Source organism: Balaenoptera borealis (assembly GCF_965194805.1).
Source record: "Balaenoptera borealis genome assembly, chromosome: 10".
Lineage (NCBI taxonomy): Eukaryota > Metazoa > Chordata > Mammalia > Artiodactyla > Balaenopteridae > Balaenoptera > Balaenoptera borealis.
The window spans coordinates 11184809-12338241 of NC_138874.1; the positions used below are offsets into that span (position 1 = coordinate 11184809).

At 43.1% G+C, this 1153433-nt stretch overlaps 9 protein-coding genes and 2 long non-coding RNA genes across 33 annotated transcripts; 3 read left to right on the top strand and 8 right to left on the bottom strand.

Annotated features, from left to right (window-relative positions):
- Positions 1-2649: 2649 nt before the first annotated feature.
- Positions 2650-10521, bottom strand: COA6 (cytochrome c oxidase assembly factor 6). Of its 3 annotated transcripts, none has more exons than XM_082407746.1 (3): positions 10468-10521; positions 9586-9745; positions 2650-4896 (listed from the first exon to the last, which is right to left on the bottom strand). In XM_082407746.1, exons 2-3 carry the CDS (start codon positions 9727-9729, stop codon positions 4801-4803), a joined length of 240 nt encoding a protein of 79 aa, XP_082263872.1. In that variant the 5' UTR covers positions 9730-9745; positions 10468-10521; the 3' UTR covers positions 2650-4800. The 3 variants fall into 3 exon arrangements, with proteins under 3 accessions (XP_082263872.1, XP_082263873.1, XP_082263871.1); XM_082407747.1 differs by having other exon boundaries at positions 10485-10506; XM_082407745.1 differs by lacking the exon at positions 10468-10521 and adding an exon at positions 10281-10461.
- A 23-nt stretch (positions 10522-10544) lies between these two features.
- SLC35F3 (solute carrier family 35 member F3) lies at positions 10545-332145 on the bottom strand. 4 transcript variants are annotated; one of them, XR_014249077.1, is made up of 9 exons: positions 332019-332145; positions 331432-331661; positions 119474-119798; positions 49927-50146; positions 43036-43161; positions 40778-40970; positions 39693-39782; positions 36701-37052; positions 10545-13674 (listed from the first exon to the last, which is right to left on the bottom strand). XR_014249077.1 is itself a non-coding variant. In XM_082407669.1 (8 exons), exons 1-8 carry the CDS (start codon positions 332069-332071, stop codon positions 36817-36819), a joined length of 1473 nt encoding a protein of 490 aa, XP_082263795.1. In that variant the 5' UTR covers positions 332072-332145; the 3' UTR covers positions 28925-36816. The 4 variants fall into 4 exon arrangements, 3 of the variants coding, with proteins under 3 accessions (XP_082263795.1, XP_082263797.1, XP_082263796.1); XM_082407669.1 differs by lacking the exon at positions 10545-13674 and having other exon boundaries at positions 28925-37052; XM_082407671.1 differs by lacking the exons at positions 10545-13674; positions 40778-40970; positions 331432-331661; positions 332019-332145 and adding exons at positions 126210-126317; positions 128479-128703; positions 130323-130650 and having other exon boundaries at positions 28925-37052.
- On the bottom strand, positions 224511-232708 carry LOC309635972. Its single transcript, XR_014249131.1, has 2 exons — positions 225631-232708; positions 224511-225297 (listed from the first exon to the last, which is right to left on the bottom strand). It is a non-coding gene; the product is annotated as an uncharacterized lncRNA (long non-coding RNA).
- Positions 332146-459747: 127602 nt separating the features above from the next.
- On the bottom strand, positions 459748-507136 carry KCNK1 (potassium two pore domain channel subfamily K member 1). The gene is made up of 3 exons (XM_082407701.1): positions 506543-507136; positions 465393-465788; positions 459748-460736 (listed from the first exon to the last, which is right to left on the bottom strand). The coding sequence occupies exons 1-3, from the start codon at positions 506895-506897 to the stop codon at positions 460477-460479; spliced, it is 1011 nt and encodes a 336-aa protein (XP_082263827.1). The 5' UTR covers positions 506898-507136; the 3' UTR covers positions 459748-460476.
- A 9378-nt stretch (positions 507137-516514) lies between these two features.
- Positions 516515-650612, bottom strand: MAP3K21 (mitogen-activated protein kinase kinase kinase 21). Of its 10 annotated transcripts, none has more exons than XR_014249062.1 (14): positions 649494-650609; positions 634184-634364; positions 628078-628226; positions 627080-627255; positions 617938-618178; positions 610247-610369; positions 608319-608469; positions 607860-607957; positions 604227-605012; positions 602453-602628; positions 598081-598173; positions 576407-576566; positions 560229-560338; positions 516515-518158 (listed from the first exon to the last, which is right to left on the bottom strand). XR_014249062.1 is itself a non-coding variant. In XM_082407584.1 (12 exons), exons 1-12 carry the CDS (start codon positions 650323-650325, stop codon positions 597803-597805), a joined length of 3123 nt encoding a protein of 1040 aa, XP_082263710.1. In that variant the 5' UTR covers positions 650326-650610; the 3' UTR covers positions 593564-597802. The 10 variants fall into 10 exon arrangements, 6 of the variants coding, with proteins under 6 accessions (XP_082263710.1, XP_082263713.1, XP_082263712.1 ...); XR_014249063.1 differs by lacking the exon at positions 516515-518158 and adding an exon at positions 558924-559640; XR_014249064.1 differs by lacking the exon at positions 516515-518158 and having other exon boundaries at positions 558924-560338.
- On the top strand, positions 536013-551104 carry LOC309635912. Its single transcript, XR_014249102.1, has 2 exons — positions 536013-537910; positions 538886-551104. It is a non-coding gene; the product is annotated as an uncharacterized lncRNA (long non-coding RNA).
- A 14833-nt stretch (positions 650613-665445) lies between the features above and the next one.
- On the top strand, positions 665446-947095 carry PCNX2 (pecanex 2). Of its 5 annotated transcripts, none has more exons than XM_082407550.1 (35): positions 665505-665959; positions 694838-695043; positions 696202-696322; positions 696990-697026; positions 698004-699281; positions 706578-706725; positions 706851-706996; positions 709343-709436; positions 723037-723178; positions 728687-728832; positions 738515-738668; positions 738755-738787; positions 747700-747871; positions 753389-753499; positions 754773-754864; positions 779767-779876; positions 781455-781551; positions 794007-794099; positions 794893-795043; positions 822510-822651; positions 827071-827248; positions 852421-852529; positions 857488-857617; positions 882902-882960; positions 887001-887216; positions 907691-907944; positions 915473-915706; positions 918462-918574; positions 919732-919875; positions 931653-931797; positions 932249-932470; positions 933785-934059; positions 934705-934892; positions 944153-944601; positions 946096-947095. In XM_082407550.1, exons 1-35 carry the CDS (start codon positions 665807-665809, stop codon positions 946255-946257), a joined length of 6504 nt encoding a protein of 2167 aa, XP_082263676.1. In that variant the 5' UTR covers positions 665505-665806; the 3' UTR covers positions 946258-947095. The 5 variants fall into 5 exon arrangements, with proteins under 5 accessions (XP_082263679.1, XP_082263676.1, XP_082263675.1 ...); XM_082407549.1 differs by having other exon boundaries at positions 665506-665959; positions 932249-932479; XM_082407551.1 differs by lacking the exon at positions 919732-919875 and having other exon boundaries at positions 665508-665959; positions 932249-932479.
- A 2890-nt stretch (positions 947096-949985) lies between these two features.
- NTPCR (nucleoside-triphosphatase, cancer-related) lies at positions 949986-986177 on the bottom strand. Of its 3 annotated transcripts, XM_082407740.1 has the most exons (5): positions 985963-986143; positions 980495-980657; positions 979905-980001; positions 960027-960236; positions 949986-950620 (listed from the first exon to the last, which is right to left on the bottom strand). In XM_082407740.1, the coding sequence occupies exons 1-5, from the start codon at positions 985994-985996 to the stop codon at positions 950552-950554; spliced, it is 573 nt and encodes a 190-aa protein (XP_082263866.1). In that variant the 5' UTR covers positions 985997-986143; the 3' UTR covers positions 949986-950551. The 3 variants fall into 3 exon arrangements, with proteins under 3 accessions (XP_082263866.1, XP_082263865.1, XP_082263867.1); XM_082407739.1 differs by lacking the exon at positions 980495-980657 and having other exon boundaries at positions 985963-986177; XM_082407741.1 differs by lacking the exon at positions 960027-960236 and having other exon boundaries at positions 985963-986129.
- Positions 986178-986227: 50 nt separating this feature from the next.
- On the bottom strand, positions 986228-1124040 carry MAP10 (microtubule associated protein 10). 3 transcript variants are annotated; one of them, XR_014249068.1, is made up of 4 exons: positions 1121444-1124040; positions 1121065-1121117; positions 1006506-1006626; positions 986228-988374 (listed from the first exon to the last, which is right to left on the bottom strand). XR_014249068.1 is itself a non-coding variant. In XM_082407608.1 (1 exon), the coding sequence occupies exon 1, from the start codon at positions 1123997-1123999 to the stop codon at positions 1121270-1121272; it is 2730 nt and encodes a 909-aa protein (XP_082263734.1). In that variant the 5' UTR covers positions 1124000-1124039; the 3' UTR covers positions 1121125-1121269. The 3 variants fall into 3 exon arrangements, 1 of the variants encoding a protein (XP_082263734.1); XR_014249069.1 differs by lacking the exon at positions 986228-988374 and adding an exon at positions 997125-997157; XM_082407608.1 differs by lacking the exons at positions 986228-988374; positions 1006506-1006626; positions 1121065-1121117 and having other exon boundaries at positions 1121125-1124039.
- Positions 1037913-1050645, top strand: LOC309635890 (uncharacterized protein). Its single transcript, XM_082407743.1, has 4 exons — positions 1037913-1039449; positions 1048817-1048984; positions 1049299-1049372; positions 1050076-1050645. The coding sequence occupies exons 1-4, from the start codon at positions 1039349-1039351 to the stop codon at positions 1050168-1050170; spliced, it is 438 nt and encodes a 145-aa protein (XP_082263869.1). The 5' UTR covers positions 1037913-1039348; the 3' UTR covers positions 1050171-1050645.
- A 20420-nt stretch (positions 1124041-1144460) lies between the features above and the next one.
- On the bottom strand, positions 1144461-1146313 carry LOC309635892 (short coiled-coil protein). Its single transcript, XM_082407744.1, has one exon. The coding sequence runs from the start codon at positions 1146176-1146178 to the stop codon at positions 1145930-1145932; it is 249 nt and encodes an 82-aa protein (XP_082263870.1). The 5' UTR covers positions 1146179-1146313; the 3' UTR covers positions 1144461-1145929.
- Positions 1146314-1153433: the final 7120 nt, after the last annotated feature.

Consider the following 1153433-nt stretch of genomic DNA (forward strand, 5'->3'; position numbering starts at 1 on the left):
AGAGGAAGGAACACTCCCAAACTCGTTCTATGAGGCCATCATCACCCTGATACCAAAACCAGACAAAGACACTACAAAAAAAGAAAATTACAGACTAATATCACTGATGAATATAGATGCAAAAATCCTCAACAAAATACTAGCAAACAGAATCCAACAACACATTAAAAGGATCATACACCATGATCAGGTGGGATTTATCCCAGGGATGCAAGGATTCTTCAATATACGCAAATCAATCAATGTGATACACCATATTAACAAACTGAAAAATAAAAACCATATGATCATCTCAATAGATGCAGAAAAAGCTTTTGACAAAATTCAACACCCATTTCTGATAAAAACTCTCCAGAAAGTGGGCATAGAGGGAACCTACCTCAACATAATAAAGGCCATATATGACAAACCCACAGCAAACATCATTCTCAATGGTGAAAAACTGAAAGCATTTCCTCTAAGATCAGGAACGAGACAAGGATGTCCACTCTCACCACTATTATTCAACATAGTTCTGGAAGTCCTAGCCACGGCAATCAGAGAAGAAAAAGAAATAAAAGGAATACAAATTGGAAAAGAAGAAGTAAAACTGTCACTGTTTGCGGATGACATGATACTATACATAGAGAATCCTAAAACTGCCACCAGAAAACTGCTAGAGCTAATTAATGAATATGGTAAAGTTGCAGGATACAAAATTAATGCACAGAAATCTCTTGCATTCCTATACACTAATGATGAAAAATCTGAAAGAGAAATTATGGAAACACTCCCATTTACCATTGCAACAAAAAGAATAAAATACCTAGGAATAAACCTACCTAGGGAGACAAAAGACCTGTATGCAGAAAAGTATAAGACACTGATGAAAGAAATTAAAGATGATACCAACAGATGGAGAGATATACCATGTTCTTGGATTGGAAGAATCAACATTGTGAAAATGAGTATACTACCCAAAGCAATCTACAGATTCAATGCAATCCCTATCAAATTACCAATGGCATTTTTTACGGAGCTAGAACAAATCATCTTAAAATTTGTATGGAGACACAAAAGACCCCGAATAGCCAAAGCAGTCTTGAGGGAAAAAAATGGAGCTGGAGGAATCAGACTCCCTGACTTCAGACTATACTACAAAGCTACAGTAATCAAGACAATATGGTACTGGCACAAAAACAGAAACATAGATCAATGGAACAAGATAGAAAGCCCAGAGATTAACCCATGCACCTATGGTCAACTAATCTATGACAAAGGAGGCAAAGATATACAATGGAGAAAAGACAGTCTCTTCAATAAGTGGTGCTGGGAAAACTGGACAGCTACATGTAAAAGAATGAAATTAGAATACTCCCTAACACCATACACAAAAATAAACTCAAAATGGATTAGAGACCTAAATATAAGACTGGACACTATCAAACTCTTAGAGGAAAACATAGGAAGAACACTCTTTGACATAAATCACAGCAAGATCTTTTTTGATCCATCTCCTAGAGTAATGGAAATAAAAACAAAAATAAACAAATGGGACCTAATGAAACTTCAAAGCTTTTGCACAGCAAAGGAAACCATAAACAAGACGAAAAGACAACCCTCAGAATGGGAGAAAATATTTGCAAACGAATCAACAGACAAAGGATTAATCTCCAAAATATATAAACAGCTCATTCAGCTCAATATTAAAGAAACAAACACCCCAATCCAAAAATGGGCAGAAGACCTAAATAGACATTTCTCCAAAGAAGACATACAGACGGCCACGAAGCACATGAAAAGATGCTCAACATCACTAATTATTAGAGAAATGCAAATCAAAACTACAATGAGGTATCACCTCACTCCTGTTAGAATGGGCATCATCAGAAAATCTACAAACAACAAATGCTGGAGAGGGTGTGGAGAAAAGGGAACCCTCTTGCACTGTTGGTGGGAATGTAAATTGATACAGCCACTATGGAGAACAATATGGAGGTTCCTTAGAAAACTAAAAATAGAATTACCATATGACCCAGCAATCCCACTACTGGGCATATACCCAGAGAAAACCGTAATTCAAAAAGACACATGCACCCGAATGTTCATTGCAGCACTATTTACAATAGCCAGGTCATGGAAGCAACCTAAATGCCCATCAACAGACGAATGGATAAAGAAGTTGTGGTACATATATACAATGGAATATTACTCAGCCATAAAAAGGAACGAAATTGAGTCATTTGTTGAGAAGTGGATGGATCTAGAGACTGTCATACAGAGTGAAGTAAGTCAGAAAGAGAAAAACAAATATCGTATATTAATGCATGTATGTGGAACCTAGAAAAATGGTACAGATGAGCCGGTTTGCAGGGCAGAAGTTGAGACACAGATGTAGAGAATGGACATATGGACACCAAGGGGGGAAAACTGCGGTGGGGTGGGGATGGTGGTGTGCTGAATTGGGGGATTGGGATTGACATGTATACACTGATGTGTATAAAAGTGATGCCTAATAAGAACCTGCAGTATAAAAAAACAAACAAAACAACTAATACTAAACTTTCATTGGGTTATTTGTATGGAAATATGTTAATATAAATGTTTCAGACATTACATGAAATTTCTAAAAATCAAAAAAAAAAAAAAACAAAAAACAAATTTTAAAAAAATTGTAAAAGTTATAAAAATTCACTTCCAAACCCCAAATCATGCAGAATTTCTCCATATTTTCTTCTGGAAGTTATATAGTTTTATATTTTACATTTAAGGCTATGATCCATTTCGCTTTTTTTTTTTTTTTTTTAATAAGGTGCAGTTTATGTCAAGGTTCATTTTGTTGTGCATGGACATCCAATTTTTCCAGCACCATTTGCTGAAAGGATTATCCTTTACAGAATCACCTTTTCACCTTGTGCAAACTCAGTTGACTCTAACTGTGTGGGTATATTTCTGGGCTCTGTTCTGTTCTACTGAACTATGTGTCTATCCTTCTGTCAATACCATACTATCTTAATCACTGTAGCTTTACAATAAGCATTAAAATCATATAATATGAATCTTCCAATTTTGTTCTTTTCAGAATTGCTTTGGCTATCTTAGGTCCTTTGACTTTCCACACAAATTTTAGAATCAGCTTGTCAATATCTACCAAAAATCTTGAGATTTTGATTGGGGTTGTTTTGAACCCATAGAACAAACTGGGGAGAACTTAACAGTAAATTAACAACACTGAGTCTTCTAATCCATGAACACTGTACCTCTCCCCAATTAAGCTGATCTCTGATTTCAAGTGTTTTGTAGTTCTCAGGATATAGGTCCTGCACATACTGTTAGATTTACATCTAAGTATTCCTTTTATTTTTAGTTTTTTTAGTGCTATTGTAAATGGCATATTTTAAATTTTATTTTAGATTCCAGTTCATTGCTGGTATACATAAATATGATTTTCTTCTTTTTTTTTTTTATAAATTTATTTATTTATTTATTTATTATTTTTAGCTGTGTTGGGTCTTCGTTTCTGTGCGAGGGCTTTCTCTAGTTGCGGCAAGTGCGGGCCACTCTTCATCGCGGTGCACGGGCCTCTCACTATCATGGCCTCTCTTGTTGCGGAGCACAGGCTCCAGATGCGCAGGCTCAGTAGTTGTGGCTCACGGGCCCAGGTGCTCCGCGGCATGTGGGATCTTCCCAGACCAGGGCTCGAACCCGTGTCCCCTGCATTGGCAGGCAGATTCTCAACCACTGCGCCACCAGGGAAGCCCCTGATTTTCTTTTGTATATTGACCTTGTTTCCTGCCACCTTTCTAAGATTCACTTATTAATTCTAGGTGCTCTTTTTGTCGATTCTTTGGGATTTTCTACAGAGTTAATCATATTGTCCATGAATAGAGCCAGTTTTATTTGTTCCTTCCCATTTGTGTGCTTTTTTTCTTTTGAGGTAGCTAGGAATCCAGTACCATGCTGAATAGGAGAAGTGAGGGTATCCTTCCCTTGTTACTGATTTGAGGGAAAAAGCATTCATTGTCTAATCATTAACTATATTAGCTGTAGGGTTTTTTGTAGATGGTCTATTATTTTACCTGTCTATTTTAAGTTGAACCTTCTCCCATTCCTCATTTTTTTCTGTCTGTATTAAAATGCTAACTCCCAGGACGATGGCAAATCTTATTTTTTTCAGTGTATATCCATATCTCTATCAATAATAGTATTTGCCCACTACCCATCCTCCAACAACAAAAAAGGTACACATGGGGCTTCCCTGGTGGCACAGTGGTTGAGAGTCTGCCTGCCAATGCAGGGGACACGGGTTCGAGCCCTGGTCTGGGAAGATCCCACGTGCCGCGGAGCAACTGGGCCCGTGAGCCACAATTACTGAGCCTGCGCGTCTGCAGCCTGTGCTCCGCAACAAGAGAGGCCATGATAGTGAGAGGCCCGTGCACCGCGATGAAGAGGGGCCCCCACTTGCCGCAACTAGAGAAAGCCCTCGCACAGAAACGAAGACCCAACACAGCCATAAATTAATTAATTAATTAATTAATTTTTAAAAAAAGTTAAAAAAAAAAGTACACGTTTTCATAATAAGCTTTAAATTTTTTTTCTTAAAATATGTGTTTTTTATTCAATTAAGCATATTTCATACCATTTTATTTCAAGTCTGTCTTTTGAAAAATGGAATCTTGTTACTTGACCATTTAAATTAAGAGTTGTATATATGGAACAAGCATTGGTGTTTGCCATCATTCAAACTACTGTTGTCCCACAGAGCATTTCTGAATGTCCAGAAAAAATAATTTCAACCTTTCTGAAATGTTCAGGAACAGCCTAGGACTTTGCGGCCGTTTTCGGAGGCTGGAACTCTCCTGCTTCAAATTTTTCTTTGAATTTTAAGTAGTCTCTTCTTTTATCAAAATATTTTATCTGTTGAGAAAAAAGGGTCTGAGATAAGGGCAAGCTATGCAGCTTAAACAAAAGCACAGATTTAAATGTAACTAATTATTCAATATAAATCATATAAGTGGCCTAAGTAATTTATATTTTAGAACCATTTTGAATCAGTGCATCTTATGTATAAGAGTCTCTAAAGAGAGTATAGGCCAGTGAGTCCTAACCCTTTTTGGGTTACTGACCGTGTTGAGAATTTGAGTACCGTGTGCACCTTCTCAAGAAGTATATCTGTGCTTACACATGTGAAATGTACTATGCAAGTTCAGAGTCCATACGACTCTCAGGTCATAAGATTTCATGATTTAAAGACACTGTGCAAGTTTTTCCTGTCAACTGTAAGCTCAACAAGTTTTGTAATTCACTAGCCATCATATTTGTATTAAGTTTATCTTATCCAGAAACATACATTTAAGGAGATAGACACATAGTTAAAAATTATATTCATGAACTATGAATAAGTAAACTGATGGTAAAACTTTAATACACTAAGTATTTCATTTTATTATTTCTGTTTACATCCTCCTCTCGCCATAGGGAATTTGGAGTATCTTAAAGCCCCATATCCTGAAACAGTAAAATCACAGAAGTAGAAAATCAAGGCCAGCCACCAAATCCTCATAGCATCTGCATCTGAGCTGCTTTGCAGACAGGACAAAGGCATGACACCACACACGTTTTCACTGTCAGAACAGAAAAGCTTTTCTTAGGATTTAATTCTTAAATATTTCAGTAGAGCCCGAGTTAAGAATGTAAAACTGTGCCTGCCCTGTCTCAAGCTGGGATAAGAGACTCAGATAAAGCCAGCTACAAAGTTAACGGTCCTCTGCAGGACACACCGCAGCCAGACACTGTCCTAAGAGACCCCTTTGAGTGACTACTGCTTTTTTTTTTTTTTTTTTTTTTGGCTGTGTTCGGTCTTTGTTGCTGCGCACGGGCTTTCTCTAGTTGCGGCGAGCAAGGTCTACTCTTCGTTGCAGTGCGCGGGCTTCTCATTGCAGTGGCTTCTCTTGTTGCGGAGCACGGGCTCTAGGCGTGCGGGCTTTAGGAGTTGTGGCACGCAGGCTCAGTAGTTGTGGCTCGCGGGCTCTAGAGCGCAGGCTCAGTAGTTGTGGCGCACGGGCTTAGCTGCTCCGCGGCATGTGGGATCTTCCCGGACCAGGGCTCGAACCCGTGTCCCCTGCACTGGCAGGCGGATTCTTAACCACTGCTCCACCAGGGAAGTCCCTACTGCTTTCTTATGCACCAAGAAACTTTGTTCTCTAAAATCGAACTATCAGAAATTTGCTCTTTGAAGTTCTTTCGGTAAGAATGAAACACCCCACTTTTCCCTGGGGGATCTGATAGGCACTTTGACAAAAAGCAGCAGTCTTGATTTCCAGCTCAGCTGCAGGACTTCACATAAGGATTTCTGAGCATGACGACATGGCAGCATTTATCTTTGTGGAAAATAAGACCCTGGGTCCACTTCTCAGTCCAGAGGTGACGACCTGCTTATACACAGCCCTGCTTTGCTCTGAGCCTATCAAAGCACCACTTCATTTCAGTTTCACCTGAACTCCACCCTTCCCCAAACCCTCTGACAGCTCCTTTCCCTTGGTTGGTGAGACGCCCACAGCAGCACCGGTGCGTGGGGCTCCCTGGTTACAGCACATTAATAAATCTCACTGTCAGACTCCGCACCCCTGGTGTCCTTAGGCTGACTGAGCTGGGACGGGTGTTGTATGTAAGGGGCACCAGACGAAGAAGTGCACAATGCTCTTAACGTTTCTATGACAAATCAATAGATCTTTGCATCTCTTGTCACATCTCCGACTGCCTAAATGACAATGCCATTTAGTGGTCCTACTTAGACTTCAGTCCCAACTTGTCCAGAACTCAGCTCCTCTCCAGACACGTTTCTCCTCCCGTCACCTATTTCAGTGACTGCATCACTATCCAACCAAATGCTCCGATCTCTTTCCCCCTTGATTGCGACAGTACAGGCCCACGTCATTTCTCACTTGGATTGTTGTAATAGCTCTTTAACTGGTTTCTCTACCCTCCTTCATCCATCCATCACACCACTGCCAAGGATAATCTTTTTGAAATTCCAATTTGATTATGGCACTGCTTGTTTAAAGGTCTTTCAAGGTATCCCTACTGCCTTCAAGGTCAACATCCAAAATTCCTCAGTAAGACAAATCAGGTCATTCATGGCTTAATCTCTGCCCATCTGTCTATCTTCTGGGTTTACCACCAGACCCTGAAATGCAATCCGTCCAGAGCTACCCCATTTCCTGAATGTGCTGATTTCTCATGCATCTTGCTTCCATGCCTTTGCATATACCGTACTCTCTGCTTGAAAAGCTCTGCTCCATAGTCTTTTCCATTCAACTAACAGTTGAGGACCCTCGACATGCGGCACCTCAAAGAGGCTAATGTCCAAAAGGCTAATAAATCAACAAGCGTTTCCTGAGAAGCACTGTGTATGTATAATGCTAGTGTCCTCTAAGCCATTAGATGAGATGCAAGATAGTAGCATGAATGCCAAAATACTGGAATTTCTGAGACATTTCAAAGGTTCACAGGGAAAAGACAGGATCTGAAACTGATGTTAGGATCAAATATCTTGGCTGTCCAGTTGCTCTATTTGTGGAAGACTGCGTTGGATGATGCTACAATGACAGACCTGATCCCTGCTCCTTCCTAAGTTAGGAACCAATAGGAGACTTTAAATCGGGCCATTATACAAGGCCGACTGATGCGTGCTATAAAAGGGATAAGCCAAGGGGCAGAGAAGAGTAATTTGGTTTTGTGACAGCACAGTTTTATGGCATATTTATTATGTAAGAAATTTTTATTTTTAGTGTTTTATCATAGAAGTATTCATTGTGAATCTCTATTTGGTGGTTTTATTTTTATCTTTATTCTCTGGCTGTGACTTCAGCTAAGTAAAAGAATACAAACTTTGCAATCTACTTTCAAATGCCCTCTCTACTACTTTGCTGGTTAGCCGATCTTGAACAAATTATTTCACCTTTCTGAGCCTTAGTTTCTATTATGTAAAAGAGATACAATAGTACCCCACAAGACTGAATGAAAATTAAAGCTAATGAAAACACAATTTCTCACACAGAACGCACTCAGAGAGTACTCCCATCACTTCTCCCTCTGTCTCCTTCCCCACCTTCTTACACAAATCTCTGTAAATATCTTTCGTTTCTATTCTATGGCCACTGGGTATGACTCCTGAGTAGAGAGCACGGGTGAAAAGGGAGCAAAGGCCTGAGGGCGCAGGCTGGAAAAGGGAGGTCAGTTACAGACTAAGAATAGTCTGCAGGGCTTTCCTGGTGGCACAGTGGTTGAGAATCTGCCTGCTAATGCAGGGAACACGGGTTCGAGCCCTGGTCTGGGAAGATCCCACATGCCGCGGAGCAACTAGGCCCGTGAGCCACAACTACTGAGCCTGCGCGTCTGGAGCCTGTGCTCCGCAACAAGAGAGGCCGCGATGGTGAGAGGCCCACGCACCATGATGAAGAGTGGCCCCCACTTGCCGCAACTAGAGAAAGCCCTTGCACAGAAACGAAGACCCAACATAGCCAAAAATAAATAAATAAATAAATAAAATTTAAAAAAAAAAAAAGTCTGCAGAAGACAACGGTTTTCCACGGGAGCGTGGCTGTCACTGTCAGATGCGGCAGCAGTTATTTTGATTGCTTTGCTCTACTGCTCCCTTCTTTGTTGGAGTCACCTATAACTTTGTAGGTTGCTGTCAGTTTCTCTAACAGTGTTCTCATCATAACTCTTGGGTGGTTCAGTATCCATGTGGTTGATCCTCCCAGTACCGTGGCCTCTCAGGTCGTTGACCTCTTTCTTCAATGATCTTGTCCTCCAACCTACCTTACTGCCAGGATCAAAGCCTAGTCCTCGTCCTTACCAACAGATACAGCCTTGCCCTCATCTCAATTCCGAGCATCCCATTCTCCAGCCCCAACAGTGAAAAAGCAAGTTATTTCAACGCTCTGGGCTTCAGCTGCCTCCTCTGGAAATTGACGGCAACACCGCCCATCTCAAAGGGTACTGATGAAGGAGTGTCATGGCACTCACGCCGGGGCACTTACTGAGCTCAGTGATGTTAGTTCCCTTTTCCAACCCCTCCCATTCTAAGGACTGGCAATACAGAGCAGGAGCGCGTGTCGGCAAGGCACCTGGAGCAGCTGGTGGCAGAATCCGCCATATGATCGTTTTGTTTCTTCCACTTTCTAAACTCCTTTGTATTTGTATTTTGGGTATATGACCATATGATTTTGGGTGGGCAACTGGGAATGCTTTATTTCTGAGAGCAGCTCTAGGCCAATGAATTTGCCAACTCTTGCCCAAGATTAAATACTATCCCTTCAGAAGAGCCGGGAGAAATCTACCAATTTAGAAGGTTGGAATTTTTTGGTTAGTGTGCATATGTTTTGCTTTTCAATCACCTTTAAGGTGTCAGGTGACATTTTCCAAAGGTGTGCCTGCTATGTACATAAAACGAGCCTGGATTACGAGACAAGGTTTTCTCTGCTGCTCACGGAAACGGCTCATTTGACACGCCTCAAACAGTACCTCATTTCATAGCCCACCACTCACCGTAAGCTCTGTGTATTTTGACAGCAAACAGAAACACGTCCCAGTGTGACTTACCCACTGTTGGGGACAACTTGATTCAAATGAGCTTCTTAACTTCCTGCACTGAGAAGCGTCCTCTGTGTTCTCATCTAAACACTTCCAGTACTCATCCCGAGCTCCCCAGCAAGCCTGCCTTTCTTTCATAGATGGGGCTGCCATTCCCAGTGGGCTCAAGCTGTGAACCAAAACATGTGATATTAACAAGGAACTGGTAATTCGAGAGAAGCTAAGCCAAAGAAAAAATACTGTTGTTCCCTCCAAACCCCTCTTTTTTTAAAGTTATGCCTCCGGATTTTAACGATGCGGCTGAAACTAATCAGTTCTATTACATTAACGGTATCGTAAGAGCACTCGCTTTTGACGCTTATCCCTTACACCATGTAATTTGCTCCACGGCTGGAGTGGCAGCTTGGTCTCAGAAAGCCGGAGTTAGAATTATGGCTCTCACACGGTCTGTCACTTCAGACACTTCATTTATTCTCTCGAGCCTGTTTCCCCATCGGTAAAACAGGGGAGCGGTGCCCATTTTACGAGGTTGCTGTTCGAACCAAAGTGCTATACAAATAAATGCACGAGGGCAAAATCACCAGGCAGGACAAGGAGTGCTGCTCTGTCTTGCAGAAGAGGAGCCCGAGGCTCGCGGAAAGTCAGCGACCTCCGGGGTCCGTACCCTCCCCGGCGCGCCCCGCCAGCCCCGCCAGCAAGCCCACCTCTCTGCCCGCCCAGAACCAGGCTCCCTTCGGCGCCGACGGGAGGAGAGTCACGCAGCCGAACAACCGAGAAAGAAGGGCGCGGGGCCGAGGACTGGCGCCGCACTGTCGCCTCGCCCGCTTGAGCTCAAGCGGCGTAGACCCCCCACCCCCTCAAGGAAACAATTCACGCGGCGAATGCACTGGCCTTGGAATGATCCTTACGGGCTACCGTTCGCTGTTCCAGGAGGGCGGGACTTCCTGTTCCGTTCCCTTACCTGTCCCAGGGACTTCCGGGCCTGCTCGGGCGAGGGAGGCGGGTTCTGGGGGTGTGGAGATGGAGAGTGGGTGGGATCCGGTCACTCCTCAGAGCGGCCTTGGCTTTGTTAACGTCTCGGTGCCTCTCTCCCTGCAGTTTTTCGTGATTTTAACGAACTGTGCTTCTTTCATGAATCTAAATTTCTGCATATATCTCGCCAAGCGCCGTCTTAAAGCTTAACGTGCGAGCCCTGCCGGAAACGGCGGCTTTGTGTGGAAGTTGGCACCTGAGATGAGAGCGGGACGAAGCGTTAAAGGGCCGCGAAGGCTTAACTCCTCGCTTTTTAAATTCAAAGAAAAAAAAAAAAAAAGAAAAAGGAACGGTCCCAGAAAGAGGCGGGTGACGCCCCAGGACACATGGCGAATAAGTGACTGAGCTGAGAACCCAGGGCACCAAGCTCCCAGTTTCCCGATTCAGATTTGATCCTGTTACATTTACCAACATTATCACCTTTCCCTGGCTTGAACCCTTGCGGCTTTCTTCTGTAGATGGACAAGATCCTTTTAGTTGGTATTTGGAGACATCTAGTGATAGAATATGACATAAACCAAGTTCCAGTCGGCTGAGATCTGATAGTTCGTGGGATTAAAATGTGAGCCAGATTAGAGTTTACAGCTAAGATTCTTGGACTTGGATCTGAAAGTTGCCGGAGGTAATACAAATTGGTCAGGAGAGTGGGTAAAATTAATACCTGTATTATTGTTTTAATCTCACTTGTGGCTCTGTTTACTCCCTAAACGCCGAGGTGTGTTTTAAAAGGAATGAAAAGCGCTGCTCCAGATATTTTGAAAGATGCCCTTTTTAATATTTTAATGAATATCTCAGCAGAATCTTTATTTGAAAGCACGTGTGTAGATACAGGTCAGTCGTGCAGTTCTCTTAAAGATCCCATCTTCTCCATCATCTAGTCCTGTTGAATTCTAAGTGCTTATAAAACTCACAAGCAGTTTACAGCTCTGCACTCAGTGCTGGTATTTAATCCTTTACAAATAAACATACGCAGATTTTCAGGTTGGCTGTGTGAAGCCTAAGTACCACCAAACACATGTTCTACAATATGGGAAATATTTCTGTAATAGTTAATGGAATCTAATAAGTGGATTGCTTTAGCTTTACCAGGGCCACCAATTCTTTTATACTGTGTCTATCAAGGGCAGTTTATATAAGGATAGTATCTTTTAAGTATGACTAATGAGATACAAAAAGGATGGAAGGAGTCTTGAATGACTTATGAGTTGAAAAAATATATATTTAAAGTTTAAAATTTTTATGCACTTAATGATAAATATATATATATATACTATATAAAGGGAATCTTGACAAAATTATAAAGAAAAAAATATATGGCCATAGTGGGTGATTTTAACAAGCCTTTCCCAGTCATTGTTAAGACAAACAAAAGAAAAATCAGTAAGGGTATAGAAAACTTGAATAACATGATGTACAAACTTGACCTAATGAATATACACAGAAAAACACAACCAAAATCAGAACATGTTTTTTGGAACGCAAACATGACATATTACCAAAATCAACCGCATACTTAGCTGTAAAGCAACTCTCAACGAATTTTAAAGATTGAACTCATTCAGCACGTGTTATTTGAGCACAGTGCTGTTAAGCTAGAAATCAATAAAGAGCTATAAAAACAAGTCCATATAACCCATAGCCAAAGAGTCATAATGGTAATGAGAAAATGTTTTGAGCTGAATAATAAAATACGATAGCAACACCTGCGGAATAAAGTTAACGTATAGTACGTAGAGGGAAGTTTATAGCCTTAAGTAAGTACATGAGAAAAGAGGCTGAAAGGTCTTTAGCTAAACATTCCCTTTCAAGAAGTTAGAAAAAGGAGAGCAAAATTAAGGAAAGTGGAAGGAGGGACATAATGCTGAAAGCAGAAATGAATGAAATGGGAAATGAAAGTAGTGGTGTGCCAGACACTGCCTGTACTGGCTCAGGAGAGCCAACTGTGCACACCTCTTCCCGATTCCATGGGCAATAGTATCAATCTGGTAGCTTGAAATTGCCCCGATGGGAATCTTCACACTGGAAATCAGCCAACAAGGTAGTGTTTTGTTTCGTTATGTTCAGAGCCAATTAACTAGCACACCACTGCATACAGTAGATTTTAAAAATCCAGAAGTTGATTTTTTTTTTTTTTTTTTTTTGGAAAAGACTAATAAAATTGACAAATATTGGGCTTCCCTGGTGGCGCAGTGGTTGAGAATCTGCCTGCTAATGCAGGGGACACGGGTTCGAGCCCTGGTCTGGGAGGATCCCACATGCCGCGGAGCGACTGGGCCCGTGAGCCACAACTACTGAGCCTGCGCATCTGGAGCCTGTGCTCTGCAACAAGAGAGGCCGCGATAGTGAGAGGCCCGCGCACCGCGATGATGAGTGGCCTCCGCTCACCGGAACTGGAGAAAGCCCTCGCACAGAAACGAAGACCCGACACACCCAAAATTAAATAAATAAATAAATAAATTTTTTTTAAAAATTGACAAATATTTAACAGTATTGAGCAATAAAAGGAGAGATGTTAACAACCTATGTCAATAACAAAAACTAGACTTTAGAAATCAAAACAGAACATCTTGTAAACAATTTGATGCAAATAAAATGTAGATGATTGTACAAATCTCAAGAAAAACAACTAGCTGACTAAAGAGAAGAAAATATGAATAGTCCCAAACCATTAAAAATTTGAATCAGTAGTAATGAAGGTTCACACACAAATTCCAGGTCAATGGCTCCACCAGTAAGTTCCTCCAAACTTTGAAATAATTCCATTTTTATTGTATGAGGCTACCATAACTTTTGTACTAATTACAAAATCCTCAAACCTTGAAACATCAAACTCTTTGGAACTCATTTGGTGAAAAATGTGACAGTGTCACGATAGTCATTATTTATATATCACTTAGTTGGCTATATGTTTTGCTGTAGAAATATTGATATTTTTGATTATAGGTACTGTCCCAGTTCTTGCTACATAGTATATGTTGTACGTTCCATGGTACCTTTCCAGTATCCAAAAAAGTCTGTATTCCACAACACATCTGTCTCCAAGTATTTCAGATAAATTTTGTGGACCTGTATGGAAGAATGATTTTATGACTTTAGGATTGAGAATAATTTTTTTTTTTAGCCATAAAGGAAAAGATCAATAAAATCAACTACATTAAAATTAAGGACTTTTGTTTACCAAATAACACCATAAAGTGAGTGGAAAAGTCACAATATGGGAGAAGAAGTTTGCAAAGCATATAACAAGGAATTAGTACCCAGAATATGTAAAAAACAGCTACATCGGGCTTCCCTGGTGGCGCAGTGGTTAAGAATCCACCTACCAATGAAGAGGACATGGGTTCGATCCCTGGTCCGGGAAGATCCCACATGCCATGGAGCAACTAAGCCTGTGCGCCACAACTACTGAGCCTGCGCTCTAGAGCCCGCGAGCCACAACTACAACTACTGAAGCCCACGCACCTAGAGCCCATGCTCTGCAACAAGAGAAGCCACCACAATGAGAAGCCCACGCACCGCAATGAAGAGTAGTCCCCGCTTGCAGCAACTAGAGAAAGACTGCGTGCAGCAACGAAGACCCAAAGCAGCCAAAAATAAATTAATTTTAAAAAAATTAATTCTAAAAAAAAAAACCACCTACAAATCAATAAGAAACAGACAGATGACCTAATATTAAAAATAGGCAAAAGGCTTAAGTAGGCACAACACCAAAGAGGAAATACAAATGACCAGTAGAAAATATGCACATCCATATTAGCAACCACAGAAATGAACATGAAAATCACAATGCCATACTAGTAGACACCCACCAGACCAAAGAATAATTAAGCCCGACAATAGCAAGTTTTAAGAAGGATGAAGCAAAGAGGATCCTCATACTCTAATGGTAGCATAAATTGATACAGTCACTTTGGAAAGCTGTGACTTTAGTAAAGTTGAAGATACACATTCGCTATGACTCAGCAATTCTATTCAGAATCTCTTGTATATGTGCAAGTTTGTAATAGCTAAAAACAACATACGATCCAAACATATCAACAACAGAATGGATAAATTATGATGTCATAAGGTGAAATATAATGCACCAATGAAAATGAACAACAACTGTAACCATTTATAATAATATGATGAATCTCAGTATTGAGTGAAAGAAGCAAGTCAATCAAAGAATAGATACCATGTGTTTCCACTTACGTAAGGTTCAGAAATGCAAAACTCTAATGTTAAGGATACATACATTAAATAGTAAAACTATTAAGAAAAGAGAACTGGGATGTGACCAGGGAGGGCTTCTGAGGGGCTGACAATGTTCTGTTTCTGAAACTGGGTGTTTGTTTTATAATTATCTTTTAAGTAAACTGTACAAGTAAATCTTATACACTCTTCTGTGAATAAGAAAGAATATATGTCACATATATGCATGATATGTGTCATAATTTTTAAGTAAAGTAGAGTAGTTGTTTGGCCTGAGAAAAGTCATCTTTAGTACATTTGATTCACAGAAAGGTAAAAATAATGGTCATTCAGAATATTTATAGTGTGATTACTAAGTTTTTAATGGATTTACCATCTTATGTGGCCTTCAAGGTCAAAAGTCAGTAGTCTCTAGTGCTGTCACTTGGGCAGCTAAGCAATTCCTACTGGTCAGTAGTAGGCCTAGGGCAGAGATAAGGAAAGTATTACCAAAGAGATTCAATGAATTGCCATAATGCCCCTTCCCCCACCCGCTTACTCTCAAGGAGCTCTGTGGTCTAGCCAACAGAGCAAAAACAACTAGAAGAGAGAAATTTTGAGGTGTAGATATGGTAAAAAATATATATATATATATATGTATGTATATATATGTTAATAACAACAGCAATAATGCAGGATAAGAGTTGGAGAGGCCAAATTCACCTTACAAAATTTGGAAGACTATGGGCAAGTAAAAGAATGTGGGTGCCATGAGATGATTTCAGATATGCTGTTTTGATACAGAGAGGGTGTAATCTCCAACCTATGTTTGGAGGAGAGAGGAGGCGAAGAGAAGTCAGTGTGAAGAGGTGGAAGACATGTCATGTTACCATCGAGCCAAGTTTCACGTGGGTGTTCTCCAGTCTGAACTAAGTTGCTCCCCAAACCAATGGTGGGCAGGGCCAGACAGACCCAGTAGCACTGAAAATGTATGTGTTGTTTTTCTGTTGCTGCCCACAGACTTTTTTATTTATAATCTGTACTGTTTTACAAAGCAGTCATCACAGACACCTACTCAGGGACACAAACAAGAAAGATTCCTTTGACTTCAGTGTTGCTGCAGAGATCCTTCTGAATTTCTTTTAGATCTCTATGCTGACTCCTTGCTCTTTTTCCTCCTATTAACTATAGGTACGCTCCGAGATGTTGCCTTTTTTTCTCTCATTTTCTTTTCTTTGCATTCTGTTTTCCATGGTGAGCTGATTCACCCCCAGAGCTTCAGTTAGCACTTCTTTCAAAAAGACTTGGAAGTCTATGTTTTAATCCTAATGGAACCTTTGTGCCCATTTTCTCTTTCCAAGTCCCTTGACGGCTATCTCCATTTGTTTGTCCTTCCATCACTCCAATAAGTTCAAAACCGGAACTCGTAGTATTCTTTCTCCAGGAAAGCTTCTCTTTCTAAGCTGTTCCTTTTCATCAGATCTACTCGTCCTTCAGCTGCCAGATGGGAACCTTTGCTCCTTCTTTCATGCTTCTTGCTCTGTACATAGCTTGCACAGTGCCAGGTACTGTGGTCAGCCTTGGGGATATAAAGATGAATAAGGATAGACCTTGGTCCTTGAGAAGCTCAGTCTTATGGAGGACATAGGCCATATTCTCCTCTAATAAAGAGTAATAAGACCTGTGAGAGAGGCATGCACCAAATGCAGCGGGAGCCCAGCAGGAGTTAAATCAAGAAGGGAAACACAGGCAGTATTAGAGGCAGCAAAGTTCAGTGGATAAGAGTGTAGGTTCAGAACCAGACTGGGCTTGAATCCTACCCCTCTCCCCCGCCAGTGATGTCAAGCTGTATGACCTTGGACAGGTTCCTGAACTTTTACATACATGGGTTTCCTTAACTGAAAACGTGGATAATTGTAATATCTACTTAGGTTTCTTGTGAAAGTTAAATGGAATAATTCAAGCAAAGCACTTAGAACAGCACATACAAAGATTTCATTCATTCACTCAACAAATATTTACTGAGAACTTACTCTGTGCCAGGCACTGTTTTAGGGGCTCAGGAGACATCAGAGAACAATATAGATGAAAATTGCTGCTCTATGGAATGTGAAATCTAGCAGGGAGACAATAAGCAATAACCATAAACAATAAATTCTATATATAGTATGTTAGATAAGTGTCATAGGAAAAAGAAAAACATAAATGTTAGTTATTAGTATTACTATATTTTAGAGGTCACTTGATCTTGGACTTAGAGAGAAGTCCTTTAAAGGGAATAATACTATGTTTCATCAAATCTAAGATGCATTAATTATAATTTTCCCCATTGTTTTACGTACCCCTAAGAAAGGAAAAAGTGCTGCCAATTAAACTATAACACAATGCTTTTTCATTACCTAAGATTCTTATCTTAAACTTATTTAGACACATTTAGGCATGAATTTAAAAAAATCATATCACAGTAATACATACAGAAGAAGGAAAATAAAAGCAGCAATTGATTAAGGTATTCATGAAACTTCATTACATTTCGAGTTCAGTCCTCAGAATCACTTTTTGATTCGGTCACCAATGTCTGTGTTTTTCCACCAATCTTATCATCTATGCCATTAGGCACTTTGAGCAAGTCCTCTTACCTTATCTTCTCCCCTCCCCTCCTCTTGTCTTTCCAGATCCACTAAAGAGCTAGAAGCCATTGGTGCTGAACAATTCAGTCAACTTTGTAATTAGGTACAAGGAGCTTACTCTTCACTCCTGTTTTGGGAATGTTGCTTAAACACATCAGAATGACCCTGCACCACCTGTCTCCTTAACATTTTGATTCTTAGAGGTTAAGAGTGCCCCCTTCTGATCTCCTAGATTGTCTTCTAGGCCACGGACACTCACTCTGCAAGTATGGAATGCTAGTGCTTTCGATGTGTGTGCACACACAGGCAGTGACAACTATGTTATGACTGGGGTCTGGCGACAGTTGGGTGCCATCCCCTGTATGATGTGTCCGAGTGTCCAAGGTGTGAAAATGCAGGAACAAGAATGGAGGTGTTAGAGTCAATGAAATACTACGTTATTAACTAGTCTATTTTCCTTTTTCCGAGTATTTACCCTTTGTCAGGCACTGGGCTAAACATTTTACACTTAGGATCTCATTTAACCTTTCTCATTTACTAATAGAGCGCCATTGAGGTAGGCACTCTATTATTCCCATTTTATAGAGCTGCATTATACAATAAGGCAAGCCACATACGTAATTTAAAATTTTCTAGTAGCCACGTTAAAAAAAGTAAAATAGAAACAGGTGAAATGAATTATAATAATATATTTCTTTTAACCCAATATATTTAAAATATTATCATTTTATCCTATAATCAACCTAAAATATTTGATTTTCCTTTTTGCATACTAACTCTTCTAAATCCAGTGTGTATTTTAACTTAAAACACATGTTAATCTGGACTAATCACATTTCAAGTCCTCAGTGGCCACATGTAGGTAGCAGCTACCATATTAGACAATGTAGTTATAGATGACAAGAGGATTCAAATTGTCCAAGACACGCATAAAATATGTGGCCGAGTGGATTCTCCAACTGAGATGTAGATATAGCTATGTGACTAATTCTTGACATGCGAGTAAAAGTATTTTCTTGCAACTAAGGAAACTTTCCTAAAAAGATAACTGGTGTGATCCATAATGCAAATCTGGGCATAGAAGGAGCCTGACGGGGCCTCTTCGTAGAGCAGAGCTGTCATGCCAACACTGGGCAGCCTACCTCTGGACTTTTGCATGAGAGATACTTAAACTCCTATCTTGCTGAAGGCATGACGTTAAGTCTTTGTTACTTGAGGTGCAGAAATAAAAAGAACTTGATACAATCTTTCTGAAAGACAAACAAAATAAGAGTAAGATGGAATATAAGAGAAAGAAAGAAAATTACTGGATCAGTCCTTTAAATCCAACATCCTACTAATAGTTCAAGAAAGAGAGAAAAGAGAGGGGAGGAAATTTCCCAGAACCAAAGGACACAAGACTCTAGATTGAAAAGGCTCACCGTGTACCTAGCAAAAGGTGTGGAAGAGACTCAAATTGAGGCATGTTGTGAAAGTTCAGAACACCAGAGATGCCCCTGGAAACTTCTATTAAGCTAAATAAAGACTACTTACAAATTACTAGCAATCAGAATGGCTTTGTCTTTCTCAAGTGGCATCAGAAGCCAAATGACAACAAATCAAATACCTTCAAGATTCTGAGGGAAAATTATTTGCAGCTTAGAATTCGAGAGCCAGCTAAACTATCAATCAAATGTGAGGGCAGGATAGAGACATTTTCAGATTTTCGAAAACCTCTCATATACTTTCCTGTAACAGGCTATGGAGAATACCTTCCACCAAAACAAGAAATCAAAAGACATGGCACAGGATCCAGGAAAGAGGATCTCTGGCACAAAGGGAGATCTCACAATGAAATCTTTGCAGAGAGCAACCAATAAGTATCGTAGCAGAAGGAAGGAAGGAAAGTGTTCTCAGGAAATAAACACACACAACTGTTAATGTGCATATGGCAGAAACATTGGCACATTTGAGAAAAAAATTAACAATAGGTAGGTAGAATTTCAGACTCCCCAAAAGGGCTAGTATCAAGCCTCAGTAAAAAGGAAGGAGAAAAAAGAAAAGAAATATGTAAATAGTATATTACTTGGCTCAGCAATTAGCAAGGTTGGCATAGCCACAATAATGTAAATACTAACTATTCATTTAAAAATCATAATAGGGACTTCCCTGGTGGTCCAGTGGTTGAGACTTCGCCTTCCACTGCCGGGGGCATGGGTTCAATTCCTGGCCGGGGAACTAAGATCCCACATGCCTCGGGGCCAAAAAACCAAAACATAAAACAGAAGCAATATTGTAACAAATTCAATAAAGGCTTTAAAAATGGTCCACGTCAAAAAGTCTTAAAACAAAAAAATCATAATAAAATTAAGTTAGGTGGATGGAGGGAATACAAGCTGGGATGGCGAGGGGGATATAGAGAGCTAGCAGAATAAAGGCTTAGTGTGGAGTAGCCAAATTGCCATACTTCACATCACAGCTCTCTTCTTACTGGTTGTATGATGTTAGGTAAGTTATTCAATTTCTTATCTCTGAGTTTCCTCATCTGTAAAATGAGGATAATAATACCACTTACCTCAATTGTTGTTTTTTGTTTTGTTTTGTTTTTTGGCTGCACCACTCAGCTTGCGGGATCTTAGTTCCCTGACCAGGGATTGAACCTGGGCCCTCAGCAGTGAAAGTGCGGAGTCCTAACCACTGGACCACCAGGGAATTCAACCTCAGTTACTGTAAGTATAAAATGAGTGTGTGTTTGTGTGTATGTATATAGTTTAAGTATATAAAATGTACTGGTAGGGATTCCCTCGTGGTGCAGTGGTTAAGAATCCGTCTGCCAATGCAGGGGACACGGGTTCGATCCCTGGTCTGGGAAGATCCCACATGCCGTGGAGCAACTAAACCCTTGCGCCACAACTACTGAGCCTGTGCTCTAGAGCCCGTGAGCCACAACTACTGAGCCCACGTGCCACATCTACTGAAGCCCACACACCTAGGGCCCGTGCTCTGCAATGAGAAGCCACTGCAGTGAGAAGCCCGTGCTCTGCAACGAAGCGTAGCCCCCGCTCGCCGCAACTAGAGAAAGCCCACGCACAGCAATGAAGACCCAACGCAGCCAAACATGAATAAATAAATATTTCTTTTTTAAAAAAAAAAAGAAACTCTCTTGTGGTGTGTAGAGGAGAGAAGACAGTACTAGCTATTACGATTATTTGCATATCTAAAACTTGTTTTTCTGGCAAAAACAGCCACCGCTATGAACAAATATGAACATAAAAGGCCGTCACCACCAAGAACAGTTCAGTTAGCAATAGCTATTTGGTCTTTCTTAGATGATGCTCTTTCACCCCATTAAAATTCAAAGCGTTTCTTTGATACAGACCAATGGGTTTCCATGGGAACCTGCTGTATTACCTAGGCAACTAAGGGCTCATGCTGGTACTGTAGGTTATTTAAAAATTTTCAGGAAATTCAGGTCTACTCAGCTTCTTGGCTAGGCTGAAACTCTATTTCATTATTCCCCTGCGCCAGACTTGAAACTTTCCAGGTAGCCTCAATAAACACAAACAATAATGAAGTTTCTAGTTGATCTTGTGACTTCTACAATTCTTTATATTAACAGGTAGATATTAAAGGAGTTACAGTTGACCAGAGGTTTTATGAAGGATCTATTTGATAAAATCCATACTTTCTTAGAAGACTGACTGAAGACCAATCAATTCAAGGTTGAGATTCAAGTGTCTGGGACGGGAAAGATTTTGCAGTTTAAAAGAATGCACAGTAAACTTCAATAGCTTCATCTCAGAGGGCTGGTGAAAGGTTTAAGAAAGATAGTGAGTGTAAATCATGTGTACTGAAATCAGCAATCAATAATATCTGCTCTTGAGAACTGTGGACTAGATACTGCTATACCTGAGTGTTACATGGTTGGATAAGCACAGCCCAAAGAATCTGAGTAATCAACCTGGAGGAAGGTCACTTTTAGAGTTGCGACTAGGGTTATAACTTTTATATATTTTGTAGTCGAATTAGAGAAGCGTAATCAAGGATGCTTATCAAACCTGCATAGGGTCTGGGGATGGAGGAGATAGCTCATAGTTTTAATGAAAGACTCAAGGATATCAACAGGTTGGGATGATGGGCTGGCATAAAGAAGATTTAATCACGCTACTCTCCCGCTTAATCAGTTCTAGTGGCTTTCTCTTGCTGACCAACAAATGCCCTGATATCCCAGCATGGCACTGAAGACCCTCACATTAGGACTTAGCCTGTTTTCTGACTTTATCTCCTACCACTCCCTACAGATGCCCATCTCTTTATCTTAGCTATTAACTGTTCCCAGATCTTGCCTCTAACATTCTGCCTCTCTTCCTGCTCTTCCAGTCATCTGAACTCCCCAGTCACCCACCTGATTCTGAAAACCCTATTCATCCTATTAGGCCCAACTCAGAAAGTTATTTTCTTCATGAAGTAGTTCGCAATCCCTCCAGATCCAAACAGCACAAAGTCTGCCCCTGAGAGTCAATCGTCTCACGCTGCCTTATATCAGAGGTCCTGGTGACCTTGATCAGTCCTCTTATTAATTTCAAAGTTTCTTAAAGACAGGAGCTGGTTCAGTGATGCAGATTCCATTTTTAAAGTATTTATGGGACAAACAAATAAGTGGTAAGTGTGAAATCCTGTTTGTGTCCAAAACAAAACAATTTCAGGGGAATAGGACGGAATGAACATCTAACTAAATCTTAGGGGTCTAGTCGACTGTAAGTAAAATAAGTACAATTACTGTGGGCACTAAAAGCTAATGTAAACATAGGCTACACTCTCCAGATGAGTGAACAACTGTTGTATGACGAGATGTGAGACAATTATCATTCTATATGGCCTCTGATTATTGAATGCTTAGAGAATTGCTAGACGGTGTGCTTATGGTGGGAAGGGCTTCACCTGCAGGGTGGTGAATTATCGTTTACCTTGCCAATAACAGCATATTCCTCACCCTGGGACCTGATTAAATCTCTCCACATTCTCAGCCCTACGGAGACGAAGAAGCTTGAATCCTATGTCTCTGGCCGTGGCTGGAGTGGGGACACACTGGCCAAAAAGGAATGGGTTTACCTTATGGTGGGAAATAAGGGACAGGCTGAGAATCATGAATCAGCATGGGAACCCAAGAAGGATGACCACCGCGGGAGTCAGGCTGAAAACCTGCATGTCAAGCCAAGAGCCGTGAGGGAGGTGACCACTGGAGAAAGGGGTGGGGCAGCCGGCAGCCTGCAGAGTGGAGCGGCCCTTTCGCTGAAGGATCAGAGGGTCGGATGGGAGAGGTGTCTACGTCTGGGCAGTTTGTGCTTCTGTAATCATTTCTGTTTTGGTCCACCTCATTACTTCTTAGAGTATTTTGAAAGAGTAAGGAAAGCCCTTCTGGTTTCCAGCTCTGCGTGTAGGGAGCTTAGAATTTGCCACTCCATCCTAACAAGTAAAAAGCTGAATAGACTAAAAAATCAACTCTTCTAGGACAGAGGGCAAACCACTGCCCCCAAGACTGGAGAGACAGACAGATGAACACAGAGAAAACTTAGCAGAGACAAACAAACAGAAACTACATGGGAACCAGTGCCAAGGTAGGAAAGCCAGAACTGTAATTGACAAATGCTGGAGGCTCAGTGTGGACGACTCTGAGAGTTAAAAACTCCAGGGGGGCCCGGTCATAGAGGGCCTCCACAACTGGGAAACTTACCTCCAGGAGCTCAACTGGGTTCCCACAGTAAATATCGGAGAAAAATCCCCTCATGCTTCTAGCAGGGGGAGGGGAAAAGGAGCCATTTTGAAATATGCTGGAGCGCTCTGTTCTTCTTAACAAAGCCTTCCACCAGGAGAAACTAGTTAACCAGAGCCGAACCTGCTGGGGGTGTTATCAGACCCTAAGAGACCTGGGGAAGGGAAATCCCCAACTCCAGACAGCAGTAGCCTTCCACGTGGGAAAAGGGTAATACCCAACTCTAGCCCACTCTAGCCATCCTCTCCCACCTAAGAGAGGAGGAAAAAAATAAGACTCATTTGAGAAGTCTACAGTCCAGAGCACAGGCTCACTGAAAGAGACCTAATCATAGGACTATAGAATGGTTCCCCTCCCCTTATACCTTACCGCGTTACTAAAGACCTATTTACAGCAGTTCCTTTTAGCTGGTACAGCATGTCCGGTTATCAAGAAAAAATTTACAAGGCATACCAAAAGGCAAAAATACATAACTTGAAGAGACAGAGCAAGCATCAGAAGCAGGCATGACAGGGATGTTGGAATTTTCAGACCAGGAATTTATTACAACTATAATTCATGTGTTAAGGGGTAAAAGAGACAGCAGGCAAAAACAGATGGGCAATGTAAGCGGGGAGAGATAGAAATCCTAAGAAAGAACCAAAAAGAAACGCTAGAGATAAAAAACACTGTCATAGAAATGAAGAATGCCTTTGATGGGCTTCTTAGTAGACTAGATACAGTTGAGGCGAGACTCTCTGAGCTGGAGGATGTATCAGTAGAAACCTCCCTAACTGAAAAGCAAAGAAACAAAGACTGGAAAAACAGAACAGAATATGCAAGGACAGTGAGACAACACTTACAGGTGACACACCCAAAATGGGAATACCCAGAAGGAGAAGAAAGGGAGAAAGAAACAGAAGAAATATTTGAAACAATAATGGCTGATAATTTCTACCAAGTTAACGTCAGACACCAAAACACAACTCCAGGAAGCTCAGAGAACACGATAATATAAATAAACGCAAAAACAAAAACAAAATGACTCAGGCATATCGTTTTCAAACTATAGAAAATCAAAGATAGGGAAAAAATCCTGAAAGAATCCTGTATCTACAGAGAAACAAAGATAAGAATTACAGGTGGCTTCTGCTCAGAAACCAGGCAGGCAATAGAAGGAGTGAAATGGACTTCCCTGGTGGCACAGTGGTTAGGAATCCACCTGCCAATGCAGGGGACATGGGTTCGAGCCCTGGTCCGGGAAGATCCCACATGCCGCGGAGCAACTAAGCCCATGCACCACAACTACTGAGCCTGCGAGACACAACTACTGAGCCCACGTGCCACAACTACTGAAGCCCACGCGCCTAGAGCCCGTGCTCCGCAACAAGAGAAGCCACCGCAATAAGAAGCCCGTGCACCACAATGAAGAGCAGCCCCCGCTCGCCGCAACTAGAGAAAGCCCAAGCGCAGCAACGAATACACAATGCAACCGTAAAATAAAAATTAATTAATTAATTAATTAATTTTTTAAAAAAGGAGTGAAACATTTAAAGTGTTGAGAGAAAACCCCCACCAATTTAGAATTCCTTATCCCACAAAATTATCCTTCAAAAATGGAGAGATAAACAAACAAAAATCAAGGAAATCTGTTGCCAGTAGACCTGCCTTGCAAGCAATGTTTAAACAAATTCTTTAGAGAGAATAAAAAATAGGTCAGAAACTTGGATCTACATAAAGAAAGGAAGAGCTTTGAAAAAGGAATAAGTAAAGGTAAAGTTAAAACTTATTTTTCTTATTTCTAACTGACTTAGTGGATAACAGTTTATTAAGAATGATAATAGCAACAATGTATGCAATTATGTACGCTTGTGCATCTTTTACATATGTGTGTATATGGATACTTATAAATAAAATGAATGACAGCAATGATAACAAGGGATGGGGGAAATTAGGATTATTTTGTTATTATAAGGTACTCACACTACACATGACGTGGTATAGTGTTATTTGAAAGTGGTTGGATTAGTTGTAAATGTATATTGCAAACTCTAGGGCAACCACTAACAACAGTTAAAAAATAATAATTTATATGCTAGGAAAGGAGAGAGAATAGAATCATATAAAGTGCTCAAAATTAAAACCACAAAAGGCAGAAGAAGAGTGAAAGACAAAAATAAGAACAAAGAACAAGGGCAGCTGCATAGTAGAAGAGACGTGAGCGTCCCCTTAAGCTGAGCCCTGCACCAGCCTGGCAACCAGCCCAGGCAGACCCTCACCTGCAGCAGGACTGCTCAGCTGAGCCAGGTCTGTCGGTCACGGCGCAACCCCTGCAGACCCATGAGCCTAGGCACACACATGCGTGTTTAAGCCACTGAGTTCCAGGTGGGCTTCTAATGAGGCATTATTGTGGCACTATCTGACTAAGAAAAAGAGCCTAGCTGCCCTGTGTCACATTCTCTCAGGGGTGTAAGGGGTGACTTACTGGCCTGTCATTGAAGCGAATTCTAAGTAACAGGCTCCATGAGTTCAGTGGATGGCGGATGGCTCTTTCCAGATTCTGACTTTGAATTTCAGAAAGGCCTTTCTGGAGATGATGTGCTTTGCCACGAAACAGTGACTCCATAGTGTTTCCCAGTGACCAAGGTAGTGAGCTAATAGCTGTAGACACGTACCCAGAGCAGATCTAAGGAATCTTTTCTGCTTCCCCACTCCTGGGGGTGCTCAGAGGCCTGGTGTAGACAGACAGAAACTGCAAGCCACTGAATATAATGACTGCTGCCTTTTCTTGCTGTTGCTGTACAGCTAGAACTGTATCAAATATTGAATTTAATTAATAGAACCTCAAAAGTAATGCACTAAGGCAAAACATCATAGATGCTGAAGAAATCACTTTAGTTTCTAGTTGTTAGTATTAATTGTTTAGAACAATTCCCAGATTCATACGCGAGAGTGACAGACTACTACAGATGAAAGAGTAAATATGTTCTTTAGTATACACAGAATTTTTAGAATCGATTTCTTCATCATAAGTGAAGTATAAAATAACCTGGCAACAGCCTAAAAGAGTCTTAGGATTCCCTATGGTTGAGTTGTTTGGAAATTTGTAGTGTTTCCTGCAAACATCTATTATTAATTCTAATGTTAATAAAATCGTGTAGTATACACTTACGAGTTCCCATAAAAGTTAAAAGAGTTTCTATTTTTAGTTGACTTTTCCGCTTGCTGACTTTTCATCAGAAATCCACACGGAACTCTCTCTGCCAGACCTTGGCCGGGGAACTGAAGTGCCCTCCTTATTGATTCTTTGCTTGCTTGATTGATCTCGTCACATCTCTGTTGAAAGCAGCCGCTCTTGATTCCATTAGCTGATTTTATGAGCATGGCACCCATGTACAGTCCCAGATGAGATTCTAGGACCAGCCTGCCTCCACCTGCTCTGACAGCGTGTGATCGCCCCTGGCTCTGCTCTTTGTATGTTTTTAGACAGATGTCTGCTACCTGCTCCCTCCTAGAGTTCCATCATGGTGCTTTGTGAGGATGGGATACCTCCCCAGTGGTACTTTTGGCCTAAGCTCTTTTTAGTCACAGTTTATGCATCAGTCAGGGAAAGGTGGGTGTTTGAAAGGATTAATACTCATGATTGTGCCCTATGTGTCTCTCTAGCATTATCTTCTGCCATAAATATTGCTCTTTCCTCTGTTTTTAGTACTCCTCTCCCACTTTATTTACCTTGAAAATGCTCACTTAAGTGGTACGTCATCTATAAAGTCTTCCTGGGCTCTTTCTTTCCTAGGCCATTAGTCAGTTCCAGTCTCACCCCATCTGTCCTTGGATATATGACCATCGTAGTACTTACCACATTGTATTTTCTGTCTCCATCCATAGCCCATGCTTTAAAAAAAAAATTGTGGTAAAATAAATGTAACATAAAATTTGCAACTTTAACCATATAAATCAGTGTCATTAATTACATTCAAACTGCTATGTAACCATTGTCACTATGTATTTCCAAAACTTTTCACTCCAAACAGAAACTCTATACCCATTAAGCAATAACTCCCCATTTCCTTCTCTCCCTCCTGGGCCCTGGTAACCTCTAATATACTTTCTAAGTTTATGACAGTAAGTTTGTGGAGTACCTAATATTCTAGGTACGTTGTAAAAGTGGAATCATGCAGTATTTGTCCTTTTGTGACCAGCTTATTTCACTTAGCTTAATATTTCCCAGATTTATCCATGCTGTAGCATGCATCAGAACTTCATACGTTTTATGGCCGAATAATATTCCAGTGTATGTCTATATTTTATTTTGTTTATCCATTCATCTTTTGATGGACACTTGGGTTGTTTCTACCTTTTGGCTGTTGTGAATAATGTTGTAGTGAACATTGTACAAATGTTCAAATATCTGTGTACAAATATCTGTTCACATTCCTGTTTTTGATTCTTTGGGGTCTATACCTAGGAGTGGAAGTGCTGGGTCATATGGTAAGTCTATGTTTAGCTTTTTGGGGAACTGGGAAACTTTTCCACAGCAGTTGTACCATTTTACATTCCCACCAGCAATGTATAAGACTTCCATTTTTCCCACATCCTCACACTTTTTTTTTTCTGTTTAAAAATATATATATATATAAACAGGGCCCCACCAACCAATCAAAAATGGGAAGTGAGGCAGCTCTTTAGGTTTTTCAGATCAAAACTTGACTGTTCCTGAATTCAGGCAAAGGTTGGGATTTGACATTTCAGTTGCAGTTGTAAGTTTTTTAATATCCAAGTAAAAAGTCATAAATAATTCAATATTTATTGAGCACCCACCATGTAGCAGGCATGTCCTAGAAACTAAGAGTATAAAGTGAAATTAAATACTCACTTTACCCACTCATTTATTCAACAGAGAGGCATTGGGGCAAACCAAAATTTTAATTAAAAAAAAAAAAATATATATATATAAACATTGCCATCCTAGTACGTATGAAGTGGTATCTTATTGTGGTTTTGACTTGCTTTTCCCTAATGATTAGTGATGTCGAGCATCTTCTTCTGTGCTTATTGGCCGTTTGCATATCTTCATTAGAGAAATGTTTATTCAAGTTCTTTGCTTATTTTTAATGGGTTGTTTGTCTTTTTATTGTTGAGCATTAGAAGTTTTTATATATTCTGATTATTCAACCCTTATCAGATATATGATTTTCAAATATTTTCTCCAATTCTGTAGATTGTATTTTTTACTTTCTTGATAATGTACTTTGATGCACAAAATTTTTAATTTTGATGAAGTTCAACTTACTATATTTTCTTTTGTTTCTCATGCTTCTGGTATCATTGCCAAAGTCAAGTCATGAAGATTTACTCCTATCTTATCTTCTAAGAGTTTTTTTTTTTTTTTTTTTTTTTTAAGAGATATGCTCCCTGTACATTCACAGTAATTATTTTGGAATCTAGTGTTTGTTTTCAGATTCCTGGGGGATATTTTTCTTTCTTTTTTTTTTTTAAGTTTATTTATTTATTTATGGCTGCATTGGGTCTTCGTTTCTGTGCGAGGGCCCTCTCTCGTTGCGGCAAGTGGGGGCCACCCTTCATCACGGTGCACGGGCCTCTCACTATCGTGGCCTCTCTTGCTGTGGAGCACAGGCTCCAGACGCGCAGGCTCAGTAATTGTGGCTCGCGGGCCCAGTTGCTCCACGGCATGTGGGATCCTCCCAGACCAGGGCTCGAACCCGTGTCCCCTGCATTGGCAGGCAGATTCTCAACCACTGTGCCACCAGGGAAGCCCATCTTCTAAGAGTTTTAAGAGTTTTTTGCTCTTTTATTTAGGTCTCTGATCCATTCTGAGTTAATTTTTGTATATGGCATAGGGTAGGGTTTGAACTTCATTCTTTTGCATGTGGAGATCCAGTTGTCCCAGCACTATTTGTTAAAGAGATTGATCTTTCCTCATTGGGTGTACTTGGCATCCTTGTCGAAAATCAATTGACCATAGATATATGGGTTTATTTCTGAATCTCGTTTCTATTCCATTGGTCTATTTGTTAATCCTCATGCCAGTACCACACCATTTTAATTACTATAGCTTTGAAGTGAGTTTTGAAATCAGGAGGTGTGAGTCCTCTGATTTTGTTCTTCTTTTTCAAGATTGTTTTGGCTATTTGAGTCTCTCGAAATTCCTTAAGAATTTGAAGATCAGTTTTTCCAATTCTGCAAAAATGGCTGTTGGAATTTTGATAGGGATTGGCTTGAATCTGTATATCACTTTGGATAGTACTGATATCTTAAACAATGCTAAGTCTTCCAATTCATGAACATAGGATATCTTTCCATTTATTTAGGGCTCTTTAATTTTTTTTTTTTTTTTTTGGCAATGTTTGTAGTTTTCAGTGTACAAATCTTTCACCTCCTTGGTTAAAGTTATTCCTAGGTATTTTATTCTTTTTGGTGCTATTGTAAATGGAAGTTTTTTTCTTTCTAAATTTCTCTCTTGGATTGTTTATTGCATATATACAGAACACAATTGATTTTTGTGCGTTGATCTTGTACACTGCAACTTTGTTGAATTAGTTTATTAGCTAATAAATAATAAATAGCTAATAAACTATCTCTATTTTATTTATTTCCACTCTAATCTTAATTATTCCTTCCTTCTATTAGCGTTGGGTTTAGTTTGCTCTTCTTTTTATTGTTCCCCAAGGTGTAAAGTTAGATTTTGAGATTTGAGATCTTTTTTCTTTTTTAAATGTATGTATGTGCAGCTATTAATTTTCCTCTGCTACTGCCTTTGCTGCATCCCATATATTTTGGTATGGTATGTTTTAATTTTTCTCTCAGTATTTGCTAATTTTCTTTATGATTTCTCCTTCAATCTGTTGGTTGACTGGGAATACGTTGTTTAATTTTCACAAATTTGTGAGTTTTCCAGTTTCCTTCTGTTATTGATTTCTAGTTTCATTCCACTGTGATTGGAAAGGATAGTTTGTATGATTTCAATCTTTTAAATTTATGGAGACTTGTTTTGTGACCAACATGTGGTCTATCTTGGAGAATGGACCATGTGCATTGGAAAAGAACATATATTCTGCTATTGTTAGGTGGAGTGACTGTATCTGGAGATAGGACAAAAAACCTACCATTGACTTTAATTAGAAAGAAATAACAGAGGGGAACTTATGGGCATAATGGTATTTGTAGAAAACTTCCAGCCTACAGAGCTTTCATGATAATTGAAATCTTTCAAAGTCCCAGGAGAGTTTTCTTTCTGAAGGGCCCTAGACAAGATCACTCAGCAGGGAAGCTTGTCCTAAGACCTTTTCCCTTTGTGCAGTCTCCCCACAAACAGGGCCTGGGGGACGGGACAATCTGCTCGGCCTCTCCCAGCGATATGGCCTTGTGCAAGTCCCTTGATAATTACTTAATAGAGCCATAGAACGTTCTGCAGATTGTAAGTTACTTTCACAAACGTATCCTTGACAACTCTTGGGACCAGGTTTCATTGTATTTTATGTATTATGATTGATTTTAGCAGTTGACATTTAAGAAGCAGGTGGCCCTCTATTATCCCTGGCCTCAAAATCTTTTCATTCCTCTTATACTCAGAAGTCCTGGACAAATGTTTTTTAAGTGATTTCTTGGCATCTAAAGTTCTAAAAGCATTTGTCCTGTATGGGAAAATATGGCAGAACATGGCTTATTCTCTTAATTTCTGAGAAACACCAAGCAAAAATACTCTGCAACAGATAAAACCTAGAATTCACTAGAATTTCATCTTACTAAATGGTTATTGGTAAAAGAGAGCAAGGGATCTGACGGAGAATTCAGAAAAGTAGTTGAGACTGCTAAACAGTAACTCAGCACCTTCCCTCTGCTTAAAAAAAAGACAGGAAATTAAATGCTATCAGAAAATATAAGAAAATCTAGACAAAAGTAACACGTTAAACTTTTGATGCAATAATGCTCTCAGGAAAGCCAGATCTGGGGGGCAGCTAAATGTCCAAATGTACTTTGGACTTTAAATTGGTGCTAATGGTAAGATTTGGTTTTAAAAAGTTAAGCTTTGGAGAAAAACACCAGGTCCCTAAATGATGATTGCATGGGATAAGGGGTTAAAGACAGTCACTAGGTTGTAGTTGGATAAGTATACGTCTAACTCTAAATGGTATCATTAAAAAAATTAGTGATTATTATGTAGTGATTAGTTTGCATGAATGATTTACTTAAACAAAATTAAGAAAAAATAGAAATAGCCTAATTGATTGGAAAGATGTGCTAATTATACGCCCACAGTAAATGTGGCAAATGCATGCACATACACTCACACATGAGGTCTTTGAGGAAATCCAAAATCTGGTGCAGTACCATTCAGCAAGGCTATCTACAAAGTATAGACATTTGCAAAATCCTTGAAAAGTGGTAGGCTACCAGCAACCCCACAAGGCTGCCTGCTCTGCACCCTCCAGATCATAAAGGAAAGTACGTCATAAATGCAGTTTTCTCACTATGGGGATAAAATCGGGTAACAGGGAGAGTGAGGGAACACTGGCTGAATAAGTACATCTACTCGGTGTAACTGAATTTACAGTTCCCATAAATGGAGGTGTCACAAGAGGGTGGTCAGGGGCATAAAAAACATCAAACTCTAGTCCCTGATACATAGGTGTATGTTGAAAAAGAACACCATAGTGATATACTAACAGCTTTTCTTTATTTATACCCAAATTTCCCCTTCACAGGTACTGCTGTATGTGGGCATAAGCAGGGCCCTTTAACCCTTGTCTCTTCTTAGCCTCTGAGATTCCCCACGTCGTTAGCATAGCATAGATTCCTAACAAACTGAATGCTTTAGGGGGCCAGCAGGTCTTGTTTCCAATGGGGAATAAACACTGAGGACTCTTGAAATTTCCATCTGGAGGTTTTTAAGTCCCTCTAATTTTTTCTTATGGCAGAGAGCCTCTTCTGTGGGGTGCCTGTCACCCTCAGAGAGGAAGAGCCTGGGGGCTCCCTCCAGCCCTTCTTGGTGAGATTGCCGGGCATGGGGTTCCCTCTGGGCTCACTCTCCTGCGTCAGAGGCCACTGCTATTACTGCTACTGCTGCTTTGGGTACAAATGCACTTCTTGCTGGCTTGTGGCTTGATGGGTATTTCCCATTTTTTACAGGAAACCTATTCTTTTTTCAATAAGAGAAAAAAATGCACAACTTTTTGTTTGAGTTAAAATTTACAATACATAATACATTACATTACATACAAATCTCATTTGTTACGATTCTAGTAACTTCACATTTTTGGATAATTTAGAGATTTACCTTAACTGAAGCTTACCACTATTTTAACTCAAGAAAATGACTTTCTCAAGATTTTGACAATGCTGAATACATGAAAAAGTATGTAAGGGAAAATATTATTCTTTAAAAAAATTTTAAATGTATTTTAAGCACTGTGAAAAAGTTTTAAACCCTCTTTATTTATATATCATGGGTGTATTTCTTATGAATCAGTCTCATCCATTCTTTAAAGCAGTTTGACCAAGGAGCCCTGCTAGGCCATAACGAGCCCAGATTCAAGAAGTGTGAGTACCAGAAAGTAAAAACAAACAAACCCCTAAATAAGAGTCCAACTTTTTTCTTTGAACATTCCAGTTTTCTCCCACATATTATTCAGAGTTCTTGGATTCAAGCAACAGCAGTGGCTTCTTGCTGTCTTAAACAGAGAAACATTTTTTGGAAGCCTCTTAGGGACCGTACGTGTCTGAAGGATCTGTTTGGAAAAGGGAGGAATGCGAACCTCCATGGTGGGAGGAGGCCGGAGCCACAGCAGGACGCTGGGGGCCTGACCGGTCAGCATGGCCTTCCTGGGCTGTTCCGTGGGGTCTGGTTAAGTCCTGGGAGACTGGCCCACTGGCCAAGTCCAGTTCACACCCTCCCCTTCTCCCCCGGACGCTGGGGTCTGAAATGGAGACTCTGTTCCCTTCAGCTTCTGCAACAACAGCAAGATGGTATTTCCAACAGAGATCAGATGCTGGGCAGCCAAAACCAAGCCAACAACCCCACAGATGTCCTTTCTACTGGTAAGATTTTGGCAAAAGAATTTTAAATCATTTTGTGCGGCAACAATTTATTCATTAAACCACTTGACTGAGATATATCAATAATTCACGTACCATAAAATTCACCCATTTGAAGTGTACACTTTATCAAATGTTAGCATATTTGTAGGATTGTGCAACTACCACTACATTCTAATTTTAGAACAAATCATTTATATTCAAAATTGGAGATAAAGAACTCCATGTTACACATCGTTGCCTAGATTCGGAAAACACCCCTGTTCTGTAAGGAGGTAGGTCTCTGACCACAGCTTCCTGCCTCTGGAGTCTCTTTACCCTTGTCAGCCCAAGTAAGGAGGAGCTCAGGGTCTGCACAGTGGGTGGGTTCCTAGAGACAGCGCTGACTCAGTGTGGCAGGGGGGCGCTGGCTGATCACTTTGTATCCTCTGGCCCCAAACGTCCACATTCTGAGAGGGGCGGGCTGGGGCAGCAGAGACCCCATAGCCTCTTTGTACCTTCCATCTTCATTTTACTTTTATTCCTTAAAGGAGCAAAACCAGAGAAATCCTTTAACTGCTTTCCAGACTGGCCTCTAGGAGGCAGACAATCCCCCAGGGGGGGCAAAAATGCAGCCTGTTTCCCAAAGCCACCCCCAAGGTTCCATCAGGAGGAACCCCTTCCTGAGATTTTCTGTTCATGGGTCCCTCCTGGTTTGCCATAGCTCCTCCCAATTCTCGAAATCTACACGGTAGGGATACAAGGGGTCAGAGGAGTTGTGGTTTGTATTCTTGGAAAGAAATCTCTTACATCCTCCAACCCTCACCCCAACTCAGGTTTATAATGTCCTGAAAGGGGCATTAACCTCTCCTGCAAGTTTTAACCTTTCTATTTCACATACCTTACCCTTCATAGTCTTTTTTGTAATTGGAGTAAAACATACATAACCTAAAAAGTTACCATTTGGACCATTTCTAAGTGCATAGCTCAGAGGCAGGAAGTACATTCACACTGTTGTGCCACCATCACCACCATTGACCTCCAGAACTTTATCTTATAAAACTGAAACTCTGTACCCATTGAACAATAACTCCTCGTTCCCAGCCCCCAATAACCAGCATCCTACTTTCTGTCTCTGTGAGTTCGACTACTCCAGGTACCTCATATTAGTGGAATCAGCTAATATCTGTCCTCTGTGACTGGCTTATTTCACTTGGTATAGTGTCTTCAAGGTTCCTCCGTGTTGTATCCTGGGTCAGAATTTCATTCCTTTCTAAGGTTGAATACTATTCCATTGTATGTATTTACCACGTGTTGTGTACCCATTCATCCATCCATGGACACCTGGGTTGCTTCCACCCCTTGGCTACTGTAAATAATGCTGCTCTGATTATAGGGGTACAAATATCTCTTTGAGTTCCTACTCTCGATTCTTTTGGGTCTTCATAGTCTTTTATGCCCATGGGAGAAGAAGGTAAATCTGCTCTCGTGTAGGGTTTCCCAATTTTTCAGGTTATGGCTTACAAAGGAAATACCTGTTCGGCACCTTGGGGGTAACTCGAGAGGTTGGGAGCCCAGACAGTCGTGGAGGTGACGGGCTCGGGTTCCACTGCGGGGCTCCCGGCATACAATACACGGGACACATGGGCAGGGGAGCCCTTTGATCTGGACGACTACACTCCCCAGGTTACAACCCCACGTAGCAAGCGGTGCATGGTGTGCAGATGCTCTAGGGATGGGCGGCGGGGCAAAGTGTCCTAAAGAGGCTGTCATCTCCTCTCCACTCACACGCCCTCTTAGAGAACACAGCCCTTTGTGGCCAGAGGATGAGAGACATTGGACCTCAGAGCGCCTGGCCACAGCTGCCTGGAACAGTGACATACACGTTACATCAAATTCCCTCTAGAGCCAGAACAGGCCAGGGCACCTAAGGCAGAAGTCAGGTGTGGGAGCTGAGCTGGAAGACCAGGTCAGTTTAGGGACTGAGGCTGCCATTCTGAGGCCCGAGTGTAACGGAGCCAGGGAACCGGGCTGCACAGGAAAGGGAGATGGAGCAACCCCAGAGCTGCACCGAGGGCGGCATCCGAGGAGAGGAGACAGGATGGGGCAGGAGGACGGGAGGGGAACGCTGCCCGGAGACCTTTCCTTCGAGGCCGCCTCTGTGTCCTGCATTTCTCTTTTGTGAAAGTCAACTCTGTCTGCAATAAGAACTTTCTTCCCTTGAGACGGTTGAATGGCTTTCTGTGCCTTGAAGATGCAGGAGAGTGGGGCTCACTGGGAGAAAAGTGTAAGGTGAGGAAGCCGGAAAGTCAGATCTAGCCTAGTGGGAAAGGAACAGAGTTGCCACCAAGACAGCACCAAATGCTTCTTTTTTAAATCATTTATTAATCTGTTTGGTTAAACAGGTAATGGAAACTGAGAATAATAATTTGCTTAAAAAGTTCAGGTCACAAATGCCCTTTTCCCTAGGAAACGAAAGACTCCATGGTTACAGAGCACACCACTGGGTTATGACACCGTTTCAAAAGAAGGTTTCCAATTCGTTATGTAACAATGTAAACTTCAAAAATAGTAAACTCTAACCCCCTTGTCCCTCTTTACAGATCTATCACAGATAGAATTTTCTGGCAGACCTAAATTGTGGAAGTAGACAGCCTGGTGCTTAAAAGTTTCATAAAAAGGTTTGCAGATTCAGTAAATCTTGCGGTCTTGGTCAGAAAGTAAAAGCAACCAGCGATTCATCTTCTGCAGAGTCTGCCTTTTATGCACACTGTGACCCGTGTTCTACTCCACTGGTCATCAGCTTTGCCACTTTTGTACACACACACACGCACACACACACACACACATATGTATAGTCTTTTATTTGTTTCTAAAGATTTCTACATCTAAATGGTAAGACGGCACCAGTGACCTATAATGTCACCTCGCTTCACATAGGTAAAGACAAAAATTCTGTAGAAGGCACTGTAATTTCTCTTCCATGATCTTACACAGACACGCGAGAGCAAGCCAGCTGGGGCTGGGACTTAACCTTCCCTTTCTGTTACCTGGCTCGGGCCTGTCCTCCTCCAATCGCCACCCCCAGTTAGCCATAGTCAGTGGTTTTCCACGTCCATTATCCTTTTCTGCTCCAGCTCTTCACGTCCCATCCACCCATCCATCCAACAAGCCGTTTATCCAAATTAACTCAGAGTGATCTTTTGGTTCATTGAAATCCCTTAAAATGAAGCGTACAGCTCTGGTATGAAGCAAAGTATGACCTACCATAGCTGAAAAATAATCACAGTGTGCAATGTAATTTTCAGTTGGGAAGCATCAAAACATCTGCCCTGCCTTGTCAAGAACATCCGTCCTCCCAAACAATCTAGGCAAGGATCATCTTAAGCTGCTTTACATTCATTTAAAAAGAGCGGAGAGGTTCTTTTCTCTCCCATATTTAACTGGTACCCTTAAGTGAAAGGTCTGATGTGAAAAAAAGTGCAAGCAAGTTGGACATGCCAATAAATACCATATAACTTACCGCAGATTACCAAAACTGTACAGGTATGTACACCTCACCAAACCGAGGTTCCCCCTGCGGGGAAGAGATTCCAAATCACCCAGGCGAGCGTCGCCACAGAGTTCTCGGGCGGACCATCAGCGGGCGAAGGAGGGCCGGGCCCTTCCGCTCTTGTTCTGAGGTCCCGAGCCCAGGTCCGCGCCACCCTCGGCCGCCTCCTCCTTCTTCCTCACTTTGAGGCGGGTGAGCAGCTTAATCAACCAGACGTCCCACTCCTCGGGCAGGAGCAGGAGGAGGAAGCCCAGGCCGATGATGACCATGGCGACGACCCGGACCCCATTGAAGACGATCTTACTGGTGTAGCGATCAACAACTGCAGGGGATGGAGAGCGTGGGTTACTGGGGGGCGATCGCGTCAGGTCATCGGGGCAGGGGCGCCCCGGCCAGGCCAGGGCCTGGGGCGCCCCTTTCCGCGGGGCCGCAGCTGTTCTCCCTGGACCGGGCGGGCAGGGGCTGCCTCCCAGAAATCCCCCATTAACTTTACAAACCCTGTCTGCCGTGAGGCCTTGCGCTGTGTTTCACTTTCCCCCAACTGACCTGGTACCTTAGTTCCGACACTGATTTGTGCGAGAGACAAAAATGAAACACCAGGGGCAGTTGTGGATGCGCGTGTGTATTAATATATACATCCACCAAAGTTAATCGTGGCCACCTCCGGGTTGGCAGGATAATTAAAACGTTACTGCTTTCTTTATATTCTTGGCACTTTTCACATTTGCTACAGTGACATACTTTATTTTTTATAATTTAAGAGCATTATATATATAATATATGTTCCGAAGGCCAAACTTGACCTGGTTCTTTGAAGATAATAAACACAAACTTTTGTTCCACCCCAGGATATTATTAGTGTGAGGCTCGAATGCCACCTGTGTCACCACCGATGATGAAAGCTTATTAAAGGCCCAAGAAGCTCATTCCTGACCCACATCAGGTGAGGGAACAAAATGAGAACAGGATTCATGTCAGTTCGTACAAATCTAGATCATCCTTCTCTTCATAACTAAAGATCAAAAGCGTTTCAAATGTTGGTTTTCTTTTCTTTTCTTTTTTTGCTTTCTTTTTCTCTTTTCCTAACTAAATCAAACAAAGAAAATTTGGAGCCTGCCTCTCCACAAAGGAGAATTAGATTGCTTTTTTTTTAAACGCATTTTGTGAGAGAGGGTTTTCTGACTTGCATGTGCAGCTTCTGAAGCCTGACGTGCTGGACCGCTGCTCCCCCCCAGCTCGCCCGCCGCATGAGGGGGCTGCTCTGTCACCCCCACCTCACGTCCCTCCACATCCTCCTGCACCACCCCCTACCCTTGCACCTGACTCTCACCTCTGTCTGGAGGGTGGGTAGAGAGGTACAAGTTAAACCTGAAAAAAGCACTTTGTTAGTAGCCCTTTTGTGGAATTAAAGTGCCGCTTTTATCTCACTCTAATTCAGAAGCAGTTTGATTTTTCATATTGGCAGAATGGCCTGTTAATTCACAGATGGGGAGAGTCAATTAGCAAGCCATACGAGCTGCACTAGAGAGGGCGTCAGGGAAAGTCAGAAAGCCCAGCAAGGGCTCTGCTCTGACAGGTCGGGTCTCTCCTCCCCTGGAGAACTGAATGTAATTCCTTCCCCTGACACGTTACGGACCCTCTTACGTTGCAGGTAAGTAGTAAGAGGATTCTGATTAACCTCTCACGCACCCGGCTGTATGATATGGTCAAAGTAGCTTCTACACCAGGGCTGCCTGGAATATGCCTCCTTGAAATAAGAACACCGTGGGACTATAAAGAGACACCAAGATGCAGCGGGGGTAAGTTGATGCGTTATTTTTCAGAAGCCTGTAGTGTGTGGAAACTGACAAGCTGGACCACTTTTTTTACCAGTTTTCCAGGAGCTCAGGGGCTTTCCTGCCTTTGGAAGTTCTGCCTTATAGGTCATCTCATGTGGTTCTCATATCAACCAAGGTGATGACGTGGGGACGACCTTCACTTTTAGGGGACAAGCAAAAGCCCAGAGAGGTGATGCGTGGGGACCGCCATCCTCCCTCTGGGCAGGGATGGTGCTGGGCCCAAGGAGTCTGGGGCCAGGGTGAGGCATATACAGGACGTGTGGGATGGGACAGCAGGAAGAGGTTTAGGAAGTTGAGTGCGGCTTTGCCTATGCTTCCAGTCTTGCTAACGCCAGACTGAACAGGATAAGGGGTTGCCATCCCCTGGGGGCCTAATCCTCTAATGGCCCAGAAGTGGGAGGGTCGGGAGATGGCTTTGGCGGGAGCTGTGCGAAGCCCAAGGGGGTGAATGCTCTGGGGAGGAGTGATTCACAAACAGGTTCTACAGGGAGGGCGGGTGTGAGGCGGGGGCATTCTGGGAGGAAAATCCAAAATTCATAGCAGAAGGAGCCAGGAAAAGGAAGGAGCTGAGGGGCAGGTGATGGCAGGCTTTGGAAGAGCTGCCAGCTGAGTGTGTCGGCGAGTCCCCAGTGAAAGAAAAGAGCCAGGTGCTGAGCAGCTGGGGGAAGGGCTGTCTTCTGGGACTCGGGGAACAGTGTTTACGCTTCTGCAGTTTGCAGACATGCCTCTACCTCAGGCCTGCCATAACCTGAGCTAGCGGTCTCTTCTAGAAAGCCACTTAACAAAAATTAGAAATTTTCTCTGCTACATATTTGTCTATACTTATCAATAGTATTCGTGATATTCATCTGATCCCCACGCCAGTTTGAATGGAGATGGCTTTAGACTTTCTGTATCTCGGTGTGGTAGGTGAAAATCAAGCCGCCCTGGAGAAAATATTGCATGTGTCACAGACATCAGCGTTTTACCGAAGTGCTTTCTTTCTACAGAGAAGGTTAAACACGCCTGCTATACCAGACACAGCAAGAATATATGTGAGTATGTGTGCGCACATGCGTGTTTGTGAGTGTGTGTTTGCGTGTGTGTGTGTTTACAAGCGGATACAGAAAGCCATGTAGGTTTACCTGCATTCACAGGTACACTGAGGACGATTCCAAGAGACATCAGAGTGGGATACGTAACAGCAATTCCAAAATTTAATACAATATTGAATGCTGAAATACAGAATTAAAAAAAAACAGGTGTTATTCACGACTGGCCCTGGACTTTCCCCTGGTCCGTCGGACCCCAGCTTCTCTGATGAGGCTGGAGTCGTAGGTGTTTTGCCCTCTACTCTGACTCAGTGAATTCGGGGTTCCTGCAAGGGCTCCAGAACTGGGGGATTAGGGCCAAACATCCTGCTGACTCAGCTCTCCTCTCTTCCCTGAGCTTTGAAGAAGGGAAAAGAAATCTGGAAAAGGTAACCAGCGAGCAGACACTAGAAAAGAGGATTGGGGCCCTCCTATGTAGCCTACTAACTTTGCTTTTCTCTGTTGCTGCCAATGATTCTGGGATGACTATGAATAGGAGCTTTGGAATGTACGTTTTTATTTTAAAATTTATTTTAATTTAGTTTTTTTTCTTTTTGAATTTTTTTTATTGTGGTAAAATACATGTAGCATAAAGTTTATTAGCCTAATCGTTTTTAAGTGGTACGTACAGTTTTTGATGGAAACGGGGTGAGGCACCTCCTTGGCTGCTTTCCTGCTTAGGACCAGCCTTGTATCAACTAATGGTGATGATGATGACACCATTAATGATAATGATAATGATAATTGCTAGTATTTACTGAACATTATCCGGCAGTGTTCTAAGAGCTCGCTGCACACACTAATTTACTAACCTCTTACCAGCCCTATATAAGGAACGTACTGTTATTAGTAGATAACACGTAGCATACTGGGCTACTAGCTCACTATTCAGAGCGCCAAATGAGCATGGCCACTAGTGCAGCGACTGTAGTCCCGGAATTAGAATCCAGTGTCATCATTTCAAAGGCTTTCCTTTTCGCGACACAATGACCTAGAAAAGCGCGAGGAACTTAAGGATAATAAGAGACTCGTTTTTCTCCTTCAGGACACGGGTTTCCAAAGACTCCCCTTGAGCTGCCCAGGTGCCGCTCTGTCAGCCCCCGCTTTCTGGTGATCCTGACAGGGTGATTGCCACTTACTCAATAAGAGGACTGAAAATCCACAAAGGTTTCCCCATGGAATGTCATCGAAAGAGCTCCAGTATTCCACTTTGGTAAAGTAGAGGATGACAGGAGTACAGGTGATGAAGAGGACGTTAAACACACCCAAAATGGACAGAAATAAGGCGGCTTCTCCGAACTTAGCACTGCCCAGGAGGAGCTTGAACAGGACCTGACGGAGAGAGCACAGGAGGAGGGGTGATGGCTCACCTAGGACTCCAACTTGCCACGGAGAAGCGAGTGCACTTGGTTAAGCTGGGGCTGGACCACGGGACCGACAGCCATGTGACGGGTAAATGCTACCTCGTACGGCCTTCAGTGAGGGGCGGTGGGCTTTACCTACGCCCAGTAGCAACACGATGGAGAGTCACTCTCCAGGTACACAGAGAGCAACTCCAGAAACCATAGGTTGTCACACCAGGCTTGATTCCTCTGGGCTGTATTCACGACACCACATCCCCGCTTCAGAGCACTGAAGGTGAGGAAGCCACATAAATGAGAAGCCACTTAAATTAGAAGTATCTGCCGTGATTACACATTCCTCTTGGGGACCCCTAACATTAATCTCTGACCTTGAACAACACAGTTTGAAAACCACTGTCCCCAAGCAAAAGGGCTTTGGCTGCAAAGACATTTCCTATAACTCAAAGGGAGAGGGATTATAAGACTCCCAGCTTTCTCTGCTCCAGCTCACCACCCCTGTTCCAGACACGGTGTGGGTTTCAGCGGAACACACCCGACTTTGGTTTCGTGCACCTGTTCCTGTTTGTACATATCTCAGATGCATGAAAAGCCAGGAGAGGGACAATGGTGACTGGAGAGGCCGGGAAGCTGAGCTCCCAGAGGCAGTAGGCCCCCGGTCAGCCCCCATGTTTACTGAACCGTCCACAGTTAGGGACCTGATGGTCCAATTTCAGTCTCTGCCCTGTCGTCCTTCCTACTTTCCTCCTTCTTCCTCTTCCAGCCATTTCACATCTCTTTCAGGTTATCTCTGGGCATTTCTGGGCAGGAAGCACGGAAAGGGAAATACCGTCAATTGCTTTCACCCTTCCACCTACCGGCCTCTCTGGATAAAGTTCAGGCAGTGGAGGAGATGGAAGTGTAAGTCTAAATCAGAATATTTGTGTTCATCGTGGACTGCGTTTCTATCCGCTCTCGGCTTCCCATTAGCATGCAGCTCATTGAAGAGAGGAGAGTGTGGCCTGTGAATATTTTCTGCATTTGGACCATGGCTCTGGAGTCACAGAATGGGGCTAGACTATCACATCTTCTGAGTGAGATGTGTCCCAGAGGAGGAAGATGGCCTGTGTGTGGTGGGCAGTGAGGGCAGGGAGCTGATGAAGAGTGAGACGGTACAGACGTTTCACTTTCCAAAAGTGTGTTCCTCCCAGTGCTGGAAAAAAGTTCCTTTTCTTAGAACTTTCTACAGTCCTTTATGTTCTCTGTCCAACCGTCTGGATCCACAAAGGGCCAATAAGTCTCGAAGCTAAAATCTCATTTCTCACTGAATCCTCCAGTTCAATTTCCCAACCTGGAGACCACGCAATATTTGCATTCTTGACTTCGGATCCAAAGAGAAGGGCAAGTGAGGGGAGAGGGTGGCCGAGAGGCATGATGGAGCAGGGGAGAGAGTGAGGGATGAGTGTGGGGATAAAAATTGTCCTCTCGAGACTTGCAGTTGGCCACGCCTCCCAGCAGTTCCCAACGTTTTGTCAAAAATATTTGATAATTCCCCATATGATAGTAGTTGTGCTTTTATTTATTCAGTCTACGGGCAACGCTTGAAATGCATATGGATTCATGTTGAATATTGGTGGCCTCAAAAACCAGGTGATAAAAGATTTCAAAGCTGTACCAGATATTCAAATTTTCGTGCCCAATCTGGTGGGAAAGTATCTGACCAAACACTGAGCCAGCCAGTTAGGGCCCCGGATCCTTCTCCAGTCCTTGCCAAACAAGGAAGTCACCAATCAGACTCAGCCAATCCATGGTTCCACCCGTTTTATCCCAAACGCTGCAAATGTACAGCCATTGATGGAAAGGTCTAGAAAGCCAGGGCTGAGAGCTGCTGTGCGTCTCAGCAGGGCGAGGCTTCGTGTGCCCGGCGCTCCTGGAAAACAGCTGCTCATCTTCAAGCCCAGGCTCCATCAAACGTCCCCCCAAAGCAACGGGCCAGCCACGCCGAGGCCTGCCCTTCCCTCCCGGGACGGCCCAGAGAGCCTGCTCGCCGCGCCTACCTTGTAGAGGGCGGACGTGGAGGCCGAGCCCACCACCAGGGCTATGCCGATGACAGAGTGGCTGTGGAAGCCATCCGCGTAGGTCATCATCACGATCCCAGCGATGGCGAGGATGGCGGCCACGATCTGGATGGAAGGAAGACACGGTGGTCAGGGCAGCGGTGGGGAATCGGAGGGGCCCCCTACGTGCCAAGGGGGAGGCATGTTCATGGGGGTGCGATGGCGGGGAGGCTCCTTTTCAGTCCTTCTTTGGGGACCAAGCAAAGGCTGCTTTCCTGTCTAAATATTTGCCCCTGCTTGCAAGGGGGCACTCGACAAAGCCCGGCATGACCCAGGAACTGGCAACGGTTGGCAGCAAGGAGTGGCACCGTGGCTCGGCATCACGTGGGAGGGGGGCAGCCACGTGATTCCCGGGCACCCGAGAGGAGGCGGTCATAATCCCAACGACAGGCTATTTGGTCGTGACAAGGCCTGGTCGTGACCACCTCCTAGGTCGCTTGCAACCTTCCGTAAGCACCTCATAGGGTCCTGCTTTTATGTATCTCATATCTCAACAGAGAAGGCACAGTGACGACCACAGGCCTTGGCCCCGTTTTACACGCCAGCAGTAGGACCTTCTGAGGCAGCGTGTGTCACGGGCCAATCAGGGCTACAAATAGTGTCCTAACCCTGGCGCTGCAGTTCCTTTCCTTGGCTGCTGCAGGGCCTGACCTCCACGGCCCACCACCTCCAATCCTGTTCTCGTCCAGATACGAACTTCTCAGGTGGAGTGGACGCTCCAGGGACACATACACATTCCTGCTGTGCAAAGTCAAACTGTCAGAGTGCACAGGAGATCAACTAACTTGGGATAACACTTCCCAAAGGAGAAATGCATGAGCACCCAGAATAAGTACAAGTTCTAATCAGAGGTGGTCGTGGAGCTGCAGAAACATTGCTGGGTGACAAGTGGTAAGGGGCCGCTGTAGGCAGAACCCAGGGAGGGCAGGACAAACGTGCGCAGCACAAGTTTTGACCACTCAATCTACTGGGAGTTTCTCTCTTACGGATTGCTCAAAATTCCCTCCGCTCTCTGTAGCAGTATCGAGTAGCTGACATTTACTGAGTGGTCACGGGATACATGTTTTCTGTGTATCTTCTCATTTAATCCTCAAATTAGGTAGACATTATCATTCATTTCATTTTACAGGCATGGACACTTAGGCTCAGAGAGGTTCAGCAACTTGCCCAAAGTCACAGAGCTAGTGTGTGGCAAAGCAGGGACACACATTTCAGGTCTAATTGCAAAGTCACTGTTTTTATATATATATATATACACACACACACACACATATATATAAATAAACATATATATATAAACATATATATATACACACATATATATATACATAAACAGAAAGTAGGATTCACATATTAAGCCGCTGCCAATTCTACTCTGAGATCTAAAGTAAGGTTTCCTGCATGGCTGAAGTACCATGTTTAGGTTAGTGAGAGGTAAAGTGGTTGGGTCTCAGCAGCCTGAGTTGTGCATTCCTCATGCAGTATTTTCATATAAAGACACATCCACCCACACACAGAGGCCCTTGAGAGAGCAGGAGATCATCATTTCCTAGAGAAGCACCATCCCTGCTCTGTCTACTTGCTCTTTCTGGTTTAGTGATTCACCTTTATCTCTCCTTATCACATAATGCACATATTTTATATTCAAATGCTACACGTACTGTGTACGACTCTTCATTAAGAGAAAGAAACAGAGGCACGAGACAATAAGTGACTTTTTTCCCTCCAGGAGAACAAGGGGCTAATGAAAAAGCAGGCAGGGCAAGGGGTGTGGGTTCTGCTCCAGAGGACACGCACGGTGCAAAGATGCTGCACCCGGCAGTTGGACCGGGCTACGCAGCCAGGTAAACAGAGAGAGGGAACTAATTAGAAAAAGAAGGGAAGGAGAGAGAGAGAGAAAGAGGGAAGAATACAGCTACATTTCAGATGATGTGGTGCATCTCCAAAGGTACTTGAGTCTTGCCAAACATAAAGATGAAGTTTGAAGGAATGAAGGAGAACAAGGGTTATTTTTCCCTGAAGATTTACAAGGCAGATTTGGGACTTCTTTACTCTCTTTTCTCTATTGATTAAATCACAAGCAGCTAAAACCTTCCGCCTGAGCTGTGCTGTGCAGAAGAGCTGAGGGAAGAGGCAAGAAATAGAGGGCGTGGGTGGCCACTGGCTTCCTGGCCAACCTTCGCCAAGTCCAGGCCGGTGGGTTCATTCTGACAGGTGGCACCGGGGACAGCGCTCCCCCCCCGTTCACGCCTCCAGGGCTTCTCCTCTTGGGGGTCCCCGCCACACGTCACAGGCTTGACCCACCCGATTACAGGGCTCACTCTCTGGGGATCAACAGTCCCCCTGGAACCTCCAGCCCTGAGCCTGAGGCCCTGACCGCCGTGCTGGAGGGGAAGCTGGTGCTGACCTCGCGTCCAGTACCCCTAACAGCAGAGCAGAGTTGAAACATACCCTGCGGGTCTGGGGGGCAGAGCCTGAGCGTCCTTCCCCAAGCCTGCCATTCCCTTGAAGATGCCAGATCTCTTTAAAAAATAAGTGCAGAGTTTACATTTTCACCCTAACATGTCTGGTTTCTTGGTTTACATTTGGAAATGTTCCCTGCCTGTTTCCTGCACTCAGATGAACTCTCCAGGAAGGCCAGTCCTGCGTGTCCTGTGGTTTCACGTGGTCCTCACCTTCTAGATCTGGGCCCCCCTGGGGGAGAACAGCGAGTCTCAGGATGGGATCAAGTGAATTTCCCTCCTTCCCCCCACCCCTCCTTTCTCACACTTTCCTGTTGCCCCCAACCCCAATGTATCCCACTGAACAAGAACTTGGGGATCCAGACAGATGGGTGACAGTGGCCTGAGACCAACAGGGGTGACAACCACCATCTCTACTTTGGCCGGGGAAAATTTGCCCGGAGAAGAGGAAGAAACATGGGCATGGGGGATGCTGAGGCCAGCATGCAGCCGTTTAACCTCTTAATGGGGGCCTTGCCCGTGTGGTTATAACCTGCCCGGCCCCCAGGGCTCTGGATTCAGGGCCCCAGCAACCCACCGATGCCCCCGGACCCCCCATGGCGCACTGCTCCCCATCAGATGTCGGGCCGAGAGGGAAGGTGTAGCCCTCAGTGGAGCTGGCCCGCCTCTCACACCAGCACCCTCCCCGCTCCTGCTAAAGGTGTGACGGACTGCACGTTCTCTGCCAGACAGAGCCCCGTCTGCGATGCATTTCAGATTTGCACAGTTTGGGGCAGTTTAAAAAAAGGGAAAGGACAGGCTAATTTTTAAATATACCTCCCCCTAACATTTCCCCTCCTGACCCCTGTGCTGCCCTCATCGTCCAAGAGAGTCCGGAGGAATTTCCAGATGCTCTAGTTCACCCCTCTCGTGTCGGAGGCTGGAAAGGGGTCTGAGCCGTGAACCCCCCGCCCCGGGTTTCCCTACGCTCTGTGTGCCCTGTGCCCTCCCCCAGGCTGTGCTCAGGTGGCAGGGGACAGCCGCCCAAACAGAAGTTGGGAGTTGGGATCAGCGGTTGGGGTTACCGTTCAGGGATGGCCCCGGGTGAAAGGCCGCCAGCGTGTTAACTATGGAAGACGTCAGCTGGGATATTACTGAGATGCGAACTGCTCTTGGAAAGTCCAGGCTCCCCAGGACCGCGTGCTGCGGTTGGATGCCACCCGGATGATCCCCTAGCGTGTCTTCTCGCTCCTTCTCCAGTCCTCCTGGTGTGAACGCTCTAGCTGGCTCTGAAGAGCTGACAGTCCCATCTACCACCTCCTCTGACGTGCGGGCTGCGGGTGGTGCAGCTGGTCAACCCCGCCTTCATCCAGCTGCGGACCACGGCCGGGCGGGCTTGGGCCTGGGAGGGGCCACACCTCCTGCCCCCAGAATTCTACTTGCTCTCATTCTCCTGCTGCTTCTGCTACACCAAACCGCCTCCCTAAATAGTTGCCAGCCTCTGACACTGTCAACCGAAGAACTGGGCAGGTCCGTCAAACGTCTCTTATTGAGAAGGAATAAGAAGAATAACAACACTGAGAAAAGATGACATGTATTGGGTTTCATGTGTCGGGCATGCATACCTCATTTTATTCTTACAACTGTTCTCGGAGTACTAATATTCTATTTTAACATTGGGTAATTAAGGCTCAGAGATGTTAAGTAACTAGCTCAAGGTCCAACAGCTCATGAGAGTGGACCCAAACCCTCATCGCTCGACTCTAGGTTAGAGGACCCATTATGACCCCAAGCCTGGAAGACATGTGAAACGCACATCTAAGTGCAGAGTCAAGGGGTGATATGGGGACCAACGTGGGCTCCTCTCATACACTCGCCTCTGATGCCATATGTGGCCACGATCTCCCCAGCATTCGAAGATAAACATTTTCTTCTCCCTGGTCTGTCTGCATGACTCTGCCCTGTTGATGTTTTCTAGGAACCACAGCCCTTGTGATTTGAGTCACTGCCTTAATAACTCAGGCCCTCTATGTCACCTGTTCCACAAACATCTGTCCTCTACATCTGTGTGACTCTCAGGCCAGAATGCTCAGCCCTCCAGGACGGAAAAGAGTGTCAGTTCCCTTCAGTCTCTGGCAATGACCCAGTAGAAGGTGCCAGCTAGCCCAGCAGTCCGAGAGAAGTCTCAGAGAACCTGTGTACTGGTTAGGTCTTATCTTGGGCTCAAATCTCCATCTGTTTCTCAAGGGGAACCTTTCAGTCACACCGGCCAGCTGCTGACATCTTAACAGATTTTACCAGCTCTCTGAACTCTTGAAGACGAGAAGAGGGCGCTCCACCTTGACTTGGAGCGGGATGACCTTCGAGGACAGGTCACTTACTTCTAAGAGGAGTGATGATTATCAGAGAGACCCACGACTGCACGGTGCTTTACAGGTTACGAAGTTCCATCACTGACACCGGCTCCTGGATCTTCATTTCAGTGCTGGCCTCATGTCAAAGGCTTCAACACGAAAATCTGTTCAGTCTACAGTGGTCGGCACAGCCCAAGCTGAGCAAGTGGCCAGGACGGCAGGACTGAATCACAGCTCAGGGATGTTAGCGGAAACCCTCTTGCCCATGAAAAGCAACGAGGAAAAGATCTGGTTTTCTGTGAGTCCAAGTGGGTTTCAGTGTTTTCACACCTCCTTCTTTTAACCTCAAAAACTTTGTTTTCTTCTGCTTAGACGCGGAATGAACCTTGAAGCCTCCTTTCACAGTAGCAATCTTATCTGGAATTCGTTTTGGACATCAGAATCACGCCAAAAAGTGCTCCATGCATTCCCCTGGCTTTTGACCTCACAATAAAGCCACAGTGGGTCCTAGGATATCCGAATCTTCAGCGTCCAGGCAGGCAGGTGATTGGACCAATTGCCTCTGGCCGTACCGCATTTCTAGTGAAGGTGTATTCGATGGTTTATTGGCTCAAAGCGTTTCTGGGTGGTAGCACAGTGAGCAGAGTTCTTATTCTAAAATTAACACGAAGCCTCAAAACACATTTTTCCCCTACTGCAAGGTAAAAATCCGACTCAGCAGTTGACTCACGTCCCCACTGCTGTTTGAGAAGCTAGGTGGGCGTGAGTCCTCCGTGAAGGTGATACCACTGCTCCCAGGACAATTAGCCAAGGACACAAGCAGAGGGCCTGGAGTCTGCCCCTTGCTGGGTTCCCAGCAGGGTCCACTCTAAAGCGGAGGTCCCCAACCCCCGGGCTGTGGACCAGTACCGGTCCGCGGCCTGTTAGGAACCGGGCCGCAGAGCAGGAGGTGAGCGGCGGATGGGCGAGCGAGCGAAGCTTCATCTGTATTTACAGCCGCTCCCCATCGCTTCCCATCACTTGCATTACCGCCTGACCATTCCCACCCTCCACCTCCCCACCCCTGTCCGTGGAAAAATTTTCTTCCACGAAACCCGTCCCTGGTGCCAAAAAGGTTGGGGACCGCTGCTCTAAAGGGGCTGCCCTTCAAAAGGATTCTGAGCTTCGTGGGCTTCCTACACGGCCTGAGGGTGCAGGAAGGAGTAAGCGAGGCGCTCTGACTACAGGACTACTAGCTGCCTGGTCGAATCCTTTTTGTCCTTGTTTGTGACAAGGTGATGGTGGGGCAGTGGCAGATCCTGGCCAGCAGAGGGAGACAAGCAGAAGCCGGCAAGATTCTGTCAAGGCTGAATGTCGCCTGTTCCTTTTATCTATATTTCGACACATGCTTGATAGCGCAGTTGTCATATTTCACACAACTGTTCTGAAATGTGACTAGCTAAATCTGACTTGATTTTAAGGGAATTTCCGCAGTCTCAGAGGTAACAACCAGAGGTAATTCAGGGGTATCATTTCATTCTCCCTTGCTCTGGGGTTGAAGGGAGTGAAACTGTCCCTCCAAAGTTCGGACTTAGCATAAGTGTGTCCGGCCCACTTGGGCATTGAACCCACGGTCCAGACAAAGGGCCGCCAAGACTGCACGTCCGTGTGGATGCAGAAGGACCTTTGGCTTTCAGATACCTCCTAAGCAGACAGTGGCAGTGTTAGCAGAGAGCTCCAGGCCATGGGACCCCTGAAAGGCGGGGTGAGCACATAACTCCTCCCAGGGGGGTCCCCGAGCAGCACACACTTTAGGGAATGCTTGTTGAAATGCTTGAAATGAAAGGTGCTTTAATGAACGCTTGTCTAGAATGGTTCGCAAGCAAGAAGGTTTGCAAGGCACCCCGAGAGCCGGGCTCCTTTTCTGCTGCAAATCAGAAGGAAAGTGGTTAGCAGCTTACGCTTAACAGCCCAGCACATGGAGCTAAGCAAGCCGATGGGCAGGTTTTGGTTGGCATGACTGAGTGAGGGAGGAAGACAGAGAATAAGGAACTTACCCTCACTCCCATGAACCTGTCCCTGAGAACGATCCATGAGAGCAAGAACACAAAAGCTTTGTTGCAGCAGAACAATACGGAGACATCCGTAGTGTTTATTTTCTTTATTGCATGTAAGTACAGGTAGTTTGTGAGTGTCCAAAGAACACCAAAGGGTGCTGCCTTGGTAAAAAACACCTTCAAAGTCAAGCCATTGTCTCCAAAAAATCGACAGCATTCCCTAAAACAAGGAAAGAGAGTCAGTGTTATTATATTCTTGGCTTGAGACAGACCATTTTTTTCCCCCTCTACCCAGTTTAGTTATTTATTTATTTTTAGCAGATGCAGGACGGGGTGGGGTCCTTTTATTTATTATTATGTTTTAGCAACATCTTTCTATCAAAGCCCTTCAATCTATGCTTTAGTCCATTGAAGAAAGCGTCGCACAAGGATCTGCTGTCATGGATTATTCCTTCTGTCCGTGTTGGGTTTGGTGCTGGCAGAAGGTAATGTTGGGGCCATCTGATGTGAAGAAGCCCCAATTCCACGGTGACTGCCTAAGGGATTCTGCCACTTGGTTAGTAAGAGAAGGACATCCCTAGACCTTTTCTTCTCAGGGGACTGGATATTGAAGAGAACTCACTGAAACATATTTTTTTAACAAATTTGCCCCCAAATGAAATTGCCTGTGATCAGGCAGTGGCAGTCATTTCCTGGGCACGTCTAATATATTTTGGCTGTGATATCAATGGTTTTAACTGTCTATACATTTTCTCCACGAGGCCCTTTCTAGAGTTTGTCATTTCACCGAGTGGAAGGGCCTGTCCCCACGCCATCTGAGAGGTGAGCACAGGAGGAATGAGTAGGTCGAAGAGCTCAGCATCTTAAGAGAGGAAGAGGTGAGGAAACGCCTGTAGAAGAAAGTTTTCCAACGCCATCATTCCAGATTCTAGGGGAAGGATCATCGATATCTGAAAAGCTGCTTAAGAAAAAGAAAGCCGGGCTTCCCTGGTGGTGCAGTGGTTAAGAATCCACCTGCCAATGCAGGGGACACGGGTTCGAGCCCTGGTCCGGGAAGATCCCACATGCCGCCGAGCAACTAAGCCTGTGCGCCACAACTACTGAGCCCGCGAGCCACAACTACTGAGCCCGCGTGCCACAACTACTGAAGCCCGCGCGCCTAGAGCCCATGCTCCACAAGCGAAGCCACCACAGTGAGAAGCCCGCGCACCGCAACAAAGAGTAGCCCCCGCTCGCCGCAACTAGAGAAAGCCCGCGTGCAGCAACGAAGACCCAATGCAGTCAAGAATAAAATAAATAATATAAATAAATTTAAAAAAGAAAAGAAAAAGAAAGCCAACCTTGCCCAGGCAGAAGAAGATGGGAAGAGGAGGCTGTGGGCAGAGGGTGTGGAGAGAGGGCTGAGGGGCTGGCTCTACAGACAGCGGCCCGCTGCCCTGGGTGGGAGTGGAGAGCATCGTGCTGCTGGGCCCCACGAGCCCGGCCAAGGACAGGGACATGAGGACATGCTGCCCCGCAACCATCACTGTCCAGCCTCACGACAGGGCCCAGGGGGGCCCACGTACCAGCGAGTGAGCGGTCAGGGAGAGAAAAGATGGAACGGGAATGAGCCAAAGGCGCTAAGGTGGGGAAGAGCCGCAGCCCGTGCCACTCAGCATGAAAATGCAGCAGTCACGGAGGAAAACGGAAAACAAGAGTCAAAGGGGACTTGATGCGATTTTAAATTTAATCTTGTTTGCTCTTTTCATCAATCTAAAATGCAATCTGCCTTTGTTCATTGCTCCACTGTGGGATATCCATAGAAGAAACAGAAAACTCATCACCGTTTGCTGAACCCAGAGTCTTACGTTGCTTCTAAACCAGCAGCAGGTAAATATAAAACATGCAAATCACTAAATTTACCATGAAACCAATTCAACTGAATTGATTCCATTTTGGCTCTCTATGAATGGAACTTTCATCTAACTGACATGTTGATATTTCTGTTTGCCGTGTAATTTTCATGCAATAGTTCAGCTGCATTTTCCATGGGTCTTTCTGCAGCCTCTATTTACAGGACAGTCTTCTCTCCCCCAGGGACGGTGACCAGGGGCAGCTTCCTTCATGTTTGTGATTACGGCGGCTATAAAGTGATGCCGATCCCTTGAGAATGATCAACAGGAAACGCAAGTATTCTTTCTTGTCATTAATGTCAACCTATTTTAACCAAACTTAGAGGTTGTTACCCTGCTTAAGGGAACATAACACAAGGAGGATTTCCAAGTTTCCCCTATTATAAAAAATGATTCATGTTGTTGCAGGGGCCATACAAAGTCAACTGGACACCTTACGTCCTCTCTGAGAATCTACGTTTGATTCATCCAACGTGTGATGGTTGTAGAAGTGATGGGTGGGGTACAGACACGGCTGGGTAGTGAACGGCCCAAGCTGTTGACCAGAAGTGTGGAGGAGAGGGGATCCATCCTGGAGATGGAAAAGGCAAGACTTCTGGGCCCAGCAGAGCTCTGTTGGCCCTTTGAGGACTCACGGTCAGGGGATTACAGGCCAGGTGGGTAGATCTTGGTTCTAATGAGACCAAGATGATTGACCCCTGAGCCAGTGAGCCCAGTGCTGTTTTAAGACCAAAGACTGTGCACTAATCCATGTCAGCTGGCTTGGGTATATGGCCCACATATACCCTTGATGGCAAGGGGACCCAAGAGAGATGACAAGCACAAATCCACCTCTTCTTGGTGTACCAAGAATAGAGGACAGTAGATACTCTCTTGACTGATTTCCACTTGGCTGACGCGACAGTCTAATGCCCTTCATTGCTGGCACAATAAAGGCCTGAGGCTGGCAGGTTACTGCCCAGCATGCCCAAGCCCTGTGGTTCCTACTGACTGAGTCATGTGTTGGCCAAGATTTCAATGTCTTTGTTTCCAGTCCTGCTTGTGTCAATTGTTCTTGGTTGTTTCAAGCGCGTAATTCAATTAAATATTTCCTAAACCAATGAAGTATGACTGAGAAAAGAAAGTTGTGCTTTTCCTATGAAATCTAAATTGAGAGCTTCAAGGAAGACTTAATAAAAGCAAGTCACTAAAATATTGCTACCGAATTAGGTGTGAATGAAACACTGTGAAAGACAGGGAAAACCATAAAAATCTCTAAGTTCTCCGCTCATATTATTTAACAAAGACCTATGTTCTTGGTGCTCTTTAAAGAACTCTGGCTGGGATAGGCTAGCTTGGTGGGATTAGGATGGCTTGCCATTTAATTCAAGTCAACAAGCACCTGTTTATCACTTGTTATGGTCACAATTCTAGACACTGTAGCTGATACAAAACAAGTAAATAGTCCCTCCTCTTGAAAAAATTATGGTAAAATTGGGAAGATAAGACTGATTCCTCAATAGGAAGTAATGCAAGTTTAAATAAAATCACCTATTAGGTGGTGTGGAATATAATAATGCCATAGAATTCCTATCAAGTGGAGAGAGTTGGACTGATTGGAAAAGGTCTCATAAAAGATAAGATTTTGAGTTAAACCTTTAAGGATAGCTAGGATTTATACAGTCGGGGTTGGGGAAGATATAATATCCTTAGAGAGAGAAGAAATTGGACCCATGACACAAGAACAAATGGCTATAAAAATGGAAATAATCTTGCAAATTAAATACAGACTAGCCAAATTTTAAAAATTAATAGAAGAGTTAGAATATACAGTCAAGATAAACTCGAGGAGGGGGAGAGAGTGAAAGTGAGAGCGAGACAGATGGAAAGAAAAGCTTATATGAGAAGGTCAAGCCAGAAGGTCCAATATTGAACTTAAAAAGAAACACCAGAAAGAGAAAAATGAAAAAATGAGATGGAGGAAATTACAAAATAAATAATTCAAGAAAGTTTTTTAGAACTATAGGACATGAGTCTTCATAATGAAAGGACTCACCAAGTACCAAGCAAAACAAAGAACCACGACAAGGTATATACTTGTGGCAAAAAGGGATAAAGATAAGACTTAAGGCTCCCAAGAGAAATAAAACAAAATTGGGAGAATTGGGAGTGACTGAGAGTGAGTGGGTGTGGAACAGGAGTTACCATTTTTAAACGATAATTGTTTTATTATTCATTTGCTTTTCCAACGTATGTGCAAGTATTAAAGTGCTAAAAATAAAAATTATTTAAAAACACGAGAGGTCAAGTTGCTGTGATTGAAGCTGCAAAGTGAGTGCCCTGAGATAGCTTTGAGGGGTGCAGTTTGAAAGCCATAGCTACAGGGAAACCCTACTAGTTACAGATAAGGATGCTGTAGCTCAGACAGATTAAATGATGCGCTCACGTTCAAGTTCAATCAGATAGTGGCGGAGCCAGACCTGCAGCCTGTGCTCACTCCTCAATGAACACTCCCCATGATCCCCTCTCTCTTCTGGATCCTTCCCATCACCATTTCAACATGTCTAAGCCTTGCCAACCTTAAAATACGCCCCCAAAGCAAGAGCAAGCACCTTCAGCCCCTTTTCCTGTCTCTTCCCCTCTTTCAGAGGCAAGACTTTAGAACCGTCATCTGCATTCATGTCCCCATGACCACCTCTCTCACTCTTCAGCTCTCTCTGATCCAGTGTCTGCTCCCACCACTCACCCAAACTCCTAGACTGATTACCAATGACCTCCCAGTTGCTAAATCCCATGGGTACTTTCCGGTCTTACTTTTGAGAGCCTTTGACATTGTTGACTGTTCCTCCTTTAACCAACCTTCTTGGCTTCCAACTCAGCACACTCCCCCGGGTTTCCTCCTACCTCTCCACACCCTCCCAAGGCTTCCTTGGTATTTTCCTAGGGTTCTCTTCTAGTTCCCCCTCTTTTGACCCTACGAACAGTCACTGAGCAGTCTAATCTACTGTCAGAGTTTCAAAGCCCAGCCAGTGACTCTGTAGTCAGGACGCTTCTCCTATCTGGTGCCATCTGCATCCTGGACATTCCCAGACACCAAAATTCAGCCTCCCCAGATGAACTCCCCATATTCCCCTCAATCCTCAATCACCATAAGGTACCACGATTCATATTTCTTCTACTGGCTAGATACTTCGGAATCATTCTTAACGTCTCCTTTTCCCTCTTCACATCTCATTCATCAACAAGGCTTACAGGTTACTTCTCCTAAGTATCTCATTGCCATGACCACCACCTGGCCCATGCCTCTGTCTCCTCTCACTTGGACTACGGTCACTGGAATCTGAGCTTCTCTCCACGGTTGCCTCTCCTCCAATTCAATCCATTCCATACTCCATGCTGCAGTCAGAGAGATCCTCCTCTTCCCTCACTTTCCCTTAGGATGAGGGTCAAGCTCCCCACAGGCTTACCAGGTCCTTTCTGACCTGGCCTCTGCCCATCCTGTAGCCTTTATCCATCACTTCTCCAGCCCTACTCTGAATTTAAGCCACCTGGAACTCATTTCAGTCACTTGGATTCAGTGTTCTTTCTTTCTCCGCTCTGGGTCTCATCGGATCCTCTATTCCTCTGAAACACTCTTCCTCCTTCTTTAGTTGGTTTCTTTCCATCCATTGGGTATCAGTTCATATACCCCCTTCAGTGAAGTGCCCTGATATGTGCTCCCCAAATGCCCTGGACACCCCATCATACGTATAAGACCCTTTATTGTAACTGCTTATTTAATCATCTGACTTCACTAGAACATAAGCTCCATGTGGTCATTATATTTCTGCTTCATCTTATATCCCCCGAGCTTGGCTCATGATATGCGTTAATAAATAATTTATTTTTACAGAATGAATGTGCTTATTCCTTTACGGGGGACCACTGGTTTTCAAACAATGATGCACAGACCATCAGTCTTAGAAATCTCAGGGAACTTTTAAAAATACGAATTGCTTCGATTCAACTCTAGACATATTCAATCATACTTTCCTGTGAGGGGCCTAGGATTCTGTAGAGAATGGTGCAGTTTATATGAGGGTGACATTCCTGACAGCATTCCATAATTCAACATTTACACATCTTGATTTGTTTTCCCACAGTAGCACCATGTTTCTATTTGCCAGCTCATGTTAACACTGCCACCTAGCATTTATAGTTCCCTTGGCCTCTCCGAGTTGACATTGTGATTCTTGTTTAACTTTTAAAATCTTGAGGGAGTCACATTATTTGAAATTTTATGCATAAATGAAACATTAGTCATACCTGTATTTTGTTACTGCAAATTTGCATTAAAATGAGACTGCACTGTATTTTAAAGAATTTCCAAATGATTCTCAAGTGCAGCTAAGTTTGGATCCAAAAGTTCATGCTGTCTCTCTCTCTCTGTTTGCTTTATTTCTTTAAAAAAAATTTAAAAATCATAGTAAAATCCACATAACATAAAAGCTACCATCTTAACCATTTTTAAGTATACAGTTCAGTGGTGTTAAAAACATTCACAATGCTGTGTAACCAATCTCTAGAATTCTTTTCATCTTGCAAAACTGAAACTTAGCACTCTAAATTAAACAACAATTCCCCACTCTTCCCTCCCTACAGCTGCTGGCAACTGCCACTCTACTTTGTCTCTATGAATTTGTCTACTGCAGGCACCTCATATAAGTGGGATCATACAGTATTTGTCCTTTTGTGACTGGCTTACTTCACTTAGCATAATGCCCTCAAGGTTCATCCATATTGTGTCATGTGTCAAAATTTCCTTCCATTTAAGGCTGAATAATATTCTGTTGTATATATCACATTTTGTGTACCCACTCATCCACTGATGGACATGTGGGTTGCTTCTACCTCTTGGCTATTGTGAATAATGCTGCTATGGACATGGATATACAAATACCTCTTTGAGACCCTGATTTCAATTCTTTTGTACATATACCCGGAAGTGGAATTACTGGATCATATGATAATTCTATGTTTAATTTTTTGAGGAATCATCACACTGTTTTGCATAGTGGTCGTACCATTTTACATTCCAGCAGAAGTGCACAAGGATTCCAATTTTTTTACATCCTCATCAACACTTATTATCTTCTGGGTTTTTTAAATTTAAATTTAAATTTTAGCCATCATAATGGATGTAAGGTGATATCTCATTGTGGTTTTGATTTGCATTTCTGTCATGATTAGTGATGTTGAGCATCTTTTCATGAGCTTGTTGGACATTTATATATCATCTTTGAAGAATGTCTATTCAAGTCCTTTACTTATTTTTTCAGTGTTTCTTTTTATTGCTGTTGTTGAGTTATAGGAGTTCTTCATATATTCTGGATATTAACCTCTTATCAGATATATGATTTGCAAATATTTTTCCCATTCCATAGGTTGCCTTTTCACTCTGTTGATTGTGTCCTTTGATGCACAAGAGTTTTACATTTTGATGTAATCCAATTTATCTATTTTTACTTTTGTTGCCTGTTTTTGGTGTCTTATCCAAGAGATCATTTCCAAATACAATTCCATAAAGCCCCTATGCTTTCTCCTAAGAGTTTTACAGTGTTATCTCTTACATTTAGATATTTGATTCATCTTGAGTTAATTTTTGTGTGTGTTGTAAAGTTAGGATCCAACTTCCTTCTTTTGCATGTGGATATCCAGTTTTCCTAGTGCTATTTGTAGAAAGGCTGTCCCTTCCCCCACTGAATGGTCTTGGCACCCTTGTCAACATTATTTGACCACAGATGTGAGGGTTTATTTCTGGATTCTCTATTCTGTTCCATTGGTCTATATGTCTTCATGCCAGTACCACACTTCACGCCAGTTTTAATTACTGTAACTTTATAATAAGTTTTGTAATCAGGAAGTGTGAGACCTCTAATTTTGTTCTCTTTTTTTCAAGATCATTTTGGCTATTTGGTATCCCTTGAGATTCTGTATGAATTTTAGGATGGATTTTCCTATTTCTGAAAAAAATGCTGTTGGGATAGGGATTGCATTAAATCTGTAGATAGCTTTGGGTATTATTGATATCTTATCAACATTAAGTCTTCCCATCCACGAACACTGGATGACTTTCTATTTGTCTGCGTCTTTACTTTCTTTCAGGAATGTTTTGTAGTTTTCCATATGCAAGTCTTTCACCTCCTTAGTTAAGTTTACTCCTAAGTATTTTATTCTTTTTGATCATATTGTAAATGGAATTATTTTACTTTTTAAAAAATCGGAGTATAACACATATGTCTTTATGTGCACAAAGATTAAAATGTACAGTTTAATTTTTGTAAAGTAAAATCATACATGTAACACCATCTCTTCCAAGATATAGAATATATACCAACACTCCAGAAGCTTCCTCTGTGCCCTTTCCTAGTCATTATTTATCCCCTTAAATATAATCAGTATGGAGAGTTCTGTCTCCATGGTTTATTTTTTCCTTTATAAAGATGGAACAGTACGTCATGTACTCTTTTGTGTCTGGTTTCTTTTACTCAGTGACTCAGGGTCATTGGAATAATTCAATCTGCCAATGTTTTGGACCCCCACCAACCCTGTCCACAGCTTGTACTGAAATAAGCTTGCAATAATGTTAGTATATATTGATGGTGATAGAATATGTTATCCTATTTCAGGGACACACACACACACACAGAGTCGAAGATCAAAAATATACAGATTTAGGTAGATAGATTGAAAAAGAGAGACTGAATAATGTATGAAATAAAAAATATAATTGAACTGAATGACTAATTTGGGCTTCCCTTTGGCTGCAAATACAAACTGTACTTATTGAAAATAAAAATCATGATTGGAAATATTAGCATTGCAAAAATTAGAACCGTAATCACAGTGATACCCTTTGATCTCCTTCCTTTCATAGGTCTTAAGGCGTACAGTCAGTTAAGACAAAATGTCATTTAATGGGACCTCCCTGGCGGTCCAGTGGTTAAGACTCCGCGCTTCCACTGCAGGGGGCGCAGGTTCAATCCCGGTCAGGGAACTAAGATCCTGCAAGCCGCATGGCCAAAAAGAAAGAAAAAACATGAAATGTCTTTTAAGTACATTTGGATACGCAAAAGAAAGTTAAATGTGTGGGTTCTGGCTCAGAAGATGTTAAAAGGAATAAGAAAATGGGAGAAGTAAAAGAATGTAATGGAAGAAATGAAAATAGTTTCTGAAAAAGCAAAATAGTAAATCAATAGGGCAGTAATTGGGGGTTTGGGGAAAGGCAGAGGCACAGGATGAATTCCCAAAGTATTGCTCGGTAACAGATTGAGATGATCCTTCCCGTCTTTCCCCCAGAGATGTGTTTACACAGGTGTGATCACTGTGTCACGTTAGCCCATATCGTGCTTTTTAACTGATGACATCTCCTAAGAATGTTCCCTTGATGTTACATGGTTTTCTACTTACTGGATTATTTTTTGTTTCATCTATGTAGCTCTGGGGCAGTGAGATTCCACATGGATACCTGCATGGATATTCTGTGACAGTCTGCATAGAACTGGGGCTGGTGGATTACACTGTGAGAGTCTCAGCTATTCCCCTATTACTGGACACTATATTACATCCATTTTTTCCTATTATAATAAAAAGGCGACAAATATCTTCATTCTTATAGCTTTCTGTACATTTTAGAAAATTTTCCTGAAGAATAACTGCATTCATAATAGAATGTTCGGGGGTTTAATGATGACCCAAGCGTTACTTTAAAATTCACTACCGACTCCCATGATTAGGGCATATCTGATACCTAACTGTATTATAAAGAAAACAGGTGTCTTGGAGAGAATTAGCTTCCAGCCCCTGGGGGGTGTATTTGGATGCTCATTTAGCATCCAAGGGGTAGTTCTTTAGACTTCAGCACATATTGAAGGACTTTATTGGAAGGTAGATGGCAGAATGGCCTAGAAGCACAGCATATTTATACAGTCCTGTGCCACTTGGCATCTTCATTCAGAGTACCAATGAGCAGCTGGTGAGGCAGTTGTAAAAGATATCACTCCAGCATTAGCAGGGGGTTGGACTCCATAGTCTTGAATGCTTTTCATCTTTGCGATTCTGCGATTAGAAAATAAAACCTTTCTAAAGGGCAAAAGTCAGAGTGGCATCCAGTTACACTGGGGTGAATGTTTATACCGCCCCCCTTCTTGCGTTTGCATTTATTTAGAGCTTTAGGTTGACAGAAGAAGCAGAGACCAGTTAACCAAAGTTATGAATCAGGCTTTAGTTTATTTTGAACATTTTAAGACATCTTTGGGGGAGTTTTAAGTAAAATGGGTTTTCCCACGTAAGCCACTCTTGTTCATAAGTAGGTGAAAATGTGTTTTTGTATTTCCCATGAATATGTTTTAATGTTACACATCTTCCCTTCCCCAGCAGACCCAGGCTTAGCCAAGTATCCTTGAATCTTAAAATCAAGTTGTAAAGACTTGCTTAAACAATCTAAAAGATTAACTTTTACAGCACAGCAAAAATACTGAATCATTTTATTAGCTTGGTTTCCTACACTGTAGGTTTTCTGAGCAACTAGCAGAGTGCTGTTAGCTGTGAGTCCAAAAACTGTGTCTGTCTGAAACTGCATGCATCTCTACCTATCATCTATCTATCTATCTATCTATCATCTATCTATCAATCATCTATCTTGTTATTGGTCTGTTCCTAAAACATATACCTGAGACATTTAGAGGCAGAAAAAGATAGGTCTTCCATGATGTTAGTGGTGATGACCTTTTTGGAAAGGGATCTGAGAGAAGTGAAGGGCGTTCACAGTGTACCAAGAATTCTGTTCCCTGAGATTTTGCCCCAGGAATGGTCGAGCCTTAACCGCGTCTCAGAGAAGCACAGATTGCACACGTGTCCCACTAACTAGGAATTTCACAGCCTGCTCCACGGGAATCTGTTCGCTGTTTGGGGCTCAGCTGGTTCTGCACGTGTAATCAAACAGCAGAAACGTCTGAAAAGTGCAGAGAGAGTGCCTGCTCCCTGAGCATTATCCTGCCCATACGGCTCCTGGCTAACCTGCCGGTCACTGTGAAGTACTTCTGTGTTCCATCCAAAGGTGAAGATCGAAGCCGCAAAGACAGGGATGACCAACAGCTTCCATTTATACGTGGAGACTCAGGCGCCAGCTGAAGTCCTTTGGCCACTTAAGAAGGGTGGGCCCCCAGAACTGCTGTGCATTTCTTCCCAATCTGAAACAGCTGCTTGGTATCAGAAACCGTTCTTCCTGTTCTAGGGAGTTCATTCAAATATCTGCCGCTCAGAATAAAGCTGCTCTGGGAACCTTGGCTTGTGGTCCGCTTAACCCAATGAGATTGGACACGAGGTTTCCTGTAGCAGAAGACATCACAGGACCATCTGTTGCAAGATGGGATTCCTCTCCTGTGCAGGTAGGAGACAAGCTGGAGATGGGCTCTAATGAGAGTTGTTAGCCCTGAGATGGGACTGGTGCTTCAGGAAGAGTCCGTCTACTGCGTTAATGAAGCACATTCCGCTATAAAGCAGAGGGACAGAGCACCCGGTGCTTGATCAACGGGTCCCAGGAAATAACAGCTGCTGAGCTTTTGCATCTATTTTGCTGCCTTTCAGCAAGGACTCGTTTTGCGTTTCACTAAGCTGTCAAGAGTTGAACCAGGAATACATTTTTACAACACATGACCCAACGGCATTTTTATCACAGTGGAGAAGTCATGTCAGATCTGTGGACCTTTCCTTGGCCATCTAAAGAAAGCTAGAGCTCAGACTTCGTAAGGATAGGGTGATATGGGATCTGATGGTGCCCACCAGAGTTCTGGAACTGGAACCCACAGCTACAGCACGTGCCTGCATTCACCTGCTGGCTGGACTGTCTTTCTTCCCAGTGGGTGGCTATTTGTTTGGGGCTTTCGAGTGGGAGAAAGGGGCCTATTTAGCTCACTGCGAGGAAGAACTCTCTAATAATTGTTCAACAAGAGAAGAGCCTTGTTCAACAACCAAGCCTGTGTGCTCACTTTCGTTCTCCCACACCACCTTTCAGAGACCTGTGATTCTATCCATGCAGCAAGATGACCAGCAGAAATTCCAAAAATCTGGTCGAATTTCCTGAAGACCTTGGGTAAGCAGCCCTCCCTCTCTGTCCCAGCCCGTCTCCCATCTTTGCAATGGAAAGTCCAAGGCTTGAGACTGAGGCCTGGACCAATGACCAGTGTGCTCTCTGCTTCTGTCACAATGAAAGGCAATGGCATTTGGTCAGTGGCCAGAATGGCAATCTTCAAAGCCCAAGCTTTGAAGGGAGTAATGCAATGTACAGTGAGCGATTTCATACAGCTGTTTCATAGATCCACCCACAGATAGGCAACAATGGTATAATGGGATAGTTAAATTATGCTATGGGGATTCCAAAAGACTTTTAGCTTGACTTTAGTCCCTTTGTCACTCATGTTGTATCTTCGGCTGTCCTGGGCCTTTCTCAGAGGAGAATGAACAATACTCGTCCTGATGGTCTGTCCTCTAAAGCTGGCCACAGGAAATCAGAGCTGCTGTCACAAGAGCCAGCCAGGACTGCAGAGCACGGAGGTGGGGTCCTGCCTCGTTAGGAATCAGGGCACTTCTCATGGGCTTCGGAACTTTGAAGACACCCCTCCACTGCTATACCCTCCACAGAGCTACCAGACATCTCCTCCACCAGGGCTTCCTCTTCAACCTCCCTCTCCTCCCAGCACACTGCAAATCTGCCCCTGCAATATTCTGTGTCAGCTCCCTCACATCTCCCCAGAGTTTTCTAATTACTCTTTGCATCCATGTCTCTTCCAGTTGACTACTGGTCTCTTCCTGGATGAAGGAGTCTTAGTCACCTTTGTACCTGCCGGGACCTAGGAGAGCATCTCACTGTCCTAGGTGAATAACTGACCACAACTCGGCTCTTGATATCTAGGCAAATTTGGCAACATCAGCATGTTTATACTGTAGAAAGTTTAGCAAGTGGATATCATAGAACTGGACTACCCATGCTGGCAGGGATGTGGGAGACCCGACTTCCTTGTTTACACATAGGGAAGCTCAGGCACAGAGGAGAAGAGCTCTGTCCAGAGTTGCAGAGCTAGTTAGTGGCAGGGCTGAGTGTAGAACTAGGGGCTCCCAATTCACTTCTCCACTCTCCGGATTTATTTTGGTGAAACCTTAGTGGTGCCTGATGTGCCCGGTAAAGTGGAATATCTTTATCACGGAGAGAGTAGGTGCTCTCCCACTTGACCGGCCGGGACAGGATGAGAAAACCAAGCACAGCCTGTTGCAATGGTTCCCTTGCCACTTCATGCTCGGTGATTGTGGAAGGGGCCTGTGTGGAGTGCTGACCATAAGGAATCTGCTTCCCTGGATTTTGCAGAAATGGTCATGTGGATTTAGGGTATATTCCCTGCAACTAATTATACAGATGTGTGGGCAATGCTCTTTGCTATTTTCAGGAGCTGTGCCCAAACTATTTAAAACCATGGGCATACTTTGTCTTCAGGAAGAAAAATTCAGGGACGTTATCCTAAAGGCTCTACCTCTGGCTTATCAATGGACTTTTGCTTTTAAAAAACAGCTTCCTTCAAACTGAAGAGATGTAAAGATTTGTGTAACTCAGTGTCAGATGAACAGTCTGTGTTCTCCTGACCTTGAACCTGGAGTAAAACAAAGATGCCACAAACTCAACAGGGGCTAAAAAATCAGGGTTGTTAACTCAGGAGAACAATTTTACAAAAGTTGAAATGAAATTTTGTTGTATTTCAAGGACAGAAGTGTTTATGGACAAGGCCAATTCCATAATGTGCCATTTGGGATGGAACTGATTTATAGTAGCTGTAAAGCTTTTCAAGGCTGGTGTGTGGCTATGTGTCCGCTGATTTTTTTTTTTAATAAATTTATTTGTTTTTATTTATTTATTTTTGGCTGTGTTGGGTCTTTGTTGCTAGGTGTGGGCTTTTCTCTAGTTGCAGAAAGCAGGGGCTCCTCTTCATTGCGGTGCACGGGCTTCTCATTGCGGTAGCTTCTCTTGTTGCAGCGCATGGGCTCTAGGCGCACGGGCTTCAGTAGTTGTGGCTCATGGGCTCTAGAGGGCAGGCTCAGTAGTTGTGGCACGTGGGCTCAGTAGTTGTGGCTCGCGGGCTCTAGAGCGCAGGCTCAATAGTTGTGGCATGCAGGCTCAGTAGTTGTGGCACGCAGGCTCAGTAGTTGTGGCGCACGGGCTTTGTTGCTCTGCAGCATGTGGGATCTTCCCAGACCAGGGCTCAAACCCATGTCCCCTGCACTGGCAAGTGGGTTCTCAACCCCTGCGCCCCCAGGGAAGCCCTGCCCACTGATGTTTGAAGGCAGTTTCCCTGTGTGTCCTTCACACACAGCCAGGACTGCCTTCATCTGAACTACCAGCAGTGACTTCTTCGGAGCTGCATGGATTCCACGGCACATACCAACAGCTCCTTTTAAAAATAAATTAGATTGGACCCTAGGAACTGTCTAGATACATACTGCTTGGCCCTGACTACTGACTGCAGACAACATTGTACACCCTTGAAAAAGATTCTGGTGATTTCCCGAGATTCAAGGACTAAAAAATGGCTGAGAGAGAGAGCTGCCCTTGCTTTGGGGGTGTTCCCTAGCTCAGAGGAAACTGCAGGGTACACCTGAGTTCCTGCTGTCACTTCCTCCCATCCTAGACTCTGGCCTGCGCCCCAGGAGCTGTCGTTCTCAGGGGTCCTGTTTACTCCCTGAGGCTCCTGATGGGCCTTCCTATTTCCCATCTCACCACAATTCCCATTTATGGTTCCTTTCTGTTCGCTCAGAATCTACAAACACCTAGTACAGCCAGCTCTGGTTGTGAGACAGGCTGTCTGTGCTTTCTAGGAAAGTGGAGGTTTCCAAAGTAAAGTGACCCACATCTGCCTGGGGGCAGTAGAAGTGTCTGGAGGCAAGATGTTGCCCGAGTGCCCTTTTTGGGAAACTGATAATGAGCCGTAGGAGTCTTAAGCCTAAAAATCAACTAGCTGTATGTCTCCAGGCCTCAGTTTTTTCATCTGTGAAATGGAGGACCCGTTCAAGATCCATTTATAGTCAATAATCTATGAATATGTGATTCATATTCTAGTAGCTTAAAATTCGAAGTAACACCCTGGGGCAGAGGCCCGGGCCCGGACCAGTTATATATGTATAACTGAATCACTTTACTGTACAGCACAAACGAACACAACATTGTAAATCAACTAGACTTCAATTAAAACAAAAAACAAAAAACATCAGCCCAGGGCTTCCCTGGTGGTGCAGTGGTTGAGAGTCTGCCTGCCAATGCAGGGGACACGGGTTCGAGCCCTGGTCTGGGAAGATCCCACATGCCGCGGAGCAACTGGGCCCGTGAGCCACAATTACTGAGCCTGCGCGTCTGGAGCCTGTGCTCCGCAACAAGAGAGGCCACGATAGTGAGAGGCCCGCGCACCGCGATGAAGAGTGGCCCCCGCTTGCCACAACTGGAGAAAGCCCTTGCATAGAAACGAAGACCCAACACAGCCAAAAAAATTAAATAAATAAATAAATAAATAAAATCCAGCCATTCATAAAAACAACAACAACAACAACAAAAAAAAAACAAAAAAAACCCCACCAGCCCAATGGGGGCCTGCGTCCCACACCGCAAACTTGCAGGGCCCTTTCCCATCTAAGGCAGGGCATTTGGGAGTGTCAGCGTTCTAAGTCTACTCTAGCCTCCCAGAAGGCCCCACCAAGCGTCACAATTGGTTTCATCATTTCTTGGTAACATTTCAGAAAGCAGATGATTTAGGGAGTCAGAATCTTCCCTGAGCGTGTTCTCTATGAAAGCCCTGAATGGAGACCCCACTGGCCTGCAGAGGGCCACAGTTCAGAAGCCAGATGCCTTCCCTGCTGTCCTCAGTAGACCTGGAAGGGATCAACTGCCTCAACCGTTGCTCTGCTTGTCATGGCTCTAAATGTTCCAAGTGGTCAAAACTCAGCACAAAAGGCAGTAGACAGGCATCAGAACAACACTTACGGGGATGGATAAATCAAGTCCTCACACATCTCTGCCCACATCATCCCGAGACATAAACACAAGCCACCGGCCCTGCAGCCAAGCCCAGACGTGTGCAACTCAAGATTGGTGAGCTATGGTGTCCCTGGAGCCAGGATAGCTGGGCATCACCTTCTGCCACTCTCCACCTCATGTTCCCCTGTAACTCTCATCCCATCGCAGAGCCCAGGGCTCTTTTTCTGTCCTCCACGCATCAAGGACCTCCACCAGCTCGTGGATGCTTTTTGCCTTTTGCCTTTACACGTATTTGGAAAGTACCAGGTCCAACTGTAGCTGTTTTTGCTTTCTGAATGCAAGAACACCCTGACTGTGATGAACACAAATTGTGGTGCTTTCTCTAATCACAAAACTCCCTCTAAGTGGCCAGCTCTGCGCTAACCCTCGTTTTTTGGGGAAACCGCAACTCCTCGTGGTGCACCCCGACTCCTCGCCAGCTCCAGCCAAGGTCCTCATGGTTGCTCCAGGGACCAGCCCCGTCAGCATCGCCTGGGAGCTTGTCAGGAACACAGACTCTCCGACTTCACCCCAGACCTTCTTCTCGACGTCGGAATCTGCATTTGAACAAGCTCTCCGGGCGATCTGTGTGCACACGAGCACTTGAGAGGCGCTCCGCCAGCCATGGGGATTGAATGGCAGCTGCTGCCTAGTGCCCTCGGGCCACAGTGACTAGTGTGCGTGTGTGTGGTGCGGAGGGTCAGGCATGTGACCCAAGCTGGGCTCCAGGCCGTCACCCACAACAGCTACAGTCATCAGCCCTTGGCTTTGTCAAACCCCTGGTGGGGAAGAGTCTATTCTTCCTAAGTGGAACATCTGAAGTTGAAGACCCTATCTTGATGTTTCTCCCATCAACTTGGTCTGCATATTGACTGGAAGTTCTGGTGAAAGGCCCCCCAGGATCCCAGGGAGGGTGGTCCTCTCCCATGGAAGCTTAACACATCATCACTGGGTAGCCGCTAATTAGCCTTTCAAGGTTCTGGGCACCATGTCTAACTTAAAGAATTGCGCTCATCATACATACACTTTCTCTTTCTCCATTCTCCCTCTGAGTTCTCCCACTGTGATGCTTGTAATTCTCCCGTCAAACAACTGGGGCAGCCAGGGGCTTCTGATGACCTCCGTAGGGAACAATCAATCGCATTTGAAATGAGTAGCACCACTGTTACGGTCATCCTTTAGCCTTTGGTTCCAACCGCCTTGACCAGGGGGCAGCATGGGTCAGTGTATAAGACAATAACTTTTGAAGCCCGAGAGACAAAGATTAAACACTGCTTCACTACTTGAACTGGTGGGGTTGTAAACAACTTGTGGAATCTTTGGGATCCTTAATTTCTTCATCAGGAAGATGGGCATTTTAATAGCAGCCTTGAAGGACCAAGGTTAAATGAGATAAAACGAGTTTAGCAATCACCAAAGTGGCTGCCACTGTAGAAACACCTTATATATTATCCTCACCACCCTTCCCATTCCTTCCTTTTAAAAGGACAGACTTCAATTGAAGGAAAACACTTTGAGGCTTGAGTCTAATCTTTCATGGTGCCAACAGAACAGACTAAAAATATCCTTAGGGGGCTTCCCTGGTGGCGCAGTGGTTGAGAGTCTGCCTGCCAATGCAGGGGACACGGGTTTGAGCCCTGGTCTGGGAAGATCCCACATGCCGCGTAGCAACTGGGCCCGTGAGCCACAATTACTGAGCCTGCGCGTCTGGAGCCTGTGCTCCGCAACAAGAGAGGCCGCGACAGTGAGAGGCCCGCGCACCGCGATGAAGAGTGGCCCCCGCTTGTCGCAACTAGAGAAAGCCCTCGCACAGAAACGAAGACCCAACACAGCCATAAAAAAATAAATAAATAAATAAATTAAAAAAAAAATGTCCTTAGCATTTTGTACCAAATCACAGTAGACACAGGGATTAGTCTGACTGCATTTCTGAAACTTTTATTAATAGTTGCTACACTGCAAGAGTCATAAGGGTTTTTTTTTTTGAAAAGTACTAAATGTATAATGATTGTTATTTTGAGCATTTAATTAAAGTTCTACCAAGTTCTAGATGGTATTCAACCATCTCAGCTTCCCAAGGCTGTGGGTTTTACTGCCGTTCTTGTTTTCACAGGTGCAGTGCTCTGGCTTGGGGGACGGGGGGTCTACAATGTGGTACAGACCCTGCCCTGGAACATCTGGGTAACACGAAGGCTTGCCCTATACCAACCTCAACATGGAGACAACTGTCTTTCAACCCAAAGTCAATGCAAATGAAGGAAAGGGAATTTAAGCTTAGAATCAAAGTAAATGATCCCATTCAGATACTGAAGTCTCACATCCTTGGGCAAAAGTTTTTACTACACTGCGACGGCCCTTCATTGATGCGGAGAACGCGGACAGGCAACAAAAAATATGGTTAAAGGCACAGGCTCTAGAGCCGGACTGCCTGAGTCCAAATACTGGGTAGGATAGTTACCTGGGCCAGTTACACAGCCTCTCTGTGCTCCAGCTTCATCATCTGTAAAATGCGAATAATAATAATATCCACCTCATACAGCTGTTAAATGAATTGCTTTGTATAAGCTGCCTAGATTAGTGCCTGTACCAAGTAAGAATTCAATGAACATTAGCTCTTATTACTATTATTTTTATTATTATTATTAGTGATTTTAGGTACATAAATCCCTCCTTAAGAAGGCTCACCAGGCAACATATCCCAGCAGAGCATGGATTTGGGTGTTGGGCAGACCTGGAGCCAAAACTTCATTCTATGTTATTAGCTACGTGCTTTGTGTAAGTTATTTAACCTCTGTGAATCTGTTTCCTTATATCCAATATGGGTGGAAGGCAGAATTTTCAGAATTACTGCGCAGGTAAAATAAGAGAGTATGTGAAAAAGTGCAGAATCTGGCTGGTGCTTCATGAATATTAGTTACTTTTTCTACTAATGCAAAATTCACTACTTTTGCTGAGGTCCACAGCTCTTTGGAGAGCTCTGAGTGAATGCTCTCTTTTCATCCTGATGTACGATCTAGCTTCATAAAACTACTACATAGTGGTCCTAATTCTACCTCTTAAAACCGATTTCATACCTTTCCTATTTATATGGACAATCAAATAGCTGGAAGTTCCTTTTCTCCAGACTAATTACCCCCGATTTCTATCACATCTCGTGGGACTTGATTTGGGGTCTTGCCACCCTCATGGCCACCACTCATCCTTGTCTCTCTTACAATGTGGCCCCATACAACATTACCAGTATAAGCTGATCACTGCAGAAAAGGACAAAACTGTCAGTTCCGAAATTCAAATGATTGTCGTTTATTATGTAACCCAGGTTAAATCAGAATTTTTTGATGGCTTCATCACGCAAATGACTCATGTTACACTTATAATCCACTGACGTCCTTTTCACAGGTGTGTCTGTCACGTTGCCCCTCCCCGCCCTCCAGCCTGCTCCTGTAGTTTGTGGATCCATGTGGACACTTTACACTTATTCCTGTTACATTTCTTATTGTATCTGGCCCTGCCTTCTAACCAGCCAGATGTTTTTGGATCCTGGTTTTAACATACGACAGCGTTATCCCTCCTACAATTTGGGTCATTTACAATTCTGACAAACGTAACTTTCATGATTTTACCAAAGGCATTGCTAAAAATATCTACCCAGTTAGAGGTCCTGAGAAATTTCCCTTGGGGCTGACACTGATATTTGACACACATCTTTGGGGGCAGTTATTCTAGCACCTACATGCCTCGCTTTCAACTCTTGTTTCTCCACTCCAGCTTCTTATAAGATGAGGTCGGATGCTTTGCTGAAGTTCATCTATATAGGGTCTACCATATACTCTTGAGCTACCACTAAGGAATTCTCACCACGAAAGGAAATAGTGCTCAACTGACATGACATATCCTTGGAGAATGTCAGCTGTCCCCCTAGTGATCATCACTTATGTTAATTTTTTTAGTTGTTTTTTTTTTAATTGAATGAAAGATTCTTTAAATTCTATAGTGCTTAATAATTTTCAAAAGTTTCACACATATGATTTCATATAGTCTCATAATAACCCTTCCCTCTCCCCACTGGTAACCACTAGTTTGTTCCCTACATCTGTGAGCCTGCTTCTTTTTTGTTTTATTCACTAGTTTGTTGTGTTTTTTAGAGTCCACATATAAGTGGACATACAGTATTTGCCCTTCTCTGTCTGATTTATTTCACTTAGCATAATGCCCTCCAACTCCATCTGTGTTGCTGCAAATGGCATTATTTCACTCTTTTTTATGGCTGAGTAGTATTCCATTGTATATATGTACCACATCTTCTTTATCCATCCGTCGATGGACACTTAGTTGCTTCCATACCTTGGCAATTGTTAATAATGCTGTGATGAACACCACTTCTGTTAACTTAAAGGCTCACAAAGCATCCTGTAAGTAATCCAGCCTAGCACTTGGCCTGGGATCAAACCTTGCATGCAAGCTGGAATTTGTGGAGTCTTCCTTCTTCCCTTGCCCATCTCTATTCTTCTGCTCTCCTTTCTCCTCAAAGACCAGGAGCTGTGAGTCACTGTTTTCACTTGCTAGTTCCTCTGACACCTTGGAAAGCCACCATCTGGATTAAGTGACCTGGACCCCTGCATTTAGAGAAGCCAGGCACACTCTAACCTCCTCCTCCTCTTTCTGGGCCTTTGGCAGCCTCTAATTTTTCCTCCTATTCTTTTGAATTCTTTAACACAGGAGACAGAGTTGCAGTGAAAGGCTTTCTGCCTTCTCTTCTACATTTTCCCACATTCCCCAAGCCACTAGAACAGAACCAGGAACGTAGAAGCAGCTCAACGAACATTTGTTAGGTGTACGAATTCTATCTGAAACTGAACCAATGGTTCCAGTAACAACTTGCGGGGGAGAGGGGTGGTGATGACGAGTTCAAGGTAAACATTTGTGTGGAACACGAACAGGAACAGAGGGAGGGGCGGACGTGTGCCCTACAGCAAACAGCTGTTTTGTGCACAAACGTACAAGTCAGACACACCAAGATATGGATTCTTATCACTTCCTAGCTGTGTGATCTTGGGAAAGTTAATTTCCCTCTCTGAGCCTCATATCTGTCCTCTATCAAATGGGGATAATAATACCTATCAAAAGAGTTATGCTCAATATTTCATTAGATATTGCATCTAAAGCTTTCTGACTTGTAGTAAATGCTCCAAAAGTGGTATCTGTACTGAAATCTGTCCTTGATTTCAATCACCATCATCCTCCGAATAATGAGTGTGTTCTTAAAAATTCCGGGTTCGGAAGGTGACCATTCTCTTGCTGTAGCGCCCGGGCACCACACGTTTTACCACCCATCAACAATTCTACTGCAGAGTGTCTGCACACCATTGCTGGTAGAGTCGTGAGGCTTGAACCTCCCTGGTAGGCTGGATTCGTCTGCCTTCAAAGATTTGTGCCCTTTCAAGCAGTCCAGAATTTGCCTGGGTTTCCATGGTGCCTCACATTATGGAATCCTTTTACTCTCAACATTATTAGGGTCTATCTTAGGGACAACTGGTCCAATCCAATTTCCTTTTGGCCCGCGGTGCTATTTTGTATTTGCCAGTGCTTTCAACGAAGCTTCAAGTAGACCTAAACTCCTGGCCACTAACTAGCCCTGAATTGCACAATTGTTCATTGTTTGTTATTTGCGAGAAAATGACAGTAATTAGTAGAAAATATCGTCCTTTGTGTTTTAAGAATATTTGCTGGATAAAGCATAAGGAAGTGAGACCGTCTGTTCAAAATAGTTCCTGCCAAATCAAGCCTTGCCTTTCGGTCACGTGCACGTGGGTGTGGGCCAGCCTGGTGGGAGAGGGCCGTAGAGTCAGTCCTCCGACAGGAGGCCCCTGGAAGGCTCTGTTCTAAACCGTGGAAAGGGGTTCTCCTCTGGGTCAGACCCAGGTCAAGGGCAGGAGTGGGAGGAACCACCGGGTTCACCCACCTGGATCATGAATTAAAGGCCCAGGAGGGGCCCGCAGTGGGTCGTCAGGCTCATGGACCAGACGAGCATGTGAGGCTGCAGTCCTGGTTAACATCAGGCGCTGTGCGTCAGCGTGGCGGGTCCTCTGAACATTTTTTTTCCTCCAGAAGCGAGCACAGCAGAAACTGTCCGGTGAAGAATTTAGGATCGTTTCTCTCCTGTAGAGAGCACCTGTGTGCATCCAGGCACAACCATGTCCAAAGGTGTTGGGAGGCGCCTTCGTTCCGCCTGGCAGCTCACTGCACAGGGCTGTGAGGCCGGGACCCTCCTCTCCACCCTGCACCAGGGGAAACGGACGCTTTGGAAGAGGACAGATCGCTTAGCTCAGCTGCAGTCAGCAGGCCCAGCTCACTCCTTGCTCCCCGGGCAGGGCTGCGGCTCTGACAGTAATTTGACACGATGCCTAACAGATGAGCAAGTGGTTGGCTGGGGGCTTCACGATGCGCTGGAATCCTGAGACAAAGTACACAGAAGTCTTCACACAAGCTGGATACGATTGATTCCCAGGGGCTGACAACATAGGGCGTCTCTTTCCAAGTGAAAGGCCGAGCCATTTTGAAGGTCACCTTGGAGGCATGGGTTATTTTACCACTTATCTTGGACCCGTTTCCGGTTCAAGAGAAACCCTGAGCTGCCTACTTTGTTTACATATACTTATTCTATGATGTGTGTCTGCAGATCGTATTTTAAACTACCAGCTATTTTTTTGGCTGCTGTTCTGAGGCTTTAAAAAAGTCTGTTTTAACACCTCATTAAATCTCTGTTTCTCCAGAGATTGATGTAGATTGACTTTATGTCCGTTCTCTTCTCTGCCAATTGTGGACAAAGAGGAAGCAGAAGCCTCCGACCACGTGTATTTTTCTGCAAGGGCTGCCGTAACGAAGTACCACAGGCTGGGCGGCTGAGACAACAGACATTTATGTCCTCACGGTTCTGGGGGCTAGAAGTCTGAGATCAAGGTATCAGCAGGACTGGTTCCTTCTGAGGCCTCTCTCCTTGGCTGGCAGACGGCCATCTTCTCCCCCTATCTTCACATGGTCTCCCTCTGTGTGTGTCTGTGTCCTAATCTCTTCTTCTTATAGGGACACCAGTCAGACTGGATTAGGGCCCATCCTAACGACCTCATTTTATTTTATTTATTGATTGATTGGAGTGTAATTGCTTTACAGTGTTGTGTTAGTTTCTGCTGTACAACGAAGTGAATCAGCTACATGTATACCTGTATCCCCTCCCTCTTGGACCTCCCCGCCCACCCCCCCCCCAATGACCTCATTTTGATTTAATCACACCTTTAAAAGCCATGTCTCCAAAAAAAAAAAAAAAAGTCACATTCCGAGGTACTGGAGGTTAGGATTTCAGCATATGTATTTCAGGGGTATACAACTCAGCCCACAGAACTCAGGTAAGGACCCAGCAGGCTGGGAAGGCACTTTGCCCTCCCCACTGTGGCCCTGCTGACCGCTGCCTTCAGGAGGACATCCAGCCCTGACCACAGTTGCCATGGCAGGATCTGCAGGCACTTCATCCCGGTGTCCCAAGTGACCCAGCCGTCGCAGACAGGGTGAGGATGCTGTCAGCGGCATCTGGACGCGCTGCTGGGCTCAAACCCTGCCTGTGACACCTGACGAGCTGCTCCACCTCTCTGCGCCTCTCCATCTTTAAAGGGGAAATGGTAGTACTACTGACCTCCTAGGATGACCGTGCCGCAGAAAGGAGATGAAGTACGTACGTGTGCTCGGCGCCGGGTGAGCGCGCAGAAGTGCGGCTACGATAATAACACGCAAAGCAAAGGGACTGTCCTGGCACGGGGAGACTCAGCCAGTCTGCCTAGGGCCCAGCCACCCTGCTTCCCGTCTGTCTTTAATTCAGCGCCACCCAACCACCATCCTGTCCCACCCCAGACCCCTCTTGGAAAGCAGAAGGCTCAAAGAATACTGTGCTGTGACTTCCTGGCCTCAGGTCATCCTTTGTTATTCTTTTGTCCCCTGGCTTCCAATAAACAGACTGGCAAAGCGTGTTTCAGTTATAGGGTGAATTCATTTAATGATGAAATCTCAGTAGAAAGGTTAAAACACGCCATTAGCTACTCTCATTGCGAATACGCTCCGGCATCTGAAAGTAGGTGGTGAACAGGAGCAAGGAGATAAACAGTGCGCGCTGTCTAGGAGGGAGTCCGTTTGGTACCCAAAGCGATTCAGTGAGCGTCCTCATTCTGGGTGAAGCCTTGAGCTGAAAATGAAGCAGGAACCGTCTCCGTGAAAAGTCCAGGGGATGGAAGCAAATGAGGACTCTTTGCCGTTGAAATGCTAATATGTTTTATCAAGGAAAGTGGCCCCTGGTGGATAAAGGTGGGGCTCTTCGTGCCCCTGGTGTCAGGATCAGAGGCCAGCGAGGAGAAGGCCTCTCCAGCCACAAGAACCACCGAGCCAGTTAACGGGCCTGGTGCCACTGCTGGACACCATCATATATCAACAGAGCGGGGTGAACTGGGTAACGGTACCCGACGTGCCAGGGAATCCAGGAAAGTCTAACACATGCTGTGAAATGCACACACATCGCTTATGTATACGTTTAACTGAGTCACTTTGCTGTACAGCAGAAACTAACACAACCCCGTAAATCAACTGTACTCCAATAAAAATTAAAAAAAAAAAACAAAGAAACATCACTTATTTATATAATGGAGCAAAGTCAACTTCTGATAACACAGCTGTAAATGGGACCAATTCCCAGGTTAGCATTTTTGGTCTTTTTTGTTCTCAACCGGGAGACAGCCTTTGGCCATATATATATATATATATATATATATATATATATATATATATATATATATTTTTTTTTTTTTTTTTTTTCCTGTTCTAGACCTAGCCTGTAAGGGAAGCCGACCCCCAGACCCACTGCTCGAGTAGCCTGGCCATTTCCCCAACGTTCTGCCCGCTTGCACTTCCATGCTGGGCTCCTGACGTTTGCTTTCCCAGGGCTCTGCTCCCCATCCTGCTCTGTCTGCGGTCTCTGGGCACCCCACGACCACTCTGCTGGGACCTGCTGGCCCCGCCTGCCCGCCTGACTCTCAGGTCCCCAGTCTAGGGAGGGGCTTGAAAGTTGGAAGCCCCCTGCTCCTCTCCTCTCTGCCTTCCCATCTCTGTTTTTAAAAACCACATGAGTCCAAGCAAGCCTTGCGTAAAGTTATCTTAGGAGAAAGACACCCGAACGACAACATTCCAGCTTTGGTCCTCTCTCTTCCCAAATGATGCAGTGTCCTCCTTCTAGAGTTAGTAACTCCTTTCTGAGCCATTCCCGCTCTCATTCTGCAGTGTCTTTTGCCTCCCAGAAAACCAATTTAAAGCCATAAATCTTGTTCGTTCTAATTCCTAGCCAGAGTCTACCATTGCCTTTTTCAGAAGGCCACGGTCACTTGATGATGATGAAAAGAACAAGAGAAATCCATAGTGAAGGAGCTACGGGGGGATGAGAGGGAGCCCCCTTCATCGCTTCTTTAGAAAAGTGAGATCAGCATTTAATGAGACTTCAGGCTAGAACACAAACCCATTCCAAAGCTGGTAGTTTAGAAGAGTATCAAAGGGCCCTAAGTGTAGATACTCTTTTCCCACCTACGCAGGACTGATGTAAATCCGTCTGAGAGGTCCTGTGTGTCTGGGTATAAGGGACCCGCCCTTTTCCTAGATATTTTGGTTAGAGCACAAAGTGCTTGCCTCCACACGTTCAATGTCTTACCCAACCTTCTCTTCTCCTTACAAAATCACAGCAAGACAAAACGTGGCTGTTGGGTGAGCTGCCTTCGCTCTAAAGCTCCCTAATCAGAAAATAACATCTGACAAATGTGCTTCAAGCAGCCTCCAAACCATATGGGAAGGAGTCCTGTCTCTGCTTTGCTGCCTTTGCTGCCCACTGGCCCCTGTCCATGACCCTCATCCACAGGGACAGGATGTTCCTCCTCCAGAGGTCAAGCCCTTGAGACACAGGGTCCTTCTTCTGTTTTCTGCTACACTACCCCACCCAGCCCTGCCTGCAGTACAGAAACCGATGGATGGTATTAAAATGACACTGAATCCCTGTGTCTTTGAGGGCACGAGCTATCTACCACACAGATAGATTTGGGTTACATGGCACATGTCAGGCAACGCAGGTCAACTTAACTTGGCTGAAAATCTCTTCCAAGCATCCCTAGTTTTATACCCAACCTCCTCCTTTGACCAGATCATATGGAGGGTCTCTTCCTCCTGCTGGTTCATCTTTGCTACCATCTCCTCTGCACCACATAAGAGGCATTCTTTTTTCTTTTTCGAGTGGGTTTCTTTTTATTTGAATAGGTTCTTACAAAATATGTATTGTTGTTTTGCATGCATGCATTTTAAAAATAATTTTACTTTTATTTTTTTAAACATCTTTAATGGAATATAATTGCTTTACAGTGTTGTGTTAGTTTCTGCTGTATAACAAAGTGAATCAGCTATACATACACATATATCCCCCTATCCCCTCCCTCTTGCGTCTCCCTCCCACCCTCCCTATCCCACCCCTCTAGGTGGTCACAAAGCACCGAGCTGATCTCCCTGTGCTATGCGGCTGCTTCCCACTAGCTATCGGTTTTACATTTGGTAGTGTATATATGTCCATGCCACTCTCTCACTTCGTCCCAGCTTACCCTTCCCCCTCCCCATGTCCTCAAGTCCATTCTCTATGTCTGTGTCTTTATTCCTGTCCTGCCCCTAGGTTCATCAGAACCTTTTTTTTTTTTTTTAAGATTCCACATATATGTGTTAGCATACAGTATTTGTTTTTCTCTTTCTGACTTACTTCACTCTGTATGACAGACTCTAGGTCCATCCACCTCACTACAAATAACTCAATTTCGTTTCTTTTTATGGCTGAGTAATATTCCATTGTATATACGTGCCACATCTTCTTTATCCATTCATCTGTCGATGGACACTTAGGTTGCTTCCATGTCCTGGCTATTGTAAATAGTGCTGCAGTGAACACTGTGGTACATGACTCTTTTTGAGTTATGGTTTTCTCAGGGTATAAGAGGCATCCTTTTTAATCCCTCAGTCGTCAAGAAAGCAGGCAGCTATCTCTTTGCGTCCTCAGTCCTGGGAGTACGGGTCCAAATTATTCTCCCATAGCTTTCTTTTTCTTTTTTTTTTTTCTAATTTTATTGCAGTATAGTTGATTTACAATGTTGTGTTAGTTTACAACGTTGTGTTAATTTCTGCTGTACAGAAAAGTGATTCCATTATATATATATATATATATATATATATATATACATTCTTTTTCAGCTTCTTTTCCATTATGGTTATCCCAGGATATTGAGTATAGTTCTCTGTGCCCTACAGAGGACTGTGCTGTTTATTCCTGTAGCTCTGTGGCCTCAGCTTAGTACTGTCTGCAGATCTGCCAGCAAGGTCCCGGAAGCTCTTCTGCTGGAGGCCCCGACGTCCTCGCCAGCAATCCGGAGTCGCTCCTCGGTTCCTGCGCATCTCCTTCCAGACTCTTCTCTGCCGGCACCGCTCCCACCTCAGAGAATTCCATCTGGGTAGTCTCCCACCTCCGCTCCTCTCTGCCCTCAGACCCTTTTAGCCGTAAGGATCACTGCTCGTAGAGGCCATCTGGGCTGACCTGCCTCTCGTCCCACCCTCTTTCACCTCCAGCAGCCCCAGTCTGGAGCTCCAGAAGCTCAGAGACCCCTCCAGGAACTGAGGGCAAGGCCAATCCACTATTGCACAGTTCCAAGACTGAGACATTCTTTCTTTACTGAGTGTCTGTGTAGCAACAATGCAGTGTTAACAACCACAGCTGACGGACATGGGAGCGACAATCTATGAAGTGGTGGAACAGGATTTGAACTCAAGAAATTAGGCTCCATTAGCAGATACACACTGCTGTATATAAAGTAGATAAACAACAAGGTCCTACTGTGTAGCACAAGGAACTATGTTCAGTATCCTGTGATAAACCATAATGGAAAAGAATCTGAATATATATGTATATATTTATACATAGATAGATCACTTAGCTGTACACCAGAAACTAACACAACATTGTAAATCATTTATACGTCAATAAAAAAGTTGAAAAAATTTAAAAAGAACCTCCTTACATTGGTGGGAATGTAAATTGGTGTGGCCACTTTGGAGAACAATATGGAGGTTCCTTAAAAAACTAAAAATAGAGCCACCATATGGTCTAGCAATCCCAGTCTTGGGCAGATATCCAGAGAAAACCATAATTCGAAAAGATACATGCACCCCAGTGTTCACTGCAGTACTACTTACAATAGTTAAGACATGGAAGCAACCTAAGTGTCCATCAACAGAGGAATGGATAAAGAAGATGTGGTATATATAGACAATGGAATATTACTCAGCCATAAAAAAGAATGAAATAATGCCATTTGCAGAAACATGGATGGAACCAGAGATTATCATACTAAGTGAAGTAAGCCAGACAGAGAAAGACAAATATCATATGATATCACTTATATGTGGAATCTAGAAAATGATACAAATGAACTTATTTACAAAACAGAAACAGACTCACAGACATAAAAAACAAACTTATGGCTACCAAAGGGGAGAGGGGCAGAGGGATAAATTTGGAGTTTGGGATTAAAATATAGACACTACTGTATATAAAATAAATAACCAACAAGGACCTACTGTATAGTACAGGGAACTCTACTCAATATCTTATAATAACCTACAATGGAAGAGAATGTAAAAAAAATATGTATTTATATATACATATAACCTGAATCACTTTACTGTACACCTGAAACTAACACAACATTGTAAATCAACTTTATTTCAATAAAAACTTTTTTAAAAGAATTACCATATGATCCAGCAGAAAAAAAAAAAAAAGAAAGAAAGAAAAGAAACTAGGCTCCACTATATTCATAACCATCACAAGCAATGTCCAGTCTTCTTGGAAACTTCTAATTTTGCCCTCCAAAGCAATTTAAAAAATAGTGAAATTCTGACCGCCCTGGTACATGACAGTGCCTCAACATATTTTAAAACCCTGAAGAGATACCCTTCTCCCAGCCTCTAGTGCAGAATTCCCAGCGCTCTTGTTCTGGACACATTAGCATCTGCTACACACGTGCTAGGACCCACTCCCCGTATTCACAGCATAGGCCACGTAGGGCCATGCCGAACAGAATCAGCACACACTTTGAGATCCGGGGCTTTTGTTGGGAATCCTATTTTGGATCTAAAGATGGAACTTAGTGCCAGGGTTAACACCCTGTTCACTAGCTGGTCCTTTTCAGAAAGTTTGTCAGCCCTGCCTGAGGTCCAAGAGCTTTGGCTGCTTCATGAGACTAATTCCCTAGGACGGGGGGAAAGTGGGGGGCAGACAGCATCTATCTTTACAAGAACTGAGGTTTTACTTCTGCCAAAGATGCCCGTCTGCAACCATCAGGGCCTCGTTGGCACCCTAAATTTCATCAGCATTCTCACACTACAGCACTTTCGGGGTACAGATTTCTAATATATTTAGTTGAGTTAATTATGGTGACTCAAGTCAGATTGGAACATTCAATGGCTGAAGCCGAGGAGCCTAAGTTGGGAATGGGCTGGCCAGAGACCACTTGCAAAGCGAGGGACCCCAGAAAATCTGATTTAGCAAGTGCAGTGGGACCTAGGACTCTGCATGTTAACAAGTTCCCAGGTGATTTGCTGTAGGGGGACCACGCATCATGTTTTGAGAACCTCCCATTTTCTTAAACAACAAGCTCCCCCAAATAGCAGAAGCTGCTATGGACCTTCCAGAAGCGGTTGAGCCTGAAGGGGCCTTTCTCTGGCAAATGAAAGCAGGACTGTCATCGCTTTCTCAGTAATGGGAAATGACCCTCTTTTTGCCTGGGTCACCCCTGGAGCCTAGTGACTTTGTCAGCGCCTCCAGATTCTATTTGGAGAGGGACTCCTGGCGGCTGGAAGGGGAAGCTGTAGCAGCTGGCAGGGAAGGGCAATGCCAGAGAACTATCTGCCACTTAGCACTTGGCTGGGGAGTGCAGCTGGGCTGGGGTGACTCAGTTTACCCCAGCGGAAGGATGGGCTGGGTCCACACTGGCGGAACACCTCTGGGCAGCCACAGCCTTTACTGTCTGCCCCCTTTGCAAGAGCCGCAGCTCTTCCTAGAGCTGGGGAAGCTGGGGGCCCTAGGGGTGGAGGGAACCCAGCCAGGGAGAGCAGACTGGCCGGTGGCTTGGGGAGCCTGGGGCGGGCGGGGGGAAGAACCGGCCGTTCCCACAGGAGCAGAGGAATCCGCAGTGAAAGAACTCCCGTGGGGAGTGTGCAGGCTGGGCCCCAGTTCTGGCTGTGTGGCTCGGGTGGTCGCTGAACTGACTTGGATTTTATTTCCCCATCGTTAACACTGGGAATGGGACTAGATACACGGTCTCTAAAGTAACATGCTGGGAAAGGCTGACAAGGTCACACAGAGCTCTGCGAGCCCTCCTCTGCCTACAGCTTCACGCCAGCCTCCCACCGAAGCTTGAATAAAACCTGAGCTCCTTCCCACAGGTGTCAGGCCACGTATTTTGCTCACCCCGGCTCCACGCTCCCCAATCACACGGCACTGCTTTGGTCCTTCTCACTTTCACACTTCTCATCAGCCCAGAGTAGGGAGAAAAATAATTTTCTCCAGAGGACCCGCATCACGTGAAACTGCATGAATGTATGTACTATATATGCCTGTACATATCTTTACATGCATCATGTATAGAAGCATGTGTACACATGCCAGCACATACATGTGTGCATGTGTTTGGGTGTGGTGCATGTGTGCACACATGTGTGTATATGCATGTGCATGCATGTGTATGCTCATGTATGTATATATGCATGTGTGTGCATGTGTGTGCTCATGTGTGCGTGTATATGCATGTGTGTGCATGTGTATGCTCATGTGTGCGTGTATATGCATGTGTGTGCATGTGTATGCTCATGTGTGTGCATATGTATATGTATGTGTATGCACGTGTGTGCATGTGTATGCTCATGTGTGCGTGTATATGCATGTGTGTGCGTGTGTATGCTCATGTGTGCGTGTATATGCATGTGTGTGCATGTGTATGCTCATGTGTGTGCATATGTATATGTATGTGTATGCACGTGTGTGTGCATGTGTATGCTCATGTGTGCGTGTATATGCATGTGTGTGCATGTGTATGCTCATGTGTGCGCGTGTGTATATGCATGTGCATGCATGTGTATGCTCATGTGTGCGTGTGTATATGCATGTGTGTGCTCATGCGTGTGCGTGTGTATATGCATGTGCGTGCGTGTGTATATGCATGTGTGTGCATGTGTATGCTCATGTGTGCGTGTGTATATGCATACGCATGCATGTGTACACTCGTGTGTGTGCGTGTATATGCATGTGCGTGCACATATGTGTTTACTGTCTGCCACCTTCCCAAGAACACACGCCCCACGAGGACAGACACTGGGTCTTGATGGCTGTGCTATCACCAGCAACTAGGACAGGGCTTGGTACATCTTAGATAATCAATGTTTGTTGAAAGAACAAATAAGTTAGGTGTCAGTGATAACTCAGTAGAACTGGGGGGCAAAAGAGAACAAGTAAGTGGTTGAATAATCAGTGACTACAAAATAAAGCAGAAAAGAAACAAGGCGGGTGTTAGGAATCTCCTCTCACTTTGCAGATGAGGCTGCCGGCCAAAAGAAGGACTAAGTGATTTGCTCAAGATTACAGAGAAGCCAGCAATGATCAGGGGAAAGAAAAGCCCCAACCCAGGCTCCTCTGTCTCTTCCTTCTTCTCCAGCCATGGTAGGTGGGCGCTTGGACCAAGCTCTGGATCTAGGGGTGGTATAAGGCCCACTATGGGGGATACGGTACTGCACTGAATGGGGCATTTTATAAAATGGGATCACTTTCAAGTTCATGCTCAGTTACCTCTTCTTCCCTGAGCAGATACTGACGGGGTCCCCAACATCCACATGTGCCCCAGTTACACCCGCTCACATGGACCCTCCCAGCCATGGCGTCCTGGAGGCCGGATTTCATTACCTCCTGTTGGACAGTGTATGATGATGGAGTTTGTAAAGACCTACCTCCCTCCTCCCCGATGATGTCAGAGAAGGCAGCATCCTCCCTGTAAGAATGGCTCTGGTCTTTCTCCTTTTCCTCTTAAGCAACTGAGAAACTGCTATTTTAAGTCCCCGGTGTTCAGAGCCCGGCACGCGGGAGAGACACCCCGAAGCTGCCCTGACAGTTCCGAGTGGGCCCCTCTGTGCTTCCCACCTGCCCTCACCATAGATGCTGGTGGCAAGCGGCCAGCTGTCGGCCTTTGCGGGCACCAAGTGTTATTTATAACAAGGCCCTCACTGGAGTCCACTAACATCCAAGGCAAGATTTGTCCTCATTTTTCATTTAATTCAACTATAATTCCTACCTATTATTCTGCATGATACTTTCCTTTTTTGGTTTCCTCCAGGCCTGCAGGCCATTATAAAACAGAAACAGAGGCACAGAAAGTGACCCATCTCGAGAAAGAATCTGCCAGAGGGAGAGCTGTCATGATGTGGCCTGGGGCTCATTCCACCCGGCCCTCTGTGCACTCCCACTGTGTTTTTAACGATCTCCCATCTCAGGTTAGGGTTTGGGTTAGGGTTAGGGCTCTCCCATCTCAGGCACTGGGCTAGGCCCTAATGATGTATTTAGATCGATGGACGTGGGTCCTGCCTTCACGGAAGTGTCCACTGAGTTGGTTAGAAAGCACGTACCATAAGCTGTGGTGTCAGATTCTATGTGTAACATGCTTCAGGCAAAGTGGAGACAGACCCACAAAGATGCTGGGAGGCTGCTGGCACCGCCCTCCAGGGCCCCATCGTCCACTGTCCCTCCCACCCCAAGGCTCTGCTCTTGAGCACTCGCAGATTCTGCTGGCATGTCTCATGGTGGACGAAAAAAGACAGGCCTGGAGGGCTTAGCTCAAGTCCAAGGCCATGTCGTGCCTGAGAACCTGGAATATATGCTGTGTTTCAGTGTTTCTGAAATTGAACAGATTTAGACTGCCTGTGTGAGGACTGTTCCTGATTTCTCTTGTAAAAAATATTCCACTTCATCGGCCATGAAGAGGAGTAAAAAAATGCCAGATCAATGACCATGACCACGTCTCCCAGTAGCCACCTCCCCCAGCGTTGCCTCGGGGATGAGTAAGCGTGGGCTCTGGGCTGAGACCACCAAGCTCAGCTTCCCACGCTCCATTTTATAGACACGTGTCTCGGGCAGGTGAGTGATGAAAGCTGCCAGTGCCTCAGCGTTACATGGAAAATGAAGACAATCAAGGCACTGATTCCGTGGGGCTCTTAGTAGGTTTACATGATTTAGTAGAGGCACAGTCCTTAGAAGAGTACCTAGCACATAACAAATGCTAAATAAGTGTTACTTATCATTATTATCTTTTGTGTGTATATATCTATATCTGTATCTATCGTATTGCAGTGTGCATCAATGATGTTCCAGCCATCAGAGTTGAGTTGACTTGATCAGAGAACATACCATAGCCAAACTGACTGAGATTAAGACATGAGTAACCTCTGTGTTTGTGTGTGGTGCACCCATGTATGCATGTATGTATGTGTATGTAAGTATACTTACATACACATACTCATATATATTTGAGTACTGTATATATCCGTCCTCAGATTCATTTTACGGAATCCTGTGAGGACTTCGAAGTCCATCTAATACTTCTGGTACTGTGCTGAAGCAGTGGTCACCATTATAACAGGGGAGGAGGATGGGAAAACATGTGGGATTTAAGAAAGATCTGATACTGCTTTCACACATCTTTAGAAAGAGCAATAAAGCTCTGATTAAGTCATAAGACACAGACTCTCAGGGGTGGAAGAGATCTTAAGAGCACCGAGGCCAACCTCACATCCATCTCCTGACTTCCTTCACAGCCAGCCTGATGATGGTTGGATTGGCCAATGCTCGCACCCCACCCTCTGCCTACCCTCCAGCCCACTCTGTCTCAGGACAGCTTCACATGCAGGGGAGGACCACAAATAAGGAGGTCACAGGTAGAACAGTGCTCCAACAACTATGTACGCAAAGGTAGTGTTGAAGATGCCCTTGACGTGCTACTTCTTAACCTTCCTGATCCTGCAGTCTACAGCTGATGTGAGTTGTTCTGCTTCTAGAAGCCCTTATGTTCTATTTCCCACCTTCTTGTAAAAGTTTCATTGATAGCGATAAACTGCTCTTTTGTCATCCTGCTGACCATCCTCTGGCAAGTATACAGAGTTTTAGCATATTCCAATAGGAATATATAGTCACGTGATTTTCGACAAGGGTGCCAAGACCATTCAGTGGGGGAAATGAGAGTCTCTTCGACAAGCAGTGATGGGAAACAACATGCAAAAGAATGAATTTGTATCCTTACCTTACACTGTATACAAAAATTAACTCAAAAAGGATCAAAGATCTAAACATAAGACCTAAAACTATACAACTCTTAGAAGAAAACACAGAGGAAAAGCCTTATGACACTGGATTTGACAACGATTCCTTGGATGTGACACCAAAAGCACAGGCAACAAACGCAAACGTAGATAAACTGGATTACATCAAAGTTTAAAACTTCATGCAACAAAAAACACAATCAACAGAGTGAAAAGACAACTTATGAAATGGGAAAAAATATTTGTAGATCATTTATCTGACAGTGGGTTAATATCCAGAATATATTAACAAAATTCCTACAGCTCAACAGCAACAAAAAGACCAAATAACCTGATTAAAAAATAGGCAAAGGACTTGAATAGATATTTCTCCAAAGATGATATAAGATGGCCAACAAGCGAGACTTCCCTGGTGGTCCAACAGTTAAGACTTTGCGCTCCCAATGCAGGGGGCCCAGGTTCCATCCCTGGTCAGGGAACTAGATCCCGCATGCAGCAATGAAGATCCCATGTGCCGCAACTAAGACCTGGTGCAGCCAAATAAATAAATAAATATTTTTTTAAAAAAGATGGCCAACAAGCATATGAAAAGATGTTCAAAATCACTAATCATTAGGGAAATGCAAACCAAAACCATAGTGAGATATCACCTTACATCCATTCCAATGGCTAACATAAAAAAAGCAGAAAATAACAAGTGTTGATGAGGATGTGAAGAAATTAGAATCCTTGCATACTTTTGGTGGAATGGAAAATGGTGTGGCCACCATGATGCAAAACAGTATGATGGTTCCTCAAAAAATTAAAAGTAGAATCATCATATGATTCAGCAAACCCACTTCTGAGTATATATGCAAAAGAACTGAAACACCGTCTCAAAGAGGTATTTGTACACCCATGTTCATAGCAGCATTATTCACAATAGTCAAGACGTGGAAGCAATCCAAGTGTACGTTAATGGATGAATAGATAAACAAAATGTGGCATCAAAACAAAATGGAATATTATTCAACCTCAAAAAAGGAAGGAGATTCTGACAGAGGATACAACGTGATGAATCTGGAGGACATAACATTAATTAAGCATAGTGCTAAGAGGCATAATAAGTGACATAATAAGTGAAATGTCAGTCACAAAAAGACAAATACTGTACAAGGTCTCTAGAATAATCAAATACATAGAAACAGAGAGTAGAATAGTGGTTCCCAGGGGCTTGGGGAAGAGGGGAAATGGGGTGCTGTTGCTTAATGGGGACAGAGTTTCAGTTTGGGAAGAGGAAAAAGTTCTGGAGATGGAGGTGATGGTGGCACAACAGTGTCAAGCACTTAATGCCATTGAATTGTGCAATTAAAAATGGTTAAGATGGTAAACTTGATGTCATGTGTATTTTACAACAATTAAAAAAAAATCAACACAACATTGTAAATCAACTATACTCCAATGTAAATAAAAATAAAGAAACATAACATACAAAGGAATTACATTAGACTTCTTGCCAGAAACTATGCAAGCCAGAAGATAATGGAGAGACATCTTTTAGATACTGAAAGAAAAAAATAACCATCAGCATAAAATTCTATATCCAGTAAAAATATCTTTCAAACTTAAAGGCTAAATAAAAACATTTTCCAAAAGAAGAAAAGAAAAATAAATCAAATGCCTATTCTCTGCCAGGCAGTATTCTAGGTTCTGGGATATGGCAGTGAACAAAGCAAACATACATCCTAGAAGAGAGAGGACACAAGCAAACACACGTGTAAATAAAGAGTGGCCCATATGCTCCTAAGTACTGTCGAGAAAAAGAGAGCAGGGTGGGTGAGAGAGAAAGAGAGAGAGAGCACGCTGAACTGTGGTGTCAGGAAAAGCCTCACTGAAGGCGGGGAGGAGCATTTGAGACCTGACTGAGCTCTGCAGATACAGGGGGAGAGACTTCTAGAAAGAAGGGAAACAAAGGGCAGATACTCGGAAGCAGGAGGCAGAGGGCAGGGCTTGGATGACCTGGACTGTTCAGAGGTCAGGGAAGAGGCAGGAACCAGTAAAGCAGGTGGGAAGGAAGAGCCAGGGTGGCAGGGGCCAGCACAGAGAATGAGGTGTCCCTAGAGCCAGGCAAAGAAAGTGTTTCCAGAAGGGAGGTGTGACCACGTGAGAGGCTAAGTAAGACCGGGACTGAGAATGACCCTGGACTTGGCACACATGACTCTGATAAGGGCTTCTTGGTGGTAGTGAGGGTTTAAGAGGGAAAAGGAGCCAAAGAGGAAAGACTACTCTGCTGGTGAGTTTCGCTGTATTCAGAGAGATTAACGAGGTGGCCCTGGGGCAAAGGCGTTTTGTAAATTCTTGGAGCTACCCTACTACAGTTAGCTGATGGGAATGATACACCAACAGGTGAAAGCTGATGAGCAGGAGAGAGCGAGGGCAGCTGCTGGCGTGATGTCCTTCTGGAGACAAAGTGGAAGGTCCCCGGCTCTCAGAGAGGAGCGTGGCGGATGGTACTCAGGATATTAATCCTTTGTCAGTAATCTATGTTGCTAATGTCTTCTCTCAATGTAAGGTGCCTTTTCCTGAAAGGTATTCTTAATTTTCATGTAGTCGACCTGACCAATCTTCACTTCATCACCAAGCCCCTGGGTCCCCCAGGGCTGTCAGGATGGAAGCTCCCAATCGGGGTGGGGCACGTGTCCCCAAGGTTAAGCCTGGGTCCAAGGCTCACCTAGGGCTCCCCCCGCACCCCTGCCCAGTGACAGAGCCCAGAACAGAGAAGTAAGCGGGATACATTTTACTTAAGGTTTCACAAGGGAGGTGGAAGAGAGGATTTGTTTTGCATGTGAAACACTATTCTTTATAAGAATTAAAATTCTCATTAGGAATGTCTGTTTTCCTTTCAAATTCTCCCAGCTCTCTTGGATATTCTTCTTTAAACATTCTTCTTTAAGCACGTCTGCTTCTTACTCTCATCAGAACTGAATCTATCCCTAGCCCCCAGATTTTCCCTCTGTGCCTCTGCACGTCTCTCCCTTTCTCAGACAGGGCATCTCTGGTCTCCACAGCGGCCAGCGTAGTGAGCCGTGTTACCAGGGTCCAACATTTGAGTTACTGTACATAGCAACTCTTCTCTTTCATCAGCAGTCTTGTGTGTGCGTGTTTGATCCCATTAGCAAGGTAACCAAACGCAGAGCCCCATGACAACGGGCACACCTGCTCCAAATAGGAACCGTAACCCAGAATGACAACAACCTGGACACGTAAGCAGTCTGCTCTTGTTCCAAGGCCAAACCCATTAGTCAAATAGCTGTTTGCCTAATAAAAACTCAGCTCCTTCTGGCTAACAATGTTAGAACACAAACAGTCCGGTTTCCCTAAAGCAGATGGTGTTCCAGGAACCCCCAGCTGGGGGCTGGTTAGGGGGGAGTGAGAAGGAGGGCACCAGACCCCTGGTACCTGCCCTGAGGCCACAACCAGAACCTCATTCTGGAACCAGCAACATGTCACCCTGAAGCTGCTGCAGGTCACAGTTTACCCACAGGAAACACGCTGATGGGATAGGCAGGAGAGAGGCTTCATTTGGTACACTCGGGTCCTGATTTCTGCCGAAATCAGATGCCAGAGGACCTCTCGAGGACCAGGAAGGGGAATAATGAGGAAAGCTCTCCTGGAAGGAAGTGGAGCTGTGTCCTTCTCCTGTAAGAAGAGCCAGACACGAAAGCTGCCACCACAGCCATCACCACCATTTCTCGAGTGCCAACCCTGTGCCAGGCACTGGGCTAGGACTTTTATATGCACTCTTTTTTTTTTTAACATTTCAGTTTGAACTAATTTTAGACTTAGAGAAACGTTGCAAAAATAGTACAAAGAGTTTCCTTATATGCCTTACCAGGCTTTCCCAAATGTTAACATCTTATGTAACTATAGTACATGCACTCTTTATTAATGCATTTATTCTCAAATTATTTCGTAGAGTCATTGCAAACAACACGGTAAGGTCAGTCTTATCAGCCCCATCACACAGGTGAGAAAACTAAGGCTCAGAAGAATAAATACCTTACCCAGATACACACAGAGTCAGTGCCACAGCAGGTCTGTGCCTGTACTAGCCCATTATGGGGTGCCTTGAGAGTTGAGGTTATGTCTTAGGCATCATTTTGCCCTCCATCCAGCACTCAACACAGAGCGTGGCACATAGTGAATATTAAGTAATTATCTGTTGACCACCAAGAGCCTTCTCTGTACCTTGCCAGGTAATAGTCCTGGGGGTGACTTAGAGGGTGGAGAGATGTCAATCTCGTGAGGATATAAGGGCATAGGATTTCTTGCCTACAAACCCAGATGTGAGTCTTCAACCTGCTGACGGCAGGACACTAAGTCTTTTAGTTTTTCTCCGTTTCCTTATCCATGTATCTCCTTCAGGGGAGGTGCAAGAGTGTCCCCAAACAATGTCCTACCAGCAGGACCATCAAGGGGATTCCAGGCCTGCCACATCCCCTTGTCCTGCCCAAAAGAGGGTGAGTGAGGGAGACAAGCCGGATGGTGTCCCTGCAGCAAACCCTGGTTGACGCCGTCTTAGCCAAAACCGGACTTGATAAAATTATTTTCCTCTTTAAGAGAAAAAGAATTTCAGTCCATAAACTTTCTGCTTTTCTTCATTTGGCTTTATGTAAAAAAAAAAAAAAAAAGAAAAGTTGTCCATATTGAAGTATTGATTTTTAACGTCTTCCCTCTAATGGGCACTGTGCTGTGTATACTTGGGGCTACAACTGCGGGAGGCGAGCACAGAGAAGTCCAGCCAAACGTCTCCTTCCTGCTGCTCCTGGATAATTAATGACCCCGGCGGATAGGAAGTGAGGGAGAAAGGAGGGACTAAGGTTTGCTGGCTTCTCCCACGAGCCACGCGCTCACCTGTGAAATGGCTCATCGCATCTAATCCTCATATTAGTCTTACTATTGAGATGTTAATTAATTTTTATTGCAGTATAGTTGATTTACAGCGTTGTGTAAAGTTCTGCTGTACAGCGAAGTGACTCAGTTATACACATATATATAAACATTCTTTTTCAGATCCTTTTCCATTATGGTTTATCACAGGATACTGAATACAGTTCCCTGTGCTATACAGTAGGACCTTGTTGTTTAACCATCGTTTTTGTTTTTTTTTTAATTGGGGTATAGTTGTTTTACAATGTTGTGTTAATTTCTACTTTACAGCAAAGTGGAGTTCCCTGTGCCATACAGCAGGTTCTCATCAGTTATCTATTTCATACATATTAGTGTTTACATGTCAATCCCAATCTCCCAATTCATCCCACCCCCCCGCTTCCCCCCTTGGTGTCCATATGTTTGTTCTCTACATCTGTGTCTCTGTTTCTGCCTTGCAAACCGGTTCATCTGTACCATTTTTCCAGATTCCACATATACGCGTTAATGCACGATATTTGTTTTACTCTTTCTGACTTACGTCATTCTGTATGACAGTCTCTAGGTCCATCCATGTCTCTACAAATGACCCAGTTTCGTTCCTTGTTTATCCATTCTATATATAATAGCTTACATCTGCTAACCCCGCCTCCCACTCCATCCCGCCCCCAACCCCCTCCCCCTTGGCAACCACAAGTCTGTTCTCTATGTCTGTGAGTCTGTTTCTGTTTCGTAGGTTCATCTGTGTCATATTTTAGATTCCACATATAAGTGATATCATATGGTCTTTGTCTTTTTTTGACTTCACTTATAATGATAATTGCTCGTTCCATCCATGTGGCTGCAAATTAGCCTTACTATGTTAAGATTATGTGTTTTCCCACCTCAACAGGTGAAAAGATGAGGCTAGAAAAGTTACGTCAATTGCCCATGGCACTCAGATATTGGAATTCTCTATCCCAAGCTCCAACAGCAGAATTTTATTCTAGCTAGCCTAGACTAGTTAGCCTTCACCATTCAAAACATTAAAAGAAGGTCACTGGAATCAAAGACCAAAACTTCCCTCTGGCGGGCTCTCTGGGACCCCAAGCAGACTCCCAAGTGACTCTGACCTTCATTCCAGATGGTTATCACTGCATTCATTTCTGAATTCCAAAGGAAAACTTCACTCCTTCGGTCTAAACTGGTAGAATTTTTTTTCTTTAAGTGAGAGCTTATGAAAGAAGAACAGAGGGGGCAGATTGCCACTTCTGAGTTCTACACAGCAGCCCTTCACAAACTGTGGAATCACCTGGGGCAGTATAACCTTTGTGATAAACTCGGCACCTGGGGTCTCCTCTGGGCAGAGGAAATGAGAGTGTGTGGACACGAAGCCTTGGAATCGGCATTTTAACCAGTTCTTTGGGTGATTCCTCAACACACTAAACTCTGAGAACTGCTGAGACACAGTAACCAGTACTAAAGAGCCTGATGTACAGAAGAGAGATTATTCAATTATCACACCAACTAACTGCAAGAAATGCTTCAAAAAGATGCACAAGCCTGTTCATTTTCTTCATAGAAGAAAAACACCCCCCCCATCCATTTCCTCGGGAAACTTTTTTTAAAAAATAAATTTATTTATTTATTTATTTAATTTATTTTTGGCTGCGTTGGGTCTTCGTTGCTGCGCATGGGCTTTCTCTAGTTGCGGTGACCAGGGGCTACTCTTCGTTGCGGTGCGTGGGCTTCTCATTGTGGTGGCTTCTCTTTTTGTGGAGCACGGGCTCTAGGCACACAGGCTTCAGTAGTTGTGGAGCACAGGCTTCAGCAGTTGTGGGTCACGGGCTCAGTAGTTGTGGGTCGCGGGCTCAGTAGTTGTGGCGCACGGGCTTAGTTGCTCCGTGGCATGTGGGATCTTCCCGGACTGGGGATTGAACCCGTGTCCCCTGCATTGGCAGGCGGATTCTTAACCACTGTGCCACCAGGGAAGTCCCTCTTTGGCCAACTTTTTCTTCAGGAGTAGCTCAAAATACCGCAGTTCAGTCTCTGTCAAAATTCACTCTCAACGAAAGGGGCCTGAATTCATGTGATTTCTCTGTGATCTCACTGGGTAAGGGCACCAACATCAAAACAAAGATATCACTGAATACAGCAGTGTGACTAATAGAGACACAACCACCAGAGGATAAAAATAGCAAAACGCTGCCTAGACAAGGGTGCTAGCATCAATCAGGAGATGGCTTCTTGATGCTGAAGCAGCCCTGCCCTGGAGGACCCTGAGCTATCCCCAGCCTGCAGCTGGAAAAAGCACCCCAGAACTGTACTTAGCAGCCCAGGTATGCGTGTGGCAGCTAACCCTCTTTCATTCTCTCTTATTATTGCTGGTTTCAATTAGCTAATGGGAGGTGGAAAGCGATTAGCTTGCTACTAAAAGGCGGTGCTAACGCTTTTGTTTAGGGTTTATGCAGTATTTTGGAGGAAGAAGTAGAATGTAGGGGATGAAGTCTTTCAAAATGAAGATTGAACACAACAGTAGGAATCAGAATCTCCAGGGGGATGGACTCTTAGAGGTCTTCATGTCCTACAGAAAAGTGCTAGAATTCTCCTTTTTCAGGTTGAGGATCTGAAGGCAGGTCTCAGGCTCTCCTAAAGTCTTGCTTTGTCCAGGATAAATATTCTCAATCATTCTTTATATGAAATGGCTTTTAGTCTCCCCACTCCCACTCCTAAATTATCCCATACACCTTCCTCTGAATACAATAATTTATCAAAACCCTTCTAAGAGTGTGGAGCTCAGAATAGGACACATTACCCCACATGGTCCCATCAGTACAGAATGCAGGGTGACTCATCTCCACCAGTCAGGATGGTGTCATTTAATTAACCCAGACAAGAATGACATTAGCTTCTTAAGTAGCTGTCTGATGCTGTTGGCTTGCCTTAATCTGGACATGAACTAAAAGTAAGACTTGTAAGCACAGGTGCAACAAGCCACAGGGGCAATCTACGCTGAACATTTGAAATTAGCCTCTTGGGACTTCCCAGGTGGCGCAGTGGATAAATCTCCACACCCCCAATGCAGAGGGCCTGGGTTTGATCCCTGGTCAGGGAACTAGATCCCACATGCATGCTGCAACTAAGAGTTCGCATGCCACAACTAAGGAGCCCGTGAGACGCAACTAAGGAGCCCACCTGCCGCAGCTAAGACCCAGTGCAACCAAATAAATAAATAAATAAATAAATATTTTAAAAAAGAAAGTTAAAAAAAATGAAATTAAGTCTCTTAAACTCAAATAGGTGATGTATTAAAGGTAATGTGTGTTAAATCTCTCCTTGCTGGTTTAGGCTGATCATTTCCATCTTGTCAACATCTTTTTGAATCCTGATAGGACCATCCACTCTTTAACCCATTAGTTCAGTTTGGTTTCATCTACATTATGTGATTTAAAAAATGCATCCTGTTTCTCCAAGGCATTCTCACACCTTTATGATTGCAGTCTCTGTAGTTACAAAGCTGCATAGGAAAGCAAAAATCATCCTAACACGAAATTATTCTCTAGTGAACCAGCTCTAATGCAATGTAAAAGTATTTCCTACTCAAATTATCTTTCCCCATTCAACACTAGCATCTATGTTCATCCTTTGTTTCGACATCTTTGTCCATCTTCTTTTGCTGAGTGCAAATACAGGGCAATTCATTGCAAAGTATATGGCAAATCTTGCCAAAAAAAAAAAAAAAAACCCAAAGCAAACCAGTAATCCGTGGCACTGATGTTGGAGAACAGATCAAGTCATATACAAAACCACTGACCAATGGAGGTCAGGGGATTTAGAAGAGTTACCAACTAAAGAAGAGACATTTAACAAGGATGATGACTTCAAAGAAGGTTTAAAAGAGAATGGTCTAAATATGAAAGTATTTAAAGGAGACTTGGAAAAAAACGGATAAAGCCCTTGTAAAAATAATTCTCTTTAGAGTCATGCAGTAAAAGTCACACAGTGAAGGATGGTATTTTGTGCTTTCAGACAATTTTGGCATAAAAATTATAGCCCCAACTCACTCACCTCATTAAAAAAAATTCTTCAGTAAGGTGTAAGTTACATACAGCACAATGAATTATTTTAATGTGTAAAAATCCATGAGTTTTGATATGTTTATACAATCAGGATACTATTACTACTATCAAGGTAGAACATTCCCATCACCCCTAAAAGTTACTTGACTCACTCCTCATTCATTCTAAGCATTCACTGTTGCATTTATAAACTAAATTTTTAAAAGGCTTATTTCTTAATTTTTAGTTTCATTTTCAGAAAAGTTCCCAACCGAGTATTTTTTTCTACTTTTAATTGTGACATTTAAAAAATAGATAGACTGCTCTTTTTTTTAGAGCAGTTTTAGGTTTACAGAAAAATTGAGCAGAAGCTACAGAGAGTGCCTATATACTCTACCCCCTCATTACTAATATCTTGCGTTGGAGGTACATTTGTCACAACTGATGAACCAATATTGATACATTATTATTAACTGAAGTCTACCATTTAAATTAGGGTTCACGCTTTTGTGTTGTACAGTTTTTCGTTTTTGGTTTTGGTTTTTACAAATGCATAATGTCACGCATCCATTACAGTATCATACAAAATAGTTTCACTGCTCTAAAATTCCCCTGTGCGTCATCTGTTTGTCTCTTCCCTTCCCCCCTCCATCACTGATCTGTTTTTTACTCTGTGTATGGTTTTTGCCTTTCCCAGACGTCATACAGTTGGAATCACGGTATACAGCCTTTTTAGATTGGTTTCTTTCACTTAGCAGTATGCATTTAAGGTTCCTTCAAGGACATCTTGGTTGCTTCCATATTTTGGCAATTATGAATAAAGCTGTGACAAACATCGCTGTGAAGGCTGTTGTGTGGACATAAGTTTTCATCTTATGGGTAAATACCAAAGAGCGTAATTGCCAGATCATATGGTAAGAGTATGTTTGGTTTTTTAAGAAACCACCAAACTGCCTTCCAAAGTGGCTGTCCTATTTTGCACTTTCACCAGCAATGAATGAGAGTTCCTGTACCTCAATGTCCTCATCAGCATTTGGTGTTGTCAGTGTTTTAAATTTTAGCCATTCTAATAGGTGTATAGTGGTATCTTATCGTTGTTTTGATTTGCAATTCCACGATGATATGACGTTGAGCATCTTTTCATACACTTATTTGCCATCTGTATACCTTCTTTAGTGAGGTGTCTGTTCATGTATTTTGCCCACTTTTAAATTGTATTTTCCTATTATTTTTTTCCTTCTTTTTCGATTTATTTTTTATTGTGGTAATAAAATATCCATGGCGTAAAAATTGCCATCTTAACCATTTTTAAGTATACAGTTCAGCCATCCATCTCTATAGTTCTTTCATCTTGTAAAACTAAAACTCTGTGCCCATTAAATAATAACTTCCCATTTCCCCCTTTCCTAGACTCTGGCAACCAACATTTTACCTTCTGTCTCTATGATTTTGATTACACTAAGTACCTAATATAAGTGGAATCATACTGTATTTGTCTTTTGTGATTGGCTTATTTCACTTAGAATAATGTCCTCAAGGTTCATCCATGTTGTAAAATATGTCAGAATTTCCTTCCTTTTAAGGCTGAAAAATATTCCATTGTATGTATAAACCACATTTTGCCTATCCATTCATTCATTAAGAGACATTTGGATTGCTTCCACTTCTTGGCTATTGTGAATAATACTGCTGTGAAAATAGGTGTTCATGTCTCTTTCAGATCCTACTTTCAATTCGATTTTGGTCTATATAACCAGAAGTAAAATTGATGGATGATACAGTAATTTTATTTTTAAGGAACCAGCATACTTTTTCCATAGTGGCTGTACCATTTCATTCCCAGCAACAATGCACAAGGGTTCCATTTTCTCCACATCCTCATCAACACGTGTTATTTTCTGTTTTGTTTTGTTTTGTTTTTTTAGAGTAGCTGTCCCAATAGGTGTAAGGTGGTCCTATTGTTAAGTTTTAAAGATGTTTTGCAAATATTTTCTCCCAGCCTGTGGCTTGCCTTTTTATTCTCTTAACAGGATCTTTCACAAAGGCCAAGTTTAATCAGTTATGAAATTTTAAAATACATTATGTAAAACAATGTTATCATAGGATAACAAAGCCCTCTACTACATATGCACATCTTAGTTCCTGACAAAAGTATTGAATAGGAGGACAGTTCAAAGATGTTAAACATTGGATACCTCCCTCCAGGTTGACAATAATCAAAAGAAGCTGACAAAGATTTCACAGCTAATTTGGCATAATTTTTTAATAAACGAACCACCCTGGCTGCTGCATTTCTTTATTCAGTGCTCACGAACTGTTTAATAATTCATTCATGAGTTTTACTATGAATCCATGTTATTTGGTGGAGAGTATTTTTTCCCACCATTTGGAAAACTGAGAAATGATCCTCCAATATCCTTCCTTTTCTTATAATATCTTTCCCAGTCATGTTTGAATGCTTTTTCATTATCCTGGGATAGTATTAACTTGGGCCTGAAGACTTGAAGATATTTAGAGTGGCTAAGTGTACTTCTTCAATCTTGCCTCCTTTTGTAGATTTTAACTCCTTCTTAGTAAAGTCTGTGCTTCATTCTCCTTCCTCCATTTGAAGGTTATCCTTCTTGGATTAGAGAAGATGGCAATGCTTCTCTCCAATGGCTTGGTACCCAAAGAGCGAAGCCCACATCTGCACCACTAGTGGCCTCTGGAACAAAGAGGCCAAGGCCTGGTGGAAGCATTCTTGGCTGATTTAGCAGCTGGCTGGAGGCTGAAGTGAATTCCAGAATGAGTTTTGAGAACAGAGGAGAAGAGGAGAGTGTGAACAATACTCAAGGATACAAAAAGTTAGTGCCCATTTTGGCTTTGAAGGAGACAAGAGCATAAAGGGGACAATCAGCCCATGAGAACAAGGTCGAGCCAAGCACAATGCTCCCAGGTCAGTAAGCAAAAAACCAGCACAAAACAAAACACCCCAAGACACCCCCCAGACAACCAAGGCCAATCTTGGCATAAGTCAATGAACCCAGATAGCTACACGGGAGCGAACAACCTGTACAAGCAGGGCTTAAAGGTTTCATGTGTAAGAAGCAGTAGGGTCAGACAGGAGCGCAATTCGACTTTCTGTCTGTCGCCAAGGAGCAACCCTGCCATCTTCCCCTGGCAGTGGTTGTGTCAGCCTTTCGTGTTATGTTTTCGCTGCAAATATCCAAAAATGTCCTTGTTCCTGGCATCTTTCACAAGGCTTAGCTCGTCCTGGGGGTTATCCTTGCCCTTACTTGCCATTCAGCCTTGGGTACGTGCCTCTCTTATTTTTTGTACATATCAATACTTTTAAAAAACTCTGAACTCATCAGAGAGCAACTTGGATGGTCCATACTGATGTTCTTGGTGCCCCTCTTTTAAAATTTGTTTAATTAAAAAAAATTATGTATTTCTCTTTGACTACATAATGCAGTAAACTAGTTTCTCTGTTCCAATCCCACTAATAGGTGACCACAGTTTTTAATTTATTGCTTATCCTTCCTTTAATGCATATTCCAAAAAAAAATACCAATAACTATTCTTTTTTCCTTCTTTTTATTAAAAAAATACAAATACTAGTATACTTTTCTTTTTCACTGAACAATATTTCTTGGAGATCTTTCCTTATCACTGCATATGCAGCTGCTATTTACTTACTCATTTGCTAAAGCTTTGAGATTTCTATTTACATTGATAAGTTTTCACTAGGAATTGTATACAAAGTGTCAAAAGCACATGTCTTGGGTGATGAAAATATAAGAGATGAAAATTTGAGGTAAAATGTAGGGTAATCAAATGCTATTCAAAAAGCATCAAAAGATTCTTATAACCTAAATTTCTTCAGATTATTCAAACAATAATATACCATAAACTAATATCCAACCTCAGCCATAGTAATGGTATTTCTTGGTGCAGTGGATCCTGTATGACATGGAGTCTTGGATAATGGGGCTTAATAAAGTCATATCCTGAGCCTGACATAGTGGGAACGTCTATCTTTTTTTTTTTTTTTCCCGGAAGATGCTGGTGGTAATTTGTTTTATTTTATTTTTTTAATTAAGTTTTATTGAACTATAGTTGCTTTACAATGTTGTGTTAGTTTCTACTGTACAGCAAAGTGAGTCAGCTATGTGTATACCTATATCCCCTCTTTTTTGAATTTCCTTCCCATTTAGGTCACCACAGAGCATTGAATAGAGTTCCCTCTGCTATACAGTAGGTTCTCATTAGTCATCTATTTTATACATAGTAGTGTATATGTGTTAGTCATCTATTTTATACATAGTAGTGCATATGTGTGAGTCATCTATTTTATATATAGTAGTGCATATGTGTTAGTCATCTATTTTATACATAGTAGTGTATATGTGTTAGTCATCTATTTTATACATATTAGTGTATATGTGTGAATCCCAATCTCCCAGTTCATCCCACCACCCCCCCACCTTGGTATCTATATGTTTGTTCTCTACGTCTGTGTCTCTATTTCTGCTTTGCAAATAAGTTCATCTGTATCATTTTTCTAGATTCCACATATAAGTGATATTTTACGATATTTGTTTTTCTCTTTCTGACTTACTTCACTCTGTATGACAGTCTCTGGGTCTAGCTACATCTCTGCAAATGGCACAATTTCGGGGAACGTTCATCTTTTTTAACCACAGACTGCTTTCCCCTCTTTGTATTGGCTAGCTCTTGCTGCATAACAAATTTCCCCCAAATTAAAAGCTTAAAGGAAAATGCATTTATCATTTTACAATTTCTGAGAGACAGGAATTTGTGAGTGGTTTAGCAGGTGTCGCATGTAGCTGCTGTCAAGGTGTCAGCAGGGGCTCGCAGCAGGCCTCAATCCCTCACTAAGGGGTCTTCGCTATAGGCTACCTGAGTGCTCTCACAGCAGGGCAGCAGGCCTCCCCCAGAGCAAACAATCCAAGAGAAAGCAAGGAAGAGGCCACGATGTCTCTGATGACCTAGTCACCCACCGTCACATCCACCATATTTCCTTCATTAGAAGAGTCATTACATCCAGCCCATACTTAAGGGGAGGAAAATTAACCTCCACCACGTGAAGGGAGGAACATCAAAGAATTTGGGGGTATAGGGGCTTCCCTGGTGGCGCAGTGGTTGAGAGTCTGCCTGCCAATGCAGGGGACGCGGGTTCGAGCCCTGGTCCGGGAGGATCCCGCATGCCGCGGAGCAACTGGGCCCGTGAGCCACAATTACTGAGCCTGCGCGTCTGGAGCCTGTGCTCTGCAACAAAAGAGGCCGCGATAGTGACAGGCCCGCGCACCGCGATGAAGAGTGGCCCCCGCTTGCCGCAACTGGAGGAAGCCCTCGCACAGAAACGAAGACCCAACACAGTCATAAGTAAATAAATAAATAAATAAAAATAAAATTTATAAAAAGGAAAAAAAAAAAAGAAGAATCTGGGGGTATATTCTGAAACAACCATGCACTCCATGTTTCCTTGTCTCTAGTAGCCTTTTACTTTTCACCTTCGTTTTTTTAAAGCAAAAAACTAATTTTTTTTCAGTTAGTTTTTCTTGAGGACATTTCTTTGGTTATTTAGGTTAAATAGAATATACCCATGATTAATCTCTTGGCTATAGTCATGAGATGAGTTTAATATTCTGGGCACCCAATTATCATCACTGGGAAACTCATGTTCTAGACTATGGTCTGAAAGACAGGAGACATGATGGCACTTGAGGTAACAGGCTTTGGTTTCTACCTGTAGGGTCCTTCTTTTTTCCTGAATGACCAGCAGTTGATATTTCCTTTATTGCTGTAAAATTAGTCATGTGGTGGCAATAACAGCTACACAGACTAGCCTGCATAGAAGGTAGGAAGATGAGACCCTGACGCTAGTAGGCATTAGAACCTGTTTTCTGACTGCCATTCAACATTGACCCAAACACCTGGAGCCAAGCTGTAAAACATACAGTAAGCATCCTTATATATGCAGGTGTCAACAGGATAAATTTCTCAAAGTGGAATCGGTGGGTTAATGGGCATTTAAAGCTTTAATAGACATTGTCACATTGACCTCCAAAACTACTGTACCAATTTATCTTCCCTCCGCAGGATGTGAGAAGGCCAAATTCTGCTTGCCTTCACTTACACTGGGTATCATTCAACTGCTTGATCTTTGCAGTATAAGAGTCATAGCAGTTCTCACCATGTTGGCAGACAGAAGTAGGGCTAATGTCTGTGAAAACTTTAAAAATAAGTGTCATGTTCATTCAGCATCCGTGATGGTATTTTATGGAACGTGTAAGAGTTGAAGATGGGAACTGAGGTCAGAAAGGTGGGAGATGGGTCAAAATGGGGTGGCAAGTGGTTTTAGCTGACACTGGCCGAAAGCATCCTCTCTTTATTTACAGCTGAATAGCATCCACTATAAGCCTGTACCATAATCTCTTTAGCCAGTCTCCCACTGATGAATGTTTGGGGAGAAATATTTAGCCAATTACAAACAATGCTGCAATGCTACTTTGTTTATACTTCATGATCCGGGCTTTCTTGTACATCTTGAATGTAAATTCCTAGAAGGTAAGTCCTAGTCAAAGTGGATATATTTGTGATTTTGATAGGTACTACTATACAAACTGCCCTATGTAAGGTTTACTAATTTGCACCCCACCAGCAATGTACTAAAGTACTTGTTTCTCACAATTTTGCCAACACAGCATATTATCAAACCTTTTTGTTTTTGTTTTGTCAGTAACACAGGTAAAAAAAATTACCAGTTTTAATTTGCATTTCTCTCATAATGAGTAAGATTAAGCATTTTTTCATACATGTATAAGCTGTTTTCATTTCCTTTCCTATGAACTATTTGTCACATCTTCTGCATGTTTTTCTATTGAGTTGTTGGTTATTTTTATATTGATTTGTAAGAGCTCTTTATTTATTAAAGAGCTTAACCCTTTGTTTATTATATGAATTGCAAACATTTTCCCCAGTTTATCAGTTTGTTTTTCTCACTTTGCTTATGGTGATTATTAATTTTTTGCCAAGCAGTAGTCTTTAAACGTTTTAAAAAATGTAGTTTAATTTATAATTTATTAATCTTTTTTTTTGATGATTTCTAGGCTTTGAATCACAGTGAGAAAGGCAATAAAAGAAAAGTAGTAACAGGATTACCTCATGTTTTATCTAGCACTCATAAAATTTTAGGTTTTACAATTAAATTCCATTTGGAATTTCTCTAGGCTTTGAGTAGTCAAATTAATTTTTTCCTAGATGTCTTCCCAGTTGTCCCAACATCACTTACTAAGTAGTTCATCTTTCCTTTGCTTACATGAGACAGCACACTTAACATATACTAAAGTTCTTCTTTATGTATTTAGATCTACTTGTGGACGTTCTGTTACATTTGATCAGTCCTCTGTTTAATCGTGTGCCAGCATCACACTGCTTTAATTCCTCCAAAACATGGCCTCCTACTATGTTTTAACCTCTAGAACAGCGAGTTCCCCTTACTGCTTTTCTTTCTCAGGGTTTTCTTGTCCATTTCCTAAGACAAACCTTTCGGTATTTTAATTGGGATACCATTACACTCAGAAATGAATGGAGGGAGGACTGACATTTTTATGTTGTTGAGTCTCCAGAACTTTGAAGCCTTCTCCATAGAGGTCCTATAAAATTTTGCTATGTTTATTACTAGGGATTTCAAATTGTTTTGGTTGAACTTGTAAATGGGCTGCTTTCTTCCATATAGTTTCCATCTGGTGGTTATTCCCGTTATTAGCCTAGAGGGCCAAAGGGTCAAACTCAAATGATCTCTTATTTTAAGACCTCTCCATGCCCACAAATATGTGCTTCCCTTTCATAAACTTTAGGATGCCACGGTCACTTTCTCTTGTGTCCCTGTAATCTTCACTCACTAAGTTGTTTTTCCTTATTGGTCAAATAACACCATTCCTCGTTATTTCCTTTACCTCTTGAGCAATGAAATGACTCTAAAGAAGGTCAAAGGTTTATGAGAGGACCAAAGTTTAGCTCAACGAGGCATGCAGCAGTGGTCAACAATAACCCATCGCTCTTGCATGTTCCGGTTGGAATTTGCTGGCATTGTCATCTCTACAAAGCCGGATTCATCTCTGGCCTCCCTCTGCTGGGGACCATGGCCCAGCTACTCTGCTCTCTGCCTCTGCTTCTGTCTCAACCAAACGCTCTCTCTACCAACTGCCACATATTACATCTCTTTTTAATCAAGAGTTCCATCCATTTCTTCTTCTTCTATTTGGAATAATTATTTCAAAAATTATCTTCAAAAACATGCTTCTTAGAATGCTAGTACATGCGTTACATTCAGTAGAGAAAGGGCTTGATAATTCGCTGTGTTGGGAGACAGCCTGTGTTGTATGTCACGTGTAAGGTCCCAGTGCATGTTAACACTTCAAGGACCGAGAAGGAGAATTTCTGGAGTAAACACTATGCATTTCGCAAGTGGATTTGCCCACGGAAGCTTAATTAACACCCTGCACTCCTCACATTCGGGGAACACATTTTGGGGGGATGCAGCCTCAAGACAAGAAGCACCCAGGTCTGCCTGAGTCTCTCTGCTGGGCACACCTGTGACAGCAATTATCTACCTGGGCTAAAGTGTCAAGGTCACTTATGAACTGTAAGCCGGTTAGCGGAGCCGCGATTCTTGAATCTTGTTTTCTGTATAGCATTTCCCTGTGTGATTTTCTTTGAACCAGAAGAAAGTATTTCTCTGCTAAACATCCCCACACCAAAAACTAACTAGCCAACCAATCAACCAAACCAATCAACTGACCAACCAACCAACTAACCAACCTATCAAACAACAAAGTTTAAAACCATTGTTATGGGACTTCCCTGGCGGTCCAGTGATTAGCACTCCGCACTTTTACTGCAGGGGCCTCAGGTTTGATCCCTGATCGGGGAACCAAGAATCCCACATGCCTCACAGCACAGCCAAAAAAAAAAAAAAAGAGAGAGAGAGAGAGATTTGCCAAAGCTTAAATGGAAATAAAGATTACTATTTAAAAAAAAGCCATTGTTTTGTCTCTCCCTTCCTCCACCCCCGTCCTTCTCTCTTTCCAGCAAGCAGCACACAGTATGCTCGTGCCCTCAGCCTTGGAACTGCTTAGTACCTGCGCTCCATCCCATCTGATTCCACACCTTGGTCTGCTGCCCCATGAACTCTGCCAGGTCTTGGACTCGGCTGTGGTTTTCCCTTCTTCGAGACCACCACATCCTGCCATGTCTGTCGCCTCTCTGGTGCCCCCCCGGCTCCTGGGACAGCGCACAGTCTGGCCTTATCACTCACCTGTACTATCTGACCTGAGCACACGTGGCAGCCAACAAAGGCGCCCAGTTCTCAGAGCTCTCGGTCCACAGAGCCACAAGGACACTATGCTCTGCCGTCCTGGTCGCTTCTGGGAGCAGTTTCCTAGTCACGCTTTAACCCATCACATGGCTGTTTTTGTCTTACGTGTGGCTTTAGTTAATGAGAGTTTTTCTGGCAGCTCAGTGCATAAGAGGATGTGACTTGAGTTATAAATTCCTGTGTTGGCAAGGGCCTGTAATACTGCAGTCCTTACATTATTTGCATAAAAATAATCCACGTCTTTAGCAGGGGAAAAATCAGTACAGAAAAAGGTAGCAAGGAGATACCTGGACGGTAAACACATCATGTGTCTGTTCTTGTAATTCAGCAGTTCCAGAGTAGTTTTACCCTCTGTGAATCAGTTATTATCACTTTTATTAGCCTTCTCTACCCAGGGTGATATTATTTTCTGCTTTACTGATAAAGGTGCTAATTCTCAAAGAAAGAAGACGGCGGCGGAAATCTGGGGTGAAGCTGGAGCAGAATCTGACCTGGAGATGCCCCAGGTGCCCAGATGGGCTGGGAGGTGGTCTGGCCACACTCACCGGCTTCAGGAGGATAGCAGGGCTCTGACGTCTCCCCCAGGTCAGGGGACAGGGGTGCCTTGAGGCCCTGCTGCTTCCCTGATAGAATCCTCCTCCAGAGCCATGTCCCCTGTCACCTCTCCCCAAGCCTCCGGCCTGCGTTTTTTTTTTTTTAAATTTTTATTTATTTATTTATTTATTTATTTATTTATGGCTGTGTTGGGTCTTCGTTTCTGTGCGAGGGCTTTCTCTAGTTGTGGCAAGCGGGGGCCACTCTTCATCGCGGTGCGCGGGCCTCTCACTATCGCGGCCTCTGTTGTTGCGGAGCACAGGCTCCAGATGCGCAGGCTCAGTAGTTGTGGCTCACGGGCCTAGTTGCTCCGCGGCATGTGGGATCTTCCCAGACCAGGGCTCAAACCCGTGTCCCCTGCATTGGCAGGCAGATTCTCAACCACTGCGCCACCAGGGAAGCCCCGGCCTGCGTTTTGTAGCCCAGACACACCTTTTTCTGACAGAGGGAGGCCACCACCCTCCCCCATGCCCCACATTGTCTTTAGATGTTGTGTATTCTCCAAAGGTGGTGGCAACAAAGCTTCCATTCCATGCACTCTTCCTCCGGGGATCTCACCGTCCTCCAGCTGAGGGGTGGGATCTATGTTCCCTTTGAAACTGGGCGGGCTTGTGACAGAAAAAGTACAGTGAAAAATGTCACTGTGACTTCTGGGGCTAAGTCCTAAAAGGAATGAGATCCCTTTTCCCTGGGACACTCACTGTCGGGGCTCTGAGTCATCATGAAAACAGTCTGACTTTCCTGGGCTGCCATGTTGTGAGGAAGCCCAGGTCACCCAAAGAGGCCAGGTGTAGGTGCTCAGGTTGACAGCCCCAGCAGAGGTAGCAGGTGACAGCCAGCATCAACCACCAGACCTGGAGGGGAGACCCCCGGAGGATTATAGCCCCAGCTACCGAGCTCCCCACCCAGCAAATCTTCCCAGTGGAGGCTTCTGACATCATGGAGCAGGGAAAACCCATGCCTCGTGCCCTGTCAGAATTCCTCACCCAAGACCATAATGAAAGGGGCGCTGATGCCATGAAGTTTAGGGGTAGCTTGTTAAACAGCAACAGTAACTGGAACAGATGTAAAATCTCAAATCTCACAGCTGGTTAAAATGTCTGCAAGACGTTTAAGACCCTGAATACACAAATCCTCTAAATTCCTCTGTTCTGGGATGCAATGAGCGTGTAGTTTTAAAAGAATGTGAAATTCTAGCCAGTAAAAAGGCCACATTGAACTTACATGAGGCTGGGTGTTTACTCTGGCTTTAATCAGACAGTTAAAGGGGCATCCGCTGAACTGGAGGGTCTTAATTTCAGACCTAATTTCCAAAAAGTGGCCGATAATCAAACACTTCTTTATCTAAAATTGTTTCATCATTAAAGAGCTCTTTCAGAATGCGGTGAGTTTATCATTCTGGCTGGGAAGGGAACGGCTTGCCGTGAGGATAGAGGGTGTCTCCCAGAGCTGCGCCCTAGCAAAGCGCCTTCCGAGAGCTGGTCTCAGTATCTGCTCTGCCACTGAATATGAGGGTGATGATACTGACACTGCCCACGTGACTATTTCTTCCTCCCCCTCCTGCCCTCCCTCCTACCAGCATCCGTTTAGTGTCTGCTCTGTGCCAGACCCTGAGCTAGGTGCTAGAGATACACAGGGGAGACCCTCTCCTTGTGTTTAGAGGCTGCCATTTTCTGTCCAGGTACACTTTTACAATTTTTATTATATTGAGAATAAAAATAAAACCCCATGGAAGCTCTTGGGTAGTGAGGATGCCCGAGTGCACGTTCTGGAGGAAGTAGGTTTTCAGATGGACGGCAGCTCTGTGGGTTGGGGTGGAAGGGTGGGGACTGTCCTGATTAGCATATCGGCTGCTGTGTCTACCCCCCTAATCTGGAGGCGGAGCACAACAAAAGTTCGGTTCTGAGTCATGGTGTTGGAAGACAGGGGGTATTTTACCACTTGGTGATTCTCCTATTTGCTTCGCCAAAAGTGTACGCACATCATGCTGTTTCTACCCTTGGCATTTCAAAAAAGGACCACAGGATACGGGTCCCATTCCATCCAGGTTGAAGAAGATGAAGGCTGATTTTGAGCACTGATGCTGGCGATGTGGAGATCACTGGTGGTTGTGCCATGATCCATTTTCACCAAGTGGTGGGGAGGGAAGCAGTGGTGGGGATGAAAAGGAGTGTGTTCAAGAAAGAACCCAGGAAGAAAAAAACGGAGAGAGCAAGTAGAGACAGCTCTTTTGAGGAGTCTTTTGTTCTGCTTTAACCTCAGTTACTTAAAATCTCATCACATTTGGGAACCAGAGGCTCTGCCATCTTTGGGAACCTGGGAATCCCGTGTGGGCAGCCAGTGGAGAAGAGAAGAGAAGGGTGGGCGATGCCTGCCTGGTCCTAATCTGCCTTGCTTGACACCCCCAAGTGGTCTCTGGGAGGAAGTCACTTGGCCCAACACAGAAGCCAAGGGAGGCTGGGAGATACAGTCCCTGGCTGGACACCCCCTCTTGGCAATAACCCGACAATGTGGTAGGAAATGTAGGGATCTCGTCATGGATTTCCCCATCTCTGCTGCAGGGTGATTCCAAAGTTCTCCATGGTGCCAGCGTACTACGGAATGCCAGGGGCTTGGCTCTCCCTGAGAGCTGGGGGCTTGCCCAGGAAGCTTACACGGCTCCGTCCCTCCTCTCCAGGGAAGATCTACAAAGCCTCACAAGTCCCCCAAAAGGATTCTGTAAAATGCATGTGTACACATGCCTCTCAGGCCACCTTGTCAATTCTCTCTGCTCCCTACATGGGAGAAAACATCTTCACCAAGAGACAAGGGCTCTCTCTCAGCTGGACTTAAACATACCAACTTTGATCTAACTTTCACAAAACCAAACACTTGAAAAATAACCAGTAAAGCATTGAAAAGACCCAATTCCCCCAACTTTAATCCATAATAAAATATTAACAAGCCAGTCTCCATCCTGCGGGTGGAGCATCTAAAGCCCGTCATTGAAAAAATTCACTTCCGTTTCTCACCCCCCTGCAGAGAAACACACAGCAAAATATTCCACATAATGGTTCTAATATGTTCCTGCAAGGAGGGAGCTTTAGTTTCCAGTGCTTTTAATTTAGTTTATGTTATAAATTAATAATGTATGTATGGTAGAGAGTAACTCATTAAACGTAAGTGTCACAGAGTCAGGCACTTAGATAAGAAAAGCGAGAAAGGATCTAAGCACATAAATCACTTTGTTTCCTCTCTACTTGAAGTAGAAAACAGCTGAGGAGGTAAATGTAATGACTATGATTCTATTTTAAAATATCCAGGAAGCACGAGAATAGAATTTGCATAAACATCGAAAAGGCAATCAGATTTGTCATCTTTTGTGACAAACTCAACTAGATAGTATGGGGTGTGGCCATCAAACCAATATGCAGTTTCGATGAAAGAGAGCTTGCCAGGGCCAGGTTCACGGGCTCTGAGGCACAGGAGACCCACCAACAGCTGGGGTCTCTCTTAGAACATGACGGCCCAGGCTGGGAAATGCATCTGAAGGTTCTCAGGGACCCTCAGCTGGAGACCTGCCCCCTGCCCCTCGCCAAGCTTTCAGGTCCAGACCTGGGTGATGGGTGGAGGGGAAGATTGGCCTGAGGGAGCCTGGTCTGCTCTTGCTCATGCTTGAAGTAGATAACACATGTTTTGGGAGTTCACTGGTGATCCAGTGGTTAGGACTCCGCGCTTTCACTGCCGAGGGCCCAGGTTCAATCCCTGGTCGGGGAACTAAGATCCCATAAGGTGTGGCACGGCCAAAAAAAAAAAAAAAATGTGATTTGGTGAATGGAGGACTGACTCTCTGAGGCACTCAGCATGGACACTGGTTATATAAGAGACTGTGATTGATTTTGCTTTAAAAATCAGGCATAACACATGGGGGAGGGGGTGGGGGAGGGATGGAGTGGGAGTTTGGGGTTAGCAGATGTAAGCTTTTATATATAGGATGGATAAACAAGGTCCTAGCGTATAGCACAGAGACCTGTATTCAATATCCTATGATAAACCATAATGGAAAAGAATATTAAAAAAAAATGTAAAAAAAATTTAGAACCACCAAAGGAAAAAAAAATCAGGCATAACAATTTCTAGTGATTGCTCTCCCCACAGGCTCCCAATTCCTTAGCTGAGGAAGGCCTATGTGGAATGTAATATAATGAAATAACGTAGGAGAGAATGCGAGTACCAAAAAGCCCCTTTGCTCTGTGGCTCAGTTAGAAATGAAATTGCTCAGAGAAATATGCATGTGCAGTAAGGCTGTTAAGGCAGAGTATGCAAATTAACAATCACCACCATAGGGATAATTGTTTCAGCAGTGGGAGGCGCCATGACCACTGTTAATTCAGTGCCAACCAACAGCCAAGTTCAGACAAGTACCCCAAATCTTGCAGCCAGCCTGTGGAAATAGACAGTATTGGCCCATTGTTAAATATCAGATCACTGAAGTGAAAGAAAACTTTGGAGTTGTGCAGATTTGTAGGTAGTAGATTTGGGAACCTGAATCAGCTGGACTCCAATGCCTGGGGTCCCTTCCCTCCACCATGTGGCCTCGTTCCTGTCTGCATCCTTGGTGTCTGGCGCGAGCAACACACTAGTAGGTGTGCAAATGCTGTATGGAGCAGGAAGCGGGGTGAAGGCTGTGGAAGCCATTATAATGGCTGTTCCCATGTCAGGGGTTACCACTCCAATTTAGCTCTGAGTTGTATACAATCAAGGCTAGAGTGGTGCCCGTGGAAGAAAAATGACACGGTAAGGCGTGTCTGCTTTAGCATTCTGCACTGTACCAGCATTTCCACTCCCTTTTTCTTTTTTGGCTTTCAAAAAACCAAAAAGAACATCAAGAGCTTGACGGGACATTGCTTTCTAGACATATGAATCACCTCACATTTCTGTCTTGCTTTCAGCTCATTCTAGAATGACACATGGCATGTACCACATGAGTTCTCTGCCCTTTTCCTGGCAAACTTGTCTCAAAGCTCACTTCTGCCAAGAAATGCCCCCTTCCCAAGAGCCCAAAATAATGACAAGGCATGAAGCTGCCCTCTCTACTGTGGGCTCCACACCAGTTACATGACTTATCTGAATCTTCATGAGGAGAAAGACTCAGTCGTGCATGGTTGGAATGTTATCCATCACCATCATTATCATCACCATCACCACCTTCATCATCACCATCACCATCATCATTACTATCACCATCACCATCATCACCTTCATCATCACCATTACCACCATCACCATGACCACCATCACCATCATCATCACCATCACCATCATCACCATCATCAGATTCATCACCATCACCATCACCATCACCATCACCATCACCATCATCTTATGACCTGCAAAGAGCCGGAGCCAGGGTTTGTGTGAGTCTGGGGATTCACATTTGGAGTCAACCAAAGATGGGTAGCAAACCTCTGGACCAAGCAAGGTTTGGGACTTTATAGCCACTATCATATTTAATTCTGTTCAGTTCAAACACAAGATCTCTGCAGAAACTGGGAAAGCCCGGAAGAAGGGAAATGCCAATTGCAACACTCAGATGTAGGTATTAGGGTCTCCACTTTATGGATAAGGAGTGAGGCTTAGAGCTTTTAATGACTAAGCTATGGCAATAGAGCCAAATGAAGGCAAAGCTGGGTTTCAAACATGAGTTGACTGATGGCAAGCCTGCCTTCTTATCATTTGATCACAGTGTCCCAAGCAAGGGCTAGTAGCATTCTTCCCCCGTTGTCTATCCTGCCCAGGCACCACCTCCATGTTCCTTCCTGTGAGGAAGAGTTTTGGCCATTTCTTCGCTGCTAGCATTTCTGGAGAGGTCTGGGATTGAAGCGAACAAAGGTCTCACGCCCTTTCTCTGAGCATCTGTGGTCTCTTTAGTATGGATTAGATTACTATGGATGATTTGGATTAGACAGTTGTCAAAGTCCCTTTTTCATCTTTGGGATCTCTATGCAGATATCTTCTTCCTAAATGTAGTAAGGTTTTAAAATTCCAATGCACCTATGAGCTGACTTGCTAGTCTTGATTCTCTGATTAGGAAGCACATGGAAAGTAAAAAATGGCTCAACGTGAGCTGGTGGGATGGGCGGGGTCTGTGCCTCCTGGTCACATCAGTGGCACCCCCTCTTCCTGTAGCCCATACGCATCTGCACACGCCTCTCTGCACCTTCCCGCACGCCACGCACAGGAGCCCTTTTCCATCGCCTGACCTGTGCAATGTTAACTGCCCCTCAGGACCCGCTGGCTGAAGGATCCCCCTCTGGGATCTGGGGATCCCCTGCTCTCCACCTCTTATGCCACTGCAACACCGATCTCGCAAAGGTTCACAGGGACCGTGGTGATTTGTGCTAAAACTGTTACTAAATCTCTTGTTAATAAGCCCAGCCTAGGGTAACTTGACCCTCAAAGAGCCATAATCACCCTGATATGGCAATTATTTAAGTGGCTGGCATTCTTCAAGCCCACAAACAGGAGCACTGGAACCGACTTTTGGCGAAATTTCAATGAAACTGCATGGGGAAACCACATGGCTGCAGCTAAATTAGACCTGCTCTGAAATTACAAGGGTAAGTTAGCATAACCTCCTTAAAGTGTTGCACTGCAGAGACCCATCCTTGATATCTGTTCAAGGATGGACAGAGAGCTCAGGTAACTGGGGGTTGAAGGGTGGCTGAAGTACATGAGAACAGAGGAGACTGGGAGTTAATATGACATTTCCTATTTGCCTGAGTGAAAGCTGAAGAGTCACTCGTAGAATGTTCTGGACTCATCTTTGTGGGTGTCTGGCTGTCACTGAACTTCCCTGGCATGAGGCCAGCAGCTGTTGAACTGAGATGTCGAGGTGGGATGGGGGTGACATCCACGGGGAAACTACAAATACCATGATGACGGGACAGAGCAGCGGAGACCTGGCGTAAATGTGCGAGGTCAGCGTCACCACCTAGGGCACAGGATTGATGCTCTGTGTTTCGTTTCTCCACTGACGCATCCTTGAATATTTCAAATGCTGTCTCAAGACAGGCAGAGACTATCTAAGCCTTTGTCTGCCATCCTCATCTCATTTCTGCCTTTGCTGACACTGGGACCCATTATGATGTCTTACGACGTCCTACTTAGATTCAGAGCATTGACTATGGGCTGTCCTCTGGCTGTACCACAGGTTCTGATGCTCAGATGGTTACGTGTCTTTGTGTTTGTGTGTGTGTTTGTGTGTGTGTATGTGTATGTATGTGTCCGTGTTTAGGGGAAAGGTGCTTTGCCTCAGTAGCAAATCTGACCAAAATCTCCTGGTATGAAGATTTTTTTTTTTAAATTATTTATTTATTTATTTATTTATTTTATTTTTGGCTGTGTTGGGTCTCCGTTTCTGTGCGAGGGCCTTCTCCAGTTGCGGCAAGCGGGGTCCGCTCTTCATCGCGGTGCGCGGGCCTCTCACTATCGCGGCCTCTCCCGTTGCGCAGCACAGGCTCCAGACGCGCAGGCTCAGTAGCTGTGGCTCACGGGCCCAGTTGCTCCGCGGCATGTGGGATCTTCCCAGACCAGGGCTCGAACCCGTATCCCCTGCATTGGCAGGCAGACTCTCAACCACTGCGCCACCAGGGAAGCCCGAAGATATTTTTTTAAATGTTTTATTTTATTTGAAGTATAGTTGATTTATAATGCCATGTTAGTTTCAGGAATACAGAACAGTGATTCACTTATACACACACACACACACACACACACACACACACACACACAATTTTCTCTTTCAGATTCTTTTCCCTTATAGGCTATTTTAAAATACTGAGTAGAGTTCCCTGTGCTATACAGTAGGTCCTTGTTAGTTATCTATTTTTTATACAGTAGTTTGTATCTGTTAATTCCAACCCCCTAATTTATCCCTTTCTCCCCGTTCCCCTTGAAGATGTTCATGCATAATTACCATTATTTACCACCAAACAGAAAACACGGGCCCAATGAACAACTGCAGTTCCCAAATATTTTGCCCATTTCTTTTAAACCAGTTACAAAAACAAGCAACAACAACATCAACTGCAAGGGCTCTGGATGCAGCTTGTTGCTCCTCGGGTGGCTGATTCTTGGAAATAAGACAGGAAACAAGAAGGCTACAAGTTAGGAGGAAGGGAAAAGGCAAAGAGATGGCTGAGCCCAGGAAATGCCTCTGTCCATGGGTCTGGAGCCCACACAGGGCTCTTGGACCCCATGGAGGCCATGCTGGTCAGACCTCCTTGCCACTGGACTCCTGTATCCTGGGCTCTAAGTGGGGCTTAACCCTTGGGCTCTGGACATCTCAAGGGCAGGGTCCTGTAGCGCATGCTCAGAGTTGACAGTCAGGAGTGTACATTACTGTGGGAATGAATAAAGAATGAATGAATGAGTGAGTAACGGGGGCTAACCCAGGCTTTTGGGTGTGGACGGGGTGAGGAGATGTTGGTATAACCACAAGCGCCTTCAGAAAGACAGACAGACAGGTCCCCAGCCTGACATCAACGTTTCTCTGCCCAGCACCTCTACTCCAGCCCTGCCCCATCTTTCTTCACAGCACTCGGCACCCTCTGACCTATTGTATTTTAGTTGTTTGCTGTTTGTCTCCCCACTAAAAGGTAAGCTCCATGAAGGCAGGAATGTTCATTTGCTTGGGTCACTGCTGTTTCCCTAGCACCTAAAACAGTGCCTGAGGGACTTCCCTGGTGGCACAGTGGTTAAGAATCCACCTGCCAATGCAGGGGACACGGGTTCGAGCCTTGGTCACATGCCGCAGAGCAACTAAGCCCGTGCGCCACAACTACTGAGCCTGCGCTCTAGAGCCCGCGAGCCACAACTACTGAGACCGTGTGCCACAACTACTGAAGCCCGTGCACCTACAGCCCGTGCTCCGCAACGAGAAGCCACCGCAATGAGAAGCCCGCGCACCGCAACGAAGAGTAGCCCCCACTCGCCGCAACTAGAGAAAGCCCACGCGCAGCAGCGAAGACCCAGCACAGCCATAAATAAATAAATTTGTTTATTTAAAAAATAATTTAAAAATAATGCCCGACACACAGAAAACCCTTGGCAGATTTTGTGGAATGAGTGAAGGGCTATCTCTGTCTTCTTAGAATGGAGGGTCCCTGTGGACTTGTTTACAGAGCGCCCTCACCCTCTGCAGAACTGTTGATGGCAGCAACGGGCCAGAGCACATCCAGGGCTCAGGGAAGAAAAAGCAAGCAAGGAGCCCTATCAGCTCACATCAGGTAGGAGGCCCGACAGTGCCAGGAGGGTAGGGTGTGCTGGGGCATCGCTATTTAGGGCGGCCTCGGCCATGCGTTCATATTCATATCGGGCCTGAAAAACACGTACCAGTGTTTCCCAGAAAGGAGACTTCCCTCGCCAATTTCCAGAATGCCTGAGTTGAGTGAGAAAATAACCACTGAAATGCTTTTCACCAACACAGGAGTTTGCTTTCAACTGAAGAAGTAGCTGACAATTCAAAGCAAGAGACCCGGCCTTGTAATACTTCAAGGTCTACACCCAAAACAAAGAAACAAACAAAAAACCAAAATCCTGAGTCATTCTACCTCTGACGTGAAACGGGCACATGTTCTGTAACCAGTTGTGTGATTAGCACTCTCCTACTTTTGAAAGCAGCTCTGATTATATCAGTCCTGGATTCAAAAACCTTCAGAGGCTCCCACTGCCTGGGGGATAAAGTCCCAGCCCCTTAAGCCAGCACCCACAGGGCTCCCCATCCCGGCCTCTGACTGTTTAGTCCCGCCCTCCACTCGGCCGTGTCGTCAAATCCAAGTTGCAGCCCAGCAAGTCTGCCCCACTCTCGCCCGCCGTTACACCCCATTCTGTTTTTCATACGGGTCTCTCTCCCGCTTGGATGTGAGCTCCTAAGGTCAGGAACCACATCTGTGTCACTCACATGTGCCTACATGCCCCTGCGAATGAAAAGTGCCACCTGCCATACCAGTAAACAAAGGATGTTGCAGCCATCAAGCCATCACATTACAGCCGCCCCGACGGTGAGCCCTGCGGGAGCTCAGGAGGGAAACAGGATGCCCACCACCAAGCCCTCAGCTGCTGCAGCCTCCTCCAACCCTGCGCCCTGAGAGGACTCAGGATGGGAAAGCACAGGATGCTGGCCCCAGATAGCTCAGGTGCACATCAAAGGGATGATTTCCGTGAGCCCAGACTCTTGCATCTTCCCATACATAGAAAAGCGCTGAATTCCTTAACTTTGAGATATCTGGTTTTCTTTAATTAACAGTAATCTTTTGATGTTCCGACTACCAGTTTTTGTTGCAAAAACTCCTCAATATCCTGGCTCCCCCTTTACCTCTTCGGAACAGTCCCTCAGAGCCATCTGAGAGGCTGTGTCCCGGGCTTAAGTCCTCAGAATGTCCACTGAATAAAACCTAACTCTCAACTTTTAGGTTGTGCATTTTTTTCAGTCGACACCCCGACACACAGACATCGAGCCCACACCTGTTCTACGGGTCCGGCCTCCACGTGCCCTCCGTTCCGTCCTCAACAGAGGGATGGTGGCACTGTTGAAGGTCCAGTCTGATGGCTTCTCTGCCCCCCACTCCCACCGCCTGCCCACACTCGCACCAGAAGCCAACCTTCTCTGCATCTGCGTGTAGGAGTCAGGGGGTCCTGCCCTCCCGCTCCTCTGCAGCTCCCCACCCGCTTTCCACCCCCGATCAGAGCTTCCCATGTGCCGTGCTCTCTCAGCCTCTGTGCCATCCCCACACTACGCTGCCTGCCTGGGATTCAGCGCCTACAGGACCACCTGCTTGTCTTCCAAAAGACTGCTCCTTGGTCATTTCCTCTAAGAAACCTTTCCGCCTGTCCCAGGACCCATGCACCTGGGCCCCTCCCCTGGGCCCCCTGCCCACACCCTCACCTTGTCTGGCTATCTGAGTCCCTTGCCGGACTGCGGGATCCTTGAGGACAAGGACCAGCTATGATTCTATCCCTGAGAAGATGTGCAATAACCATTTCCAGAAGGAGCAAACCTCCAGATTGTGACCGCTCTGCTCCGCTCCTTAGACTTTGAAAGTTACAGTGGCGAGACCCCTTATGGATCCCGTGTAAGTCTGTGCCGCGACGAACGCACACCCAGCCCTTGGGGGACTGAAGACAAACGAGTGGCATCAAAACTGCCCTTTCTTGGCTCAGAACGTCTGTGGGCGTTTCTGAAGCGGAATCAACTGGCTAGCTTCCAGAAGCCTGGAACTACAAAAGACTGAGGGAAACATCTGTCACCACTGTATCGTTCGTTCACTTCTCTGGCAGCCGCAGGAGAGCAGAAGCTTCTAGTGTTTGCTCATGAAAAGAGGTCACTACTGGGAGAAGTTCCTGGAAGGCCTTCTGACAAGCCTGCAAGTGCCCCAGATCTGCTCTGGCTGATTTCTGCTGGCCGTGGCAGCCCTGGGATCCGAGACGCTGTCCTCCTGTCCCAGGGTCAGAGGGGCTGGGAGGCTGTGTGTCATCACACCTGCCCTTGACGGTCTCCCCAGGGCCATGAACCTGACACGGCCTCCCCCGCATGCCTCCCTCTGGTGCCTGGCTTTGCACAGACTCCTGGGAGCTGAACCCCCTTTCAGGTCACGCCTACAGCTTCTGCAGCGCCCACACGCATCTCTGTGGCCAGAGCCCTCCCTGGGTCCTGGACACTACTGCTTCCTCAGGACATCCCTGAGACTGGCTGTCAGTGAGAAACAGGGAAGGTGAGGGAGGGGTGTTGATGGTCTGGGGAAAGAGAGGAGCTCGCTTTACTCCTGGAAGTCTGAGGGTGGTGTCACTGGGGAGACCACAGGCTTGAGGCTGAAAACCCAGGACAGCTGGGCTTGAGTGGCTTTCACATCCACACTCGAATTCCTGACAACAGTGCCCCATCACAGGAAGCCCTGATCATTCTAGAATGCCCTGTGCAGCCAAGAGACCTGCAAGCTGATTTCTGCAAGGTGTAACACCTGCATGACCCTGCAGGGGTTGGCCACTCCCTGTAAGACCCACCCCTGCAGTTTAAAAAGGCCGCCATGAGGCGGCCGACGAACGGAACAGGGGCTGCATCGGACCCCGCGGAGAATATCACGATAGGGTTCCTGACATGTTTATGGCGTTTCACAGCCCTTAGGGCACTTGCACGTACGGGGTCTCATACAATCACACGACAACCTTTTGTGCTGGGCGGTGCATGTGCCATCACCCTCCGTTTACAAACGAGCATCTGAGGCTCCCGGAGCTTAAAAGACTTGCCCAAGGAGCCTCCCCTCCCTTGCAAGTGGCATCGGACTAGGACTCGAACAGCCCTGGGGCCTGAAGCCAGTCACTCGCCGGTTTCACGTGGTACCGTGAGTCCTGCTTCCTACTTGCTTGGGCAGATCAGCAACCTTTTACAAACCGTGCAGCTGAGGCTCAACAACTCCAGGGCCTTTACAGTCCAAGCCCAGCCCGTGGGTCAGCAGAACTAGCATCTCCTGGAAGCTCGTTAGGAAAGCGGAACCTCGGGTCCACACAGACCTACGGCATCATCGTCGGCTCTTCAACAAGATCTCGGAGACGCCTAGGGTTTGAGGAGCTCTGTGTGAGGCCCCACATGCTTTCCTCCCTGTGCTTTGGCTGACTCTTCTAGCATCACGTTGGGGAAGTAGCCTCGGCGGGGAGGGCTCAGAGAAAAGAAACTTCTACCTGACTGCTTCCTGAAAACCACAAGATAAAGCTGGCTTATTGGGCCAGCTTCCCTCCCTGAAAATGGTCTCTACCTTTTCCCTTTCCTCCCCAGCTCCCTGCTGCAACACTTTCACCCGAAGACGTATCTCCTCAGTTGACTCTTCCATCTTCTCCATTCATTTTGATACAAGCACAAACATGGAAGATGTGATTTCAGTTTGCCTTGACTTCTGGGACTCCTAAAGTCTGTTCAAAGAACTCCCAATTTGGTAGAGGATTAAGAGGTACAAATTACTGATACCAAGCAGGACCCTGTGGGCCTCCTGGGCACAAAAGCCTTCCTGTGTCCCCCCCCATTTGTTGATTACAGGAAATAGGCTTCATTTAGCCTCCAAGACCTTCCCTGAGTCCAAAGGGCAGGTTCAAACAGATGCTAATCAGGGAAGGCACCGGATGCAGAGACAAGGGAGGAGTAGTCAACAAACAATAGCTCAGCCTTGGGGCAGGGTCCTGGCTCCCCCTCAAGGGATACACAGAACAGTATCTTTGAGCTGTTTTGCAGACACTGAAACCCTCACCAGGTGGAAGAAGTTAACTGTTTGCTGCCCACAAGCACGTAGACCCCAGGCTGGCTGGAACCAGAAGGCTGATGACGGACTCCCGCTTACCTCACCACCAACCAATCAGAAGAATGTCCACGAGCTGATCACACCCTCTTTGAACCATTGCTATAAAACTCCTCACTACTCCCTCCAGGTCGGGACACACAGTTTTGAGGGCATTAGCCCACTGTGTCCCCCTTTGCCTGGCAAAGCAATAAAGCTCTTCTTTTCTACTTCACCCAAAATTCTGTCTCTGAGATTCAGTTTGGTGTCGGGGTACAGATGCCTGATTCGGCTTCACTACTAGGTATAAAAACAAGCTACAAGGATATATGGTACAATACAGGGAATATAGCCAATGTTTTATAAAAACTATAAATGGAGTATAACCTTTAAAAATGGTGGGTCACTATATTGTACACCTGTAACTTACATAATATTGCACATCGACTATACTTCAATTTTTAAAAAAAACCCAGCCAAAAAAAAAAAAAGAAAAAAAAGAACTCCCAGTTTGAGTTGTGACACAGTCATGACTTCCTAAGTAAAGTCGGTGATGTTAACATTTTTCTCTCCCTTTTTTGAGAAAGAATGTTCCTTCACTCCTCCAGTGGTGTGCATGGCTTAACCCACATACCCAATAATTGGTTGCTAAATTAGGAGCTCTGTTTAGCCACAGGGAGAACACAGTTTACAATCAGAAAGATTTTTTAAGTGGTGAGCTAAGCTTTATTACAGAAATCGGGCAAGGTTTTAACTGGCTTCTCTAATCAAGTTATGGTTTTGCTCCCTGCCCCGCACTGTTCCCCAGTTGACACACCAGTGACCATCATTCTCTCACGATTCTTCCCAGATACTTTTTACAGGAAGACAATAAGCTTCCTTATCAAGGAAATCAAGGAAGTCAAGGTGTGATGTCTTTCTATGTTTAATCTGCTTCAATGACCTTTCATTTTTCCCTCCCTTGACCTTTTACCCAACTTCGTTGGTAAAAGAGCTTCGTTCCTTCTGTGCTGTTTTCAGCACAATTGGTTAATGGTGCCAGGCCTGCCCTAAGTGGCCAGCAATGCTAGTCTTGTCCCAGGGTAAGTGTCATGTTGAGGATACATCTTTAGGGCAGTAGAGGGTACTGCTCCTCAGGGGACGCCCTCTTTGAGCTGCCATGTTGGAAGGAAGCAGGGAAAGACCGTTTCATCTCCCCTCCAGTAATCCTCCATCAAGAAAGGGCACATAAGCTCACTTTATGAGAGGCAGCAGCAAAATATTCTACTCCGTTTAAAGAAAGGCAAACTCCTAATTACAAACTGAATACACTCAGGGCTACTTTACTGTTAAATACATCATTTACTGAATACTTGCTTTTCTCTGTGACTAAAAGCAGGCCATTATTTCTCTCTTGCCTTTGGGACAATCTGGGGCCCTGTCAAAGTTTCTAAACCGATTTGTTTCAGTCTGCTTTTAGCTGCTGTTCAGAGCAATTTCTGGCTGGTCCATGAAGCCACTGGTTTAAGTCAGCGCTGGCAATGCCCCAGGCCTGGGCTCCGGTTCCAGGCTCCAGGCTGCCGCACGCTTTGAGAATTCCCTCTGAGTCCCTTCCACCACGGGGACCTGTGACGCTGGTCTTGTGACTCAATCTGAGCTCCATCGGTGCTCCTTCTTCTAGAATGAGTGCTCTGACTTACAACTTGGTCTTTTAAAGGAGCCAGTCCAAATTCCCTCTGAACATTACACCTCCAAGTCTAACTTTACAGTGACAAAATGGTAGAATCTCAGAAAAAATTCTGATCGGAGTGTAACCTCCATTCCCAAACCTCCTTGCTCCTTCGACCCAATGATGTTTTTAGCTAGCTTGCAACTTCTAAGGGTAACTTTTCAGGATGGGGCTGAAGTCTGAAGCAGATGGTAAATGGGACGTGGTGATTGTATGGGGGGGCGGTGTTTGGTGGGGTGGCGGTAAAGTGGGGAAGAAGGCGGTAGTGAAAGAGTAATACAGCCCTCAGCTTTCCAATTTTTTCCCACCTCTGGGGCTGACGAAAGATACATTCCCAGGGCCTATCTGGTCACGTTGGCCAGCATTCTTTCCCTGGGTTTTTTTTTTTTCTGAGTAGATCTGATTTGGGCCAACAGTGGGTCCTTGACGTAGCCACAGAAGACCTCAGCTTTGGTTGACCATGAGATCCAGGGACTGGCACAGATGAGACCCCAAGGCCAACACTGACCATCTGACTCCCAAGGAGGCTGGGGGAGCCCTGCTGTACGTTGTGGCAGAGGGCTGGCGTCAGGGTTTCTGACCTCTTTTAAAGGGAGGTCATACCAATGAGGAAATACAGTGAGATCATATCAACGAGAAAATACAGTCAACAGAGCTCAAAGAGTACCTTGACTTTGACGGCCCCGTGGGTCTGCCAGATATTCAGACCCATGCAACCACATAACCGAAGGAGGAAAAGGCTTGGGTTGGAGAGGAAAGGAGTAATCTTCACCACGGACACTGCCACGTGGGAAGGTAAGTTACAGGAAGCAGACGAGTGAGCTGGCCCCACGGACCTGTCCCCAGCCCCGTCCGAGGAGGGATAAAAGAGCTACGGAGTTTTCCCATCTCTACGCTTTCTGGGGACCTGCCACAGCGCACCTCTGGAAGATGCTGCCTTCTCCTGTCTAACATAAAGGAGTTCCTAGCGTTGAGGGGCTCGAGGCAGAGGAAAGGTGTTCACCACTCTGAGGGGAGAGGACGCCAAGCCTGGAACCTCACTAAGACAGCAGGTGACACGGTGCCCTCTCACCACGGTGCCCACTGGCCCCTCCCAGTGCCCGCCACTGGGGCAGCCCGGTAGCATCAGCGATCGGGAGAACAGTCCAGTGCCGGGCCGGCATCCCGGCATCCCGGAGGCACCTACCTGTATCTCTGCTTCACCGACTGCTTCTCTGCCGACTTGCAGACGTGCCCCGCGTAGTACAACGGGAAGAATAAAAAGTTCCAGTTGGTGGCAAACCACGTCAGGGTGAAGGGAGCATCGAACTTCCTGAAGGTCAGCTTGGCGAGCTGGGTGGCACCGGCCCAGGAGGAACACACGCACAGCACCACGGCCACGCCCCAGAAGATCTTCTTGAGCTGCGCCTGGGAACATCTCCAGCAGCGAGGGCTCGGCCTCCCGCCGGGGTCGGTCCCCACCGGCGCCTGGGCCTCTGCCGGGCCCGGGGGGTCCCGGGGGCGCTCCTCCCCTGGGGGAAGAGAGGGGCACGGTTAACCGGGGCCTCCACACGTTCACCGTGGCCAGGATGAACAGGAGCAAGAGGGCAACCAACTGTCATTGTCATGGCCAGCCACCCGGGGGAGGGGAGGGGGGATGGGGAGGGGGGGCGTGGAGGCAGCTTTCTGAAACAAAACTTAAAGACATTTTCAGTGGTTTCCTTATCCTCTAGAATCTTGACCCTCAAAAGATGGTGCATGGTCTGGCAGCATCAGAACCATCCCCCAAGCCTGTTGGCAGTGCAGAATCTCAGGAACCCTGGCGTCCGAATCTTTACTTCAAGAGGTGCTCTCTGGGCCCATCTGGAGAAGTGGAAGCATTTCTCCAGAACACACAGAGTGGCTGAAATAGTTCACCAAGTGTCAGCTCACACGGAGTGATGTCCTACCCGGCCTGAGCAGTGCTAGGGGCTGGGGATTCCCCCCCTGACGAGGTCCTAGGCCTTGACCTCTAAGAGCTCCCAGGACATTGAGAGAAGCTCCTCCCTGCCTGTTACTTAAGGGCAGGGATGCCAAGAGTCTCATCTTCTTTTGCATGGAGAGCCAAAAAAGATCTGTCTCTCTTATTTCTCTATTTGCTCTTACTGACTTCCAGCTGATGGCCGTCAGTCCCACTTTGAAGTGTTACTTAAAAACCACAGCCTCTGGCAGCTGGTGCTGTGAAAGGCCTCAGACGCTCCATCTGCGAACTGTGTGACTTCTGGAAACCAGGCTACAGGCCAGAGCACGGCTGTGTGGCACCAGTGTTCCCACAGACCATGAGAAGGTGGAAAAGGCGTTATTTTCCACTGTTTGGTTTTCATTCATGATTGTGTGCAGGTCAGTCAGCTGGAAATTTAAACAGAGCTGTAACTTGTATAAGGTGTGACCGTGGATGGATGTAAATTTCCAGGGGACAGCCTACTTGCCTTTTTATATGTTCAGCCAGGCACTTAGCTGAATGAGGGCACACATTATAGGGGTACAGGAGATGGGTACAAAATACATTGGCGTCAAATGTACTCTATGGACTTTGTTTAAACTTAGCAGTAACTTAAATAGCTCTAATACCATGAAACCAAGTTTTGTACATCATACTGTCTGAAATATAATAATTCTATGAGGCAAAATCCTGATTCAAGGTAGCCTATTATATAGGGGTTAGCTAATCCTATCATTAATTGCCAGGTCTGGTTGTATCCATTTTTTTGGTTTTTTTTTTGGCCTCACCTCGTGGCTTGTGGGATCTTAGTTCCCCGACCAGGGATCGAACCCCGGCCTTTGGCAGTGAAAGCATTGAGTCCCAACCACTAGACCACCAGGGAATTCCCTGGTTGTATCTCTTTTAGCCAAAGGTCATCCTAAGCCTTCGTGGCTGGTCAAGGAGAGATAATGTCTTCACTGACCCCAAATCCTTGACCCCATCTGTACTGTGCTTCTTTACCTGCTTTATTAATATTTAATCTCCCTCTTCCTCTTTCTTTTCATGTGTGTATATATCTGAGTCAGAAAGCCCTTGGAAAACCAAATGGCTGACCACCTCTGAACTTCCCACAAGTTGTCTGTTTCTGGCATGGGCTGCAGGGCAGGGAGAAGCAGAGGGGGGCAAAAGCAAGGCAGATTCCTCCCCTTCTGTTTGATGCCCTCCCACCAGGACGTCTTGATTTTGCTCACAGTGAATCCCTACAACTTACGGCAAATTCATTTTCAGACAGAAGCATGCACGTTTCAATTTATACACTGATTCCCTGACATTTGGGGTGAGCTTCTGCAACCCTTCACTACTGGGATAATTTTCAAGCAGTGCTGCGGGCTGGCAGATTCCTTGACTACCAGCATCAACTATCAGCAAGTCCTACTGAAAAGATAATTATGGAGATGAAAAAAAAAAGTCCACCTAGAAAGGCAATGCAGTTTCACGGTACTAACTGGCCATTTAAGAAGTCTGGAGGAGGTTGAAAAAAATTCAGGCTCACGGCATGTTTTTTCATCTAGTTTTGCATTATGGCAGATTAAGTTTTAAAACTTAAAGGATGAAGTGAAGACTGATGCTATGCTGCTATTACAGTGAAAAAGAAAAATCACCAAATCATGTAAGATCGTACTGTTCAAATGCTTTTACAGATCTGGATTAAAGAAGTTATTCTCCAACTTTGTAACCTCTCCGGCTTATTTGACTAGGGGAATACTGATAATACACAAACAAAATAAAGACATTTTGCGCTCTACTATTTAAAAATAAGCTAGAACGATGTTTCCCAAAGTGTAAGGCAGTGAACAGGTGTTATAAGAAAAAAAAAGGATCCCACAATCAGAAAAGTTTGGGAAACACTAGGTAAGTCAGACAGGTTCCTTTGCTGTAGGAGTATTCAGGGCTAATGGATGTGGTGGATTTCCAAAAGGCAGCTAGAGAATGTGTGCTTCCCATATTATCTAAATGTAACACCTGTGATAGGACTGGGGTCCCTTGGAACACACTTTGGGAAACACTGGAATAGACCCATAAAGAATCAGAGGTATCCAAACCTAATTCATTGCAAACTTTCCATTTCACCGCACCGAGTCTCTTATAGTAATAATCACTTATCAATTTCAATACCCGCTCATTCCTAATAATTCTTTTAAACTAGACCTACTTCACGTAAACTAAAAATATTCTTTATAGAATCTTTAGAAAAGTACTGCATAGCATAAATAAAAAGCAATGCACTGTATACTAATCTTAGTACCCAGAGATATCGCTGGACATTTTGCTGCACTTTCCCCAGTCTTTTGTATCTTTGCACGACACACACACACACACACACACACACTCACACAGCAAAACTGGGATCATACTGTATTTTCGGCCAGCAGTCATTTAACCTGATGCTAAGAGCATGGACTTTATAAATCTCACAGGACTCTGTATAGTACGACGCATCCTAGGAGCATTTCAATCCGCTAGGAAGTTGCCATGAAGTCTCCATCTGCCATGTGCCAAGAACTCTGGGCGGTCAATAAATAAATATAAAACATGATTACGTCCTGCTCTTCAGGAACTTACAGTCTATCTGGGAGTGACAAAATGGATCTATGAAAGAATTACAGAACAACTACAAATGGAGAGATCTGACTGTAACACAAATTCTGAAGACAGCGCAACCAGTGTGGGCTGTGACCACAGCAGGAAGAGTCAGAGAAAGCAGAAGCTTGGCCTGGGCCTTGCAGCATAGAAAGGCTGAGGAACAAGAGAAGCAAAGTTCAGGGTCAGGAACACACCTGGTCTGCCCCAGGAGCGGTGAGGAAGGTGGTGAGATCTGAAATCCACCGTTTCCTTGCCCCACTGTGACGTTCAATCTTGCTTTGGTCAGACACGCAGTAGGAGAAATTGCCAAGCTGGTGGAAGGGACTTCAGCAAATTCAGATTTTGGAATTTACATTCTCTAGGAAGTAAATATACATTATACATGCCCCAGTGTCCATAACAAACAGATAAAATTAGTTGAAGCATAGTATAGAATGACATAATGAATTTGGTTAGCAGACGCATTTATTCTCTGGATTTGAAACGCAACAAATGCAACCCACCCTACCATTCTCAAGGTCATTTTCAACAAGCTGTCCAACTGATGCTCAGATTTCAGAGAGAAGGAATTACACTGGGGCAGGGCGGGGGTGGATAATATCCGCTCTCAAAAGCCTCTCATATCTTCCCGTGCAAGAAACTTTGGTTTACTTTCTCTCCTGTCCTAAGTTAACAAGTCGAGGGATTCCTCTGTGCTTGGTATCTCTCTTGTATCACCCTGAAAGAGGCAGTACAGAGTGCCTCGAAGAAATCGGTACTGAATGAGCCTCAGGCTGTGTCCTGTCCCAGCTCCTTTGACTATTATCACACAACTAGAAATACTGTTTATGTCACCCTCACTCACTCACATCCCCTCCCCACTAACAACCCCTCTACTTATGATCTTGAACTTTCCACCCTAACCTTGCACTTGAGCCAGGAGTTCTGGGTTCAGTGCAAAGTAGATTATATTCTCTGGCCCAATGGTTGTGCTGACAGATGTGGTCACTGTTGCCTCTAAACGCTTTGTTTACGCCACTTAATTCACTCAGAAGCGCTGGGGGACAGGCGGACTCTTCCCAGTTCTATTACCAGAGCTGCTTCCACTGAGCATTTTGGAGAAAGAGGTGTGTGTGTGGGTGTGTGTGTGTGTACGTATGTGTGTAAGGGGAGTGTTCTCCAGTATATAATGTATACCCCACGGCGTGCCAAGATATAACCATACCCATGCGTGAACTTCCATCCTGAGCTCTGTTCAGAGTCAGGCAATTTACTAAAACCATATGTTAGTCCTACCTGCAGAATCACACCTGATACTTCTCTCCTACCAGGAACTTATAAAACATATGCACTCTTCAGTCAAGCAGTACCTAGAGGCAATGTCTGCCCAGCGGAAGGAAACTCTAGGTCCTAATGGGTGAGTTAGAGGTCTGGTTTAGCCCCTAACTCATTCTGGGACCCAGGCAAGTCCTCTGTCTCATGAGCTGTTCATTGCTTTCTGCTGAGCAAATGATGAACTGGGGGCTTTTTAAGTTTATTTAGTGAAAGCCATTTCTCCAATGAGAAAGCTAGAACAATTGGAAAATCACTCACTCTCAACTTCAAGTTCCCATAAAATGGCTCTTGCAAACTTCCAAGAGAACACAAATGTTTCTTTTTTGAGGTCCCCTGAGAATAAGTAGGCCCTTGGTGACGCTCTCTGAAGAAGTGTCCAGGAAGTTTTGCACTTAGAAAGTGCAAGAGTCATGTCTTAGGGATGAGGGACCCAGCGCTGGGCTCAAAGACCGCCCACTGGCTGGCCTGGTCCCAGCCTCCTGAAAGCAGAGACATAGCATCGTGTAGAGAGCAGGAGAAGACACCTCCCAATGACACCTCCATCAGTAAGATCTATACAGTTAATTCTTCAAAGCTTTTTTGAGGCTGAATTTTCATAACCATAAAATTCACTTGTTTCAGGAGTGCAATTCATGATCCTCAGTAAATCTACAGAATTGTGAAACTGTATCACCACCATCCAGTCTTAGAACATTTCCATCACCTCCAAATGGGTCCTCATGCAATCTGTAGTTGCTCCCCATTTCCCACCCCTCAACCCCAGCCAACCACAAATCTGCTTTCCATGTCTACAGATTTCCTTCCTCTGCATGTTTCATATGAATCTGTAAACTTTCACTTCTGACTTCTTTCACTTAGCGTAACGTATTTGGGGTTCCTCCATGACGTACATAGCATGCGTCAGGAGTTCATTCTTTTCACGTCTGGGTAGTAGCCTATAAGGATATTCCATATTTTGTTGTTGTTTTTTTTTTAAACTTATTTATTTATTTTTGGCTGCGTTGGGTCTTCATTGCTGCGCACGGGCTTTCTCTAGTTGCAGCGAGCTGGGGCTACTCTTTGTTGCGGTGCGAGGGCTTCTCATCACGGTGGCTTCTCTTGTTGCGGAGCACGGGCTCTAGGTGCGCAGGCTTCAGTAGTTGTGGCACGAGGGCTCAGTAGTTGTGGCTCGTGGGCTCTAGAGCGCAGGTTCCATAGTTGTGGTGCACGGGCTTAGTTGCTCCGCGGCATGTGGGATCTTCCCTGACCAGGGCTCGAACCTGTGTCCCCTGCATCGGCAGGCGGATTCTTAACCACTGCGCCACCAGGGAAGTCCCATATTTTGTTTATCCAGTTATCAGTTGATGGACAGGGGTATAGTGTCCAGTTTTTTGGCTACCATGAATAATGCTGCTATGAACACTCACATATAAGTCTTTGTGTGGATATGTTCTCGTTTCTCTTGGGTGGACTAGTTAAATTTTCAGGCCACTCAGCCAACAAACATTTATTGACACCTACTGTGGGGCATAAGGCAGACACCCGCTTCCCTAGGAGAGCTTGCTCAGTCTGAGTGGAGGGGCTTACAGTGTCCACGTCATAGATGGTTCTGTGTCTCCAAACCCAATCCAAACACAGTTGACGGCCGCTCTGGGAATACAGCCACCACTCTTTTATTTTTCTGGATCGCCCAGGGGAAGAGGGCTTGATGAACAGTTTTCCCATTTGTTGATCACTGATGCATATACCCGTTCAGGGCCCAGCCACCCAACTAAATAGCTTTTATAAAATCAGGAGCTTGGAAGAAAGCTTTTGTTTATGGCCATTTGCAAGTGTAATTCATCTCCCAAAAATGCAGTTCAGGTTTTGTTTATCTCATCTACTCATTAAATACTTGCTCAGTGAATTTATGGGTGATTGTTTTTTCTCAGGCAGTGGTTCGGAGGAAAGGGAAGAAAAGGCTGTCACGTGTATCAGGCCACCACGGGCCCCGGGTGTCCCCAGAGCAATCCTGATTTTACATATCCTGACCAATGATGCCCACCTGCAGCTGCCAGACCATTTGTTCGGATTCTCGGACTTTGGGTCAGAAAATGTTCCCACTATTCGTACATGCTGAGGCCTCAGCCGTGCTCCTGACTGGCACTTGTCCCTGGGAAAAGATAGAATCCACAGGTACTTAAACTTGACTCTGAGTAAGGGAGAAGAAGGAGGGCACAGGGAAGTAAAAGACAAGTGACAGTTATCTTTAAATTTTTTTAGGCCGCGCCACGTGGCTTGCAGGATCTAAGTTCCCCAACCAGGGAATTGAACCCGGGCCCACGGCAGTGAAAGCGCCAAGTCTTAACCACTGGATGGCCAGGGAATCCCCCAAGTGCCAGTTAAACACACAGCATATATGCCATGTTCTCTGCCAGGAGATTATATACCTTTTTTTAAAAACCTGTCTTAACGTTGGAGCGTGACTATCCTTGCTTTGCGGCTGGGACAGCTGAGGGTCTGACAGTTACTCTCCCAAGGTCACAGACTAGTGAGGGGCTGAATGCAGTTCCAAGCGTCTGTCTGACTCCAAAGCATCCAGAGGAATGCAGAGCATCCTTAGTCTTCCCTTTGGAAGCTGATCAGGGCCATGGCGCTGAACACCCCAGTCAGAACTGCCCATCACTAAAGAGGGACTTCAAGATTCCAAGAGGACAGACTCTCTGTTTTTAAATTTGGAACATCCTGAGTCTCTATGGAACTCCGGGCGGGGACTCACCACCATGGAATGAGGGCTGTCATGAGCTGAGTGTCTGTGTCCTCCCTCAGTTTATACGCTAAGACTGTAACCTCCGGTATGGCTGTATTTGCAGATGGAGCCTCTAAGGACATAATGAAGGTTAAATGAGGTCATAAGGGTGGGGCCCTGATCTGATAGGGTTGGTGGCCTTATATTCTCTTGTCTTCTCTTAGTGCACACAGAGGGGAGGCATGTGAGGGCACAGCAAGGAGGTGGCCATCTACAAACCAGGAAGAGAGTCCCCACCAGAAACCAAATTTGCCCACACCTTGATCTTGGACTTCCAGCCTGCAGAACTGTGAGAAAATAAATGTCTGTTAAGTCATCCAAGCTACGGTACTTTGTCATGGCAACCTGAGCAGACTGACCTGAGGGTATTACAGAGGGGACTGCAGTGTGTTTGTGAAGGTGTAAGGCACGGACCAAGAGCTGTCACTGTGCTGGACAGGATGTGGTGACAAGCTGTGGGTGTCTATTTACTGTGATAACCTCTTAGGAGAAGAAATAATTGCCATATCATAGCCAAGAGAAGACTAGAAAGACATGCAATGTGGTATCTGAGATTGGATGCTAGAACAGAAAAAGGACATTAGGTTAAAAACTAAAGAAACCCAAATAAAGTATGAACTTCAGTTAATAATAATGTGTCAGTATCGGTTCATTAATTGTGACAAATGTACCATACTAATAGAAGATGTTAATAATAGAAGAAACTGGATGTGAAGTATTTAGTAACTCTCTGCAGTGTCTCTGCAACTTTTCTGTAAATCTAAACTATTCTAAAATAAAAGATATATTTTTTAAAAAAAGAAAGAAAGAACTGCCGCAGATGACTAGATTAGAAATATCAGGTACTACTTTATATTTGTCTGCCTTCTCTGAATTGCTTGTCTTTGTTGTGATTCCTAGAGATCAGTGTGTAGAGACAGAAGAAAACATGGCAGCTGCAAAGTTGTTTTTAAAAACCCAAATTCTTTCCCTGGTGTGGATACAGAATTGGGAGGTGAATGAAGGCTGCTTTTTGGGGGGTGGAGTGTGATGATGGGAGGTTTGTCCGAGATTCCCCGGAAGTTCCACCCGGCTGCAGAGCTAGTCTGAATCAGGCCTAGATCTGGTCCACTCTCCTGCCATCACCACCACTCTAGTGAACAGACACCTGTACCGGCTTTTCTGCCCCACTCCTCACATCCTTAGAGGTCCCCGAATAACTCCCAGTGTCCAAAGCACAGTGCCTCTTGCAGTGGATTTAAGACAATTCTGGAATGTTCACAGCCCAAGGCGCACGTGACTTGTGAGAACGTGACTGGATAGGGGTAAGCTTGAAATAATGCCCTTTGCGCCTTGCGGGAGGGAAGAGGCCACTTGGGAGGGGAGCAAGGGCCTGTTTGGACCCATGGTCTGAAGACACCTGGGCTGGAGGGGATCAGTTTTAATCCCCGTGCCTGCCAGTTGTGGCCCGTTCAGCCTCCCGAAGTCTCACCGTTTCCACCACCCGCCCGGGCACATGACACCTCTGTACACAGCAGGCGCTCACCAGGGACAGATCAGGGGATATTCCAGCGCTGCTGGTGACCCGCACACGAACACCGACACGAGCACATGCCCCTCTTCTCTGCCATTTCTCTTCATCAGAGGATGCCCTCACGTCCATGTGGTGGGAGTCTGGCTGCCATGTCTCACGGGGAGAGCGGGGTTCAGGAGGGCAGGCTGCGTGCAGCACGGCCCCCCAGGAAGCAAGGGGTGCGTGGAGTCTTCCCCCCTGGACGGGAGCAGGGGAACAAGGGTGATATTTTCACTGGTGGCCCGGGTGGTTACACAACTCATCTTGATGCACAAAGCAGTGTCTTCTAAAACGTCCCGTTCTCGGGATGTGGAGTCGTGTGACGTACATCTGTAAGGCAGGACTGAGCTTGCGTGGTCAAGGACCCACGTGGACTTGGCCTTAAGGTATGACAGGTGTCCTCCTCGGCTTCGCTCCTCCCCGAGGGCAGGCCCTCTGCGTGGGCTGAGGGTGATGGGCTGAGCTCATGCCGGGCAGAGAGGCTTTGCTGTGGAAACGCCTGGGCCAGCCCCAGGCAAAGCTGAGACGTTGCATGCTCCTTTTTGGGGTCTTTCTAGACCGCTTTTTGCACCCCCATCATCGGGGGGTGCTGTCTAGAGTGCCGTGCTTTCCTGCGGCTGAAGATTCACAGAATCTAAGTGCTCACCTAGCTGGTCTTTCCTCCTCCCGCTCCAATGCCAAATCCCACCCCTGAAACACACACACACACGCACACACACGCATATGCACACATGCACACGCACACACATACACACAAGCACATATATATACACACACAAGCACACAGGCACATATATACACACATGCACATACATACATACATACACAAGCACAAATATACACACATACCTACACACATGCACAAGCACACACATGCACACACATACACATACACGTGTGCACACACACGCCAAACTTCTGACTTGTCCTGGGTCTAATTCCCTCAGAGCTCTGCTCTCTGGTTAGAGCTAGGAAAGGGTTTAATCAAATAAACCAAGCTCTGGTAATGAGTAAGCTCCTTACTAGACTCATAGACTGTTCCTGCTGAAAGAGCCAATGGAAGATCTACTCTAATCCCCTTTCTTTTCAGAAAAGAGACGCCTGGGCTCCAGGAGGTGAGGAGACACGTCAGATACATGAATCAGCTAGTGGCAGAGCAGGACACAAAAACTGCCCTGCCCCCAGGCGGGGTTCTTCCCCTACACGCTCCCCCCAAGTGACACGGAGTCTTAACCAGTGAGAACGGGTCACTCGCCTAAAAGGCTTTTAAGAATTACATCTCTTCTTGCCTCTCCCATACAGCTCCTGCGAACACTGTCCCACCTCTGCGAGCCTTCCATCCCTCACTCGAATCCCCATCCATCACTTCTAGGAGACGGTGCCACTTCACACATGACAAAGAAGATCCAAGTCACCAGCGCAGGTCCTCGGCTTCCCTCCCCGGCAGCCCACATTTCTCTCCGTCTTTGCCCTCCTCTCTTCCCTTCTCCTTTGCTGGGCTAACCACCCTTTTTCTGGTCGGTTCTGCTCTCCCAGGGCCCCCCTCCCCCTCCCCCGGCTGCGTCAATCACATTCTCCTGGGGCCACCACAGACCTGTCCCAGCACCAGCCTCCTTCCTCTGGCTTCCAGAACCGCCTGCTCTCCCCAAGTCCCTCCCCTGCCCCCTAAACAGAGCATAACTCCCCCCACCTCTCTCCCTGCTGGACACCTTTACCCGCTTTTCTTCTCCTTCCCCAAACACTCACCCTTGCCATCTGGCTGGGGGACCAGCACCCACTTAAAACTGTTTCTACACCACCACATTCTTTGGCCGTACCTGACGCTCCACCACGCTTCCTCTTTCTTGGCTTTCTTCCTGGGGTCTCCACGATGCCCTAGGATCTGGGGTCTGCCTCCTCTTCTGCCTCCTGTCTCCCTGGCATATGTGGCCAGCAGGCTTCTGGGCAAGCCTGTACACCTCCACAGGGCCACCTCCCCCTGAGCTGTCACTCGGCCGCCACCCCCTCTTTCTCCCGGGTCCTTGTCTCCTACATGCCACACCTGCCCTTGAAGGAACCGCCAAAGCCTCACCTTCAACTTGTCTCAACTGGACGTCCCCTGTCTCCCTTGATGTGACTCCCAATGGCATCTTAATCTTTCTCATTTTTTTTTTTTAATTAATTAATTTATTATTTATTTATTTTTGGCTGTGTTGGGTCTTAGTTTCTGTGCGAGGGCTTTCTCTAGTTGCGGCAAGCGGGGGCCCCTCTTCATCGCGGTGCGTGGGACTATCACTGTCGCGGCCTCTCTTGTTGCAGAGCACAGGCTCCAGACGCGCAGGCTCAGTAGTTGTGGCTCACGGGCCCAGTTGCTCCGCGGCATGTGGGATCTTCCCAGACCAGGGCTCGAACCCGTGTCCCCTGCTTTGGCAGGCAGATTCTCAACCACTGCGCCACCAGGGAAGCCCTCTCATTTTTTTTAATTTTATTTTTTTTGGCTGCGCCACGCGGCTTGTGGGATCCTACTTCCCCGACCAGGGATCGAACCCGCGCCCCCTGCAGTGGAAGCGCAGAGTCCTAACCATCAGACAGCCAGGGAATTCCCTACTCTCATGATCAAGAGGGATATACTGTAACTGTCATTTCCATACCAAAAAGCTGATTGCCAGAGAGCTCTCATCATTAAACCAAAGTTACCTGGTCCAGCAGGAGGGGCGGGCCCCAAACCCAGTCCTTCCAACTCCAAAGCCCTCATTCTTTCCGCAATTCTACACGCGGCCGGCCTCTTGTGGGAATTTACTGTCTTGTTCTCAACCACTAATTCCAGTGCATGTAATTTTACTGAACATGAGTTAGCTGGTTGTGAATATAGATGATCCAAGTAACTACTCTACTAAAGATGTGTTCCTGATCAATATTCAGGGTCTGAGTCCAGTGGGAACGCCAGGAAAGGAACATGAAAACAAGATGTGCCGTCAGACGGGACAGACGCCACCACCCTGGCTGGAAGTCCCTTTTCAAGCCTCGACTCCTACCTGAGGCCCAGCTGCAGACTCCTCATGCTTTCTGGCCAGACCTGTGCACACGCCATTCCCTCTGCCCGAAAAGGCCGCCTCTCCCCTCCTTGCCTGACAAGTTTTCTCACTTCCACTGCAATGCCTCTACCTCAGAAGCTCAGACCTCCTCAGATTACCCAGCTATCAGTGTCCCTGTAATACTGTCCCCAGCTCTGAACCACAACTTACTACCTTGCGCTGGATAATTTATCTGTATGTCTCTTTCCCATTGGACTGAAACTCCCTTAAGAGAATGAAGCTAGCGCTGCTCCTCTTTGCATTTCCAGGGCTTAGCGGAGTAGACAAAGGACGCAGAGCAGGGTTGGAGGAGGTATTTGTTGGGTAAATGAAGTCGTCTCGTCCACCTTCCTGTGTCTGAGTTCCACTAAGCGCTGTATTTTCTATTTTGGTTTTATATGTACCACATGCTGGTGCCTTCTTGCCTCCCCTTAGAAGACACACCGCACAAGCTAATAAATATTCCTTGCTGGCTGTGTTCCGTTCCTGAAGTCTGCCTGCCATCCACACAGAAACAGCCACAGTGTGGGGACCACCTTATTCTGTGCATCCGAGGCAAAACAAAATGATTCAACACTTCCAAAACAAGCACGCAGGATGCAAATGGTTTCAAAAAATAGACCCAAAGCCAAATTGAACACAAATACCAAGGGAAAAAAAGCAGGCAGAGAGAAAGAGCTATATGAAAGTCTAGGCATACCCAGGGCAGGTTTAATCAGCCTTGCCCTGCAGACTCTTGCTGACACACACACAGGTATCCTATACAAAAAGGCCATTGGAGACTTTCCAGTATCACTGGAACGCTGCTTCTAGATACTTCTAGACGCTTCTAGATACTTCTAGATACCCCACACACGCACTCTTTTGAGAACAGGCAAGAAGGTTTGCTGAAGGTGCGAGACAGTCTGTGACTGGAGGATTGCCAGATGTTTATTAAGCACCTACTGTGTGCCAGGCCATGTGCTAGGTATTGTCACCTACCTACCCTCCTCACTGCATTCATTCCCCAAATTCTGCTGAGGTAGGTTGTTAGTTCTCTTCTACAGCTGAGGAAACCGAGGCTCAGTGTTTATGATTTATATACATCAAACTGCATAAGGGGAGTCTTGATCCCCGGATCTGTCCGATTCTTAGTTTAATACACTTTCCATTATCCACAGACATTTACATGCAAATGTTGGTTTAAAAACCAAGCTCGTGGGGCTTCCCTGGTGGCGCAGTGGTTGAGAGTCTGCCTGCCAATACAGGGGACGCGGGTTCGAGCCCTGGTCTGGGAGGATCCCACATGCCGCGGAGCAACTGGGCCCGTGAGCCACAATTACTGAGCCTGTGCGTCTGGAGCCTGTGCTCCGCAATGGGAGAGGCCGCGACAGTGAGAGGCCCGCGCACCGCGATGAAGAGCGGCCCCCACTCGCCGCAACTGGAGAAAGCCCTCGCACAGAAACGAAGACCCAACACAGCCAAAAATAAATAAATAAATACATAAATTTAAAAACCAAGCTCGTGGACTTCCCTGGTGGCACAGTGGTTAAGAATCCGCCTGCCAATGCAGGGGACACAGGTTTGATCCCTGGTCCGGGAAGATCCCACATGCCGCGGAGCAACTAAGCCCGTGAGCCTGTGCTCACTTCTGAGCCTGTGCTGAAGAGCCCGTGCGCCACAACTACTGAGCCCACGTGCCACAACTACTGAAGCCCGCGCGCCTAGAGCCCGTACTCCGCAACAAGAGAAGCCACCACAATGAGAAGCCCGCGCACCGCAACTAAGAGTAGCCCTCACTCGCCACAACTAGAGAAAGCCTGCGCGCAGCAACAAAGACCCAACGCAGCCAAAAATAAATAAATAAATTTATTTTTAAAAAAACCAAGCTCGTGGTTTGCCATGATTGTCCCTGTGAACAGGAGGCTCAAAGCTCACCTGGCAGTAGCCCTGAGTGACTTGGGGGAGGGTATCCCCATTTTCACCCCCTGAAGGCAAACCCCAGGCGTGGCTAGAGGGAAGCACCTGTGCCTGGCGTGTCACCCCCTGTCCCCTGCAGCACATGAGGTCACAGTGCCCAGCCTCGGAGGCCCGCCATACATGCCCAGCCTGACTCCGAGTGCTCCTGGGACGTGTCCTGCCCACGGTGGGCTGGGGGCTGCCCGGGGAAGGTACCCGCTGCTGAAGAGCAGAGCTGACCTGGCTGACTTAAACAGTGCGGGCAGAGCAACTTGCCAGGAAGACCCCATGAACGAGCAGACACTTCCAGGTTCCCCAAGGGAAGCGAATATCCAACCCTTCCCCTTCCCAACTTGCGCATATATCTAGGCAAGGTCCCTGAGAAGGCTTGAAAATGCAATGCCTCACCCCGACCCCAGAGGTAGCACACGCACTGAATTCAGGTGTAGCTTACTGATACCAACTCTTTCCTAAGACTGGGATATGGGGGGAGGGAGGAGACAGCCACTCGAAGGAAAAAAAAAAATCAACCTCCTAAAGGTAGGAAATGAGAAATAGGTAAGCAGTTGCAGGTTAGTGCAAAGTGATGTTCTGAAAAGCATGTCTCCAACAGCGCGGGATTCCATTCCTGCTTCCCCACCTACTAGCTGTAGGTCTTGCACAAATCCATCCACCTTTCTGGGCCTGAGTCCTCATCTCTAGGATGGGGGGTAATGGTACCAGGACAGCTACTGGCGGCCTTCTGTGGGCCCGCCGAGTGCGGAGCCCACAACTGCCCTGCTAGCCCCCGTCTTCCTCTCACTGGTTCTCAGCCTCACTGTAACAAACATGAGCTCGCGAGGGGATACAGGGTCCTCGGAGACCATCACACAGAGGTCCCAGCTCCAGGCTGCCGTCCCAGGGACACAGCAGAAGCCGGGCTCACTCTCAGAGCCCACGGGCTCCTGTCTCACTGGGCTCCTTCGTTCAGGCAAAGTGAGGGCCTGGAACTGAGAGGTCTGCTTTCCTCTCCCCGGTCCCTTCCCAGCCCCCCACCTGGCCCACCTGGCCAGCTCTAGGGAGACTCAGGCACTCCACCTCTGCCTCCTGGGAGGAGGAGTCTGGGGCTGAGGCTGTCTCTCTCTGCTCCCCACCTCCAGCCATGGGAAAGCAAGGTCCTCTGTACTCCTGCCCGATGCCCGCTGGGTCTGAGTAAGGCACAGCTCTCCCGGGCCGCCGGGGCCGGGGGGCTCTTCCTTCTCCTGGGCTCTGCCTCAAGCCCCCGGACTTGGGGGGAAAGAAGACGTTTCCAGGCTGCTGGTGGCTTTTCGCTCACCTGCTGGCCCTGCCACGGAGCGGGGCATCACTTGGCTGGTGGGCTGGGGAAGGCTCAGAGCGAGGCGGGGAGGCGGGGGGAAATGTCTCAGCCTGCGGCAGCCAACCCTCTCCCGCCTCCGGCAGCTGAGCAACGCCTCTGGTCAGCCTGGGGGCGTGGGGGGGGCGGCGATGGGATGTCCCAGACCCAGGAGGCTCAGGACAGGCCTGGAAGGAGCCGAGGAGCCCGGGAGGGAGGCAGCCGGGTGGGAAGCCCGCAGCATCTCGGGGCAGCCGGGCGGCCGAGTCGCCAGCCCCGCAGGCGCGTGGCGCTGCCCGGGGGCCACAGGTAACAGGGTGCCGGGCTCCCGCTCCAGGCCCCGCCGCCCCGGGCCGTTACCTTCCACTTTGGTGAGGGTCAGGACCGGACTGTTGCAGGCGCTGAGCGGGGCCACCCGGGCCGAGTGCTTCTTCATGATGAGCCTTCCGCCTGCAGGAGCGCCGCCGCCGATCGCCTACATGCTGGGGCCGGCTGGAGCGCGCCTCGCGGGCCCGGGGGCCTCCTCCGGGGAGGAGCGCGAGCGGCTGGCCGCCCCGGCCCTGCGTTCCCGGGCTGCCGTCTCCGCGCGGGGCTCACTGCGGCGGCCGCCCCGCGGAGCGCATCGTCTCCGGCCGCGCAAGCCACTCCGCACCCGCGCGCACAGCCTCCCGCTCCGAGGTTGCCGCAAACTCCAACGTCACGTACAAGTGCGCTCCCCGCTCCCACCCCGCGGGCTCACCTGCTCCGCCCCCCGCCCGGGGCCGCCCAGCCCCGCAGCCCGGCTTCCTCCCTCGGAGCCCGGCCCCGGGTGCAGCCTCCGGTCCGGGCAGCGGGCCGGCCCGCAGCTCCCCGGCCGCCCCTGCCCTTTCCTGGGACCAGCGCAGGGGAGGGAGGCCTTGCAAACTTAGCCTCGGCGCTTCACAAGTTTAAACGGGGAGTTGTTCGACTTCGGACGGAGAGTTGCCTCCTCCCTGCACAAATTCCTGAATTATTGGTTTACGGGAAGACTCAGAAAAGAGCGAAGCTTCCCGCGGCTGGCATTCACTTCTTTGAATGAGTCTAGGGCACATTTTCTGCCTGACCCCGGTGGGCAGCTCTTTTTTCTTTTGGAGACGATGCCAAGTCCAGAGAAGCAGGGCAGCCACAAGAAAACCAAGGCTTGAGATTTCTGCCCCTGCCCCAGTCCGGAGAGGCCAAACTCCCTGGGAAGCGGGGAAAGCTTCATTTCCGCCCAGATCCCAGGTTTGTGCTGCAGCTTTTGCCTCTGCAGGCACTGGTCTCACTGCTCCCACTCAGACCCACCTGTAAGCCACTGACCAATGATGCTTGATAAAAAGCGATGACATACCTCTTGCATCACTAGCTGGGCGATCCCTGAGTGACTCCCTGGTACCCAGGGCGTTTATCCCATGATAATGCACCATCAGAAACACCCTGCCATCATCTCTGCAGGTAGGATGCACAAGACTTGTGTGGCCCCCAAACTCCAAGGGTTTTATGGGCATCTCATTCACGCATGCGCAGCCATCAGTTCTCTGTTTTGGTCTCAGTCTCCACTGGGAATCTGAAGGCTCCGTAGTGACTCAAGGTGGGTTTTGTTGTTATTGTTAAGTCCTTACCCAGAGTTTTGGAACCCCCCCCACCCACTCTACCTGGTTTCCTGTCTCAAAGTTGATGTTCTACTCTGTGACAGCACCCTCAGCACCCATAAGGGTAACTCAGTGGCGTGGCAGAGGCGGAGAATGACCTCAGAGCTACAGGGTTTCCCTAGCCTGGCACCTACCAGCTGTCTCTGGTGACATCCACCTGCATGCTCCCAGGTCTCTGGTAGAAGTGGTTCCTACAAGCTGCTCTTGTAGGGTTCTTGTTATTACCTGCCCTCTTGAACAGCCGTGATGAACAGAATGGCTCCTGGGTCTCCAAAAAGCCAGGGCTTCCCAGGGCTGCTGGCTCATCATTACAGCCAAGGAAAGGTTTTTAGGGTCTCCTCAGAGCCCTCTAGTGGTGGCCTCCACGCTGTGCGCCTCTCACAGGGAGCTTGTCCCCAGATCCCGAGATGACATTACAGTAAGTCACTAAGCCATTCCCTTCCTCGTAAATATTAAGCACAAATAAGCTTAAAGCAAAAAGAAGCAAAAACAAACCAAAAAAAAACCTCTTCTATAATATTCTTATGTTATTTCATCAAGTTCATCAATCAACATTTACTACATACACAGTAACTAAAATAAATATCACATCATAACAGTACCCATATTTTGAGCACTATGTATCAAGTACTGTGCTAAGAGTTTTACATAAATCATTTCATCTTCTACTCACTAAAGCTCTGTAAAAATCATTGTTACCTTGTTTTACAGATGGGGAAACTGAGGCTAGGAGAGGTTAACTAAAATGTCCCAGGTCAACAGGCTGAGCAGGGATTTAAATCCAAGTCTGAACGAATCAAAAGCCGGCACTTACCACTGCTGTGCTATTCTCTTACATTATAAATGTAAAATGCAAAAATTCCACGTAACTATTCCAACTGAGGTGGGAGACACAAGTAATCCATAATCCATTTCCTTTCATTTGAATGTGGTTTTGGAAAAGTTCATCATGCTCACGCTTTTCTGAACTGTCCACACTCATTCTACGGCACAGGTCACAACCAAACCGTCCAATAAATATCTGTCTGATTGTTTTTTTACGTATCTACTTTCTATTTATCGCAATGTTATGTACAAGCCAAATAGGTAATTAAATATTATCAGTATTAAATACCCCTGTCATTAATTTCACTCATTAATTAACTGTTACCTAAACCTTTTTTCCCCCTGCAGGATACCCCAGGACCTTATGATACCTGAGAGATCATCACCTCTTCATGGCTGTCAATTTCTGCTTACCAAAGAGGCGGTACCAACTCTCAATTTCTTCCCCTTAATTTTAAGTACTCAGTGCTGTTCTTTTTTTCTGTATTCAACTCGATCAGCCTTGGGTGCTCCCTCACGTTGTGTTCCAAACAAACAAACAAAAAAACTTACTCTCCCTCCTGAAATAAAAAACAAACTTCCTCCACTCCATTTTAAATCAGGAGTCCCTGCTGATTTCCATACGAGTACTGATACCCCTCCGCATACATCTTTTTTGGGAGTAGGTGTGATGCGGAGGCATGTTTAAAAACTTACATCCAAAAAATTATTCTAGAAAGTTAACTGTGTACTGGTGCATGAGTACACCCTAGTATTTTGAGAATTCCAACAATTTAAAACTCTATGCTGGAGTTAGGCTATAATGATCTAACTCAGGGATATCTAGAAAATCACCAAGTTCCCCACTTAACACCTAAATCTCAAATGACCAAAAAGCAAACAAAAAAAAAGGTGCTAATAATTCTTTCAACAAAGAGAGAGACATGATCCCTGAAATATCAATGGAAACAACTTTGTCTAAGTAATATCCAGGCCAGAGGATGGAGCATTTGACCTCTGACCTCCGTTTCTCTTTGGAGGGTATGAGTGTGAGCTAGTAACTGAAGGATATCACTGGGCATCCGCCTGTCTTAAATTTAGTATTACAGGGATTTATCTGAAAGGAGATCTGGGTTGACTTTTCAGGTCATATTCATTACCAGATCTTCCTTGTCATCTTCTGAAAACGTATGGTACGGTGGTTCGCCCATCAAAGCCAAGCCTTTCCTTAGCTCTACAGGAGACGGCAGCTGTTCTGATAGAAGCCTGTTCTTCGTCACTAACCCCACTCCCTTGTTTGTTTTTCTCTTTTCATCAGTGCAGTTGAGGAGGGGGGATATTTAATGGCAGTTTGTGGCTACTTGGTATGGTGTGCTCGTAACGACGAGACGGTCTTTGTGTCCTTAGTATTACAGCCCGATCACTGAAGTAAGTTCACCGAATAGATACGAGGGTAACAAGGCTTGGATGCAGAACTTACACACCACCAGCCTGAGTGTTACACCCCCTGGCCTGCCCCCAACAGCGTCTCTACCGTCTCCCCACTTCCCACTTGCAAACCAGAGAGGAAGAAGTAAAAAGAGGGGGCCCAGAGAAGAAAGGAGGTGAGACAGCCAGTTTTTCCTACCACCAAGTGGCTCTATTTCAATTGCAACCCAGCGGTGGGGATCCACCCATGACCCTTTAGGAAGAAAAAGGCAGATAAGCCTGGGGTGAATCAGCAGGAAGGGGTTGCTCTGCAGGGCCTGGCTGATTCCTCAAATTCTGGACGCTCACCATGCTTCCTCCTGGCCCTGGGCTCCCAGCTCTGGGCTTACACTCAGGCTCCAGCCTCCCTAAATGACTCGTGTTGCCCAGGTAACCTGTTCTGCCTTCCTGAGCAGACTCGTACTTCTGCCATCCATGGGGGTCATTGGCCTATTCTTTCCTCTGTGCTGGTATATGAATACCTATAGTCCAACTGTACTATTCCAAGAAGGCATCCAATCTCTTTGGTGGGGTTAAGTGGTACTTATTCTCTTGAGGCCAAGACAGCATGGAAAATGTCTTGAACAACAGCCAAGAGCTTGAGTTTGAACTCCAGCCTTGCCAATTGGAGTGGCCAACCTTGAGTGGTCACTCAGCCTATTTTGGCCTCAGTTTCCTAATTTGGGCCCGAGAGGGTTTTCAAACTGTGTTTCCTGGTCTCTATGCAAAGCAATTCTACTTTTACCTGTCGGGGTTCCATGTTAGATTTGGTTTATAAAAATGTTGTCACTGTAAAAAGAAAGTTCTGAAAACCATTGACTCTATAGTTTCCAAGATCCTGTTTGGCTTTAAAATTTGGGGTGTGTGAAATTATCTTCTTAGATAAGACAATTGTCACTGCCTCCAAAGATCTTAAGAGGATCTTATTCTTTGTGAATATCTCCACTTAGTTAAGTAGACTCTTGCTTTAAGTGGTTTTCTCACTTTTTGGACAAAGCTAGAAACACATTTACATTTGTCAAAATTCATAAAGTTGTATAGTAAAAAGGATGAATTTTACTGTTTGTAAATTATATATCATTTTTAAAATTGGGAAAATATGTTTTACATATACAAACACATATATAACTGATTTTAATATTTAATAAAATATACCTTTTACCATGTTTTGGCTATTCTATTCTATTCTTTTTCTATTCATTTTGTTCTATTCTTTTGTGTTCTTTCATTGCAAAAAAATTGCCGATTGTGATCAACTTAGTTGGTTTTATACCTTACTCATGGGTCATGATCCATGTGACTTGAAAAATATTGTTAACAATAATATTCTTTGTATGTGAAGATCTTTACTTAATCGGTTCAAAATAAATAATAAAAATTTAAAATCCAGCTAAGATTTTCAATAGCCAGAAAGCAGACCATTTCAATTAATTCACTCTGAAATATTAACACTGTTTCATCGTCCTCCTACAGTATTAAGTAGTAAGAGTTATAAATTATTTTTGTGGTTACCAGCATTTAAAAATAATCACTTAAAGTAGTTCCAGGAACCAGAAATGGACTTTTACCCAAATAAGTCAGTCTGCAGCATTCAGAAGCTTTCAGAGTAGAGCAAACATTGGTATTTCCAACAGGAGAGAAAGTCTAATGATGAAAAGAAATTAACTCTCATGCACTGGGCAGCTCATTGCCCTGATCTGGCAGGAATAATTCATAACCTTTTTCAATAACTTCAAGTGCAAGTGCAGGAAACAAGATGGTGGCCTTCCCCATCTTCACATCTCCCTTCTCTTCTTCAGCAATATGTATGACCAGGATAAAGTCAGACTCATTGAGGTTCCATAGGATTTCTCCTCTTTCTCTCTAAGGAGGAATGTCAAGGTTGGATAACTCCAGGCAGGACATCAAGAGGCCGGATCACTGGATGTCACCAGTGGGCTTCCAGACACATCCTGTTCAGGCACCTCCAAGCCTGCTCCATGGTGACTAGACAACAGCTGCCCCTGTGGTCATGCCGGGCCCAGAGCTGGGAGCATGATGAACGATGGGGGAGGCACAGAGGTGGGAACAGCGTGTCCGGTAGTTTCCTTTGTGGATCCTAGGCTGTCCTGTGCTCAGGGAGAGCAGCACAGCTGGGGGCGCTCCTAGGTGGACGCCTGGATTAGCCTGGGGCTTCCTCTCCTGGGACTTCAGAGACCTAGCTAGGTGCCGACACAGTTGAGGGGTGTAGAGGGACCACACAGTGTCTGGTCCCCGGTAGGTACTCAAGAAATGATTGTTCTCTTCCACCTTGGGAAATGGACATGCCAGCTGCCACGAACTCCTTCCAACACCCTGAGTCAGTATAGAAAGGGGCACTGCTTACAAATGGTTTCATTAGGGCAAGTTGTTCAACCTCTCCAGGCTCAGCCATGTCATCCTTAAAATGGAGATAATAATAATAGATACCTTATGGTGTTGCTGTGAAGAGTAAAGGAATTGATACCATGGTAAGGGATTACGATAGTCTGTGGCAGATGGCAAGTACTCAGAACACATCAGGCAGTATTTTCAGTCTCTTCCGCTAGGTTCTTTAATGGGGAGGGGCCATCTCTGTTTTGTTGTATCTCCAGGGCCGAACACAGTGTATGGCTTATGTAGTAGGTGCTCAAAGCAGGAAGGAAGGCAGGAAGGAAACAAGGGGGAAAGGAAGGGAGGGAGGGATGGAGGAAGGAGGGAAGGAAGGAAAGATGGAAGGGAGGAAGGAAGGCAGGAAGGAAAAAAGGGAGAGAGGGAGGGAGGGAGGAGGGAGGAGAGAGGGAAGAAGGGAGGAGGGAGGGATGGAGGAGGGAGGGAGGGAGGGAGGGGGAAATTCACAGGACCCAGAGTTCAGAGTCTTCTAGAATTGTCGGCTTCACCCTCCTCCAGGACTGTGCCTCCTGCCGGCGTGGTACCAGGGGTGACTAACCGCGCTGGCTGATTCCCCTGTGCCCAGGGCTCTCTGGCCCTCACTGGCTTCATCTCAGAGGAAGTGCTTTAGAGACCGGGACAGTGGACTCAAGGTGAGGAGCCAGATCCGATGGCATTTAGCTCAGAAGTAGCTGCCTGCCGTTTTCCGGATGATTCATCGACCACAGCTGGCCTCCTGTCCGGTGCCTTTGCTCTCCCGCCTCTGCGGGGTGGGGACGAGGATACTGACCTACATCACATCCCTGTCAACCCCCGGGGCAGACTCCCTTGGCTGGTGTTTGTTTCCAAGGGTGAAACAAAGGGGACTGGCCTTCAGACTCGGCTTGAAAAGAGGAAAGATGGGTTTGGGAAGGAGCCACTCCACTCTTGAGTCACTAAGCGCAGGGCAGGGCAGCACCCACAGGCAAGGATGCCGTTCCACGAGGACCATTCAAGTTGGGCGGACAGAAGTTCAGAAGTTCTGATTTCTGAGAAGGGGGCCTGCTCTGACTCAGAACGCGCTTTGCGTTTGTCCGAGGCAGTGATCACCTCTGCCCTGCCCTGCAGTTACTTGTATTCTCTTTTCAGCTTCCTGCTGGGCTGTAGACCCTGTGAGGCAGGGACCCTGCCCACGAACAGGGCCTACGTAAGCATCATGGAGGGAAGGAATGAAAGATCACCAGGGCAGAAAGAGCTGGAACTTGCCAGTGGTGGAGACAGACAAGAAACTGACTCCAGAGCAGCAGATTCAGCACGATTGCAAGAGGCAGGTTCTGTCGGGATGGGTGTCCTGAAGCAGCCCCTGCAGGGATCAGGCAAGTCCTGCCCCTTCGTCCAAGGAGCTCCAGGCACCACAACTTCCTGTGTGCTCTTCACGCCACCCCTGACCCCCGCTGGCTTCTCTCCTCTCCTGAGGACCTGGCTCTCCCCCTCGGTTCCTCGTTTAGGCTGGTGGGTCCAGGAAACAGCTCAGGCCCCCTGGATCCTGGCCCCTCCATACATCCTAGAGGTACCAGAAGCCTCCAAAGATCATGGAGTCTGTGTTTCCCTAGAAGGGTGGTGCAACGGGGTGGTCACTGAGCGTCACACACAGGAGCCTGAGAGCAACTCAACACGCCCGCTGCTTGCCTCCCCACGTCTTCCCAGTGCCAGCAGCTGCTACACGCCCCCCACCTGCCCCTTCCTCTACCCGCCGGCTCCAGGCCCACCATCCTCCTTGCCAAGCAAAACGTCCTGGGAAGTGTCTTCTGTTGACCTGACCCTGGAATTCCTATGCCTAAAATCTTCCTCCTTGCTAGACAGGTTTCCCTGAAGTCTTGGTCTGGCTCTTTTTTTCCCTGAGGACAAACTTTCCTCCGGCTATTGGTGCCCTCTGCTTCCACCCAAAGAACAAACCACATTGCGCCCAGAAGGTTTCACTCTCGGCCAAGCTGCTGTCTTCGGAAGCCCTCAGGCCCTGCCCTGGCTTCTGGCTGTTTTCTGCCATCTCAGTCTCTGGTTTCCGACAAAGGGGGGCCCTGGTGGAGGCCAGGAAAGCCAGGTTCTTGGCTGGGGAGGGACCGGAGGGTGGCTCTAGCATTCCTGCTCTCTGGAACTCACGCTTACCAATCACTTCGCTGAAAGGCTTCAATGAAGTGCATATTCTGTTCCTGGGGGTGTGCTCCTTGCTCGGTGACAATGAAGGTGAGTTCTGCCCAGTGACACCCCACGCATGACATGCTGAGGCCACACCTCAGAGCACAGCTGATCGAGTGCAGTGGAACTCTGTGAACTCCCTGCGTGACAGTGACAACTGTGCCTGTCAGAGATGATTAGCAAATGATCCACTGGCCCAAAAGTATAAAGTGCTCCAGAGAAACAATTGTGTCTTCCCCGAAAGCACTGAGAATGGCCCTTTTCTCCCTTGTTTTGCGTAAGATATCTATTGACCTGTACTGGGCATATGGGGGCCCAGTTGCAGTGGTCACCAGACATGCAGGTGCAGGACAAACGGAGAAAGATGTTCCACAATTTAATCAGATACAAGGAACACACCTCTTTTTTTTTTTTTTTTTTTGCAAAAGCAAACAAACCAAAATCCTGCTTAAGGCCAAGTCTGTTCTTTGCTTGGGGGCTGAAAGAGAAGGTTCCACCAATTTTGGACAAAAGCAAGAAGAGGCCAGATGTCTGGAGGTTACATCCTGCTCCTGACTGAGGCAGTTAGTTACGCCTTCCCGCCCAAATGATTGGCTCAGGTAGAACAAGGGGACAAGCCCCAAGGTTTCCCTAAAGCTCTGGTGGCGTTTGGAGGGTTAAGTGCATGCATGATTGTTCCTAAAATTATCTTGCTGGTATTAAGAGTATTTCTGTCTTGTGGATTCCAGAACTATGTTCCAATGAATAACTCCTGGTCACTTTGACAAAGGTGAGCTTCTCAGTGCTTCAAGGGCACATCTGAGGCAATGGATTAGGGACCAGCCCAGAGCACTCGTTGGTGAGACCACTAGACTTGGTTTAGGTTCGCCATAGCATGCCAACACAAGTATGATCTTCTAGCCAATGGGAACGTTTTGAAATTATCTAGACAAAATTTGTTCTTGGATTTTTGTCAGTCCCCACTTTGCTTTTAAGATGATTGTCTTTGGAAGTTTCGTGTACTTTGGACATTTCGATGGGAGCAAAAATATACCCTTTCTGAAAGTTGGCAGAATCTATTGAAATTCCTACAAAATAAAAGCTTTTACGGCTTATTACCCACTATTTCCATTTTTAGGAATTTCCCCCAAGAAATCATCTGATGTGAATAGAGATATATTACAAAGATGTTCATCCAAGTTTTCTTCTTAATAAGTAAAAAGTTGGAAACAACCTAAATGTTCAACCACAGGGAAATGGGAAATAAAGCATGGTGTACTTACACAAAAGAGTTTAACACAGCTGATAAAACAAGTTGTTCAATAACACAGGGAAAGTTCTAGAGAAAAAAACAAACTGCATATTTTATCCAATATGATCTTTACATACACTACATAGTTCCTTCATGTGTAGATCATGTCATTCATAAATATATATATAATATATATATAATATATATATATATATTATATGTATAACATATATGTTATACATATAATATATATATATATATGTTATATATATTCAGAAAAAAACTAAATAGGCTACCACTTTTTCCCCATTTTTTTCTAACCACCACAAATAAAAACAGTGATTCATTCACTTTCTCTGTGACACTTCTCTAAGGGAGAAGGTTGTTCAGTAGAGGACGGGATTGAGACCAATCTTGATGTTTAAGAATAGTTTAAAGGGTCTAAAAATGTGTCTCTTGTAAACATACAAACGCTAATAATAACAGGAAAAGTCTTCATGTACAGGAGTGCATAAAATAATGGTGCGGTTGGTTTTTCTTTTAAAATATTTAGACAATTTTCTATTCTTTTTTATAGAAAATCTTTTTACATCCGTGCTTTTAAAGCCATTGTTCCTCTGTCTTTGCAGAAGTGTCTATTATAATATCAAAAATAAATATACAGTTCTGTTCTCTGTATTTTAAATATTTTGCTTTCTCACATCCTTTTTATATCCTTGCTGTATAAATGTTCAGAACATGCTAGTAATGAGCAAAGAGAAGGTAGGAATGAGAAAGGTGCTTTAATAACAGCATTGACTTCTTCCTGCAGGAGGGAAGGAATGCAGACCTTGAAAGCTCTTAAGTTGGTGAGAGGCACTGGTGCCCCTCCTACCTGGGTGGAGATCTCCTGGGCTCAGCAATGACCAGTTGCCTTGACCTGACTACTTCTGCCTTTGCGCCAATCTCAGTGAAATCTTTCCCTGTCCTCTCTCTCCCTCATCTTTTCATTCCTGCTTCCATGTAGCTTTAGATTTTGCCCTTGAGTGTACATGAGTGAAAAGGCTAATGGGTCAGCATCTGTCTTAGACGGGAGTATGGCCATCACCTTGCATCCTGGCTGGGCTCCTTGCTGCCCCATCACCTCAGTTTCACGGCACAGGGTATAAATTATTATTAGACATTATTTTATTAATGGATTTGTGTATACCCATTACATATTGTTTATTAATACAAATACTTCTCAGCTTGGATTTATTTGGTCTGATCCATTCTCTCTACTTGCTGAAAGCTCAAATGTACAAAGTGTGACACAATTCACTCTCCCCTCCTTCTCTCAAGCTTGATTTCTTTCCTTGATGCTGTCTAAAACATGCCCCTTTCCATCTCCACCTCACCCCTCCTTTAAGCCCATTCTTCTTGTAAAACTATAAAAATGGAAACAAAAAAACCAGACCATCAAAAGGAAACCATCATGCAAAACTATAATCCAAAAAGATACGTGCACCCCAATGTTCACAGCAGCAGTATTCACAATAGCCAAGACATGGAAACAACCTAAATGTCCATCGAAAGATGAATGGATAAAGAAGATATGGTACATATATACAATGGAATACTACTCAGCCATAAAAAAGAATGAAATAATGCCATTTGCAGCAACATGGATGGGCCTAGAAATTATCACACTAAGTGAAGCAAGTCAGGAAGAGAGAGTCAAATGCCATATGATATCACTTATATGTGGAATCTAAAATAGGACACAAATGAACTCATCTACAAAACAGACTCACAGACATAGAGAACAGACTTGTGGTTGCCAAGGGGGAGGGGGGTGGGGGAGGGATGGAGTGGGAGTTTTGGATTAGCAGATGCAAGCTATTATTCTCTATAGAATGGATAAACAACAAGGTCCTACTGTACAGCACAGGGAACTGTATTCAATATCCTGTGATAAACCATAATGGAAAAGAATATGAAAAAGAATATATATATATATAGCTGAATCACTTTGCTGGATACCTGACACTACCACAACATTGTAAATCAACTATACTTCAATAAAAAAACTTTTTTTAATATAAAATAAAATAATTAAAAAAGGAAACTGTCATGGACACTTGCATTCAAGTCTTGAATTCCCTGCTTTTGGCGGTGAGAACCAAGCCTGGTACAGCTCCATGAGGGGCCCAACTTATGGGAAACATGAGAGCAGCTCATTGATTTTTGTTTTAACCTTGACTGCTTATTTAAAGTGAGCTGGCATCAAATGCTCTATTGATAGCAGTATTCTAATTTGGGATGAGTAGCAGCCTAAAACATCTAAGACATGATGACTCTGCTTGAAAATCTGTCCCCGGCAGTGGCATTCTCAGAATTTAAGGCACACTTCACCTGTGGCCCTGGAAGCATTATTTGGTTCATTCATGAGATGGGAAAAATAAACCACAGAGGGTTCAATTCAACTATCCTTGGAGCTAATTGAAGATAACAAAAAAAAAAAAACCAAAAGGATAACTTAAGGTGTTAGCCTAAACCGGAATAAAAAAAGTCACTTTCATTGCAAAGTATTTATCCACAACCCTGCCCAGAAATGATATAGGTAAACATAATTTGTCTCCACCCAGATACATATTTATAGGAAACCTCTCTATGAATCTGAATGGTTGTGACAGAATCAAGCTGGGATTTGGAAAGCATGTACCTAATCCGATTCACAGCTGGGGCCTCTTTTGGATTTTGGCAAAAGTTCAGTCCTGCTTGAGCTTTGGGTATGGCTTACAGATGACACCCCGAGCCCAGTGCAAGTGATTAAGAGCAGGGACCTTCTGGGGTAGAAAGGGTTTTGGAAATCATCTAGTGCATCACTCTTACTTTGGGCCAGGAAGGAATAGAACTAACAGGAATGCAGAGAAACAAAAGACTACGGCTATTCTGGGAACACTAAATAGAGGCAACCTAAATATACCTCCAGAAGTGCACAAGGGCCAAAATGAGGAGGTCTGTCTTGCAGCTGCTGCTGCTAGGAAGCTGTGAGTATTTTAGATCGATGGGACCCACCTGCATTTCAGAGACTCTTCTAGGGGTAAAATAAAGAGGCTATTCTTTCTTGGACTTCAATTTTAAACTTTGGACGAGATTCAGGAACATTCTAAGGCCTTTAAAGTGACTCATTTTTAGGAAAGGAAGTTGTGCCTCTAGGAAAAAAAAAAATTCAATCTTAAGAAAAAAAAAGACAATATGAGTGCTTCCTAGCTCCACATGGAAGTTCTCTGGGAGATGCGGGTTTCACAAGGTGAAATTAGGTGAATTAGAGCATCTGGTAAGGCGTTTTGTCAGAAAGGAAGACATAGGAAAAATAGCAAACTCACATGCTTCTCACCATCAAGAAAGTGAGAAGATAACAAATAGAATGGGAGAAAATATTCCCAGACCACATATCTGATTAGGGATTTTTATCCAAAATATATAAAGAACTCTGATGAGTCAATAATAAAAAGACAACTCAATTTAAAAATAGGTAAAGGTGATTTAAAAATGGGCCAAAGAATACCTCACCAACAGATACCTCACCAAAGAAGATGTACAGATGGCAAATAAGCAGATGAAGAGATGCTCCACATCATATGTCATCAGGCAAGTACAAATTAAGACATCGCTGAAATACCCTTATACGTCCATTAGAATGGCCAAAATCTGAAACTCTGACAACACCGAATACTGGCGAAGATGTGGAACAACAGAAACTCTGCTATATTGTTGGTGGAAATGCAAAATGGTACAACCACTTTGGGAGACAGTTTGGCAGTTTCTTTCAAAACGGAACCTACTCTTACCATATGACCTGGCCATCGTGCTCCTTGGTATTTACTGAAAGAAGCTGAAAACTTATGCCCACACAAAAGCCTGCACACGGATGTTTACAGCAGCTACGTTCATAATTGCCAAAACCTGGAACCAACCAAGATGTCCTTCAGTAGGTGAATGGGTCAATAAAACTGGTCTATCCAGACAATGGGATATTACTAAGTGAAAGAATCTGATGTGAAAAGGCTAGACATTATAGGATTCCAACCATATGATATTATGGAAAAGGCAAAACTATGGAGACAGTAAAAAGATCAGTGGTTGCCAGAGAGGCAGTGTGGTAGAAGGGGGGCAAAATGAATATGCAGAATACAGAGGAATTTTAGGGCAGTGAAAATACCCTGTATGATCTTATAATGATGGAGAGATGTCCTTACCCATTTGTCCAGCACCAAGCGTGAACCCTAAGGTAGACTATGGACTTTGAGTGATTATGATGTGTCAGTGTAGGTTCATTCTTGGTAAAACATGTACCACTTTGGTAAGTGATGTTGATAATGGAGGCTATTTATGTGTCAGGGTCGGGGGTGTGTGAGAAATCTGTGTACCTTTCTCTCAATTCTGTTATAAACCTGAAACTGCTCCAAAACAATTCAATCTTTAAAAAATGAAAAAGAAAGAAGGGCAGAAGATCTGAATATCTTTTTCTCCAAAAAAGATATACAAATGGCCAACGAACGCACATGAAAAGATGCACAACATCAACAGACCTCAGGGAAATGCAAATCAAAACTACAAGGAGATATGACTTCACACCCATTCGGATGGCTAGAATCAAAAAGTCAGACAATAACAAGGGTTGGAGAGGATGTGGAGGAATTGAGAGGAAAACCTCATACACTCTGGTAGAACTGTCAAATGTGCAGACACTTTTAGAAAACAATCTGTCAGTTCCTCAAAAGGTTCAACATAGAGTTATTATTATTACCCAGAAATCCCACCTCTAGGTATGTACCCAAGAGAATGAAAACACATGTCCATGCAATGACATGCACATGCATGTTCATAGCGACATTGTTCATAACAGTGCCACATGGAAACATCCTAAATGGCCATCAACTGATGAATTGAATACAGAAAACTTGGGTGTATCCACAGAAAGGAATAGTATTCAACCGTAAAAAGGAATGAAGCGCTGATACATTCTATAACATCGATGAGTCTGAAAACATCACGCTAAGTAAAAGACTACATCCTGTATGATCCCATTTATATGAAATGTCCAGAACAAGCAAATTTATAGAGACAGAAAGTAGACTAGTGGTTCCTAGGGGGCTGGGGTGGGGGAAGAATTGAGGGGACTGCTAATGGGTAAGAAGTTTCTTTTGGGGGTGATAAAAATGTTCTAAAATTAAAGGTGGTGATGGTTACATAATTCTGTGAATATACTAAAAATCACTGAATTGCACACTTTAGGTGAATTGTGTGGTTTGTGAGTTACATCTCAAAAAAACTGTTACTGAAAAAGCTTAAAATCTTTAAAAATGCTTCTTAAAATCTAATATAAAAGTTTGTTCTGAACTATAGTCACACATATCTATTGGTATCTATTATTAAATAGTAAGGCTTTATCACAAAAATATCAATCGCAGTTTACTGTGTTCGGTGGCATTGCAAGGTGACTTTGAAAATCACTTCTCTTGTTCCATTTTTTGGGACTGATTTTTCTTAAGCAAATACGTACTAAAAATGTTGTCATAAAAACAAACAAAAGATTGGTCAGGTTTTAAAACTGACTACATACAGTCTTCAGACCAAATGTTCAATACATCTACTCACTACCCGTATACTCCTTAGGTCTTTGACGTTCTTTTTTTTTTTTTTAATATTTTTTTAGTTTAATTAATTAACTATTTTGGCTGCACTGTGGCTTAGTTGCGGCACACGGGATCTTCATTTTGGCATGCAGGATCTTTTAGTTGCGGCATGTGAACTCTTGGTTGCGGCATGCGTGCGGGATCTAGTTCCCCAACCAGGGATTGAACCTGGGTCCCCTGCATTGGGAGCGCGGAGTCTTACCCGCTGGACCACCAGGGAAGTCCCAGGCCTTTGACATCCTTAAGCGTTTGTCCTCAGAGCCCATTAAGTCACTAGAGATGATTATAATCCGTACCTAAATATTTCACCTCCTGCCTCTGTGAAGCGGGCCGGTCCCTATCTTCCTGGCACGGTGGTGGGGAGGACTGAGTGGGACCCTGCATCAATCAGAACTGCCCAGCAGTGCAGCGATGTGGCCTGGAGCCGACCACTTCATCCACTCATTGGCTGGGCAAGGTCGCCAGGTGCTGGCCTGGTTCCCCATGTGACTCTTCCAGCTCTGTCCCTCAGCAAAGTACAAGCCGCCCACATCATGGGTGTCAAGGGTGCTTGCAAATGGCCCAAATGCAAGAGTTAAGTCTAGGAATGCCAAGGGCTGCTGTAGATTTCCAACAAATGTTTTCTCGTCAGTGCTTATCCCAGACTTAATTTTTCCCCTTTTCTATGTATGTTTTCCCTAAATGCCAAAATAGGGAAAATAATGTCAAAAAATAGGGACCCATTCTTCCCTTTTTTCTATGGTGCGTGATTTTCTACAGTATAATTACTTCTTTTTCTTTCTAGGAAATCAGAACATCTACCCCCTTCACAAAGGCAATCAAACTAGGCTGGACACATGCCTTCTACCAACCAAGCAGGAGGCTTCCCAAAGGAACTGGTTTATCAAAGCGACTCAGGACAAGGTTATACTGACCAAGCACAGAGAAAACACCTTACAGTGAGTCTTGTATGTTTCTCTTTTTCAAAATCCTTGAAGGCCACACACAGTCCAATCCAGACGATTTACTCTATATCCTGGGAAGTGCTAAACCAGCTCTCCAAAAATAAAAGCCCTGATGTGCAGCATTTTCCAACTGCCCTGACGTAAATACTGATGATGCGGTCCATTTCAGGCTATCAATATGAGGTCACTGAACTTGAAACTGGGAGATGTGTACAATTGCCTCTTGTGAACTGGCATGAGCCCGCTTCGGCATACCACTAGGTGTATTTAAGGACACATGAATGCTAATACAATTTTAGGCCACCCAGGTCAGTGATTACAGCACCACGGTCTGAGTACATTATCAGTAAGGGGGGTTAGTGAACCCACTAAAGCGTACTTCTTCAATCTTAACTGCCCATTATGGTCCTCGGACTCTGAGGCGCACATGACCCCAGTTATCCATCACATTTTAACCCGCCCTGGGCTGGCTGGCTGCAACTGCGAAGACAGGGGAAACCCAGTCCTCTGACAGCTATATCGAAACCCAGTCTATCGTAGCTTCGACGTTCTTCCTTTCCGATGTGGCTTTTCATTAAATTCTGCTGATTCTCACGAATATATTTTAAACTGTCTTGTCCCTCCTCTGTCTCCACTCTCATCCATTTTCCAAAGCGCCCTGGCCGGCACGGTTGCTGGTTTCTTAACTGGTCCCCCGTCATTGAGTCCTAGCCTCTCATGGCCGCTCGCTGTCACCACAGGGGTCTTGCGGAAACGTAAGCGCTCCAGGCTCGGATGATCCCTCCCAACCATCACCCACCTGCCTTCTCCCTGCAGACCCGTTCAGCTTCCCTGCGCACCTTTCCTTCCTGTCTGTTGCTTTCTACTCCTTTGAGCTCAGCTTCAGTGTCACTTCCACCAGGATGCCTCCGCTGGCCCTCAGCCCTCTGGTCCATGTCTCACACACACACTCGTGGTGGTCGGCCGCCTTCTGCAGCATCCGTCACCCTTTCCCCAAATAGGCCGCCATGCACGGATTCTTCGAGCCTCGGCTCTTCCTGATCTGAGTGAGGTCCGGGAGGGCAGGAGTCTGTCCGGCCTCCTCTCTAGGGCTTGGATGATGCAGGGTACAGGGGGGGCTGCTCAGTCACTGGCATGAGGACAGGTGCGAGGCACTGAGAGAGGACCCTGAACTTGTCCACTTAACCCCCCTGACTGCTCTCCATCGTCTACAGCAGGAGTTTGCAACTCTGGCTTCTCACCGGATCACGTGAAAATACAGATGCCCAGACTCCTATCTCGGACCAACCAGATCATCTCAGGGAGGGAGGGATAAGACATGCCTAGGCATCTGCGTTCCTAAAGAGCAGCCCAGGTGACCCTGCTGCAGAATGAGGACAGAGGACCACGCACCTAGAGGATAAACCCCTACAACACCTCAGCCCTCCCCAGACTCCACACCCACCTCTCACATCCCTGACTTCTGGAACCAGCTGTATGACCTTGGAGATGCCTTTCTTCCACCTCCACCGCCCTCTGGATGGAAAACTCCTCCTCCGCACTTTTGAAGACCCAGATCAGCTGCTCTCTTCTCTGAGAAGCCCTTCCTGATGCTTCCAGGTAGAGCTGCTCTCTTGCACGCTTCCAGCAACACTGTGTTGCATGTGCAGTTCCCAAAGTGTGTTCCTTGGAACTCTAGCTTCTAGGAGTGGGGACTAAGGGAGACGGGAAGGGCTGCACGACACATACCCACCAACCACCACTCCCCCCAGAAGATCCACAGTGTACATTCGCTTATTAAAGGCTCTGAGAAGATCTGCAATAAAAACAATGAACACAAAACAAAAACCCGCTGAAATTGATTTAACCCATTGTCTCTTACACTTATTTGATCACGGGCTCATTTTCCTCAGCCCAACACTTAGGAATATTCCTCAGGAGTTACTGTAATTATTTGTTTAAACATAGTTCTCTTCCGGACTGGTCTCTGAGCTCCTGGAAGACAGGGGTCATGTCTATTTAGCTTTCCCTCTTTGCTACTTGGCAAACTTTGAGCATTAGCATGCGTTTCTTGAACAAATTGTTGAATACTTTGTTACCTCTCGTGACTTTTCTCTGAAAATCTCAACTCTCAGGATTTCCGGCATTTGCTTTTTCAAAATATTTGCTCAGAAGGGGGATGCTGAGTTTCTGCTCCGTTCCTACAAAGACCAACTCCACGGCAATTTAGAAACTGGAGTGTAATTCTTGCCTATTCCATCCAACTGTCGTGAATGTTTTATTCTGTTATCCATCACAGTTTCCCGGGAACAGTTTCATCTTTTAAAAGAAATACATAATCCTGGTAATCAACAGGAAAATGAGCAAAACGCCTTCCCAGGAACTCATTTCTTACTTCAGCAAAAGATGTTACTCAATACATTAGAACACCGATTGAGGGCTCTTCTATTTCCTTTCTTTATCCTTGGAAAGGAAAAGATATTTCCTTTCTTTTTCCTCTGAAATCGCTCAGCTGCCAGAGTTGATACTCACTAGGTTAACCGTCTACTAAAAATCTCTCCAGTGCCTCTGGGGTGTGAGTTGGTATCTATGTGTCAATACATCTTCCTGTGTTTATATTTACAGTGTGTTACAGGTGAGGGGAAAACCTGGAGGGCATTTCTAACAGCTCAATGTTAATAATGATCATGGTGTGTACAGGATATCAGAGAAGTAAATCTACCTTAATCTTGTTAAGAATAAAGAACGTGGGTGTCGTTCAGCTGCCCTGTGTTTTTCTGGTTGGTCTTTCATCACAACAGATGTGTTATTACTGCAAATACGCTCCCATTACAAACTGATGTTGGTTCTTTTAAAACTTCTGTTCTCTGGAATCAGTGATATTGAGTCAAGGTCAATGAAGGTCTGGAAGCATCTCTGCAGCTGCTCTTGAACAAGGACTGCAGTGTTCTCTGGGGGAGGCACGTGGCCTGATTTCACAGCCCGGAGTCTGCAGAGATGTCACCCTCCGCCCTGGGGTTCTTCATGGGTAAGAGAATGTCCTACATTTCTCCCTGCACCCACCTGCCAGCCTACACCAGGCTGTTACTCATTCACTCCTTTGTTCCTTGATTCAATGAAGGTTTACTGAGCACTTACTTGTCGACTGAAAAGAAATATGTACAACCTGAAAGTTGAGAGCTGTCTTATTCAGTGGACGTTCTGAGGACTTGAGCCCAGGACACGGCATCTCAGAGAACTCTGGGAAACTGTTCGGAAGAGGTAAAGGGTGCGGGGGCAGGGAGAAGCCAGGATATAGAGGAGTTTTTGCAACAAAGACCAAGTAGCAGGAACCTCAAAAGATTACTGTTAATAAAAGAAAACCAGATAGCTTAAGTTAAAGAGTTTAGTGCTTTTAGTGCTTTTCTCTGTATGGGCAGATGCAAGAGTCTGGGCTCACTGAAATCACTCCTTTGATATGCACCTCAGCTACCTGGGGCCAGCATCCTGTGCTTCTTTCTCATCCTGAGTCTCCTCAGGGTGCACCGTCAGGGGTGACTGCAGCAGCTGACTGCTAGATGGGGGAGGATCCTGTTTCCATCCTGGGTTCCCCCAGGGCTCACGGTCAGGGCAGGGCAGCTGTAATGTGATGGCTTGATGGCTGCAACATCCTTTGTTTACTGATACGGCAGGCAGGATTTTAGTTCACACAGCAGGCGCTGTGCTGGTGGCTGGAGCTTGACAAAGACTGTCCTTGACCAAAGTCCAGCCCAGCTCCCCTGAGCCCACTTCTAAATCGGGCCCATAGAGACTAGAACAAACACTAACATACTTTAAAAAAAAAATTTTTTTTATTGAAGTATAGTTGATATACAATGTTGTGTTAATTTCTGCTGTACAGCAAAGTGACTCAGTCATACATATATATATATTATTTTTCATATTCTTTTTTTAAAAGATTTTTTTGATGTGGACCATTTTTAAAGTCTTTCTTGAATCTGTTACAGTATTGCTTCTGTTTTACGTTTTGGTTTTTTGGCAGCGAGGCATGTGGGATCTTAGCTCCCTGACTAGGGATTGAATCCACACCCCCTGCATTAGAAGGTGAAGTCTTAACCACTGGACCGCCAGGGAAGTCCCCTCTTTTTCATATTCTTTTCCACTGACGTTTATCACAGGATATTGAGTATAGTTCCCTGTGTATACTTTCTAACAACTCCAAGGCACATCCCTGGGATGACGCCCCTTCCCTTAAAGAGCCTGTCTGCGAAAACTCAAGGCTGCCCAAAGAATTTACTGTTTGTTCCAGCCAACCCCTGATGATACCCTGTCTCCTGGTCTCTGTGGGAGGGTAGGAGTCAGATTTCAGTAAGTGCCAGGTAACGAACCCAGACGGGTTTCTTAGGAACCACCCCCGTCCTGCATTTTCTAATTGTTCACTTCCCCGCCTCTGCCTCTACTGTCTACTGTCCTTGACGCTGCTGAGTCCCACACCCACCCCTTTCCAGTCACCTCTGTGTGAACTAAGAATGCCACCTGCCATATCAGTAAACAAAGGATGTTGCAGCCATCAAGCCATCACATTACAGCCGCCCTGACCGTGAGCCCTGAGGGAACCCAGGATGGAAACAGGATGCTTCCCCATAAAACCATCAGATACTACAGCCCCCCGAACAGTGCACCCTGAGGAAGCTCAGGATGGGAAAGCACAGGATACTGGCCCCAGGTAGCTGAGGTGCAGATCAAAGGGATGATTTCAGTGAGCCCAGACTTTGCACCTTCCCATACATAGTAAAGTGCTAAATTCCGTAACTTGAGATGTCTTGTTTTCTTTTATTAACAGTAATCTTTTGATGTTCCGACTACCTGGTCTTTTGTTGCAAAAATTCCTATATATCCTGGCTCCCCCCCTTGCCTCTTTGGAAGAGTTTCTCAGCATTATCTGAGATGCTGTGTCCCGGGCTTAAAGTCCTCAGAATGTCTGCCGAATAGAACGTAACTCTGAACTTTTAGGTTGTGCTTTTTTTTTTCAGTCGACATCTGTATCATCAGAGTGGAGCTCCGTGCTTTCCCCTACCATCAGCGGTCACTGAATAAAACCCGTTTTACTGCTTTTACTAACATCCAGCTGTGTTCATCTTGGACAAGATCAAGCACCTGCCCTCACGGGGCTTACACTTCAGCGGGAGACAGTGGAGAAGTAGAGCAGGAAGTGGGGTGACGTGCTAGGTCTGTGGGTGTCAGGGAGGCTCCCTTTGAGAATGTGAAAACTTAGCTGAAACCTGAAGGAAGAATAAGCTAAGAGCTGGGAGAAGAACACTGCAGCCAAAGGAGGCATGAGAAAAGGAGGTGCATGTCCCAAGAACAGAGCGAGCAAGACGTGCGTCAAGAGGTGAGGCTGAAAAAGCAGGTTAGGGACCCAACCCACCTGGTCTTGAGGCCTCGATACCTCTGGATTATTAAAATGTCCCTTTATTTCCTTCTGCTTCTGGCCAGGGTCATGGTGGGGAGCCAAAAGTGCGGGAAACCAGGTGGAATAAAGTCAAATTTGAATCAAGACATTGTACTGTGGCAATGGGATGGAAATAAGGCAAGAGATAAATTTCTGCTGCAATAGTCAGGATCGTTGCACGCCTGGGGGAGGCTGGAGGGAAAGGGGTGCTGGGATGGTTTGTGAGTTCTTTGACAAAGACCGTCTTAGCAACTGCTCCCTCGAAGGCCTGGCCAGGACAGCCGTGGGGCAGAGAAAGCAGCAGAGAGAAGAAGGGTTCTGACCGCACGTGCCCTCTGGTCGCTCTTTCCCTTTCCAGCGGTCCACTTGCTTGTGGTTGGTCTCCCTTGCCTTTCTCAGAGCCGCGTGCAGTTTTAAGAGGCAGGAATGCTGAACTGTTGTTTTATCCCCTGCTTAAGAGAGGAGTGTCTCCAGCTCACTGAAAAGCTGGCAGGAAGGATGTTTACAGGGCTCCAGGCATATGAGCTCTTTCCAAACATGCAGACACTTTTTTTTTTGGCTGCGACGTGAGGCACGTGGGATCTTAGTTCCCCGACCAGGGATCGAACCCGCCCCCCTCTGCACTGAAAGCACGGAGTCGTAACCACTGGATCGCCGGAGAAGTCCCTCTTGTCTGTCTTTCTAACTGCTCTTCTGCAGAACTGGGCATGGTAAGAAACAGGGAAATGGGTTGAAAATCACCAGGATTGGAACATTCTGGGACCAAGGATGCACATAGACAAGTCACCTCCTATCACAGAGAGAGGCTGGAGATGCCCAGGGTCTCCTATGTAAGTGCTCACGTCTGTTCCTGAGCCCTTAAGGGGTCCTGCTGACCCTCTGTGTATCCAGGAGCTGCTCTTCCTCACTTCCTGTGTCTGAGATCCTCTCTCTTCCCCACCTGAGTCACTTCCTGACAACCCTGTGTTCGTATGGGCGAGCCTGGGTGGTTCTCCGTTTATCTAGGAGGTTGGAAGCTTTAGGTAGAGCATCTGATTTAAAAATCTTCTTTCACACAAGGTGGGATCAGCGGGTAATAACTGGGGCCCCTGCAGAGGTGCTGATGGGAAGTGACAAGAGCCCCGGAATTAAGAACCTAAGGAACTACCGTCAGTTTTCCCCTCCCGATAGGAGAGTTGCTATGTGTATCAGACCAATTTCCCTCCTTGGAGAGCCAGGAGGGCTGGGCACACAGGTGAGGGTAGGAAAGCTGGGGTAGCTAAGATGAGGAAGGACGGTTCAGAGCCAGGCCAGAGAGCCGAGGGAAAGGGAAGAGGCTCCAGAGCCCCGAGCGTTTTTCAAGGGGCAGTCTCATGACTGGCCTCCTGCCATGGTGCCCCATCATCATTGTGGTAATAATAGAGATTATGACCTTGCAAAAGGGTGCCGTGAGGATTAGGTGAGGCGTGTTCACGAAGCGCCTAGCCCAGCACTTTGCACGCGGTGAGTCACTATTTCCACGGTTGTTAACAATAATTGGTGAAATGGTGGATTCACTGGATGCGAGTTGTGTCAACAGAACAGAATATTCGAGATCAGGCTGATGCGGAAGAATTATGCATTTACCTTGTGCTCCGATAATCCCTCTTCTAGCAGTCAATCTCAAGAGAGGTACCTAAAGACATCCGTACAGGGTATTTGCTGCGGCACTATTTTTAACAGCAAAGGACTGGAAAGAACACAAATGTTCACCAAGAGGGGATGGAGAGTAAACCAGGGCATGATCACATGACAGAGTCTTAAGCAGCTAAAGAAAGCAACAAGCACTCCCAGTGCAGTGACTGGGGTCTCTGGATACAACTGGAATATCAATAACGGTAATAACTATAATGGATTCAAACAGACCAAATGCGTTTGAAACCATGAGTTTGTAAAAATACTTGGGAAAAAAGTCTTGCTTACTTTTGAAGGATGGAAGCCATCCCATCCTCCACACACACCTGAGCTCCTGGCCATGGCTCCTTGCTGTCTAGAATCCACGGACAGCCTTTCAGACCACTGCCTTATCCAGACTTCCCTTCTAGCCGACTTACATACAACTGCCATTTCTTCCAAGACACAGGATGACTTAACTAGGCTTGTAGAGCGGCCCTCATTAACCACTTCCTCCTGCCCCTGTCTCCTTGTCTTCACCCAAGGGTGAAGAAATGTTTCTTCCTGCCTGGTGTGCACCAGAGGAAGTGAAGATGGTTTTTAAGAATGAAAAATAATTAATTGTCCTCCTTCTAAACAAGGTGAGGGAAAAAAAGATAGCTAATATTGTTCTTTTTGATCCAAATGAAGAGGATTTTCCCGGGGTAGATACTACCGGAGCTTCCTTGATTAGAGATTTGAATAAAATAATACATGGAAGTTGAGAGGCATAGAAATGAAAAAGTTTATTGGACAGGTTAACTATGGTGACATCTCCACTTGAGATACAGAATCTGCAGGCTTGTTTCTGAGCCCAAGAAAATTCTGAAATTCACAAGAGATGTAAAAACACAAAATACAGGGTGGTGAGCGGTAGTAAAATCCATCTTCAAATCTGCTGGTCCATCAGCAAATAAGATAATAGCATCTTTCAGTCCCCACTGGGACTGAAATCTTTGTTGGAAAAGGACCTCAGCCTTCTCTCCCTCAGTCCCTGCCTGACGTTCCCTGACAGCGAAAGCTTTTCCCCTGTGGCTCAGGTGAGAACGTTGCTCCTGGTGGGCAGGCATCAGGTTGAATCAGGTTGACAGGTTATCAAGGATGACGTTTTCTACAAACGTTTTCCAAGACTGTCTGTTCCAAAAGGGGACCTTATACCCTCCTGTTGTGGATATTTTGGGTTTTCTTCAGTGATGGGGCTTCCCTGGGATCTCTGGCTGGGAGGTATGAGTTTTTGCATCCGCACAGACGCTCATGCACAATGCACACGGTGGAGTGGAATCTATTTCAGCACCTGGTACCTGGCCTCAGGCAGGTCGCTGATGCTCTGAACCTCAGCTTCCTCGTGTGCAAAATGGGGACCAAAACCACCTCTCTCCTAGAGACCCTGGGCGGTTAAATAAGATGATGTCTGTACATAGAGAACAGTCTTGTGGTTGCCAAGGGGGGCGGGGTGGGGGGGTAGATTGGGAGCTTGGGATTAGCAGATGCAAACAAGCTATTATATAGAGAATGGATAAACAACAAGGTCCTACTGTACAGCACAGGGAACTACATCCAGTATCCTGTGATAAACCATAATGGAAAAGAATATGAAAAAGAATGTATATCTGTGTATAAATGAATCACTTTGCTGTACAGCAGAAATTAACACAACACTGTAGATCAACCATACTTCAATAAAATAAATGTTTAAAAATGGTATCTGTAACACATCAACACAGTCTGGCACATAGTAGGTGCTCAATAAACAGCAGCTATCATAATCATTATGCATCCAAAATGGCTAAAACTACCTTTTTTTTAATCCACTGATGCAAGGTCAGGTTGTCATAAGCTAACAGGAGAAGGCGGGATGGGGGGTACTGGGAGTGCTAGGGACTCCATCTCCACTGGGTCTTGTTAGAGGTCTTGTCTGCTTGCCCTTGGCGTGAGCACGGGGCGAGCAGGGGCCCCAGGAGCCTCCCTTGATTGGTCCCACATTCTTGTCACAGATGTGCAGCGAAGTAGCAGAGCTGGTGGCCACATGGAGGCCGCCAGCACAGGGACAAGGCATCCGTGGCACCATGGCAACGGCAGCACAGGAGCTCCAGGCGGTTGCCCAGGTTGGACCTGCACCAGGCGAGGACGCATGGGGGCTGCGCCTGCCCAGGCTCTGCTGGCCAAGCCACCCCTACAACCCCAGCCCAGGTCTCGGTCTAATTACCCAGGGAGCCCTCTGCTACTTGGCAGGGAGGGTCCAGATGCCGGCAGCAGCTGTGAGAACAGGAGGGAAGCCTGCCCTTCTTCAGCGCCCACGGGCACCGTGCCCAGTGTCCAGGGCAAAAAGAAACCACTCACAAGCCCATCTTCTCACTCTTAGGTCTGATGAATCTGTCACGGCGAAGAGGAAGCCCTTGCTTCCCACGGAGAAAGTCCCAATGGCCTAGTGAGTGGCTGTATGGCCCCTGAAGGCAGACGCTGTGGTCAGAATGACCCTTGGTCAAGGCAAAATGTATTTAAAAAATCCCACACCTTATCCTCAAAGTTCCCAAGGACTTTGCATTCTCCTCCTCAGGATGACTACTTTCGGAGTAATATCAAATATTCCACCCTCCCCAAATCTGGCCCTGGGGTAAGCAATGCTTTTGTTTCCCCACCCGTGGCTTTCCACTCTGTGACCCCAGGGGCTGTGTGTCCCCTAGGTTGGGAAATGTGGATTTAACAGTGCGAGAAGGAGAAGGGCAAAGATCCCGCAGCCAGGCTGCCTGGCTGAGATTCCGGTCCCCCCTCCTTACTGCTCTGTGACTCGGGGTCCGTCACTTAACATTTCTGTGCCTCTCGTACCTCATCTGTGATCCTGGGATGACAGCAAGAGTATCTACCTTAGGACTTTTGTAAGGACTAATGAGTCAATATACATAAAGTACTGAGAACCATGCCTGGCAAGTAATGATATCATCAAAGTGTTTGATATTTTCATGATTCTCGTTCACGAGCTTTTAAGTGGGAAACAGAAGATCATAGTTTCTATTCCAGCCCCTCCACTAGCTCTCGATGTAAGGCTGGACTGGGAAATCCACTCCTTGGTAAGCTAGCTATCAGAACCCTTAGGAAATGGGACACAGGCACTACAAAAGCACACAAAAAAATGATTGTTTGGGGAAATGAGAATAAGGTCTCGAATCTAGTTAACACTCTTGTACCTATATGACTCAACCACAGGCAGGTAAGACGCTACCACTGGGGCAGCTGGATGGAGGGCACTCGGGACCTCTTCATCCCATCTTCACGACATCCTATGAGTCTAAGCGATTTCAAAAGTGATCGTTAAAAAAATGATAGGTAGGTTCTTGGGGCTGTGACACTGACCACACTGCAAGACATCCTGAGATTTCAGGTCAGGAACTAGTTAGAAGGGCAGGTGGCCGCTTGAAATCTAGGAAGCAGTATGGCTCAAGGCTGGAGGTCAGGAAAAGGTCAGGACACGGAAATCCATGCAGACCGCCGTCGGGTGCAAACCTGTGCTCACGCAGAGATGACCCAGACACTCCTGATCGCTCTGCACTGGGGAGAGACGGGCATCAGACAGGGGGTGCTGAGGCCTTCCTCACGGGCCAGAGCTGGCGCCAGAGGCTCCGGCTCTGCCCCAGCTCTGTAAGGAATGGCGTTCAGTGTCCTCTCATCCAAATATAATGACGTGAGGAACACGAGTGGCCTGGGTTTGTTTGAGAAGAACCAGACCAGACAAGAGCTCTGTGTCATTTTGTTCTCTTGCTTGGCAGGGCTGTCTGCTCTGCAGATAGGACGTAAGTGCCAGGAGATTTCACAGGAGCAAACAGGGCTGGAGAGAAGGCAGAGGAGCCTGGGTAGGGAGGGCCCAGCGCTCACCAGGCCAGTGCTAATAGAAGGCAGGAGTGAGGCACTCTTACTCTGGGGCCTTCATACACCCCACGCCTCCCGCCCCACCTCTCCCATGCCCTCCACCATCTAAACATTTGGAATTCACTCAAACCTGGCCCACGGCTGGGGTTGAACTGTGTCCCTCCAAAAGACATGTTGAAATCCTAACCCTCAGCACCTCAACATGTGACTTGATTTATGGTACAACCACTATGGAGAACAGTATGGAGGTTCCTTAAAAAACTAAAAATAGAACTACCATATGATCCAGCAATCCCACTCCTGGGCATATATCCGGAGAAAACTCTAATTCGAAAAGACACATGCACCCCAATTCATAGCAGCACTATTTACAATAGCCAGGACATGGAATCAACCTAAATGCCCATCAACAGAGGAGTGGATAAAGAAGATGTGGCACATATATACAATGGAATATGACTCAGTTATCAAAAAGAATGAAATAATGCCATTTGCAGCAACACGGATAGACCTAAAGATTATCATACTAAGTGAAGTAAGTCAGATAGAGAAAGACAAATATCATATGATACCACTTATCTGTAGAATCTAAAAAGATATTACAAATGAGCTTACTTACAGAACAGAAACTGACTCACAGACTTCAAAAACAAACTTCTGGTTACCAAAGGGGAAAGGTATTGGGGGAGGGATAAATTAGGAGTTTGGGGTTAACAGATACACACCATTATATATAAAATAGATAATCAACAAGGACCTACTGTATAGCATAGGGAACTCTACTCAATATTCTGTTATAACCTACATGGGAAAAGAATCTGGAAAAGAATGGATATATGTATATGTATAACTGAATCACTTTACAGTACACCTGAAATTAATGCAACATTGTCCATCAACTGTACTCCAACATGAAATAAAAATTAAATTAAAAACAAAAAAAAAACGTGACTTGATTTAGAAATAGGGTCCTTGCAGGTACAATTAGTTAAGACGCAGTCATACCGGAGTCAGAAGCCCCTAATCCAATAATCCTGGCGTCTTCATAAGATGAGGAGGAGAGACACAGAGACACACACGGGAGGGAGACAGCCAGGTGATTCGATTGAGGCAGAGACTAGAGTTTCACGGCCGCAAGTCAAGGAACACCTGGAGCCGCCAGAAGCTGGCAGACGCAAGAAAGGATCCTCCCCTAGAGACTATGCAGAGAGCGTGGCCCTGAGAACATCTTGATTTCTGACTTCTGGCCTCCAAAATTGGGAGAGAAAAAATTTCTCTTGTTTTAAGCCACCAGGTTTGTGCTATTTGTTACAGCAGCCCTAGGAAATGAATACATCCATGTTCTGTAGTCTATACATCAAAGTGGGCATAAGCACAGCTGGGTGTTTTGAGCCTGTGTTTCTCAGATTAAGGCTGGCAGACCATCAATGTCAAAATCATCTAGAGAGTGTATTCTGAATGCAGATTCCTGGGACCAGCCCTGCGGCACAGAATCAGAATCCCTGAGGGTCCAGCCCTGGAATAGACATGCATTATAGGCTTTCCAGGTGATTTTTACATACATACATCATAGTCTGAGAATCCCTTGCTGTGTCCAGGTGCCCCCAAGACCAAGTAAACAGGACCTCTGAGACCGGGGCTGGGGTGTCGGGTACTCTTCAGAGGTCACTCGGTGATCCCACACGCAGCCACGTTCGGGCGGCGTGCAACAGAGTCCCCTGGAAGGCTCGCTGCAATCCGGATTCCTGGGCCCCAGCCCTGGGGTTTCTGACTCAGGATGTCCGGAGGGAGGCCTGGGAATGGGTGTTTCTACCAAGCTCCCAGGAGATACTGAGGCTGCCGGTTCGAGGACCACCCTTTGAGAACCACTGCGCAGAATGTGGCGTCTCGCGGCCGGGAGATACTTAACCTACTTACATTATCACAGGATGTACGGAAACGTCTCCGAAGTGAGCTAAGCATGAATTTGCAAATTAAATTTCTTAACTGTACTCTTGGTGTCACCCAACAAGGACCAGTTGGGCTTGCCAAGATCCTGAGAGGGTGACCGTGCCCATGGCAGGGCCACGTCAGAGTGACTTGGGAGGAAAGGAAATGATGCTTTACTGCAATTTAAGTGCTTGCTGTAAATGCACTTCCTTGAACACTCCCTGGACGCCTCTGTACGTGCTGTGGATCGTGCCGCTATAAAGCTGGATTCTGGGGCTCCCAGGAGCCAGGACACACACAGGGCTGCGGCGAGAGGGTGGAGGACGCCATGGGAGCCGGAGCTTTCGCTTCTGTGCCCAGGAAGGGGTGGGCACCTGGGCAGGGCCCGCTGTCTACTTGGGGCTGGACCTGGGTTGGAATGGGCGCTCCCTACCCTGGGGTCTGCCTGCCAGTGGGTGGCCTAACCACCACAGAGCCCCCTAAGGACCACCAGCCAAAATGCATGAGCTGCAGCACCTGAAGTTTCACCTTTGTGCCGGTCCCTGGGCTTCAGCCCCTACTCGGAAGGCGGCATGGTGAGGGAGAAACAGCTTTGTCTTGGGCATCAGTTAGATTAAGCTTGAGCCCAAGCAACTTCCCTTCCCAGCACGTGATTCATCCTCTGGGACCCACAATGTGCTCCTCTGTGATAGGGGCAGGCTACCTGCCTCTCAAGGCTCTGGTGAGGATGAAATGAGATGGGAATGCATGTGATGTCCCCAGCACAGGGCCCGACCCACAGGGGGACTCATGTCTGCCTAGAGATATTTTAAAGAACTGGTTCACGTGATTGTGAAGCCTGGCCCGTCCAGAATCTGCAGGCCAGGCCAGCAGACTGGAGAACCAGGGTAGAGCTGATGCTACAGTCTGAATCTAAAGGCAGCCTGGAGGCAGAATGCCCACTTGCTTGGGGGAGGTCAAATTTTTTCTCTTAAGACCTTCAGCTGATTTGATGGGGTCCACACACATTATGGAGGGAAATCTGCTTTTTCCCCAGTCTACTGATTTAAATATTAATCTCACCTAAAAAAAATGCTTTCACTATGTGGAGATTCCTTAAAAAAACTAAAAACAGAGTTACCATATGATTTAGCCGTCCTACTCTTGGGCATGTATCTGGAGAAAACTCTAATTCGAAAAGATACATGCACCTCAGTGTTCATAGCTGCACTATTCACAATAGCCAAGACATGCAAACAACCTAAGTGCCCATCGACAGGTGAATGAATAAAGATGTGGTACATATATACAATGGAATACTACTCAGCCATAAAAAAGAATGAACTAATGCCATTTACAGCAACTTGGATGGGCCTAGCATACTTAGTGAAGTAAGTCAGACAGAAAGACAAATACCATACGTTATCACTTACATGTGGAATCTAAAAAAAGGATACAAATGAACTTATTTACAAAACAGAAATAGACTCACAGACATAGAAAACAAACTTATGGTTACTAAAGGGGAAAGCAGGGGGAGGGATAAATCAGGAGTTTGGGATGAACATATGCACGCTACTATATATAAAATAAGCAAACAATAAGGACCTACTGTATAGCACAGGGAACTATATTCAATGTCTGGTAATAACCTATAATGGAAAATAATCTGAAAAAGAATATATATGTGTATATATGTAACATATGTATAACTGAATCATTTTGCTGTACACCTGAAACTAACACAACATTGTAAATAAATTATATTTCAATAAATTTTTTTTTTAAAAAGTACCTTCACAGCAACATATAGGCTGGTGTTTCACCAAATAGCTGGGTACTATGCCTAGCCAAGTGGACACATAAATTAACCATCATAGAGACTGAGGGCAGGGCTGGAGGAGACACATAAAGGCTGATGACATAAAGTGATGTTCACTCAGGGATAACGTGCTTCACCTTCATTGCTGGGCATCTGGGGGCTCTGCATCCGTCCTCTGGACCAGAGAGTGACAGCCTCTGAGCACGGACTCCCTGTGGAGCAGGTGGGAGGCTGCCTCCCACGGTGGGAGAGGCTCCCCCTGCAGCTGTCCCAGCCTTACCACGCACCGGGAATGGTAAATCGCAGCCCTGAACCCTCCCCCTGCATTTCCTGGCAGGCAGTCAGCAGCAGAATCACAGATACTGTGTTACGCAAGCCAAGAGCCATTAACAGCCACTGCGGTAAATAACGGTGACCCTCCGGCCAGCTGTCCTGTCCTGTCCACTTGGAATGCCTATGGTCGGAATGGCACCAACACTTCCAGGATGGGCTGAGCCACAGCCCGGCACCTCTGCCTCATTCATTACTGGAAATGAGGATGCAGGGCTCTGGAAGTCCCTGGAGAAGTGACTGCAGCCTGGCTGGGCTGTGTGGGGTGACCTGGAGGGACCCCTGAGGGAGCATCTTGGCCACCATCGGTTCTCTGAGAAGCTCGATGACACGAAGCCGCAGCAAATCTTTAGATCATCTGAAAGTCATATTCTGGCCCTAAGGTGCAGGGTTCTGGTGCTGTGGCTTCAGAACAGCCTGAGGGCAGTTCAGCTACCTCAGAGGTTCTGGACTCCAAACAGCTATGCGGACCAGGGTCTGGCTCGCCATTTGCTTTGGTCGGTGCAGTTTCATCAGACACAGCCATACCTTCTTGCTTAGGTATTGTCAATGGCTTCTCTGGGCTGCAAGTGCAGAGCTGAGTCGCTGTGACTGGGGACCACGTGGCCCACAAAGCCTAATATATTGACTATCTGATGCTTTCCAGAAAAAGTTTGCTGTCCTCTGGACTAAGGGACAGAACATGGGCTGGGCAGCGGGTCAGCTCCTTCAGGGAACCTTAGCCAAATTAGCCTCACCACGGCCCCAGCTTTCTCATCTGTATAATGGGATCATGATATCCACCTCACCAAGTCATATGTGGGGGGATTAGATGTTGTGATTTCCTGACACAGGGATATTTTCAATAGTCATCTTTCCCTCTGCTTGCTACGAAACAGGGCTGCTGATGGCGGCCTGATCCGCTTCAAAAGTGGTTATTAGTTTATCATGGATGTGAAAGCACTCTGAAAAGTTAAAAGTGTTCTGTAGTTGTAAGACCCCATTAAAAGTATTATTCTTTTTTTTTTTTAATTTATTTATTTTTGGCTGTGTTGGGTCTTCATTTCTGTGCGAGGGCTTTCTCTAGTTGTGGCAAGCGGGGGCCACTCTTCATCGCGGTGCGCGGGCCTCTCACTATCGCGGCCTCTCTTGTTGCGGAGCACAGGCTCCAGACGCGCAGGCTCAGTAATTATGGCTCATGGGCCCAGTTGCTCCGCGGCATGTGGTATCTTCCCAGACCAGGGCTCGAACCCGTGTCCCCTGCATTGGCAGGCAGACTCTCAACCACTGCGCCACCAGGGAAGCCCCAAGTATTATTCTTGAGATGAGAAGTCTGGAGCTGCACACCAAGGTGGATGTAAATAGTTCTGTGTCGATTAACATGTCAGTGAGAAACCTGCCCAGCCGTGGATGTGAACTCAAAGCCCTTGGTATTACTTGTCCCCTTGCATTCTCACGGGGCTTCCTGGAGGCGGCCTGCCTTCCCACCAGGGCTCCAGCCCTTGTGAGCTGTGAGGCCATGGGCATGTCCTTTGCCTCTCCGAGCCTCCGTTTCTCACTTGAAAAACAGTGATGTCAATCACACTTTTCTCAGAGAAGTGCAGTAAGGACATAATAAGATGTAATGACACACAAAGAACTCCAGGCAGGAAGTTCTAAAATGTTAGTTATTATTTTCATTGTCATTCTAGCCACAGTTGCAGCGAACAGCTGGCAGAGTGGGAGTGATCTGCACGGGGTCTGAGATGGAGGGAGAGAATGATGAAGAATCCTCCATCCACAAAGGTACGTGGTCCTGATGCAGCCCTTGCAGTGGGTCCGACCCCGGGGGACAGGCGCCATCTCTCCATCTCTGGGTGGACCCCTGAGCGACCTGGGACCCTAAGTGATTCCTCCCACACACTAGGGGCGGCCAACGCCAGTAAGAGGAGGTGAAAAAGCCTTTACAATCCTGCCCCCATGGAAATGAAGTGGGGATCCAGGCAGGTTTTAAGTTTTTGCTGGTCGTCGGGGATATTTCTTAATCCCCTGAAACCAACACTGAAGAACCACAGATTCAGACGGGAACCTCAAGGAGGATTTTTCAGCTTTATAAAAAGGCCGTAAGATGCCTTGGTGTGAGCCAAGAGGCCTTCCCTCATCCAAAATTGTTCAAGGGTCCCTGATTTGAGTGCCACTGACATGATGCTCTGTCTGATCAAGGTCAGAGGGGCTTCCCCTGCCCCCTCCTGTCTTGGAGGGACACAGAAACTCAGGAGCTGCGGCCCCAGGGCCACGCAATCCCCGCTTCAGATGCCCAGGCCTCCCCCAGCCTGTCCTGCCTGACACGTCCCTGGAGAGAAGCCCCCGCCCACGTGGGACAGGCAGTCACCCAGCCCCCCTCAGGACAGAGCTGCCCTCCCTGCCAGGACAAGACGTGGGCATGGAGACGGCCTTTCCTATTTCCTCTTTTATTAAAACCGAGGCTTCCTCATGGCACGATCGTGAGGGACACACGTCATTTCACATTTGTCAAAACCCACGGAATGCACAACGCCAAGAGCGAACCTAAGGTAAGCCATGGCTTTGGGCTATGATATTTTTTTGTGGGATGATGGGGAACAGGGGGTATCTAGGAACTTTCTGTAACTTCTTCTTAATTTTGCTGTGAGCCTAAAACTGCTCCAAAAAATAAAGCCTATTGTTTTTTTTTTTTAAAAAATCGAAGCTAGAGACAAGCTGACCACAAAATGAAACCAGCAACCCCCCACCAGGAGGCCGTCCTAGTCACAGTATTCGGGGACCAGAGCTCCTCACGGTGGAGTTCAGTCTACAGCTCAGATGCTCATCTCTTTACAGATAATACAATGGAACTGTGGTTGCTTTTGTTTTTTTAATTGGGAGCCTTTTTCAGAAAGACATCGCCACTTTTTCTAGACGTTATTTTCATAAAATAAAGATGGCCGCAAGATATCACAGCATCTTCTTGAGAAATGTCAACAAAATATCTTTCTCAGTGTCTCAGGCATGTTGAGCACGATTGTGCTTGAGAAAAGCGCCAGCGATAATCTTGCGATGTTCCTACAGAGGGCAAAGGTGAACTGCCCCACCAGATGTTCCATTCCGAAGGGAGGATTCCTTCTTCATCTCCGCTACCCGGGATGGGCCAGCAGGAGTGAGGCAGCCCTGCACTCTGCTGAACGAGAAGGCAAAACGACAACTGGAAAAGCCTGGGCATCTGTATTTAAAGTCTGACCGCGTAAGCCGCATGAACCAGGGTTCTAATCACCGGCCTGGGGTGACAGAGCTAGTGAGAGGCTCAGCTATCACTCACAGCCTGGGGGAGGGGGACAAGAGGAGGGGAGGGGAGGGGGGAGAAAGATGGGAGGAGGGATGGGTAAAGAGAAACAGAGGAGGGGGAACAGAGAGGAAAATTTCTACCAGTGAGATCCCTTCTCTACCGTTTCTCCTGCATTTTAATCAGACTTTTTTGTGTGTGTGGTATTTTTTTTTCTTTTGGCTGCATTGGGTCTTCATTGTTGCGCGTGGGTTTTCTCTAGTTGCAGGGAGTAGGGGGCTACTCTTTGTTGAGGTGCGTGGCCTTCAGTAGTTGCAGCTCGCAGGCTCAGTAGTTGTGGCTCGCGGGCTCTAGAGCTCAGGCTCAGTAGTTGTGGCGCACGGGCTTAGTTGCTCCACGGCACATGGGATCTTCCCAGACCAGGGCTCGAACCCGTGTCCTCTGCACTGGCAGGCAGATTCTTAACCACTGCGCCACCAGGGAAGCCCTTTTTTGGCATTATTAAGGAGAGATTTTTTTTTTCCCCCTCTTTCTTTTTGAGGAGGAACATTACTTTGATTTTTGAAACGGAGAGGAGAAAGCTGACAGTCTCTGAATAAGCTCTTTCCCCCTGGGCACTGAGCAAAGGGAAGAAGATAAATGATTCTGAGGACCCTGGACGGCAAAAGAGAACCCTCTCAGGAGGAAGGCCTGGCAGAGGACAATGAGAGTTCAGTTCAGAGGTGGCTCGGGAGAGAAAGGGCCTTGCCAAGTCTGGTCAACGCATTTAAAAGCATGGCCAGCTCTTTGATGGGGCGCAGACAAATCTGTTTGGTTCGTGGTCTCCTCCCCTCTAGAAAGAATTTCCTCTGGGAAATCTGTCAAGATGAGAGAGTTTCATACGGAATGGACAGAGGCTCCAGGCCGCCCTTCCTCCTGGCATTGCAAGTGCATCCCTCTCACCGGCCCATTTGCTTTCCTTGCCCATCCCTCCATCACCGGCACGGTCAGTATCCTGTTCCCCCGCCCCCCGCCCCCCAAACACTCTCCCCCTCACCCCCTCTGCCTCAGCAGAGCAGACCCTGTCCTGCAGGACATCTCCTCCTGTCTTGCCTGGTCCTCCTTTCCATCCTGCCTGCAATCACTCCTGTGCCACCCACCACACTGCTCTTCTCCACTTTCCCCGAACACCAGCATCCAGCAGATAAGAGGTGTGTTGCATTCCCAACACCCGTTGGTGTGTAGGCGAGAAGGAATATATTAGTATCAGCATCCAACTATATGCGGCAATCTGTGGTAGAAATATCGAATACTGCCAGAAAAAAAAAAAAACAACAACTGATGAAAGTTCAAAATGTCGTGAGGCCTTAGAAATAAGACAGTCTTTTGGGGGCAAAGGCATCAAAAGCAAACTGCAAGGCAGAGAGATACTCCCCAAGGGGCAAAGCTGTCTGCAAACAGCTACGGCAGCTGTGATGGGGACCTGAAGTTTACAGACGCACAGCATGAGACCTAGGTCACTGTTCTGATTACCACCTACCTTTTCAGTGTTAACACACGCAGCATTATATGGAAATCCGAGAGAAGTAGCACACGGGACACCTCACTCTTAATTAGGAGAAACACGGCCAGAGGAAGCCACCTTCGCACGTCGGGTTCCCAAGAGAATTATGCCACGGGGACCTCAGGCCAGCAGACCTGGCTTGTTACCTAGGGCTTTGCTCTTTATCTCCTTCTATCCTCCCAGCAAGCTGCACAGAGCCGTCATGATTCCTGTGACTTTCCTGCTCTCACGTCCCTGGTCCCTTTTTCTAAGGTCTTGAGGTATGAAGGCTTCAGTAGCTGGAAAGGGCAAGTAAAGAGGAACCCCACGTGAGATGGTCTTTTCCCCTAAGGTCCAGGGCAGGCAGAGGTGGCCTCAGCCGCTTACTCCGAGCACCCTTTTCCTGGATCCATCTCAGCTTTGCTGGCCTTTGGTGGGAGTTGGGGGAAGGGGTTGAGGGGGGAGAGCAGAGGAGTGCCAGGCGAGGGGTGCGAGGAGAAGACAGCCCTGTCCCACAGGATAGACAGCCTTCCACCAAAAAGGACAAGACTCAAGAGGGTGTCGCCCAGGTTCCCCTTCTGACGCTCTCTCCTCCTGGTGAAGATTCCTGCTCTGAGCCCAGAAGCCTGGCTGTGTTCCTGAACTCCCTGGGTAACCCTCCCCTCTTGGGGGTGCGGAGAGTTGGCAGCAGGGATGAGAGGAGGTGGGTAGGAGAAAACACCCTGAGCACCCACGGGAGGGAGGGCAGATGCCAGCACTCCCAAGCGACTCTCACTCTGGCGGGTGACATTTCACTTGAGTCTACACCTCGGGCCAGGTTGGCCCCCAGGAGCTCTGAGGGCTCCTGGGTTGCCACTGAGTAGGGTTTCAAAGCTTGCCTTCCAGGAATGACAAACCCTGCCCCCAGGGAAAATAAATAAAGTAAAGAGGCAGGTGGGAGCCCCAGACAGCAGGGACAATTAGACAAGGACAGCACTGGGACAGACAGAGCACAGGCATTGTACACAGAAGTCCAGGGTGGCAGGGGCTTGGGGGATGCTGGGTGCAGGTACTGATCAGACCGGAGGTGTTAGCCTGCGATTACTCGGAGGCAGTAAGTGGGTGCGGACAGAGGAGGGCACACTTCAAAGCCTCGGCTCAACGGCAGGTCCAGGCACTTTCCTGGCGGCCCAGTGGTTAAGACTCCACGCTTCCACTGCAGGGGGCGCAGGTCCCATCCCTGGTCAGGGAACTAAGATTCCCGCACGCTGCAGGGTGTGGCCAAAAAAAAAAAAAAACCCCAGCAAGTCCAGAAAGGATACACAGGGGTCACAGACCAGGAGTTTATGTCCAAACCAACGTGTCTGGGTTTGATGGGAGAGCCAGTGATAGTCACTCTAAGTTCCCAGGAAGAGGCAGAATTTGCCAAATGATGGGAAACAGGGTAGTGTAGCACTAAGAGCTCCACCTCTGGAGAAAGACAGCCTCTAAATTTACTATCAGTTTGATCTTGGACAAGTTACTTAACACCTCTATCCCTGTTTCTCCATTTGTAAAATCGCGATAAAAATGCTACCTGTCTTGAAGGGCTGCTGTGAGATACTCAATGAATAATCCTCAGCCCAATGGCTGGCACAGAGCAAACAATAAGAAAATAACTGAACAGAAGTTGGTGATTCTTCTTGCCGATCGTAGACTAGATGGTAGAAGTGGGAGGTGAACGTCAAGCGCAAGGTCTGGGGCCTGGACCACTGGGGCTGCAGAAATGGAGAGAAGCAAGGAGGGCAGGAGCCACGAGAGATGGAAGAATAACCTGGAGTTTGACAGAGATAAATGCTGATCCACACAGAGAGAAAGAATGCCCGTTTGTATATGTCACAGATGTATTTCAGCTTCGATGTATATACCACACAAACTTGGGTTCAAGTTTTATCACTGAGCAGGGAACAGCTGCAGAGAAACCTGGTGAAAAATTCTCGTTAACAAGGAGCTAAGTGCGTCTTGATGTTCTTGGTTGGCTGGGACGGGGGAGAAGATTTGGGAATTATTATAAGGAAGATGACCATATGCCCTGGTCTTCCTGGGACAGTCCTGGTCTATGCTATTGTCCTGGTGAATATTTTTTTTAAATTTTATATTGGAGTACAGTTGATTTACAATGTTGTGTTAATTTCAGGTGTACAGCAAAGTAATTCAGTTATGCATATACACATATCTATTCTTTTTCCAATTGCCCTGGTGAATATTGATGGTGTCTCCTCTGCTCTCTCCTGCATCCCGGTTTGGATGACCCCTGTTTAATCTAACTCTAAAGGGAAAGACTACACGAGAAGCCCCCATGCTCGCTCTGGGCAGGATGGAGCTGTGAGCTTCACCTCTGGAGTTGGGGTACCAGCCTCCAAAGCTGCTGTCCCTCCGACTGCCAAAGCTGGGAACAGTCTTGTCCCCAGCAATTCCAATCATCAGTGACTGCTGTCAGGTCTCTCCGACTTCCCTTCAAAGTACGGGCCTGGGTCCTTCGTGGTTTCTGTATTTGTGTTGGTCTGTCTACTCCAGAACCGTAGGCAGTGGGCAGAGGGGCAGGGGTCATATTTTCAAAGTTGTTATGTATGGGCCTGCTATATATTTCAATTCTAAAAGATAATCATGTTTGCTTAATGAGGATCCTGAGTTTCCATGGCAATTCTCCTTAGCCCATATGGCATGAGGCTGGGCCCTTGATACAGAAATAGAAGGCTTTATCCTTGAATCTAACTCCTGGTTGATAATAGTGATCTTGGAATTCCCGAGACCCATCCTGGTCTAGAATTTTAAGAGAAATCAGTCCAGACAACAGGGTACACCCTTGTCACCTCACGCCCATTTTGGCCATGACCCTGTATGGTGATTACTGTTAACCGCACCAACCAGACTGTGAGGGCAGATATGTGACTGACTAAAGGAACAAAGGAAGGAATGAATCAGAGGTCTACAAAGTCAATTCTAGAAGGAAAATTCTAGAACTGGACCAAAATCTGATTAGATGGAAAAGAAGGTAATCAAAGGGGTGAGATGACGCATAGGGAGAAATGATGGTCCTAGTTGGTAAAGCGTATCGGACAATTCCTAAGGTAATGTCATCTTAATGCTTTATTTATTTCTAAAACTTTCTTCTCTCTGTAGATCTCATGGTTCTTCAGTATTGGAAGTACCAGCAGTTCTTTTTATTGGTTGTTTTCCTTGGCAGGGAAGAAGGTTTTTCTGAGATACTGAGACATGCAGGAACCGGGTTCAAGTCTCAGTAGCAGTGCTGGGTTAGGGAGTGTGCACTTTTCAAAGGCATCAGATATATACTGCAAAATTATCTTTCAGAAAGATTGTACCAATCTGTAACGGCACAGACAGTATATAATTGACAATTTCACACATTCTCAACAACAATGAGCAATACTATTCTTTTTAATCTTTTCCAATCCAGTATGAAAACATGCAATCTCTGTTTCTGTTATATTTCTTTGACTTATTGTTAATTTAAAATATATTTTAATGTGTTCATTTGGGTTGCTCTTTACCTTATTTTAAATAATATTTTTCATATATTATGGACAGAAACTTTTTATTGTATAAGTTAGAAGTCATTTTTCCAACTTGTTGTTTACCTTTTAATTTTCCTCATGGTATTCTTCACCAAACAGAAGTTTAAATTTTTAGGTAGATACATTTATCAATATCATTTTTATTGTTTCTACATTTGATATCATGCTTACAAAAGTCTTACTTCCCGCAAGAATACACAAATATAAAACTATTTTCTTATAGTAATTTTAGGTTCTCATTTTCACATTTAAAAATTATTCCACCCTCATTCTTTTATTTATTTATTTTTTTGGATGTGGTATGAAATAGAGCTCTCATTCATCTCTGAATAATCCATCCTTTTCTCACCATTTTTTTCAGTAATTGTTAGCATTTACTTAATTCTTACATGTTCATGAATCCCTTTACTTTCTATTCTTTTCTATTAAAATATATATGTTCAGGCAGTTCCACAATATTTTAATTGCTGTATTTTATAAAGGATATTTTAAAATCTATTAAGGCAAATATCCCCTTAGTATTTTCCCCTCTCCAAAGTTTCCTGATTATCTTCTGTTTTTGCTATCAAGTGAATTTTGATATTTTTCAGGCTCCTACCTAAAAAAATCCAGTGATAATCTATAAATTAAACACTACTTAAATCAGACTAACTTAGGTAAGCACAGCCATCTTTATAACATGGAATTTGCCAATGCAAGGAAGAGAGAACTTTCTATTTACTCATGTTTTCTTTTATGGTTCTTAGATGTCTTGTTCTTTTATCGTCATAGATCTTACACTCCTCCTGCTAAGTTTATTTTAAACCCTTTACATTTGTGTCTACTTTGAACAGGATTTAAAATTAATGTATTTCTTACTGGTTATTTTTAGTAGGTAGGAAAACATTGATTTTTTTTTTTCAAATTTCTTATGTCATCAGCTATATTACTACACTACCTATTATGCTAATAGATTTTAGTTGATTCCCTTGGGTTCCAGGTAGAGAGTCATTATCACCCACAAATGGTAGTCTTTCAGCTTCCTCTCCAACGCATAGCTCTTATTTCTGTTTTATTTCTGCACTGGCCAGAGGTTTCAGGACAACAGTAAATAAGGACGATCCTAGTGGGCGTCCTTGGCTGCTTTTTCTTCCCCATAGGGTCCCAGTGCGGGCCTTGGGTCTGAGACACACACATTTTCACTGGATGGAAGAAGTATCTGTTAACTCCTAGTTTAATGAGAACTGTTTTAGTTAAAATTGGGAATCAGTTCTTATACTGAAAGCTTTTTTTTTTTTATTTTAATTTGTTTATTTATTTATGGCTGTGTTGGGTCTTCGTTTCCGCGCAAGGGCTTTCTCTAGTTGCGGCGAGCGGGGGCCACTCTTCATCGCGGTGCGCGGGCCTCTCGCTATCGCGGACTCTCTTGTTGCGGAGCACAAGCTCCAGACACGCAGGCTCAGTAGTTGTGGCTCACGGGCCCAGTCGCTCCGCGGCATGTGGGATCTTCCCAGACCAGGGCTCGAACCCGTGTCCCCTGCATTGGCAGGCGGATTCTCAACCGCTGCGCCACCAGGGAAGCCCCTGAAAGATTTTTAAGCGTCTAACAAGAGAATCCTATGGATTATCACTGCTGATACATTAATATAACCATCATGAATAGCTTTCCTAATTATCAAATGATTCCTGCATTTTTGGATTAGCCCTACTCGTTCACGCTACATTACCCTTTTGATTATACTGCTGGGTTGGATTTGCCAGTCTTTTATTTGGGATTTGTACATCTATCTTTTCCTTTAAACTTTTTTGAAGTATAGTTGATTTACAATGTTGTGTTAATTTCTGCTGTACAGCAGAGTGATTCAGGTATACATATATATATATTCGTTTTCATATTCTTTTCCATTATGGTTTATCACAGAGTATTGAGTATAGCTCCCTGTGCTTCACAGCAAGTCCTTGTTTATCCATCCTATATATAAAATATTGGGCTGGCCAAAAAATTCGTTCGGGTTTTTCCGTAAGATGTTACGGAAAAACCCGAACGCGGTTTTTGGCCAACTCAATAGTTTGCATCTACTAATCCCAAACTCCCAATCTTTCCCTCCCTCATCCCCCTCCCCCTTGGCAACCACAAGTCTGTTCTCTATGTCTGTGAGTCTGTTTCTGTTTCATAGATAAGTTCGTGTCATATTTTAGATTCCACATGTAAGTGATACCATACGGTATTTGTCTTTCTCTTTCTGACTTACTTCACTTAGTATGATTATCTCTAGGTTCATCCATGTAGCTGCAAATGGCATTATGTCATTCTTTTTTTTTTTTTTTTTAATAAATTTATTTATTTATTTATTTTTGGCTGTGTTGAGTCCTTGTTGCTGCGCGCGGGCTTTCTCTAGTTGCGGCGAGCAGGGGCTACTTTTCGTTGCGGTGCACAGGCTTCTCATTGCAGTGGTTTCCCTTGTTGTGGAGCACGGGCTCTAGGTGCGCAGGCTTCAGTAGCTGTGGCACGCAGGCTCGGTAGTTGTGGCTCACAGGCTCTAGAGCACAGGCTCAGTAGTCGTGGTGCACAGGCTTAGCTTCTCTGTGACATGTGGGATCGAACCTGTATCCCCTGCATTGGCAGGTGGATTATTAACCACTGCGCCACCAGGGAAGTCCCACGTCATTCCTTTTTATGGCTGAGTAATATTCCATTGTATATATACCACATCTTCTTTATCCATTCATCTGTCAATGAACATTTAGGTTGTTTCCATGTCTTGGCTATTACAAATAGTGCTGCTATGAACACAGGGGTGCTTGTATCTTTTCGAATTACAGTTTTTTTCTGGGTATACGTCCAGGAGTGGGATTGCTGGGTCATATGGTAGCTCTATTTTTAGTTTTTTGAGAAATCTCCATACTGTTCTCCATAGTGGCTGTATCAATTTATATTCCCACCAACAGTGTAGCAGGGTTCCCTTTTCTCCACACCTTCTCCAGCATTTATTGTTTGTAGACTTTTTAATAATGGCCATTCTGACTGGTGTGAATCGGCATTGGTGGTATAGTGGTGAGCACAGCTGCCTCCCGTGAATGGTGTGAGGTGGTACCTCATTGCTGTTTACATCTATCTTTCTAACAGGTTTGGTTTATGTTTTCCCTCTCAGGCTAGGCTCATCAGGATTGGTGGTGGCTTAGGTAACTGTGCCCTTTCCACTGTCCCCGTCCATTCTAACCCTGGCATTTCCTGGCCCACGAGGAGAGGCCTTGGTCTACAGCTCAGCTGTCTGGAGGAGAAGAGAAGTGACATTCACTGCAAGCCAGCGCCGTTCAGCAGCATTTGCTGCAATTTGGAACCGAGACTTCCAGATCCTGCGTGCCCCAGGAAAACGGATTTGGATGAAGCTGGGATTCCAGACCACCTTAGCCACTCAGAGACTGGAGTCCTATTTATTGCCATCATCTTTCTGACAGTTATTAACACAGTCAAAATCATTACCAAACTCCGTCCAAGCTAGGCACCTCATTGATATTCATAGATTCATTACAGTCAAGAATCTGTCGACTCCTCAAGGTACACGAGCTGCTCAACTGAATGAATATGAAATGCAGACGTGCGAATGTTCGATGTTTTCTCGGAGCATCTGCTGGAGCCACGGAAGCCCCCCAGAGAGCATGTCCCAGGCCAGGTCATTAAAGAGGCTTTGCGAACCTCTTCACGCCTCCTGGTTCTCTGCGATCAAGAGGAATAAAGACACAGACCTACTAGAGAATGGACCTGAGGATACGGGGAGGGGGAAGGGTAAGCTGGGACAAAGTGAGAGAGTGGCACGGACATATATACACTACCAAACGTAAAATAGATAGCTAGTGGGAAGCAATCGCATAGCACAGGGAGATCAGCTCGGTGCTCTGTGGCCACCTAGAGGGGTGGGGTAGGGAGGGTGGGAGGGAGGGAGACGCAAGAGGGAAGAGATATGGGAACATATGTATATGTATAACTGATTCACTTTGTTATAAAGCAGAAACTAACACACCATTGTAAAGCAATTATACTACAATAAAGATGTTAAAAAAAAAAAAAAAAGAGTGCCGTTCGGCTGCAGCCTTTATTAACCAGAAGCCTGTGTCCACTCAAGGGTCCTGCATGAGGCACTGAAACTTTAATTGGCAGAATTCAACTGAAGAGGGAAGCACTTTGTCATCGCCATGGTGACTGATCCTCTGCTGCAGGCGTGGGGACTCCACGATGGAGGCACTCCTGATCAGCAGTGGCTCGTGCCCCTCTGTGGGCTGCAGGCTCTCTTGAGCACACGTTGCAAACCATGGCTCCTGCTGCCTGAAAAGCTGTGCACATGGCATACACACACGTGAAGAGCCGACTAAGACATTCATGGCGTCCTCCAGCCCAGACATGGAACCTGGTCAGGGGTCTCTAAATCTGGCTGTGCCTCGGATTCACTGCCTGGAGAACTTCTGAAAACACATAATTTTAGGCCTTACTTCTAAAGAGATGGAGGACAACCTCACATGGTGGGAAGATGTGCTCTTGTCCCCCTGGTACTCAGGACAAAGCAGGCTGCAGAACGGCATGCAGGACCAAGGTCCCACGGGTCACTGATGGAGCCCCATGTTAGGACCCCCTGCTGCAGATGCAAAAGGGGTGCAGGGGAAAACTCATCGGACAACCCAATTCAGAGAATCACATAAGCTGGTCTGCTCAGGTCTTCTTGGGCTATGAAAGAATCCAAGAAATTTTATAGAACACTATGCTAGCATCTAAGATGCGGTCAATCAACTATGTGGATATGAAGATCTGACCTCTTAAAGTAGACAGAAGGACATGAACAAGGTTTTGGTGGACTGTTAATAAAAAGCAAGGAAATCCTTTAAAAGCTTACAATTAAGAATTGACTCGGCATAAGAATGAGAAACTAACAATTTTCAAAATCTGTTAATATTGTTGATAGAACGTGCTTCCAATTAAATGACTCCAATTTAAATTCCGATCAGTTACCTTGGATGTTTTGAGTGTGTCTTTGTTTGTAATTGATAAAGCCTAGGGGTCAGCCAGCTATCTGATTCAACATGTAAGCTAATAAGCAAGCGAATAGCAGTTTTCACTTAGAAAGACAGGGAAATTTATCAAGACCCTTTAAAAGAAGGGGACAAGGAACTAGTCATGACAGAAACCTGTCCCTAAGTAATATTAGACAATCTGTCCCTAAGTAATATTTCTCCCTGAAGTAAAGATGTCTTAAAGCAAAACCAAACAAAGAAACAAAAACAAGGAAACAAATTCTGCCTGTACTTGCTTATATTGCCCCCTGCTGGATTTCTTCTGTCATTACAGCAGGCAGGCACCCCCTCTAAGTGGTCGATCAGGTCTCTTGGACAGGCTGAAGGAGGCTGGATTAAAACCTTTAGAATACCAAGCACTAAAAATGCTTATAAGGGCATTCTGTGCCCATGTAGTAAATAAAATTTGCTGACATGAAAGGAAGTGTAAGGAAATCTGACAAAGATCTGATTTTTAAAATTTTAGTTTTGATGGCTACTTTGATTTGGGGGCAGCGGGGGGAACAATGTCAAACATCTAATTTGTTCTCCTTGAATTTGCTTTTGGTGCCCCTGCATGACCATGCTTTGTTTTATGCTTTCTCAGTGAAACCTTGATTGTCCAGAAAATGAAATAAAGTCCATTTACTGCCACCCATATTCATTCTCATTGATGGTTTTTACGCTTTTAGTGACAGTAGAGTCTGACTCTGTGATTTCTGATGGCTTCCTCACTATCTGATATTCCAAGAGAATCCAGGTTCATTTTGTATCTTTCCTGCCCAGACCTGGAATCAGTTATTCCTGCAAGAATCCCTGGTTTCTATTAATGAGTGAGAGATGCTCATTGTTCGTGGGTTGGCCAGTGAACTAGTAATATGGAGACAGATATCGGACAACACATCTGTGAAATACCTCATGAGTTTCTTACTGAGACTTCCAAGTCAAGTGCAAGATTCAGGGCTCTTATTTACCATCCCCTGCTGTACCTGATGTCCTTTCTTGCACACACAGAATGTGGGCTTTCAAAGACTACAGGGGATGACAGAATTAAAATACAGCCTATCATAACTACTCACTTGCTTTATCTAATAGTACACACACAACAGTCTCTCAATTATGGTCTGATACGACCTCCCACGTGATTGCTGAAAATACTCAGGTTTTGAACGTGTTCTTCCCAGCCTTCCCCCTTTTCTTAATTGGGTTCTACCTGCACTGTCAAGAGCATCACCCCAACACTCTGAGCTCACCTCAACTTAGATTAACGCTCCACACCAGTCCTTACATCAACGTCTTGCTCGGACCAGGGCTCGAACCCGTGTCCCCTGCACTGGCAGGCGGACTCTTTAACCAGTGCGCCACCAGGGAAGCCCTGTTCCCTGAACTTTTAGAATGAGATGGGATTTGGAAAAGTTTCTCTAGCTCTACAGGGCTTCGTTTTGTGTGTAGTTTATATATATGGCAACTTGTCTCTGGGTTGTCCTGGCTCTGTCCCCCTCCCAAGCTGTGCTCCGGAATTTCTCTTTTCTTCCTTCCTGCTTGTCCCCATCGTGTTCAATCTCGACCCCTCCCAGCAGCCCTTCCTTGTGAGTTTCGTCTCAGGAGGGAGCTGAGGGGGGTCGTCTCCAGCATCCACAGGGGCTCTGGCTCTAGCCCCTTCAGTCTTCCTTGCCCTGGGCCCCCTACACTGACTTGGTATCAGAAAAGGCAAAGCCCCATTCAGTGTTAGGGAGGTTCTTAAAATGGCCTGTTCCTTCCAGAGAATACCTGTTGGCTATTTGGAGTCCTCTTGTTCTCGCATCTTCTTTCTTTACCTCACAGGTGCCAGGACCAGGCAGGACCTGTGGCTTGTTGATCGTCGGTCTCTACGCACCTGTATTCTGGGGTCCTGGGATAGCTTTTCATTTCGTTTTGTTACAAATTCCCATGGGTTTTTGTCTTTGCTATCTAGTTATTTTATTTTATTTGTTTTAAAAGTTTAATTTAATTTTTATTTTATATTGGAGTATAGTTGATTTACAGTGTTGTGTTAGTTTCAGGTGTACAGCAAAATGATTCAGTTATACATATACATATACCCATTCTTCTTCAGATTCTTTCCCCATAGAGGTTATTACAGAATATTGAGCAGAGTTCCCTGTGCTCTACAGTAGGTCCTTGTTGGTTATCTATTTCATATATAGTTGTGTGCATGTGTTAATCCCAAACTCCTAGTTTATCCCTCCCTACCACCTTTCCCCTCTGGTAGCCATAAGTTTGTTTTCAAAGTCTGTGAGTCTGTTTCTGTTTTGTAAATAAGTTCATTTGTACAATTTTCTTAGATTCCACATAGAAGTGATATCATATGGTATTTGTCTTTCTCTGACTTACTTCACTTAGTATGATCATCTCTAGGTCCATCCATGTTGTTGCAAATGTCATGGCATTCTTTTTTATGGTTGAGTAGTATTCCATTCTATATATATGTACCACATCTTCTTTATCCATTCCTCTGTCAGGGATACAGACAGATAGAAAAACTTACACTGTCACTGCTACCATCTTCCTGGAATCTTCTCCACACCTGGCTAACCTTTAGATAATCACTGGCAGATTTCAATGGGATATATTCTGATGAGATTATCCAACAAGGTAAGATACGGGAGGGGAGAAGGATGAAAAAGAAGGTGAACACGCATTTAAAAAAATAATCTTGGGATCGCATAGAGGTCTTTAAGTATGCTTAGACAGCACAGAAGCAGACGAAGTATCGACTCATGGACGTGACAAAAATGTATGAGACGGTGGTATAGCACTGTCTGGAGATAAAGAGAAGCCCAGGGAACGCCACGGTCACCAGTCCTTCCTACACCACAGCCTGAAAACCAATAGCATCTTTCCCTCCAACTGGGTCGTCACATAAGGCTAGCCCTTAAGAAACTCAAAGAAAATTGGTTGCTTTATTTACAATGAGTTTCCATTCATACATACTCTGCCTCAGGAAGTACAGATAATTACCCCTTACGTTTGAGCAAACTTTAAATGCAGACAATTAGCTGAAACTTGAAAGAATAAATCTCGTTCCCTAGACTTTGTGGTTTTGAGTATTGGGTTTGGGTGAACAAGATGTTCCAGAGAAAACCTGAATGAACTTCTTGGCCAACCCAATGCTATCAGAGGGTGGTTTCACTTCCAGTTCCATAGGCCATAGGTGGGCCAAAGCCCACAGGGTCAGGGTGTGTGGGAAAACCTGGAGGCCCTGGAATCTTTCCATGGCAGAGAATCAGCACTAGGCATCTCTCCGGAGAAAGGCATAAAATGCTACCCACACCACGTGCTTACCATTAACCCTGCTAAAAGGATCTGATTTCCAGGTACCATCTGGTCTGCTGGAGATTGGACTGTTCTGGGCAGTTACAATCAATTGTGCATGACCAAGATACAAACTATTGACTTATTTACATTGTAAATGTTTCTTATAGGAACAATGCAATGACTTCTTATAGGAAAATTCAAAACCATGTATAGTCACCCAAAAAGGTTGCTCCTGATTCCACTGATTTTGGCCAGTGACACGAGGCAGCTCACCTTCCTTCTGAAATATCAATCATGAGAGCATAGCTCCCAGGGTGTTTCTCGAGGGGAGGAAGAAAAGAGCATATGAAATGTCCTGGAATTCACAGGATCAGCGATGCCTCTTTTTGGTTCTCGGAGGAAGTCATCAGGGACAAGCTGATGGACGGGAGTAAACTGTCAGGGAATTCTCAGCATTAAATTACTGTGTGGAAGCCAGTCATGCAAATGTCACAGTTACAGGATCACGGTCGCTTGGAATATCTCCTAACAATCGGTAGGCACATTACCGTGCTCGAAAACCATCACTGAGTCTTTAATGATGCGTAACAACTGAAAACGTCAATGCTGTAAAGAAAGATTGAGCGTTTGGATTGGACTTTAAGAGAAAAAGGCTCACAGAAGCTTAGGACTTGAAAGTCACTTTGTCCAACTTTTTTTTTTCTTTTCAACTTTTATTGGAGGATGGTTGACTTACAATGTTGTGTTAGTTTCAGGTGTACAGCAAAGTGAATCAGTTATACATATATATGTATGTCCATTCTTTTTCAGAGTCTTTTCCCATATAGGTTATTACATAATATTGAGGAGAGTTCCCTGTGCTATACAGTAGGTCCTTATTATTTATCTACTTTACTTATAGTATTGTGTACATGTCAATCCCAATCTCCCAATGTATCCCTCCCTGCCACTCCCTGGTAACCGTAAGTTTGCTTTTTACATCTGTAAGTCAGAGAGAGAAAGACAAATATCATACGCTGTCGCTTATATATGCAATCTAAAAAAAGGGTACAAATGAGCTTATCTACCAAACAGAAACAGAGTCACAGGTGCAAGCATTTCTTAAGTCTGCCTTCTAGTAGCGTGAGCTTATTCTTATGATTATCTACCTTTATTCGCTACATATTTGCTGAGGGGGTACCGTGACCAGGCTCTGTGGAAGGCGGTGAGGGAAAGAGTGGTGAATAAGGCAGATGTGGTCTTTGAAGCGGCTTGGCTTACGTCTGATTGGGGCAAAGATCACTACGATACAGTGAAGCAAGTGCTAGGATAGAGAGGGGCGGAGGCCACCGTGGGGGCTCCCAAGAGGGTGGGGATGGGAGGAAACGATACTCGGCACACGTCTGAAGGGTGAGTAGGATGGAGGGGGAACTAGAGAGGAGTGTTTCAGGCAAGGGCTCACCATGGCCAACGGTTTGGGAATTCCAGAGGATTTAGCAAGTGGTTCACTGGGTGGAACTTGGATACAAAGAGGGGTTTCTTCAAAGAAGAGCTGGCAGGTGTAAAGACCCTCATGGACCGGTTTGGAATGGATCTGAAAGGCATCGTGGGGCCATCGAAGGACAAACAGAGGTGAGGTGAGCTTCTCATCCCACGGGACCAGCGAGGGGCAGTGCCGGGCCCAGGACCTGGGTGTTCACCTACACCAGATGCAGCAGGAGACGCACAGAACACCCGAAAGGCTTTAGAAAGGACGTCACCCAACAGCTTATAATGCTCTGTTATTATTTCGAGTTTTACTTCTTCATTTATTAGAGGACTTCTTTTGGTAATACATTATCCAGGAAGAAGCCAGGGAGGACACCACCAGCATATCAAACAAGAAGACGCTGACTGTCATTCTGCCAGGCCCAGCCTCAGTGACTGCCCTGAAAACTGGCTTCTGTGAACCACACAGCCGCTCCATAATTGAACTGTCACCCTGTGCAAAATGCCCAGTGATAAATTCCACCTGGTCCAATTAATAGCTGCCCCCTCCCTTGTCATCCTTCCCTCTTTGAAGTTTCAGGTCCACCCATCAAGGATTCTAAAGAGCTTACCGTGCAGTGAAACGTTTTGTCGACCCAGGGGAACAGTGATTCCTTGGCAACAACTCCAGGCATAAATCAAACTGCCTTCGGGCAAAACCGATCGGGAAAAGGATGTGAGACAGACAAGGTCAATCTTATTAATCTTATTTTTTAGATAGAGCAAGACGGCTCAGTAACGCTCCCTGAACCCAAAGCAGAGACAAGGGAGGAATGAGTATGCTAACACATCAAATTGTTTCCACTGCTGAATTTCTATTATGAACATCTTACTGAGGGCTCACCTCTCATTTGTGAACTTCTGTATGATTTACTAAAGCCTAAATTCTAGAAAGGATGGGGAGAAGCAGTTGAGTGGGGGTAGACTCATTTCGTTCTCACTTACAAGTATTTCTGAGGGCAGTATCTCACTATTCTTTTTTTATATTTTTTATTTATCTTTTTATTCATTTATCTTTTTATTCATTGAAAAAAGGATGAATTAATATAAAAGGGTGATATAAAAGCTGTATGTCCTATACTCACATGTCCTATATGATATTTCTATAGAATATTACAGAGTGCCTTTACTTGGAGGGTTGTTTTTTTTTAAGGGTAATGCACCTATCTTTGGGGAACATACAGCACTGTTTCAGCAAGAAGAATAACTATGGTTTGCTGTCCATTTGAGGCTCCTACATCTTATACAAGAACCTGAATTAGACCCTGAACTGGAATAGATATCAGAGGTGACATACTACGTTTCTCTAAAACTGTCCTAATATCTCAAGGAAGGAAAAATCTGGAACTGTACGTAGCCACGCAGTAACGGATTTTAGTCTCGTGAAACTTTTAAAAATGGCCCCTTTGGGAATTACATAGGGTTGTTATAAGACACAGAGAACCCATCTGACCCTTGGTACGTGGCACCGTGCAGAAAAAGGGTTAACACAGCAGGCCTGAGACTGCTCTCCTTAGAAAGGCTGGCATCTGGGGACTCAGATTTCAGAGAAATCACAAACAAGTGGTTTCTACTGAACACCTGCTTTCCTTCTGGGAGTCTGGAATCTTGGTATGTGTCAGGCGAGGGCGCCTACAGGACCAGCCCCCAAGAAAGATCCCGGGCACTGCGTCACACGAGAGTCCCTGGTGGATGGCATTTCACACGTGTTGTCACGACTTGTCCCTCCAGGTCTTAAGCGTGTCCTGTGTGACCCCGCGGAGGGAAGCCTCTCAGAAACTTGCAGCCAGTTCCCCTAGATCTCACACCATGTGTTTCTCCCCTTTGCCGATTTTGCTTTGTATCCTTTTGCTGTAAGAAACCTCAGTCCTGCGTACGACCATATGGTGAGTCCTCCTAGGAAGTCGTGGAATCTTGGGGTGGGCTTGGCAACCCCCAACCTAAGGGGCCCAGTTAATTTAATCCTCTCCAAACAAGCTTCGCTGACACCATCCCATATACTGATGCAGTCTGTCCATTCATTCATTCACTCTTCCACGACTATGAAGTGCCAGATGTCGGGCTGGATGCTGGCAACACGGCTTTCCTGGATATCCGCATGGCCTGTCCCTCCACCCTAGTCTCTGCTCAAACAGAGAGGCCCTCTCTGACCAGCCCTTCTAAAGGGCACTGTCCTCATTCTCTGACTTGGTGGTTCTCACCCTGGCTGCACATCAGAAAATATCACCTCCAGGGTCCATCCCGAAGGTTTTAATCCCCTTGTCCTCAGGCAGGGATCCGGGTATCACTGTTTTCCAAACCTCTCTGGAAGATTCCAGTGTGCAGGCAGGGTTGAGGCTGAGGACCACAGCTCTCTCTCTTTATCCTATTTTATTTTCCTTCATCGTACTTAGTGTTACCTGATAAGTTATATTTATAATTTAAAAAAATTTTGCCTGTCTTCCCCACTAGAAAATACTTTTTGTAAGAGTAGAAATTTCGTCTGGTTTTTTTTTTTTTTTCACTGCTATTTCCTTGGTGCCTAGAATGGTACCTGTCATCCAGTGGATGCTCAGTAAATATTTTTCAAATGAAAGAATAAATTATCCTCTGGTGTGGCATTTAGAGCTCTCTGTGATCTGAAAAAGCCAGCTTATCCTGCCTTTCTCATTCTCTTCTCTCAAATATACTCCATGTATCATGGGCTATATTGGCTCCCCTCATTTTTCATATTCACCCCAGTCTCTCCACACTGGACCCATCTGGGCACGTATCCCTCCACCTCCTCCACGAGACGGGAGATGTGTCTCCCACGGCTCACTGAGGACGCTGCCTTGCTCAAAGCAGGTGTCCCGCCTGTGGATTGCACCGAATGTGTTCTGGATCCATAAAGTCAGTGACATTTCAGAGAAAGGATAATTAAGCCACTGGATGAAGCCACTGGTTTCAATGAAGCCGCTGAAGGAACAGCTAACCAGAAGAGAAGGTTACAGCCACTATCTTATTCCTAACTTGGAACCCCGACTGATGACTAAAATGCCTGATATCTCTGTCCAATGCCTGACATCTCTGTCCAGTGCCTGCTTTCTTTTCTCCTACATTCAACTCTTGATCAGCTGGGCCAGGTTTGAGACCCTGGTGTAGAAAATGGAAAATTACGAGTCTTCCAAGAGGTCATAGTGGTAGTTCCAACCCTAATCCCGTGTCAAATTTTTCTGTGTTTCATGTGCAACAGGGAATCTGAATTTTGAACAGCTGGGGATCCTTTGGCGGAGGATGCTTCCTCAGTACAGTTGGCCCTCCAGAGTATGGAAAACCTTCACTCAGGTCTCCGGATGCCTCTTCAAACAAGTCAAAGGAAAGCTGCCTCAGGAATCTAAGTGACATTTCACTTCTCTGGGTCTCAAAAATTTATATTGTTTTTCTTGTTGTAGAGTGGATTTGGAGATTTTTATGCTTTCAATAAAATATGACCTTATTCCAAATTATTCCAGCTATTTTGGGGTGAGTTTTCAGTAAATAAAAAAGGAAGTTGCTATAATTCTTTGAAAAGGCACTCCCAGAAAAAAATTGAAAGAGAGAATATCATGCGCAGACTTACTACATTAAAATTCCAGCTTCGTTACTTACTAGTTTTGGACCCTAGACAAGTTACTTAACCTTTCTCTGCCACAGTTTACTCATCTGTAAAATGGGCACAATAATAATAGACTACCTCATAGACAGTAAGGAGGGTTAAATGATTACGTACATGTAAAGCACTCCCAACAGTGCCCAGCACAAAGTTAGCACTTAATAGCTGTTGGCTATCACTAGAAATTTAGTGTGAAAATTAAAACATAAAAGTTCTAAAAGAAATATGCGTGAATAGTCATATAATATTAGAATAGGATTACCGTTTCTAAGTATGACAGAACAGATTGAAATCATAAACCACCATGAATAAAATTCACAAACAAATACAAAGTAAAGAAAAAAATTTGTAGCATAGGATGAGATTCTCAATATGTAAAAAGCTCCAACCTACCAATAATAAAAAAAATTAACACCATGATAAAATGGGCAAAAGATTGAAAAACTTAATTCTTAAATGAAAACTTTGGTCAAAACATGAAAAAAGTGTCATAAAAAGATAAATATTTACATCACAACATACAATATTTCCTCTATCAAATCAAATTGCAAAGATCAGATGAAACGTTAATTTACAATGTTGTCAAGGGTGCAAGGAAATTGGTGTGCTCACACACTGCTGGTAGGAATTACAACCTCAGATGCCAACTTGGCCATAGGCCAAAAATTTTTTAAATGTGCCTATTCTTAGAGTCAACAAATCCACTTCCAGAAACTGTCTTAGGAAAATAACTATGAACGTACACCAATGCATACTCATCACAGCACTGCTAAGAGCAATGAAACAGTTTAAATAACCTAAATATATAACAAAAGGAGATTGTTTACATCAGCAATGTATTAGGCAGCGATTACAAATGGTGTTGAAGCGGGTTATGCTACAATGTGAGATGTTCAAAACATATTTTTCAGTAATGAACGCAATTAAAAGACAGGATTGCACAACAGCAAATTTTTCTTAAAAAGCATATGCAAACAGAAAGAAATACTGGAAAAACAAACAGTGGCGCTCTCTGAGCAATGACGTGGTTCTTCTTTCTTTTTGTTTGTCTTAAATGTCTTAAGTGGGCATGAATTAATTTTGTGATAGGCAAAAAGTTAACAAGACGCACACCCCCAGAGAGAGAGGGAAAGAGAGACAGACAGACAGACAGAGACAGGAAGGCAGGAGGACAGCAGTCCTCTCTGACCCCCACCTTGCTAGACAAAGTAAGTTCATGCTCCACGCGCTCCAAAACCCCTTCCTACTATTTTCCTTCTCACCTCTGTGTTCTGGCAATGCTTGTGATGTTCCCCATCTCAGCTGCTTCTAGGGAAAAAGAACTAGGGAGGCAGCCTCTCCTCCGCCCCACTCCCCCCAGCTGATCCACAGTCTAGGATAAACAAAAAAGTTGTTTGAACAAGACAGCCTTATTATTATTACTTATTATTTGCTAAGCATCAACAGTTCTTTATAAAAAGAGACGAGCGATCTGTTCTAAATTAGGCTGACTAATAAGTGCCTGGCTCTCGGCAACACGGCCACCTGCCAAATGCTTTCTAGTCTGGGGTCTATTAAAAGCTCTTCCCCTCCAGACTCCTCTCTCCAATCAGGAGGAAGACGGCATGGTTGAATCTGTTACAGACTCTAGTTGGGAAATGACGTGCCCGCCAACACGGGAGCTGATGGACGTTGGGCTGGATCCCTTCTCTCCACAACCATGAGCTTAGATCGATGTGATGTATGACGGTGAGAGTCTTCAACCCTAGTTCCAGCTCCGGTTTGCTTTTGACCTTGGTTTAATTTATGCATTCACATGGTGTCCATAAGTACTCCATGAGGATGTCAAGCAAGGGAATAGCTGCTGCTGAGACAGGGCTGGGGAGGAGGGGGCCCGGGCGGGGGAGGATGGTTCACACGCTTGAAGCCAGATAGGTGGTGGGAGCAGCAAACAGCCTTTCTGACTTTCCTCCCACAGTGGAAAACCGGAAAGATAGATATGCAAATAAGACATGCATGAACCGGTTTGCAAGGCGGAAATAGAGACACAGATGTAGAGAACAGACGTATGGACACCAAGGGGGGAAAGCGGCGGGGATGGTGGTGGTGGTGGGATGAATTGGGAGATTGGGATTGACATGTATACACTAATATGTATAAAATGGATAACTAATAAGAACCTGCTGTATAGAAAAATAAATTACATTAAATTAAAAAATTAAAAAAACAAATGAAAAAGAGCGAAGCTGTGAAAACCTTAAACACATCTTAAAGAGATAATAACATTTTAATCCACTTTTTATTTAAGTATAACACCAACGTTGAAAGATGACAAATCCTAAGCATACACATCAAGAGCTAGAAGGACCCCAGAAATTACCTGCCTGGCCCTCATCTTTATTCCTTCCTTCCTCCCGAAATTAACCAATATACAGACTTCTAACCCTAGAGATTCGTTTTGCCTCTTTTTGAAATATATAAACATAAAATGGTACAGCATGTTTTTGTCTGTGAGATTTTTTTTTCACGTTTCATTTAACCATGTTTCTTCATTTTCATGCTGTGTAGTATTCCAATATATGAATAGACCACAATTTATTTACCCATTAGATTGTTGCTAAACGTTTGGGTGGCTTCCATGTTTCAGCTGTCATGAGTAATGCCTTTTACATAGGTTTTTTGGTCCACTTGCGCCTGCATCTCTAGTGGATTAAGCTTCAGAATGGAACTGCTGGGTCATTTGGTATCTTCAACTTTTGTGATACTGTCCCACATTGTTTACAAAGTGACTGTTATCAATTGACACTCCCACCAGCAGTATATGAGTTTCACTTGCTCCACATGCTTGCCAACACTTGGTATTGAGAATCTTTTAAAATTTAAATTAAATTTTAAATACATGGTAAGATACTTAGAGAAAGATAATTTAAATGTGTCCTTTATCACAATAGCCAAGACACGGAAGCAAACTAAATGTCCATCGACAGACGAATGGATAAAGAAGACGTGGTAGATAATATACAATGGAATACTACTCAGCCATATAAAGAAGGAAATAATGCCATTTGCAGCGAGATGGATGGACCTAGAGATGATCATACTATGTGAAGTAAGTCAGAGAAAGACAAATATCATATGATATCACTTACATGTGGAATCCAAAAAGAAATGATACTAATGAACTTATTTATAAAACAGACTCACAGACTTTGAAAACAAACTTATTGTTACCAAAAGGGAAAGGTGGGGGGGAGAGGTAAATTAGGAGTTTGGGAGTAACATATACACACTACTATATGTAAAACAGATAACCAACAAGGACCTACTGTAGAGCACAGGGACCTATACTCAATATTCTGTAATAACTTATAAGGGAAAAGAATCTGAAAAAATATATATATATGTATAACTGCATCACTTTGCTGTACACCTGAAACTAACACCACCTTGTAAATAGATTATACTCCAATATAAAATAAAAATTAAATTAAATTTTAAAAATTTAAATTATTGAGTGGGTGTGTGTGGATGTGAACTGGTGATCTAGTTGGCAAAATACTCATATTTTTCCGGGTTCTGTGAACCACTCTAGCAAATTAAACCCAAGAGAGGGGTCACTGAAACTTCCAATCTACAGCCAGTCAGTCAGAGGCATGGGTGACAACCTGGACTTGTGATTGGTGTCTTAAAGTAGGGGGGTTGGGGGACAGTTTTGTAGGGCTGAGCCCTTAACCTGCTGGGTATGATGCTTTCTCCAGGTAGATAGTGTCAGAATTGAGTTCACTGCTTGGTGGTATGTAAAAAAAAACACACTGGATTTGGGTGCAGAATGGCTAGGTGGTATAAGCTGTTTTTTTTCTTTTTTATTATATTGAGGTATAGTTTACAATGTCATGTTAGTTGCAGGTGTACAGCACAGTGATTCAGTTGTATATAGTTTTATATACATATATATTCTTTTTCAGATTCTTTTCCATTATAGATTATTACAAGATATTGAGTATAGTTCCCTGTGCTGTACAATAGGTCCTTGTTGTTTACCTAGTTTATATATAGCAGTGTGTATATGATAAACCCCAACTCCTAATTTATCTCCCCCGCCCCTCCCACTATCCTCTTTGGTAACCCTAGTTTGTTTTCTACGTCTGTGAGTCTTTTTCTTATAAACTGTGATTTTAATACGCTGTTATCTGAGAGCAATGACGCTGAACAACTTTTCATCTGCTTACTGTTCATTTAGGTAATTTATTTTGTAAAATGCCCGTTCAAGTCTTTTGCCCATTTAAAAAAACCAGGTTGTTTGAATTCTTATCATTAATTTAAAGGATTATTTATATACCGGGGAATTTCTTGTTCAGATGGACATACTGTAAATATATTTTGCAGTTTGTGGTTGGTTTTGCTTAATGGTCGTCAAGTTCTTATATTTGGTGACATGAATTTATCACTTTTTTCTTTCATGTTAGTGTTTTCTGTGCCCTTTCTAAGAAATATTACCTCAAGGTAATAAAGATATTTTTCTGTCCTTTCTTCTAGAGGTTTTATAGTTTTAGCTTTTTCGTTTAAGCCTATGATTCATCTAGAAGTAATTTTTGTTTATGGTGAGAGGTACAGGTCAAAGTTTATTTTTTCTCCCTCATGGGTATTCAGTTGTTTCAGCATCATTTATTGAGAAGACCCTCTTTTTCATATTACTGTGCCATTGGCGTCTTCATGAAAAATCAAGCAGCTTTGGAGGCTGGCTGTATTTATGACCTCTGTGTTCTTTTCTATTATCTATTTGTTTATCCTAATACCAATTCTATACTCTTAATCAGTGTAGCAACATAATTTTTAGAATCTGGTGGTCTAGTTTTCTAAAGTTGTTCTTTGCTGGTCTAGATTTTCTGCTATAAATTTTATAATGTCTGTCAATTTCTAAAAAGTTCTCAAGGACTTTGATTGAGATTTCACCGACTCTGTGGATCAATTTTGGGGAACCGGCATCTTAATACTGATATCATAACATAAACATGATGTTATCTTTCCATTTATTTAGGTCTTCTCTAGTATTTCTCAGCAATGTCTTATGGTTTTCATCAGAAAGTCTTGTACATCTTTTATTTGTTGTATTTATGCCTACGTATTTGGCGGTTTGGGGGTCTGTTGTATTATTATTTTCTTTTAAGCTATGACCACTGGATGGAGGTACTGGTATATCATTTTGGTTTTGACTTGTATTTCCCTGATGACCAATGAGGTTGGGCACCTTTTCATGTGTATTAACCAATGGAGCTCCTCTTTTGTAAAGTGCCTGTTGATGTTTTTAGGTCATGTCAACAAAAACAGTCTGCCTTTTTCTTCTTTATTTGCAGGGACTCTTTATATATGCTGAACACAGGCCATTTTTAGGGTATACATGTTGCAAATATCTTCTTCTGCTCTGTTGCTTACCACTTTACTCTCCTGATGAGCAAAAGTACAAACCCACCACTTCACTCCGTGTTCAGCTGCAGAAATATTGATCTCTTCCAATGCTGGAGGAAAACATGTTTGTGTTGAATTCACAGCATTTTATGGACAACTTCAGAGATCTTTTCAAGAGCAACTTTGACCTCTAATTTTTCCCTTGCACACTGCCTTTAGAGCCCGTCCCCTACGTTATGAGTCTACTGAGATGTCCCAGATTTTATGATAAAGCAAAAAAAGGTGTGAGGTGCAATACTTGATCTCCAGACTCTCAAAATTTAGGTAAGGAAACAGGTTCCACATTACAGCACCAAGGAACTATGATAATTCCCTGAACATAACCTGCCTTTTCCATACCGTCTTTTCGGAAGTTCTTTCTTTGTCTAGAATGCCCTTTCCACTTGATCTCTACTTATCTTTCAAAATTAAGCTCAAATATCACCTCTTCTTCGTATAGTTCCCCACTGAAGTAGGTTCTCAGCTGTGTCTCCAACACTGCTCTTGTTCATCTGCAGTTTTTCTCCAGCTCTCTGCTAAGTCTACCCTGATTCTCAACCCTCATCCCACCATCCAAGGTCCTGACTTTCGGAGTCAGCACCTTCCACCCCGGAGACCCCGAGGATGTGCCTCTCCCCTGACTAGCTTCATCCTGGAGAACTCAATCCACAATGACCGTGGCTTTCAGGGCTGGCCTTTCCAATCTCCTTAGCCAGGTGAAGAGAGAGTGAAGGGTAGAACATGGCCTTGTTGTGCATTTGCACCCAACAGTTGGAAATGAAATCATGATGCACCCCAGACACAACTGCTCCCTGAAGAGTAAGTTTCTTGGATCTTCTCACTTCCTTCCTGACCCCTACTGTGTTTCTGAACACACTTCCTTCCTGACCTTTCTAGACTTGACTCTTCTTTATGATCATGATGCCAATTCATTTTCTCCAGTTTTGCTCTCGCCACTTTGAGGAAACAGCTGGCTGGCACTTGCCCTTTGCCTCTGCTGACTTCTGTTAACCATCTCACCTCTCTGAGCCCTCTTGGGACCCCAACCTGATGTCAGGCCTGCAGAATGTGCCCTGGTCCTCTGGATGGAGCAATGGACAGATGGTTCTCGAATGCATGTTGTAAATCACCAGGCATAGCTGACTCATGCCCTGTGAGGACCTCAGCCCTAAATGTATGTGTGTGAGGGGTGATGTATGTATACATGATGTTTAAGTATATTTTTATGTTGACACTTCCAGTGCATTCGTAGGCAACATATAATCTTTCCAGATTTATGCTAACACTGCCACGCTTACTAATCTCTTCTGCTCTAAACCAGTGTTCAATTTATTCCCTTCAAAGACAACCTAGGGCATCATATTTTTAATACTCTGCTTTTACTATGGTAATACTTGCATATCACAACACCTAAGCTATCATCCCCCAAAGGAGGCTTTTAAATCAGTGTATTTATGACATCATCTTATTTTTTTTTTTAAATCTCCTTGTTCTACAATTTTTCTTCTACACAGAGCCAGGAACATCTGCCCCTTCAGCTGTACCCAAATGACAGGGTTATTCAGTCTTCTTGAATCATACCAGGAGACGGCTTCATATACAAAATATGTCTCAAAGAGTCTCCCCATTAGCAGTTACTGGGGGCCCACCAGGAGAGGGGCTGCCCTTGACATTCACAAAGCCAGGAGAGGGCACAGCTCTTCTGTATCAAGATGCGCACAATGGCACGAGAGAGGCTTTTATAGGAAATGATATGAAATACGGTGTGCAGAAATACCTTTAAAGCCCTGAAGAGTTATGCAAATATAAAACCTGGCTATTATATAGCTTTGAATCACAGAGAAGTATTCAAGGTTGGTAAGCGAGCACAGAACAAGTGATTAATTCCAATCGGGGGCCCTGAGATGGTGTCATGAAGCCTTCAAAGATGAGTAGGCAGCAATAAAAAGGAACAAAGTATGAATACCCACAACAACTTGGACGATTCTCCCGGGAATTATGCTGAGAGAAAAAAGCCAATCCCAGAAGGTTGCATCCTGTATGGTTCCCTCTATGAAGCATTTTTGAAATGACAAAATTGTAGAGATGGAGGAGGAGGTGAGGGATCGCCATGGGTTAGGGAAGGGGTGCTGTGGTGGGAAGGGGGGTGTGCATTTATGCAAGGGCAATGAGGCACCCTTGTGATGGAGCTCTTATTCTGTATCTTGACTGAGTTGGTGGAACCACGAACTACATATGTGATAAAATAATACAGAACTAAACACACACGTGCATGCGTGCACGCACACACCCACACAAGTACAAGTGAGACTGCTGACACTAAGATCAGTGGATTGTATCGATGTCCATCTCCTGGTTGGACTGTAGTTTCGCAAGATGTTACCACAGGGGAAACTGGGTAAAGGGTACATGGGGTCTCTCTGTGTTACTTCTTACAACTGCGTGTGAATTTATGGTTACGTCCGTTAAAAATTCAGTTAAAGCAGAAAGGCAAGGAGGACTTTAACAGGCAGAGCTGAGTTGAGTGTGGGTGAGGTGGAAAGAGAAGCCTTCAGGGTGGAAGAAGCAGCTTGGGTTGAGAAGGGTGAATCTGAAAGCTGTTCCACCTAAAACAGTAATAATTAAAACCAGTCACAGCAGCAGAAACAACAGTCCCCATTTACTGAGCACCACATCGGCCAGGCATAAGCTCATCATACACTAAACCCCTTGGATGCCACACAACCCTGAAAAGTGGACACGATGATCCCCATTCAACAGCTGACTTAGAAGCCCAGGGTGACGCAGCCGTGTAACTTCAGAGGCCACACCCTGAATCACATCCTTTATGTCCCCAGAGGAGCTAGGAGTTCTGAGTAGCTGGTGTAAGGGGTGCTGTGAGTTATGGGAGAAGATAGAGATGGAGATGGAGACGGGGTGGGTTATATCTCCTTCCTCCACGGATACCAGACACAGTCAAGGGACTGAGGGTGCCCGTCTTGAGTAGATGAAGTCAAGAGCACTCATCTGATTGGTCGGACATTGAAACGTGACAGGTAGTCCTGCAATTAAGATGATGGCGAACTGAGTTAAGTCTGCCCAAATTGGACGTGCAGCTCAAGTGAGAAACAAACCTACATTGTTACTAACTGTTGAGATTTGTGGGTCATTTGTCACTGCAGCATAAACTGGGTGACCTTGACTGACACAAGCAGGATAATAAGAGGGAAGAGAAAGGACCTAAGTGGTCAGGTCAGGTGCGAGGCTGTAAAAGGAAAGCAGTGCTGGTCTCATCAACACTTGCTATTGTATCCAGGCTGGAAGGCAGGATGGTCATGTGACATAGAGGAGCCATACCAGTTATTTTCTTTCTTTTTTTTTTTGGTTATTTTCTAAGACATCCCACCCATCCAAGGCGACATAGAGGAGCCACACTGGGTTATTTTCTGAGATATTCCCCATCCAAATCTCAGTAGAAGGGATAGACTATAAAGTACAATGTCTAGAATCTGGCACAGGGCATTGCCACCTAGAAGTCACCAAGGGTTCACTTATGAACCAAAACAGAACTGCGAAAAGTTGAGTACATCTAATACCTGCACACACACACGATCCCCATCACCAGAACTATGAATTTCGGGATTCACAATTTCTTTTTTTTTTTTTTTTAACATCTTTATTGGAGTATAATTGCTTTACAATGGTGTGTGAGTTTCTGCTTTATAACAAAGTGAATCAGTTATACATACACATATGTTCCCATATCTCTTCCCTCTTGCGTCTCCCTCCCTCCCACCCTCCCTATCCCACCCCTCTAGGTGGTCACAAAGCACCGAGCTGATCTCCCTGTGCTATGCGGCTGCTTCCCACTAGCTATCTGTTTTACATTTTCACAATTTCTTTAGCTTCATTCTTTCTCTGTAATCCTCTCTGATCTCTGTTTTCATCATCTTTGTTTTCATTATTTTCTCACCTGTAGACTGTGCTGCAGGGTCAGGACTCATTTCAACCTCTAGGGAGCAACATGTCCTCAGGTTGGTGGGGGAAGAGGAAGAAGAAAGCCAAGCCTGACTTCCCTATTTACCTTCAAAGGGGTGCAAACAGGAGCCGTGGGGAAAGCTCAGCAGGAATACTGGTTGGAAGGCATTTGATTAGTAGTGATAAACTCTGAGTCTTGGACAAAATGCTCTCTTTACTGCCCCATCCAGGACAGCTGGATGGCCTAGAAAGCGCTTGGGAACTGTCCAGCAGCTCCACGGGCAGCTTCTAGCTCGCTGATGCTCCGTTGTTTGTCTCTGTATCCTCAGTGCCTAGTACAGTGGCTGGTATCCAGTAAGCATTCAAAGTTGTTGGTATAAAGAGCACTGAAGACCCTTAACAGGAAAACTCCGCGCCCTCTATGACACTGCATCTCTGCTGCAGGCTCCGTCCCCTGTGACATCATCAAGTCCCGGAAGTCAGACTCATAGATGGCTTCCTGCAGGGGGCACATCAGAGGGACCAGCCCCAAGGGACCAACCATCACTGGGACCCAGCAGGTTGCTAAGCTGATTCGATTCACCAAGGCACATAAACGAAGAACTGGTGTCTTAAACCAAATGCTCTTTTAAATCACAGCTGTACAAATACGAGCTGCACACCAGGCTAAGGTAGGCTGACCCCCTTTGACCCAGATTTGGAGATCCAAAGATAGGCTTTCAGGTTCTCTCTCACATTATCACTTTGCTTTTCCTAATTCCCCTCCACGGATAGAGGGGACGTCAATGCAAACAGCTCTGGACGAGACGTCAATGCTCGGTACTATGTGTGCTAACATGGCGTCCACCCAAGGTGCCCAAGTGGCTCCAAATAGGAGGCCATTTGAAGCCAGATTTTCCAAAATCATTACTGAAATACTGGTACAGCCATTTGTCTGTATGCTAAAATAGTGCCTCTCATCTCTGATGAGCATGACGTGAGGCATACGACTTATTAACAGAGAAAGAGGTTACCTGATCCTATGCAAAGGCTCTCTGATGGATCATGACGGCCTATGAATGCTTTTGACCAACCTGCAAAATTCTTAACTACTGTAGGCATTAACGTTAAAGTCAATCTTAAACTATTTTAATGATTAATACTTTAATTACTATTAAGCTTTACTAAGCATCTGACATCTCCAGGTTTCTCTTTAAAAATACATTCCATTTACTCTGCACCGAGAAAGTAATCTTTCTTCCTCATCCCTGTGGCTCTGACTTGCACCTCAGAGATTATCTAATGATTAGATGCCAGGCTCACATAGGAAGTAACAGGGCTTCATTTCCCCTTCAGCTCAGCATAGGACACAGAAAGGACCCACTCCCCTGCACCAGAGCTTTTGTAACGCTGCTGATAAACATGGGACATTTCTACACCACGGCTGACCCATCACGTTATTCTCAACATTTTCATAACGAATTAGCTACAGGTGGCCGCGAGTCAGACTTTTTCGTGATTAACTTGATTTTTCCATCCCTGGTACCTTCATGACTTTGTGGCAGTTAAGAGATTTTGTTTTAAGGAACACTTTGAAATAAAAAATTGCATCACTGTGGGGTTATGAAAAGGGTACTGGATTAGAGTCCAAGGTCTGGGCAGCAGAGGATTTGTGGGGCGGGTAGGTTGTATTACTGTGCACGGTACGCATGTCCCTTCCTAAACCCTAGCTCTGCCATGTGGTTTCTGCAGATCCTGTGGGGGGAGTAGATACCCCCCCAGTGCTCTGAGCTCAGTCAGGGGTGCCACAGCTGACGTGTGTGGAGATAACACGTGCCTTGTCCAGGCAGAAGCTTCCAGAGGGGTCCTGAGCTCCTGCCAACTCTGGCTTCTGACCCTTGCAGCCAAGCCCAATCAACACAGTATAATTCAGACAATACACTCAGACCTCCTGGGCTCTGTTTCTGTCACCTTCCTCTAATGAAGAATAAACAATGTTCACATCTCATTAAAGGAGAAGCAAACTAACACATCTAAAGGGCTCTCAGTCAGAAGAGCCGGTACCAGGTCCTCCAAGCATCAGTGTGTGACCTTGGGCAAGTCATTTGACCTTCAGGAGCCTCAGTTTCCTCAATTTTAAAATGAGACTAAGAATCCTTCTGCTGTTCACACTGATGCTGAGAGGATCACAAAGACAGGAAGTATTTTAGGTTTTCTGAGCCACCTCTGGTCTCTGTCCCTGACTCTCCTTCCTCTTCTTTCTTCTCTCCTCCCCCTCTTCCTCCTTTTCTTCTTCCTCCTCCCACACTTTGAAACTACAAAACCAGTTCTTATACAAAAACAGGCCTTGGGACAAATTTGGGTCTCTGGCCCTATTTTGCTGACCCTAGAATGTGAAAGGATCATGAATGGGCAAAAAGGTTGAGATCGGGGTGGTGGAAATTGGGTGATAAACTCATTACACAAAATGTGCGTTCCCAGTCCCCGCCCGGTGTCAGCAGAACTGGGGGACAGAAGTGCATCAGGACGAGCACAGGCCCAGGCATCACCGAATCAGGGTAAGATGTTAGTTAGCATCTACAGGGTATCAAGTTTCTGCATAAGGACACAAGAAGTGGTGGTTACACATTAGGACTGTTTTACCTTCTAGAAGACTAGATACTCTATCTGGGGAAAAAAAAACCCACAAAAGAAAGAAACAAACCCACAAAAATGTCAACCAGTAATTTCAATAGTTTGGGTATCCCACGTCTTACAACATCCTGGCAGAGTGAAATGGACTCTAGGTTTAAAGGTAGATTAGAGTTCTTTCTGCAGAGCTCACAGTTTTCTGTGGTTTCTTGTTTATTGCACTGAGGTGATACGTGCACAAAAGCACTTCAAACCAGAGCTGTCTGGAATCAACATCTGAATTCAACCCACAGAGTTGAAAATCATGCCCAGGGTCCTGGGAGCAGAGGTGAGCCCAACAAAGCAACACTTAGTCTCCATATTTTGAGGAACCCAGAAATTTTAGAGCTTGGAATACATAGATGGAGCCAGGGAAAGATATTAATGAACTTTCTTTTACTGAATTTGCTTTGCTTTTGGTGACAAGAATAAAGACAGGTAATAAAAAAACAATCTATCCTGAGATAATTCCAGTAGAGTCTAGATCTCTGTTTACTAAAGACCATCCTCCACAAAATGAGCCAGGACTCCTTGGAAAAATGGCTGGTTCCAGGGCTGAGGCTGAGAAAGTACAAGATAAACCTGGATTTCTTGTGGCGGTACAAAGTAAATAGCTGATCAATGAATGATTCAAACCTGTCAAAAGGATACAACATCCAGCTTCAAGGCAAACTTCACTGGGCAAACTGGGACAGTGTAAGCATTAGAAGAAATAATAATAGCAACAGGTCCACATACAGATGGAGAGAACAAATGTAAGGACACCAAGGGGAGAAAGGAGGGGTGGGATGAATTGGGAGATTGGGATTGACATATATACACTACTATGTACAAAACAGAAACTAATGACAACCTACTGTATAGCACAGGGAACTCTACCCAATGCTCTGTGGTGACAAGAGAGGCTATATGTATACACATAGCTGATTCATTTTGCTGTACAGCAGAAACTAACTCAACATTGTAAAGCAGCTATATTCCAGTAAAAATTTAAAATAAGAATACATGAACCCTTATTGATATAAACAAACAAATAAATAAATTGAGGAGAAGGGAAAGCTTTTCCTTAAAGTAGAAAGCCAGTCAATAAGTGTAGAAGGAATGATGGAATTAAAAAAACAAAATCACTGTTTGGCAAAGACCATCATAATACTAGTTTCAAACATGAATCATAAATGGGAAAAGAGTAATGACAAACACGATATTAATTTAGTCTCCAGGTGTCTTTCTATAACATAGCTATTAATTACAAAGGTAATAAAAAGTAACTTTATACTGGAGAGACCTGTAGATACCACCTTAACTGAGGGACTGACATTAACATCAGCAGCGGTGACATCATGGGCCTCCTGATAGGATGCACTGAGAAGGACACAGTATCACTTCTGTCGTGGTTCTGACAAAAATGCATGGCCTGCATCTGATAAAGAGGAAATATCAGTCAAACCAAGTTGAGAGACATTCTACAAAAACACATGGCCTCAAATAAGCAACCTAACCTTACACCTAAAGCAATTAGAGAAAGAAGAACAAAAAAAAACCCAAAGTTAGCAGAAGGCAAGAAATCATAAAGATCAGATCAGAAATAAATGAAAAAGAAATAATGGAAACAATAGCAAAAATCAATAAAACTAAAAGCTGGTTCTTTGAGGAGATAAACAAAATTGATAAACCATTAGCCAGACTCATCAAGAAAAAAAGGGAGAAGACTCAAATCAACAGAATTTGAAATGAAAAAGGAGAAGTAACAACTGACACTGCAGAAATACAAAGGATCATGAGAGATTACTACAAGCAACTATATGTCAATAAAATGGACAACCTGGTAGAAATGGACAAATTCTTAGAAAAGCACAACCTTCCAAGACTGAACCAGGAAGAAATAGAAAATATAAACAGACCAATCACAAGCACTGAAATTGAAACTGATTAAAAATCTTCCAACAAACAAAAGCCCAGGACCAGATGGCTTCACAGGTGAATGCTATCAAACATTTAGAGAAAAGCTAACACCTATCCTTCTCAAACTCCTCCAAAATATAGCAGAGGGAGGAACATTCCCAAACTCATTCTACGAGGCCACCATCACCCTGATACCAAATCCAGACGAAGATGTCACAAAAAAAGAAAACTACAGGCCAATATCACTGATGAACATAGATGCAAAAATCCTCAACAAAATACTAGCAAACAGAATCCAACAGCACATTAAAAGGATCATACACCATGATCAAGTGGAGTTTACCCCAGGAATGCAAGGATTCTTCAATATACACAAATCAATCAATGTGATACACCATATTAACAAATTGAAGGATAAAAACCATATGATCGTCTCAATAGATGCAGAGAAAGCTTTCGACAAAATTCAACACCGATTTATGATAATAACTCTCCAGAAAGTAGGCATAGAGGGAACTTACCTCAACATAATAAAGGTCATATATGACAAACCCACAGTCAACATCATTCTCAATGGTGAAAAACTGAAACCATTTCCTCTAAGATCAGGAACAAGACAAGGTTGCCTACTCTCACCACTATTATTCAACATAGTTTTGGAAGTTTTAGCCACAGCAATCAGAGAAGAAAAAGAAATAAAAGGAATCCAAATCAGAAAAGAAGAAGTAAAACTGTCACTGTTTGCAGATGACATGCTACTATACATAGAGAATCCTAAATATGCTACCAGAAAACTACTAGAGCTAATCAATGAATTTGGTAAAGTAGCAGGATACAAAATTAATTCACAGAAATCTCTTGCATTCCTATATTCTAACAACAAAAAATCTGAAAGAGAAATTAAGGAAACACTCCCATTTACCATTGCAACAAAAAGAATAAAATACCTAGGAATAAGCCTACCTAAGGAAACAAAAGACCTGTATGCAGAAAACTATAAGACATTGATGAAAGATATTAAAGATGATACAAACAAATGGAGAGAGATACCATGTTCTTGGATTGGAAGAATCAACATTATGAAAATGACTCTACTACCCAAAACAATCTACAGATTCAATGCAATTCCTATCAAACTTCCAATGGTACTTTTCACAGAACTAGAACAAAAAATTGCACAATTTGTATGGAAACACAAAAGACCCTGAATAGCCAAAGCAATCTTGAGAAAGAAAAATGGAGCTGGAGGAATCAGGCTCCCTGATTTCAGACTATACTACAAAGCTACAGTAATCAAGACAATATGGTACTGGCACAAAAACAGAAATATAGATCAATGGAACAGGATAGAAAACCCAGAGGTAAACCCACGCACATATGGTCATCTTATTTTTGATAAAGGAGGCAAGAGTATACAATGGAGAAAAGACAGCCCCTTCAATAATTGGTGCTGGGAAAACTGGACAGCTACATGGAAAAGAATGAAATTAGAACACGTCCTAACACCATACACAAAAATAAACTCAAAATGGATTAAAGACCTAAATGTAAGGCCAGACACTATAAAACTCTTAGAGGAAAACATAGGCAGAACGCTCTATGACATAAATCACAGCAAGATCCTTTATGACCCACCTCCTAGAGAAATGGAAATAAAACCAAAAATAAACAAATGGGACCTAATGAAACTTAAAAGCTTTTGCACAGCAAAGGAAACCATAAACAAGACAAAAAGATAGCCCTCAGAGTGGGAGAAAATATTTGCAAACGAAGCAACTGACAAAGGATTAACCTCCAAAATATACAGCAACTCATGCAGCTCAATATCAAAAAAACAAACAACCCAATCCAAAAATGGTCAGAAGACCTAAATAGACATTTCTCCAAAGAAGATACACAAATTGCCAACAAAAACATGAAAGGATGCTCAACATCACTAATCATTGGAGAAGTGCAAATCAAAACTACAATGAGGTATCACCTCACTCCAGTCAGAATGGCCATCATCAAAAAGTCTACAAATAATAAATGCTGGAGAGGGTGTGGAGAAAAGGGAACCCTCTTGCACTGTTGGTGGGAACATGAACTGATATAGCCACTATGGAGAACAGTATGGAGGTTCCTTAAAAAACTAAAAACAGAACTACCATACAACCCAGCAATCCCACTACTGGGCATATACCCTGAGAAAACCATAATTCAAAAAGAGTCATGTACCAAAATGTTCACTGCAGCTCTATTTACCATAGCCAGGACATGGAAGCAACCTAAGTTTCCATCGACAGATGAATGGATAAAGAAGATGTGGCACATATATACAATGGAATATTACTCAGCCATAAAAAGAAACGAAACTGAGTTATTTGTAGTGAGGTGGGTGGACCTAGAGTCTGTCATATAGACTGAAGTAAGTCAGAAAGAGAAAAACAAATACCATATGCTAACACATATATATGGAATCTAAAAAAGAAAAAGGTTCTCAAGAACCTAGGGGCAGGACAGGAATAAAGACGCAGATGTAGAGAATGGACTTGAGGACACAAGGATGGGAAAGGTAAGCTGGGATGAAGTGAGAGAGTAGCACTGACATATATACACTACCAAATGTAAAATAGATAGCTAGTGGGAAGCAGCCGCATAGCACAGGAGATCAGCTCGGTGCTTTGTGACCACCTAGAGGGGTGGGATAGGGAAGGTGGGAGGGAGACGCAAGAGGGAGGGGATATGGGGATATATGTATACATACAGCTGATTCACTTTGTTATACAGCAGAAACTAACACAGCATTGTAAAGCAATTATACTCCAATAAAGATGTTTTTTAAAAAAATGGCCTCTCTTGGGATTAACAGATAACACACTACTATATATAAAAGAGATAAACAACAAGGAACTACTGTATAACACAGGGAACTATATTCAGTATGTTTTAATAACCTATAATGGAAAAGAATATGTATAACTGAATCACTTTGCTGTACACCTGAAACTAACACAACATTGTAAATCAACTATACTTCAATAAAAAACACAACAAAACAAGAAATGGCCTCTTCAAAAATGTCAAGGCCGTGACAAACAAAGACAGAGAAACCGTTTCATCTTAGAGGAGATTAAAGAGATGTGACAGCTAATGCAATATGTGTTCTGAATCAGATGCTGGACCAGACAAAACATTTTTTTTCCTTTCCTATGAAGGACACTAATAGGATGGTTGGTGAAATTTGATCAGGTAGGTAGATTAGGGAATATATTGCATCAGTGTTCCCTGACGTTGATAAAAGTATTATGATTATATAAGAGAATGTCCTTGTTTTTTTAGGAAATACACTCGAGGTGTTCAGAGGTAAAGGATAAGGAGTAATATAACCGTATCTGATTCTCCAATGGTTCGGAAAAGAGGGAGAATAATGAAGCAACTGTGGTAAGTTATTAATATCTCGAGAATCTGAGAATATATGGAAATTACTTTACTATTTTTGTAACTTCTCTTCTAAGTCTCAAATTATCTCAAAATAATTTGACTTGTAAAGTGGGGTTAGTAAGTAGATCTTGGGTTTACCTTATTCTCCATCATTTGGACTTCAGAAATGGGTTGTAATTTAGGGCAACAAATTGGGGTCCTAAGCCCTGAGACAAAACTGAAAGCGAAGCACAGGGTAAACATGGGAGTAGAATAGTCCCAGGGAAAGGCTTTGGGTTGGCAATCAGAAAGCAGCCAGGAGTTTTGGTCCTCTGAGCAGCCCATATGTAAATGCATACAGGGACCAGATGACAAAGAGAGACAGAAATGAAAACCACAAATTCCCAAAGCACCTCAAGTGGAGGCATCTACATAAACAGACATATGGGCAGCAGTGGGCAAAAGGGGCAGAGATATGAGCAAGTAAAGATGGGATGGGTGGTCAGACTAAGAAGTCCTCCCAAAGGCAGAGAGAACCTTGCACATCAAGGTCCTTCCGGGAGATTCTGACACGCTTCCTTCCTGGAGCAGAAACCAACCTGAGCTCTTAGTCAACTGCAAGCAATAGCAGGAAAGATGAATGTGCTTCTTTGCAGGGAAGGGAAGTCGGGGGACAGAAGCAGAGCCTTTTGCCCTCCTCACATTGATCTGTTCATTTCACAGACTTTATGAATTCTTTTCCACCACATTTTTATATTAACTCAGTACCAATCTCCTCTTTAAAGATCCTTAAGAAAAACACACACACACACCGACACGTAGATCACATCTTAAAATTACTCATTTCTAAATACTCTTTTAAAACAAGAGAACCATGCTTAAAGACATTCCTTTAGCACCATCTTGTGTCTGCATTTACATGACGAAAAATTTCTCTTCCCAATTCTCCCCCAAATGTCCAAGAAATGACATTCCTTCTCAGGCCAACCTAAAATTCTGCTAGGTGTTTAAATCTCTTGTTCTGAGGCTGAATTAAAAAAAAAAAAGATTAAAAACAATCAGATCTATATTCTCAATAAACAAGGACATCATTTTCAATGTCAAGTGTCCATGAACCCAAGGAGAGATTGATGGTTCTGTACAAAGTAGGATAACAAAACCAAATCAGTCATGACTCACAAATATTTTAACTACCATACAGTATTTTGCAATTCTCCCCTTAAGCTAAGAGTCCTCCATTAAAACGGAACCTCTCCTAAATATGTCAGTTTATAATTAAAGATAAATCAGTCACATTAAATATGTAGTTTTATTCACTTTCCTTTTCTCACATCTAAAGGAGCAAATAAGCAATCTTAAAAAAAAAAAAGAATTATAAGCCTTTCACAGAAATTCAAGTGATTCAAGTGCACATTTTCAAATTTGTTTTTTTCCATACTTAAGCAAAAACTCAGTATATTTCCATCAGCAATGAAGACACATACTATAACCTTCCAAATAACAGTAGAAATCTATTAATGGTGTGCAGTGATGTGTTCAAGCTAACTCCTGCTGGTTCGTGAGACCACTGTGTACATCTTTTCTGAAACACACATTTGGCGACGTCACACTGGAAGTTTGAAATAATCTATGGTGGCGGCATTGCCACTATGGAAATTGACAAATGGTACTAAGCAGAGCTCCCCCTCCACTCCGGGAGATCTGGTTGTGAAACATTTACCAATGCATCAATGCATAAGCTGGGCAAGAGAACACCTGCATCAGCCTGCGTGCTTTGGCGAGAAGTATCTTACATGTCACCATGTGCCATGAACTAATAAAGCCAAGGAAAAGAGAAAGACTTCATTTCAGGGTATATTATAATTGAACAGTTAAATATCTTTAATCCCAATGATACCCTCCAACACTGTATCTACATATATCAGCTCCCTCCTCCTCTATCATCTTTTCTCAACATTAATCATAAAAGACCATAAATATCAACCTGTAGCAAGTATATTCAGAGCTTTCCCCCAAAATCAAATTTCCTGGAAAGGCAAGCAAAAAGCAAATGTTAAAGGGCTCTCCTGAAGGGCTCCGAGGTTTTCACTGGTCCCATCCTAGTTCTTTTGTGTCCTGGGCCTCAGTCCCAGAGCTTATTTTGATGACTATGAAAATTACATCTGTAGCTGAACAGAGAGGATACATGTGGGAATCAGCAGAGGCCTGTAAGACTTCTTTGCTTCCCTGAGAAACTTTATTTTGATATCATTATTCCTGGAACCAGCCATTAAGAAGGCAAGTTATAAACTTCTCCCTAAAACTGGGTAGAATTCCCAAGTAGTACAATGCAAAGGAGTTGTTGTTTAATGCTGGAGAGGGTGTGGAGAAAAGGGAACCCTCCTACACTGTTGGTGGGAATGTAAATTGGTGAGGCCACTGTGGAGAACAGTATGGAGGTTCCTCAAAAAAACTAAAAACAGAATTACCATATGATCCAGCAATCCCACTCCTGGGCATATATCTGGACAAAACTACAATTCAAAAAGATACACGCACCCCAGTGTTCACAGCAGCACTATTCACAATAGCCAAAACATGGAAACAACCTAAATGTCCATCAACAGATGAATGAACGAAGAAGATGTGGTACATATATACAATGGAATACTACTCAGCCATAAAAAAGAACTAAAAATAATGCCATTTGCAGCAACATGGATGGACCTAGATAGAGATTATCATACTAAGTGAAGTAAGTCAGAAAGAGAACAACAGGTACCGTATGATATCACTTACATGTGGAATCTAAAATTTGGCACAAATGAACCTATCTACGAAACAGAAACAGACTCACTGACATAGAGCACAGACTTGTGGTCGCCAAGGGGGAGAGGGGGAGGGGGAGGGATGGACTGGGAGTTTGGGATTAGCAGATGCAAACTATTATATATAGGATGGATAAACAACAAGGTCCTACTGTAGAGCATGGGGAACTACATTCAATATCCTGTGATAAACCATACTGGAAAAGAATATAAGAAAAGAAAGGATAGATAGATAGATAGATAGATAGATAGATAGATAGATAGATAGATAGATAGATAGATGAATCACTTTGCTGTACAGAAGAAATTAATACAGCGTTGTCAATCAACTATACTACAATAAAATAAATTTTTTTTAAAAAGAGTGGATGTTTGCGATTTCTTTTGGAAATAGGGGGTAGAAGATAAAGGCAGCCACGGCAAGGATGGGAGGAGACCCGAGGTGCTGCAGAAAGGATGGCCTGCATTGAACTCTCCCCGCCCCACTGCAAGGGTGAGTGACTACCGATTCCCCCAGAATCCTGACAGGGGTTCCACAGGACACAGAGAGACAAGGTCAGCCTCCCCCTAAATGTCTCACTATGTCTTGGAAGCCTCATTTTATTGTCTCCTCTATTTTTAAAAAAGGATCTTTTTTCCCTTTTCTTTTCTTTTTCAAATGTATTTTATTGAAGTATAGTTGATTTACAATGTTGTGTTAATTTCTGCTGTCTAGTGAAGTAATTCAGTTATACATATATATATTCTTTTTCAGATTCTTTTATATTACAGTTCATTACAAGATACTGAATATAGTTCCTTGTGCTATACAGTAGGTCCTTATTGTTTATATATTTTATATATAGTAGTGTGTATTTTTTAATCACAAATTGCTTATTTATCCTTCCCCCTGCTTCTCCCCTTTGGTAACCATAAGTTTCTTTTCTATGTCTGTGAGTCTGTTTCTGTTTTGTAAGTAAGTTCGTTTGTATCATCTTTTTAGATTCCACATATAAGTGGTATCATATGATATTTGTCTTTCTCTTTCTGACTTACTTCACTTAGTATGATCATCTCTAGGTCCATCCAGGTTGCTGCAATTGGCATTATTTCATTCTTTTTTACAGCTGAGTAGTATTCCTTTGTATGTATGTACCACATCTTCTTTAGCCATTCCTCTGTTGATGAACATTTAGGTTGTTTCCATGTCTTGGCTATTGTAAATAGTGCTGCTATGAACATAGGGGTGCATGTACCTTTTTGATTTAGCATTTCTCTTAAGGCAGGTCTAGTGGTGATGGATTCCTTCAGCTTTTGTTTGAGAAGCCTTTATCCTTTATTTCTGAAAGATAACTTTGCTGAATAGAGTATTCTTGGTTGCCATTTTTTTCTTTCAGCCCTTTGAAAATATCACCTTACTCTCTCCTGGAAAATGGGAGATCTAACAGGTCTTCTCAGGTTTCTGCTGAGAAATCTGCTGATAGCCTAGTAGGGGTTTCTTTGTACATTATAATCTTTTCTATTACCGCCTTTAGGATTCTCTTTGTCTTTGATTTTTGACGGTTTTATTATAATGTGTCTTAGAAAAGACTGTTTTGGTTTGAAATCATAGGATGATCTATTAGCTTCATGAACCTGGAATTCCAAACCTGTTCCTGGGTTTGGGAAGCACCCAGCCATTATTTCTTTAAATAAGTGCTCTATCCCCTTTTCCATCTCTTCTCCTTCTGGAACTCCAATGATTTAGTTATTGGTTTTCTTAATATTGTCTCATAGATCACGTAGGAGGGCTTTCTTCCCTCCTCTTCATTCTTCTTTCTCCTCAAACAGGGTTATTTCAAAGCTCCCATTCTCTACCTCACTACCTGTTTTCTTCTATTTAATCTACTGTAATGTTGATTCTTTCTATTGCATTTTTCACTTCATTCACTGAATTCTTCAGCTCCGGAATCTGTTTGGTTCTTTTTTCTGATTACCGCCTCTTTGTTAAATTTCTCATTTTGATTGTGTATTGTTTTCCTGATTTCATTGAATTGTCTTTCTGTGTTTTCTTGTAGCTCACCGAGTTTCCTTAAAAGAGCTATTTCAAATTCTTTATTGGGTAAATTGCAGACCTGCATGTCTTTGGGTTCCATTACTGGAAGATTACTGTGATCTTTTGGTGATGTCACATTGCCTTGGTTTTTCATGGCCCTTGGAGTTTTGCATTGTTGTTTTCATTTTGTTGCTGTTTTTATTGTCTGCGCCACTTGGCTCGCGGGATCTTAGTTCCCCGACCAGGGACTGAACCCAGGCCCTGGGCAGTGAGAGCTCCAGAGTCCTAGCCACTGGCCCGCCAGGGAAGTCCCCTTGTTTTCATATTTGGGGTAGCAGTCACCTTCGTCTAATTTCTAAGTGCCTTCAGGGTAAAATACCTTCTGTCAGCCCTGCTACAGATTCTGAGGCTTTCTCAGACCGCGTACGCATACACCTGCTCCAAGCTTCCTGCTCCCTCTCCTGGTAGAATTCGTAAGCTTGAGGGTCTTCTCTCCCTCCTACAATGCACCAGGTGGGCTGCTGATCGCCTTTCCCTTGTCCTCCTGAAGGTGGCACTGTGACTCAAGTTTGTGGCTTCTCCCTGGCGGGCGGACTCCGCCAGCTTTCTGCCTGGGCTCCAGGTCCAGGAGGGCTCACTCTTGCCGCTGCCCTGGGGCCCTCACACAGGGAGCCGGGCTGCAAAGTGGGGAGGTGTGGGCTTGGCACATGGTGTGCTGGGGGTGCGCACAGGCCAGCTGGGGAGATCTGTGGGTGAGATTCTCCCCGCAGCTCATGAGCTGGCTTCCTGATGGAACCCAGAAGGCTGTCAGCAGGAACCATTTCCTTTATTGCCCTCCAGGAATCTTAAATGCTGCTCTCCCAACGTCCTCCCTCTCCCCAGCCACGGAGCTCCTAATTCAATAGTCTGGATGCTGTGAGAGACAGAAATGAGTCCCTCTGGCAGCATCCTGCCAAACTGGGCGAGCTGGGCTTTACTCACTGGCTCTCCCTTCCTCCCACAGGAGAATCACAGGCTGTCCTGTTTAGCCCTAAGTGTGCTGCCTGGGGAGGGAGGTGATGCTGGCACATTCACGCTGTGTCCAAACTCTTCTTCTTTTTTTTCCTCCAGTGAGGTACTGGAACTTCTCCTCTGGAAACCTGGGCTTGCACAAAGGCTCACTCGTCCATTGGTGACCGCCCAACTCAGTGCTCTGCAGGCACTCCTGGACCACAGCCCAGAGGGGCCGCAGCTGGTTCACAGTCTCCTGCAGGGACCACAGCCCATAACAAAGTCCATCTGCCCACCACCCAGGGCTCTGGTGGGCGAGATTCGTCTTGGGCCCCTTGGCGTATGATGCTGGGTCCCACGACTCTCAAACGTTTCTGTCTGTGGATGGATGCCAAATTTTTGTTGTTGAAGGGGGGAAAATTAGGGGTGTCTTATGCCACAGTCACACTTACATCACGCCCTGCCCAAGGGTTGTTTTAAATTTGGAATGACACGAACTCCATAGTCCAGGCTGGTGGTTCATTGGTCAGGGTCACTTTCTCAACACGTAGTCATATTTGTACCAATTTGATTCTTTTTAAAAAATTTTTATTGGAGTATAGTTGATTTACACTGTTGTGTTAGTTTCTGCTGTACAGCAAAGTGAATCGGTTATACATATACATATATCCACTCTTTTTTAGATTCTTTTCCCATATAGGTCATTACAGAGTACTGAGTAGAGTTCCCTGTGCTCTACAGTAGGTCCTTATTAGTTATCTATTTTATATATAGTAGTGCGTATATGTCAGTCCAAATTTCCCAATTTATCCCTCCCCCGCTTTCCCCCTTGGTAACCGTAAGTTTGCTTTCTACATCTGTGACTCTCTTTCTGTTTTGTAAATAAGTTCATTTGTACCCTTTTTTTAGATTCCACATATAAGTGATATCATATGATATTTGTCTTTCTGTGTCTGTCACTTCACTTAGTATGATCATCTCTAGGTCCATCCATGTTGCTGCAAATGGCATCATTTCACTCTTTCATGGCTGAGCAGTAGTATTCCATTGCCTGTATTATACCAATTTGATTCTTAGTCACCACCACACGCTGGTCACCATGCCTACATTTTTTTTTTTTTTTTTTGAGATGTACAGTCTCCCTAGACATAACGGATCGTACCCTGAGACTGGCACGGCCATGCCCTTAGTCTCTTTCACTTGAACCATTTTGCTCAAAGGAATATATTTACTAGAGGTCATCTCGATGAATTCAGGTGTTTTACCCAAGGGCACCATGGCTACATCATTGATGTGGGCCTCAGCTCAAGGCTGACTTTTAATTGGCCATTGTCATTTGAAAGCCTACGCAGTCTGACCATTTATCCGTTGCATCATTTCATGGTACACGTCCCTGAACTTCTGGGCACTCTATTCCCTTTCAATCCTGTTTGCAGACAGAGCAGTTCGTCCTTTTCTTATCGTTCCTTTCTTGTACTTTGCTAACTACACCCAAGAGCAGTGAAAATTTGCTATTAACACCGTGTTCCCACCTTTTTGCCTAAAGCCACAGAGACGTTAAGGACGTGATCTGCCTTCCAAGTTATTTCAGGTGAGAACTTGCCCTAATTTTTCACCACTGCACAACACAGGTTGTCATCCTTTCACCTTCTTACAGTTCCCTCTGTATCCACTTCCCAGAACCAAAGCCAACGTTGTCCATGTCCGGTGCCAGTTACGGGGGTAGGCAGGGTTACAGCCAAATGTCAGTAGCTAAAAAAAACCTCCAAGTTACATGTTTCTGGTGGGTCAGCTGTGCCTGGGCTCCGTGTTGACTTCATTCTGTAACCTCGGCTGGTGGGACTCCTCTCTCTGAAATGCTGCTGATCTCATGGCTGAGGAAAAGTGACGTAGTCGCCCACATGCGTGCCTTCATCGCTTCTGTTCAGAAGTGACACACGTCACTCCTGCTCACACTTCACTGGCTACAGCAGGTCCACGGCCAAGCTGCCGTCAATGAGCGGGGAAGTGGAGTCCTCTCCCAAAGGAAGGACAGTGCATATTTGGAAACAATCATGCAGCCTAGCAGGATGTTTCTGTTAACAAAGAGGGAACAGCCATTGGGCAAGCGGAATCTGCCCCAGATCGGAGGGTCTTGCCTAGACAGAGAACTGGACTCAGTATTTCAGCTTGGATTTGAATCATTCTAAGAGCTATTACTAAAACTTCCCCAAGTGTAAAGTCTGCTGCTATGGTGTTGGACATCCCATGTTGTACCTACACACCTGTTGGCCATGACCCAGCCTCCTGATGCTTGTGAGTAACTGTTACAGAGCCCATCACTCAGAAGACACGGTCCTTGATAACTTTTGCTTATGTACAGCCCTGAAGATCAGGCCACCTCTCCCGCTACCCACAAGCTCTACGATCCTTGGCCTCCGAGGGTGGCCTTGAAGGCCAGATGTAGCTGTGATCAGAGGCAGATGCTGAGATGCAGTGTATTTCTCTCATGAATAATAATGAAATAGAATTGCCAAGGCAACATCAGGGAAGCGTTGAGAAGGGGTGGGAGTGAGAAGTTACCAAGGCAGATGAATGCACATCCTTTCCTGAGTCACCTTTCCATGGACACACGGACAGGCAGGCTGAACCTTAACGCACTGCTGTTTCTCTCACATATTAACCAGAAGGCTGGGTTACAAATGTTGCCCAGAAAGCTGCATTCATCTTTTGTGCCTTCTCCTCCAACTTCCGTGTATTTATAGTGAGTCTAATCTTACATGTACATTCTGTCTGTTTTTATTTTCCCAAAGCACTTGAATGCGTGTATAGAGTGACATGTCACTTTGCACAAGGTGGATTTAGGCAGATAACACTGCCATCAGTGAATTTCCCAGGCTCTGCCCCGTCCACTCTTCCTTCTCTCCCATGTGTTTGGCTTCTGTTTCAGTTACAAGCAGATAAATGAGCTTGTTGAGCCATCTGTGGGTGTCTCCTGCCAAACACTTTTTCAGAAGTTCAGACTTCAGCTGCTGCGGTTTGGAACCTTCGTGTGGAAAGCCGACAGCTGCTTGAGCAGCGTAACTCTTGGGTGTGTTTACTGGGGTGTGTAATTGCAGACGGAATGAGAGGGGACGTGGAGGGACCTGAAGATGTTATGTCACAGGCAGCAGTCACAGCTGGGCCAACATCTTGGGTTTCGGTGTTTTTCACCCCAGTTTGATTCTCACCTCCCAGGCAACAAAACATGTCGGAGCCCAGGCCCTCACTCACTCACTCATCTTTTATCCACCCTGGGGAGGATGTAATGTCCACAGTTTACAGACTAGGAAATGAGCACATGTGCTGAAAGGCTGGATCTTGCATAAGGCTGGATTCTTCTGGAAAAGGCCTTCCATCCCCTTCCTTGCTCAGACAATCCAAGACACATCCCTAACCTTGCTTTTCTGTCTTCTCCCAAACAAGGAATCAAGATAAGAAACAAACAACAGCAACAATAACGACAAATCTTCCCAAACAAAACCGAGCCAGATAAGAATCTGGGCTGAGATCCTGTTCTCAAGCTTCCAAGAATGCAAGGGCAGATCTGGCTTCAAAATGCAAGCTTTTATACACACTACTCTATATAAAAGATAACCAACAGGGAACTCTACTCAAAATCTTGTAATAACCTATAATGAAAGAGAATGTAATAAAAGAATATATATTAATACAACATTATAAACATTATATTAACACAACATTGTAAATCAACTATATTTCAATAAAATTTTTTTTAAAAATAAAAATAAATAAAAAATTTTTTTTAAAACCTCAAGCTTTTATTCGACAGACAGGGCATCTCTTTTCTGAAGAGCTCGCAGGAAACAGAAGCTATGAGGTTCCTCTTTTCCTCCCACACGAAGAAGGGAAGAGTCATAAATTCATTCTACATAACTATTGGCACTGATACTTTCTTTTTTTCTTTTTATTTTATATTGGAGTATAGTTGATGTACAATGTTGTGTTAGTTTCAGGTGTACAGCAAAGTGATTCAATTATACGTGCACACGTATCCGTGCTTTTTCAGATTCGGTACTGATGCTTTCTGAAGGGCTGCAAGCTGGACCCAGAAACTTCCACGGCAGTTACGTGTGGCATGGCAGTCCCGCACTCCTCCGGTGAAAACCCACGTGGGGTTAAGGCATTCTCCTCTCTGTTGAGCAGAACGGACCTCCTCCAATCTATGCTTTAGCCTTCTTGAATCCGAGGCAGAAAATGCACTTGGCCAATTTTAAGCTTATCTAGGTATTGCCACAACAAAAATCAAATGTTTTGCCCAGAGTTAATCGGCTCTGAAGGATGAAGAACGTCTGCCGTGATTTGACCGACGGGCCTTCCAATACATTTCTGGAAGGATGTGGAAAGACAACGGGCCCTGACTTGTTTGCTAAATTTTATCACAGTGCTTCCGCCTCCAACCACTGCGCCTGAGAATTCTTGGGCACAGAATGATCTGGAGGATGGCTATAAGGATCTTCCTGGGCTCAGGAAAATAACCAACACTTACTGAGTACTTACCGTGTGCCAGGAACCATCCGAAGCTTATACTGTCGTACTTAATCCTCACAACAACCCAGACAAACTCAGAGTAATTCTGCTAAGGACAGAACATGTGTGCTAACTTCCCAAATTAACTATAATTTGTAGAGACTAACAACAGCCGTAGTAGGTGAGAAAGTGGCATGACCGTGACATCAGCCAGGTGAGGGTCTATTGTAACGTCCGTGCCATCCAACTCTCAGATGCACTGAGGCCAAACCATGACGGCATGTTTCTTGTACACAGGCAATCAACAGGAAGTATTCATTGAATAATAAATAAGATATAAATAATATTTATTTATATAAATAATAAATAAGAATATTTACTGAGTGAGAAAGGGAGGCTGTCTGTCCACATGGAGCTCAGAGCGTGCAAAGGAAGGCACACCCAACTGCCAAATGAATGACCACTGCAGGGAGGTGCGGGGAAGTACAGAGGCTGAGACTGTCCCAAGGGTACCTGACTGCCTTGGTGGCTCAGGGATGGATGTCTTCTCTGAGCCCTGCCAGGGGAAGAGGAGTTAGCTTAGCTGGGATGGAAAGGTTACACTAAAAAGCATTCCCAGCAGAGGGCAAGGTATGGGTGGAGACCTTCTGATGGGAAGTTGCCCATGTTCTGGGGACTAAAAGAAGACCCAAGAGGTTGAAGTATAGTTGGTGAAAGGAAGAGGGATAAGAGGGGAGGCTAATGAGGCTGGCCACCACCAAAGAAGGGCTCTAGAAAACTCTCTGAGCATATGTAACAAAGGGCATGAATAAAAGAGCGGCTTAGCTCGGGTCCCTGCCCCATCCAGGCAGTGCCCTTTCTGGCAAAAGTTACATGTTCTGGAGGAAGAAACACATCCATAATCCAAGGCACCAATTTTGGGCTCCCTGGAAAGACCGCATTTGACTTTGAGTTCATCGTGTCAGGCGGAGATAAAAGGACCCCCTCTTCCTCCCCCCCCCCTTCTTGTCTTCCTCCCACAGAGCAGAAATGTGCATATGTGTGTCCACACTTTCACTCTATTTATTTCCAAGTTAGAGCACCAAGTTGTTCCAGGACTGTTTGGATTCATTATAACGACAAACAGATTTAGGGAAGGTTCTGAACATTTCCTTGAAAAATATAGAGAGGGACTGACCAAAATCTCCCAGGGATTCCAAAGGGGAGAACTCACCAATCCTCTTTAATTATCTATTAGGCGACACCAGCTTCCTGGGAGCCCTTTTACTTTTCAGAGTGGGTTTCACACAAAAATACCCCTTGAGGAACAACATACAGAAAATGAGAGGGTACCGTGGGTGCATATACATAATGATATCCATTGTAACTGTTATTGGAGATGTTGCAGCAGAGGCGGAGGGGCTGCTTTCTTTGAGGGGTGCCGCAGGAAGAAGTCAAGTATCTGAGAAGGTCTGGTTCTTTCCCAGGAAGGTTTTATTCGGAACTGTGACCCAAAGATAATTGTTGTTTAGGGAAAGCTAGCGTGCGATGGTGGTGATAATGCCATTCACTTGTTCTCATTTTGTTTCTTTCTCTTCTTTTGAGTGTTATTTAGATGTCATGTTTTATGAACACCACGAAACCTAGTTTATATTTACTTAATTAAGAAGTAAGGTCCACACACCCAATCATTTAGAATACACTGGGTCTTCATGTCCTACGACTGCTGTGTATTACAGAAAGCAATTGTCCTTCAAAGCACACTGACACTCTAAGAACTTTCTTTGTATTAACTCTGTTAATAGAGTTGTAGGATGCTCTGGGCTGTGAACTTAGTGACTATTTCTAAGTCAGGTTTGTGATAACACATTCACATCAACTCAAAGGTGCAAAACGTTTCCATTTTACATTCCGCTCGGATGTTTCCCTGTTCGTTCCTTTGGTCATCCAACAGTTACTGGACATCAGCTTTGTTCCACACACGAGGACTAAATCTACTCCCTCATTACACGGTATCAAAGTATCCTGTGACTACAAGAGTGATAGCTAATACTTCCTGAGTATTCGTGACGTCCCAAGCACATTTCTAAGTGCTTTACACCCATGAACTCCTTCGTCCTCACCACCTCCCTATAAGAGTTACTGCTACTATTCCCATTTCACAGATAAGAAGACTGAAGCACAGAGAAGCTGAACGACCTGCCAAATTCCTCCAGTGAGTAAGTGGCAGATCTATCACTGGCCTCCAGGCAGCTGGGCTCCAGGGAAGTCCTTATCAACTTATGACACCTTGTTGCCCTTCAGAATACTGATTCCCACGTTGTGACACATCAAATCCTCTCTCATTTAAATAAAGCGTGCCTAAGAAATTCATATGGTCTCCAAATAACTAGTACGGACTTATAAGGAGTGCAGGTCACCTGCAGAATAACACACGTCAAGTCACATCACTTCCCTTGGCTTTGAGTCCATCAGTCTTAACTAATTCACACTCTGTTCCCTTTTCACGCCTGCCCTCCCCTCATCCAGCTTGGACCACATGGCTCGTCATCATATGTATGTGTTCTTAGATATAGTCCCACCTTCATACTCACCAAGCAAAAGCCCTAATCCGGTTAATCACACAGCACACGGCCATACTGGCTGGTCTGCTTGAAGTGAATGACCATTAACTTCATGTGGGCCCTTGGTGCTTTCCTGCAATCTTGCTAGAGTTTCCTAAGCTTAGCTGGTTTGCTCCCTTCTCTGGGGGTAATTTCAGGTTCAATAGTAAAATTCATGGAAAATGATAGCAACCTGAAAAAGGCAGCACCACTGACAATTTAGGCCTTTCAAGAATGAAGGTTTAAGATACGCCACCAGATAAAACACCCCAACCAGCCAAGTACCTGGCTGAGGGTAAAGGTCATGACGTACAGTGTGAGAAGGAAGTTGTAACACCAGCAATGGCCTTCTGACCAGTTAGTGTAACAGGTAAACAGGCATATTTCTTCCCTGTCTTGAATTTCATGTATGTATGGAGATACATACGGGTACATAAATGTGTAGGTATGTATATCCACGTAGATAGATAGAGTGAAAGAGCTGTTCACCCTCCTGCCATTTTAAGCCAGAGTCCCTGATATTGCCGAAAACATGGCCTCTGTGCACCTGTGTCAGATCAAATCTCAGAGACAGAGTTCTGGTGAAGTAGAAAAGAATTCCTTTATTGCTTTGTCAGGCAAAGGGGGACACAGGGAGCTCGTGCCCTCAAAACTGTGTGTCCCAACCCGGGGGGGATTTGGTGAGGAATTTTTATAGCGACAGTCCAAGGGTGGGCTTGCTGATAAGATCAGGGCATGGGCAGGGCCTGCACTCCTTTAATCTGGTCTCAGGTAATCTCTTGATGAGCTTCTCTGGTTCCTCTAATCTGGCCTCAGGCAGCTTCTCTGGAATGAAGAATGCTGACATCCTCCATTGGGTTTTAGTTCTATAAAGAGCTCAAAGCTATTGTTACGTATATCCCTTGACGGGGAACCAGGACCCTGCCCCAAGGCTGCACTGTTGTTTCTTGACTGCTCTTCCCTTGTCTCTGCATCCCCTCCCTTCCCTGATTAGCAACTGTTTGAACCTGCCCTTGGGACTCAGGGAAGGTCACGGAGGCTGGAGTCTATTCCCTACAAACAAGAAACAGGGGACACGGAAAAGGCATCTGTGCCCAGGAGCTCCACAGGGTCCCACTCGGTTTCACCACCAAGCCTCCCTGAGGCTCCATCACCCCCAGCTCCCATGCTGCCATGAGATTCAGAAACGGATGAAACAGAGAGGCATTTGGAAATTAGTGGCCCTCAAACCCTGGGGCTCTAGATCAGTGCACAGTTCCTCCAAGGGTTAGGTAGTGCTGTCCCCGGAAACGACCATCAGTTACATGCTGTCTCTATGGAAACTACCAACACAATCAGGCATCAACTGAGAATTGCCTGTAGCACCCAAACAGCCTCTCTGATAGCAGGGCATCTTTCCTCTGATGCAGAGCAGGCTTAAGAAACTTAGCCATGAGCACTTGGTGCTTCTACCATCTGAGGCCCAGCTTCAAATCACTGCGTGAAGCATGGACTTAAGAGGATTTAAAAGGCAAATCAATTTCCTACCAGTTCCAGTTGGATTCTGAAGCTGACTATCATTTAGCTGGCCTCCCTCCAAAAATGGAGGCAGAGGAGGGATGAGCATAGACTCTTTCATTTGTCTTAAAAATAATAGGCTTCTAGGGGGCTTCCCTGGTGGCGCAGTGGTTAAGAATCCGTCTGCCAATGCAAGGGACACGGGTTCAAGCCCTGGTCTGGGAAGATCCCACATGCCGCGGAGCAACTAAGCCCGTGTGCCACAACTACTGAGCCCACGAGCCACAACTACTGAGGCCCGCATGCCACAACTACTGAGCCCATGTGCCACAACTACTGAAGCCCACGCACCACAACTACTGAAGCCCGTGAGCCTCAACTACTGAGCCCACGTGCCTAGAGCCCGTGCTCTGCAACAAGAGAAGCCACTGCAGTGAGAAGCCTGCGCACCGCAACGAAGAGTAGCCCCCGCTTGCCGCAACTAGAGAAAGCCCGTGTGCAGCAACAAAGACCCAACGCAGCCAAAAATTAATTAATTAATTAATTAATTAAAAAAATAATAATAGGCTTCTAATACTTCTCTCAAGTGGAAGTTGCTTCTATTAACAGACAGAACCAAATTCTGGGCAAAGACTCAGCTCCAAGAGGCAAAGGCAAGTTCCCACTGCAGGAAATGAGACAGAGGAGACCCCAGCTTGACCAGTCCTCCTGGGAGTCTGACCTGACAGCTGAATGCACATGACTGCAGGTCTGTGCACAGGAAACTGCTGCCCTGCCCGCCTGCCGCCTGGGTGGTCCACTGCTTGCAGAGAGCTGGTGGAGAGTGAGCGCCGGCCTTAGCTAACGTGTTTGCATCTGGCAAACACATCCCTCAGCTGCAGATACCTCCTCCAGCAGCATTCCACTTTTTCTTGCCCTCCTCAGCCTGTGTTGATCATCTTGTTACCACGTGCACAGGGGAATGGGCCAGTACCGAGGGATGAGACTTACTCCTGCTCAGAGCACATTTAAGAGGCCGGCATTTCCTTCTTCCTCCTCAGCTGGACGAGTTCTCCCTCTTGAGCCGGGTGGAAGGTGTGCTGGCGAGGCCCAGGGCTGGAGATGGGAGAGCAGACTTCCCACCCTTGTCCCAGGAGTCGGGGAGGAAGATCTGAAAGCCTTGGAGACTCCACAGCAGTGAGATGGGAGCCGCGGTAGAGGATGGACCTTACCTGACAGCCGCAGTGATGAGGAAAGGCCTGGGGAACTGGTAGTTGGAGATAAAACCATGGTCCCGGCAACTCACAATGTTTCTCTTTCTAAGTCCTTAACCAGCCCAATACAGGACCCCCCAAATCATTCCCACTGATGTTTAAGCAAAGCAGGAGATTGCCACCAGGTCGGCGCCGAGATGAAGTCAGGTTGGGATGGATTTGGCTCTGGCCTCAGAGGACCCGTGACCGCCCATCACGGCTTGCTGCAGGAGCTGGGCTCGCCTAAGTCATTTCATTGACCTCATAATAATGTGAGCCCACGTCTTATGCCACTGAAATTTCTGGACCCCGTAGATGGTGACTCTTGACTGTATTAATTTGTTTTCATTTTAAGTTTTCATTCACTGGATTTTCTGAAACAGGAGCACACTTAGCTAAGCTCTCATTCATCAAGAGAAATGGCCAATGTTGGAAGTAAAAAGTTATGTTCGTGGAGAGCTGCAGGAAACGGACTCTCATTAAGGTGTGGTCAAGCCAAAAAACCCAAAAGGTTATACCTAGAGTTCTTAAACGTTTATGTTAAATTTACACACCCACCAAAGGAGGACATGGTCTATTTTCTTCACAGCACTCACAGTAGACTTATATATTACGATATATAATCCTTATTCTAAAACAACAACAATGAAAGGAGATGTCTATAAAAGCCAATTTTCCATCCTGAAGTCCTGAATCTTCCGAGACCTGAAAATGTAAATGTCAAACCAGAAGCCTATTTCTTTTAAAAAGAAGCACATTTTATCAGCAGATCTCATATCCCTTTCACATTCTCCCTTGCCACACTCACGACTGTGAGCCCTTGGATCGTCTAATCAACCCTTTCAAAGACACACACCAAGTGTGCTACTATTCTTCCTCTCATCATAGACATGACTCCATGTTTTTGTTGTTTTCAGGTTACTTGAGGCAACTGGCATTGTTTTTCATTGTCTTCTAAGTTATTCTAAAATAAAATAAAGTAAAATTTTTCAAAAATAAAGACTTCAGTGTTTTGATACTGAATCTTCTAATATCCTACTCTGGCTTTGAGTGTCTGTTTCCCAAACTGTCAGGGATAAATGCACCAGGATCCCCTAAGAGGAGAAGAAACTTTGGTAATAAATAATCCATGTCCCCAGATACCACAATGCCTAAGCTATACATGATTTACCCTGGGATTTGTTTGGACACGGTATTTTAAGACAGTTAAGTCAAACAGTTTTCATGTTTTAACTTGATTTAAGAGCACACATGAAAATCCTATGGAATTAATTACGTAAAATGAATAGAATTAGCCACGGCACCACAATGACACAGAAAGATATTACATGTGATTAAGTGTGTCAGGGTGAGCCATGGGTCCCTGGGGGAGTATTTGCAGTTTTGTTATGTGACACAACCTGCTGGGGGAAAACATGTAGGACTTACTTATAATCTTGGAGCAGAATCATGACGACTTTACCGAATCGTGGAATATAATAGCTGTAAAAGATCTTAGAAGAACTTTCTAAATCCCTGATAAATAAATGAAAATTAAAACAAGATACTTTTTTTTGATCTGTTGAATGTTAAACCAACCTCTGAATAAAGCCCTTCTTAGTCTAACATTTGGAGCTCCAAACCCCAACAATTTCCCAGTAAAAAGTCCCACCCAACAACAGAGCACCGGAATATTAATACATGATGGAGACACTGAAAGAAATGAAGGGAGAAACAGACAATTCAACAATAATAGTTGGAGACCTCAATACCCCACTTTTAATAATAGATACAAAAACCAGGCAAACGAAAACAATGAAGCAGAAGAATTGAACTCTGAAAACCAGCTACACCTAAGACATCTATAGGATGTCCAACAGTAACACAATACACATTCTTCTCAAGTACACATGGAACATTTCCAGGACAGACCACATGCTAGGCTATAAAATAAATCTTAACAAAGTTTAAAGTATTGAAACAATACAAAGTACATTCTCTAAACACAATGGAATGAAATTATAAATCAGAAATCAATAACAAAAAATGAATTGGGGAAACTCACAAATAAATGGAAGTTAAAACACTACTATATAACCATAAGTCAAAGAAGCAATCAAAAGGGAAATTACAAAATACTTTGAGATGAATGACAATTTTGTAAGACGCAACTTACAAAACTGTACAGGATACAGCTAAAGCAGTGTCTAGAAGGAAGTTTATAGTTGTAAATGCCTTTGTTAAGGAAGAAGACAGATATCAAATCAGTAACCTAACCTTCCACCATAAGACAGTGGGAAGAGCTGAACAAACTAAACCTAAAACAAGCAGAAGGAAGGGAATAAAAAAGATGAGAGTAAAATTTAATGATACACAGAACAAAAAAAGATAGAGAAAAATCAATGAAACCAAAAGCTATTTCTTTGAAGAGGCCAACAAAACTGACAAACATTTAGCTAGATTGTCCAAGAAGAAAAGGAGAGAAAACTCAATTAGTAGAATCAGAAATGAAAGAAGGCACATTACAAATAAACTTACAGGAAAAAAAATCATAAAATATACTATGAACAGTTGTATGTCAATAAATTAGGTAACTTAGATGAAATGGAAAAATTCCTAGAAAGACAAAAACTACTGAAACTGACTTAAGAAGAAATAGACTATCTGAATAGAACTATAATGAATAAAGAGACTGAATAAGTAAAAGCAAACAAAAAAAACCCTAAAAACTATCCAAAAAGAAAAGCTCAGGCCCAAATAGCTTAACTGCTGAATTCTCCTAAATATAATTATTCACAAATTCTTCCCAAAAAAGAAGGGGAGGAACACTTCCCAACTCATTCCATGAGGCCAGCATTACCCCCTCATACTAAAACAGGACAAATACATCACAAGAAAACTACAGACAAATACTTCTAGTGAAAATGAGTGCAAAAGAGTCAACAAAATACTAGGAAATGAAATTCAGCAATATATACAAAAAGCATTATATACCATTGCTAAGTGGGATTTAGTCTGGGAATGCAAGGTTAGTTTAATATCAAAAGTAATTAATATACCACATTGATGGAATAAAAAACAAAAACCACATGATCATCTCAATAGGTGAAAAAAAATTCACAAAATCTAATACTCTTTCATGATAAAAGCACTCAGTAAACTAGAAATACAAGGGAACTTCATCATCCTCATAAAGGCACCCATGAAATTCCATAGCTAACATCATATTTAATGGTGAAAAAAATGGATGCTTTCTTGCTATGATCAGAAACAGGACACAGATACAGATCACTCTCACCACTTCTAGTTAACATCACACTGGAGGTTTTAGCCAAGGCAATTAGGTAAGAAAAAGAAACAAAAGCCATCCATACTGGGGAAGGAAGAGGTAAAACTATCTCTATTCACAGATGATTTGAGCTTGTCTACAGAAAATCCTGAGAAATCCACCAAAAAATATGGATAATTTAGATAAATAAATTGAGAGATACTCCATGATCGTGGTTAAGAAGACTCAATTATTGTCAACATGTCATTCTTCCCAACAATATCTATAGCTTTCATGCAATCCAAATCAAAATCACAGCAAAATTATTTTGTAGATATGCACAAACTGATTCTAAAGTTTTTATAAAGAGGCAAAAGAGGCAGTATAGCCAACACAATACTGAAGGAAAAAAAACAAAGTTGGGGGTCTGACACTAATTGACTTCAAGACATACTATAAAGCTACAGTAATCAAGGTAGTATGGTATTGACAAAAGAATAAATGGATAAATGGAACAGAATAGAGAGCCCAGAAATAGACCCATAAATATTGTCACTAATTTTTTATAAAGGAGCAAAGGCAATAAAATGGAGCAAAGATAGGTTTTTCAACAAACGGTGCTGGAACAACTGGACATCCACATGCAAGAAAATGAATCTAGACACAGACCCTACATCCTTCACAAAAATAAACTCAAAATGAATCGTAGACCTAAATGTAAAATGCAAAACTATAACACTCCTAGAAGGTAATATACTAGAAAACTTACACGACTTGATTATGGCAACGACTTTTTAGTTACACCACCGAAGGCACAATCCACGAAAAATATAGTCAATAAGCTGGACTTCATTAAAATTTAAAATTTCTCTGTTGAAGACAATGTCAAGAGAATTAGAAGACAATCCAAGGACTGAGGAAAAATATTTGCAAACGACATATCTGATAAAGGACTGTTATCCAAAATATAGAAAAACCTCTTAAAACTCCACAATAAGAAAACAAGCAAAAATGATTTAAAAATGATTAAAAAATGGGTCAAAGACGTTGACAGACATCTCACCGAAGAAGATATACAGATGGCAAAGAAACATATGAAAAGATGCTCCACATCATATGTCATCAGGGAAATGCAAATTAAAACAACAATGAGGGCTTCCCTGGTGGCGCAGTGGTTGAGAATCTGCCTGCCAATGCAGGGGACACGGGTTCGAGCCCTGGTCTGGGAAGATCCCACATGCCGCGGAGCAACTGGGCCCGTGAGCCACAATTACTGAGCCTGCGCGTCTGGAGCCTGTGCTCCGCAACAAGAGAGGCCGCGATGGTGAGAGGCCCGCGCACCGCGATGAAGAGTGGTCCCCACTTGCCACAACTAGAGAAAGCCCTCGCACAGAAACGAAGACCCAACACAGTCATAAATAAAAATAAATAAATAAATAAATAAAAGAACGTGAATGTCTAAAAAAAAAAAAAAAACAACAATGAGATGCCACTGCACACCTATTAGAACTGCCAAAATCTGGAACACTGACAAAACCAAGGAGTGGAGAGCATGCGGAACAACAGGAACTCTCAGTAACTGCTGGAAGGAATACAAAATAGTACAGCCACTTTTTTTTTAAGGGCAGTGAGAATATTCCATATAATATTATAATTGATGGATATATGTCTTTATACATTTGTCCAAACCCATAGAACATACAACACCAAGCGTGAACCCTAATATAAACTATGGACTTTGGGTGATTATGATTTGCCAATATAGGTTCATCAATTGTAACAAAGGCACCATTCTGGTGAGGGATGTTAATAATGGGAGAGACTGTGTGTGTGGTGGTGGGGCAGGGGTTATATGGGAAATCCCTGAACCTAACTCTCACTCTTGCTGGGAACTTAAAACTGCTCTAAAAAAATTAAGTCCTTAAAAATAAACGATTAGATCTAATAAATTAGTTCAGCAGTTTTGCAGGATATAAGCCCTATACATAAAAACCTTTTTTTGCACTTGTAATAAATAATCAGAAAATGAAATTAAGAAAACACATCCTTTTGCCATAGCACAAAAAATACTCAGTAATAAATTTAACAAAATACATCCAAAAGTTATACTCTGAAAACTACAAAACATTGTTGAAAGAAACTCAAGAACATCTAAATAGAAAGACATCCCATGTTCCTGGATCAGAAATCTTAATATCATTAAATGGCAATATTCCCTAAATGGATCTACGTATTCAATGTAATTCCTATAGTAATCCCTGCTGACCTCTTTACAGATATTGACAAACTGATTATAAAATTCAGATTGAACGGCAGGAACCCAAATGCTCAAAATAATCTTCAAAAAGAAGAACAAAATTTTAAAAGTCAGACTTCCTGATTTCAGAGGTTACTACAAAGAAACTACCACCAAGACATCATGGTAATGGCATTACAATAAACATATCAATCAAGGGAATAGAATCAATGGGACTTCCCTGGCGGTCCAGTGGTTAAGACTCCGTACTTCCAATGCAGGGGGCACTGGTTCGATCCCTGGTCGGGGAACTAAGATCCCACATGACGCGCAGGGTGGCCAAAAAAAAAAAAAAAGGAATAGAATTGGGAGTACAGACATAAACCCATACATCTATGATTAACTGCTTTTCAACAAGTGTGCCAAAACCATCCAACAGAAAAAGAACAGTCTTTTCAACAAAAGATACCAGGATAACTGTATATCCACGTGAAAAAGGATGACACTGGACCCTTACCTCACACCATATATGATATTAAATCAAAATGGATCAAAGACCAAAATATAAGAGCTAAAACTATAAAACTTTTAGAAGAAAACATAGGAATAAATCTTCATGACTCTGAATTTGGCAAAGGATTCTTAGATTTGACACCAAAAGCATGAGAAGCAAAAGAAAAAACATAAATTGGATGAAACTTGAAAACATTATGCTAAGTGAAAGAAGTCACTCATAAAACATCACTTATTACTTGATTCCATTTAAATGAAACTTCCACAAGAGTCAAATCTATAGAGACAGAAAATAGATTAGTGGTTGCTTAGTGCTGGTAGATAGAGTGGGGAAGAGGGTAAGGCTAAAGGGTGCAGTGTTCTTTCTGAGGTCATGAAAATGTTCTAAAATGGACTGTAGTGATGGTTGCATATATCTGTGAATGTACTAAAAACTACTGCATTGTACACTTTGAATGGCAAATTGTATATGTGAATTATATTTCAAAAAACTGTTAAAAAAAACCAGATGTTTCAAGAAACAGAAGAAAATTTTAAAAATTAATTGTGATCAGTGTGCCTGAAGAGATTTAATAAACTGGGGATTCATAAATATTGTATATCTGTTAAATAAGAATATAGTATAATAAAAGAGAATGAATAAAAAAGTTTTAAAAATAAATAAAATGAATCAATAAAGTGGAGAATAAATTAATACTTAGAGTCTTGAGCAAAACACAAGGGGAAAGAAAACATAAAAAAAATAATAATAAAAGAGATACATGAATCAATTCAGGAGACCCAATTTTGAACTAATAGGGGTCAGAGAGTGAAAGAACTGAAGAAATAGAGGGAAGAAAGAAAAAAAGAAGAACATTTTCCCCAGAGCTAAAGTACACAGTCTTTCAGAGTAACAGGCTCGCTGAAATCCTAGCACAAAGAATTCAAAGAAATAAACAAAACAAAACTCAAAAGACAAAACCTGTAAGTCAACGTAACCTTATAAATGTCAGGAGAAAGATCCTAAAAAGCTGCCACAGAGATTAAAAAAAAAAAAAAAAGTCACTTCAGAAGGAGAAATATCATCCTGGAATCTACAGTACTGAATGACAGATGAAAAATGGACAAATTCCTTCAAAGTCTGAAGAAAAATTATTTTCTAACCTAAATTCTATATCCAAATATCTGTTAATGTAAAATTTAAAAATATATATTTTTAGACAAGAAAAATGAGACCTGATCCTCTGCAGCTTTGCTTTGATCGGTCTCCAAGTGGGTCTGTTGACTATTTAGGGTGCACTTCCAATCTGAGAACTCCTCTGTCTTCAACTCTGAACAACTCTCAGCTATTTTCTCTTTAAATATTGTTCCTCTGTTATTCCCTTTATTCTATTCTTCTGGAACTTCTGTTATAATTGAATGGTGAATTTTCTCCTTTATCTGTTTTCCTTGCCTTTTAACTACTATTTCTAGCTTTTAAAAAATTGTTTTTTCTCTTTTTGTTGCTTTTCAGGTGAATTCGTCAGTACTACCTTCATATTACTAATCATCTTCAGTTGTATCTAGTCGAGAGAACGTCTCATCTGTAGCATATACCTATCGGATTCCTACCATGTAGGATGAGGACATTCAAGCCCCCATCCTTTGCTCCCTCTTTCCCAACCCCTCTGTCAGACCACACTTGTACTATTAACATGTCAATTCTAGTGACATTTACATTCTGACCTGCAAGTACAACCATGCCTTTCTAGCTCTTTGTACACACTGATGCTAAAATCTGAGAATAAATAAAGAGAAAAATCTATTGCAGCAATAACAACATTATGATTCAGTTCATGGCCAAAGAAGTGCTTAACATTTTCAAAATACGTAGAAGCATATTTTTATAATCTCAGGGGACAGAAGTATTTCTTAGACAAGAAACATGTATTGATAAACCACAAATGAAAAGTATTCATAAATGTGAACGTATACAAACAAAAAAGACCCTATAAACAAAGTACAAATAAAACCCACAAAACCTCACAATACAAAAAATTATTTTGCAATGCAGAAAATTGACAAAGAACTTATCCAGACTATATAAAGAATTACAAATCAATACAGAAAAGACAACTTAATTGAAAAGTAAACACAGAAATTTGCCAAAGAGGACATCCAAATGGCCAATAAGCATATGAAAATACAGTCACCCTCACTAGTAAGGAAGGAATTGCTAATTAAAACTATAAAATACCATCTATTTCATAAGCATCAAATTGGCAAAATATCCAGTCTTCAATACCAAATATTAGTAAGGATACAGAATAATCCTCTATATTCCTTATACTCCTTTTACACATTTCCAGTGTAAACTCAGATAGGTATAAACACTTTGGAGATATTAATTGTTAGATATTATCTAGCTTGATAATTAGATAGTAAGATATTGGTCACTGGGAATACATTTTTAAAGCTGAATATGCTCCTAACTTCTGACCTCAGAATCTCACTTTGTGGTACACACCCTGGAGCAACTTTTACACGTGTACAAAACAAACAAACAAACAAAAACAACAACAACAACAAAAAATACACCAATGTTTTCTGCAGTGCTGTTTTGAGTAGCACAATACTGGAAATAGCTTAAATGTCTACCAACAGGAAAAAGATAAAGCATTATTCAGCTGCAATGGAATAGAATACCATGTAGCAGATAAAAACATATCTATGTGTCAACATAAATAAATATAATAAATAATGTTAAACAAGTAGGTGGCTGCATTCTTACATACAGTTCTTATATACATTTTGAAAACATACCTAATGATGGTATATAATTTTTATACATCTACAGATATGTTGTAAAGCATAAAACTATGCATAAAACTATGCATAAAAATGATAAACACTCAACTTGCCATAGCGATTGTCTCTAAAGTTGTAGGAAGGTCTCAATTCTATCTTTAATGCTCTATTACTTAAAAAAAAAATGAAAATGGCACAATGGTAGGTGTTAAGTAAGCTGGGTGGTGCAGTCCTGTAGATTTATTCTGCTGTTGTCTACTCTTCTCTGTAGGTTGTTCTAGGCATAGAGCTAGTGGTCACGAGTGCAAGTTTGTAGCTGTACTGCCTGGTTGGGAATCCCAGCTCTTGCACTTAATAGCTGTGTGATCTTAGGTAAGTTACTTAAGCTCTCTGTTCTCCAGTTTCTTCACTTGTGAAACAAGGATAATAATAGTATCTACTTCAGAGAACCTTTGTGATATTAGATGAGTTAATGTATCAAAATCACTTAGCCGAGGAACAAGCATAGAGTGAACCCTAAATAGACATCAGCTATTATTAGAAGATTTGAAATACATTAAAATGTTGATTAAAAAACACAAGTTGTAGAATGATAAATAAAATCTGATTCTATTTATGCAAGCTTTATTGTTTATAAAGGTATACCTCGAAGGTAAATATAGGAAAACATAAACCGAGGTTATATACCTTTCTGCATGTTGGTTACCACTGGAGAGGGAGAGGGGAATGAGATCCCCTCATTCATCTATCCATCAGTAAGCACTTCAACCATCTGTAATAACCGCAAACACACACAAAGTGCTTCCTAACCAGCCAGGCGCTATTTACATGCTTTACATATGTGGACTGCTGAAATCTCATAGTGACTCTGAAGCACAAAGAAGGTTAAGTGACTGGTCGAAGGTCACTCATGAGTAAAGATTTTGCATTGTAGAAAACTGACAAAGGATTTACTAGTATTCAGAATATACAAAGAATTATATATCAGGATTCGAACCAGTCTGGCTCCAGAGTCTATGTTCTTAATCTCCATATGCTTCTCAAATAAATAAACGTTTCATTTATAAAAACAGATGATATTTTGACAGATGAATGGATAAAGATGTGGTATATATACACAATGGAATACCACTCGGTCATAAAAAAGAATGAAATAATGCCATTGGCAGCAACATGGATGGACCTACAGATGATTATACTAAGTGAAGTGAGTCAGACAGAAAGACAAATACCATGTGATATCACTTATATGTGGGATCTAAAAAAATGATATAAATGACCTTTACAGAAATAGACTTTCAGACATAGAAAAAAAACTTATGGTTACCATAGGAGATAGTGGAGGCGGGGAGGGGTAGAGTGATAATTTAGGAGTTTGGGATTAACATATACACACTACTATGTATAAAATAGATAAAAAACAAGGACCTACTGTATAGCACAGGGAACTATATTCAATGTCTTGTAATAACCTATAATGGAAAAGAATCTGAAAAAGAATATATGTATATATATACACATATATATATATATATACACATATATATGAATATATGTGTGTGTATATATATATATAAAACTGAATCACTTTGCTGTACACCTGAAGCTAACATAACATTGTAAATTAATTACACTTAAATAAAAAATTGTTGAAAAAAAATTAAAAAGTAGGGACTTCCCTGGCGGTCCAGTGGTTAAGACTCCGCCTTCCAAGGCAGGGGGTGCGAGTTCGACCCCTGGTCAGGGAACTAAGATCCCACATTGCACGGTGTGGCCAAAGAAATAAAAAGATAAAATAAAATAAAAAAGTAAAAATAAAACATATGATATTTACCATCCATATAGCCAGCAAAGAATTAGGAATTAGAATTTATGAAGAGCTCTGACAAATTCATAGGAAAATGATAAAAAAAAACTCAATTGACAAAAACAGGCAAAGGAAATGTACAGGAAATGCAGAGATGAGGAAAGAGAAAAGTGTTAAGAATCCAAGAAATGCAAATTAAAATAATAATGAAATATAAATGTATATCCATCAAACTGGTCGAAAATTGAAAATCTGATGACAGCAAGTGTCAATCTTGTAGAACAGAAGGAACTCTCATACATCCAGTAGGTGTGTAAATCTGTGTGGCTACTTTGGAGAACAATTTGGCAATTATCTAGAAAAGTCAAAGGTACATAGTCCTTTCAGCAGGACAATTCCCCATCTAGCTCCCTCTGATACAAAATCTCACAAAAAGACAAGGACAAGAATATTCATTGCAACTTTCTTGCTAACAGGGAAAACACTAAAAACATTCCAAATAGCTACCAACAAGACTAGGAAAAGTATGATATATTCATAGACTTATGTACTATACAATTGTTAGAACAAATTAGAGTTGCAAGTTCATAAATATTAAAAAACAATGTTGAAAGCAGAATAGAGCAAATGTCATGATGATATGCAGACAATAGCACAAACTACATAAAGTCTGAAAACCAACAAAATAATTTTATACAGTTTGTGGTTATATTTATCTACTGATGACACAAAACAGTGGTTCTCAAAGGGTCTCTGAGACCTTTACAAGGGATTCTGTGATGTCAAAACTATTTTCATAATAATACTGAGATTCTTTTCAATCTTATTCCATCATGAAGGTACAACAGAGTTTTCTAGAGGCACACGACATGTGACACCACAATAACTGAATGTAGAAATAGATATCAGATCCAGTAGCCTTTTATTAAGCCAGACATAAAGAAATTTGCAAAATATAAAACAATGTCACTTTTCCTTTACTTTGGAAAATGGAGCTATTTTTCATTAAAATGTTAATTACACTAATGTGTAATGAGTTTACCATTTTAAATAAATTAATAAATATTTCTAAAACTTCTCAGTCTTTGTTTCAAATGCTGTAAATCTGGAGAGTGACATTCCACATAAAGAAAAATATATTGGGGTCCTCACTAAATTTCAAGAATGCAAAAGCATTCTGAGACCAAAATGTTTGAGCACTGCTAGTATAAAAGCACACGTGGGAAAGATGACTATCAAGTTCAAGGTTCCGGTTACTCCCTGGAGGGGAGGAAGAGACAGAATGATGGGGTCTGGGCGGGGGAGTACAAATCTGCAACATTTTTTTTCTTAAAAAACTGAAGCAAGGTATAGCAACACAGAATTCAACAAAGCTGGATGGTGGTTACATTGTTTTTTGTACCTTTTGTATTTTAAATAGTTCAGAATAAAAATAGATACAGTTGTAAGCATATTATTTAGACGGATGGAAGTAATTACCAGAAATACTAATAACCAAAATAGTTAAGAAGTTTCCAATCCGGCTTGAGACTAGAGGTGGGCGAGCAAAGTGGAAGATGCCAGCTCTTCACAGCGGCTCTTTTGTAACATTTCATCTGTTACGATGTACACCCACTGCACTTTCATAAAAATAGAATCATCCCAACAAAGTAAATAAGAAAAAAAGGAAAAAATTATGTGAACTATGCAAAACATAGAGATGAGAATAAAATCTGGAAGGAAATGAAGTCAAATTAAAAAAACAATTGTATTAGAATGTTGGGATTATGGATAAATTTTCTTTTCTTTCATTTCCATATATTTCGTAATGCATGTGTTGCTCATACAATAGGGGATTATTTTAAAATCAGCAATGTATCAAAAAAGACACATAATTATTTTTGTTTTCTCCTGGGGAAGAAACTGATTATGGCTGTCACATTGTTTTTGGTTTTTTATTCCTTAGGTTCTTTTTACATCAGTAGCTACCAACCTTTTTTACCTTAAAGACTATTATCACAGGTAGATTTCTTTTTTTATCTTGTAACTATAGAAGCCTCTCTTTAGAGATGCAATTAAGTTCATGAAATAATACAAAATTGTCACCAGTGTGTTAACCATGACATGGTCTCTTTCAGTGTTCTCTTACAACCATGCTAAATCAAATATTAATTTTGATATAAATGACTTGATCCAGATCGGAGGTCCAAGTGGACTATTTACTGTGCTTTTTATTACGTACCATTTCCTCTGACTCTGTCAGTCTAACAGCTGTTTGCTGGATATAAGCAGAATCCCTGGAGTCTGGCAGTGAGAGAGGGGAATTTACCAGGCAGGAATTGGCCTGGCTCTATATTCACGGGCTGGACCAAAGCAGTCAAGGTGGACACACATGTCCGTAAAGATGATGGCTTGAGCCCAGAGGGCACTGACCAGCACCCCTTCCCATGCATCATGAGAAGCAGTGACCAAGGAAGGGTCTAGGAGGTTTTGCTTTGTCTTTAATATGGAGCATCTAAAGAACGACTTCCAGGGTATGAGATAAACTAAGGGAAGGCAGTTTCACCGAAGTCTCCCAAAAAGGTGGAGACAAAGGCTTTATTTGGGCAAAGTTGAAAGGACCATGCCTATGCTGGGCCCAGGTTAGATGAAAAAATGAAGAAAAGAATTTCTACATATGGAATCATAAGTAAATACTTTTTGAGGAAAAAGGAACATTCAGTGGGTGATCAAGGGGTGTATCAGTTTCCTAGGACTGTCAAGACAAATTACCACTAATTAGGTAGCTTAAAATAACAGAAATTATTCTCTTAAGTTCAGGAGGTGAAAAGTCCAAAATCCAGGTGTCAGCAAGGTTGATTCCTTCTCGAGGGTCTGAGGGAGAATCTGTTCCACCCTCTCTGAGCTTCTATTGTTGCCAGCATTCCTTGGCTTATAGCTGCATCACTTCAATCTCTGCCTCCTTTGTCCTCTGACCTTTTTCTCTGTGTCCTCTTTTCCTGTAAGGACACTAGTAGTCATTGGACATACGGTCCACACTAAATCCAGGATGATCTCATCTCAAGATCCTTAATTAACTATATCTGCAGAGATGGTATTTCCAAATAAGATCACATTCTGAGATTCCAAGTAGACATGAGTTTGGGGGTATAGTATTCAATCTACTCTAAGGAGCCAGGCAAAATAAAAGTGTTAAAGGCACAGGTGCACTGAATCCAATTCTTGTCACAAGTGAAGGGAAACTGATTAAAGATAGGCCATTTGAGAGAACTCTGTATTAACAACACTCATTGCAGAGAAAGTCCTTTAACTCCTCCAAAGCAAAAAAATAAAATAAAAAGATTTCTGCTTTGTTCTGTCTACTCATCATCCCATCCAAGGATCTACTCATCAATATGATTACTGAACACCTGTATGTTTTTGCACTGTGCTGGGTACGATGTACTTATACTGGAAACTGAGGCTTCACCGGAATCATTTAGTTGTAACAGAATATAACCTCATTCACCTTCAGGTAAGCTGTAATGCTGCTTTGGTTTGCAAACAAAACTTCTGCTATAAAATGGGCACAGGACTAGAAGAGCATTTACAAGAATAACTGTAAAACATGCTACAGTTTTGCTACTGTCATTTAAATCTGCTGTGTGTGTGTGTGTGTGTGTGTGTGTGTAGACAGATGATAGATAGATAGATAGATAGATAGATAGATAGATAGATAGATAGATAGATAGACAGACAGACGGGATGGATAGCTCAATGTATGCTTTCAAATCTCATTTTCTCTTCCTGGACAAGCAAGATTACATTGCACCTTCAGTCTCCTTTGCAGTTAAGCTGGGAGCATGTTACTGGATTCTGGCCAGTGAAATTAGGTGACAGGGATGTATGCCATTTCAAGGTCGGGAAAAATATTCTTCTTTCCCTTCCGTGGAGACCATGTGCCAAAGGTCTTCAGTTCAAGATGGAAGAAGCATGGATCCCTAAAGAACATGGAGGAGAAAGACCAGGTAGACCCACTGGATTCACATCAGACATTGATAAGAGTAAGAAACCAACCTTTAATGCAGTAAGCCATTGAGAATTTGGGGTTATTTATTACAGAAGTTGTGGTACTTTCCCATGGGTACCTGCAGGCACTTTCTCCTTCCCACCTGCTACCTGATGATGCTTGCTAATCAACCTGCTTGCTTTCACCATCCGAAATTATCTTGCTTTTATACTAGCTTATTCTTTTATTATTTGTCTCTTCTCCTTAGAATGCAAGCTCTGAGTGTGGGAACATTAGCTTTTTTCTTTCCCGCTAAATACCTAGTGCTAAAACATGGTAGGTTCCCAATAAAATTTTGTTAAATGAGTGAATAAATGAACAAACAAACAAAATTTCCTTCTCTTCATCCAAAGAACTGGTCAGCAAGTTTTACCAACTGTATTTCTTAAATATCTCTCAGACGTGTTCCTTCCTCTCCATCATCTGTGACCACGTTAGTTCCAGCCCTCACTTTTTCTTGCTTAGGTGAGAAAACAGCCTTCTGGTCTACCTATGGCTGCCCTAACACTCTATCCTCCCTTCTCTACATCACCACCAGATGGACTGAAACACAAAACTAATCATGTCACAGCTCTGGTTAGAGCCTTCCCATGACTCCCCATGGTCTATACTAGACAAGACCTGATGCCCTGAACGTGGTATGTAAAAGGCCCTCTGAAAAATGGTTCTGATGAACCTAGTGGCAGGACAGGAATAAAGATGCAGACGCAGAGAAAGGACTTGAGGACACGGGCGGGGGGGGGGGGGGCGGGGAAGCTGGGATGAGGTGAGACAGTAGCACTGACATATATACACTACCAAATGTAAAATAGATAGCTAGTGGGAAGCAGCTGCATAGCACAGGGAGATCAGCTCAATGCTTTGTGACCACCTAGAGGGGTGGGATAGGGAGGGAGATGCAAGAGGGAAGGGATATGGGGATATATGTATATATATAGCTGATTCACTTTGTTGTACAGCAGAAACTAACACAACACTGTAAAGCAATTATACTCCAATAAAGATGTAAAAAAAAAAAAAAAAAAGGTCCTCTGTGACCTGGGCCCGTTCTTGTTCTCAGCACCCTCCTGCACCACTTCCTACCTCACCCTCTCTGCTCCAGTTAAATCGAACGATCTGCATTACTCAAATATTCCATGCTTCTTTTTTTAAAAATTAACTTTTTACTTTAGAATAGTTTTAATTTACAGAAAAGGTGAAAAGATACTACAGATATATCTGTATATCTGCATATAGGCATCACATAGTTTCTCCAATTATTAACATCTTACATTACTTTGATACATTTATCACAATTAATGAATCAATATTGATATATTATTGACTAACATCCATACATTATTCAGGTTTCCTTCGTTTTACCTAATGTCCTTTTTCTGCTTCAGGATCCCATCCAGAGCCCAGAGTACAATTAGTTTTCATGTCTCCTTAGACACCTCTTGGCTGTAATAGTTTCTCAGGCTTTCCTAGGTTTTGATGATCTTAAGATGTACTTGGCCAGGTGTTAACGTAAAGTGTCTCTCAGTTGGGATCTGTCTGATGTTTTTCTCATGATTAGACTGGGGTTATGGGTTTTGGGAAGGAAGACCACAGAGATAAAGTGCCCTTCTCATCACATCTTATCAAGGGTACATGCTACCAACATGACTTACTGTGATACTGACCCTGATCACTTGGCTAAGGTCGTGTTTGTCCGGTTTCTCTACTGTAAAGTTACTACTCCACTCTCCCCTCCTCCTTAACTCTCCTCTTTAGAAGGACATCACTATGGATATCACTAAGACACCTCCTTAAGGCAGAGTGTCTACAAAAATTATTTGGAATTCTTCTCCAAGGGAGATTTGCCTTCTCCCTCATTTATTAATTTATTCAACTGTTTATTTATATCAGTATGAATTCGTGCATATTTATTTTATACTTTGTGTTATAATCAAATACTGCTTTGTTTATTTCGTTGTTCACTTGTTGCAACTTTGTCCACTGGAAGCTCTTTCCATGGGTTCCTGTGCCCCTAAGCCATACCCCCATCATTTTGTTAAGCACATCCTTAGTTCATGTTCTTATTTATTTATTTATTTATTTGTTTGTTTGTTTGTTTGTTTGTTTGTTTATGGCTGTGTTGGGTCTTCGTTTCTGTGCGAGGGCTTTCTCTAGTTGCGGCAAGTGGGGGCCGCTCTTCATCGCGGTGCGCGGGCCTCTCAGTACCGCGGCCTCTCTTGCTGCGGAGCACAAGCTCCAGACGCGCAGGCTCAGTAATTGTGGCTCACGGGCCCAGTCGCTCCGCGGCATGTGGGATCCTCCCAGACCAGGGCTCGAACCCGTGTCCCCCGCATCGGCAGGCAGACTCTCAACCACTGCGCCACCAGGGAAGCCCTGTGTTCTTAGCGTGACAAGACATTCCAGGCTCATCTGCATATTGCTGCCCCAGCCCTAAAACCAGCATGTCTCCAGGGAGTCTTGGTTCCTCTTACTGGAGAAGGGTATTGGAAATGAAGATGCGTGCACTGAGCCTACCCAGTGGTCTTCTACCTCCGTGCTTCCTTCGCGGGTCGCCTCTCTCGGAACCCCTACTCCTCCTCCATCCCTCTTCCCTGCGAAATAAGTCTTCATTATCTTCAAGGCTCAGTGCAGGTACCTCTTTTAACAGGGAAACCTCTCTGCCTTCCCTCCAAGGTAGAGGGTTGGGTCCTGCTCTGCTGTCACACGAGCCCCTTTTGCACTACATTGTACTGAAGTCCATTTGTTTGACTCTTCCACTGGCTGAGCTGCCTTTGGGCACAGACTGTGTTTTCAGCTTCTAAGAAAAGAGTCAGACTCAGAAAGGCCCTACCACTAGATATTTCTTTTGGCAAATGCATTCATAAATGCCTAACTAAATGTCTTGTGCGCAAAATATTTTGATGTTCTTCATGGACCTTGTTGAGACTAGTGAACAATGTCATCCCTAGAAGCAGTTCCCAGAAATGCCTGAGCTAGGAACTAACGAATTTGCTTAATGTAAGAATCAATCCAGGGTGCTGTATTACGGGAGGTAAGCTGGGCATAAAACATACTCTTAGGACAGTATAAATCTCAGGCTAATCACACTACATGTCACCAGCAACATCTTTCTTTTTTAATTTTTCTGGTAGATAAAAGTTTGAGAAAATGACACTTAACCAAGAATAAAAGTCTGAATGGTGTATGAAAGAGCAAGGCCGGTGGTGACCAACAGGTGGTTCCAGACCTGACAGATTCCCAAAGGCAGCATGAGAGTCCTCAAGCTCTTTCCCGTAGTTTCAACAACCTGGCAGACAGCATAGCCTAATTACATCATTAAGTGTCTGCATCTGGCCAGGTTATAACACTCTGGGTGGCAGCCCTGGATATCACACTGGTCAACAGTTGTTAAACAGAGTTATGTATGGCTTTGATGGATGAACAATGAGGCAATAACTAGTCACTCAATAAATCCAGTGGGCAGATAAAACTATTTCAAAATGTAGAGAGCCCTTGGGAAGCTTTTCTACTTTTTCATTTCAAATAAAGGATAATATGTGGGATTAAAGATTTTGCATGAGTGATGGTGGGTACGACCATCTAGAAGGCAAGAAGCCTATTTTAGAATCCAACAGCAGAATCCCTTCCTTCACCCTTGCTGTCTGCTTCCTTACATTACTGCCCAGTACCAGAACACATCTTATCAGAGCACCAACTTAGGGTGATTTGCCAGCCTCAGAGGTGATCTTAATGTTCAAAGTCCTGCGGATACTGTGGATGGGGCAGTATCTTGTAGGGTCACAAGCTCTGTCTTGGCATCAGAAGACCTGTGTACACGACCCATTCTGCCTTGCAGGCCAGGTGGCCTGATGTATCCCACGGGCAACCAGAGCCTCAACTTCCTTGCTACAAAAGGAAAGGATGGATAGGGGGTCTTTCCAAAATCTAAATTCTCCATAGCTATGCCTTTATGAGGCTTTCTGAGAACGAGCTGCTCATTTACTGCATCAAGCTTGCATTCCTAGGATCCTGAAGCAGCAACTGAATACTCTGGGGCCATGTGCTAAATGGTACCTGTGAGGAGTGAACTATGAAATGCTTTTATTCAGCAGGACAAGCCTGGGAACAGTGTGGTGAATTTTCAGGGTTCAGGGAAGGTTAGAGACCTGTGCTCAACTTTCGAAGCCATTTCCCAGCCTACGATCTTGGGCTCTTTCTTTCTTCAGAAGAAAGAAAATAACTCACAATAAAAAAAATTATGTAGCACCAAAAGAATTCCTGCTAATTAGAATCTTCTACAACCTAATGTTCCTGGGTGTTACTAAAAGAGAAAGAACGAACTTCTAAAGAGTAGTCTGAATTCAAGCAAACTTCTAGCAAGCTAATCCCCCTACTGCCAGTTTAGAATACAGATAAAGCACAATCTAAAAGAGAAAAGGAAGGAAGGGAGGGGAAAAAAGAAAGGGAAAGGTATTCTACTGCCAGAATATTTGACTGCTGACATCAGGAAGAACAAGGTTATAGTAACAGCCTGCTTCTGCCCATGGATTTAGCTAGATTTCTAAGTACAAAGAGAGCACTTTGTTACAATGGGAATGGAAATATACTAGAGAATTCACCCAAGGGTAAATAAATAACTACAGAGGAACAGGAAATCTCTGAAAGCCAATAAATAATGAATAGGAACCAAAAACATTTAAAAAATTGGTCAGAATGGTTAACACTACAACAGGATGAAATCCCCTAAGGTAACAATAAAGTAACTACTTCTTCAAAACTGGTTTTCCAAACCTCTGCAGGAGATAGAATGGCATGCAAGAGCTTACCCACGTGGCCTCAGGAATCCCTACAACAATACAGAATCTCATTTTCAACCCTGTTGTCTAACTTGATATCCCCAACCTAAACACACATCTTCTTGTTCATGAGCTTCTCGGAGCAATAGTAATGAGGCCACACTGCATCTCAAACTGTCCTTGAACGGACCATCAGAATGTGTCAACTGATTAACCCCTGGCTCTTGGCATTTACGGATTTCACAGTTGTAATTTTAGCCACCCAATCTAGCAGGAGTTCCTAAATGCTTAAGACAGGGGAAATGCATGGCTTTTTTTTTCCCCTGAGGCTTGAATTTTAATCACATTGGCTGAGCTATAGATGGGTCTGAAGACATCTAGTAAGGGAGGAAATATGATGGTTAAGTGCCCATTTGACTAGGCTATGGTACCCAGACTAGATGTTGCTGTGAAGTATTTTTTCAGATGTGATTAACTTTTAAATCTGTAGACTCTGAGTCAAGTAGATTGCCCTCCACAATACAGGTGGGTCTCATCCAACCGGTTGAAAGCTTTAGTAGAAAAAAGATTGACCTCCCCTGAGCAAGAAGGAATTCCGCCAGCAGATGGCCTTTGGACTTGAACTACCACTCTTCCCCGGGCCTCCAGTCTGCCAGTCTGCCCTGTAGATTTTGGACTTGTCAGCTTCCATAATCTCATGAGCCAGCTCCTTAAATTAAATCTTTCTGTCTCTGTCTCTCTGTGTCTCTGTCAGTCTCTGTCTCTGTCTCTGTCTCTTCACACACACACACACACAGATACACACACATCCTTACATATGCATATCCTATTGGTTCTGTTTCTCTAGAGGACCCTGACTAATACAGAGCATGACCACACCTCACCCCCTCAATCTTGTAACTAAACAGTTTAGGAAACTACATCTTTCCTGACCATCTTGACCTCTGCCTGAAAACCCTAGTAACAGAGAAGTCACCACCTCATGAATTCTGGAGGAGTTGTCAAGAAAGTTTCCTCTGAGACTTGGTGAAATATGCCTCCCTGTGATTTGGTCTCGATTCCAGTTCTGGCAGACACGTGCCGGGCAGTTCCTCTGGGCCAAATGGAAGCCTGCTCCCACCAGGTCAGGTTGGAACATGAACCAGATGGAAGCTGATTTTGATCTTCTTTCATCTTCAAATACCTAGCTGCTATTCCTTGAATTACCAATGGAATTGATGCATGCAACTGATCCCTCTCTACAAAGACAGCACGTAATCACTGTAGGTCAATGAGGAAATTATATTAGAACGAAAAAAAAAATAGAACCTTAAATAAATTTACAGAAAAAAATTTTTAATTTCCCAAATGACACCCTGGACTATATTGCCAACATAAGTTCTGTGTCAAGGAAAGGTGAGCTAAAATGAATTTTTGGCAGAGATGCTGTATCACTGCTTCTTATGACTGACCTTATGAACAAACACGGGAAGGCGAGGTCGCGAGGATGGATCTAGAGATCTCTGACCAGGTTCACTGGTGTGTTTGCACCAGTCCCATGGCTGCTGGTATTTCTCTATCTTCCCAGTACCTGGTACAGTAATGCCTGGAGGGAAGGGGCAATGTCGTGAGGTCTTTGCATCTACTATCACACTAAGCTGACCCCTGGCACATGGTAAGAAGTGTGGAGGGAAGGAAAGAAAGAAGAAGGAGAAGAGAGAGAATACACAGGTAGGAGAGCCGGGAGACAATCAGCAAAGAGAAATCAGGAGGATCTCTTCCACTACCGTTTCCTGTGTTTCTGGCCACACCCTCCCGAGAGCCAGCGGAATGGAGGAGGTGGAGCGCAGATGTGTCCTGGCCCTTCACTGTCTTCCTCTGGGAGCTTAAAGTAACGAGAGTAGCAATAACAGCAGAGAGGATCAAGTACACTTGATCCTCTTTATTCAGATCCCATGTCTGCAAGTCTTCCAACTTGGTAACATTTTTTTTTGTAACTTTTTTTTTTTTTTTTTGGTAACTCACAAATCAAGACTCCAAGTGCTGTCACAGTCACTTGCAGACACGCACAGAAAGGTGAACTCTTTGTGTCCCCAGACTCCCACTGTCCAGCCAAGATCAAACAAGGGCAACCTTTGGTCTTCTTGTTCCAGCTCTCAGACTATAAAGAAATACGCTTCTTGTGCTCTATTTAGTGCCATATTTTTTGCATTTTTGTCGGTGATTTTGCTGTTGAAAATGATCCTCAAGCACAGTACTGAAGTTTAGTGTTCCTACATGCAAGAAGGCTGTGACGTGCCCTCTGTGTGTGAGATAAGCTTCGTTCAGGCACAAGTCATAGTGCTGTTGGCCACGCGTTCAGGGTTAATGGATCAACAATATGTATTAAATCAGGCGTCATTAAACAGAAATTCACATAAAACAGAGTTATCGCTGTATTTCTCTTAGGAGTGGTGCTACAGTTTTCTCTAATGCAGTGCTCACAGTGACTTCATAGAACATAAGTATTGCAAATAATGAGAACTGACTGTGTTATGATTATCCTTCTGATTACTGAGTTTTTTGCCACCTTAATCCTGGTCCCAGTGCTGGAAGCCAATGGGGCAAGAGGTGAGTTTTCACTAATTCGGTGTCCATAGTGATCACGGAACTTAACGACCAGGAATAATGAGAACTGCCTATATTTTCCACTTATTATTTTACATAACCCCCACTGGTAACTCTATAAGGTATGGACTCTTATCACGAAGACTTATTATCACCAAGACTTACGAGTTGAGAAAATGAGGTCTAGTGGGGTTCAGTGACTTGCCCAAGGCAATCACAGAGCCAGTAACTGCAGGGACCAGGAATCAAATCCAGTTAGTCTGACTCCAGAACCTACACATGGATCCCCTGGGCTACACCGCCTGCCACCCACCTTCCTACCCCTCCTGGGGACAGAGGCAGGTGAGTGGCTGCAGACACACCAGGCTGGGGCTTCTTAACTCCTATGCCACAGACTCCTCTGGCAGACTGATAAAGCCTATGGACTCCTTTCCGGAATAAAGTTTTTAACCTCTTGAAAGAAAGCACATAGGATTACAAAAGAAATCCATTTTATTGAAATTCACTGATCAAATTACTAAAAAGTTCTAGAGCACAATCATAGATGTACTTTATGCATTTATGAATGCATTCAACAATAAGATCTTGCAGAGGTCCCCATAAGTACTCCAATTTTGGAGTATTGATTAATATAAAAAATACCTTCAACTAATATAACGTGATGTGAAAATGTTATTTCTATCGGTAACAAAGTCATGGCCGCTGTGCATTCCAATGTAGCGTTTGCAAACATCCAAAATGAAGGAAATACTAAATTTCAGTCTGAATTTGGCAAAATAGATCCTGTCTTCCATCTCCCGCCCAATGCAGGTTCCCTTTTCCCATGAATTCTTTCCACAGATGCCTTGGCTGAGGTTCCCTGCACCAGCCAAAGCCAGATCTGATTGAGGAAGATGGCTAAAAGCCTGCAGTGTATGGAAGTTTTTTTGGCTTAGAAATGGACATATTCCTGGGGAATTCATGATTTTAATACAGTAGGTTTTAAACATTTTTATACTTTCATTTTAATGATAATCTTTAAAATAATAATGAAAGCGTATTCAGAGCATCTTAGTGACCACCCGTTAACCAAAAGCTTCAAAGTGCAGCATTTACATCTGAGTTTATGCTCTTGTGGATTCCAAGCTGTACTACTCCTTCCACAGCTGCTTTATCAGTTTGCCGAGAGCAACAGAACCAAAGCATGCATGACACCCAAGAGGACAGTCACACACACGCAGAGGCCAATCCACACCTGCAGCAGCTCCCATCCCACTCAGGGTAAAAGGCCCCCTCTCCTGGCCCTTATTACTCCCTCTCTGATCTCAGCGTCCACTCCTGCCCCTCCCTCCTGCTACAGCCAAGCTGGGCAGCTTCCGCAGAACCGGGCGTCCTCATGGTCGGGGCTTCGCCCAGCTCTTCCCTCTGCCCACAACACGATGCCCTCACAAAGCCATGTGACTCATTCACCTCCGAAACTTTGCTCAGACAGCCCCTTCTGAGTTTATGTAAAGGCACCGCCCTCATCTTCCCAGCACTTCAATCCCCCCTTCCCCTGCTCAATGTTCTCTCTTTCCATAGCACTGACCTTCTAACTTCTTCGTCGCTGCGCTCGGGGCGAGCGGGGGCTACATTGAGGGGCGCGGGCTTCTCATCGTGGTGGCTTCTCTTGCTGCGGAGCACGGGCTCTAGGCGCGCCGGCTTCAGTAGTTGTGGCACACGGGCTCAGCAGTTGTGGCTCGCGGGCTCTAGAGCGCAGGCTCAGTAGTTGTGGTACACGGGCTTAGCTGCTCCGTAGCAGGTGGGATCTTCCCAGGCCAGGGATCAAACCCATGTCCCCTGCATTGGCAGGTGGATTCTTAACCACTGCACCACCAGGGAAGTCCCTCACCTTGGTTTCTAATACTGTTCTCCAATAAAAGGAACTAGGGCTCCTTGGAGAAATGGCTAATTCTAGGACTAGGGCAGGAAACATATGAAATGTGCCCTGGAGCATCTTGTAGTATCAGGAAGGAAGGAAATGGTCAAAACAAAACAGTAACAAAAATCCCACCCACAAGACGGAGGTGAGTCAAAGTGACGCAGAGACTACCTGAAGGAACTCCTGATGGACCAAGTGAAACAATTTGGGCAAGCATATAAAGAGTGCTGGATTGTAACCCAAAAGATAAAATAAATATCCGAGTCCATTCATAACTGACTGAATAAATAAATAAACAGAGGAGGAGAGACCATTCTGCCTTGAAGAAGAAACCCAAATGATTTATGCAGACACTCAGCCTTCAAGGAGGTGGAACACAGCTCCCGACTACACATGTGAGGGCTAAGCATGGTGATGTCCTTCCAAAGAGGCTGGTACGGAAATGGGGCGAGGGGCAACTCTGCACAGGGGAAACGTGATCAAAATTACCTCGGCCAGGTGACCAAGGCCAATATATACAGGGCAAAGTTTTGCTGGTGGCATGTCCTCTTGACACAGTGTGATGGAAATGGCCTGGATGGTCTTCTCCAAACCCACCTCCCCAGTCTAAGAAAAACATTAGAGAGATCCCCACTGAGGCGCAGTCTACAAAATACCTGCCTAGTCTTCCTCAAAACTGTGCAGGTCACCAAAAACAAGGAAGGTCCAAGAAACTGTCACAGCCAAGAAGTGTCTTAAGGAGACGTGACAACTAAAGGTAATGTGGTGTCTTGGACGGGATCCCGGGACAGAAAAAGGACATTTGAGTAGAACTAAGGAAACATGAATAAAGTATGGACTTAATATTAATAATAAAGTATCTGTACTGGTTCATCATTGTGACTAACGTAATACACTAATGTATGATGTTAATCATAGGAGAAACTGGGTCTATGAGAACTCTGTATACTACACAATTTTTCTGTAAATCTCAAACTCTTCCAAAATAAAATGCTTATGTAAGTAAGATGGAGAGATGCGAGACTATCTTTTCATGCAGACGTCACTGACAGGCTGAAAACCCTACGGCCAGGAGCCCGACTGGTCCCCAGGCAGAGGCTGGTCCTCCTACAGAAAGAGACAATGCCTGCTTCTCAGCACTTGGAGCAAACTCATTTAAACTGGTTTGCCACCCTTCCACTGCTCTTACCAAGCCTTTAGAAATTCAGGACAGCTTATGATGACAGCCAGCAGGGCAGATGACGGATACACCAAAATGGGCAATCAGTCAGGGATTATCTCCCCCCAAGATGGGGGATCAGGGGATTGATTCAGGACATTTCAATATATATAGCCGCATGCAGAATGTAACCCAGCTATGGTTCTGCCATCTTCCTTGCTAAACTCTTTTCTTTTCCACTGAAGGGAAGAAAGATTTCTTAAACTGTAGGACCTAGAGAAAATTGACTACCAGCAGTAATAATATCTTTACTGCATCAGTCATACTCGTGAAAACCTCTGTAAGGCTCAATTCTCTTGAGTGTAAAATGGGGATGGTACCCACCTCATTTATCTGCCACGGTGATTGTGAGAAAAGAGGGACTATTGAGGTAAAGACACCTGGAGTCTTACAAAGCACAAAACAAATGAAAACTTTCAATGGCATGACTGGCAAAAATGATGCCAAGAGCCATTCATTCAATACTGGAAATCCAATTTCCAATACCTGTGGCTTGATAAAGGAACAGAATGTAGTACGGCCTTATCTATATTTTCGGGAGCTTATCCAGAAAGTATTGCTTGTTTAGCAAGTGGTGTTTGAGGAGAGGGATACCACATGCGTTACTGGCTTCCCCGTTTCATTAAGAAAAATGGTCATGAATTTAAGATCCCGATATGTCACCAAGCAGGATTCCATCTCTGATGGTGCAAAACCCTTTGAGGTTGGCAGATTTCTGCCTTGCTGCTCATCTTGATCCAGCAGGCCAACCGCAGGCATCACCCCAAAGAAAATGGTTTTATCCAGGGCTTTGTCATGTGGCCACACGTTTTAGGGTCCAATTCTTCTTATTTTCAAGAAGCCAGCCTCTGCAAGGATCAAATTCTCTGAACTCCTGCCTCTAGGCTTAAGACTTGCTCCTTTTCTTTGTCTCTCCCTAAATTAAAGTATTAGCCCTCATGGGGAATGTCACTGTCACTGTTAAAACAGTAGCAGCCATCCTCTCTTGATGCCAGTTACAGCAAAATTCGCCCAAGGAAGCAGAGCTCACCCTGAACAAAGAAATTGGCTTCCACGACAACTCCTCATCCATTCTGGCCCGTCCCCCCTCCAGGCTCTGACAAAGGTCTAACTGAGAAGCTTCATTTCTAAGCTCGATAATGTGCTAATTCCCTTTCCACTCTAAAAATCAGAAACAGCTGGATTTTTAAATTTCCATTTGCAGTGAATTCAGACCTTTCTTAGCTTCTGTTCCATTACTGGTTTTGGTCACAGAGGGGCACTCCACAGTTGCTTTTGGACTCTAATCCAGCAATCAACAGCATCCTCAGACATAACAATGGCTTATAAAACCATCTCCTGTTTGACATGGTGAGTGTTCCTGTGTCTTTCTTAACGATTCTTTATGGCACCTAGTACCGGGTCACGCCCACCATGATGTCATGAATACACTGTCAATTTCAGATAGGCTTGCTAACCAGCAATATGTCCCCTGCCATGCCTAAAATTGGGAACAAAAGTAGGCTATTTTCACGTTAATGACAACACCAAACCTAAATCTAAATCAAAGTGAAAGGCAAAGACTTCTTCTGAGTTAGACTGCACTCCTAATTAACTACATATATGCTTATTACACCAGGAATAGGAAGCTGTTTATTCACCAAAGAAATGAAAGCAGTCCATGTTTTCTACTAAATGCATACATGAATTCCTCCCTGAGTTAGAACCTTTGTCATTCACCGGCAGTGTTCATATTCATTTTAAAATATCCTAATTACACAGAGATCAGACTTCCTGTGATGAAGAGGATGTACTTTGTGATTTTATAAACAAAGGGCTTTCCTAGGAAGAGGGTCCCATGGTGAGTGAGTGCCTGGGGTAATTCTCATTATAAAAGGACTGCTTTAGAAGAGGAATCATATCGTAAATGTTGAACTATTCTCATTAATTTATTCATTCATTTTAATTAATCTTTAACATCTTCTGGGTTTGGTACGGTGATACTGTGAGGAACACAGAGAGATAAAGACACCAACCCTGTCTCTGTGGATTTTGAAGTCTAGAAAGGAAATGTATGCAAATACGAATGCTGTGAGGCAGTAGAGACACACAAACAGAGGTATGAAGGTGCGTGGGAGGGGAGCGCGTGAGGTCCCAGCACCTGCCTGTCAGAGGCAGCCTCCGAGCTGGGCACAGGGGGACAGGGTCTCAGTAGGCAGGAGAGAGACGGGCATTGTGGCAGCCAGAACAGGACAGGCAGTGCAGACAAGAAGCAGAGCAAGCAAAGGAGGGAGAGGAGCAGTGAAGGAACACGGTCACAGCTGCTGTTCTTGCAAAATGTTTAAAGGATGGGTGGGGGCAGGTGAGAGAGGCACACAGGGCAACAAGTCCCAAAACGCATGAAAAAGAAGGCAGAGAAGAGGAAGACTGTCCAGAATCTCTGCTATGAATGGGCATCCAGAATTGGTGCTAAACCCCTATGTTCACTGCAGCACTGTTTACAAGAGCCAAGACATGGAAGCAACCTAAGTGTCTATGGACAGATGAATGGATAAAGAAGATGTGGTATATATATATACAATGGAATACTACTCAGCCATAAAAAAAGAATGAAATAATGCCATCTGCAGCAACATGGATGCACCTAGAGATTATCAGACTAAGTGAGGTCAGTCAGACAGAGAAAAACAAATACCATAAGACATCACTTATATATGGAATCTAAAATAGGACACAAATGAACATATCTATGAAACAGAAACAGACTCACAGACATAAAGAACAGACTTGTGGTTGCCAAGGGGGAGGGGCTTGGGGGAGGGAAGGATTGGGAGTTTGGGGTTAGCAGATGCAAACTATTATATACAGAATGGATAAACAACAAGGTCCTACTGTACAGCACAGAGAACTATATTCAATATCCCGTGATAAAACATAATGGAAAAGCATGTAAAGAAAAAAGAATGTGTGTGTGTGTGTGTGTGTGTATATACATATCTGAATCACTGCTGTACAGCTATAACACAACACTGTAAATCAACTGTACTTCAAAACAAATAAATAAATAAATAAGAATTGGTGTCAAAGTACCCTGGGGTCCACACTCTAAGCCAGTGGGTACATAGAAGGCAGAGTGGAAAAAGTGACATCACCCCAACTTGTGCAGGAACACAGATCAAGGGGGAACCATGGCTCATGTCTACCCCACCTGTTTTCCCTCCCAGACCTGAGGCCAGGAACTTTAAGTCACATCCAAATCTCTAGTGCCTACTGTGAGGTAATACTGGAATGACAAGAAGACGAAGAGCTGCCATCTTTCATGGACACCAGGCTGAAAGGCTTTGCCTCTATCATAATCCTAGAAAGCAGGCATCACAGGCCCTATTCTACAGACAAGGAATCTACCTGGCATCCAGTAGGCTGATACTTGCTAAATGTTTGTCAAATTACTCATCATTCATCATTCAGCAAAACTGGTCATTTACAGACACATCAACAAAAACACGGTCTTTTCCACTATCAGCAGATACTGAGTTTAAATTTTTATTTATTTTTTCCAGCTCTATTGAGATATCACTGACAAAAACTGTATATATTTAAGATGTAGATGTTTTGTCATATGTGTACATTGTGAAATGATTACCACAACCAAGTTAATTACCATTTTTATCACCTCACATAGTTACCTTTGTGTGTGTGTGTGGAGAACACTTAAGAACTACTCTCCTAGCAAATTTCAAGTATATGATACAGTATTATTAACTATAGTCACCACGCTGTAGATCAGACCTGCAGAACTCAGCCTGCAGAACTAAAACTTCGTCCCCTCTGACCGACGTCCCCCCACTTCCCACACCACCCAGCTCCCCTACAATAACCATTCTACTCTCTGCTTTTCCAAGTTCAGCTTTCTTAGATTCTACATATAAGCGATACCACTCAGTATCTGTCTTCCTGTGATTAGGTGTTTCTTTAAATCCTGCCTCTAAAACTGTCCAATACAATAGCCACTAGCCGTATGTGGCTATTTAAAGTAATTAAGATGAAATGACATTTAAAACTCAGTTTCTCAATAAAACTAGCCACGTTTTAAGTGTTCGGTAGTCACATATGACCGGTGACTCCCGAGCTGAGCAGTGTGGATACGGAACACTTTCATTACTGCAGAAAGTTCTTTTAGACAGCACTGCTCTATAACCTCAGACGACTTCCTAGGAGAAAAACTTTCCCAGATAGAAAGTCACTGCCCTAGTCAGGCAGACCACCTTCTCTGAAGAGCCCTCCACATTCTACACCCTAGTGACATTGCAGAATTTCAACAAGCAATTGTTTTGCATCTCTTCTCCATCAGGTATAATATTCATTAAGTGCGGGGGACACAAACCAAAGTCAAACATGATTTCTGCCCTGAAGGAGTTACAGCCTAAAAGAGGAAGAAGAGCTATATGAAATATAATTAGATGTTGTCATAGTTCCAACATATACGACAAACGATTGCTATCTGAAATATGGAAACCACCTCCGTCGGAGAATGACTGAATCGTGGCATATTCATAGCACAGAATACCACAGGAGTAGTTTACATGACTGAACCAGAATGACACACGTCAACATGGGTAGGTCATACAATCAAAACATGGAAGGGAAAAATTAAATCACGGAACAATATTTCTGCTGTGGTAGAAACATGAATACATTTTAAATAAAATTAATAATAGAATCTATAAAATTTTAAATTAAATTTTAATAAAATAAATATAATATTAATAATAAATAAAATAATATTAATAAAAATAATAAAATTTAAAGACACAGAGCAATAGCATATGATGTTTGTGGATATACTTATCTACCCAGAATGTTTCTGTGTTTCATTAAAGACAGACCTGAAGCAAATAGGAACATGTGAGCAGCTGTGCATCCCGACTGAGACTATTTATTACATTACACAAAATCAAAGAAGGAAGTGAAGGAGCACAGAAAAAGAGAAAAGAAAAGAATCAGTGTTCCGGTGAAGGAAGGAGGGAGCCCGTGCAGAACAGAAGGAGGGGACAGCAGGTGGATTCAGAGAGGCTTGAAGGGGAGGTGACACGAGGGCTGAATCACTGAAGATAAGTCACGTGGGAACAAACACCGGGACAAAAATGAAGCGTAGGAAGCGGCAATGGTGTTTTGGGAAACCCCGAAGCAGTTTGGTCTGGATGGAAGCAAAGCAGAGAGCTAGGGGGGGTGGAGGCAGACGCTGCAGAGGCACGTAGCAGCTGGGTCACTGGAGAGCTTAAATACACCACTAACCATCCAGTCCCTTCCCCTGCAGGCAGTGGGGGGCCACTGAGGCATCTGGGGCTGTAGGATGGCAGGACTGTTACACTAAAGACCATCCGCTGCAGGGCCTTTCTAGAAAGACTGGTGAGAGAGTCCCTCTCTGCTCTTGTGAGCAGTCACAGGACAGTCCAGCCAGGTGGAGAGTCAGAGAGGCCAGAGCCGACCGGCAAGGAAAGCAGAGCTGCGTGGCACTGGAGGATGTGCTCAGCGAACTCTTCAGGGCTCCTCGCAAATGTTACTGCCAAGCTGTTCCTGAACGAACCTCCAGACGGTTAGGCCAGGTATGACCTCTCAGCCCCAAATCCCCCTCCTCTGCTGCGTGACAGTGAGCGGAATGGATTCATTCAGGTACCTGCCTGTTGCAACAAGCACAGGGTTACACTCTCCCAGGGGAGGATGCCAAGGGAGCCTGCGGGAAGCAGGGACTTCTCTGCCTGATTCCAGAGCGGTGCCAGCGGCCAGCAAGGTGGCCATAAGGACACGGAGGGGTCGAGGTGCTCTGTCCCAGGCGTACCCCAGAACTCAAGGTCCCCCTGAAACCTCATGGCACCGGCCCAGCCTGGGGACCTTTCCCGCAGACCGCTCGGTGCAGACCCACCTGTACCAGCACCCTGACTCCCTGCGTCCACCTGCCCCCATCCAGGAGGTCGGTCTCCCATGGCCCTACCTGCACAGACACTGGGTGCCCCAGGCCTCCCGCCCACCCTGGTGCCCTCACAACCTCTGCACACCATGCAAGCTCCATTCACCTGTGCCTTGCAGGGTTGCTTTTTGCTTGCAGACCACCTCTAGCCCTAGCAAACCAGGAAACTGCTCTGCTGCCCGGGGGGAGGCTACCAAACCTTTTCCAGTAGGGTGAGCCTTCCAGCCTTGGAGAGGGGGCCTCCATCCAAGTTTGCCCTTCCCTGGGTAGTCTCTCTCAGCCCCAAGGTACCCTGTAGAGCTCTCTTACACCTTATAGCTACTCTTTCATCACAGCTTAATAATTGTTTACATTAAACTTCTCTGTTGAAATCACTGTGTGGTTTCCATCTCCTGATTGGACCAGACTGATACAGTATCTTTTAAATTGTACTTATATCACAATTGCTATTTTGATGCCATCTGTCTTAACTACTAGGCGGTGAGCTCCCTGGGGGCAAGGACCATCTTTTACTCCAGGAACATAACAAAGGGAAGGGGGAAGGTGGGTGGGTCCCAGGTGTCAAAAGAGGCACCATAAGGACACGAGTTTTGGCAAAACGCATCCTTGTGCAGCAGTCAGGAGAGAGGGTACCAACGCACTCACTTACCCCGGGAGCAATTTATCCTCCTCTGCTGTTATCTTATTCATCTTTGGACGCAGTGAGCCTCAGTCAGCACCTCGTTCATAGCAAATGCTTAACAGAGCTTTGTTGCAAACAGAGTGCTTTATATGGGATGGAATCATGTCCTTCCCTAGTAGTTAAAATACAGGAATTATGAAGAACATGCCCTGGTTCTTTATACGAAGTCCCAGGGCTTCCCTAGGAACAGACATCCCTGAGTAACTGAACAGAAGCATGGGTCTTGCTCTCTGGACGCTTAACATTTACACGGTGTTCTGTGAGTTTACGTGTTAAAAACACACAGCCTTTATATTTCACTGGGAAAAAAAAAACCCTGAAGCCCCCAAAGATTAGGGAATAATCATGGCCTGGAGAAGCAGAACCACAACCCATAAAAGCAGGAGAACTTAGACGTATGACCCTGGGTTGCAAGGTCACCCCATATAGGGTCACATCTCATTCCACCGGTTACCAAGTTTTGACGAGTTTCTTAACGAAGTCAAGCTTCAGCTTCTTCACCTTATGAAAAGGGGATATAAGATTACCTGCTTGCTGTCAGTATCAAATGAGAGGATGCAAAAAAGTACCACTCAGCACAGGGCGTGGACCCCCTTCAGCCCCTAGCGATGGTGAGTCCGTATTAGTCACTGTAGAATGGGGCGTCCTCAGACACACTGTACATGTGGGTGAACACAATTCAGGGCGCTGAGATGCTCGCCACAGGAGCCGATAGATGCCTTCGGCGGCACACGCCAGAAAGGGAACGTTTTGATAACCAGTGTGATGCTCCAGGGAGCCCACTGAGCCCTCATCCTCCCAGAGGACCTCCCCTAGCTCCCTGTTTCTCAGCTGAACTATCCTTCCAAATTCACCCTTGATGAGTTCAGCATTAGAACAGAACGTGTGTGTGTGTGTGTGTGTATCACTGATAAAACGTTCCATCTACTCAAAGATTACAGTAAAATGCCCACAGGTGAAGACAATTCAATTCAGTTAGCTGAAACTCTGTGCAGGCATCCACAGTAGAGTCCAGATAGGCAAAACTTCGTTCACCTACCTCGTCTCTCAGGCTATGCTATTCCTAAAGTACCCAGAAAGACGCACTAGAAAAATGTACTTCAATGGGGTTTTACCAAGAGGCTGCAGATGTTGGATGTAAGCAGAGGCAGGGGTCCCATCTGTCTCCTGAATCCCAGCCCTGCCTCCTTGCTGGGGGAGGGATGTCGGCCACAGACAGGGCCCCTCCCGTGACTTCTGGACTCCGTGAGGCTGGCGAGCGTGTGAGCAACGGCGTGCCCAGCTGCTTGCTGTGACACGTGTGCTACTCACCAGGGATGAGCAGGGGGGCTTTACGTTCCCCTCTCTTCCGCTGCTGGTGCCCCGAGACTTGTCTAAGCAAAGTCTCCGTTCTCAGGGCATCACAAAGTATTTAAAAGCACCTCAGGTGATGACTGCCTGGCTGGCTTTATCAGAGACCAAAGCAGCTTCCCCCTTAAAGGTCAGCGATCAGTCTTCACACGAGTGGAGGGTCCGGGCACTGACGACAGTTCCTCTCAAATAAATAGCATTCACGTACACGCAGGCTGCCGGTCCAGCCAGGCACAGCTTCATCCTTCTATCAGGGGCTCCCCGTTCCTATTCCCACAGCTTTCAATCATGCTGTTACCCGCTGCCTGATTCTCCCTCCGTCTCCTTCTCGCCAAATCATCCTCTGTTATTAGAAACGCTAGTTGCAAATCCTTACTACACTAACCTGTGTATCTGGCTCTGTCCTGTAGAAAAAAAAGTGTACATGGGAATGTTTTAGATATATTTTTAGTATTGAGTTCTACACTATTTTTTATCTCCTATTGTCCATTAGTAATGATGATGATGATGATGGTGATGGTGATGATAACGATGATGATGATGGTGATGATGATGGTGATGATGGTGATGGTGATGATGATGGTGGTGATGATGATGGTGATGGTGGTGATGATAACGATAATGATAATCATGGTGATGATGGTGATGATGGTGATGATGGTGATGGTGATGGTGATGATGATGATGGTGATGATGATAACGATGATAATGATGACAATCATGGTGATGATGGTGATGATGGTGATGGTGATGATGATGGTTGTGATGATACAGATGATGATGATGATGATAGTGATAATGGGTAATATTTACTGGGCATTTACTGTGTGGCTGGTACTGTGCTATGCATATTAGCTTGTTTAATCCTCCCAATGACTCTGTGAGGTAGACCACTCTATTCTTACAAATGTGACATCTGAGGTTTGTAGAGATTAAGAAATCTGCACAAGAGCACACAATTAGAAAGTGAAAGCACAGGGACCCAAACCAAGGTGAGCTGTCTCCAGAGCTGGCTTTCTTCCCATTAGCTTTGAAGTACTTTTATACTTCGAGGATTTTTTTAAGAGCTTGAAGGACCGTAGAAATCACCTCTTTGAAAATCTTCCGTTTCAGAGATAAGGAAATTGAGGCCCAGGGAACTGTCTTTTCCAAAGTCACATGGGAGGTAGTGGTCGAGCCTGGGCTACAACCCAGTCACTTAGTTCCCATGAGGTACTTTTTAATTTATACCAGGAAGACTCTCCAGCCACAATACTTGACTGCATCATGGGAAGAAGACAAAGAAAGCTAAAGAGGTCTGATGAATTCCCCTTGGGGCTGAGCAGTCTCTTCAAACGAAAGCCAAGAAAGGAGTAAGGCAGATTGTTTCTCTTCTGGATCACAACTTAACCAGTGTCTAGTGGTCTCAGAAAATGGGCCGTGTGCCCATGAGGATTAACTAATCCACACCACATTCTGCTATATTTATAGAGAGGCTGACGAGTATTGTGGTTAGGAGTTTGCACTCCAGAGTTACATCAACCTGAGTGTAAATTCTTACCCTACCTCTTATGACATCTGCCATCTTGGATAACCTTCCTCATCCTCAGTTTTCTCATCTGTAAAATGGGGATATAAGAATACATGCCACAAAATGCTCTTATAAAGTTTCAAAGATCAGGCCTGGTCCATAGTGAGGGCCCGTCAAAGTTTATCTATCATTACTATTAATAGCATTACTACTAACTTCTCCACTGGCCTGTCTCTCACTTAGTCCTGTCTCGGTGGCCTGTCTCTGCAATGGCACTGGGGATAGGTGCTGATACCGTGGCAAGATAAACCCACCAGAAGTAGCAAACGTTTCCCACCTGTCAGGGATGTGGCCTTTGACTCTACTTCTCCAAATTCATGGTGACAATTAAATACCCTGCCCCCATGGCCACAGAGAAGCACAATTACTTTGTATTTGTCACTCTGGTAACCAGGCAACTGACAGTCTTTTCACACAATAAAAATGTTGCAAATGCTTCACTCTGATTCATTTTAGCAGGCAGCCAGTTGGGCAGCTGAGTCATCTGTACTTCCTGAGAGGTACAATTAGGGACCATGGTTTTTAGCAGAACCACGCATCATTCCCCAGGTATTAGGCTAAGCTGAGAACAGAGGCAGAATCCCCAGTGCACATGAACTCCACGCGGACCCGGGGCCTAGGAGTAGAGCTTTTCAGGAGGTGGTGTGTTTTTGAGAATGAACACTGGACCAGACTTCAAAAGACTGGCTGTGCCCCACACCAAGCCATGTGATCCTAGACAAGTCATTTAATAGCCTGGGTCTCCGTTTCCTTACCTGTGAAACAAGGGTGTTAAAGTAGAGAACCTCTTGGGACTTCCCTGGCGGTCCAGTGGTTAAGACTCCGTGCTCCCAGTGCAGGGGGCCCAGGTTCGATCCCTGGTCGGGGAACTAAGATCCCACATGCCACATGGTGTGGCAAAAAATAATAATAATAAAAAAATAAAAATAAAATAAGCTACCAAAAAAAGTAGAGAACCTCTCAAAGAGCCTCTTAGCCCTCAATCTCTGTGATTAAATAACAGCGGCTATTTGCATGGGAAAAACCCGTTCCCTTACAAAGGATGCCCTTCAGATTTAAAAGAGATTTTTGATCAACCTATTAGAAACAAACCCATGACTTTTAGCTAGTGGGTCGGGGCTTCAAAGCAGGTTCCCCACAAGGTTGAAGATGGGAGATCTTCAAATCCATCACGTTTCGTCCCCTTCCAGGGAGGACTCTGGCCTCTACCACCAGTCCGGAAAGACGGATCAAGCTGCGCTCACTCGAGTTGAGTGATAGGGTCAATTGTATCCTTTGGACTTTCTTTTTCTTTCCTTTGAAGTTAGCGGCAGGCTTTGATGAGCTAAGAACTCCCCGTGTGAATAGCAAAGGGCGCAGCAGACAAGGCACAGGCATGTCAAACGTGTTCGAATGACGAAGTGTATTAGTGAACACCTCTACAGCACGGGGAGCGAGGCTGTGGGAAATATTCTCGGCGCTTCCACAGGAGCCCAGACAAGCCTCCCTCTCACCTTCCTTCCTGCCTTCTCTTCTCTCCGTTGCCCCAGCCCCACCCCACATGCCCTGTTTTCTAAGAAGTTCTTGCAATCCCCTTGCTATGCTGTCCACCTATCCTGACTCTTGTAAGAAGAGCTGCATAACTGGATTGTCCAAGATGGGCTCCTATACCAAATAAAATAGGATTTACTTATTGTTTTTACAAAGTGATGCAGAAAACAATTCTCGAGGGAAGTGAGTGGAGGAGGGGTCCCTCCTCCTGCCCTCTGCCTTTTGTCCGCAGACCAGTCCTTTCCCATTCTTGTCCAAAGAGCACCCTGGCCTCGTGTGTCAGGAAGGTCACCCACCTTCCTGTGAGTGAAATGTCCACTTCTGGTCTTCCACAGACTTTACCAATTCCTTCCTTTACTCTCCTCAGTAGTCCCAGCTCTTATCAGTACAATGAAAGCTTTAGCAATTAGCCATTAAACATTTAAAGGGAAGAGCTGTTGGTTTTCTTCCTATCGGGAGAATGAACAGATAGACTTTTTTATCTTCTTCAATCTGGTTCCCCAAAAAAAGAATTTGAAGTATTTCATTAAAACATATAATGCAGTAGCATAATATGAGATAGATATGGTGATTAAAGCAATGAGAAAATAGTAATAATATATTTTTTAAGTAGCTACAGGCAAGGTTTATCCCTCCAAATTCATGCTGAAAGAAGGTTCCCAGAGGGTTGTAAAATATGGATTATGTTAGTTGCTGAGCTTCCTGGTGGCCAGAGCAAAGGAGAAAGTATAATTAGTTAAAAGATTCATAGAGTCTAAAAGTAAAAAACAAGTCAGCCCAACGTTTCCTTAAAGATATTCTGTTTAAGGAAGCTGAATGGTGTGGCAAAGCCCATAGCTTTCCGACAGGAGAGCACAACCCAAGATGAAGGAGCAACTGAATACTCTTTGGGTCAAAGTTGGCAACAAAATTCTACCTCTTCAGCTCACTCTAGTGGCTCCCGGAGGAGGATTCCAAGGCCATGATAGGGTTCTGTTCCCAAGAAAGAAGGGCACAGCTCTCCAACATGAGTGTAGGAGGCGGGACATTTGTCTTCTCTCTTTGGGAGAGCCACATTATTTAACACAACTCAGCTTCTGAAAAAGTAGGGCATCCGAGAGTTCAAGATACTAGGTGTCCAGTTTTACCACATGTAACCGGGTCCACGTGCCATGTCACCATTATCACCATCAACATTTCATAATTATTAACAGATGTCAGTTATTGAGCATTTTTCTAGGCATTTAATTAAATACTTTAATATATTGTGTATATATTATTTGGGTTGAGGAAACAGAAAACTGGATGCTAATTTTCCCACCTTCACATTGCTAGTAAGTAAGAGCTGAGATCTGAATCTAGGTCAGTCTCCTCCAAACCCTTGGCTTTAAACTCAGTCTTCATTTTTTAATTTAGTTCAGACACCCCAACACTAAAAATGAAATTTGAGCATGCCCTCCCATGATATGCATATCACTTAAAAATTTATATATGTTAATAAATGAATAATTATGTCCATTATAAAACTGCTAAAACATATATTTTAAGGCTAAAGATGAAATAAACATTTAAGTTTTCAAAAATTTATTACCAGTACAATATTTCACTGTCACTAACATTGTGAACAGTATATCATTTTTTTTTTAAGTCTTGGTTTACTACTTTATGACACCGTAATCTAAGATCTGATTATAAGTTAAGTTTACTTTGACAGATACTCATCACTAAAATATGGTGATAAAAATGCAGTACATCTTTGTTCTTATTAAATGACATTCATTTTTCAATCTTTCCCACCAACTAGGGAAAGATTTTTGTCATAATTCAACTAGAAAATTTCCATTTTTTCTTGAACTTAGCTGCTAACTAATCACAAGGCAAGATGTTTTTGTATTTTTCATAGTTTCAAAACCTACTGACACTCTTCATTTGGAATATTCTTAAACTGGTTAGAAAATCTGTTACCAAGTTTTTTTTTTAAAAGTATGTAGGCACGAGTTTAACGTGTGAAATATTGTTTTCAACAAAAACATTTACATAATTCCAAACACATTTAAAACATTGAGTTTCATAACCAACAAGGACCTACTGTATAGCACAAGGAACTAAACTCAATATTTTGTAACAACCTATAAGGGAAAAGAATCTGAAAAAGAATATATATATATATATATATATGTACATATATATATACACATATATATTTCTCTGAATCACTGCACTGTACACCTGAAACTAATGAGACATTGTAAATCAACTACACTTCAATTAAAAATAAAATAAAATAAACAAAAGAATCCAAAAATAAATAAAACACTGAGTTTCAAAATGCTCACTAAAGACCACCAGTTCCTTTTAAAATTATATTATTTTCTCACTCAGTGTTAAAACATCACCTTTGCCTTAAAGACAGCCGCCTGTGTTTGTTTGTTTGCAATATTTGCTTAGCATTGTATTCCGATAGCGCCTCTTGTAACAGAGAAAGCCACAGTTTATATTTTTTGCCTTCTTGTAAAAAAAAAAATGTACAATCTCCTTAAGTTCAGTAATATTTTTAAGTACTCTGTTATGACCGAAGACTCTTAGTATGGAACAAAAGATTTCCATAGCGATTCTCAATCTCATTATAAAGTTCAGTGTAAATATACTACTTCAATCCTGTTTTTATAAAATTAACCAGATCCAGATAACTTGTAGCACTATAAGGGCAACATATTTCGATATTCCAAATGAGAATGAAAGGAGCCCACTGTCCATTTTGCCTATACTCCTTTGGTATCAGGAATTCCTATGCACCACGGGTGATTCACGACCATCTTGACAAATATATCAAATCAGAAAAAGTTTATAATATTAACAGTATTAGCAAAGCTTAAATTCTTTTTATTTTTTGATTAAAAATATAAATGGAAATTCTAATATCTTCCTAATGCCAATGATATGATTGGAGACCACTGCTCTAGACCATGATGTCCTACAGCCTCCCAATCACCGCTACAGCCTTACTTTGACAATCAACCAGGCAAAGAGCAGAGCTGAAATTCTCCTGTGAAAATTAAAGGGAGACTTCTGACAAGAATTGGCAGAGTAAATCCCTGTTCAACCTCAATTTCTCTGGAATCACACTTAAATGACAGTAACGGGATAACAAGGGCAAAACTCCACAAGGACAGAGAGAATAGGAGAGAAACCCATAACAGTCAAGAGACGGCCATATAATTTTAGAAGCAGAAAAGCAGATGGATAAATGGCAATTGACTTAGCAGACCAAACAAAGCGTGTGTAGGGAGGGAAGTAAGCCAGGAAGCAAGTATGTTTGAGTGATAGGACCTCTGAAGAGCTCAATCTTTATTAGCACCCAGTACTTCTGAAGGCAAGGGTACATACAGATGGCAAAAAAAACAGGGGAATTGGTAGAAACTCTGTATAAGAAGCAGTTAGACCCTAGATCATCGTGCAGCTAGGCAAGACCTCTGGATGCCGAGTTCAGCTTGCTCAACTGGAAGTATGGAATTAAGTTCAAGTCTAAATATCCAATGGCAAGACCCTGCTCAGCCTCCCTCCCCACTCATTTCCTTAAAAAACAGCAGCCAGATCTGTATTTTTCAGGCAAAGAACTGAATGATTGCTTTCTGGAGAAACTGATACAATCAAGAGATAAAATTTCCAGTTACTAACAACTTGGAGTCCTCCAATGACACCACTTGATCCTTAGCTACTACCCCTAAAATGAAGCTCACCGCTTGCTAAAGACTGCCCTTGCACTTGGAGCTCCTTGTACACAGCCTTTGTGTGCTTCTGCTTTAATCTGAATGACCAGCAAGTCATCAAACATGAGAGGACATATTCTGACATAAAAGACAGAGATCAAATCAAACCAACAAAGAAAAGAATTTGGAAGAAACAGAATCAGTGGAGGAGCAGAAGAAAGCTTAAAAACTACTTCTATAATTAGAAACCTTCAACACTTGAGAGGTGGGAAGAAACTGAAACAACAATATAAAAGAGCTCTTTAAAATTAAAATATGATCTCAGGAGGAAAGAAATTAATAGAAGAATTAAAAGATAAATTTGGAGAAATCTTCATAAAAGATAGATATTTGGAAAATGAGATAAAATGTAAAAAGATTAGATTATAAGATTAATCCAGGAGGTCCAATATCTGAGTAACAGGTGGCCCAAAAGAAGAAAAGAGGGAAAATTACAGGGGGAGAAATTATCAAAGAAATACTACTAAGATTATTTCCCAAATCTGAAAGAACATACATTTCTAGATTGAAAGATTCCACCAAGTGGTCAGCAGAAATAAATTTTTAAAAATCTTACAACCAAGACATATTATTGAAAGGTGTCAAAGTATCAGAGATAAAAGTAATATCCTAAAAGCTGCCAGAGAGAAAATGTAAATCAAAATCAAAGTATGGAGTGTATACATATATATATATATGTGTGTGTGTATAACTGAATCACTCTGCTGTACACTTGAAACCAACATTGTAAATCAACTACACTTCAATTTTTAAAAAATCAAAAGATGGGGGTGTCAGAATAGTTTCAGACATTCCATTAGCAACAGTGAAATCCAACTAAAACACAATGGACAATGCCTTCAAAATTCAGGCAGAAAATGGTCTGCTACCTAGAATCCCATCCTTAGTGAATCTTTCAGTCAAGAAGAGGTTCACAGAAAGGCATTTTCATACACCCAAGTTCACAAAAATTGTACCAATCTCACATGATTTCTCAAGAAGCTACTAAAGGACATGGTTCAACAAAATAAGTAAGAAAACAGGGAAAAATGAGCCCAGGAAACAGGGGATCCAATACAGAAGGGAGGTACAGGGCTTCCCTAGTGGCGCAGTGGTTAAGAATCTGCCTGCCAATGCGGGGGACACGTGTTCTATCCATGGTCCGGGAAGATCACACATGCCATGGAGCAACTAAGCCCGTGCACCACAGCTACTGAGCCTGCACTCTAGAGCCCGCGAGCCACAACTACTGAGTCCGTGCGCCACAACTACTGAAGCCCACGCACCTAGAGCCCGTGCTCTGCAACAAGAGAAGCCACCGCAATGAGAAGCCTGCGCACCGCAACGAAGAGTAGCCCCCGCTTGTCGCAACTAGAGAAAGCCTGTGCACAGCAATGAAGACCCAACACAGCCAAAAATAAAAACAAATAAATAAATAAATTTATTTTTTAAAAAAAAAGAAGGTAGGTACAGGGAATTCCCAGGAGGAGGAGAATGATGGAGAATTCCAGGAGGCCTGGAGAGTAATCGGCCCAGGCTGGAGCAAAACAAGGGCTCTGGAAGGGAAGTCTGCAAGAAAAAAGGTAAAACCAACAGATATTCTACACGTTTGAACCCATCAAGGGGAGATTTTCATGTCTGTTGGAGAGTGTGGGCTCAGTTAGTAATATGTAAACAAAAAATAAGTAACCATTAAAATTATTCAATTATAAACCTCAAGGGAAAAAGAAAATATGCCCATATTACACAAGATGACTCGGGGACTTCCCTGGTGGTGCAGTGGATAAGAATCCGCCTGCCAATGCAGGGGACATGGGTCCGCTCCCTGGTCAGGGAAGATCCCACATGCCGCGGAGCAACTAAGCCCATGCACCACAACTACTGAAGCCCGCATGCAGCAACGAAGACCCAACACAGTCAAAAACATAAAAATAAAATTAAATCTTAAAAAAAGATGACTCGGACATATGTGTGTGTCCATACATATGTATATGTTGGTTGCTTATAAGCAACCAACACAAAAGCTACTCTAAATACTGATTTAATATCTAGGGGATGCGAGGACTATGAGAGCTAACTGCTTTTTTTTTATATTTGGAAATCAAACAGTCATTTTAAAAACTGGGAAAATGTTCAGAATGGAAGTAATTAACAAGACAAAAAGACAAGAGTTGAAGGCGGCCGCCTCTCATAAGTGGGAAACTTGGGGTGGAGAGAAGGTGGGTGAAACGTAAGCCTCAAAAACATTCCACGGATTTTTTAAGGTACATGTATTATTTTGATAAAAAATAAAAATTAAATCAAAAGAAAAGCAATTAGAATATTAAGGGCTATATGAAAGGATAATAGCTAACATATACTGCACACATCTTTGAAGCACTTTTCAGACATTTACTTATTTTCTAAGCCCCACCACCCAATGAGGAAAGCCTTATTATCGTAAGACCTATTTTCAGACCAGGATACTAAGGCTTACAGATCCTAAGTGACCTGCCCAAGGGTGCCCAGTTAGGAAGCAGTAAAAGCAGAATTTTAACCCACACAGCATGGCTCCGGTGCCTGCATTCTTAACCACTCTGCTACACTGAAATGCAAGATATTTAAAAGGCAGACTGAGAACGTTTGTCTGATAAAAGTCCATCCACCTCTGCAAGGGGCTCCTGCAAGCCGGACTTTTCTACGAGAACAGTTCTGGGTCTGTGCCCACACGTAGATGCGTGAGCAGCTGTGGTTCCAATATTCTCTGCCTTATACTTTTATGCGTGATTTTAGCTGAGTGAATTATCCAACACAGCCATTTAAAAGCACCTAATAAAGCACCCCCAGAATATCTACAGAAAGGCAGATTGCTAAGGGCTGTGCTGAACACACGCCCTCATTAACTTACACGAGGTCCCAGTAAATTGTAAGGAGAACGAGGAGGAGGAAAAACGGTGTGGTCTCAAAAGCACTGCACACCCACACGAAATATTAAGAAAATACAGACAAATCAATCTTCCGTATTGTCTACGTTTGGAAGCAGCTGATAGATTCTTCCAATACAGATTCAATCAGGGTGGGACGACCAGAGAAAAGCAAACATGATTGCATGATTAATATAATACTTAACTGACGTGACACAAAGAATCCTCACGGAGCACAAAGAGAAATGGCATGAAAAGCCTCATTGGGTCGATTTTTCTCTGTAAACCATCCTGAGCGCGGTTTGGTAAATGTTATTATTTCTGAGAGGGAGAGGCTCCTCCGGAATCAGGATGTCATATGTCATTGCGGGGTCTTATTGATTTGCTGGGAAAGGGAGCTGGATGAATTCACGGGAATTCTTCCTATCCTTCAAGTGCCTTTGCGTGGGCCTCATACCAGGAGAGCCGTCATCATTAACAGGCTTTCACACCCCACTGTACACTTTTCAAAACGTGCGTTGCTCTCCTTGGGTTTTTGTGCAATTCTACAGAGCGGCGGCGGCAGCAGAGACACAGAGAAATGCCCACAGTGAGTCTGCCCAGGAGCCCAGGAGAGAGAGCCATGGGGCTTTCTGAACCCCTAACCTCAGGAAAGAGAGCACCACTGCTCAGTCACCAAGCACCCGGGGACCCGCTCTTGATCTAACTTCTCTTGAGGACAATGTGGAAGGGGAAGGGCCCGAGCAGAGGCTGGGGGGGACAATGGAGGGTGCATCAGGGCAACAGAGAGGAGCAAGTCAGAGGCCTTGAGTACGGGCACCCCGTTTCCTGAACTGTCACAGTCATGACTCTACGGACAAACCTCCTTCTACTGCACTCTGACTGACTGCATTTCACAGATACTGTGTTTTATACAAATTGAAGGTTTGTGGCAACTTTGCACTGTCAGATGACAGCGTTTTTTAGCAATAAAGTATTTTTAATTAAAGTGTGTACACTGTTGAAACAGAATGCTATTGCATACTTAATACACTACAGTAAACATAACTTCTTCATGCACTGGGAAACCAAAATTTCATGTGACTCGCTGGATTGCAATATTCACCTTATTGCGATGGTCTGGGACCCAACGCACAATATCTCCAAGGTCTGCCTGTATGGTGTCTTGGTGTCAGGCCACGCGGTCTGATTTCAGCTCAGGAAGCGCTGTCTCCAAATCTAAAGGAAACCCACACATGCTTAGATATTCCACCTCTGGGATTCTTCTACTGGCTTCTAAAATTCCAATTGAGAGAAATGGGCCCTGTGTATCGCTTATGACTGTGAGGGAACCAGTGGGGGGTTTTCACTTTAATTTGAAACTATGCATATTGGATCCAGACTCTCTTAAATGCTGTTGGTGAAGTGGTTTCTAAAGGAGTTAGTTGGCGAGGACTGCTAGCAAGGGAAGTATGAAGTCAGCAACCTTGGAGACAAGAGAGAATACTTTGTGAGCAATTCTACCTGTAAAAAAAAGATAAGTTAAGAAATAGTGTGCATCGAGGTCAAAGTTCTTCAAATTTTACACTCCTGAAGCTTGCTAAGCTTCTATGGAGGTACTGAACAGAATTAGATTCTAGATGTTTGATAAAATTACTCAATCTTCAAACATTAAATTTGCATGAGGTATATTACTTATGAATCCAGTTCTGTTCTACATGGAATGATCACCTTTCCCCTGTACTAGGGCACTTGTTCCCAAATTCAACTAAGGATCGGGTCGTAAAAAGAACAAAACCGTAGTTCTTTTGGCTTGGTCAGCCTGTTGTCACATTTTTTATCTTAATATCACAAGTTTCATGATGGCAAAAAATGTGAAGTGTACTTTCTGATGGCTGAGCAGTTACAGGTAGAGAGTGGGGAGGGAGATCTGATCTCAGAGGTGAAGGAAGACATAGTTCTGGGGTTTCTTTACTGCTGTGTATGCATTTCTTCATCGGGGACTAAAAATCAGTTCCAGGCAAGAGCAGGGGAAGATGCAAAGTCACCTGGAGGAACCCCACCCCTACCTGCCCCACTCACACCTGTTCCAGGTCACCTTCTCCTCCTTCGGTTCTTGGTTCAGTTCCTGGACTCCCCGGCCCCCAGGTCAGGTGACGTCCCTCTAGCCACTGCCTGCTCTCAGGTACCACAGTTCTCCTTCGTGACCCTTCATGACCACAGCCAAAAATCTCTAACAGTGTAATAAACAGTTGTTAATGTCTCCCTGCCCACTAGAGTATAAGCTCTCTGTGGGCAGAGAGAAAGACCATCTGTTCATTGCTGAATCCTCAGGTCCTGGGTCAGTGCCTTGCATGTGGTCAGCTCTCAATAAAAATGAATGTGGGTACCTGACAAAGGACTCATATCCAGACTATATAAAGAGCTCTCAAACTGAACACTAAAAACAAGAAAGAAAGAAAACAACCCAATTAGAAAATGGACAAAAGAGATGAATGCATACTCCATCAAAGAGGATATCTGAATCCAAGTAAGCACATGAGAAGATGTTCAACATCATTTGTCATTAGGAAAATGCAAAGTAAAACCATGATGAGTATTACTATGTACCTATTAGAACAACTGTTTAAAAAGGTGACTTTACACCAAATGCTGATGAAGATGCGAAGAAATCGGATCACTCACACATTGCTGCTGGGAATATAAAATGATACTGCCACTCTGGAAAATGGTTGGGTAGTTTCTTAAACAACTAAATATATATTTGCCATATAACGCAACATTTGCATTTCTGCATTTTTCTGAAAAGAAAAAAATCTGTCCACATAAATCTGTCCACCTGTACATTAATGTTCACAGCAGCTTTATTCATAACAGCCCCAAACTGATAATGACCCAAATGTTCTCAAGTAGGTGAAAGGTCAAATGACCGCGACACAGCCATACCACGGAGTCTTACTCAGTGAGAAAAAGGAACGAACGTGCAACACATAACCACCTGATGCATCTCCAGCGCATTCTGATGAGTGAAAGAAGCTGATCTCAAAAGGTTATGAAGGCCGTTTGTACAGCATTCCCGAAATGACAGAATTACAGAGATGCAGCAGAGGTCAGTGAGGGTCAGGGGTTAGGGATGGCAGGAGGTGGACATGATTGAATATGATTCTGAAGTGGTAGCACGAGGGAGACCTTTGTGGTGAGGGACTTGTTCTGTACCTTGAGTGTGGTGGTGATTACACAAAGCTACACACACACACACACACACACACACACACACACACACACACACAACTGGTAGGATCTGATTAAGGTCTGTGGCTGGTATCAATGTCCATTTCCTGGTTATGATGCAGTACTACAGTTATGCGTGATGTTACCAGCATGGGAAACTGGGCAAAGGTTGTACAGGATCTCTCTGTTCTCCTTCTGCATCTTCCTGTACATGTTTAACTATTTCAAAATAAAAAGGTAAAAGGAGCTGAGCAGAATGCATGCAGAGAGGGAAACCGCAGGCTCAGAGGGAAAGCAGTATCCCTGGCGAGCAACCGGGGCTCGCGTGCGAGGGTCCACAAAACAGGGCTGTGCAGGACCTGGATGAGGCAGGAAACTGGCAGAAGCATGAATGCAGATGAGGACACAGGCTTTATCGTCAGACTAAACGTGCTCCCAAGGATGTGCTGAGCTTGGGCTCAACCAGCACGGGCACCAGGACCTCTGGGTAGAGGCGGTCAAAGCCCAAGGGCTCAGGCTAAATAAGGCGGCCCCATACCTCAGTGCACCTCAGTGTACTTCAAGGGAACATCAGTTAATACCTGTAATGATTTTTCAGCAACATCTTTCACGTTTAGGAGGGCCCGGGGGCGTGGCAAATTATTTGGACACCCTTAGAGGTGACCCCATCATGGTTTTATAAGGATAAAAAACTTTAAAGCAGGATGAGGGTGAGGACATGATCAAGACCCTAGAAAAGAGGGCCTGGCAGGGACTCAGGAGATGGCTGGGAGCAGAGTAAATAAGCAGAGGCCCATAGGAGCCACATGGGAGTCTGGGGCAAGAGGAAAACTCAGTCATACTAATCCTCTCTTGACTTAAAATTTTCTATTTTATTCATCCTGGATTTTTTGGTATTAACCTTTGATTCTTTAAAATATTGCATCAAAATAGAGTCCATCCTCATTATTTGCAGATTACACACTTGAGAATTTGCCTACTTACTAAAATGTATGTGAAACCTCAAAATCAATACCTGCAAGTTTCAGGGTCATTTGTGGGCACGTGCAGGGGGCAAAAGATTGAAAGCACCAAAGGCTCACGTTCCCAGCTGAGGATGAACAAGGTAACCCTAAAGAAACTTTGTTTCTCAGGTGTCCTCTTTGTGATCTACTCAGTGCCACATTTTTTCACATTTTTGTGTTTTGTAATGGTGATTTTGCTGTTCAAAACAGTCCCCAGCATGATCCTAAAGTGCTGTCTGGTGTTCTTAAGTGCAAAAGGCTGCGACGTGCCTTATGGAAAAAATACATGTTAGATGAGCTTTACTCAGGCATGAGTTACAGAGCTGTTGGCTGTGAGTTCAGTGCTAATGAATAAACGTAATACATTAAATAAGGTGTCATTAAAGAGAAACACACACAAAACGGGATTATGTATTGATGGATAAATGTATTGTGACCAGAGGCTCTCAGGAGCCTAACCCTATATTTCCCCTGGGAACATGGTTCACTATTCACAGACTCAGTGTTCGCAGCAACTTTATAGAACAGAATTACTGTGAGTAACAAGAACTGACTGTATTATTTATCTTGACTACTGGTACACCAATCTTAGCCCCCATGATGGAGACCCATGGCTTAGGGTTCCCAGACCAAATTTCTCCCAAAATGTTGGGTATCAACATATGCTCTCAATGAAAAGGGACCCTCTTACACTGTTGGTGGGAACGTAAATTGGTGCAGCCACTATGGAGAACAGTATGGAGGTTCCTCAGAAAACTAAAAACAGAGCTGCCAAATGATCCTATAATCCCACTCCTGGGCATATATCCAAACAATGCTACAATTCAGAAAGACACATGCACCCCTATGTTCATAGCAGCACTATTCACAATAGCCAAAACATGGCAACAACCTAAATGTCCACTGACAGATGAATGGATAAAGAAGATGTGGTACATATACACAATGGAATATTACTCATTCTAAAAAAAGAATGAAATAATGCTATTTGCAGCAACATGGATGGACCTAGAGATTATCATACTAAGTGAAGTAAGTTAGAAACAGAACGACAAATATCATAGGATATCACTTATATGCGGAATCTAAAATACAACAGAAATGAACATACCTACGAAACAAAAACAGACTCACAAATATAGAGAACAGACTTGTGGTTGCCAAGGGGGAGGGGGGTAGGGGAGGGATGGAGTGGGAGTTTGGGGTTAGCAGATGCAAACTATTATCTATAGGATGGATAAACAACACGGTCCTACTGTATAGCACAGGGAACTATATTCAATATCCTGTGATAAACCATACTGGAAAAGAATATGATAAAGAATATATATATATATAATTGACTCACTTTGCTGTATAGCAGAAATTAACAACATTGTAAATCAACTATACTTCAATAAAATTTTTTAAAAACTATGTTCTCCATCATTTCATTAGGCCAAGTAAGATACCTGAAATACCCAGGACCATCTACAATGACTACACATTAACAAAAGAAAAAAAAACAACATAAAAAATGTGGGCAGGACAAGATCTCAGAAGAAAGGATAGCCCTTCTCCAAAAAAGACAGTTAGCAATTTTACATTGTTTTAAAGGATATGTTTTTAAAATCTTAAAATGCAGGCAAAATAAAATTTTATTTCAGAATATTACTTTCCATGTTACATTTTTTTTTCTTGACTTCTGTCAGTTTCAATATTTAGAGTGAGGTCATCTTTTTTTAAATTGAGGTGTAGCTGATGTACAATATTATACAAGTTTCAGGGGTACAACATAGTGATTCACAACTTTTAAAGGTTATATTCCGTTCATAGTTGCTATAAAATATTGGTATATTCCCTGTGCTGTACAATATATCCTTGTAGCTTACTTATTTTATATACAGCAGTATGTACCTCTTACTCCCATACCCCTTATCTTGTCCCTCCCTCCTTCCCTCTCGCCACTGGTAAGCACTAGTTTGTATCTTTGTGTCTGTTTCTGTTTCATTATATTCACTAGTTTTCTGTGTTTTTTAGATTCCACATATAAGCGATAGCATAAAGTGTTTCTCTGTTCTTAAATTTCTCTCCAGCCAGACCTAAAAGAAGACAAGACAAGATTCCCCAGACTGCCTGGGTTCAAATCCTATCTCTGCCACCTTCCAGCTATGTGAGTTTAGGAGAGGGGAAAAAAATGACTGATCTATGCGATACTTTCTTCACTTTTGAAATGGGGGAAATAATATTACCTATTAGATTTCTTGCGAGGATTTAACTGGCTAATGCATAAGAAGATGCTAAGACAATGCTTGGCACAAACTAAGTGCCAGCGAATGCCAGCTCCTATCATTTGATGATAATAATGAGAATTATCATGATTACAGTTGATGGTACAATGTGAAGGGAGCTCCAATTTCCAACTTATTTCAGTATATTACCCCAAATCACAGTCATTACGAAAAAATGTGGTTTCACAAAAGTACGATGATGAAAATATCATTTCACTCCATTTGGAAATTCTGGGCTGAAATAGGCTGAGAATCCACCACCCGCCCTCAGTCTTCAGTCTTGTCCCTTTCCTCCCCTCAGGAGGGTCAGAAAGAATCTTCAAGGGATGCAGGCTTGGGAGCCACAGGCCCTCAGAAGGTAGCATGATGTGGAGGAAAGAGACCAAGGCCAAGTCCCAGCTGGCCGCTGATCTATTCTACTTCTAAGCCCCCACCCCAACCCCCGCCGTCCTGTGGGCCAGGCTGGCCACTCTTGAATCCCTAGAACCCAACATAGGGTCTGGCATGTAGTGAGTACAAAATAAATACTGGCTGAATCGAGGCTGTGTAATGCCTCCTATGCTCCTTCCAACTGGCGAAGTCCTACCCATTCTCAAAGGTAAATCATATGTTCCTATGAGGCTGCTGTGAGGATTAAATGAAATATATGTGAAGGCAAAGCTGGCAAGGAGCTGGAACTCTCTCTCACACACACACACACACACACACACACACACACACACACACACACACGAGCCCTCCCCGTCCCTGCCAGGAAGCCGAGTTACACGGTAGAAGGCACAGCTGGTGGGGACCAGGTGGGGAGGTGACACTTCGGCTTGCTCTGTGATCCCACCTAAGCCTCACGGGGTCAGCTGAAGTTGATGGTGACAAGACAGCCCCTGCTGCCACTAGATCCCTCACCTGTCAAACTACAGAACAAGACCCTGTCGATGAGATTCCTTCCATCTTCACATGACCCTTCCATTTTAGATGGCGCGGCCCATGCAGAACCCACGACGACCCACCCACAGAAGCAGGCGGTCCTGATGCATCACCCCCACAAGCAAAGCGTGACGGTCAGCATCTCAGTGCATCGAGCCAAGCTGCTCCTCTCCGCTCTGCTACCTCGCCCAGCCCGCCCATGACAAGACAGCGCATCTAGGCGCAGAGCACGAGCTATTTAACATCGGTCCATCTTGGTCAGGTCTCCGCAAGATGAATGAGACTGCTGCGGTCACTTGTCGAAGTCAGGGAGCAAAGACAGGCTGCCAGACATCAGGACACAACGACCTTCTTCCAATCACGCTGCCTGACAGGCTTGGGTTCTGTGTGGCCTGAATAATTCACCATATGTTTGCTGTTATTATTCCCGTGGGCTTTTTGACTCAAGTTGCTCTTCTAATCATTTGGGGGAGTTAAAAATCTCCTACTGGGCAGGGAGACTTGAAGTCCGTGTGGAATCACTTCCTCCACTTTACAGATGAGAACACTGAGGCTGGAAGGTCAGATCTTCCTGGCACTCAGGGTGGAGCACGCGAGTCAGCATTCAAACCCAAGTCCTCCGAAACTGCGCCCTGTGACCTTTGCCCTGCATCACACCGTCCACTTCATTTATTTCTTACTAACCACACCACACAGATCGGCCCTCTTCCTTCTACCTCCTGCATGAAGTCAACAGAGGTGATGTTCCATAAACATCACGGATACCACACTCAGTCATGGACGGAACGACGAGGTGAGACCCCGGGAGCTGAGCGGTGACGTAAAGTAATTCACAAAGCCACGCTCAGGAGCCCTGGATGCTCCAAAGGGCCCCTGATCTCTGTGCAGCTGCAGTCCCTGCATCACTGAGGTTTTGTCCAGGAAGCCCAGCTATTTACAGACTCACTCTGGGTCTCACTGTCTTGCACTAAGGAATGGCTTTAGGTAATAACCAGGTTCTTTTGAAGACTAATCTATTCTAGCCACAATCTATGCAGAAGACGACCACTCATCCCCTTACATATTTTTTTTAGGAAGGCTTCTTTGCAAAATAAGAAGGCTGCCATCTCTGCATGGATGAAGGAAGCCGTGGTTCCAAATACAAGAGCCACCTCCAATCTCTATGGGAGGGGTCACGCAGATTGACAGTGGCCAAGAAGGAGTGAGGTGCGCTTGGTCCAACCAACCACCGTGCACCCAGCTCCTCTGCTTTGTCCCGGCCCCCTTCCTTCCCCACCTCTCTCCTTCCTCAGAGGTGTATCTTGTTGGTTGGCAGACACCTGCTAGCCTCTAGCCACTGTGACCAGCCTCCCTGGAATCTAGCACCTGAGACATCTCAGCCACCTGCAGAAACAGTGACTGGACGTGTAAACATCCTGCGGGACCCCTGACTTACAGCTGAGAAGGGGACCTAAGGGTCACTATCATTTCTCGTCTCTGAACCTGCATAAAGCACACGTGCAGCCCCTTCCTGCCAACTGAGGTCATCAGAGTCCCTTCTCATTTTCACTGTGAAATGGACAGCATTCACTGACCCAGCCTAAACATCCTGGCTTGACCATCGCAGATCTTGCCTAGTGTTATAAGACCTGCACCTGCATCCAGTGCCTGCAAAACAGTGGGCACTCAGTGGCTGAGGAACCAAACTGCTATAGTGAGCGTAAAGCACAGGATAGGCTTGGTGCCATAACTTATGCAGGCAACTGGCCAAAAATGCTTCATGACTGATGATGACATTCATGTGATGTATCAGCACAGAGCAACAGTGCCCGACATATACAATAGGGAGTAGCCCTCAGTAAGTATTATGAAGGCAGGCAGGTCATTATTGCAGCAGAAAAAGCAATCCACCAGCAGGGGCCCTCCTGTGTAGCGTACTTCCCTCTCCCATCAGGTGAACAAGAGAACTAGGTGCTCTGGTGCGTCAGGAGGTGAGGGAACTGAAGACACCTGTACTTCTTCAACCTGAGAGCTGTGGTTACAAAGGTCTATCTTCACCGTGAATTTTCTCCTCTAAAGCCAAAACTGCAACTTCGTAATTCCATAGGCATACGGAGGTGGATGATTTGCTCAAACCTGCAATAAAGTTACTTGCAAGGAACAGCTATTGTGGGAAGAGAAAAGAATCCTTGCAACTATGTAAGGCTGCAGAACACAAGCCCAGAGGGATACCTGGCTCCAGGACGCCAGGTAGAAGCTCAGCTCTCAGACCGGCAGGGAGCAGGTAGACGAGACACAGCTGGGCTAACCACGGGGCACGCACAGGATGTCGTCCGCCAAGCGATACTTGAATGTTATCGCCTTTGCCTTTAACAAGGATGCTTTGGGAACGGTCTCAGGGAGGTGGCTCCTGTATTTGCTGTAAACCCACTGTCAGATCAATTGTCAAAACGTTACCAGGATCACATCTGGGTGACACCTTGTTTTTCAGATTGAATGCCAACCATACCATGAAATGAGGCACAACATTACACATTATGTTTTAAAAAATAATTTTCAATGACATGGCAGTAAAAATAAACCCACAGTAGGATATTAATTGAGAAAACAAGAGGTGCCTCTTGATATATAGTCTGGAGCTTAAAAAGCTGTCAGAGCACAGCAGAACACTGGTAATTGCTTCACGTCTGATACATGAGAAATCACTACTCTGCTCTCTATTTCTGCCTTACGTCTGAAATTTTCCATAATTAAAAGTTTAAAAGAACAGAATGAAAAAAATTTGCAATGCAATGAAATGCCAACTGCGTTTAATATTGGGTAGTAGGATTGGTGATGATTTCTGTTTTTTCTTGTTTATATGCAGTTTCAAAATTTTCTACAAGACTATTATATTTTATAAGAAGAAACCAGGCTACTTTAAAAATGTGTGCCATAAAAATAGATTTTGAAGTATTGTTATATTTTTTTTCTTCTTCTCCCTTCCCCTCTCCCCTTCTCCTTCTCTCCTTTTTTTTTTTAAGATAAGAAAAATTACACAACCAAGATATTTTCTTCTTTGCCCCTGGCTCCTTTATGGTAATGACCTGAGCTCTCACAGTTATCTGATTTTCTTCCCTTTCCCATGACTCTGACAGCCCATCTCTATACCACACACATTGGACACACTCACCATGAACACGACACAAACGTCATTTATCCACGCACACCCCAAAGACTTTTTGGAATGAGACAGGACTACCATACACAAGGCAGAAGCTGGGTTACCCAGGGATAAAAGATGCCACAGCCCTCCTCCATGCCAGCAACCTGTACCCCCAAATGAACATGTGAGCTTGGCCAGGGAGAACCCCCAATCCTTCATGCGTCTGCTCGAGTTTCTGGCTGACTACATCCTCGACGGATGGCTTCTGGATCACCTTCCAACCATCACCCTGCCCATGGCGGCTCAGGAGGAAGAGCCTGGGACCCTTCCATGGCCGGGCTCTTTCTGGGTCCCATTACTGACACCGAGTCCATCACTAATGGACAGTAATGGTGGCCCCTTCTGGCACCGTGATTTCCTCGTTTGTCAAATGGGAGAGAGAGAAACTTCTGCCTTCATTCTCTGCCAGCACACAATCCTCCAAAGGCACGGGACTGAGACCTGCAAAGGTTATTCTAGCTTCTTAGAGGCGTGTATTGCACAGATATTACACGGTAAGGTTATTTTTACAAGATCCCAACTCACAACCCAGAGGGTCCCATCAGCAGGTGAGATCCCCAATGACGCAGACACAGGCCAGCAGCAACTGTCAGGTAGCTACGATTTCCCAGCAGAGTGCTTTGCTTTTGACATCAAAGTGCCTTCCTTTACCTTCTTCATTTACAGAAACTCTCTCACTGTTTTTTAAAGCATTATTTCTCAAACTACGGTTTATGGACCACCTATAGCAGAAGGATAGGGGGCGGGCATTACAATGCAGATTCTTAGGTCCCAGCCCTGACTTCCTGACTCCCAATCTCTGGGAATGGGGCCTGGAAACCTTCATTTCAGCTTTTCTATAAATGATGGGCTTCACATGTTCAAAGACTCTGCTCTGCAGACTGGTTCGCCTTCCACGCCTCTGGGCTCTGTCCACAGCTTCTCCAGCCCCTCCTGGTGTCTGTCCTCCTCTCTGAACTTCCTGGCATTTGCATCTTTCAATGCACAGATTAGGATCGATGACACAGATGTCTCTAACACTAGCTATTTTATGTGGTGTGTCTCCTCAAGTATTACAATCTCAAAATAATTCAGCTCTACATCTCTTGTGTGTAGTACAAACCCCTATCTGTGTCATCACGTTTATCTGAGACACAGAATGAACTAAACTGTGGCTTCTGAGGAAACTCAGGGGGCCTTTGCTGGATGTTCAGTCTGTTACTGTCACTGCCCTGTTGCTGGAAAACATAAAGTCAGTGCTCAAAAAATACAGAAAGTAATTCCAGAAATCAAGGAGAGCAAAGCAATAGGAAACAGCAAATGCATGCATACTTTATATTAGAACTGAACACTGAGTAAAGGGAGATGGTAGATGAAATAAAAGGACTGAACCCCTCTGAGGCACCCTGATTTTGTGTAAAGAGGAAGAACCCAACATGGTTACAGGGTCACCAATCAAATTAGCTTTATTAGAAACCAAATGGAAATAGATCCTGCAAAGTTATAATCACCTGCCTCTGGAATGCATTTAGCTTTTTCCTGAAAAACTAGCTTTCTAAGAGAAAACTGCCATCAGAGAGGGTCTCTGTAATGAGCAAACACACCAAGTCATCAGCAAGGATTTCAGTTTAGCCAGAGGCTTGGAAAAAAATTAAAAATCAGTATGAAGGTGTTAGAGGGATTAAAATGTTTCTTCAGAGTCGACTGTCTAGCCAGGTCTGTTCAGACTTCTGAAAAATGTTGTACCAGCCATCAGCCATGTAATAAAAGGACAGTCTGCACAGGTTTAAAAAAATAAAAAATAAAACGAGCCAAAGCAAAAACCGCCCATAAAGCCAGTTTGCCTACGTGCATTTGAACCCACCCTCTTTCCGCATCCAGGGGAGGAGGGCCTCCCCCTTGCTTCCCCATCCATGTGGCTACAGCGGCCTGGGCTCCATCCCTCTGGGCTTCCCTGTCTGCATTACAACCATGTCCTCTGTCCTCAGTCTCCCTTCTATATCACAAGCTTCTCAACAACAGGAAACACACACTCCAAACAGGAATCTGAATCCTCAACTCCTCCCAAGACCCTGGGATGTAAGAGAAGATCTGTAAATGTCTGAGTACTTCCGACGGTCAGTTTATAATCAGGGTCAATGCCAGCAGGTCCCCTTCTGCAGTGTCAGACTGGACCCCATGATGTGCAAGTTGGAGGGATTGGTGGTCCACCTCACCTGCACCGACGTGGTCCCCCAGGACCATGCTCAGGGGATACAGAGCATCTGTAACTTCTCCTGGTAACTGCTCACTTCTCCATGGCACCTCCCCTCAGCCGGAGGTGCCCCGACTGTGACCTCAAGTCCTACGGCTCTGCTTCTCAACCTGGGACTATCAGGGATGGTCAGTTTCAGCACCAAGAGAAGATGTTACTCTAGACTCCACAGGAGACATTGGAGTCACACGTCTCCAATGACAGAGGGGACTACAGATGTGGCCCCCGAGCCACACAGCTGTATCGTTATCCAGGGGACTGTATCGTTACCCATGGTGACAATGTCTTTAGGCCCTAATGGACATCCATTCATTGCCAGGGACAAGAATGGTGAGGTCTGGACATGGAGACATGATGAGTCCAAGGTCTGTCTTGCAGTCACAGTGGAGACCAAGGTGTCGAGGCAGCTCATGGGGCAGTAGGGCAGGGTGCTCTGTCACTTTGTGACACACCTGAATCTTACTTCTCTCTTCTCTAAAATAAGGTAACAACAGCTAACCATTTAGCAATGATGCAATTATACCAGGTGTGTAAGTCACCAGGGTGCCTTGTTCAATAACCCAAGTAATGCGTTTGAACATAGAAACAAGAAAAAAATGGTTGCTGTCTATCTTGACCTCTCCTGTTACTCTGTTGTGACAACAATGACAATGATGATGATGATGGTGATGGTGATGATGATGATGATGGTGGTGATGACAGTGATGATGATGATGATGATGATAGTGATGATGGTGGTGATGGTAATGGTGATGATGGTGGTGATGGTGATAATAGTGATGATGATGATAATAATGATGGTGATGATGATAGTGATGATGATGATGATGGTGATGGTGATGATGATGATGATGGTGGTGATGACAGTGATGATGATGATGATAATGATGGTGATGATGATAGTGATGATGATGATGATGGTGATGGTGATGATGATGATGATGGTGGTGATGACAGTCATGATGATGGTGATGATAATGATGATGGTGGTGATGGTGATGATGATAGTGATGATGATGATGGTCATGATGATGATGGTCATGATGATGGTGATGGTGATGATAGTGATGATGATGATAATGGTGATGGTGATGATGACGATGATGGTGGTGATGACAGTGATGATGATGGTGGTGATGGTGATAGTGACGATGATGATGATGGTCATGATGATGATGGTCATGATGACGGTGATGGTGATGATAGTGATGATGATGATAATGGTGACGGTGATGATGACGATGATGGTGACAAGCATGATGTCTTGAGCTCACCAAGCTCTGCATGTTTGGCCCGTTTACTCCTCTAAACAACCATGAGATAGTTATGAGCATCACCCACGTTTTCAAGACGAGGAAGCTGAGGTGTAGAGAAGGTCGCACAGCTACAGGTGGGGGTGCTGGAATTCAAACCTGACTGTGCCCTTAATCACTACCTTCATTTTTACCCCCTCCTTGGCAAAAGGGGGAAGTAAAATAATAACAAAGAGCTCACAATGACTGTTTATAATGGGTCAGACATTGTGTAAAATGCTTTTAGACATGTTATACTGTTTAAGGCTCAGACAAGTCCTTTAAATTTACCAGTATGATCCTGGGGAAGCCGAGGCAGTATCTGAAGCCCAGCAGTCAAATGCCAAAGCTCCTGGGTTTAACCACCCACCACACTGCCTCCATAGCAAATACTCAGTCACACATTTGGAGCCAGCAATGTTGGCAATTAATGGCCAAACTGCCTTAATACAATGCTTCAAATACCTCCCCAACACGTCTGGAGGCACGGCTGGGAGAAGAGTGATGGCTGTCAGGAGCATCTTGTACTTATGGTCACTGCTCCCTGAATGCCACTGACTCAGGGTGAGGCTTCTGTGGCCAAGGGGCCCCCGTGAAGCCCTTGGGGCCGTGGGAGATATCCATTCCCATCAGGTGACAGACCTGGGACACCCAGGGTTTATGTGGATGTTTGGTCCTTTCCAGGATGGCTCTGTGTCTCTTCTCGTCCAGCCGGTACCCACACCAATGAAGTCTGGTCCAAGACTAACTGTGGCCTCCTTGCTTACAACAAGGGAGCCAGCAGAAGAGACCTGGACATCTTTTGATAACCCTACTCATTATCGTAGGATTTGACCTGAATGATGATTTTTTTTCCTCCATTCTTTTATTGCTGTCACCAGATGATACATTAAACTTTTGTTGGCCAATGTCTCTTGGAAATGGTCTTTCCTCTTTGTAACGATGTTGAGTTTTGGTCAGAGAGAACTCTGACGAGGTGGGTATAGGAAAGGGGCATCTCTTCTCCCTGGGCATCCAATCCTTCCTCCATACAGCTGACAAGTCTGTGACTGGAGAAGGTGCCGTGGACATCAGTGTTATTCAGACATGCTCAGCAGTCAAATTCTGCACATCAGCTTCGAGTGCCCTGTATCCGGAAGTGCCCTGGATTTAGACATGCTGCCTCTGAACCAGGGTCTAGATATGAGTGAAGAGAATAGCCACAGACATAAAACGAATAACAAAACCACTCTTGCTGTTTATGTGCCATTGAACAAGCCCAGCTAAAGATTATCAGGCAAGTTTAGGAACTGAATACAGTACAAATCCCTCTTCTTGGGTTAGATTGGGTTAGGGCCCACCCTACTAACCTCATTTGAACTTAATTCCCTCTTTAAAGACCTCATCTCCAAATACAATCACACTCCGAGGTACTGGGGGTTAGGACTTCAATGTATGAATTTAGCCCATAACACTGCCCATTGTCCCCGCAAAATTCATGTCTTTCTCACATACAAAAAACTTTCAGTCCCGTCCCCAAAGCCCCAAGGTCTTCATCCATTGCAGCATCAACTGAATCGCATCTAAATCTCATCTAAATCAGATTTGGGTGAGACTTGCGGTATGGTTCACCCTAAGGCCACAGGTCTTATCGTTCTTTGCGTCATAGACCCCGGAAGTGTGTAGCTTCTTAGAAAGCTCTTACTGATTGTTCACCACTAGGCCCTTTCCAACACCCCTAGAGGGTGGCTGGGTTCTAACTATGATGTACACTCAGCAGACAGGAGAAGGAAGAGGCTCTGTGGTGCAGCTGGTCCCCAGGGTCACTGCAAGGCTGGGCCATGCTCGCTGTGGCAGAGGCCACCAGCGTCTACCCATCACCTCCTCTTCCCTCTTCTCACTAACAGGACCCCTGTGTTGGTGAAAGGTAGCAACCTGCTCCACTAGAAATATATCTTCAAGCCTCCTGTAAGGGGAGGGGGGTTCAATGAGATTGGAAGCCCAGGAGAGCTCTGCAAGGGGGTCGACCTCGGGGAGGAGAGAGTCCCCTTCCCCTCCCCCCCTTCATTGCTCCTGCCTCGGGCACAGATCCCATGACTTGATAATAGAAGCCAGCCTCAATGAAGGTGGAGCAGAAAAGCAAGAGGACCCAAGCCTCTCATGGTCTCATGGCACTGATGCCGAAAACTTGGCCTCTGTGCACCAGTGCCCAATCAAATCTCAGAGATAAGAGTTTTGGGTGAAGCAGAAGAGAAAAGCTTTATTGTTTTGCTGGGCAAAGGGGGTCACAGTGGGATCCTGTTCCTCAAAACGGTGTGTCCCAACCCAGGAGGATTTGGTGAGTTTTATAGCAATGGTTCAAGGGTAGGGCTGCTGATAAGATTAGGGTGTGTGCAGGGCCTGCACTCCTTTAATCTGGTCTCAAGTAATCTCTGGATGAGCTTCTCTGGTTCCTTTCATCTGGCCTCAGGGGGTCTTCTCTGGAGTGAAGAATGCTGACATCTTCCTTTTGTTGGGGGTTTTAGTTCTATAAAGAGCTCAAAGATATTGTTATGTGTGTCCCTTGAGGCGGAACCAGGACCCTGCCCCAAGGCTGAGCTATTGTTTCTTGACTACTCCTCCCTTGTCTCTGCTTCCCCTCCCTTCCCTGATTAGCAACTGTTTGAATCTGCCCTTGGGACTCAGGGACGGTCATGGAGGCTGGAGTCTGTGCCCTACAAACAAGAAATGGGGCACACGGAAAGGCTTCTGTGCCCAGGAGCCCCACAGGGTCCCGCTCGGTTTGCACACCACCTCACTAGCTCTGTGTATTTCTGGAACTCACGTTAAGTAACAGAAGACAGATACCTATCTTATTAAGGGACTATTTCCGGTCTCTTAACAAAGCCGTTAAAGAGAACTTGCCTTCTGACACTAGGCGTGTGCTAGAGTCCACACTCAGGACTTAATTAGTTGTGGCTTTCATGTGACAGTCTGCCTCTGAAGAATCAGGGATGCTGCAGAGAGAAGCCTCACCCAGTGAATCTGCCTCTCACTGTCAAACGTGGGGCGCAGGGACACCAGGAGAGCAGACCGGCAGGAAGGGCACGGGGGAGGAGAAAGGAAGGAGGAAGGGCAACCAGAGAGCAATGGTAAGCGTAGGAGGCAGCGTTGTCGGGCAGCACCCACAGGCCTTCAAGCCCTGTACCTGCCCAGCCCTGAGACCAAAGGAAGAGCTAGAGTCAGCAACAGAGACGTCACTGCCTTAAAGGATGGGGGAGCTTACGCGTCTGAAGCAAGGCCCTGGGGGGACATGCCGTGCCACCGTGTGCAGCAGACGGCGGGCAGGGTGTGGCAGTCTTTGCTACCAGGGGGAGAGGGAGGTTACCAGTTATAGGGGAACTGATGGCAGGTTGGCTCATCGGTTACCAGGGAAACCAGCAGAGGGGCACGCCCCTCACACCACCCCTCTGATAAGCTATCACGGTGGAGCCATTCCGATCTAGAGGTCAGAACAATTACTGGAGGGGCTGGACGCATTTACTGATTAAGAAGGTCAGTCATGGGAGTGGGGTGTGGGTGAGGCATGGACTGTCCAAGCAGGGGTTGTACAGAGAGCAAGAGCACAGCCATCCTGGGGGGCCTGACCATACAGGCGTCCAGGCCAGCCTTCGAGTCAGGCCTCCTGATGGAAACCACATCACCTCTCTGTGGGCAGTGCCACTGAAGACCACACACATGGCTGCCACAAGGAAGTCTGTCCTAGTGCAGGAGAGAGTGGGCCACTGCAAACCAGCCCTCCCTACAGCCCCTCTGAATTGACAACGCTCACGGAAGGGTAAACATTCCATGGGAAATCTATCAAAACAGCACAGGAGAGCCACATACACAGCCATCTGAAAACCTGAGAATTGCAGAAGGAAGGGAAAATGTAATAACATTTCCTGAGTTTTCTTTGATTGCAACATGCATACTCTATGTGATGGGTTGAAATGTGTCCCCAAGAAAGATACATTGGGACCTCCCTGGTGGCGTGGTGATTGAGAATCTGCCTGCCAACACAGGGCATACGGGTTCAAGCAATGGTCCAGGAAGATCCCACATGCCACGGAGCAACTAAGCCCATGCACCAAAACTACTGAGCCTGCGCTCTAGAGCCTGCAAGCCGCAACTGCTGAGCCCGCGGGCCACAACTACTGAAGCCCACATGCCTAGAGCCTGTGCTACGCAGCACGAGAAGCCACCGCAATGCGAAGCCCACGCACCGCAACGCAGAGTACCCCCGCTCGCTGCAACTAGAGAAAGCCCGCACACAGCAACGAGTACCCAACGCAGCTGTAAATAAATAAACAAATAAATAATATATATATATGTGTATGTGTGTGTGTGTATATATATATATGTATATATAAAAGATACATTGAGGTCCTAACCCCCAGGACCTCAGAATGTGACCTTATTTTGAGGTAGGGTCATTGTGCAGATGAATTATTGAAGGTAAGGTCATACTGGAGTAGGGTGGGCCCCTAATAAAACATGCCTGGTGTCCTTATGAGAAGACAGCCATGTGAAGACACAGCAACACAGGGAGAACGCCATGGGAAGATGGGGGCAGGGCTGGAGTGATGCGTCTAGAAGCCAAGACCACCAAGGATTGCTGGCAACCCCTTTAGGGTCTACAAGGGAGGTCTGGCACAGATTCTTGTCAGAGCTTCCAGAAGGAACCAACCCTGCTGACACCTTGATTTCAGTCCTCTAACCACCAGATGAATGAGACAATAAATTTGTGCTATTTTAAGCCACCTTGTTTGCTGTACTTTGTTACAGCAGCCCTAGGGGAAAAAATTCACCCTATATTCCTAAAACTTTCCATTCAGTGGAGAAATTGTAGCTTCAGTTTGGAGGCAAGGTTTTCTCTTTTTTTTTCCCCCTATTTAAATCAAAAGACATAATTTGACATTAAAACATCAAAGAACTTAGTTTTTTTCCGATGGTAATTAAATCTATCTTAGGCTTCAGAATAAATAAATGCCTTTCAGTACTCCAGAGCAGAAAAACTGATGGAGGCATGGGCTGGAGTTTTTCAGACTCACTTAAATCTGCTTTAAAACGATTCTTTTAATGAAAAGTCACCTGCATGTAGTTTCTAGTATAAAAGTTCTTCTGATTCGGTTCCATATTGGTCTCAACTCATAAGATGCTGTCACATTAACTAATTAGCATAAACATGATCATTAAAATAAGGTTCTCATATTGTACAGAATGCAGTAATACTGAAGTTCAACGTCAAATTTTACATTTCCTTCTTATGTAAACAAAGATTGAGGAAAAGATATTATGAACCCCCAACTGTTAACATTCAGGGTATTCCATTAGTCATATAATCTATCTAAAAAATCATTCTTGGGCTTCCCTGAATGGCGCAGAGGTTAAGAATCCGCCTGCCAATGCAGGGGATACAGGTTTGGGCCTTGGTCCCAGAAGATCCCACATGCCGCAGAGCAACTAAGCCCGTGCACCACAACTACTGAAGCCCCTACACCTAGAGCCCATGCTCCACAACAAGAGAAGCCACCACAATGAGAAGCCCACGCACCACAATGAAGAGTAGCCCCCGCTCGCCGCAACTAGAGAAAGCCTGTGCGTAGCAATGAAGACCCAACATAGCCAAAAATAAATATAAATAAATTTTTTTTAAAAATCATTCTTACCTAATAAAATAAAATTAAAACTACATATGGATACACAGAATTCCTTACCAATAATCCTGTTTCCTTTTTTACAGCCTTTAAAGTGGAATAGTATTTCTAAAAGATTGCTTAAAGTATATGTCTGGGGCAGGGCTCTAATTTTCAGATGAAATGACTCTACAATAGGATTGCCAGATCAAATACAGGATGCTCAACGAAATTTGAATTTCAGATCGACAGTGAATTTTTTTTCAGAATAAGGATGTCCCACGCAATATCTGACACAATTATACGAAGACATGATTTGTTGTTGATCTGAAATTCAAATACACCTGGGTGTCCCATATTTTTATATGCTAAATCTAGCAACCCTACTTTGAAAGTATAGATGGAAAGCTGAGTCACTGCCATAGGTAAATTCCACTGATGGAAAGGAGCTTTTAATCCAGGAAAAGCCAATCTCAGTATCACGTCATACAGAGCTGGATACTTGTTCATTCAAGGCCGGCATTGATGATTTCTCTCCAAAGAAAACAAAGGAACTAAAATACAATCATGAGTTTCCTTTGCTTTTCTATCAAATTCCTAGAACCACCCCCATAAATCTGTATTTGACCCTCAGCAAAATTAGCATGTGAGAGGAGGAAGGCTTTCTATGACTTAGGAAATACTAAAGTCATTCCTTAAATGGATGACTTCTGGTTCTCTTCTAAGAGTACCAGAAACTGTTTCTCTACTTTTGTTATTTTTTTCAAAGAATCCTTAGAAATTCTTGATGTGGGCAGTCTTGAGGCTATTTAGCCGGCCAAGCAGTGGTACTAAGTGAGCACCCCCATCCAGATTAGGTCTGACAGAGTCCAAATCCATTTCTGTTTATTGAAAACTTCCCCAACTTTTCCTGCTACTGCATAACAAATTACTACAAATTTAAAGGTTTATACATTTATCAGCACAATTCTACGGGTCAGGAATCTGGGCACAGCTTAATGGGATCTTCTATTGCAACCAAGCTGGGGTCCAGGGCTATGTTCTCATCTGGAGACTCGACTGGGGTAGAATCCACTCCCAAGCTCACTCAGGTTATTGGTAGACTTTATTTCCCTGGGGTTGTAAGAATGAGGGCCCTGGCTTCTGGCTGGCTCCTGGCTGGAGGCTGTCCTCACCTCCTAGAGGCCACCTTTAGTTCCTTGTCATGTGGGCTTCTCAACATGGTCACTTCCTTCATCACATCAACAAGGACAGCCTCTCTAGTGTCTGTGAGCAAAACAGAGTTTCATATAACGTAACATAACCACAGGAGTGAGAGCCCATCATGTCTGCCATACTGTACTGTTTAGAAGCAAGGCACAGCTCTCACCCAGAACTCAGGGGAGGGGACCAGACGAAGGGATGAGAACCAGGAGGAAGAATAAGTGCTCAGCCCTCAAGCTGTAAGCCTGGGGAGCTGCTTAGACATCTTATTGTGGATTCCAAGTGCAAGTAACAATTCTAAAGAATATGTGTATATCTTTGGTGTCTTGCTTCTCTGAGTCACATATCTGAACAACAACCATTTACTGTCCCTCTAAAATTACCAACTCTCAGAGAACTTCTCTAGTTGCACATTTTCAGAAGCACCACAGACCCAAAGCCTGAATTGGTTTAGAAGGAACCGGGCTACAGGTAAAGATTTTATCAAAAACAATTATTGGAATTACTTCTTCTTTAGACCCCGGTGTTCAGCGTCTAACAGCAATAGCAACTTGGTGACATCAGTAAGGCAGAGGGCTGGGGACAACTTTACTGATAAAAATCTTGGCCCAGATCAATTTCCTTCCACTTCCACAAGAGGGTGGTGTATTCTGAGCTCCTCTAATGACGGCGTGGTCTTCCCAGTTCTCCACGGCAGGGAGTGGGTACCATGTCCTCAGTGGGGAAACATCATGGTCGGGGCAAAGGCAGGACAAGCAATGGTGGCCGCCAGGCTGGGAGGCGCTCGTGAGCACGACACGGGGCGCAACATCAGGACCGCAGCATGCTGTTCTCTCCTGCACAGCTGTTTCACTTGTTGGCCCCTCTGTCTGGGACATGTCCTCTGACCCTTGGTACAACTGGCTGGCTTCTCCTGCTGTCCAGGTCTTGACTTGAATTCAGCTCCTTGGAGATGTTTCCCTGAACACATGCACCAAAGCAGCCCTCTGGGCAATCTTATCACCCTGATTTGCTTGCTTCACAGCACTGACCTTGGTCCTGGAAGCAATCTCCTCCCTTATTTACGTTCTCATATGTCATTGGACTCACTCCACGTTGCCTCATGCACGATCGGGTCCTTAATGCTGACAACGTGCCTGGCACTTAGAGGAGGCTCCGGTGAGTATTTTTGGATGAATGAACAAGTGGACCAGAGCCTTCATTCCACTCCTGGCCACTTCAGAAAGAAGGGCTGACGGCAGCTTCTAAGGGTCCGTGCACCTGTTTCAAGTCACATCCCACATCTGCCTTCTGACGTGGTTTTCTCCTCTGGGAGATGAGAAACATGATTTTCGCCCTTTAACAAAATGTGAAACAGTTCAAAGTGGCCCAAGTGTGGTCCAAGGCAAATCTCTTATTAGCTCACGGGGCTGGAGCCCACTTTACTAGATGTGAAAGTGGGGGGCAATAACTCAGAATGTTAGAAAGTTTTGGGGACACGGATGTGTCCAGGAGCAGTTTGATAAGTTTTAACTGCCATATTTATACAGAAAGTGGCCTTGGTTTGTGTTGAACTCTTTAGAAATGATGGCAACTCTTTCAACCTGCTCTGAGTGGGCAAAGCCCTCCTCAAGGTAGGGAAGCCCAGATCTGGGGTACGGGTCCACATGGGTATCAGCCAACCTGATTCCGGGAAGCAATGAGGTTCAAACCCAGAGTATCTCCAGCTGACCTGGAGAGCAAACCTTAAGCGCAAAGCTGGGGTAGTAACTGGGTTATAGTAAATGACCGACTACAGTTTTGCAGTAAGATACTCCAACACAGTTCTAGATTTGTCACTGGCAAGTGGCAAAGTAAGACCTTCACCTCCTGAACGTACAAGGTCAGACAGCTTACAAGGTGCCTGTGTTAGCCTGCGAAACTCTGCACTTTCTCTGATAGGAGCTGACCTGGATTAAAGGGTGCCCGAGCATCTGGCAGGAGCCCTCGCCATCCCAAAAGGCTCTCCACACTGGGGACAGACAGAGTGGGCAAAGTGAGTCAGGGACGTGAAAGACACCGTTATGAGCTGAGCGGTCCATCACTTAAGATGTGGAGAGAGAAGTCCCAATGATACCAATGCAAGTTTGCAAGAGCAAAAGTGGAGACGGCCACAGACAGCTCCAAAGAGCCGTCTGCCTGATGTCTGCCTCTGTGCCCCAGGAGGGCTCACAGTTGAGGATTTCGGACAACATCCTCATAGCTGTTGAAAAAGCTTGCAGTTACACACAAAATTCACTCTTCCAGGGACTTCCCTGGTGGCGCAGTGGTTGAGAGTCTGCCTGCCAATGCAGGGGACACGGGTTCGAGCCCTGGTCTGGGAGGATCCCACATGCCGCGGAGCAACTGGGCCCGTGAGCCACAACTACTGAGGCTGCGCTCCGCAACAAGAGAGGCCGCGATAGTGAGAGACCCGTGCACCGCGATGAAGAGTGGCCCCCGCTCGCCGCAACTAGAGAAAGCCCTCGCACAGAAGCAAAGACCCAACACAGCCATAAATAAATAAATAAATAAATAAATTTATTTAAAAAAAAAATTCACTCTTCCAAAACGCTAAGCTATTTTACTATGCAAGTAACAGCTTCCTTTGTTATGAGGCCTGTGAGAGCGGTGTCAATGAATTCATCACTGCCAGGCCCCCAGATGCCATATTCCTCTTCCAGGGCCTTCTAAGTCACTGGGCTCAACTATGAAAAGGGATGTGCTGGAGAGGTCTGAGAACATCAAGAAAATGTGAGGTTTAGGTTCTGTCTGAGTCATTAACCACCGTATGCTCAAGGATAAATTCTTATCAACGCTGTCGACTTTAGCAATGAAGGGCTGTGCCACCTGTGAAACGTCAGAAGCAGCAGTTCCTCAAGGAAGAAACTAAACACACACAAACACACAGGGTAAAATATTAGCATACCGACTCTGACCCTCTGCAGAAACTACCAAAGCACTCAATTCATTTTACTACGAACTCTCTGCCAATAAGTAATTAGCAGCTTCAGGCTCAGTAGGAACTCGATAAACGTGCCGTGTTCCCAGAGATTCATGGACATGAATGATGAACACAGTGTTACTTATACAGGAAGAGGGCTGGAAAGAAAAAACATTAAATTTCCAGCAATGAGGCCGTGGACGAGCAGTAACACAACCATTTAAAATCCCACTCTGGGGGCTTCCCTGGTGGCGCAGTGGTTGAGAGTCTGCCTGCCAATGCAGGGGACACGGGTTCGAGCCCTGGTCTGGGAAGATCCCACATGCCGCGAAGAGCAACTGGGCCCGTGAGCCACAACTACTGAGCCTGCGCGTCTGGAGCCTGTGCTCCGCAACAAGAGAGGCCACGATAGTGAGGGGCCCGCGCACCGCGATGAAGAGTGGCCCCCGCTCGCCGCAACTAGAGAAAGCCCTCGCGCAGAAACGAAGACCCAACACAGCCAAAAATAAATAAATAAATAAATTTAAAATCTCACTCTGGTCCAGGCTGAGATAGCGGTGAGGTGGCATGGAAGACCCGAGGAGCACAGAGCTCCCTTCGGCAGTCCAGCAAGCTGGCCCCGGCACAGGAAGCAGCTGTTGCTCCCAGGCCAGGCGGATGGAGAAAGTGAGTTCTACCCGAGGTCAAGGTCAAAGGAACTTACAGCTTATCAAGCAGCCCACTGTACCCGTGCCTTACGGGGATGCCAGCAGTGGGTCTCTGCTCTGGCCACTTTTCCAAACACGCCTTCCCTCAGGGAACACAGAGTGAACTAGGACCTACCGTGGAATTTATAACGAGGGGAGTCTGCTGGGGCAACGTGAGAAATGATCTAACCTGAGAAGGATCACCGATGACTAGCATCGTCCAACAGCTGAATAGGCTGCGCTGGGAGAAACGACTCCTTTCTCTGCGGGCATCCAAGTCTGAGCCGGAGAGCCATCTGCCAGGCATGCGGAGAGAGAACTTCTGCCCAGCAAGACACCAATGATCTTCAAAGCCCTTTCCAACTCTAAATTCTGGGTTTCAAAGGGACACGGGGTTACCTGCCTGGGGAGGAAAATGGTCCTCCGTATTGGAACATAAAGAAAAAAGAGACAGGTGTTTAACTGCCTCAGCTGAAGGTCACAGAGGCACTTCCGTACTCTGTCATCTCCTGGCAAGGTCACGGGTGAGGGGACAGTAGTAAGAAGGTACGGCTGTTCACATAGGTGAAGGAAGGAGAGCAAGAGGGTATAGCAACAGTGAAGCTGCAGGTACCAATCAGCACATCAAAATACACAGTCTGATATGAGTAGGGGGACCCACACCCAGAAAGACCGGCTGGGATCCCAATTTTAATGATCTTGTGCAGGCCCGAGACCCAGAGATGAGTCTGTAGGGATATGGGAGCAGACATGTGTCTGTGTGAAGGGAAGAAATATACGTCCTGCCAACCACAAAATCCTGCACAGAACAGACGATGCCAGGAAATCAAACTGCAAAGGAAGGCTGGTGACGCAGGCCCCCCAATGTGCAGGTCACCCCCGACCACCTAAGTAAGAACGTCTGGGGTGGACCCAGGCATCAGGATTGTTGAAACCCCCAGGTGACTGCAAGGTGCAGGCAGAGGTGGGACGCGTGGATCTAGCCCCGCCACCAACTAAACAACCCAGGTCAAGTCGCTGGACACAAGAAAGATCCATCCGTAGGGTCTCCTTCAGCAATAAACATTCCATCATTCCACGGAACTTTGAAAGCTTGCAGTTATTTCTACTCATTTAGTCTTAAAATTTGACTGACACCCATAGTACTTACAGGGATCAAACCACAGAATTCCATTAGTTTCCCAGGGTGACCTGTTACTGAAAAAAATTGTATCTTTTTCCACCCTTTAATACTGCTGGCTGCAAACCCTCCTTATTTCTGCTCCCCAATGACTTTCCCCCTGGGCCGAGAGGAAATGGAAAGGCCACTGGGGAGAGATTTCCATTATGTGTACTTACTGCATTTTTTTCTTTTCCGCAACAGCTGCAGGCAAAAAGTCCTTAAGTATTTTGAAATATCTGGCTGTCAAAATATTCAATGCTGGAACTGCAGATAAGACTAAGCTGCCTTCTTAAAAAAAAAAAAAAAAAAAAAAAAAAAACCTGAATAAGTGATAAGTAACTTTGATGCATAACTACTGTATTGAGGAATAAATTAGGTCATTAGAAAATAAGAATAAGCGTTAGAGTTAGCCGTACATGCAAATGCCATTAAAAACCATTGAACTGGCTGTTCAAATGTGTATTATAATTTTATAATAGCCTCTAGAGATGTCTGGCAAATGGAAAGTAAACTGTGCTCCCTTGGGAAGCAAGGTTGTTTTCTTTTTTCATTATTTTTGTTCACTTTGGAGGTACCTGATCATATCCATAGTTCAAAAATAAAAAAACAATATAAACAGTTTGTTTGAGATGTTTTTCTATTTTCTACCATGGAAAAAAGGGTAAGGGCTAGGGCAATAGCTCATGTGTTTCTTGAGTCTTCAAAGGTCAAGTAAAACGTGAGCGAGTTTGAAAGAACTTGTTTGTATTTTCTTATTTTATATTTTGTAACTTGGAACTAATCTTTAACTCTCTCCCCCTCCAAAAATTCTGAGGTAACTTTGGATTTATGCCCTGGAGTATAGCTATCAATGGGTATACTGAAATTGACAATCACAGAGCATTTTGCTTTTATATTCTGTAATTTAAAAAATATTTCCTCCTGTATTATTACATGTAATATATTGTCTCACTCTTGTCTTGAAACTCTCTCTTGACCAAGATTCATGAAAGCTTTAAGTTGGAAAGGACCTCAAATGTCACTTGGTCACACATGCAGGGGTACATCCTACAAAAATCCTTATGATGGTCCTGTCTCCCCTACTGGAACAGGCCTCACAGGTATGAATGGGTTCATTCACTCATTCATTCAACACTTATTACATGCCTACAGTGTGTCTGTCCTCTTGCTAGCACTAATGAAACCAGAGTGAGAAAGTCAGGACCATTCGGGAGATTATAGTCTAACCAGGGAGAAAATGGCAATGAAACCAAAATCTATGTTCAGGGCACAAAAGGTTACCAGACTTGAGTTGAGTTGATAAGTGTTATTCAGAGAAGACTTAGGGACCAGGTAGGATGTGCCAGCCAGAAGGATTATTACAAGCCAAAAATCAGAAACATAAAATAGAAGAGGGTCCTCAGCAGGAGGAATTCAGCAGTAGGGATACTGTGCCCATCCTGAACTAGCCTCTAAGAGGCAGCTTCCATTTCCTCCCTTTGGGATACTGGAGTAACCACGTGGAGATGCTCCGTGAAGAGGCCACGTGGAGTGAGAGGTCCTAAAATTGGAAGAGATCCGGTCACCCCAGCATCCTAGCTGAGCTTCCGGATGTGTTTAGTCCCAGCCGCCACCTGACCACAACCACAAGAGACTCGAGAATCACCAGCAGAAGAACCACCCAGCAGAGCCCAGTCAACCCGTAAGCCACGAACAATGATCAAACGGTGACTGCTTTCATGCCACGCGGTTTAGATGTGGCTGGTCATGCAGCAACAGATAACTGACATGTTCAGAAAACTTCACACTATACAGTAAGGCTAGAATAGAGAGTATCCTGAAAGAAGGAAAGTAATGAGGCTAGAGGGGGACAAGCCCAGATCTAGCAGGACCGAGAACACCAGTTAGCGGAATGAAGACACAGTGGTCTCACTTCCGCCTGTCACTCCTAGCTGCGTGTGCTTAATCTTCCTTTACCCTTCAGCCTCCTTTCATTAGTGAACTAGTCCAGCTTAAAACTCCAATTGCATATCTGATACAAAACCATCTCTACCTGCTCAGGAGGTCAGACTGTAGACTTGAAGTCTCGGAGCAGGGATGGGGGCTCTTTTATGCCCCTCCCACCTGACTCTCTGAGCATCTTGGTTCTTCAGGGTAACAACAGGACAGCAGAACAGGCAAAGGCCCCTTCATTTAACTGGGGGCAGCTGTCATCCATTCCTGGTTAGTCACCACAGCTGACAGAAGTGGGTGATGCCCTCCGCATGCGAGCTCTGTGGTGGGGCAGAGTGTAGGGTCCCTGGGGGCCCTGGAAGCCTCCCCACTGCATACACCCCTGACGGGGAAGTTTAGGCGTCTGCTCCGTCTCTTCCACACTCCATCCCCACATTTCATCCACAGCTTGCTGCTACAGTCCCCTCCCTGGTGGGCGGCCTCCTTGGTGGGGTACTGGTAAGAGGTCTCAAATCTAGTTACCTTCCGTGGAAAACTCACACATCATCAACTATGTTAATGGTGCATGTGGGCTGCTCTCTGCTGCCCTCTCTCTCTGCCCTGCCACTTCCTTCCGATTCATCTTCCTGCTCAGATGGGTTCAGTGCATAAGTAGATGTCCACTCTCCTCTTCTACTGGCACTTGTCTCCCCTCCTTTGGCCTCTGGAGAGAGGAAGAACCCGAAGGAGGGAAGGGAAGTCTCGGCACAAACACCGCCCTTCCCCCAGCCCAATAGCAGCTACATCTACAAGGCACAGCCTGATCCTCTTCCTCTAGAACTGGTGTGGGGTTGGGGGAGGTGATGGTAGCAGGGCCACTTCTGTTGCTTCCTTAGTGACACCTGGTTGGTTGCGTGTGGGCAAGTGGGGTGCTCTGGCCCCAATGTTTGCTGACTTTGTTTAAAGTACAGACTCTGCTGCCAATTCCAGGGCAACACAGAAAGTTATACTCAACTTTTGACTTTTAAACAAACTTAACAGTTTGGGTGGTGGAGATGTACTCTGTAGGATTTTAAAGCAGAGATGTAACAGGAACAGCTGTGGAAGTTTCTTAACATTAGGAAGTTTCTTAGCATTAATGTGAAGGATTAGAGGCTGGGAGACAGTTAGAAATGCCCTTTGATCGCACACATAAGAGATGGTAAGAGCCTGGACCAAGGCAGCAAGAAGGGGGACAATGGGGTGACCTGAAAATAATGTCATGTACTTCATGCATGTCATCACGTGTATACTTTCCATCACAACCTCGCAAACATTACAGAGATAAGTTCAACCTAAGTCCACAATCAGATGTGCAGGTTGTAGGAGAGGGAGTGATGGTTGACTCCTAGTTTCTGGCCTGGTCGACCAGATAGCTGGTGGGGACATTCATCCAGTGGGGATACAAGGTGGGAGTTATCGGAGGGTAAGAGCTGTTTCAGAGAAAAAGATAAAGGAAGTCCATTCTATCGCTGAACTACCCCAATCAATAGAAAGGCCTTCTTGATTGAACTTAAATCTTTCTTCCTGCAATTCAGAATAGAATACCTGGCTCAGTTAAAAATGAATTCAGTCGCAAATAACAGAAAGCCAGCCAACACTGGCTGAAACAGATATGGTCGATTTTTCTCAGGTAGGAATAGGACTGGAGATGCACAGTCCCAGGCTGTGTGGCTGTTCATGGATGTCAGCCAAGACCCAGACTGCTTCCACCTTCCCAGCCTGCATCCTCCTCAGGGAGCTTTCATCCTCATGGTTGCAAGAGGGCTACTGCACTGTGTCCAAATCTCAGCAGGGTGGAGGTGGGAGGGCAAAGGACACAGCATTTTCTCTTAGAAAGGCTTCTTTTTCTTTGGTAAAGGGACTCCTTTGCCAGGCATTCCCATGGATATTTCACTGCCCAAAACTATGGCAGCCACCTTGAGCTACAAAGAATGCTTAGAGATTGAGTTGCTTGCCAGTATGGAAAAGAGACAGGTCAGCCAGAAAGGCCCTTCAGTTTTCTGAGGCTCCTTCTAGCACCTCTTCCCTGGTCCTCTCTTCCCCTGACCTAACTTCTGCATGATGCAGGGCAAGGCTCACCGTCTGGTCCTGCCCCTACCCCTTTCTGGCACACTCTATGTTGTCAGAATTTCACTGTCTTTCTTTAAAAGAGGTTCTAAGCTTTGGAGCTGTGTTCAGATGAAGCCTAGCGCTGAAGAAATACAATGGGTTTATTATCTACCATGATTGCCTGGAAATGCTACGTTCAGTAATGCAGCTTGGCCCTGCCTTAGCTTTCTCAGCAAGATGCATCTTCCGACTGGCTCACGTTGCTTGCACTTCTTTTTCTTTTTGATGTTGCACCTTTCTAATACTGTTCCTGCCTCTCTGACTTGGTTCTGATCCAGGTCCTCTTCCTCCTGCCCTTCTGTAAATATCATTGCTCCGAAAAGGGCTACCTTTAGTCGCTGATTTTCTCTCTCATCCTAGCCTGTGAAACTTCATGGATTCCTTATCACCTGTATTTGCGCAGTTGTCACCTCTCTCCTAAATCTCGCTCCTGCTGAGACAGATGCCATCAGCCAAGGCAGTGCAGGACATCAATCTCCTCCACAGGGATGACAGTGCCAACAGAGCCGTGACGGATGGCCCACCAAGACTGCTCTCCTCTGGAATGCGACTGAAGGACATCCGTGTCTCTCCAATCTATCATTTTAAGGTAACTGTACAGCTCCACGATGATTACTTTTGTGTTGACTTTAACTTCACTCTCAGAGGGTAATCTTATTTCTATTATCAAAAAGTACTAAGCCTCAGTGAAATCCCAGCGATTATGCCACAGACTCAATTATTCTATTTCTCCCTTAGTTTCAAGCTTGAAATCATTCTTAACTCCTCTTTCCCCCATCAAACCTAATATACCTTCAAGCCTTACTGATGTTTCCGTCTCACTATTTCTTGTATTTTTCTCTCCTTGGCAATCCTATCATCCCTGACTCGGCTCAGCCCATCACTGTCTCACACCAGGATGCTACCTTAGATTTCAGGCTTCTTGCCCAGGCTCTAGTGTTTCTTACTTTGAACCGATCCTTCACAATCCAACCACAATGTTAATCCTCAAGCTTTTCTTCCATTTTGTTTCACTATTCAAGTGTTTTAATGGTTATCCATCACCACAGGCTAAAAGGCAAAGCCCTCCACTTGGGAGGACCACTGTTTTGGGTGGCATAAAGTCAGTGTTTTCCCCTTATCTTCCTGGAAATCATCCAAAAGCAGCCCCCCAAAATGAGGACAAAACTCCATTTTTGGCGAAATGAAGAGTTAACATTCCCCAATTCCAAAAACTGGTGGAAAGTCTACCTCGAATCAATGGCAAATGAACAGAAGTCCACGTGGCAGGAAGAGGAGAGAAGAATCAGAGGCTGAGGATTAAAAAGAGCTGAGAAGGCATCATTCTCAAAGTCAAGAGGCGTCTCCGGAGGTGCAAAACCTAAAGGCTGTGGGTGCTGCAGCAGCGGTGTGGCGTATGGCAGACCCTGGGCCAGGCGTGGAAATGGGGCAGGGTCAAAGGAGAAGACACAGGAATGAGGCTGCAGGGGGGAAAAGAGACACTTCACTGTGAAAAACCACACTGCTTAGCCCCAGTAGGTAGGGAGAAATAAAATCTAAGTGAGTTTAAACATAAATCCCTGGATCACTAGGAGTTCCCAGCTACCGTGGAGCACAGCTCATAGCTACTTCACCCCCAGCTTCCCACAAATAACTGTGCTAGGAGAAAGTCACCACTTCAATGACAAGTAATCAAAAGAGGAGGAAAGCCATAGTAAAACCAAGTGGCAGATAAAGGAAAGTTACAGAAAAGAGCTTCCACTGGAGCAGATAGAAAATGTGACCATCTTCCATGCATTTATAAAAATTACTCAATCATCAAAGGAGAAAAGAAGATTAAATTCCACCAAAGGTTCTATGTTTTACCAGATTGTCAAAAATCAGTTAGATATCACCACTTTGACAATGGTATGGGGGAAAGGCACTCTCATTCATTTCTAGTAGGAGTGCCAACTGACATAACCTTTATTGAGAACAATTTGGCAGTACCTATCACCACCACCAATGGATACTCTTTGACCAGCAATTTCACTTCTAGGAATACATCTTAACAGATAGAAACATGGGAACAGAGTGTGTACTGGCTATTCTTTACACCCTTGTTTGTGTTAACAAAAGATTGTAAATGGTCCAACTGTTCTTCAGTAAGGGCTGGTTAAATAGATTATGGTTTTGCCATACAGCAGAATATGATACAGCTATAAAAGCGAATGAGGAGATTAATTACATACAGATGCATGTACCACTGTGTGTGTGTGTGTGTGTGTGTGTGTGTGTGTGTGTGTGAGAGAGAGAGAGAGAGAGAGAGAGATAAACACAACCCATTTCTTTGGTAGGCTAAATAAAAACCAGATAACATTAATAGTACTGTACACTCTCTTGTTCGTTTAAAATTTTGAGCTATGTGAGATACAAACTACCATATATAAAATAGACAAACAATAAGGTCTTACTGTATAGCACAGGGAACTATATTCAATATCCCGTAATACACCATAATGGAAAAGAATATGAAAAAGAATATATATATATATATATATATATATATACGAATCACTTTGTTATACACCAGAAACTAACACAACACTGTAACTCAACTATACTTCAATAAAAAATATATAAATTAAAACAAAAAAAATTTTTTGAGCTATGTGAATGTATTACGTATTCAATAAATAACTCATTTTTCAAGTGCTCACTCTGAAATGGAAAGCCATCTCCACTCTGGCTACAGGTTTCCTGCCTAGAATTACTTCTCTCCACCCTGCTTTATGGTACACTGGCTTTCACCAGGATGCTCTAATCACTGCCCTCTTAACTTACCTAGAATCTGGCTTCCAAGCTTCTGGGTATCTTTCTCTAAGCAGTGATTTCCTCTCCTTTGTCTATGTGAATGTACCCAGCCTTCCAGATTCATCTCAATGATCCCTGAAGCTTTCTTTGACCACCTCAGCCTCAGAGCTCCCTCCTTTATAAACTCCTGAAGCTCTATTGTCTGTTCTGATTCACCCTTAGCACCTACAATCATATTTTCATTCTCTCCTTGTTAGTCGTTTATACATGTCTTTGTTCCCCAACCACACTGTATCCTCTTGAGGGTGGGACTGTATCCATATAACTTTGTTTCTCCATTAAACTTTGTTTCTCACAGTACCTTGCATGGAGCAGAATATCAACAATGTTTCCTAGTTTGAGACGGAGATGATCCTAGTGGGCGGGGCCGATAATAGCTCCCAAAGTCCTGGAACCCCTGAATGTTCCCTTTTATGGTAAAGATTCTGCACGTGTGATTAAATTAAGAATTCTAAGATGAAGAAGTTATGCTAAATGATCTGGGTGAGCCCTGTATGTCCTTATAAGAGAGGTGGAAGGAGATTAGATACCACGCACAAGACAAGGTGACAATGTGACCACAGAGGCAGACACCGGAGTAGTGCGACAAGCCAAGGACCGCCAGCAGCCGCCAGAGGCTGCAAGAAGGAAGGAACGGACTTTCCCCTGGAGCCTCCAGACGGAGCACAGCCATGCCAACACCTTGATTCCAGCCCAGCGAAACGCATGTTGATCTTCTGGCCTCCAGAACTGCGAGAGAATCCATCTCTGTTGTTTTATGCCACCAGGTTTGTGGTCATCTGTTACGGCAGCCACAGGAAACGAACACACCTAGCGCTAAACTGTGGTACCACAGAGGGACAGGTACAGGACAGTCAAGGTAACAGAGATAGTGAAGCCAGGTGACCTGCTCCAGGTCAGACCCTGAATGAGCACAGACAGGATCAGAACCCAGGTCTCCTGACACGCAGTCCAAGGTTCTTCGTGACTCTGCCTCATCCCCTCAGACTCGTGCAGTGTGTAATCCTAGAGCCCATCCTTCTCCTGGGATTTGGAGAAGAAGGAAGCAAGGCCGGTGTGATGGAGCTGCCCCTCTTGATTACCCACCCTCTTGGAAATGATGACCTTAACAACCCACGTCTTCCTATGCTTTGAGAGTTCACTGTTTTTATGGAACAGGGGATCCCAACCATGCACAATGGGGCATTTTAGAAGTAGCGCCACAAAAGTCCGTGCTCAGATACCCAAGGCATGCTGCAGCATGAAATACCTTATACCTCGTGCTTACACTAATGGATGCCTTGTCTTTCAGAACTATATTCTTTCAAAGCCCTCAGCTACCATAGCTAGATACACCTGCTCTAAGAGACACGGCGTCACATATTGCCGAAGACAAGGATGTACACTGTACCTGAAAAGCATTTCTCTCTGAGAATCTGCCTCCACTCGCCCTTCTTCCTCCCACCTCAAATTGTCCAGGGAGAAATGTGTCTATCAGAAATCTTTTCTAAAAGGGAACCCTCCTATACTGTTGGTGGGAATGTAAACTGGTGCAGCCACTATGGAAAACAGTATGGAGGTTCCTCAAAAAAACTAAAAATAGAGTTGCCATATGATCCTGCAATCCCACTCCTGGGCATATATCCAGACAAAACTATAATTCAAAAAGATATATGCACCCCTATGTTCATAGCAGCACTATTCACAATAGCCAGGACATGGAAACAATCTAAGTGTCCATTGACAGATGAATGGATAAAGAAGATGTGGTACATATATACAATGGAATATTACTCAGCCATAAAAAAGAATGAAATAATGCCATTTGTAGCAACAGGGATGTACCTAGAGATGATCATACTAAGTGAAGTAACTCAGAAAGAGAAAGACGAATACCATATGATATCACTTATATGTGGAATCTAAAATAGGACACAAATGAACTTATCTATGAAACAGAAACAGACTCACAGACATAAAGAACTGACTTGTGGTTGCCAGGGGGGTGGGAGTTGGGGAAGGACTGGGAGTTTGGGATTAGCAGATGCAAACTATTTTACAGAAAACGGATAAACAGCAAGGTCCTACTGTTGAGCACAGGGAACTATATTCAATATCCTGTGATAAACCATAATGGAAAAGAATATGAAAAAGAATATGTGTGTGTGTTTGTACGTGTATACCTGAATCACTCTGCTGTACAGCAGAAATTAACACAATACGGTAAATCAACTATATTTCAATAAAATTTTTTAAAAAAGAAATCTTTCCTCTTTCCTCATTTGGGGTTACTATCATTAGAGCTTACTACTCTAAAAGCTAGGTTTGTTCAGAGTGTCCTTAAAATCAGACACTATTCTAGATACTGAAGATACTGCAGAGAACAAACCAAAGTTACCATTCTAGTGAGGGCAGGCAGACAACAGATAACCAACTAAAAATACGTAACATCAAGGGCAAAGTCCAATGAGGAAAAAATAAGGCAAGGTAAAGGGGTAGAGCATAATAGGGGATGCTCTTTTAGACTTTTTTTTTCCTAAAAAAACCTGTTTTCTGTGCAGTTTTTGGTTTGAGGTGCCCTTTAACACAAGAAGGGAGGGACAGAAGGAAGCATTTCTTGACTGATGTCCGTTTTCCAGCTTATTTTCTCCTTTTCCTCCGTGGAGTGTTCCCTCTGAGGACTGATCAGTACAATGGAAATAGACGGCTGGCTTTTGTGTCCAGAAACGCTGATGTTCACAGGCGCTCGTACCTCGAGTGCAGAGGTGTCTGAGAAAACCAACTTGGGACTAACAGACTGTTTCCAAGTAGGTCTGACTAGAGACCGCCTCTGCTTCTGAAGAACACCCTTGCTGTGTGTATCTCTGCCTGGGGACTGCTGTGTGCCCTTGGGGTCTTACGGTGCTTCCTTGCCAACATCTGGTTCGGGGCTGCCTCACCACGAGCAGCAGCTTAGGTTCCCTGATGTTGGACATTCTTGGTTCTCATTAAGTTTAGTCTGAAAATCAGATTATGGGAAAACAAGCCAGCCATCAGCGGGTCTACAGGGCAGAGTGGGGGTAAAGGGAAGGATTTCTGGATGAGGATCACATTCACGCCAACGGAAGGGGCCCTGGAGCGGGGGGTTGAGGGCTCTCATGCTGGTTCCACCACGAGCTGGGTGTCCTCAGGCCAGCTCAGCCAGCTCCTCCCATTGGAGAAAGCATCTAAGCTGGGGCTGTATTTGTATTCAGGCAGGCAAGCCTATCTGGGAAGCGCCTTAACTAAATTTCTGCCTCTTCCCAGCCTAGGCTGTAATCATTCGTCTAAAGTTTCTTCCTTTACATTTTAACTACTGTGATGCCCATCTGAGCTGTTGACTTCCCAAGACATTGACCTCACCTGCAAACCACAGAGGTTAACGTGGAAATGGCCCCTTCCTCAGGGGGTGGGGGGACAAACAGAACCAAAGATGGCACTGGAAGAAGAACAAATTTAGAGAGTGATAGACTAAGATTTCTCTTTGTTTGCCTCTTTGCCCTGAGAATATGTCATCTTGCTACTTGTTTACACTTGTTTTCAAGCGACAGATCTTTTCAGATTCTTTTGCCATATAGGTTATTACAGAATCTTGAGGATACAAAATTAATACACAGAAATCTGCTGCATTTCTATACATTGACAACGAAAATCAGAAGAGAAATTAAGGAAACACTCCCATTTACCATCGCATCAAAAAGAATAAAATACCTAGGAATAAACCTACCTAAGGAGGCAAAGACCTGTACTCCAAAAACTATAAGACGCTGATGAAAGAAATTGAAAATGACACAAACAGATGGAAAGATATACCACGTTCTTGGATTGGAAGAATCAATCTTGTCAAAATGACTGTACTACCCAACGCAATCTACAGACTCAATGCAATCCCTATCAAATTACCAATGGCATTTTTCACAGAACTAGAACAAAAAATTTTTTACTTTGTATGAAAACACAAAAGACCCCGAATAACCAAAGGAATCCCGAGAAAGAAAACTGGAGCTGGAAGAATCAAGTGGCAGATCTTCATATTCTCTTAGTTTTTTTTTTTTTTTTTTTTACTGCTCAAAGGAGTGTGGACACACACCCCATGCGACACGTTAAAATTCAGGTCACATGAGGCATAGTTGACTAATAAGATAAATTTTCATAGATTAAATATTTTTTTGTCTTGGAACAGACTTTAAATTACTTACCAAAAAACAGAAGTTGGCAGATCTCAAGAAGCATCCAGCTCACGGAAGTGTTCTTTTTGGCTAAGTTTTTTATAGTATTTTTTAAAAGCTTTAATTAGTTGCAAATATTAAAGTTTAAGAGTTTTTACTCACAATGCCATGGCCAATCCTGAGAGTCTCAATACCACCCATCTTGCCTGTGTACTCGAAGGATAGCCCAGCCCTCACTGTGGAAGAATAGTTTTGTACCTGCTTCCTATTTCTTCCTACACATCCTCCAAAAAGAAGTACACTTACTGCTCATGACGTAACTGAATTGGTCATTTTCCCTCTTCTTGCTGAATCACATTCCAGAGGCATTCGGTGGACCACAGTCTGTGCTCTTATGAATAAGGCTGCGTGAAGCCTGGCTGCTGGGGGCGGGGCAGGGAGGGGGAACAGGGCAGGTAACTGGCTTTTATAGCAGTGCCCTTTCAGCTTGCACATTTCAATGGCGCTCCATCAGTACTGACCTTGAATCACCTTTTCCGGTCTACATCAGAGTTCGCAACATAATCATTAACCAAATGGAAACCTTCTCTTCTTTTGCTAAAATTTTTATTGATTTACAATGTTGTGTTAATTTCTGCTGTACAGCAAAGTGATTCAGTTATACATACATATCTTCTTTTTCAGATTCTTTTCCATTATAGGTTATTACAAGATATTGAGTATAGTTCCCTGTGCTATACAGTAGGTCCTTGTTGCTTATCTGTTTTATACATAGTAGTGTGCATATGTTAATCCCAGATTCCTAATTTAGACCCCCCAAACCTCTTCTACTTGTATAGATTTTCAATTATGAACAGAACAACCAAATCCCACCAAGCCTTTGCCCCTCCTATATGTGTGCAAGTACATTAATTCATACTCTGCATATAGGTGGTTTCATCCCAGTGAAAGCAAAATACCTCCAAGGATACACAACCAATAGCAACTGTTCTTCCACTTAGACGCGGTGCATATCATCCAAGTTCCAACAGTGTCCTTTAACTAAGGAATTCTGCCATAGTTCCTTCTGTTCTCTCCACAGTCATAAAAACATAATTTATCACTAGCTTTGCAGCTGATTTTACAAGCTTCTCGGCAGTGGTACGACTTGTACCTGTTTCTGCCATGAGGAGGCCACTAATGATGGATGCTTCCTTCCTTAGTTTGGATCTCTTCTCTACCATTAGCAACAAAGTTCAACCCTCTCGTGGTGGAAAAAATGTATTCTGTGCTTCTCTGGAAAGGACTGATTTACAGCAGGTCAATGGACTTTGCTTGAAACTGACCAACAACAGACTCTAGATGCCTGCCCCAGACCCTGGGTGTCACCAAAGTCAACCCCAAGGACTGGAATCTGCTCTTCCCCAGACGTGAGGTTCAAGTTGTCACACTTCCTACTCAGTGTGGAAGCCCTGGCCCAGAAACTAAAGTGAAAACTGGAAACCACAACAGAAATTAGGTAATTGGCTAATATTTACAACTGAATGCCCACATAAGCACCATAGAGCAAAACATAGAATGTAATTAGATTGGTACTTAGCGCCTTAGATACATATTTTTAAACAGAATCACTTTTAGGAATAGATGAAGCAAGTGTTCAACCCAGGAAGCTAAAACAAAAACAAACAAATAAAAAACAACTATGGTAGGAACCTCCGCAAATTAAGGAAAAAATTGATGCTGAATTTTTAAAAAATATATGTATCCCAATATTTGTAAAGTTTTATCATGACACACTTGAGCCTAGAGGCAAGTGTGGATTGAGTGGATACTCAATATCTTGTTGGATTGGTTATCCAACAAATTTCAATTTTTAGCTATTCATCAAGGTTCATCTTTTTACACTTTTCCTTTCATTTGCTTATATAAAGTTATCACCTTAACAGATATACATGGCCCAGCCCATACAAATTTGTTCTACATTTGCACTGGGGTCTTCTGCATTCTTTAAATTCAACAGATTATCCTAAAACTATAGTATTTATGTTATTCCTTTATCCATGCTTTTACACTTTGATGAACCAGAGTTGCATCACTTACCCATTTTTTAATATCAGGGATACAACTGAAACAATGAAAAATGCAAACTTAGTAGAAATAATAACAGGAAAATGACACATAAACATACTAGCCAAATCTACTTTCATTTTGTTAACTAAACATGATTTGTGTTATCGGCTAACCAAGCTTTAAAAAACAAAATAATTAATAATTTAATGAGACCATGGAAAAATCATGTGCAATTTTATTCTTCAAATTGGGAAAATATCTGTGAAAAAGATTATTTCACCATTTTTCACTCAGATAACTACCAAATTCCCCTTGGACTACTGATGATTGATAGAGATCTACAGACTCCAAATGAGATCAATAGTCTTCTTGCTTTGTAAGCAAGGTTTGTTTCAAATGTCAAAGAGCATTATCCACTATGGCCTCCCATTTTCATCAACTGAATTACCTCAGAACAATGTTTGGCTATTTTCTAAAACAAAATTTAGCCTCCATTCTCCTGTCAATGGACATTTGGGTTGTTTCCATATGATGGCTTCTGTGAATAACAGGAAATCCTGCCAATTGTAACTACATGGATGAACTTGGAGGACACTATGCTAAGAGAAATAAGCCAGACACAGAAGGACAAATACTATATGATTCCACTTATATGAAGTACCTAAAATAGTACTTATAGAAGCAGAGAATAGAATTGTGGTTGTCTGGAGCTGGCAGGGAAAAGAAATTAGAGGTTGTTAAAGTTTCAGTTATACAAGATTAGTAAGTTCTAGAGGTCTGCTGTACAACACAGTATCTATGGTTAACAATACTGTATGGTGCACTTAAAAATTTAAGAAAGTAGATTTCATATTAAGTGTTCTAATCACAAAACAAAACAAAGAGGCACAAGGAAGCTTTTGGGGGTGATGGATTATGTCCAGTACCTTGATAAGGGGATGGTTTCATAGCTATATGCATATATCCAAACCCATCAAATGGTACACGCTAAATGTGTGCAATTTTTTGAGTATCAACTATACCTCAGTAAAGCTGTCAAAAAAAATCTAGCCTCAAAGGTTAATGATTTGCCATCCCGAGGATAATCAAAAGAAAAGTATTCCTGTGATGCAATTTATCAAGGAAATTCCCTTCAAAGGGTTCTAAAAATAGTCTGACCACTGGCACCATGGATATAATTAGGGATAGATCTCAACTTGACCACCATGTAGCTATGATAGTCATTTGGGTGTCCAATTTGTAGCGTAATTGGTTTTTTAAAACCCACAAAGCTTTAATTGATTGATTAATTTGTTCCACAAAGATGCTGTGAGCACAGACCATGTGTCAAGCAGTGTTCCAGCTGCCGGGGTACAAAAATGCACAGCTAAGTGATCCCTGCCTTTCTGGAGGGTCCTCAAATGGGGTTGGTCTAATGGGAGAGATTCACATTAAATAAATAGTTATTCAGCAACAGTTTTTCCATAGTAGCTTTAAAGACACATCTCTTCCCTCTTCCCAGCAAATTCTGTTATGAGATTTTAAAGCTTGTACTTATTCCAGTAACAAAGTTATGATGTTAAGATCACAAGAGCTCCAATTAAATACTTTTCCAGAAAAAGGCCCTGATGTGCTGTGAAGACTAATGAAAACATCAGTAGAATCACGGAGGGATTCCATAGTTGGTAACTAATACCATAGTTACAAGAATGAGAGAAAGGCGTGCTTCCTGGGACTCGGTACCTTAGCTACATCCATATAAGGTGCCTGGAAAGAGAAGAGCTCATTCCCTTAACTGCTCCAACCACCTACACTAAATGCAGGCACAGTGCGGCAGCCAGTCAAGGGATTCTTAGGGTGGCAAGGATTCTTACGGAGGAAAAAGAAAGAAAAAGAAGCTATGGCCTATCCAGTACCCGAGGAGCTGGGCATCCTCATGGACACTTAGTGCAAGTGTTGTAAGTCTGTACACCCTTTCTGGAAGGCATTCCGCAGTGATAGCATCTTATCGGTAAATATTAACAAGCATTCCCTTCAACCCACTAATTGCGTTTCTAAGTACCTGTCTCATGCAAACACCAAAGACAAATGCACAAGATAAACGTGCAAGGATGGTGACTGCAGAAATTTTAATAATAGTAAAAACAAAAAAAAACAACAAAAAAAAAAACTGGAAACGACCTCATTGCCCCTCACCAGGGAGAGGCTTAAATCAACGACAGTCCCCCTGCCAACAGGGGAACCGAGGCAATACATCTTCCATAGGAGTGAGGTTTGACTTAGTCAAAATGATCTCTGATCGCTGTTTCCTCGGGTGAGTAGGAAAGGCAGGAGCTGGTTTGTGCTTAGGAACCCTGCTTAGGGATCCTCAGGAAGGGAGACTCAGGCTCAGTGAGGCCGAGCACATGCAGCAAGGGTGTGGGGCCTGAGCCCTGGTGGGGATGGGGGGTAGGGGGTGGAGGGGGGGTGCGGAGTGGGGAGCGGATAGAGCAGCGGGGAAGCAGGATCAGCCCAACCACTTAAATCGTGTTTCATTCCTGATCTCCGTGCAGGCATCTCTGCACCTCTTTGTCTTTCTCTGGGTCTCCTTCTGTCAAGCCCAAACAGTTAAATGGAAATAAGTTCAGTATGCATAGAATGCTCTTTCGCCGTATGGTTGATAGGTTACTAGCATTATTGTGTGTGTGTGTGTGTGTGTGTGTGTGTGTGTGTATTATTAGGTGAACAAAAAGCAGAACAATGTGCCAATTATGATCCCATTCTAAAAAAAATACAGGTGTGAATACATGTATATAAGTGTAAACGCCTATGATAAATGAGTTAGGCTCCCATCAATATATAAACAGTGGTCACCTCTTGGGAGCAGTTTCAGAAAACTGGGCAGGGTAGTTATGTTATGTTATTCCTTGTGCGCACTGCTTAAATTGAATAGAATACTTTGATGGTCTTTAAAATATGGAAACAAAGGCCACTGTGGTCTTTGACCTCTGAGCTTTTGGTGGTTTCTAGAGCTCCTCAGCTTCTTCTTCTTCCCTGAATGTCATGCTCTGCCTTGCTTCAAAAAATGTTCGGTCCCAAGAGAGTCTAAGTGAAGAACCATTCTTCTAAATGGGATTCATGCTGCTTTCTGTAAGTGGTTCTCCCACAAGTGAACCCGTAAGTGTCAGAGCAGGACTGAGCCATGACTATGATTCAGGCACTCTGACACCTCCCACCTGTGGCAATGATGTTCCTCAACTCTCTGGGACACACGCTCCCCATTACTATTCGATGTTATAAAGACATTTCCAGCACAACCTGAGACTTCAGCTCGTCTTTGCAAATAGAGATTCCCAAAGTTCCCAACAATACTTAACTGCACTATTATTGAAGCCCATTAGACGTGAAGTAGGATTTATGCACTTCGCTCGGTGTTCCAAGCACTAGCTACCACTTTTGAGATCCCGGTAACTTGAAAGAAACTGACGCATCCTAAGAAAGATTGGCAAGAATAGATAGGCTTGCCATTCCAAATTCTACAGTCGATAATGGCGAGTGGGTGCTCTGCGATTCAGTAATCTACTAATAAACCAAACGGATGCTTTTTAGCCCTCATCTTCCTTAAATGTTACATTGCATTTAATGTTATTAACCAGTCCTGCTTCCTTATCACTTTTTCCTTTCCTGGCTTCCGTGAGCCTATATTCTTTTATTTGTTCTCCTTCAGTCTTTCTGACTCCATTTGCCTACATGAGTTCCTTTACCTCGGTATGTCTATACATCCATCGGTCCAGCCACCCAACCATCTATCCATCCATCCATCCATCCATCCTGGCTTTAGCTTTTCTTTCCTCTTTGGCCGCACCTTCCTTAGTTATAATGACCCTTTTGTTGTTTTCTGAAAGCCATTCCCTCTATTAGTATCCCAAAATCCATTTGGGGGGAAATTCTCACTGCCTATCATCTTGACAGAAGGCAATATTCTGAGTGTGACTCTCAATGCATCTTCCAACCACCTAAGCTAGGGGCCCAAGATTCTTCAAGATCTTACCTCCTGGTACAGCCAGAGGAAGATCCCCTGACCCAGACTCAGCCAATCAGATGTCTGTAAATCTTGAGCAAGTGAAGCAAAGACAGAGGGACCAACTGGAGATCAGATTTATCAGTTTGCAGGCCTTCTTCTTAGGTATGGACTTTGTTGTGGTCTCTGCTTCCTAGTACCTGGAGACCCAACATCACTTCCATTTTTCAGGCTTGGCCATTTGATCACCTTTGGTTTATACGAGTCTTCAGTGCTCTTCCAGAAAGTACCTTTTTGCATATGATTAACAGATTGGATATCTGTTGCTTGTGACCAAGAACACCAACTAATCCATAAGAGCAATGGCATTGATAAACTTCATTTATCTCTAGTCACCTATAGTTTGATAACAAGAGTCGACCCAAACCTCTCTTCCGAATTCTGGAAACTTACCTCCAACTAATTAATGGCTGTTCATTACCTGAAGATCACCCAGTCACCCAAGTCAGAAATTTGAATGTCAGCCTCTCCTCATCCCTAGTGACCTAGCCTTAGTTGTGATGTTTATTTTCTTTTGCCTAAATTACAGCATTTAAGCTTCCTAATCGGGCAATGCTTTCAGTCCAGACTCCATGCTGGTTAAGTGGACTTTCTTAAATGCAAATAGGATCCTATCACTTCCCTTTTCCAAACACTTCAAAGGGTCTTCTTTGCCTACATCAGAGAACCTCAAACCTGTTCTTCCAAACGTTAGACAACTCCAACAGGGCACTTTAGTGTTAATATAAAATAACTGATATCTTCAAATTCATAGGAAAAGTCTTAATTTTCATAATAATGGGCAAGCATAAACAGAGAGCTAATCAGACGGGCTGGGATTATCTTTTCTTTTTTTAATTTTATTTATTTATTTATTTACTTATGGCTGTGTTGGGTCTTCGTTTCTGTGCGAGGGCTTTCTCTAGTTGCGGCAAGCGGGGGCCACTCTTCATCGCGGTGCGCGGGCCTCTCACCGTCGTGGCCTCTCTTGTTGCGGAGCACAGGCTCCAGACGCGCAGGCTCAGTAATTGTGGCTCACGGGCCTAGTTGCTCCGCGGCATGTGGGATCTTCCCAGACCAGGGCTCGAACTTGTGTCCCCTGCATTGGCAGGCGGATTCTCAACCACTACGCCACCAGGGAAGCCCTGGGATCATCTTTACTAGAGCAGAGATCTACAGACAGACAGCCCTGGACAATTTTTCTCCTTACCCTTTCTTTTTTTTTTTTTTTTAATCAAAAAGGTATATCCCATCTTGAATGTTTAAACCCTCTTTACCCACTCGGTTTACGTTCAGATCATTTTGTATCCTGGCTAAAGCCTTTATCAAAGATAATCACTTTCTGAAATGCCCTTCATCTCCTTTTCTAAGGCTAGGTCCTCACATACACGGCCTTCTAATTCACCGAAAGGCTTTTTCTTGCCTCCTACTGCATGAAGGTGGTGTTCTTTACCTTTTTCCCTTTCTGTGAAACTTGTGGGAGTGTCTCATTTTGCTGTGGCGGAACCATTTGGTGCCAAATGTAGTGAACTGCTGGCTTCACGGGGGTAGATGGGAGGAGAGGGAGGGATCGTTCAGTGCTAAGTGGCAGGTCTTGCTATCACAAAAATCTACAACAAGGCTCTGGATGGGGATGAGGAAGGGAAGCACCAAGTGCTCCCCTACCCCTTCCTGTCTTGGTCTGAGACGTAGGTTTTGATAATGACAGGCACGGACTACAAGACACGTAGCAAAGATATGATACAGACAAGACAGTAAGTAACCTATAAAAACTTACCGAACCAGGAGAAGCTTACTCCTTTCACCTGAGCTGAAGATGTCACTTTGTCTGCTCCCGTTTTACAAACAATTATCAAAAGGTCAATAACGTTTCCTAAGATGTATCTCTGTCTTCACTAGGCTAACACTAGGGACTATAGAGAGGACACAGCAACCTAGAAGGAAGGATGTGTTAGTAATACTTGTCATCCCTTACCTCTTGGTAAGTTGGGGATATTTACCAAGACCAAACACAAAATACATAGGGACTTCCCCGGCCGTCCAGTGGTTAAAACTTCACCTTCCCAATGCAGGGGGTGCAGGTTCGATCCCTGGTCGGGGAGCTAAGATCCCACATGCCTCGTGGCCAAAAAAAAAACAAGAAACATAAAACAGAAGCAATACTGTAACAAAGTCAATAGACTTCAAAAGTGGTCCACGTCAAAAAAAATCTTTAAAAGAAGGCAAATATATAATTAATATTCGTTTAAAACTCAGAACCAAGTTCTACTTCTCCTCCAAATGCAGAAAGACTCAAGAGAAGGTTATTCTAACCAAACAACAACAAAGAGTTGGATAATATACAAATTATACTATTTATTGAGCCCAGCAGACAGCAGAGGTAGCAAGCATGTAAACTGAATTCCCAAGGAGGACAAGTGCCTCAAAGCTGACATGAAAACACCACCTGTTTCACCTTTTGCACAGCATGGAAGAAAGAGGAGGCTTCCATACAAGTGGGTAAGAAGAAATCACCTAAATGTTTAATGAATTCTTAAAGGAAAAATACAGACTGGTATATCAGTTTGGAAGAGCTGGGAGTCTCAGACACAAGGGGAGGTTATTCCCTGAGCCTCCACCAAGTAGCTCTCTAGGAGCATTAGGGGCAGGCAGGAGACAGAGAGAACCTTTCAGGGCAGCACTGGCTCCTAGGAGGTGACCAGGGGCTACCGGGAGACAGGCACGAAGCCCCCCGTCCACTTCCCCATCCCTCCTCTCATACAAAGAAAAAGTCTTAAGCCACTGGGCAGCAAGCTCTCTTATGCCAGCGCCAAGAAAAACAATCTCTTGCTTCTAGGGTAGAAGTAGGAACAAAGCCAGCTCACTCTGGGGGTGAAGTAGGAAATCCTCTTGACCCCAGGATACAAGCAAAGATCCACTGCCACTGCCACAGGGGGAGAGAGAGGGTTAAAATGGAACCCCCCCCCCAAAAAAAAACCCAAACCCAGATCAATTCCCAGCTAGATTGGTTCAACTCCCCAAACTAATGGCCTGATACAAGAAGATGCGTGCACATTTCTGGGCATCAATAATCTATAACCCAGTCTCTTTTGTTCTTATACACATAGGATTTAGTATTCAATCAACTATTACTAGATACACAAAAAGCAAGGGAAAAACAACCCGCTATCAAGAAATAAAGCAATCAATAGAACCAGATACAAAGACTACCAGACATTGGTTCTGTCAGAGAGGAACTCTGTGTTAATAACTATGATTAAAATGTTAAGGCATCTAATGGAAAAGGTGGGCAAACATGCATGAACAGATAGGAATTTCAGCAGACAGATCTGCCTGGGAGACAGCTCTTCCAAAGAGGCATTAACATTACAAAGTAAACCTAGAGCTTCCAAGAAGCGTGATGGGATCTCATTTTTCATATGATGCTCATATTACAATGTATGAAAGATACCTTGATCACTGCAGCAAATATCAGTGCTAGACAAAAGCCTTCCTTATAAAGGACAGGATACAGCCAGATTTTCATCAAAACATCTTTCATGTCTGTAGGATGCCACCTTTGCAACAGAATGAAAGCCTATGGCTTTTTTGATCAATTTAAAATTAAGTAAGGGGGGCACCCATGCAGGTGTCACAAAAATAAACAGTCTACATGCCTATAACATTCTGTGTCTTGATCCAGATACGGAAAGCATAAGTATATTCGTTTTGTAAAAATTCATCCATCGAGCTATACACTTAAAACTTACATTCATTTCATTATGGATATTTTACTTCAATGAGAATGTCTTTTTTTTCTTTTTTTTTTTTTTGACTGAGCGGCTTGTGAGATCTTAGTTCCCAGAAGAGAGATCGAACCCGGGCCCTAGGCAGTGAAAACGCGGAGTCCTAACCACTGGACCACCAGGGAATTCCAGAGAATGTCTTTTTAAAATAGCTCATTTTCAGTATAGCACAGGGAACTCTACTCAGTGTTCTGTAATCATCTATATGGGAAAAGAATCTGAAAAAGAATAGATACATGTATAACTGAATCACTTTGCTGTACACCTGAAACTAACACAACACTGTAAATCAACTATACTCCAATATAAGATAAAAAAATTTTTTTAATTTTTTAAACAGCTCATTAAAATATTCCTGGTAAAATTTTAATTTTTATCTTGTCTAATGGTAGTTTTTTCAAAAGCAACTGAAATACATATGGGCTATATAACTCAATGGTATAACCCATCTAGCTGACTAGTTATTATCAGGGAAATTATCTGGATTACATGAGTGGCTTTATAAAGACTTCTTTTAAGAATAAGGAAGTCAAGTGCATAGAAAAGATCTAGTAGCAAACGTAATGGAAACACAAGCAGCAAAAATGTCTTGGGAAATGAGGATCTGGATATGGATCCCTGGGGCCTTCACTTTTCTCTAAAACTTTACTTAGGGAACCTCACATGGATAGAGGCCACTTGTGATTCATAGGATAAAATATGTATCCATTCTATAGCCTGGGCACATCTGAACCTGCGGACATACTTCAACTCCTTGGATGAATAACTGATACCCTATATCATCCTTCTTAACATGTAAAGAATAGTATTAAAAGTATGGCTCTAAGTATATTGAGTATATTTTGCAATTTTTTAAACACTCACAGGCTTGTTAGCAGCTCTTTGCAGGAAACCACCCCAGCAGGAAGCCCCTTTTCTTGTCACTTTTGCAAAGCTATATGGTAACGAACTTTTAAACAAGGCACCCCCATGCTCTACTCATCTCCTGCCCAAGCACAGCTTTCAGATCTTTAAATCACACATTACTTTGCCTAACTTGTCGGTTCTTTCTGCAGATTAAAGTGGAAATGAAAAATAAGTAATGAACAGATGGCCAGATCTCTTCCTTAGCTTCCCCTTCAGTAATCTTGCGAACAAACTGTGTCACCAAACTGTGTGATGGCATCTAGGGAAAATCACAAGAAGTCAACCAGCCTGCACACACGCCTGCACGCAGTGGGGGATGGCGACGTCTCTGACCCCCTACCTCAATGATTCACTGAGATGACTTCCCTGTTTCCCTTCAAAAGCTTTCATGGCCGAGCAGAATCTTGGGAGGTAGTTTTGGGGGGTCACTGGGTCCACCACCTCCCCAGATTGCCGACATTCTGATTAAAGGCACTTTTCCTTTCTGTGAGTATTAATTTTGTAAGCGGTGAACAGCAGGACCTGATTCATTCGATGACAGGCGGAGAGACTACATGTTTGCAAACTTCCACTTTGCACGTGCAATTTTCTGAAGACCAAAATTCAGAGAAAATGGTATCCAAAATTATAGCCAACAATAAGTTGGCTGGAATTAACTGAAGCACAGAAATTTAAACAAAGAAAAGCCCTCGAACCTTAGCTTTAGCTGCTTCTTCTATAAAAAAATTGCGATTAACATGGATAAAACTTTTAAGTGGAACAATTTGTGCTTCACCAACCTCTGTCATCTCCTGGGGGAAAACTAGTAAGTAGTAAAATGATGGTGAGGAACGGCACAAAGGGTCATAGCCAAAGTCCCAATTATTTTTACTACGGCCTCGCCATTACTTAAAGAGCTGAAACCTGTGGTTTTCTTTAGGCACACGCTTCTTCAGAACTTCCACTGCACTAAAGCAGTACCTAAATCTGTGAGTTGACTTTGCAAAAAAGAGAAGAAAAGTGGCCTTCCTTTAAAAAGGGAAAAATGAGATCTGCTTCTATTTACAAACATCTAGATGTCCAAAACAAGTGGGACTATGGTTTTAGAGTGATCCTGCTATTCAGGACTTCAGTGGAACCATGACAATGACAACAGCAGAGCCAGAGTTGTAATTTCAAGTTCTGATTCCCATAGGTCCTCGATGGTCATCATCCCCCATAAACAATCTGATCCAACCAGGCACCAACGTCTCTATAGAGACTAGTCCCCTCCCCCCAGTGACCACCTTTTTAAAAGAGACTTTTACGTTGTTATAACACAAACAGCAAAGCACTTGATACATTTTTATACCCATAGACGCTTTTACACACATATACCCTGCCACCCAGATCCCCACATAGAGTATTTGCACCACACCAGAAAGAAGGCTCCTTAATGGCCCTTCCCAGCCCATAAACCCTAAGTGTGACCACTCTTCCAAACTTCATCACCACAGAGTAGTTTTGCCAGCTTTTGAACTTTATATAGATGGAATCACACAGTATGTTGGGATAATTCTCTTTTGCAAAGCTTACCAACTTCAAAGGTACTCGGAGAACCACATAAAAGTACGAGCGTTCTATGAATGGATTGTTCAACTGCCCTTGTCCCAGACTTCTGGCTTCCACAGCTGGCCAGGTGGGAAATTATAACACCTCCTTGCCGTGAGAAAAAAAAAAAAAAAAATCAAAAAGCCAATCATAGCTCACTTTCCCGCCAGAAATCAAAGGAAACTCTTGCTGCCCTGGCAGAGAGGGATGAAGACCAAGGACAGCTGGGTCCTTCCCCCTCTGACACTTGAGCAGCTGCTCCCAGGGGACGACGCTGTACAGGAGAAACTGGCAATGGTGGAATAAAGCACTTTCTGTCTGGGGTGCAGAAGCTTCCCTTATCAATTGCTCTTAAAGGGGCAACTCCCCAGAGCTGGTCCTCTCAAATTTTCTCCACTTCTATTTTCTCTCTCACCTCTAAGAAGAGCTCCCCACCAGATTTAATCTGTCGGCACCATCTCTGCAGAGCTGCTCACCACAAAGGCTGCAAGGAATTTATTCCAAGCCCTAAAACCGTCTTACAGACACAATGCAGTGAAAGTCATGTTAAGTCTCCTGGTCACCTATTCTGCTCCCTAAAAAGTGTAACCCCAGGACTGGGTACTCCTGTGGCCCGAAAGGAAATCCTCGTTTTCTTTAAGAGCTGCATTAGAAACTGGAACTGCTTTTTCTCTTATTTGCCAAGCTTTGAAATGCAAACACTGCATCTACCATGGCTGAGTGTTCAACATAATTAATCAAAGAAGATTCAGTCAATATATCTTTGATCAAGGTACCAAAAGAAATGAGAAAAAGTAGTGGAATAAAAAGGAACTCTTTTATCCATGTGTCTCCCTTTCCAGTGACTTAGTGGCAGGGCATGAACTCGTACAAACAGATGAAGTGATTCAGACGGGGCTGATTTTCTAGATAGGACCCAGATTTGTTTAGCCTCCTAATTTTCTTTTTTGACCTCTTAACTCTCGTTTACAGAAGAGATGACTTCCTCAGATATTGTGGATAAATCTTAGACTCATTACAATTCTGTGCTGGTGGGGATTCAGGAGGTAATCTTGCCAAATCCCTTCTTTGAACACAAAAGGTGAGGCCTGGCCAGGCTGGGTAAGGGCCCAGGTCAATGACACCCAGTTAGTTAGTAAATGGCAGAACCAAGCCCAGACTTCAGGTATGCCCTAATGCCTGGCTCGTTTCTTTACCCTTGTGGTAGCCTGCATTATCATCCTTTTCTTCATTTCTATACAGGAAGCCGAAGGCAAGATGTCAGCCAGGGCTGGTTCTCATCTAAAGGCTCAACTAGGGAAGGATTTGCTTTTCCACTTGTATGGCTGTTGGGCAGACTTCAGCTCCTTGTGGTTGTAGGGCTGAGAGCTTCGGGTTTTTTTGCCGGCCAGAGGCCATCCTCAAGTATTAAAGGCCACCTGCAGTTCTTTGTCACACAGGCCTCCCAATATGGCCAATCGTTTCATCAAGGCTGGAGAGAGAAGATCTAAAGCAAGTTTGCTGGCAAAATGGAATCTCACGTAACACCACACGATCACAGAAGGGATATCCCATCACCTGTCATAGTCTATTGGTTAGAACCAAGTCACAGGGCCCACCCACACTCAAAAAGAGGGAATTACTCAAGGGTTGAACATCAGAAGCGGGCATCAATGCGGAACACCTTCAAGTTTGTCCGCCATGACACTACAACCCTGGGATTCCCCTCCTGGACGTGTATCCAAAAGAAATGGGTGAAAATGCTCATCCAACACAACTACAAAGATGTTCACAGCGGCTTTATAAGGTACCTGTCACCTCTCCTCCCTCAGCTTAGCACCTTCACACATGCCTCTTCTCATAAAAACTGTTTGAAATTCAAACCCCACCCTTGCCTACCACTCAATACGCTTCCTGCAACCTTTCAAGCAGACTTGATTCTGAAACCAATCAATCTTTCCCACCCCCAGCTCAAGGAGCCTTGGTCTTAATATACTGTAGCATTTCTGCTTTCTCTGTTCCATTGCAGATTCCAAAAGGGTCTCCCTTTTTCTTATTCTTAAGGAGAAAATCTTCCCTTTTTTAACAAGGGAACCCCCCCATAACTTATAATAATGCCTCTAATTCTCATGCATTCACCTTGAGGCAGAAGTAATATGATCCCTGAGTGGCTGAAACCGAACAGAACCCTGGGAGGCTCCTGGGCACAAAAGCCTTTCTGTGTCCCCCATTTCTTGATTACAGGAAATAGGCTTCATTCAGCCTCTACAACCTTCTCTGAGTTCCAAGGAGCAGGTTCAAACAGTTGCTAATCAGGGAAGAGAGGGGATGCAGAGACAAGGGAGGAATACTCAAGAAACAATAGTGCAGGACTTCCCTGGTGGCACAGTGGTTAAGAATCCGCCTGCTAATGCAGGGGACACGGGTTCGATCCCTGGTCCGGGAAGATCCCACATGCCGCAAAGCAACTAAGCCCATGCACCGCAACTACTGAGCCCGCACACCACAACTACTGAGCCCGCATGCCTAGAGCCTGTGCTCTGCAACAAGAGAAGCCACCACAAGGAGAAGCCCAAGCACCTCAATGAAGAGTAGCCCCCGCTCACCACAACTACAGAAAGCCCGCGCACAGCAACAAAGACCCAATGCAGCCAAAAAAATTTAAAAATTAAAGGTTTAAAAAAAACACACTTTATTGAGGTATGATTAACATACAAAAAGCCATACATATTTCATGTATACAAATGGATGAGTTTGGGGATAGGTACACATTGATGAAAACAATCTATGCCACAAACACGTCCAGCTGAAGAGCATGTTTGGGAGACAGTAATGTGGCCAGACGTGGGGGATGGAGACCAAGGCAGATGCCCCCTGAGGATCTTGGTCGGTTCAGGCTGCTATCACAGGTGTCACAGACTGAGTGGCAGAAATTCATTTCCCACAGTTCTGGAGGCTGGAAGTCTGACATGAGGGTGCCAGCCCAGCTGGGTTCTGGTGAGAGCCCTCTTCCGGGCTGTAGATGGCCATCTTCTCATTGTGTCCTCACATGGTATAAAGACAGTGACCTAGCTCTCTGCACTCTTCTTAGAAGGGCACTAACCCTATTCATGAAGGCTTCACCTCATGACCTAATCACCTCCCACAGGCCCACCTCCTTATTCCATCACACTGGGGGTTAGGATTTCAACATGCACATTTTCCGGGGACACAAACACTCAGACCGTAACACTTGGGTTCAGTCCTACCTGGAAGACGACGCAAGCACTGAATGCTGGAGGGAACCAGTCAGTGCTGCCTGGGAAGTGCAGAACCTCCACCTTCCCTGAGACAACATGTCAGAGCGCACACAATTCTCCCTGCTTTTTGGATAAATTCTGATATAATAATGTCACAAGTCCCTGTGCCCAATGCACAGCAAGGCTAAAAAAACCGAAATGTCAGAGTTTGAAGCAGAGAAAGGTTTGTTGCAGGGCCGAGCAAGGAGAACGGGTGGCTCGTGCCCAAAAAGCCCCAAACTCCCCCAAAGGGTTTCAGCAAAGCATTTTTAAAGGCCAGGTGAAGGAATGGGGGGTTTCAGGGTATGTGATGAGCTTGTGCACAATTCTCTGATTGGTTGATGGTGAGGTAACAGGGTGGTGTCACCAGGGTCTTTAGGTGCCAGCAGGTCTGGGGGTTCCTGATCATCGAGTAGTGAATTTCTTCCATTTGGTGGTGGTTTTAGCATCTGTAAAACTACTCAGGAAATATGCATGAGGTAGTATTATTTGGGTGCTTCAGAGAAGAGCTACAGCAGAGGATATGGGGGAAGGGGCTGTCCCGGGGAGGCCCCGTAGGGTAGGGTCTTGGTTACAGTAACTCTAACCCTTTAAGGCCTGGGCTATGCTAAGCCATTGGCTGAAACAATGACATTTTTATTTAAAAAATGTTCACATTTACCGAAAGGCTGAGAAAACAGTCCAATGAACACACATATATCTATTATTTAGATTCACCAAAAATTACAATTTCGCCACATTCTGTTCATCTGTCATTCAACCTAACTATCTATCTATAATTGATTTTGTTGAACTACTTGAAGTACATGACAAACGTAACAACACTCTATCCCTAAATACTTCAGTGTCTCTTAGGAATAAGGACATTCTCCTATATACCCACGCTAATATTATTAAGCCCAAGAAAAATAACAATATTCCATAAAATAATTTAATAAACTGTAGACATTCAGATTTTCTCCAATTGCCTCCAAAATGTCTTTTATACCTAAGGGTGATATTGTGATTTATAGTAAAAAATATGTATTTGGTTTTCATCCCCATTTCTGGCACAGAGCTCCTAAACCCCTTGGAATTTCCTAAGTGATAAAAACTGGAAACATGTCTTTTGTTATTCATAACAAGCCTCTTTCAACCATACCTGAGTTTATGTTAACGAAGTGACTTTTGGAAAGCCGCTAAGGATGGGGGCTGGTTGCCAGGGGAACCAATTCATTAGAGGGTTCTTACTTTCTGCCCCACCTACCCCCATCTCCAGGAGAGGAGAGAGAACGGAGGGTGAATCAACCACCACTGGCCAATGATTTAATCAGTCACACCTAGGTAATGGGGCTTCCAAAAAAACCCAAGAGGAGGGAGTTTGGAAAGTTCCAGACTGATGGACATAGCATGTGGAGGTGCTGGGAGGGTGGTGCACCCAGAGCGGGCATGGAAGCTCTGTGCCCCTTCCCACATCCCTTGCCCTATGCATCTTTCCACCGGGCTGTTCTCAAGTTACATCCTTTCATGATAAACAGATGATCTAGTAAGTAAATTGTTTTCCTGAGTTCTGTGAGCCACTTTAGCAACTTAAATGAACCCAAGGAGGGGACTGTAGGAATCTCTACTAGTGATTGGCATCTGAAGTGAGGGGCAGTCTTGTGGGACAGAGCCCTTAACCTGTGGGATCTGATGCCATCTCCAGATAGCCAGTGTCAGAAATGAGTTAAATTGTAGCACACCCAGCTGGTGTCACAGATTGTTTGGTATGGGAAAAACTGCCACACATTTGGTGGCCAGAAATGTCAGAAGTGAGGTACTATTCAGAGAGTATAATGTAAAGGAAAACAACAGTGTGTTTTTTCTTTATTCTGTTTCCCCCAAAGCAACACAGACACCTCTACACAGAAAATGAGGCAGTCTCAGTACACTGCTGAGGCCTTGGGACAAGAGCTGGAAGCCACTAGAAGATAACTATTATCTTGTCGCCTCCTGGCCTTTCATCAAGTGCAAGGTGGCCAAGGGACCCTGGCTGACTAAGCCACCTCCCTCCCCTACAGAAGCCACATCAACCAGAAAACAGTAGAGAAATCCAGGTCCCTAGGTACTGATTCGAGTGACTTTTGGTCACTTGCTGACCATCAGGAAGCATCGGTTCCAAAGACGCACAGCCTCCTCTCCACGCTCACACTTCCATGTGCGCAGTTCAAAGAGAAGGTGGGGGCCTAGGAAGGAGGCAAGCAAGACAGGAAAGGAGGAGGGAGCTAGACACTGTCCTCCAACAACTCAACCTCATCCTTTATTTTAGCTCAAACTCATCCCTGAGTCTTAGACTCATCCACACATGGGGAAGTGGTTCCAGGATCACCTAGCACCAGCCAGAATGGCCATCATCAGAAAGTCTACAAATAATAAGTGCTGGAGAGGGTGTGGAGAAAAAGGAACCCTCATACACTGTTGGTGGGAATGTAAGTTGGTGTAGCCACTATGGAGAACAGCATGGAAGTTCCTTAAGAAACTGAAAACAGAGTTGCCATATGATCCAGCAATCTCACTCCTGGGCATATATCTGGAGAAAGCCATAATTGGAAAAGACACATGCACCCCAACGTTCACTGCAGACCATTCACAATAGCCAGGACATGGAAGCAACCTAAATGTTCATCAACAGATGAATGGATAAAGAAGATGTGGTATATTTATACAACGGAATACTACTCAGCCATAAAAAGGAATGAAATAATGCCATTTGCAGCAAAGTGGATGGACCTAGAGATTATCATACTGAGTGAAGCCAGACAGAGAAAGACAAATATCGTATGATGTCACTTATATGTGGAATCTAAAAAAAAAATGATGCAGATGAACTTGTATACAGAATGGAGACAGACCCACAGACATAGAGGACAAACTTACGATTGGATCGGGGGACAGATTAGGAATTTGGAATTGACATAAACACACTACTATGTATAAAACAGATAGCCGTCAAGGACCTACTGTATAGCACATAGAACTATACCCAATGTTTTGTAATAGCCTATAAAGGAAAAGAATCTGAAAAAAATATATATATATATATGATTGAATCACTTTGCTGGACACCTGAAACTATCACAACATTGTAAATCAACTATATTTCAATAAAATACATATGTACATATATCTATATTCAAAGTAACAGGCACATTAATCAGGATGTTTTGATTTTTATTAACAGAGAAAAGTCGAGGTGCCTCTTAGAAACATCACTCCCTTCACGTCTAGAAGAACTGGACAGTGTTATGACTCTTAAGCTGAACAACCAAGAGAACAGCTTTAAAGGAGTATTTCCACGGACATGGGGATTTTCTCTTAAAGGAATTGGAACAACGGCACAAGCAGAAGAGGCAGCAGCACGGGAAAGAACACGTAGAGCTGGAAGTAAATCCTAACTCCCTTGAAATCCAGTCTACTGCTATTTCTGTTAGGACCCTAGTTAGAGGAAGAAAAAAGGTCTCAGGTCTCAGGCTAGCTTTGTTCGGAGCTGGAAAGAAACGGAATGCCTGCAGCAGAAAACATTAGGGAAAAAAAACGTGTGGGCTTAGCAGCTTCATCTCATCAACTCAGTCAAAAATCTTTGTTGTTGCATGATTACATGAAAAAGAAAAAATGTTTCATGCCTGGGCTAAAACAAAAGAACAAATGAGAACTCTCGCTACGACAGCAGAACTCAAGTTTCCAAAGGAAGAGAAAAAGAACTTCACTGAGGCTCAGACCCTATCCTGATGCTAACTAGCTGTTCATGGTGCCCATAATAAAATATTATGTAATAATATGTGTACAATAGAGTTTAGTGTAAGGCTGGTCAATGTGCATCCAAAATACCCCAAGATGTTTAGTTAGGGAAGCACCAAAAAGAAACATGTAGGGGCTTCCCTGGTGGCGCAGTGGTTGAGAGTCTGCCTGCCAATGCAGGGGACACAGGTTCGAGCCCTGGTCTGGGAAGATCCCACATACCGCGGAGCAACTAAGCCCGTGAGCCACAACTACTGAGCCTGCGCGTCTGGAGTCTGTGCTCTGCAACAAGAGAGCCCACGATAATGAGAGGCCCGCGCACCACGATGAAGAGTGGCCCCCGCTTGCCACAACTAGAGAAAGCGCTCGCAGAGAAACGAAGACCCAACACAGCCATAAATAAAATTAATTAATTAATTAAAAAAAAAAAAAGAAACATGTAATCCACCTGTGAGATGGCCCCAAAATAAGGAAAGTGTGGGACTTCATGGAGTAGGATATGTCTGTCTTGTCTCCCTGCTCTGTAATTTTCTAGGAAATAGTAACCAGGAAATACGCCACATATTTAGTGTATGTTTATCTTAGAAGTGAAAATATTTACTGCCTATTAGAAGCAGTGAACTATTTGATGTCTGAATGAATGAGTGAGTGAGTGAGTGATTGGAGGGATGGATGGATGGATTAATGGATCAACGAATACACATTCACAGCAGGTTCCATTGTTTGATCTGTTTCCAAACCATTGACCAATGAACCCTTCCATGAGTAGTGTTTGAAACTTCATGCAGTGATTTTCTGAAGCCCCTGCCTGGCCTACAGGCTTCTCAAGAGGGAGAATTGTGGCAGTGGGGTCTGGTCTGAAAGTGTTCCTCTCTCCACCTTCCAGCCACCACACTGAAACTCTTCCATGTATTCTGAGAGAAACACAAGACACATGCAGGTTACAGATAGAACAAACACAATGACACATGCACCACTACTAGTTTTCCTAGTGTTTTTAGAATAAATTCGAATTACATAAATTTCATTGACATAGAACTGAAAACACACAGACAGCATAAAATCAGATACACCTACCAAAAATGTTCATGTTAAATATTTAATAAAACCAAATGCTGGGCTTCCTTGGTGGTGCAGTGGTTGGGAGTCTGCCTGCTAATGCAGGGGACACGGGTTCGAGCCCTGGTCTGGGAAGATCCCACATGCCGCAGAGCAGCTGGGCCCGTGCGCCACAACTACTGAGCCTGCATGTCTGGAGCCTGTGCTCCGCAACAAGAGAGGCCGCGATAGTGAGAGGCCCGCGCACCACGATGAAGAGTGGCCCCCACTTGCCACAACTAGAGAAAGCCCTCGCACAGAAACGAAGACCCAACACAGCCATAAATAAATAAATAAAAATTTAAAAAAAAATGATGTCAGTCTCAATAGTAGTGGTAGCAGTTGTAGTTGTAGTAAAAATTATAATAAAAAAAATAAAACCAAATGCTGACTTAAAAGGAAAGACTTTGGATAAACCCTGAAATATGTTGTTCTGGATTATGGCATTTAAATGGTCTTCAAACGATTTCATTCTTTCTCTTCAAAAAATGGTATAGAGGTGGGAAGTTCAAGTCCTTCCTCGGTATCGACAGCCAGCATAATGCACTTGTCAATAAAGAGTGTTTCTTAAACTCTCACACGTGCATGGCATGAGAAGAACACTGCACAAACAAAACCGAACTGTTTCATACCTACGATCATAATTATATTCTTATTTTTAAGGACAGGACATCTTCATATACGTTCACTGAAAATGAGCAAACAATTTCTAAAAAGAAAATTAAGGAAAGGAAAGATGGTATTCATTAAGTAGCATCTTTCTTCTGGCCCTTCTGAATAAAACTCTGAGGATATATGCAAGTTTTTATAACACTACATGGGTACAAAGTAGATGATGAAAAAGTATAAAAATAATTTTCCGAAGAAATTCTTATCTAGTCAAGTACTGTGGATGACGTGCCGCAGACTGACAAGGAGCAAATGTGAATGTCACAGAAAACACGTATCACAAATGGAAAACGGTTCTGAGAAGTTACACTGAATATCCCTCTGTCGCAGGGCACCATAACAGCCTTGAGCCTTCTGGGCTGCACATCACCTGAGAGGAGCAATTTACTTCCTACCATCTCGAAGGCTGTCATAAATTAAGGCTACCTCCAGCTGCAGAAGAGAAAAATGTGCCCACGTCCCAGGCAATTGTTCGAGGGCTTGTCACCATCATTAACCAAAAGAATTGACCAGATTCCTAATTGTCCCAGTCCCTTTCTAGGCTTTGCAATAAGATAAGAAAACAAAACTGGTCTATTACTCTACTGATCAATGCACATTCACCAAAGAATTGAACCAGAAGACATCATGTATTAAAAAAAATCTACTTCAATCCCCTGACACAGGGTAAGGAAATACTCAATGCACCTGGGGTTGCTGGGTGTCCACCTCTTTTCGAAGCTCTCCAGTGATGGAGGCTCCAGGACCTTCTTTATCTCAGCAGTCAGGAACTGATTTCTCATTTCCAGTGAAAAATTCTTTGGTATGTACATCCTTGTTCTGTCCTACGTGGGCCTGAGCAGAAGTGGCTGAGAACTCTTCTTCAGCTAGGAGTCCGCAGTTGCATGGGACAAAACTTAGCTTCCGCTCACTCCACAGGAAGGGGCTGTTGCGTTGCAACAGTGGTGTCTCCTGGAGCTTGGAGGAGGCGCTACAGCAAGATCTTGACGTTGGAGGGAAATGGTACCCAGCGTGGAGTGCAGGAAGACGTCAAGGCTCTCTCTGGGTTGCTTACACACCTGCTTTATTCTTCCCTCTATGTGGACCAGCTTTCTCTGCCTCTCCCTCCCCACGAAAGCCAGGCTAGCTCCCTCATAGCTTCTCTTCCACTTAAAAGACCACACCAACTAGACCACAATCTCCTGGTTTTAATCTCAAATTCCGGGAGGGAGATATTGATCAAGTGACTGTGGGTCAAGGGTCCACCCCAATCTAATCTATGGTGTCCAGGAGGAAGGTGATACTAAGGGCACACCCTGAAGACACCACGGTGCAGGGCAGTTAAGGGGGTTACGGTGAGCTGGGAAGGTGTCCACTCCCACAGGTGTCCACTCCAATTGTCCTCATAAAGACATGTTGTTTGCCTGATTCACCTCTCTCTCCCCCAATATTTAAACCTTGCCTATAGAACACGTTTTTAAATCCCACTGATCCATTTTCTCTTCTTCCCTGTTCATTTCTTCCAAATTGCTTTTAAAGTGAGGTTATCAGAACGAGGCAAAACACTCTGACATGAGACTGACGAATGTAAGCTCTAGGAGTGAGATTGCTTGTCAGTGTTTTCAGGTGACCAAGCAGTGGGCGTCCCATTTCTTGACTGCGAAAGGCAATCAGAAGTGTTCTATGCAGGATAATTCTGGAAGACCCCACAGAAACGGAGATGCTTAGGAACTGTTGTGGTGTGTGTTTAAATGGCCTTTCGTTAGTATATTTAACAAATGTTTATCGATTTAGGTGCCAGAGACACTCTGTGATCTGGGGATAGAATCATCACAGTTCTACGTTCCAAGAGCCACACTGAGGGCTGGCGACATGGTAAAGAGCCCTGCCCTTGCAGAGCTTTCCATCTGTAGGTTTCAGCCACACGATTAAACTAGCCGTGACAACCTGTATGGGAAGTGACAGCACCATGGGAGCCCAAACAAGCGCACCTCACTGGATCCAACACGGTCAGGGAGGCTCCCTGGAAAAAGTGACGCTCAGACTGGGCCTTGGATGAGTAAGGTGGCCTTTGTGCATTAATGGCCCTCCTGATGACACACGTCAGATGACCAGAGCATAATGTCAGTTTCCACTCACAGTCCAACTTTATCTTGTACGTTTCTGTGACGCTATGTTCCAGTCAAGCTGGATGACCTTCCAGTAACAGCTCATGTACACTGCTGTGCGTATACTGTCCCTCTGCGTGAAATGCAAACCTCCCCTCCACCCACTTCCTGTGGTTTATTACTCCTCCAGCTTCCGACCTGAAACTCACCACTCCAGAGCCAACCTTTATCACACCCTATTATTTCACTGTCCTCTCCCTCCAGTCTGTATGATTTGAAGGTAAGGACTCGCTTCCCAATACAAATAATCTGTACACTGTCTTGTAGTAATTCATGCACAGTATCAAATGGTATTTTAGACTTTTCTCATTTTTGCACAGAATTAGAAAATATGTCAGACTGGAGTTTACTATTAATTTCTTCTGTGTTTTCCTGCAGATTCAGAAGATTCAATACTATTAAACTTAAAAAGTAGGCTAAGAAATTCTTAAGAATCTTCTTGTCTTTCTATTCTGGCTTTTCTTTTTTAGAATGTCTTAAAAATACTGAAATTTATTAATAACAGACTACTCCACATTTGCTACTTAATAAAGAAAAAAAAAGAACTCTTGTCTCCCATCACTTATCTCTATATTCTGGCACCTGGTACATGCTCAAAAAGTTTGCCAAGTGAATAAATGAAAATAAAGGCGCATTTATGGATGCCAGGCAAAGGGCTAGATGCTAGATATTCATTATTTCATTTCATCCTCATGACCATCCTGAAAAGCAGTTATATTCGCCCCCATTTTGTAGATGAGAAAACAGAGGCTCACAGAGGTTAACTTGCCAGCAGAGACATTGCTGGGATGTGAAGAGAGCTCCCCGTGTGGATTCCATTCCCTCTGCTTCTCCCGACAACACAGAAAAAACTGCGGTGGTCCCCTCCTTCACGAGGGGCTACGATTCAGTCAGCGTCCTTATCAACGCTCAGTGAAACACTTAACAAAGTTCAATGGCTCATACACATGTGGATTCATTTTTTAATGCAACTCACCTGATTTTCTCCAGCTGCTTAAGGAAAGGAGAAACACTCAACACTGGAGTGTTTTATTTCAGACGAGGCACTTTGTAGGGACTCAGGATAGACTTGTGAAGAACAGTGAGAAATCTCCTTGCCCAAGCCTCTTCCAAAACCAGGAAGACTAGGCTTTTTCTGGAGGTGAGAATCTGGGACCATTTGCAAAGGGTTTATAACTCCCGGTCAATGATCTGAGTGTACTGGGGAGAAATGTGTTCCCTTCAAAAAGAAGAGTTCTGCATTTTAATCTTCTCAAATCTCAGAAAGCTATTTACTAAATTGTTAGCACGGATTCATATTCAGGAATAAAACTGATTCTCTGAGACATTAGAAAATGTTATGTTCTATGCCCTCCCCACCCTACCCCGCCCCCCTCCAATTTTTTTCCTTTTGAAATCTTTTCAATCTATAATGCCATCTGCAGCAACATGGATGGACCTAGAGATTATCATACTAAGTGGAGTAAGTCAGACAGAGAAGGACAAATACCATATGATATCACTTACATGTGGAATCTAAAATATGACACAAATGAACTTATCTACGAAACAGAAACAGATTCACAGACATAGTGAACAGACTTGTGGTTACCAAGGGGGAGAGGGGGTGGGAGAGCGATGGATTGGGAGTTTGGGATTAGAAGATGCAAACTATTATATATAGGATGGATAAACAACAAGGTCCTACTATATTCAATATCCTATAATAAACTATATTCAGTATCAGGGAACTATATTCAATATCCTATAATAAACCATAATGGAAAAGATTATGAAAATGAATTCCATTCTAGAATAAAGTTTTACAACCAAATTATACATCTCTTCCAAGTGGGCCGTTTTTGAATTGCTGACCTGACCTTTACTATTTTGGGAGGATCAAACAGAAGTTGCTCACGATGAATTCAATTATGCTATAAGCCACTGTTCCGGTTATCACTGGAGGCCACGTCAACAGCCTCTACTCACGGTCTGGTCTGAAAGGGCACACAGAAGTAGAAAGACTGTCCTTCTCCATAGACCTCCCCCCTCACCTCACACAAACCCTTCCTAACATCTGAAACCTGGAGGATCCTGAAACATGCGATTTCCTTGTCACTAGGTGAGCTATTCAATGCCCCTACGTTTTCTCAGCTTGAACTACGAAACCTCCCCGCGACATAAACTGGGTTTTGCTCAGTAATCCGCAGGCTCTTAACCTTGATTCAAGTCGCCAATGGCAGGCCGGGTGGGACAGGCTGGAGATGGGGTGGTCGTTTGGGACTAGCCTACCGTCTACTCTAAAAATGACTTAAAAACTAAACCCATCAGTATTAAAAAAAAAAAAAAAATCATTTGTATCTGCACATACCAGCACCATGAAGTATGAATAAGCCCACTCAGGAGTCAAGGGTATAGTATAGTCAAGTGTATAGCTCCAAAAGCTACGCCTAGAAAGTTTCTTTACTAGAAAAGTTTGTGAGCTCACTCTTTGAAAACATCCTTTAGGGAAACCTTTTGCTAAGTAACGCATCCCTGCTAACTGTAAACAATGTGTCTGTGGATTTCTGTTTCTCGACAAGGGCACACCTCAGCCGTGGGCATCATAAATGCTCTCAAAAACTTTGCTAAATGAATAAATGAAAATAGAGGAGCATATATAGATGTTCTTTCATCCTGCATAAGAGCCTGTGTCTGGGATCTCCCAGACCCACTACTTCAAGCATCCCTGTGCCCGAATGCCGCCCGTCTCCCACTGCACCCGGCGCCTGGGCCTCGCTGTTCACCATCAGGACGGCTCAGCCCTGCTCCCTGCCCCTCCTCTTCCTCTCCGAAGCCATCTCCTCCCCAGCTGCTATCTATCCCAGAGGAATAAGAAAGGAAGGGGGAGGCGGAAGAGCTTCCAGCCAGTCATTTCTCTTCTGCTGTGGCACAGGTGGGAGGGGGAAAGGAAATCTCTAGAAAAGCTTTCCAAACTGTTCTGAGTTCTGAAGCACTTTCTACAGGGTAACAAGTTACGGTGAGTGTGTGTGGAATCACGTTAGCTGCAGAAGCAACCGCCTCTTTCGGAAAGCTGTTTATTCGAGCCCGGCCCCTCCTGGAAACCCAAGAAGTGGTCCAGGAAGAAGGAAGAGAAGAGAAGGCCCGGAATTCAGAAGGCAGGCCTGCTCAGTTAGCACTACTGCTCTACGGAAGACAGTTCGCTTGCAGCAGAAATTTGGGGTGAGGCTAAATGAGGGCTTCTCATCACTCCTACGGGACATCTGGCATTGTCTGGAAACACTTTTGGTTGTCACAACTTGGGGGGGTATGAACTAGAGGCCAGGGATGTTGCTAAACACCCTCCCATGCTCAGGATCCCCTCCCCCCATAATAAAGGATTATTCAGTACAAAGTGTCAGTAGTGTTGAAGGTGAGAAACCCTGGGCTAAGTCAAAGCCTGCCATGGAGAATTCTGGTCTATTGTGGTTGCCAAGGAGGAAGGGGAGCGGGGGAGGGTTGGATTGGATTGGGAGTTTGGGATTAGCAGATGCAAACTATTATACATAAGATGGGTAAACAACAAGGTCCTATTGTATAGCACAGGGAACTATATTCAATATCCTGTAATAAACCATAATGGAAAAGAATATGAAAAAGAATATATGTATAACTGAATCACTTTACTATAAACCAGAAACTAACACAACATTGTAAATCAACTATACCTCAATTTAAAAAAAACCAAAAACACACAAAAACATCATGAGGGTTTGCTGTAGGCATGCAAGATTATTTTAATATTAGAAAGTCAGTCAACGTAATTCATTGTATTTAAATAAACTAAAGACAATTCAAAAAAAAAAAAAGGATTCTGGTGTAGTCTATGGTTCAGAAAGCCAAGGATGGCACTTACCATGGAAGAATAAGGAAAGGGTAAAGCAAGCCCAACCTAACATAAGTCAGCATAAAGAATTAAGTAATAGGGAATTCCCTGGTGGTCCAATGGTTAGGACTCCACGCTTTCACTGCCAAGGGCCCAGGTTCAATCCCTGGTCAGGAAACTAATATCCCGCAAGCCGTGCAGAGCGGCCAAAAAAGAGAATTAAATAATACAGATCACTATGAAGGTACATTCAAAGGTTCTCTCTTCCAGAGGTCGATGTTTCAGGCCGCATCCATTCACTCATTCAACAAATATTAACTGAGCAACTAGCCAGGACATGGAAGCAATCTAAATGTCCATCAACAGAGGAATGGATAAAGAATATGTGGTACATATATACAATGGAATATCACTCGGCCATTAAAAGGAACGAAACTTCGCTATTTGCAGAGACATGGATAGACCTAGAGGCTCTCATACAGAGCGCAGTAAGTCAGAAAGAGAAAAACAAATATCATATATTAATGCATATATGTGGAATTTAGAAAAATGGTACAGATGAACCTATTTGCAAAGCAGAAATAGAGACACAGACGTAGAAAAGAAACATATGGACACCAAGGGGGTAGGGGGAGGTAGGATGGATTAGGAGATTGGGATTGACGTATGTACACTACTATGTATGAAGTAGACGGCTGATGAGGGCCAACTATATAGCACGGGGGAAAAAAAAAAAAGAAGGTACAATCTGTTTGCAGGACATACATTAAAGTTAACTTTAAAAATGAATTCCAATATACATTAGGTGCAGACAAATACTATTTGATTCCACTTACACGAGATACCTAGAACAGTCAAATTCATAGACTCGGAAGGTACACTGGTAGATGCCAGGGGTCGGGGGTGGAAGTGGGGAGGGGGAATAGGGAGTTAGTGTTTAATGGGAACAGAGTTTCAGTTTAGGAAGGTGAAAAATTCGGGAGATGAATGATGGTGAGAGTTGCACAACAATGTGAATGTACTTAGCGCCACTGAACCGTACAGCTAAATATGGTTAAAGTAATATCTTTTATGTTATGTGATTTTTACCACAATAAAAAAGTTCTATTTAATATATTTTTTTAAAAACCCAACATTAACTGAGCAACTATTGTGGACCACGCGCCTTCTGGGCTCTGGGTACACGCGCAGCTGGGAAGCCAAGGAATCTGCAGGAAAACTGCTCAGGGGTTTGGTTCAAAAACAGGCAATGTGGAATCGGAGGACCGTAGCTACTGAGAAGAGGAATTCAACCCTCCCACCTGCTTGTTTGTATCAACAGCTTAATTCTCAGTTGAATGTTACATACAAACCGACCCTCTCAGACCCAGGGGTCTTTAGGATTTTTTAAAACAATTCCTCACAAGAAGTCACTTGTCGAGAGTAAAATCTGTTCAACTCACTGATTGGGCTGAGAATCCCAAAGATCATTTCTGCACTGTTTGCAATTACCTCATTTATCTTCACCACCCCAAACAAAGCTTAAAAATTAAGAGGATAACAGTGAGTTCTTGGTCATTCAAATAATTTCTGCTGCTACAAAGGCAGCTCACTTACGCTCTCAACTAGTCCAGACACTCTCACTGTCAACTCCCTCAGTGGGGACACAGAGAAGCCACTTTGCAAGATGACTCAAAGGTGACACAACAATGTCAAGGATGAGGCTTGGAACATTCCATAACTTACTCTGGAGACCCTGAGAAGAATATTTATTTCATAATCATCACCTCTCCCAGTTAGCTGAGTGTGATTATTAACCGACGAACAAAATAACTCACTGATACCAACAGATAGATAAGCCTCTTTATTATTTTTTTTCTACTTGGGTAGAAATAGCAAACAGCCAAAGTACTACCCTAAAACGTCTTTGGCTCCATTAATAAAACATAAGCTTCTCTAAATTTAAACTTAAAATCCAATTCATTCATCAAAATGTCAGGTGTCACCTAAAGCATCTTAGTAGAAAGGAAATCTCTTGGAATAAAGAAGAATCTTCACAGGAATAGAGGGGGGAGTGAGCTGATTTTCTTCTGATTACAATGACCACTGTACCCTTGTCTGCTCCTCTTTATTCCTTCAATGAAGCCTCAGAGAGAGGGTATTTAAGAATACCACCGGTGGTACAAGGGACTCATTTTCCATACGGCCTTCCCCCTGCCTTAATTATAAACTGTGTTCGTACCAAACACAGTCAATCACTGCTGAAAGCTCCCCGCCAACCCCGCAGAGTCACAAGCCTTGGTGAAAATTCTGTAAAGCTCATGGGGCCAGTTGCAAATATTTAGAATTACAATGATAAACCTTATGATTCCAGGGGCTAGATAGACGACTCTATGAAGACTGTAATTTGTACAACTGTCTTTAGACAATTCTAATTTCTTACTAAGAAAGCTGAGAAGAGAAATAAGAAACAGACCATTTCTAAAAGAAATTTAGAAGGGAAATAGAAACTGAGTGTCCTACCCCTATCTATAAGAGAAATGGTTTCCAATGGGTTTTCATTCTTTTATCCTATACCTGACGTTTCTCAGCTGAAAAGAAAACTTGGTCCCTTGTCTCCCTTCCGGGATCCAAAGCCAATTTATCAGCTACAATTTTAGCAGCAGAAGCAGATTAGAGGAGAGGCAGATAACCTTTTAAAGGCTGATACAGAGTTAAAGGCAATCACCACCGTCCTTTAAAAACAAGTAAGGGCATGAAACAAAACATTAAAATCTTATGTTTCTTCCTGCAAATAACTTAAAAGTAACCAGCTAACTGCTAGCATACCACTGACCTTTGGCTTGGAATCCAGGGTTTTATGAAAAAACTAAAGGGAGATGTATTTTTAGAACTCAATATGACTAATTTACAAAAGCCTGATTTTTTGTTCCTAAGGACCAATGAAATATATTCCAATTTCAAGCCATGAAGGGTAAAACCATATCTCAAAATCATTAAGCTGTTAGCCTTGATTACAAATGGAACGAAGCAATACTCAATTCTTTGACTGAGGTGATAAATGGCTCTCTTTCTGCTTGTCAAACGACAGTGGTGAGGCCACCGAATTGTGGCTTACAGTTACAGGTTTTGGAATTTGTTATAGCCAACTTCCTCCTTCCAAAATGAGAGAAAGAAACGTCCACCAAATTAGCCCTGGTCACACAGGTAACGTCTGTATAACTGATCACGGCATTGCCAGAGCCATCCGCTGGGGCCCACGGGCAAAGAAAAGTTTCAGCTGCTCCGCCTGGCACCGACCGTTTATCTGTCAGGGACCAAATGCCAATCGCTAGAATGATCCATATAGAACCTCCACACTGAGGACAGCTAAAGACCTGGGGCAAAGGGAGTGAATGAGATCTAAAATGAAGGCCCCGAGAATTGTCCTCCATCATCGGGGCCTAGGGGACCCAGGGAAGAGTTAAAATCCAGGCGTGCCAAGTCTGTCGTCTCTAACCAAGCCAGCTGAGCCCCGACCTGGGGCGACTGACACGTTCGTATCCACAGAGAAGCCACTCAAGTGCAGGATACACTGAGTTCCCAATCTGTCTCCTTATTGTGACATCTCAAGCGCAAGGGGATAAAGACAGAAAGGTGTCTGTGGGAAGGAGAGGGGATTTAAGAAAATGGCTCAGATATGCCCAAAGGTCCCAGAGAACCGTCTCCGGGCCTCTTCCTAAAAGGCGCAAGCCCGGGTCAGTGTCTGCGGTCAGGGCAGCGGGGGGAGCGCGGCGGCTGGGCGCGGGGCTGCGCGCGCTCCCCGAGGCTGCCGTGCCATCCGCAGGGGTAGATGCGCCGGCGGACCGGGGAAGTGAGGCGAGGGGGTCTTACTTTTGTAGCTCGCCGCCCAGGGCTGGTAGCCGTAGTAGCCGGTGATGCGCAGGATCCGCTCCTCGATGGACGTGAGCCCCACGGGCCCGCTGGTGAGGTCCTCCACCGAGCGCGACCATTTCAGATCCTCCTTAATCGCCTCGTCCACCACCAAGTACTTGAGCTGCCGGAGCTGGGGGCTGATGTCGGACAGTCTCCTGGGGCTGACGTCCGGTGACCTCCTCATGCCACTGAGGCCGCGGGCAGGTGGGCGGGGAGGGAGAGAAGGGCGGTGAGATGGGAGGGCGAACAGGGCGCAGCCTGGGCCCGTTAGGGGCAGGTGCGGCCGCAGGGCCGGCGCTTCCCCGCTCCCGCCGCTCCCCAGCTCCCTCAGCAGCCTGGGCGTCGGGTCCCGTCTCCGGAGCCCGGCGCCGGGCGCTTCGGGGCAGGGCAGGCTGGGGCGAGTGGAGAGGGAGAGGATGCCCTAAACTTCCCGAGCAGCTGCACCGCGCGCGCCGCCCCCTCCCGAGCCCCAGACCGCCCGGCGTCCCGGCTGCCGAGGGCCCCCGGCCGCCCGCTCGCGCACCCGCACGCGGGGCGCTACTCACATGGCGATGCTTTTGCCCCCGGGTGCGCCGCCGGGAAACTCTCGGATCCCCATAGGCAATGGCAGAGTGGGGCCGGGAGCTCCCAGACTGGAGGCGGAGGGGCCGCGGGCCCGAGCTGCCCGCGGCCGCGGCCCCTGGGAAGGTGGGCGCGAAGCCGGGCGAGGGTCCCCGCGCCGCCCGTGCGCGCCCGCGCCGCGGTCCCCGAGCGCCCCCGCGGTGTGCGGCGGGAGGCGGGCGCGGCGGCTCAGCCCGGCTCCAGCCGGTCCGCGGCGCTCGCTGCAGCCTGCCGGCCGCCGGTCAGTGGGGGCGCCGCGCCCCTCGCCTGTCGCCGCCGCCGCCGCCGCCCCGGCACACGGCAGGCGCGGGAGCCGCCGAATCCAGGAGAGCGCCGGCCGCGGTGTGCGCTCTCGAGGCACCTGGGCGGGCGGGACGTGCCCGGCCCCCGAGCGCGGGAACCAGACGGGGGCGCTGCTGCCCCCTTCCCGCCGCCAGCGTGTGGCACGCGGCACCCGCGCTCCGCCCCGCAACCCTGGGGCTGGGGGCGCGCTCCTCCTCCCCTCTCTTAGGACCTATCAGATCATTCTGTTCCTGGTTCAGTAGTTCAGTTCAGTTTCTCTCCTTCTCTGTCTCCGCTTTCTAAAATAATGAGCAAAATTACTTGGAAAGACAGAAACCTGGTTCCAAACCTGGTTCCAAAACCACGTTCAGAATGCCAGATACATAAACGGCGTTTCATAGTCAAAGCTGAGACGCAATGTGACTTGATTTATTGCGCTGTGGGCGTACTTCGGTCACGCCTGGCCCTCAGAGAGCTTACATTCTCGTTGCTGACCTGGTCACTACATCAGTTCTCTCTTCTTAGATTTCCATTTTATTTGACCTCTAATTTTTTTATTTCTGTCTGCAAGTCATTCTTTCTAGAACACTTAATCATTTTTCATAATGTTATTTTTCTGTTATACAAAATACATATAGGTTCACTGGGGAGAATTTAGAAAATACAGAAATATGTAAAGAAAAAAATACCCATTTTCCAGCCAAAAATGACTACTTTGAATTAAGCAGTCCTTCCACTCTTTTTCTCTTTTTTTTCAATGTAAAAAAATTTCACAAAATCAGGATCAAACTGTACACAGTTTGGGTACTTGTTTATATTAAAATTATATTGTGTCTAAGCAAACTAGGAATAGAGGGGACTTCCTCATATTAATAAAAAAGACATCTACAAAAACCTACATTCATACTGAATGGAAAGAAACTAGAAACTTCCTTGCTTAGGTCAGGAACAAGGCAAGGATGTCTCTCTCATCACTCCTTTTCAATATTCTTCTGCAAGTCCTAGCTAATGCAATTAGATAAGAAAAGGAAATTAAAAAGTCTATCTACTGGGGAGAAAGAAAACTATCTTTGTTCACAGAGGACATGATCGTCTAAGTAGAAAACCTCAAAGAATCGGCCAAAACTTGACCTGGAACAGATATGAATCATAGCAAGGTTGCAGTATACAACGTAAATGTACAAAAGTCAGTCAGCTTCCCATACACCAGCAATAAGCCATTGTAATTTGAAACTGAAAATGTAATACCACCTACATTAGCACACAAAAATGAAGTATTCAGGTATGAATAGAACATAAGAGATACGAGATCTGTATGAGGAAAACTACAAAACTTTGAGGAAAGAAATCAGAGATGAACTAGATAAATGGAGAGATAGTTCAGGTTCATTGGTAGGAAGACTCAATATTTTTAGGATGTAGTTCTTTCCAACTTAATGTATAGATTCAATGTAATCCCAATCAAAACCTCAGCAAGCTATTTTGTAGCTATCAACTAAGTGATTCTAAAGTTTATATGAAGAGGCAAAAGACCCAGAATAGGCAACACAATATTGAAGGAGAAGAACAAAGTTGGAGGACGGACACTACTAGACTTCAAGACTTACTATAAAGCTACAGAAAACAATACAGTGTGGTATTGGGGAAATAATAAACAAATAGGTAAATGGAACAGAATAGAGAGCCCAGAGATAGTCACGCAAATATAGTCAAGTGATCTTTGACAAATGAGCAAATTCAATTCATTGGAGAAAGGATAGTATTTTCAATAAATGGTGCTGGAACAACTGGACATCCACTTGCAAAAAAATGATCATAGGCCTAAATATAAAACACAAAACTAGAAAATTCTGGAATATAACATAGGAGAAAATCTAGATAACTTTGGATTTGGTGATGTCTTTTTAGATATAAGACCAAAAGTATGTTCCATGATAGAAAAAATTGGTAAGTTGGACTTCATTAAAAGTAAAAACTTCTGCCAAGATCATGAGATGATAAGCCACAGCCTGAAAGAAAATATGTGTGAAAGACATATCTGACAAAGGGCTAATATCCAAAGTAAGAACTCTTGAACTCAACTATAAGAAAATGAACAATCCAATTTAAAAACTGGCAAGATAACACAGATATATCACCAAAGATGATATACAGACCATCAAAAAAGCATATGAAATGATGTTCAACATCATATGTCGTTAGGGGGTTACAAATTAAAACAATGAGTGAGATACCACTACACACCTACTAGAATGGATACAGTCACAAAACACTGACAACATCAAATGCTGACAAGGATATGGAGCCACAGGAACTCTCATTCATTGCCAGTGGAAATGAAAAATGGTACAGTCACTTTGGAAGACAGTGTTGCAGTTTCTCACACAACCAAATATATTTTTACCACATAATCCACCAATTGCATAACTAGGTATTTATCTACATTGAGTTGAAAACTTAAGTCCACACAAAAACCTGCACACAAATATTTATAGAAGCTTTATTCATAATTGCCAAAATATGGAAACAGCCAATATGCTCTTCAATAGGTGAATGGATAAAGGGTGATGCATCCATATAATGATATATTATTCAGTGACAAAAACTAATGAACTATCAAGTCATGAAAAGACATGAGGGGGACCTTAAATGTGTGCTGCCAAGTGAAAGGAGCCAATCTTAAAGGCTATATAGTATATGATTCCAATTATATGGCATTGTGGAAGAAACAAAGTTATGGAGACAATAAAAAGATCAGTGGTTACCAAGGGTACCTGGTGTGTGTAGGGATAAGTAGGGTGGGGGGGGGGGAGAAATGAAACAGTGAGCACAGGGGATTTTTAGAGCAGTGAAACTCTTTTGTATGATACTATAATGGTGGATACATGTCATTTTACATTTGTCAAAATCCATAGATTATACAAAACCAAGAATAAACCCTAATATAGACTTTGGTTGATAATGATGTGCCAGTGTCGGTTCCCTGATTGTAAGAAACATACCACACTAACGCAGGATGTTGATCATTGGGGGGGAGGCTGTGTGTGTACGTGGGGGTGGCAGGAATTTGGGGCCTCTCTTTACTTTCCTCTCGATTTTGCTGTGAACCCGAAATTGCTCTAAGAAACAAAGTCTATTAATTTAAAAATTATATTTTTCAGCTTTCTAGTGTCATAATATTCTTCTAAAAGATTGTTTTACTGGATGCATTTTAACTTTTATGACTGTTATGATCATACAAGCAACAAAGCCATTATAAAATAAAGTAACAAGTAATATCAGGTATATAAATTTTAAAAGTTACTATCTTTGTACATATTTTTTAATCTTTTTGTGTGTGTGTGAGAGAGACTTAGGAACAAGGCACTTCTCTCTCCCTCTCCCCACCCCCCGTGTGTTTGTGTGTGAAGACTTTCTTCTTTTTTTATTTTTTTAAAGATTTTTTTGATGTGGACCATTTATGTTTAAAGTCTTTATTGAATTTGTTACACTACTGCTTACGTTTTATGTTATGGTTTCTTGGCTGCGAGGCATGTGGGATCTTAGCTCCCCGACCAAGGATGGAACCCGCACCCCCCGCATTGGAAGGTGAAGTCTTAACCACAGGACCACCAGGGAAGTCCCTGAAGACTTTCTTCTTAATCCCTTCTTCTGAGGCTTGAAACAACTCTTCTTTTTCCCTTGTACCTGACCTATCTCATCTTGAGCTGGTCTTGGACTGCCATGAACTGGTGTTTCTAGAGCATCCTCAGAGGCCCATGTGATGTCAGAATCGCTCAGGAATGTTGCTTAAAATGCTGATCCTGAATTATCACCTCTGAGTGTGGGCATGGAGCTCTCCATGCCACTGATGCTCTGGATGGGCCCTAGGCACGCTCAGAACCACTCATGTAAATAAGAAGTGAAGTTTCATGAACTCAGAATCCTCCACCTTGCTTTTACAGACACAAATACTAACCCCAAGGAAAGATCTGGGCACAGCCAGAAGAAAACGGGGGTCTCTCTTCATTCAATCACCACATTCTGGCTACTGTAACCCTGGGCAAGGTCTTTGACCTTTCTGAGCCTCAGTCCCCTCAACTGTATAAAAAAAAATCACCTTGTAAGATTGTTGTGAAGATAAAATGAGTTAATGCATGTAAAGCGTTTAGAATAGGACCTAGCACATGGCCAGGGCCAGCGCTTAAAAGATATGAGCTATTATTATTAGCAATGCAGCAAAAGGTTGAATTGATTATATTTTTTTGACTGCCACATCACACTGTTGACTCATATCCATGTTTATTTCCTAAAATGTCTACATAATTTTTACATGTGCAGTTGCTAAGCCACATCACTCCCCTCTTTTTTTAAAATAAATAGCATGGAATTTTTTTTTTAATTAATTAATTTATTTATTTTTGGCTGCATTGGGTCTTCGCTGTTGTGCACGGGCTTTCTCTAGTTGCAGCGAGCAGGGGCTACTCTTCGTCGCGGTGCGTGGGCTTCTCATTGCGGCGGCTTCTCTTGTTGTGGGGCACAGGCTCTAGGAGCACAGGCTTCAGTAGTTGTGGCACGCGGGCTCAGTAGTTGTGGCGCACGGGCTTAGTTGCTCCACGGCATGTGGGATCTTCCTGGACCAGGGCTCGAACCCGTGTCCCCTGCATTGGCAGGCGGATTCTCAACCACTGCGCCACCGGGGAAGCCCCTAGCATGGGATTCAGAGTCAGATAAAATGCCTTAAATACTGGCTTCTCCACTCACCAGCTAGATAACCTTGGGAACCTAATTTAACTCCTCTAAGCTTCATTTTTTCATATTAACCTCAAATAGTTATTACAAAGATTAACTAAGTTCAAGTATATTAAGAATTTAGCACAGTGGAGAGCCTGGGCTTGGTACTCAATAAATAGTAGCAATAGCAATTATTGTCACCTGCTGCGTCACCAACATTATTTACTTTTCAAGTTGTTGCAATGAAACTGGTGATCTGCCAACACCTGGTACATCCTACCTGAATGTAGATGTCTTCCTGATACTTACTTTTATAGATCTGTATTTTTCATTTTTTAAAGCAGTCATGTACTTATATCAAAGCTAACACATTCTATCAAGCTACCCTCATAAATTTGCTAAGTTAAGATTCTTTTTTTTTTTTTTTTTCAGTTGGCTTCCCTTTGGCTCCTGGGTTAATTTGAAAGAAAGAGGTCAGGGATGGAAATGATTGTGTGCTGGCTTCATTTTGCTTAGTTGGTATTTTATTCGTTTCTGAATGATTTCAGTTCTGAGACTGAAATCTGAGTCTGTATATCTGCACGCTGTGTCAGAAGAAATCCTACTAATTTTTTAACCTGAGTGAGGTTATGTATTTTTCACTTTCTGCCCATAATAAAACCTCAGTTAGTAAGTTCATCAAAATGGGTGGTGCGTTACAAGCCAAGCTAATCAACTGCTGCTTGTTAATAAGGAATATATTCTGCAAATATGTTTCTATAGCTTAATTTTTAAATCAATAAATGAAGTTGGCCTCATTAACTTTTAAATATTACTTTACTAAAAGCATGCCGTTTGACATGAGAAGGATGTATTCTTCACAAAAGGTCCAAGTACCTTGAAATACTTATGAATATGTTTATTTTACAATTAATTAAACATTTATTGAGTGTATACCATGTGCTAGGTTTTGTGATAGAGTCTAGTAATACAAATAAGAGACATTTTCTGCCCTTAACGCACCCACGGTATAATAAACAGACAAACAAGCAAATAAACAAGCAATTGAAATATAGTACAATGCAGGCCAGGACTGATGTATGCAAATGATTCTACGAAAGCATGGAAGAGGGATTTTTGAGTCAGTGTTGGGAGAAGAGTAGAGAAGGAAATGGAGCATCAGAGAGCAGTTCTCTATTTGCTTTGGCGCTAGGGAATGATGGTGCCACTAGGTACAAGAAGCCTGGGTCTCAGAGTGTCCAGTTGGAGGAGGGCTGTCTTGGAGAGCCACCCAACCAGCAACATCCCTTTTGGACATTTCATAAGCAAAATGCAGAACTTTAATTGTATTAAAATAAAAATAAACATAAACTTTGTATGTGCACTAACCCATGGACATTTCCGACTGTCTCTGTCACCGCAACATACAAGAACCGTCTTGACTTGCTTGCCTTGGCAAATACAGTGCACCACCACAGATTCAGTGGTTCTCCTCTCCCCTTTTACTTGACCCTATATTTCCTCCTAGCTACAGAGTTCTTGCATTTGGCACCTCTGTTTAATCACCGAAAACTAAAAAGAAAAAAAGATTAGCTTCAGGAGAAACATAACCCACTTGTATCTTTCCAAGATTTTTAGACACTCTGAATGATATAAAGTTGAAAACTATGCCCTCAAAGAATGGCAAAGCAGTAGGAGACAAGACACATGCACAAATGACTAAAATAAAAGGTAAAAAGTACAAGGTTCTTAAGTTAGACACAGAGTTCTGTAAGAATTTGGAGGAGTCAGTGATTACTTCCTATACTGCAAATTAAATGCAAATAAACCCATGACCCTGATTTTTAAGAAATTATGAATATGCCCCTCCCTCCATTCCTAATTATTTATCACCTGGGCATACACTTTATCTGCTTCAGATTTTAAATTCTTGGCTGATTCCTGCCTGTCACCCAACATATATCAGAATTGTCAACTCCTGTCAGTGTATGTGAGCTTTGGGGATTAAACCAATTCCAGTTTTAACCAAGACGGATATTGGTAGGTACAGAAAACTGATTTCAAAAACAGAGCACACAAACAAACATAAGTTCTTTAAGTATTACATACTCAGTGACTTTGCCCTCTATATGCACGGGTAATCAATGTAAGATTCCTAACAACTAAATAAATTTAAGTTTTCTAGAAAGACTTGAGTAATTAGCTAGTTCTGCTGCCTTTTCAGTGAGAAATCTCTTCCGTGGCATCTCTAAGAGGGAGAAATCTAGTCTCTGCTTATATACCCCCAGTGTCTGGGATCTTGTGACTTCCAAAGAAGCTTTTTCTGCTGATGGACAACTTAAAACCCAGCTCCACTTTTATCAATCTAAGCAGATAAATCACTTTCATTTTGAACTCTAGTCCACTCTTCTTTTGTTTTACTTCAAATAATTCTTCATTGATTCATTGGTTCTTCAACTCTTTTGCTATTTCTAATACTTCTTCATTGAGAAAGGGTTGTTATATGGAGTTGAAAGAAAAGAATACCCACATAGGAAAAAAAAAAACAAAGGAATGAGAGAAGCTATAGAAATTTGTCCACAGCCCCTCTGCTCAAGGATAGAGGTGCCTGACCCTGGTACCTCCTGCTCGTGGCTTTGCTCATGATTTATGTTTGTTTTTTTATCCAGTAGGTCCTGGGGCGTTACATCCACTCCATGACGATCACCCTGAACCATTTCATACTCTCCAGTGATGCCAAAGCTCTGTATGAAGCGTTTCCAGTTTCTATCTGCTCAGACCCACGTGCCCTTCCAGGGAGGTGGAGACTCAAGGGGGAACTGGTGATCGATGCGCTCAGCACAGCACAGTTTATCCTCTGTTACGTTGGCCCTTTAATCTCTTTAAGATGCCGCTGCCAAACACTGAAATATCCCCCAGGGGTCTGGGGGGATGTGTAGGAGTGCACACACACACATCCATATGATTTTGAGTGTCACTTTAAGAAATTCACAGACCTGAAGGGGACCTATGAACCTCAAGTTAAGACTCTGAGCCTTACTACAGAGCTGAGTACTGCCCCCTCGCATCCAGTTCAAATTACCAAGAACTTACTGAGCACGGACTCTGGTCAAACACAGCCCTGGGCGTTAGTCAGACGTGAAGAAAGCACAGTCTCTACACACAAGGACACACCCTCTCAAGCGGAAGTGGACATACACTCAATTTTAATAGAGCAAGTTTTCTTCTTTTTTATTAAAGTATAGTTGATTTACAATACGGTGTTAGTTTCAGGTGTACAGCAAAGTGATTCAGTTATATGTAGAGAGACATTTTTTTCAGACCACCTTCCATTATAGGTTATTACAAGATGTCGAATATAGTTCCCTGTGCTGTATAGGAAATCCTTGTTGCTTGTCTATTTTATGTATAGTAGTTTGTATCTGTTAATCCCATACTCCTAATTTATCCACCTCCCCCCCTTTGGTAACCAGAAGTTTGTTTTCTATGTCTGTGAGTCTGTTTCTGTTTTGTATATAGATTCATTCATATTATTTTTTTAGATTTCACATATAAGTGATATCATATGATATTTGTCTTTGTCTGACTTACTTCACTAAGTATGATATTCTCTGGGTCCATCTGTGTTGCTGCAAATGGCAATATTTCATTCTTTTTTATGGCTGAGTAGTATTCCATTGTATATATGTATTACATCTTCTTAAGCCAATGATCTATTGAAGGACACTTGGGTTGCTCTCATGTCTTGGCTATTGTGAATAGTGCTACTGTGAACATTGGGGCAGATGTATCTTTTCAAATTAGTGTTTTTGTCTTTTCTGGGTATATAGCCAGGAGTGAGATTGCTGGATTATACGGTAGTAATATAGAGCAGTCTCTGATGCATAATGGTGGTTAAATGTGCTTCTAGTGAGACGAGATGGATTGCAGCTGAGTGGACTTCGTTGTGACTATTGAGGGGCTATGTGAAAACATCCTGCAACAGCAAGGCTGTTACGTTCAGTCTTTCATCATCACATCCTTGCCACCCTGCACATGATGAAGTTAATGAGATTGATACATGATAAATAGCTGTGTAATCTTCGGTGGAAATTCCATGAACTTCTAAAACGTCTCAGTGTCCTCTTAAACAGAAAGGAGCATTGTACTAGAGGATTTTAAGATCTATTCCAATTTTCTTTTTATGATGCTATGCAAAGTGATTTGAATTTTGTGTGTGTTTCCTACTTGCTTATTCAAAGTTTCTGGGTAGTTAGGAGACTGGCAAGAATGTGTGGAATGTTTTTCATTGGAGATAGTTTGTCACTGCTGGAGTTGATCGGCACTTGACTTTGTAATTTTTTTCCATTCTACCAACTGCAATAAGGCCAGGCAGCTGGTCCAGCTGGCATGGCGTGGGGAGGAAGCTCTTATTCTTGGACACAGGTGTAGGTGGATGAAAGCAAAGTCATTTCCCAGAGAGAAAAGCTTCTGAGTGTCAGAGAAGAGGACCAAAAGGGACCTTCCGAGGAAGAGAACCGAGGCACGTTTCTGAAGTTAAGATGCAGAACCATAAGGTCAAAGATTCAAATGTCAGTGGATTCGCACAGGAAAGCAGGAGGGTGTCTGGGCAAATAACGGGAATTATGAGCGTTGCTGTGATGGGCTTTTCCTGTGTCACAGCAGTCTGTTCTCAGTGGGCCGAATCCACTTAAATCCAGGGGTTGGGTCAGCATTAGGCACACCCCTTTGTCCACGTCTGCTTCCACTTCCTTGCTACCATCATTGATGAGTCATCTTCCAGGCTCCCAAGGATCTATTTTAATGATGATTTCTTTAGAACAGCCGTTGTAACCAACCCTCAGTGATCCAGAGGAGAGGAAATAGATCATGTGTATATGATAGGATTCCCTCATCATTCATTTAAACCAACAGTTTTGATTAATATCTCATCAAATCATTCAACAGAACTGCCAGTAAATAACCAAATTTTGGGCTCTTATCTCTTTTCCTCTTCCCTTGTCTATCTGATAGAAATTTGATGTAGTAAAGATGACCCTTTGATAACTTTAACCAATGTGTTTCACATTCCTCTCTCTGTAAATGACTATTCTCCGGCAGCCATTTCGCCAGAGCTCTGGGGATGGCGGTGAGGGCTGACGTTGCCTCAGGAAGGAGGAGAAGAGTGTGCTGTCAGGGGCATCTTGCCTAAATAGAGAGAAGAAGGGACCCTCCCATCTGGATTGTAGGAGATGAGAGAGAGAGACCAAATTAGAGCAAAGAAGTTGGAAGTCAAGGTTCCCATTTGTCCCAGAGTTGAGGCTACATCTCCAAGAGCGGGGTCAAGGTGCTGTAGAAACTTCTTGGTAAGTCTCGGGGACACCCAGAACATCAGGGCTTGTGGCATGTTTCCCTGGGCAGAAGAAAGACAGGCTGTGGATTCCTAATAGAGGAGATGACCTGCCTTTGGCACTTCTGGCAGCCAGTGAGAAGGTGGGTAGAAGGTATGTGTGCTACTTCCAGACTTAGAAGCTACTTCCAGATAAAGGAGCCAGAGAGAGACAGACAGACAGACAGGGACAGAGACAGAGACAGAGAGTGCATTAGCCCCTTCCTTCCCAATGTTGGCCACATGCCCCACTGATGAGAAGACCACAGTATTGGCACAATCCTAAGGTCTGCCAGACAAAACCACTGTGCAAGGGACCCCCAATGGTTAGGGGCAAAGCAAGCCAGTGGTCAGTGGCAACAGATGCCATCACACACCAAAAGGCCAGAGGGACCAGTTGCACTTCAGAAGATACTGGTCCCAGCCCAACCAACTATTTCACAACAGAGACCAGAAGGGATCCAGAGAGCCCTGCATTGATCCAGAACAGTCTCAACTAACTGTCAACACTAAGATACTCCCTTGGAGGAGAAGGAGAAGGTATACAATTATGAAAGCAATTGTTTTAATACAAAAGGAGACCCTTTAAACTGGAAAAAGACAGATATGTTGTTAATGGGCTGGTTGAAGTTTCCCCACTATCCAGTGAGTTGGAAAAGAGGGTAGATAATTACAAAAGCCAGTTTTCTTTGCACCACTGAGGGCAGAATGGAAAACTCTACTAATCATGAGGGAAAAGACTGCCAGAGACAGTCAGCGAAGAGGAAGGATAACCAAGACAGTGCAGAGGCAGAATAATTAGCTTCTGAATAATTAAGATCTTTTGATGAACAGAACATCCATTACACTTATAGAGAAAAAGACTCATTGCCGGAGGGTAAACAAGTTGGCTGGAGACAATCACACCTTAACTGCAGAGCTCGGGTTAGAATTCACAAACATTGAGCCCAATCTTTAATCTCATTAAATATCTTCACACACATTAACTGATTTGTATGTAATGTGTCTTTATGTCCATGGTCTGGATGGAAAGGCTGAGGATCAGTAATCAACTGACGTGAATGATACGAATTGGCACCAGTCAGAAGGTAGGAGAACTTAGTGCTGGGTTTGCATTTCACACTGAGTCATAGACCCTCAGCTCTATGGAACCAGGGCTCAACGTTATTTCTCAGAGCAGCTTTCCTCTAACAATGGCATGACATTTAGGTGACTCTGGCTATAGAGCTAACACTGTGAGTAGATCTTATTTTCAGAGTTGATAAAAGGTCAAGGAACTTTGGTAAAGTTGCTGGGAGTTGCACAGAATTGGCAATAGTAATGATTCATCCCTGCCCGAGGGCAGCTGTAGAGAAAGATCTGCACATCACACTCTTAGAATGCAAATACAAGAGCGTGGAGGAGAGGGTCAGGTTCTGGAAAGGAAGATAACCTTGAGAAGAATTTATAGTTAGAACTGTCCCAGAGAATTTTCTTAAAGTTGCTTCACAAGCAGAAGCATCGCCCAGGGTAGCATCTATTCAAGGCCACAGAGGTCCTGTCATTCTTGGCTCTGACTTCTGAAAAAGGAATAGATAAAAGGGAATTTCAGGGTGGCGCAGTGGTTAAGAATCCGCCTGCCAATGCAGGGCACATGGATTCGAGCCCTGGTCTGGGAAGATCCCACATGCCACAGAGCGACTAAGCCCGTGCGCCACAACTACTGAGCCCGCGTGCCACAACTACTGAAGCCCATGCACCTAGAGCCTGTGCTCCGCAACAAGAGAAGCCACTGCAATGAGAAGCCCGTGCACTGCAATGAAGAGCAGCCCCGCTCGCTGTAACTAGAGAAAGCCCATGTGCAGCAATGAAGAACCAACGCAGCCAAAATAAAGAAATGAATAAATAAATAAATAAAATGAATATTTTTAAAAAAGGGAATTTCAAAGAAGGCAACTTCGTCTTCCTGTCTGGGTCCCACCAGCTCTAGCAGCTTTATCACCTGTGACAGTCCTGAGGTCCCAGCTGGAGGACCATACTAGTGCAGCCTTCAATCCTCTTCATGTGCTCCAGCACTTTGCCACAAGGGGCGCTGCTCACTCAGCCACCTCCACCCTCCTGCCATTGTCTCCTGAGCCCACTTGGATTTGGAACATCTAATAAGAGCAAAAGGGGTTCTTGTTATTCTGGACCTTATAGAGACAAGGAAAAGAAGGATAACTTGAGAACGGCGTAACGTAACTGTTAATTTAAGGTTATAAACATACATTAATATATATTTATCCCTGTGCATCGAATTAAAATATTTTAAGTTATAACTCTGTGTCATATGTTATCAGGCGCTGATGAAACCCGCAGCCAAGAATGTCCAGAAAAATGATCCCACCCAAGCCTCCTCCTCTTTGCACGGGCTTCCAGAATCCTTTTCAGAACCCTACTCCAGTCCACGTTTCCTGCTAATCCTCACGAGTCCACCTCCGTCTGGTCACTCTGGTGTCATTGCCCGTATGCTAATTAATTACAGAGATTTCTAGGAGAATCTGTGCAATGACTGAACATTTAGACTTTCCAGTACCAAGTCTATGGTTAATTGCATTGCGAGATCCCCATCTATTTCTGTTCCTATATCTGACCCAGTTTTCTGCAACAAGCCTCTCTCCTTCTCTATATGGGAAGCAGTCAAGAAGTCCCATGGCTGATAGTGGAAGAGGAAGAGCTTATGGGTGGCACCTGAAAAACATCCTCCATTACTTAAAAGCTATTTATACTCTCATTGCAAGACTAAATGCCCCATCCTGGGGCACTGGGACACTGGTGTTATGGAACAAAGTTTGGGTCCACTTGCCCACGCCCGGTAAAGCCAATCTACTGACATCGGGTCGTGGTGAAGGAAAATGCAGTATTCATTGCAGGTATCAAGCAAAGAATCCAGGTAGCTACTGCTCAAAAGGCCAAAACTCCCTGATGGTTTTCAGGGAAAGGTTTATAAAGACGGTGTGAGGGAGGGGGCTTGTGGGGTGTGTGATCAGCTCGTGGACCTTCTTCTGATTGGTTGGGGGTGAGGTAACTGGAAATCAGCATCATCAACCTTCTGGTTCCAACCGGCTTGGGGCCTACGTGCTTGCGGGCAGTTAACTTCTTCCGCCTGGTGAGGGTTTCAGTATCTGCAAAACAGCTCAATGGACATGGCTCAGAATATTATCTATAGCCCTTGAGGAAGAACTAAAGGTCCTTGACTTTGTTTAATGGCTAGACTATTATTAATTTGTCTTGCTTAACTGTTTTCCTTTCTTTCTGTATTTTTTCACCTCTATGATTAAGTTTACTCTTTGCAACTCGGGAAGGCCTAAGAGGCTGAAGTTTCTCTGCAGATGAGGGGAAGGACATGGAGGGCAGGGGTCTGTTCCGAGAAGGCCCCGTAGCATCCTGCTTAGTTACACTGGGACAGATCTTCACATACTGCTTCCCTAGGGTTTTGCTGTTTCATGCCCACTAGGATGAATGTTGTACAGACATCCTATCTTCATTATTGTTACCCACTGCTCTGGAGCCTCAAGTCTGATTTCACCACAAAACAGACATGAAAGCATAATGACTTAAGGTCATATAGAGAGAGAGCCTATATATATATATATAGCATATAGACCCAAATAAGTGCTATTTTCTTCAGTGCCACCCATGAGGGACCCCTTCAATTCAATCCTATTGCTAATGCTCAAAAAATTTTTTGAAATTGTTTGTAGATTCTATAGCACAAACTTTTCAATATCTTCTGTGGTGATGATCTTTATTAATGTAGGTGGCTTTGGATTTGGAAAATAGTCAAAAGTCATTTGGATCAAACTCTGATTAAAATGTGGTTGATTGAGCTAAAGTGAAATCAATTTAGGGTTTTGTTTTTTGTTTTGGGGTTGTTGTGGGTTTTTTTTGCCAAATATTCACACATTTGGAGAATTCTCAAGAGACAGAAGCCAATCAGTGGGCCATAGCACAGTCTTTTTCTTTTGCACAAAATCTCTCAGATGCTTCAGTTTTTACATGATGATTCTCCTGGACTATTTGATGGTAAAGAGTAAAATCTACATAAACAATGCATTATGTCAAAGAAACAAATGAACATTTAATCATTTAACAATTTTTGCCACATATGTTTTCTGGACTCTCCAAGATATTGTCATTTTTCTATTGTTAACTTAATTTTAGTTTTCAGATCATATTCAAAATAATAAACCAAAAATCCTTTGCTTCATCTCTGGGCATTTCCTCAAGAGTTTGTGAAAGTCACATTAGAAGAAATAGGCTCCCTCCCACCCTCCCTATCAAGAGGGAGGAGATATGGGGATATATGTATATATATGGCTGATTCGCTTTGTTGTACAGCAGAAACTAACACAACATTGTAAAGCAATTATACTCCAATAAAGATGTTAAAAAAAAAAGAAAGGAATAGGCTCATGAAATTATGGAGGCTGGTAACTCCAAAATCTGCAGAGCAGACATCCAGTTTGAGTCCGAAAGCTGGCAGGCTGAAGAATTCTCCCTTACTGGGGGATGGTCAGCCTTTTGTTTTACACAGGCCTTCAACTGATTGGACAAGGCCCACCCACATTACGGAGGGCAATCTGGTTTACTCAGTTTACCAATTTAAGTGTTAAACTCATCCAAAATGTTCTCACAGAAACACCCAGAATAATGTTTGATTGAGTATCTGGGCACCTCATGTCCAGTCAAGTTGACACAAAATTAACCATCACAACAATTTATACCCACATTTTGTCACCATTACCCCAAAGAAGGACACAGTCTTTACAGGTGTTGTTCCTAGAGCATCATAGAATGCTCAAGCTTTGTATTTTCACCATATGCAATTCATTATTTTGCAGATAGTACTAGCGGAGTCTCGAGTCACTCAGTTTTTCAGGATGAGAACCTGGTTCTAGAACCAAGTTTTGAACTCCCGTGACAGTATTCTTTCCACAATCCCATCCTGGTATAATTTCCACACAATTAACCTTTTCCTGTGTAGTGGATCTGCATCTTTATTTACTTTTATTGCTTTGGGCATCATTGTTAAAGTTCAAAGGACACTTGAACCAGTGCAAGTTTTGACGTGTGTTACAGTGTAAGAAGGAACACAAGGTTACTTACCTCAAGCAGCATTACATCATCACAACATCTTTCCAAACATCTTCAAACCTCTTATTGCCAATCAAAAACACTCATTTGACACTTTTTACTCTTACACTTATTTTAATATGCCAGCTGTCTACTTGGCGAATTGACTTAACTTTATCCAAAATGTGATGTGAAGTCTTTGTTCTGATTAACAGCTACTCGTTTGTACCCTGCCATGCAGCAACATGCACTGAAGCTTGCTCTAACTAAAGCACAAGGACTGTTGTGTATGCTACAGTTTTCCATTTGAAGGCAGAGAAGGAGCATGGGACTAAAGGTCAGGAGATGTTGCCTCTGGAATTTCACTGCGACGAAACAGCTTTGAGACCTTGATCCAATGATTTTATTTCTTAGACTATCAGTGAAAGGAGATAAATCTTAAGTTATGTATTATCCTTCACTTGTGCAAAAGATAGGCTCACATACATTGTCTCACTCAACTCTCACAAGTTCAGTGTGAAGTGAGTATTTTCTCCTATGCTATAACGTCAATGTTTCCATCAGCAGGTCTACAATTCAATGTTGCCATATGTCTGTGCTATGATGCTTCCTTCTCTGCTTCTCAAGTCACAAAGGAGAAGTTGTCTGCTTGTAGCTACTGCTCCTGCCCACCAAATAACTATTCCAGGATCCACGCACGGTACACACCTGGAAAGATCTTGATCAGGTGCTCATCTTGACTGCAGAAAATAAAGAGCACGCAGTACTTAGGATGGACAAAGATATCATAATAAACCTTGCTAACTCTTAAATCATAGAACCATAAAACAGCGGATCCCTAAGCCTGGGGGCAGTCAGGTGACAGAGCTGGGGAGCGTGGTGTATAGATTTAAGAACCTGAGAAGGAGAAAACCATAATTTCCCTTCTGAAAGGACTGGACATAAGGGAGAAGTACCTTTCTCATTCATCTGACATTCTGACATAGGTATCTCCAGCCCAAACTTCTGCAATGGCCATCTTCCCATGAATGTCTAATGGCTATCTTGAGCTTAGCATGTCCAAAAAAATATATCAAACTCCCAATTTTCCCCTCCATCATGAAATTTACTGTTCCTGTAGTCTTTCCCTCTTGATTAACACTTGATTCATCCTCCCACTGGCTCAGGCCAAAATCCTTGAAGTCATTCTTGAAACCTCTTTTTCCCTCACACCCCGCATCCAAACCATCAGCAAGTCAGATTAGCGCTACTTTCTTACAACTTCTACTACTAAACCCCCAGCCCTCTCTAAGCCACTATAGCCGCCTTTCTGTATGATTGCAATAATCTACTAATTATTCTCCCTGATTTTACCCTTACCCTCTACTCCTTAGAGTCCACTCCCAACTCAGCATTCAGAATAATCCTATTATAATAAAGTCAGATTATGTAACTCCCCTACTTGGAAATATCCAATGGTTTTTGCCTCAGAGTAAAAACCAAAGACTTTACAGCCTCCAAGACTTCTGCTTTCTCTGATCTCATTATTTCCTCTTCTTAGGCGCAGTTGACTGATCAACAGCTACGGGGACCTCCTGGCTGCCCTTCGAAAACTCCCGACATCCTCTCAACCTAAAGCTTCTTATTTACTGTAGCCACATGACTGCAACCTTCATGAGAGCAGGGATTTTGTCTGTTGTGTTCGCTGATATATCCCCAGCGTTTCACATCATGCCCGGTGCGAGACAGGCACTTAATAAAGATTTGCTGAATTAAATTTAATGGATAGCCCAGACCCGGATCAGCCCCTCCCCTCCTCAGGGACAGAGACCTCAGTTCTGCCTTGAAAGGCATTTCTGGGATTGGAAACTTCCCAATGTCAAGTTCTGCACCTGGACCTCTGGTGCCTTGTCTGCTTTAGCACGAGTCAAGTCTCAGCCATGAGTGAATGCTGGACATGCTATGCATTTAAATTAAAAAGTCAGTGAAAAATTGATTCTGCTGGAAACAATTTCTTGACACTGGCTTCAGGCACCCTCAGAAATGCTTCTTTGTGATTTCTTTATGCCTCCTTCTTGCATCCTGCAAGGAACATTAAACAAATCTGTGGCCTCTGCCACTGCTACATTTAGATGACAGCGCAGTGCATATCATCTTTTCACCAGCCTGCCACCCAGATGGATCTGTGGCATCATGGAAGATCCTAGTTGAAATCTGACCAAATCCTGCCAGGCAAGTGATGGAAGACAAAGGCATTGCGTGCCTTTGCCTAGTAATTGGAATAAAAGCAGCTTTAGCAGGATAACAAAAGCATTGTTCCCCTGAAGAGCTCATTGAAATTTGGTGCACGGATGTGGAGTTAGGGTTCTTTGATTGTATTGTTGTTGAAAAAGTATTTGAGAGCAGAAAGCTTCTGCTGTGACCAGAGGCATAGGGTGGAGAGTGGGTAGAGGAAGGTAACTCACGGGTGAAATCATGACCCGACCTCGGTTTAGCGGCACAGGGAGCATGGGGGGCAAAGGCTGTGACCCACACGCACGTCACCATGCTTTTTCAGTGTGGTTCCAATGATAAGAGAAGGCCATGGCTTTCCTACTCAGCCGACACTACTACAGGTATACACAGCATCACACGTCCTCACCAGGTTTAAACACACTTGCTCGACAAATACGTTGTTCCAATGATCTATCTGCTATAACTCTATGCTCAGTTAGTTGTTAACTATAGCCAAACATCCTTCTGCTGACTGCCTGAGAAAGAAAAATAACAAAATGATTTCAGCTTCCTTGGATGAGGATTGGGAAATCCTTTCTCTTCTTTCTTCTTCTTTTTAATTTTTAATTTTTTTTAATTTTTTTTTTTTTTTTTGAGAGCTGAAACAAGAAGGCAGGGCATCACCACATTCGTCCCCCGCTTAGGAGGTGAATGTGGGTGACGCAACCTTTCCACCACTTTATGCAAGTCTGTGAAAGATGAAGAAAGCGCGGCAAGCATTGGTTTTGGGGTTACAAATACATTTCAGTGAGGAAGCAAGTTCACAAATAAGGAATCTGCAGATAATGAGTATGTACATGTGGATAAAGATTGGAGATAATGGAGAAGAAAATACAATAGGATTACTATTCTTTCTTCTTTTTTAAAAAATATTTATTTATTTATTTGACTGCATCAGGTCTTAGTTGTGTCTTGCGGGATCTTCGCTGTTGCGCGTGCGGGATCTAGTTCCCTGACCAGGGATCGAACCCGAGCCCCCTGCGTTGGGAGTGTGGAGTCTTAGCCACTGGACCGCCAGGGAAGTCCTGTTTCTCTTCTTTCTTACCATGGTGATCTCCATGAGAGTGGGCCAGCGACACAGCTTAATGCTCATGCGTGTCTCCTAGGAAAATGGTTTTATTGCATTATGAAAACCTCAAAGCTTTGTGCCCTTGAACAATGCAGAGGTTAGGGGTGCTGATCCTTTGTGCAGTTGAAAATCTGTGTATAGTCACCCCTCTGTATATGAAGTTCCTCTGTAGCAGCAGTTCTGCATCCATGGATTCAACCAACCCCAGGTTGTACAGTACTGTAGTATTTTAAAAATCTGCATAGAAGTGGACCCAAGTAGTTCAAACCTGTATTGTTCGAGAGTCAACTGTATATATATTTTAACCTTGTAAAGCAGGGGTTTAGACAAAAGCAGAGAGTTGTATTTTTTTAGGCAACAAATTTTTATTGAACAGCTATAATATGAAAACAATGACAATAAACATTTTATGTACATGGTTATTTCCCTTTGAAGACCTCATTATACACAGGCGTATGGAGAGAGGAAAAATAGTTGTGACCAATTATTTTGGAATTAGGATGTGTGTTTAAAGGGAAAAAAAAGCATGAGTAATCCTGAAATGAGCAGTTAGGGGAAATGTGACTACAGTTCATCCCTATAAGAAGCAGAGAGTTTAAAGCAGTTCATGAAATGAGGTAGTTGAAGAGTATCAAAGAAAATATCAAAGAATAACCGTATACAAAACCCTGAACTTTTATGGAAAATCAACTGAATTTTCCATTAAAATGTATGTTAATTATTAAGCAATAGTTGATATCTTACTAAATCATATTCCAAGTGTTCTGCTTGAGTCAAGGATACATTTTTTTTTCAGAAAATAGATGTAAGATTGGATAAAACGAACAGATTTAGATTTGCACATGTCACTGGTACCATCTGAAACTTTTTTAAATGACAAAAGAGATCTACAAAAAAAAAAAAAGCCATTAAAAGGGATGATAAAAAAGAAAGTGTACCATGAGTAAGCCGGAAATGCTGAGCAATTTTAAGAAGATAGAAACCAGATACAATAAGATTGATGAAGAAATATTTAGAGAGACTAGAAACCAAACACACCCAAAACAGAACTTCTGCATGAGCTCTAGACGTTCTCCCAAGTGGAGTAGCCAAGGCTGCAGAGAGAGTGAGTCATTGAGAGCTCCTGGACCATCGGAGAAGCCTTCTCCTTCCTTGCTTGTTCTGAGCAATGGCCTCAGCAGCCTTTGCCTCAGATCCATTTATGGGCAAGCGCCCTGGAGCCAGAGAGACAGGGAGTGGTCCAGGTGGTGACTCCAGAGAGGAGACAAGAATCGCCATACAAAGAAGAGAAGCCATTGGCACACCCTGCTGTCCCTCGCACGCCCACACGCAGCTGAGCAGGAATCATCTCTCTCCTTGTGTGAGCTTTGGTCGATTGTGTCTTTCATGGAATTGGTCCATTTCATCAAAGTTATTAAAATTGTGAGAATACAGTGGTTCATAATAGTCTTTTATTATTTTGTTAATGTCCATGGGATCTGTAGTGGTGGCCCCTCTTTCATGTTTGATATTGAATTTCAGCCTTGCAATTCTTTTTTTTTTTAACATCTTTATTGGAGTATAATTACTTTACAAAGTTGTGTTAGTTTCTGCTGTATAACAAAGTGAAGCTATATGTATACGTATATCCCCATATACCCTCCCTCTTGTGTCTCCCTCCCACCCTCCCTATCTCACCCCTTTAGGTGGTCACAAAGCACGGAGCTGATCTCCCTGTGCTATGCAGCTGCTTCCCACTAGCCATCTATTTTACATTTGGTAGTGTATATATGTCAGTGCTACTCTCTCACTTCATCCCAGCTTACCCTTCCCCCTCCCCGTGTCCTCAAGTCCATTCTCTACATCTGCATCTTTATTCCTGTCCTGCCCCTAGGTTCATTGGAACCCTTTTTTTTTTTTTTAGCTTCCATATATATATGTTAGCATATGGCATTTGTTTTTCTCTTTCTGACTTACTTCACTCTGTATGACAGACTCTAGGTCCATCCACCTCACTATAAATAACCCAATTTCATTTCTTTTTATGGCTGAGTAATATTCCATTGTATATATGTGCCACATCTTCTTTATCCATTCATCTGTCGATGGACACTTAGGTTGCTTCCATGTCCTGGTTATTGTAAATAGTGCTGCAATGAATATTGTGGTACATAACTCTTTCTGAGTTATGGTTTTCTCAGGGTATATGCCCAGTAGTGGGATTGCTAGGTCATATGGTAGTTCTATTATTAGGTTTTAAGGAACCTCCATACTGTTCTCCATAGTGGCTGTACCAATTTACATTCCCACCAACAGTGCAGAGGGTTCCCTTTTCTCCTCACCCTCTCCAGCATTTATTGTTTGTAGATTTTTTGATGGTGGCCATTCTGACCATTGTGAGGCAATACCTCATTGTGGTTTTGATTTGCATTTCTCTAATGATTAGTGATGTTGAGCATCTTTTCATGTGTCTGTAGGCCATCTGTATATCTTCTTTGGAGAAATGTCTATTTAGGTCTTCTGCCCATTTTTGGATTGGGTTGTTTGTTTTTTTGATTTTGAACTGCATGAGCTGCTTGTATATTTTGGAGATTAATCCTTTGTCAGTTGCTTTATTTGCAAATATTTTCTCCCATTCTGAGGCTTGTCATCTTATTTATGGTTTCCTTTGTTGTGCAAAACCTTTTAAGTTTCATTAGGTCCCATTTGTTTATTTTTGTTTTTATTTCCATTTCTCTAGGAGGTGGGTCAAAAAGGATCTTGCTGTGATTTATGTCATAGAATATTCTGCCTATGTTTTCCTCTAAGAGTATTATAGTGTCTGGCCTTACATTTAGGTCTTTAATCCATTTTGAGTTTATTTTTGTGTATGGTGTTAGGACGTGTTCTAATTTCATTCTTTTACATGTAGCTGTCCAGTTTTCCCAGCACCACTTATTGAAGAAGCTGTCTTTTCTCCATTGTATACTCTTGCCTCCTTTATCAAAGATAAGGCGACCATAGGTGCGTGGGTTTATCTCTGGGCTTTCTATCCTGTTCCATTGGTCTACATTTCTGTTTTGGTTTGCAATTCTTTTAACTGTAATCCAGTGTTCTTATACAGAAGCTCTACTGATGTGGTGGAGGGCACTGGGGGAAGGGAAGCATTCTACAATCTTACGATTAGGTCTCAGTCTTTTCATGAGCCTGTGCCCCAGTGCCTGTGACCATCACAAATGTTTCACAACTTTCTTCTTCCCCCTTAGATGAGAGAGGAAGCTTCCAGGGGAGCTGGAGTTAGGTGTGTCCCTCTCCCTAGTGTGGAGACTAAAACGTGCTAGAGTTGGCTATTTCCCTTCCCCTGTTTCAAAGAATAGAGTAGGTTAGGATTGGGTATTTCCCTTTCCCCAGGTAGTTATCTCTGGCAAAATAGCTTCCTTCGAGGGGAGGTCTTGTTAAGAACAAACTGTTCTGGCATATTTCAAAATGGCTACTTTCCTGTCCCCCTGCCAAAAGCAAATGAGGATTTTTCTACGATCTTCACAGTGAGAACTTGGTGGGGCTCACAAAAGCATGGGACCCCTTCTAAGACTGGGCCCTTGGAGCTTTGAACGCTCAAGTTTGTCCACACTGAGCCTCCTGCAATTATCAATTAGAGTTCAAGTGTTCCTGCGGGTACTGGCTCCTGGGTTTCTGCTCCTGGTAAGCTGCGATTCTCAGCATCCCCTTCTCTCTCCAGATTTCAGGGCCGTCGTTGCCCTGTGACCATGCTTCTTTGAGAGATCTTAGAAGAGTCATCGATTTTCAGTTCGTTCAGCTTTTCCCTTGTTGCAAAAATTGGAGTGATGGACACTTGTTATAAAGATGTTTCAAGAAGGCGACTTGCAAGCTGCATTGGGAACAGTGTTACATTAGTAAATGAAACTTATACCCGTTGTTCAGTTCCTGTAGTGCTTAAGAACACTTGTTATGAAGATGTTTCTAAGAATGCTGCTTTGAAGACAGTGTTTCATCGGTGAATTAAAGCTATACCCATTCTGTAAAGCATGTTGAAAAGTGTTTAAGAACTCTTGTTATAAAGATGTTTCTAAGAATGCTACTTGAAGTTGCATTGAGGAAAATAAAAGAAAGAAAAGAAAAAAAATTGGACTGATGTCTTCCAAGCTCTCTACTTGCAGGACTGGACACTACCTGAAAGTGCAGGAAACAGCAAAACGAGCAAGCACTCAAAAGTCACCAAATATATGAAGAAAACAAGGACACAAAAGGGAGGCACAAATAATGAAATTTTAAAAAGAGCACAAAAACCTGAGTTATCAGGACAATCGAGGAAGATTTAAAGAGATATAATTAATAGTCTCAGAGAGACTCAGAACGGTTTCACATCAAAAAACAAGAACATATATATATTTTTTAAATCTTAGAAAAAATATATAAGCATATAACCTTAGCACATGATGTGAACTGCCAAATAACAGATACAAAGAGCAAAGTAGTGAACTGGAAAATGCAGGTAGAGATTCTCTCTGAATGCTGGGCAAAACTACCAAAATATAAGCAAATCATAATGGAAAAATTTGGAGACCTGGAGGATAGATGTTGAATGTGAGTTAAGAAAACACAGAGAATTGAAGGGAGGAAATAATTTTTCCCCTCTACGCTCATTGCCTAAGAGGCAAACAGCTATCGATTTTTTAAAATAAAAATTGTATATGTTTAAGGAGTACAGCATGATGACTTGATGTGCATATACATAGTGAAATGATTAGTACAGTCAAGCTAATTAACATGTCTTCACATAGTTACTGTTTTTTATGTGTGAGGAGAGAGCCTGTAATCTATCTTCTCAGCAAATTTCCAGTATTCAATACGGTATTATTAACCAGAGTCAACCATGCTGTACACTGGATCTCTACACTTATTCATCCTATGTAACTGCAACTCTACCCTTTGATCAACATTTCCCCATTACTTCCATGGAGAGAAAATAATTTTTAGGAGAGAGAGAACTAAATTAGCATCAAACAGTCTGAAATGTCCTCCATGTTAAGGAAATCAATAACTCTTCTAAGATCCCTCCATCCACCCGCATTTCTCTGCTTTCTTTATAAGATCTCCTCGAAAAACTTGTGCATAGCCACTGACCCAAGTGTCTCACTCCAGCCCTCTCTTTAACACTTTCTATTTTGCTTGTTCTTTTTTCCTGAGCTCTAGATGTTGCAGGCTTCAGCTCTGGGACTTTTTTTTGTATTCACAGTCACCCTTTCAATGGTATGATTCATTCTGATGGCTTTAAACACCACCTGTATGCTGCTGACTCCCCAACTTATATCTCCAGGCTGAACCTTTCTCTTGAAACCAAGCCTCATACATCCAACAGCTTATATGACACCTCTACCTAGAGATGAAATAACACATCTGAAATCTGCCTTTGAATCATCTCCTACCCCACATTCCCCTCCAGCTGCCCCCCCATCTCAGTTAAGTATTGATTGCTATACACAGAATTAATTTTTCTTTCTAAGGCTGGCTTATATATTGACTGCCTGTCTCAGTTGGAGCTACATTCTTCTTTGTTTATAAAAAAAGCGCAAGAGAGCAAGCTTTTGTTTTAGAACCTCAGGATTCTAACCAAGGTTCGACTTAGCGGATTTCTTTAAGACATATACCCACACGTGGATCAATGAAGGGTCCGCAAGAATGGGCTGTGATCGTTGGCTTAAGCCAACCTAGGACCCTGAGGCTGTGTGAAGTTTCATCTTCCTTCAAAGTGCCTGGAGTAGGAGGTACAGAGATGAACACGCAAAGGAAAATCTAGGTGTTGGGAAGAAGGGAGGTAGAATGGGTGCTGGTAGGCCCTTAATGGGGTAAATCACCCCTACAGAAGGATGGCAGTCAGAAGGGCACCAGACCTCACTGATAACTGTGTGATGGGAGAAATCAATTCAGAGGTCTGAGGAAAAAGACTTTGAACCTAGAATTCTATAACCAGCTAAATTGGTCAAATGTATGGCTGAAAGAATGATGATATTGCAAGTGGAAAGAATAAAGCTTATCGACCACAAATTCTCTCTGAAAAGTTATTGGAAAACACACTCTAGTCAAATGAATGTTTTCAAGAAAGAAGGAAGCTGTGAGATACAAGAAATAGTAATAAACAGCCAAAGTTAAGTTAACATAAGTATCAATCATTAGGTAAAAAAAATTAACCACAGGCTGATATTAAAATCACAGATAACATCATAGAAGAAGTAGCAAAAGAAGAGAGGGATGAGGTAAGTTAAATCATGCTACAATGTTTTTCTTTTCATAATAATAGGCAGGATGCAGATAATGATTTATTTAGCTATTGAAAAGATATTACATCTAAATATGTGTGCTTAAAAGGTAAGAGTATTAGAAATAGAAAATATGTCTTCCAAACTACTTGTGTGTGGGGGGAAAGTTTTTCATAATTAAATGAAGAACTTTTAAAAGAAAGGAAAGGAATAAAAAAATAGATAAGAAAATAGAAAAAATAAAATGAGAGGAATAAATTAAAGCTTATCAATGAAACTATATATGAAGAAATTAAAATTTCATATGAAAGTTGGCTTAAAAATCAAACAAAGTCCAGGCATACCCTATTTATCAGAGATATTTCAAAACACTGGCTTCAATGATATAGTCCTACATCTGTGATGAACTCCCCTTTTCTGTGTAAATTGGCTCTAATATGTTTATGTTGCTTTGAAACAGAATTCCTAATATGTAGAATGAAGGCATGGCTCCTTTCCCCAACTCCGTTGCAAGGCCTGAACAGTAAGAAATATGTCACTTTATTTCATTCATTCATTCATTCAACTAATATTTAATAAGCACCTACTATGTACCAAACACTGGTGTAGGAGCCTAGAACACAATAGTGAACACGATATTGAAAATGCTTATATCAGGATGTGCTACAATAGACAGGATGGTCAGGGAAGGGCTCTCTGAGAAGAAGATATTTAAATAGAAACCTGACAGAGGTTAGGGAGTAGACATTGATGCTGAAGGCAAAAGAATGATAAAGGCAAAGTTTCTGAGATGGGAACGTGTTTGGCATTTGAGGAACAGAAGCCAGAGTGTCTGGGAGTGAGCCCAGAGTGTCTGGGAGTGAACCCTTGCTCACTCTGGAGTAAGCAAGGAAAAGTGAGGTGGGAGTGGTGTTGGTAAGGGAACCTGGTGCCATATCCCACAGGGCCTTGGATTTGGATTGTAGGGTGATGGGAAGCCCTGGAGGGCTTAGAGTAGGAGAGAGCCTTGTCTGATAGATGCTTTTAAGTGATCATTCTACTTGGGGTGTAGAGAATTAACTGGGGTGGGAGTGGGCAGAAGGCAAGCGAGATGGGGAAAAAAGAGACCAGACGGGCTGCTCTTGCAGGATCCAGGCAAGACATGAAAGGTGCTCTCACTAGGATGATTGTGAAGGACGTGAGAAGTGGGCAGACACAGGATGGATTCCAAAGACTGAGCTCACAGGATCCATCATAGATGTGATATTTGAGAGAAAAAGAGGATTTGAGAATGACTCCAAGAGTTTTGGCTTAAGTAACGGGCAGAATGCAATTGCCATTTCCTGAGATAGGAGAGACTTGGAGAGAAGCAGTTGGGTAAGAAAAACAAAGAATTATATTTTTCACGTGCTAATATTAAATTAGATATCAAAGTGAGATGTCAAAGAGGCTGTTGGATACTCATATTGGAGCTCAGAGGAGAGCAGATTCATGAATGCTCACTTTCTTGTTATTCTTTATATCTCTTTACCTGGCACAATATTATAGACAATCTTTTGTCCCTACTCAACTTCTTTCAAAATAATTTTAAAAATAAAAACGAGTGAATGGTAAGCAAACATGGTGTCATAATCTTTAATTTGACGGTAGGATCACAAGTATTTGTCTTACGAGGTTTCATAAATTACACATTTGTTCTTTTTTGGGTATGAAATATATCATAAGAAAAATGAAAAAAAGGACTGGGAGGTCAAGATATATAATCTCAAGTTCAGAGAACTCTTAAACTTGAATCTAAGAGACTGCAGGGAACTTGGGCAGCAGTTGAACTTGGATGTGGGATCAACTGGTCCATCGTGGGACGTGGGATCAACCTCATGCTGATGGGATCTGGTATCAGCATGCTCGCATGTAGATGGAACGGCCAGGGGAGAAAGTATGATGCTGTAAAGGAGGGAGGGATGGAGCGCACTGCGCACTGTTGCAACTGGCCTTGGTGCTGAGCAGAGGCCATTCTCCTCCATCTCAGGAGGGAAGTGTGAGTGGATGGCACCCATGGGGCACATTGAGCAGGTTGGCAGATCCTCCTCAGCACCAGGATAGATCTGCACACATCTTAGGTGGTCCTCAGTTGGGGCTGCACATTAGAAGAACCTGGAAGCTTAAAAAAAAAAACCTTATGCCTAGACCTCACCTCCCATCAATCAAATCACAACCCCTAGGAACGAGGGCTTTGGCATCAGTATTGTTTAGAAGCTTCCCAGGAAATTGGCATGCGGATCCAGCGTTGAGGAATAGAATTCTAGCCCCTGAAAATGCACAAGAAAGAAAACTTCTGTAGCTGATGAGCCTTTCATATTTGAAGTAGCAAAGCATTCAATAACCTGGACACAGAAATGCTGTTTGAAAAAATGTCTCGGGCTCCAGCTAAGCTCTGCCCTGGGCTGCCTGTAAATTCTCTCCTCTCTGTCCAGCCTCTACCCCCAAATCTGCTCTCATAAAACTTCATTAGCATTCCCAGAGCACTTTCTTTTGGCAGAATATTTCACCACTTGGAAAGGAAGCACATCCTATTTTACCCGCAAGAGGAAAATAAAGCTCGTGGAAAGAGGAGCAAATAAGGCTTCGTGGGCAGAATTTGATGGTCAGCGTCAGCACTTGCTTGATTTTCTGAGTTTTTCTCTGACCTTTGAGACCCACCCTTCTCTTTTCTCTGCGGTATCCCTTAGACTCCTGTAACATTTACAACTGGGGCGAGGGAGCCTTGGGAATGTCCACAGTGATGGCTTGTGATTTTTTTTAATTTTCTTTTTAGTTTTATTTTTTAATTTCTAAAAATAAATTTATTTATTTATTTTTGGCCACGTTGGGTCTTCTTTGCTGCGCGCAGGCTTTCTCTAGTTGCGGCGAGCAGAGGCTTCTTATTGCAGTGGCTTCTCTTGTTATGGAGTACGGGCTCTAGGCATGAGGGCTTCAGTAGTCGTGGCTCGCGGACTCTAGAGCACAGGCTCAGTAGTTATGGCACACAGGCTTCGTTGCTCCGCGGCATGTGGGATCTTCCCAGACCAGGGCTCAAACCCGCGCCCCCTGCATTGGCAGGCAGACTCCTAACCACTGCGCCACCAGGGAAGTACCCTATTTTTTTTAATTTAAGCCCCAAACACGCTATGCAAGCGTATCTAAGCTGGCACGGGGGCCCGAAGTGTAGCTTCTTGGGTTGAGGCAGAGGGAGGACCTGGACCCCACCTCCCTCTCTCCAGGGGGCCCTAGAGAGCAAGGTGTGCAGATCTGAACAGTACAACCCCCTAATTTGTAGATGAAGAAATGGGGCTGGGAGAGCTGACGCGTCTTGTCCAAGGACAGCCAACCAGTGAATGACCACAGTCAGCAGAGGCTCCTTCTACATCCCCAAACTGCCTTCCTCCTGCGTGGAGACACGGTGCACTGCTACAATAAATCCGTTTAAAAGCTATGATGGGGGCCTCCCTGGTGGTGCAGTGGTTAAGAATCCGCCTGCCAATGCAGGGAACACGGGTTCAAGCCCTGGCCCGGGAAGATCCCACATGCCGGGGAGCAACTAAGTCCGTACGCCACAACTACTGAGCCTGTGCTCTAGAGCCCTCGAGCCACAACTACTGAGCCCGCATGCCACAACTACTGAAGCCCACGTGCCTAGAGCCCGTGCTCCACAACAAGAGAAGCCACCGCAATGAGAAGCCAGCGCACCGCAATGAAGAGTAGCCCCCGCTTGCCACAACTAGAGAAAGCCCACAGCAGCAACGAAGACCCAAGGCAGTCAAAAATAAATAAAAAATAAAATAACTCATTAAAATCTATTTAAAAAAAATAGGTGTGGCATGGGCCCCACCCCATCAGAATGAGCTTCTTCTGAGGTTCTGAGCCCATGTGTGCCAACTGTGCGTCAGCCCAGATAAACATACCAATAGACACCTAGAAGTGCATGGTGAGGACATTCCGTGCTCATCCCTGAGTGGGTCTAGCTGGGGAGGGAATGAGAGCTGAACAGGTAATATAGAAGGAAGTGGAGGACTTGCATGGAGTAAGGGATATGCTCAACTCCATTCTGTAAGGTCAGGTCATGAAAAGGAGAAAGGTGAACTCTGAGAAGGAACCACAAGGTGACATTGTTGAGTGATACACCCACTACACAGCCTTACAACCCCATTGCTAAACCAAGAGTAGAGTGGTCAACCAAAGGAACTGTGTTCCTTTTCTGGTGTAGGGGCTGACTGTCTCTATAACTTCACCTCTCTATTCCTCGCTTGTTCCTCAGCACAAAAATTCATTCATTCATTTCACTCAGCCAATATTTATTGGGCAGTTACCATGTGCCAGGAGCTGTTCTAGATACCGGAGATACGGTGGTGACACAAAGACACAGCCCCTGTTGTTGTCATGGAGCTGATGGTCTAATTGTCTTGCAACAGCTTTGAAGGGAATACCAGGGGCGTCCCCTGCTGCAGGCGCTACAGGGGGCCTTCACCCTGTAGTTAGGACCACCTGACGGTCTCCTCTCCTTGTTCCTAATGAACTCAAATTCCCCAACTCAAGAACAGGTTAGGTACACCTGCCCCTCCTAATCGGTCAGTCTCCTCATCAGCCTGGATTCCTTTTCCATGGAGAATGTGCTGCTCTCACATTTCCCAGGGATCCAATTGCTTTTGGGCTTTAGTGGTCCACGAACCTGCTCAGCAGCTCCCCTACCCTGAGGCTTCCATAGTGGCCACTTCACTTCCTGAGACAAGGTAATCATGGACTCCTGGTCCTCAAGGGACCTCTTCACTCCCAGGCTCTAGTGGCCCCTGGAAACCATATCGCCAAGCTTAGCCTGGGGAGCCTGCAGATGTAGTTAATGAGATCTCCCCTGCCCATAGCTGACCTTCCCAGCGACCTCCCCTTGCCACCAATGGGATGTGTGTGATGAAAGCATCTCGAGGTGGTCTAGTCAGTCTTCTGCCAGGCTCTGGGGGCACAGTGGCTTCTGCGCCCCCTTCAGCAGCCCCTCTGTCACACTGTGACTTGAGCTATCACTTGGTGCCATCTGGAACTCACAGGCAGAAGGGCCATAGTCATTCCCCTCCCTCATCCTCACAACATCTACAGACCGGTATGTTTAGACAGATCACGGCTGATGTGCTATGGGACTGTGTTCCAATAGAGACACCCCAGCCCTCGTTGATCTCCTTTTTATCAGGTAGAAATGAGAGTAACCTTGCACAAGAGAATAAACATCTGAGCTTATCTACCAGCTATTTAGGTGAGGACTGGAAAACACCTGCTGCTCTGCACGTCAAGACCTTGGGATTCCTGGTCCCCTAAAGAGATGAGTTCATGTGTAGTCCCTCCAGCTGGGGGAATGAGTAGCCTCTGGTCCCAGCTGGCTTGTTGCCAGGCAATGAAGAGCTAGCTCACATAGCCATTCACAGTTCCGCTGGACTCCACTGAGGGACAAGCAATAAACAAAAGAGAAAAAAAGGCATATAGTGGGCTAGAAGGTGATAAGCACTATGGAGGAAAGTACATCTTGGGAGACCATTTAGGTTGTGCCAGAATCTCAGGGGAGAGTGTGGAGCTGGATTCCGTTTCATCACTCCTCTGAAATTGTTCTTGCCATGGTAACCAACAATCTCTTCTGATGAAGGTCACCAGAGTGATGACCTTCACTCTGTAGCCCTTTCATATTTGCTCTCTTGACAGCATTCAACTCTGTGGAATACTCCATTCTTCTTTATATTCCCATAGCTGTCTCAAATTCATGGCTTTTTCCTCACTCTTTCTGTCCCTAGAGTACACTTTCTATTCTTATTTGTCATCACCATCCAATTAGACTCCCAAACCAGAAACCTGGGAGTCATGCTGGACACGACAGATGCAGGGCTAGGCTCTGGGTACATACTTGTCAGTAGAGACCTGGTCCCTTGTATCAAAGAGCTAACAAAGTGTCAAGTTGTTGATGAGTATTATGGGACCTCCAGTAGGAGGAGCTATAAAAATGAATGTTTTCATGAACATTGAAAATATTTTCTATGATGCTGCATTATACACTGCAATTTAGTCAATTACCACTTATTGAGGGACTTTACACATGTCACTGATACATATATATATATTCAAAATATACATGTTAGGATTTTTTTTGGTTATACATTTCGTAATAGTGGTTGTCAACGGGGAAGTGTGGGGGGTCAGAATTACATCATGAGCTTTGTTCAGTACTACACACTTACACATGTGTGCATACACATGTATTTATACAAAACCATGTTGAAGACTACAAATTTGGGGAAAATTCAGAAGTATCTGGGAAGCCTATCGCACATTTACTATTTCCTTATTTACAATTGATCACGTTTCTAACTCTAAAACTGCCTCTGTTTTATGATCCAAAGCCTTATCAAGCAATCATGAAATAAAGAGCATTCTAACTGTGAGGATGTTTTTCCATTTATTTAGGTCTTACTAATTTCTTTCAAGAATGGTTTATAGTTTTCAGTGTACAAGTCTTGTGTTCTGGTTAAATATACTCCTAAATATTTTATTCTTTTGATGCTATTGTGAATAGAATTGCTTTCTTATTTCATTTTCAAATCATTCATTGCTAGTGTATAGTAATGCAACTGATTTTTGTGTGTTTATCTTATATGCTGCAATTTTGCTGAATTCATGCATTAGCTCTGACAGGTTTTTTGTGGATTCTTTAGAATTTTTTATACACTTTAAATTTTTACTTCCTTTTGATTGATTGATCCTTTTATCCTTCTGAGTTTTTTATCTCTGGTAGTGTTTCTTTTCTTGAAGGCTACTTTGTTTGATTGTTAATATAGTCATCTCAGATATCTTCTGGTTGGTGCTTGCATAGTATATTTTTTCCATCTTTTACTTTCTATCTGCCTACGTCTTTGTATTTAAAGTACATCTCTTGTAGACAGTATTTAGTTGTATCACACATTTTTATCCAACAAATCCAAGGATTTGTATTCAACAAGTTCTTTTTTTAGTTTGAGTATTTATTCCATTTATACTTAATGCAATTATTGATATGTTGGGTTTCAATCCACCACCTTGCTATTTTATTCTATTTCCCCCTTTTTTTGTCATGCTTTTTTTGGAGGGGAAATCAAGTCCCTTCTAACATTCTATTTTATCTCTCTATTAGTATTTAACTAACTCTTTGTATTACTTTTTATTGATTGCTTGATTTATTTATTGCTCTAGTGATTACAGTTTTTACCCTTAACTTATCACAGTTCAACTTGAAATAATATTAAACCTCTATACATATATTGTAAGAACTTATGCAAAGTATTTCTATTTAACCCCTTCTGTTCTTTGTGTTACTCTTGTCAAATATTTTACTTCTATATATCAACATATGTATTCTATAATACATCATTATTATTTTAACTTCTAATAGTCAATTGTCTTTAAAGAAATTAAGTAAAGAGGAAAAAAGCCTTTTATATTTATTCACATATTATTTACTCTATATGGTGATTTTTTTTTCTTTCATAATTGAGATTTTATTGGTTGTTTTGAGGATCAGTACACAGACATTTCAATTTGTACACAATTCTCAACATACGTACCAAAAACATAAAAAATCATGTAGTTGTGATTCTTTTCTGAACAGTTATACCAGTGACTTTCCAGCTTAAAATTTGGGGGCAAATTTTCCTTCACAGGATATCAAGTACCAATATCTTCAAATACTGATATGCTGTTACATCGTAAGTCCCACTAATTCACAATTTAATATCATATACACTACATACTCAAATTGTCAATCGTTCACAGCACATTAACAGTTACTAGAAGAACTGGACTACCAGGACCAAAGATGTTACAGACTGCACAAAATTCTGCCCAGGAGAGCCAAGATCAAGGGGTGAGTGGTTTGCTTTAGGAAACAATTCTACCAAAAACAACATGGGAAGAGAAGTAATTTAAAGCATTTAAGACTTTAAATGCACAACTGACTCCAAACTGCCATTTAATATGCTTTGTATTATAGGATATAAAAACTACCCTCCATCTGTGGAATGTTAAGCTGACACCCAAGGCAATCAAAGCCTCCCATATTCAATATCCCACTATTTTCTGGTTGTACCAAAAAATAAACAACCAGCAAATGATTTCACCTCTTAAAAAAAAGCATTTACACTTAAAAAAATGGGATGAGGTGGGATTCCTTCCTTTTTAAAAATGTTTCTAGAGCTACTAAAAAGCTTGCATTTACAAAATAGTTGATAAAAACATTCCTCTGGATTGTACAAGAAGGGAGACAGGGACCACTGTAGGACCAAGTGTGTGATATTCATTAGACTTGGCTTCTTTCTCTCCTGCTTCATCAGAAGCTGGGCTCTCGTCGTTTTTAGTTTCTCCGTTTTCTGCAGGTAAGTCTTCTTTGGTCTCTTGGTTAGCCACTTCAGCCTGTTTTCCCTTTGCTCCCCTTTTCCCTTTTGTTTGCACTTTTTTTGTCGGAAGATTTATCCTTTCCTGCCGCCTTTTTTGGCTTCGTTTCCACTTTTGCAGGAGCCGGGTTAGCTGACAACCTCGCCGATCTCCTCTCGGGCTCCTCCTTCGGAGCTGACCTTCCTCCTGGGCATCGCTGCGGCGGGGCGGGCGCGTGCCGGGGGCCTGGGGGCCGCGCCGAGAGCCCGCGAAGCTGGGCTGCCGGGCCCCTGCCGTTCCTCCCACCGCCCGAGCTGCTGGGAGCCGCGCTGTACGGTGATTTCATTCTTGTTTTAGATCTGGTTTTTTTGATCTGAATTCCCATGAGACGTCATTTCCTTTTAGCATGAAGTAGTACTTCCTTTAGCATTTGCTTCGGGGTGGATTTGGTGGGAAAGAATTATCTCAGCTTTTGTTTACTGAGAAATCTCATTTCACCTTAGTTTTTGCAAAACATTTTCACTGGATATAGATTTCTAGGTGGACTGCGTTTTACTCTGAGCACTCTAAAGATGTTTTTCATTCTCTAATTTTCTCTCCCCTTATGCTTCTGACGAGAACGTGGCTGTGATTTTTATCTTTGATCCGCTGCCTGCAATGTGCCATTTTTCTCTGGATCCTCTTGTTACTTTTCACATTTCTTCTCTTCATTTCTATCTGCATAAATTTGGCCCAATGTCAGCCATTTGTACACTCACATATATTTTTGAATCTGTAAATTACACGTGTTTTAGTGTCATGGGAAAAAAAAATTGCAGGATTTTTTTCCTCCTTGTTGCTTTTGTATAGTTTACAAGAGGAGAAGGGGAAAGACACTGACTTAGACAACCATTGCATCATTAATTTTCTCTAGTTGAAGACATCTGAAAATATTATTTATAATTCCTTTTTTTTTTTTTCCGAATTGCCATTTTGTTTTAGGATAGGGCAAGTCATTTACCTGACTTGTGCCTCAATATCTTCCTAATGGTATGATAATGATTATCACCTAAATAAAGTTTAGTGGAGCTGAATGTCTGAAATACGTAAAGTGTTTTTGTATATGTGAATAAAACTTTTACGTAGAATTGAAAGATATTTTAGCAATTTTGGTCTGCCTATAGATGAGATTACTCATTCTATATTCTGGCCTAAACACAGCAAGTGGGGAAAATGTGAGGAACCGTATGTGACAAATACCACCCATTATGATTCTCATCTCTTCAGACCTCAGGCAGGGAGATGTTGTACAGTCTGTACCAGGCTAGTTCTAAATCCCTTCTCCACACATCCGTCTCCTCTAAAGGTAAAACACAAACGCACTAGTCAGCTATCATTCTTAAAATGGGGCCCTTACTGAATAGACCTCTCATGGCAACATACCTCCTGCAAAGATACAGAAATTAATAAAGCTTTACAACGCTATGTTTTGCTAAAATATTTTCTACTGCGTGTTTTTTCTGTCATACCTGTAATTGCTGCCCGTAGGAGAAAGAAATATTATGAGCAGCATGGAGAAATTCTGCCCTGCAGTAGCAATGGTCATGAATGTTTTTGTAAAGATTGAATTAGATTGAATTCAGAGTTACAATACACATGGGTACAGCCAGAATAGTTCAGAAAGGATTATTAATTAAGAATAATTTCTCATGCTTCTGTACAGTATGACTATACTCCTGGTGGGTTGTCAATTCTTCAAAACTTTTTATGTTGATACAATTTTAGCATGTTTTTCACAAGACTTTAATAAATTTATTAAAGATTTTTTTTCTGATATTTTTACATTGTACTGTACCTGTTGAGAATATCATATGGTTGTTTACCTGGACCAATTGAAGTGATGATTTAATAGATTGCCTAATATTAAACTACACTTGAATTCTTTTAATGTACCATTGAATTTAATTTCTTAGCATTTTATTTATGATCACCCTATCTATATTCATAGTAAAATTTATCTCTAGAAGAATTTTCCAAACTGTTTCATAAACAGTTTCACAATGGGTTCCTGAAATCAAATTAAGCTTGGGGAATTCTGTGTGCTGAACCAACCATGGAGATTCAATAGTATACATAAAATATTAAACACAGTGAAGTGCAATACCACAAAGACCAGTAGGGAAAGAAAAACTTGCTCAACTTTTCCCCCAATCTTTCATAGATTTTTCTCTGCTTATATTTTCAGCTTTATCTTGAGACAATTTTGCTAATTCATATTTTTAAGAATATATTCATTTCCTTGAAAGTTTTTATCTTATTAGAATAAATAATATATCCTTAAACATTTTTAATGATCATTCTCACAGTTACAGCTTCTCTGTTATTCTTATTTATTTATTTATTTATTTATTTATTTTATTTTATTTTATTTTTGGCTGTGTTGGGTCTTGGTTGCTGTGCTCAGGCTTTCTCTAGTTGAGGTGAGTGGGGGCTACTCTTCGTTGCAGTGTGCGGGCTTCTCATTGTCGTGTCTTCTCTTATTGTGGAGCATGGGCTCTAGGCGCACAGGCTTCAGTAGTTGTGGCACGTGGGCTCAGTAGCTGTGGCGCACAGGCTTAGCTGCTCCGCGGCATGTGGGATCTTCCCAGGCCAGGGCTTGAACCCTTGTCCCTTGCATTGGCAGGCAGATTCCCAACCACTGCACCACCAGGGAAACCCTTCTCTGTTATTCTTAATTCTATTAATTATATTTTTCTTCAGTTAAAATTAAAATTTCCATAATGTTTTCTAAAATATTGATTTTTCACCTGGAATACTAGGTCCTGAATTTAGTTTTCAATTTTACTGCTTTTTTTTTTTCTTTTTTTCTTTTTTTTTTAGTCTGCACCCACACTGCCTGCATTGGGAGCACGGAGTCTTAACCACTGGACTGCCAGGGAAGTCCATCAATTTTACTGCTTTTGTTTACAAATGAATTGATTTCTCATCTTATCTTTATTGGCAAGTTTTTTCCCTATCATCTTCATGTTAATTATCCTTTTCCAATTATTTTGGATAGGATGGGTGGTTCACTCATTCTGTCATTATCACTCTTTCTTTGTTTGCTTTTTTAAAGAATGAAAGCATTTAAGGCTATAAATTTGTCTGTGAGTACAGGCTCTGGCTGCACCAAAATCAATGGTAATAGCTTGAGTATGAATATTAAATTTCACAATTAATAAAAGTGCTCTCTCTCTGTTTTTACAAGCATTTTAGTGTGTTTGTGAGAAAGGTTGCACAGGGCTCGCCAGTTGGATGCCATTTTAAAGTGGAAGTTCTCTGCATTCACAATTGATGTTGCCTCTTCTTTGAATGGTTTCCAAAAATGGCAAGGACGCCATGCTATCATCATTCCTGTGTTTTGGGCTCTCGGAGGGCATCATGGTGGAAGATGCCAACGTGAGAGAAATGCAGTTTCATTCCATCAGGAAATTCAGTCTCATAAAAAATACCCACAACTGGGCTTCCCTGGTGGCGCAGTGGTTGAGAATCCGCCTGCCAATGCAGGGGACACGGGTTCGAGCCCTGGTCTGAGAAGATCCCACATGCCGCGGAGCAACTAAGCCCGTGAGCCACAACTACTGAGCCTGCGCATCTGGAGTCTGTGCTCTGCAACAAGAGAGGCTGCGACAGTGAGAGGCCCACGCACCGCGATGAAGAGTGGCCCCCGCTTGCCGCAACTAGAGAAAGCCCTCGCGCAGAAACGAAGACCCAACACAGCCAAAAATAAATAAATTAATTAATTAATTAATTTTAAAAAATACCCACAACTATATATTTCAGTCATCTATAATATTAAATAGACATGAGCAATAAACTACCAAAGTCTCCAGTTCAATCTCAAAATATATTTCTTTTATTTTTTACATAAAATGAAATAAATGTAGTATTGCTAGGTAGCTGTGATAGTTATTTTATGTCTCAACTTGACTGGACCATGGGGCCCAGATAGTGGTCAGACATGTTTCTGGGTGTTTCTGGGAGGGTATTTTTGGACAAAATTAACATTTAGATTGGGAGACTAAGCAGATTGCCCTCCATCATGGGGGTGGGCCTCATCCACTCAGTTGAAGGTGTTAATGGAAGTAAGACTGACCTCCCTGAGCAAGAAGGAATTCTGCCAGCAGATGACCTTCAGACTTGAACTGCAGCACCATCTCTTCTTTGGGTCTCCAGCCTGCTCACCCACTCTGCAGATTTTAGACTTGTCACCTCCATAATCGCATGAACCAGTTCCTTAAAATAAATCTCTTATCTATCCATCTACATATCTATCTTGCTAATCTCCTATTGGTTCTGTTCTTCTAGAGAACTCTGACTCATACAGTAGTGAACAGTTAATCTCTTAGACTTACAGGATTTCAGAGCTGAAACGAACCTTAGAGATCATCTAGTTCCAGAAGTAATCATCAAAGGATTCTAATAAAGCACACCTCAATGTTTGATGCTGTATGAAGCCCTTCATAAATCATCACCCAGATCCAGCTCTTGCTGCCAAGTGATTTAAGAAGTAACGCAGGCAGCACTGAAGTACATAAACAACACTGGGAAAATATAAAACCACCACAACATGAGCAACACAAGACTAATTTTATCACTTTCTGCTTTCAAAATATTTAAGTGGCACTCATTTGTTTACAGAAAATATCAAATTCCCTAACATGAAGCTTAAGCCACTAAAGAATTTAACCCCCATATAGCTTATCTAACTCACCCCCTGACCTTTCCCTCTATGCATCTGTGTGCACTGTCCAGTGCCCTGGCGGTCCATGGTCTTCCCCAGGTTTTTCCCTTTGTCCCAAACTCCCGTTAATTCTTTATGGCCAAATTCAGAGCCTCCACCCCTCTACATTGCAGTGCTGTCCTGCCACTCCGAAGCAAATGATGACTGAGCTACTCTGGTACTTGCCAAACGGTACAGATAGTGTCAAGATGGCATCTCCCCCTTTAGCCTGAGAGCATCTTGAGGTACAGACCACATCTTATTCATCTTCCTACCCCTGTTGCCCAGTGTCAAAGAAAGCTCTGCACATGTTTGTTTAATAAACAGAGAATCTACACATAAACAAACATAAGCCTTTAATCCTTATTGGCTGTTGTTTTAGTAGCAGTGGTTGTGATTGTTGCTTCCTATGTGCCAAGTTTTTGCTCAAAATGCCTCTCTCACTGGAGAAGGGCAGACTTGGAGATCAATGAAGGTGGCATCCCTGGCAGTCGTTGAAGGCTGGGGTACACTATTTCACGTAAGAATGCACCTCTTTCTAAGGAGCAGGCCCAAAATGAAGACACTTGGGGCAAATCTACAGTGGGTCAAAGTCATCAATTCCTGGTCAGTAGCTATGGGATAAGAAATACTGAAAGGGGCTGGGTTATGTCTTCAGACGATACAGTGATCTCTGCTTTGGGATATAGCAGACTTTTTAACACGGTAAAAATGGGTGATGATTATTGATTTTAATTCTAGCAATAATACGTGGGAGTTGAGCTCTATAGAGTCTTTGCAATAAAAGGTGAAGTGTGGCCTCATGGACAAGACCTGTCACATGATTCCTGCATCACAAAGGATCAGAGGAAACAGACCTTAGCAACGTGATCCCAGACCAAAGCCAGCAGAGCAGTCTATGAGGCCACAGGAATACTGAGTGTCTTTAGAAAGGGATCAAGGTGAAGTGACGGGGATTTTGGAGTATCAAATGCTAGCTAACAATGGAATTCTCTTGATGCATTAACAGTTCATTGGGGGTACCATACCCAAGACAAGTAGCTGACCACATGTGTACAGGGAAGGGAATCATGACAGTAAGTGATGACCCCCAAAAGATGGAGGAGGAAGTTGGCGTCCTGTTTGTGGGTTACAGATTGTAATGCACAATTACTGGGGTTATGAGCTCTTGGGAATTCTTGCCAGGCTGTGCAACAGGATGGATAGATCACCCACATATCTGGGCAGGTGCTCAAGATAAGAGAAGCATCATAAACCATCGCAAGGAAGCCAGCTCCTTTAAGTCACAGGTGCCTTGGCAGAAGGGCTATTCTTTTTCTTGGCCACTCGGTGCCTCTTGCGGGATCCTAGTTCCCTGACCAGGGATCGAACCCGGGGCCTCGGCAGTGAAAGGGCGCAGTCCTAAACACTGGACCGCCAGCTGATTCCCCAGAAGGGCTATTCTTAAACAAAAGCACACATGACTATTATTTGCAAGAAAGGGAGATTAAATTCAGATCTTTCACATGCAAGGAATTAGAATAGCTTTGTTTTGAAAAGGAAAGGCTGGTCTCACTCCAAATTAGCTACCTAGAGATTTTATATTTCCTAGTCAGCTTTCTCTTCTGTTCTCCACCCAAACCCAAAACAAAACAAAAACTTCAAGCCTTTTTTAAATTGAAGTATAGTTAATTTACAATGTTGTGTTAGTTCCAAGTGTACAGCAAAGTGATTCAGTTATACATATATATATATATATATATATATTTCAGATTCTTTTCCATTATAGATTATTATAAGATATTGAATATAGTTCCCTGTGCTATACAGTAGGTCCCTGTCGTTTATCTATTTTATATACATAAAAAATAGTGTATATGTTAATCCCAAACTCAATTTATCTACCCGCTCCCATCCCCTTTGGTAACCATAAGTTTGTTTTCTGTGTCTGTGAGTCTATTTCTGTTTTGTAAGTAAGTTCATTTGTACTATTTTTTAGCTTCCACATGTAAGTGATATATGGTATTTGTCTTTCTCTGTCCGACTTAACTTCACTTAATATGATAATCTCTAGGTCCATCCATGTTGCTACAAATGGCATTATTTCATCTTTTTTATGGCTGAGTAATATTCCACTATGTATATGTACCACACCTTCTTTATCCCTTCCTTTGTTGATGGGCATTTAGGTTGCTTCCACGTCTTGGCTATTATAAACAGTGCTGCAATGAACATAGGGGTGCAATTAAATGAGTCTTTAAATCAATTGCTTCACAATTGCTCCTTAATTAGCCATCTGATCAGATTCTCAATCTTTAGCACCAAGAGAATCTTTGTTTTGCTTATTCCAAACCTTGGAATCCCAGAGTTTGGCAGAATAGGGAGAAGATGTAGGCCAGATCCAAATAAGAAATGAAGAGGAATAACAGCTTCTCCCGATTGCTGTCTTGTTTTCAGGGATTTGGACGGTCAGGCCAACCTCACTGAGATGGAAAGGAAGATGGGGAGCCACATTTAACATGCTCAGTGTCTGTGGATAGTTTCAGATGCTTCTGCCTGGCAAGGCAAGTGTAGAGTGCCCTCTTTAGGAATAAATTACATAGCAGTTACTGCCAAGGGAGGGAGTGTTCCCTCTACCATGCTGAGCACGGCAGGGGCTCAGAAGCCACCCGGCCACAGTGTGGGAGTGGGTCTCAGAGAGCACAGCCTTCCAACCCAACATCATCGGCAATTGCCTGGGTCGGGGAGTCAGTGGGAGGGCTTGATCCCAATACTCACGCTGCAACGCTGCTTTGGTTGCTATCACACAAAGTGATGTAAATTGGCAAATAATCTCTCCTGAGCTTCTGTGCCTTCAGAAATTCCAGTTTTCCCTGCTGCTGGCTTTAGAGCCAAGTTTTCCCTCCGCTTCTTGCAACACTGCTGAGAAACTGAATGGACAAACGGACAACGGCCATACCACACGTAAAACAATAAAACTCTTACCCAGAACCTGCAGCAACCTGCCCAGGAAACCAACCTCTGTATCTACAATAACCAGGCTAGGAGGCCAGCTGGCTACCAGGCAGACGTGTTAGGAAGCCAGACTACTGTCTCTAGTCCCAGTCAAGGAAGCTAAACAATAACCTCTGTAACAATTGGTCCCAAATGGCCAGGGCTTGATTAATAACAGCTTCCTTAATTTTTGTCCCTGCTTCCAACCAGAGAAATCTAACCAATCAGAAGAAGCCAGATATGCTCCCCTAACCAATCACATTGGATGCTCTAGTTACCCCGCCTCCAGTTTCTCCAGGCCAAGAGCCTCCAGTCACACCTGGAACCTTCCTTTGTTCCACTGTGAAGCTTTCCCTCTCCTCTGTCGGCCCGTCAGCGTCTCCCAGTGATGGTGTCTGACTCCTTTGCTCCAGCAAGCTCTGAATAACAAACAGCCTTCACTTTTCCATCCCGAGGGTCTCCATTCATCGCCACCCTGCTGTTCAGCAGCTTTAACCTGCAGCCTCCAGCTCTCAGCTCCAGATTTTGCCTTCTTAGCTCTTCTCTTGGCATGCTCCTAAGAGTGAACAATAAATAGCTTAATTTGTTTAAAAGGGAGGAGTTAGGGCAAGACGATTGGTTTTGGATAATTCTTTAGAAATATGAGAAGACAAGATAGTATTCTCACCTTTGAAAAAAAGTTTTTCTTGTGAGGCATAGCAGCAAGGTATAGGTAGTATAGGTATAGATGTAGATTTTTTTTCTCTATTTGGTATAAAGGATGAGGTGAAGGGGAAAGAATTTTATCCCCTGTTAGGCAATAAGTGAATGAGAAAAGTGGAAAGAAAAGGAAAACCAGTAACTGACAACTCTTACCACAGGAATAATATTTCTCCTTGAAAATTAGCCACACATCAGCTGACGTGTGTGTGCATTTATAAACTACACACACACACACACACACAGATTCTATTTTAACATCTAGCAATACATCTTTTACTTTTCTTCTCCCTTACCCATAGGCAATCTTATGATCCTTTATAATTGCATCTAAAATTATTATATGCACCGAAGTGTAAAATTATCAATCACCTTATCAATACTTGAAATATTCTAGATGCTAGAGCGCAGCAAAGGAAACGAAGACAAACAAAAATGATCTAAACCAACACTCTCTTCTTACGCTCTTTATAAAGTAGTAGCTGTATTCACACAGCGCTTACACTAAAATTCCAGAGGGAGCCAGGAGGAAACTTATAAGTAGCTTGTATTTTTTTTTTAATTAATTAATTTATTTATTTATTTTTGGCTGTGTTGGGTCTTCGTTTCTGCGCGAGGGCTTTCTCTAGTTGCGGCGAGCGGGGGCCACTCTTCATCGCGGTGCGCGGGTCTCTCACTATCGCGGCCTCTCTTATTGCGGAGCACAGGCTCCAGACGCGCAGGCTCAGTAGTTGTGGCTCATGGGCCTAGCTGCTCCGCGGCATGTGGGATCTTCCCAGACCAAGGATCGAACCCATGTCCTCTGCATTAGCAGGCGGATTCTCAACCACTGCGCCACCAGGGAAGCCCCTAGCTTGTAATTTTGAGTTTCTGCATGAGACAACCATATGGTCTTTCTTACCTAACTCCCCCTATGCTCTGCTCCCACCCAACCCCACCCCCTCCCAGCAATCTTTCACTCATTTCCATCTCTGTTATGTACCTCTTAAACAGTATTCCTTTAAAAAATATTTGCCTTGAAACCTAGAAAATTAAGAATTCAGTAGTTACAGACGAGAGCAAGAAAGTGTCCATATCCCTCTGAGGTGAAACAAACAGGTCCCATGTTTAATTTAGAAGCTCCCTGACACTGGATTGGACCCAATAACGGTTATCAGAAGTCCCTCCACAAACATCTCTTCATTTGTCCCTGTACCGTGTTGCTCTTCTTTCCCTTGTGTGACCCTGTCAGCTCCAGGAGCAGGTCTGAACGCTCAGAAAGCCACGTGTAATTTCAGGTACTGTATCATTTCCCTTTATGATCTCCCCCTTGCATCTGCTGTATGTCAGTCATTCTGTGAGGTGAGGAGCTTTTATACAGAGTATCCCTGGGGGTGGAGGGGTGCATCTATCCTGGAAACTTGTTTTCTACCTCTTTCTTTAAAAACACGACCTTGCTGTCTTTGAAATACTGATCAAAACGCTCTTCCACGAAGACGTCCCAAACGAATACCCAATGAGCCCTTATTAAAGGGATCCCTCCAGCCTCCCAGCTGCACTGACTGAAATATGCAACTCTCCACTCTTACAGTTTCTTCCCTCGCCTCTGTTCTCAGCTCCCATGTGACCTTATCAACTCCGCTTCTCAAGGAACACGGATGTTTCCATCCCTGTGGAAAAGAGAGAGGAAGGCGTTTCCAGAATCCATCTCTCAACCAAAACACTTAATTATGTCCTTCATCGACAGGTACTGTTGCAGCAGGAAGCAAGCTGGGAGCTGCTAAGTGTATCCGTGTTTAGCCAGGTTTCTCTCATTAGTGGGGGAAACATGGTACTTCTCATCAGCTAAACAGAGCCAGAGAGACTGAGCATCCCAGGAACGAAAAGCTTGCGAGCGTTTTGTTTTGTTTTTTTAAAGTTAGATTGACATGTCTACTTTTTTTTTTTTTTTTTTTGGCTGCGTTTGGTCTTCGTTGCTGTGCACAGGCTTTTCTCTAGTTGCGGCGAGCGGGGGCCACTCTTCATTGCGGTGCACGGGCTCTAGGCACGCGGGCTTCAGTAGTTGTGGTGCACAGGCTCAGTAGTTGTGGCTCGCGGGCTCTAGAACACAGACTCAGTAGTTGTGGCGCATGGGCTTAGTTGCTCCGCGGCATGTGGGATCTTCCCAGACCAGGGCTCTAACCGTGTCCCCTGCATTGGCAGGCGGATTCTTAACCACTGCGCCACTAGGAAAGCCCCAGTGAGTGTTTTCTATAAACCTTCCACTGGGTCTTCAAAGTACAGCTTAACTCAGTGTAACAGGAACAGAAACGCTGGTTGTTGGTGGCTTCTCCCCCATCCCCAACCAGTCTTTCAGAGGAGAACCCATGGTTTCCCCGTTCCCCAACTAGGGTGGGTGAACAGTTTTCCCTGAATAGTGTTAGATGTGGAGATACAGATCTGGAGAAAATGAGAAAGGCTGAATGGTCTGTAAGAGGAAGGTCATCAAGACAGATTCCTGGAGCAAATAATAACAACAACAACAACAACTTGAAAGGTGTGGAGGGCTGAGAGAGCTTGGCCAAAGCAAAAGAGCAGTGAGAAGACAGTGACGTGACTTGGGACTGTCTGGAGGCAGCAGGCGGCAGGACTTGGGGACAGTCCTTGTGACAAGCGATGCTTTGGGAAAGAGAGATGTCCAAAACAGGTTTTCCATAAGTCTCTCCATGTGTTGTAGGATGTAAACGCCCACCTCACCCTCACGCTGTCTACACTTCCCCAGTAAACTTTCAGAAAAGACCTGCATTGTTTTGCAATGCTTTTGTGGTGTTGGGTTTTGCGTCTTCTGAATGACGTGCTATTCAAGGTAGGAGCAAAGGGGCCTGCTTGATGGTTTGGTTTGTTTGGTGGACTGCCAACTGGGAATGGAGGCCACTGTACCCAACCATACCTTGGTTGAAATCCCAGCCTAGAACTGGGTCATCAGAGTGATTTCACCACAACTGCCAAGGTACTGGACCGGTGCTGTGAGGGGCTCAGGGTGTAACAAGCACCATCTGTGATGAACAGAAGTGAAGGAAATTACTCTTGAGTTCAGAATTACTGTTTTGGGGAGAAAGCACCGGGAGTCTATATATATCACATGGAAACCCAACCTTTGCATGGATCTCCCACTCTCTGATAGGGAAAGCCTAAGAAAGTTTCGCACAAGTTTGCAGGCTGGGAATGAGTATTTGGCTCAAATTCTGGGGAGACACAATTCTGTAGGAAGGGGAGAGATGTCTGACTTCCCTACGGGACAATTGCTGCGCTGCCCTGGTGTCATAGGGTCACGCGGGTGTAGAACCTACGTGGCCCCATCACGTCACTGTAGGAGGAATTTGTAGCTGGGAGTTCCTTTAAAAACTTAAACTTCTCCAAAAGCCATATGAATTCTAGAAACTAGCAAAACTAATTTAGATGGATATGGCAATGCCTGTGTTCAGAAAACAAGACCAAATAACGCGAGCACCAAAATTGGCATTGGAGACCTGGGAGGGGGCGGGAAGCGCCATATATGTGACTCAGTCTGCTGCAAATAGGAACCTAGTAGGTGGTCATAAATGTGTTTCCTAACCCTCATCAGGGCCTCCCCCCACCTGTATCCTGCCCCCCAGTCATCTGGTTTGGATCATATAGAATGCCTCTGATTTGCTTTCAGGTGATGGAAGTGATAAGAAAACCTGAACACCACTTAGGACTTGAAGCAATCCATATATCCATGCACTGGGCAGGGTTCTGATGATGAGAAACCCCTGGTGGCGGTCTGTGCCCATGAGGAGAGAACTCTGTGAAAACCCCATCTTTCTCCTCTAACAGAAGCCTTAGACCCTGGGACCTGGTAAAGACACCCACAGTACCCCGTGGAAACTTCCACGGTGTTTTATTCCCAAGACAGCCATCCAGGGTTGGTATGTAAACTTATATTAGTTCATATTTGTTATATGTGAACATGGTTTGGATATCTTGAATAGGGATGGCATACTCCATACCTTTTTTTAACTATTATTTGTAAACATTTTTTTAATTTTATATTGGAGTATGGTTGATTTACAATGTTGTGTTACTTTCAGGTGTACAGCAAAGTGATTTAGTTATACATATACATATATCTATCCTTTTTTCAGATTCTTTTCCCATATAGGTTTTTACAAAGTGTTGAGTAGAGTTCCCTGTGCTATACAGTAGGTCCTTGTGGATTACCTATTTTATATACAGTAGTCACACCGTACTTTGTATTATTGAAATTTAGAATTAAAAAAAATTCACCAGCTTGCCACTTAAGTGGTGGAGTTCACGAGAACAAATGAATAATTTTAAGAGACGGATTGTCTTACCAAGATTTCTTTGGAAAGGGGGATTTGGTTCCCCTCATTTGCTGATGTCAAAGCACATGAGCCCGCTGAAAGAGCCAGTCTGCGCCGGGTGGCGCTCCCCGCCCCCCCCAGCCCCAGCACCCTCACCAAGTGACTGGAAACTTTGGGGAAGAAAACCGCTTCTGCTTGGAAGAGAACGCTGGGGGAGGGGGAGAGGTCTCAGGAGGATTCCCGGGAAGTCCTGTTGGGTGACATGCAACAGCAATGCTCTTTGCTCCTCATGAAGTATCATGGGTGAGGGTCGGTCCTCGGTGATCTTCTCAAGTCTGTTTTTTTTCTAGGTGCTTCGCATGGGGAGACTCGCCTCCAGGCTGGACCAGCTCTAAGCTGCTTCCTTACGGGTAATGATAATTAAGACTATCAGATCCATACATTCAAATGTAAACACTCAGTAAGCTTTCTGTCTGTCATGGGGGTTTTTATAGAGACAACACTGGGATTCAGACATGGCGGCAGCCCAGAGAAATCTGTTTATTTTTTGGCATTAGAAGTCTTGTCAAAATGAGGGTTGGATGTGAGTCCCATTGGCAGAGGTGAGACCTGGGGAGGAAACGTACCTCTCTCTGCTTGTCCTAAGCCGCTCCACGAACTCTTTCCTGTGCCCCGTGGAGAGAGGCGAGCAGGCAGTCAGGGTCACGGGGACCGAGGTGGGATGCTTCGTGCAGCACGGGGGGAGACTCTCCATTGGGTGCAGCTCCCCGCAGTGAGTGTGGCCTTGCCTGGACACCGGGTTTGCCGCTGGTGGCCTCAGAGGACCAGCCCTTGGCTGGAGAGTCAGCACCAACCCCATGAATAGCCCTGCAGCAGTGCAGCCTCTAGACGGCTCTCAGGGTCTCTGCCTATGTGGACGTCAGCAAGGGGCCTGAAGGGAGAGATGCATTTAGAGACCTCAATTCCTGCCTCGTGGGACTTTGAGAAGAGGAGGGCTGTCCACGGTGTGTGGGTTAGGCAGGAGGTAGTCAAATGTCAATGAATAATTTATGCATAGGCGGGGATCCCCGAAGAACCCAGGATCACTCAGACTGAGGAGATACTACTTGACCGTTTAAATAAATAATACAACCACTTCTGCTTCTATAAGGAGGGGACTGTGGATCTGTCCTTAGGAGGGCGTTCACTTGGCATTTTTGTGGTTGCCGTTGTTATTGGGTTTTGTGGTTATTGTTGCTGTCTGTCTGTTGTGTTGCTTTTTAGCAGTGATGACAGATTCTCAAGTGAAAGGTCCTCAGTCTCTTACGAATGATGACTTGCCTATTGGACACTTGCTAAACTTAAGCATGTGACGAGGGACAGAGGCATAGTTTGTAACTGAGGCGTAAAGAGAAGAGAATGGTCAGATGAGGATAAAATCTGTTACCTAGGCCCTAATAAGAATTTGTACTGTTTGACTCATTAATTTAAGTGAGTTTCTGCTCGTGCCAAGCTGTTAGAGCCGTAGAGATGAACAAGGCACCGTCTTTGCCTTTGATGGGGGGCAACCTGAACACAAATAATTTCAATGGAATATTAAAAGTGCTAGAACAGAGTTACATTTGAGAATAGATGTGCAAAAAAAAAATTCTTTGCCTTGAGATCTGAGAAGGTTTCACAGAGAAAGTGACAGTTCAACTGCATATTGAAGGGTAGGTGGGGATTTCCTTAAGGAGAATTAAAAAAAAAAAAAGAGGAACACTGGATTACGTACCAACCCTCTCAATAATCCATCTTCCCCCTTGAAGCAGATAATTAAGACTTGGCTTTGAGACTGAAAAGGTAGTATTAGTCAATCAGGAGCGTCTACATGTGCTTCTGGCAGATGCTTTGGGGAAGATGCCAGAAACACTGACAAGGTTCTCATTCAACAATTGTACTGATCATGTCCTTTTTTTAACACTTTCTTTTTTAATTGAAGTACAGTTGATTTATAATGTTCTGTTAAGTTTCAGGTGCACAGCAAAGTGATTCAGTTAAACATATCTATACATTCTTTTTCATGGTTTATTACAGGATATTGAGTATAGTTCCCTGTGCTATACAGTAGGTCCCTGCTGTTTATTTTATGTATAGTAGTTTGTATCTGCTAATCCCAAACTCCTAATTTATCCCTCCCCCATCCCCTTTCCCTTTTGGTAACCATAAGTTTGGTTTCTACCTGTTTCTAAAACATGAACACTTTCTAATGTAAGCTGTACTCCTGCAGAGGTAGGGATATCAGGAAGGGGGCCTTCCACTATCTTGATATCACTGTTACAAGGCAAATCAGCCCGTTCTGATATTCTTTTGCCTTATTTACCTAAGAAAGAAGTAAATAGCAATTTTGCATGAAATCTTCCTCCAAACAACCCATCTTACTGTGGAATTTATTATATGCATCCTTACTTCCACAAAGAACCAAATATATTCTGTAATTCAGAGGAAGGCCTAGTATTCTTAATTTACTAAGACCCATTTATTAGTAATGAATACATGTGTCTCTCAATTAGGCCATTTATCTATATTATAAAATCTCATCCTTTCAACAACTCTTTAAGACATATATTCTGAATGTGTTCAACCTCATTTGTGATGAAAGAAATGCAAATTGAAACAACAGGGATATATATGTATTTTTTTGCCATCAATGTGGTAGGAATTTACATATGTATCTGTATATAAATGTATCATGCATGAGAGACAATAAAGCATGAGGCGTGGTTAATAAAGTGAGCGAACACCTTTAAAAAAAAGGACATATATTCTGATCATGTCTTTTGGCTGTAAAACAATTATGAATAAAACAACAAGGGACTTCCCAGGTGGCGCAGTGGTTAAGACTCTGCGCTCCCAATACAGGGGGTCCGGGTTCGATCCCTGGTCCGGGAACTAGATCCCACATGCATGCCGCAACTAAGAGTTGGCATGCCACAACTAAGGAGCCCATGTGTCGCAACTAAGGAGCTGGTGAGGCACAACTAAGGAGACCTCGAGCCACAACTAAGGAGCCCGCCTGCCGCAACTAAGACCCAATGCAACCAAATTAATTAATTAATTAAAAAAAAAAAAAAAACAAGTACGAGGTCCCAAAATCAGACGGTGTAACAGAGCAGGGCCCTAAGGGGCCTTCCCAGGACAGTCTGAGGAATGGGGCAACCATAACTGTCAAAAGTCAAAACATTTCCCATACTGAGCAGGGACCACGTCTGCTCATCCTTGGGTGATTCTCACTCTCTCTTTCTCCACCCCTGTCACTGGGTGAAAGCACGACTGAGTGCTCTTTGACGTGAGATGATGATTGGACGCTGGGAATTTTAGGGACCTCTGTTTCATACTTAATGTTTTCCCCACACAGGCAAAGCATAGCACACTAAGTCTCAGGACTCACAGCCCGAGATTGGACCATCAATCCTGGAAGTCGTACTGCTCTGCCCCAGTGCCCAGATTCAACGTTTCCCGAATCATGTGGAAGATTCCAGAATGAGGACCAGTACTTCTACTGAGCGGCCAACGGAGTCACCGTGAGAGCAGATGTACTAGAGCTGCAGGTGGGTGGTGGGTGCCGGCGAAAGAGGTGAATCTCAAACATAGCTAAGCAGTTATTACCAACCAAGTGCTCTGTCCCAGATTTCTCCCTTCAACCGGAAAACGAAAAATCTCAGAGAGCATCTTTGTGAGAAAAATGTTCTCTGGAAGAGAAGAAACTCTGGTAGAACATGAACTCTCAAAGGATGTGTGATCCAGGAAACAGGAATCCTAAGGAACTCTGTCGTAAACACTTTAGTAAAGTGGCAGGAAGTCCGGTTCCCTCAAAAAATATTCAGCCATGGTGATGGTGTCTGTGGAAATAAGCACGGCTCTATCTGAGCCATGAACTGGAATGCAACGAGCTGGCCCTTTCATAGGTTTTTGGTGATGGCAGTGGACATGAGACCAGGGAGATTCCATTCATCACGGCCACTGCATCATCAATGTGGTCCATGCAGGAGAGATGGGGCATGAGATGGAGCCCGAAGATGGGCTGACTCTCAGATTGGCCAGACTGTGGTCCCTTTTGTCTAAGACCCGGAGCCCATTTACCAACCACTGCTCTGATTCCAAACTTCCGCGAACAAAAATTACCACGGGCTGCTTCAGTAATCGTTTGGCCCATCTGCTACTCTTCCCTCCAGGTGAAGATTATAGTGCTTTTAAGGTAGCAGAGCCTCAATGCTCAAAATAATAGCTGCTATCCCAACTCATTTCACTGGAACATACCCAAAAGACAGAAACCATTTCAGTTCATCTTACATTTTTTTCCCCCCTTAGAGAAAGAAGTTCATGAATAAAGGTTAAATTCTCTTTTCTCTCAGTCCCCTTAGGAGCTTACAAGAGATAAGACTCAGTCAACACACGATTGTTTGCTGTGAGACACAGTCGTCTCTCTCAGGGAGAGAAAGGTTTGTTTTTCCAAAATCATTGGCCATAACTAATCAGCACTTTCATAGATCAAAATACTCTTCCGATACCAGATATGCTGTACAAGTTTTTTCTTTAATTAGCTTTGTTTTCCTTGGCAATCATAAATTGTTTTTCCTATTTTGCAAAAGAAGAATTAAAGGTACTTGGGGGGAAACTGTGATCCCAGGTCAAAGACTGAGGAGAGGTTAAGACAAGTTCATGATCAACAGAGGTAAAAGCGTTCAAATAGGCACCGCTTGGTGGTCAGCGCTTGTGTGGGACTCTCTTGCCTCTAGCGGCTAATGATTAAATTAAATCGAGTCTGAGCAAGATAGAAAAGGTCAGTTAGAAGTGGTGAGATTTTGAGTTGCTGACCATTTTCAACTGAAGTTTTCTTCCATACATCTATAATATCCGGAGATTTCACCTCATTTAGATTGCTGAGTCTGTTTTTTTTTTTAATTTTTATTGGAATATAGTTGATTTACAATGTTCTATTAGTATCTGCTGTACAGCAAAGTGCATACATATACATATAACCACTTTTTTTAGATTCTTTTCCCATGTAGGTCATTAAAGTGTATTGAGTAGAGTTCCCTGTGCTATACAGTAGGTCCTTATTAGTTACCTATTTTATATACCATAGTGTAGGGACGTCCCTGGTGGCGCAGTGGTTAAGAATCCGCCTGCCAATGCAGGGGACAAGGGCTCAAGCCCTGGTCTGGGAAGATCCCACATGCCGGGGAGCAACTAAGCCCGTGTGCCACAACTACTGAGCCTGCGCTTGAGAGCCCGAGAGCCACAACTACTGAGCCCACGTGCCACAACTACTGAGCCTGCACGCTAGAGCCCATGAGCCACAACTGCTGAGTCCGTGAGCCATAACTACTGAAGCCCGCACGCCTACAGCCTGTGCTCTGCAACAAGAGAAGCCACCGCAATGAGAAGCCCGCACACCACAGCGAAGAGTAGCCCCCGCTCGCCCCAACTAGAGAAAGCCCATGTGCAGCAACGAAGACCCAACGCAGCCAAAAATAAATAATAAATACATATATATAGTAGTGTGTATATGTCAAGCCCAGTCTCCCAATTTATCCCTTCCCCCCTCCCCCCTTGGCAACCATAAGTTTGTTTTCTACATTTGTGACTCTATAATCTGTTTTAATGAAGGTTTAGTTCCCTCATCCTTGGGGGTTTTTTTAATCTTTTTTTTCCTTCCAGTTTTATTGGGATATAGTTGACATACAGCACTGTATAAGTTTAAGGTGTACAGCGTAATGAGTTGACTTACACACATCATGAAATGACGATCACAGTAAGTTTAGTGACCATCCATCCTCTCCTACAGATACAAAATAAAAGAAAAAGAAAAAAACCTTTTTCCTTGTGATGAGAACTCTTAAGAGTCCCTCTCTTAACCACTTTCATACATAACGTACAGCGGTGTTCAGTTATCATGCTGTACATTACCTCCCTGTACTGGTTTATCTTATAGGTGGAACTTTGTACCTTTTCACCACCTTGCTGTCTTCATGGGAATGTGAATCTCTGACTTGCTTTAAAATATGTTCTCGACTTAAACTTTCCCATCACCATCTCGCTTACCTCCTTAGAGGCCCAGGAAATAAGGCAAACCTCAGTTAGTCTGGCTGAATTATCCTACATTTCCAGATGAGTGGATCTGAATGAATGAAGCTTTAGGACAATTTGCAAAACTCAGTGGGCTAATAAATCTGTCTCAATCCCAGTCACGGGGCAATCACATCCCACTTCTCCACGTCTCTCCAGCTGCTCCCGTGACCACGCAGAGCTTTGAGTGAACTCAGGGTTGCTCCCCGAAAATGGGCTGACTCTCAGATTTGCCAAACTGTGGTCCCTTTTGTCTAAAACCTGGAGCCCATTTACCAACCACTGCTCTAACTCGCTGAGGGAATTACTCTGGCTGTTGTGGTTTTATGATGTCACTGCAGATAACAGGAAGTATTATAAACCAGAGTAAGGGGTTGGTGTCAAACATCACAGGTTCTGAAGAGCCCATGTACCTGTGGTTGGTACAGGGAAACACATGGAGAGCGAGAACAGGTGTGGAGCCCTGAACCAGCTTACCCCATTCCTGGAAAGTCATCCAGCCTTAGAAGACACAGGAATTGCCCCCATGATGGGATCTGTCCATCTCCCAGCCCATCTCGTGGTCACTCTACAGTAGCCCAAAATCTCACTCTTAGACCTTTAGCCTCTACCCTTATATGAAAGGCACCGACCCTGGCAAAGCTACACATGGCCAGGCTTGCTCTTTGGGATGATTAAAGAACCTGGAAAAAGGGAAGGAGAGAACACATTAGGGAGAGAAGCATTTTCAAAGCTGAGGAAGTGAAGGTACCTTTTCTTTGATGCTACGGGTGACAGGAAGATTTGAAAGGAAGAAGGAAAAGGTCAAGGAGGGACTCAGGATTGAGCTGCAGAAATGTGCAGGTGATTTCAGGTGCTGCCGTGGGTGGCACCCCACCTCTGGGAACAGCCACCGCGACGGTGGCCCTAAAGAGTGATGTATAGAAGACAGATGTGACAGATGTGGCAGGAAGGGCAGCAGAAGTCTGAGAAAAACCCGGGAGGTGTTTTATTTTGGATTTCAATGATTCCGTCTGAGCCTCTTCTAACCTATTGGCCCTGGGGCCAGGGTGGGCTTGGGGCGTTGAAATGTGCATGGCTGAAATAAATTCTCCCAAATCCTACACGTTAGTGTTGAAAGAGCCCCCCGGCGCATTTCCCTAAAGCAGTCCTAAGTATTTTGTAAGGAGTGTCTCTGACGTTCCTGGAGACACAGAGGAACCATCTGGGCAAGCAGGGCTATTTTCCGTCCTTCGCTGTGGGTGTTGTGACCCGTGGCAGGGATGGATGGCGGAGGCGGGGCATCGGGGATCCTGACTCACCCGCCATTCATCCCACACCTAGTCGCAGTGTTTCCTCCACACCAACCACGGACCTGGCCGTGCTCTGTCTTCTTGGGACGATGCACCATCTTGGAAGGAAGTCAGAGCAGACGTGCCCTCTCCAAGGGCAGCAGCAGCCTTTGAAGCCAGTGCAGGTGCTGCTGAGGGGGGGCTGGAGGGCATGAAAGCTTCCCAGCAGAGCCCTCACTCCCACCCCTTCACTGGACACCCTGCAAGCACGGCCCTCCCAGGCCACTCCTTCCGTGGCGTGGAAAACACAGCTTGCGGTGACCTCGTTGGGAGAGCTGCCTAGCAGGGACTCAGGGATGGTTTTCATCTCCGCGGCAGCCAAATCCTTGCCCAAACCAGGAGGCTGGGTGGCCCGCAGAAGGACAGGAATGGGAGCACCTGTCTTTGGCCTCTCTGTAGGGGCTGTGGTTCCTCAGCTAGGATGGGGGGTCCCTGTGCCTGACCCACCCTTTCAGTAGGAATGAGCATCTCTGAACATCTGTGCAGCCGCTACCAACCCCCAACAGGGGCAGGTGGCCTCAGGTGCCCGGGGAAGGTGACACCAGAGAGGGGGAGGATGGAAGGTCTACTGACTGCCCCCTGTTCCTGCCAACCATCTTATACTGACCATGTCCTTCCTCCCTCCCCCACTCCCTTCCTTCCTTCTACAAATATTCACTGAGCACCTCCCATGTGTGAGGCCCAGGCCCATATAGAGCAACCAGGGCCACGGTAATACCCGGTTCTGAGGAACTTGGGTTCACAGAGGCTAACAGTTTTGCTGGTGTCACCTAGGCCTGCAGATGGAAGGGTTGAAATGTGGACCAAAGACTGACTAACTTCAAAGTCCTTTTCACTCTCTCAGGCTACGTCTTGCTCTGAGAACACATCTATCATAGCTCTTTTCTTCACAGAGGAATGAAACGGACCAAGCCCGGACACGTCTTATTCTGTGCCATGTCTGCTGGATGGGGTCTACACTCACCTGGCGGTCACGATGTCTCAGTCCCCTGGACGATGCAACCTGCACAAGCCTTCAGATACCTGCATGTACCATTACCCATCTATTGCTCTCTGCCACACATGAGAAAAGAGCCATAATTGAGTTAGAAAATGCTTTAAGATTATCCTAGTACCAACATCAAGAAGAAAAATTGCAGAAGCCCAGACAATGGGGCTCATAAACCAAGACTTGACGATATTAGAGAGTAAACTGAAGGCAATAATTCTTGCCCTGGTCTCTGAGAAAGTGGACTGCATGCCCTCACCGCACCCAGTTCGGTGATTTCTGCCCTGTCCTGTGAGAGAGCACGTGGTGGTGGAGAGGCGGGGGGTGGTTCAGAGCACAGGATCTGGGGTCAGACAGCCTGTATTCAAAACTCAGAATCTGCCCCCGTGTGACCTTGAGGCCAAAGGCTCCGAGCCTCAGGTTCATCCTGTAAAATGGAGGCCAGTAACAGTCCCCAGCTTGTGGGCCTGTTAACTAAATCGGTTAATGCACTGAAAGCTGTGTCAGGCAGATAGTAAGCACTGAGCAAGTGCTGCTAATACTGCTACTACCAAAGCGGGCTTTCGTTTTAACTAACCCTATCTTTCACACAGGGATTTGAATACGAGGACACTGACACTGTTACCGAACCAGGCTTGGGTCCGCTTGCCCAAGAAGTAAAGCCAATCTACTGACACCCGGTGGTGGTGAAGGGAAGTGCAGCACCTATTGCAGGCGCCAAGCAAGGAGTCAAGGTAGCCTAGTGCTTAAAAGGCCCGAACTCCCCGAGGCTTTCAGGGGAAGGTTTATAAAGACAGGGGGAGGGAGAGGGCTTGTGGGGTGCGTGATCAGCTCGTGGACATTCTTCTGATTGGTTGATGGAGAGGTAATCGGAGGTCAACCTCATCCTCCTTCTGGTTCCAACCGGTCTGGGGGGTACGTGCTTGTGAGCAGCATACAGTTAACTTCTTCCACCTGGTGAGGGTTTCAGTATCTGCCAAACAGCTCAAAGGACATGGCTCGGAATATTATCTATATCCCTTGAGGAGGAATGAAAGGTCCTTGATTTTGTTTAATGGCTAGACTATTATTATTTTGTCTTGCTTGACTGCTTTTCTTTCTTTCTGCATCTTCTCACTTCTCTGATTAAATTTACCTTTGGAACTGGGGGAAGGCCTCAGAGGCTAAAGTTTCTCTACAGACAAGAGGCAGGCGGAGAACATGAAGGGGGTGTGGATTGTTCTGGGAAGACCCCATAGGGTCCTGTCTAGTTACAACACCACCAATCCTAGCAAGTCTTAGAAGACAACCCAGTGTGTCTAAGACGTTCTATTCTACAAAGTGACACTGACCTTTTCCAAAGAGCTTAGGCTAAATTACCAAAGTCACTGCTGCTTCGTAAAGAAAAGTTTTTAATGAATCTTATAATACTTTCATATTTTATATCTGATAATATTTCCATACTTTCTAGGACCCCCTAGACTGTTGGCTGGGCTCTCTCAGTCCCTGGTATCCCACTAAGTCCGCAGAAAAAGCAACAGCTACGTTGGAGGTGAGTGCTGGAGGAGAGGGGAAGCTGGCTGAGAACAAAACAATGATGATGATGGATAATTAAATAAAACAACTCCTCTCACTGTCTTCCGTTCAGGCCTAATTTCAGTTTGTGATTCAGAAAGAGGCTGAGGATATGAGAGTCAGCAGGTGAGGAAGTGGGCATTGCTCTAGCATCTCAGACCTCATGAGACAGGTCCCCTCATCTCTGTCACCTGTGTGCTTTTAGCTGCCCTGAACAGGCCTTCCCTGTCCCAACTCTCTTAGGTCCAATTTCTCAAAACCCCAGTTTTTTTTGGTTTTTTGACTGGATTTCAATAGATGCTTTTTGGTAAACTGGTCCCATTGCCTGATGCCTTTGCTCAATTACCTGATCTGTTTCTTTAGAAAGTACCTTAAAGAGGGACCCCAACACAAGGCATTTAAGGAAGGACTCAGGACACCCGGAAAATATGGATGTTGTCAGTGTATTAGCCAGGGTCCTCCAGAGGAACAGAACCAATGAGATATAGAGAGATCCAGATAAGATGAGATGGATTACAGGAATTGGCTCACACGATTATAAAGGCTGAGACGTCCCACCATCTGCCGTCTGAAAGCTGGAGACCCAGAAAAGCTGGTGGTGTAGTTCAGTTTGAGTCTGAAGTCCTGAAAACCAGGGGGGGCAATGGTGTGAGTCCCAGTCTGAGCCCCAAGGCCCAAGAGCCAGGAGCCCTGATGTATGAGGACAGGAGAAGACAGTCATCTCAGCTCAAGAAGCAAGAGAGATACAGTAAGTCCCCTACATACGAATGAGTTCTGTTCCAAGAGCGCTTTTGTAAGTCCAATTTGTCTGTAAGTCCAATTTGTTTGTAAGTCCAACAAAGTTAGCCTAGGTACCCAATAACACAATCGGCTATCTAGGACTGTACTGTAATAGGTTTATAATACTTTTCACACAAATAATACATTAAAAAACAAACACAAAAAATTAAAGAAAACATTTTTAATCTTACAGCACAGTACCTTGAAAAGTGCAGTAGTCCAGGACAACAGCCGGCGTACAGGGGCTGGCGTCGAGTGAACAGGCAAGAAATAAAGATACTGTACTACTGTACTCTCCACAGTACTGTAGTAAAGTACACAAAAGCACAACCACTTGTAGAGGATGCACACACGTGACAATGTACACCAGACATGTGAACTAACTTACGTGATTGGACATGCAAACACACGTTCGCGTCTTTGAAAGTGCGCAACTTGAAGGTTCGTATGTAGGGGACTTACTGTAATTCACCCTTCCACTGCCTTCTTGTTCTCCTGGGGCCTCAGTGGATTGGGGTGACGCTCCCTCACATTGGTGAGGGCGATCTTCTTTACTCAGTCTACCCATTCAAACGCTAATCTCCTCTGGAAACACCCTCACAGTCATACCCAGCAATCAGGTTTCACCAGCTATCTGGGCATCCCAACCCAGTCAAGTTGACACATAAAATTAGCCCTTACATAGGTGGTGTGAGCACGGCTTAAACTCTGCAAAAAGACACATGATTGGGTTAGCCATCTGTGCAGTGGCAAATGGCTTGGGGCAGAGATTATTTACTTTCAAACCTCTGCTAAGTAATAAAGGCGCAAGCCGCTCCACAGTACGTGGAGCTGAATAAATCACACTGCAGCGAGGAGGGCTGAGCCTGTAAAATAAGCCACCTAATGGTGTGAAGCCGTTGCTGGCCTTGCTAGTTTATTACTGTCCGTACCAGGAGGCATTCAGGACACATGGCCAGGCTGCTTTAAGGCAATATAGATTCTGCAGCATGTGATGTGTGGAGAAACACAAAACTTGCTGCCAGACCATGCAGAGCATTAGTGCAGCTCTGGCCAAGCACAGATTCAAACTTCACTGTCCGTACGTGATGTGCCCTCATTCTGTCTGCCACGCTGAAAATTACAGCACAAACCAAGGCACAAAATGACAGCTGCCTCCCCGCTTGTCATATTTTATTCAGAAGCTTAATACGTAAGCATGTTATATTCTACTCTAGTTTGGAGCAACTGGAAATTCAAAGATAAGGGTATGAATTAGAATTTTGCATTCCCGTTTGCATTATGTTCAAATTACAACTTTTTTTTTTAAGTGGAATACCCTTTAAAATACAAGAAGGAAGATTAAACACCAAATTTGGCTATTCTTTCATGTTAAATTGCAAAGTAGGGTTTTCCTACTATTGTCCCTAATATTTGAAATAAATGACAATTTAAAACAGGCCCACCCCTAACTCTTAAGGGAAACAAAGTGCAGAACCCTAAAGCCTGTCACCTATGGCTCTAGCTGAACTTCTGTGTTGTGCTCTTGCACAGCCACTAGAGGGCGCACAAGCTAACTAACATGCCTGGTCCCCAGAACTCTGGCACCTTTGAGTATGCTTGCCGCTGAATTTAGGACACAATATCCATGCTTCCATCTTGGTATCTGTTCTGCAAACATACTGAATGAACAGGAAACAAACTCAGTCATAAGACTGGGAGAGCAGCGTTTCACTGTCAGAGTGTCCTTTGTTCCTGGAACCTCCAGGAACACCAAGAGCAGACAGGAGAGAGCATCTTGATCCTGGTTAAAGAGCTTTAGGGCAAGGGCATCCAGGAATGCACAGACTTCAAGAAAGCCTCAATCAGTTTCCAACTTGCCTTCCTTGGGTGGGGTCGGGGTGTGGGTTCTCTGACGTGGAATCCAGGCAAGCCCCCATGGAGAGAGGGGGTGGTATAGAGAGGTGTGTGTGTGTGTGTGTGTGTGTGTCTAGGGCCATAGGCAGATTCTCTAATTGTGCAGAATCTTTCCAATGTCTCCTACTAGATCAGGAGCTGGGAAACATCTCCTGAATCCTAATAACCAGAAAGTGTTTTCCAGTGAGGGTAGCAGCAGGAAAACCTTTTTTTATTTTATTTTAACTCAGCTCATAGAAAATACTATCCACACTCATGTGGTAAAATTGGTAAGTAATTTATTTTTCCCAGGAAGAAAATAGAATGTCCAAGTTACATTATCACTTTCTCATCTGTTTTCTAGTAAGGAGGAGCCTTCCTTCCTTAGGCTCAGATTATACCGCAGACTACTTTAGAATTCCCCCAAATGATTTTGAGGCTTGAGAAAGAAGCGCAGAAAATAAAGGTTAAGGGCAGCACACACACTGGAAGGCATTTCTTAATTTAATCATTATTTATTGAGTTTTTACTCTATGCCAGTTGGAAACCATGCCCTCCAAGAGCAGGTAGACTGATCATTCAGTAGTGTAGGAAGTTTTTGGTGTGTGGTAACCACTCAACAAATGTTTATTAAATGAATAAATGAAAGAGTGCGTGAGTGAATAAATGAAAGAGTGAGTGAGTGAATGAATGTTTGATAGAAGAAAGTACAGGGTACTGAAGAATCATGAAAGGAGGGGTGGAGAGAGGAGGTGTTGGGGGGATTTGGGGAAGAGGAGGCCTGAAGGATGGCTGGAAGGCAGGGGATTTGGGAAGATGAGGTGGCAGTAGGATGGAACATTGTAGGCAAAGGGGGGAGCATGTCCAAAGATGCTGAGTGAGATGTGAAAGAATAAATACATTGGAGAAATTGCAGGTAGCTTAGTATGATGAGAACATAGAGATTACAAAGTCCTTAATTAAGCATAAAGATTCATTTACAGGTAATTTTGAAATTTGATAAGCATTAATAATAACAACGGCTAACAACCAGGCCCAGTACTAAATGCTTTCTGCATATTAACACACTTAGTCGTCACAACAGTATAAGGTAGCTATTCTTATTTCTTATTATCCCCATTTTGCAAGTGAAAAAACTGAGGTGCAGAGTATTTAAGAAACATGCACCAAGTCACATGGATCTAATGCGTTATTAGGAGGTACTGAAATTTTTTTCCAGAAACCCAATAACTTAGAAGGACTATATGATAAAGACTATACTTTTTAATCATACAATCTTTAAAGGCTATAGTCTTTCAAAGCTACCCCTTGGAAAGATTTTCAAAGATGAAGTGAATGGACCACTGGTTTGACCAAGTCTGGTTTTCTTGGTCTTTACCTGGAGAAAAATAATACAAGTCATTTCAAACAAAGAAGACATCTACATCATAGGTTAAACCATTATCTGGAGCTCAAATCTTAAATGGGGGAGGAATAACATTACATATAACTTAATATACTCAATCACAAATACTAATAGCCAATTCAAAAAGTAACAGAACTAAAAATCTTGAAAGTTGAAAGAACAGAGTTGGGAAAGAGAATAGTTAGATTTAGGGGAAATGCTTACTTTTTACAGAAAGTATTTGCATTAATATAATATAAAATTGGAGTCCAGCTCACATAATTAAAAAAAAATAAATTTCCAAATAAGTCAGTATTTAACATTAAAAAAAGAAAATATGCAGAAAAAGTAAATATAAATATAAATATATTATCTTAGGGGAAAGAAAGCATAGAGGTAAAGATTAATAAAATTAATGAAAAGTATCTAAATTTTCTATGTTAAAAAAGTGGTCATATTTCCAAAGCAGACATAGAGATGACCAATAAATACATGAAAATATGCTCAACATCACTCATCATCGGGGAAATGCAAATCAAAACCACAATGAAATATCGCCTCACACTATTAGGATGGCTATTATAAAAAAGACCAGAAATAACAAGTGTTGGTGAGGATGTAAAGAAAAGGGAACCCTTGTGCACTGTTGGTGTGAATGTCAATTGGTGCAGCCACTATGGAAAACAGTTCCTCCAAAAAATCAGCAATCCCACTTCTGGGTATATATGAAAAGGAAATAAAATCACTATCTTGAAGAGATATCTGCACCCCCATGTTCATTGCAGTGTTATTCACAATAGCCAATTTATGAAAATAATAAACTAAATGTCTATAGACAGGTGAATGAGTTATATATACACACAATGGAATACTATTCTGCCTTAAAAAAAGAAGAAAATCCTGCTATTTGTGACAACATGGATTGACCTGGATATTATACTATAAGTGAAATAAGCTAGATACAGAAGACAAATACTGGGTGACCTCATTTGTATGTGATATCTACATATAACATAGACTCATAGTAACAGAGTAGAATGGTGGTTTCCAGGGACTGAGGGAAAGGGGGAAGGGGAATTATTGCTTAATGGAGACAAAGTTTCAGTTTTGCAAGATGGAAAGAGCTCTGGAGATGGCTGGTGGTGATGGTTGCACAACAATATAAATATGCTTAGTATCACTGAACTGTACACTTTAAAATGGTTAAGATAGTAAATTTTATGTTATGCATATTTTACCACAATAAGAAAAAAATTGGTCAAACTTTACATGTGTGCAAAAAACTGAGACAGAACATTTGCAACCTGTTTGACATTTTAAAAATTAATAAGAAAAGAAATTGCATCCAAATGCAAAAAGAAATAGGGCTGAAACAAGAATAGAGCATTTGTTTTTTTTTTTTAAAAAAGAGTAATATAAGGAATTAATGATCTGAAAAAATAAACTCACTAGGAATAAAAGAAGCTCCAGTTAAAATATGTTACCCTGTGAAATAGCTGCTTTAATACTTCATTAGTAAGATAGCAAATCGGTTTTAAATTTTTGAAGGAAAATTTGGAATATTTAAAATATTTTCACTAAAATATGGAAGGATGCAAAATATGCTGTCAATATGGGTAATCTGGGTGGAGAGAAAGGAAGGGAGAGGGATGTTGATTCAGGGGAGAAACCAAATAAAAAGAAAAAAAGGCTAAACTAAAATGTGTGTGTGTGTGTGTGTTTGTGTATACATATACGTGTATACAGTTGTCCCCTGGTATCCATTGGGGATTAGATCCAGGACCCACCCCCTGGGGCTACCAAAATCTGAAGATGTTCAAGTCCCTAAATCCCTTATATAAAATGGCATAGTATTCACCATTCTCCGAATACTTTAAATCTAGATTACTAATACAAGGTAATACATTGTAAATGCTATATATAATGTTAGAAATACAATGTAGATAGTTCCCCGCGTGTGTGTGTGTGTATGTGTGTATGTGTGTGTGTGTCAAATTCAAGTTTTGCTTTTTGGAATTTTTGGAATTTTTTTTTTCAAATATTTTATATCTGTGGTTGGTTGAATCCGGGGGTGCAGAACCTGCGGATACATACATACATATATATTCATGTGTGTGTGTGTGTGTGTGTGTGTGTGTGTGTGTGTGTGTGTGTGTGTAAATGTAAGAGAATGGGGAAGAAAGATTGGAATAGCTGGCTAAAAATTTGGAAAGCATCAAGTTTGATTTCTATCTCATATCAAAGACATTTTAAAAAGTTCACCCACATCTTTTTGACCTCAAATTTCATTTCTAAGGAAATTAATCAGACATGCAAATGAATATTTATTGCAAGGATATTTATTTTAGTGTTATCTATCCTAATAAAAAACTAGAAACAAAATAAATGTACAAACGTAAAATATTGTACCTCTAGATAACAGATTACTATGCAACCACTGAAAATCTTGATTAAACATTATTTAAACCCATGAGGAAATGCTGACATGATTGTTTAAAACAGAGTTCAAAACTCTACCAGTATTATCCCAGTTTTATTTTAAAAATCTATACATTTAAATATAAGAAAAGAGGGAAGCAAATCTAACAAGATGTTTGTAGTAGTTGTCTATAAGAGGCCAATTCAAAATTATTTTTAAGTTTCTTCTATACATATCATATTCTTTTTTCACAAAACTACAGAGGCTGTGTGCTTTTTTTTAAATTTTCAAAGAAAACTGAAGGCTAATTATAAAAAAAAGAAAAGGAAGATAAGCGAAGCAGACTTCCTTTAGTCTGCAGAGAAAAATCTCTTCACTGAGGCTTTTTGGTTAAAGGCCCCAAGTATCATGTCCAGGGACTTTGGGACTAAATTATGTCTTGGATTTCATATGGCAGAGAAGCTTCATTTGTTTTTTCTTGGAGTTGAGTAATCTCAACTCAAATTTCATCTATTATAACGCCTTGGAATTTCTCATTAAGTAATTATTTTCTCTTCTTCTTAGTCTTTACTAAATTTCAGGCCAATGCCTTGAATTAGCAGCTCCTGTTGCCCTATGGCTTGTACACATCATTCCAGGTTTCTCCATTAAATGGCACTGCCATTTACAATTTTTATTTTTATGTGATGCTCTTTGGAAGGCCCAGAACATTTTGTATAGGAGCAATTAAAATATAAAGGTCCACATTCCCCCTTGAGTAATAAATCATTCACAGACTGATGTTTTCCTTTTAAATGAGTTCCTTGGCTAGGTTTAGTAGCTCCTATTCAGCTTCTACTTTATGAAAGCTTACTGCATCTGTGTCATAAATGGTGTTTATAATTTATACTGAAGTTATTTCTAGACAGACTTAGGATGGCTTATGATAAAATATACATGCATTTATTTATATAGCCACATACACTCAAGAGAATATGCATTCTCATTGGGGATGATATCACCACCAACGGGATGGAAACTGGTGCTTGGAGGGTTAAAAGATCTTAGATATTATAATAGTCTGTGACCCTCCAAAGCTCCCCTCTACCCAACAAAGCCTTATTCTTTAGTATTTAATTTCTCTCATTACAAGGAAATTAAATTTAAATAAATATAATCAATACATATGTAATTAAAATTTAAGTTCAATTTATTTTTTCCCTTTAGTGGGAGCAATAATGGAAAAAGGCTGAGAAACACTGTAATAGAATAATAAGATGAGAGAAGAAAAAATGAAGGCTACGTGACACACTTGGAGATGTAGTACAGTCATAACTGTCAGGCAATGGGACATTAAAAAATGCAGGATAGGAGATGGACAAGACTCTAATGCACCCCATGTTCATAGCAGCACTATTCACAATAGCCCAAACATGGAAACAACCTAAATGTCCATCGACAGATGAATGGATAAGGAAGATGTGGTACATATATACAATGGAATATTACTCAGCCATAAAAAAGAGTGAAATAATGCCATTTGCAGCAACATGGATGCAACTAGACATTATCATACTAACTGAAGTAAGTCAGAAAGAGAAAGACAAATACCATATGATATCACTTATATGTGGAATCTAAAATAGGACACAAATGAACATATCTAGGAAACAGAAACAGCCTCACAGACATAGAGAACAGACTTGTGGTTGCCAAGGGGGAGGGGGGGAGGGGGGATGGATTGGGAGTTTGGGATTAGCAGATGCAAACTATGATATATAGGATGGATAAACAACAAGGTCCTACTGTATAGCACAGGGAACTATATTCAATATCCTGTGATAAACTGTACCGGAAAACAATATAAAAAAAGAATGTAAAAAAAATACAGAATAGGAGACACAGGTGAGGGTAGAATGCTGTCGTCACCACGTGGAGTTCTGTTTTATTACTAGTTCGCATGTGAACATGGACCTCCTCTCTGACCTGCCCGTAACATCCACTTTCTGTCTGCCTCTATGATGTTTTATCCATTAATTACACAGAGGTGTGAATACCAAGCAGTGATTTCTTACGCGTGCTCTGTCCACAGGAAAATATCCTTCAGGTACAAACGTGCTCACAGTAATTGCTCTGGATCAAAGTGTTTTTTGGAATGTCTCTTCTGACATTGCCAGTTGATGAGGTGAACATAGCACATCTTCAGGTGACTCTCTTAATAAAGTAACTGCCGTGTTGCAAAACTGCCCCCAGAACTGTCACACTCTTCTTTTTTTTTAATAAATTTATTTATTTTATTTATATTTATTTTTGGCTGCGTTGGGTCTTCGTTGCTGCACGGGCTTTCTCTAGTTGTGGCGAGCAGGGGCTACTCTTCATTGCACTGTGCGGGCTTCTCATTGCAGTGGCTTCTCTTGTTGCAGAGCACGGGCTCTAGGTGAGCAGGCTTCAGTAGTTGTGGCTCGTGGGCTCAGTAGTTGTGGCTCACAGGCTCAGTAGTTGTGGCACACGGGCTTAGCTGCTCCGTGGCATGTGGGATCTTCCCGGACCAGGGCTCGAACCCGTGTCCCCTGCATTGGCAGGTGGATTCTTAACCACTGTGCCACCAGGGAAACCCCACATCAATTCTTTTTAACCCTCAGTGTTCCCATGAGATGACGTTTTTATTACTGCTTTACAGAGGAGAAAACCGAGGGGTTAAGTACGTTTCTCAAGGTCACAGAGAGAGGAAACTGGACGCCTTGGATTGAAATCCTGATCTGTCCGACTCCAGAGGTCTGTGCTCGGTCTGCCACCCCTAAACCTCATCCCCAGTGTGCTCTGGAGGGGCCGAGCTGATGTAAATAACTCTGCTTGGAGCAATAAAGAATCCCGTGGGCCTACTGCATACACGTGGCTTCAGATCACCTCGGGAAAGTTCAATTTCAGGCGCTGCAAGTGAACCCTGATATCCACACACAACAACCAAACATTAGCTTTCTGGGATTTTAATCTTTATTTTCTCAAAGAAAAGAAAGAAATTTTGAGTGTAAAGAAGCGATCTCTCCTTTCTCGCTGGCAAGATGTGCAAATAACCAGCAATGGTGGTCTGTAGCTTCATTTGAACCTTAACACTGATTAAGGCTGAATGGTTATCTTGTCTTTCAACAGAGGAAAGCAAGGGGCCCAGGGCAACTTTTAGGGGTGATAGAAACATTGTGTATTTGGATTATGGTGGTGATTACATGACTCTATATATTTTCTAAATTCATCAACCTTAACGCTTAAAGTAGGTGAATTTTACTGTATGTAAGTTATATCTCAATAAAGCTGCTAACAATAAAAGCAGAGAAAGCTTGGACTGCTCCACAGATTTGAGTATCGCAGAGAGCTTGTCTCGGTGGCTAGAGAGCATCAGATCAGTAAATTAACTGCACGTGTGTCTTCCATGGTCAGGACTCACAAGCCTGTGTCCGGGCCTCTTTTCTCCAAATCCAGATAAAACGTAGCAGAGGGCAATGTGGCAGAATTGTATCTATTTTGTAGGTCCTCAATAAATGTTGATCACCTCAGTTCTGGTCGTTGCTTTCAAACTCCTGTCGATGAGATTTTACATAGTTAAAGGTGTAACAATTATTGTTTTATATTCTGGGATATTAACTAAGGAATCACTTATATTTCCACCCCTTTAGGAAACTTAGATGGGACATAACAAGTTATTTCTGAGAGGTTGAGAAGGAACCAGTCACAGGTCCGGCTGGGCCAGAAATGACATAAATTATAAATCCCAGAGAAAGCAGCCTCTTTGTGTTTGAGACTGTTTAACCCTCTTTTCATATCTCTTTTCTTTTCTTTTTTTTATTGAGGTATTATTGACATATAACATTATATTAGTTTCAGGTGTATAATATAATGATTCAATATTTGTATGTAGCAAAATGATCACCACAATAAGTCTAGCTAACATCCATCATCATTGTTACAGGTTTTTTTTCTTGTGATGAGAACTTTTAAGATCAACTCTCTTAACAACTTTCAAATATGCAATAGAGAATTGTTAACTATAGTCACCGGACTGTACATTACATCCCCAGGACTTATTTATTTTATAACTGGAAGTTTGTCCCTTTTGATCCCCTAGATCCATTTCATACCCTCTCCCCCGCCTCTGGCAAACACTAATCTGTTCTCTGTATCTAAGGGTTCCGTTTGGTTTTATCTCACTTTTCTGAATAATAAATTTAAAAGATTATAATGTCTTTATGATATTATAAATCTAAAGGTTAATGGAACATTTTTCCATCCCCAAAAGCTATTTCAGTGGTAAATAAGGCATCAGCACATTCCCAGAGGGGGGTGGACTATTTATGTTTTGATCTCTATCGGTCACTGAGACATAAACTTTTAAAGCAAACTTGGTCCAGTTAGAGGTGATACGGCTCCCTCTAGATAACAACCTTTTTCTTCCAAACAACATGGCTATATAACAGCATCCGAGGATTTGTAAATAGAAGCCTGCATGATGCTCCTTAAATTGCTTGATTTGTCAAAGCAAAAATACCCTTTAAAACATTTGAAAATAAGTAGAGAGAATTCCCTGGCAGTCCAGTGGTTAGAATTCCATGCTCTCACTGCTGAAGGCCCAGATTCAATCCCTGATCAGGGAACTAAAAATCCTACAAGCTGCACAGCATGACCAAAAAAAAAAAAAAAAAAAGTACAAATGTATCTGTGTTGAGAGGGTTGCATATGCAGTTAGGACATGAATTCTTGAAACCACTTCCATCTACATAATGAGAATGATTGAAAAGTTTAGGACAAGAAATTTGCTGCAAATGACACAGCCTCTAAGCAGGTGTAAGTAAAGGCAGCACACAAACACGGTTGTGTAACCAAGTGGGACCCTATGAGGCCTCCCTGGGACAGACCTTCCCCCATATCCTCTGCTTTAGCTTCTCTCTGAAGTATCTAGATAACAGTATTTGATGCACATTTCCTGAGTTGTTTTACAGATACTAAAACCACCACCAAATGGAAGAAGTTCACTACTCGATGATCAGGAGCCCCCAGACCTACTGGCACCTAAGGACCCCTGTGACACCACCCTGTGACCTCACCATCAACCAATCAGAGAATTGTACATGAGCTGATCACATACCCTGAGACACCCCCCCCCTCCCTCACCTGGCCTTTAAAAATGCTTTGCTGAAACCCTTTGAGGAGTTTGGAGCTTCTGGGGCACGAGCCACCCATTCTCCTTGCTGAGCCCTGCAGTAAACCTTTCTCTGCTCCAAACTCTGATGTTTTGGTATTGTCTGGCCTCACTGTGCATTGGGCGTGCGAACTTGCATTTAGTAACAGTTGGATTCTTGCAGGCTCTGCCTTAAGTTGTGTAAAAATTCCCACTAGTCAAGCATGTCCACCCTGGGCTGGGAGTCTGGAAAGGCGAACGCCAGTTTCCAGATCACCAGATCACCATGGGTTTGACTCTCTTGTTTATCCGGACATTGATCTGCTCCTTTTGCAGAAGTGGTCATAAGTATGAAGGTGATAGGCATAACTAAGGCAAGAAGAGACATTTAAAAAACCCCTGAAAATTAAGTTGAGAGGTAAGATATACACATGGAACATTTGAATATTGCTGCGATCAATCCTAACTTTCCGAAGTCGCTCAGGGCTCTCACCAACACTGGCAGGGCCCAGGCGAGGGCGCCAATAGAGGCTACCTACTATTTAGAACCGAGTCAGCAAACTTACCTAAAATACGTTTTCTCATCCTAGTCACCACATCTACCTTCACGGTGATCTGAAGACCAGGCTGGTCCTGAGATGCGCAGTGTCCAGGGCTGGAAGGTGATGGGGCAGGGAAAACCCACCCCTTTTTCTTCCCACCTTTGCTTCCCTTCTGCCCTGCAAGGTCCTTACATGTGCGTGTGGACCCCCTGCCTCGGTGACGCAGCCAGGTTCCATTCACACCCTCTTGCGGGGACTTGACCTTGGGGCCGGGGTGCATATGGGGGTACGCACCAGCAATGCAATGGACCCAGGGTAGAGGCCTATGCAGGTCCCATCATCCCTGTGGGGTTGGGACATTTGGGCAGGGAATTCCCAGGTTTTAAATATGCAGAGCATAGTCTAGGGGGGATGGCATGGGGTCCCAGAGGGCATGCCCCACTGGCCCTGCAGACTCCTCGTTCCATGGGAGAGGCACAGCCAGAGGAGACAGAGTGAAAGGGCCTCTCTACCTTGAGGTCCAGGTTAGGGGCTCCTCTTACCTAGACCTAAAGGTGGTCCCAGAGCCCAACAAGGATGCTGCAGTCTAGCCTATGTAGACCTGGTAAACACAGGGACAAGGGACAAATGGGGAGTTGTACCTAATTCACCAAAGGGTTCCAGAAGGCAGAAGACTAGCAGTCAGAAGTAAGAGCTGGTAACGATCACACGCACATGGGCTTTCTTAAATGCTGCACGTCACTTCTCCTAGAGGATCAGGGATGAAAAGTGGGTCCAAAGACACCTTTTTAGAAGTAGCAGATGGAATCCAGCATGACGAAGTTTTTCTGCAAAAGCTGGGAAGACACTGAAGCCAAAGGTGAAGCATTCTTTCATGTGTTGATGTGAGAGATACTCACCAAGGCCCTTCTGTGTGCCTGGCGCTGTCCTGGGTGTAGACGATACCTAGGTAGGCAAGAACTGCAAGATCCCTGCACTCCTGGTACCTAAATTCCAGTGGGAGATAGACAAGAGCACAGGAATAAGCCAATGAATGCATTCCTGTTAGTGGCAGATTCCCTGAAGAAAATAAAACAGGGACACAAAAGCAAATGAGGAGGGCTGGGGTGTGTGTGTGTGTGTGTGTGTGTGTGTGTGTGTGTGTAGGAGTGGCTGCTTCAGCTAGAGGATCAGGGATGATCTCAGTGACAAAGTCAAAGTGCTCAGTGACCACCGATGACAGATCCTGCTGAGGGAGTGGTTGGGCTTGTGGGCAGATCTGGTCTCCTACAGGGTGACGCTGAGTCTGAGGGGTACAGAGGTTCCCTTCTGCATGGAAACCCCACTTGCTCCCTAACCAGTCACACGTCCTGGGGTAAATCCATGCACCTCTCCCTGCCTCATTAAGGGATTTATGAATTCTTGTTGTGAACCCTAAGTGGGATCAGACACACAAAGTGAAGAAGCCCAGTGGAGACCATCAGTGTAGACAGCTCTCAATACTAAGTCATAATAATTACCTGTAGTTCAAATAAACCTCGATTGCCAACCTTTTCTCATTCAGAGTATGGTGAGGCTCAACTCCTGAAATGTGAGCACAGTTGTAAAATAGAGCACACCTGTTTGCCGGGTGGAGAATGTCCACTGAGGACTGTCAGATGACAGCTGGGGGAGCACAAAGACACAGCCCTGAAGCTCATGGGGGATTTTGCAAGAAAATAGTGTTTGGCTGGCTTAGGGTCCTGAGATTCAGCCCCGGCTCTGCCATGAGCTGGCTGTGTGACCTTAGCTGGGTCTTTTCCCCTCCCTGGGCAGTGTTTTTATCACCTTCAGAGTAGAATAATGAACCAGATGCATTCTCCTGAAGTAGCTCAAGGATGACCTTGTTAAAAGTTAGAGAGATCCTGATTCAGTGGGTCTGAGCTGGGGACAGAGAAACTGCGTTTTTACTAAGCACCCAAGTAGCTCTCACATGGGTGGTTTCCTGAGCCCACTTTGAGTGACACAGCTGGATGACAATCTTGGGTCCTGGGTAACCCCATTTATGAAAATCTACCCCATGTTTGGCTTGAGAGTCTGCTTATATTATAGGATCAGATGACCCCTACATGTGAGCAGGCTTGGGATCAATTTCCCTAACTCCCAAACCTGCTACAGTGTTTGCTGGACAGATGAATATATGCCAGCTGCGTTGGGCACCTCGAAAGAGGGGCATTGTCTGTCTCAACGTGGAAATAGGTAAGTGAGTGTTTGCTACGAACCCTGAGGTCCCCAGAGGACTGGGGAGCTGTGCAAATGCAAATCAGCGCTGTGTCATGTATTATAATTTTTAGCAGCTCGGAGGAAAGCAAACCTTGATGCTTCAGTTGGGCTCCTGGGAAACTGATCTGTCCAGTTGGGGTAAGACCTAACAGTTTCTATCCAGGTCACACTCAAAAATGTTAAATTTTGGCTCTGGGAGCGATGATTTTTGTGAGCATGATTACTCTACCTCAAATTCAAATGGTCCTTTCTGTGTGACAACAAAATAAAATATAAAATAAAAACAAAGACATAACACAAGCAGCCAGGCTACCTGGTGTTTCTAGGTTCCGATCTATTGCTAAGTGGTTATGTGATTTGGGCTTTGGGAGATTTCGTTTTCTCATTTACAGTGGTATCACGTCTTTCTACTAATTTGTGGATCAGGGCAGGTAATGGCTCTGGAACCACACAGGACATGATGGGGCTTTTCACTCCCTTTGTATCATCCTAACTAACAGCATCTCTCCAAACTGCACCTGTGAGGTTGCTCCAAATCTGTCCAATGTTCGCGGATGCTAGGACAGTTTAAGATGGCTGCAAGTGAGGGCGGAGAGTCATCAGAAGAAGAAATGCTGGCCAGAGGCGATTGTGCGGCGGAAGAGGAGCAGAGACTGTGATTATTCTGCCTACAACGGAGGCTATATCATCGGACAAGAGTTTCTGAAATGGCTCAAGCCACGGGGCATAAAGGAAAAGAAACACTGGAGGCAGACATCAGTGAAATCTCATCAGATGCTGCATCTTTGGAGAGCCAAAGATGAGACACATCCAAAGGGCAGAGGAAGTGTGGCCACTGCTGTTATGGACACTCACAAAGTCTTTTCTCTGTTGATCTTGTTGCCTTTCCTTCCATTTGCTTCTCTTCAATTTATTGCTTGTTTCTACTGAAGCTGCCACAGGGGCTGCTCCACACGAGCCCCTCACCCTTTAAGTCCCCAGTATCAACTCTGCCTCTAAGCTGACAATTTCCACATGGAATTTCCTAAATCACTAAGGTCACCTGACGCAGGCTCCCTTTGTGGTCTGTTCTCCACCAGCCTCTCTCTCTGTAATAAACACTCTGGCTTCTACTTGAACCTAACCTTCGCCCTGTCTTCTCCATCTCATCCTCATCACCGTGCCTTCTCCCCATCTTTGGGCTGTAAGGTATCCTTTTTCTACCTCTGCCCTCCATCCCTCCTCCTCTGCATCTGCAGCCTGGCACTGTCTCCCCTGAGTCCCAGAACTGCCTTGCCCCCTCGGGACCACACCTGATGGGCCAGCATCTCCTCAGATTCAATGCTGAGCTCATACATGACCTCTCCCACCCTCAAAAACAAGACAAAACAAAACAAAACAAAACCCGAGGCTCTTGTATGACTCTTTCTTCATTTCCTTTAATCATCCAGACTTCAGACTTCAGAACTGTCTTTGACAACTTCTTATCACCCTTCACATCTAAAAGGCCAACAACTGAGATTTTTGTTTTAAGAGCTTAGCCAGCCATGACCTAAAAGAGTTACACCTCAGATACTCAACAGACTCCGCAAAAAAGGAAAATTTAGGTCTAACTGGGTGACTCATCTTTTCCCCAAGCCAGCACTCGGCTGCCTCTGGCAATGATTTTCTGCTTATCACAGAAAAGCACAGGGGCTGGTCTCACGCATCCCACTGCCCACTGGTGTGAGGCTGGTGTAGATGCTGTATTTCAGTAACAGCGGGGTGACCCTGCACCTCCTCATGCAGTGTCAGAGACAGAGTAAGGGCTCTGTGGACAAAGCCCTCACCGGCCACCTGCTGCGCCCCCGGGGTTTCTCCCAGTCTCTGCATCCATTTCTCAGGTCTGTATTCACATGCCTGTTGTTTCTGTCATCTTCAGGGTTTAGATCCAGGGAAAGTCAGCAAACCTAGTTTCCCATGATGTCCAGAACAATAAAATTATTAAGAAAGTAGAATAATAAATAAAAGTTTAAAAAACGGAGTCTTTGAAATTTTCAAAATGAATAAAATTTAAAATAAATATTATTTTACATAAAGAAATTCAAAGTCAGTATTATTTCTATAAATAGATTTTTTTTTTTGGCCACGCCGCAGCTTGTGGGATCTTGGTTCCCCAACCTAGGATCGAACTTGGGCCCCTTGCCATGCAAGCCCGGATTCCTAACCACTGGACCACCAGGGAATTCCCTAGAATTTAAAAATAAAGAAGAATGGCAAAACCTCCTAAGCAGAATAGGAAAAATAATAATAATAATAATGAAATAAAAGAAGAAATTTAAAATTTACAAATAAACTTTAAAAGGGCAAAGGCAGAAAATGATAACCAAAAAGGCAAAAATTTTTAAAATTAGAAATCATGGGGGCTTCCCTGGTGGCACAGTGGTTAAGAATCCACCTGCCAATGCAGGGGACATGGGTTCAAGCCCTGGTCCGGGAAGATCCCACATGCCCCGGAGCAACTAATCCTGTGTGCCACAACTACTGAGCCTATGCTGTAGAGCCCGCGAGCCACAACTACTGAAGCCCGCAAGCCTAGAGCCCGTGCTCTGCAACAAGAGAAGCCACCGCAATGAGAAGCCAGCACACTGCAATGAAGAGTAGCCCCCGCTCGCTGCAACTAGAGAAAGCCCGCACGCAGCAAGGAAGACCCAACGCAGCCAAAACAAACAAACAAACAAATAAATAAAAGATGATGGTCATCTGGGAAGGAAACCTATATACCATATTAAAAAAAAAAATTAGGAATCATGAAGATGAGAAAGATAGATGGTGAAGTTGGATAAGTACAGCACGTACCAACCCAAACACAAACCCAAGGCTATAGAAGATTTATTTAACAAAAAATTCATAGTAAGGAAAATAAGCAGAAAAACCATAAAAATACAAAATCCTTGGAAATGAGTATTTCAAAATGTTTTCTTAAACTAGAAGTTTATCACAAGGAGGGATTCCGGGAGTGGAAAACCTCAGGGGGAAAGCTTCGGGGATGGAGCTGCCTAGCGGACTGTAATGTCTATAGCTGGGCTCTTTGCCTCTCCATCATGGGTCCAAATAAGACGTGTTTCTTTACCAAGTGGCTAAAGCACTCAGACTCTGGAGCTGGACGGCCAAGATTCCAATCTCTGCTCTTCCACTTAATAACTATGCTGCCCTTGGCAAATTATTTAACTTTCTGCGCCTACAGTTCCCCAGATATAACATGGGCTTAATAACAGTCCTTATCTCACTGGGGTCCCTGTAAGTATTAAATAGGTAATGTGCTTAGAACAATGCTTGACATTCCATATGTGCTTTATAAGTTAGTTGTTACTAGTTATGGGCCTCCAAGAAAATACTTTAAAAAAACCTTTTTATTATGGAAAATTTCAAATATAAGCAAAAGTAGAGAAAACAGTATAATGAACCCCATGTGCACATTGCTCAGCTTTGACAGTTATCAACTCATGGCCAATCTGTTCCCCATCAACTCTGTCTGCCCTCCCCTTTGGAGTATTTGGAACCAAATCTGAGATGCTGTATTAGTTCATCTTTCAACATTTCAGTGTATACCTCTAAAAGATAAGATTTTTTTCAAAAAAGAGAACCTAACCACAATGTCATTTTTGCACCTAAAAAATATTAACAATTTCAAAGCAAACACTTGATAGGTCTTAGAACAGTCAGTGCATGGACCAAGTGCTTGTATGAAGGCCAAAACTTAATCCATTGTTATTCCCTTTAGATTTCAGCATGTAAAGCACGTACTCATTGGTATTCATGAACTGAAGCTAAAGTTTTTCCCTGTCCAACAATTTTGTGGTGACTCATATTATACAATGAGAGTATTTTTGTTGTTTTGAAAGTGAAAAAGAACCAAAGCTTTTTTCTAAACGCTCCAGGAATACATCCTGTGAGGTATGTTTTAAGAAACCATTGACAACAATTACACTTCTTCTCTGGATTCATTCTGTTCTGAGAAAGAGTTGTTGGTACTGCCAACTGAATTCTTGAGGATACCGTAGCACACTGTGTCGTCTACAAGGGGATTCTTTCTTTCTTTCTTTTTCTTTTTTTTTTTTTGGCTGCACCGTGCAGCATGTGGGATCTTATTTCCCTAACCAGGGATCGAACCCGTGCCCCCTGCAGCGGAAGCACGGAGTCTTAACCACTGGACCGCCAGGGAAGTCCGCTCTTTCTTTTTCATGTGAAAGACACATTTCGGTTCTAGAAAGGTTATCGTTATCTATTCCATATCCTTCAAAGCATATTATTACTGTGACTCTTGACATTCTTGTATTTCCAAAGAGAGGGAGGACAGAAGGAAAAACGTTGAGCCTTCCATAGCACCAATCACGGTAGCATCTACTCTCACACCTGCGCATGCTCCTCCCCAACTTTACGTAATCACCTTAGAAGGCTAGTCAGTAAATGGTAGAGTCTTTGTTCTGCCTCTATTCCTAAGGCAAACCCAATATTGGAGTCTGAACGCCATGTGGCTCTGCGTTGCTTTACCGTGTTCACACAGAATTCACTTAGTCTCTTGTTTCTCTGCAGTTCCCAATGTGCTCACAGAGAAAAAATGAAGAGGCAGCTTTCAAGAGAGATGTATAACACGGAAAATGATTAAGGTTTTACTTTATCATAATTAGTTCGCTTCTCTAAATTAGACTTTCCTTGATTTGGCCAGAAAGTGAAGTTTGGACGTTAAACCGTGATTTAATCAATTCTCCGGAGAGTTGAGTCAACATTATTTGTCTAGAGGTACAAATAGAGAAATTGAGGTGCAGCCTGCATGCTAAGGGTATTTTGGCAATCTGATCATTATTCATGCACAGTAACACACTTACGTTAGTATATTATTCCAGTAAATAAATTCTTAGAAGATCAGTAGTTCACGTGCCCTGGTTAATAATACTAGTGACAGATGCAGTAAAGAAAAACCCAACTCAATACAAGTAGCACAAAAGTAAAGCATAGATGTTATTATTTTTTATTTATTTTTATTATTTTTTTTTTGGAGGTGATGGATATGTTTATTACCTTGATTGTGGAGATGGTAACATGGATGTACGCACTTGTCCAAACTCATCAAATTGTATACATTAATACATGAAGGTTTTGTATACAAATTATACCTCAAAAAAGCTGAAAAAACAATATCCTTGAGATCACTCCATGGGGCTTTCTAGAGATATGTCTCACTCCTTTCAATAGCTACAGAGTACGCCATTGTGTGGATGTACCACAATTTAGTCAACTAATCTTCTATTGATGGACACTTTGGTTGTACCTACTCTTGCTATTACAAATACAGCTGCAATGAATAGACTTGTGACATCATCTTTAGCAGTTTTTATCAATATGCCTTTGAGATCAATCCTGAGATATACTATTGCTGAAGAAAGGGTAAAAATACATATAATCTTAGAGCATAGGTGTTTTTAAAAGGATGCCCAAACGCACATTATAAAAATTCATAATAAGAGAACGATAATTAAGTTCAAGGCTCTGACTGCTAGGACTACATCTGATTACAAGCTGTCATGTATTTCCTGGCTGAACTTTTGCATAATTGCTCTTAATTTCCCCTAATGAACCTGTGGAAATAGAGAATCATAGTGTGAAATGGCAAAAATAAAACCTTCAAAAATAAAATAAATAATAATAACAAATATATTAATAATAAATAATAATAAATAAATGCATATAAATAAATTAAATTAATATAATATTAAACAAATATAATAAATAATAATAAATATAATAACATTAAATAAACATAATAATTAAATAAGGAGAAATATAATACTATTAAACAAATATAATAAATATAAATAAATAAAATATATTAAAAATATAATAAATAATAATAATAATTATTATAAAACCTTCAAAAAGAAAACCTTGCAATTCAATCCATCTGGTCATCAGTTTTAGGGTCAAGAAAATCAGGAGGATTTGACACTTGGGGAACAGTAGGGGTTCGCATGTGTATTTGATAGGCAGGCAGTCACACTCAGATGGGAGGGAAATTTAGATCTGGGGCTCCAAATGACCTTCCAGGGGTGCACAGATGACCTTCTGGGGAAACCTCTGCCATTGTATTCAAAATGGTATATCTTTGTGAGAAGTATAACTTCTATCAAACTTCCAAGTGATTCATTTGCTTCTGGACATTCAAATATGATACCGACAGGAGTGGTCAGGTCTGGAGTAGAGGAGAGGGGCAGGGGTCTGTGTAAACAGAGGTTCCGTTCAGCTGCGGTCGGGACAGAGGTGCAGAGTGCGATGTATTTCCCTGACCTCACTGTCCCTACCTGAAGCCTTGGGCACCTCCCGGTCACCATGCTGAGGGGCACAGCCATCGCAGCCCTGTCTGTGCCCTGCTTTCGTCCTTCACACGGTGCCATTTCCAGGCCCTCCAGCCAGTTGTGGCTGCCAGGATGGGCTTGTCTGGGCCCTTTTCTGGATCATAGGAAGCTGTTCTCCCTCCTTCATGGTAAGCCCAACGCACTGGAGACTTCACCTCGCCTGAGGGCAGCCCTGGAGCAGTGACTCTTGGGAACTGGTAAATAAATACTCCAGCTCACGCACACCTCAGCTGGGATAATCCTTAGATGCGTGTTTTATACCGTTTCCCAGAGTCCCACACACACACCATGGGATTAAGCCCCTAAAGCCCACTGTGGAAGCTGGTTTAATAATGCACGCATATGAGCCATCTTCCCACCCCTGTATCACCTCCCCACTCTCCCAGTGGTCTTCTCCGCATCTCCCAAGAAAACTACTTGCACTTGAACCCTAGTCTCAGGGGTTCACTTGTGGGGAAAACTGGACCAAAACCAGCCAAGCCCTGACCTCAGTCTCTCAGCACTAGTAACAGCCATCCTATTTTCTGGCCAGTCTTCTCAAAGAAAGAATTTCCTGCAAGAGTTTCCATTAGCAGATACAAACTACTATACATAAAATCGATAAACAACAAGGACCTACTTATAGCACAAGGGAACTATATTCAATTTCCTGTAATAAACCATAATGGAAAAGAATATTAAAAAGAATATATATGTATGTATAACTGAATCACTTTGCTGTACACCCGAAACTAACACAACATTGTAAATCAACTATATCTCAATTAAAAAAAAAAAAAGAGTTTCCAGAGGTCTCAACAGGTGCAGAGAGGCAACTAAGGCTCCAACAAGAACCTACTGAGGCAGAATTTGTTTTCCTGAGAGGTCCCTCAATTGTGAACAGGATCGGCGTCCAGACTCCTCCTACACCCTGACTTCTGGGAAGTGTGGTCCCTTTTGCTCTCTTTTCCCCCTCGGAGGTGCCCTTTCCTGAGAGGGTTGGCTGTCCAGGAAGAAGTCAATGTTCCCTGGGTGCTGCTGGCTTTGCCTTCTGACTCAGGTCAATGGACAGCGTGTCTGAGGTTGCCCAGGCTGTGGTCCCCAGATCTCAGAAGACTGTTTCCAGTGACCAGTTCCTCTCTTGTATCGCTGTATCTTTCCACCGAGGCATCTAAGCTTTTCTTTCAGCAAAAACCCAAATCTCCTGCTCCCTGGGCCATAGCTACTTTACCCAGCGGAGGCAACTATGCTCTTGGAGAAAGAGAACCGTGTTGGACACAGAACATCTGGGCTTATGTTCTAATTCCAGCTGTGTGACCTTCTGCAAATCATCAACCTCTCTACACTCCGGTGAAATGGGCAAAATTAACAAAATGATATCTATCTAATAGGGTTGTGATGCGGATGAAGAGAGATGGATAATGATGACGGTATCTTGTAAATGCGAATTAAACCTAGTGAGAGAGCATTTTTCACCTGTCAGGTTAGCAAATATAGAAATGTCTGATAATACGCTGTGCAGGTGAGGATGGGGAAACAGGAGCTCTCATATGTTGCCAATGGCAATGTAAATTGTTGCCACTTCCCTGAAGGGACATTTGGCAAAAAGCTTTCAAAATTACAGACACATGCCCTTTAGCCTAGCAATTCCACTCACCAGAATGTGTTCTCCGAGATACTTCATACACGTGCAAAATACCTACACACACACACACACAAACACAGACACACACAAAAGATGAGAATATTAATCACGTTATTTATGCTAGAAAAATACTGAAACAACCTAAATAGGCATCAAAAGAGAATAGGTTAAAGGAGTCACAGTTCGGTGCAATTCCATGCAATTGGGAAAAGAGCAAATCAACGCCATCTATCATGACACAGAGTCATCTTTGAAATACATTGATAAATGAAAAAAAAGCCAGATGCAGAACAGTATGTACAGTTTGCAATAATTTGTCTGAAAACAATTACATGTGTGTGCAGACAACACCTCTGGAAAGATACACAGGTGCCCCTGGAGAGGAGAATCATGTGGCTGGAGGACCAGAGAGCTGAGGGCGTTTTATCTTCTTCCAATACTTTTTTTTTAATTAATAGGAAAAATAAGTATTTATTTTTATATTATATAATATTTTAAAAACAATAAAACTAGCGCCAATAAAAATTTTTAAAGTTAATTATTTGAAAACATAGTGGATAAACTGATGGATAATCTCGTGACTCAATAAATATCTTTTTTTAATTTATTTTTTATTTTATATTAGATTATAGTGGATTTAAAATGTTGTGTTAGTTTCAGGTGCACAGCAAAGTGATTCAGTTATACATATACATATATCCATTCTTTTTCAGATTCTTCTCCCATGTAGGTTATTACAGAATATGGAGTATACTGTGCTATACAGTAGGTCCTTGTTGATTATCTATTTTATATACAGTAGTGCATATATGTTAATCTCAAACTCCTAATTTATCCCTCCCCACCTCCTTCCCCTTTGATAACCATAAATTTGTTTTTGAAGTCTGTGAGTTTGCTTCTCTTCTGTAAATAAGTTCATTTGTATCTTTTTTTAGATTCCACATATAAGTGATATCATATAATATTTGTCTTTCTCTGTTTGACTTACTTCACTTAGTATGAAAATCTCTAGGTCCATCCCTGTTGCTGCAAATGGCATTATTTCATCCTTTTTTATGGCTAATACTTTTTTGTACTTCTTCAATCTCATGACATGTACAAATATTACCTATCCAAATATTGTTAATAAAAAAACTGGAAGGAAATCCAAGAAAGAGAGGATATATGTATACATATGGCTGATTCACTTTGCTGTACAGCAGAAACTGACAGAGCAGTGTAAAGCAACTATACTCCAATAAAGAAAAACTGGAAAATGTGTGCAATATACAAAATTATTAAACCTAATAATCAATGGGAGTAAAACCTGATAATAGTGCTTGCAAAGCAAAATCCTGCACATAAGATCCTGGACAAACTTGTGGAAAAGGCTGCCTGACACTAGGGACAGTTCAGCCTCCACCCCTAGATGGCACCCTGATGCTTGTGCAGTTCGATCCTGAGATCCACTTCCGTCTCATCCCACTGGGTCACAGCCCAGGGGCAGGGGCAACCTGTTTTCCTTTCCTTAGCAGGTGGCCAGCTGGTTGGCATAAGATCAATCATTTTCCCCATTTCCTTACCCTGTGTTCCGTCTCCACATGCAGACACTAGCCTGTTTGCAGAGATACACTGATGAGTCCCATAACCAGATGTGTTTTTGTTGACTCCGGCTCTGCCTTTGCACGTATTGGTTTTCCTCACACCTGCTCTCATTAGGCCATCTGGAAACTGTGTGCCTGTCGTGTGGACAGCACACGTTGCTGCCTTACTTTGTGAAGGATTGTCATCTTGGGCCCTAGTTCTCAAAGGGACACGTAATGGTGCTGACATGTACCTGATTGGGCTTCTTTTTAGATGAAGAGCATCTGCGGAGACTGTCCCAGCGGTGCCCACTGTCTCAGCCTTTCTGGCTGCTGTAAGAAATTACCATAGGCTGGGCTGCTTGGCCACCAATTCATGTCTGACAGTTTCGGAGGCTGGCCGTCCAACATCAGGGAGCTGGCAGGTCCAAGATGCTGTGTCCTCACACAGCAGAGAGAGAGAGAGGAAACAAGCTCTCCTGTCTCTTATACAAGAGCACTAATCCCATCCTAAGGGCTCCATCCTCATGACCTAATCACCTTGCAAAGGCCCCACCTCCTAATAACCATCCTATTCAGGGGTCAGGGTTTCAAACTATGAATTTGTAGGGGACGCAAACATGTAGTTCATGACACTCACCCACCAGCCCAGCAGGGGACTCAAAGGAATCTTCAGAGAAAGATCACAGGTGACGCAGCTGTTACTTTGAGCGTGTAAACTGGTGAGGTGATGGCCTGGAGGGTCAAAAAGTGTGGTGTGCTAAGGAGTTCCAGGGGTGTTAGAGGCCAGAGTTTCTCAATACTCTCCAACCAATGCTCCATTTTAACAGATACGTTGTAACCTCCTCCTCATTATTCTGAAATGAAATTTATAAATATTACCACCCACACGTAGAATTTCAAGAAAACAAATCATTCTAATTGCAATATAAATTAAACCCACAGGAAAGATGCTTGTAATAAAATGCTGTGTCTTTCCACATGGAAATGCTCAGGTCTGCCCGTACTACAGGACATCGAGGGTGGTGTAGTTGGATGTTTGTACCAACTGTATATGGAATCACCAGGGTGCAACCGCTACAAACAAAAACACGATGGGGTATATTATATTAGTGTCGAGAGAGCAGTGACAGAAGCAATGGAATTTTCTGAAACCAGAAATTACTCCTGTTTATGTTCTAGACAAACAAAATACAATCTTACAGTAACATTCTGGGAGAATTTAACTCATGGGAAAATACTTTGAGCTTCTATGTAAAAGTTTTACATATAAAATGGACTTAGATACACATAAATCGGGTTTTCCTGACATAAAGGTCCAGTGGGATATCTGAAAATCATTCAGGACGTGTGGACGATTCCTTATGGGGTGTGACTCTTGCCCAAGGATATTTAGCATTCCTGGCCCATATCTAAATGCCAATATCCACCTGACTCCCCAATAATCGTGACAAACAAGAAATGCTTGCACAAATTGCCAAAACACACTGACAGAGCCAGCCTTCTCTGGGCTCTGACTGGCCCAAACGATCTCCCCAACTGGATTCCAAGAGACCTTAACTGTCCACCCTTAGAATCACTAGTTTGAGTTAATATGCTTTCTTCAGAGCGTCACTGCAAAACTTACGTTACCTGGATATGACGCAGAACAAACAGCTTGGCATGAATTCATGTACTGAACACATTAACTGCTGTATTAGAGCATGCATCCCTGAAGTAATAGAAATTGGGCAGAAATGTTCAGATCTGAGGTGGGAATGGGGAGGAAGTGAGAGACACCCTAATATGAAAGCCCGCAGAGAAGGAGCAGGTCCGGGTGCAATGCTACACAGACAGTTAGCCTCGGGGAATGTTAGTGCACCTGTCTTCAACGTTCTTTTGCCTGTGGGCTCCCGAAAGATATGTAAAATCTATCACCTAGCATATTGTGAGGTTGACAACAAAATTTTTTATTTTAAGTTTATCTGGTTGCAAAGATGATAATTTCTGAGTATTGTACATATTGTCATTTTAAGACATAACAGTTACATTTACCTTTTATATTAAATACCAAAGTGGTGTGATACCCTTACCCAATGTCTTCTATTTTATTATAAAAAAATTTAAACATACAGAAAAGGTGAAATAACTTTACATTGAACACCGATATACCTACCACCTAGACTGAACCATTAGTTTCTGCACTTGACTTATTAAATATGTATCCATCTCTCTATCAACCTATCCAACCATCATCCACCTTATTTTTATGCATTTCAAAGTAAGTTGAAGACATCAGACACACCTCAAAAAACTCCAGCATGCATGCTGTATACAATTAGAATGCCATATTTGCTGATAGATTTTTTCTTTTGAGTTAAACCGAAGTAAATAAAATGTACAAATCTTTTAAATATATCACTTGAAACTCAAACCCCTATAAGATACAGTGCATTATCTTCACCTCGGAAAGATCATTTCAACGTCTCCATTCCCTCAAAGTTCTGATTTTTTCATACAATAGTTTTGCCTATTCTAGAAATTCATACAAATAGAATCATACAGGAAGCACTCTTTCACTCAGCAAGTTTCTGACGTTCATCCTATTGTTGCACGTGGCAGCCCATTCCAATTTATGGTAAGCAGCATTCCACAGTGTGAATTTACAACAAATCTCCTGTTTTGTTTTTTTTAATAGGCTCAAAGGGCTAGATTTATTCAACTAAATTTCTGCTCTAAACCCAAAAGAAAAGCTCTCAAAATTTTCCACCATTAGAGCCCTTTAGAGAGTAATATCAATTGTATACAAATACACAGCCACAAGTACTACTTAAAAGAAAACCAATTAAGTCAAAATTTATATACATGCCAAAAACAATCTTGTTAGATTTTTTTCAGGAAATCAAGGGCAAGATCCTCAACTACTTCATATTGTAATATGTTAATAGATCTAACAGTAACAATCAATTTAGTGTGTGAAATGCACTCTTATGTAATATTTTGACTACAGTGATATTCACAAGCTGTCAGCATGGATAGAAAATTTCCATAATTTTAGAAAACTAGGTCAACATCATACAGATACATCCTACATAATCCAGTCTATTCTGTCGATATCTTAACTCTAGCAGGAATGTGAATGCCATAATACTGTGAAATCAAATAAGAATTTCTAAAATTGTGTCCATCCTGTTGATGGACACAAGCTGATCCTAAATTTCATATAGGATCCTCAATTTCATGTAGAAATTTAAGGGACCCAGAAAAGCCAAAACTACCTTTAAAAAGAACAAATTTGGAGGACTCACACTCCTGATTTCAAAACTTATTACAAAACTACAGTTACCAAGATTACATGGTGTGGCCTAAGAATAGACATGTAGACCATTGTAATAGAATTGAGAGTCCAGAAATATACCCTTACATTTGTGGTCGATTGATTTTTGACAAGGATGCCAAGACAATTCAATGGGGAAAGAATAGTCATTCAAGCAAATTATTCTGGGACAAGTGGATATTTACATGCAAAAGAATAACGTTGGACACCTTCCTCACACCATACACAAAAATTAACTCAAAATGGATCACAGACATCATGTAAGAGTTAAAACTATAAAACTCTGACAAGAAATATAGAAGTAAACCTTCATGAACTTGAAACAGGCACAAGTAACCAAAAACAGAAGTAATGAAAGAAAAAAATAGACAAGTTAGACTTTATAAAAATTAAAAACTTTTCTGCAAATGATATCATCAAGAAAGTGAAAGGACAGCTCACAGAATGGGGGAAAATATTTGCTAACTATATTTCTGATAAGGGATTTGTATCCAGAATACTTAAAAAACTTATAAAACTCAATAACAAAAGGATAACCCAATTTGCTGTACAGTAGCAATTAATCCAGCATTGCATATCAAGTATACTTCAATTTAAAAATTAATAAATTATAAAAAAGACTAGTATACAAAAAAAATGGGTAAAGGGTATCAACAGACATTTCTTCAAAGAAGATATACAAATGGCCAATAAACACATGAAAAAATACTTAGCATCATTAGACATTGGGGAACCACAGATCAAAAGCATAATTTGATATCATTTTGCTCCCTTTAGAAGGCCTATAATTAAAAGACAGACAGTAGTGTTGGCAAGGCTATGGAGAAATCAGAACCTTCATACACTGTTGGCGGAAATGTAAAATGGTGCAGCTGTTGTGAAAAACATTTTGGCAGGTCCTCCCAATGTGAAACATGGAGGAACCGAATGATTCTGCAGTTCCACTCCTCGGTGTATACCCAAAAGAATAAAAAGCATGGTCAAACGATAATGTTCATGGCACATTTATTCCTAATAGCCAAAAAGTGGACACAACCCAAATGTCCATCAGCTGATGAATGGATAAATAAAGTATGGTATATCAAAACAATAGGAGATTATTCAGCCATAAAATAGAATCAAGTACTGATTTATGCTACAACATGGATGAACCTTCAATAAATGATGTTATGTGAAAGAAACAAGTCACAAAAGACCACATGTTATATGATTCCTTTTACACAAAATGTCCAGAATAGGCAAGTCTATAGCGACAGAAAGCAGATTATTGACTGCCTAGGACCAAAAGTGGGGAGGATTGGAGAGGACGATATGGATTGACTGCTCATGGGTACTGAGTTTCTTTTTGGCTGATAAAAACATTCTAAAATTAGATTGCAGCGATGGTTGCAAAACTGTGACCATACTAAAAATCATTGACTGATGTACTTCAGGTGGGTGAATTGTATGGTATGTGAATTATACCTCAATAAAGCTGTTAAATATTAAGAGAGTACAGTTTGAGAATATTAACATAATAAATGTAACTTGTATTTATTCCCATCATTAGGAACAAATTATTAGGGGTAAATATGTCAAACAGTCCATGTTTTAAAACCTTCAGAAACCAGACATCATTAGAATGAGGGTAGATTTGTAAACACAAATATATCTCACAAATTTGGACTTTGGCTGGTTTGTGGATTTGACTAGGAATTGATAAGAATTCAAAATAACAACACCGAACTAAGTTTTTTCACATAGATTTTTATCATTTTATCATTTTAAATCCATTTTATAGTTTTACTCTGACACATTGATCCTCTAGCAAGCACAAGCATAATTGAGCTTCACTCAAATTTTTCTCTAGGTTATTATCATTTATTATTTGACAGCGTCAAAGCCATCACAATGTCTCTGCTCTGGGAGAATTTGCTCTTCTTACAGACACAGAGCTCTAATGGGATGCCTGCTGCTATTTCTTCTAATTCCTAAAACTATGATAGTGTGATTTATATTTTATTTTCATCTCCTCTCCACTTGGACCAGATGCAAAATGGAAGTAATTAAAAATGCAGTCAATGAAAAACAGACCAGCAGAATGCCTCATTTTTGCTGAGCTTTGCCTGGTATGCCAATGCAGGTTCATTCTTAAAGCTCTGAGCCAGCCTTGGGCTTAACTCGCTCTTGGAAATGGCCAATTTCATTCAAGTAAGTGAAGCATGAAGTCATAGCAGAGATTGCTGCAAGACGTGCCCAGATGCCAGACACAAGAAATATGTGACTGGAATCGAACAGTTTTGTCCCCTAGCTGATGCTGTTTCAGTGGAAGGTCTTAATTCCTTTCCTATCTTGAAGGGCTTCGGGGCACATGGACAAAATTAATTGCCAGTCATTCAGGACTCTCCTCAAAGGATAGATTCCACAGATGCACATTTGACAAAATTGAGTCATATTTTTTTCTAGATTATGAGATGAATCTAACTTTTTTAATGAAAGCCTCAAGGAAGAGCAAATAAGCAGCTTAGAGAGTGATTCCCATGGTAACACTTTCAGGAGAGCAAGGCAATTCTCGCTATCAGAGAAAATTTATTTCTGATGACCTCATTTTAAAGTAAATCCCTATAAGCACACGTTCTGCCAACCTATAGTGTGCAGAGTTGCACGAAGAATTCCTGGGCTCATGGTTTCTCTTTGTCTACCAGTCTGGTTTCCGGTTGAATAGCATCACATAGCCAGCTCTCCAAGGATGGTCCATAGTCCCCGTATGGGCATCTCACCAGTCCAGATGGAATAAGCAGGGCTAGATGGTTCAGGGAGAGCAGGTGGGCTGTGAAAAATGCCTGAATCTATGGCGTGTCCTCCCAAGGGTGTGTGCACGCGTGTACACATGCGCAAGTGTGCCATTCCAGAGTTCCGCATTTCCTGGTCACCTCAATACACTCCTTCTTACCTACCGCTGGTGCAGTACCGTCGCTCTCTGGCTGTTCAACCTCTTCCTCCTTTCACTGCCGCGTCCCATCCAGGTCTGACCTAGCCACACTGCATCATTATATTTTATGTTAGGAAAATAATGTAATCAAAATCCATTGTTACAGCATCCTGAAAAAGTAGTTGCTTTTATTTATTTGTTAAAATATTTATTTATTTATCTGGCTGCTCCGAGTCTTAGTTGCAGCACGTGGGATCTTCATTGCGGCACGTGGGATCTTGAGTTGCGACACGTGGCATCTAGTTCCCTGACCAGAAATCGAATCTAGGCCCCCTGCATTGGGAGCAGGGAGTCTTAGCCACTGGACCACCAGGGAAGTCCCAAAGGAAGTTGCTTTTAAACTTTGTGACTCTAAAGGCCTGTTTTTTTTTTTTAATTCATCCTCCCAACTCCTGATTCCTTTGAAGTATGAGTTATCGGTGATCATAATAAGTTCTAGAAGAAGATTTTGTTGAGGACAGTTAGGGATGCAGAGGCAGTAACTTATTTTTCCAATTTCCAGGGCCCAGACTCTTCTATTGCCAAATACCAAGAGTTACGATGTGATCCCTGGCCTGTCGCTCAGTCTTGAAGCCAATTTAGATTTTTATCACGGCAGCACCTTACTTCTAGGTACCAATTTTTGTATCAGCTAGTTATTTCTATGTAACAAACCACCACCAAAATTAGTGGGTGAAAGAACAAGCATACTGAGTTCATGGGTCTGTGTGGTAGCTGGGCAGTTCTGATGATCTGGGCTGGGCTCAGCTGGTCTTGGCTGGACTGGCTCCTGTATCTCTGATCAGCTGGTGGCTCAGCTAGAGATGACCGGTCAAGGTGGGCCTCAGTGGGAAAGGCTCATCTGTGGTCCACGTACTCTCATCCTCCAGCAGGTCCACCCAAACTGGCTCACGTGGCAGCCGGCAGAGTTGTGAGAGAGAGAACAGAGCACACAAGGCCTTTTGAAATCTAACTTGGAGCTGGGATATCAGTTCTGCTGCATTTAAAAAATTTTTATTTTTATGCAAGTATACTTGATTTACAATATTTTATTAGTTTTATGTGTACAGCAAAGTGATTCAGTTATACGTATTTTTTTCAGATTATTTTCCATTATGGGTTATTATAAGATATTGAATATAGTTCCCTGTGCTATACAATAAATCCTTGTTGCTTATCCATTTTATGTACAGTAGTTTGTATCTGTTAATCCCATAATCCTAATTTGTCCCTCCCCTCCCCTCCCATCTTCCCCTTTGGTAACCACTGTTTGTTTTCTGTGTCTGTGAGTCTGTTTCTGTTTTGTATATAGATTCATTTGTATTAGTTTTTAGATTCCACATGTAAGTGATAACATAATGGTATTTGTCTTTCTCTGTCTGACTTATTTCACTAAGCATAATATTCTCTAGGTCCATCCATGTTGCTACAAATGGCATTACTGTATTTCATTCTTTTTATGGCTGAGTAATATTCCACTGTATATATATACCACATCTTTATCCCTTCATCCCTTTATCCCTTTATCCCTTTATCCCTTTATCCCTTGATGGACATTTAGGCTGCTTCTATGCCTTGGCTATTGTAAATAGTGCCGCTCTGAGCATTAAGGTACATGTATCTTTTCTAATAAGAGTTTTCTCCGTATATATACCCAGGAGTGGGATCGCTGGACCATATGGTAGTTCTATTTTTTGTTTTTTAAGTAACCTCCATGCTGTTTTCCATAGTGGCTGCACTAATTTACATTCCCAACCAACAGTGTAGGAGGCTTCCCTTCTCTCCACACCCTCTTCAGCATTTATTGTTTGTGGATTTTTTGATGACAGCCATTTTGACTGGTGTTAGGTGATATCTCATTGTAGTTTTGATTTGCATTTCTCTGATAATTAGTGATGCACCAGTGGGCCATCTGTATGCCTTCTTTGGAGAAATGTCTATTTAGATCTTCTGCCCATTTTTTGATTGGGTTGCTTGTTTGTTTGTTTCTTTTGTTATTGAGTTGTATGAGCTGTTTGTATATTTTTTTTATTAACCCCTTGTCAGTCACATCAGTTGTAAATATTTTCTCCCATTCCATAGGTTATCTTTTTGTTTTGTTGCTGGTTTCCTTTGCTGTGCAAAAGCTCTTAAGTTTGATTAGGTCCCATTTGTTTATTTTTGCAGTTCTGGTGCATTTTCATTGGTCAATGCAAGAGACAATCCTAGCCCAGAATCAAGATATAGGGAAGGGCTTCCCTGGTAGCACAGTGGTTAAGAATCTGCCTGCCAATGCAGGGGACATGGGTTCGAGCCCTGGTCTGGGAAGATCCCACATGCCGTGAAGCAATTAAGCCCGTGTGCCATAACTACTGAGCCCACAAGCCACAACTATTGAAGCCCGCACACCTAGAGCCCATGCTCTGCAACAAGAGAAGCCACCACAATGAGAAGCCCAAGCACAGCAACAAAGACCCAATGCAGCCAAAATTAAATAAATAAAATTTAAAAAAATGTTTAATCATAATAAAAAAAAGTAAAGGAGGCATACAAATATGATGATTCCTTTATTTCTGGCATGTTGTTCATAAACTGTCAGCTTTGAAGATTTTTTAGTATGCATTTTGAAGGGAGAGGCAGATTAAATATGACTTCAGTTGAAAATTAGGAGGAAAAGCTCTACAAGAAAAAAAACAATGAACTTACCTACATCATTCATAAGAGCTCTGTTGGCAAGAAAAGTATATATACAATGGCATTATGTCAAGGACAATATACTGGAATAGGAACTAGCAAAAGTTACATCATTTAATATGACCCTAATGAACTGGAATCAGATTCTAGAATTCAGTCAAAGAGAAGTACCTAGAGATCTAGTGTTTTCTGTTCACAATGGAAAAACAATCTCCAAATAGATCTTGGTTAATATTTATTAAACGTCAGAGTCAGATACCGTTCTAAGAGTTTTACACGTATTAACTCACGTCATTCTTCCAACAACCTTGTGACTCAGGGACTATTATCACCTTCATTTTACAGGTGAGAACGCTAGACACAGAAAGACCGGCCAAGATCCCATAGCTAAATGTACCAGGATGCAAACCCAGTGATCTAGATCAAGATTCCAAATGTGGAATCTAGAGTTCACTTTCAGAAACGAAAAGTTGCATCTCTAATAATTCACACAGTCATTCACTAGCAGAATCCTAAGATATTGGAGACTTCGCCCTACATCATTCTTCTCAATATCAGATCTAACCTGTGACAGTGTGCAGATGCCCTAAGACATCTTTTCATTTTCAAGACAACTTGTAGCCAAGGGTAAACTCTTTTATTTAGAAGACTCACTTCAGGTAAACAAAGCATATTCAGTACAAGGTATCTCCATTCACTGGTTAAGCAGTTTATATTTGATTTACTGTGGCTGCGAGCACAGCATCGACTCTCAGAGCTCTCATTTCTTGAACAGGTAGGTAATTAGCTTTAAAACATTTGCCTCGTATAATGGAGTATGACTGTTTTCCTTCTGTGATTTTCTGAGTTCTAGACCTTCTCTTTTTTTTTTTTTAACACCTTTATTGGAGTATAATTGCTTTACAATGGTGTGTTAGCTTCTGCTGTATAACATAGTGAATCAGCTATATGTATACATATATCCCCATATCCCGTCCCTCTTGCATCTCCCTCCCTCTCTCCCTCCTTCCATGCCATCCCATTATGATACTTCCTATGACTGCCCGTTGGTTTGTCTAGCCCTCTAATAGGAGCAGTAATTTTTTTTATTTAATAACCTTCGAGGATAGTAATACTGGTGCCTTGCACGCTGTACAAAATAGAGTGAGAGCTTAATGAATGAGAATGGAATAGAAAGAAGGAAAGAAGGAGAAAGAAGAAGAACAATAAGAAGTTGGAGTGGGAGCTCTAGGGCAACTTGCCAAAGACTCCCTGATCCAGAGACTTCATTCTGGCCTGACATTGACTTGAAATTCACTTACCAGGGGAAGGCCAGGACCTCTAGGCTCTAACCTTGTGAAAATTCTCTCCAGTGTCTGCACTTTGCCAAAGTCGAATGGAATGGCATCCAGCAGAATCACTGTCTGCCTGACCTGTTATGACCTTGCATGTGAAGGGGAACTTTTTTAGGTGGTGCAGATACAAAGGGAGAGTGAGCCCGAGGCAATGTGGCCAGGTAAATATAGAGTGGCACTTTGCAAAATGCAATCTTGGCTGCTCCAAGTGTCTGAAAAGACCTGCCTGTCACTGCCAAGGGCAAAGGATCAGCTTTTTCTGGACTGTGTGAGAATTCAAGGACCTATATGGAATTGAAACAGATCATCTGTAACTTATCCCTAGAAAATTATCACAGCTAATTATGGACATGTTGCCTCCCGGCTTAATTTCTCTGCGGTGGCCATAGAACCGCTTTTATCACTGTTTTGCAGCAGCCCTGGAAGCAGGGCTAATACGGTTTTATAGACAAAGAACTGGGAGCCAGTGTTTAGTGCCCCCAAGAATCCCTTCAGATCTCAGGGGAAGAGGCTGTCGCTAGGGGAAAAGAAATAATGTCACATGAAATATGGGCTTTGTCACAAAATGATAGGCCACAGCAAAGAGAGGGCAGAATGTTCTTAATGGCACTAAATTGCCTGGAAGCCGGTAAAGCAAATTCTTCACCTGCCGAAGCTGCTCTGGGCCATCAGGCATCGCTCTGTGAGGCCCCTTTAGGTAAGGGTAGAAAGTGGAAATTGACAGGGAATCATTTCCCTACAATTTACAGCTTTTACCGCCTAGCATATCACGCACCTCTTACCCCAAAAGCCAGGGGAAACCAGTGGCTTAGTTGAAGCCAAGGAGGTGAGCTTCCTCAGTGGCCTCAATGGACCAGTTGGGCCAGAGGATAAAGGGAACAGCCTGAGTGGAAACTGGATGGTGTCCAAGTATCTTCACCAAGATAGATGAAGCTTGCTTATCATAAAAATTAAAAACATATGCTGCATGCATCGAAGCTTATATCACCGCACTAAATTATGTGCAAAGACATTTGCACAGACTGTGAGGTAAAAACACAGCTACGGAAGGCAGGATTTTGTAACAGGGAAGAGCTAAATCGGACTCCATGTTCAATCTGTATCTTTGACTTTAAGCTTTGCTTTTCGTTGCTTTTGTTATTATAATCATACATAATGGCCTGCCTCAGGGAACCCTGCCCCTCTGCCTGAAAGTTAAACTAAAGAGCCTCTGTTCAGCCCACAGGGAGACACTCTGACCCCATGCACCTGTGGATGGCTGCAAGAAAGAAGAAATTAACACACCCCCTGCCCGAGGCTGGCCATTTCAGGGGATATTTGCAAAACTTATGGCCTTTTTACTTTACTTCCTCATCTCCTCCCCTTCTCTGTGCTATAAAAGAAACTGGCATCCAGACCCCGATAAGATGGTCTTTTTGAGACTCTAGTCTGCGTCTTCTCAGTCTGCCAGCTTTCCGAATAAAGTCGTATTCCCTACCTCAACGCCACGTCTCCGATTCATTGGCCTGTCGTGCGGCTAGCACAGCGAGCTTGGACTTGGTAATAATTTCACTGTGGCACGAGCTCTGGTGTCTGGAGTCCTCACTTCAAATCCATCTGCATCACTCATGATCGGGGTGACACTGGGCCAGTTACTTAACTTCTATGCCTCATGTGAAAAAGAGGGACAATAAGAGTGGTCATTCCTGGGGTTGTTCTGAAGATCAAGTGAATCGATAACACGCAAAGTGCTCAGAAACAGGTCCAGCACATAAGAAATGGTTGGTAAATAGCTGGTTATGAATGCAGAAAGCACAGGGTAATTTAGGACCTTAGGTGTGCAGAATGGTACAGACGGGGACAGTCAGAGAAGGAAATAGCATTTCCTACAGTCACCCGTGAACAGAGGCCAGGGCCAGCTGTCCAGAGGCGCCCTGGCCTCCCTTGGGCAAGCATAACCAGCCTCTGAGGGGCACCAGGGCACTGGGTGTGCTCGGCAAAGCGTCCCTTTTCTTCGCATGAACAGGTCAAATGTCAAAATTTTTGAGCAGTTTTCCTAAGCGTGTGTCAAGTGCTTCCCTCCAGGTGTCAGGCTCCGGGGGACAGCAGTGCTGGAGGTCTGAGGGCCCTCGGGGACACAGTCTGGCTGTGCAGATGAGCCCTTACCAGAAGCACAGTGAGGCTGATGTGTCCCCGTGGGCACTGCGGGGCCGAAGGAATTCATGTCCCTGCAAGAGGGGGTGGGGGGTTGCCGATTGTTTTGTACCTTCCAGAAGGAAAATCAGATGGAACAAGGGAGCTAATGATCCCTCCTGGCAGAGAGGCTGCTTTCATTCAGGGAAAGAGTGTCTGGAAAGGTAGGATAAGGAGCCTGAATAGAATTACAAAGGCATGAACCCTAAGGACATCCATCCATTCACTCACTCAACAAATACTTATTCAGAGCTGACTATTCAAAAGGCACTGGGATAGGTACTCTTGTGGCTCAAATTTTCTTTGGCAAGATCTTCAATGTCTAAAAGCAGTCACCAGTAAAGGTACAGCCAGCAGCCAGGAAGTCCTGGAGCGATCAGGGTGATGGTATCTCTGGGGAAGGCTTCTTGGAAGAGGTACTTTGAGACACCGAATTTCCATTTTCTAGGTCTATTACTTGGAAAGAGGTATATATACCGGGTGATTCACTAATAGATCTCAAAGTCTACTCCACATAACCCTGTTGACAAGGCAATTTTTTCTGCCACATCTCTGAAGTTTGCTGAGCTCCCCCTTGGGAGAGGATCTCAGAAAAGAGGGCAGGGGTTGTCAGGATCGGTTAAGAACTGAATTATCACCAGCTCCTCCTGTGACACAGGATCTTGACTCTCCGGGGAACTCAGTGATCAAGGGCAGGCGACAGCTGTGCTAAGGAGACAGCATTGTTGCTATTGGGCCCGCCATCCATCATGGCAAGATGCTGTCATCTGAAAAACATGCACAGCCTAAAAGTTGAGAATTATGTTTTATTCAGCGGACATTCTGAGGACTTCAAGCCTGGGACACAGCATCTCAGGTAACTCTGAGGGGCTGCTCTGAAGAAGCAAGGGGGGAGCCAGGATATAGAGGAGTTTTTGCAACAAAACCCAGGTAGTCGGAACATCAAGAGATTACTGTTAATTAAAGAAAAACCAGACATCTCATGTTAATGAATTTAGCACTTTGTATGGGAAGATGTAAGAGTCTGGGCTCATTGAAATCATTCCATTGATACGCACCTTAACTATTTAAAGCTGGCATCCTGCTTTTCTCCATCCTGAATCCCTTCAGGGTGCACAGCTGGGGGTGACTGTAGTGGCTGAGGGCTTGGCAGTGGGCAGCCTGTTTGTCTCCTTCTTGAGTTCCTTTAGGGCTCACTATCCGGGTGGCTGTAACACCTTACAGTGGCTTGATGGCTGCAACAGCCTTTGTTTACTGATACGGCAGGCAATATTTTTCATTCACAATACTTTATCACAGCGATCCCTCTACTGGGCATATACCCAGAGAAATCCATAATTCAAAAAGATACATGAACCCCAATGTTCACTGCAGCACTGTTTACAGTAGTCAGGTCATGGAAGCAACCTAAATGCCCATCGACAGACGAATGGATAAAGAAGATGTGGTACGTATATACAATGGAATATTACTCAGCCATAAAAAGGAACAAAATTGGGTCATTTGTAGAGACGTGGATGGATCTAGAGACTGTCATACAGAGTGAAGTAAGCCAGAAAGAGAAAAACAAAATGGCATTATTTCATTCTTTTTTATGGTTCCAATTTCTCCACATCCTTTCTAACACTTGTTTTCTGGTTTTTGGTAGTAACCGTCCTAATGGGTGTGAGCTACCTCATTGTGGTTTTGATTTGCATTTCCCTGGTGATTAGTGACGTTGAGCATCTTTTCATGTGTTTTTTGGCCATCTGTACGTCTTCTTTGGAGAAATATCTCTTCAAGTCCTTCATACCTTTTTTAATGGGGTTGTTGTTTTTTTGTTGTTTTGGGGTAACATGTTTTTGTTTGATAACTGTCTTGTCCGAAGATTCTTCTTATCAAAAATGCAGATGGCAAATATCACACTATTCTCAAAATCATCCCTCCCTGTCATGCTTCCTTTGGCCCTGGAATGAGCCTCAACACCGTGGTCATCTTGTGTCTTTTTTTTTTTAATTAATTTTTTTATTGGAATATAGTTGATTTACAATGTTGTGTTAGTTTCTGCTGTACAGCAAGTGAATCAGCCATACATATACATATATCCACTCTCTTCCAGACTCCATTCCCATATAGGTCATTACAGAGCACCAAATAGAGTTCCCTGTGCTATAGAGTAGGTTCTTATTAGTTACCTTTTATATATAGTAGTGTGTATATGTCAATTCCAATCTCCCAATTTATCCCCCCTTTTCCCCTTTAGTAACCATATGTTTGTTTTCTACATCTGTGACCCAATTTCTGTTTTGTAAATAGGTTCATTACAAGAGTCCACATATAAGTGATATCATATCATATTTGTCCTTCTCTGTCTGACTTACTTCACTCAGTATGACAATCTCTAGGTCCATCCATGTTGCTGCAAATGGCATTATTTCATTCTTTTTTATGGCTGCATCGTATTCCATTGTATATATGTACCAAATCTTCTTTATCCATTCATCTGTCGATGGACATTTAGGTTGCTTCCATGTCTTGGCTATTGTGAATAGTGCTGCAATGAACATTGGGGTGCATGTATCCGTTCAAATTATGTTTTTCTCCAGACCTATGCCCAGGAGTGTGATTGCTGGATCATATGGTAGCTCTATTTTTAGTTTTTTAAGGGCCTCTTGTGTCTTAAGATGACTCATTCTCTCAAGCAGCTTGTTTTTGCATCATGTAAATAAACCCCTCCAGAGCCCCAACCACCAGCCTTTTACAACTCTGTCGGACATGGCTGCGTCCTCCAAGGGACACCTTTTAGGATTAAAATGGTAGCCCTACTACAACTACATTTTCCAGAAAACAATAAGAACAACACACACTTTCCTCCCACTGCAAGTATTACCAACGTGTAAGTGCTGGTGCCCACCTGGCTCACGAGCAGCGCTGATGACCAAGGATGCCCTGGCCTTCGGTCTTCCCCACGCCCTGGACTGAGCTGGGCTGTGTTCGCCAGCATCATCCTTGGTCTCCACTAGGGGGCATCGCAAGAGCCTCTCTGGGAAAGAAGGACTCAGGCCTCAAGCCACTGCCGAGCACCCAGTCTTACCTCCTGCCAGACAGACAGAAATAAACAAATAAACAGCATACCTGCTGGCTACAGAGCTGGAAGGGTGAGAGCTGAATAATGCCATCTATCTACCTCGACCTTAAGATGAAAAAGCACCTTACTGAGGAGTTTCTATTCCTCCAACAGAGTTCACTGTAATTCTTGTGGATTCTATGTAAAGTAAAAGTAATTATTTTTGTGCAGAAGACATACCACTCAAATATTGTGATTTGAGAGTCACCCCCAACTCCCCATCTCTCTGAAATAGTTACTCAATTTACCTCTCCCGTTCGCCTGAAGACTCCCCCGTTAGTGCTGTCTCCAGCGCTAAAAAGCATCATAACTTGAGTCAGTACGAGCCCTCCTTCCTCTGGGCAGCTTTCCCTGCCTCCCCAAGCTGGTTTTGGGGCTCACCTTCCGGTCTCATCATTCCCCACGGATACCTCTGTCACCGCACCCTGGAGCATGTCACCTCCCCAAGCTAGACCTTGTGTTCCTTCAGGGCAGTAACTGGGTTTTATTCACCTTTGATTCAGAGTGCCTGGTTCATAGTAGAACCAAAAGAGGTGCTCAGAAGAATTTGTCCTGGACTTCCCTGGTGGCGCAGTGGTTAATAATCCACCTGCCAATGCGGGGACGCGGGTTCGAGCCCTGGTCTGGGAAGATCCCACATGCCATGGAGCAACTAAGCCCGTGCGCCACAACTACTGAGCCTGCGCTCTAGAGCTTGTGAGCCACAACTACTGAGCCCGTGTGCCACAACTACTGAAGGCCATGTGCCTAGAGCCCGTGCTCCGCAACAAGAGAAGCCACTGCAATGAGAAGCCCGCGCACCGCAATGAAGAGTAGCCCCCTCTCGCCGCAACTATAGAAAGCCCACGCGCTGGAATGAAGACCCAATGCAGCCATAAATAAATAAGTAAATAAATAAACAAACAAATAAATAAATTAAATAAAAAAAGAATTTGTCCTATGAATGAATGAAAGCAACACTCTCCTGCTAATAACCATTATTACGTCAGCACATCCAACACGTTTACCAATCAGGGGGCTTCTGGAGAGAGATGGGGAGATGTGAGTTCTGAGACATCAGGTGAGGGTGGCCATGTGTTCCTTTCGTGGAGGAACCCGTGCTTCCCCTTGTAGCAGACGTAGCTGTCCCCCCCGGGGGCCTTTCCCCGGGCAACGCTTTGGCATCTGTGCATCTTTAGTGTAGCCTCGTTCCTGTGCACCTGGCATGCGTCCTGTTAAAATGAACGGCTCTGGAACCCGTGGAGTCGTGGGATCGGCTTTTCAGCTGCAGCGGGAGATGAAGGCACGCGGAGGAGAAGCGTTCTCTTCGACAGACACTCAGGGTAATTACCAGCAGCCGTAGGTGGAGATGTGTCACATAATGCAATACATGTGACAAGCCTGCCCTTTTTTCAGGTGATGTTGAAGAGTTTTTCCCCAAGCACAGGATATGAGGGATAAAGTGCATTTGTAGTTAAAACAAAAAGTGTTGTGGATAAAACCTTTGAGCAATGAACGATGGTCAAAGTCACAGTCATCGAGCTTCTGCTGGATATGAACACACGTGGGTAAAGGAAAGCTTAAGAGATTAGTCGGAGATGGGAGGTAGGTGGGGAGATTCTCAGAATCTCTGAAGGGTACATGTGGGAACTATATACAGTTATTAATTGAAGTATTATAAAAATGCCTCTATGTTTGAGGGTTGGTGAGTGATACGAGACATAAGCATATAAATAAAATTCTGATACTTGTGCGAATTCAGGGAGCTTCTCCTCCTATCTCTAGTATAATTTCACAACCCTATTATGTTGGGGCCGCCCCTGAACAGTGCTCCTGTTGTAGTAACAGTATGGTAACTTACTTTTAAAATTCTTTAGAATAAAGATGTGATATCTGTGCAAATTAGCTCTCATCTGGATCCGAGCTCCTGATCCATCAGCTATAAATCAGAGGTTCCCAGAAATCCCTCCGGGGGTTCAATTAATTTGCTAGAGCAGCTTGCTGAACTCAGGAAGTTCACTTACCATTTACCAGTTTACTATAAAAGGGTATGATGAAGGATCCAGGTGAACATCCAGGTGGAGAGATGCATCGGGACAGGTATGTGGGCAGGGGCGCGGAGATTACCATGCCCTCTCTGAGTTCACCACGCTCCCCTCACCTCCACGTGTTCACCAACCTGGAAGTTTGCCAAACTCCATACTTCGGGGATTTTTATGGAACCTTCCTCATGCAGGCATGGTCAATCATTAACTTCTTTTCCAGCCTTTCTTCCCCTTCTGGAGATCGGAGGTGGGGCTGAAAATTTCTAGCTTCTAATGCTGGCTTGGTCCTTCCGGTGACAAACCCCTATTCAGGAGCCCACCTAGAGTCACCTCATTAGAACATAGACATTATCTGGGACTTCCCTGGTGATCCACTGGCTAAGACTCCGACTCTGCGCTCCCAATGCAGGGGGCCCGGTTCAATCCCTGGCCAGGGAACTAGATCCCACATGCCGCAACTGAGAGTTTGCATGCCGCAACTAAAGGTCCTGTGTGCCGCAACTAAGACCCGGCACAGCTAAATAAATAAGTAAATAAATGGGGAAAAAAACAAACATAGACATTATCATCCAGGAAATTCCAAGGGGTTTAGGAACCCTGTGTCAGGAACCCAGGTCAGAGACTAAATATAAGAACAAAAGATGCTCCTAGTGGTTTTATTACTTAGGGTTTTAAGAGCTCTGTGCCAGGAACCAGGGGAAGAGATCAATATATATATTTTCTATTATTTCACAAGTGCCATGAACTCACTTCATGGAAAACGCTCTCTTTAATCCAACCATTTCTCTCAAAACTGCTTAATTTCCTTCTAGTAGCATTTCTAGATTTGTTTGTTTGTTTGGCATAAAATACCGTACTAAATAATTAGTGAATGTCTTTTGTGGTCATTTGAGGGTGTGAGGGTGGAAGTGGACAACTGCAAGGTGTCTGAAGCCCTTAAAAATCAATCCCTTGGGAATTCCTTGGTGGTGCAGTGGTTAAGAATCTGCCTGCCAATGCAGGGGACACGGGTTCGAGCCTTGGTCCGGGAAGATCCCACATGCCGCGGAACAACTAAGCCCGTGCATCACAACTACTGAGCCTGCGCTCTAGAGCCCACGAGCCACAACTACTGAGCCCGCGAGCCTAGAACCCGTGCTCCACAACAAGAAAAGCCATCGCAATGAGAAGCCTGCTCACTGCAACAAAGAGTAGCGCACTCTCTCTGCAACTAGAGAAAGCCCGTATGCAGCAATGAAGACCCAATGCAGCCAGAAATAAATAAATAAATAAAATAAATTTAAAAAAAAAAAATTTTTTTTGGCCGTGCCACACAGCATGTGGGATCTTAGTTCCCCGACCAGGGATAGAACCTGCACTACCTGCATTGGAAACGTGGAGTCTTAACCACCGGACCACCAAGGAAGTCCCTCATCTTCTTAAGCTTAACAACTTCTTCCTCCTCTTTCCCACATCTGATAATTGGGTTGGGAAGTATGGTGGGACAGGAAAAAAAGAAAAGGAGTCTATTGTCTCATATGACACTGTTGTAAAATAACTCAGACATGATGTATGTGGACGTGGGTCTCCTGCGTGTACTGTAGCTCCTCTCTTCCACATACTGTGTGTTCAGCCAGCCTGTAGAAAATATAAGGCACTCTCAGAATTGGTCTATTAATTTGAAAGCACATTGACATACAAGCCAAAAAATAATGATGTTGTACAATTTCAGCCTGGATAACATCCTTCACAAATCAAGGGTAATTTCTAAAATAACATAGTTACAGGATTTATAGATTTGATTTCACTAGTAGCATACAAGTTACTTACTAAGCAGGTGATAGAATTTCTATTTGATACAGTCCACTGCATGAAAAGAACAAAGCATAACCTCTGCAGCACTCAGAATAATAGGAGATCATTAGCTGTGATATAACCTCTGCAATGAATTAATAATAAATGCAATCAAGCATAATTTTGATAGTTTGAAGAAAATGTTTTTGATAGCTAAAAATTTTTAATAATTTTCAATAATAAACTTAAATGACTTTTGAAAACAGGAAAAAACAATTAAAAAAAAAAGAGAAGCCCATATTATGGTATATTTATACAATGATACTATGTAGCAATTATGAAGAATTAAAAGGAGTCCAAAATGTAGTGTTAGATGAAAACATCAAGGCTATATAATAACAATCATTATTAACTTTAAAATATACATCTATCCTTACATACACATGATAGGTCTACATCTGTATCTGTATCTATCTATATACACACACACACAATTGAAATCTATCCTTACCTATATATACATATACACACAAATATATATCTAATCCTTACATATAATATACGTATACATATACAATATATTTTTTTAAAGTGAATAATGGTATTTCTGGGAAGTGATATTGAGAGAGCCAGGAAGCATGGAGAAAGACTTGGAGTTTTTTTTCACTGTACACTCTTCTATGGGTTTAGTTTTTAATATATATGCAAATATGCCTTTTTATAAAGTTTTTTGTTGATCAAAGGCAGAGAGTAGGCAAAATTATGAAGATGACAAAATTTAACTTGCTTAGTTTGAGGACCTAAGGGGGTTTAGTAAAATCGTATTTTGTTATAAAAATAGGCTAGAAAGAAAAAAGAAGAAAGTAAGGAAGAGGAGTTGGGCAGGGAAGAGGAACTGAGGGAGGGAAGGAAGGGAGAGGACTGTGGATGTTCCATGACTGAGTGTGTAAACATATTGTGTATAATCTGACACAAGTATAGTCAGTTCCTCTACAGAAACATAGCAAACTCAGTTATCTTCCTTGACATTACGCAGGTATCAGTAAGACCATTTTAGCGACCACTATGCTTGTAGTCAGGGGATTAGCACCATGAATTGTGTAGTCAAGGAGACCAAGAAGTTATTAATAATTTTATAATACGTTTTCCTTTTTCTCTTCCTCTTCTAAAACCTTTAAATCCATTAGCATAGTAACATGGATTTAATCCCAACACAATGGAGAAATCTGAAATTGCAGCATGAAAGGTGATTTAATATTGCCTTCTGGGAAGAGAATTTTTTCCTGATTAAAAGCTAGTGATTTAGGATTAAAGTTATAAGATTATTGTTATAGAGCTTTAGAACAAATAAATGTTCTTCTTCAAGACTGAATGTTTTAAAAACATTACACTAGACCACCACTTAGAAGACTGACCTTTGTATCTATCACCAAGAAAGAGAAAATCTCTAGAAAGCAACTCTCTCGCTCCAAGAAAACTTGAGAACGATTTCATTTGATACTAATAACAATTCAGAACATATCAGACTGTTTCTGTAAAAATCTACGTCATATGAAATTCTTACCATGTTTGTTCATCTGAGTTTGACATTTCTTGGGGGAACGATCAATATTTGGGAGAACTGTAATAAAATCTTTTTTTTTCAGACAAGTTGAACAAATCCACAAAAGACATAAAAGAAGACAAAATGAGTTCATATAAAGACATGAAGTATCTATTGACAAGCACCGTAAGTTCACAAAACTAAGGAACTATGATAGGCAAAATACATAGCATGCAAATAACACAGTTTATTAGATTTTTTACCCACAAGACGATGGCCAGCACAAACACAGTTAATGATAAAGTGCTAAAGGAAAACTATGAACGGGAGGCCCAGTATCCTGGTGGCCCGGAATGAAGAATGAAAAGTTTAAGACTCTGATGCAAAGTTGCTAGTTGACTAGCAACTCATGTGCTACTCATGCAACTGATGTGCTCCACATGTCCATGGTATCTCTCCCTTTAGGAAGAATTGTTTCTTGTTCCTACTAGGGCTCAGGGGTGGTGCTCATCACTGGGGCTACAGAAATGCCAGCACTGTCCTTGTCTTCAAGGAACTCCACAGCAAAGTGAGGAAGACAGACAACAAAGCAATTTCCGTATGGCATTGCTCTGGTCAGTGTTTGGCAGCAGATTACAGAATCCACTACTGCTACCTTAAGTGGGAGGAGACTTATTTCAGGGCGTTACGTGGTTTACAAAATCGCTGGTGGAAGAACTGACTCTACCTGAGCTTCTGTGAAGAGTGTCCCCTGACATAGTAGGGAGCTGTAAGAGCCAAGAGGCTGTCTGAGGAATTGAGGAATTAGCAGTTGCTGGTTCCAAAAACACTCTACCTCTGCCCTGACCTGCACAGCAGAATGGACACTCTGTACCCTGTTTCCCCACCATGTACATTCTGAAGTCGGGGTTCCCTGCTCTCCATTAAGGCTTAGTGGAACTTCAGTGAGGTCTGAAAAGGATATAACATGAGAGAAAGCTTGGGGAGATGGTGAAAGAAGGGAGCAAAGGAGGAGGAAAGGTAGACATTCCCCCTCGGGGCTTTGGTCAACTGTGTGTGTGTGTGTGTGTGTGTGTGAGGGTGGGGTATTTTAGGGAGGTGAAACTTACACAGAGGGTGGGAATGGAGGTATTGATGCCTCTGTCCCCACTCAAACTCTGATAAATCATCATCTCTCAAAGTGCCTCTTCACCCGTTGGGGCATGGCCACATCACCGTGGGAGTATTACTTGCTGCAGCCACGCTTAGCCCCCACAGAGTATGGACAATGAGATGAGAGCCAGATGTCTGACCGTGATGCCAGCAGTGGCGGGGCCAGGTGACCCCATGGCAGACACTGGCAATGGACCGTCAGGCTCAGGGGCTGGATGGAGGATGTGACAGAGACGTCGGGACCAGCACTGCAGAAACCAAGATGAGGACAAACCAGCCACTGCTGGCCCCGTGGGATTCTGAACAAGCAGGGAGAGATCAGACAGTGAGGAGCTGAGAACCCAGAGTCTACGCCTCCCCCACAAGCTCCCTTACGACATCCCTTCCGTGTGCCTGGCCACCATTTCAGGACTGGAGGCAGGGAATGGGACACGCTATTAGAGAAAGAACATTCTCTTAATGCAAGAAAAATTAGGCACTTATGAGACGATTCCAGCTGTCAGATCAGTTTAAGTTTTAAAACATGAATAAAGTTAAATTTTTATTTATGCCTGGTATGTAGGGCTCAATAGAAAGACTAAAATAGTAGAGGGACTCTGCCTATCTGAATTTCAGCCTTAGTGAAACTATGACCTCACTACAAATATTAAAAAACATTTCATCTCGGTGCCTGGTGCCAAGTATAAGGCATTTTAAGGTGCCTCCCACAAGTATGCACGGACCATGAAATATAGTTCATTGTAGGAGTGCGTCCTTAACTCCCTGGGCTCAACTGCAGAGAATGAGATTGTATTCCTTTGGTACTTCGTGTACGTGTTAGTCCAGGTCCTTTGGGAAGCTGATGCCAGGGTGGGATTAAACACCAATGACTTTATTAGGAGCTATACCTCTGCTATAGCTTCTAATAAAGGGTAAATGGGGAGGTCCAGGAAGGCTGCTGGACCTTGATGCAAATCTGACGCTGAGTATGAGGCAGGAGATAGATGGGCCCCAAGCTGAGCCTGCTGGAGTTCGTCCCCTGTGGACGGATACTCCAAAATAGCAGGAGGGAGGAGAAGCTGAGCTCTGCCCAGATAAGAGATAAAAAGACCACATATTTCTCATTCTCGAGGTCAAGGAGACCTTCCCGACTGCACACGCACAGAAAAGCTCCTGGGAGGTCAAAAAGGGAGGGAGCGCCACTCCATAGGAGGTGATGTCAACCTACCCATAGGCCTCTTCGTTAGAATCCATCTTGGCTAAGAGATGTGTGCGCACCTCAGGGAGGACCCTGAGACAAACCAAATACAGACTCAGAGCCAGGCAAAGCAAGATGATTGGCCAGAGGAAACCCGGAAGAAATGTCCCATATAAGTGATTCAAACCACCACGAGAGCACGACTCTTTCTCTGCGTCTGCTCGTGTCAGTCTGTTCACATGAACTCTTTTTCCTCCTAATAAACACTTTACTTGTTTCACTTCTTTCGCCTCTTTGTGGGAATTAGTCGACGGGCCAGGGGGCTTGTCACTGGCCACTGGTCCCTGGTGGTCTAGTGACTAAGATTCGGTGCTCTCACTGCCAGGGCCTGACTTCAGTCTCTGGATGGGGAACTGAAATCCTGCTTCAAGCCGCTGCAGGCCTAGGACACTCAAGATCAAGTGAAGGAGAGAGAAGGGCATGGTTAATGAAAGCGTCCATCTCAGATGACTGTGCCCGGTGCCATCTGAGGAAGGTTCAGCTGGACCATCAGGAGGTCCTCAAGCCAAATCAGATGTCAGGATGTCCAGTGGCTCCTGGGAATGGCCTACTTTATTGACCCTGCTGCTCGAGGTCATTGACTGAGCATCATGGCTTCAGGGCGAATGCAGTGATAGATTTTAGGGCACCACAGCCAGAGCCTTTGCTCAATTAAACTCCCTGTGATTGGAGATCTGTGAAATGCATTCTCACGGCCCATGGTATGTATAATTGCTCTGCCTCAACATATAACAAAAACAATTCCTGCATCGTGGCTTTGGCAGGTATGATTATCTTACAAATATGTAGATCTTAAGGTTAATAAAGGAGATAAATTTCTTAGGAACACCATTAGTATTTAAATACACACTCTAATCTTGTTATTTTAATTACTGTATCTGAGCCTGGCCCTTGGAATGTCTCTAATTTACCTTCTTTGGAATAGTTTATGCCTTCTGTTGCCAATCTTTTTTCAAGTCCAAGGCTGCTTTCTTCAATTTACTTAATAAACATCTCACATATTTTCTTAACCGTGATTAAGTATACTTCCCACAGTGATAAGCCATGATTTCTCATATAACCATGAGTATTTTTCCTTAAGCCAAGAGGGTAAGAGAAGCAAGAATAACTCTTTGAAATAAATGATCAGGAAACCTCACATTCCTCACCTATAAAATAGGGGAAATAATATCTACCTTATGATATAAAGGGAAGGATTAGCATTGTGTTAGTCACAAGGCGATTCCAAACCACTCCAGGTATTTTAATCAAAAGGGGTTTAATACAAGGAGCAATGTGCTTACAGAATTGCTGGCAGGACCCTCAGAACAACGCCCCAAATAATTGCTAACTCTGCCACTGCCAGGAAGCTGGAGAATTAGGAAGCCAAAGCCCTAACGAGTGACTTCAGGATCACACCACCCTGCTTTCAATCTTTGGACAGATCAGGAAGTTCTACAGGGCTCCCAGGATCACCACAGCCAAATGGGTGCCTCTTGCCCTGCTGTGTTCCTTCTGTTGAACTCTGCTCCAAGTTCACATCTCGTACAGGAAATTATTAATATTTAAAAGGAAACTACAATTTCTCTGAGGCTTCACTTAAATGGCTTTGCATTTTCAAATCATACATTCTAGGAATTTCTAGATGCATGAGCTTTGAGAATCCCACATTGTAATATCAAGACACTTCCATTTGGGGGTTTTCAACTCTAGCATGTTACTTTTTAAGTTTTAATTTTGAAGCATTGTAAAAATAGGAAGCACAGAACACCTCAAGCCACAAACATTTGGGGGTTTTTGGAAAATAATTAAATTGAAATTTTAAATTTTGAAGAATTTAAGATTTTAAAGAAGGAATTAGAATAAGAACGCATCATGAGGAAAGTTGCCTACTTAACATCTTGGTTGAAACCATTATATATATACATTCAAAATTATATTACATTTCCGTATCAACTAATTTTTTCTGTACTTATATAATCAGTTTCAGGGATGAATTTTCCATCTGAACCAGGTTTAAGTAAGAGTGGTATTGTTACAGCAAACTTCTGTTTCCAGAAATAGTATCATTCCATTGATACATCATTACTGGGAGACTTCCAATAATTTGTTTCCAAGCAGTAGAGAGCCATTTCTTCATGACTGATAGAACTGGTCACCTCATGTTGGGTTTCAATGTGGAAGTCCTGGAAGGATTTTCCCCACTCTTTGGACAGTAGGGGAAAAAAAATTCAGGAGCTCAGGGCTCAAAAAAGGAGACTGGGTTTTGTACACAAACTAAGCCTTCCACACTGGAGACAGCACATGTTTCCTGTGTGTCAGGGAGAGAAGAGATCTTTGGGCATCTTCCTGGTTCCCAGTTTACCAGAGCACAACCACAGATTCAGCTCCATCAGAGGCCTCGTCATCCGGGTTCGAGAACCCACGTGGAGGGACGGGTCTGTCCTTTGCCGTGCCTGGGCGCCTGCTGTCGTTGGTTATGGTGGGTGGGCAGCAGACCTGAGGAGGTGAGGTTAGGTGGCCTGAGCTCTCAATAGGCTTGTGCACCAGGGCCTGCGGAGTCCAGAGGTTTTCTTTTTTTTTAAAATTAATTAATTTATTTTTTATTTTAATTTTTTTACATTTATTTATTTATTGGCTGCATTGGGTCTTCGTTGCTGTGCACGGGCTTTCTCTAGTTGCAGCGAGCAGGGGCTACTCTTCATTGCGGTGTGCGGGCTTCTCATAGCAGTGGCTTGTCTTGTTGCAGAGCACAGGCTCTAGGCACGTGGGCTTCAGTAGCTGTGGCACGCGGGCTTCAGTAGTTGTGGCTCGTGGACTCTAGAGCGCAGGCTCAGTAGTTGTGGTGCATGGGCTTAGTTGCTCTGCGGCATGTGGGACCTTCCTGGACCAGGGCTTGAACCCATGTCCCCTGCATTGGCAGGTGGATTCTTAACCACTGTGCCACCAATGAAGTCCCGAGCCCAGAGGTTTTCTGAGCTGGAGGATAACATCTTAAAATTTGCATTTTAAGGTTGGGGAATGAGGAGGGACAGGACTCTAAGAAAAGACCTGTCAGAAGGCATTGTCTGGTCTGGAGAACAACAGCCAGAATAATTGGAGACTCATGGGAAGTTTCCGAGGACAATTCTTGGGTCTTCATCTGGCTAAAGACAGGACCACGTCCAGAGGAGCAGCTAGCCCTCCCGTGGGCAGGGTGTTACCCGTTCGACAGGACTCCAGGTGGGCACACCTGTGAGGCCGTTAGCTTTGTGATCTAGAGCATAGGTCTGCCAGTGTGTGACAAGTCACCGACATGCCAGCCTGTTGTCCCGGGGCAGGATGGCCAGGTGCTCCCTGCACTCTGTCTGGCCTCACAGGCTGTCTGTCTGGTCCTGGAATCAACTCCACCTCTTTGTCAAGAGTAAGACCCTTCCCTTTACACACCTCCAACCTCCTTATTCTCGTGATCTTAGAGTCTATTGAAGATAAAGCAGGAAACAAACCAAGAGGTGCAGGTGGCTGATGCATCTGCTCAGGGTTTCTACTTCCTTTCACAATTGCACAGGACATCTAGGTTGTGCAGTGTGACCTTGGTTCACAGCTGCAGAGCAGCTGCCGGAAGAGCAGTGCACTCACCCGCCCCCCTCGACCTGTCACCGGGGCCTGGAAGAGCCTCTTGTTACTCAGCCAGGCCAGGAGTACAGACTATTATGTTCCTGACTCACCTGGGCCACCTTCCTCATGAAACAAAAGGCCCCTTAGCAGCCAGCGCTCTGTGCCCTTGGCCAGCCCTCCTCCTGCCATCTGCCTTGCTGATACAGGGGAGTGATGAGTTTTGTAGAGAAATGACTCATTCACATACGACTTATTCGAAACAGTGACGGTACAATTTATTAATGAGTATCTAGGACTTATGCTGGTCAGAGCCTGCCTTTAAGCGGCCACTCTGCCTGGAGAGCAGTGCCATATCCAGGCTTTAGTGTGTCCTGCCCAGTGGCTCCTGGGTACCAGGAAGTCAGGAACACGAGGTTTTTATATTCCATGTAACGAAAGACCTTGCTGGGACCGCAGCAGTGCTGGCACCGCTGTAACCGGGGGAGATCCCATTTGGGCGGCGTGGAGGGCAGAGCTAAGGGCCAAGTGAAGGATCCCACAGGAACCGAAAGCTTCTCCCAGCACTGCTGGACTCCATCTGCTTCCTTCAGCACTGGGATTCAGCTACAAGTAGGTTCTCCGTTCAATTTTACGTAAAAGCACAGCCTCCGTAGCCAGAGCCTAGAGCAGCTGTTGCATCTCTGCCAACCCTCGAGTGAAGCTTTTGGTCAAGATGACTGTTTCCTTTCTCATTCTGGGCCTCCATTTGTTTTCACAGCAATTTTTTTTTCACTTTATTTAAAAAATTTTTTTTTTCATTTACAAATTTGTATTTTATTTTTTAATTGAAGTATAGTTGATTTACAGTGTTATGTTAATTTCTGCTGTTCAGCAAAGTGATTCAGTTATACATACATATATATACATTCTTCTTTTTATATTCTTTTCCATTATGGTTTGTCATAGGATACTGAATATAGTTCTCTGTGCTATGCTGTAGGACCTTGTTGTTTATCCATCCTTTATGTAATAGTTTGCATCTGCTAACCCCAACCTCCCACTCCATCCCTCCCCCAAACCCTTCCGCCTTGGCAACCGCAAGTCTGTTCTCCACGTCTGTGAGTGTGACAGCATTTTACTTTAAATGTCAGAGTAAAACCGAAGAGTGAAAGACTGAGTCAGAATAGCTCATGGGGTGTGAAGAAATGTCATCACCTGAAAAAAAAAAAAAAATGAAGCTTGAGTTGCTTTCCTCTACTTAGAGAGGGCAACACAGCATGTGGTTTTGTTAGGAAAACCTCCAAGAGCTGGAAGCCCTTGAAGCAGGGGAGCTAGGGGGTGAGAATCAGCACTTCTCAGCGGCAGGCTTTGGTGGGCTGGGGTGCGAATAGATGGTGAGCAAACCCGGGGTATAACCTGCCAACGGTCTGCGTTCACAGGTGGTTCACACAGGCTCGGCACCATGTGCTGGTCTTCACACGTGGCAAGATTCCCAGGGCGTTTTCCTTTCAAATGTGACATATGTTCACATTTCATAGGACTCAGAATGACTCAGAGAGAAACAGGCCAGCCAGGCAAGAAACATGCATCTTTCTGCTAGCAGCAGCTGCTGCAGCCTGGGGGTCCTGGGATGCTCGCAGCTTTCCATGTGGCTGGTGGGACACAGGGACATGGGGAGGGCTGACTGCACACTATGGGTTAAAACCGCAAGGATGAGAGGCCTGCAACCTTGTCTCCGTGGAGCGGTCACTCTAAGGAATTTGGAAACTGATTTTTCTTTTGAGGAAGAGACATCTTCATGAACATTGCAGGAAGGACCCTTGTGCCATTACATCATCACGTTTTGCTGGTTTACAAGGAGGCCTTATTTCCACCCCTCTCGGCTTCCCTACCTCAGTTGAGACAGCGAGGAATGTTCTTTTCCTTCCTGGATCTTCCGTCTTCGGCCCCAGTCCTCTCATTTAATGCTGGTCTGCACAAGGGCTGGTCCTGCTTCCCAGTTTCTCGACACTTCACCTGGTGGTCGGGCCCCTGCTTCTCAGGAATTCTGGATGTGTTTGGCTGGGAATTGAAGTCATGCAGCTCAGATTGGGACTTGAACCCATGGTCTTTTAATTGAGATCACACACCTGGTCTCAGGACTTAATGAAGCACAGGTTCTAGATGTCTCATCACAGAAAGAACTCAGTGAGAGACAAAGTGATAGGTAAGAAGTGGATTTATTTAGAGAGAAATACACTCCACAGACAGAGTGTGGGCCATCTCAGAAGGCGAGAGTGGCACCAGGGTTTGGGGTTGTCAGTTTTTATACGGGTGGGTAATTTCATAGGCTAAAAAGTGGGAGGAGTATTCCAGCTATTTTGGGGAAGGGGTGGGACTTTCCAGGAACTGGGCCACCACCCACTTTTTGACCTTTATGGTCAGCCTTGGAACTGTCATGGCGCCTGTGGGTGTGTCATTTAGCTTGCTGATGTGTTACAGTGAGTGTATACTGAGGCTCAAGGTCTAGTGGAAGTCGACTTGTCTGTCATCTTGGACCTATTTGGTTCTAATCAGTTTATGTTGTGTCCTCAGGCTATGTCATTCTTTTAAAGGTTGTGCCCTGCCCCGTTCCCTCCTGTTTCAAAACGATCTAGATCATCAATAAACTTTCATTGTCTAACTTAATTTAGCAAAACTTTAAAGTTTTAAGTTACTAAAAATCTGGGGTGACTATTTTGAAGTAGACAGGCCATGAAACATAATTATTCCTAAAGAGTTCACCTAAAAAATCTTATCTCATTTATATTTAATTTACTTACAAAAATTCCATCATACCAATTTCATTTTCTTGCTGACAAATTTTGTAACAGAGGTAAGATCTCATTTGACTTCTAGTAAACCTAGGTACAATAAAAGTATTATACTTAATGCTGATGACTCTAAAGACATGTCTGTATTAACTAAACCAATAAATTTAAGCTAACTTTAATACCAAATATTAATTTAATACTGAATACTTCCCAGATTACATGAACCTGAAATTCATTTGGGTTAGTTTTTAAAATTATTTATTTATTTATTTATATTTCTGAGAAGTTATGTAAGCACTTAATTTTCTTTAAGCCAACCAAATAGAGCTCTTTTACAAATTAATTTTGGAAATACCATCCAGAGGTATCTAAAACACACACATGGAATATAAACAGACACAACCAGAAATCTTTTAGTTTCATTTTAAAATTTAGTCATGAATCAGGTATTACAATACAAAACTTGCTAGTTTAAAAATAACAGTTGGAATAAGTTAAGCTTACTCATTTGAATTTAAAAAGACCTCTTTTCTCTTTTTTTTCTTCTCAGTCTCAGGAATTGGAGCCGGTCTAGATAAGAGTAAGATAAGAGTTCCCGAGAGCCCTGTTAGAACATTTACATCTCAAAGGCACAGGGAGAAAAATGCAAGTTGCTCCTAGAAGGGCTTTTGTTCCCTTAGGGTCAGAATTTTGAAAAGATGTTTTATCAATCTGGTTTTCTCTAACTGCATACACAAAAACCAGTTTTGGAATGTCAGAAGACCCTCATCTTGGCCATTTTTAGGGTGAGATTTCTTTAATTCCAAATCAAGTAAGTACTTGCAAGTGTAAATTCCATAAAACCATCTGGGGTGTTGTCAGAGGTTAGCTGACATCCCTTGTTTCTCTGTTTGGGAAACTGTTACCCATTTAAAAGTTGGTTTTTCAGAGTAAAATTGCTAATGAAATTGTGTGGTGAGCCAGTGTACTGTTTTTGAGCTTAATTCCTCTAGGTGTCGCCATAGAGTCATTTCAGCTCTTTTTTGTGTTTCTCCCTCACGTAGTCTGACACCACCATGGGCACTCGGAGCCCTGGATGGCCAAACCTGTGTGTGTGTCCACAGGTGGATGAGTTTCTTTAAAGCAATAAGTGGTTTTCCCTATGGGGCCACTGCAAGGTTATGAGAACTCGCCTCCACCACTCTTGTAAATTTATTAGTTGCCTCAGAAAGCCCGTTACCAGCTGGGAAGAGCTGTGTCCCTTATCTTCGGAGTTAAGAGGTCTCCTATGGTACCTTTACTTTTATTCTGACAAACTCTGTTAAGGTATCCAAACTGAGGAAAGATGTCAGGTCAGCCTCCTACCTAATCACCCAATCCAACCAGCTCAGTGTCTCTGAACTGAGAAAAATCTCCCAATGTCTCCCAGTTGGGGAATACAGGTACCCCTTTTTGAACGTAATCTCAGAGAAAACCTAATCCTCACAGAGAGGAGTTTATCCACCACTGAATAAAACTCAAGATTGTCAACCAGTGATGGGTGACCCAAGACCGGGAAAGACTCAAACAAATTCGTCAGGGCTTGCTGAGAAGGTGAACAGGCATGAGGGCCCTTGCTGGCACCAAGGCTCCAGATCTTTGTAGAGTTCAGGTGGTGGGGAAGATGCTTGCGTCCCTTCATGGTCACCAAAACTGTTACTGAATTTAAAAACACATGTAAGAGCAGTGAGATTCAGTTTTATTTGGGGAACTTACTGAGGATTATAGCCTGGGAGACAGTCTCTTAGGTAGCTCTGCGGAACTGTTCTGCAGAAGTAAGGGAAAAACCAGTATATATATGAATTTGGGGGCTGGGAAATACATGTAGTCAAGCATAAAAAGATTACTGATAATCACAAAGAACAGATATGTCAAGTTAATGATTTTAGTGCTCTTCTAAAGTTAATGATTTTAGTGCTCTTCTACGTATGGGAAGATGCAAGTATCTAAGGTCATTGAAATTCTTCCTTAGATATATGCATCATAACTATCCAGGGGACCATTTATCCAAAGCACAGAATGTTTCCTGTTTTTTCTATACTGAATTCCCCTCAGGGTGCAGTGTCAGTGGGCAGTTGCAATGGCTAATGACTTGATCCTTGTAGAACTGGAATGGTGGGTGCTATTTTTTCTTTACACTAACACACTGTTACTGAGTCTGAGTTCAAGCTCATACTGCTTGCTGTACAACAGGCAAACGCATGGAGAGACGAGTTGTTGGGACAAGGAGTAGCGACTTTATTCAGAAAGCCAGCAGACAGAGAAGAAGGTGGAGTAGTGTCCCAAAGAACCATCTTCCCTGAATTAGGATTCAGGCTTCTTTTATACTATAAGGGGTCAGCGTGGTGTGGCTGGTTGTTGCAGACTCCTTGGTGCCAGGATCCTTTGTTCTTGCAGCTGTCTGTATATGTCTGGTCAGGAGGTTCCCATAAACCTTCAAGACAGTTGATATTTTCTGTTCTACAACTTTTTATCTCTGTTGAATGGAAAAGTATTTTACTACCTTTAAAGGTCAAGCCTGGGAGGGAGAACATTAAGAAAGGGCTATTATGTATATTTCATGCTATAGGCAACATTCTTTTATAAAAGGTGCAGAGCCAGCATGACTCAGCACAACAGAGCAGAAAACAGCAACAAAAATTAGAGCTAAAGGAATAGATCCAATATGGAAATAAGCCTCCGCTTCTGCCCACTCACCCCGCCAAACACAGAGTACCGGCAGAATTAAGACGCATCAGTTCCTCAGTGTTGGGAAATAACTCTCCGTGGGCATTTTTATATCCATACACAGTCAGAGCCTTCTGAGCAAAACTTACTGGGATGATTGAATGGCAAACATGCTTTGCAACTGAGATAGGAGAGGCTCTGGGGTCACCAAGACGTCCATTTTAGACCTATCGTATATTTGAAGTGGCAACTAAGAGGAGGAGGGTTAAAAGGGGATTTAATACTCATTTAAAAGTTGAGACATAAAAAGGCTTTTGTTCCATGTCTATCGGGGAACCAGGGATCTCTGAAATTGATAGCTTAAAAAATTGAATAAGGTTAACATTGCAATTTTATACATATTTTTATGTCATACGTATATCATGTCACCATAATCAGTAAACTGTTAAAGTGCCAGAAAATTCTGCTACCTTAGTTTCATTCTGATAGGAAGTAGATGGAATTAGTGTGTCATGTAGAAAGCCAAGTTCCTTCATGATTTATAGCCCAGTTTCTTAGGCAAACTGTTTAGAGTGATACATTTTTCATTGAGGCCATTGACCAGCATAATAACTGTGTCTATACGGCATGTTTATGCCAAATGCCACTACATCGATTACCTCATTTTAATGCTAGGATCGTTGCAGAAGGCAGTTAGGGACTGGACCTATTACCCACAGTTTTGTAGATCAGAAAACTGATGTGTGGCTCCTAATGACACGTGCAGATACTGATAGAACTGGTAATTGAACCAGCTCTCTTACAGTCGCAGCCCTGGTCCTTTGCCCCAAATGCTCAAGCCCTGGGCTCTTTGATTTCCCTGTTGTCACTGCCCAATCCCTATGCCCTATTTGTGTTTCTAAAGTGAAATTAAGGGTAAGTCTATCCCCATGCTGTAATTTCTGAAATTGAGTTTTCTAATCTCTTGCACTCCCACCAGCTGTAAATGACAAAATAAAAGCATGCTCAAGGTCCTTGGCACCTCAAATAATGAAAAGCTGTTACTATATTTTGGAAAGAGATTAACCTTGGTCTTTGCATGTTGTTTGAATGGTTAACTGAACCTGCTCTCAACCTCCAAATACTCAAACCCAGAATATTTTGTTTTTACCTCAGTGAAGTGTTCCAGTCTTTATTTTCAGGGAAAGACTAAGAGAAAGTGATTTTTCATGAGTTAATGAACATTAAAAGCCAGTCGTTTTAAAGCCTGGCTAATTATCAGATTTCCTTGGAGGGCTTTTAAAAATATGTAAGTTATTGTGTTTTTTATTATACTGAAATCTCCATATTTATTAAATTAGACTCTCCAGAGGTGGGTAGAAGGGGAGAAATTTGATCTTTTCTACATTCCCTAGTAATTCTGGTGATTATGCATTTGGGGAAAAGTCCAACTTTGAACAGCGCTCCTGAAATGATTATAGCTGTTCTCTGAGATTAAGCCCCTTTACCTTCCTGCATCTCTCATCCCCCTGGGAGACTTGTAGAGATCAAATTATCCCATCGTTCTCATAAATGATAACCTCTTCCCCTTTACTGGTTCCTTCTCAAGCATTTAATGTGTTCAAGTGTCTTCCATCTTTAAAGACAATTAAAAAATCTTTCCTCAACCTTACACCCCCCTCCACTGTCTCTTCTTCTGTAGTCTACGTTCTGCTCACTGCCCCCCTGAGATCTCCAAACTCACCATCCCTACCCTTGGCTTTTAACTGAGTGCACCTTTTCAGCTCATACCTTCCTGGGCTTTCTGGCAGCATCACAACTCTTGGCCTCTCCTTCCATTTTGGAACACTCTTTGCTTGGCTCTCATGACAGCACATCTCTCTAGTTGTTCCTTTTTTTTTTTTTTTTTTTTTTTTCCTTTTCTGGACACTGCTTCTCAGAGAATTTGCCATCCCCCTTCCATGTGACCCTGAGAATTATGTTTCTTAAAGAAAGATCGTCAGCTTACCTGGATCAGAATCATGGCAGGTGCTAATGAAAAATCTAGAGTCCCGGACCTACGAAACCAGAATCGCAGGGGAGATGGGTTGAGAATCTCAATTTTTAGCATACATTGTAAGTCTGCACTTCCCAACCAGCGAGCCACAAATGAATTAAACAAGATGTAGATGCTTTCTAGGGGCTGGTGGCAAAGGAAGGCATAGGCTCTGGGCTGGTTGTCCTCCTACATGAATGGCTTCATTCATTTATCCCAGGTTTCTTATCAATAGAATCATTTCTGTGGATGCCAAGAGGTGACAGAGTTTGGGAAGCAGTGCCCGAAGTAATCTGTATGCACTGTCAAGTTTGAGGACCACTGCCTTGAATGCTGGTGTTCCTTGGGTTCTCCTGTCTGGGCCAGCATCTTTTCTCACTACTCTACTGTCTTGTCCAGGACAATTCCATCCACTTCACAGCTCCAATGCCCATAGCCACAGCTCTGCCTAGATCTCCTGTCTGAGACCTACAACTGCATGCCTAATTGCCTTTTGGCCATTAACTATTAAATGTCCCAAGGATCCCTAAAACCAAGATTCATCAGGCCCAGAATGGAAGACAAACCTCCCCATGTCCTAAATCAACTTATCTGGACTCTATCCATAGTCTCATAAATTGCTTTAATTGTAACAGCTGGATGAAACATCTCCTCGATAGGTTGTAAAGTTATTTATGGCAGGAACTTTATTTCTGCAGTTTTAACCTATCTTGGCACTGTATTATTACTTTTTACATAAAAGATACTCAATAAACAATAACTTCCTCCTGAGTTCTTTTTTTTTTTTAATAGTTGTATAGAAGTAGAATATAGAAGCGTAGTTGATTTACAATGTTGTGTTAGTTTCTGGTGTACAGCAAAGTGATTCAGTTGTACATATATATATATATATATTCTTTTTCATAAACAAATTATTCTATTATTCTGGCAATTGAGATTTTTTAATCTGGAAATTGAGACACGACTATTCATTTCATAGAGTTGGTGAGGAAAAGCTTACAAAGTAACTAGAAAAAAATGCCAAGCACACAGTAGGTGCTCCACAATTATTAGTGTCCTCGCCTAACATTTACCTTACGAGACGGGCATGCACCACTTTTCACAGATGAGAGAACAAAAACATTCAAAAGAACATTCCCAATGCCCTTTTGGGCCCAGTACCTGGCTTATGGGGTCGCTGTGAGAATAAAATGAAATAATATATGTAATTCTCTCAATGGGGCCTGGTGCAGAGTAAGTGACTTCTTAAATGTAAGCTCTTTTAAGGACAAGTATTTGAGGGGCAATATTTTTGTCTTCTGTTCATTGATGTGTCCCAAGTACCTAGAACTGTGCCTGCTGCATTGTAAGAACTGAAGACATATGTGTTGATAAAATAAATGTCAGTTCCCTATCCTCACTTCCACTTTTTTACTCACTATAAACGAAGCATTAAGAAGTTTCTGCTCCCCACGTAGCTTGCCTGTCTTGGGCATATATTTGGCTCACTTTTGCCAGACACTAGAAATAAGGCAGAATTAGCCATGGCTCCTGTTCAATGGCCTGACAAAATCACTTAATAGCAAAATATAAAACATCCATCTGGGAGAAAAAAGAAGATAGAGTGTGACATGTCGCCAAACCATGGAGGGGAAGGGGATAAGAGAAAATATTGGGACTGAACAGCATGACTCATGGGAACAGTTTTGAAACAACAACAGAAGAATCTAGAAGTGAACGCCATATTGGTACCTAGCAGGGGGTGGAGTAGAAAAGAGGAGGAAGAGAGAGTTAGAAACTGCAGGGACAGAGCTATAACTGGCACCGGCACAGACACTGAGGTCAAGGCTGGCACTAGTGCAGGATGAGGCTATTAGAACACCAGCGGATTGCGGTCAGGACACATGGGCACTGAGCTGGAGCCAACGATGGCAGCAAATAAAACAGGAAGCAAGAAGAAACTGAAGTGGCAGTAAAAGTAAAGTTAGAAGGATGAACATGTAGCCTAAGACCCATTCATTCATGCAGCTAAGCATTCAATAGGAATATGGCAGCAAGTCCTTAGTATGTGGCAGGGACTGAGCTAGGCAGGGGACCTGGAACTTTGTTGATGAGACATAGAGTTGAAGGGTTTACATGGCCTGTTCTTTCTCCCTCAGCATCAGGCACATACTTCCCCTAAATACCTAGAAGGAGTAAACAAAAGAAGAAATGATGGTTCTTTGGGGGATGCCAGACACTAAGCCGTTTCTATAGGAACAGCAGAACCCTGTAACAGGATGGCTTTGTATGGATAACAGGGCTCTCTAGGGGCAGATCTGTTGTGTGGGATGAATCACAGACAAGTGTGTCAAAGCTTCAAAGAAACGGGAGGAGGGTAGGAAATCTGCAATGCATGATGAATGGGAACGTGCCACCTGGTAGAGAATTTGATTGCTAACCCTCAACTTTGGAAAAAAAAACAACCAAACAATAAAAAGAAGCCTTGCTCTCAGAAGGTAAGACTTGCCTTGCAAGAGAACCTGTCTGTCAAGTTTTTATATCTATATTAATTTATTTGGGCAGGAAACACGAGGTCTCTGGATCACAGAATAGACCTTTGCTCACAGAGCGCTGCAGCAGGACCAGCTTCCTGTGCGGTGATATACCTGCACGTGCAGGGTTGTACCTCAGGAGAGGACCCCCCCGAGCTATGAAACTTGGAGTTTATATAGTTGGCTGGCGCATCTGCCCTGCCTTTCCTCTCTGGGCAGGGTGGGTGAGGGTAAGAAGGTTGGAAGGGGAGGGATGGAGGGAAAGAGAGAGAGAAAGACCTTTGCTTTGCGTTGTAAACAGATACTCTCTAGGGAGAGGAAGTTCCCCCCATCCCGCCCTGCTTTTTTTTTTTTTTTTTTTGACTCTTTTGAATGTAAGCAAATGTCTCCAGATGAGATAAGACTTTAAATTCCTCCACAGCAATAAACAGGATCTCAGTTCCAAAGCATGTTTGCCATTCAATCATCCTTTAACCCAGGTTGCCAGTAAGCTTTGCTCAGAAGCCTCTGTGTATGGATATGAAAATGCCCACGGAGAGTTATTTCCCAACACTGAAGAACTGACGTGTCTTAATTCTGCTAATGCTGTGTGTATGGTGGGGTGAGTGGGCACAAGTGGAGGTTTATCTCTGTTTGATGGGCAGTCCATAGCCCCTGTTTGGCTTTTTCTGACACCACCTGAGTCGAGGCATTGGGGTGCCTTGTTATAGCCTAGAGAGGGTAGAAGTCTAGGCTCCCCACTCTGTCTTTGCTGCCATGAATGAGGTGGGACAACAGTTTTTTTCTGTGGTGTGTCTTTCTTGGACCCTGAGTTCCATAGCTGGTATGCTTTCATGGCTCCACTTTTCACTCTTCTTGTGTTTATCTTACACATAATGTGCAGGGTTGAATTAATGGGAGGAGTAGGGAAAGTACCTCTACTCCATCTTTCGAGATGCAGAATTCTAAGTTTACTTTGACTTGCCAAGAGGCTAGATCTTTTTTATTTTTAATTTTATTGAAGTATAGTTGATTTACAATGTTGTGTTAATTTCTGCTGTACAGCAAAGTGATTCATATATATATATGTGTGTATATATATATATATATATATCTTTTACATATTCTTTTCCATTATGGTTTATCACAGGATATTGAATATAGTTCCCTGTGCTATACAATAGGACCTTGTTGTTTATCCATCCTATACATACTAGCTTGCATCTGCTAATCCCAAACTCCCACTCCTTCCTTCCCCATCCCCCCACCCCCTTGGCAACCACAGGTCTGTTCTCTATGTCTGTGAGGTCTGTTTTGTAGATGAGTTCATTTGTGTCCTATTTTAGATTCCATATATAAGTGATATCATATGGTATTTGTCTTTCTCTTTCTGATTTACTTCACTTAGTATGATCATCTCTAGGTCCATCCATGTTGCTGCAAATGGCATTATTTCATTCTTTTCTATGGCTGAGTAATATTCCATTGTATATATGTACCACATCTTTATCCATTCCTCTGTTGATGGACATTTAGGTTGCTTCCATGTCTTGGCTATTGTGACTAGTGCTGCTATGAACACAGGGTTGCATGTACCTTTTTGAATTATAGTTTTGTCTGGGTATATGAAGAGGCTAGATCTTAATTATTCCCACCACAAAAAAAGAAATGATAATTATGTGATGTGATAGAAGTTCCAACTATTGCTACAATTGCAATCAAATTGCAATATATAAATGTATCAGATCAACACGTTGTACACCTTAAACTTACACAATGTTATATGTCAAACATATTTCAATTTAAAAAAAAAGGTGGAGAAGGGAAGGCAAAGCTGGCAATGAGGGAAATAAAACTTAAATAGTGAGACTGATTGCCCAAGGCCCCCATGGAGCCTGCAAAGAATTCAGATTGTCTTAGGATTCTGCCTCATTTTGAATTAAGTCACTCTTGTCATTGTGAAAGTGTCAGACCTTCTCAGTAGGTGGTGAGACAGCCTAAATTTGAGGAGAGAAAGTCACATCAAAGGTTTTGAGGAAGCGAGCTGCTAAATGGATTCTATCCATGTTTAAGAAATCAAACTTACGGTTAATGGTCTATTTAATCAGAAGCCAACACTGAGGACAGGTCACGAGGGGAGCAATTCAGCATCTCAAAGCCCTCCGACTGCCTTTAGCATCTCCCTTACATTTAACCTTTCAGCTTACTTACATCCACAGCACAAGCATATCTTCCACCCAGGCTTTGTCTGCCCATTGGTCCTAAAAGGCCTCTCTGGGTTTTGATAATTCTGATGAGATTTGCCCCCCACTTTAGGCCCCTTTGGCTTGAGTCAGGAGCAGGGTTAAGGGAAGGCGGTCTGACAGCCCCATTTCTACATCTCTGAGCTGCAGAAATAATCTGCAGTGACCGGGCAGTGTTTGGAGTCCCCTCCGTTGGCCCACAAAGTGGGTTCACAGCGCCCAGGGTTAGCCCCCAGGTCTCCAGAAGCACGAGGAGTGGAGGTTACAGGCTGACCTTATCAAACACCCTATGGCAGATGCCACAGCCATTCCAAGTTCTTGCTCTAGAAAGGAAACGATGTGGTTTTAGAAGCTGACAGATGGAAACGTAAGCCTTCCTTTCTGCTACATCTGGAGTTCTTTTTTGAAATGTTAAGACAGTGACAATAAATGTTCTTTGAATGCTTTACGGAATAGTGTCCCAGCGTTCTGGGGGCAGAGGCTGAGGGTGCTGGTGACGGGTAGGGACAGGGTATAGGAATCTCACAGAAGCTGCTGCAGTTGGGAAGCAATCATACTCTCTGTTCCATTGCAGCCTCTCAGTTTTAGACTGAATAATAGATTTTGAGCTTCCTGTTATACCAAAGAAAGAGCATAAGTTTTTTTGCTTTTACCAAAGGAAGACTTACACTGAAATAGGTTAATAAACCTACTTTAAGGATATCCCGTGACATTTTGTTTGTTTTCTCCTGGAAAGACTCTTATTGTAAAGAGAAGAATGAATGGTACAGATGTCAGAGAACTGCTTGGAAAAATCGAATAATGCCTCGCTTGAAGAAAAAAAGGTGACAGTTTTTTTAATTCAGTTTCCAGGAGGCAGTTGAGCTGGAAGATCTAAAAAGTCAAATTCTGCTTCTTCAGCCTCGAGATGGCCCCATCATCACTGATGCAAAAGGGAAGCAGCTCTTAGGCAAAATATTGCTCCGCTGTAAACCATCAGCCCAAGCCAAGGCCACACACATTCCATCTCTGTTGATTAAACTATCTTGTGTTTTTTGGAACATCTTTACCTATACAGCTAAGGACGCTGACTTATCTCACGGAAATATTGTGGGCATCAATGATCATAAAAGGTATGTGAAGTGCTCACCCTAAGGAGACCTAGCTCTGAAGCCATTTTTCAGGTTCTCATACAGCGAACATTCCATTCTACTACGCAATGCGATGAGACTCTCGTTTCAATTGTAATTTGGGTAACAAACAATTCTTCACTTGCTTGTGTTTTTTCATCAGCCAAGGGCAAGTCAAGTTCGATAGGGAGGGAGACCCTTGATGTCCATCAGAAAACTTGACTCTCTTTGCTGATGTCATTAATTGTACTGGGTACCACACATTTCCTTGCTTTTCTGCTTTTGTTTTTGCTTCCTAAATTATAATTATTTTATAGCTAAAAATCGAATACTTATGAAGTGCTTTGAGATGGTAATGCCTGGAAAATAATTATAGAAAAAAATGTAATATCAGAATGAGGACAATGAAATACTGACGGTGATGGGTACAGAAAAAAACAAACAAAAAGCCTCCTACTTTATTTTTAACCCTACCCTCCTTTGCTTCTGCATTTCTTCCTACAGCTGCACCTTCCTGACACCTACGTGCTCCAACCAGACGTGCCTCCCTTCCCCTGTGAGGACTAAGGTCTTTCCAGACCTAGAAGGGTGAAAGTTCCTAGCTCTTTCCCTTCGCAAATAGAAAGTCGAATCCACTCATCTCTATGAAAACTACTCTTACAAAGATGTTCAATTACAGTCTTAACCTGCGTTGACTAAAGAAAAACACACAACCTAAAAGTTGCAAGTTACGTTTTATTTGGGGACCTTACTGAGGACTATAGCCCAGGAGACAGCCTCTCAGATCGCGCTGAGGAACTGTCCAAAGAGGGAAGGGAGGAGCCTGGATATCTAGTTTTTGCTGAAAAACAAACAGACAAACATGTAGTTGAACATCAAAAGATGACTGCTAATCACAAAAAAAAGACATCTCCAGTTAATGATTTTAGTGCTTTTCTATATATAGGAAGATGCAAGAGTCTGGGCTCATTGAAATTACTCCTTTGATTTAAAAAAAAATTTATTTTATATTGAAGTATAGTTGATTAACAATGTTGTGTTCGTTTCAGGTGTACAGCAAAGTGATTCAGTTATACATATACAAGTATCTATTCTTTTTCATGTTCTTTGCCCATTTAGGTTCTTACAGAGCATTGAGCAGAGTTCCCTGTGCTCTACAGTAGGTCCTTGTTGGTTATCTATTTTAAATATAATAGTGTGTATATAGGCATCTTAACTATCTAGGGCCAGTATCCTGCTTTTCTCCACCCTGAATCCCCTCAGGGTGCACAGTCGGGGGGCAGCTGCAGTGGCTGATAGCTTGACGAAGGGCAACATTTGTTTTGTTTTATAAATTTATTTATTTTATTTATTTATTTTTGGCTGCGTTAGGTCTTCATTGCTGCGTGTGGGCTTTCTCTAGTTGCGGCGAGTGGGGGCTACTCTTCCTTGGGTGCGCGGGCTTCTCATTGCGGTGGCTTCTCTTGTTGCGGAGCACAGGCTCTAGGCGTGTGGGCTCAGTAGTTGTGGCACGTGGGCTCAGTAGTTGTGGCTCGTGGGCTCTAGAGCGCAGGCTCAGTAGTTGTGGTGCACAGGCTTAGTTGCTCCGCAGCATGTGGGATCTTCCCGGACCAGGGCTCGAACCCGTGTCCCCTGCATTGGCAGGCGGATTCTTAACCACTGCGCCACCAGGGAAGTCCCAACATTTGTTATTTACTGGGATGGCAGCAACATTTTTTGTCCACACTTGCCTCTCTTCCCACTTAATTCCTACACCCTTCCAGCAGGGCTTTCTGCTTTCCTGGAGAAGCAACCTTCTTGTGTTTTTGGAAACCGTGAGCATTTGAGGAGCGTCCCCAGCAGCTCTGAGCCAGCAGAGGGGATGGCTCTGAGGCCGAGGTTCTCACACTGTTAGTTTCAGGCTCAAGGTGATTTAACAGACCTTGAATCTGCCCTGGGTGCATTCAGCTCCCAGTAACTCCCTTTCTTATTCAATACTGCCCACAACCAGTGGGGATGTACACTCAGGCTAGATGTGCCTGAGCTCTGTCCTGGAGAGGAAGATGATTTGAGAAGCTCTGAGCAACGAAGCTGCTGGGAAGCCATCAAAGGCCTGCGTGAGCTTGGCAGTGACCCAGCGTGGGGTGTCAGGGGGACACGCAGCCCCTCACCAGGGAGGTGCGTCTTCTCCCGAGGAGCCCATCTGGCTCCCAGCATGCCTTTATCCCCCGGTAGTTATTGGCACACAGAGTCCACGAAAGGAAGATGAGTGGAATAAATGAAGTTGTGTCTGTCCCCGCCTATTAATAGTAATGCTATTGGTTAGGGATGCCTGAGGCCTTCCCCGGCCACTGAGCCCACAGACGTTTCCCCAGCCAGAGTCAAGGTTGTGGCTGGACCAGTCCCTGGGGTTTTTATTATGACTGCAGGATGCATCTCCACAACAACCGTCAGGGAACTCTGAGGACCCAGATTTCTTACTCACAGGTCCTGGAGGGTACACGGCACTCCCGGGGCCCACACAGTGAGGTCACGGGTAGAGAGAGTGTGGACCTGGGGCTCTGCCGTTGTTAGGATACAAGGGTGGGGTGTCTAGGGTTTCATGGGTTCACTCTTTATTGGCTAATTTCAGACATAAGGGTGGGAATTAGGGTGCAGAAGGGAGAAATGGGGCCACGCAAGCGGTCCGTTATCTGGGTCACCCAGGGCTTCCTGATAGAGGGAAACTACATGGGTCGGGGGGTGGCCTAATTCCTTATCTGGTTGTTGGGCTGGTAGCTATGTAGCTATGTCACAAGGCTGGCAGGGGCTTATTCAAGATGGATGGCTTTGGAAAGGGACGCCTTGGCCATCAGCAGCTCAATGTCAGTAGTTACGTTACAGAAGCACGGAGAGGACTAGCAAAGCGAGAGAGAGGAGACCAGAAAAGAGTTACTGAAAGTTTAAATTTATGTCAAGAAAGAGTAGAGGATGGCCCTAATCAGAGCCTCCCACCGTTCCTTTTCTTTCACCTGAAACACAAAACCTGAATTATTGAAGTAGGCTAGTATAATAATACAAACCCCTCTGCCTTTCTGTGACTGTCCTGCCACCTCTTTGCCCACAGGCCCGAACTGGCTCCGTTGTAGCTCTTGGACCCCCTGCATGTAGGCTTAGCCATGTTCCAAATTGTGCCCGATACCGGCCCTGGGCGGGGGGAGGAGGAACGATTCGGGCATTGCCCAGCATTCTGTCACTCTTGCTTGCTGCTGGCTCTAACTGAGTTCTGACAGCAATGGCACGTGCCATACATTACAGCGACCTTTAAGAAAAGGGAACTTTCCAACACTGTTGGTGGGAATGTAAGCTGGTGCAGCCACTATGGAAAACAGTGCGGAGGGTCCTCAAAAAACTAAAAATAGTTGCCATATGATCCAGCAATCCCACTCCTGGGCATATATTTGGACATAACTCTAATTCAAAAAGATACATGCACCCCTATGTCCATAGCAGCACTATTTACAATAGCCAAGACAGTGAAGCAACCTAAATGCCATAGACAGATGAATGGATAAAGAGGATGTGGTACACATATACAATGGAATATTACTCAGCCATAAAAAAGAATGAAATAATGCCATTTGTAGCAACATGGATGGACCTAGAGATGATCATACTAAGTGAAGTAAGTCAGACAGAGAAAGACAAATAGCATACGACATCACTTATATGTGGAATCTAAAATAGGACACAAATGAACGCATCTATGAAACAGAAACAGACTCACAGACACAGAGGACAGACTTGTGGTTGCCAAGGGGGAGGGAGGTGGGGGAGGGAAGGATCGGGAGTTTGGGATTAGCAGATGCAAACTAGTATCTATAGGATGGATAAACAACAAGGTCCTACTGTATAGCACAGGGAACTATATTCAATATCCTGTGATAAACCATAATGGAAAAGAGTATGAAAAAGAATGTGTACAACTGAATCACTTTGCTGTACAGCAGAAATTAACACAACACTGTAAATCAACTATACTTCAATAAAAAAAACTAATAATTACAGTGACCCTTAAAATCTAGCTTGGTCACTGCTTAATGGCTGGAAATAAGCTTAGTCCCAGTTTTAAGGTCACACTGTCCTAAACTGCAATCATTACACCATGTACCAAGTTGGGAACACCTGCACAGAGGAAAGCTTTCATTATGCAATCGAGCACATGTGAAAAAGGACACTTTTCCCAAGAATGCAGCAGTTTGAGGCAACAGTGTTTACACAGAGCACGAACAAAGTAACGCATGAGTTTCAGGTAAATTATGCTGATGTCTTTGAGCATCTATGGATTCATTAGAAGGTTAAATACCTCATGGCTAATGGGCTCTGGGTTTCTAGCCACTGCTTAGAAATGGAAATTAAGTGCTGAGTTATATGATAGATGTATATATAATTATATATATAATTATATATAATTATATATATATTTATATATAAAAAGACTCTCAAAACTCAAGTTTCTTCAACTAAAAATAAATAATATAGATACATAATTTATTTACCGAAGATGTAAGCAGTGGTCTCATCTTCACATGTCAATGACAGCGAGGCTATACATTCGTTACTGTGCTACCTCCTGTTGGAAAGTGAGATGCTTAGTCTAAGGGAATTTCCTAGACAGTGGAAATGATCACTTCAAAAGCAAGGCTCTTAAAAACGAATTCTAATCATCTTGTATGGAAATACATTTTCTTTTATCTCCTAAAACAGAGAATATCAAACAGAGTTTAACATTGTTATGAAAATTGTGTAACTGAAATAACATCAATAAAAATACTGTGCCATCCCGGGAACTATTTGCCTCAGCCTGTGAAGGTTTTAGAGGGCAGGTCTCTTCTTCTTCATCTGGGTCTGTCCCTCATGTCAAGCTCCCAGAAGCCTGCTCTCCTTGGTGTACTTACCGGCAGTTAACACAAGGTTCTCAGCCGGGGTGGCAATACACTCAGATACACAAACCACACACAGGCGGCCAAGCAAATTTTTATCCATGTGGAAAGTCCATTTTTGCCACAAATATTTATACTTTTACAATCATATCGACCTGAGCATGTCCTGCCATTTGGCTTAGAATGGATACAACTTGCTGTGAATAACAGAGTTGTGGCGTTCCTGGAGCATCTGACAATTTTCCTCCTAAGTACACTAGAGGGGTCAGGAAGTAAACTCTTCTTCCCTGATGCGGAGCACAGGAGGCCGAGGGGATGGTGCAGGCACCGTGGATGCTTTTACAGGAACAGAGAAACTGCTAATTTAAAGCTGCCCAAGCAATTACATGGTCATTATTTCCAACTTGCGTCTTGAGACAATTTTTTTTTTTTTTGGACTGTGCCACCAAAAATTATAACATGGAAAGTCTGGGAACTATTGGGAAGCGGCACGCTCCTTTATTTTCTGTGGGTTGGGAAATCAGAGCAGTAATTTTTTGAGACCTGTGTGCAAAGTAAGTATAAGCTCTGAGGGAAGCCAAGAGGGGGCTTATTTATTAAACGTACTTGACTGCCAGGCTGGGAAAAATACTTAAAATCATTTTTATTTACTTCTGGGTTCATTATTGCATTTTAGAAAGCTGAGGTTGCCTGACAGCACATATTGGATAAGTGAGATGTTTGGAATATTGTCTTCAGCAAACAATCTCATGTTTTGCCTCATACAGAAAGCTTGGATGTACCAAATTTTCATAAAGTAAAACTCTTGGAAAATAATCCATCACTACATGGAAAACTTTAAATGTATTAAAGACACAGATCTGAAATCTTACTGGGTGGGCACAGTTGAATAAAGTAAATGGTAAATACTGTATTATTTCAATTTCAGCTTTCTAAGGAAGGGTTATTTCTAATTTTGCCCAGGATCTGTTTGACCATGTATGCATTTCTGAAACTACATCCCAAAAGGACTGACTGCCTTCCTGAATTGAGGATATCAGGATTCATCACAGCTCTCCTCAGCATGGAAGATTTAACAACAAATCACCAAATGGATGCACGATGCCACGCAATTGGGAAATTCTGCTCACTGAATTCTGAATAAGAGATAGATAATCCCATGATCGCCCTCCAATGCATGCTTGTGTCAATTTAAAATGAACTCTTTTCTGGAGCAAATATTAGCTGCTGTTAGTAAGAAGCCAGTGTACTACTGATAATTTTAAAGGGTTAAAAGGTTTTGCATTGACCATTTCAGTTACCGTGACATCTCAAGATTTGTGAATATCTCCTTATTCATTTCCTAAAAGGCATGTAAGGCTGGTCTGTAGGAAGTATGAGCATGACTGACTGACTTTTCTAGACATTCCTAAACATTTCTTCCTGAAGCCACTCATAAATGGGGAGTTATTTGGGCCAGACTTTATCTGTCCCATGGGTTTCTTTTTAAGATTCTTTGGGAGACGGCTCCAATGCCTTGGTCTGTAGTCCCTTTGATTTGGGGGAGGCTAATTCTTATTCTGAGCTACCGTTCTCTCCTCATGTTGAGTGTATCTGCTGCTCCAAAATCAACATACCTACTGGACACGCCTGACTTTAAGTTCACACACAATGAAGGACGATTTCTGATTCTCTATCCTGAGGGCGTTCTGTGGGATTCTTAAGAACTCAGCCTAGAAGACTCCTGCCCAGGACTTCCATCCTTCAGTTTATACACAGCTCACACTCCAAAAACCTTCTTTTTTTTTTTTTGCCCCCCCAGAATCCTCTTCTTTAGTGTTCACTTTGACCTTCAACTTCACACTTGCTCACCTCCAACTAGAGGGTTCCAATGACAGTTCTGGCCCAGCCGCGCTGCCCAGACTCCCACTTCCTCATCCCGCCCCCAGGGGACCCTGCCTCTGTTCTCTGGCTGACACAGCTCCCCCTCCCTCAGGACCCCAGGGCAACATCTGTCCCTTGGCCAGTGACAAAAAGAAAGTCTGGAGAAGACACTCTCCCTTACATTTCATTTCTGACAGAGAGGCAAAACCTGCTCCAATTTTTGAACCTCATGCTTCGTATTAAAAAGAACAAAAACAATGTGAAGGGTATTAAGGTTTAGCATTTAGTTAAGGGTGTTCTCTGCGGATTCACAAAAGCTTTGCAAGTGAAGTATTACGTTCTCTTCTCAAATTCCTAACAGTGTCCTGTGTACAGCATTTAAATGTTGCCTTTATGGTTTCTACAAAGGAGTGCATACCTATTATCTACGTGGAGGAAAAACTTTCTTGATATATTAAAGCATACAATTGCAACTAACTAACATTTTTATTTATTCAACTTATAAATTAAAAAAACTCTCGGACTAATTTGACAGAATCTGTTCATTTGGAAAGTCTGTGTTCGGGTTCTCTGCTTTAGTACTAGGTGATAGCAAATCATAATGCACTTTCAAAACAAAATATCTTAACTTTTTTTTCTTTTCTTTTTTCTTTACAAAATCATATTCTTTGTTACTTGTTCACCTCCAGAGAAATGCTTACAAACATTTTAGACATTTGAGACCATACTACTGCAAGAGGTTAGAAACATTTATTGTAGCAGAATACTAAAGTAATTCACTCGTAAGTGTGTTATTCCCCTTATTTTATTGCAGCAACTTTTGATTCTTCAGTATAAAGAGAAATCAAAGGGGAAAATCTCTACAGTCTTGGGTTAAGAAGTGTGCTGGGATCTGGTGACCTAAACCGTATGTACAGGATATAAACATATTTATACTTTATATGTACACAGTTAATGGTTATCTAGTCATTATAAATAGTAGGTTTAACTTAGAGTCTACAAAAATAATGATTTTAGATGGGCACATGCAAACCAGTACACATAAACTTATTTGTAAAACACATCTCTATGCTTTTCTTTTTTTGCTTTTAAATATAAATGTTGCCATTTAACCATCAGCTAAATGATTGAAATGCAAATCCCAAAGTCCCCAATGAAAAGTATAAAATCTGCTTCTCTCCACAGAGACACCCTGCTTCGAGTGTTGTTCACCTATTAGTAAAGTCGAGATAATTTTGTCACATATGAATGACGGGTACAGACCCCATTTTCTCGGATTTAAGACAGTCCTCCGGAGTAAAAGCTTCCTTTGCTCCATTATACAAAAAATATTGCAGACAGTAGATATTTGTGAAAATGTCACCTTGGCTTTTACATACTCATCAAAATGAACAAAGTGAAGCCTCCTCCCACTGCCCTGAGCCTGCGCTCTGGGACAGCGCAGCAAAGCCCTAAGCCTACTGGGTTGCGGCACCGTCGGCAAAGGCCGGTGGCTGGGGGTGCACAAAAGGCTCATCCTGTTTCTGGTCCTCCTTCACGCTGGCCGCTTGGTCCATGATGGAGGAGAAGGACATCTGGTCGTGCTCTATGATGTGCACTTGATCCTCTTCCTTGTCTTTCTTCACGTAGAACATTTTTCTGAACTTCTTCAGCTCGTGGAGCTCACAGAAGGTTTCCAGAACCACCAACATGGCAATAAGACCAAGAAGCAGGTAACCTGTGTGAGAGAAATGACAGCGTCTCAGGGCGATCAAGTCACGCACGACGCAACCTATCTGCTGATGAATAAATCCACTGCCACTTCTATAATTTCTAGGGATGTTTTGAATTCCATGGCTCAAAGAGGGACGACCCAGAGAAAAATGGAGAATGACTTAACCTCCTAGACCTAAATAGACATTTCTCCAGAAAAGGCATACAGATGGCCAACAGGCACATGAAAAGATGCTCAATATCGCTAATTATTAGACAAATGCAAATCAACACGACAATGTGGTACCACCTCACACCAGTCAGATGGCCATGATGAAAAAAATCTACAGATAACAAATGCTGCAGAGGGTGTGGAGAAAAGTGACCCTCTTACACTGTTGGTGGGAATGTAGATTGGTGCAGCCAGTATGGAAAACAGTATGGAGGTTCCTCAAAAAACTAAAAACAGAGCTACCATACGATCCTGCAATCCCACTCCTGGGCATATATCCAGAGAAAACTCTAATTTGAAAAGATGCATGCACCCCAATGTTTATAGCAGAACTATTTACAATAGCCAAGACATGGAAGTAACCTAAGTGTCCATCGACAGATGAATGGATAAAGAAGATGTGGTACATATATACAATGGAATATTACTCAGCTATGAAAAAGAATGAAATAATGCCATTTGCAGCAACAAGGATAGACCCAGAGATTATCAAACTAAGTGAAGTAAGTCAGAAAGAGAAAGACAAATACCATATGATGTCACTTATATGTGGAATCTTAAATATGACACAAATAAACTTATCTATGAAACAGAGACAGACTCAGACACAGAGAAAAGACTTCCGGTTGCCAAGGGGGAGGGATGGATTAGGAGTTTGGGATTAGCAGATGCAAACTATTATATATAAGATGGATAAACAACAAGGTCCTACTGTATAGCACAGGGAACTATATTCAACATCCTGTATTAAACCATAATGGAAAAGAATATGAAAAAGAATGTATATCTGTATAGCTGACTCACTCTGCTATACAGCAGAAATTAACAACATTATAAATCAACTATACTTCAATAAAATAAAATTTTTTAAAAAAAGAATGACTTAACCTTCTACAAACCTGGATGATTCAGAATCACATGGTGTGATTTTGGGAAAAAAAGAAGTTGGGGCTGATGAGGCATTGTTAAAGAGAGATAACACACTGTACTCACCCAAGGGCAACCTCCCCTCCACTGTATAATCAGTGTTCTCAAAAAGCCTGTGACATTTCGGAAGAGTTTCTGATGTAGCAGGAGTGCTTGGAACAAAGCTTGCCATCCTTTTCAGCACTCAATGCTTTTAGCAGTAGAAATTACAGTTTAAGCTAGATGAAAATTCCTTTAAGAATGGACGTGGAGGGACTTCCCTGGTGGTGCAGTGGTTAAAAAAACTCCGCCCTCCCAATGCACGGGGCCCGGGTTCAGTCCCTGGTGAGGGAACTAGATCCCACATGCCGCAACCAAGAGTTCGCGTGCCACAACTAAGGAGCCCGCCTGCTGTAACTAAGACCCGCCATAACCAAATAAATAGACAAATATTAAAAAAAAAAAAAAGGGGGGCTTCCCTGGTGGCGCAGTGGTTGAGAGTCTGCCTGCCAGTGCAGGGGACACGGGTTCGAGCCCTGGTCTGGGAAGATCCCACATGCCGCGGAGCGGCTGGGCCCGTGAGCCACAACTACTGAGCCTGCGCGTCTGGAGCCTGTGCTCCGCAACGAGAGAGGCCGCGACAGTGAGAGGCCCGCGCACCGCGATGAAGAGTGGCCCCCGCTTGCCGCAGCTAGAGAAAGCCCTTGCACAGAAACGAAGACCCAACACAGCCAAAAATAAATAAATAAATAAATTAATTAATTAATTAAAAAAAAAAAAAAAAAAAGAATGGATGCAGATATTTACAAGGTCTTTGGGTGTGGTTATTTACACTTTCACTGAGACCCAGTAGCAAACTAAGCTTTCCATTATGTGACTAGTCATTTCTGGGGCACGTGGACCATTCATCAAATAACTCTATCAGTTTCTTACTCCAAAATGAAAGATAACCTGTTGCTTCAGGTAAAGTGCTATTCCTTGGAATCAGTGATAGGAAAACGGTAATTTTAAGTCAGTTCCAAGGTGTTTAAAATCAGTTTTCAGAAAAAAAATTTTTTTCATCAGGGAAAGGAATAAAAACATGAAAATGAAAACTCGAACAATAACAAAAATCCCAGTTTCATGACCCAAAATGGTAAAACGTTTGAGGAAGATTTTCAGAAAATAAATGAACCAGAGAAGCCAGAATCGGTAGCATAATAGGAACAAGGGGGTTGATTATGTCAAGAATGCAAAGTGACAGTTTTCTAGTATCTTTACAATTTGGTTATTAGGTTTTGGTAATAAGATAGCATATTTTAGAAATAGCAATGACATTGTTAGTAGACTAATGGCAAATCTCCTCCTTTTCCTTTATCCATTATGTAGTCAAACTCTTGAGTGCTGACAAAAATACCCGTGATGTTTCAGACAAAAGCTGCGGGACTTTAGCCTATCCACAAACTAATATACCTTTGGAACGTTCATTTGCTCCACCTAGCACATGCACTATTCAGAGTGCCTAAAAAAACCACGATTCACATGGAAACAAGCCTTAAAATGTTCTGTAAGGATTTAGTACTCCATGAAAAATTGAGGAAATTAAACCGTTGGGTAAAATTTATGAGCAAACAATTAGCACAAGAGAAAAGTAGAGCTAGCCGCCATAATTAATTACAGAAACAAATTCAACATCTCTTAAGTCATGAGAAAATTAAATTCAGATAAGGAGGTAAACATTTTACCCTAATGCAAGACAAGAAAGTCTTGCATTAGGTAATTCTGGTGATACTGTAAACTCATAAGGCCATTTGGAAAGCACTGGGTCAACATGATCTATGAGTCACCAAAGGGCACGTTCACTTTGGGTCACCCAGCCCACTTCCTGGAAAGATAACAAAGTAGAAAAACACATAAACATACAAAAGTATTTACTGCAGTGTTATTTATAATGCCCCCCAACTGGAAGCAAGCTAAATATTTGATGGAGGGCTTCCCTGGTGGCACAGTGGTTAAGAATCTGCCTGCCAATGCGAGGGACACGGGTTCGAGCCCCGGCCCGGGAAGATCCCACATGCTGCGGAGCAACTAAGCCGGTGCGCCACAACTACTGAGCCTGAGCTCTAGAGCCCGCAAGCCACAACTACTGAGCCCGCGTGTCACAACTACTGAACCCTGTGCGCCTAGAGCCCGTGCTCCTCAACAAAAGAAGCCACGACAATGAGAAGCCCGTGCACCACAATGAAGAGTAGCCCCTGCTCACCACAACTAGAGAAAGCCCATGCGCAGCAACGAAGACCCAACGCAACCAAAAATAAATAAATTTATTTTTTAAAATAATAATAAATAAATAAATAAATATTTGATCGAAGCAGGACTAGATGATGGTATAGGCACCCGATAAAATATGCGGATATTAAAGATAAATATGGTAACTAGAGGAAATGTGCAATCGCCCCTGTAACCATTTGGTAAATATTTATGGAACTTGTATGGTAGCCCGGCACTCTTGAAAGCACTGGGTGTTTATTAGTGAAGGCTTTGTCCTGAGTGAGCACGGTTTCATAGAAAAGCTAAAATACATACAGTTCAACTAATAAGCATTTTGTCATGTTAAGACTACAGGATAGGGCCAGGCCAGAACATCCGGCTGCCTCAGTATGTACTGTGATTTCCTAGAAGACATGGCATGAGCTGAGTCTTGAAAAATTCCTGAGAAGGCAGAAATGAAAACTATACGTACAGGGGATGGTGGTGGTGGGATGAACTGGGAGATTGGGATTGACATATATACACCAATATGTATCAAATAGAGAACCAATAAGAACCTGCTGGATAAAAAAATTAAATTCAATTAAAATCAAAAACAAAAGAAAACTGTACATACAGTATGATGTAATTCTACACATTGTGAAAAGACAGGAAACAGACACACAAAAATAGTTTCTTGCCAATGGATTTCTAAGTTTTCCATGACATTATATTGAATTTTTAAAAAATTGTTTAAGTTATAAGTCACTGGCCATCTGAATTTTATGCCTATTTTCCACATGTAAAATTCTGAAAGCGGCAAACATATTCTAACGTCTTCAAAAAAGAACCAGATGGACAAATGAGATAAGCAACTGGTTTACGATTTTCCTGGTAAATGAAAGAACATGATGGATTGTTAACAGGCTACATCCTAGCCCTGGTTTTCTTGAGCTTAAAATAGTTAATAAAGTAGAGCAATTTTTTTTAAATCAAAAGTTGATTATCAAGTTATTCTGTGTGGTGCATTCTTATGCTGTCATTTATAGTGTCTGTTACATTACCGGTAAGAAACTGATGGGTACTTTTAAGGTGCCTGGGAAAAAATAATTCTCAGTAATAAGATTTTTGCTTCAAGCATTTTGAAAGGAATCATGATGCAATGAAAGTGATGGGAAGGTGGCAAAATGGAAAACTTATCCATGGAAAGCAGTCAGGGCTCTGATGAGTGGCTCTCCGTGAGTGGGTGAGGGGGAGCTTGGAACTGCCAACAGAGCCCCGGCGGGGACAGGGTCCGTGAACCCCAATACTCACACGTGATCCCAATCTTGTAGAGCTCCCTGAATTTTTGATTATAGCCCTCTCCGGGAACATAATCCCCGAGGCCAATGGTGCTCAGGGAAATGAAGCAAAAGTAAAAGGATTCCAGGAAGTTCCAGTCATCCTCTAGGAGGGAGAACACCGCGGCCGGGATGAAGAAGAAGCAGGACACGGTGACCACACCGAGAAGGACGGCGTGGACAATGGCCACCGCCTGCTTGGAGAAGCCCCAGCGGACGTGGAAGTAGAGGACTGGCCTGCGGGTGACATGGATGGTGACACGCTGGACCACCGCCGTCAGGAACAGAAGGGTGAAAGGGATGCCGATGACCGAGTAGATGATGCAGAAGGCCTTGCCCCCGTCGGACAGGGGCACAGTGTGGCCATAACCTGAAAGGGGAAGAGGTGGAAAACACCTGATAAGTAACACACGCCTGCCGTCCACCCCTCCTCCCCTCCCACCCAGGAGACGAGCCGGACGAAATTTACGCTGGTGCTTCAAAGGCTCTATCCTGTTACTGCAGTAAGATTCAACAGTGGGTGCCACACATTTGGGAAGTCCATCACTCTGGATCAGATCTACCCAGCTCTTCCCGACGCATCCAAGCCTGGTTTGGAGGTCACTGTTAGGCTGAAACAGAAGATCTGTGTGCGAGGGAGCTAACACTTCATCGTCTCAGGCCATCAGGGAAAATGCATGCGTGATAGGATGCTTCTCTGCCAGGAGGGTGTACCCCTCCCCACTCCGCTCCCCCCAACCCTCCCGAGGAGCCTCATTAGGACCCAAAGCCAGTACAGACTTGCTCCAAAACACTAGAACGAGGCAGATGACGGTACAGTGGGAAGATGGGGGGAAGACTCAGTGAGGATACAGACATCAAAAAAGAGGAAGATACACGAAGATGAAAGCACACCAAGTCACAGGGCTGAGTGCTTCTTTTCAAATATTTTGTTCGATGATCTGGTTAAACGGCACATCCAGAAACTGCTAACCTTTTTTCCACCTTGTCATTTCTGTAGGTTCCAAGATGCCATATATTCCACAAAACAGACATTAAAAAAAGCCCACACGTTAGGGTCAGTGGTCAAAACATATCTCTTTGACTTTCCACTAGGTTTCAGTCATTCCCAAATCAAGCCAGTCAAGAGACTTCATCTGACAAATGCCTGCAAGAGAGAAGCCAACGGACTGTTTTTAAAATCTCACAAGCCCTTCATCCTGAAAGGATGCACATGTCCGAACAAGTCTGTCCAGCAAAAAGCCAACTAAACGCATTTTTTTGGGTGAAATCAGCTTCTGAAAAAAACCCATCACTCATGGGGTTATTATTGAAAAGTGGCTTCAAAATCTGATTTCTAAAATATATCCTGCTTAGAAATAACTCTGAAAAACCTTCAGCTTCAGATCTCCTGATTCTCTGCTTTATACCAATTTCCGGGGTGGGGGTGGGGGGCCCAGGTCTATGCGGCCACCAAGAAGCTGCCCCGGTTACTCCTGTGCGTGGCCTCAGCACGACAGTCAAGGTGGTTAATCCCAGAAGGTTATGAACGAATAGGGAGTCCCAGCAAATCTACTGAAATTGTATGCACTTGAACATCTCCACACCCGTGCATTTTCTGGAAAGAGATGCCAGAGCTCAGACGCTCAGAAGGATTGAGAGAACCACTGTTCTGAGCATCGGGTCCTGAATCCATCCGGTCCTCCCACACCCACAGCTCCTGGAATGCTTCAGCTGATTCTGGGCATGGTTAAAGAGGGAGACGAGTCAGTCAGGGTTTCCAGAGGGTAACATGAAGGACGGAGAAAGCTTGTAGAATTACGTTCATGCAAAAAAAGGAAGCAGCAGAAATGTGAACGCTTCACTTTTGAGGAAAAACACCTTACAGAGGAATCAGACTTTATGAGTAAAGCAGCCCGTATCACAGAAGACAGGGGCCAATCAGAGCCATGCCAGGCATTAAGGAGGAAAGATATTTTAATGGTCAGAGATCTGGAAACACAATCTGATAATGGAATCTTATTTAACACGACAAAGCCAACTGGAAAGTGATTCACAAATTTGGTAATGAGCCTCTGACCAAAAGTATCAGGAGACAACAGGGGATCAAGCAGAGACTGTAAGGGATGGATTGACTTTGGCAGGAATTGTGTAGAGAAAACATAAGATTAGCTGAATTTGTTAGACTACGTAAGAGCCTTGAAGCCATGATTTTATTACTGTTTGGTAGCATTGCTATGAATTATCTTCACTGAAAGTGTAACACACCTGTTTCACATAGGCCACCTCTTCTGTAGCATCTGTTCCAATAAACTACACGATTTCAGTACTAGTAGAAAAAAAAATTAATTTCTAGTTTTAAAATACTTTAGGCTATAGTTTTTACTCTCCAATGATAATAGCTCTTTTTATTAGAATCTTAACTAAACTTCCATTTACTAAAATGTTATCTCCAAGCCATAGAGATAATCATTACAAGACTCTAGAATGGCTGTCTGCAGTAATGATTTTTTTTTTTTTTTGGTCAGTAATGTGTTCCCACTAAGAGATTAAAAATCACTAAAGTGTAGATGCCTCTTGAAAGCCAGTTTCTCCTTTTGATGTTTGCATAAATAATTTTTGTTAGTGGAAAGTACAATGTAAAATTTATATCTCATCTGCAGTCTCTACACTTTCAGCGCTTTACTGAGTACACAGCAATTCTTTTGCAATAGACAGCTGAATGCACCAGACAGAAACCTTCAGTCCTAGTGAATTGTAATGAAGCAGTGAATAATCTACTCAAGTTCAACTGACTCCCCAGATAAATCGCAAAGCAAAGCTCATATTTTTATCTCAGAACCACATTAAAATCCTTTACAAACTAGGAAGGATTTAGCAAAATGTTAATACCTTACTTATTTGGTGTTCCTTAAATTTTTCTAAGGCTATGCATGTAATTTTGGGGCCCAAAAGATTGAGCATGGCAAAGTCTACTGGAAAAACGAACTTCAAAAACTTAGGATCCAGGGACGTCCCTGGTGGCACAGTGGTTAAGAATCCGCCTGCCAATGCAAGGGTCACGGGTTCAATTCCTGGTCCAGGAAGATCTCACATGTCACGGAGCAACTAAGCCCAAGCGCCACAACTACTGAGCCTGCACTCTAGAGCCCGCGAGCCACAACTACTGAAGCCCAAGCGCCTAGAGCCCGTGCTCCGCAACAAGAGAAGCCACTGCGACGAGAAGCCCGCGCACCGCAACGAAGAGTAGCCCCCGCTCGCCACAACTAGAGAAAGCCTGCGCGCAGTAACGAAGACCCAACACAGCCAAAAATAAAATAAATAAAATAAATAAACTTAAAAAAAACCCAACCTGTTTGTGGCCTGTCAAATCTACATTGTACATCTGCTTTAATTTTTAAAGAAAAGGGCACACTGACCAGAAGTAAAGAATGTCCACGCTAAACACAAAGGTTAAATGCCTCCCTTCCTGGGATGCCAAGGCTGGGACTCCTCTGATGAAAAGACTGCCTTCCCAGGTGCCAAGGCCGTGCTGACTCGCTGCGCGCATGTGCTGGTCTGTTTCTCTCAAACCTTCAAGGAATGGATCCCTGACGTGTTGGATGTTCTTTGTTCTGACAAGACATAAAACTGTGTTGAAAACCATGCTTCTCTGGAGCAGTTCCTCAGAGTCATATGGGAAGCTGGCTTCCGGGCTATAGTCCTCAGATGGCTCAGATAACACTCTTTTCTATTCTTATTGATTGTTTATTGATTTTTTTTCATCAACAGCTATCTAGGCAGCACAGTGACCTGTCCTGATCCTCCCCTGGACCTGAGACTTCTGCTTGGCCCAGTCTGTTTCTAATTCACTGTTTTTCTGGGGGTTTTTTGTTTTGTTTTTAAAATATTTATTTGGTTGTGCCAGGTCTTAGGTGCGGCACGCGGGCTCCTTAGTTGCAGCACGTGGGCTCCTCAGGTGCGGCACACGGGCTCCTTAGGTGTGGCACGAGGGCTCCTTAGTTGCGGCATGCGGGCTCCTTAGGTGCAGCATGCGGGGTCCTTAGGTGTGGCATGCGGGGTCCTTAGGTGTGGCACGAGGGCTCCTTAGTTGCAGCACGTGGGCTCCTCAGGTGCGGCACGCGGGCTCCTTAGTTGCGGCACGCGGGGTCCTTAGGTGCGGCACGCCAGTTCCTTAGTTGCAGCATACGGGCTCCTTAGGTGCGGCACGCCAGTTCCTTAGTTGCAGCATGCGGGCTCCTTAGTTACGGCACGTGGGCTCCTTAGGTGCGGCATGCATGTGGGATCTAGTTCCCTGACCAGGGATCGAACCCGGGCCCCCTGCATTGGGAGCGCAGAGTCTTATTATCCACTGTGCCACCAGGGAAGTCCCTGTTTCTAGTTCACTGCTGCCTTTGCTTTGGGGTTACTCTCAGGATTTCTTTCCACCTCTGTTCCCCTGTGAGCTAATGTAGAAGAAATGTGTGGGTCACCCCGGGTCTACCTGGTCCCAATTCCACGAGAACAGGGATGGGAGGGTTTGTACCCCCTCCTGATGAGTACCATCCACATCAACCTCTTGCAGACGTCACAGCCTGTCACAGAAGATGCTCTACACCCGTGGTCCGGCATTCTCACCCCGGCTGCTGCTGTCGTGCGTGCGGCAGCACCCCATCCCCGCTCCTTGTGTAGGGGTCAGCACACCTGTGCAGGCCCCCGCTCCCCCCGTGTGCCTGTCACACACAGACCTACCTTCCACCCCTGGGACCTCTGACGAAAGAGTTGGAATCCTGATCTAGAGCCTCATGATTGTGCAAAACAGCGCGGCTGTTTCGTTTCCTCGCTCACCCATGCCTGACCACGTCTTAGAAATTTTTGACAACAGGATGACAATGAGAAGAAAAGCTGAAGGAAGCAACAGAACAAGGGTCTAGTCCTTCTGAAAGCGCCAGTATTTTAAACAAGCCTTTCTGATCATATTTCCTCCACCGGCCACTTCCCTCAGGTGTGCCTTTGGGTTTGACAGAATTATCCTGCAGCCATCACTTCCCTGAGGTCTAAAGTTCTTAGACTGCAAAGGCTTCCCAGTCACGCACTTTTAGAACAGGGTTTGAAAATACATGCCATAGGCGTTTTCCCCCCGGGCAAGGATGCTGTGTGGACAATTCCAATTTCTTTTCCTCTAGGAACAGCGGGCACCTTGCCCTGTGGAAGACAGGCTCAAGAGGTAAAGGAAAAAGTGCTGGAGGACCAGAAGACGACACACCATTTACTGGACCCTGAATTTCCAAGCCCCGCCATGCAGATCATCAGCATAGTTCTTGTTTGTCCCCAAGCCTCAATCCAGGCTAGAAGTGGTCCTAAACTCTTGTCTGGTGTAAAGGGGTGGAGGAGCCCTGGATGCTTGCTGGACCAAACCACTCCTTGCTTTACAGAGACTCAAAGCAGTGATGTCCCAAGGTTTTCTGGCAGGAAAACACAGGTGTCTACTTCACCTTGGTGGAAAAATCTCTATACCTTTCAAAGGCAGAGGTTCCTGGAATAAACTTTTTTTTCTCTTCCATTTGACTTTAAAGACTCTGATGCTCTTGAACACTGAGAACATAGGGAGGAAAGTGCAAACAAAAAAGTCCTTTGCAATACCACACGTGTAAACCAAAGGTGGTGCTTAGGGAAACGGGCCGAGGAATCTGACATCCTAAACTTGAATCCCGGCTTTGCTTCTTACTAGCTGTGTGACCCTGCAAAAACTTTATGCCTTCATTTCCTCGTCTGTCAAATATGAATAATACCTCTTACCTCTTGGAGGTATGATGAGGATTACACCGAAGCATCCATGTAAAGCAGTGAGCACAGATGCCGGTACCTAGGAAGTACAGAGCAAGTAAACTCTTCTACGGATGCTGAAAGAACTAACAATTCTCTCGACAATACGTATGCTCTTCCAGACTGGCCACTAGGCATGCTAGTTTGAAGATGTCTGTATTCTCTCCTCTGTTCTCTGCTCACATTTTAATTTTCCCTCCATCCTTCAAGACTCCTCTTCCACACTGATGGGTAAAGCAGTTCCTGGTAACAACGAAACACCTAACAACAGCACTCGGGGGACAATCTGATACACAGGACTTTGTGGCCTCTCTGTAGTTGGGGACAACACTAATGACCCCCACTCCAACAGAAAAATCCAAAGGCTCCCCTCTCAATTTCTCACTCCCTTCACTGTAAACGGTCCAGTAAGGCCCCATTCACCACAACCACGTTCTTATGGGTAGATCCCAGGAAATTCCAATGATTAAAGGTAGGTGAGACCCCTCCCACAAAATTTCTCTACTAGGTGGTATGTTCTATACAAAGAAAAGAGGCACTACATAGCCACACAACCTATTGTTAGCACAGGGAAGTTCAAGTTCTCTCTCCTTTAGGTGCTGCAACAAGCAGTTACTTGAAAGGCTGGGCGGAGGCAGATACCACACTCCTCTAGAAGCCAGATTTCAACCACCTTCTGGTCCAATCAGGTGACAGAATCCTCAGGATCCTTGGTGAAGTGGCAGAGCATTGAAGACGGCCGAGTCCTCGAGCTGGAATGCCATGGTGAAGGATATCCATTTGCTGGGTTCTGAAGGTTTTATACCCCCTCGTGCAAGAGTAGATGAAAAACATCTCTAGTCAACCTACGTAACTTGAATGGAAAACCATCCATCTTACCCATGAAAATACTTGTAGTACTCCTTATGCTAATTCATGGACTCTGGTCTATACTTAGGCCTTGCTGAGACCTCAGGAGAGTGGATTTCTAGTTAGGGTCTCTCAAATGCTAACTAACTTCCCCTGGAGTACATGTTCCTAATCAGGGAACTTCACATGTTAACTCCCTGCCCCTGGACTACAGACGAATTGATAGGAACGCTATCACACCATCGATATGGGAATACACAACACCTCTGTACTTCTCTTAGGGTCTGACGTGACTGACTTTTCCTTCTAGGAAATCTCACTTCTCTCGGCTCTGGGTCATGGCCCAGTCGGCACAGGATCTCCTTCAGGAACACCCGTGAGTGGGTCTTCCACAGGGCGAGGCTCGCCTTGCTGCCTTGGTCCCAGAGCAAAGCCACATGCATCCGCCAAGGACACGTGCCTTGGTTACCGGAAGCCACTGAGATCAGGGCCACGTCACTGCAGCATTGCTTGGCCAAAACTTACTAACCCGATATGCCAGGGAAAACTCAAAAGCAGGTGGGGGAGGTGTGTGGGATGGAGGAGACAAGAATGGGAAGATTCAGCGTGTTGACAGCTGGCTTGTGGGTACACGGAGGATTCATTATGCAACTCCCTCTAATTCTGTCTATATTTGAAAATAACCTAGAAGGACAGACTTAAAAGTTAAGGCTTTGAGGTGTGGATGTAAGAACAGTTTTCCATCTACATAACATCGAGGAGAACATTCTAGATTTTTCTTTACTCCTTGAAATCCTGCTTTGGTACAGGGCAGTGCTGGAAGTTAGCACATGAACAGAAGATCAATTAGGACACAGAGGTGTGGCACTCAGAGACATGAAGATACAAATGTGCTTTTTAAACTGTTACAGGGACTTCCCTGGTGGCCCAGGGGCTAAGACTCTGCGCTCCCAATGCAGGGGGCCTGGGTTTGATCCCTGATCAGGGGACTAGATCCCACATGCATGCTGCAACTAAGAGTTCTCATGCTGCAACTAAGGGTCCTCATGCTGCAACTAAAGATCCTGCGTGCCACAGCTAAGACCCAGTGCAGCCAAATAAATAAATGAATGAATGAACGAATGAATGAATAAATAATGGTGGTGGAATTATATATTTAAAAAAAATAAATGGTTACAAGTCTGTAACAATTCCATAACCTCCTTGAACAGATGGCTTAACACCTCCGGCTGTGCTTTGAGGGCACAAACTCCCAGGCTGTAGGCAGCTCAGACATGTGTGGGCCAGATGGATGGGGGGATGTCAGTTCTGGGGCTTCCTCAGGAGAACTGCCAGGGGGCCCATGCACACCTGCTGTCTGCTCCTAGATGGGGGACACAGTTCTCAGGTCCATCTGCCAGCCTTGGGGCGGGGGGGAGTTGCAGCAGTGCGGCCCACAGAGCACCTCCTGGTCCTGCCAACCCGTCACTGATGAGCAGCGTTCCAGAAAATGCTATTTCTCTAAGGCTGAAGGAAGTGCAATCCGCTCCGACACGGCTCCCCACAGATGCTGGGCCTGACCTCATCCTCCTGTGAAACTCCCGGGGCAGGGGGACAGGATTCTTGGGGGGCGCCGAGCACTAGAGCGGAACAGAGGATTTGCAGCCAGAACCCAAAGGCAAGGCAGCCCTCCAGGCTCGGCATCGGGGGGAGTGGGAGCCCTGAGGACAGAGCACGGCAGAGGCAGGGGGGTGAGGGCGGTCCGGGTGGCGGGAGCGCGGGGGGCGTGTAAAGGGCCAAGCTCTCCCAGCCACCCCGGTGGCTCAGGTGCCCTCCTCCCAAGGGACCCCCAGATGTGCACCTGGCTCTCCCCGGGGAAAGCTGTGTCTGCCTTAAGGTGATTTCAGCCCTAAGTTCCAACTGATGTTTGCTGAGCCCTGAATGTGTTCCAGGCAGCGGGGTTTGACAACCTCACTTACATTCAGGTACGAAGTCATTCAACTAGAACCACCCTGTTCAAGAGAAGCCACGCAAAGCTCACTGATGCCCCAGCCTGGGGAGAGGATCCCTCTGTAGCAAAGGCAGACTAAAAAGAAAAAGATTTACGTGAATGGAAACAGAGGCGCAGATGACACACCCACTTATAAAGCTGACACCTTAATAAGGGGATTCGGGTACCACATTCCCAAAGACGAAATATTGGGCTCAAAAGCGTCACTTTGAATAGAATTTTCTAGCTCACAGATATGCCGGATTTTAAGCGGGGAAAGCAGAAGGAACAGGTCCGTCAGAGGCCTCCCTCACTGGTCCAGCTTTGGTGGGAGGATCTGTGGACCCCAATGCCCTTCCTTCTACTGGTTCAATATGACCTCCATCTAAACCACTGTGTTGAAACAGGTCTGTCTCCTCCAGGTCACCAGTGGCTTCCGTCTAGTGAAATCCCCCAAACAGTTCTATTCTCACGTTTCTCAACTGCTAGGCGCCATCTGACCAAGCTGACTGCCCCCTTGAAACAGTTTCTTCCCTTGGCTTCTCCCTCTCATTCGCTGTCTCCCGGCTCACAGGCCCTTCTCAGGGTCCTTCGCTGGTCCTTCCTCCGTGATGAGCGTGCCAGACTCCAGCCCTCCAGGACTTACCCCTCATAGTCTGTCTACACTCACCGCCAACCCCAGACTACAGCCACCGGAAAGCAGAGGGGGATCAGAGTCGAGCCTGCTTGTGACCTAACAGCAGCATGACATCTTTGAGGCAGCTCTGCCTTGGATGATGGCACCCAGACTCGAGGCTTTAAGTACCATCTTTACGCCTGTGGTTCTTCAACCTGGCTGTACATTAGCTTCACCTGGGGGCTCTTAAATACCTTAGAGATGTCACTTCAAGTGGTCTGGGATGAAGTGCAGACGTTGGTATATATTTTTAAGCTCCCCAAGAGACTCCAACATACAGCTAGGATTGAGAACCGCTGATCTATATACTACAGTGATGGCTCCCAAATTTACTGGTCCTCTTTTCTGAGCTTTCAGTTTATGCCTAACATCCTATTCAAAATCCTGTCTTGGATGTGATACAGGCATCTCAAAATTAATATGTCCACAAAAGATGTCTCGATGACGACATACTTAGGACCACCTCTGCCCTCGTCATCACCCCTCACCCTGAAAACCTCAGCCCAAATCTGCCCCTTCCCTAGCCTAGTCTTCCTCGTTTCAGGCAACAGTACTGGCATCTGGTTCTGATTTTTAAAAATTTCTTCTTTTCCTTGTCCGCAACCTCTGCTCGATCAGCAAATCCTATTGGTTTCACTTCTAAAATATGTCCTAAAGCAGAGCACTTCTCATCATTCTCCCTGCTGCTGACCCACGGCCCAGGGTTTTTCTCCTGCATCACTTTCTCAGTCTCCCACTTCCCCTCACGATTCCACTCCCCCAGCCGCTGATGTGTGCCAAAGCTATGAGACACTTGCGTTAGCGCCCTGTAGCTGCCTTGAGAAGCCGACCTGGTGGCTTAAAACAGCGGAAGTGTATCTTCTCCCAGTTCTGGGGGCCAGGGGTCTGAAATCAAGATGTTGGCAGGGCCGCACTGTCTGCAAAGGCTCTGGGGGAGGATCCTCCGTGCTCTCCCAGCTTCTGGTGGCTCCAGGCCTCCAGGAAGGTGGTTTCCTAGGCTTGTGGCTGCATCACTCCGTGTCTACCTCCACCTCCACCTGGCCTTCCCTCTGCATCGTCTCCTTTTCTGTCTCGTATCACGACATCTGTTACAGCATTCAGGGCCCACACGGACGACCTCACCTCGAGATCTTTAACTCAGTTACATCTGCAAGGACCCTCTTTCCAAATAACGTCATAGGATCCAGGGTTAGGACCTGAACATAAACTGGGGGCGCGTGGGGGGCACCATAACACCCACTTCAATACTATAAGGTTAGCTTTGCTTTTTTTTTTTAAATAAACTTATTTATTTATTTATTTATTTATTTATGGCTGTGTTGGGTCTTCGTTTCTGTGCGAGGGCTTTCTCTAGTTGCGGCAAGTGGGGGCCACTCTTCATCGCGGTGCGCGGGCCTCTCACTATCGCGGCCTCTCTTGTTGCGGAGCACAGGCTCCAGACACACAGGCTCAGTAGTTGTGGCTCACGGGCCCAGTTGCTCCGCGGCATGTGGGATCTTCCCAGACCAGGGCTCAAATCCGTGTCCCCTGCATTGGCAGGCAGATTCTCAACCACTGCGCCACCAGGGAAGCCCTGCTTTTTTTTTTTTTAAACAAAACTACTTCTCAGACAGTTCTGCTATACCCAATAGTGGTACACAAGGCTGACAGATTACAGGGAACACTTATTTTTTTCTTTTTTTAATTAATTAATAAATTAATTAATGTTTTTGGCTGCGTTGGGTCTCCATTGCTGCGTGCGGGCTTTCTCTAGTGAGGTGAGCGGGGGCTACTCTTTGTTGCGGTGTGCGGGCTTCTCATTGCGGTGGCTTCTCTTGTTGTAGAGCACGGGCTCTAGGCACGCGGGCTTCAGTAGTTGTGGCACGTGGGCTTCAGTAGTTGTGGCACGTGGGCTCAGCAGTTGTGGCTCACGGGCTCTAGAGCACAGGCCCAGTAGCTGTGGCGCACGGACTTAGTTGCTCCGCGGCATGTGGGATCTTCCCGTACCAGGGCTCGAACCCGTGTCCCCTGCATTGGCAGGAGAATTCTCTTTTTTTTTAATATGAATTTTATTTTTTTTTGAATTTTTGAATTTTATTTAATTTATTTTTTACCCAGCAGGTTCTTATTTATTATCTGTTTTATACATATTGGTGTATATATGTCAATCCCAATCTCCCAATTCATCCCACCCCACCACTTTCCCCCCTTGGTGTCCATACATTTGTTCTCTATGGCAGGCGGATTCTTAACCACCGCGCCACCAGGGAAGTCCCTAACGTCATCTTTGAATAATGAAAATCATATCACATCACCCCTTGGATTAGAATCCTCTAATGACTTTTCACTGCAAGTACTGGAAATAGAACATAATCTTAAATTCCTTGCTACGGCTTATTGGACTCTGAAGATCTGGCCCCTGACTACTTCTCTGACTAAACTTCCTACTACTACCCCCCTCACATACTACTCTCTGGAAAACACCAGCCTTTTGTCTCCTCTTCAGAAAGTTTGAGCTCTATCACGGGAGTGGCTCCTTTTCTTCATTCAGGTCTCAGACCAATATCACTGCCTCAGAGGGGGCTCCAGGGCACCCTCTCGACAGTGGTCCCATCCCCTCCATCACTCTGAAGCCACTACCCCATCTCAGTTTCCTGTCTCACACCAAACACCGCCTTACTTAGTTACATACTAAGATGTCTTGTTGACTGTTCCATGCCCAAGTGCCCAGAATAGCCGCTTGGTCAGTAGGGTGCACTGAATAACTATATGCATTAGTAGGGTATCTGTTTAAGAAGCACCATGAACGCCCCTGAGATGGGTGGCAGTTTTACTGTCAAGACACGTGAACTTCGAAAACTCCTTTGGGATTGTGGCAGCACAGTTGATTCTGTCTTATTATACTTTCCCTCCACAGTCCAAATAGTCTACACTGAGCGTGGCAGGGGGGGAGCAGGGGAACTCAGATGACGCCGGGTCCGGAGATGGTGTGAGCTGTGGTGTATACGGATTCAGCCACATCACGCCATGCCATAAGGTGGGGGTGGCGTGGGGCAGTCACGGCCGCTCCTGCCAAGCTGGTCAAAGGCCCCATGGACAGCCCACACCAGCTGAGAAGTTCAGGTCTCCTCCTCCTCTGACCTCTGTCAACAGGGAATGACAGGGTATCACAATCCGAGGACTCGATCAGGGAAGAGAAGCACAGCAAGGGCGGAAGTGCAGTAGCTAAAGGGAACTCACTCTGGGGCAAGTGTCTACTAATAGGAGCTCATCAGAGAAAATCTTATCCTCTAGAAGGAAATGTCAAACTATAAAGTCCTAAGTTGACATGAATTCCATCACCGTACGGTGAGTTGGAGTGGGCCACCCTCTTCCCCTGGACCCCACCCAGACATTTTATTTCTACTGGTACCTACATGCTCCCCACCTCCCCACCCAGCCCCCAAGGAGTCCCTAATTTATATATACCCCAACTGCCCAGTTCTCCCAATCAAACCCAGCCCTCCGTTCCCAACCACCTAGAGGTGAATGTACCGTAACCACCTCTAACGCAGCAAATCTGCGAAGGAACCCGAAAGCTCGCCCCTCAAACCAACTCGGACACTGGCTCCGCTGTCCGCCCGCCAGCTGCCTGAGAAGGATCCCCGACTCGCTCTGCCTCACCACCACCGTGCAAGGGCACACCGAGGGCCCCTGACTTTGGGAGAATCGCCCCTGCTCCCTCCTTTTCCTCTGTCATCGCTGCGGTGTTACGGTTGAGGATTTGATCATCCCTCCTCTGTACCCAAAGGAGCTACCGGCTCTTCTCCCGCTCTGCCCATCCCTCGTGCCACCATCTCCCACTGCGAAAGGTTAAGATTCAGACCCCCAGGTGCACGCTTGGTGCCCATCGGGCCAGTCTCACTGCCTGCTCAGGGCTGATCAAAGAGAACCGGGAGATGCTCCCAGAAGAACACACCCTGCCCTTCACACTTGCACGACTGCACACGCACTGCTCCCTTTCGTCTTTCTGACCTGTCCCCGAGCCCCCGCGGGCCTCAGTCTCTGCTTACGCACCTGCAGCATTGCTGTGACAGCCCCCAAGGCACGTAGCCCCCTTCCCCCTCGCCTGTCCCTACCAGAGGCTGGCAGAGCCACCAGTTCCTGTCCTTGTCACCCCACAAGCCAGGAGTGACCACACGGGCGTAGCTCGGGATAATCAGCTGTCCCTGGAAATGTGCTGGAGGGAAGCTTGTCTGGGGAACCTTTGTTTCTTCCCCGCTTTATCACCAACAGCATGCAGGGAGCAGAGGGGCCATCCTGCGATGCTGAGGGCCCGGCCCGAGGGGAGGAGGCGGCAGGCAGGAAGCTGCACCAAACACCTGCCAGCTAGACCAACGCCTGCAACCGCTCCCCATCGGACGATATAATGTGAGAAAAATCACCCCCCCCACACACCAGTTTAAGCCACTAGAAATTGGGATTTTTCTTTACCGCAGCTGAAAGCAATGTTCATTGGTACAGTCACTTGTATTATGGTGATCATTTACATGCTTCTCTAAGATATGTTTGATTCTTCTAACTCTGAAACCCTAGCACAGGGCGTTGCATATGGCAAGCTGATGAAGGCTATAAAGCCCAGAAAGTGTTGCCTATGAGGAAAGCAGTCCTAAGAGGCTGTTCCAGGCAGACACGAGACGTACCTGACATTTATGCTCAACATTTTCCCAGAAAACCACCTCTTTTGGAACAATTTACAAGGGTACTTTAAGAGATTGAAAATACACATGTAGAGAACAGACTTGTGATTGCCGAGGTGGAAGGTGGATGGGCGAGGGATGCACTGGGAGTCTGGGATTAGCAGAGGCAAACTATTATACATAAACTGGATAAACAAGGTCCTACTGCAGAGCACAGGGAACTATTCAATATCCTGTGATAAACCGTACTGGGAAAGAATCTGAAAAAGAATGTATACATATATATGTATAACTGAATCACTTTGCTGCACAGCAGAAATTAACACAACTTTGTAAATCAACTACACTTCAATAAAGTAAATTTAAAAAAAAAACAAATGTAAACTGTTGCCAAGTTTCCATCATAGGGATATTAGTTCACTTGATAAGAAAACAACTCTTGGAGCCAATTTATCTTACCATTGACACCTAACTATAATTAATTACTTTCAAGTCTGTTTTGTTTTTCAATGGAGATGAAATAAGAAATATAATGAGCCTGCTGAATTCAAGCTCATCACTAGGTCAAAAGCCAGGCTGGGCTCCCAGACAGTTCCTAAGAGTTCAGCACTGAGAATTCCAATTGCCCCTTTATTACTCACCTGCCTACCTGCAATAAATCAGGCTCAGAGTTAAGCCCACACTGACAGCAATATCGCACAATGACTACTTCTTATGTTTCCTTGCCTTTTCAAAACTACTCATGGTGCCAAAAAAGTTCTATTTTATCAGAGGAGTACATTTCCAATGTATTCAAATGTTACCAAAAATGTTTAACTCTTCAAACCAGTATCATATGGTTTTATCTCCCTGTTGCTTCTCACGCACCTGGGGTATTTGTCATTCTATTTGGACAAGAGAATTCTCATCTCAGATCTCTTTTTGGATATAAAGTTTATAGCCCCCTTTGCAAATCCTCATTGAAAACATGAGAATAGTGAAGTAATCGCAGAACCCACTCCCTACCCACACCGCGCTCAATTGCTTATCAGTTTCTTTCCCATTCACCCCAAAGTCCCAGGTTAGCAAATGCAGAGAGCCAGAATGAGGCAGGGGGAGAGCCCCAGAGGATCTCAGCAGGTGAGAGTGACCTGGAGGAAGGAACAAGCATTCAGTACTTTTCAGGAATGAGTTTTCAGGATAAAAGTCAGGAGCACAAAACTAAAACCCAAACCACAGCCAAGTAAACACGTGAACAAACTTGAGACAGGCTGGTACCTGGGACCTGGGACCCTTTGCTGCAGCGCTTGTAGCTGGCTAAATGTCTCTCCTCCAGCAACAGAATACAAAGAAACTTTAAGGAACTAAAAATAACTGCATGCACAAGCAATTAGGGCAAATTATGGACAACAAGATACAAAAAGACCAAAAACCCAACTGCCACTTCTGAAGAGCCGGGAGCAAGAGCAGGGGGTCAGGAGCAAAAGTGAGGTACTGTTCATGCACCCTGCACAGAACACCACCTAAGTAGTGGGCAAAACACCTAAGCCACGCCTCCAGCCGACCTTTGGACCCGCCCCTACCCTTACCCCATAAAAGGGACCAGCTCACCCCACCCTGAGGGAAGCAAGCAAGAGAAACGGTTACTTGTTTTCGCTCCCCAGCTGTTGCAGCAGGGGCCCCAATAAAGCCTTGCCTGAATTTCTTGTCTGACGTCTTATCAATTTCTATTGATTAAGGAAGGCCAAGAACCCTGGTCAGTAATGAAACCACAATGCCAAGTTCATGAGATGACTGATTGCCTCTAGGTTGTTTTTTTAAACACTGGACAGCCTAAAGAGCACTGATTCTCCCCCTAGGATATTAATGGGGAAAGGATCAAGTATTTGACACAAACACACAGGGAATGTTCAATACTTTGGCAGATTCTTATATTTTAAATATCCTTGGCAAATAAACGAGAAGGAAGCTTAGTGGTGAAAAGGACGGTATCTCTTGTGGGAGAGAGAGATTCAACCAGGCAACATAAAAGTTGGAAAATCAACCCCTCTCATAAATGTTGATAGCTCAAAAAGCAGGAATGTGCTTTGGTTGTGATGTTCGGGTCTATATGACACACCTATTATGGATCAAACACTTAAGAGATGCTGCAGGTTCTACAAAGAAACATAGAACCAGCTCCATGCTCCTCTTGTCTTATGAAAAATACAGTTGCAGAAACAAAAAGAGAACATTTTTAAAAAGGCAGAACAGTGTATTATTAGGGGCTAAGTGAGTGGTTAGAAATGCTCTATATAAAAAAGGAGATGGGCAAGCACTATGTGATGTCAGTGTCAGCCCTTTCTTTGATCTGGGTCCTGATTTAGGGTCATATGGATGAAAAACTCAAATCCTATACATTCACCTCTTCTTTTGGTGCCTCAGGACGGGAGCCTAATCGCAAGCCAACAGTCGTGGGTGAATATACACATAGGTGCAAAAATATGAAGACTTTTGAAGACTTTGGTCAGTGGAAACTAATCAACATTGGGCTTATGTTTTGCTGCCCCAAAAAGGGACTGGTATCATTTGTTTTGTGGGCAATTACCCTTAGGGAGCAGGAAAACGTATCTGCCACTTCTGTGGACCCACGTGCTACCCCACAGAGCCAGCCGTGGGAAGGACAAGCTGCTTGATAGAATCACATGAATTCTTCCCTTTCTAAAAATATTACTTTCTGGCATAAAACCCTTTCCCGAGTGTGGCTCAACTTAGTCGCACAGCCCAGCGATGCAGAGCTGGGCTATTCAGCACATCTTGCTTCCCACCAGCTGGGTCCCCAGGGCTCGCACCTGCGCAGTAGGGCGGCTCAGCCACAAAGAGCTCAGAGTGTCCCAGAGAGGAGGCTGGGAGGCTGGCGGTCTCCGCGCCCCGCTGCGCTGCTGCCTCCAGAATCCGTCACCGCTTCACAACGCTGCACCACAGAGCTCCTTCTGCAGCGCTTCAGTCCATCTGTCTTAGGAAACATTCTCACTTCCACTAAACCATCATTTCCTGAGCGGATTTCTTTTTTGGAAACGTCATTACATAAAAACACAAAAAGAGAAAACAGTCACTTTTTCTTCTTTTCCTAACCCACGTCTTTGTATGACATCATTGAAGAGAAAGCAGTGAGCCCCCTGTTTAGGGAGGGCACAGTGTAGAGTCAGGGGAAGTAGAGGCACATGGGGTCCCCCCCCACTTTTAAGCATCTCAGATCTGACACTAACTTGGCTTTGTTTTACCGTTTAAGACAGAAAGAGTGAATATCCAAAGCAGCGCTTTATTAACTTTAAAAGTCAACGCTCCTTTTGGATAAACGAAACAAGGACAAGAAATCCCTCACGGGGTGGGGTCCCGCTTCTCACTGGTGGGGGAGGGGAGGGATAACCCTTTATGTTTTTCCACAGCCCAGAACATTCTCTCAAACGTTAATTTCTGTAATTGGCACTGTAATAGGGAAGAACAAATCGGACTCCATATTGGATCCGTTTCTTTTACTTTAACCTTTGTATTCTATTGCTTTTGCTACAAGTTAAGAATGTTGCCTGTAGCCTGAAATATACAAGTTATTGTGACCTTTAAAGGTATAGCACTTTTCCATTCATATAGAGATTAAAAATTGCAGAACAGAGAATAACATTTGTCTTGTGGGAGGTTTATAGGAACACAGTGGCCTGACCTATGTGGACAGATGCAAGAACAAAGGATTCCCACACCAAGAAGTCTGCAACAACCAGCCACACCCCCTCCCCCCTTTAGTATAAAAGAAGCCTGAATTCTGATTCAGGTAAGATGGTTCTTTGGGACACTAATCCACCATCTTCTCGGTCTGCTGGAGATTCCAATAAAGTGGCTATTCATTGCCCCAACAACTAGTCTCTCAACTTATTGGCCTTTCGTGCAGCAAGCAGTCTGAGCTTGGACTGAGTAACAAAATGGTAAATAATAAATATAAAATGTAATACTTAGTATTCAAACTACATGTCGCTCTCCCCACATAGCCATTGAGAAGCTCTGCTCTGAAAGGCCTTAAATGCTGTTTCTAATCAGTCCAATAAATAGAACCATTTAAAATATAAAATGAGGGGCTTCCCTGGTGGTCCAGTGGTTAAGAATCTGCCTTCCAGTGCTGGGGATGCGGGTTTGATCCCTGGTCAGGGAACTAAGATCCCACATGCCACAAGGCAACTAAGCCCACACACCGCAACTACTGAGCCCACACACTCTAGAGCCCGCGTGCTGCAACTAGAGAGCCCGCGCCACAACTAGAGAGAAGCCTGCGCACCACAGCGAAAGGTCCCACATGCTGCAATGAAGATCCCGCGTGCTGCAACTAAGCCCTGACACAGCCAAATACATACATACATAAATAGATAAATAAATAAAATAAAATGTAAAATGAGTTTCCTGCTCCTCAAATGACCAAATTGTATTTACTTTTAATCCAGAGTTTCCCAAAACAATATTACATTCTAACAATTCCACTGTACCAAAAAAGCAGACTTTCCATTGTACAGGTTTTGTACAGGTGAAATCTCATCACTGGTCAGCCCTGGGAAATACACCACAATCAGAAAGATTCCACTGAAAGCTTGGTAATTCTGTGTTTATGAAAAGATAAACAAGCACTGCCAAATGGAAATTTTAATTTGAATGAGCTGAGGGGCTAGCTTGAAAGAAATGATGGTGAAAACTGAGAGATGGGCAGAAAAAACTGGTTAAGTGTATTGGTGAGTTTTTTAAGCCCTTTTGTTTCAAATTCTCCTTACATTTTCATCCCACTGAACAAACAGAAGCCAACAGAAAAGACTTCCCACAAGAACCCAGCAGCACATCTCCCCACCCGTGAAAATTACCGCCAGCCTTTCTCTTTTGTTCCTGAGGCCAGCTTTCCACCCGGGCAGGAGGTCCCAACCCCACTCACCTACCAAATACTCAGCCCAGCAGGTCTACCTTCTTTCCACAAGCAATGTTACTCTCCCATCTTAAACGAAGAAGGTAACCCTTCTCCTGATCTTCCACTTCCCTGCCAGCTACTGACCATTTTCCTGCTCCTCTGTGTAGCAAAACTGTAAACCATTATCCACCTCCTACCTCTAATTCCTCTCCTCTCTCTTTTTAATAGACTTTACTTTTTAGAGCAGAACGGTTCACAGCAACATTGAGTAGAAGGTACAGAGGGTCCCGTAAACTCCCTGGCTCTACACAGCCACAGCCTGCCCCGTGACCAGCATCCCCCATCAGAGTGGTACATTTGTTACAACGGATGGACCTACACTGACACATCATTACGGCCCAAACTCCAGAGTTTACCTTAAGGTTTACTCTCGGTGTTGTACATTCTATGGGTTCTGACAAATATATAATGACATGTATCCATTATTATAGTATCACACAGAACAGTTTCTCCTTGCCCTAAAAATCCTGTGTTCCACCTATTCACCTTTCCCCCATCCCCTGGACACTACTTTTTGCTGTCTCTATAGTTTTGTCTTTTCCAGAATGTCCTATAGTTGGAATCATACAGTATGTAGCCTTTTCAGATTGGCTTCTTTCACTTAGCAATATGTATTTAAGTTTCTTCCGTATCTTTTCATGGTTTGATAGCTCATTTCTTTTTAGTGCTGAATAATGTTCCATTGTCTGGAGGTTTCACAGTTTATTTATCCATTTACCCACTGAAGGACACTCTCATTGTCTTTTGAATCTTACTCAGGTTGGGCTTTTACCCTCACCAACTCACTGACCTTGCCCTTGCTAAATCCAGTGGCCAGTCTCAGCCTTCACCTATTCATGCCTCCTTGCAGCAGCGCTAGCACTGATCACCTAGCCTCCAGGCCACGGCAATCACCTGGTTTTCCTGTGACATCACTGATCACCTCTGAGTCTCTCTCATTTGTTTCCTCCTCTTTCTGACCTCTAATGTGGGACAGCCCAGACTCACACATCCCACCAGCTACTCAGTTATCTCCACTTGGCCATCACACAGGCATCTAAACTTAACACGTCCATAGCTGAGCTCCCAACCTGCTTCTACCTGGGTTTATCCCCTCCGCTAGGGGCACCTGCAACTCCACCTCACTGGGACTGAAGCCAAAAGCTCTACAGTCATGCTCATCTCTTCTTGGTCCCTTTCACGCACATCCAATCCATCAGCAAACCCTACAGATGGTTCTGCCATTAAAGAATGTCCGTATTGGACCAGTCCTCACCATCCCCCACTCTACTACTGTGGTCCAAGCCACCAAAATCTCCATGACCATCACTGATCTGCCCAGCCTCATACACTCTACTCTCCAAACAGTAGCACAGTGACCCCGTGAAAACAAGTCAGATGGTGTTTCTCCTCTGCTTCAAATCCTCCAGTGGTGCTCTGCCTCATTCTCTTACAATAAAACCCAAGCCCTTATTATGGCCCATATGGCCCTACCTGATGTGATGACCCCCATATCTCTCCAATTTCATCTGCTACCACACCCTGCTTTTACTCAGCTCTAGTCACACCAGCCTCCTAGCTCCATGACAGGCTCAGTCCTGACCCAGGGCCTTTGCATGTGCTGTCCCTGCTGCCTGGAATGGTCTTTCCTCAATATCCATTTGGCTGGCTTACTCACCAACTTCAGGTCTTTATTCAAAAGTGGCCTACTCAGAGAAGCCTCAGCAAGGCCCCTTATATAAAATATCAATGCTCTCCTCAATGCAAACCTTGTATCATCCTTCTCTGTTTTACTTTCTTTTTCCTTAGCACTTATTTTATGTAAAATATTTTATAAATTTGTAAGTTACTTATATTGATTATTATCATTTGTCCTTTCTGGAATGTATATCCCACGGCAGGAATTGTGGTCTACGTTGTTCCCTGATGTCCCTCAGCACCTAACAATGTTCCTGGGACATGGCAGGTGCCCAAAAGGTATTTCATGCAAGTATGAATGAATAAATGAGGGAGTGAATGAATATACTTGACTTGGCAGAAGCAAATTCATAGCTTAATCTTTAACAAAAACCCAAGGTACCGGTTTTGGTGGCTCATTAACATGTTATTAACCAGATCATACGTGAAGTTTCAAGATTTCAAGTAAAAAAATATACAGCTGTGATGCTCTCTTGGCTTAAAGTTTCCATTTTTATTCAACCATTCAAAAATATGAAAAGTAACAAAAATGTGATGGTCTTGGAGCCGGATTCCAGGTTCCCTTTGGGTAAGGATTGTATTTGCTCTGTTTCTTGCCGTGTTTCAAGACTAGCAGAGGCTGGCTCATGGCAGGAACTCAAAAGGTATCTGTGGCCTGAATGAACACTAAATAAGGCTTTTATTTTACAGTAAAGTGTCATTATTTATTGAGCTATGCTAGGGTGACCACAACCTCAAGGATACTCCCACCCAAGCAGGTATAAACGTAAACCATTTATATGGAAAAGATGTCAATTTTTCCATTCACAAATTGATAATTGCTAGTAACAGAATATTAAAGTGGTTCCTGAAAAAAGAACAAAATGTGGGTATTTACCTACTTCAGCTGTTGTGAGAATTCCATTTTTTAAAAAGACTTTTTTGGGAGCAGTTTTGCATTCACAGCAGAACCGAACAGAAGGCACTGAGATTTCCCACATACCTCCCACCTTGACACATACACAGCCTCCCCCAGGAGCAACATCCCCACCAGACGGCACAGCTGTTACAACTGAAGAACCTACACTGATGCCATCATCACCCGCAGTCCAGAGTCTACATGAGCGGTCACTCTTGGTGCTGTACGTTCTGTGGGTTTGGACAAAAGTATAACTGACATGCATCCATCATTAGAGGGTCATATAGAGTAGTTTCCCTGTCCTAAAAATCATCTGTGCTCTGCACCCACCCCTCCCCCTGCCTCAAGATAATTCCATTTTGAAGACAATGGATAGATTAGACCGGAGAGCTACTTCTATCTAGACACTCTTCCTTTGGAGTTGGGCCAAGGGGTAAAAGCCTTAAGTACCAGTGAGGGTTATGATAAGTCAGTGTAACTTTGGAAAGAAACAATTATTTCTATTCAAAGTGTCCCATCTGAACAAAATGACCACTTCAGACTCAGATGCTCAGGCTTTTCTTTCAGCTCTGCATTAAGTAATTCGAACGAAGCGGAAGTACAGGATCTTTAGCAGAGGTTCTCAAAGAAGAAGTGGAAGGACTTTAAGTCACTGTACGCAGGGCACCGAGTGGCCATGACAATTCCATGAGCCCTGCTTCTGATGAATCCCCTGGCGCTCACACCTGACTCTCTCAAAAACCCCCCAGGACTGTCAGAGCACTGAAGTTTGAGTCCCACACTCCGCTCCCAACTGCTTCCGGTTAAACAGGACATTTGCATTCACATCTTTAAGGCAATAGGGGAAACAAAGGGCCGCCCTGCTATCCACAGTGTAATGATCTAAGGAAGCAACGTTAGTGAGAGCACTTTGAACTGAAAAAGCGATATCAAATGCAAATATTCTTACTGAGTGCTTATATTTCTTATTGTATCCTGATCTCATTCATTGTCACTGCTGAACACTGGTCTTTACAATTTCTTGTACCCAGCAAATACGCAGTAAATGAATGAATGGAACTATCGTTTCGTCGTGTACTGGACTATTCTAACTCCCCCTTCGCAGTACTAAAAGCTAAACTGGTTTTCCCATTAATTAGTTCATTAAAAGTGAACTGGTTTTCCCTACCATTAATGAGGCTGGGTGTTTTCTTCATAAATCATATGCTTCTAGCATCACCTCATTTCAAATTGTTTCCCCATCCTCAAACAAAAACAAACAAAAAATATATCCCCCAAAAAACAAAACATGGAATTTTAGACACTGGAAACTACCAAAATGTGTCTCCTTTTCAGACTGACCTTAAACGCTAAGTAAATTTAATCTTTTACAGGGTATTATTCAAGATTTTAGATAAATCAGCACCACAATTTTGTTCTTCTACAGAGAAGGATCAAATGGGCCTCCAAATTCTGTCTTACAAAATTAGCAGTTTAAGGAATGCAGTAAAGTAAATATTCTCAGATTCAAGAATATTTCTTAATTCCTCAGAAAATCAAACATTAGGTTTAATGAACCATCAACATTTTCCAAGTATATTATGCTAATCTGGCTTTTTAAAATGTACTGACCTACATGAGAATGCCCTGGGGAAGAGCCCTAAAATACATACTCTAATGGAGTTCTCCTCTTAAAATGTTAATTTTTGTTACATACTTTTACTGTTTCATACCTGACCGCAGGTGCAAATGACAAGTCCATCTATTATAGGGTAGATTTCTAAGGGTCACAAAATGAACCTGTATTGCTTGTAACCTCCTCTTCACCCCATGTTTCTCAAGGATCCCACAGCTATTTTCATACAATTCACTCATTGGCAATGGATACAATTTTCATTGAAATGACACATGGAATCAAGCCAAAGTTAACAATAACCTAGCCTTTGTACGGGCCAAGGAGGAAGTTCTGATGCAGAGCTACAGGTAGACACTGGACACTGGGAAGACAGGTTTCAAAACATTTCTGAGAATAGAGAGTATGGTCTCCCAGCTCATATGTTCAAAGACAAAGGCTGTTCAAAAGATGAGAAGCTTCCAGAAGCTAAGTTCTGAGAGCTGAACTGCAAAGGAACCTGATACGGAAGAAAAGCTGGAGGACAAAGAAAGAAGCTGGCAGGTCAGGGCGCTGCAACAGTGAATTGCTTCTGGGAAGAGGTACGAACCCAGGATAATCAGAATGGGTGACTGAGACAACCAAGATTAGTATGTGGACAGCAGAAGCATCCAATTAAGTGCAAGACAAAGAAACCACATCCTGCGCGTGGCCTGCAGGAGGTGGTCAGCAAGCAGTAGTAATTACCGGAACCACTGAACCAGATCCCCTGGTGAAGTCTAAGTGGCAAACAGAGGACAAATCATTGCCAGGAGAGCCTGCAGCAGTGTCTCCGCTGGATCTCGACAGGGACTGCAGTTAAAAAAAGGATGAGTTCTAGTATTGTAAGAGTGTGAAAAAAACGGACCCTTGAGGCTTCTCATCCATGAATTGACCTTCTCATCCTACCCGGTCAATAGTACTAATAAAACATTCTCCTTGATATAATCAGGTGATTTGCATGTCACAACTTATTAGCTTCAAGTCAGAGCTGAAATTTTTAGGGAAAAAAAGTAGGAAACAGGGCAAGCATGTCCATGTAAAAGTGAATTCATGCAGAACATAACATGAGAGGGATTATTAACTTTGGCAGCAGGCTTGAGGGGAATGAAGAGAACATTGCCTGAAGTAAAGCAGATAGAGCACATATTAACTGCTGCTGAGCCCGTCAGCAAACGTCCCGTTCCCACTTAGGACACAAAGCTATGCTTTCCTCTTCCAACGAGCGCAGCAGCACACATGTACTGACAGAACCAGGGTCCCAGGGTCATGGCGTCTTGGGCAGACACTGTCTGGTTTGTGGGGCTGGAGGTTAGAGTTGGTTTTCAGGTCCAGGGCCAGGTTGAGCTATGATCCCTCTCCAGGGATTAGGACGGGGCTCTGCCCGAATCAGAGGGGATCGAACCAGAAGACAGGCTCAGTCACTAAAGCTTCTGGATGACACACTCTCTCTACCTCTGCCTTTAACGAGAGACGGAGAGTTACCTGCTGGGGAAAAGGCTGAACCCATCGGCCTTTAACGAGACCACACACAGGAACGACCCCGCTGTGTGAGGGTGTGAGGATGCTTCTTTGGGGACATATCGCTAAGACTCTAGCCCAGCCTCATCGCACAGGTGAGGGGAAAAAAGGGGAGGCTGGAAAAACTCAGAAACAAAGGAATCGTCTCACTGGGTTCCTGAATGCACACACCTTTTAAAACATGCGAAGTGGACAGATGAAATTGAGTGGCTTTATTGCACTTTTAGGTAGAAGGGAGAGTGGCTTTCAAAACCATCACGTATATGAGCAAGGAGGAATTCAATTAAATTGACGCTGAGTTAACGTACTGCATACTCTCTTCAACGTACCAGGGCACGGGCTAATTTTTTTCTGCTTTTGAGCTGGTAACTGTTGGGCTTAAAACCCTACTCATCAAGGAGAAACATAATGAGGTGGGCCTAATTAAACTTTGTGTCTTCGAGCAATGATTCTCCTCCTCTCACCCAGTAGCTAAACAGACATCAGCTAGCCGGTGTGTGGCATGCTCTCGTGGGCATATACCCTGGTGTGGTATCCGGTTGGTTGGAAAGGGAAGGAAACACTATGATAATCAGTAAACTTCACGCCTTTTAGAATTACGAATTCCCAACACTGGTAGAAATAAAACAGACCGTGGATGGTGCAAACTTCTCCCGGCCAGAGGTAATGTATTTTTTTTTTCCTATTCAAGAAAGCTTATTAGAATGGAAGTCAGGGTGACATTATTATAAGAATAACATTTAACCTATTCTAATTTAGTCTTTTGGAAATGCCGGAGCCCTGCCTCTCACCTGCTTCAGGGGATCTCTGTATCACTTTTCTACGGGGCACTTATTGCCCTGAGAGTACATCTGACCAAGGAGACCTTGGCGCAGGGGTAGGGTCTAACACTGAAATTCACCAGGGTGGATTCTCAGAGGTTAGATGGCAGATTCTTTTTTCTAAATTAATTTTTATTGGAGTATAGTTGATTTACAACATTGTGTTTCAGGTGTACAGCAAAGTGAATCAGTTATACAGACATATATCCAACTCTTCTTTAGATTCTTTTCCCATATACGTCGTTACAGAGTATTGAGTAGAGTTCCCTGTGCTATACAGTAGGTTCTTATTAGTTACTTATTTTATATATAGTAGTGTGTATATGTCAATCCCAATCTCCCAATTTATCCTTCCCCCGACCCCTTTCCCCCTTGGCAACCATAAGTTTGTTTGGGCAGATTTTTATTTATTTTATTTATTTATTTTTGGCTGTGTTGGGTCTTCGTTGCGGTGTATGGGCTTCTCATTGCGGTGGCTTCTCTTGTTGTGGAGCACGGGCTCTAGGCGCACGGGCTTCAGTAGTTGTGGCTCATGGGCTTAGTTGCTCCGTGGCATGTGGGATCTTCCCAGACCAGGGCTCGAACCCATGTCCCCTGCACTGGCAGGCGGATTCCTAACCACTGTGCCACCAGGGAAGTCCTAGATGGTGGATTCTTTTTTTTTTTTTTTTTAAATTAATTAATTTATTTATTTATGGCTGTGTTGGGTCCTCGTTTCTGTGCGAGGGCTTTCTCTAGTTGCGGCAAGTGGGGGCCACTCTTCATCGCGGTGCGTGGGTCTCTCATTATCGCGGCCTCTCTTGTTCCGGAGCACAGGCTCCAGATGCGCAGGCTCAGTAATTGTGGCTCACAGGCCTAGCTGCTCCGTGGCATGTGGGATCTTCCCAGACCAGGGCTCGAACCCGTGTCCCCTGCATTGGCAGGGAGATTCTCAACCACTGTGCCACCAGGGAAGCCCTAGATGGTGGATTCTTAACCACTGCGCCACCAGGGAAGTCCCTTGGGCAGATTTTTAAGAGAATAAAAAATCTGATCAACTTTGCTTTGCTTTTCAACATTTCCACACATGGGAATCTCTCTCAGACCCGCTGAGGAGCTGTGGAAATACCTTGGCTACGAAAACAACTGTGCACATGTGGGTTCAACACGGAACACACTTCTTGAGTTCATGGCTTTCCAATGAGGTAGCAAGAAGGAAAAGGAGACTTTGCTAGTGTGATCACGTGTGTGGTTAAAAATAAAAGTCACATCTGATGAGGAAGAAAACAGAATAAGACCGTGAATTTAAAAATGTATACTAAGGGGTGTCTTTGCCTCAAAGCATTTATGAGTTTTCATACAGCTGTTCTGCCATCCCAGCTTCCTTGTGAAGAAAGGACTTGTAATACTGGCTGCCCTTGAAGCAAAAATGAAGGCTAGGAGATTAAAGCAAAGCCAGACATCCTTATGCTGAGTCTGTGCACTAGGGAATCCTCTTGAATGATTATGAAATGCAAATAACTGCATGTATAACATGCGTGTTTCTTTTAAAGTCAAGAGCTTGGTCACTCAGGAACGGGGCTGAAGTGGAGATTTTAGTCTGTCCAAAGAAAACTAACTTAGAGCCAAGTAGAAGCATACACATGATCTGGGGAATGGCTATTCTACCGACTTTGAATTCTTCAACACAATTTAGAAGTGCTCCTTTGTAACTAAATGACATACTAACTACGAGAAACATTGATTGCCACAGCCTGGAGAGCTTATTCATCATCCTGTGGCTGAAGCCACGAGAATTTGGGGGGAGGGACCCAGCTCGCCATAGCCTCCCTGCGTCCCCCAGAAACACACCAAAGTCTGGGGTCTGGGCAACCCACAAACGGGTGAGGAGGTGAAGGAGCACAGGCCTGGGGTTGTTTCCGGCCACATACACCCCCGGCAAGAACTTACACTCTGATTAACAGGAGCAACGTGCTGATGCACGTTAATGTCACGGGGGTGTGGGCTGTGAAATTCTCGGTATGCCAGGCCACGGTGATTTCCCTCATCCCACTGCCCCAGGGCCTAGGAGTCCCCGTTTATGTCCACCTACGAGCTCTGTGTGAGCTCTGCCTGGGGCCCTTCCCCACCCCATCCTGCAACTCTCCATCCTCTGGTGGTCCTTTGGGCACTTCTGTCTCTTCTTCAGTGCAAGCTACCTGTGTTTGAATGACTGCAAAAGCCTCAGAGCCATGGTCCCTACCTTTAGCTTCTCCCCTCTTAAGCCAGTCTGCGGGCCGGACTGTTCATCATAGAGCAGGCTCAGGAACCTGCAGTGGCTCCCTATTACCCCCAGGGTCAAGGGCAAACTCCGCTTCCCACATTCGAGGCCCTCGCCCCCCAGACGTACATCTCTTCAGCAGCTCACCCACAGGTGGCTCTGGGCTGGGTGAGGCTGGCATCCCACGCTCTCTCGAAGGCCAGACTCGATTCCTCTTTGGGTACCAGTGCTGAGCACACGTGAGGCTTCTCTGAACACCTCAGCCCACCCTGGTCTCCCCCGCAAAATCCTACAGCTGCCCCCAGGGCCTCACACAATTCAGCACTTAGGTATCTATACCCCGTGCGGCTGTTTATGTATTAGTTTACCCTCCCCAGCTGGACTGCAGCCTTCTTTTTTTTTGCTGTGCTCAGTCTTCACTGCAGCGCACGGGCTTCTCTGGTTGTGGCGATCAGGCTCCAGAGCGCGTGGGCTCAGTAGTTGCGGCACGCTAGCTCTCTAGTTTTGGCCCAAAGGCTTAGTTGCCCCGCGGCATGTGGGATCTTAGTTCCCTGACCAGGGATCGAAACGGCATCCCCTGAATTAGACGGTGGATTCTTTTCTTTTTTTTTTATAAATGTCTTTATTTTTGGCTGTGTTGGGTCTTCGTTGCTGCGTGCAGGCTTTCTCTAGTTGCGGCGAGCGGGGGCTACTGTTCATTGCGGTGCGCAGGTTTCTCATTGCAGTGGCTTCTCTTGTTGTGGAGCATGGTCTCTAGGCACGCGAGCTTCAGTAGTTGTGGCTCACGGGCCCAGGAGTTGTGGCGCACGGGCTTAGTTGCTCTGCGGCATGTGGGATCTTCCCGGACCAGGGCTCGAACCCGCGTCCCCTGCATTGGCAGGCGGATTCCTAACCATCGTGCCACCAGGGAAGTCCTAGATGGTGGACTCTTAACCACTGGACCACCTGGGAAGTCCCTGGACTGCAGGCTTTTTGAAGTCAGTGGTGATCTCTTTCAGCCTTTTGATGTGGTCCCTCATGTTGGGCACAGACTAGATAAGTATCCAGTAAACACTCCCAAGACCTAGGACCATAGGACTTCAGAGGCGGAGGAGGATCTTAGCCCTTTCATTGCACAGAGGAAACAACCGACCTCTAGAGAGATTATCAATGGATTCCTGCCGATGAGGACTCATTCTGGTCCTCAGATCAAGCCTTTCATGCCTCCCATCCCACCGCCTTTCACTCAAGCCCCTAGGCTTACTCTTTAAAGTTCCCCAAAGGACACTTTTAGTAACACTGACTTAAGCCTAGGTCTAGTCAATCAGTACATCTGAAAGTTAAAACTTCATCCTAAAAATAATTCGCGATTGCCGCTTTTCACTCATCACACTGTACTCTCTGTCACATTAATTCAGTCTGATATCACGGAGGACAATCGCACTCCGCAGCTCCAGTCCCTGGGCTAGTGAGAGGAAGCCAGCCCTGCCCGCGGTTAGGAAGGACACTGCCTGGAGGAGCCCTTGCTCTTGGCTGGCCGTGTGGACACTGCAGAGGGCCACACCAGGATGGCAGGAGAAACCCCTGGGACACACGCTCCCCCACCAGTGCTGGGTAGTGACACAGCCCTGCCAGGGAGGGAGATGACCAGCACCGATCAACACACATAACGCAGTCGTGGGTGAAGTGAGAGACGAAATACAGGTGGCAAATATGCCTTTTTAGCCTCCTTCAGATAATCTTTTTAAATAGTAGGTGTTCAGCCAGAGCTGCCAGGAGAATGAATGCAGGCTTAGATCGTGTTCCATAAACCACTAACGGAAGTTTGCATTTTTGTCGCTGTCGTTGTCAATTTCAGTTTTTTGTCCCTTCCATCTTTAAGATGCATCGGGGAGGCGGGGCGCACAAGGTGGAAGATTGCAGGTCCCCTTGGCGGGGGTGAGGCTGGGGCTCCGCTTTCCCCGCTGGGCACTGCATCTGCGTCACTGGCCAGTGGCTGTTTTGCTGCCATGGCTCACGTCACAGCACTGGTGGCAGGCAGGTCGTGATGTGGGGGCTTCTCTCCCCGCTCAGAACTTCTCAGTGGGGCATCTGACACCCAGGCAGCTGCGGAACAGCCTCTCCGGCTGCTTTAATTAACTTAATCCACCTAGCACCAGTCTTTAAATAATTGAGCGCCTTGGCAAACGGTGTTCAAACATTTGAAGAATTTTAGTTACAAGAAGGTTTTAACCTTTTAATTCTAGTTTCAAACACTCTGCTTTCCTTCCTGTTACGCACGAGCGGAGGCGACATCAAAAAAACATTTGAGAAAAAGAAGAGGATCCTTAGACCATGGACGGCCATAATAAGCAGGGAGCTATACAAATGGGATCCTTTCAAGTGGTAATTTGGCAAATTTAAAAAAACAAAATACTCTGAAGAAATGAAAATTACTCAGGTGGTTTTCTGAGTCACATGATAATTTTCCCATCTGTTACACACTGTAAATGTGTTTATTTGAAACTGACAGACTCTGAAAATGTCTAGATCCCTTGTGGGAAGAACAAAAAACTCATGTTTTTCTTATTTACTTCCTAAAACTAGAAGCGACCTAGACTGATTCCTTGGTAACTTTAATGTTAGCTGCTCTTAAAAAAAAGTATACCACAGATATTTATTTATTGTTTTTCTTTGGACAAAATATAATGTAAATTTTACATTGAACTATATCAAATGCTAAATATACGATTGTTAAACTTAAGAAAATATGAAGCAAACCCTTCTGCCTTTCCCCCTCCCCCCCCAGTTTCCCACACAGCCTTACATAATACTAAAGTAGAAAACGATATGACAGTTTACATGCTCTTTCTTAGCTTGGAGGTTGAAGCACAGAGTTTAAACTATGGTTAAATGCATTCATCAAAGTGCAACTCAGCCCAGAGAATTCACATTTTCAACCTGAGTACCTTTCCCTCTTTTCTATTTCAGGACACTCTCTTTCTCCTTCAAGGACAAGTTCAGATATCACCCCTCAAAAGCCTTTAATCTCTGCAGTCAGATAAATGATGCATGTGAAATCAAGGCCCGCTGAACAAATGGAAGCAGTTACAGTCTCCCCAGGCCACCACACTGGGGTGAGTGTATGCTTTGTGGAGACCCCTGGACACCCAGTAGGGATCTCAAGTTCAGCAGGCCCACATCTGAGCTCCATCCAACACCCGATCCTTCCCCAGCTTTCCCTCCGTCTCCACATGGCCAGGGGCTCTGACCAAAAACCTAGGGGGGTCTCTCTTGACCGCTTTGTCTCACAAATCACATCCAATCCATCGGCAAACCCTGTTGGTTCTATCATCAATACATACCTGAAACCTGACCACTCTCACCACCTACTTCCACCGCCCTTTACTAAAAATCTCCCAGTACTCTCCACCTTGCTGAGAGAACAGCCAGAGGCTCTGCAGTGGCCTACGACATCCTCCACCACGGGCCCCACCACTCCCCCTCTCACTGGGATCCAGCCATAGTGGCTTTCCAGCTGCCCCTCCAATATGGGGACCCGGTCCTGGAACACAGTTCCCCAGATGGCTGTATAATGGCCTCCCACCTCCTTCAGCTCTTTACTCAAATGCCATCTCCTCAGGAAGGCCTTTTTTGGCTTCCTCATCAAAGACCACCCTCCTGGACCCCACCCTGCCCCGAGCACACACTAATACATGCTCCCTAGCTCCTTGGTTCCCTTTGCTGCAGGATGTTTCTCCTTAGGAGATTTATCCCCATGGCACGTACTATGCGTTTAACTTAGTTATCTTGTTTCCTGCATCTCTAGATGGACACATCCAGGAAGGCAAGATCCCCAAGGGCCCAATAAACACTGGCTTAAGAATCCCTTCGTCCTTCCTTTAGATCACCTAGGACCCTTCACAGGGCACTGAGTAGACGTGAGGCACTCAGCTACAACTGCTTTTATACTGTGAATAAAAAATATTGCCTGCTATATACCGGTAAACAATGCTGCAGCCATCAAGCCTTCACATTACAGCCGCCCCATCGATCGTGCACCCTGAGACTCAGGATTAGAAGCACAGGATACTGGCCTCAGAGAGCTGAGGTGCATATCAAAGGAATGAATTCAGTGAGCCCAGACTTTGCATCTTCCCCTACATAGAAAAGCACTAAATTCCTTAACTTGAGGTCCGTTTTCCTTAATTAACAGTAATCTCTCGATGTTCCGACTACCTGGGTTTTGTTGCAAAAGCTCCTCTATATCCTGGCTCCCCCCTTGCGTCTTCAGAGCAGTCCCTCAGAGTTACCTGAGATGCTGTGTCCCAGGCTTGAAGTCCTCAGAATGTCTGCCGAATAAAACAAAATTCTCAACTTTTAGGTTGTGCAAAATTTTTCAGTCGACAATACGAATAACTTCAAACGTTATTAAAGCAATTTGGGCCTCTGTTTCTTCATCAAGGCAATGGAATTATATCTAGGGTCTCTTGAAAGTGAAGAACATCTTTAGAACCTTCCTCATTTTCCAGAAGAGGAGACAGATTCCCAAATGTGAAGAAACATGCCTTAAATCGCACTTAATGAGGACCTACTGAGTGCTGGGGATGCGAAGGGAGGCTGAGAATGTGCTCATCCTCAGGGCCGCTCTTGGGAGAGGTCAGCTAGGAAAACAAATGATGTCAGTACAAGGTGGTAAGTGATGTAACAGAAGAATGGACTATTCCGACATAAGGTGGTACACAAGGCGTTATGGGAGCCATCAGGCAGAAAGCTCACTGATCAGACTGTGCTTCAGACCAAACAATGAAAACCAGGGTCTGAATAAACCGCAGGAGGCTTCCATAAAGCTGAGTGGAAAGGGGACTGAGGCATCGACTTGATTAAACAGCTTAACTCGGGTCACGGTGCCACCAAAGCAGTAACAAGGGCCGGACATGATCATCAGAGCCTCCAACTCTTATTCTCATGTGCAATCTATGGACCACACTCAAGACAAATGAAAACTAGCATTTTTTATTCTGCGTGCTTTTGCTGTCTCTGCTCTGCACCCACTAGCCAGGGTTATACTGACACCGCATGAACTGGGTCTCTGAGTTCCCCAGGAGCTTTCTGCCTAAAGCTCATCACCAGGTATCAATCCACCCAGGCTTCAGAGGGCAGGCTTTGATTTCACAGAGCAAGTCGACCTGAGCCCGAGTAGCCAATGCAAACAGTTAGACTCTGATCTGGGATTGAGCATATGGGAACCAATTAAAAAACACTGCCCATGTCTAACATAACCCAATTAATCTCTTTAATATAAGAACTGATTGTTAGAGAGGCCGCGATAGTGAGAGGCCCGCGCACCGCAACGAAGAGTGGCCCCCGCTCGCCGCAACTAGAGAAAGCCCTCGCACAGAAACGAAGATCCAACACAGCCAAAAATAAATAAATAAATTTATTAAAAAAAAAAAAAAAAAAGAATTGATTCTGTTTTACTGGTTCAAGAGGAGAAACATGAACATGGCTAGAAAATAACAGACAAGCCCTGCTGGTCTGATTCATGCTCAGGGAGAGAATCACACAGCCCTTTCAGATACAGCCCCTCTATACCTCCAACCCACCTTCTTCTTCTTTTTTTTTTTTTTTTTTTGCATACCATATCATTTCATTTATATGACATTCTAGAAAAGCTACAGCAAAGTAGTCGTCAGTTTCTGACTCTGGGTAGAAGAAAGTGGCAAGAAAAGAGCATAAAGAAACTTTGTAGGGTGATGGATGTATTCTCTATCTTGATGATGTTGGTGGGAAAATTCATCCAGCTGTATACTTAAAAAGGACCTATTTTCCCGTACGAAATTACACCTCCATCATCCAGATTTAAAACAAACAATCAAAACAAAGAAACTTATTGGAAAAGACCAGAGAGACCCATGAGAGTCAAGCAAGAGTATGGCATATTCTTTGAAAACTACAGAATATAGTTTTTATTTGTTGAAAGTGTGGAATAAGAAAGCCGGCAACTCCCCACCCCACTTTCTTCATTTTGACCTCAGATCAGGGGCACAGCCCTGCCCCGACAGAGAGTGGCCACAAACTCTGAGGGCAAGGAATCCACCGAGAAGGAACAAAGAAAGTCAGAGCACCGAGTGGAGGAGAGAGAAAGAAACATCATGGCGGTGAAGACGACACCCCCGAAGTTGCCCACTTTTTGATAGAGAGACAGCCTTTGTCTCGTGCCAGTAAGAGGCGTTATGATCACACACCAGTCAACGGAGAAGCAAAGCATCTCAGTCTTTCACAGATTTGGCCACAGTTGCGATCGAATGATGACATCTCAAGAATAAAATCTACACAGGGCACTTTATGCCAAGGAGAGTGTACGGTGTAGACACTGTCTCTGTGCCTGAAGCCAGCTTGTAGTAAGTTGACCCACGTGAGTTGGACGTTGGTATGGGTTAAAACGGTTGAGCATTAACAATTCCACTTGCTCCAAACTTCTAGCACTCTCCTCCTTCACGACAACAGGTGCTCTGCCCCAACGACGAGCAGTGCCATAAAACTACTTGTCCTGAAAGGCACCAGACTTCTCCCTAGGCTACTGGGATAATTGGAGATTGTATTCTTGACAAGACTTACAGTCATATCATAAAAGCAACACATACTTTCTTTCAAGATACATTCATTTATAACAGTACAGTATGTCCCAGGTGCCATAAAACAGGCACAGATAACAGCATATTTATAGTCTTGAAAAAAAAAACCTTTCAAAATACTGATGTTCTATAGACAGGTATGGGTTTACACATTAAACACTAATATCTACTCTTTGATCATTATTGGATGGAAATGTTTCTAGAATTTATCACACACATCTCTGTTTTCTTAAACAGAAGCATGTTGAAGTATTGTTCTCGGTATTTCAATTATCAATTCAATATATTTCAATTATATCAATTACTAGACTGTGTTCTAAAACAAGGATGTCCAATCCAACCCAGGCAAATGAAATTGTTGGCTGCAACAGTAAAGACCTTAAAAATTATGTTTGTGCTCCTATATTTTTTGGGGAGGGGTGGAGGGGTTATTTGTACAACTAAAAAATAATTACTTGAGTAATTCTGTATTAGTTTGCTGGGGCTGCCATTACAAAGTGACTGGGTGACTTGAACAAAGAAATTTATTTTCTCCCAGTTCTGGAGGCTGGAAGTCCAAGATCAAGGTGTCTGCAGGGTTGGTTTCTTCTGAGGCCTCTCTCCTTGGCTTGCAGACGGCCACCTTCTCACTGGGTCCTCATTTTAACTTAATCACCTCTTCAAAGGTCTTACCTCCAAGTATATAGTCACATGTTGAAGTACTGGGGTGAGGACTTCAACATCTGAATCTGGGGGACAGGAGTCATCCCCAAACAACCCCCTATGCCCAGACACTAGGGAAAACTCAAGTTCTTAATTCAGACACGTCTGGATTCAAATCAAGGCCAGTCACTTCTAGCTCTGTGACCTAGTTAGAGAAGCCACTCAAGCAAAACTTCCATTCCAGCCTCTGTAAAGAGAGGATAATGATACCTACACCTCATCACTTCCTGGCAATACATGGAAGATAATATACGGAAATACTGCCTGGCACACAGTATCATTTTATTTCCCTGGTTTTTAAGGTATGTGTCTTTTCATGACCTTTCTCTTATGTTTGCCTGGAGCTGTGCCTTTCCTTTTTTCATTTTTTAGGGGCTGGAAAACCAGATCATTGAATTTGTTAGAATTAAATGTAAAGGCTCAAAATCAAGACCAAAGGCTCTCCTGTGAATAAATATGCAAACTTCTGCACGTGGGATGTCAGATCTCTCTTCTGGCTGATAGAGTTTGCTTGTTTGCTTCTGGTGGAATTTCCTTCCTCGTTGTCATTTCTGCTCCAGATATAATATAGTATTTACCGCACATTTTAGATAAGGTAATCCCAACATGAAGTGTAGCTTTGTCACCATTAAAAAAAAAAGAAAAAAAGCAGTGTGTCACAGATTTGACCAAAAACTAGTGACACATCCTATAATAAACAATCATTTGTTCTGGAAGAGGCTATGGGTGGCAGTGCATAATTTAAATGTTGCAAACCACTTTAAAAAAACAGCACAAAGAAACCTGAGGAGTTAAACTGTCTTCTAGAAAGTTTTCCAAAAGGAAGTAAGGCACTTAGAACTCCTCTGACTTAGAGTTCCTTCCAAGCATTATTTTAAGGAGGGGTTGGCAAACTTTTTCTACAAAAGGCCAGACAGTTAATATTTTAGGGCACACCAGACAGTTAATATTTTAGAGCACATGGGCCTCTAGTTTCTGTTGCAACTCTCAGCTCTGCCATTGGACGTGGGAAGCAACCATAATACAGAAGCAAATGGTTGTGCAGCTGTAGAGCAATAAAATTCGTTTAGGGATGCTGAAATGTGATTTCCAAAAAACTTTAATGTGTCAGGAAGTACTGTTTTCCTTTTGACTTTTTTTTCAGCTATTTGAAGATATAAAAACCATTCCTAGCTTGGGACACACAAAAATAGGTGGTGGGTCAGATTTGACCCTGAAGCCAGAGTTCACCCACCCCTATTCTATTCTAAGAGCTCAATAAATATCTGTTGTCGGTGAAAATACACTTCTCCTTCTGAAAATAATCTGAAAACTAAGGATCCATCAGGCACCTCCCATTACCTTTTTCCACCTTCTTTTTTTGAAAACTGCCAATGCTGCCGACCTGACTAAAACAAAGGCCATTAGAAAACAAGCCAAATTTAGTTCCTTTTCTGAGCCATTTAAATAAGAGTCTTAAAACATCTCTTCATAAAGAGGGACAAGGCAGCATGCCTACAAAGGACGGAAACGGGGACTGAGCAATTGTGTGGACCCCATACTCATAAAGCAGCAAAGGTCGAGGCAGCTTTAATCACATATACATACAAAAACTGTATATTTTCCCCATCCACCATCATGATAGAACCTTGCTTAGGGGGATGAATACTGAAGCAAATATGTAGTAAACTGACATGACAAACTGTTCTTTTTTATTATTATTATTAATCCCAGAAATACAAAATTAGTTTAATTAATATAATTCAATAATATATTATAGCATATTAAAGATAGAAAGTTAAAAATCACAAAATTATGTCATTAGAGAAAAAGCATTTGTCAACAATCAAAATTCTTTCATAGTAAAAATGCTCAATAAACAATTAATAGAAGAGGACTTCACCCTGATAAAGAGAATATATGCCATTTCATTTTGTTGATTATTTCCTTTGTGTAGAAGCTTTTGAGTTTGACGTAGTCCCACGTTTGTATTTTGGGCTTTGCTACCTGTGATTTTCATGTGAAATCCAAGAAATGTTGCCACGACCAACGTCCAAGAAGTTTTCCTTATGTTTTTTGAGGAGTTTTACAGTTGTAAGTCTGTGTTTAAGTCTTGCTTACAAATGGAATATCAGTTGGCCATAAAAAAGAAGCAAATCTTGCCATTTGCAGCAACATGGATGGACCTAGAGATCATCATACTATGTGAAGCAAGTCAGACAAAGACAAACATCACTGATATCACTCATATGTGGAATCCCATTTAAAAAATGATACAAATGAACTTATTTACAAAACAGAAACAGACTCACAGATCCTGAAAACAAACCCATGGCTACCAAAGGGGAGACGCTGGGGGGAGGGACAAATCAGGAGCCTTGGTTGAACATATCCCTTGGTTCTTCTTTTTCAAAAATTAGCATAGCTATCAGCAAAACCTTTTCACTCCACATAAACTTTTAACCTTGTGTTAAGTACTGAAATTTATGTACAGAATAGTATATCAAACATATTTGTATATTTTAAAATTATTATAAAGACAACTACCTAAACACCATCTAAATTACAAAATGTAACACACTAGTAACTAAGAAGACACATGAGACCCTCCAGAATAACACTCCATCCTGCCATTTCATTAGTAACTACCCTCTAGATGTCTGTAGTAATCATTTTTATACATATCATATTGTTGTTGTTTATGGTTCCCTTATTTTAGGTAAAATTTACACATGGTCAAATGTACAAATCCAAAGTTCAATGTATTTGGATAAATCCATACACCGGTGTCAACTACAGTCCTATCAATAAGCAGATTACTTCCATCACCCCAGAAATTACTTTTGTGCTCATTCCTCATTCAGAATTATCCCCTAGTCCTTACCTCTCTTCCACTGTATATTTCACTAGATGTTAATTTTGTTTATTCTAGAACATCACACAAACGGAATTACAGACTAATACTTTTTTGTATTTGGCTTTTGCTCAGAATATTGTACATGAAATTCATACCCGTTTTTGGACAAACTGTTCTTAAGAATGAATGAGATTGCTCACCATTTTATATGGCTACTGAGGACAACTTTAATAAAAATTATTTCTTACTCTCCAAATGTCACCTAGACATTATTTCTTTAATCCTTGAAAAAAAAAAATCACAGTAGAAAAGTTATGTGGGAAATACCCGCATGTATAACCACCTCCTTTTATTTATTTATTTATTTATTTTTCCTCCTTTTATTTTTATACAGCCCTGCCCTCTGAAAAGGTAAAAGTGGACTGCAATTTCTTCCATGCTCACGATTTCCATGTAGATGTTGCTGTAGATCTTTTTATAATCAAGAAGTAAAGAGATGTTCAATTATTTGCTGGAAATAATTCAGAGTCCTTGGCAGAGCAAAGAATGAAGAGAACATTGCTGAATTACCAACTTAAGGCTTCTTCCAAACAGACCATGAAGGAAGACTTTACCCAGTTCTTTCCAGAAATGGAAGCTTGTACTTTCTGGGAGAAGATTCTGCGATCAGTGAGTTCATGTTCCTGTGTTACGATGATGACTACCAAGAACCGCATCTTTGTAACGCCCATTGTTACCATTCTGGCCAAGCCAGGGGTTGACAGCACTGATTGACAAGGTGACAATTATCTCAGTGAGTTGCCATCATCCGTGGTAGAAGAATTTTTAAAAAATTACAGCTGGCCGGGGTGGGGGGGATGGGATGAATTGGGAGATTGGGATTGACATATATACACTAATATGTATAAAATGGGTAACTAATAAGAACCTGCTGTATAAAAAAATAGATAAAATAAAATTCAAAAAGAAAAAAAAATTACAGCATGTCTAATATCTACCTGAAGAGAAGCATAAACCACGATTCCAATTCATTTGAGTTGCCTGGTGCTTTTCCAGAAAATATTTTTCTAGCAATGAAGTACACTAGATTGACCCTAAAAATTACCTGATCCTCTGCCACAAAACCAGTTAACACATGGAACATCAAACATGTCACAGGATGGGTCAATATAAAACCGAGAAAAGAGTTATCTATGATTTAGAATAAAATTCTACATTTTTATTAACATTCTATTTGAATTAATAAATTCTATTCTATCAACGACAAGAATTCACTGATTTGCTAATTTTACAAACCAAGAAGCAAATGTTTTTCATCTAGTTTATCCTTAAGTGCCCCCTTGCACTGATTTCCTAAATGAACTCTTGTTTTGCCTGAATACACACTTTCTTAGGAACTACAATGCAATCCGAATACCAATAATAAGACATCTTTCCCCACCTTTTTTTTTTTGAACAAGAACTGCAGATTTTCCTAGTTGCAAAAAGGGAGGGAGGGAATCTGGGAAAGAACTGTCTGTTCAAGATGTAAACTAGTATTTTTGACATTTAATTAGGTGTATCTGATGTTGAGATTATACAAGAGCTGCGTCAGTGATGGAAAATCCCACCCAGGAGCAGCAAACCTGTTCTTTTCCTCATAATACTGTTCTTACTCCTGTTCCCTCTTTGAAGTCCCGTTATTTAGAAAGTATCTAAAAGTTATCATCATTCTCCATAATATTTACCCAACGTTGTGACCTAGTTGCAGACCTTCTGCAGCTCAGTGAAACCACTTACTTCTGCAGAGAAGACATGATTCCCGATTTCGCACAAACATACTCCAAAGGAAAGACAAGGTGAGTTCTAAAGGATCTAAGGAACAGAGTGAGGTAGAGACAGCCAAAGCTGGACTGGTCGGGAGAAAAAAAACTAAAGAGCAGCGTTGGAAAAGTTAAAAAGTAAGATAACAGGTCTGTCTTAAGGCTACTTTTAGAAAGCATCACAATACAAAGTAGAATTCTACTTCTGTTTATTGCAGGGCAGACTCCTGTCAGTTTAGTAATTCACCCCACACTTCTGAATCACCATATTACATGATACCTGGAGAGTATACCGTTACTCATTACCAAATGATTAGCAGAACTGGGTTTAACCCAAGGGGATTATAAAGAAATAAACCCTGGGAGGCGGCGAGAGGGTATGGGGAGAAGGCAGAATCCGAGAAACACAAAGTTGATTCACCTGTAAAGGTGGGGGGATGGGGTACTGCACGTCCCTGGCAGGGAAATCACGAGGCCCAGGTTCCAGGACGACACCGGCAACCAGGAAGCGTGTGACCTTGTGGAAGCCAAGATGGACTGTTCAAAGAACTGACCTCATGGATAGAGACGGGACGGCGCGTTGCATGCTCTCTGAGACCACTTTCCAGGGTCCAGATCCCAAAGGATAACACCTCCCCCTCAGGTATATACGTGCCTCACATAGCCACGGCTGGGACAACTCAGCCTGCTCCATCCAATCTGGCACAGTTTCGGCGCCCCGGAGCGCGGGGCCGGCCTCCTCCCGCCCCCAGGAAGGACATCCTCCATCCGAGAACGTCCTGCCGGGTGAGCGGTGCGAGCGAAGTGGCGCTTAGGAGTTCAAGGGTGGCCTCGCACACGGAAAGTTGAAAAAAAAAAAGAAAATGCTGAATCAGGGTGCCCCCATTTTGCCGGTTCACGGGCAATCGGATGCTCCCTTCCCTCATCCCTCCTCCCGCTCCGAAAAGAAACCAGATCGGCCTGTGCGCTCAGAGGTCACCTGCGAAGAACAGAGCGACACGTCACTCGGCTAACCCTAAAACGGCCCCCGCGATAGAAAAAGAGCCGAAAACACCACTGCATCATCCGAAGAGAGGCCCCCTCCGGAAGGTGACCCTTTAACGCTTTACCCTTCGGTTCCGCAGCCTCGGCCGGGCGGGATGGGGGCGGGAGGGAGGTGAGCGCCCTCGGAGCACCGGAGAGTTTCCACCGGCCCCGGCCTCGCCGCGCGCTGGCCAGGACGGTACCGACTCCAAGCGGACGGTCCGGTGTAGGATGCGGCGAACTAAAAACCACAGCCCGAGGGACCCCTGCAGCCGCCCAGGCCGAAGGGTTAGGGACCACGATCCAAGAGTTCCGGGCGGCCACCCCCGAGTCGCGCTCTGAGGCCGCCTCGCCGGCTTCCGGCGCCGCGGAGCCGGTCCCCAGTGATCAGAGCCGGAGGGGCCCGGGGATGGAAGGAGGAAGGGGGGGGGCGGATCAGGGGGCCGATCGGGGATCGGGGCCGGGGGCGCGGGGCGGGCCTCCTACCTGTGGTGGAGAGCACGGTGCTGGCGAAGAAGAGCGCGGAGGTGAAGTCCCAGTTCCAGTTGCCCGAGGCGTTGCTGAGCACCGACACGCCGTAGTTGCTGGCCTCCAGCACCCGGCCCAGGAACTGCTCGAGCTGCGGCTCCGACAGGCACTCGTGCTCCTCCAGGAAGCGCCGCTTCAGCTTGCGCAGCTCCTGGCGCAGCAGGTCCTCGTAGGGCAGCTCCACCGACGAGAAGACCACGGCGCCGAAGACCAGGTAGAGCAGGTAGCCGAGCACCAGGAAGCCGAAGCACCAGGCCGAGCGGTGCCGCTCCACCAGGCGCACGCACGAGCTGCCGGCCAGGGACTGCAGCATCTTCTCCGCCGTCCGGCCGCGAGGCCCGCGCCGCAGACCGGCCCGCCCGCTCCGGAGAGCTTCTTCGCCCTTCTTTTCCTGTTTCCTTGCAAATAGAAAACACCCAGATGATGTGGCGCTGACGTGGTGGCCGGTTCAGGTAGCCCGAGAGGCGCCTGAGACCCGCCCGAGACCGCCGAGCAAACTTGCAGGCTGCGCGGAGGGGCTGGGCGCGCGGCCGGGGAGCCCCCGCCCTTGACTCCGCCCCCCGGGCCGCCCGGACCCCGCCCCGCCCCGCCGCGCGGCGCCTCCGGCTCCCCGCCCAGGTTCCCCCTCCCAGCCCGCCCGAGCGCCCGGCAGGCGGGGTGGGAGGGAGTGTGTGCTTGCGTGCGTGTGTGTGTGTACACACTTCTGGGCTGTTCGCTGCCGTTCCAAGACCCCAGTCTCAGCTACACCGTTTCCCACCTATTTCTTCTTAAAGCAACTATTACAACAAAGAGAGCGCTGGAATACTTTCCATCTTCTCTTACTGGGCGGAGCGGGTTGAGGAATCTGGTGCCAGTGATGATGGTGAAAAGACCGGAATCTCAGGGCTGGAAGGCACCTGGAACCTGAAGAGGAAGGCAGAGTTTTGGAAAAGCCACATTTCTGAACCCTAATTCTTTAGAACGTGAAGAGTGAAGAAAGGTCCCAATATGTCAACTACCAGAAGCAACTGAGCTTTCCCGAGTGGCGTTTCTTTTTAAGGGGACGCCCTTGCTGTGGGCCAGAGTCTAGATGGTGCACCCTTTTTGCAAAGGCAATTTGAGGGTAGGTTTCAAGAGCCTTGAAAGAGTTTATGTGCTCTGACACCGTGATGTGTCCTAAGAAAAAATAATCAGGGAGACAAAGATTTATAGAGAAAGCTGTTCATAAACAATATATATCTATATTATATACGAAATAATGAAGTCAGGAACAATCTAACTATTCCAAAATAGAGGAATGGTTAAATGAATTATGATATCTCTAAAAAAGAATGAAATAATGCCATCTGCAGCAACGTGGATGGACCTAGAGATTATCATACTGAGTGAAGTTGGTCAGATAAAGAAAGACAAATACCAGATGATATCATTTTTATGTGGAATCTAAAGTATGACACAAATGAACTCTTCTATGAAACAGATTCACAGACATAGAGAATAAACTTGTGGTTGCCAAGCGGGAGGGGGTGTGAGGGAGGGAGGGATTCAGAGTTTGGGATTAGCAGATGCAAACTATTATATATACGATGGATAAACAACAAGGTCCTACTGTATAGCACAGGGAACTATATTCAGAATCCTGTGATAAACCATAATGGAAAAGAATATGAAAAAGAATGTATATATGTATGACTGAATCCCTTTGCTGTACACCAGAAACTAACACAACGTTGTAAATCAACTATACTTCAATAAAATATTGTTAAATCAATAAATAAATTATGGTGTCTCTACAGCATGGTTACCATATTAAAGATGTGTTTAAAGACTACTGAAGCTAAGCGATCTCATGTTTAGAGTATATATGGTCTTATGTATAGAATCTCAAATATGAAAAATATTTGCACTTTGTATTGTAAAACAGAACTATCTGCATAATAGATCTACTGCAAATCAAACCAGCTCCTAAGAGTTGTCTTTGGATGATAGTAGAGTATATAGGTGACATTTATTTCTTTGACATTTTTATATTTTTAAAAATTTTCTAAAGTGGACCTTTTTGGGGGGGGGGGGGCAGTGCTGCGAAGCTTGTGGGATCTTAGTTCCCTGACCAGGGATTGAACCCGTGACCTCAGCGGTGAAAGCGCAGAGTCCTAACCACTGGACTGCCAGGGAATTCCCTACAGTGGACCTATTTTTGTAATCCAGAGAAACATTAAAAGTAAACAAAACTGAATTCTTTAGTACAATTATTTAGTACAATTCCTATCTGCCTACTTTAAGAAATTTTAAAAAAAAACCAAAAAACCCAACCAAATGAAAACCATTTTGTGTTCATTTATTTAGAAATTTTCATGGAAATCTTTAACATCCTCATCAGTGGTTTTTTTTTGCTTTCAGGAAATGAGCTTACCTCCTCCTTTACTCGGAGGATTGAAATCATCCCTCTCCTTTACTTGTCTTCACTTCAAAATCTCTTAATCAGTAATCTACTTCTTTCCTTTCCTGCTACCCTGAGGAAAACAGCTCCTGCTTATTTTCAAGGTGAAGTCTTGAAGCCACCACCCCCAGCCCCTCAGTCTCCAGGAATCTTCACCTCCCCAGCCAGTCCGTTACTCTTTTATAACTTGAATCTTGCTGCTCTGCTAGCTCTTTTCTCTCCGCTTCAAAAAATCACCTCGAGTCTACACCATCCCGTAACACGTTCCCTGCCCCGTGCTCTGTAACCCTTGCCCCTCTTACCGTATCCTTCTTGATCTTTGCCAATGTGACATGTCGGGGGACCTCCATGCTCCCGAGGTCACCTCCACCTGCAGCACACTCTCATTGTCCTTCTGCCTCTCGTGGTGCCTTTTCTCCCAGTGTCACTGTTTGTTTGGTTTTTGTTTGTTTGGCCTCAGTGTCTCTGCTCATGTGTTTCAGACAGTCCCTGCCCCAATCTCTATCTGTGATGTACCGCATGTACCTGTCCTTCAGGGCCTGCTTAAATGCCATACCTCATCCGCAACACCTCGATGCTCCGGAGGGATGTGATTTCTTCCTCCTCCCAAACCACTGAACCCTTTGAACACTGCATTTTGTGGGGTACATGTGGTTAACACCTGCATACACCAGTGTGGCTTTATCATCGTGCCCTCAAATATACATATACATATATGGCAGCTTTAACACATGGTTGCAAATTCTTTGACCCTTTTCTCATCAAAAGGTAGGGTTTTGTGTTTCCTACTCCTGAAACTCTGTGGGCTTGTGACTCTTTCAACCAACAGAGGTGACACTAGGTGATTTCAAGGTTGGATCATAGAAGGCCAGCAGCTTCGGACATCGTTCACTGGAACACCCCTCTCTTGGGGCTCCCAGCCATAACTTAAGATCTCTGATTACCTTGAGGTTGATCAAGGTAAACTGCCATGCTGGAGAGGCCGCGTGTAGGCTTTCCAGGTGACAGTTCCAGTGGAACGAGCCTCCCCACCATCCCCACTGAGGCCCAGGACATGCCAGGTTCAACCCCCCCAGATCCGGCCATCCACCTGCTGAACGCCACCCAGGGACCTCTGTCAGTGTCCCCTGCAACAGAAGAATCTCCCAGCTGAACTTGGCTTGAATCACGAGCTCTAATAAAGTAGGTGTTGTTTTCAGCCATGAAGTTTGGGGGGAGCTTTTTAAGTAAAAAAAATAGAGAACCCAGGGCAGCATGCATCTGGACTATGCCTAACTTTAAAACTCATCATTAGATGTTTTCTTCCAATGCGTTTGCTGTTCTTTCCCATATTTCACTTCTCTGGCCGAGGCGCTTGCTCAGTTCCATATAACAGCTAGACCAGGGATACCAAATACTTTTAAATCACCTGCTTTATGGCTGAGTAGTATTCCATTGTATATATGTACCACATCTTCTTTATCCATTCCTCTGTCGATGGACATTTAGGTTGCTTCCATGTGTTGGCTACTGTAAATAATGCTGCAATGAACATTGGGGTGCATTTATCTTTTCGAATTATGGTTTTCTCCAGAGTTCAGGGTTAACAGATACACACTACTATATATAAAATAGATAAACAACAAGGACCTACTGTATAGCACAGGAAACTCTACTCAATATTATGTAATAACCTATATGGGAAAAGAATCTGAAAAAGAATGGCTATATGTATATGTAAAACTGAATCACTTTGCTGTACACCTGAAACTTACACAACATTGTAAATCAGCTATACTCTAAAATAAAATAAGAATTAAATTTAAAAAAACAAAATAAAATCACCTGTTACTTCAGACTACAGATAGAAACGAAATTATCATACGCGTGGTCTGACAGGTCCTTCCCTGCAGGGTGAGATCTGTTGAGTAAAGCCTGGAGGCGGGGCTGGGCTGAGGGATGCAAAATTCCTGTATTTCTGGCTCTTGGAGTTGATGGGTATCACTGTGATAGAAGTTGGCTGTCTCCTTCTTCTTCCCGGCCCCCTGTGCTGGACAGTTAGCAATCTTAGTGATGGTAGGATTTTTTTCCTTCTGTTAAAACCTTTACCCCACGTGGTTTCTATGTATCACACTGCTGAGAAGCTACTTCCCTTCCGGCCTCCTCCTGGGGACCATACAAGCTGGAGCTACCCCACGCCAGTGTGCCAGAGGCCATCCCAAGCATTTCTCAGGAAAAAGAAATGAGAATGTGGAAGAAAGCTCAGAGAAGAGTGCAGAGCTTCCCAAGAAGTAGGCAAAGGTGGGAAGGGAGGGGGTTGAAATAAGTGGGAGAGACGGTATGTCACCAGGCTGGGGCTGCTTCCTACATCAGTGTTCTCGTTAATCAACATAATTTGGAAACACGTGACCAAGCTTTGTGAGAAACAAACCTTGCACTTGGCACAGAATTGGCAAGCTAATCTGACATGGAGCGAATGATGTAAGCGATCATTGCTGTTGTGCTGTATGATAATTAGGCATAAATGGCAGACAGTTCATGTAAATGGGTTTAATTATCTCAGCAGGTTGAGATGATGGAACAATTCGTAGAGATGGGAGTTGCATAGGAAAGTCTTTCCCTTGGGATCAAAAAGTGAAATTCACAAACACTGGGTTGGTGAAATCAGGTCAATCAGCGGCAAAAACAAAGTGTTAGTGTTTGTCATTCCATTTTGGGATGTATACCGAAAAGGACTGAGAACAGGAATTCAAAGAGGTATTTGTACACCCGTGTTCATAGCAGCATTATTCACAATAGCTAAGACGTGGAAGCAACACGAGTGTCCATCAACGGATGAATGATAAACCAAATGTAGTATATACTGACAACAGAATTTTTTCAGCCTTAAAAAGGGATGAAATTCTGACACATGCTACCATCTGCAAGAACTTTGGAGATGCTATATTATGTGAAATAAACCAATCACTCAAGCACAAACACTGTATAATTCTACTTACATGGGGTACCTAGGGTAGTCAAATTCACAGAGACAAAGTAGAAAGAATTGTGGTTGCCAAGGGCTGGAGAGGAGGCAGGGGATGGGGAGTTATTGTTTAATGGGTTCAGAGTTTCGGTGTTGCAAGATGAAAAAGTACTGGAGACGGAGGGTGGTGATGGTGGCACAATACAATTGTACTTGATGCCACTGAACTGTACACTAAAAACGGCTAAGATGTTGTTTTGCGTTATGTGTATTTTACCACAATTTTTTGAAAAGTCAGCGTTTTGAGCTGACAGTGGGATACAGGCATTACGAGTGGGCTGAAGTTTCCCCATCCTCCAACTAGCTCCAGGCTGTATCCATGATGAGGGCCCTTGAAGAAGTAGACATCCTTCACTTCCAGAGGATGTTGGACAGTCCAGGTGGGACACAGCACAAGGGGCCTCAGTGACCTGGCACACACCCAGATGAGATACGCCTGGCTAGTGATGGGTCTGGAGGCCCAGCTTGGAGAAATGGCAGGCGTATTCCAGGCATTTGCCCTGACGAAAGAAAATTTAGGATGATCTGATAGCTGCGTGCAGATAAAAAAAAAAAATGGGTGAGTTTATCTTGTAAGTCTTCACAGGGCAGAGCTAGGACTAATGGGTGGAAGATATAGGGCATAAGATTTAAAAACCACAGCAAGAGAGAACATTCTAATCACATGACTTGACTATCAATGGAATGAGCTGCCTCTAGAAAGCTCCCTGCCATGACTGCTCAAGCAGAAGGCAAACAATCACAGATTTGAAAGGTAAAATGGAGAGCCTTTTGTCATTTAAGGTGCTTTCCGAATCTGAGATTTTACGGTTGCACCATTTATAAAGTCAAGGGTATGGGGAGAAAAGAGTGAAGCAAATGAAGCACAAAGTTGCCCTGAAGTGCTTCTGAAAATTGCTGGATGTCTAACCAGGGACTGCCAAGATGCTCCAGCCCTGGAGCCCCTAACTCCCAGGTGGGGTCATGCCCAGTGCCAGGGAACCCCGACCGAGCAGACCCCCAGCTTCTCCGTCATCTTTGGCAAAGCTTGTTGCTGCCTGCCCCCACCCCTTATTGTGATGGGAGGGGTCCATCCTGGGAGGAGGGCAGATCAGGCTCAGCCTGTAGGCAGGCTCAGCATCTGCTGGGAGGGCAGCAAGTGACAGATGACTCCCTTTAGGGTCCTTGTGGCCACACAAGCCTGTGAGAGACTGTCCACCCTTGGCGCAAGGGATGCTGGTAATTTCCCTGCCCTCATCTCGGTCTTTTAACCATGCCTCCCAATCTCACTTTCCCTGTGGATGTTAAAACATAATCCATCCCCCTCGTTTCTTATTCAATCGTTATTTAACCTGCCCTCCAGGGGTACAAGAGATAAGGAGGGAAAGGACCAGAAAAAAGGACTCTCCTGGAAGTAAGATAATGAAAAACGGAGAAGGTGAAGTTTAAAAAAATTAGAGGAGCTGAAAGAGTGGAACGACATCCAGGGCTCTGGCTGCCACGCGCCTTGGGAAGGTGGCTCCACCCCCAGTAGCGCCCCTCCTTCCCTCCCAACCCTCCCCTCGGGCCCCAGAGCACTCTGGGCGCGGGTGAGTTGGGAGTAGCAGCCTGAGGCCATGTCATCGCTCTTTCCAAAACCAGGTCATATGTCTCAGGAGCTTGGAATGGCTTCTCCCCAGGCTTGGTTAGTCAATGATTTCAGACCATTACACAGTATGGGGTTTATGCCCTAATGGTAGAAAAGCGAGAGAAAAAAAAAAAAAGAGCAGGGCAATATCTTTTTTGTCTCCTGGAGTGTCCAGCCCAGGCTGCTAGCAATCATCAGGGCTGCTGTGTCCCACTTCTAGCGAGGTGATACACGCAAGCTGCAAGCTCCTTGACAGCCTAGGACAATATCTTTCATAAACTATTGTGTTTGCATGTGACACACAGGTCAGCAGCGTGGACACGGGTGCCAGCCGGCATCCGTGAAGATTTCCAGCACAGACGGACTTCATGCTGAAGGTCTGTGTTTTTACCTTTTCAAGAACCCATCTACTCAGAGGGAAAAATTTCAGATCTGGGCACACTGAGATTCCCTACCTACTCCCACTGAACTCTAGGGCCAGGACACCAAGTGAAGTCTGTAAACCCTCACCCCATACACGGCTCAGTTTGCTGTATCAGTACCTCCCCCAGATCCTAGAATCTTTCATTCCCTCCATATCACAGGCCACTTCCACATAAACTTTCCTGTATTTCAACACCCCTTCCAAATCTTCCTTTCGGGTCTCTTTAACTATCAAAACACACAAAAACTCCTCTCTCTCTCTCTCTCACTGAATTCACGCTACAGACATTATCTGTGCAAATCACTGGGTTCCTAACACGCACCTCCTTGTATCATTCATTTTATGAGTACACGCTCTGTCCTCCCACAGGGCTGTACGCTCTTAGGAGGAGTTCCCGTGTCTCTTAGTTCTTTGTACCCTTGATAGCACTCAGCACAATTCTTTCACATGACATATGTACAGTAAATATCTTTGATTGTTTGATTAGTAAATAATCACGATTACACTTTCCCCAGGCAGCAGCATATTGTTTAGTGGGAAATATTTTTAGAACGATGGTCAACCACCTTGTGTTTATGCAATAACTATCTGTTTTCGCTTTCAATGTGAGGGAACTGGTTCTTAGCACAAGGACTGCCCAAGGGACCCTAGACAGGAAATGATTTATTTGGGGGTAATTTTGTTCTATTGGATTCTAGGATTTTCCATATATAAAGAAGACCTTTCAGGCGCTTTTTTACAATGGAAGGCAAAGATCCTCTAATAGACTTTTAATTTTGAATGTCTGCCCTGCCCATCACCTTTATTTTTTTTAAGTTTAATTTAATTTTTTAAATTTTATATTAGGTTATAGTTGATTTACAATGTTGTGTTAGTTTCAGGTGTACAGCAAAGTGAATCAGTTATACATATGCATATATCCATTCTTTTTCAGATTCTTCTCCCATATAGGTTATTAAGGAATATTGAGTAGAGTTCCCTGTTCCCATCACCTTTAAAAACAAAACCAAACACCCTCTTACAGATTCTAGAAAAAGCAAGACCATGCTAATGGAAAAGAATCTGAAAAAGAATATATATATATACACATATATGTATGTGTATATATACATGTATGTGTGTGTATATATATATATTATATATATATCCTGAAACATTATAATCAACTATACTTCAATAAAAATAAAAATTAAAAATTAAAAAAATTTTAACAAAGGAGCTGTTGAGAAACTTACCTTGTGGGGTTTTAGGGGGGACAAGAATTGTTGCAGTTAAGGCGAAAGAGGCAGAGAAGTGAAATCCATAAGCCTAGAATGTTAATTCAAGTTACTCCATGGAAAGAAAGGAAGCCCACTGATGGGACTATAGGGTAGAAGGTGCGTGTGTGGTTGTGTGTGTGGACATGTGTGTTTAAGACGGGAGAGACTTGAACGTGATTGTGTATCACAGGGAAGCAGCCAGTGGAGAAGTTGAATTAGAAGCAAGAGAAGAGAGAAGACAATTGATAAAGAAGGGTTCCAGGGGACTTCCCTGGTGGTCCAGTGGCTAAGACTCCACGCTCCCAATGCAGGGCACCTGGGTTCGATCCCTGGTCAGGGAACTAGATCCCCAATGCCGCAACTAAGACCCAGCGTGGCCAAATAAATAAATAAATAAATGTTTTAAAAAAAAAGAAGAAGAATGTTTCCAGAGGAAGTAGGCATGACTGCAATCAGTAGCATAGAAGCAATAGACAAAGGAAGGGAGAAACGTGAATGCCGGGCTGTTCACTCATTGATCTATTGCTTCATTTAACAACTAGAGATTGATATTTGCCATGTGACAAGAATTGTGCTAGGCTCAGAGAATATAACAGTGAGCAAAATGATTATGTTTCTTGTCTTCAAGGAACATATTCAAATGAGGGTCAAACACTAACTAAATATGAAGAGTAAGGTGTAGGGAACTCTAAGGCAGGTACCAGGGAAGTCTGTCTGAATATGGAGATCAGAAAGGCTTCCCTGAGTACACACTGAGTCGAGCTGAAAGATGATAGGAATTAACTACTAAAAAAAGAGGTGGGACCCAGGGAGGGGTTGGAACAGGTGGGAAAAGAGGCTAGAAAAGCAGGTGGGGGGACTTCCCTGGTGGCGCAATGGTTAAGAATCCGCCTGCCAATGCAGGGGACACGGGTTCGAGCCCTGGTTCAGGAAGATCCCACATGCCGTGGAGCAACTAAGCCTGTGTGCCACGACTACTGAGCCTGCGCTCTAGAGCCCACGAGCCACAACTACTGAGCCCGTGCGCCACAACTACCGAAGTCCACGCGCCTAGAGCCCGTGCTCCGCAACAAGGGAAGCCACCACAATGAGAAGCCCATACACCGCAACGAGGAGTAGCCCCCGCTCACTGCAACTAGAGAAAGCCCGCACTCAGCAATGAAGACTCAACGCAGCCAAAAATAAAAATAAATAAAATAGAATAAATTTAAAAAGGAAAGAAGAAAAGAAAATTAAGTGGGGTCAGACCATGCAGGAAATTGTAAGTTCCTAGGAATTTCCTAGGAATCCAGGGAAGAGTTTTCAGCACAAGAATTTACATTTCCAAATGGCCTCTTTGCAGTGCGAAGAATGGGTCTGAGTAGAGCAGCAGTGGATACTGACAGAACCACTGGGTTGGGAGAGGTGTCCCAGGAGGAGAATGACGGCAGCTTACTTCAGTGCATGGCGATACAATAAGGGCAAGGATCACTGTTCTGTCCGTGGTTGTAGCCTCAGCTACTGGGACTGGCACACAGTGGGGCTCAATAAATGGTTGTGGAATGAAAATGAATGAATGAATGTGAGCACAAGGGCATAGAGTTGAGAAAGTTCCAAGATTTGGGGCTGGACTGAGTGTGAGTAGGTGGGTCTAGGTGGTAAGAAAGGCATCAGGTTTCTGGCTTGTGTATCAGTTTTTTTTGTTTTTTTTTAATTTTAATATTATTTTTTTTCCGGGCTTTTTAAAAAAATTGCTCCAGTTTGTTTGTTTGTTTGTTTTATTTATTTATATTTTTGGCTGCTTTGGGTCTTCGTTGCTGCATGCAGACTTCTCATTGCGGTGGCTTCTCTTTGTTTTGGAGCACGGGCACTAGGCATGCGGGCTTCAGTAGTTGTGGCACACAGGCTTAGTTGCTCTGTGGCATGTGGGATCTTCCTGGACCAGGGATCAAACCTGTGTCCCCTGCATCGGCAGGTGGATTCTTAACCATTTTGTTGATAGTGGTGTCATTAATTGAAGTTGGGAACACTGCAGGAGTATAAGGTTTGCAGGGAAAGCTCACAATTTCAGTTTAGGACAAGCTGAGTTTGAGATACTTTTCAGATATCTAAGAGAACATGTTCCACTGGGCAGTTGTATACACGAGCTTGGAGCTCAGAGAATTCTTGGTAGAGATAGAAATCAAAATGGTGTTATCTAATTTACTTTTCATATATGAATACCTCTAGAAAATGACTCCGTTTGGCTTTGCAGTAGAAGTATAGTAAAGGTATAAGATTATTGGAATAAAGAAGTTCAAGAACACAAGGGTGTTGGCTGCTGGATGGGACACCCACGTGGATGTTAATTATTTCCCAGGAAGATGATAGGAGTTGAGGTGTGAGAAGCAGCATCAGCCATGTGCCAACGTCCTCAGGGACCTGATGAGTGATAGAGAAAACTAAGGAAACAGGCGGAGAAATGGTCCCTAGGGCCACAAAGACCCATGGGTAAAGAGCAGGGCGCTAGGTTGGGTTTTGGAAGACTTGGGCTCCATCTCCTACTAGCTATGCAGCTTGAGCAAGTCACTTAACGTCCTGAAGCCTCTTTTTCTTTGTGTGCTTAACAAAGAAAAAGAACAAAGAGGAATGTTATTAACCCATCACCTGTCTCTATCTAATAGTGAGAATCGAGGAAAATCATTTTTACATACATATATAATTGAGCACTATTGAATACTAAAGCAGGGGTGCAATTAGTTTTCACAGAGGGGCTCTAATAAAAGTCCCAAGTATTCGGAAGATAAAAGACACACTGTGAACTTGGTTGGGTTATCCAAACCGTCTTCCTGAGGGAAGTCATCCTTGAGCTAGGGCTTGAGATAGCAGGTGGTGGATAGGGACCTGTGTTTAAAAAAAAAAAAGTTAGGAAAATATTTGAGACAAGAATTAGCAAGTCACAGATTGACCCTAAAGTAAAAATTTAATTGAAGGCAGATTGTAAATAAATAAACAAAGTCTAAATAAAAGCTATAGATGGGCTACTGCTTTTTTTTTTTTTAATAAATGATCCAACATGGTTATATTCTCCAAAGTACAGAAAACGTTTAGATATTCTTTTCAGTATAAAGCAGATGGTAAATCTATTTTATTCAGGAAAGGAGGATACAACTGTAATTATCAATGTGTCAAAGTAATAGGAAGGGAGTTTGTAGCACATGTGTGTACACCACAGCCTAAGCAGACAGTATCAGGAGCTAAAACACTGTGCAGCACCCCGCCCAGAACTTTTCCTGAAACTCTCCCCCTCATCAGACACTTTGGATTTTGGTGAAACCATATTCTATAACTGGCTATCTTTGGAGGCCTTAATTCACTAAGTCACCCCAAATTAAAAGGCTTTTCGGGGGCTTCCCTGGCAGTCCAATGGTTAGGACTTGGCACTTCCACTGCAGGGGGCATGGGTTCAATCCCTGCTCGGGGAACTAAGATCCCACAAGCCACGCAGGGTGGCCAAAACAACAACAACAAAACAAACAAAAAGGGCTTTTCATTTCTTCCTTGTGGTATCTGAGTTGTTCCCACAAGATGCAAAATTAGTCGGATAGACATGGTACATTTTAGTCCCCACAAGAATTCAGAGTTTTGCTCTAGTATTTTCTATGGTTGTCCTGTACTTGCTTTTAAAGCAAACCTACTGCATTAGTGGTCACTCCCCACTGACCTGTGGCTATTTGCAGTGTTGCATCAGCAAGATAGAGCAGAGTGGTAGATGGGGTTCTAAAGAAGATCCCCAGAAACTTCTGTCCCCTGGCTATTCAATTAAATGCTAATCTAGGTACTGCTGTAAAGGGACTTTGCAGATGGAATTAAGGTTACTAATCAGCTGACCTTGAAATAGAGAGATTAACCTGGAAGTCATTGCCTTTTCAATTTTCTTTCAGTCTTTCAAATTATGTCATTTATTGGCTGTGTGACTTTCAACAAGTTACTTTACTTCTCTGTGGCTCAGTTTTCTCAACTGTAAAATGGGAATGATAAGAAATAGTACCTACCTCATAGGCTGGTTGCGAAGACTAAATGAATTAATAGATGTAAAGGTTTGGGAAGGTGCTTAGCACATAGTAAGTTCTCAATAAATATTAGCTTTTATTGTGGTACATATATACAATGGAGTATTACTCAGCCATAAAAGAGAATGAAATATTGCCATTTGAAGCAACATGGATAGACATAGAGATCATCATACTAAGTAAGTCAGACAGAGAAAGGCAAATATCATAGGATATCGCTTACATGCAGAATCTAAAAAAAAAGATGCAAATGAACTTATCTACAAAACAGAAACAGACACACAGACATAGAAAAAAACTTATGGTTACCAAAGGGGAAAGGGGGGGCAGAGGGATAAATTAGGAATATGAGATTAACAGATACATACTACTATATATAAAATAGATAAACAGCAAGGACCTACTGAATAGCACGGGGAACTATATTCAGTATCTTATAATAACTTATAATGGAAAAGAATCCCAAAAAGAATATATATATATATAAACATATAACTGAATCACTTTGCTGTACACCTAAAATTAGCACCATATTGTAAGTCAACTATACTTCAATAACTAAATAAATAACAATTCTATAAAGATGTTAGTTATCACTAAGGAAAAATCTGTTACTCTGTCCCCCTATAATTACCTAAAAATGATCAAGGAGGTGAGAAGTCCCTTTGTTTCTCAACCTTCCTGCCTCTGCAAATTTTTTTTATGCAGAGACATCTCAGGTAATATATATCTGGACTGTAAACAGCTGTACTCAACTCACCACAGACATGAAAGCAAAGTATAATTTGTTTTATTTTTTTAATTTTTAAAAAATATTTTATTTATTTATTTAAGCTGTGCTGAGTCTTAGTTGCGGCACATGGAATCTTTTAGCTGCAGCATGCATGTGAGATCTAGTTCCTCAACAAGGGATCAAAACCAGGTTCCCTGCATTGGGAGCGCGGAGTCTTACCCACTGGACCTCCAGGGAAGTCCCTAATTTGTTTTAGATTTACCAAGAACCTGTAAGCTTTGAGACTGTGGTACATTCTATGAAATCAAGAGGAGACCTAGGCCTCTTGGCTGAAATCTAAGCCTTAATTTAATTGTCCAGTAAGACAAATAGCAGGATTAAAATAAACTAATAGTAATAATAATAATAAAGCCTATTACTTACATAGAGATAAGCCCTGGGCTAAGTGATTTATATTTTACTTCATTTAAAGCTCCAACAAGTCCATCAAGCAGGAGCAGTTGTCCCTGTGATAAGCATGAGGAAACAGAGACTTAGGGAAATTAAGTAACTTGCCTGAGGTTAAACAGCTCCCAGTGGCAGAACTGGGATTAAGACAAGTTATTGGGGACTTCCCTGGTGGCACAGTGGTTAAGAATCCGCCTGCCAATGCAGGGACACGGGTTCAACCCCTGGTCCAGGAAGATCCCACATGCCGCAGAGCAACTAAGCCCGGGCATTATAGCTACTGAGCCTGTGTGCCAAAACTACTGAAGCCCACGAGCCACAACTACTGAAGCCCACGTGCCTAGAGCCTGTGCTCTGAAACAACAGAAACCACCGCAATGAGAAGCCCGCTCGCTGCAACTAGAGAAAGCTCACATTAAGCAACGAAGACCCAATGCAGCCAAAGATAAATAAATAAATTTATTTTTAAAAAGTCCTCATACTACTTAATAAATAAATAAATTTATTAAAAAAAGACAAGTTATTGAACACAATGCCTTCTATTTAACTATAATTTCATCCCATCCTTTATATCTGTAATTGTAGAAATCTCTAAATATGCTTATTCTTTCAAAATGTAACAGATTTAAGTCTTTAGCAGAAATTTTATAATATAAAATATTTCTCTTTCTATGAACTGGTGACTTTGTATGTTTCTATTTCCTGCTACTTCTAATTCCCATGTATATTCACATATATATATATATGAGCTCATTTAAGAACTATTTGTAGCCACACACACAGATATTTTTCCTTTAGTGTCTTTTTCATTAACATTTCCAACTTAATTCTTCTCCAACATATTTTTTCCTTTCCTCTTTCTTTCCTATCTGATCTTTCTCTTTTACAGGCTATAGTATGAAGCTACGGTATATTCTTATTGATCGTGTTCATCTAAAGGACTTTTTACTTTCTGTTCTTAGTTTTTAAATGGTTTTTGAATGACACTCAATTACATTACTCTTACATTTTGTGGTTTTGCAGGCTTCAGCCTGGTTTTATGATATGTCTTCTTTTTGATTGTCCAGTCTTTGGTGGGCAGAGAAAGTAACTTTCCTGTCTTTGTATCTTTCACGGGACCTAACACAGAGCTTTTAACATAATACAATAATTATAAAACTCTTCAGCTTCCTGATAGAATTTATCACTGTTCTATATATTTTACTCTTAATGCACAGCTACTAAGTTTGAGTCAGCTAAATGACTGGACATCTCAGTTTGGCTGAGACAGTTCCAGTTTGGAAGAAGTATGCAGGTAGGAGAGGCAGCCCAGGAAATGTTCTGAACAGTTCACGATGTGTGGACGTTGAGGGTACTTGTGTCATTGAGAGCTATAAAATGTTTCAATCATATTGTGCCTGGTAACATTCCAAAATTTCAAACCAGTGGGCTAAGATTGAAATAAAAGTGACTCCCAGCATTCCAGAAGGTCCCACCTGTTAAAGGACTCATTCACAGTTGAGTGCAGCCTACTATGGAAGTAGAGCTAGTCTGAGATTCCATCATCCTAAGCACTGGTCCTAATTCTGCTATTGATTCAGGTCACTGAATACCTGAAAAACTCACTTAACTTCTGGTTTTTGATTTTTCTCACATATAAAATGAAGAAATCGAAGTTTCCTTCATGTTTTGCTATCCAAGTGCTCAGAACGTCTACAACCTTCCTCAAAACTCTTTAGCCCTCACCTTAGTTGTGCTTCTAAATGGAAACTTGTGAAAAGAGAGACATCTTTTATTACACCCTCCTTCTCTTTTACTTACTCATTAATTTATTCAAAAAGATGTAGTAGGTCTATTCTACTTCCAGCCCTAATGTAGTAACTGATACCAGATTAGCCTTCCTGACATGAACAACTATAAAACTGGACAAAAATATGGTATTTTCTCATAAAGTTAATAATGCAAATTATCATGTGACCCAGCAATTCTATTTCTAAGTATATCCAAGAAAGATGAAAACGGTCAGCAACTATAGTTGATAACACTGTACTGTATCGTTGATATTTGCTAAGACAGCAGAACTTAAATGTTTCCACCAAAAAAAAGGGTAAGTATGTGAGATGATTGATGAATGTGTTAATTAACTTATGGGGGAAGCCTTTCACAATGTATTCATTACATTATATAATTAAATCTTACAAATTTTTGTTGGTTGTACCTCAATAAAGCTGAAAATGAGGAAGAGCTCCAAAAAAAAAAAGAAAACAATCACCAAAATGTTTATAGTAGTTTTAGTCATAATTCAATTTGTTTAAATTGTATAAATTCATAAATGGAGGATTCCCCGGTAATAAAAAGAAATGAATTCCTAATACACACCACACGGATGAATCAAAAAACAATATGCTCTGGGAAGAAGTCAGACACAAAATAACATGTACCGAATGATTTCATAAATATGAAATTCTAGCAGGTGAAAGTGGTAATCAGCTTGGTAGTGGCCTGCAGTGGGAGATTGACTACAAAGGGTCATGCATGAGGAACTTTCTGGGGAGAGGGAACTATTTGCTATCCTGATTGCACTGGTGGTTACACAGGTGTGTAATTTGCAAAAGTTATAATCTGTACACTTAAAAGATATGAATGGTATTGTACCTAAATTATGCCACACTAATGATTTTCAAAAGTGAAAGAAAAAGCTGTATTAAATATCTACTCCGGGACTTCCCTGGTGGTGCAGTGGTTAAGAATCTGCCTGCCAATGCAGGGGACATGGGTTTGAGCCCTGGTCTGGGAAGATCCCACATGCCGCGGAGCAGCTAAGCCCATGCATCACAACTACTGAGCCTGCGTTCTAGAGCCCGAGAGCCACAACTACTGAGCCCGCGTGCCACAACTACCGAAGCCCATGTGCCTAGAGCCGGTGCTCCGCAACAAGAGAAGCCACCCCAATGAGAAGCCCGCACACTGCAGTGAAGATCCAATGTAGCCAAAAAAAAAAAATTAAAATTAAATAATAAAAAAAAATAAAGAATTATGTGAATCACTAAATAAATAAAGAAGGAAAATCAACCTAATGATTGGAGGTGTAATAGAAGAGTTTTTCTTCTTCTGCCAATGGTATAATTTGTATGATTTTCTAGATTTTAAATATATTTCTATGTACTTGAAACTATAAATGGAAACTAGCACTGGGGATGAAAAGGACAGTTTAAGATTCCATTATAAGGACCTGATATCGCAATTTAAAATGTTATTTCTTAGTTTTTAAATGGCTCTCGAATTTGAATGTTATTGTTGTATTCCCAGTTCTTTTCCCACCTATGGAACACAGCAGTAGTTATGTTGCAACTAGAAAAAAAAAAAAACTGGAAGGCAGTGATATGTTATAATCACCAGAAGAGTGCATATGAGGAAAACATAGTATGTAGCACCGTTACAGCATCCTTTACACATTAATATAGGTTTTAGCTTTCTAGCTCTAGGAAGTACACCAGAAAAACTCGGGCTTATTCACTCACTCAGTACTTTTTTTGAGAGCTCTTTGTGGTAAGGGCAAGCTTGCAGTGAGATGATGAATTAGAAAAAAGAGAATAAAAAGAGAAAACCTCTATGTCCTCAGGGACTTGCCCTGTAGTTCACTTAATGATGAATTTATTAATTTCTTTGCAGTTTTCCATTTCAATTAACTAGCCCAACTATATTCTGTAAGCCCACAGCTGTGCTGGGAATTAAAAGAACAGAAGTAGGACCCAGTCTCTACCTGTGAGAGAAAATGAGAATATAGTCTGGGATATTATATCATTAAGTCCTAGAGGTTTTTTGTTCTTTCTATTCAAGGTTCTCAAATCCATCCCACCTCAAGGGAAGAGATGGTGTCTCATTCACTTTATTTTTCCAGTACCTAACCCTGTGTCTGACACATGGTAAAGATTCAGTAAAGGTATGTTGAAAGAAGAAACATATTTTTTCAAAAATCCAAGGCTACGTCCGGCAAACATCTCATTTCCCAGGCACTCTTCCAGTACTATGCAGAGTTGAAAGTCTCCTCTGGCTTTTGAAGTAACTACTGTTAATAAAAAATTAGAATACCTATCACCAAATGTTAGCAAATATCTGACTGTGATCACCATTATTTATTACCTAAAATGCCTCGTTTTCTTAGAAACCACTTTTAAGTCTGGAAATTATAGAAACCAGAAGAAATATGATTCCAATTCTAATTAAATCTCCTGACTGTCCTCTGATCGCTCAATAGTATGAAAATCTGGTTTGCTTTGGTCACATCCTGCCAGGTTCAGGAAAATATACACCAAGCTTCTGAACATGGGTAAATCTATAAAAAGATTTTCTGCTTCCATGGCCTGTACAGAACTGATATTGATTTTTTAAATGTAGAATTGTTACCTTTAATACAGTTACCACTTTTTTCCATGAATTTAATGGAGCCTGCAACAGGAGCCAAATGACTATGTAGAAAGATGTGTATCCTCTTTACGAGTGTGGGTCATGTCTCAGAAGATAAGCAAAGCAACCGCCATGTCTGCCTGCTGATGCCTGAGCATCTTTTGCCAGAAGCAGGCAGGTGGTGGGGACTTAGGGAAGATGGAATGAGTTGGAGCTGACAGTTGGCCCCCTGGGACTAAGACACCCAGAATCTCAGGGAATAAGGTTCACCTCTCAACATGTTTGCATTGCTCTGTTTGGCAAACCCAGTCTGAGGGGAGAGAGACAAAGGTACCCCGGGGGATACTGACTGTGGATCAGACAGTCAAGGGTGCCTATGAATCCTCCCATTAATTTCTTATTTCATACTCCCACTGGGCTCTTTTGAAAGGGGTCCATATACTTCTCTCAAGGACAGACATGAAATTTTGTTTTAACTTAATTAATTGTTGAGGAATGAAACAGTTCCACAATCCCTTAGCGAACGCCCTTGGGACTACAATTCAGTCTGTCCTTTTTTTGGATTTTATGTTATATAACATCCCCGACAGGACCTGAGGCAGAACCCAGCAGCAATCAAACACATTAATACTTCTTCACTGAAATGCACGAGCATTTGCACTAAGTGGCATAAAGATTACAAGTAGCCTCAGGTTATTTCGGGCCAGATTTTGTCGCCAAATGAATTGTGAAAAACTTTGAGATTTCATTTACTTTGGGGCTTTGGAATTGCAAGTAAGGGGTGGGAAAGCACTAAGCCCCTCCCCACCTCTCACATGACCCCAGCCCCCTGCTCCATCCCACCTCACCCCACCCCCTGCTGCTGTGGTACATGGTTCAGAATATTCTAAAGCATAGTCGTCGGTCTTATGCCTGCTTTGCCGGGAATTTACCGGAATGATGAAGGGGCCTCATCATTTTGCTGTATCCAGGAAGTCCTCATGTGGGATTCAGTTCTTATGGGTCAGGAATATGGGGGACGGTCCCTTTCTCTTCCGTACAAATCTGTTGTATGGTTTTCTCAAGCATTCCAGTGTATTAAAAAACCAGAGGTCTGCAGTGAGGTGGTGGTTATCCATCCAAAGGACAGGAAAGGCACGCGGCAGATGCACCAGCATATGCCAAGGCCCAGGGGTACAAACACAGAGTGATTTTGAGGGATTGCAAATAGTTCCATGGGGCTGGAGCTAAGGATGGACATAGGGACAGGGCAAGACTAAGGATGGATGTAAGGTCAGGACAGAAGAAGAGAGAGGCAATATAGAGAAGGTGGCCTTGGACATCGTATAAAATGAGCCTTTATTGTGAAGAGTGCGAGTGCCCTTGAGAGGTTTTAAGAAGGTGAAGGACATGATGAGATTTGTGTTATGTTGGAAATCCTCTGTTGTTTCATTGAGGATGTGCCATGAGATGCATCACAAGAAAGGGCTGCTGGTTCTGCCACTCACAAACTAAGGGATTTTGGGAAAAATTATTAATTCACTGATTTATAATCATGGACAAAAAATTATTTTTAACAGGGTCCCAAATAATTTGTTACTGATTGTATTAGTCAGAGGTTCTCCAGAGAAATACATAATATTATATAAAATAGAGTATGTATATTATGTAATAAGAGTATATATGTTATATGTGACAATATAATATATAATAATGAGTATATATAATTATATATAATGAGAGAGAGAGAGAGACTTATTTTAAGGAATTTGCTCACGTGATTGCGCCGGTGGGCAAGTCCAAAATCTGCAGGGTAGGCTGGCAGGCTGGAGACCCAAAGAATAGTTGCTGTTGTGACTTGAGTCCAGAGGGAGTCTTCTGGTAGCATTTCCTCTTCTTTGGGAGACCTTAATCTGTTTTTTCTTAAGTCCTTCAACTGATTGAATGTGGCCCATCCACATTACAGAGGGAAATTTGCTTTAGCAAAAGTCTACTGATTTAAATGTTAATGTGGTATGTATACAATGGAATATTACTCAGCCATAAAAAAGAATTAAATAATGCCATTTGCAGCAACATGGATGGACCTAGAGATGATCATACTAAGTGAAGTAAGTCAGAGAGAGAAAGACAAATACCATATGATATTGATTATATGTGGAATCTAAAATTTAAAAAAAGATACAAATGAACTTATTTACAAAACAGAAATAGACTCACAGACATAGAAAACAAACATGGTTAGTAAAAGGGAAAAGGAGGGGATAAACTAGGAGTTTGGGATTAACATACACACACCACTGTATATAAAATAGATAACCAACAAGGACCTACTGTATAGCACAGGGAACTATACTCAATATTTTGTAATAACCTAGAAGGGAAAAGAATCTGAAAAAGAATATGTGTATATATATATATATATATGTATGTATATATGTATACATATATGTGTATGTGTGTGTGTGTGTGTGTGTATATATATATATATAAAACTGAATCACTTTTCTATACACCTGAAACTAACACAACATTGTAAATCTATTATACTTCAATTAAAAAAAAGAATCAGAAAAAAATGTTAATCTCATATAAAAGAATGCCTACACAGACACCTAATCCAAAATATTTGGATACCTTGGTCTAGCCAAGTTGACACAAAAAAATTCACCACCACACCAGTAATAGTTGAACTGTCAGAGTTTGCATGCATATTGCTTTTATCAGTAAAAGAGAGGAGATGTCCATCCCCCTCGGCTTTGCATTTCCAATACAATTGAATGGGACCACAGCTTGTCGGGAACACCCTTGAGTGTATGCTGGAAAAAGTTGGCTCTAGTATTGGAAAGGTCAAACAAGGAATCTGCACCTTGTATTGCCTTCTGTGGAGATCCTTGTGGGCCTCAGCCCCTTTCTGAGGAATTTCTTATACTTTGGTCAAGATTCTGTATACCAAATGCCCTACTACCCTGGAAAAGTGGATTTGCCTGTGCTGGCATCCCTGGATAGGAAAAGAAAGGACATCCATACATTGCGTTAACTTCCCGAATCAATCAGATTTCTGTTGGGTGGGTGAGGAGGAGGTGGGATGTGATGTAGAGAAAGAACATGACCATAGTGTGGACAGATGCTGAGTGACACCTGGAAAGACAGTGAAAGGCAAAGAGCATCAGACACTAGGATAAGTAGAAATCAGCAGGGAAGGACAAGGACGGAGGGGAATATGATTACACATGGTCGCGTGGTTGAGTCACTGTAATGATAAAGCATCAAGTTGTGAGTAGAGACTGTCTGTGGTTGGAAAGATAACCACAAGATAACCTACTCGCCAGCTTGCCTCCTAAATGACCTAACGACCCAGTGTCCACTATATTCTCACTCCCCAAGTGTCCTTACCCTGAGATGACCCACGGACTCCCACCTTGAAGTAACCTAAGTACCTCACCACCCCCTTGCATCCTAAAAACAGGCAAATTCAGAAATAAATGCTGACTTAGTCTCTCTGGCTCACTTATCTCAGCTGCAACATTTGGGATTGTGCCAGGTCATTGTCAAAGGTCTCTTCTGCTGCAACTTTTATTCTGACACGAGATAGCATTGGGACAACGTGGATGGTTGACACAGCAATGCTCTAAGAATATGAAAGAAAGACAGGTCACCAGTCTGGAGTTGTTATTCCTGGCTGCCCAGACCTCCACCTGATCCTACATTTGACAGAAGCTCAGCTGGAGCGTACTGTGGGTGTCAGCTAGTTCAGTCCTTTTGTGTTGCTGTCTCTGCATAAACAATTTTTTCTAAAGACGTGGGTGTTTTTCAACGATAAATACATATTTATTGCAAGGAGATGTAAGATGAGAAAAATAACGTCGTAATCACTCCTACTATCTAGAGACAGCAATTGTTAATAAATTCAAGTATCTCTCTCCTCTTCATGCTCTTTTCATCATGAACATTTTTGCCATGAAATGTTTTATGGAAATTAGATGTTCATAGCTACACAGCATTATGTCATGTGGATATACCAAAATGGAATTAATTCTCTTATTAAAGTTGCCTCATTTCTCAATAATTTAAATAATGCCCCAAAGAATATACTTATATGTAAATCTTTTTGGTAAAGAAAAATATCTATTTCAGAGAGCTATAATTCTTTAGTATGCTAAATATTACACAATAAAGTGTAATAAAATGGAAAGATAATATAAGCAATAGTGAGCCTCTTCGAAATTTTTTCTGTAGGAGATTCTCTTTTGTGTGTGTGTATGGTTTTACAATTTTATTTCTAAAGGTCATTTTCAGAAGACAGAATTTTATGAGTTTTAATACTAAGTGTAGGGACTTCCCTGGTAGCACAGTGGATAAGACTCCAAGCTCCCAATGCAGGGGGCCGGGGTTCGATCCCTGGTAAGGGAGCTAAGGTCCCACGTGCCACAACTAAGGAGCCCGCCTGCCGCAATCAAGACCCGGTGCAACGAAAATAAATAAATAAATAAAAGATGGGTGGTAATTATTAAAAAAAAAAAAACTAAGCGTACAGGATGTGTTAGTTTACCATATCTTTATGTACATCTCTGATAATTCTTTGGTATGAGCCACTGAAGGCTGAAGTTTGAACATTCATGGGTTTGACACCCACTGCTAAACTGCCACTCCCCAAAAAAGTTGTGTCTATTTATGGTCTCACCAGAAGAGACTATAAAGGCACCCTGTTTCCTTACAGCCAAGTCAACATTATTATCTTTTTTTTTAATATTTATTTATTTATTTTGGCTGCACCGCGTCTTTGTTGCGGCATGTGGGATCTTAGTTCCCCGACCAGGGATCAAACCTGGACCCCCTGCATTGGGAGTGCAGTCTTACGCACTGGACCACCAGGGAAGTCCCGAGGATTATCTTTTTTTCTCCGTGCTTTTGTCAAATTGACATGTGAATGTGACATCTCACCTGAATTTGCATTTCTTTGATAATTAGTGAAATACCCCTCTCCATATATTCAATGACCATTTATATTTCTCCTTTCATGAATCATCTTTTCAAATCATTTGCCAATTTTTTTCTATTGATGTGCTTATCTTTTTTCTGATTGGTTTTAAGAGTTCTTTATATATGAAGGAAGTTATTTGTCTGTATAAGGTAAAAACAAACAAACAAACAAACAAAACCCCTGAATTTTCTCTGTCGCTAACAGGGAAAAAGACTTCCCCCACCTCTTTTCAAGGAACATTCCCTTGGAAATAACTACTATTTTTAAAACCTTCCTCTATGAATTTGACATGTATGTAAATCTTTTCAGAGGCTAAATAAGCCTCTTGCCAGCCTTACAACTCTGCACTGTTTCTCTTTAGAGCCTGGGGTTCTCTTTTTGAAGTGCAAACATTAATGAAGAGAGTGCCTCTAACTCCTAGTCACTGTGGGAGGTTGACCTGGGCTCCTTGCTCTAAATCTCCTGATTGTCATGGAGATACAAGGAGATGTTTTATTTTTCCTTTAAATAAAGGCAATTAACTATCAGAGATGGCTACCTCAATTACCATGGGTATATTTAACAAATGGTGTGGTCAAGTCCTCTTACAGGAGGGAAAATTACTGTGAATCCTAAGAACCCGTGTGTGATGGGTTGCATCTTCTAGGTTATACACAAAGGTGGGGTTTCTTTCTGTCTTTTTAATCTCATTAGCATATTACCTGTGATGTGCCTGGCAGTCTGTTTTAATGTGAATTCAGTCTGTTTTAATGTGAATTCAGCAATAATGTGAATTCAGCAATAAATTCTTTATTTTGTACATCTGTGGAGATTTCCAGAATAGACTGGAGATTTTACTCTTAATTTTTTTCCCAACAATTATATGTTCCAAGCTGGTTTTGCATTTTGTTTATTTCTGTGTTCCTGATGTGTTAATTGATTGGCAGATGTTCTGTATTTGCTCTTCCATCACCATGTGAATTGCCTTCCTCCCCTTTGAAGTCCCAAACCTCTTTTGTGTTTAGCTGAAGATGGTATTTAAGGGGAGGGCTTGGGCCACTTTGGCAAGTTACTCAGTTTTCCTGGGTCTGTCCCATCTATACGTGTTATTAAACTTTGTTTGATTTCCTTCTGTTAACCTGTCTCATGTCAAATTAATTCTTAGACCAGCTAGAAGAACTTGGAAGGGTAGAGGAGCATTTTTCCTTCCTGACAACATTAAAGCACATGGTGGATTAGTTTGCTAGGGCTGCCACAGCAAAGTACGACAAACTGGGGGGCTTAAACCACAGAAATCTGTTGTTTCACAGTTCTGGAGGTCAGAAGTCTGAAACCAAGGTGTTGGCAGGGCTAATTCCCTTTGAGGGCTGTGAAGGAAGGGTGTGTTCCAGAAGGATCTCTCTCCTTGGCATGTAGATCTTGATGTCCACAAGGCATCCAGTCCTGTATGACTGTCTGTGTCCAAATTTCCCTCAGTAGTGCTGGATTAGGGTCCACCCTAATGACCTCACTTTAACTTGATTATCTCTGTAAAGATCCTATCTCCAAATAAGGTCATATTCTGAGGTCCTGGCAGTTAGGACTTCAACATATGGATTTGGGGGGAACACAGTTCAATCTATTAACACACAGTAACGTTCTCTATTTGTTATGTCAACAACTGGAGGTGACCATTGCCAGCAGCACCGAGGTGGAACCTCTCCACAAGCCATTTCCACAACAGACAGTCCTGATGACCAAAGGAAAAAGGTATTTGCAAGCAGAAGACTCAGTGCCATCCTATCTCATTTTTAAAGAGGCTTCATTTGCACTTGAGGGAATGGCCTTTACTACTGAAACAATCACTTAAATTGTTTCCTTCTTCACCTTGTCTTTCCATATCTGTTAATTAAGAATAAAATCTCACATATGTGGACCCTACATCAAATTTAGAGGAAATTAGAAACCTTTTGTGTTAAAACCCTTTGTAAACCTTTATGGATCCAGAAAAACTGTCACGTTCTAACATGAGTAATGTGTAACCTACATGACTGGGTAGATTTTTCTCATTTTGCTAACAGACTGTGCTTGGATCGATTTACCAACATCAGACCAAGGATGAATGGGAAAACAATGCTACTGAGAGTTTTTCCTTCTAAGGGCAGCTGTAAATCCCATAAAGATCTTCCTAGAAATGATAGCTTATGCCAATCGGACTCAACAAAAATGTCATCAATTCTACAGCACTTTGGTGTCTGCCTCATGGTCTAACACGTGAATTATTAGAGAGCTTGTGTGGAGAATTAGTCATGAACATGGACAAAAAAAGAAAAAGCTGTAGGCTGGCAAGCAATCTGAGGGACATTTTGTCTATTTGTAAGAAGGAGGGCATTGGTGGAACTGCTCACAATCTTCCTTCTCATTCTCTTTCTCTTCCACCTGGCCATCCTCCCAGGGCTAATTTGGGACATCTACTTGAAACTGTGCAACTCAAATTGGGACTTGAACCCAAGCGTTGGGACTCAAACCTGGCCAAAACCCAGATTGGGACCTGAACCCACGGTCTTTTAATTGAGATCACACACCTGGTCTCAGGACTCAGGTTCTTGATATCTTGTCGCAGAAAGAATTCAGTGAGAGACAAAGTGATAGGTAAGAAGTGGATTTATTTAGAGAGAAATACACTCCACAGACAGAGTGTGGGCCGTCTCAGAAGGCGAGAGGGGCACCAGGGTATGGGGTTGTCAGTTTTTACGGGCTGGGTAATTTCATAGGCTAATGAGTGGGAGGATTATTCCAGCTATTTTGGGGAAGGAGTGGGGATTTCTAAGAATTGGGGCACAGCCCACTTTTTGACCTTTTATGGTTGTCCTCAGAACTGTCATGGCCCTGGTGGGTGTGTTATTTAGCATATGCTAATGTATTACAGTGAGTGTATAACTGAGGCTCAGGGTCTCCTGGAAGTCAAATCTTCTGCCATCTTGGACTTAGCTGGCTCTAACCAGTTTTTGTCTTGTCCTCAGGCTATGCCATTCTTTTAAAGGTTGTGCCCTGCCCCCCTTCCCTCCCGTTTCATACTGACAGCATGAGAAGAGGAAGAAAATGGAAGTTCCCAGAATGGGGGGTGGGGGGAAGGGGAGGGAAAGTAGCTAAGGAATGTAATAGGATGCAATCAAAGGTCTGTGTGACAGAGGAAATCGTGGGCTTATCTTTCTCCAGTGTAAAGGATCAGCATTCAAGCTGGTACAGCTATTTCATCTGAAGTCAGACCTAGGTTGTGTTGACTGAAAAAAAAAAAGGCACAACCTAAAAGTTCAGAATTATATTTTATTCAGCAGACCTGTTAAGGACTTAAACCTAGTAGGCAGCCTCTTGGATAACTCTGAGGGAAGGTTCCGAAGAGGTGAGGGAGGACCCAGGACCTAGAGGAGTTTTTGCAGCAAAGACCAGGTAGTGGAACATCAAAGGGTTACTGTTAATGAAAGAAAACCAGATATCTCAAGTTAAGGAATTTAGCGCTTTTCTATGTACGGGAAGATGCAAGAGTCTGGGCTCATTAAAATCATTCCTTTGATATGTACCTAAACTTTCTAGGACCAGTATCTTGTTTTCTCCATCCTGAATACCCTCAGGGTGCATCCTCGCGTGTGGGCAGGGGGGATCTTCAGTGGCTGATGGCTTGATGGACCCACATTCTTTGTTTACTGATATGGCAGGTGACATTCTTTGTCCACAGTTGGAATCCTACTCCTTCCACTTAGAGGTTCTGAATAGTCACTCAATTTCCCTGAACCTAGGGGTGAACAATGCCCACCACGCAGAATTCCTGTGTTGAGTTGCACATCCCAACACATATGGGAGCAACCAACAAATGCCCGATTTGAACCAATGGTTCATTTCCAGGAAAGTAAGGAAGTAAATGAAATGATTAAACAATTCCCTAAGCTGTGGCAAGATGTCCTCTTGTGCTCTTTTTGGTTGAGTAGACAAAGGGTTTAGTTTCCCTCGGGGATGATATCGTGGGAGTGAATGTCACGGCCCAGAGAAGAAAGGGGAGAGTTAAAAGTGACTCAGGGTCTTACAACTGTTATTTGCAAAAGCACTTTTCTGTATTTATAATTTTCAGGAAGTGGATTATTAGAAAAACCCAGAAGTAATGGATCGACAGTGAATTAGCTACTTGATTGTTGTCAACAGAGGAAAAAACTATAATACAACTTAATCACTAACTGCAATGTGATTTCTTTAAAGAAGGATCTTGTTTTGCTGGTTCCATGTCTGGAAAAGAAGACTGTGGGTGTAGGAGGTGACTATTGCACACTGTGAATGCTTCTGTGTGGGTGCAGAAAGTGGGGAGGCTGGAAATGACAATACTGTCATTATTTCTCCTTAAAGGCGAAGCTAAACAGAAGAAGTGGGAGCCATTTGGATGGCTGCTGGTCAGAAAATGCGGTTTAAAAATAAGTTAACATTGCCACTTTAAATCGAAAACAATGCACCCTCCTCGATAGATTGTACTTCGTCTTTGCTTCCAAGTTTACTCTGCATAATATAAGCAATATTTCTCAATGTTTTTCCCTGTAGGCAATCTATCGTTGACTTTGCTAATCACTGCGTTGCAGGAGTACTTCATCCTGGTAGCCAGCACCCTGGAGGGGTGATTAATCTTTTTGTCTTAAAAATATCCGGTTCAAAAACATGTGTTGAAGGGCTTCCCTGGTGGTGCAGTGGTTGAGAATCCGCCTGCCAATGCGGGGTTCGAGCCCTGGTACGGGAAGATCCCACATGCTGTGGAGCAGCTAAGCCCGTGTGCCACAACTACTGAGCCTGTGCTCTAGAACCCGCAAGCCACAACTACTGAGCCCACGTGCCACAACTACTGAAGCCTGTGCACCTAGAGCCTGTGCTCCGCAACAAGAGAAGCCACCGCAATGAGAAGCCTGTGCACCACAACGAAGACCCAACACAGCCAAAAATAGAATAAATAAAATAAATAAATTTAAATAAATAAATAAAAATAGAATAAAAGAACCCAATAAACCTATAAAAAAAGAAAAAAAAAACACGTGTTGAGCTTGTATGTATTCGAAAGACTGCCATAATGGGGGCTGTGGAGATGCCTGAGACATGATTCATGCCCACTAGGATATCAAACATCTTCCCAGGAGGGAGATGGGATTCCTCACAATGGTGGGGAGAAGGAGTGGCTGGAAATGTTTGAGTTAAAATTTGAAGGATGGGTAAATAAGACGGGGAAGTCACTCTAGAAGGACCAAATTGAGCAAAAACAGGAAGTGAACAATGTCCATGGATGGAACAATTTAAGCCACATTGTTAATAAATGATCATCTCCACCTTAGCAAGGGGTCCTGTATAGTGACAAGGCTGGAGGAAGATACTGCGGGATGGGGGCCATTTGTTATGTTCTCAAATCACAGTCTGGAGCACATCCGACTGGACAGGAGCAGGAGACGGCCAAGCGAAAGCAGACGGACCTTTACCTTCTCTGTGTTCTCCCAACTACTCGGCATTTTTTTTTTAAACAATGCTACTGTATTCAGTTTTAATCTTGTTTTTAAAAAAGCTTAAATCAACCATCCACACAAAATAACAAAACTTCACCTTGTGTGGGTGACTGCCTGTACTGATCAAATAACAAACTGCAGTGAACATGACATGTACAATTACAAGGTGCTATGTCAATGTCAAACACTTCCAGTATCCTTCCTCTGTTCCCACATACGGTTGGTCCTGAATTCTTTTATAGAGAGGAGTCCTGCACTGGCCCAGCTCTGAAACAGACCATGTACAGGAAAGGTTCACTGTGCCCACTCCAGGTCCCAGGTCTCTAGGAGTCCTCTTCTTATTCACAAACTAGGGTAATGTATGTAAGAGTTAAGACTTCCCTGGTGTAGCAGTGGCTAAGAATCCACCTGCCAATGCAGGGGACACGGGTTCGATCTCTGGTCCAGGAAGATCCCACATGCTGCGGAGCAACTAAGCCCGTGTGCCACAACTACTGAGACCATGTGCTGCAACTACTGAAGCCCGTGCACTTAGAGCCCGTGCTCCACAACAAGAGAAGCCACTGCAATGAGAAGCCCACGCACCCCGACAAAGACCCAATGCAGCCAAACATAAATAAATAAATAAATAGATAGATAAATTTATATATTTATTAAAAAAATAGGGGAATGTTCTTAGTCAAAGGCTCTTCTGTCCAAGGACAGGAGGGAGGGGATGAGAAGAAGAGCATCCTCGTGGCCTGACTAGAAGACAGAGCTATTGAGTCAGTGGGACGAGACGGGGAGAAGAGGAAAGAAATACTATTAGACTTGTTTCTATAGAACCAAACTCCTCACTGTTCTACATCACATAGAAAATATGTATTTTCCCAAACCCAGATGTAATGTGTTATTATCACTAAGAACAATTATCTTCTGGTGATTCATTGCCAGCAATATTTATATACTTATGAGCTGGATTAGAAAAATATGGTATCATTTTAGACTTAAGTGAGGATAGTAAGATAGCCCATCAGCCTCTCGTATTTGCTCTATAGGACAATATATTCCACTTTAATTTTCTTTTTATTGTTTCATATTCAGATAGAATAGGTCAATAGCTCAATAAGTGTCATTTTCTCATTTGGATAAAATCACAAAATGAGTACAGATTTCAGCCTCCAGGCACAAGAATGCCCTGAATTTCATAGCACGAAGCCCCCAGTACTATCACAGCCAGATGTGACAATATTATGTTCTATTACAAGAAATCATTAACGTCCTCGTTATCCCTTTTCCTTGTAGCAGTTTTCTTTAGAATGGCCCTTTGCTTTTAAATTTTAGTCTAAGTGGAAATTACTCTCAATGCAGCAATATGAGATTCACAACAAATCCTTACCATTATCTTGGACAATGAGTGAAAAAGGCCTCGAAGACTTATTGGTCCCGCACTCCCTCATGTCACAGAGTACCTGATACCTGGAGAGAAGGGCCTGGTTCAAGGTCACAATGAATCATTTTTAGCAGAACCAGAAGCAGAGGTGAAAGAGTAGTCATGCTGACATGAGCTGAGAGTGAGTGGGACGCAGCAGGAGACACAAGTGTGGACAAGTATTTTCAGCATCTTGTCAATGGAGGGGATGACGAGTAGAGTGGGGATGGGGGGAGGGGCACGCAGGAGGCACCATCTTTTTTTTTTTTTTTTTTTTGGCTGCGTTGGGTCTTCGTTGCTGCACATGGGCTTTCTCTAGTTGCAGCGAGCGGGAGCTACTCTTTGTGGTGCGCGGGCTTCTCATTGTGGTGGCTTCTCTTGTTGCAGAGCACAGGCTCTAGGTGCGCGGGCTCAGTAGTTGTGGCTCGCGGGCTCAGTAGCTGTGGCGCACGGGCTTAGTTGCTCCGCAGCATGTGGGATCTTCCCGGACCAGGGCTCGAACCCGCGTCCCCTGCATTGGCAGGCGGATTCTTAACCCACTGAGGCGCCATCATCTTTAATGGATGGGAGGTGTTAGGCTCCTTAATGGCCGAGGGAAGAAGGTGACAGAGGGAGGAAATGAAGACCCAGGAGCACAGCACTGAGAGAAGGAAGCTGTCTGCCCAGAACGTTGGAGGACATGGGGTCGGGGAACAGGGTGGGGAAGCAGTTTGCAGCCAAGGTCAGACGCCAGCACCTCTTGCTTAGAAACAAACAGACAAATCTCTTGCTGAGCAAACTAGAACTAGAAATAAAACCTGAGGGCACACCAGGTCAGTACTGAAAATAAATAATCAGCAGCCAGGTCCGAGTCTGTGGCCCAAGAGTCAGTTGCAGGGTATTAGGAGGACAGAGGACACTGGGAGCTGCTAGGTGATGCCGAGAGCTGAAGGGGTGAGATGCTGAAAGCCACAGTCCCCAGAAGGACATAAATACAGAGAAACCAAAGCTATCAAGGAGCTGGGAAGATGGAAATAGCAACAAGGAGAGAGCTGCTAGAAGGATCCAACGAATTCTGCCGAACTGTATTTTCCTTATATGGGACTAGAGTTTGTTTGGGGAGGACCACATTTACTGAGGATTGATATTCCAGAACAACCCATTTTTACCAATGAGGACAGGTAAGCACATGGGGGCGTTAAGCTCGTCGCCCCAGCTCACGGTGATAGGTGGTGCTGGGGATGAGACCCACACCTGGTCTGACCCCAGAGCCTCCAGTGTCACATGACCTTGCCTCCCAGTCCTACCAAGGTGACTGAACCAGGTTTATTCCATTAAACAGAATTTGCAACAGGAAGGAACAGGGGTGACTAGAGCAACACGTATACAATCTCAGCTTCCAGAGGCTCTACAAGCCCCAGCATGAACAGTCATGGACATAGGTGATGTTCCGATGAGGGATGCTTCCTCCCTACTCCCAAGTGGACAGACCTTGTTTTAAAATACAGGTTTATTATTATTTGGGTATGATAAGCCAATGGATTAGGAGACAGCTGACATTGAAAGGGTAGGTTGTTACTCACAATTCCCAAGAGGAGGGGCACACTATGCCATGGGCAGGGGTGGGGGGCACTTGGGAGAGCACCGGGGTCAGTCACAAGGCAGAGGGAGAGAGGGAACTGAGACAGGAGCTTTAATTGTGGTCTCTTTAAGAAGGAATAGGCAAGACAGGGCCAGCAGGCTCAGGTCTGGCTAGTTTGAATCATTTCAGGGCTCTGACGCATGGGGACTGTCCCTGGTTGTCTGGTACCTGGCCCTGGGGGGATTAAGGCAGGGGGAGAGTGACCCAGAGTGAGAGCCCAGTACAGGAGATGGTTGGGGTGCGGGCTCTGGATTGCTTGGTTTGCATTTGAAAGGTGTGCTCAAGGGCTAGTTATTTGCCATCTCTAGGAATTAGCTAACCCTGGGAGGGGTGGTCCCTCCAGGGTCAGCCTGGCCCCAGAGGTCAAAACATCAGAAGTACAGAAAATAAAAGGCGTGATTCATCCACATCTCCATTGGCATAACACTCCTGGCCTCAGCCAGGGAAAGTAAATGACTTGTCTGTTGGGAATTTGGAAGGAAACTGGGCATTATTTTTATCCTTCCCCTCTCAGGTGCGTTGCTGACTTCAGAGAGCACATCTTTCTTTCCATGAGTCCCGCGAGAAGCACAGCCACAGAAGCTTTGCCCAGTGGTGGAGGGCGGCGTGGCCCAGAAGTGCCTCTAACTGGAAGGGAAAAGAATGTCCACTTCTGTAGCTGAGTATCAGGAAGTCCGCTTGCCTGCAGAACCGAGCTGCATTCACCAAAGCCACTCACTCGGTAAAAACCCACCTGATATTTGGTTGTATTTCTCCAGTGTTCAGCACTCTGGTGTTTACTATTGTTCCAGGAACTTGTAAGGGTAACAACTGCAATTATACGGAAATAGATTTTGATCCTGAATATCAGTCAGTAAAACGGCTGGGACCCCAAATACCCTTTCTACCTGGCAAAGAAAACTGAGTGGCTCAAAGAATCTGGGCTGTCATTTAACTTCTTCTGCTAAGGTTTTATTGCCTTTTCTTTATGAATATGTGACATATTCCCTTGGGGGACACACAGCATCCAAAAGGACCCTTTTTACCACTAGTCACTTAATGACAGAATTCAACTCTCTTATCCATTAGGGTGAGTTTCTGACCTAAGACAGTCTAAGAATGATCAGCAATTCCCTGGGTCCTTACTCTTGCTTCAAGAATCTTAATCCCATGACCAACCATAAATCCTGAAGCCTTCTTCATTATTCCTCTCTGGCAGTTTACTACATCTTCTGAAATTGATCTCAATTTGGCATTCCCTGATGTGCCAGAGTCACCACGAGATGGTAGATTTCTCAATTCAGATGAAAAAGTGGTGGGGAGAAATGGGAGACTGTGGTTCGCTAGTTCATGTACTACATTTTGTTTACCATAAAGCAAGAAATTAACCCGACTTCTGAGACAGATTTACGCACCATAAAATATACATTTAAGTGTACATTTTGATTAATTTTGACATATGTAACCACAGTGTAAACCAAGGTGTAGAATATTTCCATCACTCTTTACAATAGCCCCTCCCTCACCCTTCACACAGAGGCAACTGCTATTCTGACTTGCGTCACCATAGTTTCATTTCGCTTGTTCTAGAACTTCATATAAATAAAATTAAATAGTGTGTACCCTTTTTTTGAAATTAAATTTCTTTTCTTTTCTTTTTTATTTTCTTTTTGGCTGTGTTGGGGCTTCGCTGCCGCGCGGGCTTTCTCTAGTTGCGGTGAGTGGGGGCTACTCTTCGTTGTGGTGCGCGGGCTTCTCATTGCGGTGGCTTCTCTTGTTGAAGAGCACGGGCTCTAGGCACATGGGCTTCAGTAGTTGTGGCACACGGGCTCTAGAGCACAGGCTCAGTAGTTGTGGCACACGGGCTTAGTTGCTCTGCAGCATGTGGGATCTACCCAGACCAGGGCTCGAACCCGTGTCCCCTGCATTGGCAGGCAGATTCTTAACCACTGCACCATTTTTTTAAAAATTTAATTTATTTTATTTTTGGCTGGAAATAGTGTGCACACTTTTGTGTAAGACTACTTTCATTAAATTTTTTTAGATTGATTCATGTTATTGCATCTATCAGTGATTTATTCCTTTTTATTTATTTTTTACTATTTAATTATTTATTTGGTTGCACTGGGTCTTAGTTGCAGCAAGTGGGCTCCTTTAGTTGCAGCAGGAGGGCTGCTTAGTTGTGGCACGTGGGATCTAGTTCCCTGGCCAGGGATCAAACCTGGGCCCTCTACATTGGGAGCGTGGAGTCTTATCCACTGTGCCACCAGGGAAGTCCCTATTCCTTTTTATTGCTGAGTAGTATTTCATTGTGTGGATGTATCATAATTATTTATCCAGTCTCCTGGTGAAGTACAAATGTGTATTCTCTCCTTTTGGCTATAGAGATGCTATGAACATTCATATACAAGTTTTTTTGTGGACATACATATTCATTTCTCTCGGGAAGGAGTTAAAATGATGTTATAGTGTAGATGTATGTTAACTTTATAAGAAACTGCCAAGGAATTTTAAAAAGTGGTTGTAACATTTCATTTTCTTGCCAGCAACCTATCAGCATTCTATTTGTTTCTCATTTTGCCAATATTTGATCTTGTCAGTCTTTTAAATTTTTGTCATTCTAGTGTGTACAACATGGTATCTTGTTGGTAGTATTAATTTGCATTTTTCTGAGAACTAATGATATTGAACATCTTTTCTTGAGCTTATTAGAGATTTTTATATCTTCTTTTGTAAGGTGCCTATTCAAGTTTTTAACTCACTTTAAAAAATTTTATTGTTTGTCTTCTTATTATTGAGTTGTGTAAGTTCTTTATATGTTCTAGACATGAATCCTTTGTTAGGTATATATATATTAAGGATATTTTCTCCTGATCTCTGATTTGCCTTTCCACTGTCTTAGAGGTAGTTTTTAAAGAGTGGAAGTTTTTGTTTTTTGATAAAGTGCAATTTAGAAATTTTCTTTTGTGTTTACTGTCTTTGTGTCCTAAGAAATTTTTGTCTACTTTAACCTCATAAATGTATTTTCCTATATTTTTTTATGATTATAGCTTTTATGTTTAGGGCTATGATTCATCTTGAGTACATTTTTGCATATGGAATGAAGTAGGGATAGAGATTAAATTTTTTGCCATATGGATATCCAATTGATACCTCACTGTTGAATTGATTTGGAATTTTGATTGAAAACAATTATACCGGGCTTCCCTGGTGGCGCAGTGGTTAAGAATCTGCCTGCCAATGCAGGGGACATGGGTTCAAGCCCCGGTCCGGGAAGGTCCCACATGCCGTGGAGCAACTAAGCCCATGCACCACAACTACTGAGCCTGCGCTCTAGAGCCCACGAGCCACAACCACTGAAGCCCATGTGCCTAGAGCCCGTGCTCCACAACAAGAGAAGCCTGTGCACCGCCAGGAAGAGTAGCCCCTGCTCACCTCAACGAGAGAAAAGCTCGCGCGCAGCAACAAAGACCCAGCGTAGCCAATAATAAAAAAAGAAATAAAATAAATACATTTATTTAAAAAAACAATTATACCATATATATTTAAATTTCTGGACTCTGTAATCTTTTCCAATGATCTAATCATCTATTTTTATCTGTATCATAATATCTTAATGTCTGTGGCTTTATGATAATCAAGTCATATAAGTCTTCCAATGTTATTCTTTGTTTCTAAGATTGTTTTGCCTCCTCTAGACTTTTGCATTTCCGTGTAAATTTTAGAATCAGTTTGTCAATTCATGCAAGAAAGCTTGCTGAGATTTTGATTGGGATAGTATCAAATTTATAAATTAATTCATAAAAAATTTATATATTAACATTATTGAGTCTTCCAATTCATGAAATATGGCATATTTTCTTCTACATGTTAGAAACTCCATAATATATTTTTATCATTTTGCTTTGCATAGTCAATTAACTTTTAAAGAATTTAAGAAAGAAAATTATAGTCTCTTACCTTTACCCACATGTTCACAACTTTCAAGACATTCCATTTTTCCTCTGGTATCATTTTCCTTCAGCTTTAAGAAGCTTCCTTTAGCATTTCTTGTAATGTATATCTCCTTGTGACAAATTTCCTTAGCTTTTGTTGATTGGAAAATATCTCACTTGGCGGACATGTAGAATACTAGGTTGATTTTTTCCCCCCAGAACTTCAAAGTACCATTCCATTAATACCCAGTTTCCACTATTTCTGATGAGATGTCTGCTATATTCTTATTGTTTCCCCTTTATGTAATGTGTCTTTTTTTTTTTTTTCTTTTTTTGTTCTGTTGCTTTTAAAATTTATTTCTTTATCTTTGGTTTTCAGCAGTATGACTGTGATGAAACTAGCTATGGTGCTATTTGTCTTTATTCTACTTGGGTTTCCCTAGGATTTTTGAATCTGTGCATTGCTGTTTTAATAAAATTTTGGGAAAAAAATCAGTCAATCAATACCTCTTGAAATATTTTCTGTGTTCTATTCATACTCTCTTCTCCTTTTGGTACTCCAAATACTCATAAATTAGACTGCTTGACACTGTTCCACGCTCACTAATGCTCTGTTCATTTTTTCCCAGTCTTTTCCTCTCTGTGTTTCAGTTTTGATCATGTTATTGACTTGCCTTCAAGTTTGCTAATCCTTTCCTCTGCTTTGTCCAATATGCCAATGAATTATTGATTTCAGATACTGCGTTTTTCAGTTAGGATTTCCATGATTTTTGTCAGTTTCCAAACATTTCCTGACATTCCATCTCTTCATCTACTTTATCTGCATTTTCCTGTAGACTTTTAAATATATTCAGCACCATTTAAAGACTTTACTTGCTAATTTAAAACATTTAAAGCATTTGTGGATCTGCTTATATTGATAATTTTTTCTATAGCCCATTGGACACATTTTCCTATTTATGTTTGTAATAATTTTGTGTTATATAATAGAAATTGCGGATTATGTGTTGTAGAGACTCTATATTCTGTTATTTTCTTATGAGAAGTGTTCACTTATGGTTTAGCAGGCAGTTAAATCATGGATGGTTCACCTTGAACTTGTCAAGGCTCTGTTTTAGGCTTTGTTGGGAGAAATGGATTTTAGTTTTCCCCTAGTCCTAGGACACACCCCCTGGTCCTGGAATGCAGTCCTCATTTCTAAGGCATGTCCTTTCAGGTTCCATAGAAAGCCAAGATGATACCAAGTCCTGCTTTCCTGGTATTCCAGTAGTTTCCCTGGGATGGGAATTAACTGAAGTCTCTGCTAAACTCAGGCTTTTGGCTCTTGTCTTTACGCTTGGCTCCTTGAAGTATTGCACTGAGACCAAGCCAAGCAGGACTCCTGTCTTGGGTCCTGTGCTTCAAGAGACCATGGACTTTAGAGCACTTTCCTCAAAATGTTCTAAATCCTCCTCTGGTGCCTGTGACTGGCTGGGGCCTAGTCGTGCTACCTTAGAGAGGCACCTCAAGCCTGGCCTGAAACCTGCATGGACCCGGATCCCCATTTCTCTTTTGGGGGCACTCCCTGAATCCCTACCATGCAGTGGGATTGACCAGAGTCCAAAAAGAACTCTAAGGCTTGCAATTATGGAGGTACCCTGGATCCTGCGGCCAGACCCTGGTTCCAGAGGAACAGCCTGTTAAATTGTTAAAATCAGTTTGGGATTTGAAGGAGGAGAATGGAGAAGGAAATAAATCACATCCTCTTCTTAGAAGATTCATTCTGACATCCCAGGGAGTACTGCAATAGTTCTAGGAACACTGAATAGAACTATATCAGGAGGTCTCTACCAGCCAGGCTTCAACAATAGCCATGAAGAAACTCCTCCATTATCTTTCTAGTCGCAAGTGTGTCCCTTGCTAGGTAGATTATACATATATGCAACGTTATTATTTTTTCTCCTTCTATTAGGCACATCATTCTGGGGACCTGTAGTTGGGGTCAGAGCCTTCCTGTCTCCTCTCCTGAAGGACCTCCACCACCCCAACCTTCAATGCCTGCTCAAGGATTGTCTTTCTTAAAAAAAGCTTTTCTTGGTTTTCTCTGTAAAAAAAAAAAAAAAATCCATCCTGACTTTTTCTTCTCTAATTCCTTTTGCATGTGTTGTCCATCCTACATAGTTAACATGTTACTATATAGCCCTGCTGTTCGTTTTCATCGAGTAGCAGCATTAGCAATAACAGAGAGCACAGACTTGGGTTCCAGACTTCCAAGATTAAAATTCCAGCTGTGCCACTCCCTAGCTGTGTCGCTTTGGCCAATTCACTCAATCTATGTCCCTTTGTTTTATCATCTGGAAAATGGGGATATAATGGTTCTTTCCTCAAGGGGTTATTGTGAAGATTAAATGAATTCATACATTGTTCACATCACTAGCCAAAGACCACGAGAAACTCACCTGCAGTCAGATTTGGGTTTATTACTTGGCTCAGCAGTAATAAAGAAGGTAATAAATAAATAATGACAAACAAAGGGAGACACTCACCATGTGAAGCTCTGGGGCAACACACAGCATCTCCAGAAGAGGCTCTCAGGAGAAGCTTGTTAAAGGACCTGAGCTTGTGTTAAGTCATTTTGGAGAGGGTTTAAGAAAGTGAACAATTGCTCTGGATTGAATCCTGTCAGAAAGCAGGGACAATTCCATGATTGAGTAGCTTGAATTTTTTTATCTAGAAGGTGCAGGAGCAAAGCTAAAGCTGTAATTGGTAAAGAAGCAGCAGTCACTCCTGTGAGCTGGGAGACAGGAATGTCTGGTTATTTTTGTGATTTGCATTATCCTCTTGTTTTTCTGGAGGAGTCTTGGTCTATCTCACCACATCACAGACACAGAGTGACCTCACTTGATGTTATTGCTCTCTGACATTTTTTATAGTTAGCAGATGACACCTTGGTGTCATGGTAGATAATATTTTCCTCGCTTTGGCCATGATGTACCAAGATGAGGTGTGTCTGGCTCAGAGTGCCAGACCAGCTACCAGCTACCAGAGCTACTCTTTTTTCTTTCCTAAAATATGTTTTTAGTACAGAATATGGCACAACATAGCTAATGCTATATATCTCTCCATGTAGTCTGGGATGTATATGCCTGTCTCCCCAGACATGCTATCATGACTGGTAGGCAGAGACACGCTTCACCTGCTCTCCATCTGCCACTGTGGTCACCCCCATGGGTACCACTTCCCAGGAGCCATCATCCCTCCCACAGGATGCAGCATGCCTTTGCTGTGGTCAAGCCACCAACTTTCTTTTTTTTATTTTTATTTTTTTATTTTTATTTTTGGCTGTGTTGGGTCTTCGTTTCTGTGCAAGAGCTTTCTCTAGTTGCGGCAAGCGGGGGTCACCCTTCATTGCGGTGCGCGGGCCTCTCACTATCACGGCCTCTCTTGTTGGGAGCACAGGATCCAGACGCGCAGGCTCAGTAGTTGTGGCTCACGGGCCTAGTTGCTCCGTGGCATGTGGGATCTTCCCAGACCAGGGCTCGAACCTGCGTCCCCTGCATTGGCAGGCAGATTCTCAACCACTGCGCCACCAGGGAAGCCCCCACCAACTTTCTCATGGTCGTTTTTAAGACTCATCCTTATTAAGTATCAAATCACACAGGGTATTAAGGTAGGCATTGTCTGATGATTATTAGACACACCTCATCTTGGTACATCATGGCAAAAGCGAGGAAAATATCATCTACCATGATAGGATTTTACCTATCTCTGTATTTCCCACACTATTTCCACATTATCTGACAAATCACTGTCTATAGGAGAGAATAAGATAGAATAGAATATGTAAATAAAGATGTTAACCTGCCACAGTCTGCAAAAGTACAGGATTTCCAAACACATCTCTCACATTTCATCTTTATGAAGGGATCAGGAGGCGGTGTGAGCATTACCTTTATAGCCATTTTCCTTTGACATCGTTACTCTTCTCCCTTAGAAGAAATTCCTTCCTCAGAAGCTCCTATCGTGCAGCTAATTCAATTTAAGATTCAGGTTGAGTGCTAAAGGAATATTTCAGTCACAGCTCTACATAGGACCCTGGTTGGCATCCACTGTTACTAGGGACCAAACACATCTAGTAAGACTCTTGGCTTGGGTTACTTTCCATGCTTGTTCCATAGTACTTATGTCTATTTGTGAAAATGGGTACGTTAATGCTCAGAGGGGAAAAAACCAGAATATAAAATTGTACTTACCTATAATGATAACATGTGAAAACAAGGTAACCACATAGATAAAATCCATTAAAGAACATGGAGAAATGGAAAATCTTCACTACTATAAGGTGTATCTGTCTATCTATGCAAAAAATAAGGAGAAAACTGAGTGATTATAAATCTGTGGGAATGGGCATGTATCTAAATATTCTGTAACAGTGGAGTTTTCCCTGAGGCCCACTCCTCTCAAATCCAGCGCCCTATGTTCCCACAACTCCTTATGCACACGACTGTAGAAATATTGTATTCTATTTAAACTAATTTGCACAAGTTGAACTTAGTTCCATTTTTAAGAGGAAAAAAATATTGTATTACAATTTTGTATTATAATGTATTATTTACATGCCAGTCTATGAACTCTTTGGGAGCAGGTCCCATCTCTTATTTATATTGAAACCTGTAAGGTGCGCACATACAGCTGAATGGGTGCTTAAGAGGCATTTGTTACTTAATGATTTAACTAGCTTCTCACATCACTCCACCTGCTGGCCTTAGCCTTGAAGTTCAGGAGCTGCTTTTAAGAGTTCCATAGCTTGATTTATGAGATACACTTGAAAACCTAGTCATACAGTGACAGCTTTGTGACAATAGATTTAAGAAAGGAACGGTGTCAATGACACTGGTAGTTGTCCTTTCCTATAATCTTTAAACATTTTTGCCCACGTGTCTCCTAAAATTTTTTGGAAAAACAATGTATTTTTAAGCTGACATCAGAAAAATTTTATTTTAAATTTAAATAGTTGCAAAGTATATTAGTTTAGAGTTTTAAATATAATTTAAAAATATTTATAGAAATTATAATAAATTATTATTATATTAGATAGTGTTGTACTGGATATATATAAATTTAAAATAGTAAAAAATAATTCTTTTAATTATTTCTGAAGGAGTATAAATACCATATATCCACTGAATTCTAATAACTACCAGAACAATTTGATATCCTCCAACATACATAAGTATGTATATGTGTATTTTTTTTTTAAAATTGGTGACCCCAAGATCTGATCAAAATAATTTCTTCTGAATTCAATTATGTTTATAAATATTAATAGGATAATATCAATCAAAATAAAATAATTATATGTTTTGATAACTACTAAGTGGAAAATACAAATTTTTATTAGAAATGCCTTTTAAATAAGTCGGGTAAAGTTATTTTTAGATTAGTTTATGTTTCCAAAAAAAAAAAGATTAGTTTATATTTCCATGGGTGAATATTATAAATTGCTATTGTAAGACAGTGTTCCTCATCAGTTTTATTCCTATTTTCATGTTTTATAGACAAAAATTAAGAAACACATAACGCAAGTAGATGGGAATAGAAGGAGTTTTGTTATAACAGTATCACTTTTTAAAATGTTCTTCTTCTGATCTGAATACCTAACGTAACAGTGATCAATCTTTTTATTTCTTTTTTGATGATTAGCTGACAAAGGGATTCGTTGCACCTTTAATATTCTTGAAAACAAAGTATTAGAGACCATCTGACTTGCAAAAGCATTTATTTCTAGTCTTTGGTGTCATTTCCTTTCTTAGTCTCTGGGACGATACCAAAAAGGATTAACCTTAAGTTATTCAATACCTACTAATTACACCTGCCATTCTTTCCCTTGGAGACATTTATTTAACCCAGTCTAGTGGAGAGGTTAAGAAAATTGAAATTTTGTTCATTTCAAAACATCATTGTCATTTTTTAAAAAAGAAATACTCATTATGCGTTTGTAAAAGATTTTCTTCAGAACACTGTTTAAGATTTACCTTATGGAAACTATGGAAAATTTTCACTGTATAACCTAAATACCAAATCCAATCCCTACTGTCAAACAAATCAGCAAAACCAGAATAACATGTGCCAGAAACATTGTCCTTGATTTTCCAATTCAAATAAACTTTACTTATATGCATTTCTATGTCCCCCCCTCTTACTTCTGAATCCTAATTCTAAGAGAGTGATAGACAGACAGATAAGAGAGATAAAGACACAGACCTCTGTTGCTGTGAGAGTACAATACCTCTCCCTGCCCTCTTTATTTCTTAGGATGCTCTCTTTGCTTTGCTCTCAAAGACTCTTCTTCAAAAGCAATAAATTCTTCCACAAAGACCAGAGGATGGAAAAGATAAAGGCAGGCAGACAAAAATAGTCAAATATGTATATGTATAGCTGATTCACTTTGTTATAAAGCAGAAACTAACACACCATTGTAAAGCAATTATACTCCAATAAAGATGTTAAAAATAAATAAATAAATAAAAATAAAGGGGGGAAAAAAACCCCCCAAAAACTCTATGGCTCCACTCAACAACATAGCTGTATTCAAAATATTTATGATATTGGCCCAAATCAATCATTTCTAGTACCATGCTTTGCTCTTAAGGTAAATATGCATAATATACGAAAAGACTAGAATCCCCACCAGGATAGTTCTGCTTTAATAAAAGAGGCTGTGTGATACCATTATTTTGACTTGTCCCTTTGGTTATATCCTAGAGGGTTTTTATTTTTATTTATTGTTTTAAATTTTATGTGGGATCCTAGTTCCCTGACCAGGGATCAAACCCGCATCCCCTGAACTGGAAGTGCAGAGTCTTAACCACTGGACCACCAGGGAAGTCCCTATCCTAGAGGTTTTTAGATCCCCCGGGCAATGCACCATAGTAAATTTCAGGGTTGGTTATGGGCGTGTGGTTCTATATTGCAAAGTGGGCAGAGGGCAGTTTTAAAAGCAGGAGTGGTTAAAGAAGACTGGTACTATGCTTTTTAAAGCAGATCACTTTTAGATGGACTACATAAATGGAAGTCACACTGGAAAATGATTTCCAAGACTCCCCTGGAAAGTCTCCATGAGCCCCTGCAATCACACCTCACCGTGGTTGGAAAGTACTGACCCTCTTAATAGCCATTCTTCTCTTCGTTATTACTAACAGAATCCCAATTTCCCTTGGGGTGGCATTGTACACAGCTAAAATATTCACCTGGCCAAAGCGCTTTGCATTATGACCCATTTTTGCTGATGAAATCTAAGCTGGGGTGGCTGGGGGATGGCCTTGTCTTTGGAGCAATGGTTTTTCCGATAAAATGGGACCAACTCAGCTGGCATACCCCCTGGTCTTTCACTTTCCCCTCCTTTATCTTTTTGGAAAGCAGACACACCTTCTGGAGGTATAGCAGCCATCTTATAACCAGCAGAACAAAGCCACGTGTTCATAAAGGGGAACAGATTAATGGAAGGAGCCTGGATCCGGGTTGACAACCTTGGGAGCTGCTCCAGCCCCATGCTGCCTACATCTAGATTTCACTGCATGAGAAAAATAAGCCCTACTTGTCATCTTAAAGTAGGAATAATAACATAACGATTTAATTGTTGTGAGAAAGGCCTTCGTTATCACGTAAAGTGCTCTGGGCAGTGCCTGGCACGTCATATTTCTGTGATATGAGCAATGAAGAAGTCTGGAAAAGTCTTAGTTCTCTGTGCTGGGTTGGGGGCGGGGTGAAGGTGGGGAGGGAGCTATCTATTTAAAGATGACATTGCACGAGGTCCCGACGCTTGTGTAGAAATGAGACGTCCAAAAATCCTGGAGGTGAGAGCTCTGGGGAGAGGTGCCGGCAGGAACAGGTCTTGAGGTGGGAAAAGTGGCCTCAGGTCCAGGCAACGACAAAAGGCCAGAGTGGCTGCAGCAGAGGAGCAGGGTGGGGTGGGGTGTGTGTCAGGATGTGAGGTCAGAGAGGGTGCCGGGGCCAGTCAGGTAAGGCCGGGAGGGCCTGGGCAAAGAGCTTGGATCTTTTTAAAATACAAGGGAAGCCAACTGAGAATTGAGAAGAGAAGAGTGACATCATCTGACTTAAGTTTTCAAAAGATCAGTCTGGCTCATAAAGAACAGATTTGTGGTTGCCAAGGGGGAGGGGGCTGGAGGAGGGATGGATTGGGAGTTTGGGATTAGCAGATGCAAACTATTACATAAAGGATGGATAAACAACAAGGTCCTACTGTAGAGCACAGGGAACTATATTCAATATCCTGTGATAAACCATAATGGAAAATAATATGAAAAGGAATGTATATACATATGTGTAACTGAATCACTTTGCTGTACAGCAGAAATTAACACAACATTGTAAATCAACTGTACTTCAACAAAATAAATTTTAAAAAAAGATGAGTCTGGCTGAGGTGTGACATATAGGGTCTGATATATAGGGGGCAAGGGCAGATTCAGGAAATCAGTTAGGGGGCTGCAACAGTAATCCAGGCAAAAATGAGAGCATTTTAGATGAAAGTGGTAGAAATGGAAGTGATAAACTGTGATGACATTCAGCATGTGTTCTGAAGGCAGGGCCTGGAGGATCTGCAAACAGACTGACTACGTGGTGTGAGGGAAAGGGAGAAATCAAAGAGGACGCCCCAGGCTTTGGCCTGAGCCAGTGGGTGTGGAAATGGCCCATCCTTCCAAAGGATGATGATCCTTTTAACCAAGATTGGGAACGTTTCAGTCACCATCCAGTTAGGAGAAAGAAATCATACCAGCTATTTTAGCACAGGTAATTGAATATAACAATTTAGTATTGGGTTTCCCTGGTGGCGCAGGGGTTGAGAATCTGCCTGCCAATGCAGGGGACACGGGTTCGAGCCCTGGTCTGGGAAGATCCCACATGCTGCGGAGCAACTAGGCCCGTGAGCCACAACTACTGAGCCTGCGCGTCTGGAGCCTGTGCTCCGCAACAAGAGAGGCCGCGATAGTGAGAGGCCCACGCACCGCGATGAGGAGTGGCCCCCGCTTGCCGCAACTAGAGAAAGCCCTCGCACAGAAACGAAGACCCAACACAACCAAAAATAAATAAATAAAATTTTAAAAAAAAAATTAAAGAAATAAAAAAAAAATTTAGTATTAGAAAAAAAAAACCGTAAGGGACTTCCCTGGTGGTCCAGTGGTTAAGACTCTGAGCTCCCACTGCAGGGGACGCAGGTTCGATCCCTGTTCCGGGAACTAAGATCCCACATGACGCACGGTGCGGCCAAAAACAAAAAAACAAACCAAACCAAACCAAAACCAAAACAAACCCAACCCCTAGGTATTAAAGAGCTAAAACAGCAAAATGCACACTAAGGCACCACCAAATTATGCCTGCAGGAAGCAGCTGCCACTCCCGAGGCTGGGAGAACAAGAGAATAGGTTGGAATCGTTATCACTGAGAAGCCTGGAAAAGGGATCCCACGGAGCTGAAAGTAGGATGCGCGGAGCGTGCTGCTTTTTGCTGTTGCCTCTCAGCTTAGATGACGAGCCCTGAAGAGCTAGGACCCAGGCCCCTGAGAAGGGGGTGCCGGCTGATGGCTGCTGTTGGTTTCTCTAATGAGATCCGGAAAAACGTCAAATTGGAATCACTGCAGGTGTTGCATGAACAGCCCCTGCCAGGTAAAAAAACAAAACAACCCGTGACGAGAACAGGAGGCCCAAAGAAGAGAAAGCAAACCAGAAATAGGAGGCAAACAGGAAGAGTCCCTTCTTCCTCCGGGCTTGACGGCTCCCTCTAGCGCCCCCTATTGGCAGAGCCGCACAAGCGCAGCTGGCGAAGCCGAAATGGGGTTTGTGGAGTCCCAGCCAAGCATCACAAAACAAGAGAGAGAAGGGTGGGGTTCAAGCTGAGAGAGAGTTGAACAGCTGACACAGAGAACTTGATTTGGGGGTCCCATTTAGGTAGGAAGAATTCTATTTGATGGATCCATTACGATGCCCATGGAGGTGTGAGGAGACAATGGTTGTATAATCAGGAGGGCAAAGAGAGGTTGAAGCTGAGATAGAAACCTGAGGGTCAACTACCACCATGCTTGATTTGTATCCATAAACAAAAGGAAGCAATGTAAGGTGTTAAAAACTAGGCCCTCAACGTCTAATGCTTTCCGTGCTGAGCTGTACAAAAGCATGCCATATGTCAGTTCAGATAAGTTTTCTTTTTGCTTAAAAATTTGATAGTGTGGGATTTAGCAAAAATAGAACAATCTGGATAAAATGTTTCCATCTGGCAAAATAAGTTTAGGGCTTGGTGCAATGGTGGGAACAACTTCTCAATGTCCTCTACTCCAAGATCCTTCTTTTGGTGAGGGTTATATATAAATGATTCCAGAAACATAGCTGTCCACTCCATTTGTCTTGATTTAGAGGATGAAAATTTTCTTCCATGGCATTTTTGGGTAAAATATAGCATTATACAAAAATCAAAACATTCATAAATTTCTTAAACTGAACTAAAATGATATGGGATATATTAATGAGATATTTTCTACTCACATCATCACCATTTGAAAGGACCTTAAAACACTTTGCAAAGGCTCCAAGTAATTAATCATTACAGGAAACCTAGACATTGATAGAAGCAGATATTATAATTCCCCATGATAATTACAGAAGGAGCAAGACATTATGCATCTTCCAGAGGCCCAAGGGTTACCCATTTTAGGATTTAGTGATCACACTGGTCTGGTGTTGCAGTGGCCCACCATGAGTTTATAGCATGGAAGATTAAAGAGTGTCCTAGAAAGAACTCATCCACAAAAAGAGAGTTGGCACAAGGACTTCCCTGGTGGTCCAGTGGTTAAGACTCCCCGCTCCCAATGCAGTGGGCCCAGGTTCCATCCCTGGCCAGGGAACTAAGATCCGACATACTGCAACTAAGCCCATGCACCGCAACTACTGAGCCCACAGGCTCTAGAGCCCATACGCCGCAACTAGAGAAGCCCGCGCGCCTCAACAGAGACCCAGCGCAGCCAAAATAAATAAATAAATTAAGTAATTAATTTAAAAAAAAAAAGAGAGGGAGAGTTGGCACAGCTCTGACCAGTATTACAGCCTCGGTCATAGTAGAGGATGGGAGACTGAAAAGTATAGTCTGCCACTAGGCTGTTCTCCATGGATTCATCTCTGAGTTCTAGAGAGAGGTGTATGGCAAATAAAACTTAACACTTCCTCACTCCAAACTCTGTAAGACATTTGTCTTATCAACTGAGCATTTATTGCATTTTTTTCTGCCCAGCGTTCCTTATTCCCCTCTTCTGATAGTACTACTTTCTCTTCTTTGTGGAATTGCCTATCTTTTGTGAGAATTGAATGGTGTTCCCAGCCCCAATATCTTATCCTTCAACTGCAGTGATTGACCCAAGGAAGGGTGGCTGACCCAAACTGAACGATATTGTGTCCTTGGTGAGTTTTTATATATGGCTGTTGAAAGAGAGAAGCAGTGTCTTTCCTGCTAAGCTGGAATGATGTAAGCCTGGGTCAGTTGGAGACCATTTCTCATCAAACCCATCACACTTGCCCAGGAAGGAAATCTCTTCACAGTAGGAGGGAATGAGGCAGACGGAGAGAGAAATGGAGGGCTTTGAAATGGTCAGAGATGGAGACCAGGGAAGAAGGGAGAGAGTTAGAGTGAGAGGGAGATAAAGAGGGAGAGAAGCGGGGGTGGGTGGGTGGAGAGAGAGTGATTCTAATATTGTAAAGCCTGTGAACACTCTAAAACCATATTGTAGATTTTCTGGTTATATACGATCTCATACATTCCCATTTTCTAAAATTCGGAGAGCTGTTTAACAGAGATTAACATAAAAGTAGAGGAAAGGGATTTTCCTGTAACACCAGAAGTATTTGGCCCTATGGGGCCTCTATAGGATGTGGCCAAGCTCTAGTAACTCAAGTGCTCCGACACATTAACAGCATCCTCAGAGGGATGCACCCAGAAGAACTCTACGGGGGGAGACCCGTGCTTGAGAATTGGCAACTGTAGAAAGTGTGTTAGCAGCATCAAGAAGCAACATAAGTGGTTCGAAAGGGTGCAGGAAGCTTTGGAGGAAGTGAGCGGTATCGTGCCTTTGGCACACATGGGAGGACTCCTGACATTGACCCAGTCACACTCATCCTTACAAGTTTATAATCACTGATGTACCCAGCTGTAGACACGTCACTAAGAGGAGGTTGGGCAGGTTTCAAAAGAGAAGAGGAGAAAATGATCAGACCCCCATGAAAGCTTAAGTGAGAAAACGTCTGAGGCCTCAGAGAAACAGATGGGAGCAGGAGCAGGTCATTTAAGGGCAACAGCATTTGTGGTGGTCATAGCTGTAAATGTGACCCTGCTTTTACTCTCGGACTGAAAAGTTCTGGGAAGAATGAGTTATACAAAGCTTCACTTTCCCAACTGGCAAAAATAATAATAATAATGATGATGATGTCCACGCTAAATATGAGAACAATGTGCCCATCTTGAATCATGTGGAGATATAAGACTCACTGAGCTACCAGAACTAACATGAGAACAATAAAGCTAGAAACAGGTGCTAAGCTTGTATCCTTGGGAGGCTTGTCAAACACTGAGCTGGGCCCAAGGTCAGGAGCAGAGTCAACATCTAGAGGGAACAGAACAGTCAGACTGTGAGGAATGATCCGAGGACAGAGCTGGCCGGGGCTGGCAGAATAAGTGAAGTCCCCACTTGTCCAGACAAATTTACTGTAGCAAGGTCACTTTAGAGTCCCTCACATGGTGAAAGGGCAAGGGCCTCAACCCAGAATCTGAGTTGAAACAGGTTTACTTCCAAGCCAACTCGTAGAGGAAGAACTCTATAACTCTCTAAGAGTTAGAAGATGATTTCCTAATCTCGTCTTTCTAGTTCTCTACTGAAGCTATAAAGCAAGACTATTTTTCTATTTTTGATAATGAGGATAAAATGAGAGAGGGTGAAAGCACTTTGAAAAGCTGAATGCTTTTAAAAAATAAGAAATCTTTATAAATAAGTCACTAATTAGTGTCATGGGGCAGCACCCTACTACTTGGGTGAACACTATCTCCCTCCCCTTTCTCCATCTCTTTCCTCTCTCCTCTTGGCCAAGGCACTTTCATTTCTTTGTCACATTATATAAGCAACACATATATAGTTGGTGCATTCACACACACAAGCGTAACACACACGCACACACACACATCATGGCTGACACTCATCTAATCCAGTCTGCACTGGTGTAGGAGTGGCTGCTTGTGGCTTATGTCTGTTCTGATTGACAATGTCCTTGAAGTGCCACTGGTCAATTTTTAATGTCATCCTCATTTGTATGTATTGTGAGATATAGATATAGATATAGATATTTGGGGTTTTTTAATTGGAAAAGAGATGAACTATTACTATTAAACTTACTACTACCCCAACATATGCCCCACCCTCAACCTGAGACCTTTTGGTTTGGAGTTGAGGAACAGTTTACTGCTCAATTTGTTCTAGAACATCCTAAACAGAAGCAGTATTAAAATAAATAGTGGGGCTGCAAACAGGATTGATATTGCTGGTACTCTTTTAAAATTTACTAATTGTTGACAGGCATTTAGGCCATTGACAGGAGAACTTGAAGAGAAGCTAGTGATTCATGGGTAATCTCTCCTCCCCTGGCTGCCCTGATCTTTAAGTGGAAGTTGAAATTTCTTTAGAAATGTATTCTTTCACACTTGCAGAGATGTGTTCTCTTTGTGTTAGAAAATGAACTTTTGTAAGATGTAAGGATGAGAATGTTGTATCTTTGCCAACATATAACGCTGATAAAGGATTCGATTTAAGGAGTTTAGTTAATTAAATCATTAACGCATGTGAGAAAACTCGTAATGACTCAAATATTTTGGATCAGGGAATTCAACAGCATTTTACGATGCTTTTAATTAGAGCAGACACTGTGAAAGATGTTTCAGTTTACAACTACCACCATAGTCAGTAAAATAAAATAGATCCTGGTAGTAAGAGCAATTGTCCCCATGTTGTCATGAAAAAGATAATGGCTCCAAACAGCCAGTTAGTTGTGGAAATGCTCTTTAAATAACTACCAGTTGTTATTTTCCTTCTGAAACCTTGTTACTCTGAAATGTAAACGAGTAATTAATGATCCAATGAAAGAGAGATTCTTGTCACTACAGAAATTCTCGTTGTAAATGAATTGGGCTTCAGCTAGTCACAGGGAAGATGTTAAGTTTTTAACAAAAATGTAGGGAACTTGATTTTACTTAGAAGAGAAACTGAGTTAATTCTGAATATATGCTGGCTTTGAAAAAAATGATAATAATAGAAGGAAAGATATAATACCTTAAAACAGTCTTTCAGGGACTTCCCTGGTGGCACAGTGGTTAAGAATCCACCTGCCACTGCAGGGGACACGGGTTCGAGCCCTGGTCCGGGAAGATCCCACATGCCACAGAGCAACTAAGCCTGTGTACCACAACTACTGAGCCTTTGCTCTAGAGCCCACGAGCCATAACTACCGAGCCTGCGTGCCACAACTACTGAAGCCCGTGCACCTAGAGCCTGTGCTCCACAACAAGAGAAGCCACCGCAATGAGAAGCCCGTGCACCGCAACGAAGAGTAGCCCCCGCTCGCCGCAGCTAGAGAAAGCCTGGGTGCAGCAACGAAGACCCAACGCAGCCAAAAATAAATAAAAAACAAAACAAACAAAAAAAAACAGTCTGTCAGCTTGAAAGAAGGAAAAGGAGCCAATCACACAAATTACATAAATTGATTTAAGAAAAAATAAAAAACCTCACAGACCTAAAATGAGAGATGGAATCAGTAATCGAAAACCTCCCAACAAAGAATAGACCAGGATGAGATGGCTTCATTGGTGAATTCTACCAAACATTTTGAAAAGAATTAATCGCAATCCCTCCAAACTCCTCCAAAAAATAGAAGAGGAGAGTTCTTTCCTAACTCATTCTATGAGGCCAGTATTACCCTAATACCAAAACCAGATAGAGGTATCACAAGAAAAGAAATTATAGACCAATATCTCTTATGAATACAGATGAAAAATTTCTCAAGAAAATACTAGCAAACTGAATCCAATATCATATTAAAAGTGTTATACACGGGGACCAAGTTGGATTCACTGCACCATGAATACAATGGTGGTTCAAAATAGAAAATCAATCAATGTCATAGGCCACATTAATAGAATAGAGTAATAAAACATGTGATCATCTCAATTAACACAGAAAAAGCATTTGACAAAATCGAACACATTTCCATGATAAAAGCATTCAGAAAGCTAGAAGTAGAAGGGGACTTCCTCAAGATGATAAAGAGTGTTTATGAAAAACTCACACCTAACATCATAGTAAATGGTGAAAAATGGAAAGCTTTTCCCCTAAGATCAGGAAGAATACAAGGATGCCTGCACTCATCACTGCTGTTCAACATTGTAGTGGAAGTTCTAGCTAGAGCAATTAGACAAGAAGAAGAAATAATAGGAAAGGAAGAAAGAAACTATCTCTATTCACATATGATATGATCCTATATTAAAAGATCCCAAATAATCCACAAGGAAGCTACTAGAAGAGTAACAATAAACAAATTTAGCATAGTTGCAAGGTACAAAATTAACACACCAAAATCAGTTTTGTTTCTATACACCTGCAACTAACAATCTGAAAAGAGAATTTAAAAAGCAATTCCATTCATAATAGCATCGAAAAGAATAATATACTCAGGAATAAATTTAACTGAAATTTATTTCATTTAAATTATTTTATTTAAATTTATTTCATTTAAATTTATTTCAGTTTTCACTTATAACCTGAAAACTCCAAAACACTGCTGAATGTAATTAAAGAAAATCTAAATAAATGGAAAGACATCCCATGTTCATGGGTAGGAGGACTTAATATTGTTAAGATGTCAATAGTACCCAAAGCAATCTGCCATTTCAGCTTAATCCCTATCAAAATTCCAACAGAGAAAATAACAAACAAATAAATGTACGTAGTAATTTCTGTTAGTGATAAATGCCATCGAGATAACAGAACCAGGCAATGTGATGGGACTGACTGGAGAAAAGGGTAATTTAAAGTGAATGGTCAGGAAGGGCCTCTTGAGGGTGGTATGGAAGTCAGAGTGATGGGAAGGGGTAAGCCCCACAAATATAAGTGCAGATTCTCAAAGCTGATTTCATTACAACTCTTAGGAAAAACATGGCTTCCATACTGATACAACGTACATAACTGAAAATCACAGTGGATAACAGAAATAAAGATCTAAGACTTTAATTATTAATTTGCTGAGCTTCTTACATTTTCAGTTAATGGGAGGGAGATTGTGTAACTAATTCAAAATAGTAGATAATCTAACAGGCTTTGGAGAGCAGTTAAAATACACACACACGCTCATGTATAAAAAGCACCTGCCGTGTTCACATACAAGCACCTTCCCTTTGGCTTGGACTCCATGGTGAGCTGCCAAAGCACCAGATGAACAATGGCAATGATTCAATGGTTGTGAATATTCTCCAAAATAAAATTCATATAATGGCCACCAGAGCGGTCTAAAATCTGGAATGCCTGAGGGTCATGCTTAGTCACAGGGCAGCTAGTTTTAAATTAATTAATTAATTTATTTATGGCTGCATTGGATCTTTGTTGCTGTGCGTGGGCTTTCTCTAGTTGCGGCGAGCAGGGGCTACTCTTCGTTGCGGTGCGCAGGCTTCTCACTGAGGTGGCTTCTCTTGTTGCGGAGCGCAGGCTCTAGGCGCACGAGCTTCAGTAGCTGTGGCTCAAAGGCTCTAGAGCGCAGGCTCAGTAGTTGTGGTGCACGGGTTTAGTTGCTCCGCGGCATGTGGGATCTTCCCACACCAGGGCTCGAAACCGTGTCTCCTGCGTTGGCAGGCGGATTCTTAACCACTGCGCCACCCAGGAAGCCCCAGCTATGCCAGTTTTGAGAATATGGTACTCACAGGCAAAAGTGATGTGCATGCCAAGGGGATGAAATTCATTTATTACATGCTTGGTCAAAATGTTATTAGAGAGAATTGATCCATTTTAGCAAACACTGCTTCCAAACTGGACGTGCCCCACTTGGAACCTTGGCACTATGTGTTGCTGAAACAGGCTTTGACCTGAAGTGGCACTGAGTGTAGATAGCTCCAGAATGCAGAAGTCATGCAAGCCAGAGCTCTGGGAAGCCCCACCTGCACACAGAAAGCCAGGTATTTTGTATCTACTTCATACTTCATCTCCCAGCGCTGGTTTCATGGCCCAGGACACAATGCTGTCAGGGACAGAGAAATGCTTTGTGCTTCCTTTGGGGCTCAAGTTACCTAGGAAATGGGCAAAATAATTTATTCACGGACATTCTCTCAAGAAATTAAAAAGGAATAATTTCCAAACAGGATTTAAAAGATGGGAGATGTGTTAGGACAGAGAACAGTGGGATTTTACGACAAGCTCTGCAGGTTTCTTTGAAGAAAGATGTTTAATGTGCTATGTATGGTTCATCACCTTCAAATCACCCCTTGTCACAGGCAGGGAAAACAGTTCACATGCATACCCTACTCCAGTCACGGAGACGAAGTGCCGTTCAGAGAAAGTTTCAGATGAGAATCTATGTGCGCTACTTACATTGAGTTAAATGCTGCTTCCAGAAAGATCTCATATAACAATCTAAGTTTTCAAAATATGTATATTGATGATGATGATTTCTGTAGGACAGGAGTGTGGCTAAGACCAGGAGTAGAAATGAAGACCTGCATATAAGATGCCTAAATACTTGAAAGTTAGAAGTGCTACCTTGATCTACATACCTTCATTAGACCCAGGAGGCCAGGCTCAAATTTAGAATTCTTGGACTCGTGGAATTTTGCTCTAGAAAGTGATGGCACAGGAGAGCTGGCCCCGGCCCTACTCACCTCCCTTCTCTTCCATCACCAGTTCTGTCCAGAACCAGAGGTGCCTTGCATCCTTGTGTCACTGCCCAGCTATTTTATTTTCGGCTCCACTTGTACATCAATTTCTCTGCCTAGAAGAGAAGCTAAGGATACTTCATATTTACCACCCAGGAAGCTCAAGGAAGAGCAAGGCATCCAAGTAATTGAGTTGAAACAGATTTCCAATAAGGCTAACATTTGACTCTGTTTGATCTAGAGGAAATTTTCCTGCGTTCTGTTTTCTTGCCTTCAATGCAAAAAAAGGATCAGATCACTGTTACTGTCAAATTGTTTTATTATTCACCCCAAATGTGAAAAGGCTTAGATTATTGTGAGAGGTAATAAAATATGGCAGGGACAGAAGATAATGATAGTTCTTATTGTTAATTATCGTCTGTGTAACTGAACTTTAGATAAACTTATTGGGATTAAAAACAATTACTTCAGGACTCCCCTGTTGGCGCAGTGGTTAAAAATCCGCCTGCCAATGCAGGGGACACAGGTTCGAACCCTGGTCCGGGAAGATCCCACATGCCGCGGAGCAACTAAGCCCGTGAGCCACAACTACTGAGCCTGTGCTCTAGAGTCTGTGAGCCACAACTACTGAGCCCGTGTGCCACAACTACTGAATCCCGCGTGCCTAGAGCCCGTGCTCCGCAGCAAGAGAAGCCACTGCAGTGAGAAGCCTGTGCACTGCAGCAAAGAGTAGCCCCCACTCGCCACAACTAGAGAAAGCCCGTGTGCAGCAACGAAGACCCAACACAGCCAAAAATAAATAAATAAATAAATAAAATTTTAAAAACCCAATAACTTCCCACCCACTTCTTGCTTCATTTACCCCAGCACTATAAAAACCTCAGTGTGATTTTTAATATTCAATGCAGTAGCTTGATATCATCTTCCTATAGCAAAAATTAAAAGCAAGCTTAAATGAAATATTTTTCTGACATATTTAGAACCAAAACATAATGCATAATTTTGTTTATACAAAGTTTGTGGCAAATCACACATAAGATAATGAAAAGAAAAGAACTAGAATGAAGATTGTACAAATAAAGAGAAAAGATAAATATGAGAGACAGAATCTGACAGACAAATGTAATTCTGGCTTTCCAAATGTGGAGAATTTGGAAAAGATTTCACGCAAGACTTTTAAGATTGACATTAATATCTGGGGAAATTTTAGAAAAAACTATTAAATTAACATATTGTGACTCACTAGAAAAAGAAATGTTGTTTCCTGGACTCTTATATGAATCCACTAAATAAGGTGCTCTAAAATAACTGCTTTTTTTGTTGTTGTTTTTTTTGCCATTAGAGTCAGGATAGATTAAAGATGTATCAAGGCTATTGTGTGACTTGATATCAAGAAACCATTTGTTAAAAAGTCTTGTGTTTTCTCTGAGGGTAAGAAATTGATAGGTAAGTGGAAGGAAGGATACACCCAGAGTATATCACTTAGATATACCCAGAGTTACAGAAACCTACCAGCAGAGACTTGGTTTAATGGCTCCTTATCAACCTGTAAGAAGTCTCTAGCAAAGTTTCTCCAGACACCTGTCTTGGTCTTATGCCTTTTACCATTTTTATTTTTGACTAAAGACACAGCAAAGTCAAGACATTTGCACATGCATTCCTGTTTGAATGAATATCTCCTGGGGTAAGTGCTATATTCCATTCAGAATCATCTTAACAAAGAGATCAAAACCAATAAAAGCATATTGAATAGGAATAAAGATTTAGTCCTGCGTTTAATATATAAAATCAAGGATACAAATACAAAATGAAGGAGATTTGTCTTGGCAGCGATACATTTTAAGACATCTGGGGACTTCCCTGGTGGCACAGTGGTTAAGAATCCACCTGCCAATTCACGGGACATGAGTTCGAGCCCTGGTCCGGGAAGATCCCACATGCCATGGGGCAACTAAGCCCTCGAGCCACAACTACTGAGCCTGTGAGCCACAACTACTGAAGCCCACGCGCCTAGAGCCCATGCTCCACAACAAGAGAAGCCACCACAATGAGAAACCCACGCACCACAACGAAGAGTAGCCCTTGCTCGCCGCAACTAGAGAAAGCCCCCGTGCAGCAACGAAGACCCAATGCAGCCAAAAGTAAATAATAAATTTATTTTAAAAAATTAAAAGAAATCTGACACTTGTTGACCACAATTTTAAAATGAGTTTAAAATTTATGAGGCAGTTATTCTCCCTCTCTCCCCGCAAAAAGGTAACATTATTTTGGTCTGTGTCCAAGGGACAGAAAGTAAGATTATAGATCAGTATAATCTTAAGCACAGTATAAACTGTAAGCTTCCTGAATGCTCCCTGTGAGCACCGGAGCTTACAGTTCAACAGGCGTGAGGATGGGGTGGAATCCTTTATCCTAAATACAGCTGTGCTTTTTATTGTATAATTTTCGAATTAAAGTCATCGTGACCAGGTAGGACTTCATCAGCGGTTCTCTTAAGAACTCAATTTCAAGGTCTCTTTATTATTATTTTTTTCGTTTTTACTGTCACTGTGTCCTTGTGATTTCCACAATTTTACAATGACCTGCTCTAATGTAGTTTACCGAGCATTATGTATAACATCTACTCTAGTCTTAGTCGATATGTTTTGGTAAATTCACAATAAAATGCACTTAAAAGCTTGACTGTTATATAATATAAATATATGATATATAAAAATATAATTTAAATATAAAATAACATTAAAAATTCTAGAATTATGTAAGAGGGAGTGAAAAAGGATAATCTGTATCAGAAACCAAGATTAAGCGTATTTCACTCTATTCATTTTCTCCGGGTTTCCTAACAACCATGGCAAAAGGAAAATCCATAGATTGTATAGATGCTATTATCATTTTAATGAGCACATTAATTTTTCAGGATAGACAGACATTTTAATTTTTGGCACTGAACTCAAAAGAGGAATAAATCGCATTAATTTTATTTAAAAGTTTTAAACAATATAAAGGATCATGTGTTTTTATTAGCATGTAATTGACATATATATATATTAGTTTCAGGTGTACAGCATAATGATTTGATATCAGTAACTATTGTGGAATGATCATCACAGTAAGTCTTGTTACCATCCACCACCATCCATAGTTACGAAATATTTTTCTTCTGTTGAGAACTTTTAAGACCTACTCTCTCAGCAACTTTCAAATACACGATACAGTGTTATTCACTACAGTCACCCTGCTGTACGTTACGTCCCCAGGACTGACTGACTTTGTAGTTGGAAGTGTGTACGTTTTGACTCCCTTTACCCATTTCAGCCCACTGGCTATCTCCACCTCTGCAACCCCCATTCTGTTCTTTGTATCTATGAGTTTGTTGTTCTTCGTTTTCTTGGATTCCACATAAAAGTGAGATCATACGGTGTTTGTCTCTCTGTCTAACTTATTTCACTTGCCATAATGCCTTCAAGGTCTATCCATGTCTTCCCAAATGGTAGGGTTTTTTTACAAATGGCGATGTCTTTTTGAAATGAACTTCACTCACTGCAATCAGCCTGGGCCACTTTATTAGCTGTTGGTGCATGAGGAAGCGCTCTACATTTAGTAGTGCTAAATTCTGGATACAGTTCCCTTTGCTGCTTTATATTCTCTCCCGGAAGAGCATGTATCCTCTTTACCATTATTTTTGGTCTAACGATCCATTTTAATTTGGGGATCTTCTTGGAAATTTTATTTTAGAAGGCTGAAGAGGTATTCCATTTAAAAGTTTTATTGTTTTTGTGGTGTGCCTAAAGAATAAGAAACTTATATCAGGGAAAATAAACCTCTCTTTTTTGCTCCCTTACTTCTGGGCACTTTGGGATTTAAAGGCCACTTTGATCTTCCTGCCATGACCATCACCATCATTTTTATGTTCAGCTCGGTGTTTCCCTCTCTGTTTAGGAAGGCATGTTGCCTGGGTATAAGAACTTAATCTTTTTGGTTTTATCCTGAAACCTTCCCCTTTTCATCCAGATTCATTTTCCTAACTGGCTGGGGAAAGCCACAGGCTCTGTCCTTGAGAAACACAGGGCCATATGCTGTTCATCTGCTCACAGGAAGGGGGAGTGAGCGCCACCCTCGGGGGCTGGGATTCTGGCACCAAGCAGTAGCCAAGAGAAGGCCACCTGCTATGCGAGGAAAAGCTCTGTCTCCATAAAGACTTCAGGGGAAGATCCTGGTAACTGCCTAGTTGGGAGTTGTCCTTGGAGGGAAGGTCATCGGAAATTCTCACTTGCATCTGAAACTGATCAGTATTCTTTCTGCAGTGTCACCTCCCACCATCAAATGAGGCCACAAGTTCACGCATGACCCTGTTTCCTGAAATGTAATCGCTACTGATCTGTAAGTGATGCTTTTGCAACCATGAAAGAGAGCGATGAAATACACAAATGATTGCTTATTCATGTCACATGCTCTTCGCACCCTAAATATTGAAACCTTGTTTATTGAATGCCTAGCATAGACTAGTTTCCTGCTATATGGTTGTTTCCTTGGACACTTTATCCCCACAGCTGTTGCAATATATCAAGAAAGGCCAACTTGACATGGTTTGAGCAACTTTTCTCATTTCCCTCTCTGGAATATCAGAGCCCTGGCAGTTGGAAGCAACAGAAAGAAGCTAAGCAATTACGAGTACAAAATACCTCCCAAGGATGGCTTCATTTAAATTTTCCCCTAAGAAAGTCCATTTTGATTGCTGATAATGTTATAATATGTTACAGTTGAAAGAATCAACAAAGTGTCCTTTTCCTTCTGGAGTCTAAAGTATATTGAGATTTTTCAAGTCAGAGCACACTGTGGGATCTTAAAAGTAAGTCATTAGCCTTGTACTGGCTCACTTAATCAGACTGCCTACTCCTAGATTGTAGTCTTCAATTGAGTGGGAAATGAAACTTGGCACCTTCAACAAAAAGAACACCATCAATAACTCATTTGTGTGCCAGGCACTGAAATCAATATTTGCTTGCTAGATTCTTTCAGTCCACTGAAAATTATACCTATTTATCCTCTGTTTTCTTATTTCTCCTTCAATTTGATACAAGCTTTTGGAAGAATTAAAATAGCTAGTTTTCTTGCAGTTTCTACTATGTCATCACTAAGAGAAGCTGAACCACATGCACAGAGCAGAACCACAGCGTGGTAGGTCAATCCAAACAGCATGTCAGTCCTTAATCTCCGAGAAAGTCATATGTACTTCCTTTGGTTACAATGTCATCTTCTTGACCCTTCTGGGAAAATTTTAGTTAAGCAATGAAAGGTTTATCTAGGATACCTACCATACTATCCAATCTCTAAGAGGATTGCTCAAAAGGAAGGACAGAAGTAAATCTTCATATGTTTAATCCCCCAGTTCCAAGCATATAGTGACTTGAAAAGAAACATTTGTGCTTATGCACGCATGCACGTGCACACACACACACACACACACACATTCTTCAAGGCTTTGTGGCTGGCTGATTGGAGGCTTAGCTCTGCTGCTATAAACAACCTCCTTGCTAATCACTGTCTCCGTGGTATCCATGTGCAAAAGGTTTTGTTTGCAACTGGGAAGAAGGACGAGTTTAGTGAACAGCAAATCTCAGGGAGGGGGAGAGGAAAGAGGAGGATGCAGAGCCAAGATCCATGGCACCTGCTGGCCTCTCCCTTTGCACTGAGCTTCAGAAACTATAATCAGGAAGGATGAGCCACAAAGGTAAGCCAACTGGAGATTTTTGGAAATTTTCATAAAACAGTTACAAAGATTGAGGGAGCTGTTTTTTATATAGTTTATTGAAGACTGTGGGCATACACAGAGATGCTTGGGGGTCTATGTAACATAAAGTATGGCACTGAGATGGCATTTCTCCCTACACAGAAGCCAGAAGAGGTCTGGCACCCCAAGGGCTGGCCATTTGGCAAGCACCGTGAGATCATTTTCTTGGCCTCTTATCATTGAAACCATGCAGAGGGGCTGTGGTGAGTGGAGAGAGAAAGAGAGAGAGAAGCGATTGATTTTGTATAAGGAACTGGCTCACACAATTATGGAGGCTGACAAGTCCCGAGACCTGCAGTTGGCAAGCTGGAGGCCCAGGAGAGCCGATGGTGTAAGTTCCATTCTGAACGTTGGCAGGCTTGAGACCCAGGAAAGGCCAGCATTTCAGTTCTAGTTGGAAGGCAGGGAAAAAAACCCTGATGTTCAGATGTCCCAGCTTGAAGGCAGTCAGGCAGGAGAACTTCACTCTTACTCGTGGAGGGTCAGCCCTTTTGTTCTATTCAGGCCTTCAACTGATTGGATGAGGCCCACCCACATTAGGGAGGGCAGTCTGCTTTACTGTCTACCCATTCAAATGTTAATCTTATCAAAAAAACAGGATCACAGACACACCCAGAATAATGTTTGATCAAATGTCTGAATGCCTCCTGGCCCAGTCACGTTGACACATAAAATTAACCATCACAGTGCATATAGAAAGTTGGGGGTCAAGAGGTCTTTTTATGTCTTTAACAGTGTCAGTCTCTTTTCCTCTAGGCTGGCAGGGTTTTTGCCAATACAGATATCTCAAAATGTGGGTTCTCTATGAAAGTAATTTCAGTAAACTTGCATGTGGCAAAAGGCACAGCCATATACCTTTCAAGATATGCCTCTTTCTAGCCTTAATTATGGGTACGTTTGAGATATCAGGCTTCTGTGGAATCATGCCCATAATCTTTCTAACAGCCCTTCTGTCCAGCTGAAGGGACCTATATAGATGCCATCTTAATCCTTTCAGATGTCTTAACCAAGACTGTTTCAGGCAGACCCTTGATGTCTTTTTACTCCAAGGCTGTGCCATATTAGTAGGAAGAAATAGTAGATTTTGTCTTTGCCCTGAGGCTGTTATAATGACCCCAAGCCTTGACTTTGTGAGAAATTTCTCATTTTGTAACTCTGCCCCACAATTTCTGGACTCCCTAAAATTCTTCTCCGTTCTATTTGCAACTAACCAGTTCTTCCCTGAACATTTTCCTCTTACCTATGGTACTTTACCATGTGCGCCTAGGAGCAACCAAGTCCTGTTCCGATATTCTTCCTTCAAACTTCCTCACCCAAGACTAAAAGTTCCATAGGTACATTTTCTTTTTTCCAAATTTCCACCAAGTACAGTTGTATCAAATGCTTTCCCACAATGTAATGGGCATTACCATTTATTCAGCCTCCTGGAACCATTTCCTCTGTTTCTGCCACTCACTACCAAAACTCATTCCACAAAATTTTAGGTTCATGTTATGGCAACACCCCAATTTTGGTATGAGTTGGCAATTACCACAATAAGGATGCATTAAAAAAAATCTCAAAACTCACTGGCTGAAAAAACAATAATTTGTTTTTATAGTTCCAGGTCTGCAGGTTGGCTGCAACTCTGCTGATCTTGGCGGGACTCCAGGCTCCAGGTTCCAAGGGTTCATGTCGGCTCCATGCAGCTCTCATCAGTCTCAGACTAACAGCTAGCCAGGGCGTGTGGTCTGTTTTATTGTCTCATTCTCAGACCCAGGCTGAGGGCAGGTGGGTACTTGGGGCATATTCTGCTCATGGCGGGTCAACCAGAGTGCAGGAATTCCAGCCCAAAGACACAACCATATTCTAACCCTCTGTTTGAGACATGCTCACCAACATCTCATTGACCAAAGCAAGTCATATGGCAAAACTCAAAGTTAAGGAACAGAGAAGTGAACTCTGCTAACCTGGAAGCCAGGGTGAGTTTGCCAATGGATAATATTACTACAGGTAACTGGAAAGCTGGGACTAATAATTCAGTCTACCTCAGTGCTGAAGGGATTTTCTCTGTGTGTGTGAGTCTCTCTGTGTCTGCCTGTCTTTCTCTGTCTCTCTCTGTCTTTGGAAATATTAGGAACTTACAGGTCCTAGACTACTGAATTTCAGCTTCCAGGGTTCCTGAGACATCCCTGTCATTTTGCTTTGTTTAAAGTATGATTATTCTAGACCAACTTAACTTTCATCAATGCATCACCTGTGGTTTCTCTTCTGCCATATATGTACCTTTTGCAATATATGTGAACCAAAGCCAATGAGTTTAATTCTATAATATTAGAAAATAACTTTTCTTTTTTAATGATTTTTTTTTTTTTTTTTTTTTTTTTGGCTACACCATGCAGCATGTGGAATCTTAGTTCCCTGACCAGGGTTTGAACCCGTGCCCCCTGCATAGGGAGTGTGGAGTCTTAACCACTGGACCACCAGGGAAGTCCCAACTTTTCTTTTTTATTGAAGTATAGTTGATTTACAATGTTGTGCTAGTTTCTGGTGTACAGCAAAGTGATTCAGTTATATATATATATTCTTTATATTCTTTTCCATTATGGTTTATTACAGCATACTGAATATAGTTCTCAGTGCTATACATTAGGACCTTGTTGTTTATCTATTTTATATATAATACTTTGTACCTGTTAATCCCAAACTCCTAATTTATCCTTTCCCACCTTCCCCCATTGGTAACCATAAGTTTGTCTTCTGTGTTTGTGAGTCTATTTCTGTTTTGTTCATTTGTATCTTATTTAAATTCCACATATAAGTGATATCATATGATATCTGTCTTTCTCTTTCTGACTTCATTTAATATGATAATCTCTAGGTTCATCCATGTTGCTGCAAATGGCATTATTCTTTTTTTATGGCTAATATTCCATGGTATATATGTACCACATCTCATTTATCCATTCATGTGTCAGTGGACATTTAGGTTGCTTTCATGACTTGGCTGTTGTAAATAGTGCTGCAGTGAACACTGGGGTGCGTGTATCTTTTCAAATTATAGTTTTCTCCTGATATATGCCCAGGAGTGGGATTGATGGATCATACGGTAATTCTATTTTTAGTTTTTTAAGGAACCTCCATACTGTTCTCCATAGTGGCTGCACCAATATATATTCCCACCAACAGACTAGGAGGGCTCCCTTTTTTCCACACCCTCTCTAGCATTCATTATTTGTGGACTTTTTGTTGCTGGCCATTCTGACCGGTGTGAGATGATACCTCACTGTAGTTTTGATTTGCATTTCTCTAATAATTAGCGATATTGAGCGCTTTTCATGTGCCTATTTTAGCCACCAAAATTCTAAACAAGTTACAAGTCGCCTTTTTCACCCTGCCAGCACTCATGTTCGTTCCCCAGCCATCGTGTTCCACAGCCTTTCCCAGATGGATCCACAAGTTTCTCTCCAAGAGTCTCAGACCATCCTAACTTCTGAGTCATCTGGGTCCATCCCGCGGGATTTGGAATGATGTCACTCTCACAGACTGGGAACACTGTGGCTCCATTCCACCTGCTGGGATCCTGAGAACCAGGCTTCTGTGTCCCCAGCAACTGATTTCTCTTAGTCACAGCTGTGCCTGCCTCTGCTTCTCTCCATCCAAGATGGCATAGACTGGGGGGGACCAGGACAGAGGGTACTAACTGAAAGGGACACAAGGGAACCTTCTAGGGTGACAGATATGTCCTGGCGTCACAGGCATATCCTATGTAAAAGTCATTAAGCTGGACACTTAAGATACGTTTTACTACATGTAATTTATTCCTTAATAAAGCACTGGAAAAAAAAAAAAGAAAATGAAACAAACCGAAAATCTGCATTATTAATTTCATGAAAAGTAAAAACTTATATTAAAAAAGAAAATGTAATCATAGGACACTCCCCGTCATCTGGACCTAGCTTGGCTGTGAACAATAATCACACAGTTGTAATAATGGATAAATATATGATATATGGATTCAACCAAAAATCTATATTGGCAGGATGGGCAGAAGGGCAGTGTTTGTGTGTAGCAGAGGATTGGGGGGTGAGCAAAGAGAGCTGAATCCTAGTATTTTGTAGTAGGAAGTCAATAGAAAATGTCTAAAATCAAATAGACGAATAAACAAGAAAAAACAAAACAGAACAAACTGGCCTGGACTTGGAGGCTCCCTTACCCACCTGCTCACATTCTACTTGGTTCTATGCAGGTGCCCATCTGGGCATCCTCTTCCTCCTTGGCTGGGTTAGTACCTCATCTTGATATATGAAGTTTTTGACTGGGGCCCCGCTGGCCAGGCTCATTTCCCACCACTTTCCCTCACCAGAGCGGAGGTCCCCTAACCAGCTGCCAGGGATATTTTGCCACAAGCAGACGGACCTAAAAGGATCAAAACTGATATTTATCTGTATCTCAAATATTGGACCCAACAGATTTCCTGACTGTTCTTGAAATTCCCCACACCTACTTCACCCCTGCCCTCTGGGTGGCCGGCCTTCCAGTTCCGCCAGTTTCTCTTTGACAGATCTTGTTTTTCAAGTCCAGTAGGTCCCAAATGGTTGACTCATTGCTTAACAAAGTCATTATTTACCCCGTGAAGGCCATAGTTCTGCTTTCAGCACTTCCTGTCATTTTTTAGAAATGTATTGAGTGTCTTAGGTTGTTCTAGCAAAGGATTTTGGATTTTCTAAACATAAGGGGTTTGAAGTCCCTTCTCCCTGGAAAATAGCGAACTGTGGCCCTAGAGCATTCAGGAATAATCTTATAAACGTAGCCTGTGTTATTGGGGTAAATAGTGCTGACTAACATCACTATGGGAATGAAGACAGGCACAGTGGTAAGTGTGGACCCCTGTGGAGGGGAATGATGACGGGAAGGGGAGGAAAACAGGGTATTCCTTGGGTGCGATTCAAATGTTATTTTGTGTCCAGAGGGCAAGTGTAGCAGGTGGAATGTTAATAAAGCTCAGAACTCCTGTGGTTTCCATTCTTTGATGAGTGGGATGAGAACAAAAACATTAGCCAATTATATTTTCCCTACTGAGTTCAGCACAGCAATGAATCTAGGTAGTATAGGGCCTGCAGTTCGTATCATAAAGAGATGCGGGACATCTCTTTAAGAAAACACTTACCAAATTAATGGGGCTTCCCTGGTAGCGCAGTGGTTAAGAATCCGCCTGCCAATGCAGGGGACACGGGTTCGAGCCCTGGTCCAGGAAGATCCCACATGCCGCGGAGCAACTAAGCCCCTGTGCCACAACTACTGAGCCCACGTGCCACAACTACTGAAGCCTGTGCACCTAGAGCCCGTGCTAAGCATCAAGAGAAGCCGCCGCAATGAGAAGCCCATGCACCGCAACAAAGAGTAGCCCCTGCTCGCCCCAACTAGAGAAAGCCCAGCAACAAAGACCCAATGCAGCCAAAATAAATAAATAAAATGAATTAAAAAATTTTTAAACAGCAAAATTAGTTTGAAAGCAGACAAATTCACTGAGCTGTCACAAAATCACTCAGAGGCCACATGAGTTGTCAGTGCTTGAACTAGTGGTTGGAAACACGCATTTTCAACCAATTTATTTTGGGCCCATTTACCTTGCTCCAAAGATAAAATTAAAATTCATAAAAACATTACCAGAGGCACAGCAAGACATATCTGAAACAAGATGATGCCACAAGAAGCAAAATACTCCGTGATGAATCTCCCCCAAATTAGCAATAAGTCCGTAGAAAATTCCAAAATTTGAACAAAGCTACTAAAGCATAAATTATTTGAGGAAAACAGCATAAAAGTTATAAAGGAGTAAAAAATGAATGACTGAAAATATTTCTTTTTACCAATTAATCATTTTGGGTTTTATTATTTATTTTGGTTTTTTTTTTTTTCTTTAAGTAAATTCTGTTCTCTGTCCAGTGTTCATTGAGGAGAAAGGAAGAAATGGCAGAAGCAGAATGGAGAGTTCGAGAGAGGGACAGAGATAGGGGTTGGGGGAGAGACAGAGAGAGAAGAGGAAACGCAAAAGGCCGAAGAAAGATGTATACAATTTGGAAAGTGAAGCAAACTTTATGAGAAATTCCACACACATACCAACGTGCACACACAAACTTATTTGATAATAGAAGCCAGGTCTCATGGGGCTACAGATGGATTTTATTTTTTTTAATAAATGTATTTATTTATTTATTTTTGGCTGCTTTGGGTCTTCGTTGCTGCGCACAGGCTTCAGTAGTTGTGGTGTGTGGGCTCTAGAGCGCAAGCTCAGTAGTTGTGGCGCACGGGCTTAGTCGCTCTGAGGCATGTACGATCTTCCCAGACCAGGGCTCGAACCCGTGTCCCCTGCATTGGCAGGCGGATTCTTAACCACTGTGCCACCAGGGAAGTCCCACAGATGGATTTTTCTTTCCATTTTTCACCTGGCATTTAATGGAAACAGCTGTCTGGCCTGCTGGCAGACGCCCTCCTGACACCTGTCCCACGAAGTTCCTGGGCATGAATTGTTCTCACACAACACAGGCCCAGCGCAGTCGGCGGGCAGCTGCTGACCCCAGCGTGTCCGGCCGTGAAATTGAACAACTAGGAAACTGAACAACCAGAAGCTCGCTGCTGCCCCAGGAGAGCTAGGATTTACTCCTGAAGGTGTCTTCTTGACCCGCTTTACACACAGCAACTTCCACTGCTAAAAGGATGCTTGCAGAGCACAAATGACAGTGGCAGGACCACGTTTCTATCTCCTAGCATTTTACAAATAGACTCAGAACTGGCAAAGGGGACTCTGTAAAACACGTGGGGTGGCTGTCCGGATCCCTCTTATAACTGCTGGCCTGGAGGGGGTTCTGCCCTGCAATTTGGAGCTCGAAGGCCTGTTGTGAGTCTGTTGCAGGGATGCAGGTGGAAGACCAGGAGGGCCTCAGCTGCGGCAGCAGCTCTGGGGAGATTCAAAACACATGAGGGGTGAAAAACTAGCAGAGCTTGTGACAGAAACCAGGTGACAAATTGAAAAAGCTGTTTAAATATTTAGCTTCTCAGATATCTACTGCTGGATGACAAGCCACAGAGAACGGTTTGAAGATGAAGGAACTTGCTGACTTGATACAGATGCTATAAAGAAAACCCATTTTACAGAAACAGACTCACAGGCATAGAAAACAAGCTTATGGTTACCAAAGGGGGAAGGCGGGGAGGGATAAATTAGGAGTTTGGGATTAGCAGGTACCAACCACTATATATAAAATAGATAAACAACAAGGTCCTATTGTATAGTACAGGGACTATATTCAATATCCTGTAATAAACCATAATGGAGAAGAATATGAAAGAGAATACATACATATATGTATAACTGAATCACTTTTTCTATGCCAGAAATGAACACAACATCGTAAATCAAGTATACTTCAAAAAAAAAAAAAAAAGAAAAGAAAGCCTGTTTTTTGGTTTTGTTCTTTTAATAAATTTATTTATTTATGTATTTTTGGCTGCATTGGGTCTTTGTTGCTGCGCGCTGGCTTTCTCTAGTTGCCGCGAGCGGGGGCTACTCCTCGTTGCGGTGCATGGGCTTCTCATTGAGGTGGCTTCTCGTTGGGGAGCACCGGCTCTAGGTGCACGGGCTTCAGTAGTTGTGGCACGTGGGCTCTAGAGCGCAGGCTCAGTAGTTGTGGTGCACGGGCTTAGTTGCTCCGCAGCATGTGGGATCTTAGTTCCCCAACCAGGGCTTGAGCCTGTGTCCCCTGCATGGGCAGGTGGATTCTTAACCACTGCGCCACCAGGGAAGTCCAAGAAAGCCTCTTTTAAAACATCCACTAAATAATGAGCCATTCCATACATCAAGAGTCCTTATAGTCTTTAAGATTTTGTTGTTACAATTTAAAAAAAGATGACGCCACCCTTTTCTGAGGATGAAGTTTAAAGGGACATAGGGAGATTTTGAAAGTTTCATACAGTTAAAAGAGAAGACCAAAAAATTCAAAGCATGATGAGTTCAAAGCAGAGGCATTTAGATTAGAGTCAAGAAATAAGGGAATTCTCCCCTGCATTTATTTAGCAACACAGGAAATAAGCTGGTTAAGTGAAATTTGCAGTTAATGGAAATATAACCCTTTAAGTACTTAATAAAACATTTCTAATCACTTCAGGCAAAATATTTTTAAAACCCAGCCTTTGAACAGTTAGATGAGGTATAGTAATCATAAGTAATCAATTATTATTTATTATAATAATTAATTAATACTATTAATTAATTAATTAATTTTGATTACTACTGAGTCAGGACCATGGGGGTGGTAATCAACTGGTCCTGTGGCCGTGACACTGGGATGCCCCAGGGCCAGCAAAGAGTGGGCAGTGGTTTACCACTTAGGTATATGTGCCTAATTGTGCAGTTTTATGTACCTTTTCTTATGTGGTCTTGTAGAAACCACAATAGCAAAAACTAAGTACTATCTTCACTTTGAGTCAAATAATACGATCATGAAATAGTCTATGTGCCAGCACACTAGCTAATTAAATGGAAGGAAACTTGTGTATTAGGTAAACGGGCAAAGGAGGACTCACTTCAATAAAAACATGGCGGTCTCTTCTGTTGAGGGAAATGCATGGGGCTTTCAAAAAAATTCTTAGGGGTGATTATTTTATTGCTCAGATGTCTCCCCCGCCTCCTTCCCTTTATTTATAATAAATAAATAATATTTATTTATTTCATTTTTTTCTTTTGGGCTTCAGAGAGAGAACAGATCTCCTGAAGACTGAGGCCTAGACCCTACGTGGTGCTCCTCTATCCTCTCTCTGAAATTAAGGTAAACTACAGTATAAGCCACTTCTCTTTCTATCCTGCTCACTTGAGCCACAAGAAGGAGACAAACAGTGCATGAGTCTCATCCCGAGATGGAGGAAGGAAGGCATCACCACTTGAGGGGCTTCGCCATGGACGTGGTATTAACTGGCAAAATTGGGAACAGAATTCAGTCAGACATTTGAAAGAACATTTGCAAAAGGAGGTGATAAAAACAATTTCTCAGTGTATCTGTGGAAATGATTTCTTTAAAAATTGCATTGGCCATCTGTATTTAGAAGAATTGGTCTCAATGTAACAGTTATATTATAAATGGCAATACTTAGTATGCTAATATTATATGGATCATGAAAAAAATTTTTCTCTGAGATAATAAATAAATAAATAAATAAATATAAAAACAGTTTCTCTTTTTCCACCAAGAGCTCTATCCCCTGGGTCTATATTCCTCTGGGACACCAACAGGAGCAGGACCCAATTCACTAGCTCCACTCGGCATGAGTTCCTCGTCCTCCCGTTGGCTGGACCTTGCCTTCCCCAGCAGGAGGTGGATTCTCGGCCTGTCTCACTGGCCTGTCTCGCTGTCTCGCTGTCTCGCTGTTCTGACTTCACCCACGTCATCAGCCTTCTCATCCCCAGCAGGCCACAGCCGTCCCTCGACAGTCGGAACATCCACTGGTCACACAAATGTGAGTGTTCTGGTTCCTTCATAATCACTTCTCAGATGAATTAATAAATTGGCTTTCCGCCTTTCGGATCAATCTTTTGAGCTTAGTTAATATATACCTGCTTCTAAGAGACAAGTGGCGAAATTAAATTTCCAGGCCTGCGGGCGGAAGGCAGGGCCTGGCAGAGCTGCCGAGGTGTGGAGGGCCTCCGTATGAGGTCTATGGGGAAACACCAGGCGGTCCTCGAGACAACGCTTCAAGGACAGATGTAGGAAGGCAGTTTAAATTTTTCTGCATGCTTATGCTTTCTGTGTACAAGTGCACGTTGTTCCATCCGCAGTGCAAATCCCCCACAGGCGGTAATCAGCCCTAATGGATCTTGTAGATCTTTGCACAATGCTGAGTGCAAAATATGAGCTTAAATTCTCACTGAGGGGGAAGTAGTGTTCACTGGAGACCAAAATTTTGTGTTTCTAGTTGTTCTGACCCAAGAAATGCAATGTTCATGTGGCCTGGTAGATGCAGACAACAACAAAGAGGGGTTTCGGTCTGTGGCTTTGGTGGCTTTGGTCCTCCATCAACACCAGCCTTTATGGAGCACTTCCTGTTTGCTCAGCTCAGAGTTAATCTCAGTTAAGTGGCAGAAGATAGAGCAGGCAGAGCTGGAATGCGGGTGATGGGCTGATAAGGGGAGCTGAGCTTAGAAGGCAGTAACCACTGCCCAGTTCTGTAGCATCCAGACAGAAGCATCACACGGTCAAGGGTAATACAGGAAGAAAGATACCCACGGCTTTTTTGTTGTTGTTGTTCTCTCAGTTTGGGAACTCCACTTATGTGTGTATTTTTAAAAAGTTGAATAACATGTGATTACCACGCACACATTAAACAATAGGAAACGTCTAACCACAATCGCTGCGCTCACCTGTCTCCTGTGAATTTCCTCCCTCGTCAGGACAAAGATACCTGGTCGTTCTTCTAATGGCAGCGCGGCATTCAGGGGGGTTAGGGTCCTTGGCTGTAGGCACAGCGGACTCTCCAGTCCGGAGCTCTGCTTCCCCTTCCTTTATCGTTGATCATGCTGCCTGAATGTAGGAATATCACAGGGTGAGAGGCCCACGTGGGCTGATAGGCATCCGAGGCTTTGGCTGTAGGTTTTGTTACCCCCAAACCTGGGTTCGCCTCTTGGTGGGTGTCAAGCCAAAACACACAACCAAGCCAGAGATCGGGAGAATGAAGGATTGATTACTTGCAGCAAGGAAAGAGAACACGGGGGATCTTATCTAAGGCAGTGTCTCCCCCTCAACAGCAAAACTGGGGAATTTGTAAGCTAAGGGTCCATGCATATTCATGAAGGGGCTGAGGCCTAGACGGAGTCCAAGCTTTAGCTGATTGAAGTTACCAGGGTCAGAAAAGGTCAAGATCATCACCCCTTAGGTTCCAGTTGATCGGGTGGTTGAGCTTCAGGCTAATCTTTACCATTGAAACAGGACTGGGTGTCTTTACACCTGCTATATTATCTTTGCTATTGTTACTGCTCTTGCCTGGTAATAGTCTTTTGTTCCGACATTCTTTTGTTTCCTTAAGATCATTAATTACCGAGACCTGTTCAAGGGCAAGCATTATGGCCAGGCTTAGATCACAAAATGGCTTAGGCCCAAAATGGCTTCTCTTATGTCAAGAAAGCCATGTCGGGTTCCTTTTCTCCAGGGACCCCCTACCCTGTCTGCTCAGAGTTATGAGTTCAAGGGTGGCCTGCCGGCCCAGAAGCCTGGGTCATGGTGTGCTGTTTCCAGCTGACAGGGGCAACCGGATGCCCTTGGTGACTGCAGATCAATGAATTCATGGTTCAGGGACCTTGTTATTCTCACTTTTTACTTGTTTCCTACTTCCAGTTGTTTTTCTTAGTTTGGCCCCTGCTCCCCACAGGCCCTGCGAACTCCTTCCCAAATCCTAAGGCTCAATGGCCAACGGAGGAGAGTTTTATTTTTTGAGTGGGCAGCTGGTCTAGCCTCCGCCTAAAACTGATTCTGAAATCTTCCCAGGGTTGGGGGTCTGAGTAATCTAAACACAAAGTGAGACAGAAGGTTTTATCTTAATCCATTTTCAGTAAGTGCGTTATTAAATATTCAGCTTTTCAGACACAAATCGGCAGAGCCCAGGCAAGCACAATGATAAGAAATTTTCGGATGTTAATTATGTTTCCTTTTCACTGAAGCTCTCACAAGCAAATTCTGTGAGATCAGATGGAATTTTCAGTAGACTTTGCCAGCCAATTTTTTCATGTTGAAAAGCATAATGTTTTTCAGCTTGCGTTAAAGTTCCAGTGAGATAATTACCTCTCACTGACAAGGTCAATGGACAGCTCAGGATCTGTTCATTTATTTCTAAGACAATTTCAGCTGCTAATACTGAGCTCCAAAGGAAATGATAACAAAGGGATATCGCTTGTAAATGAAAGTACAGGTTTCTTTCAGTGTGATGAAGTCTCCATGGCCACAACCCTCATCCTTACCCAAACCCTTCAACTCACCTTTCACCCTGGAGGCAAAGGACTGTTGGAAGAAACTGATTGTCACATTTCATTCCCTTGCACGTTGGAGGGAAAGGAAGGACAGATAGAACTGCCATGGACTTGGCCTTACCTACTCCATGTTCTCAGACTGATGCTGAAAACTCGGCCTCTGTGCACCAGTGCTGAATCAAATCTCAGAGACAGAGTTTTGGGTGAAGTAGAAAAGAACAGCCTTACTGCTTTGCTAGGCAAAGCGGGATACAGTAGGCTCGTGCCCCTCAATACTTCTGTGTCCCAAACTGGGAGGATTTGGTGAGGAGTTTTATAGCAATGCTTCAAAGGCGGAGTTGCTAATAAGGATCAGGGTGTGTGCAGGGCCTGCATTTTTTATATCTGGCCTCAGGTGGTCTCCTGCTGAGCTTCTCTGGTTCTCCAGGAATAAAGAATGCTTCATCAAGCAGTTAACATCTTCCATTTGTTGGGGGTTTTAGTTCTGCAGAAGAGCCCAAAGCTCCAGATGTTTGTTTAAGGAAACCGAGGCTTCAGCAGGAAACAAGGAGTGTCCTGGGAGCACTAAGACAGGATAAATCTTTGCGTCACTGTCGCTCCTCTACGGCCTGAGCAAGGAACCACTGAGTGGAGTGAAGGCATAACCAAGACCCCAAGCAGATTCCAGAGTGGAGACCGGCAGAGACAGAGCCAGGAACCTGGGTGTGAGAGCTAAACGTCCTGCCTTCCATGCCACCATATTTACAACTTAATTAACATCTGTTAATTACAGTTAATTAAAGAAAACCAGATCTCTCAAGTTAATGAATGTAGTGCTTTTCTCTGTATGGGTAGATGCAAGAGTCTGGGCTTATTGAAATCATTTCTTTGATATGCACCTCAGCTGCCTAGGACGGGTATCCTATTTTTTCCCATCCTGAGGGCCCTCCGGGTGCACCGTTGGGGCTGGCCGCAGTGGCTGAGGGCTTGATGCAGCATCCTTTGTTTGCTGAAGATTTCTTCCTTAGCGTAGCCTTGGAGGCCAAAGGCCCCCTTCCTTCAAGGGAAATCTTGCATTTAAGAAGAGAAACAAGATCAAACCCAACAGGGACACCTATTGGCCAGGTTTTGGTCTTCAAAACATGCAGTTTCTATCTTCGTTGCTTGTTGAGTAATCAGAGTACTGAGGAAGTTTAGCTACTTTACAAAGAAAGAGAGGAGGAGAGAGGGGGAGAGCTGCCTTTGTCCACAGCCCTGGTCTCTGAGACTGCCACTCAACAAGCAGAACTTCAGACATCCTTTGTCTGCCTTTGCAGCACTATTTACAATAGCCAGGACATGGAAGCAACCTAAGTGTCCATGGACAGATGAATGGATAAAGAAGATGTGGCACATATATACAATGGAATATTACTCAGCCATAAAAAGAAACGAAATTGAGTTATTTGTAGTGAGGTGGATGGACCTAGAGTCTGTCCTACAGAGTGAAGTAAGTCAGAAAGAGAAAAACAAATGCCGTATGCTAACACATATATATGGAATCTAAAGAAAAAAATGGTTCTGAAGAACTTAGGGGCAGGACAGGAATAAAGACGCAGACGTAGAGAATGGACTTGAGGACACGGGGAGGGGGGAGGGTAAGCTGGGACGAAGTGAGAGAGTGGCATGGACATATATACACTACCAAACGTAAGATAGATAGCTAGTGGGAAGCAGCCGCATAACACAGGGAGATCAGCTCGGTGCTTTGTGACCTAGAGTGGTGGGATAGGGAGGGTGGGAGGGAGAGGCAAGAGGGGGGAGATATGGGGATATATGTATACGTATAGCTGATTCACTTTGTTATAAAACAGAAACTAACACACCATTGTAAAGCAATTATACACTAATAGAGGTGTTAAAAGAAAAAAAGATAAAGCAAAAAAAAAAAAAAAGAAATATTTTCTGAGAGCATCCAACATGCTGATGTTGTTTTAGAAACAACAGTAAATGAGAGGAACCAAACTATGACATTATATACACATCAATTTATTCCACAAATACTTATCAAATACCTACAATATGTCAAAAACTCTGCTAGTCGCTGGAGACACCAGAGTGAGCAAAACTCTGACCTCATCACGTTGACAGCTCAGCAGACTAAAACAATGATAGGACAACAGTGATAATGTAAGAGTGCTCTGGAAACACCAAAGAGATAGATAATAGAGAGAAATGTACCTCTACCATCATCTGGTTAAAACATGAGTTAATCAATATGCTTTGAAGTTACAAATATGAAGCGATCTCTTTCCTTGTTTAGTCAAGTACAGGATTCCGCCACTTATCTGGCTACTTTTAGAACATAAACTTAGGTAAATAGTAATATCTATAGCATCTCCACCTGTATATCTTCATTTTTCTCCCTCTTCTGTTATAAATGAAATCATTTTTGTTCTCAATACTATTCATTTCCTTTTGTGAGAGAGCCCTGATACACTCATTGTTCAAGCCCCATTCTTCAAGATATTGGATTCCAAACAGCCTTGGGTCCTCACCAACACAGTTTACCATGAATTCTCCATAGGCAGCAAGGTCATGAACAGGGCAACATTCTTCTTGATTCAGCTCAGTTTGAAACTATTGGAAAGTCATCCCACTTTACACTCTCTTCAGGGACCCTCAGTCCCTGGCTACAATGATGGACCAGATCTGGGAAGTGAGTGAAAGCTTTGCAAAAAAGTGAATCCTTAAGCTGGCTCTTGAGGGATGTGTAGGAGTTTATCAGGCGGACAAGGTGTACTTTGGCAGCAGGAGAGGGAGGAGACTGAGGCCGGGGTTGGAGGGAAAGTAGGAAAGACAGTCCAGGCAGAGGTAAGAGGCTGCATGATGGCCAGAGCCACGTAACCACATAGCAGGTTGAGGGAGACATGTGTCCCTGAGTTCTGGGAGTGAGAGAGACGTGGAGACATGCTCAAAGCATCAGCTGCTGCTGGTACCGAAGGAGCCCCTGCTGCTAAGGGAACTTTTACCAAATTCTGGACCTGAGGGGAGTCACTGAGATTTTTAAACCAAAGGGATACAGGATAACATTATGTTTTAGGAAGGTTCATTGTATTACTATAGCAGTATTAACATTTCGTTGCACGTGTATATGGCAGTTCATTGTTCTAGCAGTCCAGACCTGCTCTGTCTTCCCGTTGATTCATTTCCCTTTGGCAGTAACTTCTCCAACTCCCAACCCCCCTAAGCTGCAGTGGCCTGTGTTTTCCTCTCAAGTGGTAAACACCTTTAAGGGAAGCCAGAACAAAAGAGCGAATTTCACTATTGAAAATAACTCTGAGGCTTAATGTTTTTGTAAGGCAAACAGCCACCCACTTGATTTTTATCCATCTTATGAATTTTGATTTTTGGGGGGATGTGAATTAAAAAACAGTGAAGGCGTGTTTTCTGGTTTCAAAAGGAAATTATACATGTAAAATCAGTGCTTCTGCTCTAAACCACTGAGCCGACTTACTGTATTGCATGCTTTTAGTGAATAGACATGATCTTTATCTTAAGTGGTATAACTTGAAGGATCTCTTTTGGATAAAGGTATTACGGATAAAAGTTTTTGCAGACACCTGGGGAGATTGTACTCAGCATTGACAAACAAGGGCCATTCTCATTTCAGAAGGAGCCCTCATGAGCCTGTGCCTAGTAGATGCTCATTGGTGGTCGCTGAGTGAGCACAGATTGCCAGGAATCAGTATTTGGGTTCTGAGAGTCTTTTGCTAATGGTGAAAGAACGTACTATAATTAGGTAATTAAAGAAAGGAAATACTGCAAAACAAGTCAAGGAAATACCATACTGCCTCAGTTTTCAGCTAAAATTTGTCTTGATATACTATCGAGCATGAGAAAACTCCTACCCCAAAGTATTCCTAGACAATGAAATTCCATAGATAACCCTGGTATACAAAGCATACCCTAAACATTTGGAATTTACCAACAGATTAACAAGAGCACCAACTGCCCTTCCCCTTTCCCTCCCTCTGTGCTTTCTTGGCCAATTCCATCTTTCTTTCAAGTTCTTCCTCTGCATTCCTTTGAGGAGAGTGTTTCTCACTTGGCTTTCTTCTACTTCATCTTTTTCATCTTCTCTAACAGTGGCATCATTTGTGACAGCACCATGGTGGGTGTTATGGAATTCTAAGTGCCTCATTAAATAGTGCTTCTGGTATAAGAAAATCAAGTTTGAGACAAAGCCAGGCTTTTTGGTATTTTATTTTGATAAATATTCTGTATTAAGCAAGCACTTGAGAGGCCAACATGATGCCAACTTTTATACTCAACTCCTAGGGTGACTGAGGTAGTACCTTTAATATCACAGTGATAAAAATAAACTAAATTAAAATTATTGGAATAAATATAATACCCCAATAACTGAGTTTGTTCTAATATAAGAGGACTTTTTTTTTTTAAAAGAGGGAAAGTTATGTCACAAACCCATCTTTTACATGTAGCTGTTCAGTTTTCCTTGCACCATTTATTGAAGAGACTGTCTTTTCTCCATTATATATTCTTTCCTCCTTTGTCATACATTAATTGACCATAAGTGTGTGGGCTTATTTCTGGGCTTTCTACTCTGTTCTGTTGATCTATGGTTTTGTGCCAGTACCATGCTGTTTTGATTATTGTAGCTTTGTAGCATAGTCTGAAATCAGGGCGTGTAATACATCCAGCTCTGTTCCTTTTTCTCAAGATTGCTTTGGCAATTCAGGGTCTTTTGTGGGTCCATATAAATTTTAGGATTACCTGTCCTAGTTCTCTGAAAAATGTCATAGATATTTTTATAGGGATTGCATTAAATCTGTAGATTACTTTGGGCAGTATGAACATTTAAACAATATTAATTCTTCTAATCCATGAATATGGGATATCATTCCATTTCTTTGTATCATCTTCAATTTCCTTCATCAATGTTTTATAGTTTTCAGAATATAGGTCTTTCATCTCCTTGGTAAGTTTATTCATAGGGTTTTGTTTTGTTTTTGGTGTGATTTTAAACAGGATTGTTTTCTAGATTTTGGATAGTTCATTATTAGTGTATAGAAAACAACAGATTTCTGTATATTAATCTTGTATCCTGAAACTTTGCTGAATTCATTTATTAGTTGTAATAGTTTTTTGGTGGGGACTTTAGGGTTTTATATATACATTGCCATGCCATCTGCAAATAGTGATGGTTTTACTTCTTCTCTTCCAATTTGGATGCCTTTTATTTCTTTTTCTTGCCTGATTTCTGTGGCTAGGACTTCCAAAACTATGTTGGATAAAAGTGCTGAGAGTGGGCATGCTTGTCTTGTTTGTGATTTTAGAGGAAAGGCTTTCAGCTTTTCACCACTGAGTATGATGTCAGCAGTGGGTTTATCATAAATAGGCTTTATTATGTTGAGATATACCAACATATACCCTCTCTACCAACTTTGATGAAAGTTTTTATCATGCATGGATATTGAATTTTGTCAAATACATTTTTCTGCATCTACTGAGACAATCACGTGACTTTTATTCTTTCTTTTGTTAATGTGGTGTATCACATTGAGTGATTTGTGAATACTGAACTATCCTTGCATCCCTGGAATAAATCCCACTTGATCATGGTGTATGATACTTTTTATATTTTGTTAAACTCAGTTTGCTAATATTTTGTTGAGAATTTTTGCATCTATATTCATCAGAGATATTGGCTTTTAATTTTCCTTTTCTGTATTGTCCTTGTCTTGTTTTGATATCAGGTGGCCTTACAGAATGAATTTGAGAGTGTTCCCAGCTCTTCAATTTTGGGGAATAGTTTGAGAAGGATAGCTATTAGCTTTTCTTCATATGTTTGGTAGAATTCCCCTATGAAACCATCAGGTTCTGGACTTTTGCTTGCTGGGATTTTTTTTTTTAATTACAAATTCAATTTCACTACTCGTGGTAAGTCCATTCAGATTGTCTATTTCTTCCTGGCTCAGTCTTGGAAGGTTGTGTTGTAATGTTTCTAGAAATTTGTCCATTTCTTCTAGGTTGTCCAATTTGTTGGCATATAACTGTTTGTAGTAGTCTCCTATGACTTTTTGCTTTTATGTGATATCAGTTGTTATTTCTCTTCTTTTATTTCTTATTTTGTTTATTTGGGTCCTCTCTCTTTTTTTTCTTGATGAGCCTGGCTAGATGTTTATCACTCTTGTTTACCCTTTCAAAAAAGCCAGCTCTTGGTTTCACTGATCTTTTCTATTATACTTTTTGGTCTCTATTTTATTTATTTCCTCTCTGATCTTTATTATTTCCTTCCTTCTGTTGATGTTGGGCTTTATTTATTTATTTATTTAGTCTAATTCCTTTGTTAGAAAGGAATTATGTTGTTTTTTGAAATTTTTCTTGTTTCTTGAGGTAGGTCTCTATTGCTATACACTTCCCTTTTAGAACTGCTTTTGCTGCATCTTATAGATTTTGGAAAGTTGTGTTTCCATTTTCATCTGTCTTGAGCTATTTTCTGATTTCCTCTTTGATTGCTTCATTGACCCATTGTTTTTTCAGCAGCATGTTGTTTAGTGTCCATGTGTTTGTTTCCTATTTTTCTTTCTATAATTGATTTCTAGTTTCATACCATTGTGGCTGAGAAAAAATGCTTGACATATTTTCTATCCTCTTAAATTTGTCGAGTTATTTTGTGGCCCAGCATGTGATCTACCCTGGAGAATGTTCCATGTGCACTTGAAAAAATGTGTATTCTGCTGTTGCTTTTGGATGGAATGTCTCTCTCTCTCTCTATATATATATATACACACACACACATTTGGTCTAATGTGTTACTTAAGACCAAATTTTCCTTCTGGATTTTCTGTCTGGATGATCTGTCCATTGTAAATGGAAATTTCTAAGTACCTAGAGGTACCCAGGAATATAGAAATTTGTTTTAGTAGCAACAGTTTTGTGGATTATTGCTCTTATTAGCCTCTGCTAACTCTTTAAATTGCCTATGTTGAAGACCATAGGCAATACAGACAAGAGTATAGTGACAGCGGTTATACTAATCAAGGACTCTGCACACTTGAAGTCTTTCAGGAGTTCTTACATCTTCTTTGAGGAAAAGAAGTCTTTTCCCATTTAAAAATATTATGTTCTCTCTCTCTCTCTTCCTTTCTGTATTTAAATTGGAATAAATCTTCATTCTGAAACTATTTTGTGAATTTTATCCCATCACTTGAGCTAATTGGAGCCTAGGGAATGATAAATCCCAACTTGACATTTCTTTGTGTGAGGGCTCTTCTTGTATCTCTCAACCTTGCATATGATTATCTTCCCCAGCCTCCTCAATAGGCTCTTCATTGCCAGCAAAGACACAACCAGATTCTCTAACATTAGGGGTAATAGCCTGATAAACACCCAGAGATGGTTCTTCCACAAATGACAGCACCTAATGAGGCTCTGGCAAGAGATTATTTTTGGTGATGCTGTTTTTAGGAAATGCTAGGAAAATGCCTCCTGTGGTAACTTATTAGCATGAAGAAAATCAACAGAAAGCTTTCATACGTCATGGCAATTTTCAGGTGACTAATTAGATTTTGAAATTTAAAGAAAAATAACCACTTTTGTTCATGCCTTTAACTACATGCTTAAAGCAATTTCAGAACGCCTTCAACTAAAGATCTAATTGTAGTTGTGCACAATTAGTCATCACTAGAGAACTTTTCCATTATTATTCTTTTCTCCAGGTAATTGATTTGAACTACTTGAGTTCATATGCTTGAATAGTGTCGTGAATGGATAGAAGCTTGGGAAAATTTTTGGCCCAAGAGTCAAGGAGCAGGAAAGACTGGGAAATATACTGTTTGAGCAATTCAGTAAACAAAACAGTTGAGAAAGAATTCTGTGTTGGATATTATCTGTTGCAGCCAGCAGCATTCCCACTCCTTCCTATAATCTCTCCTGTCTTATAGCAGCTGGATGCCTGTGAATTGTATTCTCTAGGCTTCTTGATAGGAAGGTTTTAAATATGATTTTACCAATGAGATTGACTCACGCTAGATTTAGGAATTAGCAGGGAGTTAGAACCCATTCCACTTTGTCCATCAGAAGCTGTGGAAATACGGGTTCTGCATAGATCAGTGTCTTTGAGATACCCGATCAACTCTGTCTCCCAGATATGTGCAGAGGCTTTCTGCACATTTCTGACCGAAAGGTGACAGAAGCTATGCCCTGGCTGTAACCAAGCCTGCAATGGTGGACCTGAAAGATTGTGTAGATCCCCAACTTTTACTTCTCCTGTCCTTCCAACAGTTTTGTAGGCACCTAATTCCCTATATTGAACCCCTTTCTACTTGAAACACTTACAGTCGTTTATGTTCCTCCCTCATCCTGACAGAGATCTTATTTAAATTATTTTCAAGGGTCAAATGTTAGCACCTCTTTTTAAGATTATTTATCATACATTATTGGGACTTCCCTGGTGGTGCAATGGCTAAGAATCTGCCTGCCAAAGCAGGGGACACGGGTTCGAGCCCTGGTCTGGGAAGATCCCACATGCTGCGGAGCAATTAAGGCCGTGTGCCAGAACTACTGAGCCTGTGCTCTAGAGCCTGTGTGCCACAACTACTGAGCCCACATGCCACAACTACTGAAGCCCACATGCCTAGAGTCCGTGCTCCACAACAAGAGAAGCCACCGCAATGAGAAGCCCATGCACCACAATGAAGAGTAGCCCCCGCTCACCGCAACTAGAGAAAGCCCACGCGCTGCAATGAAAACCCAGTGCAGCCAATAATAAATAAATAAATATATTAAAAAAATTTTTTTAAAAAGAATATTTGTCATACATTATTAAAAGACAATCTAAATTGTTTGGAAATAATTTCATGCTGTTTGCTCTTATAAACCAGATGTTTTACTTACAAAAATTAAGCCCTTTTCTATCATTTTACTTTAACTTGGTGGTTCATTACAGAATTAAATTCTCCAAGAATTCCTTCCTGACTGGTTGGATCCCTATTTGCTAAGGATGATTACAAAAATTAAGCCCTTTTCTATCATTTTACTTTAACTTGGTGGTTCATTACAGAATTAAATTCTCCAAGAATTCCTTCCTGACTGGTTGGATCCCTATCTGCTAAGGATGATTAAGTTTAAAGCAGTGATTCCCAAAAGGGAAAGGGAGATTTTGCCACTCCCTGCCCCGCCCCACCAGGAGATATCTGGAGACATTTTTGGTTGTCAAATTGTGGGACAGTGTGCTATTGGCGTTTAATGGCACTGCTAAACATCCTACAATGCACAGGACGAGCCCCAGCAAAGACTTATCAGACCCAGAATGTCAATCGTACTGAAGCTGAAAAATCCTAGTTTAAACAAAGGATAACTTCCTGCAGTTATACGCCTATTGATTCTAAGCTAGGACTCTTCCATTGATTTTTTTACTATACCCTCCAAATGATTCATTTCCTTCTTGCTTTGCATCTGATAAAACTCAGCACTTTGGCTCCCTCTGATTCCCACAAAGTCTGTTCCTTATCCATTTAGCCTTTCCTCTTGTGGAGACCTAGTTCCCACCAGGTATTTCATGGCCCATGACTGCATGTTTCCTTGAGACGTGCTAATTGGGCGTGGGCAGCTGTCGTGGTAATCCACATGGACAAGACAGAAGGAGAACTTCTTCATTCATTTCTGTGTACAGGATCATGGAATTACAGGAGGGAATCTTAGAGAATGTCTAAACATACATTCCCCCTAGGTATGAGGAAACTGAAGCCCAGAGAGGGAAATGTACTCCCCCAGAGCTATCTATTTCAAGATTGCTAAAATTCTATCTGATAGCATTCACAGGACTTATAAAAGCTCTCATCTTATTCCAAGATAGAATGTTCCTCAATAGAAGACTTAACCAAAGATGGAAAAAATATTCTACTCAATGCCAAGTCCACTTAGGACCTCCCAAGATCATTTATGCTCCCAACACATCTTAACTCAGGATTAATCCAGCTTTGAGAGGGAGGTTTTCCATACTCTTTGGGTTAAATACACCTCTCACCTCAGGACAGAATGACAGAGAACGTGCGTTAGCTCTGAAAGCTCACCATGCCCAATTCAGACCTTGCTGTTCCTTCTCCAAGGAAATCTGTAAGAACTCATTAGTTAACATTGCTCCTGCTTGAGTTTCAGTCTTGTTGACTATATATATATATATATATATATATATATTTAATGGAAACAACTTAAACACCTAAGAATAGGAAAGAGATAAAAATAAGTTTTAATATATCAATATGATGATCAGATTCGCTGGCATGAAAAAAATTATTGCAGAAGAATATTTATTGGCATGGAAAAATATCCATAATATATTCAATGTAAAAGGAAAACAGATGTTCAAAGGACATGTAGTATGATCCCAATTTTGATCTAAAACAGTATGTATACTATGGGAAAAAAATATAGGAAGAAGATGAACCAAAACCACCAACAAGTAGTTATCTCTGAGTATTGTGATTACAGGTGAGGTATCTCCTCCTCTGCACTTTTCAGAACTTTTCAAATTTCCTGAAAGGAAACTTTTGTAATTTTAAAGGAAGCTTTTATTGGCCATGTTAGCACAGAAGAGGCCAAAAGAATAAGGACTGAAAAGGGATACAGACCTTTGCAATCCAGAGGTCACTGATTTCCTTCAAGGCTACAGTTTCTGTGGAGAGGGGAGAAGCCAGATTTGTAAGGGATCCAAAAGCCAGCAATTAAGAAGTGGGAGAGTGACCACAGACCACAGATACCTAAGAGAGAAGCTGAAATGGGGAAAAGAAGATGACTGCCAGAGATGGCGTTGGGGTCCAATAAGATGACAAATTTTATTTTATTTTATTTTATGTTATTTTATCTTCTAAGAGGCAACAAGATTCACTCAAACATTCTTCTTTTTTTTGTTTTTTAAGATAGAGAAGGATCCTGTATTAGTCAAGATTCTTCAGAGAAACAGAGCCAGTAGAATATATATGTATATATTCTATCTATCTATCAATCATCTATCTATTGAGAGAAACACCCAGGATAATGTTTGACCAAATATCTGGGCACTTCGTGACCCAATCAGGCTGATGCATATAACATTAACCATTGCAGACTCAATAGATAGAAAGAAACTGAATGTGAAAAGGAAGGACCTGACTGATGGAGCAAAGTCCTGAGAGGGAAGGGGAATCACAGGGTGAGACTGTCCAGAGGAGGTCTTCACAGAGATAAACAGAGCACAGAGAGGCAAGCTAGGGCACCTTCAAGGAAAATAAGGAGTTTTCAAGCTTCAGAATGAAAAATGTCCTTATTATTATTTTTTAAAACAAATTTATTTATTTATTTTTGGCCGCGTTGGGTCTTCGTTGCTGGGCATGGGCTTTCTCTAGTTGCGGCGAGTGGGGCTACTTTTCGTTGCGGCACGCGGGCTTCTCATTGCGGTGGCTTCTCTTGTGGAGCACAGGCTCTAGGCACGCTGGCTTCAGTAGTTGTGGTGCGCAGGCTCAGTAGTTGTGATGCACGGGCTTAGTTGCTCCGTGGCATGTGGGATCTTCCCGGACCAGGGCTCGAACCCGTGTCCCCTGCATTGGCAGGCGGATTCTTAACCACTGCACCACCAGGGCAGTCCCAAAAAGTGTCCTTATTTTTAGGGATGTGAACTCACTAAATTCATTTCTATTAAGTATGAAAGAACTGATTTTTTAAACGATTCATTTGCAAATCGGCTATCACAACCACAAATTAACTGTTACATTTCTTAACTGTATTCAGTCTCTGAAAATGCTAAAGAAGAAGAAATGAATTATCCGTTTCCTTGAGGCTGTCTTAGATTGTCATTTTCATTCAATTTTATTTTAATTCAATGTATTTATTTAATTAGATATCATTTAAAAGAGAAGCCTGAGTGTTCTGTTGAAATTCATCCTTAGAGCAGACCCAGAGTTCACAAATTATGACTCCAGCTTCGTGAATATCGCTACCACGGGGAAAGTTAATACGTACAAAGAATCTGCAAAGATGAGAAAATCCTTTATTTGGGCGGAGCTCTGAAGCATTCCTATGCAAGAGAGAAAGTTCATCAGCAAGATGATCTTACAGAATCCTATCAAATTGTCCACATAGAATATAGCTGAGCATCTTGTGTCAAACCTGCAGAATCTCTTTAGCAATTCATCTTACCATCTACTAGCCTATAAATATCTAGAATCACTTTAAGACTCCTGCTGCAGCTAATGGGATATCCTGAGCATCTATTTTTCTGAAGAGAATACTTTTGTCACATTTGAACACTTGACCCAAGTTATAAACATAAGCATACCTCACTCCTGCATGGGCGTGTTGACTGTTTACTCCGTCCACTTTGTCCTGTGCTCATCCCACTTCAACAGATACAGCCTTGCAAATGTGCTTGCAGTTGCCAGAGTAAAACACACTCAAGCTGGCTTAAGTGAAAAGGGAATATGTTGGATCACACAACTGAAAATTCTTGCTGTAGGGCTAACATCGGACGTGGTTAGATTCAGACCTCCGACGACATAGTCAGGACTGTGTTATGTTTATACCTTGGCTCTGCATACACTAAGTGCAGAATTCTGTTTTCAGTGTCTAATGATGGTGGGACACCTAGTACTCAAGACATTTGATTCAATCCTGCTGATGCTGGAGATACACATTTGGAGATTTGACCTAGTTTACAGCTCTGAAGCTCCTTGCTTGTCTCCCTCTTTGGAACAGATATATAAAAAAAGATCACTTTATAAAGATCATCCTTGTATAGCACAGGGAGCTATAGTCAATGTCCTGTGACAAACCATAATGGAAAAGAATATGAAAAAAATATATATTATAATATATATATAATAATATATATGTATAACTGAGTCACTTTGCTCTACAGAAGAAATTAACATGACATTGTAAATCAACTGCACTTCAATAAAATAAAAAAAAAATGAAGATCATCTTCTTGTTCCTCTGTAACTGTTGCTGGAAAATCATTTTCCTTCCCTCTCCTCATCTTTCTAATACTTTCTCAAATCACATCCATTATTTTTCCTTTTTCTCCTAAGGGTATAAATTTGGCTGCAATTCTTCAAATAACCAAGCTAGGTTGGTGGTCCTTGTCTTGTGAAATAATATGTATATAGTACCATCTAGTGTCCAGAAAGCAGAAAATCCAAAGCAAGCAAGGCAAACAGGATGCTTCAATTTTTGAAACAGCTGAGTTTGGGAAATATACAGATTGGAGGAAAAATTATGACCAACTCCATTGATTTGACTCATGTTTACACCTCTAGAAATAACGACCTGTTCCAGAGAAAAAGACCTGGTTTATTGAAAAATTCAATACTTATTAAACCAGAAAATGTAGAGATTTTTCTAGTTTTAGAGCTGTCCCACAACCAAGTCACATGATCAAACTTACTTTTTAAAAAAATGTATTCTTGTAGGGGGATCTGTTTTTCTTTTTTCTTTTCTTTTCTTTTCTTTATTTTTGGCTGCATTGGATTTTCGTTGCTGCACGTGGGCTTTCTCTAGTTGTGGTGAGCGGGGGCTACTCTTCTTTGCAGTGCCCGGGCTTCTCATTGAAGTGGCTTCTCTTGTTGTGGAGTACGGGCTCCAGGTGTTTGGGCTTCTGTAGTTGTGGCACGCAGGCTCAGTAGTTGTGGCTCGCGGGCTTAGTTGCTCCATGGCATGTGGGATCCTCCTGGACCAGGGCTCGAACCCACGTCCCCTGCATTGGCAGGTGGATTCTTAACCACTGCGCCACCAGGGAAGCCCTCTTTTTCAAATAACATGTTTTCCTACAGACTTATGTAATAACATTGGGTATGTATTTCCTGTGGAAAACATTCCTTAATAGACTAAGTTAAAACTTCCTGGAGAGACAGTGCTCCAGAAGGAGAAAACTACCTCCTACGTACATGTCCTCGTCAGCAGTCTGTCTCTGGTTATCTCTACAGATGTGCTCTGGGGCTTTCTCCTGCTACTAAACAAACAGTGCCAGGATGCACTGACACCAGGAGGGAAATGACATCGCAGACACAGGTCCACACGCCACTGGTAAGGGAGTGGCAAGAGGCTAGATGGCCACTGAGGTTAGAAAATTAACCAGTATGTCTAAGATCAGATAATGGCAAAATATAATATTAGTTCCCTGTCCTCTGGTTTTAGGCATGCAGAACCGTATCTCGTTTGTGCCTTTAGGCTGTATCTTCCTTCACACTGTAGCAAAGCACAGAAAGGAGGAAGAGTAATGAGTAGGGGCGTGCTCTAGGTCATGGTCATGCTCATTCCTTTGACTCCTTTGGCCCCCTTGGGATTTCCTGGGGAGGCGGAACTCAATAGGGCTGCTCCTTTGAATAAAATTGATGAGCATCCACTGCCAGTTAGGAGGGAAGTAAGTGCTGATAGCTCTAGGGAATGGAGTAATTCTGAGACAATATTAGCCTAAAAAGTTTAGCTTTATGTTCTTAAAAAAGTTTTTAGTATTTAGTTCTTTAAAAGTTGTTATTGGGCTTCCCTGGTGGTGCAGTGGTTAAGAATCCGCTTGCCAATGCAGGGGACACAGGTTCGAGCCCTGGTCTGGGAAGATCCCACATGCCGCGGAGCAACTAAGCCCCGTGAGCCACAACTACTGAGCCTGCGCTCTAGAGTCCGTGAGCCACAACTACTGAGCCCGCGAGCCACAACTACTGAGCCCACGAGCCACAACTACTGAAGCCCGCTCACATAGAGCCCATGCTCCGCAACAAGAAGCCACCACAATGAGAAGCCCGCACACCACAAAGAAGAGTAGCCTCCGCTCGCTGCAACTAGAGAAAGCCCGCGCGCAGCAACGAAGACCCAACATAGCCAAAAATAAATTAAATAAATAAATTAAAAAAAATTGTTATGGATTAAGGGAAGATATTTGGGGAGTTGATGTGATCTTCCACTGCCTTGTACTCTTCTGGGTGTTTCTTACCTAGGTGACCATCCGTCCTCTTTCCGTCACCTTCTGCATTTCTCACTCTTTCCCAGAGAGCCTTCGTCAGGTTTCTTCTCCTTGCATTCCTCATCTGACCCATCCAGCATCTTTAACTATCACCAAAATCCGAATGACCACAGAATCTCTGTGCAATTCCAACCTCTGCCTCAAATTTCACCTCCACCCGACTGCTGAATGTCTCTAGAATTTTCCATCACTCAGAACTGCAAACTTTGCCTCCCCCCGCCACCAAACCCTCATTTTATCTAAGCACCAATTTTCCTCTCAGTGTTTTTTTTTTTTTTAATAAATTTATTTATTTATTTATTTTTGGCTGTGTTGGGTCTTCCTTTCTGTGCGAGGGCTTTCCCCAGTTGCGGCAAGCGGGGGCCACGCTTCATCGCGGTGCGTGGGCCTCTCACTGTCGCGGCCTCTCTTGTTGCAGAGCACAGGCTCCAGATGCGCAGGCTCAGTAGTTGTGGCTCACGGGCTTAGTTGCTCCGTGGCATGTGGGATCTTCCCAGACCAGGGTTCGAACCCGTGTCCCCTGCATTGGCAGGCAGATTCTTAACCACTGCGCCACCAGGGAAGCCCCTCTCTCAGTGTTATTTCTGATTGACCCACAGCTTCCCAATCGGCTAACTCTTCTGTCCTAACTGACCTCTAGCTCTTTTTTGCCAGTTGTCCCTGATTTGGAGATTGCCATCTTCATTTCTTGGGCTTCCTTTCCTCATTATTCTTGCTGTAAGATCTGAATAACATAGGTGCCTCTAGTCCCCCCTCTATTTTACACATCACTGTCATATTCAGTATTTGGAAGCATTTTCCAGTCTGTTAGGGAACACATTGCGTTGCCTCCACCCCCCGCCTAGCTTTGTATGTTGGAGGCTGTACAATCAGGCCCCCAAGATGGCTGTACTCTTGCCCTCTGCCCATCTCCTGCGCGACCAGTCCCTGCCTCACCCACACCTGCTCACCGGACTGACCTTCCCTCTTCATCATAGAGCCTAATCGGTGAACGCCTACACACCTGCCCGCAGCCCCAGCTAGTGATCGTTCTGATCATCAGATAATGATAGTTTATCAAAGGGAAGTCATCTGCCCCGTGAAGGTTGCTAGCCCGAGGGGCGGTGAGGGACGGGCCCTCTGCTGGTTTCCCTGGTAACCGACGAGCCAAGCTGACGTCAATTCCCCCTGTAACTGGCAATCTCCCCCTCGCCCCCCCGGGGGGGCAAGACTGCTGCAGTGTCCTGCCCGCCAGCTGCTGCACATGGTGTGGCATCGCTCCAGGACCTTCCTTCAGACGTGTAAGATGCCCCACATCCATTAAGCCGTGGATGTCTCTGTCTCTGACTTCCGGGCTCTTTCTTCAGTCTTGAGGCTGGGCAAGTACAGGCTTGCAGGCCAACGGGTGCAGAAGCCTAATACCCAGTATCTCAGAATGTGACTGTGTTTGGAGATAGTCTTTCCAGAGGTAACCCAGTTAACATGAGTCATTGGAGTGCGCTCTAATCCAATATGATTGTGTCCTTACTAGAAGAGGAAATTGGGAAAACAGACATGTACACAGGGAAGGCTACAGGAAGACACAGGAAGAAGATCTACAAGCCAAGGGGCGAGGCCTCAGAAGAGACCGACCCTGCCAACACCTGGGTCTCAGGATTCTGCCTCTAGACGGCCTTCAGCTGCAGCATCAACTCTTCCCTGGGTCTCCAGCCTGCCAGCCCACGCTGCAGAATTAGAACTTGCCAGCCCCTATGGTCGTGTGAAACAATTCCTTAAAATCAACCCCCCTCTCTCTAAATACATGTATGAACATCCTATTTGTTTTGGTCCTCTGGAGAACACTGACCAGTATACACCACAGATTAAAACCTGTAATTGTTTTTTTTAATGCCAGTTTCAGTGCCAGATCTTTAGACTAGTAATCAAAGTTCTTCACAATAATATCCCCAAAGTCCCATTCCAACGACAGTTTATATTACTTTCTTTCAATTATCCTTTGATCAACATGTTAACAATAACATTTATTGAAAAACCAACTATTTAACATTTAAGAAACATTTTTTTCCTGTGGTCTAAATGCATAGACTGGGCTCAGACTGGATTCAAATCCAGCAATTTACTTGATTTCTCTAAGTTTCAGTTTCTTCATCTGTAAAACGGGAATAAATAATAAAATAATTCATCCGATTATTCTATAACTAGTTATTGAACAACTACGGGTGACACAAATGCATTCATGATGTTGCTTTTTTTTTAAAGCTTTCTATTTTTTAAAATTATTTATTTTTATTTATTTATTCATTTTATAGTAATCTTTTATTTATTTATTTTTGGCTGTGTTGGGTCTTCGTTTCTGTGCGAGGGCTTTCTCTAGTTGCGGCAAGCGGGGGCCACTCCTCATCGCAGTGCGCGGGCCTCTCATTATCGCGGCCTCTCTTGTTGCAGAGCACAGGCTCCAGATGTGCAGGTTCAGTAGCTGTGGCTCACGGGCCCAGCTGCTCCGCGGCATGTGGGATCTTCCCAGACCAGGGCTCGAACCCGTGTCCCCTGCATTAGCAGGCAGATTCTCAACCACTGCGCCACCAGGGAAGCCCTAAAATTATTTATTTTTAAAAAAAATTTTTATTTTATTGATTTTTGGCTGCATTGGGTCTTTGTTGCTGTGTGCAGGCTTTTCTCTAGTTGTGACGAGCGGGGGCTACTCTTTGTTGCAGCGCACAGGCTTCTCATTGCGGGTGGCTTCTCTTGTTGTACAACACGGCTCTAGGCGCATGGGCTTCAGTAGTTGTGGCGTGCAGCCTCGGTAGTTGTGGCTTGCAGGCTCTGTAGTTGTGGCGCACGGGCTCAGTTGCTCCGTGGCATGTGGGATCTTCCCGGACCAGGGCTTGAACCCGTGTCCCCTGCACTGGCAGGTGGATTCTTAACCACTGCGCCACCAGGGAAGCCCCCGTGATGTTGCTACTTTACAGACTAGTCAGCAGAGGCCTCCACCTCCCAGGTGCTGGTGCTGTTTACTAAGAAGAGGACTAGAGAAGAGCAAATTCAGGGAAGGAGGTGAATCACGAATTTTATTTGGACCGTGTTCAGGATGAAATCCCTCTTAGATATCCAAGAGGAGATGATAAGTAAGCAGCAGGATATGTACAAATGGAGCTCTAAGATTAGAACGGGGCTAGAGACAGAAAATTGAGAGTGATTTGCCTTGAAATGCATTTAGAGCCATGAGATAAACAACATGAATTTAGATGTGTGGTGTTACATGAGCCAAGAGGAGAAAATGCTTCAGGAGTTAGTAAGCAGCTTTGCAGAATATTAGAGGTTCCATTATGGGATGGCTGCATGAGGAGCTCTGAGGACCCACTCCGCAAGGAAACGAGCACAACTGCTGAAAGCTACCTTAAAATTTTTTTTTTTTTTAAGTCTCTGGAAATTGTCTTAAGGGCATACAGCAAATAACAAAATATTTATTCAAAAAGAATATACTAAATCTTGCTAAGAACAGTTGAACCTGGCATTTGAGCTATGACCTGCTCCCTCCCGCCTACTCTTCCACCCTGACCGAGCTCAGCGTGACAGAAGCTCCATTCCAATCAGGTCTGGCCAAAAACATAGGACTCCCCCCGCCTCCCCCCTGCCCCCAGTCAGCTCCCAATCAAGGGAGAAGCTATTTCACTGGCAGGCACAGGACAGCAGCGTTTCTCATCCCTTCCAACTCTATATTTAAGAGGCTAAATTCCTGGGAATGTGCCTGAGAGGTCAAGGGCTCCTTTCTCCATCCAGCCACCCCACACAGGGTGGAGGCTCTCCACCAGTGAGAACGTTGGCTTCTTACACGCCCTCACACCAGTGCACTTGGAGGGCAGAGGTTCTATCTACTCTGCGAGAAGCAAGCCAAGGAGGCTGCAAGTTACCACTCCACCCAGGGCCCAGAGTATGGCCCAGATATACTGCCCAAGGCAAGATGCATTACACAAGAACAGAACTACAAAGCTTTCGTCAAAGGAACTGACTTTATCTGAAACAGAGTGTGGGGAAGTTCAAGCCTAAGGGAACTCTCAAAAAACCCCACACCTCTTAATTAAGAGCAACAAGCTAAACCACAGTCCAGTGAGTTCACCAGAGAGAATCAGGCAAAGAGCCAGCTAAAAAGAGCCCACCTGGGGTCAGAAAAAGCCTTAAAGACCGGCCCCCAAACTGCCCCTGCTTGAAATTAATTGGAATAGGCTGTGGAGGAATTTGTGTCCCAGGGAATAATAAAAAAATAGAGTAATCAGCCAGCAATTATGAAAGCCTAACAGCTTGCTGTAATACCAAGTGAAGCAGACAGCGTAACAGAGAGATCACAAGAAGAGACAGTCCAAGAGAGCTGTGCTAAAATCGTGTCATCCCAAGGTAGCTGTGTGCACGTCAAGGCTGAATCTTCTGAGGAGTGACACCAAGGACTTCATACTGTGGGGGAAGAGATTTCACTGGAATAGTCTAGCCCAATCACTAAACAAACAAGCAAACAACAACAAAAACAAGACCTGGAGAGAAGGTGAGGGGAATCATTATCCACAGTGGCTACAATGTATTACCTAAAATGTCCACTTTTCAACAAAAAGTGAGACATAAAAAGAAACAGGAAAGTGTGACCCATATACTGGGAAAAACAGAGGCAACAGAGATGGCATGTGAAAGGGTACGGACCTCAGATTTAATAACTTGAAAGCTGCCATTGTACCTTAGGTCAATGAACTGGAGAAAAACATGCTTGAAGAAGGAAGGTATGATGACAATGTTTTGTCAAAAAGAAAATATCAATAAAGAGATAAAAATTTTAAAAAAGAATGAAATGAAAATTATGGAGTTGAAAATACAATAACTAAAATGAAAAATGTCACTGGGGGGCTTGACAGTAGATTGGAACTGAAGAAAGATAAGGGAACTTGAAGAGAAATCAATATAGCATATGTAATCTGAAAAAAAAAAAAGAGAGAAAAGAATGAATAAAAATGAACAGAGCCTCAGAGAAATGTGGGGCACTACTGAATACACCAATATACGTGTAATGAGAGTCCCAGGAGAGAGGAAAAGAAGCAGAGAAAATACTTGAAGAAATAATGGCTGAAAAACCTACCTTTGCTGGAAAAAATCTACACATCCAAGAAATTAAACTCCAAGTACGATCTACGCAAAGAGATCCACACCAACACAGACCATGGTAAAAATGCTGAAAGGCAAAGAGGAAATCTGGTAAGTTCCAAGAGAAACATGACTCGAGTCACAAGCTAGTGACTCTGCAGGGAGCACTTCTCACCCAGCAGAGGTCCTGACTTCCTCAGCTGCCTCCTCTGAATCCCCCAGGTTAGATCTGCTCTGCCAGTGCTACCAGAACAGCAACTACTTCACCTTTTATAACCCTCATTTCACTTGTAGTCAGGCTTGGCCACATAATTTGTAGGGCCCAGTGCAAAATAAAAATGAGAGGTCCCGGTCCAAAATTTCTTAAGGATTTCAAGACAGTGTTAGCAAAGCATTAAAATCAAGCTCAGGGACGTCCTGAAGCCCAAGCCGAACCCAAGAAGCTGGCCCCGCTCAGCTTCTCAATGTCTTTCTTACTAGATCTTAAGAACCATGCAGCGAAGTACCCAGGTGGTGTCTCTCTTGCTCATCACTGAATTCCTTTAGTCTTTCCCAGTGGCTATCACAGTAGGCACTTAATCAGTTTGCAGCGTATTCAACTTACTTAATTCAACTTACTTATTTCTTGCTAAACAACAAGAACAACTAGTTTTTGCTCCACTCTATGGTACTTATTACATTGTTTCATTCATAAAAGCCTCATCTTCCACTGTGTTTTAGCATGTTGACCTTTTCAGAAGAGTACATACAGCTTAAGCCCAATTATTTTATATTTATATTGCAGTTCTTAAATAATTTCATCATATTTATAAACCCATTGAACAGAACACTGCTTTTGTCTGAGTTGGATATGCAGGTTTTAGTACCTTCTATTTCATTTCACAATTACCTAGGAAGTATCCCACCGTATTAACCACTGTTAGCTTTGTTTTTAAGTAAGTACTCAGCCATTCTAGAATTTTGAACTTTTTGATGTGTGAAACACTACCTTAGCTTTGGATTCCACTAGAAGCCTCCATCTTCTATACTATATGTATGGTTACAACAGGTGTGAACAGGTAAATGGTGGTTGAGTCTTTGGAACTTTATCCAACTTCTCTGTGCCCGTTTCACATCTAATGAAATAGGGATACTACTACCTACCTCACAAACTTCACTAAAGAGAATTATAGGAAGTGTCTTATATGGGCACCTAGGAAAGTCCTTAACACTTAGCAGATATACAACAGACATTAAATTTTTCTCCCTCTTATATGATAGGGTGTTGCCTGGATCTGCACGAAATGCTACCATCTACTTTTCTAATTCACCCAAGTTTTTATTGCTTACCAAGAATCACCAGATGTTAGGTGGGTTTTGAAATTCTTCTGATTTAAACATGCTAATAATCAACATGTCTCATTAATCACAGTGCTCTAGCATCAACTGAGATTTACTTCATACAGTAATTCACTCTGCCAAAATGTGCGTTCTGAAAAGATGGAGTTGCAAAATTCTCACGGTGAAATGCAACGTTTCAACGCACATGTAAACCAAACAACATTTTAAATAAAGTATTTCATTTAATTCCATGATTCATATCATGATCCTTCAGTTTAATGAATTTAGCAGGTTAATACCTGACTTATTAATAATCTTTATTAACATATTTTCCTTATTGAATACAAAATGAACCATTTACAAACTATAGTCACAACCATCAGGAGATCAAAGCCACTGAGCAAGTAGACAAGCTATAAAAAAAACTTTATTAAAAAAAATAGACAACATATGTAAACATCTTTTTCAGTCACAAAGCTTCATAATACAGCATATCAGGCCCAGGCCTCAAATCTCTGCAGTGGGAGCACCTTAACTGTTGACTAATAGTAATCAGCTTAATTTATCTTTCAGTGAGCTATTAAGTCTATGTGAAAATAAATAACCAGATTCCGCTAAGTATACCTATACACATAGAAAATCGCAAATGTACAACAGATCTCAGCAAAAAATAACTATCTGCAGTAATATGTGAGATTGAGTCCTTATATGACAATTATCTTTTCAACATAACTTCATTTCTAAATTCATCATAATGTAGAGTTGACTAAAATAAAGCTAAACAGGAACAGAGTAAAGGGACCAGACAGACGGACACCCATCACTCCCCTACCCTCACACAAAGTGCCATACACACACACACACACACACACACACACGATGTTTTGGTAGAAGCAAAACTGAAAACACAGTTTCTATATTTCGTGTTTCATGTATTACTGTAGGCATGTATTTCGTTTACTTTTAGCTGGAAGTTACATGCCCTCAAATGACTGAGTATGAAGTAGCCAACCATAGTTTCAAATGTGATACAATTTTGAGGAAACCAAATCTCTGTTAGGTAATTCAACAACCACCCAAAAGTGAAGCCAAATCATAGAATGGACCATAACACCACAAAATGTAATTAAGGACCTGAGATTGTGCTTCAAGAATTTCCTTAAGGCAAAATGTGCTTATATTAAAATAATCCTTTCATGCTCCGTTCATCATTTGCAGTGGCATACTTGTTAGATGACTAAGAGGTTCTAAAATGGCCAAATAATATAATTTTCCTCTTTTTTTTCTACTATAGGTGGATATTTTATCACACCTGATTAAATCACTGCCCTTCCAGTTATTCAGTAAACCTTAACCAAGGTAAAATTTTAAATGAAATAACAAGTAATGTTTGCAATTAAAGTTTTTCACTGTAGGGAAAATTTTAAATACTTATTGTGTGTCATCTGAATAACCATATTCTAGCGAGAGAAGCATAATAGATTTAACAAAAGAACCCAGGCAAGATTACCAAGCTCCTGGATAGCCATTTCAGTAGCTTAATAACTCAGTAGTTTATTTGTATCATAACTCTATGATTTATAAAAGTGACTCATAAAATAATTTAAAATCACTTAAAAACCTGATCTGCTATCCAAAGATTCGTTTTATAAACCCACATCTGAAAATAACTTATATTTCTCCATTCTATCACATCAGTTTGTCCCACCCAACAGATATCTAACATGTATCTACAATTAAGTGAATAACTACTATTTTAAAACACTTAAATTCTAACACTTCAATTCTAACCGTAGTGCTGTTTCTTGACTTTGCAGTGTTTCTGACTGTATTTGAGATTATTAGGATGATTATGCATTTAAATAGAGAAAAATAATATTAAATGACATGAATTTTCTTCGGCACATAACGCACGCATTGATTAATTTTTAAAGACTCTATGACAAAAGGAAAAGCTTTGCACTTCTGGATACCAAATCAATGGCTACTGATGAAGGAAGAAGGAAGATCCTTTCTACAGGGAGAACACAAAGGTTAGCGCCTCTCAACTGTATACAGTATGGTCTGAGTCAAATGTCAATGACTGGCTTTTTGAAAAATCTACTTTGGAGTTCTAATGGATAAAATTTTTAGAAGTTACATTCATTAAAGCTTTTACAAGTTACATTCAGTAAAATTTTCTCAAAGAGAGAAATAGTGCATATTTTAGGTGAGATTTGGACATACTTATGCATTATAAGCCTACTGCTGAGTTTAGGTAGTTCATATAGGACTCTCCATCTATTCTAGTCATCAAATTTTTTTTACATAGACATCTTTACTTGCTAACATCACATTACTCTTGGCTTCTTGTTGCACAAATAACAAAAAAAAAAAGGAAAGAAATGGAAAAAGGTAAAGGAAAATAGAAAACAAAAGGAAGGAAACAGGAAGGAAGGAAACAAAAATGGCGCACTCATTACAATTTCTGTGTGTACTAATAGACAAGGATATAAATGGGAACAAACAAAGCATTTAAAATTGTGCTTAAACATAGATTTACACTGTTGCACATTTGTTTTACACGTGTGTAGTATTTCAAGTTGCTAGGTAAGAATCCAGTGGAATAACAATACAGTCAGCCAACAGCAATCACATATATTTTTGGAGAAGTTAGACATCCATTACTATTTTAGTAACATGGCCACAGCTTTGAAAACACAGCAGCATAAAACAATTCAAAGGTAGACACATTGTTTTCATTTGTTCACCTTAAAAGAAAAAAAAAAAAAAAGAAATGCTTGAACAGTATAAGGCACTTAAGACAGAAATTCTTTCTCCAGTTCGTACAGAGATGGTCGGCTTGTTCTCCTCATCCTGCACAGAGGCACCGTGCAGTCCCTGCTCTGGCCTTCCACGTCGGCATCCAGTAAGGAAGGCACGTGGGGCTTAGTTCTCTCCTGGGCACCGAGGGGACAGTCAGGGGCTGGTCCTGGACCGCCCACCACAGGGCAGGCCTGTGCGGGCTGAGACTCTGTTCTCTGCGGGAAGGCCTTCGGGGCACCTACCTGGCTTCTGAGGTGGGGAGGGCGAGGCAGAGGCACCACATGGACAGCTCTCTGTTTTTCGGGCGGGACCTCACTTGGCAGGTCACTATGAGGTCCAGACGGCGAGGGGTGCGTCCCCCAAACCCACTCAGGGGGCAGCTCAGAGGCTCCGGGGGCTGAGATGAGAGCTGCACCAGCTGGTTGAGGAGGCAAAGACAGTGTGTGATTAGAAAGACAGTGACGTCGAAATCAATGGATAGCAAGGAAAATAACCAGGATGACTTCACTTAGGTGACCACCTTAAAGTGAGCTTTCACAAAAGAACCTGAACACAAACCTTACCTTTAAAATTGTTAGGATAAGAATGTTTGTTTTTATGGAAAAGTACTACAAGGTTGGAAAGACGGCTTGAACCTATGGAAACGACACCTGTAAAGAGCTAAGTCATCATCATACGCTTAGGACAATGATCATTAGAACTGTTTTATTAACAGGATAGATTTCACAATGGGTTAGACTGGACTAAAGTTAAGACTTTAAAATGATGGTGAATGTGACTGAATTCACTCTCAGATGATGATTTGAAAAAATTAATGAAAATAAGAAAGCAGATACGTTTTTACATGTTACACCCTCCCTTTTTTGTTCTGAAGAACTGACTTACTACCACTGTAGCAAATAATCATGGGCTTCAAACTAAGAAAAAAAGAATGGTTTTTTACGGGATTCTTGTGCTAGGATTTCACCATGTGCAATTATAAATTACTAATACTTTATTGCATCATAAAAGAGCAATAAACCAATTTATCTAAAGACAATGAACAATAATACGAAAAAAAATCTTGTCTAGGTGTAGCACTTAAAGAGATAAACGAAAAGATAAAGCAAATGAAAGCAGTTTCAGTTTTAATATACTTTATAACCGATCCTAGCATAACATTTTACAATCTAAAAAGCATTTTTCATATATATTATCTCAAGTAACCCTCATGATCTATATCTGAGGTAGTTGTAATTATCTTTACATACAAAAGGAATAATAGTCATTCCCCACACAGCACCTACTGTCCATTTGACTTCTTTTTTTTAAAAATTTATTTATTTATTTATTTATGGCTGTGTTGGGTCTTCATTTCCATACAAGGGCTTTCCCCAGTTGCGGCAAGCGGGGGCCACTCTTCATCGCGGTGCGCAGGTCTCACTACCGTGGCCTCTCTTGTTGCGGAGCACAGGCTCCAGACGTGCAGGCTCAGTAGTTGTGGCTCATGGGCCCAGTCGCTCCGTGGCATGTGGGATCTTCCCAGACCAGGGCTTGAGCCCGTGTCCCCTGCATTGGCAGGCAGATTCTCAACCACTGCACCACCAGGGAAGCCCTCCATTTGACTTCTATACCCCCTAAACTCAATCTCAACATAAACCTGGGCAGCAAAGCCAGGTGACACTGTGTCAAATGACCAGTTTTACTGCCAACTCTCCCACTAATTATGTGGTTCAGATTTTGGCAAATGACTTTCCTTCCTACCACGAGGGGCTTGGGGCAGTTACTCTCCAAGTGCTCTTTCTGTTTTAACATGCTATTATGCATTTAAGTTACTGAAATTTAATTATACTCTTCCAAGAATCCAAATGATAAAGTCAAACAAAAGAGTAGGGTAAAATTCAAAGATTTATGTGCACAGTGAAAACAAATTTGTAAATGTAATCACTTGGAAAAGATAAAATCAGAGAGCCATACAATTTTACAGTCTATCCTCTACAGTGGTGTCTGGTACTTTCACCCACGAATGCAGCCTACCTGGGGGCTGAGAAGCACTTCCATCAGATACGGTCCGTCGGTGATGTGCTGCTCTTTCTTTTGAAGAAGCAGCGTAAGATGCGCCCGCACGTGCTGGAACTGTGAAGGAAGGAGACAGGTTTCCCCACACACCATGATGGGTCTCCAGTCCTGGCACAGGGGTTGGCTCCTGACCCCTCCTTCCAAAGGCAGGGCAAGGATCTGGAATGGGCACCTTGGGGTCACAAGGGACGTGTGTGCTGCTCTCGAAGGAATCTTCGCCGTCAGTCTGCAGCAGGCACTTGGTGGAGAGAGAAGGCATGGACAGGAGGTTCGCGGCGCTGGACGGAGGGAGCGGGGATGGGCTGCTGGCCCCCTCGCCCGCGGCTGGCAGCCTAGTGGCGGAGTTGGCACTGCTTCGGGACTTAGGCACCCGCTGGAAGATGCCCTCGCGTTTCTTCCTTTCTTCCTTGGGCAACGGGTCTTCAGCAGCCTGTGCTTTCGCGAGCTCTCTGATGTCCAGGCCCAGAGCCACCGACGCCAGCAGCGCGGTGCAGCCGTACAGAGCAGACTCCGTCTTCTTCCTCTGGGGGGATCTGCTCAGACTGTTCGGAGGGGTCCCCTGAGGAATGCTGGTGGCAGGGCTCACCGGGGTTCTCTCCTCCCAGCTTTCAGGTTCCACCAGATTCTCTCTCTGGCCATCTTTCCAAAGAGGTAGATCAATGTAGGCTTGACTCGGTGATTTTATCTGCTTTGGCTTTCTGTGTTCCAATCCGTCTGGGGCAAGTTGTGGCTCTTCACACGCACCTACACAGAAGTATAAATACACACAGGCTAGGACCATTTTACCGTAAAAACCATGCAAGCTATACTGTAAAACAAGGCTGAAATCTAATAAATACATATTCTAAATCAAAACACATGGAGTCCCTTGCAGTTCAGCAAATGGTTCGTCCAGGAGGACCCTAAGGAAGGGGCGTCCAGGGTGCAATGACTCAGCTCCCTGCACAGGAACAGGCGAGCAAGTCCTCTGCCGTTTCCCGTCCTTCAGGAAGTGGCTCTTCACTGGCATGGAAAACAGAAACTTCTATAGAAACAAAGTCATCAAGATACAGAAATGCACATGCACAGACAGCGGCAGGAGGACACGTCAGACAAAAGGTGCCCTTGCACGTGACCTAGATAACTGGGCCATGCCCCGTTGCTACAGGAACCATACTGCGTAGAGTAGTGAAGCACACTTCAGACTATGGTGGTGCCCAGCAGCCTGTTTCAACAAGCTGCCATTAAAGCGTAGGAGCCCCGTATCAGAAGATTCTCCAGAGGTCAGAGCCCCAAAGGGTAACATATTCTGCTACTGGAGAGGAAGGTACAATTCTTATCACTTAGGGCTTAACCATGAACGACTGAAATGACGAACTCCCTCATCTGGTGTCCAGAACATCCCCGACAGAGCCACCCATGATTTCTGCAGCCTTGTGTCCACTGCACCTAAAATGTGCTCGGTTTGTTAGACCAGCCGGATGCCAGCTTTTCTCCCAACAAGCCCGTGCTCTTCCCCGCTTTTCTCCCTTCAAGCCCAGTAACTTCCTCTGCTATCTTTCTCCCCGTGTCCTCCTCCCACTGTCCCATTTCCCTCAGACAATTGTATCTCAAAATCCTGCCTGGCCCTAAGATGGCCTGACACTGCCCTTCTTCCCACATGTGGTCTCGGCTTCCGTTGAAGCCTTTCTGGTGTCGTTCGGTTTCCTCCTTTTTCTACTTTCAGGTCACAGCCAGCTGTGAGCTTCCCTGCAGGTTTCATCTTGTGAGGGGTCTTCCCCGAATAGTGCCTTCATCAAGTAGGCACGAATTGCGCTTTGATGGGTTGAATGCACGGTACATGTAACGAATAACAAATTACTAAGCCATCATTTTTTAAAAAAGAGGGTAAACGTTGTTGACAAGTAAAAGCCATAGGTTTCGAAGCACACTGAGCACTTCCTTTCCCACACTTTCCTCCTGAGCTGTCATGAACCTACACGGATCCATCACAATCTTTCCCAGTCTTCCTATGACTGACGGCATGCATTCGCAGCCCCCAAACCAAGGTGAATATAATCAATATCTACATAAGATCAAACTGTCCTTTTAGGATTCACTTAGGCATTCAGGAGATACTGAAGACTTGCTATGCACCAGGCCCTGGGAGTAGAGTGGTGAACAAACCAGATAAAATCTTTGCCTTCGAGGAGTTGACATTCTAATTTGGGGTGACAAAGAACACACACATTACGGGTGTCCATGCAGACCAATAAGAATTTCAGTGAAGAGCGATGCATAAATAAAACTGGGTACTGAGACAGAGGGATGGGGTGAGACACCACTGCAGCTAAGGCGGTCAGGGGAGGTTTTCAGGAAACGCTTGGGCTGAGACAGAAACACTTAGAAGGGTGAGGCCCCACAGGTGGAAGGTGGGAGGGGGACCTTCAGGCAGGACAGACTGTGTAAACCTTTTGCTCAGTGATCCTTCCAATGAACTGCAGGGTTAACTTAATGGAGACCCAGCTGAGTCAGCCAAATACATCCTTTTATTTCCTCCAACTGTCTTGTGGAGGAGTTATTCATAGGATCAAAATATTCTAAGAAAGAATTAAAAAATTCAGTGAAAAAAAAGCAAGAGGACTTCTCTGATTAATCCCTCTATCTGGATAAACAGTCACAAATAATGAAACTTGTGCTATAGAATTAACAGTTTTATTACTATTAATCGTTCTTCATTAGTCCTCAAACGCCATCTGATGATGAATCGTAGTGTATAATGAGAGACCCTCTTGCCTTTACAGGTGAAAAAGAGTCAGAATACAGTAATGAATCTGACATCAGAAAGCATCTACCCAGGGATCACACGGCACCTGCCTTGTGTTTACCTGAAAGTATTTATGGAGATACTTATGCTGAAACCACACACTTGTGATGAACACAGAAGAAGAAAACTAAACATGGGCAGTAGGTGATAAGGTGCTTGTAAAACTGAGCATAGCACCGATCATAAATTCAAGAAGTTTATACCGTGTTTTGCTAAAACATCTCTAATTTGACCACAGTACCAAAGGGCTGTCTTAAATTGACAAGGATAAAGACCAATTTGCTTTTCTTCAGAGTTACCCATCATTGAAGATTTCCAGCAACTTCCAAATCTCTTCAACCTTTTAATATCTGAATATTGAATAGGAATACCGAACATTGAAAGCGATGATGATTCATTTAAAACTAGAGGTTCCAAGGTAATACTCTCCAGCAGTAGTTTTCCACAACTAACCCGCCTGACAATATTTCATCAGGTCGCGGGGTGGGAATATCATCTCAGCAGAACTTCAGGGCACCTACATTTTCATATTTACTATTTCCTATACTACAGTAATTTGGTTCTATATAATAAATTATACTAATTTTTCTGGTGAAGAATAAGAGTTACAAATTCCTAATAAACAATGTGGAGCCTAATTACTTTCCGCCACGAAGACTGACAGGACAGAAGATAACTTCTGAGCTTAGTGTAGCCACTGCTACTACTCAGTACATGCGACGCTGCTAACCTTTCCCACGTCACTTCTAGAACTCTCAGAGGCTCAGTCTAACTCAAACAAATTCTATTTCCTGAAGCACATTTACCTGACTGGTCCACAAACAATGAAGCCAACGGCATGGTTTTCTGATTTTTTATTAAGATGGTTGACCAAGGACTGTTGCCATCTGAGAGAGGTCTTATTCTACAAGAGAAAAATGTTTATTTTGATATAATAGAACCATATGACACACAAATTAGGTTTTGGTGGATATACGCTAACAATATTTTTAGGTAGTAAAGAGAACATATTTGGCCTCTATGTTTTAAAGAGCTAACAAAGTACAGATAAAACCTTAACATGAGACAGAGAATCTTTTTAATTGCTTAACTAAATAATAATTGATTTAGTAGGATAAACCCAACCTAGAAATTAAATTATATTCAGGTATCTCTGTATTACTCTAATTGCTTTTTAAAAGTTAGGTCTGGCCAGTGCAATATTTAAAAGGCACTGCTATTTATCACAGTACACACTGGAATGCCACCAGATGTCACACAAGTACCTTTCTCTGCAGTCAGTTCTTTCTTTCATTTGAATGGAATTTGGACCCCAGGTACAACCCTTTTTCTTGAAACTCCTTTTTACATCTTCAAATTCTTCTTGTCGACAGACCGTGTTCCTGCCCCAAGTTTTATTGCTTTCATCTGAGGTCACTAAACAGAGAGCATCACTCATTAACCAACTAAAAAATTGTTAAGTTAAAATGAATCAAATCAGTTGTAAAACTATCTTAGTCAAAACGTGTAAACAATTGAGAAACATGAAAACAACGAAGAAATTATTTCCTTCACCCTACCACTGGCAAACTTCTATCTCTAATCATAAGAGCAAGAAAAGTGAACTAAATTAAAAGATACAAATTTGAGGTAAATTAGCTATAAAGAGTTGATTATTTATTTATCTATGTATTTAACATTATGCAACAGTTAGGATTTCATTTTATTTGGAGGAAAAAAGGTCAAATTGAATGGTTAACTGAAAACAAACTTAGTACTTAATTTTTTAACCAAATCAAAATTTTGAACCTAAGGAACAAAGGTATATTTTAAAATTGCAATTTAAGCCAATTTTTCATTAGTCATCACAACTGTTTGGCTTCAATTACCTTTAAAAATCTGAACGTATGTAAGTTTCCCCACATCTTGCCTTATTTCATCCCCTCTCGGGAGGTTTACACTCACGTCTAACACCCACATGTTGCTGACACACGTATATGCCACCCCCCCAGCCTCGCTGTGCACCGACAGTTGGCTTGGGAATCACTGGGAGAGTGGCTGTCATTACTACACACTTAGAAAACAACCCCGTCACACACCAGAGGTTCTAAAAACACAACTGAAAACATTATGACATACCCACACAGGGGGTAAAAATATCCGCTTTGGGTCTAATTGAAACTCTCACAGTGCGAGGATGCCAGATCAATTAGTATATTTATTTTTTCCACTAGGCTGAACACTCTAAAACCAAAATACTAAGTGGTATTCTGAAGGACAGATCTTCCCCGACTTATGATGGGGTTACATCCGATAACCCATCGTAAGTTAACAATATCATAAGCTGAAAACGTGTTTGATACACCTCACCTACGAAACATCATGGCTTAGCCCTGCCCACCTTGAATGTGCTCAGAACACTTACACTAGTCTACAGTTGGGCAAAATCACCTAAAGCAAAGCCTATTTTATAATAAAGTCAAATGTCTCGTGTGACTTACTGAATGCTGTACTGAAAGTGAAAAACAGAGTGCTTATGTGGGTACAGAGTGGTTGTGAGTGTACGGGTCGTTCACCCTTGTGATGGCGGGCTGACCGGGAGCTGTGGCGCACTGCCCAGCGTCACGAGGGAGGATGGTACCCAGTATCACTGCCCAGGAAAAGATCAAAATTCAAAATTCGAAGTATGGTTTCCACTGAATGTGAATCACTTTGCACCATCATACAGTCAAAAAACCCTAAGTCGAACCACCCTAAGTGGAGGGCTGTGTGCATTAGGTTGGTCAACACAGACCAAATTCAAGCTAAATTTCAAAAAGCAAAATATTTTTTTCCTTACAAAACAATGAAACGAATGGAAGTAACCTTGAATTCCTGATTTCGGCTTTCAAAGCATCCATAAAGAGGCTACTGATATAACTAGGTCATGCAAATGTTGCAGGCAGGCGTTTAACAAAATGTCTCACGATACTGTTTCACTTTCTACTCTGTGGCCTGGTCACATCACCGATTGCGTGGCATCTAAAAATCATTTATTGTGAGAACAAGAAAATGAGACTAAGGAAGACAAGACCAAATCTTGCTTTCCAAATAGTTCTGACACCTCCTAAATATCATAGGGTTAGAACCGGCTATGAAGGTCTGCGTAAGTTGGATCCAAGTCCGTGAGTGACAGAAAGCCGCCCAGAAGCCCCCCGTGGGGGAGAAAGCTCACGCTGTATTGCCCGGAGCCGGGGGATCACCGTGGGGCTGCTCGGCGTACTGAAGCTGCTGCTATTCAGGCTCCTCCGTTTGTCCAAGTTGGGGGAGGCCTGCACGGTTATTTTGTGCTGGAAATCTGTCAGATATGGGAAAAAAAAAAAAAAGAGAACTGAGAGTCCATGGTTTTAAGTTACTTCCGTAGCCCCAGCTTTCGCACATGGCAATCAAAGCAGGAACTGCCAGACAGTAAGAATATGGGTGTATCTCAGAGTCTGTTCCTACTTTCTTACTTATCTTCCATTCAGGGCTCATGTCCGTAAACAATGACTCAGAGTCATGACGCATTAGGCACGGGGAGAGACGCATGCTCACAAGGAAATGAACTATTACTGCGTATTGCAGAACTCACGGTCTTCCGGGAAGAAGGAGTTACCTTCATTCAGTCTGATAGAGTGGAAAACAAAATCGAGATGGGAGACACCCTGGGTTTACATGAGTCCTGGTTCTGTCACTAACAGACTACAGACCCCAAACTAGTCACGAGCCTCTCGGCGCCGGTCCCTGCGGTTGTTGGCTAGAATAGCAGACACCTCCCAGGGTTGCCGTGGTGATTAGAACGGAAAGCGGACGTTGTGCGGGGCTCCGGACACGCTACCCCAACGTTTACTGCTTAGCCCGTCACATTTCCACATGACCATCCACTCTTCATCAGCCTTCCTCAACATTCAGGTCTGTTTCTTTGGGTCTTCCTTTCCTGTTGCAGGCTCCCATGTCACAGAAACTTACATTAAGTACATTTTTATGCTTTTCCCCTGTGGATCTGGCTTTGTCGGTTTAATTTTCAGACCCAGCCAGGGTCAAGAGAAACTCCCCCTTGCCTGCAGTTGAAAGCGTTTTGTGGTCAAGGTACGTACAAATGATGGTTACTATTACCTAACTGTAATATAGGGTAGCTGTCGTGCCAGAGATATGCCAAGAACTACGGGAATATACGGAAGAAAAGTCATATTACCAGAGGAAAGAGGAGGGTGTCTGGGAAAACCCTGTAAACTGCCAGAAAAATTATCAGAAACTTAGAAGCAGGTAAAAGAAATGACTGGATGTTCTTTCAGTGCAGTGCCGAGCTTAACCTCTGACTGATTTTCTATTGACTGGGCTATTTTCACAACTCAGTAGGAGCAGAGGTTAACTTGTAGATTTTGTCTGGTGATGATGCAAATAGCTGCTGTCTGGTGTAAAAGAAAATCCCGAAGGTGATGATTTATTGCTGTATTGGGTTTGTGTTTAGCCTAGCAATCTAATCCTAACATTTCTTTACTAAGTTGACCATGAACACTTAGCTCCTCAAATTCTCATGTGAACCAATTTTAACGGGTTCCCTCGTTAATTAATAAGTTGAATAAAATCATTGACACATGTTCATTTCACATATGCAAGACAGCTATAATTTGCCTTTTTGAAAATTAAAGAACTTTAAAGAACCACCTGGTATTTGAAATGAGGAGTTTGAATTTGGTAGGCAAGACATCTATCCAACTACTCATGCTAGAAATTTGAAACTTTTCTTGATATTGTGTTCTCCCTGACCCTCCATATCCAGTCAAACACAAAATATCTTGTAAAACTCTGTTATATATTCTTCTTAGAGTTATAGTTGAGAAATTTATATTCTAGGTTCTGGAATCAGCAAACTCCAGATGTGAACGAATCCCAGCTTATCACTTACTAGCCATATGAATTTTGGGAAAGTAACTTAATCTCTTTTAAGTCACAGCACCTTCATTGACAAAAATGGAAAAGATAATTATTCCTATTTCATAGGACAGTTAGGAAAAATTAAATATAAATAAGTACAGAAAATACTTAAGTACAGGGCTCAGGACATAATAAATGCTCAACACACACTGGTGATGCTTTCTGTTCTATTTCCACTGCCACCATCATTTCATGCCGAGGCTGCTACAATCCCTTGATCGATCTTTCAGCATCTCTGTTTGGCCCCTCTGGTCTACCTCACAGCAGGCAGATGTCTTCTTAAAAATGCATGGCTGACTATCATTCCCCTGCTTAAAATCCCTCAAAGGCTTTTCATCCTTCTTAAAGTTACAGGTCAAAATCATAACAGCCTCTCCAGTCCCCTGCAAATCAGAGTCTGGGCTCCTTGTGCCACCCTAGCCTCATTGTGCCCTGCTTTCCCATCACTCGCCGTGGTCTACACCAGGGGTCAGCAAACTTTTCCTAAGAAGTGCCACACAGTAAATATTTTAGTTTCTACGAGCCATACGGTCTGATGGAGCGAGAAAGCATTCCCACGAACACATAAATGCGTGTGTTCCAATGCGACTCTATTATGGACGCTGCAGTTTACCTTTCCTGCAATGTTCATGTGTCAGAAAATCGTTTTTTCTAGTATTTAAATGTTCTTAGCTTGTGAGCTATACAAAACAGGCGGGAGGCTGGATTTGGCCCAGGGGGCAGAGTCAAGCCACACTGGTCTTTTTTCAGTTCCTGGAAGAAATCAAGTTTCTTCGCAGGTGTTCCCTGCCTGTTCCCCTCGTGTTTGGTAAATTCCTACTTCGAGTCTCCATTTAAATGTTTCTTTGTGAGGAAGCTGTCTGTGATCTCCTTAGACCAGGAGACATCTCTCTACTAATCAGTCATATGACTTTTCCTTCACAGTAGTTAATAATTACAGCAAAAAAATAAGCATTTGTTTAATTATTAGCTTAAGGCTGCCCCCAGTACAATGTCAGCTCTCTACGTTGGGGGGAAGGAGTCAGCTGCCATCACTGTGACAACCCCAAACGTGCACAGGGCCTTGCACAGGAAAGGTGCTTAGCAAATCTCAAAAGGTGCTGAATGAACGTCTTCTCTGTTTAAGATTACAAGTAACATATATGCGTTAGTATACGATATTTGTTTTTCTCTTTCTGACTTACTTCACTCTCTACGACAGACTCTAGGTCCATCCACATCTCTATAAATCTCTGCAAATGACCCAATTTCGTTCTTTTTTATGGCTGAGTAATATTCCATTGTATATACATGTGCCACATCTTCTTTATCCATTCCTCTGTTGAGGGACGCTTAGGTTGTTTCCATGTCCTGGCTATTGTAGATAGTGCTGCAATGAACATTGGGGTGCATGTGTCTTTTTGAATTATGGTTTTCTCTGGGTATCTGCCCATATATGTGGAATCTAAAAAAATGGTATAGATGATCTTATTTGCAGAGCAGAAATAGAGACACAGACATAGAAAACAAATGTATGGGTACCAAGGGAGGGGTGGTGGGATGAATTGAGAGATGGGGATTGACATATATACACTATTGATACTATGTGTAAAATAGATAACTAATGAGAATCTACTGTATAGCACAGGAAACTCTATTCAATGCTCTGCGGTGACCTAAATGGAAGGAAATCCAAAAAAGAGGGGATATATGTATATGTATATCTGATTCACTTTGCTGTATAGCAGAAACTAACACAACATTGTAAAGCAACTATACTCCAATTAAGAAAAAAGATTACAAGTAACACAGGGGCAGTGATCATGTTGTGAAGACAAAGCAAATGGAAACGACATGCCAGATGGGAGGCTTTGTCCATCTACCATCTACGTGAGCAAGAAAGACTTGACTGGGCAGAGCGGTTAAGGAAAGGAAGGAATGAATGCAAGAAAGCAGATCATCAGGGCAGACGACTAACTGAACTGCGGGGAGGGGGAGTAGGTAGGAAAAGAAAGAAGTATTCTTATCCAAAGATATGAAACAATTTAGACTGAAGTGCGTTATAAAGGTTCAACTGGCCCTGTGGTCTGTCCGCACACTGTGGATGAGCCCCCAGCCCAGGGCAGAAGGCAGGCTGCTCTTGCAGGCCTCAGCACCCGAACACAGAATCAGGCCGCGGCATCTGAATGGCAAACCATGGGGAACAAGTGATGGGAGAAGAGATGCCAGGCACAGGTCAGGGAAACAGCACGGAAGGTTTTAAGGCCAAGGGCGAGTTACAAAGGCACAAGACTGGACTTCAACAATCCCTAAGATTTGGAGTGATTTTGGTCTTCTGAAAAAAATCTAAATACTTTCACCCAAGGGGAAAAAAAGGCGCTCTGTGCTTTAAACATAAACAAAATATTCTTTATGATAAACATCCTTGTCCCTATGAAATGGGGAAAGGTTGATTCTGTCCTAGTTACACATTTAGGAAAACTTAGGCTGAACTGTTAGGGGGCCCTGGCCAATGTCCAGTTTTTCTCTGGACTGCTTGCTAGACGTGTTCTCAAGGTATCTGCTCACGGCAGGTTATCATGTGGGCCACAGGCTTTTGAGTGAACCTGTACTTGTATTTCCCCTGTCAATATTTATGTTTCATTAAGGCCACTGACGCGGCTCAGTGGGAATCATCATTTTTACAGTAGAAGTTGCAGTATTCTTTGAAGAGTCCTGGTGGAGCTTTCGCCTTCTCTCCCTATGGGCGTACACACACTCACTCACACTCACGCATGCTGGGCAGGACTCTGGCACTTCTGAAATGGCTGAAGTGAGAATACCACGGCTTTAGAGACACGCCGACTTCTGAAAGCTTCAAAACCTCTTTGACCTGTTTTGTATGTTCTAAAAACACAACTTTGGTTCACAATAAACATAATACAGTGGGAGTGATACAAAGTGGTAACAATATAAAAATATCTGCCATGATCGTTCTTGTTCGTTCTACAAATTCCAAGAATGCACAAATATAATTTACAAACTCTTAGATTATGCTGTCTCATTTTATAAGCATTTATCTTCCTTATTTGGTAGCTATGCAGGACTGCCAGCAGGAATAATTACATTTGAGTTTTCTGGCAGTAAGTCACCATAGCTATAAATAGCCATAAGATTCAAAGCTACCACCAGTGATTCTGAAGGACAAAATTACAATAATTAGATAATTATTCACATTTAATAACAAATTTTTGAAAGATCCACAGGCATAAATATTAAGAACCAGTTTGTAGGAGTCTCAAATATGTTTCTGAGAAATTCTTTAAGCTAGTTACACATGGAAAAAATCCTGCAAAAGGGGTTCAAGTAATTTGGTATGCCGAAAGGAAAGTATCACCACCCTTCAATCTATCACCTATCAGCCGTTTCTTCCTTAAAAATGTACCATTAAATAGTACTAAAATCTGCTACCTCAAAGAATTTTCTAACAGATGATAATATCAGAATCAGCTAACTCCCATGAACTTAAGGTACAAATAATTGCTTTCTCTACTGAGCAAGATTCCTGAAGGAGAAAAATAATTATTTTTATAGTTATCATTCTTTTCTTTGGATCTTTGGGTGTGTGTCCTACTTTGGGATGTTGGGCAAGTAACCCCTGGGTGTGTATGTGTGTGTGTGGAGAGGGGCGTGTAGAGCTGGGGGATTCGAATGAGAAAAATAGTTTCCCTAATGGTACCAGTGCCACAACAATGTAGCACCATCTTGTGGGCAGAAGAGGTAACTGCCACCCTAAATTATAGAAGCTGCAGTTCATTCCTTCAAAATGGATCAGGATTAGTAGATTTTATGGGTTATGTTTTAACTAGAATCTTTTATTAAGCGGCACAAGGTAAAGTAATGTGTACCTAAAAGGACCCCTCTATTCTCAGAAATAGAAAAGGCAAATAGTACAATCCAGGAATAATATAAATCTAGCAAAAATAGTAAAATATATTCAATTTGCGCTGAATAAATGCAGGGTATAGCCAAGCAACATTTGAGAAGAAGAACCTCGGGAATCCTGAGATATTTTATTTAATCACTCTCCCATGAAGATTACGGAATCACTGGAATGATTTCATTGTTTCTCCCAAGTTTATTTTCCATCAATTTCTAATTAGCTCCCCCATCCAAAGTTTTGCAAGGAAATCCATAAATATTAATTATGGTAACACAGTCACAGTGCAGACAGAAGAATGCTGATACAGCTCAGGACTGGAGAAGAAAACTCACACTGAGTGCCTCTCTGAATTTTTCTATCGTCTATATTGAAAGCAGAAGCCTCGTCATAAAGAAAATATTCTAAATTATGTCTGATATATCAGACAGTCCAGTGAATGGTCCTTCAAGTTACACTTTGGCTAAAAGCAAATATTAGAAAAGAACCTGGAAAAGTACCTTTTTCGTTCCCAGAGGGGGCGAAGGTAAAATGAATTAAGGACCCATTGCCTCTTCTCACTTCATCAAAACACGTAATCAATAATGTACACTGTGTACTCCTGACTACCCCATTCCAGCAATTTTCTGATCAATTGAGGACTTCTGCCATAACCTAAAAGATCACAGTACGCTGCAAGGCTTCTAGGATTTTGCAGTAAGTATTTTTACAAGACAATTTATACATACTTTGTATAAAACAAAACTGTTGTTACTGTTATTTAAATCAAATTTCCACACCATTACCAAACATCTCAGGAAAACACTAGAATCCATGAGGAACACTCTAAGATGTAATACATATAGAGAGAGACACAGAGAGAGGTAGAAACAGATATATAGACCTTACTGCACATTCTATACAGGTGCAGCCAGCTCTTAGTTCTGTCACCGTCCTTTCCTGTTAGAAAGAACTGCAAAACACAGGCGGACATCTGGTGTCCCCTTAAGCAAAGTATAACACATAACATCAAAGAACTTAATTTCGTGAACTAACATATGTTTGCTCTTTTGTATTCTGTTTAGTTTCTCCTAACACGTATTCCTTCTATGTTATTGTCACAATGGTTTAAAAATATTTTTAAAAGCTTCCCTAGAATTACTGGTTCGTTCTCATACCTCAACGATTTTGAACCCTCAAATGAAAGTGGGCGTGTAACCGAGGCACTAGATACACTTTGCTGAGGGTGTGAATAGCAACCTTAGTGCCCCAGATCACAGCCCTGCGATCCTTGTGGAAGCAACAAACTTAGTGACAAAACCTAAGTATGTTCAGATTTTAAAAGGTAATTGTAGCCAAACAGTTATGATGACTAATGAAAAGTTGGCTTAAATTACAATTTTAAAATATACCTCTGTTCTTTAGGTTCAAAACATTGATCTGGTTAAAAAATTAGGTACTAAGATTGTTTTAAGTTAAATGTTCAATTTGACTTTTTTTTCCCCCAAATAAAATGAAATCCTAACTGTTGCATAACGTTAAATACATAGATAAATAATCAGCTCTTGCTGCTAATTGACCTTGCATTTGTACCTTTTAATTTATTCCACTTTTCTTGCTATTACGATTAGAGACAAGAAGTTTGCCATGGGTAGGGTGAAAGAAATCACTTCTTCATTGTTTTCATGTTTCTTAATGATTTACACGTTTTGCGTAAGATAGTTCTGTGCTGGATTTTCACCATGCCGAGTGATGCCGGTTCAGTGCAATCATCTAAAGAGGAATTAATTCTGCTTTGATTTCCAAAGGAGTATATCAATGTCTCCACTAACAGGAGAGGACGCTTGGGGTGGGATTCGCAGCACCCAGTGGCCTGCGGTGCACGCCCTCCCTAGGCCGTTTCACCCGTGAAAACTCATTAGGTCATTACTACGACCACGAACTGAAGCAAGAGATGAAGACCTCATTCGTTCGATGCTTTAAAATCTCACTCGCCCAGTTCTGATGAAACAAAGAAGCGGGCGGGAGGGATGACCACCCGAGTCTTAGGGAACGTGGGGACAAGGTCGTACCTGAAGGTAAGCTGATCCGACGCCCGTCTTTGAGCTTCAGGCGGCTCCTCTTAAACTTGCCCTTCCTCTTCTTGACGTTGGGCCGCTCCTGGCTCAGCTGGAAGATGAGGATGTTGAGCTCGCGCTCCAGCACGTCGATCTCCCGCGCCGCCAGCTGCTGTTCGCGCCGCCTGAGCAGTTCCTCCTGCGACTTCTGCTGCAGGGCGGCCCGCGTCAGCTCCTCCTCCCGGGACCGCAGCTCCTGCCGCAGGGGACAGCGCCACCGTCACCTGGGGCTGCCGCGTCCTGCGCGCGCAGCTGCACCGCCCGCCCCCTGCAGGTCCCCCGGACAGCGCCCCCTGCAGCCAGGATGGGCCGCGCTGGACCGCAGCACATCCGGGACTCTCCCTCCGGTCCCTCTAGGGTTTTTTTTGTTTCATGGTTTTGGGGGTTTTTTTTTAGGGGGGCGGGGCGGGGGGGGCAGATTGTCTTATTTAATTGATGGCTCCTGTTTTATTAGGGGCCACGAGCATCATTAAGTGGCAGGTTTTGAGCCTTACCATGTGGTTTCTCAGATTTGCCCTTCTTCAGGGAAGGTTCTTTATGAAACTTTTACCCACCTTTTTCCAAGCCCAACTCAAAAGAAGGCAGATAAGCATCCCCTGAGGCTGAGGCACAGCGGGCTCATGCTGTGACACGCGCAGGCTACACCCCATCCACAGGGACGCACACAGGACACCTGGCCACAGCGTCAGGTGTGAAGAGCGTCAAGCCGTGGGCCCCAGGTCCCATAGGTCTGTGGCCCTTCTGGTTTTACGGCCCGAAAAGAGTCATCACACTTTGTTATCGTCTGTGGCCTGTACAATCACCTGACACATAAGATGTACATCAAAACACAGAGACCAAGTATCGATGTGAAAGTCCCATTTAAAATGAAAGCCAAGGGCTTCCCTACCGGCACAGTGGTTGAGAATCTGCCTGCCAATGCAGGGGACACGGGTTCGAGCCCTGATCTGGGAAGATCCCACATGCCGCGGGGCAACTGGGCCCGTGAGCCACAGCTACTGAGCCTGAGCTCTAGAGCCCGTGAGCCACAACTACTGAGCCTGCGCGTCTGGAGCCTGTGCTCCGCAGCAAGAGAGGCCGCGACAGTGAGAGGCCCGCGCACAGCGATGAAGAGTGGCCCCCGCTCGCTGCAACTAGAGAAATCCCTCGCACAGCAACGAAGACCCAACACAGCCAAGAATAAATTTTAAAAAATAAATAAATTTAAAAATAAATAAAATAAAATGAAAGCCAAAAGGGAAAGCTTGACTAATTAAAGGATAGTTCTTCTCGTCAGCAAAGACTGTGGCGGTTCCGATGTTTTTCCTTAGGGTATTTAAGAATTTGCTTAGGGAATTAACACACCGTGGTGGAGAGGTTAAGCGGAAAAACAAAGCGAACGTGGCAGGGGTCAGGTGAAGGCCCATCAGAAATGAACACGCAACATCGCTAAAATGATAAGCCACTGGAAAATATAGTCAGTACACAGAGAACTTATCAGGATCCCATGGATGGATGGAAACTGTCACTTTATGCACAGATATCATGAATTAGCTAACAAAAGTCCCTCTGTCGTGATACTGACTGATTAAAATGTAACTTCCTCTCGGTTTTGGTTTTAGAATGACTGAACTTGTAAGAAACAGAAAATCTATGAAGAATACATTTATTCCTAGTAGAGAAAATTTATTCAGTAGTAAAACTGAGAACTCTATTGTTCTTTTTTTTTTTAAATTTATTTATTATTTATTTTTGGCTGTGTTGGGTCTTTGTTTCTGTGCGAGGGCTTTCTCTAGTTGCGGCAAGCGGGGGCCACTCTTCATCGCGATGCGCGGGCCTCTCACTATCGCGGCCTCTCTTGTTGCGGAGCACAGGCTCCAGACGCGCAGGCTCAGTAGTTGTGGCTCACGGGCCCAGTTGCTCCGCGGCATGTGGGGTCTTCTCAGACCAGGGCTCGAACCCGTGTCCCCTGCATTGGCAGGCAGATTCTCAACCACTGCGCCACCAGGGAAGCCCCTATTGTTCTTAATCTACATCCGCATTCTTACTCCATTTCTGTAAAGTGTTCCGTCCTTTACCAGAGACATAAATATTCCTTTCCGTGCTGACCTGCTTTCTCTTCCAGACTAGCCTGCCATAAATCAAGCACTCCCATAGAAAGCAAGGCATCTGCAAACTTTTGGTTCCACTGCTCCAGACAAACTTAATCTTAGGATATCCTAATGCCAAAAACTTTGTGAGAAGCTCCGCCTTCTCAGGTGCAGCTTTGGGCTGTGAGCTTTGAGAGCTATGAGTATGGTGTGAACATGTCACACTTCATACAAGCAGGCCGCTTTCCAGAGGCCACCTCAAAAGTACTGATGTGTGAAGAAACAGTGCAAGACAGAGGCTCATGGAAGGAACGAGAGCTGGGCCATGGGACTGGAGTCATAAAGGAAAATAAACGCAGAGGGCCACCCTCCCACAGACAAATATGATAGTATCAAGAAGAAAAGGAGAGCCCTAAAAATAAAGATTCTTGATTCAGATCAAACCAATTCTGAACTTACAGTAATTCTACCAAAGTGGACCGAAATTCACCTCTGAAACATTCTTTATTTTTTCTAAACAAACTTCATAAACAAAATGGCAGGAGAAATGATTTTCTTAAGACCAACTGATATTCAAATTACTTCTGCTAATAAATATCAGCTGATTTTTATAGAGGAGAACAGTATTTCTTCACTACATTGTGCCAGATATAAATGACTATTTATTACTTGAAAAAAAAAAAAAGAAAATGTTACCTGTTAAAAAAAATTCTGGAATCCATTATTTAACTGGTGGCTTTCTTCAACCAGTTTGTCCAAATTGGAGATTTTACTGTAGTGTATTTGGGGACAGAGGCTCATTTCCAGTCAGCTTCTAATTTCTAACTCATTACCATCTGCCCTTTTGTTAAGATATTACTTTTCAGTCGTGTAGATAACAATCCAATTAGCTATTGTGAAATGAAATGGCATGAGGAAGAGATAAAGGCAGTAAATTCACTTAGGCTTTTTGTGTTACTGCTACAGCAATTGCATAAGAAACCATTTTAAATTCCAGGTCCCAAACCAAAATGTGAATCCCCTTGCAATGACTTTATAAATTAAAAAAAAAAAAAAAAAAAATCACTCGCCCAAGACTTCATAAGAGAAAAAAATATCATGAGAGAAAGCAGCCAAAGTACTCTTCCTTCTGAATGAATTTTAAAAGTCAAAAGTGTGTTAAAAAAAAAAAAAAAAAGTCTGGGGTATTAGAAGCCCTTTGGATACTTTGAAATTATGAAGCACACAAAAACATTCTTTTGGTCGCTGAGATCACTCCTCAAGTACTACGTGTTTAATTGCTCGGCACAGGCCATTTAATAATGGAAAATCTGAATTCCTGGCAGTAGGTGTTAATCATTAACAGTGACAGGCCTTCGTACAGTGGTTCAAAGACAGGTGCACGCACCCGATGCACAGAGACAGACACACAGAGATAAGAAGCCAGGAATCTGGGGAGGAACCGGTATCTATGGCGGCTACAGTTTACTGAATAACACAGAGCACAGTCAAGTCACTGACCGTTAATTCCAAGCCGGACGCCGCCTACCTTCAGCAATCAGTGAACAAGAAAGGGAGATAGAGCACGTCTACCGTGCTTTTGACTCCATCAAAAAAGATGCAATTAGAAACCTTGGGGGGGGGAAAAAAAGGACTATGTATTCTTTCATCGTAAATCAAAGGCTCACAAGATACCATAAATGCTGTACTTCAGAAAGCACTGCACAGAAATCACGTAAAAAGAAAAAGAAAAGATACCACTAGAGAGAAAGTGAATCCAAAGAACAACAAGGAAACTACTTCTAAGACTTCAAAATGGAGTAAGAGGAGACATCCATTCTTGAAGCATGCTTTTTTTGATTTTTACACCACATATGATAACAATTAACTCACTGAATGTGCCTCTATCCTACAGTTTCATAAATAATTATCAAGAATTAAAAATAAGAGTTTAAAATAATAATAGTTATTAATAACATTGCTTCCACACTTAAAATTCTGTGATTTCAAGTTTTATCCTTCCTCCAAGTCCTCTCCCATTCCCAAATGTTTTTACTTCTGTTATTAAACATCTAATTTTAGAATTCCTGAAAACCATTTGGGGAGGTGTATCAAAACAAAACAAAACAAAAACCAGACTCTTTCCTCTGTCATTTTAAGTCAACGAAATGTATTAAAGTATCTAAAAAACATATGAATAATATCACTGATAGTAATCCTTCAAAGAACTGCAGGATTTAAAAAGTAACGCGCTCAGTCCTTTTCCAGTATGACTACGGCTCAGAGCCCCGTTTCCCAAACGCCCGGGGCCGGGGATGGGGAGGGCGGTGCTGCCGGGAGGCTGCCCGGCTTCCAGCAAAGCCACCGCTTCCTCTGCTGTCAGGCTAGGACCGTGAGTGCCTGTGAAGCGGCACGCAGGCTCTGAGCCCCGGGGGGGCCTCACTCGTGCAAGCCCACACCAGCCCGAGGCACCGAGACAGCATCTCTGTGACGCGTCACGGTGGGAGGCGCTGGCAGGTCGGTCTTGGTCAGCAAGTGGCAGACCCCAAGCCCAACGAGATGGCCTGGCTGGAGCCCTCGGTCTGAACCACTTCTCTAGACTGCTGGAGAGTCCGGCATTCCGCTGAAGACGTAATATAACGGGGGGACAGGGCCGGCCACAGGTTTGTAGACGTCCATACAGTCACCCCTGCGGTCTGCCTGAATTCCTGGAGGGCAGGGAGCAGAACAGCCGCAGCTGAGTCCACTGCGCCGTGGACCACCGGCTCAGCTCCGAGTGCTGGCAAGTTGTTGACTCCGAGACCAGATAGGTCTTCATCCCTGGAGCATTCAGCCGAGAGGTCCCCCCTACTTCTGGTTGTTCTGAAAACCCCCTGAAACACAGTTCCTCCCTCCCCTGCTGGAAGGTCCTGCCAGCACCGAGGACAGCCCTGCGCTCCCCGCCCCTTTCTGTGTTCACTTCTCTTCTCTGTCGGCTCAGATGTGCCGTCTCCTCCCCCGCCTTCCTGGCCGGCCGCCCACCTGGGGAAGCTCTTTAAAACATGGTGCCTATAATCAAATGGGATGCTCAGGATATGATCTGAACAGACTCAAACGGGACTGACTATTTCTTATTATATGAGCTCTACGTACTTATCAATGGGGTCAGGGTCTAAGGTTGCATTTGCCAGTTTTGAATTTTTAAACCCACAAAATACTGAAAAAACTAAGGAAGAGAGTGAATTACCTATAAGTCTGCTATTTGAAAAATATGGCTTACCAGAAAAAAGAAAGAAAAAAAAGGATTTTAGCAGCTCACAGATTTCTCCCTAACCTTTATTTTTAATTTTAATAAGTTAAAATTATGAAATACTTAAACTATACTACGATTAGAGAGAATAGCATATACCCATGCACTTACTATCAATATCTAACAGATGCGAAATTTTTACCATATCTGCTTCGGGTCTGTTAAAGTCCTAGGCGCATCGTATCTAATCCCATCCCCTCCTCTTCAGAGCCGCTGTGCTTCAGTTGGTTTGTATGCTTCCCCTGTCTATACTTTCAGTCTTTTTGTGCATTTGAATAGTATTATTGTTCTTTTTTTTAAGTACTTGATCCATCACCACCATTTTCTTTTTTTTTTTAATTAATTAACTTATTTATTTATTTATTTTGGCTGCGTTGGGTCTTGGTTGCTGCGTGCGGGCTTTCTCTAGTTGTGGCGAGCGGGGGCTACTCTTCGTTGTGGTGCGCGGGCTTCTCATTGCGGTGGCTTCTCTTGTTGTGGAGCACGGGCTCTAGGCACACAGGCTTCAGTAGTTGTGGCACGTGGGCTTCAGTAGTTGTGGCTCGCGGGCTCTAGAGCGCAGGCTCAGTAGTCGTGGAGCACAGGCCTAGTTGCTCCGCGGCATGTGGGATCTTCCCGGACCAGGGCTCAAACCCGTGTCCCCTGTGTTGGCAGGCGGATTCTTAACCGCTGCGCCACCAGGGAAGTCCCTGAATAGTACTGTTTTATGTGGTTTTATAAATTTACACAATGTGATTATCCTTCTGCAACTGCTTTTTCTGCCCAGTATTATGCCTGAGACTTACTCATGTTGAAACATACAGCTGGAGTTTATTCATCTTAAGTACTGTACAGATTTCCACTATATGAATATACAATAGTTTAGGCACCTATTCCCCTATTAATGGATATTGGGGTTGTTTCCAGTTTTTCACTATTACAAACAATACTTAAGAGTGAATAACCTTAATTTCCTTGTGCATACCTGTGGGAGTTTCTCAAGATATATAACCAGAAGTTAAACAGCTGAGTCGTCTGCCTCTTTTATAGCATAAGACTCAAAGAAGGATTCATGGCATTTATCCACTTTTAAATTCCCTTTTCACTTAAAAATGTTCACAATAAAATAATAATTGCTAATATCTCTTACCTATTAACATACATATTAGGAACATGTTAAGAAACTTTACTTAGGTATGTATTGTATTTACTGAATGTCTACCATGGGTCAAGTACTTTGTTCAGTGCTGTGGATGAACACAACCAAGAATGAAACAGTATAGTTCCTGAACTTAACTAGCAGAAAAGGCAGACCAAGGACACATAAAGACGCAGATAATAATAAAGTATGACTCAGTGTGGGCATGATAAGGGAGGTGCAGGACACTGTGACACACTTTACGTGGTACAAGAGGATAAGGGAAGGGAGCTCTGGGAGCCTGAGAATGAAGAAGCAGCAACTGTGAGGAGGGGATAAAAGCCAGGGTGGGGACGGAGGAAAGAATATACACAAAGGCCAAAAGTCAGGAGGGTGGCGTTAAGGGAGCTTGAAGGAATTCAGTCTGGCTGGAGAAAAAGTGAGGTTAAATACGGAAGGGCAAGGAAGTTCACGAGGAAAAGGAATTGACCACTGAAGTGAGGCGGGTCTGATTTGCGTTTTAGAAGGCTCACTGGTTAGGGGAGCGAGGCTGGATGCAAGGCCCCCAGGTAGGATGCTGCTGCAGTACTGCAGGTGATGAGTGGGGACAACAGGGCTCAGGGGAGTGAATTACCACTGAAGGTCTCTGTCACAGAGAAGACCACATCTTCAAGACCTTTGAGACTGGGTACCTAAGAGAACAGTAATCTCATTACTACACGAAGGAAGCAGAAGGAGGGAAGGCAGAGGGGGAGTGAGGAGGAGGCCCTGACTTCAGTGGCTGGTTGGAAAGTGTTGCCAAGATAGTACATCAAGCTCCTTTTTAAAACTTGTCAACAAGATCCAAATCCCTAGCCTGGCCGTCAAGGACCACGCGAGGATACACAGACTGCCATATCCATCTGCGTATCCCAGCGCTCTAACACGCTTCCCAGCACACAGCAGACGTTTAATATGTTTGCTGGAAGGAAATTCTAACATTGAAACTCAGAAAACTTTCCCCCAAGACAAGCTCTTAAACTGTATTTTTTTTCCAGTGAACAATTTGCCCTTTGGGGAGTACCTATGACATACCTTTTATTCATTCCCAATTCAGCCTGATAACAGTAGAAGTAAGCTGCTCACAGATAGAATTTGGGCATATGATATCTTGGCTTCATGCATAGAAGTGTATACGCTAGCTCAAGAAATGTTTATGCATATGTATTCAAACCACATCTTTTCATTCCCTCTTTTGCCCTTTCCTCTGCCCTTAGGTTGGCTATAGGCCTTCAGTATTACAGTCAATGTGAAAGTCTAGTGACATAAAGGAGAGCCATACTACGTAAGTCAAGGTAATTTAACATGGGAGAAGGACTCAGCTATGTCATAATCCCATGTTTCCATGACATACACTGGAATAAGCAAATGGACTCTTTATTTAGAAAAGCACTACTGCCTACTGAAAAAGAATTCTATTTTAGAATCACAAATATATGAGGTATAAAAATTCCTTCCTGGACAATTACATGGCTTTGTAAAGGTTATCAATAACCTGCAATGTTGTATTTTAGCCCAGACATTTGTTGCCAAGTACAAGAGAAGAATTTAACTTACTGAACGACTATATACCTCGGACAACCGGAATAAACCTTGGGTCATCAAAATGCTCAAGCATTACGAGACTATCTTTTAAGAAGTAAGTACTGCCTGATACTTACTTCCTATGCGTGAAGCATAGCACCAGGCCCTGAACTTGGGGACTGCAGTGACCGCTGACAGTCAGCTGTCACCAGGAACTCACTTTACAACTACCCGCCTTCCAGTTAGGTGTGTTTTCTGCTTCTCCTACCTCACACTTTGTATGTGGTTAATATAGATGCAGCTTCAGCACGTTTAACATTCAGGTTTATTGTTTTTCTTCTTCTTAAAATACATAAACCAACCAGAGCTTCACTCATCATATTAAGAAATTCAAAAATTACACAACTTCCCAGCTTCTCCAACAAAGCAATGCCTTGGAGATAAAAGGGCGGTGGGGGGGGGGGGGGAAGGAGGAGGGACTGGCATAAAAGAAGCTTTAAAAGACCTAACTAAAAACATGAAGCCCTCATTTAAATTCTGATTGGCACCAACCAACTGGAAGAAGACATCTTTGAGGCAAACTGTGACATTTGGGTATGGAGTATCACACGGTATCAAGGAATTACTTATTTTTTTAAGATAATAATGGCAAGAAAGATATTTTAAAAATTCCTACCAGTTAGAGATGCATATTGAAGCATTTAAAGGTAAAATGACGAGAGTCTAGGTTTTAAGTTAAAATACTGCAGTTAAAAAAAATGATAATGGGAAGAAGAAATGAACAAAATGACAAAATACTGACAATTACTGAAGCTGGTAAATGCATACTAAGGGTTTAGTATGCCACTCTCTCTCCTTTTTAAAACATTTTTTTACGTTTGAAAATTCCTCTAATTAAAGTTTGTTTGTTTTCCAATTATATGTTTTGAGTATAGTTCTGTTTCGTTTTGTTTTGCCTGGAAGGAAAGAATCAACAAGGCTGAAAATATTTTAACATAATGCTGACAGTGGTTCTTGACTCAAGTTTTCCACAATCTCCACAAGTGTGAGCACATTTTGCAATTAATATATATCACTCACCTTTTCCTTTGTTCTCAACTCATCAAACATTTGTTGAATTTCCAGCTTCCAGTCATCTTGCATGGAATGAAAAGATTCTTGAGGCATCTCAGTCATAACTGCCTTTTCAATTGCAGTCAATTGTTCAAGAATTAAGGCAAATGATGGACGAATATGAGGGTCCTGTTGCCAGCATTCTAAAATAAACAAGAATCACAGCAAGTCCATTTCTCAGTGTAGTTCAGATTATCAGCCCATGATGACTGTGTCTGCTGAAGATTTTAAACATCAATTGATAATGATTTTGCAAATTTTATTTTATACAGTGTCCGTGTCAGCAGCCTGTGTAATAATTACTATTAGACGAGGCTCTTGTATTCTGCATCGTTTGACATTAGTATGTGGATGTGTGTTTTCTCTGCCTTACCATGTACCATGAACACTGTCCGCCTAAGCTGCCCTGGCCACATGACTTACAGATACAGAGTTCTATAACTCAACCCAAGAAAACCAAAGTCTCTAAAATGTTACAGTCACAAGAGAGGTTCTAAGAAATAGTCTAATAAGTAAGGTAACTTGCTGCTTACAAAAAGAGTTACTTAACAATTTTTAAAAGATAAGATCAAAATGGATAAGGTCATGGCAAAACCATGCCAGTTAAGACTGTGAAACATTTTTGATCATTAGGTAGAATTAAAAATAGCACATATGGAACCAATTCAATATTGTCATTGAACTCTGCTAGTGTATTTGATGAAAAGTTTATTACCATTCAACTGAATTTTGTATAAATGAGTCACTATTAAAGTGGATTGTTCTTAAGTTACTTAGTTCATCAAAACTTTACCTGACATCTTAGATCAAAGACATGGTTTCTGATTCTTAAAATAGTATAATCTAAAATCGATTGAAAATTAGAATCACAGAAAATACCTTTTTGGTTAAAAAAATATACAGATATTCTAATGAGCAATTCCCCTCCCCCCTATAGACACACAAAAACAGAGATGCCCAAATACCTTTCATGAGCTTGGCAAACGGCTCAGGGCAGGTGGAAGGAATGGGCAAAGTGAGCTTATTGACTGCCACCCCATAGGCCACAGCAAGACCGTCAATGCCACGATAGGGGACCTCTCCCGTGAGCAGTTCCCATAGCACCACTCCGTAGCTGGAAAGCAGAGTTTTCATAAAGTTAAACGGGGTCTTTTCCTCATGACACAGTTGGTGGGAGAAACGTTATCAGTGCCTTCATCCAGCTCCTAATGAGAATCTTCTCTTCCAACAAAGCCCATATGGACCCTTATCCCAACATGAGGGGCGGGTTCTTCGAGTTAACATTCCAAACACATGCAAATACACTCCTTCCCGAAATCGGTTATGCCTTCATTACAGGACCTGAAACTACTTAACAGATAGGAAAGCTTAGGAGCAGTACACGACTGAATTAAACAGGGTCCAGAAGCAGGACACACTTGAAGAGCAATGTGGTTGCTCTGACGTTTGTCTTTCCGTCTCATTTTTTCCACACCTATTGAGGGTCTTCAGGACACTGAAGATTCCAGCCCCATATGACTCACCACAGGACTGAAGTCGAATCATGCTAACTACTTTTTTTTTTTTTTTAAGATTTTTTGATGTGGACCATTTTTAAAGTCCTTATTGAGTTTGTTACAGTATTGCTTCTGTTTTATGTTTTGGTTTTTTGGCCTCGAGGCATGTGGGAATCTTAGCTCCGCGACCAGGGATCGAACCTGCATTGGAAGGCCAAGTCTTAACCACCGGACTGCCAGGGAAGGCCCATGCTAACTGTTTTAAAATAGGTTTTTGAAATTGTTTCTTTCTCCCTTTATATCTAGGAGATGTGTTACTAATGTTTCCACCTAATGCCTAATAGTAAGGGACAAAGTAATCCTGTGGGTTTTCCTGAGCCTGCTGGGAGGACATAACAGGTCTTCTTTGTAATGGAGGAAGGTGAAATGAAAGGAGAATAAACAAAGAACAACTGCAGCTGCCATGCTCTCCAAAGCATCAGCAGATGTGATGCAGGTTCACTGCTGCTTCAGTTTGAGGGCAAATGAAATTACACACAAGAACGAGAAAACACACAGTAGAAGGATCTCTAAGTGAACTTTTAAAATGAAGCTAAAGGACCAAATTTCAGTATACACCTATACTAGAGCCTCTCAGACACCCCAGTTCAAGGCAGTACAGAGGAGCACAGAAATAAGCCTCGTACATCATATACATTTATTCTCTCCTACAAAACCAGTCAGAACCTTAGGTTTCCTTTATCTTCATCAAAACACAAAGTGCACTCAAATTATCTTTTGACGTAAAGCATCAGTCACTCCTGACACTCACCTGACTTTAAATTAAAACACATAAGCATATAAGGAACAGTCATATTTGCTTTATTTTTAAGTTCTATTAACATAACTAGTATGGTCCTATTTACTTTTCTGATCTTTTAAAACTTCATTCGCTTTAAGTTAAAAAAAGAGTTTGAAATTTAAAGAAGTAACTTAATTCTCATTTCTTCTGTTTCCTGCTTATACATAATATCTGAGCATAGTTTTAAAGACAGCAGACAGAAGGCAGTAAGATATGCCTAAGGAAAGGCAAAGCAGCTCAGAATAACACCAAGAAACCAAAAAAACCCACATCATTTAAATTTGCTTTGGAACTGATTTGAGTCTCATCTGATTATCTCCCGATCTTAAGAGATGTGGGGATTCACAGCGTCACAAATACAATAAGCCCTCCATGAAGAAGACCTGGCCTGCAACGAGCGCCTCTGGAGCCCAGGTGGTCATCCTGGCCAAGATCTCTTCATTTTCAGACCTCTCCACTAGTGCCTAATGGACGCTACACTATATACTGAAAACATTCAGAAAAGGAAGGCAGAAACAACAGAACGTGCCCTGAATTCAAAGGGGCCTCAGGGATCCTTCCCACTGACGTTCCACGGCCCTAAGCAGGGGCGGTTCTATCCTGAGGCCCCTGAGCCCGGGGCTCCCTCTCCAGCAGGGGGCGTAGCAGGGCATCACTGAAAGATAACTGGACCTAGAGGCAGCACACCTGAGGCAGCACACCTGAGGCTGAGCTGTGGGACCACTACTACCTGTTGCCTATGTCTCCACTCACACGGCCTTGAAGCTGATCTTGAATCATTGATAAAGTATCAGTGACATTTCCTCTGCCATCTCAAAGCACTGTTTTATGTTTTGTTAAAAAAGGAATACATAATGCAGTACCTGTAAATTATATAATGCTGTAACTATTAGCAATTAGGGTGCAACCAGGATTTTTCAAAGGCTATCTGCTTAGTTTCTTGAAAATTATCTATGTTATGGTGCATTAGCGAGACACATTCTTAATTTCAAGAGTAAGTAAACTGAACTCATAGATCAATCAACAAAAATCATCTCAGTGCAGGGGACCAAAAAAATTATTAGAATAACTGAAAATTGAATAAATTCAAAGAAGCTTCCTTGCTATTCTCATTAGCAAATAACAAAATTAAAACCAACAATAATAACAGAACTTTGCCTCTTGGAAGTTTCAGAGAATGGATAATTCAGGATAGGTCATTTTTCCAGAGAGAGGTATTCTGGTAAAAACCAATGTGAAAAAAAGGGAGCTATTCCGATGGGACAATTTTTAAAGTGTAATGCATATTTTTCTGCTCTCTGAAACTGGGTGGGATATAGTATAAAAAGCCCTCTCCTGGGGACTTCCCTGGTGGTGCAGTGTTTAAGAATCCGCCTGCCAATGCAGGGGACACGGGTTCGAGCCCTGGTCCGGGAAGATCCCACATGCCACGGAACGACTAAGCCCGTGCTCCACGACTACTGAGCCTGCGCTCTAGAGCCCGCAAGCCACAGCTACTGAGCCCGCGTGCCACAACTCCTGAGCCTGAGCTCTAGAGCCCACGAGCCACAACTACTGAAGCCCGTGTGCCTAGGGCCCGTGCTCCTCAACTGCAATGAGAAGCCCGCGCACCGCAATGAAGAGTAGCCCCCGCTCGCCGCAACTAGAGAAAGCCCACGCACAGCAACGAAGACCCAACGCAGCCAAAAATAAATAAATAAATTTATTAAAAAAAAAAAAAAAAGCCCTCTTCTGAGAATACAAGTAGCCTAATGATTAAGGGCTGTGGTAGCAGGAAAATGGCTCTTAGGCCAGGGACCAGAGTCTGCTACTCACTAGTTTTACAACCCTGAGGAAATTTCTAAACCTCTCGGTGCCTTGGGTACGTACTCTGTGAAACTGGGGTAATCACGGGAGACACTGTTAAAGTTCAATGACAGCATCTGTCAAAGTTACCTCGTAGGGTAGTAACTGGTATGGAGGAAGTGGGGCGAGAGAGGATGATCACCGAATACACCAGTATATATAGCAGCCCACAGCACCACAGACCACGGCCATGCTTCCTGAATGCAATTATTTCTATGGGAATATTATGAAGGAGGTTCTAAAGCAAAGGCATGTGCAGTTCAGAGGGACAGCCTTCCCTGCCTTCTGCATCCTGACGTCTAGGACTCTGCTGTGCTTTAATATATCCATGCATTCTGGAGATGTGTGTGGACGTCTGGCTCCACAACCAGGTGGTTCTGGAGGCCAGTAGATTCCAGTCCTTTTCATAGCGTTTCATGCTTTCATTTGCTCCTGCCGCCCACTCTGTTCTCAGCTGCCTTTTTTTTTTTTTTTAAACCAGCTTAGCACCCCTCTCCCCTCTTCTGCTTAGATGCTTCTACTGAAAATCAGATAACCGAGCTCATATAATCGAGAAATAGAAATGAACAGACTTTGAGGGAAGACCTCTCTCCATGAGTGTTTGGACGTCAAGACCCATATTTTGGCTGATTTTAGAAATCTTTTTTTTCTTACTTTTGATTCTACGTTTACAGCAGGTGAGGTCACTCTAAAGCACTGATATAGATTGTACAGCGTTTGTATAGCTTATAATTACATAGTTTATTTTAAAAGGCACACATAGTAAAATGGTTACAGTCTTAATTATTCCGAATATAAAATTGATTTATATTCTATTAGTCTTCAGAGTCTTGAAGTATAATTTCTTAAAATAATCACCTATTTCGCTTAAGTATTTTGGCATTACATGGTTAGAAAATTATTGTGATTAAGTCAAGGAAAACACATCTAACATTTTATAAAGACACATGTGCTCAGTCTCCACCAGCAGAGTATAAGTCATTAAGTAAGGGGTGAGGCTCAAGCTTCTGTGTTTTTCAAAACAGCCTTAAGACACTATAGAGCCCCTGGCACAGGTGATAAATTTCTTAACAGTCATAAGTAGAACAATTAAATTAGAAGCCTGTATTTATACACTGCTGGTGGGAATGAGAACTGGTGGAAAACAGTCTGGCAGTTCCTCAAATGATTAACCATATAATTACCATGCGGCCCAGCAATTTCACTCCCAGGTAGAAACCCAACAGAAATGAAAACTCATGTCCTCACAAAAACTTCTTCATAAATGTTCAGAGCAGCATTATTCAGAATTAGCCAAAAAGTGGAAACAACCCACATGCCATCGACTGATAAACGAATAAGCAAAATGTGGTATTATCCACCCAATGGAATATTATTCCACAATAAATAAGAATGAAATTCTGATACATTCTATGACATGAACCTTGAAAATATGCTAATTGAAAAGCCAGTCGCAGAGGACCGCGTATTATTTGATTCCATTTAAATGAAATGTCCAGAATAAGCAAATCTAAAGATACAAAATGTAGATGAGTGATTGCCTTGGCTGGGAGGGATGGAGTGTTGGGGTGATGGCTGAGGGGTATAGGGTTTCTTCTTTGGATTATGAAAATGTTTTAAACTGACTGTGCTGATGAAGGTAAAAGCCATGGAACTGTAGAGTTTAAATGGGTGAATTGTACGACGTGTGAATTGTATCTCAATAAAGCCGTTAAAAAAACAACAAAAGAAAAATCCTGGAATCTTAATACTAGTCACACAGCATTTTATGAGCATTAAATGAAGGCAAGTAAGCGCCTGGTGCATTGTAACTATAAACAGAGTGACTTTTCTCTGTTGTTCTGGTATGGATGGTGTCTTTACCCCCTAATGAGACACAGCCGAATGGAAAATCCAGCTAACCTGGGATTCCATTTTAGTTCAGCTCTCCATCCTCAAACCAGAAGCTTTAATCTTTAGATAATGCAATCCATAAAATGAAGGAGGTGATCTAAATTTTTTTCTCAAACCCTTTCCATGCTAATATTCTGTCTGTGAGTCATGAGGAATCAAAATTTTTGCTTAAAGTGAAATTTACGTTTATTTACCAACAGGCCTTACAAAACGGCATTACTGTTTACTCAAGTTATAACCAGTTTTAATCAAACCTCAGATTTAACAAGTTTCTCTTATCAAATGGAAGTCATAGGACAATCAAAATCTCAAGTTACCCATTCTGTTGTGATTACAACAATCTTGATCAAAACCACAAAACCTTCTTCAAAAAGGCCCATACAGATCTTCCTCAACTTACAATGCAGTTACGTCTGGATAAATCCTTCGTAAGTTGAAAATATCATAAGCTGAAAATGTATTTAATGCACCTAAACTACTGAAGCTTAGCCTGGTCTTTCTTAAAAGTGCTCAGAACACTTACATTAGCCTACAGTTGGGCAAAATCATCTAACACAAAGCCTAGTTTATAATAAAGTGTTGAATATCTCATGGAATTGATTGCATACGATACCAAAAGTGAACAACAGAATGGCTGTCTGGGTCCAAAATGGTTGTAAGCGTATCAGTTGTTTCTCCTCGTGATGGCGGGCCTCACCGGGAGCTGCAGCTCACTGCCTCTGCCCAGCCTCACAAGACAGGACTGGACCACGTGTCACTAGCCTGGGAAAAATCCCAATGCCACATCCCAAGTACGGTTTCTAAAGAGTGCATATTGCTTTTGTGCCACTGTAACGTCAAAAAAAACCTGTTAAGTCAAACCACTGCAAACTGGGGACCATCCGTACCTACTGGTTATGCTCAGAATTACTGAATATTTGGGGACTCATTTAAAGGAGGTGTAGCAACCAGTTTCTGCAGACACCTGCAAAAACAAAATGCGTGGTGCTTACTCACCTCCAGATGTCGCTTCCCTTGGAGAACAAAGAGGACTTGATGACTTCCGGGGCCATCCAGGCATAGGTGCCTGCTGCGCTCATCCTGGTGGTCCTGTGCCACTCTCTCGCTAACCCAAAGTCTGTAATCTTCAACGTCTTATTGCAGACGTCATCATGCTCTATCTTCTCCAGTAGCAATACTAGAGAAGAAAATCAAAGGTGGAATACTTTCATATTTTTATAATTTTTCGGTTACAATTTTTCTTTGGCTTTTAAAACACAATCTTCACTGCAGTTGGCAGAGTACTGAGAATGAACCTGCATTTTACCATTTTATCTTACTTACATCTTGTTTTTCATAACCTTCAGTGGGTCGTTTGTGCCTAAAGTTACAAGTTTAAAAAAAATCCACAGACACAGTACAGCTTTAGCACTCTTTATGAGAAAGTAAATGATTTCTAGGGGCAAGAAACATTTACTGAGATATCACAGGTAGAATCAGAAGTCTGTGAAAGTTTACCTGATAGGAAGAAAATATTTACATTGTTTTTCTTCCAAGAAATTAGGTCCTGATCTAAATGCAGAGTCTTTTCTACTGAATGTTTCGGAGAATACTGCAAATAGATGGCGTATTACCATAAATCATTATTATTGAAGATTATCTTACGTTAAATTTGCAAGTTGCTTATAGATAGGTTAACTCATGAAGATATTTTATGAGATATGATTGCTTTACCAAAGACTGAAATACAGCAAAAAGTAAAAACTTCAGAGAAACATTATCCAGTTGCTGGTTTCCCCAGCCCCCAGTCTCCTGACAAAATACAGAATGCACAAGAGCAGCTTTCAGGAACCGAGCTGATGCCGGGACTGTCCTGAACTCTCTGTGCAGCCGGAGCTAAAACAACCGAGCTTCCCATCACTGCCCACCTGCCCCGCCCTTGCCGGTGCCTTGGTTTCCTCTCTCCCCTGGTTGACTTCTCTGCCTATAACCAAGCAGAAATGTCTCCCCGGTTTTCCACGAGGCTCTAATGCAGCTCCATATCCACGCTCCTCCTTCCCATTTGCTACAAAAGGAATGGTTTAAACCTACTGTTTTTTCTAACTTATCTCCTCACTCCTTCCCTAAAACCCAGCCTTCCAACCTGCAGCCCAGTTGTTCTAGTTCAACCGAATGCCCCGCAGATGGCCCGTCTCCACTTCCCTGCCACCACGTGACTTCTGGCTTCACTGTCCCAAACGTGAATTACAATCGTTCTCACTGGAGTGGGTGCTGTCCCTCTCTCCTCTCTCACCCACCCCGAGCAAGATTCATCTTCCTATAGTGTCGTGGCATCCTTTTATTTTTTTAAACCTCTCATGAATAAACTACCGATACATGTCACAACAGGGATGAATCTGAAAACCATTCCACTGAGAAAGAAGCCACACATGAGCGGTTATGTACTATGATCCCTTATGACATCCTGGAAGAGGGACAGAAATCAGACCAGCGGTTTCTGGAGGCTGAGGGGAAAGGTCTGGCGGCAGCGCTACACGGGAGAGTTTTTCCAGGTGATGCAAATTCTCTCTTGGTGGTGGTGGTTACGGGATTATATACATTTGTCAAAGCTCATCAAACTGAACGCCCTCAGGGGGTGAATTTTTATATAAATTATACCTCAATAAACCTGCATTAAAAAAAAAAATTCTGGGCTTCCTTGGTGGCGCAGTGGTTGAGAATCTGCCTGCCAATGCAGGGGACACGGGTTGGAGCCCTGGTCTGGGAAGATCCCACGTGCCGCGGAGCAACTGGACCCGTGAGCCACAACTACAGAGCCTGCGCGTCTGGAGCCTGTGCTCCGCAACAACAGAGGCCGCGATAGTGAGACGCCTGCGCACCGCGATGAAGAGTGGCCCCCGCTTGCTGCAACTAGAGAAAGCCCTCGCACAGAAACGAAGACCCAACACAGCCAAAGATAAATAAATAAATAAATAAATTTATTAAAAAAAAAAAAAACATTCCACGGTTCCCCATAACTCAGGGAGAAGGTCCACACTCCAAAACCTGGGCAATCACAGCCCCTAGATTCGCACAGCAACCTACGCTTCAAACTACGCCCCATGCCTCTACGCGCGAGCTTGCTCTGCTCAAGGCAGGCCGGCTGCTCATCCAGCCCAGATGATTCCTGCTCAGCGACACCTTCCAAATAACCGCAAGCCGGGGACCATCACCTCCTCCACACTCCCGTGAGCTCTGTGTTTCTGTGACAGTCCTACGAGGCACCAAGTACCAGACTGTGTGCTTTCATCAGACTCCTCCACTGCTGTTAGCTCTGAGACAGTGAGTATGTAAGTGTGAAACAGGGAGCGTACAAGTGAGGGAGAGAGAGTGTGTGTGTGTGGGTGGTGAGATGGCAGGGAGAGGAAGACAATGGTGAGAAACTCGTGCAATTCACGCTCACCCGCGCGCACCCACTCTGTGTCTGGTTCAGCGCAGGTGCTTAGTGTCTGCAGATGAAATTAACAAAAGGGGCCCATTCTTATGTTTGTCCTTTGCCCGTGCCACTTCCCATCTAATAGAAATAAGAACCAAGTCCTAAGGGTCACTAGCCATCGTCGGTATTCACTATATTCCTTGTACTTTACAAGTGCTATTTCATTCAATCCTCGCAAAAATCCCAAGAGATAGGTCTTCATTATCAGAGGATAATCAGTACTGAAAAAAACTCAGCAACACTGAATCCAATTGAACAGTAATCCAAACTTCAGAATTCATAGAATATATGTCTGTGGGGGGGGGGGAGGAGAGTTGTTATTCAGGTTTCACCTTGAAAAATAACAGAAAAATCAGTTTATTTTATTCTTTATTTAACAACATTTTTGTCATCGTTGCAACTGTGCACTAACTCTTAGAAGGACAAAAACGAACAAGTGTGGGAGGTTTCTTAGACTAAATCATCCAGACAAAATTGGAGACTAGCATAAGACACTCTTCACGTTTGATCTGCGGAATGTGATCTTATGGGGGACCACTTGCCCAAATGTTATAGGAATAATGAGCGTTGACTGAGCACATTCTGTCTGTCAGGTACACTTACAGGTATCTTAATCAGATAATCCCCACCACAATGCTATAGGTGGATATCATTAATCATCTGTACTTGACAGATAAGGAAACTGGGACACAGAGATGTTGAGTAATCCATCCAAGGTCACGCAGCTGAGGAGCAGTGCCACTCAAGCAGTCTGACCCCTGGGCCCATGGTCCTAACTACTGCCTGCATTGCTCAGTTGACAGCTTTTTATCAATTTTTCACAAGCGATTTCTTTATCCTTCGGAAATCTCTCTGTATAGCAGGTGCCCATTCTCCTCCTTTCTGATTTCCTGCCGTTGGATAGTCATCATCTGATCTAAGTAGAGGCGCTGTGGCATAGCGATGGAAGCATGCACTCACTCCAGGGCCAGACTGCTCGGTTTGGACTCTGTGCTTCTGCTTCCTTGCCTGTCATGGGACTTATGACAGCACATACATCATAATGTTGTAGAGAGGAGGAAATGAATACATGTAAAGTGCTCAGAACAAGGGCTGAGACACAGTAAGCATTTCGAAAGGGTGACACATACATATACCCACACACACCTTTTATTGATGGGTTTGAACGTGTGTTTAGCAAACCTTCAAAATCACTTTCACGGATGTCAGGAAATCCTATCACTTTGCAAGGCCTGAAAATTTCACTTTGCAATAGATTCACATTCGTATCACCAATTTAGACAGTCGCAGAAGTCACAGAGTTAATGCAACTGGAGAGAAGCAACATGAGACAGCTGAGTGGGGACTTATTATATAAGTCGCCAATACTGAATAAATACTGTTGTGTTGTGATATTCCTTTCCCCAAGCGATCTTCTAACTGTAAGATCTGGAGAGGAAGCACCTCCTTCTATCCCCCAATCACCTAACGCAGTACCTTCTACATCAAATGGCCAATGGAATAGTTTCTATTAACGATCATTATCACCAGTTCTAATAAGATTATTGCCTACCATTTATTAATCCTCTTCTATATAGAGTTGTTTCCACTCACATAATATCTCATTGGATCCTCATGCCATTGTATGAAATGGAAATTACAGTCTCCAGTTCACAGTTCAGAAATGTTATCCCAGATCATACGGCTACAATACAGGGCCACGCTTCAGATCCCATCTGCATGACTATCTTTCCAGCCTTCTGTGCTACATATAAAGCTATCAGTTATAAAAAGGGGGCAGAACAACCAGAAATTTCATTTTGCTAATTTTTGAATTTTCCTTCCTTCCATTCAGTTTAAGGAATATTTATTTCTCAGTCCTGATTCCTCATGAATATCCAGAAAAATAAATATCTAATCCTTTAAAACCCTATATACTTAAGCCACAGAAACAAAAAATAACAGATAGATTAATTATCAGCTTAATTATAGATTAATCATCAGCTGTATTACATTTTTCCGCCTTATAATACATACTGATTTCACTTTTAAACAATGATATCCTTACCACCAAAAAAGACTCCCAATTAATGATCAAGATGGCTTGCAGTTCTATAAAACTTTGTTTTCCAAGACACTTTCACATACATTATCTCCTCCTTCTGAAAAACATCCAAATTAGGAAGGCATGAGGAAGCACTGATTAAAATGGGCATTAAAACCATGCTATGTCCCCAGGCCCCAAGTAAGACCTGGCAGCCCTTAAGGAGCAAAAAGCTCAGAAAGGCAACTCTAAAATAAATACAAACGGAACTCCAAGTGAGAACTAAAAGCGAAATATTTTAAATTGATCGCATTTCCCAAGCAATGCCATGGCAGAATGCAGTATTAGCAGCCTTTGCATGGCGGGCTTTAAAACACCTGCCCTCACCCCGGAGTCCAAAGTTTCCATGGGAGCTTTCAACTAACAGAAAACAAGTTAAAATAACACTCTGAACGTCAAAAGTTTAGAGTTCCATGAAAGGCCCATTGTTCTGGATTCTATTTCAGAGGTGTTCAGCAGAATTCCTCAAATTCCTTATCTTTGGGGCAAAGTGACCGAAACCAGAAATAGCCAGTGTCCCGACAGGTCACGTGACCAGGCACCTGGCCAGGTTTCAGCCGAGCAGGCTGGCGGTGCTTCCGCCTCCTGACCTCACCAGGAAGAGGACCTCCGGGAAGGACCATGCACAGAGGGGCACATCCACCCTCTGGGCCACAGAAATGGTCAATTCTCGTTAGCGACCCAGCGACCAGTGTTTCAGCCCCCGGCTTGTGCCACGTCCGTAAAGATTTTTGACCCCCGTTAGCCCCATTCTTTAACAATCAGCCTCTACAACTTGTGTTCTGTCTACTTATTCAACCATGAGGCACTCGATTTTTTCCGGCTCCTTTGAAGTTTCACTTTGGAATTTTCCGAATTATAGTATATAATGTGTATTTTTAAAAGCAATTACAATGTGTCCATTCTATTTCCTCAACATTTATGGGAGTGCTGGTCCAAATTCCATTTGAGACAAACAGGTTCATTTTAATTAACCTTTAACTAGGAATATGTTATCCAAAAAAAAAAAAAAAAAAAAAAAGGTCGTAAGAAAGAAATCAGTTGAGAAAAGCAGCAATGTGAAAGAATATACTAACAAAACACCGAGTCTCAGTCTAAGACAGGAAGGTTACTCCGTGAATTTCAACTCTGAAAACAATCAACCATTCATTTACAGGGGAAAAAAATGGTAACTGTCTGAGTTTACCAAAGAGCACCGATTTTCCTCCCATTTCTTCCGTCTATTCCCGCACCTACACCACTCGTTCGCTCACCAGTCTCTGGAGGCCTTCGTCCTGATCTTCAAGTCCCTTCTCAACCTCGGTCTCCAGGATCTTTTCAGCTCTTCCCGGACTCTCCGAAAGAAACCCTACAACTCTACGATTCTGTGCATTAAAAGCCACTTCTAAGAAACTCGGCATTGCATCCGTGTCTCTGAGCTCCTGGCGCCTGCTGCGTGGACCGCCTTCCCCTGGCATCCTCCGCAAAGCCACACCTGGCCTCCAATTCCCACGGAAGCCACCGGGCACCAGCCCTGGATTCACTGCACGGCATCACTGACTGTGAGACGGCCTGCAAGTCCGCTGGCCTTTGGAATCTCATTTTCTCCTTCTAGTAGAAACAAAACAAAACAAACAACAGAAAACAAAATGTGCAGCTCTGTCACTGTCTCCCTGTTCCAATATTATATGAGCCTGTGAATATCAACACCGTGTCCCCCTGGGTGCCTTCCTCATAACCTCACTAGAAGTTCTCTGCATTTCTAACGCACTTAAAGCTGTACCACTCCCATTACTACACTTAAACACTGCCTTATCTCACTTGTGGGTCTCGCCTCTCTAACTAAATTGTAAGCAACTGCAGGAAAGAATTTGCACCCAATTAATATTTGTTTAATATTGGTTTATTTCTACTGCACAGCATCTACCAGTTTTATATACTCAATAAATAGCTGTTACATGAGTGAGTGACTACTGTAAGGGGAAGAATGAGAAGGAAGAAGATGAATTAGTGTAGCCTTTTCATGTCAAGTCAGCTGCTGATTATAGAAAACCAGCTCACCTGTGCCCTCCTGAAACAGTACAGACTGTTTTAGAAATAATGATAACAAAGCAGTTATCTGGATATTGATCCATCGGCAGCGACTGACACAGCTGATCATTCTTCCCTGGATCACGTTCTTCTCTGGTTCCCAAGCATCACAACACTCCCTCGTTTTCACTCTTCTAGCTGCTCCTTCTTCTGGTTCCTCCCTGTCTCCGGGGCCTCTAATCGATGGTGACTCTCCAGGACTCGGTCCCTGACCTCTGGTCTTTCCTATGAGCTCTCAGTCCCCAGATAATCTCAGCCAATCTCAGGGCTTTCGTGCCACAGACAAGCTGCCAACTCCCAAGTGATCGCCTCCACCCTGGTTCTCCGTCTGTTCTCAAAACTGCAGCCGTGTGATCTGCTACAATGGCGCTCAGAGCCCGGGCCTCAGCCCAAACCTCTCCAGTGGCTGACGAGACCCTGCGTGGTCTGACTCCCTTCTCCCTGGTGCCCCGTGATTCCCTTTCATGATTCTCCTGTCACACTGGCCTCCTGCTCTGGGGAGCAATTTCCCTTCCCTCTATGAGGGTTTGTTTCCCCAGATGACCCACTTTCCCACTTCTTCAGGTTTTGCTTCCTTTTCTGGAAGGCCTTCCTTAGCCATACACTCTAAGCCTTCAACCGCTCACCCCAACATTTTCACCCTCCTTTTCAACTTTTAGTTTTTCTACTGAGCACTTACCACCCTCCACCATACTACACTTTTCACCATTTACCCTTTACTGTCCATGTTGCCCATTGGCATGTAAATTCCACGAGGGGAGGAATTTGCTTCTGCTTTGCTCACCACTGACCACCCAGAGCCTGGAGTGTCCCTGGCACGTAGCACACAGTCACCAAATAACTGTGATGTGAATGAGTGAGTCAGCTCGCTAAACACAAGGAGAGAGACTTCTGCAAAGTCCAGAGAGACGCGGTCAGCTAAAACACAGCTTCACATCGCTCTTAACACCAAAAGCAAACGCTGCGGTACAGACCTTTTCATGGACACACACAGCACACAGTTTTAATGAGAAAACTTCTTACATTTCATTGTGTGAAAATCTAGCTCTCTATTTCTGTCAGCGGAGTATTTTCAATATTTTGTCAAGGTATGGAACAAAGTAAACTGATGGGGGAGCAATCTTCCACAATATGCTACATTAACATATTAGTAAACAGAAAGTAATATAGTTGATATTATGGTCAATATTTACAGAAAACCTGAAACAAAACAACTCCTGAAAGTCAATTAAGCCAACAATCACTCAAACATCCTATATGCAATCAAGATACTTCCCCCAAATGGCAAGTGATTTTGCTCTTTTTCAAAGAGCGTAAAAAAATGTCCTAGTAATGAATTCTGGTAGTGAAACAGTTACAACGGTAACTTAGTACCTCCTGCCTTCTCCCTGACCCTCAACTTATCAACCCAAGTTACAAGTAGACCTGCCAAAGCATGCAGATGGCAGTACTCCCTAAAGGAACAAAGCTCAGGACTGTTTCCTTGTACCACTGTCTGGCCTGGATCAAGTGAGTCAGCTGAACTAAGAAGACCCTCACACCCAACCAAGATGAATAAATGTATGACAACATGGCACTATATTTTGCAGAATGAATAATAATAAAGTCCTTGGGTTACAAAGAATTGTAGAAAACTTTTAGGTATCAAGGGGTTCACACACACACAAATTAGGAAACATTTAAAGCCCCCAGAGAGCTTCCAAACCATATGTAAAAATGAGTATAGTCACCAGCTTACATTTAGGTTGCACCTTACAGTTTATTAAATACTTTGACAAATACCAGGGGTCAGCAAACTATATCTTATGGGCCAAACGGGAGACTTGAAGAGTTGCAAAAGAGACTAGATGGTCTGCAAAGCAATCATATTTATCATCTGGACCTGCAGGGGAAAGTGTGCTGATGCCAGGAGTACACTATCTCACTGATCCTCACATCACCCTATTCAGAAAGTCGGGGCCCATGAGCCCATGGCGGGAGAGTAGCAGAGTCAGAGCCCAAATCTTAGACGCCACAATAGCACCATTTGTCCCCCCAGGTCAGTAGGACAAATGCTTGGATAATCCTTTCCCCAGAGACACAAGCCCCGAATAAGCCACCCATACCCTCACTTAGTGCCTACTGTGACCCAGCCATCCAATGTCACCAGACAGTTCACTGGATTTGGGATACAGTCTGCGGCCATGGTGGAATTTCTATACCAACCCAGAGAACCATGAGAAGGGACCCACACATCTGGTCCCTTGGACAGCAGCTTCCAAACTTGGCTCTGCACCTGAATCACCCAAAAGCTTTTAAAAAAAATATCCTGCTGCATCCCAAGCTCAGGATGGATTGATGGATGGATAGGGTGAGGTCTGTATTAAAGCAACTTAGTAAAACATTAATGGTAGAATCTAGGTGGTGAGTACAGAAGTGTTTACTTAAAAGTCCCTTCAACTCTGTATAGTCCAAGATTTTGAAAATAAAATGTTAGAAAAAAATTCATTGCTTGTTCCCAACTAAGGCAACCAAATCAGAATATCCAAAAGTGAGACAGAGAATTTTATTTTTAGAAGTTTATGGGGAGCTTTTGATGCTACATTAGGTGTGGGAGCAACTACTCTGGAGTGCCATTCTCCATCAGCAGAACTGGCCATCTAGCCTAGGGGTTCTCAAAGTATGGTCCAGGGACCCTGAGCAGCCCTAAGGTGGCGACAGATTAAATGCAGAAGCAGATGTGAATGTTCATCTGTCTTCCTTGATGTCATCAAAGTGAGCTTCAAAAGAGTAAAGCAATGCCACTCTCCTCACTAAATTTGTTTTGGAAAATAAGGGTTCCCCCTCCACATTAACTTGTAACGGACCTATTGTAACTTTTATATTAAATATCTTTAGATTTATCATTTTAAATTTCGTATATGGTAAATATCAATAGCTAGAACCCACATCAACAAAAGTTCTTTGGGGTTCTGATAACAAACATCTGAGAACTGGTAACCAAGGCACTCTATGAAGAAGATAAAAGCTCAAGTTCTGGGATTAGAGGCCCTGGATTCAATTCTCTGACAAGTGGAGTGACCCTGATCAAGTCAATTAATCCCTGGCTTCAGTTTCTTCATCTGTAAAATGGGGATACTTAAAGTACCTACCTCAAAAGGTCGCTGTGAGGAATAAATGAGGATAAAGTTTGGACAATACCCAGCATCTAGTAAGCATTAAATAAATGTCAGCTATTGTTTCTGTTACGACTATTATTTACTTAAAGCAGTATTTGAAGAAGATGAATTTTTAAAGATAACGGAATTCATACTGATTCGGAGTCAGTTGTACAAATTTGTTTCAGGCTCCAAAATAAAACCAGCATAGTTCGCCCAGCCTCACCAGGAACCCTTCTTCTGCCCCCTAAAATTCCTTCATTCCACCTTTTGGGAGCCCTTCAAGTAGCACAGAGGGTTTGGAGACAGTCACACTGAAATTTGGAGTTAAAATCATCAGCCTGACATGGTAAATCTGGTCATTATTTTCTAACTCTGGTGAATCAGAGGAAGAAAGTACCCTAAATTCGCTCATTAAACAAATAGTGATTATAAAAACTAGGCTCTGGTCATAAATGAGAAATAATTTATGCCAAACCAATGTCCAAGTATTTTATTTTCTATTTCTGCCCTGATAGCCTATGACAGATACAGTCATAAAGCAAATGATCCCAAGCTTATATGTTTTTCTTTGTAGATGTTTGTCTTACAGCAGATCAGAGCACTTTCCTCCTCAGAACTGTCAATGGCTCGCTTTTGCTGTTAGACAGTCCACACCTCTCAGCGTGGCATTCAAGCCCATGCTGTCTGGCCACTTGTTAAACGCCTCTCTCCTTCCCAACAAAAGCCTGTCTTCCTTTCATTCCAGCCACACCTGACTCCTAACTGTTCCCTAAAAAAGCCACCTACTTTCATGCGGAATTTACCCAATTGCCTAGGAAGGGATTAAAAAAAAATTAAACAGATTTTTCCCTGCAGGACTCCTGACAGTATCAGAAGTCAAGACTTTCAGGCTCAAGGAGATTATAACACTTGCCCAAGGTCACACAGCTTGCAGAGGACGACACCAATATTCAAACCCAGGTCTGACTTCAAAGCCAAGGCTCCTTCTGGTTCTGCACTATTCTGGAAAAGTTCAACCCTCACAGGCTAGTGTGGGAAAGCAGGAATTACAGACGGCCTTCTGAAACGATGGAGACTTCCCCTCTCCTCTTTCCATTCGCATACTTTAATACACTTGACAATGACTACAAAATGATCAGAGATGTAAAGTGAAAAGTGAGCATAATCCGGCACTAAATTACTGCCCCTCCTTTCAACTATAAAAAATGAAAAGTGGATTATTTATTTTTTAATATGCAAGCATAAAAACGGTAGGGGAAGATGTGGTGACCTGTTCTGATTGCTCTTCTTCCAAAAATACATCTTTAGCCAATTCTGTTTCACAAGCTGATTAGCTCTCTGTCACCACGGGGCTCTTTGGACTGATCTCCCTTGACCCTTGGAATAGGAAGAGGCTGTGGTATGAAGCTGCACAGACAGGAGAAGGGAGAAGACGCATTTCTCTTAACTGATAATAGCGTAATTAATAGCTCCCCCAGATCACTCTTATGAGCTTTTTAAGAACCTTATTTGGAGATCACATTGGCTATAATTTTCTCAAATAGTTCCTTTATTAATACTGCACTAATGAGAGAAGCTAAAACAGAATTTAGATTCCTTTTGTAGTTTGTTCTAGCAAAAGCTCTAAACTGCATTTCATAAGAAATATAACTATGTCTATTTATAGACTGCAGATATCCTTGTAGATAATTATATAGATAATAATTATTCCCAGAGGGCTAAAAAAAACCAAAAAATTGGGATAAAAAGATGCTTAATCACTGAAATAAAAAGTACACAAATAAGCAGCTACCAAAGTCTCTGGCTCAGTTTGTCATGGAATGTTTATTTTCTGCTTTAAAAAAAAAAAAAGGTAGAACACAGTAAGCAACATTAGTAAGAAAGGAACCATAAATCATGCCATGCAATTTTCTTTCAGTCCTGAACTACACCAGAATAAACAAAACACTTAAGACTAAATTCTAATCATTCAAACCCTCCTCAGCAATTCACATACCGTACCATTTTCTTTTCACTCCATCCTGGTAACTTCCCTGAAAACCACTTCCATTGCTACTGCCCCTCAGTCAAATCAGTGTCTTCTCTGGCCTGGAGAACCTCCCCAGCCTTCACTCAGGCCAATTACCAGTCTATTCTCCAGAGTGTCCAGGGTAATCCTGGAGACACAGAAATCCGATCACGCCCCTCCTCTGCACAAAACGCTCCAAGGCTTTGGACGGCCCTCAGAGTGGAGTGTCCACATGGAACACGGCCTGCAAGCCACCAACCGCTGCTCCACTCTCTGCCCCAACCGTCCCGCCTTCTCCCCAGTCCTCCAGCAAGTGAGGTTCACGTCTGCATCATCTGCTCTTTGCCTGGATCTTTGCTCGACTCATTCCTCCTCCTCCAGCTCTCTGTGTCACTTCCTCGGAGTGGCTTCCCTTGATCACCCCATCTTACCAGCACCCTCAACCTCCACCCCTTCGCTCTCCACCCCTCACCATGCTTTCTTTGCTCGACAGCACTTCCTGATATTTGCATGACTGTCATCTATCTTCCCTATCTGACTAAGCCCTGTGCCGGCGGGGACACTGTTTGCCATCTGCTTTGCCACTGCTTCCCGGGGCCCAGAAATGCCTGGGACAGGGTGGGCCCTCAAAATCTGTTGAATAAATGAGTTCCAGCTCATGATGAGTTTTCTCTGCTCTGAGTGCATATAAAACCGGCCCTTTTCACAGTAACTCAAGGTTGCCTTGTCTCGCTCTCTAGTTGTGCTATACAGATTTAGCAAAGCGTTTTCTATTTACTTGGCATCTGGGAGTGACAGGGCCTAGCATATTTAAACAACATAAATGATGCTTAAAACTTGCTAATGTGGCTCAACTTTCAATCTTTTGCTATCTGTTAGAGAAGGGACAAAGTTGTTTGTACCATCACAAGATCAGCTTTTATTTCAACATAAACATTGTCTCAGACTATATGACAGAAAAAAAAAAGACCAATGAGAAAAGAGAAAACATATTGAGAGCCGTATCTTACTATGATAAATGTAAACATTTGCTTTAAACAATAATTTCTACTAGCTCGGGTCCAAGTAGTCGTATACTGGCTCTTTGTTACGTGAGTAGACTAAAGAATAAAACTAAAATTCAATATTGATTTTTAAAACCTTGTCTACATTATCATTAACTCACTACCACCATTAGCAAATAACCAATGAAGTCAAACAAAATACACTGTAATAGACTCTCTGCTGTACTCAAACAGTCTGAAAAAGAAGTTATGGCTTCAGGTCTTCCCTGGTGGCACAGTGGTTAATAATCCACCTGCCAATGCAGGGGACACGGGTTCGAGCCCTGGTCCGGGAAGATCCCACATGTTGCAGAGCAGCTAAGCCCGTGCGCCACAACTACTGAGCCTGTGCTCTAGAGCCCACGAGCCACAACTACTGAGCCCGCTGTGCCACAACTACTGAAGCCCGCACACCTAGAGCCTGTGCACCAAAACAAAGAAAAGCCACTGCAATGAGAAGCCTGCGCACCGCAACGAAGAGTGGCCCCCGCTCGCTGTAACTAGAGAAAGCCCGCGCGCACCAACGAAGACCCAACGCAGCCAAAAATAAATAAATAAATAAATTCTAAAAAATTTAAAAAAAAAGAAGTTATGGCTTCATATATAAGAGGGTCTCAAAGTATCTGCATTTATTCATTGAATAAATAACGCCAGAGCCAAGATAAGGCAATGTGCTAGATGCTGTGATCTGTACCTTTTAGGCCCCATTCAAAATGCTATGTTGTAGAAATTAAAAAAACTATAGAAGTGGTCATATCGTAACAAACATTTGGCTAGGTGAGTGACCTAGCCAATTAAGTCTTTTTAAAAGTACGATACTTCAAGTGCAAAGGCAACCCTGCCTGACAATTACAGAAATTAAAATGCTCCAGGAAGTTAGGCAACTTATTCTGAGGGTGAAAAGTCTTTCGAAAACTAAGTTGCAGCACATAATCACCTTCAGATTACATAATATCTCCCAGAGACACAGTTGTCTACTTGTTCCACCCTACAAGTTTTTCTGGTGTCAATAAAAACTATTTAACCACGTTATTATTCCAAGGTCATATTATTTCTTTTCACTATTTAACAGTATTAGTTCTTTTAAAGTTTTTCATTTATACGTTGGAACATGGGTTAATCTAGCCTCCTGTGCTTTTACAAACACTAGCAAACTTGCTCTTCTTTGTGAACAGGCCATATGGATCTCAAGCATTATTACGAAACAGCCTAAGCATAATGCAAAAATAATAGTTACAGACCCTTTAATTTTTCCATCTAAGGATGAGTCCAACCCAAATAGTTTGCCTGTGTTGGTGATTTGTTTTTTGTTTTGGCTGCGCCCCACGTCATGTGGGATCTTAGTTCCTGGACCAGGACCAGGGATTGAACCCGTGCCCCACTGCAGTGGAAGCTTGGAGTCTTAACCACTACACCAGAGAAGTCCCTGTGTTGGTGATTCGATGTCCTGAAACAGAGTAGGCTTGTAAAAGGCCAGGTTCCACGTCTATCACAGAACTGTGGCAACTGCGAAGAACCAGAGCAAGCAGGATGCTCCAGCTGTCCTTAAAATACCCGGTTCTGCAGGAAGCTTCCGGCAGACAAAGGCTCGCCGGACTTCACTGGGGAGAGGGCTTATGGGATCCATGGACAGGACACTCAGAATGTGAAGTGACCTGCAATACTGAAGAACAAACTTTAAGCAGCTAATGCTGTTATATCTTTTATACGATGAAATTTAATAGGCTCTGTGTTTAGTTCATTTGTCAGTTCCTTACTGACATCTGGAAAATGCACCTGATTTATAAACAAAGTGAATGATACAGGCCAGGTCTTCAGGATTTCAAGTACCCGCACAAGGACAATGAACTTGCTCTGAAATCCACCCCAAAGGGCACGATGGCACAAAATGGTGTTTCTGGGTCTGGAGACTATTCACCAACACTCAAGCCACCGAACCAATAATGAAAATCTACTTCATGGGCAGAGACATCTGAATGAAAAGTCTTTGGAAACGTCGAAGGACATGAAGCCATATTTAAAGTGGGAAAGGAGAGACCTCAACACAGTGCTTGTAAAGCTGAAGGAAAGGGCAGTTTGATGTAGGCCACTAGGCAAGACGGGGGGGGGGCCATGGGTTCCCGAGGAAGGCCTCGGTTTGCAAAGTTCTATCCAAATGAACCACTTATTGTACCCAAAGGCCAAACAGCACCGTGAAGTTTCCAGAAAGCCCCGATATTTTACAACTGTGTCTTCGGCAAGCAAGTCTGATCTGCCTTTCTAAAAAAGGCACCTGAAAGAAACCCGGCAAGGTAAGTGTACCACGTGCCCCAAAGCAAGTAACCAGGGTCCAGATGGCCTTCTGAGCCCCGGAAGGCCGGAGCAGGAGGGGCTGCCGGCATCGGGAGGCCGACCCCCGCCTCCTTCCCCCGGGCACCTGGCCCCGCGGAGCCCGCCCAGCACCCGCACCGAGGTGGGCTGCGCGGGGCGCGGTTGCGTCCTCCCCTCCCCCACCCCGCCCTCACTTACTGTTGCTGGACTTGAGGTCCCGGTGCAGGATGGGCACGACGGCCTCCTCGTGCAGGTAGAGCATGCCCCGCGCGATCTGCACCGCCCAGTTGACCAGCACGTGCGGGGGGATGCGGGGCGCGCGGCGCGGCCCGGGCGCGCGGGGGTCCGGGGCGGCGTTGGCGGCGGCCAGCGCGCGGTTGAGCGCGCCGCCGCGGGCGAACTCGAGCACCAGGCAGAGGTGCGGCTGCCGCAGGCACACGCCGCGCAGCTCGATGATATTGGGGTGCCGCAGCATGGCGAAGAGCCGGGCCTCGCGCCGCACGCTCTCGGCCGCCGCCGCCGCGTCCTGGTCCGGGTCCCGGCGCGCCGCCTTCACCGCCACCTCCTGGCCCTGCCAGGTGGCGCGGTACACCTGCCCGAAGCCGCCGGCGCCGATGAGCTCCTGGAGCTCCAGCCTCTCGAAGTCGACGTGCACCGGCGAGCCGGGCCGCGGCGGCGGCGGCCGGGCGGGCGGCGGCGCGGGGCGGGCGGCCGGGCTGCACGGTGCCACGTAGTTGGCGGGGAAGATGCCGAGGCGCCGCTGCACCTGGCCGGCCCACCAGCCCTCGTCGCCCGACACGGCGGCGTCCTGGGACAGCACCTCCACCAGCTGGCCGCGTCGCAGGCTCAGCTCGTCCTCGCCGCGCGCCTCGTAGTCGTACAGCGCGGCCCACAGCCCCGCTCCCGCCGAGGCCGAGGCCGAGGCCGAGCCGCCTGAGGAGGCGGACGACGACGACGCGGAGCCGGCGGGGGCGCCCGGCGCCGGCGACCCCGGCCTGTCAGCCGCGACCTCGGCGCCCGGCAAGGCCATGGGGGGCGACGGCGAGGGCGAGGGCCGAGCGCGGGGCGGCGGGCTCAGCCTCGGGGGCGGCCGGGGGCGCGCATCGTCCGGCAGGGTCACCGCCTGCGCCCGGGAAGGCAGGGAGGAGGAGTCGGGGCTCGGGGACGGCGGGTGTTCACGGGTCCACTACCCGGAGGCCGCGGCTTCAGCCCCCGTTCCTCCTCGGATGCCTCTGCTGCTGCAGCGGTCCCAGCGGCTGCCTGGGCTGTCGCTCCATGGTGGCGCGCTGGGCCTGCGGCCGGCCTGCAGCACGATCGGCCTAGCCGCCGCCTGAGCCCGCCCCCAGGGCCCGCCCCGGCCCCGCCTCGGCCCCGCCCCCTGGGCCAGACACCGCCTGCGCCCGCCCCCTCCGGGCCCGCCCCGCCCCGCCTCGCCCCTCCCCCACGGGCCGCCCCGCCTCCAGGGACAGCCCACCTCACCTGCGCCCACTCCGCCCCCAGGGCCCGCCCACCGCACCCGGCCCGCCCCGCCCCCAGGGCCCTAGGTCGACCCCGAGGCTCGCGCTCTGCGGCTTTGGGTGTGCCGCGCACTTGTGTACCGGGAGGCGGAGCTAGCCCAGGGCTGCGAGAGGTTTCGGGGAAATTGAAATTAAGCCCAAGGTCAGGCTCGGAGACTACTATTCTCCACTCTTCTCTGGAAGCCGGTGGCAGCGGGTGAAGAGGATCTGGTGTCTTAGGCGGGACGGAGAGTGGGCTGAGCGTCGCGGTGCGCCCCGGGACAGGTCCAGAACAGATGGAGAGCGGCTGCGGACCGCTCACTGGGCGGCGTGCAGCCCAGGACTGAGGGGTGACGGAGCACCGGGCAGTGAGCCGCGGGTCAGCGGGGAGCTCATCCTTGGTGACAGATAATCCCGCGTCTGTCTTTATTGTCTGCTCAAAAGGGAAAGGACCTGTGAACCCATAGATTCGGGTGTAGAAGGCATTGGCAACCACGGAGTGCTCGAGCCCCTGGCCTTACATATTCCCTAGGGAAGGCGAATAAAGCTAGAGGGTCTGTTCACAGAAAAGTTAAGTCCTCGCCGATGTGCTGACTTCGTTTACCGGGTGTACGTCAACATCCTGGGAAGCAGGGCCTCCACCCTCCTCCATTTGCTTTGGGTCGCGAACGATCGCCTTCTGATAGCGTCAGAAAGTGAAGCTTTTATGTTTGGAGGCTAGGACAGTTTCAGTTCTAGGGATAGGAAGGAACTTTGGGATTTTCTTGTATGAACATGTTTTCTTCTCTGTAATTTTTGCATTCATTAATTTAGAAAAACCATCTTTGAGGGCTTACTGGTGATGAGGGCTGTGGAAGGGAGTACCATAATTAGTTCTCCTGAAACAGACTGCCACTGTGAGATGTACCCAGCCTCTCTTCCTCTGCGGCCGAAAGCAGCAGTGCCCAGCCCAGTGTCACAGGGCCTTTCCCTCTCCACACTGTTATCCCTCCATGCTACCCCTATTTACAGTTCCTGCTACAATCGCGACAGGCCACAATATCCACACACCCGTGGATCTCTTCTCTATATTGATGGAGATGTTGGACAAAACCCTCCAGGTGTGAATACATCTAATTTAATTAATATTTATTTAGCACTTACTCTAGCCTAGTCTCTAGGTGTAAGAGACTAGGCTAAGGATTGGAGGTTACAAAGCCCCATATCTGGAGAGTAAGAGACAATAAGTAAGTGCCAGGACAAAAGAATAAGCCAAGTGTCCTGGGCTCAAGGCAAAGGAACAATCCATTATGCCTGGATTCTCTGGGGGATGCTTTGATGAGTGTCATTTGAGCTGTGTATGACTAGGATTAATAGAAAAAGGGAAGAAGGACATTCCAGGCAGTGTGAGCAAAGGCATGTGAGTACAAATAAACAGTGGGCTCAGTGAACCGCTAGAGGTTGGGAGTTTCCTGTGGCAGGAGGTGAGGCTACAAAGGTAGAAGAGAGCGCAACTGTAAAAATCCTAAAGAAATGAGAGTGTCCTGTAGGAGGCCAGCGTTTCCTGAAGTGTGGGTCCTTTACTACCCGAGAACAGAGACACTATTTTGCTTTTATAAAGATAGGACATATAATAACATTGAATTACATGTTAAGAAAGTCATTGCCTTTGCAGTTTTCTTTCAGTCTTTCAAATTATACCATTTATTGGCTGTGTGACCTTGAACAAGTTACTTTACTTCTCTGTGGCTCAGTTTTCTCATCTGTAAAATGGGAATTATATGAAATAGTACCTGCCTCATAGGCTGGTTGGGAAGACTGAATAAATTAATAGATGGAAAGGCTTGCGAAGGTGCTTAGCACGTAGTAAATTCTCAGTAAATATTAGCTCTTATTGTGGTATATATATACAATGGGATATTAGCCATAAAAAAGAATGCAATAATACCATTTGCAGCAACATGGATGGACCTAGGAATCATCATATTAAGTGAAGTAAGCCAGAGAGAGAAAGACAAATACCACATGATATCACTTGTAAGTGGAATCTTAAAAAAAAAAAAGATACTAATGAATTAATATATAAAACAGAAATAGGCACATAGACATAGAAGACAAACTTGTGGTTGCCCGGGTGGTGGTGGGGAGGAGGGATAGACTGGGAGCTTGGGATTGGCATATACACATTGCTATATGTGAAGTAGATAACCAGCAGGGACCTACTGTGTAGCACAGGGAACTGTACGTAGCACAGGGAACTGTACTCAGTATTTTGTGATTGCCTGTAAGAGAAAGGAGTCTGAAAGGGAATGTATATATATATATATATATATATATATATATATATATATATATATGTATATGTAAACATATATATATATAGCTCACTTGGCTGCACACCTGAAACTAACACATCATTGTAAATCATACTTCAATTAAAAAAAAAAAAAGCTGCCAGGATGAGCTTGGTCACCCTGTGTGTAATGATCTAACAGGATCACCGCATCAGGGTGTCAGTGACAGGCCATTAAGGCAGTAAACTAGGCGTTATTTATCAGGGTATCTTTGGTGCAGATGCTGTGCATTTAACTTTTTAAGCCCTCCTCAAATCATCTGGGGAATGAGGCTGGGAATGGATAATTACACTGAGAAAAAAATATTAGCTCTTATTATTAATACCCTTTTCAATGAAGAGAGCAAGCAGTTCCTCTGATCAGCCCATTTAGCAAACCTAGTTTCTAATTATTTTGTTTTTCTAGTATTTATATGTATGGTTGGCCACAGATAGCCCCAGGGTGCAAGTTTTGTTACCACATGAGTTTTGGTTTTCAGAGCTTTTTGGGTTCTAGAATTGTGGGTAAGGGTTTGTGGGAAATGTTCAAGATAACCCCACCGAGGTTTCTAGCTTAAGCAATTAGGTGGATGGTAATGATGTTAAATGACCTAGGGAATAGTTTAGGGAGAAGGCTTTTTTTTGGTCATGTTGTATTTGGGATGATTGGGGGACAACTAGCTATAGAGTAGGAATGTCAGAGAATCAGGAGATCAGAAAGGAGAGCATTTATGGTGGGAACAGAGTTTTGGAAGTAATTCTCTAAGCCAATGTCGAACACTTGACATGAACTATTCGGGCCACATAGAGAGCAGGGGGACCCAGTGTGTGCTTCTGCGTTAGAAGCCCTGTCCACAGCTGGCAGACATCCATCCTGGCAGACTCTTCCTGCCCTTCAAGGACTCTCTGCTGCCTTCCAGGACCTCAAGCCTCTCAAGCTCCAGAGGGATCCATCCTCAGGGCCTTCTAAATTAGCTAAACTTGACCCCTTGCTTGACTCACACCTGATACAAAGAGGGGTACCAAGTGGTTATGACTCTCCACACCACGATTCAGAGACTCATCCTGTGGACCCCACCTGAACCTCCAGCAGTGCGATCCCCTGGGACCTTTTCCCCATTTGGGACCTCTGAGCAGGAAACTGTCCTGGCAGGGAGTCTGTCTGTGCTTGATTATTCCTAAAATTCATCATTTGTTACTTTCACATCTGTTTTTTTTAACCCTCTGAATCTTATAGCTGGGGAAATAGCATAGGTGTCCTGTGCTACTCAGAGGTGAGTGCTGTAGCCACGCCCACTCTCTCTGGTCCTGCTCATTCCGCCAGGAAGACAGTAACAAAAGAAGAACAGAGTGTGAAGACAGAACCGACTGACAAATATATTTAAATAGAAGTTGATAAAAATAAGAACCAAGGGGGAAGACTTTAAAGAATCAGACAAAGAGGGTAACAGGTTGGTGTTAGTGAAAACAGAGGGAATGGCCATATGGATTTGCTCTCTTAAAAGAAAAAAGTTGTGGGGACTTCCCTGGTGATGCAGTGGTTAAGAATCTGCCTGCCAATGCAGGGGACATAGGTTCAAGCCCTGGTCAGGGAAGATTCCCACATGTCTCAGAGCAACTAAGCCCATGCGCCACAACTACTGAGCCCACGAGCCACAACTACTGAAGCCTGAGCGCCTAGAGCCCATGCTCAGCAACAAGAGACGCCACCGCAATGAGAAGCCCACGCACCGCAACGAAGAGTAGCCCCCGCTTGCCGCAACTAGAGAAAGCCCGTGCGCAGCAATGAAGACCCAATGCAGCCAAAAATAAATAAATAAAAATAAAGTTTTAAAAAAAAATCAGCTTTAGTTGTGCGCAGGGAGACAATTTATAGTGAAAAAAATAAAGAGTAAGAAAGTGGAGATGGGGAAAGTTAATCTAGAGCTGCCCTTGCCGTCCAGGATCTTATAGAGTCAAGATTAACAAATAGGAGGAAATAGCAATACGAGAGGGACATACTGCTTGGGCTGTGTGGAGCAGTAGGGGAGTTGAAAGGCAGTGGAGATCTGTGAGAAAGAGGGTGACATACAAAATGACCAACTGTCCCAGGTTCCCGACACAGGCCACTCAGGGCTAAAATCCCAGGATGGTCACCCTCACGGTGAGATGGTGTAACAGAGGAGAGAGAACTTTCAGGGTTGGTGGGGTAAACAAGTGGATGGTAAAGACAGGATCATAAGAGGATGAAGAAGAAAACATAAGGAAGAAAGGACAAGGATTTTGGTGTTCACAGGCCATTGTCATGACTCAACGACAGGAAAGAATATTTTCTGGAGAAAAGCTAGAAAGGAAGCCGGATTAGAAAGGACTTAAAAAATGGGTGTCTGGACATGAGGAGAGATGAGAAACCCTGGAGGGGTGAGGAAAAATATTCCCTCAAGAACTATGTGTAAATTCTTTAAGACATGGAACAATCTTCCGGATAAAAAAATGGTTCTTAGAATTTTTAGTTACTTTTATCAGACCTTCATACTTCTAGGTGTAAAACAGTATATTAGGAGCATTAGCAGTTCAATGGAATTGCTCAAACTATTTAAGACAAAAAGCATTTGGATTGATGCCCTGGAACTTTGGAAATGCCAGCTATCATGAATTATTTACCTTGGATTAAATTTGGGAAATGGTGTGTGTGTGTGTGTGTGTGTGTGTGGTGTTTCACCAATGTGGTATAATTTGGTATAACAGCAAGAGTCTGCAGACAGTCCTGGGTTCCAATCTTGACTTTGTCATTACTTATTACATGACTCTAAATGTTTTTCCACTGTCTCTGCAAAATGGTAGAACAACAGTATCTGCCCCGTGGTGTTGTTCTGAAGATTCATTGAGCTAGTATATTAAAGCATAGCACTTAATTAGTGCTAATAAATGTTAGCTTGTATTATTTTAATCTTCATTACTATTCATAGAGGAGCCATTAGAATAGAAAATTCAACAGAAAGCATATTTATCCTTTTTTTTTTTTGGCTTCCATTTGGTATATTTTCCCATACAAGATCAATTTCACCTGCCAAGAAAAATTCTAAAATTTTCACAGGGTGTTCAGAATTAAAAGTTGGGATGGTAATTTCCAAGGGTCTTGGGCATATGACATCACAAAACATAATGCTTTTTATGTTAACCAAATTATACATATTTGCAAGTAATTATACATATTTGCAAGTAATTTTTATTATTATTTATTTACTAACTTTATTTATTAACCAGTATTCTTGATATTCATCCATCATGGACCATGCCACAATAAAGCCAAGTAATAATATAGTTTGCAATAGTGATAGAACAGAGTATACAGAAAAACGGTGCATCTTTCAACATCTTTTATTGTTTTTTTTGAGTGTCAGGCAGTAATCTAGGTACTTGGGATATTAAGGTGAACAAAACAAAGAAAGTTCTCTTTTATCATGGAACTTATATTTTAAAGGCAGTAGGTGGGAAATAGAATAAATATGCAAATTACATTGCATATTAGAATTTGATAAATACTGTGTAAAAATAAAAAGGAAAGCAAGAAAAGATGCATCAGGAATGGGGGGGAAGGTGGAATGAACTGGGGCATTTTGTGGTGGTCAACAGGGTAGAGAGGATGGCCTCCTTGAGAAGAAGAGATTTGAGCAAAGACTTGAAGGACAGAAAGGATTGGACAGGCAATTATCTGGAGAAAGGTTAAGTGAGCAAATACCACAAAAGAGTTCACAATGTACTTTGACTTTCCCGTTGTCAGGGGAAGGCCCAGCTCATTACCTCAATGTTGTAGCTGGGGAGGTATAAGTGAGTGTGGTGAGCAAAACACAGCATGGAGTACTTTTTGTTGTTGTTTTGTTCTTTACTTAGACTACTTTATTTTTTATTGAAGTACAGTTGATTTACAATGTTGTGTTAATTTCTGCTGTACAGCAAAGTGATTCAGTTATACATATATATATTCTTTTTCGTTATGGTTTATCACAGGCTATTGCATATGGTTCCCTGTGCTATAATCCGGTTCTCTGGCTTCCTTTTCATGAGTTTAAAGATGTGGGGTTAAATGAGTAATAATAACAATGACGACAATGGCGATGATGATGATTCATCAATTATAATAAGTTAACACTTACTGGCATGTTCTCTAAGTGCTGAAGCTTTGAATTCGGTCTGTGTGTCAGGTTGCTGTTTATTCCCAAAGTTGCACCTGGCTTTCAGCTTTGGACAGAGTCATCATGATTTTTAGAATTTCTGTAACTTTAATCACTGGACAGGACTGGCCCCTTGCCTGTCCACGCTTAAAGTTACAGATTCCAGTCAGGGCTACTCAGATGCACAATGAACTACTTCATTGAATAATACAACAATGTAAAAACCTGAGTGGTTTCAGAAAGCCAAGGTCTTTTTTAAAACTCTTTACGATATCCCTTCTAAAGGAAAGCTACAAAGCTCATGACCTTGGACCTTAGATAGGAAGGTCGTCATTCCCCTCTGAGTTGCCATTTTTGTACATTCTGTCCTACTAGAATTAGTTTTCTTTTATTTGTAATTTACTAGACTCTTCAAATATAATGACTAATTCTTCATAAACTGCTAGAAATATTAAACAGAGGACACAGAGGACAAAGATGATTAAAAAAAAAAAAAAAAGAGCAACTTATCCTCCTAAGATTGTAGTGAATAAACCATAGGCTAATGGGTTTATACTTGCTATGTTTCGTTTTTATTAAGTGCCATCAGCTTGCTAGTTACATTACAAAACATACAGTAAGTTCATGTTCTTGATCAGAATGTCTAATTCTTGGACTCATGGCTCACAGACTCATGGGTCTGTTTTTGTGAGCTGACTTTTCTACTCTGAACAAATTTACTCTGTTGTGCTCTTTTATGGTATTCATTCTATGGAAATGATGGTTTCCTGCACCTCAGATCTATCTTGGGGGTCTAACCTTCCTAAAATAGACTGAGACACACAACAAATTTACACCACTGACCTTCTTAGAGACCTTGGGCTTTGGTTTCAACAGCCCAATTTTTTAATCTACATATAAAATTAGAGAAATATCAACATAGTCACTTAAGAATATGATGAGTACCATGAGAATTAATGGTAACAAAATTAAACAGCTCTTTTGAAATTCTTAGAAGAAAAACACGAAATAAATCCAAGAATTTTTTTTCTATTACTGCTTTCAGCATATGCTAATTCAGCACTGATCTACATGGTTCAAGGTTCTTTCATGAAGTAATCTCTTTCTCTAAGTCTTTTTAAATCTCTGCTGAAATTTCTTCAGGACTCTTAAATCAACCCAGCTGACCTTTTCTTCCTTTAAACACAAAGGTGGAACGTACCAGTTATAAGTACCCTGCTTCCATCCATTCCTGCTGCCACCATTTCTCCTGCCTCAGTGTTAGTTTTAATCTCTGTAAGAATTTCCAGGGCCCAAAGCCACAGCATCTGCGTCATCATGTGAACTTCCTGATTTTCTGGGTGTTACTGTTACCTTCTAGGTTGGTTTTATTATCCTGAAGGAGCTGATGAATGTGAAGTACTTTGAAAACTGAAATGTGTCCTGTAAATGTCAAGTATTGTTTTGTGGTTGCTACGTACAGGATTATTTGAAGTCTTCCTAATCTTTTCTCAAGTCACTTGATAGAGTTGAGGCTTCAGTGAGGGAAATCCTCTAGGGAGTATCTATTTCAGGGAGGATTTTCTTATCTAATAATGCTCTTGGGCAAACTGGTTTTCTATAATAACTGTAAGAATACCATTAAAAAAAAAAACAAATGCAACCTCTCAAAGATTAGAAATTTAACATCTTAAAAAAATATTAACAAATTATGGTATATTCAACAGGTAGAATCTGAGCCCCAGCTTCCACTTATACTGGATATTGATTTTCCTTAATATTAAGTTTGGTACTGGAAACCTTATTTTTCCTACTTTGATGGATTCTAAGTCTGCTTTTTCAAGTGAAACTAATATTCTTTTAGCAGTTTATTATTCCCTTGACTAGTTGTCTCCATCTTTTAATATTTTCCATGTTTAGAATCCATCTAGAAAGAAGCTAGAAAATCTTCTATGTGTGTGTGTTCTAATTATTTTTGCAGCCATATTTTAAAAAATATTTTCTTACTGTGACTGAGACTGACATCTTTTCAGACATTTGAGTCATTTGAATTAACCTTTCTGTGAACTATCTGTTCTTTCCCTTTGTCCATTTTTGGTTGGTCTTGTCTTACTTCTTGTTGATTTTTAGGAGGTCTGTGTGTATTAAATGACTTATCTATATGACTTAAATATGAGGTGCACATATTTTTACTGGTGTGTCTAGATTTTTTCTCCTTGTGTGATTTTTTTTTGGCTGTTGTTGAACACTTTATTTTTATTTATTTATTTAATTGAAGTATAGTTGATTTACAATGCCGTGTTAATTTCTCTTGTACGGAAAAGTGATTCAGTTATACATACAATTTTTTTATATTCTTTTCCATTATGGTTTATCTGTGACTTTTTTTTCTTTAATGAAGATGTTTTCTCTTCTTTTTCTTTTCACTTCTATGTAGTTGAATCTTTTCCTTTATGGATTCCAGGTCATAGTAGAAAAGACTTCCTTAGTTCTTGAAAATGATTTTCCATAAGTTTTCGTTTAGTGTTCCCCCCAACCCGACCCCCCTCCATCCTTCTAGCTCACTGACATTTCTGTCTACTTGTGCCCTAGGACCACAATATTATAGTATCGGCTAGGACTAATCCTCCTCACTAATATTCGTTTCCAGAATTTTCCTGGCAATTCTTCTTATTTATCTATACGGGACACAAACTAACATCGTATGTGTAAGCAGCACCCAGATCAGGAAACAGAGCACCAGTAGAAACCCAGGAACTCCTTGCTCTTCCTTCCATCACTGTCTCAACATCATAAATTAGGTTTCCCTCTCTTCAAATTTTACAGAAATGGAATCAGATTGTGTGTACTCTTCTGAGCTCATGGTGCTCAGTAAGCTTTTATTCGTTAAGATTCATCCCTGTTGTGGGGTGTATTTTTAGTTTGTTCCTTTGGGTTTCCTAAATTGGGATTATGTTAGGGGTTGCAAACTAATTCACCAAGACTTTGTAACATTGAATCTTCCAGGCTCACAACTTTCTACGCCCTTCCATTTGTTTAGTATTTTTGTTTGCTTGTGTCCTTTGATAGCTCTTTAAGGTTTTCGTCATGTGGATATCTTCTCTAATACTTTGACCAGTGTTCCCAGACCACATGAAATAATGATTTTGATAATGGACATCCTAAATTTACCTCCTTTAATGGGTACCCTTTAGGTGATGAATCATCTTTGTATTCCTGGAATGAATCTCCCTTTGGTTTTTATGTGTTGCTGCATTCACTTTGCTAATATTTAATTTGGATTTTTGCATGAATATTCATACTCGTGATTGGGTATAGTTATGGCATTTTATTTTATTTTTGGAATGTATGTTATGTTACCTTCATGTAAAGGATTTGGAAATGTCTTTCTTCTTTTTCAGTGTTCTGAAACAGTTTAAATTACACTGGAATTACCTGTCTCATAGAAGTTTATGTACAAATCTGCTTTGCAAGAGTTTGGGTCTAGTGCTTCTTGAATGTATACCATTTTTATAATATTCTCTATTTCTTCTGTAAGCTCATTGTTTGCTTTAGATTTTCTCTCTTCTGGGGTGAGATTTGGTAATTTAAATTTTCCTAGATAATTACCCATTTCACCTAGGTTCCCACATTTATTTACATACTCTGTAGCAAAGTATTCTCTTATGATTATTTTAATTTCTTTCTTTTCTATTGTTTTATCCTTTTTATCTTTTTGCCTATTTATGCTTTCTACCTTTGCTTCTGTTCAGATGAGCTACTGATTTATCTATTTTATTGCCCTCCCCCTAACAAAACTTTTGTGTTTTTGTATTTATTTATTAGTTCTATTGTTTTTCTTTTTTCTAATGATTAATCTCTGCATTTATATTCATTACTATTTTCCATCTGCTTTCCTTGGGTTTGTTGTTGTTATTCTTTTCCTTGAGTTCAATGCTTAATTTATTTTCATTGTTTCTTGTGTTAATTAGGGTAGGCTAAGCTGCAGTAGCAAATGGATCCCCCATTTTGGTAACAACACAATAGAAATTAATTTATTTCTATTGTAATTTATTTCCAAGTAAGAAGCAGGCATTTAGGCTGGTGAATCAGCTACACCGTGCTGAGGCCATTCAGGGCCCTGGTGTTCTGCTTTGAAATCATTCAATTATTTTTTGCTAAATGGAACCAGAAACAGTCAATATTGCACACGCATTCTTTCTTTTATTCTTTCCCAATTTTCTTCTCCAGAGTCATGGGCTCAGTAGCTGTTGGTAGGTCATCTGAGTCCCTGAAGAGAACACTTTTACCAAATAATTTAATGCTGCATAACTTGGGTCTCCATCTTTCCAGCCTGCAAGATGTTTCCTTGCTCAACAGCTGCTAAGCCAATGCTGACTATTTTAGGTTTTATTACATTTGTACACTATTTCAAGGTAATAATTTCTGTGTTAGGGTAGGTTGTGCTGCAGTAACAAGTAAACTCCCAAAATTTAGTCACTTCACAGAATAAAAATGTATATCTTGCTTATTAAAAGAATAACTGGACAGGAATTCTTGCTTTATGCAGCTGTGTTTACAAGCAGATATAAGAATAGAGGGATTATAAACAAAAATATATTTGTACTTTTTTTATATGTACTTGCATAGTTACCTTTATGGGTGCTCGTTATTGCTTTGTGTGGATTGGAGTTATTGTCTAGTGTTGTTTAATTTCAGCCTAAAGACGCCCTTTTATCTTTCCATAGGGTTCTGTAGGGTGGGTCACTGAGCTTGGGATGGAGGAGGGGTGAGAAGAGCCCCTGGTAAAATGTCACAGACTCTACTGTCTTACCTAAGTTCCTTACTTCCTCTTGGATGGATGATTTGCAGTTCAATCTATGGCTTTGGTTAATTTTTAGGGTTCTGAAATGATTGTTCTTAGTTGCTCTGCCTGTATTTTCATTGCTTTTGTGGGAGAGTGAGTTCACCAAGGTCCTGCTCTGAATGGAGATGTCAGTTGCCCTAGGATCTATCTTAATGTTAATTTTTTTTTTTTTTGTCATTTTGGGGGTAGGGGCATGAGGCACCCTTTCAATGTTTAGGTAAAGTCCTCTTTTATTTCTGAAAAGTTTTAAAATTAGATTTTAGAATACGCTTTGGGTCCTATTTCTATTCTGTTCTTCAGGGACACTAATTTGTATATAAGGTTAAAAAATTGTTTTACATAAATAAAGGCCACAGTGGCCTTCAGAAGACATGAACAAACTAATCAGGTGAAAGAAGAAGTGTCATTTTGGAGGCAAGCTTTCCAGAGTATTGAATTCACCCTTGTTTAAAGTCTTTTCTTGCTTTGCTATGTCAGCAACGGGCTGTATTTTACTGCATCTGATGCAGCGCTCTGGTGCCACCTAGTGCTACAAGTGAGTAAAGGCCACTCTGCTTTTTTCTTCACTTTTTTTCAACAACAACAACAATAATAATAACGGGTGTTTTCTACTTCAAACTTGACTGAGTTATAATATGCAGTAAAAAGAACAAAAATGTGTTTTACATTATGTTTTTACTCTTAGGCAGAATGAGGCATATTTGGGAAAATCTCAAATGATTTTGGAGTGAAGGGTTAGTATTCTATTCATTAGGAATTTTTCCTAAATGCAGTCTTGTTGTCTTTATTTCCATACTTCTTCATGCCTACTGACTGAGGATTAGCCTGTCTTTTCTCTGCTCTCTCCAAATTCTTTATGGATGCTCTATGAAATCCCTGCATCCTTATAAATAATCTCTGCTCAACAGCTGCTAAGCTCCAACTCCTACACAAAGAACCTACCCTATGCCTGCACTTCTCTGTGCTCCTTCTCCATGTGTGTCCTCCATGTCCTGACGTTATCCTCTCTACTGTATAATTCTACCTCCGTTAGAAATACCTTACTTTAGGACTTCCCTGGTGGCACAGTGGTTAAGAATCTGCCTGCCAATGCAGGAGACACAGGTTTGAGCCCTGGTCTGGGAAGATCCCACATACCGTGGAGCAACTAAGCCCGTGCACCACAACTACTGAGCCTGCACTCTAGAGCCTGTGAGCCACAACTACTGAGCCCACACGCCGCAACTACTGAAGCCCGTGCGCTTAGAGCCCATGCTCCACAACAGGAGAAGCCACCGCAATGAGAAGCCCACGCACCGCAATGAAGAGAAGCCCCCGCTCATCGCAACCAGAGAAAGCCCGCGCGCAGCAACAAAGACCCAATGCAGCCAAAAATAAATAAATAAATAAATTAAAAAAAAGAGAAATACCTTACTTTATATTTCTGACCTCTTTAAAAAAAAGGTTTACAGGTTTATGACTTTCAAGGTAATATAAAAAGTTTCAATAATAAAACATAATCCATCCAAAAGAAGCCAAGAAAGAGATGAAGAAAGAGGCAGCCACTCCTGATTGGTAGGTGGCAGGTTTAAGAAGCAAGAGAACTTACATACGGGGCTTGTCTTGGGTGGCCACAAGACAGGTAGATCTCCATGCCTGCCCGCCAGAAACTTAAAGAGTTTATATAGAGGCCTTAACGGGGTTCAGTCAGGTATACAGTCCATATGGTCCAACCACACATTACTCTCTCAAGGCTGCATCCTTGAAGTGGCTCCTAGCATAGGGATGGTGGGCAGGACATACCTTCCAGCAATATGCCTTCCATATGGGCATCTCCAAGAGGAGACATATATTCAATTCCATTGTAGCATACAGCACATTTAATTGCAAGTCTTTGTTGATTTGCCTGTCTCCCCTTGTAGTCTGTGAACTCCTTCATGGTAGTAACTATATTTTTTATATTCGCTTTCTCTCCTTCAACAAAATGCCTGGCACACAGAAGGTGCTCAATAAATATCCTGATGAATCAGGCACGAATGAATAAAGGCACTCCTTCAGTGCAAGAATAGACCTATGTCTTCTGGACTCAAGCACATGAGAGTAATCCTTTACTGTGGGTCTTTTCTGTGGAGTTGATTGATTGATTGATTGATTGATTCATTAAACATGTATAGAGTGCCTGGTAGGTTTCAAGCGATGAGCCCATATTAAAAGAATCATCCTCTGTACCTTTGAGAAAATGACTCAGTACAGAAAGCAGTGTTATTATATGTTGGTTAGTCATTCCTGCAGATGAATGCTGAGTAGATTAAAGAGTGGTTAAAGCTGAAGACTTACACACCAGTGTGACATTGGACTTCCACGTCCCCGACCTGCTCCTCAGGATGGCCCTCCCCTGGTTTCATTTCCGCATAAGGAGGCTTATGCCTTTACTGGGCCTGCCTAAGGCGGCCAAGAGCAAAAGCTGCTGCAGACCAGAGCATGGCCGGGGCATATACAGGTGCACATATCAGGTGAGGTAAGCATGATGCAGAAAAGGCATGTTTGGGGATCATGGCATCTTTCTAATACTCGTTCTTCCCCAGAGGCCCTAACTCACACGAGGCTTTCGCTGCTCATACCTAAGGAAGACGTGTTCCCTTTTATCTCCACGCGTCCCAAAGCCTGCTGTCTGCAACAACATGAAGCTCATTTACTTTAGGTTATCAGTTACTAATAATGAGAGCTTCCTTTCCTCATTCTAAGACAGCAAGTTCCTCTTTATTTCTTCCCTGTCGAAAACCTGCTTTCAGAAGAGAATCTGAAATTTCTCTACTATAAAAGTTTAAAAATTATTAGTTCAATGATACCCTCTAGTGGGTCTTCCTATCTAAACAGTATACCCGATTGATGCCTGGGATTATGTTCTAGGAAACATATACAAAGGCAGGTAGCCTAACTGAGGCTCCTGAAATTATTCCCGAAAGGTGGTTATTTTCGTTATCTGCCAGGCTGGACAACAGCAGGGCAGAGGAGAAAAGGTCAGGGAGGAAAAGAGATCAGGGTCAAGGGCGCAGGTAGAGCTTAGCCAGTAGAACGTCTGGGGTCAGCAGTCAGTTAAGGAGAATAAAACTGTGCAGGCAGTGCTCAGGGCAAGAAATTACACTGAGTGATGTGTGACAGGAGCTGGAGTTACATAACTATTTTGGTGCAGGCTGCAAAAAAAGGCAAAGGAAAAGGACCATGTCCTGGTTTGTCTCTTCTGCCTGAGAACATCTTTGATTTTTAAGCTTTCCACGGTCCCTAATAGGAAGATGAGGTGAAAAGGTCGGGGGGAGCTGTCAGAGGTAAAAGAAGAGGCTGGAGGGACTCAGAAATTCTTCTCGCCCTCGCGCCCCCCTCGCCGCCCTCCACCAAGGAAGGCCGGTGGAGTGAGTGTAGGCGGGCGCTGGGCGGGGCCTCTGGAGCATCCGCCCAGCAGCCGCCTCTGAGCACCATGGGAAAATCCTTCCTCCCGCGGACATGGCGTCTACCTGCCCGGCGGCAGCAGCCGGCGCCGGCGCCGCGGTCCGCGGGTGCGGGCAGAAGGGCAGTTGGAGCTTCGGTGGTGGGGCGGAAGGAGCTGGAGGGGGCGGCGGCGGCAGCGGAGGCGGCGTCGTCGTCGTCGGTGACGCCGCGCGAGGGCCCGAGTGTTAAAGCTGAGGGCGTCCGGGCGGCGGACGGCTGGCAGCGGGCCGCGCGGCGCGCGCCGGCCCCGGGGCGCAGGCATGGGGTCCCGGGTGCTGCAGCTGCTTCGGCAGGGCGTGTGGGCCGCGCTCACCGGCGGCTGGTACCACGACCCGGATCAGAGCAAGTTCACTAACAGCTGCCACCTCTACCTGTGGCTGTTCCTGCTGCTGCTGCCCCTGGCCCTGCACCTGGTGAGTGGCGGCGTTCAAGCCCTGGGGAAACCTCCGAGTCTGCCTCGGGATGGAAAGGATGGGCAGTGATTCCCTAAGAGGTGGGATGGGGAGGGTCTTCGAGAATTTGGGACAGAGAAAGTAACGGGAAAGGAGAAGGGGCTCTCCGGCAGGAAAAAGAAGTAGGAAGGACTTTGGGGGCTCTGGGACTCATTACGAATTGATGCCAGCTGTGCCGATGAGTCAGGCTCTGCGTGTCGCTGTGGATGGTTGAACCTGTTTTGTACGTGCACAGTCCCAGGCCCCTCGGCTGGGTACCTTGTGATAATGTTTGGTAGAGGCCGCTGTGCATGATAGCCAAAAGGCAAAATGAAATGTTAAAAGCAAACCTGTTTCCGTTGTTGATCTTTTACCCCCTTTCCTCCTTTCTTGTTTTGCTTTGGGAAGGCAGGTTCAATGATCAGTTGCTCAACTGGCGATTTCCAGATCACTGTGTAAAGAAATCTGTAGAAAAATGTAATGATGGATCAATCTAATGTAATTTATTTGACCCTTTAGTGAGGTTACACAGTTGAGTGCTTGCTGAGTAACTACACAGATGACCTTCTTAGGTAAACAAACCTTATTGAAACAATGTTTAACCTTATTTGAAAAGCTCTACAAGCAGGGTACTCCGTGTCATATTAAATGTTAAGAATCTAATTTTGATATGTCTGTTGAAGGTCTTTATTCCTAAAACATAATTTGATCATGTTCTCCACAGCAAAAATCTTCAGTGAGTTTGCATGGCTGACAGAATCCCAGTTTGACATTAGAGGTTGTCTGTGATTTGGCTCCCATTTATTGTTTTTCTGGTAGTTTAGACACAGGATCAGAATTCTGGCTCTGAAGTCAGGCTGCCTACATTAAATTTTGGGTTCACCTCTTACCAGTTCTCTGACCTTGGGCAAGTTACTTTTACCTTATCTGATTTTTAAAATTTTCTTACCTGTGAAATGAGAAAAACACTAGTACCAGATGTGAAGTGTTGTTTTGGGGATTAAATAAGCACATAAAGCTATCCATCTTTCTGGCTTGACCTGGGATTGGACTCAGACCTGGTGTAAATTTCCGTTTTGCTACTTATTAGCTGTTTGACCTGATAGTTGACCTATCTAAATCTTAGTTTTGTCATCCTTAAAATAGATGGGATAATGACCATTTCATGGGAAAAATAAGTAAATTTCATGTAAAAAGCACTTCACACAGTGGCTAATCCATGGAGACCCTTTAATAAATGGTTTCTTTTTAATAAATGTAAGTTTCCTCTTCTTCTGTGACCTTGTCCCTCCTGTTTCCTTAGCCTATAGGGCCCAATGTTTTCTCTTTGTCTAGAGGGGCAGCGCAGCAGAGAGAAGAGGAACACAAGCTTGGGTTCAGTCCTGGTTCTTCTGCTTACTGGTTGTGTGAGCTCAAGCAAGCTTGAGCTTTCTGGTGTGTAAAGCAGGACTAAGAGTACCTGCCTTATAGGGTGCATAGGAGGATTGAATGAATTAATGAATAGAGAACTGAATGAATTAATGAACAGTTGATTGAATGAATGAATGAAAGTACTTCTCAGTACTGACTTTATTTTTTCCCCATCGTTCACTTGCCAAAATCGAAAGCCCACTGGAAAGGCCATCTCTGTCTAGGCTTCCCTGATCCCACTTACCTAGAATTAATTTCTCTTCTCTCTTGCCCTAATACCATTCTGTATTTCATGTCAGTACTATGGCACATTTTGAATTCTGTACTTCGTTGTTGGAACATGTATTTACCTCTACTCCTCGGTTGTGAGCTTTTTGATTTTTTCAGGATGTGGTTTTTGATTTTGTTGATTCATCTTGGTTTTCCTTGTTGTACCTAGCAAAGTGCCCTGCATTTGTCTCACAATGATCTCACACATAATAAACTGGTAGAAATAAAATCAACCTGCCTCTCTTTCTCTTCCAACCAGCATTAGGTTGTCTACCTCACAACATATTTTTAGTATTTCCTGATAATGATCTAATCCCACTCCTCAGCAACAACCAGAGTAACATTTAATGTATATCCCTGCAGATGTTTTTTTATGAGTACGGGCTCATTTTTACATAACTCCTTTTAAGATTTGATGTATGCAATGCTTGGAACCCTTAATTTCTACCTAATTATGCTTCATTGAGTAGCTTGATTTCTACTTTATATTTGTAAATAGGAAATTGTCCTTAGTTAAGCTCCTCTTTAATGATATTTCAAAATAATTTTTGGCTAAATCTCAAGAGTTTAGAAAGCAAAAAACTGATACCTTAAATACTTTAATTCTTATATCAAACCAGTTATACTAAAATTTCTATGTTTTTATACCAGTGTGCCTTTAACGATTACAGAGTCATTTTATGTGAGTGCATTTATTACATGGCTACTTTTTAATATATAGCCTATCTTATTGAAAAAAATGCAGGTAGTCCTTTTCTTGCTCCAGTCTCTGAAAATAACCTTAGAAATAAAAGACCCTTCTTCCCCAATGCAGCGTTCTGTTCTCTGGGTTTTGATGCCTAAATATATTTTTCTGCACTTCAGTGCTGCCTGTGATTTTTAACATCTTTCTCAGTTTGTTCCGCTTTTGAGAACTTGGTCCAAAAAAATCCCTGGCTGCTTGCTGAACTTCTGTTATTTAAGGGGCCCTGAACTTTTCTGGGTTTTGCACAATTTGATTAAACATGTTTAATCAAGACAGTTCCACTGCAGGGAGAATCCACACTTTTATTTAATGGGGACCTTGAATATGTAAATTAAAATTTTATTATTAATTATTGAGGCAAACTGATCTCTAAGCCCCAGCATTTACTTAGGTCTGGTTGGAAAATAGGTTATTTATTAGCATTTATAAGCTATATATTTTCAAGAAATGCTCAAAAGTATGTACCTAAAAACGTTAGGTCTATTTAGATAATTTGGAAAGAGTTTTACTTTGTTTTATTATCAGCCTACTTTTAAAAAAAAAAAGTTTATTTATTTACTTGGTTGCGCTGGGTCTTAGTTGCGGCAGGTGGGCTGCTTAGTTGTGGCAGGCGGGCTTCTTAGTTGCGGCTCACTGGCTTCTTAGTTGCGGCATGTGAACTCTTAGTTACAGCATGCATGTGGGATCTAGTTCCCGGACCAGAGATCGAACCTGGGCCCCCTGCATTGGGAGCACAGAGTCTTAACCACTGTGCCACCAGGGAAGTCCCATATCAGCCTACTTTTAATTTGGACCAACTGAAAGATGCGTTTGTCATTAGAGATGTTTAACCTTTCATTTATTACACATGGTCTTGTACTTATTATTTTGAGATAACCAACAGAGATTCATGTAGAGCTTTAGGACAGGAGCATCCTGGGCATGATTCTCACCCTTAAGAAGTTCTGACAGCACCAGGCTAGTGTCAAAAGACGTCCCTGCTCTACTACCTATCAATTGTGTGATCTTGTGCAAGTCTCTTCACTTCTCCGGGCCTCAGTTTTCTCATCTGCAAAATGGGGATAGCGAGTTTCGCTTTATAGATTTAAGCAACTGAGATCCAGAGGGAGCGGGTTACTTACTCAAGACCATCTAAGTAAGAGTAGTGATATTCAGAATTTTAGCTGAGGTCCTGTTGTCTCCAAGTCTGTGGCCTTGTCAGAGCACTGCGCCGCTGACCTGCTGTTCACGAGGGCATCCGAACTCCCTGAAACAGTGACCCCTCATCAAGGGAAGTTCTGATCATACTGGTGGTAGTAAGGTCAACCTGAGTAGTGGAAAAAATGGGGTGGAGCCTTCACATTCTTCAAGACCCCATGCCGGGCAACGTTATATATGATTTTCACACAGAAAACCTGTCCTTTATTTTATGGCTGTAGCTTTATGTTTCCTCTGATTTTCTTGTCTGTTAGCCAGACTTGCTGTGTTTCCAGTTCTGCTTTTTAATTTAGCCTTGGAGACTTTTTTGATAAGAACCACATCATTTCTAATTGCTCTAATTATAATAAAATGGGATTACCTGTCACGGGGCCACGTAGCGCCAGATGTACAGTGGGTGCTCTGCACGCACTAGCTGTCATTGTCACACCTAGTTGGTGACTCTTTATCACGCTCTGTGGCCACTCACCATTTGGGTACATAACTATTTTTCTTTAGGTCTTGTATGTCTTTGGCCACCCCTTTTTTCACTCCTACTTCTAACATAGAAGATGAGTTTCTGTGAATTATGGAAAGGTGGTCTGTCCAAAAAGACACCTTTTCCTGGCTCAGGACCTGGGGACTGGAGTTCAGCCAGCATTTGACCCTGTCAGCTGGAGGCCTTTGTGCAGGGTGCAACCTGCACAACCTGAAACAGCAGGCCTGGCTGGTCCGTTTGATTGTTGTTACTTTGTTGGACTGCTTGGTACGTTGCTGGTCCCAAAAGCGTAGCTCTCACCCTGGTCAATCCTAGCACTCATATTCAACTTCTTCCTAAGAAAGGCTTTTTCTGCTGTTGAATCACATGGTCTATACTTTGTCTCCTTTGATTCCGAGAAGCTTGTTGTCTGGTCCTTCTGCTTGTGGGGACCTTATTTATTCTCACACTGAGATGCATGATGCTCCCCACTTTCCCATAATCCACTTGAGTGTCTGAATGTCCTTCCTCCTTCCCTCGCCTGTCTGAAACAGAGTGGGTTCGAAGTGCAAGGGCTGCAGCTTAGGGATGCTTGAAGGCATTCTTCCCCGGGCCCTGGGCTTCCAAAGAGACTCGGGCTGAATGCCATCCCATGCGGTTGTCTTAAAAATTTTGCTGCTCCAGATGGTTGTTTGGACTGTGTGTATGAAGGGCTTGGCTCTATGGGGACTTTGCTTTCCTGGTGCAAGCACTTCTACCAGGGATGTCCCCCTCCCTAGGGCATCCTAGGGCAGTCGTCTTCAATCTTTTCAATATGGCCTTTCTTGAGTGACGTTGCCACCCTCCTGCAAAATTCTTTCTGCTTCTCCTCATCTTCTGCCATTTAGACACATGGTCGTCTGCCAGCCAGTTGTGTTTTGTGTCTGTGACGAAAGAACCGGTACCTGCCTTGTTCTAGGATGTCGGCCTCCGCAGCACTCTCCAAAAAGAGTACTCTTTCCCCCTTTCCTTTCTGTTCTAGTATTGCAAGTTCATGACTGATTTTCTGGTGGTTAAATTTTATGTCTCTGACCTCACTGGCACTTCCCTTAATTTCTTCCAGTTAGTGACTAGTTTTATTTGGATGCTGCTCTCCTTAGATATACTGTTATTTTTCCAATTGTAATGTCTAATACTTCATTTAGTAGGCTTGGGTGTGATTTATTTATTTACTTAAATTTAAAAAAAAAATTGAAATATAGTTGTTTCATGTTTTGGCTGTTGGGAACAGTGCTGCCATGAACATAGGGGTGCGTGTATCTTTTTTTTTTTTTTTTTTTTTTTGCGTGTATCTTTTTGAATTATAGTTTTTTCTGGGTATATTCCCAGGAGTGGGATTGCTGGATGGTGTGATTTATTGTATATGGAAGGTGATACTTATCAGGTGATTATTGTTTTCTGATTTTAACCATTTGGTCTCTCAGATGATTCCTTTTACAAGCCACCCAACTTTATTCCCATTATGTCTGCTCTAAATCTCTTTTCTACGTCCCATGACAGTAGAAAATGGACTAGCTCTTAATGGTATTCAGATTTTTTCCTTTTCTTCTGATGGATTTTCCCCTTTAACATCATCATTATTATTATTATTATTACAGGTAATAATAACAGCCAACACTCACTGAGCACAGAGAGACTGGCACTGTTAAAAGAGCTTGGCATGAGCTAAAGCATATCTTTCTCACAGTAACCCAGAGAGGCACTGTCATTATTCCCATTTTACAGTTGATGAAACTGGCATGTAGAGGTTGGTTAACAAGCTTCAGGATCCATGGCTAGCCGTGACCTAACCAGAATTAGAGGCCAAGCAGTTGGAGCTGGTACCCCCTCGGCCACACCACATTGAATACAGGTAATTTCACAGCAGGACCATCTATTTTCTGCACATTGGCATGAAGAGATCCAGAAACTGAACAGGTGCAAAGAAGTATGTAGGAAAAGTTAACTTTCCTCCCACACTTGTCTCTAGTACCTCATTCAAGAGGCAACCACCACACACAGTCTCTTGTGTGTTCTTCCAGTGACATTTTATACACGTGTGAGTGGAAGTGTGACGTGGGGCTGCTAGGTTTAGTCCCAAAACAGCCTTCTTTGTCACCCACCGTCCCTTTCAATTTGCTCTGTAGAGGAGTTCTTTCTCTACTCTTAGATAAAAACGTGCAAGCCCCAGGACTTCAGGTCACAGGTAATACAAAGTCTTCTAGTTGCTTTAAGGAGCAAAGCACAGACTTGACTGGGATTTCAGAATATCTCTTTCCATATGGTGATCCAAGCAGGAAGGGGTATGAGGATGGCATGGTCTTTTTTCACTCTTCTCCCTCACACACTGGCTAATGTTCTGATGCCTTTGGCATTGAAGAACAGGAAAGTGCTTTGTTGACACCACGGTGGTAAGCTGGCTCCGGGCTCTTGAAACATGGCTTATGTTCCCAGCTGACTGCTTCTGGCGAGGTCCTTCCACATGTCCTGCAGAGACCCTGTTCTCCATTCCAGGGCTCTCCCACCCACAGTTTCTTGGAGGAGGGCTGCTGCCTCCTGGTTGCTTATTCCTTCCATAGTTCCTTGGCATGTGGTGGCCCACCCCAGCTTTCCTCTGCTCCAGCGCCCTTTTAGACCTCTAAAGCGAACTCCTGGGATGTTTGCACACACGGTCCATGCAAACACTAACGTATTCTGTCCCCAAACAGACTGGGAGAGCAGGTCAACCCCAACCTAGCAACTTCTCCTGCATCCCTCCATCCGAGCAGCTAGCCAGCCAGTCTCTCGTCTTTTAGCTCTTCTGGGAAGAATCAGACATCAGACTCCCTGCCCAAATTGTCGGGGACCCATAGTAAGTCTTTGAGTGGCCCCACTGAAGCCTTCCTCTTGACTCTGGGGAAGAGAGACACAGGACTCACTGGACACCATGGTCCCCTCCAACAGTCTTCACAGGTCCTCTCATTCTGGACTCTATTACGTCCTCGCTTTTGGTGAGGGATGTTAGGGTCGTCTCGCTCATTGTCATGACCCATGTAGAAGTCTCTGGATGTGGTTTGTCCCAGAAGTTGCACTGAAATCTAATATCTATCCCACATTGGCTCTTTGGTCAACACTTTCAGTTGACTATTTTGTTGTATACGTATGCAGCCATGTATCTGTACATATCCTTGTTTTTTCCACTTTACCTTTTCTACTTTTTCTTAGAGAACATTACATAAAGATCTTCTTCATTATTTTTAAGGTCAGCATGGTATTCCACTTTGTGAGTAAAGGGTGATTTATTTGACCTGTCCCCTTGAAGAATATTTAAGTTTTTCAGATGATTTTAAACCTAGTGCTAACATTTGGCTATTTGAATTGTTTCATTCAGTATTTGAACACATATATATCAGTCAGGAGATGCTGATTTGTGCTGATATAACAAATAGCCTCAGAATCTCATTGGTTTTACCAAGTTTATTTTTTTTTTATTCATATTATGTGTCCAGCATGGTTAGTGGGGGAAGGGGAGCATGGTTAGCAGGGGGTCCTGCTCATCACAGGCATGTAGGTGTCTAGGCTGATAGAACCCCCAGTTTGGGTAGCTAGGGGCTCTGCTCCCCACCATCCTCACACCATTACCCTGACCATTGCCAGTCACCATGGTGGATGGAGAGAGAGGGTGAGAAGCATGGACTAGCTCTTGAAGCTCCCACCTGGAAATGGCAGATACCTCTTGCACTCAGACATCTTTGTTAGGGCAAGTTGCATGGTCACATCTACCCAAGGGGAGGGGAAAGTACAGTCCTACTGTGTGTCCAGGGAAGAACTGGACCTATTCGTTGGACAATACTTATGTCTACAACAACAGACTGAGTGCCAGGTGTTTGGCTGGATATTGGGGAAACAACAGGCAAAAGATAGATTGGTATCTCTCCTTATTAAGTTAACAGGTAAAGGTAAACAGACATGAATAACACAATGATTACTGTTATTACAAGGGAAGTACAAGGTGCTATGCAGTAAAGACCTTATCCTGGCTTTGGTGTTTAGGAAGGCTTTCCAAAGGAAATAACTTCTAATCTGGAACCTGATGAATGATTAGTAGCTCGTCAAGCAAAGATGGTAGACCAAGAGACGGAGTTTGAGTTTCAGTCTCAGTATGGTAAGACACATTGGTGAGTTCTTTTTTGGTCAAGTTTGAAGTAGGATATTATTTTTTATACCCCAATTTTTATTTTTGAAAAATTTCTAGTCTACAGAGAAGTTGCAAATATAGCACAATGAATACCGTATACCCTTCACTTCGATTCACCAGTTCTTAATGTTTTGCCACATTTGCTTCATCACTCTCTTATATATTTATACATTTAAAATTTTGCTGAATCATTTGAGAATAAATTGCAAACATCAATACACTTTCCCCCTAGAAACTTCATCAGGTGTCTCTTAAGGAAAAGGACATTCTCCCACATAATCATCACACTCAAAAATGAACATTGATGTAATGCTATTGTCTAACACATAGTTCTCATGCAGATTTCCCCAGTTATGCTAATGATGTCCAGCGTAGCTGAGCTTTTTGTTTTGTTTTTCTGGATCTAAGATTCAATCGAGGATCATGCATTGCTTTTAGTTGTCATGTCTCTGAATTGTCCTTTATTCTAGAAAACGTTCTTCAAGTTTTTTTTTTTTCTTTTGTGGCAATAAAAGTTGTTTTGCAGAATGTCCCACAATTTGGATTTTTTTATTGTATCCTTGAGATTAGGTGTCTGATATGCATTTTTTGGCATGAATACTACCTAAGTGATGTGTTCTTGTCCTGTATCACATCAGAGGCACCCAATGTCATTCCCCCATTGGTGGTGCCAATAAGTTTGGTCATTGGTCAAGATGGTGTTGGCCAGATTTTTCTGTGGTAAAGGTACCCAATTTCCTCTTGTATTTAACAAATAATCTGGGAGGGGAAACCTGGAGACTGTACATGCTATTGTATTCCCCCCAAATTTTTACTCATGGTTGTACCAAAAATTGATGATGGCTTACCTAAAATAATTACCAAAATGATGGCTGCAAAATGGTGATTTTCTATTTATTCATAGGTATTCTTCTGTGAAGAAAAGCTGTCCTTTTCCCCCTGTCTTGTAGTTTTGTTGTGTTTGTTAGTGTGGTCTCATAGATTCTTTTTTTTTTATTCAATGGATATTATTCATTCCTATCATCATTTTTTTTAATTTAAATATTTTATTTATCTCCAAACCAGATTTTTTTAAATAGAAGTATAGTTGATTTACAATTTTATTTTTGTTTCAGGTGTACAGCGTAGTGATTCAGTATTTTTACAGATTATATTCCATTAAAAGTTACTATAAAATAATGGCTGTAATTCCCTGTGCTGTACAATATATCCTTGTTGCTTAACTATTTTACACATAGTTGTTTATATCTCTTAATCCCCTACCCTTAACTTGCCCCTCCCCTTCCCTCTCCCCACTGGTAACCACTAGTTTGTTCTCTATGTCTGTGAGTTTGTTTCTGCTTTGCTATATACATTCATTTGTTTTATTTTTCAGATTCCACATAAAATTATATACAGTATTTATCTTTCTCTGTCTGACTTATTTCACTAAGTGTAATACACTCTAGGTCCATCTACCTTATTGCAAATGGCAGAATTTCATTCTTTTTATGGCTGAGTAATATTCCATTACACACACACACACACACACACACACACACACCCCACATCTTCTTTATTCATTTATCCATCGATGGACATTTAGATTGCTTCTGTATCTTGGCTATTGTAAGCAGTGCTGCTATGAACATTGGACTGCATATATCTTTTCAAGTTGTTTTTTTCAGATATATACCCAGGAATTGAATTGCTGGATCATATGGTAGTTCTATTTTTAGGTTTTTGAGGAACCTCCGTACTGTTTTCCATAGTGGATGCATGAATTTACATTTTCACCAACAGTGTACAACAGTTCCCTTTTCTCCACATCCTCTCCAGCATTTGTTATTTGTGGACTTTTTGATGATGGTCATTCTGACAGGTGTGAGGTGATAATCTCGTTATGGTTTTAATTTGTGTTTCTCTAATAAGTAGCAATGATGAGCATCTTTTCATGTGCCTGTTGGCCATCTGTATATCTTCTTTGGAAAAGTGTCTATTTAGGTCTTCTGCCCGTTTTTTGATTGGATTTTTTGTTTGTTTGTTTTTTGATATTGAGTTGTATGAGCTGTTTGTATATTTTGGATATTAACCCCTTGTCGGTCACATTGTTTGCAAATATTTTCTCCCGTCCTGTAGGTTGTCTTTTTGTTTTGACGGTGGTTTCTTTTGCTGTGCAAAAGCCTTTAAGTTTAATTTGGTCCCATTTGTTTATTTTTGCTTTTACTTCTTTTGCCTTAGGAGACAGATCCAAAAACTATTGCCACTCTTTATGTCAAAGAGTGTTCTGCATATGTTTTCTTCCAGGAATTTTATGGTTTCAGGTCTTACACTTAGGTTTTCAATCCACTTTGAGTTTTTTGTTTGTTTGTTTTGTTTTTTTGTTTTTGTTTCGTTATTTTTTGGCTGCACCATGTGGCTTGTGGGATCTCAGTTCACATGCCAGGGATTGAACTGGGCCACATCAGTGAAAGCCTGGAATCCTAACCACTAGCTCACCAGGGAACTCCCCATTAGGGGTTTATTTTCACATATGGTGTGAGGAAATGTTCTAATCTCATTCTTAGAACATTTAGCTGTCCAATTTTCTCAGCAGAAGAGACTGCCTTTTCTCCATTGTGTATTCTTTCCTCTTTTGTCATAGTTCAAGTGTGTAGGTTTACTTCTGGGCTGTCTATTCTGTTCCATTGATCTATGTGTCTGTTTTTGTGCCAGTACCATGCTGTTTTGATTACTGCAGCTTTGTAGTATAGTCTAAAGTCAGGGAGTGTGATACCTCCAGCTTTGCTCTTTTTTCTCAAGATTGCTTTGGCAATTTGGGGTTTTCATGGTTCCATATGAATTTTAGGATTATCTGTTCTAGTTCTGTGAAAAATGTCATGGGTATTTTGATAGGAATTGCATGAAATCTGTTGATTGTTTTCGGTAGTATGGACATTTTCATAATATGAATTCTTGCAATCCAAGAACACACAATATCTTTCCATGTCTTTTGATCATTTTCAAATTCCTTCATCAATATTTTATAGTTTCCAGGGTCTAGGTCTTTCACCTCCTTGGTTAAGTTTATTCTTAGGTATTTTATTCTTTTTGATGTGATTGTAAAGGGGATTGTTTCCTTAATTTCTCTTTGTGATAGTTCATTATTAGTGTATAGAAAAGCAACAGATTTCTGTACATTCATCTTGTATCCTGCAACTCTCCCCAGTCTTTTTGATATTAAGTTTACCCAAAATTTGGCAAGTGGTACCTTTTTCCAGCAGTTTTTGAGCCCTCTGGATATGTCCTCATCAGCTTTTGAGCACTTTCTTGCTTTCTAGCCCAACAAGTTAGTCCACACTTAGCTTATACATTTTCTACCCCAGCCCTGGAAAAACCAGTCATTACTGTAAGGAGCCCTGATCCTTTTGGTGGGAAATGGCATTTGGAATCCAAGATTTGGGGAAGCTATAGTTATATTTATTGCTTTGGGGTTGTCTTTGCTTCTAGGCCCTTTCAGTAGACAGAGCTAGGGGAGCATATCTACCTATCTATCTAGCGGTCGTCTACTGAGAGTTGTTCTGAAACCTTTATAATCTGATCCAAATTAAAGGATTCTTCTTCTCCTTCACCTGCTCCACATTTGTATCTCCTTTTTTCCCACGGTGAGAACTCTGGTTCCCAACAATATCATTTTTTCAATCCTAAAATATGCACAGGAATTACTACTCTCATACCTCTACCAAAAGAAAATCTTTTGGTTAAGTTCAAGATTGTTTTGTGTTTTTATTATTATTTTAAGAATACAGCAATAATGTGCTGTGAGAGTGTTGTTTTCTAAAGTTACTTGGATTAATTATTTAAAAATATTTTATTGAGATATAATTGACATATAACATCACATTAGATTATGGTTTATGATGTAATGATTCAATATTTGTATAGGATTAATTCCTTTTTAAAAAATACTTATTTTATTTATTTATTATTTATTTAATTTATTTATTTTGGCTGTGCCGGGTCTTAGTTGCAGGATCTTTGTTGCGGCATGTGGACTTCTTAGTTGCGGCATGTGGGATCTTTAGTTGCAGCATGCGGACTTCTTAGTTGTGGCATGCACGTGAGATCCAGTTCCCCAACCAGGGATCCAACCTGGGTCCTCTGCACTGGGAGCGCAGAGTCTTACCCACTGGACCGCCAGGGAAGTCCCTAGGAATAATTCTTTATATTTGATTTTTGAAATTGGATTAAATTGTTGTCTTTAAAGACGTTGACAAGAACATTTTCAGTGGAGTGTTGGGGAGTAGCAGCCAGATTGCTGTGGGTTTAAGAGGCAATGGGAGGTGAAGGAATGAAGACAGGTTGTAAAGACAGTTCTTTCACGCAGGGAGTGAGAAATAGTACAAATCCAGTATCTGGAGAGAGATGTGGAGTCAAGGGAGGCTTATCCTTCCATGAAGTTTGGAAGAATCTTGAGGTTGGGGGTGTGATTTGAATTCCCCCTTGGTCCCTGGTGTGATGCTTTGTATACAGTGGATAATCAACTCACTCTTCCCATTAATGAAATCTAACTCATACGGGGATACGCAATTTTGGTAGAGCATATAACAGTCTGTGGGCAGGCCCATTTCAATATACTCACCACAGTGTGGTGGCCTGGATCCAGATCATTAAAAATGGAGCTTGAAAACCAAGGTGTTACTCTTAGTATTGAATTGCCTTAAAGTTCAAATTTTGCTGTCATTTCCAAGATAACCTTTGTTTTATTACTTAGATGGCAATTATCTTTTTCTTTGTGGTATTTATTTAATAAATACAACTTTTTTCCCTACCATGGGAAACTTGGATTTAAAATGAAAAGACCATTGGCTCAAATAAAAATGATTTTACCTCATTCATTGATATTGGCTGATCTTAAATATAGAAAACAAATGTAGAAGTTTTGGGGCTGTGAGGGACCTTAGGTATTTTCTATATTGGATTATGTGTATGTTTTAGTTCCTTTCTCCAAATCTTTACCATCTCAAAAGAAAATCAAGAGAGCTAATACTTATTTCCCATTGGTTTTCCTTATCTTTTGATAATTTATTCTTCCTTTCAAGACTGCAACTCGAAAGCTAATAATCGGGGAAGAATAAAAATCCCAGAAAATAAGAAACATCCCTGGGAATCCCTGAAACAAATATTTTACCAAGAAAACAATTGGCTTATTTCATAATAATTTTTTTCTTATTATGTATTAACATTTCTGACTGTCTAGGCAAGCAATAAAAACATTTGCTCTGTAGCTCTTTACCCACCTCAGAACACCACATCTGAATTTATTGTTCCATGGTATTGATGAATGATACGTAGATAATGATGATGATGATGATGATGACGTTGATGGTGATGGTGATAAATGACACTAGCATTTGGGTGCTTATTAGGTACCAGAAAATGTATTAGTACAATAATTAATTAATCCTGTTAGGAACTATATTCCTATTTCACAGAAAAAATGGACATTTATGAAGGCTAAATAACTTCCCTAAGTTTGCAAAATTGTTAAATTGAGAAAAATTTGCAACATATAGACACGCATTACTATCATAAATGTTTATTTATTCACCAAGATTTTTGAGCATCTATTTGCTGGATACCAGGCTAGGTGTTGAGAGTATAATGGAGAACAAGACAGACCCGGTTCCTGTCTTCATGGAACCGACCATCTTTACATGGCTCTTGTGAATAAGTAAGAATCAATAAGAAAACTATAAACACCTTGGAAAGTGACATAAATAGACAATTGACACAGAGATATATACACACATACATATATATATATTAAATATACACATGAATGATTATTTTACTAACAGTCCAAGAAGTACATATTAAAATAATGTGATTTTGGAATATCTAGGTTACAGAGATTTAAAAGGTAGTACCTAATGAGCTTTAGATAAATAACCATTCCCCAAAATTCAGAGGGATAGATGTACAAGATGAGTCACTATTTGTTTTAGCAAAAGACTAGAAACAGGTATCGACTGATGGAGAACGAGTTAATGAATTATGTATGATACATCCACATCTCGGAGTTCTGTAGTTGTGAAAAAGGGAATGGGAACTAGACTGCTGCAGAGTGATCGCCAGGATCTATTATTAGGTAGAAAAAAAGCAGAAGCTAAAATGAGACTAAAAATGAGGAAGGAAATAAGAAGCATATATCTAGTTGCGTTTTTTTTTCAAGAAGACACAGTAAAAGGATAAATAAATAAAAAACTAATAGAAAAGTAAAGGAAATAGAAAGACTGAGGGATGGCAACAGAGCTGGAAACAAGGAATGAATCTTTTTTTTTTTTAACATCTTTATTGGCGTATAATTGCTTTACAATGGTGTGTTAGTGTCTGCTGTATAACAAAGTGAATCGGCTATATGTATACATGTATCCCCATATCCCCTCCCTTTTGCGGCTCCCTCCCACCCTCCCTATCTCACCCCTCTAGGTGGTCACAAAGCACCGAGCTGATCTCCCTGTGCTATGCAGCTGCTTCCCACTAGCTATCTATTTTACATTTGGTAGTGCATATATGTCAATGCTACTCTCTCACTTTGTCCCAGCTTACCCTTCCCCCTCCCCGTGTCCTCAAGTCCATTCTCTACATCTGTGTCTTTATTCCTGTCCTGCCCCTAGGTTCATTAGAACCTTTTTTTTTTTTTTGAAAGTCCATATATATGTGTTAGCATATGGTATTTGTTTTTCTCTTTCTGACTTACTTCATTCTGTATGACAGACTCTGTGTCCATCCACCTCATTATAAATAACTCAATTTCGTTTTTTTTATGGCTGAGTAATATTCCATTGTATATATGTGCCACATCTTCTTTATCCATTCATCTGTTGATGGACACTTAGGTTGTTTCTGTGTCCTGGCTATTGTAAACAGTGCTGCAGTGAACATTGTGGTACATGACTCTTTTTGAATTATGGTTTTCTCAGGGTATATGCCCAGTAGTGGGATTGCTGAGTCATATGGTAGTTCTATTTTTAGTTTTATAAGGAACCTCCATACTGTTCTCCATAGTGGCTGTATCAATTTACATTCCCACCAAAAGTGCAAGAGGGTTCCCTTTTCTCCACACCCTCTCCAGCATTTATTGTTTGTAGATTTTTTGATGATGGCCACAAGGAATGAATCTTGTTTGATAGTTTGGTAGCATACTCAAACAAAAAAGATTTCAAATGACTTTAAACACAGAGTTTCTAGGCCTACTGGGATATAACCTAAAGATGAAGAACACCACAAAAAAATCTTAAATTGCGTTTGGTTACCTTATTGTCATCAGTAAGATTTTATATTATTTTTTTGAAATTATTATATATAGATAGATAAAGACAATAAGAAATTATGTTCATATTTTCAGGAATCAAGATTTCAGCAATAAGAGAAGACAGGTACAAATCAAGTCACAGAAGTTACTTAGAACCTTGTAATATTCCATTTGAATTGGAAATACCCATCTGAAATCATGAATTATTTTTTCTAAAAAAAAATGCATATATTTTTTAGCTGTGTCTATCTAACCACCTGGAAGCAATGATAACCCAATAAGGATGTACAAATCTCACACACTCAGATTCTGGTCTCTTTTTTTAAAAAATATTTGTTTATTTATCTGGCTGCACTGGGTCTTAGTTGTGGCAGGTGGGATCTTCGTTGCCATGTGTGGGATTTTTTTTTTTTTTTTTTTACTTGCTGCAGCTGGGGTCTTTTTTAGTTGTGGCACGCGGGATATAGTTCCCTGACCAGGAATGGAAACTGGGCCCCCTGCATCGGGAGCGTGCAGTCAGCTGCTGGATCACCAGGGAAGTCCCAGATTTTGGTCTCTAAACACCATTTCCTTCTAAAAGGAAGTAGGGCTCTTTGGAGAAGTGGCCCATTCCAGGTCTGGGCCAGAAAATGTACACGAGGAGCCTAAGGTCCAAGAAGCTGTGGCAGAATACTAGGGTCACGTTGAAAGGCTTGAGGGGGTAAACTTGTAGACGCTGGCCCAAGGTGGGTCAGTTTGAGCACCCATGAGGTTATAGCATAATGCTGTGCATTTAGGAGTGGAGTGCATCCTATAGGAAGACAAGACATTAATGCTGTCACACGGGAGCTGTACTGGATGCGAAAGGGCTCAGCTCTCCCCCCTGGCGTAGCTGGTATGTCAGCAGCAAGACTTGCCCCCAGGCCTGCGACCAGTCTGTGGTTAGCCCCAGGATGGGGTGGAGGGGAGGGCCTCAGTGTCTCCAGCTGTGAGGAACTGGAGAAGCAGCGTTGACACCAAGGAAGAGACATACCATCCTACTCATATCCCTTGGTTATCAGAAAATCTTCCCTTCTTAGCAATCTCCACTTCCTTTGCACAGAGGTACACCCCCTATTCCCACCACCAGGCCCAATTCCTTAAGCCCTTTCCTTGCTCTGACTCATGAGATTGGGGCCCATGGTCCCCCTTTCCCTCATCCTGTGCGTCTCTTGGTGCTGGTCTCCTGACGTGACGTCACTGCTGCAGGATGCTCTCTCTCTCTCACAAGCCCCATGTTTGTCATCTCAGGAGCACTTACCAAGCAGCCAGTGTGGGAGCCCCGAGTCCTCACTGTGAGTCAGCGACTTCCCGGGACTTCTCCCTACACTTGGCTTTGTCAGCTCCTGAGGAAAGCACAGTTTGTCCTTGCCACTGTTTGGGAGCCTTGAAAACGTGTGTGACGGAGGTCAGGGCTCGACAAAATTGCTGAAGCCAGGAAAGGCCATGATGCTGACTGTGGATCAGGGACTGTGGGATGTACAAGAGGAGACTCAGCCCTTGCATTCAAGAAGTTTATCTAAAAAATAGTACAAATTAACTTAGTTACAAAGCAGAAAAAGACTCACAGACATAGAAAACAAATTTACGGTTGCGAAAGGGGAAAGGCGGGGGAGGGATAAATTAGGAGTATGGGATTAACATATAAACACCACTATATATAAAATAGATAAACACACGGGGAACTCCACTTCGCTGTACAGTAGAAACTAACACAACATTGTAAAACAACTATACCCCAATTAAAAAAAAAAAAGAAACTAATTTATAATATAAAAAAATAGATAAACAACAAGGACCTACTGTATAGCACAGGGAACTATGTTCAATATCTTGTAATAACCTATAATGGAAAAGAATCTGAAAAATTATATATATATATAATTTTGCTGTACACCTGTAAATAACACAATATTGTAAATCAACTATACTTCAATTAAAAAAAGCTCAAAAGCGAAAAAAAAAAGGGTTATAATTACTGGAAAGGAGAGTCCATAAAAGTGAGAGAACCTTCTGTGAGTGGCACAAATCACAGCTGATTTGGAAATCAGAGTGCTTACCACATAGTATTCTCTAAACCATTTACCAACAATGAAGATCAATGAACATCAATGAAGAATGGTAAACATAACCTGTGATGTTGCAAAGAAAGGTGTATCCTGACTTTTCTCCTCATGTCCTTGTCATTCATTGCTTCTTTGTGTTCTTTCCTTGGCTTCATTGCCCCTTTTCCCTTCAACTTGGGCCTTCTCTTCAAGCGTATCTCTGCATTTCATTATCTTCTCTTTCCCTTGAGCCAAGCTAGTCTGGTGGCTTCGCCTGTCGCATCTGTGCTAAGGGTACGCACCTGCCCTCACCCAGATTCCTGCTCCATGTCTTGCATTGTCCATTTTCCTGCACCATATTCGCCGTCCAGCTTCCCCACGAAGCCCTTCACAACAGCTCCTGTCCTCCGTGATGTCCTCCACCTCTCGCTGGCTGGCCTCACGCTCAGTGGGAGTGCCTACCTGAGAGAGCCCTTCGGTTGCGTGTCACTCTGTATTGCTTGTACACCATCTTAACCTCATCTCGACATCTAGGTAGTTTACTCCTGAGGCCACTTTGGTTTGGGGTTTTGCCCTTGGTGGGGAACAGCAGAGCACACTCTTGTTAATCAGTGATCAAGAGTCTGGGGGCTCAGCAGGGCTTCAGCAGAAAAGGTTTAGAACTAGTGTAAGAAGTGCTGGAGAGAGTTAAGTGTAGGTATTTGCACAGGACAGTGATGTGATTAAAAGGGTGCTTGAGAGGCACTGTCCGGAAAACTGTAGAGCAGAGGTGGGGAGATTAGCACGCAAACCACGCAGGGCCCCCAGCTGGGATGGAGGGGGGTCCTGAAATGGCCCAGCAGCATCCTGCCATCTGCTCGTCCCGTCTCTCCAGCCTCAGCTCACTCCATCCCTCCTCCCTCTCAATGGTACAGGCAGCTGCACCCTCTGAGGCCACTTTAGCTTTTGCGCACTGTTCCCACTGCCTGAAGTCTCCCCACTCGCCCTTCCAGGGTGACTCTAGTTCATCTTTCAGTGCTCAAGTTAAATGCCATTTCTTCCAGGATTATTCCCTGACACTCCAAACTAAGTTAGGTCCCCTTGCTGGACAAAAATAGATTAATTTTGTAATTAGTTGTAATTAATCTGCGCTATCACGGAAGCCCCTCGAAGACAGATAGTTTGTTTGCATTTGTGTTCACAGCTCTCTCCCCAGCGCCAAGCACAGTGCCTGGCAGGGAGTACGTGCAACAAGTCCTTGTGAAAGGCTGAGTAGGGGGCGTGACCGTTTCTGTGATCCAGCCAGTTGTCTGGGGCTGTGACTTGTGACTCACTCTGGGCAACGGACGCTTGTTGAATGGATGGATACACCTTGATCTTGAGAGAGAGCCTGGGAGAATCAGTGGACTCCTGATGAACTGGTCCTGCTTAACTTCCGTGTTCAGACAGAGGAGCCCAATGTGATTTGGTCGTTCATGTTTCTTGGTTGGAAATCGCCATATATCATCAAAAGTGTCATAAAATAATAATTACATTTAAAAATTGTGGTAAAATGCACATAACTTAAAATTTACCATCTTAATCTTTATTTATTTATTTATTTATGGCTGTGTTGGGTCTTCGTTTCTGTGCGAGGGCTTTCTCTAGTTGCGGCGAGCGGGGGCCACTCTTCATCGCGGTGCGCGGGCCTCTCACCGTCGCGGCCTCTCTTGTTGCGGAGCACAGGCTCCAGACAGACACGCAGGCTCAGTAGTTGTGGCTCACGGGCCCAGTTGCTCCGCGGCATGTGGGATCCTCCCAGACCAGGGCTCGAACCCGTGTGCCCTGCATTGGCAGGTGGATTCTCAACCACTGCGCCACCAGGGAAGCCCTAGCATTATGTTCTTAAGATATATCTGTGTTGTAGCATGTGTCGAAATTCCCTTCCCTTTTAAGATTGAATAATATTTTATTTTATATATATATATATATATATATATATATATATATATGTCTATCACATTTTGTTTATCCATTCATCCATTGATAGACACTTGGGTTGCTTCCACCTCTTGACTATTGTGAATAATACTGCTGTGAAAATGGGTGTACTCTTGAGGACCCTGCCCTCAATTCTTTTGGGTCAGATAGTTATTCTATGTTTAATTTTTTGAGGAAGTGCCATATAGTTTTTCATAAATAATAACTTTAAAATAAAAAAATAGCAGCTTACCATAGGTAGCCTTTCCAAGTAGGCACCTTGTAAGATTACTTATTTATTCCAACAATCCTGCCGTTGATCCTGTTGGTCTCAGACGTTTCTTTTAGCAGGGCCTCTGCAGTTTCTGCTGGTTTGGGAAGCAGAATGTGTAAAGAAAAAGGTTAGTAGTTCAACTCATTTTTGCCTCACTGTTCCTTTTAAAAAGGACTATTACTGACTGATTTTAATCTTTTACCCCAAAATCTTGAAGATTTTGAAGACTATTGCTTAAAAATTAAAACATGTAACATTATAATTCATTAAATTTAAATATTAATTAAAACCCATTTTAAATTTTGTGACACTAAACATTTTTTATATCATTTGAGGTTTTTTTTTTTTTAATACCTCTTTTTTATGGCCTTGCCACACAGCTTGTGGGAATCTAAGTTCGAACCGGTACCCTCGGCAGTGAAAGCATAGAGTCCTAACCACTGGATTGCCAGGGAATTCCCTACTATTTAGGTTTTTTTTTAAATATAAATTTATTTTATTTACTTATTTTTGGCTGCATTGGGTCTTCGTTGCTGTGCGCAGGCTTTCTCTAGTTGTGGCGAGTGGGGGCTACTCTTTGTTGCGGTGCGCGGAGTTCTCATTGCGGTGGCTTTTCTTGCTTTGGAGCATGGGCTCTAGGCGCGCTGGCCTTAGTAGTTGTGACACGCGGGCTCAGTAGTTGTGGCTCACGGGCTCTAGAGCACAGGCTCGGTAGTTGTGGCGCATGGGCTTAGTTGCTCCGCGGCATGTGGGATCTTCCCGGACCAGGGCTTGAACCCGTGTCCCCTGCATTGGCAGGTGGATTCTTAACCACTGCGCCACCAGGGAAGTCCCATTATTTAGGTTTTGAAGACACCTAAAAGCACAAGGAGTCAGGGGACTTGCCGATTATGAATTCGACCTTCCAGGAGTAAGTTGATGGCTTTGCCAAGACAGAAGTATTTCTAAAATTCCTTATGAAAAAATGAATACGTAAGTTTAGATTTATATATCAAGTATAACAATGATCAGGTATAGTTTATATTATGTAAACATTCACATTATGGGAGCCTCATTTTAAATTCTAAATAACATTTTCTTCTATTAGGAAACACGTGACATTATATTCAATGATAGTCAAGCTCAGTATGAGTACAAATTTATGGCTGAGCTGACATCACTTTGAGGTTGAGGTTGACATCACTTTGCCTTTAATGAGCTTTCTGACTGATTCATCCTATTCATCTCAGTTTACATTAAAGACATTACTAAAATGTTAACTCTTACCAGGGCCATCTGAAATCTAAAGGACAACGTGAATCTAGATTTCTTGACTATGCTAAGCATTCATTGACTAAGCTATGCACTGAATATTCTTTATGAGAAGAGAAGAGAAGAGAAAAGAGGAGAGGAGAGAAGAGAAGAGGGAATTAGACAACTGTAGGTACCGGCTTCTGAAGTTGTTTCCAAAGCATTTGAGGCCCACGAAGATTCTCATTTTAATGACCCTGCCTTAAATCTACCTCTCCAACCTTTGGCAATTTTTCCATCTTATTATTCCCTGTAGCACTACCTTGATAATCCAAACATTTGCCTGCCACTTTTCTATCCAGTATTTCCCTCATGAAAGTTAAACACAAAACAAGAGGTCCAGGAGCTCAAAGAAATGAGAACAGATGTAATAAGAAACAGACAGCAGACTCAAAGGAAGCCAAATAGCAGGGCTGAGAGAAAGCATTGTATTCTCCTTTTTGTCCATCTTACTTTGCATGATACAAGTGCAGGTAGAGCTGTCTTTTGGGGATGAGTCATATTTCTAGATTCCGCCCACCTCATCATTTTTAAACGTGATGTATTTGCAAGACTGGCCTACTTCTAAGGGGCACTGCGTTGAGGGCTGCCTCTCATATTCTGTCTGGCAGTTTCATACATGTTAGTATGCATTCTCACATGTCTGGCTCTGGGAGTTCTTGACCCGTGTTCTCAGGACCCAAACTTCTGCTAAGCTTATTCCAGTTCTCAACATATAGCTGGAAGATCTAGATTTTCTGAGAAAATATTAAATTTGCTTAATTCTTAACAAAATATTTATTTATTTGGCTGCGTTGGGTCATAGTTGCGGCACGTGGGATCTTTGTTGCGGCAGGCGGGCTTCTCTCTAGTTGTGGTGTGCGGGCTTAGTTGTCTCACGGCATGTGGGATCTTAGTTCCCCGACTAGGGATCGAACCCACGTCCCCTGCCTTGGAAGGCAGATTCTTAACCACTGGACCACCAGGGAAGTCCCTGCTTAATTCTTTTAATAAAGGAAATTCATAAAACATTTAATGAACTGTTAATCCGGGATCTGAAAACCTATAAATCCCTTCAAATATATAAATGCAGAGAAATGACTGTAATTCTCTATCTTACGCCCTGATTTCTGGTATACAGACCTGTTCCCAAGCCCCCAAGGAATTACAGTTTACTTAGATAGGAATCAAGGGTCCTACTTGAATGAGGTTGTTGGGACTAATGCCTTGACACAGATAAAATATTCAACACTTAGCTGTTGTATGAATGAATGGAGCATGGGTGACTGGGTGGACAAAACCCTTGTCTCTTAATTTGACAAAATGGGTGAACAAAACGGGATCTCTCTCATCTCTGAAGCAGCTAAGACAACTCAAATTGCTCCATCTGCACTCTGTGGTTTTGGAATAAGTTAGGATCTTCTAATAGTCACAGATCTGATCAGGCTTCCAGAAATGAGAACCAAGAAGTTGCAAAGCCTGTGTCTGCCCCAGATGGCACGAATGCCCATGTTAGGCAGTTCCCCAGGGCCAGAGGGAATACTCTGCATGCAGCAGCAGCATGTCAGTACTGCCTGAGGGGTGTGTAGATGTCCAAATCCAGTGGGAGTCTTATGTTTGGCAGATGCAAAAACATTTTCCAAATTACTCGAAGCTTAAGCTTTAGCAGGAAAACCCATTTTCCTTTAACCACATTGATGTAATAGTTCTAAATTCTTCTGGGCAGCGTGTTATCATTGAACATTTTCTTTTTACTTCTAGATGTCTTATTATGTTTTTTTTTTTAAATCAGTATTCTAATGTGCAGTACAGCTATGTGCATTTTAGAATAAATGTTGAAAAGAAAGATTTCACTGGTTTTCAAAGAGAAATATTTTTACATTTTCTAATTAAATTTCCCCATAACACCTCTTGAATTTTATTTTTTACTTAAGTATAGTTGATTTACTATCTTATTATGTTTTTGTAGGGATAGCCTTAGAGATAGCTGAGGTGTGTGTGTGTGTGTGTCTCATGGGTGACTTGCTTTTTTATAGTTAATTTTTTGTACTTTTACTTTTCTAACACCATTTAAGCTGTCACTTCTTATGTCTTGTTACATTTTTGTGCTTACGTCTATTCATTCCACATTCCCCCCTTCTAATTTCTGCTCTGGGCTGGGAAGCCAAATTTGTTAGGCTTATTATGTGCCACATAAATGAATTATGCGTAGGTCAAGATCACAGAGCTTCCCAGTGGAGCCTTGAGTGGCTCCCCTTCCAGTCAAGTGCATAAACATTATGCATAGACTTGGTGGCCCAATGAATAGCACCTCCCTTTTCTGAGTCACTTCAGGGAGACACAGAGTCAAGCAGATGGAGTTCACATATCACCTTTATAGCAAATGAAGCTGATGTTTGCAAATGGACTTGCTAATTGTGAACCCCAGAGTTACAGAGGTTCACCTATTCAGTCAGGTGAAGTACCTTTATGAAATACACATGGATAAAGATTGAAGCCCCCCCCCCCCCCCCCCCCCCCCGCCGCAAAGTGTCCTTTAGGTATGCATACTGAAATCCTCAAAAGTGGTTTATTCTCACTGGACACCAGCCTTATTTATAGGTAGTCCTCACTCAGCCAGATGATTGGTCTCTCCAGGCTACTCAAGAGATGGAAAGGCCCGTCAGCCTGCAGTTCAAAACCAGAGTGGCATAAAATGGTGCAGCCACTAGAGAAATGTGGCTATGACTGTTCCTCAAAAAATTAAACATAGAATTACCACATAATCCAGCAATTTCACCTTTGGATATATACCTCAAAGGATTGAAAGCAGGGTCTCGAAGAGATATTTACACATCCGTGTTCATGGCAGCATTATTCACAATAGCCAAAGGGTGGAAAAACCCAAATGTCCATCAACAGATGAATGTCTGTACAAAATGGGGTATGTACATATAATGGAATGTTATTCAGCCTTATAAAGGAAGGAAATTCTGACCCATGCTACAACATGGATGGACCTTGAAGACATCTTCAAGTTAAGTGAAATAAACCAGTCACAGAGGGACAGATACTGTATGATTCCACTTACATGAGGTCCCTAGAAAAGTCAGATTCATAGAGACAGAGAGTGGAATGGTGGTTGCCCAGAGCAGGGGGTTGGAGGGAATGTGGAGTTAGCGTTTAGTGAGTAGGAAGTTTCAGTTTGGGAAGGTGTAAAAATTCTGTGGATGGATGGTGGTGATGTTGCATACCAATATGAATGGACTTAATGCCACTGAACTGTACACTTTGAAATGGTTAAGGTGGTAAATTTTATGGTATATGTATTTTGCCACACTAAAAGAGTTTTGTAAAAGAAAGAATGGTGACTGAGAGAGAGCCAGAGCTTTCATATGAGCTCAAGAAACAGAGTTGCATGGGTTGCATGGGGAGAACTGTGAACTGTGCAGGTGTCCACACAGGCAGGTGCTTCTAGAAGATGCCAAATCCCGAGAAATCCAGTTTTTCGAGAAATACAGATGATCATATTTGTAATGCCTAGTTGGTAAAAGGTTATTTTTCATGAAATTTTGTCCGAAAGTTTGGTCAAATGAATGATTATACTACTAGTTATCTTAATAATGGGTCAGAAAACAACATATAGCTCATCTTTGACTAAGAATATAATTCTGAAAAAGGTTGCCTCTTATGGTTAATAAGGATGTGTTAAAATGATAAGTTCATGGAAACAAGAAAAAATTGTGATTTACCTTAGAACAAGTATACCTCTATTCAAGATCTGAATATACCTTATATCAGGGGGAAAAATCTGGGATCGAAATTAAATACAAATTTAAAACTGCTCATTCATGACAGATTTCTTCCTAAACCCTCTTCCTTTCCTTGCATGCATACTTATAGGAGAGAACATTCTAGAAGCTGGAGATCTTTTGTTGACTGAGCATAATGAGGTCAGCAGAAAAATGGCGTTGATAGTAATTTCAGTGATGTACCTGGGAATGTAGAATTGGGGGAATATGAGCAGAGCTTTAATTATATGGCATAAAAAAGGGGACATTTAGAGGATGCTAGATTCTACTTGGAGGGTCTACTGAAGGGAGAGGTTTTTAAAGGAATCATGAGAGCAGAGAATTTGGGGAGGAATAATGTGCCATGAGTCATGTGCTGTGAAACCTTTCCTCTCGCCAAGGAAATTTTCAGTAAAATGTCTATCTCTCACTACAGTCTGGTGCGGTGTAGGGACTTTTCAGTGGTGTGACAAAGTGCTAAGTGGTCCTTCATCGAGGATGAGACAGGACCTGTTCTCACTTGGGTTGCAAACTAGTTACTAATGTTCATGTTAACTTCAACTTCAAACTTCTTGCCTTCTCTTAATTCCAACATTACTAAGCTTATGCTGTAGCCCATATTTGTGAGAATAAACTGAAAAGTAATATCTCTTCTTATTGTGGCAAGTCAGTTTTTTCCCAGATGAATTTCCCCAATATCCATATATAATCTTTTCTCTCTCCCCCTTCTTCCCTAGCCTTCTTTTCCCAATGCCTTAGGGTTTTTATCTCTAATCTTGAATGGAAGCTTCCCCATGAAGTGGAACCCCCAATATTAATTTAGGTGAAACCGTGCTAGCTGCCACGCCCCAAATCTCAGTGGTTCAGTGAATCAAAGGTTTATTTCTCACTTCTATTAATGTCCATCTTGGTCTGTAAGGGCCTTGTCCCATAGAGTCACCCAGGAGCCCAGGCTGAAGGAAGCTCTATTGTCTTGTAGATGGATCTGGAAAACATGGCCTCTGAGATTATCAACTAAAGAGGAGGAGAGGGGCATGGAGGAGGTACCAGCTCATAATTGTTTAGGCTTAGTAGTGACACTGGCCACTTCTACTTATGGTCCGTTGGCCAAAAGTAGGCACATGGGCTCAGCCTGAGTGCAAGGGAGGCTGGGAAATGTAGGAGAGCCTGTGGGGTATTTAGTGAGCACTTTCTCTGCTACCCCTACTAATTGGAATACTATGAGACCCAAGCTACATTATAATTCAAACAACTTTTGAATATAATTTGTATATGACAGGGAATTCCTTGGTGGTCCAGTGGTTAGGACTCTGTGCTTATGGTGCAAGGGGCATGAGTTCCATCCCTAGTCAGGGAACTAAGATCCCACTAGCACAGCCAAAAAATAAGAAAATAAATAAAATAAAATAAAATAATATAAAATAATTCTCCTTTGAAACATAATTTGTATATGACAGTTTGCTAATCTATTCTCGTAGACATTTGCTGGGGTTTATTTTTTATTAAAAACTTTTTTATCTGCCTCCTTTTTCTCCCCACTTTTACTGAGAAATAATTGACACACAACACTGTATAAGTTTAAGGTAGACATCCTGATGGTTTGATTTACATATATTGTGAAATGATTATCACAGCTAAGCATAGGCTCAGTTAGCATGCATCATCTCATATAGATACGGTACAAAGAGAAGAAAAAAATTCTTGCGATGAATTTGGATCTACCCTCTTAACAACTTTCCTATCTGTCATACAGCAATGTTAATTATAGTCATCATACACATTGCATCCTTAGTACTTATTACTCTTGTAAGTTTAGACCTTTTGACCACCTTCCTTTAGTTTCCCTTCTCCCACCCCCCATCTCTGGTAACTACAAATCTGATCTCTTTTTCTAGAAGTTTGGTGTTTTTCTTTTTGTTTTAAACTAATATAAATTTGTATTTCACTTATATTTAAATAAATTTCATGTAAGTGAGATCATGCAGTATTTGTCTTGTCTTTCTCTGACTTACTTCACTTAGCATCATGTTGGTTTTAGCATTTGCTGGGTTTTATTGCTTCTTTATCAGTTTCTTCAAACTTACTCTCTAGCTTTAGCCTACATTTATCGATATTATTATTTTTAAAGTTTATTTATATTTTATTGAAGCACGGTTGATTTACAGTGTTGTGTTAATTTCTGGTGTACAGCAAAGTGATTCAGTTATATATATATACATTCTTTTTCATATTCGTTTCCAGTATGGTTTATCACAGGATACTGAATATAGTTCCCTGTGCTCTACAGTAGGACCTTGTTGTTTATCCATCCTGTACATAATAGTTTGCATCTGCTAACCCCAAACTCCCAATCCTTCCCTCCCCCAGCCCCCTCCCCCCTCAGCAACCACAAATCTGTTCTCTATGTCTGTGAGTCTGTTTTGTAAATAAGTTCATTTGTATCATTTTTTTTTTTAGATTCCACATATAAGTGATACCATATGATATTTATCTTTCTCTTTCTGACTTACTTCTCTTAGTATGATCATCCCTAGGTCCATCCATTTTGCTGTAAATGGCATTATTTCATTCTTTTTTATTAACCTACACTTTTTTAGACCTGAAATATACAGACATGTTAAGGAAAAGTGATGGGGGCTATTAATGGCCTCTCCTCTCTGTCTCTCTTCAACTTGGCTATATATTCCTTGAGGTTCTTCACAACTTCTCATGAGGAGGTACATGTGTAAATGTGGAACTTATCTGCTTCCAGGGAGGGGAACTGACTTTATGTATTATCTATCCACCTAATATTTATCTTATTTAGTCATTCTGTCATTCACTTATTTATGAATTCATATTTGTTTGTGGACTTTTACCCGCATGAAATGAAAACAAGTCAGTGATGGTGAAAATTCTTCACTTTGGCTTTTACCGTTGGTGATCGTTTCCTCTTTCTCGGTTGTTCCTTTGGTTTGGCCATTCTGTTTTCGGAACCGTCTTACCCAGATGGTAAATTGTTAGATAGGACCGGGGCAGGTTGTGCAGGGGCTGCATGGGGGCAGAAGGGGGCCGGGCCATGTGGCCTCCGAGCCTAGCTGTGTCCCCAGTTGCAGCACTGACTGGAATCATCACTGGGTTTATGAGATCCTTCTGGGAGGTGCATTGCTAAAAGGGTCTCGCTGTTTATTGAGGTTGTCCTTAGTATCATCTTGGGACCCTCAGGAATTCATTTCTATCCCAGAAGATAAGAATTTCATTTAGGAAGGACCAGAGAACCTGCCATGGGCCATGGTCTCTGAGAGAAATAGGACGAGATGTGGGGTATCCTACAGAGTGGGACAATTACATGGATCCCAGTGATTCGTTTTGTTTCTTGAGGGGATTGGACAGAATTGAGCTGACCTTCGCCATGATCTCCATGGAAAGATCCTTTGCCACTTTTGGAAATGTCCCTCTGCCTTTGAGAGGCAGTACACCCTCTTATGGCCCTTGCCTACATCATGCCACTAGAGAAGTTCATGGCTTGATGATATTAACCCAATGGGAAATCAGGGAGGAAAGGAAGGGGACGTTACACTAACCTTTCTCCTTCCCTTTGTTCTCTGCAAGGCTGTTTGTGTTTTGTTGAAGAAAACAGCATCTCAAAGGCCCTCCTCTGGCCTTGAAGACCAGATGCACAGGAAGACCAGACTAGCCTGTAGAAAAGAGCTGGTAGAAAATGGAGACTCTCACTATAATGTATCTTTTTGTTCTATGGGGTTCCTGTCTGCAAATCACATGTTGGTCATTGCAGCTAGTACCAGCACCTGAAAAATAAGAAAGACTTTTTAAAAAAATAAAAAGGTAGTAGCTCTTTCTCTTCAGGTATTACGAACAGGAAAAGTTATAAAACTAATAGAATTTGAAATCTCGCCCAATTTATGCTCAATAAATAGTTTAAAAATACTTTCAGATTTAAGACCAGAGGTAATCCTACAAGCAAATACATTTTTTCCTTTCTTTTCTCTTCTCTAGGCTTTTCCTCCAAATGCCATCACTGTATTTTTTTACTGCAGCTCAGTGACGATATTCTTCACAATAATCAAATTGGTCAGTTATCGCCTACACCTCATGTTTGATAAAGGAGAAGTGATTCAGCAAAGGCCCTCCAGAAAGAAAGAAAAGCCAAATAAAGACAAAGAGGCCATCAGTGACCACATAACCAATCATAAAAATACAGGGTAACATTTCTCATTAATGCATTAGTTCATAATTTAAAGGTTTTAATTTTGATTAAAATAATTTTTCTCATGTATGAGTTGTTTGTGAAAATATGCCAGGAGAGGCAGACACAAATATGTACATTTTTCTTATATTTAAGCATATACTTAGGCATAAAAATGTTGATAATCCAGATGGTTTAGCTAACTATTTAATATGACCTTATATCATGCTCTGAAATTCATTTGCATTAGGCTTAGCGTAGCAAAATATTTCACTTCAGTATTTTTATCTCATCATCTCAATGCTTATTGCACGCCAGAGTATTTTCAGAAAGAACATTTGTGTTTGTTAATATAAAAGTAATACATTGCATAGAACTAAAATATTAAGAGTAATTCTCAAGTGAGCATTCATCACTATTCTTGGTCTTATTTCTGATAGTTCCTTAAGAGAGCATGTCTTATTTTAAAGTAATGTTTATTAGCTTTTAAAAATAAAATTTATATACCGTGAATTCTTCCCCTTTTTTATACATATATATTTTTTTATTGAAATATAGTTGACTTACAATGTTGTGTTAGTTTCAGGTGTACAACAAAGTGATTCAGTTATGTGTGTGTGTTTGTGTGTGTGTGTATGTGTATATATATATATATATATATATATATATATATATATGCATTCTTTTTCAGATTCTTTTCCCATATAGGTTATTACAAAATATTGAGTATAATTCCCTGTGCTATCCAGTAGGTCCCTGTTGTCTGTTTTATACATAGTAGTGTGTATATGTGACTCCCAAATTCCTAATTTATCCCTCCCCCTCCTTTTCCCCTTGGGTAACCGTAAGTTTGTTTTCTAAGTCTGTGAGTCTATTTCTGTTTTGTATATAAGTTCATTTGTGTCATATTATAGATTCCACATATAAGTGATACCATATGGTATTTGTCTTTCTCTGTCTGACTTACTTAGTATGATCATCTCTAGGTCCATCCATGTTGCTGCAAATGGCATTCTTTCTTTCTTTTTTTTATGGCTGAGTAATATTCCATTGTGTATACCATGAATTGGACAAAGTGGAATCAAGGGAAAAAAATTGTTTGAGGGCTAATGTCAGAAGAGCCATAGTTTTATTTGATAATATCACTGCCCCTGTGTTTCTCATGGTGGCTTAGCAATAATGGGCGGATTAACAACGGCAAAAAGGAAGAGGCCAGTCGAACCCTCTCCACGCCTCCCCTCCACGGCAGCTCCAGAGGACAGAGCATAAACTCTCATCACTCGGCCGGGCTCCTGGTTAGTGGTCTGTTTTCTGTTTCACTCTCCTCATGCTGCTGGAGTGTCGATCATGGAAGTGTGCAATGGCGGTGACTGCAGTTTACGTGCACTGGCTGTAAATACTGGCCTTTGGGTGGAAGTGACCTGAGGGGAGCACGTGGACCATGAGATAAACGCCCAGTCACCCGTCCCAAGCACACCCACCGGCCTTCTCTGCAGTCTGCCTGCCCTGCCGGGACTGCACCGTGGCCAGAAGAACCCATAAGCACACCTTCACCGCCCTCTCCCTGGTCCTGTCTGTCATTCATCTCAATCATCGTACTTGCAACGCCTTCCCCTGGAATCCACCCCACCACTCCACATGAAATCATACTTAAATCACCTTTTTTCTAGACTCACTTTCTTGGGCTCTATTCACTGTAGTATGAAGTAGCACATTATTTTTTCTCCTTACTTTCTTAATTGCCAAACTCCCTTTTATCACAGCACCGCGGGCTTGGTTGGATGTCTACACTCTAGATATTTTTGTGTCCGTCTTTGCTCTCCATTTTCTCAGTGGACACTCTGTTGTGTCTTTCCCACATGCCACTGAGAGAAGCAGTGGCTGCTTGGTGTCTGCTGACTGCCTGGAGGTGGGCAGGGAGCTGAGTCACACTGATTGATTTTCGTTCTTTCATTTATTTAGGAGCTGCCAGCACAGGAAACGGTGGAAGATCTCAAAGGTAGAGTGCTTATTCTCGTCGTTGAATATTTTATCACAGCATTATCCTCAGTGAAGCGAAAAATAATTTTTATAAAGCAGAATGCCAGTGAATTCATTCCGAATTAGCACTGTACCCAAGATTGCAGTTACATTTTACCTTCATTTCTTTAGCTCTTCATTTTCATTATTTCTTATCAGAATTTGTATATCATGTCTACGTTCAGACTGTGATATTGTATTGATCATATTTCATTGTCTTTTCTCCAGTCTGTGACTCCTTTCCTATACCTCATAATAGCAGATATAAAATAGGATAAGTTCATCATCGACACAGTATACTTTTTATTATAGTACTTACACCGAAAAATGACAGAGGAAATGACATTGCGTTCCGCGTATATGCATTTCTGTCAAGTTACAAATTTTGTTCCTGAGATTTTCTTTTAACCCTCCCACCACAAATATTTGTTTTACTTTTTTACTAAGATTTCATTTTATTGTCTTTTGATTGTCTTCAGAAGACTTAGAAAAGAACTTCTGGAGGCCTGAATGAACCCCTTCCTTTCTCTGCATTGAAAAACTTCTGCTGTGTTCACATTATTCTTAGCATAAAATCCAAGCTGCTTTTGCTTGTCAAGCCTTATATATCAATATTTTGGACCCTCCCTGCCTTGGTTTAGAAGGATTAAGTAACTTGGCCAATGTAACGTAGCTAGTAAATAGCAGAGCCAGGACCTTTCTGATTGCAAATACGTTGTTTAAACCATACTAGTCTGCCTCCCAAGCCCACAAAAGAGGGAAAGCTACAAGCCTGAATTATTTTTTAAATATAGAGATTTCAAGAACAATTTCACAGCGGAGGTGATACTTTTAGGATAGGCATCTAATCACATTTGTTGCTGGTGTTATTTTTAGTTTGTTATTATTCGGTCTTGCTCCATGACATTATTCATCCATTCTGGATGCGAATCAAGTTGCTGTTGTTGTTGATTTCAGGTGTCATTGTGTCAGATGGCCAACCCGTAGCCCCAGTGTCATCTACAGCACCTGGGATGAAAACGGAAAGTTTACCTGCTTCTAAAGGGCACGTGCCGGAAACCATGACCACGTCAGCAATACCAGTGAAACCAGTCGTGGCAGAAACTTGCATCAGTGATAAAGGGAAGGAAAAAGGGGGCCAGGGGCAGCCCCCCTTCTGCCACAGATCCGAGGGCGGCTTGGTGGACCAAGAAGCCGTGAAGAAGGTGCCCTACCTGTCTTTGTCTCAGTACGACTTACTGGAGACAGACGTTTCTTTCCAGCCTTGGGGGAGTGAGAATTCCGTCCCGATTCCAGAACCTGGGAATTATGCCTCCATCAGGGAACAGTTGCAAAGCAAGTCGCCTCAGGACAGCCTGAGCAGTAGCTGCCCTCAGTGTAACACCGTCATCGCCAAAGCTGGGCGGGAGCAGGTTTCCCAGCAGGTGGAGCCGCCCTTGAACCAGGATGTGGATGACTCAGAAAATGAGGTCGCTGTCACGCTTATAGATACTTCTCAACCTGGAGACCCGCTGAGTCTGCACGAGCCCATTAAGATTGTCATCACCATGAGCAGTACCCCCAACTCCATGACAGACTTGGAAAGTTCTCTCCACCTGAAGGTGGTTGGTACTGAGGGAGCTGGCTTCAAGTGTGACGCTGAGCCAGTTCCCCCAGGGGCCGCTGGTCCTGAGAAACAGATGAGAATTCCCATCATCACCCTTGAGCTGTCTGAGGGTGCAGGAGGAGGCCTGGTGTGTCCCGAAGGCAGTGGAAGTGACAGGACGCCGGAGAGATTGATGGTGGAGGCGTCTTCCAATCCATGTTCTGGCTATGAATCTGGGGACGGGGACAATGCCACACAGGACCACAGTCCTTCCCCAAGAGACCCCTGTACAACCCCGTCACCCACGCCTGATGTGGTCTCCGAGTCGGAGGGGGGCATGGAAGGCCAGGCTCACCTTGACCCATCATCTTGTAGAACCAGCCAGGACAAGAGACACTCCCAAGCCCTCAGTGTAGACAGCGGGACAGACGTCTTCTTGAGCAAAAGTTCCGCAGAAGTTATTAACGATAAAGAGCAAACAATGCCAACCTCCAAATCTGACCTGGAGGCCAAGGAAGGACAAATACCAAATGAATCCAACTTCCTGGAATTTGTCTCCCTGTTAGAATCAATGAATACTTCCAAGGTGGTGGTGTCCAACCAAATGAATGAGCCGGCAGAGCAGAGCAGAGACAGCGGGCTTCCTGGAGGTACGGCTGCACCTCAGTTCTGTGCTGATGGTACAAAGAAGGCATTGCCTCTCTTTGTCATTGGGCTTCTGTGATTTGATTTTGCAAACAGCGGGACGACTGTTGTGTAATTGTTGGGTGCTTGGCGGCGTCACTGATATTTGCTGAGTGTACCAAAACTAAGCTGTGTGATGAGCATGGATTAAACCTGGCTTATTCCACCAGGAAATTTAAGGCATAGTAATGAAGATTTGTCTTCCCTAGAAGGCAAGAATGTTTATTTCTAAGGAAATGAGCAGTTATATTTTACCATGGTGACAAGACCCCTGAAGATAGCTCTTCCTTAATAGAATAGATGCGGAACTTTCCTGGCGGTCCAGTGGTTGAGACTTCGCCTCCCAATGCAGGCGGTGCACGTTCGATCCCTGGTTGGGGAGCTAAGATCCCACGTGACTCGTGGCCAAAAAAACCAAAACATAAAACAGAAGCAATATTGTAACAAATTCAATAAGACTTTTTAAAAAATAAATTAAAAAAATAAAGTTATGAAAAAAAATAGAATAGATGCATTCTGGGAAAGCTGATTGTAAAGCAAATTTCTGTGAAAGGAATCCACTTTTCTGTTGAATTCCATTATATAATCCTCTGTGCTGAATCCTCTAATTATCCCAAGTTGTAAACATAATTATAACAAACACACAGCTCTTAATTTACGCCGGCACCACGCTAAGCACTTTACAGATATTAATGCGGGTGACCATCCGTGGTGGTTTGTCCAAAAAGGCCCTCATTAACATGTGTTTTGCCAACATAATAATTAAGAACGCTGCCTTTCACTCTCAAAAGGGTTCCCAGTTTGAGCAACATATTATACAGTTAGTCTCACTTTCACTCATATACTCTTCATGTAACCCTGCGTTTTGGGTCCTGTTATCATTCCTTTTTTGCAGCTGGTTTTCACGACCTTTCCCAAGTTAGTCTAGTAGGTCTACGACTCAGCTGTGATTCCAGGCACTCTGGTTACAGAGTCAGCACTCATAAATAATAAACTATATTTCCTGTATGAATAGAAGAGTCGTTCTCTTAATATCTCTGGGCTCAGTTTCCTCCCTGGCAAAGGATGTTACTGGACTAGAGTTTTGTTTTGTTTTGTTTTTTGTGGCCACTCCACATGGCTTGTGGAATCTTAGTTCCCCGACCAGGGATTGAACCTGGGGCCAAGGCAGTGAAAGCGCTGAGTCCTAACCACTGGACCGCCAGGGAAGTCCCATGGACTAGAGTTTTTACAGAGTCTTTTAACTTTATTTATTTATTTATAATTAATTAATTAATTTTATTTTTGGCTGCATTGGGTCTTCGTTGCTGCACGCGGGCTTTCTCTAGTTGCGGCGAGCGGGAGCTACTCTTCATTGTGGTGCACGGGCTTCTCACTGCGTTGGCTTCTCTTGTTGCGGAGCACGGGGTCTAGGCGCGCGGGCTTCAGTAGTTGTGGCACGTGGGCTCAGTAATTGTGGCACATGGGCTTAGTTACTCCGCAGCATGTGGGATCCTCCCAGACCAGGGCTCGAACCCGTGTCTCCTGCATTGGCAGGCGGATTCTTAACCACTGCGCCACCAGGGAAGTCCCAAAGTCTTTTCACTTTAAATGTCCATACTTCTTTGATGTTTGAGTACATCATTTCTGCCTAGATCTCTGAGAGCGTATCTATGTGGTAGGATTGCTTGCAGGAAGTTGTGGTTCACATGGCAGTAGCATATCTTCGTGCTGTGATTGTCCCTTCGCTGCTGCCTGTTCTCTGCTCTTTGGGCCAGTCAGGGGGACCCTTTGGCTCCATGCAGGCAGCTCCCAGCGATTTGCTCTTGTTTCTTCTGTCTTTCTGGTGCTCTGCCAAAAGGCTTGCCCTGCTTGTGGGTCAGTCCACTCTTGCCTAAAAATTCATTAAGTCTGAATATTTAAATTATGTAAAGTGAATGCATTCTCCATGTTACTATGTCTGTGTATCCAAGATTTTGCATGTAGAGTAACAAGAACAGGAAAGATTCAGCTAAACTTTATAACAGACACATGCAGTACAAGAAAGCATTGGTTACTTTGAGATACTAGACACTTTCTGATACAAGATTTGGATGCTCACCATCTAATTAATGTAAAGATTCATGCATCTAGACCAGCACTGTCTAATAGAACCTTCTGCAGTGATGGAATTATCCCGTATCTGCCATCCAGGACGGCAGGCACTGGCCACGTGTAGCTATTAAATACTTGAAACGGGGATTGTGCAGCTGAGAAATGGAATTTTTAATTTTATTGAATTTTACTTCATTTAAATAGCCACATGCGGCTACTGGCTACTGTATTAGGTAATGCTGATCTGGATGATGTGTTTCTTTCCGGGAAGCTGTGTGGGGGTTGGACAGAGCTCTGGTTTTCGGACTTGACAGCCCAGGGCCAAATTTTGGTTTTGCAGTCCAGCGGGGTGAGCTTGGACAACTCACCATATCCATCTGAGTAGCTTCAGTAAAGCAGGAATAATAATATGTTACAGATTTACTGTGATGATTCAATTAAGAAAATATGTTAAAAGTCTTGCTGCTTGATCAATTTCAGCCTTCTATTCTGATTTTCCCCTCAGGCTATATGTGAGGTTTATTTGGTCTGTCTACTTAAGTTTCTGCTCTTAAACTTTTCAGCCAGCCACCTTCAATCAGAACAGGGTTGAGTTGGAAACCTAGGGGGTGTGCAAAGAGGTGTGGATGCTATGAGGTTTTCTATGGAAAGGAACAGGCTTGGTTGTCGGGAACTTGCAGGTACAACAGGGAGGGAGGAGTTGGAGTGGATCATATACCTATTCCAGGAAGGGACAGAGACTTTTTTTTTAATTTAATTTTTTTAAATTATCAAACATTTGCTCTTCTTATTGTCCTGGGAATTACTCTCCTCCCTCCTATTTTTTTAAAATTGAAATATAGTTGATTTACAATATTATACTTATTTCCGGTATCTAACAGTGATTTACAGTTTTTAAAGATTGTACTTCATTTAAAGTTATTATAAAATATTGGCTATATTCCCTGTGCTTTACAATATATCCTTGTAGCTTATTTATTTTACACATAGTAGTTTGTACCTCTTAACCCTCTACCCCTGTCTTGCCCCTCCCTCCTTCCCTCTCCCCACTGGTAACCACTAGTTTGTTCTCTATATCTGTGAGTCTGTTTCTGTTTTGTTATATTCATTAGTTTTATTTTTTAGATTCCACATATATGTGATAACATACAGTATTTGTCTTTCTCTGTCTGACTTACTTCACTAAACATAATAACTACAAGTCCATCCATTTTGCTGCAAATGGCAAAATTTCATTCCTTTTAATGGCTGAGTAGTATTCCATTGTAAATATCTATACCACATCTTCTTTATCCATTCACCTGTTGATGGACACTTAGGCTGCTTACATGTCTTGGCTGTTGTAGACACTGATGCTGTGAATACCTTTTCAAGATAGTGTTTTCGTTTTCTTCAGATATATAGCCAGGAGTGGGATTGCTGGATCATATGGTGGTTCTATTTTCAGTTTTTTGAGGAATTTCCATACTGTTCTCCATAGTGGCTGTACCAGTTTACATTACCACCAACACTTGCTAGGGTTCACTTTTCTCCATATCCTCACCAACATGTATTATTTGTAGACTTTTTGATGATAGCCATTCTGACAGGTGTGAGGTAACGTCTCATTGTGGTTTTGATTTGCATTTCTCTGATGATTAGCAATGTTGAGCGTCTTTTCATGTGCCTGTTGGCCATCTTTATGTCTTCTTTGGAAAAATGTCTATTCATGTCTTCTGACCATTTTTTTAATCGGGTTGATTTGTTTTCTTGATATTGATTTGTATGAACTGTTTATATATTTTGGATATTAACTCCTTATTGGTCATATTATTTGCAAATATTTTCTCCCAATAATTAGGTTGTCTGTTTGTTTTGACAATGGTTTCCTTTGCTGTACAAAAGCTTTTAAGTTTAATTAATCCCATTTGTTTGTTTTTGCTTTTGTTTCCTTTGCCTTAGGAAACAGATGCAAACAATAATACTACGATTTATGTCAAAGAGTGTTCTGCCTATGTTTTCTTCTGGGAGTTTTCTGTTTTTTGATCTTACATTTAGGTCTTTAATCCATTTGGAGCTTATTTTTGATATGGCGTGAAGAAATGTTCTAATCTTTTTCTTTTACATGTAGTTGTCCAGGTCTCTCTATGGTACTCTTTTTTTTTTTTTTTAATAAATTTATTTATTTATTTTTGGCTACATTGGGTCTTTGTTGCTGTGCGCGGGCTTTCTCTAGCTGCAGTGAGCGGGGGCTACTCTTGGTTGTGGTGCACGGACTTCTCATTGCAGTGGCTTCTCTTGTTGCGGAGCATGGGCTCTAGGTGCGTGGGCTCAGTAGTTGTGGCACACGGGCTCAGTAGTTGTGGCTCACGGGCTCTAGAGCGCAGGCTCAGTAGTTGTGGTGCATGGGCTTAGTTGCTCCGCGGCATGTGGGATCTTCCCCGACCAGGGCTCAAACCCGTGTCCCCTGCGTTGGCAGGTGGATTCTTAACCACTGCGCCACCAGGGAAGCCCTCTATGGTGCTCTTATTTCCAACCCAGGTCATCTCCACAAAGGCCTTTAGATTATCTTTAGGTCTTGGGGATATTCTAGAATTTGAGGTTATGGAAAACCACAGCCTTATCAACAGCCTTTAAAGCCATGTTTTTGTTTTCTTTTGATACAACTTTATTTTACTTTGTGGAAATAAACAAAGACTGCTCAAATGAGAAGAAGTAAGGCTATTATGCAGAGCTTGCTACAGCGAGAGTCAGCCACCAGCATTTTGGCAGCGACCCCAAGGCAGGCAGAGGAGCGGGAAAGCTTTGTAGTGGAAGAAAGGAAGGCTTTGGGTGTGACTGCGGGCTGTTGGCCTGGGGAAGCTGGAGGTGGGGTAATTAGAGCACCCTATGTGATTGGTTAGGGGAGCGTATTTGGCTCCTTCTGATTGGTTGGATTTCTCTGGTTGGAATCAGCGGCAAAACTTAGGAAAGCTCTGTTATTATTCAAGTCCTGGCCATTTGGGACTGATTGTTATAGGGGTTATTATTTGGCTTTCTGAGCTGTTTGCTAGAAATAGTGGTCTGATTTCCTACAAGTCTGACTTGTACACAGTGTATTGGTTTTCTGGCTGGTTACCGTAGATTATGGGTTGGTTTTCTGGGCTGGTTGCTGTAGATTGTAGGTCAGAGTTCTATTTTTATATATATTGTCTGGCTATTATCCATTTGTATATTCAGTTTTTTCTAGACTTTCTAAGAAAATAATCATGATGCACGTGAAGATGGTTATTGAAGAATTATCTGTAGTATAGAAATATTGAAGGACCCTAAATTTATAACAGTAGGGGTCTAGTTTAATAAATTATACTTTTAAATGTAGTATATACTTCAATTTTTGGATAATGTAGAAGAATATCTCATGTAATTAAATATTTATAATACTTTAAGATAAATAGAACAGCTATAAAACATTTGTTTTCTAACTGTTCTATTTAGTTTAGTAAATTATATTAATATAATATTATATAACTTCCATTTTTAGATGATGTAGATGATGTAGAAGAATATCTAATGTCATTAAATATTTATAATACTTTAAGTCAAATAGAACAGTTATAAATCAACATCTGTATTATGACTTAAGTTTTGGAAAAAAAAATGATGCCTGGAAAAAAATACCTGTGTGATATGTATCATATTGGCTCCTGTGTCAGCATGGTGGGGTTAAGAGTAATTTAAGATTTTTTTTCCTTTTCTCTAGTTTTAAATTACATGGCATTCATGTGTACTATTTTTAGAAACAGAAAGTTCCTATAAACGTGTATTTTTAAAGGGAAAAAGAAAAAAAATAACCCATAGGTTGACATATGTAATGTGCCCATTTAAGGGAAGGAGAGACTGAGGTATTAAAAGTGAAGTGAATGGATGAGTCCATATACATGTAGTGTCAGAAGGTAGAGCTGTCTAAACGTGCCTCCCTGCAGTTTTTACGCGACGTGATCACTGGCTAAAAGCTATTTGTTATGATAGCACTTTCTCACAAATGTGTTTCTTGAAAACTGTGAAAACTTCTATCCTGACAAGCTGTCAAATGAAAGGCAAACATTTTTGTACCAAAGAAATTCTAATCGTTTCACAGATGCACTGGGAATATTTATCTTCAGGACTCACTTGGAAGCCAGCAATGTTTCTCTAAGTACTTCAAGTCCAAGGATGAAAAACTTTGTTGTATACATGATGATGTGATTTAGACCCCACTTCACCTTTTGAGACAGATCTTGGTGGGCTTTCTGAATGGCATGTCTTGAAAGAGCCTGTAGGTTCAAACCACTCAATCGTGTTCTTCTCTCAGGCAAAAATTTATGCAGAAGAAGATAGCTATTGGTATCTTTGGTCATGGGAATACAGAGGACACTGTGACCTTAAAAGCGGCCATTGGGTGTATCTTTAGTTAAGGACGGCTGACCCTCAGGGGTCATTCCACTTTGCATAATGGTGTAAACTAAGACCCTTGTTTTGGTCCATTATTTAAAGAGGATTCTAAAAATTCAAAAACCCGATATATACCTATTGATCTTGGAATTCTAATTCATCTTCAAATATTCTCAGGGTAAGGAGTAGGCATAGTATCTCACTGAGTCCTCCATAGTGCCAAGGTATGGTTCAAAGTCAGCTATACTTAATGAGCATCTACTTTATGAAGAGGCCAATTCTACGTTCAGCTTGAAAATTTAGATTTTGAGAATGAGTGAGAAGGAAAGACTGATAAGGTTTTAAAATGAAAAATGAGACCTTACTCCAAAATCGCCAGGGTATTTATGCAGGTTTTTTCATCGATGCTGTTCATGTATGAGTTATGAACCTTTCAGGACTAAGTGAGCCAAAAGGGTGATTTTCAACTGGGTAAGCCAGTGGTCACTGGAGTATTATAAAGGAGTCCTTGAATCCATATGTAAAGTGATGGTATTTGTAGATGTCTAAATAACATGTCTCTGACAGATACACACTTCTCTTTTTCAAAAATATTTAGGTACTTTCATAATTAGTAAAATGAAAATTTATTTAAATAAAATTTATTTAATTTATTTAAAATGTATTTATTCTGAGTTCATAGGAGCTATTTAGATTTTCTATCTATTCTTGCTTCAGTTTTGGTAACTTGTTTCCAAGTATTTTCACCTTAATTTCTTATTTAATATTATGTTAACACATAAAGCAATGTTTTTCAGATAACTGTTCCCAGGAGAAAAAGGAGGAAATCCTAGAAAGTGAGAAACCCAGTGGACCCAATGCCAAGCAAGGAAAACCAGACGTGCAAAGTCAAGAGCACACCAGCACCAGCCCCGGGCTCACTGAGCCTGCCAAGATCCCGACCCTGTAAGAATAACTTACTTACATAGCTTCATGCTGGTGCAGCCTCATTTACTGGCTGCTTCTTTTAATGCTTTGTTAAGGGTAAGGAGGCGTTCCACACTGTTTTTGAAATTTTTATATATGTTAAGTTTCCAGGGCAATAGACAAAGGCAGATAATCTACAGGGTAACTTCCCAACAAGATAGTTCTGTGCTGCAAGTCATCAGTGGGCCTGAAACATCTGTGCAAGATGAGATGTCTGTGGATGCGATGCACGTCTTTATTGATGAACATGGTAAGTCTTTAGAGCTCTTCACTTATGACGTAGAAGGGGGAAGGCTGGCAGCTTTCTCAAGGTCCCATGTGGTCTCTTAGCCTGAGGACAGGTTTCCCCTCTGTCTGCAAGTAGAGTGGTCCTACGAGATCTTTCCTAAACTGAAATGGTGTAAAGCGAAGAGGCAGTTACCTAAGGATGCAAAAAATACATCAGTATAAGACACAGATGGTCCTAACTCAAAGCTATGGCAGCTTGATGCTGAGATACTGGGTATAGTTCCTGGGGAGGGAGCTTGGTGATGCTACTCTTATTGCTTGGGGTGTGCGCTGGCTGTACAACTCACTGCAAAACAAACGCTGAATGCTATTTTCACTTTTAGCCTTTTAGAAGCAGAAAAAATTTTCGGATTTCTTTCAGTTAGCAAAAACATGTACTAAGATAGGTCTTTCGTAAAAAGTGAGGTGGCGTAAAGCGAACTTACAAAAAGCGGGGGATACCCATACTGGACTGGAACAGGAAGGCTTAGTTCTGCTTGCTCACACATAATGTTCTTAGAACAGAGCGTGCGCCCTCCTGCCTCAGGGCCTTTGCACATACCGTGTCCCTGTGCCCACATTGTGCCATTTACCCTTCGGATCTCAATTCTAGAGAAAGTTCTTCAGGAAAACCTTTCCTGGATTTCCCAGGTTTAATCAGGTTCCTCTGCTCTTTTGCTTTCCTAACACCCTATCCTTTTCCTTCTTTGAGACTGTTACAGCTTCTAATTGTTTATTGACTTATAATAATTTGATTAGTGACATTTTCTCCCTCACAGTTGTAAACTTTGGGAAGGTAATGCCCAGCACCTAAGAAATATTCATTGGATATATGTTGAAAATCTGACCTTGATATATTTTTAATACCTTGTTATAAAAAAGATTTTAAAAAGTGATAGAAAGGAAGGAAGGAAGGAAGAAAGAGAAAGAAAGAAAGAAGGAAAGGAAGGAAGAACGATTAAATGGCAAATTCAAGGTTCCTTGGATAAGGGATATAGGTCTTAGTTTTTGTAGGTCGGGTCTTGGGTTAAGTCACTTATGGATCAATGTAAACTTATTATTCTACTCTCACAAGGATCCTCGTTTGGATAATAAATGATATATTACCCTCTCTATATAGATCAGTAGTTTATAGTTTGAAGTGCTTTTGCATCTGCAGAAGTACAAAGAGACTTTTACATTATGAAGAACAACATTAGCACTTCTATCAAAGCCTGCAGAGGGGCCGTGGATGTCATTGTGAATGTTTCTTTTGGGGGGACAACCTTGAAGTTGAGGTCCAGCACTGCAGACTACATTGCAGCTGCTCATAACAGACAAGGTTAATTATGCTTCCTTGTCACCTGAAGAAAGTATGCCTAAAACCTCTTCTGGGGAGAGACCGTATACATTTACAAAGTGAACTGATTTTCACACCTCAATACCCTGAACCACTTTAGCAGGCTAATTTAACTCCGCAAATTAATTCCATCTCTTGCTTTTCCTCGTTACCAGGCTGACATACCAGTCAGCAGCTATGCCAATGCTCATCTGCAAATTCAAAGGTTGGGATGGCCCCTCGTGGTCCACCGATCAAAACCACACACTTAATAAGCCTCTTCTGCACATGATACAAAAAAAAAAAAACAAAACCCAGTTACAGCATACACAGATCATCCTGACACATGAAGAGAATATACAAAAGAAATTCATTGAAAAGAATATACAGAAGGGGATTAGAAATGGTACAAATTAATCGATGAAAAGCAATTAAGTCATAAGTAACCGAGTCATGTGATATCACTTATATGTGGAATCTTAAAAAATGGCACAAATGAACAGAAACAAACTCACAGACATAGAAAACAAATTTATGGTTACCAAAGTGGAAAAGCGGGGAGGGATAAATTGGGAGTTTGGGATTAACAGATACACACTATTATACATAAAATAGATAGACAACAAGGACCTACTGTATAGCACAGGGAACTATATTCAATATCTTGTAATAAGCTATAATGGAAAAGAATCTGAAAAAGAATGTATATATATATGTATAACTGATTCACTTTGCTGTACACCTGAAACTAACACAACACTGTGAATCAACTATACTTCAATGAAAAATAAGTAACTGAGTCAAACTTGTCTAAGCATATTATCAGAGAGGTACGTCACGATTTTCTTAGCTAAGTTACACATTCTATGGAGAAATACAAAGAATGGACCTAGACTACAAACAATTATCATTAAAATAGTCCAAAATGAGTTCCCTCTAACTTGGAAAAATTATACGCGGAAATGATCATATACAAATAACTGTGTACCATTCTTTGCCGAAATTTTGCAGGGGAAATTAAATCCTGTTACTTAAAGTCTGGAAATCAGAAAGAAGGCCCTTTCCAGCATCAACCATCAAATTATGACGGCTTCTCTCACGCTGGGTAAGTGGGGCTTGTTTTCAGGTTGGGGAAGGTGTTGCGTTGCTGCCCCCAGCAACTTACATGCAACTGACTCTGAGTGTAAATGAAGTGAAGATCCTGGTGTAGAATGAATGTGATAATCCGTCTGTAGGCGGCAAAGCATGTGGGTTTCACATGAAAGAAAAAGAAAATCAGACATTGTAGAATAATTGAAAATAAACAGAACCACTTTCATAGTAGCCACTTCCAAAAATGAATATAACACGTAGGCATAAATAGAGGGGAACCCTGCGTAAACAATTACGGGAGAGGTGGTGATGCAGCTCAAGAACGCGTTATTAAATTTGTCTCAAGGAACGGACTAGAGATGTGGTTAGTTCTCATCTGTGCTGACAGGCTCTTTTGTAGATAGATGATCTAAACATCCTTTCTCTTCTCCTTTAGCGTGTGTTGAGTAACTTTCCTGATCATGTTAATTAAGTTGATATTGAATTCGCTTGCGTATCCAGAACGTATGTGGATTAATGGTGGCGTTGGGCAAGCTGTAAATCTTATCAGTGGTGGACTGAATTCATCCTTCGTCCTGGACTTCAAGATTCTTTGAGGGTAACCCACAGGGCTGTGCCTCAGTGGCTTGCTCTGAGTAAGGGAGGAGACTTTTCATGTACATTTCTCTAGAGGTGTACGCCTATTTGAGGATATACGGAAGACTTGTGTGATGTCACGGGGATGCCTTAGGCTTCACGCCTGGAGAGGGTCAAGGGAGTTACAGGAACCCTACTTCCAGATTCTGGGGTGCAGTGTTCCTTCCTAAGGTCAAAGTTTCCTTACCAGGTATGCCTGGGAAGTTCAAAGGGAGCGTCCAGTGTGCCTAGAACAAAGTCTGTTCTTGCCCCTGCAATCTGGCCTCCAGGTGGGATTCTGGCATGTGGCAGCCTTTTAGGGTGTCCTCTGGTCACCCCTGCTGCTTCTCACCTTCTCAGGAATGCTGGTGTCAGCCGTCAGGGTAGATCTGATGGGTGTACTAGGTGATAGCTCTCCTGGCCTCACCACCCCACCTGGGCGCCGACCCTGAAGCAGGCTGCTCGGGTCCAGAGTCAGTCCTGGGGGGAGACAGGCACCGCCTCCATCACCCACATGCCTTCCACTCTTCCTCTGTCTTCCTCAGGTACCCAAGTTCCAATCAAAACAGACACAACAAAATTCTCCTTCTCCAGCCAGAAAGCATGCAAAGCGCTCATGCCAATGGAGACCCAAGAGGAGAGAGCAGTCTGCCACCCCCATCTTAGTTCCAGCCTCTGAGACATTTTGTTACAGTGGTTTGATGAGTTCAGTCACCTAAGGTGGCGGCTTTCTTCAGACAAAATATTTAATCACATGAGAGCACAGCTTGAAAAGCTGTCCTGTTATTCTGCAGTCCTCAGTTGAAAGCTGTAGTGTTTCTAAACTAAATTTGGAACAAAAACACGCCTCCCATTTTATCCCCAAATAAATTTACATGGCTTTTTAATGTTTATTTTCCCAGATAAATGGACTAGACTTTTCCCCGAGGAAAATACTTGAACTGCTTTTGCCGGTAATGCCAGTTAGAATAAGACCACATATCCAGAGCCTTAAAAAACTAAAAATACACAGTGTGCAGATAAGAATGAAAGAGAGTACCTATAGGGTTTTCAATAAGCCCCGCTTCCTTAGACCATGCCTCACCAAGAGACACCATTAACTCACTTTCTCCCCTTAATTTCTCTCTCTTTATTAGTTTTCCTCCAACTCTTGCTTTCTTTTGTTTCCTCTGCATTTCTTTCCCATGTTAGAGCTCTTTTTTGTTTGACTTGCCCTCCATTTCGAGACCTGCCTGGGCTTAGCTTTGCCACGGTGCATTTACTCTGGTGAAAGAGCTTTTGGCCAGGGCAGGTTTGGGCACTGCTGGACAGCACCACATGTGTTTGTGCTGAGCTTTCCTGTCAAGCCCTGTGGCTTAGAGGAGCCCCAGAATGTCATTACTTTCCCAGATCTGCCTCTTCGCGTACATAGAACAGTTAGACCCTTTCTGTTACACGTGAGAGAAATCCAAGTCCAACAGGCTTCACCAAAATGGGAATTTGGGGGCCAGGTAACGGAGACGTCTTGGGTAGGTATTTTCAAGGGTGTGGTTTCTCTTTCTCCATCACCCTCCCATTGCTCTGTTTTGACATCACTCTCAAACACTTCACCCTGACAGTCAAAAGATGTCTGCAGCAGCCCCACTTACGTCTTCTCTCACTCATGTCCACTGGGGCTAAGATGCTTCTTTCCCATAAACCCCAATGTAAGTCTCACTCTGTATCTCCTTCGTTCTGACTGGACCACCTGGGACCCTGAGCCCGATTACCAAGGCAAGTACTTGGCTGGGATCTATGTTCATAGACGGAGCTGGACAGGTTCCCTCTGAGAATGGATGGGGGCAGCTCTTCAGAGGGAAATTTGGAGTTGGGTGGACGGATGTCGGGCAACAAAAATCGGCAGATGACACCTGAGGACTCTCCTTCTGGTTAAATGGCGATTGAATTAGTGACTGTGCCTCTTTAAAGAGAATAATGATCTAATTTTATAAAAGCAGCTTTCTTTTATAAATGTCCCTGTCTATCTCTTACATTTCTTGTATGTCAACGTTCCGACAGACGAGGTCTCGGTCCACCAGCACCACATGCTAAGTTCTAAGTGCTTGACTCCCTGCTCTTTCCCCAAGGTAGTTTGACAGGGCATTGGTGTTAAGAGTTCTAGGAAAGAATGGCCCATAGCCATGCACATCTCTTTCTTGTGCCTAAAGATAAAAAAATAATATACATGTCTGCTATTATATGTGTAGACTATTACTTGAGAATATACATGTCCTCCGTACTGTCTACTCTTTGAAATAAGTTAGTCCTTTAGAGGGGACTTTGTTCTGGAGTACTGTGGCCTTTCAGTGGCCCATGTGGTCATAGGAGATGTATGGTGCTTCCTGTTTGATGCTCGAGCACAAAACTCTAGTCACTTCACTGAGCAAAATTATAGCGTTGAAGCTGTTCCCGGGGTAGTCCTGGAAAAGCACTTACGGGGATGCCATCTGTTTAATTCACGCTCAGAAAAAATGGCTCAGTCCTCTATAGTGTCAGATGATCTTCTGGATTTCAACTGCTGTCTGACAGGCTTATGGTAGATATTCCAACAGCCTCACACTCCTCAGACTCAGAGATGTTGAAAGCCATGCCACCCATGCACGGGAGGCTAATTCCTTTGGATTTGTAATAAGCCTTGGCTTCCATGGGAGTGCGTGTTGTAGTGATGGTTTGGGTATTTTCGAATTGGTTGTATGAAAGAAAACTTGTGCTAAAATAGGATGACAGCAAGCAAGCTGGTTGAATTTGAATATGTTAATCCCTGCATTAGCATACCTGTGTGCGTGTGTCATCCGTTACTTTTTTTAAAAAATTTTTTATTTTATTTTATTTTTGGCTGAGTTGGGTCTTCGTTGCTGAGTGCAGGCTTTTCTCTGGTTGCCGTGAGTGGGGGCTACTCTTCGTTGCAGTGCACGGGCTTCTCATTGCAGTGGCTTCTCTTGTTGTGGAGCACGGGCTCTAGGCGCGCAGGCTTCAATAGTTGTGGCGCACAGGCTTAGTTGCTCCGCGGCATGTGGGATCTTCCCGGACTAGGGCTCGAACCCGTGTCCCCTGCATTGGCAGGCGGATTCTTAACCACTGAGCCACCAGGGAAGCACTATCTGTTTCTTTAAAGCTAGAGGTAAAGACACATCAGAGCAGCACACAGCTGATCAAGTGCAATGACAGCAGGTCAGGAATTTGTAACTTGGAAGGGCCAGGGCACTCACACCTTACACCTGTGTTCCAGTGCGCCTTGAGTCTTTCCGTGGGAAGCAACGTCCTGGCAGTTCCTGGCCCTGAAGGAGGTGTTTTCCTGTCATAGTTATGGTGGCAGCAGCCATCGCTTATTAAAGATGTATTTTGCACTAAGCACTGTGCTAACTGTTAAATTATCCCATTTCACCCGCCCGACAAAACGGAGGTAGGTGATGTTCACTCCATTTCACAGAAAAGGAAACTAAGACTGGTGAAGAAACAAGCCCAACCTCAGTAGCTAAGTAAGTGGCCAGGGGACACTTAAATCTCACCCCCTGCACCCTCCGCCCAGCAGGGGCTGCAGCCTCAGTTCCCTGGCGCCCAGTCAGGTGAAGCGGGCCCAGGGTTGAATGCTAGGGGTGTTGGGTGCTGAGTCCTTTGGAGGGTATTTGTCCTGCCCTCAGAGGGCTGTTGCTTCTTATCTTCAGGGTGCTTATGCCAGCTTGGGAGGCCTGGGTGAGCAGATTTTCCAGTTCTTTCCACAAGGAGCTAGAAATGCCCATGTATCTGTAAAAATCTATTCTGTTTAATGTTGTCGATTTTAATTCTTTTTGAAATGCCACAGGCCACAGATGGCATGTTTGTGGTTGGCCGTGGCCTGTGGGCTCCCTAAGCCCGGGCCCTCACCTGGTACTCTGAGACCTGGGTGGAGCAGCCCCCTTGCTTACACATGTGATCTCGGGGTGCCCTTATGTGGCCCCCGGCTCCTCCAGGCCCCCTTCACAGCCCCTGCCTCACCTCTCCTCCCCCTGAGGCCCGTGGAACCGACCTTCAGCCCTTCCTGTTCCTGGTATCTGCCCTTCTTTGCCTAGAACGCCCTTCTCCACTCACTTCTACCTTCTGGAATTCTCTTCCTTCAAAGCACAAGTTACCATCTGCCTCTTTTATCCATCTTTCCCTTGTCCCTACCCTGGCAATAAATCCATCCCTCCATGCTGTCGTCAGAGGAGTGCTTACTGCATTCTCCCAGGTGCAGGGGACTCCCAGCTCTTCTTCCAGACTGTTCTTGTCTAAAGAAAAGTGACCATGGCTAGGGTGCCTTGATAGCCCTCACTTAGCCCTCTGTAGGTAGATGTTCAGTAAATAGTGAATTGAATCAAGTTAATCATTGGAAATGACAAAGACAGTCCAATCAGAGTTCTGGACCGCAAACGTGAGCCAGGCATTTAGGGATAGCAGGTAAGCGGCAAGCAGGAGGGACAGAGGCGGTCCGTGAAGGCACTCACGCTTTGTTCTATTTGCAGCAGGAGTAATTAGACCTCTTTGCAGAGAGAAGCAGCCCAGTGAAGGTGGGATTATCAAAAGAACATCCACAGATAACTCTCTCACCTTGCGGTTGTTGGAGGGGAAGGGCCAGAAGCAATAGCAGTTTGCCTGGTCTACATATTTGAATACAGAATGTTATCTTCTCCTTTTAAAAGTGGAAAGAAACCCACTGCAAAATGACTTTTTTAACCCCTCTCCGTAGAAATCAAGGTTGAGTCTCCAATTAGATTCTCCAGTCCTGTGTTCCACTCAGTGAGGAGGAAACGATTCTCTCTGTCCATGTGGGAGGCAACTGTGATGGAAAAGCTGACATTGGGGTCCACACTTCCCTGACATCAGAGGGGTCGCGTCCTGTGACGTGAACTTGAACTTTCGCCTTGGACTGGCCCAGGTTCCCGTTCCTGCACGAAGAGTAACTTTTGGTTTGACCTTCAGCAGCTTTACTTAACCATCTTAAGCACCGGTTTTCTAATGCATAGATGGAAATAATACTAGTAATAAATTCAGTGGGTGGCTTTGAAAGCTAAATATAATAGTATACGCGGTGCTTAACACAGTACCTCTCATGGGGGCACTGAGAAAATGTTAGCTATTGTTAAACTGTCTCCAAAGACAAGCAGTAGGACAGTGGCTGAAGTTCACCATGACTTTATACAGCAAAAGAGCAAAAGGCCAAGGGAAGCCTTTCCTCTAGTGCTTTTATGAGTCACTTCACGAGATTTTAAGGTAGTTAGGTACTTTGTATTCTCCCTGTCAGCCTGTTGTGTTCTAGCGTTTTGGCTTCTGTGGCAGTTTTACAGAAGGTAGTTTACTATTTTATTTCTGGCTTTCAATGCCATTACATTTAGAGTTCTCCTACTGTAGTAAACATAAACTTTGATTTTGAACTTGGAAGGATTCCTAGTTGGGGCAGTTTCTAAGCCCTTCAGCCATGGAAGATATTAGAAAAGCAGCCTTTTCCCTCTGAGGCGACTTCAGTGGCTAGGATTGCCTCTAACTAGCATTAAACCACTGATTCTTATTATTGGCAAGAACACCATTCCTCTTCGCCATTGTTAAGCCTAGTTGCCATGTGACAGTTTTATATCCCTAACTCCCAAGTATGAATAGGGAATGGTTTGCAATGTAACTTCCATGTCTCTTTGGGGATTCCTGGAGGAAACCAGGAGAGGAAACGAATTTCCCTCCTTGGCCTCTCTGTCATTGTGGGAACCGATACATTTCTCATTGACTGCCGAAGAAATATAAGCAGTATTTTCTGGTTGTACAATAACTGTCCAGAAAGCAGGTACCTTTGGTAACACTATCTCCTGTAGTTCTGCTTTCCCCAGAAACTAGAATAAGGGAACTATGGCTTGAATTGCAGAATGTAGAATTGCTACTTAAAAAAAATTTCAGAGGATAAATTCATTACCCAGGACACAGGACTGATTCAGCAGCTCAGAGCCTAATATGAGCTCATCTACCTAGAAAATCAAAGTTGAAGTAGGCTGTCTGCCTAGGAAGTTGAAGGTGAAGCTGCCTAAAAGTTGAAGTGTGTTTTGTGTCTGAAGGGTTCACTGCAGAGTGGACTTTTGTTATTTCTCCTGGAGGTCTTGCAATGAAAGCTTGATAGTTTCTGTTCTTTGTTCAGCAAAGATTTACATTTCTTTCGTCTATAAATTCTTCCAAGTAACATAGAAGAGCTTTCTCTTGTAAAAGATACATAACCATGCTTTAGTATTAGAAAACCTTTGCTAGTGTCATAAGCAACCTCATGAAAATGCATACAAAAATTTTTTTTAAATGCATACAAAAATGCATATTGTCTGCTCTCCAGTGAAATCCTATGGAAAGACATAGTATTTATATTCATTTTGAGTATCTATTACTCGTAAAATAGGCTTGGTAGGCTACTGAATGGAAAGACTCATTCTGGAGCAAGTTTAGTTTACAGGGTTTTTATTGGGGATTTTTGTACCTCAGTTGTTTCTATTTAAAAAGTAGAGTAGATTACATGGGTAATCATCTATTTATTTGTCCGGATTCACTTATTTTGGGCTTCTATTTGTTTATGAATCGTTATAGTACATATCGAAACAGATATTGTTATGGTTATAAATTAGGCTTATTTTTGAAAGCTACTCTAACCTCTAAACCCATTAGGTACTATATTCCAAAGGTAGATTGAGGTGCACTTAATCTTTATGGCCTTCTCAGAGTTTTGACATTTTTGTTGACATTATTATTAGTAGCCTCTCTGACCCTGGTCTCAGTAAAGCGTCTGTTACTTACTGGGATCAACTCTCAGGAAAGCCCTTTAAAGCCACCGTGCTTAAGTGTGTACCTGGATCTCAAAGAAAGTAAGCAGGCAGAAAATTGTAAAAAATGATCACCTCTTTTAGACCTTCTTCTTAACGTTAGTCAGAAGAAATAGTGATCCCTGGTTTGCATATCCAGGCATATCAGATATGCCCAGTTCTGTGTACCATTCAAGCATGAGTTGAAAACGTCAACTCCAATGATAAATATTTGAGAATATGTATATAGCTGCCTCACTCTGTTGATTTGCATGATAGAGTTATGTGTTACTGAGTTAGTTAAAAAACTTCCGGGGGTTCTTGGTGCCTTTGATCACCCACATAGAGGTGGAAGTATCTGGAAAAAAGCAGGTGACCGTGCAGGGGTTTGCCTCTAAAGAGTTCCTGCTGTCCATATTCCTGTGTCCTCTCTCTTGTTTTCTGGTTGTTACTCTCAGATCCTTTCACTGTAGTCCTGCTTTGTTTTCTTAGACACACTAGAGAGATTAAACTTTCATCCAGGCACAGAGTCATAAGGATGGAGAGTTTATGAGGTTGACTCTAGAAAGACTTCTGTTCTCTGAATCCCTGGGAAGAGGCCCTGCCACACGGTGGGATTCTGTCCCTGTGGTCACAGCCCTAGCTGCCACATGATGGCAGTCAGATCCCGTGCTGGAGGCCCTCACAAGCTCCCAGGCTGGTGTTTCCTTTTTCTCAAATGCACAGACGAATCTTGCTGTCCTATAAAAGAAGAGTTGTTTGCAGACTTTAAAACAAAAATCCCTGTTCAAATTCTAAATAACAGGTTATAGTTTCCAAAACAGTGCTGCTTTATTTAAATATACCACATATTGAACGCGTGGCTGGACTTTCATCTCTAGGCTTGCTCCTCTGGGTGGCTTGTTCCCATGGCCCCTGAGTAAGCCTGGAAAACAAGGAAGGACAGGCAGAAAAAAAGAGGCCCTCTTCCTCGGGAGGGTGGATTGTAAGTTTTGAGTTCCGGGGAAGATAAAGAAGTTCAAGGATTTCTTTCCACATCAATGGGAAAATGCAGCAGCACATGTATTTCAGTTATCTGTTGCTTACAGAAGCTTAGATGAGTGAAAACCTGGGGAGAGCAATATAGCGCAATGGGGTCACTGTGACTTTGAGACCCAGCTCTGTTCATAAGAAAGTGCACCATTCTGGCCCCTGGTCCATCTTTATTTCCTTCTAGTGGCTGCTCTTTTTGTAGTTTCCACCATGAATCACTATTTCTGCTGTTGTTCTGAATTCGATCTCGTTTAAATAAATTTATCTCTGCTCTAGCTCTGAACCAAACTAGTTGTCCAGAGATAAACCAGAGAGCAAGGAAACCAAGGCCACATGTGCAACTGCTGCTCTGTTGTAGTTCAGAGTGTAATTACTACAGGGTTGGAATATTTCCATTTCCATTGCTATTTTAGAGGAAGAAATGTCTCTCGAAACTTAGCACTTTCACATTATATTTATTAATATGGGGGGAAATCTCCAGCCTTAAGTTAGTGAAACAGAGACTATTTTTTGAGATTTTTTTTTAATTGAAGTATAGCTGATTTACAATGTTGTGCTAATTTCAGCAAAGTGATTCAGTTATACATATCCATTCTTTTCCAGATTCTTTTCACATATAGGTTATTATAAAATATTGAGTAGAGTTCCCTGTGCTACGTGGTAGGTCCTTGTTGCTTATCTATTTTATATATAGTAGTGTGTATCTGTTACTCCCAGACTCCTAATTTATCCCTCCCCCCAACAGAGACTTTTTGGATGATCCTTGAGCTCACAGCCCATAGAATAGCTACTCTTCTCTCAGGAGAATAAGTAGCAGATAGCCTGAGAGAGATACAAGAAAAGGAAGATGGGCGGGAATTCTTGGAGGGTTGGTATAGGAAGAGCTCTGTCCACTGAGTGATTTTTGTGACGTCATAGCCTCTTTGACTCCTGAGTGGACAAGCTGGTGCCCGCAGATTACAACTTCAACATTAGGACCCCAGAAACCTGTGCCACACGAAGAAGATCTCTTTATCCTCTGGAAGCAGCGTTACACGTCTCCTCCTGGCCAAATAGGAAGCCGATATACACATGACAAGACAGGTTTTCTGGTGAGGACATACCAGTCATAAAGCTCAGAAAAGAATCTTTCTGGGACTTCCCTGGTGGCGCAGTGGTTAAGAATCCACCTGCCAATGCTGGGGACACAGGTTCGATCCCTGGTCCGGGAAGATCGCACGTGCCACGGAGCAACTAAGCCTGTGCGCCACAACTACTGAGCCTGCGCTCTAGAGCCCGCGAGCCACAACTTCTGAGCTCGTGTGCCACAACTACTGAAGCCCACATGCCTAGAGCCCGTGCTCCGCAACAAGAGAAGCCACCGCAATGAGAAGCCCACGCACCGCAACAAAAGAGTAGACCCCGCTCGCCACAACTAGAGAAAGCCTGTGCGCAGCCAAAAAAAAAAAAAAAAAAAGAATTTTTCTTAATATCATCATGCTTCGTGTAAAAAGAGGTTAAGAGGGAGCTTGACATGCTGCTTGCATTTGTCTTTATTTTTTTAAAAAAGGATTAGGTATGAGTTGAGAGCAAGACACTCTTACCCCATTCCTGCTAATAGAGACAACTAGAATTAATATGTTATTTGTGTGAAAAGCATAGGGGTCAGTTTACTGTTTAATATGAGAATGAGCAAAGTCAGGTCCTATATCAGTAGAAAGAAATAGGAAGATTAGGTATGGTTATTAAGTGTCTGATATGTGAGAGGCACCATATCCAGTCTGATTTAATTCTTACAGCAATCTCTATGAGGAAGACATCATCCCTATTTTATAGGTGAGAATCTTTTAAAAAATTTATTTTGTTGAAGTGTAGTTGATTTACAATGGTGTGTTAATTTCTGCTATACAGCAAAGTGATTCAGTTATACATATATATACATTCTTTTTCATATTCTTTTCCATTATGGTTTATCACAGGATATTAAATATAGTTCCGTGTGCTATACAGTAGGACCTTGCTGTTTATAGGTGAGGATTTGAGGTAAGAAAACAACATTGTTATAGTCACAGATAGTAAATAGTAGAGCAATAATTCAAGCCTAGTTCTGTTTAATTCTAGAACTCATCCAAAAGATTTTGAAAAGAAAACCAAACCCTAGATTTTTACATAGGATTTTTAAATGGCTTGCGCAGGAAAATAATGTTATCTGTTATTATTTTTATTTTGTCATCAAAAACATGCAAAAAAATTCAGCTGTGTTGACACTTCCTTTAGGACCGTGTTTCCTGCCAGGAGGCCCTGGCAGGAGGAAGGTTGCTCTGAAGTAACTTTGTTACACCTTCCACAGTAGTCCGTTCTTAGTTTATTCCATTTGGCAATAGAGGGCGCTGTACACTGTCTAGATTTTCTGACATTTCCATACTGCTTCTGCCTATTTATAATCATCACCTACATTACCTACAGTGAAGTCAGATCAGTCTTCTGGCTTTAGTGAAGTGCTGGCATTTGCTGAGTTTTAGGTTTCTCTAAATTTGTATTAACAAGATGTCTTCGATCCTATTGTATTTAGCTGTGAAATGACAGAATTACAGTCCTCAGAGGTTTCTGTACAAAGTACAAAAGTTTGAATGAACACTGTCTTTATAAATCTAACTTTTTGTCTCTATTAGTGACACACATTGCACCACTAGTATGGAAAGGAAGCAAAAGCACTCTCTATGGAACAATCATACAAATAATGGAAGGATGGGATTTTTAGGTTTTCAAAGTCCATGTGCTTATCCCACCTGACTCATTTCTCAAACCCTGCTGTTAATGTACGATGTTTCCTAAGTGGTTCTTTACTTAGAAACCATTACTGAATGGCTATTGAAGGAGGCCTTTATTGAATGTATCATCAAATAGTCATAAATCATGTCTCAAAAATGTAGAGAAATCTGTGTGTTTGTGAGCACGTACGTGAGAATAGTGGACGTATTTTAAACACTGTTCCTGTAGAGTAAGCATTTGTATGTTTGTGAATACAGTAGTAGGGAGTTGGGAAAAAGAAAGATCTAAAAACTTGTTAGAAACTTTGTACCGAAACGTGAGATTAGAAATCAGAAGGCATTACTACTCAGCCTTAAAAAAAAGAACAAAATAATGCCATTTGCAGCAACATGGATGGACCTAGAGATGATCATACTAAGTGAAGTAAGTCAAAGACAGAGAAAGACAAATACCATATGATATCACTTATATGTGGAATCCAAAATATGACACAAATGAACGTATCTATGAAATAGAAACAGACTCACAGACACAGAGAACAGACTTGTGGTTGCCAGGGGGGAGAGGGGGTGGGGGAGGGATGGAGTGGGAGTTTGGGATTAGCAGATACAAACTACTATATATAAAATAGATAAACAGCAGGGTCCTACCATATAGCACAGGGTTCTATATTCAAAATCCTGTAATAAACTGTAATGGAAAAGAATATGAAAAAGAATATGTTTATAATGTATAACTGAATCACTTTGCTGTACACCAGGAACTAACACAACATGGTGAATCAACTATACTTCGATAAGAAAATACATTAAAAAAAGAAGGTGATGACATTAGTGCCACGTCTGCATTCTTGAGGTGGCTTGGGCAGCAGCACAACTAAGGAGCCCGTGTGCTGCAACTAAGACCTCGTGCAACTAAATAAATAAATAAATATTAAAAGAAAAAAGAAAAATGCTTGAGACAATAATACGATGTGTTATTTCAGAAACAGGAAGTCCAAAGGCGTGATCAGTGCAGGGTTGGTTGGTCATCAAGAAACTAGTTTCCTTCTGTCTTTCAGCTCTGCTGTCCTCGGGCTTGTCCCTCACGATGGCAGTATCGCTGCCGCAGCTCCAAGGGTTTCTGAGTCACATAGCATCTAAAGGTCAGGAGAAAGATGGTCTCTTACTTTTGTTACCTTTTAAGAAGTAGAACCCTCCTACACTGTTGGTGGGAATGTAAATTGGTACAGCCATTATGGAAAGACAGTATGGAGGTTCCTTAAAAAACTAAAAATAGAGCTACCATATGATCTAGCGATCCCACTCTTGGGCATATATCCAGAGAAAACCATAATCCAAAAAGGTACACACACCCCAATATTCATTGCAGCACTATTTACAATAGCCAAGACATGGAAGCAACCTGAATGTCCAGTGACAGATGAATGGATAAAGAAGATGTGGTACATATATACAATGGAATATTACTCAGCTATAGAAAAGAATGAAATAATGCCATTTGCAGCAACGTGGATGGACCTAGAGATTATCATGCTAAGTGAAGTAAATCAGAAAGAGAAAGACAAATACCGTATGATATCACTTACATGTGGAATCTAAAAATGATACAAATGAACTTATTTACAAAACAGAAACAGACTCACAGACTTAGAAAACAAACTTATGTTTACCAAAGGGGAAAGATAGGGGGGAGGGATAAATTAGGAATTTGGGAGTAACATATACATACTACTATAATATATAAAATAGATAATCAGCAAGGACCTACTGTATAGCACAGGGAACTCTACTCAATATTTTGTAGTAACCTATATGGGAAAAGAATCTGAAAAAGAATATATACATATACATATATATCTAGAAATATAACTGAATGTGCTGTACACCTGAAACTAACATAGCATTGTAAATCAACTATACTTCAATAAAAAATAAATAAATTTAAAAACATTTTAAAAGGTAAAAACACTGAAAAAAAAAGAAGAAATAGAAAAACTTGCTCGTGAGCGTCCTTATCCACAGCCGCCTCCCCTTTGCTCTGCGGTAGCCTCTTAGAATAGCATTACACTCCTGTGCCAGGACTGGCCGGGGTGATTGGAGTTCCCACGATGGGTGTGGGATGACCAGGATTTACCCCAGAGGCCAGGGAGGGACCTCATCTCTTCTGAAGCACACCGTCTTGGGTGACTGAATACAACTGGAGTTCCATGCTGAATGTGTGCAAGATGATGGCCCTTCTGCCTGAAGGTGGCATGGCACACGCAATTTTCGACTTTGAGCTGCTCATGCAAGGTGGCAGAGGCTTACCCGTGACCTGCATTAAGGATCCCTGCTGTCCTTGTGTTTGCATGTGATAAATAGACGACTTCCGGTACTTGCAGGTAACCGAAGCATTTGTTTTGCCCATCCTCAGAGACATACAGAGCGGCTCCACAACTTCCAGTACCGCAACTTCCGAGAGTCAAGATCCTTCTTCAGGGGACCCTGTGGTCAGTGCCTTGCAACAACAGCTGTTGCTGATGGTGGCTCGGAGGACCCAGTCAGAATCCCCACGGGTACGTCCCAGCGTTACCGTCTGTGAATGTTCTAGAAGCAGGGATCCTGAAGCCTGGTTCCAGGTTGGATTTCCTAATAGAATTAGTCCAATCTTGTCCTGAATTTTATGTCACCTGGGTTGTGGCTCTATCACTTTGTGGTAGTCTACTGAACGAATATGAAAAGAAACCTCTTAGGTAACAGGTACCCTTCCGTTCATGCTAAAGGGATTATTACTGTCTTAATTGCTCTTCCAAACGCATTAGAAATTCATTTACATTGATCTTTGGTTGCCGGGATGCACAAATCCCACAAGAGCTCACTTGGTTAGGATGGCATTTTTTCCCCCCATGGTTTGGAAAATATCTGGATTTTTATTAATTTATTATAGCCTTATATTTTAAGCATGCAGAGATTTTTAAAGAGAATCTTGGCTTGAAGAGACACTTTATTCTTGGAGCAAATGACATGATCATCAAGGGGCTTAAAAGATGAAGCCTTGCATTGTTTTACTGAGAGATAACTTACTGATGTTCATTCACTTATTCACTACACCTTTAATGAGACTCTGTGGGACACAGAGCAAAGAATTCAAAGAAAAGATAACATGGGAGCAAAGACATACAACCGGTCATGAATTTAGAGCTCCAGATTCCATCAGGGCATTTCGGAGAGTGAGGATGGAGAAGGCTCCTTAGGAGAAGAGACACTGGGCTAGACCTTGAAGGAAGGTGGATTTCAGTAAGTACAGATTGAAGGAAGAGGGTAATAGATGGGATACTGTCAAGTTAGTGTGAAGTTTCTTTATTGCTGTGTTTACCTTCCTCCTGACAATGTTTTGATTTCTTCTAGAGAATCTCACCTGTATAAAGAAATAATAGTTTTATATACGTTTTCATGAGTGCTTAACCAAATTTTTCCAAAAGATGCTTAATAGGAATTTTTACACTATTTTTCAGATGTGCAGAAAAAATGTTGGGCTATCTTCTAAGTGACCGCATGTTTTTCTGGAGTCTTTATTCTTGCTGACTGGGTATGAGTTGGGAGGGCTGCATAGGGAGGACTTGAAAAAGCCAGTGAAGCCAGAAGTGATCTCATATGGTATCTGTCTTTCTCCTTCTGACTTACTTCGCTTAGTATGATCATGTCTAGGTCCATCCATGTTGCTGCAAGGGTACCATTATTTTGAACAGTAGATCTTTTCAGGTAGCTTGGGGGAGCTAGCTTGGGCATGGACCTTTACATTCTTTTTTAAAATTTTTTTATTTTTAAAGATTTTTTTTTTTGATGTGGACCACTTTTTAAAAAAATCTTTATTGAATTTGTTACAATATTGCTTCTGTTTTCTGTTTTGGTTTTTTGGCACACGCACGTGGAATCTTAGCTCCCCGACCAGGGATCGACCCCGCACCCCCTGTACTGGAAGGCGAAGTCTTAACCACTGAATTGCCAGGGAAGTCCCCTTTACATTCTTAAATGTTTTAACTCTACCAAAGATTATTTCTGAAATGTACTATATACTTCCGTACCTTCTTAAACTGAATGTGCTGATCATTATTTAAGCTGTTCTTGATAATCCAGGTTCACGAAACGGACCTTGGTATTGTGCTGTCAGTAGAGATCCGTATGGGGGGTAGTGAGCAAATGCAATTATCTTGTGTCTTAAAAAGGACTTGTGTTCAGTTTACACCCCGTCCCCCTACTTTTACTAATCTCTTTCTTCTGATCGTAGAATAAAATTTGCAGGCCTGACTTGCAGGCAGTGTGATGTGATTGTTCTTGGGTGAGGCTTAATTAATGAATCAGAGACAGAACCGGCCTCTTGGTTAGTGTGTCTCTGTGTTTACCTAAGTCATAGATATGGAACCCCCCTTAGTCGCCACTGTGGGTCCTCCCCCCTGCCAGCTCCTTCATTACTGATACTCGCCAGGAGCTCTGCGTTAGACCCCTTTATTCCGTGCCCTTGCTGGGGATAACCACCTTATTGGCTCCCACGGCTCACTTCTCTCTCTCTTTCTGGGTATACAGATGCAGATACAGACATGTTTATACTTGTATGTATGTGTGTGTCACCGTGTTATCCAGGCTGGTTGGCTTGTCTACTCCCCAGGAATTCCTAAACCCCTTTAAGGTAGAAACTCTGTCTTGTTTTCCTTTGAATTTTCAGCTTATATTACATATCATATCTGGCTTATATAATCTGCATAATAAATATTTGTTGGATGAGTGAATAAATGAATGATTAAAACAATGAGAAAAATTTGAATTTGAGAGACTTACCTGGTGGTCCAGTGGTTAAGACTCTGCGCTTCCGCTATAGGGGGTTCACGTTTGATCCCTGGTCAGGGAACTAAGATCCTGCATGCCACGCGGTGCAGGGGGAAGAAAAATATGAATTTGAAATTTATACCAGAAAACAGGCTAAGTATAATTGCTGTGATTCACTGAAACATTGAGCTCTGTGCTTCCTTGCTATTTAAAGCAAAAAATGAAATTCGATGAACCTCATTTTCTGATAAAGGAAGTTATTATGGGCTGATTTGAGCTCCCTCAAAATTCATATGCTGCCATCATAACCCCCATGACTTCAGAATGTGACTGTATTTGGAATAGGACCTTTAAAGAGGTAATTAAGTTAAAATGAGGTCATTAGGGTAGAACCTAATCCAGTATGGCTGGTGTCCTTTGAAGAAGCGGAGATCAGGACACAGATACACACAGAGGGAAACCATGTGAAGACACAGGGAGAAGACGGCCGTCTGCCAGCCAAGGAGAGAGGCCTCAGAAGAAACCACTCCTGCCAACACCTTGATCTTGGGCTTTCAGCCTCCAGAATAATAACACCTACGTGGAAGAGTTACTGTGAGGTTTTTAGGATTAAAGATGGCAAAATTATGCCTTTAATAATCAGTGTCAGTTATTAATATCATCGAAATTTTTGTTAATTATACAGAACTCTTGAATGTTTCAGGGAGCTTGGGGGATATACAGTTCTCCTGTCTAAGCCACCCCATCTGTGGTACTTTGTTGTAGCAACCCTAGTAAACTAACACAGAAATCAAACCATTTTTTCTTTGCATTAAATTCTGAGATATTTCTTAAACAAGGATTTTCATTTAAGCAGCAATAAATAGCACAATATGCCAGAATCTTTAATAAGTTTTGCAAAAAATGTAGACGTAGTCTTCATGTGATTTTTCTATACTAACCTTCCCTAACACTACTCTCACTAAAGGAGAGTATTTTTCTTACTATTCAAAAGAATGCTATCACCTTCACTGTTGCTTATCCTTGACCTGTTTACACATCATACCTGAATTCCCACATCACAGAATGGTAAACCATGCTCAGCTTGTACACGTATTTCTTTGTTCTTGTTCTCTTTATCCACGGAGCATAAAGGAAAAGGATCTCTTCTGTGGGGGAAGGTTTACTCTAAACCACAAATTCATTGTCATTAAAAGAAAATGCTGTTCTTGCTGACATGACAGCAGGCAGTTTCCACGAAGCTCTCTTTTCTGTTGGAGTCGCATTCCAGACACAAACAGCACTTATAATCTCAACTTTCCTGTAATAATACAGTCCAATCCATCCTGTATATTGCTAACCTGTATGTTGCCTTCACGATGGATCAACTTTCCCTTGAAATGCCTTTTGCGTTTATAGTCTGCATAACTCTGTGCTCTATAGCTGAGTCAGGGAATTAGCATCTGGGAACAGAGAGGTGGTAAAGTCAGCCTCCTTGGTGGGTACCACGTGGTCTCCAGTGAAGCAGACGTGCTGCCCTTACGCATGCCAGGCATTTTGACATCAGCGACTTGCACTGAATTAAGGAAGAATTATGTAGTCTGCCCGAGTATAGCCTTCTACTTTGTAAGTCAGAGAGAAGCGTGTGAGACCTTTAAAAGTCAGCATCCCCTCCATGGCTGCTCTTCTGGGCTGTCCTCCTCCCTTTTCTTATTTTGGTCCTTCTTATCAGTCTCCTGTGTTTTATGTTAGTCAGCCTACAGGAAATTAGAGCCTACCGAAAATCTTTTTTTTGGGACAAATAGAGGGCAAAAGCAAACAAATAAAAATACAAACTAGAATAATCCACCAATTCCACTTTTAGATGTATATCCAAAAGAGCCTAAAGCAGGGACTTGAACAGATATTTGCACGTGCATGTTCACAGCAGCTTCATTCACGATTGTGAATGGCGAATATTCCACCAAGGAGGTAGGGGAAGCAACCTCAGCGTCTGTCGACAGATGAATGGATAAACAATATGCGGTCTATCCATACAACGGACTTTTATTCAGCCTTAAAAAGGAAGGAAATTCTGAGACCTGCTACATGGATGAATCTTGAGGTCACTATGCTAAATGAAATAAGCCGGTTACAAAAGGACAAATACTGTATAATTCCACTTATAGGAGGTCCCTAGAGGAATCAGATAGATTCCTGGAGACAGAAAACAGAAGGATGGTTGTCAGGCTCGGGGAGGGGAGAGTGGGGAGTCAGTGTTCAATGTGGACAGTTTCGGTTTTGCAAGATGAAAAAGTTCCCGAGATTTCTTGCACAACAGTATGATTATCGTCACTACTGAAAGGTATACTTACAAAATGGTTAAGATGGTGAATTTTACATTATGTGTTTTTTTAACCACAATTATCAAAAAAAAAAAAAAGACAGATTAGAAATAGAAGATGTACAGGGGGCTGGGGCTCATTAAGTATTTGTTCGACAAATGAATGAAGACTAATTTTTTTCAAAACTGAGTTCCTCTCCATTGGATTAGAGCCAATCAGCGATGAATTTGGGGTGAAAATGTTTTCAATCTGAGATTAAATTCCCCCATTTGTTTCTGTTTTATTGGCTTATATTTTTTCTATAAATATTTTATTTTTTCTTATATTGGGCTTCACCAAGGACCTACATATTGTCAGTGAAAATATTTTTACTTATAGTAAAATTTAAATATTTATCTCAGCATTACATTAAATAACATACCTTTCAAAAATTAAGTCATATAATGTCTTTTGCTGAATTCTGATCTTTCATAAGAATTATTTTCATGGCAGTTTCTTGGCCTGACAGCAGTATTTTGATATATGTAGCATAATTTTAATGTTACATTATAATGAAATTGAAGTGTGTTGGTAAAAAAGACCTTTTCTCCAACAAGGATCTACTGAATAGCACAGGGAACTATACTCAGTATTTTGTAATAACCTATAAGGGAAAAGAATCTGAAAAAGAATATATATATATAACTGAATCACTTTGCTGTACACCTGAAACTAACACAACATTGTAAATCAAGTGTACTTCAATCAATACAAAAAAAGAAAAAAGAGCTGAAAAAAAAGACCTTTTCTGTTGATCACCATCCTTTTCTTAGGGTACCCATTTTTTATGAACTATGTTGGTTTCCATTTCAGAATTTGAACATCTGCTTTTAGTACTTTTAAATCAGGAGGTTTATTTATGACAATAACACGTCAATGTGAGACCCTCTCTCTGTTTTTTCTTTCGGCATCTAAAAGCATCTGAGTCAGGATCTAGAAGACTCTTCCTGTTCTTCCACACAAGGAAAATTCAACCGAGAGCAGTTTTACAAGTTTATCATCTTCCCTGGCAAGTGGATTAAAGTCTGGTATGATCGCCTTACCTTGTTGGCGTTACTTGATCGGTAAGCTGCCAGGCACGTGCGTGTACGGGTGAAAGACACAAGGGGGCGTGTGGCGGCGTGGGCTCACTTGCTGGTAGCAAGGAATTTGGCCGCAGGCTGAGGTTCTCTGGGGGCATTTTCAAGGTGTGTCCACCCTTTGTGCTGCACACCCAGAGTCGAAGCAGTGAGATCTTGACAACTGAAGAAATTGTCATTGAGCGATTACAATGGGAGCTAGGAGAACTGGGTAAAATGGTTTAGCCTTAAGGTTAGCTTTGGGGTCAATATTATGCCTTGGTCTGCTCATCGCCTGCCAATTTTTGTAGGAGGGCCTGCGGCTCCTGTACACAGGACAGGGCCTGGGTGCCTGGGTGTGGTGTGGGGAGGAGAGGAGGGACACGGGGTGGCCGGGGTGGTGACGTGTGGCCCTTTCCTTTCATGACGTGGGTTCTTCTTCTCTGTCCTGTAATTTCAGTGCTGATCTTTCCTTTAAACGCTGTTACTCTTCCTCACCACTGCTCCTCAAGATGCAACGCTGTGGGAGCTGAGGGTGCTGGGTGGGGAGGTGGAAGCGGAGGCTGGGGGGTCAGGTTGGCTAAGGCGTGATGGAGTTGGGGCCAGGTAGGGGACTTACCCCACCTCAAGATATACAGAGGACCGCATTGTGGTCTTCAAGGGCTGTGGGTTTGGAAATGTGTGATGCCGTTACTAGCGGTGTCATCAGCAAATGCTGAGTTTCACCGTTAAATGCCGGCCAGTGCATTCTCTACGTCTGCGTCTTTATTCCTGTCCTGCCCCTAGGTTCTTCAGAACCATCTTTTTTTTTTTTTTTAGATTCCATATATATGTGTTAGCATACGGTATTTGTTTTTTCTCTTTCTGACTTACTTCACTCTGTATGACAGACTCTAGGTCCATCCACCTCACTACAAATAACTCGATTTTGTTTCTTTTTCTAGCTGAGTAATATTCCATTGTATATACGTGCCACATCTTCTTTATCCATTCATCTGTCAATGGACACTTAGGTTGCTTCCATGTCCTGGCTATACTCGAATAAAGATGTTAAAAAAAAAAAAAAAGCCAGCCAGCGGGGCAGTGGGAGGGCTGGTTGCCTGCTTTGCTGTAGTTGGTCCCCCAGGGACTACTTGTTATAGTAATGTCTTAAATGGTATGATCACATACTGAAAAACTATAGTCATGCACAATTACAACAGTAAATTTCAGGACCCACAAGTCAGGGAATGGAGTTATAATGGTTTTTCTAACAACACTGTGTTACCCAAGGGGCACACACTTAAGATGAAGACTTCATACTTAACTAAAATAATTCAGGATAATACAGTGTGTTAGATGAGGCAGTTTTTTGGAAATATTCATTTAAAAAGAAATTACTGGACTTCCCTGGTGGTGCAGTGGTTAAGAATCCGCCTGCCAATGCAGGGGACACGGGTTCAAGCCTTCGTCCGGGAAGATCCCACATGCCACGGAGCAACTAAGCCCGTGAGACACAACTACCGAGCCTGTGCTCTAGAGCCCACGAGCCACAACTACTGAGCCCACGAGCCACAACTACTGAAGCCCGTATGCCTACAGCCCGCGCACCACAACAAAGAGTAGCCCCCGCTCGCCGCAACTAGAGAAAGCCCGTGCACAGCAACGAAGACCCAGTGCAGCCAAAAATAAATAAATAAATAAATAAATAAAAAGAAATTACTGAAAGTTGGACTAGCTTGAGTTAACCCTTCATACTAAATACAGATATTTTTGTAGATTTCTAGGTTTGTTATTTTAAAATTTACTCAGTGATGAAAAATTAACAGAAAATCCAGTGAAGGTCTAAAAAAGGATGATGAAGAAGATTATGATAGATTTGAAAAGGTTATAGTGTTATAGTTTTAATCACCTCACTTGCAAGTTATGGTGGGCTTTAAATTTTGTGCTCAGGGGTGACCTGAGGAGAGATAGCCCCCCTCCCTTATCCAGGGAGCCCCTGGGCTCTGGAGATCCCCGTGGAGATCAAATCCAGGCCCCATCACTTACTAGTGCTGTGATCTTGGGATGGCTACAGAAACTCTCTGTGCCTCAATCTCCTAACTGTCAAATGGGGATAATCTATATCACAGGGAGGTTGTGAGGATTAAACCAACTTAGCCATAAAAAGAGTTCTTTAAATATTAGTTGCTGTTGGTATTATTATTATTATTACCTGGAATGTGGCCCAGAACCCAGAAAGAAGAAAAAATTTTAAGAATGAAATAAAATGAGGGTAGCCTCAAATCCAGACACTGAAACTTAACCCCTTAGTAGGTAGGAGCGATCACCCTTTTTTCAGAGGCTATCTAAACCTACTTTCAGTCATCCATCAGCAAGCTTGGTGATCTGGTTTTCTAGTTTGCAGTCAATTAAGAGGGGGGAAAGGGACACCATGACCTCCAGCTGACAGCGAAGAAGGAGGAAGAAAAACCCAGAGCACTGACCTAGAAAAACCGAGCGGCTTGGGACCTTTGCACGGAGAGTGTAACGCCCCCAAACAGAACTGTGGATCGGAACCACCTGGGAGCTTTGCAAAAACACAGGCGCCCAAGTGTGAGACGTCACCACCCCAGCGTGGCCTTGAGGACAGTGTGGCCTGTGTCACAGCACACCTCCCTAGCTCGTCTTCTTAGTTCAGAGATGATCTGAAAGGTCTGTTTAAGAAGACAGGGATTCAGGACTTCCCTGGCGGCACAGTGGTTAAGAATCCACCTGCCAATGCACAGGACACGGGTTCTAGACCTGGTCCAGGAGGATCCCACATGCCGCGGAGCAACAAAGCCCGTGCGCCACAACTACTGAGCCTGCGCTCTAGAGCCCGCGAGCCACAGCTGCTGAGCCTGTGAGCCACAACTACTGAAGCCCGCGCACCTAGAGCCCAAGCTCCGCAACAAGAGAAGCCACTGCAGTGAGAAGCCCGCGCACCGCAACCAAGAGTAGCCCCCCACTCGCTGCAACTAGAGAAAGCCCACGCGCAGCAACGAAGACCCAACACAGCCAAAACTAAATAAATAAATTAATTAATTAAAAAAAAAACAGGGATTCACACGGTAGATTTTACATTTTTGACAATGAAAGCTATATTGTTACTTGAAAAGGCATACATAAATTACATTAGATAGTCATCGGGGGTATTTAAAGTCACAGGTGGATGAGAGAAGTTTAATTTGCCAAATGAAAGCTTAGAAAGAAAACGTATGCATAATAAAAAGCAAACTGCGAGGGTTGGCAGGAAGTGGAAGAAATTGGTGAATAACAGGCACTGAAATCGGACTAATCACTGCTCTGGACTCCCACAGGGTAAGGCCTTCGGCTTGATGTTTCTCAGCTTTCCGCTGGAATTCAGACTGATCTTCCTCGAACGGGTTTCCTTATCCTCTGATCGTAGTAGCGTCACCGGTTTCTGTGATTGCAGCCTCTTCTGTTTGCCTTCAGTTTGCCATCCATTCTGTTCAGATATTTTCAGACTTGTCTTTGTTTTCCTTTCTCATTTTCTCTTCTGCCATTACCGCATCTTGCAAAACACCTAGGTTTCCTTTTCACTTCATTAGTTTATCAGGTTGGCATCTAAAGCAAAAAGCTGCCCGTCTGAGCATCATTTCATTCATTCATTCATTCAACACATTTTAAAAACAAAGCAAAAAATTGAAGCACCTACTCCACGCTAGGCTCTATACGGAGCCCTTCGTATAGGGCAGTGCATGAAACAGACACGGTCTCTGCACGAAGGGAGCCCGACTCCACCGGGGGAGATGGGATTTGAGACAGCCAGTGGTACCGGGTGCCGTGGAAGACGCGGAACCTGGGGGGGGAGGGACACGGATGTCAGGACAGATGGCTGCAGAAGGCTTATCTGAGGACACACAGATACGAGCTATGGCAGGGAGCTAGCCACGTGACAAGGAGGGGGAAACTCACTATCATCACTGCCATCGCGAGGACGTGCTCTCACATCTCCCATCCTTACAAATCCTCTCGACCACTTTCCCCCCAGCCTCTGTCCAGTCTCCCCTGCAGCAGAGCTCCTTGAAGTGTTGCCTGTGCTTCTTCCAGTTTCCCTTCTCCCGTTTTCTCATAAACCCATTGCATTCAGCCTCCTCTGACCCCCGGACTCCGTGGAGCCTGCCCTGGTCCAGGTCACTGTTGACCCTGTCGTTCAGGTCCCTAGACCCTCCGTCTTGGTTTACTTTCTTCTCTGGGCTCCCAGGGCTCAGCCCTCTCTTGGTTTTCCTTCTGCCTTGTTGGGTCACTCCTTCCTGGTCACCTTTGCAGGTAACCACTTCCCGTTGGTGTCCTTAGGAGCTGCACAGCTCTTACTCTCTCTACCTGCTTTTCTTTAGTGATCGCATTTAGTCTCATGGCTTTTAAATCCCACCGATCCGCCAGTGACTCTCAGATTTCTGTCTCCAACTTGGACCCATTGCCCCAATTCTCGACTTGTGTCTCTAACTACGGGATTGACATCTCATGATCGGAGATCATGTTTCAGAGTCGAAACAGCTGTTCACCTCTCCCTTATCCTAAGTCTGCTCCATCTTCAGTCTCCCCCACCTCAGCTGATGACAGACCTATCCTTCCAGGTTCTCAGGTTAAAAATCTTGGTGTCATCCTTTCACACCCACATTCAACTTCTCATAGGAAATTAAGTTTACTGCTCCTTCAAATGTGTCTGCTGCACCTTCCACCTTCAATGTAACCACCCTTGTCTGAGCTGCTTTCATCTCCCACCCGAGTTACTGCAAGAGCATCTCCTGCTCAAACCCATTCTCCCTGTACGCTATTCTTTTTTAAAAAAATTTTATTGAAGTATAGTTGATTTACAATGTTGTGTTAATTTCTGCTATACAGCAAAGTGACTCAGTTATACATATATCTATTTTGTCAGATTCTTTTCCATTATGGTTTATCACAGGGTATTGAATATAGTTCCCTGTGCTATACAGTAGGTCCTTGTTGTTTATCTGTTTTATATATAGTAGTATGTATCTGTTAATCTCTTACTCAATTTATTCCCCCCTTCCTCTTTGGTAACCATAAGTTTGTTTTTTATGTCTGTGAGTTTATTTGTATCATTTTTTTTAGATTCCACATAGAAGTGATATCATATGATATTTGTCTTTCTATGTCTGACTTACTTCACTTAGTATGATCATCTCTAGGTCCATCCATGTTGCTGCACATGGCATTATTTTATTCTTTTTATGGCTGAGTAATATTCCATTGTATATATGTACCACATCTTATTTGTCCATTCATCTGTTGATGTTCATTTAGGTTGCTTCCATGTCTTGGCTATTGTAACTAGTGCTGCAATGTACCTTTGGGTGCATGTATATTTCTGAATTAGAGTTTTGTCTGGGTAAATACCCAGGAGTGGGTTTGCTCGATCATATAGTAACTCTATTTTTAGTTTTTTGAGAAACCTCCATAAGGAACTGTTCTCCATAATGGCTGCACCAATTCACACTCCCACCAACATCTCCCTGCACACTCTTCTTAACACAACAGAGTGAGGCTGGCCTTCCTATTCGTCACCACGCCAAGCCCTCTTCCAGCCTGAAGACCTTTGCACTGGCTGTTCCCTCCACCTGAGCGCTCTCCCCTCAGATACCTGCACGACCAGCGCCTTGGTCTTTTAAGTGTCTTTTCTCAGTGAGTCTTAGCCTGACCTTCCTGTTTAAAATTCCATCAGCTCCCTGCCCGTACAGTTGTAACTCCTCTCACCTTGTTCTATTTGTTTTTCTATTGCACTAATCATCTTCAGATACTATATCATGTACTCATTTTGTGTGTATTACTTATTTTATGTCACTGCCCACTGGAAAGGAAGCTTCATGATTTTCATTCACTGGTGTATTCCCAGCACCCAGAGCAGTGCCGAGCCCTTTTATTACGTGAAAAAATGAATCGACTTCCCTTAGTGAAGCAGCTCCCCTTCCCAGTTTCTGCCATTATGATTCCCTTCCCCCAGATTGAAATCTTGGAATCATCTTTATTCTTTCAACCAATCTTTCACTGTAGATAATCCATTCAATCACAGGGTCCTTTCTGCCTCGTTCTGTATTGTGTCTGAAAGTCACGTGTCCTTTCCAATTCTCCAGCTGTGTCACTTTCCCAGGCCTTCCTTACTTCTCTCTGGGAGTATTATTTATCCTTTCCCCTTCAGTGCATCTTGTTAACCTCTGCAAGATAAATCTTTCTAAAGTACAGCCTTAATCATGACACTCCTTGTCCAGTGAGCAAACTCCTTAACCCAATATTTAATATTGATATATGAGGAACTGTGGGAGGGGAGTGATGGTGGGGAGGCTGAGGGCAGAGGAATGGAGTCCTGGTGGAGGAGAATCTGGGAGAAAAATACTTTTCAGAAACTTTATTCTTTCCCTTTAAATAGGAAAGAAGTTTTTTTGTTTTTTGTTTTAATTAATTAATTTATTTGGCCATGCCAGGATCTTTGTTGTGGCATGCGGGATCTAGTTCTCTGACCAGGGATCGAACCTGGGCCCCCTGCATGGGATCGCAGAGTCTTAACCACTGGGCCACCAGCAAAGTCCCAGAGGTTTGGTTTCTCTAATTGAAATTTTTGTTTTGTTTTATTTCCTAAGTCTTTGTATTGTTTTAGGTAGACACATCAAAATGTTATGAGCACACTAAAGAATACATAATATATTTTATGGACCTGAGCTAACAAATACATTTAGCTCTATAAAAAGTGCATAGTGGAAAATAAAAAAACACATAAATTTCCCTTTTCACCAAATATGTATTGCCCCCCCCAGATATTTTTTAAAATATTCAACATGAGCATCTTAATATCTGAGTTCTTCACATTTCTGTACTTCTCAATTCTGTACAACTTGATTGTCTGATTAAAAAATGGGCAAAATACATGAACAGATACCTCACCCAAGAAGATGTACAGATGGCAAATAAATATGTGAAAAGATGCTCCACGTCATATGTCATTAGGGAATTATGAACTAAAACAATAATGAGATGCCACTACACGCCTATTAGAATGGCCAAATCCAAAACACGGACAACCACCAAAGGGTGTGGAGCAATAGGGACTCTCATTTCATTGCTGGTGGGATTGCAAAATGGTTCAGCCACTTTGGAAGACAGCTTGGCAGTTTCTTCCAAACTACACATACTAGTACCATTTGACCTAGCAATCACGCTCCTTATGTCCGCACAAAAGCCTGCACACAAATGTTTATAGATGCTTTTATTCATAATTTTTTTCATAAGTTTGATATTTATTTATTTATTTATTTATTTATTTATTTATTTATGGCTGCGTCGGGTCTTCGTTGCTGCGTGCGGGCGTTCTCTAGTTGCAGCGAGCGGGGGCTACTCTTCGTTGCGGTGCGCGGGCTTCTCATTGCGGTGGCTTCTCTTGTTGCAGAGCACCAGCTCTAGGCACGTGGGCTTCAGTAGTTGCAGCACGCGGGCTCAGTAGTTGTGGCTCTTGGGCTCTAGAGCGCAGGCTCAGTAGTTGTGGTGCACGGGCTTAGCTGCTCCGCAGCATGTGGGATCTTCCCAGACCAGGGCTCGAACCCGTGTCCCCTGAATTGGCAGGCGGATTCTTAACCACTGCGGCACCAGGGAAGTCCACTTTATTCATAATTGCCAAAACTTGGAAGCAACCAAGATATCTTTTGACAGGTGAATGGATAAGGAAACGGTGGTATGTCCATGCAGTGCAATGTTATTCAGCAGTAGAAAGAAAGGTACTATCAAACCATGAAAAGACATGGAGGGGCCTTCAGTGTGTATTACTAAGTGAAAGAAGCTAATCTGAAAAGGCTACCTTCTGTATGATTCCACCAGGGAATCTGGAAAGGGCAGAACTATGGAGACAGTAAAAAGATGAGTGGTTACCAGGGGTTAGAGAGGAGGGATGGATGAATAGGCAGAGCAAACAGGATTTTTAGGGCAGTGAAAATACTCTGTAAGATACTGTAATGGCAGATACATATCATTATACCATTGTCTAACCCCGCAGAATGTCCACCACCAAGAATGAACCATAATGTAGACTATGGACTTTAGTTGATAATGATTTGTCCGTGTCGGTTCCTCAATTATAACACATGTAGCACCCTAGCGGGGGATGTTGATGGTGGGGGAGGGTGGGTGTGTTTGGGGGGAGGGGCTATGTGGGAACTCTTCGTACTTTCCCCTCAATTTTGTTGGAAATCTAAAACTGCTCTGAAAAATAATGTCTATTAATTAAAAATAGAATGTTCAGGAGTGCCTGAACACGCCAGGGATGAAGTAGCCAATTGTCCCTGTCTAAAAATGGTCATAATTGAATGGGAAGGACCAATATGGGGACTTCCCTGGCGGTCCAGTGGTTAGGACTCCACGCTTCCACTGCAGGGAATGTGGGTTCAATCCCTGGTTGGGGACCTAAGATTCCCACATGCGGCACGGCCAGAAAAAAAAACAACCCCAAAACAATATGTACCTGTGCAAACACTGGTGAGGTAAGAAATGTACTCAGAATTCTTGTGAATGACTCATCTAAACTCTCGACCTCGTGGCCCATGCCATCCTCCCTTAACTTCATTTCAGCTGCTCCTTCCCGTAACTCCACCCTGCATCTCGTCCTCCCGTAGAAGTCTTCCACCTCTGACGTCGTAATCCCAGCCTCCGTTCAACCTTCGCATCGCCTCCACCTCCCTCCCGTGTCCCCACATCCTCTTTTGCACTCTGATGCATCCACTTCCTCCCACTAGCAGCCCGTATTGCCTCCCCATGATCCAGCTTCAGCCCCTCTGGATCAGCATCTTAAAACTCCCTTTCTTGTCCCTTTGCACATCCACGGATAACACCCCACGGCTGATGAGCTCACCCCTCTACCCTGCACCTCTCAAGTGGAGCCCCCCCAAGAGAGAACCACCCCGTGAGGCTGTGGTCATGACATACTTTCAGTCGGACCCTCTGCACATCAGCCCTCCTGCTGGAGCTCTCCTGGCTCCTGAAACTGAGCAGCAAATTCCGGCCACGGAGACTGTATCTGGAAGGGATTGCCACGCACCCCTTCCCGCATTTAGCGGAGTCAGTGAAGCCCCTTCTCTGAGGCACATTTCACTGTTGTGGATGGAGGAATTAACGGTCTTCCAGTAAACCCAGTTTAGTGGCCAAGGACACCCAGTGGGATTATATTTCATTTATTTCAATAACAGAAAGTGGGAGTTAAATATGGATTTTTAAAAATATAAAACACAGGACGAAGGAAAGAAAGAAGGAAAGCTTAAAATCTTGTTACCAAATGTAAAGGAGTGCTTGGGATAAGTACTCTCTTGTGGCCAGTCTTTTTATCAGCATGCGGGTATTCTCTGTTTAAAAACAGACAGCCTTAAAGAATATACAAATCAATTTTCACTGCAAAGTAAAGGAGCTGTTACAGTGGAGGATTACTGGACTGAACGTCAATATTATGACATAGTATGAGTGTGTTTCGTGTTTGGTAATTGCAATCATTGTTGCTTTTGTTGTGGTCATCCATTTACAATGCTTGGTGTCAGTCTATTTATCTCTTGTAAAAATAAAATACAGTGTGTGTGTGTGTGTGTGTGTGGAAAAAAAAAAACAACAAAAAAAACCAGACAGCCTTACCTTTTATTCCCTCCATTTTTAATTTGTTGATTTTGCCCAGAACTGAAGATGTCAAGGAAAACGTGCTGGCGGTTTTACTCATTGTCCTGGTTTCCCTGCTCGGATTCCTGACCCTGAACCGAGGCTTTTGCAAAGACATGTGGGTGCTTCTCTTCTGCCTCGTCATGGCCAGCTGCCAGTACTCCCTGTTAAAGGCAAGCGCACATCTAATTCTTACCATCACTACTGTAGCCTTGAAATCATGAGATGATGACACAGACACTTCTCATTTGTGTTCTAGAGCGTTCAGCCTGACCCCGCCTCGCCGATCCACGTAAGTGTCCAGTCACAGGCGAGTAGCTTGTCCGCTCTGCTTGCGTTGAAGATAGGGGAATGGCCAAAACAGATTCGAAAGGCGACGTGCATATCAATATGCATATATATGGAGTATATAAATAGAAATATTAATGCATGGTGGCCAAGTTCAGGCTAGATCGGAGAGCGTGGTGAGGATGGTGGCAGGGAAGGAACAGGATGGGGACCAAGAGTGTGTGGAGGGCCTTCTCTGCCCCACTGGACTCATGTCAGGAAAGACAGTGAGCCCAGACTCTGCAATCAGGCTGCCTGCGTTCGTTTTCTGGTTCCTGTGTCTGATTGTTGGACCCTGAACAAAATGTGTACTCTCCATGCCTCAGCTTCCCTGTGTGTAAATAAGGATAATAAAAATGCCTATGGGGATTCAATAATCCAAGTCACGGGCTTAAAACAGTGCCTGGCATAGAGAAATTGCTTAGTAGATGGAAGCTCTTATTGGAAACCTCAGTCTGTAAGCGTGAATCATTATTCTTTTTACCTGAAGCTGACCTCCTTCTCTTCCACATTTTCAAGTGTATTGTTACCTTTTACCTCATCACTGGGGCTCACTTATATCTGACACTCTGGGCTCCCCAGTACCGATCTCTTGGTGCCTGGGCATTCTTCCATGAGCTCGGAGGCACACGTAGCACCCACTGACCCGCTGCACCTTCCCTTGCGGTGCTGCGGCTCCAGGTCTGGCGCTCTCCCTACTGGGACCCTGGCCACGTGCCTTTGCACCGAGACCACTGCCAGGTGGATGTCCCAGCTCCTCGAGAAACCTTCTTTCCTCTGTTATGGTGAGCTCCTGTGGGTCCCCGAAAACCACTTCCAGCGAAAGAAAACTTGACCTTCCCGCTACTGTGCCTTTAAAAAATTCATATCCAGGATTTAGGACTGCTTTGACACCTGTGATAGCTCATGCTTAGCTCATAGTAATTAAGAAAAGCTTGTAACTGGACACTCACCTGGCATACGTTACTATCTTGTGAAATTCCTCTGTTCCCCACAATTGGTTTACATATAATACATCTTCTTTCCTCCCAGAGTCTGAATGTCAAGCTAAGGAGAAGCAGCATAATGAGGGTATCACGGACGTGTTGTTGTGATTATCGTCAGGAATCTGGGTTAGGTGGTGAGAGCAGAGATGTGCAGCCCTGGGATGTGTTGTCCCAGCCCACCCTAGATGCGACACTGGCGTCGTCCTGCTGTGATAAATAAGCCCCGCTTCCTAGTGACAGCGCTTGGGTCACTGTCTTTCTGGGTGACCTGGGGGAGGGGTGTTGTATGCTAGTAAACATTCATTTCCTGCATGTACTTTCAGGAATAATGCTAGGCGAGGGGGATGGCCAGTACAGCTGCATAATCCCTGTAGATCTGTAATGACTGTTCGCAGGACCCCTGGGTCCTGCTCTAAGTTGGAGTCGTATTGTCGATATTGATCCAGTTCCTGGAGGACTGAACGCAGCTCCTCTTCCTTTATCTGAGCAAGCGTGTCGTAGCGAGATAGGAAGAAATGACTTCCCTTACTGTCAACAGAAGCCACAATCAAACTATGTTTATTGCAGTACTTAATTTGCTTACGCAGATTTCTAAGTAGAATTAGTCCCAGATTTGAGCTGGCATTTCTCTAACTGTTCTGATGAGGAAAGAAAATATGGTAGCTATAAAACAGTTCCTCTTGCCATGTGGCTGAGCCATGCAGGCGTTTAGAGGCTGATTTACTGTTTAGAGATGAGAAAACCTCAGAAAGGAGATGGTCAAGAGAATGAACCCAGTCTGGTAGAGAGATGGTTCTCAAGCCTGCCACCAGCCCTGGCGGCTAAGGTTCATTCATCAGGGGCTGTCAGATGAACCAAAGTGCTTTTCAAAACTGCATTACTTTGTTCGTTCCCAGGGAGGGCTGTTCATGCAGTCAGTTCTTGCTCTTGGAGTGATTGACTGACTTGCTTCTTTGTTTCCTTCCAGGAGCACAGAGGTGGCAAATTTTGAGCAAGTTGTTAAAACCTGAAGATAGCACAATGATAAAAAAAAATTTTTTTTTTTTTTTGCATAACATTCTGTGTGCTTCAGATAGAGTTGCGGATTAATACTGGCCTGCTAATAGTTACGGTACCATCGACCCCGGGCCTGAAAGATACGCGTCTGATTGTAAAAGAAAAGAGGTCTAGGAGAACTTAAAAAAATGAGAATGGAGGGTAGCTCCTGGACGGGATCTGAGGATCAGAGACTGGCAAGTTAGTCACGGGCAGTGAGGCTATTCCTTGGCTTACAGAGATTTATACACGGGTCTAACCAACAGTATCCACTAATGATAACCCAGAAAGCAAAATCCAGTAGGATCGCTGGCACAGAGCCAGTGTCGGGGCCTTTCCCAGCACCTGTAGGGATTCTGAGTTAGGGCAGCTGGGGCAGCACTTGGGAACCTGCATTTTAACACTCCCCCACCCTGTGCTGATGGCGGAGGTGATCTCAGATCACGCCTGAGAAACGCCGGGGTAACTGGAAGTGCACAGGTTTCGGGATTCGAATCCAGCCTCGCCATGTACAAACTACGGCATCTTGGTCAAGTGACTTCTCTGAATCTCAGGTTTTTCCTCTGTAAAAGAGGAAATAATGAAATAGGATTGTAAGGGGATTAAACAAGAGAATGTACATCCAGGGCTCAGCCTAGAATCTGGCACCGCGGGAGCACTTGACAAATGCTGGCCATTTTTGTGTGAGTAAAGTGGGGATAATAATAACAACCTCAGCTGGATTTGGTCACGAGTGAGTTGGATAATTTACATAATGTGCCAAGTGCAGGACCTGGAATATCAAGTCCTCTGTAAAGGTTGCTCTCCTTTCTCTTTCTGCTCTGCAGATCCAGAGGGCTGAGTGTACAGTTTCCACAAACCCCACGCCTAGGTCCCCAATTATTAACCTCTTCCATCAGTATGTTACAGTTGTCACAACTACAGAACCAATATGGATACATTATTATTAACTGAGGTCCATATCTCACTCAGATTTCCTTCGTTTTTACGTAATATCCCTTTTTTTTTTTTTTGAGGATTCCATCCAGGACATTGCCTGACATTTAGTCATTCTCTCTCCTAAGGCTCCTCCTGGCTGTGACAGTTTCTCAGGTTTTCCTTGGTGTTTGATTACCTGGACAGCCGTGAGGAGCATTGGTCAGGGATTTTGTAGACTGTCCCTCAGTTGGGATTTAGCTGGTGCTCATCTGATGATTTAACTGGGTTATGGATTTGGGGGAGGAAAACTGCAGAAGTAAAGTGCCATTTTCCTCACATCATTTCGAGGTTATGTACAATCAACATGACTTAACCACTTTGGATGTTGACCTTGAACACCTGGTTAAGGTGCTGTTTATCAGAGAAATGTTTTTTTTTAAATTTCACTAAAAAGGTTTAGAAATTGAAGTATAGTTGATTTACAGCGTTGTGTTAGTTTCTGGTGTGCAGCAGAGTGATTTGGTTATACATATACATATCTATTCTTTTTCAGATTCTTTTCCATTATAGGTTATTACAGTATATTAAGTATAGTTCCCTGTGCTATACAGTAGGTCCTTGTTGGTTATCTTTTTTTTTTTTTTATTATTTTATTTTTTTTGGCTGTGTTGGGTCTTTGTTTCTGTGCGAGGGCTTTCTCCAGTTGTGGCCAGCAGGGGCCACTCTTCATCACGGTGCGCGGGCCTCTCACTATCACGGCCTCTCTTGTTGCGGAGCACAGGCTCCAGACGCGCAGGCTCAGTAGTTGTGGCTCACGGGCCTAGCTGCTCCGCGGCATGTGGGATCTTCCCAGACCAGGGCTTGAACCCGTGTCCCTTGCATTGGCAGGCAGATTCTCAACCACTGCACCACCAGGGAAGCCCTATCTATTTTATATAGAGTGGTGTGTATCTGTTAATCCCAAACTCCTAATTTATCCCTTCCCCACCTTTCCTCTTTGGTAACCATAAATTTGTTTTTCTGTCTGTAAGTCTGTTTCTGTTTTGTAAATAAGTTCATTTGTATCATTTTTTTCGATTCCACATATAAGTGATATCATACGATGTTTGTCTAACTTACTTCACTTCGTATGATCATCTCTAAGTCCATCCATGTTGCTGCAAATGGCATTATTTCATTCTTTTCTATGGTTGAGTAATATTCCATTGTATATATATGCCACCAAGTGTGGGTCATAGAATACTTGCTGGCTAGGATTTTACTGGGGTTCAGCTTCCTTAGGGTAGTGGGCACCCATCCCCAGATCTCCTTCTTTTGTGCCACACACAAGGGGAACTGAAGTGTATAGTTAAAAATTTTCAGTATACATCCAGAAAAAATGAAAACTTTAATTAGAAAAGATACACACACTCCAGTGTTCATAGCAGTACTGTTATAATAGCCAAGACATGGAAGCAGCCCAAGTACCCATCAATAGATGATTGGATAAAGAAGAGGTGGTGTATATAAACAATGGAATATTACTCAGCAAAAAAAAAGAATGAAGTATTGCCATTTGCAGCAACTTGGATGGGCCTAGAGAATATTATGCTTAGTGAAATAAGTCAGACAGAGAAAGACAAATACTATATGATATCACTTATGTGTGGAATCTAAAAAATAATACAAATGAATCTATCTATATACAAATCAGAAACAGACTCACAGACAGAAAGCAAACTTATGGTTACCAAAGGGGAGAGAGGGGAAAGGATAAATTAGGAGTATGGGATTAACAGATACAAACTACTATACATAAAATAGATAAGCCACAAAGATTTACTGTATAGCCCAGGGAACTATATTGAATATCTTGCAATAACCTATAATGGAATATAATCTGCATAAAAAAAAACCCAAAACAAATCACTATGCTGTATATCTGAAACTAACACAATATTGTAAATCAACTATACTTCAGTTAAAAAAACGTGACTCTAAATATAAACAGGTGAATTGCTAAAGCAAGCAGCAAATCCTTATTATAGTGAAGAGAGTTCCACGTAGGTAGACATAGTGTCTCAGAGGGGCTGGACAGAGCAGCAGGTGGTTATTTTTCTACACCCTCTTCTGGTAGGAGCCCTCTTCACCTTCCTGAGTTCTTTCAGGAAGAGGTGACACCTTCCAGGAGAAGCTATTACGAATGATTTCCCCCCCACTCTCTCTTTACTTCACATGAATAACATTCACGTCATGTGTCTAAAGAATGAGGATTGCGAATGAGCTTGATCCGAGTGAGGTTGAGTGTTGGGCCTAGAAGGATCCAGTGGCAAATGCAGTCACCGTCTGAGTCAGTTTGGGGAGCCAGTGGGAAGTAGCCAGTCAGCCAGCGGCAGGGTCCAAGCCCTGGCTTGGCCACACTGCAAAGCCTGGGACAAATTTCTTCCTCTTTGTGCCTCAGTTTACCCTTGGCAAAATGAGAGTAATAGTAGGGCTTCTTCGAGTCCTACTATTATAATATTTAATATATTTAATATTTAAAGTAGGTAGAAGAGTGCCTGAGGCACAGGAAAGCAGGATAAATGGTAGCCTTTGCTGTTTTACATCAGCTTGTCAAAAACAGCTGACCTCTGAGTGCGGCCAGACAGGAACTTGTGCAGACTCAGCAGGTGTGAGGCAGCTCTTTTCTGCCCTCTGGGCTGAGGAGCAGAGAATTCGGATCTGCACGAAGCCTGGAGCTGGCACGGGTAACGGCAGAGATGGGATGGGGCTGGCATGTCCTGGTTGCTGACAGCCTCGGTTCAGTGCCCCTGGGTTCAGACACCCCATCTTCCTTATAACAAAACCCTTTTATCACTCTGTCTCCCTGTCTGTCTATCTATCCATCTCTATCTATCTATCTATCTATCTGTCTATCATCTGTCTATCTATCTATCTATCATCTGTCTATCTATCTGTCCATCCATCCATCTACTTATCTATCAGCAGCAAGTTTGAAGCATCTGACCAGCCCCCTCTCTTGGTAAGAGGACAATTAGAATGGCCTGGTCCCCTAGCCACAAGCACCACTGCTCTCCGGGTGGGGACCTGTAGGTTTGGATAGATTCTCTCACCTTACCCTTTCCTTGCCCTGCGACCAGAGCACCGCCTGTGAAATTGTATATGTAGGTGGAGTTAATGGGAGACCCAAATGCATGTGTAGACCAGCTTTTGTAAAACAGTCTGCAAGATGCCCCAGAGCAGAAATCAGCAGTGCTTCCCCAGGGCATTTGAAGGTGAAAAAGCAGGTGGGAAACACTTGGACAAGTTTTAAAAGATTGTGATCAGACTTCACCTGGAGGAGCGAGTGGAATTTTTCTATTGAAAAAAAAAAATCAATCCCTGGGAGGTTTTATGATTGAATCCTATGTGAAAGAAGGAACTGGAGAGCAGGGAAATTTTATTAGTGGGTGTTCTTAGGAATCAAGACAAATAAAAGTGACTCACATGCCATGTATTAGCGATATGCTTAGAATGGTTTGGGGACCCAAAAGATAGCATGATGGTGAGGGCAGCCTGTTTCTAAGGGAGCCTTAAGGTTTGTCTCAGAAATTACAAATAAAAAGAAAGCATTCCCATGCCCAATAAATAAAGTTTGACTTGGACGATCCAAGATGATATCTTAAATTTGTTCAAAGCCATAGACTCCCAGTTCCTGGAAAAAGTATTTTTAACCTTTTAGTAACAGAAAGAATCAGGGCAAGTGGGAAGTAGCTATTTAATTATATTTCTGAAATGGTATCAGTTTGAGGAAAGATCTCATATGCTTGTGTATTTGTATACTAAGTGGCTATCTATACCAAGCAATTTATTTTGCTATTCACTTGATAAGAAATGCATTAAGATTTCACTTATGCTTTAGTTTCAAATTTTTTTTAAATGCAGAGGAGGTATCCCCTTACCCATTAATCTATGACCTAGTTGGATTCAAAAGGAAATTTCATAAGAGTATAAAATATTCCTTTAAGACTGAGTCTGGACTCAGGGCCAAACATAGCCAGCCCCCATGGACAGCCTGTGTTTTCCTTCCTATTAAAAGATGGTCTCGGAATAAGACTATTTCTATTATAGAAGCAGTGGCAATTTAAATTGCATTTCTAAATATGTTCAAGGCAGTGACTTTAAAAATTCATATCCAAACTTGTATCACTTTCTTTTTTTTTGACGTATTTCCTAGTCTTTTTATTTTATTTTATTTTTTAAACACCTTTATTAGAGTATAATTACTTTACAATGGTGTGTTAGTTTCTGCTTTATAACAAAGTGAATCAGCTATACATATACATATATCCCCATATCCCCTCCCTCTTGCGTCTCCCTCCCACCCTCCCTATCCCACCCCTCTAGGTGGTCACAAAGCACCGAGCTGATCTCCCTGTGCTATGTGGCTGCTTCCCACTAGCTATCTATTTGACATTTGGTAGTGTATATATGTCCATGCCACTCTCTCACTTCGTCCCAGCTTACCCTTCCCCCTCCCTGTGTCCTCAAGTCCATTCTCTACGTCTGTGTCTTTATTCCTGTCCTGCCCTTAGGTTCTTCAGAACCGTTTTTCTTTTTTCTTTTCTTTTCTTTTTTTTTTTAGATTCCATATATCTATGTGTTAGCATATGGTATTTGTTTTTCTCTTTCTGACTTACTTCACTCTGTATGACAGACTCTATGTCCATCCACCTCACTATAAATAACTCAATTTCGTTTCTTTTTATGGCTGAGTAATATTCCATTGTACATATGTGCCACATCTTCTTTATCCATTCATCTCTCGATGGACACTTAGGTTGCTTCCATGTCCTGGCTATTGTAAATAGAGCTGCAATGAACATTGTGGTACATGACTCTTTTTGAATTATGGTTTTCTCAGGGTATATGCCCAGTAGTGGGATTGCTGGGTTGTATGGTAGTTCGATTTTTAGTTTTTGAAGGAACCTCCATACTGTTCTCCATAGTGACTGTATCAATTTACATTCCCACCAACAGTGCAAGAGGGTTCCCTTTTCTCCACACCCTCTCCAGCATTTATTGTTTGTAGATTTTTTGATGATGGCCATTTTGACTGGTGTGAGGTGATCAAACTTGTATCACTTTCATCTTGACTTTTTATACTCAAAGTAGTTCATGAATTGCAAATAATATTCTCTCCCTAATTCATTTTTGTTGGTTTTTTGAACCTTATGAATTGTGCATTGATTTGTGAGAGGTAAATTAATTCTTCATTGACTTTTGCCCTGGCAAGTTGATGTTATAGCTTTTCCTTAATTTTTCTATCCATTCCAGAAGAAGAATAAAACAATGTGTCCTCTCGCCTCTTAAGAACATTTTGAAGGCTAAGATGAAATCGATTAAGTTTTTGGTCCTCCTCAGAGGACAATGCATATAAATAGCAAATGTTTAAAAATTGATTATTCCACTGTGCTACACTGAGACATTTTGTGCAGTCTCTGCAGGTATAATTTGGCACCTGTATTGTCTTGCTTTCTAAGACATAAGGAAATTGAAGCCTACAACTTATAATTCTATTTCTTGTTAATAATGGAGCTCAACTTAGAGCATGCAGAGCAAATAGTGGTTTAAATTAGTTTTGCACTTGAAATGAACAACACAAATGGAAGTTTCACTGTGGGGGAAGCATTGAATTAGATCTAGATTTTATCCAAGGCTGGTAATTACATTTTCAGGTAAATCTTGCTGAGTCTGAGAGACATAACATTCTTTTTGATATTGTTATTCTTCTTTGACAGAGTAAGCATCAGGGTATTTTTTTTTTCCCTTGGTGTTTTGTGTGTATGAATTATGGCGGGGGAGGGGTGAATTGTTATATGCTGTAAGTTGTGTAATATGGTATAAATGATTGACTATGAGGCTTTTGTTATTTAATCAAAATTAAAGGTACCATTCAGAAATTGCCTTTGTTTTCTAGGGACACAACCAAATCATAACATACAGCAGACCAATCTATTTTTGTGTGCTGTGTGGCCTTATTTTGCTTCTTGATACTGGGGCCAAAGCCAGGTACCCTCCCACTTACATTGTGTATGGCCTGAAGCTCTTCTCTCCAGGGTCTCTCCAGTCGGCTAGGGACCTCTTAATAGGTGAGTTCATTTGGGGGTTGTGGGGAAGAATATAGAGGTGGGAGGGTATTTCTCCCCGTTCTTTTCTTTTTTTTTTTTTAAATTTATTTATTTATTTTTGGCTGTGTTGGGTCTTCGTTTCTGTGCGAGGGCTTTCTCTAGTTGCGGCAAGCGGGGGCCACTCTTCATCGCGGTGCACGGGCCTCGCACTGTCGCGGCCTCTCCCGTTGCGGAGCACAGGCTCCAGACGCGCAGGCTCAGTAGTTGTGGCTCACGGGCTTAGTTGCTCCGCGGCATGTGGGATCTTCCCAGACCAGGGCTCGAACCCGTGTCCCCTGCATTGGCAGGCAGAGTCTTAACCACTGCGCCACCAGGGAAGCCCCTCCCCGTTATTTTCTGAATCCCTCATTGGAGAAACTTTCTTACTTTATTATTGGATTGAGAGATGCGCATTTTTCTCTTGGCTTGCACGCTTTCAGAAGATGGCCTGGGAGCCAGAGCCCCGAGCATCCAACAAGGGGCTTATTCTAAAGGATGTTGATATCCATGAGCAGGGAGCTGCAGCATCATAATAGCTGAAGACTGGTGGTTGAGGTGCCTGGTGTGTGGCGTCAGTGGGGCTCCCCAGGGTGGAGGCGATTTTGCCATTAGGGTGGCAGCCACAGCCCCGCCTGCACGGCACAGATGCTCTGGTAACACGTGAGTGGACATGGTTCTCAGTTCAGATGGAGTCCTGGATATGCCGTCACCCAGCCTTCCACTGGTGCACTTTACTTGCCTTAAGGTCTAGGCAGTGTTTGATGTAAAATGCTCTATTTACACAAGTGACCTTCATAATATAATGGTGTAGAGCCCCAGCTTCGGAGCTAGATGGCTGGCTGTTTGAATTCCAGCTCTGCTTCTTTACTAGTTGTGTGACCTTGAGCAAAATTCAACTGTGATATGGGGACAAAAATAGTACACACCACGGAGATTGTTGCAAATTTTAGATGAGTTGGTATATTTAAACACATAGAAACGTGCCTTTAACCAGGTATTAGCTATTATTATCTTTATTATGCAAAGAGGCTGCCCCACTGTGCGCCCACAGCTCCGAAAACTTGACTGACAAAGCTCTGAGAATTCTTGTGATGACATCCAGAGGTTTCCACACCTGCTAACTTGTGATTATCTGATCCCATTGACCAGATGAATTGATAAAGGACAGTTACCAAAGACACCACCCCCTGGATCTGTTACTTGCCAGCCAGAAATTTTACTCAAGAGGAGATTGTCAAAGCCATCATTAGGACCAGGACAAGAGAGAAACAGGAACTGAGTACATGTGAGGTTGTTTACCATCATGTGTCTGAAGATGCTCTTGTGCCTGTCACGCGGAGGAAGTGGTCCTCCTCTGACTGGTGCTGGGGCATGTGGAATAGCGGCTGGAGTTGTGCCTTATGGGTGATAATCTCTGTTCCCCACTGCCACTCTTGGTTTCTGCTCAGACCACCAACGTACCACAATGGAGAGAGGCGCCAGAGGAAGAGGAGGGGCAAGGGAGACAGGAAGATCTGGTGTCTGCTGACTTATTCTGCTCCCAGGGAGGAAGGGGTTGAATGTGAACCAAGGGTAGGAGATGAGTCCAGTGGCCACTGAGCAGGTGGGAAGGATGGAGAAGCTCTTTGTCATATGTCATCCAAGAAGAGAACATCAGATAACAGAACAATAGAAGGAGGAGAAAGCACAGTGACAAGAGACAAGGAATCTGGGGGATAAAATTGGCACAAGAAGAAAGACAAAGTCAATGGTGGGACTAGTTGCTTTTGTAGGCTGAGGGGTGAATTAAGGAAATAGAAACACTCAGGGTGATATTCTTACATAATTTATTTTACTTTTATGATCTTTCATATATGTTCAGAATATCACTTCTCTTTCATTATAAGGAAAAAAAAATTTTTTTTTTCCCTCCAGGAGGAAGGTGAAGGGCCTTCTTAGTCAGTGCTCATTTCCTTTGCTGACCTCTGGGCTGAAATTTTTTATTATTTTCCATTTGGGTAACTTCAGCAAAAGCCTATGAGCGAGACTGGCTTTGTAATCATCCTTTGGATGAGAAAACCGAGAGGTCTTCGGTTCTTAGAACCGTATTTCCAGAGGAGCAGTAACAAAGCTAGAGCATGCCCTGAAGAATGTGGCCACATGAGCTACACTGGGTCAGCAGATGGGGCAAGGGAATGGGGGCGTCCAGCCTACAGAAGAAATGCTTGAGTCCTAGAGGCACACGTGATGGCTGTAGGTGGTTAAAAGGCTGCCAGGTCGAAGTGGGAGGGATTTTATTCTCTGTTGTTCTCTGTTGGTGTAGCTGTAGTAACTAGTCCCAGTGGCTAGTAGGTGGATTTCGGCTCACTGGAAGCCTGGTGTTGTGGTTTGGTTTAGAGCTGTACAGTAGGGCCGTGGGTTGCCTAGTGATGCGAGAAGTTCCCTGACGTGGGAAGAACTCAGGCAAGATGAGACAGCCGTCACTTGTAGAAGGGTTCCACGCGCTGGGTAGGTTCTTTATCAGATGGCCTCTATGGTCCTTTTTCAGATGTGAGAGTTTGATGTTTTATTTTAGTCTTTAGGACCATAATCCCTTACCTACACTAATGCAGCTTCAAGGAGGTAACCCTTGGAGATGGTGGAGGTTTTGTAACCAGTGACTGAGATGGATCCACCCTCATCTGCACTCCGAGACTCACATTTCCATGTCTGTGTAAAGACTTGTCTCTTGGCCCCAGGAATCCATGTCAGCACGGCATGCTAATACACAGATATGGCATGTAGGAGACACACAACGTATACAGTCATACCAAGTTCACAGTCTTGGTTTTACTTCCATGTTATTTTAATTCTGCTTACCTCCCCCAAGCCCCAACCTGCAAATATAGTAATGAATATTCCTATTCACATAACGGAAGAAAGAAGCAAGTTCCAGTATTTTTATTTATGCATTGTCCTTGGAAAGAAGTGGAACTGTACCAGAAGTTTCTGCATTTATGGTAATTATTAGGCAACATGAGGAGTAGGGAAGATGTGAGGGAAAATTACAGGCGCTGTCAGCAGGACGCTGAGAAGAAGAGTCTTTGTGCACAGGGAAAGTTGCCAACAACCACAGGGACTTTTTGATTGTTTACTTATGGAAAAAAGGACAAAATCATTTCGGCAACTTCAAGTGGAATTTTCTAGCCATCCTCCTGATGCTTCTTCATTCACGTGCGCTGCACCCTGACATTCACGTGACCTCCACCTTCTTCTGGTTCCACCTGCATGGCTCTGACTCTAAAGACGGGAGGTTTCCTCTGTACTTCATCCTGGGGAAGACCTAGACCCTGGGCTCCCCGTCAACTGCTGTCCGTCCTGTGCTGTGTCATCTAGCTCCTGCTCTGCAGGCACAGCCAGAGAATCTTCAGTTAGGACTTCCTCGTGTCTCATACCATTTTATTTTCCCCCAGCATCATTCATTGTGTTCCAGTTCTTTGCACTTTATTAGTTTGGGTTTTATTGCCTAATGTATTTCTTATAGAGAATACTTCTTTACCCACGTTTTGCTGCACAGTTTCCAGTATTTGTCTACCATTATTATATTATTTCACACCCATACTTTTCCCTGTAGTTCTTCGTTTTTGGTATAGTTTTCACTGCACACAACACTTGAGAATGTAGACCAATGCCCATGAAGAATGCAGCGTACCATCTAATCTTCATTGCTGGGTTTTGAGTCCCAAACTTAAGAAAAGAACTAGTCAGTTTGCTTAAAATCATATGAATTAAAATGTTTATGCTCAAAACTATATGTCCTGCTATTAAGTGTCTGTTTATTTCTTATATCTTTCCTTTCATATAAAAACTGAAAAAAGAAATTGTTATATAGTTATGACTAGCAGATCCATACTTGTGTCTTATTGCTGACTTTTTTTTTTTAAACTTTATTGAAGTACAGTTGATTTACAGTGTTAATTTCTTCTGTACCGCAAAGTGACTCAGTTAAACATAGATATATCAGTATACTCTTTTTCATATTCTTTTCCAATATGGTTTGTCACAGAATACTGAATATAGTTCCCTGTGCTATACAGTAGGACCTTGTTGTTTATCCATCCTATATGTAATAGTTTGCCTCTGCTAATCCTAAGCTCCCATTCCTTCCCCCGACCCCCCCTTGTTATTGCCGACTTTGATTGAGAAACGTATTACTCACAGATGCTCTGGGTTTTCACCATATAGTTAAAATCTTGCCACAGACAACATTACAACAAAATCACCATGTGTGTCAAAATATGGCTCCAATCCCAAACAAAGGCCCGTTTGTCATAGCCATGTTCATTACATAAAATTTTATTTCCCCACATTGTTGGAACAGTTTCTTGGTATTGTTGTAGTTGGGTTTGCCCCTTTTTATTGTAGCGGGGTTAACCCACGATTAGCCAGAGAATGGGACACATCAGTACTCTCATCGCTACAGTTTCACTGTGGAAAGTCTGCATTTCCAGTTTTTCAGAAATAGCTGAGACGCGGTCCCCATCCTCCCTACCTGCACTTTTCACCGCAGTTTATACATGGGGTTTGGACGTAGTTCCATGTTTAGGTGTCTTAGATTTCAAATCAAATTTCCTTAGTTTTATTAGGGTTTACCAGTATCAAACTTCATTGACTTTCCACCCAATAGACTGAGACAGAAAGGTAGACAGATGTACTGTGGCACCACTAATGGGGGTTTCTGTGTTTCTCTGAAACCCAACTCAAATAGGATCGAGAAAGAGAGAATGATGGGGAAATTGCTGTAAAATGCAGCTCAACTATGTGTTATTTTCCTGAACAAATGATCTCTGTGAGACATTGAATTATAACATATGGATGTTTCATCCAGTTGCACTGTTACGGTTTGGGAAGCTGGCAGTCTTCCTCTCCTCAGGCAGGGTCCCTTTCATCTCCCAGGTGACCTGCGCCACCTGAGAAGCAGGCCCTTCAGTGTCGCACCGTCATGGCTGTGGAGTTTCTTAGTTCATCACCACTCTCCCTTGCTGCTCCGTGGGTCTGAGGTTCTGAGTGAAACCTGAGTCTCCACCGGGTATTTAGAACAGAACAGACGCAGCAACTCAAGCCCTGGAGGTGACAGAAGCACAAAGCAAGGAGCCTTGCAGGAAGAGACCCTCTTAACAACTGTGCTTGGGTTTTGCACGATCCTGTAATTTTCCTGGTCCTCTTTTCCCATCTCATTTCCCCTAAGTCCAAGTCTGTCATTGCAAGCTGAAGGCCGATCTGTTCTCTACCCACCATCCCCATGTGTCTGCTCAGTCCCAGGCCCGCCTCTTCCTCAAAAGCAGCACCTTTATTATTTCCACGGGCCTGTCTGGCTCCACCTCCAGCCTCCTCCAGTGGGTAGGGGAGAGGAGGCCGTATTATCTCCAGGACCTGGGCGGGGTGGGCTGGGCTGAAAGGGGGGAGGGAGGTGGGACTGCAGCGGGAACCTCGGCCACCTTTCCCGCGCGCTTACCGTCAATTTTGTCTGTTCACTTCCAGTATTTCTATATTGCTTCCCTGCAATCTCCCTCCTTGGGCTCTTCCCGCAGATCAACACTTTCTGCATCTATCTTTTGGAGCAAATTGACATGCTGTTTTTTGGAGGTTCTGGTAAGTCTTGTTCATTCTGTTCGTCCTGTAAAAAAGTCTGAAGTTCAGATAAGGGCTAAATAGCCTCAGGCATGGAATGAGATCTGGACAGTTAGGTGTTCTTTGTCCTGAGCCTTTAAAGGACTTCAGCTCCGGTCGGTCAGGTTGATGGTGGGCCCTTCTAGATTCATTCACCCAAACTGAAAGTGGTCCACCCAGCTTGACACAAGCGGAAAACAGGGAAGCGTAGAATTCCATGAGCTTTGCACTAGGTTTAAGGCTCTTCTAAGTATTCTTTGGAAAAGCTGTATGTGTGACTGTGTGTGAATGTGCGTGAGTGGAGGTGAGTGTGTGCGCCGTGTGTATTTGAGCATGTACGTGTCTGAGTTAGTCTGGGAGCGTGTGCGTGTGACGTTGTGAGTGTGTGTGACATTGTGAGTGTGTGTGGTGTGCGGGCCTGTACAGACAGGTGACCTATGTCCTTTCATTTGGTGTGTACTTTAGATTCCAACCAAGGTGGATAAAGCTTCATCTAATGCTTACTTGGAGACTTTACCCAGATTGCTTACCTTTAAAGTTTACTCTTTTCTAAATGGAGACTAACATGCTGATCTCATAGCGTTGCTGTAAAGATTCCATGAAATCTGTACATAAAGCACAAGAGCGTAGAGGGCAATTAATTACTGCTGCCACCTCCTTGTACACACACAGACACACACACACTCACACACACAGGAGTGCTTTCTTGTTCTTTTTATCTATCTATCTGTCTATCATCCATCTCCCTCTGTCCTTATCTCTGTCTCCATCTCTTTCTCCATCTCCATCCCCATCTCCGTCTCCATCCCCATCTTTATCTCCATCCCAATCTCCATCTCCATCTCTCTCCTTTCTTCTGTTGAAATCGCGCCGTCCCTGATCTTTCCTGGGCCAGCAGCTTCCAACTGTAAGCAACAAGGTCTCCCCACTTCCACACTGACTGGTTCACACAGCCTTCCAAGAATGTTATCAAAAGTTCTTTCTATCTGTGGTCCTCCTGAGTTGTTAGTTAACGGTCAGTGTCTTTCTTGTACTAAGAGTCACCCAGGGCTTTTTGACTGCCCTGTAGATTGATTTTTTGCCCCTTTCGCAGGCATTTTGCATCTGAAGGCTACAAACTTCATTTCTTCTTCTTTTTTTTTTAAAAATTTTTATTGGCGTATAGTTGATTTACATACAAACTTCATGTCTTACCACATTTACTGACCGTGAGACTTGCCAGTCTAGAAGGGAGCTCTTGACGTTTGTGTTCCAGCTGTTTCGGGGATGCTGTCGGCCGTTTACAGCGTGGCCCGGAGTGCTTCCGCCGCAGCTGTGCTGCACATGTTCTGCTTCAGCGCCGTGAAGGTAGGTATGAGGCCCAGGGCCTTCCTCTCACATCCACTGAATTAACTGTATTTTAAGTAAACAAATGTCTCCTCCAATTTCAAGAGAAATGGGATCTGAGCACATTAGGAATAAGAGGGCCTGGCGGATGAAGCCTCAGTGGTTTGGAAGATGCATTGAGATACCCGATGTGCCACGGAGCACAAAGCCCACCTAGTCTGACCCCCTGCCCCCTCCAGGTGTCTGCCTGGCTTGGTCAGTTACTGACACTGGGCGGGGCTTCTGCTTAACATGGTAAAGGGATACAGTTGCATCAAGCTTTATGGACAGAGAACAGGCATGGCTATGACAGTAAAAAATTTTAGAATCCAGAAAACAGATGGACCATAGATTTATCCAGATGGAGAAAGTTAAAACCCAGCCTGGCAGCAAGGAAAACCTACGATGATGAAAAAACAAGATAAGCATTAACTTTAGGAAAACAGCAAGAGGTATCAGAAAAGCAAATGGTACATGCGTAGCTGAGCTGTGAATAGTATTTTGTATCTATGGCGATCTGAATAAGAGTTATAACTGTAATGACAGAATGGGGGAGGTGAATGTGTGTGTGTGTTTGTGTGCATGCGTGTGCCCCTCTTGGGGAGGTCTTTTTTTTTTTTAACATCTTTATTGGAGTATAATTGCTTTACAATGTTGTGTTAGTTTCTGCTGTATAACAAAGTGAATCAGCCGTATGTATACATATATCTCCATATCCCCTCCCTCTTGCGTCTCCCTCCCACCCTCCCTATCCCACCCCTCTAGGCTGTCACAAAGCACTGAGCTGATCTCCCTGTGCTATGCGGCTGCTTCCCACTAGCTATCTATTTTACATTTGGTAGTGTATATATGTCAGTGCTACTCTCTCACTTCGTCCCAGCTTACCCTTCCCCCTCCCCGTGTCCTCAAGTCCATTCTCTATGTCCGCGTCTTTATTCCTGTCCTGCCTCTTGGGGAGGTCTTTTTTTTTAAGGTTTTTAAAATAACATTTATTTCTTAAAAGTTAACATGTGCATAATAGGAAATCAAAGAACACAAGAAGCAAAAAACAAAGTCATCCATCATCACAAGTCTTGGGGAGGTCTTAATCTTGTCTTCCACATTAGAAAGTCAGCAAATAATATCTGAAGTTGAAAAAAAATCAAGAAGTAACAAAACAAGCATGTTATCTGGAAATATGGAAGTAAATAGATGATGAAACAGGTGAAAGTCCCTGCCTTTGGGAAGCAGGAGTTGGAGCAAGGAGATGGATGGTGTGGGCAGGGGACCACTGCTGTTCATCTAGGCATGCAGAACTGCAGAAGGGCCATGAAGTCTGAAAACAATAGCACATATAACGTGTTCAGGGGTATCTTCAATCAGTAAAAAAGTAATTAATTTATAGTATACATATTTCTTGACTTTATGGACACCCTGCCTTTAACGTGTTACACCACAATTACCTCTTTGATAAAATAAAAATTAAATGTAAAAAAGTAAATAATATATGTTCCAAAGGGTTTTAAATATATATTATATGACATTTATTAATTAACTTTTTAAAAGATTAGCTTAAAATCATATTAAACTCATCAATGTCAGTGGCAGAAAGATAATTGTTTATTCCCCTTTGTGGAAGAGAGGAATTCAACAATATTATCTTCTGATGCATCACAGTTAAATTTCTCTGGGGTAATCAATGGCATAATTCCCTCCCTCACTCCTTCCATCCTCTTCATGTGGATATTCTTTTTTTACACTAAAAAAAGAGAGAGGAGAAGGATCTTTTTTCTAGTACACAACGGTAATGTACATGCTTCTGGTGGCTCTGTTTGTTACCACATTTATACTGTCATGTAGAACAACAATTATATAATTAATCAGTGTTTCTGCGTTCTTTCCTTTTGAAATACATTCCTTTATTCTGTCACAAGACCCCAGGTATTTCATTCAGGAAAACTCCTTAGGTATTTTCTGAAAACCTCTTTCACCTGCCCTTTGTTAAAATGACTGCCTATAAAATTTTGGGGCACAAACTTTTCCCTTACAGGACCCTTTATAATTTGCTCTGTTGTGTTCCAGTCTCTTTTTGTTTATATATTTATTTTTTATTAACTGTTTGAAAGTCTGGTTCATTGAGATATAATTTGTATGCTGCAAAATTCAAGTTTTTAATACACATAATTTGGTAAGTTTTGATAAATGTATATAGTCATGGAACCAATGCCACAATCAAGTTACAGAATATTACCAACTCACAGGTCCTATTGTATCCCTTTGTGGTCTGTCTCTTCTCCCTATGCCAACCTTTGACCACCACTCATCTGATTTTTATGCTTATACGTTTTAAAAATCAACTTTATACAATAAAATGCACTAGTTTTAAATGTGCAATTAGATGAGTTTTGATGAATGTGTCACCATCACAGCCATGATGCAGAACAATTCTACCACCACCACATTTTTCTTCATTCCCCTCCCCAGGCGCAGGTTCCTGCAGCCACTGATCTGCTCTCTGTCATTGTAGTTCACTTTTTCTAGAACTTCACATAAATGGAATTATGCAGTATGTAGCTTTTGGAGTACTTCTTTCAATTAGTACAATGCTTCTGAGATCCAACAGTGTGTCAGTAGTTTGTTTCTTTTTTATTGCTGAGTAGCATTTCTGTGGTTATTTCCAGTTATTGAAAATTATGAATAATATATATATATGCATATAACTTTATAAGAAACTGCCAAACTGTTGTCCAAAGTGTCAGTACTGGTTTCCATTCCCCCTATAATCTTTGAGATTTCCAAGTGTTCCAAATTCTTTCTAGCACTTAATGTTGTCAGTTTTTAAAAGTAGTAGCCATTCCAGCATGTGCTAGTATCTAACTGTGGTTTTAATTCATATTTCTCTAATAACGATTGTTGTCGAGTATGTTTTCATATGCTTGCTTGCCATTTGTGAAAGATCATTGGTGAAAAATCTGTTAAAATCTTTTACTCATTTAAAAATTGTATCGTATGCTCTTATTATTAAGATAGGAGTTTTTTACATATTCTGGATATAAGTTCTCGATCAAATATATATTGCTCATATATTTTTTTCCAGTTCGTGGCTTGTATTTCCATTTCATTAACATTACTTTTCAACGAACAGAAGTTTTAAATTATTGTGAAGTTAAATTTATAAGTTATTCATTTTACGGTTTGTACTTTTTATGTTCTATCTAAAAATATTTACCTAACGCAAGGTTACAAATAACTTTTTTCCTAAAAGTTTTGTAGTTGTAGCTCTTACATTTAGATCTATGATCCATTTTGAGTTGATTCGTGTGTATGAGATGAGGTAAAGATTGAGATTCACTAGCACAGTTGTTGAAAAGAGTAACCTTTCCCCATTGAATTACCTTGGAAACATTGTAAAAGATCAGTTACTGGCTACTGGTTTATGGTCCAACGTGTAAGGAGTTCGGGAGTTATTATGCCATCCTAAGAATAAGTGAAAAGCTGAACAAACTGAAAGAAACAGAAAGCTCTTCTTAGACTCATCAGAGAAGGGAGGAAGCAGGGCAAATTCCTGCTTCCAAAACTGGAGAGACAGACAGGTAAATACAGAGGAACAGGAACCCAGGAGCAGAAACCTCTATGGGAACCAGTACCAGGGGTAGGAAAACCTGAACAGTGATTGACAGATTGCTGGAGGCTCAGTGTAGACAAGTCTGAGGGTTAATAACTCCAGGTGAATCCAGTCATCAGGGAGCCCCACACTTTTGTGAGTTTCACCCCCACTAGCTCAACCAGGTTGTCAACAGTGAATGTTGGAGAAAAACCCCTTCCTGCCTTCCGCAGGTAGAGGGGAGAGTAACCATTTTGAAATATACCAGAGCATTCTGTTCTTCTTAACGAAGCCTGCCTCCAGATTTTACTGGAGCCTAAACTACTGGGATTTTTTTCAGAGCCTAACTTACCTGGAGGAGGGGAAATACCAAAACTCCAGTTTGGCTCCAGCCTTCCATGTGAGGGAAGGGAAGTACCCAACTCCAACCTAGTCCTTTCAAGCCATTCTGTTCCACCTAAGGTGGGGGTGGGACTCAGAAGCACTTGTGAAGTTCACAGTCCAGAGACACAGGGCCACCAAAAGATAGAGAACTAATCCCAGGACTGTAGAATACCTTTCCCCTCAACACGTTAATACCGCATCACTAAAGGTCTGTTTACCATAGTTCCTTTTACCTGTTAACGTCATGTCTGGCTACCAAGGAAAAAATTACAAGGCATACTAAAAAGCAAAAAACAGAGTTTGAAGAGAAATAACGAGCATCAGAACCAGACCTAGATATGGCAGGATGTTGGAATTATCAGACTGGGAATTCAGAACAGCTAAGATTAGCACGCTAAGGGCTCTAATGGGTAAAGTGCTCAGCAGGCAAGAGCAGATGTGCAATGCAAGCAGAGAGGTGGGAATTCCAAGAAGGAATCAAGAGGAAATGCTGGCGATCAAAAACACTCTAACAGAAATGAAGAATGCCCTCGAAGGGCTTATAAGCAGGCTGTATATGGCTGAGGAAAGAATTTCTGAGCTTAAGGATAGGTCGATAGAAACTTCCAAAATGGAAAATCAGAGAGAAAAAAGACTGAAAAAACCCCCAGAATATCCAAGAACTGTGGGACAACTATAAAAGGTATAACATGTGTAATGGGAATACCAGAGGAGAAGAAAGAATGGTACAGAATATGACTGAGAATTTCCCCAAATTAATATCAGACACCAAATCACATATCCAGGAATCTCAGAGAACACCAAGCATGATAAATGCCAAAAAACTACAGCCATGCATATTATATTCCAGTTGCTAAAAATCAAAGATAAAGAAAAAAATCTTGAAAGATACCAGAGGATAAGAATACCTTGCCTATAGAGGAGAAAGGTAAGAATTGCATCTGACTTCTCCTCAGGAACTGCTATAGACTGAACTGTGTCTCCCCAAAATTCCTATATTGAAAACCCTAACCTCCAATGTGATGATATTTGGAGATGGGGCCTTTGGGAAAGAGGTTTAGATGAGGTCATGAGGGTGGGATCCTCATGATGGGATTAGTGCCCTTCTAAGAAGAGAAGAGACACCAGAAGTCTCTCTGCCATGTGAAGACACAGAGGAAATGCAGCTGTCTGCAAGCCAGGGAACCTTCACTAACACCTGGCCATGCTGGCAACATAATCTCTGACTTGCAGCCTTCAGAACTGTGTGAAATAAATGTCTGTTGTTTAAGCCACCCGGTCTATTTATTGTACTTTTTTATGGCAAGCTGAACTGAGTAAGACAGAAACAATGCAAGCAAGACAAGAGTGGAATAAAATAAAGCGTTGAAAGTAACACGCACACACACACATCTAGAATTCTGTACCTTGCAAAATTATCTTTCAAATGTGAAAGATAAATGTAGACTTTCTTGGACAAATAAAAATTGAGGAATTTTCTTGTGACTAGACCTGCCTGGGGAGAAAATATTTGCAAAAGACATATCTGATAAAGTACTGTTATCCAAAAAATATACAAAAAACTTTAAAAACTCAACAATAAGAAGAACTTAACTAAAAGTAGACAAAAACCTGAATAGGCACCTCACCAATGAAGATGTGCAGATGGCAAATAGGCATATGAAAATATGCTCAACGTCATATGCCATTAGGGAACTGCAAATTAAAATGACAGTAAGATACTAATACACACCTATTAGAATGGCCAAAGTTCAGAACCCTGACAACAACAAATGCTGACAGGCATGTGGAGCAACAGGAACTCTCACTTATTGCTGGTGGGGATGCAAAATGATATAGCCATTTTGGAAAACAGTTTGGCAATTTCTTACAAAGTAAACATACTCTTACCATACAATCCAGCAGTTGTGCTCCTTGACCCTCTTTGAAAACTTAGGTTCACACAAAAACCTGCACACAAATGTTTATAGCGGCTTTATTTAATAATTGCCAAAAACTTGGGAAGAATCAAGATGTCCTATAGCAGATGAACAGATAAACAAACTGTGGGGCATTCAGACAATGGAATACTATTCAACATGCCCCCCTCAGACACACATCCCCAAATAAAGTATCACGCCATGAAAAGACTTGGAGGAATCTTAAATGAATATTTCTAAGTTAAAGGAGCTAATATAAAAAGGCTACATATTGTAAGATTCCAGCTATATGACATTGTAGAAAAGACAAAACTTTCTGCATCTACTGAGAAGATCATACCGATCTTTTTTTTAGTCTGTTGACAGGGTGAATTACATTGGTTCACTTTTAAGTGTTGAATCAATGTTGCATTTGAAAGGTGAACCCCAGTTGGTCATGATGTATTATCTTTTTTATAGTTTGCTCAATTTTATTTACTAATATTTTGTTGAGAAATACTGTGTCTATGATCATGAGGTTTCTAGTTCTCTAGTTTTCTTTCCTAGTAATGCTTTGTCTTATTTTGTTATAAGGTAATGGACTCATAAAATGTGTTGGAAGGCATTTCCTTCTAAATTCTAAAAGAGTTTGTATAGAATCGGTATTATATGTTTTATAAGTGATAGAATTCATAAGTGAAGCCATCTGGGCCTGGAATTTTCTTCATGGGAAGGTTTTAAACTATGAATTCCAATAAATATCATGTTATTCAGATTATCTAATATTGAAATAGTTATTTCCTTCAAGGAATTTGTCTATTTTCTCTACATTTTCTAATTATTGGCATATATATTATACTTTCAAGGTCCATAGTGTTTGTAGTGATGTCTCCTCTTTTACTGCTAACATTGGTAATTTGTGCCCTCTCTTTTTTTTCCTGATCAGTTTGGCTAGGGGCTTACTAATCCTTTTGAACTTTTTATATAATAAGATTTGAGTTTATTGTTTTTATTTTTTATTTCCATTGATTTCTGCTCTTATCTTTATTATTTCCTTCTTTTTGCTCACTTTCGTTATAATTAGTTCTTTTTGTCCTTATTTTTTTTAAGAAGGAACATACATTATTTTATACTCTCATTAAACAATCAATTATCTTATAAAGGCATTAAAAATATAAGGAGAAAATTATCTGTTTTATTTACCTTGCTTTTTACAATTTCCATTAATGTACATTGCTTTGTGTAGATCAGTCTTTCCATTTGGTATCATACTTCTGTCTGAAGAACTTTCTTTAACAAAATTTGTAGTGCAAGTCTACTGGTAGTGAATTCTTGCAGCTTTTGTCTGAAAAATTCCTCATTTTTGCCTTCATTTTTGAAGGTATGTTCACTGGTATAGAATTCTGGGTTGACAGCTTCGTTTTTTCCCTTTCAATACTGTAGATATGTTGGCACATTTTCCTGGATTGTATAATTTCTGATCAAGATCTGCTGTTATTCTAATGTTTGTTCCTTTGTCAGTAATGTTCTTTTTTCTGTGGCTACCTTCCAGATTTTCTCTTCATCTTTTGTTTTCACCAATGTGAAAGTGATGTGACTAAGTATATGATGTTTATTTTTATTTTACTTAAGGTTCTCTGAGCTGTTTTTGAACTTTTTTTCAATTGATATTTCCAAATCCTCAGCCATTTTCTCTTGAAATATGTGTTCTGCCTTGTTCTGTTTTTCTTTTCTTCTTGGGCATTCAATTATATGCATATGTTAGACTGTTTTAATAGTGTTCCATGTCTTTCGGATGCTATGTTCTTTTTTTCCCACTGTTTCTCCTTTGGATTTTCTTTTGAATAATTTTCATTGACCTTCTTTAAAGTCACTTATTCTTTCCTGTGCTGTATCTAGTCTGCTGGGAAAGTCAGCAAAGGAATTGAAAAAAAAAATCTCTTATATCATGTGTTTTAATTTACTCCTAGCATTTCAGTTTGACTCCTATATATAGTTTGTCTCTCTTTCGAAATTACCCATCTGTTTATGAATACTGTCCACCAACCCCTTGATCTTTTGACATTAATTATAGTTATTTTGAAGGTAAGATTTTGTAAGGTGCCTGTTGTTTTCTTGTCAGAGTGTGACCATACTCTTGTGAATTTTTACATTTGACATGGAACTGTCATTCATCAGTATTTAGTTTTGAGGAGAACAAGAGTGAGACCAACTTTAATTTTCCCAGAATTCTTGTGTAAATCTTTCTTATCATCTAAACTTAAAAAAAAAGCCATAGACGATGACTAGACTAGACTTGGACCTCTTTCTTTAAGTTTTCTGGAACACCATGAACACTTTTCATATTGAAGGCTCTTACAAATAGTTAAAGTTTCTCCCTCTTATTTTTTGATTAATGATATTATTGATTTTGTTTACATGGTCTGTTTTAAATTTTTTTATAATCTTTTTTTGTTGTGTATGTTTGCCGTTCATGTCTCTCATTCCTGTTCTCATGGTCTACTTCTCTTTATATTGTTCCTTTGTGTTCTCGTATGGTATCTAGAGTTTCTTATTTCAACAACAACAAGAACAACCACAAAAACAACAACAAATATTTGTTGGGAAATTATCATGTACCAGGAACTTTCCATTTCGTAGCAACGTACTGAAACTGAATAGTGAGTCACAGCTGCCCCAAACACACAGGTCTCATCATACCCTATCATCTCTTCTCCCCGACCCATGGTTACATGTGTTTATATCATCTATCTGCTCAGGTGGACATTTGATTTGTGACCCCTATCTGGTAGTCAAGCAGAAATTGAACTGACTTGTGTCAGAAAAATTTAAGGCTCCCTGACCAAATCTTTCTAGAGGTACCTCAGGTTTAAAATATAGGAAGAGAAGAAAGTGAAACAAAGAATGTTTCAGTAACATACCACCAGTTCAGATATATCTTTCCCCTGGAAAAATATGTTATTCGTGGACTTTTAGGTGGTTCTATCAGGAATCTTCATCCCAGGGATATGAATGAGATACCTGGGACAGTGGTTGTCTTTACTTCGTCCTCTTTGCTCCAATATCCCGACACTGGAAGTGACCAAATAAAACCTGTTGCCTCCAATACAGCCGAGGTGTCCAAACGCTGCCATCCACAGATGTTTGAGTCCAGGCATTATGTTGTCTGCCAACCCCATGGCCTGCCTTAACTCCAGCTCTTCCACCTCTGATTTAGTTGATGTCAGCAGGGATTTAGTGAGATCTTTTCCTGCTTACTTCCTCAATACACTTCTGTCTCTCTCTGAAATAGAGAGTGGGAATTTCAGTCATTTCAGTCGTGTATCAGATGTCAAAATCTTCTTTCAGACTAGTCTCATCTGTAAGATAAGATCCAGCATAAATTCCTCAAAGCCTATGGCTTATGCACAAGTACTTTCTCTAGTTCCCAGTATAGATTTATGCTTTTTTCTTTTTGAATATTTATTGGACATTTAATGGGAGGAGGAAAGCTAGTTCCCTGTGTTCTTTTTTTTAAAAAAATTTTTATTGGAGTATAGTTGATTTACAATGTTGTGTTAGTTTCTGCTGTACAGCAAAGTGAATCAGTTATACATGTACATATATCCACTCTTTTTAAGATGCTTTTCCCATATAGGTCATTACAGAGTACTTAGAAGAATTCCCTGTGCTATACAGTAGGTCCTTATTCGTTATCTATTTTATATATAGTAAGTGTTCCCTGTGTTCTTAATGCCATTTTGACCAGGACCCAATATTTCATCCTCCCTTGCAAGCTTGAGCAGCAAATGGTATCTGATGGAAATATTCTTTTCTTTGGTTGATGGAAATGGGAACATGTAAGCTCTCTGTAACTGAAGCAGTAGCTGAACAGTTCATATTCACTGGTAGTCAACATATATTTCTTTGTTTAGAAATGGCTTTGCCAGGGACTTCCCTGGTGGCGCAGTGATTAAGAATCCGCCTGCCAATGCAGGGGACACAGGTTCGAGCCCTGCTCTGGGAAGATCCCACATGCCGCAGAGCAACTAAGCCCGTGTGCCGCAACTACTGAGCCCGCGTGCCGCAACTGCTGAAGCCCACACGCCTAGAGCCCGTGCTCCGCAACAAGAGAAGCCACCGCAATGAGAAGCCCATGCACCGCAACGAAGAGTAGCCCCCGCTCGCCGCAACTAGAGAAAGCCCGTGCACAGCAATGAAGACCCAACGCAGCCAAAAATAAATGAATAAATTAATTTAAAAAAAAGAAAAAAGAAATGACTTTGCTAGGTACTGTAGTGATATGAGAGGAGAAACAGTCAGTTCTTTCTCCTCAGGAGTTTAACATTCATCAAAGCTGATGACATGCTGTGGCTGATCAGAAAAGAGAAAAGCCATCAGAGGAGGTGGTTGCTTAGTGCAGCCTTCAAACGTTTTGCAGTTGGGCTGAGAACCTTGCCATAGACTATGCAGTCAAGCATGTGAAACAGTTTCATCCGAGTTAGGAATGAATGATCACGGCAGATGGAGGAGATGGTAAGGATATTAACCTACTGATGGTGAAGGAGAGGGGTGACTGGATACGTGAGCAGGATATATCAAAGTTACAGACAATCTTTCATGCAAGGCTAAAAGTGTATGTTTTTCGTCCATTGGGTATGATGTGCATCACAAGAATACCGGTTGCCTGAAAGGAACTTATAGCAAAAAGAGGTCATCAGCTCTAAGGGTGTTGAATGCCATAGACGAGCTGATGGCCTCCGCTGTGATGGAAACACGGTGTTAAAAAGTTCCCAGTTGACATCCCAAGTCACTCCATGAGTGGTCAGACCAAAAACGTTACTTCCAGATTCTCCGTCAGCTGTCTCACCGCTAAATCATAACTGTTTACTCTAAATCTTTGATTTATGATGAACCTTTGTCTCATGCTTCATGCTTTTGGGCAGGTAAGCCTCATTTGATAGTAAAAAAATAATTCATTGATAATAGAATCATGGTTGAATCTATAGAAGACAGAATATTCTTCCATCCTCAGATGTTTTCCACAAAAGAACAACTCATGGGACTTCTTAGATTAATTCCTAAAGGAGAAGGTGTATGTTCTGAAAAACCCATTTTGTATGACAAGTGTTTTTTTTTTTTTTTTGCCATGCTGCACGGCTTGCAGGATCTTAGTTCCCCGACCAGGGATCGAACCCGGGGCCCCCCCCACAGGCAAAGTGCCAAATCCTAATCACTGGACCGCCAGGGAATTCTGTTTACAAGTGTTAAAGGCTCATTATCAAAAGTAATGTACGCTCCTGGGATTGTTAAATGACTTTTTCTTGCAAAATTCTTAGAGGGTTTTGGAAGCTGTTGAAGAATCTGGTATTCAAGAAGAAGTTTGTTTGGTTTTTACCTAGCTGTGGGACAGATGCTGTCATTCCCTCACCTCCCCAAGTCCGACTCCCTCCTCATAGCAGATGTTGCTAGTTGATCACAGCATTTTTTCTCACTGAGGTCAGCAGGGCTCCGCGATGCCCAGACAGTAGTACAGGCAGCCAGTACCAACTGATCAGAGCTGGTCCAAGAGATAAAATCTATTTACTATTGTGGGCTGAGACTTTTATTTCTATTTTCCTTTCTGTTTATGGTCTGCCATTGGCGTAAGTCACTGTTGGATAAGAGTTAATAGATTCCACTTTGAAAGCACACTGCCAACTCTGTGATGGGACTGAACACTTCAGAGGCTCTGGGGTTTACTTATGTGTTGAAACAGGCTTTTGACCAGGTGAAACTGGGGTGCTTTGAAAGATTTATTTAATCTCAAAGAGGTACTGACTTCCTTACTCAGCACAGAAAAAGCATCACTTGTGGTAAATAGTAGGATCCGTTGTTAGAGAATCTTAACGTTCTATCTATATTTTGAAATACCTTTTAGTTAAAAATAGAGCAGTTTGCATTTCTCCTTTATCATTTGTAAGTCCTGAGTTTTCTAAAGGTCTCAGATAGACTCTCCACTTTAAAAAACAGCGCCTATTAAATGCTGTGAATTGAATGAATGTGTTTAACAAATTGGCAAGGGCATCCTTAGGAAAAAAGAGAAGCTCGCCCACCTTCAACTTAACATACTTATCCAGGGCTGTGATTCCACTTCTTGTTTAATGACGCTTTTGTTTATGACTTTTATGCTTACACTTTTCACTCCTAGAATTGACTTTTTTTTTCCTTTTATCTCTGCTGCGCCGTGATGGATTGATGGGCCCTTGTGAACAATTTCAGCATGTCAGCTGCCTTCCCAGAGATGTGTTTCTCTATCTGGGTCTTGATATGTATTTACATCCTTGATTTTTATTATTCTCACTTGATAGAAGCAGATTGAGGGACTGGCATTTAATTTTGCTCTCTGGAATATGAATTAGGGGAAGAAATTTTATTCCTCTTTTAATTTCATATTCTTTTTGACTCATCCAGGATGGTAGCAAGTAGCATGTAAATGGACTCCCTCATTAACTTAACTACTTAACTACTAAATCACTGTCAAGTGATGTACAGAAACAACCAGAATATTTGCTCCCTAGAGAAATGGCTCAGTAGTTAATTAGCTGGGCTTTCTATATGTCTGGATAAACCATGATTTCTATTGCTTATTATCCCTTATAAAGAGATTCTATTTTATTGATGGCAAGGGCATCCAGAGGTTGAGGTAAATTATTATAATTTAATGTTTCCCAAGCATCGTTAACAACTGCTATGGGAGAGTTTTCCCCATATTCTTCTAGGTACTACAGGGTTGCAGCTAAAACAATGGCATTTCCCATGCATTCAGGTCTTAAAATCTAATATAAATATAAAACAAACTCATAGTTCTAGAATAGTTTTAGTTCTGAAATAGACCTTACATATCCCCTGTCCCAAACCCTTCATTTTATTACTTAAAATGAGGAAATGGAGGTCCAGAGAGCGATTAAGTGACTTAACATCACACATCGCAGATCCCAGATCTTGTGTCTTTTCAAAAATCTCACTTCTGTGCCATCCTCCCTAGCACATTTGAAGTATAAATATATTTTTCTAGGCAAAAGAACCGTTCGCAGGCATATAAGATACTTTGCAGATCGATGGTACTTTAATTTTCGGAATAATTTCCCAAGTGTTTTCTCATTTGCCCTTTATTATAGCTTCATGTAATACATAAGGAAGATAATAGCATTTCTATATTCCAGTGGTGAATGTGAGCCCAGAGTGCTGACGTTATTTGCCTAAAGGCACATGGCTAATTCACATTGTTTTTTTTTTTTTTCAATGGTAAAATGGATTAGTAATACCTACTTCATATGAATGTTGTCAGAAGTGAATGAAATTAAATTGATAATATATATAAAGTGTCTAGCTCAAGGGTTTTCATTAAATGGTGTGGTGCGCAGGATTCTGAGATCGCCCCAAGACCCCTGCCCCCTGGTGTGCCCACCCTGTATAATTTCTGCCCCTTGAGTGTGGGCAGGACCTGTGAGTATGATAGGGTGTCCCTCTTGTAATTAGGTTACATCATCTGGCAAAGGTGGAAGGATTTTGAGGTGTAATTAAGGTCCCTAATCAGTTAGCTTTAAGTCAATCAAAAGAGAGATTATCTGGATGGGTCTGACCTAATCAGACAGGCCCTTTAAAAGAAGAACTAGAGGTCAGAGACAGAAGAAACAGCAGACACCGTCCCCGTGGCCTTGAAGGAGTAAACAGCTGTGTTGCAAATAGCCTATGGAGAGGACCACACATCATAAGGATGGCCTCTCAGATCTGGAGCAGATCCCAGCAAAGTCAGCAAGAAAATTCAGTCCTATAGCTGCAAGAAACTGAATTCTGCCAGCCAGAAGTGAGGTTGGAAGAGGACTCAAGGCTCAGGTAAGACTGCAGCCCTGGGCAACACTGTGAATTCAGCCTGGTGAGACCCCGAGCAGAGGAGCCGGTCACGCCCAGATGGCTGATGCAGGACACTGTGAGATCATACTTTGTGTTGTTTAAGCCACTGTTTGTGAGGATTTGTTACACTGCAGTAGAAAGCAAATTCAAGTGGAAATTATTATTAGCATTCTTAGTTGATGGTGATGATGTTGATGAACCATAATGGTGATAATGCTAATAGTAATACGTCTGAAAACGAAATCCAAGTTTTCATTCACTTTTATTACGCTAGACTCCAGATTATATTTTATGGCTAGAACCATGTCACTTCTAGCTGCAAGGGGATGGGAATTACAAGTCTTTTAGCTGCCTGAACAGCTAGTAAGGAAGCGATGACTGGTGGGGAAGAAGGGCAGATGGATGTTGGATGGGCAGTGAGTACTTTCGGTCACATTCCCTTCCTAGAAAGTTAAACACGTGCAGTTGATCTCCAAACCCAGTTAACACTGGATTGTCAGGATCCTCAAGCTAGAGTTGGATGCCTTTGACAGCGGCAGTGGACACTGATTTGGGGGGAAAACAGGAAGAAGAATGATACCTCAGTTGTTCAAAATGGAATCGCAATTGCTGAGTAAAGTAAGATCTGGAGTCGGGTTTGGGCAGGAAGCACAGAGTTTGAAAGGGTCAAATCCAAGATATGTAGTGGAATCAGTATTGGTAGGATTCAGTGGCTGTCCAATTTGGAGTGGGGAAGTTGGGTGGACAAGAGAATTCCAGGCCTGCAGTACGAGCAGTGGTGGTCCCAGTAGAGATGGAGGACCATGCTTGTCCTAGCCATGCCAGCAGAAGTTTATCTTCCTTCCAAAGTCCATGGGCAATATTGTCCTTTTGGTGTTCATGTCAATACTTATTTATCCTGAATATAATCAGTTCTGTGGGAAATAGATACTCCCACAATAACTAGTACAGTAAAAGCCTCGGTTTCCTAATGTTTAAAATGAGCGATCCCTGCCTTGAAGGTTTGCTATAATCTGACTGTGACAGTGCATGTAAAGTGGCCAGTCAAGCCGTTGCTCGATACATCTGTACTATTATTGTTGTTGTTCTTTGTGTGTACTTTTCTTCACCCCCAGTTTCATCATGAACTCCTGAAGGTCATGACTATGGTTTATATATGCTTCTTTTCATATTCTGCTAAAGGTCCAGTGTTACATAAAAGATGCTGTATAAACTTTGGATTGAGTAAATGCAGATAACTGAGAAGAAGGGTATGAGACGGAAAGTAAATGGCAGCATTTTCCAAAAAGTTCGTGTGTGTGTGTGTGTAAGTGTGTGTGTGCGCGCGCTTATTTATCTATATCCATCTGTGTTGGATGGTGCCTGTCAGGTAGGTTTGGATGGTACCTGTCAGTCTCTCTTGCTAGTGAATGAGCTAATTTTCCCCCATACCTATTCCAAAAAGTAAAACAGTCTTTTTTTAATCTAGCATTTTAGTTATTTTATTTTATTTCATTTCACTGGCCGCACCGTACGGCACGAGGGGTCTTAGTTCCCCGACCAGGGATCGAACCCGTGCCCCCTGTAGCGGAAGCGTGGCGTCCTAACCACTGGACCACCAGGGAATTCCCAGTAAAATAGTCTTGAATCGTAAGCATATGCTGCTTTTTCACCAAAATGAAGGAAGAGTATGAGGTAAGGAAAACCTACTTTTAGTAGACAGTGAAGTCTTATTCATCCTATCTGTTATACTGATCATTCGTTTATTTACTGAACACATACTGACTGACTGCTGTGAATTAGGCTCAGTGATAGGCCATGGGGCTGCCCCTCTGGGTGTCTAGGGTCTACCAGGAATGTCAGCTGGGGCTGCTACAGGGTGAGCACTGGGTGCTGAGGAGCCCCGAGGGTGCCCGGTGCATGTTTGCAAGTGCCGGCCGGCCGCGTGGTGACCCATGGCCGTGAACTATGAACGGAGTACAGAGTACGAGACTGGGAGACACATCTGATCTTGCCGAGTTCTGGAACTTCAAGGGCACAGATCTCCTTTTACTTAAGTATAAGATTCATGTCGAAATAGTCCTAGAAGTAGGACTTATATCAGAGAGAAGGTGATATGATCTAGATCTTATCTTAGGATGTATGGAAACCTGGATTCAGAAATGCCTGGATATTTAATGGGCTCAGAAAAATCCATTGCTTTTCCCTTAAAAGAAAGTGTGTGAATCTGATATGCAGGGCATAGCAAAGTGAGAACTTGGTCCATTTGCATTCCCTTTATAACCAAACCCTCAGGTAGTTTGCCCTGTAAATTCCATCATAGAGATGTCTAAAATTTTGAAGGGAAAAAAATGCTGAAACTAGGATTCTCTTCAGAAAGTACTTTTATACAAAGCTGAACTTCCCTGTGTATTTTCATCAAAAGAATTCCCAAATGCATATGAAATCTACCACAGAATTGTAGGACTATTAGACAGTTTTATTTCTACCTCATAAAAATATTTCAAAACCTGTGGGAGTTTTATGAGGCCAGCACTCATCTATCCATATCACTCTCAACTCAGGGACCCATGAGACGCCTCTCAAAGCAATTAGGGATGTTAATTTTAAGCACACTGTCACATGGTATACACTTCATTATCAGTGGGTGATAGATTGTTTAAAACCTTATCTCTCTCCAAAAATAAAATATGTATTTGTGTGCATATGTGTCTGAGTAAATAAATTATATGTATATAGTAAAATTCAAGACTAATGTCAATACATGGATGCTTAAAATATGAAAGTTCTTTTAAAAAATCCACTAGAAATGTCAGTCAGTACTTCCTCTCTTCCTTTCTGCTTCTCTTTGCAGAAATAGACTGAGCACTGAACTAAACCTTTCAGATAAGACACCCAGTGCATTTGATCATTTCATTTCAGAATCTCTCTTCAGGTCAGTGGTTCTCTTCTTCCTCAAGTGTCAACATTTTCTTCTTTATCCCAAAATAAAAATGAAAATAAAAACATCCTCAAATGCATTTTTTTTTACTGTATTTCTGACTCAGCAAGCTCAACTCCTGCTAGAAGTTTGGTTCCTAGGTGCTCCTGCGGCTGGAGAAAGTCCCATCAACCTCCCTGTTGGTCTTCTTTTTTTTAATATTTAATTTTATTTATTTTTGGCTGTGTTGGGTCCTCGTTGCTGTGCGTGGGCTTTCTCTAGTTGTGGCAAGCGAGGGCTACTCTTCGTTGCAGTGCACAGGCTTCTCATTGCAGTGGCTTCTCTTGTTGCAGAGTGCGAGTTCTAGGCTCGCGGGCTTCAGTAGTTGTGGCATGTGGGCTCAGTGGTTGTGGCTCGCGGGCTCAGTGGTTGTGGCTCCCGGGCTCTAGAGCACAGGCTCAGTAGTTGTGGCACACGGGCTTAGTTGCTCTGTGGCATGTGAGATCTTCCCGGACCAGGGCTTGAACTCGTGTCCCCTGCGTTGGCAGGCAGACTCTTATCCACTGCGCCACCGGGGAAGGCTCTCCCTGTTGGTCTTTTACAGGATTGCCTCCTGTGCAGGGCACACCTGCCCAAGGAGCCTGGGCAGGGAGACAGGCTTAGGCCCTGGAGGGGGGACGCAGGTGGGGTGACTTAGGACTGAACAGCCTGGAGAGGGATCGGGAGATTAAGGAGAAAGGAATGGAAAAAAGGGACAAAGCCATTTTATCTTGCTGTGTTCCCCCCCACCCTAAATCTTAATTCTGTAGAATGATTCTGAAGAGTTCCTTCTTGTTCTCAGTTTGTTTATTTAGTTGTGTGTGTGTTAAATTGCAGAGATGTTAAAACAGTAATATGTTCCTACACAATGAAAACGTAAGGAGAAAAGCTTTCATCAAGTTTCTCTTCCTTCCTTCTTCCTCAGGCGAGCTTGTCTCTTACCTCTCCATGGAAAATATCTGTGTTTTGAAATAATTTGGAAAAAGGAAATGCTAATATTTTCCTAATTGTACTTTATTGAATCATCAATGTCAGGAAGTTCTTCCTTAAATTACATCCAGATTCCCTTGCTGATGCTGAAGCTTATTTCCTTTAGTTTTATCTTCAGAGTCGATGGCGCCCAGCTGCCTCTCTTCCCAGTGCAGAGAATTACGGGTTGATAAACCATAAAGGTCATTTCCTTTCAGTGTATTTTCTTCATGCTTAACTATTTCCCATTCTTTTATCTGTATATCTATATGCTTAACAGTGGTACCTTTAGAACTGCACCCAGCCGTACCCATCCTGCAGCATATCGAGGCCATGCTTGAATGCAGGGTCATGCAGCATCGAAGCATTTTACCCTTGCATGAGTTGGAATATTCTCTTCCCAAGTTCATTCCCAATCACTTTTACAATCCAGCTCCTTACTCAGTCCTTCATGGAGCTTCCTCTGAGCTCCTCTCAGATGACTTCTTCCTCTGGGCTATCACCCTACCATGTGTTACAACAAACCCCAGCCCAGGCAGTTAACTGAAAAGATGTCTAGCACTATTGAGTGGGGGATGATACTTGAATGAAACAGCCTGTAAAGCTGGAAACTTCTAATTTATAGTGATCCCAAGCCTTTTAATTTTTATTTGTTATTTATTTATTTATTTATTTATTTATTTATTTATTTATTTTGGCTGTGTTGGGTCTTCGTGGCTGCATGCGGGCTTTCTCTAGTTGCGGCAAACAGGGGCTACTCTTCATTGTGGTGCACAGGCTTCTCATTGCAGTGGCTTCTCTTGTTGCGGAGCACGGGCTCTAGGTGCACAGGCTTCAGTAGTTGCAGCACACGGGCTTAGTAGTTGGGGCGCATGGGCTCAGTAGTTGTGGCATGTGGGCTCAGTAGTTGTGGCTCACGGGCTCTAGAGCGCAGGCTCAGTAGTTGCAGTGCACAGGCTTAGTTGCTCTGCAGCGTGTGGGATCTTCCTGGACTAGGGATTGAACCCGTTTCCCCTGCATTGGCAGGAGGATTCTTAACCACTGCACCAAGCCTTTTGAATGGAAAGTCATGAGATGTCCACATACTGTGCACAGTAAGGTGTACAAGTATTTAGGGAGGTGTAAGATACAGTGCACTGAACCAGGGCTTGGTCGGTCTTGCCACCTTTGGTAAGTCTTTTCCATTCTCCCTGTCTTCTTACTTGACCAATAATTTGGTCAAGGGGTGAGGTTGGCTCAGTTATGAGATCTCTCCCAAATCTAGAATAATCTTTACTGAAGATAACATGGTTTTGCAAACTTTGGTATTCTAAACACGAAAAACTAACTCATGTGTATATCCAAATAGTCCTTCCTATCCTTGCTTCCCTGAGAAATTTGCCTCCTATTTTATATATTATGTAACTGTATCTGTTGAAAAAATGAACAACGTTAAGAACTTGGAGCTTGAGGGTATTTCCAGTAGTAAGCCTAAGAAGATCCTGGTGGTCTGCCTTTTTACAATCTGCGCAAGCTCAGGTGAGCCCTGGTTCTTTCTAAGAAAGAGTTGTGTGAAGATCTGAGGTTGAGGGAGAAAACACACAAAGCCACATCTGGAATATGGATTCCTTGCAGTCCTTCACCCCACGCTTCTTCTTGGAAGAAGAAGTACGCCATTCTGGCGCCACCTCACTTTTACATTGTTGAAGAAAATATTCATTCCTTCTGTCCTGTCCCTGCGGCCACAGTGCTGTTCATTCATGTCTAACAATTTATCTTGAAGCTGTTGGTTATGCTCAAAGGAATCACATGTATGGAAGGATGAATGTAGACTTTTACTAATACAGGACAGACAGCAGAAGGAATGCAACAGATTAAAATAACAAATGAGAACTACCCCTAATAAGGTCTGTCAGTTCAGATTGTGCAGCTTGACATAATAATATCAATATCTTGGCAAGGTCAGATTTGCATTTTGTAGAAGACTTCCTGTTTTCTTATTTTCTGTCTGTAGTACAGAAACAGAAGGATATAAGGAATCGACAGAAGTCATTGTTTTTCTCTTGGACTCTCAGAGAAGGACCATACTTAAGGTCAATTCTAATTCTTTTCAGGAAATGTGATTTTGTTGCAGTCCTCAGTCCTCTTATGTATCTGCTCTGGTCTGCATGTTTGTGTTCCCCTAAATTCATATGTTGAAATCCTAACCCCAAAGGTGATGGTATTAAGAGGTGGGGCCTTTGGAAGGTGATTGGGTCATGAGGATGGCACCCTCGTGATTGGTATTAGTGCGCTTCTGAAACAGGCCAGAAAAACGCCCTCTCCCCTTCCATTATATGAAGATATGCCAGCTGTGAACCAGAAGGTGGATTCTCACCAGGCACCAAATCTGCTGGCACCTTATCTTGGCCTTCCCAGCCTCCAGAGCTGTGAGCAGTACATTTCTGCTGTTTATGATATCATATGTCTATGATATTTTGTTATAGCAGCCTGAATCCACTGAGACAGTATCTTAGTAAAGCATATAGTCATAGCAAACATTTATTGAGCATTTTAGACTGGCTACTAAGTATTTTACACACAATATTTCATATAATATTTCCACCAACCCTAAGGGGTATTAGCTAAGATAAGGAAACTGAGGCTTAAACGCTTGCATAGTATCTTTGTGCTAATAATCAGCAGAGTTGGGATTGAAGCTGGCAGTCCTAGCCAGAGCCCATGCTTTTAACTACTGCTCTGCACTGGGAAAGACCAACCTTCTGTGTCTTGAAGATACCTAAATAAAATGATCTGTGCAGTTCCCTTCTTAGGTCTGCATCATAGAGTAAGGCAGTAATGGTTGCTCAAATCCAGGGCATCAGTTCATACATATTTAGTAAGGGCTTTTCAGGGCCTGGACCCTGCACAAGGTGTTCAGAATACACTGGGGTGAAACAGACGAGTCCCTCCTGTCAACGAGCTTGACCATTGGAAAGATCACGGGTTAATCACACAGTCTTTATACAGATCTGTAGTCACAAGCAGAGATAAATGCTGGGAAGTAGAAGGAAGGGGGACAACGTCCCTCTCCTCTAGCCCCAGTGGGAAAATATCTGTTTCCCATTAGATATTTTTACCTCCTGTTCCCTTTTCTACCAACTAATATTTTAGTAGGTAAAGAGGGAGGGTCCCTAAGTACTAGGAGGGGTAGCTGTCCTTTCACGTTTGTACTGCAGAGATTTAATTAAGTAGAGAATAAATGAGAGACGAATTAGATATAAGGGGTATTGGGTGAATCAAAGTAGGTAAACTTAATTATTTAAATATATTTAGTTTGGCTTTAATTTATTCTCTGCAAAGACCATCCCTCATGGGCGCTCTTTCTTTTCCAATTAATAAAAAACTAACATCGACATACTGCTTTGCAGTGTGCAAGGCCATTTCAAATCTCATCAAGGCATTGCAGCAATATTTCAAGAAGGGTGTCATTGTCACCTTTTTTACAGAAGCAGAAGCTGAGCCAATGAGAAGTTGAGTCCCTTCCACAGAATCACTCATTCCAGGAAGTGATGAGCCTGGAATTCACTTCCGCCGATGCGTATTCCCCTGACTTTTTCTTTGTTCCGTGCAGGGACCATTATTTCCATGGTCATGGCTACTAAATCCTTCTCATAGTGATTTTTTTCTAGTGTTTGCATTTTTTATGGGCTGCATGTAAAAGGAAGCCCTCCATCTTCACGAAATTGTGAATAAAACATGCAGCAGAGGCAAACGCAGAGGAATCAGTGGGAGGAAATAGCACTTAGCAGGTTTTTCTCTTTCGGAAAACTTTTTGGCTGTGTTTTTGTAACAGCCTAGTATGAAATGAAAGGGGAGAAGCTGCAGGTGGGTGTCCGGAGCAGGGAGAGGAGGAGCAAACGGGAGGATGGCTGGGGTCAGCTCCATCCACGCACAGCACCCCCGAGCCCAGCTTGGTCCTCGAGAAGCCCCTGCAGGGGAAGGACCGTGTTCTCCACATTTCTTCTGTGCGGGGCTCCACTTAAACGCCAATCCCTGGACTCACTGGAGCCTCTGCTTCCTGCCTGGTGAGCACCCAGCACCAGGCACCTCACCGTCCATCACCTGTCACACCTTATTGCAATTACTTATGTTCTTCCCTCCCCAGACACCTGTGCTGTCCTCCTCAGATGTGTGCTCCTTGGTGCCTGACATGTAGGAAGTGGCCAGTAAATGTTTCATGAATGAACTTTCAAGAAAGAATAAAATTCCCAAGTTCCAGAATAAATTGTCTGTTATTGGGGGTGCTGTTTGAATGAAAAAATTAGTTTTCAGGTCATGAGATACCTTCCCTCTAATAGTCTAATCATTTCTGTGGCATTTCACTGCCTGATCCACATTTGATCTAAGGTACTTAATTTCTTCATCCTCTTTTCTTGCTGAAACATTTTTTTCCACGCAGGTCATAGAAGACGGACTGGTGTAATCATGAAAACTGAAACCTCATTCTCTCAAGGATAGGTTGATGTGCTAACATTGGTGCCAAGTACAGGGAAGAGATGCAAACTGCCCCTCCACAGGGAGTCCAGAGGGGGCAAGTCCTACCCATGCCCATAAGAGGAGTGAGATATCTTAAATGCTGAAGTAAACGTGTTTAACGATGGTTCTGAGGCAAGGGGAGAGCTTCTATCTGCCTGGGAAATCAGGGAGACAGCACCAGGCAGGTGGGGCTTCTTATACTGGGCACTGAAGCCTGGGTAGGAGTTCACCAGGCAGAGGGGAGTGGACTGGGGTCAGAGTGGAAGAGCTCTCTGGGCAGATGCAACTTTGTGTGTGAAGGCAGGGGGCCAGGAAGCAACACATCTTTATGGTTTTGCTGCTGTGCATCTACTAAATGTGCAGAAGGAGGCTTAAAAGTTGAACTAGGGCCGGCTCCTAATTGGCTTAGGTAGCTTCCTGTGGAGTAGATTTCTTCGGTAGGCAATGAGGAATCGCTGAAAAATACTCAGTGAAGGGCAATCGTGATTGATTTGCCTTTTATGGGAAGAGGACCACTCTTTTGTAATGTGGAGGGTGATCGTGGAGTCTGTGGAGTGGGGAGGGATATGGAGATTGCATAGATCTTCCCACTATGAAGCTATTAGCAGTAGCCCCGGAACAAGGCAGTGGATGCCTGACCCAGTACGATGCAATGAAAGGAAGGGACAGATTGGAGATGCATTGAAAGATGCATCGGTAACACATTAGGACCAGCTGACTGTGGGGATGACGGAGAGGAAACAGCCCAGGACAGTCTGGCTCAGAGCCCTGGGTACCAGTCACCAAGAAGGGGCTGCATTGAACCGTCTCATACCAAAAACTTAAAAAAATGGCCCAGCGTACAGAAAAGTACCCTTGCAGCAACCCCTGCCTATGTATGATTTTCCCTTTCTAAAGAAGAGGAAACTAACACAGTGCTCAGAGATGTTAAGTAACTTAGCCAAGGCCACACAGCTCATCCCTGGCAGGACCAGGATTCAAATCCAGGTCTGCCCAGCTAGAAGCCCATGCTGTGAGGAGGTGCTGTACCCGCGGGGGAGGGGCTGCCCCACGTGACAGATGCATTGGCTGGTGAGGAGCCTCTTACAAGGCTGGCGGGCACTGAAGGAGAGAAGAGAGCGCCATGGCTTTCCAGGGTAACTGGGGGGAGGGGGCCTTTGAATTTTATTTTTTTAATTTTTTAATTTTAATTTTTTGGTTTTCCTTTTAAACTTTTATCTTATTTTATTGACGTATAGTTGATTTACAGTGTTGTGTTAGTTTCGTAAAGATGCCAGCAACTTCAGCATCTTTATAGGCAGGGCAGCAGGAACCAATGAAAAGAGGGGATGTCTGTCCTCCAACCAGGCGATGTCTGTGGAATAAGAGGAGGACTTCATGGGCATGAGGGGAGGGAAGGGCCCCTCTCCCTGGGCACAGGAAGTGGAGGGTGCTTTGCCGAAGGCAACTCCAAAGGGAAGACAAGAGGGAAGTGGAGACCGCTTTTAATACCGGAACTTGTTGGCAAAATTGATGGTGAAGAATCCAGAAAATCACAGATATAGCCCTGGTGCCTTGGGGACCTGGGAGATTCCCTGCGCCAGTACTCGGGGCGCTGACCTGGGAGCTTGGAGGACGCCCTTGGTGGAGGCTGGGCGCCCGAAGGTGTGTAAGGAGCCAGCCCCGCCTCCTGACTGCCCAGCTACAGGTTCCGCGGCCCCCGAGAGGCTGGGTCCCTTTGGTTCCTTCCAGGTGCTGCTCTCCCAGGCCCTGGACCTTCACTGGCGCATTTTAACGTCTAGGAAAGGGAAGCCTGCGAAAATAAATAAAACCCCTCGCTCTACCCAGTGTAACATTAGCTCCTCCAGCGTATCTGAGCAGTTACAAGTGTGATCTGAGCACACCTGACTCTTTCACTTGTATTTTTGATTTTAAGCATAATGAACAATTTGTTCTTCTCAAATAAGACACTTGGTGAGTTAAGGGATTCAAATCTTCGGAGAGAAACCTTGGAGTCCTTTTCTAGATCCCAGCTTTTGGCAGATTCTGTTGATGGAGGTTGGAAAGGCTAGATATATAGAAGTTTCCTTCTTTGTGTACAAAGGCATGATGCTTGTATCTGGAAGACGAGCTGGGTCCCAGGTCACCATGCTGCTCACCGTGGGAAGGCGTATTCCCTGCGTCTGTTCGCCCTGGGTACAGTGCCTTGGTTACTGGCATCTGGGCTTCTATCTGATTAATCGTGACGTATCTTGCTGTTTTCTTTCAGATCATTTTTCTCTTTCTACATGGGGGTCTCAGTCCACTAGTTGATTGGATCTCTATTGCCATATTGACATGTCTACTACCTTTTGAATAAATAAACATTAAATAAACATTAAGAAATACAATTTTATGTCATTATTATTATATTTCATTCAAAAGAGGCAACACATGTTTAATGTTACATCTTATAAAAATCCTAAACTGAATTTCAGAAAAGGTGAAGTTAATGTATTTTCATAAATATGCACAGTTTGTTTCAAATGTGCCCCCCCCGCCCCCCATCGCCAATCCCTTGTCAAAATCAATGCTTGTACATTCACAGGCAAGGTTTCTGGCGAGCCATCAGGTGCTTGGATGTCCACTGGCAGGAGTGATCACAGGGCACCGCGTCCGTCCAGCTGGACCTCAGGGACACCTGCTAAGCGTTTCCTAGAATGCGATCCTGCTCTTTTGCACCCAGGCGTGGAGTGACTTGGCTCTCTGCTCTTTTGCTCAGGAACCCTGGAGCACGCAGCACACCCCAGCGCTGTTTTCAGCCTTCTGTGGCCTCTTGGTCGCGCTTTCCTACCATCTGAGCCGACAGAGCAGCGACCCCTCTGTGCTCCTGTGAGTAACACAGACACACACACCAGACACACACGCAGCCGTCCCCTGGTCCTGCAGCCGTGCTCTCTCATCCGGTGCTCATGGTGCTTGGTCTCTTCCCCCGTTAAACCAGCTGGCCCCTGGGCGATGGTGGGAGAAATGCAGGACTGACCAGAAATGAATGAAAATCAGGGGTCAAGTTCTAGGGCACATTTAACCTTTGCTCTGGTGCTTTTGGAGTGAAATTCGCAAGGCCAGGAACAGATGGCCTCTTGCACCCAAGCACTGTCTTTGACTTTCCCTTGGTGAGTCATATGAGAAGCACCAACCTTCACAAGTACCCTCTCTGGGTCCACAAAGTGGCATCGCTGCCTTTATGCCAGGCAGCTACCCTGGGGAGACTAGACTGGCATCTCTGAAAGGAAAAGTTTTGTTCTGTTGTTTTTTGTTCTTAGTATGGCAGTGCCCTCTGGATTTAAAGTGAAGTATGTGCCAAAGTTTTAAAAGGCGTTTAATAATAACGCTTAGTCCCTTGAAAATATACTTTCCAATCTTCCCTTTATTTGTTATCTTTCAAGTTTTTGATAAATATGCACTTTGGAACTGAAAACCCTTTATGTGATGCCATAGTTTCAGGGACCAGTCAATCAATCCAGTTAGTCAATCAATCATCTCATGTAATTTCTCCACGTTTATGGGAGATATTGACTTAAGATAACCATAACTGTTTGGGGGGCAGAAAAGTTATAATTTTAGGCTGTCAGGTACAGCAAGATGAAAGGCATGGAAAATGGGGAAAGGTTAAATGTCGATGGCACAAATTTTCATATCAAATATTGTACTGTATTTTGGTCTGGCCGAAGTAGAGAATCTCCGTGAGCTTAGCTAGCTGTTGGCAATCGGGGGTACGGATATCTCCTGTGGTCCTCAACAGCTTTACAGTAAGTCCCCTACACAGGAACCTTCAAGTTGCGAACTTTCAAAGATGCAAACGTGTGTTCGTGTGTCCAATCACGTCAGGCGTGCGTGAAATTGCACCTTGCCCTCCGTCTCCTGTTGCTGATGTACGATCCTTCAGCTCTACCATCTCCCACGTCCTCTCCCCACCCCAGTCAGTACCTCTTCTTGCCTGTTCACTCGATGCCAGCCCCTGTATGCCAGCTGTTGTCCTGGACTACAGTACTTTTCAAGGGACTGTACTGTAAGATTAAACATGTTTTCTTTATTTTTTGTGTCTGTTTTTTATGTATTATTTGTGTGAAAAGTATTATAAACCTATTACAGTACAGTCCTGGATAACCGATTGTGTTAGTTGGGTACCTAGGCTAACTTTGTTGGACTTAGGAATACGCTCTTGGAACGGAACTCGTTCGTATGTAGGGGACTTACTGTAATTAGGATGGAATTTGAAGTTTAACCGTTGGCTTTGTGGTCACTTGAACATGCACCTCTTTTTCTTTATTATGAATTATCTAAAGGAGAGCGCGCTGGCTTTTGTCACTTGTGAGTGTGAGGTCTAAGGTGAAGCTGTTTACCTCAAACCTTGGAATAGGCACATATTTTAGAAAGTAAAACCTGTGTGTGTTTTTCCATTTTCAGGTCCTTTATTCAGTGCAGATTGCTTCATAAGTTTTTACATCAAAATCTGGAAGAGTTGGCTGCAGACCCTCTCCCCAAGAAGATGAAAGATTCTGTGGTGAGACACTTGTGTTGTATAATGTATGCAGGGGCACCACTTGACTTGGTGTGGAATAGACCATGAGCTACCTGCCCGGCGTGGACCCTTTGAGCCTCTGGAGGGTGGATGCTGTGTACACCTGCCACAGGTGCTCACTTGGTCCTCAAGTGATGCAGTTTGCCTGGATATTCAAATGAGCCCTGTTCAGGCAATTCCGCCCATTGCTGGCCCCAAGCAGCAGGTGGGATGGGCGTGAAGAAAAGCTTGTCAATTAAACATTCCGCCAAACTGCATTCTTGATGTGCCCTGCCCACCCCGCTACCGCTGTCCTCTCCACATCTTCGCCTTAGCCTCGTGCTGAGCTCAGGGAACTCTCTCCTGGGTCTTTTGGTTCAAGGTTGACATCTGTAAATCCCTTGGGAGGGGCGCTTGGGCTTTAGACTTATGTCTGGGATGTTGCAGAAGGAGCCACCATATTGGTTGGAGCGCAGGAGAGGAAAAGGAAGGAGGAAAAGAAGGAAGAAAGAAAGAAAGAAAAGGCTGTGAAAGAATGATGCTATTTCTCTGTTCACCAGGGAAATGGCTTGGAGCAGGTATATCTCTTTGGTATCAACTTCCAAACCTTAATAGTTTGAAAAGCAATGCTCGTTGGTCACATGATCTCCCATTCGAGTACTGAGCTTGGAGCAGTCTGCTGTCTCCCAGCCATGCTTTTCCTGTATTTTTAAGAATGACAGATCAAAGGAAAAGCAGTTAATGGGCTATTGATTGCAAGCTCCTCTAGGAGCCATGTCTCATTTGTCCCGGTCTCCACAGTATCTGTGCCTCATGCCTAGTGGATGCTCAGTCCATTCCATTGAATTTAGATGAGTTATCTTGCAATCCACCATTTCGAGACAATGTGCGAGACTCATAGCCAACATGATAGCATTTAAAAGAATTCATACTCAGACCTCTGTGCCTTTGAGTGTGGTTACAATTCAGGCTAAAGCATTGAGGCTTGTTTGTCACCACAGGGAATGAAAACACAAATCACTAGGAATAAGGGTTCGTTAATTGCTGAATTTAATTTTTTCCTTCTAGTTTTATTGAGGTATAATTGACATTCAGCACTGTGTAATTGTGTCATAAAGGCTGAGATACACTTGAAAGCAAGGTGTGAGGTGAAGCTTCCAGAGCTGATGAGATGGCAGATAACAGAGAAGACATTTGACATTCAAATGTAGTATCAACAACCTGACCTCTAATATTTATACCAGGAAACTTAGAGGGACGAGATCAAACTCACATTCCCAGATCGATTTCTATGAAAGTCCTGGGGGGCCCGAAGTCTACCCAAGAGTTTCCCATGGATATTTGAAAAAACTATCCCCACAAATGTTCCTTGATTTCATGAATGATGAAGATGCTTTCTCATTTATTGCAGTAAAAATAATGTATAAATTACAATGAAATCTGACAAGAAATTTGCCTAGCAGACATTTCATTAGCATGATTAGCCGTGATGGGTTAGGTGTTGCCTTACTTGGTTTTAATATACTTTGAAATGCTTTGTACCATGTAGAGCACATAACTTGTAGGTGATTTAATATGATGTGTGTGTGTTCATCTCTCTGAAAAGTCTTCTCATCTAATTATAATATTTTCACGAGGCTCTCAGGTTCAGCTTTTACATTTTGATGTATAATACCTTTTATGTCATAGTGCAGCGAGGAAATTTCCCTCCTTGTTTCTGATTTTGTTTCTTTATGTCTCTCTCTGGCTCTCTTATTCTCTCTTTGTCTCTCTCTCTCTCTCCCCTTACATTTTAGTTTATATGAGAAACCCCTAGGGAGCCTCATTTGATCTGTTTTCCAGCCCTTCCTTCTATTCTGATTCACTTGGCCTGGGGCAGGGCCTGGGGATCTGCATATTTATGAGACTGTCCACCCAGGTGATTCTGTTCAGGGGACCCACAGACTGTGCTTTAAGGGACATTGATCTAGAAATGGAGATAACCAGAGCTCTGTCAGTGGGTTTATTCTATATGAGCAGCACAAGTTATGCATGCAAAGTTTATTACCACAGTTCAATGGTTAATAAAAATATAAACTTTCCACTAGTGGTTTGCCAGGTTAGTCTTTTTCCATATGCCTTATTAGCATGGTCTTTCCATTTGTACCCTCACTCATTTTCATCACTTTCAATGTTTTTTTTTTTAATAGATCTTTATTGGAGTATAATTGCTTCACAGTACCGTGTTAGTTTCTGTTGCACAGCAAAGTGAATCAGCCATAGGCATACACATGTCCCCATATCCCCTCCCTCTTGAGCCTCCCTCCCACCCTCCCTATCCCACCCCTCTAGATCATCATCGCAAAGCACCAAGCCCATCTCCCTGTGCTATGCTGCTGCTTCCCACTAGCTAACTATCGCATTCAGATTTGTTACTTTCATTGTATCTAGAAACAAACAAACAAACAAAATTAATTTTTATCTGTATTATTCAGACAGCCTCTTTTAAACAATTGGTTGTATCACATAGATTTTTCCAGCCCCATGCTGTCTAAATCTGCTGGGTGTGTAGTGTTGGATCAGGGCTTCTTAAACTTCTTTTTAGGGTTGGAGCATGAAGTGTTACATAAAATGCCACAGTGGATTTAAAACATTCTGTGTACTAAGAGCTAATAGAGTTATTGGCTAAACATGCATGGATTTATCATTAAAATAGGCAACAAAACATTAATTTTATTGAATAGTGTTTTAGAAATTCTGGCTAATGTTAAGTCCTGAAAGAGAAAAAAGTGTAGATTACATTATTGCATACGTATAGAATGCATAGAAGAGTTTATTGAAGTCGACTGTGATTAGTAAGAGAATTCATAAATACCACTAGAGACAAGAAAAAATCAGAAAAACAAGAGCATTCTAACATATCAGAAATAACCATAGAAGATATAATGAAAACATGATTGAACTCACGATAGCAACAAAATATATGAGTTGATAATAGAATGATTTTAACAAGTAGTGTCAGAAATAAAGAAAGCTACAGCAGTCTATTAAAATGTAAATGAAGTTCTGAATAAGTGGTGATAAACAGACATAACCTGATTTTGGATGGGAAGGCTGAAATTTCTTAAATGCCAATTCTTTCTAATAAATTTATAGGTTTACTATAGTTCAAGACAGTTCTGAAGGAATTATATTCACAACTTGGGGAAATAATTCTAAGGTTCATTTAGAAGTATAGCAGTTAATAATAGCTTAAAAAATCTGAAAAAGAAGAATAAGAAAGAGGAACTTAGCACTCTGTGGTTTAAAGTACATTATAAAGATTGAGTAATCAGGAAAAAATATGAGACTCATCCAAGATTAGAGAATGGGATTAGTGAGTCAGTAAAACACAGAAAAGAGACAAATTATTATATGAATTTATTATGTGAAAATTAAATGTCACAATCAAGAATTGATTATTCAGTGTATGGTGTTGAAGTAGTTTTTTAGCAGTGGGATGTGAAAAAGAATTTCATGTGCTAATCCCTCCCCAGACACCAAGTTAGAGAGGGGGAAGGAGAGATCAAATGATACTTTTCCATCTCTGGTATTTTGCATCTCTGGTATATTAAGTTACTATAACCAAACTCTTCTGATTAATACTGAAAATTCTGAATAAAATACAAAAAAGTCTTTCTTAGGAGGATGGGATTAACATGTACACACTACTATATATAAAATAGATATTAAACAAGGACCTACTGTAGAGCACAGGGAACTATACTCAATACCTTGTAATAATCTATAAGTGAAAAATTCTGAAAAAAATACATATATACATATATGAATCACTTTGCTGTATACCTGAAATTAACATGGCATTGTAAATCAACTATAGTTCAATAAAATAAAATAAAATGAAAAAATCTTTCTTAAATGTGACAAAAAACTGACAAAATAGTAAGGAATTATCAAGTCAGAATTTAAGTGAAAAAGGGAACCTTCACATCTGCCTAACCAGGGGACCTTGAGCCTTGGTTTTCAGCCCTCGAACTGTGGGGAAGAGAAATGAAAGCCCAAGCCTGCCAAAGTGGGTGTCCAAGGGGAGACCATCTGCTCATCAAGCTGGGACACTAAGGGTCCAATCTCAGTGGAAGAATGAACCAGAAGGAATCCATTCCACCCTCCACAGTGCCAGGGGAATGCAAGCAAACTCGCTCCAAGGTTGAACAAAAGAATCATTTCCACTGATTTGCAGTACAAGTGCTAACATCTGGATGGTACAAACCCCCTCAATTTATGAATGTAGCTTAACGTGGCCCCCAACTGGAAATACCTCATGACAAAAAAACAAAAACGAAAACACATGAATCCTCTCTAAAGGATTCCTTCCTCCTAGGTCTCCAAGCATTCCCAAAACCAATTTTCTAAGGGATATGAGCAGCTTTCAATAAAAAATTTAAAACTACACAGAAAAACAAAGAACCAGCAGAAATAGGTTTGCAAACACTTCAGATATTGGAACGATCAGATGTAGATTTGAAACAACTCTACTTACTGTGTTTAAAGAAGTAAAAGGCTTAAAATTTATAGACAACAGAAAATATATCAAATGATCCAGAATGTTTGAAAGAGAACCAGAGAGTCCTTCCTAAACAAACAAAATGAAGCAATTAAAGTAAACACACACACACACACACACACACACACACACACACACACACACACGAGATTAGATACCTCTGAAGAGAGAATTAGTGAACTGAAAGATCAAGACAGAAGAAAGTATCCAGAATGCAACACTGATAGACAAAAAAATTAGGAAATATGAAACAGAGATGCAGAGATGTGAAGGATGGAGTAAGAAGATATAATATATATCTAATCAGAATTCCAGAAAAAAGGGAGAGAGACTGAAGCATAATGAATATTTGATGAGATAATATTTGACTATTTACCATAACTGATGAAAGACACTGATCAGAGATTTAAGAATTCTGGTGAATCATAAGCAGGATAAATTAAAGAAGAATCCACAATGAACAAAACATAGTGAAACTGCAGTACACCAAAGATACAGACCATCTTAAATTGGTTAAACAGAATGAACAGATTACATGCAAATGAATGACAGCCTCAATGCTCCGTTATCAAAAGCAATAGTAGAAACCAGAAGACAGCTTGATAGATTTGAAGTTCTGTAAAGCAAGTAACTGCCAAGCTAGAATTCTATGCCCAGTGAAAATATCTTTCAAGAATGAGGACAAAATAAAAGTATTTTAGAAAAATGCTGAGAGATTCTCACTGAATGTAATTCTGAAGGATAGTGTTCAACAGAAAGTGATCTCAGATGGTCTAATTTGCAAGAAAGCACAAAGAGAAGAGAAAGTGGCAAATACATTAGTAAATCTAAATAAAGTTTAACTGTATAAAACAGTAGTGAGTGTATGGTTGGCTTAAAAAATGTAAAGTAGAATTGAAATATGTGAATACAATAACATACAAGTTTGGATGGGAGGAGAAATAGACTCCAAGACTTGAAAGTTCTTAGTAATGTCCAGAAGATGGATTAAAATATTGATTAAATTTAGACTGTGATAAGTTAAGCCTGCATGTTGGATTGTCTAGTATAACTACTAAAGGAATAGAAACAAAGCATGTAAGTTCCAACCCTGTACAGAAGGAAAAAAGGAATGAAAAAAAATAGAATTTCTTCTAAGTAACAAAATATAGTAGGACTCCTCTGTTACGCTATACTTAAAAGTCAATTCTAGATGGATTATACACCTAAATATGAGGTGACAAATCCTGAAACACTTAGAATCATAATAAAGGAAATTATCTTTATGATATCAGGGTAGGAAAAAATTTTAAAAAAACACAAAAATTCAAATTCATTAAAATTATGACCTTTGATTTATCAAATAATACAGAAAAAAGACTTAAAAAAACAAGCCACAGAATGGGAAACAATTTTTAAAATATATATAGTTGATAAAGCACTAGTGTCATGATGAAATATAAAATTCTTATAAATCAGTAAGAAAGTCTGATATCTCAATTAAAAGTGGGTAAATATAAATGGCCCAAACATGACTATATATGCAATCTAATTACTAATCAGGGAACTCCAAACTACACCCACACTGAGTTACCATTTCACACCAACCAGACTGACAAAAAATTAAAGTTCTCACAATACTAAGTGTTGACAAAAGTGTGGCACAAGGGAACTCTCATGCACTGCTGGTGTTAGTGTAAATTAGTATATCTGTTTTGGAAGCAGTCTGGTATTATAAAATTGAAGCTATATATACATTACAGCTAGCAATTCTACTTCTAAATACATATTTATCCTGGAGCAAATCTTGCACATTTGTACCAAAATACACATATAAGATTGCTCATCATAGCATTTGTTCATAAGAGCCCCAAACTGAAGCCACTGGAAATTCCACCCACATTAGAATGTCCTCTACAGCAAAGGAAAAGACCTTACTAGAGCTATATATGGTGAATTTTAACCACACAATGTTGAGCAAAGGAAGCAAGACACAAACAGATACGTACAGTATGGTGCCGTCTGTTGGGAAGAAGTAGGCAAACTAAGCTGCTTACAATTGCATACATAAGTAGCAAACATTCTTTTTTTTAAAGCAAGAAAATGATTTTCATCAATCAGGATAGTTGATAGGGAACCCCAAGAGGGGAAAGAAGGATTTATGATCAGGGAACCACATACAAGGGGCTTTTTGGGGGCTGGGAATGCTAGATTTCCTTCAACCAGGAGGTGGTCACTGAGGCATTCACTTTACAATTATTCTTAAATTGTACATATTTATTTTATACATTTTTCTGTATGCATGGCTCGCATTTTTAAAAATGTAAAAGAAATTTTCAATAAAGAGCATGAAATAAATTCAAACATTCAAATTCAAGAAAGCAAATGATTCCCCAGACCATGGAATCTATAAGATAAAAGTAACACACACGTGCGTGCGTGCACACATACACACAGATTTGAGTGCGTAAAAATTTTAAATTTCTATATGTAAAAGCAATAAAATGCAAATAATTTGGTAAAAATATTTGTTACAAATTTGATAAAAGTTAAGTATCTTTCTTGTACCAACTACTTTTACAATTTGATTTTTTAAACTCTATAAGCAAATGATATTAATATATACATTTCATTTAGGAACAATATTTAGTAGGTAAATGTATGAAGTATATCTACACTTCTTATAAAGAAATGCAGGTTAAAATAAGATGGCATTTTTTGTTCCACTCAATTAGCACAGGATAAATTAATGATATTGCCAATTGTGACAAGATGAGATCTCTTAGACATTGTATTTGTGTAAATTATTACAATCATCTGGTAAGGCATAATTTAATCAAGAATTGTGAAACATTCATAACCTGTGATATAGTAAATCTCTGTCATAGTTTTTCTAGAGAATTAATTCAAAATATGAAAAAAGAATTAGGTGCAAAAAGATAATGATTGCAGCATACTTCATTAGGGTAAAAAATGGAAGGCAACCTAATATCTAGCAGTTAGGAAAAGTTTGCATTCAGTTTCACTCACTAAATTAATACTTTGAGTGTCCACTATGACACTGTTTTGTGTATGTATCTGTATGTATGTGTATGGCATCACAAGATGGAAAATTATTTAGCCAGTAAGATACTATTAGTAAGTCTATACAATAATATTTATAATGGTTACAAAAGAAACTACTGTTGAAAAAGGTAGAAAATTATATGTACACTAAGATTAGACCTTTGTGAAACATTCATAGAAAAACCATATACATTTGTGTTTACAGCTAGAACTATGATTCAGCATCCACAGGCAAAAATACTGGCCCAGAAAACACAGCAACAATCTCTGAGGTCCAGGTGTCTTTCAAGGTTCCTTTTGAAAAATATTTTCAAGAATACAATTTTTGGAGCAAAATAATATCTGCTCTTTGGTGGCTGTAGGAAAAGAGGGAGTCATTTCCTTTTTATTTTGCTGATGTTACTTTCACCAATATTAAGAGAGTCATCTATATTTTTATTCATTGGCACCACGAGGAAAAATCTCAGTAATTACCATCTGCCATCTGCTTTGGTGAGTCTGTTCAAAACTTTTGCCCATGTACAGCTAGGAATGGGATAGGGAAGTTGTTGGACTTCATATTGATTAGTAAAGTTCTTTATATATTATAGATAAAAGTCTTTTGTTGGATGTATGTTTTGCAAATGTTTTTTTCCCAAACTTTGCCTTGCCTTTTCATTCTATAACAAAGTCTTTTGAAGAACAAATGTTTTAAATTTTCATAAAATTCAATTTACGACTTTTTTTTCTTTTATAATTCCAGCTTTTAGTGTCCTATTTAAGAAAGCTGTGCCAAACCCAAGGTCACTAAGATTTCCTCTTATGTTTTCTTTGAAAAATTTGATAGTGTAACTTAGATTTATGAGGCAGGTTGAGTTAATTTTTGTACGTGATGTGAGGTAAGTGTAAAGGAGTTTTTTGTTGTTTTGTTTTTGTAGATGGCTATTCAACTGCTCCAGAACCATTCGTTAAAAAAATTTATCCTCTACCTTATTTTGGGGAAAGGTGCCATTTTACCTTGACCTCTTTGTATTTTTTTTTAATAATTAATCTTATTTATTTATCTTTGGCTGCGTTGGGTCTTCGTTGCTGCGCGGGCTTTCTCTAGTTGTGGCGAGTGGGAACTACTCTTCGTTGCAGTGTGTGGGCTTCTCATTGCGGTGGCTTCTCTTGTGGTGGAGCATGGACTCTAGGCACGCGGCTTCAGCAGTTGTGGCTCTTGGGCTCTAGAGCGCAGGCTCAGTAGTTGTGGTGCACAGGCTTAGTTGCTCCGCAGCATGTGGGATCTTCCTGGACCGGGGATTGAACCCGTGTCCCCTGCATTGGTAGGTGGATTCTTAACCACTTTGCCACCAGGGAAGTCCCGACCTCTTTGTTTAAAATCAGTTGGCTATTTACATGTTGATTTATTTATGGACACTTTATTCTGTTCAGTAACCTTGATGTATATTTTGTGCCAATACCATCAATACCTGATTACTGTAGTTTTGCACATACAAGTTCTGAAACCAGATATTGAATGTCCTCCAACTTTGTTCTTCTTTTTCAAAGTTGTCTTACTTAGTCTAGGTCCATTGCATTTCCAAATAAATTTTTGAATTAGCTTGCCAATTTGTACGAAAAATCCTGTTAGAATTTTGATTAGGATTGCATTGACTCTGTAAATCAATTTGGTAAGAATTGATTCCTTAACAATATTGAATCTTCAAATCCAAGAACATGGTATATCTCTCCATTTATTTCTTTAGTTTCTCTCAACAATGTTTCATAGCTTTCAGTGTACAGGTCTTGCATATTTTTTGTCATATTTATCCCTAAATATTTCCTATTTTTGATGCTATTGTAAATGGCATTTAAAAAATTAAGTACATGAAAAATGCTCAACATTGTTAGCCATTGGAAAATGCAAATTAAAACCATAATTAGATACCATTATATCAAGCTTTCTTGACCTCACGCTATTGTCATATTGTCACACTATTGACACTGAGCCTGATAATTCTCTGTTGTCAGGGATTATCCTGAACATTGTAGGATGTTTAGCTGCATCCTGGGCCTCTACCCACCAGGTGCCGGTAACACTCTTCCTCTACCCAAAATGTAACAAAAATGTCTCCAGACTTTCCAAATGTCCCTTGGGAGGTCAGATTGTCCCCACTTGAGACAATTGTTGAGAAGACAGTGGTTGAGAACCACTGTACCACACAACCACTGGAATGGCTAAAATAAAAAATGCTGACTACACCAAGTGTGTATCCTTGTCAAGGATATGAAGCAATTGGAACCCTCCAGACTGCCAGTGAGAATGTAAAATGGTTACAACAACTTTGGAAAATCATGTGGCAGTTTCTTAAAATGTTAAGCCTAAACCTACCATATGATCTGAACATTCTACTATTAGGTATATACACAAGAGAAACAAAAGCATGTGTCCAGAAACAGGTCTGTGAATATTCATAGAAGTTTTATTTATAATAGCCCCAAACTGGGAACAACTCAGATGTCTATCCGTGAGTGAATGGTTTAACACAGTGTGGGGTACATCCATACAGAGGAATATTATACAGCACCGAAAAAGAATGGACTATTGATACAGACAACACATGGATTAATCTCGGAATAATTATACTAGTGAGAGAAGCCAGACCAGGAAAGAATACATTGTCTACAGTTCTATTTATATAACATTCTAGGAAATGAAAACAAATTATAGTGATGGAGCAGGACAGTGTTTATCTGAGGATAGGTGAGGAGAGAAGAGAGAGATAGATTAGAAAAGGTCAGGAGAGGAAATTTGGGGTGTGTGTGATGAATATGCTAATTATCTTAATTATGGTGATGGTTTCATGGGGATATACATAGGGCAAAAGTCATCAGATTGTACACCATATCTCTCTCTATATGCACACACACACATACACACACACAGGGTTTTTGTATGTCAATTATATCTCAATAGAGCTATTTAAAAATTACAACAAAGAAAAGAAATGGACAGAAAGATTAATAAATAGAGGCTGTATAAAGGTTTGTATTTACAAGGGGTACTGATGACACTGACAAAAATCAGTGAACTTCCTGTATATCGTCCAACTTTGGAAAAAAAATTAAAAATAATCTGAGGTCATTCTCCCTATTGCTTTAAGAAACGTGCAAATGCAACCCTCCTCCCCCCAACACTTGCCCTGGTGGCCCACTGTTTTGCCTTTAAACAGGGATGAGTGGTCAATTAAAGATGACACAATTTTAAATTAGAATATTTGGGAAAATATGTATCTTCCTTTTGGATAAGCATTCAGCAATTTTTAAGTGACATAAACCATGTCAGTGAAAAATAGGAAATAAAAATTAACATATCTCCACATCCTAAAGATGCAATGAATTACAGAACTTTCCTCCGGAAAGGTTTGGCCTTTTGTAAGCATTTGGGATGAAAGGAGATAACAAATTTTTGCCATTTACTAGTAGTAAATTTTCAAGAACACTTCTGATCACAAAAATTTTATAGATTCAGAATTAAAAACCAATGATTTTCCCTGCTCAAAAATCAGATTACCATTACTAAGAATAAATCTAGAATTTGGTTTATCACTACGATTCCTCATCTATGCAATACTTGTATGTGAATTATAAACTTCTGAGATTGGAAATTCAAAACAACTTTAGCAGCTAATTGGTAATTGATGTTGAGAATGTATCTCTTCACTGTGTTATTGATTATCCCAACCAAGCCGTGTTGATTGTTCATCACATGGTTCAGGTTGTTTTTATTCCATTTAAGCTGCCCTCCTGATTTCTTTCCATCACTTTGGATATCAATTCAGTCAGAAAGCCAGCAGTATGACTTGCAAGGAACTCCACATTTTAATTTTAGAAAGACAAGAAAAGAAAAAGGTCCGGGAGGAAATGTAGGTAAACGGATATACGGTTTGTACGAAAAGAAAAAAAGGGAGGATGAAGGGAAACAGAGTTGTATATTCTGTATGATTTTCTGGTAGATAACGTTCAAAACAGTTATTTAAGAGGCATAATTCCTTTTCAATACGATACATTGGTATATTTAACGATTTCAGAGTTTTCAAATAACAGTGTGTGATACCTTAAAATGTTCAGTAATTGTGTACTGCAGCTAATTGGCCTCTGAAGAGAGGAAAAATTTGATGATCCCTTAATGTTCCTTTTAGCTCTATCAGTCAGCAATATTGTACCCTGTTTGAGCTAACACGGCTTTCTTCATATATCTGCAGTATTAATAACATTCTTTGGTCTAACTTTGCTTTGTTTCCCTAGTGCCTGCTCACACCACGATTTTGCATGATGGAAAATTATTAGCAAGTTACTGACATTTCATTTTCTGTATATGTGTACATAATATAAATATACTTAAATTATTTGGAAATGGCCTTTACCCAATTTGACTGGTGAATTAAAATCTATGCTGGGCCGAAGAAATAGGTAAACATGTAAGAGACCTCTGTTGGGCATACCCAGGCTGTGCGCATGTTGAAATATAAGCCGTGCCAAAGCCAAGTAGAGATTATTTGCACTTTACCCTCCTTTATCACACCTGGGCATGTTGCATCTGATCTGCTCGTAGAGAAGAAACTTACGCTTCTTCCACGGGTAGAAAACCTTTCTTCTCTCCCTGGCTAGCGGATGGAGGCATTGCAGTCCGCATTTCCTCTTCCTCACCCTCTGCCTTAGTTTCCCTGATATTCCCCAAACAGGAGGTGGCAAATTGTCCATCCAGTATGTGCCATTGGGAATTGATCAGGTAAGTGATGGGCTGCAGGTGTAGTTTATCCAGGGTCAAGATCCTGTCCCCGTGGTCACCCAGAATAGCTGAGAGAAACACAGAAGAGCAAACTATACCCTTGTTTTCTGTTTACAGAAGGATATCTTAAAATCGGATCTCATCATCTGCTCGGTGGCTGCCATTCTGTCCTTTGCGGTCAGTGCCAGCACTGTGTTCCTGTCCTTGCGGGTATGTATCCATTTGGCTCTGCACTCTTACCCCCTCCTTATTCTCTGTAATAAACAAAGCCCACCGTGCAGCTCCAGACTACTGACAGGATGGTGGGGCCAGAGGAAGTACAGAAAAGGCCAGTTGAGGGCTTGAAGGAATATATCCAGATGTGTTACGAGTTACGTCCAAGAGGAGATTTGATCCACATCACAGAGTGCATTCGTACCCTTTCTGTTTCCCCACCTGGGGAGTTGTTTTGTTTGCGCATTTCGTGGAATCCACCGTGAGGACAGTCAGCTGTAATAAGACAGGCTCACGACTCGCTACTACGGGCAGAGAAGGGAGGACTCACCGAGTCAGGAGTGAGACGGAGGTCACAGAGCCAAAAAGATCATTGGAACATAATTTGCAGTTGGAAAAACAAAATTAGAGCGCTCCAGATGGGACTTCTGGCTGAAGGTGCTTGCAGACAGTTGCTGTCTCACTTTCCTTTCAATGCGGAAAAGTCTGTTAGCTAAATCTGTTATTCTCCATCCCTTCTTTAAAAAAAAAAAAAAGAAACAAAAACAAGAAAACGTTTTCTAACGGGCAGAACGTCTCAGCCTCTTCTCCACTCTGTCTCGGTGGTTCTCAGCACAGAGATCAACTTCACGCGATGTGGGAGAAATTTTCAGAGGCCTGAAGCAAGAACCCGGTTTGGCTGTGTATGCGTTAGGAGGAGCAGGGAGGGAGAACAGTCTTCCGTGTTCTTTGCGGGCATCCCTCCCCATCCTTCAGGCTACGCACTGACTCTCCCCCTCTTCTGTCGCAGCCGTTTCTCAGCATCGTGCTGTTTGCCCTGGCTGGCGCTGTGGGGTTTGTCACCCACTACCTGCTCCCCCAGCTCCGCAAGCACCACCCGTGGATGTGGATTTCACACCCCGTCCTTAAAAACAAAGAGTATCAGCAACAGGAAGTGAGAGGTTAGTAAAATATCCCTCATAAAAATGTGATGTAGCCGGTGGCATCCTTTACAGGGAGGGCGTGCACAGCGGTGTGAACGCACTTCATGCCACCGAACTGTACCCTTAAACGTGGTGACAACGGCACATGTTACATTATGTATGTTTCACCACAATAAAAAAAGGAGAGTGTGTGTACCTTGGAGTGTACAGTATTGTTCCCAGAACAAGAAAGTGGAAGCGGGGTGAATTAGAAGTATATTTTCTAAAAATGATTGGTTATTTTTATTGAGGAAAAATTAATTTATGTCACTCAGACTGTAACCGAAAGTGGGGTCTGGCTGCCGGCTGCTCAAAAGCCAATAAAGAGGCCAGGCTGGTGGAAAGGAAAGTTTGCTTTATTTTGGATGCCGGCAGCCGGGGGCGGGGGTGGATTGGTGGGTGGGTGCCCGTCCAAAGGCCAGCTCCCCTGCACTGACAACCAGGGGGCAGGAGCTTCTGTAGATGGAGGGAGGCGGCTCTATGCAGAAACAGCACAGTCAGCTCTGACCGTCATCTTGAAATTGGTCATCGGTGGTCTGACCAGCGTCGTCTTGATCGTTTTATGTACAGTTAGTCTTCAGTTCCGGGGTCGGTTTGTTTCTATTTCTTTGAGGCCAGTTCTCGGAATTGTGGCTGCTTACGTCACGGCATCTTGTAGTTCACTTCTTCCACCTGGCGAGGGTTTCAGTATCTACAAGACAGCTCACAGGATACGGCTCAGAGTATGATCTTTAGCCCTTGAGGAGGGACTAAAGGTCCTTAACTTTGCTTAATGACTGAACTCTTATTACTTAGTCTTGTTTTCCTTTGCTTCTGCATTTTCTCACTTCTCTGATTAAACTTATTCGTTGGCTGAAGTTTTTCCACAGGCAGAAGGCAGGCAGGGGACATGGGCTGGGGGAAAGACCATAGGGTCCTGCTCCATTTCAAGACCTGAAGTTTATGCTGTTCCAGCTTCAGCTGACTGGGGACCAAGAATAGCATCACTTGACCGCCCTTTCATTCTCTACAAAACCAGGGCAGGGATGTAGCAGGGGCTGACCTTTGAATTTTGCTCCCTGAACCCTTGAATTTTGTTGAACTTGCTTTGCTCACCTAGAACTAGACCCACACACAGACCTGTACTTGACTGACTTAGCAGTTCCCTGGGCTGAGTCAGGCCACCGTCAAGTAGTAGCCTGGTAACCCCGACAGTGTTTGAGCTTCTAAATAAAAAAACTCAGGAATTTCTCTTGCTAGGTCTCCCCAGGCTCTGTGATTGAACAGATGGCAGAAGGATTGATTGACCCCCCATTTTCAGGCGTATCGGTCACAGTTGATGGCTATAGTTGATAACTAGCTAATGTTAAACGAGGTGTCATCTCTACGTCCAGGAATGAGGGGATGTGAGTAGCACCACGGTTTGCTGACTCACAGGAATGTCCTGGGCTCCGCCAGGTTTGTCATCAGTAACTTCAGTGGACTAGTGTGACCAAAGTAAAAGGGCAGAGGGGAGTTAATTAAAAACAAGACAAAACAAAGAAGCAAAAGAGTCACTTATGATGCTGTCAGGAATAGAGAGGGCTTCTTCAAGGAACATGTCTGGGTGGCTACCAGGAGCTGCCTTAATTTGAAACAGCCAAATCAGTAAAGCGGGGTTTTGCTTAGAGGACAGACATGGCCTGATGGACGTGCTGCCAGCATAGGGTTTAGAAGGCGGCAGAGGGCAGCTGAGATCGCTCTACCCTCAGAGGCTTGCTTTTCCCACCTGCAACACCAGGGGCTCACCAAAGATCAAGCTGCATAATATGGTTTTTAAATGCTGTGTTCAATGTTGGGTGCCACGTAAATGCAAATTATTATCAGTATTATAAAAACGAAAGGAAGATAGACTCAGAGCAGGCGCAGTTGATATTAGTCAGTTCATTTTTCAGCCCACTTAAAGGGAAAGGTCCATTCTTGTGGGTCAGTAGAGCAACCTGAAGAAAAGACCAGTTTCTGTAGAACTTCTGCAATGTGGGGGTCACATTTCCCTTTCATTGTCATAACATTTAGAAAGACTAAGTTGCAGTGAAGTTAGTGGAGTATTGTTTTGGCATCATTGGTAAGCAGTTGATGGGGATTTGAGGCAAGATGCTTTGACTCAGGAAACGGCATATCTGTATCTATAGCATCTGTATCTGTGCCTAGATATTTAAGTGCCTTGGGGTGAGGACAGAGAAGTTGTCAAATTAAGAGAAAGGAAAATAAGACAGCTCAGGCGTGGTCTCTCCTTATGGTGGCAGTTCAGAGTGTGGAATTCAACACTGAAAGATAAGAGTGGGCAGCTGGAAACTTGGGATTTGTGTGTGTGTGTGAGCGTGATTGTTTTTTTTCCCTGAATCTAACAGAACCCAGTCTAAATTAGAATCATTTAGATATTTAAATTCTGAATGATCTTTCAGTACAAGATTCAAGAACAAGAAAGGAGAGTGTATTTGTATGTTGACTTCCCCTCTTGGAGGAGTGAGTGAGAGGGCAGCTCTGGGCCTCTGTCCTGTAGGGTGGGCGGGAGACGTTCACCTGTGGTACCACGGGCTCCAGCAGAGGCGTGGTGGATGTTTCTCACTTGCCTACATTAGCTGTTTATAAGCTACCTGAAATCTAGCCAAGGGTAATAGATTTGACAAATTAGGCCCGTAATGAAAAACAGATTGCATTTCAAAATTATGTGTGTTGGAAGGAAAATCCAAATACTTAAAATGTGTTAGTATGAACTTGTTGAAGACCCCTTACCCGTTTTGGTATCATCCACAGCCTGAGTTTCCTTGCCTCCTCTTCCTGCCCACCTTTCTGCCTTTTTAGGTATTTCACTATTTCTTCCTTCTACTAGCAAGAAAACATGCACAGGAAATTCAAGCCGATCATATACCTTTAATGTGAAAATATGCCAAACCTTCTTTCTCATATGATCACAGAATATTTTGAAAAAGAAGAGCAGAGCAGGGCTGGCAGGTCTGTGGAGACCGCTGTGATCCCTGGTCCAGAGGCAGACATCGCCAACTGAGGACAATCCTAAAACTGGGCCAGTGGCAGACGTTGCTACCCAATTGGAATTGGTGTATAAGATGAGGCATGTGTGCTGTGTCTCTGTCTCAGAGTTTATATAATCCTATGCCACCACTTTACGTAGGAGGAAACTGACACCCAGAGACATCAAGGGGTGTTAACGAGGGTTCCGCTAAGTTTGTGGACAATTAGTGACCAGCACCCGGGTGACCTCACTCACTCCGGTAGCGTGCTCCTTCACGCTGCTCTCAGCGTGGTGGGAAGATCGCGTGCAATTTGCACGTGGCCCTCAGACTGCTCTTGCCATCATTCCCCCAAAGGACCACATCACCACCCTGGGTCCCGTAGAGTTAAACGCGCCATAGTCCAGTGCTAACGCTACGAAGCTTTAATCCCTGGTTTGAAACAGACTCAACCACCATAAATTCTGAACCTTCCTGTGGTTTCTCAAACACACCATGTTCTCCCGCTACCTTCTCTTTGCTGTTCCCTGTGCCTGGGATGCTTTTCTTAAGTTTCCCTAGACTCAGGCCAGGCAACTCATCTTTCAGGTCTCTGTTCAAAAATCAATACCCCCCCACCCGAGGTCCATCCCTGACCACCTAGACCAGAGTAACTTCCCAGCTGCTCCCCTGAACCTCCTTTTCCAGCATATTCTCTACAGTGACTCTGAGCAATACATCTGCTTGCTCATGCTGGACCCCCAGTGCTTGTACTTAACTTAAATCTCATCAGCCCTACATTTGCCAGAACAGACTTTAAACTTGGGGCATATACTTTCTTTCAGGTTACTTTCCTGTCTGCATGCCTCTGATGTACAATTTTACTTGATATGTAAAATTACTTGGAGATCCAAAATTAATGTTGATATAAAATTCAGACTATGATAGAATGGAACTGTGTTGCAACTCGAAAGACTGTAAATGGAAATATCTTTTTGAGCCAATTCATTTCTTTACTTTTGAGACTAATTTAAGTAAACCGTATCCCATCTTAGCCCCAGCAAGGTGTTTCACCAATATTTAAGCTAAAAGAATAAAATTGTAGGAACCATAGTACAGTTCAGCAGTCAAATGAACCACGGTGGTGATGTGGGTGTAACTGAGTTATACTAATGGGTATGCATGAAGTTGCTTTTTTTATTGTTCTATTCCCCACCAATCTAAGCAAGTCATGCTGAAAATAGCAGAGTAGACACCACTACAAATGGCACCATATTAGTCAAGGAAGCAACTTTTGAGACTCACTGTTTAAGGAGCACTGGGTTTTTAGAAAATAAAGCAACTCTGTTGTCCTGAATTACGATGATGAGTCTAGAAAAATGACTTCATTTATTGGTGCCTGTTGTAAAAGAATAAGAAGTTGGGTCTGTTTGAAAATTTGTCTTTTCTAAGAACTTTCCAAAGGCATTATGTTATTTCGAAAGAGAATAATGGAGTTGGGTCCCATTTTCACATAGTCCCCCAAGAAGTAATTTCTGTAATATTATCATTCTTGGCTCTTGAGAATTTAAGAAAAGTTGAAATGATCTGATTCGATGGCCATACTCTTACCATAAAAGTGGGTCTTAATGGGGTTAAAAGAGATTGAGATATAGAATAAGTTCATTATTGGCATTCACTTGTTAATTATTTATTCACTCAGAAAATGCTTCTGAAGATACTATTCATTGAGAAGATAATTACACAAATGAACTTATTTACAAGATAGAAACAGACTCACAGACTTAGAAAGCAAACTTAGGGTTACCAAAGGGGAAAGGTGTAGGCGGGGAGGGATAAATTAGGAGTTTGGGATTAACATATACACACTACTACATATAAAATAGGTAACCAACAAGGATCTACTATGTAGCACAGGGAACTCTACTCAGTATTCTGTAATAACCTACATGGGAAAAGAATCTGAAAAAGAATAGATATATGTATATGTATAACCGAATCACTTTCCTGTACACCTGAAACTAACACAGCATTGTAAATCAACTAGACTCCAATATAAAATAAAAATATAAAAGAAGAAAGAAAATAATTATTGAGTTCCTACATGATGCCAAACCAGTGATCCAGTGAGACAGGTTGACTAAGATGTGGTTTCTGTCATCAAAGAGTTTCTGACCTAGTGAGCAAAGCTAGGGCTGTGCTCGAAAAGAAGACCCATGGTTGCTACACACAGAGTGATGAAGGGTCAACACTGCGCTCAGCCATGCAGCAAATCCAGAGAAGTAGAAGCCCCAGACCCCCAGTGAAGAGGTTGCAGATAACTTCATGTTCATTGGTCAAGCTTTTCCAACTGGTTGGTTGTGCACATAAAATGGAAGTAAATGAGATTTTATAACTAAATGTTGAATTAGTGTCTGCTGCATAGTAGGTGTTTAATAATATTGATTGAATGAATGAATGAATGATAAGTGCCTTGTGAATTCACTGAAGAAAGAGTTCCCTGTAGCTAGGAAAAGCCCGGAGGTAAAGGCTTATTTGAAGGACTCCAGTCTACGTGTATGATAAGGTACATACACAGAGCCTCATCTCTCTGCAAAAAATGGTTGCTGAAAAAGCTTAAGCTATAGTTTTTGGATACATTAGAATACATGGATAAAAGATGATAGAAATTACTGAACATATCAACTGAAAAATCTCATTTAAACTGTAATTTAACCAGATTCACTCTTATAAAACGAATTCACAAATGAGTCCTGAATTTGTAATTCTTAAATGAAATTTACTTTGCATTTTAGCAAATCTTGCCTGTTGATTTGCAGATAGACTGGTTTCCGCATGGGAAAGACATGGTTCTGACAGATATTGCTTTTTCTAGTGTGTTTTTCATTTATATCAAAGTAATACATAGTGTTAAGAACCAAATAGAACAAGTTGTAATGAAAAGCAGCAGACCCTGGTCAACTTTTTCCTGTCTGATTCCCCTTCTCCAGGAAAAATTACTTTCTACTTTAGGTATTTCTTTTGGTATTTACCATAATTCTTCTAAATAATGTGCATATTCTTCTATTACTTGATATTTCAAATTTGCATGTCTGCTGGCTTCCTGTTATGAGTAATCAAGATTTATGTCTCTTATCCTCCCTCATACATTACATTTTCCCCTTCTCCTTCCTCCCAATATAACTTTTGTTGAACACATACTCAGTTTTTTCCTATTCATGTATGTGTATGTCATATAGAAAGAATGTCATACAAAAAGTCTAATTGTTGTTCACATCTAGTCCAGTAGTGTGCCATGATTGCATTTCCTTTCTTGTTCAGATTTCTGTTTTTGCATCTGCTAGCCTTTCCAATAACTATGTAAACTACCTCTCAGTTCAATTTTCCACCCAGGCAAACTTGTCAGATACTATATCTTGTTCCATCCCTTCCCCAACTCCCTCTGGAACCTGCTCCAATTGTTCTTTGTTTATTCCCTCTTTCTGAATGAAGCACATCCTCCAGTCACTCCAGGAAAAGGGTGAGTGGGAAGGAAACGTTTTGAGACTTCACCTATCTCAAAGTGTTTTCGTTCTACTTTGCACTTAATGGAGAGTTTGTAGTGTGTAGCTTGTTAGGGTGTAAACAGTTCTTTCGGAATTCTAAACTAACGTCCCATTGTTTTCTAGCTCCCACCGCTGCTGGTGAAAAGTCTGATGTCTCCCCAGCTCCTGGTCCTTTCTATGTGACCAGATGTTCCCCTGCAGGAAGCTTTTGGAAAGTTCAGGAGGGAATTCAAGTGTCGTGGCCCAGAGAACAGGCTCTGGAACAAAGCAGGGCTAGCTTTGTTTCCAAAGAGGCGCAGGGCTAGCGTATCTGTCCCACGCTAGGTGTGCTTAACTGTTGTGATTCATCTATCACTGGGGGTTCCTACAACACAGATTTGTTGGCGGAATGAAATGAATCAAGATAATACACGTAGAGCATTTGGCGGAGTCCTTGGCAGGCAGAGTATACTCCGGAAGCATGTCCTGCTCCCCCTCTTCCCGGGATGCTGAAATTCAATCATTTTGCACCTCCCCTTGTGTCTTGTTTCACCCCTTGTGCTAGGCAGTAGGTGGCCCTTTATACTCCGGATGGAGGTGTTTTGAAACTTTTGTTGGCAGGTGATAGTACTCCCTGAATGACCTAGTTCACAGAATTTCCATGGAGATGAACTCCAACCTGATAATACATGTAAAAATCCTTTGAAATGTATATAGCACTAGGGAAAAGAATGCAGCATAACTGGCATTGTCTGATTTCAGAACCTAATGGCTGTGCTGGGGTCTTTGGGAAGGTCTCGTCTTTGTGTGTGTGATGAGGAGATGCCATAGTTCTGGGAAGAAGGATGTATTCGTTACTCCTTTTGTCTCCCCACAGAAAAAGATGCCAGCATCAGGAGATAGTTAGAGACCTAGAAAACCCTCCAACGCCTCTTTAATTCGAAGTGACTCAGATAGTTTGAAGCGGGAACTGCACCAGTGCTAGCTGAGTAACAGTCTCATTCGCTACGATGCTTCTATAGGAAAGAGTGTTCCAAATGCCAAAGAAGTGGCTTAGAGCTGATGTGTCAGAAAATAGCCTGCCAGTTGGCAGGCTGCCTTATTTATTCCCAATGTTGCTATTATTTTCATGCGCCTTCTCTTCCTCTCCTTTTCTTTCCCTTCCTGCCAGCCTCTGCCCCTCCTGCTCTCAGCCTCTGGCCCATCTCCTCCTAGTCCGGTGGGGAACTTATCTTTCTGTGTCAGTCTCCGCAAGCCTGCAGGGGGCTGCAGGGGACTGACTGTCAGTGAAACCAGGCTTACACGGCAGCGGGAAAACAGAGAAGTAGAATCCAGCGTCCTCTGCTTGAAGGGAAGCGGGGCCGAGGGAGGCCTGGAGAAGCACAGGCCAACCCCGGGCGGCATTAAGAGGGAAAGGGTTTGGGGCCGGGGCTCAAAGGTCAGGGGCCAGCCTCACACTGCAGCTCTCTCTCCAGCAAGCCACGGGGTTTTTACCAGCTGCCCACTGGGGTTCTCCTAGACTGCTGATAAATCTAAAACAATGCAGAAATAAAATAATTGCAGAAGGAGAAAAAAACTAACACTGAAAATCAGGAAGTCTTCGTACGCAAGACATGATGTATGCAGGACGGCACCGCAGCAGCTTTGGGCTCCGTGGGCCCAGCACACATGGGAAGGGCTGAACGAAGGAGGCTGTTTGCAGGAACAATGCCGGTTCCTAGGTGCAGTAGGTGAGGCCCCTGTGATGAGGCCTGACTCAGTCTCCCTGACATGCATCTGTTGGGATCTTATCTGAAATAGCTTAACCCTCATGGTACTTTATGATAGGATAATATACGTAGATGCCAGTGGAGAAATAGAAATGGTGTTTTTAAGTAATCTTGTCATTTAAATAACATACAAATCACACTTTACTTGGGGGAGGAATTCTGATTTTGTAAATTTGTCATTCATCAGGCACCTGCTGTGTACTAGGCTCTGTGCTGGGTGCTGAGGATACAAAAATGAGTAAGAGCCCAATCCTTGCCCTTGGCAAGATGGTTGTTCTCACAAGAAGTGTCTTCCTTCATGTGCCCGTGGTGAGAACACCTGAAAGTTTCTCTTAACCCTTTTCTTGTGAACATTTTGACCTAACCATCTTCATGTGAAAAATTGATAAATGATTTCACTAGCATTTTTAGTTTTAAAAACTATGGTTTGATATTAGTAGAGTACCTTTCTACCAAGAAGAGGGAGTACATTATTGCCTGAGTCTCCTAAGAATTTCTCCATCCCTTTGAGGAGATGTGAAGAATACATTTTTACTCTCCACTGAATTAATGAAAAAAATCAGTGGGATATGAGGTATCACCTCACACCAGTCAGAATGGCCATCATCAAGAAATCTACAGACAATAAATGCTGGAGAGGGTGTGGAGAAAAGGGAACCCTCCTGCACTGTTGGTGGGAATGTAAATTGGTACGGCCACTATGGAAAACAATATGGAGCTTCCTTAAAAAACTAAAAATAGAACTGCCATATGACCCAGCAATCCCACTACTGGGCATGTATCCTGAGAAAACCATAATTCAAAAAGAGTCATGTACCACAATGTTCACTGCAGCACTATTTACAATAGCCAGGACATGGAAGCAACCTAAGTGTCCATCGACAGATGAATGGATAAAGAAGAAGTGGCTCATATATACAATGGAATATTACTCAGCCATAAAAAGAAACGAAATTGAGTTATTTGTAGTGAGGTGGATGGACGCAGAGTCTGTCATACAGAGTGAAGTAAGTCGGAAAGAGAAAAACAAATACCGTATGCTAACACATATATATGGAATCTAAAAAAAAAAAAAAATTGTTCTGAAGAACCTAGGGGCAGGACAGGAATAAAGACGCAGACATAGAGAATGGACTTGAGGGCACGGGGAGGAGGAAGGGCAAGCTGGGACAAAGTAAGAGAGTGGCATGGACATGTATACACTACCAAATGTAAAATAGATAGCTAGTGGGAAGCAGCCGCATAGCACAGGGAGATCAGCTCTGTGCTTTGTGACCACCTAGAGGGGTGGGATATGGAGGGTGGGAGGGAGATGCAAGAGGGAGGAGATATGGGGATATATATATATATGTATAGCTGATTCACTTTGTTTTAAAGCAGAAACTAACACAACATTGTAAAGAAATTATACTCCAATAAAGATGTTAAAAATAAATCAGTGGGATAGTTTTGGGGAAATGAGCTAAACATTTTTAAAAATTGACTTAGACTTTGTATCACATGAAAATCCAGATGGATTAAAGATTTAAATTGTTTTAAAGGTAAAAGAAGAAAGAAAGAACCAGAATAGCACTGAAAGAAAATATAGATCAAGTTATATAATCTTGGTTAGGGGAAGAGAAAAAGAACTTTTCAAGCATGATCCCAAAGTCAAAATCCACTAAAGAAACAACTAAAAAATTTTATTCCTTGAAAAATATGAACTTTAATATTCTGATTCCTGAATGTTCCCACCTTGTATTTCTCTGAGCGGTTTACCATGATGTTGAACCTGATAATAGTTATTATTAAGTCATTCAGAAATATTTATGGAACCTATCACATGCCAGGGACCATGCAGAATGCTGGGGAAGCACTGGGGAGCAAGGCCAGCATGACCTCACCCCAGGGGCAGACCAGCTGAGAAGGTGAGAGCACTTTGGCTAGAGGAGATCCCAAACTCCTACGAGGCAGGCAGTACCCCACCATGGAAGCCCCAGCTTCTCAAACTTTGTTGTATTAGGTGTCTGCTTTAGTTAATTACGTTACTAATCAGCCAGTGGTCAGTGATGTCACCTGAATCTACTGAGTGGCTTCTATGGACAGAGTACAGTGCTAAATACCGAATATAATGGGGAAAGACAGCCCTGGACCCCTGGCTTTAATAGAGAGATGAAAATTCATCACACAGATTAATATATTCGTAAAGTGTTTGAAGTCCAATGAAGGAAAAGTATAGGGGGCTAGGAGAGAGTTATAAAGGGATCCTTATTTAGATTTGAGGGAAAAAGAAAAGCTTCTTTGAGGAAGTGACAACTAATTGAGGCCTGAAAGATAAAGAGGGGGTTAGCCTTCAAAGTGGGAGAGAAGAAGGCACAGGCTCACCCTGAATTGGCTTTTTTGGGAATGGGAAGGTCGTGAGGACCTTGGATTTATCTTAAGCAGAATTATCGGCTTTGAGTGGTGGGGTGGTGTGATTTGCTTTACATTTAAGAATGATGACTCAATTCACGCTACTGGTTTGGGAAGTGAAGTCTGTTTTTTAAGAAAATAAACCATGACATGTGTACATGTTTGTGCTAAGGACTTTGCAGCCTGAGATTTTGCCCAGGAAGAAAGATGAGAGTAAGAAATGCTCATAGGAAAAGCAATTGCCTATAATAAGAGGGCACAATCACCCTGGACGTGGTAATTCCATTTTGCAGGGTCTCTTTGCCTTAGCTGCCTCAGGGTGACTGGGCCAGCTGAACCGAGATGAGCCCCTGTTGAAATGCTTATAAACATGTCTGGCCCCTACGAAGCTGGAAGCCTCTTGTCTTTGAAGCTTAAGTCAGTCGTAATTCAGGATTTGAATTGGAGCAAATTATCTTCCTAAAGATAAAAACATCCCGAGGATTTTTGATTAACTTTTAATTATTGAGAGGGTCTTGTTTTAGTAACATAAGCACCTAAATAAAACACAACCTGAAAAGCCTTTGAGAAAATTTAAAGCATTCAGTAGTGATAAATCATATGGAAATTTGTAAAGGGCAGAGTTAGTTTGCATTCTTTTTCTCAAGGGCCTAATATTCCAGGGACAAGAGAAATAATAATGCTAAAGAAATGTCTTTTTATGGTCTATTTGCATATACGGGACATTACAGAAAGGCGGTTATAAACTATCGTTGCCAACATTTTCTTTTTAAATTGACTTTGTATGAATACTGTGACAATTTGGGGACTTAAGAAACGTATTTATCACGTTACTGCCTTTGTAAGCTTTTCGTTTTATTAGCTTTTCATGGCCACCCCCATAGGGAAAGATTAAGTGTAGTCTTTCAGAATTCAGGATTCTGGATTGCACTTCTGTTTTAGCTTCCTGCTACATTATTATTCAAATATAAACATCCAGTACATTTACCATTAAACGTTTTCTACAGTCTAGAGATTGTAGCATTTCTTTGGAATAAATGACTGAACTTGGTAGAAGGATTCTAGAGATACATAAGCATGAACGTGAAATTGATTTTCTCTCAATGTGCAAGAGTAGCAGAACTTGAAGTCAGGAGTGTGGAGTTGGTGACCTCTGGGATTTTCTCTCTACTGTGTCCTTCCTAAATATTGATTTTTAACTCCCTTTCCACATCCTTTTCCATTCCCACTTTGGCTAGATGTTGTACTGAACACCAGCCAGGGAAACTGTGCCTTGGGGTGAATCTTTACCTAAAATGTTTTTCCCTTAACATACAGTGGGTATACTGGTGCTTGCTGGTGTATGCAGACAGTGTAAAATGTATTCACGGTCCCTGCATCTAGAGATTCAGAATTAATCAGTGGGAGGCATGTGGAGCTTCTGTGTCACATTGAGATGTCAGCTGTTGTCACTTTCATTTCCCTGGCAGCACCTCAGGTAGTAAGCGAGAGTTGAATTATGCAGCGCAACCAGTCTTTGTGTGTGTGTGTATGTATGCCTCTAGGGTTGCTATTAACTAGTAAAGGTTTTTGCGACTTACGAAAGAATTGATTTCTAGTTCTCCTGAAGTCCTTTTTATCCTTCCAAAGTCCGAAAGAGAACTCCTTTGTAGCTATCATGTTGTTTGCTTCTAACTAGAGACCCAGTTATTAAAGGTCTAGGGCCTTACCTGTCCATATATGTTATTTCAGCCATACTGAACGCAAGTCCTACAAACTTGCTGTTCCAAAGGCTGACAGCAGACTAGTGCTTACAATCCAAGACTAAACATCTTATTGACATGCCTTACAGTTGTGTCTATGACATAGTTTCACCCATGCACACAGAGGGTTAACATCTCACTGAGTAAGTACTTTCGCTCTCCAGTATTTGGAAAGACGTGGATGATGAATTCAGAGCGTATTAGTGATTTCTGTATTATTTGATGTTCATTGCTTTGTGTGTTTCTGGAATGGATAAACTGAAATTCTATGGCAAACCCATATTTGTTATCACTGTCTGCAGTAAATCCTTGTGCACTGCAATGGGATTGTCTGCCTGCACTCAGTCAGCGTTATCCCCACTTACTGGAAAGTATCATCTGCTGAAATTAAATGTGACAAGCATTTGAAAGTCTGGATTGCACTCCCCCACCCAGATGGCACCCAGGTCATCCTTCGGTGATGAGCCACTGAAATGTTTCTTTTAATTCAGATGTTTTTCTAATAGTACTGAAGGATGAGGTTGGCTTATATTTCTCTTAATTTACATATTTTTGCAGGAATCTAGCTAAGGTTGTCATGTTTCTCTGAATTGGTGACAAATGTTGATAGAACTCTATGAATGTATTTTTATAAGCAGGCTGAATTGCATTTGATTTGATGGCCTCAGTCTGACACTGTTGATATCTTATAAATTGAGAAATCAGAAAAAATAATTTTGTATAGAAGGAAACCTAGCTCTAACTGACTGTACGTTATGAGAGATTAAAATAGGAAATGTTGTTTAATATGTTATAATTAGAAAGCTTTTTGTTTTGTAATCAAAAAAGTAATTCCAAGAGGCTGCTCTTCTTAAAGTCCCTCTGTTTATTTTAACTATTCAGAGTTCCCCCCAACCACTAAAAATGATAAGATGATAAATGAACATTTATTGAACCCTAACTCTGAGCCAGGCATTCTGCTAGGTACTTGAAATACTAAACTGATTAAGACACAGCACCTACTCTTGACAAACTCACAGTCTAGTGGGAGGATTAGTATTTAAATGAATACTTGCTCTGGTGTGACAGGTATTATAATTGTAGAATTCACAGTGTACAGTAATGGCTCAAAGGAATAACACATTTTGCCTCAAAACTAAAGGTGATATATACAGAATGCAGGCAGAAAGTGGGGTGCATGGTTTATAAATAATTTAAAAACAATAATAAATCCAGTTAAAAGTTGGACTCCTTTTTATTATCATCATATGCTGACAGTTCTAAACAGTGCCAGTGTTAAACCCTCCTTCCACTGAGATGGACTTCGAATGCCCTGCCCCTGGCAACCATTGGTGGTGATTGTATTGGGAGCAGCAAGGGGGTGGGGAGGTGGCCAAGGAAAGCTCCAGATGGCAGGATGACAAATTCTGGAAAAAGATGAGGAGTTTCTCAAGTAGGAAATATGGAGGGGCATTCCAGGAAAGCCCCCAGCACATATACAAAGGCATATAAAACAGCATACTTGACTGCAGTGCAGGGGGAAATAGAAGTTATTTTCAGTAGGTGGTAATGATCCATTAAATATCCATATGGAAAAAAAATCAGTCTCAACTCCTATCTTGTAAGTGTATTCTACACAATAATCAATTCTAGGTAGCTTGCAGATCTAAATGTGAAATGTAAAACAATTAAAGTTTTAGAGGAACATAGAAGGTGGTCATGATCTTTGTCTTTTTTTAAAAAAATTAATTAATTTATTTATTTTTGGCTGTGTTGGGTCTTCGTTTCTGTGCGAGGGCTTTCTCCAGTTGTGGCAAGCAGGGGCCACTCTTCATCGTGGTGCACGGGCCTCTCACTATCGTGGCCTCTCCTGTTGCGGAGCACAGGCTCTAGATGCGCAGGCTCAGTAGTTGTGGCTCATGGGCCCAGTTGCTCCGCGGCATGTGGGATCTTCCCAGACCAGGGCTTGAACCTGTGTACCCTGCATTAGCAGGCAGATTCTCAACCACTGTGCCACCAGGGAAGCCCATGATCTTTGTCTTTTAAACAGAACACAAAAGTCTCTAAAAGGAAAGATAAATGAGAACTTGAAGCATTTTAAAATTAAGTATTTCTGTTTTACAAACGATACTATTAGGAGATTTAAAAAGCATCCCACAAAATGGGAAAAGATTTTCCCAATACATATATGTGACTAAAGACTCATACCTAGCATGTATAAAGAACTCTTAAAAAATCAGGAAGGAAAGACATATAATTTAAGAGGAAAAAGAACCAGAAAATAGACATGAAGAACCACTTCACAAGAGTGTATATCCAAATGGCCAGTAAACACATGAAAAGGCACTCAGCTGCATTAGTCATTAGGAAAATACAAAATAAAACCATAACATGATACACCCACCAGCGCAGCTAAAATGAAGGAGGGGGAAAATGTTTTGGCAAGGATGTGGAGCAAATGGAAGGAAAGTTTTGCACTGTTTGTAGGTGTGTAAATTGGCACAATAACTTTGGAAAATTGTTTGGTGGCACCTCCTGGACCTTCCTATATGCACAATTAATAACCTGGTGATTCCACACCTAGATATATACTCCACAGAAATGTCCCCATGTTTACCAAAGGACATGTAAAGAATGTTCATAGCAGCACTCTTCACAATAGATACTGGAAACTAACCAAATGCCCAAGAACAGTAGACTGGAAAAATACTCTGTATATTCATGTAGTAGATGACTATATGGCAGTGAGAATGAACAAATGACAACTGCACACAAAAGTGTGGGGGAATCTTACAAACAATGCTGAGCAAAAGACACACAAGAATAGTAGGCAAGACAAGCCTCTTAGATAGCCTCATCCACCAGAGGGCAGACAGCAGAAGCAAGAAGAACTACAATCCTGCAGCCTGTGGAACAAAAACCGCATTCACAGAAAGATAGACAAGATGAAAAGGCAGAGGGCTATGTACCAGATGAAGGAACAAGATAAAACCCCAGAAAAACAGCTAAATGAAGTGGAGGTAGGCAACCTTCAAGAAAAAGAATTCAGAATAACGAGAGTGAAGATGATCCAGGACCTCAGAAAAACAATGGGGGCAAAGATCGAGAAGATGCAAGAAATGTTTAACAAAGACCTAGAAGAATTAAAGAACAAACAGAGATGAACAATCAATAACTGAAATGAAAACTACACTAGAAGGAATCAATAGCAGAATAACTGAGGCAGAAGAACGGATAAGTGACCTGGAAGACAGAATGGTGGAAGTCACTGCTGCAGAACAGAATAAAGAAAAAAGAATGGGGGCTTCCCTGGTGGCGCAGTGGTTGAGAATCTGCCTGCCGATGTGGGGGACGCGGGTTCGAGCCCTGGTCTGGGAAGATCCCACATTCCGCGGAGCAACTGGGCCCGTGAGCCACAAGTACTGAGCCTGCGCGTCTGGAGCCTGTGCTCCGCAGCAAGAGAGGCCGCGATAGTGAGAGGCCCGTGCACCACGATGAAGAGTGGCCCCCGCTTGCCGCAGCTAGAGAAAGCCCTCGCACAGAAACGAAGACCCAACACAGCCATAAATAAATAAAAATTAAAAATTAAAAAACAAAAAAATTAAAAAAAAAAAAAAAGAAAAAGCAAAAAGAATGAAAACAAATGAAGACAGCCTAAGAGACCTCTGGGACAACATTAAACGCAACAACATTCGCATTATAGGGGTCCCAGAAGGAGAAGAGAGAGAGAAAGGACCCGAGAAAATAGTTGAAGAGATTATAGTCAAAAACTTCCCTAACATGGGAAAGGAAATAGCCACCCAAGTCCAGGAAGCACAGCTAGTCCCATACAGGATAAACCCAAGGAGAAACACGCCAAGACACATAGTAATCAAATTGACAAAAATTAAAGACAAAGAAAAATTATTGAAAGCAGCAAGGGAAAAACGACAAATAACATACAAGGGAACTCCCATAAGGATAACAGCTGATTTCTCAGCAGAAACTCTACAAGCCAGAAGGGAGTGGCATGATATACTTAAAGTGATGAAAGGGAAGAACCTGCAACCACGATTACTCTACTCGGCAAGGATCTCGTTCAGATTCGATGGAGAAATCAAAAGCTTTACAGACAAGCAAAAGCTAAGAGAATTCAGCACCACCAAACCAGCTCTACAACAAAGGCTAAAGGAACTTCTCTAAGTGGGAAACACAATAGAAGAAAAGGACCTACAAAAACAAACCCAAAACAATTACGAAAATGGTCATAGGAACATACATATCGATAATTACCTTAAAAGTGAATGGATTAAATGCTCCAACCAAAAGACACAGGCTTGCTGAATGGATACAAAACCAAGACCCATATATATGCTGTCTACAAGAGACCCACTTCAGACCTAGGGACACATACAGACTGAAAGCGAGGGGATGGAAAAAGATATTCCATGCAAATGGAAATCAAAAGAAAGCTGGAGTAGCTATACTCATATCAGATAAAATAGACTTTATAATAAAGAATGTTACAAGAGACAAGGAAGGACACTACATAATGATCAAGGGATCAATCCAAGAAGAAGATATAACAATTATAAATATATATGCACCCAACATAGGAGCACCTCAATACATAAGACAACTGCTAAAAGCTATAAAAGAGGAAATCGACAGTAACACAATAATAGTGGGGGACTTTAATACCTCACTTACACCAATGGACAGATCATCCAAAATGAAAATAAATAAGGAAACAGAAGCTTTAAATGACACAATAGACCAGATAGATTTAATTGATATTTATGGGACATTCCATCCAAAAACAGCAGATTACACTTTCTTCTCAAGTGCGCATGGAGCATTCTCCAGGATAGATCACATCCTGGGTCACAAATCAAGCCTCAGTAAATTTAAGAAAATCGAAATCATATCAAGCAACTTTTCTCACCACAACGCTATGAGATTAGAAATGAATTACTGGGGAAAAGAAGTAAAAAACACAAACACATGGAGGCTAAACACTACGTTAATAAATAACCAAGAGATCACTGAAGAAATCAAAGAGGAAATCAAAAAATACCTAGAGACAAATGACAATGAAAACACGACAATCCAAAACCTATGGGATGCAGCAAAAGCAGTTTTAAGAGGGAAGTTAATAGCTGTACAAGCCTACCTCAAAAGACAAGAAAAATCTCAAATAAATAATCTAACCTTACACCTAAAGGAACTAGAGAAAGAAGAACAAACAAAACCCAAAGTTAGCAGAAGGAAAGAAATCATAAAGATCCGAGCAGAAATAAATGAAATAGAAACAAAGAAAACAGTAGCAAAGATCAGTAAAACTAAAAGCTGGTTCTTTGAGAAGATAAACAAAATTGATAAACCATTAGCCAGACTCATCAAGAAAAAGAGGGAGAGGACTCAAATCAATAAAATTAGAAATGAAAAAGGAGACGTTACAACAGACACCACAGAAATACAAAGCATCCTAAGAGACTACTACAAACAACTCTATGCCAATAAAATGGACAAGCTGGAAGACATGGACAAATTCTTAGAAAGGTATAACCTTCCAAGACTGAACCAGGAAGAAATAGAAACTATGAACAGACCAATCACAAGTAATGAAATTGAAACTATGATTAAAAATCTTTCAACAAACAAAAGTCCAGGACCAGATGGCTTCACAGGTAAATTCTATCAAACATTTAGAGAAGAGCTAACACCCATCCTTCCCAAACTCTTCCAAAAAGTTGCAGAGGAAGGAACACTCCCAAACTTACTCTGTGAGGCCACCATCACCCTGATAGCAAAACCAGACAAAGATACTACAAAAAAAGAAAATTACAGACCAATATCACTGATGAATATAGATGCAAAAATCCTCAACAAAATACTAGCAAACAGAATCCAACAAAACATTAAAAGGATCATACACCATGATCAAGTGGGATTTATCCCAGGGATGCAAGGATTCTTGAATATATGCAAATCAATCAATGTGATAGACCATATTAACAAATTGAAGGAGAAAAACGATATGATCATCTCAATAGATGCAGAAAAAGCTTTTGACAAAATTCAACACCCATTTATGATAAAAACTCTCCAGAAAATGGGCATAGAGGGAACCTACCTGAACATAATAAAGGCCATATACAACAAACCCACAGCAAACATCATTCTCAATGGTGAAAAACTGAAAGCATTTCCTCTAAGATCAGGAACAAGACAAGGATGTCCACTCTCTCCGCTATTATTAAACATAGTTTTGGAAGTCCTAGCGTCAGCAATCAGAGAAGAAAAAGAAATAAAAGGAATACAAATTGGAAAGAAGAAGTAAAACTGTCACTGTTTGCAGATGACATGATACTATACATAGAGAATCCTAAAGATGCCACCAGAAAACTACGAGAGCTAATCAATGAATTTGGTAAAGTTGCAGGATACAAAATTAATGCACAGAAATCTCTTGCATTCCTATACACTAATGATGAAAAATCTGAAAGAGAAATTAAGGAAACACTCCCATTTACCATTGCAACAAAAAGAATAAAATACCTAGGAATAAACCTACCTGGGGAGTCAAAAGACCTGTATGCAGGAAACTGTAAGTCACTGATGAAAGAAATTAAAGATGATACCAACAGGTGGAGAGATATACCATGTTCTTGGATTGGAAGAATCAATATTGTGAAAATGACTATACTACCCAAAGCAATCTACAGATTCAATGAAATCCCTATCAAATTACCAAGGGCGTTTTTTACGGAACTAGAACAAAAAATCTTAAAATTTATATGAAGACACAAAAGGCCCCGAATAGCCAAAGTAGTCTTGAGGGAAAAAAACGGAGCTAGAAGAATCAGACGCCCTGACTTCAGACTATACTACAAAGCTACAGTAATCAAGACAATATGGTACTGGCACAAAAACAGAAACATAGATCAATGGAACAAGATAGAAAGCCCAGAGGTAAACCCACGCACCTGTGGTCAACTAATCTATGACAAACGAGGCAAGGATATACAATGGAGAAAAGGCAGTCTCTTCAATAAGTGGTGCTGGGAAAACTGGACAGCTACATGTAAAAGAATGAAATTAGAACACTCCCTAACACTGTACACAAAAATAAACTCAAAATGGATTAAAGACCTAAATGTAAGACCGGACACTATAAAACTCTTAGAGGAAAACATAGGAAGAACACTCTTTGACATAAATCACAGCAAGGTCTTTTTTGATCCACCTCCTAGAGTAACGGAAATAAAAACAGAAAACAAATGGGTCCTAATGAAACTTAAAAGCTTTTGCACAGCAAAGGGAACCATAAACAAGATGAAAAGACAACCCTCAGAATGGGAGAAAATATTTGCAAATGAATCAACAGACAAAAGATTAATCTCCAAAATATATAAACAGCTCATGCAGCTTGATATTAAAAAAACAAACAACCCAATCCAAAAATGGGCAGAAGACCTAAATAGACATTTCTCCAAAGAAGACATACAGATGGCCAAGAAGCACATGAAAAGCTGTTCAACATCACTAATTATTAGAGAAATGCAAATCAAAACTACAATGAGGTATCACCTCACACCAGTTAGAATTGGCTTCATCAGAAAATCTACAAACAACAAATGCTGGAGAGGGTGTGGAGAAAAGGGAACCCTCTTGCACTGTTGGTGGGAATGTAAACTGATACAGCCACCATGGAGAACAGTATGGAGGTTCCTTAAAAAACTAAAAATAGAATTACCATATGATCCAGCAATCCCACTACTGGGCATATACCCAGAGAAAACCATAATTCAAAAAGACACATGCACCCCAATGTTCATTGCAGCACTATTTACAATAGCCAGGTCATTGAAGCAACCTAAATGCCCATCGACAGACGAATGGATAAAGAAGCAGTGGTACATATATACAATGGAATATTACTCAGCCATAAAAAGGAATGATATTGGGTCATTTGTAGAGATATGGATGGACCTAGAGACTGTCATACAGAGTGAAGTAAGTCAGAAGAGAAAAACAAATTATTGTATATTAACGCATATATGTGGAACCTAGAAGAATGGTACAGATGAACTGGTTTGCAGGGCAGAAATTGAGACACAGATGTAGAGAACAAACGTATGGACACCAAGGGGGGAAAGCAGTGGGGGGTGCTGGTGGTGGTGTGATGAATTGGGCGATTGGGATTGACATGTATACACTGATGTGTATGAAATTGATGACTAATAAGAATCTGCTGTATAAAAGAAAAATAAAAAAAAATAAGATACAAGGATGTATTGTGCAACACAGGTAATATGGCCAATGTTTTATGTTAAAAGAAAAAAAAAGAATAGTAGGCAAAAGTAAACAGTGGTGTTCAGGGATTGGTCAGTGATTACCTTGTGGGGCAGTGAGTGTAACCAGGCATGGGGGTGCTTTGAGGCTGTTTCTTAATCCAAGTTCTAGGGACACAGCTCTGTGTGTGTGTTGTTTTATGCATGTTTCTGTGTATAAAAGAGTTAAACGAAAAGGTTTTTAAAAATCCAGCATCGATAATTTAGGTAACCAGTTCAGTATAGAATGTAAGTGGAAAACTGATAGAAGATGATTCCGTAGAGTTACAAAGCAGTAGAGTATGGAAAGCCTATATGCCATATTAAGGCATTGTACTTGGGGGTATGGACACACACAGTGGAGAACAGTGAAGGCTATGAGCTATACCATGGCTAGATGTGCATTTGAAACAGATCTTTGGTGGCAACAGGACAGAAAAACAGACGGTGTATAAAGAAACGGGAGCCAAGGAGATCATTCATTTACTCAACCCATATTTATTGAAGGATTACTGTGTCAACATGGGGGATATAGCAGTGAACAAGACAAAGTCCTTGCCCTCATGGAGCTTACCCAGTAATTGGGGAAGCAGATAATAAATAACACACAAATAAAGACACAAATAAGATATCAAATTGAGATGTTTTGTAAAGAAAAATGTATTACAGTAAAGAAATTGTGAAAGGAGGAGGTAGTTTTAGATATGGTGGTCAGGAGAGGACCCGCTAAGGATGTGGCACTTGAGCAGAGACCTAAACAGGATGAGGGAGTGAGTCATAAAAATATCCAGAGAGGAGAGTCCCAGGCAGAAGGGACAGTGGACGCAAAGCTTCTGAAAGGGAACAAACTTGGTGAATTTAATATTCAAGGAACATCACTGAGGAGGAGAGTGCATAATGGAGAAAGTGGTTGGAAATAAGATCAAAAAGGTAACAAGGTGCCAAGTCATGAGGGTCTTCTAAAACATGATAAGGACATTAGATTTTCTATTACTCAAGAGATAGGAGAAGGCTAAGTATCATAGCAAATACCCTCAAATCTTGGTGGCTTATTAGCAAAGCAAAAGTTTATTTTTTGTTCATGCAGAGTCCAACGGGATGCGGTCAAAAGGTTTTTCCTAGTCACTGCCCTTTGCATAGTGGAGGGTCCTCGTCACTTGGGGACCAGGCTTCTTGAATATTAGGAATCCATCACCTTATGCTCTCAAGGTCACTCTGGAATCCTGACATTCTTGAGCCAGCAGGTAGAAGGGAGAAGAAGCATGGAGTACCATGCACCCACTACTTAACCAGTTGACCTGGAAGTGACACAATTCTGCTCACATTTCTCTTGGCAAGAACAAGTCACGTGGTCCTCCTGTATGCAAGGAATAACCAGGAAATGGAATCCCCAGCTGGGCGGCCACTTCCCAATATCAGCTCCATTAAAAAAGGGGAGTGTGACTCTTTGGAGATCAGCTAAATGAAATTTCTTTGTTGCAGGTTTTATCAGAATTAGGATGAAAAGCCATTGGAGACGCACTAATAGGGTAGTAACAAAGTCTTTAAAAATCCCCCTGGCTGCTGGCTGGATTATAAACTGTGGCTGTGGGGACATTAAAGAAGCAAGGAGACCAGTTTTGAGGAAGTTTCTTTAGGTTAGAAATGATGGTGACTTGGACCAGGGTGATAGCAGCACAGGAGGAAAAATGTGGTTGAATTTGGGATAGATTTTGAAGGTGGAGCCAGTAAGATTTGATTATAGGTTGGATACGTAAGATATGAAAGAGACTAAGGAAAGGATTTTGGCCTGGAAAACTAGGTGACTGGGAGGTGCCCTTTAATAAGATGCTGCCCAAATGGCATCTTGCTTCTCAAATGTCGTCTTAATTATGCCTCCCATGCCACCCTATTTTACACTGTAGCCCACGTGAACACCAGGAACTCTTGATCCTCTTCTCTCTACTCTGTTCTTTCACTCATCACCCATCCTTTATAATATACTGTGTAATTTACATATTTATTATGTTGATTGTCTATCGTTCGTACTAGAGTGTAAGTTCCATCAGGGCAGAGTTTTGTAATGTTTTGGGCGCTCATTTTCCCATGTGCCTAAAAAGAGTGTCTGGCACAGAGTTGTCTGGCTCATGTGTGGAATGAATGAATGGTGGGCACGGGAGGAGTAGGTATAGGTGAGAGCATGGAATGAAGGCCTTTGCTCGAGATGCTTATTAGACATTCAAAATATGTTGGATAGTTGGATATACTGGTTTGGAGTCCAGAAAAGAGGTCGTGCATGGCGCTGTATTTTTAGTAGTCAACAGCATATTGACAATAGATTCTTAAGGCCATGGAACTGGATAAGATCATGTAGGGAATTATGAGAAGTCTGGAGTAATTGACTGGGTCAGACACTGCTGGGAGTTTAAGTTGAGGACTGAGACTGACCATTGGATAGCAACGTGAGGTTCTTAGCAAAACAGTTTCATGGAGCGGTTGGAATGAGACTCTGATTGCAGTGAACTCAGAAGACAAAGGGAGCTAAGTTGTGGAGAAAGCGAGTGTAGCCAAAATTTTTTTGAGAAATTATTACCAAGGGATGCAAAGAAATAGGGTGATATCTGGAAAATATCCAGCATCTGGAAGGAAAAGGGTCAAGGGGGGTATGTCTTTTTTTAGGACAAAAGATATTACAGTGTGTTTACATTGTGATGAGGATGCTCCAATAAAGAGAGAAAAAAACAGGTAATTCAGGAGAATGGGGGAGAACCACAAGAGAAAGGCCCTTAAGTAGTAAGAAGTAATGTTATACAGTGCACACAAATGATGGGATTAGGAAAGAGTGAGTTTATTTGGATAAAAGACAATTATAATTTTTTTAAGATAAGAGATTGAGGATCTGAACAGTGAAACTAGAAAGGAGGAGATAGATATGTAAGAAGTAAGCACAGAGAATCAACATATTCTAGTCCTGTATGGAGGAAGAACTTCTAGAACAGTGGTTCTCAAACGTGAGCACATATCAGAATCACTTGTAGGATTTATGAAACACAGATTACTGGGCCCAGCCCACAGATTTCTGATTCAGCAGGTCCAGGATTGCATCTGAGAATTTGCATTTGTAACAAGTTGCCGGTGCCTCTTTCTCAAAGTACCATGTGGAGTCCAGCAACGTCAGTATCCCCCAGAAGCTTATCAGAAATGCAGAATGTCCAGCTCCACTCCAGACCCATTGGATCAGATGCTGCCTTTTAACAAGTGATTTATTTGCATGATGAATTTCGAGAATCACCGTTCTAGGATAGTGTTTTTCAGCCTTGTCCCCAGGTGATTCCAGCATGCAGCTATGATTGAGAACAACTGACTCAGGGTGACCCCAAGGTATATTGCCTGCATGACTAGGTGAATGTGAAGTGTCATTAAATAAGATAAAAAATTCATGGGGAGGAGCAGGTGCGTGGAGGTTGACAGAGTTCAGCTTTTGACACGCTGTATTTGAAGATTCCTTTGGGACGTCAGCTGAAGCTCTTCAGTTGAGTGTTTAGATCTTGAAGCTGGGAGAGAGATGGAAGATCAGTCTAACTCAGTGACAGATCTGAGCGTCATCAGCATGGAAGTAATAATTAACATTAGGGGTGTTGAGGACCTCTGCTCAAGAAAATGAGAAACCTGGCAAAGAGGTCCAAGGAAGGCACGTGAGCCAGGGTAGAAGAAGAGAACGCTGCAGAGCAAGTGGGAAGAGCAGTGTGAAAGGTGTGAGCACAGGCAGGAGTTGGCAGGACGCAGAAGCTAAAGTGAGGGTTGTAGACAGAAGGAAGAATCAGTGATGTTTGCTGTCTCAGAAAGTTCCAGTAGGGCTTCCCTGGTGGCACAGTGGTTGAGAATCCTCCTGCCAATGCAGGGAACACAGGTTCTAGCCCTGGTCTGGGAAGATCGCATGTGCCACGGAGCAACCAAGCCCATGCACCACAGCTACTGAGCTTGTGCTCTAGAGCCCGCATGCCGCAACTACTAAAGCCTGCACGCCACAACTACTGAGCCCACATGCCACAACTCCTGAGCCCGTGTGCCACAACTACTGAGCCCATGAGCCACAACTACTCAGCCCGCATGCTGCAGCTACTGAAACCCACACGCCTAGAGCCCGTGCTCTGCAACAAGAGAAGCCACCACAATGAGAAGCCTGTGCACCGCAACAAAGAGTAGGCCCAGCTCGCTGCAACTAGAGAAAGCCCATGCACAGCAATGAAGACCCAATGCAGCCAAACATAAATAAATAAATAAATAAATAAATAAATAGATAGATAGATAGATAGATAGATAGATAGATAGATTTATCAAAAAAATAAGAAAGTTCCAGTAATATAGACTGAAAAATATCAGTTACCTGTCATTTGGGAAATCACAAGTGGCCTTGCCATGCACAGTTCTGGGCAGAAGTAGCTGCAAAGCCGTGGGGCAGAAGTTTTAGCAGGAAACAGGAGACAAGGAAGTGGGATTGTCAGACATGGACGACCGTTCCAAGAAGCTTGGCTGTGCCGAAAAGGACAGAGTGAGTGCTAGAAGATGTCAGTGGAAAGCAAGTTTTCAACTTGGCCAAGACCGGAATCTTGCCACTGGCCATTAGGAAAGAGCCATTGGTTAGTCAAGGGGGAAACTACTGAATCAAGATGTCGGGAAGAATGGAACCCAGGGCATCTGTGGGGTCAGCCTCAGGAGGAGCAAGAAGGTGGGTATGAATACAGATAAATTTGTAGTTGAGGGGTTGGGAAGTGGGAAAATTTATGTTTAATAGCTTCAATTTTCTCTAGGAAGTAGGGGTCAAAGTCATTTGCTTGGAAATAGTTGGGGAGGGATCTTGGAGATTTATTTTTTAAATTTTCATGTACTTTCACAAAAGATAAAAACTCCTATCTATATGTAGAATATATAATATACCTAGATTTTTAAAATTATGTATCATAAACTTTGTTCCTTATGAAATAACCCATTTCCAAACACTGACCAGGAAAGATTACTATTAAGAATACCCAAAGATGAATTCCTACCCAGTATCCTTATTTTCAAACTTAATTTTCCTCCAACGCTTCCTCCTTATTTCACTTATAACTAAAATTAGTTGTTTTTATTTTGATAATTTCTCACTGTATCTCTCTTCTGCTTGTTAGGTTAATCATTGGGGTGTTTGTTCTTGCTGTTTCCCATGTGTTGAAGTGTTTCTACTCTCTCCATTCTCACCATTCCCATCTCATTCAAATTAATTCTTTTCAAGCAAGATTTCTGAATGCCAAACCTCTCCTTGGTAGTCTCAATCACATGAAGACAGCCTTTATGTTTTTGAGTTATAAATATAATACATTCTTATACAGAAATGTAAACCATATAAAGGAGGAAGTAAAGTATCGGTTCCCAATTTTGTGTGTGTGGGTGTGTATGTTTGTGTTGCTTTCTGTGACCCTTTACATAAAGTCCCAGTCAAAGTAGGTTGGAAAAAGGCAATTTGTCTCCTAATCCTGGATAAGAAACCTGGAGGGGATGGCCAATTTTATGTCACTGCCATGTCACTCTGCATGGTGTGTGTCAACAGTTTCTCTTTCATGAGTTGGTCCTTGTGTCATCCAAACAGCATAAAACCTACCTGGCTCTCTTGGTTTTTCACTATAGATTATTGGGGGTGGAAGTTTTTTAAATTATAAATTGTTGAAGAATATGATTCCAGAAGTTTGATGGAGTCCCGTTCCCCCTTGGCAGATTTGGGCTTTGAGTCCTGACATATCTGGTCCATTTGCCCAGCTCTCTGATGGTGAGTTGGGGTCCACCTCAGCCTCTCAGTTACTAGCAGAGATCTGGTGGGGAGTGAGATGGACCCACCTGAGGACCTGAACCTGGTGTGTTCTCCCCACGGAGGCAGGAAGCAGAGGAGGGCAGGGATGCCCTAATACTATGGCCTAAGGAGTCTGTGCTCTGACCAATAGGACCAGCCACTCCTCCCCAGAGAGAGAAGTGGTAAGAGATGGGTGAGAGGCACTGTGTTACCCCATCATGGGGAGGAGAGCTGACTTCTCCGCCGTGAGTAGTAGGTAGGATGGGCGGGACACACAAAGCTGAGGATCAGAAAGATGAAGGCAATCATTCGTGACCACACACTAGTGGATGGTAGAGTCTGAATACAAACCCAGATTGGTGTGACTTAAAACCTTAGCCTTTGTGGGAATCTCACTTCCACGATGCTTCCTTCATTGTGAAGACTCACTGGAATGTAATACATTCCTAGTGATGGGGGGTTGTGGGTCAGCTTTCTCTTATGTGTGTAGATGGCCAGGAATTTGATTGTGGATTCATAGACTAAAAAGAGGCAGAGGAGAGCCTGGAAAGTAGCCCCAGACTCAGAAGCAACCCCAAGCTTAAGAGGAGATGGGCCTGTGAGATTGTTTCCCAGTTCTCCATCCTTCGCTTTCTACCTTCACTCACTCTGAGATGCCTTGATGTGATGTGACAGCTCATTTCATGGGTCCCAGTAATAATTAATATGGAAAAAATCAATTGACTTGAAAAATTGGGAAACTGGCCTATACCGTATATTATTATTTAGGAACGATGTAGAAACAAAGCTAAAAGTGCCTGCCTGGGAAGAAAATTGGTCTCTCTTGTCTGGTATCTGGAGTTCTGCAGCTCTTGAATGAAGGGGAGGGGGTGGGTATTATTTATTATCACATGTACTTAAAGAAAAATAATTTGATCAGTGGCCGTTCTAAGTGGTTTTTGTGTATCTTTCAGATGTCGCCCATTTAATGTGGTTTGAAAGACTCTATGTTTGGCTTCAGTGTTTTGAAAAATACATCTTGTACCCAGCAATCATTTTGAATGCCCTTACTACGGATGCATTTTCAATAAGCAATTACCGGAGACTTGGTACCCAGTAAGTGGATAACTGTTTATTTTCATCATGATTTGGATCACCACGTTTTCAAAATCTAGTGGGTTTTCTCTGAACGGGCTGCAGCAGAAGCCAACTTCTGTCTACTAATGATGGGCCACGTAACAGTAAGCCATGGTGGTCTTTGGCTTAAACTCGCTGGAGCTAGATGGTTATTGTAGAGGGACTGGGGTGCAAACGAAGTTAGATCTGCTTGGAGTGATCTTATGAATAAACGTCAGTAGATTTGAAAATCATCCTGCGAAAGCTTAGTCAGGAGCCTTAAGAAGATGACGGAAGTGCAGTGTGATTCCAGGGTTCCTGGCATTCCAACCATCATGCTTAGAGCTTTATTATGAAGTGCCTCTAGCACTTCATGTAGCAAAGACTCGAGCATTTTGTGTTTGAGGGAGGGGGAACTTAATCACTATTACTGCTCTCTTTGCATTTCTCAGGAAAAGCCTCATAATTTAAAAAAATGGACCACAGAGAGACTTCATGTCATCAAGATGCCCGTTTTTGCAAAGCATTAACAGCGTATAGCTGAGTTAGTGGTTTCATATTTTAAAAGGAACTCTGAAATTACAAACGGAAACCTACTTGATAATTTGTGGATGCGTTGTTCTGACAAAAGGTTGACATTTCTGTTCAAATAAGTTAATAAAGGAGGATGACGTGAAAGAGATTCCTTCCCAGATTTGCATATGAGTCACTTTGCTTAAACGTTATGTGCCCAAGTCAACCCTGATTCATAATCCCAAGCATGCCTACTCTTCCTTTTGGGCTGTGATGAGGACAAATTAATTAATATTTGCCCAAGATTGAGCAAACTCAGGTAAAAGGCACGCGAATTCTCGGTTGGACCTTGAGTAGATTCATAGTCACACGAAGCAGACGCTAAACGAAATGACCCTATAACCTTCCTGTCTTTATCAGACTCTGCCTTCCTTCCAGTCTAGAACTGTTTCAGTCAGACCAGGGCAAGAAGTCCATGCCCTTTGGTATTTAAAATCCTAGACTTCAGATCCAGGGATGAAAATTAGTCTCACTGGATAAAGAAGGCAGATGATGAGATTACAGACCTCTTGTATAGTTTGAGTAGGGCCCCATCCATGAGCTAACCCTACCTCTAGAACATTGAGTGTTTTTCTAGTAAGCAGGTGTTTCCAGTGTGGTACCATCTTGGCTGACCCCATGACGACATTCTGAAACAAGGCAGATCCCCAATTTTCAGAACAAGGACTCACAGTCAGAACCAAAGCAGTCACACATGTACCAGTGCTGCCCTGGGAGAGCGAGCTAAAGGATTGAAAGTCCTCGCTTCCTAACATTAGGACTAGGACTTCAAGCTAAGCCTGCCAGTTGAGGCCAAGCAGCTCTGGCTGTTGGCAGAGAATGGATGCATGGGTTGGGAATCACGCAGAGTCAGATAAACAGTTCAGAGAGAGTCTACTTTGAAGTAAGATTAATCTCTATCCCCTGTCATTTTTTCCCAGACACTGAAGTCAGAAAGTAGCACCTTAACCATGTACCTCCAAATTATCTTAATTTGATGATACGAACAGAATTCTTTTTCTTGGAGCCCAAAGTTGATAACTCCTTTATATTCTTGAGGCATCCATCTGACGACTTAAAAAAAATCTTTCAAGATTTCAAGCACCCCACTAGACCAGCTGTTCTCAGACAGGATGGCAGGAGGCCATATGTCAGCATCACCTAGAGGCCTGTTTCAAACTGTGTAAGCCTAGCCCACACCTTGCCCTCATTGAGAACCATGGTACCAGATAGTGAACTCTTCAATGACAGGCACTGTTTCTTATTCAGCTTTCGGGACCATTGGTCCAGTAAGTGGTAGAAGGATGGATGGATGGATGGATGGATGGATGGATGGATGGATGGATGGATGATTGAGTGGGGGGCTGGTAAATGATGAGTGGATGCATCATGATAACTGGTTAGGTATTTATATTTCCCAGCCTGATCTAAAAGGATGCTGTGCACCTGTCCCAGGCCATTGTTCCCGGATTGCTACCTAATCCTTTATAAGACCTTTAGCTAAGCCTACAACAATCTATGAATCATTGAATGTAACCATTACCGTTGCAATGTTATAAAAGCCATAAACGTCACTCCTTAAGATCTCTCTTAGTCTTCACCAGTCATCATTAATAAACATAAAATGAATGCTGTCCATTTTAGTCATAGTCACGGAAAACAAAGTTTAGAGTTGAGCCTCATCTAGATTTGGCCTGAATAACCCGGAAAATCACTGATCTCCTTTGAAAACCAGAATATCCCTAGTCTTGGGACACCTTATCATTGGGATCCCCCCAAGGGCTCTGGCTATGTCACAGGGATTCTTGTACCCTAGGCTGTTGTCAGAGGTGAGTGGACCTGAAGTCATGCTTTCATACTGATTTTTCAGCACAGGCATTAGTTGTCCAGTGGAAAAGGAAAGGGTCATGGAGAAGTGCTCAGCCTCGCTGCAGGAACAGAGGTTACTAAAGGTCTTACCGCTCTCCCCAAACCTGCATGTAATCAAGGGCTAGTTTTTCTCAGAAGCCAAATCTAAGCCCATCACACAGGGCTTTGACCAAACCTCGTCAGATGCATCCTGGGACAGGGTGGAATCAACTGCAACACTAGGTCTGAAGGCACATAAATATCAGATTGGGGCTTCCCTGGTGGCGCAGTGGTTGAGAATCCGCCTGCCAATTCAGGGGACACGGGTTCGAGCCCTGGTCTGGGAAGATCCCACATGCCACGGAGCAACTAGGCCTGTGAGCCACAACTACTGAGCCTGCGCGTCTGGAGCCTGTGCTCCGCAACAAGAGAGGCCGCGGCAGTGAGAGGCCCATGCACCGCGATGAAGAGTGGCCCCCGCTTGCCGCAACTAGAGAAAGCCCTCGCACAGAAACGAGGACCCAACACACCCAAAGATAAATAAATAAATAAATAAATTTATTAAAAAAAAAAATCAGATTGAGGCCAATGGAATTGCTAACATTAGATCTTCTTGATGACAAAAATTACAGTTTTGTATTCGATAGATGCCAAGACTTGGGAAACACGTTTTGAATGCCCCAGTCCTGAGACAGGATATTATTAATGCTGATAAGGGTCTAGAGCTCAGGATCCCTCTAGGATTAGGGAAATTCAGGCCTGCCTCATCACCCCCATTTTCTGTACTTAGAGAAAGAAAACCTCTCTTTGTGATAAACAGCAAAATCCTACTGTACAGCACAGGGAACTGTATTCACTATCCTGTGATAAACGATAAAGGAAAAGAATGTGAAAAAGAATACATATATGTATAACTGAATCACTTTGCTGTACAGCAGAAACTAACACAACATTGTAAATCGACTGTACTTCAATAAAATTAAAAAGAAAAAAGGAAACCTCTCTTTCAAGTGCAACTGTTCCCTGGAAAGTATTGCCACTTTTGTCTTTCTTTTTTGAGTTCCCAAATAGGATGTTCTAATTGAGGGGATTCTGGCTAAAATGTGCAAGGCCTTCTTTTCAGAAAGACCCCCTCAAGGTGGTAGTGGCTTGCTCTGTCCAGCTGTTCTGAGCACTAATCAGTTGCCTTCACATCTCAAGGTGGGTAGATTATTGGCCTCACTGTCTGCTAGAATTGCACACATGGCACATGCTTCTGACACGTGTTAATAACCCAACTCCCTAGACAGGAGCATTCAGGAGTTCAGTCCTCACAGCAAAGTCCTGCTGTTTCTCTGCCGGGCTGCCTCCGTCGTGCTCCTTAACTCAAAAGGCCTATGTCATGGGGGCCCGTGTCATGTTGATGATGTAATTTTCAGTGCAAAAAAAGGGAGATCAGAAAGCTTATGTTTACAAAGACAACAAATACGGTGGAAAACATTGGAAGTGAATGTGTAAAGTAAAAATGGCATTATTGAGATAGTGGGATTTTTTTCCTCTTTTCAGAATTCAATATTAGCTGTTGTCACGTCATTGATTCGGTGAGATTCTTTTGTCATAGAAAGGCTTACACTGAGCAGATGCTGACAGAGACAGCCTGCTGTGTTGTCTCACTTGCCACCAAGCTCCCCGTGGAACCTGGCCGTGCAGTAGTCCTTCAGATAAGCTCCAAGGGGGCTCCGTGTCCCGGACTGCAGAGTTCCGGGGATGACAGTTAAGCTGACTGTAGTGGCAGAGTCTGTGTTGGCGAGTCCCTTGGGATGGAGTTTCACTCCCAGCTCCTCCCTGTGTGAACTTTAGACTCAAACTCTGAGACGCAGTTTCCTCCTCTGTACAACGAGGACAATAAAAGGCCCACCATCCTGGCTTTTTGTAAAGCGCGTAACGCACAGTAAACACTTAAGAAACGCGAGCCCTTGTCACTCCCCTGGTAAGGTATGGGCTGTCAAGTGATCGCTTCCTTTCTGTCCTTTTCAACAGCTGGGACATCTTCCTGATGGTCATCGCGGGCATGAAGCTGCTGCGGGCCTCTTTCTGTAACCCAGTTCACCAGTTTACCCACTTGGGCTTCACCGTGATCTTTTTCCATTTCGACTACAAAGACATTTCAGAGAGTTTCTTACTGGATTTCTTCATGGTGTCCATTTTATTCAGCAAGGCAAGTAAATCAGCTCTTTTCTTCCTTTCGATATGTAAAAGGTGCATTTCTCATCAAATGCTTTAAGAGTTTGAAACATTTTCTTTTAAAAACAATGAAGGCATGAATTTACATTGAATTACGTATGCGTGTCACGCTCCTGCTGCCACATGAGGAACATTCCCCATGGAATAGAAATATGCCATGTTATTTGCCAAAAATCACTAATTAAGATGAATTAGCCGTTTGTGTTGCTTGAAATTTTATGACCTTTGTCTCTGTCAACAATCTCATTATGGAACTTCCTAGATCTCAAAATGCTCTAAATTAAAGATTAGCCACCAGACTAATTTTTTTTTTTTTTTAACTTAGCATTTTGCCTCTTGAGGTAAAGTTTGAGATGTGGGACCTGAGGGCCAGGTCCTTTGGAGTATTTTCTTTCCCTTGGCTTGTCTCAGGTCAAGATTTCATCAGTTGTAAATTCATCCATGGGTAGTGAGAAACCCTAATCACAATTCAGTCAAATATATGGGAATGCAATCTAACGTTTAACATAAGGGAGATAAAGTCCTTGGGATACTGGTCTGAGTGTACGTGTTCTGAGCACCGTGACAAAGCTGGGGTGTGTAAACAGAAATTGGAAAAAGAATTTGGGAATCTCCTTCCTCATGCGCTCCGTTGAATACAGCAGCCATGGGTTTTCTGCCCTCGGATTGACTTAACCGTTCCCCCTTTTGGTTAATAATTTTTAAATTCTAAGGTTTTTTGTTTTTTGTTTTCCTGAACTTCATTTTTTCACCCCTATTGATCATTTCTGTGAATTCCTCTCTTTATTACCTGTCCTTCACCTGGCTTCCTCTTTACTTGTTTTAAGTGACAAAAATTCAAATATTATAATTGTCATATTACTTCAGCAGCCCTCCCCTGTTTTCCCATCTTATGCCCAAGCTCTGGCTTTGGTCTTTTACCCACAAAGATTTGTTTTCTGTTTGTCTGAGTTCTGTTTGGTTGTGATAAGTTTAACCCATTTTTCTGGTGATTCAGATCACAGGCTTCCATAATCTGTTTTCCTTCATTATGTCTAAATGTCCGTGATCTCACATAATAAATGTAAAATTGTCTCCTATGATCTTGAAAGCATTGATGAAGTTATAAATTATTTTACTACTCACAGTGGTAAAAGCTTATTATCAGGTGCAAAATGGACTGGAACAGATTGAATTCCTAACTCTGGCATTATTTACATGTTAACCTGGTAACATTTATATTCCTTTCTGAAACCTTGTCTCTTGTAAAACTGAAAATAATGATGCCAGTCTCACTTAGGCGTCAAGAGGATTGATCAACGTAAGTAGGAAAGAAGTTTTTAAGTAGCGTGTGCTTTCCAAATATGAGGCAGGACTTTTAAAGCCATTTTAAGTAGAAAAAGAGAAGTTACACCCTGTTTAGGATGTGAAGGAGTGCGGCTGCTTCTCTACAGTGAACCGTCCGTGTCAGTAGCATCCTGTGTAAAGTGCCAGGTGAACAAAAGCAGAGCGGAGAGGGGTGAATGAAGTGAGTCTTCTAAGTGATTCCACATTGCAATAGAACAGGGATTTTCATGTGCTGGAGGGCAGGCAACCTCCCCACTGAGCCGCCTGCCGGTCAGCTGGGAGCCAGGCACTGCTGAGACGTCTGGTAGGTGCAGGTGTCCAGATCAAGAGGCTTGCTGGACGCAGAGGAAGGATTTATGCAGAGCTGTTGTTCATTCTTCATGGCCACAAGGGCACTTTGTACCGTCCTGAGCGTAATGAGTAGGGTGGGACCCGATGGGACATAGTCCGAAACTAAATCCATAAAAACTCAGTGCTGGGCTTCCCTGGTGGTGCACTGGTTGAGAGTCTGCCTGCCAATGCAGGGGACACGGGTTCGAGCCCTGGTCTGGGAGGATCCCACGTGCCGCGCAGCGGCTGGGCCCGTGAGCCACAACTGCTGAGCCTGCGCATCTGGAGCCTGTGCTCCGCAACAGGAGAGGCCGCGATAATGAGAGGCCCGCGCACCGCGATGAAGAGTGGCCCCCACTTGCCGCAACTAGAGAAAGCCCTCGCACAGAAACGAAGACGCAAAACACAGCAGCCATAAATAAATTAATTAATTAAAAAAAAAAAACAAAAAAACTCAGTGCTACAGGCATTTGAGTTTGACTTGCCATCATCTTTTTTAAAAATTTTATTTATTTATTTATTCTTTTTTTTGGCTGTGTTGGGTCTTCGTTTCTGTGCGAGGGCTTTCTCTAGTTGCGACAAGCGGGTGCCACTCTTCATCGCGGTGCGTGAGCCTTTCACTGTCGCGGCCTCTCTTGCTGCGGGGCACAGGCTCCCGATGCGCAGGCTCAGTAGTTGTGGCTCATGGGCCCAGTTGCTCCGTGGCATGTGGGATCTTCCCAGACCAGGGCTCAAACCCGTGTCCCCTGCATTAGCAGGCAGATTCTCAACCACTGCGCCACCAGGGAAGCCCGCCATCATCTTTTTGAAGCACCAGTGAAAACACTAAAAATTTCAGGCAGAACCAGCGTGACAGTGTTCCTTTTTCCCCTAATTGAGAGAGCATTAGCACGTGTCATTTGAATAGTCGGCTTTTAGGCTGGGAAAAATAGCTGAGTCTAAAAGAAAACAACAACAACAACAACAAGTGAGACAAAAGCTAAAAAAAATCAGCATACTGTGTAGCAAGTCAGTCCTGACACATCCCTGACTCCGTCTGTGCCTGCTCACTCTTCATCTTGACAGAGCTGGTAGCAGGGCATTTTCTGGAATGAGAAACCAGATCTGATTCCGACAAAAAAATACAGTTAAAGAAAGAGACAGCATTTGAGGTCTTCCGGGAAAGAAAAGCCTGTAGACAGAAAATGGTGGCAATGAGGAAGGTGACAGTTAATGTTTCTTGTAAAGATCCTGCCTGCTTACCCCAACTGCTGCTTCCTGTTCATTCTCCTCATTTTAAGACATCTTTTTAAAAATTGTCTCTATTAACTTATTTCCTAGAGGCTTTCTAGACCTCCAATATTTTTAACCTCTTTATTGGAGTATAATTGCTTTACAATGGTGTGTTAGTTTCTGCTTTATAACAAAGTGAATCAGCTATATGTATACATATATCCCCATATCTCCTCCCTCTTGCGTCTCCCTCCCACCCTCCCTATCCCACCCCTCTAGGTGGTCACAAAGCACCGAGCTGATCTCCCTGTGCTATGTGGCTGCTTCCCACTAGCTATCTATTTTACATTTGGTAGTGTATATATGTCCATGCCACTCTCTCACTTCGTCCCAGCTTACCCTTCTCCCTCCCCGTGTCCTCAAGTCCACTCTCTATGTCTGCGTCTTTATTCCTGTTCTGCCCCTAGGTTCTTCAGAACCATTTTTTTTTTCAGATTCCATATATATGTGTTAGCATAGGGTATTTGTTTTTCTCTTTCTGACTTACTTCACTCTGTATGACAGACTCTACGTCCATCCACCTCACTACAAATAACTCAATTTTGTTTCTTTTTATGGCTGAGTAATATTCCATTGTATATATGTGCCACATCTTCTTTATCCATTCATCTGTTGATGGACACTTAGGTTGCTTCCATGTGCTGGATATTGTAAATAGAGCTGCAGTGAACATTGTGGTACATGACTCTTTTTGAATTATGGTTTTCTCAGGGTATATGCCCAGGAGTGGGATTGCTGGGTTGTATGGTAGTTCTACTTTTAGTTTTTAAAGGAATCTCCATACTGTTCTCCATAGTGACTGTATCAATTTACATTCCCACCAACAGTGCAAGAGGGTTTCCTTTTCTCCACACCCTCTCCAGCATTTATTGTTTGTAGATTTTTTGATGATGGCCATTCTGACTGGAGTGAGGTGATACCTCATTGTAGTTTTGATTTGCATTTCTCTAATGATTAGTGATGTTGAGCATCCTTTCATGTGTTTGTTGGCAAAGTATATCTTCTTTGGAGAAATGTCTATTTAGGTCTTCTGCCCATTTTTGGATTGGGTTGTTTGTTTTTTTGATATTGAGCTGCATGAGCTGCTTGTATATTTTGGAGATTAGTTCTTTGTCAGTTGCTTCATTTTCAAATATTTTCTCCCACTCTGAGGGTTGTCTTTTCATCTTGTTTATGTTTTCCTTTGCTGTGCAAAAGCTTTTAAGTTTCATTAGGTCCCATTTGTTTATTTTTGTTTTTATTTCCATTTCTCTAGGAGGTGGGTCAAAAAGGATCTTGCTGTGATTTTTGTCATAGAGGGTTCTGCCTATGTTTTCCTCTAAGAGTTTTATAGTGTCTGGCCATACATTTAGGTCTTTAATCCATTTTGAGTTTATTTTTGTGTATGGTATTAGGGAGTGTTCTAATTTCATTCTTTTACATGTAGCTGTCCAGTTTTCCCAGCACCACTTATTGAAGAGGCTGTCTTTTCTCCATTGTATATTCTTGTCTCCTTTATCAAAAATAAGTTGACCATATGTGCATGGGTTTATCTCTGGGCTTTCTGTCCTGTTCCATTGATCTATGTTTCTGTTTTTGTGCCAGTACCATACTGTCTTGATTACTGTAGCTTTGTAGTATAGTCTGAAGTCTGGGAGCCTGATTCCTCCAGCTCTGTTTTTCTTTCTCAAGATTGCTTTGGCTACTGGGGTCTTTTGTGTTTCCATACAAATTGTGAAATTTTTTGTTCTAGTTCTGTGAAAAATGCCATTGGTAGTTTGATAGGGATTGCATTGAATCTGTAGATTGCTTTGTGTAGTATAGTCATTTTCACAATGTTGAATCTTCCAACCCAAGAACATGGTATATCTCTCCGCCTGTTTGTAACATCTTTAATTTCTTTCATCAGTGTCTTACAGTTTTCTGCATACAGGTCTTTTGTCTCCCTAGGTAGGTTTATTCCTAGGTATTTTATTCTTTTTGTTGCAATGGTAAATGGAAGTGTTTCCTTAATTTCTCTTTCAGATTTTTCATCATTAGTATATAGGAATGCAAGAGATTTCTGTGCATTAATTTTGTATCCTGCTACTTTACCAAATTCATTGATTAGCTCTAATAGTTTTCTGGTAGCATCTTTAGGATTCTCTATGCATAGTATCACATCATCTACAAACAGTGACAGCTTTACTTCTTCTTTTCTGATTTGGATTCCTTTCATTTCTTTTTCTTCTCTGATTGCTGTGGCTAAAGCTTCCAAAACTATGTTGAATAATAGTGGTGAGAGTGGACAACCTTGTCTTGTTCCTGATCTTACATGAAATGGTTTCAGTTTTTCACCATTGAGAACAATGTTGGCTGTGGGCTTGTCATATATGGCCTTTATTATGTTGAGGTAAGTTCCCTCTATGCCCACTTTCTGGAGGGTTTTTATCATAAATGGGTGTTGAATTTTGTCAAAAGGTTTTTCTGCATCTATTGAGATGATCATATGGTCTTTCTCCTTCAATTTGTTAATATGGTGTATCACATTGATTGATTTGCGTAGAAACCTCCAATATTGTTTGTGAGGGAATACTGCTCTTTAGGAGTGTTCGTTGCATGATATGAAATTTTGTTTGTTCAGTAGATTCATCAGAGTCCTGCTTTTGACATGTCCTCTCATTTATCATTGCCAAATCCCTAAGCTCTTTCCCCAGCCTGGCCCCTATTCTGCTAAATAGCAAAACCATTGTTATCCTGGCAGCCCACCTCACAGAAGGGCTGCAAGATGAATGCAGAGACCTTGGAAGGGCTCCAGCTTCCTTGGGAGAAAGGAACTGCGTGAATAGTGGACTCATTATTATTGCTATGTCAGTTGCCCCTAATCCTTCAGGCTTTATGGGTGGAAAGAAAGACAGGATGAGATTACAGAGAGATGATCTGTGGAGTGAGATCAAAGCACCGAGGTCCAGAAGATGAAATAGATGGCTTCCAGAGGGCCTGCCTGTGTGTTATTCTCTCCCTCCCCGAATCCGTGAATCCCCCCTGAGGTCTGGAAGATGAATGTTGGCTGGTCTCCTCAGTCTGCCAGATCTAGTGAAAAATGGGACGTCATGAGTTCTGGGCCAGAGCACAATAGGAAGGATTTAGTGCAGCCCATGCATTGACACAAAGGATGGGACATTCCTAGTGGCTAGGCTGAGGGCTGGGGGGAGGCAGAGGGAAAGAAGCATCCCTGCAGATCCCATCCTGAGACGCGTGATGTTCCAACCACACACCCCATGCGACTCAGCACCTTTAAGGAGTCAGGCCCATCCGTCCTCCCTCCCTCAGCCTCTCAATCCCTTTCCTCTCTGTCTTCTGCCCCATTGTAACGGACCAGGGTTCTTAGCCTCCTTAGTCAGTAGAAATTGATGGAGGCCGGACAGGAAATTCAGGCAAGGCTTTACTGGGGCCTCTGCTACAGCAGGGAGGAGCGAGAACAAACAACAGGTTCCCTTGCTTGTTCACTCCCTCAGGGGGGTGGGGCAAGCTGGTTCCTTACATGGGGTGAGGGTAGGGGCAGGTCCAGGGCTCGGGCAGGAGGGGTGGCTTAGGTGATTTGCCCACCCCTTTGGTGGTGTTGTGTGCAGGGATCCCACGCAGTACCTTGATTTTGCTCCCGGCTCTTCAGAAGTGGCAGTTGGGCTTTTTGGTCTCTTCATATCTTGTTGTACAGAATTTGCCCCAACTGCCTGTGCACGCAGTTATTTTTTAGTCTCTTATAGTTTCTTTGTATTTTGTTGCTTGAGGGGATGTTTGTCCAGGTGCAAACCCTGCAGCAAAGGGTCCCAGGTCCCAGATCCTAGCCGTCACCATCAGTCATTCTTCTCTTTTAAGAACCAACTAATGTAATGAATTTGTAACATTTCTGATATGCCTGGGTCTTTGGGGGACAGTAAGACATGCTCCAAGTAAGAATATGTGGTCGTGACAGGAACCAAGGTGACAAAGGTTTCATGCTCTCCCACTGGTCCTGAAAAAGTTCTCAGAAACCATCTTGTCTTGAAATTTTTAGTAATTTTTAGTTGGAGAAGCAGGACTTGAAATAATCCTGCCAGAGGATCATTCTGCCAGCATTTCCAGAATGTGTTACCTGTGAAATTCTGCAGGCCATTAGTTCAACGTGGGAGCTAGCACTTTTACCATTTATGAAATTAAAATTAATGGGTGAGGTGGTTTTTACATAAAGCTGTGTGAATGATGGCCCCAGAGCCACGATGAGAAGGGACAAATCTAGGAGGTGTTTAGGAGGCAGAGCTGATAACATTTAGTGACTGTGAGGGTGCTGGGGGGAAGTGGAGTATAGGAGGCAGAGCCACGTCTGGGAGAGCGCACGTCGCGTCCTCCAGTGACTCGGTGGTGTCATTAATGAGGGCCAGGAAAAAAAGACATTTTGGGGAAAAACATGTAGGTTTTAGATGTGTTGAACTGTGGAATGAGACGTGACAGGGACCAACGTAAAGACCTAGGGACGGGATGTTTTCCCATTTAAATATTTTACTTTACCTAAGTGCTATAAATGTAGGATCAGTTTAATAAAGTTAGAAACACAATGGAAAATACAGAGAAAGTCCATCTTTATACACACCCCTCACTCCTTAACCCCTTTCTCTCCCTAATGATAACCGTTGTAACTATTACAAAATAATTCCTTCTACTCTGTTTTCCTATGTATTCACACACACACTCACACACACACACACACACACCCCATACACACACAAAACGTAAAATATTAATAGGTCATTCTTTACACATGTTTACTTCCTTTTTTGCTCAAAAATATGTCTTAGAGAACTTCCACGACAGTATGTGTAATATTGCCTCTTCCTTTTGACACCTGCATAGTATTCCATAGCAATAATTTGACTAACCATTCCACTACTGATAGACATTTAGTTTGTTTCCGATTTTTTTTCCTGTGGTAGCTGGGATTTCTGTGTTCACAAACTCCAGAAACCCAAATGAAACTGGCTTAATGAAAAAGGGGGATTTAATGGTTCACATAACTGATGGGACGATTCAGAGGCTTAAACGATGGCATCGAAATTCTGTGTTTATTCCTCCTTCTCGCCTCTGCTGGCTTCATTCTTAGATTGGTTCTGTATGTATAGACTCCCTTCAGCTAATAATCCCAGAAAGAAGAGAAAGTTTCTTTCCTGATGGTTTTAGCCAAAGTCCTGGGGAACATCTCATTGACTCCTTTTGTGTCATGTGTCCATTGAGGAACTAGGCAAGAGGGACGCAAGCCCTCTAGTCAATGAGGCCTGGCTCTTGTCTAACCACACTATAGGGACAGCGGGTCAGAGAGGGAAGAAAGGGAGGGCAGACCAGAAGTGTCAGACGCTGGTGCGCATGAGTGTTTCAGGAACACAGATGCCTGTGATAGGAATTGTTGGGTGGACAAGATGTACACGATAGGGTCTCCATAGAGAATCCTTCCAAAAGACATGCTGCTTCCAACAAGGATGGCCAGCATTTAAGACCCAGGTAGAGGAGGAGGAAAAGTGACTCATGAGACAAGGTAAAGTACAGTAAAATAGGAAGAAAGAAAAGAAATGGCTTCAAGAAGGAGGGAGTGGTCAACAATATCCGCAGCTTCACGGAAGTCAAAGTGCCCTTGGTAGAGTGGGCCCTCCGTGTCTGTTTGTAAATGACCAAATATATTCATTGACCACAGGTCAGTGTATTTAAATGTGGGTATTTGGGGGAGCTTTATAGTATGCTATTCAGTGGAGCTGTATTTAAGGGAAAATTCTGCAGTCACAACCACTTTCAGGCTGTTAATGTTTTATCAGCTTAGAAGAGGTGGATGGCTTTAGACATGCCATTCTCGTTATGTTTAAAAGGTTTAGTCCACTGCCCTTGCCAGGAATAAACATGCCATATATGTGTGATGTGAAGGGCCACAGTACAATGTTTACTTAATGCCACCATCTCTAGGTTTGAAATGCAGGGCTTGACACTTAATACAAGAATTGAGTTCTTAGGCATCTCCAGCCAGGAAATTATGGACAGCAGAAGTTATTTTCTATGGGGCCATTCACCTTAGCATGGCTTCCCTCTGCCCCCTCTGAGTTTTCGGAGGGTGACATTTGCACACACCTCCTCCACAGGGTCGTGATGTGGGCTAGTTCCTATCCTGAAATTAAGTGGTGGATGTAACATCTCTCCATTATCTTTTTGGTTCAGTAATGTTGACAGAGACTCCATTTTCCATTTTCAGTTTATTTGTAGGTCCCTTTCCCTAACTGAGTTGAAGAATGGACTTATCAAGTTTATTGACCTTTTTCATAATTTTGGAATTTTCAGTAAGGTTGTCTCACAGTTTTCTCTCGACTAGATAAAACTCACTCCCTCACTCCATCAGCTCTTTCAAGGCTTTGCTCAGATTTGACCTTCTCAGTCAGACCTACCCTGACCACCCAGTTTTCATATCGCAACTTGCCCCTTCTCTGCCCTCCACCCAGCTTCCCCATCTTTTCACACTGCACTGTATTACCTTTCTGCTGTGCTGTCATCACCTTCTAACACACTCTCTCCTTGACTTGTTTTTCATTTGATTGTCTCTCCCACCAGATTGTGAGTTTCATGAGGACAGAGATCTTTGTCTGTTTACTGATATGTCCTGATTTCCAGAACACCGTAGGAAAACAGTAAGCCTCTGTGGAATGTTCAATGGTGCTGTTTTGCATGGACAGGTTAGAAACTTACCCAAAGTCACTCACTCACAGAACCATACTTGAACTTGATCCTATTCCCAGTCTGCCCAAGCCCAGGCGTAAAAACTGGCTTGCAGAAAGTTCACAGAACCACTGCAGGAACCTAGCACACCTTCCAGTCTCTCAGGGACCCATGTTCACTTGTAGTTGCCACCAGGATGGTGCAGGAGAAAAATTTCACAGGCTCTGCACTCTGTCCAGAAACGAAGAACACATTCCAGTGTGTCTGTGTTCCTGAGAAGATTGGAAACTCCTCGAATGGTGGGACCACGGGTGTGCTTATTTATTGCCCACCTGCTGCAACATCCAACAAAATGCAGGGTCCTGGTTAGGGTTAGGGTTAGGATTGGGTCACCCTAATTCCATTCATATTAATTAAATTCAGTTGAAAGATGGAAAAACTGGCTTGTGAGAAATGAAGTCTGAGCTTGGATGTGGTGGTTGGATGATGTTTTATTATCCTAGAGAGATGATGGTTCACAGCAGGGACAGGGGAGCCCATGGGGGAAGGGGTGGTTTTAGATTGAGCATACGGGTCACTTGGCGTTCCCTCCTTGGGCTTTCCATGGTGTGTGTTTTGATTTTCTTGGCTTCTCATAAATCTTGTTTGGCTGCCTCACTGCTGCCTGCTGCCCCGTTCACAGTGGAGGACTTAACACATGGCCGGCAGAGCTGGCTCTTCCGCTGTGAGTGTGTTGCTCTGTGCTGTGTAATCAGCCGAGCCCCTTTTGCAAAACTCAGAGGGGAAAACACAATCTGCTTCTAGCTGCAGGTCTACCCCAGTGGTGACAAGCTGATGTCATCCAATTGGCCAGCTCACGGCGTGTAGCCACCGCTGTGACGCCACTTTTAACTGTGTCGTGTAACAGCTGAGAAGTGCCTGAACAGCCCCAAGCATCCTTTAGTCAAGATTTATAGCCTAACTCATCAACTTCCTTGTCTTCCACTCCCCAGGACAACACCCACATACCAGGGCCATGGGTTTCCCTTAACTCAAACCATGCTAGTTACTGTAATTCATCTCCTGGGAAGGGACGGAGGCCTGAAGTGAATGCTAGCAGCTTCTCTGCATCTCAGCCTTCAAAGTAAGGATCTGTTTTTCCTTCCCATTTAGGACATCAAGGCTGGTATGCAAGAGTTATATCTTTTTTTTTTTTTTCTTCATGTTTCCTTTTTTCTCATGCCAAAGTATAGAATAATAAATACATGGATTTAGTCATGTTGTTCAAACAGCAGCATAGTCCTGTGTGTCCCTGCTAATATGTCAAAGAAGTTTTTATGGGCTCTCATTTTTTAAAAAGTCTACAGCTTTCTCTGTAGAATCGAAGGGCCACTGCTGATGAATCTTCAGAGAAGAGGGCAGTGGTGTGTGTTTGAGGCACACAAAAGCTACATGAGTGGCTTCAGGGAATTTAGTAGAAGTGATAAATCTAGACCCTCTTCACTGAAAGAATTTGAAAACCTTCCTTTCTCAGCAATGAGGAAGCCCTCCTTAAAGGACTTCCTGAAGACAGAGCTCGATTTGGTTACAAGCCAGGGCGACATCTTCCTGACAAGGCTAACAACTGGCGTTTGCTCTCCTTTACTGACTGGAGGCTTCCGGTTCTACAGGATTTACAGACATGAACCTGGAGATTCCAAACAGTGTCCTTTACCAGGGGTTCATATTTCAGACAAGATCTTCGAGGTCATAGACTTTCTCATTCCTTCTTTCCTTTTGCTACCAGTTGTGGAAGTACTCTGAGTGGACCAAACCATGGTGCTTCTGCCTCAGTTGCAGAAAGACGGTCAGTGACACTGAGATGGTTACTATCTTAAAATATCCATCGAGAGAAAAAGGGGAAATACCACCTTTGTCAGGAAAATCAGTGGCAATTGCAAAGATCTGGCATGTAAATGAGAATCAGCAAGTAGCAGGAAAAATTCCATTGACCCCCATGTCCACTATAGCCTATGAGTTGAGTTAGTAAGACACTTGAGACCTTCTTTTACTCATTGTTTCACTTTCTGAAGAACACTTACTGCACTTACATCCACTACGTGCCTATGTTAGTTACCTGCTAGAAGATAAACTGTACAACTATAACTAATATAGTATCGCTAACAATGAGCATACTTTTCAATGGAAGATGTGGGAGAGAAAAACATAAAAACTACTTTTGAAACAATGTCGTAAGGGCAATAAATAAAATAATCTATATTTATCGAGCGCTTATTATATGTTTGGTCCTGAGCTAAAAACCTAACATGGATTATTTCATTGACTCTTCACAATCAATTTCTGAGATAGGTACCATTACCATAGTTACTCTGCAGATGAGAGAACTAAGGCTCACAGGAGTAAAACTTGTCCAAGATCACACAAGTAGTGAGAGGCAGAGCTGGGATGAGAACCTAGGTCTAACTCCAAAGCTTAGTCTTATAACCAGGATGCTGTACTACTTTCCATGCGGTAGGAAGTTATAAGCCAAATATTATGGGTTCTCCAGAAGGAGCAACTAATTAGGGCAGTAAAGGGAAGAGCAGCAGGAAAAACTTTGAACTACTTTTTAATTCCATTTTATTTCTTCTACTGACGTATTATTTATGTCTCTTTTTTAAAAGTCATTGCAATTATATTAAGAATATAAAACTTAAATTCAGCAGAATCTACCTTCAAATTATATTATACCATTGCTTGTCTAGTGTAAGGAATTTCAGCAGTTTCCTCCCTGGCATCCTTGGTGTTATTGTCATATACTTTATTTTAACATATACTAAAAACACATAATACGTTGTTACTATTTTTGCTTTAGAGCAAAATTGCTCTTCTAGGGCATTTGAAAATAAGAAAAAATGATTTATTGTCACCTTTCATTTCTGATGCTCTATTTCTTTGTGTAGATCCAAATTTCCAACCTGTATCGTCTTTCTTCTGCCTGAACTTCCTGAACAATTTCTGTAGTGTAGGTCTATTGTCAGTGAATTCTGTCAGTTTTGTTTGCCTAAGAAAGTATTTCTCTCTCATTTTTGAAAGATATTTTCACTGGGTATAGAATTCTATATTGACAGTTCCTGCCCCCACCCCCTTTTAGCACTTTAAAAATGTCTCTCCATCATCTTCTGGCTTACAGAAAGTCTTCTGTAATTTTACTTTTGTTCTTCTCTGTGTAATGTGCCTTTTTGGGGGGCTGCCTTCAAGATTTTCTCTTTGTCTTTTGTTTTTAGCAATCTGATTATTATATGCCTAGTGTTGGGTAGGTTTTGTTGTTATTTGTTTGTTTATTCAATTGTTTGTTTGGGTATTTATCTTCCTTGGAGTTATCTGACCTTCTTGAGTCTGTGGCTTGGTGTCTGTCATTATTTTGGAAATTTCTTGCCCATTATATCTTCAAACATTTCTTTGTCCTGTCCTCCCTTTCTGAGGTTCAAAATATACATACGTTAGTTTGATATTGTTATATATCTCTTGGATACTCAGTAATGTTTTCTTTTTTAAATTCACTCAGTTTTATCTTTGTGTTTCAATTTAGGTCATTTTTCTTGATCTGTCTTCAAGTTCATTAATTCTTTCCTCAACTGTGTTAGTATGACAAGCCTGCTGAAAACATTCTGTATCTCTCTTGTGTATTTTCCATTTCTATCATTTCCATTTGAGTCTTTCTTTTATACTTTCCACCTCTCTGCTGAAATTTTCCATCTAATCTTTCATATTGTGTACCTGTTCCATTAGAGCCCATAACATATGAATCAAAGTTATTTTAATTTCTGTCAGATAGTTCCAACATGTGTTTCATATCTGAGTCTAGCTCTGACTGTTGCTTTGTCTTTTAGGAGTCCTTTTCTTCTTGCCTTTTCATATGCCTCATAATTTTTTGTTGAAAGCTGGATTCTTGTGGAGGACCATAGAGTATAAAGCAAATAGCTTTTATGCCTGAAACCAGGCATGCCTTTCCTTCTGCTAGATTTTCAGCGTAGGGTTTGAGTTAACATAGTTAGGAGATGGGCCAGGTTGGGGGTTTGTTATTGCCATGGTTACCCTCAAGGTACCACAGGCTTCAAAACTCCTGAAGGGATACCTTGTGTTTACCTTGGGAGTTGGCTTCCAGAGCGATGTCTGCTCAGTGCTCAGCTCTACACCCATGCTGCTCCTCAGTGTGTCTCTTCACATGTGCTTGTGCCTTTCCTGTCCCTCTCCTATCAGCATCTGGTTTTACTTTTCACTTGCAACTTGTTAGCTTGGTGGCAGGGGGAGAAGGTGGAAGGGGAGGACATTCTCTGTTTTCTAATTAAACCTCAGTCTTAGGCCTTCGCCCTGTCCCTGTGTCCTTCTCAGTTCTCCTCATCCTCCTCCAGCTGCAGTTGGGTCCAGCAGGTACTCCTGCCCCTTCATCAGGAGTGGGGTTTTTGTTGCTGTTGTGTCGTTCCCTTCCCCCAGCTGCAGTGAGTCTTCACCAATGCCCTGGAGATGACAGTGTTTGCTGACCTTTCCTCTGTAGACTGAAATATGTGTCCCGTAAGAGAGGTCGGGGGAAAGGGTGTAGCAGAGTTTTGTGCTCCTCCGTGTGTCTGCTGTTTGCTTCCTTCAGGTCTGTACCACATCAGACACTTCCTTAGGGTTCCCTCCGACCTTTTCTGTCAGCACCCAGGGGAGTGCCTGGAGAAAGAGCCTGCAATTTCTGTAGCCTCCAGGGGGCTTCCTGGTGTCCTACGAGCCCACACTTGACTATCACCAAAATTCATCAGCTCTTTTGGACAAACTCTTCCTACCAGTTTCTGGTGACATCTGCCCCAGGTGAGGGAGTTCTTACCTCCTTTCTCCCTGAAGGTGCTTGTCTGTCCTTAGATTGTGGGCCAGCTGGCTTCTCTACAGCCCAGTTCTCCAATGGGTTAAAAAAGCAGTCATGAATTTGAAGTTTGTCTGGCTTTTTCTCATTATAAGGGTGGGAAGAATGCTCTTTTCAGCTTTCTGTGTCCAAGAGGAGAAACCAGAAGCTCTTTGAACTACTTTTTAATTTTACATGAAATTTTGATAAATTTGGTATATTAGAACGTTTTGATGGCAAGTGACAAAAGCTCAACTTAAAGTTGGACTATATTGCTTTACATAACTAGGATGCCTGAGAGTAGATCTCATTTGAGATGGGGCCATACCTAGAGCAAACTATCTTTTTATACTCTCTCTTTCCTACTTATTTTTGCCTGATTTTGCTGGGGGTCATTCTCCATACAAGGAACAAGATAGCTCCCAGGAGCCCCACCTTCATATAGCAATGCTGGTGGAGTTAACATCCTGTACCTGTTGTCTGTATCACAAACTGTGCTTACCCCTGCATCAGTTATCATGGACAGAGGGGGATGTCATGACCGTCCCAGTGTAGACCATGTGCCCACCCAGTGATCAAAGTCAGGGGAGTACACTGTGTTAACAGCCACTGCACTGGCTTTGTATGATCTCTTAGATAAGTGTGTGAAATTTTCTTCAGCAGTGGTTTTAAATTAATTTTTGCAACCTAGATGTCTATCAGTAGTATAATGATTCAGTAGATTGGCCAAACAATGGAATATTATGCAGTTAATTAGATGTGAGGGAGAGCAGTTTATACCAACACTGAACAATGCCCATGATCTATAAAATAGAGAAATCAAGTTTCAGAACACTGTATATTGCTAATTCAATTTAAATAAAAAAGACATACACACACACACACACTCGCATGCATGTATTGCACAGGTGCATGTATTGCACAGGTGCGTGTATTGCACAGGTGCATGTGCAGAAAATTCCAAGTCCTGGAAGTTAGGTCAGAATGAGGTGGGTTACAAGAACTTTCACTTTACAATTTAAGCAATCCTGAATTATTTGGTGTTTTTAAAGTGAGTTTGTATTATTATATTTGTATAAAAATCAATAAATTTAAAAAGTTTAGGCGCTTAAAGCAGAGAGCTACTGTTATTTGGAACACCACTGTATGAATCACCTTATTTCTATGTGTATTAGATGGATGAAATGTTTTTACAAGTATAAAATCTCAGGAGAGTACATGAGGTAGATATCCAGGAGGTGCAGGGGGATGGGATATCCGATTAGGGGGACCTTCAGAGAAGATGCAGAAAAAGCTGCTTCGTAGCTACAGATATCAGCATTATTTGTTTCTCTTACTAAAATGCTACATGGGTAAAAGCAGCAGCTTGATAGGAGGCTTATGAACTTGGCTGTCATACGCTCTTCCTAAAAACTGCATTTGTCACCCTTAGGGTTATAGTGAATCTTCGAGAGGGAAGAAGCCCCCAGAAACAGAATCTAGAAAGCTGCCTTTTCCCCATAGGGAAGAGAAAGCTAAACAAAAGCCAAAACAAAGATGGGAGACTATCCTACATACAGTAATTGGATGAAAGCTAACATAAGGAATTTAGAGGACTAAGGAGCTGAAAAGGAAGGCAGAAGGTGTATATTAACTGTATTGTTTCTACCACTTCACTCCAAGCTCCATTTGAGCAAGATGCTTAGAGAACGAAAGGTAACCCTCTCTCTGCCTGGTTACTTTTATCATCTCCTGTTTCTTCTGTGTTGAAGTCCACCCTTGCCTCCTTCCCCAGTGACACACCTGAGCCAGTACCCCTCTGTCTACCACAAGCAGAAACACACACACAGATGCAGCATTACATTTAATTCCCAATTCTCAGGGGTCTTGACAAGATTTTTATTTTTGTGCATTTCTACCTCTTGGTAGATTGTAAAGTTTAAACGTGCAATGGTGACTTCATTTGCATTTATGGATACCCTAATTAGTGGTTATGAAATATGAGCCTAACTAATATTTTCTGTCATGTTCTCCTCGGGGTCTGAATTTGTTTTGCTGCCTAAAGCTGGCAAATCAAAGAATCAGGCCTGTTGCTTTTCCCTTTATTAGCTGTGCATTCATTTGCCTAAGTAGCCTACACCTGCTGAGTACACATCCCTGTATCATCCCTGTTTCTCTTCTTAGTTATTAAGTGCAATTATCCAAATTGCACTTCACAGGTGATAACTTATTATCCCAGGTTCCTTTCTCTTTCCTTAGATTTTTTGTTTTTAATTTTATTTATTTATTTTTGGCTGTGTTGGGTCTTCGTTTCTGTGCGAGGGCTTTTCTCTAGTTGCGGCAAGTGGGGGGCACTCCTCATCGCGGTGCGCAGGCCTTTCACTGTCGCGGCCTCTCTTGTTGCAGAGCACAGGCTCCAGATGCGCAGGCTCAGTAGTTGTGGCTTCTAACTTAATTGCAAAGCAGTTTGCATGATATCAATTCTTAGCATCGGTTAAGACTTCTTTTTAGTTTAGTAAGTCATCAATTCTTGTAAATGTCCATATGCTTGAAAGTTATATTCTTTCTCTTTTGGTTGGCTGCAAGGTTCTAATGCACATATCTCTTAGATAAAGCTTGTAAATTCTGTTGGTCAAATATTTTATATCTTTATTAATCTATGGTCTAACCAAACCATCATTTTCTGAGATGCCTGTCTTAAAAGCTCCCCCTATGATGTAGATTTGTTAATCTTCCCTTGTAATTCTGTCCATTTTTACTTTAGATATTTTGAGACTGTGTGGTTAAGTACATACATTCCAATTATTTTATCTTCTGGTGACTCTTTACTTTCATCCTTTTGTACTGCTTTTTATCCTTTTTTGGTAAAATTCTATTTTGTCTAATATTAATGTAGGTAAGCAAGCTTTCTTTTGATTAAGATTTACCTGCCATATATTCTTTTCATTCTGTTACCTAAAACTTTCTAAGTCATTTTAATATTTCTTATAAAAGCATTTAGCACAATTTTTCTTTTTAATACAGACTGAGAATCTCTACATTTTAATAGACAAACTTTATCCATTTACGTTACTCTGATTACTGATATGTTTATACTTTTTTCTATCATGATATTTTGCTTTCTACTTACAATGCTTCCCCCCCACCCCTTCTTTTTTGCCTTCCATTGAATTGAATAGATTTTATTTGATCTCTTCTTTCCCTCTCGTACTTTGGAAATTGAGTATTATATTTCTGGTCCTTTAGTGCCATGAATCTCAATGTGTGGTCCCCAGAGGAGCATCTTCAGCATCACCTGGGAGGTTATTCTTGGGCTGCATCCTAAACTTACTGAATCAGAACCTCTGCAAGTAGGAACCAGAATCTTTTATTTACAAGCTCTCCAGGTGATTCTGATGCACATTAAAGTTTGAAAACTTGAGTGATTTAGTGGTTACTCAAATGATTAATAAGCACCTTTGATTAGCATATGAAGTTTTTTCAATGCAGTTTTTTTCTTTTCTTTTTGGCGTTTAATGGGAGGTCTACATATTCTGGTTGTGGAAGTGTCCCTGAAGACGATTTATGCAAGAAAATTTTGTCATCCTTCACTACTTTTAATATTAGTCTCTCAGTTTTGTGTTCCTGCTCTTTTGGAATAGTCTACATTTAAACTCCACTCCCCTACATTACAATGGCTTTGGCACGTTGTGGATGATAGATTTTTATCTCCTCTACACCAGGCAGAAGGAAAACTTTTTTGCTTTCTCCCAGCCCTGGTAGGTGGGCCTTTTCTAATTCACACCTTGGTGGGCATTGCTGCCCTTCAAGTCCATTAAAATCCAAGTGCTCAGCTCCTGCAGCCCATATTCATGCCTATGTCCTCTTGGGGTCATCATGGTGTCAGTTCAGACTTAGCATTCTCATTTAAAATTCCCTCTTTGGTTTTGACTATTAGAGATTTTTCCTTCTTTGGAATTCAAATACTAATTATATTTTCTTACAATTTTTTAGATTATTTATGTTATTTTTACAGTGGGATGGTAGCCTTTCTGCCTTACCATTGCTCCCTGAAGCCCATCAATACTTTGCTAAACCATTTGTTATATAATAGGGTCCCAACACACATTGTGTATTGAGATAGAATCCATTTCTCACCTTCTGAAATACGATTGTGTAACCACTGCCTGAATATGTTTATTTAACTTATACAGTTCTGACTCATACTGTCAGCCCCATTTGAGAATGTTTACGTTTTAAAGCTAATACCCCCAAATTTATCATCTTTGCTGTTATCAACCAGTAATTCTATGAAGTAGTGCTTCCCCTTCCCTAAAAAGTGCTATCCCACTTTTGAAATGTCACTAGCTTTACTTTTTCCATTCCTTCTCGAAAATTTTTTTTACTCCCCACATCCCTACCTGTGCATCGAAATGTCTGATAGTTTTCCCCAACTCTGTTGTTCCTACCTTTCAGTCCCTCAGCTGGGCTCCCACCTGAATTCATCAGCTTGTTCCCCCTTGAACCTGCAAACGTCTTCGCATTTGTTTACCTCCTTTCCAAGCACTCTGGTCTCTGCTCCCTCAGCGTCCTCTCTCGTTTTGAACTCAATTTACCTTTCATCCAATAGCCAGTCTCTGGGACTCCTTTCAGCCTTGCCTGCCTCTTCAGGTTCAAACACTGATAATCACAAGTTGCATATTTTTCCGAGAAAGAAAAACAAAACTCACTGACTTTGACGACAAAATGCAAAAAAAAAAAAAAAAAGTGGCAAATGATAGAACTAATCTGGGAGACTAGTAAGGCTGGAGCAATAGGGTAAAAGGTAGTGATTGGGATTGGGAGGGAAAATTACACTTTAATCAAATGGAATAGCATATGGGCAGCTCCCTAAGACAATGCCCAATATAAGAGCATTCAATAAATGGTGAGTTATTTCATTGGCGCAGGGGGGAGGAAGTCCCCAGAGAAAAGCTGGCCTGTGCTTTCTTTCAGAATGTATCAATATTAGCAAGGAAATGTGTTAGGCTCATCCTTATTGGGTGACACTTCTGTTAAGATAGTTTGTGAATTTATGCAAATTGCATTTCCTGCCTAGAGCAGAGATACAACAGCATGTCTAGGCCTGATTGAAAAGATATTTCCAAAAAAGGTTATTTGAAGTGAGAGTATTTATGGTGTCTTTCTTTGGGAAACAGCCAGAATTATTCCACTGTGAGTTCCTGTCGTCTTTTCCGAGTGTTTTCAGCGGAAAAGACCCCAATGATTTTCTTTTCCTGTATAGTCATACTTGGGTAATTGGGGAAGTTTTTTTATGCTTTAATAGGGCTGAGCTTTAAGATCTTAGCAGCAGAACATTAGGAATGAGTTAAGCTTCAAAAAAAACGGAGACCTCGAACTGTCTAAGGAGATGCAAGTTCATAGCTAATGGAAATGGATTTCTATTTAAAGTACTTCAATGCGTACATGTCAATCCCAAATTCACACACTGCTATATATAAAATAGATAACCTACAAGGACCTACTGTATAGCACAGGGAACTCTGCACAGTACTCTGTAATAGCCTAAATGGGAAAAGAATTTGAAGAAGAATAGATACATGTATATGTATAGCTGATTCACTTTGCTGTACACCTGAAACTATCACAACATTGTTAATCAACTCTACTCCAATATAAAATAAAAATTAAAAGTACTTCAATGCAATGCTATGCTGCACGTGGCAATGTTAGTGTTGTTGTTTCCATTAACTCATCTTAAATGTGTTATTAATTTATACACAATGGCCTAATACGGTACAGAAAGTGCCTCTTGTAATGCTTCTCATTAATGATCAATATTTAAGCTTCCTTTTGTGCTTAGACATCAATTTTTGGATACCCACAAATTTTTGATTTTGTTTTCATCTGACTTAACCCTAGAAGAGAAGGAAGAAGCGTAAAGGGAAAATTTGAAGTTGAGTCTTTTAACAGGGAGCGCACCTCCCCCCACTTTTAGGAATAAAATATGTCAGCCATGTCAATCTTCTTGGAGCCATCCATTCTTAAGAAGCACAGGTAACCCAGCAGCCTGCCTTGTTGAGACAACTTGAATGTCACTGGGCTTGTTGGGTGGTGTCATCTTTCGTTCATTGGGCGTTTGTACTGAAAAGGGCATTCCAGGACAGGTCATAGCCCTCCATCACTGTGTACATGGAGAAGAGGTCCCCGATAGTGACAAATCGGGCAGCTCCGATTTGTCACCTTCTCACTTGTGACCTTGCCCCGTTGCTGTCAGCAGGAAGGTGTAGGTAGAGGAGACCTTTCCTCAGCTGCTTCCTGCTGCTGTCCTTCCAGGAAGGCTCATGGCTTCAGGGAGACATGGTAAGGTTGGGAGGTAGAAATGTCTATCACCAGGCAGAGAACCAGGAATTTCAACCTCTGGATTTGGGGGCCAGAGTGACTCACGGTCTGCCCTAAGCAGCCCACGTAGCCTCTCTGAGTCTGGTTTCCTCCTCTGCAAAATAAGAGGTCCTGGAGTTAGTCAAGTTTCAGTTGCTTAGAGGAGGGGCCCTAGAATTTCCTGATTGTGAGCAAATGCATCCTCAAAATAAGATATCCACCTGTCCTAACATGTATTTATTAAACTCCGCACTTAACAAAGATGAAGTCATTTAATCCTCAAAATGACAGTGTGGGGAGGATCTGTTATCAACCCCGTGATAGGTGCCAGGTGGGATTGAAACCCGGGCAGCGTGCCCTCAGGCCCATGCTCTGTGTTGTGTTGACATCGGACACATCCCCAGTACATCCTTTTCCTGGTGGGCTTCCTGGAGGATCATTAAATTACTGAGTTGTAGAGGAATCATTGGTATGTAAAGAGCTAACATTTGGGAGATCTGGCTTTAGTGATTAAGAACAGCAGAGTCTATTTGATGAGCTACATATTGAACATCTTTTACAAAGCTTGTATTTTATTCTTCACAATGTTCACAAAAAAAACAAAAATAAACAAACAAACAAAAAACGAGGCCAAGAGAGACATAGGAAAAGAGCAAAGATACCTGGGGCCTTGGCTGCAATTAGAGCATGAGAGCACATGTGTCTGATTACTGGTTTTGCTTATGTGTAAATACAAGTCGCTGTGCTAAGCAAAAAATAATTGTAATGTATTCATTTAATCATAACGTAGCAAAGTTTAACTTGTTAGCGCTTTAAACTTTCAGATGAGGCTTTCCCTGGGGCTGCCTGTCTGATTGTAGTTGCAATGCCTGGACCTATTTATCAGCTTTTCCAGGAGGTGGCTTAAAATCCTCCCAGGATATAGTCATACACTGAAACCCCAACAGGAGTAACTTTCCAAAACCCGTGATTCATTTTCAGGGCAGCTAGGGGGTCATACATCACATAAGGTAATCTTGCTCATGCTTGGCAATTTTCATCTAGGCATGAGTCACAGGACTAATTCTTAATAAGCAGACTAAGAATCCTTAGCCGTGTTGTGACTAGAATATTTCAAAGCCAGAGGCATTTGCCTGATAGAGTTGAGTTAGGGCATAAAGGAGCAAGTTAATACAAAAGAGTCCATCCCCACTTCTCAGGACGTTTGCTTTCCATGTAATCTAGAGTCATGTGTTTGAATGTCTTCTGTTTTGTAACTCATATGCTCCTCCTCTGGTTGAATTAATGGTGGGAATGAATGGAAATGATGTTGGCCTTGAAAGGAAATCGTATCTTTTAAGAGAAGTGAGTCAAGACTTTGAGTCTGTGTTAGGCCTGTCTGCCCAAATCACCTATAGACTGCTGGGAAATAAGGTGGTGGGGAGTAATTTTTCTAAATTTTTATTTTAGATTGGAGTATAGTTGATTAACAATGTTGTATGAGTTTCAGGTATACAGCAAAATTATTCAGTTATACAGAGACATGTATCTATTCTTTTTCAGATTCTCTTCCCATTTAGGTTATTACAGGATATTGAGCAGAGTTCCCTGTGCTCTACAGTAGGTCCTTGTTGGTTATCTATTTCATATATAGTAGTGGGTATATGTCAATCCCAAACTCCCAATTTATCCCTCCCCCGCAACTTTCCCCTTTGGTAACCGTAAGTTTGTTTTCTAAGTCTGTGAGTCTGTTTCTGTTTTGTAAATAAGTTCATTTGTATCATTTTTTTAGATTCTACATATAAGCGATATTATATGATATTTGTTTCTCTGTCTGACTTACTTCACTTAGTATGATCATCTCTAGGTCCATCCATGTTGCTGCAAATGGCATTATTTCACTCTTTTTTATGGCTGAGTAGTATTCCATTGTATATATGTACCACATCTTCTTTATCCATTCATCTGTCGATGGACACTTAGGTTGCTTCCATGTCTTGGCTGTTGTAAATAGTGCTGCAGTGAACATTGGGGTACCTGTATCCTTTCGAACCACGGTTTCGGAGAGGACTAATCTTTATGTGAACCTAAGAGATACAGCCTCAAGCTGACATAAGAGAGTAAACTGCTCTTCTCTCAACTGTCAGCACCTCAAAGGCATTGGCAGTTGTGGAGTCCCATCCAGATCCAGGGTTCAAGAAGCTTAAACCAACCGCAGGATTAAAACTGAAGTGGCCTTTTTGAAAGAACTCAGAAGCCAGTTGAAATCAGGTCTCTGGTGGGTGTCAGTGAGATAGAGGGAAGAAAGTGAAAAGGTACTAGGAAAAAACCATTTGTTTTTCTTTCCCAGAATTCACATTCCTTCACAGTTCTTCTGGTCTGATCACATCATCTTCCTCCATTTCACCCCCTCTTTTTTTTTTTATACTCCCTTAATCCTCCCCACTGTCTCTATTTCTTTCCTCTCCCTCTCGCTCTCTCCTCTTTCTCTTTTTCTCTGTCCCCCTTCCCTTCCCTTCTCTCTGCCTCCGATTCTTCCCTGCTAAGTTTGTGACTAGGGTCCCCAGTGGACACATCTAGACCCCAGGCTTCTGTACACAACCAGATGCCAGTCACTTCTTAAGAACTCCAAGTTTGCTGTGCCTTTGAGAGAACATTTATCCTTGGTTCATCTTCTGTAGCCAGTCCAAGGATTTTTAAAGTTATTCTCCAGACCCAGGATATTGATGAGAATGTGGTGAGACAAGAATAGTGAGAGGAAGACTTGGAGAGGATTCTAATTAACCTCATTTTTCCCTCATGACACTTTCATGAAACAGTTCAGGATAACCTCATCTTTTGGTTCCAAAATTACAAGATTGGCCTTTCACTGAAAGGCTAAGTTATCTTGGTTCCTTGAACCTTTCCTCAATGGTCCCATTTTCCAGCCTTTGCCGTCTTTTCATTGTGGTCTTCTGATGTTCTGTGTAACACCTACTGAGCCTAATTAAGAATTCTATCTTTTTCTCTTTTCACATCGTGGCTCTGGTGAATGTATTTCACTGTCTCGTATGCTAACCAGTCTAGGAACAAACAGATCATGCCATTTGAAGTTTCCGTTATTATGAAATATTACTCAGCTGTAAAAAAGAATGAAATAATGCCATTTGCAGCAACATGGATGGACCTAGAGATTATCATACTAAGTGAAGTAAGTCAGACAGAGAAAGACAAATATCATATGATATCACTTATATGTGGAATCTAATAAAAAAATGATACAAATGAACTTATTTACAAAACAGAAACAGACTCACAGACATAGAAAACAAACTTGTGTTTACCAAAGGGGAGGTGGAGGGATAACAGATAGGAGTTTGGGATTAACATATACACACTACTATATATAAAATAGATAACTAATAAGGACTTAATGTATAACACAGGGAACTCTACTCAATATTTTGTAATAACCTATATAGGAAAAGAATCTGAAAAAGAGTGGATATATGTATATGTATAACTGAATCACTTTAAACTGTACACCTGAAACTAACACAGCTTCGTAAAACAACTATGTTTCAATAAAAAAAAAATGAAGTCCCCATTATGGATGAAGAGCGTATGTCAAGTTCGGAAAGCTTGTTGGTAGGATACTTCCTGACTGCGTCTAGAAGTGACGGCTGTAGAATTTCACATCTGGGGTCCATCTGTCACTTCTCTCCACAAAGCGGGGGTCTACAGCCAGGGGCCCGCGCCCTCCTCCTGGGCACATTCATAGGCTGGATCTCCAGCCCGAACCACTGAGCATGTTTACCCTCATGTTCATCCTTAGGCCACATAAGGTCTCCTCTCTCCACCCCCTACTTCTCTCCAGAGCTCAGCTTTCTCCTGTGCAGGCTTGTCTAGCAAATGCAACGGCTCCCATATCCTATCTTGGCTTTCTAAAGCGCTTTGTAACTTGCAATGTTACAAAGCGGTATGGGGCGATTTTCTCCAGCAAGAGTGGCTGAAGAGGAAAACTGAAATCCATACACAAAAACTTGCACGATGTCCATCGTGATGGGCTTTTGTATGAATCTCCTTCTGAAAGACCCACTATGAAGGAGGAAGGACCAAGCTGTGAGTATTCCTCTAAGAAACACCATATTTATGGGCTGAGATCATTAACCTGGTGAAATTAACCACACAACATTACTTCTGATCATCTTGTTGCTGTTTGAAAATATCCTTAAACAGCTGCCTTGCTTATGGGACGAAGGAAGGTAAGAGTAAGATGACAAGCAATAGTCTCACTGCCCCTTCCTAACTTTAATGCAGGCACTTTGAGTGTGACACAGCTGTCACTGTGGTTGTCAGCACTGATGAATCTCTGTCTCTTCTTTTGCTTTCAGCTCGGGGACCTGCTTCACAAGCTACAGTTCGTCATGACCTACACAGCTCCCTGGCAGATGGCCTGGGGTTCCTCATTTCACGTGTTCGCTCAGTTCTTCGCAATTCCTCGTATCCTTTCTGCTTCTGTTTTCACCTCCGAGCTGAGAGTCACGTTTTACGGATGCAAGCTTCTCATTGAACTCGGGCAGTAAAAGGGTTTTAAAGTCTTTAAGATTACATCTTAATGGGGACCTGGGGAGGCACTGTGGATTCCCTTTAGGTACTTAGCCTTAAAAGAAATTTCTTAATTCGGAACTCTTCCTGTTTCTTAATGCACATTCAGGAATGGCTTGATTTCTTCTGATTTTTCCGTTTCCCATGACCAGATCTCCGTGAAGATGTCATGTCTTTTAAATGGAAAGTCACCGCTTAAATGATTTGGTTGACTTGTGCAAAATAGTGCAAACTGATTTGCTGTTATTAAACTTTGTGGATAGGATTGATACATTATTAGCGATCATATAACATTATATTATAATATAGTTTGGTTATCTTATACTTGAGGAATGTTCAAAAACCCAGAATTGGGCACAAACAGAATTACCCAAATATTTTTGAAGACCAAAAAAAAAAAATTTATGGTTTTGTTATCATTAGCCAAGGAGCCTAATTTTATCATTTGTAGTTTTGTTTGGTTTCCTTGTCTATTTTTAAGTGTTTCCATAATGATAATTAGTTTAATTTACTTCAAAACAACTTGACATGCTCCTTCTAAAGATCACTTTGACACAGATAGCTAAATTGTGTGTGTGTGTGTATCTGTTTGTGTGTGTGTTTGGAGAGAGGGAGAAAGAGAAAAATCAGGAATACTCTTGAAGAGAGCAATTAAACAAAAATATTCTTTTTTTTTCTTTTTTAATTTTTGGCTGCGTTGGGTCTTCGTTGCTGCGCGCGGGCTTTCTCTAGTTGTGGCGAGCGGGGGCTACTCTACGTTGCGGTGCGCGGGCTTCTCATTGCGGTGGCTCCTCTTGTTGCAGAGCACGGGCTCTAGAGCACAGGCTCAGTAGTTGTGGCACGTGGGCTCAGTAGTTGTGGCGCATGGGCTTAGTTGCTCCGTGGCATGTGGGATATTCCCGGACGAGGGCTCGAACCCGTGTCCCCTGCATTGGCAGGTGGATTCTTAACCACTGCGCCACCAGGGAAGTCCCCCCAGTGAATTTATACTTTCTGAATTTGTATTTCCCGAGATGTGGTTCAGGGACTCCTTAGATCAGAATCCTTGGAGGAGCTTGTTTAAAAAAGTAGATTCCTGAGGTCAGCACATACTTTTAAAATCACATTTCGTGGGGGGGACCCTGGAATCTCCATCTTCACAAGCCTTACTGGGATTCTCATCCACTGATGTGTGTGAAGCGCAGTTCTCGGCTGGCATCCACTGGGGGTGCTGTGAGCCGGTTTTAATGGCCAAACAGGGCTTTCTTTCCTGAAGGTTACATAAGGCTCCTGAAGACAGTTCTTAAGGAACCCCTGGGATCTCAACTTTGGGTACAGGGATAGAAACAGACATGGTATATTCATTGTGATAATACATTCTAGATTTTTTAAAAATGCTGTCCTTCCAACTTATTTTTTTTTTAATTATTAAGCATACCCAGAGCTGTCCTCACAATGCACATTGTTCCGTGTTCCTATTCTTAGACCTGCACTGATATTTGTAAAGTGTTTCACGGTTATTTGGAGGAACAAGCTCAGGAAAAGTGATCGCAAAAGCGTGAGCTTGCGTATCACCCCTTTCCTATAACGGCAGTCGTTTCTAGAATGCCAGTCATTTTAGTTTTTCTAAACGGAATCCCTTAAAACCGAGTGAGATGAAAGAGTGAGGGGATTTTTATTTATTTCTGGTGTGTGTCTCGGGTATCCTGTCTAGAATTTAAAGCCTGTTTATTAAATGAAAATGATGAGATGGATGTAAATTTGCAGTTGAAGAGTTGCACTAAGAACTTAAAACTTGAAGTGGTGGTTCCCAATTTTATTCTAACTTTGGTCTCACATAGATCTGTAGCATTTCTCGTGGCTCCTTATGCCTTGTTGGATGAGTCTGGTAATACTAATTACTCCTTGTAGTTCCATAGCTGAATTAAAACTGTTCTGGAAGCTGTAACTTTCAATTACCTGACCTTTATGTGTGTTGAGGGGTCACACACAAACACATGGTATCTGGCACTTAGTATCTCCTCTAAGGATAAAGGCAGCGCTGGCTTCCATCTCAGATTGAACACAGTGGGCGTTAAATCTAAGTACTTTCGCGATGGATGGACTGGTTCTCTCGAGAAATTGAACACATCTGAGATGCAGATTTTATTGGGCATTTGGTTTTAGAATACAATTGGTCCCAGTGCTTTGTGCCTAAAACTGTTCCTGTCAGTGAAACCCACCTCCTGCCTCTGCTAAGTTACAGACCCTTCGAGGTGGCCGGGGAACCTGACCACTGCAGTTGTGTGATGGCTTCCAGGGCTTCCAGCGCCCCTACCCCATCACCCAAAGACACTTTCCCATCCTGGATCAGTTATAAAGGTAGCTATTTGCTATGTGGAGCCCAACATCATACCGTGCAGAATATAATGAGATCGTTTAAGAAACCAGATACATGTGCCATCGAGACAAGGCTATCAGGTTCCTAAATGCCAGCCCTGGATCTTGACTAATTTTGAAACGTTAATGATTTTATCACTCTATTAAGAAGCTGTGGGTTCCATCCTGGCTTTGAGAAGGGGCTAATTTGCTCCATTTTGGAATTGAATTAACTTTCAGGCCAGCGGGGCAGTGTTTATTAAATTGCTTTTTCCAGTCCTAGCATGTTTTCTCCCTCGGTAGCCTCTGTTAGCTTCTGAGCTTGTAACCTCCAGGGAAAGATAGGCATGCTCACCCTTTTAATATGTGTAGAGACCATGCAAGACCATTGTTTTCTAATAATTAGATAGACTTAGTTGTATTAGCTCTGTTAAATGTGCGTATTGGAAAGGCCGCTTTCTATTTGGTATATCCTTTTGAGCTTCCAGTTATTTTTTTTAAGTATTAACGTTGATATTTTCATTTTAAATGTACTCAGATAAACCTGAAGCTTTTTAAGGAGTCTCCATCTAGCCCTTTGGCCCACCTCTTGGCTCTCAAAAAATAAAGAAGGCTGCATATTTCTCGGGACTGCCTTAGCCATTACAGTCACGACCTTGCGTATTTCCCCAAGAGCGCTATATTTCTTTTCTGATCTTCCCTAAATAAACTAACCTTTGAGGCCATCTATTCACTTCTGCCCTACCTCTGACCTGTTAAGCTTCATTTCCTTTTCTCCCAAATTTGAACTTTATTTATAGGCTAACACTATTTTCTTCGTTTCTTAATTTCTGGATAACTGTTTCTGGCATTTAAAAAACGGATAACATAATCTTTGGGGAAACGTTTAGAATCAAAAAGAACGGCAGTGCCAGCCCACCCAGCCTCCTACCCAGCCCCGGCTCCACTGAACTTTGTCCTGGATCTTCTGCAAACCCCGCAGTGCCCCCTGTCACCTTCCCCTCACCCAACACCCTCCCTCAGGAATCTCCCCTGTGACCCCGCTCTGCTTTCTCAGGGTTTTTCAGTACCTTCCTTCGATGACATCTCCCATGAAGTTCTTTTTTTCTTCCTGTGACAAGAGGAATAGTTACCTTGGTATGTTTTGTGGCAGAGGTATTTAGATCTTTCCAGCTTCCCAATGAAGAAGAAACTGATGGGTGATGATAGATATCATAGTAGCTCCTTATTCTGGAGTTCTGTGTTTGAACCTAGGTCGAAATAAAAGGAATCGGATTGAAATTGTAGCACAATTGAGATCTTTTTGATACCCAGACAATTCAACACTATTAATGGAGGATGTGTTATTTCACTTCTGAAGATGTTTGGAAATAAATAGCAAATTGAAAAAAAAAATGACACAGCTACCCCTGAAGGAAAACTCTGAGCTTAAATCTATGAAAATGCACTGGGAAGTGCCTGTAGACAAGGAAGGCTCACTCCCTTCTCTGTATTTACACGTAAGTGGGGCTGTGAGGGTCCCTGTCACATAACTAAGCCCTGCCACTGATAATATGGGAAAGCCCTTCTGTGCTCTGGTAGGTAATGAAACACAGAATCTTCCTATCTGTGACAGACATTTAGGCATTTCTTACTTTCTGCCAGAACTTTTTAAACATGGGCTAAAATACAAGACCTCCATTTGTGCAGCCTCGTCCGCTTCCGGGTAGGAAAATCAGCCTTGTAGGAGATCGGGTCAGACCTGCCGTAGAACCCTCCCAGCCCTCACCCTGAAGGACCAGGAACCATGTGCATATGTAAAACCTGGGCCGTCTGGCCCCCCACTGACCTCTGCCACCTCTGTTCCCTATGGCTTTAACACATCACAGGCCCCGTGATTGACAGCTGGGTGAAGTTCTCCAGTGATGGAGTGAGACTGGGGAGGGACCAGCCCTTCTGGCACCTCCCCCAGATTTCCAGAGATCAATTAGTTGGGCTTAAGCCAAAAGTTAGAGCCATACTAATTTTAATATTGAACAATTACATTTCTGATCAGAGTGTGTGTAAAAGTGAGGCATGCCAAGAAGTGGGAAACCCATACAGAGTGCTAGGGTGGTGACTTAGCCTACAGCATGCTGTGACTTGTATACACATTTTTAGCTTATAAACCAGACATGAGTTGAATTGAGCCATTGATGTTCAGTGTATGATTAAAAAAATACATATTTTTGAATAGTGGGAAAAGATTCTTTGAGGAATGGAGATGCTGTCTTCCCAAACAATGTTATTTATTTACTTTCAAAGTGTAATTTAATTTTAATTATTTATAAAGCTGCTTGATACTTTAGTAAATGTACCACAGTGTGTTTGGTTCAGCTAACAATATCTCAGTAAAAAGAAACTGTTCTTTTCAAATCTTAGATATTAAATCTTTGCCATGAATCATGCTGAGACTGCTGGGATTTTTATGAGAATCATTTGGTTTTCATGGTGGTGAAGTGAGCACTTTTTTTTTCTCCTTAACTCAAAATCCTCAGATTCTGCCTTGCTTTTCTTTCAGGCGTTTGCCACGTCGATCTTTTCTACTCCACTGAGCCCGTTTCTCGGGAGTGTCATTTTTATCACATCGTATGTCAGGCCAGTGAAGTTCTGGGAGAAAAACTACAAGTAAGATCCTAAAATCGTTGCTGACTTGCTTTCCTAGGATTCGTGTTCAGGATGCTCCTTGACCTTTGTCTATGAAATGTCCAGGCTTCATGCTTTGCCCTCCTGTGGGGCAGCCCTCGCAAGCTCCCTCCACCCACCCTGTTATCCACTCAGCACGGGGGCTTCCAGGCTCTGGACCAAGCCTGACTGATGGCAAATTTGCAGTCAGGTACTAGTCTAGGTTTCACCAGTTGTGAAGGAAAGTGAGATATCACCACCCACTCTCAGCAGTTGCCTTCAGAGAGGTTGTCTGAGGAGCCGTGGTCCTGTCATTGGATGAGATTACCCCTGGGGGGCACAGCTCCCTTCTGTGGGCCTTCAAAATATACATGTCATGTACAAGTGTACATGCATCACAGCTCAACGCAGGAGAGCATACCATTTTTTCTGAGCATCATTAAACTTGTAGAAGGTGATTTCTGCACTTTGTCTTGACTGTTTAGACCAGTCGGTCATAAATTTCCTCAAGCAAACAGTGATGGAGCGAGGGCAGTGATTTTTTTCAGGAGTGGTGGGAAGGGAGGAGTGATGGTTCCCTGAGTAACATTCAAGAGTTGTTAATGATTTGTCGGGGGAGGGCCTGAGAACAGCCAGAAGAGGAGGTGGGGCGAGCTAGCCTGTCTCCAGCTGGGGTCGTCTTCTGTTGCAGATCTCATTTGCCCTAATTTACTAGCCATACCTGGGCTGTTGCGTCCAAGCCCTAATCCATCTTCTGTAACGTGTCTACCTTTTCCGCTGCTTTGCCACTTTACAATGCGCCCTTCACGTCTCACAGAGGCCAACGTTAAGTTAGGAGATCTGTGTGGTTAGACGGTTTATGTGCACGGAAGATGCACGTCCTTCTGGGGCAGGCGGTGGGGCGTCGTGATGAAAACACAGCCTGGGCCGCCAGCCTGCCTGGGCTCACACCTCGCCTCCACCCTCGGTGCTGGTGACCTCAAGGCCTCTCTCCTCTTCTGTAAAATGGGGGCAAAGGAATAAGGCCTACTTCACAGCCTTGTGGGGAGAATACGAGTTAATAGGCCTAAAGCACCTAGAACAAAGTAAGCATCGTGCTGGCGTGCGCTGGTGGGACTCTCCTCTGATTGCCCTGCGTGGAATCCCTGCCCCCGCCTGACCCATGCTAACAGGTATCCCACCCCCGGGACCTCACATTTACGGGTCCTGGGGAAATCCAGCCAAACCGGAGCACCCCAAGGTAAGCCAGTGCTGGGAGACCACCAAGAGGTGGGGAGGGCCCCTTGTGTGCCCCACAGATTCCTCATCTTTTAAGAGAGGTGGGCTTTTTGCTGTACAAGTGAAGCCGTCTTGAAATGTACACGTAAACAAGAGTCCTCTTTGGCATTTGTCTAAAGAGATGCCGTGCGTATTTACAGAGTCAGAAGGAAAAGAAAACCACCAGCACTGGCTTGTCTTTATGCTTTTTAAGGAGAAAACAATTTGGGGGACCTTTGTGGAGCTCTTAAAAATCGCACTTCTGGAAAGTGCAAACGCTTGTGGATAAGAAGTGTGGCAATCTCGTGTGCTTTTAACTATGCAGGAAAGTGCAAGATATTTTAAACGTGCTCTGTAACACAAAAGATTTCTTTTTGTCTCCTATTCTCAGATAAGTTAGGAACCAGTTTTTTTGGCCGGGGGGAGAATTTGATAAGCAAAACGCATCCGCTTTGAGCTGGAGGGGGTGTTAAGCTTCCCCAGTAGAAAGGGGAATGGAGAAATCTTTGTGAGATGCTTTTATTGAGGGGAGACATCCTAACGCCTGTGCAACGCAAGTTTGGTATTTTCTTATTTAGCCTCCTCCCTGCCAAGATTCAGCTACCTGCTCGGCACCGTACACCGAGGTCTGAATTGTCCGTTTGTGTGGGTTACTTAAAAGTCTGGGCTGCTAGAGTGTTTCCTTATTCAGTCTCACAAAGAATTGACGATGTTGTGATCCGTTCTTCCCCCCAGTGTAGCACTCTGTTGCACGCGGGGGCTTTGGTCGGCTGTCCTAGGATGAGAAGGGGAGAGCAGAGTCCATGGCAACGCATAGGGACATCCTGCCTTTCCTAGGTCTCTCTGAAGGAGCCAAGGTGGGGAAAATGTTCAGTCCCCCTGAGGGGTGGGGAGAGATGCTGATGCCGAACGCAGCCAGCTGAAAGTCTCTTGTCAACTTGTGTTAAGCCTCAGAACACAGAGCCCTGTGGTCATCTGCTTAAAAGATCAGTGATGGAATTCAGGACAGTAAGAGTGGTGGGTACCAGGAAAAGAAATGGCAGGAAATCTCATCTGGATCCCTGCAAGCCCTCTGGAAAGCCCATTCTCTGTATCTGAAACTGTTGGTTTTTATTTCAAACACTAATGACTTTTCCTGTTCTTATTTGTGAGTGTCTCTGTAGCTGCTCCTACTGCTTTCTTTTCAGCCTGATACAGAGAAGCAGTTGTTAGGGTAATTGATTAATTGTTTACTAGCTGTCCCACCCCTGACTGAGAGGTATTCTCCCCTCTCACGACAGTGAGCACGATCTGCCAGTGGGTACCAGGGTCGCCAGCCCCACCCTGGGGGTGTGATGAGGGGCACTTGCCGTCCCCTCTCCTGGCCTCCTCTTCCTTTCCACCCCTGCTCCTTCACTTTCCAGCCCTTTGATTTTTCTTCCAGACCTCCTAAAGCTGCCTTTGGTTTTTGCAAGTCTCCAGCGAGCCCTTTACTGTAACGGAACCGCTTTCATACTCTATGGAACCGATAAGTAAATCACCAGCTACCTGGTGACTCTGGCCCGTCTGTTTTCCCCAGCTTGGGCCGTCGTGAAATCCGCAGACCTTTTGTTCTCCAGCGCTGCTCCTCACTGGGGGCTGGTGACAAACGTGTCCTCTGCCCACCTAACTAACCTGCTCTCTGGTTGATTCCCCAGACACAGCACCAGGTCCCACTGTCTCAGAAGCCCGCGGTGGGACACTGCTGCCTGGGCGACAAGGAGACGTACCTCAGAGCCCAGCACTGATGTAAATGCTCTGTATCTGCCTCGTCCAGTATGAGAGCCCTCCCAGCACTTGAAACAGGGCTAGTGTGGCTGAAGTTTTAATTCTATTGAATTTTAATTCATTTACATTTAAGTAGCCGCATGTGACTCGAGGCTATCATATAGGACAGCACAAATATAGACCCACCTCACCTCAGTCCTAATCTCCCACAGTACTATTTCATACATCGCGTATTGTGGATTTTTCATTCCCAGCCCTCCCTCGGCTGTGCCCTTCTCACCGAGTGCCCTTCCCTCCCCCAACCCCTCCACTTCCACCCACACGCACACAGACTCACAAAGAGGGGAATCATATTACACCTCCTGATGGATGAATGGAAGGTTCAAGAAGGACTTGTGGGATGAGAGGTACTGTAGTGGTCACCTTTGGAAAATAAATTTGCTCTGTGACCATCAGTAAATTGTACCAAGGATTGGTGTGTACTGACTCTATCTCCAAGCCTGGACTTGTTTTTTTTCATCTTTGTGTCCCTACGGGGCCACGCACACAGAAGATGTTCTGTAACTATTTCTTAAATGAATTAAATCCAACAATATTATATAAAAGGGAAAGGAAATCGTAATCTGGATTTCATTCGCCACCATCAGGCTATGCACTATTAAACTGTTCTTAACTAAGAAGGTCTTTAAGATTGGTCTTGATGAGTTCGGCCTGGTGTCTCCATTTAATTTACAGGCAACAACAGCAAATGCACTGTAATAATAGTGCCTGGTGTTTATAAATCCCCTTATGTCAGAGTATTTTTTTTTAACATTTTTACTGGAGTATAATTGCTTTACATTGTTGTGTTAGTTTCTGCTGTATAACAAAGTGAATCAACTATACGTATACATATATCCCCATATCCCCTCCCTCTTGCCTCTCCCTCCCACCCTCCATATCCCACCCCTCTAGGTGGACACAAAGCACCGAGCTGATCTCCTGTGCTATGCGGCTGCTTCCCACTAGCTATCTATTTTACATTTGGTAGTGTATATATGTCCATGCCACTCTCTCACTTCGTCCCAGCTTACCCTTCCGCCTCCCCGTGTCCTCAAGCCCATTCTCTATGTCTGCGTCTTTATTCCTGTTCTGCCCCTAGGTTCTTGAGAACGATTTTAGACTCCATATATATGTGTTAGCATACGGTGTTTGTTTTTCTCTTTCTGACTTACTTCACTCTGTATGACAGACTCTACGTCCATCCACCTCACTACAAATAACTCAATTTTGTTTCTTTTTCTGGCTGAGTAATATTCCATTGTATATATGTGCCACATCTTCTTTATCCATTCATCTGTCAATGGACACTTAGGTTGCTTCCATGTGCTGGATATTGTAAATAGAGCTGCAGTGAACATTGTGGTACATGACTCTTTTTGAATTATGGTTTTCTCAGGGTATATGCCCAGGAGTGGGATTGCTGGGTCGTATGGTAGTTCTACTTTTAGTTTTTAAAGGAATCTCCATACTGTTCTCCATAGTGGCTGTATCAATTTACATTCCCACCAACAGTGCAAGAGGGTACCCTTTTCTCCACACCCTCTACAGCATTTATTGTTTGTAAGCTTTTTGATGATGGCCATTCTGACAGGTGTGAGGTGATACCTCATTGTAGTTTTGATTTGCATTTCTCTAATGATTAGTGATGTTGAGCATCCTTTCATGTGTTTGTTGGCAATCTGTATATCTTCTTTGGAGAAATGTCTATTTAGGTCTTCTGCCCATTTTTGGATTGGGTTGTTTGTTTTTCTGATATTGAGCTGCATGAGCTACTTGTATATTTTGGAGATTAATCCTTTGTCCGTTGCTTCGTTTGAAAATATTTTCTCCCATTCTGAGGGTTGTCTTTTCATCTTGTTTATGTTTTCCTTTGCTGTGCAAAAGCTTTTAAATTTCATTAGGTCTCATTTGTTTATTTTTGTTTTTATTTCCATTTCTCTAGGAGGTGGGTCAAAAAAGATCTTGCTGTGATTTATGTCATGGAGTGTTCTGCCTATGTTTTCCTCTAAGAGATTTATAGTGTCTGGCCTTACGTTTAGGTCTTTAATCCATTTTGAGTTTATTTTTGTGTAGGGTGTTAGGGAGTGTTCTAATTTCATTGTTTTACATGTACCTGTCCAGTTTTCCCAGCACCACTTATTGAAGAGGCTGTCTTTTCTCCATTGTATACTCTTGCCTCCTTTATCAAAGATAAGGTGACCATATGTGCATGGGTTTACCTCTGGGCTTTCTATCCTGTTCCACTGATCTATATTTCTGTTTTTCTGCCAGTACCATACTGTCTTGATTACTGTAGCTTTAAATATAGTCTGAAGTCAGGGAGCCTGATTCCTCCAGCTCCATTTTTCTTTCTCAAGCTTGTTTTGGCTGTTGGGGTCTTTTGTGTTTCCATGCAAATTGTGAAATTTTTTGTTCTAGTTCTGTGAAAGATGCCATTGGTAGTTTGATAGGGATTGCATTGAATATGTAGATTGCTTTGTGTAGTATAGTCATTTTCACAATGTTGAATCGTCCAACCCAAGAACATGGTATATCTCTCCATCTGTTTGTATCATCTTTAATTTCTTTCATCAGTGTCTTATAGTTTTCTGCATACAGGTCTTTTGTCTCCTTATGTAGGTGTATTCCTAGGTATTTTATTCTTTTTGTTGCAATGGTAAATGGAAGTGTTTCCTTAATTTCTCTTTCAGATTTTTCATCATTAGTGTATAGGAATGCAAGAGATTTCTGTGCATTAATTTTGTATCCTGCTACTTTACCAAATTCATTGATTAGCTCTCGTAGTTTTCTGGTGGCATCTTTAGGATTCTCTATGTATAGTATCATGTTATCTGCAAACAGTGACAGCTTTACTTCTTTTCTGATTTGGATTCCTTTTATTTCTTTTTCTTCTCTGATTGCTGTGGCTAAAACTTCTAAAACTATGTTGAATAATACTGGTGAGAGTGGGCAACCTTGTCTTGTTCCTGATCTTAATGGAAATGGTTTGTTTTTCACCATTGGGAATGATGTTGGCTGTGGGTTTGTTATATTTGGCCTTTATTATGTTGAGGTAAGTTCGCCCTATGCCTACATTGTGAGGGTTTTTTTTATCATAAATGGGTGTTGAATTTTGTCGAAAGCTTTTTCTGCATGTATTGAGATGATCATATGGTCTTTCTCCTTCAATTTGTTAATATGGTGTATCACATTGATTGATTTGCATATATTGAAGAATCCTTGCATTCCTGGGATAAACCCCACTTGATCATGGTGTATGATTCTTTAATGTGCTGTTGGATTCTGTTTGCTAGTATTTTGTTGAGGATTTTTGCATCTCTGTTCATCAGTGATATTGGCCTGTAGTTTTCTTTTTTTGTGACATCCTTGTCTGGTTTTGGTATCAGGGTGATGGTGGCCTCGTAGAATGAGTTTGGGACTGTTCCTCCCTCTGCTATATTTTGGAAGAGTTTGAGAAGGATAGGTGTTAGCTGTTAAATGTTTGATAGAATTTGCCTGTGAAGCCATCTGGTCCTGGGCTTTTGTTTGTTGGAAGACTTTTAATCACAGTTTCAATTTCAGTGCTTGTGATTGGTCTGTTTCTATTTTCTGTTTCTTCCTGGTTCAGTCTCAGAAGGTTGTGCCTTTCTAAGAATTTGTCCATTTCCTCCAGGTTTTCCATTTTATTGGCATATAGTTGCTTGTAGTAATGTCTCATGATCCTTTGTATTTCTGAAGTGTCAGTTGTTACTTCTCCTTTTTCATTTCTAGTTCTATTGATTTGAGTCTTCTCCCTTTTTTTCCTGATGAGTCTGGCTAATGGTTTATCAATTTTGTTTATCTTCCCAAAGAACCAGCTTTTAGTTTTATTGATCTTTGCTATCGTTTCCTTCATGTTTTTTTCATTTATTTCTGATCTGATCTTTATGATTTCTTTCCTTCTGCTAACTTTGGGGGTTTTTTGATCTTCTTTCTCTAATTGCTTTAGGCATAAGGTTAGGTTGTTTATTTGAGATGTTTATTGTTTCTTGAGGTAAGATTGTTTTGCTATAAACTTCCCTCTTAGAACTGCTTTTGCTGCATCCCATAGGATTTGGGTTGCCGTGTTTCCATTGTCATTTGTCTCTAGGTATTTTTTGATTTCCTCTGATTTCTTCAGTGATCTCTTGGTTATTTAGTAGTGTATTGTTTAGCCTCCATGTGTTTGTATTTTTGACAGATTTTTTTCCTGTAATTGATATCTAGTCTCATAGTGCTGTGGTTGGAAAAGATACTTAATACAATTTCAGTTTTCTTAAATTTACCAAGGCTTGATTTGTGACCCAAGATATGATCTATCCTGGAGAATGTTCCATGAGCAATTGAGAAGAAAGTGTAATCTGCTGTTTCTGGATTACAAATGGAATGTAATTCCATTTGTAATAGATGGAATGTCCTATAAATATCAGTTAAGTCCATCTTTGTTTAATGTATCATTTAAAGCTTGTGTTTCCTTATTTATTTTCATTTTGGATGATCTGTCCATTGGTGAAAGTGGGGTGTTAAATTCCCCTACTATGATTGTGTTACTGTCGATTTCCCCTTTTATGGCTGTTAGCATTTACCTTATGTATTGAGGTGCTCTTATGTTGGGTGCATAAATATTTGCAATTGTTATATCTTCTTCTTGGATTGATCCCTTGATCATTATGTAGTGTCCTTCTTTGTCTCTTGTAATAGTCTTTATTTTAAAGTCTATTTTGTCTGATATGAGAATTGCTATTCCAGCTTTCTTTTGATTTCCATTTGCGTGGAATATCTTTTTTCATCCCCTCACTTCCAGTCTGTATGTGTCCCTAGGTCTGAAGTGGGTCTTGTAGACAGCATATATATGGGTCTTGTTTTTGTATCCATTCAGCCAGTCTGTGTCTTTTGTTTGGAGCATTTAATCCATTTACATTTAAGGTAGTTATCTATATGTATGTTTCTATTACCATTTTCCTAATTGTTTTGGGTTTGTTATTGTAAGTCTTTTCCTTCTCCGTTTCCTACCTAGAGAAGTTCCTTTAGCATTTGTTGTAAAGCTGGTTTGGTGGTGCTGAATTCTCTTAGCTTTTGTTTGTCTGTAAAGGTTTTAATTTCTCCGTGGAATCTGAATGAGATCCTTGCTAGGTAGAGTAATCTTGGTTGTAGGTTTTTCCCTTTCATCACTTTAAATATGTCCTGCCACTCCCTTATGGCTTGCAGAGTTTCTGCTGAAAGATCAGCTGTTAACCTTATCAGGATTCCCTTGTATGTTAATTGTTGCTTTTCCCTTGCTGCTTTTAATATTTTTTCTTTGTATTTAATTTTTGATAGTTTGATTAATATGTGTCTTGGCGTGTTTCTCCTTGGATTTATCCTGTATGGGACTCTCTGCGCTTCCTGGGCTTGATTGACTATTTCCTTACCCATGTTAGGGAAGTTTTCAACTGTAATGTCTTCAAATATTTTCTCAGTCCCTTTTTTTTCTCTTCTTCTTCTGGGACCTCTATAATTCGAATGTTAGTGCATTTAATGTTGTCCCAGAGGTCTCTGAGATTGTCCTCAATTCTTTTCATTCTTTTTTCTTTGTTTTGCTCTGCGGTAGTTATTTCCACTATTTTATCTTCCAGGTCACTTATCCGTTCTTCTGCCTCAGTTATTCTGCTATTGATTCCTTCTAGAGAATTTTTAATTTCATTTATTGTGTTGTTCATCATTGTTTGTTTGCTCTTTAGTTCTTCTAGGTCCTTGTCAAACATTTCTTGTATTTTCTCCATTCTATTTCCAAGATTTTGGATCATCTTTACTATCATTACTCTGAATTCTTTTTCAGGTAGACTGCCTATTTCCTCTTCATTTGTTTGGTCTGGTGGGTTTTTACCTTGCTCCTTCATCTGCTGTGTATTCCTCTGTCTTCTCATTTTGCTTAACTTACTGTGTTTTGGGTCTCCATTTCACAGGCTGCAAGTCCGTAGTTCCCGTTGTTTTTGGTGTCTGCTCCCAGTGTGTCAGGTTAGTTCAGTCGTTTGTGTAGGCTTCCTGGTGGAGGGGACTGGTGCCTTTTTTCTGGTGGATGAGGCTGGATCTTGTCTTTCTGGTGGGCAGGACCACGTCCGGTGGTGTGTTTTGGGGTGTCTGTGACCTTATTATGATTTTAGGCAACCTCTCTGCTAATGGGTGGGGTTGTGTTCCTGTCTTGCTAGTTCTTTGGCATAGGGTGTCCAGCACTGTAGCTTGCTGGTCATTGAGTGGAGCTGGGTCTTGGCATTGAGATGGAGATCTCTGGGAGAGCTTTCGCCATTTGATATTACATGGGGCCGGGATGTCTCTGGTGGACCAATGTCCTGAACTCGGCTTTCCCACCTCAGAGGCTTGGGCCTGACACCCGGCCAGAGCACCAAGACCCTGTCAGCCTCATGGCTCCAAAGGAAAGGGGGGAAAAAGAAAGAAAGAAAGGAGAAAAGTAAATAAAATAAAATAAAGTTATTAAAATAAAAAATATTAAAAAATTAAAAATTAAAAAGTAATAAATAAAACAGAAAGAGAGAAAGAAAGAAGAGAGCAACCAAACCAAAAAACAAATCCACCAATGATAACAAGTGCTAAAAACTATACTAAAAAACCCTAAAAAACAAAAAACAGACAATCAGAGCCCTAGGAAGAATGGCGACAGCAAAGCTATGCAGACAAAATCACACAAAGAAGCATACACATACACACTCAACAAAAAGAGAAAAAGGAAAAAAATATATATATATTTTAAAAAAAAGGAAGAGAGCAACAAAATCAATGAACAAATCTACCAATGATAATAAGCTCTAAATACTAAACTACTATAAACATAAAACCAGAAACAAATTAGATGCAGAAAGCAAACCCCAAGTCTACAGTTGCTCCCAAAGTCCGCTGCCTCAATTTTGGGATGATTTGTTGTCTATTCAGGTAATCCACTGATGCAGGGTACATCAAGTTGACTGTGGAGATTGTGATTGTGATTTAATCCGTTGCTCCTGAGGCTGCTGGGAGAGATTTCCCTTTCTCTTCTTTGTTTGCACAGCTCCTGGGCTTCAGTTTTGGATTTGGATCCGCCTCTGCATGTAGGTCGCCTGAGGGCATCTGTTCGCTCAGACAGGACAGGGTTAAAGGAGCAGCTGATTCGGGGGCTCTGGCTCACTCAGGCCAGGGGGAGGGAGGGGACGGATGTGGGGCGAGCCTGCAGCGGCAGAGGCCGGCGTGACGTTTCAGCAACCTGAGGCGCGCCGTGCGTTCTCCCGGGGAAGTTGTCCCTGGATCACATGGGGACAGTTTCTTGCCTTTTGGGAAGTCTGAGGTCTTCTGCCAGCGTTCAGTAGGTGTTCTGTAGGAGCTGTTCCACATGTAGATGTAGTTTTGATGTATTTGTGGGGAGGAAGGTGATCTTCACGTCTTATTCCTCCACCATCTCGAAGGCGCTTCCTTTCAGAGTATTTTTAAAAAGCTTTAGAAACACATTTTGATATTATGATTCATCATCCTTCTCTTTATATATAAACAATTGCTAAATAACCAAACTTTGTAATTAACGTGAAGCAGATGTTTAGGCTGGAAAGTATATATTTGACTCATGGCCCTGGTTATCTTAGCCAATGTCTCACTCCTAAAGGAGTCGACTGTCTTCAGCCCTAAAGAAGGAAAAATCCCATTAACAATGATTTTGCTTTCATACATCAAAAGTCTTCTATAAAATGTTAAATACCATAGCTATGAGGAGACACACATAACAGCTACCTGACGGGCAAATATAGCTTCATGGTTGTTACATTTCTATTATATTTTCCGGATTGCTTTTAAAATGTTAAATTGTTCTGGGCATTATCCTTGTCAACAAGTATACAGTAAGCATGTATGTGAGGCCACTGTGCTGGGCTTTAAGATAGGAATCATTCTATGTGATTGGTCTGCAAAAAAGTCGACTCTGTATTCCATGCCCTTGGTCTCACCCTAGTCAGCAAGAAGATAATCAGGGTCACTTCATCCTCAGCTCTCCCTGAGACAGTGGTGTTCCGTCAGAAAGCACCAGCTTTGCGGTCAGTCAGACCTTGAATAAAATCCCAGCCTGTATGCTTGGTTAGGTGTTTGACTTTAGGAAATTATTCAGCCTGTGAGCCTCAGTTGACTCATGTGTAAAATGGGATGACTGTCTCTATGTGCCTCACAGAAGTCATAAACACCAAGTTAGTCCTGCACCCATTTTGTTTTCCTTCTCTATATTTCTGTGTGCTATCATTTCAACTTCTAATTCAGTTAAGTCTAGACGTATTTTATGTATCCTTGCAACCTACCTGAAATCGTTTCTGAAATGGCAGAACGCAATCAACCCATGAAAGAACACGTGTAGACCACGGAGGATCACGTCCACAACCAGCGTGCTGTGAGATGCCCCATAAATACTAGTCTTCACCATCAGGTGCTATGTTTATTTTGAGGCCTTAGCCAGTCCCAGAGCCCAGGTTCTGTTCTTTGAGCATCACAGCTGCCTTAGTGGAAAAAACAAGATCTTCAAAGTGCCACTCTTTCGTGGTTTATCAAACAACAAAAGAGATGATCAGAATACTTCAGCCGGTCTCAGTGAGCTCTCCTGGATCTTACTGTGCTACTTCCCAGCCCCTTCTTGGGTTTGTAATATAGAAGAGAGACTAGCATGGACCCTTGGAATTACAGAATCCCCTCTGTACCGTCCACGGAAGGGAGTCCTCCTCCTACTCTGCGTGAAGCAGGACTTGTGTCTCACTGGGCAGCCCGTGTGATCTTTGTCAGTCACAGCTAGGGCTCTCAGTGCTCTGAATCTGCTCCTTGTGGCATCGCCCGGATACCCCAGTCACCTGGATACACCTGCTGATCCTGGAGTAACCCGCATCCTTGTGCCTCCTGTACATTCCATCCTTTACCAGTTTGAAGGCAGCTCTCCTTCCCTTCTCAGGTCTCTGCTTCAGGCTTAACAGTCCTATCTGTTTTTTTGTGTGAAATGGTCTAGACCTTGAGCATCTCAGCCGTCCTCATCCAGTTGTTTACTGGGTTGACCCTGACTGTGCCCTCCTTAGACTGCTCCAGGTGTCACCTACTCAGCTTATAGTAGAGGGACCTGTTACTTCCTCTGAGTCCTATGTCCCGCTCTCATTTATGCCTCTTAAAATCGAAACCCTCGCAGTGATTTTACTCAAGTATTGCCAAGCCAAGTCTTCCTCATCCCATTCTCATGCATGTGTGTTCTACTGAGAAGCAGAAATGTACATTTCCTCTATCACTTCTCAACTTCTGGGCTTTAACTCAACATTCCAGTGCATAGAGGTCGACGTCACTGCTGTCCTTCATCATCTCTCCAGCCCCCTCACTTGTGCTATCTGCACATGGGCTTGCCTGTCACCATCTGGGTCTTCGTTCATGATTTGTTAATAATGATAAGCTGTACAGAGCCATGGATGCCTGACTTGTTTAAGGCAGTCAAAGAAAGGAATTCTCAACTTCACGCTTTATTTTCTACCTTTTTTCAGAATGGGGAGGATTTTGCTGGATAGTCTCTTCCCAGCGAGCTGTTTTAAGCATGGTTTGTAAGATCTTTGTGCAAAGCATTGAGCGTCTCAAAAGGCATTCTTTTTAAAGTATAAAGCAGGAAGATTATATGGCTTATGTGTTAATAGTAAAATGCAGCACTGTAATTCAGGTTTGCAGTTATGCTGGGAGGGATTTGCATATTTCAACTTGCAATTAAGCTACCCCCCAATTTATTTGGATACGTTTTCAAAGCACCTGGACAAATTTACTGTGGAGATAAAGTCATGGAGGTCCCTTATCAGGTGTCTTAGGACTGTTAGAGCTCTCGGATGCACACCTAGGAGTGTGTTAGGCCCTGGACATATTACTATTAAATGTAATAAAGGCAGTAGGTACAATGCAGCAGTAACGGGAGTGATCGTCATCTTTTTGTATTTAGTGAACACCTGCTCACCTGCTCAGATATATTCATTCCCATCCTGACACCCACTTTGGAAGTAGAATTTCATTTTTCTCATTTCACAGATCAGAAAAAGGAGACTCAGGGAAGTTCAGTAACTTGCCCAAAGTCACAGAATACGTCAGTGGCCGATCCAAGATATTAACCAGGTCTGGCCTTATTTCAAGCCCTTTCCACTGTGTCCTGAAGCCTCTCAAAATATCTCCCACAGCACAAAAAAAAACCCCAGAAAACCCCATAAAACAAAAAAACCAGTGACTGCCATTTAAAGCATTTGCTCTTGACTCGAGAGGTGTGGTCACAAGAGCCCGTCTGGAAGGGAAGGCGGCTGCAGCCCGGGGCCCGGGCACCCTGTGTGCCTCACTCCAGAAAGGCCTTCTCTGGGCACCTAGAGGAGCTCTGTGCAGCCTCTCTGGGGGGCAGCGCCAGGTGTGGCAGAGGTGGCCATGCTCCCTGTCACCTCCTCAGAAGCAGACGTTGGTCCCAAACCTCTCCTCTGCCTTCAGGCAGGTCCAAAGTGACCCAAGTCAAAGCCAGCACGACTCTCCCAAGGCCACTTTCCAGTTCATCTGCCGAGCCGTCTCACTGATGACTGGACCACAGGAGCCTTGCAGCTCAGGGGCTTGGAGCCCCTCCGCAGGCTCAGGAGGAGGTGGTGCGGGGCCACCTGGCCAGGTCTGGACCATCGCCGGCGAGTTTGTCTTCCCCTGATTCTGCGGGGACCTTGCGATGCTCCCGCATCCCTGAGCCGGGCGCCGAGGGGCTCCTTCCCGAGGTCCCGGTCGGGAGCTGCAGCCCCTACTGCTTCCCAGCAGCCCCGGACCCTGAGCAGGGAGGCGGAGGGGCGCCCCCTTGGGTGTGGCCTGCTGCCTCCGGTATTCCCAGAACGGGCACTGGGAGCCTCTCCCACTGGGAGACCCAGGACCACCAATGATGTGAGGCACCAGGTTGCCCTGGTTCCAGACCTTGCCAGGTCCGGGCTGTTAAGTAACTTGATAGGCCTGTGAAAAGGATCAGGAAACGCCCTCGCTTTTCCTGGGGGCTGATGATAGGTCTTAGCGAATCCTCCCCCCGGAAGGGACTCCTAGGCTGATGCATATATAAATCTGGGAGTTCTGAGCAATTTAAACATGCCTGGGAGTCACTTTGAGGTTCCATATGTGTGTCTATTTGAGGCGTGTTTCGGGATTGACACGGTTTAGGCCACGTGTGAGGAGGCAGTGCGTCCCGGGACTTACACGCACAGCCAGGGTGGGAAATTGGACCAAGTCTCGAACTTTCCAGAAGTGATAGAGGTGAAGAGGAGCCAGCAAGAGACATTCTTAGTTATGCAGAATGAAGTGGAGGTGTCCAGGCAGACTGAAGAGCCACAGGAGCTCAGAGTTCAGTGTCAGCAAATCTCAACCTGGTGGCTGGGGACGCGTGGGCTGAGTCTGTGGATGGGCAGCTGGCAGCCTGCCTCACCTTTCATTCCACTCTAGTAAAACTGAGCTCTGCGTAAACATTTTCCTGGACTTCAGGCCACAGGTAAGCAAGAAACAGATGAGCAGGTGAGACCGTGGCCAAAAAGGCAAGAGAAAGGCGAGGTGTGAAACCCAGAGTTCCAGAGAGGGATTGTTTCTGCCTGGGACTTGGGGTGTGGCAGGCCTGCAGCGGAGGAGAATCGTCTTTCCCACTGGGCTTGGTAGTGTGAGATGCAAGCCTAATGCTGCTGGCAGCCTTTTTGTCCCCATGAGGTGTGAACTGGCCTGAGAACACAGCAAAGGGCCGAGGGACGTGGAGAATGATTCCTGATGACACCGCGCACCCTAGCCCCTGAGTCCAGCAGGGCTCCATTGACCTTTCAGCTGTGTGAACCAGTGAGTTCCAGATTTTGTTTAAGCCGTTTCCAGTTGGGTTTTCTGTCACTTGAAATCGAGAGATAAAAGCAAGTGATGGCTTTTATCGAAGGGATCCTTCCTTCATAATTTTATTTGGAGGGATGACAGCACGAAGGTAAGACCTTTAGCACGGTAATTCTGTGAGTCTAAATAGTCTAGAATTCCAGAGAAGGGTGGAGTGGCAGACAGGAGTCTGAGCCTCCCTTGCTCTCTGGCTGATATGCCCTGTGTCTTAATCAGTCCTTCCACATCCCTTCTCTGCCTTGGATTTGTTCAACTGGAAACCCAGGTCTATGTCTGATGTCTGCAACACTAAATGATGAACTTGGCCCCATCCTGCTGTTTTGCTGACGGATGAGAAAGCTCACACACACGTACCCAGGGGTAAGGTTTGACACTTTGGGTGTGGTGATGAGTGATTATGCAAATGTATTCCAGAAGGATGCTGCTTTTGAGGAACTCCAGTGTGTTGAATTTCTCAAAGAGCACTGGTTTGAGCTGATTATTCATTACGCTGCAATGCATAATTTTACTCAGAGTCCTGTGCCAACCTGCTGAGCAGTTACGGAGTCTAGAAAGTGCAGAGTAGTGAAGTTGACCGGGCGGCTGCCGGAAGGTCTCCACCTGCCCACCTGCCCACCTGCTTCCGGCTGTCTGTCTGGTGCTGCTGACTCGACATGTCAAGGTCACCCGGGAGTCAAGGTCACCCAGGAGTGAGGCGCTGTGGCAGAGTCCGGCTGATGGGCGGTCGCAGGGAGTGTCAGCCTAGCACAGCACAAGGGCAGAGCCCTTCTCAGGCCTGGCAGCTTTGTCAGCTTTTAAGGATGTGTTGGAGATGGGATTGATTGATTCTAAACAAAGGAAGGCAGAAGGCTTCAGCTTTTAAATCTGCATTGCCTCAAACCCTTTCACTGCAGGGCTCACACGTTCCTGGCGCAGATTTCCTGGGCAGATGGAGGTATCTGCACAGTGAGGGTTCACTCCCCAACACCAAGAACCCTGAGCCCTTTCGAAGGCCTTGCTTGTGATCAGCCAACACGCAAAGTGCATGTTACTGGCCACGCCGTCCCCGTTGCCGACAGAGATATGGGAGGACCCATATGGGCTGTGGGGTGACCACTCTGAGTCCTGGGGGACTAATGCATTTGAGGCTCTAGCTTAAGACTCACTCCTTACCATTGCAGTCGTAGGGTAGGGGGCACTCTTTAATCTTGTTACTGTCGACTGAAAAAATGCACAACTGAAAAGTTGAGAATTATGTTTTATTCTGAGGACTTTCTGAGGACTTCAAGCCCAGAAGTTAGCCTCTCAGATGGCTCTGAGGGACTGTTCCGAAGAGGTAAGGGGGGAGCCAGGATATAGAGGAGTTTTTGCAAGAAAAACCAGGTAGTTGGAACATCAAAGGGTTACTGTTAATTAAAGAAAACCAGATATCTCCAGTTAAGGAATATAGGGCTTTTCTCTATATGGGCAGATGCAAGAGTCTGGGCTCATTGAAATCATTCCTTTGATATGCACCTTAACTATCTAGGGCCAGTGTCATGTTCTTTCCCATCCTGAGTTCCCTCAGGGTGCACCGTCTGGGCAGCTGTAATGTGATGGCTTGATGGCTGCAACATCCTTTGTTTACTGATACGACAGGTGACATTTTTCATTCACAATACCCTGAGCGTATTTCCAAGGCTGACTTCAGTCCCCCTCTATTGAAAGCCAAGACCTGACCCAGGCTTTGCATGTGGTTGCTGTTTCGGGGTTCATGGTACTATTGGCTGATGAATGAAATTAATGCATTATGTGAACATAGGAAGCCGTGCTCTTTTTTTCTTGTCGCTTTGGAAACATTCTGCTATCATCACTCCATAGGGTTTATAATGCTCTTTCATGTCTGGATTACTGTGTTTGCCTCTCTCTGTAAATGCAATTAAGTAGACAGATGCTCCCCATCAAGCTTGTTTAAATGAAAAATGACCAATAGTGGAAAAATAATCGCATACATGACAATTAGAAAAAATATTACCTGATAAGAATAACGGCAATTTAATGTATTATATTCCTTTTCTGATTTGTAATGTCTTACTAAGTTACATTTTAAAGAATTATTTGTTTTGGAGGTTGTGTGGTTGGAGCTTAATTTCCTAGAGACAGGGAAGGCTTTGGAGAGAGGTGTACTTTGAGGTTTGAGAGAAAGGAGAGAAAGTTCTTAGTGGATTTTAGAGAAAATTGCATAGAAAATGAAATTTTAAAAACGATTAATTTTTAAAGAGCCGTCCAAAAGTAATAGAACACTAGCTTTCTAGCTGAAGTTATCATGGACAAAGGAGAGCCACTTGGGAAGCCTTCCAAGGAGGTTTTCTTGTCATTGTCACACTGTCTGGGGGATAAGCTGGGGCAGGTGGCAGACACTTGGAGGAGGTGAATGAACTCATTTTCTGTTGACTCTGGTCCCTATGCTCCCAGAGCCAAGATTCAACACCATTTTAATATTTAAAATCAAATCTGAAAAACACTGTCAGGATGAAAAAAAATACTATTTCTTTTTCCCCATAAAAAGTACTGATGCGGTGATATCAAAACTATTTCCTGTTCATCCATTGTCAATCATGATGACCCTGGGTAACAGGCCTGTTACCAGGTGAAAGTGATTCTTAGTTTAGTTTTGTAGTAGACTGCCATAGAAGGGACTCTGTATTTTAATCTCCTACCAAAAGTGCTATGTTTTAGCTGCGATTTTATGCACTCAGAAAACTGAGGATCAGAAGAATTTTGTGATTCTCTCCTTTACATCCCTCAATAATTTAATAAGTCATAAAGCAAGTGAGAAACAGAAATCAGATTTATCAACTTCAAGTTGCAGTCTCATTCTTGGGGTTCCCCTGCCTTATTGTTTGTGTACTGTTTCCAGGCCGAATTATTTTGCATAGGGTACGCCATCATTAAAAATGCAAACATGAGGTGTCAAACCTGCATAAATACCTTTATTTATAATTTGAGTCAGTGTAACTGATTTGACCAGGTTCCTCATGGTGGTTGTAGAATTAGAAGCATCCTTTTAGTTGAACTTGGTTTTGTAACAGATCTGAAGACTGAGTGCGGGTGAGGTAGAATGTTATACTTTAGGAGTGAATAAAATAGCAAAGGAAAAGTGAAGTCCATCTCAGCGGAAAACAGAGCTGGTGTGATTTTAGTAAGTGCCACATCCCTCGAGGACTAAACAGCACCGTGTCTTAACGGGCTTCATGTTCGGAGAACGTGTCTTCTCGAGTTGTGTCTCTCCTGACACAAGTGGCTGTGAAAACGGAAGGATCTAGATATAACTCATCAGGGCTGCACGTGTCACTGCAAAATCCTGCAGTCCCGTTGCCAAGGGTTGACGTTTCTTTTTGCTGTGTGCTCATCTTGATCCAAATTCTGTGAGTACCAGTGGTAACTAATGAAAAAATAAATGTGTCTTCATCCCCAGGAGAAATAACACCCAGAACTCTAAAAAAAGCACTGTCAAATCTGTAACATTGGGCCTCTTTTTACCAGGAGGCTGTAGCACCCAGAAGTCAAAACCTTAAATCAGTCATGTTAATCCTGGGGAAAAAACCAGCAGCACCCTGGCCATTTAATCCTTATGAATCCTCTACAATCCTCTGCATCTCCATCTTTTCAGTTCCCCATCTGGCTGACTCTTTGCCCAACCATATGCAGCTAGATTGTTTTATTACTATTTTTATTAGTTGCATTTGCAGAAAGAGAAGAGACACTTTTCACCCCCTAAATATTTATGACTTCCCAGTGAATGAATAGTTGGACTTCTTCTCCTGTATCTGGAATGCTGGAGAGTCTTGGATTTTTCTGATTGAAATGGGAGAAGTGATCCTAATCTGTGATGCAAGCAAGTTAGGGTGAGAGATGAGAATCTCACACGAATGCATTATAGTCACAGAATTCAGGCCTGCTATTAGCTATGGAGATTTTTTTAATTAAACTTTTTTTTTTAAAGCTAAGTATAGATTCACATGGAGTTGAAAGAAAGAATAAAAAGAGATCTCCCCATATACTCTTTATCCAATTTACATGTGTTAACGTCTTGTAAAACGATCACCAGGATATTGATGTTGGTCCAGTCAAGATATAGACCAAGTCCATCCCCACAGAGACCTCTCCTGCTGCCCTTTGATAGTCACACACTCTTCCTTTCTGCCCCTCCCTCCTTCTTACCTCCTGTCAACCACTAATCTGTTCTCCAACTCTATAATTTTGTCATTGCAAGAGTTTTATACGAAAGGAATCATATAGTATTTAAACCTCGTGGGACTGGCTGTTTTCACTCACCATAGTTCAGTGAAGATTCTTCCAGGTTGTTGTATGTCGGCAGTTTGCCCCTTTTAATTGCTGAGCAGTATCCCATAGTATGGAAACCACGGTCTGTTTAACAACTCACCCACTAAGGGACATCTGGGTTGCTTCCAGTTTTTGGCTATTATGAATAAAGCTGCCAGAGACATTTGTCTATGGGTTTTTGGGTGAACATAAGTCTTCACTTCTCTGGCATAATTACCCAGGAATATAATTGCTGGGTCACATGGTAGTTTTTTTAAAGAAACTGCCAAACTTTTTTCAGAGAAGTGATACCATTTTACATCCCCACCAGCAATGTGTAAGGGATCTAGTTTCTCCTTATCCTTGCAAGTATATTGATGTTTTCACTATTTTATACTTTAGCCATTCTAATGGGTGTATAGTGATATCTCACTGTGGTTTTAATCTACATTTCCCTAATGACTTACGACATTGAACATCTTTTTCTGAGCTTATTTGCCATCAGTATGTCCTCTTCAGGGAAATGTTTGTTCACGTCTTTGCTCACTTTCTAATTGGATTCTTTGTGGGTTTTTTGTTTGTTTTGTTTTGGTTTTCTTACTGCTGAGTTTTGAGAGTTTTTTATATATTCTAGAGACTAGCACTTTGTTGGATATGCGGTTTGCAAATATTTTCTCTTTTCATCCTTTTAACAGAGTATTTTACAAAACAAAAGTTTTTAAAAAGACGTTCTTGTCAAATGCACATGGACAATTCTCCAGAATAAACCATGTGTTAGGCCATAAAACAAACCTCAATAAATTTAAAAGGATTGAAATCATGCCACATATGTTCTTCAGCTACAATGGAATGAAATCGGAAATTAACAGCAAGAGGAAATCTGGAAAGTTCCCAAAGATGTATAAAATAAAGCTACTTAACCAATGGGTCAAAAAACAAATCACAAGAGAAAATAAAAAATATTTTGTGATGAATGAAAATGAAAACATAATATATTAAAACTTATGGTATGTAGCAAAAGCAGTGCTCAGAGGGAAATTCATAGCTGTAAATGCCTAAATTAAAAAATAAGAAAAATCTCAAATCAATAAACTAGTCTTCCATGTTAAGGAACTAGAAAAAAGAAGAGCAAACGAAACCAAAGCAAGCAGACAGATGGAAATAATAAAGATTAAAATGGAGAGAAATGAAATAGATAATAGAAAATCAATAGAAATAATAAATTACACCAAAAGTTGATTCTTTGAAAAGATTGACAAAATTGGCAAGCCTTTACCAAGAATGACCAAGAAAAGAAGAGAGAAGACTCAAATTACTAAAATCACAGAAATGGGGACATTACTACCAACATTACATAATTGAAAGAGAATTCTATGAACTACCATGTACCAACAAATTAGATAACCTAGCTGAACTGGAGGAATTCATAGAAACACACACCCTACCAAAACTGACTGAAAAAGAAATGGAAAATCTGAATAGACCTATAACAAGTAAAGGGAATTAATTGGTAATCAAAAAACTCCTAACAAGGAAAAGCCCAGGATGAGTTGGCTTCCCTCTGGAATTCTGTAAAATGTTTCAAGAAGAATTAACATCATTCCTTCTCAGATCTCCCAAAAAAGAGTGGAGGAAGGAATAGTTCCTAAATCATTCTGTGGGTCCAATATTACCCTGATACCAAAGCCAGACAAAGTCATCACAAGCAAAGAAAACCTTAGACCAATATCCCTTATGAATATAGATGCAAAAATCATCAAAAAATACTAACCCGGTTGAAACGCGTATATATTCAACTTAAAAGGTGACAGTGTCCTTATTTAGTGTCTGGCTGCCTTCTCATTGTCCAGATTGCTCTAATGCTGCCTGCCGCATGAAGAGAACTGTTGCAGGAAGGGGGACTCCTTCCAGGGCCAGCGAGTGGGCTCTTGTCTAACACTCAGAAATGTTTCTGAGGAGACACACGTGCTGACAAAGCAAGAGACTTTATTGGGAAGGGGCGCCCGGGCGGAGAGCAGGAGGGTAAGGGAACCCAGGAGAACTGCTCTGCCACGTGGCTCACAGTCTCGGGTTTTATGGTGATGGGGTTAGTTTCCGGGTTGTCTCTGGCCAATCATTCTGACTCAGGGTCCTTCCTGGTGGCCCGTGCATCTCTCAGCCGAGATGGATTCCAGCGAGGAGGATTCTGGGAGGTTGGTAGGACATATGGACTGGCGTCTCCTCTCTCCTTTTGACCTTTCCTGAATTCTTCTGGTCGGTGGTGGCGTGTTAGTTCCGAGTTCCTTACCAGGACTTCCTGTTGTAAGAGAACTCATGCCAGTGGCGACTATGGTGCCTGGCCAGGGTGGGCGGGTTCAGTCAGTGGTCGCCCTCACAGAACTACAGGCCATCCTTCCTGGCTTTGCCACATCAACAGGCACTCTAGCCAGTCACACTTCCCCATCAGAAATGGGAATACTTCTCCCATAAATTGTCTGTGTGTGCTGAAAAACTGGAGCCTGAAGCAGTAGAATTAAGTAAATTACTGTTAAATTATTTAAGCGCCTCAGATGAGGCCACATAAGAGAGAAGGTGCTGGATTTAGATGAGGGAGGCAGAGCTTGAAGGGAGGGAACCAGCCCTGCTGTATTAACATAAGAAAGGGATGCTTTGAGTAAGTCAGTTTCTCTGGGAAGACCAACGATATTATTAGACTCTCGGCCTGTGGCGCTCAGCATGGGCTAGCAATGAGCCTTGGCTTTGCCAGGCAGGGGCTAAGAGCACACACCGCAGACGCCCACCTAACCACACCAGCATTCTGTACTTCCCCTGAGATTGTGGAATGAGTCGGGAGCCCGCTTTTCCTCCCTGAGCAGCAGAACCGATGTTCACGCAATAGGACAGTGAAGGCAGAGATCCAATTACTGAGCTAATTAGCACCTTTGAGTGGTAAGCACCAAATTTACAGGAGGAAAGCACTGGAGATAAGCTCAAAATACCCAGTATGGTTGACAGTTGGCCTTCTTAGAGAGTCTGGTGGTGAGCCAGAGGCCCTGGGGGACACAGGCAGCATGGCTTAGTTACCGCTGATCAGAATTTAGCACTCTGTGTCCAAAGCCTTTTGCAAAGATAGTCTTCCAGTTAACATAGTTCTAGAAGGTGTTTTAATTCCGTAAGGAGTTTGGTAAATGACTTTCTTTTGTCTCAGTCCCACTTTAAAAATTGTTTATTCTGCTGCGGAAAATTCCATTTGTCCTAGGTCTTAAGGTGAAATTAAAATTCCATTTAGGGACTAACTATGCCTACATGGGATTCCAGCCTTCATTAGAAAGAATTCTGTTGTTTGCTTTATTTTCTGCCACCCTGGGTTTTTTATTTTCGGAGCCGATCTGAGGGTATTTGCAAGGAAAGTGAAGCAGTAATAGAACATTGTGCTGGGGTTAATGGCCTTTTTGAGCTGTAACAGAATATTCCTCCTTTCCAACCCATCTGTAGAGTCTGTTTTACAAAACTCAAGTAGGGTCCTGCCTAGATGGTTCTCAAATATCTGAGGCATAGGAGGAAATGAGAATACTTTTTTTTTTTCTGAAGACAAACTTTCTTATTTATTTAAAATACAGATGCATCTAAACATCTTTTTAATCTGCTCTGATTCCCAAGAGACAAGTTCACGAAAGAAGTCTGCATTCTGAGGTTTCTTAAGCACCAAAAAGTGCTCTTCATTTAGTTAATCACACGCAGTATGTCAACAATCACATTGAAATGTTATCTAGAAGCAGTCTCCTTTTTTCTTAGCAGGTATTATCAGAGAAGAACACTTCAGAAGCAGTATTATCTTTGACTATTCATTTATTTTGTCAACAAATGGAGTGACTGCTGCGTGCCAGATGTCAGCAAAATGGTACCTCACGGTCCTTAGGGTCTGATGTAAGAGGCAGATGTAATCAAATTATCATGTGAGAAATGGAATATTGCTGAGTATTTGGGTCTACTTTTCAAATTAATAAATGCAATATTCTTAAAAAAAAAAAAAGAAATGGAATATTTCCTGCCATGTCAGTAAACAAAGGATGTCACAGTCATCAGCAGTTGATGGTGAGCTGGTGAGCCCCGAGGGAACTCAGGAGGGAAAAGAATACCTGCCATCTAGCAGCCATCAGACTGCAGCCACTCCCTAAGGTGAGCCCTGGGGAAACTCAGGATGTGAAAACACAGGATACTGGCCCGAGATAGCTGAGGTGCACGTCAAAGGAATGATTTCAGTGAGCCCAGACTCTTGCATCTGCCCATACACAGAAAAGTGCTGAATTCCTTAACTTGAGATATCTGGTTTTCTTTAATTAACAATAATCTTTTGACGTTCAGACTACCTGCCCTTTGTTGCAAAACTTCTATATATCCTGGCTACCCCCCTCACCTCCTCGGAGCAGTTCTCTCAGGGTTACTTGAGATGCTGCCCTCCCTGGCTTGAATTCCTAGAAGTTCCCCCCAAATAAAACATAACTTTCAACTTTTAGGTTGTGAATATATTTTTTTTTTAGTTGACACACACAAAGATGTGTATGATGTAGACTGAAGGCTCCAGAGGCAGCCCACCTGGGTCCAGATCTCGGCTAGACCACTCACGTGCTCTGTGACTTTGGACATTTAATCCACGGTGCCTCAGGTTCTTGCTCTGTGAGAAGAGGTATATTAATAGCACCTAAGAAGGTGGTTGTGAAGATGTAATGAGTTAATACATGTAAAGTGCTTACATGAGTAAGTGCTACATAAATGTTTAATGGTCAACTTTAGTAGTAATATTAACTGTGACACGTGCTCCAAAGGGGAGGTATGAAAGTGCACAGAACACGTGAATCTCGCCCAGAGCAGGTGCCAGGAAGGCTTCCCTGAGAAGGTGATACTTGACTGGAAGGATTAGAGGAGTCAACAAGGAAAAGTGGGTGGAGCTGGAAAGGAAGTCCTCCAAATAGAGGACACAACAGGTGTAAAGGACGCAGGGGAGGGAGGGAGGGAGAAGGAGGTCAGGGCGTGTTGAAGGTGCGGAAAAAGAAGGCCGGGGTGGTTGGAGCACAGAAAGCAAAGGGCAGAGCGATGGCAAAGGCAGGGACCAGGCATGGTAAAGATCGGACCCTCATTATGTTCAAGCTTGTATGGTTTAGCCATATGAAATTGCCGTTTTTGCAAGTCATAAACAGTTGAATATCATCAGCTTCATGTGGTTGACGTCAGTTTCACATTTCATCCTTCAAAGGATGACGAGACCACCCCTCAAGTTCTGAAATAAGTCAAAGCTGGTCCGGCACGGTCCCTCCAACCACAGCAGACTGTTGCACTTATAAAGGGTTTTCGGGACATGTGAAGGTCAAGGGCCGGTGAATTTGAGAGACACAAGTGGGCTGATACCCTCCGCAAGGCAGTCACTTGGGGAGTGACTGTTGACCCCTGAGAGGTCTGGACTGAGTCTGTCCCTCACCAGCTGACTTTCAGAAGCAAGGGGCCACCATGGGCTGGCTGGCTTGCTTACCAAAGCTGTAAGTTGAGGTGGGTTGTCATAACTGAAAAGGTTTAAAACTGGTTCTGGCGGCCACTGGTTACCATGGCTACAGACAATCCGCCTTTTCCTAAGCTTGTGAGAGCTGTCTTTATTCTTGTGGTTCAACCTAAGAAAGGCCTATAAGAATGGGCCCAACTCTTGAAAGCAAGTAGTGGAGACATAGACTACTAATCACGAATTTTCTGGAATCAGTTTGAAAAGAAAGATAGCTATGTGTGCACTGCTCTGAAGTTCTGAAGGTGAGGGACAGTCCATTGGCAGTTCAGATGCTTGCTTTTATTTTGTGGACCGGGTGCTCAAAACTGATAAGGATGAAGGCCAATCTCCCATATCCTAAGTGCTAGTCATCTCTTCCCTCTCTGTGTTATTTTTCCCTCCCTTCCAACCCCTCCTTCTTCCGACAGCCTTGTCAAAGCGGAGCCAACACCCTAATATGTGAGCTCCATCCCCCCTGCATTTCCCACTCACACAGCTGATTCTGTGAGCCAGCTCTCATTTGGAGGGATCTAATCAGGACCTCTTACCCTTTTGTGGCCCCCTTCTAGTACAAGGCGCATGGATAATTCCAACACAAGACTGGTGGTCCAAATTGAAAAGGATCCAGGTAAGAGGATATCTTCGTTCTCTCTTTTTATTTATTTATTTTGCTGTGTAGATGGATTCCTTCAATCCAAAAAGGGGAATTAAGTACTCACTATGTTTTAATCATTGTGGGGACAATGCATGTCTTGGTAAATACGCTGATGGTAAAAATGAAACTGTGCAAATAGAACTGATCAAGTATCCTGATTTGGTTTAGAAATGCATTCCTCCATTATTTAGAAATGATTAGATATCTTTTCAGTATTGAATGACCCTGTTAAGACATTTTACTTTGTGTATGCTAAACGTCGAATATAGACAATAAACCTTGGTATTAGTCTTCTGGCAAAAATTTTTTTTGAAAAATGTCAGTGTTATGATGTCCTTAAAGGCAAGCAATTCCAGGATCCAGGATCCAGAAGTCTTCAGAAACTTTGTACCACATTAAGCTATGGAAAGATTTACCTGCCAGAAAATTAACTTTTTTCTTCCTGTAATCTGTTTCACTTTTAACCATTCGACCTCTTTTTTCCTCATATCAGTATGCAAATTTCAACTATTCTGTATTTTTATCCAACTCACTCTCTCTCTCCCTTGGGCCAAAAATGTTGTCTAGGAAGAATTGTATCATGCTTATTAGCTATGTTTGAATGGCATATACATGATTAATTTGAAATCATAATTTGGAGCTTGAAAATACCTGAAGAGACAGGTTTATTTTTTGTTTAACTTTACGTCAGCCCAACTTTAAGGGGGCATGGGTTGGGGTATAAGTATCTCTAATGTGGATCCGTGGGACTCTGTAACTTTGCAGGGCCATTGATATTAGGCATATGGACAGTTTCATAAGTGCATTGCACCTTTAGTTGTTCATAATATTGTCTCATTTTAATCTAATTATACAGATGCGTGGTCAGTGTGTTCTAAGCTCTCCACTTTTAGTGGTTTAAATTCTTTTGTTTTATTCGAACATCAAACAGTTTGAACAATTAAGCAAAAGTTAATTCTCTCATTCAGGCCTTTCCTTTAAAAGTGCTAGAGACTCAAAGTAATCTCTCATTAGTGTCTCAGGATGCATGCTGGTTCATCATAGAAAACGAATATCATGGCAGGTCAGGAAGGCTTCATCTGCATAGAAAGTTAAGCATACTGATACTTTATTAGACAACATGACATGACTCAGCCCATAGGACAGTTCATTTCTTTCCATTAATCATGATTAGGTTATAAATGCACTAATTTCAATTCAGCTTTTACCTGGCATGAATGCCTAGCGATGATATCCATAGTTTGATAGTGTTATTTTGTAGATTTCTTAGCGGTGGATCAGTGCGCTTCCTTATGTGGATGGACTTGGGGCCACTCTGCACCTTCCTGCAGCTCCAGTCATGCTCTGGTTCCCAAGGGTACAGAGCAGGGAAGCTCCGTTCAGATCTCTAGGCTTTATCTCGAACTTCCCTACTCCAATAGCCGGCCTAGAAGGGGTCCTTGAGCTTTGCTTTAGGCCTTTTCTCTTTGGGGAAACTCTCTGCTTCTCTGACTTTCCAGAGCCAGAATTTACTCCCCAAAGAAAAGATGCTCTTAACATAAAAGCACTGATGGCAAACTTTCCTCCTAGCCCCTCCCAGTACTTCTAACACCCCCAAGACCACAGACCAGGAGGACTTCCCAGTTGACCCATTCTTCTCAGAAAAGGTTCTGTCCTTCATCGTGAGAGATCTGACAGAGGAAATAAAAGGAGTCTGGGCCCAGCAGGGAGATGACAAGAAATGCACTACAAAGCCCCAGTTTCACGCCCCTGAAACACACTAGCCTTCCACTGGGAAGCAGGGTGATCCGTCACTCCATCTCCTTTGCTGTATCCTTCCTCCTTCTTGGGGTCCTGATGCACCCGATTCGAACGGCTAAGGTTAAAGAAACAAGCAACAGTTGACAATACCGAGTCCTGGCAAGGATGCGGAACAGCTAGAATTCTCAGTCCCTGAGACGGGGCTGCAAAACGGTCCAGCCACTTTGGAGAACAGCAGTGCCACTCCTAGGGGTTGACTCAAGCGAAATGAAAACGTGTTCACATAAACTTCTGTTCATAAGTACTGTGAGTGGCTTTGCTCATCGTCACCAACACTGGAAACAACCCAGAGGTCCTTGAGCTGTTGAATGGATAAGCAAACTGTAGTAGCTGCATACAAAAGAAACAGAACAGACTGCTGCTGTATACCACAGTATGGGTGAAACACAAATGCATCATTCTAAGTGGTGGTTACGTGACTAGAGGCATATGTTAAGACTCATAGGATTAGACATTAAAAAGGGTGAATTTTACTCTCTATATATTATTCCTCAATAAGTCTGAGTTTGATATACATATATAACTTAACAATAAATTGCCTCAATATATAATAATTTATATCTATGTATATAATATATAAAATATAGGTTTGTATATAATATATATAGATTTGTATATAATATATAATATTATATATAGATTTGTATACAATATATAATACTAGTAATAGTTACGAATATTGTTCAATGTATGTATATATATACTATTTATTTTCTGTATATAATATATAATACTAGCAATAATTATATTGTAGAATATATGTATGTATGTATATGTATGTGTGTGTGTGTATACACACACACACACACACACATAGTTTATTATCTGTAAATTATATCTCAATGAAACCCTGGAGTTACTCGATGGGAATGTTCTCAGAGGCAAAATTTCTCTTAATGAAGCTGTATCATCTATGGTGTTATCTATTATTCAACAGATAGTTAGTGATTCTCTACTAGGTGTTAGGAATTCTGCCAGTATTGGGATACAAAGAGAAGCATATTCAGTCTTCCTTCACTGTTGGGTGCATTGGAGAAATCGAATGTTAATCAAATAACCATACATACACATACACACAAAAAAACAGAAGTCAGATTCCAACTGTGACAAGCGCTTCAAAGCAGGGGGTCAGAGTCCTGACAGCCTGTAACAGGGGACTTGGCCTGGCGAGGTGGTCAGTGAAGGCTTCCCTGAGGTGGCCATCGAGCAGAGGTCTGAAGAATCGTAGCGGTAATAAGCCAGAGAGGAACGGAAGGAAAACCCAGGCAGAAAGATCAGTCTCTGCAAAGGCCTGGGCTGGGCAGGGGCCTGTGAGTCACTCAACTGAGAGAAGTTCTGTGTTGCTGAGCGTGAAGGATGAGGAAGGGGTTAGTGGGAGGTGCAGATGGAGAGTGAAGTGGGGAGCAGACCGCATGGCGCCCCTGGTGTGACCATACACGCTGGGTTGATCAGGGCTGTCCTAGCTTATTCCTATGAAGGATAACTTATGGGAGCCTATTATAGGCGATGTTACAAAGTCGTCTCTAAAGAGCCCTGAGAAACCACTTTGAATCATGGGCTGGGGGGTCCTGGATGGCACCTTCCCCTTTTCAGTCTGGAAAGCTTGTTCTGGCTGTGAGGTAGAGAATCGATGAGTGAGCAGGTCCCAGTAAAGATGTGTAGGTGAGTCACATGACCACTGTGGTCATCTACTTGAGAAATCATGGAGCTTGGAATAGGGTAGGGGTAATGGGAATGGAGAAAAGTAGGAAGATGCAAAAAATACTTGAAGAAAGTAAAATTGAGAGGCTTGGGTGGGAAGGAGTGGGAAGAAAGATCCCTAGGTTGTGGCCGACTGGATGGTGGTGCCGTTGGCTGAGGTGGAGAGCAGAGGTGGGGACCTGACCTGGACCACTGCGGGGGGGAAGCATCTGAAACATACAAGAGATGTTAGGTCCATGAGGAAGTAGACGGGTTGAGAGCCCAGGCCAGAGATCTCAGCTGGAGGTAGGAATTTGTCAGGTGTCTCATTTAGACGGGAACTCAATCCATTTGTGCAGATGACATTGACCAGGAAGAGTATAGCGGGAAGAAATAGGAGGGTGTCACCACCCTGACGGGCGAAGTGTCTGACGATCTGATTCACCCCTAATCAAGTGACAGCTCCCTGTCTCCCAGGTCAAGCACGTTGGAGTCGGACTCACTGGGCATATTATTTCTCGTCCTGTCTTCAGGGAATGATGGCAACAACCTCAATTCCATCTTTTACGAACACTTGACAAGGGCCCTCCAGGAGTCCCTCTGTGGAGACCTCGTGCTTGGCCGATGGGGTAACTACAGCTCTGGCGATTGCTTTATATTGGCTTCAGATTACCTCAATGCTTTCGTTCACCTGATTGAAATCGGCAATGGTCTTGTCACCTTTCAACTTCGGGGACTGGAATTCCGAGGTAAGAATCTCTTTATTGTCGGAAGTTGTCGGAAGTCAGTCATTTGAGTTAATTATCATGCGAAGCTTTAATAATAAGCCACCCTTAAAAAGGAAGAATGGAATGCCTGTCCTACAGAATGAGAATTAGGGAACTTGCTACAATCACTTTGTTCCATGTATTTGGATATAACTAAACCCCAGTCATCTGAGGTAATAATAAGGTGAAACGTCTGGTGTAAACCTTCAGAGTAGCAAGTCAGGGTTTTGGTTTCATTCCTTCTGGGAAAAACTCAGAAGCAATAAGAGGGTGTGGACCATATGGAACCTGGTTCCTTGGGTTACGAGTGTCATGGTCTATTGTGGGTGAGTCATTTAGTGTCTCTTAGCTTTTTTTTTTTTTAATCATCTGTAAAATGATAATAATAAGAAGAATGGCTGCCTCATAAAGTCGTTGTGTGATTTAAATGAGATCACGTACATGCAGGCACTACATGAATGCTTACTGCCCTGTGGTTACTGAGTTGGCCTGAATCTTGGAAGTGTGACTCTGCTTTTTCCATGAATCAGACGCTGCAGTTGTGTCGTGATCACGCAGGGATCAGTATCACAGATGTACTCATGGGCCCGTCTCCTGGGTTCTTTGTTTATCCTTCATTCCTACACGCCTTTCTCCAGTACAACCCTCCCTCTGTGTCAGGCAATGTTCTAATGCTGGGGATGCAATGGGCACGTGACCTTGAGTGTTACCCTCATGACGTGGAAAATAAACAAGTAAACAAATGAGCAAAGCAGTCACAGCTTGCAGAGAAGGTATAAGGAGGTGAATAAGGGTCTGTGACCGAAATCACTGCAGAGGGTGAGGAGGTGGTACATGAGATGGGATCGTCAGGGCAGGATCCTGAGGAGAACAGGAAGAAGAATGTTCTAGGCCCAGAACTGGGAAGTGCTGGATGTCTGAGTCGGGAGCAACCGGGGCGGAATGACCTGACCAGAGAGGGTGGGAGGCCGGGTCACGGGGACCTCCTGGCCAGGGGGTAAGGGCTTCATTTTTTTTCTGTGCACAGTGGGGAGCCATGGAGGGTTCTGGAAAGGGGGATGACTGACCTGGTTTGCACTTGAAGAGCTCGTTCTGGTAGCCGTGCGGAGAGGGTACCAGAGGGGACGAAAGCAGAAACGGGGGGACCACTTAGGAGTGTCCTGTCGTCGCCCCAGCAGGAGAAAAGGGCAGAGGCACAGACGTGCTGGGGGGCCTGGAGGTGGCCGGGCAGGCCCACGTGTTGGGGTGAGGGAAGGGGGGCACGCAGCCTCTCCCTGCTTTCTAGGTCGAGTGCCGGGTGGACAGAGGTGCGTTTACTGAAACTGGGAAGCCTGGATGAGGAACAACGCTTCCGGATTTGAGGATGCAATCAAGAGCTCCGTTTTGGATATTTTCAAATGCCCTTGATTCATCCAAGTGAATATGTCCGGTAGCTAGTTGGACGTATGAGTCTAATATTCACTTGGGAGACATTTATTCAGCACTGCTCGTATGTCAGGCACTGGCTCAGGTGCTTCGAGTACAGAAGTGAAGGCCCCGCCTTAAGGAGCTTGGAGCCTCGTCTCAAGGCAGACACGCATTGGGCAATTACTGCTCTGCGAGGTGAGTGTTAAGGTGACACTGTACCTGGGATGCTTGGGGTCCAGAGAAGGGGCACTGGAATCAGCCTGGAGTCTGGTCGGCTCGACGGAGGAGGGGCTGCAGTTGAAACAGAGAGGAGGGAACCGCTGGTGTGATGACAAAGAGGCACGAAGGAGCCAGATGTGTTTTCCAGGTGTTTTGGGAAGAAGGGGTCACAGAAAATGCTAGAAAGGTAAACAGGAGTCAGGTCATGGCCATCCAGAGCCTCACAGTGACAAAAGGACACCTTTCACCCAAGAACAAATGGCCATTACTTCACTTTTTAACAATTATTACCTAAAGAGGATTCTTGTGCATCCTTAGAAATTCTAGGAATCTAATTTAGGGAGCTTATTTTGGAAAAGGTTTTTGGGCTGAGGGAGTAATGATCAGATTGTACAGAAAAGAGAGGCAATGTTTCCCTGGCATTTTGCACAAATGCCAGAAAATGCCACGAAAGGTGGTGGAAATTAAGTGTCTCTGGTGCAATAGTGCAATAGAATTGCCTATTTTGAGAGCTTTCTATTTTTCCCGGAATTCGAAGGAAGAACTTTTAAGGTTCACTGAGTTAAATCTGAGTTATTGTTATAGCACAAGTTCTATGTGGCTTACAGCTTTTTTTGCAAACTTAACCCATCTTTGAATCGAAGGGCTCAAAGTTAATTAGATTCCAGAAGTCTGCAGTACGTTGTCTGGCAGCTCCTCATCACCAACAGGGGTTCTTTTTAAAAAAAAAAATTTTATTGATGTATAGTTGATTTACAATGTTATGCTAATTTCTGCTGTACAGTAAAATGACTCAGTAATACACATATATACATTCTTTTTTACATTCTTTTCCATTATGGTTTATCCCAGGATATTGAATATAGTTCCCTGTGCTCTACAGGAGGACCTTGTTGTCCATCCGTTCTAAATGTAATAGTTTGCATCTACTAACCCCAAACTCCCAGTCCCTCCCTCTTCCTCCCCCCCTCCCCCTTGGCAACCACAAGTCTGTTCTCTATGTCTGTGAGTCTGTTTCTGTTTGATAGGTAAGTTCACTCGTGCCATATTTTAGATTCCACATATAAGTGATATCATATGGTATTTGTCTTTCTGTCTGACTTACTTCACTTAGTATGATAACCTCTAGTTGCATCCATGTCACTGCAAAAGGCATTATTTCATTCTTTTTGATGGCTGAGTAGTATTCCACTGTATATATGTACCACACCTTCTTTATCCATTCATCTGTCGATGGACATTTAGGATGTTTCCATGTCTTGGCTGTTGTGAATAGTGCTGCTGTGAACATTGGGGTGCTTAAATATTTTTGAATTATAGTTTTGTCCAGATACATGCTCAGGAGTGGGATTGCTGGATCATATGGTAGCTGTACTTTTAGTTTTTTAAGGAACCTCCATATAGTTTTCCATAGTGGCTGTACCAATTTATATTCCCACCAATAGAGTAGGGGTTTTTAATCTACCACAGTGAACGTTTTGGTCTCACCTCGTACGAATTGTTTTCTTTTTTGGCTTAACCATTCCTGTCTAGGGCTGGCTACCGGTCCTGGCCCCTTGGTGCCGCTCAGCCTCCAATGGGCGGGATGAGGCATCTTCACAGCTAGGTGGTCTCCGGGCTCCAAAGGGGGGAACACAAACACTGCAAGGCCTCTTATGGCTCAGCCTCCAGGACAGGCACCAAGTCACCCCTACCATCTTTCATCGGCCCCAGCCAATCCCAAATACAGCTCAGACTCAGGTGGTAGAAAAGGGGCCCTGTCACACTGCATGAGCCACTGGGGGCCAATCTTATAACAACATACCAGACTCCAGAAACGTCACTGGGTGAAATATGGAAGGAAGCTGGGGACCAACATAGATGTGTTGGGCACAAGACAGAGGCAGTGATCGTGCAAAGTGATTGCCCAGGAATGAAGTCTTGAGAAAAAAAGCCTGCCCCGATACCCCTCACTCTTGTCCAATACCTTTTCCTTGGCCTAGTTCTACTGGAGTTTGGAACACAGGGCTATTGAGAGGTCATACACCTTGATGAAATCTAAATTATGCTTTTGTTGCAGGAAGAAACCAGTTGACCTAAAAAGCCCGTTCTGTTTTCTATCTCTTTGCACCATCCAGTACCGTATTCCCAGGGAAGATCTTATTTTCTTTTTCCTCTTTGGGTATTTCTGCAAGATATATTTTTAGGACTTCACTTTTCTTTCCGTTTTCCCATTTTCCCAAATAGCAGGCTTTATTTTGGTCAAATTTTCACCTCCTTCAGCACAACCTGGGGCAGTCAAAATACAGATGCGTTAGACCTCTGTCCTGAAGCGTACCAAAGCCACCAGTGAACAGATGAGCTGCTCCCGGCACAAGTCAACTCTGACTCAGGAAACGAACAGTACACCCTAGAGGAAGCCTCCGCAAGGCCAGGGAGCAAGAAGGTCCATCTGTCGTTCTCTCACTGAAAGGGATGCATTTGTATCCATAGGAATTTTTAGTTGCAAATGACAGAAATCATCTCTGGCTAACTGAAGCAGGAGAAGGGTTTATTGGAAGCTATTACCCAGGGCACAGACTTGCTGAGATGGCTGGGGAAGCAGGCTTGGTGGCTCTCACACGAGAGCCTGAGATCACACGGCAGCGCTGAGCCTGTGAAGGGGTGGCACGTCAGCTGGTGGACCCAGCACTGCCCTCACGTCACTGACATCATGATCCTGGACACTGGATGCTACTGCTGGTACCACTTCTGCCCCCAAAACAGGATGAATGGCCTCTGCCACGGCCTCCCTCCCAGAACGCTTTCCACACGAGCCCTGCTTCTTTGTGTCACTAGCTCATTCGTCCACATCTGGTGTGGGTGCGTCTGACGGATGAGATGCTGCGATCACACGCATGTGCTCTAGATGCAAAGGAGAGGAGGCCAAAGAGGGTCTTGACTTTTCAGTGCCTGTAGTAGGAGGTGACGACTCTCTCTCGCCGAGACTTGTAACATGGGTACATTTGTCGATGTCCTGCTGGTTGCTGGAATAGTTGAGTCCCAGATCTCAGGGGCTGACACAGTAGAGGTTTGTTTTGCATTCACACAGAGTCCAATCAGTGAGAGGAGGCGGTGGGGTGAGGGGATGGCTCTATTCCACGCTGCCAGGGATCTTGGCCAATAGAAGTTCCGCCTATTCCCTAGAGCACTGCTTTCGGGGTCACCCTGGGCTTCAGTGTCAAGCTGGCAGAGAGTGGAGGATTGCATGGAAGATCGTCATGGGCCAGTTCTGAACCTGGGATGCATCATTCGCTCTTAAATTCTGTTGTCCAGAACTGACACAACTATTGGGTTGGCCGAAAAGTTCGTTCGGGTATAACATCGTAGGGAAAAACCCGAACGAACTTTTCGGCCAACCCAATGTAAGAGAAATGTTGTCTAGCTGAGTACCCAGGAGAAAAAGTAAAAAGGTTTGGTGAACAGTTAGCTGGTCTCCGGCACTGTGGGTAGTTTCCAAACAGAATAGGGGTTTAGATCCTGGGTAGCCCAAAAGATTGATCAGGGTTCACGGCACATCCTATTTCCACTGGATGGTACTATCGTGAATGATTGATACAAGTTCAAATCAAGAATACAAGCAAAGAATCCACGTTCTTCTATTCTCCTCCTTTTGGCCCATGCATCCCAGAATAGAAATACAATTTTTTGTTGCTGAGCATGTAATGAAACAGGATTGTACTGCCGCTCTTGGGCCTATGAGTATCCCTTGCATTTACCCAACCAGAGAGCCTTGAAGGAAACCATTCAAGAGCTGGCAAATGAATCACTGGCTTTAAATCTAAGTCAAGGAAATGGATAATGCACTTTAGAAGGTCCACAGTGTGAGGGGCACCAAGTTCAAGCCTTTGCAGAAGAAATGGAATCTGTTGGATTGGAAAACCCATTTAACCATCATCCGAGTAGGTGGGCACAGAAAGAAGGGAAAGTGAGAACTGATTATCTGTTCAGTCCATGTCTGTTCTCTGTTAGTCACCCAGGTGACCTAGGTTGATGGCTTATTTCTCTAAAAGCGGAGAAACATGAATGAGGAGAACAGAGCTGCCAGCAAGAGGAGTCAGGCAACTTGAATACTGTCTTTAGAAATGAAGAAGAGAAGAACCGAGAATAGGAGCAAAAATAAGGGCATTGAAGGGAATCCTTTATGACCTACAAAGCACTCTCTCACCTGTGCAGGTGACCTCTACCCTCAGAACGGCCATAATCCCAACACTTCCTCCCATTTAACTAATGGGGAAATCCAGGCTCCCAGAGATGAATTCTTATCCGAGGCTCACAGCTACTTAGTGGTAGAGTTGGGCAAACCCACACGACTCTCTTAACTTCTCTTTCTACCTGACCATTTCCTGTTTTTACATTCTTCCTTTCGGGTATTTGTTTGAAATTTGTACTATGGTGTTCATTTGGTTTACTAAACACTAAGTAACTGGGGTATAATGCCTTCAATCACTTGTATAGCCTTGCAAAAGTTCCATATCGTTTTCCCAGTTGCACAGAAAACTCCACTTTGGGTCAGAATGTTCAACTGGGCACACACGCGACTTGGCTTCTCAGAGTCTCAATTCCTTCATCAAAGCCTCGGTGTGAGTATAAGTCCTCTCCAGCTCTGACGGCGCATCAGTCCAGGAGATATAAAATACTTCCACCATGTCATCCGTGGGGGACAGTTGGACTTCTCCCTGCTGGAGTTGGACATAATTTCCTCCCGGGGAATAGGTGTTGCTGGTAGACAGCCCAGTGCCTGGAGCCACGGCTGGTGTCAAGGGGCGATGTTAAGTAGCTGCTGGCTTCCTGCTGGCACAGGGTCACCACAGGCAAGGCGGGCATGCCTAAGCGTTAGCCCACCAGCTGAGGATCAGATTGGGCGTCAGAAGCATTTCTGTGACGATGAAGCGGCGTGGAGGAATTTCAGGCCAAGGGAAGAGGAGGGCTTGCTGTGATGGCAGGTGATGGAATCCGAAGGGCTGGGAGGATGGAACCCGTGGTGGCGTTAAAGAAAAGGTGTGAGCACGGGAGGAGGATGGGGTAGGGAAGTAGTCCATCCCCAGCATGAAGAGCGCACTTGAGATCAGCGATCATGACTTTAAAAGAAGACCCGTTAAGATTGCTCGTATTTTTCTCTAAGCCACATCCAGCTTCATGGGTGCAGGTGTGGAGGGCAGAGGTGGAGTTAATCAGGGTTGGGGTTGAGCCAGATGAGTGTCGTGAAGGCAAGGACAAGGGTGTGATAGTGATTTTGATGCCTGGCCGTGGAATGTAAGCTGAGAAAGAAGGGGAGGGAGGGTGTGAGAGAGGTGGAAATACCACCTGGGGAGAAGACTTCCTGGATCTGGGGAGGGTACCAGGATGGTTGAAGTTGAATGGGTAAAGGAAATGAGCTGGAAAGAGAGGAGGCAGTTGCTGGAGATTAGGAGGTTTGGAGCAGATATTTACAGAGGGGAAGCACTTTGGGGGAATCCGGGTCCAGGGTTACGGTCGTGGAAATGAGTGGCTGAGGTCGGGTGGAAGGTGAGATCATCGGAGGGTGGCGATCAGGCCAGGATGTCGGAAGGAGCATCTTGATGGATACTGAAGTCCCAAGAGTGATGGCAGGAGGTGTGTTGCAGAGTGACAGCGAGCCAGAGCCAACCCAACATCTTCACGGAAGGACTGGACGTAACCTAGAGGGGCTGTAGAGGATGTCAGCAAGAGAGGGTGGGGCAGGTCCAGTGTGTCCCCTGAAAGCATCAGCTGGAAGTACTCCTGGGAGGCATGTTAAAAGCAGTCCGTCCCACTGGGGAGCACTGCAGACCCGCTGGGGAGCAGGGGGGGCCATCCTTCCAGCCGAGCGCCTAGAAGAGAGGGGAGGACGTTCAGAAAAGCTGGGAAATGTATCATGAGTCCCAGGGGGGCACAGAGAAAGAATTTCAAGGGTTTGTGGCCTCGGTGCGGATGAGGTGATGATTACGATGGGGTCAGAAAATGTAACTTCTAGAACGGTGTGGGAATTCGACTGCAGGGCTCCCTGCGCAAATGGCTTGAGCTGCAGTGAAACAATAGTTTCTCATGGGACGATGAAGCGGATTCTGTCATCTGAGGCTGCGTCACGTGCGTGGAAAGTTTCGAGGCTGCTGAAATGAAATTTATTTATGCGTGTAGATATGCCTGCAGCCTTCGATATCCTTGTTAGTATAGGACTGCTACGTTTTTATCACAGTAAGATCTGTTTTCCAAAAATCATCTTAGGGGAGATCTTAGGAAATTATGTGTATTTATATATACAGACATATATATATATATCACATATATTTATTTATTGTATTACATATAATAAATACATATATATTTAAGAGTCATTTGATAAAGTGGGTTTTTGGAACACTCAAGAAAAATGATATCAGATATGCATCGTGTTATGTGGACATTTACCTCTTCTATTATTTGTGCAACTACATTTTTTCTCTGGTGATTTATTCATTTCTCAGTATTTCCTTGCAATGAATGATACTGCATTTGTATATATTTTCTACATTCCCAGGTGATCAAATATTTCCAGTTTTTGTTCATATCCTAGTTCAAACAAGAAAACATAACCAATGCAGATTACTCTGTCCTTTTATTTAAAACAAAGGGGCGGCGGTGAAAATGACGTTTGTTTTTAGGTGTTTGTATGTGTAGATTGTGAATCTTTGCTATCAGGACCAGATGCTCAGCCCACATGGTGGGCAGTCAGTCAGTGTTTGTTGATAACAAAGCAATAAGTAATCACTTGACAACCAAAGCCGGTTTACTTTCAGTGTTCTCGCACAGTTTGTACATTCAGCTTTTTATTCCTGCAGGCTATGAAAAATTGACTAAGCCAGGTTCTAACAGGCTGTGAGACCCTCGAAGGCTGGGTCTCCTGCCTCTCTCCCCGTGCACTGACGGTCTCATGGAGGGGTGCCCGGTAAAGGATGGTTGAGGGAGGAAGGAGAGACAGTCCGAAGTTTCTTGAGCACCTGTTATGTGCCAGGTACCATAGTAAGCCCTTTGCGTATATTATCAGAATATTCTTCATAAGCAGTCTGTACAGCAAGTAGGTATTATCTCTCTTTCAGACATGACATAATTGGGTGAATGAGGTTTAGTAAGTTGCCCAAGGCTGCAAAGTCACCGGTGGTGGCAGAGGGGTAAACGCCTAGATGTGGCAGACTCCAAAGTCCATGACCTTTGTAGTAAACTCCTCTGCCTTGGAGGGAGGAAGGAAGGAAGGAAGAAAGAAGGGAGGGAGGGAGAGGTGGAGGGAGAGAGGAGGGAGGAGGGAAGGAAGGAAAGATAAATAAGGAGAGAATATGGGAAAAAGAACGAGTAACCATTTTTTGGCTGTTGAAATTCAAAAATAAAACTTTCACCTGAATATGCTCCTAAGTGTTAATATGGCACCACCTCTTTTAGCAGCTCAGTTTCTTGAACTGCCAACTGCCTTAGGAAGCATGAAAGCTGGTCGGCTCCTGCAGAAGGAACATGGAAAGCAGAGGCATAGTTAGTTATCAGGACGTAACCCCACATTACCATCGGGTCTGGAAAATATCCAAAAAAAAGGAGATATATGTTCCTGTCTGTGTGAAATGTTATCAGCCATTTCATAGTTAGGCTAACAGCCCATAATCACCAGCCTGCAGGGACATTTAAAAAATATCTGTGTAACCTAATCTTATCTAAAGTTAATCCAACCCAAATGCTTATCCTAACTGGCTAATCCACGTAGAGCCCTAGCTCTCACTAATCTTGGAACTAGCTAGAATGCTGTCTTCTCTATGGCAACATCTAGGTCATTAGCAAGTCTTTACTTCTTTTGTCTACCTAGCTTGAGGAAGCTGTTAAGTCCCTAGGTTCCAAACTTCACCCATGAAATAATAGGTTCTCCACTCAGAATTCCTCAACACATATTTTTCTTCATTTCAAATTGTGTGACATGTTAGTGAACAAGACAAAGCCCTGCTTGTCCAGATAGCAAGTCTGGGAAAGGAGAGGGGCTTTCCTGGCGAACATTAACAGAGTCTGCATACTTTAACTTTCAACACACAAAAAAAGTTTGTGGGAGAAAAGCAAGATAATACAACTTTGAATTAAATATTAATCAGAAAGGGGCCAACTCAGGAAGGTTGAGTGCATTGGTTTTCTCATCTGGAAATGGAACAGGAATGGAGGGAAGCATATCATTCACAGATATCATTATTATGTATATTTCAACTTTTCTTATGCTTCATACCTGCCCAGTGTAAGTTTCCCTGTGCACTGCGTGATTTTGTTTATTTCATTTTCTCCTGTGGGCTGGTAGAAAAAAGTAAATTCGGGGAACTTTTGCTTGTAATTGGTCAAGGCTCATGAGACACTGTGTGATAAGGGGAAAATACTGATTTTTAAATTCAAAAGACCAGACCCTTCTACTGGACAAGTTGCTTTTAAGACTCAGTGTCCTTATTTTTAGTAGAAAAAATTACGTCTGCATAACCAGGTTGATGTGTGCAATCAGTGAGATGCCATCTGAGAAGTCATTTTTAAGTTGGTATGTGTCCCATAAATAGATGATGTATTGAAATAAAAATTCTCTGAGAAAAACTGTTATACCACATTCAAAAATCGATCCTGCCTAACAGGTCATGGAAGAAGTTGTATTCCTGTGGACAGATCTTAAAGCAAATTGAGGCTCCTTGGGAGAGAAAATTGTTATAATAAAAAGCCTCTGCTATCTCCACAAAATCAAACATGCTATAAACTATTTTAACATACGTTTCCTCCACTGCACACTGAGCAAATACACTTCTCCTAGATTCTCAGTGTGACACTTAAAAGACACTCGGGTCGAATGTGGCCGAAGGAATGGAAATTGGGACTGGGAAGAAATTGTCCAGTAAAAGAATAAAAAACTAAACTCATTCAGTGTCTCGACAGGCCAACCCTGTTTCTTGTTTTAGTTCTGCTCTGTGACCATTTCTCCATCTTTAAGGTTAGATTAATTTAAAGGGGGTGATTATCAAATGGATGTTTAGCAATTAGCAACTAGGAAGTGTAATGGGACAGCTTTACATATAAACAGACTATTGTTATAATAAGTATTTCTTTCCAGAAATTAAATCTGGTGATGTCGGGCAGATACAGGGCCATCTCCCAGGGCAGGTGGCTGGGGATAGATGACCTGCACGTTCCTGTAGGCTCATGTTCTAAGATTCCGTCCCAGAGAACTAGCGTGGGGTGGGGGAAGGGCTGAGAAAGACATCTCCATGACATTGAAGCTGCAGGAGAAATTTTGGGGAAAAAATTCCACCGTGACCTTCTAGAAATGACAATCCTTCAAAAACTTTTAAACAGCTTTCTCTGACATTATTTCATTTGGTCACGAAATGGCCCTTGATCTCACCAACTAGCAAGAAGTAACGATAGAGTTCCAGCCTGAAGAAAAATGTTCTGGAAGTCCTCGTTATGACATGAATTACGTGTATTACGGTATTATGAGGGGCACTAAGAAGACTGCATCTCCAGCAAGCGCTCGCAGGGCTAAGCTGCGTCTCTCACATCTTGTGTTTCCAACATGCAACGCACGCTGGGCTGTGTGAGGTCCCAGTGTTCAGGGAAGTGAACTATTTTGTACTTAGCAATGTCTATATCTGATGGCCTCCTCCTTTTGTGGCCCTGAGCAATTCAGGAACGAGCTTACCTGTGGCCTCAGAAGGAAATACATTTTATTTAATAATAGTCCAACACACGTCCCAAAGTGTGTGTCTGTAAATCCCACCTGAGGCTTGAAAAGCATTGGCTTAACCGTATCTATGCCTACGTCTCTTCCACTTCATAAGCAGGGGCTGCTTGTACTTTCAGGATAATCTAAACTGCTCTCTGTCAGCCCCTCCTGGTGACCTCATTGCTTGGCATGCGGAAAACACCGGCCTGGCACATTGGGCTGATGAAGGCCGTGGCCATTTGAAAACTCAGCTCAAATAAATCTCTAGTACAGTTATTTTAAACCATTATTAGTGGATAAAACTAAACATAACAATGTTGATGATATTTGGGGTTTTCTGTGGAATCCAGTTGCCGGGGTGTTTGGGACAACGCATATCAGATAAGGAGAAAAACTGTAGGGCTGGGAGGCCCCATCTTTAAAATACGTTGTGCATTTGGGCTTTAATGTGCCCGCCCTTGCTGGGAGGTTGTAAACAAGCCGACATTCTTTGAGTGCAGCCTTGCTGCTTCAGGGGACCATTTTTAACGCATCCCTTTGAAGTCCCCATCACATGATGGCGCCTCCTCTCCATCATTTCCTCTGACCTCTTGGTAAACAGCCTGGACCCTGGTTTCAGTCCCCAGCGCTTTTCACCTGAAATGGGACTGGGGGTGGCCGATTGCCCCATCTCCCGTCTCTCCTCTTTACTCCCCCAAGGCTGTAGGGGAAGGTTTCTTAAGTGCAACTTTCTTCCTGTTTCCTTGGGATTTAAAAACCCCTGTGGCCTACCTGTCACCTAGAGAATGAAGTTCAAATGTCTCCATAGGACTCAACTTCCCACTCCAGCTGGACTGCCTGAGCCTCCCCTCCCCGCTTCAGGGATCCTGGCCCAGGCTTCCCAGCCAGGAAGGCACCTCCCCGACTTGTGTTTGCCAGCCCTTCATTTCTCACATCGCACAGACGTTCTCCTTTGGCCTCCCAGCTTTCCCAGGAGAATGTCACCTCTACCTCCAGCTTGGTGGACCGTTGAAGCAGGCGTGTCTACGCTAACCAGCCGCGCAGAATAGCTGCACTCCTGTGCTTGTCGGAGAGGACATTGAAATTCACTGCCCCTCAATGCACAGTGACCGTCAAAACTAGCTGGAGAGGGGGCCTTCCCGGCGGTCCAGTGCTTAAGACTCCGTGCTCCCATTGCAGGGGGCGCAGGTTTGATCCCTGGTCTGGGAACTAAGATCCCGCATGCCGCACAGCGCGGCCAAAAAATTTAAAAAAATAAAAAATAAATAAAAAACTGGGTGGAGAGAAATGATCCGTATCAAGGATTTCCTGAAAGGTGTGAAGTTCTCCCAGTCCTCCTGCATCTCCACAATCTACCCTTGGGTGACACTAGACCTCTGGAAAACCACATACCTAAAGCTGAATTATTTTGGCTACCTATAGAAATTTTTTAATTGTACTTTGGCCATATTAGAACAGCTCTGGAACATCGTGATTGTACCTGCCATGCAATGCTGAGAAAGATGATGGTCACCATATTGTACAATGTTCTCTCTTATGAGGGTCCTGGGGATGTCACCTCTCTGGTGTCTTAGCCAGAAATAGCTATGATCCTTCCAAGCAATTATTTTGTTTCTGTCTTAAGGACACGAGACACTCCTCAAGTTATCTTTCTACATTGCTTGCTAGAAAGCCTGAGTGAAATCAGTGGCCCACCTTTAGCAAATATATAGGACATCATAGAGTGAAGTGAAGGTCTCTTGACATCCTTCTGGCTTCATTATATTTTTCCTGTCCCCATTGTCACTTAAATTTTATCATTTGCTTTTGTACTGTGTATGCCTTTTTATTATTTATTTATTTATTTTATAAATTTATTATTTATTTATTTATTACCTTTGGCTGCGTTGGGTCTTCGTTGCTGCGCGCAGGCTTTCTCTAGTTGCGGCGAGCGGGGGCTGCTCTTCGTTGTGGTGCACGGGCTTCTCATCGTGGTGGCTTCTCTTGTTGCGGAGCACGGGCTCTAGGCGTGCGGGCTTCAGTAGTTGTGGTGTGTGGGCTCAGTAGTTGTGGCTCGCGGGTGCTAGAGCACAGGCTCAGTAGTTGTGGCACACGGGCTTACTTGCTCTGCGGCATGTGGGATCTTCCCGGACCAGGGATGGAACCCGTGTCCCCTGCATTGGCAGGCGGATTCTTAACCACTGCACCACCAGGGAAGCCCCCGTGTCTGCCTTTTTAAATGGACTTCATTCCTTTTTGGAATTTAGTATGAATAAATAAGCCAGGCCTGGCCAGTCACTGGTAAGGATGCCCAATGGTGCTTAAAGGGGGGCAGTCTTGCCCCTTCGGCAACAGGGAGAGGGAGGAGGAAAGGGTCAGGTAGCCAGGAGAGGGTTGCCTCGCACAGCCGCAATGGCTGCCCCGCATTTTGGCTGCACTCTGGAAATTGATGCATATCCTGTGTGCAAAGTATCTGGGATCTACTAGACACACTGTCAGTTCAGACACTCAATTTTCACAGCTTTCATGAGGCACGCTCATCTATTAGGATGAAAAGACTCCAGGATACTCTTAAAATTCATTTTAAATATTTATTTATCTATTTATTTATTTCGCTGCATCAGGTCTTAGTTGCAGGACACGGGATCTTTGTTGTGGCACGCAGGCTCTTCGTTGTGGCATACAGGCTTCTCTCTAGTTGTGGCGCGTGGGCTGAGTTGCCCTGTGACATGTGGGATCTTACTTCCCTGACCAGGGATCGAACCCACGTCCCCTGCATTGGAAGGCAGATTCTTAACCACTGGACCACCAGGGAAGTCCCTCAAAATTCATTTTAAAAATGGTTATTGAATGCCTTCTGTGTCCCATTGACTTAGGCCATGAGAACACAGCAACATGAAAGATGCCAAGAGTTCGTTTCCATGGAAACTCCAGAGACAGCCATCCGGGAAAGGTCACAGTGTAGGGGCAGCAGACCTCTGGTCTTCCCTTTGGAGGGAATGTGCTCTAAACCCAGGGAGCCTCTCTGAGAAGGATATGGGTCTGATTTGCATGTGAACAGCAAAATTAGTGCCTTTGCAGACATGGCTGGGTTTCATTATTTTCATATTCTTTTACAACGTGAACCCGACTATGAATCTTTTGTTCCTAAGAAAAGGCACCAAGACCTATCTAAACTGAGTATTTATTAAAAACCTTGGGCAGTTACAATGTCTCTACCAAGCCTAGCAGTCCTTCACAGCAAACCCCTTCCTCAACCGTCCTCTTATCAGTGTAGAAATGAGCCCCTGCTTCTCACAGAGGATGGTGCTAACTTATTTCCTTCAGATGGTAGAAATCCAAATTCTGCATCATCTCATGTACTCATAAATACACACACACTCCTTCCAGTTTGATGTAAAACAAACAAACAAACAACGCTGGCGTCAGCCCAACACGATAAAATGCTTGACCTGGATGGAGAAAAAGGAAGGAGGGAAAAAAAAACCCTCAAGGCATGTCATTTAAACAGTTTTGCTAATCTATTTGAGGTGAAAGTCCCCCTTTATGCTTCTCCTTTGTGAGATCTATTACTCCTTTCACTGGAAGAGCGTTTCTTCCCAAATCATAGTATTAACTAGCAGTAAACCAGTGTTGTTTCTTGTGCCATTGGGGTGGGATGAGACCTCCCCCACCCCTGGAGTCTAATGCCCGCAGTCCCGGGGTCCCAGTAGGTGGCTCAGTTAGGACGCAGTGGTGGTTCGTTACTCACTCTGGGTGCCCCAGAGCTTGCGATCTGAATTACTCACTGCTTGTGTTTCACCTGTGTACTTCTGTACATCTTTCCCAGAGGGAATAAGAGTTCTATATTACAGAATGAGCAAAGAGATCCCTGAAATGTTTAAAAAAGAGTGCTTTCAGCTAAGACCCAAAGCAATGAGGTCTTGGAGAGAGATGAATGGAATCCTAAGACCTGGGATCAGCTCTTCACCGTTTCACTTTATGTTACAGCAACCTGCGTGCTCTCCCCTTCCTGATCTTGACTCCTAGTTCATAGACTGTTACCCTAACAGTTCTGCGTGTACATTTTTATTTGAAGGTTGCAGTTTTTCATCTCTGATGTATTACGGTCATCTCACGCATGGGTTCTATAGAGAGGCTTAGTTTAAGCATTGCTTTTCTTTATCTTCCTCCTGTAATGTAACAAGAGTCTGTTGTATCTGCTATGTATTTTCTCAATAGGGTGTCTGTTGCCTGTAATATAGTGATCTGGATAAGAATTCTTTCATTTGTTCATCCAGCTATTCCTTCGATCATTCCTCCAGCCACCTTGTTATCACCTACTAAGTACCAGGCATGGTGAATAATGAGATGGGATCCCAGGAAAAATGAATGGTGTGGAAGTGGGTGTAGGGACAGGTTTCATGTTTGCATTAAGTTTCAAAAGACACGTAAAAGGATTCAGAGACTTTTTCTTTTGGCCAAGACAGAGTAGCCAGTATTGGAATATCCTCCCTGCCACAAACAATGATAAAGCTGGAAAAAACATATTAATCAACTGTTTTCAGATATTGAACAATAGACAGTGCAAGGCTCTGATCATTGAAAGAGGGGAAGCATACAAAGTGAGCTCCCACAATTGTCCCTGCTTTCTTCCCAGAGGCACTTTCTTATCTGTAGTAGCAGGGAGGTGGAGCCCGAAGAGAGCACAATGGTCTTGTTTAGCTAGGGAGGTAGAATCAGAATTCTGGGCTGCTAAGTAGCTGGACTTTGTGGGTCAGAGTACTAGGCAGGAGTGAATTTCGCAGTTAAGGAGCTACAGAAATCAGTATAGGGATCCCCTTTAGTGATTGGATGAATATTAACCTGCTTTTGTGTAGCAAGAGCGTGTATAATCAAGACCTGACAGAGAACAGTAACTGGTGAGGTGAGCTAAATAGAGATGACAGAGGCCATATCGTGATGAGAGATGTAGAAATTCCAATTAGCCAGTGGAGAGACCTGGCTGAACATCCCAGGAATTCAACTGAGCTCCAGAAAGACCAACTTTAGGAGTAAAGATATTCTCACCCTAGAATAAGGGCTACTGTAGACATTTCGAAACAAAGATTAAAAACAAGTTTCAAAAGGATCAAGCTGACAAGCTGACGTGCAAATAAATTGACTCATTAACAGAAAATAACTCTCTCTAAGGGAAGGAAAAAAAACAGTCCAGACTGTCAGTACTATAACATCATCAATACCCAGCATATAATAAAAGTTTGTAGATATGTAAATAAGCAGAAAAAAAGTGACCCATAACCAGCAAAACAAAACAAAATAGAAACACACCCAAAGATGTTGGAGTTAACAGAAAAGAAGTTTCAAACAGATATTAATATGTTTAGGAATTCAAAGGAAAAATTATCATAATGAATGAATTAATTGAGACTATCAATTGACAGGAAAAAATACTGAAATTCTGGAAATGAATAAAACACAATGTCTGAAATGAAAAACGTAGAGGATAGGCTTAACAGGAAAAAAAAGGATCAATGAACTTGAAGCAAGGCAATAGAAACCATTCAAACTGATGTGCAAATAATGAAACGATTAAAGAAAATAAAGATTCAGTGATGTGTGAGACAATATCAAGCATCCTAACATATGTATAAGTGGAATCCCAAAAGGAGAAGCAATAAATAGGGGCAGAAAAAATTGAAGAAATATTATTCAAAAAATTTAAAAATTTGATGAAAAATATCAATTCATAAATCCCAAGAGCTCAGCACACCCCAAGCAGGATAAACACAAAGAAAACCAAACCCAAGTTCATGATCATCAAATTGCTGAAAATTAAAGAATAATTATAAGAGCGTCTGAGATTTTTTATCGTCATTTTATCAAGACCGTGAGAAAAATTAAAAACACATAATATACTGGGAAACAACTATGTGAGTTAATCACTAACATCTCATTAAAAAATAATGCAAGCCAGAAAATAATGCAATGATATTTTTTAAATGCTGGAAGGAAAATAAAACTGTCAACCCAGAATTCTACATCTAGGAAAATGAAGGCAAAATTTAAGTTTTTACAGTTAAAGAAAAGTTGACATAATCACCAGATAACCTGCACTGCAAGAAATATTGAAGGAAATTCTTTAAGCTGAAAGAAAATGATAGCAGATGGAAAATTGATTCTACATAAAAGAATGAAGATTGCCAGAAATGGTAAATATGTAAGCAAAGATTTTTTTTCTTTCTAAGCCTTTACAAAATTGATTGTTTAAAGCAAAATAATAACAAACTATTGTGGGGTTTAAATGTTAATATACATTAAAGTAAAATGCTTGACAACAATAACACAAAGGACATGAAGGATTAAATATACCATTGTAATAGTCCTACATTACAGGAAGAGTAGTATGAATTTTACCCATGTGATAGGGTAAAAATGCACATTATAATTCCTAGAGAAACTGCAAAAAATAAAACAGAGTTACAGCTAACTGATTTAAAAGCTGATACATAGTAAATTACTAAAAGTTATTCAGCACGCTACCCCTGCCCCCAAATATTGGAAAGAATGCAAAGAAAAAAAGATGGACGAATTAAAAACACTGCAGGATGGTTGATTTATACCCAGTCATATAAATAATCACATTAATGTAAATGGACTAATCACTGTAATTAAAAGGTGGAGATTATCAAACTGATAAAAAAGCAAATCCTAACTATGTGCAGTTTGCAAGAGATATGTTTTAAATACAAAGACATGGATAGATTAAAAGTAGAATGATAGAAAGTTTTTTTTTAAGATTTATTTATTATTTTTTAGTTCAATTTTATTTATTTTTGGCTGCGTCGGCTCTTAGTTGCAGCATGCGGGCTCTTTTGTTGGGGCACGCGGGCTCTTCATTGCGGAGTGCAGGCTTCTCTCTAGTTGTGGCATGCAGGTTTTTTTTCTCTAGTTGTGGTGCACAGGCTCCAGGGCACGTGGGCTCTAGTTGAGGTGCTCGAGCTCAGTAGTTGTGGCGCGTAGGCTTAGTTGCCCTGCGGCATGTGGGATCTCAGTTCCCCAACCAGGGCTTGAACCCTCATCCCTTGCATTGCAAGGTGAATTCTCTACCATTGGACCACCAGGGAAGTCCCAAAAGGACAGAAAGTTTTATCCCTTACAAACACTAATTATGAGAAAGCTAGAATAGCTGTATTAATATCAGATTCAAGACGAGGTATGTTACCAAAATAAAGATATTTCATAATGACTGAAGAGTCAATTCATCAAGAAGACAAAACAGTCCTAAATATGCATACACCTAATAACAGAACTGTAAGGAATAAAAACTGAGTAGGTGAGTTACAAAACAATTTACCTGAATGGAAATTTTAAACACAATATAAAAAATTGGTGGGCTACAACTAAAGCAATTCATAGAGAAAAACTTACTTTTTTTGTGCTTCCTTTTCCTTCTGTCAATAACTAAGGACTCAATTATCTTGAAAAAGATACAAACCACCATCACCACAACCAATAACAACTACCCCAGTTGATTGGCTGTCCTTCCTATCTTCTCTCTTATTTCTTTTCTTCTCTTCATCATGACTTTGGTTTAAGTGGTTTGTACTTATGGTTTTTAGCACCTATTACTACTGTCCTGTCATCACTAATTCGTTCCTTATCCTCTTATCCTCATAGGGCAGCCCATCTCATTGTTGAACTCATAGTTGTTAAAATGACCTTTGTTATAGTAAACACTATGCCCTGAAGCTTTTTCCCTTTGGTCATAATAATGCCCTCTGGGACTACAGAGAATATCAAGTTCACATTTCCACAATAGCCCTTCAGATAGTTGTTGAAGACGACCATTGTCTCCCCCAAAGTCTTCTTTTATGCAAAGTCAAAGTCCCTGGATCTTTTAGTCATTCTTCAGTAACATAATTTGAGTTATTTTACAACCCTGTAGTTTTCTTGATATGTAACTAACAATCTGTATGATCTTGTTCAAATCAGTACTATTATATTTTTTTAATGGAGAAAGTGTAACTTGCCCAAATCATCTAGTTTTATTTCATTTTATCAGTAACCCTTTATGTGTAGCATCCGAAGGAGTAAAACGAGGTATATTCTGACTCTTGCTATCCCTTTGTTTTGATGGTATCAAGATCACATTCAGTTTTCAAGTGTTATCCTACTTCAGGTTCGTATGTTCAAAGAAATTACCAAAGTATTTGTTAAGTATGCTACTATATATTAATGAACTGTGTAGCTGGTTTTTTGAACCACGGTGCAGGACATTCCATTTATTTCTACTAATTTTCAGTGTATTAGTTTCAGGCTGCCAAAGCCGTTTGGCAAGATGTCCTTAGATCGTAACTCTGCGTTCCAGGAGGTACCAGTAATCTCACGTCATTAGCATACTGTATACGTTTCCCCTCAAATCATTAACAAAAATATTAAAGAAGATATGGTGTCTCATTTAGCAAAGATTGTTGACGCCCGTTATCCTGTGTTTTTAGAACTCGCTCCTTTGGAAATGTATTCAGCTCACCCGGTGCTCCCAGTCACGTGAGGTGAGGTGGTGCACGTAGGCTGTGAAGCTGTTCCAGGACACCCCTCCTGGTAACACTTCAGTGTGCACCTAGCTGCTCTCAGACCTTTCCACCTGCCACCTTCTTTAGCCTCCTATCTGCTCTGCCATGACCTGCAGGTTTCTGGAAAGGAGAACTCAAGGATATAACCATCCTGCATTTTGGCCATTCGTGTCCATGACCACCATGAGAATGTGTCTCTTCTAACACAAAAAAAACCAGGAGGAGATGAGAATCAGAAGGGATATGGATGAATAAGAGAATTAATGATTGTGGGACTTCCCTGGCGGTCCAATGGTTAAGACTCCGTGCTTCCAATGCAGGGGGGCGTGGGTTGGAGCCCTGGTCCAGGAACTAAGATCCCACATGCCGCGTGGCCAAAAAAAGAAAAAAGCATTAATGATTGTAAGATTGGTGGCTTATTTGGGGGTACTTGTTTGAACTAAGCACTACACAAATCTCCTGATTTCTAGACTCTCTTCAGCATCTTTCCCTCAATAAGGGCAAGGGGAAAATCCATTCGAAACAAAGGTTATCCTGCGACCTCTTTACAACTGCCGTCGTGTTTGTTCCTCTGCCAGGGACCTACTGCCAGCAGAGGGAGGTGGAAGCCATCACAGAGGGCGATGAGGATGACAGAGGCTGCTGCTGCTGCAAACCAGGTCACCTACTCCACCTGTTGTCCTGCAATGCCGCCTTTAACCTCCGCTGGCTCACCTGGGAGATCGCGCGAGCGCAGTACATCCTGGAGGGCTACAGCATCACGGACAACAACGCGGCCAGCATGCTACAGGTGTTTGACCTCCGAAGGATCCTCATCCGATACTACATCAAGGTATTGCTCCGGGTCCCAGACCCTTTGTCTGAGTAATGATGCCGGGCTGGTTCCAGAGGCTGCTGGAAAGCTGTGTAAAGAGCTTAGGAAGCTTCTCCACAGCTTGTGAATCAGAGGCTCAGCTAGGTTTCGGAGCCACCGGTTTCGTGAAGAAGCCTCGAGGGCTTTGGGTTGGCCTGCCGTGCATGCCCCAAGTCATATCCTAAGCCTGGGCACGAAGAGGTAGTCTGTTTTCTTGCCTAGATCTTCTTCTCCACTTTAACACCACGTGAGTTGCTTGACAAATGGAAACATCCTGGAAGTATGACCAGACCTCAGTTTTTACGAGTGATAAGGATCAGTTTAGAGGCTCTGCAAATTTCTACCTTTTAGAACCAGAGTTAATTTTTTAAGCTCATGATAAAAATGCAAAAATAGAGTTAAATGATCCAATCAGGATTAGCTATGACAGTCTTTTCTTCTTACTCATATGGGGACTAGTACATTTATTCAGTTGCTCGGTACCTACATCTGCTCAACCTGTATTCGGCCTCAGAACGTGTGCTGGTTTTGAATAAATCTCCTAGAGGAGACTTATGTGAGACTTGACCAAGGATGCAGCACGATAACAGGGGCGAAAAGTGTTTTCTAAGGGGCGGCGGGACGGGCGAGGGTGTCCGTGGCTGAGGGTGTCTGTGACGGCTCCTGTTCTGAGGCACCACTTTGCACGGCGAAAGCCCTGGATGGTCCTCAGAGGGGCCCACGTTTTAATGCCATTCACCAGGAAGAAGCCCATCCACCTGAGACCCCAAACTCTCTGCCAGCTGAGGCTGAGACAAGTGGTCCAGCAGAAATAAGGGAATACAAAATGAAGAGATAACACGGGCCCCTGAAGTTTCAGGAATTTCCATCAGCTAAAAAGGAGGACATTTAGAAATTGGAAATAACTCCTGGGGGGAGCCCCAGCGTCTGCAGCAATAGCTGCTAAATTGTTCAGGAAATAGAATTCAGACTATGAAAATCAGAAGGTTAAAGAACTCCTGATGATTACACCGCAAGGTTATTGCAACAAGAAATGTCAGTGCGACAGAGATGTTCTGTGGCAGAATATTTAAAACAGCTTGAGCAGTTCGTGCTCCCCACCTTCGTGTGTGCTAGAGGGATGCAAAACTTTACATCCAAACCTCACACAAAATGGTAAATGTTTGCCCAACCTCACAGACATTGGGGAAGATTTGGGAAGTGAATCAGGAAGTTGTGATCTTTTGCTTCGCGACTCCATGTTTGTTCCCTTGACCGTTGTGTCTGAGAGCCAAGTAGTTTTTCACAGAGTCAACTCTCGGGAAATTGGGTCCATCAATTGGTATTAGACTTGGCAGTGGGCCGTGAGATCCCAGTGGCACACACACGCAGGAAGTGTATTCCTCTCACACGTAAATGAAGCTCTGCTCCAAGTCCTCAGGGACCAAGGTTCCTTCCAGCTCCCAGCTCCAACATTTTTAGTGTCTCCTCCATCTTAAGGCTTAAATGGATGGAGAGAGGGACACAGAAAGGGAAGGCCAAGGGCATGCACAAGCTATTCCTTAAGAAGGTTCCTGAGGGACTTCCCTGGTGGTCCAGTGGTTAAGAGTCTGCACTCCCAATGACGGGGGCCCAGGTTCGATCCCTGGTCAGGGAACTAGATCCTGCATGCATGCCGCAACTAAGAGCCCACATGCAGCAATGAAAATCCTGCATGCATGCCGCAACTAAGACCCGGTGCAGCCTAAATAAATAAATAAATAAATAAAATAGATTTTTTTTTTTTTTTTTAAAGAAGAGAAGGTTCCTGAAAGTTACCACAGTACGCTGTAGCTGTGTCCCATTGGCCAGAAGATTGTCATATGCCAGCTTCGAGGGGGATCTAGAAAGGGTATTCTGGACAGCCATGAACCCAGACAGAAATTGTGTGTCATGGAAAAAGGAGAAAACAGATGTTAAATGGCAACCAGCTCTCTCTGGTGCCTCCCTCCCAAAGGAGAGGTTCCCTTGAGGACCCGCTTTAGTTCTAGGTGGCAACAGGATGGGGTCATTGCAGGGGGGCTAGATCCAGGGGCTGACTGCAGCCGTGCCAGGGCTGGGAGCTTACTGTGAGGTGGCAGCTGGGGACAGCAGTCTAGATGGGCCAGATGGATGAGCCCTGGAGCCACATGTCTCCTTGGTGCCTCAAGAACAGGGCAGGACAGAAGGGGCACTTCAAGATGGTACAGTAGAAGGACCTTGAGCTCACCTCCTCTCATGAGCACACCGAAAACACAAGTAACTGCTGAACAGCCATCGATAAAAAAGACTGGAAGAATAGGGCAAGGCTGTCTGTGTGCCAGCAGAGCCCTCAGCTGTTATTTCTGATGGGCTTTCCATCCCCACCCTTTCCTATGCGTGTGTGCCCTCCCCATCCCCGCCCTTGCATGGCTGTATCCCAGCCCCCTCTTCCTGCGCTTCTCTTTCAACCTGAGCTCCCAGGGCAGCTCCCCCTCACATCCTCCCTGGGGTCCAGGCTGCCATTTGCCTCCCCGTCCTCTGAAACCTTTTCTCTTTCCCTTCTGGCAACTCCCTGCTCCCTCTGTGGGCCCCCAGACCTGAATGTGATGACTTCCCTATGGAGGTGCCCGTAGTTTTTAGATGAACGAAGGTTGCAGGTAATGCAGAATCTGAGCCATCCAGTCTGGACGGACGAGATCCAGGTGTAGGCAAGAGTCTGCAGGATCTGCTCCAGGCATTAGTGGCGAGAATGGAGTTCAAGATTGAGCCACGTCTCTGTGAATCTGGAGCTCCCCATAGACGGCTTTTCCATGGTCCAGACGTGTGGACAGACAGGCCTCACGTGACGGGGCCAGCAGGTCGCCGTGAGTGGGCGAGAGGGGAGAGCGAAGGGCTGAGGTGCCCCCTCTGGGTCCACCCGCTTGGCTTTTCCAGAAGCCTGGGGGGAGCTCCATGCCAGGACCTGCCTTTTTGATGTCTCTCTCCGTCCCTTCACATTCCTCCTCTCCTAACGTTACAGGGAAGAGCTAAATCAGACTCCATGTTGGATCTGTTTCTTTTACTTTAACCTTTGCTTTCCGCTGCTTTGGTTCACTAAAAGGATACAGTCTATACACAATGGCCCGCCTCGGGGAACCCTGCCCCTCTGCCTGAAGGTTAAACCAAAGTGCCTTTGTTCAGGGCAACATCCAGCCCCTGTGCACCTGTGGACGGCTGCAAGAAAGAAGAAATTAACACATCACCTGCCCGAGGCTGGCCATTCCAGGGGATATTGGCAAAACTTATGGCCTTTTTACTTTACTTTCTCACCCCCTCCGCCTCTCTGTTCTATAAAAGAAACTGGCACCCAGACCCCGATAAGATGGTTCTTTCGAGACTTTAGTCTGCCATCTTCTCGGTCTGCCGGCTTTCCGAACAAAGTCATCTTCCCTGCCTCAGCCCCTCGTCTCCCGATTTACTGGCCTGTCGTGCGGCGCGCAGAGGGAGCTTGGACTCGGCGACACTAACTCCTGGCAACACGCCTCCTGATTCCCTGTACGTTTTCTAAAATGACAGTTTGCAATCTGATAAACAAACCCAGGATAACGTGTGAGTGGCGGAGGGCTGAGGGAGGCCCCCAGAGTCCGCCGGGAGACAGTGGGCTTGTGGGAAGACAGTCCATTGACCCTGTTTTCTACGAGCGGGCAGTGATGCCGACATGAGAGCTTGGGGGGGGGGGCAGGAGAGACGCACAGGGCGGTGGTTTGTGACCCATCGGGCGATTCCCAGGAGCCAGCGGGCAGACCTGTGGCATCAGGATCCCCCAGCCAGCCAGATCATTGCAGATTGCCACGTCCTACCCAGAAATTCCCATTCTGTGCACCTGGGGAGTGCCCCAAACACCTATATTTTGACATAAGTTCCCTAGGTGATTTGATATGCAGCTAGGCTTGGGGACCACTGCAGACATTTGTGCTCAGTAGAAACAGAATCAGTGCTCAGGAGAGGCTGAGATTTGGGGACAGATGGATCTCGTGGTACCTCCTGGTAACTCACATCAGCACCAATAAGGCCCGTTCACACGAGACTTTGTCTAAACATCACACTCAGTGCCTTCCTACCCTTCGGGGACCGGCAGCTCAGAAACTGTACTCATCTCCCTGGTACAGTTAGTTCAAGGAAATTTCAGGAGTGCTGAGTGCCTATGAGGACAGAAGAAACAGCACTTGAGGGTAAAACCAAATGAATAGATGTCAATCCACTGTATAGCACAGGGAGCTATAGCTCGGTGCTCTGTGAAGACCTAGATGGGTGGGATGGGGTGGGTGGGAGGGAGGTCCAAGAAGGAAGGGATATATGTATACATACAGCTGATTCACTTCGTTGTACAGCAGAAACTAATGAAACATTGTAAAGCAATTATACTCCAATAAATTTTAAAAAAAAGAATATTTTCTTCTTTGGCTTAGGCTACCCAGTGAACGAAATTGCCTTTGTAGCCCTGAATTGCTTCAAGTTTCAGGGGTTTGGTTTCATTCTTTTTATTATTTTTATTGGACAGAAAGAAAAGCTTGGAATAATTCCTTTGCACAAAAGGATTTTTTTTTTATTAATCTCATAATAAACTGGGTCAGTTCTCCCCACCCTCTATGAATATATTTGAAATCATTGCCTTTCTGACGACTGGAGGTTTTCCCTGGTGCCTCGTCCATCTCTCCTCCATTCATTAGTGATTAAAACCCTCTAGCCATCAAGAAATCAGCTTTCTGTGAGGGCCTGCTTTCCCAGCCACCATTGTTTCTGCCCAACTCTTCGAAAGGAGATACGCTTATCACCTGCCCTGCAGGATACGGTGGAAACACCCGGGGATGTGGCCCTGCCTGCCAGGTCCCCCTCCTAGAATGCGCTGTCTGGGAGAATATGCTGATCTACGATGAAAATGAGAGACCAGGAGGGTCCCTGCTAGAGGAACCAGATATGGTGAATTAATTCAGAAGAGGCCCTGCTTTCAACACGGATCAGGTTCCATGCAGTGAATTCGTGTCACCATCCTGACTTAGCAGTTTGACTTAGTGTGAGATCCGTTTCATCCTGACAGATTCTGAAGGATTTCACACCGTTCATTGACAGAATCTCTGCCTAAATAAAGGGGAAATGGGGTACGGTTTGCAGCCAGTTGGAGTGGTTCTGTTTCCTCCCAGTGAGAGGAGTTGGTACTGACACCGAGGGAGAGCCAAGCGTTCCACTCAGAAGCCAGCGCTGCAAGACTTTGCCAGAACTAGAGGAGGGAGTTTGAGCCTCTGGGATTCAAAGTCCTTGTTAACTATTCTGACTTCATCGGTGGAGGGGTTATTTTCATTCCTCCCTAGAAACGAGTGAAAAGGTTAACGCTCAGCTTTCCATTTTTGTTTGTTATTTCTGTCTGGTACACGTGATTAGGATGTATCGAGGAAAAACTAGACCAGATGTTTGCTCGAGCCAGGTGTTTAGACAGACCAGATTTCTTTCTTGCCTTTGTGATTGTCAGCTGGGAAGCTGTGCCTTTGATCGCGGTCACGTTTCCTCTTTGGCTTGTGACTTTGGACCGAGCACTTAGACCGTCTACCTCATGGAAGCTCTAAGTTACCCCGCCAGCTGGTAGAAAATAAAACACCCTCCAGAGTCTTGATTTACGTATATGAATATTAGATGTGCACTCTGGTGACCATGGGAGATTCAGCTGTCTCCTCTTTCCGAATCCCCGGCTCGAAACCTCTCCTGAGCTCTGCTATTGCTGCCCGCCCTGGACCTCAAGCTTGCGGGGTAGGTAAGTCATAGATGCCAAAGAGATGATGATTATTAAGATTTTTGCACATGTCCCATGTGCCAGGCCAGGTGCTAAGTGCTTCATATGCATGATCTCATTTTAAACCTCAAAACGGTGATGAAGAGTGGCCATGATTAGTGCCTCTGTCTTTTGCCCCTCTGCTTTCAGCTTCCCCTGGCCTCTTCCTCCTTTCCTCTTTCCTTCCCTCCTTCTCTCCCTCCCTCCCTCCCCTGAAGGGGTTTCCTAAGGCCAGCAGTGCTGCTTGGATGCAGAGCTGCAGAGCTTGGGGAAACATGTGAACTACTGAATTTTGCTTACTGTCTGTGGACTTCATGCTTCCGCTCCCCTACTTGTGGGTCAGGTGGATGATGGAGCCTAATAGAGATTATGCCCCAAAGAAGGAAGACCACACACCATGAGCCACAGATGAGCCGTCTCCAGCATGCAGGCTGCCGTCGGTCCTGACAGCAGAGGGAGGCTGAGTCAGGCGTCTGCCGTGGTTTTGCCCAAATCCAGAGACCACTTGTGTCTGTCTGCTCAGCATTCAAACTCCTGCACTAACCTGAAATCAGACACCTCAGCAACCTCCGACCTTGGCGCTCTGGATTTCACGTCCCGGCTAAAGGGAGGAAGAGGAGGGGAGCTGGGGGGTGCTGCCCAGCAAAGGGCCCCTCTGCCCACTCACCTCCGTCGCCTAAGCCCTGCTCACGCTCATCCCGTGTGCGTTACTTTCTGTCTTCTCGCTTGGCCAGAATGCCTTCTATAATCGGAGAAGGCCATCAGTGAAGGGTAGGATTCTACGGGAGCAGGAGCTACTGCCTTCTTTGCATCAAACGCCGCCCCTGCCCCTCCCGTCGCTCTCAGTTTGCATATAGGACGCAAGCTGTGTTCCCGGACCCATCTCAGCCCCGGTGGCACCAGCCACTTCCCTTTCCCTGTGATAACGAAAACGGAGTGAGGTTGCAAGGGACTTTTCCGTAGATACTACCGTCTGTTCCTGACGTGTCCACAGCAGGCTTGGATTTTTCTTTTTCTCTGTCACATGTTTACTTCTCCAGGCTGGATGCTAGCCTTCTTGAAGGATGAACTCATTCGAAAACTGTAAGATGGCTTTCAGTAAATCTGTAGCTCAGAATCATAAAGCCCGAGGGTGGCACTTTCCCCAGTTGGATTCATAAGTGGAATGTCTGATGTAGGAGGGCACATGGGTTATTTTTGAAGACATCACAGATGTCCACTGTCTGGGTACCCAGGATTATGTATACGTGTGTGTGTGTGTGAACAATTTCACATCATAAGTACTTTCCATAAGTACCTTGTTGCTTTAGCTCATGACACACTCTTTGTCTGAGGCCCTGGAGGAGGACGTGCCCTGATCTCTCCAAGCAACATCAGCCCAGCCTGGCCTCCAGGAAGCCTAAAGAAACCATGATGCTTTTGTGTGCATCTCTCAGAAAGGATGGCGCTGGCTGTCATTCTCTGTCACCAAGGAGATTCTGTTCTGGTACATTCTCCTCTTCTCACGTCCCTCTTCCCTCCACTGAGTCTCAAGAGAGAACATTTTAAAACATCTCCAGTGGGTTCTGTGCATTAAATCTAGCAGGAAATACAGATGATACCACCTGTGGGGATCTCACGTCTCATACCTCCCTGATGTTGATTTACCTTATGAAATATAGTTGAAAAAGTCTTTCTGGCTTTGGAATGGCTATAAGGGCTCAAAGTCTTGCTTTCTCTTGGCAGAGTATAATATACTATATGGTGACGTCCCCGAAACTGTTCTCCTGGATCAAAAACGAATCCCTTCTCAAGTCCCTGCAGCCCTTTGCCAAGTGGCACTACATTGAGCGCGACCTTGCGATGTTCAGCATGAACATCGATGACGACTATGTCCCGTGTCTCCAGGGGATCACGCGAGCCAGCTACTGCAACGTGTATCTGGAGTGGATTCAGTACTGCGCACGGAAGAGGCAAGGGGTAGGTAGGGGAGGTGGGGCTGAGGAGAGCCTTGTAAAGACCATCTCTTTCTTTTTTTTTAAATTTAATTCTATTTATTTTTTACACAGCAGGTTCTTATTAGTTATCCATTTTATACATATTAGTGTATACATGTCAATCCCAATCTCCCAATTCATCACAGCACCTCCCCCCTGCCGCTTTCCCCCCTTGGTATCCATACGTTTGTTCTCTACATCTGTGTCTCAGTTTCTGCCATGCAAACCGGTTCATCTGTACCATTTTTCTAGGTTCCACATATATGCGTTAATATACGATATTTGTTTTTCTCTTTCTGACTTACTTCACTCTGTATGACAGTCTCTAGATGCATCCACGTCTCTACAAATGACCCAATTTCATTCCTTTTTATGGCTGAGTAATATTCCATTGTGTATATGTACCACATCTTCTTTATCCATTCGTCTGTCGATGGGCATTTAGGTTGCTTCCATGTCCTGGCTATTGTAAATAGTGCTGCAATGAACTTTGGGGTGCATGTGTCTTTTTGAATTATGGTTTTCTCTGGGTATATGCCCAGTAGTGGGATTGCTGGGTCATATGGTAGTTCTGTTTTTAGTTCTTTAAGGAACCTCCATACTGTTCTCCATAGTGGCTGTATCAATTTACATTCCCACCAACAGTGCAAGAGGGTTCCCTTTTCTCCACACCCTCTCCAGCATTTGTTGTTTGTAGATTTTCTGATGATGCCCATTCTAACTGGTGTGAGATGATACCTCATTGTAGTTTTAATTTGCATTTCTCTAATAATCTCTTTCTTATACTATAGACTATAATGAAATAGAGGCGAGGAAGGACACTAGTATTTGCTTTTTTTTTTAATATATATAAATTTATTTATTTTATTTATTTTTGGCTGCATTGTGTCTTCGTTGCTACATGTGGGCTTTCTCTAGTTTTGGCGAGTGGGGGCTACTCTTTGTTGCAGTGCGTGGGCTTCTCATTGCGGTGGCCTCTCTTGTTGCGGAGCACAGGCTCTAGGTGCGCGGGCTTCAGTAGTTGTGGCACACAGGCTCACTAGTTGTGGCACACGGGCTCTAGAGCGCAGGCTCAGTAGTTGTGGTGCACGGGCTTAGTTGTTCTGCGACATGTGGGATCTTCCCGGACCAGGGCTCTAACCTGTGTCCCCTGCATTGGCAGGCAGATTCTTAACCACTGCACCACCAGGGAAGTCCCAGGACACTAGTATTTGGATAAATGTTTGTTTAACAATTAAGCAAAATGAAATGGAAGAATTCATATACCATGTCTCCAGTGAAGGGGCCTCGAAGGTACATTTTCCTCTTTACTGTGTTCAGAGTCAGTGCAGTGTTAAGCCTCCTTCACGGTTTTAAAACTCTGGACACTTCTTTGTTTAGAGTTACTTTTTGAGATTTCCGTACAGAGTATATCTTTGCTGAAATGCAGAGGATTTGCTGAACGTATTGAATCGTGGACCAGCACATTCTGTTTAGCAATCAGACGGTCCAAGCTACTCCTGTAGGTTTGTGTGTGTGTGTGTGTGTGCACACATCGTTGCTCACGTGCTGAGGACACTTCTGGAGATGAAAGCAGCCTCTTAGAAATGAAACCAAGGACAATGACAGATTAGAAAAGGAAGACAAGGAAGCAGACAAGGAGGAGAAAGGGGAGGGAGGCATGTGGAGGGGGTCGGTCGTCTCTGCTTCTCGGGATTTGGAAAGCTTCTCGCAATGTGTTTTTGAAGGAAATGGTAGATCCAAGTTGAAATGGCCTTCTCAGCAGCTGATGAGGTGTGTTGTGTGACCTGTAGAGAGTAAACCAAATTATGACACTAGCCCAGGTCCTTGACCTTTGCATGAGTGATGGGAAACAGGTGGGAGAGTCTGCTTCCTCCAGATGCAGCCAGAAGAATGTGTGCTGAGATCTTAACCCTCGCTGAGCCTCTCCTGGTGGCTGAAATAGTCAGAGAATCTACTGATTTTCCTGGCTATCCCCACAATGGTGGCACTCCTCTTTCCTCAGCGGGCTCATAAAAGTGAAATTATTTCACTTTTCTTGCAAAAGAGACTTTAAGTTTAAATTCCTTCTGCATCTCCCCATGCCCCTCTTTTTAAGCTATGGATGACCCCTTTCATTTAATTGTTGGAGTCATGGTCAGCTCAGTGGGCTTCTCATTGTTGAGGCAACAGAAAACCCTCATTTGCACTTGATTCCCATACTTCTTCTCTCCCTGCTGGTGTGCCTGTGCCCTGCATTGGACACGGTTAAGGTGGGCGTCGCCCAGGGTTAAGGTGGGCATTGGACAGGGTTAAGGTGGGCGTTGAATAGGGTGAAGGTGGGCGTTGCCCAGGTTTAAGGTGGGCGTTGCCCAGGGTTAAGGTGGACAATGCCCAGGGTTAAGGTGGGCGTTGAACAGGGTTAAGGTGGGCGTTGAATAGGGTTAGGTGGCGGTTCCTTTGACTGCAGGCTCTCACCATCTTCCTGACCTCGAGGTGCCATATTCACAATTCCAGGGAAATAGGCCAGCCAGCCTCGTGTTAGTCCCTTTATTTTCCTAAGGTAGTTTCCCCATTTAAATTTTTTTTCCACGTCCAACCTCAAGAGAAACTCAGGAAGCAGAGTTTCCCATCCGTCAAGTCACTTTAATGGGGCCCGGGTGACCACCGTGGGTGACACAGGGAGAGCCTCTGCATTTACGATTGTCTGTTGGTCCGGAACCCACGTGAAAGCTGAATTAACATCCTTGTTCTTCCAGCCCGCGAAGCACCTAGACAGTGACGAGGACTCGCCTCTGGTGACTTTGTCCTTCGCGCTCTGCATCCTGGGTAGGAGAGCTCTGGGGACCGCGGCTCACAACATGGCCATCAGGTACCTGGGGGAATAGTTGTCACAGACACCAGTGGGCATTTTATATGCTGGACAGATTTTTGTCCATCATTTTCTTTATTTTAAAGTTAGACTGCTCCTACTTCTTCCAGAGTGTTCTCTCCCTAATAAATCATGTTGGGCCTGTGAGAAGACTTTTTAACCATGGTGATCTGGAGAATTAGATGTGGAAACAGCATTAATACGGAACAGTCAAAACCCTGGAATGCTGGGTATAGGGTGTTCTATGTTACAAGCTTCCTTGCAAATTTTCTGGGAAGATTAAATGAAATCATGCATACAAAGCGCCTAGCCCGGTATTTAGCAGAATTAATGCTCAAAAAAACGTTAGTTCCCTTCCCCCGTTTTCCTTCACAAAAGAAAATTGTCGCTTCTGTGCTTTAACTCCAGCCCCTGCCCTGCCCTGACTCTGTGGGGCTTTGATGATTGGAGGCTGCTTCTCCTGTTTTTTTCAAACTCTCTTTCTGCAAGTTTCTCTTCTTAAAGAACAAAACAATTTTGTGTTTAGTCTTAGACTCTCTCCTGGCCCTTTTCACCCTCCTTCACCCTCGGTCCCTGAGGTCTTGCCTTCACAAACAAGCCCCTGAACTGGCATCACAAATGAAGCTGTGCTCTTTGCCCCGACCTCCTCCTTCTCCAGGGAAACCGCTCTTGTGAATTTCATCAGTCGCCTCCTCATCGCCCCGGCTGGTGGCCGTTTCACAGACTGCCCCTTTGGTAGTTAGCACTGTGGACCGGGTGTTCCGGATTCTGCCTGTCCGTCAGAGGCATCTTGATTGGTGCACATGAAAATCTCTCTAGGGGCTTGTAAATATCCCGATGCCCAGGCCTTACCCCAGGGCAGAGCGATCACATCACGACCCCTGCGGGTGGACCACGCATCGGGACTTTTTGATGGCTTCCCGGGTGCATCAACATGCAGCTGAGAATCATACAGACCCAGGGAGCTGAAAAAGAAAGAGCGTCTATGTAGTGGTGTCTCCTTTACTTGGACTTTCTTCAAGATGTCTGTGTTGTATTGTTGATCCGGTGCTCTGCAGAGGGGTCCTTCTGATACTCGACTTGAGTGTGTTTGGGGGTTATTAGGTGGGATGACAAGCCGCTTAAGGGCAAAACCCACATGTGTGCTTGTTTAACAGCCGTCACAGTGCCTGGCCATTGGGGAAGCAAGTCCAGGGAGACTTGTCGAAGGTGTTTCCGAATGCCCTTCCTGCAGGGGATGGCTCTGAGTCATTCCTGTTGGCGAGCCACGGACAGGCGCCCTCCGTGACGTGTGTGCATTGGTAAGGGGTGATGTGGTGTGGTTGGCAGTCCCTCCATCCCTCTCTGGAGGCTATAGCCTTGAGTCACTAAGAGGAAAAGGTGAGAACCAAGGTGGTTAGAATTCGTGACAGCTAGTCTTTCAGCACCCACATCCCAGAACTTTATGATGAGTTCTTCATCCCAGAACTTAATGATTTCTGATGAGAAATGCTCACCAATTACAGTATTGTGTTGATCTGTGTTCTAGGAAATACTCTGGGGAGGAGCTGACCTTCTTCTAGCCCCTCTCTTCCCTCCTACCCGACTCAGCCTCACACTAGACCCGGGCAGTTCCCTTTGTGGTCATCTGGGACTGAATTTGATGATTGAAAGTCTAGCAGAAGCCTCCTTCGTGGGCTTTGTGAAACAGTCCCCTATAGTACTGTAAATAGGGAATACTCTTTGAGAAGGGCTTCAGAAGATTCTGGACTCCACATCACAAAATGAGTCTTCAGATATTCACAGCATCCAAGCAGATGATCTTTTGTTGGATCAATGGGAAGTTTTTATTTTTATTTTTTTTAATAAATTTGAAATTTTCTTTACAAATTGCAAATAAGATGCTTCAACGATTTCACTCTTTCCATTCCCATACAACATATTTTCAGATTTCTTCGATCTTGTTCTTTGTGTTACTTGTTCCAGTATTCCTGATCCAGGTGTATCTAGCTTGGTCTGTTTTATTTATATTTTCCTTGAATAAGTACCATGCCCAGCAGCTGCTTTGATCAGCCTTGTTTTGATGGGATTTTCTTTGTTTCAAACAGCTTCTCATACTCCATGTTGGCTCTGCTTGTTGCAAACATAGTGATGAGATAAATCTGGGAATGATACTCTTGCTAGTCTAGGGAAAGATTTGATTATCTGGGGCTGATTCACTCCACTGAGCAGTCCTGTACCGTATTTCAAGGTGCCCTTGTCTTTATGGTGGGTCTGCTACTCCTCATTTTCTCCTCAGGTGAAATTTAGACTCATATTTTATAAAAACCTCATTTGGAATTTTGATTTAGAGTATATTAAATTCACAGATTAATTTGGGGAAAGAATGGACATCAGTCAATAATATGGTGTATCTTTGTAATCATTCAGTTTTTTAAATGTCTTTCCATAATAGTTTATCATTTTTTTGGAGATTTGTAATCCTTAATGGACTTGTCTCTAGGTATTTTATAGTTTTATTGTGATCATGAATAAAATCCTTTTTCTCCTGTCACATTTTCTAATTGGCTACTGCTGGTATACAGGAAAGTTACAGTCAGTCCCCTACATACGAACTTTCAAGTTTCAAACTTTCAAAGATGCGAACGTGCGTTTGCACGCCCAATCATGTAAGTTAGTTCACGTGTCTGGCGTACATTGTCACATGCGTGCATCCTCTACAAGTGGTTGTGCTTTTGTGTACTTTACTGTACTGTGTTTGTTTTGTTTTGTTTTGTTTTGTTTTTTATAGCACATGTCAGTTTTCATTTTTTATTATTATTTATTTTATTTTTTTTGGCTGTGTTGGGTCTTCGTTTTTGTGCGAGGGCTTTCTCCAGTTGCGGCAAGCAGGGGCCACTCTTCATCGCGGTGCGCGGGCCTCTCACTATCGCGGCCTCTTGTTGCAGAGCACAGGCTCCAGACGCTCAGGCTCAGTAGCTGTGGCTCACGGGCCCAGTTGCTCCGCGGCATGTGGGATCTTCCCAGACCAGGGCTCGAACCCGTATCCCCTGCATTGGCAGGCAGATTCTCAACCACTGTGCCACCAGGGAAGCCCACTGTGTTTGTTTTTTATGTATTATTTATGTGGAAAGTATTATAAACCGATTACAATACAGTACTATATAGCCGATTGTGTTAGTTGGGTACCTAGGCTAATTTGTTGGGCTTACGAACAAATTGGACTTAACGAATGTGCTCTTGGAATGGAACTCGTTTGTATGTAGAGGACTTACTGTATTTGGTTTTTTATATCAATTTCATCCTGGGCACCTCTACTGAACTCTGTTATAAACATTATTTCAGTTAATTCTATTTGATTTTCTGCTGGAAAGACATATCTGCAAATATGACAGTTTTGCCTTTTTCTTTCCTATATTTATACCTCAGTTCTTTTTCCTGTTCCGTTGGCCCTGACCTCCAGTTGGAGGTGGGCATCTGTGTTCGTTTCCAATTGCTGCTATAACAACTTACCACAAATTCGGTGGCTTACAGCAGCATAAATTAGTTGTCGTACAGTTCTGGAGATCAAAAGTACAAAACAGGTTTCACTAGGCTAAAATCAAGGTGTCTGCATTCCTTCTGGAGACTCTGAGGGGAGAATCCATCCCCTGTTCTAGAGGCCGCCTGCATCCCAGCAACCCCTTCCTCCATCTTCCCAGACAAAAGTGTAGCCTTTTCCAGTCTCTCTCTGCCAAACTCTACCTCACCCACTTCCTTCTTTTACTTATGAGGATCCTTGTGATTACATTGGGCCCTCCCAGATAATCCAGGAAAATCTCCCCATCTCAAAATGCTCAATTTAATCACATCTGCAAAATTCCTTGTGCCCTGTAAGGTAACATAACCACAGGTTCCAGAGATAAGGACATGGACATGTTGGGGGACCATTATTCAGTCTAACACAACATCCTCACATTAATCCAGACATCAGTGGGGAACAAGCGTCATATTTTAGTGTTAAAAAATAAGGTTTGTTTTAGGATTCTATTAGACCATTTTCATCGTTAGGAGTGTCCTTCTCTTCCTAGATTGCTAAAGCTTTCATCAGGAAAGGATGTTGAATTCTTTCAAAGTTTGAGGGCTCACATTCAGATGAAATTCTTCTTAAGTCTATTAATGTACTAGGTTATTTTAATAGATTTCTTCATTAAAACATCCTTACAATTCTGAGATAAGCTCTACTTGGTCACGATATATTCTGTCTATGCAATGATGGATTCACTTTGCTAATATTTTATTCAATATGGTTTTATTTATGTTCACAGTAGGAGTGGCTTATCTGTGTGTGTGTGTGTGTGTGCGCGCGCGTGTGTGCACACGCGTGCGCACATGTGCTTTATCCTAGTATAATTTTAACTCAGGAGTATGCCCTTAAGTGTACTTTCTGAGACCTAACAAGTCATTCTCACATATTTAGTATTAAAGACTAACAGATGATTTTTGAGCACTTACTCCACAGATAAGTCTTATATAGCAGCCTAGCATAAGTCACAAGCTCTGCTTCATTTGATGGGTTTCTCGGGGAAATATTTTGACTTCATAGCAGTGACATAGCTTTGATAGGCTATTCTCAAGGAAGAAAAATACACACATGAAAAATTAGGATGAGCAAATTTAGAATCAGCTTAAATGATAAGCTGAATGCAAGTGAGCAAAAGAGTACAGGTATGTAAAATGTCTTCAAATAAGACGTCCATATGTTACGGAGATAGAATGAGTTAATAGGGATGTGACAAGCAAACGCTGATAATGGTTTTAATTTGGAGTTTGGGGCCTATCCCCTTTGTAGAACTGTGTCTCCTACTGAACAAGAGCATACAAATATAAAGGCATGTTTAGGAGGAAGTCAAAATAATTTCACTGACCGCAGGGGCTAAAAGATGGCTTGGTGACTGTCTTCAAGTACATGAGAGGTGATGAGTGGATCCTGACCGATAGTCCATTTATAGAGATAAAAGGTGAGAAGGTGACTGCATTCACAGCAGCAACATGTTTGCTTGAAGAAGAAATTTTACTGACTCTTGGAGTAACTAGGCTTCTAAGAGAATAGAACATGTCAAGATAAATGTAAGCTTGAAAAATGACAGACCAACAATCCAGCCCTAGATGTCCTGTGCTGGAGGCTGAGAGCCCCGACAGATGACCTTGTGGCAGAAGGTCACTGTCATAGTCTGGGGTCACATCTACCATGTCCACACTGCTCTCACCCACAGCGGACTGAGGAAAATAGCATTCTTCAGGAATCCCGGACATAATCTCAGTTTCCCTGCCGACCTTCTGCTGGAGATGAGACCCCAAACTAGGGCCAGACGTCGTAGTGAATCCTCTTGCAGACAAGACTGAGGTCTGCCTGACAGACTGGGGTTGGAAACTCAGAAATCAGGACCTAGAAGAGAAATAAAGTAAACATGACGCACGGTCCTGAACCAGGGATTAAAATCAAGTCGTCCAGCTCAGATCAAGATGGTGGCGTAGGAAGATTCTGAGGTCACCTGTTCTCACGATCCCACCAAACCTACCAAGTCACATAGAACAACTATCCCTGAGAATGACCTGAAGACTAGCAGGACAGATTTTCTGCAATATTAGAAAAAGCCACATCGAGAAGGGTAGGAGGGGCAGAGACACGGTCCAGTCAGAACCTGTACCTCCAGTATGACGACCCACAAGTGGGAGGGAAGTCACCACCGAGGGGGTCCCCCCTGAGGAGCGAGGGGTCTGAGCCTCCCGTTGGGCTCCCCAGCTGGGGGACCTGAGCCAGAAAAACAAGCCCCATAAAATCTGGCTTTGCAACCAGTGGGGCTCACGTCCAGGAGAGCCCGAGGGCTGCGGGAAACCAAGACTCAGCTCTGAAGCGCTTGTGCCCAAACTCACTTGTTCCGAGTGCCAGCACGCCGGATTGAGAAGCACCTGGATTGTACAAGGAGGTACATTGATTAATCTTAGACCACTTGCCGGAGGGGCAGGGATCTGGCGGGACTTTCTCAAGGGACAGAAGCGCTGACAGACACCTTTTTTTCTTTTTCTTTTAAAAATATTTATTTATTTATTATGGCCGCACCAGGTCTTAGTTGCGGCGTGTGGGATCTTAGTTCCCTGACCGGGGATCGAACCCGGGCCGCTAGCATTGGGAGCACGGAGTCTTACCCACTGGACCACCAGGGAAGTCCCCAGGTGCCTTTTTTTCCCGTCTCTTTCCACGTTGCTGGCCGGGTGCTGGTGGGCGTCATTTCCGTCACTCTCCATCACCTAGCTAACACCTTGCACCCTGCCCTGGAGTGCCCTGAGGACCAGCCTTGCCCAACCTGCTCAGGCTCCCTGGGTCCCACGCCGAGCTCCCACTCCCCTGCTTCTCTGAAATGTCTGGGTGTTCTGGTCCCCAGAATCACCCCTAGCGCCTCAGAATCACCCGGGCAGCTTAGTCAGAATATGGGCCCCAGGCCCCATCACAAATCGCCAGCTAGACTCTCTGGGAGCCGGGTCTGGAAATCTAGTTTTGATTTTGAACAGCTGCCAGGAGATCGTTTCTTCTGCAGCCAGCTTGCTCCTGGTATTCTGGCCAGCCTCGGGAAGCATCTTTCACCAGATAATAGCAGTTGATCCCGTTGATATGGAGGCCCAGAAGCACTTGAACGCCACGAGGGCAAATGTATTTTTAAAAAGCTTTTCACCGAATCTTGCCTTTTAGCTAGTTCTCGCTTGGGAAATATTATTTCTCAATTTATCTGGCATTTATTTGGAACCACATGGCTGAGATCCTTTCACCACGTGATTGCTCTCCATTGATTATCTGAGATTCTGCAAGATAAGCGTCCTTGGTTTATATCTGAAGCCTGTGTTGCCTCGACGTTCCAGTTCAGTGGCAATGAGAATAACGATCACGGTGAACGTTGATGGTGTGCTCCCTGGGTACTGGGGACAGTGCTAAGTGCTTGAAGCGAGTAGATGCATTTCATCCTCTCTCGAGGCGTGAAAGAGGATGAAGTAGGTGCTATTACTGCCCCTGTTTTACAGCTGGATAAACCAAAGCCCAGAGCTGGGATCTGTGCGATGTTTGGACATGGCGGAGTCCTGCCCAGGCTCTAGACCCCTGCTCCTGACTGCTACACTGTGTCACAGTTAGTCCCATATGCCCCCAGGAATTCTTCAGATCGCCCCCATCCATGTGGCTCGGCCACCCCACGGTGCCTGCCGTTTCCTCCTCACCGACTTCAGCTCCCTTTGTTGACTGTCCTGGCCTGAGTTGTGCTGACGTGGGCATCATGGCCGTCCAAGTTCAGTGTGGCCTGTGCCGTCTTTCTGGGGTGGCACCTGGCCCTCTCCCGCTGGCCCAGCGCCCTTTCCTCTAGGAGTGGCTACCACGCTGCGCTCTGAGTGCCCAGACCCCTTGGATACGTCTTCTGTGCCTTTCAGACTCAAGCATGGGTCCCAGGGGACAATCAATGTTGGACCCTGGGGTGTATTGGTCCCCTCCCCACACTGACACGTGTCCTTTATTTTCCAACCACACGCACGCGCACTCCGCCCCCCATGTCAAGAGATTCTTAGCAAACCTCTCCCCCAGCCTCCATGTACCCCTGGACACACTCAATCCTAAGGATGGACCCAGAAAAAAATCGATGATCGTGAGGACAAGAGATTTACCCAGATAATCAGCAAGAATCAGAGCCAAGATTCGAGCTCAGGATTGGAGCTTCTGGTTCCCTTCCCTCCAGCTTTGCTGCCATATGCTGGTCCCTACAGCACTTGGACATTAAAGCCTTGGAGCTACTTGAGGGCGACCATTGCTTTCTTCCCAAGTGTTCTTTCTTGACTTTAAAGAAGCTCTGTGTTTCCTGGAGAGGTAGGTGGCCAGGAGGCTGCCATGCTCCTTCAGTGTGACGTGAGATGCTCAATATTTGTTCCCACCTGCCTCATCCTCTTTCGCAGCTCTTTCTGGCCTGTTTCCTCTTATATGAAAGGGTTATAATGCTGTATCTTGTACAGGCATCCATGAGAATGAGCTAAGCTGATGGAATGGAAGGCGCTTAGTAATGCACAAACCACCAGAAAAATCTAAAGTATCAACCTTCCTGCCTCACTTCTAGTTGCTCAGAGCTGGTGCTTTTTTAAAAATCTGTTCACTGAAAAATTGTTTATTAAGGTGTTAAGGTTTTATATAGTTGGTTCAAGATCCGTGTAATTTAAAATTCTGAGTTGCCCTTGAATAATCCAGATATCTCCAATACTCACACGTATATAAACTACTATATTTCCTGATATTTATCATAATTAGACTTCTCTAACTTCCATTTATCAGACAAATGAAACATTAATCTTTCAAAGCCACACCTTTAGGAGTTCACAAATTCCTATTTCTCTTGAGTTTTTTTTTAAAATTATATTTTAAAACTTCTTTAAAAGGAAGCCTAAACCCCCAAATCAAAGGCCTTAATCTGCCTTTCACAATCTATATGTATATCACATCATCATGATGTACACTTTAAATATCTTACAACTGTGTCAATTACACCTCTGTAAAGTCGGAAGAAATTGAAATCACACACAAAAAAGCCTTCATCTGAACCAACGTTGAGAAATAGAGCAATGAAGAGGATCTTTCATTCATCACACAGAAAAAATACAGAATGTATTTAGTTATTTATTTTCACCGAAAGAGAATATACTTTGTATTTAAAGAAATCAAAGATTAGTTGTCAGGAGTTGCCTTTGGAGAATGATCAGTAAGTGCCTTAGCAATGGTCGAATACTGATAGCAGGGACCATCGCCTCTTGCACGCATTAATCTTCATACTTCCAGCTCCTTTAACCACAGAGTGTGGTTACGGGTGATGGGATTAACCGTGCAACCGGTGCACGGTTGCAGGATCCCACGGAGGAATGAAGCATGCGTGAAGCACACTGCCGTCCCTGGGGTGGAGACGCTCTCTGAGCTAGGATACTGACTTAGATAACCAAGCACATGCTCTCTGAGAATCTCCATTACTCATCAGTGAGCATGGGCAACCCAACCTGCAAATCACACTTAATCGTTTGCATATGTTCTACAAGCGCTCCACGGGTGGCGATGCGCTACAGCAGAAGACCCTTCACGATGCGCATCTGTAAATATGTGGTGTACAGACCTGCTTGGAAATAAGCTCGAATGAATGTATCAGTCATTCTGGAGAGTCCGCTGGGAGTCCTGCAGAAACTATCCCAGCATTAGACTTGTTTCCACCTGAATCCTCAGATTCATTGACGCTGGACCCAAGATAATGCCCATTGTCCAAAACTTAAAATCTCTATCTTTAATGCTACTTTTTCTTTCTGAAAGAGCAGGGTTTCTCAGTAGTGGCACTATTCACGTTTTAGGCTGTGTGGTTCTTTGTTGGGGGGACTGTCCTGGACGTTCCTGCCTGGCCTCTACCCACTGGGTGCCAGGAGCATGACCCCCTTCAGCTGTGACATCCAAAATATATCTCCAGATATTGTCAGATGTCCCCCGGGGGCCAAAATGTCCTTGGGCCAAGAACCAGTGAGAGGGTGCAGGTGAAAACTGGGCTGAGTTGGTCAGTGATTTTGAACAAAAGTAGGGCTTCGAGGGGCGTAAGCAACGTCTGGCTAGAACAGAGCTCTGAGGACTCCTCTGTGGATAAAGAAAGATGCGATACAAGGAGTGAAAACAACCTTTGCTTCAACTGGCCGTCCTCAAGCTGTCATTGCCGTGAAAGGTGATGGGTGAGGATGCTGAATTGGGCGGGACCCGTTAAAGCATAAGCCTTAGGCGGACCTGGGGCTAGAGTTTCCGCTGGCACTGCAAGCAACAGCCTGAGCCTCAAGCTGGAAAATGGCCATTTCCACGAAGGTTATGAATGACTGTGCTTAAGTACTGATGGCTCCAGCCTCTCATCTGTACGCAACGCCAGTGGTTATGTCATCATAGAATAGGAAACTGGGTCGGAACCAGAAAGAATAGGAGTCACTACAAGCAGAGTGTCACGAAGACCCAGCTTGGTGGTTGTTGGTGTCTGCTGGGGGTGCAGAGTCACTCTGAGGTGGAGGCTGGATCATCCTTTCCAACACACGCGTGAGCATACACACGTGCACCCATGTAAATGCACACACATACACACATGCACACACACAAATGTGCACCCATGCTCATGCACACACACAAATGTGCACCTATGTATGTGCACAATATACATACATGCACACATACACACATGCACACACAAATGTGCACCTATGCTCGTGTACACACATACACACATACGCACATGCACACACAGTTATGAAGGTGACATATAATTCAAGTCCTGACTCCGTGGAACATGGGTTGAGTGCTGCAGAAGAAGTACAGAAGGCCCGTTATAGAGTTTGTTGCCAAGCAGTCCTCAGTGCAGGGACAATCTCTACATCCACATGTAGAGAGCCAGACCGCGGCACCGAGATAAGCCCGGTCTTACATGGCACTGCACACGTGCTAAAAACTTAGTAAATAAAGGCAGCGCTAGGGGCCCAGGCGGTGGCTGTTCTAGTCCCCACGAAGGCCAACCTTGATCGACTCAGATGTAACCCTATTTCCCCACTCCAGCTGTTGGCCTGGGGGTGGGAGCCTGTCATCTCTCAGTAGAGTCTTAACAAGACGAAGCCCGATAATGCTCCAAGTCAGAAATGTGCTGCAGGCGACCTGGAGACCTCTGCTGTTCCCTCCAAAGCCTCCCAGCTCGTGACATCTCTGCCTTCCTCCTCTTCATTCTCCTGAGGATAAAAGGCAGGTCATGAAACACCCTTACTTTTAGGATGCCTGTACCTTTAAGGTGCTAGGGGTAATACCATCAATCTAGTGGAATTCTACCCCAGGCTTTGTTTTCTACATGGAGACTCATTTAAAAAAAACTTTTTTTTTATTGAAGTGTCATCGATTTACAATGTTGTGTTAATTTCTGCTGTACAGCAAAATGATTCAGTTATACATATACATACATTCTTTTTAATATTCTTTTCCATTATGGTTTATCACAGGATACTGAATATAGTTCCCTGTGCTCTACAGTAGGACCTTGTTGTTTATCCATCCTATATATCACAGTTTGCATCTGCTAATCCCAAACTCCCAATCCTTCCCTCCCCCCTCCCCCTCGGCAACCACCAGTCTTCTCTATGTCCGTGATTCTGTTTCTGTTTCATAGATATGTTCATTTGTGCATTGAGACTCATTTTAATGGAACAGCAGTAAGCGTCACAAAGTGTCATTTTCCTCTGAAAATAGAAAGGACCGGTAGAACATCTATCGTTGGGGACCTGGGATGGGCTCACGAGCACTCAGTGAGGTCCCGTGGAAGGGCGTTTTCCCAGCCGGGCAATCAGGTCTGTGGTTGCTTTCACACGCCGCCGAGCAAAGGATGGGCTGACTCTCCGGCTCTCCTCTTCCATCTGCCCGTGTCGCTCTGGGCATCTGGGCAGGTCCCTCTATCTCCCTCTGCCACCATCCCCAGCCCCACATCAAGAGGAGCGATTTCTCTACACCTGTGTGCAAGCAGCGAGGCATGCTTCTAATCCTTTCCAGAAAAAAAACCCACCCACGTTTAACCCCCTCTTTTCAGTACTTCGCCCCTATCTGATGACAGGGGCATTTTGGACCATTTTCGGTGACAGCAGTTAGCACCGTTTCAAAGCTTCCCTCCCTGCCTCTGCACTGCTCCAGCCTGGCTCTGCGGTCCACCCCTCCCCTCCCAGGACTGCAGGCAGCTCCAGGAAGTCTCTGTTCTGTGTCGGGGGAGCCTGTTCAGGAGGGCTGCCTCCTGGACTCTTTCTGGAAGGTTCTGGGCTCCTCGAGGCCACAGCATCCGCCCCACCTGCCTAGACCCTGGCTGCTCCCGTTTCCCGCAGTCTGCTCTGACTCCAAGCCCCGGCATCCCTCTCAAGGGAGTTCTGGAAGGAGGTTAATGATGCTGGGGTGTTTCGCGACGACGTGCTCCGACAGCCAACAGTGGAGCTATTTCCCTGACATGTGGGTCTAGCGCACTGCACTGAATCCAAAGTCTTGCTCGGTGAGCCAGCTTATTAAATCCTTCTCAGCTCCATCCTCGGAGAGTCTCTTCCACACACACGTCCCTGCTCGTCTGTCCCCGTTCAGCCCTGTCAGGGATGCTGTTTCTTGTACAGCTGCTCACTTCCGCTCAGGGATGTTAGAGGCCAGGGTGTTTAGAGGCGGCTGTGACTGAGTGTATCACTGGAGCTCCAGGAAACGAATGAAGGAAGGACCATTCTTTCCCTCCTCATAATACAGGGTGAGTCGCTTTCCCAAACCCACTCCCTGCGTTGATCCAAAAAGTAAAGGACCCAGACCGTGAAAGATGTCCCTCGGGCACCTCTCTGCTCTCCACCCAGGCAGTGCTCAATTACATGCAGGAAAGGGAAAGAGAGCCAAAAAACCTAGAAACATAAAAACCTGGACAACCTGAGGAATCCTTCCATCATTCATTTTAATCCCCTCTATAGTGCCTCATCCACTAGTCATTAAAAAAAAGGGTGGGATTGGGAGCTGGATATTCTCTGAGAATGTAAATGGCCAATTTGAGATTGCATTTGGTGTCGTTTTCTCTCCGTATGGTGGGAGAATCCAATTTTTATTGTGAGTGACATAGTCCGAAAGCGCTATCTGGAAACACAGAGACGACCAGTGGAAGGGCCTGGGTTCTTCCCCCGGCCTCCCTGCCTCCCTCCCAAGAAGTGGAGGCCCCAGGGCTCCTGGACCAGACGGCCCCGTGTCTCAGCACTCACTCTGCCTGTGGACGTAGCAGGCCAGCTCTGACCAGGACCTCCACCATCACACTCAGGGATCCAGAACATCAGTGGCTATTCCTGAAGGTGACCATTACAGCAGTTGTCACAAGGGTCTGAATACGGTCTGCAGTGTCAGGTGTTCGGTGGGACCTCTGCTGGATCAGCCTAAAGACAGTAAAATCCCTCCTGAGGTGACACAAGGGAGACTCAGGCCAGCTCAGGGTGACAGGTGCCTGAACACCTTTGCTCCTTATGAACGAACAAACTCGACTTTGTTTCACAGCCTGGATTCTTTCCTGTACGGCCTCCACACCCTCTTCAAAGGTGACTTCAGAATAACAGCCCAAGATGAGTGGGTGTTTGCAGACATCGACCTGCTGCACAAAGTTGTCGCCCCAGCTCTCAGGATGTCCCTGAAGCTGCACCAGGTAAACATCCCTTTTTTAAAAAAAGTATAAGCCTGAAGCATCAGGGGAAAAAAATGACCTTTCAGAAACGCAGTCCCTTTCCTCGACATGACATTGATGAGTGGGCTTCTGATTTAGTAACTAAGCGTTGAGGCATTGCATATTCTTGACCGTGTCCGTGACAATGTGCCCTCAAGACCCCTAGGAGGTGGTGATCTCCCGCTAGGATGGAAGAGGGGACTTGGCCAGAGAAAATGACATCAGAAGTGCCCACACTGTCTCAAAAAGTCATAGGCACCTAAGCCGCAAGCTCTTTGCCTAGCACGGCCCCGAGGCCAAGGGTGCTGGGTTGGCGAGGTGTCCTCCATCCACTCAGGGCAACTGTGAGATGTGGAGGTGGACGTGGCCTTGCACCCCCCCCCGGGGCCAGCTCTCTGGTCCTCCTGACCCGAAGATGGACTTCCTTCCCCAGGACCAGTTCACTTGCCCCGACGAGTACGAAGACCCCGTGGTCCTCTACGAGGCCATACAGTCCTTTGAGAAGAAGGTGGTCATCTGCCACGAGGGCGACCCAGCCTGGAGGGGCGCCGTGCTGGCCAACAGGGAGGAGCTGCTGACCCTGCGGCACGTGGTAGACGAGGGCGCGGACGAGTACAAGGTCATCGTGCTCCACAGAAGCTTCCTGAGCTTCAAGGTGATCAAGGTACGGGGCCCATCCTTCCCAGCTGGCGCGAGCCTCCCACCTGGGCGGAATGTGAGAAGAAACAGGAAGGATTGGCACCGATGCCCTCGCCCTGGGCCAGCATCCTCTGTCTCGACCCACAGCCCCAGGGTTGGGGGGCAGCATTGGCCAGCGTGCAGGGCAGCCCCGGGGCAGGCGGTGCGTCTCCTCCAGGGCCCTTTCCCACCCCGAGAGCCGGTGCGCAGGTGACAGCTTCGGCAAGAAGTCCTGGTGGGCTAGACACACATGTCGCTGAGGGTCAGATCTAGCTTATTCTTTTTAAATTAATTAATTAATTAATTAATTAATTAATTTATGGCTGCTTTGGGTCCTTGTTGCTGTGTGCGGTCTTTCTCTAGTTGCGGCGAGTGGGGGCTACTCTTCGTTGCGGTGCGCGGGCTTCTCACTGTGGTGGCTTCTCTTGTTGCGGAGCACGGGCTCTAGGCGCACGGGCTTCAGTAGTTGTGGCACGCGGGCTCAGTAGTTGTGGCCTGTGGGCTCTAGAGCGCAGGCTCAGTAGTTGTGGTGCACAGGCTTAGTTGCTCCGCAGCATGTGGGATCTTCCCGGACCAGGGATTGAACCCGTGTCCCCTGAATTGGCAGGCAGATTCTTTTTTTTTTTTTTTTTTTATAGCTATTTTTTTTTTTTAATTTTTTTTTTTTAATTTATTTATTTATTTTTGGCTGTGCTGGGTCTTCGGTTCGTGCGAGGGCTTTCTCCAGCTGCGGCAAGTGGGGGCCACTCTTCATCGTGGTGCGCGGGCCTTTCACTATCGCGGCCCCTCCCGTTGCGGGGCACAGGCTCCAGACGCGCAGGCTCAGCAGTTGTGGTTCACGGGCCCAGCTGCTCCGTGGCATGTGGGATCTTCCCAGACCAAGGCTCGAACCCGTGTCCCCTGCATTAGCAGGCAGATTCTCAACCACTGCGCCACCAGGGAAGTCCCTAGCTCATTCTTAAAGACTTTATAATTCTCTAAAATTCCAGACCTTCCTCTAATAACCTGTTCCTGAACCCGAGAACTTCCTTCCCAGAGATTGTCTTCTTCCTATAGCTTCAAACCACCGGGCTGAAACAAAGCCTTCCTTCCTTTTTATTTGATCTCTGTGGCCCCGTGAAAGTGGCATCACATCCACCTTACAGGGCTGCCATTCGGGCTTGACTATGAAAGCTTTAGGCCAAAGTATTGTGGTCCCAGGTACTTGTGGTCCCAGGTACTCAGACCCAGAACCAACATGCTGGAGGCCCCCGCCATCTGCTTTTCTCCCCGCGTCTTCCCCGCCCTGCAGGTGAACAGAGAGTGTGTCCGTGGCCTTTGGGCGGGGCAGCAGCAAGAGCTCATCTTCCTCCGCAACTGCAATCCCGAGCGCGGCAGCATCCAGAACCACAAGCAGGTCCTCCGGAACCTGATCAGTTCTTCCTGTGACCAGCCCCTGGGGTACCCCATGTATGTCTCCCCGCTCACCACCTCCTACCTAGGGACCCACAGGCAGCTGAAGAACGTCTGGAGCGGACCCGTCACCTTGGACAGCGTCAGGGCGTGGTTCCGGACCAAGTGGTTAAGGTGGGTCTTGACAACAAAGGCCGTTATTTACCCGGATGCTGGATGGGGCGGGGCTGCGACTCCAGGGCTTCTGGTTGGAATGTCACCGTCCATCGCTCTTTCCGTGCCCAAGTGCCCCGCCAACACAGCCTTTGTTTCATCAGATGAGTCTGCCTCCCTCCCCCTTCCATCCACGGGCTGAGACTTGGGCTTGAGCCCTTGCAGAACTGCCGAGGTTATGGGTCTTTGGGAGTGACTGTTACACATCTGTCTCAAAGAACGGGGCTTGAAATCCCTCCTCCCACCCAGCACGCATCTCTCATCCCCTAAGTCTTCTCAGAGCCCCGTTGGAACGGTGTCCCTGGTGAGTTGGAACGAATTCTAAGATGTTCTGTCAGAATCTGGCGGAGCTCCTTGTCAGGCCCCAGAGCTGAGGGTCCCTGTGGCCGGTGGGACCTGCGGCTCCTTCATCCGGGCGCGGTGTATTCGTTTATCAGACTCTGAGGTTTGGGGAACGGAAGGCCCTCTCTCCACCTGTATCTCAGGTGTGCTGCTCACCTGTAGAGTCCGGTCTGCCGTCCCGATTTGGACACGAATGTGATGGGGCGTTTACGGCAATTAGAAATGTTCTGGTGGGAACCCTTCAAGCGTTTCTCCCTCTCACAGGGTGCGGAAGGACTTCGATGCTACCGGCCAGACCGGCGCCGGCAACGTCGAGGATGCGGATGCCGGGGGCGCCCCGCCCATAGGCGGCAGCAGTGCCCCCAGTGGTGAGAGCCGGGAGAGCAGCTCGGAACAGCCCAGAGAGGATGGGAACCGCCACTGGTCACCCCCTGAAGGGACAAGGACGACAGGTGCGTGCAGCGGGGGCTTCGTGTTACTGATAAGGCTCCTGTAGTCCCACTGGCCAGCACTGTGGGTTGTGTTGTCGTTCTAACCTCTGAGAGCCCCTTTATGCAGGAAAAATCAGTGTTGGGACAAAAGATGCCCCAAGTATACTGACTCTTATAGGTTCTACTCAGAAAACAACTCTCCATGTGTTAGATTCAGCATTTAACCTTTATCCGTCTGCCCATCACCTCAGCCAGCCAGCCAACCAGCCATGTGTCTGTCCATTGGTCCAGCGGTCACTCCCTTCCACCCCCTCTCTCACTCATTCAGTGCCTATTGGCTCACGTGCCTCTGTGTCGGGCTGTGTTGTAGCTCTTGGTCCATGATGGTGCCTTCGTCTTTCTGTGAGTTGAGCCCCCCTCTCCAAGTCTGTGGCGAGGCCGTTGCCCACTGTCTACAGCTCTCCCCTTCCTGCACTTACACCTGACATTTCAGAGCATAAGAAAAGAGGGAAGAAGGGTGCCAGCAGGTGGGGACGGAGGGGGTGGCTTGGTTCAAGTTTGGGCTGAGTTTAAAGTTTAAAATCAGTTAGGCTCAACTAGATGGATGAAGTTCCAAAACCCCAGTCCATTGGGAGGAGGGGGCTGGCTTAGAAAAGACGACCCCGAGGGCCCGCAGAGGACGCGCCCGGGTGGATGCGGGAGAGACAGATGCTTGGCCCTGGTTCCTGCTGGCGCACTGGCACTCAGCTTTGCCCTTCAAAACCTGTTAGTGGCTTCGCCTTTTGGCCTCAGTGCTTTTACCCTCCAGAAGGGTTCATTAAGTGCCTTTTTGTGCGCGTTCCCCTGCCAGCTCTGCACCGAATGAGTAATGAGGAACGGTCCCTGTCTCCTGGAAGCAAGGCTGAGGATTTAACTGAAATAGGATTTATATAAAGATGGGCAAGATGGCAGATAGGTAGGGAGACAGAGAGACAGACAGATGATAGGTAGAAGACATATGATAGACGATAGATGGATGGATGGATGGATATGTGATAGATAGATAGAGATGAATCAATAGATGATAGCTAGATAATAGAAGATAGATGAGAGATGGAAGGAAGGAAGGAAGGGAGGGAAGGAGGGAGGGAGAGGTAGGTAGGTAGATGGGCAAAGTGGTTGCCATTAGCTGCTTAGGGGGAAGAAGGCCCCCTTCCCCGCCCCGTGCCGTCTGCCCCAACCCCAAGCAGAGCAGTCGCCCAGCCCGAGGCCTCCGGTATTGGGCTCTCAGGCCAGGAGTTTCTCATTGCTTAGTTAATAGTTGTTATCGCATGAGAATTTTAAGTTTCAAAGTCACATAAAGTGATCTTCCAGATGGGAAAATGCAAGGTAGGTTCCAAATGGAGAAATTCCTGAGCGCTTGGCACGTCTAACCAGGTGACTTGTGGGAACCAGAGGGAGGCTGGAGTCGGGGGGGTTTCTGGCTGGCGGGGCCGCAGGCGTTTAAAGAGCCGAGGATGGGCGTGCTGGACGGGCTCTGACTCAGTGAGATGGCTCTTCCCTTTCGTAGAAGCGAAGCTGTGCCAGCGCTTGCGTGGCCTGGAAAGGGCCAGTGCTCCTTTCTGTCCTAAAATCCAGACCGCGTAGCTTGTGAATGTTCCCCCCGTTCACCGCCAGAGCCTGAGGCTTCCATGGCAGATGTTGGAGCTGGATCTTCCAGAGCCCAAACCAGCTGTTCATTTTCCATTATTGCTTCTTAAAATCGCTTCTCCCAAGGCCACGCTTGGCTTTCCGTGCTTTGCGAGCTCACCAGGCCCACCAGGCGACATCGCCCACGGGCCTCATGAGCGGGAGCCCCCCCCACCCCCGCAGCCGGCCCCGGGCTCTAAACCCAGCGGTCCTCCTGTTTGGGAGACTCCGGAAGCCTCTGCCGAGCGTCCGAGGCCTTGGAGCTGCTCCAGCTCTTCGCGTGCCCCCCGTGCCCTGCCTGACTTCTTCCGCTGGCTCAAGGGCTCCTCTTACAACTGGCCTTCCTTGGGGCTCCCCCAGGTGAAGCTGACACCCAGCTCTTCTTGAAGCAGCTGCCCGGGTTCTGTAGGCCCCACTGTGGGCAGGGCAGGGGTTGGGGACGTGGGGCAGACACATGTGTCTCCCTGTGCTCTAGAAGCTGACAGTCTGGAAAGAAGGCCCTGCACTCCTGGGGAGTTGTCCTGAGACTGGGTGCCCCCTGCCCGTCAGAGGGTCAGAGGGCTGGCAGGGGGCCCACCTCGCCCCTCCCCACCCCAAATAAAAGAAGAACCGCTCTCTTGCTCTCTCTGGCCACTCAGGCAGCCCTGACAACTGCACAAAGTCTTAAATCTCTTTTCCACATACCAGCCAGGGTGACAGTATTTTAACTTGGGACATTCTTCTGTTGAATAAGTCTTCCCATATCCCTCAGAACAAACCTGTATTCCTTTGCTAGGGCAGCTGTAACAAAGTACCGCCAACTCAGTGGCTTCAACAAAAGACTGTCTCACAGTTCTGGAGGCCAGAAGTCCAAAATCAAGGTGTTGGCAGGGTTTCTTCCTTCTGAGGCCATGATGGAGAATGGGTCCCTGGACTCTCCTGGCTTCTGGTGGTTTGCTGGTGATCTTGGGCGTCCGTTCCCTTGTAGAAGCTTCATCCTGATCTCTGCCTTCATCTTCTCATGGCATTCTTCCTGTGTGCGTGTCTGTGTCCAAATTTCCCCTTCTGGTGAGGACACCAGTCCCGTTGGATTAGGCCACCGTACTCCGCTACGACCCCCATCTTAATGAATGACACCTGCAACAGCCCTCTTTCCAAATACGGTCACATCCTGAGGTTCCAGGGTTAGTACTTCAGCACATGAATTGGGGGGCCCAACTGGGCCCTCGCCTGGCCTGCAGGTCTCCCCATGACCCCTGGCTCACATTGCCTGGCCTTACAGCCCCCTCTCTGCCCCTCACTCACGCCAAGCGCTCCTCCCCGCAGAGCCTCTGCCTCTGCGGCTTCCCCAGGCTGGACGTCCTGCCCCCAGGCTCAGCTCAGTTCTTCGCTCCCTCGCTCAGCCTCTGGCCAAATGCCACCACCTCAGAGAGGCCCCTGGCCAGCCAGCCGTCCACGCGGCTCTGCCCCCGTCACTGTGGCAGGCTGTGCGTGCTCAGGGCCTGGGAGCTGCCCGCGCCTGCACTAGGCCAGCGCAGTGCAAGGGGGTGCCCGGTGGCGGCCCTGTCTTCTCGGGGCGGGGACAGGAGCACACAGGGGGACCGTGGCCCGCTGCGCCTCGCCCTGCCATGCCCGCGAGGGGCCTGTGCTCATGTAGACCTCTCGTCTGCACGTCCACACTCCATCCATACCTGCCTACTGCTTCTTGCCCCGCCGCAGGCCTTGCTCGGTGCACACACCTGCAGGAAGGCCCAAGGCCCTCCCTGGGGGGCAGCCTGGCGGCAGGTCTGGGCAGGCTCTGGATTCGGGCAGGGCCTTCTGGAGAGCCAGGCACCCCGGCGCTAGGTGGCGGGGGGTATGGGGGCCGCCCAAAGCATCCCTTGTCTCCGTGGCTTCCTGGTCCTGGGGAGAGATGTGGTAGGAGAAACGGGCGTCGAGTGGGACCCTCTAAAGTCCTGGGAGGGCCGCTCAGGGCTAAGGCGGCGCTGTGCTCAGCGGGCGCGGGCTGACTGTATGGGTGGATGGTCCCGGGCTGACTGTATGGGTGGATGGTCCCGGGCTGACTGTATGGGTGGATGGTCCCGGGCTGACTGTATGGATGGATGGTCCCGGGCTGACTGTATGGGTGGATGGTCCCCCTATGGACTGAGCCACTCCCCGTGAGGCTTCCCCGGGGGCTGGGCTGTCAGGCCCTCAGGCCACAGAATTCCCAGGTGAGACTCAGCTGTCGCCAGCTTCTGTCTGTCACAGCCAAGAGCAAAGCGCCAACAGCTGCAGATCCTGTCGGCTCGTCCTTGTGCCCCAAGCCCCCTGCCAGAACCCTTCATATATCTTTAGAAGAGTCTCCACCTAAGACTGATTGCTCTCCTGGTGATGCCTTGGGGATCGGGCACTGGCCACACCGAGTGGGCCTAGTCCTGGGGGGGAGGGAGACGCCCGAAGGCAGCTAGCCCTCTTCCCTCCCCCAGAGGAGGGCCACGCCACGGTCCCCGACGGGCTCTCCCTGCCCTGGAAAATCCAGGCGGCTCCAGATGCAGCACAGCTGGTCCCCTGAAGGACGCAAGAGTGACCACCTTTCAGACCATCTGGCTTAGAGTCCCAAGGGGGCCCCAGTGGGCTGAGAGAAGCCGGTGGGGCGTGAGTCCCGGAGGGGGAATGACAGAGATGGCCCCATCTGCCCTCCAGCCCTGCCTGCAGCCTCACTATCCCCCCGCCTCAGTGGCTGCCCGGGGCGAGGCTTTCCTGAAACTCAGCAGGGGGCATCACAGCCCGTGGCATAAGCCAAACACCCATTCTGCGGGGCTGGGCAGGGATGGAGTCCAAACTTGCCTTTGAAAGGATGAAACACATGAGACAGTTGGCTTGAAACCAGCCACTGGGACTTACAGGCACGCATCAAGGCAGCAGGGAAATCTTGGACTGTCAGGGCAGAGCAGGCCCCTGAGAGACATCAAGAAAAGCCTGAAGTTGGCATCAGAAAGGGACAACCTCACTCCCCACACCCAGGGCAAGATACCTCCTCCTGCCCCTGGAACACTGAAATGTCTCCATCTTTTTACTCCCACTCTGGTTAAAGCCATACGGGGACATGGCCACCTTTGGCTTGGTTCATTGCACCCACTCACTCCCTGGGGGAAGTTCAAGGCCAGCACCCCTGTCCCTTCTCTCCACGTCCCTTGGCAGCTAGAAACACGCCCCGCCTGTAAATAAGCACCATGTCGGAACCCCGGGACTTGGAGAACAAAGCCCAGGCGGGGGTAAGCTTCCAGTGGGGATCTCAGGCTGCGTCCCTCAGCGCCCGATAAACGCAGGTGCGCACAAGCATCTGTGCTGCAGGCAAGAGGAGAGCTGCCCCCGCCCGGCTCAGGTCTCCGAAGCCTGGCAGGGGCCTCCCCCAACCGGCCCCCTCCTCCTGAGCTGGTGCAGAGAGTGGGGATCGCGGGGGGACTCTCGCACCCTGACAGGGCCAGGCGCAAAGCTGTCAGTTACCGAAGCCCCGAGTGCAGTAGCCCTTGTGACCCCAAGGACACCGGCCCCAGAAGGAGCCGCACATGGGGAGGGGGACAGCCCTGCCCGGCGCCACGGCCTTGTACCTGCCACCAAGGACTCTTCCCAGATGACGCGGCCAGTGGTGAGATGCCCGAAGGCCCCTGGAAGAGGGAGGGCGGCCTGGGAAGCCACCCCCCGCTGCCGCTCCCAGCAGGACGGCATCGCCAAAGGGGACTCTGTGCTGTGCAGTTGCTGGGTTTCCTTCCAGCCTCCGGCTTCTCTGGCCTCCTTCTCGCCCTCCCTCCAATTGAATCAAACCATGGTGCCCACAGCTTCCAGAAAGCAAGCCAGGGGCCTGCTCAGCCAGCGCAGGGAAGTTAGAGGTCGGTCTCCAGTCCTGGGGGGGATATTCCTGATCCCGGATCTTTGTACTCGACCTGGAAGACTCACCTTCCCAGCTCCCGCCCCGTAGCTTGCCTCCCAGGCTACAGGGGAGGCCCAGGGCCCAGTCTGCAGGGGCACACGGGTGGGGGGGGGTGGGTCTCAGTGTCTAGGTCAAGGCACTTTTGAAGCTTCCCAGATGGTTCCAATGGCCAAGGTTAAGAAGCCCGTGGCCAAACCCAAACCGTCTGGGGCTGGCTCTGTTCCCAGTCAGGGGTTGAAGAAGCTTTGGGTTTCCACGCGAGGTGAGTTTTGCAGGTTGGGCCCTTGTTTCCCGGTCAGTGTGCCGCGTGCCGAGCCTGTAGATGCGGCGTTGCAGTCAGAGAGGAAGGGCGGAGGGTGGAGAGCACCGCGTGATGCCACGTAGGCAACCAGTGATGATTGGTGTGCTGTGCCCTGCGGGAGTCCCCGGGGCCGAGGTGGAGGACCCGACTTCCGGGCAGGGCATGACAGAGAAGCCTAGCTACGCAGCAGTGATTGAGCCGCTCTCAAGGGTGAATGTGAACGAAATTCTAAGAACAGGCTCTTGTTTTACTCACAGTGCCCAAGGCTCAGTGCCCATAACTGGAGTCCCAACTGCTCCCTCCCTCCCTGGGTCCCTGCTTCGGTCCCCAGCCGGGTATCCCCATCCTGGCCCTTGCCAGACTCTCAGAGGACTGGGATCCCAGGTGGGCACAGCGTGTGGGTGCCCAGCACCTCATGCCTGACTCACGGGCCCTCACGCCCAACGGCCGGGAACTCACTATGCCGCCCTAAGTGCGGCCTGACAACCTGCAGACTGCTTGCTGGAAGGGGACTTGGCCCACTGGTGGAGGCTGGTGGTCTGCTTGCTGAGAGCAGTTAGGAATTTGTAACTAATCTGAATCCCAAATTGGACAGGAAGGCTATCTCTTCCATCCTATTTTTTTTAATAGTTTGGTGTTTTGAAATTTTGAAATTTTTTAAAGTACAAAAAAACTTCAAGAATAAGGCAATGACTACCTACATACATTTCATCTAGATTCAGTAGTTAACATTTGATACATATAATTTCTCTCTTCTATCCTATTCTAAGGATTTGCACCACCACCTTTCGGATAACAATCAAAGACAAAGGAATAATGCTGGGATAATGAACAGGGGAGGGTAATTTATATGGAATTTCAACCCAGGTTCTAAGGAGAGTTTCCCTAGAAACACTCCTAATTTGATAATGAAGTAACTGGCAAACTAAAACTACAAAATAAGTAGCATAGATGTATTTAGCTTGGTTTCGTACTTGTTCCATTTGCAAAATTAACTAACTTTGAAAAAATCAAGAGCGACAAAAAGCCCCAAGAACATCTGAAGCAGTGAAATCAGGGCAGGGGTTACCCCATCTTGCATGGGAACACAGGCCATTCCCCTCTGGCACACAGATGGGTCTGTTTGTTACTGGAATGAGCTGAGTTCCCCCACTAAGTACGGGTGGTCTCTCCAACATCAAAATCACTGTCTTGCGGATGAATGTGGACTATTCTGGGGCAGCAATCAGCGTTGCAGTATAAATCACAAACAGATGTTTGGCCTTGCCAAGCTCTGAATAAACTAACAAATCACCATCTCTGTTCTTAATTCGGATTCGTCAGGGTCCCTTTCTCCCTCTTTCTTCCTCTGTAAGAGTAACATACTAACGCTTCAGCAGGGACCGTTCAGATGGGCCCCATCCCCGGGTGGGAGCCCCATGCCTGCACTCACCCAGGGAGTCCCACTCTGTGAGCAGCGCTGCGGGGGGAGCACCCCGATTTCTCAGCAGACGGGCAGGAGGGAGCCACGTGGGCACCCCAGTGCCCTCTGGCAACGGGCACCCACCATCACAGTGGGCACATGGCAGTAAGGTCGACGTGAGGCACGAGGGCCCTTTCAGCCAGTCCGCCGCTGTGGGAGGAGCAGGGCTAGAGGGGACCCGGGGAATGTCCACAGTAACATCTGTTCCCTAAGGAGTTCTCTCGCAAAAGATGTGTCACTCTCAGCTGTTCCCATAGGCAAACATAAATATTTCAGAATCACCGGGTGCCCAGTTCATCATTTGGGCATTTGGGGTGAGGTGACATTCCTTGGGGGTACCCACCCTGCAGCCCCCTCTATTTTTACCCATTGAGTGTAACTGTAGCCACTCCTGGACACACGTCAGTAGGGCAATTGGTAGCACCGTGACGTCACCAGCTGCCCCCTTCAAAAGAATATTTTATTTATTTTTATTTTTTGTTTTTTAACTGAAGTACAGTTGATTTACAAATGTTGTGTTAATTTCTGTACAGCAAAATGATTCGATTAAGCATATACATACATTCTTTTTCATATTCTTTTCCGTTATGGTTTATCATAGGCTACTGAGTATAGTTCCCTGTGCTGCCCAGTAGGACCTTGTGGTTAAAATAATATTTTAAAATTAGACCCTGGTGAGCAGTGAGGCTTAAGTTAAGGAATTCAGCGTTCCAGCAAGCTCAAGGCTCCTCCACCAGCCTGGTCTCTAAAGCCGCAGAGGTAAGTCAGGCACAAGACAGGCCCTTTAAGCCTGCCTTCCTCCAGAGACGTGCCAGGACCAAATCCTTGGCCAGTCCAGTCCCGTGTATCCAAAATGGCCTTGTTTTTCTCTCTCTTTTTTTTTTAGATTTAGGCCAGAGTGGATATATGTATAACAACTGATTCACTTTGCTGTACACCTGAAACTAATACAACATTGTAAATCAACTAGACTCCAATAAAAAATAAAATAAAGGCCTCGTCTCAGCAAGTCTCAGCACGAGCTGGGCCAGGAAGGACCCCTGAGGGGAGGGACAACTGGCCAAAGGGAGCTGGGAGCCCTGACAGACGTGGGAACCCGGGCCGGGCACGCCCGAGTTGGGCTGGGGAGGGCTTCCTCTCAAAGACCTTGATCTTAAGGGAAAACTTTTCTAGAAAAAAAAGGCCACAGCATGTGGCTCAACCCTTTTTTCCTCTTTCGAAGGCAACTAAACATGATGCAAACCTACCTGCCTTCCCTTCATCACTGCTTATCAGAGGAGCCCGGGAACCCAGTCCTGAAGCAGGGACCAGATGGGATTTGCCTGATGAGGCCACGTTATGGGTTTGCCCAGGACAGGGGCTCCCAGGGACGAGGGACTTCGGTGCGAAACCCAGGACAGGCCTGGGCAAACCGGACGGGCCCATCGCCCTGGCCGCCGCTCCCCACACCAGCACCCCCGCCCCATCCTTCAGTCCTCAGGGCTTAGTGGAGCCCCGAGCTGGGCTCCCAGCCCTCCGCCCCAGCCCAGAAGGTGGGAGGCCAGCCTGGGTCCCTCGGGCCCCGCAGAGCAGCCCGCCCGCCTCACCACGCAGACACTGACGTTGGCAGCTGCCTGCCACGGCAAGCTGGTCTGCTCTGCTGTCTTTTTTTTTTTTTTAATCCCCCTTTTCAGAAAGCTCTGGTTGACTAGCTAAGTGACTTTTTGAATGCCCTTGCTTTTCCCTTCTTTCTCTTTAATTCCCACTCTTACGTGTTTTTTTTTTAAATTAATTTATGGTTGGTTTACGACGTGTTGATTTCAGGTGCACGGCAAAGCGATTCAGTTATCCATATACATGTATCCGTTCTTTTTCAGATTCTTTCCCCACATGGGTTACTACAGAATACCGAGTAGAGTTCCCTGTGCTCTACAGTAGGTCCTTGTCGTTTACCTACTTTGCTCTGCTTTCCTTTAAAGGCAGGAGAAAAGACAGGACTCAGTCCGTCCAGGACCCCAGGACCTTAAGCCAGACGCCGCCCATCCCGCGCTCGCCCGGCCCCATCGTGGACAGCCGCCCGGCCTTCCTGCAGACGTCCACGTCGGTCCACGAGCTGGCGCGGCGGCTCTCGGGCAGCCGGCTGTCCCTGTGCCCCTCGGCGGCGTCCCTGCACTCCCAGCCCCCGGCCACCCCCGCCGCCGGCCACCTGAGCGTCCGCGAGCGGGCCGAGGCCCTCATCAGGTCCAGCCTGGGCTCGTCCACCAGCTCCACCCTCAGCTTCCTCTTTGGCAAGAGGAGCTTCTCGAGCGTCCTGGTCATTTCCGGGCTGTCTGCCGCCGAGGGGGGCAACACCAGCGACACCCAGTCCTCCAGCAGTGTCAACATCGCCCTGGGCCCCTCGGCCAGGACCGCCAGCCAGGCCGCACGGGTGAGGGGCTCGGGGGGTGGGGGGCGCCCCTGGCCGATGAGCCCGGTCCCCCGGGCCTGCAGGCTCCCGCCACCTCCCCTGTAGGGTTCCCGGAGTAACAGGCAGGCAGCGAGACGGGAGCTGGGCTGACCGCGCCCGGCAGCGGACAGGATGCGTCGCCCGGGCCCCGTAACGATGACGCCCAGGCCGGCGACGGTGGAGGGGGCCGGATGTCAGAGTCCCCTTCGCCCTGAGCCCAGGATGCTGGGGGGCACGTTCTCCACGGGTGCAGACAGAACCTTCTCTGTCCACACTCCTCTGGCTGAGGGAGAGGAAAGGACACGTCGGCGCTGCAGGCAGCTCACCAGCCACCGGGTTTTACGGTGGCTCCCGAGGTGGCCTTCTGCGTCTGCGCGGTTCAGTGTTAGAGAGCTTTGAGGACTTTGCCCACATAAACGGTTCCTTATCGAGGATCCCAAGCTAGCCGGCGTTGGATGAATAACTGAGCTTCACCAGTCAAGTACGTAAATAAACGCCCAGCCACTCTCTTCTGTACTGTGGTAGGGAGGGAGAGATCGGGGACGTTCAGGCAAAAGCCGGCCTCAGGATGGAGGCTTCCACGCTCCGTCTGAACGTTCACACGCTGTCCTGCCCGCGGAGGAGCAGAGCCACAGGCTGCTGGCCTTCTGCTTCCGGGCGTGGGTATTTGGAGGTGGATGATGCGGGCTCTGCTCTTACCCTCTTCCCGTAGGGAGACGCCCTACAGGCCGGCGCGTCCCCCTGCCCGAAGGAGAAGACATGCAGTGGCACCTCCAGCCACCTCGAAACCAGGCCGGCGTGCACCCCCCCTAAGAAGAGCCGCGGGGTCGCAGCGATGGTGTGCCGGCCTTCAGGGCAGGGTTCTGAGCATTCTGGAGCCCCGGGTTACTTCAGGAGTTTAAGTTAGATAGCTAAACATAAACAAACTTCCCTTTTTTCATTTCCTCAGTAACGGTGCACAAAATATCGCAGCTCTCTGCCACCCCCAACGTGTGTTTAAGACAGTCTGTGGATGCAGCTCTGGGATTCTGGCAAATTCTCTCTCCCACAGGGATGGCTGGGTCCTTGGGACCATGTGCAGCCGCAATAAAAAGGCCTCGGTATTACTGTTTGGGATCAAACCTGCAGGACTGAGCAGCTGTGCAGGGCTAAATGTATACGAAGTGACATTGACCCAAACTCAGGAAATCCAGGCTCACAAGTGATCTCTTGCCCAAGGTCATGTTTTTCCAGGTTACCCAAGAAGACGTCCCTGTGTGCAGAGGTGCCTCCCTCTGCCCGTGGCTCGGGCTGCATGTTCTGTCCTCAAAGACCCCCCCCCCGCTTTGGTCCTCTGTAAATGGACCTGACTTTAGACTCTGACCCCAGGATCCTGCCACACTGCCGGCTGGTACTTAACAGCCGTGGGGTGGTCATCAGGGGAAGCAGTCAGCTTTGCTGAGCCATCACTTGTTGCTTCTCTTTTCTCTTTGGAAGCACTTTTCCGAGCCGTGCGAACCCACGGAGGCCACCGAGCAGGGGCTGCTTCGAGATCGCCACGCGGCCGAGAACCTGCGGGTGATGTGCAAAAGAGCAAGCCAGGAGGACGTGGGCCTGGACGACACGGCGTCCCAGCAGAGCGCTTCCGACGAGCAGTAGCTGAGCCCGGGCCAGAGGAGCCACGCCGTCGGGGAGGGACGCAAGCACCCCCAGCTTCTCCCCTGCGATCCCCAAGCTAAACAGCGCAAAGAATGAGAGCCGGGAGATCCATCCTGTGGAAGATGAGTGCTGTGTACAAAACAGAATAACTTGATCTCAGGTTCTTGAAAAATATCTCACGTGATGAACACAAACCTTGACACCAGGCCTCCCTCCTGCTCTGGCACTCGCGGCCCCAGAGAGGCGGGGCGTGGGAAGCACCCCTCCCAGAACTGGAAAATTCAAATAAAAGCCATGTTAACATCTTAAGACAACTCAAGTAGGGCACATAAATAACTCCTTCTGGTCCTGATGAAAATAAGACAGCTGCATGCTAAACGACTGGCATTTTGTATGTCACTGTTACCGTGAAAAAGAGGCGGACGGCAGCGCGTATCACACCATCAGCTGGTCCAACGCGCTGATGTTCAGTCTACATATAGAGAAACATCTCACTTCTTTATAATATTTATGCAGCTGTTAAGTATAAACCAGTGACAGCTTTACTGCGAAAAATGTGATAGTGCATGCAATCACGTCCAAAGCATCCTGTGAAAGGAGCCAACCATCCCCAGCAACGTGAGTGCAGAAGTCTAGTTGAGGCAGGTCATGGAGGGCCACCTAGGAATGATACTAACTGCAGTTACAGCAACGTCCTGCAAGAAGCCAGGCCCCGTCTCGCCCAGTGCTACTGTGTGCTTCCCAGGAATGCACGCCTGTTTCCAAGCCAAGCAATCCTTACCGTGTCACAGGACATTTGCACATACCTTTGTTTTTGGAATTAAAATGTTTACAGTTATTGCTGTGTCCAGTTGTTTGAGTTCTGCTGAAACTGTTGTCACTTCTGAAAAAAACCAAAAAACAAAAAAAATACCATACCCTTCACTGTAAGAATGACATTTAGGCAAATTCTTTTTAAAAAAAAAAAATTATTTTTTATTGAAGTATAGTTGATTTACAATGTTGTGTTAGTTTCAGGTATACAGCAAAGTGATTCAGTTATATATATATTCTTTTTCAGATTCTTTTTTTTTATTGAAGTATAGTTGATTTATAATGCTGTAGGCAAATTCTGAGACAGCTTTTCTCATCTTAAGATTCCCATCAGGTAGAGCAGAAACCTGGCTTCTTCCTAACATGAGGGAGGAAGAAGGGGTCGCAGAACAGAGTCCGTGGAGAATATCATCACTGACCTGACGAACCATCGCTTTTGGAAAGACCTAAATAGTTAGGGCTACTCAATTTGTAAACAGTCACACAAATTTCTTAAAGGTACCTGGGGTTTGGAAGTATAGGCAGAGGGGAGGGTATTGCAGAGAATTCCTTACCCCTTGGAAGTAGATGGTCATATTCTTTTTTTTTTTATAAAATAAGAATTAACAATTAATAACAATAGGTAGACTCGATAATCGGAGAGAGAGACAGTGCATGATTCTCAAATCAGCAATCCCTGGAGGTGCACTCCTGCTTATTTCTGATGGATTTGCAGATGTCTGTCTAAAGAGAAGCTGATACAACCTCACCGCAGTCCTCTAAGTCGGCTCAACCAAACCTGGCTGGCAGTTCCCGAAATTCTTTTGGGCAACATTGCAGCCAAGCCCTCAGGACTAAAGGGCAGCCTTGAGCTGTGAGCGTGGCCTCGCCATATAGGGTGGCCACTTGAATTAGGTAAGACAATGACCCACGCCCAGCAGCATTCAGACTGGGCACTCCTCGGGCCTCCACAAGTAAGAAACACAGAGTCACTGCTTCCCCAGCAAGTGAGAGCTGCTCAAAGAACTGGGAGAGCAGTCTGCAGGGACAGGGCAACGCAGGTGAGAAGGCAGACACGACCCGGGTGCTCCTGCCTCATTCCACCAGAGATGCGAGAGGTGCTTTTCCGACTGCTGGATTACTGCCTATCCCGCTTCTCCGGCAGCCTTTCGGGACGCAGCGGGAGAAGGAAAGGTGTAGTTTACCCACATCGGGGCCAGACTCCTCAGACAGGGATGCCACCCTCTGCGTTGTCTATGGCAGTAAAGCCACCTGAGTGTACACTCTGAGCGTGTGCACACGTAGACCCACGGGTGAGATCACGGCTGGATCCCCTCCAGGATTCTTACGGGCTGTCAACAACGCGGTCACGTGATTTTTTTCAAGTGTTGCAAACAACTTTTATATTTACAGCTCATGACCTTGTTAATCTGATCTTCAGCGAGTCAACTGTTTATCAGAGCATACGCCTTGCAAAATATTGTATTATTAGCCCCCATTTAGAGGAGATTTTCCGAAGGTGACATTTCTTGCTGGAGTTACTCACCTGTTCTGCCAGAACAGAGCTAAAGAGTTATTTTATTTTCTACATTTGGACACTGAACAAAACTGCTTCTCCTCTAAAGATAATATAAAAACTGTAGTGCTTAGTTTTATATAAATCACGTGGCTAATCTGGCATTATTGATTCTAATTTCTGCCCTGTGTGTTAAGGCCATCTGCCTGGCAAGTCGTTTTCTAAAACCGCTTGATGCACTGACTTCTCCTGGCCCATGAAACGGGCATCGCAAGGCCTGTCCCCCAAGCCCTCCTCTCAAGCCTGCTCCACTTTCCTACTGTTTTGTCCCCAGTCACAGGCACCTGCCATCAGCTGCCCCCAGTGCCCCTGCTCCCGCGCGGTCTTCCCAGACACAGCATCCTAGGAACACGGAGACAGATGGAGGAGAAGGAGGGGCGAGGCCCATCCCACTTCCCCGGGCTAGCATTGCTCCCCGCCCCGCACGTGACGAACGTACCCCTTGAAGGCGCCCTCTTCGTCTCGGCCACCACAGTCAGAGAGGTCGTAGTCCGTGACTTCAAAGGACCAGCTCCCTGACACGTGCCGATTCAGAGAAGAAAAGGAACCATTTGGGGGACTTCCCTGGCGGTCCAGTGGTTAGGGCCCCAGGTTTGATCCCTGGTCAGGGAACTAAGATCCCACATGCCCCTTGGCTTGGCCAAAAAAAACCCATTTTTAAAAATACTCTGTGTGTCCTGCCCCTAGGTTCTTCAGAACCATTTAAAAAAAATTTTTTTTGTAGATTCCGTATGTATGTGTTAGCATACGGTACTTTCTCTTTCTGACTTGCTTCCTGCACTGTCCGCTGCCCCAGGGCCCAGCTCACGGGGCACCTCGCTCCACAAATGCCCGGACCGGTCGGCGGTCACGTTCAAGGGCACACCCGGCATTAGCACCAGCTGGCTTTGTAGCTAAGGCTACAAAAACCCTGGTAATTCATAGGTCTTCACCAAAACTGGCCTAAAAACACTGAATTGGTTATCGTCAATGTGTACCATCAACCCCTGGGAGGGCAGCTGTTATCCTCTGCGAGCTCTGGGGCTTCAGTGGTCTGTCCCACGGGGCCCTGCCTGGGCTGCACCTTCTCTCTCTGCACCATCTTCCCGGCAGCGCGGGCCCCCGGCCCCGGCTGCTCCCCAGGGGATCGCGAGGACGCCTGAGGGTGGTTTCCTTCAGGCTGTGGTGACACCTTCCTTTGACGGCACTCACTTCCCTCTTTTCTGGGAGGGAAACAGGGCCCAGGAAGGTCTGCGAACTTGTCTAAATGAACGGGGCCAAAGCGCGGCTCTGATCTGAAGCCCCGCCGGGTACCCGGCGCTACCAACATTTCTACAGACTGCTCGTCCCTCCCACACAAGAACCCACATGTGTGCGATCATCACATCTACCTCTATTTTATTAAGCAATAAGCAAACAGATAAACAATAAGAGATGGGGAGGGGGAGGACCGAAAATGGCTTTTCTTGAAATACTGATTTTTCAAAAATCAAGTAACTGTTATCACTCTAAATTGCAGGAGACTGCAGCTGCTCCTGGAGAGGGATTTAATTTTCCTGACATGCAAAACTGATTAGGCAGTGAACTCTTCTCTCCCCTTTCCCTGAACACATTTATAAACTTCAATGGGGGCAAATTCCATCTAATACTCCGAAAACCATTTCTCATTTCATAATTTACCCAAATCATATGCACAACTGCAAGAGGAAATAAACAGAAATCTCTCAGCATAAATAAGCCACAGTGGATTGTTAATCTTGTAAAGTCAATCCAGCATTAAGGCTAATTTGATCTTTTAAACATTTTATGGAAAACAGCTGTCAGGCTTTCTTTGGAAAAGCCTCCAAGGTTTCATAAACCCGAAGGCCAAAAACCTGGACAGGCAGGGAACTCAGGCTCCTCTCCAAGAGATGTGTTCACCTGCAGAAAAGCAGGGACAAGTCGTCTTCACTGGCGGCCACTCTGCACACACGTCACAATCTCTGGCAGAAGGTGGTTTCTGTTTTCCTTGGTGACCTGTGGGAAGAAGCAAGAAAGCGGGCTTCAGAGTCCCTTTCTTTTCCTTCCATCACCTACTCTGCCAGGTAATATTCTAAAAGAAGAGCCTGAAAGGTGAGGTGTGTTTTAGAAAGTGTGACCCAGGCGAGGTACGACCAAGGGAGGAAGCCCAGGTCCTCCAGAGCGCTCTGAAAACCGGGCCGGCAGACTCGAATCCCACCACCAGCTTCTGTGAAGCTGCGGCTCAAACAGTGAAAGTGGGTTTTGATGACAGAAGGATTTTTAACCGGAAAAGGGCTATGAATCGAACCCTGGGAGGGATGATGGGAATGCAGGCTGGGACGTGGCCCCTGAGCTCAGCCTGACCTGGACAGAAGGATGCCTGAGTGAAGCCGGGAGAACCTGTGCTTCAGGTGGGCACCGGCCCTCCAGGTGGGCCCACTGAGAGCGGCCCCACTGGCGCTGGGTCACAGCCAGGATTCTGGGATGCTCTGAAGGTCAGTAATCTCCTCATCTCTCCGTGAAACCTCTGACACCAGTCAACCCTGCATCTGAATGACGAGGAAGCAGGAGCCCAGAGCAGAGCAGGGCATTTCCTGAGATCTCAGAGGTAGCGTGGGCGCGGTGCAGACTAGAGCACAGGCCCCCGCATCCCGGTGTGCTACCTCTATAATCAACAGTTACAAACAAAACTAACAGTTTATTCAAGCCCTCTCCGATGATCTGTTACATTTTTCTTTCTGTCACTACCACAGGCCCATGGAGTACAACTCGAGCATCCAGAAGCCCCCAGGGAGCGGGGTGGGGGGCTGCGCCCCGAGCACGGGCAGGGCCGCCTCTCCTCCCATCACCAGTGCCTTCCTCGGTGGCCCACACAACATTCAGCACGCTCTGCTGGTGGGCAAGGTGCTGGGGATGGCGAGACCCAGACCAGGGCCTTGACCTCACGGAGCCCGCGGACCGGATGGGGGGCAGACGCGGACAGTAGTGACAGCAGGGTTGCAGAGGGTCCCTGAGAGAGTCTGGGAGGCACGGGGAGCTGGGGGACTGGGAAAGGCTTCCGCAGGCGGTTATGCCCGGGCTGCATCTGGCAGGTGGACGCCGGGGGAAGGGCACCGGCAGAAGGAAGGGTAGAGCAGAGAATCGCGCCGAGAGGAGGTGCGTGCGACCGGAAGACCCTGAGCGGGTTCGGGGTGCGCGGTCCCCGAGGGGACGGGCCTGGTCCCGCTCCGGCCCTCAGCCCCGCGGGGGGCAGGGGCCCGGCTCGGGAGGTGAACGCGCGTCAGGAGGAGACGCGCGGTGGGCCTCAGCGCCTGGGGCCCTGCATCCCACATCCTTCTCACAGGAGCGCGGTGCCCCTCCCGCGCGAGAGCTGCCCACGGCCCCGGGGGCCTCCTGACAATCTGAGTCCCGAAAGGACGGGGCCAGGCGGCGGAGGCCGGGCCCCTGACGCTGGTGTCCGAGGACGCCGCCCACCGGACCGCGGGCAGCCCTGGCTCCACCGAAAGGAGGACCATCCGCCCCGCGTTCGCCTTGATGACACACCGCCCGGCCTCACGAGGCCTCGCCGCCGTTCTGGCTTGCACTGGCCCGAGCCCGTTCTCGCGGGGAGCGTCCGACGGGGGCCCCGCCGCGGACGGAGGAGCGGGGCGGCAGCGGCACGCAGAGAGGCGGGAGACCCTCAGCCCCCGCCTCCGCCCTGGCTTCACGAGGAGTCCCCGTGGCTCTGCCGTCAGGGTCCCTGAGGGTTCACTGCGGGCCCGGAAGGGCCACCTCCTCTGATGGGGACATTTCATTTCACCCCCTTTACACACGTGAGAGAGAGGGCGAGACGCTGGGCTGGGCGAGGAGGAGAGAGAGGGACCCAGGAGGGAAGAAGAACAGGAGCAACGGCGGCGGGGGGGGGAGGGGGGGGGAGGATGGGCCAGGCACCACCCCACTCCCTCGGACGTCCCCGAGGCGGCCCCGGCCCCTCCATCCAGCTCCACAGGGGCCACCGCTGGTGGGTCTCGGGCGCCGGAGGTCAGCAGGTCCGCACTGGACACTTCTCACGTCGTTCAAGTGTAAACAGAAGCTGGTGCGAGGAGACACGTGAAGGAACAGGGTCAGCGGGCTGCTGGTAGGATGTCTTCCCCTGGGTCATCACTACGGCTTCACTTCCAGTCTTTGAAGCCCTCAGCCCTCGGAAAGAACGGCTGGGGCGGGGGGATGAAGGGAAGTGAAGGGTGGTGAGGTGGAAACCCCGCTACCCAAGACCCCGGTCCTGGGCGCAGGCTGTTCAAGTGGCCCAGCGGAGGCCCGCAGAGAATCAGGATTTAACAGGCGGGAGGCTCAGGGATGATAAAAGAAGAGCCCCAGAGAGCACCGCCAAGCTGCAGGGCCACAGTTCCGCTGTCCTGCAGGGTCCTGCTGGAGACCCGCCCGCCGCCCTCCGGGAGCTGCGGGGCTGCAGCCGGGACAGGGTCCACCCGCCCCCAACGCGCAGAGAACGTCTCCAAGCCTTGCATAGAAAAAGCACAAACAATAAACACAAGAAAAGACACGTTCTGAGGATGACTTCTCACTAAAAACTGATGAACAGAATGCTAGTATTTCGCCACCCCCTTTGATTTTCCTAAGATGATTTCTGAACATTGTGCAGTAAGATCTTTCTGTGGAGCCGTTTACAGTGTTCGGTTACCACGTTCCCTGCCCACCCAAGACAAATACTCAGATGCGAGAACTCGCATAGCTTCGTCTGTCAGCTCAGGGGCCCTTCCCTTCTGGGAGAACTCTGGTCTACTTTGTATTCTACCCCCAGACTTTTGGTTGCAGAAGGCCTTTCCTGAGAGGCTAACGAGAAGAGGGCGCTGGGGGCTGGGAGGGAAAAGGAGGCGAGGCCGACTGCAGAAAGGACCCCGGCGTCCTCGCCCTCTCCTCCGCCGTGCCCTGCCCAGGGCTGCAGGAGGGGCCCGGCCTCGGGCCCCTAGAAAACTGGACCACGAGTTCCAGGGTGACGGGGCTGCGTCACTTTCCTCCTGCGTCTCGCACAGGGTGGGTGCTCCGTCAATGCTTATTATATTCTAAGCAGAGGAGGGTCTTTGAAACAGAACTGAGCGGTTAAATACAGATTATGAAGACTCTGGCCTATTAGGCATCTGAGTTGCTCTGAGCCTCCTGGGACCAGGGAAGGGCCTAAGACTGGCCTACCAGTCAACGACTTGGGCGCCATAATGTCAGGAAGGCTGTGAACATATGGACAGAGGAACAGGCAGGGAAAAAAATGCCTATTCATGTATACACTATTGCAAGAAAGCAAAACAAAACCACATACATTTCCTTGAAACTGTGTGGGAAGTACCCTGACAAGTTTTAAATAAGCAGGGGATTGAAAAAAGAAATTAATTTGACAATGCTCATTATTATACGTTAACACATAACAAAAGTATCACTAGTCTCTCTGTTTCATATTCTGTCTCCATTTCATTTTATTGAACCTAAAAATAGGCTCGTTCATGAATTCAAGGCCTCTAACCCTACTTTCCCTTGAAGTTTAAAGGCTCTAAACCAAGAATTATTTTGCCAGTGGGGTTTTCGGGAACCCAGTGCCCATGGCAGGGATGGGACTATGTTTCCATGGCAACGCCGCTTCTCTCGGGAGGCGGCAGGAGGGGCATGGTTCTTTGTTTCCATGGCAACGCCGCTTCTCTGGGGAGGAGGAAGGAGAGGTGATGGTTCTTTGTTTGGGTGTCCTGACTTCTGTGTGAGTGTACAGCGTAGCTTTACTGAGCTATAATTCATATACCAAAAAATTCAACCTCTTCAGGGCAGAATTCAGTGGCTTCTAGTAGATTCACAGTCGTGCAATCATCAGCACTATCTATCTGGAGTATTTTCATCACGCCCTCCCCGCCCGCCCCCAATTACCCTCACTCTCAATCACTACACTCACTCCTTCCCCCCAGGTGCTGGCGACCACTAGTCTATTTTTTTTGTCTATAGATTTGCCTATTCTGGACATTTCGTGCAGATGGAATCGTACAGTGTGGTATCCTCTGTGACAGGCTTCCTTCCCTTGGTGTCACGTGACGTAAACTCCTCCACACTGAGCACACGTCACCACGTCATTCCCTCTTAGTGTCCAGTGACGCCCCATCGTGTGTGTACACCACATCTTGTTTATTTGTTCCTCAGTTGATGGACATTTGGGTTGTCACTTTTTGGCTGTTATGAATACGGCTGCTAGGAACACCAGTGTACAAGTTTCTGTTTGAACACACGTTTTCAATTCTTTTGGGTACACACTTAGAAGTGGAATTGCTGGGTTATAGGGCAATCCCACGTCTACCTTTCTGACGAACTGCTGCATTTTTACAGTCCCAGCAGCAGGGTATGAGGCCTCCAATGTCTCCACATCCTCACCGACACTTACTATTTTCCATTTTTTTCCTTTAATTTCATTATAGCCATCCCAGCAATGTGCAGTGCTAGCTCACTGTGGTTTTGGTTTGCACTGCCCTAAAAACTCATGGTGTTACAACATATTTTCATGTGCTTATCGACTATTTGTCTATCTTTGGAGAAACGTCTTTTCAGATTCTTTGTTCCTTTTTTAATTGGTTTATTTGTTGTTTTCTTATTGAGTTGTAAGAGTTCTCTACGTATCCTGGGATACAAGAAGTCCCTTATCACACGTATGATTCTTAAATAGTTTTTCCCATCCTGTGGGTTTTCATTTTACTTTCTTGACTGTGTCCTTTGAAGCACAAAAATTTTAAATTTTGGTGAAGTTCAATTTATCTACTTTTCTCTTGTCACTTGTGCTTTTGGTGTTGTAACAAATAAGACTCTGCCTAACCCAAGTTTACAGAGATTTACTCCTATATTTTCTTCTAAGAGTTGTATAGTTTCATTCTTACATGTAGATCTATGGTCTGTTTTGAGTTAATTTTTGTGTCTGATGTGAGCTAAGGGTCCGGCTTCATTCTTTTGGATGTGGATGTCCAGTTTACCAGCACCTTTTGCTGAAAAACAATTTTTTCTTCATTAACTTGTCCTGGCACTCTTGTTGAAAATCAGTTGATCGCAGATGCAAGGGTTTATTTTTGGACTTTCAACTCTATTCTGACAATCTACATGTCTGTCCCTGTGCCAGCACCACACTGTCTTGATTCCTGTAGCTTTGCAGTAAGTTTTGAAATCAGGAAGTATGAGTCTTCCAACATTTTATGATTGTTTGAGCTGGGTCCTTTGAATTTCCATACGAATTTTAGGATTAGCTTGTTAATTTCTACAGAAAACCCTGCCTACTGACTTTTGACCTAAAGGTTGGCAGGTGTATGCTCATTCCTCTACCTACAGGAGTCTGTGACCCAGAAACAGCATCAAATTCCTGGTGAGATGAAAATGGTTTATACCCTGCTTGGTTAAAAAACCCATGGCCAGGAAGAGTAAGAGGAGGTCTAAAAATTTCCAAATTGGACGGAAGCTGGGACCTAGTTGCCACTTTTCTTGTGATCTTGCAATCCATGGGCAAAAACTAAAAGAAGAAAAACTGCTTTATGGACAAAAACAAGTTTAAGTGGCTCTGAATTCAGAACAGTGGAACAGATTTTAGTTACAGTAACATTTTTCTAAAGTAGAACAACCAAGCACTTTCCAGGGATCTTAGATTTTAAATCATCTGAACCACCCCTACCCACGAAGGTAACACACAGCAGGGCTATGGTAACCCTCAGGCTTGGGAGTCAACAGTTACCGAGGTCTGAACCCTGGCTGTGCCCCTACTAACCGAACAACCTCGGACAAGGCCCGCCAGCTCTCACTGATGACCAGGCGGCTGTGCCGTCCCCGACGCACTGATGGACCTCAGCACCTCCCCCAGGTCCCCCGGGACTGCTGGCCGCCCTGGCAGCTCAATCCCCGTTCCTGAGACTCCGGGCGTCTCTCCTCTCTCCTGTCGCCTCAGCGGACAACATTCTCCAGCATCCCCATGAAGGAGAGATTTCACAGGAAATCAAGTGAAATACGCTTTGGAAATGCCACCAACATGACCAAACTCATATTTTTTTGTTCGAAGTGACTGGCAGGGATAGACATATTTTTTCATGTTGTGAGTCAGAGAAGGATGAAAGCAGTACGAGAGCTCCTGCTCGGAATCTGGACCCGTGAAGGTCTTTACTTCTCATCTCCGCAGCACTGACATTACCATTAAATGTTTTCTGACATGTGGTCTCCCATAACCTAATATTGAAATAAATTTAAAACAGTTTTCAGTGCCTACACTTGGCATTAAACTATAGAAGAAATGAGGAAAACATTTAACCAAACTTCTGAGAGACAAACCTAGTTTTCGGGAAGGGAAGCTTCAACGCCGAACCTGCACCAGGATAGAAGTTTTTATATTACCGAATTGCACAGGTCCCTGTGGCCCTGGATTTTATTTTTTTAGTCTGCTCTTTCTCGGGCAATTTCTACTGTTTCACCCTCAGGTTCACTGATTCCATCCTCTGTCGTCTCCATTCTGCTGGTGGGTCTACCCACGGACTTTGGCGTTCAGTTACTGTATTTTACATTCTAAAATGCTCATTTCATTCTTCCTTACAGCTTCTGCGTCTTTGTTGAAACTTTCAATTTCTTGGCCGAGAATTTCTATTTTTCATTGGTTTCCAGTGGGTTTGTCATTGCTCACTGAGGCGTTTTTATGATGGCTGTTGGAAAATCTCTGCCCTATAAGTCCAACATCTATGACGTCTTGCTGTTGGCATGTTGGCTGTTTCTCTCACTCTGGCTAATTTTCCTGGCTCTTGGCATGACAAGTGATTTCCAATTGTGTCTCTCGCGCTGTTCCTGGGGTCCTGAGGTCCCTGGCCAGTGTGCCTTCTTCCCTCTACCATTCAGGTCTTCTTACGTCTGTTTTATGTACAACATCCAAGGTGTTTATCTGACTTAGGAGGAGGGGCAGGGGGCAGTGTGTCTATTCCACTTCGTCTAGGACTGGAAGTGTCCTCAGGGCTTTTCCTGAAAAGTAAGGCTCTGCTTACCTGACCCTGTTAAGAAGAACAGTCTAGATAATGTGAATAACTTTTGAGTTATTGTGAATACTTTCCCAATATCATGACTTCAGTCCCATCTCCACATCATCTGTCAGCACAGGGAAGCTGCCCTCCGCATTTTACATAACATAATCCTTATCTGGAATGTTCCTTCGTTTCCCCACTTCCCCCTTCAAAAACCCACCCAAGAACCACTTCCTTCCGGACAACTCTCTCTACTCCTGTTCACACAAATCTCTCTTCCCACCTCCAGATTTGGTTGGACTGTCCCTTGGTCTGTTTTTCTTGAAGGAAGGGAATACACCTCACGTGTGCTTGTACCGTGGACTAAGTGTCGGATGCAAAGGATGCTCTCAAAAATGAATTCAGGTAACTTTGCTGCATATTAGAAAGGGAAAGGACCAAAGAAATATCTAATCCAACCCCTAAATTTGCAGATAAGGAAAATAGGATTCTTCATTTATAAAATATGCACCGAAAGGTCACATGAGCCCCAGAGGAACACAAGAAAGACAAGAATAACGGGGTCTCTTACAGAATTAACCAGAAGCTAATCACTTTACATCATTAGGAGCCAGGATTACCTTGCCTAGAGAATAACCTCCTGGCTTAGAGAGGAGAAAATGTGGTGTTGTCTTAACATACAGCACTGGTTTCTGGACGTAAGAGTCAACCGCAATCCCACTGTCGGGTTAGTAGTCTGCAGAGACAGCCAGGCCTTGGACTTTAGCAGCGGCGCTTCCCCAGCCCTCCAGCCTGGAAGCTGTCTGACCTGAAGACTAATTGTCTTTCATGATCTCTCATTATTCATTGTCTCTATTTCCACAGAAACTTGACAATCACAACCAAAACCTCGAATACGGAAGCCACGTGAAATGACGGAGAGAGGAGGTGACACACAGCTCTGCAGACGAGGCCCATGTCCACTGAGGAAGTGGCCCTGCCTGGCTCTCAGGCTCCCCGTGCGCCACCTGCCTCCCCTACCGCCACTCCCCAGTGACCACAGTGCCCTGGTGCTGCACTGACCTGCTTCGCATTTACCCGTATCTGAAATTGCCTAGAGGCTTGCTGACGTTTCTCCTATCCAGCCCCTCCATTAGAATGTCACCTCCACGAGGACAAGGACTCGGTCTGTCTTGTTCATCACCAAGACTCGGGGCGAGGCCGAGCGCACAGGAGATGCTCAATCCATATTTACCAAGTGAGAGAACAAACGAATGAAGCAACGCACAGACAGATTTCTCCAAGTCTGGCTGGTCTAATAACCCTAACGGCTGTCTACCGCCCCAAAGGTACCTGGACACTTTGGTGACAACATATGGATGTCCCCCTGGGGCCAGCCGGCCCTGGGGACAAGTAACCACGACGTGAGGCGCTCACTGGCTCTCTGCAGCTGGAGCGCACGCCCGGCCCTCCCACGGAAGTGGCCCTGCCAGCACCCCCCCCCCCGTTTCACCTGGCGCCCGCAGGGGGTGGCGGAGAGGGACGAGCAGAGTGTGTGGCCGCACTGCTGCAAACCAACCGAGGCGGCGCGGGGAGGACGGTGACAAAGAGGGACACAGGGAGGCGGCGGGAGAGAAAGGCAAGTCTGCGGGCGAAGCGCCGGCCGTGCCTCCGGAGCCCCTGACGCCCGGCGCAGACGCCGCCCCTGACCTCCGCGCCCTCCGCACGCGCTCCGCCCCAGGGCTCCTCCCACCGCGGGGGCCCCAGAGCCCCCGAGCCCCCGAGGGCGACGGCAGGTTCCCGGGCCGCGCCCAGAGCCACATTCATCCGTTCCGGGCAGGGTGTCTCACCAGCTGGGTCCCTGACATGTGGCCCGTGTGACTGAGGAAACGACGTCTCTAATTTAATTCAGTTTAATTTAAATGTAAATAGTCACACGTGGCTAATGGCCACGGCACTGCACGGTGCAGACAGCACACTTCCACCCTAGTGGAAACTCCTCTGGACGGTGCTACTCTACAGCATCTGGAGACTGTGCTTCAGACTGCAGCCACGGCTTCTCCTCCCCACAAGCAGGAGGCGGCCAGTTTCAAGGGGAAACCTTTAAAATAAGACGCACTTATTTGCCTCCGTACCGTCATCGCCCTGGGGGGAGATGCGCCCAGACCCAGAGCACTGCTGCCCGGGTGCCGATGTGGGCAAGGCCCCGGCGCCTGGCGAGCGGGGCACAGCCGGAGCCTCAGGCGGCTCCCCGTAGGCAAGTCTGCTTTGTCATCCAGCAGAGGTGTAACTTCGGTTCGATAAACTAACAGGCAGCCAGACTCACCTATATTCTGCCACGAGAGGAAAAAACACCACTAACTCAAAGCCACAGGTGTATCTAGAGCCACGAGCTGTTTCAGGGATCCGCTCCACACCTGCGGGTAGACAGGCCCGGGGGTACTCACACTGAACACCTTAATGTCGTTTCGGGTTCTTATCTCTTCCACGAGGGCCAGCGGTTTTCCTTTGGGTACTGGGATGGTGCCAAGGACGACAGTCCCCGGGTGGGACAGCATCTGGCGAACGGCCTGGATGAACGGCTGACTGAAGAGCTCCATCTTGCCCACCTCGTCGATGACACACACGCTCTGCCCCGGGCCACCTCTGGGACCCGCCTGAGGATGACAGAGACACTAACTGGGACAGCGGGTCACATGAGGCAACGGGCCCAGGGGTCCCCCTCCCCCGTCACTCACCGACTGACCGTCAGAGCAGGGAAGGCAGCCCCACTTCGGGAAGCAGGAGGCCGTCTCTCCGTCCACCCAGGGCAATCAACGGGCAGGAGAATCCCAGGGAGCTCCCTTGGAGACCACAGCACCCAGAAAACTCAGTTCCCTGAGCACCCAGTTTCCCTGGCAATTTCCACTCTTCTAGAATGGTCCTGATAATAACCAAGCTTTATATTTATATACACCCAGGAAATAAGCAGGACCCAAATGACTCAGGCTTAAAAGAACTGAGGCAGCAGGCCTGGGAGCCCTTATCAGTTTTTTCAATTGTGAGCTGTATGATTGCCTGTCTGCTGGGAAGAGGTGACCGCTGTGGCCAGATGCCTGTGTCTTTCCCAATCTGCGCTACGAGGGTCGGTGGAAAGGAATGAAAGTGAAAAGAGAAGGAGTCCTGGTTAAAAAAAAAAAAAAAAAAGTGAGCACGTTGTGCCCTTTAATCTCAGCTTCCCCTGCTAGTGACTTTATACCAATGCACTTCCACTACGTCCTTGAAGACCCACCCCTCTAGGAAGAGGTCGGGCAGCCAGCCTCCAAGAGTCCTCAGGACTCCCAGCTCCTGGGGTGTGCACCCTGTGGGTGGGCCTGTGTGATCACCAGAGAATGACAGCACGCAAAAAAGACTGCTGTTTCTGTCTCGGTCTCAATCTCCATCCACCCACCCATCCATCCATCCATCCATCCATCCATTCATCCATCCATCCATCCACCTATCCTGGATCACCTGCTCACAGGGAAGATGCCTGCCATGTTGCGAGGACACGCAGGCAGCTGACGGTGAGGTCCAGGTGATAAGGAACTGAGGCCTCATGTCAACAGCCCGGGAGGATCTGAGGCCTCCCAGCAACCATGACCGTGAACTTGGAAGCCTCAGGGCACTGCAGCCTCATGAGAGACCCTGAGCCTGAACCATTCAGCAAAGCCGTTCCTGGATTCCTGATCCAGGGAAACTGTGAGATCATAAATGTTCGTTGTTTTAAACTGCTAGATCTTGGGGTAATTTGTTACACAGCAACAGGGAACTAATACACATGTCCTCTCTAGAAAGCCTTCCCAGAGAAAGCTGACAGGACTCTGAGTAGTTTTTCCACAGCAGGGACACAATAGAACATACAATAAGCACTTCAGTGAATGCTGAGTGACAAATACATTTCTATATCTTTATATAAATGATTATTTTGAAAACAGTATGTAAAGCTGATTTACAAAGTACTTTTCACTGTAAGTTCTCAGATTCCTTGAATACTGACATCAATACATTCTCAGAATGAATGGCTACGTTAAGCTAGATTTTGCTCCAATTCTAAATACCAAAGCTCTTACACAGTGTGGCCATGGGTGGCGTGCATGTGGTGACCAGTGACAGATGGGGCGGAGGGCAGATCCTGGAGCCTCGTATGGTGCACAGAGGGGTGGGATGCTGTCCAAAGGCTGAGACTCAAGGTCAGAATCACACACTGTGCTTTAAAGGCTGCTCACTGTGTGTATTCAGGAAGACAGGGGAGATTTCTTTTGGAACAGACAGTATGGGATTGGAGGGAAGCCTCAGAGCAGTGGTTTTCAAACCTTTCTGTAAGTGGTACTCTTTTAATTCTCCTGCTTACTATCAAACACATATAACATATTTTTCCACTCCTTTTATTGGCAGAAAGACCAGGAAGGGTCCACTGCAGTCGTGCGAGAGAGCTCTAAACAAGCACTCAAACTTCTGTGTTGCTAGTGCACTTCACGTTCACCTCTGAGTGTACCTGCGTGCGTTTGTATACACATAGCTACCCCGTCTCCCCTCTAGAAGCAGAGATGACGCTGTATTCATCTTTTTCCTTCCCATAGAGTTGAACAGCGCAAAGCTGGGCCGAGGCAGCTGATGTGGCCCTGCACTGGTGGGGTGGCCAAGCGAGGCACAGTGAGCAGTCAGTTGCTATTTCAACATTTTCTTCAAAAAATGAATGCCAGAGCTTCCCTGGTGCCGCAGTGGTTAAGAATCCGCCTGCCAACGCAGGGGAAAGGGTTCGATCCCTGGCCCGGGAAGATCCCACATGCCGCGGAGCAACTAAGCCCATGCGCCACAACTACTGAGCCTGCGCTCTAGAGCCCGCGAGCCACAACTACTGAGCCCACGTGCCACAACTCCTGAAGCCTGCGCGCCTAGAGCCCATGCTCCACAACAAGAGAAGCCACTGCAATAAGAAGCCCGCACACCGCAACGAAGAGTAGCCCCCGCTTGCTGCAACTAGAGAGAGCCCGTGCGCAGCAACGAAGACCCAATGCAGCCAAAAGAAAAGAATGCCAAACTGGGGAGAAAGAAAACAGCTGTCGGCCACCCGTGTGTCAGCATAAAGGCAGACACTCCCACAAGAGCGAGCCACCCCAACTGACCGGCCTCTGAGTCAGGAGTGTCTGGGGCACTTTGCTGTCCCCAGAGACTATGAATACCTGTGGACGCTGGCTTTCCGGAGGCTACAATCTAAACACCAAACAGAACTCCACTCCAGCACATCAGAACGACAGTTTTGAAAGCGGTTAGTTCCGAGAGAAACAACATCAAAGCATGTGTGAGCACCCATGGCTCTGTGTTTAGTGGGTGCACGTACGCGGGGGGTCAGATACACGTGAGCAGGTCCACTATAAAGCACACGCTCCACAGCCACCCTGCCTGCCTTCCTCTACGACGTTCGCCAACGAGAGCTCACCTGCATCATTTAAAGTTCCGGACACACACGTAGACATTATTTTCTACCAACTGGAAATGCTCATTTGAAAACCTTAGCTTATATAAAATCCCCATTCTGTCCAGAATTAGGGACTTTCTTCATCCAGAAACTATAGGAATCTCAAAAAGTCTGGGATTTTTAATGAAAAATTGAGTTATTCACGCTCAGTTGAGACAGATATCAGAGGCTAAGCCACTCAGACACCTGTAAACAGTCAGCCTGTTTTTCTGAATAACACATGAACATATATGCACGAGCTTAATAAAAGAACCACGATTATGTTCAGAATTGTTTCCTTTCTATATGGATTCAAGCAATTTTAAAAGGAAACAAAAAAAAAAACCCAGTGACCATTCACCCCGTTTCCATTATTCTAAATGCTCTTCTGAGTTGAGGAAGACACAGGGGTACAGCACTAGGGCCCAGGTTTGAAAACCATCAGTAGCTTGGCTCCGGCTTCCCCGTTTCCAGCCGTGGGTTCTGGCCATGGGTTCCGGCCGTGGGTATGGAGTAAGGAGCCCGTGGAGGACTCTGGGTGGCTCTGGGCCACGCGGTTAAAAGCACTGAGCACACCCTATGGGGAGCAGCCGTTCTCCGGGCACCCCCTCCCCGCAGAGGACAACTCAGGCGGCATCACTGCGGTCCTCTGTGCCAATCACCACGCCCTGCTCTTGTGCTTGCACTTCAGCTCGTTATACATTTTCACTGTCACAAAGAGTGGGAAAACCTCTGTGCAAAGCATATTTCAGTCCCTATGTTGGTTCTGAGGGAGAAGATATTTCCTTGGGATCGAGTCCTAAAGTTGACCAGCCAGGAGTAAGAGAAGTTATGAATAATTTTATAGCTTTGGTTACACTCAGCTAGCTTGCTTTTCAGAAAGATTAAATCAATTTAGAGCGACAATGAAACACCTCTGCATCAGCTTTGCTGGAGAGCTGAAAAACAGTGTGATTCTTTTGGTCCTTTGTTTAATCCTTATGTGTACTTTTAAGGATACAAAGAAAATGTAAACATAAAATAAGCAATTTCCTTCAACCAAAATACTGAACAAAGAAAAAGCTAATTAAAGTTGCCTTTACCTTATTCTGAATTATTTAAATAATACATATTTCCAGTGGTATTAAGGTTGCCATTTGTTTTTTTTTTAAACATCAGACACAGACTGGCTTCTGAGCTCGCCTGTCTGGGACAGCAAGTCTCAAAAGTGATGGGAAGGAACAAGGCGGCTGTCGGCCAGAAGGCAGGCAACAGAACTGGAGCCCTGCCCCCTGAATAGCCGCAAGTTCTGGGGAAGCTGGAAAGGCAAATGGTGCAAACAGCAGCCAAGACCAAGCAAGTTCCTTGACCCTCTTAAGTTATTAGCTATAAGGCAGGGCTCCAATTATACTTTTATGTGTGTTTATTCCAAGCTTTAAAGTTTCAGGATCCCTCGGCAGTCTGGTGGCATGTTGACTGCGTGTCCCCGGGGAGTAAAACCCCAGGCTGGCGGCCAGCACGAGACGTTTAGACGGCCCTATGCGCCCCGCAGCACTGAGCGCAGGTGGGGCAGAGCTGCTCCCACCCACACGCCGGCGGCTGGTGCTGAGGCTCTTCCTGGATGTCCCACGGGCCTCCCCCGGCTCCACACCAGCCCCTGACCGCAGAGCGCCTTGGCATCTTCCAAGCTACGAGAAGGACCCTGGGGCTGAAACGGCATCTGCTGGCTGACTGTCAGCCCAGGGGGATTAAGAAACCAGTCCTCCTCGTGATCCCAGCGCCCTGGGACCAGACTAGATGTTTGGGCTCGTGGGTCCCACGATGGGCCCTGGTTCCCAGCAGACACAAATCAGCCTGTTGATGTGACGTCCTCCCAAGGTACTGTGCCCATCACCTCCCTCAGCTTCTCAAGAAAAGTAACCAGGGCTTCCCTGGTGGCGCAGTGGTTGAGAATCTGCCTGCCGATGCAGGGGACACGGGTTCGAGCCCTGGTCTGGGAAGATCCCACATGCCGCGGAGCAACTGGGCCCGTGAGCCACAACTACTGAGCCTGCGCGTCTGGAGCCTGTGCTCCGCAACAAGAGAGGCCGCGATGGTGAGAGGCCCGCGCACCGCGATGAAGAGTGGCCCCCGCTCGCCGCAACTAGAGAAAGCCCTCGCACTGAAACGAAGACCCAACACAGCCAAAAATAAATAAATAAATACATTTATTAAAAAAAAAAAAAAAAAAAGACAACAATGAAGTCTGTCGCATTGACTGGCTCCTACTTTCATGAATGATTTCTCTGTAGCAGGCAATGCTGTTTGACAGCATTTTACCCACAGACCTTCTTTCAAAATTGGAGTCAATCCTCTCAAACCCTGCCACTGCTTTATCGACTAAGTTTATGGAATGCCCAAAATCTCTGTTGTCACGTCAACAAGCTTCACAGTATCTTCACCAGGAGCAGAGTCCATCTCAAGAAACCTCTTTTTTTGCTCATTCATAAGAAGCAACTCCTCATCCATTGAAGTTTTATCCTGAGATGGCAGCAACTCAGTCCCATCTTCAGGCTCCACTTCTAGTTCTCTTGCTGTTTCCACCACATCTGTGGTTACTTCCTCCACTGAGGTCTTTTTTTTTTTTTTTTTCAATATTATGGCTTTTATTAAAACGCTGCACGGAATATCCTTATACACACATTTGACTCTCTCATTAGGATAAACCTCCAGAAGTGGAATCACTGGGCCATCCACTGAAGTCTTGAACCCCTCAAAGTCATCCATGAGGATTGGAAGCAACTTCTTTCAAATTCCTGTTAATGTTGATATTTTGACCTCTTCCCATGAATCATGAACGTTCTTAATGGCATCTAGAATGGTGAATCCTTTCCAGAAGGTTTTCAATTGACTTTGCCCAGATCCATCAGAAGAATCACTATCTCTGGCAGCTATAGCCTTACAAAAATATATTCCTTAAATAATAAGACCTAAAAGTTGAAGTTACTCCTCTTTGATCCATGGGCTGTAGAATGGATGTTTTCTGAGCAGACATGAAAAAAGCATGAATCTCCGGCTTCTCCATCAGAGCTCTTGGGTGACCAGGTGCACTGTCAATTTTGAAAGGAATCTTTTTTTCTGAGCAGTAGGTCTCAGCAGTGGGCTTCATATATTCAGTAAACTATGTTGTCAACAGATGTGCTGTCACCCAGGCTTTGTTATTCCACGTACAGAGCACAGGAAGAGTAGATTTAGCATAATTCTTAAGGGCTCTAGGATTTTCAGAATGGTAAATAAACACTGGCTTCAACTTCAAGTCACCAGCTGCACTGGCCCCTACCAAGAGAGTCAGCCTGTCCTCTGAAGCTTTGAAGCCAGGCACTGACTTCTCCTCTCCAGCTATGAAAGTCCTACATGGCATCTTCTTCCAATAGAAGGCTGTTTCTTCTACACTGAAACTCTGTTGTTTGGTGTAGCCACCTTCATGAATATCTTAGCTAGATCTTCTGGAGAACTTGCTGCAGCTTGTGCACCAGCACCTGGGGCTTTACCCTGTCCTTTCATGTTATGGAGACGGCTTCTTTCCTCAAACCTCATGAACCAACCTCTGCTGGCTTCAAACTCTTCTGCGGCTTCCTCACCTCTCACAGAACTGAAGACAGTTAGGGCTTTGCTCTGGATTACGCTCTGGCTTAAGGCAATAGTGTCGCTGTTTTGATCCTCCATCCGGCCACTAAAACTTTCTTCCTGTCAGCGGTACGGTTGCTTTGCTTTCTTATCATGTGTGTTCCCTTTTAACTTCCTCCAAGGACTTTTCCTGTGCGTTCACGGCTTGGCTAACAGGCACAGGAGGCCTAGCTTTCTGCCTGTCTTGGCTTTCACTGTGCCTTCCTCGCTGCGCTTAATCATCTCCAGCTTTTGAAAAGTGAAAAAACGCGCAACTCTTCCTTTCACTCGAACGCCTAGAGGCCGAAAACCTTCAATTTGTAAAAAAACGCAGTATCTGCAAAGCACAAGACAACGAGGTATGCCTGTACTACCTTCTAAATCTTCCTTATCAGCTGACGGTGTTTACAATAACTATTTTTTTAAAATTTCAATTGCTTAGTCAAAATTTTAATCACTACTTAAACTTTTGATAAAAGTTTGGTATTTTTGATGCCTGATAACCTTCTATTAGAAATTGTCTGAAGGAGATAAAGTTGATAATTTTTGCTACAGTGAAATGGTGACAACTTTTTTTCTAACTAATGAGGTAAATGGATACAAAGAGAGGAGTACAGCTTAGATTAGGGAAAAATCAATCTTTTTTATTTTTTTTCTTTAATATTTTGGGGATTGATTTTACTTTTTTAAAAAAATTAATTAATTTATTTATTTTTGGCTGCGTTGGGTCTTCGTTTCTGTGCGAGGGCTTTCTCTAGTTGTGGCAAGTGGGGGCCACTCTTCATCGCGGTGCACGGGCCTCTCACTGTCGCGGCCTCTCTTGTTGCGGAGCACAGACTCCAGATGCGCAGGCTCAGTAATCGTGGCTCATGGGCCTAGTCGCTCCGCGGCATGTGGGATCTTCCTGGACCAGGGCTCGAACCCGTGTCCCCTGCATTGGCAGGCAGATTCTCAACCACTGTGCCACCAGGGAAGCCCGGGAAAAATCAATCTTTATGGGTTTGTTTAGTTCAGTTTTTGAATGTACAGTGATTTTATGTTTGTTTCACCTTGCTATAGAAAGTATTTCAAAAGGGGGTAGCTAAATTTGCTTTCCAGTTGCAGCCTCAAGAGAAAGTTATTATCTTAAGATAACCTGATAAAGTTTATAAAAAGTTAGAAAAATTAACCGGGAGAAACTTCGACGAGGAGGATGTGCGTGGTCATAAAGCAGCTCCCTACTCGCAGCTACTCGTTCAAAGGAAGAAAAGAATACACATACAGGGGAGAAATCGGTCAATTCCTTGATCGAGTAATCAAAGTAACATCACTAACCATCACATGCCTCCAGATGAGAGGCCAAGAAGGGTGCATCACCACACACTACAGAAGTCCAGCTGAACCTAGCCACAAGGAACCATCAGAAAACCCCAAAAGAGGAACATCCTATTAAAAGAGAACTGTACTCTTCAAAAATGTCAGTGTCGCAAAGGACAAAGAAAATGACTGTGGAAATGTTCCACATTAAAGGAGGCTATTGGGCTTCCCTGGTGGTGCAGTGGTTAGGAATCCGCCTGCCAATGCAGGGGACACGGGTTCAAGCCCTGGTCCGGGAAGATTCCACATGCCGCAGAGCAATTAAGCCCGTGCGCCACAGCTACTGAGCCTGTGCTCTAAAGCCTGCGAGCCACAACTACTGAGCCCGTGCACCACAACTCCTGAAGCCCGCATGCCTAGAGCCTGTGCTCTGCAACAAGAGAAGCCACTGCAATGAGAAGCCCGTGCACTGCAACAAAGAGTAGCCCCCCGCTCGCCACAACCAGAGAAAGCCTGTGTGTAGCAACGAAGACCCAACGCAGCCAAATTTAAATAAATTAAATGAATTTATTAAAAAAAAAGAAAAAGGAGGCTATCAAGATACGACAACTAAAGGTAATACCTGGCTCTAGATTGAAGGAAATGTGACAAACAACATTGTTAAGTCAATTGATAAAACCAGCATATGAAGGGTAGGTTAGATCAAAGGATCTTCTCAGTAAACTGACTGAGGTTGACAACTGTGCCAGTTATGTAACAGCATATCCTTACGCTTCGGAAAAAATACTGCACATTCAGGACTTCAGTACTGTGATGATTACAACATACTCTCAGATGGTCCTCCCCCAATTTATATGTTTATACAGACACACACACACACACACAAGAAGAGAGAGGGAATAAATAGGGCAAATGTTAAAAATAGGTGACTGGATACCAAGTCCACAGGGGGTCTTGCACTGTCCTTATCTTTACAAGGTTCTCTAAGAGTAAAATTATGTCCAAATAAAGTTTTTAAAAGTTAGACTCAATACAAAAAAAGAAAACACTCACATGCACACTTTCTCAGTATCAGATTCAAGAAAAGCACCAACTCCTGGCACGAGAGCTTCCTTCGGACGGCGCGCAGGGCTTTAGACCGATGTGCACAGGACGAGGGCCAGGAGGAAGGACAGAGCGGGTGGTCAGAGGGAGAAAGAAAGGCCAGTCACACACATCTTTCTCCAGGCGCACTTCTGGAGCACGTGACTTCCCCATGCTTCTTGGGAGGGGCTGCAGGAAGAGCCACAGGAAGGCGAGGAAACCCAGGGCAGCAGCCGGCTTGGCATCTAACTGCACATAACTGCACCACGGTCGGCAGTGGGAAGTGATAAGCAGCCCACCTGCCCGGTGGAACCTGGGAGATCACCGGAAGGGCGGCCATGACAAAGCCTGCCCGGTGAACTAAGGAGCCAACCTTATACGACGCTTGCAGTTCCTCTTCCTATTTTGATTCACTGCAGGAATGCTTTTCCTGAAAAATTTTAACTTTTCATGTCTGCACCAGATAGTTTCTAATTCCCCTTGCTGATCTTGTAGGACGTATGTGTGATCGTGAGGTACAGAAACAGAAAGTGGGGCGGAACCAAGAAACAAATGCCAGGCTTGCTAACAGGGAAGGAAATTCTAAAGCAGTGCTTGGGCTCTTGTCAGCCTTTCAAGAATGGCTCCTGACTTGATTTTTCTAAATTCTTTCTAAAGCTCAGTGGCCTGAAATACTAAGTGGCCTTTCCAGGTCAAGGGATTAAAAAAAAGAACCTTTCCCTGGGCAGTTGATCTCGCACCTTCAAATGAAGTTTCAAAGATCTGAAGCAGATTCTTCTTTCAGAATCAAAAGCAGATCCTGCTCTCAAAAAGAAATATGCACTGAAAGCCATATTTTGAACAAAACAGAAAAACGCAGCAAAGCATGTGGATTTTCATTGGGTATTCTGGTTCTAGCTCATTATTCCTTCCATGGATCTTTATAAAAAATGACACTGTTCAGCCTAAAAAATAAGGCTTTGAGTAGATGTCTCTTGTTCTTTACAACCTTACAGTCTGCTGTTATCGTTTTGTGTGAGTAGGAGATACACCGGGAATCAACAAAATGTTAAATCCTATATTGCATCAAATTCTAATAAAGCATTCAAGGTGGCTGTCAAAAAGACCATTATGCAAAAGGCCAGCGTTATCCTAACAGCCTTGATCATTAGAAAACTGAAAGAGCAATCTTAATTACAGCAGCATCAGAAAATACAAAAGATCTATGAATAACCTTACAAAAAATTTTTTAAAAAGAAACGGAAAGAGAGAGAGACTCTGTTTTTGGCTGTAGAGCATGAAGATTGTCTGGAAGATTAGGATGTTCTTAACATCATAATAACTACATTTTTGTATAATTCCAGTCACTTCATACAAGACTTTTTGTAACAGATTACAGTTCATACCAGTACTGCTGCTTATAAGCTGTTTGTCATTGGGCAAATTACTTTCTATTCTATGCCTCAGTTTCCTCATCTGTAAGACAGGAAAACAGTGACAGTGTTGTCCTGAGGATTAAATGAGTTAGTGTCTGGTGCATAATTTGAACTCAGTAACTGTTGACCACCACCATTACTATTACCACCAACATTGCCACAATTTGGAAGAATAAGCAAACGAGAACGGATAAGACATTGTTTTGAAGAAGAATAATACAAGCAATTACCAGAGTACTGATGCAAGCATCAAACAGATCAACGAAAGAGAACAGACAACCCTGAAACATTATACACACACATGTATTTTTTTTAATATAATAAATGCAGCATAATAAACTAATGAGAAATGAGTTATTAACAGATGGTTTTGGAAAACCAGCTAAGTACTTGGAAGAAAATCAATTGAGAGTCTCATTGAATATTACATTCAAGATAAATCCAGATGGATTAAAAAAATGTCAAAAAAAAAAAGCACACAGAAGAAGAAACACATAGGTAAAAAATTTTATATTAACTTGGAGTAGGAACAGACTTTCTCAATATTAAAAAAGAAAAAATAAAGAAAGGAAATCACCAAAGCAACAAACTGAGAAAAAGAGAATCAATAAAAATAAAAAAAAAAAGTTATTTACCTTATAAAAGATCTCTTTAAGCTAAAAGAAAAAAAATGCGGAAATGAACAAACAACTTAGATTCTTAAAAATACCCAATAAAACAACTGAAAAACTTTTAACCTCATTAGTACTTTAAAAAGGTAAATCAAAGCAAAGCAACGTGTTTTAGTATCAGAAGTCAGTATAGTGCTCAGTGTTGGCAGAAGTGCAGCAGGAGAAACACACCTGCACATGGCAGGGGGTGCAAAGTGACACAACTGTCACACACACAGCAACACCTTGGAAATTCACACCCCTCCACCCAGTATTCCACCTGTAGGTCCCCCACAGGGAAACAATCACGGCTGGACAAAGGATGATCCACAAAGAGGGTTTCCTGCAAAGTTACCTGCAACAGTGATAAATAAACTCAATGTCTGACACTGAGGGAGTAACAGTTAAATCAGAGATGGAAATCCATACCACCATATGTTATGCAATCATTAAAGTATCCCAGTTGTTGTTTTTTTTTTTGCCACACCATGCCGCTTGTGGGATCTTAGTTCCCCGACCAGGGATTGAACCCATGCCCCCTGCAGTGGAATCACGGAGTCCTAACCACTGGACCGCAGGGAATTCCTAAAGTATCACAGTTTTGAAGATTATCATGTTGTGAGACCATTCCCATGTCACTCAATCGTATTAAATGAAAAAGCCCAAACCTATAAAACTATATTTGGCATTTTCCCCAATTTTGGATGACTATAATAAAGAAATGAGGTATAGAAAAAGGGAAGAAACAAAACATGCTAAAAGTGGTTAACTCAGTGATAAGACTGAGTTATCCATATTTTCTTTTCTTATTTTATATTTTTTACACATTTTCTACCTTAAGTATGTAGAACTTTAATACTCAAGGAAACAGTAAATGTTGTCAAATGAGGGAAGATGTAGCCATGGAATGAAAAGAAAAATCAACAATAGTAAAGTCTACAAGGGCTTTCTAAAAGCCTTACTGAGTCTAGAATGTTTACCATCTACTCTGTGTCGATTTCCCGTGTGCCCACGGTGGTGGGCTGGCCTCCACTCCTGCCTGGGGAAAAGCAGCAAAAGCCCCACAGCAGGCTGGCCTCTGCCTGGCCTCAGGCTGCTGCTTTTTGGCTCCCAGACACATTCTTACTCCCCAACCCACAGGCACGGCCCTGCTGGCCCAATCAAAGAATAATTTTTGTTATGTTTTTCACAGTATTTAAAAAAAACAACTCAAAATATTTTTCAACCGTAGTGAAATTTCTCACACATAGGAAGCACTTAATAGATATTCCTTAACTTATTGTCAGAGTTTGTGTTTTCATATACCCTGGGCACTAGAAACTAACCCACTGTCTGTTTAAAGTTCTCACCTGCCTGGAGGCATAACCCTCCCAAACCTCAGACTATACTACAAAGCTACAGTCATCAAAACAGCGTAGTGTTGGCACAAAAGCAGAATACGGATCAATGGAATAGAATAGAGCCCAGAAATAAACCTACATACTTATCCAATTCCCTGGCAGTCGAGTGGTTAGGACTCCTCGCTTTCCCTGACAGGGGCTGGGGTTCAATCCCTGATCCAGGAACTAAGATCCCATAAGCCACCACCAAAAAAAACCCAAAACCCTACACACTTATGGTTAATTAATCTTCAACAAAGGAGGCAAAAATATATCAATAAAATGGGAAAATGTCTCTTCAGCAAGTGGTGCTGGGAAAGCTGGATAGCTGCATGTAAATCAATGAAGCTAGAACACACCTTCACACCATGCACAAAAATAAACTCAAAACGGCTTAAAGACTTAAATATAAAACAAGACACCATAAAACTCCTAGAGGAGAACAGGCAAAACATTCTATGACATAAATCGTACCAATGTTTTCTTAGGTCAGTCTCCCAAGGCAATAGAAATAAACACAAAAATAAACAAATGGGACCTAATCAAACTTACAAGCTTTTGCACAGGAAAAGAAACCATAAACAAAACATAAAAACAACCTACAGAATGGGAGAAAATATTTGCAAACAATGTGACTGACAAGGGCTTAATTTCCAAAATACACAGACAGCTCATACAACTCAACGACAAAAAAACAAACAACCCAATCGAAAAATGGGCAGACCTAAATAGACATTTCTCCAAAGGCATACAGATGGCCAATAGGCACGGGAAAAGATGCTCAACATCACTAACTATTAGAGAAATACAAATCAAAACTACAGCGAGGTACTACCTCATACTGGTCAGAATGGCCATCATTAAAAAATCTGCAGGGCTTCGGTGGTGGCGCAGTGGTTGAGAGTCTGCCTGCCAATGCAGGGGACATGGGTTCAAGCCCTGGTCCAGGAGGATCCCACATGCCGCGGAGCAACTAGGCCCGTGCGCCACAATTACTGAGCCTGCGCGTCTGGAGCTTGTTCTCCGCAACAAGAGAGGCCGCGAGAGTGAGAGGCCCACGCACCGCGATGAAGAGTGGCCCCCGCTTGCCGCAACTAGAGAAAGCCCTCGCACAGAAACGAAGACCCAACGCAACCAAAAATAAATAAATAAATAATTAAAAACAAAATATGGGAAAATACCAAGGTATAAAAAATTAAAAAAAAAAATCTGTAAATAATAAATGCTGGAGAGGGTGTGGAGAAAAGAGAATGCTGAAACACTGTTGATGGGAATGTAAGTTGGTGCAGCCACTATGGAAAACAGTATGGAGGTTCCTCAAAAAACGAAAAATAGAGTTACTGTATGATCCGGCAATCCCATTCCTGGGCATATATCTGGACAAAACTATAATTCAAAAAGATACATGCACCCCTATGTTCATAGCAGCACTATTTACAATAGCCAAGACATGGAAACAACCTAAATGTCCACTGACAGATGAATGGATAAAGAAGATGTGGTACATATACACAATGGAATATTACTCAGCCATAAAAAAGAACGAAATAATGCCACTTGCAGCAACACGGATGGACCCAGCGATGATCACACTAAGTGAAGTCAGTCAGAAAGACCGATACCATATGATATCACTTATATGTGGAATCTAAAATATGGCACAGATGAACTTAGCTACACAGCAGAAACAGACTCACAGACATAGAGAACAGACCTGTGGTTGCCAAGGGGGAGAGGGAGTGGGGGAGGGTCGGATTGGGAGTTTGGGGTTAGCAGATGCAAACTATTACATAAAGGATGGATAAACAACAAGGTCCTACTGTACAAAACAGGGAACTATATTCAATAACCTGGGATAAAACATAATGGAAAAGAATGTAAAGAAGAATGTATATATGTGTATAATGGTCACTTTGCTGTACAGCAGAAATTAGTGCAACATTGTAACTCAACTATATTTCAATAAAAAATAAATAAAACAAAAACAAAATAAAGGCTCTCACCAACCTAAATGTGGTTTCTAAAACTTTCAGCTTACTTTAGTTGGTTATTCCAATTGCCAATAATAAAACCTGTCTCTCTATGATATCCTTTTTTTGTTGCCTAGTTACTTTAACTTTGTTTCTTTCCTTTCTTTCTTTCTTTTTTAAGTATAAAGGAAAAACCTTAATTCCTTTTCCTTTCTTTGTCCCCAGTAAAATACATGAGATGGGAGAAAAAATTCTGCTTCAGAAAAGAAACCCATGACCTTGACTGGATAGGAACCTGCAGCCTGGGAAATTTTCCTACCTAGAATGTGAAAGTCTGGGTTTGGTAATCAAAGTATAAAATATTGGAAGAGTCTGCTTTTCTTTCTTTTTTAATTAAAAAAAAAAAGAGATTCAAGTTCTTATTCTGGTCAGTACACGATTTCTTATATAATCCTGCAGACAGACGTCAAGGCCGTATGTGCACACTGCTCTCCTAGGATTGTCTGCTCTAAGCAAGGTAAATGAAAATCAATTCTTTATATGGATCCAGTACCCAAAGCCAGAGTCATCATCTGGAATTTCATTGGAAGTATTTCACTTGTTTCTTGAACGTTTAAGTAGAGAGGTAGGTATCTGACGGGAGGAGAACTAGAGAGAAAAATATCATGTTTCCCGACTGTTTCCGCGCAAGACAACAGGCACAAGAGTCCCCAGGGCAGGGAACGAGAGAAAGTTCCAAGAGGAAGAAATCAGGAAGAAAGGTGAGGGGAGCAGGCGGGGGGGCAAAGCCAAGCAGCAGGTGGGCTCGGAGCACCAGCCGCTACCAGCACAGTGCAACACCCCGCTGGCCCTGGGAGTCAGACGCTGCCCTCAGCAGGCACACCTGACCGTTCCAGCAGCCCTGGGCACCTGCCAAAGCCCTCACCGCCCCTTTCAGCTGAGCCCTGAATGAGCAGAGAGGCCAAGCTAGCCTGCCAACCACAGAAACAGCAGTGCCAAGGGCGGAAGGCTGGTGGGCCGGGCACGAGGGCGGCAGGCTGAGCCGGCAGGCGGGAGGACGGGGAGGAGGATGGAGGGCAGGCGGCCCGGACAGCGCTGGCCTTCCGGGCCACAGGGAGGACCTTGGACTTGATGGCTGGTACCAAAGTTGATAAAGAATTGCCTCTTGAGACAGGTCCATACTCTTCAGTTCTCACAACAGTATTATAAATCAGTGGTGTAAGTCTATCATAGATGATATAAAACCCACATTCCTTAATATGCTCCACAAAAACCCCGCATCATGTGACTCTACCCAGCTCACCCACCGCACCTCCTCCTCCACCTGCTCCTGCCCAGGGCCCCCGGCCTCGGTGTCTCTGCTTCTGTCATCCATGACGTTCTCCCCAGACCCCCCCATACAACACCCCAATACTCCCTCCCGGAAGTGATGGTGCCCTCCCATCTTTTCATTTCATCCAAATGTCACCTCCTCAGAGCTCTTTCCTGGTCACCAGATCTAAAGTCAGCTCCTCTTTCTTCTCTCACAGCATCCTGCTTTTCTTCTTGGCAGCATTTATGACAATTATATGTTTATTTGTTTAATGTCTACATTTCCCACTAGAATGAGAGTTTTGAGAGAGTAGAAAACAGGTTTTGTCCCTGACTGTATATCTGGGATTTGATAAATATTTGATGAATGAATGCAAAAAACAGGTAATATATAATCAACAAAACCAAAAGTTGGTTCTTTGAAAAGAGCAACTAAATTGACAAACCTTTAACTATTACTGAAGTTCAAAAAGAGAGGACTTAAATAATTAAAATGCATGAAAGAAGGGAAAATACCACAGACCTTACAAAATAAAAAGGATTACAGGGGAATATATGAACAACCGTATGCCAACGAATTAGATAACTTACTATCTAATGACATGGACCAATAAATTCCTAAAAGACACACATTACCACAACTGATTCAACATGAAATAAAAAATCAGCAGACCTATAACAAGTAAAGAAATTGAATTCATAATTAAAAAGCTTCCCATGAAGAAAAACCCAGGCCCACATGGTTTCACTGGTGAATTCTATCAAACATTCCAAGAAAAATTAATACCAATCTTTTACAAACTCTTCCAAAAACTAGAAGAGGAAGGAATACTGCCTAACTCATTCTACAAGATCACAATTACCCTGATATCAAAATTAGACAAAGATACTACAAGAAAAGAGAGCTACGGTTCACATCCCTTATGAATGTAGATGCAGAAATCCTCAACAAAATACTAGCAAACAGAATCCGGCAACATATAAAAGAAATATACATATGCCATGACCAAGAGGGATTTATTTCAAGAAAACAAAGTTGGTTTAACATCCAAATATGAATGTAATATACTATATTAATATAACATAGGATAAAAATCACATAATCACCACTATAAATGCAGAAAAAGGATCTGACAAAACCCAACACTTCTTCACTTTAAAAAACAAATGTTAAACCACAAACTAGAAACAGAAAGGAACTTCCTCAACCTGGTGTTAGCCGTCCACAAACAAGCTACACCTAACATCATACTTGATGGTGGGGGACTGAATGCTTTCTTCCTGAGATCAGGAACAAGACCAGGAGGTCCACTTTCGACACTTCTATTCATCACTGAACTGAGCTTCTGGCTGAGGCAATCAGGAAAGAAAACAAAATAAAAGGCATCCAAAGTGGACAGGAAAAAGTAAAATTATCCCCATTTGCAGATGATATCATTTTGTAAATAGACAATTCTAAGGAATTCATTAAAGAACTATTAGTTTGACAAGGTTGCAGGATACAAGATCTACACACAAAAATCAACAGTATTTCTAAATATTAGTAATGAACATTCCAAAAATAAAATTAGGAAAATAATTCCATTTACAATAGCATCAAAAAGTATAAAATAGTAAGGTATAAATTTTTTAAAAAGAAGCATAAGACTTATATGCTGGAAACTACAAAACAACAAGACTGAACGAAATTAAAGACACTCTAAGTAAATAAAAAGACATGTCATGTTCATGGATCTAAAGATTTAATATTGTTAAGACAGCAATACTCCCCAAATTGATTTATAGATTCAGTACAATCTCTATCAAAATTCTAGCTTCAGTAATCAAACAGTGTGCTTCTGATATAAGAATAGGTAGAACTGACATGAGGATAAACAGAATAGAATTGAAAATCTAAAATCAATCCTTATACTCATGGTCAATTGATCTCTAAGAGTGCCAAGACAATTAAATGGAAAAAGAATAGTCTTGTCAACAAATGGTTCTGAAACAACTGGATATTTATATGCAAAAGAATGACTTTCAGGGCTTCCCTGGTGGCGCAGTGGTTGAGAATCTGCCTGCCAATGCAGGGGACACGGGTTCGAGCCCTGGTCTGGGAAGATCCCACATGCCGCGGAGCAACTGGGCCCATGAGCCACAACTACTGAGCCTGCGCGTCTGGAGCCTGTGCTCCGCCACAAGAGAGGCCGCGACAGTGAGAGGTCCGTGCACCGCGATGAAGAGTGGCCCCTGCTTGCCGCAAGTGGAGAAAGCCCTCGCAAGAAATGAAGACCCAACACAGCCAAAAATAAATAAATAAATAAATAAATAAATTTAAAAAAGAAAAAAAAAAGAATGACTTTCGATCCACACCTTACATCATATACAAAAATCAATTCAAAACAGACCACAGGCCTAAATGCATGAGTAAAACTATAAAACTCTTGGAAGAACACATGGGAGTTAATCTTCCTGAAATTGTGTTAGTAAAGCCTTCTTTGGTAAAGCACCAAAAGCACAAACAACATAAGAAAAATAGATAAACTGGACTTTTCAAAAATAAGAACATTTGTGGTCTTTCCTGGTGGTCCAGTGGTTAAGACTCTGTACTTCTACTGCAGGGGGCACGGGTTCAATCCCTGGTTGGGGAAGTTTTGCATGCCGCGCCGTACAGCCAAAAAAATAAAAAATAAATAAATAAATAAAAACATTTGTGTCATCACATCAAGAAAGTAAAGACAACTACAGAGCTGATGAATACAGTCGTCCCTGGGTATCCGCAGGGCACTGGTTCCAGGGTCCTCCCCCACACACCAATTCCGCAGATGCTCAAGTCCCTCAGATACAATGGCACAGTGGTCCTCCATATCCATGGAACCCATGGATAAGGAGAGCCAACTGTATACCTGCATATCATATACAAATGGCCAATAAGTACATGAAAAGATGCTCAACATCAATAGGTCAATAGGGAAATGCAAATGAAAACACAATGTGATACTGCTTCACACCTACCAGAAGGGATACAGTTACAAAGACAGTAACAATTAGCAAGGACGTGGAGAAACTGAAACTGTCATCCATTGCTGGTGTAAAATGGCACAGCTAGTTTGGAAAACACTCTAGTAATTTCTCAAAAAGTTATATATAGAACTACCTCATGACCCAGCATTTCCACTCGTAGGTATATACTCAAGAGACCTAAAAACAGATGTCTACCCAAAAACTTGTACACAATTGTTCAGGGCAGCATTATTCATAATAGCCAAAAAGTAGAAACTTATCCAAATGGTCATCAGCTGAAGAATAGATAAATAAAATATGGTATACCCATATAATGGACTATTACACAGCCATAAAAAGGAACGAAGCACTGATATGCACTGTGATGTGGATAAACCCTGTAAATATCATGGCAAGTGAAATAAGCTAGTCACAAAAAGACCACATACTGTATCATTCCCTTTCTAGGAAACATCCAGAATAGTCAAATCTACAGACAAAAAAGCAGGGCAGTGCTTGCCAGGGGCTGGGGATACACAGCAATGGAGACTGCTTAATGGGTATGGGGTTTCTTTTCGGGATGACAAAAATGTTCTAAAATTAGGCTGTGTTAACTGGTTGCACAATCCTATGAATACATGAGAAAAAAATGAACTGTATATTTTAAATGGGTGAACTGTATGGTATGTGAATTATATCTCAATAAAGCTGTTTAAATAAATAACAGGTAATACAGTGATATAATGTGTTAGGTGCTTACCACTATGTTCATATGACATGTTACCTTCCTAAATGTTTATTTGCTGTGCTGTGAAAACAGGGTTAAGATATAAACAAGGGGAAAGCAGAGGAAAGACTTATCTTTGGGCACCATGGTAGCTAGGCACCAGAGCCCTCCCAATGTAAAATACTTACATATGCTGAATTTCTGTAACAAGGAGTTTACTTGTACTTCAGAGTGACAGTAAATTATGTGGCATATCCTTACTAAGGCTCCATCAATTGAAGACTTTTAAGCTGTAAATGCAAAACTGGCCTCTCTATACGAGCGAAAGCCACTCTGTTCCCAGGGCCAGCAATTCCCACAAAGCACGGAGAACAGACGGGCTCAAAAACCAGAAACACACACTCACATTCCTCAAGACCGGAAGCGTCAGCTGCTCGAAGGAAGTCAGATCCACCACATACTGCCCAACGCAGCACTCACGCTTTCCAGGCGGAAGCTCTGACCTGAAAGAAAAGATAGTACATCCTTTGTTGAAAGACACCTCTACTGATTTCTGGTTTTTAGCTGCCCCACTGAGCCTCTGGCCTTCTGCGTGTGCTAAACCATCCTTAAAAATCACCCACACAGAAAGTGGCAGTGAGCAAAGCTGATCTGATTCCACATCCTCTCCTGAGAGCAGGGCTAACACGGGTGGGCACGCCACCACCCATGGCCCGGCAGTTGCCTTCAGGGAGCTGGCGCGTCACCTATCTTAGAAGAGTGACATGAGAAACGGGTCTGCGAAGTACCAAGTGAGAAGAGCTTACTACTCAGTGGGGAACGTTCTAAGTGGAATACGATTATTTTCAACTTTGTTTTTCATGTGATGATTTCAACCTGTGTTTTCTTTTTCCAAGAAATCCCTAAAGGCTCAGGATTCTTCAAGATAGAAGAGATCACCTGGCTCAGCCCTGGGCCCAGGGAGAATAAAACACCGTGGAAATGAAGCTGCAGTACCCAATCCTGGATAAAGGTCCGCGGGCGCCGGACAACGTGACAACATCGAACCCTATTCTTCTTCCTCCCTGTCTGACTTCTTCGGTATAAAACCCGTCGACAGGCACGCCAGAGGACTTTAAAACTTCACTGGCTTTCTGGATCAACGTTGTTTTTCCAACCCCTTAAAAAAAAAAAAAAAAAAAAAAAGCCCATTAGGAACCACTGCTTTGTTAGAGCACAGGAATTACCAGGAGGAAATAGGCTGCAAATGGATTTTATGAATGTTAACTTCACTTAATTTTGACTGCTCCAGGTGTTAACACTCTTTAATTTCAAGTAGAAACAAGCATAATAGAAATATGAATGGTATCTTGAAGTTTATTTTAAAATTCTGAAACAGTATTGGTTTTGTCACATACACAATCCCAGAACCAGTTGAGTGGTTTTCTGATAACAATCTCAAGTGCAATTTACATCCTAGGAGACAAGCTTCTGCTTCCTCCTAGGTTTACTCTCCTTGGGGGAGCAAACTTTATCCCATAGAAAGTAAAGCTGGTCAAGCTTCGGTCAAAGGCTGCACCCTTTAAGTTAGGATTTTAAGACACTCTGGACCTACGTTTAACAGTGGGAACATCACTTCATTCCTCCATGAACTTACGTTGTATGTGTCCCCAAAACGGGACGGGACTCTTAAATACCACGAACACCACTAGAAATGGCAGTTTTTCAACTTTTTCCACAAGAGCAATCCCATCAGGTTGGCCACCCCTTCCGTCACCCCTTGGAGTGTTCCTAAGCATTCCTTCGGCTTGCCCACAGCCCCTTCCCAGATTATAGCCTGTGCACTTCCACCCGCCCATCCTCCCCTCCCAGGACCCCTTCCTTTCCTTCCGGCCCGGCCCCTGGGCTACTCTGATGAACTCTTGGGTGTTTACAAGCAACATAACGATGCTAATCACTGACACTGCGAGCTCGCGTGCCTCGCAAGCATTTTGTTGGTTAAATTCTCACAACCACCCTCTGAAGCAGTTACCATCCTTGTCCCTATTTTACAGATGAAGAAACTGAGGCACAGAGAGGTTAGCTAACTTGTCCACGGTTACACACCTAGGAAGGACCATACATTTTAACAGGGGCCTTCATCTGCCACCGTGACTTTGTTTGTATGAGACTTGCTCCCATACAGATTAAAGTCAATGGCATCATGATTACCAAAAAAGGGGGACAAAAAGGTCTGTAACAGAGCTACTCTGAAATACAACAGGGTTGCAAATCATATTATTTCTGTGGCTGCCCAGAGTCATCAGGGATGATCCCCAAGGAGCCTTTTAACCTTCCTTGAAATAAAATACGATCTGTCATTTAAAGCATCTCTCCTCCAAACTTCACACTAGCAAACGATGGCATCTGGCCTTCTGGAACATGAGCGGCAGCCCACGCTCACGTGACTAGGAGAGAACTACAAAGGGTCGTGACCCCAGCTCTGCCCTTCCGTAACTGCAGCTTTAGGAGTCGCTGAAGAATCTGCTTAACGCTGGCAAGTGGCCTTGGTGGATGTGTAAGCTGGGACTTTCCTGAAGGGCCATTTCTACCACAGTACACAGCAATGCCACAGCTAGGAATTCATCCTCAGCGATGAATCTGACAACAGTACAGAGATACAAGAAACCAGATGTTCACTTCAGCATTCTTCGTAATTGTGCAAAACACAGAAACAATTTAATGTTGATCTGTAATGTTGATTGTTAAATTATGGTATCAAGTGTGTAATGACACAAACACACAGGAATCTCATGCAGCCATTATTAAAGAGAATACTCTTTACCTATGGAAACAGTTTACTGGTTAGCATGGAAAACAGACCACAGTGTATGAAAATAATATATGGAGAAAAAGATGGTTAAGAAATAGCAGATGAAACATAGTAGCATTCCATTATATTTTTTAAAGGCCACAAATAACAAATGTTGGTGAGGATGTAGAGAAAAGGGAACCGTTGTACACTATTGATGTGAACGTAAATTGGTGTAGCCACTGTGGAAAACAGTATGGCGGTTCCTCAAAAAACTAAAAACAGAACTACCATATGATCCAGCAATTCCACTCCTGGGTATATACCCAAAGAAAACAAAAACACTAATTTGAAAAGATAAATGTACCCCAATGTTCATAGCAGAATTATTTACAATAGCGAAGATATGGAAGCAACCTAAGTTTCCATCAACAGATGAATGGATAAAGAAGATGTGGTACATATATACATGCAATATTACTCAGTCATAAAAAAGAATGAAATTTTGCCATTTGCAGCAACATGGATGGACCCGACGGGTATTATGCTTACTGAAATAAGCCAGACAGAGAAAGACAAATACCGTATATTATCACTTATATATGGAATCTAAAAAATAAAACAAACTAGTGAATATAACAAAAAAGAAAGATATAAAGAACAAACTAGTGGTTACCAGTGGGGAGAGGGAAGGTAGGAGGGGCAAGACAGGGGATTAACAGGTAAAAACTAGTATGTATAAAATAAATAACCTGCAAGGATACATTGTACAGCGCAGATAATATAGCCAATATTTTATAATAACTATAAATGGAGTATAATCTTTAAAAACTGTGAATAACTATGTTGTACACCTGAAACTTATATAATATTGTAAATCAACTATACCTCAATTTAAAAAAAAAGTGAAGTATGCATATGTTTATAGAAGAAAATGTCGAGAAGAACACAGAAAGGTTTACAGCATTTATTTCTGTATGTTGGAAACCCATGTGATTTTCACTTCTTTAAAATTTCTCTTGATTTCATTTTTTTTTTTTTGGTCTTATAGTGAGTGGTTATTACTCTTAATTTAAGAAAAAACAAAGCTATTTACATTATGCAAAAGACAAAATGGAACAGCTGTAACAAAAGGGGACATTGTGGGTCCGATCTGTTAGGGAGAACATTATAAAGCAAGAGGAGGCATTGGGCTCAAGTCCCTTTCTTCCTCTTCGGCTCTAGAAATCTTCCAGCGAATTTTTCACCTCCGTTAATTAAGCTACTACTCTAGTGTTGTCTACACTGGCTAAGAAGTGACCTGTGTGAGAAGGAGACCCCAAAATGAAAGGTCCACACCATGCACAGACAAGAACAGGTCAGAAAGCTCCAGAATTATTTTGCTTCTGGTTCTCCCATAAAGCTGACCCTGAAATAAAGACTCAAGTGCAGGCAGTTTAATTTGGGAAGCAACACCCCAAGACGACATGCTGGTAGGAAGATAATCGCATTATCAAATAAGTTACCATTGTGGGTAGCTTAATCCCACTGGGAAATCCTAGGAGACAGTTTTGGACCCAAGGCTCAGAGTTCTCCTGTCTGAGGGGTGAGGAAGTAAGGAGTTTACCCGCTCACTTCCATCTATCATGGGTCAAGGCTGCTCCCGGGGGAAGGAATTCCCTGGCCCTTCAGGCCTGCCCTGTGTGCCCTGTGTGTAGGCAGAGTGGGCTCCAGGGACCAGAGAAAGCCCTCCAGGATGGGTCAGAGGCTCTATAGTTGGAAGCTGGAAAAAATGCTAAGTGCCAAAGACACATGGGTGAGGCCCTGACAGTGTAGACAACAAAAAGTGACCTCTTTGAGAAGATACCTTACCCGATGGTCTGAACGTGTAGAGATTTATTTATTTATTTTTATACAACTTTATTGAAGTATAATTGCTTCACAATGCTGTGTTAGTTTCTGTTGTACAACAAAGTGAACGAGCCTTATGCATACATATATCCCCATATCCCCTCCCTCTTGAGCCTCCCTCCCACCCTCCCTATCCCACCCCTCTAGATGGTCACAAAGCACCGAGCTGATCTCCCTGTGCTATGCGGCTGCTTCCCACTAGCTATCAATTTTACATTTGTGAACACGTAGAGATTTAGACAGCCAGCAGAGTTTGGGATTGGGTTGGTGAGAGAAAGAAACTAAGTCAATGAGAAAACAACATTAGACAACAACTCCAAAGAGGAAAAAAAAAATTGTTCATAAAGGGAAAAGAAATGATAGATTACTCCAAGGCTCTTCTGTGATTAGCTTTTGCTAATAATACTGTAAACACTGACCACTGAGCTAATTAAAATTACAGGATAACTGCGTTAGGAAGATTAGGAGGAAGAGAAGGTGAGTGGGTTTGAGGACAGGCTTAAGAGAGCTATACTGTAGGATTGAGTCTTCCAATTATGTGTATGTACATAAAACTTTTATAAAGAAGGAAACAGAAAGAAGAACCAGTATTGGCCAGGCGCGCCTCTGTCCCCACCCACCTCCGGGACGCAGCCAGGTACAATCACAATAACAAGCCACCTCTGTTATGAAACACATAGATGTCTTGGGGCCAGCCTGCTGAGAAAACTGCATTCCAAGTTTCAAATAAAGGACTGACAAATCAACTTTCAGAAGATGGTCCTTTACCTCTGGGTATCAGAAATTTCTCACACCTTCCTCCTCAGCACTCCCCCATTGCCTGGTAAAAATAAAATTCCAGAATCTGCAATATTAAGTTAGCCTTTGCTCCTTAAGGCTAAAAAAGATAATCATTAGAATAAAGTGAAAGAGAATTTCAGGCCCAGGGGAACAATGGTTGATATCTGAACCGACAGCTAACTTGAAAACTGCAAAGAAGCTGAAGAAATCACCTTCTGCTTAGGCCCATCTTCCCCCCCCCCCCCCTTAATGTATCTGATGCTGCTACAACCTTCCTGCCTCTTCTTTCAATAACGAGTTATCCACGTGCAGCATCTTGGCTTAAAAGGCACCTATTTCCTCCCCCAGACTCTCATTTGAACGCACACTATCTCCTTTCACAGGTGAGACCTTCACAGCCCGAGGGTTGAGGGATCTGCATTAGAAGAGACAGACGCAGACGCAGACGCAGGCTCTGGGTGGGCGGTGTCCTGTAGGTACCAAGGCTCTTAACCTGCGGCCTCACTCATGGAGGGAATTCAGTGGGTCGGTGAACGTGGATGGGGAACACGGTTGCATGTTTAGTTTCACTACCCTGCAACTGAAATCCCGCTCTTCCTTTCATGATGAGAGCAGGGCAGGAGCACGTGTAACTATCGACAGAAACCAGACACCTTCGATTCCACCGCGGTGGCGGCAGAGATCCTGAAATATCTTTCGTGTCCGTCACAACTTCACAACTGCGGGAGTTATTACTGCTGCCGCCGCCCCTGCTATTTAAGACCGAAGCCCAGGTGCGACCCCCATCACAAGCTGGTTCCTGTTCTCCTGTAGTTGGCCTCATCTCACTTATCTGATGGACTCACAGTCACGTTTCCCGGGAAAGGACACGCAGGCTTCAGACCACCAAGCCTGGAACTTACACGGGGAATTTTAGAGGCCACCGGCCGGAGCCCCTTGCTCAAAGCACCGGACCGCCCCCAGCCCGGGCGCCGCTCACGCCCACCCCTCGGCCTCCCGGAGGCGCAGACCCGGGCGGGTTTACCTGGGGGTCCCGTCAGGAACACGTGCCGGGCCATACGGGTATGACCGGGTCGGGGTCACTGCCCGGGTGGGGGTCGGGGTCGAAGTCGCCGAACGGGGCAGGGGTCGGGGTCGCGACCCAGGATCCGCCCCCAACGCCGCAGTTTCCACCTCCGCCAGCCGGAAGCACCGCCCTCTCGGCCGCGCATGCGCTCTCCCCATTCAGCCTCGGTCCGCGCATGCGCCCTCCGCTCTCCGCTCCGGTCCCCGCGAGCGGCGTCCGCCTGTCTAGGGTGGGAGGGTACTGCTCCGGTCTTCTGCGGGTCCCTGTGTTCCAGCCTCGGTGTTGGACTTACGTGGGGTGTTTGCGAGGAGATGTGCGTGAGAGCGTGTTACTAAACCAATCCTGCTCCAGGTGGGCGCCGTTGCCCGAGCTCTGCCCCTGGGATGGGACCTGCGAGCTGAAATTCCCCCGGGCTGCGGGGATCAGCCCTCCTGAAGGAGGCTTGGTCCCTGGAAGCCTTCCCCAAAGGAGGAGGCTTTGCTACCGACTGGAACTATTTACCCAGTGTTGTCAGCTGTGACTGCAGAGTAGTATCATCTGGTTAAAAGTGCTTGGTGTCTGAGCTCCAACCTCCAGACATTCGGGGTGATTGATCTTGGGCGAGCCCTGAGCATCTCGATCTTTTTTGCTGTTGTTGTTATTGTTGAAACTCCTCGGCAGTTTCTAAAGGCCCATCTTCAGCCGTGCACATGAAGACCAATTTTCCCCTCTTGTCACCATCCCATAAATGTAAACCAACGCAAGACCCAGCTGTTGGATCTCGCTGTGCAAAGCATTAAGTGGCTCGTCCCCCCTCACTTCACCACTTGAGGTGTTTCAGCCCATGAAATGAAGTGGCAATGGTTTTGGGCCAGAGTTACCTGTAAACTCTTTCAGTCTAATATGTGTACAGTTTGTCTCCTGATCGATCATTCTCCATTCTGAGAAAGCAATTTCAGTGAGTGCTCAACTTAATTGGTGTGTGCCCATCCGGGACCTCCACGGCTCCCTTTAGCCTGGATATACACCAGTCAGATGGCCTCCGTTTCTTGCTGCTTGAAAAGGAATCATCTAAAAGGCAGATTTGTACAGTCGAGCTGTCACCATCATTTCTGGAACATTTATAAGGCTGCATCGCTGGTCAGGTAGAGCCTTCCACTCAGATTTCTTTCACCTCCATGCAAACTGGAATGAAGAACAGCTGATGTAGCCAAGTAAACCCACAGAAGTAGTTTCCCAAAGAAAGAAACATGTACACAGTCATATGTACACTCTTCTTTTCATTAAAAAAATTTTTTATTTTTAAATGCTAACTATGTAACATTTCCATCACTGAAGCAGTTTGTATTTGTAAGGCTCACCAGAGGATGGATTATTTTGTTTTGATGTTATGCCTGGAATTCTGGTAGCTACCAGCAGACATCAGTTTAGGTAACTCAAGGAACATCTAGACTCCAGATGTAGAGAACTGATGTTTCAGAACAAAAAGAAAATTCTTCCAAAGTTGGATATTCTTTTTCCATTGGGGGACCCGCCCCTTTCAATCCCAGGGTCGGGACCTGAGGGAGGGATGTTCCCCAAAGAGGAATTGAGGCGCTATTTCCACAGGGGCGACTGAATGCCAGGCTGGCAAAGCACGTTCACATTTGTCTTTTCCCCCTCTTACATATTTTCACATCCCCAGTAACCATATTCTTGGTTCTGTTTTCTGGTACTCAGGACCTAACCCAAGTTTAAATTACTGTACAAATACACTTAGGAGTAACAATAGTGCGTGTGTGCGTGCTCACTTGCACGTGTATAGGTTTATGGGTTTGGGGAATATTCGTATACAGCCCATCTTATTTGACCAGATGCTGTACATTTGTGGGCACCATGTCCTGGTGCAGGGATGGGGAAAACGGAGCTTTGCAGAAGATCTGGCTCATAGTAAGGGGCAGTGGGAGACATGGGTATAGGGGACAGCTTTCTGACTCTCTGACTGTGGTTCGTGTCTCTGGCCCTGGGCTGCAGTCCTGGCACACCCATTGGCTGTGCTGTGTGCTCTTGAAAAGTGTGGCTATGATCACAGTAAATGCGGAAAACCAAGCAGGTGGGAGTTGGGTCACCGCAAGGAAGAATGGTGAACCAGCAGAAACAGGGCGTTTAGCCTCCTAACAAATGATGGGAGTAAACGAGGAAGGCTGTGAGAGTGAACCGCCAAGGACAAGCTGAGAGGCACGGGGAAAAGGGGCAGAGCTCCTGTTTGGCTTTGTCATTTCCTCAGGAACGCTAACACTGCACAGCTTTGTTTTGTGCAGGTTCACTTTCATTCGTTTTGCTCGGATCCCATCAGTGGAGAATCTATTGTTTGCAGAATAATATGACAATTGTTCCGGTTTGAATCAGCCTCTGATGTGTAGGAACCAAAAAAAAAAAAAAAAAAAATTGCTGTATCTAATGAATATTCAACACCTGATGTAAATAGAGCTGGTTATTTAATATATTCACCCCCCTTCCCTCCCTCCCTCCTTCCCTTCTTTCCTTCCTCTGTTTTATTGCAGAGGCTATGCACTGTGATACATAGTAGGGATCAAAGGTACATTTGAATAGCTTCTGTCCTGAAAAGACTAAGACAATCAAAAACACTGGTGAACAGGGCTTCCCTGGTGGCGCAGTGGTTAAGAATCTGCCTGCCAATGCTGGGGACACTGGTTCAAGCCCTGGTCCGGGAAGATCCCACATGCTGTGGAGCAGCTAAGCCTGAGCGCCACAACTACTGAGCCTGTGCTCTAGAGCCCGCGAGCCACAACTACTGAGCCTGCGAGCCACAACTGCTGAGCCCACATGCCACAACTACTGAAGCCCGCACACCTGGAGCCCATGCTCTGCAACAAGAGAAGTCACCGCAATGAGAAGCCCGCGCACCGCAACAAAGAGTAGCCCCCGCTCGCTGCAACTAGACAAAGCCTGTGCGCAGCAAGGAAGACCCAACGCAGCCAAAAATAAAATAAATAAATTAATTAATTTTAAAGAATCAAAAAACCCACTGGTGAACAGACCCTTATACCTAAGGTCCAAATTTTTAAAACTATTAAATATCCATGAGCTACTACTTTTTTTCATTCAAAATGGAAATACCTTTATCTGAGCTCCTGGGGGGAAGAATTCCTTTCCCACCCCTTTAGATTACCTACCTTATTGAATAAAAATTGCCATTGAGAGAGCTGCCATTGCATTTTGGCCACCAACCTTGTAATACTTGGACATACTTAACAAAAGATAATAGCTGGGGCTTCCCTGGTGGCGCAGTGGCTGAGAGTCTGCCTGCTAATGCAGGGGACACGGGTTCGAGCCCTGGTCTGGGAGGATCCCACATGCCACGGAGCAACTAGGCCCGTGAGCCACAACTACTGAGCCTGCGCGTCTGGAGCCTGTGCTCCGCAACAAGAGAGGCCGCGATAGTGAGAGGCCCGCGCACCACGATGAAGAGTGGCCCCCACTTGCCGCAACTAGAGAAAGCCCTCGTGCAGAAACGAAGACCCAACGCAGCCATGAATAAATAAATAAATAAATAAAATTAAAAAAATAAAAAACTGGGGAAAAAAATTAAAAAAAAAAAAAAGATAATAGCTAACGTTTACCTCGTGTTTCCCATGTACCGAGTTCTCTCAGAGCACAAGAAGACAAATACTGATTCCACTAATACGAGGTACCTAGAATAGTCACATTCGTAGAGCTAGAAAGTAGAATGTGGTTGACAGGGCCTGGAGAGAGAGGAAATGGGCATTATTGTTTAATGGGGACAGAGTTTCAGTTTTGCAAGATGAAAAGAGCTCTGGAGACGGATGGTGGTGATGGTTGCATAGCATTGTGAATATACTTAACACCACTGAACCACACGCTTAGAAGTGGTTAAGATGGTACATTTTATGCTATGCGTATTTTACCGCAATTAAAAACTTAAAAAAAAAATCAACATATGGAAAGTGAGGAAGAAGAAAAGAAATCAGTAAAGGCTGGAGTGGTCAGAGAAGGGGTTTTGGAGAAGGTGCGTTTGGAGCTGGGCCGTGGAGGAGGCATCGCTTGACTGGGTGAGGATGAGGAGACCTTCGCTGTCGCAGAATGACTCTGATGTCCCAGGGTGGATCTCATCCAGCAAGGGCTCTCGTTGGAGCTGGAAACCTCACAAACCAACGTCTGCAGTTAAGGGCTGGTGAAGCTTCTGGAGAGGGATGCTCCTGGGGCCCCTAATATGTTCCCACAGGCCTGGTTAGGATGAGATGCCTGTCCCCTCTCTGTCCCTAGGAAACAGCCCCAACTAGAGACTTGAACACTGATAGCTGGAAGACCCAGGATTGTCCTGAGCCCCGTTCTGTTCCTTTCTTGCAGCTGCCGCAAGTCTGATTCTGTCTACATGGCTGACAGATGGCCTTGGAGGACCACTCTCCCAATTATGCAGGCTGGGGAGTCCAGGGAGTAAAGATGGAAGGGAAAGCAGGAAAGAATAGGACCCAATGGTGTGACGGCGCTTGAGCTTGTTGGTGGAAGGAAAATTGGGCTGCGCGAACGTCAGGTCTGTTTCACATAATTGCACCCAACCCTGGGTACACATACAGCCTACCACCCCACCCCAGATAAGCAGCCCCCCTGCCATCCCACAGACCTGAGGCTTAGTAGTGGGGACACTGCCCATCTTTACCCAAGAGGATGTGACACTCCACACCTGCATGAGCAAAACCAGGGCCTTTTGGCCTGGCTTCCTGCCACAGGAGCACAAGTGACAGCTGAGCGTGGTCGCTTTGGGTAGAAATAAATACGTGGAACCATGAAAGGAGCATTAAAGTGCGAATTCAAGTCGCTGAGCTGAGACCAGCTTGTTATGTTACCCTAGACAAGTCGTGCAACTGCTTTAGGCCCAAGTGTTCACAACTGAAAAATAAAAATGAAATTCCTGCCCTGCAGGACCCTCAGGTGTGCTGCAAGTATGAAGTGGGATTATTTATGGAGAAGCTCTTACACGGTATAAAGTCCATCAGGCAGTATTACCATCTCCCAGAGCTCCTGTGAGCCTGGAAAGTGAACCTGCCAGATGTGTAACTGCACCTCCTCTGAGCGCTTGCATTCCTCTTAGAAGCATTTCTTAAACTTGTTTTCTACGTCAGGGGTTTTGCTTTTTCCTTTTTCTTCTTTTTCTAAATTTTTATTATGTAAAATTTCAAACATGTACAAATGTGGAGAGAATAGGATAGGATAATAGGCCCCTTGGACACAGAGCCAGCTTCAGCAATTACCAACTCACGGCTGATCTTGTTTCATCTGCACCTCCCCATCCTAAACCCACACTGGGTTTTTTTTCAAGCAAAGTATCAGATGTCATATCATTTCATTGATAACTATTTTAATATGCCTTTCTGAAATATTAGGATACTTTAAAAAATGTAACCACAATGCCATTGCCACACCTCAAATATTATTTCTTGATATCATAAAAAAACAACTCAGTATTCAAATTTCCCTAATTAATTCACTGATATTTTTTAGTTTGACTAGGATTTACGTAAGGTTTATACATTGTAATTAGTTGAAATATCTTGCATCCCTTTAATTTAAAGGACCCCTTCCATCTCTCTCTCTCTCCCTCTCTCTCTCCCTCTCTCTCTCTCTCCCTCTCTCTCTCTCTCTCTCTCTCTCTCTGTCTGGTAATTTCTTTGGTAAAGAAACTGCTGGTTTGTCTTAGCCAGTTGTTCACAGTCTGGGATTTGCTGAGGCGTCCCCTCCCCATGGTATGTTTGAGCCCGCCCTTCTGTGGCCCGTGCTTCTCCTATTCTGCTATTCCATCAGGAGACCTGATTTGACGGCCTGCCCCTGGGATGCCTCTGGATGTGTCCAGACATAAGTCAGATTTGTAGAGTTCAGTCTTCCTCAAGTAGAAACTTTTCCTTCTTCTCTTCCTCCTCATGAAACATAACCTTTATTCAGCTCACTTCCTATGTGCCAGGCACATCCTAAGCTCTTACACACATTGTCTCACTGTTTTTCACAACAATATCATGAAACAGCATAGTTCAACTTGACATTCATTCTAGCTGCCCAGCATCTAAACCCTTTCCTGTGTTTGGGGAATGGGTCACCTCTTTGCACGCCAGAGATCTCGTTTCCAGCCTCCTTTGCAGCTAAGGAAAGGAAAAGGCAAGGGCCCAAAGCTACACCTTCCAGATACTCCCATCCTTGGCCCGAGTTAGGTGCTACTGATGCGAAGACACATGGAGCCGGTGGCCATGGTGATTGCGGCCTTGGCCCTGGAAGGGCGCTCCGTGCAGCCTGGGGGCGGGGCCGGGCCCGGGCTCCTGCAAGATTCCTCTGGGTCGTTCCTGGACCTGCTGCGACCACCCTCCCGTGAGATCCCCCGTAAACACGTGGAACCCAGGAAGAAGCTGCACTGCAGATGCCGCAGCGGAGAAACAAGGAGCCCATTCCCTGTAAGGAACCTGTGAATCACCCTCACCCAGAGCCCACCCTGCCTCAGGGTGTGTTTCCAGTGCGCCTTCCAAACTGGGGGAATCACCAAAGGGTGGGTTCAGGACCCACTGAGTCCACTATGAAATGGATTTCTATCAAAACTTACTCACCTGGGGCTTCCCGGGTGGCGCAGTGGTTAAGAATCCGCCCGCCAATGCAGGGGACATGGGTTCGAGCTCTGGTCCGGGAGGATCCCACAGGCTGCAGAGCAACTAAGCCCGTGAGCCACAACTACTGAGCCTGGGCTCTGGAGCCCGCGAGCCACAACTACTGAGCCCACGTGCCACAACTACTGAAGCCTGCGTGCCTAGAGCCCGTGCTCCGCAACAAGAGAAGCCACCGCAATGAGAAGCCTGTGCACCACAACGAAGAGTAGCACCTGCTCGCCGCAACTAGAGAAAGCCCGCGCACAGCAACAAAGACCCAACGCAGCCAATAAATAAATAAATACAAAAATATTAAAAAAAAACAACAACTTACCTGCCCTTCATAAGCCCCCATTCTGCCTAGCAAGTGGGGCACAGTGGTGTCTTGGTTGCAGAAATTGGTTTCAGTTTAGAGCCAGCAGCGTCCTGTGATCTTGGAAAAGTCTGATTATTCACCTTTCCTCAATGCACAGTCACTCTGGTAAATGGCCACAGGGCCTTTTGGAGGAAGATTTACAGTCTAAACATTTGCTGTGTAGCATGATCCTTCCTCTGGAGGGCTTGGCCTCCCTTTCAGGCAAGGGCCTCTGTTGGCTGGGGCCAGGGTGAGGCAAGAAAGGGGCCCCTGCACAGAATTAAAGGAGGGGATGGCTCTCAGGTCCTGCGGGGCTGATCCTGCATTTTCATCATCTAGGAGGCAGTGCCTTCTCCGATATTGCACTCTAGGGGTCTTTCTTGCCTCCCTCAAGGCCCAGCCCTGGGCTGAACTTGAATGACTCAAGTCTGGGAACCGGTTGAGAGGCTGTAACAGTCTATCATGGTGACTCAGCTCACACTTCTGTCCAACAGATGCAGAGCTTTGCCATGTACACAAAATAAGACTTTAGGTAGTTCCCAACTCTCACTTCTAGGGGCACCGTGACCAACACCAAAGACACTGTAGGTCAGACTATTCTAATTACTTCATGGTCTGTGTTAAAACGAAAACCACAGGCCCAAAATAGAGCCATTTATGCCAGGCCACACCTCCGAACCAGGGCTTAATACTGAACCTAATTGAAGCTTCAACCTCCCCTAGAAATGTAGTCTTAACCAGTCAGGAATTTTCTGGTCAGTACCATTGAGGTTATCTGTCACATGGGCCCTTTCTATCCCCCAGAGGAAGATGAGGTAAGCCACCTAATAAGATTCTTTTGTCCCCAAAGGGAAATGACTTAATCTGAAATAATCCTTTTTTTCTGGTTTTGACTTCCTTGCCCTGCATTTAAAAACCTTTCCCTTTCTGTGGCCCCTGGAACTCCCCTCTGCTTCCTAGATGGAATTATGCCTGGTTCATGAACCGTTCAATAAAGTCAATTAGATCTTCAAAATTTACTTGGTTATGTTTTTTCACATTTGATGACTGAATAGCTTCGGCTCTGCTGTCCATTACCACATCCTGATCTGTGACTCGAAGTTTCTGCTTAACACCAACACCCCAGGATCCTGAAATCCCCAGTGAATGCAGGGAGTCTAGTTCAATGACAACTGTTCCCACTGTCATTTCTGGCCTAAAGATAATTTCACCACTATATTCTCTCTGTCTAAAAACCAGGCATCAAGAAATAGTGATTTAATAAGCTTACTATAGGAGAAGTCTAAAATGGTACAGATGCACGGTCTACGAACCATTGCATTTTGTGTAAGTGGAAAGATGAATCTTTGTTGCACACACAACATATTAAATTTGCAGCTCAGCAGTATTGCCATATTGACCCTTGACACGTATAGCGCCGTCTCATTGCCTACGAGTATTGCTCTGCTTTGCAAGAGCTCAGCCTTTCCAAGTAGCCCAGGACTCTGTAAACGCTAATACACAGAAACCTCAATTAAATAGAGTTGGGAGACCGGAAGGGGGCGCTCTCATGCCCTATGCTGATAGCAGAGCTCAACAGTCCTTTCATGGCAAGGACTCAGCCAATGAGGGACTATTAACGCTCAGCCAATGATAAAACATGGGCTCTTTGTTTACTCCACTCTCACCCCAACTTCCTTTTCCCCTCTATAAAAGAGTTCTCTCCTCCATTTTTGTGGGGGGATTTGCAAATGGCTCACCATGATTGCAGACTCCCAATTGTAAGACTTTGCAAATCTCCAAATAAACCCAATTGTGCTAGAGAAATAACTGGCAGTCTATTTGTTTTAGGTCAACACCTGGCTGGATTAGGGGACACCAACTGCCTATGATGGCACCCAGGGCTCATCCCCAGCACACTTTGTCCCAGAACTAGTTGACAAGACAACAAAATACCAAGGCCTGGTTGGCTCAGACCCTGGGGTGGTCTTGGGTGCATCCTGGGGGGCCCATTTGTATAAACCCAGCTACAAAAGCTAGAGAAAAGAAAAAAGAGGTGGAAGGAACACATGATGACCTTGCACAGGGTTCAGAAATTAATAACTCTATGAATTTATTTCAAAGAACTTTTCAGAACCATTTTTATACCAAGGAATATGGCAAAAATCTGCACTTTTGCTCTAAATCTCTGAGTCCTGTTTGGATGAGATAACCACTCTCAGATTCACCTTTCCATGTTATAAAGGCTCACTTAGTTCTCCTCTGGGCCAGGTTTGATTTGTTCCAGTGGTCTCTGGATTTCAGAGTATCGAAGCATCTATGCAGGTTGATATGGGTATAAATTACTTTTAAGCTACTCATGAACTTTAAGCCTGGAGTTCTTTTTTGAAAACTGAAGGGCTTTACTAAACTACTTCATGGTCTCCTATTGCAATTTAAACAAACAAACAAACAAGCTTTTAATTAATGCTTCTCTTGCTTTATTTAAAACATGTTTTGTTAAATTGCAAACTTGGAATGTGCACATTTTGCCTGTCTACTAGGTCTTACAAATAATTGGTAGTTTAATTCTACAAACAAAGACACTCTTTTAAGTTGGAAAGAAAATTCATCTTTCTTTTCTTCTTACCTCTTTAAGAGAAGCTATTTTCCTTCTTCCCCTTAATTCATTTCTCTTGAAGCTCTTAGACTTGCTTTGATAATACACCAAGTCTTTGGGATTTGGGGAGAAGTTTTAAATGGACAGATAACTTTTACAGTACATGTTTTTCTCTAGCTCATTACAGTTTCCACTTTGAAACCAGAAGTTTCTAATACTACTTCAGAAATAAGACCAATTATGCATGGGCTCTATGCTTAATGTTCTATAGGCGTCAACTCATTTAATCCATAACCACACTACTGAGATGGACACTTTAAAAAAATAAAGGATACACACATTTCGATCAGTTTTGACAAATGCATGAGAGAGAACATTTTCATCAACTGAGATAGTTCTCTTTTGCCCCATCCCAGAGAATCCCACTGCCATACATACACATACTGATCTACTCAGAGCTCTTTTGCTCTTTGAAAATTGATCTCTTCTACGAGATCAGCTTGAATGTTACCATTATCAACTATTTTATAGGTATTTTCTTCCTGTATTTTCTAATCTTAAATGGTGGTGTTCCTGAAACCCGAGTACTGATTAGAAGCTTAACATGCTAAAATATGTGATACTCCTACATGCTTCTATGAAGAAGGAACCTTTTAGAGAGGGGAGAAAAACATTAGGCTGTTTTCCTTTTTCTCTGTTGTCCTAAAGCCTTCAAAGAGCTTCACTATACTTTTCATGTAATATACTTAGATATAAAAGTGTTTCATTGTATAAAGAATTTCATCATTCCTAGTTTTTTCAGATATCAATAACACTACCCCTTAGGGCAAAAAAACCCAAACAAACCATACACTGACTTTTAGCAAATAGTTTAGTTTTTCCTACTTAGCATGTTATGTAGTATGTATTTTTGTGTGTGTTTGGTTTTATTATCTTATAATATCCATGTTGCTGATTCCATGAGTTACAACCTATATAAACTCTATATAGGCTCATCTATATACACTCAGCTGCAAAGCTAGAGGAAACAAAAAGAGAAAGAAGGGGGACTTCCCTGGTGGTCCAGTGGTAAAGAATCCGCCTTACAATGCAGGGGACACGGGTTCCATCCCTGGTCAGGGAACTAAGATCCCACATGCCGCGGGGCAACTAAGCCCACACACTATAACTACTGAGCTCGCGTGCCTCAACTAGAGAGCCTGCGTATTGCAAACTACAGAGCCCACGCACCCTGGAGCCTGTGCGTCACAACTAGAGAGAGAAAACCCGCACACCACAACTAGAGAGAAGCCCACGCGCTGCAACGAAGAGCCCACATGCCTCAACGAAGATCCTGCGTGCCGCAACTAAGACCCAACACAGCCAAAAATAATTTAAATAAATAATAAATAAATCTTTTAAAAAAAAAGAGGAAGAAGAAACAGAGGCTGACATTGCACAAGGTACAGAAATAAATAGCTCAATTAACTTATTTCCAGCAGATTTTTATTCATTCTTTTTTGTTCCTCTTTATTGCTGAGTAGTGTTCTGTTGTGTGGGTATACTAGAGTTTGTTCATCTGTTGATGGACATCTGAGTTGTTGCTAATTTGAAGCTGTTACCAAAAAAAAAAAAAAAAAAATGCTGTGATAAACATTTGTGCTCCCATTGTTGTGTGGATATATATTTTCATTGCTCTTGGGTATATATACCTAGTAGTGGAATGGCTGGGCCATATGATAGGTGTATGTTAACTTTGCAAGAAGCTGCCAGATAACTGATGCAGTTGTAAAATTTTGCATTGCTACTGGAAATGTACGAAATATCTAATTGCTCCACATCCTTGCCAACGCTTGGTATTGTCAGGTCTTTAAAAACTTATATTACCCATTAAATGAAATCTTGTGGGGCTTTTTTTGTTGTTTGTTTGTTTGTTAATATTTATTTAGTTAGTTGTGCCGGGTCTTAGTTGCGTCACATGGGCTCCTTAGTTGTGGCATGCGAACTCTTAGCTGTGGCGTGCATGTGGGATCTAGTTCCCCGACCAGGGATCGGACCCGGGCCCCCTGCATTGGGAGTGCAGAGTCTTAACCACTGTGCCACCAGGGAAGTCCTGAAATCTTGTGTTTTTAATTTGCATTCCCTGATGACTGATGATGTTTGGCATCTTTCACATGCTAATTGGCCGTTCATATATCTTCTTCTGAGAAATGCCTATTTAATTTTTTCCTCATTTTTTTCTATTTGACTGTCTTCTTATAACTGAGTTTTACTACTTCTTTATATATTCTTGATACAAATCCTTTGTCAGATAAATAGTCAATGTTGGCACTGGCACTTAGCTGTGCTAGAATTTAAACAAAGCATTAAATAGACATACTGGAAATGTTGAGATCATTATCAATTAAACATTTACAGACCAAAGATTATACATTGCAGGCGGGAGGAGTATCAGACAGCAGTCAGATTTACCAGTTCAGACTGCTATGGGCTTCCGGTAGACAGGAGCTCACAGGCAGGGCCCACTGCTGCTAAAGTGAAAGGTACTGACTCACACTATGGCCATATGTAAGTTAGATGAGCAAGATCATTATGCAAATACACTCTGGTTAAATCTAAAGCAAGGGGGGGGGGACTTCCCTGGTGGTGCAGTGGTTTAGAATCTGCCTGCCAATGCAGGGGACATGGGTTCGAGCCCTGGTCCAGGAAGGTCCCACATGCCGCAGAGCAACTAAGTCGGTATGCCACAACTACTGAGCCTGCGCTCTAGAGCCCGTGAGCCACAACTGCTGAGCCCATGAGCCACAGCTACTGAAGCCCGTGCACCTAGAGCCTGTGCTCTGCAGCAAGAGAAGCTACTGCAATGAGAAGCCCGCACACCACAACGAAGAGTAGCCCCTGCTCGCCACAACTAGAGAAAGCCCGCGCACAGCAGCGAAGACCCAACACAGCCAAAAATAAATAAATAAATAAATAAAATCTAGAGCAAGGGGGAAAGCTGCCTCCAGGAGGTCAAAGCATGTAGCTGTGTAGGAAAGCACACAAAGAGAGTAGGTAGTTTCTATCTGTATCCTTCAGAGACTAAGCTGAGAGAGATCATCAAATGAAACAAAGGTGCAGTGGGATAACCCCGTGTGTGCACGTAACAACACACATGACAACCCTTGTATACACACCTAGCATCCCTGTGTGTGCACATAACAACCCCATGTGTGCATATAACAACCCTGTACACACACATAACAACCCCGTGTGTGCATATAACAGTCCTGTACACACACATAACAACCCCGTGTGTGCATATAACAACCCTGTACACACACATAACAACCCCGTGTGTGCATATAACAACCCTGTACACACACATAACAACCCCGTGTGTGCATATAACAACCCTGTACACACACATAACAACCCCGTGTGTGCATATAACAACCCTGTACACACACATAACAACCCCGTGTGTGCATATAACAACCCTGTACACACACATAACAACCCCGTGTGTGCATATAACAGCCCTGTGTACACACATAACAACCCCGTGTGTGCATATAACAACCCTGTACACACACATAACAACCCCGTGTGTGCATATAACAGCCCTGTACACACACATAACAACCCCGTGTGTGCATATAACAGCCCTGTACACACACATAACAACCCCGTGTGTGCATATAACAGCCCTGTGTACACACATAACAACCCCGTGTGTGCAAATAACAGCCCTGTACACACACATAACAACCCCGTGTGTGTATATAACAACCCTGTACACACACATAGAAACCCTGTGTGTGCATATAACAACCCTGTGGACACACATAACAACCCCGTGTGTGCATACAACAGCCCTGTACACACACATAACAACCCCGTGTGTGCATATAACAACCCTGTACACACACATAACAACCCCGTGTGTGCATATAACAACCCTGTGGACACACATAACAACCCCGTGTGTGCATATAACAGCCCTGTACACACACATAACAACCCCGTGTGTGCATATAACAACCCTGTACACACACATAACAACCCCGTGTGTGCATATAACAACCCTGTACACACACATAACAACCCCGTGTGTGCATATAACAGCCCTGTACACACACATAACAACCCCATGTGTGCATATAACAACCCTGTACACACACATAACAACCCCGTGTGTGCATATAACAGCCCTGTGTACACACATAACAACCCCGTGTGTGCATATAACAACCCTGTACACACACATAACAACCCCGTGTGTGCATATAACAGCCCTGTACACACACATAACAACCCCGTGTGTGCATATAACAACCCTGTACACACACATAACAACCCCGTGTGTGCATATAACAGCCCTGTGTGCACACATAACAACCCCGTGTGTGCATATAACAACCCTGTACACACACATAACAACCCCGTGTGTGCATATAACAGCCCTGTACACACACATAACAACCCCGTGTGTGCATATAACAACCCTGTACACACACATAACAACCCCGTGTGTGCATATAACAACCCTGTACACACACATAACAACCCCGTGTGTGCATATAACAGCCCTGTACACACACATAACAACCCCGTGTGTGCATATAACAGCCCTGTGTACACACATAACAACCCCGTGTGTGCATATAACAACCCTGTATACACATATAACAACCCCATGTGTGCATATAACAACCCTGTACACACATAACAACCCCGTGTGTGCATATAACAGCTCTGTACACACATAACAACCCCGTGTGTGCATATAACAGCCCTGTACACACACATAAGAACCCTGTGTGTGCATATAACAACCCTGTACACACACATAACAACCCCGTGTGTGCATATAAAACAACCCTGTATACACACATGACAACCCTTGTATACACACCTAACATCCCTGTGTGTGCACATAACAACCCCGTGTGTGCATATAACAACCCTGTACACACACATAACAACCCCGTGTGTGCATATAACAACCCTGTATACACACATAACAACCCCGCGTGTGCATATAACAGCCCTGTACACACACATAACAACCCCGTGTGTGTATATAACAACCCTGTACACACACATAGCAACCCCGTGTGTGCATATAACAACCCTGTGGACACACATAACAACCCCGTGTGTGCATATAACAACCCTGTACACACACATAACAACCCCGTGTGTGCATATAACAACCCTGTATACACACATGACAACCCTTGTATACACACCTAACATCCCTGTGTGTGCACATAACAACCCCGTGTGTGCATATAACAACCCTGTATACACACATAACAACCCCGTGTGTGCATATAACAACCCTGTATACACACATAACAACCCCGTGTGTGCAAATAACAGCCCTGTACACACACATAACAACCCCGTGTGTGCATATAACAACCCTGTACACACACAACAACCCCGTGTGTGCATATAACAACCCTGTGTACACACACATAACAACCCCGTGTGTTCATATAACAACCCTGTACACACACATAACAACCCCGTGTGTGCATATAACAACCCTGTATACACACATGACAACCCTTGTATACACACCTAACATCCCTGTGTGTGCACATAACAACCCCGTGTGTGCATATAACAACCCTGTATACACACATAACAACCCCGTGTGTGCATATAACAACCCTGTATACACACATAACAACCCCTTGTGTGCAAATAACAGCCCTGTACACACACATAACAACCCCGTGTGTTCATATAACAACCCCTGTGTACACACATAACACACCCCTCTGTGCATATAACCAATGGGGGACCAATAAGGGAGTCATTCAGTAAAAAATTATAAAATAATAATAAAATGACTTACTTTTAAATGTGGTGGAGACAAAATTTAAAGGTGCAGGCATTACCCATTCTTCTACTCTAGAAGCCATTCACCAATGATTAGATCCCTTTTAAAGAAAAGAATTGCCTTTAAATATTGTTGAACCTAGACTTCCCCTGGCCGCCTGTAGCTCTCTTGTTTGAGCAAAAGACTAAATAGAATTTTAAGGATGATTTTGACTATGCGGATTTATCTTCTCACGCTGTGACTTTAAGGGTTACGGGCTTTTACAAAAGGGTGAAGTTTCTTCATTCCTCGCTGAATCTCTGGTCTGTAGATCGGGATGAAGGATCAGCCAGAAAATGGAGGCCAGGGAGCGTGGGGTTGTTAAACTGATGTGAGGCATTGAAAAGGATGGCCTTTCACATGAAAAACGGTATATTTTGTTCTCCTTTTTATGTATCACTCAGATCTGGCCTCCCAGTGATTTTTATAAATTATATATTTAATTAAATGTAACATTGTTACAAATAAAATTAAAAACCTGTGATCATTTTGCAACATCACACTTTTAGCTGCATCACTCTTCCCATGGGATGTATTCTGTCTATATATATTGGTCTCGCCTCTTCTTGACAATCCACACTAGGATCCAGCACTGTGCCATTTTACACGAACACCTGTGAATCACTTCACCTCCTCGGCTGTATGGTGAGCACTGTTTATGCGATCAAGGGCTGGGTGTTATAGGAAGACATGTTCCGTGTGTCTAGCTTGATCTCATTCTCCTACAGGTACGATCATGGAGCTGCTGGATCCTGGGGGAGACCTGTGCTTTTAGAAGACTTTTCTACCACCATGCTTCTCAAACTGGGTGCCCATAACTTTAAGGGAACCTAAGGACAAGGACAGCTAACAAATTTAGCGTTTACCATATGCCCAGCACTGCCCTATGCACTTTGATGTATATCAAGTCATGCCGCCCTCATCCCAGAGGCTTAGGGGGTGGGTGCCGTCCTCAGCTCCTCTTAGAACAGAGAAAATAGGTCACTATCTACCTGTGGTTTTGAATGATTGATCCTGGGATCTTCCTTCTGCATTTCCATATATCAAAGGTCACTTGCTTTATATTTCTCCCCTTGAACTAAAAGCATTTAGTCTGCTGTTGGTCCACAGTGATTATAGAGAAAGTTAGTGAAGCCCATTCCTTCCCCGAGGCAGGAATGGGCTTCCCTCTGCACGGTGACACCGTCCTCGGTTTGGCTGTACTTTAGGAGGCAGGATCAGCGATGTCTGGAGTGCAGTTCCACAGCCTTGACCTTCAGCGTCCCAGTGTGCACAATACATTCCTGATTAAGTTGCAACCAGGGAGTTTGGTTTTTTAAAAAATCATGTAAAGAATTTATACCATGTATTAACTGGGTTCTCCTTGGGCAGTATATCCACATTTCCCTCTCCTGTCACGGACCTCGCTGACTGTTCAACCTCTACTTTGGGCTCCTGTGTCACCTTGGCCGGCCCTGTCACCTCCATGGATCTCGAGTTTCTTCACCTGTAAAATGAGAAAACCCTCTGCTCCTCTGCTAAGGCATCACTGGGATACAGGCATTTCTTTAAAACGCTGAGAGAGAGGAACGTGCCCCGGGAGTGTCAACGGGTAGGTCGACCTGATGAAGAGGTGGGACTCTTGGCATTGTCACAAGCCTTCAGCCACCGACCCCTGCCCACCCCGGGGGGCCTCATCCTTCTCTCTCCAACAGCATTGGAGCTCCCACCACGTGCCCACTCGCCCAGCCTTCGTGGGCATCCCCTGACCCGTCCGCCCAACTATAGATTCCAGTGTTTTTTATTGAATCCCCTGCACCTAGCCCAGTGCTTGACACGTGGCCGGTGCTCAGTCAATAGTATTGAAGGAAAGAAAGAATAAATGGATGAATGTAAGTTTGGAAAAATGTGGGTTATTGACACTTCTCCCAAGAGAGAGACAGACCAGAGCTCCATAAGTGTCTATTTAGGACAAGAGATAGACAAGGGCTCTGTATATGTCCATTTTTGTGAACCTGGAGAATTATCTGGGAGGCAAGGAGGAGGGTCAGGGCAGGAGTTGGGGGGGGGCCTGAATCACAGCGTGCATAGGAGTCAAACCAAGCAAGCATGTGGGCGTTCTTCTGAGTCGAGGGCGGAGGGAGCTGAGCTCCACAGTCTAGGCTTTGCTGTGTGGCAGGGACAGTTATTCGGGAAAGCCACGCGATCACATACATGAACCTGAAAGGCTGTTGGCCTTGCTGCCACCCGAGAGCAAGACCAGCCCATCGTTCGGCCTGTGTCTTCTTTTGTTTGTACTGGATCCTGTCACAAAGGGGTTGCTGTCTGTGACAGTCAGGTGGCCCTTAACTCCGTAACAAGACTAATACAGCCTAACTTGTTCACAAGAGAGGATGTTGCGTAGAAACTAATACCACCCAGTAAAGTCCAAGCCAAGTGCCTCTACTTGGGAAAGCTCTTCCCAGTCTGACAAGTCTGTCCCTCCCTGGGCCCACAGCAAATGCACCGTGTCGCTTAGTGAATCCCTGTACGGGATGATCTCTTCCTGAAAAAATACTGCGGCCTTCATGCTTTCATTGCTGACACTTTGATGTTTGAGCGAGCCACCCAGGTGATAAGGGAGTGGGCAGAAAGTGACAGTCACCCCTGAGAGCAGACCTTGCCCAGCCCTTGGCTTCCTGCCCGAGGGAGGTGCTCAGTAAACCCAGCTGATCTCATTCCCCCCGTTCCTCTCTGTCTCGCCCTGCATGGCTCCCTTTTCATCTCCTGTTTGCCTTAACAGCCCTTTCTTAAAATGAGTCCACTTGCTTGTGTGAAGCGCGGAAACCCATCAGGCAGGAAGGATTCAGCTTTTTTTACCCGCCCCCCCCGCCAGGCTCCGGTCGCGGGGCCCCGCCCCGGTGGCCCTCTGTCCTTGGGTTTTGCCGGCTCACGTCAAAGCGAGGTCCAGCCTTTGGAACAAAAGGCACCACATGCCAGGCAGAAAGATCCTGCAGCATCACCGGACATGACTGCGCCTGAGAACGAGACACCGGCTCCCCCCACCCCCTCACTCGCCACGGGGCAGCGCTTCCAGGGCCTTGGGGGGCGGCGAGGAAATCCCCGCTCCTTTTCTCAGAGCTTTGATGTGCCACTGTAACCAATGCACAGCGGGCCCTGCACCCTGGTTTGAATTTAAGCCGTCCTGTTGCATTTGAGCTAACCTCCCCTTTACAGGAGAATTACACAATAACCACATCACAGGGAAGCCTTCGCTGCCAGCACAGTGACATGGCCCTAAGGGTCCACAGCCTCCACTGAGGAAGCGCAGATGTCTGGGCGAAGGAAGAATTTTGTTTGTAAGCTGCTCGGGGTCTGGACTTGTTCTCTGGCTCCTTAGCGATCTACTGAAAGAAGCCATTTCGTCTCCACCCTGTAAGACCAAATCCTTTCCTTGCCCTTCTGGCTTCCTGACTGATGAAGGAAGCCTTGGTCTATTTCAGTTGGTTAGTGGGACATCGTCAGTTTGGCTGCCCGTACTTACGCAGCCGTACCGTTCCTAGCGGGACAGTGCAGTCTTTAAATAAAGCACAGAGTGGGGTGTTCAGACCTGGGCTCCAATGCCTGCATTGCCACATTTAGCTGTGCGCTCATGGGTAGGTCATCAACCGGACCACATGTGATTTTGCCTCTGGAAAAATCAACAGTGGGACCCGGCAGTCTCTGTGTCCCGTTCCAGCTCTAACATCTGGCGTTTCTCCCTTGAGCATGTCTCTGGGCTAGAGAATTGTTGGCAAATTTCAGCCTAACTCATAGCATCCTGACATGGCATCTGTCCCTCGAGAGGTAACACAGGCATGTAACAATTAGCTGCAAAATTTCCTCATTATAAATTGCCAAAGAGGGTTCATCAGGCTCCAGACTGGATCTTGGCTAGCTGTGAGTAGTCCGTTTTAATTGTGTGTCTTAGAGACATTCATGAGATATTTTCCATGTGCATTTCCCTTGTGTGGTATGGTCTCTGGGAGAATTCAGGTGCAACAAAAGCAGATGTCACAGAAATGTCAGGTCATTCCGACTCATGCAGTTTACCTTTGCAATCGTGCACGAGGCACAACCCAGAAATACAGAAATGAGGAAGCAGAAGAAATTCAGACCCACCTCCCTATGCCTGGCTCATGCAGACCAGCCAGTGAGACGACTCTGTGACCTCCCACCCTGGATACTTTTGGTAGCCATGTCACTGGGATAAAGGCATGTCCACGTTGTCTTGTCCTGAACCAAGGGGAAAAATGCTTGAAATCTCAACCTCTTCCTAATCCCATAGGAGTCCTTTAATGGCTCAAGCAATGCCGTCCCCGATTGAAATGGAAGACGGTGGTTGGTGGTCATTTTTCACTCTGTGACAACAAAATCCAAGGCCCAGCCCAATGCTGTTGCTTTGGGAGACCCTAACTACAGTGTCTGAACTTATAGACACCTGTGAAAAGTCTCTGGGGCCTCAAGGTCACATCAAGTCAAAGTCTTCTTTGCAGCTGTGAGCACAGTCAGGCAGCTAAGGAGGAACTGCCCACTCAGCTCCTGGTTCTTCCCTCCTTTCTGAACTGTGTCTTGACGTAGCAAATGGCTTAGGAATAAAGGATGGTTTTGCTTACCACCACCAGCTTCCAGAGGCCGAGATGGTAGCTGGAACCCAGGCCACAAGGGAGAAGAAAAGAGGGCAAGATGGCAGACCTCTGGGTCGGTCTCTGGTGAGCTCTAACCTCATTGGTCCCTAACACCATGTCTGTGCCTGACTTGAGTGACACTGATCAGTGTCACGGAATCTGATCCTGTCTTCAGGAGCCACACCTCTTTTGGAAGAGCAGGCCTCCACCTTTACTTTAACCTCACCACGAATGCCATCCTTCCTGTCTTCACAGCCACAACAGAGAAAGAGGCACCAGCTTAGTACCGCCCAGGAACCCTTGGGTGGGGGGATAGGGCTGGAAGTTTCCCTTTGCCACTGCAGGGGTGGCATATCTGCACTTGCCCTTTCTCCAAGCTTGTTGCTCACTCTCAGCGACAGACGATCAAAGCTGAGTGAGTCAGGGTCTCCCCGGGACCCAAGGGACCTACGTAGCAACTTACCAGATGGGACCAGAGACCCAGTGGAAGAATCCATGGGCATCTACCATTGCTTGACTCTGCTTCCTGATTCAGCCTTCCATACCACGGGAGTCTGACTCAAGATTTGTCACCTGTGAAAAGTCTGTGAAAAGACACATATAAAAAATATATATAATATAAATAATTATATTAATTTATTAATATATATTTATTAATTCATTAATTTATATTAATTTATAAATTATTGATTAATTTATTTATTAACATATATTTATTATATAAGTTTATTAATATATTTATTAATTTAATTTATAAATTATTAATTAATTTATTTATCAATATATATTTATTATATAAGTGTATTAATATATTTATTAATTTATAAATTATTAATTAATTTATAAAAATATAAATAATTATATATAATATATATAAAATATATTTATATTTAAATATAATATATTTAAAAAATAAGTTCCCCCAGAATCCACTTAATACTGAGGAAGATACCAATTTTTCAAGAAAGGAAAGCCAGTACTCTTGGTGCGCTATCCACCTTGCTTAAGATACTAAAGGAATACGCGATCTATCATTGGGTCGGCAGAACTTGCCATCTTTGGGGCAAAATACGAATTCCCTTGGGCTAGTAAGTCTACAACCAATCAAGTCAGGAAATTAAAAAATCAGTTAAACTTTTTACTTGACCGAAGCGTCGGGCACATTCATTCAAAACAATCAAACTACTACTCCTGAGAAGATACATACACTATTCCTCTGAGAATTTGATCCCTCATACCTCCATATCTCTAGTAAAATTAGAAATTCTTGGACTCAGAGCCCATCTATGTTGCCTAGTTTTTAATCTCTCCATCTTCTGGCAGAGTGTGAGGTGTGCAGTAACTTGTCTTAAAATGCTTTTTGCTTCCTGGAAAGTTAAATGCTTGGTCCCAAGATTTTACCACAATATTCCATACCCAGGAAGGGACTCTAAAACTGAGTCTGGATTTTATTGTAAGAAAAGTGACATTGGTAAGCAGGTTATTAAGTGGCAAATGAGGTCACATTTTTACAACACAACTCTTTTCCTTCAACGTTGTGGGTATGTAACAGTTCTCCTCTTTGCTAGTTACTTAATGCCTTTAATTTGCAGAACTTTTTCATGGTCTAATTGGCACCTTCATTGGAAACATTATAAATCTTTTTTTCTCAAAGGAGCAATAGCTTTAATAATGGAATAAAAGCATTGCGACCAGAAACATACTTCCTCTCCCTTTCCTCATGTCAGGAAGCCCTTTAGGGTACATGAACATGAGTCATCGTATTATGCTTTATAATGAGTATTTTTCTCTCTTTTTTTCTCCTCTAATGGGACAACATTGCTTGTAGCCTCAATCAGTCACAATAAGACGTAAGCAGGCCAACTCCAAACACAAATCATAGGAACAACTGTGAATAACTGCAGTAAACCACATCCAATCCTTCCTTTAATTTATGCTAACGTGACGTTAGAGCAGCACAAATGGCCATGACCAGTTTCTCGGTATATAATTTATAGAAAGTTACAACACCTCCAGCTGTAAGCACTAGCACGGCCAAGGCGCTGGCTTTCAAAATCAAGCTCACTGAGCTCTTAAGATGACAAAAGGAATCCCGGGGATGACGAAACAGGGCACCTGTGATGCTTTTTATCCCTCAATGCCCAAGGAAGACATCACAAAAGGGTCCCTTTTCCTTGGAACCCAAGTGCTTCTCAGACCCCTTCCCACACAGGAGGGCTCCAGGAAGCCACCATCACTTTACCCGAGTTGGCTTATGAGTTCAAGTCTCTTTGTCATCCCTTCCCTATATGTGTATGTAAAACTCTTTCTAGTAATGGAAATGAATTGATTTTATAGCTCATCTTTAAAAAGTTTCATTAAACCCCTGTAACTAAGATGTTATTTTCACTAATAGATGAAATTGAGGCTCGAAAACACAGACAGCTATTTTTGTTTGTGCAAAAGTCCTGCAGCTTCTATAGATTGCCCAGCACATAGTAGGTGCTCAAAGTTATTTACAGAATAAATGAAAGCAGAATTAGTATTACCAGCCAGAGCAAAAGATGACAAGAACCAATTATAGGTCCAGCCTTATTCATGGATAGCATAAACAGCCACGGACACGATCTGTGTATTAGTCAAGAATCTCCAGGGAAAAAGAACCAATAGAAGATATATATGTGTGTGTATATACGTATGTACATGAGAACTGGCTCACAAGACTGTGGGCACTGGCAAACCTGGCAGGCTGCAGACCCACAGAAGAGTTGATGTTGCAGCTTGAATCCAGAGACCGTCTGGAGGCAGATTCCTTCTGCCTTGGGGGGTCCTCAGTCTTTTCTCTTTAAGCCTTCAACAGATTGGATGAGGCCCACCCACAATAATTGGCTTTACGCAGAGTCCACTGACATAAATGTGAATCTCATCTGCAAAAATACCTTCACAGCAACATCTAGGTGCAATCTGGATCAACATTCCAATAGAATTTCGTGAAATTTCACAAGCTCATTCGAAAATTTGTGTGCAAACGCAAATGGCCAATAACAGCCAAGGAAATCTCAGGAAGGAGCAAAGTGCTGTTTTCACTGCTGGGTTTTGAGTTTATTAAGAACTACGGTAAATTACGAGAGAGGTATTTGAGCAAGGAGAGACAAATACATGGACGGACCAGGGAGAGAATCCAAAAACAGATCCACTCATGTATGGACACTTGCTTTATGACCAAGATGACATTACAGAGTACTGGGGAAAGGATGGTCTTTCAACAAATGGTGAAGGATCAAATGCATATCCATATGGAAAAAGATGAAACTTGATTCCCACCTCATGCTATGCACAAAAATCAACTCCAAGCGGATTTTAGAACTAAATGTGAAAGTTGGAACAATTAAACTTCAACAAGTTAATATGGTGGAGTATTTTTTTTTGATTTTTTAAAAAAATTGTCCCTTTTGACAAAGGGTGTTTATTTATTTATTTTTTAAACATCTTTATTGGAGTATAATTGCTTTACAATGGTGGGTTAGTTTCTGCTTTATAACAAAGTGAATCAGCCATATATATACATATATCCCCACATCTCCTCCCTCTTGCGTCTCCCTCCCACCCTCCCTATCCCACCCCTCTAGGTGGTCACAAAGCACCGAGCTGATCTCCCTGTGCTATGCGGCTGCCTCCCACTAGCTATCTATTTTACATTTGGTAGTGTATATATGTCCATGCCACTCTCTCACTTCGTCACAGCTTACCCTTCCCCCTCCTCGTGTCCTCAGGTCCATTCTCTATGTCTGAGTCTTTATTCCTGTAATATGGTAGAGTATTATCAGGACTTTGGGAGAGGAAAAGATGTGTTAAGCAGGATACAAAAACAAAACCAAAACCCACTAATCATAAAGAGAAAACTGAAAAACTGTAATGAGTACATTAAAATTAAGAATTTTTATTTATCAAAGAACAATAAAAAACATGAAAAGGTCAGCCACAGAGTGGGAAATATAACCACAACCTATATCAACAAAGGGGTCCTATCCAGAAGATACTGAGTCATTAAGAAAAAAAAAAAGACAACCAAGTAGAAAAATAGGCAAGATATTTGAACAAGCATTTCATAAGACATCTCCAAGTAGCTAATAAATAGATGAAAAGGTGTTCAACTTCATTAGTAATGAGGAATGTGCAAATTACAACCATAGTAAGATACCTCTACACACTGCCATTTAGACATTTTAAAATGGAAAAGACAGACAATACCAAGTACTAGCAAAGATACGGAGCAAATGAAACTCTCATCCACTGTCAGTAGGAGGCTAAGTTAGTATAACCCTTGGAAAATGGTTTAGCATTATCTACTAATGTTTGATAAACTCATGACCTAGGATAGCAGTTTTACATACGTGTGTGTGTGTGTGTGTGTGTGTGTGTAAGACTTGTACAAGAATCATCATAGCTATGCTGTTAATAATGGTCCCAAACTAAAAACAACACCCAAATATCTGTCAACAGAATAGATAGATACAACAAAATACTCTAAAGCAATTAAAATAAACAAACATTTGCCACTATATGCAACAACATGGAAGAATTTCACAATCTTAATGTTGAGTGAAAGAAACCAGAAGCAAAAGTCTGCATACAATATAACTCCATTTATATAAAGTTCAAAACTAGGCAAAATTGAACTCTGGTGTTAGCAGTCAGAATTTCTGCTACTTTAGGAGAGGAGGAAAGGAAAGCACCTGAGAAAGAGGGACTCATGGAGACTTCTTGGGTGGGGATGTGGTTTTATTTCTCGATAAGGTGGTAGAGACAAGATGTGATCACTTGGAGGTGACTTATCAAGCTATATACTTAGGATTTTATGTTGCACTTTAATAAAAAGAACTTTTAAATTCTTTAGCTGATTTGGTAGAAAAAGTTGAGGAAATCTGAAATAGAGAATAAAGTGGCAAAGAAATTTTTTTTTCCACACACACACACACTGTATTTTATTTTTACAAGAGATAAATAGACTGACATCAAGCATTGTACATGGATGACCACAACAAAAGCAACAATGATTGCAATTACCAAACACGAAACACACTCATACTATGTCATAATATTGACATTCAGTCCAGTAATCCTCCACTGTAACAGCTCATTTACTTTGCAGTGAAAATTGATTTGTATATTCTTTGCCTCTGAGTCCTTGTGGGATTTTTTTTTAAATTCAAACAGAAAGTCACAAAAATTATACTCATCCTCATCAGTTCACTCAGTCCCATGTAATTAATTTTTTTTTCATCTTGATCTTTTGTTAGCACTTTTTTGAGTTCATCAGTTTTTCATTAGAGTTCTGAAAATGCTTATTCATTCAGTTCAGCAGTACAGTCAGTTACCAGAAACCTGTACTTGTCAGAGTCTTTTCCATGAATTTCTTGAAGATGAAACCCTTTTATAGGAACATATTTGCAAAAGCATCAGAGTACACCCAGAACTGTCTGTAAATGACAAAAGACTTAAAACTGACCACGGTTAAAGATTTGATGAAAGTTCATAATAATGCAGTTGACAAGGAAATTTAGTTATTTCTGAGATATACATTTTAAAGTAATAACTAGGATTATGACTTATAACATTATACCAGACCATATAAGATTTTTAGAAATAGAAAAAGCTAAGAAAGGTAAAGGATTAATCTTGAGATCGACATCCAAGTACTAAGAGTTCCAGAACAAAAGGTTATAGAAGAAAAGTGGAGGAAGAAATTATCCAAAATATTTCAATGGAACTTCCTAGAACTAAAATTCAAAGTAGCCTCCTAATCCATCAAGGCACATCACAAACAAATTTCAGAATACTGGGGCAAAGAGTAGATCCTAAAATCTTTCAAAGAGAAATAATATCCAACTTCTCCCATCCATTTAGGAGCAGAGCCTTCAACATCTGCAGAGAAAACAATTTTCAGTGTAGAATTCTACACCCAGCAACACTATCAATTAGTGAAGAATAAAGACTGTTTTTGTTTTTTTGGTTTTTTTTAAAATTAATAGCTACTCTATTTTATTTATTTATTTATTTATTTATAGCTGTGTTGGGTCTTCGTTTCTGTGCGAGGGCTTTCTCTAGTTGTGGCGAGCGGGGGCCACTCTTCATCGTGGTGCGTGGGCCTCTCACTATCGCGGCCCCTCCCGTTGCGGGGCACAGGCTCCAGACGCGCAGGCTCAGTAGCTGTGGCTCATGGGCCCAGTTGCTCCGTGGCATGTGGGATCTTCCCAGACCAGGGCTCGAACCCGTGTCCCCTGCATTGGCAGGCAGATTCTCAACCACTGCGCCACCAGGGAAGCCCTGTTTTTTTTTTTTAAGATTTGACTGCACCGTGAAGCTTGCGGGATCTTAGTTCCCTGACCTGGGATCGAACCCCGGCCCTCAGTGGTGGAAGTGCAGAGTCCTAACCACTGGACAACCAGGGAATTCCTTAAACAAGATTTAAGAATGCTCACAAGGCTAGAGTTTGCTCCCAAATAGGAAAACCGCATATTGTTTTGTTTCAAAAGGTTACAAATTCAGTGCTTGAGAAATGCAGCAGGTAAACAACAGGACTAGTAAAGTCTGTTTTTGGAGTTGTCTGCCAGCAAACAAGCAGGCCTCTGTCCAGGAAGCCTTTTCTTATGAGGGGGTTTGAAGGAAGGTTCTGTTTACATCCCACCCTGCCCTTCTCCCCTTCAACCACCCTCACTTCTTTTTTTCTTGAACTTCTCATAGTGATAGAAATTGGTGGCATTGTCCTTAGCAGGACTCTTGTGGTTAGGGATGGGGGGGGGGACCCCTTCTCAAAGGGCAAGTGTTGGGCTCTTCTTGGCTCTCCATTTGGGGGCATTGAGTGCCGTGTGATAAGATCGGTGGGCTGCTCATAATTTACACATTGCTGGTGGACACAGAGGATGTTTCATTGTCCTTCTTCTTGTTCTGCTGCCCTGCCAACAGATGTTAGTATCCTCCGTGGAAATATTTTTTATTTCAGCATCACGTTGGAGGTCCACCTTGGGCATGCTGTTCGGCATCTGGTTGGGAGACATCTCCACGGTCTTTGCTGAGGACGCTTGCTGCACGTTCATAGAGACTGCATTCCTCAGCTTGACTTTCTGCTTTCGTGTTCTGCATCCCTTTCCTCTTCTTCAGCTCTGTCTCAAAGTTCTCCATCATGTGTGCAACCTCATGCCTTTGGTTGGTTTCTGCACGAACGACGTGCTCAAATGGGGTCTTCCTCTTCATTGAGCTCTTCTGTGCCCCTGTTCTTCAGTTTCCTTATGTCCCCACACCTCCTGTCTTCTGAGTGGTCTCCCCTTGTACTTTCTCTCTCGCCAGCAGGGCCACAGCACAGGCCATGAGCCCCCTTCCCCAAGTCCTGCACCCCTCAGGGCTCCTCCAGTTTGATAAGCTGCTTTTGAGTCCAGCTCATCTTCCCACAACTCTGAGTGGGTCCACTGTGGGTGGAGAGTCTCCATGATGGCACAGACCATGAGGTCCAGCTGCAGCAGTCAAGATATTTTTAGACATGCAAGATCTCAAAAAACAAAGACAAGACAAAAACAAAAAACAAAAGAAAAAAGCCTCTCAGGCACGCTTTCTTATGAAGCTACGTATGTACTCTTTGAAAACAAAGGAATAAATCTAGAAAGAGAAAGATATTGGCTCCAGAAACCAGGGATCCAACAAGAGACAAGGGAAGCAGTCCCCAGGAGATGCTGAAGAGAGGCCATAAGATGATCTGCACACTCGACAGGAGGGCAGAGGGGTCCAGGAGGAAGGGCTCTGTGAAAAAGAATGAAACTGACAGACAACCTCTGTTACAGTATTGAGGCAGGCTTATACCTCCAGCAGAGTCATTTACTAACTCCAGGGAAACCATAATTTGTTCAAGAAAGGAAATATAATCAGAGCTTAATAAATAGCCAAGCTGCTGTTTACAGGGTCATAATGAAAATGCTAAATCTAAAAATTATTATGTAACTAAATTGAGTGGAAGGGAATACGAGTGTGGGAGGGAAAAGGTGTGAGTTGTGTGGGAAGAGAGTGAGACCCTGACTTTCAAAATGGCAAATGGCAATCATTTCTAAGATATTAAAATATCAAGAAATGGCAGTATAAAAACAGCTAAAGGGTCACAATGGCTGCATGGAGGATGTGAAAATTGGAGAGGGGAGGGGCACAGTTGAAGACTTCTGGTTTTCTTTTGCAGAACCGTAAGCAGCTTCTGGCAGGAAAGAGGTCTTTGCAGGAAAGAGCTCTCTACAGCGGCCCCCTTTGTCTTGTCACTAACCTTACACCAGGTGTCCATCATGCTCTACTCATCTCCGGCCCTAGCACACCTTTCACATCTTTTGACCACGCAGTACCTTGCCTAACCTGTTGGTTCTTTCCATAGATCAAAGAATTAGAAATGAAGAATATGTAATTAACAGATGACCAGATTTCTCTTCCCCAGCTTTCCCTTCAGTAATCTCGTGAACAAACTGCGTGAACAAGACAGCATCTAAAGAGAGATCAAGAGGAATCAACAAGCCTGCACACACGCCTGCACGCAGTGGGGGATGGCGACGTCTCTGACCCCCTACCTCAATGATTCACTGAGATGACTTCCCTGTTTCCCTTTTTAAAGGCTTTCATGGCTGAGCAGAATCTTCGGAGACGGTTTTTAGGAGACACTGAGTCCACCATCTCCCCCGATTGCTGGCCTTCTGATTAAAAGCAACTTTCCTTTCTACCAACATTTCTCCCTCTCTCTCTGTCGCTTTCTTGTATTGATTTTTGAGCAGTGAGCAGCTGTTACCGGATTCGGTAACAGACCTATTTGACATTCTAAGCCAGGAGCCTATAACCTATACAAACCAAACAGCTGGGTACAGGCAGCTAGGCACTGCATTGCACTTAGGTAAGCCATTTGCCTCTGGAAGAGGATACGCAAAAGTGTCCATGGCTGTGCTAGCCCGGAGAGACTGCTGGGGAAGGTTGCTTTGCTTTAGTCTTACAGGAGAAGCTGTAGCAAGAAAGACACAGGCAGCTGGGATGGGAGGAAGCCTGGACCCACTCTGTTCACCAGCTGGTGGAAGCTTGAATCCACATAAAGGACAGAAGTGGTCTTTTCTACCAGAAGGAATCACCAAAAACGTTGGACTTACAAGGAGGAAAAAGCTCAAGACACAGATAGGAGTCCACATGAGAGCATCAGATTAGGGTCTTTTCTTTGAGGGAATCTTTACCTTGTCTGGCAGTACGCCCCGAATGCAGTGGGCACTGGAGAACTCGGGCTACAGAACCCTTCCTGGGAAGGTGGCCTATCCACTTGCTAACCCACGTGTGAACTAACTAGCACAAGTCCCTCAGGTTCACCCATCGCTCACCCATCGCTCACCCATCCAGGCAGCTGTCCTGGCTCACAACATTGTTGAGCCCCGGATGAAAGTGGATACATCAACGGGCCTCCCCTGGGTGTTCTTTGTTAATCCCTTGAAGGACTCTATTTCACGAGCAATTCCCAAGCTGTTTGGTACGACAAGGTTAATTAACAGAGCAGTTGTTCTTTCTGTCACTCAAGAACATTGATAACAAGAGAGGAGACGGAAGGTGAGATGGGGGTCTGGTTTCTGGTCCTGGTCCTGTCTTTTTTTTTTTTTTTTAATTTTTATTATTTATTGGAGTATAGTTGATTTACAATGTTGTGTTAGTTTCAGGTGTACAGGAAAGTGATTCAGTTATACATATACGTATATCCATTCTTTTTCAGATTCTTTTCCCATGTAGGTTACTACAGAGTATTGAGCAGAGTTCCCTGTGCTATACAGTAGGTCCTTGTTGGTTATCTATTTTATATATAGTAGTGTGTATATGTCAATCCCAAACTCCTAATTTATCCCTCCCCCCTCCTTTTCCCCTTTGGTAACCATGTTTGTTTTCTATGTCTGTGAGTCTGTTTCTGTTTTGTAAATAAGTTCATTTGTATCATGTTTTTGGATTGCACATATGAGTGATATCGTATGATATTTGTCTTTGTCTCTCTGACTTACTTCACTTAGTATGATGATCTCTAGGTCCATCCACGTTGCTGCAAATGGCATTATTTCATTCTCTTTTATGGCTGAGTAATATTCCACTGTATCTATGTACCACATCTTCTTTATCTATTCATCTGTCGATGGACATTTAGGTTGCTTCCATGTCCTGGCTATTGTAAATAGTGTTGCAATGAACAGTAGGGTGCATATATCTTTTTGAATTATGGTTTTCTCAGGGTATATGCCCAGTAGTGGGATTGCTGGGTCATATGGTAGTTTTATTTTTAGTTTTTTAGGGAACCTCCATACTGTTCTCCATAGTGGTTGTACCAATTTACATTCCCACCAACAGTGCAAGAGGGTTCCCTTTTCTCCACACCCTCTCCAGCATTTATTGTTTGTAGACTTTTTGATGATGGCTATTCTGAGTGGTGTGAGGTGATACTTCATTGTAGTTTTGATTTGCATTTCTCTAATAATTAGCGATGTTGAGCATCTTTTCATGCGCTAACATCACACTCAACGGTGAAAAGCAGAAAGCATTTCCTCTCAGGTCAGGAACAAGACAAGGATGTCCACTCTCGCCACTTTTATTCAACATAGTTCTGGAAGTCCTAGCCACGGCAATCAGAGAAGAAAAAGAAATAAAAGGAATCCAGATTGGAAAGGAAGTAAAACTGCCACTGTTTGCAGATGACATGATACTATACACAGAAAATCCTGAAGATGCTACCAGAAAACTACTAGAGCTCATCAATGAATTCGGTAGAGTTGCAGGATACAGAATTAATACACAGAAATCTCTTGCATTTCTGGTCCTGTCTTAATGAATACAGCTGTTAATAGTTCTCTGACTCAGGTTACCATTCATTTTCCCTTATAGGTTTGGACTTCCTCAAGGGAATAAATATTATTTTATTCATCTTTATTTTTTCTTTGATGCCTACAAAATTGCCCATAACAAAGCAAGTGCTCAGAGATATTTCTTTTTGAATTAATGAACTGAGTGCACTTAGTCCCCTTAGCAATCACATAAACATAACTGCCTCACCCCACGTGTTGAGGGCAACATTCGGGGGTTCCATTGTCTTTTATTGATTCAGTTCTCTGTTGATTCTTCCTCCTCCTAACTCTATGTCCTTCTCTGTTGATTCATTTTTTCCTCTCTTGGCTCTCTGGGTCCCATTCGTTCTTTCAAATACTGCCTTGAAGCTGTGATTCTCAGCCATGTAATAACTCCCATTATGTCAAAGTCTCTAAAAATGTTCAGAACAATAACAATTTAAATTTCCATCCATTAAATTTTACATAAATAAAACATGCCTAATTTGGGTGGAGAGAAGTGGAAAAGAAGGTAGGGAATTAAATAAACAAGAGGATGTTGCAACCTCCAGAAAGTTGGGAAAGGTCTGTCCCAGAGGACCAGAAACCATGTACTTTTATTAGTACTGGACCTGACCATCTGTAGCAGACCCTGATAGAAATAAATCTTGTTAAAGCAATAGTTTTCAAGCTCTGCTGCTCACCTGGTTTTGTTCTTACTGGGTCTTGGAATCGCAACAGACATGGTCACAGAGTGGACTCATGGCTCAGGTGGTCATTTTAACAATAATCAGAAGGGCTCCTAAATGCAATTATTCTGAAGTTAACAAAAAGTTGACTTTTTTTCCCCAGGAAGTAGCTGGGATGGTGTCCTTTCAATTTTTCTATATGTCACTCTCATTAAATCTAGCTATAAGGTATCTCGACTCTGGCTGGCATTGGCTGAGAACAAACACCGTGCTTTGGGGGGATGGGTTAGGTTCAAGGATAGGATCAGGGAGACTAGTTAGAGAGCTACTGCAATAAGCCACAGCAAATGAGAACAGAGGTAGTGGGAGAGATCAGATGCTGGGTGTACTTTGAAGCAGAGTGGACAGGACTTGCTGATAGTTGGGATGTGGAGTATGGGAGATGAAGATTCAAGAATTTTTTACCTGAGAAACTTGAAGAATGAATTTGCCATTTACTGTGATGGGAAAGGACTATGGGGGAAATGCTTCTGGATAAAAATAGTTTGGCTTTGAACATGTCAAATTTGAGAAGCTTATAGAACCGCAGGGGAGATGTCAAGTATGTGAGTGTGGAATTCAGAAGACAGGTCCAAGATGGAGAAATAAATATGCAAATCTTCCTCCTGTATATGTCTTTAAAGCTGTGGGAAAGGGGGTGAGCAGAGAAAGAACAAAAGACGTATTTTAAAGGACTCTTTAACAAAGGACAAAGAACTGTGGATTCCTGGGAAGCCAGTTCTTGGAAGTAGAGAAGAGGAGAAGAAACTGCTGGTGAGATTGGGGCTGAGAAGGAATAGGGGGGCCACAAAAGAGGTGTCCTAGAGCCCCAGGGAAGAAGTCTATGGAGAAGGCAGGAGTCGTCAAAGACGGAGACACTGACCGCTGGATTCAGCGACACACAGGTCACCTGGACGAGCGCAGAGCTCGAGGAACGGGAGGGGTGAAGGCCTGGCCAGGGTAGGTTCATGAGACAATGAGAGAAGGGGAAGAGGAAGAGGCAGGCATTGGAACTAACTCTTAGGAACGTCGCTGGAAAGGAAAGCAAAGAAAAGACGCAGCCTGGGAGAAGGACGTGGGATCAAAGGGGTTTCCTTGGAATCGCAGTGCTGTGGTTACCATTATTGAGATGGGAGCTGGCACGGCGCGTTTATACGATAGAGGGAGAAATGAACAACAGGAGAGGGGCCTGATGGAAACGGAGGGCTTGGGTATCGCATCCAGGATGTACAGGATAGGGACAAAGGCAGGCAAAGCGGAGGACTGCATGGCGAGCTGTGTGGAAGTTCTCTTCTGATACTTCCATTTTCTCAGGGAAATAAGAAGCAAGGTCAAGAGCAGAGCGTGAAGGAGGGAAGGATGTCGGCCCTGGGAGGTCTGATGACTGCGTTAGGATTTCTTCAGGATTCTTTCTTTGCTTCTTTATTGAAAATAAAGTCCTTATAAGCTGAGTCTTTACCAGTTGATGATTTCTAGAACATTCCCTTCTCACTAATATACTCTTGAAAATGCTGCTATTTAATGAGTTCATGGGATTTTTCACGGGCAGATCTCCATTTCTTTCTCTGCTGTTGTGATGGGAATGATATTTTAAATCCTATTTAGAGGAAAAATCAACTCAATACAACAACTCAATTCAGCAACTCTCGACAGAGTGCCATGTGCCACGTACTTCCGGCCCGGTGTCCGAGCTACGGGCTGGTCCCCATGACAGTGTCATCACTGGCTTTGTATGTAACACAATTAAATGCCTCTTGATGGCAGTAGCTGTCACTGCTACTCTATACTGCACTTTACTGCTCAACCAACACCGGCCCAGATCACCTGGGCTATAGGAACAGTCATGGTAGTTCCCCATTGTATTTGGAGGGCCATTTGCCTCAGAGGGAAAAAGAGAAAGAAAGAAAGAAAATAAGCTTAGGTGACTCTCCTTATTTTGTTCCTGGCTGGTTATTTTGGAGGGTAGGGGACTTCACTTTGTCTTTCTTTTTTTTTTGAATTTTATTTTATTTATTTTTCTATACAGCAGGTTGTTCACTTTGTCTTAAAGAGAAATAAAGATTCAATTTGCTCTCTATATTAAAGCCCCAATGACAAATTTTGTCAGAGACTTAAAAAGCACCCTTTAAAAAAGTAGACAATGGGGACTTCCCTGGTGGCACAGTGTTTAAGACTCCATGCTCCCAATGCAGGGGGCCCGGGTTCGATCTCTGGTCAGGGAGCTGGATCCCACATGCATGCCGCAACTAAGAGTTGGCATGACACAACTAAGGAGACAGCGAACTGCAACTAAAGAGCTCCCGAGCTGCAGCTAAGGAGCCTGGGAGCAGCAACTAAGGAGTCCATGTGCCACAGCTAAGGAGCCGGCAAGCCACAACTGAGACCCAGTGCAACCAAAAAAAAAAAAAAAAAAAAGTAGACAGTGGGGACTGGATTTATGTCCCTTTGTACCTACTTACAACTGCCGGCTGCCATCCAAAAACATGGAACAGTTTTAAAATTACAGTTTTGGAAAAGGCTATCCTTGATAGTATATCCTTTTGTTCATTACTGAGACCTGAAGTTAAAGGCATTTGACAATGTTTCTTTTGAGTAATGAAGAGAGAGAGAGAGAGAAAGGAAAAAATACAAATTGATCTGTTTGATTAGGGGCAAAAACTGTAGAAGAGTTGCAGAGAAAAAATATGGAGATAATAAAATAGCTGTTGGAAAGTGGACTCATGATGAATAATTAGAAATCATTTAATTTACTAATGAAATAGCTACACTGCGGTTGCCATCATGTATGCAGAAAGGAAATATTTAACTCGTAGGCACTATAAGTACTATGTAAAGTTGCTTTTTTAAGTCAAGTAACAAAAGCATGGAAGGAGCAAATTAAAGCGCTCGAAAAAAAGGAAATCCAATTTGCGATGAAATTTTCCACGGAATGATTTTTCTTCCCTATCCCAAACCTGCTGATTTTTTTAAAAGCATGCTGCTCCCACCCAGATTTATTCCAAATTAAGTTGTGGTTTTCATCGTTGTAAATGCGGATTCCTGTAATGCAAATAACTCAACATTAAGAAAGAAGGAGTAATCCTGGTCCCCAAATTATCTAGTGAAATTGCCTTCCCCTAAGAGCGCACGGCATTTGAGGAATAAACACAGGAAGTAGAGTAACTCTGCTCACCTCCCCATCACTGCCTTAGTAAGAATTGACTGGGGAATTTTCCCCCTCGGGGAAACCATCACACACACGGTCAGTGTACATCCACAGACCTCCAGCGCTCGGCACTGGGTTTTCATCGATTTCACACACACCTGCGGGGCCAGCTTTGTGCCAGGCCTGGGGTGGACGATGGGAGGCGATATGGAGCTGACTGACACCTCCCTGTTTCTCAGGGGCTCCCGGAGTAGATGGCAAGATCACCACGTGTATACGTGACCACAAACCAAGGGTGATACGGACTTCCTGGGAGACACAGGTGCAGTGGAGGAGAGATTCTGACAGGGCCAGCAGACGAGGCGAGATCTGAGAAAGGACTGGAGCTGTCGGTGGCTCCTCGACAAGCACAGGTGCTCGAGAATGACATTGTGCCCTTCTGTGATAACCACATCTCCTAGTTTCTAGATGTGATGCTTTGGCCTCTGGGGCCTGAGAGGGGACTGCCCCTCCCAGAGGCAGCCAGTTCCTACAGACAGTAAACAACGCAACTGGGAGCTCACCTTTCACCTGCCAACCAACCCATCCAGAGCCGGCACCCCATCACCTCCTCTATGGGGTGCTCACTCTCCCCCTGCCCTAGTCATCCAGGGCCAGGTGCCAGACACCTAAGGAAGTCCCTACACCCAGAGCCCTGAAGTGATCCAAACGAGCCAGTCCAATGCAGTTTACTGTAGTCTTAACGCCAACATGCGTACGTGAGGGTATAAGACTGTCTACGGTGGGTTCAGTCACTCATTGTATTGTGTTTATCGAAGTTTAAGTTAAAGAAGCTTCTCAAGCATTCTTAGTTAAATATCTATATGTAGATATAAGTACCCATACTACAAATAAGATACAATGAGATTTTGGTATAAAGCTTATTTCCGTCTATGCTAGTTAAGAATAGATTCAACAGCAAGCATGGCAAAGTCCCCAGTAAGAATAACTTAAATAAGATAGAAGCGTATTTCTCTCTCACATTCGGTCTGAAAGTAGGTGGTCCAAATCTGCTAAGTTTCCTCTACTTAATAAAATACCCAAGTGACCGAGATTCCTTCGATTTTGCCATTTTATCAAATGTGGTCCTCAATCCCAGAGTGGTTTCATGGTCCAATGTGGCTGCTTGAGGTCCAGTCATCACATCACAAACTCATTCCAGACAGCAGGAGCATGGAAGGGAACAATAAGGGCATGTCTCGGCATTTTAAGGACCCTTTCCAGAAGTTTCCATTAGCCAGAATTTAGTCATATAGCCACACTGAGCAGCAAAGGACGCTGGAGGTTGTGATCTTTCACTCTGGGTAGCCATATGGGCTAGCATAAAGTCCAGGGCTCTATTAGTAAAGGAAGAGGCGACAGTTCGCAGGCTCTGCCTGCCCTTCTCACAAGGAATCACTGGGGCCTCTAGGAAGATGTGACAAAGTGCAGTCCAGCCCCTCCACATTCCTATTTCTCCTCATCCTAGTTCTGTATCTCAGCGGTTCTCCTCTGCATCCTCTGGGGAATGGTGTCCATGGCCATGGGCCCTGGAATGACATTTCCCAGTATTTTCAAGAGAGAGAGGAGTGTGGCATTTTTAAAGCGACATTTTCTAGCCCTCACCTCACTGTCAGAGGCACGCAGGTTGTAATGCCTGGAAGGGTTAAGCTGACTTGGAGGGTCCCAGAAAGGGCAGAGTCTGGTGACTTCTCTTCCTAAATTAGCAGCGTCAAGTATTATAGATGCAAGCTTGGCATTTAAGATTTGCTTTTCTCCCAAGGATTCGCTCTAAAGTGAAAGCTTGAGTTGCTTATGACCAGGAAATGGTCTCCCGTCTTCCTTCTCTGTTCTGTCCCGTCTCCTCCCCATAGTGTTAATAGCTGGGATGGTGACAGGGGCTGCTCTGGCTTTTGACAGAAAGGGACGTCTTCTGGGTCGTGGAGCACCTGAAAAGGGCTCGGTCACTTTGTGGAAGCTTTGACCTCTGTGATGCTTGGCTGGTTCAAACAAACAACCAAACATCCCTCAATTTCTTGTGACTTTGTTCTCTAATTAGCATGTGCACTTTATACATACATTACAGGGATGCCCTTGCCTTGGAGAGTTAGCAGGGCAAACCTAGAATTCCATATAGAGCTGGAAAGAACACTTATGCACCAACAAGGAAATAGATCATGTTTCCAGGTTCAACAGCGACCCGGCCTTCTTAGAGATGCCCGGAACACCGCACCTCGGTGCCACGCTGAGCTGCCTGTCGTTTCTCATTAGAAGCTCACGCACCGCAGAGAGCAGAGCTGGCAGCTCCCGCTACTTGTATGTGGGTGATCGGAACACCCCTATCCCTGTATTCCTTCTTGCTTCCCAACCACAGAGTGGTGGAGTGGGGAGGGTTGAGCTCCCTTCAGGGAGCTCCGGGGCTCCCAATAGACCCCGGGGAGGGAACTGCAGAAAGATCAGGGCCCCAGGGCTAATCGTGGTCAGCACCCTGTCCCCTCAGGGCCTGCGTTGTAAGCGACTCCTCAGTATGTATAGCCCGAGGGCTTATATCCAGTCTTCTTGGGAAGCGGGCTGAAGGTCAGAGCTCTGACTCCTGGCTCTGGTAAATTGGCATTAAGTTCCATAAGAAAATCCTTTTCCTCTCCATAATTTTCACTGGGTGAAGAAAATCACCCTACTCTTTCCTTACAGCTTAGATTTTTCTAAGAGATTTAAAGTCTCTGATTTTTCAAAGCACAGCGATTGCGTTGCTATATTTCTATATAGAAATACCTCATGGATATATTTCCACCATTCCCTGGGCTTATCTGTTGATTATCTGAAAACCATATCAATTAATTTTTACTTCAACCCCTGTCACCAGAACTTCTTCATGGTATGGGGATCGTATTTTCTGCATCCCGAATCATTATCTAATGCACGTTTAGACCACAAACAACTTAAACTGTGACTGATCTGGAAAGCCTGGGACACTTGGTTGACAATCCCTTGGGTCCAGCCAGACAAGGCAGAGTTTTGGGGGGGACTCTGTGGCATGTGAGTAACAGTAACATTTACTGTGTGCTTTCCATGTTCCAGGCAGTGGGTGAAATGCTTTCAAGACAGAAACACATTACTGGCTTGGGACAAGTGACGTGAAATGGCACCAGCATGCCAAGTAGGACCCTTCCCTTGTCTTTCTGTGATTTAAAGGAGGGCAGCCAACAGCAATCTTCCCAGACTTCCTTGCAGCTAGGGATGACCACGTGACCTACTTCTGACTAATGGGAGATGAGCTGCAATTTCTCCTCCTCTGGAGAAAATAACAAAGCTTCACAGCAGCAGGCTTTGTTTTATCTGCCTTCCTCCCAGTTGGAGGACAGGATAGACACAAAGTCTTTACTCCAGGCTTTGTGAAAGTTACCCATGAGGATGAAAGTTACAAATCAAAGATGGTGGAAAAGAAAGTTAGAAAGAGCCTAAAATAGATAACCAACAAGGACCTGCTGTAGAGCACAGGGAACTCTACTCAATACTCTAATGGACTATATGGGAAAAGAATCTAAAAAAGAGTGAATATATGTATATGTATAACTGATTCACTTTGCTGTACAGCAGAAACTAACACAACATTGTAAATCAACTGTATTCCTATATGAGATAAAAAATTTTTTTAAAAAGGGAAAAAAACCTTTTTTATTGGACACTGGGCAAACACGAATATGATTTTCCATGTTATATGTATATCATAATCATTTACTCAATAAACAAGTATTATTTAAACAAAAGAAAGAAAGAAAGAGCCTGAGTCCTTGGTGACACGGCTGAGCCACTCTACCAGCCCTGGACTGCACACCTGGACCTTCTAGCTGTGTGAGATGAACAATACCCGTCCTGTTTAAGTTGGATTAACTGAGTTTTCTGTTTGCTGCAGCTAAGTAGTAGCAAATACTTAAGTCATTTTCACTGAAGGAGTCTGGGCTCCGAGAGACTGTCCCCTGCCCAGTGCCACCAGTGATGACGTTGGGTCCAGGTGTGCCCAACTCCAGCGCCTGTGCTCGACCAGCGTACTCTTTCCTCCTTACGAGCTAGGGATCTGCAGTCATGCAGGGCTTGGGACCTTTCTGCGACAGCCTCACCTGTTCCCTACGTAGTCCTGTGCCTTTAGCTTCCCTGCTCTCCCTGCCACTCCCCCCCTCCCCACCGAGATGTGGTCCAGAACCTTCCCAGAACTGGTGGGACAAATCTCTCCTGTCAGTTAGGTAAGTGTCTCTTTTCTAAGGAGAGGAACCCAGTTTGGGGGAAACCTCTGAAGAACTGTTGGTACTTTGTCAAAAATCCCGCAGGGGTCCACAGGTTAGAACCCTCGCTGATGGTTTGTCTATGCCCCTTGAAATAGGCTGGCATACGCAAACCCACCGAGCCTGGTGTGTCTGTTTGGCCGTCTCAGGCATTCGGGCTGAGGATGCCCATCTGTGTCACACCAGACCTCCGGGGTTCCTGCCTTGCCGCCCGATGACACTGGCCATCACAGTATTTGTATCAGGAAGTCGGTGGGGACCCTGCCCACAGCGTGGCAGGGCATCCTCGCTGTAAGGACCCTTGGGGGAAATGGGTTTCAAAGCCTAAGAGTAGAAAGAAATGCTCTTCTCCTGCGGAACTAACTGGATTCTATTTCATGAACACTGGGGCTCATATAACTGGTTATATTTTTCTGAGCGACTTGCCTAAAAGTGTGTCCAATTAGTGTTTCACTAATTCTTTTTGCCCTTATTTTTCCCTTCACTCTGATTTGTTCTTCACATTCTGATATACCTACATTTTTGGAGGCCACCTGAAACCCCCTTTTGTGAGCATGGTGTGTACAAAAGGAAAATGCCATTCACCCCAGGGCCTCACTGGCTGCTCCTATAGCTCAGATGCTCCTTTTTCATCGCCAGCTTTCCTCAAAACTAGGAGAGTGCCTAGGCACCATCCAAAATCTAACGGGCAGTGACAGCTTTTCCCTCGCTCACTCAGACTGAAGCCAGCATCAGCTGAGATTCCTGGATCTCGGAAAAGAAATCTGAGGGCATCTGTCAAAAAGAAAGATGGACACAAGGTTTCTCAAATGCAATTAAGTGTTGTGACAGGCAATTGTTTTTCTCATTCAGCCTCACCTAAACATTCAGAGCTTGGCAGTCGGTGTGTGGGTAAGCACTCTTGCTCCTATCAGCGGAGTGCCTCTCTGACACCTGGCAACTCCAGCCACTGGGGCTCGGGGATTAGAAATGGAGTCAGGGGTCTTGCCAAGTAGGATGGTGGCAGCCTGAGCCCAGGAGAGGCCCGTGGAATCATGCCCTTCCCCAACCAGCCCTGCAATTGAAGTGGGTTTCAAAATGTATGGTTGAGACTCTAGGCTTTTAAGAAGTGGATCTAAAAAGAGGGGAGAAATAAGAACAGAGGTCCTGATCCAGTCACCATCACCCATTGTTTTATTTCAAGAGCATCTCAGCTTTCCACTGTAAAAGGGACCACGTTCCTTTCAGTGAAACGATATTGTAGGAATTCTGTGTCTCTTTTTCATGTGGTGGGTTATTGAAGCATGAATGCTTTGGATAGTATTTTAAGAAGCTCTTTGCATTTTAGACTGATCAAACTCACCTTCCATGTCAAATATTGCCAAGGAACACTTCCTTGTCTTTGGGCCATGGCTGTTTCTCTTTTAAAATTGTGCTAGATTGCACAAAAGGTCATGAGGTCTCCTCGCCCCCAACCCCCATAATTCACAGCCTGGCATGTGGTTTCATAACTCCTTCCATCAAGAGCTGGGGTCTTCCTTTCCCCCATGTTTGGGTTGACCACGTAGCCTTCTTTGGACAGTAGCAAGTGTGATGCAATCGGAGACTTGAAAAGCACTTGCCCTGCTGCTGCACTTGGAAACTTTCTGCCCCAAGTGAGTAAGCCCAAGCAGGTCTGTTGGATGATGAGGGATGTCACAGACATATGACATACGACCTTTCATTCCTGTTGCCCAGCTTAAACCGCCCCCGCCTCCTGCCCCAGCAGAGAGCCTACAAGCTGAATGGGAGGGGATGGACCACAGACACGTGAGTGAGCCCAGCCAAGTCCAGCAGAGAAGAACCAGCCGGCTGAACCCAGCCCAAATTGGCAACCCTCTCACGTGGAAAAGAAAATCGCAGCATGAATTCTTTAACCCCATGCTAAAGGATGCCCTGGCTCTCTTCACTGAAGCATATAAAGTGTCTAGTCTGGAGTCTGGCACAAAGGAGTAATTTAAAAACATTATTGAAATCATTGCATCTCTTCTCTTTGTCATCAGAGGCTCATCTGATAGCACAATGGTTCAGAAGGTTTTTTTTCCATTTTTTTATTCTGATAAAATACACATAACATAAAATTTATCATCAACCATTTTTAAGTGCACAGTTCAATGGTATTAAATTCATTCATAATGTTGTCCAACCATCACCACCATCTATCTCTAGAATTCCTTTCATCCTACAAAACTGAAATTCTATACCTATTAATAACTCTCCAACCCCTCCTCCCCTCAGCCCCTGGCAACTACCATTATACCATTAGTCTCCATGATTTTGAATACACTTAAGTACAGCCATCCCTCAGTATCCATGGGGGATGGGTTCCAGAATCCCCTGTGGATACCAAAATCCAAGGATGTTCAAGTCCCTTATGTAAAATGGTGTAGTATTTTATACACATCCTCCCATATACTTTAAATCACCTCTAGATTACTTATAGTACCTAATTCAATGTAAATGTGATGTAAATAGTTGTAAATACAATGCAAATACTATATAAATAGTTGCCAGTGTGCAGCAAATTTAAGTTTTGCTTTTTCGAATTTTCTGAAATTTTTAAAAAAATATTTTTGATCTGCAGTTGGTTGAATCCGTGGGTGTGAAACCCACAGATAGGAGGGCACACTGTACCTCCTATAAGTGGAATTATACAGTATCAGTCTTTTTGTGACTGGCTTATTTCTTTTAGCATAATATGGGTTCATCCATGTTGTAGCATGTGAGAATTTCCCAACCTTTTTAAGGTTTTTAAGGTTCCATTGTGTGTATATACTACATTTTGCTTATCTATTCATTGTAAATGGACCCTTGGGTTGCTTCCACGTTTTAGCTATTGTGAATAATGCTGCTATGAACATGAGTGTACAAATATCTCTTTGAGACCTGCTTTCACTTCTTTGGCTATAAACCCAGAAATGGAACTGCTAGATCATATGGTAATTCTGTTTTTAATTTTTTGAGGAAATGCCATACTATTTTGCACATCAGATGTACCATTTTACATTCCCACCAACAGTGTACAAGAATTCTAATTTTTCCACATCCTCACTAACACTTGTTATTTCTTGTGTGTGTGTGTGTGTGTGCGTGTGTGTGTTTTGATAGTAGTCATCCTAATGGGTGTAAGGTGGTATTTCATTGTAGTTTTGATTTGCATTTCCCTAATGATGTTGAGCAGCTTTTTATATGCTTATCGGCCACGTGCATGTATTCTTTTGAGAAATGGTTATTCAAGTTCTTTTTCCATTTTGAATTGGGTTGTTTCTTTTGTTGTTGTTGAGTTTCAGGAGTTCCCTATATATTCTGGATAGTAATCCTTTATCAGATATGATTTACAAATATTTCTTTCCATTCTGTGGGTTGCCTTTTTACTTCCTTGATGGTGTCTTTTGATACACAAAATGATTACATTTTAATGAAATTCAGTTTGTCTGTTATTTCTTTTGTTCCCTGTCCTTTGGTATCCTATCCAAGAAAACACTGCCAAATACAATGTCATGAAACTTTTGTTCTATGTTTTCTTTTAAGAGTTTTATAGTTTTAGGTCTTACATTTCGGTTTTTAACCCATTTTGAGTTAATGTTTGAATATGGTATTAGATAAGGCTCCAACTTACTCTTTTCATGTGGATGTCCGGTTTTCCCAGCACCATTTGTTGAAAAGACTGTTTTTTCTCCCAGTGAATGGTCTTGTCACACTTGTCAAAAATCAAGGGTTCATTTCTGGGTTTTCAATTCTAATCCATTGGTCTATATGTCTATTTTGATACTGTCTTGATTATTATAGCTTTGTAATAAGTTTTAAAATCAAGAAGTGTGAGCCCTCCAGCTTTAATCTTCCTTTTAAAGATTGTTTTCCCTATTTGGGGTCTCTTGACATGTCATATGGATTTTAGGATGGATTTTCTATTTCTGAAATAAAAACATATTTGGGGTTTCGATAGAGACTGCTTCAAATCTGTAGAACACTTTGGGTAAATTCGATATCCTAACAATATTAATTCTTCCGGTCCATGAATATGGATATTTTCCATCTATTTATGTCTTCTTGAACTTCTTTCAGCAATGTTTTGTAGACCTTACTCTACAAGTTTTCACCTCCTTAGTTAATTCCTAAGTATTTTATTCTTTTTGATGGTATTGTAAATGGAATTGTTTTTGTGATTTCCTTTTCAGATTGTTTATTGTTAGTCTATTGAAATGCAACTGATTTTATATGTTGACTTTGCATCCTGCTACTTTGTTGAATTCATTTATTCGTTCTGTTTGCATGTGTGTGTGTGTGTGTGTGTGTGTGTGTGTGTGTAATCTTTAGGGCTTTCTACATATAAGATAATAACATCTGTGAACTTAGATAATTTTATTTCTTCCGTTCCAATTTGGATGCCTTTTATTTCTTTTTCTTGCCTAATTGCTCTGGCTAGGACTTTCAGGACTATGTTGAATAGAAGTGGCAAAAACAGGCAGCCTTACCTTTTTCCTGATCTTGGAGGAAAAGTATCAGTCTTTCACCATTAGTATGATGTTCACTGTGAGTTTTCCATATATGGCCTTGATTATTTTGAGGTAGTTTCCTTCTATTCCTGGTTTGTTGATTGGTTTTATAATGAATGGGTGTAGAATTTTGTCAGACACTTTCTCTGGCATCGAGATTATCATATGTTTATTCCTCTTTCATTCTATTAATAATGTGGTGTATTATATTGAGTGATATTTGTATGCTGAACCATCCTTGTATTCCAGGAATAAAACTCACTTAATCATGGTGTATAATCCTTTTAATATGTTGCTGAATTTAGTTGCTCATATTTTATTGAGGATTTTTTTTCATCAGTGTTCATAATGGATATGGATATTGGTCTGTAGTTTTCTTTTCTTGTAGTGTCTTTGCCTTTTGTATCAGAGTAATGCTGGCCTATGGAATGAATTAGGAAGTGTTCTCTCCTCTTCAATTTTTGGGAAAAATCTGAGAAAAATTGGTGCTATTTTTTTTAAGTATTTGGTAGAATTCACCAGTGAAGCTCAGTTTCATGGCTTTTCTTTGTTGGGAGATTCTTGATTACTGACAATCTCCTAAAGCTTACTTAGATTTTATATTTCTTCATAATTTAGATAGGTTTTATGTTTCTAAAAATTTGTCATTTCATCCAGGTTTCCCAATTTGATAGTGTATAGTTTTTCATAGTACTCTCTTATAATCCTTTTTATTTGTGTAGAATTGGTAGCAATGTCCCCACTTTTATTCTGATTTTAGTAATTTGAGTCTTCTCTTTTTATCTTAGTCCTTCTACATAACAGTTTGTCAATTTATTGATCTTTTCTAAGTTGCAGTTTTTGGTTTTGTTGAGCATCTCTATTCTTTTTCTCGTCTCTATTTTGTTTATCTCTGCTTGGATCTTTATTATTTCTTTCCTTCTTCTAGCTTTGGGTTTACTTGGTTCTTCTTTTTCAGTTCCTTAAGTTGTAAAGTTAGATTATTGATTTGAGATTTTTCTTCTTTTTTAATGTAAGCATTTATAGCTATTAATAAAGTTGTGTCCCACAAGTTCTGGTATAATGTATTTTTGTTTTTATTGTCTCCAAGTATTTTCCAATTTCCCTTGTGATTTTTTTTCTATCTGTTGGCTGCTTAAGAATGTGTTATTTAATTTTTACAGACTTGTGAATTTCCCAGTTTTCCTTTTGTTATGGATTTCTAACTTTATCCCATTGTGGTTGGAGGAGATACTTTGTAGAATACCTATCTTTTTTAATCTATTGAGACTCAATTTGTGGACTAACATATGGTCTATCCTGGAACCTGTCCCATGTGCACTTGAGACGAATGTGTATGCTTTTGTTGTTGGGTAGGGTGTTTGGTATAGGTCTGTGAACTCTAGCTGGTTTATTGTTGTTTAAGTCCTCTATTTCCTTGCTTTTCTCTGTCTGCTTGTTCTATCCATTATTGAGAGTGGGGTGGAGTACTGAAGCCAACAACTAGTGTTGTAGAACTGTCTATTTCTCCCTTCAATTCTGTCATCTTCTGCTTCAATTATTTTTATGGTCTACTCGGTGCATAAATGTTTATAATCGTTATATCTTCTTACTGTATTGAAACTTTTATTAGTATATAATGTTCTTGGTCTCTTGTAAATTTTTTTTACTTAAAGTCTATTTTGTGTGATATTAGTGTAACCACTCCTGCTCTCTTTTGGTTACTATTTGCATGAAATATCTTTTTTCCATCCTTTCAAACTATTTGTGTCTTGGATCTTAAGTGAGTCTCTTATAGATAGCATATAGTTGAATCATGTGTTTTTATCCATTCTGCCAATATTTGTCTTTTGATTGGAGCAGTCAATCTATTTACATGTAAGGTAATTACTGAGGAGCGACTTAATTCTGTATTGTGCTGTTTGTTTTTTATATGTATTATAGCATTTTTGTCTTTCACGTCCTGCTTTACTGTCTTCTTTTTGTGTTTTAGTTGATTTTTTTGTAGTGAACATTTAAACTCCTCTCTCACTTCCTTCTGTGTATATTCTATACCTATTTTCTTTGTGGTTACCATGGAGATTATACATTTAACATCTTAAGGTTGTAACACTCTAATTTGAATTAATATCAGGTTAACTTTAATGACATACACAAACTCTGCTCCTTTACAGCTCTGTCCCACTCCCTTTGGTTGTTGATGTAACAAAATTACATCATTATACACTGTGTGCCACAAAACATAAACTAAAAATTCTTCTAAATTTATTTGTTTCTTAAATTCTGCAGAAAACAAGATTTGGAGTTATAAACCAAAGTTATAATAATCCTAGCTTTTAGATTAATAATTATTTTTCTTTAACTCTATTAATCTTTTAAATCCTGTAGAAAACAAAATGTGCCTTTACAAACCAATGTTACAGTAATACTAGCATTTTAAAATTACCCATGAATTTGCCTTGACTGAGTTCTTTATTTCTTTATATGGCTTTGAGTTGCTCTCTCATGTCCACTATTTCACCCTTTAGAACCTCCTCAGACGTTTCCTACAAGTCAGGTAAAGTGATAATGAACTCCTTCAGCTTTTGTTTATCTGGAGACGTCGTAGTTTCTCACTCACTCTTGAGGAATAATTTCACCAGATGTAGGATTCTTGGTTGACAGTTCTGTTTTGTTTAGTTTTGTTTATAGCACTTTGAATACATCATCCCACTGCCTTCTGGTCTTCAGAGTTTATGGATGTATTAGTTTCCTATTACTGCTGTAACAAATTATTGATACCACAGCTTAGGGCTTCAAAAAGCACAAATTTATTATCTTACAGTCTGGAGGTCCTAAGTCCTAAACAAATCAAGGTTTCAGTAGGGCTGTGTTCCTTCTGGGAGCTCTAAGGGAGAATGCATTTCCTTGCTTTTTCCAGCCTCTAGAAGCTACTTGCATTCCTTAGATCACAGCGTATTCCTCCATCTTTAAAGCCAGCAGTGGCAAATTGAGTCCCCACATAACCTCACTCCAACCTTGCTTCCAGCATCACATCTGAGTCTCCTCTTCTGCCTCCCTCTTCTACTTATAAGGACCCTTGTGACTTCACGGGGCTCACCTCAATAATCCAGAATAATCTCTCCATCGCAAGGTCATCTGATTCATAAATTTAGCTCCGTCTGCAACATTAATTCTCCTTTGCCATGTAACCTAATGTATTCACAGATTCCAAGACATGGACAGCTTTGGAGGTCATTATTCTGCCTACCACACTGGACAAACCACGCCCTTGTTTTAAGAATCCCTTCTTCCTCTCAGGCACTGAGGCCTGGAATTTTATGTCAGAGAGCCATTCCTTTTTGGCAAGGTGCCCCCGTAGGAGATACCAGTGAGCCTTCAAGAACCTTGAATTTTTTAGCTCCTATAATTCTGATTTCCATATTCTAAGTCACTCTGGTGATAGAAAATTTCATCTTACACTAGCGAGTATAGATGAAATCGTATTTTTCTCCAAGATTCATAATCCTTCAGCCCCCAGGCTTATAAAGCTTATTTTTTTGTTTTGTTGATACTCTTTGTTGCAAACTGTTTACAATCTGTGAGTCTTCAGCTCTTTCAAGCTTATATTCGAGTCTGGATCACATAATTGTCAGGAGAGACACAAATTGAACCAGATTGCTCCTACTGAAATCCTAAGAATTCTAACTGCACCTTTAAAACCTATATTGCTTGCAAGTCAGAATGATATTGTGGAAGAAGCATTCATGTTTGAGGCTGAAAGAACTGAATGGAAACCCATCTCTATGACTGATTACTTGTGTGACCTTTGGCCAGTTACTTCAAGTTCTCTCAACTACAGTTTCTTCATTCATAACATTATTTTCTACAGACATTGTAAAGTTGTTAGGAGGATAATAGATGGTATAAAAAACCACTTCGCATAGCCCATGTTGAACAAATAGTAGCCATTATTACTATTTAATCTCCAAGTATATATATGCACCCAGTAGACTATAGCCAACATCCATGCTAGTCTCTGGGAGGAGTTCAAAGCAGGAGGCAGGTGGTGCCGAATGATAAGAGTTCTCAGTGAAAACAAAGAAGGGAGGAATATGATCTTGACCAGTTTCTTTTTTTTTTTTTTGTGCTTTCGTTTCCTAATCTAAAAAATAATCAACTTAGATTAGATGATCTTTAAACGTTATTCCCGTGCTGACATTCTGTGGTTTTCAGAAGCGTCCTGACTATCCAGGAAATAAATAGGATTTTCACCAAAGGTATGTGTAAAAGAATGCAAAGTTATCATGTCCAGTACTGACCTCAGGACCTTGAAAACAACATAACTGTCATTCAACCACATCATTTTGAATGTCTCCTTGGGACACACAATGTATCTTCAAGCCAAAAGGCACCATGAACTAGAACAAAATGGCAGACATCTGGTTTGAAGAGAAGTTTCACACAAAACACAGAGGTGGCAGTCACTCTGGCCACGAAAATGGTCCAAAAGGAAAGCATTTAATACAACTGGCTGAATTATAGCCCTTGGAATTCCAGCAGTGTGGAGGTGGCCATCCAACACTAATGAAAGTCTTCCATTTGTCTCCAGTATTTTCTGCTACATTTTGCTTTCTGTCCTTCTCTTTGGGAAATAACAGGAAGATTTCAGCTTGGGTGCTGTTGGCTTCACGGCTTTCTTTTAAAGTACAATTGTCAACCAGATCACAGCAAGAACAAATTATATGTCAGCCAATGATTGCATAACAGAACTCATTTCCATTTGAAGAAAGGGATGAAGGTGACAATGTACCCTCTCTCAGGAACATCCTCTCATGCGGAGTGATGGGCTCAAGTACAAAGCTTAGGCAGATCAAGCTCAGAAACAGCCGAAAGAGACAGGCTGTGAATTAGAGGCTGCCCACGGTGACAGCTCTCTGACAGAATAAGAAGGGCAGGAAGGATGGGCCTGGGGAGGGAGGCTGACATTCGTTTGTGTAAGTACTAACGGGAGAGCCAGCAAACGCAAACTTCATGGAAAGAAGAATCTGTGTCTGATACCCACAGTTACAGAGGACATTGTCATAAATGTGGGACTTAAATAGTTTGGGAATTCAGAGCTCTTTATTGATAGAGATGCCCATTAAATGCTAGCTGAGAAATATTTGCAGACTATGTATTGAATCAGCTCTTTTGGGTTGTCACTGGGTGTCCCATGGGAAGGTCCTGGTATCAGAAGTGACCTGCCCGATATTCGGAGCAAGATTTTGAAATATAGAGAAACAAAGCAGATTTTACGGTCTGCCTTCCACACATCACCTTCTAATTCTTTTATGGTTAACAATGATAAGGAGTTGACTGGAAACTCTTTCTGAAGGTGTATCAGCAGAAGAATTAATTAGAGAGACAAGCTATATTTCCCTGTCTTTGGGGTTTTCCCTCTTCTATGACCCAAGTTGTCACTTTCCATTTGTGTTGAGGTGTTTCCAGCTTAGCCCATTTGGGAGTTTTATTTTTAAAGCTAATTGCATCTGCTCTTTTCTGGGCTGGCAATGCCAGTGGATTTTTGCACGAGCAGTAGCTTATAGCTTGATCCAGGTTGGCACGAGTCAACAAAACCGGCCTCTTTGTTTCTAGTCGCTTCTTCCCCTGGTTCCATGGGATGCACAGAAGTTTATTTATCCGATTCTCTTTTTTTAAGGATTCAAAGAAAGATGCAATTGGATAAGAGTGAAAATATGAATATTTTGAGGGCTTGCTTTGCACAGAGTTGGTCACGAATACATATTTATTCAATGAAAGAAAGTGGGAAAAGGAAAGAAAGAGAGAACAAAGAAAACAAAGAGGAGGGAAGGAAGAGGGAGAGAGGCAGGGTGGGAAGAAGGGAGGACTTAGGGAACTGGGGAACATCTCACCTAAATGTAATGGCTTCCGATCACCATTTAATGGAATTCCGGTATCATCTGAGGGACGCAGCCTTCGATTTAATCAGAACCACATTTTATGCTGGAAAGTCCAGTGGACTCAGCTTGACTCAGTTCCGAGTCTTATTTTTATCTAAGGGAGCTTTAACATCAAACCCTCTTTAACTCCTTACCTTCAGCTGTCCAGGAAGCCGACATCAAGTTCCCTGCATTCCTTCCTTATTCACCTCTTTCTAATCTTGTGTCTCTTAATCTCTTAATTATAGGCTGGAGGATGGGGGGGTGGGAGTGAGGGGATGGCGGGGCCGGGCCCTTCCTGGTAGGGTTGCTAGACAAAATACATCAACTTAAATCTGAATTTCCGATAAAGGGTAAATTTTTTTTTAGTATAAGTACGTTCCAAATACTTGGGACACACTCAGACCGAGAGAGTATTTGTTGTTTATCATTTGTTGTTTTGGTTACTTTTGTCAATAATCTGAATTTGAAAGCACACATATGTAGACGCATCTGAGCTTTTAAAGAACAGGGTGTCTCTGTCCCAGTGTCCTTCCCCTTGGTGGCTGTGCTGTGTCACAGGATTCACCCAGTAGCTCTCTGCTCTACCCTGAGCGACCACCAAGACTGTTTGTACGTAGCCCAGGATGCAGGCGACTGCACAGTCTCAAGATGGGAAGAGAGAACCGCCTGCTAGGGGCCCCTCGTGTCCCTAATTTCCGTCTGGACAGGCGCGTGAAAGCCAATCAGCCTCATCAGTTTGCTTCCTCAGTGGGAAGGAATTATTGAGACATAACATTATTTTTACCAATTTACTGTCTATATAAACTATTCATTAAGAGTGGCATGGGGCTTCCCTGGTGGCGCAGTGGTTGAGAATCTGCCTGCCAATGCAGGGGACACGGGTTCGAGCCCTGGTCTGGGAAGATCCCACATGCCGCGGAGCAACTGGGCCCGTGAGCCACAATTACAGAGCCTGCGCATCTGGAGCCTGTGCTCCACAACAAGAGAGGCCGCGATAGTGAGAGGCCCGCGCACCGCGATGAAGAGTGGCCCCCACTTGCCGCAACTAGAGAAAGCCCTCGCAGAGAAACGAAGACCCAACACAGCCATAAATAAATAAATAAATAAATAAAATTTAAAAAAAATAGAGTGGCATGAACATAAACAGTCAACAATTTGATAATATTTGTGAATAAAAAGCTACACACATATATATCTCAACAGACCCATATGCATACGTATTTCCTGCTTCTGAGATGGTTCATTCCACAGACAGATGAATAACAAGAACTTGAAGAAGCCAAACATATAAAGTTCCCACAGAGGATTCTTAAGAGTGAAGATGAGAGACTGTAAAATGAAATGGCTCAATGACTATTTCCTCATTGGGGAGGATACGGAAGGAGCAGCTGTACTTGAGATCGGTCACCGCAAGTTCCCACTCAGACTGAGAAGCAGAAAAGTTGCTGGGGTCTGTCTGTAGTGTCCCTGGAGCCACGATGCCCTGAGTGGACAGCAGACACGAGGCATCTTGGGGAAGAGAGATGCTCTGTCCCCCAGGCCACACCAGATGCGTGGTGCTCGCTAAGGTCATCAGACAGGCAGGAGAAGACAGACCCAGCACTGGGGGTGGGGGAGGGTGATGCCGTGGGGGGAACCCGGGCTTGGAAGGCAGACCTTTTCGGATCCACCACCTCCTAGGACTCTGACCTAACCTGAATCTGCGGGTAGTTTGATGAGAACTGGTGAAATAAAATAAAAAGAACAGAAAACAGGTAAAACCTCTTGCATCAATTCGGTCAGAGGAGCCAGCCTGCCAAACATGAGTAGAGACGGTGAGGTGGCCAAGCCCCCAGAGGGGGAAGCTGGTGATCTGGGGCTCAGCTGGCTACTAGCTGTTGATCCTGGGACAGACCACTCAACTCACGAAGCCTCAGAAGCCTCCTTTGCAGAGGAGCAGGTGCTGTGAACAACAGCTTCTGGGGAGGGCTGAAGGAGGCGGCGAAAGGAAAGTTCTAGCTCAGTGCGTGGCCTGCAGGAAGCTCTCAAAAATGTAATGAAGGTTCTTACATCCAGGCTGTGACAGGGTCCCTCATATTCTGACTCTAGCGGTCGCTTGGTCATTTATGGGGAGCAATCAGGAGGCGGGGGTTACACAAGTGGCAAGTTGCTCCATTAAGGGGGAAGAGGGGTTAGGCTCCCACCGGTCCCTCCACTCCTAGAGCTGCGTCATCGGCCCAGATGCCTGTGACCTCCCCGTTTTGGGCATCTTTTTCTAAATTTGCATGATGGCATTTATATGGCCCTGGAATGAAGTAGCCCCCAGCACCCTGGAATCTTATCTGGGAGAGGATTACGATTTTGCCCCTCTTTTCCTAGGTGCCTCTGGCTTTCCCAGTCTCCCTGGTACAGTCCTGTTTTCCCCAGTACACCCTCATCTCCATACCCGGCCACCACAGTGGTGGGAACTCAACGTTCTCTACTCGAGATGGTCAGATCTCCAAGCAGATGTTATAACTTGGTCCAACGTAGTTATCCCCTTGCACCCCAGGAGAGCAGGGACCCACACCCTGCAGGTTTGGAAAAGAGGGCGCCTCTCAGGTCTCTCTCTCTGCAACACTACTTTCTTTTTCTACAGCTCCGTCCTTCCGTCCCTCAGCCTGGTGCCTTCCTCCCTGCCCTCAGGAAATTCCTCTCTTTCCCGAAGGAGAAGGAGATTCTGAAGTGCCCTCCTCGAGCCTGGAGCCTCTGGTTTGATGCCCACGAGTCCCTTTTCCCCTAGTGCAACCTGCAGTGGGAAAGGGGCGAGAAAGAGGGCTCAACGGAGTCCCAGAAGCTGGAGGGAAGGTACCACTTCCGCATCTGCTTCCTGACCAGCAAGACCGGAGGCCACTTTCCTCCCAAATCTAAGGAGAAGCACACAGAGGCCAGCATTCATCCTTTCTGGGAGAGAGGACAGTCTAGTTTCGCTCTGGGAAAAGAACATTTCTGTCATTGTCATGGATAGGAACTTGCCCCTTGTGAAATAAAAACCCAGCATTATTAGGCTAAAGAGCACTTGAGTCTTTTCTGCACCTGGCTTCAGTGCTAAGTAAGAAGACCTTAGGTGAAATGGCACATCATCTACCTGCCATCCTGGCTGGGTGACCCAGCTCATATTAGATTGTATGTTTTTAATTCCAAAATAGTCTTCCTAGTCAATGGGTTTTTAGTTTTTTCCTCTAAGTTTACACTGCCACTGTTACTGACAGCTTGTCACTAACCTACAGTCCATATACTAAGAGAGTCTAAGAAAGACGACAACTCTTCTGTGCCTGACAATAGAATAGAGATCACCCCTGGCAATGGTCTAAGCTCCACCTGTAAAACAGGGCGAGTAACCGCCTCCTTCGTGATCTCCATAGGCATAAAAACAATGAAGGCGAGGAGGTGGAGATCTGGGGGCCCCTCAGAGGACCATGTAAATGTGAAGGATCATGGCTACTGAGTTAAAATGGGATGGAGGCTGTGTGCGCCACCTATACGATGCTGTTTATGACAGAGGGCAGTGCCTGGGCCAAGGTGTGTGCTGACATGAATTGTGTCTGCAACCTGATAACCGCTCTGCAGAGTGACCTGGAACGAGGGACGTATTGGAGGAGGAGAGTCTCCTCAGGGATTAGAGGGGCACCATTTTGGGGGGCCCCCAGTGCACAGACCTCCCAGTTATCTTGTGGAGTCTCCTCAACAAAGACTCTGGACTTAGCTGAGTGACGAGGAGCGTTGGCCACTGGGACCTCAGATAGCCTGAGGGAGGCAGAGCCTGAACTCAGCCATTCTGCACGAGGAAGCCCAGCAGTCATGGGGAGAGGCCCACGCGGAGGAAAAGCATAGCCCCTGGTCACGCTTGGCTCCCAAGAGGTTAATGCGGAGGTGTGGCCCTGCCCAGCCAGCCAGCCCAGCACTCCGGCAGAAATACAGAATCACGCAGAACTGCCCAGTCAACCCACAGAGTCATGAGAAATGGTAAACTGTTGTTTTGGAGCGGGTTTTTTTTGTTTTGTCCCAGCAATTACGGATGATGACTGAAACACCCTTCTAGTTAATTCCATTTAACTGGCGCTTCCTGAGTGTTTACTATGCACAAGGCATGACTCCAGGAACTGCGTGCCTACTCACAGCCGGGTGCCAGGCCAGGGAGGATGGGCAGAGACAGGGAGAGACGGGGGGCGCAGATGGAGGACTGCGGGCGGGGGTCCTTGGTCGAGCCGGAAGAGCAGATGTGATGAACATACAGAGCCTTAGAGTGAAGATCTAGAGCTACAAATGGGCCATTTGCTGACCATCTAAGTAGATGTAGAAGCAGTTTTTTAAAGTGAGGCCAAAATCCAAGCCAGGGTCTTAGCACCAGAATGACTGGTTATTTAGGGACAGGTCTCCAAAAACTAGGTGAGGTCGACAGGAGGAGAGTCAAGACGTAGCCCCTAGTGAGGCAACGTGAGCTCCGTGTTGACCTGGACATCCGAGTCTTCTAGAACGACTCAGACTTCAAGGTTTGCTTCATTTTAAAAAAAAATAAATTTATTTATTTATTTTTGGCTGCGTTGGGTCTTCGTTGCTGCGCACGGGCTTTCTCTAGTTGCAGCGAGCAGGGGCTACTCTTTGTTGTGGTGCACGGGCTTCTCATTGCAGTGGCTTCTCTTGTTGCGGAGCATGGGCTCTAGGCGCGCGGGCTTCAGTAGTTGTGGCACATGGGCTCAGTAGTTGTGGCGCATGGACTTAGTTGTTCTGTGGCATGTGGGATCTTCCTGGACCAGGGCTCGAACCCGTGTCCCTGAACTGGCAGGTGGATTCTTGACCACTGCGCAACCAGGGAAGTCCAAGGTTTGCTTCATTTTGATCATTGTTATTACACTGGTGAGGCTGCCACTGGGCAAAGTTCCGGGTGGATGCAGCTCAGGAAGAAACAGCGAAATGCAGGGTGACTCCTCACACAGAGGGAGCTGAAAGCAGAAGGCCACTCACTGCTTAGCCATCTTTGAGAAAGACAGTGAAGCTGCTTTGGGTGCTGATAGGAAAACACAGTATGGAGATTATCTAGAGGGTGAGTGTAGCAAGAAAAGACAGAAAGCTGTAAGATGCTCCAATATTTCTAGGTCAGGGAGATGAGAAGGAGCCTCCAAAGGGGTCTGAGAAGTAGCAGCCAGAGAAGTGGGAGGAGTACCAAGAGAAAGCGGTCCCCTTGGCTTAAAGGTGTTAGAAGGGGATGGTTGTTGAGAGGTGAGAAAGACAGGATTCGGCGATGTTGGCCATTGGCAGTCTTGATGGGAGGGTTTCCTTCAATGATGGGCATGGAGGTCTGACTGGAGAAGGTTCAGGAGAGAAGAGGACTTCTAAAGGAAGCTAGCCATCCAAGGGAGCAGAGAAATGTACCAATAACTGGAAGACAGGGGCATATTTTCACTTAAGACGTAGGGTATTTCAGCAAGTTTGCATGCTAATGGGAATAATCTAGCAGAGAGGAAGCAATGGGGAGGGCAAAGTTAAGGGTTAGGATCATTGTCCTTGAGGAGGTGAGAGTACATAAATTTAGGGGACAAATGGTCTCTCAACTAAAAGCACACACAGAGTGCTTGGAGCTCCCTGGTGGCCTGGTGATTAGGATCCCGGCTTTCACTGCCGTGGCCTGGTTTCAATCCCTGGTTGGGGAACTGAGATCCCGCAAGCCACGTGGCATGGCAAAAAAAAAAAAGGAAAAAGAAAAAGAAAAAAACAACACATACAGTTTGCCCTTCCTGTGCCTCCGTTTCCTTATCTGTGAAATAAAAATGATAATGTGTTCATCACACAGGATTGTGATGAGGGTTAAGTGAGTCAACGGGCGTAAAGCACTTAGAACTGTGCTTGGAATAGTCAGCACTCAGTAAATGTTAGTTCTTTGTCCTCTTACCATTACGATCAATTGTAACAGGAGGGAGAGAGAAGATGGGACCAGAGGATACGGGATGGGACCAGAGGATACAGATGGACTTGGTGACGGGTGGATGAAGACATCTCCTGTGAGCTTCTACTTTCCTGATGAAATAGAGCTCCAGTGAGAGGAGGGGTCGTGCAGCCGGTGGAGTGTAGTGGGATCGGGAGTCATGCCGAGGGCCCACTTGAGCTCTGTGGTGATAATTATCAAAGAAAGACCCCTCAGCATGGCTGTGTCTTTTCTCTGTATCTATATTCAGCTGCTCAGACGCAGGTGTGCAGTAGGTGGAGAGCTGGATTTAACTACATTGGGGGTTCTTCCTGGTCAGTGAGATAGGGGAAGAGAATGGTAAGGGAGCTGCGGTAATAATAACAGGTCATAGAATCTAAGTTAAGTAGGAAGGAAGGGAGGATATTAGGGGAAAGGAAGGACAGAGAGGGGAACGGTGGTGGGCTCCTTGATCAGAGGTCCTAGCAAAGAAGTGTTGGAGAGGGAAGCTAGGGCAGGTGAGCCCCAAAGATGAGAGGCTGTGATCAGAGAATAGGATGGTGGAAAGCAAGAATTTAGAGCTGATGCCGTTTTGGTGATGACAAGATAGAGTGTGACCTTGAGGTGGGAGTCTGGGGTGGGGGGGGAGGGGATGGAGGATCTGAGAGGGTGAAGGTGGGGAGTGGATGGGGGGAGTTACCAATGTGAGTGTTGAAGTTGCCAAGAAGCAGACAAGAATCAGTGGGCCAGGTGTAAAATCATTCATGAATAAGGCTGCACAAAGGAGGGGCAGTGGCCACGGAATAATCAGAGAGCACGTTCTTTGAAGGAGCTGGATTGTTTTTTTGTTTGGTTTGCTTTGCTTTTGTTTTGGAGGACAGAGAAGCAATGCTCTGGAAGTGGCAATGAAGAATCAGGAGGGCTTTTATGTTACTCCAGGCCCAAGTACATGGGAGGTGGGAAAAACTAAGAGGCACCACTTAGGAGGGCTACAGGGGAAGAAGCAGTGTACTCCAAGGGCAACCATGTATCCGTTGGAGCAAGAAGAAGGGAGACTGCTTTCACTGAAGCAGTCACAAATATAGAGGACTTGACTGAGGACACACCCGATTTCCCCAGGGCCCAGGGCAGAGGTCTGGGGGATTGAAGAGGGCAGTGTGAGGTAAGTCTAGGTGTCAGTGGGGGACCTGGGAGGCTTGGACTGAGGCTGGCTGCGGCTAACTGAAAGGTAAGGCAGGTGGTTTCTTAGGGCATGATTAGGAAGTTTCTTTGCAGCTTGCCATTCGCCGAAGCACCCAGCAAAGAAGGCCTGCAGATCTACCTAAGCAGCCTGAAGATCCAGCATGCAGGTATTGGTTGCAATTACCAGGCGACATGGCCGAGGGAAGCACTGACAAACGGAGTCCAAGATAATTATTAGAGAGTACAGAGTTTGCAGTGAAATGCGCGTCGGCTGTAGCTGCAGTCAGGTTTCCATGCAGGGAAATGCTGTGACGCCTTGTGACTCTGTGTCCACTTAGTATATTCGTTTTGGGTCATCAGACCCTGGGCACAAAAGTACTGGCTGGCGTCCCTTGCAAGTCCAGGAGTTGGAGTATTTCCCTGATGAAGGGGGTTTTCCATCTTGACTGCAGTTGAGGTCTCTCATGTTACTTCATTCAAAAACAAACATTGACAAAATGAACCACCTTGGTTAAGTCTTTGGAATTGAGATCGCACAATGGTCTTGAGACAGGAAGACTTTCTTTCTTTTTTTTTGGTATTAAAGTTAGTTTATTAGTTTAGTTAATACAAACATGTCTATAGAGTCATCAGCATTAAGTATAATACTTTTATTGTACCTAGGTTTACTGGAAGTCAAATAAGAGCCTATCTCTGTTACATTTGTCAGCAAGAAAATGAAACTGGTATGATGAAATTTTTATAAGTAAATTAAATATAAATGAGATGAGATTTTTTTAGGTGAACTCTTTAGGAGTAATTATGTTTCATGGCATGTCTAGTTCAAAATAGTTGCCCCAGATTTTTAGTAACTTAAAACTTTAAAGTTTTGCTAAATTAAGTTAGACGATGAAAGTTTATTGATGACCTAGATCATTGTGAAACAGGAGGGAACGGGGCAGGGCACAACCTTTAAAAGAATGACATAGCCTGAGGACACGACATAAACTGATTAGAACCAAATAGGTCTAAGATGGCAGACGAGTCAACTTCCACTAGACCTTTAGCCTCAGTATACGAGACAGGCAGAACTTTAATTAAAGTTTCTGCCAGTGACTTCCCAGAACAGTAGGGTGGAGTTGTCAGCAGTAAGTTTTGTCAGAAGTAGACTATAAAGGAAAGTTACAAGCAGAATCTAGGTGTTGGGGCCAAACCCTCCATTTCCCTAGTTGTCAGTTTCAAAGCAGGTACGACACACATTCCTAGGGGGGTTGGAGGGGTTCTAGTTCCCATGAGTCTGCACCAAAAGGCCAGTATGGAAACCAGCAAACCCCAGAATGGGTAGAATAGGCAGGCGGTGGCAGGTGGATGCTGAGAGATGAAGCCCTTTCCAACTGGAGAAAAGGTGTTTAGCAAATGAACAGAAGTGGGGAGGCTTAGGGTGTGTTTGGAAGAATGGAAGGAGCCTCGTCCTGTAGCCACAAAGTCTGTGAAGGAAGACAGGCGTCTGGATACGATTCAGAGAGCTTGGAATGCAGGGTGTGGCCTTTCTATTTATCATTATTACAACCTCTGGCTTTCTTCCCGGTGTGGGAGCGATCCAGATAGGGATGGGGAAGGAAAAGCCTTGAGTAAGTTGCATTTCAGCCTGTCAAGTTAGGTTTCAAGTCCAGTGAACAGACCTCATAGTAACAGATCCCATAGTAATTTCTTTAGTGGTCATGTGTGCTCAGAGCTGAACTCTATCCCTCTTGGGGCCAGCGAACCTGGAGGGAGGGAGTGGATTCTTGGCCTCTTCTCATAGAGCCAGGATAAGGTGGAAACCTTGATACCTACTCAGGAAGGATTAGATGGGGAGTGAAATGTTGGGGGCAGGAATGTGGGAGAAGGGAAGAGGATTAAAAAAGGGGTGACTCTAGGGATTTTCAAGCTATTTTGAGCAGCAGAATTCCCTTCCCCCAGTGAAGCTTGCACAGAAGCCCAGTACAGGATCCATGAAGGTAGCTGCCCTGGGTGAGGTAACAGGGCTCTGCTTCCTGCCCGCCCCCTGCCCCCGCGACCCAGCAGCGGCCGCTGAGGGTCTCGGTCAGCCCTTAGCGCAGCTGACGACCCACTGGTTTTCAGCTGGTTTTCCTCTTAGCAAAAGGAGCAACATTTTTAGAATTTTGAGCTTCAATATTCTGATTTATTCAGCCTTAAAAAGGATGGACATTCTGATACTTGCTACAGCATGGATGAAGCTTGAAGCCCTTACTCTACGTGAAATAAGCCAGTCACAAAAGGACAAATACTGCATGATTCTCGCGTAGGTTAGGTCCCTAAAGGAGCCAACTTCATAGAGACAGGAAGTAGAGGGTGCTTGCCAGGCGCCGGGGAGAGGGACTCGGAGGTTGTTTCATAGGGACAATCTCAGTCTGGGGAGACGACAAGGTTCTGGGGATGGATGGTGCTGATGATGGTCGTCCAACGATGTGAATGTACTGAATACCGCGGAACTCTACACTTACCTGAGGATGGGAAATGGTATGTTATTTGTATTTTACCCCAGTAAAACAAAACCTGTGGATGGGAGTTGGCGAAGGGTATAAGGGAGTGACGGCTCCAATGTCACTTGAGAGCTCCCCTCCAGTGACATTTTCAGAACTGAAACAGATGACCCCAGGGCCCGCCTCCTCTCAAGCTTCCCACCGCCCGGCTGCAGGGGCGCGAGGGTCCTCCGCGCTGTCCGCGGACCCGCGCCCGGGCCGGAGGGGCGAGCGCCACCTAGAGGTGATGCACCCCGTGCAGCCCACGCCTGCGGCCAGGTTCAGAGCGACGCAAACATGACCCCATCGCCCCTCTTCCTTCTCTCTCTCTCTCTTTTTTTTTTATCGGTTGCCGCAGGCTGGGGGAGGGAAAAATGGGAAATGACTACTTTTAACGGGCAAGGGGTTTTTCAGAAGGTGATGAAATTGTTCTGCAAATAGATAGTGGTGATGGTTGTTCAACATCGTGAATATGCTTTAAAAAACCACCAAATTGTACACTTTAAGATTGTTTAAATGATGAATTTTATATTACGGAAATTATTTTTTATTGAGGTGAAATTCACACAACATAAAATTCACCATTTTAAAGTGTACAATTCAGTGGCATTCAAAACATTTACAAAAAAAAAGAATAAAATAAAATAAAAATAAATAAATAAATAAAACATTTACAAGGAATGTGAGGGAAGACTACACTCACATATAACATGTGGAAAGAATGTCAGCCTTCCCCCTGTTCCTTCTCTTGCTTCTGCTATCGCTTTTCTCAAATTCTGTGCTTGATTTGGAGAAGGTTCCCTGGGATTAAATCAACATCTGTTTCTAGCTGTCATTCGACTGGTAAGCCCCCAACACCCAGAGGTGGCATGTAGAACCCCGTGTCTAGAACCCCGACTGTCCTAGAACGGTTTTAAAGTCTCCCCATGATAAGTCAGCAGTGCCTCCTGAGTGATCGGGACACGGAGCTGGAGACTGAGGCTTGGGGGCTTCCTGGGCAGAGGGGGACAAGCCCTGCCTGCTGACAACTCACGTCCCTAAATTACAGACCTGCTACATGCAACCGGACATGGCACACCATTCAAATCATTCTCTAGAAGTATTAAAAAATACAAAACCTTTTTTTAAATGGAATTTTTGATTGAAGTATAGTTGATTTACAATGTTTCAGGTGTACAGAAAAGTGATTCAGTTATACATATATATATATATTCTTTTCTTAGACTCTTTTCCATTGTAGTTATTACAAGGTATTGAGTACAGTTCCCTGTGCCATACAGTAGGTCCTTGTTGTTTATCTATTTTATATATAGTAGTGTATATTTGTTACTCCCAAAACTCCTAATTTACCCCTCCTCTCCTCCCCCCTTTGGTAATCATAAGTTTGTTTTCTACATCTGTGAATCTTTCTCTAGTTTGTAAATACGTTCAATTGTATCATATTTTAGATTCCACATATAAGTGATATCATATGATATTTGTCTTTCTCTGTCTGATTTACTTACTATGATCATCTCTAGGTCCATCCATGTTGCTGTAAATGGCATTATTTCATTCTTTTTTTATGGCTGAGTAATAGTCCATTGTACATTGAAGATTGTACCATATCTTCTTTATCCATTCTTCTGTCGATGGACACTTAGGTTGCTTCCATGTCTTGGCTATTGTAAATAGTGCTGCTATGAACACTGGGGTGTATGTATCTTTTCGGATTAGAGCTTTCATCTTTTCCAGATATATGCCCAGGACTGGGATTGCTGGATCATACAGTAACTCTATTCCTAGTTTTTTAAGTAACAATACAAAACCTTTTTTAGACTAGTTGGGGTATATCCTATTTGAACAATCAAAATTTTAAAATATTTTAAGGGAAGCATTTTATTACTTTTAAGTTTACTGACTACTAGCAAATCGCTGCCACAGATTCTGTGCAGCAATTAGGACTCTCTGCTGCAGGTGCTAGAAAACCATGAGCCCGCTTGGCTTAAGGAAAAGAAAAGATGGTGTGTTTTCTCATGTAACTCGGAAGCCGAATGGTAAGGTGGGCTGGAGTTGCCTCTTGAGACGGGCGCTTAGCTGATGGTCCCAGGACCCTACGCTTTGTAATTTTTAAGCTCTTACAGAAAAAGGAAAAGTGCATGAACAATGGAAAATAAAATTTATGTGCACTATTTACTCAGCAACAATGAAAAATGTACACAATGAAGCATCGATGTAAAACAATGCAATACGATGTAAAATGATAATCATTTAACATCAACAAAGTAAACAAAAACAAGTACCCTCTGGAAGAGACCGCTAACACCACAGTCAGTTCCGGAGCTCTCTACCCTGCTCTCATGATTCCTCCTCCTGAACTAAGGGCCACAGGACCCCACCTGTTGCCCACTGACTGGTCCCTGGGACTCATTTCCAAGTCTCCATCTTGGCTTGGCTCCAAGCCACTCAAAGGCAGGGGAGGTAGGAACTGACAGGGAGGGCAATACGACAGGTATACGGTGTCTTAGCCTGGGTTCGTCAGAAAACACCTCCTGAGGCCAAAGCTAATAGGTCCCTGTTTCATTAGGCATTATACTCCCAGGGGAGCAGGAAAGAGAGGCAAGGAAGGATGCAGAGCCACACCAGGATGCACGGCCCATCAACCTCCACTGAGTGCCTGTGACATGGGACCACGTGCCCTGGGGCTGTAAATATAAACACGTTTCAGGGCAGCCGCTCCAGAAGAGAAGAATTATCCTTTGGCTCTGGTCCTGTGAGGCATAACTTTCCCCACAGGTGTGAACCCTCCCACACTTTGGGCTGAGCAGGTGCGGGCACCTGGTGGGTCATGTAGCATCTCATGGGGACGCAGGGCACGGGCACGGGTGAGGCACAGGGGACTGTACCACGTGGAGCTGGTCAGAGCATGTGCAGTGCTGTATCTCCTGGTGACTGGTCAGAACAGTGGCCAGAGGCCCCAGAGGAGGGTGAGGTCAAAACGTCGGATGTAAGAGCTGTGCGACTCACAGAGCTCTCTGAAGAGAATTTGCTAGAGAGGTGACGAATGCGGGCTAAAGAAGGCACAGAACTGCCATGAGGGTCAGAGGAGGGAGAGGGCAGGGGGGTGAGCCCTGGGGATGGCGAGGGAAGGTTTCAAGAAGAGGAGACAGAAGCGGCCCGGCATAACTTGTGGGTCAGACAGTCCAGCTGTCAAGGGGCTAGAACCAGACCCCAAAGCAGGGATAGCATCTTGGCAAGTCGATCTCTTTATTAAACTAAACATCCTTGTAATTTTGTTGTCAGTATTCATTTGTTTTGTGAAAACCTTTCCTCATAAAATAGAAGCCACAGTAAAACGCAGCTCAGCCCAGATGGAATGATTAGGAATTCCAAACCGGTGAAATCTGAATCACATGCACATACAGAGCTGGGTCACGGGGACGCAGGGGCCCCAGGGGACGCAGAACTCATGGTGGTGACCAAGTCAGGTGGAGCTGGACGAGAAGGGAGTCTCAAGGGAGGGGCGTGCTGTGCTGAGCTGAGATGGGGGAGGACAGGGATTGCTAGGAGGGAGCTGGGGGACACCCAGCCTGTGGAGGAAAAGACCCGAAAGAGGCGATGCTACAGACCCTCTTCTGGCAGGCAGAACTAGTAATTTTCTCTTAGAGATGACTTCAGGAGATATTCTAGCAGAGTGATCTAAATTGGAAACCAGATGAATACCAGGCCAAACAACTTTCCTTTGTGTCGTTGCTGTCCTCTCCAGGCCCCTAGGTGCCCATCAGACGGCTCCCAGCCCTTCTTTCTCCATCTCAGGGAGAGGCTGGGGTGAGGCTCTCAGCTCGAGGCAGACTACATCGACTGGCAATTTGGGAGTTTCTCAAAGGAACCCCAAGCTGAAACCCACAGCTAGGTCTGTTCCAGGAACACAGAGGTAAGGAGGCCCACCCGTATCCCTTGTGTACAGTCCCCAGTGAGATCGCGGGGCCCCTGGGGAACCAGCATTTCTCGGCGGAGAGTGACAGGGGCGGCCACCCAGGGTTGTCTCTGGCGAGGCTGTGAGGAAGGTGGGGCTTATTTGGTGATCCCTGGACCACCTCTGCTGAGCCTCTTCCTAGAGTGACTGACCTTCCAGTTGACTTGGAACTTTCCTGGTTTTAGTACTGAAAGTTTCACATCTCAGGAAACCCCTCAGATCTGGGGAAACAGGGACAGTTGGTCACCCTACCTCCTCCTCCTTTATTCCAGAAGTCCTTTGTTTTGTGAGCCCAGAGACTTGCCCTTCCCCCGGCAGCTCAAGGAGTCCCTCAAACTAATTAAAGGTATGGTTCACAGACTCCAATACCAACAAGGCCAGGGAGATAATACAAATGGGAGAGGTACATCATTTATCATTATTCATATTATTTATCATGGGTAGAAATGTCCAATTTGTTTCACAAAAGCTCCTTAAGTTGTATTCTTTCAGCATTGTCTACTTGCATATTAAACATGTATAATGACACATAGGATCGCCCTTGGGCTCCACGTTGGGAAGGCAACCGAGAGCAGTGAGATTGAAGCGCGCCCCTGTGGGAAGGGGTGCCTGTAGGTTACTGAACGTGGGAATGGCAGTTCTGGGGGACCAGGCTTCCCGATTCTTCAAGAGAAGCTGGAATTTGCAAATGTTATGTGAAATCTGTTTTGAAATAGGGACGCAAAACTGAATATTTTTAAAACCACAGTGTGGCCCAACTTTGCTGGGGAAAACCAAAACACGTCCACGGGTCACGTCTAGCCCACAGGCTATCCGTTTCCACGCTATGGATTAAACTCCCTGAGCAGTTATTGCAATTTTCCTCCCTCCCCAATCCCTGCATTGTGACATTAGCACCTTGACGTTTTAGTCTAGACGTTTAACGTTTAGACGTTAGATGTCTGCAGACATCTGCTAGTTTTCAGAAATGGTCACTGCAATGGCCCCGGAAGGCAAAGCCTCAGCCCTCACTCTACTGTGGGCTCTCCCACTGTGCTGTCCTTCCCCAGGGACGGCCGAGGATGCACCCGCAGCCCCATGGCACACGTGCTCTTTCGACCCTCCATTCATTCCTTCAGGAGCCATCAAAGGAACAAAAGGATGAGAAATGAATGGTCCGTCTTATCTCATGGGGGTGTTCCCATCACCAATCATCTCCCCCTCCCTACGTATCTGTAGAGGTGCTGCAGAGCTGAGGCCAGCTCCTCGGTGAGAGCACCCACCTCCAACTGAACAGGGAGGGTCATGCCTCCAGGGTAAGCAGCTCAACAGTCTGGAGAGAAATGATTTGAGGATGCAGCTGGGAATGTGGCATGGAGGAGACAATCTTCTCCGGATATTCTAGCTTAAGGCAGAAGGGAGCAAAAAGAAGACTTTGCACTTAAATGCAGTCAAGAGAGTTTCTTGTGGAAATGATCTCTGGTTGGGGTAGAAGGAACTATGTCCTCTAGCAAAATGGTACTTAATCATCACCATCATCATCCCAGTCTGGGATTGCTCGGCTCATGGGCCAATGTGATAGGCTAAACATCCGTGGCTGCTTTGTAAAAATAATCGTTAAACACTCATTTCAAAGATCACATCACAACAGGAAATTAGCTTATTATGCTGTGTTAACTGGGATCTGCGTCTTATAACGGGGAGCCAGTAGTTACGTCACGATATTTAATGAGTTAGTCAAATCGGATCTAAAAAGCAAGGATCAACTTCCCATGGTTGTTAACCCATTGCCCAGATCTGCGCATTGTCTTTGTTCATAAGAGGCTAAAACTTTCTGCCAAAATCCTCTTACTCGTCTAGGAAAAATGCCCCTGTGTGTGGTCAGCTGTCACTGAAGCCAGCCCTCCCTTTACGTATGTAGGGAAACGAGATCCAGAGACTTCCCCCCCAGCGCCCAGGTCCAGCAGGCATGTCCAGAAGCCCAGGTATTTTCTTGTAGGGTCAAAGGCCACTCAGTCCTGTAGAATGCCATCCCAGGCACGGTGCCCAAACTCCCAAGATTAGATTGGATGACTACCTGGCCATTTTGTCAGCCTTCCCCTTAAACTTAGGCTTCCTTCTTCAATCTCCTTTGAACACATCAGCCTCTTTCTGTTACTACTTCAAATGCATTCCTGACAGACAAGATCTTCTCTTGGTATTTTTAAATATGTGATATAATTCCCTCACTTGCAAATAGCCTAATGTATCTTTTGGGCTAATGATAGGTGATAGACTGAGTAGGTCAAATATTTTAAGATTTATTTGAATTCAATGGATATTTCTGCATGGATAGGTTTGCATTTTATGCCACAATGACTAGAAAATTGAGTGAATGATAAATTGAACATCAGACGAATAACAATAAACCAGGTCAAGCAACCTCAATTCTGTGTTACTGTCACCGTCACGAAATGCAGCTTGAGAGTGAGCCAGGAAGTCACGGGGTCTGCTTTAGTCTGGAATAGGTCCCAAAGCTGAATCTGGTTTTCTCTCTCATCTTGTGTGCATGTATGTACACAATACACACACACACACACACACACCACACACACACAACTATTCCCTTTATCAGGTGCTGAGTAAATACAGATACATTGAATGGATCTCCGAGAGTTGTCAAGCAGATATGTATCTGATGAATAAATCACACAGTAACTACACTTCATTAAAAAACCCAAGAGTCATTCTTTAACGTGCCAGGTATTTACAGAGCACTGTGCTATGTGCTACGGTGGATTCAAAAACAAAAACAAACAAACAAAAACATCGTTCTTGACCTTAAGGAGTTGGCGGCTGTATCAGCCAGGGCTTAACCAGAGGCAGAATCAGTAGGATGGACAGATAGGTAGGTAGACAGATAGATGATGGATACTGGGCAGACAGATGGATGGACAGACAGATAGATAGAGGGATCCATAGATCTACTATAAGGAATTGGCTTATGCAATTGTTGGGGCTGGTTAAGCAGATTCAAAGTCTGTTAAGGCAGGTCATCAGGATGGCAAGATCAGGAGCAGCCGGGACCCGTCGGGCACAGGCTGAAAGCGTTGTCCAAAGGGAGGGATCTCTCCAACTGATTACGTAAGGCCTACCTAGGATAATTTCCCTAACGTAACAGTCAGGTGATTAAAGACTTCAGTTTCATCTGAAGTCTTCATCCCTTCACGGCCCCAGATGTGTGTTTGATGGAACATCTGGGAGAAGGGGTGTGTGCGCTACAGAAAGCCTGCAGCTCCCCTTCTCCCCCTCTCAGGAGAGAGTCTCTTTCAGCCCAGTTTCTCACGTACTTGAAAGGAAATTCTGGGGCATGTAATTTAGCCTGGTTGAGCAGACATGCCACAAAACCAGCATAAAAGCATAGTCTAACAAAACAGAAAACAAAATATGAACACCCAAAACAAGACAGGAAATAGCTCAAGGCCACGGGCCTACCAAAATGAATGGCGTCTCAAGTGGACGCGCGTACACACTGACGTGTCCGTTTGTGATCTAGTTTCCTCTGGTCCTTAAAGGAACAGGGGTCTCTTGGTCTGGCTGACGTGAGGGAAGGAAGTGCCACAGTGTTGGCCACACTCAGAAGGCAACAGGCTCACTGAACTCCAGCTCGATCATCTGGGATCCTTGCCGACGGGGAGCAGACAGTTGTCATTTTGTACAATAACAGCCATAAACTATATAGTGAAACATATTGAAAGTGTCCACAACGGCTCCACTGGACACGGTGAGATCTACCAAGCACGAATTGTTCTCAGCAAACTGCATCTCTTCCTGGTTGAAGCACGTCTGTCTTCATTTTTGTGTCAGGCCAGGGACGGAGTGTTATTCTTCTGCTAATCGGCCCCTGCTGTTGATACCAAGGGTTGTTGTAACTTGTCTGTTGCTGAAACGTGAATCCAAAGACCAACTCTGGATGCCCGCTCCTGCGGCGGGGTTGAAGGGAAATGGTACCACTGCATTCCTCGTGATTAAATCCTCTATCAGGTCATAGAGTTCAAAGAAAACACTCAAAGCAGGGAGGGGCGGGGAGAAACCACAGCTCTCCCAGCTCAGGATAATTATTTCTTAGGACACATTGGAGTATCCTTGGTGAGAAAGCATGGCAGCATTATTGGTTTGCCCGCTTGCAAGTTTTTGGAGCTCACCCTAACCTAATTAAGTGTCTGTTTACCCTTAGGCCTGGCACTCTCTCTGGGTGAAGCAACAGCTGGAACACTGCAAGAAGCCACATGAAGGGCAAAATATTTGTTGGTTGCTGCTGTTTTCAGCCTTGCCAGAGTAAACAATGACGGGCTTAGCCCTGTCGGCTCATTAAAAAAAAATGTATCTTGAAACATGCTGGCCTACACGTGTCACTGCTCATGGTCTGAGACAGTGGTGTGGACTTGCTGAAGAATACACGTTGGGGGAAGGTGCTGGAGCTGATCTGTTCCACCTGAATCAGAGGAGCCGGGGGTGGGAGGGATTACATGTTTGGTCCTATTTAGGCAAATGTACAAAGCAGTGTCGTCAGCCTCATAGTGTAGACAGGCACCACCTCTAGGAATTCATTGACATGTGGATTTTTGCTGCACCCTCAGAGATTCTGAATCTGGTTTTGGGGGACACAGGACTCCGCATTTTTTTTTAAGTTTTTTTTTTTTTTTTTTTTTGATGTGGACCATTTTTAAAGTCGTTATTTAATTTGTTACAATATTGCTTCTGTTTTATGTTTTTGGTGTTTTGGCCACAAGGCATGTGGGATCTTAGCTCCCAGACCAGGGATCAAAACTGCACCCCCTGCATTGGAAGGCGAAGTCTTAACCACTGGACGGCCAGGGAAGTCCTGGAATCTGCATTTACAAGCATTTTACCATTTGATTCAGATGAAGATGGTTTGAGAAGTACTAGTTTAAAGAATAGAGAGTCGAGAATGTTAGAACTGAATATAATCCTGGAAGACTGTTTCTAATTTTAAAGATAATTTTAACATTTAGCAGCAAAGGGACAGGACCCATGAAAGCAAGCTGTACAATCTTATTGAAAGACCCAAAACAAAACCCAAAAGAAACTGGGAGGTTTACACTGTGTGTGATGGGAGACTTTATAATCATCAAAGAGAGAAAAAGAGAGAGAAGCAGAGACAAAGAGAGGGATTTACATACATAGAGTCATGAAAGGATGCACTCCAAAGTGGTATCTTCAGATAAGACTGAAGGGGAAACAGTTGAGATTAGTAACCTTCTTCTTGGTTAGCTTTAGATTCTAGGCATCATGCATGAAGAGACTTTTGTCAAATTTTAATATGAGTGTTGTCTTTTCGTCTTGTTTATGGTTTCCTTTGCTGTGCAAAAGCTTTTAAGTTTCATTAGGCCCCATTTGTTTATTTTTGTTTTTATTTCCATTTCTCTAGGAGGTGAGGATCTTGCTGTGATTTATGTCATAGAATATTCTGCCTATGTTTTCCTCTAAGAGTATTATAGTGTCTGGCCTTACATTTAGGTCTTTAATTCATTTTGAGTTTATTTTTGTGTATGGTGTTAGGAAGTGTTCTAATTTCATTCTTTTACATGTAGCTGTCCAGTTTTCCCAGCACCACTTATTGAAGAGGCTGTCTTTTCTCCATTGTATACTCTTGCCTCCTTTATCAAAGATAAGGTGACCATATATGTGTGGGTTTATCTCTGGGCTTTTTATCCTGTTCCATTGATCTATATTTCTGTTTTTGTCCCAGTACCACACTGTCTTGATTACTGTAGCTTTGTAGTATAGTCTGAAGTCAGAATGGGAGAAAATATTTTCAAACGAAGCAACTGACAAAGGATTAATCTCCAAAATACACAAGCAGCTCATGCAGCTCAATATCAAAAAAACAAACAACCCAATCCAAAAATGGACAGAAGACCTAAATAGACATTTCTCTGATGAAGATATACAGATTGACAACAAACACATGAAAGGATGCTCAACATCACTAATCATTAGAGAAATGCAAATCAAAACTACAATGAGGTATCACCTCACACCAGTCAGAATGGCCATCATCAAAAAAATCTACAAACAGTAAATGCTGGAGAGGGTGTGGAGAAAAGGGAACACTCTTGCACTGTTGTTGGGAATGTAAATTGATACAGCCACCATGGAGAACAGTATGGAGGTTCCTTAAAAAACTAAAAATAGAATTACCATATGACTCAGCAATACCACTACTGGGCATATACCCTGAGAAAACCATAATTCAAAAAGAGTCATGTACCACAATGTTCATTGCAGCTCTATTTACAATAGCCAGGATATGGAAGCAACCTAAGTGTCCATCAATAGATGAATGGATAAAGAAGATGTGGCACGTATATACAATGGAATATTACTCAGCCATAAAAGGAAAGGAAACTGAGCTATTTGTAGTGAGGTGGATGGAAATAGAGTCTGTCATACAGAGTGAAGTAAGTCAGGAAAAGAAAAACAAATACCATATGCTAACACATATATATGGAATCTAAAAAAAAAAAAGGTTCTGATGAACCTAGGGCCAGGACAGGAATAAAGATGCAGATGTAGAGAATGGACTTGAGGACACAGGGAGGGACAAGGGTAAGCTGGAACGAAGTGAGAGAGTAGCATTGACATATATACACTACCAAATGTAAAATAGATAGCTAGTGGGAAGCAGCTGCATAGCACAGGGAGATCAGCTCAGTGCTTTGTGACCACCTAGAGGGGTGGGATAGGGAGGGTGGGAAGGAGATGCAAGAGGGAGGGGATATGGGGATGTATGTATACATATAGCTGATTCACTTTGTTATACAGCAGAAACTAACACAACACTGTAAAGCAATTATACTCCAATAAAGATGTTTAAAAAAATATTTTTAATATGATTGAAAGCCAGTGACAAGGGTGGAGAGGGGTCTGGAGACCATTATACTTTCCCCGTAAAGATGTGTGAGAATGAAAAGAGACAACCCAAGGAGAACACATAGCAAGCACTCAATAAATATTCACTTAGATTGGTTCAAAGAAACTACAAGTTTAACCTGGAGGAGAGAGAACATTAGAGAGAGACCCAATCACAGTTTTCTAACATTTGAAGAATCTTCTGTCCACTTTGAGTGTGGCTGCAGGACAGTAGGTTGCAAGTCCATAAAAGGAAGGATTTCCAAACCTACGGTGACTTCCCACCCTTGCCTCCATCCCCATCACTAACGGGGCTCCTGTGGCGATGGCCTGTCAAGGCTGTTTCATGGGAGGTGGACCAGCCTGGTTTGGAAGGTCAATCTTCACATCACTGTGAATCAAGTCAAAATAAGCTGGCTGATTGGAAAGCAGGTCACCCCATACTTATCCATTCCACGTCAGGGTTTGTTGACTTGCCTGAGACGGTTCTTGTCACTCTGATAGTAAGCTAGTCAACGTATATGGTACTATGGTATAAGTTAGAACCTGAATATTATATATGGGTTTTTTTAAATCAAAGGTCCAAAATAATTTATTAATTGGGTGGGTTTGCAACTAAAAGGATAGTGAAAAGATAGCCCTGTAAAGAGTTTGGAGGGCATTTACTTCCCAATGTCAAGAGAAATCATGATAGGAAAGCACTAGAGAAACAGTAGTTACGGGTGACTGACAGGTGGTCTGTGTCACATCAGTCTGCCAATTTTCTCTAGAAATTGGGAAACATAGTGCAGTGGGGTAGAGTGGAGAGAGCTGCAATTTTTAGGATCAGTTCAAACCCGGGCTCTGTCATAGGTCAGTGGTCACCACGAGAGACTCCCTGTCACTTTCCTTTTCTGGAAATAGGAATGATACTAGTTAATGAAGGAAAAATGAGACAACGCACACATCAACTACCCAGGCCATCAAGAGACACTTACTAAACATTAGTTTCTCTCTAGTCTCTTTTTTTGATAGTACATTCCTGCCCACCGCTATTTTCCCAGGAAATCAAAGTGTAAGATGGCGATGGCTTCGTCTGATCCCCAGAGCACCCCTTCCTCCGTGCTGGCCAGGGCTCTGCGGCAGTGGCAGTGGGGACACATCATGCAGTTCAGCTGTACACCCATGGGAGAGACAGACAGGAGGCTATCTTTCGATTCCCATGGCTTGTATAATTGGGGTAGGCATGCATGATTTATACTCACATACAGATCCCACGTTCAGTTTAGAAAGGGTTGTTTTAACATTTCTAAAGTTATTACACAAGTAAAGCCTATTCTTGGATAAAAAAATTTTAAACTACCAAAAAGCAAACAGGATGAAGTAAAATTCACTGATAATTATACCACCTAGAGAGAATTACTTTTAATATTAAGTAGGTATCCTTTGATATATATATATATATATGTATAAATAGAAATATAGTATCTAAACAGGTATATGATAATATCTGCAATCTAATTATACATGTACTATTTGATATGTATCCTGACTTAAAAATACAGTGAACAGGAAGTACAAGCAATTCTGTCTCTGGGAAAATGTAATCTTTTTAAAAATATTTTATTTTATATTGGAGTACAGTTGATTTACAGTGTTGTGTTAGTTTCAGGTGTACAGCAAAGTGATTCAGTTCCACACATAGATATATCTATTCTTTTTGGGAAAATGTAACCTTAATGATACGTTCACCTATTATCTCTCCATTAAGTGCCAAATCTGAGTAATGATTTTTAATAGGGAGAGAACAGAGAAAAATTACTATGTGTCCTTTCTGTAGCCCAAGGGTTCTTTTTTCCCCCTTATAGAATGTGGTTTCTTCTTATTGGTCAGACTGTAGGAGGGCTAGAATTTTTGAGTCTAGAAATAGTGGAAAGTAGGCTTCCAATCAACAGTTTATGGTATTTTTATTCCAGGAACTTCCTTCCTGGCTCCCTCTGAAGACAGAACAGAATTTCAATGTTCACTAGGAGTGTTTAAGAACATATGAGAGCCTCAAAGGAGATGGTTCGGGGTATTATGTAAAATGCCAGGAGGCCATCTGCCTCCAAATATGCTGCAATGGTTGACAACAAGGAATAACCATTTACACGATGGATAGACAAATAAAATGTCATGACAACGTGGAGAAAGCCCTGTGCGCTCGGTGAAAATTGTTGTCAGAGATAAGTAAGACAGGCTGGTTCATGGAGCCCCTCGTATTTTAGCCATAAAGATGGGCTTAGTGACCAGGATAATTAACTGTCCAGGTTTGTGACTAATCATCTGATAGCATATGGGCATATATCCTGTGAGGTGAATATTTCATACACTTAAACTTATTAAAACAGCTTGGGTGAGTAGATTCCTTCATGCAGTTTTAAAGCATTATTCTATATCCAGGAAAGCAAACATCTTCTGGCTATTGTGTGAGCAGATGGGAAATGCTGAGAAAATCTGGAGATCAGACAACTTGGCAACTATAGTACCCCATTAAATTGGTTTATACAATGATGGATACTCACAATAAACTAACAAGGTGTTTTCTGGTGTTGCCAGAACTTGCTTTTCTGGTACTTCAATTATAAAAGAGGTACACATATTCTGTAGATTTGTCTTTGGGTGTGTACTATAAAGGGAGAGAAAGAATAAGGGAACTCAAAGGTCCTCGCATAATTCTGAGGTCATCTTTGCCCTGATTACAAGTCACCCTTTCATCTGCCTTTTGCTGCCCAGTCTTCCTGCTACTCTTACTCAAGGAAGTGGTGCTGTACCCAGCATTCAACTTCAGAAACCAATCATTTAATTCTTATTAATTATTAAAAGAGGAACTTGCCTGGTGGCACAGTGGTTAAGAATCCGCCTGCCAATGCAGGGGACACAGGTTCAAGCCCTGGTCCAGGAAGATCCCACATGCCGTGGAACAACTAAGCCTGTGTGCCACAACTACTGAGCCTGCGCTCTAGAGCCCATGAGCCACAACTACTGAGCCCGCGTGCCACAACTAATGAAGCCTGCACGCCTAGAGCCCGTGCTCCCCAACAAGAGAAGCCACCGCAATGAGAAGCCCGCGCACCACAACGAAGAGTAGCCCCCGCTTGCCGGAACTAGAGAAAAGCTCGCACGCAGCAACAAAGACCCAACGCAGCCAAAAATAAAAATAAATTAAAAGAACAGAACTGTGTCATTCTTAAAGATAAGAACTGCTTTAGAACAAATTTGTCCACTTCTAGAGCATACCTCCAGTGGACCTCGTATGTTTAACTATCTAATCAGAGGTCAAAGGTATCAAAGGTTGCTGATGAGGTCTAATATGATCAATACTATTATATTCCATTTCAAAGGTTAATCCTAGATGGAAGCCAAATGCCCTGTGCAATACATTCCATTGAGTAGAAAACGTTAATCACTACATTGATTCTTCCTTTATATCAAGCCATTAACTTAGCTGACCCTTCAAAAGGATCATTTGCATTGAAATGACCAGTTTCAGAGAGTGATGCTGGCACAACTTAAACACCATCAATGGATATGAGAGATTTTGGAGAATCCAGGGTTGATTCCTAAATAATCATAACCCTGCTTTATTTTATACAGAACTTAGCAAATCGTGAACCCTTGGTTCCGTCCTAGCTGCATAGAGTCAAGAAGGAAGTTACTGCTTAAACATCTGCGTTTGGAAGTTAAAAAGATTATACACGGTTACTAGAATCCACTTTCCACCATTTCTGAGGGTCAAACCTCCAACACCTCTAGGTTGCGCCTGACTAGAATCTGCATTCAATGAGGGGAACACAGAACTCTCAGGCTACTGGAAATCTTGCATAATAAACAATTATAAATTAAATCAGGATTAGGCTTTTGGAAGAATGGCATTCCTTAATAGAACACTTTCTGATTGGACATTTGAGTATATTCTCTGGCTTCTCTAAGTGAAATCAACCATGCACCATCCTGCACAGACACCAGCTCTGGCCAGTGGTTCACCAGTCACTGCTAGAATGCGGCTTCATAGTCAGGGATTTCAGACATTTTTCTGTCACTGGACACTTTCGCACTTTCAGGGGATAGACGGGAGAAACAAAACGTTGATTTGCCGCTGTATAAACTGCCAAATAAGAGCTGTGACATTTTATCCAGCCTGTTTTGTGAAGATGCCTGCAAACCCTATAGAGATACTGCCAGCTTAGTCCTGGGTCTCCATCCCATGACTCTGCAATTATTCCTTCCCCCCATGGCTACAGTCAGGCCATCCTCACCAGCAGGTTTAGCAATGTGCTCCGTCCTCAGAATCAATTTTAGTGTGACGTAGGAAGCATTAGGCCAGTTTCCTAAGGTGGTGTTCTACGTAGATAGACAGATAGGTAGATAGATAGATGATAGATACCAGATGAATGATAGATGATGGATAGATGACAGATAGATAGATACCAGATGAACAATAGATGATGGATAGATAGGTAGATAGATAGATAGATAGATATAGAAGATAGAAACATAGATTATAGGTAGATAGGGAGGTAGAAAGACAGAGAGATAGATAGATAGGTAGATGGATGGATGGATAGAGAGATAGATAGATAGATAAATAGAAAGACAGACAGATGTATAGATAGATAGATGCCAGATGAATGATAATGGATAGATAGATAGATAGATAGATGGATAGATAGATAGATAGAAAGGTAGATGGATAGATAGATAGGTAGATGGATAGATAGACAGATATAGATAGGTAGAAAGGTAAGGATATGTGTGTATGTACATTTTGCTGCTTGTTGCTAGTTTGCCCTGATGTTGTGGTACCCCAGGTACACTAAGCAAGCTTCTCTCTTAGCCTTACTTTAAGGTGCCCATCTAGGATCTCAGAGCACTGCTAGTTCTGGGTCTCTACTTGGATCTCATTAGGCCTTCTCCTGGGACCAGAGCTTGCAGCCTGTTGACTGTCCTATGTACTGACTACTGACCAGGAAACTTCCAGTACTGCACACCAGAGCACCTTCCTTTCGTAAGCACTTTTTTTTTTTTAACATCTTTATTGGAGTATAATTGTTTTACAGTGCTGTGTTTCTGCTGTATAACAAAGGGAACCAGCTATATGCATACGTATATCCCCATATCCCCTCCCACTTGCGTCTCCCTCCCACACTCCTTATCCCACCCTTCTAGGTAGTTGGAAAGCACCGAGCTGATCTCCTTGTGCCATGCAGCTGCTTCCCACTAGCTATCTATTTTACATTTGGTAGTGTATATATGTCAGTGCTACTCTCTCACTTCGTCCCAGCTTACCCTTCCCCCTCAGTGTGTCCTCAAGTCCATTCTCTACGTCTGTGTCTTTATTCCTGTCCTGCCCCTAGGTTCATCAGAACCATTTTTTTTTTTGATTCCATATATATGTGTTAGTGTACGGTATTTGTTTTCCTCTTTCTGACTTACTTCACTCTGTATGACAGACTCTAGGTCCATCCACCTCACTACAAATAACTCAATTTCGTTTTTTTTTTATTGCTGAATAATATTCCATTGTATATATGTGCCACATCTTCTTTATCCATTCATCTGTTCATGGAAACTTAGGTTGCTTCCATGTCCTGGCTATTGTAAATAGTGCTGCAATGAACATCGTGGTACATGTCTCTCTCTTTTTTTTAAAAGTATTTGTTTATTTATTTATTTATGGCTGTGTTGGGTCTTCGTTTCTGTGTGAGGGCTTTCTCTAAGTGTGGCAAGCGGGGGCCACTCTTCATCGTGGTGTGCGGGCCTCTCACCATCGCAGCCTCTCTTGTTGCGGAGCCCAGGCTCCAGAGGTGCAGGCTCAGTAATTGTGGCTCAAAGGCCCAGCCGCTCTGCGGCACGTGGGATCTTCCCAGACCAGGGCTCGAACCCGTGTCCCCTGCATTGGCAGGCAGATTCTCAACCACTGCGCCACCAGGGAAGCCCCATGTCTCTTTTTGAATTATGGTTTTCTCAGGTTATATGCCCGGTAGTGGGATTGCTGGGTCATATGGTAGTTCTATTTTTAGTTTTTTAAGGAACCTCCATACTGTTCTCCATAGTGGCTGTACCAATTTACATTCCCACCAAGAGTGCAAGAGGGTTCCGTTTTCTCCACACCCTCTCCAGCATTTGTTTGTAGATTTTTTTGATGATGGCCATTCTGACTGGTGTGAGGTGATACCTCATTGTAGTTTTGATTTGCATTTCTCTAATGATGAGTGATGTTGAGCAACTTTTCATGTTTTTGTTGGCAATCTGTATATCTTCTTTGGAGAAATGTCTATTTAGGTCTTCTGCACATTTTTGGATTGGGTTGTTTGTTTTTTTAATATTGAGTTGCATGAGCTGCTTGTATATTTTGGCGACTAATCCTTTGTCAGTTGCTTCGTTTGAAAATATTTTCTCCCATTCTGAGGGTTGTCTTCTCGTCTTGTTTATGGTTTCCTTTGCTGTGCAAAAGTTTTTAAGTTTCATTAGGTCCCATTTGTTTATTTTTGTTTTTATTTCCATTTCTCTAGGAGGTGGGTCAAAAAGGATCTTGCTGTGATTTATGTCATAGAGTGTTCTGCCTATGTTTTCCTCTAAGAGTTTTATATAGTGTCTGGACTTACATTTCGGTCTTTAATCCATTTTCAGTTTATTTTTGTGTATGGTGTTAGGGAGTGTTCTAATTTCATTCTTTTACATGTAGCTTTCCAATTTTCCCAGCATCACTTATTGAAGAGGCTGTCTTTTCTCCATTGTATACTCTTGCCTCCTTTATCAAAGATAAGGTGACCATACGTGTGTGGGTTTATCTCTGGGCTTTCTACCCTGTTCCATTGATCTGTATTTCTGTTTTTGTGCCAGTATCATACTGTCTTGATGACTGTAGCTTTGTAGTATAGTCTGAAGTCTGGGAACGCAATTCCTCCAGCTCTGTTTTTCTTTCTCAAGATTGTTTTGGCTATTCGGGGTCTTTTGTGTTTCCATACAAATTATGCAATTTTTTGTTCTAGTTCTGTGAAAAATGCCATTGGCAGTTTGATAGGGATTGCATTGAATCTGTAGATTGCTTTGGGTAGTATAGTGATTTTCACAATGTTGATTCTTCCAATCCAAGAACATAGTATATCTCTCCATCTGTTCGTATCATCTTTAATTTCTTTCATTAGTGTCTTATAGTTTTCTGCATTCAGGTCTTTTGTCTCCTTAGGTAGGTTTATTCCTAGATATTTTATTCTTTGTGTTGCAGTGGTAATTCAGAGTGTTTCCTTAATTTCTCTTTCAGATTTTTCATCCTTAGTTTATAGGAATGCAAGAGATTTCTGTGCATTAATTTTGTATCCTGCTACTCTACCAAATTCATTGATTAGCTCTAGTAGTTTTCTGGTAGCATCTTTAGGATTCTCTATGTATAGTATCATGTCATCTGCAAACAGTGACAGTTTTACTTCTTTTCTGATTTGGATTCCTTTTATTTCTTTTTCTTCTCTGATTGCTGTGGGTAAAAATTCCAAACCTATGTTGAATAACAGTGGTGAGAGGGGCAACCTTGTCTTGTTCCTGATCTTAGAGTAAATGGTTTCAGTTTTTAACCATTGAGAATGATGTCAGCTGTGTTTTTGTCATATATGGCCTTTATTAGGTTGAGGTAGGTTCCCAGTATGCCTACTATCTAGAGAGTTTTTATCATAAATGGGTGTTGAATTTTGTCAAAAGCTTTTTTCTGCATCTATTGAGATTATCATATGGTTTTTATCCTTCAGTTTGTTAATATGGTGTATCACAGTGATTGATTTGCATATATTGAAGAATCCTTGCATTCCTGGGATAAACCCCACTTGATCATGGTGTATGATCTTTTTTAACATGCTGTTGGATTCTGTTTGCTAGTATTTTGTTGAGGATTTTTGCATCTATGTTCATCAGTGATATTGGCCGTAATTTTCTTTTTCTGTGACATCTTTGGTTTTGGTATCAGAGTGATGGTGGCCTCATAGAATGAATTTGGGAGTGTTCCTCCCTCTGCTATATTTTGGAAGAATTTGAGGATAGGTGTTAGCTTTTCTCTTAATGTTTGATAGAATTTGCCTGTGAAGCTATCTGGCCCTGGGCTTTTGTTTTTTGGAAGACTTTTAATCACAGTTTCAATTTCAGTGCTTGTGATTGGTCTGTTTCTACTTTCTATTTCTTCATGGTTCAGTCTCGGAAGGTTGTGCTTTTCTAAGAATTTGTCCATTTCTTCAAGGCTGTCCATTTGATTGGCATATAGTTGCTTGTAGTAATCTCTCATGATCCTTTTTATTTCTGCAGTGTCAGTTGTTACTTCTGCTTTTTCATTTCTAATTCTGTTGATTTGAGTCTTCTCCCTTTTTTTCTTGATGAGTCTGACTAATGGTTTATCAATTTTGTTTGTCTTCTCAAAGAACCAGCTTTTAGTTTTATTGATCTTTTGTATTGTTTCCTTCATTTCTTTTTCATTTATTTCTGATCTGATCTTTATGATTTCTTTCCTTCTGCTAACTTTGGGGGTTTTTTTTTTCCTCTTCTCTTTCTAATTACTTTAGGTGTAAGTTTAGGTTGTTTATTTGAGATTTTTCTTGTTTCTTGAGGTAGGATTGTATTGCTATAAACTTCCATCTTAGAACTGCTTTTGCTGCATCCCATAGGTTTTGGGTCGTCGTGCTTTCATTGTCATTTGTCTCTAGGTGTTTTTTGATTTCCTCTGATTTCTTCAGTGATCTCTTGGTTATTTAGTAGTGTATTGTTTAGCTTCCATGTGTTTGTATTTTTTACAGGTTTTTTCCTGTAATTGATATCTAGTCTCATAGCATTGTGGTCGGAAAAGATACTTGATACGATTTCAATGTTCTTAAATTTACCAAGGCTTGATTTGTGACTCAAGATATGATCTATCCTGGAGAATGTTCCATGAGCCCTTGAGAAGAAAGTGTATTCTGTTGTTTTTGGATGGAATGTCCTATAAATATCAATTAAGTCCATCTTGTTTAATGTATCATTTAAAGCTTGTGTTTCCTTATTTATATTCACTTTGGACAATCTGTCCATTGGTGAAAGTGGGGTGTTGAAGTCCACTACTGTGATTGTGTTACTGTCGATTTCCCCTTTTATGGCTGTTAGCATTTGCCTTATGTACTGAGGTGCTCCTATGTTGGGTGCATAAATATTTACAATTGTTATATCTTCTTCTTGAATTGATCCCTTGATCATTATGTAGTGTCCTTCTTTGTCTCTCGTAATAGTCTTTATTTTAAAGTCTATATTGTCTGATATGAGAATTGCTACTCCAGCTTCCTTTTGATTTCCATTTGCATGGAATATCTTTTTCCATCCCCTCACTTTCAGTCTGTACGTGTCCCTGGGTGTGAAGTGGGTCTCTTGTAGACAACATATATACGGGTCTTGTTTTTGTATCCATTCAGCCAGTCTATGTCTTTTGGTTGGAGCATTTAACCCATTTACATTTAAGGTAGTTATCAATATGTATGTTCCTATTACCATTTTCTTAATTGTTTTGGGTTTGTTTTTGTAGGTCTTTTCCTTCTCTTGTGTTTCCTGCCTAGAGAAGTTCCTTTAGCATTTGTTGTAAAGCTGGTTTGGTGGTGCTGAATTCTCTTAGCTTTTGTTTGTCTGTAAAGGTTTTAATTTCTCCGTGGAATCTGAATGAGATCCTTGCTAGGTAGAGTAATCTTGGTTGTAGGTTTTTCCCTTTCATCACTTTAAATATGTCCTGCCACTCCCTTATGGCTTGCAGAGTTTCTGCTGAAAGATCAGCTGTTAACCTTATCAGGATTCCCTTGTATGTTATTTGTTGCTTTTCCCTTGCTGCTTTTAATATTTTTTCTTTGTATTTAATTTTTGATAGTTTGATTAATATGTGTCTCGGCGTGTTTCTCTTTGGGTTTATCCTGTATGGTACTCTCTGTGCTTCCTGGACTTGATTGAGTATTTCCTTTCCCATGTTAGGGAAGTTTTTGACTATAATCTCTTCAAATATTTTCTCAGACCCTTTCTTTTTCTCTTCTTCTTCTGGGACCCCTATAATTCGAATGTTGGTGCGTTTAATATTGTCCAAGACGTCTCTGAGACTGGCCTTAATTCTTTTCATTCTTTTTTCTTTATTCTGCTCCCTGGCAGTTATTTCCACCATTTTATCTTCCAGCTCACTTATCCGTTCTTCTACCTCAGTTATTCTGTTATTGATTCCTTCTAGAGTATTCTTAATTTCAGTAATTGTGCTGTTCATCACTGTTTATTTGCTCTTTAGTTCTCATAGATCCTTGTTAAATGTTTCTTGTATTTTCTCCATTCTGTTTCTGAGGTTTGGATCATCTTTACTATCAGTACTCTGAATTGTTTTTCAGGTAGGTTGCCTATTTTGTCTTCATTTGTTTGGTCCTGTAGGTTTTTACCTTGCTCCTTGGTCTGTAACATATTTTTTTGTTGTTTCATTTTTTTTTTTTTTTTTTTTTGATGTGTGGTGCTGTATTCTGTCTTACTGGTTGTTTGGCCCGAGACGTCCAGCACTGGAATTTGCAGGCAGTTGGATAGAGCTGGGTCTTCGTGCTGAGATGAGGACCTCTGGGAGGCCTCACTCTGATTGATATTCCCTGGGGTCTGAGGTTCTCTATTAGTCCAGTGGTTTGGATTCGGAGCTCCCACCACAGGAGCTCGGGCCTGACCTCTGGCTTGGGCACAAAGATCCTGCAAGCTTCGTGGCATGGTTAAAAAAAAAAAAAAAAAAAGGAAGAAAGAAAGAAAAAAGGAGCAGTACAGTATCAAAGAATTAAAAACAAAGTAAAATTAGAAAGATAAAAAATATATTAGGGGGCTTCCCTGGTGGCGCAGTGGTTGAAAATCTGCCTGCCAATGCAGGGGACACGGGTTCGAGCCCTGGTCTGGGAAGATCCTACATGCCGCGGAGCAGCTGGGCCCATGAGCCACAACTACTGAGCCTGCGCGTCTGGAGCCTGTGCTCCACAAGAGAGGCCGCAATAGTGAGAGGCCCACGCACCACGATGAAGAGTGGCCCCCACTCACCGCAACTAGAGAAAGCCCTCACACAGAAACGAAGACCCAACACAGCCAAAAATAAATAAATAAATTTATTAAAAAAAATATATATATATATTAGGAAAAATAAAACTATGATTGAAACAACTGCAACAAGGTAGAATAAAACCACAACAGAAAAAAAAAAGGGGGTGGGTGAACAAGCCAAAAGGAGAGATCACTAACAAAGTATAAAGAATAAAATAAAATTAGAAAAACAAAAGATTTATTAGGAAAAATAAAAATATAAAAGAATCAACAGCAATGAATCAACAAGGTAAAACAGAAGCCCAATCTAAAAGAGGAAAAAAGAAAAAAAAAAAAGCCTTGGTTATAGGGGCAGGGTTTAGGTGAGAGTTGGAACTTAGGCAGGGGTGGGGTTTAGGGTACAGCAGGACCTAGGCAGGTGGGGGGGGTGACATTTCGGTGTGGGGCGGGGCCTAGGCGGGGCAACGTTCAAGTGTGGGGCGGGGCCTCTGCTTAGGACCTGCGCAGAACGGGAGAGGCAGCATGTGGAAAGGAGGGCCTCTGGAGTGTGGAGTTCCAGAGTTTGGAGGTAGGGCCCTGGGTGAGGGTGTGCGGGTGGGGTTTAGGCCCAGCACATTGGAGGGGGTCTCAGAGGGCGTCTCTGCATGTAGAGGTGGGGCCCTGGCTGGGGGTGTAGGGGCAGGGCTTGGGCTCTGCACGGCAGGAGGGAGGCTCCGAGGGCAGAGGATTAGGACCAGGAGCCCAACACGTTCCCTGGTGCCTAAGTAGACAGGGAAAGCGCTGGCCCCGTTCTCCTCCGTTCCTTCACACCCCTCCCCCACCGTCTCCCCCAGGGCCTCCCCTGTAGCCACTGGACCCCTAAGCATGGGTGGGTCCCGCTGGGTGTAGGAACTCCTTCCGTCCCCCAGCCATCCTTCAGGGGTGCCGGTCCTGGAGGTCTGGCCTTTACTTTTGCTCTCCCTGCCCTCCCACTCCCTCAGGACCCGCATGGCTGGAAGGGGCCTCAGTGAGCAGAGGATCAGGCCCGGGATCTCAGCAAGCTCCCTGGGGCCCAAGTGGGCAGGGGAAACCTGGCCACACTCCCTTTTGATCCTCTGCCCTCCCAATGGTCCCCCAATTTCCCCCTTCGGGAGTGGGATCCCTTCTCTTCCCCAAGCCGCCCCTCAGGGGCGCCAGTCCCATCCCACCTCCACTTCTCCTCCCCCTTCACTCTCCCCGCACCCCACATCCTACCCGGTCGCTGGGGGTTCCTCCCGTCCCCTTAGGTGTCCGTGGTCCCCCACTGGTGCTGGGTAGGTGCCCTAGCTGTGTGGAGACGCGAATTCTGTGTCCTCCTCATATGCCATCTTGACTCCACCCCCGTGAGCACTTCTTATTAGGAGACTCTGGCATCTCTGCTGGAAACCATTTGAACCTTGTGCTCACAGTGAACACTGATGGCTGTACCTAGTGGACAGTCTGTCTTTCCCATCAGACCACCATATACTCAGCTGGTTCCATTCATCTGGGCACCCTGCTGAGTCTGGTTCCATTACTCAGCCATTTCCCACCTCCAAGACTAGCACTTTAGAAAATATTACTAGAAAGTCACTGGGAATAAGAGTTGCCAGATTTAGCAAATAAAAGTGGAGGAGGCCCAGTTAAATTTGAATTTCAGGCAAACAATGCATACATTTTTGGTATAAATATGCCCTATGCAATTCTAAAAAGTTCTTCATTGTTTATGTAAAGTCCACATTTATCTGGGTGTCTGGTGATTGATCTGGCAACCGTAGTTGGAATGCCAGGTTGAGTTCATAAATGCCTTTTGAAGATGGCAACCACTGGAGTCTCCCCTGTTACTAACGTTTTCTTGTTGAACTCGGCTCCACTGGCCTCCTCGTAACCTCCTGCAGGAAGAACGTGGTCTGCCTGCCTGTTAGCCATTGCTACCCTTGGGAAGAAATCTTTGTTCTCCAAAACTTATCTTGTTTTTGGATTTGTGTTCTTTGAAATTAACAAGACTCTCAAGATCTTTGTCTGAAGGAACCATTGTCCACTGTGGTTTGACGTTTCTTAGGAATCCCCTCTGCTCAAGGAATTCCAACCATATTCCAGCTCCTTTGCTGTGTCTCTGGGCTTCAGGGTGTTGGAAAAAGGAATGCTCTAGCTCTCTTTCCCACTTTGGACAAAATGTGAGCATTCTTCGGCTATTCAGTCTGAAACCCATCATGTCCTCCCTTGTATTGATTTTCTCTGGCCACCTTTTCCACTAGTCTCATCTCTGTTCTTTTGTCACTGTCAGTTCTACAGGCAATTTCATTTGCTGTCCTGCTTCTCCCAAGGCCATGGTTCTGAGCTCTTTCTGTAAGTTGCAATAACCTAGAGACGTTTGAGAAAAGAGATACGCCTGATCCCCGAAGATACTATGTAATTGGTGTAGCATGGGCCCCAGGCACTGATAGCTGGAAAAGCTCCCCGGTGATTGTAACATGCAGTGGAATGTGGAAACCCTGCCTTAAGTCATCCTTCCAGAATGAGGATTCCCAGGCGCACTTGCAGTCCTGGTGTCGGGGCAGCCTGATCCAGCACGTTACAGCCGGCACATTCCCATTCGAGCATGATCACTCCTCCCACGATGCCATTACAAGTGATTTCTGATGGTACTGGCAAACATCCTCAAATCCATCCCAACAGAACAAAAGCAGAAAATGATAGAACTACAATCCTTTAGCATTTTTCAGTAAAATCCTGTGCAATTTGGGTACACTTGTTCTAGTTTTTGGTATCGACTAAACAATCCATGTCTGCGCTTGCAATTCAAGACTGGGCTTGCATAGTCAAAACAGAATGGAAAATAAGATACCTAATCCTATAGCGATCATTACATTCTAAATTGTACCTAATTATATATTAATTAAAATTAAATCTTTATAGCTCAATTCACAGTTGTCTATTGTACTATATTATTTTCTACTTCAGTCTCGCTCACTTTCTGCCATTTAAAAATATTTCTCTTCAAATTGGTTCACCAAAATTAATTCATGATTTCCCAGGCTCGCTGATCTTTTCGTCTAATCCACGGAGCATTTCTCTTCACACAGGGCTCTTTTATAACTTTCAACAGCCTCAAACACTTATGGAAATATTCTTCTGCCTGCCCATAAAGAGAGGAGGAGAAAATTCCTGGAGATAACCTGCTCTCAACCCAGCTGTTCCCTTGAGTCTCCTTGCCAACCATGATTAGGGACGACTTTCTCCCCCTCTCTATACAGTTATTCAAGTAATAAGTTCCCAGTCCCATTCACTGCACATGTCTCCACTCCTTTCTGCTTCTGAGGCTGAAGGATTTCTGGGCAGTTGACTGCTGCATAATACTGGTTTTGTTTACCAAATATGGGGGAGATATTGGAAGGAAGGAAAAGAAAGAGATAGAAAGAGAAAGAAAGAAAGGAAGGAAGGAAGAAAGGCAGAAAGAAAGGAAAGAAAGAAAGAAAGGGATAAAGAAAGAAGGGAAGGAAAGGAAGGAGGAAATAAATTTGTTTAGCAAAACCTGAAAATGAATAATAAACAGTAAAAATAAAATGCAGGTTTTAATGACTTCTTATATTCCAGCCCTAGAATTTTAGCATTCTCCAGAAATGTGTTTGGGTTGAGATGCCTAGAGTTATCAATGTCCCTTATCTGAAACATTAAAAACCTCTATCAGTTTCACTAAGAAAAGTAATGGGTCTTCCAACGAATTAGCCAAAAGCTACAATTCCAGCACATTACACACAGTCTTTGCCACACAAGTGTAAATTCAAAACAGAAATGGCTGTCATTCTACACTCAAATTTTCAAGCCAATGCATAGCACATAAAAGATATTCAGTGTTTTTGAATGAAAAAAAAAAACTGATTATATCTTACCATCACTATTTCTTCCAATCCACCCTCTAGATGCTCAAAGACATCCTTCCAAGGGTTGCCCCTTTCTTAACCCGGTCACTTCAACTTAGATCCTTAGAGAATTTATTGGATTTTCCCATGCACTGTCCCTTTCCTTTCTGATTTTCCTCTAGAGAATACCTGCGCCATTGTATGCAGTCCTGTTGACCAAGGATTTCTGCTCTATTCTGACCAAGGATAGAATACAAACTAAGCCACGGCAGTCAGACTCTGTTCTTTTGGTAATTTGAGATTTGAGAGGGGTGAAATCATTGCTATTCTGGCCAACCTAACCTCCACAACCCATCCCAAGATCTTGAAGCAAAGTTTATTTCAGGCCAGCTCTGGTGAACTAGCCGGCCTGATCTAGCTTGCTGCTCTTCATCAAGAGGAGCTATTATTGTTTTCGACACCACCCTTAGGTTTGAACTCCCCACAAATGAAGTCAGTTCCTTTGGAGAGCTTTAGCGTTCTCTTCTTACTGCTTGCTTCTCCCCATGGACAAAACATCTAAGCCACTACTCTGCATGCTGGCTGGGAGAGCTCTCCGGTCTTCTTGACTTTCCCCTCCTGATGTAGAATCTTTATTATCAAGGTGGGGTGAGACAGTCAGGGCCCCAGGATTTTCAGCCTGCCCTGCCCATAGCAGAGCATCCATTCTCTGAGTGTGGACTCTCAGTGGAGGAAGGTAGGCCCCAAATTCTCAGCCACACTCACCAGGAATTTAACCTTTTCAACATGGAGTTGGAGGAGATGATGAATGACCACAGTCCTCCCCTCCCAGTGGCAGGTAACCCTTGACTGGGAGCTGAGGGGAACAGGAGCCGTGTCTTTTTGGCCACAACCTACTTGGAGAGGAGATTCTATCAGGCTGAGCTGAGTGCAGGTGAGGGAGAGGGAAAAAGTGGGCTGTTGTTCAAACACCACAAGAGAACACTCTTGCTGTTCTCACCCAGTTTTAGTAGATTTTCTTGAATAAATGCTTACTTGCTGTATGCTCTTAGGAAAGTTTTCAGAAACTTTAAATGGCTTGGTTTTTTTAAAAAAAAACAATGTTCACCAGTTTGGCTTGTTTCCCTGGGGGGTGGGTCCATAGAGCTCCTCACACTGTCCTCCAGAAACAGAAGTCCCTGCCTGGAAGTTTTATTTCATCATGCCACATGGGTTACGGTCTCAGGCTTGGGAGTCTAATGCATCTGGTTTGGATTCCCATCATGGATTTGATGCATGGCTCTAGAAAGATACTTACATTCTCTAAGCATTAGTTTAATCATATGTACGTAGGACTAATATACATCCTTGTTTCAAAGAGTTATCATAGCAATGTAAAATGATAAAAGAATAAAAATACAGTGCCCGGCACATCATGATCCCTTATTACATATCAGTTGTTATTCTAATCTTAAAGGAAATGAGAAGCCATCGAAGGACTTCAAACAGGAAAGTGTCATGAGGAGATCTGCATTTTAGAAAGCTCACTCTCAGTGCATAGGTCAGGTGATGAGGAAACCAAAATAACGCATGAAAGCCAGGAAGGGATCACTGGAAACTGAAGATGGAGACATGAAGGAGGAAGAGTTAACAGGACTTGGGGTCCAGAGAGATGCCGGGAGTGGGAAGTGAAGAAAAGGGGTATGCGGTGATTTCTGGGCATCTGACTTATGTGGTTGGACACTCTAGACCTCTTCTCATGAACCAAGTCTTACTGTTTTACAGCTGTGGCCTTCAAGGCCTTGACTCCTAAAGGGCTGGTGCAAACTTCAAATCTAGGTTCTTTATTTTCAGTCTCTAGACCTTAGACCTCTTGAGTTGCTCCTGTTGTTTAGTGCATTGAAAGTAACTCAAAGTCTACCTCCTTGCTTGAGAGACTAAAATAAAAACAACATCAAACGGTGAGGATATGGAGAAATTGTGGGTATGTAAAATGGTACAATCAATTTGAACATTGGAAACTTCTTAGAAAGTTAAACATACATCTACTCCATAACCCAGTAATCCCACTCCTAGATATTAATCCAGCAGAAATAAGACATCCACAAAAATTTTATAAAAGGCTACTCATAGCTTCTATACTCATAGCTTCTATACTCATAATAGCTCCAAACTAGAAACAGCAAGTGTCCATTAATAGAAAAATAGATGAACTCTCTATTGGTTTATTTTTATAGAGCAGAATATATTCCTCATCCACAGAAAGGAGAGAATGACTACATGCAACATGGATTAACCCCTAAAACCTCCTTCATAGAAAGAAAGCCTTCTTCATGAAGAAGCCTCGCACAAAACAGTACCTGCTGTATGATTTCATTTACAATGAAATCATTTCATTTATAATGACATTCTACAATAGGAAAAATGAATCTGCGTTGGTCAAAATCAGATCAGTGGTTGCCTGGGAGGGGGCAGCAGAGGGAGTGATTGGAAAAGGGCGCAAGAAAACTTCCTGGTGTGATAGAAATATTCTCTATATTGACAGGGGTGTGAATTACATGGATGTATCATTTGTCAAAAATGACTGAACTGTAGACTTAAGATATGTGTATTTCACTCTTTGTAAAGTACATCACCATAAAAAAATTCTTAAAAATTAGTCAAAACTCATCTGCAATCTTGACACCTGCCTCTGGTGCACCCCAATACTAGTCATGGCCTTAGGGCCATGTACATAGTGTACTATTTTTTCTACCTCACCTCCAAAAAAATGTAGACTTAGTCTCAATCCAAATAAAAGCTTACTTTCCTTGTTCTTGTCATCTGCCCATTCTTTTTTAAAAGGCAATACCAAAACAAAAAAGAAAAAGCCACTCTTCATTAAGAGCTAGAAAAGCTGAATTAACAGTAAAAGTCACTGGAGGCTTTACTTTCTGGAATATGATATCCATTCAGTAACCTTGGAATGTGGAAGAATCTGGGCCCGGAGGGGACAGGTCAACCAGGTTGCAGATGCCTCTGGCATGTCCCATCCAGCGCTGGATTCTGGCTACTGAATCACACAGACATTACTCAGCAAAAGTCCGGGAGGAGTTCGAATAACTTTCCAAGGGTCCCAGCTGTAGGTTATGCCTTCTATGATGAATTACAGCTCTACTTAATTATATGTTTTTCAGAAGTGCATGGAAAAGAAATGGCTTGAGATTATTTTTAGCTTATTTTATGGGAATGAAAATTAGACTTCTTTCTGACAACTCTCCAAGTTACTACTTGAACAAGTAGAATTTTGGTGTGATTTCTTTTTTCTTGACTATCTGCAACAATAATAGACATTAATAATGGTGACAGATTAGGAAATGAGGACCTTGCTTGTTGAGTGATGAGACACATTTCACTACTAAAAACCACAAGCCCGTTTGTTCTCCCATTCATAATCCAGACCCTGGTCCTGAGACTTGCTGACACTGTCCAACGTTCGCCCTCCTGGAACGATTCAACCACAGTCAAACCACTGTTGGATCACGACATCACTTCCTCAGAGCTGTGAACTGGTCTTCAGGAAATGGATACATGACTCCCAGCAAATCAAAATTTGTTAGAGACTGTTGAGATATGATTTGTGTTCCCCCCCTTGCAAACCATCCTTTTATCAAATGCATGATTTAATTCAGTCTCTCCAGCTAAAGTGGTGCATCAACATTAATCAGACAGCTCTGGACTGTCGCACAGCCATTCTAATTTACCTTCCATATGGGTATCACTTTAAAAACAACCGCCACGCTTACCGGCAGTGCTCGTTTCCAAGACCTGGTGGACAAACACATTATTTACAAAGTCTGTAATCAGGGAACCTGATCCAACTCATTAACTATATGACATCCCACTCTTTATTTAGACAGTTTACTGGCTATGGACTTCCGTACGGGATCTGTCATTTACACTTCCTCATAATAAAACTTAATTGAAATTTCATTCCTGTACAAGCATGATGCCAATTTAACAGATGGTCTGTACTTGTTATGTCCACATATTTTATATAGGATGGTATCACACACAATTTCACACAACTGCTATTCATTTAAAGGCTGGGTTCATTTAAGGCATTTCTTTCATATTAAAAACCTTATTGTTTAATATGAGTGTAAAATTTATCATTGAAATGAATCAGTTGAAATTGACAAAAATGATTAAAACTGTCCTACTGAAACTAAATAATAATGAATGATTCAAACCTGAGCTATATTATTGAGCACAGTGAGAATACCTGTACAGAAACATCTAGGTTCGTGTGTGTGAGGCCAGAATTGACACAGAAGGGCAGAGTATATGCCGAGTGTATCATATTTTAACAAGTAATCTGTCGCTAAATTTTAATTCTCCTTTGATCATTCCAAAATCTTTTTATGTTCTTCTTAAATATTGATTTTGGGTCCACTGACTTTAGTACTCTGTATTCAGAATGCCAGGAATTCTCACCCTTAAGATTGGGATGGAAAGGGGTTTGCAGGAAGGAATACATAAGGGGCCCCGAATATGTATAGAGGAATTCCAAATATTTTCATATAACCCCGGTGTCATTCTATCCCAAGTGTTACAGTCAGTGGATTTGAGTACTTATGATTAGGCTAATTTTAATTGTTAATGTCATGTTTAGAAGGTATTTTAAAGGAAATTAGCAATATAGTCCGAAAGTAAAGTAAATTTAGTTCAGCTTGAAAGGCTGACTTGTTTCTCCTTTGTAATGGCAGTAACATCAATCTCCCTTCTCTACCTCCTCTCCCAATAATTGCAGTTACCTCCTGCTCACAGTTTTTCTATCTTTCACACCCAAAACCTATTCTCAGAGAAGAATTAAATAAACTTACTCACCCAAATATAGAAAGGACTTATAAGACTCAAAACAATGATTTCCCCAGGGGTATTTACACTCTAGCCAGAGTGCACACCTTTCCGAGACAAGAATCTCTAAGTATGAAATATCGGACATTGATGAGTAAGGGAAGTCCCAGAGTCTCCCAAATTGTACCACCCCCTTGGTAGCTTTCTTTATGTATTCCTCCATCTTTCCCTGCCGTCCACATTCAAGAAACAAACTGCTTAAATAAGGAAACACCCATCATGCTCTTCTTGGAGGAAAAGGGGAAGAACACAGTAAACATAAAAGGTGGGAAAAGTGAAAAGGGTCTACAGAAAGTCCTGAAAGTCCACTCTGGAATTCTCAGAGAAATGAGGCACCAAGTGACCAAGAAAAAGGAGAGAAACACAGGGAAATTTTTTGGAAATATTTTCCACCTCGCATAACAGCACGCTGTCTGCCAGAAGATATTCTAGAGATATTACTGCAGTGTACCTCTACTTGTCCAGAATGGTTGTGAATGGAGTGCTCTGGTGGTTCCATTTTCATTTCCTGCTTGGATTTGAGTTGTCGTTTACTTCCCAAGAGGGAAGGAGACTGTGCTTGTCTTGGTCACCACTACGTCCCCAGCACTTAGCATAATGCCTGGCACAGAGTAAGTATTCAATAAATATTTGCTAAATAAATAAATGAATAAATGAGGGACTGGCTTGACAGTTACCAAGAATTATAACACAATGAAACTACTGTTTTATTTTATTTTATTTTATTTTATTTTATTTTATTTTATTTATTTATTTATTTTTAGAAGTAACACTACGTACTCCAGGCCAGGACAGACCCACTTAGTAAGTTACAGTCACTGTAATTCTTATTCCCTCTCCCTCCCTCTACTTCTTCTTTCCTCCATCAGCCTTCTGGCGACTGGGCTGTGAGTTTAATTTTTATTTGTTTATTTATTTATTTATGGCTGTGTTGGGTCTTCGTTTCTGTGCGAGGGCTTTCTCTAGTTGCGGCAAGTGGGGGCCACTCTTCATCGCAGTGCGCGGGCCTCTCATTATCGCGGCCTCTCTTGTTGCAGAGCACAGGCTCCAGACGCGCAGGCTCAGTAATTGTGGCTCACGGGCCTAGTTGCTCCACGGCATGTGGGATCTTCCCAGACCAGGGCTCGAACCCGTGTCCCCTGCATTGGCAGGCAGATTCTCAACCACTGCGCCACCAGGGAAGCCCCCTGTTTTATTTTTTAAAAATATAATTATTATTATTCAGCTATAACAAGGAATTAAGTACTGATACATGCTGCAACGTAGTTAAATCTTGAAAATTTATGTTGAGTGAAAGAAGTCCGTCCCAAAGAACAACATATTGTATGATTTCTTTTATATGAATGTCCAGAATATGTAATATAGACGCAGAAAGTAGGCTAGTGGTTCTCACAATTGGGGAGAGAGGTGATGGAGAGGTTTTTGTTTTGTTTTTGTTTTTTGGTCACGTTATGTGCAGCTTGCGGGATCTCAGTTTCCCGACCCCGCATTGAACCCAGGCCACAGCAGTGAAAGCGCCAAATCCACTAGACACCAGGGAACTCCCCAAGTTGGGTTTCTAAAAAGTTTTGCAATTAGATAATGTTGACATTTACACAATTTTGTAAATATACTAAAACTCAGTTATATACCCTGAAAGTGTGAATTTTATGACATATGAATTATGTTTCAAGTTTTAAAAATACGTGGAATTAAAATGATACAGCCATTCAAATCCAGTACATAGAAAAGTCTATAAAATAGATGATCAGCTTTTTTTTTTTTTCTGACAAATGAACAGCAGTTAAAAAACAACAAGAGGAGGGGAAACAGTCATTTGTTACCCAACTGCAGTGGTGGACTTTGATCTTTATTTGAGCAAACCAACTATTAATTACAGAAAATGATATGATATTAAGAAATTTTTAATTAATTTTTTAGGTGTTATAATGGTATTATGGTCATGTTAAAAAATGTGTTATCTCTAGCATTATGTATTGATGTATTTATAGGTGAAATAATATGATGTCTGGGATTTGCCTTAAAGTTATTCACTTGGGAGAAAGGGAAGGTTGGTATTGATAAAGTAAGATGGGCCATATATCAATTATGTTGAAGCTGGGTAATGGATGTGGAGAATAATTATATTGTTCTCCATTTTCATGTATGTTTGGAATTGCCATAATATAAAGTTAAAAAAGAAAAGAAAAGAAGAATAATAAATCTGTCTGTTCCAAATTACCAACTTAATCATACACAGCAGGAAAGACATGGCCCGTGCTGTCTTGGAGTTAACATTTTGGTATAGGGAAACAGAATAAACAAGTAAACACAGAAAGTAAAAGAATTATTGCCTTTGTTCATCATTTAGGAAGAAATCAACAAGATAGATAACAGAGAAGTAATAGGAAAGGAGTTTTATATAACACGGCCATAGATGGCCTCTCTGAGGAGATTTCATTTAAGTTGAGACATGAAGTATTAAGATGACATATATCCATGTGAAGAGCTGGAGGACAGGCCTGGGCTAAAGTAAATACACTCTATTTACCCCTCTATGCCCTACAAATATTATGGGTCTACATGTGCCAAGACATGAGAACCTTTGCTGGAGAAGTGAACAAAGTGGGGCGGGGGGGGCTTCCCTGGTGGTGCAGTGGTTGAGAATCTGCCTGCCAATGCAGGGGACACGGGTTCGAGCCCTGGTCTGGGAAGATCCCACATGCCATGGAGCAACTGGGCCCATGAGCCACAATTACTGAGCCTGCGCGTCTGGAACCTGTGCTCCGCAACAAGAGAGGCCGCGATAGTGAGAGGCCTGCGCACCGTGATGAAGAGTGGCCCCCGCTTGCCACAACTGGAGAAAGCCCTCGCACAGAAACAAAGACCCAACACAGCCATAAATTAAAAAAAAAAAAAAAAAAAAAAGTGGGGCGGGGGTAAAAGGATGCTGGAAAGGGGAGGGGCACAGATGATATCAGAAAAGGATAGATTCTGCAGAAACTCAAAGGCCCAAATAAAAAGTCTAGATTTTATTTTAAGTGTAGTGAAGTCACTGAAAAGTTTTAGGAAGCAAAATGATTTATTCATTCATTTGCGTATTCACTTAACAAATATTCTTTAGCCTCTGTTCTACCTCTTTATTTACATTTTCAACAGTTCACTGGGGTTATTGTGCAGAGAATGGCTAATAGTGAGAAAAAATAAAAGCAAAAAACCCAAAATTTCTCATAAATCATTTTAGCTGCCATGATTTTAAAACCACCAAAAACAATAACTACAAAATAAAATTTCTGAGGACAATTTTCATTTGTCTGTGTCCAGTTGAAAGAACATAAGAGAAAAACTGGATTAAACAACACACTTCTCATGGCCAAAAAGGAAGTCACAATGGAAATGAGAAAATAGTTTGAAATGAAAAAGAGTGAAAACACACTATATCAAATTTTTGGGATGTAGCTATAGTAGGACTTCTAGGGAAATTTATAGCAGTAATGCTTATTTTAGAAAAGCAGAAAATTCTATGATCAATGATTTAAGCCTCTAAATCATTAATCTAAATGATTAACTCTAAATTAGAAATTAGAGAATGGAGAAAAAATTTAATCTGAAGCAAGCAAAAGAAGAAAATAAGATCAGAAATGAATTAATGAAAACAGGGAAACAATAAAGTAAATGAAAAAGCTGTGTTTTGAAAATTGACAATCTACTATCTCAGTATCTTTTTTGTTGTATCTGTTCTTTTTTCTCTTTTTCCTCTTTCTGCATGCTTTTGAAGCAGAAAGATCATCTTTTTTTAATTTAATTTAAGTTTTATTTTTGGCTGCGTTGGGTCTTCGTTGCTGCGTGTGGGCTTTCTCTAGTTGCGGTGAACGGGGGCTACTCTTCGTTGCAGTGCATGGGCTTCTCATTGCAGTGGCTTCTCTTGTTGCGGAGCACGGGCTCTAGGCGCATGGGCTTCAGTAGTTGTGGCACGCAGGCTCAGTAGTTGTGGTGCACGGGCTTAGTTGCTCCACGGCATGTGGGATCTTCCTGGACCAGGGCTCAAACCCATGTCCCCCGCATTGGCAGGCAGATTCTTAACCACTGTGCCACCAGGGAAGTCCCAAGATAATCATTCTTTATTCAATTTTTTCTTACTATTTATGCCTCTTTTAAATACTTCTCAGTAGTTGCCTTAGGGTTCCAATACACATCATTAATTAATCACACTCTACCTTTAAGCATTTTATACTTTTCCCGTGCAGTATTAATGCCTCACAACTATATAGCCTCAGTTCCTCTCTTCTATCTTTTCTGCTATTGTGGTCATACTTTTTATCTTCTGTATGCTATAAACACACAAGACACTGCCACTATTTTTCCTTTAAACAGTCAACTATATTTTAGGGTGATTTAAACTAGAAAGAAATAAATTTTATAATGTCTTCATTTTCATTAGTTCCAGCTCTCCCCATTTCTTTGCGTAGCTCAAAGTGTCTGCATAGTACCATATTTCTTTTGCCTGAAGAAATTCCTTTAATATTTCATGTAAGGAAGGTGAGCTCCTAATGAGTTTTTTCAAGTTTTGTTTGTCTGAAAACATCTCTATTTTTTCTTAATTTTTAACATGTATTTTCTACCGGATACATTATTTCTTTGTTGACAAGTGTTCCTCTCAGTACTTTAAAAATATCATTCCATTACCTTCTGTTTTGCATAGTTTCTTATGAGACATTTACTGTAATTCTTGTCTTTGTTCTTCTGTATGTAATTAATACATCTTTATTTTCTTTGGCTGCTTTCACAATTTTCTCTTTAGTTTTGTGTTTTTGGCAATTTGAATATGTCATTTCTAGTTGTGTGTGTGTGTGTGTGTGTGTGTGTGTGTGTGTTGTATTTATACGGCTTGATTTTTCTAAGCTTTTTGGGTTTAGTATTTGTTACCTTTCATTTGATTTGGAAAATTCTCACCTACTGTCTCTTCAAATGTATCTTCTTCTTCTCTCTCTTCTATTCCTGAGATTCTAGTTATGTATATATTAGATTGTCTGAAATTGTCCAACAGTCCTTGGATGTACCATTTTTTAAACCCCTTTTCTCCTTTGGTTGGTGTGGTTCCTACTGTCTTGCCCTTCAATACACAGATGATTTCCTTGTGTGTGTTGATTTACTGATGAGTCTGTCCAAGGTATTCTTCATCTCTGTTAACTCTCTTTTATTTCTGAAATTTGCTTTTTTTAAAAAATTTTATTTTTTTATTTTTTATACAACAGGTTCTTATTAGTTGTCCATTTTATACATATTAGTGCATATATGTCAATCTCAATCTCCCAATTCATCACACCACCCCCCCACCCCCCCACCGCTTGCCCCACTTGGTGTCCATACATTTGTTCTCTACATCTGTGTCTCTATTTCTGCCTTGCAAACCGGTTCTTCTGTACCATTTTTCTAGGCTCCACATATATGCGTTAATATACGATATTTACTTTCCTCTTTCTGACTTACTTCACTCTGTATGACAGTTTCTAGGTCCGTCCATGTCTCTACAAATGACTCAATTTCATTCCTTTTTATGGCTGAGTAATATTCCGTTGTATATATGTACCACATCTTTTTTATCCATTTGTCTGTCAGTGGGCATTTAGGTTGCTTCCATGACCTGGCTATTGTAAACAGTGCTGCAATGAACACTGGGGTGCATGTGTTTTTTTGGATTATGGTTTTCTCTGGGTATATGCCCAGTAGTGGGATTGCTGGGTCATATGGTAATTCTATTTCTGTTTTTTTAAGAAACGTCCATACTGTTCTCCATAGTGGCTGTGTCAATTTACATTACCACCAACAGTGCAAGAGAGTTGCCTTTTCTCCACACCCTCTCCAGCATTTATTGTTTGCAGATTTTCTGATAATGCCCATTCTAACTGGTGTGAGGTGATACATCATTGTAGGTTTGATTTCCATTTCTCTAATAGTTAGTGATGTTGAGCAGCTTTTCATGTGACTCTTGGTCATCTGTATGTCTTCTTTGGAGAGATGTCTATTCTGCCTATTTTTGGATTGGGTTGTTTGTTTTTTTTATATTGAGCTGCATGAGCTGTTTATGTATTTTGAAGATTTAACCTTTGTCCATTGATTCGTTTGCAAATATTTTCTCCCATTCTGAGGGTTTTTGTCTTGCTTATAGTTTCCTTTGTTGTGCAAAAGCTAAGTTTCATTGGGTCCCATTTATTTATTTTTGTTTTTATTTCCATTACTCTAGGAGATGGGTCAAAATGATCTTGCTGTGATTAGTGTCGAAGAGTGTTCTTCCTATGTTTTCCTCTAAGAGTTTTATAGTGCCCGGTCTTACATTTAGGTCTCTAATCCATTTTGAGTTTATTTTTGTGTATGGTGTTAGGGAGTATTCTAATTTCATTCTTTTCCATGTAGCTGTCCAGATTTCCCAGCACCACTTATTGAAGAGACTGTCTTTTCTCCATTGCATATCCTCGCCTCCTTTGTCATAGATTAGTTGACCATAGGTGTGTGGGTTTATCTCTGGGCTTTCTATCCTGTTCCATTGATGTATATTTCTGTTTTTGTGCCAGTACCATATTGTCTTGATTACTGTAGCTTCGTAGTATAGTCCGAGGTCAGGGAGTCTGATTCCTCCAGCTCTGTTTTTTTTTTTTCCCTCAAGATTGCCTTGGCTATTCAGGAGCTTTTGTGTCCATACAAATTTTAAGATTTTTTTGTTCAGGTTCTGTAAAAAATGCCATGGGTAATTTGATAGGGACTGAGCTGAATCTGTAGATTGCTTTGTATAGTCATTTTCACAATATTGATTCTTCCAATCCAAAAACACGGTACATCTCTCCATCTGTTTGTGTCATCTTTGGTTTCTTTCATCAGTGTCTCATAGTTTTCTGAGTACAGGTCTTTTACCTCCTGAGGTAGGTTTATTCCTAGGTATTTTATTCTTTTTGTTGCAATGGTGAATGGGATTTTTTTCCTTCATTTCTCTTTCTGATCTTTTGTTGTTAGTGTATAGGAATGCAAGAGATTTCTGTGCATTAATTTTGTGTCCTGCAACTTTACCAAATTCATTGGTTAGCTCTAGTAGTTTTCTGGTGGCATTTTTAGGATTATCTACGTATAGTATTATGTCATCTGCAAACAGTGACAGTTTTACTTCCTCTTTTCCAATTTGGATTCTTTAATTTCTTTTTCTTCTTTAATTGCTGTGGCATAGACTTCCGAAACTATGTTGAAGAATATTGGTGAAGGTGGACATCCTTGTCTTGTTCCTGATCTTAGAGGAAAAGCTTTCAGTTTTTCACCATTGAGAATGATGTTGGCTGTGGGTTTGTCATATATGGCCTTTATTATGTTGAGGTAGTTTCCCTCTATGCCCACTTTCAGGAGAGGTTTTATCATAAATGGGTGCTGAATTTTGTCAAAAGCTTTTTCTGCATCTTTTGAGATGATCATATGGTTTTTATTCTTCAATTTGTTAATATGGTGTATCACATTGATTGATTTGCTACACTGAAGAATACTTGCATCTCTGGGATAAATTCCACTTGATCATGGTGTATGATCCTTTTAATGTGTTGTTGGATTCTGTTTGCTAGTTTTTTGTTGAGGATTTTTGCATCTATATTAATCAGTGATATTGGCCTGTAATTTTCTTTTTTTGGAGTATTTCTGCCTGGTTTTGGTATCAGGGTGACGGTGGCCTCATAGAATGAGTTTGGGAGTCTTCCTTTCTGTACAATTTTTTGGGAAGAGTTTGAGAAGGATGGGTGTTAGCTCTTCTCTAAATAGAATTCACCTGTGAAGCCATCTGGTCCTGGACTTTTGTTTGCTGGAAGATTTTTAATCACAGTTCAATTTCATTACTTGTGATTGGTCTGTTCATATTTTCTATTTCTTCCTGGTTCAGTCTTGGAAGGTTATTCCTTTCTAAGAATTTGTCCATTTCTTCCAGGTTGTCCATTTTATTGGCATAGAGTTGCTTGCAGTAGTCTCTTATGATGCTTTGTATTTCTGTGGTGTCTGTTGTAACTTCTCCTTTTTCATTTCTAATTTTATTGATTTGAGTCTTCCCCCTCTTTTTCTTGATGAGTCTGGCTAAAGGTTTATCAATTTTGTTTATCTTCTCAAAGAACCAGCTTTTCGTTTTATTGATCTTTGCTTTGTTCCTTGTTGTTTCTATTTCATTTATTTCTGTTCTGATCTTTATGATCTGTTTCCTTCTATTAACTTTGGGTTTTGTTTGTTCTTCTTTCACTACTTCCTTTAGGTGCAAGGTTAGATTGTTTATTTGAGATTTTTCTAGTTTCTTGAGGGAGAATTATATTGCTATAAACGTTCCTCTTAGAACTGCTTTTGCTGCATCCCATAGGCTTTGGATCATCGTGTTTTCGTTATCATTTGTCTCTAGGTATTTTTTTATTTCCTCTTTGATTTCTTCAGTGATCTCTTAGTTATTTAGTAACGTATTGTTTAGTCTCCATGTGTTTGTGATTTTTACCTTTTTTTCCCTGTAATTTATTTCTAATCTCATAACGTTGTGGTCGGAAAAGATGCTTGACATGATTTCAATTTTCTTAAATTTACTGAGGCTTGATTTGTGACCCAAGATGTGATCTATCCTGGAGAATGTTCTGTGTGCACTTGAGAAGAAAGTGTAATCTGCTGTTTTCAGATGGAATGTCCTATAAATATCAATTAAATCTATCTGGTCTATTGTGTCATTTAAAGCTTGTGTTTCCTTATTAATTTTCTGTCTGGATGACTTCTCCACTGGTGTAAATGAGGTGTTAAAGTCCCCCACTATTATTGTGTTACTGTCGATTTCCTCTTTTGTAGCTGTTAGCATTTGCCTTATGTATTGAGGTGCTCCTATGTTGGGTGCATATATATTTATAATTGTTATTTCTTCTTCTTGGATTGATCCCTTGATCATTATGTAGTGTCCTTCCTTTCCTTTTGTAACAGTGTTTATTTTAAAGTCTATTTTATCTGATATGAGTATTGCTACTCCAGCCTTCTTTTGATTTCCATTTGCATGGAATATCTTTTTGCATCCCCTCACTTTCAGTCTGTATGTGTCCCTAAGTCTGAAGTCGGTATCCTGTAGACAGAATATATATGGGTCCTGTTTTTGGATCCATTAGCAAGCCTGTGTCTTTTGGTTGGAGCATCGAATCCATTCACTTTTAAGGTGATTATGAATATGTGTGCTCCTATTACCATTTTCTTAATTGTTTTCAGTTTGTTTTTGTAGGTCCTTTTCGTTCTTGTGTTTCCCACTTAGAGAAGTTCCTTTAGCATTTGTTGTAGAGCTGGTTTGGTGGTGCTGAATTTTCTTAGCTTTTGCTTGTCTGTAAGTTTTGATTTCTCTGTCGAATCTGAATGAGATCCTTGCCGGGTAGAGTAATCTTGGTTGCAGTTTCTTCCCTCTCATCACTTTAAATATATCGTGCCACTCCCTTCTGGCTTGTAGAATTTCTGCTGAAAAATCAGCTGTTAACCTTATGGGAGTTCCTTGTATGTTGTCATTTTTCCCTTGTTGCTTTTAATAATTTTTCTTTGTCTTTTTGTCAATTTGATTACTATGTGTTTTGGTGTGTTTCTCCTTGGGTTTATCCTGCCTGGGACTGTCTGCACTTCCTGGACTTGGGTGGCTATTTCCTTTCCCTTATTAGGGAAGTTTTTGTCTCTAATCTGTTCAAATATTTTCTCGGGTCCTTTCTCTCTCTCTTCTCCTTCTGGGACCCCCATAATGTAAATGTTGTTGTGTTTAATGTTGTCCCAGAAGTCTCTTAGGCTCTCTTCATTTCTTTTCGCTCTTTTTTCTTTATTCTGTTCCACAGCAGTGAATTCCACCACTCTGTCTTCCAGGTCACTTATTCGTTCTTCTGCCTCAGTTATTCTGCTACTGATTCCTTCTAGTGTATTTTTCATTTCAGTTATTTTATTGTTCATCTCTGTTTGTTTGTTCTTTAATTCTTCTAGGTGTTTGTTCTTTAATTCTTCTAGGTCTTTGTTAAACATTTTTTGCATCTTCTCAATCTTTGCCCCCATTCTTTTTCAAGGTCCTGGATCATCTTCACTATCATTATTCTGAATTCTTTTTCTGGAAGGTTGCCTATCTCCACTTCATTTAGTTGTTTTTCTGGGGTTTTATCTTGTTCTTTCATCTGGTACACAGTCCTCTGCCTTTTCATTTTGTCTGTCTTCCTGTGAATGTGGTTTTCGTTCCACAGGTGGCAGAATTGTAGTTCTTCTTGCTTCTGCTGTCTGCTCTCTGGTGGATGAGGCTATCTAAGAGGGTTGTGCAAGCTTCCTGATGGGAAGGACTGGTGCTGGGTAGAGCTGGGTGTTGCTCTGGTGCGGCAGAGCTCAGTAAAACCTTAATCCTCTTGTCTGCTGATGGGTGGGGTTGGGTTCCCTCCCTGTTGGTTGTTTGGCCTGAGGCCACCCAGCACTGGAGCCTACCCAGCTCTTTGGTGGAGCTAATGGTAGACTCTGGGAGGGCTCACACCCAGGAGTGCTTCCCAGAACTTCTGCTGCCAGTGTCCTTGTCCCCATGGTGAGCCACAGCTGCCCCTCGCCTCTGCAGGAGACCCTCCAACACTAGCAGGTAGATCCAGTTCAGTCTCCCATGGGGTCACCGCTCCCTCCCCTGGGTCCTGATGTGCACACTACTTTGTGTGTGCCCTCCAAGAGTGGAGTCTCCGCTTCCCCCTGTCCTTTCGAAGTCCCACAATCAAATCCTGCCAGCCTTCAAAGTCTGATTCTTTGGGAATTCCTCCTCCCATTGCCAGACCCCTGGGTTGGGAAGCCTGACATGGGGCTCAGAAGCTTCACCACTGTGGGTGGACCTCTGTGGTATAAGTGTTCTCCAGTTTGTGAGTCACTCACCCAGTGGCCATGGGATTTGATTTTATTGTGATTGCGCCCCTCCTACCGTCTCACTGAAGCTTCCCCCCTGTCCTTGGATGTGGGCATCTTTTTTTGGTGAGTTTCAGTGTCCTCCTGTCGATGATTGTTCAGCAGTTAATTGTGATTCCAGTGCTCCCACAAGAGGGAGTGAGCCCACGTCCTTCTACTCTGCCATCTGGCCCAAACTCAGTTCTAGGGCTACGGATTAGGAGGCATAAAATAGATTTATCTTCAGCATAACTCCTTTCCTCTCCAGATCTCTGGCCCTTGAATCTCAAGGTTAAGTTAAAATTAATTTCCTTTAAATTATTTATGATTAGTTTTCAGCTATTATGAGTGTAAATATGGGGCAAAGGGCTAATGTATATTGACTGTCTACCATATGCTAGACCAATGGTTCTCAAGCTTTGCTGAGTATCAGAATCGCATGGGACTCTTGGTAATAAGACAAAGAGTCCTCTCCTACCTCAGTGCATGTGGGCTTCTGTATTCTTTACTAATTTGTAGGTGATTACGACACACATCAAGTTTGAGAACCACTGTGCTAGGCACCTAATAAACATGGTCTCATTTAATCCTTTATTCTACTAAAGTAAATAGTGTTACACTTGTTTTACAGATAAAGAAACTGAGGCTCAGAGTGATTAAGTAGCCAGCATAAAGTCACAGAGCAAGTAAGTGGCAGATGTAGTGTGGAAATGCAAGTGGGTCTGTCTCTAAACCCATGTTCTTTCAGTTCTACCATGCAAGGATGCAACACTTTCACTATGTACTTCTTAAAGAGGTGGTAAAGGGCAACCTTTCCCCACTGAGCCTGTAAAGCAAACCAACACTGCTTCCCAGAGCTTATGACAATTATTTTGTTTTGCCTTTTTAAAAATGCAAACACAGTAGATTATAAACATCTTCTCTCCTAAAGGATCCATTAATTGCATCCCCACTGCACCACCATCCGTGTGTCTATGAGAAGGCTGAAGGATTTTTGGAAACACATAATTAAGACCCAAAAGGGAAGCCAAGATTGAAAAAAAGCTTCCAAAGGATGGAGTGACTGCCAGCAAGGCTTCCCAAGGAACTGCCCTGAGACAAATGAGGTGTGAACGTAGGTGGTTTTCTTACAAAACTACCAGGAAGGAAGAGGGATAAAGGGTCCCTAGGAGTATAAACAACATCAATTAAGGACAAGAAAGGAAAAGGAGATACTGTTGCCAGCCAGAGGGATAAAGGGAAATAAGATGCCCTTTTACTCTTGTGTCAGGAGAGAAACCAATGCCAAAGAGGATCATTCTAAAGCTATCAAGAAATAAAGGGAGAATTAGATCCACGGGCCCATTTGGAAGCTAAGACAGCAAAATGGTTTGCTGTCTGCCAGTGGGAAGACCAAGAGAAAACTAGAACAATTTATAAACATATTTATCCAAGAGATTTGGACTGTAAGGAACCGTAAAAGATTGGAAGAAGAGATTGCCATCCAAAAAAAAAAAAAACAACCTGAAATATGAAAAGCTTGGTGTGATTAATGTTTACCCTCAAATTCAATTCAACCCTGTCCTAGATTAGAAGGCCCATAATATATTTTCTGCCAAAAATAAAAATAATAACTCTTTTGCGATTTCTGCAGTATGCTGGCATTATTTTGAGTTATCAAAATAATATTTAACTGAGTCCCACACCTAGAGTCCCTAGTAAATTTCCTAAAAAATGTTCGGAGTTCTGTGTTTTGATATATGAGTACAACAAATGCCCTGGAAGGTTTAAATGGCCCATTTTCACAGATTGTCTGAAGTAACAATACCTTTCCTCAATATGTATTGCATTTCTATGTGTGACCATTTGGTGAGCTGCTGGAAATTTCCCACTTTAAGAAAAGCTGTACTTCACTATGTTCTTCTAGAATGTATCCTGATTATTTTGTCTCATTTGATTATAGTTAATTGATTATTTATCTCCAGATTGGTGCTTTTCAAACTACAGGTGGTGACCCATTAGTATCGGCCAATCATGAAATCAATTTAGTGAGTCCCCGCCAGCACTGAAAAAAAATGAAATAGAATCCTGCAAACAGTAATTTCAAACCATATCATACTTACTGTTATCTAGTGTCTTGTTTTGTGGCACACATGTGCATGTGAGTATGTGTGTGTGTATGTTGAGTCACAGCATAGCACGTATTTCTCACTGGACACAAAAGTGTTTGAGAGCTGGGGCGCTGTGTTTTGCTCTGCAAGGCTTCTCGATGGTTGCCATAACTCTAGCTTCTCTCTCCTAATTTGTCCTGCACCCTACTGTCAAACTAATCTTCTTTACAACTATGCACTGATTATGCAATTCTTATCCGTTCATTCATTGCTTCATTCAGCAGATGTTCAGCAAGTGTTCATTCTCTGCCAGACCCTGGGCTACCAGAAACAAGTCACAACTGTTCCATCCCCACTTCCTTCCAAGGAGACTTCAGCCAGAGCATCAGGGCTAATTCCCAGTGCAGGGATCGGCCCTTGTTCCCCGTTCCCCGTGAGACCAAGACTAAACTCTTCTCATCTATTAGGCTCCTCTGTGATCTAGATTTACGCTCTCCATCCAAACTTCTTTTCCATTGTCAATGCTGGTAAGAGCTCACCTTGTCTACAAACCTGAAAATACTTGTCTGCACACCATGTGAATTCCGACTCTTGTGTTCCTCCTCCATCACTGACGCTGTCTTTGCTTCTCTCCTCCTAAGCAAATCCTCTTCAGGACCTTCCTCCCTTCCGAGCACACAGCCTCTCTATGAGCCACATTTGGTCATCATCCCAATTCCCACCCCCTTCCTACTCCAGCTGTCAGTGCAGAATTCTTCTCTGCAAAGTACTTTCCAGTCCATTGTCGCTTTATTTAGAATGTCTCCAGGGACTGTGCTTCTATCACTTGACTTGAAAGCCTATTTCACAGTCTAGTAGGTCTCACAGTCTAGAGAATTTTTCTTACCTTCCTCTGAAAATGGTCTTTTCTTAATTTTAATCTATTATTCCTAGTTATAGCACTGACGACACCATCAGTAATACTTCAGATTTTGGCAAAATAAAATCTCTTTTCCTGGGCTTCCCTGGTGCTGCAGTGGTTGAGAATCCACCTGTCAATGCAGGGGACATGGGTTCCAACCCTGGTCTGGGAAGATCCCACATGCTGCGGAGCAACTAAGCCCGTGTGCCACAACCACTGAGCCTGCGCTCTAGAGCCCGTGAGCCACAGCTACTGAGCCCAAGTGCCTAGAGCCCGTGCTCCACAACAAGAGAAGCCACCACAATGAGAAGCCCGTGCACCGCAATGAAGAGTAGCCCCAGCTCGCCGCAACTAGAGGAAGCCCGTGCACAGCAACGAAGCCCCAATGCAGCCAAAAATAAATAAATTAAAAATAAATAAATTTTTTTTAAAGCTTACAAAAAATTTTAAAAAGTAAAATCTCTTTTCCTCGCTTAACTTAAGACTGTGTGTTTAAATTAATCCTCAGTCATCAGTTAATTTCATTGCTCGTTATTGAATTCTAGCAGTTCATCATCATACATAATCCTGAAAACAGGGCAACTCAAGCTAAAAGCAGCTGCAGTCTAACATGAGAACTGTCATCTTTCTCTTTCTGGAAGAATCCAGGAATGAAAATGGACGATACAATCTTTGATGACCTGGCCTCATTTGATTTCCTTCTGGCTTTATCATAAAAGGAAATAAAAACATGTAAGTGAAACATTTAAAAATTTGCTGTGATGTCTTTAATTTGTATGTCATCATCTGCCTGCTTCCTTTTTGTATCTGGTAACACTTATTGAGTTTCTACCTGGTCCCAGGCCCTTTATCAAATGCAGGGGATCGAAGGTGAGTTAGAGCACTCAAGCTGCTCACTGTCTAATTGGGGAAACAGATTTGTCTGGCCAGCAGATCATTACAGCCCTGTATTACACAACTTCAAATGGGATCAGAAGAATGGTTGCGGTGGTGGGAAAAAATCAGCTCTAGTTATGACAGTCATGACAGTTTTCCCAGGAAAGTTGACATTCACACTGGGTCTTGAAGGGATGAGTAGAAACTTCTTAGATAGAAAGAGGAAGAAGAATATTCCAGACAAAGGAGTACAGCATATGCAAATGCGCAAGAGACATGAAAGTTGCGCCATACCCAGGGAGTAGTGAAAAAGAAGGAAGGCCGGAACCTACTGTCCATAACTAGGTACATTTGGAAATGATCTTGAGTATCTGTGAAGGATTTTTTTAAAAAATACTTATTTATTTATTTGGCTGCACGGGGTCTTAGCTGTGGCATGCGGGATCTTTTAGCTGCGGCATGCAGGATCTAGTTCCCTGACCACGGATGGAACCCGGGCCCCCTCCATTGGGAGTGTGGAGTCTTAACCACTGGACCACCAGGGAAGTCCCCTCTGTGAAGGATTTGACACATGCTAAGGAGGTTATCATCCCTTCTGAAGCCAACTGCGAATCAGTGGAGGTTTTTTTAAAGGGAGACGGAGGGGGAGCTCGTCCAGGTTATTTTAGGTAAGCCAGTGTGAAAGCCATATAGAGAGCAGACTGGAGAGAGTTTTATACAAGCAGGATCAATTCGAAGATTGTTGCAGTACTGCAGGCAAGAAAATATTTTATAAAGAAAAAACCCCACATAATCTACCCTCCAGGGGGAAAAAAGTTATTTTTTTAAAAAAGAGAGAAAGTAACTGCTTCTTTTCAAAAGAAATTTGTTCCATGGGAAGAGCGTCTTGAAAATCGATGTTCTGAAATGTTTCCATTGCTGTGTAATTTTATTGCAGAAAAAGTGTGTGTCACCTGTAACAACTCTCTTTGGGTATAAAATTTTCTAACATATTTAAGGATGTTCCATTTGAAGAATTTCAATGGGTTTTAAACACATCTTTGTGTGTATATGTGCACTTGTGCATGTATATATGTGTTTACACACATATTGAATAAGAAATATACACATACAAAAACATATATAAACGTCTCTCTCTCTCTCTTTCTCTCTCTTTCAGATTAGTCTATAACATAACTGACCCATATCAGAGGACATAGATTAAATTATAAGACAAATACTGTACACAAATTGGTAGGTAGGATAAAAAAATAATTTAAAAATATTATAATGTTCTAAGTATAGCCCACAAGGCATTACCTCCATTTGGATGTATCTGTATTCATGCAGTAATTTATTCAGCTACAACAGGGATTAAAACCCATTCCTAAAGTGAAAACCTACAAAAAGAATTTTGAAGACCTCTGTTTCATTAGGATGTAGCACATCATGTAACTTTGGCCCATGATGACAAGAAAACCCCAGAAAAGCAAAAATAATACTTGTCTAACACCTTCTAACAAAGAGTGTTAGACACGGGTAATACTGGATGAATGGAATTCCAAAGAAAACCAAGCCCTTTATAGCCAGCAGGACAAAAAGCTGGACCAGCATCCTTTCCTGAGGGTGGCAGACAGAGAGGCAGGCCTGCCGTAGATAAAAATGTTTTGGAGGACAAGGAGAAATCATGTGAGCCTTAGATAACAGTGTAGGCTAGCAGGACATGTGGGGATCTGGAAGAGCCCCAAATGTAGAAACAAATTACCCAGTCTAAAAATTCTCCCAGTCTACCCCAAATTATGCCAAGAACATGGCAATGAAGTGTAGTTCTGCACCTTCTCATGTTGTGGCAATATAAGTTTCACTCAGCCTCAGTGAAGAGATCTTGGAAAACTAGAGCACTGAATAGAGACCCAGCAGGTCATACCTTAGTAGCACGACAAATCTACTCCTAGAATAAGGACTATGCTAGAATTACAATAACAAAGCATTAAAAACAAGCCTGGTAAAGAATAAGCTAACCCCCCCTGCTCCAAGCAACTAAACTCACTGCCCAACAATATAATAAAGGCCAAATATGAAAAGCCTGCAGTAGCATCATATTCAGTGGTGAAAGACTGAAAGGTTTTCCTCCAAGATCAGAAAAAAAGGCAAGAATGGCTGCTTTCACCACTTCTAATCAAAACATAGTACTGAAAGTTCTAGTCATAGCAATTAGTCAAGAAAATGAAATAAAAGGCATCCAAATCAGAAAGAAAGAAGATATACAAATAGCCAATAAGCACATGAAACGATGCTCAACCTCACTAATTATTAGGGAAATGCAAATCAAAACCACAGTGAGATACCATCTCACACCCACTAGGAGGACTACTATCAAAAAACAGAAAATAATGTGTTGACGAGTATATAGAGAAATTAGAAATTTATGCACTTTTGGAAGGAAGGTAAAATCGTACTGCTGCTGTGAAATACAGTACAGTGTTCCTCAAAAAAATCAAAAATAGAATTACCATAGGGTTCTGCAATTCCAACTTTGGGTATATACCCAAAAGAATTGAAAGAAGGTCTTAAAGAGATATCTGTATACCTATGTTCATAGTAGCATTATTCACATTAGCTAAAATGTGGAAGCAACCCAAGTGTCCGTCAATGGATGAATGGATAAGTAAAATGTGGTATACGTATATAAACAAGGGTATGTTATTCAGCTTTAAGAGGAAAGGAAATTGTGCAATATGCTACAATATGGATGAATCTTGAGGACATTATGCTAAGTGGAATAAGCCAATCACAAAAGGACAAATATTGCATGATTCTACTTATTTGAGGTATAGAAGAGTGAAAATTGTAGACACAGAAAGTAGAATGGTTGCAGGGCCTGCAGGAGGGGAGAATGGGGAGTTATTGCTTGATTGGTATAGAGTTTTACAAGATGAAATGAGTTCTTGAGACAGATAGTGGACATAGTTGTACAACATTATGAATGTATTTAATACCATTGGGCTGTACACTCAAAATGGTTGAGATGGTAAATTTTATGTTATATGTATTCTGCTACAATTTTAAAAACTGAAAAGAAAAAATAATCATTAATAAAGAAAAAACAGAACTGTGACAAGTTTTTATGCATCGAGCTATGCTCTTTAAAGAACCGAATAAAGCAGAAACTAACACACCATTGTAAAGCAATTATACTCCAATAAAGATGTTAAAAAAATAAATAAATAAATAAAATGCAAAAAAAAAAAAAAATAAAGAACCGAAACATACACAAAAATAGCTCAGTAATCAACGGAAGCAAACAAAAGTGTCAGGAATCTGATGATCAAACACATCTTTCTCCTTTTCTTCTATAAAATTAAAAATGAAAAGTTATAATATCTGTAGGTCTTGAATGGGAAAATCTAAATATGCAGAAATTAACTTTCATTATTATTTAGGCTTGTTTTAAGATTTGGTAGAAACCTAGGTTTATAAAGCTATACCCAGTGTTGGTGTATTATGAAGCTAAAATGATAATTCCGAATTCTTTTTCCCAAATTGAGATGAGCTTTACTAAATGATGGTGAGTAAGGATGAGTTTTACCAAATTTGTATGCAGACTTGTATCACTTCATACTAGAATGCACCTTGTTCATCCTGCTAGCCCTTAAAATTAACTTATAAAGTAAAATCCCCTCTGTACATCAAGGGTTTTGACTATATTTGGGGATAATTATGCAAACATACCTCAGGCAGTGTGCTGACACTCGTACCCCTCACTGTGTTTCTAGCAGACGTCTAGCCCACTCCCATTACAGAACTGTGTCTTCTCAGAGGGACCATCATTTTCCCTATCTTACTGAACATCACTTTCTCAATCTGTCCTAAGAACCATACCTTTCAACTCTGATTTTCTGATCAGTGTAAGGTTACAAAATCACACAGCATATCAGTTTAGGTGTTATCGTTTTGCTGTTTTTTAACTCATCTATGGAGGGTCCTTAAAAAAAAATACTGAAAGACACAGCTGGTAGGTAAAGAGAATACAAAAATGACTAATAAACATATGATAAAATGTTTACATCACTAGTAGTCAAGGAAATGCAAAGAAAAAAGTTAGGTATTTTCACCAATGTCAGAGAATTAAAAAAAAAAAACATTATTAATGCTGTTTAAGTTTTTGTGAGATGGGTCCCTTATACACTCCTGGGGGTGAGAAGTTTAAATTTATATAATCTTTTTAGGAAGCAATTGGAAACTATCTTGTAATATCTATCAAAATCTCTAAAAATGTTTATTCCCTTGATATCCATTTGGCTTAGTAGTTATATTTGGGAGCATATGTTCTGAGAAAATAAAACAAAAGCATCGACAAGTTCATCATAATATAGCTCATATAAAAGTAAAGATTGGAAACAAATTAAACCCTTCATACTCAAAATTCTCCTGCAGAAAGCAATTGTGACTAACCTTATTTGTCTTCTCATCTTTTGTCTTCTAGAACTTAGGTACTCTGGTGGACCATTGCTGGCTGATACTGTTGCCCCACAAAAATTACTCAATTATTCAATTTCTTCTCTGTGCCTTCTGACTATCTTTTCTACTCAGCAGACCATAAGCAATTTGAAGGCAGGATCTTTGTATTTTTTTTCCCCACAAGATCTAATAGAGGGTGATCCAAACCTTATGTGGGATCTGTACAACCCTGATCCTTTTCCATTTCCATTCTCCATCTTAGTGGGCACAAGGCCAGCACAGCCCCCCAAACTTCCTCCAGGGCCTGTGCTGAGAAATGTAAAGGGAGGGAGCACCGGCCTGGCTCTCCTGGCTGGGGTGGGGCGAGCACATCTGATGAGCACGATGCAAGTGGGCTGTACCGTGAGTCACCAGCTCATGTACCGCGGCTATGCACCCCGTTTCTGTTCTCGTCCTGGAGTACAAGAATTCACCACAGCCTAACTCTCCCATCCAGCCTGGAGTGTGCCCAGTTCATGGACACTGGTGCCTACACTCCAGCAAGAAGAGAACCAATTGCTCCCAGGGTCAGTGTCCTGTCTAGATGTCTATCTTCTTGCTTCTCAGGACTGTCAACTTCTTGAAGGCAGGAATTAGGTCTTCATGATTGTATCTCCTGTGTGTAGAACGGGGTGGCCCAAAGGAGGAGCTGAAGACCTATTAAATTTATTTCATCAGAGCCACCAGGGCAGCACGTGGGACGCCAAGTCAGGAACGTGGGGCAGAAGAGGAGGACACGAGATAGAAGACATGCTGCTGTGGAAATGGGAAAAAATCATTTCCAACAGAGGTTATTCTTAGGCTGATGAGAAAATATGCACTTAGGGAAAGTAAAACCACAAAAGAAAGTCTAATGAGACTTATTAGGGAGGCCACAAAGGGAAATTATTTGACATGGAACAGGATTAAGAGAGAGGTTTTACTCGTTAAGGATGAGAGGGGGTAAGAGGAGAGGAAAGTCAAAAATGTCATTCTGGGTATTGGCCACACTGACCTCCCTGGGCCAAAGCTGAGGTCAACCAAAGACAACAAGACCCAAAAGCCCTCTATCCTAGAAAAGCAAGAGAAACTTCAACTACATTTTTAAAAAATCAGTATTTTGGGCAACACTAGAATGTACTCTAGGATGTGGGAAATACTAGAATTTTGTCAAGAATGTGACAGGCTGAGACTAGGACTAAATCAATTGTCCTTGATGAGCTACAACTGTATTTCTTCATTCCTGAATCGTCTTCATTCTTAAAATCACCGGCCCACAGAATAAAACATGGTGGTAAACAGAGAGGGTCACGGGAGGTTGAGTGGGGCCCTCGTCATTCTCAAGACTCAGATGTAAAAGTGAGACAGAGAAGCCTCGACTGCCCTGCGTTCTCCAGAGATCTGCCAGCAGTGGGCTCTGGACGCGTGTGGTAGGGCTTGTTGAGAGGTCTTCCACCGGTTCTGCTCCCCTCACTGAAATTCCCTCCTGCCCTGCTCCTCTGCAGTCATATAAGCAGAAACCCTGGGGTGGGATGAGCGGGGAGGATGGTGTCAGGAGAGAGAAGAGGAGCATCTGGTCCTGAGTCCACCACTTGGTGCAGGGAGATGGGCTTTCCGCTCTCCTCTGCATGGGATGTTGGCACAGCAAACCAAATGGGGGATGCTCTGGGGCAGGGGTCAGCAAACTACAGCCCGCGGCCAAGTGCAGCCCCCTCCACTTACTCTTTGTAGGTGGAGTCTTGTTGGAACACAGCAATGCTCGCTCATTTTCACATCTTTGATGGCTGCTTTCTCACTACAGTGGCAGAGTCAAAGAGTCAAAGCACGAACTAGATGGCGGCTCACAAAGCTGAAAAGTGTTTACTATCTGGTCCTTTACAGAAGAAGGCTGCTGACCCCTGCTCCAGGATAGTTACTTACAGAGGGTATGGGCGCTGGGAAAGGGGAGACTGGCTCCACTCAGGCTGGACGTCCGCTGAAGCCGCTGTCTAAACACAGGAAAGGAGGAGTCCAAGGAAATGGCAGAGGGTTGATAGGTACAGCCAAGGAGTCACTTCCTGGCCTGGTAAGGATGGGAGCATTTCCCATGGACCAGGTGGAACGATGGAAGGTTGTGGAGCTTGAAGTCAGCCTGGCCCAAGCCAAGGGGTCTGTCCTCTGGCGAGAGCAGGTGGGGTGTCTGACTGTAGGGGGCAACTGGAGAAAGGTGAACTGACCTCAGGGACGTACGCACTGGGAAGGTCCTTTTCATCCAATGAGGCCCCACAAAGGGGAGCTAACTTCGCACACCTACTATGCATGGGCCCTGGCGGCCACCTAGCTCTAGCCAGGAAAGCAGGGACAGCCGAAGGAGGACTACAGCGGCAGCAACTACATAGGGACGCTGCGCTTCTCCATACACCCTCTCCACCCCAGCCCAGAAGTGTTAGAACCAAACGAAGGAGCAGGGCAGAGTGAAAGAGACAAGCCCTTGCACACCTCACTTCAAATACCGCCTGCAGAGGCCTGGCTGGTACTGGGGGAGGAAAGAGGCTGAGCAGTGATTTTGTGATGGGATGGGACCACTTGTGGAACAGGGCTGAGCCGTCGCTGGGACACGTGACGGGGGGATTTGACGAAGCACAGACGAACACAAGGATTGAAAAATACAAACTCGTTCGATGTTTATACCCACTGACCCAACTCTTCCCTCCAGGAATTTAGACTCTAAACGTACTGGTGACATTGTCTGGATTTTGTTGAATGATTTATTATAAATTTTCACTTATTTCCCTTACTTAGTTTTTCTTGGTTTCCTAATAGGGTTAAAATAATTCGTTTTCATTTCTAAACTCGAAATCCGTCTTTGCATACCTAAATTAATCAATTTTGAATTTGTAGTTGTTGAATACCTGGCACCCAGTAGCATATGGTGCTTGAAACCAAAGGGCAGAGCAAAATTCTTAGCTTCAATTTTAAAAGCTAAGCTTAAAAAAATAATAATAAAGCTAAGGTAAAAGATAAGAATTCTTGCAATGCCTCCAAAAAATAATGGTAGCTGGGGCGTCATACCACCAAATGCTGTACAGAATATTGTTATACCTGGCTTTCGTCTAGGACTCCTAGAACAAGAATAGTATACATTAGATTTCTTTCATATTAATAGGCATCTAGGAAAGGTAGGCAACAGGACTTCAAGCAGGTTGTTTTGTTTTTTTTTTTTAACTATTAAATAAAGTGATTTAAGCTTTTAGAAGTTGGAATTCAGAGAAACTTACTGTCTTCTCAGCAAATATATATTTAAACCCCCTAATACAGAAAAATCTCTTTGAGGAAGGCCGTTTTGTGCTTACCTTCTCGAAATGGATTTTTCAAACTATTAAACAAGATAGAAGGTCATGTTGACCCTTAATTCATTCTATCCTGGCAAGGGTTTTGCAAGATTAAAATCGAGCACTCATGACACAGGAGGAAGGCCACAGCGTTTATAAACAAGGTGGGTCTTGCACACCAGAGAACGCTCTGATCCTGAGGGAGCAACACAGACAAGTGCTACCTATAAGTGAAATTATGTTTCACTCTCTACATTCCCCCAAAGCTAGGCAAAAAAATAATAGTGACATAAAGAAATATTTTCTTCTAACTTGAGATACTTTCTTGTAGTTACTTTTTTAACTAGTTAATTAATTAATTTTTGGCTACGTTGGGTCTTCGTTCCTGCACATGGGCTTTCTCTAGTTGCGGCGAGCGGGGGCTACTCTTCGTTGTGGTGCACGGGCTTCTCATTGCGGTGGTTTCTCTTGTTGCCGAGCATGGGCTCTAGGCGCGTGGGCTTCAGTAGTTGTGGTATGTGAGCTCCAATAGCTGTGGCTCGTGGGCTCTAGAGCTCAGGCTCAGTAGCTGTGGTGCATGGGCTTAGTTGCTCTGCAGCATGTGGGATCTTCCCAGAACAGGGCTGGAACCCGTGTCCCCTGCATTGGCAGGCAGATTCTTAACCACTGCGCCACGAGGGAAGCCCTGTAGTTACTTTCTAATGTTACAAAAGTAGCCAACGTTAGAAGCTGAATTTCAGTGAAGGATACTCTGAGCAAATTATTCTAATCACCTGCCTAATTACCTGTATCCTACAGTGAATGTAAACCGCCTGAAAGCAGGGACAGTGTCTGACTGGCTTCCTGTGTATCCCTAGTGCCTTTCACAGCATCTGATATGTGGGAAACACTCTATATTTGTTGAACAAATTAGTGGTGATGAGCAGTACTGAGAGTAAGTACCTTGCCTAGAGATAGCTGGAGTATTTTAAAACTCAATTTACCCTACATTGCTTAAACATCAGGATAGATAAAAAAAAAAATGTGTAGCTTATTCATGTGACTATATACCTCTTCAAATTGTCCTTTCAATAAGAAGAGTCCTCATATTCAAAATAGGATATTTGGATTTTTCACATCTAAGGTTTTTGTTTTTTCTTTCTTTCTGAATGACTCTTTACTAAGCATGGCGTACCTCTATGAAATAAAAATACTCTAAACTCGAGGATCTCAGCACTAGAAAAATGTCCAGGGAAAAATTTTAAAGGAAATTTCCTAGACATAGTGCCAGGAAAATTCAATCGAAGGAGAAACTTTTTCCCACCGGGCAGTATATATACTGTTATCAGAACTTAGAAAATAATAAGCAAAGTGCATTTGAATGGAAAAAAAAATTACTTTTCTTCAGTGATTCTAACTTTCAAAATGTGTATAGGAAGACATTCAGAGCTAATGGATTGATTTTAGTGAGCTAGGCAAAAACTGATTTGGATAACCTGCACTTCAATTAATCTGAAATGAAAGCTGTTGGGGCAGAAAAAGGATACAGCTAATAGAAGACATTAAACTCATGCTTTTATTAATCCAAGAAATAGAGAAATAAAACTACCCTTCACAATGAGAAAAAAATCTGAATATTTTCCAAAATAAAATTTGTTTCAAAAGAGCTACGTGGAGGTTTTGGTCTCATTATATCATGGAGGTTTTGGTCTCATTCTATATCAATCTTTAAAAAAAAGCTTGTGTAGTAGATTGTTTGAAAAAATAACAACTCCAATTATTCTCTCCCTGTGTCCACACCCCTTTGCAATGTAAGTTTGTAGCTCCTTGCCTAAGTGGCAAAGTCTCTTTTCCTACCACTTGAACTTGCTTTGACTGACAGATGAGGCAAATGTAATGTGTCAGTTCCAAGTTTAGTATCAAGAGGCTTTGCACAATTCTGTTCATTCTCTTGGAACCTCACGGCTACTGTGTGAACCGGCGTGGGCTTTCCTGCTGAATGCTGGGAAATCACGTGGAAGAAAGCCAAGGTGCCCCAGCTCACTGAGAGTCAAACCCTTAGGCCAAGTCATCCAGCCCACCTGCAGGTCGCCGCAGACTCGCGAGTGAGCCTGGCCACTCCAGCCAAGTCAGAGCCACCCACCTGACACCTGGAGTCATGAACCCCTAAGTCTTGAGGTGGTTTTTCACACAACAATAAAAAACTGATGGTTCACCCATTAACAAAAGTTTCACCCCCTTAGTTATCAAAGAAATTCAAACTAAGACAGCAAAAAGTATGACAATTATCACCTTTGACATGGGTAAAGATAAGCAAGACCGTTCATACACAGGGTTTATGCTTATATAGAGAGCTGAATCATGCAACCTTTGGGGAAGGTGATTTGGCAATACGAATCAGATTTTCAAATGTGCCAGCTATTACACTTCTTAAATTTTACTCTTAAAAAATTACATACATATGTGATGATTTGTCAATCTCATTTATAATACTAAAGTTAGGGAATCAATTGGGATGTTCTTTAACAAGGGGGGAGCTTTAAAAATATACTATGGTATATCCATACAATGAACACTAAGTAGTCATTCAAAATTATAATATTTATATATGTTGACATGGAAATACCATCACATTTTTATTATTATTAAATGAAAAAAGAATACAAAGAATATAAATAGGATGATTTCATTTTTCTCATTTAACAAAAAATCTCTACATGTAGAAACTGTCTAGAAAGATATATGTCAAAATATCAGTGATTCTCTCTGGGGATGGGATTACAAGAGATTTTTCATTTTCCATTTACACATTTAAATCATTTATTGTTAAACAAAAGTATGTATTGCTTTTCAATTCTGAAAAATCCATTCTAGTTTTAAATAGCTTTAGACACTTTTATAAGGCACAGTATCAAACTACATTGACCTGACTGATTGCAAACATAGTTGCTGACAAAAACAAAGAAATGTATTTCTAATTTTCTGAAGGATTCTTCAGAATTAATAAATACCTCCTAAGTGTAAACAGGTATAAAATTCAGAGATTTACCTTTTTTTTTTTTTTCCCATAAGTATCAAAGGGACAGTTTTTCAGACACCAGGAATGGCCTGGAAAGTCTCTGGTTTTCAAACAGAGGTGTTTGCCCCAGCATAACTAAAGAACACCCATCATGGCAGAGACTTAGTTTTCCATCTTAATCAAATTGAGAGGACTTTTTTAGATCTTTGTATGAGGCCTGGAAATGAAGAGGGAACTAGTAAAAAATTAATCAAAAGTAATAATAAAGTACCTACAGTGTATAAGAATTGTTTTGGTTGCAATGGACAGACTTACCAATCCAAAGCTGTCTTGATTTTTTAGAAGTGAATTTACTTGCTTATGTATTGTAAGAGTCCATGAATTAACTATTTTCAGATGTGTGAGAAGGACCCAGAGTCCTTATTTCTCTGAGTGCTGGCTCCATCTCTAGGAAGACTCTCTCCTGATTGCTTCCAAGATGGCTTACAACACACTTCATCATTCAGACCCAGTGGGAAAAAGAGACTGTTTCTCCCAGAACAGTTTTAAAACATTTCCTGATGTGGAATCGTATGCCCATCCGATTATTGTTGCCTGGGAGAGGAAATATGCTTGTTTTAAACTAGCAGTGGGATTGACCTCATCAAATCACATTGCTCAAGAGTGGGGGTTGAGGGGCTGCCCCAGAGGAAAATTATGGTAAATATTTTATCTGAAGAAAAGTGAATGATTCTGAGTAGTGAGATTAATAGATGTTCACTATAGCCCTCTGGAAGATTATTTAGACAATAAAAAGAAGTTTAAAACACATCCTTAGCCACAAAAGTTGCCACAAAGGCAGTGAGGAATAAACCACAGACACATGAAAAAATAATTGCAATTAAAGACTGACCATACTCAGTGGTAAGTTAGTTGTACGAATAACAATTGTGTCTCAGAGGAGGAGACAATGCTGCATGTTTAGATAATTATCCAGACATCATCCCTTCATCTAACATTTCTAGTAACAGCATGATTTAAAATATTCTTGCCCAATCCAAGTTTTTTTTGTGTGTTTTTTTTGATTCTTGACTTTTTGACCACATTATTAAGTGATTAGTCTTCAGGCTTTAGACTCAAGATCTGAGGCTTTGAAATAATTTTTCTGGGATTGCAATAAAAGTAATAATTTGATTACCATTTGAAATGCTTTTCCATTGGGTTTTCATGTCTTTCTTTCCTTTTTTTTCTTTCTTTTTTCTTGAGCACATATAATAGAAAACATCTTTGCGATTATCCCCAAGTGCTGAAACTTCAATTTCCATTGTGTAATTGACATTTCCTCTGCAGCTAAGTGGTTTTTCTGGATGCTCAATAGGCTAAGAACATCTAAGTGCTGATCGTTCCCTCAGGGGGAAAAAGGGGAATATATATATATAAAGTCTCTCTCTCTCTCATTTTGTTTTTTTGTTTCTTTTTTAAGAAAATTATTTCTTTGGTTTCCATTGCCATTTATCGTGAACCTCTCAAGGAAACACTACTTTTTTTTTCCCATTTGAATATTTAAATATCTACTCATTGAACAAATATTTCTCAAATGCAATTGTGTGCCAGAATACAAAGGGCTGTATTAAAAACTAGGTATATAGTGGTGAACAAAACAATCATAAGTCTGTCACACAAAGTTTACAGTTGAGTGAAGAAGACAGAAAATAAATAAGCAAAGAACCTAGACAAATAGAAAAGACTGTTACCCTACATACTTACACCTTGTAATAAAGGCATCAACAGGGGGCAATGATAGGAAACAATGGGGCATGGGCGAGGTGGGATGGGAAAGCTAACTTGGTGGGATTTTCATAAGGCCTCTCTGAGGAAGTGATATGTCAGCTGAAATCTGAAGGATAAGAAGGCACAGGTGCAGAGTAGAGTAACCGTGTTCTACAGAGGGGATCATGAGATCCTTCCAAAGGGAAAGCGACAAGCAAAAGTCCCGAGGTGTGGACGAGTTCACCGTGTTCAAGGAACAATGGGAGGACAGTGTGCCTGGAGCAACAGAGTACAAGCTGGGGCCACTGCGCGATGGATTCCGAGAGGGAGACAGAGGTCCAATCACACAAGGCCTTGTAGGCCCGTGACAAGGAACTTGTATTTTACTCAAAATCTAAGAGAACACCATTAGTGAGGTTTAAGCCATGAAGAGATACGACGTGACTTATGTTTTTAAAAGATTTGTGCAGTGAATAGATTGAAAGAGGCAAGAGAAAATTGGGGAGACCAGGGAAGAGGCTGCTATCTAGTCCTGGGGAGGGGAGAAATGGCTCATTTCAGGATGTGTGTAGGAAGCAGCATCCACAGGGTGGATGGGGGCGGAAGGGGGACAGATGGGAGGATGCTGAGGTTTTCTGCCTGGAGCCCCCTGAGAGGTGAGAGGCGGTGACGATTGAGGCTGGATGGTCCCATCAGTCAGGGTCCGGGCACTCGAGCAGGGTGAGTGAGGAAAGTTGAATGAAGGAGCTATTTAGGAAGGTGTGGCCGGCTTCAGCAGCGTGGCAACTTCCCTCTCCTCCCGCCCTCGCACCTGCTGTGGTGCCGCCGCTGACCGACCTCAAACAGGAGCTGAATCCAGTTTGTCCACAAAGGCAGCAGAGCCAGAGAAGAGAGGTGGAGAGTGCGTGTGAAGGTGCAAACGTAGAAGGTTCAACACAGAAAGCTAACCTGGGACTATGTCGGGGGATAGGAGTCAGGTCACAGTTTGCACCTGTTAAGCTGGGGATACTCTCTGAGGCTGGGACCGGACGTCATCACCAGCTAGGTGGTTTTGGAAGTGTTATTTGATAAAAAAGAATGAAATTCACATTCAAGATGGCAGAGTAGAAGGATGTGTGCTCATTCCCTCTTGCGAGAGCAATGGAATCACAACTAACTGCTGAACAATCATCAACAGGAAGACATTGGAACTCACCAAAAAATATACCCCACCTCCAAAACAAAGGAGAAGCTGCAACGAGACGGTTGGAGGGGTGCAATCACAATAAAATCAAATCCCATAATCAGTGGGTGGGCGACTCACAAACTGAAGAAAAATTATACCACAGAAGTCCACCCACTGGAGTGAAAGTTCTAAGCCCCACATTAGGCTTCCCAACCTGGGGGTTCAGCAACAGGAGGAGGAATTTCTAAAGAATCAGACTTTGAAGGCTAGCAGGATTTGATTGCAGGACTTTGACAGGACTGGGGGAAACAGAGCCTCCACTCTTGGAGGGCACACACAAAGTAGTGTGCACAGCAGGACCCAGGTGAAGGAGCAGTGACCCCACAGGAGACGGAACCAGACCTACCTACTAGTGTTGGAAGGTCTCATGGAGTGGTGGGGGGTGGCTGTGGCTCACCGCAGGGACAAGGACACTGGCAGCAGAAGTTCTGGGAAGTACTCCTTGGCGTGAGCCCTCCCGGAGTCCATTACCCCCACCAAAGAGCTGGGTAGGCTCCAGTGCTGGGTCACCTCAGGCCAAACAACCAACAGAGAGGGAACCCAGCCCCACCCATCAGCAGACAAGTGGATTAAAGTTTTACTGAGCTCTACCCACCAAAACAACACCCAGCTCTACCCAGCACCAGTCCCTCCCATCAGGAAGCTTGCAAAACCCTCTTAGAAAGCCTCATGCACCAGAGGGCAGACAGCAGAAACAAGAAGAACTACAATTCTGCAGCCTGTGGAACGAAAACCATATTCACAGAAAGATAGACAAAATGAAAAGGCAGAGGACTATGTACCAGATGAAGGAACAAGATAAAACCCCAGAAAAACAACTAAATGAAGTGGAGATAGGAGACCTTCCAGAGAAAGAATTCAGAATAATGATAGTGAAGATGATCCAGAACCTTGGAAAAAGAATGGAGGCAAAGATCGAGAAGATGCAAGAAATGTTTAACAAAGACCTAGAAGAATTAAAGAACAAACAAACAGAGATGAACAATACAATACCTGAAATGAAAAATACACTAGAAGGAATCAATACCAGAATAACTGAGGCAGAAGAGCGGAAAAGTGACCTGGAAGACAGAATGGTGGAATTCACTGCCATGGAACATAATAAAGAAAAAAGAATGGAAAGAAATGAAGACAGCCTAAGAGACCTCTGGGAGAACATTAAACGCAACAACATTCACATTATAGGGGTCCCAGAAGGAGAAGAGAGAAAGGACCTGAGAAAATATTTTAAGAGATTATAGTTGAAAACTTCCCTAACATGGGAAAGGAAATGGTCACCCAAGTCCAGGAAGAGTAGAGAGTCCCAGCCAGGATAAACCCAAGGAGAAACACGCTGAAAACATAGTAATCAAACTGACAAAAATTAAAGACAAAGAAAAATTATTAAAAGCAACAAGGGAAAAATAACAAATAATATACAAGAGAACTCCCATAAGGTTAACAGCTGATTTCTCAGCAGAAACTCTACAAGCTAGAAGGGAGTGGCACGTTATACTTAAAGTGATGAAAAGCAAGAACCTACACCCAGATTACTCTACCAGGCAAAGATCTCATTCAGATTCAATGGAGAAATCAAAAGCTTTAGAGACAAGCAAAAGGTAAGAAAATTCAGCACCACCAAACCAGCTCTACAACAAATGCTAAAGGAACTTCTCTAAGTGGGAAACACAAGAGAAGAAAAGGACCTACAAAAACAAACCCAAAACAATTAAGAAAATGGTAATAGGAACACACATATTGATAATCACCTTAAACGTGACTGGATTAAATGCTCCAACCACAGGTTTGCTGAATGGAAACAAAAACAAGACCCATATATATGCTGTCTACAAGAGACCCACTTCAGACTAAGGGACACATACAGACTGAAAGTGAGGGGATGGAAAAAGATATTCCATGCAAATGGAAATCAAAAGAAAGCTGGAGTAGCAATACTCATATCAGATAAAATAGACTTTAAAATAAAGAATGTTACAAGACACAAGGAAGGACACTACATAATGATCAAGAGATCAATCCAAGAAGAAGATATAACAATTATAAATCTATATGCATCCAACATAAGAGCACCTCAATACATAAGGCAACTGCTAATGGCTATGAAAGAGGAAATTGACAGTAACTAAATAATAGCAGGGGATTTTAACACCTCACTTACACCAGGGGACAGATCACCCAGACAGAAAATTAATAAGGAAACACAAGCTTTAAATGACACAATAGACCAGATAGATTTAATTGATATTTATAGGACATTCCATCTGAAAACAGCAGATTACACTTTCTTCTCAAGTGAACACAGAACATTCTCCAGGATAGATCATATCTTGGGTCACAAATCAAGCCTCGGTAAATTTAAGAAAATTGAAATCGTATCAAACATCTTTTCCGACCACAACGTTATGAGATTAGAAATAAATTACAGGGGAAAAAACGTAAAAAACACAAACACATGGAGGCTAAACAATACTTTACTAAATAACCAAGAGATCACTGAAGAAATCAAAGAGGAAATCAAAAAACACCTAGAGACAAATGACAATGAAAACACAGCAATCCAAAACCTGTGGGATGCAGCAAAAGCAGTTCTAAGAGGCAAGTTTATAGCAGTACAATCCTACCTCAAGAAACAAGAAAAATCTCAAATAAACAATCTAACCCTACACCTAAAAGAACTAGAGAAAGAAGAACAAACAAAACCCAAAGTTAGTAGAAGGAAACAAATCATAAAGATCAGAACAGAAATAAATGAAATAGAAACAAAGAAAACAATAGCAAAGATCAATAAAACTAAAAGCTGGTTCTTTGAGAAGATAAACAAAATTGATAAACCATTAGCCAGACTCATCAAGAAAAAGAGGGAGAGGACTCAAATCAATAAAATTAGAAATGAAAAAGGAGAAGTTACAACAGACACCACAGAAATACAAAGCATCCTCAGAGACTACTACAAGCAACTCTATGCCAATAAAATCGACAACCTGGAAGAAATGGACAAATTCTTAGAAAGGTATAACCTTCCAAGACTGAACCAGGAAGAAACAGAAAATATGAACAGACCAATCACAAGTAATGAAATTGAAACTGTGATTAAAAATCTTCCAACAAACAAAAGTCCGGGACCAGATGGCTTCACAGGTGAATTCTATCAAACATTTAGAGAATAGCTAACACCCATCCTTCTCAAACTCTTCCAAAATATTGCAGAGGAAGGAACACTCCCAAACTCATTCTATGAGGCCACGATCATCCTGATACCAAAACAAGACAGAGATACTACAAAAAAAGAAAATTACAGACCAATAGCACTGATGAATATAGATGCAAAAATCGTCAACAAAATACTAGGAAACAGAATCCAACAACACATTAAAAGGATCATACACCACGATCAAGTGGGATTTATCCCAGGGATGCAAGGATTCTTCAATATACGAAAATCAATCAATGTGATACACCATATTAACAAATTGACAAATAAAAATCATATGATCATTTCAATAGATGCAGAAAAAGCTTCTGACAAAATTCAACACCGATTTATGACAAAACTTCTCCAGAAAGTGGGCACAGAGGGAACCTACCTCAACATAATAAAGGCCATATACAACAAACCCACAGCCAACATCATCCTCAATGGTGAAAAACTGAAAGCATTTCCTCTAAGATCAGGAACAAGACAAGGATGTCCACCTTCACCATTATTCTTCAACATAGTTTTGGAAGTCCAAGCCACAGCAATCAGAGAAGAAAAAGAAATAAAAGGAATCCAAATTGTGAAAGAAGTAAAACTGTCACTGTTTGCAGATGACACGATACTATACATAGAAAATCCTAAAGATGCCACCAGAAAACAACTAGAGCTAATCAATGAATTTGATAAAGTTGCAGGATACAAAATTAATGCACAGAAATCTCTTGCATTCCTATACACTAACAATGAAAGATCAGAAAGAGAAATGAAGGAAACAATCCCACTCACCATTGCAACAAAAAGAATAAAATACCTAGGAATAAACCTACCTCAGGAGGTAAAAGCCCTGTACTCAGAAAACTATAAGACACTGATGAAAGAAATCAAAGGTGACACAAACAGATGGAGAGATATACCATGTTCTTGGACTGGAAGAATCAACATTGTGAAAATGACTATACTACCCAAAGCAATCTACAGATTTAGTGCAATCCCTATCAAACACCAATGGCATTTTTTACAGAACATGAACAAAAAATCTTAAAATTTGTATGGAGACACAAAAGACCCCGAATAGCCAAAGCAATCTTGAGGGAAAAAAACAGAACTGGAGGAATCAGATTCCCTGACTTCAGACTATACTATGATACTACAGTAATCAAGAGAATATGGTACTTGCACAAAAACAGAAATATACATCAATGGAACAGGATAGAAAGCCCAGAGAAAACCCATGCACCTATGGTCAACTAATCTATGACAAAGGAGGCGAGGATATACAGTGGAGAAAAGACAGTCTCTCAATAAGTGGTGCTGGGAAAACTGGACAGCTACATGGAAAAGAATGAAATTCGAACACTCCCTAACACCATACACAAAAATAAACTCAAAATGGATTAAAGACCTAAATGTAAGACTGGACACTATAAAACTCTTAGAGGAAAACATAGGAAGAACACTCTTCAACATAAATCAGAGCAAGACCTTTTTTGACCCACCTCCTAGAGTAATGGAAATAAAAACAAAAATAAACAAATGGAACCCAATGAAACTTAGCTTCTGAAAAACAAAGGAAACTCTAATCAAGACGAAAACCCTCAGAATGGGAGATAATATTTGCAAACAAATCAACGGACAAAGGATTAATCTCCAAAATATATAAACAGCTCATGCAGCTCTATATCAATAAAACAAACAACCCAATCCAAAAATAGGCAGAATAGACATCTCTCCAAAGAAGACATACAGATGACCAAGAGGCACATGAAAAGCTGCTCAACATCACTAATTATTAGAGAAATGGAACTCAAAACTACAATGAGGTATCACCTCATACTGGTTAGAATGGGCATGTTCAGAAAATCTACAAACAACAAATGCTGGAGAGGGTGTGGAGAAAAGGGAACCCTCTTGCACTGTTGGTGAGAATGTAAATTGATACAGCCACTATGGAGAACAGTATGGAGGTTCCTTAGAAAACTAAAAATAGAATTACCATATGACCCAGCAATCCCACTACTGGGCATATACCCAGAGAAAACCATAATTCAAAAAGACACATGCACCCCAATGTTCATTGCAGCACTATTTACAATAGCCAGGACATGGAAGCAACCTAAATGCCCATCAACAGATGAATGGATAAAGATGTGGTATATATATACAATGGAATATTACTCAGCCATAATAAGGAATGAAATTGGGTCATTTGTAGAGATGTGGACGGACCTAAACACTGTCATGCAGAGTGAAGTAAGTCAGAAAGAGAAAAATAAATATAGTATATTAATGCATATATGTGGATTCTAGAAAAATGCTGATGAACCGGTTTGCAAGGCAGAAATAGAGACACAGAAGTAGAGAACAAACATATGGACACCAAGGTGGGAAGGGGGGGAGGGGGGGTGGTGGTGGGATGAATTGGGAGATTGGAATTGACATGTATACACTAATATGTATAAAATAGAGAACTAATATGAACATGCTGTATAAAAATAAATAAAATTTTAAAAGTGTTATTCATGTTCATATGTAATGGGTTTACTAATGTTGCTTTTAAATGAATTCACTACACATTTAAAAAACTTCACACTTTCAATTTCTTGGCAATGTTGATAGAAATAATCCACATAAACAAAAGCTCTTTGGAGTACTCAATAATTTCTAAGAGTTTATAGGGTTCAAGAAGTTTGAGAACTGCTGGCTTAGACAGCATAAAAAAAGAAGAAGGGAGTGGACTTGCCTTTCTAGATATCAGTACTTATTGTAAAGTTACAATAGTTAAACATAGCAGTGAAAATTAAAATGTCTACTCTTTACCAAGTTTTGTGATAGAATATGAAGAAAGGTGCTCTCATATGCTGGTGGCGGCACAGTACATTGGTTCAACTACTCTGGAGAGTGATTTGGCAATGCTGAAGATGTGTATACCATAGAACCTGGAAATTCCAATTCCAGGTATAAAATCCTAAGGAAATTTGAGCACATGTGCACAGAGGGACAAGAATGTTAATTGCAGCATTGTTGGTAATAAGAAAAATCTGGAAACAACCTACATGCCCCCTCCCATGGGAATGGGGAGGGTATACAGTAACCCAGAGTAACGGTTACCCCTTGGAAAGGAGGGCAAAGAAATGGAGAGGAAGCAAAGGGGCTTTCATTGGTAGCTGTATGTTTTCTTTATGAGAGAGAGAGAGAGAGAGCACGTGCAGGCAAGCAAACACGGCACAACGCCAGCACGGGGTTAAATCTGGGTGATGTGTACACAGGACCTGGTTGTATTACTTATTCTTCACGATGTTTAAAATATTACACAATAAAAACAAGTGAATGGGCCCACAGATTGGAGACCAGACACATTCATTCAAACACATTCTTGTTCTTTAAAATGCACACGGTGAGACTGGCTGCCCCTCAAGAGAATGTTAAAAATTTAAATTCAGGTACAAAGTGGTCTAGATACACACCATAGTCTAGCTCTTCCTAACACTTTGAGTGTCAAAGGAAGTGTTATTTGTTGTGAGTTTTATAACCAAGCTATTTCAAGAAATGCAGTCGAAGTCACAGAGATCAGAATATTTCAATCTCCTGGTGCTTCTTAGGAGGTGCCATATGTTGGAATAGCTGTCAGCCAGAAAAACATCCGCTACACAAATGTACCCGGATTCTGGGGAGTCGGCTTGCATAACCGATCTGAGAGTAAATCTGGAGAACAAGGTTGACATCAAGGATGAGCAGGGTATCTTCCTGGTCTGTGGTCAGCTCATTCTTAACCAAGGTGGACCTAAGGATTATCAGCCAAATGAATTGGTTGGAGGAATCAACTAAAAATTTTGATCTTGATTTATTACTTAGGATCACAGGGGACGAAGTAAGTTAGTTTCATGGGTCACTATTCCCAGGGCCCCAGCCCCCAGATTTCCGGGTGGCAGAGCTCTTAGCTAAGTGGTGAGGCAGACAAAGTATACAAGACCCTACTTTGTAAACTATGAATCGATGCAAGTTTTAATGACTGTTTCTATTCAATTCCACCAACATCCATTAAACATATACTTTATGAAAGGGGCTGCAGTAGGTTCCTTGCTGGGTATGAGGAAGGAAAACAAAACTGAATAAGACATTCTCAACACATACACATGTAGAAGGTGCCTGGCACAGGGAAAGTGAGTTTTATTTATTAATTATTTTAAGCCAGGGCTGTCGATTGCTTTTCCGTAACGGGACATAGAACATTCTCCAGAAAAGCTCTTGGACTCTTCTCACAACACTACAGAGGTTTCTGTTATGTAAACATAAGTATATACATCCACAGGCCTTAAGAATCAGATCCGTTTTTTGATTCGATGGAAACTGAGAGAAAAGAAGTAGATTTGCACGGGGTTCAGTAGGTTTCAAAGAACAGGATCCAGCCCATGACTCCTTCCCTTTAGATGTTTGAAATAATTAGAACTCTGATGTTTTAGGATTGTTTCAGTCAAAGTTCCCTGCCAGGAAAGGACCCTGAAGACCCCATAGCAAACAAGAAAAGGTTCTTAACCTGTCCTACTGGCCCTTGCTCTGCACAGAGTGTCTAGATCATCAGGGGGAAGGGCTTTAAGACAACTCCAGATCCAGCCACTCTGTGAATGCGAACTTGTGCGCAAAAACCAAAGTAACTTGCACCCTCACAAACTATGGTGGAATCAGGACCACGGAAGCATCTGGTCTTCGGATGCCACACTTTGTCACCGCAGTAGGAACCATGGCAGCTGAAAACCAAGGTCAATTAGTTAGCAGGTTGGCCTGGCATTTGTAAGCAGGAGAGGCCACTTAAATAAGACCAAGTAAGCATCTCAGGACCCTGGTCCTTTGGGGTGGCAGAGTTCATAAAAGTTTGATGCTGGATTTCCTGCTAACATAAATACGTGGAGCTGGCACAATCTACTGGAATATAATAGGAGAATCATTATATTTGTTTTCCAAACTAGAGCTGTGGGCCATAGTGGTTACATACACATATCCCCAGATCATCTGCAAAACGAACCATATTGAGGAAATAGCACGACTGCAGAAGTTTGCAACTAGTGCTAAAGAAACATTATGGAGAGAGCCAGTCCTTTAAAAAATCCATAGAAATTATTTTAACTGACAAGAATAAATAGGAAACAGTTCATAAATGGTTATGTATTGTTCGATCATTTCTGTTATGCACTAAAAATATTGTATGCAGAACTACACTAGTTCTACCTCCAAAGAATTGCTATGAGTAATTACGTATAAAAGTTTCAGAAGCCAAATTTATCATTAGCGTGAAATGTAGGCATTTTAGTTCAGACTGTAAATTTAAAAATTTAAAGATAATATTCAGATCCTACAGAGGAAATATATAGCCTCCACACGGTATTCTCAAGTATGATACACACCAGCCATGTCCAGAAAGGCTGTGCTAAAGCCTATGTGCATTGCAGAGTCAAGTAGAAAGCCTGTAGGCCATTGGCTGTGCCTCTACCAGCTTGGAGTAACAGCCAGGGCCAGCTGCAGAATCTGGGGGGGCTCAGTGAAAAGTAAAAATGCAGGACTTGTTCAAAAAACAGGGAGTGCCTAAAATATAAAGCTTTTCCCTTTCTTCCAAGGTCTCCCTCTCAGCTTTTCACAGTGTTTTTATTGGCTATTTGTATTCATTTTTCTATGGCTGCATGACAAATTACCCCAAACTCAGCAACTTCAAACAACACCTGTGTACTACCCCGTGGAATCTGTGGGTCAGGAGTCCAGGCATGAATAGCTGCGTCCTCTGCCCAGGGTCTCACAGGCTTCAGTCTAGGTGTTGCCCAGGGCTGGGGTCTCATCTGAGGTTCGAGTCCTGCTCTTTCAAGCTCATGCTGTTGTTGGCACAAAGTATCTTGTTTTTTCAGCTGCAGGGCTCATGGTGCTTGTTAATTCAAGGCCAGCAGAAGAAAGAGCGTTTTGCTTCTAACCGCTTTTAAAGGGTTTGCCTGATTAGGTACGGCCCACCTAGGGTAATCTCACTTTGATTTACTTTATTTTTAAATTTTATTTAGTTATTTATTTATTTTTGATTTACTTTAAAGTTAACTGATCAGGGGCTTTTTTTAATTTTCCATGTCTTTATTTTTATTATTTTTTTACATCTTTATTGGAGTATAATTGCTTTACAATGGTGTGTTAGTTTCTGCTGTATAACAAAGTGAATCAGCTATATGTATACATACATCCCCATATCCCCTCCCTCTTGTGTCTCCTTCCCACCCTCCCTATCCCACCCCTCTAGGTGGACACAAAGCACCGAGCTGATCTCCCTGTGTGATTAGGGGCTTTAATTACATGTGCCAAACTCTTTCACCTCTACCATATTCTATTAGTTAGAAGCAAACTACAGGTCCTGCCGACATGCAAAGGGAGGGATTGTACAAGGGCATAGGTCACTGGGGGGTCATTTTAGAATTCTGCCTCACTGTTTAATGTCTTTCAAAGTAAAGAAAAATTAAAATCTTAAACAATTAACATAATTTTTACTGTTCATCTTTATATTGTGCAACGTCAGGTTTAAATATGAATAGAACATTTACTTGTATGTGGAATCATCAGAATTACACAATTGGCATCTTGTAATGTTGACGTGCACACAGACAGTAGAAATGCTGCCCCAACTAAACTAACTCAAGTGTTCTATTTCACTTCTTGATACCTGCGCATCCTACCAACACCCTCCACCACTGGCTTCCTGATGACTAAGGAAGAGCTGGAAGGGCAAGGAACTCTGGGTTGCTCTATCTTTCTCTGCCCTTCTGTGTCATCATTTTCAACATCAGTGGTTGGCTAACACAGGGAAGTAACACGAGTGAGAAAAGATATGATGGGGTTCCTTGGTCATTCATGCTTCTTGGAACAGCACTGCCTTCTTTCTGAGCTTGACCCAGCTCTGGCTCACACAGAGAGCCTGCCTCTCGGGGCTGCCCCGTTGCAGATGGAATGCGCTCACCTGATTTGTGTTAAGTCTCACTGAGCTCCCACATGCAGTGAGTCCCATGGAATTTTGTGCTTTTGGGGTACCACGAACCCTGTATGCAAACAGGGCAGCAAAGCGATAAATATACATGTTGTGCCTCTTTACTCTGGCACATGCGCCATTGTCCCATCAGACTTGAATTTCTATGTTTACCCAACACAAAGATAAAATTGTTAAGAATTTCAAGACAGTGATAACAGAACCTTAAACCATGTGCAGTGCCCTTCTCAGTAGAAGGTAATTGTCTACGGAAGCCGTACAGCTATATATGAGTGGGGTGGGAAGCAACAGGGGTGGACACACACATGGTACACATCTCCCCTGCTAATGTGGATGTACTGCTGTCTCATTAGACTTCACTCGAAAACACAAGTGCAAAGAGAAAATTATTAAGAATTTCAAGATGACGATAGCAGGGCATTAAACCCAGTGTGAGGCTCTTCTGAGTGCAGGGTTTATGCAACTGCATAGGCGGCGTTCCCATGAAACCAGCCCTACTAACATTTTTCTGAGCCCCTCCTTTTTAGGGGGACATCAAGTAGAGCTGGATCATTCTTTAGGTTGCCCACCAGGAAGGCTAACCCATGGCTATTCGTGTATGTGTCTAAAAGTGTGGAAGTTCACGAGGCAGCTCCTCTGACCTACCCTACTTCTGATGAGCCATACCTTTTGCTGCCTTCACAGTTGTCAAGAATCTATCTTCTTTTCTATAATGTAATCCGGTTCCTCACTTCTAGTTGAGGATCAGGCAATAGGGCATGGGATGGAAGGTGGGGCTTCTTTTTCTTTTTTTTAAATAAATTTATTTATTTATTTATGGCTGGATTGGGTCTTCATTGCTGTGCGCGGGCTTTCTCTAGTTGCGGCGAGCGGGGGCTACTCTTTGTTGTGGTGCGCGGGCTTCTCATTGCAGTGGCTTCTCTTGTTGCGGAGCACGGGCTCTAGGTGCACTGGCTCAGTAGTTGTGGCTCACGGGCTCTAGAGCACAGGCTCAGTAGTTGGGGCACACGGGCTTAGTTGCTCCGCAGTATGTGGGATCTTCCCGGACCAGGGCTTGAACCCATGTCCCCTGCATTGTCAGTCGGATTCTTAACCACTGCACCACCAGGGAAGTCCAAAAGGTGGGGTTTCAATGGCAAAGTTCATCAAGGAGAGGGAAGTATAGCACTGAACTGACACGGAGATTAGCAGTTAAATTCAGGAAGCCAGTGGGTTCACGATGTCCTTTAGTTAGGAGGACTCATGTGTCAGTCACCTGGTTTCCGGCAAGCACAGGTGGTACCCATGTGTCAGAAGTGCTGCTATTATTGTGTCTCACCATCAGGAGAGCATCTTCTGGTACACATCCCCTACCTGGACTTGACCTGCACTGATGCTGCATTGATAATGAACATTATTAAGAAAGTCATATTGGATGATGCCACTATTGCTGCACTTTCACCATGATGATTGATTTCTCCATTTTATAGGTGTGAAAATTGAGCCCCAGAGAGACTTGCCTAAGATTAACAGGTGAGCGGAGGAGCCAGGACTCTAACAGGTCTGTCTGACCCCAAACACAGATGCCTTCCCTGTGGCACAGAGGATAAATTCCCACATCTCTAAGTCAGTTCATTTTTTGGTTAGTGTTTTCAGTATGAATGTTATAGAAAGTCTGCCAGACACACAGTTCGGGTTTGCTCTGACCCCAGTTTGACACATGAAGTGGCACCTTTTAATGGAAAGAGGGGGGCAAGAGAGTAGCAAACTTCATTATTTGGGGCCACATTCCTTATTTATAAAATGAAGGAGCTGAACTAAATGATTTCCAAAGTATCTTCTAGCTCCAAATTCCTATGAATTCAAGCCTCCTTTTCTGTCTAAAAATTTCAGCTGCTTTTTAATACCACACTGGGATTCAGTATAATCATATTCTCAGCATAGAGATGGGTATTTCTTTGTTGATGCAGGAGAGCATACCTTTGGTTTAGTAAAAACAATTGAGTTAGAGCACTAGATGCAAGACAGTGTCATCTGAAAATAAAAAAATGTGCCTCCCTAAATATCTGGCTTCTGGCTACTACAGAGGGAGTCAGGGATACGGAGAACTTTGCTGACAAGACGCCAGCAGTCACACTTGGAACTTTTCCAGACGATTAGAAAGATCTCTTCCCCCAGGTTAACAAATACTGTCCCAAAGTACTTGGAAATACTCTTAAGAATTCTGGATATGCAAGCAATCATTTTCAGACCAACTCTTCTGACAATAGGTTCCTCCGCATCTAAAGCAATCCATTATTTTTTTATGTCATTCTGAGTCCAGAATTCCACCCCAATTCTCTCCACAGCATTGACACCAAAATCACAAGTTATGAAATACAGTCCTCCAGGCAGTTGTTGGGTGTGAAACTCTCTGTAACTGAGCAGCTTCCCTTAATGAGACAGAAAGCAAAACCCTCCAAGGTTTTCTAGGAGATAAAAGCTGAAGGAGAAATCTCTGGGTAGAAAAGGGGTTGTCTTTTTTCTCAGTCTTTCACTATGTAGACCCTGGGGGTTTACTGCTCCTCCTTTAGGATTTCAGCTCAGTTAATGAGTCACAACCAAATCCATTTCCAATTGCTCTCACAGCTCAACTATAAGATCCTTCAAAAAGAACTATATTAAAACCAAGAAGAAAACAGAAAATAAACGAATAAAACAAAGTATCCTAAATAGTCAAGCTTGCAAGTATAGGTTTCTAAACCTGTAATAAGTGACTCATATACTGACTCATGGACCTGTTCCATTCCACATGCTTTCTTTCACCTTATGACCTTCAGCTGTTATCTTGTACCATTACTTGGGAGCTTATCTAATCTCCCATCCTGGCCTGCTCCTGGACAAACACATTCTTTATTAAAACGCAAACCTTTCCAAGGATTCCTGCTGCCAGGGGTTCTCCCACTCAGTTACAATGTCAAATGGAACGTTTGTTTTAACCATTTGGAAGGAAGAGTTGATTTCCTGACTGAGGTTTTATTGAAAATATATCCCCCTAGGGCAGGCACACAGATACCATGGTACATTCTCTGTACTATTAAATACACCAACACTCCCAGGCACATTCACTGTCATATATGCTAGATCAATGGTATTTGATTCAATCCCCAACCTAATCCTGTAATGAAGAAATAACCTCAGAAAATCATATAACACATGATCAAAGACGCAAACACCATCCATCTGCCTCCAAAGACCAGGGTTGTATCGCTTTAATTTGCCACTAGGGTTAGTGGTCTCTCCAATAAAATTGAGAAAGGCCCTGTTAACATGTTTTGCTGTCCAAGGCGAAAATATTCGTTTTCCTCTGTGGCCCCAGCACCTTTTCTAGTAGATAACCTTTAGCCCAGGCCCAGCCTCTCCATCATGCCCAGGGTTCAGTTTCTACCGCCCGTGTCCCATGACCCACTCCTTCCCAAGGCCTGCTGACTGAATTTGACGTTTATCTCGGGCTCTGTTAAAAAACACCATCTTCTCATCTCTCCAGCAGCACCTCACTGGGCGATGTTGAAGAGTAGATTTTTAGACCATTTTTGGCCAACCTAATCCCATCTGCTTTGTATCTTCCAGATCTCTGGGGCTACTATGGGTTCATTCTTATTTTTACATCTCTTCTCTCATTTCAGTGGGATTTTGAAAGGAAAGGACCATAACCTTCCCTTAATACACAATTTTAAAGCAAAAAAAAATTCTTATCTGAATTTTCTATTTTTTTCTAGAATTTATATATATTATTTGTATAACAGAGATATAAGTAATATTTGGAAAATAGGAGATATTTCTACTACTATGGCTTGGCACTCCAACCTAATAATGTTCATCCTGAAGTCTAGTATTTCCTGGCATGACAGTTAGATCTCTGGAGAAAAACATTAAAAATGCCTTGGTCCTTAACCAAGTAAACTATCCTGGTATTGTTTTAGGTTAAAAATGAGAAGAGGAGAATCGAGCAAGTCTTGGCTCACAAACCGTCATTCTGTACAACTCTCTAGATACTTTAATCCAAATTAAAACACAAATAGACTGAAGGATGGCTATGTATCTAGGCCCAAGGACAGTTTATGAGTAGGCAAATATAAACACTATTTATCTAATAGACAAATATAAATATGTTTATCTTATTTAGATGTTGCTTTGTTATGAAATTTCCTTGCCTTGCCAACAATACAATGTGATAATTAAAAACTTTTTAAAATTTATAGTCTTGACCTATATGTTTGCAACAAATAAAAGTCTGGTTTCTAAGTTTCCATAATAAATGCACTGCTTGTACAGGCAAAAAAATTAAACTGAGATGTGAACCGGTGGCTCTCACCAGAAAGCCACAAGGGCTTGAGGGTTCAGTACCATTGTTCTTTGTATCTAAAGATGTCCTCAATAGCATGCACATAACTGGAGAAAAAAACAACATATTGGATGTATGCATCTGCACAGGCCTCTTCAAATCTGCTTATAGTAACAGTTCAAAGGACTTGTCATCACTGACAGCTGCCTCCTAAGCTGCACGGTAGGCCCTACCCTTATTGCTGTGGCTCACCCCCAATTCAGCTCTGCCCACAGCAGTTTAGATACCTAAGATGCTCAGAAAGGCTGGATTGCAGGAGCTTAGTTTTACCAACAACTAAATGACAGTCTCCTTTATTTATGACCCTGAAATACTATTTCATGTTTCAATGATTTTAAGGCATTAAGGAGATAAATAAGGCTTCAGAAGTAGTATCTATTACAGTATTCTTAAAGAACTAAGTTTACAGGTTTTAGAATTAAAACATGAAGTACAATTTGAAGATAGGTCGCAAAGAGGAAGTACTAAATACACGGGAACAGGTATTTTCACTAGAATTAAGCTAGAAAAACCACCAACACAATTCTAGAAATAAGTATTCATGGAATAACTCAAAGAGAAGCTTATTCAACTACTCAATTTGTAATTTAAAGTACATTAGTTCTTTAGTCTTTGTTGTACCTTAAACACACTGAATTCATTTCCCTCACCTATTCTCATCATAGACAACGACTTACTCTCAATCAAATAAAACAGTTTTTAAAGAATTATTTCTCTCATGATTCTGATATTGCTTACATTTTGTCTCCTCCATAATAATGAAAACTTGCTGACAATTTACAGACCAAATTGGTGTCATTTGACTATCTAGCTACAGCACCCACCAGTAAATTATTTTAATTTTGTGAGATGATACACTATATGCTTTATATTTACCGAAAAATTAAGACCATAAGCCATTAGCCATTAAACATATTTCATATTTCAAAACTTCCACTGGTATAATTTCTGTACCTCTAAGAAATTATTTCAGTGATTTAAAATATTCAAAATGTCATGACTACTTACTGGCGCTCATTTATAAATTAAAATACTCTACTGTTTCTATGATTATGCTTGACATTTGAAGCTCCCTACAATCTGGGACTTTTCTTACTCAACAAGTTTTCTTTCGACCACTCTGTAGTATGACTCTACCGTTATAATCAAGATTAATATTTTCACAGTCCCATGAATACATCAGGCTCATTCTCATCATCATTCTTTATTCATATTGTTCCTCAAAATATAGCATCTTCATCTCTCACCATCTATCGAAATTCTATCTACTTTTATGATCATTCAAAAGATAACACCTACATAATTATTTAATTACTTATAAAGGAAGGAAAATTAGGGCCTCACCTCATACATCCAAAAATATTCGCTATATTAAAAAATTAAGGGTAAAAATTGAAATATAACAATATTTACATAGAAGAACACATACGTAAATATCTGAACACAAAATAAGGTCTAAGTATAAAATCAATGGAATAAATTATAAAGAAATGATCCCTAGACTTCATAAAAACAAACTGTCCTATATTAATAATAACTTGAACAAGCTGAAATGACAGTAAACTGAATTTCTATATAAGAAACTGCATAGGAAGACACTTTTTTAGTTCCCTTCTCCAAATACTTCAGAGAACACCTAAGGGTATTCCAGCAAAACAAAAATACTACAGTCAAATAACCATGTCTCCAATGAGGATATTTTTAGGGTTTCTGCTTGTTTTTACTGCTCAATTCTAATCCCTCCCGTTAGGTATTTTCAATGCATGGCCATCATTTATTTGTCCAACAAATGCTTTTATTGAATCCCAGCCACATGCCAGAGACTGTGCCAGATACTAAGACCACACTGGTGCACAAAACAGATACAGTCCCTTCCACCACAGAACTTAAACCTATCATAAGATAAACATTAACCAAGTAATCACACACACAAATTGTGGTTTAAAAAAAAGCATATAGAGCACTATGACAGCATATAAAAAGGACTTCACCTATTGGAGATATGGAACGTGTATGTGTCCAGGAAGATTTCCCTGAAGAATTCCTGTCTATATACAACAGTAAGCTCTTATAACTGCTGGCGTTATATCCTAAATTCTCTTGTATCTTTCTGCATCTCATACAGTAAGTCTTCTATATTCGGTAAACAATTTATTGCCATTAAAATTTGAAGCTATCTTTATTAACTAGCCTTTTCAATGGTGTGCATGAAGTCAGCTTTAGGATACTTTAATAGAGACAGTTTAGGAAGATACTTTTATTCTTAGAAGATTAAACAACTGAAATCTTACCTGGGTTATAAGGTGATCCCATGATCAATCTTGTCAGATTTAATGGTAGAATCCTATTTAAACACCAAAGGAATGACAAACACTTACATTCTGAAAAATTATATACATAAATTTATGTACTAAAAATAATGTACAGCTATTAAAAATTGTTTCACTTACACACAGGTTATAAAACAAACTAAATGTTATGTAAAAGCACATATTTTCACACTGTATATCCTGGAAGTTTATTTATTACTAATTGGCAAATATCTTTGCATTGCTTGGAAATGTTTAGTGAACCAAGGTCATCATCGTCTTCTTCGAAGTGATCTAATGTACTGCTATCCAGGAAATTAAGTTCTAGTTCTGACAAATTAGAAGGCAGATAAGAACTCACTTGAGATGTCCAAGGTGACTGGCTTTTTTCTGAGGACTTGCAACCTGTTCTTGTTTTACGTTTAGTAGGGATGTCTTGATGCCTCTTTAGAACTTTAGAATTATGCATACTATTTTGGTCTCTCTGGTTTTCTTTTTCCTCAGTCCAGTGTGATGAAGAGAAATCACTGCTAGAGATAGTAGACACTTCCTCCAAACTTTTATCTTGAGCCTTTGAAATATGAAATCTTTTATATGAGAGTACTGGGGATCCAGCTGAAAAAGGTGGGCTAAGAAGAGAACTCTTTTCACTGCTATTTTTCCTTATGGACAACCTTGTTTCACTGGACTCACTTGTCTGTTGACTGTGTTTTGGATTTTCTGTCCCCGGACTGCTATCACGAGCTTGTAAAATTCTGCTGGTGTCTTCAGAACAGCAAGGACTGGTGAAGTCATCTGAATACTTTAGTTCTGAGATGCTTTCAGAGCAACTACTTGTACTTGGATTATTTTCATTCATATCAGCAGTAAGAATGTCATTAGAAGTGATTTTGACCTGTTTATCATCTATTTCTTTATCTTCTACAATTCTGTCACCTACTGCGACCCATTGGAAATCACCTGGACTTTGGACTTTCACTTCCACTCTTCCACCCAAAATATTTGTATGAATAAACCTTTCTGAGACAATGGAATGTGCAGGACTCACAATTTCTTCCAGTAAATCATCAACTGTCTTTTCAGTTGCACATTTCAGTTTAGTTTCTTTAGTTGTGCTGGGGTCATCAAAAACTACACTAATTTGCTTTGAGGTATTGCTATTTTCAGCAAAAGATGCACCTGAGTCTAAAAACTTATCTTTACGCAGTTGATGTGGCTTCTGAGGTTGTTCTGCAAAACTTAGTATCTTAACCTTGGATGATGGAATTCTGAGTTTTGCACCTAACATTTGTGCTTGCATTTTTCTATACTGTTCTCTCTTTTCGTGTACTATCAACATATCAGGATTTGTTTGCTTTAAACGTAGCTTAAGTGTGTTTGTTAAGCCATAAAGTAGCTTCCCCCTTGGAACTCTTTTGGGGGGGACACCACCTTTCTTTTCAAAATATTTACCTTTCTTATGATTTTCAGTTTGGTTCTTTTTATACTGAAGACTCACTGACTTTTCATTTTCCCCCAGAGAAAGCTTATCCTTAGATTCAGATTTACATGTGGATTTGGCAGAAGATTCTGGTGACTTCTCGTCCTCAGTTCTATATAGCCAGGCTAAATGAGGATGTATATGAGTAGGGCTTGCCATGGGTTGGTTGTATAACAAGGACAACTCAACCAACAAAGCACTTAACAAAGGCAGCTGCCTTACAGTATTGATCCTATTTTGTTCAGTTTGAGGATGGTAAGTAGTTTGGTTACTTGCTCCTACATCCTGAATATGTGCAGGATGTGTAAGCACTGGAGGCCTCTCACGTGTTGCAAAATTTGTATGTTCTGGAAGATTAGTATGTGTTGGGGGATTTACAAGTTTTTCTTCCGGAAAAGTACCATCCAATTCCTCACGTGCGTTCATTTGAGGCTCAATAGTGATTTCACCCTGTTTAGGAGGTGTCTTTTCTTGGGTCACATGAGTGTAATACAGAGGAGGAGGGCAAATTATGTTGGTTTCAATGTCTAACTCTGTGACTTCCTGATTTTGGGGGCTGACACTCCTCTCACTGCTACCCTTTGAACAAATAACGCAGTTGGTTTTGCCATTCTCCACAGAAGCCGTGTAATCAGAGTTGGCCTTGCTGTGGAAGACTCCCTCCTTCAAATCCTTCCCTGCCGTTGAGATTTTTACATCCACCAGAGGCTTATCAGCATCTCTTGGGCTTGGCTCTGAGTCCGGCTGCCGCAGCTGCTGGTTTTCCTGCAAGGTTTGGGGACTGACCTCCACTCCACCTCCTGTGGAAGCGACTGGCCTCTCCAGATGGCCCAGCAAGCTGCTTCCCAGGTCAGTCAGGCGGTAGCGCAGGGCAATGTGCCCAATCCGCTCCCCCGCTTGGTTTTGCAGAGGGAAACTTCCCCGATGACCCTGGGAGCAGCCGGAGGCGGCGGGCCCCAGGACCTTGTGGGCCGCGGCGGCCAGAGAGATGCTGCAGGCCCCCAGGAGCTGCGGGGCAGGGGTCGGGCGCCCGGGGGGCAGCTGCAGCAGCAAGGTGTAAAGCGGAGTCCGAAGGAGCAGGCGGTGCAGGGTGGCGGGATGCAGGCGGAAGAGACAGGACTTGCCGCGACCGAAGCTGACCAGGCCGGGCCGAAGTTCCGGGGCGGGGGCGGCGGGGCCGCCGGGAGGGTAAACCAGCAGCGTGGGGAAGTCCAGCAGGCGGAAGGCCACGGCGGGGCACAGGCCACGCGAGGACCGCGCCGGCGACGCCTCCTCCTCCTCCTCCTGCTCCTCCGCCGCGACCACGGGCGGCGGCGGCAGCCCGGCTTCAAGGCGCACCCAGTCTACGAGCAGCTCCAGCGAGAAAAGCCGCTCGGACAGCGCCGCCGCCATCGCTGTTGCCCCGGGGACGCTGTGAGCCGGAGGCTGGAGGTCCATGGTTCTCGCGAGAAACAGGGAGAACCTGGCGCTTGTCTTGTTCTCTCGCGAGACTTGCTAGGGCGCCTCCCCCCCCCACCCCCCCCCCCCCCCGCCGGGCACGTCTGAGCTGTGGCAGCCGTGGGAATTTTCGCTGCTCACTGTTATGTCTTTGCTTTCCAGATTGGTGTTAACACAGTGCTTATGATAATAGTGAGGCTACGAATGGAAAAAGAAAAAAAAAACAGGCTTATTCTTTGGTTTGGGTCACGTTTTATCACTGCAGGTTCCCTGCAAGTTTGGAGTCAGTTCAGATCTATCAGAGGAATATTAAAAGTAAATCAGGGCTCCCTTTCCAATCTCCAGGCTAAAGAAAGCCAGATAACTGCCCGCAGCCGGCCTTCTCTGCTGCTGGTCTACTCAAAAGATGAGGACATGGCTCTGGAGCGGCTTGGGAGCTCTGTCTGAGTGTGGTGGCGCTGGGACACGCACAGTGAGTGTGGCCACATTTCCAACCGAGCCATCACCTTGTAGGAGAGTGATGTCAATGACTCCCATTCAACAAAACTAATGTATTTACATAAACACGGGGGTGGAGGAGATCTTACAGCCCTATCCCAGATTTTCAAGGAGACATACTTCTACCCTCAATAAGCTAGCTAGGTTGAAACCAAGGTTGATAAGTGGCCTTGAATGCCATAGCAAGGAATTTGGACTTTATTCTGTATAAGTTGTTTTGAGTGACTAAATGTTATTACATCTATGTTCGGAAATGTAGCAGTACAGATACAAAGGAGGATTCTGCCAATAAGAAATTGAATTCAGAGCAGTCTTTTTGGGAGGCTGTTGCAGGGGTCTAAGGAGAGAGAACTGTGGCCTGAACGTGTTTAGGGTCAGTGGAGTTGAAAAAGAAGTGACAGATATAAGAGGTATTTGTGATAGCAGAGTTTAGAGCTTGGTGACCCTGAGAAGTTATGGGTGAAAATTTTCTGCTTCTGTGGGAGAAAAAATTGAGGAGGCACAGATTGGATTTTTCAAAGTTGCTTTGGGTTTTGGGGATATGTAGAGTTTGAGATGCCCCGGGGGACATTATGTGACTATGTTCTACTTTAGGCAGCTTTATAATTTATAGTTAAATTATATTACATTGAACGCAAAAACAACACTGTGAAGCTCAAAAACAAATACACAACTGGAAGGGCTTGGTGCTTTAGAGTGAGCTCATGAGGGAGCTTTCATTGCAGTATGTAAGCAGAAGATACTGCTCCTGGCCTTCAGAATCTTACTATCTACTTGCAGAGGAAACTTATCAAGTGACATGCTTAATGGATGGATGACATAGAGCAATAAATTACAGCATGTTTACAAGTAAAGAGCAATGAGGTATTGAGTCCATGTGTGCCAGACAAACACAGTAGGTAAAATTCCTCATTGAAGACATCCTGCAGTAAGTGTTTTGAATAAGGTTAATAATGTGGAATATTAGCACTTCGTATGCGGACAGGGAAACCAATGTACCTCCTCTATAAGGACATTACTTCTATAATATATAAGGTTTCTACAGGGCTAATAATTTCTCTGCCCAGACACTCTACATCACTGGTATTACAGTACATGAATAAGATTTTATAACTGTAAATAATGTAAATAATGTTAAATGTAGTGAGTAAATGTTTAACTATGACAATTAAAAATTTTCTATGTTCATAGGCCAAACATGGAAAAATAGCACAGAGCAGTGGATGAGAGCCTCAATTTTGTAGGCAAACTACCTGGCTCAAATCCTGGCTCTGTGACCACATACTAGTTTCTTAACAGTTTGTGAATTGTTTCCTCATCCAAAAAATGAGGTAGCTATAGTGTCAACTTCATAAATATAAGTATTAAGTGAATTGATAGTCACAAAATTCTTAGAAAAGTGCCTGGCACATAGTAAATACTTGTTAAAATAAATGTTATTTTATTTATTATTTGCCGTATAGCAGACACTTTTTTAACTGAAGTGTAGTTGATTCACAATGTTGTGTTAGTTTCAGGTGTACAGCACAGTGATTGAGTTGTACATATATATACATATTCTCTTTCAGATTCTTTTCCATTATAGGTTATTACAAGATATTGAACATAGTTCCCTGTGCTATACAGTAAGTCCTTGTTGTTTATCTATTTTATAGATAGTAGTCTGTATCTGTTAATCCCAAATTCCAAATTTATCCTCCTTACCCTGTATCCCTTTGGTAACCATAAGTTTGTTTTCTATGGCTGTTACTTCTGTTTTGTAAATGATTTGTATCATTTTTTTAGATTCTGTATATAAGTGATGTCATATGATATTTGTCTTTCTCTGTCTTCACTTAAAATGATAATCTTTAAGTCCATCCATGTTGCTGCAAACAGCATTATTTCATTCTTTTTCATGGCTGAGTAATATCCAATTGTGTGTGTGTGTCTGTGTGTGTGTATATATATATATATATATATATAAAATTCTTTACACCAGTGCTTCCTTTTCCCCATCTAAAAGAACAGAACCTACCAAAAGCTTACAGCTAACAGCAGACTTAATGGTAAGAAAATAGAAGCTTTCTCACTAAGATCAGGAACCAGGCAAGGATATCCCCTTTCACCACTTCTTTTCAACATCGAACTGGAAGTCCTAGCAATAACACAATTAGAAAAGAGAAGGAAGTAAAAGGTATACAGATTGAGAAAGAAAGAATAAAATTGTTTTTGCAGATGACATGATTGTCTTATGTAGAAAATCTGGAAGAATTGACAAACTCTTAGTATTAATCAACAACTATAGCAAGGTTGCAGGATATCAGATTAATATACAAAAGTCAATAGCTTTTCTATGTAGCAGCAATTAACAAGTGGAATTTGAAATTAAAAACATAATATCTTTACATTAGCCCCCAAAATGAAATACTTAGGTATAAATCTAACAAAATATGTACAAGATCTGTATGAGGAAAACTAGAAAACTCGTAACCAAGGAAATCCGAGAAAAACTAAATAAATGGAGAGATAGTCCATGTTTGTGGATAGGAAGATTCAATATTGTCAAGACGTCACTTCTTCCCAACTTGATCTATAGATTTAATGCAATGACAATCAAAAGCCTGGCAAGTTATTTTGCAGATATCAACTAACTGATTCTAAAATTCATATGGAGAGGTAAAAGACCCAGAATAGACAGCACAATATTGAAGGACAAAGTTGGAGGACTGACACTGCAGGACTTCAAGACTTACAATACAGCTACAGTAATCAAGACAGTATGGTATTTGTGAAAGAATAGGCAAACAGATCAGTGGAACAAGATAAAGAGCCCAGAAATGGATCCACATACCTACTGTTAACTGATCTTTGACAAAGGCATGCACATTACATCCACATGCAAAAAAAGAAAAGGAAAAAAATTAAGACAAAGGCTTTACACCCGTGACAAAAATTAATTCCAAATGGATTACAGACCTAAATGCAAAGCACAGAACTATAGAACTCCTAGAAGATAATAAGAAAAAATCTAGATGATCCTGGGTTTTAGTGATGACTTTTTAGATACAACACCAAAGGCAAGATCTGTGAAAGAAAGAATTGATAAGCTGGATTTTATTAAAATTAAAAAGTTCTGTTTTGTGAAAGATACTGTCAAGAGAGTGAAAAGACAAGCCACAGACTGGGAGAAAATATTTGCAAAAGTCATATTTATACAAAAACTGTTATCCAAAATATACAAAGAACTCTTAAAAGGCAACAGTAAGAAAACAAACAACCCAACTATAAGAAATGGGCCAAAAACCTGAACAGACACCTCACCAAAGAAGGGATACAGATGGCAAATAAGCATATAAAAAGATGCTCCAGGTCATATGTCATCAGGGAAATGCAAATTAAAACAACGATGAGATGCCACTGCACATCTATTAGAATCAGTAAAATCCAGAACACTGACAACAACAAATTTTAGCAAGGATTTGGAGCAAAAAGAACCCTTATTCTTTGCTGGTGGGAATGCAACATGGTACAGCAACTTCGAAAGACAGTTTGTCAATATCTTAAAAATCTCAGCATACTCTTACTATTAAGATCCAGCTATCATGCTCTTTGGTATTTACCCAAAGGAACTGAAAACTTATATTCACACAAACTCTTGTACATAGATACTTATAGCAGATTTTTTTCAGAATTGCCAAAATGACAACCAAGCAATCAAAGTGTCCTTCAGCAGGTTAATGGATAAACAAACAGTGATACAGCCAAGATGATGGAACATTATTCACTGGTAAAAAGAAATGAGCTATTACACCGAGAAGAAAAGACATGGAGAAACCTCAAATATTGGGTGGGCCAAAAGGTTCGTTCGTTTTTTTTCTGTAAGATGGCTCTAGTAGCACTTAGTTGTCTTCAACTTCATTAGAAACAATTTTGTTAGATTGTGTGTGACAGCTGTCATCAGCGTGCATTTAAAAAAAGACTTACCAAAACTGGTGAATTTTTGTGTAGCCATTTTAATATTGAAGATGGAAGAAAAAAAGGAACATTTTCGGTGTATTATGCTTTATTATTTCAAGAAAAGTAAAAACGCAACTGAAATGCAAAAAAAGATTTGTGCAGTGTATGGAGAAAGTGCTGTGACTGCTCGAATGTGTCAGAAGTGGTTTGAGGAGTTTCGTGCTAGAGATTTCTTGCTGGACGATGCTCCACGGTTGGGTAGATCAGTTGAAGTTGATAGCGATCAAATCGAAACAGTTATTGAGAGCAATCAACGTTATACCACACGGGAGATAGCTGACATACTCAACATATCCAAATCAAGCATTGAAAATCATTTGCACCAGCTTGGTTATGTGAATCGCTTTGATGTTTGGGTTCCACATAAGTAAAGCGAAAAAAACCCTTCTTGACCATATTTCTGCATGCGATTCGCTACCGAAACGTAATGAAAAAAACGCTCCGTTTTTAAAACAAATTGTGACGGGCGATGAAAGTGGATACTGTACAATAATGTGGAATGGAAGAGATTGTGGGGCAAGCGAAATGAACTACCACAAACCACACCAAAGCTGGTCTTCATCCAAAGAAGGTGATGTTGGGTATATGGTGGGATTGGAAGGGAGTCCTCTATTATGAGCTCCTTCCAGAAAACCAAATGATTAATTCCAACAAGTACTGCTCCCAATTAGACCAACTGAAAGCAGCACTAGATGAAAAGAGTCCAGGATTAGTCAACAGAAAACGCATAATCTTCCATCAGGATAACGCAAGACCGCATGTTTCTCTGATGACCAGGCAAAAACTGTAACAGCTTGGCTGGGAAGTTCTGATTCATCTGTCGTATTCACCAGACATTGAGCCTTGGGATTTCCGTTTATTTCAGTCTTTACAAAATTCTCTTAATGGAAAAAATTTCAATTCCCTGGAAGACTGTAAAAGGCACCTGGAACAGTTCTTTGCTCAAAAACAAAAAAAGCTTTGGGAAGGTGGAATTATGAAGTTGGCTGAAAATGGCAGAAGGTAGTGGAACAAAAGGGTGAATACGTTGTTCAATAAAGTTCCTGGTGAAAATGAAGTGTGTCTTTTATTTTTACTTAAAAAACCGAGGCACTTTTTGGGCCACCCAATACATCTTACTAAGTGAAAGAAGCCAATCAGAAAATACTACATATTGCATGATCCAACTACTTGACATGTGGAAAAAGCAAGCTATGGAAATAGTAAAAAATAAAATAAAAAATCAGTGGTTTCCAGGGGGACTAGGGGAGAGGGTGGGATGAAATGATGAAGCACAGAGGATTTTTAGTGAAAATACTCTGTATGACACTATAATGATGGATACATGTCTTCCAACATTTGTCCAAATCATAGAAGGTACGATACCAAGAGTGCACTCTGATGTAAATTAACCATGGACTCTGGGTGATTATGATGTATCAGTGTAGGTTCATCCACTGTAACAAGTGCACCACTCTGGTGGGGATGTTGATAATGGCAGGGAGGGGGACATGCTTCTGTGGGGGGCAGGGGATATATGGGCACTCTCTCTATACTTTCTGCTCCATTCTTCTGTAAACCTAAAACTGCTCTAAAAAATAAAGCCTGTTTAAAAAGAAGACTATAACAAAGAGATAGAAGATATAATAAAAATAAAGAGTTAAAACAAGAGATAATTCTAAAAGGGAAATGGAAAAAATACAGGAAACACAGTCCGTAACCGTAATAAACAGAGATGTGAAAAGGTCAGGTTAAACCCCTTCCCCTTTACTGAAGTTAAAAAGCCCTCACAAATGCATGTCAGGCGTGGCAAGGCTGGGAACCTCAGTTCTGAGGATTGCTTGAGAGACAGACTGGGATTCAGGAGACAGGTCTTCGGCCCTTGGCTTTTCCTCCACTGTCTTCCAATGGCTTGTATTTCAGGTTTTAGATACATATTATATTCCTGGAGCAAGAAGATCTCAGTTAGAAGCGGACTCCCACAATCATTTTTTCAGGCCCTAAAATAAAAGCCTAAACAGAAAGATGCCATCTCCCAGGACCTGAGATGAAAGTTCTGAAATCTCAGCCAAATACCCACCTCTCTCCTGAGTTACACGTGGACTTCCCACAACTTACATACTGTAAGCAACTGGAACTTTTATAACACTTGCCTTGACATATTCTATTATTGGTAAAGATGACATGACTTTAATGCTCAGAATGTGTGCAGTGCTTGAATACAGATATCCTGTTCTTGGTTTCTTTTTCTTTTTTCATCCCTTTCTGTTTCTAAACTTCTGGATAGGGGGCACCATAGCTTTTCTATTATGCTGTCATTAAATCAGGGACAATGTCATTATGATCAGAACCATGATTACCACTTCCCATATCATACACAGGAAAGAGCTATTGTGAATAAGTACAGATAATCTAAAGAAATTCTGTAAATGTCTTTCAGGTACAAAGGCTCTGCATTGCCTTTTCAATGTTTATTCTAAACTTGCCAGAACTTGATATGGGAAATTCCTTCACTTAAGAAGAAGGACAAAGAGGAAGACTGGCTGGTGGGAGGGGAAGAGGGGATGGGGGTTGGAGAGAAAGCAAAGGAACCACTAATGGTAAAGGGAAAGAGTGGCCGAAACCCCAGTCCTGACAATTCTCTCTTCCAGAAAGGAGTGGGGAAGAGAAATCATGCAGCATCTTAAGGCATTGAAGATGGGTTCATTAATAAGCTAAATGGTACACACGGTTGATAGTGGTTTAGTGAGACTTAACGTGCCTGTCCTTGGCAATCAGCAACGTGGCAGAGGGCAGTCGACATAGGCTTTCAGTCCAGCAGTCCTGGATTAAAATATCAGCTTCTCCATTTCATAACCACGTAACTCTGGGATGATAAGTTCATCACCTCTGGGAGGTTTCCTCCCAGAATATCTCATACGTTCTCAAACTATATTGCGTATGTTAATATGCAGATTCTTTGGCTCTACCTCCATGGATTTTGATTTACTAAGTCTGAAAATGGGCCCATAGATACACATTTTTAACTAGTATCCCAGATGATTCTGAGAACCATTACCCTAATTGCTGACATATTGCAGACAGATGTATTACTTTCTGTGATGTTTGTAACAAGTAGAATGTTATTATCATCAAGCCAGTAGAATAGCAGAAAGATTTTCCATCTGAAATGGAGGGAAAGAAATGGGTAGCCTTTAGCAATGAAGCATTACTGTCAACATGCCCTAAACCAGGAGAAGCAAATACAGCAGCCATAGCAGCCCATCTTACAGATTCTAAGAAACCCCCTCAATAGACTGAATCCTGCCAGCCAAGACACCAAGGCCATTGTCCTGGTTCAGGGAAGACTGGCTATAGGTGCCTTGGCCTGGATACCCTTCTGCCTTCAGTTATGGGGGAGGGCTGAAAGATATAATTTAACTCATGAATGCTTTCTTTCCCATGCAAATCAACACTGTTGGGCCTTTTGGCCCAGACCATCTTGTCAAGACTAATGTAAGTAGATGCTGTCTTTAATGGAATGGGGTTTTAAATTGGGTTTATTTTAAATGGCAACCCACCTAATCTAGACTCCACCAAAAGATAACCAGCTGTTGTTTCTATAATTAGTAAGATAATTCAGAAATATATTTTGATACAGAGAAACAGTTAAATAATACCACAAGGAAGCTAAGAGGCAAAGGCAGGGTGTGGTGTGTTCTATGAGATAACTGACCGCAGTTTAAACAAGTCAAGGGCACAGAGAAAGAGGGAGAAGAGACGGAGGCTGCTCCAAATTGAGCTGTAAGAGACAGAACCGCCGATGTCAAGTGTGGACCTTCTTTGGATTCTTATGCAAAGTATCTAAGAAACAGCATGTTTGAGACAATAGGGGCAATTTGAATGTAAATGCCTATCATTTTAGATGATACAAAAGAGTTATTGTTAACGTTAAGTGTGTGCATCTCATTAAGATTATTTAAGAAAATATTCCTGTGTATTAGAGATGCTAGCTGAAGTTGTAGGAATGAAGGGACAATGCCTGGAACACTTTATAATGCCTCAGGATTCTTCTAAAAAATGGAATAAGTAAAGCAAATGTGCCAATCTTGATAATTATTGAATCTATGTGATGGGTATGTGTGAGTTCATTATGTTATTTTCTATACTTTTTTGTGTATGTTTTGAACCTTTTGTAATAAAAAAAATATATTAGTGAGTTTTGTTTCCCAGGTTTCTTATCAGATCAGCCCTGTGATCTGTGAACTTACAACGGTGTAGTTCTGGGTCTTCAGAACTGTAGAAATTAACCACGATGTATAATAATGTTTCTGGGGGGGGACTTCTTTTCCTTGCTGGAGTTGTGAGCTTCTGGACTGCTCAGAATTAAGTTCTGATGGCTGTCCCAAGTAGCCACTTAAAATAAGGAGTATTTGTAAGTAGGTTATATATAAATAGCAGGCCTCCTATTTATAGATCTTAAAAGGCCAAGCATGTTTGGAATTCCTTCTGACCTTGCCTCATTTCTCAATGCCAGCTGCATATCTACAGCAAGAAACCCCCTCTCCACCTTTCCTGTGTATGTATATGTTATCTCTTAATTACTGCTTTAACTTTCCACCAGCTATTTTAAGGTAACAGGCAAAATTTACATTTAAAAGTTTATTTTTCCTTAAAATATGCATGTGTTTATCATGTCTTGAACTGGAACTTCCAAAGGGAAATTTGGCTCTGTAGGTAGGTGTGTATGTATCAATCATAAAATGGTAAATACACAGTGACATTTCCAAATTTTAAATAGCAACACAGGAACCTCTAAGACCAGATCTCAACCAACTTTCTCACCTTTATTTCTGTTGATTTTTTAATTTCAAAATCAATTTTATTGCAGCCAAAACAGTGGAATTAACTGTATATAGTTAATATATATATTATATATATATATATATATATATATATATATATAACTTAAAATATAAGTTATAAGGAATAAAGTTTACTTTGGCAGAGAGTGTTAAAATTAAAGTTGCATATATTACTAACATAACTCAACATCCTTAATTTGGTATAAGTGTGACTCATTTTCTTGTTTTCCTATGTTCTTAACCTATTAATGCCTCCCTTCCCCACCTCCCCTAACCCTTGGCAACCACTGATCTTTTTTACAGTCACCACAGTTGTGCCTTTTCCAATATATAAAGTTGAAATTGTAGGGTGTGTAGCCTTTTCAGATTGGCTTCTTTCACTTAGCAATATGTAGTTAAGTTTCCTCCATGACTTTTCATGGCTTGATTGCTCATTTCTTTTCAGTGCTGAATAATATTCCATTGTCTGGATGGACCACAGTTTATTTATCCATTCACCTACTGAAGACTATCTGGGTTGCTTCCAGGCTTTGGCAATTATGAATAAAGCCACTATAATTATCTATGTGTAAATTTTTGTGAGTATATAAGTTTCACCTTGTTTGGATAAATACCGGGGAGCATGATCGCTGAATCGTATGGTAAGAGTATATTTAGTTTTGTGAGAAGTTGCCAAACTGTCTTCCAAAGTGGCTCTACCATTTTGCATGCTCACCTTTATTTCTGTAGTCCAAATCGAACCATTTACTTTTCCTCTTTTATACACATAGTTTCCTAGATTTATGGTCTGCTTTCCCTCTGCCTAGAATACTCTCTCTCCTTCTCCACAGGCCTCAAACTTGAGCTCTCTGTAAAGTCTAACTCAAATACCGTGTCTTTTTTGAAATTCTTTTCTGGTGGTCCTGGCTGGAAGTGATGTTTCTTTTCCCAAAGCACTGAATCTCTTTTGCAAACTCTTTTTCTATCTTGGAGTATTCTTCTTACACACATGAGTTACTGCCCCTCGTTCCCCATAAGCTCCTCGATAATGTTCTTTCTTTCAGTGAACATAGGGCCTTATTTCTGTACATTGGACTTGGATATATTTGACATATTTCTAAGTGAAGACTATAATCCCTTATATGACTTGCTTGTGCAGAGCACAAAGTTTGGAAAATATCCTGAGCTAAAAACTTAAAAAGCAAATAATTAAAAGAAAGCTCTGATTCCTCCCAATTTGCAGTGTTCTTCTTTGTGTGTAATAGTGTTTTCTAGAAACCAAGGATAACCTCACAGAATGCGTGGGCCTTTTCAAAGAGACCCTACTGCATTCAGTTTGCCTTAGAGTTTGAAGTCATTGTTGACTGAATCCAAGGCCCTAGGTATTAGACGAAAGTAAACAGGATTAAGTGCTCTTCTCTCCATGCCAATTTTATGATACGCGGGCTTCTCTGCAGGTTTCCTTTCTGTCGAGGCACCGGGTGTGAACATTCTCTGAAGACTGGTTGGTGCCCATCCGACAGTAGGAGGGCCAGGACCCCTGTTGCAGCCACAGCTGAGGCTGTAAATGATACCAGGCAATTGTGAGCTCTGCCTTCTTTGAAATGATTACTCTTAATGTATGCAACGTCCGAAGGAAACTGTAATCCAGCCCAGCTAAAAATAGACTCTGTGTTCACTTAGCTCAGATTTTCTTAAATTGTTCCTCCCTTTCTTGGAAATGTCAGTCTTCTCCTTTGTTTCTCCACTCCCCACCTGCAAAGCCTGGCCTATCGGGGCAATACTACTTGCCATAAATACAAAGAATTCAATATCAAACACGTCCAACAAGCTTCTTTATATTAGCATCGTAGGCAGCACCGCTGTCATAAGATGGTGATTCTTTGGTATTCGATCCAGGAAAAATTGTTACACGGCAGGACACATGAGCTCTCCCATCCTCTGTGTCCTCACAGCATGCAAAGTCCTCTTACCATGATGTATCTGCCTGAACCTGCTCCACCCACACTGCACCCCCATACGCACAACCCCCCCCTCTATCCACAATGCACCCCGACGCTGCCTCAATTCTTTCCCTTTTTCTCTTTACCCCATTCATCGCTCATTAGCTCCGCCAAGCCCTTTAGATTTTTTAATTAGCTAACATTTAATTTTGGGGTGCTTATAATGATGACTGTTATTTCTCTCAAATAACAATTAACAAACACTCACAAGGTTTTTCGAAAATGCCTTCCAAAAGGAGTAAAAATATTGTATTTCATTTACTAGAACATGCGTTGGAAAGAGTCTTCATTCTTGAAATCTTGTTTTTAGTGAATGTTAATCGTGTCCCCCAAATCTAGATGCTTTTGCTTTGATTTATGATTTCATGATTTTTCGTAAAGAACACTTTATGTTCCATTTTGTGAGTGTCTGTTGTATATATGTCATCATGAAAACATCTGCTCTAAATTTGTATTGTAATTTAGATTTCTCATGATTTTAGATTTTACGTCACAACCAACTCCTAAAGCCTGATGACCTAAAAAGCACTAACTTAATGAATATATACTTAGAGGAAAGGGGGAAAGGTATAATTTGGGATATTTTTCTTCCTAAATATTACCAACTCAACTAACAAGTGCTTAGTTGAATAAAAATCACAAAGTCTGGGTTTTTATTGATGGATGCTTACTTGTATAAAAACCAGGAAGCCTGAGTCCTTTTATACTGTTGTTTCCCTCAAAAATTCAGTGTACATTGATAGACGGAATTGTCTCAAAGACTTTCCCCAAATTGTAGCTCTATTAGGTTTTCATACATAAACGGCAATCAATGCAAAAATCATTTAACTTGGCATTCACTGCAAATTAAACAAAACAAGTATTTAGTATTTTGAAAAGACACCCTGGTAGAATCTAAATATGTAAAGTGAGCACATTTGCAAAACTTGGGGGTTGTAAACATGTAAAGAACCTCACATTTTATAATTGAATTGTTCTCCTTTATCTGAAATTCCCAGTTCCTTTCCTATCATCTTCTGTTTGTTTGTTTTTTTTAAGATTTTTTTGATGTGGACCACTTTTTAAAAAGTCTTTATTGAATTTGTTACAATATTGCTGCTGTTTTATGTTTTTGGTGTTTTGGCGGAGAGACATGTGGGATCTTAGCTCCCTGACCAGGGATCAAACCCGCACCCCCTGCATTGGAAGGCGAAGCCTTAACCACTGGACCGCCAGGGAAGTCCCTCCTATCATCTTCCGTTGATCAGAATCTGTGGGTTTCTGATCTGTGCAACATCAGAGCCAGTGACACTAGTTTGACCACTTTTTATTCTGAAATGAGATGAGGTTCCATCATCATTTTGTAGGAGTGTTAGAATTAATAACAATAGTTTGTTTGTTTCTGTACATATGTGGGATAGATTCTGAGTAATAGAATACCTGGGTCAAAGGGTACTTACATGTTTAGTTTTGATAAAAATACAACAAAAATTTTTAATTTCTTTAAAAAATTTTTAAAAAATTTTATTGAAGTATAGTTGATTTACAATGCTGTGTTAGTTTCAGGTATACAGCAAAGCGATTCAGTTACACATATATACAAATATATTCTTTTTCAGATTCATTTTCATAATAGGTTATATTGAATATAGTTCCCTGTGGACCTTGCTGTTTATCTATTTTATATACAGTAGTGTGTATCTCTTAATCCCAAACTCCTAATTTGTCCCTCCCCTACCTTTTCTTTTTGGTAGCCATAAATTTGTTTTCTATGTCTGTGAGTCTGTTTCTGTTTTGTAAATAAGTTCATTTGTATCATTTCTTTAGAAATACGCCAAAATTAGTATTCAGAAGAACCATATCAATTTACACTCTCACCGGCTTCAGGTAGTGTCAATATTTTTATTTTTTTGCTAGTGTTGTAGATAAAAACTGGTATCTCATTTGTTTCTAATTTGCATTTTTCTGATTACTTAATGAAATTAACAGCTTGTAGTACATTTATTATCTCTCTCTATCCTTTTGACTATCTTCGTATGGATCGTTTTCTTTTTCCTATTAATTTATAGGAGCTTTTTACAAACATATATGTGTTTATGTGTATGTGTGTGTGTATGTGTGTGTTTTTAATATTTCCAGTTTGTGGATTATGTTTTAACTTTCTTTATAGTAAACTTTTATGGACAGCTGTTCTTAATTAAAGTGTAGTCATATTGATCATTCCTTATGTTTTTATTAGTGATTTCTGTGTTTTGTACAATAAATCTGTACTCTGAGGTCATAGATATTTTACCCTGTGTTTTCTTTTAAAATGTTTTAAATTTTGCCTTTTACACATGATTATACCTAGAAGTGATTTTTTGTATCTAGTGTAAGATAAGGATCAAATTTTATTTCCTTATAACCAATTGTTCTAGTGCTATTTATTTAAAAGTCCAGGGACTCCTCTGGTGGCACAGTGGTTAAGAATCTGCCTGCCAATGCAGGGGACACGGGATCGATCCCTGGTCGGGGAAGATCCCACATGCCGCAGAGCAACTAAGCCCGCACGCTGCAACTACTGAGTCCACGTGCTGCAACTACTGAAGCCCGTGTGCCTAGAGCCTGTGCTCCGCAACAAGAGAAGCCACTGCAATGAGAACCCATGCACTGCAACAAAGAGTAGCCCCCGCTCACCACAACTAGAGAAAGCCTGCACGCAGCAACGAAGATCCAACGCAGCCCCCCAAAAAAAGAAATGTAAAAAAAAAAGTCCATTCTTTCCCCTGATAATCTGTAAATGCTGTCCCTGTCATATATCATTTTATTGCACTCAAAGTTCTGTTTCTTAATTTTCTACTCTGTTTCATAATTTATTTTTATCTGTCCTTGTGTCAATACCAATACTGTCTTAATTACTATAACTTCCTTAAAAAAAAAAATCTTCCTATCCAGTAGGGAAAATCCCATTTTCTTCTTCTTCTTAGAAATGCCTTCTTTAATCTTGGGCTTTTCTCTTGGGTACATATTTCAGAGTTGGTTTAAGTCCCTGGAAAAGCACTATTGAGATTTTTGTTGGAATATCTGCATCAGTTTGGGAAGAAGTCATGACATCTCAACATTATTGAATCTTTGTAATAACATGCTATATCTCTCCATTTATGTAGGCTTTCTTTAATGTCTCAATAATTCTCCATAAATGTCTTGCACAGCTTTTCTCAGATTTATTTCTAGACACCCTATCTATTTGTTTCTATTATAAATACTTTCTTTTAATAAGCTGTGTTTTTAACTGTTGCTGATGTGTAGAAACACAGTTGGTTTTTGAATATTGATTTTATATCCAACCAACATGCTAAGCTCTTACTAATTCTAATAATTTATTTTTATTTATTATGTATAAAATAATGTCATCCATAAAAACAGTATTTTTGTTTCTTTCTTTCTAAGCCTTATACTTTTCACTTTTTCATATCTTACTTCACTTGTTAGACCTCCAATAAAATGTGAGGTAAATGGATATTTTTAGGTATATAACAACAGTTCTTAAGAGATCATAGTCTTTTTAAAAAGGCAAAGATATTCCATCTGTTTTCTCCACACGCTAAGTAGAAAGAATAATAATATTACAATACCACGAATGCGTGTGTCTTCTTCCCCTTTTTACTTCCTCACAGTTCTCTCTTAACCTGGAATATTATTTCCCAAAGGCTATAAATTACAGAATCCCTTAGAGGGCAAAGTAGAGGTCCCCCCTTGGGGCTTGAGGTACATGCAACAGATTTCCTGTCTGGAATCATGGGAGAGCCAAACATATAGTTATTAACTACCCTATAGAAATTTTTTCTTTCTTAAAAAAGTAAAATTAGAGGTATTTTACCATAAAAACCTAGGACAGATAATTCTCCAGAGACAGAAAACTGTCTGACAGAGTAAGAGTCCAGGATTGCATTTTACTTGTGGTACCAACACGGGTTTGCCTGTAGGCAGTGCTGGCTCTCGGGTGCTTAGCTTTCTGGGGTACACACTGGACATGATATCACATGAGATCATCTTACTTCACGAAAATGATGTGAAAACCAATGACCTAAAGTTTGGAAAGGATTTCAATTCCCCAGGACAGTGAGTACAATAAAAAAAAAAAAAATAGTGGTTATTATTACAACAACTATAATGATATATAATTCTTCAAATGCAATGCCATAGACTCATGGGTACTTACTAAATATTAATTGAATGAATTAATGAACAAATAAAAGATTCACAGTTAAAAAACAATCTAATAAATCACCTTATTGTTTTCAAGATTCAAAAGTATCACATTTTTATTGCTATTTTTAAAATAGATGTGCTTTCACACACCCTACTTAGCAAAGTTTCTAAAATACTACCTTTGGGATTATGCTGTGAACTTGGGGGCCTTACCATTGGCTGAGCTAATAATAACCATTCTCCTGGGAGACCTTCAAGATGGCAGAGCAGTGAGACATGGAGATCACCTTCCTCCCCACAAATACATCAGAAATACATCTACATGTGGAACAACTCCTACAGAACACCTACTGAATGCTGGCAGAAGACCTCAGACTTCCCAAAAGATATATATATATTTCTTCCTTCTTCTCTTTTTGTGAGTGTGTATGTATATGCTTCTTTGTGTGATTTTGTCAGTATAGCTTTGCTTTTACCATTTGTCCTAGGATTCTGTCTGTCCATTTTTTTTTTTTTTTTTAGTATAGTTTTTAGCACTTATCATTGGTGGATTTGATCTTTGCTTTGGTTGCTCTCTTCTTTCTTTCATTCTTTTTTTTATTACTTCTAAATTTTTAAAATTTTTAATAATTTTTAAATTTTTTATTTTAATAACTTTTATTTTATTTTATTTTATTTTTCTTTCTTTCTTTCTTTCTTTTTTTCTCCCTTTTCTTCTGAGCCATGTGGCTGACAGGGTCTTGGTGCTCCGGCCGGGTGTCAGGGCTGTGCCTCTAAGGCGGGAGAGCCTAGTTCAGGACACTGGTCCACCAGAGACCTGCTGGCTCCACGTAATATCAAACGATGACAGCTCTCCTAGAGATCTCCATCTCAACGCTAAGACCCAGCTCCACTCAATGACCAGCAAGCTATAGTGCTGGACACCCTATGCCAAACAACTAGCAAGACAGGAACACAGCCCCATCCATTAGCAGAGAAGCTGCCTAAAATCATAATAAGGTCACAGACACCCCAAAACACACCACCAGACGTGGTCCTGCCACCAGAAAGACAAGATCCAGCCTCATCCACCAGAACACAGGCACCAGTACCCTCCACCAGGAAGCCTACACAACCCACTGAACCAACCCTAGACACTGGGGGCAGACACCAAAAACAATGTGAACTACGAACCTGCAGCCTGCAGAAAGGAGACCCCAAACACAGTAAGTTAAGCAAAATGAGAAGACAGAGAAATACACAGCAGATGAAGGAGCAAGGTAAAAACCCACCAGACCAAACAAATGAAGAGGAAATAGGCAGTCTACCTGAAAAGGAATTCAGAGTAATGATAGTAAAGATGATGACATGGGGAGGGGGAAGTGTAAGCTGGGACGAAGTGAGAGAGTAGCATGGACATATATACACTACCAAATGTAAAATAGATAGCTAGTGTGAAGCAGCCGCATAGCACAGGGCGATCAGCTCCGTGCTTTGTGTCCACCTAGAGGTCTGGGAGAGGGAGGGTGGGAGGGAGACGCAAGAAGGAGGGGATATGGAGATATATGTATATGTATAGCTGATTCACTTTGTTATAAAGCAGAAACTAACACACCATTGTAAAGCAATTACACTCCAATAAAGATGTTCAAAAAAATAACCATTCTCCCTTTTTAAAAAATCTAAGTAATATGCACGCTTCAGTATATTAGCCTTTATGTATCAATTCTAGCCTCCTGTCAATACCCAAGGAAAGCAACACTGGGTTTTGTAATCAGGGAGCTGTTGCCATAGCTACTCAGCCACACATGAGTAACAGAGTGAGGCCTGGTACCCAGAAGATGAGAAATGCATGCTATTGGAGAAGCCATGACAAGATTATCTAGCTGGTGTTCCACAAACTTACTGTATTTGGAAACTCTTATTTGTCCTGTGGAAAAATGTACTGCATCCCCAATGACGGCAGTTGTTATTTCACTTCAGAGGCCATATCATGAAGCACAGTGGTTGCCAAATGTGGTCCTTGAACACCATTATCAGCATCACCTGGAAACTTGTTGGAGACACAAATATTCTGTTCCCACCTAAGATCTGCTGCACCGAAAATTCAGGAGGGGGGGCCAGTCTTCCAGGTGATACTGGTGCACACCAAAGCTGAGGACCACTGGGCATGGTGATTAATATCGTGGGCTGTGAAGTGAGACTGCCTAAACATAAACCCTAGCTCTGCCAACTCACTGCCTGGATTACATTCTATGCCTTGGTTTCCTCACCTAAAGAATTGGAGTAATAACTGTATCAACAGTAGGGTTGTTATGAATTAATTCACATAAAGTGCTTTAAAAGAGTGCCTGACACATAATAAGCACTGATTCCATACATGCTGGGTATTATGAATTTTTCAGGATAAAAACAATGCTTATAAGTCTACTTATAGAGCAAAAATGCTTTTTGCTCTCTCTGTATCCCAGGGATGTGCATTTGGGAATCCTTGAGCAGAGTATCACAATGAAGTACATCTGACTGTGAAGGGTGTAGCAGGACTGTCAAGGTGTCGGGCAGGATTAGCACACAGTAGGGCAGCCAGGAGAGCATAGTAAGTCTCCAGACACAGGTGCCGAGGTGGAGTTAGAGGTGCAAGGTGTTTATGAGAGATCAAACATGTGAGAGGAAGGGGGCATGCCTCAGTCCATTACAGTTGCTAAAACAGAACACCACAGACTGGGTGGCTTTTATAAACAACACATTCATTTCTCATAGTTCTGGAGGCTGGAAGTCCAAGGTCAAGCCGTCGACAGATCTGGTGTCTGATGAGAGCCCACTGGCTGGTTCATACATGGCCGTCCTCTCCCTGTGTCCTCAGGTGGTGGAAGAGGCGTGGGAGCTCTCTGGGGTCTCTTTTATAAGAGCATGAATCCCATTCCTGACGGCTTTACGCTCATGACCCAATCACCTCCCAAAGGCCCACCTCCAAAGACCATCCCTCTGGGAATTAGGCTTCAACATATGAATTTGGGGGCGACACACACTCAGTCCCTCATAAGGAGGAAGCAGGCATGGGCAGAGGAAGGTGTGAAGTGTGATGCAGTCCCAGTGAACCCTGGGCTGACTTGCCAGGCAGTTCCAAATCACGGATCGCCCCTCAGAGTGTCCCTGGCTGGCCAAAATGGTCACCAGTGGCAGGATATTCCAGGAAAGCCATGGACCTCAGGCCAGACAGGCTCTGTGACCGAAGCAGACCCTGCAGAAGCAGGCAGCTGGGCAGCAAATCCTTCCCTGGAGGAATATCTGGGCTGCCAACTCCCTGTCTACCACGGTCAGTATCGGGAGATTCAAAGTAAACGGAGAGGCGGAATTGAGAGCCAGGAATGCAATGAATAGAATTGTAGATTCAACTCAAGTTCTTCTCTCTGCATTTTAGCAACTACACCATATGTAGACTGTTGTGCTTAGTTCTGTGTTCTATACTTAAAGGGGTTGGCATTCAAAAGCCATGATGTTTGCCCTATTATCCACCGTGGTACTCTTGAGGCACATCGGATAGTCCATTGTGAAAGTGGATTCGTGTGGCAGTGGTTCTCAGCGACAGAGAATGCATCTCCTAAAGGACCATTTCAGAGTGCTAGGGGCGCCTGCGGGGCTTCACAGGGCCCGTCAGATGATTCTAATATACCCCCCGCAAAGAGCACCGCCCTTCATTCGGGAATCCTTAGTCCAAAGGAACTCAAAACTCTAATCATATGAAACAAGATTGAGGGAATTCTATTGTTTAGCCTCGAAAAAGAAAAAGAGAGTGGATCTCAGATGAAATGGAGATACTAACAAGGCTTCTCAGAGTTAAGTATTGTATGGATTTCTTATAAAGGAAGGAGTCAAACATAGTATTGGCTAACATTGTTTTTACTATAATGTTAGCGAAATACATAAACCAGGTGTGCAACTGCCTAACAAATATAAAACAAAATATATACTGATTAAATACAGAAATATCCAGTAGAAAACAAATGAACAAACAAACATTAATGTGGTGCTGATAGAGTTTTAGTGGAACTATTAAATCACATTAGCAGTGTGAATATGATACTGATGTTGTAAAGCTGTTGTTTTTAAAGTTGGCGTGCTACCATGTGCCATGAGATCATAATTCTACCACCACTTCTTTTTAGTCAAACTGCTGGGAAACCTTTAATTACATGCCATGCTGCAATGCCATCTGGCATTCATTTAGCTCAAATGCATCACTTCTGATTGGTCTGCTCTGTTCTCCTTTGCCTATGTACACAGCATCAGTTGATTCTCTTCTTCCTAATGTCCCTTCTTTTACATAACTGTCCTTCCCTACCTCCTGCACTATGATAGGCAGCAAAGCTTACTAACCCACCCTTCAAAGGAGTGCCCATGTGATCTGGATTTGGATCCTAGTATTCATCTCTCTGGCCCTATGGATGGACAAATGACCCAAACAGGTTAGAGCCCTACCCTGGTATTTTATACATGGATACTACAAGAACGGGGCTCTTTCTTCTTCTGGGGTGGCTTTGTGTGGCTGTGATAAGCCTTCTGCTCTTTTTTTTTTTTAATTTTATTGAAGTGTAGTTGATTTACAATGTTGTGTTTAGTTTCAGCTGTACAGTAAAGTGACTCTGTTATACATATATATATATATATACATTCTTTTTCATATTCTTTTCCATTATGGTTTATCACAGGCTATTGAATATAATTCCCTGCGCTATACAGTAGGACCTTGTTGTTTATCCTTCCTATATATAACTGTTTGCATCTGATAATCCCAAACTCCCAATCCATCCCTCCTCCACCACCCCTCCCCCTTGGCAACTACAAGTCAGTTCTCTATGTCTGTGAGTCTGTTTTTGTTTCATAGATAGGTTCATTTGTTTCATATTTTAGATTCACATATAAGTGATATCTGTGGTATTTGTCTTTCTCTTCCTGACTTACTTCACTTAGTATGGTCATCTCTAGGTCCATCCATGTTGCTGCAAATGTCTTTCTTTTTTTTTTTTTGAAACAGCTTTTTATTAAACAGCAAAGCATAATAGCAACACAGTTTTAAATGTTTAAAAATTAGGTCACAAAGGGATGCAAAATGTTTGCAGTATGACTATTATATATTCATACAGTTAAAGTCATCAAATCTTAACACCAATACAAACATTAAGATTCTTCCATGATTAGCCTAAATTTAATAACCATAAACTATATTAGTGGATCTCTTTTCCTATTTAATATTTTAACATTACTTGTGATACTGATTTCTTTACCAAATGGAATGTACAAAGTAAATTTTAAAAAACTGTTAAATGACTAAAACTCTGCAAACCAGTAGATGGGTTTACAGAAAATTCTGGGAGAAGTAGTGAGATAAAACACTGAGAAAGCATCAATTAGTATACATGTAAAACTCTCCCATTTTATTCATGATTCTGATACTAATACACTTTTTAAGGGACTTTGCAAAGTTGATCATCTGGGTACTGCAAATAAACCTGAGACCAAACTTTATTCCCTTCTAGGTGTGGTTTACATAAGGTTAGCCAAACTTAATCCATTTTCTTATATATTCCCCCCTCAAATCTAATCTGTGCCAGAGATAACACAAATCTGGAGTAAAAACATTTGGAGTTGGTTACAAGTACTTACCAAGTATTGAATACTTCTCCTACCCTATTTCTATTTTTCCTCAAACTTTTCTGTTTCAAACACACACACAACCAGAGCTCATCTTTTCAGGTATCAAGTGGATTATTCTGTGCAAAGGAAGTTTTTAACAATAAATCTTCCCAATACGATAATTCAGTTTCAAAGAAAAATCTTCATCTTTATAGCCCCCGTTTTCAATTGATTAAACAGAAACCAACTATCCTATCTTATTACTAAATATAACAAATAAGCCCTAAGCTGAGAAAGTATCTTATTTTGGTTAAGTTTCAACAGAGTTCGGGCTACTCTCTTAGATGATTAACTACTGAAATTACTTTTTACAAATGTGAAACCAACTTTTTCCTTAGGGGAAGGAAAATGGGAAGAAAGCAAATGGAGAAGAGGCACACGATGGTGGACAGGGTATATAAAGCTGTGCATTCAGTACATGATTTTGGTCACTTTTTCACAACACGGTGGTTATTTTCTTGTATCTCTAACTATGCCTGTAATAAAAGACAATGCTAAACCTATAAAAGCAAATTTGATATAACATTCATTTTCAAGTTTCATAAATATATGCATTTCTAATTATAAAGTCTCTACAATACCTTTGCACATTTTCATAGACTAACATAACACACAAACTCATGGAAGTCTTCTGTTATGCTCTTAATTTTGCTTAGATCTGACACTATCTTCATAAATACTCAGTGAAGCCGCAAACAAAAGTACTATAACTTTTGGAATCTATCCAAGTTTTAAAGAAAAAAAGATCAGCAGCAATTCCATAAGACATAAGGGATATCAATCCCTTATTTTCTTTTGCTTTTTGTGTCAGTTGTTTGAAAAACACTAGAAGCTGACATGAGGTTTTCTATATATTGTCCAAGAACTTGGTTTTCTGATTTTAGCTTCAGATTTTCTTCCTTAACTGCATCTGCTCTTGCAGAGAGATCTTCAAGGGTGTGTTGGAGTTCCAACACTTGATTAATAAGTCGTGTTTTCTCCTCCAGTTCCACCTGATTTTCAGCATCAACTACATCCATGTCAGCATTCATCATCTTCGGTAACAAACTTTTGGGCCTTGGATACAAAATTCTTGATGAATGGTCTGCCGTTTGAGGCGCCGGCAGGGGGAGGGATCGGGAGGATACCTCAGGCCTGGACACTCGGACCAACTGGCACTGGCAACCCCGCCCTCTCCCGCAAATGTCTTTCTTTATGGCTGAGTAATATTCCATTGTGTGTGTGTGTGTGTGTGTGTGTGTGTCTGTACATATATATACACACACACACACACATATATATATATATCACATCTTCTTTGTCCATTCATCTGTTGATGGACACTTAAGTTGTTTCCATGTCTTGGTTATTGTAAAGAGTGCTGCAGTGAACATTGGGGTGCCTATATCTTTTTGAATTATAGTTTTGTTCAGATATATGCCCAGGAGTGGGATTGCTGGATCATATGGCAACTCTATTTTTAGTTTTTTGAGGAACCTGAAAACCATACTGTTTTCCATAGTGGCTGCACCCATTTACATTCTCACCAGCGGTGTAAGAGGGTTCCCTTTTCTCCACACCCTCTCCAGCATTTGTTATCTGTAGACTTTCTAATGATGGCCATTCTTGACGGGTGTGAGGTGGTACCTCATTGTAGTTCTGATTTGCGTTTCTCTAATGATTAGCCATGATGAGCATCTTTTCATGTGCCTATTTAGTCTTCTGCTCTTATGTGGCCATCATCACCACACCTCTCCCTTGACCTACCCCCATCTTTGCTGGAGAAAGTCTGTTCTCAGTGAGGTCCGCACACAACAAGCAACAGAACTGAGAGGCAGACAATCTCCATGACACGGATGAGGTCTCTGGAGTGAGCTCCACCTGTGGTCTTCCAAGTTAGGGGAGTCAACAAAGTGCCTTTTAGCTTAAACTAGTGAGAACAGACAAATCCAGGTAGCCTTGGAGGTTCATTTCTTATGCCATTTCAGCAGCTTAGCGGAGAGCTGGCGTTGAAGATCTGAGTAAGCTTAACAGAAGAACAGGCTGACACTAGCCTCTGGGACCCAGAGGTTCTCCCCTCCTGACAATTGCAGTTTCTCGAGCAGGAAGCTTCCACTGTTTTCATAGCCACGTAGATGTGCCCTGCCTCTCCCCTTATAAAGATGTCGAGCAGTATAGGAATGGGGCACCTCCCTAGTGGGACACCTCATGCTTTAAGAAGTCCAGCACTGCCTGACCCAGGCACGTCTCTTGGTGGGATGAGAGCTTGGGGGATTGCGTGGATTCTGCTACTTCTGACTTGAAAGGCTGTCCACAGTTAACACATGGACATGGGACTTGTGGTGTAGGGGTCCATGGTGTCCACATCTCTTTTACAAGGCTGCTAGGTTTGAAATGGGTTTTGAACATGGGCAATGGAATGGACTAAGTCAGTCCACAGTAACTAGAGCACCTCTACTTAGCTGCAGTCATGAACCCAAGGAGAAATCCAAGCACTGATGTTGCATGGTGGCACTTAAGTTTAAGATGACCGTTCATATGGTCCAGAACATGCATAGCACACAAATATGGCTCAGATTACCATCCCGTGAAAGCACGTGCACACATCCACATATACGTGTACACACAAAATCCTTAAGAGAGCTCAGAGCCCTAAGACTACAGCTACATGCCTGGTTCGAGAAATCCTGAAACAGAACACGCTGTGCCTGGGGTTCTGATGAAGACACTGAGTCACACTCATCCAAATGTCAAGATAATAATTGTCCATGAACTTACACCTTGTAGCTGTTTCATTTTTTCTTAGCTCTTTCTAAAGTATAAACGCTCCTATTTTACAACATTTGGTTTAGGAGACTTCTGGTTGTATCAAGCTAGATAGATTTCAGAAATTCAGTTTATGAGATTGTAAAGTTATTTGCAGCTGTGGGGAGATGTGGATTAGGAAAACACATCTCTTTTTTTTTTTTCCAAGGGCAAGAAGACAAAGTTATGTTCCTAAAGAAATGTCTGTGTTATAATGTTAGGATGTTAAAAGTTGGTTCAGTGCCTTGTGGTGGGGTGGGAAGTGCTTTCCAAGAATATACCACAGTTCTAAGCCAGGGTTGGACAAGACTGGCAGGAAATTAATAATTTGAAGCTTTCCCTCTGATATAACCTTAAAGTCAATTTAGGGGGATTCTAAGCTACTATCAGTGTGCCTTTAGGATTAGCCTGAAATCTAAAGTTCAGTTATTTGTGGAAATAAGCTATTTCTAAGTATAGAGTTTACAGGAGTGGAAGCTATTAACCCAGTCGATCCTGGCCCAGTTCTAACTTGAGGATATATTTGGAAGGAAAAGGTCAATGAAGTAGCAGTAAATGCATCTTGAAGTTAGAAAACTGCAATTATGGTTCTCTTCTGCTACACACGACTGTGGACAAGTCAGTTAAACCCTTAAGTTGGTTATTTCAAAATGGGGGAGTGGAATATGTCCTTGGGATGACCCACTGGGGTGAGGAAGGACAATATCAGAGTCTCTAGTTACATATATTTTCATCGCATCATTTAAAAGTTTAGTATGTGTGTTGTGTTTTACAAAGTACATTAAACTTTAATAAATAGTACATGAATATGATTCAGAAATATATATATACATACATACCCCTTTTTATTAAGATTGTGAAATAAAAAAATATTTAGAGACTATACTTCTAGCCTCAGTTTCTTCCTTTGTAAATTAAAGGTGTTGCATTAGGGTCCTTAATATTTGGAAGAAATACACACACACATAGTCATTTATATATATTATATTTATAAAATACATTTATATATTCTATAGTCATTTATATATATTCTATTTATAAAATACACTTATATATTCTACTCTTAATTAGCAAGACAACCAGGGTTTCTATGGTCATAAGAAAATAATGTACTACATAATTGAGGTTACTTTATGGTCCACCCCCAATCATGGTTCTCACCAGTTAAAACTGACTTATTTCATGATTTTGTAGCTGATAAGAAATGTGATAACTTTTAGATGAAGCTGTTGATACTGAAATTAAAAAACAGCATTATATTTGATAAATGCTTTCTCATGTGAAAGACTAAAACCCAGAACTTCTTCGTATGTCTGACCTTCCTGGGGTCAGTATTTTGAGAAAATGGTTTCAAAATGATAAAACTTTTGCCCCTGTGGTTTTAGTTAAGCCCAGGTTTAAGGAAATATATTCATCTCTTTTGTGTTTTTGATAAATTCTGGCAACTGATTTAATTCTACTACTTCCTGCACTTATAAAACTTTTAAACTTGAATTGAAAATCCTGATGGTCCAGACTTGCGTATGTACCTTTATCCACAAGGCAAGAGGCCCTTGTATAACAGACTACTTAGAAAAATAAAGTTGACTTACACCAAACACCCAATAAACTGTAAATGGATTAAATATGAAGCCATAAAAGTACTAGTATTTGACTGTGTAAGAATTTTGCTGTTTTTCTTAATGTTCTGACAAGTCCATTGGGAAAATGGGCAAAATACAAAACAAAGAGTTCCTCAAAGAAGTAATAATAAGCGATATTTTATGAAATATGAAAATGTTCAATCTCATTAGGAATTAAAGAAATAAAGATTAAAACATGTTGCCATATTTGCCTATATAAATGGCCAATTTAAAAAAGCTCTAAATTATCCAAAGCTGGTAAAGAAACATATGAAAGTCATCTCATATACCTCAGGCAAAAGAGTCTTTGCTATATTGTTAATATCCCCTGATGAAAGCTTATAGAAATACCTATCAAAAATTTTATGAATATACCATTGATTCAGCTACTTTATCTCTAAAATTTTGTCTTAACCAGAACATCATAAATGCATACAAAAATTTATCTATATGTATGTTCATACCAATATTTCAAAAAATTAGCTACCGTTCATTCAGTGCTTACCATGTGCCATACACTTTATATATATCATCTCATTTGAGCCTTGTAAAAACCTCATGAGGCACTCTGTATCGTTTCCATTTGACAGGAGAACACTTAGTTTTAGAGGTTAAGTGAGTTAGCCAAGAATGCACCAGTAGTAAGTATACAAATCCAAACCATGCATCTCAGGAGCCTGATGTAACAACAAACAACAACCAAAACAGGGGCTTCATTAAAGGAATTATGGCATATCCAATAATGGATGATTAGGAAGGCACTGACAAATGATAATGCAAAAGAATAATTGAGATCACTGGGAAAATGTTCACAATTTGTTATAAAGTGAAAAAGGGTGATCGAAAATAATATATGCTTTGTAACCTTAGTGTTGACAAAATATGCCATAAAATGCTACTACGTTCTGGCTCCAAATGTGGGTTTATACGGGATTTTTTACTTTTTTCTGTACACTTCTCTATATGTCCCGTTTTCTACAATTATATGTATGGCTTTTATAGTTAGATACAGTGTTACTAAAAATAAAATGAATGAATTTGTAAATAAAGTAAAAGAAGTATTTATGCCCATGGACTTGCTCCTGGGATACATTCTAAAGTGTCGTATATTAATGCAAAAATGGGGAACCCTGAAGTCCAAAATCTTCATACCCAGACTTTTCTCCATGTTTGACTTGTGAATTTTTTTATTAATGTTCAAATCTTTCTTCATTTCTTAAAAATGTATTATATATTTTTTGTTATTTGAGAAGAAATATATACACATCCTAAAAGTAAAAATTTGACAGAAGGGTGCAAAATCAGGTAGAAACTGTCCCTTTAAACTCACCTCTGATCCATCTGTTTTCACTTCTCTGGGTGTTTACCTGCACAACCCAGATAACATGCTCCTGTGTGTTTTAAGCAATTTACCACCTTCAGATAAGTGATCATTCTTTTGATTCTCTAATGTGAGAGATGAGGAAAATAGCTGATCCAAAATAACCTACGCTTTGTATAAATGTATTTATTTATTTATTTATTTTTGGCTGGGTTGGGTCCTCGCTGCTGCGCACGGGCTTTCTCTAGTTGCGGTGAGCCAGGGCTACTCTTGGTTGCGGTGCACGGGCTTCTCATTGTGGTGGTTTCTCCTGTTGTGGAGCATGGGCTCTAGGCACACGGGCTTCAGTAGTTGTGGCACACGGGCTCAGTAGTTGTGGCACACAGGCTCAGTAGTTGTGGTGCACAGGCTTAGTTGCTCTGCGGCACGTGGGATCTTCCCGTACCAGGGCTCGAACCCGTGTCCCCTGCATTGGCAGGAGATTCTTAACCACTGTACCACCAGGGAAGCTCCAAAATAACCTACGCTTTGTAATCTTACTTTTCTTAAAATATACAACACAATTTTCATAAGAGCTATCTCCAGGTGTGGAATTATAGGGAATTTTTACTTTTTCTTTGTCTACTGCTCCCTATTTCCATTTTTTCAACGATCACCAGGCCCAGACAGTTTTATAGACAGTTTATTTCCAAACAGAAAAAACTATAGTTGACATTGAAGAGATTATTGTAAATTATCTGAGCTGAATTTCATAAAAACACAAAAAACAAAACCAATCCCGCCCCTCCATCTTCTATCTATCTGTCTATCTGGAGCCCAAACTGCCACAAATTAAAACAGAAATAGAAATACAGTTATTGTGGAAGAATTCATCATATCAGTGATATCAAGTAGATTTTTAAAAACAGGATGTTGAATATTTTAACATATTAATATGACATTATATGTTTGGAGTGATAGCCCAAATACTTAATGACTGATGAACATTGACTAATCAGGACCCAAGCCTGTGCAATCAGAATAATGCTGGCCAGGACATCCTCACTAGGTGTGTCAATCAAAGTTCTGATTTGAGTCTGGTTATAGGTCTAGAAACAGTGAAAGGTGGTGGCATAGTCCTTAGGAAGATTACCACTCCTCTCGTCAAGGCAACTGCCTCAAAGGAGGTCATTATGGGTTCTTCAGGGAAGGAGAGACTCAATTCTTTATAAAGGATGAGTGTAACCTCCTGCTTTTATTCATCAAGGAGACTTGGCAGAATTTAGGGGTTCAAGAAGGGTTGGGACCAGAGTGCAGCACCTGCCTTGGGTGCAAAATTTAAGAGGGTGCCGAAAATTCTGTAATCAAAATAAATAACATTTTAATGTAATATTTAAAAAATCAAAGTTCACGCAAAAAAAATCTATAATGAACAAAATATCAAAATTTTTAATAAAGACAGAATCAATATTACTGACTTTATCCTTTTGCTTCAGGCTCCAAAATGGCTCTGCATGGCCCTAGGTTCAAGGTCACCAGCTTCATTAAATTGTTCATATGCTCCCAAACCAATATTCAGGGTACCACATCTTCCCAACCAATGCTCTAACTTGAAAATAAGAGATCCTGCTAGATTAGGAAATCAATGTGTGTTATAATTCAGCCACCTGATAGATCAGACTTCGGGTGTGGTTTCAAAATTTTAGCCCACTGGCTACAGAATAAGGGTTTCCTTTAGGGCAGTCGTGAAAGCTTGCAGGTTCCCCACAGAGACCTTAAGGTCTCTTTAAAGCCCTGACATTATTATTTCCTTTTCCTAAGTTCTCCAGAATACTTTGGAACAACCAAGCAAGGCCATTTTACTCCTGTTTTCACCAAAATGCTCTATGGCAGCAATTACTCGATCACTTGGAGTCGTGTGTTTTCTAGGCACTTGATTGCCGGTGTCTAAGAGTCAATAATGTACATAAGTGTTTTGGCACTGCATGCCATGGCTCTCAGAGTCCCCTTTCCACTGGAAATAGGGTCATTAATGACTTTAAATCAGGTCAGAAAATGAATTCAACAGGACCCAGAATTAGTTCCATTAACCCAGAGAACTCATCCTTAAGTTTCTATTCTTTTGGAACTACTCAATACCAAATGACGTATCAGTCACGGTTCAATTAGAAAAACAAAATATTGACTATATAGAAAATAAAGGCTCTATTATAGGGAAAGGCAGACAGTTGGGAAGGCGAGATAGACATAAAATGAAGGAGGAACAGGAACCAGGAAGGATGACCTGGAACCCATGCTGGCTTCTCACCGCGCTCAGCTCCAATTTCAACGATGCAGGCCTACTGGCTATAAAATCAGTACACTTCACCCTGGAGAGGTACACAAACCTGACCAAGGATTCAGGAGCCGGAGGAGGTCTTCTGGGGGCTGCAGGAGCTGTGAGCACACCTGCTGCCCCATACCAGTAAGGCGAGTCAGCCAATCATGGCAATGCACGTGAGCCAGAATTGTACCAACTTTACATCAACCTTCTGAGTGTTGGCTGCTGTTTTACTTCTGCCTTCCAAACCTTGTGCTGATTTC

Excerpts from the sequence above, each read along its gene's own strand:
- MAP10 (XM_082407608.1), bottom strand. The coding sequence starts at position 1,123,999 with ATGGACCTCCAGCCTCCGGCTCACAGCGTCCCCGGGGCAACAGCGATG.
- PCNX2 (XM_082407549.1), top strand. The coding sequence starts at position 665,807 with ATGGGGTCCCGGGTGCTGCAGCTGCTTCGGCAGGGCGTGTGGGCCGCG. Across the intron at positions 699,282-706,577 it reads AGACAGCGGGCTTCCTGGAG|ATAACTGTTCCCAGGAGAAA; the intron begins GTACGGCTGCAC and ends AATGTTTTTCAG. Across the intron at positions 934,893-944,152 it reads TGAAGGGACAAGGACGACAG|GCAGGAGAAAAGACAGGACT; the intron begins GTGCGTGCAGCG and ends TTTCCTTTAAAG.
- LOC309635890 (XM_082407743.1), top strand. The coding sequence starts at position 1,039,349 with ATGCGGAGGTGTGGCCCTGCCCAGCCAGCCAGCCCAGCACTCCGGCAG. Across the intron at positions 1,048,985-1,049,298 it reads TCTGTTCCAGGAACACAGAG|AAGTCCTTTGTTTTGTGAGC; the intron begins GTAAGGAGGCCC and ends CCTTTATTCCAG. Across the intron at positions 1,049,373-1,050,075 it reads GTCCCTCAAACTAATTAAAG|GGACGGCCGAGGATGCACCC; the intron begins GTATGGTTCACA and ends GTCCTTCCCCAG.
- COA6 (XM_082407746.1), bottom strand. The coding sequence starts at position 9,729 with ATGGCAGCCCCATCTATGAAAGAAAGGCAGGCTTGCTGGGGAGCTCGG. Across the intron at positions 4,897-9,585 it reads CAAGTTGTCCCCAACAGTGG|ATAAAATATTTTGATAAAAG; the intron begins GTAAGTCACACT and ends TTTTCTCAACAG.
- LOC309635892 (XM_082407744.1), bottom strand. The coding sequence starts at position 1,146,178 with ATGATGAATGCTGACATGGATGTAGTTGATGCTGAAAATCAGGTGGAA.
- SLC35F3 (XM_082407669.1), bottom strand. The coding sequence starts at position 332,071 with ATGGGGATCCGAGAGTTTCCCGGCGGCGCACCCGGGGGCAAAAGCATC. Across the intron at positions 331,662-332,018 it reads GGGGGCAAAAGCATCGCCAT|TGGCATGAGGAGGTCACCGG; the intron begins GTGAGTAGCGCC and ends CCGCGGCCTCAG. Across the intron at positions 39,783-40,777 it reads ATTTTCAGTCCTCTTATTGA|CATTCAATATTGTATTAAAT; the intron begins GTAAGTGGCAAT and ends TCTGTATTTCAG.
- KCNK1 (XM_082407701.1), bottom strand. The coding sequence starts at position 506,897 with ATGCTGCAGTCCCTGGCCGGCAGCTCGTGCGTGCGCCTGGTGGAGCGG. Across the intron at positions 465,789-506,542 it reads CACCGTGCTCTCCACCACAG|GTTATGGCCACACTGTGCCC; the intron begins GTAGGAGGCCCG and ends TTCCCCTTTCAG. Across the intron at positions 460,737-465,392 it reads CTACAAGATTGGGATCACGT|GTTACCTGCTTCTTGGTCTT; the intron begins GTGAGTATTGGG and ends TCTCTCACACAG.
- MAP3K21 (XM_082407582.1), bottom strand. The coding sequence starts at position 650,325 with ATGGCCTTGCCGGGCGCCGAGGTCGCGGCTGACAGGCCGGGGTCGCCG. Across the intron at positions 627,256-628,077 it reads GTTTGCCAAGCTCATGAAAG|AATGCTGGCAACAGGACCCT; the intron begins GTATTTGGGCAT and ends TGTTTATTTTAG. Across the intron at positions 605,013-607,859 it reads ATTGTTTGTGGACCAGTCAG|GTGCGTGTGAAGAGCCACAA; the intron begins GTAAATGTGCTT and ends ACTTCTGTGTAG.
- NTPCR (XM_082407739.1), bottom strand. The coding sequence starts at position 986,162 with ATGGGGAGAGCGCATGCGCGGCCGAGAGGGCGGTGCTTCCGGCTGGCG. Across the intron at positions 980,002-985,962 it reads GTTCCTGACGGGACCCCCAG|GTCAGAGCTTCCGCCTGGAA; the intron begins GTAAACCCGCCC and ends CTTTTCTTTCAG. Across the intron at positions 960,237-979,904 it reads CGCTTCCGGTCTTGAGGAAT|GCGGGTCCCAGAGGTGGCCC; the intron begins GTGAGTGTGTGT and ends TGTCATCCTCAG.